This window comes from Ambystoma mexicanum, chromosome 14 (genome assembly GCF_040938575.1).
Source record: "Ambystoma mexicanum isolate Mex_15411 chromosome 14, UKY_AmexF1_1, whole genome shotgun sequence".
Lineage (NCBI taxonomy): Eukaryota > Metazoa > Chordata > Amphibia > Caudata > Ambystomatidae > Ambystoma > Ambystoma mexicanum.
In genome coordinates this window covers 190477338-191519262 of record NC_090940.1, presented here as the reverse complement: position 1 = coordinate 191519262, position 1041925 = coordinate 190477338, and the positions used below count along the sequence as shown (strand labels likewise).

Below are 1041925 nucleotides of genomic sequence, written 5' to 3'. Positions count from 1 at the left end.
TCTGTAAGATTAATAAGATGATGAAAAAAGGAGAGATTTCAGTACTGCATACAGCAAGAGATGATATCATGCATTTTGAATCCTGTAATATCACAAAACCTGATCATTGCAATGTAGACATGCTAGATTCAAAGAGTCAAGAAAAGGCGGAGTTACGGCCTATAATTTTAAATACTACAACATTCTGCTGTACTATAATGCTTCCAGTAGAGGAAGAGACATCAGGCATGGACTCACCGGAACAAATCAAAAACGAAGACTGAACGAATAGCGTCAGACATTATTGAAATAAAATCACTCATGCAAAACATGGAAAAGAGCAAGTCAGTCTTTGGGAGCCCGATACGTAAGAGCTCTACAAAAAATTCAAGATGGACAGCTGGAATAAACCCATTACCTGTAAAGGAAACTGATAACATGTCTGTTTTTGATGGGTCTTATTCAATAGCCACAGAACTGGAAAATGGAACAGGGTCCATCTTATTGAATTCTCCAGGCAATAGTAGAGTGGACAACACAGATCTTTGGACAAACAAAGATCCCACTATCCCCTTAACATTGCACAAAGGGGAATCGCGCCAAAATTATATTGAGTTGGAAGTGAATACTGCTCCAGTTTATGAGAGTAATAGGGAAGAACCAAGTGACAAGGTGACAAACATGATGACAAACAATGATCACAAAACATCTAAGGCTCCACATCTGCCAACTACAATGTTGGAACTACAAAATATCCTTATGGCCACAATGACGGTGTCGCTAATACCATTTCTCAAACTTTACGAGGTATACAGCGATGCAATGAAAGATCAAGCGTCACTTTTGGCACTTATACATACTAAACAAGTCCATGTGGAATCATTTATGTACACAGTTCAAGCCCGATTGGATTTAGAAGCGGAGCATTCATCGCTGTAGCAAGCAAGATTGTTTGACCTAGCTAGAGGTGACCACACGGATAAATCCACCCTGATGACGGCACTCCTAGAAACAGTCACTGGGCTGAGGCATGACAAATTTCACCTAAGATTCAATCAGACATCACCTACTGACAATGGCAAAAATGGTGGAGCCAGGCCAGTTAAAATGGTGCAGCCTAATGCTGACAAGATAAATACAGAATCGACTTGCCCTATAACTACTATTATACAATGAAAGAGGCTCAAACGGGGGCGAATATCGGACTCACAACGGCTCCCATATGCAGTAATGGACAAATGACTATACCGACTACTTATATCGAGCAAACGGCTGAGGTTGTGAGTGGTACAGTAACAAAAGCAATGTCAGGATCTGAAAAAAGAGAACAAATGTAGTGATGATTAAGGCTACAATGGAACCAAATGAACACCATTTACAAAAGAATGGAGAGATTAGATGTACAGACTCCACACAACAAAAAGAGAAGCCTCTTGGTACTGGTGTCCAATTAACACTGAGTAAATCAGCTGACACTACATGAAAAGACTCTTTTGCTATATTTCACAATCAGCAGGTGTTGAAGATGAATGCGAGTACCTGTACGGAGAAAGTGAGTAGTAAGAAAACCAAAAACTTACCAAACAAGACGAAAAGCAAATCTAATGGATGAAGAGCTTTCTTGAGAAACCTGAAAATAACAATACCTCAACCAGGACCACCCTCTAACCCAATTGAAACAAATGGCTGAAGCATCTATGCAAGATGAAAATTATCGACTAGCGCCTGACGCCACAACACTAGATAATGCCGACTTTATAGAGAATCTAATGGACATGTCTGTTTATACGATAGATGAGGCTTCTATTGACCTCCAAGAAGACTTCCAACAAGATAAACTATTGTGTGAAGACATCTGTGACACTGATTTACAAATTTCCTTTCAAGAGATATCAGATCTTCAAACTACTAATGCCCAGGAAAACAGGTCAACTGCAAATCAAGTTATTCACCCTAGAAAAATCGAACAAGAACAAGATCCAAAAACTGCAAATAGAGATGCTAAATCAAAGAATCACAACAATGGTGGGGAACCTAGAAGGGAACATAAGTTCCCCGAATTTCTGCATCCAAAGAATAGCTTGTCGGAAACAGCAATTTATATAGAAAGACAGATGACAGTGGCTGATGGTCTAATTTTAAATAGAACAAACGTCATGAATCTTTTGCATACTGTCCCGCAATTGACATCAATTAATTCGAAGGATATCAAATTGGTACAATTCATGGATGAGGATCGAACGGATTGTGTAAAACTGTCACACACTCTGCACATTCTTGTTACTCACCGAACCGGAAGGAGTACTTGATTCCAACCTGGATCGAGATGTGAGGCGAGCCGTGGAAGTCTTCAGAAAACTCATATCCCCTGATTTCAAAAGAATCAGGCTTCCTCTAGAGAGGGGCTCTTTTTCACGACGTACCACTCTGCTATTATGTAAAACAAGACAGATTAGTCTATAGTGTAAAAGAGCGGAATTGAGCACACCACCAAGCAATGCTGCAAAGAATACAAAAACTGTTTTGAGTATAATGCCAACCTGGTGTGAATGGTATACAATTATTGAATACAATAGAATCGCTGGTACCTGAGATAGTGGAAATGAAGGCCTTGAGAGGAAGTCCCGTATCAGTTCCGAAGAATGTTCAGAGTTCCAAATAAGGGATGACAACGAAAGGATAAAATAACAAATGGGATGGTTAGTATAGGTAGGATAACCCGAACGGCACGAGGGACGCACTAGGACCGGGTTGGTGCAAAACTGGAAAGCGTTCGTACTGCACTTTAGTGGAAAATACCCATCATCTCAACAGGATGTAAAACAGTCAATTAGATGAGGGAAAAGTAAATCCTTAATTAGTAAGCAGGACTGGAATAGGACTAAACTGATAGAGACTGAATTCCGCTGGAAACAAGGCTATTGCTGTAAGAAGAAAACTGAAGACTGGAATCCGTTTTCAGCGGGGAATGGTGTGTAGAAAAACCTGGTAGAAGGACAGGTTGAGCGGGGCTCAACAGGAGCTCGGCAATGGAAAGAGACTGCGAGCGGATTCAAAAACCAAGGCAAAATACCGAAGGACAAATCCAAGAAGCAAACAGGAGACAGAAGCCAAGGTCTGGTACTGGTAGATCAAATCACAAAGCAGGATACTCGGAGGGTGATCCGAAATGGAAGCTGTAGGAAGGCTACGAAAAGGAACGCCGTAACGATCAATTAGCAGCAACGAAGCTCCCGCGGCTGACCGCTTTTAAGGAACAAGGAGGCGTGGCTTCCGTGAAAGCGAGGCACATCTGGTCAGCTGACTAGGAAATCTATGTGACCCAAACAGTTTCCAAGGCAACTTGTAACACTGCCAGAACGGATTCCCTGATTGCGAGATACTCCGTGGGAACGATCTTTTTGGTAACGTTCTTTGTTGCTGCCGAAGCGTAACAGCATCTGCCGCCAAAAACGCCGGCAACCCCCGGGCGGCATGGAAATCCCGCAAGAGATCGGGGCAATGCAGATTAGATAGAGGCTCCCAAGTACGGTCCTCAGGTCCAAACCCCTTCCAGTCCACCAAATAGAGAGCAGAACCCCTCGAGATCCTACAATCAAGGATGCGGGAAACCTCATACTCCTCCTCCCCATCGACCATGATGGGAGCAGGGCGAGCAGGCAACCGCGTGGACGGAACGACTGGTTTGAGAAGTGATACATGAAACACTGGATGAATATGCCAGCGCTTAGGAAGATCCAATTTAACCGCAACCGGATTGATTACAGAGGAAACGCGGAAAGGACCAACAAAGCGCGGCAACAATGAACGTTTACCCGCAATGTTCAGGTTTCTGGAGGACAACCAAACCTTCATTCCAATTTGATAGACCGGGGCTGGCAGTCGGTGTGCATCCGCCGATTTCTTGGCGTGCTCTTGGGCCCTGAGCAGATGGCATCGTACATCTCGATGAACTTGATCTAAATCTCTCACACATGCCAGTGCAGCAGGCGAGGCCTCAGGTAAGGGTGGAGTCAATGGTAAAGACCTAGGATGTAGACCATATAAAGCAAAAAAGGGAGACACCCCCGTAGAACTGTGCATGGAATTGTTATATGCAAATTCGGCTTGTGGTAGGGCGGTATACCAGGTCTGTTGAAACTGAAGACAAAGACAGCGTAAATACTGCTCAATAGTGGAGTTGAGTCTCTCGGTTTGGCCGTCTGTTTGAGGATGATAGGACAAAGAATATCTGTCTTCAATTCCCAGAGGTAGTGAGAGCCTTCCAAAATTTAGAGGTGAACTGGGTACCTCGATCCGAAACAATAATGGAAGGAAGACCAAAATACCGAAAGACGTTAGCCATGAATAGTCTGGCCAAACGAGAAGCAGAAGGCAATCCTGAACATGGCACAAATATGGCGTATTTAGTGAAGTAGTCCACGACAACCCACACGGTATCATGACCCTGGACATCTGGTAATACCACAATGAAGTCCATTGATATCATATGCCAGGGTTTATGAGGCACCGGTAAAGGATGCAACAAACCAACTGGTCTGGATCTGGCAGATTTGCATTGGGCACAAATAGCACACGTAGTGATGTAATCCTGCACATCGCAAGACATGTTAGACCACCAAGCCCATCTCCGTAGGGATTCCAGCGTTTTCTTTTGACCTGGATGTGCGTCAACCACAGAATCATGAGCCCATTGAAGTGCCAATAAACGAGCCCGACCAGGAGGAATGAAAATACGTTCTTGAATGACGGGTAACCTCTGAGACAGGTCCATATTAAGTTCCTGAACCTCCTTCGGATGTTCAATTACCCATTGTGCAATGACATCCCGTAAGGAAGGCTGTACCATGCATCTGCAAATGACCTTGTCCGGAAGGAGCATAGGAGGTTCGGATTTGGACGGGTTACCCGTCGAATGGAGCCGTGAAAGTGCGTCAGCTGATACCTGTCATGATCACTGCTTCCAAGGAGCCAGGACCAGCCCAACGTCCTTGGAAGCAGGCCCCTAACCCTAATCCTAGGCACCAGCCGGTCCCCACGGGGACCTTTTGGACCTTGTCCTGGCGCCGGTGGCACCAGGCTCATCAGAATCATCGGTCCCGGCACTGGAAGCGCCGGGCTCATAATATGTGTGCAGATGCTTGGGTGGACTTACCTGCAGCAGACCATGCTGCTTACTTACCAGCCACTTAGAAGTCCTCTGTGAACAGGAACTACTTTCTTACCTGGGTGGGGCAAGCTCCACTCCCTGGATTCAGCACTGGAAAGCTTCTGGAACTGGAACTCTTTTCTTACCTAGGCGGGGCCGTGGAGGAAGACGCCTCATCACTCCAAGGCTATTTAAACCACACCCGATAGATGAAACGTGCTTCGCGTTATTCTGCATCTGCAGCAGAACGCTCACCGAGTCTGTTCCAGCCTTTCTTCTTACGATCCTGAATCTGCAAGAATCATACTCACCATTCCTGCATCCTGAATCTGCAAGAAGCATACTCACCATTCCTGCATCCAGTCGACAGCAGCACCTGCAGAGACAAGAAACAGCAGGTTAGCAAGGCAGCCTTAACTCGCAGTGCTACTCACCTGATCCATCGGCTGCAGTCATTTTCGGCACGCTGCACCTCCGCCTGCGAAGACAAAAGCATTGTCACTACTTACCGGCACTCCATGAATTCTGGATTTCTTCACACTGCATCGCCGCCTGCGGAGATAAAAGCATTGTATCTACTTACGGACATTCCGCGGACTCCGGCGCTGCAAACCAACTTCTGAAAGACAAAAGAAGAGACATTAGACAGGTATTTACTTACGCCCATCGCGCTCTTCGCAATAGAACGCCTGCAATACTCCGGCGTCTCTTCAGCACGAACTACGCTGCAAGGGAAAAGACAGTAAGAGCGCTTGCATTTACTCACGCATTTCCAGGCGCTTCACTCCATCTTCCTCAAGAGTCCTGCAAGACAAAAAGGAGAAAAGCATTATACGAAGTCCTGTTCAATGTTAACGTGCCTTGCACCTAAAGACTATAAAGACTAAAAAGGTGTCTGGAAACTCACCGCTCGTGCAGTTAACGACGGTAACGGTCTTCTGAGTCCAAGAGGCCTATGTTTCACCAGTAAAGGAACTGGCAACAGCGCCCTGCACCAGACGCAGATGGAGAGCCCAGCATTCACCTATCTAAGGTGAGCACGTTGACCTGGGGGCTCTACGGAGAGGGAGAGAGAGGAAGAGGGACATTGAACAACCCAGACCATTAACCCCCATATTCTTTCACCTGCAGAAACCTCACCCTACGAGTTCGACACACAGTGCGAAGAGGTTCGACCCCAGAAGCCCATCGGGTTCTGCACATCACCTTTCGAGTCACAGACACCTTCCTGCCAAGATCAGCGCCTCCGTGGGAATCAGGTGAGCGTTACAGAACGCGAAGCCCACCGCAAAACTCCTACCCAGGCGCAATGGAAACCTCAGACACTGATCACTTAGCCCAGTTGCTCTGGGAATTAAGAGCAGAAGTACATGCAGCTCGTCAGGAAACAAGCTCTCTAAGAAGAGAACTGATAGTTTCCAAGGAGCGAAAAGAGGACCTCGCTAGGCAATTGCTACAAACACAGGCAGGACAGACACCCCTGCCCGCTCCAGGAGGAAGCTATCCTTCTGCATCATCTATAAATCCAGTGCAAATCAATCTACCTGGTAATGTGCCCTTGGCTCCGCCCGAACGTTTTTCTGGTGACCCAAAGAAATTTGCAGTGTTCCTCAACCAGTGCCGCTTACATTTCTTATGTCGACCAGCTGCATTCCCAACAGACCAGACCAAAGTGGCTTTCGTACTTTCTTATCTCAGTGGCACCGCCGCAGATTGGTCGATTCCTTTAGTCACCCAGGATGATCCGGTTTTACATGATTTCCAGGCCTTCCAGTCCAGCATGGAGAAACTGTTTGCAAGACATGCACAAGGGCAGGCCTTGGACAATGAACTTCTTTCATTACGACAGGGTAATCAAGACCTCTTGACCTATATAGCCTCATTCAACAGACTCATAGTGGAAACTCAATGGCCCGAGGATAAGAGAATAACGCTTTTCTACAGAGGCCTGCGTGGAGAGCTCAAGGATGTGTTAGCTCAAGTTGTGAACCCTCCACAGGAATGTTCAGACTATATTGACTTAGTCGTCCAATTGGACCACAGATTACAGAACAGGAAGGCCGATCGTTCTAAATTTGATACCCGAGTGTTTTCTAAACCACAGACTTCTACTAAGGGAGCTGACACTGTGGAACCCATGCAAATAGGGGGGATGAAAGGTCCTTTAACCCAAAAGGAGCGGGAAAGAAGAAGACAGCTGCAATTATGCCTCTATTGCGGGAACTCGGGGCACTTTCTTCGAGACTGTCCAGTGAAACCAGCTAAGAAGGCTGTAGGAGCCGCAGATTCCAGTACCTCAAGTTCTGAGCATGGAAACGACCTAGCCCGGCAAGTGTAGAGGTCCTCTTGCCGAGCGTTAAGATCTGTCCCGTGACCTCGCATTTCGTGGTGCCCATGGTCCTCATTAGTCCTGCACGTCCGGATCGTTTGCATGCAATTGAAGCTTACATCGACAGCGGAGCAATTGGCAATTATGTGGACCGTGAAATGGCATCAAGGATGAATCTACCCCTTGTCCCTAAGGCAGTAAAAGACGTCATTACTACAGTGGATGGCACGGAGATAGCCTCCGGACCAGTAACGCACGCCACCCAAGAAGTGACGCTGGTGAGCCAGGAGGGACACCGGGAGAAAATCGTGTTCGATGTGATCAAGGCCCCTCAGTTCCAGATCATTCTGGGAATCCCTTGGTTAGAGAAGCACAATCCTCAGATCAACTGGCGAGCAAAGACGGTTCAGTTTCCAGAATGCTTTACCACTTGTTATCCTCGGCCTGAAGTTTCAGTGGCGGCAATCTCTTCTGAAGTTCCCACATTACCTCCCGACTACCAAGAATTCCAAGATGTCTTTCGGAAGGATCAAGCTAACACCCTGCCTCCTCATAGGTCTTACGACTGTCAAATAGACCTGATACCCGGAACAACTCCTCCTTGCAGTAGGATTTATGCCCTCACCGAGCCAGAGAATCTTCACCTCAGGCAATATCTGGACCAATACCTAGCGAACGGGTTTATCCGTCCTTCAAAATCTCCAGCTTCCTCGGCTTTGTTCTTCGTTCCGAAAAAGGAAGGAGACCTTAGAACTTGTATAGATTACCGCGTCCTGAATCAAATTACCGTTAAAAACAGATACCCGTTACCTTTGATCCCTGAACTCCTGGACCAAGTCAAAGAAGCATGTATATATATATACAAAGTTGGATCTCAGAGGAGCCTACCACTTGGTACGAATAAAAGAAGGCGACGAGTGGAAGACGGCCTTTCGCACCAAGTATGGGCTATTCGAATATCAAGTGATGCCCTTTGGACTTTGTAATGCTCCTGCCGCTTTCCAGTATTTTATGAACAATGTCCTTAGAGAACTCATAGATGTGTGTGTTGTTGTCTACATTGATGACATCCTTGTCTATTCATCATCTGAAGAGGAACATCAGAGACACGTTAAAAAGGTTCTCAAGAGACTGCGTCAACATAACCTTTTTGCCAAGCTTGAAAAATGCGTTTTCTACGTAACCGAAGTTGAGTTCCTGGGATTCATATTGTCACCTAATGGGGTTCATATGGATTCAAAGAAGGTCGATGCAATCATCAAGTGGCCATCACCAACCTCGGTAAAAGGAGTCCAAAGCATGTTAGGCTTCGCTAACTTTTACCGCAGATTCATTCCTGAATTCTCTCGGATAGTCCAGCCCATCACCGCTCTGTTAAAGAAGAACAAACGTTTTGAATGGTCTACTGAAGCAGAACAAGCCTTTCAGGACTTAAAAGCTAAATTCATTTCTGCACCTGTTCTAAAACATCCTCGCCCAGAACTCCCCTACATCGTGGAAACGGATGCTTCTAGTCTTGCTATTGGGGCAGTGTTGTCACAAAGAGATCCGGTCACACACCAATTACATCCAGTAGCCTTTTGGTCCCGCAAATTCTCGGCTTCCGAGATCAACTATTCAATTACAGACAAGGAACTTTTAGCTATCAGATCGGCCTTTAAAGCCTGGTGGCATTATCTGTTGGGAGCCAGACACACAGTCACCGTAATGACTGATCACCGCAATCTACAATATCTGAAGACGGCCAAAGCTCAGTCTTCCAGACAGCTTCGCTGGGCTCTGTTTCTGGCTGAGTTTGACTTTATAATTACTTATCGACCCGGCAGTAAAAACGGAAAAGCAGATGCCCTCTTTTGGATGGGAGTAGATGAACATTTGACCAATCCAGAACCAATACCCATAATCCCAGAACAAAGGATTTTGGGGTTGGTCAGCGCTCAATCCTTTGAAGACATCAAGACTACAGTCAAGTCACTCCTAACTCCGGCCGATTTGCAGGACTGGCAATTAAAGGGAAAAGAATTCTCAGTGAATCAAGACCTACCATATTTCCAAGGGCGATTGTACTTGCCCTGTGAGAAAATACAAAAACAAGTAATCTCCGGTTATCACGACTCTCTAATGGAGGGTCACCCTGGCATTACCAAAACCATGGAAAAGATCAAGAGACATTTCTGGTGGCCATCATGGAAGAAGGATATTAGAGACTTTGTAATCTCCTGCGGTGTGTGTGCCCAGAATAAAAGTCAGAAGGAGAAACCAGCCGGCCTTTTACACCCTCTGGATATTCCTCCCTGTCCATGGCATACCCTGTCCATGGATTTCATCACGGACTTACCTCCATGCTCAGGGTATAATACCATTTTAGTAGTCGTGGATCTATTCTCCAAGATGGCTCGCTTCATTCCCCTGAAGGGCCTACCTTCGGCTTCGGTATTGGCCCGAGAATTCTTAGAAAACATTGTTCGGTTACACGGTTTTCCCTCGGTTTTAATCTCCGATAGGGGAAGTCAATTCATCTCCCACTTTTGGCGAAGTTGCTGTCGTCTAGCCCAAATTGATGTAAGACTTTCAACCAGTCACCATCCCCAAACTGACGGACAAACCGAGAGGACAAATCAGACTCTAGAGCAATATCTGCGTTGCATGCTCCAACAAACTGAAAACCCTTGGAAGGATATTCTTTGGATCGCTGAATACGCTTACAATAATTCGACTCATTCTGGAACCGGGAAGACTCCCTTCTTCCTATTATACGGACATCATCCTAGAACCTCTAATCTGGATCCTCCCCAAGAATTCGAAACACCTGCTGTGGATCATTTGCACTCTGAGATTACCCGTGCTTTTAAAGAAGCCACTGCCCATCTGCAAAGAGCTAAAGCTCAAGTCAAAAAGGGAGCAGATCGACACCGTAAAGAGGCCCCTCACTACGCAGTAGGAGATCAGGTCTGGTTATCCACTAAGCACCTGAATCTAAAAGGACCCCGCACCTTCAACCCGAGATACCTTGGACCTTACCCCATCTCTACCATAGTTAATCCGGTGGCGGTCAAATTGGAATTACCTGCGCATATGAAAATACATCCAGTATTCCATGTCTCCTTATTAAAACCAGTACAACCAGAAACCCGATTGACTGAACTCCCAGAACCTGTTTTGGTGGACGGAGAACTCGAATTCGAAGTAAAGAACATTCTAGACTCCAAGATCTCCAAATCTAAGTTATATTATCTGGTTGATTGGAAAGGATACGGCCCCCAGGAAAGGTCTTGGGAACCCTCAGAATATGTCCACGCACCTCGTCTGGTCAAGAGATTCCATCTGAATCACCCCGACAAGCCAACACCCCCGGAGAAGACACGCTTAGGAGGAGCCTTGAGGGGGGGTACTGTCATGATCACTGCTTCCAAGGAGCCAGGACCAGCCCAACGTCCTTGGAAGCAGGCCCCTAACCCTAATCCTAGGCACCAGCCGGTCCCCACGGGGACCTTTTGGACCTTGTCCTGGCGCCGGTGGCACCAGGCTCATCAGAATCATCGGTCCCGGCACTGGAAGCGCCGGGCTCATAATATGTGTGCAGATGCTTGGGTGGACTTACCTGCAGCAGACCATGCTGCTTACTTACCAGCCACTTAGAAGTCCTCTGTGAACAGGAACTACTTTCTTACCTGGGTGGGGCAAGCTCCACTCCCTGGATTCAGCACTGGAAAGCTTCTGGAACTGGAACTCTTTTCTTACCTAGGCGGGGCCGTGGAGGAAGACGCCTCATCACTCCAAGGCTATTTAAACCACACCCGATAGATGAAACGTGCTTCGCGTTATTCTGCATCTGCAGCAGAACGCTCACCGAGTCTGTTCCAGCCTTTCTTCTTACGATCCTGAATCTGCAAGAATCATACTCACCATTCCTGCATCCTGAATCTGCAAGAAGCATACTCACCATTCCTGCATCCAGTCGACAGCAGCACCTGCAGAGACAAGAAACAGCAGGTTAGCAAGGCAGCCTTAACTCGCAGTGCTACTCACCTGATCCATCGGCTGCAGTCATTTTCGGCACGCTGCACCTCCGCCTGCAAAGACAAAAGCATTGTCACTACTTACCGGCACTCCGTGAATTCTGGATTTCTTCACACTGCATCGCCGCCTGCGGAGATAAAAGCATTGTATCTACTTACGGACATTCCGCGGACTCCGGCGCTGCAAACCAACTTCTGAAAGACAAAAGAAGAGACATTATACAGGTATTTACTTACGCCCATCGCGCTCTTCGCAATAGAACGCCTGCAATACTCCGGCGTCTCTTCAGCACGAACTACACTGCAAGGGAAAAGACAGTTAGAGCGCTTGCATTTACTCACGCATTTCCAGGCGCTTCACTCCATCTTCCTCAAGAGTCCTGCAAGACAAAAGGGAGAAAAGCATTATACGAAGTCCTGTTCAATGTTAACGTGCCTTGCACCTAAAGACTATAAAGACTAAAAAGGTGTCTGGAAACTCACCGCTCGTGCAGTTAACGACGGTAACGGTCTTCTGAGTCCAAGAGGCCTATGTTTCACCAGTGAAGGAACTGGCAACAGCGCCCTGCACCAGACGCAGATGGAGAGCCCAGCATTCACCTATCTAAGGTGAGCACGTTGACCTGGGGGCTCTACGGAGAGGGAGAGAGAGGAAGAGGGACATTGAACAACCCAGACCATTAACCCCCATATTCTTTCACCTGCAGAAACCTCACCCTACGAGTTCGACACACAGTGCGAAGAGGTTCGACCCCAGAAGCCCATCGGGTTCTGCACATCACCTTTCGAGTCACAGACACCTTCCTGCCAAGATCAGCGCCTCCGTGGGAATCAGGTGAGCGTTACAATACCTGAGCCCTGGCAGGACGAAAGGTGATTTGAAACTGATATTGAGAGAAAAACAAGTGCCATCTGGCCTGTCGGGCTGTGAGACATTTCATAGATTTGAAAGCCAAAAGACTTCTGTGATCAGAAAAAACGGTGACAGGATGACGCGCTCCAACTAGATGATGTCGCCACTCAGCGAAGGCATCCCTGATGGCCAACAATTCCCGTTCCGTGATGGAGTAATTCCTTTCGTAGTTTGTTAATTTACGAGAAAAGAAGGCAACGGGATGCATTTCCCCAGTCTGTGGGCATTCTTGGGACAAGACTGCTCCAATAGCTGTACCGGAAGCATCCGCTTCCACATAAAAGGGTAGATCAGGATCGTGGTGTTTAAGTACAGGAGCTGAGGTAAAGGCTGATTTCAATTGGTCGAAAGCCAGTTGTGCCTCAGATGACCAAACGTAGGGGGTTTTGACACTGGTTAATGAAGTTGGAGGCGCTGAAAGAACGGTGACAGGATGACGCGCTCCAACTAGATGATGTCGCCACTCAGCGAAGGCATCCCTGATGGCCAACAATTCCCGTTCCGTGATGGAGTAATTCCTTTCGTAGTTTGTTAATTTACGAGAAAAGAAGGCAACGGGATGCATTTCCCCAGTCTGTGGGCATTCTTGGGACAAGACTGCTCCAATAGCTGTACCGGAAGCATCCGCTTCCACATAAAAGGGTAGATCAGGATCGTGGTGTTTAAGTACAGGAGCTGAGGTAAAGGCTGATTTCAATTGGTCGAAAGCCAGTTGTGCCTCAGATGACCAAACGTAGGGGGTTTTGACACTGGTTAATGAAGTTGGAGGCGCTGAAAGAGCAGAAAATCCATGAATAAACCGTCTATAAAAGTTGGCAAATCCCAAAAAAGATTGGAGGGACTTAACCGTCTTGGGTGCTGGCCAATCAAGTATGGCTTTAACTTTGGACTTGCTCATACGCACTCCTTGACTGGTAAAATCATATCCCAGGAATTCCACCTCAGAAGCGTGGAATATACATTTTTCAGCCTTTACAAATAAGTGGTTTTCCCTCAGGCGCTGAAGTACAGTTTTGACATGCTGAACGTGTTCATTGAGATTGTGAGAATAAATCAGGATGTTGTCTAGATAAACAACGACATATTGATCAGATATGTCATGAAATAGATCATTCATGAAAACCTGAAAAGTAGCCAGAGCATTGCAAAGCCCAAAGGGCATCACCAGGTATTCGTACAGGCCATAACGTGTCTTGAATGCCGTCTTCCACTCGTCCCCCTCTCTCATGCGGACCAAATTATAAGCCCCTCTGAGGTCCAATTTGGTAAAAATCTGCGAGGAACCCAGTTGATCGAGAAGAACAGAAATCAATGGAAGCGGGTATTGATTCTTTATGGTGACTGCATTCAGGGCTCTGTAGTCAATGCGGGGACGCAGGTCGCCCTCTTTTTTAGGAACAAAAAAGAGTGGGGATGCTGCCGGTGATTTGGATGGCCTGATAAATCCCATAGCCAGTGCTTTATCGATGTAATCTTTTAACACAGCGTCTTCCTTCAGGATATGGGAATACACTCTCCCTACAGGAATCTTTGCCCCAGGCATTAAGTCAATGGGGCAGTCGTAGACCGTATGGGGGGGTAGTTTTTCAGCCATGCCGTTATCGAACACGTCCAGGAAGTCGGCATATTCAGTGGGAACAGAGGGTAAATTGACTATAGTAATTGCCCCGATGTGCATGGAAGAAGAGGCAAGAGCACTGGTAGGGGTGTTCTGGATAACACCATGCAGAGGAGTGCATTGAAGATTACATACAGTAGATGGAAACTGTACATGGTGTGTCACCCAGTCAATAACAGGATTATGGAACCGAAGCCATGGAATTCCAAGAATGACCTTATAAGCAGGAGCTCTGATAACGTCAAATGTAATGGTTTCAGTATGTCCATCATTGGTGCACATGACCATGGGTACCGTCTGATGAGTGACCATTCCAGACACGAGGATAGAACCGTCTACCGAATTGACTGTCTCAGGTTGTTTTTTGGAAACCAAAGGGATCCCTGTGACTGAGACGAAACCTTGATCAATGTAATTGCCTGTGGCACCTGAATCAACCACGGCCCGGGCCACAATGGATTGACCGGCTGTCAAGAAAAATGTGACAGGGAGATGGATGAGTTGAGACGAAGCAAGACAAGATGAGTCCTGACTTGAATCTCCCGACGTAGGGACTCTATCTACTGTCGGGATTTGGCGTTTCCCACCTTTCTTTTGGGCTTTTTTGGGCACTCAGGTAATAGATGATCAGAAGCACCGCAGTACATGCAGAGATTGTGAGACCTGCGATACTCCCTTTGAGCAGGCATTAATAGACTCCTAACAGCACCGATTTGCATAGGTTCGGGAGGAGGCAGAGATGTTGAAACCGCTTCTGCGGTGGGTAGAACTGGGTTAGCCCTTTTCTCACCACGCCTTTCTGCCTTACGGGCGTCAACTTGTAGTACCAAGTTGAGCAAATCCCCGAAAGCTGTAGGTACAACGGGAACGGTGGACAGAACATCCTTAAGTTCCTCAGAAAGTCCTTGATAAAACACTGCAGCCTTTTTCTCCTCGGGCCAATCGGTTTCAGCAACCAGCTGGTTGAAACGAGCAAGATAAACCAACAAGGAGGAATTACCTTGTTGGTGTTTGAGTAATTCCAAATCCGTGGCTTCGGTAGTGTATCGAGTATCAAACATTTTGCTCATCATAGAAAGAAGAGTATCGCAGTTGTACAATGCATGACTATTGGATTCAAGTAGGGGATTGGCCCAGGCTGCTGCAGTACCAACAAAGTGAGAAGGGACAAAAGCCGCTTTGGTAGTGGAAGTAGGAAAGGAGGCAGGACGACATAAGAAGTGCAATTTACACTGATTGATAAAAGTCCTGTATTGTTTGGGATCTCCCAAAAACCTTTCCGGAGGAGCCAATGGGAACTGGGTTGTAAGCAACACAGGAGCGTTTTCTTGAACGGGTGCTGGAAACCCAGAACCTGAAGCCATAGCCCCAGCGCCTGCCTGAGCTGCTGGAGTAGTGACGAGAGACTGAATAGCATCCATGCGTTGGCGCAATGCTTCTTGTGCACTTGTCAGATCGGTCCGAAGATCCGTGACCATCTGTACAATTTGATTTAAAGCATCAGTAGTCTCAGTCGACATTTTCTTCTAGGCTGCTAATTCTGTTACTCACCGAACCGGAAGGAGTATTTGATTCCAACCTGGATCGAGATTTGAGGCGAGCCGTGGAAGTCTTCAGAAAACCCAGATCCCCTGATTTCAAAAGAATCAGGCTTCCTCTAGAGAGGGGCTCTTTTTCACGACGTACCACTCTGCTATTATGTAAAACAAGACAGAGTAGTCTATAGTGTAAAAGAGCGGAATTGAGCACACCACCAAGCAATGCTGCAAAGAATACAAAAACTGTTTTGAGTATAATGCCAACCTGGTGTGAATGGTATACAATTATTGAATACAATAGAATCGCTGGTACCTGAGATAGTGGAAATGAAGGCCTTGAGAGGAAGTCCCGTATCAGTTCAGAAGAATGTTCAGAGTTCCAAATAAGGGATGACAACAAAAGGATAAAATAACAAATGGGATGGTTAGTATAGGTAGGATAACCCGAACGGCACGAGGGACGCACTAGGACCGGGTTGGTGCAAAACTGGAAAGCGTTCGTGCTGCACTTTAGTGGAAAATACCCATCTTCTCCAGCATGGGGTCTGGCATGGATTCACATGCTCATGAATATTCCCCGTTGTCAGGCCGGGAATCCTCGGTATAGAAAAAATCAGTATCAGTTTCGTTTCTGATCTGTCTTTCTCAGTAGTAACCAATCACTGGTCTCTGGGTCATACTGTCCCCAGCCAATGACTGCCCTCTCCCTAAGCCCCTCCCCTGGTAGCCATCTTCAGATTTTTACCGCACGTTCAAGTGTTGGGAGTCCTCGTGCTTAGCTCTTGAGCTTTTACTGCGTTTCGCGCTTTTTTCAGGAGATTTTTCTCATTTTTTCGGTTAAAAGAGCCTCAAGCTCCACCGTTTCTAATTCCGATCAACGGGGATCCGTTTCTGAGTTTCCTATGCCCCTCAAGGGTGAAGATTTCGTCGAGTTACGCTTTTGGAGGATTCCAGAAGTTCCGAGGCCTACCCGGACATGGCCCAGGAGAAAGGGAGCTTGACGCCCGGGAAGCTATTCAGGACCTGCCCTGGATGCCAGGTTCAGAACGTTTTCAAGGAGGACGAGCATTCGTTATGCCTCTACTGTCTCCATGAAACAAGACGCACAAGGAAAAGGACTGCGCGTTTTGTGGAAACATGTCGGAGTGGACCATGAAGGATCGTCACCTCCGTCTCGCCAACTGGCTGGAAGGTAAGTGCCCGCCAGGCGAGAAGAAGAAGAAGTCCCAGCGGTCTTCTAAGTCCTGTGAGGGTGCTCCGGCGACGGGGGCCCAACAAAAGGCTAAGCACCGCGAGTCCGCGAGTCCGCGGGCACCGGGAGCGCCGAACGGTCGGGCTCCTTGGCTGCCAGGCAGGGCGCACCCTCCCCGGCGCCATGAACCACGAGCCAACGCTCTGGCTCGGGTAAGAGGAAGTCCGAGAACCCGGCAAAGCTTCTGGAGAGGCCCCGGTCGATCTCGAAGACTCCTGCAGAGGGGGAGCGAGGCTTGGACCCTCCCCCGAAGGTGAAGGCCCCGGGCGTACAGAAGGTGACGTTGGCCGTGATTCACCCTGCTAGGACCTCGATTGAGGATGTCGCCGCGGCCCTGGCTCAGCCTGTGGAGGCTACACCAGTGGAGGCGCCCTCAGGTACCAGAGTCTCCCTGCCACCGCGGAGGGAGTCGTCTTTCAGACCCATCGAGAAGACCCCCACAAAGTCCTCCTTGGAAAAAGGGGGGGAGGGGGTGGTGGCCGTCGTGGATACGGACACGACCTCTGAAGAGGAACTCATCCAAGTCGTGGAGGAGACACAGCCCATCGGGAGGGATCCCGACGAGGGCGACGCCGAGGGCGACGGTGACGCAGATGAGGCTCCTCAAGAGCCCTCGCGCCCGTCGTTTCCGGCGCCGCAGGACACCTCGGCGGCCATTTTGTCAGTCATCCAGTCCTTATGCTCGGAGATAAGGACTAGGTTGCCCCTTCCCCCGACGGAGGAGCCTGAGCTAGACCCGACGGAGGATCCGGAGCCAGGACCTTCGGGGAGCCCACCACCTAAGAGGAGGAGGACGCATCCTAGGCCTCCTCTTCCGCCTCTGCGGCCTTCTCTGCCTTCCCCCCGGTCCACTACCCACGGGGATGATACAGGCATGACGGATGACGACGGAGGCGACGACGGAACGTGTCCCCCGTCACCCCCTGCCCGGGTGTCCCCACCCGACGAGATTGCATCCTTCCATGCAATGATCTCCAGGGCCTCCAAGCTCTTCCAGCTCTGCCCCGAGGAAAAGAAGAAGGAGGGGTTCCTTTATCAGCGGCGCGAGGCTAAAAGGAAGAGGGTCCTTGCCGTACCGCTTCTTGATGACATCTGGGATGAGGGGCTCGCCCTCCTCAAGAACCCTGCCACGGCTTCTGCGAAGAGGGACCGGTACGAGAAGAAGTACCGGGCCCCCGACGCGGCCTCCTTGTGCCTTAGAGCGTAACCTACCCCGGACTCGGTCGTCTCGGTGGCGGCCAAGAAGAAAGCGGGGGGGGCATCGGCCTCGACTTCAACCTCCCCTCCGGACAGCGAGGGTAGGAAGCTGGACGCGATGGGACGACGGGTCATCTCATCTGCAGCGACGACCATCAAAGCGGCCAACGCCCTGGCCATCGTATCCCGCTACGACAGGGAGTTGTGGTTTAAGATCGCCCCTCTGTTGGACTTCCTTCCGGATGCCAAGAGGGCTGAGGCCCTGGAAATCTTGCAGGAAGGTGAGATTGCCTCGGACCACGCCAGTACGGTGGCTACGGACATCGCCGACACCGGTTTCCGTCAGTTGGGCAACGCGTTTGCCTGAGACGACGAGGATGGCTCAGGGCGACGAATTTCCGCCAGGACGTTCAGACCAAGGTTTTGGACATGCCCTTCGATGGGAACAACCTTTTCGTCAAGGCGGTTGATGAATCCCTTCAGGCGATCAAGACGGACACGGAGACTGCCCGTGCACTGGGGGTGCTCCAACAGCGACGGCCGTCCTTTCGGAGCTCCGGAGGCAGACAGGGTGCCTCCAAGGGAGCCGGCAGCAGCTCCTCTACTTACCGTCAAGCGGCAAGGTCTTCGTCGCAGGAGGCCTACAGGGGACGCGGCAAGTCAGGTGGATCCCGCCGTCGTCGCCAAGGTGGTCAAGGAGGCAAAGCGACCTCCAAGCAGGATTGAACCGCCCGTCGGGTCGGGCCCCTGCCGAAGCACCCCGGTGGGAGGCCGGCTGACGAAGTTCGTCGGCGTGTAGGAATCCATCTCCACCGACCGTTGGGTGCTGGACGCCCTGACCCTGGGGCACGCCTTCGAGTTCCAGAAGAGGTGCCCCCGCATTCCTCCCGTGGCCAGGAAGGAAAATCACGTCCCTCAACTGCTGTTGGAAGTACGGGCGATGCTCAGGAAAGGTGCGATCGAGCTCGTCCCGAAGAGGCTTCGGGGCTCCGGAGTTTACTCAAGATACTTCCTCATGAGGAAGAAGACAGGAGGATGGCGTCCCATCCTGGACCTGCGACGACTAAACAAATACATCAAGGCACAGAAGTTCCAGATGGTCACCCTCCAGCACGTGCTGGGACAGCTGGAGGAGGGCGATTTCCTGTCGTCGTTGGATTTGGAGGATGCTTACTTCCACATCCCTATTCTAAAGAGGCACCGAAAGTTCCTCAGGTTCGTGGTCAAAGGGCGGCACTAACAGTTCAAGGCCCTCCCGTTCGGATTAAAATCGGCACCCAGGGTGTTCACCAAGTGCCTGGCACCGGTGGCGGCGCGGCTGCGCCTGCAGGGGATCCACGGCTACCCCTACCTGGACGACTGGCTCATATGGGCAAGGACAAGGGAGCTCGCCGTGGAACACACTGCGAAGTCCGTCCAGCTGCTCACGGACCTGGGGTTCTCCATCAACTTTCCAAAATCCCACCTGGTCCCGTCGCAAGTCGCCCTGTTTCTGGGAGCACAGCTCGACACAGTGGCGCGGCGGGCCTCACCGTCGGAGGAAAGGATAAGGACCATCCTAGGAAAGGTGCAACGTCTACTGGCCACGGACGTGGCCAAAGTGAGGTCTATCAAGTCCCTCCTCGGAATGATGTCCTCCTGCATTTATCTGGTGCCCCATTGCAGACTTCGGATGCGGCCCTTGCAAGAATTCCGACGACGGACAGCTTCGAGGACAGGATCTCGCTCGACGAAACGTTCCGTCAGGCGATACGATGGTGGGGTGTCCGCGCTCATCTGACAGCAGGAACAGGCTTCCTAGCCCCGGCCCACCAGGTGACGGTGACGACGGATGCCTCCCTGGAAGGTTGGGGAGCGCACACCGGGGGCCTCCACGTGAGAGGCCTTTGGTGCTCGGAGGAGAAGACTCTCCACATCAACATCTTGGAGCTCCGCGCAGTGTTCTGGGCCCTCAGGTCCTTCCTTCCGTCCCTCAAGGGCAAGGTGGTGAGGATCTTCACCGACAACACCACCACGATGTTTTACATTCGGAAACAGGGCGGAACCAGATCCCCTGCCCTGTCCAAGGAAGCCCAGGATCCCAGGATCTGTGGCATTGGGCCATCGCACAAGGGATGTTTCTGGTACCCTTTCATCTGGCAGGGATAAAAAACACCATCGCCGACTCACTCAGCAGGGAGCTGCGCCAGGATCAAGTGGACCGACTCTTCCGACGATGGGGCGAACCCCAGATCGATCTCTTCGCGACGGCGGCGAACTCCAAGTGCCGGAGGTTCGCCAGCAGGTTTCCCCAACCGAGGAGCATGGGCGATGCTTTCTCGTTCCCCTGGGACGGCCTGTTCCTTTATGCATTCCCGCTGTTGCCGTTGCTACTCCGGCTCGTCAACCAGCTCAAGAGGTCCCGGTGCAGGATGATCCTCGTCGCACCAGCGTGGCCGAGGCAGATCTGGTTCCCGGACCTTCTGGACTTGTCAGCGTCCACACCAGTCAAACTACCGACGGACGCGGGTCTTCTCTCCAGAGAAGGAGGCGCCATTCTTCATCACAAACCAGAGTCGCTGAACTTGCAGGCCTGGCTCCTGCAGCACTAGAGTTTGGAGGATACGACATCCCGGCCGACTGCAGAGAGGTTCTTGCAAAGGCCAGGGCATCCTCAACTCTCAAGTGCTACGGACACAAAGGAAGAGGTTCTCTGTCTGGTGCCGAGCACAGAAGATTAACCCTCTGCGGATTACGGCCCCTCAAGTATTCCGTACCTACTGTCTTTGGCCAAGGCTGGCACGCCTCCATCAAGGTACATCTGGCTGCCGTCTCACGTTACACCAGAACTACAGGACGGGCGTCCTTGTGGTCTCATCGTCTGGTGAAGGAATTTATGAAAGGACTGTTCCGATCATTCCCACCGGTGAAGGCCCCTGTCCAGGCGTGGGAGCTCAACGTGGTACTAACTAGGCTCATGGGGGCCCCATTCGAGCCTATGCATTCAGTGCCGTTGAAGTTTCTGTCGTGGAAGACAGCATTCCTTGTGGCCCTCACCTCTGCACGACGAGTGGGAGAGATCCAGGCCCTGTCTTGCAAGCCTCCATATTTGACTTTTCACGACACAAGGGTGGCGCTGAGGACGCACCCCTCCTTCATGCCCAAGGTGCCGTCGGACTTCCACCTCAACGAGCCCTTGGTGTTGCCAGTTTTCTTCCCATCGCGTTCGTCGCCGGCTGAGAGGACTCTGCACTCGCTAGATGTGGCTAGAGCGCTGAAGTTCTACGTGGACCGCACAAAGAGTTTCCGGAAGACATCACAGCTGTTTGTGAACTTTGGACCTGTGAATCAAGGGAAGGCTCTCTCGAAGACTTCCATTTCCAGATGGCTCTCCGGCTGCATCATGCACTGTCACCGGTTGGCAAACCGACCTCTGCCCGGCCGTCCGAGAGCCCATTCGACCAGAGTGATCGCTGCTACTACGGCGTTCCTGTCTGGTGTGCCCCTGCTCGACATCTGCAGGGCTGCTACGTGGAGGTCGACGCACACCTTCACGAGATTCTACTGCGTCGACCGGGATTCCAGGGAGGAGTCCAGAGTCGGCCAGGCAGTGCTGCGCAACCTGTTCGCCTAAGGTGAGCCTGGTGAGGAGGTAAGAGTTGCTTAATGTTGAGTTGTTGTATTGCTTGATATTGAGCCTTGTGCCACCTCCCGTGGTTGTTCATGTGTATACTGCTATGTATTCTTATATTCATGAGCATGTGAATCCATGCCAGACCCCATGCTGGAGAAGGAACAAGTTACTTACCTGTAACTGTTGTTCTCCAGCATGGGTCCGGCATGGATTCACATGCGAACCCTCCCGCCTACCCCTCTGCGGCTCTTCACTTGGTCATACTGCCACTTCACGTGCTACCAAATCTGAAGATGGCTGCCAGGGGAGGGGCTTAGGGAGAGGGCAGTCATTGGCTGGGGGCAGTATGACCCAGAGACCAGTGATTGGTTACTACTGAGAAAGACAGATCAGAAACGAAACTGATACTGATTTTTTCTATACCGAGGATTCCCGGCCTGACGACGGGGAATATTCATGAGCATGTGAATTCATGCCAGACCCATGCTGGAGAACAACAGTTACAGGTAAGTAACTTGTTCCATCTCCACAGGATGTAACACAGTCAATTAGATGAGGTAAAAGTAAATCCTTAATTAGTAAGCAGGACTGGAATAGGACTAAACTGATAGGAGACTGAATTACGCTGGAAACAAGGCTCTTGCTGTAAGAAGAAAACTGAAGACTAATCCATTTTCAGCGGGGAATGGTGTGTAGAAAAACCTGGTAGAAGGACAGGTTGAGCGGGGCTCAACAGGAGCTCGGCAATGGAAAGAGACTGCGAGCGGATTCAAAAACCAAGGCAAAATGCCGAAGGACAAATCCAAGAAGCAAACAGGAGACAGAAGCCAAGGTCTGGTACCGGTAGATCAAATCACAAAGCAGGATACTCGGAGGGTGATCCGAAATGGAACAAGCCGTAGGAAGACTACGAAAAGGAACGCTGTAACGATCAATTAGCAGCAACGAAGCTCCCGCGGCTGACCGCTTTTAAGGAACAAGGAGGCGTGGCTTCCGTGAAAGCAAGGCACGTCTGGTCAGCTGACTAGGAAATCTACGTGACCCAAACAGTTTCCAAGGCAACTTGTAACGCTGCCAGAACGGATTCCCTGATTGCGAGATACTCCGTGGGAACGATCTTTTTGGTAACGTTCTTTGTTGCTGCCGAAGCGTAACAATTCTGCACACTCTGTCAACGACCCCAGATTTCTCTCAGCCCGACCATATCCCTTAATTACTCCTCACAAGTTCCGGGACTCACGTTTGCAGCTAGGGCCTCCTTGTGGAAGTGCGCGGCATCTCGCGGTCCCGATTACGTCCATTTCTCCATTGTCATTTGCCGTGGCGACTGGGAAACGGGAAGAGCAGGCGAGCGCTTCCGCAACGCGTGACCGTGGGATCCCGCTCACGTGATTCAATCTCGCATTCACGTGATGCGGTTCCACCTCACGTGACCAGGAAGCGGATGGAACAAAAGCTGTGACTCGCGGTACTAACATCGCTTCAGAGCTGTTTTCCTGAAACTCTGTTGGGCATCGCTTATATGGTTTTTTGATCTTTGGAACCTTGGACTCGGCTTTCGCTTCACGGACTCCTTTCGGATTGCTCCTCTTGACTACTGGTACTCAATCTCTGGACTGCTATTCCGGTAAACGAATTTGGATTGTTACACAGACTCCATTGGATTCTCCTTTTACTTTTGGTATCCCGTTATCCTGAACATCATTCCACTCTGTTCGGAGCACTACAGGATCCCCGTCAGTGGTTCCTCAACAGGTGGGTCCTTTACCGCAACAACCAGTTATTATTCCACAGTCAAATAATAACTGGGACTACTGCCCACGTGAGTCCCAGAATTACCCTTTCTCCACCCCAGATGGTTAGCAGCACTCGACCTGCCATCACGTGGTAAGCCACTTTCTGCTCCTTCAAGTATTGAATTACTGTGTTTATCTGGCACTTAACCCTGTTTCCTTTGCTGCTTCCTTGGGGTTCTGTCATGATGCCTACCTCCAAGGAGCCAGGTCCGACCCAGCAACCCCAGAGGCAGGCATCATTTCCCCCAGGGGAGTGCCAGCGGGCCCAAGCTGGGGCCCTTTGGACGCAGTCCTGGCGCCTTAGGCGCCAGGCTCATGTTGGACCTCTGTCCTGGCGCCTTAGGCGCCAGGCTCATAAAGCTAGACATGTGTTCAAGTGTTTTAATGTGCACTTACCTGATGCAGACCATGCTGCCACATCCATGCCCTCTTGAGGCCTGAATAGGAACTACTTTACCTGTGGGACTACTTTCCACCCGGGTGTGGTCGGGGAAGGATACATACCTGATCGGAGGAAGGATACACGCTTGGAACTTCTTCCAAAGCTATTTAAACCACACCCGATCAGCAACTCACGCTTCGCGTTGTTCTGCTCCTCGCAGCTGGACGCTCACCGTGTCAGCTCCTGCATCTGGACTTCAGCCAAGCCTGTCAGCATCCTGGGTCACCTGCAAAGAGAGACAAGAGACCTACCAGCTAATCTGCACCACAGAGACATCACTGACGATCCTGAAAGGGAAGACATCATTTTCAAAAGCATTTCGTTACGATCGCTGCAGCGCTGCATTTCACTCACCTTTCCTGGGTTCCTCCATCTTCAGCAGCGATCATCCGGATACACAGCCACTTCCCAGAGCCTAGAGAAAAAGACAAGAATAAGAGGTGAGAGAAGGAAGGGAATAGGAAAAGCTCAGTTTCCTTCTAAGACTTACCTGTTGGGTCATTCCCATTTCATTTCGGGTCTTGCTGCTTCCAAGCAGGACCCTGGCCCCTATGGGGAAAAAAGACAAAGACATTAGATGAGCGAATGCAAAAACATTACCTGAGCGCTCATCTAGGACTTACCAGATCTTTACTGGAACTGCACGTTTCACTTCGGGTCGGCGCCATATCTCCGGCATTCCGAACCCCGGTCCCTATGGGGAAAAGACATCAACATCAGCGCTTTGTTGCAAGAAGTCTCCAAAGGAATCTTCATTCATCACCTGAAAAAGACAATGAACATTATTATTTAAAGCTTGAACTTTTGAACTTGCAACAGAACTTTTACAGCGCCTTACCAGTATAATCAAGCTTACCTGAACTCCCATCCAACCTCAATCCAGTGAAGTAACTGGGTTCAACGCGCCCCTGCGTCAGAAGCAGGATGGAGAGCTCGTCCTTTCAGACCCTAAGGTGAGACTTCACGGGGAATCGTGGAAGGGTATCGTGGAGGGTTGGAAGAGAGTGGGAGGCTTGAGCATAACTCAGTCAGTAGGTAATACTCCCTTTTCACGCACAGGGGAATATTCCTGCGAGCCGGAGAAGCCAGAGTAGAGGACCCATCCTGTCCATCTTCAGAGTCCTGCGCTTCACCATTGAAGAAGCATCAGCACTCGAAGCCAGACCTGCGCCTCTGTGGGAATCAGGTGAGCGTTACAGGTTCCAGCGCTCCGTGGTTCCGGACTTCTCCCACCTGTGGCTTCAAGAGTTGCACAGAGAGTGACTTGGGCGTCTTTTTGTGTGACACTTGGGGACAGAGGTCTCTTATATCTACACGACATTCAAGTTACGACAAAAACTACATCTAACATCAGAAGAAATATTAGCTAACATTGTGGAGCAACGCAAAATACTCCAAACCTTTGGTTTTGATACCAATGTCACTACGATAAATGAGAACATTAAAAGTACATCGGATAGAAATGACAGAGAAGTTACAACAAATCTTGATACCGGTATTAGATGGGTTAAGACGCAAGTCTGAAATCAAAGAAGCACCGAACGAAGCAGCACTATATGATGCAGAACATATGTTAAGTGAATTAGCTAACCGCAATTCGAAAACATTGTAGTCACTACTGAACAGGATCTTAAATAAGGCAGTGTTACTAATATCAGAGGTACCCGAGGTATTATGGGTGTCGCATTTCACGGCCCTATATAAAGATCCTGCTGACTGCAAGCAAAATCAAGCAACTGTGTTCCCAGCCTTGAAAATGGGATACAGAAACCATCATCACCCAAATCAAACACCTGAATGTCTCTCGTGCACCTGGGTCTGATGGTTTATCGAATTTACATTTAAAAGCTAATTCAGAAGCCTGGGTGGAGTTTTGCTATACCACCTTCCAGGCGATCTGTGAATACAATCAAGTACTGTCAACTTGGATGGTTGAGATCTTATTTCCTATTTACAAACAAGGTATGAGAGGATTGCCTGAAAATTACAGACCTATTGCACTACTTGATCCTTTAGGGAAGCTATTTGCTGCAATGTTGCAAAAGAAACTAATCTGCTGGATGAAATCTGCCAAGAGAGGATACCCGTGACAAACAGGATTTGTAAAGGGGGTGGGCACCAATGTTAATCTGCTAATTCTCAACCTATTAAAGTTAGAGGCCATTAAGATGAAGACCAAGCTCTATGTGCCCTTTATAGACCTAAAACAGGCCTTTGACTCGGTGGACCGAGAGATGCTTTGGAATAAATTGCATCAATGGGATTGCCCGGAAGATCTAGTGGCAGCGATCAAAGCTCTTTCTTCCGATACTTCGGTGATAGTTTGGCTTTCAGTATGTGGAGTGGCAACTAGACGAATTAAGACATCAAGAGGACTGAAACAGGGTTGTCCTCTGGCTGCCACATTATTTACTCTCTATATCTCTGATATGGCAGATGCACAACAAGTGGTTTGTGCGTTCCCTCCATTACTAAATGGCATCCCTGTACCATGGCTGATTTACGCAGACGACATTGGGCCTCATTCCAAGTTTGGAGGTAGCCATGGCGCTATTTGCGCCATGGCTGCCTCCAATACTGGGTCCGGCACCGTTCTGGTTCAATGGGGATTTACCGGTGCATTCCGACCCTGGAGGGACCAGTAAGTCCCCATTGAACCAGCCATTCCCCATTCCCATTTGAGCCCCCATAGGGCTCAATGGGAATGGGGAAGTAGCTAATAACGGTACCGCAATTTGCCTTAGCGGGACCCGTAAAGGAGGTGTGGTCAGACCACACATTCTTTAAGGCTCCCGCTAAGGGACCTCAGAATTGGGCAGTAAGGGATTACCGGCACCGGTCTCCTTACCGTTGCCCGGTATCCCTTACCGCCCAACTTGTAATGACCCCCATTGTCCTATTGGATAAAACTCCAATAGGCCTGCAGAGAAGGCTAGATAACTTTGGATCATATACCAAAAGTAACAACATGACGATTAACATCAAAAAGTCACAAGTGATGATATTTTCAGCAACCCAGGGTTACAAAGAAAAAGCGTTGTCAATATTCTTGCATTCTAAACAACTCACTCAAGTGAAGTCCTGCAAATACTTGGGAATATGCATCAATTCCAGTACCTGCGAACAAGACTGGTTGGATATTTTGCGGGCAAAGACCCTTTCACTAGCTCGACAACCATTAATTTTACATAAGAAATTCAGAACATTTTCTATGCGTCCTGTACAAACATTCTACAGACAGAAGTTTGTTCCAATTATCACCTATGGTGCCGAGACTATCTTAACGTTACCCTATTACATCTGGCATAAGTTGGAAGGTCTTTTCTGGAGAAAATTCTGGCATTACCAAAATCCTTCCTGTTTGTTTGTTTGTTTATTCATTTGTAATGCCCACCAGACGCAGGGGTATCAGGGCGCAGCAATTACAACAGATGCAAAGCTTAAGATTCTGATTCTGAGAATAAGATTCGAAGTAGGTCTTCAGTCTTTGCATTCCTTAATTTATGGAAAAATCTAGACCGTTATCATAATATCCTAGCTGATGATGACATTCCAGCAATGGAAATATTTTGATCAAGCTTACGTATGGTAACAAACTCAATGCTAAATAAATGGAAGGGGAGATGTGTAGCCTGGCTTGACGCTTTGGAAACATCCGTTGATACGTTAACGCAAAACCCTATGGCATTAAAAGAGAAAATTGAGAATACAGACTGGATACAGACTCAGCATGAGAAAGCGGACTATCAGATGTCTGTAAACTGTTCAGTGGAAGCTCGTAAATTAAATCAACTACCATCGTACCTCCAACTGTTTCCATCGACAAAGTTCTGTGATCTTTTTGTAAGATTTAGGTTAAATCTACTACCCACTCGTGAACGGCTAGCCCAAATGAATCAATTGGGAGTGTTACCAAAGTGCTGTCGCTTTTGTAATGATAAACAACAAGTAGAAACACTTAAACATATAATAATACAATATGAGGAATTAACCCAAATAAGAATTAAATACACACAATGCCTCGCCCATGAGGTATCTGTATTATACCCGGAAGAATGCCACACTACTTGGCCAGAGAAAACTGTGACTTTTGCAGTACTTCAGTTCTTGCTCGAAATCTTATTTTAAATTTGACATTAACTAGGATGAACTGAAGAATTAATGGAATTAACTTTCAACAGCGTTGCGGATTTGTGTTGTTTTTTAATTTTGATGATTTAAATACAAAAGAAAAAAATGAAAAAAGTTTTTAATAAACTAATTTCTTATTAAAAAATAAAGCCTGCCATAACTTCAACTCAAGGGACCTTGGATATTAGCTAATATGCTGATTTCCCAATATAAGCCCATATCGCCCATCTTTCCCACTCCATCTCATTCCTATCGAAATAACCCTCTTGCTGATCCACTTGACAATATGGAAGACTGTATTGTGTTAATCACATGGCAATATTTGTCTTTGAATTTATATGTTATTGCCATTGATCTTGATAGTGCTACCTGTGGATTTAAGCCGTCCTTGACCTTGTCAGGAGGGGTTGCGAAGACCTCTCTACAGTTTGTGGGAGGTACAAGGAGGGATGCAGAGGCAGCCCTAGCCCAGAGGGAAAACTCAGCCACTAAGGCAACAATAACTGTGCCTCCCTTCTAAGGTCGGGAAAGAATTAACGCAATTGAGACTAGACTGGGAAGCGGAAGTGGGAGCCCCAATAGAGGATGGGATGTGGGAACGTGCCCTGGGGTACCACAAGAAGGTGTCCAGGAATGCGAGACTAAAACAAATACAACTATATATTACGCACAGGGCATACATGACACCTCAGAGGATATCTAGGTTTGAAAATGCTGAACGACAAACATGTCCCAAATGCGATGAAGAAAAGGCTGACATGGTACACATGTTTTGGTCATGTCCTGTAATTGAGCGCTTCTGGGGTGAAGCAGCACGGAAACTAGCGGAAAGGGGGGTCATGCTTACTATAGATACAGCCTGGGCCTGCTTGCTGGGAGGGTTCCCCAGATCGCAGAAACTTAAGCATGTCAATAAATTGAAAGATCTAGCATATGTGCTCGTCAAAAGAAGGATTGCCATGGGATGGAAGTCATGTCATAGACCACAGGTGGAGGTGTGGTGGAAAGAGTTGCAAAAATGGGCGGAGGCGGAGACCATGGTATGGCAAGAGGCAAGCAATATAGGGGGAGAGGAAGAGGCGGGAACCCTGATGGCATGGAAATCATTAATAGCAGAATTGTTTGGAACGATACAAGAATGATGACAGAATCCACGGAAAATGGGACCCCACCGCGCGAGGCAGTTACAGAGTGTGAGGAATAAGTAGGCTCGTAAGGGGGGGGGGGTATAAGGGGAGCAGTGACCGGAATTATGCAATGAACAATTGAACTGTTGATATCTGCACTGCGTGTTTTGGTTTGTATTGGTTTTGTTTGTTTGAATATGCAATAAAATTGTTTTTTTTTTAAACTGTGCCTCCCTTGTGCCAGCCTGCTAATTTGCATACCCTATCTCCAGCCATGGCTCATTGGATCAGATGCGGGCCAGTGTTTGCTTTCAGTGAGCCCCACAGAGATGCAAAAGGACAACAGAGAAGATCAAGCAAGAGAATCAACAACAGCCCCCTGCACATCAGACAAAAGGAAGAGCTGCAAACAAGAGCCACAGCCCTGCAGAGACTTGATAGCAGCAGAGCACCTGCAAGAGAGAGAGAGACACACACAAACACACACACACACACACACACACAAGCTGCAGCCGTGCACAGATACCGCTCGAAGACACGCCTTACAGGACAGGCACAGTTTGCCAGCAACCTTACACAGTCAGTTACCAGTCCCCAAGACCACCAGGGACAATGCAAGGAAAAGGATCCTCCTTCCTGTGAGGAGTCAGCAATGAGAGACAGACACAAGGTGTTCATGTCTTAAACAAAGATGTTTATTAACTGGAAAAAGGTTGGGTAAATGCCTTCCTAGCCCTATTCTAATGAGGAATTTCCCTACCTAGAAGGCAAAACTGAGGATCAGTCTGTGTCAGGAAGTCGGTAAATAAGGATCTGTCCTGGTGTCCAAAAACATCCTATCCTGGCCCTCACAACAAAGCAACAAAGAGTGCAAAGAAAATTTCTATGGGCCTCATTCTGACCCTGGCGGTAGGGGGTTAACGGCACCGGTAAGGATGCCGGTGCCGTTAACCCCCTTCCGCCACATTCCGAGGTCCCTTAGCGTGTCCCACTGTCGCGGCTGGTTTTACCAGCCGCCCTTAGCGGGAGCCGCTAGGGACCAGGGAGCTAGTAACAGGCCCGCTATTTGCAGGCCCGTTATTATCTCCTTCCCCATTACCATTGAGCACTATGGGGGCTCGAATGGGAATGGGGAATGGTTTTCAGAATGGGGACTTACCGGGTCCTCCAAGGTTGGAATGACCTGGTAAGTCCCCATTCCGACTACCCGGACCCAGACACGACTTTGGAGGCTGCCATGGTGCTAATAGCACCGTGGCTGCCTCCAAAGTCGTAATGACCCCCTATGACTTGATGATGGCAAAAGTGTTTAAAACCAATAATTTAATTATGACTCCACCAAAAATGTTCTCCAACGTAAAGGATCCTTAGACTCAGTGGATGCTTCCCTCCCCGTAGGTTCTTCAAACAGGATTGCAAGAGCGTCCCTTTAAATAACAGTTTCTTTAGACCTGTTTTGGACTCACAAAACCTCTTGTTCAAATCGCAGTTTTTGCAACACTCTTTCTGTAGTATTTTCTTTACTTTGTAGATTGCCTGGTGTAGTCACCTGCCAAGAATCTTCCTTCAATGTCAATTACCTAGTATACTCGCCTGCCAGGGTTTCTTTTATAGTTCCTATTTAGATAACCTGGTATATGCTCCTGCCAAGGATCTTTACCTAACGTCAACTGACTGGTGTACTTGCCTGCCAGGACTTCTCTTAATTGATTCACAGTTCTTTGGTTATACAAAAATGGCTTATACAGTGAAGTACTTGCCCCACCCTGACATCTTATGCACCTATATTGGTTTGGGGGGTTTTCTTTGTACTGTGTCTTGTCTGCATACAAATATTCTTCTTTTTTGGTTGTTGCAATAATACTGTGTCAGGACTGAATTCAAACATTCTTCTTATGCTCTTTTCATCGCTAGCAATCTTATAATTATCAAACATGGGCTAGCGCTCTTGTCGGAACGCCCCGGGGTCCTCGGTTGTAGACTCACTGGTCTTTTCCTGCATCTCCAACTCTGTCCGAGTCTTTATGAAACAGCTGCTGTGTTCGCTTTCCACCCTGGAGTCAGCAGAGACCTCTCCAGCATTTGGTGCAGCTCTACAGTAACACACTGGTTTCCTGTCTCGTTCTGGATGGATGAACGCTGCTTTCATGAGTGGCCTGACACCCAGGAGCTTCTGCGCAGCTTCCTGTGTCTCCACAGCTTTTCTGCAGCATCCCTCTTTTGTCCTGGTAACTTTTGCAGCGTGCCTCGCACTTGCAAGCCTCCGTCTGGAGTTCACTGTCCGCTCCTGCACTGCTCACTTCCACAGTACACTTTCCATCTTTAAATGGCCTGCACTCTTCAGGTATGCCAAAACAACCAGCCTGCAGTTGATATCCTTACTCCTCTTCCTCATCCAAGTACCCGAGTGATTATGGGAGTTGGAGTCCATGGATGATATTGGATTCTCAACTCTTATTTGGTTTTCCATCGGGTTCTTATATAACGGCAGATCAGAAAAAAAGTGTTGGATATGTGCTAACTCTTAAGTGGTTTTTCTTAGGGTTCTCACGTGAAGGTACTTTAGAAAAAGATGGTATGTTTGTGTTGACTCTTAAATGGTTTTTCCAAGGGTTCTCACATAAGGGTAAATCTGAAACAAAGTGTGTCATAGGTGGGTTGTGGGTATTTGTGTCAAAGGTGGAGGGTTGACCAAAGGAGTTTAAAGAATATTTTTCTGCATTTCCTTTACAGGGGGTGACCGTTAGCTCGCAATAGGCCATTAAGGTCTTGGAGGCGAGCTGGTCTTCTTCAAGGGGAAGGGGGAATACTGCATCTTCTCCAATGGAGTCAAAACGTCTCCCTGGTAGTTGTCCTCTCCAATGTGATCCTCCTTCATATAACCGCCACCACGTTCAGGATCAGGTAGCGGCTCCCATCCCCTGACCACATGGCAGAGAGTCACCGCCGGGGAATTCATGATGATTCCACTGGATTCATCACATTACACAAACTTAGCGGGACACCCCAAGGGAATGGGCCCCAAACCACAAACATTAGACTACACTGCCATTTTGCTACGCAGCGAGCCCATTTAGAGGTCCTAGGCGGGGCTTCACTCACTTTCCAAGACTTTCCCTTGCACACTGCAAGAAACATAGGGGTATTCTCCCATGTGGACCCTGAGAATCCTCTATTCAGGTGGTATGGCGAGGGCCATCGTTTTGGGATCCCAACCCTTGAGGTGGACAAGCGAGGGAGGATCATCTGGGTAAGGGAGACCGGGGTTGCACTAAGGGAAATAACCCAGCCGAGATGTGGTACCTTAATAAGATGGTAGGTGAGGGAGAAGAAGTCCCAGAAGCCTTTATGGGATATGTAGGTCCCATGGGCCCTAACCTGAGAGGGAGACAAACATGTCACCCAAGAACAAAACCCAGCAAGAGGGAGGACAAAATAAGACAAATGCATAACCCCAATCCCAACCCTTCTTCATCTTCCCCTAGCTTAGATCATAGGAGGTACTACGAAGACCAAGACCCTCATGTCAGGGTGTTTGGAGTAGAAAGTAATCTGATACAAAGGGAATTACATGTGTTATATAAAAACAGGGCCAGGGGATTCCCCTCTCTCTCTCTTGCCAATCGCCTTATAATAATTCATCTATAAACAGAAATCTCCATCTTGTCTTTTATCCCCACTCGCCTTTTCCAATCAGTACTGGGACGCAGAAGAGGCAATCGGGAGCAATGAGGATCACCCATAGAAACAACATAGGGATACACAGTGAGGCTTACCATGTGACACCAGTAGACTGTCCCACTGATAGGCATGGTCAGGCAATCAGCTCAAACTATTTACACCTGACTCCACTTGAGAATTACTTCAGGTATAATAGGTGTGATTCTGCAAAGAATTACGAGCACACTGGGATTGCTGGTCAGAACGTTAAAGCAGCAGCATGAGAAGCCTGGGAGGACCAGAGGAGAGCGGGATGCCGAGACGCTGACCCAGTATGTGAGCGGGGTCGCAGCGTGGTGAAGGAGCTGTGGCTCTGTGAAGCCGGAGAAGGTGAGGTGCTGCTTGTATCCAGGAGAACTGCTTGCCGGCGCTGCGCTGTCTGGGTGAGTCTCGCTATGCAAAGGAGAGGAACCCAGGCGCATGAGGATGGCTGGAGCGGGAGCGGCGGCTTGATAGTAGAAAGTAAAGCAGTAAACGAAAAGGAAAAGAAAGTAAAGAAAAGCAGAGTGTGCAAAGGGTGCGAAGTGAAAGACAGTAAAGTGAGGGTACAAGCAACCCGAAGCAGGAAAGGGGGTGCAAGCGACCCGACAGATTCAAAACGAATGAAAGATAGCAAAGAGAGGGTGCGAGCGACCCGAAACAGAAAAGAAGGGTGCGAGCGACCCGACAGATTGGAAAACTGAAATACAAAGTGAGTGAAAGTAAAGAATGGGTGCGAGCGATCCGAAAGCAGGAAAAGGGTACAAAAGATACACAGGTTGAAAAGGAAAAGTGCAAGAGGCACGACCCAAAGAAAGGAAGGTGCAAGGCTGCACAACCAAAGAACAGAAGGTGACAGGAGCACAAGAAAGTCAAGAAGAGTGCAAGAGGCACAGTAAAGAAGAGAGGAGGGTGCAGGTGTGCACCCGTGAAGGAAAGAAAGGTGAAAGAAGGTAAAAGAGAAACAAAGCCTGAGTGGAAAGGAGCACCAGAGGGAAAGGTGCCAAAAGGAAGAAACATAGTAGAAAGGGAGGGGTCAGAAGTCAGAGTGGTTGCGCAGGGGAGGGGTCAAAGCCTGGCATTTTCAAAAGTCTCTGACACTACACCATGGAAAGAACTGTGTGCTAAAACAGTGCATCTTGACAAAGTTAACTTTTGTGTGAGTTCAGAGGTGTCTGGGCCTGGGGAAGGGAACCCTGAGAGGACCACAAAAGATGTTGTTGAGTTTGAAGAAGAGGAGCCTAAGCTTGGGGAAGGGCACCATTCGGAGGGCCCCATTCTGAGGGCACCATTGTTATATGAAGTCACTTTTCAAAAAACAAAGTCTCTCCCCATTCCCTCTGAAATCTGTGCGCATCCCCTTGGATCTTATATGTAATCCACTCCATCACCACTATGTCCCAGAGTTTGCAGAGCCAGCCCAACACCGTGGGCAGGCTTTTTTGTTTCCAGTCTTTTGCTATCCGCTATTAGTAAGGTTACCAGTGCTCTTTTCTGTGGCTTCGAGATTGTGTGTCGTTCTTGTACAACCAGTCCACCTAGACTCTCAGCCAGTGAGAGAGGGAGGATCTCCGGTACTATTTCCTGCAGAGACTTCATGACTTCCTCCCAGAAACCTTTAATTTTGGGGCATCCCCACCAGATATGTCTCCAGTCCCCTTCCCCCTTGGAAACCCTCCAGCACTCCTCAGGAACCGTCCCATACATCCTGTGTAGTTTACTCAGGGTATAAAGCCACTGTATCATCGGCTTGTGCCAGGCTTCCCGCTACAGTAGGGACCTGGTCCTTTTCGGCATGTTCCTCCATAATTCTTCCCAATGCCCCGCCGGTACCTCCCCTCCCAGTGTACCTTCCCATGCTGTTTGAAAAGGCTATATCTTTTTGTCTGCACATTCTAGTAGTATCTCACTGATGAGGCCCAACAAGGCTGAAACACGTGTATGGGGTTGCTGTTGGTACTCTTGTTCAGAGAGGAATTGCCATAGCATTTCGGTGCTGGACTGCCCATGTGGGCGGGACAGAGACTGATATGCAAATGGTTATTTCCCATCTGTGAAAGGTACAGTGAGCAAAAAGTGTGTGCTGCAAACTCTCATCGCAGAACAGGTTATCATTCCATGTTCTTTCTGGAGAGGAGCGCCTGCTACCTTTTTTGAAATATTTGAAAGGAACTTGGGGTTGGTCACCCTGAGTTACCTGGGGGCAACCAGACGTGGACTCCCTGCTCACTGTGCTCAGAGAGGTACAGCTTCACATCACTGATGATGCCCAACAAGGCTGAAACACGCGTATGGGGTTGCTGTTGGTACTCTTGTTCAGAGAGGAATTGCCATAGCATTTTGGTGCTGGACTACCCATGTGGGTGGGACAAAGACTGATATGCAAATGGTTATTTCCCATCTGTGAAAGGTACAGTGAGCAAAAAGCATGTGCTGCAAACTCTCATCGCAGAACAGGTTATCATGCCATGTTCTTTCTGGAGAGGAGCGCCTGCTACCTTTTTTTAAGTATCTTGTATATGTCCACCACTAGGTGTTTGTCCCCAGTGTGCAAGGTAGCAAATGCCACAAATTTTGTTAGCAGCCTTATTGCTGCTTGGCGGATCTCCTTCTGTTGAAGCAAATGCCTCAGTTGGATATATTCAAATATGTCCCTTTCCTTCACTCCTACATGTGTCTTACACTCCTCGAAGGAAGCTATATCCCCCTCCCAGACCATGTCACCAGTCTTGACACATCCCCTTTCTTTCCACCTTTTAAATGAGCCCTTCACCATGCCCGGGGTAAAGTTTTGGTTATTAAACATGGGGGTGAAGGTGGACGGAATGGTAGATAAATGTCCCTTTCTAATCCACCTATCCCATAAATCACATGTTGTCTGCAGTACCCTGCTACGCCTTGCGCTCTGCGGTCTGTCCTTCCCTTGAAGCCAAAGTATGCCAGATAGCGGACCTCCTGCCACCGCACTATCCATTCGTGCCCATATCTTGTCTCTGCTATCTGCAAACCATTCACGCACCACTCTCAATTGGGCTGCTTCGTAGTATCGGTGTAAGTTTGGGAGCCCCAACCCCCTTTTTGTCTTGGGGTCATCAACAAGTCCATAGCAACTTTCGGGCCTTTGTTCTGCCACACAAATCTGGAGATTAGTGTGTTCATCGCTTTAAAGAAAGCATTCGGGATTGCTATGGGCAGGGTATGAAACCTATAAAGTACCCTTGGAAGAGTTACCAGTTTCACAGTATTTATTCACCCAAGCCATGATAACTGCATCCGGGAAGTTCGCCTTATATAGAGTGGAAACTTTATCCGTCAGTTTTATCCCTAGGTATGTTAAGCTTCCCCCCCGCTGGACGAAAAGTGGAAGAGCTCAGCATCTGTGTCGACATTTCTTTAGTAAATCCTACTTCCAGAATTTCTGACTTCCCCACATTTATTTTCAAGCCCGATAGCCCCTCTTGTTCTTTAAGAGTTCTCACTAGCGCCGGGATTGACGTTGCTGGTTCCACGAGTGTTACAAGCATATCATCTGCATAAGCAGGCGTTTTATGCATCCTCCCCCCCCCAAATGGGACCCCCTTAATATCCTGGTTTTGTCTAATTGCTGCCAGCAGTGGCTCTAAATAAATAGCATAAAGATGCGGCGACAGGGGGCACCCCTTCTTAGTCCCTCGCTCTACATTAATGGCCCCAAAAATGTGTTTTCTGTAACCTGCCCCCACCATTTGGATATATTTAGGCCCGAATCCCATTAATCCCATTGTTTCAAACCGATACGGCCACTCCAACCTATCAAAAGCTTTGTCTGCATCCAGAGAGATCCGAGTGGCTGGTATCTGTTTTATTTCCAATGTTACTAGTAAGTGGATCACCCTTCTGGTATTATGCCATGTTTGCCTACCGGTTATGAAGCCTGATTGATCCTGCCCAAGAACCCCCTGTATTCTTTCCGCTAGGGTTATATTTTGACGTCTCCATTCAGTAGCACTATAGTCCTGTACGACCCGCAACTTGTCGGGTCTTTATTTGCCTTTTCGAACACTACTACCTTCGCCTCTGTCATGGAGCTTGTGATTCCTTCACCATTTCAAAATGTATTAAATAATCTAGCCTAGTGATAATCTAATTTCCCTTTTAACCACCATTTTTCTTTAAGAAGATCCTTGAACACATGTTGTCTAAGAGCGAGGAAAAGCATAGGTTTAGACAAAGACAGACTTTGGTTTTGGACTTATCAACGGCCCTTACAAGCATCAGTTGAGCGAACCACCCCTTTAGAGTTAGGGCCAGTTAGGCATTCCACCAACCCAACAAGCTTATAAACAGAGGCGTTGCTGGGGGGGGGGGGGCTGAGGAGGCTATAGCCCTGGGTCTTTTGGTTGTAGCCCCGGATAGAAGCTCAGGGGTTACAACCAAAAAGGCTAGCTAGCCCCCAGTCCTGACAGTCCCAAAATTAGCATAGCCCCAGATCTTTTCCAGACCTAGCAACACCCCTGTTTATAAATAAAGGTTTTTGAACTGTTGCTTTTGAGTCTGTGTCTCTCTTGACACCATGCCTGTCTCACAACACTGGGCCTCATTACGAGTCCGGCGGTAACCGTGCCTGAAATTCCGGCAGGTTACCGCCGGACTCGTATTACCATTCCGCCTCCGTGATTCCCGGAATTACCGGGCATTACGACCCCAGTAACCCGGGAATTCGGTTAATCCCCATTCCCACTGAGTCCCATAGGACTCAATGGGAATGGGGAAGTGGAAACACCGGCACCATCTCTTGATGGTGTCGGTGTTTCCACGTCCGCCTGCAGGCGGGTGGTGTTAAACCCGCCAGGTCAGACCTGGTGGGAATGACACTTCCGCCTGCAGGACTCGAGATCACCCGGTATGGAAACAACAGTGGCGGCGGATTTACCGCCAGAGTTATTTCCATACGGGGTGACTCATAATGAGGCCCATACACATCCCAGGTGGGAAAGACAGGCCCTGATTAGCCTGGGAAAGTTGTCCAATTCTCACAAGAGGAGGGCTACTTAAGCAGGTGCGAGGAGATAGACGGTGTGAGGTTTTCAAGTAAGGTCAGAGGTGGAGGAATATCAATAGACCACCAGGAGGAAGGAGAGAGAGTGGCGTTTGGAGGGGATTTGTTGAGCAGGTGAGGTATTGGAGTTGGAGTCCTTCCCTCATCTCTGACTGTCTCTCTGCTATCCAGGAATGGTGTGCCGCCAACGACCTCTGCCTTAATGCCAGTAAGACTGAGATTCTACTCATCGGCACACCCACTCCCTCCTTCCCTGCAGCTCTCTGGCCGGCCTCTCTTGGCCCTCCTCCTGTTCCTACCTGCAAGGCAAAAAACCTCGGGGTCATCTTCGACTCCACACTCTCCTTCTCTCCTCACATTTCTGACGTTTCTAAGAAGTCACACTACCAGCTGCACCTCCTCAGAGGTATCCTTCCTTTCCTCTCCTTCCCCCAGAAGCTCACTGTCTCCAGAACCCTGGTTCTCTCGAAGCTGGGCTACTGTAACAGCCTCTATCTAAATCTGCCTGCCTCTACTCTCCGCCCTCTGCAACTTATCCAGAACAGGACTGCAAGACTTGTCCTTGGCCTCAAGCCCAGGGACCGTATCTCTCCAGGACTGAAAGCGCTACACTGGCTCCCTGTGGCTGCGAGGATTAAGTTCAAAACCCTCTGCATTGTCCACAAGGCCTTCTGGGGCCTGGGGCCAAAATACCTTCAACTCTCCCTTCCTAAATATCTTCCTTCTCGAGCACTTCGCTCTTCCACCTCCAACTCCCTCAGGGTCAGCCGCTTCTCCAAGCAACGAGTTGGGGGGAGATCTCTCTCTGCAGCAGGGGCCTCCCTCTGGAACAGCCTTCCTGCCTCCCTGAAACTTGAGGAGAACCATCTCCGGTTCCGGAAGCACCTCAAAACCTTCCTCTTTGCTTCTGCTTTCTCTCCCCCTCCCCCCTGCTAAACCACTGATACTGTACTGAATCAGCAACTGGGCCACTCACTAACCCTGGTCCTTGGCCCAGCCACTCTCCCCTGCACTGCCTTCCTTGCTACCCCTGCACTGCGGGACTGTCTCTGTATCCCTACAGCCCCCCCAGCACTTGTTCTGCACTTATCTTGCACTTGCCACTAGCTGGCCCTCTTTCATTACTAACCCTGTATTGCACGTTCCCCTCTCCCTTCCCCCTTGCACTTTTCCCGTCCCCCCCACCCATGCACTTGCGCGGTCTGAATGACACCTGGCCTAGTAGGATCGTTGTCCGTCTTCCCTTGTTCCCCACTCCCTGCCTCGTCGCGCCTTGAAACACTTGTGTATAGGCGCGTTACAAATGCCATATCATATCATATCATAGTGGTTCTGCAGTGTGAGTGTGAGTGTGCGTGTTTGTGAGATAAGTGAGTAGTGAAGGTTATTGAAAGGAGTGAATGTGAAAAGTCTGGAACAGGGTGAAAGGAGGGTAACTGAGTAGTATTGGGTGGTGGAGAGTAGCGGTGGGAGGGAAAGAGCAGTAGTGGGAGAAGCAGTAGTGGTGGTGGGAGGAGGGTGATAGGGGTGGGAGGAGAATGGTAGTGGGAAGAAGAGTAGTGCAGTGGTATGGGAGGAGAAGTAAGATCAAAGGGTGTAGGCGAGATATGAGTGAAATATCAGTGACAGCAGAGTGTGGGGGGAGAGAGGAGGGGTGTAATAGTGAGAATAGAAGTGAAACAGCTTGGGATCAAAAAGCACAAAGTGAAATAACAAATTTGTCTGGCGTTTAAATAATGAACCACTTGAATTGACAAATAACATACACTATTTAGGCGTAATGTTTAACACCTCAGTACGTGAATGGGAGTGGACGCAAGATCTATTTGCCCGCATGCAGACTTTTGCCATACAAGGAGCTAAATTGCATGCCGCCTATGGCAAATTCACCCTCAAGCCAGTTTTGACATTATACCTTCAAAAAGTTGTACCTGCTATTTCATTTGGGAGTGAAGCAGGCTGGAACATCGCCCATGACATTTGGTCCACGTTAGAAGGGAAATTCTGGCGTAGGGTATTGAGATTACCACAAAATATCAAAATAACAGCAATTTGCTATGAGTTGTGTATCGAATCACTCTTTGGCACTGTTCTGTGGAAAGCAATAACAGCTCTCCGTAAAATTCGACTTATTCCTGGGGCGAGATCCTACGAAATATTAAGGACAAATTCCGAGCATCCATCGGCCGGTCTGCTGAACAACTGAGCTGCAAAATTGCTTCTCATAATGAATGAGGCTGGCGTGTCCTTGGACTCTGTACTGTCAAGACCAAAAATTGCACAAACAAAACTGCGTCAACGTATTTGGATTCAGAACGGAGAAAAACGGAAAAACCAAGTATCAGCGCTAGACTTTGGAACTGCAATGAACAAACTTGATGCAATCCCAAAATACCTAGATAAATTTCCTTCACGTTATCATCGTGACAAGTATTTGAGACTACGTCTTAACCTTTATAAGACAAAAGAGATGCAAATGTTGAAGCGAGATCCACTTATCATTGATAATCAATGTCGCTTTTGTAAACTGCTCTGTAGAATCTGTTAAACATCTAATGACCGAATGCGCTGAGATTTCTATTCAGCGATCGATGCATCTTTCTCACTTTGCTCCGCAGAATGATAGTATGGAGGAGTGGTGGACCTATTTGATTGCAGGCACTAACACTCAGTTGACTTGTGCCGCAATCAATTTTATGGATGCATTGATGTTAGACAATTAATTAATTTGAAGGGAAACAGGATGTTTAATTTAGTGGACTGTAACGTTAAGTTTGTCTTTTTTTTGTACCAAACTAATGATACTTATCAAACGGAGTACACAATCTCCCATTAGAACTCTAAGAACTGGTTAGAGAAAGGACAGCTAGAAAGTCAGGGTGGAGTTTAGTCTGCATTTAGGGAGACATCTCGAGCAGAAGACAGTGTCTAGCCAATAGGGTTTACAGTTCGGTAGCACCAACCGGGGGTACGGCGCCTGTGTTATGGGGAAATAAGATTAAAACCCTTGAAACATCTTCGAGACTCAGAGTGATTCTTGCGCCACCTGTGACAGCTATTATATCTAGGTTCCATTCCCTAACTTTAGATCCACTTACATATACATGTTTTTAAAATGACAGTACATAAACTTTTACTGCCTCACCTACAATTCTTTTCAAATATGTCTGAGTGATCTCACTAGAGAATGTATCAGAAAGTACTTTCTACCCCTGTGCGCATTATGCAAAACAGAAAAGGATCTTTATGTAACTTGCCCTTTTAGTGGAAGATCATTCCAAGTGAAATGCTTCCATCACACAGGAGGCACTCTGTTTTGGGTGTTAAAATGCCTGTATTCTAGTGAAGTATTTATGCAAGATATGAATGAAACATTACCCACACTGACCTGAAAAATGACATAAGCATTACATGCATTACAAACAAGTTATATAGCTGCTTTGGGGACTAGTAGTATTACTGCCGCTGCTTCTGGCATTACTGGTATTCCTACTATTTCCAATACTATCTATAATGCTACAATTACTGCTGCCAGTATGACTATTAGTATCTGTAATTTCACTGGTAAAAGTAGTAGCACTATTAGCAAGGGTAGTGCCAGTAATACTGTGGTTGCTGCTTCTCCCCTTACAATGTTTACCTCTTTCACATTTCTTCGTAAAAGGTAGATCCTAGACTCTGCCCCCTCTCATATTGTCCCTGATCTTTGTATGCCTCCTTTCATATCGCCTCAAAGTACTGCTAATTGTCCCCTTAAATATTGTCCACAGAAGATTGGCCATGCCATGTCACATTGCCTCCAGGATATTTCCCATAGCCCGTTTCACTTTGCTGATCAATTATCCCTGCCCCAGTTTATTGCCCCATATCCCTTTCATGATTCCTCAAAATGGTTCCATATTCCTGCACTCTTACACATTGACCCTAGATATCAGCACCATGCACCTTGACGCCATCACTTGCAGAAGATTGCCACTGCCCTACCCTTCCATATTGCACCAAGTCACTGCACATGTTCATATGGCTCAGTAACAAAGTCACTTAGGCTAAGCTATCAAGGAGAGACTGGGGGAGTTTGGGAGCCAGAGGAAACCATGCTGCTTTGTGATGCAACAGGAGCACCGAAGCTCCACCTGTCCTCCCTTAGCCGAGAGTAAGGGTCAGAAGTGATCCATGCTCTCAGTGACCCCAGAACGAAATGTGCCTCCTAGGATATCCTGTGGTTTCAAAGATGGAAACTTCAAATCACTTAGAAATCTTTATATGTAGTTGTGGGGTAAGGGGTAAAAAGGGTGTGTGGATGGGTTTGGGTTAGGGGTAGCAGTGAAGGGGTAAGTGGAAGGGGGTCCCCATATTTTAAAAAAATGTCAAATTTCGAAGTAATCACTTCAAAGTAAAATTACCTCGAACAGTGGTCGAAGTGTACGATAAGAAGTTCCCTGCTGGCCTGCCGCCGATCCCCACAAAACCCATCAGCAGCCCCCCTCCCCCTGCCACACACAATACAAACACACAAGCAAACACACCTGCAGGGAAGGTTCAGTGCATTGCACTGAAGTGCAAGTTTCAACTTCTTCCTACACTTATTTTAAAATGGAACCATTCCGGAACGGTTTCTTTTCAAAATAAAGGTATTGGAACAGTAAAATGTAATTTAAAAAAGTAGAGGAGCACCGCTCTCGCCCACTTCGACCACTGACCTCAAAATAATGTTTTTGGGCAAATTAACCTGGACCCCATCCTAGGTAATGGTAGGTATATGTCAGAGCTAGCAAGACAAGTAGCGGTCCACTGGCAACCCCCACAGAGGTTCCTGCTACCTGAACGACAGAGCGGTAAAAGGAACACTCTGAATGTGAGGTATTTAAAAGGTGGGGATAAAAAGTCAAAAGTCAAAACCCCCCAATGATTATATATATATATATATATATATATATATATATATATATATATATATATATATATATATATATATATATATATGAACTCTGGAGATTTCCCAGTAGGCCTCTGAACCCTGGCCCTCTTTTGTGTAGTAACCTATTTTATTTTCAAATGTTCTCATAGGAAAAGGGCTGGGTTAGGCTTGCTGAAAATCTGTTATATGGGGCCACTGTAAAACGTATGTCCAGCGCCTCTTTCGGTTTGCCAATCCACCCCTGCACCCTAGGCTGCAGAGAGAAAACATTCAGCATTAGTTATACGAGTGAGCAAAGTGGGAGGTATGAACAACATTTCACGGCTTAAAGCAGTTAGAACAGTTTGAAAAGCGTACCTGCATGTAGGAAAAAGCAAAAACAAAACAAAACACACCAGTAACATAGGAAATATAGGAATTTGAGATCCAGAAATACCCCAAAACAAAAGCTTTACGGAGAAAATGGGGGCGTGGCCAACAAGCACGAAATGTAGATTTGCTTCCCTTCGACTCCTGCTATCGCTTGTAAAGATCCTGATAAAAATAGGATCTACACCATATTATTTGGCAAACAATCAAAAGTGTTGGAGAGAGTACGGGGCAGCAATCCAGCCGCTGTGCCTTTTGTAGCAGGCATTGCATCCCTGTGGCTGGTGTCGGTATCTGAGCCTTGGCGAGGAAGGAGTGTATGCCACCAATCAAAATGGCCACCATGGAGCCCTAGTGGCACTCGGCCTGAGGGTGGTAGACCGGAGGAGGCCGGCGTTGCTGGGGGGGGGCAGCAGTGCCAAGTTGGAGCAGGAGGTGTTGCGGCAAGGGCTGCCACGGCCGGGTGACTTGTGCGGCCAGGCGGCAGGCAGAGGGGCACAGCAGCTGGGCCAGTTGTAACCAGACATAGGTGGTGGCAACAGAGTGCTCTGTGCGGGCGTGTCACCGGAAGGGAGACGTTGTGCACGGCCCGCACTGATACAAATATCCAGGTGGCCAGTCTTGGTCGGGCAGCCTGGGCTGTTTGAAGTGGGGGCGTGCTGTGCCAGAAGCACTGGCGTGGTGTGGGAGCGCATGTGAAGGGCCTCATTGGGAGACACCGGCTGGAAACATGAACAGTGCCTGAACTGTAGTACATTGCTGGTACAGCGTGCTAGGAGGTGCCTGGTTCCCTCCCATGGTGGTGGTGAGGGAGGTGTCTACATCAGCTTGTGGCCCCCTGTGGGTGGTGAAGAGGGGTGAATCCTTGCCCCCCTGGAAGCAGCCTTTGGCAGAGGAATACTAAGCAGGCTGGAGGAGGCCAATATTGGTGGCTGTTGGCTCTTGAATGACGTCAGCAACTGAGCTGGAAGGGTGAAAGGAGAGGAGAGGGACGCGGAGTGGCTGGACACTGATAGGCCGCCCTCCTGGAGTGCAGTAGAAGTAGAGCGACTAGGGTGGACGCACTCCCTGGGGATGCGGCGGGTAGTGGGCACTTTGTAAGTGCCTGAGGGCATTGACTATTTCGGCAAGGAGGGGGACCTGTGGCGAGGGGGTTCCGACCTTGGGAGAGCATGGTCAAGGACCAACAAAAAATGGTACATTGCAGTATGCAGACCTAAGAAGGAGACTGGTCAAACCATAGGCTGCGTCCCAAGAGGGGGCCGGAGCGACAAAAGAGGGGTCTGGAGGTGTTACTCTGGAGTCACTGATGGAGGCAAAACAGGCCACCAAAACATCTTTGGAAGGGAGCATCAAGGAGGCGGGGGTGGACGTGTCCTTGGTGCGGGCAGACCTCTGTAAGGTATGTGAAAGGGTGATGGAGGTGGAGCAGAGGGTCAGCACAGTGGAGGATGACCTACTGCGCCACAATAATCAGGTGGCTGGCTTGGTTGGAGTAACAAGGACCTTGGTGTCCAGGGCAGAGGATGCAGAGGGCCGCTTGCGACGGTGCAACATAGGTTTGGTGGGGGTGCCAGAGAAGGAAGACCGGCCCAGTGTGAAGCTGTTTGTTGAATACCTACTCCTGGAGCAGTTGTAAGTGAAGGGCCTCTCAAAATTGTTCACTGTAGTGCGAACGCATCGGGTGCCCCCGGGTACCGCCCTGCAAAGGATTGGTGGCGAAGATACTTAATTTTAGAGACAGAGATGCTATCCTGCAGGATTCAAGCTGAGCTGGATACTATGCGGTGGGTAACGCAAAGATCTATATCTTCACGGACTTCACCTTGGAGGTACAGAGACAACGTAGAACTTTTGATGTAGTGCGATAACGCCTCTGAGAGCTGAATATAAAGTACATTATGTTTTACCCTACGAAGCTGAAGTTTATTGCTGATGGCAAATCCTGTTTTTTTACGTCTCTCCAGGAGGTGTGGGCCTATGTGGAATCTGTGCCACTACATGTGGGACAGCGAGGGGAGGGAGGGGAAGGGATTCATGACCTGGGGACTGACAATATGTAGATCTGGAGAGAGTTTGCAGTCTCTGGCACTCTGCGGGATGCAATTTGTGTTGGTGAGGGGGCAACAATGAGGGTGTGGGTGGTTTGGGAGTCTGATGATGGTGAGCCCCCCTACACCCATGGTTATCGGTTCACAGGAGAGGGGAAGCATGGTAAACGGTATCACCGATGGAAAGTGGGAAGGGATGGTGGTAGGGGTGTGGAGAGGATGGAGAGGTGAGGGGAGAGTTGCCGGGGGAATGGGCAATAGGTGCTGGATGTGGGGGACAGTGGGGCAACAAGGGGAAGGGAATTGGGGGGGTCAGGGATTTGGAGGGACAGGTTTTAGGACCATCAGAAACAGTTAACCCGTGGTCCGAAGTTATGGTTGGGGAGAAGGTTAAAGTGTACAGTTGGGATACAGGGGTTCAAGTTCTTGGGTTGTATGTTCGAGTGGGAGGTGTGAACCACTATGTACATGCAGAAACAGTATGGGTATGGACTGGAGGGGAAGGTACAAGGGAATACTATTATGGGGGAGACGGGTTGAAGATTGGAACTTTGAATGTCCACGGGTTAGGTAAACGGCTGAAATGTCAGCAGGTGAGGGGATTTCTGAGACGGCATGGGGTCCAACTGGCCATGCTCCAGGAAACGCATATGGTACGGAAGTACTTGGATTCACTTAGAAAACGCCGGGCGCAGGGAGGTACTGGTGGGGACATCATACTCATCATACGCCAGGGGAGTTTTGATCTGGGTTGCGGCAAGGGGGCCAATCTGGTAAAGTTGTGACAGATGATGCAATGACAGTTTTAGACTCATTGGAGTGGGAATGGCTGTTTATGGTACTGGGGGCCTTAAGACCTGGGGAAATAATCTGTCGATGGTTACGACTACTGTACAGTAGGCCAGTAGCAAGGGTAAAAACGAATAATTGGATCTCGTCGCAATGGGCACTGGGCTGAAGGACTAGGCATGGGTGCCCTGTCTCACTGATCTTGTTTTCAATGGCATTGTAACCTCTGGCGGGGTTTCTCAGGAAGGAGATGGGAGAAGCAGGGATACTTGCGGGAGGGGTGAGGCATATGCTCTCCTTATATGCAGATGACGTATTACTCTATGTAACAAACCTTGAGGGAGCATGCCAATGTTGCTAGAGATTCTGGGTAATTTTCGAATACTGTCGGGGTTTCGCATCAATAAAGAACAGTATGTACTGTTCCCGTTGGGGGCCATGCATGGCTCTGATGTATCTTGGGAATTACAGTTTTCACAATGTGGTGAAGACATTTTTGCATAATACCAGCAGAGCACTGTCTGTAAATTGGAGACTGTCCAATTTTGGAAAAAGTTACCAATTTCATTGATGGGGAGGGTGGCAAGATGGTCATACTCCCAAGGCTTCCCTACTATTTCTCTAACAAAGCGTACGGCATTAAGAAAATATTTTTTTAAGCGTTCGATGAAAAGGTTAGGGAGTTGCTTTGGGGTATAGGGAGGAGGAGGGTTTCACTGGCAACTTTGAGACGCATGTGGTCGGAGGGGGGGCCTTAATTTGCCAGATAATGAGTTTTACTTCATGACGGCGCAGCTGCAAAGAATATTGGCGTGGACAGACATAAGGGTCGAATTGCCGGCAGGGTTGCTGGGGGCCCTTTTTTCGGCCAACATATTCCAGGTAGTGAGAACGTTCGGGAGGAAGCTCCTGAGCAAAGTACAGGTGTCCGGTCTCTACAGTGCAGACTTACCGTGGGGTGTGGACTCATTATTCCACTTGGCACCGAGGAGGATAGGGGTGTCTGGCTTGGGAGATAGGGGGTGCAAGACAGTGGGCGACCTATTTGAAGATGGAAGGTTGTTGTCCTTTGCAGAATGGAGTACTCAATGTGGAGTGATGCAGGGGCATTTTTTAACATATGGTATGGTGACTAGGTGGTTGGCCGCCATGTGGAGGGGGATTCCAGAGGAACCACAGACGAGTCTGCTGATGCAGGTGTTCTCTGACACAGGAGGATGGGGGGCCAGGGTCTCTCGGATTTACCAGGTATTGCGAAGTACATTCCCCACAAAGGAATTGGTTGTTGAGAGTAAATGGGAGAAAGACGTGGGTGGTCCAATTTCAGAGGGGGAATGTACGAAAATCTGGGAGCAGGTTTGCAAAATTTCGCAGAATGCAAAGGCCGAGTTTATCCAGTTCAACATCATCATAGGGCGTATGTGACTCCCGGAAAATGACACGCGATGAATAGTGCCCAGAGTTGCGATTGTCCCTGGCAGTGATTTGGCATATGCTCTGTGGGGTGTCAGGTTGTGGTAAATTACTGGCAGGTGGTGATAGTGAGGATTAATTAACTACTTGGCTCTAGCCTTGAGTGCTCTGCGAAGGTGTGCTTGTGTGGTTTACTACCAGGGGGGAGACAACAGAAAACGAAAAATCGAATGGCCCAGTTTATGCTGTTACTAGCAAGGAGGCAAGTAGCTATTGCCTGGAAAGAAAACCAGGGTCCGTCATTGGAGCATTGGGAGGAGGATGTTCGCAGATGGGGGATGGCGGAAGTGGATATATTGCAAAAAATCAGGGACCCCGGGATGGACGAAGGGGTGGCGGTGAAATGGGGCCAGTTGATGGAGAAATTGTGGTTCTCTGCAGATTTGAAACCCCCCTGAAAGAGTGGAATGAGTGGTATGAATATCTGCGATGAGAACTACGGCGAGGGTGGGGAGGGGGCAGAGGGTATTGGTAGAGTGGAGGGCCGTCTGAGAGTTGATGGTGATGGGGTTATGTGGTTCATTATACCCTAAACTTACGGTTTGATAAGACATTACTAATGACAGTCATGTATAAAGTGATTTGTTCTTTTATGTACACCAAAACCCGAATAAATAAATCTTTTTTTTTTTTAAAGGAGCAAACGGGGCCCCAGCAAAGTAAGGTTCCACAAATGCCAAGGTCTCAATAGTGCAAATCAAGATGAAGTTGCACAGCTTCAAACAAAATCTGAAAATATGCAGGTCAGTAATCCAAATGGTAGAACCAAATAGGCCCAAAAGCAGTTCCAAGCCAGAAGCCAAATAATCCAATCAAGGGATAGACGCACATAAAACACGGGTAGATGGAGTTGCAGTCAAAGTGAAGAAGAGAATCCTACAAGGAAAGATTGAAGGCATGGAAAATACTAGAAAAAGGGGAGGAGAAGGGAACATATACACCAAAATAGGACATGGAGCAGGAGCGAAGCGAGTCAATGGGTGAGGGAAACAGATCTTCATTGAGGAGCACTGGCACCGTCTGTCAAGACTGCCAGGTAGGTTCCTTTCCTTCCCAACCTCCTCCTCACCTGAGCCTTCTGATGAGCTGTCCTTGGTCTCCGTGTTAGGTCTTCTTCTGGACTTCTTGGATTCGGTAGTCAACTGCTTTTGGGAAGGCTTCTTCTTCTCGTGTAAATAAGGTCTGGCTCCCTCAGAGGCCACCTTGACAGGAGGGGGAACCTGTCCAAGGGGAACCCCGAGGAGCCAGACCTCCAATCACAGGGAAAAAGCCGGATAGGCAGAAAAAAACCCTGGACTTGCAGACAATAGTAATTCCTCCAGCTGGAACTGTAGAAAGATGTAGAAGACTAGGAGTTTTGAGGGAGGTCTGCCCTTTTGGGTAGATACAGTCTGTTGGTAGTTCGTAGACTGGATGCCTGATCTTCAGTTGAATCCGGGGGAAGAGTTTGTAACTGGACGACAGGTAAGTTAAGTAAATAAAAGGGGTTCTGATAAGAGAACATAAAGGCTGAGAAGTAGGAGGATGAAAGAACAAGTAGAGGTAGCAGTAGAGTTCCACTTACCTAGAAAACGGGAGAACCTGGGAAGTGAGGGCACCCGAGTCGTGGTCGCGGTAAAAGGAGAAAACAGCTCTGTGACCGCGAGCGGAAACGAAGAGTCGCGGCGCGGTGAAAGTAAAGGCAGATCCGCAGCCGCGAACGAGAAAACAGATGTGAACAGCTAAGCCAGCTGTAGACACCAAAAAGGTGAGTGTATTTGATAGTATGAGGAAAGAAGGATGAATAACTAGGGAGAAAGCAAGATCTCTAATAGAACACAGGCGGAACGAAGGAGAAGGTTACAGAGGTGAACAAAGACAGAAAGAAAGGAACAACGAACAATAAGAGCAACACTGCGGCGGCAGTGTTACCCGGGACAAAATGCAGGCAACAAGGAAGGATCAGTAGAAGAGAAAACTCAGCTGAAAGCGCAGCAACGTTGAATGAGACTGAGCAGAAACAGATACAACGCGCTGAAAAAGGAGGCGTGGTTCTGATTTAAAGGAAAGGGCCACCATGTTGCGTGAGGACTAGACCTGAAGGTGTCCTGGATAGTCAGAGACGCCATGTATTCCACAACTTCCAGGGGCAAATCCTGACAGTATACCCCTTCCTCCTCGGGGGCCCTCTGGGTTTCCCTGGATGAAGATGATGAAAACGTTGGATGAGTCTAGGGGCATGGAGATGACTTCTGGGTTCCCATGTTCTTTCTTCCTGAGAATAGCCCTTCCAGTGAACCAGGTACTGAAGCCTACCCTTACGGTAGCGGGAGTCTACCAGATACGCCACTTCGTACTCATCCTGGTCAGGTGGGTGCGGAGGACATTGGTTTGAAACCTTCCGAACATAAGGGTCTGTCTGGTATTCTTTGAGCAAAGAGGTATGGAAGACCGAGTGTATCCTCTGAAGTTTGTCAGGTAGTTTAAGCCTGTAGGCTATGGGATTGATCTGTGAGACAATGGGGAAAGGCTCTATGAAACGTGGTGCAAATTTGCCGGCATGAACCCACCTTGGCAAAAACTTTGTGGATAACCAGACTAACTGGTTGGGCTTCCAGACTGGGTTAATGGCTCTCTTCTGGTCAGCCCAACTTTTGTGTGTCTGTCTGCTGGTCTCCAGTGCCTTCTTGGCAGTCTTCTGAACCTCTAGTAGCTCAGCTAAAAGGCTATCAATGGCAGGTGCACTGGTGGAAGGTGTACCTATCCATGGCAAGGGATTTGGATGGTACCCATAAGTACAGAAGAATGGACTCATCTGGATGGATGTATGTAGAGCATTGTTATAGCCGAATTGAGCCTGCGGGAGGAAGGATACCCATTCATCTTGCTTGTTGCCGCAGAAACACCTGAGGTACTGTTCGAGGGTGGAGTTAAGCCTGCTGGCATAAGGTGGACCAGAACTTAGAGGTGTACTGAGACCCTCTGTCCGAGACTATGGTTCTTGGTAAGCCGTGTAATCAGACTATATCCCTTAGGAAAATCGCAGCCATCTCTGGAGCAGAAGGTAAGTGGGATATGGCAGAAAAATGTGCTAATTTACTGAAGGAATCGATTGTTACAGTGATGGTGTTCATACCCTGGGAGATAGGTAACTCCACTATAAAATCAGTAGAGATGTGTTCCCAAACTCTTCCTGGTACCTTGGACTGTTGTAGCAGGCCGATCGGCCTACCTGTGGAATTCTTGCTGCGGGCACAGATCGGACATGAAGAGATGTATCTGTCTACGTCTTGGAGGAGAGTGGGCCACCAAAATTGACGGTGTATGAGATCCTGGGTCTTGCGTATGCCTGGATGACCAGACAATGGAGCATCATGGCAGCATTTGATAATGTGAATCTGAAGGGTCTTTGAAGGGATATAGAGAGCTTTTCCTTGGTAGAATAGGCCATTCTGGTCTTGAGTGACCGAGCAAGGATGTTCTTTCTCCTTTTGATATTGTCCTACGAGGTCTTGCAAAAAAGGAATCACAGTAGCCACTCTCTGTACTTCAGGGAGCATTAATTCATGACCCTGGACCTTGGTTGACTCTTCTCCTTGACTTCGGGATAGGGCATCTTCAACATGATTCTCAGTTCCTGGAATGTAGGTAAGACAGAAATTGAACTGTAAGAAAAAATACGCCCAACGGGCATGGCGGGCATTGGTACATTCCATTTGTTGAAGAACCTTTATGTTTCAGGGATCAGTGCGAATGAGAAATGTATGATTAGCTGTCACGCCACTTACCTGGAGACCGGGGTCCTCTGCTTCAACTCGCTCTCCTCCCTCTTGGCGGATCTACCCGCGCTTCCGCCTGCGGGGATCCGCCATGGGGAGAGCTTCTGGGGTTCCCGTCGGGAGTCCTCTGCGCATGCGCGGGAGACCACGGTCTCGATTCCGCGCATGCGCAGTTGATTGGGCTCTCTCCTCAGCAAGTGCTCGCGTTCCGAGCCTCGCTTTGGATGTGCCGGCACCCAGTAACAAGGCAGCTTGCGTTTCAAGCCTCTCTCGGGTGCCGGCCATCCTATAAAGCGAGCCTCGATCAGGAGCAAGTCGCGTCTCAACGCGGTTTGCCCTGATCGTGGTTACGCTCGTTACGCTACCTATCTGTCCTGGCTCTGCTCAGTCTCCAGCCTCAGCCTGAATCCTTCCCTGGGTTCCTGCCCCTGCAGCTTTTCTGGTCCTTCTCCCTTTGGGGTCTTGGGGATCCTGTTGGGCTCCTGAGTTCTTCCCTGGGGTTCAGTTTAGTTTTCCCTGGGTTCCCCTTCTCAGTCCTTTCCAGTCCTGTTCCTGGGGTTGTTTCCCAGACCTGTTCTTGGGTTGGTTTTCCAGTCCAATTCTTGGGTTGGTTTCCCAGTCCTGTTCCTGGTTTGGTTTTCCAGTTCAGTTCCTGGGTTGGGTTCCCAGTCCTCTTCTGGGGTCAGGTTCCCACACTCTGCCTGAGTCATCGCCTGTTTCCTTTGAAGCATTGAGTCTCCCAGCTGCTTTCAGTCTGATCTACCATCTGCCTGCGATCCCTGTTCCTCCAGTGTTTGCGGAAGTTCGACTCTACCACCAACTTCGGACTTCGCAGTCTTTGAACTTACAACATCTGCCTCTCCTGTCAGTGCTTGCACTGTCCTGACGCCACGCAAATCAGGAGAGTGCGTCCCGTGGCGTTGGAAGTCGGTCCATCTTCCACCCTGTTAAAACCTTGGGTGGCGGAGAGGCCGGTTCCTCGCGTCATACGCTCATCGTCAGTCTGGCTGCCACGTCAAGATCTTCTTCCAAGTCTTCAGGTACGCTTCACTCACGAGATACCCAGCTTAACATTAGCCCCTTGTAACAGATGTGGCCAATAGTTCCTTCTCGAGGACAGAGTAGTTCTGTTCACTACTAGTCAGAGTCTTTGAATAGTAGGCGACTGGATGTTCATATCCCTCTTCTGTCTTTTGCAACAGTACAGCACCTACCGCTCCAGCGGAGGCATCCGTCTCGAGGATAAATGGTTTGTTCTGATCTGGCTGGACTAGGATGGGAGCTGAAGAGAAATGATCCTTTAAGCAACAAAATGCTTCCCTTTGTTCCTGATCAAACAAAAAATTAATGCCCTTTTTGAGCAGATGGGTGTTGGGTTGTACTAGCCTGGAGAAATTTGGGATAAATTGTCTATAAAAGTTTGCTAAACCTAGGAACCTCTGAATCTCCATACTGTTTTGGGGTTCCTTCCAATCTTGGATAGCCCGGACCTTACTGGGGTCCATCTGTACACCATCACCCGAGAGAATAAATCCCAGATAAGTCACCGAACCGGCATCAAAGGTGCACTTCGCGGGTTTGACTAATAGATAGTTAGCCTGCAAGCGGAACAGCACTTCCTTGACCTGGTTTCTATGTTCTGGAAGGCTTCGGGAGTACACCAAGATGTCGTCCAAATAGACAACTACCGAAACAAATAATAAATCCGAAAATATCCTGTCCATAAATCGCTGAAATATGGCGGGGGCGTTAACTAGCCCGAATGGCATCACCTTGTATTCAAAGAGACCCAAAGTGGTCCAAAAGGCCGTCTTCCACTCGTCACCCTTACGGATCCTCAGGAGATTATAAGCTCCCCTGAGGTCCAATTTGGTAAAATACTGTGCTCCTTGAATTGCTTCCAGGATATCCCTTATCAGGGGCATGGGATAATGGTCTCTAACTGTAATCTGATTGAGCCCTCGATAATCAATGCAGGGCCTGAGTTCTGCTAACTCCTTCTTTGGTATAAAGAACAGTGATGCTCCACAAGACGACCTGGATTCTTGGATCAATCCATTCTGGAGGTGGGCATCTAAATACTCTCTCAAGGCTTCCTTTTCTGGCAATGACAAAGGGTACATACAACCAAAAGGAACTTGTGCCGATGGGATTAGGTTGATGGCGCAATCTTCCGGCCTGTGAGGAGGGAGGTTTCTGGGCAATGTGTCTTTGAATACTTCAGCAAATTCCTGGTACTGAAGTGGGACGGAAAACACTGTCTTCTTTACTGCAATATCCATCTCTTCCATCTTGATCTTGAGGCTGGGAACCTCCATACAATGTGTTTGACAAAACGTTGAATCAAAGCTCACCCTGTTTGAGGCCCAGTCAATTGAAGGGTTATGCCTTCGAAGCCAAGGAATACCTATGACCAACGGAAAGTGTGCAGCCTTACTCATATCGAATACCATGGCTTCTGTATGCTGACCCATCTTCATTCGTAAGGGAATAGACTCTTTGACTATGGGACCTGAGGATAGTGGAGTACCGTCCACTCCATCCACAGGAATGGGCTTTGGCTTAAGACACTCGGGAATAGGATTCTTCCGGGCCCAGTCTATGTCAAGGAAATTGCCTGCAGCCCCGCAGTCCAACATGGCCAACACCTCAACAGGCTCAGGACCAGAAACCCATATCTGTACTTTGAAAACCATAAGCCTGTTGTCTTCGCCCTCTTCTATTGGTCTTTTGTTGTAGCAAGGGCTGTAGCTTGTTCCCCTTCCCTTGCATAGGTCCGGGGGCTGGCATTTTCCTTCCAAGGTGGTACGTTTGGGCAGTTGCGAAGAAGGTGCTTAGAAGAGCCACAGTACATACATAGACCTGCCTAACGGCGTCTTCTTCGTTCCTCTGGAGTTAGAGGACCCCTGGTTGTTCCAATTTGCATGGCTTCCTCACCTCCGGTGTTCGCTCAGGGAGGTTGAGAAAGGGGTGCTACTGTGGGTAGAAGACGAGGTGTTCTCCTTTCTTGCCAACGTTCATTTAGGAGAAATTCAATCTGTAATGCAATAGTTGTGAGTTCCAAAAAAGATGAAGGTCTAGCGATCCGAGCCAGCTCGTCCTTGATGTCGTCATGAAGTCCTCTCTGGAAAATGGTCTGCTTAGCAGAGTCTGGCCAGTCTGCTTTTCTGGCGAGTCTTAAGAATCAGGAGAGGTAGGTCTGTACGTCGGTGGTACCTTGTTTCACATCCAATATTTGATTTGATTTATTTATAAAGTGCAGAAAACCAGGCCCAGGGGCAACCAGGCGCATACTCTTAAACATGTTACAATAAAACAGTAGTTACACAGTAAGTTACAAAATATACAACATATATATATATATATATACACCGAGGGGTACCATTAACAGAATATAATACAAGTACAGAGCAGACAGAGATGTATATACATGTCCTGTACCACACAGGGAGACTGGACTGAGTAAGGGTATCATGGATCTTGGGAGAACAGCCATGTTTTAGCATTGTTCTTGAAGGAGTGGAACAATGGTTCAGTTCTAATAGGCGTGGGCAGAGTGTTCCAAAGTTTGGAAGCTAGGACAGGGAAACTCACCCCACCAGCTTTTTGGGGTTTACATCTCGGCACGATGAGGCTGTGAGTTTGGCCTGCTCTAATGGGTCGAGTGGATGTGTGGAGTTTGAAGCGAGCGGACAGGTAAGGTGGGGCATTGTTGCTCAGGCATTTGTGAGTCAGGGCTAGGGTTTTCAGGGCAATTATTTGTTTTTCCGGGAGCCAACATAAGTCCGATCTGATGGAGGAGGTATGGGAATGTCTCGGGATGTTTAAGGCTGCCCTTAAGGCATTTTTTTGTACAGTTTGCAATTTATTAAGGTTAGATTGACTAGTCCCAAGGTAGAGAGCACTGTAGTAGTCAATTTTGGCCATGACAAGTGTTCTGGCGAGGGTGATGCAGTTGGTAGAGTTTAGGAAGGGTCTGCAGGCGGTTTGCAAGTATAAGCCGAAGCTGACCTAACTGCATTAGTTTGTCTGTTCAGGGAGAGCGTGGAGTCGAGATAGACGCCTAGAGTCTTGGTGTCTTTGGAGACTTTAATATCGTTGCCGTCAATAATGAAGGACTTGTAAGTTTGGTCTAATTTGTTGAGCCGATGATTTGATCCTAGAAGTAGGAGCTCGGTCTTATCATCGTTAAGGCAAAGTTTGTGATGTGCCATCCAGGCCTGGATGACCAAGTAAACATCGTTAAGGGCTTTGGTGTCAGCTGTGTAGTCTCCCGTGATGGGGATGAGTATATGGGTGTCATCCGCGTAGTTGGTGTAGGAGACACCCAGATAGTCAAGCACATCGAAGAGGGGCTTGGTGAATACGTTATACAACGTAGGGGATATACACGAGCCTTGAGGAACACCACAATGAATGGGGGAGGGGTCCGCTTAGGCCATGGGTGAGAAGACCCTCATTGATCTGTTGTCAGGAATGAATGGATCCAGGCATTGGCAGAGTCAGAGAACTGGGCTGCAGATTTGAGATGCTGGCAGAGTATTTGGTGATTGACTAAATCAAAAGCTGCGAGAGGTCAAGGAGGAGGAGAAGAGCTAACTTCCCCTTGTCCTTTAGTGACTCCATCTGAGTTTTCAGGTCAATCAGAGCTGATTCCGTGCCAGGTTTAGGGCGGAACCCTGATTGTCTTAAGCCCAGAAGATTGTTTAGTTCGAGGTAGTCCTGAATCTGCAGGTAGGCTGCACGGTCCAGGATCTTGAGCAGGAATGGGACTGTAGTGATTGGTCTGAAGTTAGTTGGGATATTAGGGTCAAGGGAGGGTTTTTTGAGGAGTGGGATAACCCATGCATCCTTTAGGTTGTCAGGGACAATACCCGTCTTGAAAGAAGCATTTAGGAATTCTGTGATGAACGGGGCTAACTCATGAGATGCTTCCTTGATAATAGGTGCTGGGCAAGGGTCACCTTGGCAATTGGATGGTTTTAAATTGTTTATGATGCCTTCTACTTCGAGAGTAGTGAGCGGGGAGAAGGAGAAAGGTTTATGAGAAGGATTGGCTAGGTGTGTATTGAGTGTGAGTGTGGTCAGTGGTTGGTCAAGCTGTAGGGATTTCTGTTTGTCTCTGATTTTGGATTGGAGGGTGGCAATTTTACCCAAAAGTGCTGACTGAATGTTGGAGCACCAAGTGCTGTCTTTGGTACAAGAGTCAGGGGGGGCTGCAGGTGTCTCAAGTTCCTTAAGAATATTAAAGAGTTCCTTGGTGTTGGACTGGGCTGACATAATGCAGTTATTGTAAGAATCTTTTTTTGCCTGGAGTACAGCTTCTTTATAGTTAAGTGTGGCTATCAGAAGACTGTCCTTGTGGGCGTCAGAGTGGTGACTTCTCCAGCGTGACTCTGCAGTACGTTTCTCTTTACGTAACACTCTAAGCTGGGGGGTGAACCACGAGTTAAGGTGTGCTCGTTGTTTGGGTTTCCTCAGTTTGAGCGGGGCAATGGAGTTGATGGCTGCAAGCACTGACTGGTTGTACATGTCGGCTAGAGTGGTGGGGTCTGAGCAAGTGTCAGGAGCATTATTTAATGTGGGAACGATGAGGGGGAGTAGTTTTTCAGTCGTAATGTTCTTTTTATTTCTGGTGAGGGTAGCTGGGGCGACCAGAGGCATGGGTGGTGAAGCTGCTTCGATACTGAAAGTGATGACATGGTGGTCAGACCAGATGCAAGGGGCGTTGGATAGTATGCTAATATTGCAATTGGTGTCACTGAGCCAGTCAAGGGACCGCCCTTTAATGTGGGTGGGTTCCTGTATGTGGTGTGAGAAGCCTAAATCTGTTAAGGTATTAGCGAGGTCGAGGGCCGCAGGGTCATTAGGGTCTTGGTGTCCTAGATTAAGGTCACCAAGAATGATGGTTTGAGAGTTAGATTTTGCATTGTTGAATACTAAGGTAGAGATGTCATCCACAAAGGAGGTGGGTGGACCAGGGGGTCTGTATATTAGGTGGATGGTGACCGTTTGGCTTCAAATGAAGTGTAAAGGACCTCAGGTCGATCGAATCTCTCCTTGAACAAGAGTATGAAGCGATTAAAATCGTGCAATGCAGTGTCATTGCTAGTTACCAACGGAGTGGCCCACGCTAAAGCATTACCAATCAGGTTGGCTATGATGAATCCCACTCTGGATCGGGCCATCTCATAGGTATGGGGAAGAAATGTGAAGTACACCTGACAAGCGTCTAGAAACTCCTTTAGGCGCCCGGGATGACCATCGTATTTCCCAAACGATAAGGCCATGGGGGGTAGGTCACCCCGGTCACCCCTACGCAGGACCACCTGCTGTGTTAGGGCTACATTCTCTGTTCTCAGTGCTTGTACTTCAACCCTGAGGTTCTGCATTGCCGCTACCAACTCCTGATACTGCTCCAACGACACCATGGGGATCTCTTGGCGTTGTATTCTGTCAAGACTGCCAGGTAAGTTCCTTTCCTTCCCAACCTCCTCCTCATTTGAGCCTTCTGATGAGCTGTCCTTGGTCTCCGTGTTAGGTCTTCTTCTGGACTTCTTGGATTTGCTAGTCAACCGCTTTTGGGAAGGCTTCTTCTTCTCGTGTAAATAAGGTCTGGCTCCCTCAGAGGCCACCTTGACAGGAGGGGGAACCTGTCCAAGGGGAACCCCGAGGAGCCAGACCTCCAATCACAGGGAAAAAGCTGGATAGGCAGAAAAAACCCTGGTCTTGCAGACAATAGTAATTCCTCGAGCTGGAACTGTAGAAAGATGTAGAAGACTAGGAGTCTTGAGGGAGGTCTGCCCTTTTGGGTAGATACAGTCTGTTGGTAGTTCGTAGACTGGATGCCTGATCTTCAGTTGAATCCGGGGTAGGAGTTTGTAACTGGACGACAGGTAAGTTAAGTAAATAGAAGGGGTTCTGATAAGAGAACGTAAAGGCTGAGAAGTGGGATGATGAAAGAACAAGTTGAGGTGGCAGTAGAGTTCCACTTACCTAGAAAACGGCAGAACCTGGGAAGTGAGGGCACCCGAGTCGTGGTCGCGGTAAAAGGAGAAAACAGCTCTGTGACCGCAAGCGGAAATGAAGAGTCGCGGGGCAGTGAAAGTAAAGGCAGATCCGCAGCCGCGAACGAGAAAATAGATCATAACAGCTAAGCCAGCTGTAGACACCACAAAGGTGAGTGTATTTGATAGTATAAGGAAAGAAGGATGAATAACTAGGGAGAAAGCAAGATCGCTAATAGAACACAGGGGGAACGAAGGAGAAGGTTACAGAGGTGAACAAAGACAGAAAGAAAGGAACAACGAATAATAAGAGCAACACTGCGGCGGCAGCGTTACCCGGGACAAAATGCAGGCAACAAGGAAGGATCAGTAGAAGAGAAAACTCAGCTGAAAGCGCAGCAGCGTTGAATGAGACTGAGCAGAAACAGATACAACGCGCCAAAAAGGGGGGCATGGTTCTGATTTAAAGGAAAGGGCCACCATGTTGCGTGAGGACTAGACCTGAAGGTGTCCTGGATAGTCAGACGCCATGTATACCGCAACTTCCATGGGTGAATCCTGACACCGTCCCAAACACTTCCTGATACCACGCCCACACACTGACACCTAGGCATTTCACAGAATTTTGGGAAACATAGTATTTCTTCACACAAAGCGCAGCCAAAAAATGACCATGTCACAATTTCCAATCCCCTTGCTTTCCTCGCCCTGTCTCACCATATGTGGTAATATGGTAGGTTCACCATATGGGGTAATATGGTAGGGGACTCTGCAGTCCCAAGTCTTGACAGTCTAGTAATGTATATGTGGGCCCCCACGGCTACCCTAAGGAAAGAACTGTCGAAGATCCAAGCCCAGAGAAGACCGCAGGTTGCTGAGGAGTGAACAAGAGATTTGATGAACTGTTCAGTCTCTGTTTATGGTTCCTAGCGAAGAGCTGGAGTTCAAGCTCAGCAAGTGTCAGATGGGCCAAGCCCATTGTGGAAAGGCACACTTTTGGCCATGCAATAAACTGCAGGTAGCATGTTTTTGCGCTCAGTTCACAAACACTTGCCACCACAATTTACCTTTATATGAAAGACGCGTGCGTCAGTTCCCAGCAAATGTACAAGGCTGATCTCCATGAACCTTGATAGGCAGAACACTGGGTCTGGAAACAGCCTTAGCTTTCATCCCCTACCATGTCATGGTGGGCATAGGCAGGACTCATAGTAAATCATTAGACAGCTCTCCGCACCGGTAGTTAAGGAGTATGCAGGTCTAACCATAAGGGGAGGAGGTGGACACATCCGCCAGGGTCAATTGGGATCAGGGAAACCCAGCAAGGCATGGTGGAGCCAATCAGAGTTGTTATTGCCCCAATCACCAAATGACCCACTGTTTAAAAGCAGCAAGCCTCTTATGGCTTGTTGAGGGGGAGCACAGTGTTCCTGACTGCTAGCGTTACAGAGAAAGGGTAGCTGGAGAGAGCTCAGAGAAGGTGGAGGAGAACAGAGTAAGGAGGAAAGAGTGAAAGAGAGAGCTGAAACAAGAGCAGGAGTATGTGCAGGTGGAGTATGAAAGCAGTGCATTGTCCTAGACAGTTTCCCGGGGGCAGAGCCAAGAAAGAGGATGAGGTCAGCTCCAGGGATCCACAGTGATCCAGTGCCCACAGTAAGAATCCATGCCCAGGTAGAGGGCCTGTGGAGGTCCTGGAGACAGCAGCCAGCTGGGCCAGACAGAGTATTGTGAAGGTTGTTGAGCCATGGCACTATGTACCCTAACTTTAGCATTGGCAGATTGAGCGGGTGATACATACCCAATGTCCAGAGTGGTGAAAGCAACAGAAACAGCGCTGGGATTCAGACCAGGGTGGCTATCAGTTGAACCCTGAGAACCCTAGGATGGAAATACCTACATGACTGGTCCCAGGTGAGCCAGCAAGGCCTAAACAAGGTCCTTAGGCCAGGAGGAGCCACTACTCGCCTGCTCACTTCAAGACCACTAAGGAAATGAGTGTCCAGTGACCACCAGAGGCCACATCACTGTCCCAGGAGGTGATGCAGCTAAGACACAGACACTGCAGGGAAACCAGAGTCCGTGAGGAGCGAACCCTATCCAGAACAATGGCATGCTGGGGCCAATATAACATTACAAGAATGAGTGACTGTGTTGGGCTCTCTGGAACCGTGCGTTCTAGAATAGGGTATGGAAATGTGGATTTAGGACACCAGGCCCTAATGGTTTAGGGATTACACTTGTTTCACTCATCCTGAAATCTGTTTGATAATAGAAAGCTCCCTCCTTATTTTGAACAGAATACCTTCAAGCCCATAGCTGTTTTCCTAACCCATCCTTGTGATTCTTACTGATTGGATTGCTGGTTCTGCAGGCTTTTTGCAGGTGGCACCTGGGAAGGGAGATTATGGGCCAAGGGGGAGCCTTTTAATTTGCAGTTTATTCTTCTATTGCCTAGAGTGCTTTCTATTTTGGTACTCCACAAGTTGTACAACCTCCTTGTGGTTGTAAATAAAAGCTGTGAGAGAACTGTAAAGTCCAGTCTCTAAGTAGGTATTGTGTCCCTCTCAAATTGTGACAGTCCTCAGAGGGATTATCGTGCCCCTGTCATATTGCCAAATCACCATAGCCATTTTCATATTGCCTCAAGATGGTTACCTCGTACCCGCGTTGCCTTTCATATTGTCTAAGGAAGATTGCCACGTGGCCCTGACTTCCATTAGATAGCCTTTCGCCATGCCCTTTAAGCCCAGAACCTCTAGTGCCAAAGTACCCTATCTCAGTGCATGTTCAACTCTAACCCATCTCTTATTCCCCATATCCTACCCTTTCTCTGATCTCATCACGCCATACCCTAAGGCTTGCAGCCTTGCAATCCTCTTTAATGGTGGCCTCAAGCTCTAACCGTTCACAACCTACACTGCCAAGGCTACTAGGATAAATCTTCTAAACATCCAAAATATATGTCCTAAGCTTATCTATCAAGCCATAAAAAATTGATTTCTACCATTGTTCTGAGCCATTGTGAGGACTGTTCTAGCCCACTTCTGGCCCTTCCTCTCTACTCTTTCGCTGCGCACAATAAATCACTAAACTTTGCTACTTGAAGCTAATAATATAACTGTGTCTGGCCCCACTTGATTTAGGTTTTCCCAGGCATGTCCTAACCACAAGCCTATCAGTATGACAGGAATGACGGCGACCTGAATGCCTATAAGCTTGAAAGGTCTTTTATGTCCCATCGCCTCTTCACAAAGGGGGTATGCAAGCAGTGGTCTGCTGTGTAGAACAGTACACATTGTGCATTGACCCCACATGTTAATGATCTAAACTGCTTCAGCAGTTCATTTATTAAAATTACTGTAGCCCACAACGACTAAGGGTGCCGTTGTGTGGTCTGCCGTCCCGCTTTGGTCGTCTGCTTTCCTGCCCTCCTGTTGGATGCTACAAGGATGTTGCTTTGCCCTGCCCCTCACCGCACCCTGCCCCTGTTGACTTGGGATTCAAAACCATTGGCGGGTCGCCCTAGTGGTGAAGTTTGCAACGGCCAAGGGCGCGGGTGTTTGGGACTGTTTGACTTCGGTTTGTGGGAGATCTTTAAGCAACTTTAGAGGAGAGGAGAGGATTGCCTGCATGGCAGACTTAAATGTAGAAGGTGCGGAGCTAGTGCAATGTTGAAAGGAGAAAAGGTGCCCTTTGCTATTGATTTTCTTATTTTTGTATCTTGTACATACCAAGTAATGGGAGATTGCCTGCCTATTGTCATCTACTACTACACCTAGCAACTGCTCCTCTGGTTGACTCCTTTTTATTACAGGCTGCTGAAATAATTACACTTTAATCTTGTTGTAGGTTTGATGACAGTGCCCTGAACTACAAACTGAAAGGAGAACGGGGGTGACGGACTATAGTTCTCCCTCAAGCCATTGGGCGAAGCTCCTATTTGTTTTAAGAGTTTTAGAATGTGTTCAATGTTATTTGTTATTAAACTTTTATATCATTCTGGTTGTCCTACAATAGTTTATATTAATTCTGCTTCTGCTCATAACTAGATATTTGTAAGCTTTGTATATTGGATCATTCGACTGCATTTAGTATGTGATCAATTTCTTCCCATATATCCATATTCAAAATGGAAATAGAAAAGCAATGCCATATAATAATAATTAGGCATTTTTCTTTCTCCAAGTAAAACAGTGAAATGCCCTGTAGCACTAAGTGAGCCTATTGATAAGCAAATAATTTGATTGGAGAATAGAAACATTATTAAACTTGTTTGGTGTCCCGAGTGTCCTAGTTGGTGGTCCTAATTCAATTCCCAGTTCAAATTACATATTATATGACGAAAATGAGTCTATCTCAATATTACCTATTGGCGAGGGAGACATAGATACTCAATCAAATAAACCCCAGATTACATGTTCGAAAGGTCTCGGCAGTAGGACTGGAAGCAGGACTAGCAGACCCAAGGGTTCCAGGACCAAGGGTAGTAACAAAGGCTCACAAGTCTTCCCAAATAAAAATTGCAAAACTACTCAACACTCATTTTACCAATCAAATGGAGAAGATGCGTTGGGGCCATATAACAAGGTTCCACCCATAAGGAAGGAGGGGATCATTATGCAACCCCTGCAGATAGTCATGGCCCTATAAGAAGGCAAGATCCCACATTGTCACTACAAAAGGTGGGGGTGTGGAATCAAGTTTTATAGCACCTACTCCTATAGTACCCAACATAAGTATATATAGTATTCCAGTCTCAAATAGGTTTAAGGTCCTTTTTTTAATTGTATTATCAGTGTTAAAAATGTAAACATTTCACATTTCATCATATTACAATTTTACAGTACATTAAAATCATCTTAGAGATACAAAGGATGCTAAATCAGGAAAAAAGAAAAGAGAAAACAAAACAATGTAAAATGGCAACAACATTGTATGTACATCCTTTGGTTCCCCTGGCACTTTTCTCCTCCCCCTCCCCTGCACTTCCGCGATCTCAATGTCACCTGGCCCAGTAAGATCGTTGTCTCTGTCCTCCTTCTGTTCCCGCTCCCTTGTCTCGTCGCACCTTGAAACACTTGTGTATAGGCGTGTTATAAATGCAATATCATATCATAAAAATTAAGTTAATAACTACACATCCTAACTAGATTCTTCTATTTTCATGAAAGTCTCTACTAGAAAACCATGTAGTGCACGAGCGATACACTTTCACCCCACATCAAATGTGCCCAGAATATCTCTGCCAACTCAGTTGCTTGAGTAGGCACCACTGGAGAGAAATATTTTGCTCTAGTGTCTCTTAATTGGATAGAATATATAGCCAGGTGCCTCAAGGTTTCGCTTGCGGACAGGGTATCACACAATCTACAGTGTGTCGTAGCCCTTTCACCTGGTTTCCATGAGCCTATTCGCTTCAATGTGGGCAGTTGATTGAGTTGGAAGGGAATATAAAATGCTCTTATCGGACTACTAGGAAATAAATACACAAATTTAGGAAGATCCTTCTTTTTTCTGGGATACATTGCATATTTACTGTAAGACTTATGTTGTGATAAATCGTCAACCATCTTGCACCAGTCCATCATGAATCGTTTGCCGCCAACCTGGAGGTCAATTCCTCAACCGAGGAATTAATAACCTCTAGGATTTCCCTACAATTATCCTCAAAGATGTTCAAGGATGATACAGATTGGTTTGATAACAGTTGGCCTAGGTCTTCATAGAGAGAATTATTTGGAGGAGAAAGAGTTTTTTGGTAATTAGACAATTGCCTCCATTGAAACCTTGCCTGAAGGGAAATCAGACCCAGCTCATGTCAAACTATTCCATTAGGAATGGCGTTGGAAAGGCCTAACGTCTCTTTCCATATCACCCCCTGAATAGTCAGATCTAACCTGTACAAGATGGAAGGCTCCACCTTTGCCAAATAATATTTAATGACTGGAATAGAGAAATGAATAGAGGATAGACATCTATCATTTCAACTGGGAGATTAGAGGACTAGATTTTTTTCTAAACAATTTTTGCTAAGTGTCCGCGATCAAATGTTTGCTAAATCATAGCCTAGGTATCGTATCACAACCCCACGCTCTAAAATCTGTTCTCCCACCTTCCAGACCATAACTTTAGGTTTCAATTTGTTGGAGAAAATGATGATCTTAGATTTCTCTTCATTAACCAAAATACTACTGATAATGGAATAAGCAGAGAATAAATGTAACTCCCTGTAAAGATCTATGGGTGTCTTATCAAAGAAAATTAAGTCACCAGAAAATGTTAGGCTATTTAAATACACATGCCCCAGTTTAACTGGTAAAGTAACTGTCTTTGACTTTCTAAATTGTTGATGTAAGCGTTTGAAGAGGCTGGGTGCCAGACACAGCCCTGTCTTAATCCCACATGGGTCTGTACCAGGCCTGACACTGTGCCCCCCTTAGTCAGCCTAATCCTTACAGATGTATTTGTGTGAAGACCAGCCACGAGTTGCACTACTTTTAAGGCAACAGACCATTCCAGTAATTTATTCCATAGGAGAGATCTGTTAACCCTGCCAAAAAACTTTGCCCATGTCAATGGAGGCCATGTAGACGGTACCCATGGCCCCCTTTTTCACCAAATCCAACAGGTGTCCCATCATTTTTGCATTAAGGACTGTTCCTATACCTGGTCTGAATCCCACCTGGCAACGATTTAGCATTCCCAGATGCACCAGTGAGCGATTCAAGTCTCGTAAAAGAAGAGAAGAGAATATCTTGCAGGCTGCATCTAAGAGTGCAATCAGCCTATAATTGTTTGGGTCATTGGCCAGACCATTTTTGAAGATGGGTATGATCATTGATTTGCGCCACAAGTGTAGCATAGATAGAAGAGAATAGTGCACCCAAAGGAGAACCCCAGGCTAAAGGATCCCTTTCAGCAAAACCAGAGCCAGGCCATTCGGACTGGCAGCCCTGGATGCTTTAGCCTTTGATATTGTCTACAGTATGTCCTCCAACTCCCAGGGGTATGCTCCCAGTTCCACATGACCCGTCAATCACAGATCCTTTCTAGCAAACTCTGCTGGTGCAGTAAACTTAGCAGAATAATAGTTAATTCATGTAAATTCAGGGATCAAACATGTCAGGGTAGATTTTACTGGAGCCAATCTAGACCGACTGTTGCCCAAAATTTTCTAGCGTTGCTGTGAGTTAGTTGCTCTAGGATAGTTTGTTTATCTATACTTTGCATTTGGACTTTTAGTCTTTTAACAGCTTTGTTGTAGCTCTGATTTGCACAATGTTGTCCCAGTGTATTTGCTTCTATCGTTTTTTTGGAGGTTTGTCAGGCGTGTTCTTTTATTTTCTTTGCATCTACTAGACTTTTATTGAATGCATGAATATGTATCTTAGGTTACCGAACCTTCCCTTAACTTATAGGGAATTTAGGATCTGTGTTGTGGTTATGTTGAAGTTAACATTTCTAAATAGGGTCCCGTCCTTGCCACCCTTTAGTTCTTCTGCATCAATTATTCTCTGTTGGATATAGAAGTAATCGTGGCATGAGCTCACATTCCACTTTACAGTTAACCCTCCCCTGTCAATGGAAAGTGGAACCAAGGTCTGGGAAGTCATGTGCATTCTCCTACCTCTACCGCTAAGGTTAGATGTAAAGCCAAGTGGTCGCTAAACCCATGATCCTGTATTACTAGGCGATCACACTTAAAATGTAAATAATCAGTGAGGTAAATATAATCTATCCAAGAAGACGCAGAGCCTCTTCTCCAGGAAATGATCTCCCCTGCCTCACAAACGCTCGAAGGTAGGGTCAGTTGAAGGCCCATTTGTTGCATAAAACTATCCCATTGATGTCCTAAAACCATGTAGTCCATGTAGGAAAGAGGTCACTAACAGTGGGCTATTACGAGTACGTGTGCACGAGCTTAGCAGCATGCCGGTATCGACAATACCGGCATGTCACAAAAGTCCCAAAAATGCCCATTAGCAGCATCATGGAAAGCGCAGACAGCACTACCGCCGGTGTCCACCCCTAAATAACGTGGCCGGCATCAATGGATATGGCATTAGCGGGCACCGCTATTAGCGGTGACCGCTAATAGCGGTGCCTGCTAATAAGCGGAACCGGAAGTAGCGTCATCGTGCCGGAACCGGAACTGGCACGGCAGCCATCTTAAAAACACAATCCTTTGCCATCCTCACTACACAGGACCTGGAGCCTCATTGTGACAACAGTAATACATCATCACCACCAGCATCATGCCAAAGCCAGTTAAAAAAAGGTGCCGTCCGGCAGCTTAAAGAGCGTTTCATGGAGGACGAGCTCACAATGCTCACAGAGACGCTGGCAGAAAATGCTGAGGTTGTCTTTGCCAACAACCTCAAGAGAGAAGCTCAGATCCAAAAACAAGAAATCTGCAACTTGTTGCCCAAAAAGTGAGTGCAGTCGGGAACACACCCCGCACAGTGAAGGACGTGCGCAAGAGATGGGATGACCTGCGCCTCAGAGTCCGAAACATAATGTCGGCCAACCGGAGCCAGGGCCTGGCTACTGGTGGTGGCCCTAGCTCTTAGAATTTGGCCAAGCCTTAAAGTCTTTGCTCTGCCATGATGGAGGTAGGCAAAGGCCTCTGTGTTATAGCTTACACCTTTTTCATGTCATTAGTAATACCTATGAGGTCAACATGAAACCTAGAAATGACACAACGTAGAAGAGATACTGTTCAAGCTTGACAAAGTAGTGCTTCCTGTAGACTCGGCTCAGTATGGGTCTGACATGCTGATGTGTTCTTTCAAATACATAAGAATATCATCAATGTAGACTGCACACACATCCAACTACTCCCTTACATTCTCATTAGTGAAATACTGAAACATAACTGGGGCATTGCAGAGCCCAAATGGCATGACTTGATATTTGTAAAGTCTGAACTTTATATGGAATGCTATCTTCCATGTGTCTCCCCCTTTTTTCTCAATCTAGATGATAGGCTTCTTGGGGAACCAACTTGATGTAAACGGTGGTGTCATTCGCTTGGTCCAAGAGTACCGGAATAAGAGGCAATGGATATTATTTTTGTACCACGATTGTACTCAAGGTCCGATAGTCAATGCAAGTACTGAGGTTTCTCTCCTTTTTTTCTACACAAAAAATAACAGCGAGGCAGCTGTTTCAAGTGCCTGATAAGCCCATTTGCTAAATACTGATAAAATATTGCTTCAAATGTTTCTTTTTCCATCAAGGTGTGGATTCTGTCACGCATAATCTGAGTGATTGGAAGTAAGTCGATCTGGCAATCATATTGTCCGTCGGGTGGCAATGCATTAGCCTGGCATCCACAAAATCATGTTACTTTGGCGACAGAACCCCATGGTCCTGATGTGATGTGTCTCATTATTGGCAGGACTAACATCACTCGTTGTAGGTATCAGAAAATGTACCTCCAGAATTTGTGTTTTGGTTGATGTTAGCTAACAGGTCACCTCACAGAAGGACACAGTCAACGTAAATTGCTGCCAGTTGCGGTACAGATTATGAATCGAAAGCCAAGGCATACTCTGGACACCTTGAATAGCAGGGCATCAATGTAGGCAATGGTAAGTGGCTTCATGTGCATCTTGACATCAAGGTGTTAGGATTTCTGTCTGCATAATACTGGATTAAGGATAAGAGTGAAGCGTTCAACTACCCTAAAGTGTTCGAGATTGTTCTTATGTCACATACTGTGCCTTAATGAAGCGGCTAAACTTTTTTCCATATAGTTGTTTGCCGCTCTACAGTTGAAGCATGCAAACCAAGTCAAAACTCATATAGACAAACACTTGGTAATGTTAAATATGTGATGTTAATGTCTTGTTTGTTGCAGTTTTGGAAATGGGTCTCAGTAACATTCTTACTCAACAGGTAGCTTCATAATTGCTCTGATCTTGAGTCTCATTTTATGATGACTTTTCAATGGCACCTACTGTCTTGCAAGTACCTATTGGTTTTGTTCGACACTTCCTCATGAAATGTCAAAAGAGTCTGCAGTAGGGACATAGTTGTGGTTGTCTTCAGAGCTCTCACTCATCTCTGCTTATTGAACTATGTTCTCTGAGAATCTGCATTGGTTCTGTAGGAGCAGAGATACAGGGTGCCTAGAATTCAGTGTGAGGTCTAAAGAATAGTGATTTATACTTTGACTTGGTACAGTGCCCTTTTTGCTCATTTAGGCGATAATCCAGTTGCACCAAGAGCTTGAAGTGCTCAGCAAAATATTCAAGAGGATTAACAGCTTGAACCAAGACATTGTCTAGTTTTCATGTAAGCACCCTTTGAACAATGGCATTCTCTTTTACTACTGCCAATTTGTTTCTATAAATATCCTGTTAATCCGTCTTAATCCTAAAACCTCATTATCAAGTAGTGGAGATAGTTTCTCTACCTCTTTTTTAAAAGCTGTGAAGTTCTGTATTATTGGGCCATTTCGCTCGAGCATAGGATGGAACTATTTGTGCCACTAACCCCCAGATAAGAAAGAACATTATCACCCGGGGTAGGGGATGCAGCCAATCAGGTTCCTTGAATAGCAGGCTTGAACTAGTGATCTAAGTCCGCATTCCATGTAACCTGATGGCAGCTTCCCCCACCCCTCAGCAACATCTTATCCCCACCCTCCCTTCCCTTCATTTTTTAAATAACCTCAACCCCCCTCCACAGCCCCTTTTAACTGATTGGGGCAGCAGCAACACCTTCTGCTGCCACAGCTTCGCTCCATCTCTCTTTGCTGGCTGCCCATGAATCCTGCCTTCCAGCTCTGTGGTGGCCATCTTTTGTTAAGTATTTTCTTTCTATGAAAGAGACACTGCATTCATAGAAAGAAACTACACTGCTCTCAGCACCCTGAGTTACCGAATTGGCAAACCGGGGTGCTAATAGCGGTAAGCACCCCGTTCCAAGGGCTGGTAAGAGTGCTAATGTCCCGGTTTCCTCGTTAAATGCCCTTATTACGGTCAGGCCTTTAACTCGCCCGTGGGATGTTAACAACCGTTCCAGCCCTTAGAAGGGTGCTTAACGCTATAAAGTGTCACAGATGGCACAATAAACACTCCCAAGTAGTAGCGATGGTTCAATGGGTTTTCATTTCAATATTTGTGGGCCCTAGAATTGTCCATCTTCCTCATCTACTTTCGACCCTCCACCATAGCCCGGTGCCACAGATCCGGGAATAGTAGATACAGAACGTTAAACCCTACTGCGTACAAGCCATTTTATACTAGAGATGTTGATATAAATGCTGATTATCTAAACTCCCCTACGAACTTCCTAACTCCCCATAGCCTATCCGGTTGTTAGTCTTCTAATGGGGAAATGTGATGGTGCCTTGCAACTACCCCGTTGTACACAGACTGATTGTAGCACGCTCACCTCTTCCTTTCTACTCTTACTATTGCCCTTCCTTCTTGCTCCTCCCTCCAACCCTCTGTCCCTTTGATGCTGCACTCCTCTTAAATCAGGCCTCCATCCTTTGATATTACCCCTTCATCCACACTACTACTCCCTTCTTTACACTACTGCTCCCCGTTCCACATTATGATCCCCCTCCACACTACTAGTCCCTCCCCCACACTATTGTTCCCATCCAAGCCACTACTCCTCCCTCCAAACTACTACTCCTCCCACTACTAGTTCCTCTAAACCAATACCACTCTCTCCAAACCTCTACTTTTCCCTACAAACCACTCCTTCTCCCTCCACTACTCAGTAACATTTGCTTCACAATCACTTCTTACCCTATCTTGTCTACCCACTTGCCACATAACCACACACGCTCACACTGCAGAGTAATGGAGATGGTGGCCAAGGAAGGCAAGCGTCTGTGTCAAATTTGGGCACGTAATGACACATACTCGCACATTACAGCACACTTTTTCTGAAGAAATTGACAAAATCGCTTGAGATATATTCTCAGTTTTGAAGGAGAAGCTATTCAAATGTTTAAGAGGCCAGGTCTTCTGTAGTACACAGGAACATTTCTCTACAGTAGGTTGGTGGACTGTAGGGGACAGCGTGCTCACACAGCCTCCATAGGAAAGGAGGCAGGGACATTTTGGGGAGGTCTGTGACTACTTTGTCCAGTTAGGGCCTCTGCGAGAGCTGTCCACCCGGTCCTGCAGATGTTAAAAAGTATCCATCTGCTCCCCCAGCATCTGCAGCATGCACTGCGCTGGGCTGCAAATTATGTATTTCTCTGCACCGTCTTTTTGTTTTAAGCAACGCATTTGTAAAGATAAGCAGTTTTAGAAGGGGACTACAACAGACACACTGTTTTTTTCTCCCCTGCTTTCTTCTGCAACTATGAATTCTATTCTATAACAAGCACCACGATGCCACACTATCCTCCCATGTGCGTACTGTATCATGTCTTGTTGCAGCTCTCTGTAACTGTAACTAAGAAATCTGTCTGTAACTAAGAAATCTGTCTGTAAAAAGTGTCATGATGCCTACGGGCTGCTGCGCGCTCTATAAATTCGAATAAATAAATAAATAAGACAGCAGAGATTGTGTAGCGTTGACAAAGCTCAGATTGTTGATTCATGTGCGCAAACGTGCTCACTTTTTTTGGTAAAACTGCAAATGCTATGAACATTATACATAAAAACAAGATACATAGGTATAGCAAGCAATGATTACAAGCAGGTGAGTTGATCACAAATGCTCTTATGGACTTTGCCTAAATCTTCGAAGTAGTATAATCCATGTGGCAGATTACAGAGAACTCAATGTGTGTAATGTCAGGTATGACATAATCAATTAAAACCTGCTTTTTTGCTAAAATCATTTTGCATTCGAGTACTAGTAGTCACGCATTTATATTGTGCACAGGAAAGTACAATGATATGCACTAAAGAGGATGATTTTAGAGACACGTTTCAGAATGCTTTTTGGAAACATGCATGTGGATGAAGTAGAGATGTTATATTAAATGAGTGGGCAGTGGTTTGGGTGCATTGCGAGCTTTGGTGGGCTTTAGAATGAACACATCCATGAAGTTATTTTGCATGTAGATTACAGGTGCACAGAAGAAGAGAAAGCTTGTGTATCTGTGTAAGCTTGTGTATCTGCTAGTTAAGTGGGCTGTCCCCATGGGGACAATAACAGTGGTCCAGATAAAATTTTGAGGTGGGAGTATTTTACTCTCTATTTTTAAACTTTGAGAGTAAATGTGATTTTAAGAGAGTAAAAATGACTTTATCCTTTGCAAGAGGGTAAAATGTATGTGACATCCAGCCAACGTGTGCAAAAACTGTATGAAATCATTACTAAGCGGCAGCGTTCTGCATTGTGACAGAATACACCTTTCATTATTTCTCTAAGGTCTGGTCATTTGATCTCTCATGTATATATTTAAATGTTGAAATCACAAAAACCTAGCCAATTATATAGTAAAGCAAACATGAATTGTATTGTGTGTTTTGAGATTCATTAGCAGAATTTTCTTTTGAGGTTTAATGAAAGTCCTAATTTCCTGGAGCTATTACTACCTAATGGTATGCCAGTGTTATGATACAACAGTTCAGAGAGGCAAGGACTCCATGCTAAATTATATATCTAATCTAATGGCCAAATGATTATTTATATAGCTCTTTTGGCAAAGTGCTATACATAGAACATATTTATCATAATTATCACCAAATCAAAGTCGGTATTCCTTCATCAACCTCGTAAGGATGAAAAGCTGAGTTGGACTTGCCGGGATTCAAACCCACAACCTAAAGATCACGCACCGATTGCAGTAATGAGTGCTCAACCGGCTGAGCTATCTTATTGGGTAACATCCTTCAGAGGTTGGCTAACTGAGTATCGACTAAGGTATAATAATCACAGTACCTAGATGTATGACAAACCATTCATGAAGCACTACATAAAGTTAAATACCTATCTGGATTATCACAGGGACAGGTTTTATTGAGTTTCTATTTCAATTACCAATGTAACTTTCATTTGTTTGTTTTTGAACAGCGCTTGCACTTCCTGGAGAGTCAAGTTTTGGATGTTTTAATTGTATCCTTGAAGATTTGAGAGGCTAGAACACCTGTGATCAGTGTAATGACAATCACTCACCCTTGAGCAAATACTCTGCTGCCACTGACCATTTATAGTAATCTACCCCATTGACTGCAAGGTTGAATGGATGTAAACTAAACTGTGCATAGTCATCATTTAACAAACTGTTTTTATAATTAGAGTGTAAATTAAATTATAAGTGTAAAAATGATCTGCCTCTGCATGATTATGCACATAGCACCGAACTCTGAAGAATACAATTGTGCAGTACGGGCTTGTTTTCACTGGAAAAAAGCATAATTTGTAAAAAAATTATTACATCTCAATTGCAACTTAGTTTTCAATCTTATTAATTATACAATCCTACCATATTAGGAAATCATGCACGGTGCTTCTGAAGCTGGATGGAAAGAAACCATTCCTTTTATCACAGTGTGCAGTTTCTTTTTTTGAAAGGCTTCAGAGAAATACATTGTTTCAGAGGTGGCTTGCAATTACCATGTAGATAAAAATCAAAAGAAGCCTTCTGGTTTCTGTCAAGTAACCTGACCTTTGCACTGCCCTCTGCGCTAAACCTGTGTGTAAATGAACACAGGAAAATAATAAAGCTGTCGTATTTACAAGATTTTCATGCGTATAAAAAAAGGCCTAGTACGCACCTTATCTGGAGGCCTGGGGACAAATACATGTATATGTAGGATCCACAGAGATCTTCATGCAATTTGCATGCAGATGGTCTCATTCTGTCGGGATCGTCTCTGGCTTCATCCTTATGTAGTTCATAAAAAGTACCATATAGTTGGGTAATTGTAACAACTGTTGTTTATAATGCCCCAACGCTATTGTCTCTCACTGTGATTCAGTGGAGTTTGCTCCTTAACCTCTACACTGTAGCAGTGTTCCTGGAGTGTTGCATGGGTGCCCAAGGAAATGGTGAGTTGGGTCGTTCTCCTGTCTGTGAACTCACAGTGGGAGAAATAGAATCACAAAAGGCACAGGGCTCTCATCCCTGCTGCACTCCCACACCCTGCTTCTGCATATTCTTATAGACTGGAGTACATTAACTTACAGAACATGTATGGCAAACCTAATATTTACTAGCCTGATTTGGTGTTACTGCAGAAGTAATTATTCTCTGCATAGTATAACCGAGTTGGTGCTTTGTATTGAAGATGTAGGGGTTTCACAGTTAAAATTAAATGAATACCTTTGGGACGTGGTCCCTTCCCCTTATATAGTACCCTCTCGCAGGGGTGTTGGCTAAACTGGCTCACACATCAATTTCGGGTGATGAGAAACAGAGGCAACCTTATTGTTGTCTAGCGAGACAAGAAAGCCAGCAACCTATGCCTATCGTGAACTAACTGCTCTAATCTCACCCAGCCTCTAGACCCATCACCTTTATAAGTCACTTGTCAACAGACATATTAAAAATCTAAGAACATCCAGGAAATCATCACTATGTCTTTCAGCAGAAATATACCACCTCTCGCAAGTACAATACATCCTTTTGTGGGCTACATTGACCCACTGAACAGAATTTCTCCAAAACCAAGCTCCGCGTCAACAGAAACAGCAAAATGGTTGCGCTGGTTCCAGTGAGCAACGTGGCCTCAAAACTGCATTTGCAGCAACAAAAAGATGCCTGCACCATCTGGCCAAACACATAGTGGGCAATGTAACAAGGGGACATACCATGGGAGCTTGCCAGTGTGTTCTTACATATACATAAGAAAGAGAGTGAAAAAGCAGCGCTGTTTTGCTGCCAGACCAAAGTCCCCATTAAAAAGGAAACATTTTCACCTTTAAAAAATGCTGTTCTGATGCTATTTCCATCTGTTCTTCCTTAAACCACTGTGATTAATAAGGCCCTGCCATGCACATTCATATCCCCATTGTGCTTCAGCAAAACCAAGCATGACCCCTGAATGACAGGCTCTGTTAAGCCAAATCTGAAAAAAAGGCCCAAGAAACTTCACTTTCTGCTGTGCACGGGAAACGCTTTATTTTGTGCTACAAAGTGTCAAAGGAATTAACCCTGCAAAAGAAATCATAGCTCTGTGCACATGTCAATTCCAGGATACCTTTACCTTGTTCAGACTGTGGTGTACAAGGAAATAACTATGGCTGCAGAAGAGTGCGGGAAGCTGATGGAGATGCAAAACCGAATAAAAAAAAAAGAAATGCCAGCTTTTCACCACACATGTAAACATGGGCTTTGAAGACCAAAGAAGAAAAATGCCCGTTTAAAAAGTAAACTGTTGAATGAAAGCCTGCCATTACCTAGCAATGTGAAGGGGTTTGTTGCTGGTGAAAATACACACATGGGGTATTTTATTCAACAGGCTTGTTTTAATTCAGGACCAAATAAAAGAAAATAAAGGTTTTAAACTGCCTTGGCTAGATTTGCAAGCTTCCAAAAACAGGTTATTCTAGTTGGCAGAGCCAAAGCTTCCTCCAAGGAAGGGAACCACCATAAACTCTCAGTAGATACTAACACCCCAGTGAAAATGATTAGGTTGGATAGAATCTAGTCTAGGCTCAACCCACTGACAATGAAACTCCCAGGACAAGGAAGTGTGAAGTGACAAAGGGGCAATAAACCTTCAATCAGGCTGAAAACCCCCTCCTTTCTCTGGAGGAAATGACAGTTGGTGGCAGCTGAAGAAAGAAAAAAATGGTCAAGTGACAGACAAAGGACTGCCATTTGTTTCCAAAGACTATTTATGAATGAAAATGTAAAGACTTTTATCTCTGCAGCAAGACTTTGTAAAAATGTAAACATTTTGCAGTTTAAAAGTGATTTTATGGGCTTTCATTAAGACAAGGTAGAATTCACTGACCCCTTGGGAATCGAAATGGAAAAGAATCAGGGATTACAAGGAACGTATCCATGATGCCAATGCAAATTTGCATACTTACATCCCTTATGATCATCCACATATGTCTATAAAGTTATGGAATTTTAGGCCGAATCTTTCATACTCAAAATTACTAAAAAGTATTAAACGGGCCAAACCATTTCTCACAGATTGCAGGATTGGACTGCGATGCTCTACATAAAATATGTATCCTGATTATGTCATTTATCAGGTGCTGCAAATGTGCAAATGTGTAAATTCTGTTATGACTGATTTTTGGCAAAAAGGCCTGTAGGAAGTCTTTTTACACCATAGAATGCAACCTCCTAAACTGAGTCACATCTTAGGGGAGGCAGTCAACATTGATTGTCTAATCCAGTTGCTTAGAGGCGTGCTTAGCTAAGCTGGCCCAGCAATATAGTCTATGATGTCACCATGCTCTATATAAAGAGTCCCTGACAAGACTCTAGAGACACACTCTTTCGAAGTTCCTGCGCTGCGTTCATGATCTGCTCAATCCAGATTCCAGACCCCACCAAAAGGCCAAAGCATTGCTGACCCTACTCGAGGGCCCACTGCAAAACCTAAGCAGTGCTGATCCTATTCCGAGCAAGGCCTCAATTCTGAAATCCCACTAAAATTCCCAAATAACCAAAGGGGAAAGCTGTGGTATTCTTTTGGGAAGCATCCTGAACCAGACTGGCTTGCTTCCCACTAACTGCATGCCCGCTGCAATCCTGCCATCCAGCTGACCTTTAGTATCCAGTGATCAGAATTGACATTCCGCTGTCCTTGCCATCCGGTGACCAGAACGGCCCCACTGTTTTCCTTTGCCAGGCATGCAGCCGTGTGGTGACCAGAACCTGTTGAAGGTCCAAAAATCCCAAAATTAAAAGTGGACTGTGAGTATAATCCCTACCCCATAGAAACCCATAACCTATTTTGTCTTGCATTTGTCCTTATCCCACTCTCTAAGCCATCCTATCCTTCTCCTGGTAACTTGTTAAAACTGTCAGAATTATCCGTGCAACCTTGCCCTTGATTTCTAGTGCTAGTGCCATCCCATTAATAATTTTGTCTTGTGTAAATCCTAAACCATTAGTCATATTTCGAGTGATCGGACTGGTTTCCGCCAGGGTTGGGCACTGGGGTGACAGGGTTGAAGTCGCGAATCAACCCTGGATCTTACTGTGTCCCTCTTTGGTGGTCTAGTCTGAATACTCTAGTTTAAAGTAAAACTGTTCTTGTCACAACTGATTTCCTTTCCTATTTCACAGCTTCATTTTACTCAAAGCGCATCTTTTTATATCTTGCATAACTCATCCAGTTTCATAGCTAGAGACCTATTTTCACTTCTGTTGTATCCCTGTGATATACCTCTATCCCCAACCCAAAAAAACCACTCTCCGAATCAGAGTATTTCACCCGTTTTTTCTGGTTGGGTAATTTAAAACGGGAATTAAGAAAATGCAACTTTTACACATGTCATTTGGCTGCAAACTGTTCTAAAATTTCCACTCTTTTCGAATTGTATGCCTTTTGGTGATCCATTACCTTGTGATTGCCAGTGATATATAAATATGTATATTATAATTTAATCACACATTAATTCATTATTTGCCATTATGATTGCTATTTTATTATTTTTGCCTCTTATTCTGTGAGGGAAGGTCAGATTTTTATTCCATTTTCTGCCTCTTATTCCTGATTACCAGCTGTGTCTTTCTATCCATTCAGAATTCAATTATTTGTGGAATGAGGGAACATTGCAAGGGGAAATCCTAACTTGGGTGCTATCTTTCCTCAATCAAAAAGTGTTCCTCTTCTCTGGTGTTTTGTATATGTTCCACTAGAAGGTTAAACCAAGTGCATTGCTTACATTCTCATTGTAATTATCACCCCATTGGTGATTGCTGCCCCATATTAAAAATTGTATGATTTCTTTTGAATTTTGAAATAAATAAATAAATATTGCATTTTACCAACCGGCCTGGTTCATGGTCCATTGTGACCCGGGGTAATTGAAAAAGAGGGTGTGATATGAGTTGTGTACCATCTCAAACTGAATCTGTATAATATTAAGAGATAAGCATTTCAACCGTGCGCTGCATACTAGGCTGAGACCAAGGTGTGCGTCGCCTGATTGAAATCCTTAACAAATTTGGGGGCTCAAGTCTGGGATTGAGTTTGGTTACCACACGTGCAGTTTAGCACAGCAGACTAACCTGCAGGGTAGTGATACTTTGTGTGGTTGGAATACTGTGTTACACTGTACAAGCACCTCCCAAAAACAAATACTCTAAGTACCAGGCCTGTGTCTAAAATTAAAACTAAAATCAACCCCAAAATAGACATAAAAGCAATAGAATGCAGGTTATGGTCACATAAATAAATTAATAAAGAAAGAACATGTCCAAAATGACTGTAGTAGAAATCAATATGGCTAGGGAGCACTTTCTGCACAAGCTATTTGTCAGAGGAGAGTGGCCAGAACAGGGTGAAAAAGTCTGGCTACAAGAAATAACACAACAGGTCAACGCCATGAACCTGGACATGTGGCAGGACGGTGGCCTATTACACCAAGCTTTGAGTGAGCTATATATGACCCCAAAAATTAAAGAGAAGCAAATCAAAATTGTTACAATCGCGGCCTACATGTATCTCCACATGGGATTGATGCGGGAAAGGCATGAGGAAAACACAACTCTTGCACAGAATCAAGTTGAACTATTAAATAAAATCCAGACTGATCTGAATTTAGCAGAACAAAAATTACAGAAGAGCCAAGAGTTGGAGGTAGAAACTGGAAGTTATGTCATAAAATTAAAAGAGGATTTGGCTCTCCAACAGCAGAATAATGCAGATCAAGAGACCCAATTAGAGGCATTGAAAGAGGAGTGTAAGGAAAAGGTTAACTCTCTGCACGAGAGTCAACAGAAGTTAAATCAACAGATACATTTTAATAGAGCTTGCGCAGAGCAGATAGTTACCCTACAAGATCAGATAGAGAAATAGAAAGAGGAAAATAATAAATTAATTATGAGAGACCGCCAATCTCAAGCAGAATTTGACCAAGAGCGCCAGAAATCCAATACCATCAAGAAACAAAGGGATGACCTGGTGGAACAGAGGGGAACCCTAAGTCAGGAGAAATACGCCCTAGGCCAGGAAATAAGCAAGTTAAAAACAGAGTTACAGGCAAGTGAATTAGCCCTCCAGAAACTAAATGAACTCCAAACGGAGTTTGGGAATCTACTGGAGCACGCCAGACGGGTAGAAGGTGCTCTGGAAGAGAACACCCAAACCAAAGATGCACAAACTCAGGAGGTGAGTCTCCTGCAACAGAAATTGTCTCATTATTCTCAAACCATACAGGAAGGGGGCGCTGTTGTGCGCCGAAGAACATGGCCGCCTGACCCGTGGACTCCGTAGCCTGTGGTCTCCTGATGACAAAAATCCTGCAGTTAGACTTTGAAATACTGAACTTCTTTCACAAGGGGAGAGAGCTAATACTCTCAGGAGCAAACGAGGCAAGTTACAAGCTGTAACGCACCTGCGATCCCTGTCAAAAGACACACGGACCTGTGGCAAGGAACACCAACGGTCTGAGAGCCGCGTGCCAAATCTCCAGGCGGCCTCCGTCGAGAATCCAGCCCTCCTCCCCTCACCACCAGCAGCGAGCCACGTGAGAGGCCCATTCCCCGCGAGTGACACCCGCAGGGGCTCTGGCAGACACATCCGCTCATTAGAAGAAGCAGCGATATTCTGCAGAGCAGCCAGACATCACGCTGGGTGGAAGCGGGCATGGAGGAAGTGTGGAGGCAGAGCAAGAGAGGCGCACCCGCACTAACCTGCTCCTCGACAGCAAACGCTGCCCGTCACTGCAGCGGACACACGCTGTCTCCCAGACCTGTTAACACCAAACTGCGGCCCCCGGACGTCACAAAGATACATCCGCACGAGAACTCCACTCCCCCTATACAGCCGGGGACCTCAGCTGCGTTTGCAGCGGGCGCCGGTGAATTGTGTGCATGGACCGTGCAAAGACTGGCCCGCTCCCCGGCAACAGCCTGACTCCCTCACAATGAATCACTGGGGGCTCTCCGGTGCTTCCCCTGGCCTCACACACATGAGACAGTCCCACGAAAAGAAGAGCGCAACTAACACGAGGAACACGGGTCGGGGAAGAGCCACAACACGGCAGAGAATACGCACACGGCAAATACCCACTCTTGAGGCCGCTCGACTTTGGCTCACAGAGCCCTACCTTGGAGCTGTCATAATCTCCCCTAAGCCCGCCACCGCACAAAACAACACAGCGGACTCCCCCTCCCCCAGGGGGCACCTCCTGCAAAGAGCCTATAACTCGGCTCGGATACAAACCCATCCCTGCTGCCACACAGAACCTTGCTGCAAAGCCCCGATCACTACTGGAATAGACAGAGCTACCCCACGAACAATACAAACCCCGCCAGACACAGCCGCCAAACAGAGTGGGACACAGGCTCTAAGCCCTCCCCGCAACACTGGTAAGATCCACACGCACAACCCCAACACGCCCGAACTAAGCGAACACTGGCTGCAACCCTGAACCCACGGTGACACCCCACACGGATAGACTGGGTGCAATAAGGCAACCACAACACAGCATACCACGCAAAAGCCTGGAACCACCAACAGCCACCTGTGGGGATAACTCCTAAGCCCCCAGCGAGAAGATACTGGCACCGCGAAAACACGCTGTCCACCATACACGTAGCCTAGGGCATAAATCATAGCTGGGAGACAGTCACCAGTACCAACGAGCTACAGCATGAACATAACATCACACTCCATGATGGGGGGAGGAACGAAGAACAAAAGAAAGGGCCCAATGGGCGGGTTTGCCAGCGCCCTCAATATGGAACAAGATGCAGACCAGACATGCCCTCCTGAGTGTCATGGTGCATGCCCCAAAACCCTGAAACCCGTGGGTCCATTTATTTGGCTCTGAGATGCTGAGCCATTCAGTACAGGGTGTGGCTTGGGACTACTTTACCAGAGAGACAGGATACGATGAAGGGGACTATTTTCCTGGAACTACTTGCAAGGCTATTTAAACCGCACCTTGCAAACTGAACACACTTCGCGTTAATCTGCACTCCTGCAGTGTAACGCTCACCGTGTCAGTTCTTGCTTCCTTTCTGCCACGTCCGTCCAGAGTCTTCTATCCATCAGCACCTGTGAAAATAGAAGAACAAGAGTTATTCACACATTAAAGGCCTTACCTGCAGAACATCCGGACCTCGCCTTTACGCTTATCCAAGGGCCGCCGCATGTGTAGAATATCAGAACAGAAGGCACCCTCTCGGGTAGCGACGCACCTGACTCGGCCTCCTCCAGTAACTCCAGCGAGCAGTTCTCCATCATCCTGCATCGTGCCGCATCTCGCCACGTCAGTTGGACCTTCCATCTTCTTCCTGGAAAAGCGCCGCACCTGCAGAACAGAAAAGACAAAGCAGGTTAGTCGCACACAACAAGAAGGCTAAAATAAAGCGAACTATTAGCGCATCTCGCACAGCGCTCTACTTACCGGCAAGAATCCTGCACATCATTGTCAGGAGAGTCATCCATCAGCCGAACACCGCTTTGTGCCGCACCTGAAAGGCAAAAAAACGAACATTAGATATTTTGCATGCAAGGACTTGAGGCAGTTATTTCAAGGAGTTATTGGAATAGGGACTTACCTGCTTACTCCGGTCCATCCACTTCAGCAACCTCCATCGGATCAGTGAAGTAACTCGATCCTGGAACTACAGAGTAACCGCGCCCCTGCCAGAGAGTGTGCAGGATGAAGAGCTCACCCATATAATAGACAAGGTGAGCCAGGGAAAGAGAAGGATAACATGGAAGGAGGTGAAAACCAAAACCAGCTCCACACAGTTGGCTAATATCTTGTTTCAACTTGCAGACGAACATCTCCTGAGGCAAGACAGAAGGGAAGACGCAAGCAGGCCCTCATTAAGCAGAACAACACCAGTGCAGACATCATCCTTCGCACACGAGCACGCCCCTGTGGAGACCAGGTGAGCGTGACAGAACGCGAAGCCTTACACAAATTCTCTACCTGGGCGTCATGGAAACCTCGGAAACGATCAGCTAGCTCAGCTTTTGGGGGAACTCAGGGCCGAGGTACATTTGGCTAGACAGGAAACCAATGCCTTACGAAGGGAATTGATTGTAGCAAAGGACCGCACCGATGATCTCGACAGGCAGTTGCTGCAGTCACAGGCGGGGCAAACGCCGCTACCTGGAGTGGGGTCAACGGTACCCACTGCATCAAGCAACCCAGTTCAGGTGGTCCTCCCAAGAGCTGTACCTTTGGCAACCCCAGAACGATTTGCTGGAGATCCAAAAAGGTATGCAATTTTTATGAATCAGTGATGTCTACACTTCCTATGCAGACCGGGAGCCTTTCCAAACGACCAGTCTAAAGTGGCCTTTGTACTTTCATATCTTAGTGGCAGTGCTGCTGACTGGTCGGTACCGCTGGTCAGTCGGGATGATCCCATCTTGAGAGACTTCCAAAGATTCCAATTGGATATGGAGAAGCTGTTTGCCAGGCGCTGCCAAGGTCAGGCATTGGACAATGAGCTTTTGTCTTTGCGTCAAGACAACCAGGATCTGCTAACTTACATTGCCACCTTCAAAAGACTGGTTGTGGAAACTGATTGGGCGGACGACAAACGAACAACGCTGTTTTACTGCGGCCTGAGAGGGGAGTTAAAGGACGTTTTAGCTCAAGTGGTTAACCCGCCCAGAGACTGTGCTGAGTACATAGACTTGGTGGTCCAGCTTGATCACAGACTACAGAACCGTAAGGCTGATCGTGCTAGAATCGATTCAAGGGTATTTGTACGCCCCAAGGAAAACGGCTCCAAGACCACCGACATGTCAGAACCCATGCAAATCGGAGGAGTGCGTGGGCCATTATCCAAGGCTGAAAGAGATAGGAGAAGACAACAACAACTGTGTTTGGATTGCGGGTCAGCCAGCCATTTCCTTCGAGAGTGCCCAGTAAAGCCACCTAAAAAGGCAGTGGGAGTCGCTGGTAAGGTTGAAACAGAGTCAGAGCCGGAAAACTTCTCTGCCCGGCAGGCGTAGAGGTCCGCTTGCCGAGCGAAAAGAAGGACTCCCAGACCTCGCACCTAGTTTTGCCTAGGGTCCTTATAAACCACCAACAGGCATCTCGAATGCATGCAGTCAGAGCATACATTGACAGTGGAGCCATTGGAAATTATATGGATCAAGAGTTGGCTTCGATGATGAACTTTTCCCTTTGCGAAAAGGCAACAACAGACTTAGTCACCACAGTCGACTGAACTGAAATCGCTTTGGGTCCAGTAACGCATTCTACGACAGAGATGACTCTTTTGTGCCAAGACGGTCATTGGGGAAACCATAGTGTTTGATATAATCAAGGCTCCACAATTTCAAATAATTCTGGGAATGCCATGGTTAGTATCACATAATCCTTGCATAGACTGGCGTGCCAAGAGGTTGACCTTCTCAGTCGACTGTGCTCAAACTTGCTATCCAACTAAAGGACCTTTGGTCACTGGAGTGACGACGATCATGAAACCAACCAATTCCCTCACTCTGGTATATCAAGACTACCAGGATGTATTCCAAAAGGATCAAGCCAACACACTGCCCCCTCATAGGTCGTATAACTGCCAGATCGACTTTGTACCAGGAGCACAGATTCCGTGCGGTCGAATCTATGCTCTCACAGAGCCCGAAAACCTGCATTTGAGAAAATATTTAGACCAGTACCTGGCTAATGGTTTCATACACCCATCCAAGTCCCCGGCGGCATCACCCTTGTTCTTCGTGCCTAAAAGGGAAGGTGACCTTAGGACTTGCATCGACTACCACGCATTGAATCAGGTCACTGTTAAAAACCATTACTCTTTGCCTTTGATTCCTGACCTATTGGATCAAGTTAAAGATGCCCGAATTTACACCAAGTTGGACCTTCGCGGAGCATGCCACCTGGATCAGGAAAGGGGACGAATGGAAGACCGCTTTCCGCACCAAATACGGGCTATTTGAATACCAGGTGATGCCTTTTGGCCTTTGCAACGCCCCAGCGGCGTTCCAGTATTTCATGAACAATGTTTTGCGAGAAATTTTTGATGTGTGTGTCGTAGTATACATCGATGACATTCTGGTATACTCTCGTTCAGTGCAAGAACACGTGAAACATGTCCGGGCCGTTTTGGACAAACTTCGACAACACAAACTGTTTGCAAAGCTGGAAAAATGTTTTTTCCATGTCACTGAGGTCGAGTTCCTTGGATTTGTATTAACCCCTCATGGTGTGTGCATGGATTCACGGAAGGTTGAAGCCATTCTCAACTGGCCATCTCCAACTTCGATTAAAGGAGTTCAGAGCATGCTCGGACTTGCAAACTTCTATCGTCGTTTCATTCCAGGATTTTCGCAACTAGTGCACCCCATCACCACCCTGCTGCACAAAAACAAGCGATTTCAATGGTCCGAAGAGGCTGAGAAAGCCTTCCAGGAGCTAAAACAAAGATTCATCTCAGCCCCGATCCTGAAACACCCTCGTCCAGATCTTCCATACGTGGTTGAAACAGATGCTTCCAGTCTGGCAATGGGAGCGGTCCTTTCCCAAAGGGACCCTGAAACTGGTCAGCTATACCCAGTAGCCTTTTGGTCACAGAAGTTTACAGCTCCTGAGTGGAATTATGCTATTACGGATAAGGAACTGTTAGCCATCAAGGCGGCCTTCAAAGCCTGGTGGCATTACTACTTAGGAGCTAGGCATACCATCACAGTAATTACAGACCATCGCAATTTACAGTACCTGAAGGTGGCAAAAGCTCAATCATCGCGTCAACTCCGATGGGCATTATTTTTTGCGGAGTTTGACTTTGTAATTACTTACCGACCTGGCTGTCGAAATGGCAAGGCAGATGCACTGTCCCGTATAGGAGTAGACGAGGAATATGCCAATCCCGACCCTGTGCCCATCATTCCTAGTGAAAAGATTCTTGGAATTACTATGTCTCAAACGCTAGAAGACATTCAAGAAGAAATCCCTCATCTCATGGATTCCAACGCCCTAAAGAATTGGCCGACCAAATGTCCTCACCATTCAGTCACCAACCAATTACCCTATTTTCGAGGACGTCTCTACCTACCCAGCAAAGAACTTCAGGAAAAGGTTGTCTCACATTACCATGACTCATTAGTAGAAGGTCATCCCGGAACTGCAAAAACTGAGCCCAAGGTCAAGCGGCATTTTTGGTGGCCGACATGGCGTAAAGACATCAAGCAGTTTGTACTATCCTGTGGAGTTTTCGCTCAAAACAAAGTCCAGAAAAAGAAATCACCCGGCCTGCTTCAGCCATTAGACATCCCACCTAAACCCTGCCACACCCTATCTCTTGATTTTATAACGGGCCTTCCTCCTTGTGACGGGTTCAACACAATTCTAGTAGTGGTGTATTTTTTTTTTCGAAAATGGCCCATTTCATCCCACTAAAAGGATTGCCCTCAGCTTCAATTCTGGCTAAAGAATTTCTGGAGCAGATTGTTCGAATTCACGGATTTCCTTCCATCCTAATCTCAGACCGTGCCAGCCAGTTTATCTCGCGCTTCTGGAAGAAATGTTGCGAGTTAGCTCAAATCGACGTAAGGCTTTCCACCAGTCACCATCCCCAAACTGATGGTCAGACAGAGAGAACAAATCAGACCTTAGAGCAATATCTCAGGTGCATGTTACATCAAACTGAAGGCAGCTGGAAGGATGTTTTATGGATCACCGAGTATGCCTATAACAACTCCCTGCACTCCAGTACAGGTCAAAGTCCCTTCTATACAATCTACGGGTTACATCCGCGAACTTCCAATCTTGATCCACCACAACTTCTGGAAATGCCAGCTGTGAAAAGTTTGCACTCTACCATCTCCCAAGCCTTCAAATAAGCAATGGATCATCTAAAATAAGCTAAGGAAAGGTACAAGAAATCAGCCGATGTGCATAGAAGTGAAGCTCCAAAATATCAGGTTGGAGACGAAGTCTGGTTGGCGTCTAAGCACATACCAGTGAAGGGACCTCATACCTTCAACCCCAGATATTTAGGTCCATATACCATTAAAGCCATTATCAATCCAGTGGCTATGAAGTTGGACTTACCTCCGCACATTTAGATTCATCCTGTGTTCCACGTCTCACTATTGAAACCAGTGCAACCTGGAACACGAGTTGTGAAACCACCGAAACCAGTCACCCTAAACGGGGAACCTGAGTTCGAGATGAAAGAAATTCTTGACTCAAAAATCACTAAGTCAAAACTATTTTACTTGATAGACTGGAAAGGATACAGACCACATGAAAGATCATGGGAACCTAGCGAGAATGTGCATGCTCCACAGTTATTAAAAAGGTTCCACCGCAATCACCCAAACAAACCAGGACCAATGGGTGAGTCTGCCATTAGGGGGGGACTTGGAGGGGAGTGCTGTCATGGTGCATGCCCCCAAAACCCTGAAACCCACGAGCCCAGCCCAGATTCTGGCTTCCTTTGGGACTTCCCAGGCCACAGCTAGGCTCACCTGGGCTCAGTCCTGGCGCCGCTGGCGCCAGGCTTATGGCAAGTGTTAAATACATGGTCCATTTATTTGTCTCTGAGATGCTGAGCCATTCAGTACAGGGTGTGACTTGGGACTACTTTACCAGAGAGACAGGATACGATGAAGGGGACTATTTTCCAGGAACTACTTGCAAGGCTATTTAAACCGCACCTTGCAAACTGAACACGCTTCGCGTTAATCTGCACTCCTGCAGCGTAACGCTCACCGTGTCAGTTCTTGCTTCCTTTCTGCCACGCCCGTCCAGAGTATTCTATCCATCGGCACCTGTGAAAATAGAAGAACAAGAGTTATTCACGCATTGAAGGCCTTACCCGCAGAACATTCGGACCTCGCCTTTACGCTTATCCAAGGGCCGCCGCATCTGTAGAAGATCAGAACAGAAGGCACCCTCTCGGGTAGCGACGCACCTGACTCGGCCTCCTCCAGGAACTCCAGCGAGCAGTTCTCCATCATCCTGCATCGTGCCGCATCTCGACACCGTCAGTTGGACCTTCCATCTTCTTCCTGGAAAAGCGCCGCACCTGCAGAACAGAAAAGACAAAGCAAGTTTGTCGCACACAACAAGAAGGCTAAAATAAAGCGAACTATTAGCGCATCTCGCACAGCGCTCTACTTACCGGCAAGAATCCTCCACATCATTGTCAGGAGAGTCATCCATCAGCCGAACACCGCTTTGTGCCGCACCTCAAAGACAAAAAACAAACATTAGATATCTTGCATGCAAGGACTTAAGGCAGTTATTTCAAGGAGTTTTTGGAATAGAGACTTACCTGCTTACTCCGGTCCATCCACTTCAGCAACCTCCATCAGATCAGTGAAGTAACTCGATCCTGGAACTACAGAGTAACAGCGCCCCTGCCAGAGAGTGTGCAGGACGGAGAGCTCACCCATAGAATAGACAAGGTGAGCCAGGGAAAGATAAGGATAACATGGAAGGAGGTGAAAACCAAAACCAGCTCCACACAGTTGGCTAATATCTTGTTTCAACTTGCAGACGAACATCTCCTGAGGCAAGACAGAAGGGAAGACGCAAGCAGGCCCTCATTAAGCAGAACAACACCAGTGCAGACATCATCCTTCGCACACGAGCACGCCCCCGTGGAGACCAGGTGAGCGTGACACCGAGACACCCTTGACGGACCCACCAGAACAGTGCATGGCCCCCTACATGGCGGCGATGGAGAAAGGATTCACTGCATCAATAACAAACTAGACGACATGGTGAAAGCATAGCGTCTATACGCTCAGACATCTGGAAGGTCAACGCCAGGGTTTCTGAGGCGGAAGACAGGGTGAGCACGCTAGAAGACACATCAAGCTCACAAGGAAAAGCAATAGCAGACATACACAAAGATATTAAAACACTAAAGGCAAAATGTGACGATTTGGAATCCCGATCACGATGTAACAATATACGCGTGGTCGGACTTGCAGAATCCAAACTCAACAAACACATGGAACACTTTCTAGAAGAGCTACTGCACACTCTATTTCCTGACGACCAATTCTCAAGCCAATTCCTAATTGAGAGGGCACATAGAGCGCTAGCCCCCCCAAAACCTGGGGCCTCTCCCAGAACAATTATAGCATGCCTGCTTAACTACAGTGACCGAGACCTAATACTGAAGCTCGCAAGGGGAAAGCCCCCCTTTTATACGACTCCAATCGCATCCACATATATCCAGACTTTTCAACTGGAGTACAAACCACCAAGCGCTCATTTGACAACGTCAAGAAAATACTACGAGACAGGAAAGTTGTCTACGCCATGATGTTCCCAGCAAATCTCCGTATTCAACATGCAGGCAAAACCCACTTTTTTGAAACGCCAGAAGAAGCTATAGCATATGTGGAATCAAACATCCCGGCTATGAATGGAAACACCTGATAGCTAACTAACAGGACCAATACACCCTTGAAGGCTACGACACCGGGCGCGGTAAAGAAAAGCGCCACCTCCAAAATTGCGAGACCACAATTCGTTAGAAGGAATACACCGCCCGATTGGGGGGATAGTGAGGGTGAGGGGTGCAGGGGGGGACAGTTTGACAACCCAAGTTGGGGGGGTTCATTGTTAAATGTTACTCAAAATAGAAAATCTGGCATGAGATAAACAAGTAGGGCACTGCAAGACCTGAGGGACAATGTTACGGCCAACAGAAATGATAAATGGCATTCCATCCGGTAGCCAAGAGCACTAGACTTCTTACCTGGAACATCAGGGGGCTGCTCAATCCAATCAAAGCCAGGAAAGTACTGGCATATGCTAACAGACACAATATCGACATCCTTCTGCTGCAGGAGATGCACACCATGAACCAAATATCCAGTTCATTTGGGCGCTCCTGGGGTCCACAATTATTCACTACAAACTACTTGACACGATCAAGAGGAGTACTCACACTGGTACATCGTAGACTAGGGCTCCGGGTGACTAGAACTGAAGTGGACACAGATGGCAGATTCCTAATACTTTGGGGGTCAATACAAGGTCAAGATATAATCATAGTCAACACCTATGGACCCAACATAGACACACCAGAATTCTACCAACAGGTCATCGCATTACTAATGCCAACTAATGGAGCAAGAGTGATATGGGGGAGAGATTTTAATGCCATCCTAGACTCCAAACCCGATAGGACAACCACATCCCAGCGGACGGACTCAAAGACAGCACTCACCATAAAACAAGCCATGACCTTACTACCGCTCTCAGATGCATGGAGGGAACTACACCGCTGCAGCAAAGAATACACATTCCACTCATATGTCCATGGGTCAAGCTCCAGAATTGACTACTGGCTATGTTCCACCGAAAGTGTTTCCGACCTAAAGGAATGCACTATACTACCCCGCACCCTCTCAGACCACTCCCCAGTGGTGCTAGATATACACCTAGGGATGCCCACCCTGGATCACCGTCTATGGAGAATGCCACTGGACCTCCTGAGAAACGACTCACTACTTGAACCGCTCCGAATTGAGGTGGAAGAGTTCTGCTAGAGGAACCATGGCTCGGTGAGCTCTCACAGCCCGGTCTGGGAGACCTTTAAGGTATGGCTAAGGGGACATTTAATATCCAAGGTCCACGGCAAAGTAAAAGAAATCCGTACTCAACTGACTCAGACTGAGGCCCACATCAAGGAAGCGGAAGGAGCATATACATAGGCACCAAGGTCAGGAACATTGGCACAGCTACACAGCACCTTGGCCGAGTTCAGGGAACTAGCAGAAAAGGAGGTCTGGTACATGGCACAACCGATCAAGGCCAGAAAATACGGAGAAGAGAACAAATCTGGCAAGATGCTGGCAAACCTCATTAAATCCGAACAAGGCCTTCAGCAAATCACCAGTATCACGGACGAGACAGGAACAACACATGTGTACCCCCTGAAGGTGAATGAGGTGTTCCTGAAGTTCTACACCAAACTGTACATGAACGCAGATCAAGTGACAACAGAGGAGCTACAGGGGCATCTGGACTCCTTTCCGCTCCCCACACTGTCCCTGGAGGATAGAACCGCCATAGACCTACCCCTGAGACTGGAAGACTTAACATAGGCAATCAAAGACCTCAAGGCAGGCAAGGCACCAGGTTCAGACGGCCTGACGACAGAGCTTTACCAAATCCTTATCGAGGTCTTGGCCCCACGACTACTGGAAGTGTGGGAGGAGTCCCTGGAAAAAGGAACCCTGCCACCATCTATGAGAGAAGCAATCATCACGGTCTTATTGAAACCCCACAAACCACCCCACAATCCATCCTCGTATAGACCACTATCTCTAATCAATGTCGACACTAAAATCTACGCTAAAGCCATCGCAAACAAGTTGAACCCGTTCACGTCCAAACTCGTGCACCCAGACCAATCAGGCTTTATACGAGGCCGCTCCACCGCTCTTAATGTACGAAGATTCTTCGCTATAACCTCCCAGATGGACCCTCACGTGAAAACAGTAGCAGTTACATTAGACGCTGAGAAATCGTTTGACTCTATCTCATGGAGGTACATGTATGCAATACTGCAAAAAATGGGATTTGGCCCAGGCTTCCTACAACTTATAAAACTACTATACCACAACCCCGTCGCCAAAGTACGGACCAACAAGACGCTATCATCCAGTTTCCACCTACAGAGAAGCACCAGGCAAGGCTGCCCACTTTCCCCACTAATTTTTGCAGAAGAAGGAATGGCGGCATACCTGCGCAACAAACATGCCTGGAGAGGTATCTGCATCCTGGGATCCCGCAGTTCATCTCTCTTTATGCGGACGACACAATGCTCTATATCAGAAACCCTGATTACACTTACCACCTGTGATACGAGACATTATGGAATTCACAAAACATTCAGGGTACAAGATCAATCAGGCTAAGTCCGAAATAATACTGCTGTCCAGCTCCACAGTCCAAACCAGAGCTATTCGCGACTTCCGGTGGTCCCCCACCACATCTAGATACCTAAGCATTATACTAGCCCCAGACAGAAATACTCTCTATGCCAATAATTACGCTCCACTTCTACTACAGCTGGAATGCAAGCTCAACTTATGAACTAAGTTACCACTCTCCCTGTATGGCCATATATCCTTATTGAAAATGGTAGTGGTACCAAAGCTGCTATATTTATTCAACGGCATCCCGATCTGGCTGGGTAAAATATTATTCGACACAATACAGAAGCTTTCCTCCCAATTCGTCTGGGGGGGACGCACAACCAGGATCAGCTGGATTAAACTGTGCAAAAGCTATGACACTGGTGGGCTAGTGGCTCCAGACTTTCTTCTATACTACCACTCGGCACAGGCACACTTCACGAGATACTGGAATGATGCTACTGAGCACTACGCGCACATACGGGCAGAAGAGTTTGCAGCATCTCCTACGAACCTCAAGAGCATGATCTTCGCTAAGGTGACAGAAGAGAGAATACTGGCAGACCCGCTGTCATAGACGGTACGCGCATGGACACAGATCCTTAAGAGAGTGGGATGTGACATACCATACCTGCCACAACTACCACTGTGGCACTACCCCGGACTCCAACCCACTGGGGACCGAACAATACAGATGAGGTGGGACCTAGAACAACAGGCTAAGGTGGGGGACCTCTTTCCAGAGGGACGGTTTCTTACAGCTACAGAGATCCACAACAGTGTGGGAACAGGACTATTAACAATGCTACAGCACCAGTGTCTAAAAGCGGCATGCAAAAAGAAGTGGCCGTCTTTCCCGATGGCGCCACCTATACACAAATTCCTTACAGATATTCTGACACAGGATGGCTTTACCAGCAGCGTCTCCACGTTGTAGAGAACAGTTCAAGACAACACGCCATCCAAGAACGAGATGAAAAGCAAATGGGAAGCAGACTTAAACATCAAAATTGATGAACAGCACTGGACGAATTACTGCATATATACCAAAGACATCTCCCTATGCGCTCACCTCAGATTTATACAGTTAAAATTTTAAATCACCTACACGTCACTCCTAGTAAGATTGCCAAGTTCGACCCCTCAAAACAAACAGCATGCCCCAAGTGCGGAGTAAGAGCTGCAAACTCGATACACATGTACTGGGAATGCCCACCAATCAGAAGATTCTGGGAGGAAGTCGCAGAAACAATGAACGATATGCTGAACACAGATTCCGGCCACACCATTGAAATACCTATTAGGGAATATTGGGAAAGCAACCACGAAGACCCGCAGACTATTTGCAGCGGGAGGAGCTGTAGCCAAACGTTGCATACTTATGAAATGGAATTCCATGGCCCCTCCAACACACATCACCGTGACCTGATAAACGTTCAGGAATGTGAGGAGACTTATATACTACGCATCCGTACCACCTAGAGACCCAAAGACATATGGGCCCCCCTCAAGAAATACCTACAGAACGCAGAAAATTCACAAGACAATATGGACGGATAAAAATGCGATGAAGCAACTCGAAGCCCTAGTAATGATCTGCAATGTGTTTTGCCAGTAATAAATAAAGTTTAAAAAAAAACATACAGGAAGTGCAGAGAGACAATGAGGCCCTCTGTGAAAGGAATGATGAGCTCCACGAACAAGTGGCAGCGCAAGAGCGGGTCATAAAGGCCAGTAAAGCCTTGATAGCTGAGCAAAAGGCTAAGATCTTTGCTTATTATCAAGAAGTTGGGGCTGAGAAGGAGAAACTAGCAAGGTTGGAGAAAGAGGGTGCTAGATTTAATCCTAACTGGAGGGACCCTGAACAGGTAGAGAGAGACAGGGCATCCCCTGATCATAGTATAAGGACCTCTGTACTAAGGGACTCAAACCCATTTAACACTTTGTGCACTGCTGACTTCATGACTGCCGGTTCACATGAGCCGGAAGCCACGAGGCCATCAGAATTTAATAGGCCAAGCATGATGGAACTGACAGGTCAGCGCCCCCCAGAAAGTGATGGGCGGGCGTCCCTGTATAGATACCCAAACATTAAGGCTGATGTCTCTGACAAGGAAGTCTCCTATGAGGGGAGAGTCAGGGAATTAGATCCACAGAAATACTACTTTCCAAGGGACTAGTTGGTTCAATTTGATGAAAAACTAAATGAAATGAAGCCCAAAAAGAGCATCCTGAAGACCTCTACCCAATTATGGCAGTGGGGGGGATACTCTGCCAACCCTGTGAGCAGGGAAGAGTCAGAAGACTACTCTCCTGAGCACCACAGGAATAGAGAAACTAGGCCCCTCCATTCTGCAAGCCCATCTCAAGTTTACAGAATCAGGGAGTGCCTAGATGATAATGAGGGGACCGCAAGTAGTAGCGCCTCTGAGTCAGAGGGCGAGTGGACTCGGGTGACTAAGCCAAAGAAGGCAAACAAACTCAAGAGAGTTATGACAAAAGACTCCATTAGGCAGATTTACGGCCATTAGGAGTTTCATAAGCCCATACCATAAAAACGCAAAATATTCTGATTGGGAACATTTGGAACTCTATGAGCAGATGATGGACCCTTTTAATCTGAAAGACAACCAGAACTGCATAGGGTATGTAAAATGGACCTTCTCCCCTTAGTACTCCAGCTTTTTTTCCCGGACTGGAGGATCAGAACTATTCAAGATGGTCCACCTACAGGGTGGCCATCTTGAAACATTTTTCTGCCCACAGAAACCCCCAAGAGGCTCGCAAAGCGGCCTACAATCTTCAGTGCAGGGAAGATCAGGCCCCACGAGAATTTGTGCAGGAGCTCAAACGCGCCTTTGCACAAACCACTAGGAGGGTGCGCACGGATAGCAGGGAGTTTGTAACAACCTTCTTTCATGCACTCCCCAAGTATATTATGACCCAGCTGGTGAGGGATTTCCATGACAAAAGATCTCTGGACGGGGTCATAGAGCAGGCGACCTGCATTTTTTTTTAATTTGTTTTTTTTATTGTATTTGGTTTATTAAAATAAAAACCTTTACAAAACAATAGAATTGAGCATTAAAAGGTTTGTAAGAACCAATAATTAGGAAATAACATTATACCATAACATTTAAAAGAGAGAAATGCTTTCGCTAACAAAGACATTAAAACATCATTTTGAGTTAACAGAAGATGGGAGTACTAAGTTTCCATTTAGTCACTAAAACTAATACAAAATAAGTACATTTAAGCAAGAAAATGAAACATAAACACAGTCACAATAAAATCTGAAGACGACATCCAAATGACATTCAGAATACAAGGTTACGATTCAGTACATAATATGCATATCGTGAATTCATAGTAGAGCAGTTTGATATTTATTATATTGGATACTCATTCCCACCCAGCTACAAGATCTAGATGTAGGGTTTGCTCGTTTTTGTTCGGCCTACAAATCTTCTGCCAACTTAGATTCTATCAATGCCAGCAAGTTAGTCAGACGGAGAGTAAGATTCTGACTAAAACCTTCCATACAGCGTTTCCATAAAAGTTCCTTTGCGGTTACAGAGTTCGAGTAAAAGTACTCGAGGAGTTGGATTCGAGGGCCTTCGAAGAATGGACAGCTAATGAATGAATGTTAAAGGGTTTCTAGCACTGTGCAATTTTTACAAAAACTGCAACTAGTGTCAATGTTACTATTAGGATAACCAGTCCAGTGTTTGGATCGTTCACGTGTGTGAAATTGGTTGAGACGAAATCGCATATAAGTTTTCCTTGAGCGAGCTGAAGGGAACTGTAAGAGATATTTTAATCGGATTCCCCATCTGCCGCGAACTTCATTGTATTCTTTGAAGGAAGTATATTTACCCATTTCATCCAACATTATACACCAAAAGAATCTTTGAAATTTAAGTTTTTGGCTTGGTAACCACATGCTCATAGGTGATGGAGATTCATTAATGAGCAATAGTATTTTGGTTAATTTAAGCGAGTAGGTGTTGAGTGATTTAATGTGTGATTCACTCAGTGATTGATTCAGTTTAACATAAAGCGTATTTTTCGGTGGATTATAAATCTTAATTAGATTGGTAATATTTCGCCATGTGTGTTTTACTGACAATTGTAGTAAATTTAATTCATGGCAGATCATAACATTGGGAATCGAAAGTGATAACCCCAGAACCGTTTTCCATAGTTTCCCCTGTAAAATGTTTAAAAAGGCATCTAAATCATATGTACAGATGTCCAGGGAATATAGAATAATGGGTTCTACCTTCTGCAAATAAAATTGAATTAAGGGTAGTAAAGAGAACATACAGTATTTCTGATGAATAATTTTCATTTGAGATGTCAACCCCCTAATCTTTTGATTAAGATAGTTTTCCCACATAGTAATTGAATATTGATCAGTCAGAGGATATCCCAAATAGCGAAGCATCGGAGAGTATTCGATTTTGATATCGTTCATATACCAAGAGTATCGATGACAGTCTAATTTTCTTTTAGAGAAGATCAATATGAATGTTTTCGTAGGGTTGGGAGTAAGATTATGATTAAATGCAAATTCCGAAAATAAATCCAACTTTCGTTGGAGACCAAAGGGGGTTCGATCAAAAAATAACAAATCACCTGCAAAGCCTAACCAATCTAAGATTAGTGAACCAAACTTCACTGAATAACATTCCCCAGCAATCCAATTATCGTCCAATCCTAACAAGTACAAATTGAACAGTATCGCTGCCATGTTGCAGCTCTGTTTCACCCCGATCTCAGTCAGAATGGGATCAGTCAGGGCTCCTTCCTTAGTGAGTCTCATACGATAGTTTGTGTTTGTGTGGAGTAAGGCAATCAAGGCAACCAGTTTGATCGGAATACCAAGATGGATCATTTTTTTCCACAAGATTTCACGAATAACGCAGTCAAATGCTGCGGTCAGATCCAAACTAGCCATATAAATTGGCCCTGAGTGACTGACTGAAGAATGGGCATGAAGATGGGAAAGAATTGTAGCATTTAACTGACAACCAATGAATTTTCTGAATCCTACCTGATAAATAGACAGCATATTTTTATCGCTCATATGAATTTGTAATTGGTGGATAAGCAGAATGGAAAACATTTTGGAAGAAGAATCTGTTAGAGCAATAGGGCGATAATTAGATGGACAGTTTGGAGAGCCCTTTTTGTAAATCGGAATAACTAGCGCAGAAGACCACGACAGGGGGGTTTGGCCTGTTTGTAAAATCAGATCAAATTTGATTTTAAGAATGTGAGCCCAGAAATCTGGGTTCGATTTATACACACAAGATGGAATACTATCGGGGCCAGGCGCTTTGGAGGGCTTCAATCTGCCGATGGCATCAATAATGTCTTCAATGGACCATAGTGATGGAGAATCAAGATCCAAGCGTGGTTCGCTACCCTTTAGTGAGTGAAAACGCTCGGGCATAGTATATTTGAGTTTTACATATGATACCCAATTTTCGGCGGAGATCACGGAATCAGAAATAGTTGTAGTTTCAAAAGTAATAGAGCGAAGAGTATTCCAGGTTTTCCTGGAGTCGTGCTTGAGTAGATGGTAGAATAATTTTTGATTATCCGCGTAGAGAAGATGTCTTTTTAACCATTTAAGTTTATTACGAAATCTTTGTCGTACTGCTTTGATCAGTTTATCACGAGTCAGGTGGGAAATGAAAGTTCTATTGATTTGACGAATTTCGTGATTTTTTTGCGTTTTTAAGAGAGCAACTTGATTATTAAATTTGTGCGCATGAACCTGAATAGCTTTTTCATGCTTATCCCTTGATTGAAGCATAGCATCTAGATGGAATTGGATTCTAATAGAGTTAAGACGATCCAAGTGAATAAGTGAAAAGCTAGATGGTAATAAAGATAAGAAAATATTAGGATCGCATTCTAGATTCCGAATAAAGATTGCACACACTTTGGGATTCCATCTCACTGTATGGCGGGGCCGGTCAGATTCTACCAAAGATAGAAAAGAATTATCTTTGAAACGAGCCAAAGGGATATTCATCTTCATAGAGATAATCATATGGTCTCCTAGAAATGGATTTATGATTTTGAGGGCATCGATAGTCGAGTATAAACTCGAAGAAATGAAAAAATAATCGATAAGAGAATTGAAGTTTGCTCTAGTCCATGTATATGTAAAGTCGTCCAAAGCAAAATAAGGGGTTTGTATATCCCATTCAAGAAAAAAGGAATTCCATATAGTTCCAAACTTTTTGGAAGTTAATGAGTGCTTATCCATAATTGCATTATTGTGAACACCTGTTTCATAGCAATAGCAATTGAAGTCTCCACCTACGATAATTCTTGCCGAGGGGTATAAAATCAGTCCCTTTTCTAATACATCGTTCATTTCCTCAGTGATGATCTCAATGGGAGTGGACAATTTATTCCAGTAAATACAAACCAACAGGAGAATCATAGAGGGATCCAAATCATCTTTCATGATAATAGCTAGTATGGAGTCTGAACTACTAATCCTCTCCATGGAGCATTGGAAGGCAGAATTGACAAGTATGGCCAAGCCGCCTGAAGGACGACCCTCGGTACCTCGCCTTGCAATCTGAATAAATGCTGAGTATCCGTCTATCGAAAAGGAGGATTGATTCATGGTCTCTTGAATAAAGATGAGGTCAGGTCGATTGAACTGATTTAGGCGGTACCATTTTTTGAAGTTATTTATACCACAAGAATTCCACGAAATAATGTGGAGTCGGAGTAGGCTAAGAGTCTTTCATCGCCTTTTGTTGGTTTAGTTGCGAGGTGTTAATAGGATCCCTCCAAGACATCTCCTTTAAAGCAGACATGAATGACATAAACTGTTTCATTGTATTGGCGTCAATATTTGCAGAGGTACCCTGGTTTACACTATCTGTAACGCTTTCAGCTATAAGAGGAGTAGTTTCTAGATAACTTTGTGCATCTTCAAATGATGAAAAAAATGATACGGTTAAACCAATAAATGCTAAGTCTTCAGAGTGATCCCATAGCATCTTCATAATAAAAGGAGACATAAATTTACAAATCATTCTGTTGTTATTAATAGCAGCCAATTTCACCCAGTCTATGTCATCAGATCTAACAATTCGCAAGGCGGGAATATCCTGAAAAACATTCATCATGAAGGTGCGGTTCAAGCGAGCCTTACCAAAGCGAGCTTCATCGCTTTCCCAGCCCATAATTATAGCAGATTTTGGATCGTCATAATTATGGTTAGTCAGGGATTCCTGATTATCCATTGTGGATTTAAGATTGGTCGGTTTAGGGCACTTATTGACTTGTGGGCGTTGCAGACTCAAAGTTGGTAGTTTAGGACTAGTTCTTTGATGCTCTGAGTTCAGTGTTTCACGAATAATTAATTGATTGCTGAATTCAACATTTTTATCTAAGGTTTGGTCTTCAGACTCGCTTGAGCTCACACCCTCCAAATTTTTATTTTGAGATTCGATTGGATGGTTAGGACAAGTGATTGTTTTGTTTTCTCTTTGTCCGTTAGCTTTACCCAAAATCACTTTCGCAGTTTTTTTGATTTTCAACATTGGATAATAATTGGAGAGGGCAGATTGAACTCGGTGTGGAGCCTCTGCAATTGAGTTAGGCACCACCCCGAGATCAATGGTTCCCCCTTCCTCTTTATCCTTTCCCTTTTTTGCCTTAAATCGTGGCTTGTTAGATTTTTGACAGGATGGTTCAGTAATCAAGTCCTCCTTTTCGTTAGTTTTTTTGTTTTTTGGTAAAGAGTTGAAAGGTACTTTGAGGGTTGAAGTATTCGAGTTAGACTCCGTAAGATTCAGCAGGGCCTTAGATTCCTCGCTCAACTGATTTAGGTCAATGATGTTATCTCCCTCTGAAAGGTTGCAAATATCTTTAATATGTGTATTGTGATTATCATTTTTGTCACGTAATTGATTCTTTGTTTTTTTTTTCCTGTTTTCCCTTTTGTAGTTTGATTAAAAGATTTCTCTTTTGAGCGCGGGCCAAAGCCCTTCTTTGTTTTTTAGTAAGGGCAATAGAAGGAACTTTATGAGGCACCTCTTCAATGTCAAATATTTCTATTGTTTCCTGAGGAATAAGGTCTACTCCAGTTAAGTCAATAAGATCAGTTAAAACTGATGGACTATCTGGAGGAGCGCTTTCCTCTGCACAAGGAGTCGTCAGGGATTCTTTGGTAATTGACTTGGAAAGTGTGTCAAGATTGATTGCCATTTCCCTTACAAGAATAGTCAGAACAGCAAGGTTGGACTCATTGGAGTTTTTCAAATTCACTGCCTCTGGGTTCACATCCTTACTGATTTCTGATTTAATAGGTGGTTCTTCTGTCACTACCTCGGAGAACAATTTAGTTTGAGTACCTATAGTTTGAACATGAGCCGTCGAATCTTTTTTGTTTATGATGGAAGAAAACATATGGCAGGCAAATAACATGCCCTCCATTTTACTAAGAGAACTTGTGAGGTCAGACATTTGAATCTGTAAAATTTGTATTGCCTCATGAGTCTGCTCATGACCTTTATCAAGTAAATTAAGAATTCTGGTCATGACCGGAAAAGATTCGAGAGAGTGTTGCAGTTCGGCATTCCATTTTTCTTGTTCAGTGGTAGGGCAGTTAGGCTGTGGATGAATTTTACAATGAATGGACTCGTTGGAATCAAGACTAGGTGCTCTATTTCCTTTGTGGCTAGAAGGATATTGGCAAGTATGGTTCAGTGGTTGTTCCAGTATAGGGGAACTATTTACCGTCGAGGAGGGTTCTCCTATGTTGTTATCTCTGAGTATTGGTCCCCCCAAGGATACGTGCTTCCTTCTGTGCACTAAAGTGTGAAGGTACAGAATAGGTGTATGCTTGGGGATTGTTAAATAGGAACACATTCTCAATCCCGTACTTGCTTCTATTCACTGGAGTTGAGGGTTCATTGGATAAACGAATCCGTTTACCCAGTTCTGTCTCAATTGCCGGAGCTAATATGGGGAAATCGGCAGTACGGGGATCAAATTGCTCAATTCCCATTATTTTTTTTATTTCATCTCTGTCTAGACTCTGATCTGAGTTACAGTCAACATTTTCCCAATCCTTTGAGGAAATTTCATTGACTTCTTTTACCGACAAAAATACTGGTACAGTTTTAGAATATATACTTTTTCCTACCAAATTAGTTGTAGGAGTCTCACAATCGATAAACACCGACCGTTTTTTAGGCAAGATTTGTTCTTCAAAGTCTTCAAGGATTGTGGCGGCAGGGGCATCCTCATTGGATTTCTGTAAATCATCACAATGAAAGTCCTCTGCCGTCAATTTAGTTGACAAAGAGACGGGTTTCTTGGGATCCAGTATATTTTTCAATTCCTGTTTTTTGTTATACTCAAAAGAAGCAGGTGCGAGAATAACTTTATTCTCGACATTGCTCTCTAATCTTAGAGCCACTATAGTATTTTCAGTCAGCAGAATACTGCTGTGATTGGAATCAAGCGGAGGTTTAAATTCTTTGTTTTTGTCTTTATCAGGCCAGTTTGAGGGCTTTGCAGAAGACGGTTTAACTGCATTAGAGTCCACCTTGATTTTTTTAGGGTTTGATAGGGACTCTTTTTTTTTTACACTACGGAGCCCCTCTGCCATGATCAAAACAATTCTAGATGCTATGAGAAACTTATGGGGCAAAGGACAGTGCAGACAAACTAATGTAGCTCACTATGTCGCCCTTCAAACAAGATTTGACACACTATATTACAAGGGCATAGAGAGTCACCCAGCCACCATACCACCTTACCGCCTAACAGCCCAACAGCCACACTTCGCAGGCACTTCCGGATGCGCGCGCCGGATGCGCGGGTCCGAGTGCTAATAAGGAAGTGGCCTGTGGGATTGTGGGCGGGCCGAGAGGCGGATTCAGGGGGGCGTGGCTAAAGGGGAGAAGAGAAGAAAGTGGCATCAGTAAGTTGCACGGCACACAGAAACCCGCGGGAAACCCGCGGACACTTAGAAATGAAACACAGAGTACTCCAGTAAATACCCTCTGTAAATGTCCAATGAAGTCCACTGATATGTGCGTTACGCGCAAAGTTCGAAGTGAATGCTTCCTCTTGCTGACGGCGACAACACCGCAGGCAGCAAGTCCAACAGAGCGGCAGAGCAGCGAACACAGCCCAACAGCCACACTTCGCAGGCACTTCCGGATGCGCGTGCCGGATGCGCGGGTCCGAGTGCTAATAAAGAAGTGGCCTGTGGGCTTGTGGGCGGGCAGAGAGGCGGATTCAGGGGGGCGTGGCTAAAGGGGAGAAGAGAAGAAAGTGGCATCAGTAAGTTGCACGGCACACAGAAACCCACGGGAAACCCGCGGACACTTAGAAATGAAACACAGAGTACTCCAGTAAATACCCTCTGTAAATGTCCAATGAAGTCCACTGATATGCGCGTTACGCGCAAAGTTCGAAGCGAATGCTTCCTCTTGCCGACGGCGACAACACCGCAGGCAGCAAGTCCAACAGAGCGGCAGAGCAGCGAACACAGCCCAACAGCCACACTTCTCAGGCACTTCCGGATGTGCGCGCCAGATGCGCGGGTCCGAGTGCTAATAAGGAAGTGGCCTGTGGGCTTGTGGGCGGGCAGAGAGGCGGATTCAGGGGGGCGTGGCTAAAGGGGAGAAGAGAAGAAAGTGGCATCAGTAAGTTGCACGGCACACAGAAACACGCGGGAAACCCGCGGGCACTTAGAAATGAAACACAGAGTACTCCAGTAAATACCCTCTGTAAATGTCCAATGAAGTCCACTGATATGCGCGTTACGCGCAAAGTTCAAAGCGAATGCTTCCTCTTGCCGACGGCGACAACATCGCAGGCAGCAAGTCCAACAGAGCGGCAGAGCAGCAAACACAGCCCAACAGCCACACTTCGCAGGCACTTCCGGATGCGCGCGCCGGATGCGCGGGTCCGAGTGCTAATAAGGAAGTGGCCTGTGGGCTTGTGGGCAGGCAGAGAGGCGGATTCAGGGGGGCGTGGCTAAAGGGGAGAAGAGAAGAAAGTGGCATCAGTAAGTTGCACGGCACACAGAAACCCACGGGAAACCCACGGACACTTAGAAATGAAACACAGAGTACTCCAGTAAGTACCCTCTGTAAATGTCCAATGAAGTCCACTGATATGCGCGTTACGCGCAAAGTTCGAAGCGAATGCTTCCTCTTGCCGACGGCGACAACACCGCAGGCAGCAAGTCCAACAGAGCGGCAGAGCAGCAAACACAGCCCAACAGCCATACTTCGCAGGCACTTCCGGGTGCGCGCGCCAGATGCGCGGGTCCGAGTGCTAATAAGGACGTGGCCTGTGGGCTTGTGGGCGGGCAGAGAGGCGGATTCAGGGGGGCGTGGCCTCTGTAATTGTCCAATGAAGTCCACTGATATGCGCGTTACGCGCAAAGTTTGAAGCAAATGCTTCCTCTTGCCGACGGCGACAACACCGCAGGCAGCAAGTCCAACAGAGCGGCAGAGCAGCGAACACAGCCCAACAGCCACACTTCGCAGGCACTTCCGGATGCGCCATTTATGAGGTCCAAAAATCTGCAGAAAATAAATATTTGGCCAAGAACCCCAAAGCAGCCAACACCCCTGCTGCTGCTAAGGTGGCGGAGGTAAAGGTTGCCCCCATTTTAGATCTAGAGATGGGGGGCCTACAAATGTGCCTACACAAAATCAGCAAAGTCAGAGGCCTACAAACAGGTGGCAGTCAGGGAGGTAATCCCACCAATGGGACCCCTAACTCCCCTGATTATATCAGTCCCTGATACAAAGGCACCCGACCAATCTTGGTGTATGTATGGACTACCCCAGCCCCAGGGGGGAATCCAATCAGGTAAGTACTGTTACGCTCACCTGGTATCCACAGGAACGCCACCCAGCCGGGTTACTCGCTGGTATGCTTCTCAGCTTTGCCCTGATCTGGTCTGCGGGGAAGGTTCTGCCTGAAAATACAGGAGGACTGTGTTCAAGACTGACCAACTGGGGTAAGTATCCTCCCTCCCCCCCGTATGATTTTAGTCTCTCTGGCGCCCTCTCCTCACCTTGTGGTAGAATTAGGCGTGCTCTCCGTCCTGCCTTCTTTGCAGAGGCACATTGTCTTTCATGGGTGAGTGCGGTCCAGTTACTTCACTGACGCCGGCCCATTTGATATTGTTCAGGTAGGTCTTATTGCTGTTCTGTCTTGTTGCTATCCTGCATGCCTTTCTTTGTTTAAAATGTCTCTTTTTCTCCCTTAGGTATGTGGAGCTTCAGTGCGGTGAACTGGCTTGGTTGAGCCCCGATGGTAAATGATGGCGCATTAAGAGCGCTATGATGCGGTAAGTAAGCGCTATGCGCAGCGCTGCGAAGTCTTGCCTTTGCTAACTTGTGTTTTCCTTCCTTGTAGGTCGCAGTGTTCTTCAGCACGAGTGAAATGTCCAGAGTGGTGCCAGCCGAGAGGCGACCAGCCAGGTAAGCCTTCTGAGCAGTTCGTAATTTGTAAATGTCTCTGCTGCTTTCTTTAATGTTGCCTCTATCTTCCTCTTTCACTTCGTTCTGTCCAGGAGTCGTGCAGATTCGAGGAAGCTGTTCTCAGTAGCTGCGAGTGTTTAAAGATGAAGACTGCAGGTAAGATGCTGCTGCTAATGATGTTCCTTTTGTCTCCTTGCAGGTTCTGCTTCTCCGAGGTTCGAAGGAATAGCTGGACACGGTGAGCGTCACGTTGCAAGCTGCAAAGTAACGCAAAGCTTGTTGTCTTGCTCGGATGTGGTTTAAATAGCCCCAACAAAATAGTCCAGGTAAAGTAGTCCCTAGGCTGCCACACCCAAAACACTAGACCGCATAGCTTGGTTCTTAGGAACCAAGCTATGTGGATGCCTCCATGTTGGCTGACAATACAATAAAGTAGTTCCCAAGCACATTGTTTTTCATGGTGTATGAGCCTGGCACCATAGGCGCCAGGACTGGACCCATGAAGGCTTTTGAAGAGGATGCCAGGCTCTAGAGGCCGAGTCCTGACTCCACCTGGCCAATGGGTTTGCCAGAGGGGGTTTTGGGCGAGGGTCGTGACAGCACTCCCCCTAAGGCCCCTCCCATGGTGTTCCTTCTGTCTGGCCCAGGTTTGGTTGGGAAGTTCCAATGCAATTTCTTGATTAGACGTGGTGCGTGGATATTCTCACTGGGCTCCCAGGATCTATCTTGTGGTCCAAATCCTTTCCAATCGACGAGATAATATAGCTTGGTCCTAGAGTATTTAGAGTCCAAGATATCTTTGACTTCAACTTCTGGTTCTCCGTCAACAAGTATGGGCTTAAGTGGTGTCCCAATCCGTGTGCCGGGTTGCATTGGTTTCAGGAGGGACACATGGAATACCTGGTGGATGTGTAGATTAGGAGGAAAATCCAGTTTCACGGCTCCTTGGTTGATAATTTCCTTAATGGTATAGGGTCCTAAGAATCTGGGATGAAAGGTCCGGGTTCCCTTGATGGGTACAAATTTAGCGGCTAACCAAACTTTGTCTTCTACTTGATAATCAGGGGCCTTTTTCCGGTGTTGGTCAGCGAATCTCTTTTGTTTTTCTTTGGCATGAATAAGGTATTCATTTGCCCTTTTGAAAGCCTGAGTAATGGTTGTGTGTAGAGTCTTTACCGCTGGCATTTCCAAGCTGGCTGGAAGGTCTAGTTCATAGGTACGTGGATGTCTGCCATAAAAGGTATAGAAGGGCGTTTGTCCCGTGCTTGAATGCAAATAATTATTATATGCATATTTGGCTATCCATAGTAGGTCTTTCCAATTCCTTTGTTCATGGTGCAGCATGCACCGTAAATATTGCTCGAGTGTCTGATTAGTTCTCTCAGTTTGCCCGTCCGTTTGGGGATGGTGACTGGTAGATAGCCGAATGTCGATCTGCGCCATTGCACAACATTTTTTCCAGAAGTTTGAAACAAACTGGCTGCCTCGATCAGAGACCAGAACCGAAGGGAAGCCATGTAGCTTAACCACGCCCTCCAGGAACACTTTTGCTAAAGTGGCTGCGTCTGGTAGGTCTTTGAGTGGAATAAAATGGGCCATCTTCGAGAATAAGTCCACAACTACAAGGATGTTGTTGAACCCTTGGCTTGGAGGTAGATCAGTGATGAAGTCAAGGGAAAGAGTGTGCCATGGAACTGGAGGAATGTCCAATGGTTGTAGGAGACCAAATTGGTTTTTGTTTCTGTGATTTATTTTGTGCGCAGACACCGCAGGACTGAATATACTGAATGATGTCCTGACGCCAGGTAGGCCACCAAAAGTTCTCTTTCACCGTAGCTAGGGTTTTGGCGATCCCAGGATGCCCTTCGATCAGTGAATCGTGATAGTTTGAAATAATATGCTGTTGTAATTCCTTCTTGGGTACATATAGGTGATCCCTAAAAAAGGGTAGATGGTCCTTGATGGTATATTGTTCTCCTTGAGTTTGCCATGCGAGGTAGGCATCAGGAGTCATTGTCCGTTGGATTTCTTTTCGTAGTTTTGCTTGTGTGATGCCCAAGAGTTTGTCTTCAGGTATAATAGGTACTTGGTCTGGAGTTGTATATACTATTTCATCTATGCCCATGCGAGATAAGGCATCCGCCTTTCTGTTTCTGACTCCTGGTTAAAATGTGATTACATAATCATATTCGGCGAAGAAAAGGGCCCACCGTAATTGGCGCGAGGACTGGGTCTTGGCTGTTTTGAGATATTACAGGTTTCGGTGGTCTGTGATGACTGTAATGGTGTGTCTGGCCCCCAGAAGGTAGTGCCTCCAGGCTTTAAAGGCGGATTTGATAGCCAGGAGTTCCTTGTCCGTGATGGCATAATTAATCTCTGTAGGTGAGAACTTTTTCGACCAGAAGACCACAGGATGTAGCTAGCCGTTTTCCGGGTCTCTCTCTGAAAGGAGAGCCCCCATTGCGAGACTGGACGCATCAGTTTCAACGACATAAGGGAGGTCTGGGCGAGGATGTCACAGGATTGGAGCGGAGGTAAACCTTTGTTTAAGTTCCTGAAAGGCTTCTTCTGCTTCTTCGGTCCAAGCAAACTTTTTATTGTTTTTTCGTAATAGTACTGTGATTGGGTGCACAACCTGAGAGAAGTCTGGGATGAACCGGTGGTTGAAGTTCGCAAAGCCCTGCATGCTTTGTACCCCTTTCAGAGATGTCGGTGAAGGCCATTTTAGAATGGCATCTACCTTGTGCATGTCCATTCTGATGCCTCCTGGAGTAAGGATAAAACCAAGAAATTCTACTTTGGTGATGTGAAAAAAGCATTTTTCAAGCTTTGCAAACAAGCAATGTTGATGGAGCTTGGTGAGGACTGCACGAATGTGCCTGACATGATCTTGTTCCGAGGCTGAGTATACTAAGATGTCGTCTATGTACACTAAGGCGCACACATCAATTAACTCCCTTAAGACGTAATTCATGAAATATTGGAATGCCGCAGCTGCGTTGCATAACCTGAAGGACATGACTTCATATTCAAACAAGCCGTACTTAGTACGGAAGGCGGTTTTCCATTCATCTCCTTTTCTGACTCGGACCAGATGGTACGCTCCTCTAAGGTCCAATTTGGTATAAATCTGGGCATCTTTAACTTGGTCTAGCATCTCAGGGAGAAGTGGCAAAGGGTAGCGGTTCTTCACGGTGATCTGGTTCAATGCGTGGTAGTCAATACAGGTTCTCAAGTCTCCTTCCTTTTTCTGTACGAAGAACAAAGGACTGGCTACGGGGGACTTCGAAGGACGGATAAATCCGTTTGCAAGGTACTGGTCTAAATAGGATTTCAAATTAAGGTTTTCTGGTTCTGTGAGAGCATAGATCCTGCCGCAAGGGATTTGTGCACCAGGAACAAGGTCGATCTGACAGTCATAGGGCCTGTGCGGCGGCAATGTATTGGCTTGGTCCTTTCAGAAAACATCCTGGAAATCATGGTATTGACTTGGCAAGGTATTAGTTGCTCCCAGGGTTAATACTGTCGCTCCGGGAGTCATGGGGATACAGACGTCGGGTTTCTCCTCTTGGTAATAGCAGGCAGGGGAGCAGTCACCGGGGAAGGTTAATTTTCGTGCCCGCCAGTCTATCAAAGGGTTGTGAGCAACCAACCATGGCATCCCTAGTATTAGCCTGAACTGAGGTGCCTTGATGAGATCGAATGAAATAGACTCCCGATGTCCGTCCTGACACAGCAAGGTTACCCTGGCTGTGCACTGGGTTACTGGTCCGGAAGCGATTTCTGTCGCATCCACGGTGGTAACCTTGTCCATAGTTGGCTTGGAACACAAAGAAAGCCCCATATCTGCTGCCAGTTCTTTATCAATATAATTTCCAACTGCTCCGCTATCAATGTATGCTTTAACAGCATGCATTCTTGATAACTGTTGGTGGTCAATTAAGATCACTGGTATTGCAAAGTGCGAGGTCAGCAACTCTTTCTTCTCACTCGACAAACTGACCTCTATGTTTGTCGAGCTTGGCAGTTTTCCGATTCCTTAGCTTCATCCTTCTCTGTGGCCCCGACTGTTCTTCTTGGGGGTTTTACTGGACAGTCCTTCAGGAAATGTCCTGGTTTCGCACAATACGAACAAAGCTGTTGTTGTCTTCTTTTGTCCCGCTCTTGTTTTGTTAATGGGGGCCGTATCCCTCCAATCTGCAGGGGTTCTACAGCATTTTAAGGTACACAAGGTGTGTTTTCCCTTGGTCGAACATACACGGTCCGAGGGTCCGTCTTAGACCGGTCTGCCTTTCGGTCCTGCAACCGGTGGTCTAGCTGCACGACCAGATTTATGAATTCTGCACAGTCTCTGGGTGGATCAACCACCTGGGCTAAGACGTCCTTTAATTTGCCTCATAAGCCTCGATGGAATAACGTGGTTCTTTTGTTTTCTGGCCACCTAGCTTTGGCAACCAGTCTGTTGAAGATAGCAATGTACGTTAACAAGTCCCGATTCCCACGTCGGAGGGACAAGAGTTCATTGTCTACTGCTTGTTCCTGGGTATGGCGAGCAAAAAAGTTTTTCCATTTCTCTCTGGAACCCCCCAAAGTCATGTAATAGAGGATTGTCATGGGTTACCAACGGCACCGACCAATCTGCTGCACTACCACTACCAAAAGCTACCCGAGCTTGGTCGTTTGGAAATGCTCCAGGCCTACAAAGAAAATGTAGGCGGCACTGATTGATGAATGCCGCATACTTCCGTGGGCCGCCTGAGAACCTTTCTGGTGGTGCCAGAGGCACTGTTCCAGGTAACGTGATCTGTACTGGAGTGGGTGGTATGGCAGGGTTTTGCATCGCTGGATTGCTTCCAGGTAGAGGCGTCTGTCCTGCCTGTGATTGCAAGTATTGCCTGCTAATCTCTTCAGTACATTCTTTGGTCACTATTAGGTCTCTCCGGAGGGCATTAGTCTCTTGTCGGGCAGAATGAACCTCAGCACGAAGCTCTCCTAGTAATTGGGCCAATTGGTGCATTGCTGATGTCCCCATGGCGCCCAGGTGGATTTGTTATGGTAGGCTTCGCGTTCTGTTACACTCACCTGGTATCCACAGGGACGCCGCCCAGCTGGGTTACTCGCTGGTATGCTTCTCAGCTTTGCCCTGATGTGGTCTGCGGGGAAGGTTCTGCCTGAAAATACAGGAGGACTGTGTTCAAGACTGACAGACTGGGGTAAGTATCCTCCCTCCACCCCAGTATGATTTCAGTCCCTCTGGCGCCCTCTCCTCACCTTGTGGTAGAATTAGGCGTGCTCTCCGTCCTGCCTTCTTTGCAGGGGCGCGTTGTCTTTCATGGGCGAGTGCGGTCCAGTTACTTCACTGAAGCCGGCCCGATTGATATTGTTCAGGTAGGTCTTATTGCTGTTCTTTAGTTTTGTTGCTATCCTGCATGTCTTTCTTTGTTTAAAATGTCTCTTCTTTCTCCCTTAGGCATGTGGAGCTTCAGCGCGGTGAACTGGTTTGGTTGAGCCCCGCTGGTAAATGATGGTGCATTAAGAGCGCTATGATGCGGTGAGTAAGCGCTATGCGCAGCGCTGCGAAGTCTTGCCTTTGCTAACCTGTGTTTTCCTTCCTTGTAGGTTGCTGTGTTCTTCAGCGCGAGTGAAATGTCCGGAGTGGTGCCTGCCGAGAGGCGACCAGCCAGGTAAGCCTTTTGAGCAGTTCGTAATTTGTAAATGTCTCTACTGCTTTATTTAATGTTGCCTCTATCTTCCTCTTTCAGGTCGTTCTGTCTGGGAGGCGTGCAGATTCGAGGAAGCTGTTCTCAGTAGCTGCAAGTGTTTAAAGATGAAGACGCTGCTGCTGCTAATGATGTTCCTTTTGTCTCCTTGCAGGTTCTGCTTCTCTGAGGTTCTAGGGAATAGCTGGACACGGTGAGCGTCACGTTGAAAGCTGCAAAGTAACGCGAAGCGTGTTGTCTTGCTCGGGTGTGTTTTAAATAGCCCCAACAAAATAGTCCAGGTAAAGTAGTCCCTAGGCTGCCACACCCAAAACACTAGACCGCATAGCTTGGTTCATAGGAACCAAGCTATGTGGATGCCTCCGTGTTGGCTGACAATACAATAAAGTAGTTCCCAAGCACATTGTTTTTCATGGTGTATGAGCCTGGCGCCATAGGCGCCAGGAGTGGCCCTATGAGGGCTTTTGAAGAGGATGCCAGGCTCTAGAGGCCCGAGTCCTGACTCCACCAGGCCAATGGGTTTTCCAGAGGGGGTTTTGGGCGAGGGTCATGACAAGTACCGCCCCGGGAAACTTCCCTCCTAAACTCCCCCAGGAGCGCAGTAATTCCCCAAATGATGGGTGAAGTTTCTTTCCCCGGTACCCACAAAACCCCAACCTGCAGGACAACCCTCCTTTCATTTCCCGCTTTCAGGAGCCCAGACAACCCAATCCGGGAGAGGGGAGGCCAAGGGTGAAGGGTTACCAAAATTCACAATATCCAGGGTACTACGGGAGAAGGGATAGTTGCCCTTCCCGTGATCCACTAGTTTGGAACAGAGACCCCCGTACCAGCCATAACAGGTGTCCCAACTGGAGCTCCAGGTCCAGAACCTAAACCAGGATCTGGGTTGAGAGTTGAGGGCTCAACAGAAACCTCAGATGAACATGGCAGCTCAGACCCCCACGAACCAAGGGTCTGGCACTCCAGAACAATGACAGGGGAAAACCCTGACAACTCACCGGTTCCAGAGAAAAAGGCACGGGGGGAAGAGGGGTGTAAAGCCCTAGAGGAAGCTTCCTTCCTCACTTGTGAAAAGCCCCTGGACACCCAGGAACCGGAACAAAAATCTTCTGCCCCCTAAAATCTGCAACCCAGGGAACAGAGGGAGGGTAGGAGATATAAAGAACTCAAAAAGGCCCATTTTGTGGAGGAAGTTAGTGTCCTCCAATTTGAAGGGGAAGAATCCTTAGAGGATTCTGGGAAAAATATCTTCTCCTTCAGGGACGGGGGAACTCCTCCCAAAGAAAAATGGGTCACAAGATATCAAAATGAAGACTGGGTGGGTGTGGGGAGCGAGTCAGAATCGCTCATCCTTGAACCCCAGAATGAGCATCCAGGAAACCCAATATTAACAGAGGGATCCCAAACCTCACAAACCAATTCTGTTGACTGCCTCCAAAAAGGGAGGGGCAGCCCAGAATCAGAAAAAGGGGAGCCCGAAACTCCCCAAATATCAGAATGTAATAAATGCCTTTCAGATTCCCAAACTCCAACACAGAATTATGCCCAAACTACCCCTGTGTCGGAGTCCCAAATAAAGAAAGTGACCACCCAGGTTGCCCAAAATGCCCATTGCCTTTGCCCACTTAAGGAGAAGGAGGGTAGATGTTATGCCCCGGTCCAAGTGCAAGGGCAATGTACATTTTTTGGAACTGGTGGACACTGGATCCCAAGCCACTATTCTGTCAAAAAGGGCCTTTGATCAGCTAAATTCAGAAAGGGGAGAGATACCAAATCCCTCTCACCCCTCTTCCTGGACAACTCCAGGGGCTGCGGATTTGGAAATAAAATTGGGCGACACAAAGTGAAACACCCTGTCATAGTCGTGAGTCCAGAGGGCACACCCTGTCTATTGGGGAATGACATCCTGCGCAGCTTGTCCCCCCTAATAGACTGTATGAACAAGGTCCTCTGGACTAACAGGCGAATAAAATTGAAACAGAGTGTCAATCATGTTAGTTTAAATGGCATATGCCACATGGTTGAACAAAAATCTGATCATATTGAGTTTCATTTCCAGAACAATCAAATACCTGACGTGACAGTAAGTGCTGTAGGACAACAAACTGGTGATGGGAACTCCTCTCCATTCCTGAAAATCAACCTTCCTTCCAGTCTCAAGTGGCATTGCACACTGGAAGGAAATACTTAGAAATTTTATACCAATTCACAATCTGAAAATTCCAATTCTATAGCCAAAAGTGATGAGAAACCAGCTCAAAGTTTAGCTGACATTCAGAAAATTAGAGAATACAGTTATTCATCCTTATTCAGTTAAATGAGGGGAAGGAATCTGTTCTCTTCCGAGTGTGCGTGATCAACGGTAAGAGCTTTATCAGCGAAGCCATGTTCCGAAAGCTCCCAATAGATCCAGCCATCCCCACATTTAAATTGATCGATAAGTGGGAAATGGGCCTGGAAACTCCCAATTCCAAACATCTCCTGCCTAGCAGGTGTATGCTCAAAATTTCTATAGGAAACAAAAGCATAGTACATAATTGTTGGGTCGTGCGAGATGTCCCTGCGGCATTCTATTTAGGCAGTGACATTCTCAATTGTTTTGCCATTAACTTGGACCTGATAAATTACAAAGCCTGGTCCCGACTAGGGGATAATCCCATGGAGTTTGATGATTCAGAAAAAGCATTTCGGTCAGCCCAATTGCTGCGTATGCAGCTGAAGTTCAAATTGGAGAGGAGGTCACCATCCCAGGACAGACCTGACTATTCCCACTTGAATTAAAAATTAAAAGAGGACAGAAACTGCAGAATCCTGACGCATATGTACACCTCAATGCCCATCTCCAACAGCAGGGGTTGGGGATAAACCTAACACCATTAGTCAATGTAGAACACAACACCATTTCAATATTGATGGATAACAGCGACCTTAGGAGTATCACTCTGGGCGCAGGCACCATTATTGGAATGGCGGTTTATGACCGACATTTTTCCATGGACTAGGTAATGAACTGATAAGACTAATCCCCAATGGCTGTTTTGATAATTATAGTGACAATGACATACCAGCAGACAGGATCTTCACCTGGCAAGGGGGGAATTTCCTGGTGTACTCTTCCTGCCCTTACGGTGGGGAAGAGGTGACCTGTGACATCAGGCAGGATGAGGTGATATTTCAGGTCCACTATGACTGCCTCTCCTACCTGAAACCCTCTGTCCAGGTCAATGCTCTAACCAGGGACCTCTCCACCCAGCTGGAGGAGGCTGCTGAGATAGCAAAACCAGATTTCTTTCCAGGCTTCAGGCAAATGATTGAAGAGCGGGTCAACCTAGCTGATGCCTTTGAGACTCCGGAGCAAAAGCAAAAGTTGAAACAGGTTTTCTTAGATTTTCAAGATCTCTTTGCAGTGGACTTGTATGTCTGTGGTCGCACTGAAATCCACACTATAACAATTCCCACTGACCCTGGAATGACTCCAGTGTTTGTGAAGCAATAACGCTTGCCTCTCGCATCCGAGTCCTTGACGGAAATAATCAAAAATAATCAAAAACCTTGAGTCCCATGGGATAATTCGTCCAGTCCACAGCACCTTTAATAATCTGGTGCTGGGGATTTTAAAACCGAATGGCCAGTGGAGACTCTGTGCTGACCTGAGGGAGCTGAATAAACGGGTCCACATGTCCAGATGGCCTCTCCCCTACATTGACCAGGGGCTGGCCCAGATTCAGGGGTCAAATGTATACACGGCCATTGACCTGACCAATGGGAACTGGACCGTGCCTGTCAGTAGGGAGGACCTTTACCTTCGGAGGGCAGCAGTACACGTGGACCCGGATTCCCTTCAGATACATCAACACCGGCAACAAATTCAACATCTTCTTGCATAAGGCCATGCCGACTTGGGTTAAAGGGGTAACCTGGCCTATGTGGATGATGTCTTGATAAATAACTGAACTGTGGAGGAACACATAGCGGAAATCTGTTATGTTCTGACACAGTTGAGGGTTGCCGGAGCAAATCTGTCCTTCCAAAAGGCGCAGTGGTGCAGAACCCTTGTCAACTTCTTGGGGCATGAAATAACTCCTGAGGGTCTCTGTCCCGAGGGAAAGAAAGGGGAAGCACTCCTAAAATTGAAAGACCCCACAAGTCTGCATGAGCTAAGAACCCTCCTTGGACTAACAAATTACAGTAGGAAGTTCATTGAGGATTACCCAGAGATCACAAGACCCCTGATCCATCGGTTGAAAGGGGGGGTCAAGTGGGAGTGGGGTCCAGAACAAGCCGAGGCAGTAAAGCAACTCAAAAGAAGCCTCTCACAAGCACCTACCCTGTCAAAAACAAGGAGTTCTTCTGAGAGACAGGGTTTTCAAATACATGCTTAACAGCAGTATTATATCAAAAGCATGACAAGGTCAATAAAGTCATCTCCTATACCAGCAAGACTTTATCCTCAGTGGAGGAAAAATTCAACGATTGTGAGAAGGCACGCCTGGCAACGGTGTGGGCATTGAAAAATTACCGCCCGTTCCTCCAGGGGGAACACGTCATAGTGGAGACTCCACAACAGCCTTTGCAATACCTTCAAAGTGACAGAATCCGGGCTGGAAATGTGAGTAATTCCAGAATTACTTCCTGATTCTGTCAATGCAAGGCTTTCCTGTGGAGGTCAGGTATAGCCAAAACAAGAAGTGTCCCCTCACGCAAGGTCAGGCTGACTTGCATGATTGTGCCAGAGATAACTGTCCCGAGGACGAAAGTCTTAAAACCCAGGACAACATGGAGGCGTACCTGAATTCCCACAACACCACACTTGGAGGTAGAGGGTGGTTATATGGAGTCTCAAGCGGACCCTCATCAAAGGGGATTAACCCTTTATATTTTTAACAATAGAACCTGTGACTCCAAAGTTGTTTCATTTGTGTAGGGAAGACACTTCATGCCATTGATATCCTTCTAGACTTGGTTAAGCAAAACATTACTTCAGTAAGTGGAAAAATACATATTTTAATCTTAATTTCACAGGTTATACAATAAATTCAAGGGTAATAATCCAAAAGTGCTTAAAAGAGCTAGTCCGCTACTCATTGTCTCAATAAACATATCGGATTCCGAGTAGTGATGTATAGAACACCTTCAATAGAGAGCAGGTGTTTTTCATAGTTCAAACATTAAAGTGGCTTGTGTCGTGCAAAATCACAAAGGACATACCAAGTTCATCACTCACACACTTTTATCACATTCATAGCATTCCCATTCTCAAGTATTCGTGTTCATTCACAAAACATACATAAAACCAAAAAGGTGGTTAAGAAAGCCCAACATGTTTCTTTCCTGATCTTTTCTAGGTTCTATTCCACAGAAATTCATCAGGGGCAGAGAAAAAGTTGTGGTGTTTATACAACGCAGTTTAAATACTGCATTAGCCAGCCTAACCATCCAGTAACATTAATGATACATTGAGGTTTTAGGGCATTCGTGTCTTCCGATCCTGCCAGGATGTAGCGAAGGCTACATAAGGTATCTTCCCCTACAAAAAACAGCAAACAAATGGAGAATGACTATCCATTTTAAACTGTATTACACTTCAGCACTCTGGTAGTAAATCTAGATTAGCAGTTGCTTATTAGTAGCATAAAACAGTTTCAGACAGTCGTCAACAAGATACACTCCTCATGATTGCAAGAGGCCTTAGATGTTTCCCTTCTCCTCACTCGTGGCAGTTGCTCAGGAGTTTCTCTATACAAATTTGTATCTAAACAATGTGTTGTGGATTGCAACTGGCGGTTAGTGGCCCCCCCAGTCATAGGCAGGAGCCAATCTCTCTATTTAAAAATTCTAGGAGGTTACCAGTACGGAAGGAGATCTCAATTGGCAAGACCAGTCCCTATCGATATCTGCTTCTCTTAGATACATCATTGTATTAGTAAGCGCCCTCACGTTCTAGAATATCCTCACAGTTATGTCACTAGTCAAGTAGTCTCTCACCTTACAGGGAAGGAGTCTTGCTGGTTTTGCGGCCTTTTGTTGTTAGTCGTCTCGTCTGTTGTAGGATAGTCATGTTGTAGAAGAGCCAGTATCTTCCATGCAGGTTCTGAAGTGGAATTTCACTTCTTGTGTGCCTGCCGGGAGAGATACGTAACAGGCAACCAGTGTCGATCATATCTTGGTCCTCCTTCATGTACCACAGGTGCACATAGCATGAAAGCGCCAAGGGTATAATTAACTAATTGAGCAATATCAAGTGCCCATTCCGGAGAGATTCGGTAAAGGTATCTCCCACGGCAGAGTTGAGTCTCAAAGAGGGTTGTGCTCAGGCGTACCCTTCCTGCTCTATCCGCATGTGGTCTTTCAGGTTGAGGTTGTATGCTAGAGGGAGAAGTAAAGGATGCAAGAGCGGAAATAAATGTCAAGAGGAGTTTTGGAGTCATACTGCTCATCGAGAGTTGCCGAGAGCCTGACAGCCATCAGAAAACGAATCTAAACGGTATATTGTGGCAACATGCGATCGATAAGTTTCATCTGGTTGCGGTCTAGTCACAGTGTGCCAAGACAGTAACGCTTACCGGTTGGGTGGTGTTAGGCAGGAACTTCATACAGTGAGGGAGTGGTATACCACTGGATATTTTTTTGTGGAATCACTCGTGGCTCTGGGTTTTACGTGGGTGTAGGAATTGCAGTGGGTATTCCCTAGCCCAGGTCACAGTCCCCTTTGCTCTCCCCCGTAATCGGCATAGCACGCCTGCGAGCGTGGCACCTTAAGGCCGAGAATAGGACGCACCACCAGCTGTCCTTCAGGAAGTTGGTCTTGATATTGAACCGTTATTTATCGCATTCTGGTAAAGCAATGATTAATCTATAGCCAACATGCATTGGCATAGAACCGTTATTAAACGCATTCTGGTAAAGCAATGGTTAATTTATACCCGTCGTGCAGGTAGAATGTTGTCATGACTACGGTAATGCCATATGGTTAACTGGCTGTTTAAGGACCGGAAGGTCAATTAACGTCATGTCAAACTTAAGTTGATGTTTACAAACTTCAGGGTCTAAACAATGCCCGATGCCATAACACTTTACAGTTAGCAGCTAGGGAAAACACGTGTCAAAGGGCAGTGTACTAGGTCATCCAGTCCATTTTTTCATTGAGGCCCGTGTTCATGCCATTAGTCAGAAAGATGAACTCCTGTTCTTTCTTTGATAGTAGATGCTTGTTTTTGTTAGTGTCTCTCCCCTGCTTAAGTTTGTATATTACAGATCATCTCAGATCTTGTATATTGTGGACATGTTCTATCCAGTGGTCCACTAGGGGCGCATTCTGAATGCGATTTTTCACGCAACTTCGATGTTCACTTATACTCAGCTTAATTTTCCTTTCCGTTTTCCCTATATACATTTTATTACACGGGCATAAATTACTCAGCTGGTGTTGCAGTTGGTGTGGGTCTTTTGTAGCCATGGGCTTCGTAGCCCAATGTCGATGGAGAAGCTTTTCTTAGTGAAGGCACAACATGTACAGTGTTCACATGGGTGATGGCCAACTACTTCCTGTAGGCCCCATTGTTGTGTCATTGTTTGGAAAGTTGCCGGTCTAAGACTCACATCGTTCCGGGTGATCTGTTCCTTGGTGTTACGACTTCGTTTGAAGGCTATGATAGGTCTTAGAATTGGTTGCGGACTGTTCTCTAAGATGTTCCAGTTCTTACATACCATCTTCTTGATTGTATTAGACATGTGGCTATCGGTGTTCACAAAAACAATCTGTTCCGTTTTTCCTTTTCCCATTCTCTGTTCTTTGTATTCCAGACGCGATTCCCTGTTGTTGTTCTCTGCCCTTTTCTGTGCAGTTTTGATTATTTTTCTTGGATATCCTCTCTAAGATAACCGTTCTTGCATTCTGTTAGCCTCAATCTTGAAGTCAGATCTTCTTGCGCTGTTCCTTTTTAACCTGCGGAATTGTCCCAAAGGGACGCTGTCCCGTACGTGACGGGGATGAAAACTGGAATAATGTAGTACCAAATTTTTGTCGGTCAGTTTATTGAAGGGTTTTACATAGAGGCTTTCAGTATCTACATCTACCATAATTGAGATGTTCAAGAAGCCAACTGAGCTAACGCTCTATTTTGAGGTGAATTTGAGGAATCTATTTTGTGTGTTGATCCAGCCTAGAAACTCTTCTAGCTCTACTGGTGAGCCCTTCCAGATGACAAGTATGTCATCAATGTAGCATCGCAAATTCTGATGTTATTACGGAGGGGATTAGTGCTGGTCATAATTCTTCTGGTTTCGAAATTCTCCATAAAGAGGTTGGTTACACTAGGAGCCAGCATAGCTCCCATGGCTGTGCCCTGTATATGTTTAAAAAGAATTCCATCAAATTGAAAATAGCTTTCCATCAATGCCATTTCGGCGCACCAAAGGTTGAACGATACACATGTTTTTATGACAGTGTGGTCCCGGAGCAATTTGTCTTCTAACATCTCCAGCAAAGCCCTATGAGTCTGCCAGGTGGCTTAGTAAGGGATTTGTGGATTTCAGGGAGTGCATAGAATAAGGGGATTTATAGTTTCTCCTTAATCAAAAAATCTGCCTCCTTCTTGGTAATCCACCCTCTTTCTTCAGCTTTGTCGACTTTGTTGGAGATGAGGTTCGCTAGTTTTATTGTAGGGTCCTCCGCAAGGGGTTGGTAACAGGTCAAGTCCAAGAGTTGACGGTTGCATTCTATTACATAGTCTTCCCCATTTAGTAAATCTATCGCTCCACCCTTATCAGCTTTACGAATCACGATTTTGTGGTTATTCAGTAGGTCTTTTCTTGCCTGGTTTTTTGTGTTGCTGGTGTTATGGAACGCAAATTTCTTTTTTGATTGTTTTTCCAGTTTATCTAAATCGTAGAGTACCCTATTTTGGAATACACGTACCTCAGCACTTTGTGCATTAGTGGGTACACAGAAGTTGGATTTATTCTGTAGACCGGATTTGGATGGTTCTACATCAAAACTCCTGACTCCTGTCCTGAAAGTATTGGTGAAGATGGATCTTCCTCGAGAATTGATTGAATTCCTGGCGGAATAGAAGGGGATTGTGTAGATTGGTAGCAGCAAAGTCCATTTCCTTCTCCAAGACTCATTTATTCCTGGGTTGGTTGATGATCAGAGAGGTTCACCACAAGGCCTGCATACTCCTCGTGACTCTGGGTTCCAAGTCCCAGGCCTCTGGACTCCTCTCTAAAAAAGGTTGACTATTTCCCCTTTTGACTTGGTTGCCTCCTGTTTGTCCTCGATTTGTATTATTTCTCCCACAGAAGTTGTTACCTCTATGCTGTCTCGATAGTTGGATCTTCCGTGGTTAGATGTACCAGAGCTATGTGTGCTGCCATTGCTGGAGCTAAATGGTGTATTGCTAAAGGCAACCTTTTTATGCCCTCGTGTGTTACTTGTTTTTGCCGCCTGTGGCTGGCGATCTGCCTGGTAGTTCTCCTGAGTATAAGGGAACGCTTTCTCATGACTGAAGTTGATCAGATATTTATTTATTCTGAGTACCCGTTCCCTGAGAGTGTCTTCCTTAAATGCAGTAATTTCAGTCATTAGGCTGTCAAGACTTTTTTTTATAAAGTTCTAATGGTACCACCTTCTTGATTTCTTCTTCAAGGGTATTAAGGTCCACGAGAATCTTCTCAGTCATCTCAGTGGCTGTGTTAATTATCAAAATCAACCAGTCACGGCCGCATTTGTTAGCTACATAGCTCCATTGGAGGATGAAGTTGGGGTTGTCCAAGAAGAGTCGCGGCTCGTTTCGCACTACCAAGCCTTGTGGCAGGGTTCCTTTGAGTAAGTGCTCTAGCATTATAGAGCCATGCAGCTCTGTCCTAATTAGTCGCTTTTTTTAATTGACAAGTTCGTCCCAATTAGTGATGTTCGCAGTAGTTTCCAAGGTCCCCCCTAAGAGTGAGGCTTTTTCTAAAAGGTTTGCAACATATTTGTCGTTGTAACTCTTGCACCTCGCACAAAGTCTATGAAGAAGACAAGTGCGAGGGAATGCCCACAGTTTACGTGGACCGGTGCTCCTATCATGTTGACAACAACGGGGAAAAGGAACTGGTGGCCGGCATTGGGAACGCCTGGGTGTTTGATGCCCCGGAACCCTATGCTGGGTACAAAATCGGTCCCTGCAGTAGTCAGGTGGTGGAATTGATGGCAGTTCATCAGGCTATCCTCACTGCCGTCCAACAACTACTCCACGAACTGGTCATAATCATTGATTCAGATTATGTCCGGAACGGGTTCGTGGAGCACCTGGTTAATTGGAAAACCAGAGGCATGCTATGTGCTAACAATAAACCACTTAAACATGGCAAGCTAATCCAAAATATTGATGATTTGGTCACCTCTAGTGGGATGACCATCTACTAGAAGCGGATCAAGGGTCATTCCAGAATAGAGGGACCAGACAAAACTGTAAATGACCTAGCGGATCAGCTGGCCAAAACCAGAGCCATCCAGGGGGATCTCCTTGAGATTGAGTCCCTGTTGGGGGAAATCCAGCTCACTGCCATCACTAGGTCCAAGACAAATGCTCATAATGAACTCTCAACTGCCCAGTGGAGTAAGGAGACCCCAGATGCTGATTTAATCACGGTACAAAAAGGGGATCCGATTATTGGTAAATGTTATCAACACATTGAGGACCCTGAGAACTTTCCCCTAATGGATAACAATTACATTGGGAAAGAGGACCTCAGAGTGTTGAAGAAATGTCCATAAATGTTCCAAATCCAAAACGGTTTGTGGGTGAGGAGATCAATATCTGGCCGTGACCAGTAGGTGGTCCCTTCCTCATTCCGAAGCCCGATATGTCACACCCATGATGCGGCCACAGCCGGTCATCGGGGGTTTCACACTACTTTAGAAATCTTGCGGGAGGTTGCATACTGGCCACACATGGGGCAGGACCTCGACCAATACTTGAAGGGGTGTCTTGTGTGTGCACAATTTCAGCCAACATCGCTCAAACACCAAGCTCCCCTCCAGAAGAGGGGGATGAGACTGCCATGATCAGATTTACAAGTAGATTTCATCGGCCGTGTGATTCGCTTCTCTAGGGGGAACAAGTATATGTAAACCGTAACATGCTTGTTTACCAAATGGGTGTAATGTCTCGCGGCCTCAAATTGCAAGGTAGAAACAGCAGCTGCCCTGATGATCAATCACATCTTCTCGTGTTTTGGCCTACCCCAAAGGATTGAGTCAGACCGAGGTAGTCACTTCACCAGCGAAGTGATGACAAAGATGTGGGAGATACTTGGGGTAAAAAGGAAATTGCATACAGCTTTCCTCTAGTGGTGGAGTTGAGACTCAATATGATCTAAAAACAACCAAAAAGGAATACCAAGAAGGAGACAGGGTCTACTTGTACAATTTCCAAAGGAAACAAGCTGGCGAGGACCTTTTGAAATTGTAGATAAAATTTCACCTGTCGCCTACAGAATCCGCATCCCCAAAGGAGAATTGACAGAAGAGAAATGGGTCCATATTAATCAGCTAAAGAGTTGTCACCTAGGCACACTTTGAAGAAAATTGAGGAGCCAAGAGAGAATCAAATAGAGAAGACATCTGAAGCATAAGAATAAGAAAAGGAAGAATCAGAAGGGAATGAGGGATTTTCAAATATAATTATGTAACAGGGAATATTTTTCTTCACTATCAATTGTAATTATGGAATGCATGCGAGTCCCACTGCTGTCAAGCCTATTGGAAGGCAGTTAGTGGTAAAATGAAGTAACCCGTTCTGATATATTTAATAGATTCATACTGGTTGCACCTATTCAAAGACCAAGGAGGACCTCCCCGGCAACCTGGAAGGGAGAAATCAAAGAAAATGTGGGAGTGTCGCTCAACACCATAAAGAAAGATCCAAGAGAAAGCTGGGGGTGACGTGCCACGCTCCAGCGAGAGGATCGGGACATTTCGCTCTCTGATGGAAGACGTACTCCTTACTGATGAAGCCCACCTTGCCCTACTCTCCCTCGACAAGGTTCTCGGAAGAGTCTGTGGGCTACATTGACCCACTGAACAGAATTTCTCGAAAACCAAGCTGCGCTTCAACAGAAACAGCAAAATGGTTGCACTGCTTCCAGTGAGCAACGTGGCCTCAAAACTGCATTTGCAGCAACAAAGAGATGCCTGCACCATCTTGCCAAATGCATAGTGGGCAGGATGGAACAAGGGAACACACCAAGGGAGCTTGCCAGTGTGTTCTTACATATACATAAGAAACAGAGTGAAAAAGCAGTGCTGTTTTGCTGCCAGACCAAAATTCCCCATTAAAAAGGAAACTTTTTCACCTTTAAAAAATGCTCTTCTGACGCTATTTCCATCTGTTCTTCCTTAAACCACTGTGATTAATAAGGCCATGCCATGCCCATTCATAACCCCATTGTGCTTCAGCAAAACCAAGCATGACCCCTGATTGACAGGCTTTGTTAAGCCAAATCTGAAAAAAAGGCCAAGAAACTTCACTTTCTGCTGTGCACGGGAAACACTTTATTTTGTGCTACAAAGTGTCAAAGGAAGGAACCCTGCAAAAGAAATCATAGCTCTGTGCACATGTCAACTCCAGGAGACCTTTGCCTTGTACAGACTGTTGTGTACAAGGAAATAACTATGGCTACAGAAAAGTGTGGGAAGCTGATTTAGATGCAAAACTGAATTTTAAAAAAAGAAATGCCAGCTTTTCACCACACATGTAAAAATGGGCTTTGCAGACCAAAGGAGAACAATGCCTGTTTAAAAAGTAAACTGTTGAATGAAAGCCTGCCATTACCTAGCAATGTGAAGGGGTTTGTTGCTGGTGAAAATACACAGATGGAATATTTTATTCAACAGGCTTGTTTTAATTCCGGACCAAATAAAAGAAACTAAAGGTTTTAAACTGCCTTGGCTAGATTTGCAAGCTTCCAAAAACAGGTTATTCTAGTTGGTAGAGCTAAATCATCCCCCAAGGAAGGGAACCACCATAAACTCTCAGTAGATACTAACACCCCAGTGATAATGATTAGGTTGGATAGAATCTAGGCTAGGCTGAACCCACTGACAATGAAACTCCCAGGACAAGTGTGAAGTGACAAAGGGGCAATAAACCTTCCTTGGTGGTAGCTGAAGAAAAAATAAATGGTCCAGTGACAGTCAAAGGACTGCCATTTGTTTCCAAAGACTATTTATGAATGAAAATGTAAAGACTTTTATCTCTGCAGCAAGGCTTTCATTGAAGACATGGTAGAATTCACTGACCCCTTGGGAATCCAAATGGCAAGGAATCAGGGATTACAAGGAATGTATCCATGATGCCAATGCAAATTTTTATACTTACATCCCTTATGATCATCCACACATGTGTATAAAGTTATGGAATTTTAGGCTGAATCTTTCATACTCAAAATTACTAAAAAGTATTAAACGGACCAAACCATGTCTCACAGATTGCAGGATTGGCCTGCTATGCTCTACATAAAATATGTAACCTGATTATGTCATTTATTGAGGTGCTGCAAATATACAGATGTGCAAATTATGTTATGACTGATTTTTGGAAAAAAAGGTCTGTGGGAAGTCTTTTTACACCATAAAATGCAACCTGAGTCACATTTTAGGGGAGGCAGCCAACATTGATTGTCCAATCCAGTTGCTTAGAGGAGTGCTTAGCTAAGCCGGCCCAGCAATATAGTCTATGATGTCACCATGCTCTATATATAGAGTCCCTAACAAGATTCTAGAGACACACTCTTCCTGAAGTTCCTGCAATGCGTTCCTGATCTGCTCCATCCAGATTCCAGACACCACTACAAGGCCAAAGCACTGCTGACCCTACTCGATGGCCCACTGCAAAACCCAAGCAATGCTGATGCTAATCCCAGCAAGGCCTCAATTCTGAAATCCCACTAAAATTCCCAAATAACCAAAGGGGAAAGCTGTGGCATTCTTTTGGGAAGCATCCTGAACCAGACTGGCTTGCTGCCCACTAACTGCATGCCCGCTGCAATCCTGCAATCCAGCTGACCTTTAGTATCCAGTGACCAGAATTACCATTCCGCTGTCCTTGCCATCCGGTGACCAGCACGGCCCAGCTGTTTTCCTTTGCCAAGCGCGCAGCCGTGTGGTGACCAGAACCTGTTGACGGTCCAAAAATCGCAAAACTAAAAGTGGACTGTGAGTATAATCCCTACCCCCATAGAAACCCATAACCTATCTTGTCTTGCATTTGTCCTTATCCCATTCTCTAAGCCATCCTATCCTTATGCTGGTAACTTATTAAAACTGTCAGAATTATCTGTGCAACCTTGCCCTTGATTTCTAGTGCTAGCGCCATCCCATCAGTAATTTTGTCTTGTGTAAATCCTAAGCCATTAGTCATATCTCGAGTGATCGGACTGGTTTCCGCCAGGGTTGGGTGCTGGGGTGACAGGGTTGAAGTCGCAAATCAATCCTGGATCTTACTGTATCCCTCTTTGGTGGTCTAGTCTGAATACTCTAGTTGAAAGTAAAACTGTTCTTGTCACAACTGATTTCCTTTCCTATTTCACAGCTTCATTTTACTCAAAGCGCACCTTTTTATATCTTGCATAACTCACCCAGTTTCATAGCTAGAGACCTATTTTCACTTCTATTATATCCTTGTGATCTACCTCTATCCCACAACCCAAAAACCTGCACGCCAAATCAGAGTATTTTACCCGTTTTTATTAAAAACCATTTGGGTAATTTAAAACGGGAATTAAGAAAATGCAACTTTTACACGTGTCATTTGGCTGCAACCTGTTCTAAAATGTCCACTCTTTTCGAATTATATGCCTTTTGCTCATCCATTTCCTTGTGATTGCCAGTGATATAACCTGCATGCTATTGTGATCAAACATATGTATATTATAATTTAACCACACATTAATTCATTATTTGCCATTTCCAATTGCTATTTTAGGCCTTTGTTAAGGGTTTAAAGTCTGCTTTTGCCTCTTATTCTGTGAGGGAAGGTCAGTTTTTGCCTCTTATTCCTGATTGCCTGCTGCATCTTTCTATCCATTCAGAATTCAATTATTTGTGGGTTGGGGGAACATTGCAGGGGGAAATACTAACTTGGGTGCTATCTTTCCTCAATCAAAAAGTGCTCCTCTTCCCTGGTGTTTTGTATATGTTTCACTAGAAGGTTAAACCAAGTGCATTGCTTACATTCTCATTGTAATTATCACCCCATTGGTGATTGCTGACCCATATTAAAAATTGTATGATTTCTTTTGAATTTTTAAATAAATAAATAAATATAGCATTCTACCAACCAGCCTGGTAACCAGCCTGGTTCATGGTCCATTGTGACCCGGGGTATTTGAAAAAGTGGGTGCGATACGAGTTGTGCACCATCTCAAACTGAATCTGTATAATATAAAGAGATAAGCATTTCAATCGTTCTCTTCATGTCAGGCTGAGACCAAGGTGTGCGTCGCCTGATTGAAATCCTTAACACTTTCATTCACATGTAGTCCTTCCTTGAGATCAACTTCAGGTAAACGAGTAACATCAAGAGTCTTCCTCTAATGAGTCCCTCCAAGGGACATTCATAGCCCTCTCCTTGTGTTGTCATTCACACTTTTCTGAATGACCCTCTGTCCATACTGGAGCTGCCAAGTTCATGCAGTCACATGAGTCTAAAAGTCCTTGGTTGGAGGTTTTGCGAAGGCAGCACTTTTCCAGCCCTACTTTATAGGGGGACTAGCATTGGCTAAGCCAACTTTAATTAAAAAAAGAATTAGAGCCTCACAATGTCTGTTAGAAGGAAAGGTGTATCATAAAGACTTCACCAATACGATGTTCTTGGGGGGGGTGGGTCAAATTTTATTTTCTTCATTTAATCATCCACCTCTTTATTTATTTTGATCCCTCTTCCACAGGAACTGGGTATAAATCATGACTCATATTGAAGTGAAGGACGCATAATGAAATGCGTGCAACGTTTAAGAAACAGGATGTAAACACATCGATATTTCCATTGCTTTAATTGGACCAAGAAATGATAGGCTCATGCTCTTCCTTCAGTCCTGATTTTGTCTTCTTTACCTGTTCTCCTTGAAGAAAGAATAGACAAACTGAGAAGGGGGAACGGCCATGGCCACGTTGGCTGCTAGAAGAACTTGTCTCTATTATGCAAATTTAACAAAAACAGACATCCACAAAAAGGGCCTAGAAGAAAAAGAGCTAAGCAGATATTTTTACTGGGATACTGTGCTACACCAGTTCCTAAATAAAAAGTATTTGTAATAAATGAGGGTTGTGTATTTTTCTTTTTTTATTTCCTTGAAAATACTAGTGCATATATGTATATGTATATATAATATATATATATATATATATATATATATATATATATATATATATATACTAGCGGTACCACGTTGCACATGTCTGTAGCTGACATGCACGTGGGGGTCTACTACAGACCTGTGTATGCTTTATTGTGTCATAACTTCCTATTTTTGCAAATTTTCAAAATCGGCAATCTCCCGAAATCACCTATCCTGATAGCACAGGACCGGACCCCGCTCCACCCCTGTGCAGGGCGAATGGGTGGGGTTGCTCAAATGTCACTATCGCCAGTACACCCCAGACTGGTATGCCGATCTTATGTCCTAACTTGCCATTATTGGAAAAGTTGCGCAATCTACCGAAATCGCCTATATTGATAGCGCAAGGCCAGACCCTGCCCTGTGAAGGGCAAATGGGTGGGGTTGGTCAGATTTCACTATCACCAGTTCACCCCAGACTGGTAAGCCTACCTTGGGCAAACATTTAAGCCCACCAACTGTTGTGGGGCTGGAGCCAACAATTGCAAAATCAGCAGTCTCTCGAAATCGTCCATACTTATAGCAGAGGGACGGACCCCCCCCGTGCAGGGTGAATGGATGGGGTTGGTCAATTTTCACTATCACCAGTACACCCCAGACTGGTAGGCCGACCTTGGGCCAGAATTCTAGCTCACCGACTGTTAAGGGGCTGGAGCCAACCCCGAACATACAAACACACTTTCACAAATATATATATAGATTACATTTTCTGAGCCGAATGTTTTCTCTTTCTTTTAAAAAGTTGTCTGATGTGTTTTTGCCTATCAATAGGTGCCTTTCAAGGCTTCAAAATCAAGGTGCAGCAAATAGAATTGACCACCAATATAACAATTGTAAGCATAATGTGATATTGGGATTTTTAAAAAGAATTGTTATTATGGTATTTAATGAGCGCGGCCCTAGCTTCGAGAAGTAACGGAGCGCTTTACAGAGATATACACCAATACAGGTGCATAACGGGGTGCTTTACAGAAGTATACGACAGTACATATCATAACAGAGTGCTTTTCGGAGGTAACAACAGAACTGCTATACAGCGGAGGTGGGATACAGAGGGGCACAGAGGGGGTCAGCTGTAGCGGGTGGCGTGGAGGAGAGGGGCGGGTGGCTTCTAGTAAGTCAGGTGGCACAAGGGCGACATGTGTTTTGAAGAGGAGAAACTCCTTAAAGAGGTGGGTCTTGAGTTATTTTCTGAATTGTCTGAGGGCGAGTCTGATTCTAACGGGGAGGAGGTTACATAGACTTGAGGCATAGGCAGTGAAGGCTTGTTTTCTCGTTCTTTCCTTTTTGTGGTGGAGGATTTCAAGTCTGTACGTGTCCTAACTTCTGGTGGTGCACTTTCCACCAGAGATGCTGAGTTTCTCCGCGAGGTAGCTGGGTGACTTGAGGGTGAATGCCTTATGGATGATGCAGCAAGACTTGAACGTGATTTGTGCGTGCAGTGGGAGCCAGTGAAGGTTGATGAGGGCCGCGGTGATGTGGTTGTATCTGCGTAGATCCTTGATTAGATAGGCCCACGTGCAGGACACTCCTCAGGAGCAGAAGAGAGGACGGGAGGCCTTTGAGGAGTGCATTGCCCCCATCCAGGTGGGATAGGGCCAGTGCTTGAACTGTAGATCTAAAGCTGTCTGGAGGGAGGAAGGGCTTGACTTTCCGCAGGAGGGAGAACTGATACCAAGCTGTCTGAGTTTTCTTAGCGATGTATATCTTGAAGGAGAGGTGTTTCTCTATGTGGAACCTGAGGGATTTGGAGTAGGAGGTGAGCTCAGGTGTAAAGCCCTCAGAGTTCATGGTTGATAGCCAGGTTTGTATGTCTGGGTGTTTGGTGTGGTTGCTGAGGAGTAGGAATTCAGTCTTGGAGGGGTTGAGCGTCAAGTATGCACTGGACATCCAAGGCTGCATCAGCGAGAGGCAGGCTTTGTGCCTACTGATGTCCTTCATGGAGTCGATCTTGAGGTATAGCGTGTGTCGTCAGCGTATTGGTGGATGTGGATGTTTTGCGTGGCTAGGATAGCTCCCAGCGGCTCCATGTACAGATTGAAGATCACTGGGGAGAGGATGGAACCCTGCAGTACTCCACAGGTGACGGGTAGCATTGGCGATCTAGAGGATATTATTGTCAAGACTGTGATTGGAGATCGATGCATGTTGGTCCCATCTGCCTCATAACAGGGGGTCATGTGTATTCACCTTGCAGGTAACTTTCTTTTAAATCAGACGGATGGAAGTGTGCAGCTTTTGTTGCATGTCGCCGGAATACTCTTCTGGCCCCCATCAGCCCTCCCAGACACAGAGCACACTCCATGTGATACTTGCTGTCCGAGCTCCATGGTCGCACTGCTGCGGCTGTGGCAACGCCCCATTTATCACGAACACACGTAGCGGAGTTGTGTCACTCCACCGCGTGTGTGCCCTTAAAGGGGCAGGCACCATAGCTTTGACTGTAGATCCAGGTTCTAAAATTGTGCAATTATACCTTTGGAAAGTATGACCAGATGAAAAGCGCATATGATTGCTCTTTAGAAAAGACATTGCAAAATCGCCATTTTTGCACAATCAAATATGAGCGGTACACAATATGCAGTATTGATTTTTTTTAAAGTGCACGTGGAAAGTGAAATGTACATATTTTATTTTTCACAAAAAGAAGATAGGAGAATAAAACATTAGTTGTTTAGAAAACTGTTGAAAACGAGAAAAAAATTGATTTGATCTTTAAATAAATTAGGATTGGCTGAGATGCTTTCTCAATGTGTGTGCCTGTTGGCAGCATACATTTGTGGGGGGCGCTCCATGTTTTTAAGTGGGTGCAAGGGGCTTGACTGATGAGTTGTTGTGGGCCACACTAGTCTATTAAGACACGAAAGCAGATTGCACTAAATATAAAGCGTATACCAGACACTATTCCTTTACATTGATGTCACTGTAACATAAATGTCACTTTAATTTAAGCCTTTGTATTTTAATGACTTCGGTGATATGATATGTTATTTATAACGCACTTAATACTCAGAGGTTTCTAAGCGCGGACCCGGGGATGGAGCCTGTGTTGCTCCATGTAGTCTTGTTTCCAAGGCGAGCACGTTGCCGCTGAGCTATCTTCCCGGTGCTGTGGTATAGCCAAGGTGGCCAGGGACGTGGTGGCTGCTCTCTCTTTGGGCTCCCCCTCCACATCCCAGTGCTCACCCTCTTACCACTTAGTTGGCTGAGCCACGTTCAAAGAGAATATCACAAGAATTGGTGGAGTCAGTAAGGTGAGCGCCACAGCTACAGCTAGGCTGTGCTTGTTGCAGCTCACAGTTTGCTGGGCCGAGCCTTCACATGTTACTTGTTCTGCAACCTATCTGGGCTATGCTTCCGAAACATGAACCCCCACCTGCCCAAATTACATAAAAGACTAAATCAGTTCACTGCATAGAAAGGTACCTTTTTAAGATACATGCGCGTGTATTTCGAATGTCATGCACGGTTATCTGTGTGCAACTTTTTGGAATAAAGGGTGTGCATGTGAGCGTGTGTGTGTGCACACTGGCGAGTGCTTTTGCATGTGTTGTTTGGTTGGAGAGGAGGGCTTCCTGCTCTGCATCATGAAAGGGTTTTACATTGGTATATAGAGTGGGTGCCGCAACACGAAAGAGCTCTCATGGTCAATGATGGCATATATTGTGTGTGCAACATCATGAAAGAGTTTTACATTGGGTATGCTGACATATTGTGTGAGCCCAGCTATCATGAAAATGGTTTACATGTTGTACAGTGGGATTGGTTGAAAATATTCAGGGCGCGACATCATGAAAGTGTGTAACAATGATAATGCTGGCATATATTGTAGGCACCTTACGAAAGCATTCTACAGTGGGAATGCAGTTGTATATTGTGAATGCAACATTATGAAGGCGTTTTACCATACCAGTGCTGGCATATATTGTGTGCACAGGCATCATGACAATTTTGTAAAATGGTCCTTTGTACCTTCTCTGTGGAAAGGACAGTGAGCTAACGACTTGGTAGAGTTTCTCCCAGGGGTTATTCACCCAAGAACAGGTCATTGGGCTGTGTTTGTGCTGGTAGAGAGATTCCCACAGACCCCCCCTAGTTTTGCATAAATTAACTTTGGGTCTCACCCTAAGTTACCAGGACGATCCAGACGTGGACCCCTTGCGCACTGTTCTTAGAGAGGCGCAGCTTCACCTCACTGATGATGCCCAACAAGGCTGAAACACGTGTATGGGGTTGCTGTTGGTACTCTTGTTCAGAGGAGAATTGCTTAGTATTTCGGTGCTGGACTGCGCCTGGGCAGGACAAAGACCGATATGCAGGGAAATGTCTTCTCTGTGAAAGGAACAGTAAGCTAAAGACTTGGTAGAGTTTCTCCCAGGGGTTATTCACCCAAGAACAGGTCATTGGGCTGTGTTTGTGCTGGTAGAGAGATTCCCACAGACCCCCCTTGTTTTGCATAAATTAACTTTGGGTCTCACCCTAAGTTACCAGGGCGATCACTCCCAGGGGTTACTCACCCAAGAACAGGTCATTGGGCTGTGTTCGTGCTGGTAGAGAGATTCCCAGACCCCCCTTGTTTTGCATAAATTAACTTTGGGTCTCACCCTAACTTACCAGAGCGATCCAGGCGTGGACCCCTTTCTCACTGTTCTTAGAGAGGCGCAGCTTCACCTCACTGATGATGCCCAACAAGGCTGAAACACGTGTATGGGGTTGCTGTTGGTACTCTTGTTCAGAGGAGAATTGCCTAGTATTTCGGTGCTGGACTGCCCCTGGGCAGGACAAAGACTGATATGCAGGGAAATGTCTTCTCTGTGAAAGGGACAGTGAGCTAAAGACTTGGTGGGGTCTCTCCCAGGGGTTATGCACCCAAGAACAGGCCATTGGGCTGTGTTTGTGCTGGTAGAGAGATTCCCAGACCCCCCCCACATGTTTTGGTCCTTTGTACTGTTGACGACCAATAGCCTAAAGATTATTTTCATGTGTTACTTTAGAGAAAAGATTGCAAAAGAGGCTTTTCACCCAGTTGTCTCAAAAATTGTTCTGCAGATTGCACCATTTCCATGCAATATTTTTTTTTAATGATGATCCGTGTGTAAATCGCCACAAACTCCCCTATGTTACTTGGGGCTCCCACGTTGCACTCTGTCCCTCACACTAATTTGGAAGAAATAATGCCCCATCACTGAAAATATTCACCAACCACCATTGACCTTGAATAGTAAAGAATGGTGATGACCCTTCAGGAGCCACCCATTCCTACTACACTAAAGGGGGGCTGCGGCAATGATTGGGTGTTCCAATTCCTTATGAAATTAAAACAGCTTTGTGTAATATAGGAGGCAAAGGTGCTCAGCAACCTGCTGTAAAAGGTGTTGGGGCCTGTTGTGCTTACCTACGAATGGCACACGTACGAAATGGTGTGTTAACAGAGTTCATTACATTTCCCAATTACACTTCTTTATTGATCCTCATGAAAGGTTGGCTGTCTTACATGATTTTCCTCGGGTGACATCCCATGATCTGCTCCACCATTCATATGGGCATGGGTGTTCTTGGAAAAATAGAATGTTCACATTCGCTCCTTATGCTGTGCATGTGGGTGGATAAAAGTCCCTTGGAGTAGGGCAATACAAAATATCGGTCTTAGAAGCTCTAGCTACACCAATAATCTTGTGAAGAAGATGGCTCTTCATGGTTCATTAAGATTTATGGCCAGGGCTTTAAGTGGGCTGGGGTTGAGCGGTGCAGTGCCAGGAAGAGACTGTGTGATTGATTTACAAGTACCTGCTTAAGCAGAGCGGCCCAATTATTTGTCAAGACCGGAGGCTCAGACGGATTATCGTTCTCTTCATGTTTACTACTTAAGCAGCAATGAACAAACCAATAATATAAATGGTAACAAAGATCAAAACTACAACTTTCAGTGAAGATATAGAGTCTTTGGTAGTCCCAATATTATTGGATTCTTAACTGACCATGTGACCAGGGTCGGATTGGCCCCTCGGCCTTTCGGCTCGTGTCCGGGCCGAAATCGTCTCTGGGGAGTGGGGACCGGCTCCTGGCCATGCCTGGGCCAGTTTGGAGGAATAAGATTTTTTTCCCACTTTTTTTTTTCTTTTTCAAAAAAGTCTTTCATCCTTATTAGGTCGATAAATGAGTATTAACACAGGTTGAGTGATATTGTATGCATATTTGTTCTATAAAAAAAGAGTTTAAGCGTAAGTGCTATACAATAACATATTATTTGGCCTTGGACTTCTGCTTGGATTCACAGTAATTTAGTGTACTTAGGTACAATGCTATTTGATGCCACTTCCTGTTTTGTCAAGGGGTCATCGCTTCCCGGGATGCCACTTTCGGGTGGGGGTCAAATGACATCACTTCCGGTGATGTCATCAGAGGTCAAGGGTCATGAGGTGAGGGGTGGCCCACTTCTTTGAGGCGAGGGGTGGGCCACTTTTTTTTGGGTGACCGGGCCTATTTCTTGTCCCAGTCCGACCCTGCATGTGATCCATGTGACCAACATAACCAATCAGTCCGTCTATGTCCATAAACACACTGAACATCCTCCTTCACTTCCTTTTTCTTTTCTGCTCGGCAGCGAGTTAAGTACACATTAATTTCTTCCTTATGATTTATGACTTTTAACTGTGTTTAGGAAACGTAGCGTGAGCGCACAGCGTGGGTATTGGCGGAGCATATCCGCACTTGTGGGGACAGAAGCTGTTGCGGATGTGACAGGGCTGGTGCTCCGCCGACTGCAACATCGCTGTGAGGCCACAGATGGCAGCACGGTCACGGAAGAAGGAGCGTGACTGGACAGCATAGTTCGGCACTTCCTTCATTCCGGCGACCGTATTCAACACTGAGTGAAAGTCGTTGGAGCAGTCACTCCCTTTATTGAATACATATATACTGAGAGCGGGAGAACGCTCACACTTTAAAGATCGCTGAGATATCAGTAGCATGATCGCCACCCGCGAGTGCTAGGAACAGTGCCCCTGCAGGCCACAAAGAGCCAACACAGCTCTTACCTCTTTTGACGGGCACAGTCCCAGGTAAAACCTGCTACTAATATATATATATATATATAAATAGACCAGGCTGGCTTGGAACAAGTCTTATATTGCAATCTTAAATGGATTAACCCATCACACTTCCTGGCAATAGTATTCTCCCCAGTGTTTGTGCTAACATGAGTTCCTCCAGTGATGAGGGTAAGGCTAGTATTAGCCAAAAGAGGAGCCACACAGAAATGACTCAGGTCCTGCAGAAAGCTCTGGGACCCTCGTTGGGGCAGGGACCTAAGCAAATTGCTGTGATGGGGATTAAAGCACAGGCGAGACTGAAAGGGGGCAGAAAAACAGCCGATAAGGCAGATGAAGCACATACCCCCGGGCACTCCACTAAAAAAGAAGGGTGGTAAACAAAGGAAAGTGAGAGCCAGAGCAAGGCCTAGCAGTTGGCATGATGGATCATCCGATACCTCGGAAGAAGAGGATGACAGTTAAGAGGATGATTACTCTAAAGAGGAGATTTTCGCAATATCACCCTCAGATGAAGAAGGCCGTAAAGCGCCAAAGAAAATGAAAGTTGATTTCGAGAACGACGGGGCAGGCAATAACTTCGACCCCGGGGTATTGATACATCCCTGGTCTTCCGAATGGGAACCGCCAAAACAGATAGCAGCCTATCTTAATAAATGCCTGAGGGCACCACTTGCGGAAATAGGTCAGAAGCAAATTGAGGGCAGAATGTCCAAGACCACACCTAACTGAAGGAGCTACTGAGATTCCTGAGATAGATGAGAAAATTGTCACATTTATGGGAAAATATGTAAAGGATGTGAGGAAAGGTCTGGATAGGTCCCGCTTGTCATGCCAGGACAATATGTTGGATATGGTAGGACCACTCACTAAAATATTGCAGATGGGTGAAGTGGCCAGAGACAAGAGTGAGCCAGTTGATCCGATGGTACTAATCAGGTGGGTAGCAAGGGCCATTTGTATGCTGGGTAATGTAAACTGTGCTATTACCACAGTGAGGTGGAAATCACTACTGGTGAAAATAGACCCAAAATTGAGCAAGTTAGCCTCCTCAGAGGCAGCAACTGCAACGAAGGGGAACTCTTTGGGGATTCGTTCATCAAAGAACTAACAAAATTCTCAAAGTCCTACACAGCGCTGGATAAGGCACAAGCGTCTCTCAAGAGAGTGTTCGGGAGACACATTTTCGGGAAGGCCGGCAGAGGAATGGCTCGCTCTTCCGGCCGCTTCCCATACAACAGGCCCTACAATGATAGGACACACTGGAGAGATCAAGAGGATCGAAGACAGACCCCTTTCTTCCCCTCCAGTGGTAGAGGAATGGGCAGAGGCTGGCAACAGCGAGATCGTTAACAGAATTCAACAGGAGAGGGCAAGCAACCTGTGCATATTTACTCCGGCAGCAGGGGAGAGACTAGCAAAGCATATTGAAAGCTGGCCCGTTATATCCAGAGATACCTAGGTACTAGAGAAGGTGCAGGGTTTCCACATAGATTTCCAAATGATACCACACCAGAGGAACCCCTCAAGGAGTTTATGTCTAAACAAGGAAGACATACGGTTGTTAGAGGAAGTGCCGAAGGGACTGGAAAGCAAAAAAGCTATAAAACAGGTGACAGACTCCTCAGTAGGTTTCATAAGAAATATGTTCCTAGTGAGGGGGAAACACAGCGTAAGACTGTCATGCCGCCATCTTTTGGTGGTCGCTGGCGGCTATGGAAGGCTTCGCGTTGGCGGCGCCATTAGACTGTTCCGTGTTTTTTTCCTTTCACTTCCTGGTTTGACGGTCTAGTCTTTTTCCCTTGTTTCTGTATTTAGCCACGCCCTCTCCTGGGCTCTGTGCGTTGCAACTTTGTTTTCCTTTGCTTGTTGCCATGCTACTTTGTGCCCGTGCCTTTCTTGTTGTCTTTTCCGCTGTGCCTATCGCGGATCCCCTCCTCGTAGTTACTCCTCCTCCCTATCTCTTCCCTGCCTTCCCGTCTTTACGGTTTTCTTACCGTACGGAGTTTTCTCCTCTCCTTCTTTTCTCCCGGATAACGCTCCTGGTTCCTGGCGGTGTTTCCTATCCAGTCCCTCGCACTGCTCCTTGTTCAGTACCAGCCTCTCCGGACTCTCCGGCTACTGCTGCACCGAGACACTTACCATCATTTCTCCTGCTCCTGTTTTTACCTGCTATCCCGGATATACTTGAACAGCATCAAGTACCAGCTACATCCGTAGAGAGGTTTTTTTGAGCGGCTGCTTTTTTCCTCTCATATTGGTTCCTGCGGAACGGGCGCCGGCTGCTTCCCTGTCTACCAGGGAATCAGGGTGGCTTCTTCCCGCGGACGGCCGTATCTCTACACAAAAAAGAAGAAGCCAAAGGTCAAGACCTCAAGACGAGAATCCGTTCTGGAAGAGACAGGTGAGGAGAAAGGGGAGGTGGACATTGACATATCTGATTTGGAAGATAATCCGCTTGTTCCCAGCATTCGTGACAGTTTGCAACGCCAGAAAGAGATTACAATGACTACCCCGGAACAGGTCCAAGAGCTGCTTTCAGCAATGCAGAATGTGACACTAGAATTACAGGCTGTGAAGGCCGAAAACGCTGCTCTGAGACAGCGAATCGACCACTTCGAACAGTCCCGGAGAGATCTACCTCCCATGCCTTTAGCCAGTGGTAAATATGATGGATCACCTACGAGATTTAAAGAATTCATGGAGGCCTGCATAATCTATTTCACCTTCAGACCTCAGACATATGCCTCAGATGCAGCCCGCATAGGTTTTCTGATTTCTAACCTTACGGGTAACGCTCTTTCCTGGGCTACTCCGCTTGTGACCAGTGCCAGCCCGTTACTACATGATTACGCCGGGTTCACCGCCCAGTTCAAAATGGTCTTTGAAAGGCAAGAGACTGCGGTAGTCGCCAGTGAACAGTTACTGGATATCCGACAGGATAGTTCAGATCTTCTGTCCTACATCTCCCGCTTTAAACGGGTGGCTGCAGACGCAGGCTGGCAAGAGAATGCTCAGTACACCATTTTTCGTCGAGGATTGAGGGAAGATCTTAAAGACGAATTGGCAAGAGTAACCAGACCCGCTACTTTAACCGACTTGTGGTCTACAGTGGTACAGCTGGATTTCCGCCTTTCAGAACGGCGGTCTGAACGTCGAAAACAGCGTGGAGTTCCTGCTACGCCTGATCCTGGGATTACCTCTCCTTCTCCTACCTGTCCGTCGAAAGAGGAGCCAATGCAGATTGGAACTACTCAAGGGCCACTCACCTCGGAAGAAAGAAGGAGACGCAGGGAGAACAACCTGTGTATGTATTGCGGATCCAACCAACACCTTCTCAGAGACTGTCCTAATGTACCACCAAGAACGTCGGGAAACGCCATTCCTCGGAGCTAGTAGGGACAAGTTACAGAGGGGAATTTCCTGGTCCCTTTGTTTCTTTATCAGTAACACCAATGATTACCACAGAAGACAACCGTCTTATGGTAGTTGGAGTTGAGTTATGCATCTCTCAGCAGTCCTATGAGGTTCTGGCGCTACTGGACTGCGGCGCTGCTGGTTGCTTTATGGACTTGGTTTGGGCGGACAAGGTCGGCATTCGCCGTTTGCAGAAAGACGAGGACCAAAAGGTGGAAGGTGTAGATGGTAGACCTCTCAGCTCGGGTCTTATAACCCATACCACACCTCCTATGCAGATAAAGATCCTACATCACAACGAAACCATTCAATTCCACCTAATCCGAGCAGCACATTTTCCAGTGATCCTGGGAATCTCTTGGCTTCGGAAGCATAACCCGATCATTGATTGGACAAAGAATCAACTGTCATTTACTTCAACATATTGTCGTCAGTCATGTTCTTCGCAGACCCTGCATACTTCTGTCCACATTATTCCAGGTTTAATCTCCAGTTCAGATGTGTTGAAGGTAAACAGCATCCCCAAAGAATATCTCCGCTATCAGGAGGTGTTTACGGACGACGGCCCTCAGGAGTTACCTCCTCATAGACCAGAAGATTGTCAGATCATTCTCCAGCCCAATGCGGTTGTTCCTTTTGGGCGAATGTTTTCTCTTTCCCTCAAGGAAAAGAAGGCTCTCAAGGAATATCTGGATTCTAATTCACATCATGGCCTCATCCGACCTTCATTCTCTCCCGCTGGGGCTTCACTTTTTTTTGTTCCAAAAAAAGGTTCCAATGAACTACGTCCTTGTATCGATTATAGGGGCCTAAACCAAGTTACGCTTAGGGATAGGTATCCCATGCCACTGATCGGAGATATACTGGAAGCAGTTCAAGGGGCGAAATTCTTTTCTAAGATCGATTTAAGAAGAGCCTACCACCTTTTGCGGATTCGATCAGGTGATGAATGGAAAACTGCTTTTCGCACTCCCTTCGGACACTACGAGTATTGTGTCATGCCCTTTGGCCTAGTCAACGCTCCATCGATATTTCAAAGATTCATGAACCGCATCTTTTCGGATCTACTTTATCATTGTGCGGTCGTCTATCTTGACGACATACTGGTTTATTCTAAAGACGCTCAACTCCATTCGGATCACCTCCACCAAGTCCTTCAAAGACTGCAAGACAACCTACTTAAGGTCAATGCTGATAAGTGCATTTTTCAAACTTCTGAGGTAAACTATCTTGGCTTTATCCTGTCTTCGGAAGGGATCCGCATGGATCCCGCTAAGATGGAAGCCATACTGCAATGGCCTACACCCCATTCCATCAAAGACGTCCAAAGGTTTCTAGGGCTAGCTAATTTTTACCGCAAATTCATCCAAGGTTTCTCGGATCGAGTTCTTCCCATTACCAAGCTGTTAAAAAAGTCTTCAATGCCTTTTTTCTGGTCTTCTGAGGCAAGCCGAGCTTTCCAACGACTTAAGGAGGAATTCTGCTCTGCCCCGGTACTTCATCAACCAGACCAAAATCTAAGATTCATTGTGGAGACTGATGCCTCCTCTGCGGCGATTGGTGCAGCTCTTCTACAGGAACATGAAGGTTTGGAACATCCGGTTGCCTACATGTCCAAGACACTGAATGACAGCCAGACACACTATTCGGTGATAGAAAAAGAACTCCTGGCCATGAAATCCGCTTGCGAAGAATGGAGACATCTCGTACAAGGGGCTAACCACCCCTTTGAAATCAGAACTGACCACAAGAATCTTAAAATTCTGCAAAAGATGGAATGTGTCAACTCCCGTCAGGCTCGTTGGGCACATTTTTTCTCCCAATATGACTTCGCATTGACCTACTTGCAAGGATCCAAGAACATCCTAGCTGATGCCCTCTCTAGAAGGCCCTATCCAGACATGTCTCAGAAGGAATTCCCTAGTCTCATGCTTCCTGAAGTCAAGGTAATCTGTTCAGTGGAGTCTTTCTTGGAAAGGGTCCGCAAGGCCACACGGTCGACCTCTCCTCTCTCAAAGGACATATCCATTCATGATGGTTTGTGTTTTAAGCAACAGCGATGGTTTCTGCCAGACAGATTCACCCGTCAGTCGGCTTTAAAATGGTGTCACGATGATCCAGCGGCAGGTCACAGAGGTGTTAAAAACACTTTGGAATTGCTTCATCGCAGGTTCTGGTGGCCCAGTATGGCCAAAGAAGTTTCAACCTATGTCAAGTCATGTCCTGTATGCTGTCGATCCAAATATTGCACTCAAAAGTCGATTGGTTTTCTCCAACAACAGGATCTTCCCAAGAGACCTTGGAGCCTTATTTCCACAGATTTTATTGTGGATCTGCCACCCTCGGAAGGTTGTTCCTGCATCATGGTAACTGTGGACTGCTTCACTAAGATGGCACATTTCACTCCCTTGGCTGGTCTTCCCACTGCCGCCGAAATGGTGGCTGTTTTTGCCAGAGAAATTTTCCGCTTACATGGTACCCCGGACAAGATCATTTCTGACAGAGGTTCTCAGTATACTTCGAGGTTCTGGAAGGAGCTTTGTGATAGACTGGGGATAGAACGTGCCTTATCATCCGGCTTCCACCCGCAGACTAACGGGCAGACTGAAAGAACCAATGCCACGCTGGAGCAGTATCTTAGGTGCTTCGCGAATGCCCAACAGGATGATTGGGTTAGTCTGTTGGTCACCGCAGAATTCGCTTATAACAATGCCGAACACAGTGCCACTGGTCTCAGTCCTTTCTTTTGTTCCTATGGTTTCCACCCCGCCTTTATTCCTTCTCTCTCCTTTCCCCCTTCCACCACTCCGTCTGTGGATGCCTTACTTACCAGTATCTCAGAGGCTCACAAGTCTGCCGCAGGATGTTTGCGGGCAAGCAGTCTTCGGTATCGATCGTACTGCAATCTTAAACGCCTGCCCGTTCCAGCATGGCGGAGGGGCACCAAGGTCTGGTTGTCTACTAGGTTTCTGCCTCGCTGGCTTCGCCCCCCCAAACTGTCTCCCCGGTACCTGGGTCCTTTCCCTATACTTCGCCAGATCAACCCGGTGGCTTTCCGCCTCCTGTTGCCCAAGCACATGCACCGTCTCCATCCTGTGTTTCATCCCTCTCTCCTGAGGGAATGCAAAGGTGATCCCTACCATCGCCCTTTGCCGCGGGACCCGGTCCCCAAGGTGGTTCCTCCCGATGAGTATGAGGTGGCCTCCGTTCGTGACTCCCGCTATCGGCGGGGTTGCTTGGAGTATCTTATCCACTGGAAAGGGTATCCTCACTCGGAGGACTCCTGGGAACCGGTGTCTCATGTGCACGCTCCAGCGTTAGTTCAGCGATTTCACCGCTTGTTCCCGGGTAAGCCGGGGGGGTGTCGCTTGGGGGGGGGGCATACTGTCATGCCGCCGTCTTTTGGTGGTCGCTGGCGGCTATGGAAGGCTTGGCGTTGGCGGCGCCATTAGACTGTTCCGTGTTTTTTTCCTTTCACTTCCTGGTTTGACGGTCTAGTCTTTTTCCCTTGTTTCTGTATTTAGCCACGCCCTCTCCTGGGCTCTGTGCGTTGCAACTTTGTTTTCCTTTGCCTTGTTGCCGTGCTACTTTGTGCCCGTGCCTTTCTTGTTGTCTTTTCCGCTGTGCCTATCGCGGATCCCCTCCTCGTAGTTACTCCTCCTCCCTATCTCTTCCCTGCCTTCCCGTCTTTACGGTTTTCTTACCGTACGGAGTTTTCTCCTCTCCTTCTTTTCTCCCGGATAACGGTCCTGGTTCCTGGCGGTGTTTCCTATCCAGTCCCTCGCACTGCTCCTTGTTCAGTACCAGCCTCTCCGGACTCTCCGGCTATTGCTGCACCGAGACACTTACCATCATTTCTCCTGCTCCTGTTTTTACCTGCTATCCCGGATATACTTGGTCATCACTTCCTGAACAGCATCAAGTACCAGCTACATCCGTAGAGAGGTTTTTTTGAACGGCTGCTTTTTTCCTCTCATATTGGTTCCTGCGGGACGGGCGCCGGCTGCTTCCCTGTCTACCAGGGAATCAGGGTGGCTTCTTCCCGCGGACGGCCGTATCTCTACACAAAAAAGAAGAAGCCAAAGGTCAAGACCTCAAGACGAGAATCCGTTCTGGAAGAGACAGGTGAGGAGAAAGGGGAGGTGGACATTGACATATCTGATTTGGAAGATAATCCGCTTGTTCCCAGCATTCGTGACAAAGACATATCATAAACCTGAGGGGTTTGAACGATTTTGTAGTATACAGACATTTCAAAATGGAAGGGATACACCTACTAAGGGACACTTTAATTCAAGGTGATTGGCTCGCCAGGATAGACTTGAAAGATGCATATCTGACAGTGCCCATAGCGACAGAATACCACACATTTCTAAGATTTATCTGGGGAGAGTCACCATGGGAGTTTCGGTGCCTACCTTTTGGACTGGCATCCGCACCATGGTGTTTCACCAAGGTAATGCAACCAGTGGTGACCCATCTCAGAGGTCACGGGATCCGACTCATAATCTATCTACACGATACATGCATAATGTGCCAAGACAGAGAGATACTCTGAATACAGGTGCAGGCGAAAGTAGATCACCGGCAGAATCTAGGCTTCCTGATAAATTGGGAGGAATCCAAAGTACAACCAGAGCGAACCATGGAATTTCTGGGTTTCATAGTAGACTCGATGCAGGGATCTCTCAGCTTATAGATTATCAAGGTGAACGACATCAAGAAACAGATAAGACATACTTTATCAAGGAGAACGATGTCGCTGAGAAACATTGCGAGGTTCGTAGCACAATTGTCACGATTCCTGCCCCTCATGTCCCCAGCCCTCCAAGATGTCAGGCTGGAGACAGGCCACAATCACCTACATGGCCCTCAAGGGCCTCTCCATCCCTCCAAATACCCACTTGGAGTCAGACTTGGCGCTTGTGGCACCAGACTCACTCACTCCCATAGGATAACATTGGGGATTGGACTTGTAGTGCATTGATGGGGACAAGATAGATGCCCCCACATATTTCGGTTCCAAGAACTGCATGTGCAGTCTAGTCTTTTGGGTGTGGTTCAGCCCAGAGACACCTGGGATATCCAGAGACTATTTAAGCCACACCCAGGCTGAGAAACATGCTTTGCGTTTTCTGCACCTGCAGCATGACACTCACCGTGTTCGGATCGGTCTCCAGTAGGCCTGCATCTTTCTTCTGCACTCAGCTCCTGCAAGAACAAGAACATTGTTAGGAACAGCCTTACCTTGTGGCGCTTCTGCCCATCATTCATCGCTCCTTCTGTTCTGTGAGCATCTTCGGCGGTGTCATTCCCATCCCGGCACGCCACTTCCTAAGGAAAAGGGAAAAGAACAGAAAAAAGGCATTAGTAAGCATTCTGCAAATCTTCGCTTATTTTTAAATACTGTACGAGCTTCAAACGCTTACCTGAATCCCAGCCACTCTGGGGGAACTCTGTCTCTGGAACTTCTCATCCATCTGCAAGAGGGAAAAGACACTCCAGGGTAGCGTGGAAACATCTAGAGGTGCCGCATACCGCGCTTACCCACCACATTTGTTCTTCATAACCGGCATCCACGCTGAAAACATCGCAGCACCTAAAAGACACAGAAAAAGAATTCAGTTCAATGCAAATACGAAAGGGGTGCATCGCGCATCGCGCTCTCACTCACCTTCAGCGCTACTCATCTCAGCAGCACGCCGCCATCCCCGGACGCCGGCTATCATCTAAGGAAGGAAAGGAACGAAGTTAGAGAGCTGTTCAAAAGACTCATTATACTTACCTGTCGGACTCTTGCCAGTGAAGTAACTAGACAGCAACGAGCCTGCATCAATCAACGAGCCCCTGCGCTGAAAGCAGGATGGGAGAGCACACTATCCACGAAAACAAGCTGAGCTGTGGATCAAAGGGAAGGGTTGGACCCCGGGGAAGAAGGAGTTCAAGCACACAGAGACAATAGGGAGTTAAACTCTACCAATCCTGTGTTTCAGGCCCAGTCTACAGTCGAATAGCCTCCAGGGAAGGGTTTGAGGTCGTAAGAGGTCAGAACAGGCTGAGTGACGTCCCCGTGGATACCAGGTGAGCGTTACAACAATTGGCATCATTGATCCAAAATATATTCCAGGGGCTTGAAGATTACAGAGCCCTACAAATATTAAAGATCAGACACCTCAGGAGGGGCTCATCTTACGAATCAAGCGTTACAATCTCCCAGGAGGTAAGGGAGGAGTTGGAATGGTGGCTGCATCATATGGATGTCTGGAACAGAAGAGCTATATTTGGCTCGTTCCTGGATTTGGTCATCGAATCCAATGCCAGCAGATGGGGCTGGGAGCCCGATGCAGGAACCTGTCGACGGGGGCATGTGGTTGGAATAAGAGACATCTCTGCACATCAACTGTCTGGAATTATGAGCAGGGTCCTTCGCAGTGAAATGCTTGACTCATGAGAGAGCACAGTGTTGTGTTCTTCTCAAGATGGACAATGTCTCGGCAGTCAGATATATAAACAGACTGGAAGGGACGAGCTTCAGGTTATTGTCAGAAAGGGCAAAGGAATTCTGGGAACTTTGCCTTCAGAGACAGGTGTCAGTGACAACAGAGTACTTGCCAGGCCATCAGAATGAAGTGGACGACTAGAACTCCAGATATCTAAGGGATGCCAACGACTGGAAGCTGGACAAAGAGGTATTCCAAGACCTGATGGTTTGATGGGGTCCATGCCAAGTCGATCTCTTTGCATCGGGATTGAACAGCCAGCTACCTCGGTTTTTTGGCTGGAGGCTGGACCCAGAAGCGGAAGCAACAGACGCTTTTCTCCAAGCATGGGTTCAGCAAACCAACTATGCGTCCCCCCCCAGCCCATCTCCATGATTGCGAGGACGCTAGCCCAGATGAGGAGGCAGAAAGCATCCCTAGTTCTGATTACTCTGGACTGGAGGGGCCAGGTGTGGTTCCCCAGCCTCCTGGAACTATCATATCACGGCCCAGTGGTTCTACCCAGGTACAGGTTCATAGTACGGGATCCCAGAGGCCTCAGCCATCCACTAGTGAGAACAGGCAAACTCAACCTGGTCGCATGGACGATTTCAGGGGAGCTTAGCTTGGGTTACGCCAGGATTATTGAATGAGGCTGAGCACATCATTAATGAATCGTGGGATTACAAATCTGCATGGGCTAACTGGAATAGCTGGTGTATGGAGAGGGACATTCATCCCGATGGAACAGATATGGCTCACGTAGGCAATTTCCAAGCCCAGATGGCAGCCCAGGGGAAAGCATATAGGACCATCAATACGGCCAGGTCCGTGATATGAACAGGGCACCCCAGGATTGAAGGGGTCGCTATAGGTGAACACCCCTTAATTTGCAGACTTTTAAGAGGAGTGAAAATGTCCAGACCTCCCAGAGAAAGATACACTCAACTGTGGCATGTGGACACAGTATTGAAACTATTCTTCCAACCAGGATTTATCCAGGAAGGCCATATCAGCCAAACTACCCATGCTTCTATGTCTGTTGTCATGTAAGAGATCTTCGGACATTAGAGCGTTGGAGGTGAACAGGAAAAGTAGATCACCGAATGGGGTGACCTTCTTCATAGCGAGAAGGACTAAGACAGGATTGAAATGTTTATCATATGATTCTTGTCCAGGGCAGCGCAAACGATGCTCGATTATATGTTTGACAGCATACAAAGATATTACGAGGGAAAAGAGACCCCCAGGGTTATCCCAATTGTTCATAGCATTATGGAAGCCATACAAGGCTGTAACACCAGTAAACAATAGCCAGATGGCCTTGATGGGTGATGGTACAGGCAGGCATTGACATAGTGAGTGACGGTGCTCACTCTGTGAGGGGAGCGATGGCCACCAAGGCCTATAAAATAGAGGCCAGAGCAGAAGACATCATGAGATTAGCAGATTGGTTGAATTAATCGACTTTTAAGACTTTCTATTTTAAACTAATGGAGAGTATGGCATCGTTAGTGGTGAGTAAGCTAAAACAAGCATAATCCGAGCCTCCGGTCTTGATACAGAATTCGGATTTTCAACACATTTGTTGCAGGAAGTCATATTTCTATTAAAGACATAGAGGCGAAGGATTATCGCACCCTTACAATCGTATATCCAATGAGAAATGTTGAACATGGTATTAAAATAAATGCATAAAGATGTATTGATGATATAATGGATATAAATGTATAAATTATATAAATGTACAAAGTTATACATTTTGAATTATTGGTAATATACGATTGGCCCACCCTTTTTCGACTTACATTCACCCAATATATTTTGTCATACTAGGTACGGTGGTGGACTCCAAGTCATCGGGTAGTTGAGGGACGGCATCGACCATGCAACAGGATTGTGGTTAACAGTGTACGCCATTTCGATCAAGCAAAGAAAGAGAAAGTGAAGGAGGATGTTCAGCATGTTTAAGGACATAGAAGGGGCTGATTGGTTATGCTGGTCACGTGGTCAGTTAAGAGACCAATAATATTGGGACTACCAAAGACTCTTATCTTCACTGGAAGTTGTAGTTTTGATCTTTGTTATCATTCATATTATTTGTTTGTTCATTGCTGCTTCAGTAGTAAACTTGAAAGAGAAGCATAATCCTTTTCCTCCCTGTCTTTTTTAGAATTATGACTTTCTGGAACGAATGTGTTCAAAATCTGAATAGTCATAAGTGGGTCCGCATGAGTATATATATCTCTATGGTTTGCATGTTACTGTTAGGGTAGGTGTTGTGACATATATAAGCAGTGTGCTGAGGAGCTTTCATGCATGAATCACAATCACAGACATTTAAATATAAACTTATGTGGTAATTCTTATGTTCTCAAAATGCACTTTGAGTTCATGTGAATAAGGCTACACCCAAAAGGTCACGGCTTTCACTAGATTTCGCAACCCACGTAAAGCAATAAATCAGTAGCAATAACAGTCTCCACAAGTACCGCTTGCGTCACATAACCATGACAACATGGCAATTGATAACAGCGGTCAGTCGAGCTGGTCTGAAAGTGAAGCCCTCAAGCAGGATGGCAGAGATTATCAGAGCATTCGGCTCGGACCCACTAACGGAGTCCCCCGCGGTGTCTGCGGCTCTGGAACATCTATCTGCAATCGGTAAGTGAAGGGGGCTGGGTGACCCTCTCCCTATAAGTGTTCACTACGAACCATAAACAATCACTTCACGGCTCGCCACAGGTGCGTGTGTCCGTGCGGCGGCCATGTTGGAATCAGGCAAACAATAACCATATGAGCCTTCAGTCGCACGTTCCAAAACGGAGGACAAGTTGTCTCTACGCGGGTTCGGTTCCAAATGTGCATGTTTCCAACAGTCGGCTCCCCGTGTTCACGCAAGTTACTGGTTAACTGCTCCCGGTTATTCGTTGACTAAGTTTCCTTGTGCAGATTTGTTTTCGAGATAAATTGCATATATAGTTTGAGGTTCTGCCGGTTTAAATAGTATTCATTTTTGAGTGCACCATCGCCACATGTACATAATCATCATACATGGCCTCCAGCCACAGGTCCACAAGACAACGTTTGAACATACCTTTCACTGCCTCCATTTGAAAATCGAAAACACTGAGATTTATGCTCCGCCTATAACCACGTAAGACTCCGCCCACGTGCCCATCCCATATGCTAAAAAGGTAAATTATATTGATTCTGTGATCGTGTCTATGTGCGCAATAATGCACCAAGTGAAACCGTTCCCTCAAAAAACGCATTTACCATTTTTACAGTGCGTTTTTGCATTTGGAAACCTTACACTAATTCAAATAAAGGTATTGTTGCTGACATGTGCAGGCAGTCTCCTCAGCTGCAGGCAGAGAGAGGCCTGCAAACCCTCATTCTCTTTATTTTCGTAATACACTTTCTTGTTTCCTGTCCTCCCCTTCCCCGCCCCTCTGCTAGCGCGCAACACTGTGAATATTATCCTGTGCCACACTAAAATAGAACTGCACTTATTAGCCTGTATCACATCCAGAGAGGTTTGTGTATATTACCTTAAGTCACACATAAAGAGGACTGTGATTATTAACCTGTTACACAAAAATAAAACTGCGAATATTAGCATGCGTCGCATGCAGAGAGGATTGTGAATATTACCTTGAGTGACACCTAGAGGACTATGATTATTAGCCTGTGCCACATTAAGATAGAACTGTGACTATTAGCATAGCTCTCAACCATTTCTGTCGCAAAGGCGGGTGAAAACACCCGATTTTGTTTTTGGTGGGTGAGAGCCCATTGTAACGAATGGGCGTGCAGGGGGCTTGGCGGGTGAGTCAGCTCTTTGCCAGGCAGATGACACCCGCCAAAAGCATGTGAGTTGAGAGCTATGATATTAGCCTGCATCGCATCCAGAGAGGATTGTGAATATTACCTTGATTCACACGAGAGAGGACCCACAAAATGAGTGTGCGTCTCTTCAGACAACAATGCTAATAATTAACCCTATTAAAACCTCACCCCTCTGCATGCACCAACTAAACACAACCATAACTCTAAAACTGCATGCACTTCACTACAACAACAAACAAACCACGCGTAGCATTACACAACAGCACACAATGGATACCAACCGGATACCACACCAAAAATCTCAGTGAACAGTGTTAACCGAACTGAAGCTGCCAACAGCACATCACAGCTCCCTTTCTTTTTCTCTACACTTTGTACTACTAGCATACCCCAACCGACCCCCGGTGGTGACAGTGCGCAGTATAAATATCCTTAAGATTAATACCCTCCCCTCATCACGTCTCGTGTCCTTAAAGGGGCCCGATCATTCCCATCTCTACAACAGCACCCACACACAATGGCATTCGGAGATGGCCTTCCAGCCTCTTTAAGTTGATTCTGGCACTTATACCCCTGGTTTCCCCGTTATAACTACGAGTCCCAGAATGCAAAGTTAAAAAAGCCTGGACTGCCTTTACCGAAAATGGTTGGCATATGCGCAAGACCATAACTGGGGAAGGGAAAACTATAGCACTGAACATGCAAAAAGTGTGAGTGAAAACTACAATTCCCAGCATTTGTAGTCCTAGTTGACTACAATTAACAGCATCCAAAATTAGCTAAATATGTCCCAGCTTCCAGTTGCCTGGATGGGAGGAAAAGCAGCACACACACGCAAAAGCAGAACACACCACACACTGCAAGCAGTTGCAGCAGATCAACGAAGCGAGGAGGGTTGAATGATCAATGGATCTCTAGAGTGCCTCTGCCTCAGCAGCTGGGCCGTTGGGCACCATGCCACAGGCACACACAGACAGGTAGAGCTTGGCAGGCAGGGTGGGCTGCTGCTGTCCTTCTTGCTGATAGATTTGATCCATCAGCGGTGATTGGATACCAAGGCGTGAACCTCAGTATTCCATCTTCTCGGGTTGTGTATGTAGTCATGGGTTAGGCTTCTTCATGGTCTGTGTGGACTTGCCACAGTATGGCTGGTGTCACAGGGTCTTCGCCATGATGAGCTGCGTGCTACCTTGTTCAGTTGGCACCATAGAACACAGCATCATAGGAGAAACTTAAATTAGAATAATTAACCATGACAAGAAAGCCAAGAGACAAATAACTTTGCAGTATACATACAAATGATCTGTATTGTTAGTTTTTACTATTAACTGGTGCTCTAGTCTTGCCAAAACTAGTGGCACAAGTATAGATTAGAGGGAGATGGTTTGCATTTATTGAGGAACAGTGTGTCATTTAGAACATTAGTAACTTACAAAGTGGGCAATAATAGAGTATAGGCAGTCCTAGGGCCTAACTCTCAACCTTCTATGTTGTCAAGATGAAAATACCTGTTTTTTATTTTTGGGGCGGGTGAGACGCAGAGGCGTTGCTAAGGGGGCTATAGCCCCTGTTCTTTTGGTTGTAGCCCCAGATAGAATGTCAGGAACTACAACCAAAAGGCTAGCTAGCCCCCAGTCCCGACAGTTCCGGCAGTAGCGTAGCCACGGGTCTTTTCCAGTCCTAGCAACACCCCTGGAGTGAATGGACGTATGGGAGAGCTGATGTGTGAGCCAGGTTATTGCAAATTGTGTGACCCACGCCAAAAGCAGGTGGGTTCAGAGCTATGCCTATGGTAAGTTGTATATTTTAAATAAAGGCATTGGCTGATTGAGTGGTGCATTCCCAGTTGTGAATGGGCATTAGGGAGACCATATACCGGGACAGGGACTGGAGAACATAATATTTGTTTTCACATTGGCAGCGAGAGACCAGTATTTACACAGTTGCAAATTACATAAAGTAGTCCTGAGGGCAACACGCACTTGATGCTGATTGAGCGATTAATTTGTATAGGGTGGTGGCAAGGTTTGGAGTTCTTTCCATCGCTGGCATGTGGAGTTTGGCCCACATTTTGAAGAGTTCCACTGAAGAGATGGCTTTGAGGGCTGGGGGAAGAGTATTCTTTCTGTTGTGGTGGGTCAAGTAGGCAAAAGGATAAGGCACAGGTGAGGCGGTGCACTGATAGGTTGTGCATAGACAGGTGGTGGAGAGTTCAAGAGGGAGAGAATAGTGAGCTGCAGTTGGTGGGGGGAAACCTGGATTTACTGACAAAGTATGAATTTAAAGAATGTGATTTTGCATGTAGAGCCATCAATCAAGCTGACAGTAGGCGGAGCTGGAAGAGGAACTACGAAGGTAGAAAAAGGTGCCTGTCGCAAAGCTGAGGTTGAGGGGAACAAACGAGTAGAAGGGCAGACCAAAAAGTAGCCTCGGTCAGTAATCAAGTTTGCTAATCTCATGAGTAGAGAAAAGTGTTTTAATTGTATTGTGTGCAATGTGTCAAGCAGGTTTTTCGAATATTTACGAAGTTGAATCAGGTTGCAGTGGCTGTGAGAAATTCAAAGGAAATTCTTTGAATTTCTCACAGCCACTGCAGCCAGATTCAACTTTGTAAATATTGAATGACCACTCTGGGGGGGAAAGCGAAGGGAGATGTGAGGGTTCGTTTGTATGTTGAGGCAGGGAGAAAGGTAACATCTGTTTTTTAGGAGTTGAGCATAATGCATTATAGATCCATGGATGGAGGTTAGGCAATTGGTTATGCCTTCAAAAATTTCAGGGGTGAAGGAGGGGAATGAGAAAGAAACAAGTATCGCCAGCAAACGGATTATAGTTATTTGAGTTATTGTGCATTTGTTAGGCGCTTATACAGTAAGTTTCAAAGCACCCACAGGGCAACAGGGAGGGAACATGGGATTGAAAACAAATATAGTGGAAGATAAAGACGAACCTACTATGCCTTGTGAGTAGTCAGAACGTGCAAGTGCAGCGAGATGAGGAGAAGTGGGAGTGGGGGTAGGTTCTGGAATGTCTGTGCTTGTGGGTGAGCAGCAGATGAAGTGCTATGCAGCCTAGAGCCGCATTAGGTAGATAGTGCAAGCCTACAGGACGAAGGCCGGTGGGTGCTGAGGCAAGTGCTGAGGTAGGCAGAGGGTGGGGCGATTGGGTGTGGGTACATAAGGGCCCTGGTCACCAATCACAGCGACTGTGAGATTAGCAGAGGAGGGAAGAAGGGAAGGAGGAGGTGAAGAGCAAAGTCTTGAGGAGCTTCTGGAATTTGAGGAAGTCCTACTCAAGACGAAGAGGAAGGGGGAGGTTGTTACATAAGAGGGAGCCAGCTGAAGAAAGTGATCGACCTCCGGCCCTCTGATTAGCAAAACGCTTTACACACATACAGTTGGTGCCAGAGGACCGTAGAGGGAGAGTATTTGGTAAGAGAAAGTTGCAGATGCCGTGGTCCCAGGCCCCAGTCAGCCTTGTGGATGATGCAGAGGGATTTGAATTCAACCCGTGCAGCAACCGTGAGCCAGGGAAGAGTTTTTAGGGCGGGAGAGATGCGGTCCTTGGGATTAAGGCTCGCTACCCTGTTCTGGATTAGCTGGAGGGGTCGTAGAGGGGAGGAAGGTACATTTGGGTAAAGGCTATTGCAATAGTCAAGCCTAGTGAGAACCAGTGCTCAGGTAACATTGAGCCTCTGGGGGAAAGTGAGAAAAGGGAGAATTCCTTTGAGAAGGAAGAGTTGGAAAGTGGGACTTCTTGGCAATGTCCTGATAGTGAGGGAGGAAGGAGAGGGAGGAGTCAAAGATGACTCCAAGGTTTATAGCTTTGGATAAAGAAGCAGGGGGAGAGCACATGGAGGATGGCCAGAGTGAGAGGAACAAAGAGGGAGCAGGGGTCCCAATGGGAATGATCTCAGTGTTGCTGGCATTGGAAGTGAGCCAGGACTGGATGGAGATATGCAGTCAGTGATGATGGAAGATGCAAAAGGGTCAGAAGGAAGTTTGAAAAAGAGTTGTGTGTTATCTGCCTAGCATTGGAAGTTGGTGGAGAAGGTGGAAATGAGGAGTGCCAGCTGAGCAAGATAAGTGTTGAAGACCCAATAGGAGAGGTTTGAGCACTGTGGGACCCCACCGGTGGAGAAGGAAGTAGGTGAGATGGTGTCCAGAATGACATGTGACAAACGGTCAGTTAGGAAGGTTAGCCAGTCTAGTGCCCGCTCCGCGATACCAAGTGTATCATGGAGCCATTTTATGAGGATAGAATGGTTGGTCGTGTAGAAGGCAGAGGAGCGATTGAGTAGGATGAAGACAGCTAGAGAGTTAGAGTTCAGAGATGCAATCAGTTCTGCACATGAGTTCAGAAGAGCAGTTTCCCTGCCCCTGGATGCTCGAAATCCAGATTGATGGTCGTGGAGACCACCAACAACTTCAGTGTGTGAGGTAAGTTGTGGAAAGGCCAGCATATCCAGCAGTTTCCCAAGGAAGGGGGGTGATAGAAATAGAGTGGTAGTTGGCTGGACATGTAGGGTCTGCTGAAGGTTTTTTCATAAGGGGGCACACAAGGGAGTGCTTGAGGGAGGAGCTAAAAGATCCAATGGCAAGAGTGGTTGCAGAGATCAGTGAATACAGGGGCAAGGGAGCCAATGTTGTCCTTGATGGTTCTGGAGGAGCAAGGGGAAACTTGTTTGGAAGAGACGTTCATGGAGCGTACAACTCTGGTGGCTTCTTCAGGCGTGACAGGGGACAAGGAGGAGAGAGGAAGACGAAAGGTGAGGAGCAATAAGAGGCAAGGGAGTGAGGGACGGCTTGGGCGTGAGGGTAGCAAGGATACTCGGGATGTTGAGACTTTTAGTGAAGTGTGTGGCCAGTGTGTTGCAAAGGATCTGGGATGGAACAGGGGAGGAAGAGACTGCAGAAGGGTTGGCTAGTTCCCTGCAGATTTTAAAAAGTTCATCCGTGTTGTTGGATACACCAGATACTCGTCCCTGGATGTGGGCTCTTTTCTTGGCACGGATGGAGAATCTGTATTACCTTTGGAGCAGGCAGCAGGCCAGTCTGTCAGAGGGTGAGCCTGAGGTTTGCCACTTCCGTTTCGCAGCTCTGCACTTGCGTTTCAGGGCTTCAAGTTCAGAGTCATACCAGGTGTTACGTTTGGAGGCAGGTTTCAGCCGGGTCCTCATGACTGGGGCAAGAATGGCAAGGGTGTTGGTTATGGCTAAATGGAGGTCGTTGAGAGCAGAGTCGGTGGTAGCGTCTGGGGGGGAAAGGGGGATGAAGGTGGATGCGAAGGCAGCAACTGACACCTGTTTCATCAGACGGATGTACGTGAACGAGGTTGGCAGGGCTTTTGGAGGTGCGGTCCGAGGGCCAAGGGAACCCTGGTGAGAGGAGAGGAGAGAATGGTCTGACCAAGAGAATGGAGTGATCAGAGGGGGAGGGAGAGAGAGAGGTCAGAACGGATGAGGGCATCTAGAGTGTGTCCAACTAAGTGGTTTGGGTCAGAAGGGAGAATGGAGAGGGATAGTGAGGTGCAGAGGTCACAGAAGAGAGTGGATGCTGTGACAGGGGAGTCCAATTGGATGTTGAAATCGCCCATGATGTGGAGATTGGAGATGGTTGAGAGTAGAGTGGTACAAAAATCAGCCCATTCAGAGAGGAACAGGGTGGTAGCACTGGGAGGCCTGCAGATACTAGGAATAATCAGAGAGGAGGAGGGAGAGATGACCAACTTGCAGACCACGCTCTCAAACGAAGAGTAGAGCTGGGTGGGTATGACGGAAGAAGGAGCCCACTCGGGGAAGATGAAGGCAACCCCACTGCCAGCACGGCGAGGTTATGACTTGGAAATTATCTTGAAGCCATCGGGGAGAAGGGAGTCCAAAGCAGTGACTCAGCTGACATTGAACCATGCCTCGGTAAGCGCGAGAATGTCGAGGTCAGTATCTTCAAGTAACGGGCAAATGTCAGCCGAGTGTTTGTTGGCTGAGCGGGCATTAAGAGTAGCCAGGTGAAGTAGGTCTCCGCCTTTGAAGGTTTTCTGAGGTGGAGTACAGGGACGTGGTATACCAGTCAGAGGGTGAGGGACAGAAGGAGTGGTAGGGGGGAAAGGCAGGTGAGGGAAGGAAGTTAATGAGGGACGGCAGGCGCCGGTCAACGAGGAGGAGGTTGGGTTGAGAACCCTGAACCAAGATAGTGCCTGTGTGGTCGACATTAATGATGCAGCGTGATGAGAAACCGGCCAAGAGGACTTCCCGCTTGGTGCCACCATTAATGGGAGAGGATGTGAAAGAAAGGAGAGTGGAGATGAGATGAGGAGTCCATAGATCTGGAGATGAGATGAGGAGTCCATAGATCTGGAGAAGGGACAGAGAAAATGATGTCGGTGAAGACCTCTCTGGAAGTTGTACTAACATAGGTGTCTGCAATGGTTTGGCTCTCAGTATGTCTTTTTGTGCTTTTTTCTTCTAGACTTTGTAAGAGAGGGATGGAGGGTAGGTGATAGTCTAGCAGTTGGAGAAGATAGGAGAGATGGTGAGTGCCATGAGGGTGGCAGAGGATAGTTGAAGGAAAAAGGAGAGGCTGCACTGCAAGTTCTGGCGCAGCTCACAAGGTGGTCTAGTGGTTGCAGGAGGGGCACCCGAAGCAATGCAATCTGAGGTGAAAGATGTAAAAGCACAACACCTAAGATTGAAAGTCAAAACAGGGCACAAAAAGCAATGCAATATTGGGTGCAGGATGTTAAAAAGCACAACACCTAGGTTTTCAAATCAAAAGCAGGGGATGGGAAATGCAGTGAAGAAGGGAGGATCAGAACAAGGCTGAACGTTTGAGTGAGGAGTTTTGGTTCAGGTTTTGTTAGTGGAGGTGGGAGTGGCAGAGTTTAGACATCACTCATGTGTCATTGTTGGTAGTGCTTGGAGGTGCCGCGGCACAGGTCTTTCGGGCACCGGCTGTAGTGGGGGCTCATCATGATTCAGGGGATCAAGTGGTGGGGGCCCTCCAGACCCGCACAGCCAGGGCATTAGATACGGGCCTTGGATGCAGGAGGCCGGCTGAAGCCTGCCGGTTTCGTTATTGGCTGTATCAAGGCAGCCCTGGTCAATGACAATGCAGGAGGTAGCTGGGTGACACACAAGGGGAGTGGGGAGCCGGCCTACTGCCGGCCCATACGAGCGGCCATCTTGGAAGGGCCTCGAGGTAGGGGGCAGCCAGATTCCTTGTTGGTGTCCACAGATCTTTTTCCTGTGCAAGCAGCGCTTCAGAAACACATAACCATGTGTTCCATGCAGGGATTGAATTCTGCAGTAAACACCTGCAGAGTACACGATTTCTGCAAAAATAAAATTCCCTTCACAAGCGTGCTAAAGTTAATACCAAAGGAAGATTTATTTGCTGATGGTTCGGGTGTAAAGGGTGAAGAGAAGTGAGCCTAGGGCTAATCCTTGAGAAACAGTGTTTGGCAGGTATATCAAGAAAGGTCTGGAGTCCCATGATATGGCGAATGAGTGGTCAGAGAGACAGGAGCACACTTAGTTAAGTGCAGTGTCTTTGAAGCCAATGTAAAGAAAATAGTAACCTGAACTTTAAAAATAATCCAAGAGACCAAATGATCACTGCACCGTTTGCAAGGGAAAACAAAGTTTATTACTTGCAAAAAGGTCTCAGACGGTCCCGTAGAACCGAACTGACTCAGAGAGTGTCACACACCAAGAAGTCACAGGTTATATAACGGAAAACCACAGATCTGCATACATAGGTTACAATGTTATCCCACCACCCTCATTGGCTACCACCTATAGAACATGCTAATACCCCTCTGTAGTCCCTAGACTGATTGGCCATGCCTTATCTAAACCCATTCCCCTAGACTCGTGGCCCACTACATCTTCACTATTAGATCCAGGTACTGGATTGGCCATTGAACACATTGACACACTAATAAATCGTGACCGCCACGTGATGTGGACCCCTCCAATCCAGACACGCCAAAATAAACTGGTGAGGCCAACTCTGCTTTGATAAGACAATAATCCTTCTCGTTATACCAGACACGCAGCGCACACAAGCCGCACCCCGGCCTTGTACTGCATTTATTGGCATCACCTCTGCTCCTCCTATCCCAAATCATGGAACGTTCGAGACACGGCTCCCCCTTATTTCCTTCAAACCCCAGGTGCCCAGTAATGACAAGACCAGGGCATCACTATTGAGTCTGAATTTCAGGGATTTATTTGCTTTTGGTTATGCATGTGCTTGTAATTCAAATAGGGTGACTGCTCCTCTGCCCTCCCCACAGCTAACATTCCGTTAGCACCACGTTCAGGCCCTGCAGCTGGATACAATTTGCGTTTATCTGTGCACCGCGGGAGCCTTTGACCACTGCTTCTCTCCTGGGGAACAGAAAAGGGATTTGTCTTAGGAATGAGCTAAACAGAGCCACAGCTCCATATCAAGGCCTGCGTTCTGTTCTGTTCATTGTGTATTATGCATTAAAATCCAATATGACGGCACTCCTGTCATGTTTCACGCTGACCTCACTCCTACCACAGTACCGTTCTGACTCCATCTTCCACCTACTTTAGCTCTTTCCTCACACTCACGGAAAGGCATAACTTCCTAAATAACTGCTGAACACAGGGCCTATACACTGCCCTATCTATTACCTCTGCAACCATAACAATCATATACGTGTTGCTCCCGTGTTGCTTTATGGGGATATCATGTGTCAACACAAACTACAAGTGACAAAATCACTCGTTTCACACTGTGGTACGTGCTAATGTGTTTTCCTGAACCGTTTTGCCTGGCTGGGACGCTGTAAGTGCATCCCAACATTCCCCCTTCAGTTAATACTCCATTAACTAATCCTGCTGCCTCCTTCCTTCCATAGTCATCATCTTTGGGTACCCACACCCTACACACATTACTTGAACTCCCCGCCCCAGAGTGCTCATCATTAAACACTCTCCATCTCATGCTAAATCAAACCAGTGCTCTATATGGTTTTCCGGGTCTGGTGGGGGTGTGGTCAAGGTAACCAGGGGTCAAAAATCCTGCTCTACTTTCACCATCCTTGGTTTTACAACCCTGTCCCATCTATCAGTCTGGGTGTACTTGTGTTTTGTGAGAGGAGGAGCTCTACCTGTTGTTATCAACGCCATCATAGTTGCACTATTCGGCAGGGTCTTCATACAACATCTCAATATCATCTGACATGAACAAAAAAGTACGAGCAGGAATACCACGGTGGGAACCAATGACTTTATGGCTATTTCTAACCACGACGTGACCCATGAAAACATTGAATCAAATCAGTTATCCGCATTTACTCCTGGTTCCTTTTCCATGGCAATCCTCAAATTATGTAGGGCCCCTATCGCATGGGTCAAAGACCCACTGTCCGCACCATTTGGGGGATGTTGGTGTAACAAGACAGACCAAATTTCTTGCACATACACCCCTCGATAGCCGTGAGCAAATCCAGAAGCCTGATTGCCCATAATTCTAATACCCTGCTACATCTGGCTCGCCAACTGAAGCATCTCCCACCTGGCGATCTGCAGCCATTTGGCATTAGCTGCAGTCTGGATACTCAGCACCCGGATGGAGGTAAAAATCATTTCAGTTTTGGTAAATAATTGAAACTGATCCAGCATCGCCTTCAATTGATCAATTGCATTTTTTGACAGATAATTTGTTCTTTTGTGGCGACAGAGCTTTGGAGAGCGGCAGGAATGCTTGGTAGATGGGTGGTTTAGTTAGTTCTGGGAACAGCACATTTATAACAGATGGGCGTCAGGAACTATCAGAACCACTGAGTGCAAGGTGGTCATTGAACATATGCCCCTCCATGATGGCGGGAGGTGTAGGCATGCATATTGTCTACACACTCAGCAGACATCCATTAACACTGCTGTGCCTTCGGTCAGGTCAGGGATGAATAACATTTTATTACAACCAATGTTTGTTCCTACAGGTATAGTATAATTTCCTCAAAAACAAAAGGAAAACTGCGCTGGCCTCTGTACTTTTGCTGGGGTCTCACTTAACTCAATCCATGTCAATTTTGGCACATAGTTTCCCCATTTCCTGCCACAGCTCTGACTGATGTGTGCCACTATGTCTTCTGAGAATCCTAGTAGGCCCCCTCGCTCACTACTACTCAATTTCCCTCCTGGTCTATGTCATCCCCAAAGATACATCAGTGTAATTTTCATTTCCATACTCCGCACTTTATATGCCCCAACCACATAAAATAACCACAAAGAAACAATATGAAAACTCAGAAAAGAAAATATACAACATAACAACATATATTTTACACAACGCTAGTGATGTTGAACCTGCAAAGGGATAGAAAAAACAGAAAAACATGCAGACAAATCCAAACTTTCATATTATAGGGATTGATCAGGTGTAACATCGTACGAAAACCTGCTGCAAAGTATACTCTTACATCACTCAGTAACTGTTTCATTCTTGCGAGAAAGTGGAGCAGTGCCAGGGGCTTTCCAAACATCATATAAGTGTACCCAATACTGCAGGGTTCGTGAAGACCGCCTTATAAGGTCTCTGAAAATACAGGTCCTTCCAGCGCCAGACGAATTTCCTCATGAAGCCCTGGTCCCCGGGACGTAGTTGCTTTAGTGGTAAATTCAGTGGATCTGACGCCTCAGCTGTGTGTCTCTTCTAGAAGCAATCTGTCGACACAAGATCTTTATACTTTTGGTTAGCTCCCTCAAATACCCCTTATGCTCCTCCCCCTATACTGCTACTGCCCTGTGAGCATCTGATGCTGTGGGTGTAGGTGTGAGAAGTGTATGCATTCTTCTCCCCATCATTACTCGTGCAGGGACAAGTGGTGATACTTGCTTTGCTGCTTTCTCAAGCTAAACAGAGCCCCAGATTCTGCAGCCAATTCCTCCCTAACATAGTGCATATTTTAGACCATTTAGCCTTCAACAATCCATTTCATTTTTCAAGGATCCCATTGGCTTGTGGGCGATAGATCGAGCACAGTTTGTACCATATCCCTATTAAGGACGCAATTTCCTTCAACAATTAGTTAAAGTCAGTTCCATTATCTGATTGTAGGACCTCCTATACCCCTAGCAAGGAAATACAGTGTGTACCAGGTATTTAGCAGCTGATGTAGAATCAGGTTCTGCGCAAAGACCAGCCTCAACCCAACGGGAAAATGGACATACTACAACAAGAAGGTAACAGTAATTACTGCAACTGTTAACCATGTCCACATAATCAATGTGGAGTTCCCAGAAAGTCACAGCTGGACGAGCAATGTGCTGCGCAACATCCTCAGAGTTTGTCCAGTGCTATAAAGATGACACGTTGTATAATTTGCCACAAACCCGTTGACATATTCATGTAGGTTTGGGAAAAACCAGTCCTCCTGGATGTCGGCTGCAATGTGTGGCTTCAAAATATGCACTAGGTAATGCAGTTGCTGAAGAGCAACCATAAGCAACTCCTGTGACATTACTACTTTGCCTGTAAGTTTTGTCTCCATATCAAATCAGTCCCTGACTGTGAGCACCCCCTTTTAGCCCACAGCTCTTTCTCTTCCTGGGGCACCTGACCTTGTAGGTCAATTATTTGTGTGAGTGGTCCTGTAGTGTATGGAATTGCTAGCTGCATCTGTTGACTTGCCACCTCAGGCTATGCAGTGACATCTGGTTCCTGCAAATATGCAGCTTCTTTGGCGGCCTTACCTGCTGTATCATTGCCAAGTGAAACAGGGTATGTATTTTGGATGCGGGTGGGGCATTTACCCACTGGCACTAGTGTTGGGTGGGACAAAGCACAAATTAATATTTACAACATGGCCGCACGCTGCACATGCGTGCCATCTGACCTTCGAAATCCACTCCTTTTCCATCTGGACAACCCTGAATATACGGTGGTGGTTACGTACGCAGAATTGGAATATGTGGTCACTAAGCATCGTTGGGATACTTCTGATGCTTCAATTAATGCAATCAGCCCTTCTGTCTGAGCCATGTAGTGTGTTGGTAACCAACTACAACCTCATATTCCCCATCTGCAAGGTGCACCACTGCTGCACCTGTGTGTCTCTGGCCAGTCTCCTGATCATTCGTCCATGACCCATCAACAAAGAGGATCTCCCCTTCTTCAAGTGCATCCTCCCTTGCTCATATTAAATAATCTTTGGGACCTTAATATGTAACACAATCATGCACTTCCTCACCTTGTTAGACAGGTATGCAGTAAACGTGGCGAGGTTCACTGTGCGGAACCTCACAATGTGAATGGATGGGCTTGACAAAATTACTTAATATGCTGAGGACCTTTGTGTGGTTAGAGATTGTAAAATCGTAAGATCAGATGTTTGTCACTTGCATTCATGCCTGATTCCCTTGAGATTAAAGGGGTAATGGTGCCTCGTGCGTATAAGTACATTGTACTGTATGGGTGCGTGAACACATGCTTTTCTGTTTGTTTCCTCTTGGAAATGTTGCCTACTATGAAAACGTGTAAAATGTTGGATCGTCCATTAATTAGGTTCATCAGCGACTACTAGATTGGTTCTGGGCATATTAAGTGTAATAAGGTCAGTTTTAAATACATTCATGCTAAATGTATGTGCTGTTAGTACTTAATGAGTATAATACATGGAAGAATGAGGATTTGTGAATTAGCCCAATACTGTGTGTGAATTTGGGCCGTGCAGGTGCACAAATGCACGTCTCGTGTACGGTTTGTTTTTGTTTGTGATGTCGGACGTGTAGCATCTGATGTCATAAACGTGGTGATTTTACTGACTATATAAATAAAGGGCTTCAAACAAAATAGCAGCGCTGCTAGTACGTGTAATGCTGCGGGAACCATAATCACAGCAGATGGAGGGCAACAGCTCCACTAGAGTAGTAAGTAGATGTGTGGCCTAGTTTGGAACAGTCAAACCTGAGAATAAATGCAGCATTTGTGATTACCTATCTGTAAGAAGATGAATGATGAATAGATTTGTTATTTAATTGATAGACAGTTGATCTTGGGCTCTGGCCAATACTGTGAGCAATAATAGAGAAGGAATAGTGCTTTTTGTGATAAAGCAGGTCCAGACGAAATTGACTGAGTTTTTTTCCCTTGTGTATTCTCTTACAGCATTAAGAATATTGGCTCCTAGCCTCATAATGATAGCTCAGTATTCTATGATCATTTCTACAATTACCTTGATTTTACAAGGTAAGGTTCTCTATAAACATATTTGGTGAATTGGGTGATGGTTATATAGTTATTGTCTAACTACCTTTACTTGCAAAGGTTACTACGTGTATCTATACAAATAGCGTTTTGGTCTTTTCACAGGCTATATATTACATGTGGTGGCAATCCATTATGATTTTTTTCGGCGCAATTAGGAACTGCAAAATCGTTTGGTGAGCATCTAGACTCGCGGATAAAGCTAACGTTGATATGGTGTTAGTATTAGAGGCTTGTTTAGGTGGCATATACCACTGAATAGGTACTGATTAATATGGTATTTGAACTGTTTCATACTATATGATTACAGGCTATATGGGGAGAATGTATTCCCCTTACCGAAGGTTGTGGCTTTAAAGGAGTCAGCGCAATTGGGATTATGGGAGTTGAGCACCTGCTCACTTGAAAATGATGATACGGTAATATGCAAGATCTTTCCGATTGATTTTCACTTTTTGGAAGTAATTTTACATACACATAAGTTGACACGGGTGAGATTCACAATCTCTTTCCCAATATTATTTACGATGGGACCAGGCCTCTTTTCTCTTTGAGTAATCTAATGTCAGGATTGCCCCCAATACCCGTTTGAGTTTTTCCCTTGCAATACCATGGGGACTTTTACAAGAGGTGTTTAATGGTTGTAGTGGTGGTGGTGGATGCATGCGCACTTTGTACAATTAGTAGTTTGGTGAATTAGAAGACATCTGAATAGGCACCAAGACCTGGTGGTACTGGTCTGTGTTTTAATTGAACTAGTGGTTGATTTAACTAATGTCAGTTTCATATTCATTGGGATTTCCCCTCAACCTCTTAAACTTACGTGGGTTCCACGATGTACTGAACATTGAATCTTTGTATGAATTCAACATAAATGGTGAAATGTGATCATACCAATATTGGGTAATGTATTGTCTATTATATATTGTACATGTTTTGTTTATATTACTGTAACCATTTTGTTGGGGTCTGATTGGGCTGCTTTAGCCCTGAAGAAGACCTGTTGGCTTGGGTCAAAATGTGTGTTGACTATTCAGTTACTGAATATTAAAGAAATTGTAATGGAGTTACAACCAATACTTCAAATGATCGGTTTTGATTATTATTGTATATGGACATTATTTTCACTATGAACACATTTTGGTTATGTAATATAACGGGAATAGCGCTTTGGTCATGCTTTGTGGAAACCCTTATCAAGTCCTCCTGTAGATACGCGGGGATAGACTTGGCAATAAGTATAGGACAAGCTACCTTTCTATGCTGGGTCATTATTTGACACGAGATACAAACCTCCAGTATCATCTCACCGACTCATGTGAATACTGTTTTGCATGGCCATATTAAATAGGCCATTGCTTTCTTGTTTTTTATTCTCCAAATGTGGCTCAGTCTAAAGATGGCTCTGCTGTTTCTTTTTACATTTCCTCCAGAGAAGCAACTGAAAAATGAAGAAATTGAACATGGCACTGAGGCCATTCAACACCTGTCCGAAACAGTGGAAGCTATTAAGGGACTGGTAAGTAGATGCATGTTTTATGAAAATATGTGTGCGTCACGATTTCCTATATTATGGTATACACTCAACAGTACATCCCCGCTTTCATTGTTCCTAACATCAAGGCAATTGCAAACAACAGTTATTACTGCTTACAGTTTGGGTTTACAAAAGTGTTAAAATAGCAGTCTGAGTAGAAGGGTATCAGAAATGTTGTATTTATAGACAAATCACAACTTCGAACTGTGTTCCAAATATCATTGAAGTTGGCAACTATGGGACCTGCATACTCTTGAAGCTTGTTCCAGAAAATCCAAGCTTGGGATCTCTAGCTTAACATATCTGGATGTACCAACATGGTTTGTTTAGTGTGTGGCGTCTAGAAGGAAGGTTGATGGGGAAACCAGATGCATATACGTTGAATTGTTTGTATTTGCTGTAAGGAAGGCATGGAATCAACAGTAAGACAGACAAAAGTGACCACAGTTCAAGAGTGTTTATTGAACGTTAATTGGGTTTAAAAAACACCTATCTAATCCTAAATTTAAAGATGGGAGCAAGTTATGACCATCCAATAATAGCGCAATCCTAGTGGATTCTCTGTCAAAATAAAAGGACCTATACTAATACACCTATAGCCAATCCTTACCTCTAAAAAACAAATATTGTGGGAAACAATTTTATGCAAAAGAAAAGTGTTCAAGAAATGATATGTCAGGATATTCAAGACGTTTGTTTCCCTTCCCCATGTTTTCAGCACGGGATAAGGCGCCACACTCGAGCTTAGCACAGTCTCAGGCTTCTTTAGCATGACGGTGCAGTTCAAAACTCCAACATCACGGCCTTCTATACCAAAGTCTCTTTGCCATTCAAAAGTTCTTCTTTGAGAGGGCTTGTGCAACAAACAAATAACAAAGTTCCTTTACTTTCAGGATTCTTCAAAGCACACTTTTCTCAGGTGATTTACTGTTCACCTTCGATCCCCCTTCTCCTGCTCAGATCCACTCAAACGCAAAGTTTTTGTACAATTTTCTTAGGATTTCCATGTAACCAATTTCTCGGGTGACTCATGGTTCACCGCGGACCCCTTCTGCCGGGCTCCGATCCGTTCTAACACAAAATCTTCAATCAGTCTCCCTCTGCCGGGTTCGGACCAACTTTACCTACTTTGCCATCAACTTTCTCTACTGTATTAATATTGAAAACATTTTCGATTGTGCACAGCATTTTGCTTGACCCGTTGCAGGACTACTTTGATTCACAATCCTTTGCCACTCTTTCCCTTTTGTCAACTCTCAGCTGTACTTTGATTGAGCATGCACGTGGTGCCGGACCACTCTGTCAAAGGTATCATATATTTTGTCTTAAAGTTCAATCACTCATCTGCAGTTCAACTTTACTCACGTTGGTTATCACATACGTTTCACTCAATGTTCTCAGATCCAGCGCTTGCCATACAATGTTGGCGCTTGCAACCTTGACTTCAACACAGACCGGTCTTGTATCAGTCTCCCCAACTCACCAGCTCTGTTGATTTCACTGACGCTAATTTATTGTTGGGGCCAAGGACAGTACCATGGCAGATGGCGATTCTCCCCGCCTTGGTTATCAACGTTGGAGGGCCTTGGGTACCTCCGACTCACAATGTAGGATTCCTAAGCCTGGTTTCCTGGTCTTAAGCTTTCTATTCTTGAGGTTTTGTGGTAGTAACGGTTCCTTGTCGAAAAGGTCAAAAGAACTTCCCTCCTTGTGTTCCCCTTTTGGTTTTGCTGTCTTCCTCCTCATGGTTAACTGCCATCTTGGAACTGCTGTTTCCTTGTGTGCTTTGCCTCGCTCTGTGTGGGGAAGTGTAATGGAAGTCAGGTGTGTGTGATGGTCAGTAATTGCCTGACTATTGCATTGGGACAAGTCAGGTATACCGCTCGGGTGTTGGTCTGTTTACTCTCATAGCGGGCTGTCCGTGAGAAAGTGCTTGTGTTGTGAAAGGGAGATGTGTGGGGAGGGGAGATTGAGTTCCTAAGTATCCTACTTGGGAAGGGGAAAAGGTGTTATAAGGAAGGGGATACTGTGTCTCACCATCCGGTGTCCCACTCCCTGAAGACCCCTCACCCAGGTGATCCTCCTGCGCTGGTCCACCCCCAGGAACTAGATTCAAAAGCGATGGCCGTGTCCTGGCCATCTGGATGACAGATCTCTGGGGACTAGTGGGTGAGACACCTGGTTTCTCACACTGCCAACAAAGCAAATCATTAAACATGGAAAAGCAAAGAAGCAGGGTACCCAATAATGGTGAGGTTAAGGTTACTTATAACAATTATATCTGTGGGTTGGAACTCATGGGGCTCAAATATGGCAGCATTACCATATATGTTTCCCGAATTGCTTGCAAGTCTGGAGGGGCCAGGCTCCAGTGAGCACCTGGTAGTGAAGGACCAAGCAAAGTAAGGACTATTGGCACAGATTTATGAGGTTTTAAAGTGAGAGGCCAGTGCCATCAGCCTAAATTCAGATCTACAGACGCTCATTGAGCACATAGAGCAGCACCTGGATAGGAGCGAAATTCCGGATGTCAAGTTCTATAGGATAGGACCTTTATATCCATACCAATCCATACTGCCAGATCAAGCTCTCCAGAGCTGACAATTTGGCAATGTGCCCCCAGAAGTTCTTCTGATCTTTGTTATTAAATGCATAAAGCAACTGATCACATTATGCATGTGTCGCCTCAGCCTTTTGCGCTTGAAAGCAGCTTTCCCACCTGGAGGCTTGTAAAAATTTATTTTGATAATCAATCTTTTATAACCCGCATAATACCAGAGACCGGTTTCTAAGCGCAGGTCTGGGATTCAAACCTGTGTTGCTCTGAAGTGTCTTGCTTCCAAGGCAAACAAGTTGTCCATGAGCTACCTTCCTGGCCCTTAGCTTAACTCTGGTGAATTTGTCAATTTGCTGTCCAGGAGGACCCCTCTCAAATGAATCCCCCTGAGTCCAAAGTACTTAGGCATACATATCACAAGGGTCTTTAAGGTACTATCCACGGCTCATCCAGAACAAGAAAGTCGGGGTTGATCTATGCACTTGGAAAAATTAAGCTGTCTCCTGGTTAAGTAGTCTGACCTCTGAAAATTGCTGCGTTGCCTAAACTAATCCACTTGTTCCACATCTTATTGATGCACATACCCAATACCACACACCTTCTGAAGGATAAGTAACTTTTTTTCTGCAAAGGTTTACTTGGATGGTAGTGAAAGTGATTACAGGCAGATGCTGGTTTAACCTGGCCTAATATTAGCAAACGTTATCATTCATACCAAGTGGGAATGACTGATGCTGATATTAAAAAGTGGAAGCTTGAAAAGACTCATCATGGGTTATGACCTAAGGTATGAAATATGACTAGGTTGGCGTGACAGAACCTTGACTCTGCACAGGTTTCCTGCACTCTATAATACTATGCGAGTTTTGGACAGATTCGCTTTTGGAAAGTAGCTAACAGCAATCAAAGGCTCAATTGCGTAAGTTCATGGAGGCCTTCATTTCGCATCAGCCTTTCATCAATCTTGCTTCGAAAAATAGATTTGGATGGGTTGCAATTTTAATAGCACATACGTTTGACAATGTGCAAAGCAAAATTCTCTTTGGGTGAGTCATTTGTAGAGACTACCTTCAATTGTGGCACTGTGTCCTGCAAAGAAAAATTAAGTACTGGCCACCTTTTGAAAGGCTTATTTCTTCCTCTGCTGATAGGTCTCTAGTCTCTAAAGTATCCTACTGATGCCACTCCTGTACTAGAACACGCGTATATTCAAGCCTGGCATAAATATTTGGCTTTGCCCATTGACATTCAAAAATGGGGCCAAATATGTCGACAAACAAAATAGTGTCCGTGAGTGTTCAAAATGGAGCAGTCAGATACATAATATTGTACCTATGGCAGATAGATTGAAACACTTCACCCTGGGTGAGAAAGCCCTGTGCAGGAGAGACTGTGATGAGGAAGGAGAAAGGGAAAAGAGGGGAATAGGCTTGTATATACCTGTTTGGTGGCAATGCCCCAACTGCCGAAATATTGGAAAAGTGCCCTCAATTAAATAAGGTTCGTTCACAGGTTCTGCTCTTCCTTCTTCACCACAGGTATGCCTATTGAGCAAGTCAGTAAAATATATCCACTTTTTTTGTCCTATGGGTAGTGAGCTAATTATGCACCTGTTAATGACTCCTTAACAAGCCAATACTTGGCACTGGCAGATGGTTCATGTGCTTGAGTTGGTCACTTGATATTAAAAAATCTGGATCTTTTGTTCTTAAAGAGAACACACACTAATTTTCTGCAATTGGGGTGGCTTTCTAAAATGTATAAGACTACATGACAAGGGTTATGCCTGTCCACTGAGACTTTCGGTCAATAAACCATCTGCCTCTCTTCTTGGGTTTTTTCAACTATACTTAAATTAATTGATGTGCATGTTTCTCCAATGTAAATTAGTGCTTTGGGAGCAATATTCATGGCCTGGTAGATCCCAGGATGTGAACTGGCGAATGGGTGAGTTACGATGGTGATATGGAGAGCAAAAGAGCGAGAAGCAAGACCTAGGAGTAGCCTGAAATGCAATAATGGGTGCATTTTGTGAATATTTTTGAGCTGACACCAACAGACATGAGCCAGAGAAGAAATATGCAAAGCAAGACAACGAAGCATCGAAAATAAAAACCAGGATCATGAGTAGAAGAAGACTGGTGGTGCAAGGTATGAGGAAAGAGAATATGCTGAAAAGGAAGAAGGGTGGGGAGAAAGGTCAGTGCGTAATGGCAGAGAGACAGCTACAGATTGCTGAAGAAAGATGATTAGAAATGAAGTAATAGAGCAAAGAATAGAGAATCATCCACATGGAAGTGACAACTTCTACCATTAGAAGAGATAATAATCTATAGAGGAATAGTACACGGGGAAGAAAAAGAAGACCCAAAACGGAGCCACATGGAACACCATAACGTTGATCAGAGGTTGGAAGATAGCCAAGAAGGAGCAGAGCTAGAAATACCACGAGAGGAAAGATGAACAGAGAACAGACTAATCCAACAGAATAAGAAGAGAGGGAAGTTTATTGTGATGAGCTGATGTTAAAGATGGTGATGCATAGGAGAGCTGTTACATTGAAACAAGAGGAAGGGAACCAAACTAACTGGAATTTAAGAGAGTTAACATTAAGATAGCTAACAGCTAGATAATGAGTTTATGCACACATTCCCGGAGTCTGGAGAGAAAGGGGAGATAATAGGTTGGTAAGTAGAGAAAAGAGATGGGTCAATAGATGTCTTTTTAAGGAAAAGAAGAATTGAAGCATGCTTAAATGAAGAAAGTAATATACCAAGAGAAAAGCAAGAATTAAGGAGAGACAGAAAATAAGACTGGACAAAAATTAGTAAATAAGTACAGATGGAAGCGAGTCATGAGGAGCAGCAATAGGATTAGCCCTCTGAAGAAACTGGGCAGCATCCTTCCCTGAAAACATCAAAATAAGAGGAAGGCAAAGACTGGGAAGGGGACATAGATAAAGATAGGGGCGTAGAAGAAGACCAACAAAGATCGTCAATCGTAGAAGTGAAATACGATGCAAATCAAGGGCAGAAAGTGAAGAGTTAAAAGACTGCTCTGGAGCCTGAGATAAAAAATCATTATTAGGAATAGCATAAAATGGCAAGGACATGGGCATAAGAGGAGAGAGTTACTTGGGGACAGCTAACAGCTGCTTAGCACTGACTGTTCAAGGTCATAGGTGGAATGAAAAGAAGAATAAATATAGAAGATCCGAAGGAGTGCTGGACTTTTTGCAACACCACTCTGCTTTCCGTAAAGTGTTTGAGTAGCTTGAAGAGAAATTGAGTAAGCTTAGGTCAAGGAGGTTTATGGGAGGTAATGCAAAGTAGCAAGGGGTAGAGAGAATCCAGGATTATTTAACAGCGGCTGCTAGTACAATACTAGAATTTAAAAAGGGGGCTTAACCAATGCAGCCTGTAACCGGGCTGATCCTTAGGTTCTTTACATGTGAGCCATTCAGACTTCCCATGCACCAGATCTGTACAAGGTAAGGTATCTGAGACACTGGCGGTTAGACATTGATTTCAGGGCAAAACTCTTTGTGCTGTGCTGTTGGTTCTCCTGGCTCACCAAGTAACCAAAGTGTGGCTACCCACTGCTTCCTTAGGAGGCTCAGGTCACCACTCAGAATCTTACCCCTGAAGTGCTGGCTTTTTACCCCCTTATTCCAACCAATCGGCATAGTGTCATTGGCTCTTCATTTCCCTTTTGGACTTGTTTGCTCAGCATTTCACTGAGTGCTTTCCCATGCTGCTATATCCTCTTCATCCATTTCACATGGTACACTAGCTGCCCCTCATTTTTACCGCGGTTCTCGCACTTCTACCAGCATACATCTCCCATATAAAGAACAGGAAAGAGGTAAGGGAAGAGTCAAGGAAAACAAAAGCAAAAGTCAGAAGTGAGCACAAGTGGATGGACAAAGGGGCCAGATGAGATGGGACTCTCTCCAGCACATTTGACCTCTCTGAAACAGCCATGGGGAATGCTGGAGGGGCATTGGGAGCCCAGAAAAGGACACCAATTGTAGATTGGATACTCCCACCTCTGCAGCCCACTGCTGCCTGCCAAACTCAGGTGACCATCTGCCGGGCACTCCCATCCACATAAACGATGGGTAAAAATGGTGTTGGACCCGGCATGTGGGTGAAGAATCGACCAGCTCAATGCGGAGGACGATAGACAGTCCAGGGAGTTCAGAGCGGAGTAGAGAGAGAGAAACCGGGGAAATAGAGAAGAGAAAGTGAGCAACCAACCAAAGCAACAGCCTTACTTGCTACACATGGAGCTTCCAACACGTGTGAGGGCTAATATTTTGTAGGTTGGTCCTATTGAAGTCAATGAGGAATTAATAGTATTTGGAGAATGTTAAGGTCCGATGGAAATCACCCTAACCTCACAGTTCTATATAAGAAAGGAGCCTGTTGGGATACTGAAAATCCATGCAATACTGGATAAGCTGATAATATTGAGCAGGAACCCAAGAGAGCATGCTGGTCTAGGATCCTTTGCTGAGAGCCAGAACATCTCAATACCAAGGCAGTTTGGTGCTTTCGAGAGTCAGGGAGACCAGATTACCAGAGGCTGGACTTGTATTGGAGTGGGGGCAAACAAAACGTGTGTGAGTTAGAAATGCAAGCATTGGTATCATAAGTTAAGTAATGCCTGTAAGCAGAACAGGATGGATGGGTATGCTTTGAGCGGACTTTGGTGTGGAAGACCGACTGGCACCCGGAAACCCAGCACTACCAAATATGTATCTTACACTGACAACCTCCTCAAGGCCACCATCCCTACAAAACATTTACTGCCCCTGCCTTACTGCTCTTTTTTGGAGAGTCATCTCTTCCCTCAGCAGGGGTACATTTCCCAGATCTCCTAAAACCATGGTTCATACACCCACTTCTGGAAGAAAAAAAACACCCTTGACACAGAAGACTTAACAAACTACTTGCTAAACACGAACCTCAAGTTTATCAGTAAAGTAATCAAAGGTAGTTGCTAAGCAACTACTTATACAAATCAAGCAACTTGGCTTGCCAATCCAGATTCCATCCCAAATGCAGCATTGAAACAGCCACCATTCAGTTGGTCGACAGTGCCCATCAGATTATCGGCAGTCAGTAAAATCCTTGGCCTTAATTGTGTTTTAGCAATATACCCTTGCAACAACACATTGCTAAAAAGGCTCAAGTGGCTTGGTATCAGATCTCACTATTTCGCAAGGTAAGGCCTTCTTCCAACTCCAGAACGTCTGAACAAAGGTGGAGGCACTAGTGATCTCCTTTATCAACAGGGTTAATGCCCTCATCGTAAGACTCGTGGCTGCTCACATGCCCTACTTAAAGTGACCCACCACAGTGCAGTTCACCTCATTAATGGGTCTAGGAAATTTGAGCACATCACCCCCATCTTGCCTAAATTGCCATGGTTTACTATTCCAGCTTGTAACCGTTTCAATATTGTGTGCCTCTCCTATAAGGCAAACACCATAAGTGCGCTGGTCTACCTATTGGCCAAATTAAAAACATTGGATGGAACACAGCCATCTCACAGTAAATCGTTGATAGACTGGAAACTAGACTTGCTTGCAAGGAGACAACTTGGAAACATTCTTTTGCATGCCACACTCCACTCCTCTGGGATTTTTGTTGGCTATCCGGACTGCTCTGAGTCTCCCTCAGTTCAGTAAAGAGCAGAAAACCTGGCTTTCTAACAACACCTTGGTGTAACCTAGATTCTGGCTATCTTGTTCACAACCCCATCCCTAAATTGTACTGTAATAATTGCTAATGTTTACTTGATGATTTGTTAAATTCTCGCTACCAATGTTTTCATGTATAATCTGTACGGCACGCCAGTCCCCCTGAGTTAGTTTTGCATAAAAAGTACTAATAATTGAATGCCCCTTAAACTACAGCAACCCTTCAAGCTGTCCATAGGGATTATGTTGCTGCATCCTTGCAGGACAAGGCTGCAGTGTTGAGCGATGCAGTTGTGCAGGAGACGCTGCCCAACTATACGTAGCATGCTTCACTACGTCCACGCTTTTGTGCCTATATGAACCGAGGTACAGACCCTCTGCGGCAAAGTCCTCGCAGGACAAGGCCGTGGTGTTGAGCGGCGCAGGTGTTGAGCGGTGGAGGTGTTGAGCGGCGCAGGTGTTTGGTGGTGATAGAGCGGCATAGATAGTGCGGACAACCTCACCCTCCTGTCTGCGGCCGCCCAGGAAAGAAGGTGTGGGGAGAGTTAGCTTGCTACACTCCACACAACCACCCTGGCCTGGTGCCCCTTCTCACTCTTGCACATGCGTTTATTTTGCGCTGCGACCTGTTCTCACAGCCCCCGGCGCCCTCACTTCTTACTTGCGCTCCCTCGCTACACAGTTCCGCACGCGCTTCCTCTCCTCGTGCGCTACTTTGCATCGTAGGCCGCATGCGCTCCCTCGCAACTCTAGGCCACGTGTGCCTCCTTTTACTGTGTGCAACCCCGCGAATTGTAGGTCGCGTTGCCCCCTTGCAGCTTAGGCCGCATGCGCTCTCTCTCTATTCGATTGCGCGCACCCCTTCTCTTAATCGCTGCGCTTCCCACATACCCTGCGGGCCCTCCCCCCCCCTTCTTAGCTCCCACCCCTGACTTATTGTGTTCTGTTCTTATCGGTTTTTGTTTCTCCTCGTTTGTTTGCTTACATTGTACTGCCTGCATCCCTTCTGTGTTCATTCTTTACTTGTAGGTTCCTTTGGCGATTGACTTTGTCTATGTATTGCATCTGATTTTCTGTCCGTTGTTCTGTCTTCTGCGTGCCCCTCCTCCTTCTGTGTCCCCCAACCCTAGTGTTTCCCCCCCACCTGCCTGCTTCCCAGCGCTACCCTCCACCCCCCCACTCTTCCTCTCTGTACCCTCTATGGCACTCCCTGTCTCACCTATCTTCTCTAACTGCTTTTCTATTGACTATCCTAACCTTCTCACTAGGTCTGGGAGGAAGAAGCTCAAAAGGGACATCCTGGTCTCCAACGCAGGCCTCCCTATCGCTGATACCTACATCAGTGCTTCCTCCAGACAGACCCTTACCGACATCCTCTTTGTCCTTCCCTCTCCAGGCCTCTCCATTTTGCAACATTCAGATAAAGGCAAAGCATTGCTTCTGATGCTACTAGATCTCACTGCAGTGTTTGATCTTGTCGATCATATTATTCTAACCACTAGACTACAGGACACTGCCCGTTTTTCTCGGCGTTGCAGATGAGCGCAGTACTCTGGTGAGACTCTGCATGAAATGCCTCCATTTTGGCCTTTTGTGGACCCGGCCCGTTGCCGCCATGCCCCGAAGTGTTCCTTGATTGCGGCTCCTCTTCCCTCCCTCCTCCCGCCTCCCTGTCCAACCCCTCACCCCTATTGTCTATGAAGGCTCTTAAGCCACCTTCCTAGGGCAGCCCCCTGCCCGGCAGCCCCTGCGGCTAAGGACCCTGAGGCGAAGGGCGGCTCCAAGAAGTGTCTGCAGGTGTACGCAGTGGGAGCAAAAGAAGCCAGCAGCCAACAGACACCAACAAAACTGTAAGTGTGGCGTGGGTGTGGTGTAGAGCAATTACTCTACTCCAGAAAGCCCTCGCCACTCTACCTTACCTCTCCATAACGCAGACTGCCATAGAATTACAACTTGCATACTTAGAGAGATTTATCACCACCAGCCTAATTCCATTCTTGGCCTGACTGTAAATGTTGCATTGCATTACGCACTAACACACTAGCCAATGTTAACTAGTGCCACAACTATAGAGAACTCTCAAGATTAGCCTGCGTCACCTTTAGACAGGTTAACAAGGTTAGCATGTACCACACTTAGATGGAATTCTTAACTTTAGCCTGCGTCGCATCTAGATAGAATTTTGAACGTTAGCATGCACCACACTTCCCGCGTCCAAGGTAGACGGGATTGTGAATGTTAACATGCACCACACTTAGATGGAATTCTTAACTTTAGCCGTGTCACAGGTAGACTGGATTGTGAATGTTAGCATGTACAGCACTTAGATGGAATTCTTAACTTTAACCTGCATCACATGTAGACAGGACTGTGGGTGTTAGCATGAACCACACTTAAATGAAACGTCGAATGAAGATAAGTGCAGCACTTAATTGCAATCGTGATCACCAGCCTGCCTCACTTCTAGATAGAATGTTGAAAATTGGAAACGATGGAATAGTGAATGATAGCAAGCATCACACCTAGACATAATTGCAAGGACAGCAATGCCAACTAACCAATCCACTAACAATTTCATCCCTCTGCATACACCTCTCCAACTCTAACCAAACACAACCACAAGCCTAAAACGCAGCAATCTGCACAAACTTCACTACACTGCAACAACAAAACAAACCCCAATAGACTTGCACAACAGCACACAACGACTACCAACTGTAAAACACCCCAAGCCCAGCTGACGGACCCACCGGGCTGAGGCTGCCATCAGCACATCACTGCTCTCTTGCACTTTTCCAGCCTATTCCCACTCACTCACCCCCCCCCGTCTCCCTCTTTCATAGCCGCCAGAGCGCCAGGGGACCACTCTGGTGGTGATAGTGCGCGGTACAAATATCCTTTAACATTAACATTTTCTAGTGAGGAAGCCAGTTGGGTGCTCTCTTTTCTCTCTAAGCGGATGGTGAGAGTCTTCTCTGAAGACTTCATGGCAGAAGACTATGTCCTGGAGTTCGGGGTGCCCCAAGGCTCTTGTCTGTCCCCAATGCGTTTTAACATCTTTATTCTCCCTCTTTTTAGCTTTCTGGATGCGGAAGGTGTCGGGTGTGCAAACTATGCAGATGACACTCAGTGTCTCAATCCCCTTTCTGGTAACCATGAGCTTGATTCACAGGCCATTAATAACACCTACAATCAGTGAATTAATATTAATGGCTTAGTACTTAACAATGGGAAGATAGAGATTATAAATCGGATCCTACGTATGCCACTTTTCAAATCTCTGACTGCCTCCTAGTAACACTCCCCAAAGTGAAAACATTGGGTGTGATATTGGATTTGAAGCTTACTATGAAGGCACACGTCAGTAGCCTTGTATTATGTGCCTCCTACTATGTCAAGTTGCTTGTACATGCAAGACCATTTCTTGACAGGGCTGAAAGCGAAACACTGGCCCGTGCAATCATTGAATCATGTCTGGACTATGTGCCATTCCTCTTCAGGGCATTGGAAAAACGGAGATGAATCGGCAACAGGTACTCCAGAACAATGCAGCCAGGGCGGTGAGTGACATTCGCAGAACAGAGCATGTATCTGCAGCCAGAAGATCACTTCATTGCCTACCATTACAGAAGCAAATCCAGTTCAGAACACTGTGCGTTACGCATGCTTGTCTTTATGGAAAAAGTCCAGCATATCTAACCAAAAGGATTAGGTGGTTACCAGCTTAGCGAGCACTACGCACCAACAACACAGGTCTGGTGGAAACTCCAGCTGCCAAGCTCTACCTTGTGCAGAATGGTTGCTTCTCAGCAGGGTCGGACTGGGACAAGAAATAGGCCGGTCACCCAAAAAAAAGTGGCCCAACCCTCGCCTCAAAAAAGTGGCCCACCCGTCACCTCGCGACCCTTGACCTCTGATGACCTCACCGGAAGTGATGTCTCGGGAAGCGATGAAACACAACCTTTCACCCCTTGACAAAACAGGAAGTGGCATCAAATAGAATTGACCCTAAGTACACTAAATTACTATGAATCCAAGCAGACGTCCAAGGCCAAATGATATGTTATTGTATAGCACTTGCGCGTAAACTCTTTTTTATAGAGCAAATATGCATAAAATATCAACCAACCTGTGTTGGTACTCATTTATCGACCTAAGAAGAATGAAAAAAAAAAGTGAAAAAAAATATATCTTTTTTTTCACATTTATTTTTCTCCAAACCGGCCCAGGCATGGCCAGAAACCGGCCCCCAATCCCCAGGGATGATTTCGGTCCAGCCATGGACCGAAAGGCTGAGGGGCCAATCCAACCCTGCTTCTCAGTGGCCGCTCCCCAGCTTTGGAATGCACTTCCACTAGATCTTAGTCTGTGTGGGGCAATCTCAATTTTTAGCGGCAGGCTGACGACTTCTATTCAAATACACGAAGCCATCTCACTTATTCTCTTCCCCTGGAATCTCTGGCTTGGTTGACTGAAATCTTTCTTTTATTTGACTTTTTTGTCTCTGTGTTTCTATGCATTTGGGCTTTGTCCCAGCGCGTTTCAAATAAATTAAATAAATAAATAAAATATGGTCTCTGCTCTTTCTCCTTTTTCCTCTTCGCCCATTAATGGTGGCGCCCCATGGGAGGCCCTCCTGGCCCACTTCCACTTCTCCAAGACCATCATTAATGTCTACCTAAATGGCACCGCCTTGGTCCACCAACATCCTCCTTTTTGATAGACGATTCCCACACCTTATCAACTTCCTTTCTTCTCCTGCTGTCCCTTCTTTCCCCTCTCTGGCTCCTCTGCTGCCTCCATCCTCTGCCACCTCTACGTCTACCTACGTCTACCTCTGCCGCTCCACCACCCCTCTGGCACCCACCTCCTCCTCTCTGGCTACATTGCTTTCCTCCTCTGCCCATCCTTGGGCCCCTGCAACACTTCTGCAGGGTATACCTCTGACCTGTACCCCTCCACCGAAGTCCTTCAAAGGGGGCACCCTGCTCCACATTGCTACTCTCAAGGCCAAATGATATGTTATTGTATAGCACTTGCGCGTAAACTCTTTTTTATAGAGCAAATATGCATACAATATCAACCAACCTGTGTTGGTACTCATTTATCGACCTAAGAAGAATGAAAAAAAAAAAGTGAAAAAAAATATATCTTTTTTTTCACATTTATTTTTCTCCAAACCGGGCCAGGCATGGCCAGAAACCGGCCCCCAATCCCCAGGGATGATTTCGGTCCAGCCATGGACCGAAAGGCTGAGGGGCCAATCCAACCCTGCTTCTCAGTGGCCGCTCCCCAGCTTTGGAATGCACTTCCACTAGATCTTAGTCTGTGTGGGGCAATCTCAATTTTTAGCGGCAGGCTGACGACTTCTATTCAAATACACGAAGCCATCTCACTTATTCTCTTCCCCTGGAATCTCTGGCTTGGTTGACTGAAATCTTTCTTTTATTTGACTGTTTTGTCTCTGTGTTTCTATGCATTTGGGCTTTGTCCCAGCGCGTTTCAAATAAATTAAATAAATAAATAAAATATGGTCTCTGCTCTTTCTCCTTTTTCCTCTTCGCCCATTAATGGTGGCGCCCCATGGGAGGCCCTCCTGGGCCACTTCCACTTCTCCAAGACCATCATTAATGTCTACCTAAATGGCACCGCCTTGGTCCACCAACATCCTCCTTTTTGATAGACGATTCCCACACCTTATCAACTTCCTTTCTTCTCCTGCTGTCCCTTCTTTCCCCTCTCTGGCTCCTCTGCTGCCTCCATCCTCTGCCACCTCTACGTCTACCTACGTCTACCTCTGCTGCTCCACCACCCCTCTGGCACCCACCTCCTCCTCTCTGGCTACATTGCTTTCCTCCTCTGCCCATCCTTGGGCCCCTGCAACACTTCTGCAGGGTATACCTCTGACCTGTACCCCTCCACCGAAGTCCTTCAAAGGGGGCACCCTGCTCCACATTGCTACTCTCAACTCTCGCTCAGCTGTCAAACACTCCTCTGACCTCTGCCTTCTCCTGGAAGAACTCGACTTGGACTCTCTCTCTCTCCCTCTCCCCCTCCCTCTACTCCTCCCTCTCTCCCCTCCCTCTCCCTCTCCTCCTCCCTCTCCCCTCCCTCCCTCTCTCTCTCTCTCTCTCTCTCTCTCCCCCCCCCCCTGGCCCACTTGGATGTTCTGATCTACCATCTCACCACTTCTCTCTCCTGGAGTGATCACTTTCTCCTTTCCTCCCTCTCTCTCTACCCTCAGGCCAAGCCGACTACAGCACTGCCACCTACATTCTCAGTCATCCGACCCATCAAGTGCGTGTCAATTGAGGCTTTTGCCGCTACTTTCTCTCCTCCTTTGGCTGACTCACATCCTGACACAGCCCTATCTAATCATCAGCTATCTATCTCTTACACCCTTGATGTACTTGCCCCTGTCATGAGGATCCGCTTGAAGCCCAAATCCAAGTGCAACTCTTGGTACGACTCCAACCTTGTCACCCTCAAACGCAAGTGGAGGGAATCTGGTGCACCCTCTGGCAAACTGGCCTGCCCACCCTCTCTTCCTCCTCCTCCTCCTCCACTGCTCCACTCCTGGCACACCTGTGGCGGTCTCTCCTCCTCCCTCCTCTTCCTTTCCCTTGTTCACCCCAGACAATGTTTCTAGAAAAGTCTGATCTATGAAAGTCTTGTCAAAACACTGGCTCTATCCTGGTCATCCAGAACCATCAAGGACCACATTGACACCCTTGCTCCTGCCTTGGCCGAATATCACTCCCTTGCCACTGGAACCTTCCCCTCCCCCATAAGAACTCCCTTGTGCACCCCCTCCTAAAGAAGCCCTCTGTCGATCCTTCCTCTCCGGCTAACTATCTCCCGACTCCTTTCCTGGGCAAACTCTTGGAAAAGCTGGCAATCTCCCAGCTTAATCTGCACACTGAATCTGTTGGTTGTCTCCACAACCACCATTCTGGCTTCAGAGCTGCCAGAAGCACAGAAACTGCTCTCCTGAACACCCGTGAAGACCTGCTCTCTAACCTTGATTCTAACCTTCCTTCTATCCTCATTCTCCTCGATCTTTCCTCTGCTTTTGATACGGTCAACCATGCCATTCTGCTCAGTCACCTCCGTGATAACCTGGGTATCACTGATCAGGCCCTGGCCTGGCTGACCTCCTTTCTCACTGAATGACCCTCTAAGGTCCAACTGGGGTCTTTCCTCTGTTCTATCTCTCTCTCTCTCTCTGCTTGTGGTGTTCCCCAGGGGTCTAGCCGTTCGCCCTGGCTGTTCAAACAATACCTGGTACTTCTTGGCCACCGCATCACTGCTCTCTGCTCCAACTTTTGGTTTAATGCTGATGACGCCCAGCTGTCATTTAGACTCCCCTCGGCCGCCTCTTCTCCTTCCAGATTTTCTGGCCACAATTCAGGAATAGTGTGCCGCCAATGATCTCTGCCTTACTGAGATCCTCCTCATCGGAAAACACCTGCTCCCTCCTTTCCTCTCTCTCTGGGCCCTCTTCCTGCTCCTACATGTGAGACTAAGAACCTTGCGGTCATCTTCGACTCCACCCTCTCCTTCTCTCCTCACATCTGACATCTCTAAGAAGTCAAACTATGAGCTGCGCTTCATCAGAGGTATTCTTCCTTTCCTTACTTTCCCCCAGAAGCTCACTGTCTCCAGAGATCTGTTTCCCTATAGGCTGCTCTACTGCAACAGCCTCTTTCTAAATCTTCCTACCTCTACTCTCCGACCTCTGCAACTTATCCAGAGCAGTACTGCAAGACTTGACCTTGGCCTCAAGCCCAGGGATCGTACTCTCCAGCTCTGAAATCACTTCATTGGCTCCCAGTGGTGGCAAGGATCAAGTTAAAGACCCTCCACATTGTCCACAAGGCTTGCTGGGGCCTGGGAGCACACTACCTTCAACTCTCTCTTCCTAAACCCAGTGGTCGAAGTGAGCGGGAGCGGTCGGGAGCGGTGCTCCTGTACTTTTTTTAAATTACCTTTTACAGCTCCTATACTTTTATTTGAAAAAGAAACCGTTCCGGAATGGTTTTGTTTTAAAATCAAAGTTTAGGGAGAAGTTGAAACTTGCACTGCACTGAACGTTCCCTTAAACAGCAGGTGCAAGTGTTTGGGGGTGTGTATTGTGTGTGGGAGGGGGCGAGGTGATGGGGTTTGTGGGGAGCGGAGCAGGCCAGCAGAGAACATAGTTCCACTACTTCTTTTCGTACACTTCGACCACAGCCTAAACCTCTCCCTTCCCGAGCTCTCCGCTCATCCACCTCCAACTCCAACTCTCTGAGGGTCAGTCGCTTTTCCAAGCAGAGAGTTGGGGACAGATCGCTATCTTCGAGTTGCACGAGCAGGACGGAGAGATTCCTCCGCTACAAAGCACATTTCGTATAGTTGATTGTTATTTGGTGCTTGAGTTTGGTTTATGATTATATATATAAAGGAAGAAGCACCGGTGAAGCACCGCTTTGCACCGGACCCTGAACGCTGCTCACTGGACTTTTGTGGATTTTGTGTTTATACCTGCTGTTACTTTAACTGTGAAGCCCCGCCCCCTCTGAGGCGTCGTCACAAAGTGAGGAAGCCGCACGCACGAGGAAGAAGCACCGGTGAAGCACCGGACCCTGAGCGCTGCTCACTGGACTTTTGTGGATTTTGTGTTTATACTCGCTGGTATTTCAATCTAACCATCCCTGTGATTGCTACATATTATTTAAGATACGTAGTATATACTACAACTCATATACCCTTTTATATACCCTTTGTTTAGTTACTTTAACTGTGAAGCCCCGCCCCCTCTGAGGCGTCACTACAAAGTGAGGAAACCGCGTGCACCAGCGTGCGCGCGCACCAGGAAGAAGCACCGGTGAAGCACCGCTTTGACACTTTGACGCTTCGCCGCGGCGTCGAGCGGTGCGGCGCCGGTGCTTGGTTTTTACCTCTGTTTGCCTGATTCCAGTCTTTGACACGTCTACTCTTGCTTGTGCTCGACCTGTGGATCTTAAACTAGTTGGGGCTTTTGAGTGTGCTTTCTTTTGTGCCTGTTCCCGCTCACTATGAATTTGCCTATTTACACTCTGCGGACAGGCATGCCTGTACCGCCGTTTAACAGGAGTGAAAATTCAAGGTTTGATGTAAAAAAAACGAACAACCTCACATAAAAGTTTCTTTGATGACAATAATTGTTCCACTCCGAAACGCTTTTTGGTGGAAGCTTCAAAAGCCCCCGCAAATCCATCAAAGGGGCCGGGTGCCTCAGACATTCGTGGGTTTTTTCCAGCAAATATGGCAAAGATGCCTGATACCCCTCCCCCGACGGCTTGTTTAAATCAAGTGCGAACTGCTAATGGAAGGGCGGGGGTGGAGTAGGGATGTAACGGTATAACGGTATACCGTTAAAGATACCGTGAACCACTTAATTGAACAATAATAACCGTCACATTGTTTATACCGTTCATACCGTTAAGTGTGCTTTTCAATCTGATTTGGAAAGGCTGCAGTAAGCAATTGCTGCGCAGTCTTGGTTTTGCACTGTTGGATGTGCCGTCTGCCAAGTAGTTTCAGTTGGAGCAGTTTTTAATGCCATTCCATAAACCACACGTGCCTTACACAAAATCAATATGTTAGCAATAGGAAGAATAGATACAGTGCCAAGAAGGAAAAGGGTTTACTTTGGGGTGGCGGCTTTGGGGTTTATATATTTATAATGGATAATGTTCTCTAAACATATGGCAATGGGGGATTTCCCTGGTTCTGTCATTGAATTTACATATAATAAGTCACACTGCAAAATTCACTAATCTCTGTGGGTATTCCCTGCTACCATACCAAAGGATAACATGTCAGTGATTACTGAACACCTTTTGGCCCGCAAGGGGGGGGAGGGTGTGTGTGTGTGTGTGTGTGTACAAGCGTAAACTACCATCAGACTCCATTGATCTGTGGCATGCAGGTCATCAAGATGGCAACATGTTCATCTTCACCAGTAGCCAGTGGGGGAGCTAAATGACCACTTAAGAAAAGCTATTCAGTTTGCTTTGCCAGTTGCAGCAGGCCTCCACCCCACCCCCTCCTCTCCACACGTGTGTTTGTGTTTGGTGGAAGCAAGGCATTTCAGTGGAAAGTATGTTGAAAAGCCCAATTCTGGCCCTGGGAGCCTGGTTTTGTTTGTGATGATACATCTGTCAATGTATGACCTTTTAGAAAATATTTGTTAAGATCAGTTAACTCCACCTGCTATACCGCGATAACCATGATATACCGTCATTTGACAAGAAGGTTATCGTACCGTCATAAAACGAATACCGTGACACCCCTAGGGTGGAGTGTGCTAAAGTGGTGAAACTTGCGACTGGAGCTCTTGCAGACTGTACGGTGTTACGAGGGGTGTCTGTGACATCAGTTGCTACCTCAATTGGAGAGGGCTTTGTTATGGCTTCTAATGACGTTGCAGTAATTAACTTGGATTCTATGCATACTGATTATTCCTCTCAAACTTTGTCTGAAAAGCTATCGTTTTCACCAAATATGTGTCCTGTGGCTAGCCCGTCCAGGTCTAGCCTATCTGCATCCTTCCTGGTTCCTACGCCCAGGCAAACCAGGCAAGGAGAAGATGGGTCACTTTCTCCTAGAGAAAGTAGAGTGGTGAATCTGGCTTTTGAAGCCATGAACACCACTATGAACACCTTTAGTCAAGCTATTTGACTCCCTAAATGACAAGATCTCAGCGCAAAGTGCGCAGCTGGCCTCTATTGTGGCCTGGCAGGCCATGTATGGAGCTGGAGCTTTGAGGGGAAATGACTGTGGTGAGCAAAAAACAGTAGCTCTTTCCCCAATAAAGGCTTCGGTTACTGATCATGCCACCTCTCCCATAAGGCAAACCTTTTCTACTCATTCCTCATGGCCTTGTTCGACTTATTTACAGAAATAATTACTGATCCCTCTGTGTATGTTAATGATGAGGTCATTCCCTCAACCCAGTCGCCAACTCAGTCTGAAAGACAAATTTACATCATCTTTGCCAAACCCCTCAAAGGAGCTTCTGGATGCCCTTTGAAAAAGAACTCGGGTTTGAAGAAGTCTGGTAGTGAAATTAGGGTTGACCCTGTGCAAAAACCTAAGAATGTTAAAACTAAGAAGAGTGCAATTACTGGTTCCACGAAACAGTTCATTAACGCTTTGAACATTCCGTCTAAAAGCGCCACTGTAGTTGCAGCAGAAGTTGTGAGAAAAAAATATATTGAACTGAAGCATCTAAAAAAGATCAAAGCGGGAGTGGCTAACCAAACAGCTTCACAAGAGCAGTATGCTCCCCTGGATGATCTTGTGGACGCGTTACAGAGTGTACCTAAATCTAACATGACCCCAAGTTTGAAAGAAGGGTCTCAGACTGTCACTTCAGCTTCCAAGCAATGTAATATGCCTGCAGGCTTGAGTGGCTCAAATGATAGGCGGGAAGACGTCAGAAGGGAAGTGGACGCCTATATGTCCAGGTTTGTGCAACTGCCCACTATAGGTGCCCCCAAAACATCGTTAAAAACTGTGACCTTTGGTGCCATGGGCTCAAGTGCTGCCAGTCTTAAACCAAAAGCAACATATCTAAACGAGACTGAGACTCAGCCAAAAGTGGCATTGAAGCAGAGTTCTCTCCCAGTTGTACAAAATGAACATTGCTGCACCCAAAATCAAGGAGGTTCCTCGGTGCGGGTGAAGTCGACATCTGACTCCTTTGAAGGGAGGGGTGATGAAATAGCTCAGTTACTTCAAGCGCTTCTGCCCAAATCAACTTCCAAAGTCAAAATGCCTGAGGAACCAAAACTACCACCCCAGAAGCAACCTTTTAAAAAACCAATGACGAACCCCAAACAAAATAATCATGAACACACTCTAATCTTGGGGTGTAGACCTGATCCCTATCCTCAATATCTGCTAAATAGGCATAGTATATTGGAAATATTTACTGATGTTCATGAACTTGAAGACATAGGTTCAGCAGATATTGAACAAATTGAGTTTTTGAATGAGAATGTGCTTACCACCATTTGTTTGAAATTGCGATCAAGGCTGGTACGTAACATCATTTGGGCAGCTAAGAGCAAACTATTTGAACTGGGTTTTATTTTATTATTGGGCCCTGCTGAGAGTGAAAATTATGAGGAAGGTTCCATTCCCAAATCTGCCTTAAGTAATGTGAAGGAATGTGTTCAGTCTATGCCATCCCAATGTGTGTGTAACTGCATGACAACAAGTTAACTAACGCAACAGTGTGACAATGATGTGATAAAGTTTGCCTCGTGGAATACACGCAGGCATTCTCATTTGTTTAACAATTTGAATTCCCATCTAAACAATTATGACATCATTTTGTTGCAAGAAACATGGCTGACCGTGTCTCCTATTTGGCATGAACACATCATGCATTTCACCCCTGCCTTGTGTGGGGATAAAGGTCGTCCTATGGCCGGTTTGATCACATGTATTAAAACTAGCTCAGAGATTAAAATGATTTCCACCTTTTCACTGAATCCATTTTTGCAATTAACCATAATTTCCATCAGAGCCTCGCTGTATGCGTTAGTCAATATATACTGGAACTGGCAGGGCATTGATGATTCTAAATTTTTTAATGATCTTGATTGTTTGTTGAACTATGTTACTTTGCTCCCAGATGTGGCACATACAGTGTTGGCTGGGGATCTTAACTTGCATTTGTTTTCACCTGAGAAAGCTGGGGAATCTGTTCGACAAATTCAATGGAACCACATCATGTCTTCTCGCGGCTTGATAATGCTTAATGGTTCATGTATGGATGCTAATCCGCCAAACTTCACCTGGCAGCGTGACCCATCAGGGCCTGGCGCTCTGGAGTGTCTTATCGAAGAGATATAGTATCGTATACCTGATCTTAGTATCTCAAGATAGAATTCTGAGACCCAAGCCTCCTCTTGTGTTAAATGGACAGAAGCCGTAGAGGCATACATAGCCTTGAAGTACTCAATCCATGCCGATTCGGATACATTATGACCCTGGATTAACGTTTGTGGAGTGCTAACAGCTTCATTGAGGGTTGCCCAAATTTGTGCGGTGTTTTGATCACACATTAAGTTGAGCATCTTCTCCCCATCCTTTTGCCATAATGTTGCGCAATGTTGCCGCAGCCAATTTCTGTAGTACGTTTTTATTTTGACCAAGACCGCTAATAATAATAATAATAATAATAATTTGGCATTTATATAGCGCTACGAACCCTCAGGTATCTGAGCGCTGCTTATTATTACCCACGGTGTGTGGTGCTCATTTATCGACCTCGGAAGGATGAAACGCTGAGTTTGGCGCTGCCGGGATTCGAACCTGCGTTCGCAGGCTCTGCACTGATGTCAAAGCGAGCGCTCTACTCGCTGTGCCACTTGACCGCTGTTCCAAGTTCAGCTGGCAACTGTACAGCTTTCCATTTCAGTGATGGATCATTTCCAAAAATGACCTATTTTGTCGGTACTGTAAGGATGCTGAACAGATTGAAACACTGCGGCATTTGGTTGTCGATTGTCAAGCTTTGAGGGTAATTCGGAGACAGTTGTTTAAGATGTGTAGTCCTCTTGTTCTGCCTCGACCCAGTGAGGAAATCTGGGCTTATCTTGTGTCCAATGCTAAAGCTTCTATTCAAATCGCACTAGTCCAATTTGTTAATGCAGTCATTCCCCCTAGTGCACTGTAGGTCATGATTTGTCACTTTTATGTTCTATGTTGTACTCTTGCAGGTTTAGTTTTTATAAGAATTTGGTATTGTGCTCCGAATTATGTATGGTTGAATTTTTTATTATGTTTATTATGTTGACATTTTAATTGTTTATATGACTTTAAATTTTCTTTTTTTGTTAAAATTGATGAATGTTCATTGTAACATGAATAACTTTTGTGAATAATTTTGTAAGGTTGATTATTCAGCCGATCAAAATAAAAACATTTTTTAAAAAAAGATCTCTATCTTCGTCTGGGGCCTCCTTCTGGAACAGCCTCTCTCAAATTTTTGCAGAACCACCTCCAGTTCTGGAAGCAACTCGAGGCCTTCCTTTTAGCTTCTGCTTTCTCTCTACCCCTCCCCTGCTGATGTCCCGACTGCTCCATGCACTGGTCACCTGGCCACCCTCTGAACTTGGTCCCATGCTCCTGCATGTCCAGTTGCACTTCACACTGCCACTTGGCTCCCCCAGCACTGATGCTCTGTATCTGCAACCCTACAGTCCCTTTTCTCTGCACTTATGAGCCACCCGTTGGCTGCACTTTCTGATTTACCTGCAATGAGCCACCCGCTGGCTGCACTTTTGACTTACCTGCACTTCTCCCTCCCCCGACCCCCTTGGCACGTTGCCCCTTCCACTTCGCTGCACTTGCGCGATCTGAATGACACAAGGCCTAGTAAGATTTTGTCCTCCCTCTGTTTCCTCATCCTCATCCTTGTCTTGTCGCACCTAGAAACACTTGTGTACAGGTGCGTTATAAATGCCATATCATAGTCCATACACTATCCTGGCATCCCACGGCAACACATGATCTGTAGTATTCATACCCAACAACCAGGCCTGCTTATCCCCCAACCAAACCCTACGGTCAACTCTAATCATTGGTGCAAGGACCATACACGTCCGTTGATGGTGCAGCAGGTACCCAGTGATGGGTCAAGGGAAGGCAAGTCCTGATGGAGTGAAGCAGCGTGTGATATGGGGGAGAAGCTGAGGGGGAAGTAATGGATTCATTGAGGGGGCAATGGAGTGAGAAGCGACAAGCTCGCCACAGGCAGGATAGATTTAGTGCATGGCTACCTATGGAAGGGCAAACATTAAAGGGGAGGAGACCAGCAAGCAGGGATTTAGTGGGGGTAGCAGGGTCAATTGGCAGGAGAAAAATAGTAAAATCAAGGGTTACCCAGGGTGCCCCTCTAGACTAGACTATAGAGAAGAGACATATATAGAAGAAAGTAGTACTAGGATGGGTGGAAAAAGGAAGGTAAAAGATACTTAAGAGTAGATATAAAGCCACAGTGGATGTCAATCAGGGTAAATTCAGGGCATGCACCAAAGGAGGAGATTGGGAAGTCGCCAAACAGGTGGGCAGGAGAAGGAAGTGACAGAGTTATCAGAGTGAAAAAAGGTGAGGGGTCACAGAGATACCAAAGTCAAATGGCAATCTTCCCTGTTGCTCATAGGATAACGTTTGATATGCGTTTAGTAAAAGTATACTACCAGTTCTTAAGCTGAGATTCCTCAACTCTTGAAGTATTGCCTTCTTTTGTGTGTGTATGTATTGGGTTTTATGTTATGTGAAACTAGCTGTGAAGCAACATAGTACTGTACAACAATGGACTACAATAAAACGGTTCAATAATTGGAACACAATTAGGATACAATATTTAGGGTACATGTAACACCCCTTTGTGAGTTACTAGTGTGTGTGGTTGGAGCATGTTATATGAAGAATAACTTGCATCTTGCATGCCAAATTGGGAAAAGAAATGAGGACTCCTGTGCCTGCATCCTGCCTCTCTGTTAGGTATTAGTGTCAGCTCCATTTTGGCTCTCGCACAACCCCACAAACGGGTGTGAGCTGGTTTCTCATTCCTTTCCACAGTCATTGCTGGCAAACATCTGCCGCTCTGTCAACCTCTTTTCATTGCCCGTACTATGTAGTTTGCAGGTACTGCAGTTAGTGATCCGCTAGCTTCTGGGGTTTCCTCCCAGTCCTCTGTCTTTACCATAGCAGTAACAATCCCCAGGCAGTAAAAGTGGTTTACAATTCAAGTGAAACGGAAGGCTTGGGATGGGCAAGGACACCTGAGGGATATCTCAAATACCTCCTCCAATGCCTGTCTCAAGTATGTGATGGGCCCCTTGCTCCAGGGTCACCACAGTATTGTCATAAGGCCTCCAGCTTGTGACGTTGTCACAAGGGCCTAAAGGCCTACTAGACCATAGCGCAGTCCCTGTGGTACTATGGTGTTTTTTTCTGTTAGATATTGTTGACTGAATCTCTCCTTGTTGTTGCATTGCTTCATACATTATTGTCTCAAAGACCTCCTGAAGCAGCCATAAAAACCAAAATGATGTCCGCTACACGAGCCACAGAAACGCTAGTTATTCAGAAGCGCAGTGATCACAAACAAGATGATCCCACTCTCTAAGAGGAAATTCCAGTCATTTACCTCGGATGGTAAAACCTTTAATCACAGAATGGGTATACATGTAGTCTCCATTCATAGATACCACAGCTAATAACTTGGGCAGCTTAGGGTAATCACCATCTGGGGGCTTACTCTTCAAATCTGAACGTTTGTCTGGGTGTACTGAACCTTCACATGACCAGTGGAGGTCTGTACCTGAAAATGAGTTTGAGGCTGAAATCTTACTAAAGTCAACTAAGGCTTTCCATTGGGATAAGGTATTGGTAGGATGAGATGACATCATGCCCCAAGCATCCCACCAAAGACTATATGGTAAGCCTGTTAGAGAGATAGATGGCAGCCCCATCAGTCTCTTCCCACAGCCGGGGTATCTAAGAGCATAAAGATTGGCACGTAAATGAGCAGAACGATTCAAACGGTCTCCCAAATAGAAGAGGGGAGTCTTTAGCCGACAGCTCCAGACTTACTGAAAGAAGGATGCAGGGATCCAGGAAGGGGCAAGGGGAACAACTGCACAAAGGACAAGGGCTCCCCTCCTTCTGGCAAGCCCTAGAGCCCCTTTCTTTCAGTGCATGCAACATTACCATGCTTGCCCAGATTTGGCTAACGGGCCCAGCAGGGCTTGTAGAACCACCTCAGACAGCGTGTAGGACTTTAGACCCTGTACAGCCTATGGAGGGACTCTGGCTCCATGTCCCTGGGTTAAACCTGATTAAGATTCCAAATTAGTGATCCAAAAACCTGGCCAACAATCCTCAAGTGCTCCACTTCATCTTCATTCAAAATGCTGGAGGAATTCACAGGGCGGCCTGAAAGGGAGAATGGGCAACTGCTCTTAAAAATGATCTGCCACAGAGGTCTTTCTTTTATAGCCAATGACCTTCCATGGAGCCTTCAAACCTTCTGTCCACAGATATCCCTCGTACCTGTCTGTGCCTTCCAACAGCAATCCTAGTCTCTTGCAGAGGTTTGTAGCACCTTTATCTGTGTCACCTGTCTGCCCTAAATGACTGTGTGGATTAAATTAAACGGAACTCCTAAAGTAGATTAGCATTCTAACTTACGTTCTTCCTTAAAATAATGAATGAACAAAGCTCCAATCATATATCTACCTAAAAAGCAAATTACCACTGTGGGGAGTAAAGCAATAAATGTCTGGGACAGAGCCGGATTGGTTGCTTGCTCTAACCTGATGTCAATATGTAAGGTTGGTAAAGAATCGTAGGATAAAAGACAAGTGTAATGTCTTTCTGCAGCCAAATGCAGCCTCCTATGTGCAAAGTTAAATATTGAAACCAGCTAGAGTTGAATATTTGGTTCAAGAAATGTCTGTCACTCACTCGTGTGTCTGCATTTTATGAGCTGACTACATATTTAAAGACATTGTTCCTCATTACAAGTACGGTGGTAAGGATAGTGGTAATTCTGTCTGGTGAAATGACTGTTACTGCTGTGGTGTACGGCGGTATGTCAGCTTAATCATGAGTTGGCCGGTGCGCACACCACCCATCAGCGGTAACGGTAATTCCACCTGCAAAATTAACCCCAATTACCTGGAAAGCATTATTTGGCTGAGTGGTAAAAGTATCAGTAACAGAATTACTGCCACTTTTACCAATTACTGCTGTACTTGAAATGAGGCCCATTGTTTTAATAAATATATGTTTTTGTCTAAAGGCAGAGTTGCTAAAGCTGCTGTGCACTTCCTTAAGGATCCTTGTCCTTCCATATGGAAAGTGACGGTACTTGGAATTTTTGAAGCGTGATCCAGGTTGTGATGCTAACACGCTGCTATGAGAGATGGTAAAGTGATTCAGGTGGGGTTGCCGGTAACTCGACTCCTGTGGCAACCTTAATCATGGGCGTAATTTTAGGGGGGACGGGGGTGTTTGTCCCCCCCCCAACTTTCATGGCACACCATTTTGCCCCCATTCATTTGGCTGGGGCAACTTTTCTTCAGATGTCATGTCCCCCCCAACATTTTCAGCAAAGTTACTCCACTGACCTTAATACAAAGATCAAAAAATCATTCAAATACTTTAGAATGTTTTGCACTCTATCCGTTTAAACCCCTAAATGTCAACCACTTCCCTCTTCTTTGAAATGTTTGTTTGCTAGACTAATGCTTGAATAAACATGTGTGATTAAATATGTATTACATTTTTTTATAGATGGATTTCTGGGTGCAGTCTTGATATAGGTTATATTATATATCTAAAGACCATTATGAATATAAAAAGTGCACAAGTTGCAACCACCATCCCTGAAGAAAGAGCATGCAATGGATAATGTACTTGGTTGGTGTGAAATGAAAATGGAGGGAAGTAGCCAAGAGAGTTATGCTTTTGTTACATCAACCATTTTTAAACTTTGTTTAGGTTGACTACATGCAACCGGACACACATATGTGTGTGTGTGTGTGTATGGGGTAGTGGATTAAAGGGGTAGTGGGTGAGGAGGAGGGTGTGGGGGTTTCCCCCATAATGAAAGGAAAACTTAAAAATAGGCTGGCCAAACTGAGTCGACCGAAATGTAAACTTTAAAAAAGTGGTGAATGTAGCAATATATAGCCGTCAGAGATTTCTATTCAGTGCATTTAAGTGTAGTGGAGTAACTCCTCTTCAATGAGACGGAATGTTGAAATATAACATGGAAGACCAGCTTTCTAGGTATGGTCCAGAGTAATCCTCCTGCTTGTAACCAATCTGGAACTGTTTCCTTTGATTAGGAACATGTTAGGAGAGCCACACGGGAACTGCTGGAGGAGGAATCCATAGAAAACAGCAAACTACGATTTAAAATCCTTCATCTTCCAGGAATCATCACTAACGAAATGTCAGGTAATAGAAACCAGAGGACATCTAATGTATCCTTCAGAGTGTTTCCACTGCTTCTAGAATATTTCTAGACAATACATGTGTTTAGATATAAGGGTCCGTGGACGGTGTCAGTCGAGATCTGATCAGGAGTTACTTTTTAGTTTACTGCTCACAAGCTCTGTTTCTGAACACTGCCTTTGTAAATATGTATTTTCATGAATATTTCACTTTAAAAAAATACATTCAAATAATGTTTTTGACAAATGTCAACCATTTATTTGCTAAATTGAAAGAATGCAAACCATGTATGAAGTGTGGAAGTATTGATTAAGTCGAATTTGTTATCAGAATATATGAAAATGCTATTATTAATTATTTAAATTAATGTGTGTTTATGGAAAATGGGTAGTTTAGTTTCAATCATTGATGAGTATTCATATGCTTGGTCTCTCCAATACCATGAAAGATAAATGGAATTGCTTACAGGCATCAGCTTTGGTTTCCATACAAAGAAATGTGCAACAACATTTCTGCATATGCTTAAAAAATAATAGTAAAAATAAAAGGGCAGAATATAATCCTTAATGCCGCCTGTCTTAAACATTTATGGCGAACTGCATTAACATGAAGAATCCCCATTGTTCAGCATGATTTTTGCAGGTGTGCCCACATGAAAAATTCAATAATAGCAGAGATGAAGGTGGATTTGCAGCAAGGAGCGGTTGTTGAATGGATGTGACGATTACACTCTGACACTCAGCACTCTACTGCAAATACATACATATGTTACGAATCATAATGTTCTGACAGGGTGTATGTAACTGCTAATAAATTACGATCAGGCTGTTTTACTAGTACATTTGAAATTACCTCATTGACTTATAGTAATTATTGTTATTAATGCCCAATTTGATGTTACTCCATTTATGGACCACAAAAAGCCTGGGCCTGCTAAATGGGGAGTTGAACCTGCGATTGCATATTACACGCATGTCTCTGAAGTAAACACTTAACTTGCTGATCTATCACATCAGACTGGTATGCATGAGAAGTGGCTGGCTAATGTTTCCAAAATAATTATGTTTTATTAGTATTTGGAATGCATAGTCAGGATAAATATCCATGTCAAGGTACAGAATAGATTTACATGCAAGTACATAGGAAAGGAAGTATTCTCACAAGTAGTTAAGGACCTTGGTTACAGGGGAGTTGGGGATGGGCAGCATGTCTCGAACACTGGCTGAAAAAGAAACTTGTGTCCTGCTGAACTCTACAAAACGCTGCTCTTCCACTCACATGTCACTCAAATCATGAGGGAAATGAATGACTCCTAAAGGGAGCCGAGGTCCTATCTGAGCTAAAGATTGCTGTGATAACTCCTTTGTTAAAAAAGTAATTACCGGATCCATCTGACACAAATAACGACAATTTTTTCCAACTTAGTATTACTGGCCAAGTTCTTTGAGAAATCATTCAGCATCTCTCTGGATACATAAACATAATTCTAGCTGATTTCTGAGTAGGCTTCAGACATGGTTGGGTGACAGAATCGTTACTGAATGCCAAATTGGATGACCCAAGACTACCGGAAGACCAGAACAGTGTTGGCGCCCATGTCCAGTGGCATTTAACACTGTTAAACACTGCATCTTGCTTGACGACGATCTTGAATTCTGATGGCTTACATAATATTTCTCCAAAAGAGAAAAGTGGCCCTCCCTCAGACCATTCTGCTCTGACCTGTTTTTGGTAACGTGTAGGGTGCCATGAGATCCTCCTGTGTCACCACTGTTTTTCCACATTTACTTGTTACCCTCAAATCTGCAGATTTGCTCCTTTTGGTTTTTGTTTTCTTTTACAATTATTCTGGCAATATGACAATATTTGGTGATACGCAGATTTCAAGTCAAGCAAAGAAAGCACTTTAGCTCCAGACAGGTCAGCTATGAGCTCATTGATCTTGGGCCGTGGAAATTTCTCTGCAAGCACACACTTTAGTCCCCTCAGATCAATACACATCCTGACAGCCCCATTGCCCTTGCCTGCTACAACAATGGGGCTAACCCACCCCGATACTTCCGTGGTCAACACCTGTCTTCGTCATAGTTCGAGTTCCACCTCCACCTCCTTCTTTAAAGCCAACGGGACCGGCCTGACCTTGGCCACTATTGGGACCAATCCAGCTCTAATCTTAATCTTTTGCATCAACTTGGATAAACAACTCACCCTGTCTAAAATGATATGCGGTGCCTAGGTTGAAATATCCTCACAACACACACCTTCACCCTTCTCCATGGATTACACTTTCGATCGTGCCCCCACACTTGTCGGTAGTCGTGTACACAGGCTGACTGGCATTGGGATCAAGTTTGATTCCAAGGGCCGCTTGACTGCTCCAAGAGAGCAAATCACCACCAACATTTGTCACATAGATCCTCCCATTAGCCAACCTCCCCTGAAATTCTAGGACTGCTTCCAACTGCCCAATTATGTGAATGGGTTTCTCCCAATAAGCATTTGCTTTGACAGACTCCTCCTTAAGCACCTATTTCTGAAAAACCTTCTCCCAAGTTCCTTTTCCTATTAGGTTGTAATCAGCTCCACTGTCAGCCAACATAAGCTTCTTTCCTGTTGACTTTGACCAAGGACCTAGGTTTCTCTAATCTCACTCCTGAGACCGCATTTATTTTTTTTTTTGAATTAATTTATTAACTTTTCTATAACTTCCAGACATTCTCATGAGTGTTTAACAATGCTCAAATATTGACTCTGCTTCTCCCCTCCCTCTCCCCTCAACTCCCACTTCCTGTTTCCAGCCAGTGCCATCTGTTTGCTTCCGTAACCCTTTATCTTGTGTTTTTTTTTTTATACATAGCATTCTTGTCCATGTCATATAGCCAACTAGGGCCGCGGGGAACTTCTTCTTGGGTTTTGCTGTGTGCCGAGGCCATCAGTTCCTGGAGTAAATGTCTCCAAGAGTCCAAGCCTGTGTTTTGCTCCCCTCCGCCCTGATGTGTTGCTTCTTGCCACAGTGAGGTCTCCGGCAGTGTCCACTTCTGGAGGTCACTCCAGCACAGCTGCACCTCCGGGCTGCTAGGGTCTATCCAGCCCATTGCTATCCTTTGTTTCACCACAATATATGCCAGATTTTTCAGTTTGCTTACATTTCTTTTCTTTTTTTTGACGTGCAAAGATAGCCAGAAGGAAGGCTTTGGGTGACTGTGTGTCCAGTATTATGCCTGCCCTGTCTAGCATTTGGGCTGTATCTGAGCAGTATTGCTGGATCTGAACCATGTCTGCGTTGACTAGACTGCATTTCTGGCATCGTTGTTCATTTACTTTGCTGAACTTCGCAATTTTTCAGCAGGTCATGTACGCTCTGTGGAGTATATATCACTGTATTTGTTGCAGTTTCGCATTTCTTGACACATTTATTGTGGTACGCCATCACTCCCTCTCATTCTTTGTCTGTCATTGGATCTTGTAGGTCCTCTTCCCAGCGTTGTCGGGTGCGCTCCAGTTCATTCCCTGGGTGGGATGTGATGAGTTAATATATTCTTGACATTGCGTATCCACCTTCTGAAGTGTCATAGACTGTTTCTATTGTTTCATCTGGGCTTAGCTCCCTGATCACTTCCGGCCATTTCGGCTTCAGACTTGTGAGAAGGGAGGCATGTAGTATTTGTTGCCCCTTGTGTAATCCTGTTTCTGCCATAAGTGCGCTAAAATCCTTTGGTCTCCCCTCTTGTAGCAGGTCCCCAATTGTCGCCACTCCATGGGGTTCCCAATATTTCCTCACATTTAGTCCAGTCTGTGGGTCCTCTGCTCTCAGAGCCATCAGTGTGATCTGAGGGCAGTATTGTGACCTTCCCCCTAGCAAACGACACACTTTATGCCGTATTGACTTCCCCAGTGACAGTAAGAGTGGAGGTTTGGGCCAGTTCGGTATATGTGTCCATATTACTTCTTTCAAAAAGAATGGAGCGCACGCGGGTTGTAGCAGTGGGGTGTCTTGAGTCTGTTCATCTGCTAGCCACTTCATTACAAATTGTAATTGGCTTGCCGCAAAATATGCCTTATAGTTCAGCACATTTATGCCTCCTTGGTCATATGGTTTCTGTAATTTTGTGAGTGCTAGCCTGAGACAGCATTTATCACCTGGATAACTCGCTCTCCACCTGCAAATTCTTCATCAGACTCATCCTCTTCACCCTCATTTTCATGCACGCTTCCTCCTGAGGCCAGTAATCGGAAACATTTAGCAAAATGGCTCAGCATTTCCACACAATCGACCCCCCACGTACACTGCCGTGCACTCTCTCGTTAGCAAGATGCTGTACACTCCTGCCTCTAAAGCATCTTTTCTGTACAGTGTCACAATTGTCTTTCCTTCGGACATCATCTTTCCTTCTTTCCTCCAAAGTTCCTGTGTGTTCGGACATCGTCGAACTTTGCATCACCAGGTTTTTTGTTCCTCTTTCTGTCACTCCTCCCTACGGAAAAACAGCACTTAACCCCAACCATGTTCGTTTCCAGACTGACTCTTTCAGTCTCCGCACTAAGCTGTTTGATGCAATGTGCTGTGTGCTACACCTGCTTGGAAATCTCAATCATTCTATCCAAATTGGGTTCTAATTCCTTCCACAGCTCCTCCCTAATGTGATGATCTGAACACTGTATCATTAACTGATCACTGATGTGTTTGTCGTGACAATGTCCAAAGCAGCATTTTATCGCAAGTCCACGAAAAAGTCCTCAATGGTCTTTCCATTCCTTTGTGGTCTTGTCCAGAGTGGTACCTGGCTAAGATTTTGTTTTCCTTGACTTCATAATGCTTGTCAAGTTTAACAATGCTGATGTAAAAACTGTTCCATGTCGTGGCATCTGCTTGCTGTGTGGGCTCTGGAAGCCTCTTGAAGACCTCTTGCCCCGCCCTCTCTAAATAGTTATCGAGAAGAGCATCCTTACTCTCTATAGAATAATTTGTTCCATAGACCGGTAACACAAACTTCAGAAAGTCTTCTTTCCACTCTCTCCACTTGATGAGTGTTTCCCCAGGTTGCGCAAGAAAGAATATTGGTGCAGGTATGCTGGCCATGGAAACTCTGGATCAGTGTTGATTAAATAGCAGTGAGTAAACAGAAAAGTAGTGAAAAAGTCTCTTTAAGTCTTTAACTCAGATTTTCTACTTCCTCCCACGATTATAAAGAAACATTGTGACCACTCTTTGAACCAATGTAGGTGAATTGTGGTATACTCCTTATCAGATTTGCCTTCTGAGGCGTCATATCTATGCTTCTCACTCCTTGTGGCTTCTCCGTAGTATGCATTGGCTCTGATGCTTTGTCTTGACAACGATGTTTGTTTATAAGATGGCTGCCGCCTGCACGTCTGTGCCCTTCATTCACCGTTGCAGGCGTCGACTTCCAATGCGTTGCCCCGACCACGCTTCATTTCCAAGAAGGCGGCAGCGCATAGAGTGACGTAGAGGTTCTTTCCTCTAAAGCAGACTCCCAAACTCTCCCACTTCTGAAAGGGCAGGGATAACGCTGCACATTTAATTGGGTTAAAGGGGGATGAGGTACAGCGCAATGGCAGTCATCAGCTTGCTCCAGTGCAGCCGAGCACTTGTCTGCCGGTTTGTTGCGATGATGTAAGCGTAGAGTCTGCCTCCTTGCAGAAAGTCCCCGCCACGGCACCTCGTTGACTCCCTCTAGATTCTTCGTAACTGCGCTCGTTGATTGCACACAGGGGCCGGGAGGCCTTCACCCCTGCAAGCAGGTAATGGCTGTTCTCACTCTGCTGCAGCCCTGAAGATTACCCCTCATTGCCAGTGTAATGAATCCACACCAGGCAAGATGGCGCTTGAGAATAAACTCTTTATTTGAAACGTACAACAGTGTGGAGGTAAGGCTGCAGAAAACTCCAGCAGTCCCCTTTCTCAACTGTCTACACAGTTCCCAACAATCAGACCTCCACTACTCCAGAATCTTGTCAGATTCTAACTTCTGGCACATGAAAAGCTGACAGATGGAAGAGGTGTGGGAGAAAGGAGCAGTGAGCCCCCAACGCAGGTAAGATGGAAACAGATATGAGTAATAGGTCACAACAGGGCGCACTTCCACCAGGTTTGGTCAGTTACTTTTCACACTGAATTATCATTTAAGCCTATGCTTCTATGTAGTTGATAACGCCGCACCACATCCAATTGTTGCAAATGAATAGACCCATTTAGGTTACCAAATGATTCACTAATGTGCTTATTTTCAATAAATGTTGCGTTACATCATAACACAGTGAGAGAAGGGAGACCAACTCTGACAGAACCAAGTTTCTAATCATTCGTGAGTAGAAATATAACTTAACCAAATCAAATTTTATTTTAACCACAAATTTCACCTGGGCCAAATCTGCAGAAGTTATCAAACCGTGATTAGGAATTTCTGTAAAGACTGCCATTATATGGGAGCAATTTAGGGATGGAGAGTCCCGATCTGTAAATATCTGTTTCAGATATACAACATGATCATCCGAAAAGGCAGCAGAGCCCCCCGAACCTTTCTTACCCTTGTTTATATTCAACTGATATCCCTGAGATAAATCTTCACAAGCTTGGGTCTTAGCATTTTCCTAAAAGTTAAGCACCCTAGTTGAATAGAGCGAAGGATGGGCCCTGTTTTGTGACAACTTGAAGGTTTGCTCATTTAAAAAAAGCCTCCTTGAGACCACCAGGGGGCGCGGAGCATGCAGGACGCGTAAGCATCGCGCTCCTGAAAGCACCACAGGGCCTAGTGGACTTCCCTAGTCCCCGGCCTGGAGTATGAGACTGAGCCGGAGAAGACCTGTCCCCTGGTCAGCTGGCCCCACCCTGAGAGTACCGGGGGACCCGCCGCTGGGACCCACCGCAGCGTGGCCCGGGGTCCTGACTATAGAGGTGTCCTGAGCAGTGGGTACCAGTGCGGGTCTGCGACACCGGACGCTGCCGTCCCCACGGCTCAGCCGGGCGCCCCACCCCCCCCTGTTGCGGAAGCATACCTCGCGGAGGTGTGCTGGGGGACACACCGCACCGTGGGGGGCTCGGAGTGGGGCTCATACAAACGCTGCCCCCACAGACACAGTGAATCATACGAGGGCCGAAGAGGACACGGCCCGGGCTTCCCGCCCTGTATTAGTGCATCGGAACGGGGCCAGCACAGAGGTGCGCCCTCCAGCACCCTGGGGCCCAGAGCTCGCTCCCGGCCCGCACCCAGCACACGGAGGCCCCGTGACAGACAACGCCCGGATGGAAGCATCGGCCCCGTGGACGCCACGGAAGCGCTTCGGCCTACCCGGCGGGGTCCAGCACAATGACGGGGAGCAGTTGGAGGTGAGGAGAGCGTGGGGGGGGGAGGGACAATCGAGTGGACGAGCATTTAGGGGCAGCCCCCCCCAGGGCCTTCTCCTTGGTTGTACACAGGAACGCCACCCGGTCGGGGCGCGACGAAGGGAGGTCAGTGCGCCCTGAAATCTACGGATCCAATTAGGACCAGTACCTCAGAGACTCTACTTAGACCAGCAGGCCCCAGCTAGGGCACAGCGCCACTCACAGAGCCACGTGCCCACATCGCCCGAGTGGTCCGCCCACTGAGAGGGCCTTGGACCATCGACCCTGACACCGTCCCTTGTAAGGGGTATAGCAGCACCGCCCTGAGGTGCGCCAGAAGTCTTGGACCCTGGAGCGACCCCCAGTACCCGGGGCGATCTCATCACTCCAGCACTTCCGCCGGCCACTCACAGTCACGAGTACGGTCCCTAGGAACGCCATAACCACCATGCCAGCGGGCGGCGAACCCCCTCCGGCTGCACTTACTAAAGAGGATCTCAACGACATTCTCCAAGAGATTAAGGCGATTCGCACAGACATTCAAGCCTCCATAGTGGATCCCAAGGGGAGGGTGGAGAGCCTGGAGGATAAAATGGAAGGGATGGAAAATAATCACCTCCAGGCAGACCTGCTCGACATGAAATATGAGGCTAGGCTAACGGACTTGGAAATGAGAGAGGAGGACATAATTCTGAAGATGGACGATCTGGAAAACAGCGCCGAAACAACCTGCGCATTATGGGTGTGACTCAAGAGAGGGGCGAAACTGCGGCGGACGTGGGGAGGTAGGTCCAGGGCCTGATAAACCAGCTTTTTACACTGGAGGGCGGCAAGGAGGTCCAGCTGGAAAGAGCGCATCGAGGTGGAGGGGGTGCGGGCGGTGGCCCGAGGTCCATCGTGGTGCGGTTCCTCCGCTATAGAGAGAAGGTCCTGGAGAAGGCAAAAAGACTGGGGAGCTTTACCTTTGAAGGCGATACAATTAAGATATTCCAGGAAGGACCTATCATCCCTCACGCTCACCCGCAGAAGAGAATGTCGTCCACTTACCCAGTGGCCCACAAGCCAAGATATCAGATATAGATGGTCCTTCCCCTTCGCCCTTTCTTTTGAATGGGCTGGGGTAGACTATAGAGTGATTAGTGGCAAAGAAGCCTCACAAGTATTACAAGTGCTTAAGGGGGATACCCCGGAAGGGGGAAATTTGATGGAGACTCAAGAACCAGGCGACACCGTGAGAGAACCGGCGGGTCCCTGGTCCACGAAGAAGACAAAGGGCAGGAGAAAATTCAGAAAATCTAACACTCCGACGTATGAGGTTGAAGGGGACTAGGAGTGTGAAGATAGTTTAACGAGAAGATTAAGTCTGGCTCGTAGGCGACCCCGGCTGGGGACACAAAGTTTACCAAGAGAACTGCGGTGCAGGAACATGCACATACCCTGGTGGCTTGCCCGTTGGCAGGCGTCTTGGACAAAGGAGGGAAGAGGAAGGGGGGAGGGGTGGGAATTGACGGTAAGGGGCTCGGGGCACGATATCCACCACACTTCAAATGGGCACTGGGCAGCTCCGACATGATCGGGAGGACAAGATACTTAAGAAGGGAAAGCAATGGCAGTCAATGAAAAAAGGGGCCGGGTCGAGTCACTCAGGGTGGGTTCGCTCAACGTCAAGGGGCTCAACTCGCCGACGAAGCGCTCCCTTCTCGGGAGGGAAATGAAAAAGGGGAAGGTGGATATTTTGTTTGTCCAAGAAACCAGAACAGTGAGGGGGGAGGAGAGGGCCATCCCAGGATCCCACGTTGGCCAGACCTTTTGGGCATCGGGTCACGTAAAGAAAGGCAGAGTGGGCATCCTACTCCAAAGGAACCAGAAATTGATAGAGGTGTCCCGGTGGGAGAGGGAGGATGGAAGATCCCTGGTAGTGTCCGGCAATCTAAATAATTCCAGAGTCAGCCTAGCAGTGATATACTGCTCTAACATGGGTCAGAGAGAATTTGCTCAAGTGGCCTTGGGGGATGTGATGGCTAAAGCGGAAGGGCTCCTGCTCCGGGGTGGGGATTTTAATATGTGGGCAGATCGAGAGTTGGACCACAGTGGGAGTTCGGCCACATCAGGTAATAGAGGAGCTGAACTTCGTGGTGGGCTGCAGGAATTAATGTGGGAACAGGGTTTGGTGGACATATGGAGGGAGCTGCACCCTAGACGTAGGGGATACACCTTCTACTCCGCAGTCCATGGTACCAGGACCAGCATAGATTACCTTTTCATGGGGAGTCAGCATATGAGCAGAATAGAGGCCTGTGACATCCGCCCGGTTAGCTGGTCAGACCACGACATGGTCTGGTCGGATGTCAGTATAGCGGGGCTGAAACCCAGGGAGTCTCTCTGGAGGTGTAACAATTTCCTGCTGAGGGACGCAGTCTTTAAAAGAGAAATGACCATTGCAATTAAAGAATTCTTTGAGCTAAATGACACAGGAGAGGTGAGTCGGGAGATGGTGTGGGAGGCGGCTAAGGTGACTTGGAGGGGAAGGTTGATCAGCGAGGGGGCATCCAAAAAAAGAATTAGGACCCTCTTGACCCAAAGGTTGAGATCTGAAATAATCCTCCTAGAAAGCTCGGAGGGGAAGGTGGAGACAGAGAAAGAGAGGGACCCGGGCATAGCGAGGGAGAAGAGACTAGAATTGAGAGAAATGGAGATGGGGAAAATTGTAGCGGGGCTCCAACATCTACGTCAGAAATACTATGAGAAAGGGGACAAGGCCGATGCTATGCTGGCAGCAAAATTGCGAGGCCAAAGGGCAGATAGATGGGTGGCAAGAGTGGTTGGTGCTGAAGAGGGGGGAAAGATCTGATCCGGAGGGGATCGTCGAGAGTTTCGCTTCTTTCTATGAGAAGCTCTACGGGAGGGAAGGGGAGATAGAGAAGGTAGCGAGTGAGGCATATCTCAATGGGGTCACCCTCCCTGTCCTTGGTCCCTTAGAAGCATCGGCCCTAGACGCCCCCATAACTGAGGAGGAGGTGCTTAGAGCCATATCGGGATTGAAACTGGGCAGGGCCCCGGGGGAGGACGGGTTCACGGCAGGTTTCTACAAGGCCTTCTCGGGCCAACTAGCGGGGTTTCTGGCAGTCCTTTTCTCGAATATGAGAACGGGGAGGGCACCCCCTTCCTTTGGCAAGGCTCTGATCACGGTGATTCCGAAGGAGGGGAATGACCCAGTGGACTGCCGCTCCTATAGACCCATCTCCCTCCTGAATGTAGATGCTAAGCTATTTACCAGGATTATCGCCTTGAGACTGGACAGCTACATGCCGAGGCTAATTCACTCAGATCAGGTGGGTTTTATATGGGTTAGGCAAGGTGCAGATACACTGCGCAAGACGTTGCACCTGATGAGAGAGGCAGCACCGAAGGGTGGGAACCCCGTCCTGGTGTCCATTGATGCCGAGAAGGCGTTAGATCGGGTTGACTGGGGGTTCCTTCAGGGGATACTCGAGAAGCTGGGATTCTGTACGGGGATTAAACAAGCCATCAAGGCCCTATATGTGTCACCAACTGCCAGAGTTACAGTTAACGGGCGTTTGTCACAAGTCTTTCATCTCCAGCGAGGTACAAGGCAGGGTTGCCCCCTTTCCCCTCTCCTCTTCGCCATGACAATGGAGATTCTGGCGGAGTACCTCAGGGGCGCATCAGTGGTGAGAGGAATTGAGGTGGGCGAACGTACCTTTAAATTAGGCCTCTATGCAGATGACATCTTGCTCCACCTGCGAGAGCCAGCAAGGTCGGTCCCAGCCGCTTTGCAGGTGATTCAACAGTTCGGCCACTTCTCCGGATTCAAGGGAAACGTAGGCAAGTCAATGATCTTTCCCTTCGCACCCGATGCGGATAGAGATCTGGCGGAACTCGTCCCACTGGGCCTCCGAATTTGTACAGAGGAGATAAAATATTTGGGGATCAACATAGCACGTCCCGACGGGGATTTAGGCCAGGCAAACTACCCCCCGCTCTTTGATAAACTATTCAGGGACATGGAGGCTTGGGGGAACGGGCGATCTCCTGGATGGGAAGAATAAACGCCATAAAAATGAATCTGCTCCCCAGGGTGCTGTACGTCTTTCAGATGCTCCCCTTGGAGGCACCTGAACCATACCTCAGAGAAGCCAAGAGGCGTATAGTGAAGTTTATATGGCAGGGCCAGAGACATAGAATTGGATACGAGACTCTCACCCTCCCCAAGGATAGAGGAGGGGTCGCCCTGCCGGACCTGAATGCTTACCATAGAGCAGCCCAACTTAGGGCCCTTGCTCCCCACCTTAGAGAGGACCCCAATAAACAATGGGTATACATTGAAAATTTCTATCTACGCCCAGTTACCGTGGGTGAATGGCTATGGGTCCCACTGAAAAAGCTCCCCAAAAGAATCGGGGACTACCCTATACTGGGTACAATGTGGAAAGCACTAGCGGGGAAAGGCTCTAGCGAAAAAGTCACCACATGGCCCTCTCCTCTGAGCCATATCTGGTCTACACCAGTCCTGGAAGAAACCCCAGGCCACGAACACTACCAGTCATGGTTCAATGCGGGCCTGTGTAGGGTAGGCCAATTGGTAAGAGAGGACACTTTCATAAGCATCCAGGAGCTCGAGGCGGCACTGGGAATCGGCAGGCTCTCCCCGCTCCTATACCTGCGCCTCAAGGGCATCCTAATGAAGCCGAAACTAAAATCTTGCATACAAAGAGGGCTTACCCCGGTTGAGAAAATTTTAGACTCCCACACTGAAATGAAAGGTCTCATCTCCCTCCTGTACGGAGCACTGTTAACCTCCTGCGAGGGAACAACTAAGAGCCTCAGAGGGAAATGGGAAAGGGACTTGGGTTGTGCCATCGGGGATGGGCTCTGGGGGAGACTATGTAGCAGGGCATTTAAGACTTCTATCTCATGTCAATACAAGTCCCATGCCATCAAGCTTCTCCATAGGTGGCAGTACGACCCGATCTCCCTCTCTAGGATGTTCCCAGATACTGTCCCGTTGTGTTGACACGGATGTGGGGAAAAAGCCGACTACTGGCATATGTGGTGGTCCTGCAAGAAAGTGCAAGTCTATTGGTCAGAAGTGCTCAGCTGGCTTGAGGAGGCGGGAGAGGGGGTTTACCCATTAGACCCATTCTTATTAATATTTGGTCTCTGCCACAGGGACGACCACTGGGAGAAACTTCCGGACCTGACGCACTTCCTGCTATTGGCAGCCAGAGCTGCACGGGCCAGGACTTGGAAGAGGGCATCTCTCCCCTCGAAGAGGGAATGGGTGATTGTGGCCAAGGACATTTATTTTATGGAGAGACTAACAGCAGCAATACACGGCTCCAGCACGCAGGTTGAGACCGATTGGCTGCAATTCATGGAAGCGTTCTCCAACGTTGAGGACGACACATGAGTTTAACAGAGGCACTCCACCCGGCCCGAAAACTGGTCGTGGCATAAGACTCATTGTATTTTTCCAAGTAAAGTTCACTAATGTTTATCCCTTGTGTGCCCGGTTGGAGCTGCCCGAAAAGGATAATCATGGGGATGTGGATCGTGTGCCCTATCATTAGGGGTCTTGTGCGGGAGGGGGGAGGGAGGGTGTATACAGCAGAGTATTATGGTTCTCTAATGGAAGTTGGCACGGGCCGGTGCCCCAATGTCATTGTTTGTATAAATGCTTTGTTGCCATAACAAACCAATAAAATTGAATTTATAAAAAAAAAAAAACTCCTTTCCTCCAAAGTCACAAAGGGTAGAGACATGGAAGTTAGTGTATTTTTTTTCCCAGTGAAATAAGGCACAGCAGCTGTGTTTGTAGCTATGTCCCTAATCTCAAGAGTAATAGCGGAAACCTGCACTTCCATGGGCTTTCCCGCATTTTCCTGCAATTTCGGGACCAAAGACTGACTTACTTGTGTTATAAGGTTAACGATTTCAGGACCGTCCTTCTCATGCGACTTTTGCCGCACTGAATCATGTAGAAATGCCAGAACTGGGCAAAGCAATAGTCGTGCCTCATTTGAGGCCTCAATTGTCTCACATGGTCTCTCAACATCATTTGATGGGTATAGCGTAGGGGTATTTTTGCAACGTCAGCATTTGAGATGCAACAAGGGGGATGTAAGTCCGGAGACTTCCCTAGTGGCATGTTTTCTAAATTAGCATTAGGTTTAGATTGCAAAGATCCATATACATACCCCTCAAAAAAGCTAATTTGGCTGCCATTTGATTCATTGTAGTTCTTTGTTTACAAAATTCATCTCCAGTATCCTCACAAGATTTAGCCAGGTGGGCTAAGATAAAGTTTAGGGAATGAAGAGCGGTTCCTGGGGTATTTGGTAATTCATGAAAAGATGTACCCATTGTCCCATGTCCACCTATATTTAGCAGTGAGAGTTGAAAGGAAAGATCCAACGGCGAGCCAATTTCCACCTCTGATTTCAAAGATTCATACTTCAACAAAGATGGTGACTGTGACAAATGTGAGTCTGGAATAGTACACACCCCTGAAGAGAAAGACATTTGATGATTTTCCAGACACTCCTCAGCATATGTTGTTAGTGGGTGGCCATCTAGGTCATCAAGGTCCAAAGAGAACCCCTTAGATGGCACCATATTTAACATAGAAGTGCCTGTCAGGGAGAGCATCACAGGTAAGTCACCTGCAGAGCAGGTAATTAAACTCTGATCCATGGTAATGATATTTGCAGTTGTCAATGGCTTTTTCGGCAAGACCATTAGTTTGTATCCACAATCTGGTCTTAACGCTGCCTTTGCGTTACTTCGTAGTGAGTAAACATTCCTTGAAATTAGGACTTCAGCAGCATTCACAGGTAGTAATCAATCAGCCAGATGAGCTATAAAAAAGTGCTATGCCCCCTCTTCATAAGGCAAGTGCACTCCACAACTCCACAAAGTATGCAAATAAGTAGCCTGACAGACACATCTGTCACGCTCACCTGATTCCCACCGAGGCGCAGGTCTGGCTTCGAGTGCTGATGCTTCTTCAATGGTGAAGCGCAGGACTCTGAAGATGGACAGGTAGGGCCCCTCTACTCTGGCTTCTCTGGCTCGCAGGAATATTCCCCTGTGCGTGAAAAGGGAGTATTACCTACTGACGGAATAATGCTCAAGCCTCCCACTCCCTTCCAACCCTCCACGATACCCTTCCACGATTCCCCGTGATGTCTCACCGTAGGGTCTGGAAGGATGAGTTCTCCATCCTGCTTCTGATGCAGGGGCACGTTGAAACCCAGTTACTTCACTGGATTGAGGTTTGATGGGAGTTCAAATAAGCTTGACTATTCAGGTAAGGCGCTGTAAGAGTTCTGTTGCAAGTTCAAAAGTTCAAGCTTAATAATAATGTTCATTGTCTTATTGCAGCAAGCGCTAACGCTTATGTCTTTTTCCCCTTAGGGGCCGGGGTTCGGAATGCCGGAGATATGGCGCCGACCCGAAGTGAAACGTGCAGTTCCAGTAAATGACAGGTAAGTCCTGGATGAGCGTTCAGGTAATGTTTTTGCATTCGCTCATTCAATGTCTTTGTCTTTGTTCCCCATAGGGGCCGGGGTCCGGAATGCCAGGAAGCGGCAGGACCCAAAATGAAATGGGAATGACCCAACAGGTAAGTCTTAGAAGGAAACTGAGCCTTTCCTATTCCCTTTCTTCTCTCAACTTGTGTTCTTGTCTTTTTCTCTCTAGGCTCTGGGAAGTGGCTGCGGATCCGGATGATCGCTGCTGAAGATGGAGGTGCCCAGGAAAGGTGAGTGAAATGCAGCGCTGCAGCGATCGAAGCGAAATGCTTTTAAAAATGATGTCTTCCCTTTCAGGATCGTCGGTGTGATGTCTCTGTGATGCAGCTTTAGCAGGTAAGGTCTTCTTTCTCTCCAATTCTCTCTTATCTCCCTTTGCAGGTGACCCAGGATGCTGACAGGCGTGGCTGAAGTCCAGATGCAGGAGCTGACACGGTGAGCGTCCAGCTGCGAGGAGCAGAACAACGCGAAGCGTGAGTTGCTGATCGGGCGTGGTTTAAATAGCTTTGGAAGAAGTTCCAGGTATGTATCCTTCCACCGATCAGGTATGTATCCTTCCCCGACCACACCCAGGTGGAAAGTAGCCCCACAGGTAAACTAGTTCCATTCAGGCCTCAAGAGGGCCTTGGTGTAGCAGCATGGTCTGCATCAGGTAAGTGCACATTAAAACACTTGAACACATGTCTAGCTTTATGAGCCTGGCGCCTAAGGCGCCAGGACAGGGGTCCAACATGAGCCTGGCGCCTAAGGCGCCAGGACTGTGTCCAGAGGGCCCCAGCTTGGGCCCGCTGGCACTTCCCTGGGGGGAATGATGCCTGCCTCTGGGGTTGCTGGGTCGGACCTGGCTCCTTGGAGGTAGGCATCATGACAACATCTCAAGGGGACCCTTCAATGGGAGCCCTGCCGCCACTGCATCTATTTTGTAGAAGAGTGTAAAAACAACACCACCACAGTCCGGGCAGAAAACTAGCCTCTTCCATAACCAACTGGCTCACAGGTGACTCTGAAGGCCCACTGCACGTTTCCTCCCAAGCAGTCTTTGTCCTGCAGGGTGCAGAATGCACTCAGTGCTTGACACAGGCCGTCCGTAGAGCTGGGAGAGACGAGCACACCAATAGCCAGATTTCTATATTTGCCTCAAGCGTGGTCGTTACCTGGATAGTCATGGCCGTACCCAGGATCCCGGTGCCCTCCGCTCATTGCTCAGGGCCCCACTCACTCACAGGGTTACCGGCTCACTCCCGAGCTGCAACACTGTCCGCCCCTGCAAAGTCTGTACTAGGGATATTGATTGCTCTCAAGCCGAGCTACGAGTGCCCGGGCTGCCAAGAGCCTAGAGAAAGGGCCTAACAGCTTTCAGAGATCATGTCAAGCCACAAAACGGCTAGTCTGAAGCCGCCTCCAACAATCACCAGTCCTGTAAATACAGTTCCACAGTCTCCTGAAAGGCCTGCACTTTTTTCTGTGGTAATCGACAAACACCCTCCTCGGAGTCCAACTCTATACCCATGAAGGCCAATCTGGTTGTTGAACAAAGGGCGGTCTGGGAGTCTCTCTACCAGCACAAACACGGCCTAATGACCTGTCCTTGGGTGGATGGCCCCTGGGAGAGTCCCAATCAAGTCTTTAGCTCACTGTCCCTTTCACAGAGAAGAAATATCCCTGCATATCAGTCTTTGTCCTGCCCAGAGGCAGTCCAGCACCGAAATGCTAGGCAATTCTCCTCTGAACAAGAGTACCAACAGCAACCCCATACACGTGTTTCAGCCTCATCAGTGAGGTGGAGTGAGGTTGGGCATCATCAGTGAGGTGGAGCTGTGCCTCTCTGAGAACAGTGAGCAAGGGGTCCTGAGAGAGGGGCGCCTGCTACCTTTTTTGTATTTTTTGGAAGGAACTTGGGGTTCATCACCCTAAGTTACCTTGGGGCAACCAGACGTGGACTCCCTGCTCACTGTGGTCAGAAAGGCACAGCTCCACCTCACTGATGAGGTCAAACAAGGCTGAAACACGTGTATGGGGTTGCTGTTGGTACTCTTGTTCAGAGGGGAATTGCCATACCATTTCGGTGCTGGACTGCCCATGTGGGCGGGACAAAGGCTGATCTGCACATGGATATTTCTCATCTATGAGGGTTACAGTGAGCAAAAAGCATATGGCTGCGAACTCTCAAAGTGGTTAAACACCATTGAACAGGTTATCATGCCGTGTTCTTTCGAGAGAGGGGTGCCTGCTAATCTGGTTGTTGGCCTGTCAGTCTTATCCCATCCAAAACCCACCATTAGACTGTTTGTTACCTGGTGGAAAACCCACAGCATCTGGGCACATCGCCCAGATGCCAGCAGACAAAAGAACCAGAAATCATCTAGGTAGTTCCACAACTGCAGCAAACTAGATACTGGCTAGGTCACCCATTCGAGAAACATCCTGAATTTCTCAGTGAGAGCATGAGACTGCACAACCCACCGGAATGCATTCCAACTGAAAGCACAGGAAACGTTAGTCATCTGGGTGCTGTGATGATTCGTCACGTATCATCACTCCTCGCCAAGGGGAGACCTTTCCCATGAGGCTAGGGAGGTGCAGCCGCTACCCAATAGTCCGGGATGGTTTAATGCAGGAGAACCTAATGGAGAGGGACTCCTCTTCTAATGACAAGGACGACCACCTGGGGTACAGCCCAGTGAATAACAAAACCCCCCCCGAGCATTCCCTAGCCCCCCATCCGTTCCACACCACTTACTTGAGAATAGGCCAATGTATTACTGTAGTACATGGGCTTTAGCCAAAACAGAAAGTACCAGGATGAAGAAGAACAGAGAAGACATAAGGATTACTGACTGTGCTATTACTGGTACAAGGTGGCCCAGAGGAAGCATAAAGATCAAGGAGTCAAAAGTAACAAATGACTTTGACAATCCGCAAGGGAGGGACTGGCAAAAATGTATAAAAAGTGACAATGGACTAAGATGTTGTCAAGCACAGCCGGAAGAGGCAGCAGAGGTGGAGACTGTCCCAAGCGGGAGTTTCAAACCTGGATGGCAGACCTGAGGAAGAGAAGAACAGAGGATGCCAGTGAGCGGCTGAAAGAGTTGTCCAGGAGTCTTGCCTGAACAGACACAGATATAAGACCGAGAAGAAGCAGAGCTGAACAGAGCTGCGCATCGAGACAGATGCCGTTGTGCAATGAAGTGCAAGAGAGAATCTCGAAGAGATGAACCCAAGTTGCAGGAAGCCCTGGTGACGTACCGAAGCCCTAGTGAAGATATCGGGTAGTAACGGGTAGTACAGGAGACCCAGGTGCAAGTAGGGCAGGCTCTGATGACTCTCTAATCGACTCACAAGCAGTGATATGGCTGTTGGGCCTAAGGAGGGTCAGTCATGCATCAAAGCTAACCTTCCTCGTAGCAGTTGCAGAGATAAGCCCACCCACCATCAGAGAAGGACCTGGGACCCCAGCCTTTGCGAACTAAGCATCTGAGGAAATCTTCCTCAACTAAAGGTAGAGACAAGCCCACTGATCACTAGAGAAGGGGTCGAGACCCCAACACAAGAGTACTAAGCATCTGAGGAGGTCGTCCTCACAGCAGTGGCAGAAATAAGCCCACTGACCACCCGAGAAGGGTCTGGGACCCCAGCCTATGCGAACTAAGCATCAGAGGAAATCTTCCTCGTAGCAGTGGCAGAGATGGGTCCACTGTAACTCAAAGAAGGACTTCAAACTTTACTGGTACATTGAGTGAGTGGCAAGAAAACCCTTAAGTTGAAAGATATAGAAAAAAAATTCTCAAACACCAGGAGAAGAGTCATTCTCCTGGTGAGGAAACACAGTCCCTTTGAGTACACATCAGAGATGCACAGGAGTCATTCACCCTGTCCTTGTTGTGAACTATATTGGAGATTGCTGATCAATAACAGGAGAAGGGAGTCCTTCTTCTGGTCCAGAAAGTTGTATTGTACAAGATTTGTTGGAACTACAAGCCAGGGGAAGGGAGTCATTCCCACATGCACCCTTTTGCAAGAGAATATTTGGGAACGACACATGTATATCAGGAGAAGGGAGTCATTCTCCTGGAGAAGAAAGTTTCTGTTGGATTATCTTACTCTTTAGTTGTAGTGTTAAGGGATAGAATAGGTTGTGACACCGGAAGGTGGAGTTTGGTTTTGACAGACATTCTGAAAGATCCTTTAGAATTAGTTTGAGGCAGGGAAAGCGCTCCTACAGATAGAGATAGATAGGATTTATTATGATATAAATAAAAGTTTATAGCAACCAACATGCTACCCTTGTGTTAGCTTCCTTCTTCGACACCCTTACAGTGCACAAGTAACAAATGGAAAGCAGATTCAATACCTGCCTTTGCCATCAACACTCCCATCACCGATTTCCAAAGGAAGGGTATTTGCCCCATCAAAAGATCTGTTCTGCACCTCACACAACCCTTTGTCAAAGGCATAATTCATTGATGACCCCTTCAGGAAAGATAAATTATGAATGAGACAAAATTAACCCATCTCCTTTTTTGGCACCAGGTCCAATGGGGAGCATAAAAAGGACTGGGGGAGTGGGTTTGAAAGGGACCAGCCACCTTCCCAAATAATGCCTTCTTGGATATTTTACTCGTGACCATCTCAGGGTTCCTCACAACAGAAGCCTGATTCTGCAGGATCTTCAAGGCTGACACACCCCACGCAGAGATGCGAAACCCCTCTTTATAACCCCAGAGCAGCACCTGCCCATCCTCTAGGTCGTTCAACAACTGCAGCTAACTAGATACTCGCTTGGTCACCTATGTGAGAAACATGCTGAATTTCTCAAGGTGAGCACATGAGACCGCACAACCCACCAGCCTGCATTTTCGGAAATAATACCGCCCTTCCAACTGAAAGCACAGGAAACGGGTGCTGTGATGATTTCATCAGGTATCGTCACTTCTTCCTGGGGGGGCCCTTTCTCATGTCAAACCGCACAACAGCTAGTCTGAAGCCGCCTCGGACAATCACCAGTCCTGTAAATACCATTCCACAGACTCCTGAAAGGCCTGCACCTTTTCCTTTGGCAATAGACATGCACCCTTCTCAGAGTCCAACTCTATATCCACAAAGGTCAATCTGGTTGTTGGCCCCTCAGTCTTATCCCATTCCAAAGCCACCCCTAGACTGTCTGTTAACTGGTGAAAACCCCACAGCATCTATGCACATTGCCCAGATGCCAGCAAACACAAGAATCAGAAATCATTTAGGTAGTTCAACAACTGCAGCAGACTAGATACTCACTTGTTCACCCATTTCAGAAACCTGCTGAATTTCTCAAAGTGAGAGCATGAGACGGCACAACCCACCACCATGCATTTGTGGAAATAATACTGCCCTTCCAACTGAAAGCACAGGAAGCGCTAGTCATCTGGGTGCTGTGACGATTTGTCAGGTATCATCACTTCTCCCCCTGGGGGAGCCCTTTACCATGAGGCTAGGGAGGTGCGGCCGCTAGCCAATAGTCCCCGTAGGGGTGGTTTAATGCATGAGGACTTAATGGGGAGGGACTTCCCTTCTGGGGACAAGGACGACCACCTGGGGTACAAAGTCACCCCCCCTCCCAACATTCCCTAGCCCCACCATCCACTTACTTGAGAGTAGGCCAATGTATTACTGTAGTACATGTGATACAGCCAAAACAGAAAGTACCAGGACGAAGAAGGACACAGAAGACATGAAGATTACTGACTGTGCTAGTACTGGTACAAGGTGGCCCAGAGGAGGCATAAAGATCAAGGAGTCAAAAGTAACAGAATGGTAAATATTCAACCACCTAGTCAATTTGCCTATCCTGACCTATTTGGGTAAAGTCATGCTCGTTGTCATCGCCTCTCTACATTAGCTCAATTCACACCCAACCCCCAACTTCATGAAGCAACCATGTTAGTGCTACTTCTGCTCCTTTTCCTTCGCCTTTTTATGGCACTGCACTTCTGGGTGTAATAAGAGCCAAGAAAAGGAACAGGTGTGCCGAAACTTGCACACTAATGCTGAGCAGGTGCAAGACTTCCTATTTAATGTCCGGTAGGCCCCTCTCATCGCCAGCCAGGCTATTGTTCCGAAAAGACTGACCAATCTCTTTCCTGATGCCTGTACCATAGACTGCTTGATAGCAGTGCAGTTCAACCAAATATCTAACGCCTTCTTGCCCCATTTTAGCTCAACACTCCCTGCTTTGCCCACCTAAATTTCTCATTGCACGCTATCCACACCACATGAATCACTCTCAGAATGTAGACCATATCAAATGCTGATATGAGACAAGTTTTTCCAGTAATCTAGGAAATTCCCCACCCTGACCAACATAGACAATGAAAAACCCAAGGATCAGTTAACAATTGTCTTTTCAGTGGGGGCTTTCGTATGCATACTCTCTGCCTCTTTCTGATCCGTCCCATCCTTTTGGGAATCCTCTGTCATACTGTTCTCCAACAATGAGGATAAGTCCACAAACTTCTCCTTCCACATCTTGCGCTTCATCTCTGGGGGCATGTGCCAAGTCAAAACCCCATCTCTTTAGGGAGCGGGTGCAGCAGCCACCAATCCCACCCCTTGCTCACCCACAGTAGATCTGATTTCTGTCCCACTATTGGGTGTACTTTTATTTTTGGTGACCCCCCCTCCCTGTGCTAGCAACACCAGGGGTTGAAGCCACAACCTTCATTGACCCATATCCCTCCACCCTCTGTTGTTGATCCCCACTGGGGCAATAACTATGGACATGTGTCACTGCTGTGGTTATCCGTTCTGACTCTATTGCTGCCTGGCCCAACTGCTGGTCCGATATTCTGCCCTCCGCCTCTCACTGTTCAAAAAAAGAATGTTACAATGGAGCAGATTTACTGATTTCAGTTACAAAATGGCATACCCTCGTGCTCTGCTGCTAGTGACCCCCAAGGCCGTCACCTAGAATTGCTGTCATTGTTGTACTGGATGTCCCATATCACTTGATTTGCGATGCAGATATACAGTTTTCCCAGCCAGTCACCGCAGAAGAGATTCTAATATAGAGGACTGCGGCAGAACCAATATTAATGTTATGCCCTGTTTACTACGAGACTTTGAGTTGCTTGGGCTGTCCTTTGTACTGCTGCATGCTGCACAGTAGAATGAGTGAAATTCTGCAATGCCCTGTTGCGCCATGTTATTGGGTCTTGTATAGCCGCCTTTTTCTATTTTTGCAGTTTCTTGGAGTTTGAATATGTGCAAAATGTGGGTAGGTGACTACCGTTGGAGTGGGGGAGGTGGGGGCTGCTTTGTTGCATTGTTGTGTGCAGATCTGAGTAGATGGAGATCTCTGTGGTGTGCATGTTTTGATCAGTGGTTAATGTGGTCTCTAGGTTGCTAACATACATTGGGCCTCATTACGAGTCCGCCGGTTCGGATTTAACGTTAGTGGTATAACCATACCAGCACCGTTTCCGCGATCGGCAAATTCCGACCTATGATCGCGGAAATACCACCACCATAAACTGCCACCGTGGAGTTAAGGCACCCGTAAAGTGCGTTGGTGGGGAAACCCCCCAGTTACCGGTAATATTTAACACCATGAGCATTACGAGTATCACGGACATGGAAACACCGCCACAAAAATGGCGGAAAACCCGTGGACATGGTGGCGGTATCGCCGCCACCGCGAACATGAAGTTAAACAGTGCCTGGTGAGCTGAATCAGGCCACAGGTGCACCAAATGAGCCCAGCTGGACCCAGCAGGCCACTGGGAGCCTACAAAAGGCCCACACCTAGGCCAACTCCAAACACAACTATGCAGGCAGCAGCTGTAGCAGCATTGGGGACTGGGGCTATTGAACCTACAGGCAGCAATGCACATGGTGGCAGTAATGGTGCAGAGGAGGAGGAGGAGAAGATGGAGAAGAAGGAGAAGGAACAGGAGGAGGAGGAGGCAGAGGCGGAGGAGGTGCAGGCGGCAGTTGGCAAACCCTGCACTCATGCCAAACCCAATTGTGCAGCTGGCACGACCCCGCAGGCAGCCTGCAATACCCCGCATCAGGGCCTCACCCTGGAACCTGACCCCAGGACCGATCCACACATTATACCGGCTGGATTGTCCGACAATCATGTACATCACCATCATGATTGAGGACGACATCAGCAGCCACATTGGCATTTCGACCGTAATCCCTCCTCTCCTGAAGGTGGTGTCGGTACTGCATTTTCTTGGCACCGGAACTTATCAGCACACAGTTGGTGAGCTGCACGGGCTCTCACAACCCTGTTTTTCTAAAATATTGGGACAGGTACTGATGCCCTGCTGCGCCATGTGTTGGAACACATCGCCCTACCCCGTACCCTTGCCCAGGTCATTGCCACCAAGTTGGCCTTCCATGCCATTGCGGCCATGCCAAATTGCATAGGTGCAGTAGACTGCACCCACATAGAGCTGACAGTACCACGTGCAATGGAGATGGTGTACCGCAATAGGAAACTGTACCACTCACTGAATGTACAGGTGGTATGTGACGCCGGACAAGTGATAACACATTGCTGCGCACGTTTCCCGGGGTCAACACATGACTCAATGGTCCTGCAGAATTCCACATTCCCACGGCACATGGAATGCTACGCTGGACAAAGCACATGGCTATTGGGTGAGTACAACTTCCAATGCACAGGCCCTGTGGAAGTGGTGTGTGTGTCTAGGGCTATGACCCGTGTGAGTGGGCTGCTACAACTGCACATACATCACCCCCCGGCCCATGTAATGGACAGTCAGCACAACCCACACATCACAAAGCTACACATGACAGGTTTCCACAGTGTGCCCATACACACCCTGCCAAATGAGACACACAACCAATACTACCACAAGGCCATACAACTTGAGCCACTCAATATAGCCACCCACACTATGCACCATTGCCCCCCAATGGACATGATGCCTGCACATGAGACATCCTGCCTGCATCAACCACATCATCACAGTCTATTGATTGACTCCTCCATGCGTGTATATCGCTGCCATACTTACCAACCACTATTGTCTGCAAGGGCAACTACATATGCACAGTAAGTCGTTGGGCAATGTCCAAATGCCAACGTCGACAACAATGACCCAGGAATGGTAATCGCCCACCGGTCCGACCACTGCTTGGTCGATATGGATGAATGAATGATGACACAAGATTGCACTACATCTGATCAAGACATGATACCACAAACACTGACATGTCCCCCACATTTACATCCCATGTAGGTGATGCTGGATATGCACTCACGCCATGGCTGATGACGCCTGAATGGAGGCTAAGAAACAGGCATGAGGAGGCGTACAACAGGGCACATGTCCGCACACGTGGCATAATTGTGGGGACAGTTGGCCTACTGAAGGCCAGGTTCCGCTGCTTGAGCAGATCTGGCGGATCACTGCTCTACAACCCAGTGAAGACGGGTAAAATTGTGCTTGCCCCCAGATACAGAGGATGATGATGGAGTTGAAGATGGGGATCGCGACGGTGACGGGGATGGGGTTGGGGATGGGATGGCTCCACACAAGATGCACAAGATGGCCAACGAGCACGGGATACACTCATTCGCATTTACTTTTAAGAGACTGCACATTGACAGCATTGCATGGATATGACGATGCCGTGAATAAATGGATTGACTGCAAATGAAATGATTTTAAAGCTGATATATTGTAAACAAAACAGGAAAGAAGGTGCGTTGGGTAGGGAAGCTGTACACCCGTGACCACCCACCACCCAAACGTACCCACCCCCAACCAGGCCCCAAACTACTAACCCCCTAATGGACCTCCCCTACCACCCAAATGTACCCACCCCCATACAGCCATCGTGTCCCCCGAACGTCATGACTATCGCCATCCCCACTTGGCACTATTTGCGAGGGCGCTTATGCGCAGGAGTGCCCTTGCCAGCGGGTCCAAACAGCCGACTAGAGCGCCTTCGTGGGCTGGCAGTGGCAGAGCTTGATGGGGTGGTGCTTGCTGAGGTGACTGCTGGGGTGACTGTGGGCACACGTCCTTGAATCACCTGCTGGGCAACCAACATTGACTCCGCTATGCTGGATTGCACACTGTTGCCTTCCCTGACTTGGCGTGCCAGGGTTACAATGGTGGTGGCAAATCGTCCAATGGCCCTGGTCTCCTCCCGCTGCTGCATGGCCTCTTCATGCTGCAACCTGGCCTCTTCACGCTGTAGCCTGGCCTCCTCCAGCTGCCTTTCCACAAGCTGCATCAGGGTGGCGTGGGGCTCTGCAGTGTTTGGGGGCTGAACTGTAGGCCATGGATGGATGACAGCTCATCCGTGTTGTCCCCTTCACTCTGTTGTACAACTTCGGCCTGCATGGCCGGGGCACTGTCATCACTCGATGCAGCCTCCTCAGCAGTGCAGATGGACTGCAGGATGGCATCCGGGGCCATGGTGGGTGCCTGCATGGGGATGGTGGCGTCCACTGGCGCTTGTGTACCCAATGCAGCTGGTGCTTGTGTGCCGATGCAGCTGGTGCTTGTGTGCCAGAGCAGCTAGCATCGTCCTCCTGGGCAGACATGCTGCGTTGGACGCATGCAGGTGGCCGCTGCGTCACCTTTTGCCCATCGTCGCTGTCACTTGACATGGCTGTGGGGATACAGAGGGCATGCTGTTATTTGTGTGATGTTACTTGATGTGTCCATCACATGCATCAAACTGAACGATCCATGACCACTTGCATGTACACACTTATGACTGATGATGCACTCAGGTGTGTGTGTCTCTGCTTCCACTCAGGCACACACTGTGTGCATGTCCTGGGGACATGCATTGGGGATGTGTTACTTGTCATCTGGGTTGTCAGTGGGTCCATTGGGTTACTCCTGCCCTGGCTGCTGGGGGCCGGGGGACATGGTCAGTGGGTCCATTGGGTCACCCCTGCCCTGGCTGGGGGGGGGCATGGTGAGTGGGTCCATTGGGACACTCCTGCCCTGGCTGGGGGGGGCCATAGTCAGTGGGTCCATTGGGTCACTCCTGCCCTGGCTGGGGGGGGCATGGTCAGTGGGTCCATTGGGTCACTCCTGGGGTGCATTCACACTTATGGCTTTGTACTTTGTGTACTTACCGGAATCTGCAGGTGGGCTCACTCCTGCCTCTGCGTCTCCGATGCCGTGGATGCCCTCGAGGTGCAGGACATTGCTGAAACGCTCCTAGCACGCCTGCAACTTCAGAGGGGATGCAGGGCCTCCACCGGTGCCAGTGCTGTGCTGGCGGTGTGCAGCGATGAGGTTGTGCACCCGGAGCCTGAGGTCATCCCACCTCTTATGGCAGTCCTTGTCACCCCGACTGCTGTGCACTTGCGTGCTGCTTCGGCCCACACCTCCTGGCGGTGTTGCTGGGTAGCGGGCCGCTGGTCTGCGCTGAAGAGCATTTCAGCATGCGCCACAATGTGTTCGACCAGTACTCTGTTCTCGGCCTCACTGAAGCGCTGCTTTCGCTGTCTACGTGCTGGGATCCTGGATGCCATGGTGGTAGATGTCTTCTCAGTCTCAGGGAGGTGTTCTGACCTGTGATGTCTGAGGATGGCAGTGGATTGTGCTTTATATAATGGCCGCCTCTCTGTTTCCGTTTTTTTTTTCTTCTCGCGGTCATGGTATTTCCGCTCCCGGTGATTCTGTGTCCGTGACGGCGGGGATGGACACAGCTTTTGCACTGCTTTTTGTGGCAGTATGTCCGTGTGCGTGGGTGTTTACGTGACAACGGTGACACCGTTTCCGCCTTGGTGTGTTGCGCTCGACCCACAAGCCGTAATGGGCCGTTCATTCCGCAACCTTGCGGTCACTGAAACAGTGTCACCGTCGTCACGGAATCACCGGATTCCAGCCCTGTGGACTTGTAATGAGGCCCATTGTGTAGTTGTCTGTGGTGTTAACGGAATATGGAGAGTTGTGTTGGTGGATCTGTGGTGAGTTAGTCTCTTCTGGCGGTGTATGTTTAGTTTTGTAATCTGTACTGGTTCAGTGGGAGAGTTGTGTCGTGTGTCAAAATGTGTTTTTAGCTGGGGCGGGAGGTAGAATGTTTTTAGAGTGGTTATTGTTAACATATCTTCCGACAGACCAGCTAAAAACTGTGGAAAACCTTTTTCACCTTGGAAAGATCACTTGTGTAAAAAATCTCTGGCTTTGTAATTTGCTGAAAGGTAAACCTTGTGTGCTTAAAAAAGTTAGTGTTAAAAGTTAAAAGTTAGTTAAAGAAATGTCCAAGCAAGCCTCCCTGAAGAAAGCAGTCATGACTAAAAACACACTCCTGCAAAGGAAAGAAGCAACTATTACTGGCTGAATGGTTGTCCCAGGCATACTGGCTACTGGAAATGTACTGTGGGAGGTCTATCGAGAATAGGTAACCGTTGGAAAAAAGGAACAATATCCAAAAATGAGACCAGGGGAGCAGGGCATCACCTAGTTCTCTACTTTAGGCTCTCCAAACTTAAGCTCCTAATTTGACCAGCGAGGCAAGCCCTGTGGTCAAATTAGGCGACCTCGGGCAATGCAACATTTGCCAATCCTTTGTTTGGGAATTTTGCTGCTGCAGGGTCTAAGGCCCCGTTCCCCATGCCTAGAGGAAATATGGGTTGGTTTGGAGATTACCCGGGAATGGCAACATTGCATGACTGTGGCCGGGTTATGGTTGTTTTACAATGGAAGTGTCAGGGCCACCTATGAGACTTTTCGAATGAAGAGTTCTCAGAAACCTTTGAAGCTGTACCTTCCAAACCATAAAAGGATATGCCCCACCCACCAGCTGGGAAGGCAGCACAGTGTGATAGACCCCCCAGAGTAGGAGTGCTATGCCCCCGTCCCCCTCTGAAATGTGATGTTGATGGAATAGGAGCTGGAATAAGAGAGAGAATAATAGGTTTTATGAGCAAAGTTTTAACAAATTGTGAGGTCAATCAAGGGGGCTTTGGAACTAACTGCTCTATTGCAATACCCCTGGAAAGTATGTAAGATTTCTTCAACCAATGCTGAAGGGCAGCTGGGTGGAAAACGGGTCCATGAGAATGCTTGAAGGGCAAAGGATCTGAAGGATCTGCATGAAATGACCGAATGCAAAAGTCTGACTACCAAAAGCCCTACTTTACCCCCCACATCCCACATTTATTCGCAAATATATATATGGGGGGAGACCCCCACCTTACTCCTACACATTTTTATTAACTTTACCCCCCCACATATATATTTGCGAAGAAATAGGGGTCGGACTTTTGGGCCTCAAACTTTTTGCCCTCAGTCATTTTGTCCTATTTCAGATTTCAATACCTAAAGAGGATTGAGAAGCTTCAAGAAATGTGAAGGAGTGCAAGGATGTTACGGATCAACAGGATAACACTGTTGCGAGAAGGCTGTCTCGTGGATTATCGCAACCTTTATTACAGGGTAGAGAGGATGCAAGGCTAACACAGTGTGTGCCAACATGGATTAGAGAAAAGGACCTACATGTATCACCAGGCACTGCGCCCTATGCGTCAGAGAGAAAGGAAATACCTTCTGGATTATAACGTTCATACGTGTCATGGACTTAGGTCTGTTATGCACCAAAATGGAGCAAACGATTACCGGACAAACGGCACAAACGGAGTCTACATGAGTTTTGATGCACCCCTGTGTAATATTCCGGATATATAGCGGTATCCTTTGGACCTGGTTTCTAACAGGCAGTGGTGCAGTTATGGTTGCTTTAAAAACCAAAGCTGCCACTATAACCTCCCTTTAAGAAAAAAATGAATTCCCTAAAATTGTATAGATTTTTATCAGGTCAGTGTGAATTGAACCAACATTTATTTTAATGTCAATGTTATTTAATATATAAAATAAATCTAAAGCACCTGGTGAACATAGCATTTGATCCTGCTCCAGTTAAAGTGGGGTCCCCCACCAAGCGTAGCTAAAGTTATGTGAAAGCAAAGTCTACCTTTCCAGGTTTGTTCAACCAGAGGAAACACTGCTTTTTAATTTTCCTAGTGCAGACATCTTGAAGTTGCCATTTGACAATCGAAACACATATTCCTTTTAGTTGGTGTCTGAGTTTTGCTCCTTTCCCTGTTTTTGCAAAGATACTTGGTGTAGCCTACACGTTGTGAAGATGTGAAAAACGATGAATATAATAATGTAGAAGGACAAATGACTTATCTATGAGCAAGATACCCATAATGTTAGTTCTCCATCATATCCCTAACAGATCCATCAATCCTTGCCCATAGCTGTAGAACTTGTGGGTGTTCTTCACAAAGCTCCAAAAAGGAAATCAGGGTGCTGGTGCAGGTCTTTGTTGTTGCTCACTGGTGGCTGCCTTGGCAGGGCAGAGCGTTAACAAAACCACAGTGCAGCCTTGCCTGTGTCTCTTTAAAATGTCATTAAAAACACATACAGCAATTATTTAATCCTTTTAGTTATGATTTTTAAGTGTTCCAGGTTGACTGGAATATCCCAGATGGGTATGAATTTGATAAAGATGGTCATTATCAAATGAAGCAGACTATACTGGCTTAATCTAACAGTTCATACGTGAGATCTTCTGTAGTGTTGATGTTTTGAGGTTGATAATTTGAGGTTGATGAACCACCATTTCCATTTTCATCAATGCTCTTATTTACTTATTCTGGGGCATCTAGTGTCAGAGCACCTGTTGTAGCAGTAATCATTTCAAAATCCTTAACCTTATTTATGGATGTACAATTTCAATATCTCCCAATTTACAGCTTTGCCTCTGGTATTTTCATTAGCCCCAGCCTCTAAACTTTCAATATAATTGCCATAACTGGTTCTGAGAAATGTAATCACACACATGGTTCTCTATAAGGAGACTTTAGGGACATCCTTCACGGTCCCTAATACCACATACTGCATAGCAAAATGCACACACGATATATAGTGATCCATATACCACATTGAGATGCATGTTTTACATACTGAAATATATAAACTGTAGCCTGTGATGCATGCATTTTATATTGAAATGCATGCAAAGTATATTCAGATACATGCATTATATACTGAAATTGTGAGCACTTACAATGTACACTGAGATATATACATTGTATGCTGTGATTAATATACTGTATGTTGAGAGGAATACATTAGATGTTGAAATGCATATGATCTACAATGAGATAGGTACGTTGTATACAAACATGTATATTTGTTTTATTGAGATGCACAGACTATATACAGAAATATATACAATGTACATTGTTTGCACACATGGTATAAATAAAAGTATTGTGATGAATCAAAGGTATTCGTCCCTTCTCCCCAAGGGAGAGTAATCCCCCTTTGAGGCTAGGAAGGTGAGTCCATTCCCTAGGGGTCTGGGCAAGTGGGACCTCACTGGAAGTGACTCCCTCTTAGGGGACAAGGATTCTCATTCCCACGGGGAACTCTCTAGACATCCCACCATATCTGCATATACATGGTAATGCCTTCCATAAAGAATATCTCTTTAGTAGATCTGCATATAATTTTGACAAGTGGATCAAAGAGGAGCGAGAGAACGGTGTGCAGAATAAGCACCCTGACGTAATCACGCCTTTGAGAGGTAGACCAGGAGGAAGCCGCGGAACCCGCAACAGTTTGGAAAAGCGAAGAACGCCAGCTTAAGATGCAGGAGGCCCGGTGAAGCAGACAGCAGAAAAGCTGTTGTGAGGACGGGGAGAGAAAACCGGTCTGATTTGGTGGCATGACCACAACCATCCTGTGGTGGGCCAGATGCCCATCTAACAATGCTGAGACCATTGCAGCAGGGAGCCCTGACAGCTCCCACCCACCAGTGTTCCTCAACCATATCAGCTGAGACAGAGACACCAGGACCAGAACATTGGAGAAACTCCAGACTGAGAAGCGGGAATGCGAAGCAGGTTACCCAAGCGAGTGCTGAGCCCTCTAATGTCAACCTGGACAAAGAGGGTGACATTCGAACAGGAAATCCGAATAAGTCGATATATGATGTACAAATAAAGCGCTTGACAAACAAGGCTGAGTGAGAAACAGAGGAAAGGTGGAAACAAATATCCTGGGAAGAAGGGTAACAAACACAGGGGATCAGTGTTGAATAGTGGGGAAGACATTCCATGTACAAGTGTAATAATAAGTGTTCGGAGCTCAGTTCAGTCAGCCCAGTCTGCCTCAGAACGCCCCAGAATGCGCAAAGTATCACCGATGGAATTGTCCCCCCAGCGACCTTTAATCGACTTTGACGGGTGTTGGACCGCACACTCGCAATCATCTACTTCAGATGCGGCGGAAGAACTCTAAAACAGCAAAACCGAAGGTAAGCGAGTTGTGTCCATCAGCTTGCGCGTCCCGTCCAAAATCAAGCCTCTAGACTATATAACAGTCGGCGGCAAAACGTTATCTGCTGCTGCTCCCGCCGAGCCGCATAGCAGCACTACTCCAGAAATGTCAGCTCTGCCGACAACGAAAAGTGCAAACGCTGCAAGGGCAGCGGCCGAAGATTCAAGGCAGTTAGTTTTAGAATGATTGATTCTTGCTCCACAGACTGACATAATTGAACAGCCGTCGAGTAAGGGCGAAATGCATATTCCACTGACTGCTTCACATGAACAGCCTTTGAGTAAGGCTGAAAATCCTATTACTCCCGAAGGCCAAACATCCAAAAGTACGCCGCCGCCGCCACGGTATACTTGGATGCATCGGACATAACCTTTTCTTTCGACATAACCGACGCTGACTTGCTGGCGATGCGGTCACCATCCGACAGAGCCCTTAACCCACCAGTTTCGCAGGCGAGTCCCGTGCAACCACAGGATCCGGCAAAAGTGCCAGAAGTGCAACGGGGACTCATTAAAACAATTGAGCGTTTCAAAGCTTTAGAGTCAGTCAACAAGGTACAGACCGGCCTGGAGGACAGGCTCCAGCAAAATAGTCAGAAAATGAAAGTAGTGAACATCACGAAAAACCCTGCCCGCAAATTAGGAGCGGCAGACAGAGAAGTAGTGACGCTTGATGAAATGAAAAAAATGGGCGAAGTGCTGTCAGCAAAAGTACCCTTTCAAACGAATAATGCAAACACCTCAATGACCTATGACGTCGCTGCCCGCGAAGCACGGCTAACGGAATGCTTAAAAGCTGACTTTATTTTAATGCGAGAGCGCCTTAATGACAGTTTCATTAACCATCAAGACAAGAGACTTGTAAAAGTTTGCAAAGCGAGTACCCTGATGAAAGAACCTACCCACTCTACCAGCAAAGCAGCCTCTTTACATGACTCAGCGATTACAGTGAGATCCATCAATCTGGATTTATCAGATGGTTGTCAGCCAATTGGCTATAGCAAACCAATCACATATAGTGCACAAGTTGACAAAGCTCCAACCTCGCTGGCTGAAAACGTCATGACAGGTATTAGATCACCTCAGCAGATTTCAAGTAATCAATCAGAAGACCCTTTAAATACTTAAGGGAATATTTCCATTGCAGCGGGCATCCAGATTCATAACCACGTCCTGGCGGCCACGTCCATTGCTTTAATGCTGTTTATGAAGTTGTATGAGTCGTTGAACGACATGGTGCGAGACCAGAATTCCATATTGTCCATAGTGAACAGCAAATTGACAGTCTTGGAAAAATTCAATGAGCATTTAGTCAATCGACTAGATTTCGAAGCAGCAACATCATGTCGGTGGCATTCGCGCCTGAATGAAATAACCAAACGCGAGGCTCACGAAAAAGTTGACCTTGCCGAGGCTATTGTTGAATGCACAAAGTGGATTAGGCATAATGTCGCAGTGCAGCCTCTTGGTTGCCAAAAGAGAAAGACCTGCACCTGCAAGGAATTCAGCAATGATCCGGAATTGGACAATCAACGCAGTGTCCCACTAGGTCAACTTGCGACTCACGCCCCGGCAATTGAAGTAAACCCTTCAAAGGTGTCTCATATAGACATGGGGAACGCCGATATGAGAAATAAAAACAATGAGAATGCAATGGCTGCAAAATCTCCAATACGGATGGTCAACGGTGCGGACTCGCAAACTAAAGACTCGGCTATTATGGAGGCACCAACTGTGCAACCTAACAAGACAATCAACAATCAACGATGGAGAGTCCACATCCCAGAAGACTCAAATGAGCCTCGCTATAGCAGTGGACCACAAAGCCTCATTTGGAATTTTCTCTGGCTCGGCTAAATCAATTAAATCTACAAATGTAAATCCAGCGCTGCTGAAGGCCAAGCAATCAAAAGCTGTGAGAACCATGAGTAAGGGTCCGGCTCCAAAACGCCCTTGCACAAACGATGTGAAACAGTTCATAAGAAACTTGACTACGCCACCACGGCTAGAAGTTGCCAGAAACTGCCCGGTGGCCAATCAGTCAGAAAAGCAAAACAGTAACAAAAATCAACCTAAGGCACCAGTGACTACTTCACAAAATGCATCAAAACGTGAGCGAGAAGACACTATTTCATCAGTTGATCCCACAGCAGATGATTCAATAGACCTATGCAACCTCTTAACATATACAATTGATGAAGAGGACGAGTTAGAAAGTGTGACTACTGGAGGCAAGGCCCCGGAAACGAATAGCGATGAAAAGTCAGAACAAGCCACCACTGGTAAGATCGTGCAGAGTGGTCGTTACCCGCTGTGGCCTTCAGGATTGCGGCCACCAGTGCGAGACAAAGAACAATTTGCCATTCCCGATGATCAAATCGGCGCAAGAAGCCAAACCCTTGGAGCTTCAGTGAACTCTGTACTGAAGTTTAACCCGAAATATACAACTGCGCAATCGCAAAAACGAAAGCAGCAAAGCAGCAGTGAAAAACCGGAGCCGCATGTTCCAGTAAAAGCTGGCTGGTGGAAACTGAAACTGGAAAACATTCTGGAAGACAAAAATGAAGTAAATCTAAACAGAGCAAACATAATGAGGTTGCTTCATTATGTTCCTGCATTACGAAATATAAGATCAGACGACATAGCAAATGTATAATACAAATCGGAATCAAGATCCGACTGGGTCATCCTACATATGAAGTCAAAGACCGTAGCAAGACCACTGCTGGATGCTAAAGATGATTTATTGTTCTTCGGTTTTGATCTATCGGTGTGCGAAGATCAGTACGCTCCCCAAAATTCCACAAACGATAAAAGTCTGAATCCTTCTTCCAACAAGACCAAAAGAGAAGTGCTGTGGAAACAACTCAAACATCAGTCCATCCACCCAGCCGAAACACAAAAACAAGACAGGAATGTCTAGGACCATGCAGGGTCTGTTTCAAGAAGGCGGGTCCCAGGAAATAAAAAGTACTTTCATCTGCCTACAAGAAACGTGGCTCCGCGACATACCTTTATGTGATGGCTAAACGCTATTCTTAAATGCGGCTGGCAAAAATCTATTTGGACGTCCCTTTTCTGGCCTATTAACAATGATGAAGAATTCCTCAGGCTGGGTAGTGCTAAATACTCAAAACCCTAATTTGTTCGTCCAAGCGCTCATTCTCCAAGCGTCCTCAGTCGACCAGTCAGGAAACATACAAACACAACAACTATTGTTAATAAACACCTACTGGAATCCTGCAATGATTTCGGAGTCGGCTTATTTAGCCTCAATTACTCTGCAAATAGATAACTGTCACGCATCCTTTGCTGATCCATTCATTCTAGTGTGCAGCGATTTAAACTACACATGGTTTGACAAAACAAAAGTCCGTAACCCATGTGATATGCTCAAAATTCCAACTGAGGTGGCAGACCGTGGCACTAATGGGAATATGAGCTAATGTTGTGTCACTGTGTGATGCTGAACGGCTGCACCAGAGGAGACATTCCTGCAGCTGACACTTGGCACCGAGGCAAACTAAAGTAAACTCTTGACTACATTTGGGTTTCAGAAAACCTACATCCTCATATTACAAACTTATCAATAAAGAAATCGGCGACAAGCGACCATGATGCTTTAGTGCTATCTTGGGAAAACTCATATAAAAGATGGCAGCCCAGCTACATAATTCCACTAAGCCTCAATAGTGCCCAAAATCGTCTGCGGATAAACAGCAAGCAGATTGATAACTTGACAACTGATTACACCCACACATACTCACTGAGCTCGCAAGTGGAATATGTGTCTTTATTAAAACAATTTACTTGTACCTATAATCACAAGTCGAGGACTACAATCAATAAGCATCCATTCAGCCCAGAACTACGAGAAGCAAAGAACTTGCTACAAAAAGATCTGAATTTGCTAAAGAAGGCTGGTGGGAAAAATCTAAAACAGCTGGTGGTTAAGAGACGTCAACGCTACCGAAATTGGCTCAAATCATTTAACATCATACGAGCACAAGAACCAGCAGAATTGATGCTTCACTTATTAATTTAAAAAAGACAACCGTGACATCTGGCAAATCATAAACTCTGGTCATTTAAATCAGATGAGTACTCTATCAAATGGAGTGAATGCCGCTAGCTAGGTGAAGCACTATACGGCAGTCTTTAACAACCATGACGCAGATAACCTACCCAACCCTGTACTAGAGGCCTGCAAATGAAATGTTATCGAATCTGTTGAAGATATCGAAAATGCAATTCAAAACTTGAAGACCTCGAGGGCCGCAGGACCAGACGGCATTTCAAACTCCATGTTAAAAGCAAATAAAGGAAATTGGGCGCAATTTATTAAAGTGCTATTCAACCATATAACCTTAACGGAGATGATCCCAGATTCCTGGACCTGTGCGGTGGTAGTCCCGGTATTCAAAAAGGGAAACCGGGACGACCCAGCGAACTATCGACCCATAGCCTTGTTAGACACTATGGGGAAAATAGTTGCCACCTTTCTCCAAAGAAAAATCTCCAACTGGGCAGAAGGCGCCAAGTTATGTGACGTAAGACAAACTGGGTTCACAAAAGGAGTTGGAGTGGAACTAAACCTGATGCTATTAAATTTGGTAAAACCAGACGCTATAAAACACCAGAAAAGATTGTTCTTAGCTTTTGTTGATTTGAAACAAGCTTTCGATCATCAATCATCAGCTCTTGTGGAACAAACTAAAGACCTGGGGATGTCCAAACCAGCTATTGTCACCGCTGATGGCACTATATGCAAATTCTAGCATTCGGGTGTGGCTAAATGCAGAAGGAGAATTATCGGATGAAATAAAACCACAAAAGGGGTGAAACAGGGCTGCCCCTTGGCAGCCTTGTTGTTCAAACTCTTCATATCAGATCTTCCAGCAGCACTCGCACAAACAAGGTCATTCCCACATAAAGTCAACGGAAATCACTTGAGCCACGTAATCCAGGCAGACGATGTGGTGCTTTTAGACAGCACTGAAATAGGTCTCCAAAGATTGCTGTCTGCCCTGCAAGATTATCTAACGGCAAACCAGTTGACCATAAATGTGAAGAAATCGCAAGTTGTCGCTTTGGGCCCAAAAACCAAAACGAAGAAAGAGGTCTTTAGGTGGAAAGTGTATAATGAGCCACTGACCAAAACGGATGCAATTTGTTACTTGGGAGTCTCTTTCAATATCTCTATAAGAGAGTGTAGTTGGACTAATGAAGTCTCATCTCGAATGAGAATCTTCGCACTGCAAGGTTTAAAACTGCACGCAAATTATGGGAAATTCTCCCTACAGCCATTAATAACCTTTTACCTGCAAAAAGTGACTCCTGTAGCATGTTTTGGCTGCGAAACAGGGTGGAATATCGACGCCAATTTCTAGACGCAACTGGAGGGGAGCTTTTGGCGAAAGGTACTCAAATTACCGCAGTATGTCTCAATGGTGGCAATTAGACACGAGCGGGGACTTGACTCCATATATTTCCTTGTACTGTGGAAATCGATAACAGTTCTCTGAAAAATGAGACTAGCACCTGTAACAAAATCTTACCTGATGTTAAATAACAAAAGTCTTGATGCCTCGGCCTCCCTGCTAAATAGTTGGGAAGAGAAATTGATGGCAATTCTAGACGCAGCAGATATAAACGTGTCCTTGGTGCTACATATTCCACAATTGTCAAAAGAAAAGCTCAGACAATGGAATTGGATAATTAATATAGACAAACGATCTTCATTATCATCAGCGATAGATTTGGGATTGACATCGCCCAATTTTTGCGAATTGCTGAAGTATCTTGCGAAATTCCCCTCGCCTTATCACCGGAATCAGTTTTTAAGACTACGTCTTAATCTCACCACACCAATGAGTGGTTGATGAAAAGAAACGACCCGACGACAAAGAGTGATACTTGTTGTTTCTGTCAGACAGAGGTGGAATCAATTAAACATTTGATAATCGAGTGCCCTAACATCGCTGATCAGCGCTCCTTGCATCTAGCACGCTATGCCCCAAAAAATGGAAACATGATGGAATGGTGAAGCTATTTAATAGCGGGGACAAATGTCCATCTAACATGTGCTGTCATTAATTTTGTAGACCTGATTCTACCATGGTCTCCTGGGTTGTATGATAACCGCACACGAGGACATGCACATATATGCGATTGCTTATCCTGATGGTAGGAATAGAAGATCGAAATTCAATCGCTTACATTACAGGCGCTGGACTGTTATGTCATGTTGAAGAGACGATGTGAGAAAGTTTTCTTTCTCCCAGATGATTTAATATATGTGGAAATGTGAATGACAAAAAAGCTTTTCTTTTACTAAACTAAAGTCAATAAAAAAATGTTTTTAAAAAAAATAATTATGATTTGAAACGTCAAGTGAATCAAATAACGAGAAAAAAACCAGTAGAGAAAACCCAGGAGAGGGTGATTCCTAACACAAAAAACTGAAAGGAGCAGGAAAACTCTAGCCTCTGGACCAGAGTATTATAATGTCATCAATAGACAGAAAAAATATGTCCAGAGAAAGAAATATTTATAGTGCTGTATCAAAATATTTTTAAAGTGAGACAAAATTGAAAAAATGGTGACTAAATCACAAATTATTAAACACTAATCACTTAAACATAGCAAAACAGCAGCTACAATATGCCTAAAATAGGCTAAAACATCATCTCACATACTTGCCATTCATGGTGCAACATTCAAACACAACTCATCACACAGTGACAAACATCCAAAATGCTAAAAGACAAGAAAACAATACTAAAAACATATGGGGGAAAAGGAATTCATAACTGTTCCCCACAATAACAAACATTATTATCATGTTCACAAGCAATAGAATCAATTGACAATCTATTGTCAGGGTGGATCAAACAAGAACAAAGCACAAAGATCGCATCCCTGTAAAATGTATCTCGACCGGTTTCGATGTATAGTGGTGGTTGACACAACGTCTTCCTCAGGAGGTAGATGTTACCATTCTGTAAAAAAGCACACACAAACATGGCTGTAAGCTAATACATGAAGAACCTAAGTCGTAGCCGACTGTCTGCCAAGTGGATTTAAAAAAGAAAACAAGGCTGCTGAAGGCAGCTTCAGTTCTTTAAAACACAACAGTTGGGCACCATATATACCATAATGAAAATAAGCATATAGGAGTCCCAATCAAACAGCTGTGAATACCAGAGCCAAGGGTGAGTGACTCCCATAAGAGAAACCGTGCATAGTGGAAAAGAGCCTTCAGAGCCTAACTGAATCTGAAACAAATAAAATGATATAAAAAAATATATATATACACATATATAAATGTGTTTGTATATATATATATATATATATATATATATATATATATGTGAATGTGAGCTCAGCCAGTGTAAAATACTGTGCCTGAAGACAACTTTAACACTGACCTGATGACTACCAGGCTGCTGTAAAGGCCAATGTAAAATGGTGAATCCAGCCTCTCTGGAGATTACAGGACTGTAACCTAACCCAAAGCCAAAACAGAATGCACTAAATAAGTCAATAAACGCAAGTGCTGGATTATGAATGGAAGGCCTACAACAGTGAGAAACTAAAATAGAAGCTCACCTGAAACCCGCTCACTAGGGCTTAAAGGAATGGTCTAGTAAAAAATGTTATTTAAAAAATAGACAGGCAACATAAAAAAAAAAATACTAGCATTCTCCGTTTTAAAACTTCCTATGTAAAATTTTGAGCTATTCAAGCTCAAAATTCGCAAAAGCAAGCACATGGGCGCATCCATTTTGTGAAATGGAGGCCCTCCTGTGCTGGCTTTTGCTTTTGCGGCACAAATGAAGGAAAAGCCAGCCAGCTGTAGTAAACAAAAGCTACCGCTGGGTGGCTTTCCCTTCATTAGTGCTGTAGGCGGAGGACGGGGACCGGAGACCAGAGCAGGAAAGCTGCAGCTGAATCTCGGTAAGTGCTATTTTTTTTTTTTTTAAATAAGCACTAGCTGCGTTTTTTTTTTTACGTTTTCCGGGCTGGAGGAGCCCGGAAAACTTAGAAATAAAACCGCAGCTTTAAAAACGTATTTATGTTTGCGGTCCCTTTTGAAGAGACCGCAAATATAAATACAACGTTATTGTGTTGGAAAACGCTGCGGTTTTTCTTTCCAAGTTTCTCAGGCTCCTCCGGCTCCGAGGAGCCTGAGAAACTTGGAAAGAAAAACTGCAGCGTTTTCCAACACAACCGCGTGTGTTTCTGCCTGCTGTGGCTATCACTTTGGGTCTCCGGTGCTCCCAGGGGAGCACTGGAGACCCAAAGTGAAAGCCACAGCAGGCAGAAACACAACACGGTCATGTTTACATGCCGTGTAGCGTTTCTACCTACAGCTGATTTCCCATTTGGGGCTCTCAGGCTCCCCGTGGGGAGCCTGAGAGCCCCAAATGGGAAATGCTAAATGCTGCGTTGTCTGCCTAAATCTGCTTTCCCATTTGGGGCTCTCGGGCTCCCCGTAGCGAGCCCGAGAGCCCCAAATGGGAAAGCAGATTCAGGCAGAAACAACGCGGTTGTTTTCCGCAATGCCGCGTTGAGCCCCAAATGGGAAAGCAGATTCAGGCAGAAACAACGCGGTTGTTTTCCGCAATGCCGCGTTGTTTCTGCCTGAATCTGCTTTACCATTTGGGGCTCTCGGGCTCCCCGTGGGGAGCCCGAGAGCCCCAAATGGGAAAGCAGATTCAGGCAGAAACAACGCGGTTGTTTTCCGCAATGCCGCGTTGTTTCTGCCTGAATCTGCTTTACCATTTGGGGCTCTCGGGCTCCCCGTGGGGAGCCCGAGAACCCCAAATGGGAAAGCAGATTCAGGCAGAACAACACGGTTGTGTTGGAAAACGCTGCGGTTTTTCTTTCCGAGTTTCTCAGGCTCCTCCGAGCCAGAGGAGCCTGAGAAACTTGTAAAGAAAAACCGCAGCGTTTTCCAACACAATAACGTTGTATTTATGTTTGCGGTCGCTTCAAAAGCAACCGCAAACATAAATACAACGTTTTTAAAGCTGCGGTTTTATTTCTAAGTTTTCCGGGCTCCTCCAGCCCGGAAAACTTTGAAAAAAAAATGCAGCTAGTGCTTATTTAAAAAAAAAAAATAAATAGCACTTACCGAGATTCAGCTGCAGCTTTCCTGCTCTGGTCTCCGGTCCCCGTCCTCCGCCTACAGCAATAATGAAGGGAAAGCCACCCAGCGGTAGCCTTTGTTTACTACAGCTGGCTGGCTTTTCCTTCATTAGTGCAGCAAAAGCAAAAGCCAGCACAGGAGGGCCTCCATTTCACAAAATGGATGCGCCCATGTGCTTGCTTTTGCGAATTTTGAGCTTGAATAGCTCAAAATTTTACATAGGAAGTTTTAAAACGGAGAATTCTAGTATTTTTTTTTTATCTTGCCTATCTATTTAAAAAAAAAAAAAATTACTAGACCATCCCTTTAAAGAGATCCAAAGCTGCATATGTCAAAGAGCAGCACAAGTTTACCGAAAAGATCACAGCCGTCTGTTTTTGCTGAAACAAATAAAACAGCGAAGAAACTCCATGAGAGTGCTGTTATCAAATTACAAAATATTGCTAACATCACCCTCGCATTGACAAGCCACGGTGAAAAATAAATAATGGAAGTCATGTAAGGGGGATGCTCCCCACGGTTGTAGGTCGAAGGATCGACAGTGAAAGGGTCGACAGGTCAAAGGATCGACAGTGAAAGGGTCGACAGGTCAAAGGATCGAATTTTATTATTATTTTTTCACATTTCCCCAACCCTCTTTTTTTTGCCAAAAAACACTTTTTTTCCCTAAATGAAAACCTAAAACCTAAAAAAATATATATAATTAAAAAAAATAATTTGATCCTTTGACCTGTCGACCCTTTGGATTCGATCCTTTGACTAGACACCGCTCCCCACGGCAGCGTCCCGGAAAGGCCAAGGGGCGTTATAAAGATCAAGCATGGAATTTAAATGACTCAATTAAGGCAGCTCGCTCAATAGCGGTGATAAAGTGGGCTCAAGAGCAGACCGCAAAAGTTAAAAGGACGCTACTGCATGGAAATAGTTGCAAGATCTGTAACTGAAGTGTTAGAGGCATAAAAACTACTCATGTGCTTACCTTCATAAGACGATTGCCATGTCTAGCAATTGACAAGTAAAGAAAAGCTGTCTCTTCATCCCGCAGTAACTTCAAAAATGGAAATGCTACGCATGCGTGTGGAGGGCCTACACGAAAAAAGCTGGCAGCAGCCAACGGGGAAAACCAGGCCAATTTATGACAAAAGCAGCTTGAGACTGCGCATCTCTACAAGTGCTGATAGAAAAAGAGCACATACCCGAGGCAAAATACATATGTTGCTTCCCAAGATGAGCTATTAAAATAATAAATGCATCTTACTAAAAAAGCTTGCTAGAAAGTTCAACTGAAGAATGCAAAATGAATAAAACTTAATTAGAGGTCGCCGGGTGGGGGCAGAATGAATTCTGGAAGTTGTACAGGGTGATTCCTAAGACAGATAAAATCTTACAAACACTAAGAGAGGCTGGATCTCTGTGAGAAACCTGGAAGCATAGTAAAGACTGTGAGACAGCATCTTCGGGAGAATCGTGATGAGCATAACACTAAAAAGAGTAAAACACAGATGACCAGTTAGGCTACAAGAGCTCATGAAGGAAACTCCAGGAGAGTCAGAGAAGATCAGCATAGGCAACATATTTCTAAAACAGGAACACTTAGTTTATTGACAATCTAAGGAGCCAAGATAAAACCCTGAGAGAAAGCCGCAGCCAAGAAGGCATTAAGGGAAATGGCCAGGCGATGAGAGACTTTCTTTTGGCCGACTTAAGTTTGTATTATTGGCAGGGTAAGGCAGAGGTAAGTTAAGGACTGTGGACATTTATTTTGGACTTGATGAAGACAGACCAGCACGTTTTAGTTACTTCAGTAAGGCAGGGAAACCCCTCTAGCAATAGGGAAATGGGGATGGAGAGGTATTTTCTTTATAATTCCTTTAAAAGAAAGTAAACCGTGTATCCGACTCCTTCTTCTGACCAGCCAAATATATGGTATCAAAAGTGGGATGCCAAACAACTGAGAGAAGTGGGGCACCTGTACTATTCACAAAATGAAGTCCCAGAGCCCAAGCCCCTACTGTCACAACTGAGCAGTCAGTAGGCTTTGACTTGCAAAGCAAAGGGGAAAGGGGAAATGGTAGTTCCTCCAAATGAGGCGATTGGTACCCACAGGGCTCAGTCTTTTGCCACCCCCAGTACCTATATTAGGCTGGCCTCAAATTCAGGACTAAGATGGAAATATGGCCTGGATGTCATGGCAGGCATAATAACCCTTGACTTTAGAGGCAAGGTCAAAATCTTACTACATAATCATGGAAATAATCCCTATACAGTTAAATAGGGTGAGTAAATAGCCCAATGGATTTTGGAACATACGTTATTTCCTGTTCCTCAAAAAGTAGAAGGGTTAGGTGGGACTGAGAGGGGCTCGAGGGGTTTTGGAGAAGCAGACGTCCTCGTAAAGGAAGTTCACTGAGAAGAGGCAGAGGAGACCACAACCCTTCATGATCTGGCTTTTGCCCGAAGAAATTGTCTGGCCCTTGCAGAGGCCTTTGGTAGGGTGACCCCTAAAGAGACAGGCTGCTGTCAGGCTGGGCTGTTTTTCTTTCTATAACAAGAGCTTGTATCAGGGAGATATTACCCAAGGTGGCTTACCCCGAACACAATTCGTGGTTCCTGGAGCCATTGAAGGATTGTATTAGAGCTGGCACAGTCACGCCTTACTTCAGCTCATCAATGGGTGGGAATAACTCAGTCATGCAATCCCCATGCTTTACTGGTCCAGAGCTTTCACTGATGTTAAGAACTATGTTTTGGTTTGTGACATCTGGCAAAAGACTGAAGCCACTCCGGCCCGATAGCCCCTTGGGAACCCTTACTGATTATCGAGGTTCATTTCTCTAGAATAGCGATGGACACAGTTGGCCCGCTCGAAACATCGAAGCTGGGAAACAAGTTTATTCTAGTGATTGTGGACTATGCCAAACGATACCCGGAGGCGTTCCCACTTCGCAATAACACCAGCCAGCAGGTACTAAAACATCTGTGACCCTTTCTTTCTAGAGTAGTATTCCTGAAGAAAATCCTAACTGACCGAAGCACCACTTTTATGTCTTGTCTAATGCAAGAGGTAGAGGAGTTAATCCACATAAAAACTACAAACTTCGGTCTATCATCCCCAGACAATTGGTTTGTTGAAAAGGTTGAAGCAGTCATTAAAAAGTATCTTGCATAAACTGGTTGAAACCCACGGGAGAATTTGGGATATCATGATACCTAGGGCCTTATTGGCTGTCTGTAAAAACCCCTCCAGCATCCATGGTCTATTCCCATTTTGGGCTACTCTATGGGGGGGTGTGGAACCAAGGGATGTCTTAGGCATGGTGAAGGAAACATGGGAGAAGAGGGAGTATGTAATCTTATCGATGGGTAGAGTTACTAACCTCTTTCATGATATCTGAATACTGACAGGAAAAACTATAAATCTCAAACCTTATAGAATCCCTGAAGCCAGGAGAAAAATCATTGAAGGAGATAGAGGAGATGCTCAAGGCAGATTTCATTGAGCCCTCTGAGAGTCCCTGGTCCACCCCTATTGTCCTTGTTGTCAAACCTGTCCAATCTTGGCGTTTCTGTATTGATTTTAGAAATTTCAACTCCATTTCCATCTTTGACAATTATCCCATGCCACGGATCGATGACTTATTTGAGAAGTTGGGTACAGCTAAGTACATTTCTACACTTGACCTGACGGAAAGGCTATTGGCAAGTCTCCTTAAATCCTGCATACAGGAAGAAAATTGCCTTCTCTATGCCACAAGGACTATTTCAATTCAGATTTCTCTCCTTTGGCCTACATGGAGCACCTGCCACGGTTCAGTGGCTTATGGACAAAGTCTTAAAACCATATAACGCTTTTGTGTGTGGCCTATCTGGGTGACATAGTTGTCCACAGTAACAGCTGGAAAGAGCACCTACACCATCCCTATTCGATCACTTGTGCTCTCAGGAAACCTGGGTTAAGAGCAAACACAAAAAGATTCCATCTCGCCCAGTCTGCCGTAAAACATCTTGGCCACTTTGTTGGGAATTACCTTTTCCAACCCAAGGCTGATAAAGTGAAGGCTGTGCAACAAACACTAAGTCGAAAAGAGATCTTCGAGCCTTCCTTGGATTAACCACATATTATTGTCGGTTTCCCCCCCAGCTTCTTTACCCTGGCAGCTAATCTCCCTGACAAACTGAAAAACTCAAACCCACAGAAACTGATTTGGGACAAGAGAGATCAAGCTAACTTCGAGTGTCTAAAGCACCTCCTTTGTCAGGTGCCAGTTCTCAAGATGCCGGATTTCAATAGGGAATTCCTCCTGCAAACAGACTTCTTTAAAGTCGACTTGGATGCCGTACTGTGCCAAGAATACAACGGTATTGAGCAACCAGTACTCTTCACCCACAGGATGCTCTTTCCCAGGGATCAGTCATACGCCACTGTAGAACTTGAGGCCTTGGCGATCAAGTGTGCCATTGTACACCTAAGATATTACCTAACAGAGAGGACATTCAGGTTAATTACAGACCGCTCATCTTTAACCTAGATGAGCCTGTGGAAAGACACTAACCCGAGGGTAATGAGATGGTGTTGGCGTCCCGCGAGGGGGAGACCTGCAAGGCCCAGGAGGGCCTCCATTGCTGAAGCCACGCCCCCTTCCTGACTTCCCCTCCACACCAGAGCCCGCCGGGTGAAGCCCGCGGGGAAAGGGCACGGGTGTTGGCGTCCCACAAGGGGGAGACCTGCAAGACCCAGGAGGGCCTATGTTGCTGAAGCCACGCCCCCTTCCTGACTTCCCCTCCACACCACAGCCTGCGAGGGTGTTTGCGGCTCCACAGGGGGTCACTGGAAACCCCTTAGACCTTCAACTTTGAACTTTGAATCCCTGCCAAAACGAGGTTAGCAGAAACTGAAGGGGGATCTGTTTGAGGGGAACCTTTGGTCCACTGAAGTGGGCTATTTTCTTTTCTTATCACTGTGCTGCTGTTGGACCAGCCTGGTTGCAGAGCATACACGGGAAACTTAACCAGCTAAACCGATTTCAACAATGGATCCCCTGCTCTCCTCTCCATCCTCCCCTTTCTTCCTGGCCAATTCTGCCCTCTTGCCTGGCTTACGGACCCCTCAGGAGTCTGCTCCTAACTCAAAAGCAAGACTCTGATGATGAAACGCAAGGGGGACGGGATCCTCCGGGTCCAGTAAAGCTCTGCATCAACCGAGGGAGAGCGGTTGAACAGTGGGGTGCTGAAGTCTGCTACCCACCAGGAACCCTCCCAACGGGGTTGGATACATGTAACCCAGGACCACAAGGAACCCCTTTCCCAGACGGGCACCCTTTGCTTAGGAAATGTTAAAGCCTCCACCCCTCGCGCTATGGATAATATTTTCTTTTTCTGTGGACCTTGGAGGTGATAAACCCAAATGCAACTCTGGAATTCAACTTTCCCACCACTTTGCACCAGCCGGCCCCCAAGCCCCTCTTAACCTAGCTGATATACCAACCCTGCATTCACCCTTTGAGTCTCTATGCCGGGGCCTAGGGATTTCACTGGCGACAGCTATGGGGAAACCCCCACCCCAGCCCGCCGTTGGTAACAACTTGCCGTCTAGCCCGACGATAGGGCACGGAGATGGTGCTCATGCACCTGACATATCCACAGCTGGCTCTCCCTATATTCCTGGGTGTACCAAGGTCTTAAGTTCCATGGAGGAGGACATAGTGCCCCGTGTGGCCATGGCTAAGCTCTCCCCCAGTAGCCTGGGCACTGAGGGCCACTCAAGCAGTGCCTGGAGTGACTATCTCACCTCCACAAGTACAGGGTCCAGCTCTTTTCTGCATCTAACCCCCCTCAGAGGCCCTATCACAAATGCCCTGGATGCCCATGTCCTTAGTCTCATTAACCCCAGGCCAACAGAGAGCGCATCTCCCACCAAGGGATGCAAATGTGATCAGGTGCTTATTGAACTGACAGCGATTAGGAAAATGCTCACAACCCTAATCGAGAGGGGTGGAGCAAGGCCCCAGGAGGAACCTTTCTTGGTCTGTCAGGGGGACAAGGCCCCCACCAAATCACTACTGGAACCTGTCATGGTCATGGATAGCGCGCCCCCACCCACCCCCAAAGCTCAGTCTGCCTCCTATAACAGGATACCGAGGAAACTCCTGCACACAGATCCCTGCAGAGAATCTATCACTCAGCCTTTGGAGCAGCACTGAGAATTTAGAACTCTGTATCGAGCAGATGGCAGAGGGCTTCCCACTGAGCTAATAGTCTCCACCTCAAGGGGGCAGCCTCTCTGCCCTGCAAAAGGCACAAGTGAGAAACCCCATGCAGTAAATGATCACCAAGGATGGGGGAATCTGAGCAAGCGACCCGGCAAGGGTGGGTTGGGGCCCTGCATAGTTTATCTTCATGGGGTCCAAAAACTGGCAGTGAGTAAGAAAGAACCAAGGGATGAGCTATTGAACAAATGTTTATACTGGCTCCGGTCCGGAAAGGATGTACCTTTTGTATCTAGAGAATCCTTGGAGGGATGTGTCAGAATCAGGAATCTTGGTTCGAGCCCCTTTGACATTGTGAAACTGAGCTTCCGTAATGGGAGTCTGGCTAAAGGGGTGTTGGGCAGATATGGGTGGAATGGTCCCCATGATAAGAGGGATCACAATGAGTCAGTATTCTGTGCCAGACCTGGACGGCTGCCCTGTATCTCCCAAACATATTCCATCTTGCACACCGCTAACGGGTGCTAACTTAGCCCCCTTGGGCCTTGAACATTGCTGATCATTTTGGTGAGATGGGCTGGTTTTGGCATACTCTTGCTGGTTTTGGCATACTCTCACTGGACACTGTTCTCTGTGCACTTGTCTTGGCTTCTTTTGTCAAGGTTTTGTTGGGTTGCAAGTGTGCTCTTGTTGTTTTAGTATTTGTATTAGGATGCACTTTGATGGCCAATCGGCCGAATAAAGTTTGTAATGATGATGAGATGGTTCCTAGACCTACAAGCCTTTTACTTGAACATTGAAAAGGAAAGGAACAAGGAAATGTGGACTTTTTTAGCAGATTCACACTCAATACTGATGGGGAAGCCACACGTTTAAGGAGAAGGATATGTGATGAATCCAAGGTATTCGTCCATTCTCCCTGGGGGAAAGCCACCCTTTTTGAGTCTAGGGAGGTGAGCCTGCTCTGCAAGACCCTCTCTAGGGCTCTGTGCAAGTGGGACCTCACTGGGAGTGACTCCCCCTTAGGCAACAAGGACTCTCATTCCCACAAGGCACTCTCTAGACCACCCACCATATCTGCATATATAGGACTGCCTTCTATAAAGAACATCTCTTATCTGTATATAACTGGGATGAGTGGATCACAAGAGGAGAGAAAGTATGGTGCGCAGGGGAAGCCCCCTGATTTGATCACGTATTGGAGAGGTGGACCAGGAGGAAGCTGCGGAACCTGTGACAGTTCGAAAAGTGAAGAAAGCCATCTTAAGATGCCAGAGGCCCAGCGAAGCAGACAACAGGGAGGCCATTGTGAGGACGGGGACCGAAAACCTGTCCGATGTGGTGGCATGGCTTCAACCATCCTGGGTTGGGCCAAACGCCCGTCTAACAATGCTGTGACCATTGCAGCACGGAGCACAGTTAACTCCCACATGCTAGTGTTCCTCAACCACAGCAGCTGACAGACGTGAGGAACAGAACATTGGTGAAACCCGAGACCAAGAACGAAGAAGCAGGTTACACTAGCAAGTGCCAAGCCCTCTAACGTCACTGTGTATAAACAAAGGTACAGGGGTGAACGGGAGAGGCAAGAGGCCGCTGGGACAAACTATTATAAAGAGAGGAACACATGAATGGCTGGAGGGCGCCGTTCCAAAAGTAAATATGACTAAGTCTATATGTGAGGAACAAATAAAGCACTTGACAAACAAGGCTGAGTGGGAAATGGGAAAGGTGGAAACGGATACTGTGAGAAACCAGAATGTGTCTCACCCGCTAGTCTCCGCAGATCTCTCTCTCAGGTCGCCAGGACACAACCATCAATCACCTTTGGATCCAGACCTTGGGGGTGGACCAATGCGGGAGTATCACCTGGATGAGGGGTCTTAAGGGAGTAGGAATAGGATGCCTGAAGGTGGGACACAGTGTCCCTCTCTTCCCTGTAACATCTTTACCCCATCCTACCAGGTAGAATATATGGAAACTCTACTCCCCTCCCTTTCCCTGCACAAACACTTTCACACGGGCAGCCCGCTCTGGGAGTAAACAGATTAACACCTGAGCCGTGTACTTAACATGTCTCACTACAAAGGTCAGGCAATTACTAACAATCACTCACACCTGACTGCCATTAAACTTCTCCACACGGATAAAAGGCAGAGCACGAGAGCACACTCTGAGCAAGGCAAATCACACAAAGGTACAGCAGTTTTGAATCGACAGCTGAACGAGGGGGAAAAGACGGCAAACCCAGGAGGGTTCATAAAAAGGGAAGCGCCCTTGACCTTTCCAGCAAGATGCTGTTACTTTCAAGAATCCTTCAAGGTAGAAATCGTAAGACCTGGAAACCAGACTGAAGAATCATGCATTGTGTGTCAGATATACCGGCGGCCCTCCCGCGTAACTGACCAAGGTGGGGAGGAGCAGCAGACAATGTGTATCGTCCTTGGCTCCACGAAAAAAGAAGCGTCAAAAAGATCAACAAAGCTGGTGAGTTGGGGAGACCAATGCAACGGGCGCTGGAATGAACATTGTTAAACGCGTGTGATGAAAGACCCAAGTAAAGCTAAACTTCTGATGAGTGTTTAAACTTGAGAAGGAAAGATACAATACCATTGACCAAGTGGTCCGGCACCGCGTGGGTGCTCAATCGAACGTCTCTGTAAGGTATCCTGCCAAGAGAAACGAAAGTAGAAGATTGATGGGGAACAATTTTGTGAAGTGAATCGAAGTGGTCCTGCGACTGTTTAAGCAAAACCCATTACACATTCGAAAGCCTTCAATTCTGATATCAAGAGGATCTGAGCCCCGAATGAGGGGGGATCCGTGGTCCGAACCCAAATGAGGGAGACAAATTGTGAACATTGTGGAAAAATGGGTGTGAGCCTGAACGAGGTGGACCTATGGTCCGAGCCCGAACAAGGGAGACCAGTTGTGAACTTGTGGATGTGAAAACCCTGACAAAGGAAAGGAACATTTGTGTTTTATTTGTTACATCAGGCCCTCTGCAATAAGATACTGGGCCTCATTACACGGATGGCGGTGAACCATGGCGCTATTAGCGCCATGGTTCATGCCGGTAAAATACCGGCACCGCCTTGGCGGAAAGGGGAATTACCGCCCCATGCCAAGGTTGGTGGGGCGGTAATTCCCCCTTCCACCATTGCCCTTCCCCATTCCCATTTTTGCCCCATAGGGCATAATGGGAATGGGGAAGGCGCTAATTACGGTACCGCAAATTGCGGTACCGTAATTAGCTCCCTGGGTCCCTTTGCGGGTTGGTTTTTAACACCTGCAAAAAGCAGGCGTTAAATCCCCCAACCCGCAAAGGAACCTCGTAGTAAGGCGGTAAGGATTTACTGGTACCAGTATTTTACCGGTACCAGTAAATCCTTACCGCCATCCGTGTAATGAGGCCCACTGTCATTGGGCGAAAGACTTTGCCTGAAGGCCCTGATGCCTATATTTTGAACTGTTACCTCGTGGCCAAGAATCCAGAATGCCGCCTGGCCCCATGCTGGGGAAGGGTAGCCAACTTCTCAACCATCCTGACATATTCTTTCTTGAACGCTTTTCTTTTGCATACATTATCCCACACCATTTATATTTAGAAGTAAAGACTGGCAATGGGTTTATTAGTATAGGCCCTTTTATTTTGACAGACTACACTAGGACTGCGTTGTTTATTATTTGATGGTCGTAGCTTGCTCCCATCCTTAGATTTAGGTTTAGATAGGAGTTCAACCAACCCTTGTTGTTCAATAAACACCCTTGAACTGTGATCACTTGTCTGTCTTCACTATTTGATACCATGCCTTCCTTACAATAACCTGGGAAGAAGGGAAACAACCACAGGTGCTCAGTGTTGAAGAGTGGGGAAGACCCTCCATAGACAAGTGTAATAAGAATTATGGTTTGAAACTGCCAAGTGAATTAAATAAAAAGAGAAAGAAACCAGTAGCAAAAACCAAGGAAAGGGGGATTCATAACACAGATAAAATCTTACAAACCCTAAGAAACCTAAGAAATGTTTGATCTCAAGAACATGAGAAACCTGAAAGCAAAGCAAAGACTGTGAGACAGTATCTCCATGAGAATCATTATAAGCATAACACTAAAAAGAGTAAAAGACCAATTAACTGTTGGGATGAGCTGCAAGAGCCCATGAAGGAAACTCCAAGAGAGTTGGAGAAGGTCTGCATAAGCAACATATTTCTAAAACGGGGACATTTTGTTTGTCAATATAAGGATCCAAGATAAAACCCTGAGAGAAAGCCATAGCCAAGAAGGCAAAAATGGAACCTACCAGGAGATGAGATACCTTCTTTTGGCTGACTTTAGTTGTTTGTATTAGTGGCTGGGGCAGGTAGAGTTTAGGACTGAGGACATTTACTTTGAACTCTCTGACGACAGACAAGCACCGTTTGTTTACTTTAGTAAGGCTGGGAAAACCCCTCTAGCAATAGGGAGAGATGGGCCTTTTCTCTAAAATTTCATTAAAAGAAGGTCAACATGTCCAGAGTGTGTCCGACGCCTTCTTCCGACCAGCCACAGTATATACAGTGTATCAATAGGCATACATTATATATTGGCATAAATCTACTTTTTGCTGAGACACATTAATTGAATACAGAAATGTATAGACTTTCTAATGCGATGGATCCATTATAAGTGAATAGTGCAGGTTGAAATGCATACATTGTATACCAAGCGATATATATTATATAGTAAGATGTGCATGGTACATTCTGATAAATCATATATCCAACATTCTGAAACTCGTATATGATGCACTGAGGAAGAATTTAGACTATTAGACTGTATACTGAGAGACATGCATTAAAATTCATCTAATACGTGGAAAAAGGGCAACTGTAAACTGAACATTCTTATACTATGGTAAAACATGTGAATTGTACTTTAAATGTGCATGCTTTACACAGAAATAAATCTACCTGTTTAAATTGATGCATATGTTGAGAATCTTTATATAGTGTGCACTGTGAGGAATCTGAGGTCGTCCTCACTCCCCCCCCCCCCCTGTATGCTCCTCTCGGGTGGCCAGGTAAAGGCCATCTTTTTTGGACCCTGACCCGGGGATGGATATGCGAGGGAGGATCACCTGGGTAGAGGAGACTTGGGGAGTGGAGAGAGGACGTCCGTCCCTAGGTGAGACACGGTATCCTCCCCTCCCTTTCCTTTTCTTTCCATAGTGAACCCTCTATCCCTCAAGCCTGTGTGGGCTATTGTCAGCCCTTTCCCTGTTACTTCCTTAAAATATTCACCAAGAAACACCAGTTCGACATTGGAACGAGGAAGAGACCAACTAGAGAGACACATCCTCATTTTTGTAATACACACACCTACCAACCCCAGCTCTTTACTGAGACGAGAAAGATGACAGCAAGAGTAAGGCTGAACTTTCATCCCAATAATGCATGGCCTAGTCTTTTCTGGACTCATTATGGTGGTGGGAACTTTAAAAGCTGACCTCCTTTTGGAAATGTGGAAGCAGGGCTTTGGACTGCTGTGTGCAGGCAGACCTCTTCGGATCGGCGGTGTGACAAGCGGAGCACTCGAGAACCGTTCAAGGGTTGCAAGTTTATGCAGCAGGAAGCAAACCTGAAGCATGCTGGAAGCCGAGCTAAACCGTCATAAGTATCCCAAGCTGCAGGAGGAGCATCGCCATGTGAGTAGAGCCACGGATAGCCGCTGGGAAAAAGAGCGAGTTACCGCACGGTAAGGAGAGAATCGGTGGCGGCAGAGGATCTGGCAGAAGAGCTGTATGCTCAGACCGGTAAGCGTACCAAGAAGGAGGAGCACTCGGTTGGCAGGCGAATATGTTAAGCAGGCAATGAAAATCGTTTTAAAATGGAGTGCAAGCAGTTACAAGTACTTTTGAATACCGAATGAAGTGAAAGCAGAAATAAGCACTTTTTGAATACCGAACGGAGTGAAAGCAAGTTTTAAGCAATTTTGAATGTTGAGCAGTGTAAAAGGAAGTGTATGAAACTGCCTGATACAAAGAACTGCATTATATGAGAAACCAAGCATTGGCAATAGCCAAAAGAATTCATGGAACTATGTGTTATATGGACACAGGCATTGTCAAGAGCCAGAAGAGTGCAAGAAAATGCAAGAAAGGCAGAGTGGCTAAGCAAGCCACGGTACAGTGTCACGAGAGTGTGACACAGTTGAATATATTAAGCAGCACTGTTCAGTTGAAGCAGTGTCATGGTGTTCATGTCAAAGCAGCTAAGAATGGTTATCGTTTGTGTGACCTTTAATGGGTGGACCATGTGGTCTGACAATTGCGCCTAGACCGAGTGCCCCCCTGTATGGAAAAGTCACTGAAAGCACCTATCGAGAAGCCTGTGTTTTACAATGACCTCTTATGTGTTTTGAAGTCAAGAAACTGAACTGCTTATGTGAACTGGTGAAAAGTAACAATATCGTAAGAGCTGGGAATTGTCCCAAGGAGTTGTGTTATTTGAACTCTTGGGGAAGGGAACTCCTATTCATTTGGAACTATTTTGAACTTCGGGAAGAGGAAGCTGATTGCAAGCCAAGAGCTGTAAGAAGCTCTGAAGTTTACTTTGGCCACTATTTATTCTGATGCTGACATTCCTATACGCGAGGTTTTGGACACAGACAGACATTTGCTTTGGACTTCCTGACACAGACTATCCTTAGTTTTCTTTAGGTAGGGAAATCCCACCCTAGCGTAGGGCAAGTTGGGCCTTACTCCATCCTGCATTTTCAAGTTAATAAAACTTTGTTAACCATACTTGAACCTGTTGTCTGTGTCTGCTTCATTATGCTTTCACAGTACTGATAAACTTGTAATCAGCAGTTTGAAACTTCTTACGCATTAACACTGATCCGAATACACACACTAATGAAAATGTCACATGACTTGCAGCCTGACCACTGGATGGGGTATCTTGTATTTCTCTTCCTAGTTTAATTTTGTACAGGTCTTTGTGAGGAAGGCAGGAGTAAGGCCTTTAGACAAAGGATACTCTTGGCAAGGTGTTCCCTACCTGCCAGTGTGTTGAAGGCATGACCCTTGGATGTACTGGGCTCCTCTGAGGTGAGGCCTTGGGCATCATTGTTGTGGCCTTAGGGAATGGGGGAAATGGTATGGGAATAGAATTTGTAAAGCTCATTGTTCACCTTGATAAGACATACTAGCGCTAAAGTCTCTAGTACCAGTTTACTCCTCATAAAATTGTGGTACGGTTGAGGGACTAGAAAGATTTTCAGTTTACTTATAAACTGCAAATAATTTACAAATGAGCAATATCTGGTGGCAAAGCATTCTATCGCTAACCATCCTGAACTGAATTAGGGCGACCGGCCAGTTTATATCCCTGAACGTTGGGATGATAAGCAAATTAGCAGAAGATTATCTCAGTATTCTGCTTTGATTATAATGAGCAAAACATTTTTTTGTAAAAAAATGTAGGACCATGATTGTCGCAGGACTTATGCACCAAGCAAAGTGATTTCAATTATATATGTTTATTCACTGGTATCAAGTGGAGTATCCTAAGCCTTCATCATATTTTCTCACAACAATTTAAATGAAGCAGCAGTCTAGGTGCTTAATTTTTAATGACTTGTAGCCTGTGTAGTCACATTTTTGGAAGTCATAAATAAATCACGTTGCAAAAATCTTGATGACTAGAAACAAAAGAATTTTAGCATTTTGGTTTATGAAAGCACAAAATACTCCAAAGTACTCTTATGGGTGTGAAGATGGAAGAAACGTGATCTAGAGACCATACTAATATGTGTCCAAAGATAACGAAGATTCAACCCAGAGCCCCAAATTAATAACTTTTTATGCTGGAACTGGGAACATCCAATTGTGCCAGAGAATGTGTGAATTTGATATCCTTGAGTTTACTCTGCATTCTGGGATCATGATAAAATAATATTTCCCTCTTTTGAGCAGTAATTTGCAGTTTTTTTAGTGCAACACCCTCACTTGTTCCATGCATGCTTAAATTGCTCTGCCGCAGAGAACACAAGTTGCACTCAACACTAGCTACTGATAAATTGCTCTTGGCGAGTAGCAAATGGTGTTCCGTGTATATGGGTAGAATTGAGGAGGGGAGTGACTGACTTTTTATCACTGTCTAGTATCTTGCACTTTGTAATTTGTACCCCGGGTCTGCCGTATTCCCTGCCTGGTCAAGGAGGTATCGTCATTGATATAGAATGTTGTGCCAAATGCATGAATCAGATCTGCAAGAGGCTTCATATACATATTTAACAACAAATTACTTAGTGAGGAACCTTGTGCAACCCCGCGGAAGATCATCCTTTTTGACGACTCAAAAGGTGTTAGAGCTACTGATTGGATTTTGCCTGTTAAAAATTATTTGAGCTAAGCCCGTGCCTTGCCTCTGATAGCTGGCCTGTAAATATGTCCCAAAAGAGTGGAGTGGTCGACGATGTTGAAGGCTGCAGAGAGAGATCTAATAGGATGAGGGGCCCAATACTGTCACCATCCACCATCTGTCTAATATCTTCCATGGCTGCTACTATCATTGATTCTGTACTTCAGCCAGGGGGATCTCTAGCTTGCGCTTTGTCCAAGAAGCCTATTTCTTCTGAAATAATCTGTAATTGAGATGTTGCCCCTGCCTTTATGGGCTTACCTTGGTTGGACAGCTGTGAGATAGGCCAGAAATGTATAGGCCTACCAGGATCCAGAGACACTTTTTCAGCAGAGGTGTTATTGCAGGAGTCTTAAGACGGTCAAGAACTAGGCTTGACTCAAAGACACTGTTTAAAGTTTTATGAATTTCCAACACTAACTCAGTTAGTTAGTTAGTAGCTGGACACGCTTCATATTTAGCGGCCAATAGATGACGGACAGTCATAATCTCAAGTAGAGATTAATATGTTATGGGTTGGAAAGAGTAAATAAATAGTAATTTGACCAAATGGTTGAATGTAATTGGGAAAGTGGCAAATGGTTCTCCCTTTGGATCAAGTATTGTTAATTCTGATTGAATTTTTATAATCGTGTTAATAAAATTCTGTGCTAGCTCTTCATGAAAGGCCTGAGATGGTACAATAGAACATAGAAGAGTCTTGGCAGATCACGACTGTTTGAGCATTTTGAAAACCTACTAAGATATGTTTGGGCTGCTGAAAATATGATTTGAGTAGTGCATCTGTTGTCTTATTTTTTGTAGTTATGCAATTTTCGCATAAAAGCAATTTTGCATTCGACTCATTGTTTTGACTCCAAGTGTATTCTAACTGTCTAATAGCCTTTTTATCGGATATTAAATTAGAAGATAAAACCCAAAGCTCATTCCTCAGTCAAGATGACTTTGAGGACCTACCGCGAGTGGGAGCAAATGTAGTAACTACAACTGAAACCATCAAATAAATGGCGCCCATTATTAAAGAGGGGTTGGATTCTCCTCCTGCTGCTCCCTCCACCAAAGCTGAAGTAGAAAATGTTACTTAAACGTTCCATGGTACATATCTCTCAGCTAGATTTAAGTTACTAGAGGTAACTATTTCTGTTAGGAAGGTCATTCCTGCATGATCTGTACAAAGAAAAAAAGAGTTCCAGCTTTAACTGAGCCTTAATTACCAAATACAAAAATCAGACATTTGGCCCGCTATGTGTGTTGTCGATGGCTTGAGCTGCTAAAAACCTAGATCAGTCATATATACTAACAATTCTCTAGAATTAACTTTACATAAATCCTAAGTGTTTGTCACCACAGTCATCTGTGGCTGCCCGGGCTGCAAAGGGCGGGCTATGTTTCTGGTGTTGTGCGCCGCAGGTGTGGATGCTGGTCCTAATCTACAGCGAAGACCTATTACCAGCCTACCTGCCGCTGTATGTAACCAGCGGTAGCATTTTCAGCACTGTTTAAGAGGTAGCCTTGTGAGGACTTTTGAGGTGAATATTCCATCTTCAAAACACAGAGTACTGTTGATTGAAGCCTGGGGCGCTAACTATTTATCAAGTGTCTACCATCTATTAAGGCGAGCATTGGAAGGACTCATTGCTTCATGCTTTATGCTCCCTTCTGAGTGACTGTGGATTGCGGACTGCGGATGCCTGGTGCCGACTTTGTTACAGCTGTCGCTCATACTCAGTGAGTGGAAGAGGGGATCAGGGGGGAGGAGACGGGCTCGGGCTGCCTCTTGAGCCATTCAGGCATTCCCAGCCCCTGCTTGAGTTATTGTTGAGAACTGCATTTTCCGTCTACGGCATTGCTGCTTGGTCTTGGGTCTTATTTCTGTGTTGCTAATTGGTTATCACACACTAACTGTACTCTGAATACTGTCTAAGAGGAAAGCTGCAACCTCAACTTTTGTCTAAGGACCGACAGAAAAAGAATTCAAAGATGTTTGGTCCTATGAAAGACGTTAATGTCTTGATCACTGAAATGAAAGATTTAATCCAAGATATTTACTGCATAATGGGAGTAGGGTTGTAGAGAAGACCTATATGTCTAACTGTGCTGCTAATTGTGTACTAGCGGGGACTGATAGTGATATTATTGTATGCGCACAGATTGTCCAAGACCCTCCAATGAGCAGTTTTGTAACTAATGTGTTAAGCAATGGCAGTAGCAGAAACACCAAATAGAACAAGGATCCCCTCAAGGCCTTTGAGATTGACCACAATATATGACAGGAAGTGGGGAGGTACTTTGCCCTACCAGTTAATGTGGCAGGGTCTTTAGGTGCGACCCCTTGTGATATTGTTGAGGTCCAGCCACAGCGAGATGTGCTGGAAACCACTACTACTGCTACTGCCAACTTAATTATTAACACTGTTGAGCCTGGTGTTACAGGGACTAACTCCGATAAAAATAACAGGTTAGTGGATTTACCAACAGAAGAGATTATTGTGATTGACCCCAGTGTCTCTCTCTAATGGGTTTTCCATACTTTGTCCCCAGGGCCCCCATGGTATGCCTCTTGCCTAAAGTAAACAACACCAGGGCAAGCAGAAAAAAGGCAAGAAAGCCACCACTTGAACAGTGCCAAAGAAGATCTTGTTACAGGCAGGAGAACCCTAAGTGTGCTAAAGAAAGTAACATGGATTATCAAGGTGTGGACCATTGAGGTGTGAGTTGTGCTAGCTCTCTACCCAACAATGCTTTACTTTTTAATGCCCTTATTGACCTGAGTGAAATAAAGGAGCCTATCATCAAGCTCAATTCGGGACAGATAGTTGGTGCTTTTCAGGAATTGATGTCACAGATCAGACTTGGGTAGAAGCATTCATTAACTGGGAAGGAAATTTGGCTGCTGGGATCGCCCTTGTTATAAGGCATCCTCGACTATGATGGGTAGTGAAGGAGGATCCAGCTCCATAGTGGGACAGAGTTTGACCCGGCCTCAACCCCAAGGTTCGGTATACGTCAGCTGCTCCAGGACAAATCAAAAGGCCACCTGGGTAGGAACCCCCCTTGTTGACTCAAGTAAACCTAGTTCTATTTCTGGAGCGGAAGGGCTAGAGGGAGTTGGTTGACATTTGTTGGGCAGCACAATAGAGATCTTGACCCTGTCTCTCATTATGCTTACTTCGCAGGTCTCTTGAAACATCTGCTTACACCCAGATGGCTTACCTTTATCAGGCGTCTCCAGGTAATATTTTTACAAGAAATATGGGCAACTGATTCAGTGGAACTGCAGGGATTTCAGACAGTCCAAAACCCATCTCAAAAAGGCTGTAGAGGTCGCCCAAATGGGGGGGGGGGGTTAGTTATCTGGATCGACACAGCTCTGAATTGGACAGTAGAATCCTGTGTGACGAATACTCCAGATCTCCAACATCTTACTGTTTCTACCCAAGATGGTCAATGCATATTATTATTTAACGTTTACAGTAGGCCAATTTCTGTAGCGGTTATCTCAGAAATCCAGGAGCTGGTTTTGACATGGGACAGTTCTAATCCACATAATACGGTCACAGTTGTCGCAGGGGATTTTACTATGCAGCTGGAACTATTGATATAGCTTGAGGCGATCTGGGACGATCAAGACGAGACGTCGGACATTCCACCTTTTAATAGCTGCCGTACCCAGGAAAGCCCTTAAACTAGCAATTAACACAATTCACATTTTGCAAGAGATGGCGTTAAGCAGTTGATATTGATATTGATATTTTATTTCTATCGCGCTCATACACAAGTGTTTTAGAGCGCAATTTCTTTGTAAATTTGTAACGGGCATTTCACCAGCGGTCGCCTGACTGGTAATACTTATTTCAGACTTTGATTATTGATTACATTTTTGTATCTGCTGGGGCTTGGGAGAAAGTAGTTAAATTTGAGATTTTAAATAAGTATGATAATGACTATAGACCATTACTAGCTGCCTTCACCATAGTGTCTACCACCAAAGTAATTCTAAAGCATATTCAGACATGGGTGACTCATAATGAGAAAATTAGTAAACTTCAGACAGGTTTCCAGAGCTGCAAGGTTACCATAGATCAGGGTTTTCGTCGCTTCCTCCTCATCAAAAATCATACCGTCCTGAGGAAAATGAAACTATATGCCACTTTTGTAGATCTCAGGACTGCATTTGACTGCGTCCCACGTGGCCTCCTTTGGGATGTGCTCGCTAAAAGAAATATGCCACCATGCCTAATTTCAATCAAGAATGATCACTGGACAAGCCAGTTTGAAAAGGTCTCTGCTACCTTGGGAAAATAGAGATATGTGCATTCTTTTATAGGCATGACGGAGGGGCAATAAGACCAGTGCTGGATTTGTATGCAAAACAGGCCTCAGCTGCCGCCCTCTTTGGGGTTGAACTTTGGGGATGCCAAGAATCTGGCCTTAGTAGAAAATACGTTTTTTAAAGAGCCTCCTTTTGTTATCACAGGGATACTTTAAAGCATTGGAAATTAATTTGTGCCCTATCGACATTGTTGCTGCAACGAACCCAATTGTATACTGGCTTTATTTATGGCAGACTCTGGAACTTGCTGTTTTTAGGACTAACCTAATTCATGTGCTGAGATTATGGGGGGGTAGACATGAATTTGTGGTGGGTTGCTCATGTCAAAAAAGAACTCACTGATGTGAATGAGCATGATTCATGGTTTTGTCTGATGCAGATTAATAAAGCCACGCCCACTAGAATCAAAAGCAAATTACGTCTAGCCCACTAAAGGAAGAACATGATGGAAGCATGTAGCAACTTGAAGCTGGCTTCCAGTTACTTGAGGATCAAACAAGTATTTGGTTTTGAAAAATATTTGTACTGTGTCAACCCACCATTTGTTTGTGTCCTGTTTATTCATTTTAGATTGGGTCTACTTAAATTGACAAATTTTACAAGGGCATGGGGAAAGGGGAGCTCAGGTATCTGTCCCCTCTGCTATATTGGCGAGGAGACAGTTACACACTTTATGTTCTTTTGCCCCCAGACACAAGGCTTCCGAGTGCTCTATCTTAAACCTTTTTAAGACTAGAAGGAATTATTACAATTTGTTAGGCATTGGATCATTGTAGAATAACGGATTACGCCCATATAGTATATAGACTAGCCAAATGTATCTATCACGCCTGGCTACTAAGGCAAAAATTGTAAACTAGGATATAATTCATCAAGGGTATCAATGTGATAAGCTTTGGGTGGTAACACTGTTTGATAGTGGAATGTTTACTTTTGGGGCTGCAAGTATTTCTCGCCCTCGTTTAGCCCGTAGATTAATTGAGATCTTGACTTTTTGTAGATGTCATTGTTAACCTTTGTTTTAATCATCATCAAATGTTAATTGTATCCGTTTTATAATTGTTGTATATATTTGAAGGATCATATTGTTTTAAAATGCATATTATATCAACAGTTTTTTGTAATTGTGAATACATTTTAGGGGCTTGGGCCGAATAAAAGTTCCATTGATGACGATGATGATACATATTGAGAGATGGGCACAAGGGAGTTTTAGGTCTCTTTTTCTGAGGACAATGAATGTGAGGAATCGTTGTGAAAATTATAGAACGATATTGAATGTGGGGAATGTAGTTTCCACCATGTAGGTGTTACATGGTTTCAGTTTGAGCATTTTGATTAAGTCCCCTTCCTAATCTTGCAGACCAAAGTTTGGGTGGTCAAAGAGGACGGTGGCCTCCCCGAGCTAGTTGATACTGGACCCAGAGAAGGTACACAGTGTATCTCTAGCCCACTAAAGCTGTGCCCCTGCACCAATGCAGTGTACAGTCACTGGGGCACTGACCACCCCACCACTCCTGCTATCGGTGGTGGACATGAAGGAGGAAGGTGGGAGGCGCACGCAGACACTTAAGGTTACCCCTCTCCAAACACCCTTCATAGAAAGTAAAGCTTGCCCTTGTGAGAGAACCATATTTCTATATTGTGAGGTCACGCCCAAGCAACCACATATGCTCCTCCCTTTGGCACGGATGCCACAGGAAACGATATCGGAATGAATTATATGTAACTGCTTGTCCTGACCATTGATTGTGACCCTATTCCACATCTACTGCCCTGGGAGCACTGATTTGGACGGCAAAGTAATGACATCTATACTCTGTGGCAGAATTGAAAAATCTGTGTTTTTATGAAATATGGCAGCTAATGTGATTGTGTTGAGGACTCTGGTTATCGTAATTCTAAGTGAAACATGTTCCTTGTTTACTTGAAAGAACCCAAGCATAATCTCAAGAATGTCCCAAAGATCTCTGAGGCTATAATAACACAGGCAACCATGTGAACATGTGCACACAGTGATGAAGCCACTCCCATGGCCTGGAAGGGAGTCTGCAGCCGAGGAAAGCTGGCCTACCAGGGCAATTTCACTAGAGCTGTGAGGTACCTTTAGGCGGTACAGGGTGGGAGCTGCAGACTCACACTCCAAACCCAAGCCATGAAGTTTTGTGTAATGGGAGACCCAGTAGTTCAGTTGACGGAGAGGCTGAGAACTTATGCATTTGGAGTCACTGACAAAAGATATGCCTGAAGTTAGAAGAGTGGTGGCAGCTGGAGAAGCAACACTGGACCCTGTATGCAAGTAGGGAACTCTACAGCAGAAGTTCCCGGCACCCGGAATTCAGAAGAAAAAAAAACAGAAGATGGGGGTCCCTCTTGCAAACAGGGGATTCCTGTGAGCGCTTCAGGAAAGCACACATCATTAAAGCCTGGAACCTGTATGCCATCACAAAGAATGGCTGAAGTGCAAACGACTTGAGAGCTCAGATTGGAACTTGCAGCCATCCATTACAGAGGTGGTAAGGGGGGGGGGGTGGAACTTCCACCTGAGTTTAAGATGGCTGCCAGGTCTTTCTATAGTTCGGAGAGCCATTTACCTGCAGCGGGAGAGGCACCATAAACAATTAACATGATTAACCAATGTGAACTTCCCAGGCAATAGATTAGAAAACCAAGCCATTCGAAATTGATCATTTAAGAGCAGTTAATAGAGAGGGCCTATAATTGGGTAGACAAACAAGACATAGAGGAGGAGAGAGAGGCCATAAAAGTGAGAGGAGTAAGCTCAGTAGAGGCAGTGGTTCAAAAGGCGATCGCTGTGCAGGAGAGCAGAGAAGAGACCAAAAGAAAGTCCTGGTGCAACTAGGTAGACAGATCAAGCCTCTGCCTAGAAAGCTAAGGGACGGTCCTTGGAGATATATCCCTTTGCATCCTGGAATGGACGCCACTGCTGGCTGCTTGAAGGGTACCATATCCTTTTTTGAGAATGAGCAGGGCACCCTATCCCTTATTGAAAGTGAGAAGGGCACTACATCTCTCAACATTGTCTTAGGGCACATTACCCCGAATCGGGAAGAAGTGAGCTATGCATTATCCTCCATGCTGAATTACAACTAGCGAGCTGGGTGCTGGGACGAAAAAGACAAGTGGCAAAGAAGCAGCTAATGCTAGCTCCCTGTGCCTGTAAATTTGAGCCAAGAAGTGTCTGTCCACTATATCGCTGTGACCGTGAGTTTTAAGCCGCGATAACCTGGGGAAGATGAGTACCCCCTGTGAAGAAGGAACCTGGAAGCTATATACTTTAACTCATCCTGACACCTTTGTGTTTACAATATACCCCGAGCGGAGCACATTGTTTTGTTTGGAATATCAAACCCATAATTACCTTCAAGGGTTTCCCTAACACCCATCTCCTTTTCCTTGCCTGGGAATGCAAACTGATACAATTTACCAAGGAAGATTAGACTTTTATTAACAACTTTGCCACTTTATAATTTGTCCCATCTTGTCACTTAGGGCAGTTCAAGAAGGAATAGTTTGCTGTATTGTAGATACATTTTAAGACCTCCCCAGCCCCATGGAAGTTTATCCAATCCTCGCCTGCTTGTGAATAAATTAAAGTTGAAATGACATCTCTTTGACACTTATTTTGTTAGAACTAACCTAAACACTCAAAAGGAAGTAATGAACTATCTTAACTTTTTATTCACTTTATGGAAAAAATACAGTGAATTTAATGAAATTCAAAATTACATAGCTATATGAATTTTGAAATAAAAAAGTTACATATTCTGAAAAGTACTGTAGATTAAATTGATTTGGTTTAACTTCACTTGTTAGACTACAATAGGCAGTGGTACATACTTGGAAAACCAATACATTTTCAATGGTCAGTAAACAGATGGTGTAGGCTCAGTCCGATGTATGTTAAAAATATGAAATCTGGATTGTGAGACTTGCTATTATAAATATTCGATGCCTCTAAATGCCTAGGGATTCCGATTGTGGTACACCTTTTACCCTTACCCTACATTGAGCTTTTACTAAGTACCATAATGTATACTGTGATGGGTCATGAGTAAGAGTCGGGCACAGAGGCATATTTTGATTGCTTTAAACATTTATTCCCAAAGAAAGGGGTTGGAGGAAAACCTGCCTTTCCCTATAGCTATGAGGGGTTTCCCTGCCTCAATCAAAAGAACTAGTGTCCAATTCAGGATGTCCAAAAGTAAGCCCTCTGTCCTGTGTCCAGAACCAACCTAACCCTCACATTCTAAACTAAGCATAAAGTGAACAGGTAAATGTTCTTTTGGCTGCGTCCCGCAGCTATACTTTGCACGTTCAACTTAAAGTTTCCGAAATAGTGCACAAAAGGAAATAAACAACCAATGTTCCACAAGGATATGAAGGGGGCTCCATTCCCCTAGAATTCCACAGTTCCTTTGTAACACAGAGTCTCGCGATATCAACAAATATTTACTTCCTTCTTCTGTTTTTCCAATGTTGCCAACTAATCAAGAAATATTCTTTCATCTTGTTTTTGCGAGGCTTGCAGCATCAAGATACAGGTTCTCCTCTTTTGACATAGTTTCAATGCATCAGTTTAAATGGCACACAATATCAAGAGATTAGTCTAATGGTAAAAATACTACAGTTGTACTACTGATCTAATAAATTGATAGTAGGAATACTCAAATCTAGCAGAAGGAATTAGGGTATTATGTTTACCTGATAACTAATTAATTCTTGTTTGTTGTCCCAGAATACTTTGAAGGTAAACTCTTTGTGTAGGAAATTTAGATCCTCCCTAAAAACAAAGATAACCTTTGTTTGAAATTGAAGGCTAAAAACAAATTAGACTTCTACTGTAAGCCTCTATTCATGTACACATTTATTTAGGCTTTACCTTGCTGTTCTGTGGTCTTTTAAGCCATTTGTGCCTTATTAGTGGTTGTGGGTCCTCTAGTTGTTAATGATTTCTTTCCTATAAAATAAGGAAAAGCAATGTATTAAGTGCTCCCCCAATAACCAGTAAATTAGTAGATATTGGTTGTTGCTTATGGGTACAATTAAATTGTATTTACCTCAAGAGTCAATAAGAGACAGGTTTGTCAACCCATGTGGTTAAGCTCCCACGGATTCTGGCATTCTACGAACCGACGGGAATCTCATGGATGTTTGTATGACGTACTTACGTCATAAGTTACTTGTGGCCTGTTGACATCACCATATATAGTGACGTCTGTGTTCATTTATCTTTTATTATGTAAATGTTCTGCCCCTTCTGAGGATAATTTATAAAGGGAATATTCCGTGTTGGTGTCCTTATAAATTTGCTATTAGTCCTAATTAGTCGTAGTGACTTACCCTAGTGTAATTCATGTCTATGTTGCCAAAATATTTAGATGCACATGATCTTTAAATACAAAATGATTACTCTCATTATGTTTTATTCTTTGGGTTGTGTACTGCTATATAAACATTGACTTTGATTAATTATAGATGGAAATATTTAAAAAAAACATTTCACCCCAGTATTTACTGATGGACTAAATCTATCAGTGTTGTCGCTATGTTATAGATCTTTTTGTTGAGCAGTAGTCTGATGCTATGGGATGGAACTAGTGGACATTATGGCATTCCACATTTTCATTTAATCCCACAATATGGGTGTTGGTCAGAAACATCAGTTTTTGCTCCATATTAATCTGTTTTTTTTCATGGCGTCATAATTCCTTTGATTTTCATAAGTATTTCACATCTACAGTCCTTAACAGAGTGTTTTTTTCTATAAGTGAAGTTTTTAACCAGTGGTGCATTTTCTAGTGTATTTTGTATTTACTACTTTTGTTCTGTAATTCTGGTTCTATATTTCCTCTTGGGTTTGTCTATATAATTTAGGCCATATGGGCATGTGATCATGTTGTCCTACCTTGTCTTGTTGGACTGTGTTCTTACAGACTGAGCACACCCCGCACTGGAAGTCTGATTTTTTTTGTTTGTTGTGGGGTTGAGTCCGCAAACACCCCAGGACTGTGCTTCACACAAACCAGAGCTTTGTGCGACATTAGCTGAGAAAATATGGTTTCCAGTATGCTGGCACTTAGAATCTGAGTGCTGCTGCTTTGGTATGCATACATGAATAGGAGCCCCCACCTCAACCCATGAGTATGGAAGACTTTTCCTGCAAGATTGGGGGCAGCCCCAATGCAAATAAGCTCCCACCCCTTTTTTAATGTGCATTGCAACAAAAGCAAACCCATTTTCTTGTGTTACAAGATATGCCTTGGAAAAGTGCAGCCCCTTCAGGGCAAACACCACAGTGGCCACACATTTAATAATCCTTCCTGTAGGGTTCAATAAGCAAATGTCCATCATTTACAATTAATCATCAGTTTGACGTTGCAGATAATATTTGCTTAAATAGAATAGTAGAAATCACAACAGTTAAGAAAGCATACACTCACCATGGAATTTTCCTCCTTGTGTTTTCTTGTCGTTATTTCAGAGGCTGTTTCCATGGCCCGTGAATGCAATGCTTCACAAATAGGTCAGCTGCAGAATGAACTGAAGAACATCCTTCAAGAGATTGAAAACGTAAACCAGAAGCATCTGGACATGGAAGCACTTAATTCTTCTCTGTGGTAAGAACATATTCTCTTTTTCTATCTACGCGTTTAGGTTTTGATTTTCCAAATTCTTTCAAATTTGTGGTTGTTGTACGCTCACAAATCTCCCTCAGTCCTTATCCACAAAGTGTTACCACTTGAACCAGACGATCCGCACTCTTGTTGATGATATGCATTTTATCTGCCTTTGCATACAACATCATAAAATGCAATTATACAAGAGTTAATGTGTGGTTGATAATGACTAGCTTGACTTCCATTTATGAGTAGATGTAAACTGGATGGTGCAAGGGATGGGGTGAGTTGTTAGGAGGTAAACATTACCGATGGGGCCCTTTCTCTAAGAAACTACACTGGTGGACTTTTTAATTTAGCCACCACACATCTCTGAATGATTGCTCAGGTAATACTCATGCAAATTTATAAAAGGTTTGCTGTGTTGGATGATCAAATTGAGAAAGTGAGCTTTGTCAGGTGATGTACCTTTCCGGTTCATACAGAGTGGGACACCGAATGACGAGACGCGGTATCCCCTTTCCTGTAACACCTTCACCCCATCTTACCAGGTAGTATATGTAGTAACTGTACCCTTGCCCCCTTCCCTACACAAACACGTTCACACCGACAGCCAGCTATGGGAGAAAACAGACTAACATCCGAACAGTGTACCTGACGTGTCCCAATACAATGGTCAGGTGAGGTCAGGCAATTACTGACACACACACACACACAACACACAACACACACCGGGAAGTTCCCTTGACCTTTCTGACAAGGAACCGTTACTTTCAAGAAACCTCGAGATTAGAAAGCATAAAACCAGGAAACCAGGCTGAAGAATCCTGCATTGGATGTCGGAGATACCCGGGGCCCTCCCGCGTTATCAATGTGGGGAGAAGTACCAGCTGCTGTGGTACCATCCTTGGCTTCAAGAACAAAGCGGCGTCAGTGAGATCAACACAGCCAGTGAGTTGGAGAGACCGATACAAGACCGGTCTGTGTTAAAGCCAAGGTTGCAAGCAGCAACATTATATGGTGAGCGCTGGAACAAACATTGTTAAACTACGTATGATAAAAGACGCAAGTAAAGTTGAACTGCTGATGAGTGATTTAACTTTGAAACCAAGATACGATACCTTTGACAGAGTGATCCAGCACCACGTGTGTGACTCTATTGAAGGTCTCTGTAAGGTATCCAGCTGAGAATTGGCAGAAGTGAAAGTTAACCAATTGTAAAGAAGTGTGAATCAAAGTGGTCCTGCAACGGGTCAAGCAAAATCCTGCACACAGTCTAAAGTCTTCGATGTTTATTCAGTAAAGAGAGTATGTGTTAAAGTAAAAATGAAGAAGGTAGTTGCACTTATTCCTTCATGCGCCAATTTAAGTTAAATGAAAAAAAAGAAACTCCACTCAATTGGAATATAGTGATTGTGAATTTGTATTATTTAGAACGAGTGCCCTTTGTGATAACACGTGTTTCAACGGTCTGCGCCGTCTTTCTCAAATCAGGGCTAATTTTTAATACAAGAATGCAAAACAAAATCAATGTTTAAATTCAACAGAAAAATAGTGACCGATGTAGCACAGACAAATGATGTCAAATGTAGCACCGACAGAAAAAAGGGGGGGTGTTTAGGAGGATCATTCAGGGAAAACAGTGAGTCATTAAGTATCAAAATAAATTGAAAAACATCCGTTATTGCATCAAATGTACACATGAAAACATTTTGAAAATAGACAGAACGGAGTGGAGGACGGGGAGGGGAAAATAGAGACAAGAGAGAAAAGAAAAAGAGAAAAAAACATCATGAGTTCAATTATCTCTTTGCATATTTGTTGACAAATTACCTAGCATTCAGTCAAAAAAGTTTTTTATAAAAAATTAGCTGATTATGTCTTACCCAATGGTATTGGTTGTAAATATTGAACGTGGCTTGTCAGCACAGCAAAAATGTAAAAAGGTAAATTCACGGGTTAAATCCCAGCCTGTTAGATAAAATGAGGGTAATATATACAGTATTAATAAACCTATATCTTACAAGTTACTCAGGTTGGGTGTAGTTAATGTTGATTTTCTACAAATGGTTAATTATGTATAATATTCTAAAAGTACATTTATTTTTAAGTTTATAGTGGAGCGGCATTTGTAAGTGAATTTATACTACGTGTTCGTGAGATGACAGAATCAATGAAGGAATGACATCCTCTAGTTGTAATACATGTGCCGTGAAAAGAGGCTGCGCGATGAGTTCTCATCCCTATCTTATTGTCTCATAACGTATCGTAGTCAAATTTGAGCGGGTTCATTTTGCACGCACTAAAGATAAAAGCTTGCTCAAGTCCGTGTCTCACCTCTGCAGTCAAAAATAAAAACTGCTTTTCTTGCCCCCCCGAGGAGACTTATTTATACATCGTCCAATTCCACTAGAATGAAATTGTAGATACTGGGCATTTACTTATGTATGGGCTCACGCAACCATGAGTAACACTGTTTTCTTTCGGAGCCCAAAAGATGGCGCTCATGTTAGAAATAGAAAAAGGACCTCTTCGGTTGCCCAGACAACCTTAGTAACAAAAAAGCCACCATTTTGGCTTTTTCTGTGAACGCAGACGGAATTGTATGGAGCTCGTATTTTTGTTTCAGGAAGCAGTCCTTGTTCGGTTCCTGCTGGACCTGTACAGGCTTCAGTCTTGTGAGTACCGTTACCTTGTTCGTGCCTTAGGGTTCAGATACAGACGCCCAATGCTGTTGCTCCTAGCCATGAGCATTCAGAGTGGGCCCCTGTAATAGCAATCTGTTCAGAAGGTTGGAGTTTCCCAAGTTCCGTGGCACACTCTTTCCCCATTCTGCGTACACCCCAAGAGGGAACCCAACGTGTTTGTTATCTTTGTATTCCCTGCCCCTTTTTGTTCACAGCCTCTGTTGCCTATCCTTTCTTGTCTGCAGGACTCCTTGTAATGCAGCTTATTGTGTGCCTTTCTCCCTTTGGCTTAGTGGGCACGCCTCTACCCTCAGGCCCCTCCTGACACTGACACTGAGGTTTTGAACTGCATCCTCGTGCTTGAGAAGCCAAAGAGTGCGCTAAGCTTGAGTGTGCCACCTTGTCCCATGCTGAAAACGTGGGGAAGGGAAGCCAACGGCTTGAATATCCTGACATATCATTTCTTGAACACTTTTCGAATGGATTGTGTCCTCCCAAGTATTCCTCATCTTTGTTTATGTTTATTTATTTATTTATTTATATAGCGCAGACCAGGCCCAAAGACAACCGGGCGCATATCTTGGCAGAAAGTTACAGGTATAACATATCATCACATTGGTACCAACCGATTGTGAACAGGATATACAGAATATACAATTGACGTTACAAAGCAGATCAATAAGCGGAACAGTAGTGCCGGAACAAGGCAGTGCTAGGTCCCAGATGGCCCAAACAGAGTCAGAAGGCGATTGTTAGTGAGCTGTAACTAGCCAAAGTTTGGCTTTGTATTTGAATAAGTTAAATGAAGGTAAGGATCTGATAGTGAGTGGTACAGTGTTCCAAAGCTTGGCAGCCAGGACAGGGAAGCTGGCACCCCCAGCTGTATGAAGCTTGAATCTAGGGATTTCAAGACCGTGGGACTGTGCAGATCTGAGTACTTGCGTTTGAATATGTTGAGTGAATCGAGAAGCTAGATATGAAGGGGCCTGGTGGTTAACACATTTGTATGTAAGAGTGAGTGCTTTCAGTGAGATCCTTTGGGCGACTGAGAGCCAGTTGAGATTCTTCCTGGTTTCTGAGATGTGGGCAGATCGGGGGATATTAAGAGCCGCTCTAATGGCGTTATTTTGGGTAGTCTGCAGTTTGTTAAGATTGCCCTGGTTAGTGCCTTGGTACAATGCATTACAATAGTCCAGTTTGGACATAACCAAGGTCCTGGCCAGGGTAATGCAGTTCTGGGCGGTAAGGAAAGGGCGACAGGCTGAGATCAATTTACAAGTGTAGGCAGCCGCGGCAGCCACTGCATTGGTTTGACTGGTGAGATTCAAGGAGGCGTCCAAGTAGATACCCAAGGTTTTGGTATCTTTAGATACTTTAATTAGATTACCGTCAATGTTAAAGGAGCCGAACAGGGGACTTAGTTTGTTAAGTCTCTGTTGCGTGCCTAAGATGAGAAGCTCAGTCTTGTCGTTGTTGAGGCACAGCTCGTGCTGGGCCATCCATGCTTGAATGACAAGGTAAATGTCATTGAGGGCTTTGGAGTCAACAATGTAGTCACCAGAGATGGGTATGAGTATCTGGGTGTCATCGGCGTAGTTCCTGTAGGTGACACCCAGATAGTCAAGCACATCAAATAATGGTTTGGTGAAGACATTATAGAGAGTAGGGGAGACACGGGACCCTTGCGGGACTCCACACGGGACTGGTGTAGGGTCTGCCGATGCGGTAGGTGAGAAAACTCTCATGTGCCTGTTGTCGAGGAATGACCTGATCCAGTTGGATGCGTTGTCGGAGAAGTGGGCAGCGGACTTCAGGTGCCGACATAGTATTTGGTGGTTGACCAAGTCGAAAGCAGCGGATAAGTCCAGTAATAGTAGAAGGGCCAGTTTACCGTTGTCTTTAATGTCCTCAATTTGGGTTTTGAGGTCAAGAAGAGCTGTTTCGGTCCCATGCTTGGGTCTGAAACCAGACTGTCTTGAGCCGAGGAGGTTATTCGTTTCTAAGTAGTTCTGAATCTGCAGGTATGCTGCTCTGTCAAGTATTTTAAGTAGCAATGGTACAGTGGTAATGGGTCTGTAATTAGTTGGTGTTTCAGGGTCCAGATTCGTTTTTTTTAGGAGAGGGATAACCCATGCGTCCTTTAAGTTGTTGGGTACCGTTCCTGATAGGAATGAAGAGTTGATGAAGGTGGTTATGAAAGGAGCAAGGTCCTGGGCCGCTTCCTTAATAATAGGTGCTGGGCAGGAGTCACCTTGGCAGTTAGAGGGTTTTAGGTTGCGAATGATGTTATCGACCTCGAGGATGGTGAGTGGGGTGAAGCTGAAAGGGGTGTGAGTAAAGGAGGCCTTTGGCGTAGTGGAGGGTTTAGTAGGGGGGTTGGTGAGTAGGGTAGTTTGTTTGGCGTTAATCTTTGATTGCAAGGTGGTGATTTTGTTGAGGAAAGCGTTTTGGATGTTGATGCACCATTGGCTGTCTTTAGTGCAGGTATCAGGGGCAGGGGAGGGGGCTTCCAATTCTTTAAGGATTTTAAACAACTCCTTAGTGTTGGATTCTACTTGTGTGATACGTTGGTTGTAAGTCTCCTTTTTTGCTTGTAAGATTGCTTCCTTGTAGTTGTGGGTGGTGATGATGAGGCGTTCTTTGTTAGGGTCGCATGGGTGGCTCTTCCAAAGTGATTCAGCCTTGCGTTTTTCTTTGCGTAAGGCTCGTAACTGCGGGGTGAACCAGGAGTTCAAATGGGCTTGTTGTTTAGCTTTCCGTAATTTAAGCGGAGCTATATTATCAATGGCTTTGAGAAGTGTTTGATTGAAGATGTCTACTAAGACTGTAGGGTCGTTATGTTGGGGCACACATTTGTTCAGGATAGGAAGGATGAGTGGGAGAAGTTTATCCCTAGTGATGTCTTTTTTGTTCCTTGTGGGAGTGGCTGGAGCTATCATAGGAGTGGTGAGAGGGTTGGTCGCTGGAAGGTGGAAAATGATGATGTGGTGGTCGGACCAGGCACAAGCGTGGTTGGAGCTTATGGTAGTGTTGCAATTGAGATCAGAAATCCAATCGAGCGTTCTACCTTTGATATGGGTAGGTTTGTCAATGCCCTGTTGGAGTCCAAAGTTAGCTAAAGTGACAGCGACTTCAGAGGCCAAATGATCCTTAGGGTCATGTAGGCCAAGGTTGAGGTCACCTAGAAGCAGTACCTGAGAGTTGGGTTTCGTATTGGCAGTCAGAATGGCTGTGATCTCGTCTATGAAGGAGCTAAGTGGTCCTGGGGGTCTATAGATGAGGTGGAGGGTAGCAGTGTTGGTTGGAGATAAGGTGAGTTTCACGGAGAGGGATTCTGCACAACTGAGCTCTGTGTTGGGGATGTTTCTAAGTGTGATGTTATTTCTATGTATGAATGCGACTCCACCTCCTTTGGATGTTGTTTGTCGGTCAGCTCTAAGGATAGAGTAGCTGTTGGGGATAGCGAGGGAAAGAAGTGGGCCAGAGGCTGCATGTAACCATGTTTCGGTGATGGCCACAAAATCGAGGTTATGAGTGGTGATGAGGTCAGAGATGTCCAGTGCGTGGGCTGTAATGGATCTAGCGTTAATGAGGGCACCCTTGAGTTCCTTGGCCGAGATAGTGTTGTGGGATGATGGTGACTTCTGTGAGGTAGTGGTGACGTGAGTGTGCTGAGTGCAGTGGGCACGAGGCAGTCTGGATCCAAGTCTAAGATTCCTGGCTTGGAGTGTGCACGGTTGATTGGGTGTGGGTTTAATAGCAAAGTGATGGAGCCAGGGGGTCATTGAGGTATGGGTTGCTAAGGGGCATTGCGGTATGGTGAAAAGTATTTGATATTCGATATCCAGCATTAGCTGCTTTGGAAAAAACATTCTGACAGAGTACGCTGTGCATCAATGGCGTCAACTCAATGTCCCTCGAGGACCTCCGTCTCGAGGATGATGTCATTGAAAGCATAAATAGCATGCGCAGCACCCGTTGGCTCCAGTTCAATTCTTCTGTGAATGCTATCGCTTTGAGAAATACTGCAGGCTTCTTTACTTAATAACGACTTAATTGCTTCGAGAAATCGAGCAGGTCTTCTTCGTCAACCCCGACTAACCCGAACACCGGGTTCAAGAAGTGTCGAGATTGTGGGTCAAAAATGTCATTGACTGATCCACGCCGTATATGTTTATGGTGCCTCAGGGTGGAGCATAACACCTCAGACTGCTCCAAGTGCCAGTCGATGACAGGAAACGGCTTGCAGAAACATGAGGGGAAATTGATGGTAGGTCGAAACCACAAATCATCTACCCCGACCAAAAAACCTTCGACTGACGAGCGAGAGCCGATAGCCCAAAACAGACACAGGATTTAGGGCTGTAAATATATATACTGACAAGGGGTATGTCCTGGCTGTAGTAGTGAAAACATTTTGCAACTTATTTAAATGCAAGTTAAATCTACTGTGTATTGACCATCCATTCATGGCGCTATTTTCTGCCTAGTGAAACAATAGACTAGATAGGCAACCTAGTCACACAGCCGCTCTCTGTTAAAACCCAACCTGGGTCGTGTAGTTCAAATAAGCTATTCCAAAAAGTTCAAGTTCACTTCTCCAACTTTATCTGTTGGATATGAGTTCAAATAAATCCGAAGTCTTGGTTAAAGTAGTATGTGTTTTATCAAAGAAATATCAAAAGAATAATCACTAATACAATCTTAGTGAGGGCGCAGCTGACACATCTCATAATTTGAGTAGACTTCAAATGCCAATGCATTTCGGAGCATTAGACTCCTTCTTCAGGGCCACTCTATACTAATGTAGAAGAATGATAACAACAAAGCATGGAATATGGCATAATGGTATGGTCACATCAAATGAATAACAAAAAGCAATTAACACCACAGTCATTCAATGAATACATAGGAAAATAATATAATAAAAAATATAATAAAAAATAGGAAATAATGACATTCCCATGGAAGGATGGATTCAGAGCAGATTGGTATATGTAAATAAAAAGAGAAGAAATGAATAAGTAAAGAAGGCTGGTGTCGGATGAGAAGTGGACTACCAGTGTTAGCAACAATAAAAGGTTACCTCGCGTGCAGCATGTAGCCAAACGAAGTGAAAGGTTCAGAATCGGTATAAGACGCGTAGTCTTTGACGGATTTCAATGTGTGGCACGCAATCGTGCGCTCGACAATCAGGTTGATGATCTGTGGAGGTGAGGCCAAGTTTAGTATAAGGCGAGTGCCAGAAACAGAGTAAGAAAAGGGCAAAGTGCTGGTGTACCTGGGGATTACACACAGTAATCACTGCGGCGGCCGGAGAAACGCCGTCGGGCATCGCTGAGTGCAAACGTTGCCAAGGGAAACAGTACAAGATATAGACACGTGACCGCAATGAGAAAAGCGCATTGCGGCACGTACATTGCAGGGCAGAATATGCGCTCAAGTATACACATGGATGGAGAAATATGGACCTGTAGCCCCTAAAACTCTATAAATATCCATCAGATAACACATCTAGCTCTGATTCAGAAGCACAAAGGGACCCAGACGCACCGACAGAACAGACATCTGGTGCCTCAAATCGCACAACTAGCCCTTCTACTCAAACACCTACGACCTTGTCTTTTTTAGGAGCTCGTCCAAACAAACCTGCAGGGGGAGGAGGAAACCTCAGAACCAAGCCCCAAACGAGACTACAACTAAAGAAAACTTAGTCATTAATATATCTCGTAAGATTTTGAGTAAAACAGAAGAGAACACATTGCAGAAGGGATTAAGTTTTGTGCCGGCATATAGCATGACTCTGTTTAACACCAAGATTGAACTCTACAAGTTTGTAAGAAAACTGAAACTCAAGGTGTTCTTTGAGGAACTAGAAACCCATGACAGTACTACTGATGCACCTGATTTTCAAGAGTTTAGAGCTAAGAGTGGATTTTGTACCACCAATTTCAGTACCATCGATAGACATCTTCCAGAAAATGGTCAACAGAGATCTTGAACGTATTAGTTACAAAATCCCACTACATAGGAACATGAAACCACATGAGTTGAAAACTATCAGAGACCTTTATTGTGACAAAGACATAACCATCCGTCCAGCAGACAAAGGAGGTGCTTTGGTAATTATGAATACCACTGATTATGATATAGAATGTACCAGACAATTACAAGATCAGACTATCTATGCACCGTTAGATCATGACCCTACGGCATCCATCAAACAAATCAAACACAATCTTGAAATTCTACTGGACAAAGCTATGGAACTTGACTGGATAAATGAACATACCCGCAAATTCCTCAATAACACTCATCCCAGAATTCCCAACTTTTATACATTACCAAAGATTCATAAAGATCAGGCTAAACCACCGGAAAGACCCATAGTTGCTGGCATGGACAGCATTAACCAACCATTGGTAGTCTACATTGACTTTTTTCTTCAACCACTAATACAGAAAACCTCTACTTATATCAGAGACACAACACTATTGACGTTCAGAGCCTATATACATCCATACCCCGTGACCTTGGCATAGAATCTGTAGAATGGCTTTTACTTGCAACACCAGTAATTCGTGCACACAAGGAATTCCTATCAACTCTTCTCCAATTCATCGCAGAAAATTCATATTTTCAATATCGTAATAAGTTCTTTCTACAAATCTCTGGTACATCAATGGGTGCCACCATGGCACCATCGTATGCAAACTGTTTTATGCATAAATTTGAAACAGACCATATACTCAATAACCAAGAATGGAACCAGAATATACATTTGTGGTCACGCTACATTGACGAAATTTCTGGAATTTGGAGAGGTACTGGAGCTACATTTAAGGTCTTTTTTGAATATCTCAACAGCATTGACCCGCGCATCCAGTTCACGAGTGAAATATCCATAGACAAAATCACATTTCTTGATGTTCTGATAGAAAAGAAAGATACTGGCTACAGTACCACATTGTTCCGCAAAACTACCGATCAGAACAATTTATTACATCGTCTTAGCTTCCATCAACCCAGTCTCCTAAGGAACCTACCGTATAGTCAACTCTTGCGAGTTAAAAAAATTGTTAGTGATCCAGAAGAATGTTTAGCTCAACAATCAGCAATGAAGGACACATTTTTATCACGTGGTTACAAGCAGGAGGAACTTGATTCAGCATCCCAGAGGGGGAATGCTCTGGATCGTGACACTCTGTTGTCCAGCACCACCAAACCCAAAAGAGAACTCAAATCACCAGTATATGTTTCAAGATTTTCTGGTCAAAGCAACAAGATCAAGAACTCTATCAAAAAACATTGGAGTTTCTTCAAGAACGATGTCAGAGTATAGAAACTGTTAGACCAAATGCCGATATTTGCTTATCAGAGGAGCAAAAATCTACGGGATGAACTTGTTCACACAAGACCCCCCCTTAAAGAACTCAGCACCCAACGCACGGGGACATACCCCTGTTTACACTGTGCCAACTGCAATCTGGTAATTAAAGGGAACATTGTATACCAACCCAATACAGGTAACAAGATTCTTCTGAAGACATTTGGCACATGCGACAGTGTGAACATCATATATGGAATAACGTGCCCTTGTGGCAAATATTATGTTGGCCAATCCACAAGAGCAGCAAAAGTACAATGGAATGAGCATCGCTCCTGCATCCGTAATTCGAACCCTAATTCAGCAGTGGCCCGACACTGGAGCGAAAAAGGCCACAATCTGACACAAATAAGGTTCTTGATCTTAGAAGTACTCAATAAAGTCAATCCCCATGAAGATTTGGGCCTTTGGCTCAACCAAAGAGAGACATTTTGGATTAATAGACTTGGAAGCCTGTATCCCAATGGCCTCAATGAAGAAATCAACGATCATTGTTATATTTAAATTTGATGTACCACTTTCTCGATTTCATTCAATGTTACTTATACTGTTTCTGTATCTCCAGTGTTTATATCACATTCACGTACCAGCAGATTTCACTATGTTAATGGACCTCTAATCCTAGCGTAATGACGGCGCTGTCCGCACATGCATTTGTTCTTGGCATGTGCAGCATTTCCTAGCTGTTTAATGCCCTTGAAGTCATTTTGCCACTATGAGTATGCACTTTCAGCAATCACCTTATCGCTTATTAATAAATACAGCACTTTCTGAGCTGTCGCATTAAGGCCGCAACCCCCGGACAATTGTCTGGGACCCAAGGTGGTACCTACCTGCCACACATTGAAATCCATCAAAGACTACACGTCTTATACCAATTCTGGACCTTTCACTTCGTTTGGCTACACGCTGCAGGCGAGGTAACCTTTTATTGTTGCTAACACTGGTAGTCCACTTCTCATCCGACACAAGCCTTCTTTACTTATTCATTTCTTCTCTTTTTATTTACATATACCAATCTGCTCTGAATCCATCCTTCCATGGGTATGTCATTATTTCCTATTTTTTATTATATTTTTAATTATATTATTTTCCTATGTATTCATTGAATGACTGTGGTGTTAATTGCTTTTTGTTATTCATTTGATGTGACCATACCATTATGCCATATTCCATGCTTTGTTGTTATCATACTTCTACATTTGTATAGACTGGCTCTGAAGAAGGAGTCTAATGCTCCGAAATGCATTGGCATTTGAAGTCTACTCAAATTATGAGATGTGTCAGCTGCGCCCTCACTAAGATTGTATTAGTGATAATTTTTTTGATATTTTTGATATTTCTTTGATAAAACACCTACTACTTTAACCAAGACTTCGGATTTATTTGAACTCCTATACAACAGATAAAGTTGGAGAAGTGAACTTGAACTTTTTGGAATAGCTTATTTGAACTACACGACCCAGGTTGGGTTTTAACGGAGAGCGGCTGTGTGACTAGGTTGCCTATCTAGTCTATTGTTTCACTTGTTTTCGAGGCAGGGTGTCTCCAGACTCATCACAGCCAGCTCCTGTGAGCTTTCACTTATTTTTGTATATATTTTTGCTAAAGCTTGAAGATTTTCATAGATACTTGACTGTAATTGTATCTACCCAGTGGTGCCCACTTATTTCCTTCTTTGCTATTTTCTGCCTATTCATGGATAGCTGTACATCAAAAAAACACATGCGCTTTCTTTTTAGTGAAGTTAGGTACAGCTTTTAATATATTGCTGACCTATTAACTCTTATATACTCTTTTTACATATTCATGGAGTAACACAACTATTTCAATCTGTGCAGCAGTGCAATTATTCCACACACCGACAATCGTGAACATGGAGTACAAAAACTATGTTACAAGCATAAACCAAGTTAAACAAATTGATACAAGGATATACTTCATAGTAAAATGAAAGGAACAAAGAAACACATACATGAAAATTCTTCTAGTACATTGTGGTGTCCTAATTGTACAACATGGTTTTTTAACAAGTTTTACCAACCAGATAGAGCTTACATTTTTGCCATTACTCTAGGTGGAAGACCTTGGGTAGGTCTGTCATAGCCAGGCTAAAGGGTGACCAAATGGTAGGTCGACGTCACTGAGATAAATCAACAAACAGATTTTTGCAAAAAGGACCATAGGGCACCTATGGGTGTACTGGTCCTTGGACGTTTCGGCTTTTTGTGGGTCACAGCCTTCTTCTGGAGCCAAGGCGTGGTCTCCCCTGTGGAAAATTAAGGGGAGCTGAGTTAAAAAACGGGTTTGGAAGAGTAGGGGACTGCAAAGCGCAGTAAGTTTAATAACATGTACTGATCATTTATACACAGAAAAATAGGACAAGAATCTAATGAGTCTGTTAAATATCAATTAACCAGGACACCGAGAAATAAATCAAAAAGTGTACCTTTAAGCCATGTTCTGCAGTACACTGAGGTGACAGTGTTGTTATATGAAGGGCACTTGTGGTAAGCAAACTGGAAGTGGTGCTACGTTTGCCTAAAGCATGGTTCTTGGGCTGTAAGTGCTAGGTACATCTAAATGGGAAGAGCGCCCCATCAAAACCTATGGCGCCAGTGAAAAAAGTTTTGATGGCTCTTCAGCATCGAATCCATTATTCATTAAGCACTGTGGGCGCTGTTGGTTAGCATGAAGCCCTTCTTTGATCATGATTGAATATGACTAGGGGATCAACTCCTGTATGATGGGATGATTGGGGTTGAAACCTATAAAAATTGGATGCGATTGTTGGAATCAGTTTCTCCCCTCTTTTCCTCTGTACTTAACTTTAGTACCTCAGTATTATGCAGCCTCTTGTCTGGTTACATAAGAACTCTTTGAATATTGGAGACCTGTAGGATAATGTGTGTGCATAGCCATTTCCACTTCTCTAGCGAGATATTACTTTCATGAAACATGGAAAGCACATAATTGCTTCAAGTCTGATGTGGATCTTTTTTAGTAATTTGATTTATAGTTCGTGTAATGTATTATTGGATTTATTTTTTGTTTTTAGATATGGTGTTAGTTTTATAAGAAATTCAATTGTGTTATGCTTAAAGATGAAAATCATGTAAAACATGAATGTCAATTATGGTTTTATACAGATGTGTAAAGTTTAATGTTTAAACTAAATCACATTTACAATAAATTGAAATTATTCATGAAACCTTTGATGCCCGAAAAGACTTATGTGCCTTTACCAAGAAAGGACTATTTTAAGTCCCTTACCTCAATATATGAGAGTGAACCCTCACATAGCGAGGCACCATTTGGCCTCCAAGTTGGTACGCCAAATGTACTAGAATGTTTTATCTCTGAGGAATAAAAGGTTGAGAGACCTTTATGACAACCTGCAGACGGCCAGTGGGGTGGACACCTCACATGAGCTAGAGTTTGGAAGACCAGAGGCAGGGGAGCATGCTGATGCGTCATATAGACAGCTTATGTCCAAGGTAGTGGACTACATGGGGTGGAGTAGGCCTCAGTTATCATTGGAACAGACATCCTGGATAAGGGTCCTCAGCCAGACCCTATATTACCTTTCCACATTGCTCTGCAAAAAAGGGTGGCAGCGAATTGGGAATCACCAGAAACCAACCCGGCTGTGAATACAAATTTGACCAAAAAGTCCTGCCCTTCCACTAGTGGCCCGACTACCTGTCAAAACACCCCACTCCAGAGAATCTGGTGGTACAGGCAGCTACAGCAACTTCTAAGCAAGCAGCTTACACTACCATCATTCCAGATAGGGACAACAAAAGAGTAGATGGATGGGCAACAAAGGTATTTTCTGCAGGGAGTTTGGCACTTAAATCAGCCAACTCCACATGTGCCCTTGCAAAATGTACAGTCACTCTATGGGACTGCATTTCCATGGCGGCAGAGCACATTCCCGAGGTGGATGAAAGAGACAGTTTCTTAGACATAATTAGAGACGGCAAAGAAGCCATGTGTGAGTCTCTTCAGTAAGGTCTGGATTCTGCTGACAGCATCAGCAGGGCCATGGCTACTAGCACCGTTATACGCAGATTTGCGTGGTTAAGGAAGTCGGGCTTTGCACCGGATGTGCAATCCAGACTCATCAACATGCCCTTTGACAGGTCTCACCTTTTTGGCAACAAGGCGAACGAGAGCCTTGAGAAGTTGCAGACCTCAAAGGGTTAGCCAAATCTTTAGGTGCTGCTATTAGGCAGCCTCACCCTTTTGGCCCTAGTGGACAGCCTTCGAGGGGTAGATCTTTTCACTACTACTACTCGGTTGGGAGGGTGAGGGGAATGGCTGGTCAAAGAGGCCAAAGAAAGTTCTCTCGTGGTGGACGAGAGAGAGGTGCAAAGCCAGCTCAAGCAGGGGCATCTTTACCATCTGCCACTGCATCAGCTGCTTCAAAACCTCTCTGACGTCTTGAGTCACAACTCGCCAGTAGGGGGCAGACTGTCTCAGCATCTAGAAAAATGGTGATTCATTACTTTGGATGATTGAGCATTGGAAACCATAGCCCATGGATACTGCCTTCCTTTCATACAGAGACCTTGGAGCAATGCACCGAGGAGCCTCTACTTGAGGATTACAGATCCAATCCTTTTGCAGGACATTTTAACCCTGCTAGAGAAAAGGCACTATAGAACCAGTGCCTGTAGCGGAGAGGAACAAGGGATGGTGTTCCCCTTATTTTCTAATACCCAAGAAAGACGGAGGACTGAGACCCATCCTGGACTTGAGATACTTGAACAAGTTCCTCAGGAAGGACAAGTTCAAGATGGTCACTCTTTCTCAGATCCTTCATGCCCTCCAACTCCAGGACTGGAAGGTGTCCTTGAACCTTCAAGATACTTATTTTCACGTGCCAATCCATCTCCAGCATAGAAAATACCTGAGGTTCACAATTGGCGATTCTCATTACCAATTTCGAGTTCTGCCCCAACGGTTTTCACCAAACTGATGGCGGTGGCGGCAGCAAGTCTCAGGAGGGGAGGGAGTCACATCTACCCCTACCTGGACGATTGGCTGATCAGAGCGCGTTCTTCCGAACAAGTCCTGGATCATCTCAACATCACCTGCCAGTCTCTTCCGACTGGTCTTCTCCCTCAATTATAAGAAGTCCCATATGCCACCTTCTCAAAAGCTCCAGTTCATCAGAGCTGTACTGGATACATTCTTGGGAAAGAGCTCGCCACCGGAGGTGAGGGCTCAAGACATTCTACAGATGGTCACCAAATTTCAGAGTGCCCAACGACTCCCAGGCTTCGGTTTTGTGAGGTTGCTCGGCCTCATGGCATCCTGCATTTTTCTGGTGTTAGAGGCCCGCCTGAGAATGAGATCCCTTCAATGGGCTCTCAGAACTAAATGGTCCCAGTTCTCAGCAAAGATGTCGGACCTACTTCAGGTTCCAATCAGGGTCGCACAGGATCTTCTGTGGTGGGCCTGCAAGGACAACATTCGGAAGGGAGAACCTTTTTGGCAACCATGGCCGTAGATAACAGTAGTGATGGACTACTCACTCACGGGGCTGGCAGCCCACACCAATGATCTGACAGTCAGGGGTCGTTGGTTTCCATCGGAGTCCAAACTACATAGCAATCTTTTGGAGCTGAGTGCAATCAGACTAGCGCTGAAGGCCTTCCTGCCCTCTGTGCGGGAAAATAATGTCCTGATAATGACGGACAATACAGTGGCCATGTACTACCTCAACAAGAGTGGAGATGTATGGTCACTACCACTGTGCAGAGAGGCAATGCTGCTCTGGTACTGGGTAATTCAAGAAGGAATCTCCCTATCAGCAGTTCACCTGGCCGGAGAGGAGAACACCGCGACTGGCGCTGTGAGCAGGCAGAGCTCAGTCTCCCACGAGTGTGAACTAGCTCAGGAAGTCCTTCAAGAGATCTTCACCCTTTGCGGAACCCCTGAAGTGGTTCTGTTCATGACCAGTGTCAACCAGAAGTGCGAACTGTACTGCTCCATGTAATTTCCCCCAAGAGGAGCTCTAGGATACGTGTTCATGGTGGAATGGGAATTTCCACTCCTATATGCAATTCTTCCAGTCCCCGTCATTCCTCGTGTTATCAGGAGGTTGAGAAGGTTCAGGAAACATATAATCCTAATGGCCCCATATTGGGCCAGGAGGACATGGTACCCGGACCTTCTGGACATGTCCATCTGTCCTCCAATGCGTCTTCCACAAAGAGAGGACCTGCTCTCGCAAGAGGAGGGTGGGGTTCTCCATTTAGAGGGCAAAACACTGAACTTTCATGCTTGGTTTCTGAGAGGTTGAGATACAAGGATTGGGACCTCCGGCATGACGATGGAGATTTTGCTTTCGGCCAGCAGGCCAGCAACAAAGCCTTAGTACCGTTGCCATTGGAATTAATTCTGCAACTGACGCAAAGACAAGAATGTAGATTCTTTTCTGTGTAAAACACTGGATGTTTTATCCTTTCTACTATCTTCAGCCAATCTGAGGCTCCAGATTGATACTATTAAAGGCTATTTGGTGGCGCCGTCCTTCTTTAAGCGCTCGTCAGAGGAATGTTCATATTTCAAAGTTCCAATGATGACACAATTTCTAAACGGGCTCACCAATGTGTCCCCCCTCAACCCCATCTCCTTTCCAGGTTCTAACTTGGGACCTTAATCTAGTATTAACATTTCTTGTGTGCACCCTTTGAACCTTTACACTCATGTCCTTTAAGGTTGTTTACCTTTAAAACCATTCCCTTGGTAGCTCTAACTTCAGCCAGTAGAGTGAGTGAGTTGCAGGCACTTTCATCTAAGCCACCCTTTACTATCTTCCATAAGGATAGGGTTGTTCTGAGGGTTAAGCTTTCATTCTTACCCAAGATCATTTTTGACTTTCACGTAGGACAGAAAATTGTTTTACCTTCTTTCTATCCCCCTGCCAAGGAGGAGGAGAGATTACACAGGTTGGACCCTCACAGAGCTTTGAGCTTTTATATATCTAGGCTGTCAAAACTTCACATTGATCATCAGCTTTTCATTGGATCTACAGGCCACAAACGGTATGCAGTCTTTCCATCGAAAAGCATATTCATTGAATTTTTTTTCATTGAATTTCCAACTCAAACATACCAATAAAATAGATCTATGGATGTTTGGGTTGGAAATTCAATGGGTCGAGGAAATGGTTACATTTTGAAAATGGGGGTTTGGGAGGGAACCCCCCAAATAAAAAATTAAACACTACACAAGTTAGAGGGAGCTGTCCAGTGCTGAAATTCATTATAGATTTCAGAACTGGACAGCTCCCTCTGATTTATTGGGTGTTGAGGGGGGCCCCAATAAAAACAAATAACCCCCCCCCCAATAAAAAATAAAATCAAAGTGCACACTACACAAGTTAGAGGGAGCTGTCCAGTGCTAAAATACAATGCAACTGTATTGAATAGATTTCAGCACTGGACAGGTCCCTGTAACGTTACAATGTTAGGAATGTTTCACCGACTTTCCATGCAAAAAATGTAAAGTGTTTATATAACTAAACCCTATTCGATGAAATTGTTTCGATGCATAAACCCTTTGCACTTTATGTATGGCAATTCGATGAAACATCTTTCAATGAAAAAGATTTGATGGAACATAGCTTCGATTGAAACATTTTGATGGAAAGACATGTAACCGCCGCCGCAAACTGGGTCAGACTGTTACGAAACATACCATATCCAGGTGGATCATTCTGACTATTTCGGAGTGTTAAATACTGGCAGGCAAGGATCCTCCGGAAAGGGTTAAGAGCCCATTCTACCAGGGGAATGGCCATCTCTACAGCCCTGCAAAAGGTTGTACCGATGAAAAGTATTTGTGAGGCAACAACGTGGTTTACGATTCCCTCGGTCAGGATGGGAGCTTTGGAAAAGCAGTCTTGCAGTTGGTTCATGAGAACCTATAAGAAACTGAAATTCTTACTCCCTCCACCAAATCAAACACTGCTTTGGGAGTCTATCAAAGATGAGGAATAGGTGGGAGGACACAATCCATACCCCTGGTAACGTTGTTTCGACTGGATGTTCCTCCCACATTCCTCATCGCCCTCCCAACCTACCCCACAGTAAAATTTCCCATGTTATTACAGCTTTCGTTCCTTCAAGGCTGAGTACGGTCATTCCCGTGGTTATGCAGGTATTTCTACTGTAAGAAAAAATAGAACTGAAGCCAACGGGTGCTGCGATATATGCCTTTGATGGCATCTTCCTCGAGAAGGAGGCCCTCGAGGGACATCGAGTCACTCCATCGACGCACAGCGCCCTCTGCCGAAAAAAAATAAATTCTGAAGAAGCTAAAGCTGTATATCAAATGTCGAAGATGAGGAAATACTTTTTGTATTTGGAAGTAAGGATTGGCAATAGGTTCATTAGTATAGGCCCTTTTATTTTGATAGACGTGACTAGGACTGCGTTATTATTTGATGGTCGCAGCTTCCTCCCATCTTTAGAATTAGATAGGCATTTTTCAAACCCAATTGAATTTCAATAAACACCCTTGAACTGTGATCACTTGTGTCTGTCTTACTGTTTGATACCATGCCTTCCTTATAGCAGCCTCTCCCCTCTTCTTGTTGCGATCTCAGTAGAGCCTCTGGCTGTGAAAACTAGGGCAGACCCGACATAGTGGGCATTGTCTTTCGGTGTAGACTCCCACAAGCTGACAATGTTTGCAGACGACATCTCGGCTTCTCTGAGTACTCCCGAATACTCTATCCTGAATCTGATAAAAAAGATTTAGAAGAATACAGTGAGGTCTTTGGGTTTAAAATCCATTTATAGGAATCGGAATGTATGCCCATCCACTTAGAACTGGGGGTTAAAGAAACACTTAGGACAACCACACCCATTAGATGTACTAAGACACACATAACATATTTGGGTATTAGATTAACGCATTCTATGAAGACCGTAGATGAGCAAAATATTAGGCACTTCCTCTCGAAAATGCAAATTGATCTTAACATATGGGTACCGCTACCTATTTCTTGGATGGGACGAATCTCAACTGTTAAGCTTAATGTGTTGCCCCGAATACTGTACATTTTCGAATTCTTGCCTTTGCACATGCTCACAGACCTTTTTAATAAATTGAACAAAGTGATCCTCAAATTCATTGGGAGGAAAAACCACTAGGTTAAAGGTGGCTATCATTCAGCAACCAGTAATTAAAGGAGGCCTGGGTTTGCCGCACTTTAAGACGTACTCAGTGGCTTGTCAGCTCACAACCCTAGTAGAATTGGCACATTGGGAAATGGAGAGACACAGGAATCAGAGAGACACTGGGTTATCAAGAAGGATACTGTGAAGGATAACACATGTTTGATTTTTGAACAAGGATTTGTGAAAGAGACATTTGCATCATTCAGTGGAAGGACTCCGGTGAAGAAAAGACATTTTGTATTGAACTAAATCAAACTTGGTTGAATCTGAACTTTGAACTTTATTAAGGACATTCCTGAACTGATCCAGGGGAAGGGAATTGAACCCTGGTCTTAAGAAGTACATGCTCAAATGTTTAAGTTTGAACTTTCATTTTGTTTTTGTGTGGGACTAAAAATAGCCAAACATTCCTTGTTTGTTTTTGTTGTATGTATTATTGTGAGGGTCATAGACCTTTTGGAAATTAGGTCTTCTTTCTTTAGTTTAGTTTGCCAGGTAGGGACAGCTTCTTTAGGATAGGGAAAGCTAGGCGTTCATCCCACCCCTTGTTTTTAAATAAATTGCGAAATTTGAGAAAACTGTACCTTTGTGTCTGTCTTGCATTTCTAACTCCTCATAACTGGTTCATTACAAAGGATGTGTTACAGTGTGTCAAAACTAGCCTGGCCTTGTTCTCCCAGCGTATATTTTGGAGTTCAGTATTCTTTCGTTTATCGGTCAAGCAAAATGTTATGCCAGAGTAGTTAGGAAAGAAACTCCAATAATAGCCAGCCTCTTGGTTGTATGCGGATGTGTTTCTAATAGCCAGTCTCACCAAGCCATTTCCTACAAAGAAACACGTATCTCACGACCGACTGGGTCAGGTGGCAAATTTTTGGGTTATCTGTCAATCCTGCCTACCTTAGGGCTCTTACGATCTCATACAGGTGGTTTAGATGTTCTTCCCAGATTTGACTATGGATTGCGATATCATCAAGATATGCGCTGCAAAAGTGGGAAAGGGTTGCAATATCTTATCCATTATTCGCTGAAAAGTCACTAGGGGTGCATGTAGTCCAAAGGGTAGGAACATTCCTCGAGGAAAGGAGAAGGCATTTTCTTCTTTGTTGGAGGGGTTTAATGGCACCTTCCAATATCCCTTAGTCAGATGAGTCGTGGACATGAAAGCCACGGATCCCAGGCTGTCATTAAGGTCATCAATCTTGGGCATCGGGTAGTTGTCATATTGGGATATTGCATTTAATTTTCTGCAAAATCTCCACGACTAATCAGGTTTTGAAAGTAGGACTATTGGTGAGGACCTTGGCCTCTCAGATGGTTCTATTGGGTTCACCTCCAGCATTTTCTCCACCTCCTCGAGTATTACTTCCTTTCTGGACTCAGAATTCTGTATGGTCATAAATTAACTAGCTTTTCAGGGGACGTACAGATGTGATGTTGGAAGTTTTTAACTCTTCCCAGTTCCTCATGAAACACATCAGGGAACTGGTCCACCAGATCCTGTATTTCTTGTTGTTGTTCAGGAGGTAAATCGAGATACTAGATTATACTCTACGGTACTCTCAGACAAGAGAGTGGCCATGACCACTGAGGTACTCTCGGAAGGATCCTAGATTTATATGATAAATCTGAGTCTTAGACTTTGTCAGGTTAGGACACTCGGTAGTTATATGGGCCAGTCTGTTCTAATATCTCGTACGGGTCATGCCATCACAAAGCCCTCATATCATCAGACATGGGTAACAGTACCAGAACCTTTTGACCTATGCAAAATGATATTTTCATCGCTTTCTGATAGTAATAGGCTTTTTGCTTTCCCTGTGCTTTTTCTTGAAGTTTATGTACTAGGTCTTGGACCACACCATGTGTTCCTTTAAGCATTTGGCTGTCTGTGTTAACAGAAGGACATCCTCCTCACGTTCCTCCCAAGTTTCCCGTACCAGATCTAGGACATCTCTTGGGTCTCGATCATGTAAGAGCTCAAAAGGGGAAAAACCCAAAGAAGCTTGGGGGGGGATTTGCGGACTTGAAAAAGCACCCATTATATCATTATGTCCCAGTTTCAGCCATCAGCCTTAACCAGCTTCTTGAGTATGTTCTTTAGTGTTTATTAAATCACTCCACCAGTCCACCCGACTGTGGGTGGTACACTGAGGTACGCAGTGATTTAATGTGGAGGATTTGTTTAACTTCCGTCACGAGTTTCGACATAAATGTACTTCCCTGGTCGGTTAGAATTTCTGTGGGAAAACCCTCCGGGGACAAGAAAGGGATCAAGTACTTCAAGATTTGCTGGGAGGTATTACTCTTCATGGGGAAACTCTTCAGGCTAGCGGGTTGCGTAATCCATGATTTTTCCCGTTTGGGTAGGTCCAATTGGGAGATGTTCATCAGCTTCCCCAAAACCTTTGTACCCCTCTCAGTGATCTAATGTTCCTGTACCTCCACGTTTTTGTGAAAGAAAGTGCATTCCACTATGCCCTGGACTATTTTCTTTCCGATCCTTACATAGAATGCCTTTTTACGATTATTATGGAACAGAATCTTTATATCTCCCTGATAGTATGGGTCGATTACTTTCGGTTCCACATCTAATCCATTGTGACAGGTTAAGTGCCTGGCTTCCCTTCTCTCCCCCCTCTGTCGAGCTCTCCTCACCTGAACTGCCGGAATTGCTGTCGGGGTCCTGCAGATGCCTTCGAGTTAGGTAATCTCTCTCCTTTTTCCGATGAGCTTGCTTGTCATGGAGGGAGGCCACTGTGACCTCTGAGGCAAACAGCTGTCCGAGGGCCCCCCTTTCGAAATCAAGCCGGACTGAGGGAAAAAAACCCAAATGGGGAAAAACCCTTGTGTCTCCTATGGTCCGCAGCAAGGAAGGTGTGTCCCAATGGAGAAATGGGATTCCAGGTGAGCCGGAGGAAGATCTTGCACAGGATCCGTCTGGTAGCTCTGTAACCAATACTGCCGGGAAGCAGGAGAGTTCTGCAGCGTAGGAGTGGAGAGCCAAAGGGCCGGACACCCCGGAAAACACCCACCAGCCAAGATAACCAGAGGGTGGAAGGCCAGCAGTAAGATAAGCAGCAGAAAGAGGTTCCCGCAAAGAAACGGGGAGAGAAGAGGGAAACGAAGAAAAAAGGGACGGCGCCTATCCGCGAGGACTGGCCCGCAACAGCAAAGACCAGGAACCGCCGAAAGGCAGCGAGCATAGAAAATTGGAGGAGACAGCAAGGTAAGTGACAGGGAATTCCGCTAAGAGCGAGAGTAAACAAGGACAACGAGAGACGGGAGCGAAGGAACCCGGAAGAACGAGAGCTTCCGTGGTAGTTGCAACGCAGGGACTGCTGGGTAGGGAGGAAAGATATACTCCCAGCGGCCCCGCGTTACCAGGGAGGATCACGGCATAGACACAAAGGAGGGACTAGAACCTCCTACCTCTATGTCCCAAACTCCAACGCGGAAGAATCCGCCAGTCGGGACGCCTGCGGATGACAGTATGCCCCCTTCCTGTCCGCACCACCCCAGGCTTCCCCGGGTGCAGGCGGTGGAATCTGGCGAGCAAGCGAGGGGCATGAACCTGGGAGGCCGGTTCCCAAGAGTCCTCCGACTCCGGATAACCCTTCCAGGACAAAAGGTATTCCAACCTTCCTCGGTAAAACCTAGAGTCTCGAATGTTGGAGACCTCATACTCCGCTTGATCAGGTACCTGTGAGGGAGTGTGTCTGGGCACCGGTCTGTGATGGGGATCGGAAAAGAATGGTTTGAGGAGAGAGGAATGAAATACAGGGTGAATGTGATTCAGAGAGGGAGGCAGTCTGAGACGGTATGCCACAGGATTCATTTTGAGAAGAATGGGAAAAGGTCCCAAAAAGCGAGGGGAGAGTTTAGAGGGCCGTGTCCATCTGGGCAAAAACCGGGTCGACAACCACACCTTGTCGCCTGGCTTCCATTCTGGGCATTCTTTTCAATGTTTGTCTGCTCCAATCTTCGTCCGTCTCCTGCTATTCTCCAGGCTCCGCAATGCAGTGGAATGGGCATTCTTGATGCAACCCAAGACCTCTTCATCCGCTGGGGAGTTGGTGAAACTGGGTACCTAAGGTAGAATGGACTTAGGGTGAACACCATAGGTACAAAAGAACGGTGAAAGACCAATGGCAGAGTGTCTGGTATTGTTATAGGAGAATTCCGCCGTAGGGAGTAGGTAAACCCAATTGTCCTGATGCTGAGTGACGTAACATCTTAGATATAATTCGAGAGTGGCGTTTAGGCGTTCAGTCATACCATTGGATTGGGGATGGAAACCCGAGGAGAGTGCTCTCTCAATTCCCAATCGGGTACATAGGGCTGTCCAGAATCTTGAGGTATACTGGCTCCCTCGATCCGAGATTATTTTGTCTGGTAGACCATGAAGTCTGAAGATGTCTCGTGCAAAAACTTCAGCCATTTTAGTAGCTGTATGAACCCCCGAGAGAGTGGAGAAATGTGCCATCTTGGAGAATGCATCTACGGTGACCATGATGCAAGAACAGGATTCGGACTCGGGAAGGTCTGTCGAATATTTGGACCGGGCACATATCGGACAGGTTTTCTCAAAGTCCAGGGTATCTCTTCTCACGGTGGGCCAGTAGAAAGTTCTCGAAATGAGCTCCAGAGTGTTATTCCCCCGCGGTGACCCGCAAGGCGAGAAGTGTGGTACCAATCAAGAATCTTCTTCCGCAATGGGCCTTCTGGAATATACAGCCGCTTTTTGTAGAACAGCCAGCCATCTTTCTCCTGATAGGGAGAGTTGGTGTGTAATGGCAATTGGGGAAGTTCCTGAACCACTACCGTTCTTACCTTTTGGAGGAAAGAACCCACTAGCGCCAAAATCCGACTGCGATGAAACATGGGTTCGGCAGATATCGAAGCCTTTTCCTTGCTGGAGTCCTTGCGTGATAGTGCGTCCGCCAGACGGTTGAGAGACTCAGGAATGTAAGAGATCTGAAAATCGTATTGCGAGAAAAGATAGGCCCATCGTGCTTGCCTGGAATTAGAACACTCCATTTCCTGTAGGGCTTTCAGGTTTTTGTGGTCTGTTCTGATAAGAAAGGGATGACGGGCGCCCATAAGCAAATGACGCCATTCATCGCAAGCCAATTTCATTGCTAACAGTTCCTTTTCTAGGACGGAATAGTTCAATTGACTGGGTGAGAGTGTCTTGGACAAGTAGGCTACCGGATGTTCCACACCATTGACAGCCTGGAGTAGTACCGCTCCAATGGCAATGGCCGAGGCGTCTGTCTCCAGGATGAAAGGTAGAGTCTGGTCAGGGTGTTGGAGAATCGCAGCTGAGCAGAAGAGGTTTTTGAGCAGCTTGAAACTGTTCTCGGTATCGGGCGACCAACAGTACGGGGAGGCCTCCTTCTTAAGTAAGCGAGTAATAGGGTACACTTCTTCAGAGAAGTTAGGAATGAACCTTCGGTAATAGTTAGAGAGCCCCAGGAATCTCTGCACCTCTCGGACAGAAGTGGGAGCTGGCCATTCGAGAATGGCCTTAACCTTCCTCTGATCCATGTCTTTCCCTTCTTCTGATAACTGGTAGCCAAGGTATTGCACAGAAGGTACCGCAAAACTTCATTTTTCGGCTTTGACTAATAGTTTGTTCTCTTGTAGGCGTTCTAGTACTTGAGTGACGTGAATTATGTGTTCCTTCAGGTTGGAAGAGAAGATGAGAATATCATCCAAATAGATGATAACGGAAGTGGAAAGCATGTCAGAGAACATTCTGTCCATAAATCTTTGAAATACTGCAGGGGCGTTTACCAGTCCAAATGGCAGTACCTTATACTCGTATAGGCCGAATGGGGTGCGAAATGCCGTCTTCCACTCGTCACCCTTGGTTATTCGGAGCAGATGGTATGCATTCCTGAGGTCGAGTTTAGTAAATATCCTGGCTCCTTGTACAGCCTCAATGATATCGGAGATCAATGGCATGGGATAGCGATCTCGGATAGTCACCTTATTTAGGCCCCTGTAATGTATACAGGGTCTAAGATCAGTAGAGTCCCTTTTCTTGATGAAGAATAAGGGGGCTCCTGCAGGGGATTTCGAAGGCTGAATAAGCCCATTCTTCAGGTTTGTGTCCAAATATTTCCGCAACACCCGCTTCTCGATGTGTGTCAGGGAGAACATTCCTCCGAAAGGAACTAGGGCGTTGGGTACCAAATCTATGGTACAGTCTCCTGGCCGATGAGGCGGCAGTTTGGAGTGAAGGCTTTCTTGAAAAACTTCAGAGTACTTCGAACAATAGTTAGGTAGTGCGTAAACCCCCACATAGTCAGAGGTGAGAGTAGTAACTGGTTGAAGGTCCTTCTGACTCTTCTGCGGAAGACAGTGTTCAGTGCAATATGAAGAACAGAAACTCAGCTGGTTTTTTGTCCAATCAATTTGGGGATTGTGTCTGCGAAGCCATGTGATACCTAATATTATGGGAAAATGTGCAGCCCTGATGATGTCAAATCTTAGTTCTTCAGAGTGTTGGAAAATTGTTAAGGATAGGTCCTCCGTGGTATAAGTAATGAGTCCGGACGATAATGGAGAGCCGTCAACTCATTCTATCTTCTGACCTTCCTTCCGGGGTATTCTGCGTAGACCGACCTGGTCGGGCCATAGGGTATCAACAAAGTTCCCTGCTGCTCCACAATCCAACAATGCTAGAGTCTCCACTTGCTTGTTGTCTACCTTGAGGATCGCTGAAACAACCATGAGTCTGGAGTCTTCCTTGGAGTTGGAGGACGAAACGGTGAGAGAAACATAGGGACGAGTACACAGAACTGGAAACCCCCGGACACTAGTCCCTATTGATGCCGAGGGTGTTCGTTTCCCAGCCTCTTGCTCGGCAGTTCAGTCTTTTAGAAGGTCCGACCCACAATAAGCGCAGAGCCCCTTTTCTCTTCTTCGCCGTCTTTCGGCGGCAGTCAGAGGTGCTGTAGTGGAGCCGATCTGCATCGGTTCTTCTGAAGCAGCAGCAGGAGAGTGACCAGGGGGAGAATATGATCGAGAATCTGAGAGGAATCCTCAGCCTCGTTGCCTGCGTCTTTCCGTCTTCCTTTCATGGAGGCGATATTCGATGTGTAGCGCCGCAGTGAGTAAATCCGAGAAAGTAGGAGAGCGGGGTGATCTGGCTAACTCATCCTTGATTTCCTCTTTCAAATCCCTCCTAAAAATGGCATATTGTGCAGGTTCTGGCCAGCCTGCGCCAGAAGCTACTGTTTCGAAAGACGAGATATATGACAGGACGTCCAAAGAACCTTGCCTTACATCCAACAACTCTTCAGATGCAGTAAACGACAACTCTGGACGTTCAAAAGTCTGCCTCAGCGAATTTTGGAACGCTGCGTAATCTTGAAGAATAGCGTTGTTGTTTGTGACCAGTGGAGTGGCCCAGGTCAGCGCGTTTCCTGTCATGTTAGAGATTAAGAAGCCGACCTTCCTTTGGTCTGTAGAGAAGGTGCGAGGTCGGAAAGTGAAGTAGACCGTACACGCCTCTAGAAATTCCTTCACCTTCTTGGGGGCACCATCAAACTTTCCCGAGGATAGTGCCGTAGGCGGTAGTTCTGGAGGAGGGGGCTCCCTGGCTGATACCATTTGTCTAAGGAGGGCGTTCTCAGCCTTGACCCCCTGGAGTTCCTGGGACATTGCTTGAATAGCCTTCCAAAGTTCCTGCACTTGCCCTTCGGCCGACATCGTGACTTTCTTTGGCGTTGCAAACTGTGACCGGTTAAGTGCCTGGCTTCCCTTCTCTCCCCCCTCTGTCGAGCTCTCCTCACCTGAACTGCCGGAATTGCTGTCGGGGTCCTGCAGATGCCTTCGAGTCAGGTAATCTCTCTCCTTTTTCCGATGAGCTTGCTTGTCACGGAGGGAGGCCACCGTGACCGCTGAGGCAAACAGCTGTCCGAGGGCCCCCCTTCCGGAATCAAGCCGGAATGAAGGAAAAAACCCCAAATGGGGAAAAACCCTTGTGTCTCCTATGGTCCGCAGCAAGGAAGGTGTGTCCCAACGGAGAAATGGGATTCCAGGTGAGCCGGAGGAAGATCTTGCACAGGATCCGTCTGGTAGCTCTGTAACCAATACTGCCGGGAAGCAGGAGAGTTCTGCAGCGTAGGAGTGGCGATCCAAAGGGCCAGACACCCCGGAAAACACCCACCAGCCAAGGCAACCAGAGGGTGGAAGGCCAGCGGTAAGATAAGCAGCAGAAAGAGGTTCCCGCAAAGAAACGGGGAGAGAAGAGGGAAACTAAGAAAAAAGGGTCGGCGCCTATCCGCGAGGACAGGGCCACAACAGCAAAGACTAGGAACCGCCGAAAGGCAGCGAGCATAGAAAACTGGAGGAGAGAGCAAGGTAAGTGACAGGGAATTCCGCTACGAGCGAGAGCGAGAGTAAACAAGGACAACGAGAGACCGAAGCGAAGGAACCCGGAAGAACGAGAGCTTCCGTGGTAGTTGCAACGCAGGGACCGCTGGGTAGGCAGGAAAGATATACTCCCAGCGGCCCTGCGTTACCAGGGAGGATCACGGCATAGACACAAAGGAGGGACTAGAACCTCCAACATCTATGTCCCAAACTCCAACGCGGAAGAATCCGCCAGTCGGGACGCCTGCGGATGACATCCATGTCGCCAAGCTAAGCCAGATTTTGACACTAGCCTGACATAAGTGCCTTTCGCAGGAGATAAAATCAACCCTGTGGGTACTAGTTGGTGTTCTCCCTTATCAACAACCATATTCTGACTGCTGCATATATCAAGCCCAATAGATTCGGGAGTTGCTACCATGGGATTGGAAGCTCTGGTGGTCAGCATTGTGGACTTGAGTGTCCCCCAATTTATGTCACTTGGGCAGGATCCCACTCTTGACACCATTTGTGGTGACCTGGAATGAGGAGTCTGACCAACCGAAGGCATGTTTGTTGCTACAAACCTTTATTTCATTAAAGAAAATGCAATGCTATCTATCCCTAAAACTAGAAGTGATTTCCCTACCTCAACAAAACTGAAACTTGGGTCTGTCAGAAAGTCTGTTGTGTCAAAAGAAAAGGTACCGTCCTAGTCAAAGCTCCTTTTCCATCCCTGTCACTTATACACAAACCACTAAGGTAACAGAAGAGTTCTTATCCCAACCCAGGAGAATGACTACCTTCTCCTAGGTAGAAGTTTCTCAAAGTTTTGGTTTCACAAAGTTACACAAATTCCCGGTCTAGGAGAATAGCGCCCTTCTCCTAATTTACATTTGTTTTTTAACAGAGTTTTGTTGAGTTACTTCATTTTTATATTCTTCATTGAACACTGTCCTTCTTGACTCTTCAGTACTACAGTCTTATGGAATTTACCAGAGAGCTGCCTCACAAAATGATTTACTTCTCGCTTTTCTTCTTGTTTCACCTTCTCAGGTTTTCCTGGCCCCCTCCCGGACTTATTACTGTTTTCGTAACCTTTTCTCAGGGAAGTTATCACTGGTTTTGCCAGAGGCTGCAGGTTTGTTTTTTCTCTTTCTTCTTCTGCTCTTCTTTGGCCTGCTTGACTTTGCGGCCCATTACTGCTAGTGGTCTAAGCGCAAATTTCGGACCAAACCATCTACCAGTTACAGGTTGCACTACCACCACAGTTCCCATGTAAACGCCTACGCAACTCTGCAGTAGGCTAGTGTTGATGGTCTCGGCATAGCTCTAAGACCGCATGGTCCACCCACCACAGGTTACTCCACTACCACACTGACTCTCAAATTCAGGGTTGTCGGCTCCAAGCTGATTGACAAGATTCTTTCCTGGTGTCTCTCAGTTTGTTCTCGTCATACCACACTGCTGCTTTGATACAGCCTTTGTTCATCCTGTTTCAAACTCGCTGGCTTTTTGGCAGCCTCCTAGGTTGCCGACTTCTCCTTCCGGATGTCGGTCTCCTTTTGCTTCTTTACTGTTCAGCTTAAGAAGCTGGGACTGCCCTAGCACAATGTCAGTTCATTTGACAAGAGCTGTCTGAACACTCTTCATGCTGGACTGTAGCGTTCTTGGGTTCTTCTTCGTCCCAGTCCCTATTATAGTGAGACTGTCTCTCGCATTACAGTAACACATTGGGCCTAATTATAAGTAGCTGGTAGACGGTAAAAGGGCTGTTAATAACGTTTACCAGCACTTTTACTGGACCGGCCAACTACAACTTTGCCGGTAGGGATGGCAGATTTACCTCTAGCTAAGAGTAGGAGGTAAATCCGCCCCCTACCGGCAAAAAACTGTCGGTATTACCGGCACAGTAAAAACATTGCCGGTATTACCTGCAAAATCCCCCCATGAAGTTCTATCTCCATGGAGTGGGAATTTACTGGTGTTTCTGCCACTTGGAATCTGCCGGTAATTCCGGCAGACCAAGTGGTGGAAACATTGATTCTGTTTGGTGGTATCCCACTGGTATTACTGGCTGGCTACCACCAAACTTTGAATGACCACCATAGTCTCTGACTTTATCATATGTAAGATAGGGTTGGGTGTTATTACTCTCTGGGTTTGGGAGTTAAAGGGGCCGTGTCCCAGTCTCACGTCCTTGTCTCCAGGAGGGGAGTTCCTCCCCATGAGGTCCTCCCACATGTAACTACCCCTTGGGGAACTATCGGTTAGCGGCCTAACCTCCTGAGCCTCATGCAAAGGGACTCCGCCTCAGGGGGGAAGTGACGCCATATGGATGATCACCACAACTGCCAACACTTCCCACTATATAACCTGAGCTTGGTAATGGAACCCTGTCATGGGCCTCGTGCCAGAGGACTACAAAGGTGTTAGTGGATTTCCTCACGGTTCACCCTGTGATATATTCATTTTGCATCCAGGCCACTGCTGGATGGACATCATGCATTTAAGTAGAGTTTATGCTGTTTGAGGATAAGACTAGCTGTCACCCTATTTTGGAAGGGAAAGGAAATGGATTATCCAGGACATCTTCAGAAAGAAACTATTATCACGTGCCTTGAAAATGCACTGTCCCTGTGCAAGGGTTTGGCCGAGCACATGGTGACATAGCCAGTGGCGTAACGCAAAACGTGCCCCCCCCACAGACCCATGCTGAGGGTCCCCCTCAACTCCTCCTCAAAGCAGCGGCTGCACCACACTCTGGACCAGCCTCGTCCACCACGCATGTGCAGTTCCCATGATGATCTTGCTGCTGCAGGGGAATGCCACAGAATGCACTAGGTGAAAGATGTAAGTTTGTTTTTTAATCAAAGCTTACATATTTTACCTAGTTTAGAAACAAGGGGGTGGCGGCAGGTGAATCTTTTAATTGAAGAGGCATAAATATTAGCCACAAACATGCGCAAGCAACCGAGTGTAGCCATGGACCACGAACCATCCATTCCACTTGAGATGTTTTTTTAAATAATTAGTTAAAATGTTGCATTATACAGCACACTTTTTCTAAAAGTTTGCATAAAATGTCAGACACTTTGTAATCGCTTTGTCAAGTAACTCATGAAAAAAACAAACAAATGCAAGGCACTTATACTGCACAGGAGATTTTTGCAATGCATTTTGATGACGCCTTTGCCTACAATATATCAGTATAAAATACCCTTTCACGCTGGCTGCGCCCATACATTTCCATGCTGACTGCACCAGTATATGCTAATATTTAGTTATAAGAACATACTCCTTTTTGCTTTGCGCATAATGTCAGTAACGATACTATAAGAAAATGTGTCCAAGCTGGCAGCACCAATGTAGGCCAGTTTAGTCACATAATAACACTTGTCATGCTTGCTTTATCATAGCTGCCCAGTAAAGAAATGTCATGCCATGGTAAGAAATGGCTAGACTGGCTGCCCCAAACTGCCAGTTTAGCAACCTTATAACACTTATGCATGCTTTCTCATAGATTCCCAGTAAAAATGTCATGCCACAATAAGAAATGGCTAGACTGTCTACACCAATATTCCAGTCTAGCTACGTAATAAAGCTTATCCTTGCTTTATCATAGAGGCACAATAAAAATGTCATGCCTGTCCTCTGGGCCCCCAGCGCCTCGAAGGCATGCATAATCACATTCATACCCATCCACTCAACCATACACCTTCTCTCACATTCACTCACACGCTGCACACCCAAAACATTCAAACTTAATTCTTCACATGTGCACACAGAATATTCAAAGACCCTGCTTTCTCATTCACACGGCATGCACACTCACACCCACCCATACATACATGCATGCACCATTCACATGCACACATTGCATACATAAACAATTGGGCCAGGAGGATAGCTCACGGGCAACAGACTTGTTTTAGAAGCAAGACAGCATGGAGCAGATTGAGGTTCAAACCCGTTCTTGCGTTTAGAGACTTGACTCCAGCATGAAGCGCGAAATAAGAACCCAATTTAACTTTAATAACATCCCACACACGCACACACACAAACACACACAGACATACACACATGTTTAGAAAAAGACTGTTATTACCCTTTTCCTGCATGATCGATGCTCTGTCCTTAGTCCATGCCTTCCGGCTCCCTTGCTTCACTCAGACAGGAAGCAGGGAGGGCTTCCCAGGTTACAGTCTGACATGCAGATGCACCACCTATCTATGCCTCCAGCCAGCCACAGTCAACCACAGCCATAGCCATGACTTCTAGCTTTACTCAAGGTGAGGGCTTAGGTGGGGCCCACCCATGGAAATGATGCAGCAGTGGGTCCCCCACACCACACGGATGGCTCGCGCTAAGCTATTGGACGCATCATGACATGCTGAGTTTATGCCCATGTACACTTGTACACACTTCATGTTCATAGTATTTGTACTGTAGCTTAGGGGTCTGGGTGCTCTTGTAAAAGGGAGCAGCCTGGGAGCAAATTTGAATATCTCCTTCAATTCCGATTTTGTTTTTCATGCCCTAAAATGGCCTACAACAGTATTTGACAGGTGTTGCTTAAAATAAAATACTAATAGTTACGTATAATGTACATTTAATGTATTTCAGGATAGAACTAGCCTTACATCTTGGTAGCTAAGAGAATCTATTTGTATGTTTGGGTGTTGGTTGGTTCAAGTGGACTGTCCCTAGAGACATCGCATTTCAGAACTACTTAACGACCAATGTTTTTCCTCTTCTACAAAAACACACTCCCTTCCTTATTGAAATGTTACTTATTTGAATTATATAGAATTAAATGCTCGGTAATCCATGTATAAGAGCTGTATTTATTTCTGGAGGCAATGACCAGTGCTTTGAGTGACAGACAAAATCGACGGGGGCTCTATAAAGGGATGCGACATAAGGGCTGTTTGGCCCAACGGCGTCAGGTAAGTGCCACCTATCCTCCCACCAGGCATCCCTTTGCAGCAATGATCACCCTCACACCTTCGTGTGCGAGGATTATGATCCCTACATCTCTTACATAAAGGGATATCAGGTGGGGGTCCGTGTTGCATCTTTTCTTCCATAAACGGCCCCTGCCAGGCATCCCTTTAACAGCGATCACTCGAGGGTGATTGCTGCATCGCTTAGTTAAAGGGATGTCTGGCAGGGACGACGCCACCATTAAGGATGAAAAGGCGAGGCTGCTGGAAGCCAAGGCCTTTTTTCCTAAAGCCTGAAGCTTTCGCAAATGAGCGAGAGCTTCAGCTTTAGAAAAAAAGGCCTTGGCTTCTAGTGGCCTCACCTTTTCCTGCATAATGGTGATGCCACCCCCTGCCCATCTTTTGGTTAAAGGGATGCTTGGCAGGTGCCGGTGCCCCATTATGGAAGAAAAGGCCTTTTTCTCCAAAGCCTGAAGCTCTCGCGCATGAGCGAGAGCTTTTAGATTATAGAAAAAAAGGCATTGACCTCTAGCTGCCTCATCGGCTGGGGCTGGCAGGTAACTTTAGGGAGCCCCAGCATCGCCCCCTCTAAGAACCATCTTTCGGAGACTGCTGGGACTGTGCCACGTCTAGCCCCGGCCCACTTAAAGCCCTGATGGGTATTTACTCTGAACTGAAACATGCTTCCTCTCAATATGCCTATTTAAATCATTTGCTGAGATACATCTGCACATTGAGATTTTAGGTGCTACACAAACAACTGAACCGCACTTACATAAGTCTCATCAAGTATTCAGTAGCCTCACTTTCATACATTGTACTCCCCTGTAGTTCCTGAAAGAGAAAAAAACATGAATTCCCAAAATACATCAACTTGTTATAACCAAAAATGAAATGCATCACTTTCATATCAAAAACATGTGTACCAAAAAAAACAAGTCAGTGTAGCGAAACAATTTGGCGATATAGTTATAACACTGCTAACACTCCACCTCTCATTAGCAAATGGCTTTATTACATTACCCAAATTAATTCAACCCACTTTCTGCCGTTAGAATCATTGACTGTCTCCTCCTCTCACACAATAATTTGAAATCTCAATTACGTAACTTTTTTTGCACGTCTATAAATTGTGTCTAGTGTACGGATGTGTATTGTATTCACCTATCCTCTCTTTCACAGGGTGGGTTGTCTCTCCAATATACGCTTTGCCAAATAGGCACTTGATACAATGAGGTTCAGTTGATGTCAAACATATAGTAAACGGTCCAAGAGCATGATTTTGTCATTGGTTGTAACGTGTATATGTTCCCACTTTAGGGATGCTAAAAAAAATTGACCCGTATCGACTTTAACAACTGTTTCTCTAATATTCGTTTTAGCTGTGCATGTCGTCTGAAAATAATTATTTTTAGAATCTGATTAGTATGTAATATATGGCAAGACAATGTAACAATGTTACTTCCCATGAGATAGTTCCTAATGTGGTTGAAATAAACAAAATTGGTGCTGTTGACTTGTACTGCAATAGTGCTTGGCTTGTCATGGGTGCCGCTACACCCTAACTTGTTCCGACTTGCCAGTAGCAAAAAATAGTTGCGGGTAGCCATCTTTGTTATTGAGCGGGTTTGATTGATCTTCAAAAACTTATCAAACAAGCAGAAGCCTTTATATCTCAATCTTTGTGTAACTGGTACATTTTGAATGATAACATCTGGGATAATAAAACTGCATTCAATACTGAATTACAATACATCTGGATATGTCAAGAGGGAAATAATTACAAGAAGAGGGCAGCTTAAAGTAAAATCAGATCTTTCTAAAAAATAAATAAAAGGCCATGGTAGTGGTTCTTCTTCGCTAACCAGGTCTCTCCAACCCATGGGAGACCCCCACAATATCCTCCCTCATTCCCTGGGCTCTCGGCCTTTCTAGTCCTTTGTATGTCCATTCCAGTCCTTACATATCCAAAGAGGTTTTGTCAGCCCTTCTGGTAGTTGCAGCCTATAGGGTTTCCTGAATATTTCTTCTGATGATTGTATAGTTGTTGGCTTTCCAGGGTCGCATACCAGAAGACTCACACAGTGGTGTAGTCAGGGGCAGCAGATGGGTCTGACAGGAGTTGCTGACATGGTGAGTTGGGAAAGCGAGTTTTGAGGTCTGCCATACCTAGGATCCCTCTAGTTTCTTCTCTCATTGCCTTTCTGGTCTTAACCATTCTTGACTACTGTCATTCCTCCTCCCAACATCTGGTCCTGCTTGGGTCAACCTGGCCTGTCGGAAACATCCTCCTCTCTAGAGTGTTCTCAGCTTTCTCTTTTTCGCAGCGTCACCCCCTCCCCCTCGCCTTATTTAACTCTTCTGCTCAGCAATCGATATTACCACCTAGCATGCTCTGCCTTCACTATCTGATGTTACCAACTCCCAATCACATTCTGCTCTTGGCACAATCCCTTCTAGGATAGGATACCATCTCCTCTTGACCATACCACTTTTGCCACCTGATCTTTCCACCTCTCCCTCCTTTGTATCACTTTCCCACGCCTAATGTTATCACCTCTTCTGGCTTCTGATGTTATCACAGCCTCCTGTCACTTTTGTTTCACCACCTCCTCCTGATGGCCACCTTCCTTTCCTGGTGTTGTCACCGCCTCCCGAACTCTTGCACTTACCTTCTCCTCCTGACCTCCATGTCTTTTCCCAATGCTACCCTCTCCTCCTGCTCCCTTGTTTGTTTCCACCTCCCTGACAGTCTCTTACCTGTGATCACCTCCTTCTGCTCTCCACTGGTGTCACATCTCCAATCTCCTCTGTATCTTTAGCTTCTGCTAAAGGAATGATCTAATGTTAATAGTTTGATTTAACTTACTAATAGTTAATACTCATTTGAAAGGATTACTTCATATGGGGTCTCTCTTTCTGACCATGCGCTCCTCCCCAAACTGCCACTGGGCCCAACATCCACTGGCTCACGGTAGCAACCAAACCTCTTAGTCACCACCTTGATGATCCTTCGAACCAGACAGAATACATCATCACAGCAGATATTGATTCAATCAGAATGTATTAACATTAATACAGAAGTGCATGAATAACTACATGTGTTGGTATTAATTTGAGTGGATGTCCTGTTGGGATGGGAAAAGGGTTGTAGTGTGCCCAAAAGAATTGTTGAAAATTTGAGGAATGTTGTGTGTTAGACTGCGGTGGATGTGTAAGAGATTTGCCTGACTAAATTAGGCAGGGATGCTGATGCAATCCAGTGGGGGCACAAAGGTGTCCATGAATATCATCAGAGCATCTGCAAAAATGAATTTATCGTGTCCTTAATGTGATCACTGTGATCCTCTGTTAATCTTGCATGATCAAGGGACCAAATCGTGATCCTTGGGTGAACAGGCTGGGATGCCTTGTTCTCTGTGCCATCTTAGTTGACTTGTTGTAACCATTCTTTATTCTGTTCAAAGGTGACCAAATGTTTGAACTCAATACAGACCATTTTACCTGGAGAGAATTTGCTGGTGATAACAATGGCCTGCTTCCTTTCCGGAATGGCTCGCATTTGGGAGTCAGGAAACGTGGCACTCGGTTCTTCCTTGGAACGATGGGGTGGTGTGAAGGCATCATGAAGTACGACACAGACACCAGATTTCAAGTTCAAACACAAGAATATTTATTAACTTAAAAGTCAGGATGGTTGAAGACCTAGCTTGCCCTACGCTAAGGTGGGATTTCCCTACCAGAACAAAACTAAGGAAAGTCTGATTCAAAGAGTTAAACTTAAAAGTCTGTGTCCAAAACCTATCCCTGCCCTCACAACTATATTGAACCAATGTGTGGGGATGTCAAATTCAAAAGAAACTGTGTTTAACTCAAACTTCTGAGCTGCTTTTACCTCACAGCTTCCGTTCAGCCCCCCTTCCCCAAGCATAAGAGAGTTCCATGAAAAAGGCTCAAAGTTCATCTTTCTCCATTTCAGAGTGATGTAGTTCAACACCAATCCTTGGGGTTCCCTTCTCCAAGTTTCACACACCACAATCCAAATCAAAGGGGTCTTGAGACTCAAGCCCCAGGACAACGAGTGTAGTTCTGTAGGTCTCAGGGTTCCCTTCCCCATGACTTTCAATCCCTTTGAGGATGCTTGTCTCAGTCTCTTCAAAAGTCTTTAACAAAAACCACCAGGTCCCCTTTGACCCGTTTCTGGCTAACCTTGCGAGCTCCTTTGCAGATACTTCGTTGGGCTATCTTATAATGTTCTTAGCTTTCACCATCCAGGGCTCTCTGGTCTAGGCGCAGTTGTCAGAACACATGGTCCACCCATCAAAGGCGATGCAGCCAGGACCCTGTGCTCCTCAGCTTGCACCCACAGAGTACTCCGTAATTAGCCCTTGAGCACCAAGTCACGACACTTGACTACTTTTATTGGGCTCTTGACTTGGGGTATATTCTTGTATTCCTTATGCTTCTCCTGGGTCGCCTTGTGGCTCTGACACCATGAATCACACACCCGTTGCCCAATTGTAGCTTTGTTACACTGTATTCGTTGATTAATGTGCATTGTTCAGCTTCCCTTAAACTTTAATATATTAGAGTTCCAGATTAGGATTGATTCATTGTGCCACATATGTTTTAAAGTTCACTTTTCATCTCGGAGTTTAAGGTTTTCTTATTTTCTTATGTGGGTTAATTAAGTTCAGTATTCAATGTATAGTTGTTTGCTTTAAATGGTAAATTGTTTATTACTTTGATATTCAACATGCGCAGGTTTTACCACAGTGCTTGGTTTTCATTTAGATAGGTATTTCAATATGTATTGGTTCTTCAAATATCGAATTTTCATTCAATTTGGTAATCAATAGGTAAGTAATGATATATTCTTCTTCTGCACCGTTACTCACTTGTGGTCCGTTTGGTGCAGGGGCGCCTCTTCGACACTCGCCTGTCTTCTGCGCTCTCACTCATGGTTTCCTACGACTTCCTTTCCCCGCCTGAAGTCGGAGGTCGGGAAAACCCACTGTTGCGAACTCCTTTCGTTCGCAGTGTGAGCTCTGCTTTTTACTGGTTTTCAGACGCGGACAGCATCCTCGACATTCCGGGCTTGGGTCTGGAGGCTTTCCAGGCTTGTGGGAAATACAAATCCCCAGTTACATCGGGTCCCACAAGTTCACTAGAACCTCTGCCGGCATCTTGGTTGCTTCTCCTTGGCCACCACGGCTGCCTCCTGTCGCAAGTCTCCTGCTGCTTCCCCTGCTGCGCTCTGGCCAGTTGGGCTGGTCTCCCATTTTACACCTGCAGCCTCTTGACAGGCTGCAGGTGTGAGACTCTAATTAGTCCCGCCTGACCACAATTACTGGGACATGCCTGACCCTCGTAGTTCCTTACAAGCATCTTCTTCGTTCCAGGACCAGAGTGGTGAAAATGGGTAATCGTCATCATTCTTAGTAGCATCTTCTTTGTCTCAGTTCTGTTAAATGTTATATGTGAAGGTTTGAAGGGGATTATAATTATAATTGGTCTTTTATAACGCGCTTAATACCGGGGACTAGTTTCTAAGCATGAGCCTGGGATTCGAACCTATGTTGCTATGCGTTGTCTTGCTTACAAGACAAACTCGTTGCCCCTGAGCTATCCTCACAGCCATGATTTATATTGATTTATAATAGCCCATAAAGGCTTGTCAAGGGTTAGGGTGGTTGTCAGTAGGCAAAGTGGGATACCATGTCTCGCCCAAGGGTACCCCACTCCAAGTCCCCAAGCACCCTCCACCCAGGCGATCTTCCCTCGCTTGTCCACCCCCAAGGTCAGGATCCAAAAGCAACAGCCTTTGCCTGGCCACCTGAGCAGAGGATCCATGGGGAATAGGAGTGAGAATACCCTCATGTTTCTCACAGTGGGCTGGGAAGGAGCCATGCTGTTGTGCCATTGTCCAGTACATAGGGGAGTGGTAGTGTGGGGAAGCTGTGACAGGCGATGAGCTTAATGCAGTAGGTATCACATGGGGGTAATCGGCCAGGTCAGATGGGAAGGCTGTCGAGGGAAGGGAGTGACACTGGGATGATTAAAATGAAATGAAATGATATTTTATTTATATCGCGCTCATACACAAGTGTTTCAGAGCGCGAATGCTTTAAATGCAAGCAGACTATGGCTGTCTGAAGTTACTTTTGAAAGTGCTGGGGACCTAGGACACAAGCAATGGTCATGGGCTCTTTTTGCTGGGGATCTTGCTCAAGGATATATATATATTTCTGAGGCTTGTGGAATCTGCTTAGATCACATGCTGTGCATAGGCCGACATCTAGTGGAAGCTGCGGAGTATTACAGTTTGTTTTTCGAAACTCGAAAATGGGCGTCGACACAGGCGTGCCAGTAATCCTATCCCTAGTGTGACGTCCACTGTACCCAAGATCCCTCACGCGTCTAGGATCCTCAGATTGTTTTTTTCCGCCATACTGGTCGGAAGCATCTTGCGGAGTTCCCTGGCCTTAGCCATACTTTTGCTAATTATTGAAGTTAAAATTATTTATTGACATCCTTCCCCACCCCAACGTCGACCCTCGACACTCGACGACGGCTGGAGAAGACATCGACTGTCGGCTGCTGCACGACGGATCTGGGCCTCGGAAGGCCGCTGGCCTCGGCCCGGGCCTAGTAGGCCGCTGGCCTCGGCCCTGCAAGTAGGGAGAGCGGGGGGTCGTACATACTCTTCACTCTTGGTATATAGGTACACCTTATAGATTTCCTACACTTACCAGCCCGCTGCCTCAAGGTGCGTATGGAGGGTACCCCTTTCCAATTCTGCCCCAAGTGCAACCGCAAATACCCTTGGGTTGACAGGCGCGCCACGTGCAATCTCTGCTTGCCGAGGGACCACCCCGAAGCGAACTGCAGAGCGTGTAGTAGGTTTAAGCCTAAGACACTTAAGGACCGTTCGACAAAGCGTTGGGCCCACCACGCCAGGCAGGTGGCCATGGCAGCGGAGGGCGCCTTCAGCGATGGCAGCGACGCCGTACTTTCGGACGGCGAGGGCATTACGGCGTCGAAAGACTGCCGAGCGCAGGTCCCCGACCTCGGAAGGTTGTCCGGCAGGGCGGCTATGGGGAAGACCCCCGGCGACGCAAGCGCTACACACCCTACACACACTAAGCACACTAAGTCCAACCGAACCTCGATGACGTCGACTTCTCGGAAAGAGGCACAGATAGAACGGTCCGACTCGGTGTCCTCTGGGCGCTCTCGATCGAGATCGCCGCATGACGCAAGGCAATCATCCACTCTTGCCAAGAGTGCCTCGCTCCCTAGATTAACGGAAGTTCGATCGTCGGAAGACGAAGACGACTTCCACCCCCAGGCCGCGCTCCAGGAGACCGAGGCCGCAGTTAACACCAGCGAGGCCCCACGCTCGAAACAAGGTACCTCTCCCGACCCTCGACGCCAGGCGTCGAAAGTCTCTGGGGCCTCCAAGGGGCAGGGAAAACATTTTTCCACGCACGGGGAGGGGGGGAAACAGCGGAAAGCACAGCCTTCCACTCCTGTAAGACCATCCTTCCACCCTAAGCAGACAGACAAACATAAATCTACTGGGACATCAACATCCAGCAAGGCTACCCTTGATAAGTCCTCTAAGTTGCCTACTAAAGCCATACCCTGTTCCAAAGAATGGTCCAGTGAAGACATAGACAGGGTCATGTCAAGGATGTCTTCCTTAGCTGATTTTTATGACAAAAACCCAGAACATTTCCTTTCGTATGACCCTCAAGGGGCCACACCCTCAGGCTCCTCTGATCCTATCCCCCTAAGTAAAAAGGCCCGGTTCGAAAGACCTGAACCCTTCGAGGTGCAGCCTTACTCTACTCCATACTCTACTCCACACCCCAGATACCAAGGACAGCCTTTCCCTGAAGGGGACCAGGAGTTTACAATTATGGAGGAACAAACCGGGACTGAATACTATGTGGATGATGAGGACCTGGAGGAGGTAGAAGACGAGCAGGAAATTTACAGAGTAGATTCCCCGGTAGAGAGCGAAGCCCCAGTTACTGACTCGCCAGTTGATAACCAGCCCCTCCTTAATGAAGTTCTCGCTCGCGCGGCAGAACATTTTCACATCGACACCCACGGTGTACAGGAGGAAAGGGACTTCGCAGAAGAGTTGGTGGGAGAGAGGAGGCCGGTCGCTCAGACCATCCCTATCCTTAAATCCATCCAACGTAGAATAGATCCATCCCTGGTGAATCCTAACCTCACCAGAGCCGTCAACCCCAGAGTCGAAAAACTTTTTCGGGCAGCCCAGTCTGACCCTCTTTATATAAGAGGACAGCTTAAACCAGACTCCCTAGTGGTTACCAACACTCGGAAGAGGGCTGGGACACCCTTATCGTCGTCAGAAGCTCCTCCCGACAAGGAGAGCAAAAGACTGTACGGGTTTGGCAGGAAGGTAGCCTCAACGTCCGCCTACCAAGCAAGGATTGCAAACTCCACCACCCTGTTGGCAAGTTACAACTGCCATCAATGGGAAGAGGTCGCGGCGCTCATAGCCTCTGCTCCTGAACCGTTAAAGGGCCAGTTGGCTCGGATCTCGGCAGAAGGGAGAGCCGTGTCTGGTTGCATATTAAAAGCGACTTTCGACGCCGCGGACAACGCAGGAAGATTGATAGCAGAAGGTACTGTTATCAAGAGACATGCGTGGTTACGGCAGTCGGGGTTCAAAACAGAAACCCAGGCTTCATTAATAGACAAGCCGGTGGAACCCGATCTATTGTTTGGGAAAGCGGTCGAAGACGCACTTAAGAATGCCAAGGACGAGTACGAGACTCTCAAATCCCTTGGCCAGCTTACCAACAAACCCCCTAACCAGAGGGGGAACAGTAATTTTCGTCGCCCACGCGGCCAAAATTCACAAAGAGGCAACTATGCCCAAGGACAGGGTACACAATGGAACAACAACCAGCAGTCTACCCAGAGTTACGGCAGGGGTAACAAGAGAGGTCATGGAAGAGGCAGAGGCAGCCCCAACAAGGGAGGTGGCACACCTCCACCAAAGCAGTGACGCTCAGTTCAGGGTCCCTTCTCACGCAACCCCAGTAGGGGGACGCATTTCCAACTTCACCCAGGCTTGGGAAGGGATCACCTCAGACAGATGGGTGCTGTCAACAGTGTCCACAGGATATTGTATAGAATTACTGCAGCGTCCCCGGAACCACCCTCCACGACAAAGAGTACACTCCTTAGAACATCAGAAGATCCTTCTCGAGGAGATCGCCATTCTGCTAGAAAAGGACGCGATAGAACTCGTCCCAGGACACCAGGTAAACAAGGGTATCTATTCAACTTACTTCCTTGTGCCAAAGAAAGATTTAACAATGCGCCCAGTATTGGACTTACGGCCTGCCAACAAGTATGTCAAGCCCCAAAAATTCCGTATGACCACGCTACAAGAGGTAATCCCCCTCCTAAAAAAGGGGGATTACATGGCAACCTTGGATATGAAAGATGCTTATTTTCATATTTCCATGCTCCCAGCCCACAGAAAATACTTGCGCTTCAAGGTAGACAGTCGCCACTACCAATTCAAGGTACTGCCCTTCGGGATAGCTTCAGCACCAAGGGTATTCACCAAGGTACTGGCGGTGGCAGCTGCACACCTACGCAGGGAGGCAATCCCAGTGTACCCTTATCTGGACGACTGGCTCATAACGGGGGAAACCCCAGGAATTTGCAGGTCAAACATTCAGAGGACTAACGACCTCCTCCACGAATTAGGCTTCTCTATCAACGAGAAGAAGTCAAATCTGGTGCCAAGCACCTCAAAACAGTTCCTAGGAGCAATCCTAGATTCTCAGAAAGGGTTGACCTTCCCTTCGGAAGAGAGAATTCGGAATATACTACTGCGAATTCCACATTATCAGTCAGGTCAACAAATAACGGTACGCAAAGCAATGCGGTTACTGGGCATGATGGCGTCATGCATTTACCTGGTCCCCCACGTGCGTCTGCGCATGCGTCCCATGCAGGAATGGTTGGCGAAACAGTGGTCTCAGGCAAGTGGTCAGTGGGACGATCTAGTGGTCGTTTCGCCAACACTCGTACAGAGCTTACACTGGTGGACAAGAGAGAATCTCGCAAGGGGAAAACCCTTTTACGATCCCGAAGTACAGGCAGTGGTGACTACAGATGCATGCCTGACTGGGTGGGGAGCTCACCATCTCCACCACACAGCTCAGGGTCTCTGGTCTCACTCAGTAGCCAAGAACCACATCAACCTGCTAGAGCTTCTGGCAGTATTCTGAGCGCTTCGGGCGTTCGAGCCCCATCTGCTAAACTTGTCAGTGCAGATCCGGACGGACAGCACGACAGCCATGTTCTATCTGAACAAACAAGGAGGGACTCGTTCGCCAAATCTGTCCAAGCTTGCCCAGAAAATATGGATATGGGCACTCAGACGGAACATCTTCCTGTCATCACAACATGTTCCAGGGGAGCTCAATTCCCTAGCGGATGCCCTAAGCAGAGACTCCCTCCCAGAGGAACACGAATGGGTCCTTCACAGAGATATCGTAGAAGATCTCTTCTCTCAGTGGGGTTTCCCCACTATAGACCTATTCGCCACAAGCGAAAACAAACAATGCCCAGGATTTGCATCCAGGTTCCCCCAGCCAGACTCCCAAGGGAACGCCCTGTGGATGAACTGGTCAGGGATGTTTGCGTACGCTTTTCCACCAACTCCTCTCATCAGGAAGGTGGTGTACAAGATGAACAAGGAATCAATGACGCTCATCCTAGTTGCTCCCATGTGGGCGAGACAACCATGGTTTCCACACCTACGCAGGATGGCGGTGTGCGACCCCATCAAACTCCCAGCCTGGTCCAACCTACTGTCCCAGCAACAAGGTCAAACAGTGCACCAGGAACCCAACTCAATGAACCTGGCAGCATGGCTCCTGAGGTCATAGAGTTTGGGCATCTCAATTTACCACAGAGGTGTATGGACATCCTAAAAGAATCCAGGAAACCAAACACAAGGCACTGTTATTTTGACAAGTGGAAGAGATTCGTTATTTGGTGCCAGAATAAACAAATCAACCCAGTTGATTGCACTCCTTCCAACGTTGTAACATACATGCTCCACCTGCTGGACGCAGGTTTGGTTTTTAACTCTCTGAAAGTACACCTGGCAGCCCTCTCGGCTTACACCACATCCCATAACAAAGTATTGTGGTGGAAAGTACCAGTAGTTAAAGCCTTCATGGAAGGAGTAAAGAGACTTCACCCTCCTATTTCGAACCCACCGCCAGGATGGGACCTCAATGTGGTGCTAGCTAAGCTCATGGGCCCCCCTTTCGAACCCATGCATAAAAGTAGTCTCAAACACCTGACTTATAAAACGGCCTTCTTAGTAGCCATTACCTCTTAAGAATGGTCAGTGAAATTCAGGCTCTGTCAGTGCAGGATCCTTTCTTTACTATCCACAAAGACAAACTGGTTTTACGCACACACCCTAGGTTCTCACCTAAATATATATCTAAATTCCATGTAAACCAGTCCATCGAGCTTCCGGCTTTCTTCCAGAACCCGCAAAGCTCAGCTGAGGTGAAACTACACACCCTTGATGTGCGTAGGGCGGTCCTCTACTATGTGAATAAAACCAGACCGCTAAGGAAAACAGATCAACTGTTTGTCTCCGTAGCTACAGGCAGAGAGGGGGATCGCGTCTCTAAGGGCGCGATCTCGAAATGGATTATCAACTGTATACAGCTGTGTTACTCTCTTTCTGAAAAAACTCTGCCTTTTACGCCAAGGGCCCATTCTACTAGAGGCATTGGGGCCACTCTGGCTTTCATTGCAAATGTTCCCCTCGACACCATTTGCAAAGCAGCTACTTGGAGCTCTATTCACACTTTTACTCAGCATTACTGCATTGACACTCATTCCAAGACAGATACACAAGTGGGACAAGCGGTTCTAAGACACCTGTTTGCTCATGACCCTTCTCACATCCCACCTCCTTCTTCGGGTACTGCTCGCTAATCTATGCACAGCATGTGATCTAAGCAGATTCCACAAGCCTCAGAAGGGATACATTACTCACCGTAATCGTATTTCTGATGCTTGTATCTGCTTAGATTCACATGCGACCCACCCTTCCTCCCCTCCGAGAGAAGGCGCATGATTGCTTGTAGTCTTACCTTTCTGTCTATCTGCTTGGATTATCTGTACTCACGCTACTCCTCATGCTTCCTCATGTCAGAAAAAATACAATCTGAGGATCCTAGACGCGTGAGGGATCTTGGGTACAGTGGACGTCACACTAGGGATAGGATTACTGGCACGCCTGTGTCGACGCCCATTTTCGAGTTTCGAAAAACAAACTTTAATACTCCGCAGCTTCCACTAGATGTCGGCCTATGCACAGCATGTGAATCTAAGCAGATACAAGCATCAGAAATACAATTACGGTGAGTAATGTATCCGAGGTATCTTGTTTCGAGCGTGGGGCCTCGCTGGTGTTAACTGCGGCCTCGGTCTCCTGGAGCGCGGCCTGGGGGTGGAAGTCGTCTTCGTCTTCCCACGATCGAACTTCCGTTAATCTAGGGAGCGAGGCACTCTTGGCAAGAGTGGATGATTGCCTTGCGTCATGAGGCGATCTCGATCGAGAGCGCCCAGAGGACACCGAGTCGGACCGTTCTATCTGTGCCTCTTTCCGAGAAGTCGACGTCGTCGAAGTTCGGTTGGACTTAGTGTGCTTAGTGTGTGTAGGGTGTGTAGCGCTTGCGTCGCCGGGGGTCTTCCCCATAGCCGCCCTGCCGGACAACCTTCCGAGGTCGGGGACCTGCGCTCGGCAGTCTTTCGACGCCGTAATGCCCTCGCCGTCCGAAAGTACGGCGTCGCTGCCATCGCTGAAGGCGCCCTCCGCTGCCATGGCCGCCTGCCTGGCATGGTGGGCCCAACGCTTTGTCGAACGGTCCTTAAGTGTCTTAGGCTTAAACCTACTACACGCTCTGCAGTTCGCTTCGGGGTGGTCCCTCGGTAAGCAGAGATTGCATGTGGCGTGCCTGTCGACCCAAGGGTATTTGCGGTTGCACTTGGGGCAGAATTGGAAAGGGGTACCCTCCATACGCACCTTGAGGCAGCGGGCTGGTAAGTGTAGGAAATATATAAGGTGTACCTATATACCAAGAGTGAAGAGTATGTACCACCCCCCACTCTCCCTACTTGCAGGGCCGAGGCCAGCGGCCTACTAGGCCCGGGCCGAGGCCCAGATCCGTCGTGCAGCAGCCGACGGTCGATGTCTTCTCCAGCCGTCGTCGAGGGTCGACGTTGGGGTGGGGAAGGATGTCAATAAATAATTTTTAACTTTTATAATTAGCAAAAGTATGGCTAAGGCCAGGGGCCTCCGCAAGATGCTTCCGACCAGTATGGCGGAAAAAAACAATCTGAGGATCCCAGACGCGTGAGGGATCTTGGGTACAGTGGACGTCACACTAGGGATAGTATTACTGGCACGCCTGTGTCGACGCCCATTTTCGAGTTTCGAAAAACAAACTGTAATACTCCGCAGCTTCCACTAGATGTCGGCCTATGCACAGCATGTGATCTAAGCAGATTCCACAAGCCTCAGAAATATATATATATATAATATTTTTTTTTCTTTTTTGTTGAAATCCTGTTTATTGATTTTCCAGCATTTGGCATACAAACATTACCATAAACAGAGGACTAACAATACTTTATAACATCAAGGTGCCTACTGGTCATCCCTTTCTATCTTATTGGAGATACATACACTATATTCATACTGGTAACCTCACGTCTGAAATACTGGTTTTTCTCCCTGTGGCAATAGTATGCAAATAATGTAATCCCTTACCCCCTTGGCCAACCAGGCCTATCCCCTCCGTCTACCCCCTAACTACTTCCCATGTTCACACTTGATGGTTACAAGGGTATATCAATCTGGATAAGGACTATGCATGGCCGTCACTATGGTTATTGAGCGCAGGTCGTCAGGTGTAGGGATAATGGGGCTCCGGTACGGGTGCATCACCAATCGGATCCAGGTTCTGTTCAACTGCCAGTTGAGCCCTAGAGGGGGGCATCATACACCCTTAGTCTTCGCAGCATTCCTATATGAATGGGTCTAGCACTTCCCAGAGCTTATCCGCCTGTGTGTTCCTGCCGGGGTTCTGCCGTGTTTATGCAGCCCGTTCTAGTGTGGAAATCTTGGCCACTAGACCTGTCCATTGTAATACGGAGGGTGGAGAGGGCGATCTCCACTGTACGACTAGAAGTTTGCTGGCGGTGAAAAACATGATGCCTATGACCTTACAAATTAGTGTATCAGAATGCCAGTCTCTGTGGCCGTCCCCAAACAACATACAATCGGGGGATAAAGAGATGTCAGATTCGGGAAAAGCTTGGGATCACCTGTTTATGTATCCGTCACCAGTACGTCTTTAGTTTTGAATAGGACCATAATATGTGCCCAATGGTACCCGTATCCGTACATCCACACCGACAGCTGGGGGAAGATATCAGACCTGTCCTAAACAGTCTGGTCAGGGTATGTATAATATGTGCGCTGAATTATCTTAAATTGGATTTCCCTATTTCTAATGTTCACTGAGGTCCCTGGTATGGCTGAACAATAGTCATATATATCCCCTGATATATCCCCTGCGTCAACCGTGACACCGAGGTCGGTGGACCAGGCAATTGCCAGAGTGCCATTCCTCTCTGCATTGTTCGGGATGCTCACAGTATAAAAGGTGCAGAGACGGGGGTGTTTGTCTTGTTGCTGTTCCAATTCCAGTTCGCAGGAGCTGGGGGGGTTTGACGGGAGTGTCTGTAGTGTATTGTAAAATTAAAGCACGGAGCATCCTATACTGCAGCCAATGTCCGGCCTTGAGATCCAGCAGTTGACGAACGGCTTGGAACGGTATTATTTGGGGGCCTTCGCATAAATCCATAATCCTAACCTGCAACCACAATGTTTCTTGTTGAGGGTGGAGCCTATGCTTCCCTCCAATTGCCAACAGTGTTTCCACGCTCATCCATGTGGGCGCTACTTTAATGTCAGTTCCCTGTTGGGAGCGCAATTTGTGCCATTGTGTTAGCGTCAGGCCCAATATAGGATGGGATTTGATGTGGGGTGGGAGCCGTGTTGGAGGGGTGGCTAGGATTTCGATCAGGGTCTCTGGGGCCATCAGAGTTAGTTCTATTCCCTTCCAGCTCGTGGTATCTCCCGCATTCAACCACGGCTTTGCCCAGCCGATCTGTGCAGCCTGATAGTAGCTCCTCCACGATGGGAGGTCCAGGCCCCTATCCGCTTTGTTGGCCGTTAGGATAGGAGTCTGCATGTGCGCTTTTTTTTCCTCGCCATATGAACCTAGAGATGGCAGTGTTCAGCTCTTTGAAGAGTTTAGGGGTGGGGTTGCAGGGGAGCATTATTGCCAGGTAGATAAGCTTGGGCATTGAGTTCATCTTTACTTTGTTTATCCTGCCCGTTAGGGATAGGGGTAGCATTTCACATATTTGTAGGTTGGCTCACATTCACTGCACTGTGTGGGGGTAATTGAGATCTCGGAGGTCTCCAATATGTGCCCTAATTATGACTGCCTGAGTAAGTGATGTGATGTTTTTGTGGAAACAAAACCCTGAGCTGGGAGTGCGCACGCCTGATGGGTATTGAGTCTGATGTACAAAGTGATTAGAAAGAGGCTGCAGCCGTGTGGTAAATTAGGTGATCTTCCACTATCACCTATACTGCATACATAGACTTAGAGGTACTGACCTCACAGACTGCGCTCAAACAAACTTCTGTGAGGCATTATTTCACTGTGCTGGTGATTTATATTGGTTTAATACAGTAACTGGGAAACCAAAAAGTGAAAAGGAATCTTAAGGCAACACAAATATATATATTCCTGTTTGGTATTCTAACATATACATGGTAAGATACACATTTGAAGGTTTTGGTACCATGTATAAATCAATCATGAAACATAAGAGTAGTTCTGATCACATCCATATGCAATAGTATTAAATTCATACTTCATATAAATTGTGAATTAACAATGGCACGCCAACACGTGTTTCAACCTAAAAAGGTCGTCCTCAGGGCGTAAAAACAAACTATATACCATCAACAATTGTACTTAGAATTATGTATGTGTGGCCTTTTATCAGCTCCTGTAACGGAAGAAGGAAAGTAGAAAAAACACAAGAGCGGGGAGAGAAGACAAAATGTCAAAAAGGTGTGGACTTGAGAATCAAAGTACTTAACCTGAATATACACATCATAGAAAAAGATGCTTGCCTATTAAACTACGCAATGGCGTATACTGTAAATACTACTTTGTCAATTTTAACTCCTACCGAGTCATAAAAATCTTAAGGATTGGGTTATTCTCATCTACTGCGGTATGTGAGTTAGTCACTCAGAGCCCAACAATATTTGGTTATGTGCAAGGGTAAAAGAAACAATAATTACCTTTTAATTTGGTAACTTTAAAGGTATCGTGTTGCTGGTGTTTGGAGCGTAATGTTGGAGTAAGGTACTTCTGCACCTACTGTATTTTTGGCCTTTTGGTCCTGGCTGATAAAGTGACTGTTGTTAGTTAGCTGCAATGAAAATAGGCACATAGATATGGTATTGCTTTAAAGAGTTTAAGTATCATTCATAAAGGAGTATATTGTGTACAAGTGCCTGAAGTAATCTATTGTTGCTCAACAGGTGTCTTCTGGCTAGGTTACCTGTACTAGGTTACCTATAACATGTTAGCCGTTCTGTACAATGAGTAGCAGACGCCATTAATATGCAGCGAACTATTCGAGTTTCCTCTTCTAAATATCGCCGTAATCTAAGAGATATAAATAGAGAAGAAATGGGGGTCGGATGAATCTCAGAACTGCTCGTAACCACGTTAAAGTTAGCCTGCGCTATGTCTTGTAAAATGATTTTAGAGAAAGCTCAGATCGTAACTGTATGTAGCTTGGGCTTACCGGCAAGTACCTTGAAGTGAAGAGCACAATGGCGAACACCGTCCGGCACCGCGAACGCATCGGCAAAGTGAGCTGGTTGCTATGTCAACGATGGTTGACTCCTGGTCATGTGACACATCACGTGTCACCTGTTGCTAGGGAACCAAAGCGTTTCTGGAAATAGCAAAAGAGCGATGTTAGAGTCGAATTTGGCCTCGCAATCAATATACATTCAAGGTATATTATAGGTCTAGAATTATTGTACCTAGTAATATGTTAATCTTTTACCTTCAATATGATTGGAGGCGTGATACTTATTTCGTCACGCGACTCCTGGGTCCTGGTAGCCTAGGAGATTGTACTGCATTTGCTGATACTATACGTTGGAGGAATGGTGTCGCCACATGCATTGTTATACATCAAAGGGGGAAATATTGTTATCCTTAACAAAACTGATTATGTAAAAATGGCGGTAGATCATCTGTCAACCGCTGGCTGTTACAAGAAACTTATCACTAACCCCACAGTCCAAACATTGCAAGATCTCCAGCTCATGCTACAACATTGGCACAATTTGGGTTTATTATCTGATGAGAAAAAGGCTTTCTTAACTGTTTCAAAACCACTAATGCTGACTATCTATTTCCTGCCCAAAGTTCATAAGCCTTTTCTTGAGCTTCCAACTGTACGACCAATAATGAGTGGGCAAGGAGAGGCCACGGAAGCATTAGCAGACTATATAGACAGCAGTATCAAACATTTAGTATCTGCAATACCAGCATATTTAAAAGATACCACACACACTTTGCAAATCTTAAAAGATGTTATTTGGAGACCAACCTATTTTCTAGTCACTCTAGATGTGACAGCATTATATACATGTATTCCACACAACTTGGCTTTGGAAACAATTGATTTCACGGACATATGGATGCAGATGAAATTATGTTTTTGGATTTACAAATTAATATCATTTTCAATACCCGCACTTACAGGAAGGCCACTGCAGTTAAATTCTATTCTACATGCAACTAGCAGCCATAGACAGAGTGTCATTTACAATATACCCAGAGGTGAATTTCTTAGATCAAGAAGGAACTGCAGTGAAGATGACATTTTCCAAATAGAATGTAAGTCAATTGGCAACAGATTTCAGGAAAGACGGTACCCTAAGCATCTAATCAGGCAAACCACTGAATCTTTGAAAATGGTCGAAAGACCCAAGCTACTTGAAGACGAGACTAAATTGGATTGAGCCACCTATCCTGTACATGTCAATTTTATTACAAAGTATTCACAAGACAGCAAATTCCTGTATTATATACTACAAAAACATTGGCATATACTGCTTTTAGATCCAGACCTGACTACCTATATTTCAGAACGACCCAATATTATTTTCACTAAAGCTACCACTTTGAGAAATCTCCTCAGTCCCTCCTTTCTCAAATCTGAGCCAATTAGACAGGACAACTGGCTATCTTCAAGCATAAAGCCAGAAGGCTTTCACAAATGTGGCTCATGTAACTTTTGTCAGTATGCATTATCACCAACTAAGGTATTCAAATGTCATGGAGGGCTACCAATCACAATCAAAGATTTTATTAACTGTCACTCAAAATTTGTTATATACAGTATACAGTGTGTTTGTAAGAAAATATATATTGGAAGCACCATCCGTGAAGTGCGTTTTCGAATTTGTGAACAATTCAACAACCTCAGCAGTCAAGATATCAGACTACTACTAGCCTCCCATTGGCAGAAACACCATCAAATGGACAACTCTAAAGACATAAGATTTATTGGACTTCAACAGATCAAACCACATCCGAGAGATGGTGACAGGGAGTTGATGCTACGTCAACAAGAAGCAAGAATGATATGTAAATTACGTTGTCTTTCTCTTGGACTAAACCAGGAACATGAGCTCAATGTTTTCTTATAATCACATTGCACTAACTTCTAACTCGCTCATCTGAGGAAACGTCATATTTTAAAATACCTTTGGTGATGCAATTTCTAAAGGGACTCACTAATGTGTTTCCTACATCTCCTTTTCAGGTTCCGTTTTGGGACCTTAATCTTGTTTTAAAGTTTCTTATGTGTGCACTATTTGAACCACTCCATTCATGTCCCTTAAAACTACTAACATTCAAAACCATCTTGTTGGTAGCGTTAACATCAGTCCACAGGCTGAGTGAGTTGCAGGCACTATCTTCTAAAACCACCCTTTGCAGTCTTTCATAAGGTCATATCAGATTTGCATTTGGGACAAAAGATAGTATGACCTACTTTCTACCCTCCATCTCATCCTGGCAAGGAAGAGGAGAGGCTACACAGACTTGACCCATGAAGGGCTCTGAGTTTCTACATTTCAAGGATGTCAAAGTTTCATCTGGATGACCCTTTATAGGATACACTGGTCATAGGTTGGGACAGGCTGTAACCAAACAGACCTTGTCCAGGTGCATGCATTATTTTAGCTATTACCGAATGCTCTAGGCTGCCCAGGAAAGATCCCCCAGAAGGCTTGCAAGCCCATTCCACTAGGGGCATGTCTACTTCTTCTGCTCTGCAAAGAGGTGTTCCTATAAAAAACATTTGTGAGGCAGTCACTTGGTCTACAATTCACACTTTTACAAAGCATTACTGCCTTGATTCCACCTTTAAGTCAGGATGGAAGTTTTTTTAGGAAAGCATTCCCTCATTCCGTTCATGACAACTCTTGATTACAAAATTCTTACTCCCGTCTCCAAAACAAACACTGCTTTGGGAGTCTATCAAAAGATGAGGAATACGTGGGAGGACACAATCCATTTGAAGAACAAGTTACTTACCCATAGTAACGTTCTGTTCCTCCCACGTATTCCTCATCGCCCCTCCCAGCCTACCACACAGTAGAATGTCCATGTTATTGCAGCTTACGCTCCTTCAGAGTCTAGTATGGTCTACTCCGCGCTAATGCGGGTAGTTCTACTTAAGAACAAACAGATCTGACCATTGAAATGGCGCTCCCATTTGCTGCATAGGTATGCAGCTTTCTTGGTTTTGAGGATTCCCTTGCAGCAGGCTCCATTTAAACGCAGGGCCGCCTTATCCACCGGAGAACCTTCTGCCAGACACTCTTCTATCCTCAGCTTAGCTTGTCTGCAATCGTTGTCAAACCATTCAGATTTGGCTACTGCAAATGTTTTAATTTGTTGCTTGGAGGCTCTAACGAGAGGGAAAACTGTGGTTGGTATTTTATTTTATTCCAGTGAGATCTCCTGGGTCCCTATCATACTTATTTTCTCTACATTTGGTAGAATGGCCTTGTACAAGTCTGGTTTAATCTCACGTTCTAACAATTTAGCCAATTTTACGGATTTGCACACGTGTCCACCCACTTCCAGTGCCCGGTTGCGAGAAGAATCCTTGCAAACGAACAGAGATGGTCCCAGTGAGAAACATAATGGGTATGGGCCTATGATCGCTTTCATATCTTAACTTGGAAGTCGATGACCCTATTCCAATCTCTAATAACCAAATCACGAACACATAATCGAAGTCGAGCCCATAGGGTCTAAGAACGTGTTCCTAGCCGGCTGTCTTTAGCTAGAAGCCCATTACATGCTTTCAAATCGAGGGCATGCAGAACATGGGCGGTCTCAATTGCAAGACAATGCGTCTTCTTTGGTTTGCCTGCAATTTATTGCAGTATGTCCCAGGCTTCATCTTGATCCTCTCAGATCCCCCTAAGACCAGCAAGGGTTCTATCTGGAAATTAATGTCCCCCAAGGCCAGTTCATGTGTCCTAGCTAGATCAGAGCCATCCCAAGTGAGTATTAGTTCATGGATCCTGTTTACTATGACCATTGAGTTAGGACTTTTATAGACATTAAACATCAAAAGAAAGTGACCATCAGGAGCTGTCGCTGCGACATGCTGCAGTTCAACCTGGTCAATGGATTGTGGCACTACACTACAATTTAAGATTGTAGATGAGCAAGCCCCCACTCGGGCGTCCTTTTGATGAATCAGAGGTGATTATCCCAAAAACCGTGGCCTGGACCCCTTCTCATGTGGCCAGGGAAAGACAGCCGCTACCTGATTCAAACCCTGGGTGTCTTATTATACGGTAGGATCACATGGGAGGGGATTCAGGTCAGGAGGAATGGGAGAATCCCCTTAGTGATTTCCCTAATGATCCTACAGTCCTAATGGCCTATTGTAAAATTGCTGATTCTGTTTTTAAAACAACTAAGAACATTATGGACTTCAAGTCCCATAATGATCTTAGTACTGAGATGAGGAAGAGGAGTCTAGAGTTGCACAGCTGTATTGTGTAGTCTAGCTGTTATAATAACCCACACCTGAGCGGGACCTTTAAACATTTAGGGGCCTTTCAGGTGTGGGCCATTGTGAAGGACCAGCAGAAGCAGCAGGAGAAGGCAGAGGTTGGAGCTGCGACATTGTCAGTAGCAGGACCCTGTGCAAATAACTTGGCGGAGGTCGGGGGTCCAGCCAGATGCAGAGGATGGGTAGTTGGACGCAGTGTGGAGGCCAGCTGTCACAAAGGAGAGAGAAGCTCTCTGCGTCCTGCATCTCCCTTGGCGACAAAGTCTACACCGTACCATGTGTGGAGCAGCGGGTGCTCCACTGACAGACAGCATGAGCAGAAGGCTGACTGGACCTGTCAAACGTCTCGAAGAGCCCGACTTGTGAAGCAGAAGCAGCGAGTTTGACGGAGACGTCCGAACATAGTGGTGAGTTCGCCTGATAGGTGACCCAGGGGCGCTCCGAAATAGACAGCTGTGCAAAAGTGTACATTTGAATATCGAGCCTTTAAACTGAAGCTAACTGGCCACAACTCCCCTATTGCGAGATGTTGCACAGGAGAAAATTGTAACCCACAATGCCAAAGTCAAGAGGGTGCAATAATTGAACAGAGTGAATGTAATATCTCAAAGGGGAGACGTTGAACAAAAGATCATTATTATCCGCATTGCCAAAGGCAAGAGGAGGCAGTATTTAAACAGAGTGAATGCAACCTCCCAAAAGAGAGATGTTGGATAAGAGAACATTGTAACCCGTATTGCCAAAGCCAAAAGGCAATAGTAATCAAATCGAGTGAACACAGTTTTTCAAAAAGGGGGAGAGAACTGTAAACTGCATTGCCTATGGAAAACAGATCAATGTGAAAAGCATTGTCCTTTTGGACAACCTAAATGTGAAAGAAGTTGTAAGCCAATTGTGTTCCAAGTCAAAAGACGTACCCAAGAAGCAGTTGTTGATTCTACTTTCCCCATTCAAAAGTTAAGTGTGGAAAGTTTGAAGAAAACCTCATGCCAGAGTACACGTTGTAGTGGTAGGAGCTTTATCCTGGAAGGCCAGTACACCGGGAAAGAGACAAATAATAGTTAGTCCTGGCAGGCGAGTGGACTAGGAAGAGGATTTGAAGTACTGTGACTGTGGTAGAATGTTGTAAAGGTTGTGCTTGAAAAGAGGTGGAAATTCCATTACTGTGTTTTAATGAATTGTTGTATAACCCATCCTGACTATGGTATTGCTTATGAAGAAGAAACACAGTGTGGTAGAAGGTGATTGGTCTTTTTAAGAAAAGAACTTTTTTTCATTGGCATTTCGATTTGATGTATGAAGAACAACTCCTTTTGGTTCACCAAATAGAGGTTGTGAAAACTTTAACAATTGTCTTAAGAGTGAGAAACCTTTTTGAAACTGAGATAGTCATCTTGCCAAGTGAAGGACATACTGGATGAAAAGAACTGTGTATTCTACTTGGAGTGGAACTTGGCTAATGAAAAGAGCTTTCCTACAATTGAACTTTGATTTGAAACATCCTAAATTAATCCAGGGAAAGGGGATCCAACCCTAGTCACAAGTATCCCTGTTTTCTGCATGTTTGATTGTATATGTTATTTTTGCAAAGTTGAAACGGCTAAATGATCCCTGTATGTTTTTGCTTTATGTATTAGTGAGACAGAAAGGCATTTTGCCTTTAGTTTTGATTTGTTAGTCAGGAAAAGTCATTTGTCTCAACATTTATTATTTAATAAATGGCCACTTATGAGAAAACTCCAACTAGGTGTTTGTCTCCCATGTCTGACACCTCATAGTCCCTTTGAACCTTTTTGGGTCATGATCTGATGTGTTTGATACCCCTGCAAGTGTACTCCGTCCATGGCCCTCATTACCTGGAGGAAAATGAGTTGGTGATCTCTGATAAAATCACACCAGCTTGGGATAGACATATGTCTACACACACCCGCTATATTTCAGGACACATTTTACAAGGCTGAGTACTGACAGTTACCCCGCTGCTCATGTTATGTCAATCCACACCCTCCAGACCACCTTCAGTTCCCCACTGGGGGACATCAAATACCAGGTTCATCAGGGGGGTAAAGCAGCCCCTCCCATTATAGGTCTCCTCCCTTCCACACTGTGGTCCCCGCCATGTCCTGCTTGGGTCTCCTCGGGACAATTATGTGCCCGTAGGCTTATGGAAGTACCCTGTGGGGGATAGCATTGAAAGTCAATAGCAAGAATAACATCCACCAGCTGGACATTTACAAAGAAAATCCGTACAACATCAGAACGACCATCATTGACCCAGCCTGCTTGCATCTCACAATATCCTCTCTGATAACTGAGGTGCACCCCTTCATGTAGCTTATCCAATGGATGCATTCATTTATCATTGAGGAAGAGTATTCGAAAGAACCAGGAAACCATCTTGGTACTTCATGCATTATCACTGCCGGTGGTTCACCCCTCACCTGGCCTCTGTACCAGGGTTTCTCTCCCTGTCCAGTACCAATTTCCCTGGGCCCACTGGAGCCCAGTGGCCGAACGGCCATCCCTTCCTTGTGACCATTCGTGCGTGCATTAATAACTTCTATGATGGGGCATAGATTGTCTCGAGGGCCAAACTGGCCCTTGTAAGGGGACAATGAAGGACCTGGCGATGCAAAGGACTTAAAACAAGCAATGGTTTGAGCCTGTTCTTCCTGCTTGCCTGTGCTGACATTCCCCACCTGCTGAGGACCTTGGTGAACTTTTGCCTTTCAGGTCGACGTCACCTGCCTCGCCTTCTCCCAATGATCTGGCTGCTAACATTACCATAGTGCTCTTTACAGATCTAATCTCGCTTATCAGTTCTAGGAGGACCTCGACAGGCTGCTAGGCCTTAAAGAGATCCTTTAATTCCTTCAGCTCACATGTGATTGCTTCTATTTGATCTGTAGTTATAGGAAACTGATTAACTGGTCCCAAAACCCCCTCTCCCCCCAATTACATGTCATGCTTTTCCTATCCCCACCTTTTGACGAGCCAGTTCTTTTCCTTTTCCCGGCTACTCTTTTATATTTAGGGCACCGGGATACCTTCTGCTGACTTTCCACCAATTCTTGACCCTGGGCCTTCATATATAGCAGAGAGAACATATTGCTTAAAGGTACAGACAGATCAACCACCACTCTCTCTGTCTCCATTGACCCACGTGACAGAGAGACCTCTTCCTCCACCTCCCCCTCAGAATCCAAAAGAGCATTGTGGACTGCTGAGGTCCCTTGTCCATTATCCGAGTAGACCTCTACTATACCGCCAATTTTAGGGAATGAAATGCCATTGGTGGGGATGTGCTGACCCACTACAATCGCAGGGATTAAGAAGTGTCTCCCCTCCTGTTGACCCTTGCGTTTCCCCACCTCTAAAATATTAAGGGGGTCTGTTCTGCAATATGCGTGACCCAGGGAACCCTCTACTCTAACATGGGCTTTATCCCCCTGAACATCAGCTTTGGGCGCAATGGAGTCAGTGCTGCAAATAGCGGGCACGCCCTTGACTTATACCGGAGGTTACTATAGGGTACTTAATGTATCCAGAATGCAGTTTACTATTCTTCAGTTAGTGAAATTACCAAAACCGGGGGTAATTTGACGAAATTACAGGCGCACGATAAATGTTCTGGATACAAAAGCTTTCTACATTGTGTGATGGATCAGAGATGATTCCCCTGGAAAACCTGGCCTGGGATCCTTCTCGTGTGGCCAGGGAAGTCGGATGCTTCCTTTCCCTGGGGGGGGGGGGGTTGTTCTGCGGGAGGATCACATGGGCAAAGCAGGTCAGGAGGAATGGGAAACCGCCTTTAAAACCTCCCCCAAAGACCCTACCATCTTAATGGCTTACTGTAAAATTGAGACTGTGAAGGGAAAAGGTAGTTTAGCAAGTTGTGTATAAACCCTATTGCCAGAGTGTTAAAGAAGCAATAATTGGAACTGACCTAAACAAGCATTGTCTAAACCAAGGAAGAGCAAATGTGAGAAGCAGCCATTATCAGCACTTGGTTAAAATAAGAGGGGGAAGACAAGAGTGGCAGGAAAGCTGCCCCCTTGATAGAAAGTATTAAGGAGTAGAGGCGGCAATCACAAGTGTGAAATTAAAAGCACCAATGTGTTTCATGTCTTCCAAGAAGAAGTAGTAAAAACCGATGTTGTTTAAAGTCAAGAGACTTTGCTAGATTGTTGAAGTAAAGCTTTACCACAAAAGTACTTGTAGTAGTTAGGATTTTCATTGAATCTTGGCAGGCAAGTATACTAGGGCAAGGGACATTGTAGTAGAAGACCTGGTAGGTGAGTGGACCAGGTGGAAGTTATTGAAGTACTGTGTTGTGGTTAAAGACTGTGAAGAGGAAGGGGTGGCCAGACCACTACAGCATATTTTGAACTGTTGTGGAACCATCCTGACAAGAGCACTTTTGTTTATATAGACAAACTGTGGAAGTATATTTATTTTCTAAGAAGAGGTTGTGTGGAACTCTCTGCAAGTGGAGAGATAAAGACTTGTTGAACATCTTGAACTTTTGGTCAAGTCAAAGTGAGAGACAAGAAGAACTTTAGTAGAATGTTTTTGCATGACGTATCTTTCCTATTTTCAACTGTTGATTGAATATCCTGTTTGAACCTGGGGAAGGGGAATTTTCCAGGCTACAAGGAGACAGTTATCCAGTTTTGGATGTAACTGTTAATTCTGTTATATTATTGCCATACATTACCTTGCTAAATTGTTGTATGTATAAGTGTGAGGGACATATTCCTTTTGTTAGAGTGTTTCTTTTGGTTTATTTTGGTAGGCAGGGAAATCCTTATCAGGGTAAGGATAGTGAGGCGTTTGTCAAATCCCATTTTGAGTTAATAAATTGGCATCTTATAAAAAACCTTTACAAAGTTGTCCGCCTCACATTTCTGCGCCCTCACAATTCACACAGAAGGGTTTGAATACAGATTAGGACCTAGGCTGTTTCTTGTGAGTTGATACTTGTATATATGGAGAATGTAATTCAGAAATATGACTGATTGAATGAATACAACTTACAGCCTGTGTAACTGTTGATAATAAGTATGTGCTAATGTATATCTTTTGATGTATATAACTTTTATATACTCAGGGATATATTATAAACATTTGATGCTATGTGCCTCATATATTATTAAGTCTATATGTGTCTCTTATTTTTGCTACATTAGCATTCATTTTCTTTTAAATATTTTATTATTATTTTCATTAGTATCTTTACTACATTTTTATATTTGTTACTATCATTATCATCATTAGCTTTAGGCATAACAGGGTGTGGGATACCTAAGTTTTCTATATAAATATGCATTTTGGGAGACTACATGTTTGTCATAGTGGGAATATAGTTTTTTAAAATGAAATATGATTGTTTTTTAATTATATATGGAAAGCCGTCTTTAAAATTGGCTAAATACTTCTCCTCAATGGTACAAATGTATCGGCCTCTAGCTAAGAACTTCACATTTCTGTTCTATGGTAGGTAATTGTGGTCCTATTAGTACTTACTTACTGAAGGGTGACATTCTAGTTGTTCGGAAAGGTCTTTACCCTTATATGGGCAACGCAGGTTAACCCCAGGTTTTGCAGACCGAATTGAGCTGTATGGTGAAGGATGATGGGAGATTTTTCTTAGTCACTATCTTCTTTTTGGAGGTATATTACTAGTATTTGTTGATATTTTCTTTTACATTTTACATTGAACTTTATGCTTCTAGTTATGGGGTGGATACACTTAACGTTGTGTATATTTTTGGGGAATTTTAGAATTGGCAAAGATTAATTGGTGGCCACATATGACTGCAACTATTCAAAGAATATCCTATATTACCTACATTCATTTTTTGAAAAGGTTAGTGGGTTCTTTCTGTTTCTAAATATCATTTAGTGAAAGTGATTAGGAATTCTCGATTTTCATAGTCTTTCTAAAAGAATGTTTTATCGCGACGTCAAGGAACACTCCTCTACTCCCAAGGAAGGGACTTTTTACAGACCTGAAACGTGTGAGACTTAATAACATTTTCAAATACCATCACGGGACACCTACCATAAATGTAAACAGCATTCAGATGTTGTTGCAGTTTATGTAATATTGGTGTTATAACTGGAGATATAATGGGACTTCTGACATTGTGAGAGCTTTCTTTTTTAATTGCCAGTTAATAATTGGCTGAATGATTGGAACTTCATGTAATATAGCAAATTATAATTTGATTGTATGATAGAAATGTCACCTTGCACATAAACAAATCTTTTTCCTTTATTTGGAATATAGTAAGTATTATTGAAATGTTTTGGTCTATTGGTATTACATTGGTTGATACCTACCGAATGTTGTATGAAACTATCTGAATATTATACATTTTTTTTTAAATTATTTGGGAGTTCCCGTGGTCAGTGAGGTATCAAATACACAAACTGTGTTTGTTTAAGTTTCAGCAAAGAATCCTTGTAAAACATTAGTTTCGTTCTCTCTAGATGGCATACGATGCATGCATAGATATATCCTTGTTTTGCTACGACCTATACCCTTATTCCAGCCATCTGTTTATACCAAATAAAAACTGATCTCTGAACCCATTTGAGTCTTAAGTAATTTGTGATCCCATGGCCTTTCTGTACAATAGGTGAAGAGAGAACAAAGAGACATACACGGTGCAGTGCAGCAACCTACCCTGGGGCGGTGAAGATGAGTTTGTTCTTCTTTGATGCCACATTCTCCTTTGCCTTCAAACATCTCGGCCTTTTCATGACAAGAACCTGAAGGTCCAACTTTATTCTATCAATAAAGTCAAGATGTTTCAGTAGAATAGCCTTACTGCTGAATAACCTGTTGGTCTCCATTAGAGATTGGTGCCTTCAATAGGTGAGGTCTTGGCAAATACAGTGTTCAGACTTGAACTGGCAGTAATGCAATCTCTCCCTTAGTTTTAAGTGCTACATGCACCATTGTCACATCAGCAGAACTTCTAGCATGCAAATTCCTTACTTTTTGTTTGACGTACCAAAATTTTGTCGGCATCAATTCACACTCTCCCAGGATGGCATTAAATTAAATGTGATCCGCAATGCAGCACAATTTACCCTTAATGGCCGAAACTCTAGCTCTCTGCGTTCAGTGGTGTGAACAAATGGAGGGGAGGAAGGGGCACCTTAAGCTGAGAAGCATGTTTAATGAAGCTGGAACTTTTACCAATCCAGCTTTGGTCGGCAGGGTTTAATTAAGAAGAGTAGCCTTCATTGACTTATTGGTCTCTGAAACCACTGTAGGTCTATCCAGGCATTGATCAGAATATATAAAGTGGGATTGTGCAGACAGGCAATACTTTATGGGAATATACTGTATGCTTAATTATAGTAAAATTAGGGTTATTATGATACTTTGGTTATATTTCTTTAAACTGCTGGGAAGGCTGCATCCAAAAAGGCTGTTTTTTAGGCAGATTTAGAGAGTCTTCAATGGGTAGGAAATGCCAATTGTGTGGGTACCCCCCACCCCGGACCTCTGATTGGCAATGCTTCCCCACTGCCTTCTCGTTCCTCAAGGGTTCTGCCCCCGAACGCACCTTTCACTCACCTGCCCACTCCCTTCTCTGCCTCACAAACACTCACACAAACCCACCCACAGACTCGCACACACACTCTTACCTACTCTCTGCACCTGCATCTCCCATCTTCTGGGCTGCCGAAGAATGGCTTGTCGGACCCTGCGTGCACTTGTGTGCAATGTGAGGCGGGGCTTGCCCTTGGTAGGCCTGCAGGCTTTTGTGTTCTGTCTTTTTTTTACCAGCGATCAATGGATCATGGGCAAAAGACCCTGTACCAATATTTCCTGGCATTCCTTTACCCAGCTCCTGTCAACTACAAATACCCTACAAGACTCACTGGCTCAGATTTGTAAAGCCTCACCATTATCACTGTTTATTTTGAATACACATTCATAAAACAACAAGACGGGCATTAAAATCACTATATCTATACATATATATATATATATACAAAACATAACAAAGTAAAAGAAACATAGATAATAACGATACAACAATTTGCATATTTCATGATTTGGCACCAATCAGCTTGTGTCATCAATGATCACATCTAAATCATTAGCTTGAATCTAATACACAAAATACGTATGGCAGTGGATATAGTGCAGTTGTTTAAGTAAAGGGATTAAGTATCATTTTCTGGGTAAAATATACACATTACAAAAATAAATAATCCCTAGTTGTCTCTTCTGAGACAGCCACATTTATAAATAAGATCAACATGCTTGTCCCATACGGACAAGCAATGGGGACAACAATAGTCTAGTGAAAAGATTCTAGCATAGCTATTTTATACAAAATTAAAATAGCTATTAGATAATAATTGAAGTGCGTAAATTGTACAGCATCTGGGCTCAGGTGTTTGTCGACTTGAGGTCAAGTCAGATTGACAGATTGACATGGGTCTTCTGCCAAGCCCCTTGCATAAAGCGTAAGTCGTCCCTATGTAGAGAAACTTGTTGTATTGAATGTTTCTAAGATTTACTAGTTACTGTAAGAACAAAGAAATATTCTGAGAGTCCCAATGGTAATATGTTATTTCTTGCATACATCATTCACCTTGAAGCATTTGCTTTATCAAGGAACATGACATTGGCAACAATTGACTTATTTAACATGGCTTCACCATTAGACCAAAATGAGGAGCTAGCTCAACATTATTATGGGCCTATTTGTAGGGTAAAAGCCTACTATTGGTTTCTTTTTTTAAAAAAAAACTTTATTTATACATTTAATATTACACATTGACAACAAAATGTAATGCAATAACACAGTGTTCAAAGAATACTTATGCAATTCCATCATATTAACGTTATCCATAAAGAACAATCAAGAATTGAAATTAAAATGAGAGAGAAAGGAAGAAAAGAAGAAAAAAATTAAATACAAATAAAAAAAAAATATATATATATAAGCTCAAAGAAACTGAGATTTGTCGCTATAATGCTTTGAAGGAGCTTTTTGGTTTATTGTTTTCACCGCTGAATGCTGCTATACATGCACCGCCGGCGATTTTCCTTCTTTCTAAGTCTGTACCTTTATCTGCGTCTACCTTGTATAAGCTTATTACACCTTCTGCGTCCCAGGTGGTTCCACAATGTGGTAGGGCAAATTGGACTCTGATTTGAATAATTTCTTATCAGATTTTGAATGGAATCGTGTGTGTGCGGGTCCTGTTAAGTATAAGGTGGATTTGGATTTGAGGTATACATAACAAATAATTAATCACTACCTATACTGGTCTCTGTTGAAAATGAAATCCTGCAAGTTGTGTGCTGTAAACACCTGTTGGAACTGTAATAGAGAGGTGGGTAGCACGCTCCATATGTTGTGGTAATGTCGAAAAATACAGATATTTTGGGATAGTGTTTTCCAGAGGATGGAATTAGTCTTGGGCTTACCTATACCTAGAGAGCCTCTTCTTGGTGTGTTAGGTTTGATTCCATTGGGTATTGGATTGTCTAACAGCAAAATATTCTGGTTATATAGAGCCCTTCTCCTGGCTAAAAAGCAAATTTTAAAATGTTGGCAAAGTGATGCTTCTCCGAATACTGAGGATTGGTTGCAAGGTTTGTGCCTGCTATCCAGGAGAGAGAGGGTGTCCTTTAAAGCAAAGGAGCAACTTGACAAATATGAGAGGATTTGGGGAGCATTTAATGATCTCTATGCTTAGTTATCTATTGTAGTCTAGGAGAGGTTTAACAATAATAATTATTATTTTTTTATTTTTATTTTTATTTACTATTGGTTTCTAAATAGAGTAACTTATCAGATGTGATGCTTCTCGGTCCAAACACATTGGTGTGTTGTTCTCCATTCTAGCAGTAGGCTCATAACCAGATAAGACCCGTATGCCAGCAGCATATGTAACCAAACAACAAGATTTGGCCACATAGATGTTCAAAGCAAGGGGTCACGGCACCTCAGTCAGGTTGTTGGCAGGGTAGTGTTACCAGTCTGGAATAATGGGGTTTTGTTTATGCACCTCTGAAAACACGATACCTAAGACTTCTGGGGGTTGGCAGACGTTTTGAGTTTTGACAACGCATTCACAGCCGTCAAGTAATTGTTGCAATGGTATCCGAGTTCTGTCCAACAGTACAACATCATATGTATCCGCCAAACCTGAAATACGCCTTCCTGCTACACATGGCACATCTACTTTTGTACAATCTAGGTATGCATTCAAACCAATGAAATAATGATTGAACAATAATGGAGCTTTTACACATCCCTCATTAACACCGCGTTACTATCATTAATCAAGTTTAGACATTTCTCACACAAACCTTTTCACAAGAATTTAAGGGAAACATCTCTCAGAGCAATTGGTCTATGACCTTAATTGTATATTGGTATTATAGAGAATGGGTGCCATGTTGACAGTAATTACCTGGTGACGAATACTGCCATTAATATATTAGTAAATGGGACCATTATTTTGGGCAAGCACACCGCCTGGTCCTGGGGCTTCCCAAGGAGATCACTTATATATTTCATGATTTTATCAACTGTTTATTCATCCAGCAGGGAATCCAAACGTCCAACCTCTAACTCCCTCAGGGTCAGTTGTTTTTCAAAGAAACGAGCTGGGGGTAGATCTGTCTTCAGCTGGGGCCTCCCTCTGGAACATCCTCCATGCCACCTTAAAACTTGAGGAGAACCAACTCTGTTTCCGAAAACACCTCAAGACCCTTCCTCTTTGCTTTTGCCTTCGCCCCCCTCCCCTGCTGATGTGTTCTCTTTGGCACCTTGCACGTGGCTACCCTCTGTCTTACGGGCCCAGGTACCTGCTCACCCTGCCACCCTCCCGCACTGCCTCCGGGCCACCCCTTGCACTGGGGTTTGGATCTGTTCCCATACATACACCCCCCTTCTGCCTTAAACCTAGCACTTGCCACTTGCTGGCTGCACTACCATTGTTTGTCACCTGTCTTATTTATTAGTTATTTATTATTATTTATTACTATTTATCTTTCTCCTTTGCTAAGCACTTTACCCTCCTCCCCCTTACATGCACTTTTCAGCTCCCCCTCTCTCATGCACTTGCCCATTCTCAGTGTCACTGGGTCTAGTAAGATCGTTTTTTTTCTGCCCTGTTCCCCTCCCCTCCCTTGCCTTGTCGCGCTCTGAAACACTTGTGTACGAGCGCGATAGAAATAAAATATCAATTCAATTCAATAAATCATTGTTGTAATCTAATACAGTGTTATAGCTAGTCAATCCTCCATACAGAGAACTAAAACGAAAATAATAATTGTCTCCTGCGTTACTACTCCTATTCACCTGACTATCTGGTGAGAAGTTGCCAAAAGCCTCTAGAGCTTTTGGAGATACAGCATGTTAACAGTTGTGGACATACCTCATGTAGCCGAATGTTTCAGACCGCTGATGTAGTCTAATGGGCTCATCCTACGGGGTCACAAATGTGTTAAATATGAGTGGGGAATGTTGACCCCTCAGGTATGAGAAAACAGTGTATCATGAAAGAAAGTTCCAAATCGAAAACAGAATCTCATGATAATAGGATTGCAAGCAATTCAAAGCTAAAGGCTAGCACATTCCATGCTTGTCTGCATGTCTGATATAGCCCCCGTATCATGAGGTAAGGCTTTCCCAGTCTGAATACTCACACCAACTGTGTCTGTAACCCATACGTGTTTCTTATTCATAAATAAATGTTCACAGTTTGTTATGGCGCTATTAATATTAAGCCTATAATTATCTCTTGCCAACCTGCATTTTTTGTAGAGTTGCTGTATGATCTTTTAAAGCACCTAACAGTTCCTGTTTTGCACTCCTGCAGCCATTACCATTCCTTGTATCCTTAACTCTGTTAGAGGATTGTGTTTTATTTGTTAATATATTTTTCATGATCCTGTATGGGAGGAAAGGCCTTTTAGACCCCCAACCCCCTACACCCCTCTCCTACGTGAGGCTTCTGACTCGTCGGCAGCCACCCATGTGCCTGGGCCCGGGATGCAGGATGGCTGCTGGCCGACACATGAGACTGAACGCTCACCTTGTAGCATGGTACAGAGCCCATTTTGTAATATGCCTAGACTCCATTTTGAGTACACTAATTCAGGCCTCCGTGGAACAAGCAGCCTGCAGAACTGCAGCTCCCCCCCCCGTTTGATCACGCACAGCGAGTCTGCACTTCCCCCAGCCTCCTCCCCATGACGGCTCCACTGAAGGCTTGTTCTCACGAGCAACTAGGCGCGAACAAGTAACAGAACAAACACTGTATCATTTACCTTCCGCACTACATCATTGCCCTGACGGTGACCGGAGCTTAAATTGAGGTCTGAAAAAAACAAAGCTGTCCCTATCAAACATGCCTTGACCCCCCTGCAGACCCTCACACCCATGATATGTGTTGTGCCTAATCTCCTACCCTGTTCCCCGTTTGAAGTGTTAGTCCTGAATGTTGAACCCGTGTGCCACCCAGTTTTACCCATACTGCAAAGCCATTTGTGAGGGGGCTCAAAACTCATAATGTTGATTGTTCATATTAAAATGGATGTTCATACTAAAATGTAACGACCCTTGCCCACCTCAGACCCGTACATGCAAAGTTGTCCAACATATGTATATTCAAACCTATTGTCACCGACCAAAGGTCATTGCTACTGCGCAATATTTAAAAGGCAATGTACAAAATCCCTATGCATGATATGATTTTAAGTGTTGTAACATATGCCAGCCATTTAAAGTAACACACCCCACCTGTTGGCAAATGAGATGTCGTTTGAAGTAATTGTTTTCCCCCTTAAGAATGTACATCAGTTCAGTTCAATTATAAGTGTAACATTGTAATTTGTACATATACACCAACCTCGTCCTACCTCACGTCCTATGCTAGCTTTCCCCATGTGTCCCCGCAACAAAATGAAGAACTGCGAATGATGTGATGTTAACAAAAGCTTTTTTATTGATTCTGTAAACGCAGTACTCCTAAACCACGCAGAAGTGTAAAATAAATAGTGTGAGACGTGTTCAGGGCTCAGAGAACCCTTCTCCACCTAAACTGCAGCGCCAAAAATCAATAATAGTCCACACACAAAGATTGTGAGAAATTCAAGGTGTATTAAGTTCACCCTTTCTGAGACACGTGTTTCGGCGACAGACTCGCCTTTTTCAATCAGGCGCTAATACATGTAGCTATTGGTCAGATTTGCGATTTGTTGGTTGCCCTGTTCATTGGGTAAATCCTGCCTCGCAAGAGGTGAATCCTTTCTCAAGCGTCGGCAACCAACGCCGACCACGGAGGCAGTTATTCACTCTTGTACTAACATACCGTAAAGCTGTCTCTTACTACATCTAACAGACCAGAATGATAAAGGTACCCTAACCCGTGCCCCTTGATAAGACACCTGGACTCATGATACTGGGTCCTATGTACCAGCAATTTTAGGATGATGTATTGAGGATGCCCAGAGTTATATACTATTTCTCTCTGTCTCTTTTATGGTATTGGATTAATGAGTTGTAGGATTTATAGGTTAAATTGGCCTAGAAATTAGTGATGAATGTGTATGCGTGGCCACAAGGGCAAAATGTTAGTGCAGCAGCAATGTATCCAAATGGACAGCTTGTGACCTGATACTCCATCCCGATGAGCCCAGTTGACCCAAGCACTCAACGGTGCCACCACGTGGATATCCACCAATTATGGATCGCCGCACCTACATTGTACAAAGTAGTTAGTCTTCACCACCCAATCCCCACGATTATGTGCCCCCTACAGCTTACCTAATCCATGATGTATTTTTGTAATAAATATGACTGTCTTTGCTATTGTCAGACACAGCACTCTCAGAGTTTGCAGAGTCCTTTGCATGCCCTATATTGATTTAGATAAAGCCTTTTATATCTCACCCGCACTTGGTCTTGGTCTCATTCCCTGCTGGGGTGCGTCCATTATTGCCTCTCATTGTAGAGTTTAACTGACTTTTTCGGGGACTCTCACCTTCAATCCGAATAATGGTATAAAGTGCTTGTAAAATAGCAAGCAGGCTGATTGGAGCAAGTGGACAAACGAATGTTAACCACAATATTGGCCCCTTTTTCTAGTATTTCTTTCACTGTTACATTAGCCCTAGTGTCTGACCGTCTAACCCTTCTACGGTTATGTGCGGTCCAAATGTCTCCATGAGTAACTTCCATAGACTTCGGCTATGTTTGCAATACTCATTTGCATACTTGGAGGAAAGTGGTCAATTTCCACTTAATTCAAAACATTCAGTTCTTATATTCTCTACCCTAAGCTAAAATTATGGAAAAAGTAATTCTAAGAGGCGCATAAATGTGCCTTTCGCTGGAACCTCCAGTTTATTTAGGGCCTCCCAGACTTGCGTTCTGTTAATTGGTCCAGCTGCGCAATGGGAAAAACCAGTGTTTGAAAGGACTTTTGTCCCACCCATCTCTTGCACAGTTGAACGCTATACAAGTGTGTGCTGTGGACAGGGCATTCAAGAGCAGGCATTTGGACCTCTGTTTAATTACCTTGTGACGCCTAGACTCAAAAAGATAACATTTTGTAAATGCTTTATTGGGAATGAAATAGGAGCTAAAGCATTGCATCAACTCTCCATCGAAACATCTACTGCCATCCACTCTTTCTTCATCAAGAACAGCCTGATCTGCTAACCCATATACACAAATGCCACAACTGACAGCATACCACAGATCCCATTTTGCAAAACTATTACTGCCTGGATAACTTTCAATACATTCACAACAGAAGACATAACTGCCAACCTAGCATCCCTCAAGGCTGCATTGTATGTGTACAACATCTTCCCTGCCTACGTATTGAAGACCCTTCTGACTGAAGCACTCCTCCCTTATTGTAATGGTAATGTTTATTTGTGAAGCGCCTATACACGAGGCAAGTGTTTGAAGGTGCTCAAGGAGGGAGGGAACAGGGGAGAAAAACAACAGTCATTCAGAGCCCTAGAATTTCTGAATGATAATCAGTCTGCTAAGGCAGATTAATTGCATATAATACAGTTAACAGTGAAGATAACAACAAATAGGTCTGACGACGATTCTGCAGTTTTTCCAAGAGCATAGAGGTGCCACCACGCAGGAGCGGAGACAGGAAGTATAGGATAGACGATCTTTGAGACAGTCTTAGCTGGCAATCACCAAGAGCTCCCTCACTCATGGCACCTTCTCCTCGACCCTCAAGACTGGAAAAATAGTCCAGTTTCGCAAGAAACAAACACTGGGCCCTGACAACCTCAGCAACTACCACCCCATTATACATCTTCCCTTCCTAGATAGGTTTCTTGAGAAAGCAGCGTCCCAAATCTTCCAGCCCATTGATGGAAACAACCTCTTCCTGTTGTATATATCTGCCTTCAGACGCAGCACGGAAAGGGCTACCATCAAAGTGATCGATCCCCTTATCATCCTCTTCAATGGCCATCCTTGGCTCCTGGTTGTCCTCGCCCTCTCAGCAACATTCGACATAGTAGACCACCAGACACTCTTCAACATTCTACATCGTCGCATAGTGATCAGTGAGACCATCCTCAGTTACTTTAAATTATAGCTTGCCACCAATTCGTCCAAATGGAATAGTCTAGATCAGTGATGGGCAACCTTTTTGGCGTGGTGTGTCAAAAATCGGCAAAAAATCAAGCATAACTCGCGTGGTGAATCACTTCGATAAAAAAAACTTAATTTTGCGCAATTTATAGTTTAAACTACAAAAATGTATAATTGCAATATATAATTGTATTTAATAAACCAAAAACAAATTATTTAACATACCTGCTTAGTAACTTCTTTGTTCATCAGTCGATTTCGTATGTTGCCCTTGATATTATTGAACTTGTTTGGGGTGCCGTGAACCAGGGCTGTGGAGTCGGCTGCTTCCAGCTCCACATCCTCATCAACATGCCGCTCCGGCCCGCCCCTGCTATGAATATTCCTAGTGACGTGAGGGCGAAGATTATGAATATTCAGCCCTGCCGTGAACTGAGATAAGTGAGGGGGAGGGCGAATTCTTTAACTAACCTGCCTATTAGTGACTTTTTTGTTGCTGAATTTCATTGGCTAAATCTTCAATTGAAGGTTGGTATTTTGTACACTTCAGGCCCAAGCAAGCGCCACTAACCTCATCTGTCAATCTGTTTCTTTTGTTGGTTTTGATATTATTTAATACTGAGAATAAGGTCTCACAAAAGTACGTAGAAGGAAAAATTGTGAGTAAAGCTGTTGCTATATTTGTCAGGGTGCTAAAAGTGTCTGGTAGTCTGTTCCAGGCACTCCAAATTTCCTGTTCGTAGTGGCACTCATCTTTATTCTCCAAGCGGCCCCTTTCCAGATTCTCAAGCTTTGACGTCAAGTCGACAAACACCTGAGCCCAGATGCTGTCTTGAAATTCTGCAAGCTGCATCTCCAAATCATCTATTTGCATCCATTGGAAACCATTTAATTCCAAACTATTGTAGACTACTACATCAGGATACTTAATTATTTTCATGGTCTGTTCTAGGCTTCTAAATTGACTAAATCTATCAGTAAACTGGTCAAGTAACGAGTCTAAAACATGCTGGTACTTCATATGCAAGAGTTCCACTTCATTTCGTACAGCTGCACTGGCCTTCTCAAAATGCTTTTGTACTCGAGGAAAATACTTATACGTTTTAGTTTCTACATCTCGCTTGAAAATGTTTACTTTACTTTCAAAAGCTTTTATGTATCCAAACATAACATCAATACTTTTGCCAAAACCTTGTAACTTTAAGTTCAGTTCATTAACATGAACAGAGAGATCTGTAAAAAACATCAGGGTGTTGACCCACATATCATCATTGAGCTGAGGAAAGTTTCTCAGATCCTTCTCTTCAAGAAATACCTTAATTTCTTCAAAGCACTCCACAAAGCGCTCAAGAACCTTGCCTCGCTCGGCTCAGCCATCTTACATTATTGTACATCAGCAGTCCACTGTAGGTGGAATCAACCTCCTGTAAAAGTGCTGAAAATTCTCGCTTGTGAAGGGGGCGAGCAGCTATTAAATTAACTATTTTTGTAACAACTGACATTAAGTCATTTAAGTCAGTGAATCCTGCCTTGGCACATAAAGCCTCCTGATGGATAATACAATGAAAAGGCACAATCGGATGTCCAATAGCTTCTGTAAACAATTTCACAAATCCAACTTTTTTCCCCACCATGTTTGGGGCACCATCTGTCGTCACTGACACAACTTTAGATATATCAATGCTTAGGTCGCAGAATGTTTGCATAACAACCTTACATATTTCGCTTCCTGATGTACTTGTTGGCACTGATACTAACTTTATCAACTCTTCTCTCATTGTGTGACCATCAGAATATCGACCAATAATGGCCAACTGAGCATGCAATGTGACATCAGTAGTTTCATCAAGAGAGATGGAAAAATATTTACAATTCCTTATGTCTCTCTTTAATTGATGTTGTACGTTTGTGTTCAGTCTCATTATTCGGTCTTTTATGATATTTCTACTGAGTGGTAACTCAGATATTCTCTTAATAATTGCATCTTTATTCTGCATATCGTGAAATAGAACTGGCGCACATCTTAGGAGAGTTTCTTTAATGAATTCTCCATCATTAAGCGCTTTTGCATGCTGAGCTATGGAGTGAGCAATGCTCAAACTTGCAGAGTTTAAATTTGTAGAGCCTTTTATAAATTTAAGGATGGAGTTAGATTGGCTCTTATAAAGGTGTAGCTTCCTGGAAATGTATTCCCTCCTTTCATCCTCACTTTTTTCCAAGAGCTGGGAATGATTAGTTTCAAAATGTCTATTTATATTCCACGTTCTGCTGACTATCGTTTCAGTACATAGAACGCAAAATGATCTGCCATTTTTTTCTATAATGCCATACATCTCGCTCCATGTCTCTTGAAAGGGACGGCCACTGCTACTACCACTCCCTTTACTTAACCTTTGTTTTTTATTTTTTGGGTGCTCCATCAGTGGGCTTGTGACAGCAGATAGAATTATAGATAGCTTGTTAGGCTAGTTAACCCCTAATTGGCTAACACAACCTCCCCCTCACTTATCTCAGTTATTGTGGGCAATTACAAGTCCATGGCACCCCAATAGTTGCTGCTAATGGCGCTCACAGTTCCCCCCGGCACTCCGCTGTTCCCTGCTGTGGTGCGGTCGTAACCGGAAGTCCCAGGAGTAGACTCTCTGTGCCGGAGTTCAGGCCTACAGACAAAAGGGGTTGAAACATTTATTACTACATGACTACAACTCCTAGCATGCCTGTATACAGCCTACGGCTCTGCAGCTACGCCAAATCTAAAACTCCCAGCATGTTGCACTTGGCTATATAGTAGTATAGGTTATGGTGCAACATGCTTGGAGTTGTAGTTTTGGCTGAGCTGCACTGCTGCAGAGCCAAAACTGCAATGCCCAGCATGATCTTATACAGCCTATGGCTCTGCAGCAGTTCAGCTGAGCCAAAACTATAACGCCCAGCATGCCCTGATAGGTTTGGGGTCTGCAGCAGACCCCAAACCTAAGTAGCATTATTGCTAATAATGATAATCTTTCCCCACTTTCCTTCCCCTGCTTACTGTGAAGGTCAGTCTGGCAGCGACTGCATTGCGGCCTGACTGGAGAGAGGCGCGCACTGTTCCCGCGCTCCTCTCCTGCGGGTCCTCCCTAACGTCCTCGTCGTGCTGGAGAGAGGCGCGCACTGTTCCCGCGCTCCTCTCCTGCGGGTCCTCCCTAACGTCCTCGACGTGCTGGAGAGAGGCGCGCACTGTTCCCGCGCTCCTCTCCTGCGGGTCCCCCCTAACGTCCTCGCCGTGCTGATGACGTGTGTGCGCCAGCCCCTGCGCTCAGAAAGGGGCTGTGCTTCACTGTCAGGCGGCGGCGATACAGTAAGTGAGTGTGGGTGGGGGAGATCACACGTCCCGCCCCTCCCCCCCCCGTTCCTCCAGCACAGATTCTTTCATCCTCGGCGGCCGTGCAGGAGCCGAGGATGAATCGCATGAAATCCTGCGCGTGTCACCCCAAATGGCTACGCGTGTCAGCACTGACACGCGTGTCATAGGTTCGCCATCACTGGTCTAGATCCTCAACTCTATCCATCACCTGTGGAGTACTGCGATCATCCATCCTCTCCCTCTTTTACATGGAACCACTCGGAATCCTGTCTCCAAACAGTATCCACATCCATCAATATGCAGATGACGCACCTTAAGATGCCCCCCATCGAAGACATCCACAAGCTCAAGACCTGCCTCATATTGTTCCAGTTCTGGATGTCCAGTGCTTACCTTGAAGCTCAGCTCCTCCAAGACAAGTTCCTACTGCAGACCAACAACACTGAACACCCTGACAAGACCTGTCTCTCCTCTGTGAACCTTGAAGGCTTCACAGAGGAGCAGCCCACCTGCGACAATATCATTAGGATCTATGCTTACAAACATCACTACTTCAAGGGAAAATCAAGCCCTTTTTCCTAGCAAACAAAATCTGCTGTCCAAGCCTTAGACCTCACCCTCCTGGATGATGGCAGTGCCCTCCTAGAAGTTATTTTGGTGACAACCTTGGCACCTCTGAGATGTGTCCTACATGTATGCTGTAGCACGACTAATCAAAGGACTCTACAAAGGAGACTACATTGCCTCGACCTTCATCGAACTGTACTGGCTCCCACTGCAAGCATGAATCACCTTAAAATCCTGCTGCATCATCTACAAGGACTTTGTCCTGAAGTCCCCCAAGCTACCTCGCTTAAATGCTCAGCATCTTGGAAGTCCTGCAATCCACCAGAAGCAAGGACATGTGCTGACTTGAAATGACCTAGTACAGGAAGGATAGAACCAGAAGACAGACTTTGTCTATGCCCCCAGACTCTGGAACCTCCTCCCTGTCAATACCAGACTCACCCCCTCTTCATTTCAGGAAGGTGCTCACAACCTCCACTTCAAGGAATGGCTATATCCTAACACCTAGGTCCACACACCCTCCACTCCCTCTTAACCTGACAATGGGGCAATCTGCACCTCCCATTTCCTCCGCTGGTTGTTTGTAGATCCCCTTGCAACCAAATTGCCTGCCCTCCCCTCTACCCAGTTGTTAGCTCCCTGCTCCCTTGTATTGATCTCTTGTGATCTGTTTCCCTTGCTCTGTATCTGCCTCTATGACTTGTAAAGCACTCTGTCGCTTCTTGTAGCTAGGCCTGTGCTCAATAAACACAGTATGAATACAAATAATAATACATTGGGACCAAATAATGGCTAGATGTGGTGTTGAGTTGGCCATACTGACTGATTTAAAAAAAAGAAAGCAGATATGTACTATAAATGTCACTTTCAAGTACAGTATTGTGTTCAACAATGTAATTGTGTTGAACTACGTTTGAGGTTTTGTTGAAAAATGCCAACCATCCCAAAATAGTGCATCCAATCTTATCTTCTGGAAACAAAATGGTGGCCCAATAAATGGCAAGGACTATGGGCAATATACTGATACTATAACAGTGAGGGTCCTTCCATTGTCAAGTTTCTCATGCAACAGTTCTGCATGTTTGTGAATCTAATATTGGCTAAGGTGCTTAAATCCCTTGTCCCCCTCATAAACCTTAACTCTGGTTTAGGTAAAGGAATACATCACAAGTTGTGATTCCATAGTTTGGCCGTTTTCCATTGGCCTTGTTTTCATTTCTTTTATACCTTTTTAGTGTGTATAAATAGCATTTAGCATTATCCCAAGTTGTACTTTACTTGGGGTACTATGGGCCTCATTACGAGTCCGGCGGTAACCGTGTCTGAAATTCCATCAGGTTACCGCCGGAACCATATTACCATTGCGCCTCTGTGATTCCCGGAATGACCGGGGCATTACGACCCCGGTGACCCGGGAATTCCGGAGGCGGAATTCGGTAAATCCCCATTCCCATTGAGTCCTATAGGACTCAATGGGAATGGGGAAGTGGAAACACCGGCACCATCTCGTGATGGTGCCGGTGTTTCCACATCCGCCTGCAGGCGGGTGGTGTTAAACCCGCCAGGTCAGACCTGGCGGGAATGACACCTCCGCCTGCAGAACTCGAGATCACCCGGTATGGAAACAACGGTGGTGGCGGATTTATCATAATGAGGCCCTATGTTCTTTGAACGCAAAAGAAAACATAAAGTGAACAGACATTGGTGAAAAAACATAGTGTTGAACAGCATAAGTACATTTAGTTTCATACCATTGTGAACAATTAAAGAATCATATTTTCAGTGAACATTTTGTAAGGCAAAACATTCCATTGATTAATTTTCATTTCATCAAGAACATAATGTGACCAATCCAATCTTATCTTCAACATAACATTTTGTAAGCAATTATGATGGGTCCTCGAGAATCTCTTCAGGGTAAGGATTGCCCCATAAATCCCCTTCAAGGTTCTGCATTAAATAAAGTGCAACCTGAGAAATCATCCCAAAGAATTTACAAAATCGATCTTCCAGATACTTGCCAACCTGGTTCTCAGGATCTGAAATTGACAAGCAGTGATCTGTTTGGGGGGTGGGGCTTCCAACTACCCATCTTTGGACTTAATCCTTCAAATCGTCTCTGTACCATTTTCTAGAAAAGAAAAAGCCACCTCTGATTCTACAAAGCTGTGAAGACCAACCTCTTCTTGCAGGCCTAGTCGGTCCCTCCCAAAAATAGCCTTGTGATCCTGAGAATTGTGCACTGCCTACACCCCTTGGCCTCCTCACCCCTTACAGTTAACTCAGTATACACCCTAAAGGCTCTACTGAAATTCTATATTAGACTCCCAGCAATCCTTGCAAGGTTTCAAGTAACGAAATTCTGTGTGTTTATATGTCTCCTGTACTCCTTCATGTGTGTCTATTGGCCTTAATTCTCCTTTGGTACTTTGTCGGTACGATAGCCAAGGAAGTAGCAACGCCTCTTATTTTTTGTTGCTGTTGTCCAGATTTGGGCCATCACTGGTGGGCCTCCAAACTTAAGTCATAGTGCTTCTGATTGGATTTTGATTGGTTATCTGGGCTAGAGTGAGGTTCTTCTAGCCTTGCTCTGGGTTAGATTTTGCAACATGTGCTCCCGAAATGTTTGAACTACAACTCTCATGATCCCTCAACATTGACTTTTCTGGCTATAGATGATGGGAGTTGTAGTCCAAAATATCAGGAGAACCAATGGTTGTAGACCCGGGATATAGGGGTTCTCTCACTGCCTCCAAACCACCACTTGTGGCAGCTCTTCTCACACATCTGAAACAATCCTGTTCCTTAAAGACCCTCCTCTATTCCCCAGTCTTTTTGGTTTCTTAACAAAGTCTCACTGTGAACTCCTACTACCTCTTTCCTACTTTTCCACATTCACATCTAGCTATGTTGATACATTTTCCAATAATTAACCACTAGATGAAAATCGGTCTACCTGGGGGAATCTCAATGTTTTTGTGAATTTTGGGCATGAAAAACATTATAGGAAAATCTTTTTTCATATATAGAATTTCATCCAAATCAAGCGGATTCTTATATTTGAACACGTGCAATAGGTTATCTAGCTCAAATTTAATCTCATCAATGTACTCAATCTCTCTCAATTAATAACAATTTACATCTTTCATTTGTTTCTCTGCCTCCATAACGTATTTGGTTTTGGCCCAAACCACAACACCACCACCTTTGTCTGCCTGTCTAATGACAATAGTGTCATAATTTTCTAAAGTGTTAATAGCAAGCCCCTTGAATGTGAGATTCGATTTTCCAAAGATGGTTGAATCAGTCAGTTTCCTCAAGTCTCATATCACACATTCCTCAAATTCCTCTATATTGTTAGATAGTATGGCTGGATTGAAGATGGACCTATTTTTAAGTCCACTCCCCACTATAAGATACGTAGATATCCCATATCTTTCTTTGATCTGCTGGTTATCAAGTACAAGCCCAGTCATGGTGGCTTCTGAATCTTGTAGAGAGTCAAGACAGGTTACTGCATCCAGATCTTTCACACTTAGTATATTTGGCTTTGGTGGAGGAGACGTTGGTTGAGGGCAGTCTCCACTTGTCTTGTTCGCAAAGAATTTCTTCTATTTTCTTTCCTGAGACATTTGAAGAGATCTATTCTGGTTTCTGTAAAGTCAACATTCTTGTTGAGCCTCCTCTCCCTCCTCCTGGGGGTCTGGCATCTAGTGGTTCATTATTGGAAAATGTATCTAAATATCTAGATGTTTTCTTGCAACCATTTGTGAAAGACCTCAATTCATACATAAGAGACACTACACATCCACTCACCAAAATACAAAATATAGAATGGGAGCCAGAATATTTGCTGGTTTCCCTAGATGTGGTGTCACTCTATACGTCGATTCTATATACCAATATTGCTACAAGCATGCCAATATGTTTCTTGATTCGAGATCTGTTGGTTGCAAAAAACAGAATGATGTCATTTTAACACTTTTATTTTTTATCAAGGTTTATTTATTCCACGGACTTGAACAGAGAACAACGTTTCAACAAATGCCTAGAACATTACTTTACCATTACAAACATTACCTCTTTATATTCCCTTTACTTAGCTCTGTTATGTCCGTGGGTTTTAACTTTAGAAACATCCCCCCCAGCCTTCCCCCCCCCCGATTCTCCCTCCCCCCTACCCTCCCCACCCACAACTCATTCATGTCGCATCCTGCTTGCTCTTGAGAAGAGTCCGGTGTCATTTTAACACTTTTAAAATTTTGTTTGGAAAACAAAACTTTTTTTTGTTTGAAGATTCTTTACAGACAGAAATGTGGGACGCCCATGGGATCCTGCATAGCACCGACATATGCAAATCTATACAAGGGTGGTGGAGAATAAAATGGCGTCGTCAGAAGTCAATGATAAATACTTGAGTCACATTTTCTGTTGGTACAGATAAATTGACAATTTGTTTGTAGTGTGGAAAGGTTCCCAAGAGTCCTTGTCAGAATATGTCAAAATGTTGAACACAAATGATATGAACCTAAAACTAACAGTGGAGAGTAGCCCTTTCTGATTAGTCTTTCTTGACTTAGAACTATTTATTAGTGAGAAAAAGATAGATAGTAAACTACACAGGAACATTGTAGCTTCTAATTCCATTCTTCACGGTAAAAGTCACCACCCTAAGAAATTGAAAGAGAGCACCCCTTATGGCAAAATGATAAGAGCCAAGAGGAATTGCTCACGTAATGAAGACTATCAGACAGAAGCCTGCAATATGGGAGACGCTTTCTTGAGAGAGGCTATACGAGACACGTATTAGCAATGTTTATAGCCAAACAGTGCATCGTTAAAGACAGGATTTGTTAAAAGTAAAGAATATCAATAAGGTTGAGGACAACATAAGATTTGGAACAAGGTGAACGCGCACAACCTGCTATTAATTTCTGTTAAAGTTTGTTGCGTCTGTTGTTCAGCATAGTTTAATAGGGTTCAAACCCACTGGTACGGTGCCTCTGTGAAATGGCACACAAACAGTGAACAGAAAGAAGACCTTGGCCGTGAAGCCAGCGGTGTGAGCTGCACACCCAATACCACAGATGTGGTGTAATTCTCTTTATACCAGTTCAATAAAATCAAAAAATTATTCTCTTCTTGTTCAAAGTGATTTTTCTACTTTCCTTTAAATATTTTTGATTAAAGTTCCACAGTTAAGAGTCAATGTTACTTGGCAGATGCATCATATGAGCTACATATGGCCTATATGCATTTCGGATTCATTTCCTTCCACAGGGCCAGCTCATACTGGTTAATACCTATTAGAGCCAATAGTCAAATTCCATGATCACCCACCATTTGTGGAGAGCATTCCCCATTCCCCAAAAGTATACATGAAATATCATGTGTTGTTCGTGATATAGTACCAAGCGTTCATTTTGCCCACCAGTTTTATATTAATAAATTACCATTCAATAATCACAAGGGCCATTGGTCGGTCAATCGAAATAAATATTCATACGGTCCAATAATCAGTATCATGGGTAAGGCATTACAAAGTATTACCATTCAGTTGCAGTATTTAGTATAATGCATGTAAATATTCATGTGTTAATACCAGTGTTGCCCATTCATGTAATTTGTATACAGAGAGTACATACGCGTTTTCATTTCACCACGTTTGATATAAGGATTGTAGGGAAGAAGAAAAAGGAAAACAGAAGAAAAGTAACCTCCTTTAGTATCCTTGTTTCATATAAAGGAAATATTGTTATCATACTTTGCATGTGCACAAACTACGAGTGCGAACTGTGCGCTGTAAAAGATTGTAAAGATATGTATCAGCAAACTAGCGTGTGTCTGCGCTGCTATCCAGCGGTCCTGCAGTGTGTCTCTCTCTTACCTTGTATGGGTAGGTAATGGTCCGCTGAGACACCGCGGGTGCGCGCGCTCTCTAGGATCATTGATATATATGTTTGGGAGGTTGCTATGGATACGAAAAAGGACGTGTAAAGGCGGCAGCCATCTTATGCTGTCAAAAGGGTAGATCGAAAAGCTGCTAGACAGCAATTACCTATGCTTGAATCACATAGTTTATACAACTATGCTTGGAAATAAAATTATATTGATGAGAAACGAAAAATCTTGCTTAATATGTTTTAATATGAAGCCTGCAGTGAACTCCTGCATTTGTGATTTGTGAACAATTAATGTACTGAATTAATGTACATATCTCTCCGTAAACAGATTAACTAAACTCCTAAAGAGGAGCGCTTAATACAGCGGTTGAGTATATTTACTATAGGAGTGCACATAACGTCCAGATGAAAGTGAAAGTTGCTCTGTGTTTGAACCAGACTAGCAACCAAGCTAGTGACAACACGGTTAGTGAGAGATCCATGTAAGTACTGTTCTGTACGTCCCTCGGGTGTACTTTCAGGCTACACTATAGATAAATATTACATAATAATCAAACTAAAAGATCAATGAGTCATCTCGATTGGAATACAATGCCCATTATTGGTGTAAGACTGAGTTGTGGTGATCTTAAGTGTCGATTGCACTAACCTTCAGCAAGTATCCTGTTCTGATGACTGAAACCCTGTTTGGTTCTAAGTGTGTATATGTGTTATTGTCATAGTGATGCACTGTAATGTGTGCACTATAGTACGTAATCAATTTCTATAAAGGGATAACCTTATGGGCACAATAACCGCAACCCGGCTGTCGCTTATAGAGTAATACCTAATTCTATACATGTGTGGATGTGTGGATTCGATCATCAACCATTATTCTGTAATACCTTTTGGTAATTACCAGAGCAACATAAGGTTAGTGGTGTTGCTGTAACATTAAGCTACATCCTCTTAGTGACATATTCTTAGAATGCTGGTTGTAACACTTTCATACTGCCATGCGTCCTGCTTTGCATATAATACAGTCAAAAACCATCATGTCAATAGAACTCAAATTCCCTTTTTGCATTGTCGCAATTGCCTTACTCCTTTGGGATCCAAACCTTAATATGCGTTTACTGTATGGAATACATCTGTTGTAGCATGTATCATACTATGTCCATCTTGATACCAAACTTCAACTTGTCAAAAGTTACACATCATTACAAAAAACAGCTGAAATCAAGTTCTTCATTCATTCCATTGGGAGCTAAAGAATCTAGTCTCTCTATCCAAAATGCTTCCTTTGTCCTTTGGTTGGAATAACTTCTAATATCTGGAACAGTAGCTGTGTAATGGAATGTCCATTCTCCTTGAAATGTCTTGCGACTGCTGAGGCCTGATTATTGTTCCGAATGTATGATTTGTGTTCATTCATACGTATTCTGACCTTACGCGATGTTTCGCCCACATAATACTTCCCACAGGGACACTTAATCGCATACTCTTGCATTCTCGGATAGGCATGTGGCATGTTGTCGAAGTTGAATTCTTTCTCCTGTTTGGGGATGCATGACCGCATTACCTTTTAATGATGTTATTACAGTTTCCACAACTCATGCAAGGATAAGTTCCTGGGTGTTTGTCCACTTTCGTTGTGTTTTGCCTCGAGTGTTGACATGCATGTTTCGCAAATTGGTGCTTTTCTGGTATGCAAACACGGGTGATTGTGGAAATAAGTTTTTAATTCTGTCATTGTTGGTAATTATGTTCCATCTATTCTGGATGATTGTCTTGATTTGCCTACTTTGAATGGAGAACTAACTCGGGTCTCTTACATTCGTTTTTCTTCGTTAGCAGTTCTTTACGTTCTTGTGCATTCATTTTTGTGAGGGCTGCGGCAAGTCTGCCCCTGGGTACCCCCTGTGTTGTAACCTTTCTTGCAGCTTCTAAGATTTATCACAACCTATAGCCTACAAGCAGAAACTATAAGAAAGATTGTTTGCAAACATAGGTCCATCTTAGAAGCTGATGCAGACTTGAATACATTGATAGGCGATAATCCATTCATTACCTTCTCTAAAGCGAAGTAATTGAAGGATATAATATCACCAAGTATGCCTAGTACAAGAGCAGCTCCAGACAATCGGTTAAGAAAGAGATCTACCAATGAAAGTTTTGACAAATGTAACAATTTCAAAATGTGCAAATATGCAGAGACCAAAGTTTAAGTATGGTATGGCACCAACCAACAAAAATATTGGAATATCACACAGAAGATTACTTGCCTCACTAAATGTGTAGTGTATGCGATTATACGTCCATGTGAACAGATGTATATTGGGTCGACAATTTGTCAATTGAAGATACGCATTTTACAACACTATAGGGCGATTCTCAATATAGATGTGAATTATCCCCTAGCTGTACACTTTGCATACAAACATAAGAGTGATGCTTCACTTATTCAGTTCTTTGCATTGGCACCTATACCAGTATACAAAAGAAGAGGAAATCGAGAAAGAAAATTACGCAAGTTAGAATCTAGGCTAATAGTGACATGTGATACCAAAAAACCCAACGGTCACAATGCTGGAGATGAGCTAGCCGTACATTTGTTGGAAGACTGAACACAGTAGTAGTACACAACCGTTATCTCTGCATTATGCATACCATTAGTGGACTCATAGATCACAGAACAAATGCATTCTCAAAGAAATGTTATATTAATTAATTCATTGATTTTAATGTTGTATTCAGAAATGTGATTATGTATGTATGTGACTTTGCACACTATTACAGCACTGGACAATCAGCACTTTACACTATACAGCAGTATAGTTTAAAGATGAGAACCTTAACATATTTTCACATTGACATTGCATTTTATTAGCACTAGAGTTAGCACCTTATAGCACAGAGACACTTTATGACTCTTACAATGAGTTTGGCACAGCCATTTAGCCCACTGGGGCAGGATTGTAAAATGGGCTGTGTCTAAATGCAACCTTGTGATTATATCACTATACAGTGATCATAGTCCAGTTGAGCAAAGCGTCCGCCACTTTTGTTTGACTTGATAAAAAAATGAGTAGTCCGAGATGTTGCCGGCGCAGGATCTCACTGTCGTAGTTGTGATTACAATTAAACAAATTGGCCACTTGGTCTTCAGGGCAGATTGTAAGACACATTAAGAAAGAATCACTCGTATGAAAGTCCAGTACAGTTACACTCTATATGCATAATATATAATGTTTACTATATTCTCGAACAAGAAGAGAAATGTATTGGCCACAGTAAATCAACAGCCAGTTAAAGATGGCCGCCTGCATAGTGCAAGCAATTTTGAGTAAGCTGGAACAATTGTCACAGGACTAGTAACATGATGACTCTCAGACAGTGTGGAAATAAATAATGCTCCACGTAACATGTTTGTAAATTTCACCTGAAGAAGTCCCAGAGTTAGGGGTGGAATGCGTGGCGTGAGTTGGAGCGTCCTAGACTTCTCATTAAGTTTGTAAGTCTATGTTGGTTGATACCTTTTAATGCATATTGAAGATTTAGTGAAAATAAAGTACGTTGCTGCACGAAATACTGGACCGAATGCTCTTTGAATTCAGTACTGGCTCATGATGTTTGCTGCAGACCTAAAGGCAACATCAGAGTCAGAACAATTGTTGGAAATATATATTTGAATGAAAAATCATTGCTAAAGGGACATTACGGTTAAAACCCCCAGTAATTCACCAGCTATGGTATGCTAAGCAACCATAACTGATGGCATCACATATCTGGGCCACTTGTTTTTGTTTACTGCCATGATTAGGCTAGTTTTTTGTTTTTAATGACAATAAGAATTTCCAAAATGTAAAAGGTGCTATATATCTACACATTAACCTTTTTGTATGTTCATAAAGTACTTTTCTTAGAGTTTAATCTGAGTTCATAGTGCACATACAGGGGGCAACAAGCAGGCCTCAAACACATAATTAATTTGTGTACATGATGATGAACTCTAATGTTATTGTCTTTTTTGGTGCTGTTGTTTCTTTCTTCCTTACTTTAGTTTCCCTGTATGTGCCTCTAATTTGTATGTATTGTGGGTTTTTATATGTAGTTTTTCTACTAAAACAAGTGTGTGCTAAGTTTTCAATTGGTACCTATTCATTCCATGTTTAACATTACTCAAAACTCTCATACGGTAGCATTTATTATTTTACTATCAGAAATGACCAGATTAAATATATTGTACTTCTATGGTGCATGCTGCAACCATTGCCTATATGTATGTATGATTAGGTTCCTCAATTAACTAATATAATATTTTGTATATGTGAGTACATACATTAAGTAGTTCATCATAGGTCTCCCAATCACCCCTAACATCTTGTTACCAACATTATTTTTTTTTCTTCATACATAGTTTCTTGCAAACCTTTATCAAATTACTTAAAATCCATTAAAAAAGAGCAAAGAAGACAAGGAGAAAGGAAAATGCGTCCATATCATTTCGTTTAATCTAAAATCAATTAGTCAAACACTTCTCTCATCAGAAGCACCTCCTTTAAACATTGTAACGAAGCGAATATTAGGTCATAGTCTTCTCCGCCCAAGAGACGAGACCAGAAATGATCTGCCACTTCACAGCGTTTTGAGACTAGACATTCACCCAAAAACATAGTACTACGCTCAGTCAGCCCCCTGCATTTCACTAGAACATGTTGCAGCGTTTCCACCTGTTCATCCTGTTCGCAGAAGCTGCACATTTTGGTTTTGGATTTACCATATGGATTTACCATATTTTATCAGAACCTCATTGGTAGGGAGTTGGTTGAAACGCAGCCTCATAAACTGAGCTCTGTACCACGGTGATGGAAACAACCTTGGGCATCGGGGTCTCTTACCAAACGCCTTTCATTCATTCAACAGCCCTGTTGCCACCTGTGGGAATGTCTGTCCTCCAGAGTATTAAGCCAATCTTGCTCCCAAATTTTCCACCTAACTTTGCAAGGGTTAGCCAGTAAGCGTTCGCTGCTCGAGCCTAATGAGGTTAGTAGTGCCCAACATTTGGTTTTCCATTGGCTCAATACACTAGGTTCTCTATCACCTAGAAGTTGTACAAGAATTTCAAAGGGGAGGGCGGTCGGCACCAACAGTCATTTCGGAACAGCGAAATTGCCTTCCAGGCAGTTTTCGCATAAAGAGAAATGAGGCCTAGTTTGTACCTTTTATTATGGACGTAAGCACAAGGTTTGGCAGCTTTAGAAGCTTTCGTCAGAATTACCCCTCTAAAGATGCCCATAACTTATAAGGTGTGCAGAGGAAACCTTCCGCTCCAAAGATCAAGGATGAAACAACCTTCCGCTCATAAAAGGCAATCAGCGGGTCCAAAGAACATTTGCTGAACTTCCTGTGAACCACTATAGCTTGGGACGTCAGTATGGAACACTTCTTCTTAAGGTCGAAACACCTAGGGCCATCACCTAGTTTATTGTTGACTAAAGCTCCCAGGTAGGACACAGACTCCACTAAGGGAGCGTCGTCCGAAAACCATTTGCACCCTGATGTACCTCTCTTGCTTCTACACCCAAAAGTCAGGATCTTAGTTTTTATCGGGTTAACTTCCAATCCATTCTCCCTCATTTATTCGTTCAGCGCCTTAAGGGATCGCTGCAAGCCGATCGGAGTCTGATCTACAAGGAGCAGGTCATTGGCAAAGAGCAATCAACCAAAGAGCAATCGACCAATCTTAGATGGGCCTAATTTGGGGGGTAAAGGTGTTAGCTCTGTCCAATGCATTGGGGAGGTTTGATAAGAACAGATTGAAAAGGGTCGGGGCAAGGGGGCATCCTTGTTTCAGGCCCCTTTTTATGGGATTGGGGTGTGATAACAGACCTTCAGCGTTAAGCCTGATTTTGATATCAGTGTCCTGATATAGTTCTCGGATAGCTGATAGCAGGTTCGCTGGACAAGACCACTCCTCCCTTTTCTTCCACAGCCTCTCCGTGTCTATTCTAACACCTTTTTAATGTCAATGAAGGCTATGTTTATTTTTGTCCCCTTTTCCCCAGCCATGCCCTTGAAGATGTTCAAAAGGAACAGATTTAGGTCAGTCCCTCACCCCTTAGTGAAACCTGTTTGTCTAGGGTCTGCTCCGCCTATGGAAGCTATCCAATGCTGTGAATGAGACAGCAAAACACCACCAAAGATCTTACCCATTACATCCAAAAGGGCTATAGGGCGGTAGTTCCCAGGATCCGCCCTATCATCACCCTTAATGATTGGAACAATTATTGCAGATTTCCAGGAGTCGGGAATAGTTGCAGACCTCAGAATCTTGTTAAATAGGGAGTACATGATGGATGCCCATTCTTCCAGGGCTTCCTTTAAGATCATGTTGGTGAAGCCATCCAGGCCGGGGGTCCTAGACCTACTGGCGTCATATTGGCCATTGGCAGCCTATTACTAGGTCCCTGTTGGTTTAACAGTTCCCAAGTTGCTCTCCCATCCTTTCTCAATATTGTATGGAGAATAGCCTCCAAATCGTCTGTAGTAGCATGGCTTTGTGGGTTGCGGCCTAAGTTCCTATATTTTTGTTTTCTCTTGGCGAATAATGTTGGGGTTGCTAACCCTTTCCTTTGTTTAAGCACTCTTAAGTCCTTCCCCAGAGTGTTCTTTTCTCTGACTATTGTGCCATCACAGATATGTGGGTGGGTGTTAACCCTGCTTTTATCGGGGTTAGTCGATACTATGAAAGCATGAAAAAGATGGACGTAGTTGCACATCCACTTTTTCACCACTTAGAGTGTCAACCTTAGGCTGAAAACCTCTAACGTGTCTCCCTTCCTAGTCTCCACCTGTTCGCTCAGTTGGAAATCTCTAGGAGGAATTTCCAAAACTCATTTTGCATTGGCTTCACCGTCAATTTTACCGAATGATTGCTGCTCTTTTTCTGGTATATTTTCAAGGACGAAACTCGCTTGCTAAGGAGGGGGCGGACGAAGACGTAGTCCAATGTAGAGGCAAAAATACTGTTCGACCAAGTGGTAGCCGGTAGATTGCCCCCTTCGTCAACGCCCTCATCCATGGAAAGACCACAGACCTTCATTAGGTCCATCCAATCCCCTACCCTCTTATTAGTGGAACTACAACTTCCCACCCTTCTTTCCCTGTTGGGACCCCCCTGGACAAGGCTGGGCAGATTTTAATCGCCATCCACACAAATTCCATCAATTGGCATTTTGCTGCAGACTTCATTGATTGCTTTGACAGACCCGAGCAGCCTACATGAATCTATCCCTCTAGGGTTGCAATAGATGTTAAGAATGAGCAGGCAAATAGAGGAACCCAGGTGTGATCCTCCGATTTGTAGACAAATGGCATGCACCAATCTTTTGGTGCATTTAGAGTCAAGGACATATACATCCATTGCCATTTTCAACCAAAATCAGCAGGCTGGCCGAGGGTCTGCCCCTCTGTCCGGGTAACGTAGGGTTAATCTGAGTACTGTATCCTTCATACACAGGTGCCACTGAGAGCCAAGAATGTCCAGTTTGCCTGATGTAATGTCATTGTGTTTTGTCAAATGGGAAAATCCTCTGGTGTTCCAGAAGCTTAAGCACAATCATTGTGCTCATGGTTAGACTTCAGCGGTATCCTTAGCGTTTCCCTTCAGACAATTTCTTGGATCCAACTTCCCCCTCCTTTGTGTAATCGAGATCTTTCTCAGTCCATAGTGCCGGCTTTCAAACATAACCTTAAGAAGGCCCTCCCATTTGGGCGTCGGACAAACTAGTTTCTCCAGATGCTGCTCCATTTTACTCACCCTAACTGCGACTTCCTTTGCAGGGAGCTCTTACTGCTGAAGTTTTCATTCGCTTAGGCGACAGAGGAGACTGCCGCCCTCTACTAGAGATACTTTCCCCTGCAGGGAGTTCTGTCAGGTCTAACCCCCAGGGAAGCAATTGGTCGACCAATCTGAGAAGGAAGGATTTGATAGGGCCTGATTTCAAATGGATAATCATTGACTCGGTTAGTTCTTTGTTGACAAAATCACAATCCTTATTTCCTCTGAACAAATGAAATAAAAAGCTTCATTACATTTGTCCGATTCAGGATTAATCCATAATTTAAGGGGCACAATCTATCCAATCTTAGCTTTAGAAGCAATCTGCTTTCTTCCCGAGATCCAGTAGATCTTTTACTCCGTTTGCCGATGGGAAGGAACTTAATCGAATGGGATTCCTGCGGTCGGTGCTTCTTTAGGGTCTGAGCCCTTCGGCACCGGTTCCACTTTCCCCGATGACCTTGCTCGACTTGGCAGGTTTTAATTTCTCTGCTCCTCTAAAGTTTGGATTTTCATTCCCAATCTATATTTGCTTAGATTGAAGCAATTTGCGATGGGGTCTATGTCGAGTAAGCTGTTTGAAATTTCTTGCAACTTGCCTCTGCATCATTGTCCTCATCATGGATTGTCCAAATGGACAGGTTAGGGTCGACCTCTTCGTAGGGGCTTTAACAGTCCCTCGAAGACCACCGCAAGGCTTAGTTAGCAGGGATCTCAGGGACCTTCCTGTGCACCCCCCTCTCGATTGGCAACTCTCTCTCCCCCTACTGGAGTAAGTGGGGGAGGAGTAGTAAGATTCCTAAGGAAGGCCCGAGACACATTTGATCATTTCTTGGTCTTGCAGACAGCCTTTGGTTTTGAGTTGCTAACATGCTTCTTACTTGCTAGAGATCCCTCAAGCCGTTTTCGCGTTTTCCTCTATTGGAAAATAGGAAATGAGACAGTGCACACAAGTTATTGATTTGCCCCTTCCTTTGTAGGGTGCAAAGCCATTGCCCCCTTCTTGGACCCAAAAATCAAAGTCTCTCCAACTTTCAATTAAGCTTCAGGCACTAGTTCAAGTTCCTGATCCTCTATGATAGAGGGTGCTTTGATACTGATTGCCATATATATAACAGGTGCCGTGATAGCAGAATGGCCCGCAGGGACTGCCGCGTGATTCTCTCCCGTACCTCGCTGCTCTGGCACAGATGATTTGCTGCTTGCAGTGGGTAGAGTAGCCAAATGTTCCACCGGGCACATAAGAGGCCCTTCGAGACTTTTAGATCTGGATTGAAGCTTTAACTTGGAGCGGGTCCAACAAAGAGTCCATTAAGCGGTTCTTCTCCGACCGCTCCAACTTGAGCGCATTCGAGAAATTTTGTTCTATACGGCTGAAGCATTCTGCTTCATGGTACACTCTCGACTGCACGGAAGAGACAAAGTTCTCTATATAGATCAATTTGGAATTAATGAGGCCGAAGAGAGTCGAATGACCTTTCAGGTTCCCATCAAAGCCTCATAGAGTTTCAAATAAGGCACCAAGCACGTTGTCACAGAAGTTAACACAGAGGTTTGTGCATTGAAAGGAGCCAAGTTTAGTATAGGTATCGGGCCTTTCAAAGTTCTTGGTGAATAGACCAAATCTTCCAAGGATGAGACGGAAGACAAGATTTCAACTGCCTCCCTTTGTTCTATATTGGGCTGAATGGACCAAGGCTCAGTTTTCAAGGATTTAGAGTTCTTGTCTGCTTCCTCCTGACCCACGTTCTTTAACACAACCATCTTGGCCCCTATTTCCCCACTGGAATCCTCCTTGTTAGTGGGGCAACCAAGTTGGTTGGGGTCTAATTCAGGGGCCTTTGCCCCTTCCAATGCCAAGCCTTTGTCCGCCCTTGATGGTATCTCTTCTTTGGCGTCCTAAACTGACTTGGTCCCTCCTGCCAATTCACCGGCCCCATGGCCATGGGGAGAAGAGTCTACATCCCGGTTGTCAGAAAGGACACCTTCTCACACCTCAACCATGGTGAATATACACCTGGGGCCCAGATTCGCCAAAGCGGAGCAGCCCCCAACTTGCTGTTTGCCAAAGACTGTGGCTGCTGCAGAGAGTTGTCGAATTGTGCACGACCCTCGTCTCTCTCGTGGACCTGTGACCCCAGCTCTCCCAAGATCTCAGCGTTCGTCAGCTCTAAGATATTGGGTTCCAGGCACAATTTCACTGGGTGCACCGTAGGTTCTTTCAGAAGAGCTGGGTTTTCCAACGGGGGGACACAGTTTTGCTCTCGAACGTCTCTGGGCCACTTTTGGCAAAATATACTTCCCTCTTTCTTTTGAGTGAAGATCTAAACCCATTGCATTCAATTCCCATGTTGGTTGCGTTGGGCCCACAGCATATAATCTCCAGAGGGAAGGGTAGGGAATGTGTAAATACAATCTCCTGTTGAGCCGACCAGTTCTTTCTTGTTTTCTTAGTACTAGCAATGTTCGCTGTGAACCCTTTTGCACAAGTCTTGGCTTTCATCTACAAGCACGTCCTAGGGGAGGAAATGGGGAACTGCTGCTCTTCCATTGCGTGGATTAATAAAGAGCAGCCTCACAGCTCCAGTACACCCATTTGGCAAAGGAGCTCAGCCACTCTCCACTCTGCTTTGCTTCAGGGAACTCTCCACAGTCTCTGTAACACACAGTGACGGGGCACACGCTGGATATTGAAGGTCGAGCATGTAAAGAATGGTCCACAATGAATTGGAAACAGAAGGGACCTTGCAGAGAATAGCAAAAATGAAAAGGATTCACCCAAATATTGCTGCAAGGATTCAGCCACAGATTAAATCAGTATATGGAATGGGCTGAGTGAGTTCCGTAATGGACAAAGTGACACCCGTTAATAGGAGCCACGAGACTGCAAGATAGAACAGAGTTCAGTAATGGGCTACCTTGTCAGACTGCTTTTACTCGTCGATCACATTCCCTGGCAACGCCTCAACAACACAATCCAAGAAGTGCACTTGTAGTTGTAGAGCGGGGACAAGGCAGAAGCGTGCCTCAGGAGAGGGTTACCCGTAGCCACCTCCTAACGCTCCAAACACTCCCAACACTCGTTGTCACTCCGCTCTTCTGATGCTCTATAAGAGCGAGTGGTGGTGGAAATGGAAAGAGGACTTCTTTGATAGTCACAGTAACACAGTAGCGGAGCTCGATAGCCACACAGCAGGTCCACCTCACTCCCAACACTCTTCGTCACTAAGCGTCGCTACGCTCTTCTGATGGTTTATAAGAGCGAGCGGTGGTGGAAATGGAAAGGGGATTTCTTTGGTAGTCACAGTGACACAGTAGCACAGCTCGATAGCCACACAGCAGGTTCACCTCACTCCCAACACTTGTCGTCACTCCGCATTACCAAAATTATAAACGCAACCTCTCGTAGGGACTGTTTATTAAAATTAGTTAATATGTGATGTCATCAGTGATGTCAGACATTTGTGATGTCATCTTTCATGTCCTGGGTGTTAGTCTTAGCAGTGCACGGTGGCGAATTTCTGGGGTCTCTCGGTTTTACTTGTAACCATAACGTCCCTTTAACAATGTTTTTCCACTGAATTTCATAGGTTTTTACTAGTGCAGCTTAACCATAATGTCCCTTTTAAAATGAATTTCATGGGTTTTTACCAGTTCACCCTAATTTCCTACAATTTACTAATATCATACTTAATACATTTGTGTCCAATTTAGAAGGTGTTACCTTAAAACTCTGCCATTCCCCACCTTCTAGCATCTTTTCTAACACTTCTATACACTTTTTGCAACTTTTTCCACTGTTTCTGTGTTCATTGACGTTGGCGAACGTCTAAGGTAATCGCAGACTTTTCGGACATTCACATGACCTCAAGCACACATGCAGCACGAGGACCTGTTTGCGAACGCGTCTGCACTTCGTGAACGGGTCAGTGCTTTGCGAACAGTTCGGAACTGCATTTGTCAGCTAATCTAGGAACTTTGAAGCTCAAAATGTACCCTTGCACAGCTCCTACACCTATCCTTATTCATTATCCATTAACATCTAGCCCACAGCACATACTTGGAAGAATATTAGCAAAACTGCTATTTATCTTACAAATGGCATCAGCTATTGCCATCCCTCCTCCCCAACAGCCACCACCATGACCACCACCACCAGCTGGAGGACCTACATAACGAAAGAAGTGCAATACTTCAAAAGACAATGAAGAGGACCAGGAAGATGAGGCAGAGGAAGTACCTACCTCTAGCACCTAGAGAGAATCATGGGTGTGGCAGTTCTTTACCACTGTTGCGATTGTACCAAAGGCTAAAGCTACGAAAGTGAAATGCACTGCTCAGTTGCGGACTACCACACCAAATCCAACCACCACAATTCTTTCAGAAAGGCTGTTCCTGTCTTAGGAATCAGTAGGCTGTCTTCCCCTACCTCATCTTCCTCAACCAATACTGTAACCACACAGCCTACTTCTGTGGGACACAAAATCCCACCAGCTACCTTGTGAGCGATAAAAGAGGCTGTTGATCCATATCTTTCAAAGACAACAGTACTCTGTATATACTGCCACACACCACTCTGCAGTGGGGAGCAATTTCGAAGTGCTGTTGAAGCTGTAATCAAGGAGCATGAGAAACGCTGCCCTCTACCTTAAATGTAACACACGCACAACATCTTCCCCTGTCCATCTTCCCCCCATATTTGTGGTCGGTGCCCCTTCCATCATTTCCCTTCCCACCTTACTTTCTGGCCTCCCCTGCAAATAAAAAAAATAAAAAAACATTAAAAAAGGTTCCTTTAGGAACCACCTTTCACAGTAAAAAAAAATAGAACAAAATAAATATGTTTATAAACTCCATCTACTTTACATTTTTCAGCGAAGTATTTATATTGAATAAGATTCTCCAACATTTCCATTAGCATGTTCTGCTATGCTAATGGAAAGAATGGGCAATTGTATATTAGAGGAAAAGAAAAAAGCACAGAAACAATTTTCTGTCCGAAATTCTTCTCTCTAGTGTACAATAAACACCATAATCCATTGCCCTTTATGGCTATCCACAGTCTCTGCATTCCACTGTCTAGCCCATGCCTTATTAGAAAACCCGGATTGTACATGCACACCATCACACAAGAAAGCCCTTGTGCTCTTTTTACTGTTTTCCCGCATTGCCTACTTTAAACCATTCACACATATATCCACCAATCACGTAAAAATCTCTACATATAGCCTATCAACATACTAAACTTCCACCCACCAACTAGCACTTAACAATGTTTTACAAATCGTTTGCATCCGCATTTCCCATACTTATACCAAAATGCACTGAGCAGTGAGCGAACTCCATAAATAAAAGGGGCAGTACGGATGGACAAGTGCTCATGGGAGCCCAGGAGGTAAGTGCCAAGGGATGCCAAGGTGGGAGGCCACTAGGTAACTGCTGGGGCACAGGAGTCCCGAGGGTGGCATACATCTTAACCGTAATGTCCCTTTAACATAGTTCTTTCTGTCAATTAAATAGGTTTTTATAAGTGAAAATGTTTCATAATGTTACATCCCTATATATATGTTATTAATAATTCCTCTTTTAACATATATAAAAGAACTATAAACCTCCTTTAACAAACATATTTTTTGCAATGCATACTTGTGTGCTTCGTTACAGAAGCGCATGCTGGGGATGCAAGTCATTGTTCAATTGCCTAGGGCATAAGGCCCAACCACAAACCCAGCCCCTCCAAACCACCCGTTATCCACTACACCTGCCCAGCATCCTAGTTCAGTGTCCACTGTACCCTCATAATATAACGAATGGCCAGTGCTCATGGCTTGCATGGCCAGTCTCCACAATCCATGGGGCATGGGCTTCGGCCATGCTATATACCCCCATAAGCAAATCATAGTAGACGTTTGTCCTTGCCGAGGGCCAGGCCCTCTGCCCACAGCAGAAAAGTTATGTTACTATTTTTTGTACTTGCGTTTCAACACTTTAAAAAAAGTAAAACACAGGACAGATTTGCAAAAGCATGCTTCCAGGTCCTTGCTGATGCTCCTCGCGGACGTCTGCTGCAATCCCGTCCAGCACTCCGGGCTACAGCTGCAAGCAGATTTCTTTGCCTATCTAAATCTATCGCTTTGGCCATGCCGCGTGCCCCAATAAGTAAATCGGAGTAGGCATTCGCCCTTGCCGCGGGCTAGGCCCATTGTCCATGCACCGAACGTATATCACTACTTTTTCTGCTTACATTTCGACACTTTGGAAAAATAAAACACAAAACGGATGCTTTCAGGTCCTTACTGATGCTGCTCGCACAGGTTTGTTGTAATTCAGTACAGCACTTCAGGCTGTAGCAGCAAGCAAAATATTTTTTCCCATTCAAACCTAGGGCTTTGGCAATGATGCGTACCCCAATAATGAAATCAGAGTACATGATTATCAAGTAATTGCAGAGCGGTAGAATAGGTAGATCACTGCACTTTGTACTTTAAACGGATTACCCTGCTGCTAGTGGTGGGGTTATTTATTTATTTATTTATTCGGATTTATTTAAACCGCACGTCAGCCCGGGGGCATCGTGGCGCTGTTACATGAAGACATACATAATCTGGTTACCGTGGAAGGAAGATGGTTACAAAGCAATTTTCATTACAAGACACATTTCGTTTCAGACACATTTCGTATCAGACGTATGCGAGCTGGTGTGGGTGAAGGAAGGATGGAGTTAGTTGAATAGAGTGGTTTTGAGAGATTTGCGAAAGGAATACAGAGAAGGTTCTGCTCTGAGTGAGTTAGGGAGGGCATTCCAGAGTTTAGGAGCTATGTGTGGGAAGCCAATGCCACCGGCTTTGGCTCTTTTTACAGTGGGTACTCGGAGTTGGTTGGCGTGATGGCTTCTTCTGGGACGGATGGAAGAGTTCTTAGTTATAGTTTCAGATAGGTAGGGGGTGCTGTGTGATTGATGCACTTGTGTGTGAGAGTGAGGATTTTAAAGTTGATTCTTTCCTTGACTGGGAGCCAGTGGACAAGTCTTCTGGCCTGTGAAATATGGTCAGTTTTGGGGATGTGTAGTGCAGCGCGGAGGGCATTGTTTTGCACTATTTGGAGCCTGCTTAGGTTTTTTGACGATGTGCCTGCCAGGAGGGCGTTGCAGTAGTCCAATCTGGCTCCTATAGTAGCTCTGGCTATGGAGAGGCAGTTGGGCGTGGTGAGGTAGGGTTTTATGGCGTAAATGAGTTTGGTGGTCAGAGCAGAAGCTGAGGCGATGGCGCTGGTTTGTCTAGTCATTGAGAGTGTGGCGTCAATGTAGACTCCTAAGGTCTTGACGGCAGAGGAGACAGGTATGCTAATACTGTCGATGATCATGTGAGAATAATTGGGGCTGAGTTTGGTTAGTGTTTCGTTGGGGGCTAGGATGATGATTTCGGTTTTGTCTCCGTTTAGGCAGAGACCATTGATAGCCATCCAGGTTTGGATAGTCAAGTAGATTTTGAGGAGGGCTTCTGAGTCTAGGTCGTAGTCTCCGGAGAGGGGGAGGAGAACTTGCGTGTCATCTGCGTAGTTTGTGTACGCTATGTTGAGGGAGTCCAGTAAGTCAAAGAGGGGTTTGGTGAATAGGTTGTAAAGGGTCGGTGCAGTGCAGGACCCTTGTGGGACTCCACAATTTATAGTGGTGGGGGGGCGCTGTCCTGGTCAGAGTACACTTTCATGGCCCTACCTTCAAGGAAGGATGTGATCCAAGTGGTAGCCTTGTGAGAGAAGTGTGCAGCATTGAAGAGGTGAGATGTGAGAATGCTGTGGTCAACCAGGTCAAATGCTGCAATGAGGTCTAGCAGGAGGAGAGCAGGTTTGCCTGTGCCCATTATTTTGGTAATTTGATTTTTTAAATCTAGAAGGGCAGTTTCAGTCCCATGGCCTTTGCGGAAACCTGATTGTCTTTTGCCTAGGATGGTGTTGGTTTCCAGGTAGTGTTGGATTTGATTGTGTGCGGCTTTGTCTAGGATTTTGAGAAGAAAGAGGACGGTGGTGATGGGGCGATAGTTGTTAGGGGAGGAAGGATCGAGAGAGGGTTTTTCCAGGAGCGGCGGACCCAGGCTTCTTTTAGGCATTGTGGTGCAGTTCCAGATGCGAAGGAGGCATTGATGAAAGCCGTAATGATGGGGGTGAGGGATTCTGAGCACTCTTTGATTAATGAGGGTGGGCAGATATCTCCTTTGCAGGTGGAAGGTTTGATTTTTTTGAGGAGGTCCTTGACTTCCGACTCTGAGACTTCTCTAAAAGCAAAAAGGGGTGTTTGTGAGAGAGTTGTTGGTGGAAGGTGTGGGCGAGCAGGTGGGGGTGTTGAGAGCTTTGCGTTGTGAGGCTATTTTGTCTTGGAGTGTTTTAACTTTATTGAGGAGGGCAGCCTGGATGCCTGTGCACCAGGCTTCATCCTTGATGATTTCATCTGGGCTGGAGGCAGGTGTGGTGAGTTCTTTGAATATGGAGAATATTTCTCTTGATTTGGAGCTGGCATTAGTAATTCTCTGATTGTAGGATTCGGATTTAGCGTGGAATATGCTTTTTTGTAGGTCAAAGAGATCTCTTTAAAATCTTTAAGCGAGGATTGGTTAGGCGCTGCTTGCCATCTGGATAGGGCTTTGCGTTTCTTGGTGCGAAGGTCAGATAGTTCTTCAGTGAACCAAGAGTTGCAGTGCATTGATTTTTTCCCTTTTTTTTCTTCTAGAGGGGCAATGAGATCGATGGCTTGAGTGAGTGTGCTGGAGTAGATGTTGGCTAGAGAAGTAGGGTCATGGATGAATGGAGGCTTGAGTTCAGGGATATCGAGGAGAGGGGCGAGGTTGGAAGCAGTGAGTTTTTTGGAGCTTCTTACTTTAGCGGGTGGGGCATGAGTTAAGGTTTTATGAGTGGGCGTGGTAGGAATGGAGAATTGAATGAGGTAATGGTCTGTCCATGGGAGGGCCGAGATGGAGGTAATTGCAGATGAGCAGTTGTGATCAGCTAGCCAGTCAGTGGATCTGCCTTTGTTATGAGCGGGGGCAGTAATTTTGTGTTCGAACCCCATGTTTGATAGTTCTTTGGGTAAATTTGCGGCTGCTTTGTCCTTTGGGTCAGCTAAACCAAGGTTAATGTCCCCTAGAAGGATGCTTTTGGTGGTGCTTTTGAGGTTGTTGCCTATGTTTTGGAGGAGTTGCTTTTGGTAGTCAAAGGGTGATCCTGGTGGTCTGTAGGTGATAAAGAAGTTTATGGTGCAGTTAGGTGAGAGGGCTAGTTTAGCAGTGAGGAGATCAGCGTTGTTATCCCATTGTTGATTACACATTCTTATGGAGAGGGTGTCTTTAAAGATGAGGGCGACGCCGCCACCACCTTTGAAGTTTTTACGGTCCTGTCGAGAATGGTATAGTTTTGCGGCAGAGCGAGGTGGATGGATGGACTGGAAGCTTCATGGAGCCAGGTTTCGGATATGGCAAGTAGGTCAAGATTGTGGGTGGTGATAAGGTCATTGATTTCAATGGCATGGGCATGGACAGAGCGCGCATTGATGAGAGCGCATCTTAAGTCTGGTCGTAGAGTGTGTGTGTTGGCGTTGGTGGTGGGCGGTGCGTATTTGGGTGTGTGAGGCTGGGGCGTGATAGATGCAGCGTGATAGGTGCTAGGGTAGTGAGCGTGGTCAGAGAGGTAAGTCTGGGCGGCTGATGTATGGGTGCGAGAGCTGAGTCTGTTGTTCCTAAGGAGTGTGGAGTGCTGCGGAGAGTTAAGAGGTGTTTGGTGCGTGTTCTTAGTCTACAGAGCCTGAGGTGGAGTGGGTGATGTCTGATCGGATTGGTGTGGTAGTTGAGTGTGGAATGGAGTGCAGGCGACGCTGTGGTGTGAATGAGGTCAGATGGTGGGGTAAGGCATGGGTGGGCATGCTGGTCTGGGTGCGCATGCGGCATGCTGCAGATGGCCAGAAAGGAGAGGGATGTGAAGAAGATGGATAAAGAGGAAGGGAGGTGTGTAGGCGCTTTGGGGTGTGTGCCAAGGGGCTGCATTTGTAGACAATAGATGTACAGGTAGGTGGGCAATAACACTGTTGGTAAGGGTGGGCAGTTAACACAGTAGATCAGGGCCGCTAGGGGCATGCAGTAACACAATTGAGCAGGGCCGCTAGGGGCAGGCAGTACAGGGCCGCTAGGGCAGGCAGTTAACGCAGTAGATCAAGGCCGCTAGGGGCAGGCTAGATTCGAATGGCAGAGTATCACATCACAATGGCTAGATTTGAATGGCAGGTTAACACAACAAATGGCTAGATTCGAATCTGTATGGGCACACTATGGAATGAAGGCTGATTTTTTTGAGATGGGGTAGGCATACAATTTTTTAGTGGCATAGACTGGGCAGAACAAGGAGTGGCTAGCAAAGGTACATATGCATTGAGTGCGTAGCTAATAGTATGACTATGGCATTTTGGGTGGCACATATGAAAATAACATGCATGTCTGGGGATAGTGCAAGGGTTAGATAAAGCCCGCAGGCTTACCTTAAAGCACAAAGGTCAAAGGACAAGGTGTCTCTGTGTTGCTCCTGCAGTGCGGGTTGCTGTGGGGAAGCTCCTGCTCTGACCCCGGTGCGTAACGGTCTGGCGTAGCAGTGCAGAGCATTAAGGGTGGGAGTAGTCAGTGTCCGAGCAAATAGTTGTGGCTAGTGGAAGCTGGTCGAACATATGTGCCCGCAGGTCTGTAGCGTCCCGGGCGAACAGGGGAGGAACAGGGCCTTTTCCCTCGGGCCTTCTCCCGAAAGCCGGCTTCCGCCTACCGGTGTAGGGGATTGGCTGAAGATCAAGCAGGTTGCTTAGCAGCCAATGGCAGCCTCGTTTTCGGGCTGCACTGTGCCCGCCATTTTAGGGTCAGGCAGCATTAGGAGAGACAAAATGGAGGATCGGCACAAAGGTAGTATGCAGGTACGCCGGAGGGGCTATAGTGTGCAACAGGGCTCGGAGGGCAGGCCCAGTAGGGGTGAAGGAGGCTAATCAGCCATACGATTGCCTCACCAATGCAGTTGCTTTTGTGGGTGCTGCTTCAGGTAGGTCAGGCAGCACGAGTGCGGGATTCCAATGGATTCTTCTGGTATGCTCGTGAGGTGCAGGGGAGGGCTCCAGCCCTCTCACCCTTCCAGGTGAGCTGATGCAGCAGAGTGGGGCTCACTGGGGAGGAACAGGGCCTTTTCCCTTGGGCCTTCTCCCGAAAGCCGGCTTCCGCCTACCGGTGTAGGGGATTGGCTGAAGATCAAGCAGGTTGCTTAGCAGCCAATGGCAGCCTCGTTTTCGGGCCGCACTGCGCCCGCCATTTTAGGGTCAGGCAGCATTAGGAGAGACAAAATGGAGGTTCGGCACAAAGGTAGTATGCAGGTACGCCGGAGGGGCTATAGTGTGCAACAGGGCTCGGAGGGCAGGCCCAGTAGGGGTGAAGGAGGCCTCACCAATGCAGTTGCTTTTGTGGGTGCTGCTTCAGGTAGGTCAGGCAGCACGAGTGCGGGATTCCAATGGATTCTTCTGGTATGCTCGTGAGGTGCAGGGGAGGACTCCAGCCCTCTCACCCTTCCAGGTGAGCTGATGCAGCAGAGTTCTTTTGTGAAGGTGCCCTTTCTTCTTCAAGTGTTTGGTTTCGAATAGGAGAGTGAGCCCTGTCCAATTTAGCGCTGGGTTATTCAATAAGTAACTATCGTCATAATAAAGCAGTCTTGAAAACCATTGCAGGCGCTATATTTCTCCAGCATGGGGTCTGGCATGGATTCACATGCTCATGAATATTCCCCGTTGTCAGGCTGGGAATCCTCGGTAAAGAAAAATCAGTATCAGTTTCGTTTCTGATCTGTCTTTCGTAGTAGTAACCAATCACTGATCTCTGCGTCATACTGACCACAGCCAATGACTGCCATCTCCCTAAGCCCCGCCTCTGGCAGCCATCTTCAGATTTTTACCGCACGTTCAAGTGTTGGGATCCTCGTGCTATTGCTCTCGAGCTTTAGTGCCTTTTTCGTGCTTTTTCTTAGGAAAATTTTCTCTTTTTCGGTCAAAAGAGCCTCAAGCTCCACCGTTTCTTTATCCGATCAACGGGGACCCGTGTCGGATTCTTCTACGCCCCTCAAGGGTGAAGATTTCGTCGAGCCACGCTTTTTGAGGACTCCAGAAGTTTCTCAGGCCCATCTAGATCATGGCCCAGGAGAAGGGAAGCTCGACGCCCGGAAAGCTGTTCAGGGTCTGCCCTGGAGGCCAGCTTCAGAATGTCTTTAAGGAGGACGAACACTCCCTTTGCCTCTACTGCCTGCATGAGGACAAGACGCACGTGGAGAAGGACTGCGTTTTGCGGCAATATGTCGGAGCGGACCATGAAGGACCGCCATCTGCGTCTCGCCAACTGGCTGGAAGGGAAGAGCCCGTCAGGCGAGAAGAAGAAGAAAAAGTCTGAGCGGTCTTCTAAGACCTTTGAGGGCGCCCCGGCGACGGGGGTCCAACAGAAGGCCAAGCACCGCGAGTCCGCTGGCACCGGGAGCGCCGAACGGTCAGGCTCTACGAGCGCCAGGCAGGGTGCATCCTCCCCGGCGCCATCAACCACAAGCCAACGCTCTGGCTCGGGCAAGAGGAAGGCCGAGCACCCGGCGAAGCTCCTGGAGAGATCCCGGTCGAGCTCGAAGGCCCCATCAGAGGGGGAGCGAGGCGGTGACCCTCCCCCCAAGGAGAAGGCGGTGAGCGCACCTAAGGTGGTGAAAGCCTTGATCCACCCGGCCAAGGCCTCTATCGAGACAGTCGCGGCGGCCCTGGCTCAGCCTGTGGAGGCTACACCAGTGGTGGCGACCTCGGGGCCCAGAGTCTCCCTGCCACCGCGGAGGGAGTCCTTTTTCATGCCCATTGATAGGACCCCCGTGAAACCTCCTACAGAGAAGAAAAAGGGGGGGCAGGAGGTCGTCGTGGATTCGGCCTCAACCTCTGAGGAGGAGCTGATCGAAGTCTTAAGCCACGGCGTTGGTGTGGAAGAAGACCAGCCCGTCGGGAGGGACCCCGACGTGGGAGACGACGAGAACGTCGAGGGTGCCGACGGGGCTCCTGACCGCCCGTCGGAATCCCCTCAACGAGTGCCGCAAGACAACTCGGCGGCCATTTTGTTGGCTATACAGTCCTTATGCTCGGAGATAAGGACGAGATTGCTGTTACCACCAACGGAGGAACCGCTCCCGACGGGGGACCCGGAGCCAGGCCCTTCTGGGAGCCCTCCTCCTAAGAGAAGAAGGATTCATCCTCCACCTCCTTTTCAACCATCGCGCCCTGCTCAGCCCTCCTCCCCGTCCACGACCCGTGGGGATGATACGGGGACTGACACGGCCGCGACGGGTACAGACGACGAGGTTTACGACGAGGATCTCCCATCGTCACCTCCTCCCCGGGCTTCCCCGCCCGACGAGATTGGATCATTTCATGCCATGATCGCCAGGGCATCTGAGCTTTTCCAGCTCTGCTCGGAAGAGAAGAAGTCCTTTATCAACGGCGCAAGACCAAGAGGAAGATGGTCCTCGCTGTACCTCTACTGGACGATATCTGGGATGAGGGTCTCACCCTCCTCAAGAACCCATAAGGCTGCCAACGCCTTGGCTATTGTAGCCCGCTACGACAGGGAGTTGTGGTACAAAATCGCCCCCCTGCTGGACTTCTTACCAGACGACAAGAGGGCGGAGGCCCTAGAGATCTTGCAGGAAGGAGAAGTGGCGTCGGACCACGCCATTACGATAGCGACAGACATCGCTGACACTGGATTTCGCCAGTTGGGCAACGGCGTGTGCCTTAGACTGCGTGGATGGCTCAAGGCAACTGACTTCCGTCAGGACGTGCAGACCAGAGTCTTGGACATGCCGTTCGACGGGAACAACCTGTTTGGGAAAACAGTGGACGATTCCCTACAAGCCATCAAGACGGACACGGAGACGGCCCGGGCTCTTGGTGTTCTCCAGCAACGACGGCCACCCTTTCGGAGCGGCGGAGGCAAGCAGGGTGCCTCCAAAGGTTCCGGCGGCGGATTTTCCACCTATCGTCAAGCGGCCCGTTCGTCGTCACAGGAAGCCTACAGGGGACGAGGCAATTCGGGCGGACCCCGCCGTCGTCGCCAAGGAGGACAAGGCGGCAAAGCCTCATCGAAGCAGGACTGAACCGGCCGTGGGGTCGGGCCCCCACCGAAGCACCCCGGTGGGTTGGCCGGCTGGCGAGCTTCGTCAGCGTGTGGGAGTCCATCTCCACTGACCGTTGGGTGCTGGACGCCCTGGCCCAGGGTCACGCGCTCGAGTTTCTAAAGAAGTGCCCGCGCGTCCCCCCCGTGGCCAGGAAGGAACATCACGTCCCTCAACTTCTCTTGGAGGTAAAGGCGATGCTCAAGAAAGGTGCCATCGAGCTCGTCCCAAAGAGGCTTCGGGACTCCGGAGTTTACTCAAGATACTTCCTCGTGAAGAAGAAGACGGGAGGATGGCGGCCCATCCTGGACCTACGACGACTGAACAAATTCATCAAGGCACAGAAGTTCTGGATGGTCACCCTCCAGCACGTCCTGGGTCAACTGGAGGAGGGCGATTCCCTGTCGTCGTTGGATTTGGAGGATGCCTACTTCCATATCCCCATCCTAAAGGGACACCGAAAGTTTCTCAGATTCGTGGTCCAAGGGCGTCACTACCAGTTCAGAGCCCTTCCCTTCGGATTGAGGTCAACACCCAGGGTGTTCACCAAGTGCCCCGCACCGGTGGCGGCGCGGCTGCGCCTGGAGGGGATCCACATCTACCCCTACCTGGACTGGCTCATCCGAGTAAAGACAAAGGAGCTCGCCGCAGAGCACATGGCGAGGACCGTCCAACTACTCACGGACCTGGGATTCTCCATAAACTACGCCAAGTCCCACCTGGTGCCCGCGCAAGATGCACTGTTTCTGCGAGCGAAGCTCGACACAGTGGCGCTTCTGGCCTCTCCGTCGGAGGAAAGGACGAGGGCCATCTTGGGCAAGGTGCAGCGGATGCTGGTTGCGGACGCGGCCAGGGTGAGGTCCATCAAGTCTCTCCTCGGAATGATGTCTTCTTGCATTTATCTCATCCACCTGTGCAGGCTTCGGATGCGCCCGTTACAGGAGTTCCTGGACGCTCGCTGGATCCAGACGACGGGCAGCTTCGAGGACAGGATCACACTCGACGAGAGCTTCCGACGAGCGATCCGGTGGGGGGGCACCCGCGCGCATCTGACGGCGGGCATGGACTTCCAGACACCGGGCCACCAGAGGACAGTGACCACGGATGCCTCCCTGGAAGGGTGGGGAGCGCACACCGAAAATCTGCATGCGAGGGGCCTTTGGCTGCCGACGGAGAAGTCCCTCCATATCAACGTCCTGGAACTCTGTGCAGTGTTTTGGGCCCTCAGGTCCTTTCTTCCGTCCCTCAAGGACAAGGTGGTGAGGATCTTCACCGACAACACCACCACCATGTTCTACATCAGGAAGCAGGGCGGTACCAGATCCTCAGCCCTGTCCAAGGAGGCGCAGGACCTGTGGCATTGGGCCGTCGCCCAAGGGATGTTTCTGGTGCCGTTTCATCTGGCAGGAATAAAAAACACCATCGCCGACTCGCTCAGCAGAGAGCTGCGCTCGTGCCACGAGTGGGAACTACGACAGGATCTAGTGGACCGCCTCTTCCGACGGTGGGGCACACCCCAGACCGATCTGTTCGCGACGGCGACGAACTCCAAGTGCCGGAGGTTCGCCAGCAGGTTTCCCCAGCCGAGGAGCATGGGCGATGCTTTCTCGTTCCCCTGGGAGGGCCTGTTTCTATATGCGTTCCCTCCTTTGCCGCTGCTGATCCGGCTCATCAACCAGCTCAAGATGTCACGGTGCAGGATGATCCTCGTCGCACCTGCGTGGCCGAGGCAGATATGGTTCCCGGACCTTCTGGACTTGTCAGCATCCCCGTCAATCAAGCTGCCAGTGGACGCGGATCTTCTCTCCAGGGAAGGAGGCGCCATCCTCCATCACGACCCGAAGTCGCTGAACTTGCAGGCCTGGCTCCTGCAGCGTTAGAGTTTGGAGGCTACGACATACCGGCCGACTGCAGAGAGGTTCTTGCAAAGGCCAGGGCGTCTTAAACTCTTAAATGCTACGGACACAAATGGAAAAGGTTCTCTGTCTGGTGCCACACACAGAAGATTAACCCTCTACGGATTACGGCTCCTCAAGTACTGCCGTACCTGCTGGCCAAGGCTGGACTGGCGCACGCTTCCATCAAGATTCATCTTGCTGCGATCTCCCGATACACCAGAACCACGGGACGGACGTCTTTGTGGTCTCATCGTCTGGTGAAAGAATTCATGAAGGGACTGTTCAGATCGTTCCCGCCGGTGAAGGCCCCGGCCCCGGCGTGGGAGCTCAACGTGGTGCTGACCAAACTCATGGGATCTCCGTTCGAGCCTCTGCACTCAGCTCCGTTGAAATTCTTGTCGTGGAAAACAGCGTTTCTTGTGGCCATCACCTCCGCACGACGGGTAGGAGAGATCCAGGCCCTTTCCTGCAAGCCCCCGTACTTGACTTTTCACGACACAGGGATAGTGCTCAGGACGCACCCCTCCTTCATGCCCAAGGTGCCGTCGGACTTCCACCTCAACGAACCCTTGGTGTTGCCTGTTTTCTTCCCGTCGCCTTCGTCGCCGGCTGAAAGAACTTTGCACTCGCTGGATGTGGCTAGAGCGCTGAAGTTCTACGTGGACCGCACGAAGAGTTTTCGGAAGACGTCACAACTTTTTGTGAACTTTGGACCTTTCAATCAAGGGAAGGCTCTCTCGAAGGCTTCCATTTCCAGATGGCTCTCCGGCTGTATCATGTACTGTCATAGGTTGGCAAACCGACCGCTGCCTGGCCGTCCAAGAGCCCATTCCACCAGAGCGATCGCAGCTACCACAGCGTTCCTTTCTGGTGTGCCCTTGCTGGATATCTGCAGGGCTGCTACGTGGAGGTCGACGCACACCTTCACGAAATTCTACTGTGTCGATCGGGATTCCAGGGAGGAGTCCAGGGTCGGCCAAGCAGTGCTGCGCAACCTGTTCGCCTAAGGTGAGCCTGGTGAGGAGGTAAGAATTGCTTAATGTTGAGTTTTGGATGTAATGCTTAATGTTGAGCCTTTGCCACCTCCCGTAGTTGTGCATGTGTGTACTGCTTTGTATTCTTTTATTCATGAGCATGTGAATCCATGCCAGACCCAATGCTGGAGAAGGAACAAGTTACTTACCTGTAACTGTTGTTCTCCAGCATGGGACTGGCATGGATTCACATGCGAACCCTCCCGCCTACCCCTCTGCGGCTCTTCACTTGGTCATACTGCCACTTCACGTGCTACCAAATCTGAAGATGGCTACCAGAGGCGGGGCTTAGGGAGATGGCAGTCATTGGCTGTGGTCAGTATGACGCAGAGATCAGTGATTGGTTACTACTACGAAAGACAGATCAGAAACGAAACTGATACTGATTTTTCTTTACCGAGGATTCCCAGCCTGACGACGGGGAATATTCATGAGCATGTGAATCCATGCCAGACCCATGCTGGAGAACAACAGTTACAGGTAAGTAACTTGTTCCTTATTGTTAGAGGTCAGCCGATACGTGTTTCGACTCTCTAGGGTCTTTCTCAATGTGTGTGGATTGTTGGCCAGTCATTGCTGCGAGGTTGTGGAAATGAGTCAGACATGCAATCCCAGTATCTTGTCCCGGTATGGTCGCAAATAAAGGTGATTAATGATTTGAGGGGTGGCCTGGTGACCACATGGGCGCCTGGTTCGGCGTCCTTAGTAATTATCTGCTGATTAGCATTGTCTCAGAGTGTATGTTGCAGTAGTCATGGCGATATGTTGATGCAATCCTGTGCAACACTTGAGCTCTAGCCACGGGCAGAATGTTTGCCACAGGCAAAAAAATGTTTCCCATTCAAACCTATTCCGATTTTGAAAAACTTTACTGCGTAGCCATTCCCTGGTGACCATGGCCACTTTAACCCCATTGCCAGTCCCTTGTGGTCATGGCCACAGGCTATACCTCAGTCACCAAAATTATATCACTATTTTCTGTACCCACATTATGACACTTTAAAAAAAATCAAACGGAGACATTTGCAAAACCATGCTTTCAGGTCCTTGCCAATGCTCCTTGCAAATCCAGCCATGTTTTATTTTTTGAAAAGTGTCAAAATGTACGTACATAAAATAGTCATATAACCTAGCTCTCACTTGTCAAAATCCATTGACTTTGCACAAACATTCAAGGTTGGGTCTATAATCTTTCTAGATTCTTTTTTACACATTCGCCAAACCTCAACAAAGCTATAAGCCATCTAGAAATGTTCGCCCCCCTAATTTTGCCCCCTCTTCACAAAATACCACCAAACAGTATTATTCAAATCCAGATCTTAAATCGTTTTGCAAACTTTTGTGCAGATTCGTGAAACGGCACCAAATCTATAAGCCTTTATAATATTTTGGGACACCCCTCTAATTTTCTTCCCTCTTGCAAAACAGCACCCAGCTTTGTAGAACGATTCAAGGTCAGACCTAGAATATAACATAATTTCATGCAGTTTCATTCAGTGGCACCAAAGTTATAAGCCATCCAAAAACTGCCTTTCACCAACCCTGTAATGCAAACATATGTATGGATGCCTCTGAACATCTGAAATGTTTGCAAACATTACAGGGCTGTCCCGAACTGTTAGCGAACTTCGAAAGTGGAAAACAACCTGTTTTTTGGCTTTTTATGGCCTTATCCCATTCCATCCTCATCACCCCTCAACTCCCCAGAGATTGTTTCATTAGTTTGACAAGTGCAATGTTGTGTATTTTAATATATTTTTACAGCGTTGTGGGTGGAGTATGTGCGCTGTTTGCAAATCCAACATGGCGTCGGTTCAAAAATATCTGACGCCGCTCACATTTTTCACCATCCAACCAGCAGGCGCGTCTGATGCCCGCGGACATCACGTCGCCCTCCAATTAGGCCAAGGGTATGCATGCAGACCGAATAGGGAAATGAGTCCACGGACCGAACCCAGATATCACAATTTTTTTTACCTACTTTTTGGCTGTTTTAAAAAAAACTACTGGACAGATTTACACTAGATTCACAAAAGCACACTTTCGGGACCAAGCCGCCGCTTTTGCCACAAATCTGGTGAAAATCCGTCCAGCGGCTTGGGCTGTAGGCGTGAGCAAAAATTTATTTAGAATGGATTGTGTCCTCCCACGTATTCCTTATCTTTGATATTTCCAAATATCCAGCTTGCTGCTTCGGAAAAAAATATTCGCCAGTAGAGGGTGCTGCACGTTGATGCCTGTTGATGTCCCTCGGAGGCCTGCGTCTTGATGTCGACGTCCTCACAGGTATAAGTAGCGTGCGCAGAGTCCGTTGCTAAGTTCTGTTTTTCCGCGCTTCACAGCCTCAGGAATGTAACGCTCGGTTCCGTGAGAACATTGAAATTGTTTGAGTTTCCTGTGGAAAATCTTCTCAATAGCTACTATCGAAATGGCCTCTTCATTGGCTCCATCTATGCCCCGGTCCAGTTTAAAAAAATGCTGTGACAGCGGGGCTAAGCTGTCCATGACAGATCCACACAGGGTCTGTCTTTGGTGCCTTGGGGCAGAGCATCTATGTTCAGAGTACGGCGAGTGTATGTCAATGACGGCGAAGGCCTTGAGGGAGCACAGAGGGAAATTGGAGAGACGTAAGCCCCAAAAGTCCATTACCCCATCCAAACGCACCTCCGATGAGTCGAGACCGTCTCCTCATCACAAAAAACACTCCTGGTCACATTCTCGAAGTGGATCACTCCATTCATCCTCTTCTAAATATAGTAAGAGAAGGCGCCATAGGTCGCCTTCCTCCTGATCCTCCAGTTCAACAGAGAGGTGTTATATGTCCAACCAAACACAATTCCCCGGCACAGTGGGAGGAAGTCTGTAAAAGCATGCTAAAGGTGTTCGTGAACGTGGCCTTTCCCCCCTCGAAGACACCTAGATGCGATTTTCCAGTAGAAAAACCTGGAAAACATAAAAGCCGTGAGTCTTCGACCTGAGTGGGAGAAACTCCTTGAGAGCATGAAAAACCATTGAGTCAAGAAAAAGCCTCTGTGACGCACAAGAAATCGTCACTATCGACTCAAACGGTGAAGCTGAAGACTGCGGCATCAACGCCCTCGGCAACTCCATAGAAGGAGAAATCATTGAGGATTAGATCGCCAACCTCCTCAATGCCGTTAAAGACAATACCTTCGACAACTCCATCGAAGACGTCGACATCACAATCGGTTCCATTGACAGCCTCGAAGCCAATAACGGTTTCATCGGAGCTGTTGACGTCATCGTCGACGATTTTGACTATTTCAGCACCAATAGTGACATCCATAACTCCTACTTCATTTGAGTAGAGTTATATACCACAATCTCGTTCAGATTACTTCAAGACTCTGTCCTCAACTTATGAGGTTGGAGAAACTTCTGATGATGAAAGACCTTTTGGTCTAGAGAAGCCTTCTATCCCAGAAGAATTAGTCTCAGAAGAATCCAGAATTAAACAGCTGCAGGACTCCCTGCATGAAGCAAGTGGGATTGATACTTCCCCGGAAGTTGACTTTGGTAGGCCTGATCAAGGGGATCATGCAGAAAGTAATTACAGAATGCTTATGACTAGAGTGATGGACTATGTGGGGTGGTCTAGGCCCACACCTGTGTATGATCAAGATGACCTAACGAACATACTTGCCAAGGGTCCACAGGAGGATCCTATTGTCCCCTTTCACAACGCTTTGCATAAATGAGTGTGTACCAAGTGGGAAACACCAGATGTGATCCGGGCAGTTAACAAAAGATTTACAGCTAAATATAGAGCATCAACTGCAGATCCTCTATATCTGTCAAAGCACCCAACTCCAGAAAGCCTAGTTGTACAGGCTGCATCTTCTTCTGGAAAACAAAATGCATATCCCACAATTCCGCAGGATCGGGATGACAAAAGGTTTGATGCCATGGACAAGAAAGTTTTCTTGGCATGCAGCATGGCGTTAAAGTCTGCTAATGCCACATGCACGCTGGCGAGGTTTACGCACACCCTTTGGGATTGTGTTTCAATGGCGGCTGACCATATCCCTGAGGGGGAAGAAAGACATGGTTTCTTGAACCTTATCAAGGATGCAAAGGACACTATGTGCGAATCCCTCCAAACCGGTCTCAACTCTGCTGACAGCATCAGCAGACCCATGGCGGCTAGTACGACAATCCACAACCATGCAAATCTGGGGATTTGCTCCAGATGTTCAGTCCAGACTTGTGAAGATGCCCTTTGACGGCACTCATCTATTTGTTAAGAAAGCTGATGACAGTTTGGAGAAGCTGCATGTTGAGACTTGATCGTCGTGAAGATAGGAGATACCTCCGTCCCGAATGCCGCACAGAAAGAACCCAAGAGCCACTCTGTGCGCATCCTTTGAGGCCACAGGTGGGAGATGTTGAAGCCCGGAACCACGGAACCTTGGAGACCCCGAAGCCGCGGCAAAGGAAACAACAATAAGTACCAGGCAATAACAGTGACTGTTTAGTATGGAAAATCGGGAGAGGCTTACCTATTGGTGGTAGCGGGAGCACTGTTAACCTAGTGAAGCTGGGGTAGGGTGTTCCGGGACTCACGTGAGCAGATGATGAGAGTAATGACAAATTTGGTGAGCTGTGCAGACAAATAGGTCCACCTGTGAAGAAGTCCAAGACCACGTAAAGCAGTTTCGAATCCAAAAGAAGTCCAAGAGACAATCCGAGTTTGTTAACCAGGTAGCAGTTCAAAAAGTGAGCATTAATCGAACAAGGGCAATCCAGAGGGGTCCAAGAAGCAAGATCCGAGGTCGATAGGTAAGAAACGCCAAACAGAGTCCGGAAACAGCCGTGAAGCGAGGAACGCACAGCGAATCACTCCTTTTGTACTTGTCGCTTCCTGGTCACGGGACGTGCAAGCGCATCACGTGAACGAGGCATCGAATCACATGAGCGGAGATGGGTGGTCACGTGACGCGGAAGTGCTCGTCTGGTTAATCTGTTTCCCAAGCGCCAGGGCAGCTGCCAATGCAAAAACGGGTGCAACCGAGACTGCATAGAGTGTGTGGCATGCCGCATCCGGCCATGACAGGCAACCAACTGCACACGTGAGTCCCCACCTCTGTGAGCGATGTGTGACAATGATGTAGGATATGGGCGCGCTGTGGGAACCCTAATGCTGTTAGTGGTGTGAGAGGTGGTGTCGTGACTTGCCGCGTAGTGAAGAGTAATGGGCCTCTGTCCACAAATCACCCACAGGGAAGAATAAATAAACTCCCTGTGCGAGCTTTGAGGCCACAGGTGGTTTGATGGTTCGCCGGATCTGATGACGCCAAGGACCCCAGAGGCTAAACCCAGCAGGGATGATACTGGGGTAACTTGGGTCTGGTGCGAGGGAGTGCCGTAGATCCGGACAGCCGTGTCCCAGATGGTAGGTACCGGCTGTACCTGTAGCCCTGCCGTAACTTGAAGGGCACTTGAAACTAAACACGTAGAGCCAATGGTCGAAGGTCGTAGAGTCAAGAAGGGGCAATCCGTAAACAATCCGTTAAGCAAAGCAAAGTGTCCAGAGTACCAATATCCGTGCAGTTCCGAGCGACAAGATCGAGGAGTAAGCAGGCCAGTCCGCGATTCATAAGCCAAAGTCCAAATCCGAAGTAACAAAGTAACGTGATTTCTGCAAGCGCCGAACAGAGTCGTGAAACAGCTGTGAAGCGGTGAGAAACTCGAACTTCCCGGCTTTTATGTGCGTCGGCTCCCGATCACGTGAGCGGAACTCTGGACACGTGATCGGGAAGTCGTCGCGGAACCAGGAAGTAACCGCGATCGGGTGTTCCAGCCCGAACGCAGTCTCCATGGGAGTTGCCAATGGAAACGAGGCAACAAACCGGGCCAGCCTCTACGCACGACCCGCACTCGCTGGTGATGGCGACTCCCTCGCACCCTAGGTGAGGAAATGTCTCGGGAGGTGGACGGCAACCTGGGGAAAGTAACAGTGTGTGCTGGGGTATCAATCAAAGAGGTGCATTGTGGCGAGACTGGTTTGTTGTGCATGACATAGCCCCCCCTCAATGGCCCACGACCACGTGGGCAGGAAGGGTGATCCCGGTGGAAACGCGAAACAAGTCTCGGGGCATGGACATCCCCTGCAGGAACCCAACAACGCTCCTCGGGGCCAAAACCCACCCAATCCACGAGATACTGGAGTCCACCCCTAACCACACGAGAACCCAATATAGCAGAAACCTCATACTCCACTGAGTCACCCACTGCAATAGGGCCAGGCGTAGACCGGAGACGAGTAGGGGCCGGACAAGGTTTCAACAAAGAGGTGTGGAAGACGGGGTGAATGCGCCAGGAGGCAGGGACGGAGAGGCGATAGGCTACAGGGTTGATCACAGCAGAAATCCTATAAGGGCCCACAAAACGGGGAAGTAGCTTGCGACAACCAGGAAGCCTAAGGTGACGAGAAGAGAGCCAAACCCTGTCCCCCACGACATAGGAAGGTGCCACTGCCCTCCTTCGGTCCGCTGCAGTCTTCATAGATTCCCGGGCCTCCTGAAGATGAGTAAGAGTTTGGGCCTGAACGGCCGCCAAGTCGCGGGCACAGGCGACAGCAGCCGGGTTGTCGGAGGGTGCCAGGTCCGGGATGGGTAAGGTGCGGGGGTGTTGACCATACAAAACATAAAAGGGAGAAGAGCCAATGGAGGAATGTGTGGAGTTGTTGTATGAAAACTCAGCGAGATGTAGCAATCCCAGCCAGGATTGCTGGTGTTGCAAAATCAGACAACGCAAATACTGTTCCATGGCCTGGTTCACCCTCTCAGTCTGGCCGTCCGTCTCCGGGTGGTAAGCGGAGGAAAAGCGGGAATCGATACCCAGGAGAGCCGTGAGAGCACGCCAGAACCGAGAAGTGATTTGGGGCCCTCTATCCGAGACAATAATCGTGGGTAACCCAAAGAGACAAAATGCCGATTTAAAGAAGAGATCGGCCAAAGCTGGGGCAGAAGGGATACCAGAACAAGGTATGAAGTGAGCCATTTTGGAAAACGAGTCGACCACCACCCATATGGTGTCGAATCCCTTGGTCCAGGGTAGGTCTGTTACAAAATCCATGGAAACCGTGTGCCAGGGTCTGGGGGGTACAGGTAACGGAAGCAGGAGCCCCACCGGACGCCCTCTGCGGTGCTTACACTGGGCGCATATAGCACAGGTGTTAACATACCCTTCTACGTCGTGTTTCATGGAGGGCCACCAACACCAACGTCTGAGAATGTCCAACGTGCGTTTTTGTCCGGGATGGCCATTGATGGCGCTATCGTGGGACCATTCCAGGGCGAGATTGCGAGCGTCGGTTGTAGGTAACCACAATTTGTTTTGGATATACGGCAACCCTTCATGAAACACCGGATCCCACTCGGTGACCTGATCAGGATGTAGCGAAACCCATGTGCGGATTGAGTCTAACAGAGACAAAGGAGGGGTGCAGAGACAAATGACATGTTGGTTTAGTAGGTTTTCTGGGAAAACAGGTAAGGACACCCCACCCGGAGAGCGAGACAAGGCGTCCGCCTTCCCATGGGACAGCCCGGAACGATGTTTGATCTGGAAGTCAAAGGCCGCAAAGAATAAATGCCACCGCACCTGCCGACTGTTAATGCATTTCAGCGAGGCCAGATCCTGGAGGTTGCGGTGGTCGGTGAACACCGTGACTGCGTGCCTTGCCCCCAACAAGTGATGCCGCCAGACTAAGAAAGCATCCTTGATGGCCAACAGTTCTTTCTCCGTGACGGTGTAATGCAGCTCCGTAGCAGAGAATTTCCGGGAATGAAACGCCACCGGATGCAACTGACCCGAATGAGGGCACCGTTGGGACAAGACCGCCCCAAGAGCGAAAGAGGACGCATCAGCCTCCACAATGAACGGGAGTTCTGGGTCGGGATGCTTCAGGACAGGAGCAGTAGTAAATGCAGACTTCAGGGCGTTAAAAGCCGCTTGGTGTTCTTCCAACCAGACAAAAGGCGATTTGGGGCTGGTTAGGGCAGTAAGGGGAGCTACCAGAGAAGAGAAGTCCTGGATGAAGCGTCTGTAGAAATTCGAGAATCCAAGGAAAGACTGCAAGGACTTGATGTTGCTGGGTTTCGGCCAGTCCAAAACCGCACGGACCTTGGACTGGTTCATGGCCAAACCCCCAGGGGTAATATGGAATCCCAGGAATTCAACGCTTTCAGTGTGGAACTGGCACTTCTCGAGTTTGGCGTAGAGCGAGTGTTGGCGGAGGCGGGACAGTACCTCGCGGACGTGCCCTATATGTTCTTTTATGTCCTGCGAGTATATCAGGATGTCGTCAAGGTATACTGCCACGCATACGTCCAACAAATCGTGAAACACTTCGTTCATGAAATGTTGGAAGGTAGCAGGGGCGTTACGAAGCCCGAAGGGCATGACCACGTATTCAAATAATCCGTAGCGAGTACAGAAGGCTGTTTTCCACTCGTCTCCGGAGCGGATTCTGACCAGGTTATAGGCCCCGCGGAGATTGAGTTTTGTGAAGATGGTAGCGTGACTTAACCTGTCTAGTAATGGGGTAATCAATGGTATTGGGTATCGATTTTTTATGGTGATTGAATTTAGTCGGCGGTAGTCCACACAAGGACGCAGATCGCCCTCTTTTTTAGGGACAAAGAATATAGGGCTGGCAGCCGGAGAGGTGGAGGGACGTATATGACCGACCTTCAAGGCTACATGGATGTACTCCTTTAATGCCTGTTCCTCCGAAGGAGATAAGGAGTAGATGCGGCCTGAGGGAATCGCGGAATCAGGAACTAGGTCAATGGGGCAGTCGTAGGATCGGTGCGGTGGGAGCACCTCCGAGGAACCCTTGTCAAAGACCTCATGGAAATCACCGTATTCTGTAGGGAAACCAACGGCAACAGCCCCCACTACATGAGGCTCCAGAGCCATAGGGACATCCTCGTGCAGTGTGAGCTGCGCTATGGCCCCTAGGGCTCGTGGAGGTGATTCAGTGTCGTCAGATGCGGTGAGACAAAAATTCTGACACGTCTCAGATTCAAAATGGACCTGCCCCGACTTCCAGTCAATCAAGGGATTGTGTTGATGCAACCAAGGAAGACCCAGGATGATTCCGAACTGTGGCATCGTAATCAGATCGAATGTGATGATTTCCTGATGCGTGTTTTGTATAGTGAGGGCGATCGGGGCGGTTTGTTGCTTAATGGGGCCTGATATCAATGCTGTACCATCCACCGCTTGTACTGGCTCTGGATGTTGCTTGGTGATCAGAGGTAGGTTTAATGATCCGGCCAAGGTTATGTCGATGTAGTTGCCCGTGGCGCCTGAATCGATGTAAATCGAGACGACGTGGGCGGTATCGGGTGTAGGGTTAAGTGTGGCCTGTACCAACACTGGCCTGATCCTGCCAAAGGCGGGGTTCCTGTTTTGGGAAACGGAAGTACTGCTCGAGCCGGTCCCCGGGTCTAGGGTCGAGCACTCGGAAAAACCGGATTCTTGAGCTTAATGCGTCTGGGACATGACTTTACAAAATGGCCCTTTAGGCCGCAGTAGAAACAAGCATGGTCGGTTCTCCTGCGATCCCTTTCTAGTTGCGTGATGGGACTGCGAATGCCACCTATTTGCATGGGTTCGATGCCTGTACCAGAGGAAGAGGAAGGTGAAGTGGCAATGGGGATTCCTGTTTCAAACCGACGTTCGGAACGTCTTGCGTCGATTTGCAATGCGAGGTCCACTAACTCAGTGTGGGTCGTGGGCAAGGATGGGACAACGGCCATAGCATCTTTCATGGTGTTATTGAGCCCCCTATAGAAGACGACTGCCCTTTTTGGTTCAGGCCAGGATGTTTCAGCGGCTAGCTGGTTGAAACGGGCAATGTATTCTAGGAGAGAACCCTTCCCTTGAGTCAGGTCTAACAGCTCGAGGTCCCGAGATTGGGCTTTGTGACGTGTGTCGAACACACGGGACATTTCTGTGACTAGTAGCTCAAAGTCGTACAGGACAGGGTTGTCGTTTTCCAACAAGGGGTTGGCCCATTCTGCCGCGGTGCCGGCCAGATGGGACAAGGTAAATGCCGCTTTAGTGGTGGCGTTAGGAAAAGCCTGAGGTCTACAGAGGAAATGTAATTTACACTGATTTATAAAGGTGCGAAACTTTCGGGGGTCACCGTGGAACCTCTCTGGGGCGGCCAAGGGAAAAGGCGTGGGCATGAGTACTGGTAACTGAGGTGCTGCAGGGGCAATAGGAGGCTGGGGAACAGTCGGCTGAGCAGTTGGGGGTTGTGCTGCAGCAGCGGCCACCCCGAACTCGGCATCAGCGGGCAAAGGATATCGTGTGCTTTGGATTAAGTCTAGCCTCTGGTGTATCGTAGCAGTAGCGGCAACCATATCCGCTCTTAGCAGTGTGAGTGCCTGTACCAAGGCAGCCACGGGGTCCTCAGCCGTAGGCTCCATACTCTCCACGACGCAACGGCTTCGCAGTCTGTCGTGACTTGCCGCGTAGTGAAGAGTAATGGGCCTCTGTCCACAAATCACCCACAGGAAAGAGTAAATAAACTCCCTGTGCGAGCTTTGAGGCCACAGGTGGTTTGATGGTTCGCCGGATCTGATGACGCCAAGGACCCCAGAGGCTAAACCCAGCAGGGATGATACTGGGGTAACTTGGGTCTGGTGCGAGGGAGTGCCGTAGATCCGGACAGCCGTGTCCCAGATGGTAGGTACCGGCTGTACCTGTAGCCCTGCCGTAACTTGAAGGGCACTTGAAACTAAACACGTAGAGCCAATGGTCGAAGGTCGTAGAGTCAAGAAGGGGCAATCCGTAAACAATCCGTTAAGCAAAGCAAAGTGTCCAGAGTACCAATATCCGTGCAGTTCCGAGCGACAAGATCGAGGAGTAAGCAGGCCAGTCCGTGATTCATAAGCCAAAGTCCAAATCCGAAGTAACAAAGTAACGTGATTTCTGCAAGCGCCGAACAGAGTCGTGAAACAGCTGTGAAGCGGTGAGAAACTCGAACTTCCCGGCTTTTATGTGCGTCGGCTCCCGATCACGTGAGCGGAACTCTGGACACGTGATCGGGAAGTCGTCGCGGAACCAGGAAGTAACCGCGATCGGGTGTTCCAGCCCGAACGCAGTCTCCATGGGAGTTGCCAATGGAAACAAGGCAACAAACTGGGCCAGCCTCTACGCACGACCCGCACTCGCTGGTGATGGCGACTCCCTCGCACCCTAGGTGAGGAAATATCTCGGGAGGTGGACGGCAACCCGGGGAAAGTAACAGTGTGTGCTGGGGTATCAATCAAAGAGGTGCATTGTGGCGAGACTGGTTTGTTGTGCATGACAGGTGGCAGGATGCGTGACAGAGCCCCCCTCCAAAGGCCCACAACCCCGTGGGCAGGATGGGTTATCCCGATGAAAACGGGCAACTAGATGGCAGGCGTGAACATCCACAGCAGGGACCCAAGAGCGCTCCTCCGGACCGTAGCCCGACCAGTCTACCAAGTACTGCAAGCGGCCCCTACAGATACGGGAACCTAAAATGTCAGACACCTCAAACACATCCGGGGTAGCAAGGGAAACTGGGGGGGCTGGAGCACGGAGGCAGGAAGGGCCGGGACACGGCTTGAGCAGGGAGGCATGGAAAACGGGATGGATACGCCAAGCACTCAGGAGTACTAGGCGATAGGCCACCGGGTTAATGACCCGGGAGACCACGTATGGTCCAATGAAACGGGACAGGAGTTTGCGACAGCCCACTAAACGAAGATGTCGGGTCGACAACCAAACCTGAGAACCCACAGAAAAGGTTGGGCCGCCACCCGCTTCCTGTCCGCCAGGGATTTCATGGTCGTTGGGCTTCTCGAAGATGCAACAGGGTCTGAGCTTGAATAGAGGATAGGTTCCTGACAAAGACAGCAGCAGCTGGGTTCTCGGAAAGGGAAACATCAGGGAAAGGTAAGATACGGGGATGCTGACCGTATAAAGCATAGAAAGGGGAAAAACTGGTGGAGGCATGCACAGCATTGTTGTAAGCAAACTCGGCGAGGTGTAAGACGCGTAACCAGGTTGCCTGTTGTTGCATAGTCAAACAGCGCAGCTACTGCTCCATAGTCTGGTTGGTTCTCTCGGTCTATCCGTCCGTTTCCGGGTGGTAGGCCGAAGAGAACTGCACATCAACACCAAGCAACCTGGTCAATGCACCCCAGAAGCGGGATGTAAATTGGGCTCCCCTGTCAGAAATGAGGATGGAGAGCAACCCAAAAATACAGAAAACAGAGTAAAAAATCAACCCGGCTAACACAGGAGCAGAAGGATCCCTTTACAAGGGATGAAGCTAGCCATTTTGGTAAAGGAATCCACTACCACCCATATTGTGTCGTAACCCTGTACCTGGGGTAGGTCGGTTACAAAGTCCATGGTTAGAGTGTGCCATGGCTTTGGGAGCACAGGCAGTGGTTGTAGCAGGCCCACAGGGCGTCCCCTACGGTGTTTGCACTGAGCACAGACAGTACAGGTGTTTACGTAGCTTTCAACGTCCCGCTTCATGGAGGGCCACCAACACCAGCGTTTTAAGAGATCCATAGTTCGCCTCTGGCCGGGATGACCGTTGATGGGTGCATCGTGAGACCATTCAAGGGCAAGATTGCGGGTGTCAGAGGTGGGGAGGACTAATCGGTTTTGCGCGAAGGGCAAGCCGTCACGGTATACCGGGTCCCAATCCGACAACTGCTCGGGATGCCGTGCCACCCAGTTGCAAACAGAGTCCAGCAAAGACGGGGGTGGCGTACACAGACAGATAACGTGACTCTTGTCCAAAAGGGTATCCGGGAAGACCGTCAAGGAAACGCCCCCAGGGGAACGGGACAAAGCATCGGCTTTACCAGGCTTTATCGGTTGTACCAGAGCGATGCTTGATGTGGAAGTCAAAGGCTGCAAAAATCAGGTGCCATCTGACTTGTCTACTATTGACACATTTGAGGGAGGCCAAGTCTTGTAGATTCTGATGGTCCGAAAACACGGTAATCAGTGTTTGGCTCCCAGGAGGTGGTGTCTCCAAACCCGGAAGGCGTCCATCACCGCCAGGAGCTCCTTCTCCGTTACGGTGTAATGAGCCTCTGCGTTGTTAAACTTGCGGGAATGGAAGGCTACGGGATGCAGGCGACCTGTGGCAGAGCATGCCTGGGACAGCACCACAACTAAAGCAAAAGAAGAGGCATCCGCGTCGACAATGAAAGGGAGTTCCGGGTCGGGATGTTGGAGGACCGGGGCTGTGGTAAAAGCAATTTTTAAGGCTCGAAGGCATTTTGCTGTTCCTCTAACCAGTGATAGGGCACATGGGGACTGGTCAAGGCAGTGAGGGGGGCAACAATGGAAGAGAACCTGGATATAAAACGCCTGTAAAAATTGGCAAAGCCTAAGAAGGATTGTGGGGCCTTGAGTCTCTGCGGTGTGGGCCATTCCAACACCGCCCGAACCTTAAATTGGTTCATAGCCAACCCACCAGGTGTGATATTGAACCCCAGGAACTCGACATTGTCTACATGTAACTGGCATTTTTCAGGTTTTGCAAAAAGGGAATGCTTGCTCAGGCGGAAAAGTACCTCTCGGACGTGTTGTATGTGTTCTTCCAGACTTTGGGAAAAGATAAGGATATCGTCCAGGTAAACAACCACGAACACGTCCAGTATGTCATTAAAGATGTCGTTCATAAAATGCTGGAAAGTGACCGGGGCGTTACACAGGCCGAACGGACGCATGACTGTATACTCGTACAGGCCATAACGGGTACAGAATGCAGTTTTTTCCACTCGTCCCCCTCGTGGACCCGTACCAAATTGTACGCGCCTCGCAGGTCTAGCTTGGTGTATACGGATGCATGAGACAAACAGTCGAGTAGTGGTGTTATGAGTGGTATCAGATATCGGTCTTTCTTAGTGATGGCATTGAGTCAGCGATAATCCATGCAGGGACAAAGGTCGCCCTCTTACTTGGGACAAAGAAAATGGGACTTGCAGCTGGTGAAGTGGAAGGACGTATGTGCCCTAAACATAGGGATTTCTGTCCGTAGTCTTTTAGGGCCTGTTCCTCTGAGAGGAAGAGAGAATAGATACGACCTGTAGGTATGGTGGAGTCAGGAATCGGGTCTATGGGGCAGTCGTAGGGGCGATGTGGCGGAGGAACCTCAGAGGAGCCACGGTAGAATACCTTTTTGAAATCACGGTATTCCACAGGAATGCCAGTGGCAACCACCCCTACAACGTGTGAACCTGTTGAGGACTCAGTGTCATTCAAGATAAGGTGAGCAATGGCCCCCAACGCCTGTGCTGGGGTCTCATCCTCCCGATTCAGGGGGAGAGACGAAAGTTCTGACATACGTCAGATTCAAAATGCACCCGACCTAATTTCCAGTCAATGAGTGGGTTGTGTTCTTGTAGCCAGGGTATCCCTAAAATGAGACCGAACTGTGGCATGGATATTAGATCAAAGCTTATCGTCTCTTAATGGATAGACTGGATGGTCAACAGGAGTGGGGCCGTCTGCTGTTTAATGGGACCAGATACTACGGCAGTACCGTCATCGGCTTGTACTGGTTCCGGTCGTGTTTTATTCACTAGAGGCAGGTTCAAGGAATGGGCTAACGCAAAATCTATGTAATTGCCTGTGGCTCCTGAATCTATGATAATGGTGACAGGGTGTGTAGTCTCTGGAGTGGGTTGAAGGACAGCCTGCACATTGATCGGTCTTATACCGCCAAAAGCGGGCAGTGAATCCGAGATAAGACAGGGAGTGCTCGATCCAGCCCCCGGTTCTATGATCGAGCAGCCCGAAAAACCGGGTTCTTTGGTTTTGGACGGCGAGGGCACTCTTTAACATAATGTCCACTTAACCCACAGTACATGCGTTGTCTGCCCGTCTGCGACCCTTTCCACTGAGGTAATAGGACTCCGAATTCCCCCGACCTGCATGGGCTCTCCTGAAGAATCCGAGGAAGACGAGGGAGCAGATAAGGATGCTGGTTGGGAAAACCCGGCTTCAGCCCTGCGTTCAGATTGGCGAGCATCCACCTGAAGGGCCAAATCAACTAACTCCGGGAACTGAGTGGGTAAAGAGGGGACCACTGAGAGGGAGTCTTTCATGGAATTGCTTAGACCCCTATAAAATACCACGGCCTTCTTGCTCTCTGGCCAAGGCATTTCTGCTGACAATTGATTGAACCGGGTTATGTATTCTATAAGGTATCCTCTGCCCTGGGTCAAGTCTAGCAATTCTAAATTGTTAGGGAGAATTCTCTCTTTAGGCTGAATTTCCTAACCTAGTGCGTCCCCCAGCAGCTTTGCTGGATTTCTGGAGTTTGTTTTTTTCTCCTGCCAAGAGTGAGTCTCTTTTTCTCCCACTCTTGGACATGATTTATGGTGTTCCTTTGACTGTTAATGTGTTTTATGGGCTATGGGGTCCTTTACTCCATAGGGTCTCATGTGTTTTGCCTAGGTGTGTTACACAGCACCCTCCGTGCAGTAACACAGGGGTGTCATAGAGACACCCCACCATAGACTCCATACCCTGGGACTGACTACTGTCTCCAAGGGCATGTAAAGTCACCATTGGCTTTACTAGTCACAAATTATGAACAGAAACCAGTACAAACCATCATATTGTGGACGTACTGGTAGGGGCAATTCGATTGCCCCGGGGTCTGTTAGTCGAGGGGGCACGTCTCCATCCCCCCTGATCGAGTTTTGGCTGGTGGTTGTGGATACTACTTTTTATATTCGACCGCGAATATATGCCTATGGGATTTTCCCATTGTTCGAGGCTACCAACTTTAATTATTTAATTCTCATAGCCTCGAACATACCGCCAGTTTATTTATTTAATATTAATTCACCGGTTGGTATTTTTTGCCAGGACTTGATTCTAAAATGGCGTTTGTGTTCTCTTCTGTGACTCCAACCCAAGTCGAGCCCTTTGTTCCACTTTTTGGCGGGCTTCTCCACAGAAGCCTCCAAAAGTGGTGCCACTCTGTCTGGGTACCACAGGGGGTGTGGGAGGGGTTTAGGCACCCTGGACTGAGTTACCGTGGTAACTCAAGTCACACTCTTGTGTGATTGGCCCAAGTGGTGAGCCGGCCGGCTCACCACTTAGCATGTTTGATTGACAGCTAGGCTGAGTGAATGGGGGTGTGCTGCATAAAAGCAGGGCTTTGAGGACTGGAACTTCAGAAGTCGCCACAGGACCTGAGAATCCGACGAGGAAGAAGCTAAGCCGACCTACCACGACGACACCACCGGTGGAGCCCTGCGGAACCGACTCACCACCGGCTGGAGAGGCTTCTTCCCCTGACTGGTGGGCACAACCAGTTTACCTTCTTCTCTTCACATCCCAGGCCGTCTTGTGGTCGAATTGCCCGTGCCAAGCACCCCGGCAACCGGATAGCCACTTACCACTGGACCGCGAATAAAAGGACCGCTCCTTTTACCTGAGAACTCCGTGGCTGGTTTCTTCCCTGGCAGTGCAACGGACTCCTGTCTTCCTCCCCGACGAGATCCTCTCTTCCCCCGGACGAAGCACCGACTTGCATCCGCTGCCAGGAACAACTGCCCCCGCTGGAGTACTCTCACCACTTTAAGGTACCGTGTCCGCCAGGCCTCCCTTTCTAAAGATTGCTACAAGGTAATAAAAACCCCTTAACCTTCTGGACTGGGCTGGCCGCCTTGACCCTCTAACTGGTCCCTTTCTTTTGGTCCAACTCTTTTTGAACCTTTGCAAGACTCTTGTGCACTGCAACCGTGTGACCTTGGACACATTTCGTTATGATCCTCTTAAAGTGGATCCGGCCTACTGAACTCTAAACTCACGGTTTTACTTTGCCTTCCTCTCTTGTGTTCTTAAAAAAAGTGTTGGGATCTGTTTCAATTTACACTCTGCTTTTCTCTCCCTTTTAAAACGAATTATTAGAGTGCCATCTGCGTTAAGCGCTCACCGCTGTCTGAAAATAGGTGGGGATTTACTAAAGAATTGTCTAATATTCTTTTAAGGGAGTGTATATCTTTTAGTGACCATATTTTTGAATTGCTTACTATTAGTGCCTGTGTGTTTTTCTAGATGTGGTTTTAAATAAATAATTATATCTCTTTTACACCAAGCTCTGGTCAGTGTTAACTTGTTCTACTGTGTTCTTTTGACCTATTGTGAATACTCTGTATACTGCCTAACTCTTCTTGAGGGAAGTCTGACTGCTAAGCCACAGCTACCAAGTGAATCTGTGTGGTACAGACTGCTACCAGGTGGGTTTACTGCCAAACACCTGTAGTCTTAAATCTTTTGCAGTGGTCCCAGAAGAAACTGCACAGGTTTCTGCCTAACATAAATCACGGGACTGGACCTTGTGTCTAGTATCAAATACCTGCGACATTTCAGCCACGAGAAGATCGAAATCATAGAGGGTAGGCAATGTTGTTCTCTAACAGTGGATTGGCCCATGCCGCGGTGGTGCCAGCCAAGTGTGACAAAGTGAAGGCTGCCTTGGTGGTAGAGTCAGGAAAAGCCTGGGGCCTGCACAAAAAGTGAAGCTTGCATTGATTGAGGAAGGTCCGGAATTTCCTAGTGTCACTGTGATATCTTTCAGGGGCCGCTAACGGGAAGGGAGTGGGAAGTACCACAGGAGCTGGGTTCTGGGTGTTGGGAACTGGAGATGGAGGAGGTGGTGGTGCAGATGCGGCATCCCCAAATTCAGGATCTGCAGGAAGAGGATGCTGTACACTTTGTATAGAATCAAGTCGTTGATGAATGGCTGTGTTAGCAGCGGCCATGTCGTCCCGCAGTACTGTGATGGCCTGGACCATCGCGGCCATGGGGTCATCCGTGGTTCCCTCCATTTTCAACACAACAAATGGCTTCACAGTCTGTTGAGACTTGATCGTCGTGAAGATAGGAGTTACCTCTGTCCCCAAGTGCCGCACAGAAAGAACCCAAGAGCCACTCTCTGCGCATCCTTTGCGGCCACAGGTGGGAGATATTGAAGCCAGAACCACGGAACACTGCAGACCCTGAAGCCGCTGCAAGGGAAATAAGTACCACGCAATAACAGTGACTGTTTAGTATGGAAAATAGGATTGGTGGTAGCGGGAGCACTGTTAACCTAGTGAAGCTGGGGTAGGGTGTTCCGGGACTCACATGAGCAGATGATGAGAGTAATGACAAACTCAGAGAGCTGTGCAGACAAATAGGTCCACCTGTGAAGAAGTCCACGACTACGTAAAGCAGTTTCGAATCCAAAAGAAGTCCAAGAGACAATCCGAGTTTGTTTACCCAGTAGCAGTTCAAAAAGTGAGCATCAATCCGGCAAGGGCAATCCAGAGGGGTCAAAGAAGTAAGATCCGAGGTTTCCAAGGTAAACGATAGGTAAGAAACGCCAAACAGAGTCCGTTAACAGCTGTGAAGCCAGGAACGCACAGCAAATCACTCCTTTTGTACTTGTCACTTTCTGGTCACGGGACGTGCAAGCGCATCACGTGAACGAGGCATGGAATCTGTTTCCCAAGCGATAGGGCAGCTGCCAATTCAAAAACGGGTGCAACCGAGACTGCATAGAGCGTGTGGCATGCCGCGTCCGGCCATGACGGGCAACCAACTGCACACGTGAGTCCCGACCTGTGTGAGCGATGTGTGACAATGCTGTAGGATATGGGTGCGCTGTGGTAACCCTAATGGTGTTAGTGGTGTGAGAGGTGGCAGGATGCGATACACTGCAAACTTCCAAGGCGGCAGCAAAATCACTTGGAGCTGCAATAAGGCAAACTCCACAGGTGCGCCCTGGAGGGGTAGGTCCTTTCGCTATTACTCCGCATATGGAAAAGGCAGAGGACAGCTGGCTCAAAGAGGCCAGAGACGATTCCCCCGTGGTGGACGGGGTAGAAGTACTAAGACCGCATCAGCAGGTGCTATTTTACCCTCAGCATCTGCGTCAGCCGCCCCAAAACCTCTTTGATGTCTTACATCACAAAACAGCAGTAGGAGGCAGATTAACTCTACATCTGACAGAATGGCGGGCTATTACTTCAGATGCTTGGGCATTGGAGATAATTGCCGCTCAAGGTTACTGTCTGCCCTTCTTACAAACACCCCAGGGTCATCCACCGGGGAACAACTCTTTGAAGTTTCCAGATCCGCTCCTTTTGCAGGAGATTTTAGACCTGCTAGAGAAAGGTGCTATAGAACCGGTACCTGTAGCGGAGAGGAACAAAGGTTGGTACTCCCCGTACTTTCTAATTCTGAAAAAGATTGGAGGAATGAGACCCACCTTGGACTTATGAGAACTGAACAAGTTCCTCAGGAAGGACAAGTTCAAGATGGTTACCCTTTCTCAGATCCTTCAGGCCCTCCAGCTTCAGGATTGGTTGGTATCTCTGGACCTTCAGGATGCTTACTTTCATGTGCCAGTAAATCACAAGCACAGAAAGTACCTGAGGTTCACCATTTGAAACTCTCACTATCAGTTTCGGGTTCTGCCATTTGGACTAACCTCCGCCACAAGGGTTTTCACCAAACTAATGGTGGTTGTGGCAGCGAGTCTCAGGAGAGGGGGGATTCACGTCTACCCCTACCTGGACGATTGGTTGATCAGTGCCAGTTCCCCGGAACAAGCCCTGGATCATCTAAACCATACCTGCCACTCCCTCCAAAGGCTGGGCTTCTCCCTCAACTTCAAGAAGTCCTACATGATACCATCACAAAGACTCCAGTTTATCAGAGCAGTCCTGGATGCATCTCTGGGAAAATCCTCACCGCCAGAGGTGAGGGCTCAAGACATTCTACAGATGGTGACAACATTCCAAAATGCCCAACATCTTCTGGCCTTCGATTTTCTGAGGTTGCTGGGCCTCATGGTATCCTGCATTTTTCTGGTGCCAGAGGCTTGCCTGAGAATGAGATCTCTCCAATGGGCTCTCAGGACCCAGTGGTCACAGTTCTCAGGAAGGATGTCAGATCTCCTACAAATCCCAAACAGAGTCTCACTAGATCTTCAGTGGTGGGCCTGTTGGGAGAACATCTTGAAAGGAGAACCTTTTTGGCAACCATGGCCGGAGATGACAGAAGTAATGGACGCCTCACTCACGGGGTGGGAAGCCCATACCAACGATTTGACCATCGGCGGTCGTTGGTCTCCATTGGAGTCCAAACTACATATCAACCTTTTAGAGCTGAAGGCCTTCCTGCCATCTGTACGGGGAAAGAATGTCCTGATAATGACGGACAACACAGTGGCCATGTACCACCTCAACAAAAGAGGAGGTGTAGGGTCACTATCACTGTGGAGAGAGGCAATGCAGCTCTGGTTCTGGGCTATACAAGAAGGAATCTCTCTGTCAGCAGATCATCTAGCCGGAGAAGAACATGACAGTGGACGCTCTGAGCAGGCAGAACACAGTCTCCCATGAGTGGAAACTAGCTCAGGAAGTCCTTCAAGAGATCTTCACCCTTTGGGGAACCCCACAAGTGTATCTGTTTCCGACCAATGTCAACCGGAAGTGCGAACTGTACTGCTCCAGGAAATTTCCTCCGAGAGGAGCTCTAGGAGACACGTTCATAGTGGACTGGGAATTTCCACTCCTTTACACGTTTCCTCCAATCCCCGTCATTCCTCACATAATAAGGAAGTTGAGGAGGTTCAGGAAATCCATGATCCTAATTGCCTCGAATTGGGTCAGGAGAACGTGGTACCCAGACCTTCTGCACATGTCCATCTGTCCTCCAATTCGTCTTTCACAAAGAGAAGATCTTCTCTCGCGAGAGGAGGATCAGGTTCTCCATCTGGATTTCAGGATTCTCAGTCTTCACGCATGGTTTCCGAGAGGCTCAGATACAAGATTGGCACCTCCCGGACGACATAATGGAGGTGTTGCTTTCGGCCAGAAGGCAAGCAACCAAATCCTTATACCGCTGCTGTTGGAACAAATTCTGCAGCTGGTGTAGCGATAAGAATGTTGACCCTTTCACATGTAATTCACCGATGGTGTTATCCTTTCTTTTGCACTTAGCAAATCTGGGACTCCAGATTGGCACAATAAAAGGCTACCTAGCAGCGCTGTCCATCTTCAAGCGCACTGCTGAGGAAGTCTTCTCATGCTTTTAAATACCTTTGCTAATTCCATTTTTGAAGGGGTTAACTAATGTTTACCCCCGACACCTTTTCAAGTTCCTGTGGGACCTAAATTTAGTCTTAAAATTTCAAATGGGTACTCCTTTTGAACCCCTTCACTCGTGCCCATTAAGACTTTTCACCCTCAAAACTGTCTTTTTGTAGCTATAACATCTGCCCGAAGGGTGAGTGAGCTACATGCTCTATGCTGCAAGCCTCATCACACTGTCTTTCACAAGGACAAAGTTGTATTACAGGTGAAACCTAACTTCCTCCCCAAAGTTGTTTCTGAGTTTCAGATCACCCAGAAAATAACTTTGCCTTCCTTTTACCCTCCTCCACATCCAGGGAAAGAGGAAGAAAAGTTACACAGACTAGATCCAAGGCATGCCTTGAGTTTTTACATTAGCAGACTAACAAAATTAGGACAAACTGATCAATTGTTTTGTGGGTTACACAGGTCATAAGTTAGGCCTAGCCATCACCAAACAAACCACCTCTAGATGGATTATTCTAACTATTGTTGAATGTTATAAATTGGCCAGTAAGGACCCTCCAGAGCATATAAGGGCTCATTCAACCATGGGTATCGCAGCTTCGTCAGCTCTTCAAAGCGGAGTTCCAATAAAGGACATTTGCGCAGCTGCCACATGGTCGTCTGCACACACCTTTACAAGATTTTATAGTCTGGATTCCCTCACTAGCCAAGAATCTAAATTCGGAAAGGCAGTACTGCACTCTGTGCATAATTAAAAAGTACATTTTACTCCCTCCTCCTGTATATATTACTGCTTTGGGAGTCTGTCAAAGATAAGCAATACGTGGGAGGATACAATCCATTCGAAAAACAAGTTACTTACCCATGGTAACGCTCTTTCGACTGGATGTTCCTCCCACGTATTCCTTATCACCCCTCCCATCCTTCCCCACAATAAAACTTCCCTTGTGATTACAGTCAGCGCTCCCTCAAGGGTAGTAACAGTCTCATCCTGGACAGTGCTTTGCTCTTCAAAACAGAACTGAGCAAAGAACGCTGCGCGCGCTACCCGTGATGACGTCGACGTCAAGACGGAGGCCTCCGAGGGACATCGACACGTCAGGCATCGACGCGCAGTGCCCTCTTCTGGTGAATTTCTTTTTCCGAAGCAGCAGGATATTAGGAAATATCAAAGATAAGCAATGCATCCATTTGAAAGAACGATACCATGGGTAAGTAATTTGTTCTTCCATTGCGTATATGAGGAAAACCGCACATTTTGGGACCCCACCATATCTTTGCCCTCCCCCCTCCTTGACGAAACCTCACCAAACTTTGTAAAATCAATCCGAGGGGGCCATATAGTTTTTTTGCAAAGTTTGGTGTAGATTCGTCCAGGGCGGCAAAGTTATAAGCTGAAAAACATAGATAAGGCGCACACTTGCACATTTTGAATGTACTGCCTGCATTGCCATAAAGGGGAATGTGTGTCCGCTGTGTCAAGGTTTGTTTACTAGAATTAGGCACAATATACAGCAGGGATCCCTGGCATAGCTACAAAAGCCAAGAGGTGAAAAGCCTGTCAAAGACCATAAGAATCACGGCAGCGCTGTGGAGGACATAAAGACAAAGTACAAACATCCAAGAAAAGAAAACAGGAGGTCTGTGGCTGCAAAATGTTTTGAGAGGCCATTTCTTTCCATACCTATATCACAGGAAGAAGTCTCTATTTAATGGGTTGAAATAGATAATGTCTAAGACTTGGGAAACGGGTCAACGGAGGTTGAAGGCATCATTTTCCACACCACTAGATGCCAGCTGTCCTGTCAAGAAGTACAAGAAACCTATGTCGATTGTGTTTCTGCTATCACCCCTGCAAGACTTTATTGTGGCTACAGTGGTCAGGCAGACTTCAATTTCTTCAGCTTCCACCTCAACGTTACCCCTGGAAAAGCAGGCCAGGAAGTTGAATTTCATGGAAAGAAAGGCGATACAATCTTCTACACTACTTAAAAGAGAATCCAGTGTGGCTGCAATCTTTGCCTGTTTTGGGAGGAGAAACTTGGGAACAAATGTGAACCCTTTTTGAATTTTCACCCAAAGCGAAACCCAGACGAATAGAATTTGCACGAGGAAGTGTCTTGACCTCATAAATCAATCATGAGGTCAAAATGTAACTGGATGGATGAAAGCTTCTGTGCAAAAAATAGTACATTATTGCTGAGGATGCAGTCATCATAGAAACCAGCTGGGTTTATGGCTGAGGTTCAGTAAAGATTGCAGATCTGCTGTTTGATGGAGCACAGCTTTTTGGAAACCATTGTACCAATAACCTGTTGTTTAGCAGAATTATATGCAGTACCCTTTGGGAACACTACACACAATTAAGACTACAAGTAACAGTACAATTTCACCCTTGGTACAAGCCTGTACTACACAGTTAAAGTGGTAGCAGCCAGACTTATCTCAAGAGTAAGTGAGCAGTACAAATAGTTACACAAACGACAGCAATTACTATGATTCAGGCAAACACTGACTCAAGGTTTCTAAGTAAAAGAATATATATTTATTTACTCAACAGTTGTATAACATTTCAGTATTCTTAGCAAGTTAAAAATCACAATCCTAAATACACCACACCACTTCCCTTAATTTCCAGACAAGTTAAGCTCACAAAATGAAGTGGGAGCAAAATGGCACTCCAGCAATTTAAAAGGGAGGGAAAGACAAAGTTATTAGAAATTAGGCAAAACCAACATGTAAGTACTCAGGGCAATGGAACAAGAGAGACTACAGTGAGGAGATCAGCTAGAAAAGGCTTAGGGCCAAAGTCAATGGGTCAAAAGTCTTTTGCTCAAGATCACACAGTTCAGGGTAGTTTGCGGTAAAGTTCGTGGCACAGATTCCGGACGAGGTTGGTTGGTAGGAAAGTTAGTTAAAAGAGAAGGACAAGCCCTCAGATTGGAGAAAGATTTCAAACACTTTCACCGCGGTTGAACGCAACGGACAACCGGATTTGCCCGGTACCTTAAAACGGAGAGGGAGCTGTAGCTGAGGCAGGCGTTCCTGGTGGTTCCTACAGGTTCACGGTTCCTGAAGCGACTGTCGGACTGACGCGAAGTAGGAAGACTGGAGGGTCCTGCGCCACTCGGGGAAGAAACCAACAGCAGAGCAAAACAACAAATAAAAGGGGCACTCCTTAAAACCCAAGCAGGGTCTGACCTTCCTGGCTATCCGGCCCACTGTAGCTCTGTACAGCGAATTCGACCAGAGGAGGGGTCCTGGCTTGTAGTTTGGGCGAACTGGTTGGTCCCACCAGCTCAAGGGAAAACGTTTTCTGGAGGATCTTCTCTGTCGTCGGATTCTGGCAATTCGGACCTGCAGCAGGGCTTCACCAGGTGGTTCAGTCGTTGTAGGGGTCCTCTTCTTCCAGTTCCTCATTGGTTCTTTTGTTCCAGTGGCAACGGTTTATAGTCATAGTTTCGAATCAAAAGATTTGAAAAACAAAAGTTTCGAAAACAAAAGCTGCGACATGCTATGTTTAACATGCAAAGTGCATTTCTTTCGAAACCAATCCGTCGACAATAGTCATGGATTGGTTTCAATTGAAATGCACTTTTACATGTTAAAAGTAGCATTTCAATGCTTTTTTTTTTGGTAACATTGAAACATTTGATGGAGCTGTCCAGTGCTGTAATGTCCGCACTGGACAGCTCCTTGTAACGTTTCACAGTTTTTGTGCATATTGGCATTTAAATGCTTTTTTAAAACTTTGAAACGTTACATGGAGTTGTCCAGTGCTGTAATTTCAGCACGGGACAGCTCCATTTAACGTTTCAAGGTATTAGGGCCTCATTACACGGACGGCGGTAACCATGGTGCTAGTAGCGGCATGGTTGCCGCCGGTAGTTTACCGATTCCGCCTTTGTGAATGGGGGAATTACCGCCCCATTCCAAGGTTGGCGGGGCGGTAATTCCCCATTCACCAAGGCCCTTCCCCATTCCCATTTGAGCCCCCATAGGGCTCAATTAGATTGGGGAAGGAGCAAATAACGGTACCACTATTAGTGGTACCGTTATTTGCCCTGAAGTCCCTCAGCGGGTCCCTTCCTTAACGTGTGGTCTGGCCACATATTAAGGACGGGACCCACTGAGGGACCTCGTAGTATGGCGCTAAGGGATTACCGGCACCGGTGCCCTTACCGGTGCCGGTAATCCCTTAGCGCTATCCGTGTAATGAGACCCTTAGTGTATATTGGAGGAGGGTGGTTCCCAAGCCCCAACCCTAACCCAAGCCCCAACCCTAACTCAAGTTCCGAAAGGCAAACTTTAAAAAAGAATTCAAAGAAATTGTCATTCGAAAGAATGGCATTTCGAAAAAAAATTGAAAGTTTGCCTTTCGAAACTTTTGTATTCGAAAAAATGACTGGACACCAGTGTCGACTCTGCCTTTCCAGTCCCAGAGACCTGCTTTTTATGCAGTTTTCCCCCATTCATACAGCCTGGTTGTCAATCACACAGCAGGGTGGCTGGCCTGGCAAGGCCTGTCCCCTTAGCCAATCAGACAAGAGTGTGACTTGGGTTACCAAGGGAACCCATGGTAGGGGTCTGAAGATCCCTCCCTCACATCCTGCCTACCTAGACTATCGGGTGCCTTAAGGAGGGCTTCTGTGCAGAAAAAGGAATCATCCCCGGTTTGGCACGCAGCGAGAAACACGAGAAAGACTTTAACAAAAAGAAATGGTGATAATATTAGATAATCGCGGTCGCAAAGTTAGGGTAGATACCACTGCCACCAGCCAAGTCTTTATGTTAAGGGAGTGAAACAAGGCTCCAAGAGGCACAGACAAATAGGGATAAGAGTTAACCCTTTCCAATACTCCCTGTAAGATGGGGTGTACTGGGTCTGTGGTTCAAAGTGACTATATAAAGTCAATGGCAACTTTATCTGTTTTCTGGGGGACAGTAGTCAGCCCCAGAAAAATGGAGTCAATGGGAATTCTCAAAGACAGCCCTATGTCACTGCACTGAAGGTGCTGTGTAACACACACACAAAGTGGTGCACATAGAGTAGGTGAGGCTCCAGTGCCCAAGATCACACAAAAAGTGAAAACACACACAGCAAAACACATGTAAGAGTGGGAAAAAGGCTCACACTCTTACCAGGTGAAAAAAATAAACCCAGCAAAGCTGCTGAGGGACTCATTAGGCAAGGGAAATCAGCCATTTATGAGAATTCTCCCTAACACCTATGAACTACAATTAAGGGGGAGACAAAGTGCAAGGGCAGTATCAGGTTTGCCACCTAGGCACCCTGTTCATTATGGTTTTCATCTAACTGTGGAAAAGGCCAATCTTCCACATATCAAAGGCACCAGCCTATTTATCACACACCTTCTACATCAAGACGTTATCAGCTGCAGTCACAAAGGGGCCAAAGTTCTTTTCACTCCTGAAACAGGCTGGCAGGGGAGGAAACCGGACCAAAGGAACTCAGCCATTTGGTCCCTCGTGTTTACAGCATCCTAGTGGGAGGAAGAATATCAAGTATTAAGCAGTTCAGCAGTTCTCAACATCGGATAAATGGATGCTAAAAAAAGCGGCCAAGTGTTATGCCATAGGGGTGTTGTAAAGGTACAGGTTCAATGCTGCCAAGGGGGGTGCAAGTATCAGTTGCGCAAGTAATTTGGTGGCATAAAAGTCAGATGGAGGGGTTGACATCAGGAGTGGGGACGTCATTGAACGCGAAGCAGGTTGCATAGGCATAGTGTAGTGTGTTATGGCATAGTAGCAGACACAGCGTGAGAAATCCCCTGGGGGAACACACTGGAGGTTGGTCGATTTTGTTTTAGTGATTGGGTAGTTCTCACATAGTGGGGGTGTAAGGTGCCTTAGGGTGCTACATGGTAAGAGGGCTTTTAAGCAACATTTGACCTGTAGAGAAGCCATTTTTTGGTAGGCCCATGCTAGGAAAGCATTTTCACAGACCGCTCATAATAAAAGGGCTGAATGTATTTTTGACAGCAGTAGGTATTTTTGGGACATTCAGCAGAATCAGTGCGCAGAAATGTCGCAAGACTGAAGTTTCCCAGGAGAAAACAGTCCCATTGAAGTCACTCTTAAGAGATACTTCCTAGGCCAATGAGCCAGGCACCTGGGTGTCAGAGAAGAATTGGCAGAGCAATAGAAATCCAATACAGTTCATTGAAATCCAGCCATGGTGGGATATCTTTTTTCAGACTACATTTGGCATCAAGGTGTGAGAAGGGAGCTGGGGACCAGAGAGCTGGGCTAGGGTTTGTTGGGCACCGACAGGGAGCTAATCAGCAGAGAGAGATTTCGGTGTCCCTAGGGTGCAACATTATGAAGTATCTTCGCTGATGTTCGCAGAGCACATCATTGGTCAGACTTGGTGTGAATGTCTCGCCCATTGCCATCTCAAGATGTTCTTTCCAATCAGTATGCAGCAGTTTATCCATATGTATATTGGGCATTGCCAACCAATAGCAAATAAGTGTTATTCAGCACAATCATGCAATTGCGTGGCGGTGTGGGAAGGTTTGTGATGTCACAAGGGGGGGTAATGTGATTTTGGTCCAAGAAATGGTTCACCCAAAAGGCTCACATAAGTTACATATTCCTATAAGCACCTGATGTAGGTCCACCAATCAGCCCCTGGGACCTGCCTAAAAAAGTAACCAAAATGTTGTATGGTAATTGTGCAATTTGTGTATAAAATGTTCAGCTGCAGCGGGTGACGTCGAGAGCTCATTCAGTTTAGTTTCACCGGGCTGTCTGAACCATGTCTCCCAGCTGTTTGGGTCCAATAAATTTGCGTTACGTCTTACTTGGTGTACGCTCCTTTTTGGATTACTTTTTCGTCATTGGGGTTATTCTGACGCAGGTCCCCTGGTACAGGGGTTCAGCCAAGTACTCTATGCATACCATTAGCAGAGAAAGTAGTGCCAATGGAGATCTTGGGACAATGTCATGATTCCTGCCCCTCATGTCCCCAGCCCTCCAAGATGTCAGGCTGGAGCCAGGCCACGATCACCAACATGGCCCTCAAGGGCCTCTCCATCCCTCCAAAGACCCACTTGGAGTCAGACTTGGCGCTTGTGGCACCAGACTCACTCACTCCCATAGGATAACATTGGGGATTGGACTTGTAGTGCATTGATGGGGACAAGATGGATGCCCCCACATATTTCGGTTCACAGAACTGCATGTGCAGTCTAGTCTTTTGGGTGTGGTTCAGCCCAGAGACACCTGGGATGGATACCCAGAGACTATTTAAGCCACGCCCAGGCTGAGAAACATGCTTTGTGTTTTCTGCACCTGCAGCGTGACACTCAGTGTAAGGATCGGTCTCCAGTATGCCTGCATCTTTCTTCTGCGCCCAACTCATGCAAGAACAAGTACACCGTTAGGAACAGCCTTACCTTGCGACGCTTCTGCCCATCATTCATCGCTCCTTCTGTTCTGCAGGCATCTTCGGCGGTGTCATTCCCATCCCGGCACGCCGCTTCCTAAGGAAAAGGGAAAAGAACAGAAAAAAGGTATTAGTAAGCATTCAGCAAATCTTCACTTATTTTTAAAGACTGTACGAGCTTCTTACTCTTACCTGAATCCCAGCCACTCTGGTGGACTCTTTCTCTGGAACTTCTCATCCATCTGCAAGAGGGAAAAGACATTTCAGGTTAGCGTGGAAACATCTAGAGGCACTGCATACCAAGCTTACTCACTGCATTTCTTCTTCATAACCGGCATCCACGCTGAAAACCTTGCGGCACCTAAAAGACACACAACAAGAACTCAGTTCAATACAGATACGAAAGGGTCGCATCGTGCATCGCGCTCTCACTCAACCTTCAGCGCTACTCATCTCAGCAGCACGTTGCCATCCCTGGACGCCGGCCATCATCTAAGGAAGGAAAGGAACAAAGTTAGAGAACTGTTCAAAAGACTCATTATACTTACCTGTCGGACTCTTGCCAGTGAAGGAACTAGGCAGCAACAAGCCTGCATCAATCAACGCACCCCTGCACTGGAAGCAGGACGGAGAGCACACTTTCCAAGAAAACAAGGTGAGCTGTGGATCAAAGGGAAGGGTTGGACCCCGGGAAGAAGGGGTTGAAGCACACAGAGACAATAGGGAGTTAAACTCTACCAATCCTGTGTTTCAGGCCCAGTCTCCAGTCGAGTAGACTTCAGGGAAGGGTTTGAGGTCGTGAGAGGTCAGAACAGGCTGAGTGACGTCCCCGTGGATACCAGGTGAGCGTTACAGACAAGTAAAGAAACAAGATTAAATGTAAAAGAAAAATGCAATTAATTACCTACAATTTAGTTTATTTAAGGTACTTTCTATTTTTTTCAAATGAATGTAAATGTTTAATGCACACCTTTTTATTATTGTTCACTATGTATTGTGTGAGAAGAGTCTGGGGCTTGAGGGAGACAGCAAGGTAGACATCTTGGTGAAATGACCAGGGATTCTAGCCCCTGCCTGACCAATGTCCGACAAATGACGGCTGCATAATTCCCAGCATGCTACTGAGCTAGCAACTGAGCGTGCTAAGCAATGCAAAATGGGTGACTGCAGCTCCAAATTTCAAATAGCCTTTTCTCTGAACCAAAGGTTCTTGACTCCCATAACCCTTAGCTGTTGCTTATGTTAATTGACTGGAGTTTACAGACTACCTAGCCCTTCCCCCACATCTGCTAACTCAGATATGCTTGTTTTGCTGCACATGGGATACAATGTATCGACGAGAGAGAGAGAGAGAGAGAGACGGGGGAGAGAAAGGGAGAGAGCAGGGGGCAGTGTGAGCTAGTGAAAAGGGACCTGTGAGTTGGGGGGGGAGAGCAGGGGGCAGTGTGAGCTAGTGAAATGGGATCTGTGTGCAAGAAGCCAGTGGTGAGAGTGCAGGGTTGCAGGTTGGTTTGCCTTGACTATGTTATTCAATGTGCATGTGTTCTGCATGTTAAGTATAGCAGAGCCCTCAATAGGGGCTTATAGATTTTAAATATAATGTATCATTTCCGGATCTTTCACTGCATCCCATAGAATACAGCTGTGTCCCACGACAAATATAGTCCAGCTGTCACAAGGCCACTGACTAGCAGTCATCTCTGTGCCTGAACACAAAGCTCTGCATGCTTTGTATAATGTTTTAAACTAGTAATTTCTGCTAGTAATTAAATAGTCACCTTATTCTAATTAGGGCCTCCTTATGAGTTTGACGGTATAGGAAACAATGGCGGTAACAGATTTACTGCCACTTCAGCACCAGTTTCTCGCACCTCCGAGTAAAGTGGAAAGTAAGGGGTTGAAGGTGAATCCTTCAGTGTACCTCACAAAAATTCTCAGATTTACTTGAGGAACAATTACTGCTCCAGGTAAATCCAGCAAAATTCACAAATAATTCTGTGGACCCCAAACATGGCGATTAACACTGCCGTTTCCCCACTTGTAATCCTGCTATAAATCGGTGGGACCCAGAAGCGGAAAAATAAATGGGTTTGCCGGCAATTTCGTTAAATCCCAGGATTTCCGCCATACTCCTAATAGGCATGTTGTATTTATTATCAGCCTATCGCAGTGTTAATTCAATATTAAGATCATTGCTTTGTTCTTATTTCAAAAAATTCTACCAATGTGTATGTGCATTTTTCTTGTTTTATTTTTCAAATGTATGGCAAATGTGTAGCATGCTAGTTTCTAAATGTAACTGTGACATTTTAGCAATCTGGGTTCTTCAGCCATGTTGTCAGATTAGTTTTCTTTTTGAAGGTGGGGGATGTGTTTCCAATTGCCTCCTAGAGGCAATAGATGAATAATTCCTGCTCCACCTTCATGTTGTGGGGCACTGCCACAATAAAGACTTTACTTTAACCACTTACCTGAGCTTAAGTGTCTGTTGTAACACAAATGATCTGCTAACCTAAACATTTGCGTGTGCTCTCCCTGTAAACATGTGAATGAGAGCATCAAGTCTTGACGTTTAACTCAGACATTAGATTATGGAAATGGTTTTATTTCCACATCCTGCCCAGAAGCAACACAAAATCTGAAAGAATGCTTCCACCAAAAATGAGCGTTTACCTTTGACATTGTGTGTCATTTGTTCAAGTTTAGGCTTTATTCATAGTCCTTGTCATTGTAAAATCACACATTTTTTTTAATGAACTGTTGTCCTTTCCAAAATAGAACCTCATCAAATGTTTACAAGCGTTCTCTTTTTTTGCAAAATTAACAATCCCCACCATTTCTTTGTTAGTGACCATGGTAAGAAGATGTGGGATCGCCATGAGCTGGTTGTTGATCTACTGAATGTCCACATGGCAAACAAAGCAGACAGAAATATAGATTTAAACGAAACCTACAACAATGCAAAGAATGCGAGACAAGAAGCCGTCGACTTGAGACTTTGCCTTAGTGACTTGGAAGAAGATATGGTCCTAGAGCGAGAGCAGCATGCCAAGGAGATGGAGAAACTGAATAAGGAGGTACATGAAATAGTATGGACTCTAGTTGTGAGTGTGGGTGTGTGGGTAGATGCAGAATAGAGTCAATCACGTTTATCCATTGAGTCAATTGCCTAGAATTTAGGAAGATTTTATCGCCATGTGTATGCCTTTTAAGTAGGGATTGTACACGTTTTTAATCCTGAGTTTCCAAAGATAGACTTGCATTCTAGGTACAAAAATGTATGATCATAATGTGTCGCTAAACCAACTACCATCTCATTGTGGGCCTAATCTTCTCGGAGATTGTTATATCCTCAAGGTAGTGATCTATATTTTTTACTCAATTCATACTTCCTGAATTCAGACCTTCCTTTTATTGTGCAGACTACCATGGTGTCTGTTTCTCACATCTACAAACACAACAGCTCCCAAATCAGGAAAGAACTTTGAGGTATTGTTTGTCCATTTTATCGAATTGGCCCAAAGAAGTACAACCTTCAGGACACTTTGTAAAACCGGTTGCATTTGCTCCCTAGCTCTGAAGGAGAATCCTATGCCTCTAGGCTCTGAAGAAAAAGAATAAGGAACATTATTATAATTAGATACACTTAGAATTGGGCCCCTTAAGTTTCACTAGTAAACGTGTATATATGTGGATCACAAACACTATGTGAGCTAGAGCCTGCACCCCTATTCCAAATCCATCAACATTTGGCCCTCTACATTGAGGCCTTAACTCAAAAGTCAACCGATAAGAACAAGGAACAGACACACATTATTTACCTTTACATCCATGGGTCAGGAACAATAACATTTTTCTTTATTAATTATTTTTTTCCCACTCTCATGCCTTTTTGTTACCAACAACATTCACGTTCTGCCAAGTCCTAATCTAGTACTCCGCTACCATCGGGAGTTGCCTTGGTAGTCCTAGAATTACTGTTTGGATACTCACTTGCAGTACCATTAGTAAACAATGCAGACATTGCAAGCCGACATATCTGCTGTGACTTCGCCAGCATGCTCTTGAGCGCGTCACCCGCCCACTAGTGCTTTATCCCTAACATATCATTCTTTGAAAACTACCATCCAATCCTAATCTGTACAACAAACCAGCACATTATTTTCTGTGTCTTTTCTCACTCTAGAAAACAGTATATATTTAGTAGACTGACATACATCCACACTAATACAAAGCATTATATCGGTTGCCTGACTCCCTCCTTCCTTCTTGCAGCCTCCTTCCCTGCTTTAGCTCACTCTTACTGAACTCTTGATCGTCTTCCTAGCAGACTATGGTCTGGATCCCCAGGCAGGCCACAGACACCAATCGACCCTTTGAAACTATTACAGTGGGGATTCAACACAGTAGTATAACATATTTCAGAGGTGTAAGATGATGGAGGCTGATTCCTAGATGGAGGTGAATAACAACCAAGCCGTTACTTTGCCAATTATTTAACCACATTACACAGTTTGGCAGACTCCAACATCCACAGGGAATTTTAGAATGCACTGATGCTCGTACATACACCTTCAAGCTTCCTAAATGTCCAGTAGGTTATGTCACAGAACAATTGTTCACTTCATTTCCCAAAGATTGTCAACGATTTTAACATTAGTATCTTAAAAGCCAACCAATGTCCCAGTTCACACAATTATTCAGTGAAAGTATTTGTCCCATCTTTTTTAATTACTGGAACCAGGAGTATGAAATAATCAGTGCGTAGGATTATGAAGATGTGTGTTTTGTGAGGAACCAGGAATGAGACACAGATACAGAGGACACATGGCATTGGTTATATACTCTTATTAAATAATAAAGGGGTTGGAAAATGACTGTGTCCTGTGATGTCACCACTGTCTGTCTCCCATGGGAGGGTCTCCCCCCCATGTGGCCAGGGAAGAGCCGCTGCTACCTAATCCCGAACCTCGGGGTGGCTGCCTGAGGGAGGATCCTGTGGGGTGGGGGGGAGACGATCTTGGTGGGAGTAGAGTGGACTCACCAGATGGAACACAGTATTTCCACCAATCAAGGGACCCAGAACTTCCTTCTTAATGACCCTAAAAACAATCCCTCCACTAAATATCTCATAAGTTGTACTCCTCTTACCAATCCCCTAAAAAGTAATGGGACAGGGAAGAATAAGAGTCACCGCAATGAAGATCACTTTCATAGTACTGAGACGAGGGAGTGGAGTGAAGGAGCAATGATGATCACTCCCCATGAGAACCAGTCTCAGCAGTCTAATCTTTACCCAACAACTTAGATGAGGAAGAAGTGAGGAGCAAGGATGATCACGCCCCATGAGAACCACTCTCTGCAGTCTAGTCCTTCCTCAAATCCTATTGGCCAGAGCCAATATAAAAGTAAGGATAGACTCAGGAAGTGTGAGAGAGGCCCTGCCTGGATGGCCTGGCTGCAGGAATCATGTGTCACAGAGAGAAGGGCCTTGAACTGCTGTGCCAAAATAAAGAATGGGGAATCCTGGCACCCTAAATGCCTGCAGGGATCTGGGAAGCACTGGAAGTGCCAAGGAGAATAGTCTACCCCTTTCAGAAAGAAAAGGGGAACCACTGGGCATCAGCTGAGTGTCATAGCCCAAAGGAAATGGCAGACTCCCTCACTGAGGGGGAAACCAGGGAGAGTTTGGTTTCCTTGCCCATCTGTGGTGAGGCCAGTTGAAGTTTATGATGGCAGCTGCTGTAGTGACTGGCTCGAGACAGCTTTACCGCTCCATGAGCCGAGGATCGAGGACTGGCGTGGTGGAGTCAGGCGGCTAACCACCATAGGAAGAAGGAACTGCTGAAACTAGGGTCGCAGATGATACCAGTGAGTACTCCGAAAAGCAACGGGGACACTGGGGCGTATCAGTGTGCGAACAATTGAAAGTTACTTACATGAAAGAAAGAAAAGAGATGGATGGACATATGAAAATACAGGAATTTGAGTCACAAGTAAACCCCTTTCTAATGTGTAAATGTACACATTGTCAATACGAAGAAAGCAGAAAGAAGATAATGTATCAGAAAGATACATTATCGAATTCTATATACAGACAACTTTGTGAGTGGGCGATTAAATCACATGAACAGAAGTCATGGCAGAGGACTATGCCCAGCAGTCACAAGTGTGTGCAGTGAATCAGAAGTCCTGGCAGGAGTGCACACAAGGCAACCTCAAGTGTGTGGATCAGACGTCCTGGCAGGAGAGTACACCACGCAATTTCAAGTGTATAAAACAGAAGTCCTGGCAGGGGAGTATACTAGGCAATTGAAGAGGATTGTGTTGAGCAAGTTTTATGTGCAAGTGTTGCAGTTGGCCACGAAAGGCCCAAAGAATTATTGTTCTTGAAGGAAGCTGTGAAGTCAAGCAAGTTTTGTGTACAAGTTTTGTACTTGGCCAAGAGAGGCCCAAAGATTGTGAAGTCAAACAGTTGTTGTACAAATATTGTACTTTGCCAATAGGGGCCCAAAGAACTATGGTGTATGAGAACCTCAAGGAGTAAAGAGGAATCCAGGGGAAGGGAGCTACCGCCTGGGACCAAGAACGATATCCTTGAAGAAACATCTGTTTAAGTCATTTATCCTTCCTTTATGAACACCTTTTCCAAACCAGGCAAGGTTAAAGACATTTCCCTTTTTGACCTCAGAGTTAAGTTTGTAGTGTGAGGGTCAGAGTAGAACATTGGACACAGGACAGTTTTGTTTTTGACATCCTGACATGGATAGAGCATTTGGTTTTTTTTAGTTAGGGAAATTCCTCTAGAGCAGGGTCAGAGAGGCCTTTCCCTAACCCCTTTTATTTTCAGAAAAAGTCTTTAACCAGAAAACATGCCAAACTTGTGTCCGACTCTCATGTCTGACTCCTCACAGTCCCTAATCTAGGAGATATTTCCCCACCTCAACCAAAACTAAGGGTCCGTTCTGCGTCAACATGTCCAGAGCAAAAATGTCCTGTGTCTGAAATGCTATCCTAGCTCTCTCATTCTGAAAGTAACTCTAAGGTGTTAAGGGTATTGTCTTTGGCATGAAAGGTGCGCAAATGTTTAAGTTCAACAAAAATGTATAATCCAACATGACCTCCAGGCGAAATAACTCCCTTCCCCAAGTTTTTTCCACAATCTGTGTAATTCAAAATTCTAAGGGCAGGACTCTTCCTTGGTATTCTCTTTTCAAAGCACCATAACTTGGGTGCGGGTTCCAGACTTTCAAAACACCTGGTATACTCTCCTGCCAGGTTCTCTCATATTTCCTTTACACAATTTGGGTTCTGGCCCCAGACTCGCAAGACACCTTGTATACTCTCCTGCCAGGTTCTCTCTTTATTTCTGTATTTCTTGTATTCACACAATTCCAGTATTCTGTATCGCATTTATCAAAACACCGGGTCTCAAACCCACTTTCATTTGCTTTCTTTATCAAATGTCCCATTGACGCAACCTCCTTGCTCGGGGTCACCCGACTCATGTAACTGGCACTTATCGGTACTGGATGTACCTGTTGAAGCTCCCCAGTGACCCAGCTTCCATTCTCAGTCCTCTGTGCTCTCTTTAGCGTTCCTCCGACCTCTGGCGGCAAACATACAGAAGTGCCCTGGCATCCCGCCTCCACTTCACGGGTTTACTGGTTTCCTTTGGTGACTTCACATCCTTTGTGGCTCCTGCTTCCCTCCTGAGCCCTTCTGCATGCTTGGGCATCATTGGTACTGCTTCTCGGTTCCCGCAGTTGCCAGGAGGGTCCTCTTCTCTTCCTGCTGCGATTCCAGTACAGTTAACCAGCTGCTGCAGCCCTTTCTCTCTCGCCATCTCTCCACTCGCCTGTGGACCTGACACCTTGGCTTCCCCAGCAGTGACTAGCTGGTTGAATCTCCCAGTGGATTTTAGTTGTTCCATCTTTAAACTCCAGCTTCAAGGAATGGAGTTGCTTGTAGCCAATCAGCTTCCTCCAAGCACTAGACTGCGTCTTCTGGTTCTGCTGAGTATTCGGCATTACTCGGCTCGTCTTCCTCGTCTCAGTCTTTATCATTCTGTTTGAACAGAATATGGAGGGATACTGTCAGCAGGCTTTACAGGCTGTTGAAGGGGATGATGACAGTATGCCATTAAGGCATTAGGAATGGAAGGGGTATCCATAAAAGAGAAAGGGGGATACTATGCCTCATCTGATGATGCTGGGCCCTCCCCCTGAGGGTCGCCTCCAGTCATGTGATCCTCCCTCAAATAGCCACCCCCATGATCCGGATCTGGTAGCAGCTGCCATCCCCTGGCCACATGAGGAGTGGCTCCCTCTGGGAAAAGAGTGATGACATCATCAAATTCATCACAGTTCTGTGATGAATCCCAGGGTATTGTCACTGCTCCCATGGGGGAGGCCCCTTCCTATGAGGCCAGGGAGGTGAGGCTGCTACCCGATAATTCCACTGGGGGTGGTACTCGGCAAGTGGATCTCTTGGGGAGGGAAGCCCTCCATGGGACCGGTGACAATTATCTTGGGAGAACGCAGTATACATCTTCTCTATTTCTTCCCCCTCCTTCCTCTCAGCCCACGCATCTATGTATATTTGTAGGGTAGAAGACCCTATCCATATAGATCATACTGGGACTAGGAAGAGTAAGGCTTACCCATATGGAGAACATACAGTCACTGACATGAAGAAGAACAGGCAAGGAGGCAAAAGCCCACCTGGAAATAACATATGTGGGACAGTCAAACAGAGCCAGAGATAAAAAGGGAAGGACTGTGTATTTGTCAGATCCTAACTGGAGTAGCCGAGAGCCGGCTGGAGGCTCACTACACAGAACAGGAAAGGCTGACAGAGCCTTGCTAATGCTGTGTTCCCCGTTGCCCAGGCTGGAGAATTGGAAGCCCGGGAGTCGGACTGCACGGACGCACTGAGAAGAACATGCTGAGAGGGAGCATACCCCTGACTGCTGCGAGGACTTGCAGAGACCGCTGGAAGACATGCAGAAGTCTGCAGCCGGAAGACGCAGTTCCACAAAGCCATCTGAGTAAACTGGTAAAGCCATAAAAGGTACTTGGGTTACCGTAGCTAGTGGTGGAGATAGAAGAGAACCAAGGAGGTGGTTGGGGAAGGCTGGCTGAAGCACCCCATTTCCCTCATACCAGTACTTGTGGAAAACTAAGAGACCGTCACATGAAAAACAGTGCCTGGCAGATTGGTGAACCAGGCCTGATTACAACATGTGATAAACCTGAGAAAGGGGTCTGGCACCCACACAAAGTCGGGGAAGCTCCACAAGAGCACTACACCAGGGTCTGGGACCCATATGAAGTCAATGAACCCATACAAGAGCAGAACACCAGGGTCTGGGACTCAAATGAAGTGGGACACACCCCTCAAGAGCAGCACACAGGAGTCAAGGACCCATACCAATCAGAAGAAGCACACATCCAAAGGGCTAGGGCCCAAAGCAAGTCAGGGAAGTCCTGCGATAACATAAAGGCTCTAGGACCCGCACAAAAGAGAGACAAACCACGCAACAAGTCAGGAAGATCCCGACACAGCCCAGAGGGGTCTGGGACCCACATAAGAGAGGGGTGAGAAGTGAACATATGTAGTCGAGACCCATTGCCAAAGAAGAGACACTTTGGAATAGTGAGATCTTAAGTTAAATGTGGCTGGTTAGTGAACCAGACTTGATGCTAAATGTGTGAGCTGGTGAAAGAACAGGGGACGAGATTCCCTGTGATATTTGTGAACTGTGTTTTGTGATAAGAAAATCTACAGTCAAGTCTGACAGGATAGTGAATCAGACTTGATACTACATTTGTGAGCTGGAGAAGGGCCAAGGGAAGAGACTCCCCCTGATACTTCGGCACTTTTATTTTTGTGTGAAATAAGGCAGACTGTGAAAGAAAAGCAGAGGGAAGGCAATTCCCTGTTAAACCTGTTGTGTTTTTGCATACGTGTGGAGGAGCTTCCAACAGCAAGAACTTTTGAGTTAAAGAACTACTTGCTGTGTTTTCTCATCAAGAACTGAACATTTGAATTTGCATCCAGAACGAGAGAATCCTCTTTCTAGATCAAGAAGATACCCAGTTTTTCCTTCGTCTAGAGTGTAAGGGACGGAAAAAGCGTTGGTCACATGACGGTGGACATTTGACGTTATTTTGTATTCTGACAGAGTCCTTAGTCTTTTTTATTGAGGTAGGGCAACCCCTTATAGAAATAGGGCTAGATTGGTTTTCTTTATTTTTCAAAATAGTATTTATTGAGCTTTTTAAGCAAGTTTGATGACATGCATGTTAACTTCACAGTAAGTTGAGATTTCTGCTTCTGTGTGAAAGTAAAGAAGATAATAAGTTGAACTTGTTATATGAGACCCCCCTCCCTCCCTTCTTTCCCTCCCCCCTCCCTCACTCAACATAATAGTATTTGTAATCAATGAACATATTACAGGATTTAACACTGCTCTGCTCTATGTCCATAGTGTATAGCACCTGAGGCGTGTAACATGTTTTCGACATTGGAGAGAAAGTCCTCGAACGGAAAGGACGCTATTAAAGTTTATACCTAATGTGCAGCAGGTCTTACGGAGTCCCAGTATGCTTTGTACAATTCAAGAAAAGGCAAGAAAAGGCAGCCATGTCATGTCTATGTTCTTGCAAGATTCCTGGATTGCTGCCGTTAGACTCTGCATTTCAGAAATGGCATGTGCTTTGATCAGCCATTCCCTTTTTGTGGGAAGGGAGGCTGACTTCCATTTCACAGTGAGACACACTCTCGCAGCTAGAAGCAGGTTTCGGGGCAAGTGCGTCAGTGATTCATAAGAGTCTTCATCGTCGGCCTCGACTCAAAACCGGATCAGCACAGGCGTTAGTACCCTGGTAATACCATCTATGGCCTTGATCCACCTCAGAACCTCCTTCCAGTACGTTTGGCCCTCTCGGCATTGCCACCATTAGTGCCAATAATCACTCCTCTCCCCACACTTTCTCCAGCAATAGGGGGACACTCCTGGGAACATTTTTGACAATCTAAAGGGAGTGTAGTGCCATCTGACCAGCAGGCGTGCATTATGCATTTTATATTGCACGGAGATTGATGATGTCCAAACCGCTCTGTGTATTGCCTTCCAGACCTCCGGTTTGTTTTGTAGTCCCAGTTCCATTTCCCACCTGATTTCAGATGATGGGCATTTAAGGTCACCCCTAGTGAGCAAGGACATGTACATCCCCGCAATAAGACCCTTCGTTATCTGGGGAGCACTCAGTATTTGCTCAAATGGGGTAAGAGGGCGCTTCAACGAATCGCCCCAACGGGCGTCGTTCAGGAAGCTTCTCAGTTTGAGAAATTGCAAGGGAGAAACCTCAGAGCCTTGCAGGGCTTCCTTGAAGTCCTCTAGGGATATGAAAGATCCTTTCCTCCACATCTGCCTCGCTCTTATAAGCCCAGGTTCATACCTGGATTAGTAAGTGTGGACATTGTGTATGAGATCCTGGATGGGAGGGGACCAGATGCAACTGAGGGGGAGGGCCATGTTGTGACACACCACATGGCTCTCGATGGATTCCACAGTGACCATAGAACCTTCAAGACGGGGGTGCTCTTTTATTCGTCTCGTCATTGCAGATGAGGGGACCCACAACCATTCCTCTCGTGTAACTGGTGAGAAGATGTCATTCTCTATCGCTACCCATTGCTTTTCGGGGTTTTCCCACAAGTGGTCTGGTAACACTCAGAGCTGGGATGCTGTGTAGTATTCCTCTAAGTCAGGGTATCCCACACATCCCTGATCCTTGGGCTGGATGACAGTGGAATATGGTGTTCTTGGCTTTTTCCCGGCCCATAAATACCTTAGCAACGTGTGTTTTCCTTTTGTCAGGAATTGTTTGGGAATAATGATTGGGAGAGATTGGAACAGGAACAAAAAACGGTGCAATATATTCATTTTTATAGAGGTGAAGCGAGCTGCCCAAGACAGGGGCAGCTTGCACCATCTGTTCACGTCTTCTTGAATAGTAGCCCATAAGTGGGTATAAGTTGCTTCGAAAAGGTCTGACAGGGCGACTGTGATGTATTTAACCGAATGGGGTTGTATCTGCCTGTAGCTGTCTCAGTGGTTCTAAGTTTAGTTTTAGCGGGACTGCAATGGTATTTTGGAGATTTGCCCGGAAGCCTGAAAGGGCACCATAGCGCGTCATTTCCTGGAATAGGGCATGAATGGATTCTAGTGGTTGGGTGAGGTAGAGCAAAATGTCATCAGTGAACATGGCTAATTTGTATTCCTTGCCTCCTCTGAGGATGCCATGAATCAGGGGGTTCGACCGAATTGCTTGTGCAAAGGGTTCAATAACTAGAGCGTATATTAGAGGGGAAAGCGGGCAGCCTTTTCTCGTACCCCATGTTAGTGTGAAGGGTTCTGATGAGGTGCCATTGATGTAAACTTTAGCCCGGGCCCTATGGTACAATGCCCTCGCTCCCTGAATCAATGTCATTCCCAGCCCTGACCATTTCAGCACCGCTCGTAAAAAAAGGCCACTCCATGCGGTCGAACGCCTTTTCGGTGTCTATTGGTAGGAGGGTGGGGCTGTCACCGGCTTCTCGTAGAGTAGCCGTAAGGTCTAGGGTTTTCCTTATGTTATCGGCCCCTTGCCTTCCTTTCACGTACCCACTTGATCGGTGTGGATCTGTTGTGGAAGGACTATTGATAGGCAGGCGGTGAAGATGCTGGAAACAATCTTCGCATCCACGTTGATGAGGGAGATTGGCCGGTATGATGCGCATTTCAGAGGGTCCTTGCCTTCTTTCGGGATCACAGTAATTATGGATTCAGTAAATGATCTAGGGGCCTGCCCTGATTCCAGGATGGAGTTGAAGAGTTTGGTTAGGAAGGGGGAGAGGGAGTTGCAATTTGACTTGTAAAAGGCTGGTGTGTAGCAGTCTTCCCCTGGTGCAGAGCCTGCCTTAAGGTTGTAAATAGCGCTCTTTACTTCTAGGGTGGTAATGGGGGCATTCAACATGTTGAGATGCTCATAGCAATTGGGCGGCTGTGGGACGGCGGCCAGGTATTTCTCAAAGTCTGAGGAGGTGCTTTCGCCCTCCGCTGAGTATAGTTCTGAGTAATATCTCGAGAAGCGGTTTACAATATCTTGTGGGGAGGTAATGGGGGTGTCATGTTCATCATTAATTTTGTATAAAGCTCTGTCTGTTCTTTGCTCATGCAGTCGGTTTACCAGCATTGTGTGAGCCTTATCCCCTTTCTCAAAAAATTCTGCTTAAGGTACTTTAATTGCATTAAGGCCTTACCATTCCATATATCTTTTAACTCCACCCTTAATCCCTTAATTTGACTCATTGTGTCCTCCTTGTGATCAGGTGGCTCCTAAGGTTGCGTTAAAGGTGGGAGATGTCCGCCCTTAGTTCCCTTTCCCTAAGCTTCCCAAGTCTTTTTTTGGCTGCACCCTTGGCTACAAAGGTACCTCTTATGGTGGCTTTTCCAGCTTCCCACACCGTGTTCAAGGGCATCCCTCCTACGTCATTTGTCTCAAAGTAATTTGTAATGGCTTTGGAGAGTGTTTCCCTGAGCACTGGGTCTCGGCTCAAAAAGTCATTACAAACCCATCTTCGATCTGTCTTAGGTAAAGGCCCCAAGTCCAGTTCCAATGTACAAAGGTAGTGATCTGTCCAGTCCACTACTTCTATCTCAGAGCCGCACACCTCACATTTGCTTTCAGCCCCCAATAGGAGGTAGTCTATCCGTGAGAAGGTTTGGTGGAGGGAGAGAAAAAAGTGAAGGCTTTCCCTTCCGGGTGTGTCGTGCACATGCATCTATTAAGTGATGTTAAACTGTCTTAGGAATCTGTTCCCTTGCAGGGTGTTTGGTGGGTGGGTATCCCGCCTTACCGGATGCCAGTCCAAGTCACGATCAGCCACTACGTTAAAATCGCCCCCACAAATTAGCGTGCCCTCCTTCCAACCCTCTAAAAGGTCAAACAATGGCTCAAAAAAAGTGGACTGGCCTTGGTTGGGAGTGTACGCGGAGCTGTGATGGTATGTGTTCTTAACCGCCCTTTTAGCATTACATATCTACCTTGGACATCCTTGTATATTTGAGAGATCTGGAGCCCCAGGGACTTTCTGAGCAGTATTCCAACACCGCCTTTTTTTGGTAACCGGAGCCCACACTGTGTCACCTATCCCTTTCCCAATAATCTTGCGCCCCCCCCCCCCCTCGGGTGTATTTTGTCTCTTGTACAAACAATATGTCTAACTTGGATTGCGCGAATTGTCGTGCCAACATGCATCTCTTTTGTGGAGAGTTGAGGCCTTTTACATTTAGGGACACAAGGACTATACTATCGGACCTGGCCATATCTTCAGTACCTCCATCAATGAGTCCCTTCCACCCTTTAAATTCGCCAAGGGTTCTCCCTCTCCATGTCTAGTATCTCTTTAATGTGTTGGATTAGGGCTGTGCATACATGTAGCTTAGAGCAGCGAGTAGGTTCCGCCGGATTGTGAGGCTGAGTGTCCCTTCCCTCCCCCCGTGCCCACTCCTCCCCTTCCCCTGAGATGCATTTGGGCACGATCTCCTCCAGGTGAAATGATACGCCCTAAACATAGAAGGGCCACACTAGTGGAGCCCCTCTCTGTGCGTTAATAAAATCTGTTACTGCTTATGCAAAGAAGGAGTTACCTACATTAGATGCAGTGAGTGGTTACTGCTTATAACTAGGTGTGGTATCAAACTTATCTTCACTTGCTCCCATTGCTGTGTACCCATCTGGAACAAAAGTTGGGAGCTCCAGGGTGCACCGCTAGGTCGTTTCGGAGCAAGAACTTTTGAAACTCATTGCCTCATGGAGTGTTTAGGTGCTTATACTTTCATTTCAACTGCGCTCTTCCTCGTCTTGGGGGCTTTTTCACTGGTGGCGAATTGGTCATGAGGGTTCCCTGGGTGCATCTGAACCTGAGCCCGCAGCGGGGCCTTGGAGGTGTCGAAGGGCTCGCTCCGCTTCTTCCACCAAGGTGATTCTAAACTCTTCGCCGCCGTGTTCGAATGACAGGGAAAAGGGATGACCCCAACAGTACCGGATACCCTTCTCCTGCAGCCAGGTTGTTAAGGGGCGACAGCCCCTCCTTTTAGCAAGGGTCATCACGGACAAGTCCTGGTACAATTTCACTCTTGAGCCCCTGAATTATATAGTGTCCTTTTCTCTTGCCTTTTGTAGGGCGTCCTGCCTCTGTGCGTAGTAGTGGCATTTTATTAGAACTGACCAGGGCCCCTTTGGTGGACCGCCCGCTCTGTGCACCCTGTCGAATTCCAATTTGGGGAGGTTGGTTTTGTCGTAGAGGGATAGAATCAGGTCTTTGACCTTACTTTCGAGACCCATCGCGGTTTCCCCTTGCTCTTCTCCAAGCCGATGATACGAATGTTGGATCGCCGCTCACTGTTTTATAAGTCTGTGAGCCGGGCCTCATAATGCATCGTTGTGATATTGCTCGACTGCTGATTACTTTCAACTGCTTTGAGGCGGTCTTCAACTTTGGCCATCTTCGTTTGCAGGTCAGGGACAGTTCCTGTGAGACTGGATTTGATTGATCTGATTTCGCGGGAAGGAGCCTAATATCCGATTTCGTGGAGCTGTCAAGATCATTTCCTGGTATGTCGGAAGAGCTCTGGACTTCTTCCAGGTCCATGGCGACCCCTGTCCGTGATAACTTGCGCAGTGTTGCGAGCGTGCGTGGATCCAGGCTTCTTCTCCTGTTGGGCTGGGAGTGCACTGTCACTGCAACGATAGTCAAGGGATCTTGGCTCGGGGGGCTCTCTAAGTGTACGGGTAACGGACCTGCCTTCCGAGAAGAATGTTGAGGACCCGTCTGCCTTTCACAGGTGTATTTCCATTGGGGCAAGGCTTCGTCTTAATTCCTGGTGCAGCCTCCCACTTGATCCCTTTTGGTGTGAGGGTGACACTTGGAGTCTTCACCCCCTTTTCAACTCACTGCCCCTGTGGAGGTCCCCAGTGGGTCTAATCGGAGTGTGTTTGCTCTCTGGAGAGGGCTCCCCGAGTGCCAATATGGTTAGGCTCGCACAGGCCCTCCCTGCCTGCGTGCTGGAACTTGCAGAGGCTTCAAGACATGTGCTGAGGTAGCGGCTAGGACGTGGCGTTTTACAGGGCCCTTTTCAGGATGTATTGACTCCTTGTGGTGCTTTGTGACTGCTTCAGACGCTGAAAGGGTGAAGGAGCAGTCGGAGTCCATTTGTGTATTTCCCTCTCTCCTTAGGCTATACCTCCCTTGGCTAGTGCCGAGGCTGTGGGATGGGCTGCGCTTTTAGAGGGGCCCGCTTGGTTGTTGGGCTCCTGACTTTATGATAGAAATGTGGGCTGGGTTGAATGGCTCCTGCTTGCTCTCCACCTCCTGCACTCCTGCGCTTTATTTCCTACCCAAACTGTCTTTATTTTGCACAACTGCCTGCACTTGTGAGGGCTCTGTTGACCCGCTGCAGTGTTCTCCGGCAAGATGACTCCGCAAGGTCTCTCCCACCACCTCGGGGCCCCGGGGGGGCTAATGGAGCCAAGCTACGGATGCGGCGATGCCGCCGAGTCCCTGCTAGAATGCGGGGCTCCTGCGATTGGAGTTGCCGTGTAGGATGAGGCCCCCTCCCTCTTGGCCTCATAGCGTCCGGGGCCTGGTTTGTTACACGCTCTGCTGTGCTCCCCGGTGAGCTGGGGAACTGCGAAGTAATCCCTGCACGCTTAACTCCGCCTTAGGATTCTGGCTACGGCATTCGCCTCTTGCTGGTTGCGGATGGCGGCGGGCGGGGGGAGGGGCACTGGGCTGCCATCAGCACCGGGTCTCGGCTGGTACTTTTTGCCGCATTTCTCCCACTGGATTTGGTGTGGGGCTGCTTGGATCGCTGGTCCTGCGGGGCCTTTGCTGGTAATCTGATTTCTGTGAAGCCCCCCGACCTCACTTGCTCTGGGCTCCACACGCGGCTGCCATTTTCTTTGTCCCTGCGGCCCGGCCGGGGGGGAGCGGTGTTGTAACGAGGATTCTATTGACCTCGCTCTGCGGTTGTGGGGGAAAACCTCGTCCTCAGGAGCGGCAAAGGTTCCTAATGCTCCTTAGTAGCTTAATCTTGCAAAAGGTACAATTTCCTTGCATAATGTTGTGCCTGTTTCTCGCCCGGAGAGGGAGACAATGGCTTATGATGCCATCTCGTCTGCGCCCCCTGGTGGTCCCTGGTCGGTTTTCTTTTATATAAATAAAAGTCTTTACCAACAAATATGCAACCACTGTGTCAGACCCGTACTTCTGCACCCTTATATATAGTGTTAGGAGTGGGATTGTGGTGAACCCTGAGAGTGTTGGGTTCCTCCCCTTCCAATGTTAATAATTGTTAAGGAGATTCAAGGGGAAGAGATTCAGTTCTCCCCAACGGAATCCGTTTATACGATTAAACAACTACTCCTTGTAAAACTAAAAGTCCCAATATCTCAACAGAAACTCCTTTTCAAAGGAAGGCCGCTAGCTGACACAGCACAACTATCTGACTATTCGATTAGACCCAATCAGAAATTAAATCTTATTGTTAAACTCACAAACACATTCCAACACTAGGGAGCCTTGGTTTAAACCGATGTTTAAAAAAAAAAAAACACAGGTAACTTCTGGGGAACTTGTATCGGCATCTACCTTGTCCGAGAGTTTGTTGCAAGATCCTGGAGAAAATTCCATAAGAACTAGAGAGACCCCTCAAACAGATTTCTGTACACCCTTAGAGACATAAAGCGCTTATCCGTGAATTTGAAGAGGACATTTCTTCTCTTCGGTACACCCACGTTTTCTTCTTCCAATGTATTGCCTATCAAAAGTCCAGTGCGATCAGGACCACCATAGACCCAAAAGCTCTCCTAGAGACCACTCCCGACCAAAACCATGAGTACCTTAGAGGCTCTGCTGGAACGGCTTGTAACCCACCAAGTGGAAGCAGAAGCAAGGTTCCAAGGGGGTATTGCCAAGGTATTAGCAGCCCAACAAAGACCTTTCCTCCCTCACAGGATCCTACAACCTGAAGATTTAGGAAGTTTCTTTCTAAATTTTGAACACTTGGCCCAACCGTTCCATTGGAGGTCACAAACTAAATACCGATTATCTAGCACCCCTGTTAGTCTTTTTGTTGAGGTCGGGCAACCCCTCTTAGAACTAGGACAAGATAGGTTTTATTTTTCTTTACTTTTATATATAAATAAAAGTATTTGCCAACAAATATGCCACCACTGTGTCAGACTTGTACTTTTGCACCCTTACAGTTCCAAGAGTAACACTTATATTTTATGTGAGTGCCATAGTGTCAGATGTGCAAATGTAATCCCGCCAATCTACACCCCTCTCTACTTTGGTAACCTGTTCCATACAATGCAGGCCTTTTCTGTTGTTTATGGAAAGTGAACCATCTCTTGCCTTGTTGATTTGGATTGTCATCGCTTCATTCAGGTCTTAATCTTACGTGCCTTGTTCAACAGTTGTGAATGTTTATTCCAGAGAGGTGGGATAGTAGTCTTCCAGAGCAGGCAGTTCTCTGTGAAGCAAGAGTGCCTTGATCACATTTCAAATTGAGCAATCTCAAGGTAGTTGTAGTAGCCATCTGTGACCTACAAATCTTTAGAAGCAGGGAAAGGTTGTTGTCAAAATGTGGGAGAATGAGAGCTGATTTATTCATACAGGCATTCCATCTGTAGAACAAAATGATGGATGTATATTGAATCTCAAATACAACATGCAGATTTCCAGCTGTTATGACTGGTTGCAGGGAGTTTGCATATTGTTAGAAGGGATTTGCACCTCAAGTTTGGTAGATTATAAATGAGCTGGTGCAATGGATTTTTGTATAGGGTTTCTGGGCCAACAATGGCAAACAGTCCTTTTTTAAGAACTATCGCAATGCATGATGACAAGATTACCTTGGGTGATGACGGCAGTTCAGGTACGGATAGGTAGATGTACAGGTTGCCTGTCTCCAGATTCTATGGGGGGTTAAGCTAATAAAGAGGCTACTAGAAAATGATCACTTGTTTGGTGCATGGAGGGTGCAGCATAGTCTAACAAAGGATGCCTCTTTGAATCTCCCATGCACAAATCCATCTCCTGGACTGATTATCTTTTTGTCTTAGACACACAAGCAAATAATTGTCTGATTACAGAGATTACAGAAATTGGCATATCGGCCCATACCGGCATAGGGCTGACCACGAGTCTGGGAACAAGAGAAGGTCCCGGAGAGGGAATTTGAGAGCTAGCCTCCTGCGTGATGATATGGAATTGCTTTACCAGACTGAATAGCCCAATTGTCTGCTACTCTAGCACTAACCTGGGGTCAGCCAATCGTTTAAGGCAATGGTCAAAGGGTAGCCCATAAGTTGGGACTAGTTACATAAAGAAGCTACATAAAGAGAGAGCACATGGATTAACTAAATAAGGCAGAGCAGGCCCTGTCTGCTGGCCAGATGACCTACATGTCTAACCCATCAGAGGACGAAAAGAAAGGCTGGATGGGGTCAAAGGTGCTTTTCAGTTTTCATCCACGGACATGGCGGATGAAGATATCACAGGATTATTCCAAACATTATATACATAGGAGGTGAATCCTAGGAAGCTGGCGATGGAAGATTTTTGTGGGAAAAATCAATCTCGCACAGATTAGGAAGGTGGACTCTGAAAGATCAAACACAGTGGGCATCATTACAAGTATGGCGGTAAGGCAACAACGGCGCCGGTATCGCTACCGGCACCGTTGCTACCGTACCTCCATACTAGGAGTTCTGCTCACTGGTGCCCTTGCAGCCACCAGGACTGACCTGGTGCCCGTATCGGGCACCTGCGAGCAGAACATGATGGTAGCACCGGTACCGTTATTAACGGTACCAGTGCTACCACCCTCCCCATTCCCATTGAGCCCTATGGGGGCCCTATGGGGCTCAAATGGGAATGGGGATATACCAGGCCCGGCACCCATGAAAGGGCAATTACCGGGTCCGGCTGGGCTGGAATAGCCTGGTAATTGCCCATTCGTGGGTGCCGGTCCCGGTTGCGAGTTTGGTGGTAGCCGTGCTGTTAAAACCGGCAAGGCTACCTCCAACCTCGTAATGAGGCCCAGTGAGTACTCAATCTTATGTTAAGGAAGCACCATGGTAGCAGCGTTCCATTAAAGCAAAGTGAGAACTGGCCTGCCTTTTCAGGTGTTTTTGATTTCTCTTCCACATAATAAACAATCGGTTTAATTATATGTTGAAGCGGGGGGACGATGCAACATCATTAAGGAGTCCCAAATTACAATAACTACAAAGGCTGGGAGTGATCATACTAAGTGTGAAAACTGACATTTAATATCATCTCTAAAGGCCCATTTAAAGCTGCTTCATAGGATTTTTGGCAAATAGATTGGAAAAGTGTATACACAAGAAATGCGATGCATCGCACACTGGCTTTGTTAGAAATTGTAACTGGTTTGATAACATATGTGGCAACTTCAATTATAATGAGTAACACAGGCAAGCAGAGGGTAGGCATGGCCCCAGTCTTTTAAAAATATCCTTGACCGTGTGAACTGACACCTGGTTATCATTTTTGATTTTTCTCTTAACCTGGCACTTCACATGTCTTCTATTGGTTCTGCCATTATCAAATGTATGCTATCTTATTAAGGATGAATGTCTAATGCTGGGGAAAATAACTGCTCATATTATTTTGATCTTTTTTTTGCTGCAACATTTCTTTACCACAGAATGCAGGGGGAGACCCCCCTCAGCTACCGCCACTAGTGGTTGGGTTGTGTTTGTGCTATTTTGGGCTACTTTTAAGGAGTCCTCCCAAGGCTGCTTTGTTCTTCATGTATTTGCCCCAAACCAACTACCACCACCCATCCTACCCCCATTCCCTCTAGCACACCCTACCCCACCCTCTGAGCATACCACAGCCTTCTCTATAATCTCCACCCTAACCAACCCAATACCCACCCTCTCTACCTTCACCCACCCGTCTTACCCCCACTCTCTCGAGCCTGACCCACCCTACCTCCACTCTCTCTAGCTCTAATCATTCTTTCTACTCCCACCTACCCTACCCCCACCCTTCACTCTTTCCACAACCACCCACTCTAAGCCCTCCCTCTCTGTCCCCACCTTCTATACACTCACCCCACAATCTACCCCCACCCACTCTCTCTTTGCACCCTGTTGTCTATAAATGCAAAATGCAAAGAACAGAAACGCCTAAACTATTGGCTTTGCCAATGCTCGTTTTAAGAGTTGGCTCAATATCTACAAGATCATTCAGGGGATGATCTTCTGCTGGGAGGTGACTTTAATGATGTACTAGATCCAATCCTCGACAGAAGCCAAAGTATACACAGAAATTCAAAGAACAATAATGGGAATGCTTTCAAGGAGATGTTTAATTAATTAAATTTGATGGATGTGTGGAGACTAGAACACCCAATGGATAGAGATAGAGATTATCATTTCTGCTCTGCTGCATATGATGTGTTCTCTCGGATACATTATTTCTGACAAAGTGACTCAAAACGTCATCAAAAGCTAAATAGGTACCATTCATATATCCTACCAAAATACGATTATGGCAAAAATATCCTTCGATTACACTGTGAAGAAATCCAAAATCTGGAAAATGAATACAAGTATTCTTCAAGCTAAAGAGGTGGTGAAGAACATTGTGAAAGAGGCTGAAATGTTAATAAACACAAACGGAGATGGTGAAATAAGCGACTTGGTGGTATGAGAAGCCTTGAGATGTTACATGAGAGGTCTGCTGATGGTTTCTTTTAGCAAAAAGCAGAATGAGAAAGAACAGGAGATCCAATCTTCCATTTGCTGTTAAGGATCTAGAAAAAAGTGACTGGGCGAGTCCTGACAAAGGGAAAAAGAGCAAACTTGCGAGGTGAAAATATGATTTGAAAAAATGAACGACCGAAAAGGCAGAATATGCATTATTTAGGACAAGATGTATGTATTATAAAGGAGGAGAGAAATGTAGTTGCACATCAGTTAAAGGTGATGGAAAGTGCTGAAGCGATAAATGCTATAGAAAAAAAATGGTGTATCATATGAGCTAGACATTACAACATAGAATTCAGAGACTTTAATGAAAGTCTATACTGCTGACAACTGGAACAATGAAGAGAATTGGGTGGATTCCATGGAAACAATTGCCTTACCAAAAGTGACAGAGGAAGATGTGTAAATGCTGGGTAAGGAACATTCTGTAGAGGAACTGAAGAAAACAGTCTACAGCCTGCACACTGGCAAAAACCCAGGTTCATGTGGCTTTCCAGTGGAATTGTGCAATGTTATGCCAGGGAATGTGTATAATCTCATGGCAAATATGTACAGGAAATCCTGTGAGATCGGTTTGCTTCCGTAAACTGTTCGACATGCTAACATCTCGGTTATGCTAAAGAAAGAAACATCTCACTTGTTGCCGGTAAGCTATATACCAATCTGTCTGATTCATACCGATGGTAAAATCATGGCAAAAGCATTGGCTCGTAATTTGGAACAAGTTCTACCAAAATGGATAACCAAACGGGGGTTGTGAAAGGCAGGCCTGTGTCAGCCAATATGCAACAACTCGTCTTGATTTTACTTGAAGGCAGTAAGCTTGGAAAAGGAGTGGTTGCCCTCTCGTTGGATGCAGGAAAAGCATTTTATCGAATTGACTGGAAATGTCTTTTTTAGGACACTTGAAAGATTTTGAGAGGAGTTCCTCAAATGGATCAAGCCTTTAAACTTGAAACCGACAGCTGCACTAGTGACAAATGACAATATTTCAGAGTGCTTTAACTTGGAATGAGGAACCATGGCAAGGATGCCGCTATTCACCTTTGTTTGTTGTGCTCGTAAAGGCATAAAATGTGGTACCATAGAACAGAAATTATGGATTTTTGCTGATGACCTTCTATTGGTGATACAAGATATTGCAGAATGATGGAAAAGATTGAATGCTTTGGTAGATTCTCTGTATATAAATCAGAGGCTGTGCCCGTAACAGCATTTTGTAGTAAAACAAACGTCAACATAAAAGGCTTCCGTTGGTGTCCATCACAAATTAAATACCTTGCAATCTGGCTCACCAATGAAATAGGCTAAATGATTAATAAGAACATGAGTATAGTAACAATGAATATGAAACAGGTCTGGTAAAGATGGACTAAACTGAAATGGACATTATGGGGTAAAGTGAACACCCTTAAAATGACAGCTGCTTCAAGAAAGAATTGCATTCTTGAAATGATCCCTCTCCACCAAGAAGAGGGACATGGACGGAGCTGGAAAAACTGATGCAGCATTTTTTATGGGACAATAAACCGCCACAAATGAAATTGTGAAACTGCAATTACCTAATACCAAAGGAGGGATGACCATATTTAATTTTGCAGCCCACCACCTAGCTTTCTCCACTCACCATATATGATCCTTTTTGGAAAAAAACACCCGATGATAGGGCCAAGACCGAGATGAGTCTGGTCTGCCTACTGGAACCCAGAGCTGTAATGATGTCCAGAATGAGATCCAAGAAACAGACAGATCCTCTAACAGATTTTCTGAGAAGCTGTTGGATGGAGTTATCAAAGATATTGGGCTATGATCTGCTGTGATCAGGGAAAACTTCAACTTTGCCTAATCAGAAAGTGAAATTGAAAGGGAAGATGCTATTTTGGCCCACGTGGTATTAGGAAGGAGTGAACTAGCTCAAAGAACTCGTTGAGAAAGGATGCCTTTGGAAAGGTTGAAAATAGAGTATAACCAAGAAGTAGGTATATGAAAGGCATATTGTATATTGGAAAACAATATACTAGGTGCAGCTAGTAATATTACAGAGGAAAATCTAGGAAGCACTATTAACAATAACCTAAACCATATGGCTTCTGCAGTCTATGATCTTTTGCTAAGAGCTGAAAGAGAGAACACTGCACTAATTGAGATGTGGTGGGAGATGGTATGTAGAAATATACCGGGGGAAGGAGAAAGACGGATCAAATTATTAAATAGAATATTTGGGACACCAGAGAGAATGTTTAGAATGTAGATGTGTGAGTCTAACGCATGCTGGGGTTGCAAACACAGCAAAGGAACTTTGGAACATATGATTTGGGAATGTAATGGAGTAAGAGTCTTTTGGGTAGATGTTGATCCCATAATTAATAAAGTACTGAGAATGGATATAGACTATGATTTTGAAACCCTGTTCCTTGGGGAAGACATTACATTGGAAGATCGGTCTGGCCTACAAAAGAAATGGTTGTTCAAAGTGGCAATGACAGCCAAGAAGTTGATACTAAAAAGCTGATGAGAAACTTTCTACAGAAGAATGGATTGGGGAACTATATAAACTATCATCAGTTGAGAAGGTTTTATTCAAAAAGCAGAAAACGTACCAGCTTTATGAGAAAATATGGGGTAGGTTCCTAGAAATAGGTTTGTAAAACATGCATGCTTGCATATGCTTCACGATATTCCTGTATTGAGATTTGTGAAAGGGGGTTGGGAGGGAAGGGGTCACTCATTTTGAAGCCACTTGTAATTTAATTGACTGTTTTGTAATAATATGCATACAAATAAAAAAAGAGAAAGGGGTCTAAAATATGTTTTAAGTGTAAGTGGGTATTGCCCAGCTTGGGTTCGGATGCTAAAACCTTTGTGGTATTGCCTAGCACCATCTTTTAGTGTACTTCTGGAACTTGCATAGTCAGCATTATTACAGTGCTCTTTGGGGATGTTATCAAGTTCTTTGCCAGATGATCCTGAATAATGTAAGTGCTTCAGCCCGCATTCATCTTCAGTGACCACCTTCTTTAGGTCTTAATAGGGAGAATAAAATGTGTGTGGGGAAACTGGGATAAAATAAGATTGAAACTGACGGATTAATTGGGTGCTGACATTCTTATGACAATATGAGAATAGTTCGGAACTTGCTTGGACATCAGGATTGGCCCTCTGGCTCATGCAACTGAAAATCCTATTTTGTCTACCTTGGAGCCAAGCAATGATGCACAATCTGTGACTTCTGGCCACTGATCTGGACAGGGGCTGTTTGAGAACAAGGAGTGACCTGAGCCACATGTTGTGGTGGTGTGATAGATTTAGGCACTTCTGAACAGTTGTGTTGGTTAGAGTGCACTCAGTGACAGGCATATGTGTGAACAGAACCTCACAATTGGTACTTCTGCACAGTTTAGACAGAGGGACCATCCCACTGACTGCGGGTATGATGGCCAAAAAAAAATACTTAAACTCAGGGAGACCACAAAGAAGCCAGGGGTTGACGAGTATTTGCTGTATTTGATGGTACTGTCCGATTACAAAAAAATGATGTCCAGGGGACTCGGCAAGGAAGACACATACTGTGAGACTTGAGCTTCATTACATTAATTGTATGTATGAGGTTGAACTCACTTGGGATGTAGGGTTGCAGGGTTTTATTTATTTATTGGATCTCTACCCATTCAACTCTTCCCTCATATGTTGTGCGTTTCCAGTTCTGTCCTGATTTTTGTGATAGGTGTTAAGTTGCTCTCACAACTCAGTTGCGTGCTTTAATATATTGCTAACCCACGACAGACGTCCGTTCCCTGTGCTGCTGGTGTTATCCTTTGTGATTGTGTGCATGGGGACTTTGGTTACTATGTTCTTATCAGGGTGTACAAGTTGCACTCACCATTGGCTAGTGAGAATGGACTCTTGGTACGTAAGCAATGTTGTGCTGCCTGAATCTATAGAATTGAGGTGGCAAGTGACTTTTTATGGCTAACTAGTAGTGTGCACCCTGTTCTTGAGATTACCCCTCCTTTTGAGACGCTATCTTGTTTGCATCTGAAGCACGTATTGTTGTACTGACCTGTCTAGTTAGGAAATGATCGATTGTTATTTTAAAAAAAGGTTAGACGCAGATATGCAGGATACACCAGGGAATAACATTGTATTTCTTATTTTAGCTGGAGGGTGTAATGAGCATGGGTGTTAGTTAGCAAATGATCTGCCTGATCCAGCGGACCAATACTTTGGCTGTCCTGTATCCTAGATGACTTCCTTGAAGGAGTTCTCAGAATGGAGAAGAACTGTGGATATGTAAATACTGTTTTTTGTCTATGCGTTTATATTTTATGTGCTTTATATAAGTGCAAACGTTTAGTTAATATAATGCACTATTTGATATGCAGTTGGTTATTTTGAAAAGTGCTATTTGATTCTTACATTAATTGTATCCAGTTGAGAACCTTGATACATTGAGTACATATTGTTATGGGACTAATTAATAATGTACAATATGAGGCTATTACTCTGTACTTGATACTTATTATTTTGAATATGATGAATACAATGTAAAACAAATAAATTGTCTATGGTCAGGCACAAATTGTTGCACCTTGTTGGCATTCTGGGCCCACTTTTTTACTCCATACACTGCCTTGATCATCACTGATGTCATATACTATCGGGCTCAAATTGGTCTACATGGTGACAGGGCAATGGCCGGAGTGAAGCGCTACATGTAGAGTAGGCCTGTGTTTTTTATGATCAAAGTGAGACAAATCTTTGCCCAACGTTGACCAATTTGAGATACTTTACTCTGCAGGTAGTAGTTTTGGCCAGTGATACTGAACAAACATTCTTATTAATAACAATCTGATATATGTCTCGGGACGATAGCTCAGTGGCAACGTGCTTACGTTGGAAGCAAGATGACGCGGAGCAACACAGGTTCGATCCCCGGGTCCGCGCTTAGAAACCTCTGGGTATTAAGCGCGTTATAAATAACCTATCTTATCATATCATAACCGGCATTTAATTCCCTCATAGATACTGGTAACTCTGTATAAGGAACAAAGCTTTGCCAAGCCACAAACCCACAAACAAATGTTGGCTTTTGCTGAAATCCGGGGAAAAGGGTGCAGTGTCCAAATGTCATCCAGCTAGTAATGTCCGGAGGGTCCTAACTTTTTTTTTGTTGGTGAAACAGTGTGGTATGGTATATGGAACATACGCAAAGCCACAAACCCACACCCACATTTTCACTTTTGCTGAAATACAGGAAAAGGGGTGGGGAGTCCAGATGTCATGTAGCCAGTAATATCCGGAGGGTCGTAACAGGTGACTGTGCAAAATTTGGTGCAGATAGGTGAAAGGGTGTGGAATTGTTGTATGGTGAACATACGCTTAGCCACAAACCCACACATTTTCACTTTTATTTATATATATATATATTTACAGCATATTTTACCAAAACACTCCCTCTTGGGTGCTACTCAAACAGTCTGTCAGACAATTAGCAACTGCCGGACACTTTTTCATTGGTGCCCGTGCCAATTTTATGCCCAGGTCTGACTGACCCTATCGTAGATGACTCACTTGATAACATTTCTTTAGCCCTCTTCAATGTGGATTAAAAAATATTTTGTTTGGCCCAAATGTCACTTTAGCAGCTTCATATACCAGACTCTCCGCCTACCCCTGCATATTTCTGCACCCTTAGGCCTAATTACAGGTCTGGTTGTAACCTTGCAGGTGCTACCGGCGGGTTGCTGCCGGACCCGTAAAAACAACCAGCGCCTGACTTCCGAGTGCAACCGGGCTATTCCGAGTCCAGTGGCCAGAAAGTCAGGCGCCGGTAATTCTGTTAGTCCCCATTCCCATGGAGTCCCATAGGACTCTGTGGGAATGGGGAAACAGAGGCACAGGCACCGTTAACAATGGTGCAAGTGCTCCTGTGAGAACTCTACGAGCAGGTGCCGTTCTGCCCCACAGAGTTATAGTGTGCCGGTCCGGAAACAGCGGTGCCAGTAGGCTTACCGGCAACGTTGTTTCTGGACCGGCACAATTGTAATGAGGCCCCATATGTTGTTCCACACCTCTGTTTCATGCTCCTTTCTGATCTTTCGATTTCTTCCTGAGTATTTGGCCCACTTATTGAAAGAATATTTGCAACCTCTGGTCTGAAGCCATGGAAAATTTAGCTGTTTTAATCTTCATAAACTGGCTCAGTCAGGAATCTTTTTATTGTCTTGTGATTACCGGCATGCAGTGATGTTTGCTGTCCTTGTATGAACGGAGGTCACAGGTACAGGTTTGAGAAAAATGTCAAACTGAACTCTGCAATCCAAACACATATTCAAATATTTCTATGTAGTTTAGCATTCAGTTCTCTCCTGTATGAAGTTGACATCATGGAAGGAGACGCAGACAAGGGATTCACAGTTGAACAAAAGTATTTAATTAATATACCTCAGGGTCAGTCGCTTCTCCAAGCAATGAGTTGGTGGCAGATCTCTCTCTTCGGCTGGGGCCTCCCTCTGGAACAGCCTCCCTGCCTCCCTGAAACTTGAGGAGAAACACCTGCGGTTCTGGAAGCACCTGAAAACCCTCCTCTTTGCTTCTGCTTTCTCTCCCTCTCTCCCCTGCTAAAGTCCTGGCTGTTACTGAAACTGCACTGGTTACCTGGCCACCCATCTTATCTCGGGCCCTAGCCTTGCCAGATGCATGCCTGCACTTCCTCCATGGCAACCCCTGCACCTGTGGACTGTTTTCTGTATCCCGACAGTCCCCCACTAACACTTATGTTCTGCACTCACCCTGCACTTGCCACCTGCTGGCCGTTATTTATCTTGTTATTCTATTATCCCATGCACTGCACTTTCCCCCATCCCCCTTCCTTTGCACTTGCGTGATCTGAATGACACTTGGCCTAGTAAGATCGTTGTCTGTCTTCCCTTTGTTCCCCCTCCCTTGCCTCGTCGCGCTTTGAAACACTTGTGTATAGACGCGTTATAAATGCCATATCATATCATATATCATATTATATCATATCAAAGAAAATATCAGGATGGAGAAAGGCCTAATTTCCCTACCTAAAGAAACTAAGGAAAGTCTGTGTCAGTATGTTCAGCTTAAAAGTTTGTCTGTGTCCAAATCCTATACTTGCCCTCACAACTAATACAAAACATTGTGTAATGACTTCAGCCATAACTCGAATATTGTTCCAAACATAATGTTCTGAGACGTTTCCAGCTCTGACTTACTCTTCACCTTCTTTTCCCAACCATCAATAAGTTCACCACAGAGTTCAATTTATCTTTCTTTGAACATTAGAAGAAATACACTCTTATACCTTTGTGAAGGTCAGGATGCCTTTCCCCAAGTTGAATACAGTTCCAGGGTAACGCAGTTCCAGGGCACCAAAACCTAGCTTTCCCTTCCCCAAGCGTAATGCCAACACCAGAAAGAAATATCTTGAAGCTTTGTCTTTCAACTGGACTTCCGCATCTCAGGCTTCCCTTCACGAAGTCTGATGTTTATCAATAGTTGTTTTCCTGCTTTCACCACAGCAAACTTCCGTGTTGGCATAGAGGGGTTCTCTGGTCCAGGCACAGTTTTAGACCTCACGGTCCAACCATTACAGGTCACGCCAGCAGGAACTTAGCAATCACTTTTCCATCATCCTTTGTTTCACAAGTAGTAGTTCTCTGGTATTGGCACAGTTTTAGACCACACAGTCCACCCATTACAGTTCACGCAGCCAGGAAATGCCACGTTTCTTTCAAAGGCCAGTGTTTGGCCCAACAAGCAGTTTCTTAAAGTGCAGCTTCATAACTTTACCACACATGTTCTTTCATTTCGTTTATCTTCCCTTTTGATTTCAATTCATTGTTCATCAATGGTGGCTCATCTTACATCATTGCATTCAGATAAGTAGTTCAATTTGCCCTAGATGTTGCTATCACTTAGTTAATTATACCTTTTCTTCTGTCTTTCAATTCTGTGTTCAAAGGTTGCTTTTGCTCATTTCATTCAATACGATATTCAAATAAGGTTCCTTTCATTTGTTTCATTCAGTGCAGTATTCAATGAGAGTAACTTGGTTCGCTTCATTCATTGTAGTAAGTTACTTTCACTTGTTTCATTCAGTCGGTATTCAATAAGAGTAACTTGGTTTGTTTTTATTTCCTTGACCGTTACTGTCTTCACAGTGTCCTTGGAGCGCCCCTCGGGTATTCTCGATGTCCCCAAAACTTACCCGGTCTCGGCAGCTCCTTCTCTCCTTTTCTTCCTTCGGAGGGACAGCCAAATATCCGGATGCTCAACTTCGCACTCGCTGGCTGCTATGCAGAGTTTTGCCCTCCGGCAGCGCCTGCTGGCCGCCTTCCCCTTTGTGGGGCCTTCGATCCGCATTCACCATCCAGCAGGAGTCCCAGGGTCTTGTTCGGCATACTGGCATCTTGGCTTCTCTTGCTCCTGCACGGCTTTCACTCTCCTTCTCCTGCCCCTTCCTCTGCCTGCAGCTTCACCTTACATCTGTGTTGGACTAATGGGCTAACGAGTCAAGGGTTTGCATTTCCTGACTTGCCTAACCATAATTAAGCAAATCAGTGGGACATGCCTGACCTCCAGACAGCTTCTTTGTCCCAGTAATTGAATGGACAAAGGAGGTAATCCTCACAGCTCCTAGTTTTTTCTTCTTCGTCTCCGTATTGGCATGCATTTTAAAGGGGGCGTGAAGTGGAACACTTTTATAATGACCCATAAATGTCATGGAAACATTAGGTTGATTATCATGAGAATAAGGTGGATACCATGTCTCGCCTAAAGTTACCTCACTCCCAATCCCCAAGGGCCCACCACTGAGGTGATCCTCCCTAGCTTGTCCAACCCCAGGGTCAGGATCCTATAGCGATGAACTTTCTCTGGCCACCTGCATAGAGGATACAAGGGGAGTAGTAGAGACAATACCCTCAGGTTTCTCACACTGCCATCTGACATTCATCCTCTGTGCTACCCTCCATGTCCTGCCGTGGTAATATTCTGCTTTAACACAATGTTACAATTGTCCATTTATCCAGTTCTAGGTAGCTGGCATTGTAAATTGTCATGCCTAATGGGTACTAAAGGTCTCAGTGGAAAGGTTATATGAACAATCAAGCAATTATCTCCCCTGAAGTAACATATGCAGGGAGGACGTGTAATAATTATGGCAAACTTTGAATTTCATATGTGATGTATCATATTCCTTGTTTAATAAGAATGAAGTTTAGTTACTGACAGGGGAAATGTAAATATTATAGCTGGTTCTCATGACTTTAGTGGACTGATGAATTTTAATTTGTAAAAAATCAAATGTTTTAATAGACTACGAATCATTTATGGTAGTTGGACTTTAAGACACAATTACTACTGCTGTGCAGGTGTACAGGGAAGGGTAGTGATTTTCTAAACTCCTGCTCACCCCCACCCCACACCCTCCTTATAAACAAGCAATGATCTAAATCATAAAGGTTAAACAGTCCCAGCATGAATGGAATGTCTCCGCCTTCATCTTAAGGTAGCATGGAGCAAGTCCAGGCTATTCTCTTTAAGAGTGGCGTGGGCCAGCAAGGAAGCATTCACAACAGCAACAGTACTTTGGTACCAACATAAAAACCATGTAGAAGCACGTTTCTATAAAAATACACAACCCCTAGAATGTGCAGACTTTTGGTTGAAAGGGGCACTCTGGGTATGAAGACAGGGGTATGCAGGCAATTGTCTTTAGGGTCCTAAAAACCAGGTCAGGGGGGCAGAACCACTGTTTATACCCTTAAACAATTTTCTTGGTGCTTGACAGTGTCAAGCAAGGTTTCAGGGTACTTTCCATGGGGACAAGTCTGTTTGATAGTAAATATGCTGCACTTCAACTAGCAGCACTCATTTTGAAACTTGAAGGAATCTTGGAAATTAGTGTTGTCTAGATGCTCGCTTTATGACTTGAATGTGTCTTGATGCATTGATTCAACTGTACTGATGAGCCGGTTTGACTGTGTCCAACAATGTGATGTGGTTCTGCAGCAGCTTGAAGAATCTGGTGAAGAAAGTGGGAAACCGAGCCCAAGGCTGTTCCTTTTGATTTGGATTGCTGTGGGACACTGTGCAAGGTCTCAGAAGAAAGGTTGGTCTGTCTTATGCCCTTTTCAACCAGGAAAGTTGCCAGAGAGCACTTGTGGGTATGCCACTTCCAGTAGGCTTTGACCTGGGTACCAGTGTGTCAGTAACAGGCTGGCTTTCCAACAGCAGGCCACTCCAAATGTTCCACTTAAGTGGCTGTTCGAAGGTATTGCTTCTTCCTTGGGAATCCTTATCACTGCAATGACGGGGCCTTTTGGGCATCTTTTGTAACGTTTTCAGTGGAATACCTCTTCTTGAATCCAGAGAAGATTTTTTAATTATTTTATTTATATTTATTGATATAACATTCCAACATCAATTTGTCATTTGTGCAATAACATCTTGCATTTTTACACAACCTTAATGAATTCAAAGCACTTTAACCAAACAACTAACCGCTTGTATGTCCTTACAAAAGCTTCTTCTGGATCCAACTGTCTTAGTTTCCCCTTCCCCTCGATCCCTGCCGACTACACATTCTTCACCAATTCCCAAATTCTTCCACCCTACAGTACACTCCATTAAGTATACTTTTCCACGCGTCAACATGGCAGAAATCTCATGGGAGTTTATCGGCCAGCAAGCTGAACATTGAGTGCACCAGGGTATTCCATGCAGCCACATTCTCTGTGCTCTCGCTCAATCCTGCCCGCATAGCCCTACCAGACGGTGGCCTCAGCCATGGACCAGCGTCTCAAGTCACTCCACCAGCACTCTATTCGTGGAGCCCTCCTGTGATTTCCAGCCCATGGCTATCCTCCTATTAGCAATGTGGCGAGTCAGTGGGTTTTGTCCCTTTAACCACCAAAGGAAACACCCCTCCTATACCAAAACCGAGAACATTTATAAAAATTCCCCAAATGCCTCTGATTCAAAACCTCAAGTACCATATGGTTATATGGATTTTGCTAAGGTCACATCAATAACATGGAATTGTAATAGTACTGAGAAAAGGAAGCTCCATGTTGATGAAAGACGATCGGTAAACCACACACAGCGCTCTAGTCCTTTTTTCATGACAGACAATTCAAACAATAAAAGAGAAGGACTAAACCCAAGATGTTAGAGCAGTAGTAGATGCCCGAGGAGTTGTGAAGGCAGATGAGAGTAGTTGGAGGTGAGAGAAACTGAATGCCGGGGAACGAACTGAAGAAATACACAACACCTACCTAATTGGCTGTGAGCTCAGAAGTGGAGCTCTTCAGGCGTGAGCTCCTGTGAGTGGCAGACGGGAAAGCCAAACGCTAGAAAAAGGAGCGGGAGATGACCAACCGGTCAAGCATCTCCCTGCAAAATTGAGCACAGCAAGCCGAACGTGGACAACATCCCAGGGCAGGCGGTGCGACAGTTGCACAAGGGACCGGAAGATTGGCATAAGAGCGCAAGCTGCGTTTACCACGGAACATGTATATTGCAGAAATCAACACACATAACAAAACAGCTCACCGCGGATAACACCCCCGACAAATTAAACCGCAACATGTAATCCGGCTACCAGGTCAGGAGGGAAGCCCGCTGAGCGGCAGCTTTAGCAGCTGTTGCCAGAGGCCACGTCCCTGGAAATCTGGGGGTGGGAGTTCTGACTCTGAGAGTGATTTGAGTCAATCCGTAAGATAACCTAGACAATGGACACAAGTTTGACAAAAAGAAACCCCAAGCTCTTGGGAAACAAAAGGTAGTACAAGCAATAGTTGGATGAAGAGGAGAGCCCAGACCAATGCCGGCATCAATAAAATGAAACAAGCAAAAGTAAAGTAGGAATAAAACCTTCCTTTGTTTCAGTGCGTTGGAAAACAAACTAAAAATACTTGGCAGGCTAGAAGACCAAGAACGCTTAGCTGATGAAATACAGACCTTGGCAGGAGAGTATATCGCGTTTTAATTTACTACCTGGTAGCTTGGTTGGGTCAACACAGACTGTGATATAGTTCTTGGGAAAACAAGAGACAATACTTGGGGAATTACAAAGAACATCAAAGCGGAGGAGTGAAACCACTTGAGATTTGTGGAATGTTATTTTGGAACACTTTAGTTGTTGCTTTACATATTGAAACTTTGTGCTGGATCACTGAACAAGGCTGCAGAGGAGCAGCTGCGGGAGAAACACTTTATTTTTCTTTTGTTGTACCTTTTTGCAGAGTTCAGAGTGTGAAGGTCGGATTAGGTTTTGGACACATAATTTATAGAAATAAATAAAAAAAGGACTGAGAACATTATTTTGACATTCTGCCAGAGGTGGTTTCATTAGTTAGTTTTGTTTAGAGGTGGGGGACCAGAGATTTCATGGGTAGGGCCGAGCATGGGGGTCAGGCCTGGCTCTAGGAGCCCACTGCGTGCCGAGCCCGGGAAATGGCTGCAAAAAAAACCTTTCTCCACACCATCTCCCTTCAGATGAGAGAGAAACGCATATTGCTTTCTTCACGTGAACACTGGAAGGAAACTGCTTCAGGCTGGCTTTTCATCAGATCATAATGCCAGAGTAATGTACACTGAGCTGCTCCAGCCTTTCTTGAGTCATTCCTGCTGTAAGTCATCTTGCAGCAGTTCCTGCGTGTTTGCTTGCCAGCAGGGGCGTTGCTAGGGGGTGGCTAAGGGGGCTATAGCCCCTGATCTTTTGGTTGTAGCCCCGGATAGAATCTCAGGAGCAACAGCCACAATACTAGCTAGCCCCCAGTCCCAACAGTTCTGACATCAGCTTAGCTCCAGACCTAGCAACTCCCCTGCTTGCCAGATTATCATTGCAATATGTAAAGGCACCTATGTTAGCTAGTGCCAGGTCAGGCATGAATGATGGACATCAGCCAAATGGACCTTTTCCACTAAATATTAGTTGTGAATGTGATTTTCTTGTTGCATTGAAAGGAGCCCTTCACAACAGGCCACAACAATCCAGAGTGATGTCTACGGATAGTTTGGTGGGTTTGGTGGGTGATGCTGCCTGGCTTGTTGAGGTTACTAATAGCTACCTTATGGGACATCACTTAATATCAACCTACGTTTAAAGATTAGATGTGTCCCCGTAATCCCCAATTCACAGATGTTAGGTTGAGAGCAAACACAATATATAGTTGTTGTATTAAACCACAGAATTGCAAGCCACTATTTTTGTGTTAAAAACCTGATGGGCAAGTTTAATATGTTTTCAGGAACACAGTAAACAGACATTATGATTTACATTTGATTGACGCAAGGTTTTCCATTATGGACCACCTCTCAGCTAATCCGTGACTATGCTCCAGTGCCGGGCCCAGGTCTGCCAGCGTGAGATTTGTGCGCCCCAACACAAATGCAGAACAGCCAGGCTCGGGCTGGCCTATAGATCAATAGGCCGATGGCCAAACCAAAAATACAAAATTCTGGTGTGACAGTTTTTTTGGTCAAACTTGGCCACTTTTTTAGCCAATTGGGGCCAGTTTGATGAGTTCATTCACTCTACGGCTAGTAGTTTTGACAAGTGTTGCAGAATAAATATTCTTTAAAATGCTCTATTTGCATCACACTTTACAACTCCTCATTGGTTACTATTCAAACAGTGTCAAAAAAGCAATGAATAGCCATTTGCAACACTGAGCCACTTTTTCATTGGCGCCCGAGACAATTTTACTGTCCAGTCCGACCCTGAGAACAACTGGAGACTCATTTCTGTTGTTCGGCTAATAAATATCAGCCAAACAACAGAACTGAGCCTCCTGCTGTTCTTTAAACTGTGTTTAAGCACACACCCTGCGTGATTCTTTGAAAAAAAGTTGGGCCAGACCTGTCCTCCAACTCACTGTCGTGTAAACTTAATTTCATAACACTGAACTGGAGAGCAAGGTCTGGCCAAGCGCCTTTTAAAGAATTACGCCTGGCATATGCAAGGAAGGCATTTTATCAAAGTAAGACTGACACAATTGATCACAGTTCAAGAGTGTTTATTAAACGGTAATAATGGGTGAGATAAACGCCTAATCTAAACCTAATTCTAAAATGGGAGCAAGCTACGACCATCAAATAATAGTAATACAGACCTAGTGGAGTCTATTCAAATAAAAAGGGCCTATACTAAGAAAAATCTATTGCCGGTCTTTACCTCTAAATACAAAATAGTGTGGGATAATGTTCACAAAGAAAGAACAAAGTGTTCTCAAAAGGATAAGCCAGGATGTTATAGCTGGGGTCTCCCTTCCCCATATTTGAGGAACAGGACAAGGCGGGAATCTCAAGCACAGCCCAGTTCTGGGCTTCCCTGGCCCGTGTTTTTCCTTTTCCAATATCGGGGCCTTCTGTGCCCAAGTCTCTTTTATACAAAGTCTCTTGCTTCAGACGTCCTGATTTATCACAAACAACAAACAAAAGTTCCTTCTATTTCTTCATGTTGGGTGATTACTCCTCACCCGAGGATGCCCCTCAGCCTGGCTTCGATCCCTTTAACAACGTCAGCCTCCCTCAATCGGGCTCAGACCAACAACTCACTGTGGACATCCCTCAGTCGTGTTCATGTTTGTCATCCCAATGCAATTCACTTAGCTTTTCAACTCATTATCATCTTAACATATTCAGAAGTCTTAATGTATTTTTAAACAATTCTTTGGGTTACTTTTTCCCTTTACTTAGGTCCCCCTCATCCGGGCTCGGACCTTTCTTCACCTGCCTTCCACACCATTTTCCAATTCAAACAGACTTCCGAAGGGCGGTCACGTCTCGCCGGGTCACTCTGTGATGCTATGGCAAGTGCAGGTTTCACAATTTCCAAAGTAACACAGTTCATCTCATAATGCATCAAAGACTTTCGACTGTACAAGGGGTTTTGTCTTAACCCTTGTATCACCACTTTGACATTTCAAATCGGCCTGCCCTAGGGCCTCTTGTTTCTTGTAGTTTTCTCCTTTCAACATATCCTCCTTGTTCAAGAGCGGTGTTTTCATTAGTTTTTCGAATGAGCGCCTATGTGGCGTTGACCCACTCTAACTTTGATACCTTGTTTGTTCACAAAAGACCTTTGTCTATTATATTTTTCTCTTTACGCAAATGTTGCCACTGCAAACACGAGCTTAACACAGTCCAGTCCACTATCAGCTTCCTCTGATTCACCGGCTGTGCTGAACTTGTTGGCTTTTCTTTCGTTGGAGTCAAGACAGTAACACAGCAGCAAGCTCTTTTCCCCGCCCTGGCTATCAGTGCGGGAGGGCCCTGTGTACCTAGGTGGCTCTTATTACCAGATTGCTCCTATATGTTAATACCTCGAGCGTACATTGTGCTTCATACCTATTACCAACTGCTCCCACTAACTACTAATGTGGCATCTCAGATAGACCTCCTTATATAACTATGTATCTACCAGCCATTTACACAGTCCTATTGAGGACTATCCTACATCTACTCATTATGCTAGATGTTAGCCTACCTAACACCTTGCCTCCTCTGACATCGGTAATATATCAAACTTGTAACTCTCCAGGCCAACACCTATATCCCAGCCGTGGATCCCTTGAGACACCCACCTCTGCAACACGTCCATGTGATACACTTAGTAGAAACCTTAGACTCCGCGCCAGACTAACCAAACTGCATGAACCTCCCCGTAGGTCTCTTCCCCCTACCAACATCAAAACTAACTGCCAGAAGATCTGCAATCCTCGCTATGTTAGACTACCGCCCCCACCTAACTCCAATACTTGCCCTACTCAGAACAATAAGCTCACTACAGCTAATACACTCACCAGTCCATCCCCCCAAGCCACAGAGATCTCCAAAACCCCAACTATCGTTGGAGCACTCCTGAACGTGAGATCGCTTGTCGCCCATGCCCTAGACATTGCTGACCTAATCTCAGAAGGCAACTTTGACTTTCTCGCTATTACAGAGACTTGGCTACACAATGCAGCAGGACCTTCGCTCATGCTAGCCATCCCAGATAGCTACACGATAATCAGAAATGACCGAGAAGGTGCAAGAGGCGGCGGCATTGCCATAATCTCCAAAACAAGCCTCTCACTTAGACTAGTACCTACCCAATCGTTCCAATCCTGCGAGACTTTATCTGCTAAACTCCAGATAAATAATAATCAAACTCTCACTATCCACCTTTTATATAGACCACCAGGCCCTTTAGGCACCTTTGATGAGGATCTCCACAACCTGCTCACTCATAACTTCAAACCTTGTTCCCAAACAATCCTCCTTGGAGACTTTAACTTAGGTTTCCATGACACTACAGATACCAATGCCACAGTGGTAGCCAACACTATTCACGCACTAGGCCTATCTCAAAGAGTTGACAAGCCTACGCATCTGAAGGGAAGAACGCTAGACTGGATAGCCGACTGTAACTGCTCAGCCACTATCCTATCCATAAGACCCCTACCTTGGACAGACCACTCTTTAGTGTCCTTTAACCTAGCCACGTCTAGACCTAACCATACAATCCCTCCAATAGCACCGCCTTGCTTAACCAGAAATAAAAAATGCATCACGGTAGAGAAAGTGATCCCAGCTATACTACCGACCCTCAATGCATTATCAGCTAACCTATGCCCCAGCACCCTAGTACAAGAATTCAATAATATCATGCTCGTCACCCTAGATAAACTGGCACCTCTCAAACTCAGACCAAGCAAACCTAAAGCCCACCTAAACAAATGGTTTACTCCACAATTGAGAGACTTGCGCATCTTGAAAAGAAAAAGTGAAACCACTTGGAGGCTCTGTCCCTCAGTCGACAATAAAGCCAAACTAACCTCTCTCTCCTCAGCTTACAAAAAAGAAGTTTGCCAGGCTAAACGTAACTCATACGATAACCGTATAGCCAACTCTAATTCCAGCATGAAAGAGCTCTTTTCTATTTTAAAGGAACTTGAGTCCCCGATCGCCACACCGGACGCCTGCACCAAGGACAAACCTTGGTGCACGGACATCCAGCAAGCCCTAGCACACAAAATTATTACTCTCCAAAATAAAATCCAGCAAAAAAAAGAAGTACTTAAAATTCAGGATTCCCCAAAAATGCCCAATACCAATAATCCACTGGCGCATAGTGACTCCTTCCACTTCGCCAAATTGACCACCTTGGAAGTAGAACAAATTATCTTGTTGCTTAAACCATCTAACTGTAAAGGTGACCTCTGCCCAGCACAGTTAATAAAAGACGCTGCCAGAGATTTATCGCCCTTTATCACCAAACTGATTAACGCCTCCTTCGCCTCAGCCACCATCCCTGCCAACCTTAAACAGTCCTGGGTACTTCCCCTACTTAAAAAGCAGTCATTAGACCCTCTCATCCCTACTAACTACCGCCCCATTACTACGGTACCGTTTCTTCTCAAAATTCTGGACAAAGCCGCTTATAACCAAATTCAAAAGCATCTGGAACTACACAACCTCCTAGGAGAGAGACAATCGGGCTTCCGTCCCTTACATGGAACTGAAACAGCCCTTATTGACTTGAAATCCCAAATTGACGAGCTTCGAGACAAAAGAAGAACAGTACTTCTGCTACTCCTTGACCTCTCCGCCGCCTTTGATTTGGTGGATCACAAAGTCCTCTGTAGTCACCTGGATTCCGCTGCCCATTTCTCCCCGGAAGCCATCAGATGGATTGAGTCATTTCTGAGTGAAAGAACAATGAGAGTCTTCTCCCCCTCGGCAGCAGCAGATCCCACCCCTATTTTATGCGGTGTCCCTCAGGGCTCCTGCGTCTCCCCAACTCTACATAACATCTTCACCAAGCCCTTGTTTGATGATCTGGACCATCTCGGTATCACCTACACTAACTATGCAGATGATACACAGATCCTCCTCCCGCTTTCTGGGGATCATACGAGAGACACGGAATTGGTGAACAAGGTATATCTTATCATCCAGGCCTGGATGGCCACCCATGGCCTCTGTCTGAACGATGATAAGACAGAGTTGATTATCCTGGGCACTCAAACTAATATCAAAAAATTAGGTCAGGAATTCTCCTCATTTAACATAGATGGGAATATCATCCAAGTGTCCAAGGACGTAAAAACCCTGGGATTCTATCTTGACTCCACCCTATCTCTTGACAAACAGCTAAAATCCCTTGCCTCCTCCACGGCTTACACGTGCAAACTGATAAGAGCCGGTAAACCGTTCCTATCCAACAAGAGCTGCTTAATCCTGGCTAGAGCCTTAATACTCTCTAGGATTGACTATTGCAACGCTCTCTACGCCGGAGCAAATAAAACTATAACGCAAAGAATACAAATATTACAAAATAATGCCCTGAGAGCAGCACTAGGCATAAACAAAAGATCCCACATCTCTGCCACTAGACGCCATCATAACTGGCTGACCACTGAGAACAAAATAACACTTAAGATGTTATCCCTGACCCATAAAGCCCTCAATAACTCCGCCCCCAAATACCTGATTGACAAATTCCATAGGAGAACATCCTCCAGACCGACTAGAGCTGTCAATTCCAACTGCCTGACAATACCGAACTTTAGACTTCAGACGATAGGTGGTAACAGCTTTCAGGTAAAGGCTGCAAAGATTTGGAACTCTCTACCACAAGACCTGAGAGCTGACTTACCCTACCTTCACTTTAGAAAAAATGTCATCCAACTCCTCACCTCGACTAACCTCAGCTGATCTCACTCGACTGTTGTCACCTTCAACCCGATTGCCCGCACTCGAACCTTGTATATATTGTACTATCTGTGTCCCACTTATATTTTGTAAATACTTGTGCCGCATGACTTCACAGTTTTCTCTACTGTACATTTGCTAGGATGTTACCTGTAATTGGATTGACCTTTCTCAAATCCGTATACTTTGTATTCACTGTATTTTATATTGTACGCTATGCTTCGATGTAACTTGTAAGCTTTGCATTTTCTTGCCACTGCGCCCTGCTACCCTTGGGTCTGGCGTGCATAAAAAGTGAATAAAACAAACAAACAAACAAACAAACCGTTGACAACTGTCACACCAATCACCAGCTGTGATTCCCGGTCTTACTGCTCCTTTATCAAAGGTTTTGTGGGTCGGGCTGAAAAGGACAAGGGCAATTCCCTCCTTGTCGTCCTTTTCGTTTTCCTTCGCCTTTCTCCTCCGTTTGAACTGCTGTCCCGGAATAGCTGCTTTCTCGTACGTTCGGTCTTGCTCAAAGTGTGCTCTCGTGCTCTGCCTTTCAGCCCTGTGGGGAAGGGAAAGGGCCGGCAGGTGTGTGTAGTTATCAGCAATTGCCTGACTCTGGCTGACCCTTGTGTTGGGACATGTCAGGTAAACGGTTCTGGTGTTAGTCCATTGTCTTTCGCGGTGTGAGAAACTGTTTGTGTAGGAAAAGTGGGAGAATGGTTAAATTTTTAAATCTCCTACGCGGTAGGAGGGGGAAAAGGTGTCATAAGGAAGGGGGTAGCGTGTCTCACCCACCACTGTCCCACCTCCACTCCTCGAAGACCCCCCATCCAGGTGACCCCCTCCACCCCCGCACTGATCTACCCTCAGGAACTGGATCCAATAGCAACGGCTGTATCCTGGCCACCTGGATGACAGATCCCAGGGGACAAGTAAGTGAGACAACTTCAGGTTTCTCACACATAGCGCTTAAACACAGTTTAAAGAACAGTAGGAGGCTCCGTTCTGGGAACCGCCTGCTGTTCTTTGAACTGTGCTTAAGCACTATGTGTTACGCTCACCTGGCTCCCACAGAGGCGTCGATCGGAACTGGACAGCTGCGGTCTCCACCAATGTGACGCGTAGGGCCGAGATGACGGACTGGACTGGCCCACCTAGCTTCATTTGCTTGGCCCGTAGGAATATTCTTCTGCAAATGGAGAAAGGGAATTAACCACCCGTGGAGTTGAGCGTAAATCCCCCCACCCCTGCTGTTCTCCCCACAGATCACCTTTGATGTCCCCTCGTATAGTCTCACCTGATGGTTTGAAATGATGAGCTCTCCATCCTGCATTGAGCGCAGGGGCGCGTTGGTAACCAGTTGCTTCACTGGCTCGAAGGAATTGGTGAGTTCCAGAACAATATTGACTCAGTTCGTAAGAGTTCAAATGCCTGACTTTCACTCTTGTCCGATTCCTTGCAGGTTGCAGCATGACCCTAATGAAGAGTTCCTCGTGGCAACCGGTAGTATTCTGGTAAGGATTTGTATTTTCCAACACAGTTCGATAAAATAATGTCAATATGTATCCTGTTGCTTCCTCCCTTATTCAGGCGCTGAGAGAAAGTATGAAGTCTCGGGGAATAATACCTCCGGCGGTAAAATCAGGTAAGTCTATTGTGGTGAGGAGGGTTACCCTTGTTAGTCCCTTTGTTTCACCTTGCTGTCCTTTTGTTTCCCCTTAGGGGCCGGGGTTCGGCGAAAATGCAGTGGAAGCTGCGCCGACCCGTGAAGAGGAATAGTACCCCTGGTGTTAAAATCAGGTAAGTCTATGAGGGGTAACTAATATTCCTCTGTGTATTCCCTTGGCTCACCTTGCTTTTCTTGTCTTCTCCTTAGGTGCCGGAGTGCGGCGGGAACATGCAGGAGGATGCGGTGGATTGTGAAGATGCTGCGAAGGCCGGTGAGTTCAGCGCGGCGCTGCAGCATGCGAAGCGACGCGCATAAAATAACTTCTTTCTTCCAGCTCGAAGGCGCGATGGATCGGGAATTTGGGTAAGGATCAAAGGTATTGCTCTTTTTCTAACCTTTTCTCCTTCTTTCTCCCTTTTTCTAGGAGCTCCAAACTCGAGGCGGGCGTGGCAGAAGGCTGGATGCAGACTTGGAGGCACAGTGAGCGTTACGCTGCTGGATGCAGAATAACGCGAATCGTGTGCTGCTCTTCGGGCGTGGTTTAAATAGCCTCCAAAGTAGTCCCAGGTAAGTATTCCTCCCCAGCCCCACCCGAGTAAAAAAAATAGTCCCTAAGTAAAGTAGTCCCTTCCAAGCCTCTTTTGGCTTGGAGCTCTTGCAGCATGGTCTGCATCAGGTAAGTTTGCAGCATGGTCTGCATCAGGTAAGTTTTAGTCTACGAGCCTGGCGCCATAGGCGCCAGGACTGACTCTCCATATGAGCCTGGCGCCATGGACGCCAGGACTGGACCCAAATAGCAGGGGTTGTTGGGCTTGCTTAGGATAACTTGATGCCTGCTTCCGGGGTTGCTGGACTTGGTCTGGGTCCCCGGGGGTAGGCATCATGACACTATGCCAGACATGATTCATTAAAACATGTTGGCCAGACCTTGCCTCCAGTTTATTCTCATGTAAACTTAATTACATGACACTGAGCTGCTGGAGGCAGGGTGTCCTTTTGCAGCCACACCCTCTAAGCTGGCGCTGCTCTGCTCTATATGCTGGCAGTCAGGCTGGAATAGTGTCATGTTGCCTACCTCCAAGGAGCCAGGTCCGACCCAGCAACCCCAGAGGCAGGCATCATTTCCCCCAGGGGAGTGCCAGCGGGCCCAAGCTGGGGCCCTTTGGACGCAGTCCTGGCGCCTTAGGCGCCAGGCTCATGTTGGACCCCTGTCCTGGCGCCTTAGGCGCCAGGCTCATAAAGCTAGACATGTGTTCAAGTGTTTTAATGTGCACTTACCTGATGCAGACCATGCTGCCACATCCAGGCCCTCTTGAGGACTAAATGGAACTACTTTACCTGTGGGATTACTTTCCACCCGGGTGTGATCAGGGAAGGATACATACCTGATCGGCGGAAGGATACACACTTGGAACTTCTTCCAAAGCTATTTAAACCACACCCGATCAGCAACTCACGCTTTGCGTTCTGCTCCTCGCAGCTGGACGCTCACCGTGTCAGCTCCTGCATCTGGACTTCAGCCACGCCTGTCAGCATCCTGGGTCGCCTGCAAAGGGAGACAAGAGACCTTACCAGCTAAATCTGCACCAAGGAGACATCACCGACGATCCTGAAAGGGAAGACATTATTTTTAAAAGCATTTTGTTACGATCGCTGCAGCGCTGCATTTCACTCACCTTTCCTGGGTTCCTCCATCTTCAGCAGCGATCATCCGGATACACAGCCACTCCCCAGAGCCTAGAGAAAAAGACAAGAATAAGAGGTGAGAGAAGGAAGGGAATAAGACTTACCTGTTGGGTCATTCCCATTTCATTTCGGGTCTTGCCGCTTCCAGGCATTTTCCGGACCCCGGCCCCTATGGGGAAAAAAGACAAAGACATTGAATGAGCATATGCAAAGACAGTTCACGAGCGCTCATCCAGAACTAACCTGCCATTTACTGGAACTGGAACTGCACGTTTCACTTCGGGTCGGCGCCATATCTCCGGCATTCCGAACCCCGGCCCCTAAGGGGAAAAAAGACATAAGCATTAGCGCTTGCTGCAAAAAGACAATGAACATTATTATTAAGCTTGGACTTTTGAACTTGCAACAGAACTTTTACAGAGCCTTACCTGAATAGTCAAGCTTACCTGAACTCCCATCAATCCTCAATCCAGTGAAGTAACTGGGTTTCAACGCGCCCCTGCATCAGAAGCAGGATGGAGAGCTCATCCTTCCTGACCCTCAGGTGAGACTTCACGGGGAATCGTGGAAGGGTATCGTGGAGGGTTGGAAGAGAGTGGGAGGCTTGAGCATAACTCAGTCAGTAGGTAATACTCCCTTTTCATGCACAGGGGAATATTCCTGCTAGCTGGAGAAGCCAGAGTAGAGGGCCCTTCCTGTCCATCTTCAGAGTCCTGCGCTTCACCATTGAAGAAGCATCAGCACTCGAAGCCAGACCTGCGCCTCTGTGGGAATCAGGTGAGCGTTACAAATAAAGTCAGACGCAAGTGCGTCTTTTAAAAAAAAAATGTATGCAACCAATGGGGCTTGAGGCCGGCCCCTGCTTTCGGCAGGTACTTGCCCGAGAGGGTGGTCAGGCCAGAGCTCCAGGTGGGGCTTGGGCTTTCCCCTGGCCTGCCGGGCTCATCCAGCTCTAGCTTTGTTGAGGCAGGGCAACCTCTCATAGTGTTAGGTGCTAGTGAGGCATATTTCCAATCCCCATTATTATTTAAATAAAAGTGTTGATAAGAAATCCACTACCTGTGTAGTGTGACTCCTCACAGCAAGTACCCAGGTCAAATCTAACATTCTACATTCTGGGTTTGCCATTTTAGGCCATGGGAACATGCCAAGCGAACAAGCCTCTGGTTGCCAGCAACGTTTCTTAATACCCCCTCTTGCCAACCTGATCTCCATCTCCCGCCAAAACTTCCCAATCACTGGGCATGCCCAAGACATATGCAACATATTTGTCCCTTCCGTTCCACATCTGGGGCAACCCTTATCCGTCGAGCCAGGAAATTGCGATATCACACTTGGCGTCATATAATCGATGTGAAGAATATAAAATTGGGTCCGCTTAAATCTGGCGATTCTTGACAACTTATTTGGGTACAAAAGCTCTTTAGAGCACTCCTGCTCTGTCTCCCACTTGGTTTTTAGCCCTGATTCATCTGCTGTTAGTGCTGGTAGCAAATCATGAAACAATCTTGATATCCCATGCCCTCCTTCCGGCACGCCATACAGCAATTCCAGCATGCTATCTTCCTCTGGGAGTTCCAGGAATCCTCGCCAGATTTTCTTGGCCTCATGCAGGAGTCTGGAGTATGTAATGAATTGATCTGCATGCCTCCTGAACCATTCCACAATATCTTGAAACTCCAGGAGCCCGTCAGCAGAGAACAAATCCCCTAATATTACCACCCCTTTCTCAACCCATTTCGATCAGATAAGTGTACGGTCCCCTCTATCTTCTCCATAGAGTGCCGGCAAAGGTATGGTAGGGGAATACGGTTACCCCCCTCCACCTCAGCAATTTCTTAGTCTGAGTCTTGATCCTCTTTCCGAATGGCAGAAAGTATGGAGAGTCTTGGATTCATTGCTTTCACCAGCCAAAGCACCTGCTGTGAGTCCAGAAATTACCCTACCAAAGCATAGATGGTATATTATGTTGGCTGAAAACAATCGCATCATATGCCCTACATCGCCAATGCAGAATCGTCAGCATAACCATAGAGCCTCCATTTTGTGCCCTAGATCTGCCATTTGCCTTCTTTGCCTTTCTGTTCAAACGCTTTGCAAAATGTATTTTATTTCGTTCTGCTCTTACACAAAGCAAGGCCACAAGTTACATGTTGAGAGACCGGCCCAGACAGAAATGCCAAGCAGTACAGAAATACATTGTTTTCCTCCCTCACAAGTCCTTGAAGGCGAGCAGAGAGGCATTTAATCACCAAGCCAGGTGCCAGCCGGTCTCGCTGAAACTGTAGAAACAGGCCTTTAAAGCATGAATTATACTTTCCTAGCGGCCCCCCTTTCGGGGCCCTCTTAGATCAGGCTGACCCCTAGTTCACGAATAGAAACCAGTAGATAACATGCTTTGGAATGTGTTTCTCCTACGAACACAGTTTCCTCGCTAACCAAGTGCTTTGTGTTCTTCATAACAAACAACTATGTCTGCTTACTGCAAAATGCAACTGTTGCTAAACCAAGTAATATAGATTAAGAAAGAAATGTGTCATGGAGTGTCATATTTGTCATAATTGTCAATTATCGAACCCTAGCTCAAGAAGATGCATTATGGGCGGTTTTGATGTGTCACAAAGAGATTGTATGATTGTCTTTTTTATATATATGATACTGTTGTAGAATGTTCGCTCTCTTGCGTCTCACAAGGTCTGGGTGACACACGTTGCGAGACGTTAAACCCAGTCGGCTGACTGAGGACATTTGCTTTGCAATAAACCCTAGTACTTGGAAATCGATCCTCGTGTCTGTCGTATCACTGGGTGTATGGTGATTGTGCCTTGTTTCCAGACGCAAGGGTATTCAGGGCTTAGCACTGCTTCAATAGGTATGGTGCAATCGCTTGCTGTAATAAGGTGTGCTCTAGCGTTTCCACATCTGACAGGCACCAAGCGACGTACTGTAATTGTCCCACCAAGTAATATAATTCAAAGTGTGGGAGCTGCTTCCCACCCTCTGCATAATGCGTGCTCAATGTTCTCAGAGCCACTCTGTGTCGGCTGGAGCCCCATATGAAGCCTCCAATTACCGAATGAAGCTCTCTGAGAAAGGACCATAAGCAATGGTCTGTTGTTAAGTGATATGGGCCATCATTTTAGTTAGTGCTACTCTCCCCATCACATAGCGAGAGAGGCAATCTCTTACAAATGTGATCAATCTTTCTAGACCCTTCCTTGCTTGTATGGTGTTCCGCTCGTGAGAGTCTCGTCTTGTGGCATATATTGACCTCCAAGTACCTAAACGTTGGAGTCTTCCATCTCAACCCCAAATTTTGCAAGCAGGACTTGCCGAGCACAACTCATCCTGCTAATGGGAATATGCATGATTTCTTTCTGCTCACCATAATCCCAGAGATCGTCGTGAAATTATCAAGCACCTCCAGGAAGTATGTCAAATTATCCCCGGGATTGCATACATACAACATCATGTCATCCGCGTACTGCGAGACGACGTGGCTCGCCCCATCCATGTGAAGCCATGCCTCTCTAAACTCTGTCCGCAAGAAGGATCCCAGGTGCTCTAAATCCAATATATAAAAAGCATGGGGAATAGCAGGCATCCCTCTTTTGTTCCCCTCTTTAAATTCTATTGACCAGATATGTACTTGCCTACAGTAGTCTGACCCTTCTGAGGAACATTTTCCCATACCCCACATCGTTCCAGGGTGGTATATAGCCAGTCCCAACATACCAAATCAAACACCTTGATGGCATCCAGCGATACCGTGGCGCAGCCATCCTTCCATGCTTGCGCCCTGTCTATTATCGTATGCAGCTGCCTCAAGTTCCTGCAGGTCACCCTTCCCGGGACATATCCTGTCTGAACCGGATGTATTCATTTCCCGATCACTGTGAGAATTTTGCTATCTTGATTGATCATAGAAATCAGTCAATATGATTGGCAATTCTGCAAAGGCTTGCTTGGTTTTTATATTGGAATGATTATAGATTCCCCCATACTCAGTGGTAGTCTTCCTGATTCATACGCGTCTTTGAAAGTTTCCAACAGCCACAGGGCCACGTCATGCATGAATTCCTTATAAAACTCGGATGGTAGATTTTCTCCCCCTGGTGTCTTAACATCAGTAATGCATGGATCACCGCCGTAGCTACTCTATCGTAAGTGGCGCTCCCAGTGCCCCTACTTGCTCCAGCTCTAAGGTATGCAAATCTATCTGGGATAATGTCTCCCTGACCTCCCGCTGGTTATCAACCCGTCCATGCTATATAGATCCTGGTGAAATATCTGAAATATGTCATTGATTCTTTCTGCGACCTCTACAGTCTGCCACATTCATCTACCATCTCATTAATCCTACTCCGGACGTTCTCTTTGCAGCAGAGCCACGCTAAAATGCTACCTGGTTTATTGCCCTACCCATGTAGCCTCTCCGAATACTTAGCGTAGCTGGATCTACCAAGTCTTTCCCACTGTTCTGTACATTCCAGTCGGAGTGTGAGAAGATCGCTCTCCACATCAGCTTTCGGTTTGGTGTGTCTGCTCTAATTGCTTAATCCGTGCCTCTAATGTTGATAATTCCCTCATCAGCACCCCTCTCCTTAGCAATGGCCTCCCCCCTCATTACCACTTTGAACGCTTCCCATAGATGTTCTCCCCTTGTCAACAATCTCCTTATTGATGCTAAAATACTCTTCAGTCTGGTCTGCCATACAGTTTCTGAAAGGGTCTGTCTTGAAGGGTCCATGCTGTGAGCTTCCACGTCGGCACAGGGGCAGGGCATGCGCTCACTACCCACTCTGCAAATAGGGAATGATCTGAAAGTGTCTTGCCCTCATACGAGCTGTCCACAAATTCCCCCCGTCGTTCCAAGCTAGTAAAGCGGTTGTCAAAACGTGTGTAAGTCCCATGTATGCCCTATTAATTTGAAAACTCCCTCGTGGTACCCCTCATTCACTTCCAGATATCCCTTAATTCCAGCTCCTCTAACAACTTCCCCAAAATATTTGTCTTAGGGGCCGGCTTAACATGCTTATCATCCTATCTGTCCAAGGTTGGATTCAATCTACAATTAAAATCACCTCCCCAAATCCACATGATCCCTCTAAAGGGAGCCAATCTAGCATATAGAGATTGAAAGAAGGAAGACACATTGTGGTTTGGAGCATAAGTGTTAATAAGGCACACTCTATTATCAACATAGCTATGCACCTGGGCCATCCGACCTTCACTATCCGTACAAACATTCACCATCTTAAAGGCCACAGTATGTGCTACCCAAATAAGGACCCCATTGGCATAGGTAGAGTTTGACCCAAACCCTACCCCACCCCACTTACCCAGCATATTGCCCTGTTTCTCTGATCTAAGGTGCATTTCTTGCAACATTGCAATCCCAACTCGTTTCCTGCGCAAGTATGAGGCTCCCTAATATGCTTAATGTAGTTATTCAATCCCCTAACATTCCAAGAGGACACTTACAACAGCTCTGCCATCTAACCTTTTTCCGTGCCCTCCCCCCTCCTGCAACCCACACCCCTGTGAGTCCCACTGCACCCCATTGCAACTCACTCAACTGATGCCCCCATCCCTCTCCAACTGGGCCCCCACCTCTGTAGTATTCTCCATTCCCCCACCATACCATAACAAGTTGTTTTGTAACCTGAATACACCACACCAAAACATAACTACTGTCCCAACAGTACCAAGACTATTCAGGCCTGACTATCAGTCATCCCACCCTCTCCTGTAGGACTTGACAGCTGGATACCACTGCAGTATCTTGAGTAAAACGAAAACCCTGGGGGCCCCCACCAAGGAGGATCCAAACTGTCCTTAAGAATAGAAAAATAGAAGTCGGTGATTCATGCCCCCAACGTAGCTCCCAGTCTCGAACACAATCCTGGGCCAGTGCAGTATGACCAATTGACATATATGACCCTCTGCTTCTCCCTCTGTAGCGTTCCCGGCATACTATTTTCTGTCGGTGCTTCTTTTGTCCACCATGGGTGCCATTGTGTTAGTCCATCCAGAGGTTAACTTCCTACAGCGTATCAAAAGACAGGGCCTTCCCATTATATATGATCTTCAGTTTTGCTGGATATAGCAACATGTACTTAATGCCTTGTTGTCTTAGTCTGTCTTTCATAGTGTAAGGAAGACATGGTAAAGAGCATTAGACACAGACACAATGGATTCAAGTTTCGAAAACCTTTATTTACTATTTTTGTCGGGTTGGTAGAATTCCTAACTGGCCCTAACTCTAGAATGGAACTAGTCTCAGCCATTAAACAAATAACAAATAAGTCCAAGTCAGTCTAGTCAAAATAAAAAGGTCTACACTAAGAAAACCTAAACTTGCCCTCCTTCTCAAAATGACAAATGTGTTAAAGGAATACAGGGATCCATGCTTGAGAGGGGAGAAGCGCCCCACATCCATCCTTGAACAGCCACAAGTGTCAACATGTCCTACGGCCCACTCGAAAAGGAAAACGCAAGAAGGAAAGGGCTGGGCCCAGAGGAATAAATGTCTTCCAAAGCAAAGGGCAGAGTTACAAAAGCGGCCCCCACAATGGGGGACACACCGAGCAGCATCCCGACATTGTGGTCAGCCCTTGAAGCAAGAGACCAAGGGAAGAACAACCCGGACAGTGCGATGGAACGCAAGGACCCAGCAACAGGAGAGTTATCGGTGCTGATAACTAGACAAGACTTCCATGGGGAAATGCTGTCTCTCCAGGGGACTTTGGCTAAAACGTTTCAAGAACAGTTTCAGCTGCTGCGATCTGACCTCAACTCGGCACTGGTGGAAATGAGGCAAGAAGTAGGCCAGCTAGGGTAAAGGACAGACTTACTTGAAGGAGGCCTGCAGTAGGTGAACAAAGAGGTCACAGCAAATAGCGAAGCCATAGAACTCTTAAACGTTGCAACACAGAACCTCGAGCTACAAATAGAGAACTGGTCACAGAGAGAACATTAGAATCAAAGTACTGCCAGAGTCGGTTCAGGATAGAGAGCTAAAGGAGGAGATACAGAGGATCTTCGCAGACCTGCTGGGGGGAGTGGACCCAGGAACAGTTGAAATGGATCGGGTCCATAGGGTGGGCCGACAAAATAAGGGTCGCAATGCTAGGCCCTGGGATGCATTCAGGGGTTATGGACAAAAAGAATCAGTCTTGAGGACAGCTAGGCTACAGGAGCCGGTGCTATATTAGGGCCAGCAGATCACTCTTTACCAAGACCTGGCGAATAGCACACTAGTAAAGAATCGCCAAATGGGCCCAATCATCAAGGAGCTGAACAAAAGAGGAATCAGGTACAAGTGGACATTCCCCTTCGGCCTGGTGTTCGAGTGGGAAGGGGTACAAAAGCGAGCAGTCTCCCCCCAGAAATCAGCTGACATATTACATTTGGATCTGGGACACGATCAGCTGGGAGAGGGGCCCACCACTCCAGAGAACAGAACGGGGCCAAGACCTTGGGAGTGGACGATGGCTGGGGAAAGGCACAGAAGGAGAGAGACATTAAGAGGCCTGCGTCCAAAAGGGGGAGCGGAGGCCAAAGGCAGGGGACGGGACGGATAGAGGAGGCGAGAATGAGCCCATAGCATCAGTAGTAATAGGGGGTGGTGGAAATATTGGTTTGACTAGAGGCACAGGGGCACAGGGAGCATAAACCTCTTGGAACCTGTGAGGGCAGACGAGCCCAGGGGGGGGAGGGACACAGGGGAGAGGGACTGGAGTACATCCCGAAGTTTGTGTCTGGGATGGGAGGAGGAGGGAGTCTGGGGTGAGCGGAAGGGGGTCGTGCAGCTGGAAGGCAGCATGAGGGGGGAGAAGACGGGGAGGATCCAGGGGAGACCGCAACTGCACAACAAAGGGGCGTAACTCGAAGGAGAAAAGGGGCAGGGACCAATGAAGAGGGGAGGAGACAGGGGCTTGGACCATGGGAGGGGGACAAAAGAGAGGCGATTATGAGCATGATCTGGTAAACCGTACATTCAAATGGCTAACCCATAATGTGAGAGGGCTCAACACCCCCCTCAAAAGAAAGAAGTTGGAGAGATTTACTCCGGAGGCAGGACCAGATATATTGGCTCTACAGTAAACCCACCTCCTCAAAAAGGACCAAGAGAGACTTAAACTAAGAGGCTTCTCCCAGATATTCTTTGCATCTGGTCTGAAAAAAACAGGGGAGTCGCCTTTAAGACCAGCATGGATTTCAGAGTTTCAGAGGTCAGCAGGGACAAGTGTGGGAGATATATTCGTAAGGGGTGAAAATAAGGGACTAGCTTGTACTATGGCATCAGTATATGCACCCAAAACGGGTCAGGAATTATTATTGAGGGATCTCCGAGAGGAATTGGAGGTTTTCGCAAAGGACCACAGAATTCTGATGGGGGATCTCAATATCGCGTGGCATATCTCGGGAAAGGATGGCCAAGGGAAGACCGGGAGGGGGAGCAGTAGCTTTGCACCAACTGCAGGATAGATTTGAGAATGTGGGACTAAAGGATTTCTGGAGGGCAGCGAAAGGGGAAAACGGAGGGATACACATTCCTATTGGGGGTTCAGGGGTCACAATCGAGAATTGACTGTATATGGGTGTCAGCGATGGGTATGGGTCGGCGATGCCCCCACAACAAACATACTTAAGGCATAAAGGCGAGCAGCAGGGCAATTAGGGGTACTTGGAACTTAGAAAGCGGAGGGGGAATTGCTATTTGTCAGGAAAAAATACTACGCAAAAGCCAATAAGATGGACGCTCTGTTGGCACAACTATTAAGGGGAGCAGAATACAATTATAGCGATAAAAGATGAACAGGACCTTTGTCGCTCACGCACGGAGGTGATGCAAGACTTTCTGGCCAGGTACTATGACTCCCTTTACTCATCTCAAAACCCACAGAGCCAGCAGCAGAAAGACTTCTTGGAAAATATACAGTTGCCCAAAACTGATCCTAATACACAAGAATTATTGGGTCGGGAGATAATGGAGGAGGAAGTGAGTAGTGCCATTGCGAAACTGCCCACGAATAAGGCTCTGGGCCCAGACGGCTATACAGCCATGTTTTATCCACCAGGACCAGTCGGGTTTTGTTCTGGGAAGACAGACAGTGGACAACATCAGGAGGGTGACACACCAAGTAGAAAAAGCCCACAAGATGGCCATCGGTCTTGTTATCATTAGATGCAGATTAGGCATTTGACCGAGTGGAGTAGTCCTCCTTGTTTAGGGTAAATGAGAAAATGGGTCTCAGGGGAAATTTTCTAAAAATGGTCCTAGCCAACTACAACACATGAGTAACGCGATTAATGGTGAATGGCTCCATGTCACGCCCTATTCACCTGGGAAGAGTGTCTGAATCCGAGTCCTCGGATTCGTCACTCACCTGTTTGCTTCTAGTGGATGTCTCCTTGGAGTTTGCGGGTTTCTTTTTCCTGGACGAGCGCGCCTTATAAAGGTAAGCTCTAGAGTCTTCTGAATCCAGTCTGCTGGGCTTCGGTGCGCGCACTGGTCAGAGTCTCCCGATCGCGGCAGCACCGGTACTCAGGATACGTTCAATGTTCCAGGAAGGGTCTTGGACGGAACCAGGATAAGGAAGATGGGGAAACTATGTCCCGAATAGGGTACGAGTAGGAATTTGGAAGGGGAAACCAGGAAGGATGGATGGGAGGTTACCAGGATTCGCGGAGAAAGGGTCTGGTTACTAGAACACAACTTGCCGGACGAGACGCAGGCAAGCAAAGCGTTGAGACAGGCAGAGGCGCGGGGCGTGTCTGTTTTCAAGGGAGCATGCAATCCAGACAGAGGACTAGACCGCAACGGAGACACGGCGTCGGCCATGTTGAAGGTGAACGGAGTATCGGTTATTGAGTGAGGGACCAGGCACACCAGAAGGGTCGTTATCGCCGATTCATGACAGAGGGACTAAGCAGGAGTCCCTATTGTTGTATGCAATTTACCTTGAGCGCTACTACAATCAATACAAGATTCGGAGGAGATTTGAGGAATATCCTTCGGGGGTAAGCAACATAAATTTGCGGCGTTAACGGATTACATGCTCCTGACCCTCACTAGACCAAGAGACTCAATAAAAGCAAGTAGGGAGTTGCTGGGAAGATTTAGGGAAGTATCAGGTTTGCGGGTTAACCTCAATAAACCTGAACTGCTAAACCTAACGTTGGAGAGGGAAGAAACAGCGGAGTTAAAGTCCTCCTCACCCTTCATATGGAGTCCAGGGGGATCAAATACCTGTGGGTTAAAATAACATCAACGCTGTCGGGTGAGTTAGAGCCAATTACCTGCCTACTTTAAAGGCGATAAAGAAGGACTTCCAAAAGTGGAGGAATCTTAGGGATCATGGATGTGAAGGATAGCAGCGGTCAAAATGTTTACACTCCCCCCGACTGTTGTACTTGTTCCAGGTGAGCCCGCCAGCAATACCGTTTAACTTTTTCAGGGACTTCAGGAAAATAACAACAGAATTCATCTGGGAGGGGAAGAATCCACAAATCAACTGTCATCTTTTGATGGCCCCAAAGGAGGCGGCGGGCAAGCTCTCCCCAATTTCCAACAATACTACAAGGCAGCACAACTGTGGTTGATAAGAGAATAGCTCTCAGGGACCGGAGGGAACCAATGGGTCTCGATGAACAGGGCGTTAGCACAACACGACTTGAGGGAGGTGCTATGGTTGCCAAGACATCTCGGACCCAAACACCTTTATATGAGCACTATAACCAAATTGTTGGCGAACACCTGGACAAACTGTTGAAGAAACAGGGAATTACGACCTTCCGTCTCCAGTTACACCCATATTTAACAATGGGGACTTTGTTTTAACCCCAGGTTTGGAACAGGGGGCTTTTGGGAAGTGGCGTTAGGCGGGATGTAGGTCGATTCGGGATATTTTCCATGATCGGAAGTTTCGTTCCTTCAGAGTGCAAGCAGGAATTTGGGCTGGAGGAGGGGGAGGGACACCGGTATTACCAACTAAGGCACTGGGTGATGAACGGAGATGTTAGGGCGTCTCCTACTCGACAGGTTACCCCTTTCGAGAAGTTCTTGTTAACACATGATGGATCAAAAGGCCTCATATCAAACCTGGGGGGCCATCTGGCCATACATGGCGCCATGGGAGCAGATAATGGGGCAGGCAATTAGTAGAGAGGAGTGGGAACATGTCAACAAGAAAGTGTACCTCTGTGTAGTTCTCCAGGGTCGCAAAGGAAAATTCGCTCAATAGGCCACTATTTAGGCTATTGATTAGTCGTATTATCGGGTCTCTGTAATTGGAGATCACCGAGTATAGGTCTATGAGTACCCACCACTTGATCCTGTGCATGGCGCGGTGGGAGCAGATGATGGGGCAGGGAATTAGCAGAGAGGAGTGGGAACGACTCTGGAAAAGAATACCCAAAGTGGCGAGGGTGACACAACTCCGGGAAACATGGTATAAGATCTTGTACGGGTGGCACTGTACTCCCGCCCGCCTACATAGCATATACCCTGACGCATCCAAGGACTGCTGGAGGAGTTGAGGGGAAGAGGGCAGGGCATCCCCTGTTCTCCTTTGCTCAAATCTTTAGTGCATTTATTGCATGAATCGCGGCCTCGCCGCACGAGGAGATCCCTAAAATGGCAGCTGTAACTTTGTTTTTTATCGTTACCTAGCAACGTAGCCAGAAGCCTATTGGCCGCCCTCCAGCTATTCCGTGGACGCTGGGTCACCGGAAGGCGAGAGCCGGCCTGCCCAACAAGGGTACCCACAGAGCACCACCTACCCACATTCAGCAGCGAGCCCCAGGAGGAAGGAGCCCCCTGCATCAGCTGTCCTGGATGCTGGAGCCCGTGTGCCTGCGTCATCTACTGAACTCCACCCAACTTGGAATCCTAGGGGAAGCGCGTGCATCTCCACTGGATGCACCCCCCTGCCAGAGCTTGCCGCACAATCTGGCCTTTGTTCAAATCTTTAGTGCATTTATTGCACGAATCGCGGCCTCGCCGCATGAGGAGATCCCTAAAATGGCGGCCGTAACTTTGTTTATTATCGTTGCCTAGCAATGTAGCCAGAGGCCTATTGACCGCGCTCCAGCTCTTCCATGACGCTGGGTCACCTGAAGGCAAGAGCCGGCCTGCCCACTAAGGGCCTACAACAAGGGCACCACCTGTCTGTGCCTGTCCGTGCGTGACCGCCGGACCGCCATTGACTGGTAGCATCTGTTTCTCCGCCTTCCGCTACTCTTCATGCTCCATGAGGCAGCACGGTCTGAACAAGCACAAACACGTTTCAACTCCTCCGTCACCTGTGCTTCACCCAATCTGGTTATCTCTATGCGGTTCCGCACCGGGACTAACTCACGACATCAAATTAAGGTACTGTCCGCGATATCCAATTCAGACCCCTTTTACTTAAGATTTGTGTCCACCTTATGTTTCAGTGCTTTGCCGTTACTGAAAGCCTGCATACTGCTTGATTCTAGCTCATGCCTCATATTGTCTTGATTGCTGCACTGTGTCCTAAACTGCTAGTCAACTGCTGCATTGTGCCCAACCCCTTGCTACTTGATTGCTGCACTGTGTCCTAAACTGCTAGTCAACTGCTGCATTGTGCCCAACCCCTTGATACCTGGTTGCTGCACTGTGTCCTAAACTGATTGTATCCATAAATGGCTGCCACCCTATGCCCATCCATCATGGCTAACAGCACACCCCCACCATCAGCACTCATCATCCCCTACCCCTTTCCTCCCATCATTCTTCACCAAACCTACAGAACACAAACCCATCACACTCTCAACGCGCCCCAGAACTACTAACTCCAGAAACCAATTATTAGGCCTCCGCTCCAGACACTCACTGCAAACCTCTCTAGGCAAAACTGAACAAACTAACACTAGAACACCAGAAATGGACCACTAGTAAGAAGGTAGCCAAAGGGCTTAATGCCACTCCAATGCCACGCCCAGACCTACAGTGTACATTAATCAATGCCAGATCTCTCCCCGCCCACGCTACTGAAATCCATGACCTTCTTACCAACCTCGACCTCGACATTCTCGCCATCACCGAAACCTGGCTACACAATGCTGCTTGCCCTGCCATCTACCTAGCTATCCCATCTGGATACTCCATCCTCAGACAGGACAGAACAGAACACTGTCTTCAGGTGGGGGAGTGGCATTCATAGTCAAAGACCACCTAGAAATAAGACAAATTTCCTCCAAACTAGGGGATAACATTGACTCTCTATCCGCCAAGATCGCACTCTCTTCCAACACCACCATCACCTTTAATCTAGTATATTGCCCACCAGTCCCGATACTGGACTTCCAAGACAACCTCGCACCTACTAGTTGAAAACCTGAAAACTACTGTTAGGGAGAATTCTCTGTTTAGGCTGAATTTCCTAACCTAGTAAGTCCCCCAGCAGCTTTGCTGGATTTCTGGAGTTTGTTGTTTTTCTCCTGCCAAGAGTGAGACTCTTTTCCTCACACTTTTGGACATGATTTGCGGGGTTCCTTTGACTGTTAATGTGTTTTATGGGCAATGGGGTCTTTTACTCCATAGGGTCTCATGTGTTTTTACTATGTGTGTTACACAGCACCTTCAGTGCAGTGACACAGGGGTGTATTAGTGACACCCCACCATAGACTCCATACCCTGGGACTGACTACTGTCTCCCAGGGCATGTAAAGTCACCATTGGCTTTACTAGTCCCAAATTATGAACAGAAACCAGTACAAACCATCATATTGTGGACGTACTGGTCGGGGCAATTCGATTTCCCCGGGGTCTGTTATTCGAGGGGGCACGTCTCCGTCCCCCCTGATCGAGTTTTGGCTGGTGGCAGTGGATACTACTTTTTATATTCGACCGCGAATATATCTCTATGGGATTTTCCCATTGTTCGAGGCTACCAACTTTAATTATTTAATTCCTATAGCCTCGAACATACCGCTGGGTTATTTATTTAATATTAATTCACCGGTTGGTATTTTTTGCCAGAACTCGATTCTAAAATGGCGTTTGTGTTCTCTTCTGTGACTCCAACCCAAGTCGAGCTCTTTGTTCCACTTTTTGGCAGGCTTCTCCACAGAAGCCTCCAAAAGTGGTGCCAATCTGTCTGAGTACCACAGGGGGTGCGGGAGGGGGTTTAGGCACCCTGGACTGAGTTGCCGTGGCAACTCAAGTCGCACTCTTGTGTGATTGGCCCAAGTGGTGAGCCGGCCGGCTCACCACGTAGCATGTTTGATTGACAGCTAGGCTGAATGAATGGGGGTTTCTTGCATAAAAGCAGGGCTTTTGGGACTGGAACTTCAGAGGTCGCCACAGGACCTGAGAATCCGAAGAGGGAGAAGCTGAGCCGACCTGCAACGACGACACCACCGGTGGAGCCCTGCCGAACCGTCTCACCACTTCCCGACGGCAGAGGAGATCTTCTTGCCGGAGAGTCTCTTCCCCTTAAGCTGGTGGGGACAACCAGTTTGCTTTCCTTTTCGCCTACCAGGACGTCTAGTGGTCGAATTGCCCGTGCCAAGCACTCCGGCAACCGGATAGCCACCACTGAACCACGAAAGACAGGACTGCTCCATTGAATCGAGAAACTCCGTGGCTGGTTTCTTCCCTGGCAGCACAACGACCTCCTGATTTCCTCCCCGATGAGATCTTCTCTTCTGCTGGACGAAGCACCGACTCGCAACCGCTGCCAGGAACAACTGCCCCCGCTGGAGTGTTCTCACCATTTCAAGGTACTGTGTCCGCCTGGCCTCCCTTTCTATAGATTGCTACAAGGTGACAGTAAATACTTAACCTTCTAGACTGGGCTGGCCTCTTGACCATCTAACTGGTCCCTTTCTTGTGGTCCAACTTCTTTCTGAACCTTTTCGAGACTTTGTGCACTTTTCAACCGTGTGATCTTGGACACATTTCGCTCTGATCCTCTTAAAGTGGATCCGGCTTTCTGAACTCTAACTTCACGGTTTTGATTCTGCCTTCCTCTCTTGTTGTGTTCTCTTGAAAGTGTTGGGATCTGTTTCAAGTTATGCTCTGCCTTTCTCTCCCTTTCAAACCAAATTATTAGAGTGCCATCTGCGTTTAGCGCTCACCGCTGTCTGAAAATAAGTGGTGCTTTACTTAAGACTTGTCTAATATTCTTTTAAGGGAGTGTATATACTTTAGTGACTGTGTTTTTGAACTTGCTTGATATTAGTGCCAGTGTGTTTTCATAGATGTGTTTTTAATTAAATAATTATATATCTTTTACACCAAAGCTCTGGTCAGTGTTTGCTTGTTCTACTGTGTTTACCTGCCCTATTGTGTATGCTCTGTATACTGCCTAACTCTTCTTCAGAGAAGTCTGACTGCTCAGCCACAGCTACCAGGTAAATCTGGGTGGTGCAGACTGCTACCAATTGGGTATACTGCTAACTCCTGTAGTCCTAAACTTTTTGCAGTGGTCCCTAAGGGAACTGCACAGGTTTCTGCGTAACAACTACTACCAAAACCATTCTCCTAGGAGACCTTAACTTGGGACTCCACGACCAGAAAGATAGACCATCCACTACGTTAGCACAAGCTCTCCAAGAAATGGGCTTTGAACAAAAAGTACTCCATCCTACCCACAACAAAGGACACACTCTTGACTGGATAGCTGGCCATAATTGTGACATCAACATCAGCTCAATCATGCCCACCCCATGGTCCAACCACTTTCTCATTCACTTCCGCATTCCTACACCGAACAACTTGATAAAAAAACTCAAGCCCGCACCGCCAGCCTTGTCCAGAAGCGCCAAGAACCTCACCAAAGAAAGCATTTTACCCTACCTAGACTCCCTCACAAACAACCTCCATGCCACATCTGACTCAGCTGCACTGGCAGATATCTACAAATCCACCATTAGCACTGCTATAGACATCATCGCCCCCCTACAAAAGAAAAAAATCCAAAGATTCCAAACACTCCAATACCTAGTTCTCAGCAGAAATAAAAGAACTACGAACCAAAAAACGTAAAGCCCTAAACCTATGGCAAAATGCGCCCAACGCTTCTTCACTATCTTTCTACAAATCACTGGCCGTCCAATACAAAAAAAGCATCATAGCAGCCAAATCCCCGTCCTATAATGAAAGAATCGCCAACGCCACCTCAGAATCCAAAGAGCTCTTCGCCATCTTCAAGGAACTCTCCACACCGGCCACTAACTCCAAAGAGATTGTCAAGGAACAAGCCTGGTGCAACAGCATACAATCCGCCCTCCTAAAAAAACTCCTCCAAGCTAAAATCCTAGACAATCACAAAAATCTCACTCAGTAATTCCTAGCAGCATCCCACAATGAAATTATGACTGAGAACAAAAATACTTATCAAATGACACCTTTTAAATTCAGAGAAATCACAGAAAAAGAGGTAGTCGATATCGTCAATAGAATCAAACCTTCCAATTGTAAAGACGACGCCTGCCCCGCTAAACTAGTTAAAGACTGCATTGAAACATTAGCACCAATTCTCCAATCCTTCATCAATGCTTCCTTCAACACAAACTCAGTCCCAACCAGCCTCAAAGAAGCCTGGGTTCCCCCTCTTCTCAAGAAACCCACTCTAGATTCGGAAAATGCCAACAACTATAGACCCATCACAACCGTTCCCTTCCTGCTCAAGATCCTAGATAAAGTTGCCTAAACACAAATTCAGCATTACCTGGAAGAAAATCTAATTTTAGGAAAAAGGCAATCAGGCTTCCGTCCCGGACATGGGGCCGAATCGGCCCTACTAGATCTTAAAGTCCAACTCAATGACATCATGGACAAAGGCAAACCAGCACTCCTGCTACTCTTAGACCTATCTGCTGCTTTTGACTTGGTCAACCATGACATTCTAGGCACGCAACTCAAAAATGAAGCTCACTTTTCGCCCAAAGCCATCTCTTGGGTCAAATCCTTCCTTGAGGGTCAACTTATGAAAGTCTTTTCTGAATCTGCGCACGCTACCCCCACCACTATCCACTGTGGCGTCCCACAAGGTTCCTGCACTGCACCCACCTTATACAACATCTTCACCCTCCCACTGTTCAATGACTTGGACCATCGCAACATAGCTTACACCAACTATGCTGACGACACACAAGTCGTGCTCCCTCTCACAGGTGTCTATGAACAAGACGCCGCAGCATTAACCAAAATATACACAGCTATCCAAACTTGGATGGCAGCCAACGGCCTCTGCCTTAACGGGGACAAAACAGAGATCCTACTAGTTGGCACCAAAGAAACCTTAAACAAACTCCCGCCACAATACAATTCCTTTAAAGTAGACAACTCCACCATCACAGTCTCCACTGCTGTAAAAACGCTAGGAGTATATCTTGACTCCACTCTCTCCATGACACGGCAAGTCAATGCCATAGCCTCCTCTGCAGCACTTACCACTAAGGTAATTAATGCTGTTAAACCCTTCCTATCTTCTAAAAACTGCCTGGCTGTAGCCAGAGCCACAGTAGGTACCAAACTGGACTACTGTAATGCCCTCTTCCTGGGCACGTCTGCACAAAACATTAAAAAAATGCGAGTCACACAAAACAATGCTCTAAGAGCCGCCCTAAGCATACCAAAAAGGGAGCACATCTCCCAAGCCAGAAAAGAAGCTCACTGGTTACCCATAAAAGAACGCATACTATTCAAATCTATGGCCATCACCCACAGATGCCTCTCCGCCAATGCTCCGCCCTATCTTTCTGAAAGAATCACCCTTAATACATCCACCAGACCCACCAGGTCACACCTGACTAACCAGACCCACGTACCCACATTCAAAAGAAGCAAAGCCGGAGGGTCCAGCTTTCAACACCTAGCACCCAAAAACTGGAACACACTCCCCACCACCCTTAGGAATGAAAAATCATACCATGCCTTCCGTAGACTACTCAAAACCAAGCTGTTTAACTAACCCCCTGTCCCCCCTCTACCGGTCCCCTTGCATTATCACTACTGTATGTAAATATCACTACTGTATGTAAATAACTTCAAATGTATGAAAATATGCATGTATGCTCTGCACTGTATCTATATATGTATCATTTATGCCTGTAACAAGTAAGACTGCTTTCAGTGCCACGATGCCCCAGGGCATATGTGCGCTATACAAATCCAAATAAATAAATAAATAAATCCCACATATGGTGGAAATGCCCCAAAATGGAGTCGTTTTGGAGGAGGTGTTGCAGGAACACTCATGCTTTTGGGGGAGGGGCCGGAAGGTCCTTGGAGCGAGTCTTGCTGGGTATAAGAGAGGCTAGGGAGGAAGGGGAAAGTAGGGGCCGAGAGAAGGCGACGGTGTTATTGACAACAAGAACCCTAATAGCCCAAAGGTGAAAGGAAGCAATTACCCCCACGGTTCAAGAGTGGCTTCACAAGGTGTGGGAAGTATTGGCGCTGGAATAGGCCACATATGCAATGAACAATATTCTGGAGAATTTTGCTAGAGTAGAGACTGGGGTGAAACATTGGCATTTCTGAAAGACGCCCAATAGTACCCCTAACGCCTAAAACTCCTGGACCTGCAATAAGTGAACACCTACGAGGAAGGGGCTGCCGTCCCCAAGTGGGAGAGGGGGCAGAGAGGAAGGGGGTATGTGGGTGGGACCTTTTAAATGTTTTAAAACCAATAAAGATTTTTATTTTTAAAACCTCATATTTCCTTGCTTTCTTCTTTCTGATTTTTGGGGCAGCTTCAAGCTAAGTGACTAACCTCTTTACATGAATAACAGGTTGGCAATTGAACTTTAGATATTTTGAACTCATCTTTCTTTTCCTCTTCCTTGATTTTGAATTCTGGTTTTCTAAACTCATATTTCTCTCTATCCTTTCCTGTCCATTCTCTAGACTTGAAAGGAGTTCCCCTCGTTCTGATAGGAACAGTGTTGGACTTAAGGAACCTTTATGATCTTTTCTCTCATCAAATCTATGGGGCAAAAGAACATATTTATTGGCATCTGTGTGGTTTTGTGCTGTCTCAAGGGCCAAAGTAAGGACGAGTTTGTTTAATTGTAAAACTGCTTTCTGTAAGGAGGGAGGTAGAGAGTTAATGAATTGTTCTATGGTCAACATCTGTTAGTTCAGGTAACGCATTTTTAGCAGTCCACCTCTAAGGGAGTTTCTCCAGGGTTTAGTCTGATGTTTCTTAATTTTTGTCTGTAGAAATTGCTAGTTTGCCCTACTCTTTGCAGGAGACGTTCTTTAATATATGCAAAAGTAATATCCCCTTTAAGGTTAACTAATTGATACAAAGTTTGTAATTCACCTTTGAGGAATGGTCCTAGGTAACAGATTTTTATATGATCATCCCACCCAAACTGTACTGCCATTCATCCGAAATTGAGAAAACAATTCCCCAAGTCCTCATCGTCTACTAGGTATGGTTGCAGAATACCTTGGGGCAATAGAGGTTTGGCATGGATGGCAATCAACTGTGGCTTGTATCTGATGGCCCACTAGTTGGGCTAGCTAATACGTCTTCAACAGAGGCCATATTTATATGGGGTATTAAGGGTCTGTCTGATTCTTCTTCTGACTCTGAGGGAAAAAGATGGATCCAACTTCTTCTTCTTCGGGATTGGTTTGAAAAAAAATCGAATTCTTCGGTATTGAAACCAGGTGGGAGTACAGCAGAGGGACGTTTTAGGGATGTTACTGGTAAGGCAAAGGTGGAAGGGGAGCGACATGCGAGGAAGGATTTCCCTTTAAGGATAGATTCCAATGCACTAGATCTAATAAAAGTATGAGGTGATCTCATATTCAGGATTATAAGGTCCCATTGTTGTAAATGATCATGGGAAATAGGCAAAGAATCAAGTAACAGTTGGGACTGAAAAAAACAGATCTTGGTATCGAACAGGGATGTGAGCTCGTAAGAAAAGGGCCTTCTTTATGGTTTGTATTCGGTCTGAAGCTTCAACATCAACAATTTGTTTCTCCCCGACTGTGATGAAGCCCAACAGGTTCTTCAGTGGGCCCGGTAATTTCCCTCATGCCACCAGTAGTTCCCATCCTGTCACTAGGTACTCCAGATTAATATCTCCCCACATTGTTAGGAAGGGAAATTCCCCAAAGGAGGGCTGGACTCGGTTGCTGCACACCTGGCTCTCACATCAGCCATTATCTACAACTGGTGTCGCCAACTGGAACCTCCAACATGGCTGTAAGGCACTAGCAACCACCCAACACGCTTATCTGGAAGCAGAAGAAGCTGCAGGCTAGTAGCAAGGGTGTGACTCTGCTATAAAAGTCACACCCTTGCTTCCTTCAGTGCTTCACATCAATCTGTATACCGCAGCGTAACGCTTACCTCCGTTCTGCAGCGCCGCTCAGTAGCAAGACCTGAAATACACAAGAGAAGCAAGTTACCAGTAAGATCCTTCCACAGCGCGATCGCAAGGCTGAGCCTCAACACTTGCCATCGGGATCTTTCCTCCGCCTGCGACTTTCTGGGAATTCTGAGCAGCACGCACCAGTTTCCTCGAAGCGGCTCTGCAACGGTCCAGACCTCCTCTTTCTCTGCAATGCGGCAACAATCCAGTACCCTCACCTTCTCCGAACCTGCAAACCAAAAAAAGAGGAAAAGAGTCAGCACAAAAGCACAAGAGACAATTAAAGACACATAGCCTAACTACAGAGGCTCCATGGATCTGCCATGTCCTTTTTTTGGGCCCTGCAGCTGGTGGCAGTCATTTGCATTCCATTCATAGGGAAATTCAAACAGGCCCACATTGGGCCTGGCTGCATAGGTTAACAAAGGCCCCCTAGAGCCCAGCAGATAACAGCTAGGGCACGGGCCATTGAGCACAAACCCTCACCAGGGTTAAAACTACTGGCTGTGACAAACGGACTACTGCTCGGATTAGAGACAGTACAGCCAGAACCCCGAAGACATCCCTGAAAGGGACTAGTCAAGCAGCAAATGAACTATAAGCAGGAAGAGCTACTGGTAGTAGGAACAGCCCGCACACGCTGCAGCTGGTCTGAGCAGCGCTAGTGAGGTAAACTGCCACGGATTACTCATGAGTCGCCGGCACCTGTGCTGAGTACAACAGGTAAGTCCAGCCTTCTGGGAAAGGGGCACAGACTGGGTACAAGCTTGGTAAAGGCTTGGCAGACCTGGCATAGACACACAAACACCCATAGTTGGTAGATTCCAGGCTGGGCTTGTACACGCACAAACACCCCTAAGGGGTAGGCTTCCTCTAGTTAGCCTTGCATGGCTGCTTCATGTTTAGCTCAGTCACTTCCTGCTCATTGTTACCACTTCCTGTTGCCAAAAAGAAAGTGTGTAAGAACTCATAAACTCTCTAGTGTTTGGGCGTGGCTGGCCATATAAGCCAAGCCACAGGTTTCTCCAACGCTTTGTGTTGCTTTCTGTAAGCTGCATCAGTAACACACTCACCGTGCTCCTGACCTGTCCACATGCTTCAGCTTCTGGGCTTACCAACTCCGGATCCTTCAGCGTGCATTCGTCAAGCAGCAATCTTCGTTCGGACACAAGGTTACAACTGCACCGGCATCTGCAAAGAAAAGGAGAATATTACTTGGAGCTCGAGAACCAGCAACGCTGCGCATACTCCCCGGACTGCGAAGTTCACCCCGCTGCGGTTTGCATCCCGGCTCGTAGCGCGCGCCTCCACTAGCCGACTCCTGCAAAAGGAGAGAAAATTACTCTGAGCTCATAAATCAGTGACGCTGCGCCTACTCACCGGACCTTCGGAGTTCATCCCGCTGCGCATACTTACCTAAGGTATCTTTTGGTATTTCAACGCTTGGCAGCATCTGAAAGAAAATTAAGAACCGAATCAGAAATCAATGCTAACTTGAATCCTAGCGCTACGTCAATTGTGAGGCGCACTTACCTGAGTCAGTTTGGAACTCTCTGCTAGTGAAGCAACTGGCATTTATAACTGCACAGTACACGGTGTGAAGCCAGAAATGTGTGGCATCTGAACACTGGCAAAATAGACATTGGCCATCAAACCTACGTGAGAAGGACTACGAATCCCTTCCAATAGAACTGCGCCCCTGCGGAGAGCAGGATGGAGTGCGCACCCAACTAAAAGCAAAGGTGAGCCTTGGGGAAGACATCTCAGCACATTCATAGAGAAGGGAGGGAGCTCAAATCTCTTACTTGACAGGCACATCTACCAGGTTGAATCAGGAGAAGTATGTACTCGGGGCCAAGGGGGGTGTACCATCGCTCCTGCAGAGACACAGGTGAGTGTGACAGATACTAATACCTGTACTTTGATTCTAGGGCCCTATCTCCAGCATCAGTATATCCAGTAGGACACCGGGTATTCCTGGGGGTTCAGCATTCAACACAAATCCTGTTCCTTCCACTCTACATCCGGGTGTGTGTTAAGGCTACCGCACACGGGAATAGAGGGAATGTGGTGAGGAGCTATCCTTGGCGAATGCCGGACACTCCTGCAGAGGCCAAAAGGTAAGCGTTACACCGACTGGTGGTAAAACAATAATTAACATGGGGCCTTTAACTTTTATCAATTGAATCGCATCCCACTTCTGACACCATATGTAAGGAAGGCATGGTATCAAGCAGTAGACACAGACACAATGGATACAAGTTTCGAAAACCTTTATTTAGTGTTTTGGTTGGGTTGGTAGAATTCCTAACTGGTCTTAACTCTAGAATGGGAGTAGCCTCAATCATTAAACAAATAACAAATAAGTCCAAGTCAGTCTTGTCAAAATAAAAAGGCCTATACTAAGAAAACCTCAAATTGCCCTCCTTCTCAAAATGACAGATGTGTTAGGGGAATACAAAAGGAAAATAGTGTCTCAAAAGAAATGTCAGAATGGCTTAAGTAACAACTCCCTTTCCCATGTTCAGCCCCACAGGGTCTACACAGTTTCTTTAAAAGGATAGGTGGATGGTACAGTACTATCAGTCTTGCACACTTTGGCTAACTGGCACAATTCAACAGTTCAGTCTTGGGCTTCAAACCTCTGGAAGTTCAATCACTTCCTTAGGCTTTGTTCGCCTTGTCATCAATATTCTGTTCACATGACAGATTCTCAATTTCTCACAGTTCTGCACAGACTTCCCTCTGCCAGGCTCGAGTCTGTCCATTCATCTTTCACTTTATTACACAATTCTACACAGGCTTCCCTCTATCAGGCTCGAGCTTGTCTCTTGTCACTTTATCCCAAAGTTCTGCACAGGCTTCCCTCTGCCGGGCTGGAGCCTGTCTTCTTAGTGGGGGTTCCCTTCTCGACGTTTTATCTCGGGTATCTTTTCACTGTCGACTTTCCAAATTACAAGGATTTTACATAGACCTCTGCATGACCACTTCGACTTCTCTTTCAACAATTCTGCAATTCACAATCTTCCTCATCTTGTAACACCAATGCCACTTGGTACTTTCATCTTGCAACACTAATGCCTCTAGGTACTTGTGGTTCTTATTCACTTTATTTTGCCCTCTTAGCCTTTTTCAAAGTTCATCAACACCAATACTTCTTGGTATTAGTAATCACTTATTCCCTTTACTCTGCCCTCTTGGTACTTTTATCTTGCAACACCAATACTACTTGGTATTTCTTTTTCACCAAGGTATCTTGGTACTTGTAGTTCTTATTCTCTTTGGTTTGCCCTCTTGCCCTTTTTCAAAGTGTGTATACTTTGCCCTCTTGGCATATTCCGAGTTCACATACTTCGCTTTGCTCTTATTCAACTTTCTTTATTGCGCTTACTGTCTTTCCTTTGGTTCCCGCTGTAATATCTTTTAACTCTCAGAACATTTCACAGAGACTTTTGAATGTGCAACTTCACTTTGCAGGGCGACTGTTACTTTGTATCCTTTTCTTTCTCAGTTCAACAACTCTTCTTTCATTTGCGTTTTATTGGCACATGCGCAACCTTCAACTTTCGGATTACAATTACTTTTGCTTTTACACAAACCAGATGTTTGTTGCCTTCAATAACTCAGTGGTTGTGATAATTGGTCTTCTTTCATCCTATTCATGCAGCAGTCAAGACTGTTACGCCTCCTCTGCTGCTCCCCAACTCTGCAGTTCACTCGGGACGGTCCTGGGCCGCTTTCATGCATCTTGAAGGTTTCTTTCCTCTGCTCACTCGGCTTCAGCCTTGGAACGCTTACAGCTTCCCAAAAGTTTGGATTTGCCGCCTGGCTCTCTCTCGATCCTTGCAATTGTCGATCAGCCCGTTGGCCTTCCAACTTCCACAGCCTGGTTCACATCAACCCCGAAAGAGCTGTTCCTTCTCGTGCTCAGCCTTGCTCAAAGTGTGCCTGTTCGCACCACTTTTCATTCTCACTGGGAGTGTTAACAAGTGGAAGGTGTGTATTGTTAGGACTAGGTGCCTGGCTCTGCCTGACCTCATTACAGTGGATGAAATCTTTCTGACCTCATTCCTCATCTTCCTCAGCTCAGTACTGTTGTCAATGAGAAGTGGGGAGGAATTATGGAAGCTGTAGTTTCACAAAAAATTTGCAGGGATATGGGTTAGATGGGTTGTGGAAAAAGGGGGATGCCATGTCTCACCATTAGGTACTTCTCCCCCACTCCCTGAGGACCCCCTATCCAATTGATCCTCCATCGCTTGTCCACCCTCGGGGTCGGGATCCAAAAGCGATTACCTTTCCCTGACCACCTGAGTACAGGATCACTGGGGACTAGGTTGTGAAACACCCTCTGGGTTTTCACAGTAGGGACAAACTGACTGTACAGTATAAACCGGGTAGAGCCCCAGTGAAAACAATGCCTGCAGGATCTCACCCCCAGGACCCCTCTGGAGAAGGCCAGGATCTTTTCCCTATCCTTAAAGTTCAGGATCTTTGCTGTAATCAGACTAGGTTATGCCCCAGAGGAGGACACTTTGCCAATGATCTATGGGCCCTTTCCACTATAAATCCCTGCAGCAAATTTCCCGGGCTGATCTCTGAGTCCAAAGAAGATTAAACTGGGGGCGCTCACCCCGTTATATAGTCATTTTGCCACAGTGCACTGGTTAATTTCAAGCCTTCTGTAAGGGGCAAATCTCAATTATTGTAACGCAAGTTTTTGCCTTCTAATGTCAGTTCCCAGAGTACCTTGATAACTGGATATTAGGGGTTGGAGGCAAGGAAAGAGTGGGGCATAACCATTTCCAAGGTGGCAGGTCCCTTTTTCCTACTGACAGTTCCTCCCCAATGCTCCCCTATTCTTACCCCCTCTTATGACTGCCTGATCAGAGTCGAGTCATTGTCTCGCTTGTGTCTCTTCCCCATTGTGCCGGCAAAGCTTAATTTGAATGACTGGGCCACACCCTACCCCTTGGGGATATGACTTGTTCCTCTGGGAAGGTGTCTAGCCTTCCCAGGCAGGTTACAAAGGGAGCCCTAATGGTTGGGGCCATCACCCAGTTATGGGTGAATTCTAGCTTCAGCAGTAATGTACACAAGTTTGGACAACCGGAGGAGTATCGGGGAACTAGTTGATAATAAAATGACATCCGATAGTTTTGACAATGTATAACCTTATTTCCTAATAGGCCACTATATCAAAACATATATAGCTTTATATTTGTATTTAATCAGGCTGCCACCAGGCCATGGGGATACACAGTTCTATAGATCTTAAATCGTGGGTGCTCATTCTTAAGAATAGTTTGTTAAAATAGATTGGGTTACAGGAGGCTTTTTCGCGATGCTATTATAAGGTAAGTGGTCTTGTATAGCACTCTTCAGCCAAAAATGTTGACCTAGCAGCCCAAGGCTCTGAAAAGAACGGGCGGGTGGTCTTGTTTATTGACAAGTTAGGAAGGCAAGTAGCAGAAAGTCTGTCATGTTGTCAAATGCAGGTCTGGATATGGATTTTACTGTGTTAGGATTGGGAAACATGCCCCGGGGCATGTTAGCCATAGAGGTCGGTCGCATGGTAATAGGATAGTCGGGGATGCATTGGGGTGGAGTGAAGTGTTGATTGTCAAATTATAGGGTAGGTATCTGGGTATATTCTTGTAAACCTTGTCGGTAGTCATAAAAAGTTGAAAGATTTAGCACCGATTAGTGAGAGATGCTTAGGTTGGGAGGATGTTGCCACACCACATGACATTTGCTGGAATGCCAGTAGACCAGGCCCAGCAAAGAGAACACGTGTACTATACCTTTTCAGCATGAAGCATTTAGAAAGTGGGGCCTACTTATCAGGGCTCACTTTCTGTGAGAGACAACAAGCATCATTTTGCATGAACAACATTTTTAAAAGTGTGATTGCACATCAGCGCAGATGGCATTTTCATGCTGCAGATGGTCTTTAATAAGAGAATAAAATGACACATGAGACCCCATCTGTTTGCCATAATAAAGGGAACTATCTATTTCTACCGTTGTTCCTTAAAGGCTAGAGTGAATGCATATATTAGAGCCGCATAACTGTCCAGAGCATTCATTACTGACACTTTGCACCACTGCTAGTATAGTTTCTCACAGTATTAGCACTCGCACAAAAATTGCCCTGTGCCAAAACATGTTCTTTCAGTGCCTTTTTGCATCAGGTCAGTTTTTACCCCACTGCTAACCCCATGCATAGTCTCATTGAACCAGTGTAAGCTTTGTGTCATGAGGCCCCTGTAAAGAAAATAAACAGACAAGTGCCATTTGAATAATATTGTCAACTAGAGAGTAAGTCAAGTTGAATGTGCATGAAAGGCTTGATTGAGCAAAGGGCTAAAAACCAAACAACTGCAATGGATTTGTCTATGACGTATGCAAAGAGTGGTTGTCTGCAGAGACGTCAAGGTCAGCCGGTGACCCCTCCCCCCCCAACCACCCTCTTGTTTATAGATGGCTACAAGGGAATTATACATTTGAAAAAATGCATTTGTACTCGTCCACACCTGTTTGCACTGGCTTTAATATGTTTATGCATGGTCAAACTGCATTTGCGCATGTGCAACCATAGTGTAATTCCACCCTCTATCTGTGGCTTGAGGCAGCAGGCGGGTGCTTATGACTCTTCTGGCAGTGCAGTGACCATAGTGGATGCAATAGGATGCTTGATGCAGAGTCAGACGGGGAACTGTGACATCACAAGTCCCTTTTACAAGTAACTTCTGATTTGTGTTCTTGTTAAAAAAGTGCCCAGGCCTTTATAGACATAAACCATTCTCCCTAGTGCAATATGAAATTGCTTCTCTCTTCACTGCGAGCACTGCTAAAACAGTGTAAATGTGCTGTCCTCTTTAACCTTGTTATATTGTAAACACTGAGTAAACATTTTTCTTCCATGCAGATTGAAGAGATGATGCAGTTGATAGAAACAAAGAAGAAGAGAAACCAGGATATGGAGGAATGTCAGGCAGGAATAGCTGTGCAACTTTTTGAAAAGGAGGAACAAGTTGGAAACATAAAAGAGGTAAGTCTATGGATGAACATTCTGTACAGTGTTTAATGTATGAAGTTATTTCTTTTTTTTTCTTGTCACAACCTTCTGCCCACTTCGTGCTTAGAGCATTTGTGGATCGCATTACTTACTGGAAGACACAAGTGTAGACACAAGACATACTGTGTAAATAAATATTGTGACATCTTTGTATTTGGCTGAAGGCAATGCTGAAACAAACCAATATGAAAAAGGAACAGAAGATGTCTCTTTAAGGAGAAATGTATGTTTAACTGGGACGAGTGGAAGAAGGAGAGAGAGTATTGTATGCAGGGGAAGCCTCCTGACATCATCATTCCTTGGGGAGGTGGAGTAAATACAAGCCACGGAGCCTGCAACTTTTGAGGTAGCAAAGAATGGCATGGAAAACGGAAAGTGCGGGAGGCCAGCGGGGCACCATTATATGCATGGACAAACTCAGCCAGTTATAAGGACGAAATACTAAATATAAGACTGTCAACAGAGAATTGTAAACACCTGACAAAGCAGGTAACAAATAACCCGGTTGGGGAAATAAATTAACATTGGTTTTATATGAAGAGAGAAACTCGCTCCAGTCCTAAGGACGAGATATTACAAATAGGACCAGTTTATTGGAAATGGGAAAACCCATAAAAGAGGGATCTAATAATCCTGTGTGGGAAACAGAAAGAGACTGGAAAAGAATACCATGGGAGTGAAGTGCAATTACCCTTTGACTTAATATGTGAAAATTGGAGAAAGCACGGCATAAACCGATGTAATGAAAGATGAGAGATATTACTGGCAAGTGAACAAGCTAGAGGAAGAGATATTCCAAGAACGAGAACCCAGGAGAGGGGGAGTTATAATTTGGATAATGTCATACAAAACCTAGGGAAGGTTGGACCTCAAATAAATAAGAGCTATACAAGGAAAGGCACAAGTGTGAGAGAGTAGCTCAAGGAAAACTGTCGTAAACCAAGTATTCAAGACCCACAAGTCTGTGTTAAAGGTGCTAATTCAGCACGAGATAGGGGGAAGCACCTACCAACTAAGGGAGTAAAGAAAATGCATGGTGGGAGCGGCCACATGGGGAATAACACAGATACTCTGAGCCACAGGCGCACAGTATTATGGACTCTGCCGTGAATGGTAGGGGGTAATGATACAGTGGATGTAAATTAGGTCCAACACATTGCTCTATGATTAGCTAAAGGAGGGGAGGGACAAAAATAGCACAATCACAAATAGGTGTAGTGGGATATCCCTCAAAGCGGGCTGGATCTGGTAACTTTTCAATGTAAAACACGTGACCATAATGACAGGGATGTGCAAAGGGAGGAGGAGGCTCAAATTACTCATCATATGGGAATTAAGACAACCAGAACTGGGTGAGGTAACTGCAGGGCGGTCAGCCAAACAAGGAAGTGTCAAGTTATAAAACCTAAAAGAGGCATATTATATCTCAGTATAGGTAATTTGAGGACTAGGTTCTCCTAATTAAGATTTTCTAAACGTTGTATATAAAGTTAACGAATTACCCTACTTGGCTGATCTTTAGATCATTTTCAATCTGCAGTTGGAGCTTCATTTATATCCATGTTAAAGTTCATTGATACAGTATATAATCTGTGAAAAAGTCAGGCATTTAGACACTGGGAGCACGAGAAGCGCTATAGGAGGAGGAGATTATAAACCAATCAAATCCCTGGGAAGCATAGCAAAAACAAATCCTCCAACTTGCAAGCGTTTCTCCTAACTTCCGACTATTTTATTTCTTGTTATAAAACTGCTGTTCAGAGTCCATTGAGATGTCAGCCTCTCAATCAGAGCTAATCCACTTTTCGGTTTGATTTGTGTTCACCCAGCTGTACTAAACAGCGTTGCTTCTTGCCCGGATTGTGCTCCATTTTTTGAGTACATGGTTTTTATTATGCCCTAATTGGCAGACCCCTTACTACAAGTATTTGGGAAAAGCTACAAGAGTGCATGAAAGGGATCTCGAGAGACTAGTATGGAAGATAAGTTTAAGAAACTTATATGCTAAAGAGAGACATTTGTGAATCAAATAACCACAGAAGGTAACATCAAGATACGAAGAGGAAACTCTGAAAAGCAGACAAGAAGGGAAACAAGACCAGGAGAAGAGAGACATTCTTTTGGCCTATTTTGAGTTGTTTAGATTAGTGGTAGGGTCAATTAGAGTCAGGTTTGGGACTGAGGACGATTGCTTTGGACTTCCTGATGACAGATGAGCACCTTTAGTTCATTTAGATGGTCACAGTGATCCCTTTAGTAATAGGAAAGGTAACCATTCCTCAGTGTGTCTGGCGCCTAATTCCGACCAGCCACAGTATGTACACAGTCAACATAGATGGTAAGGTCTAGTGTCCTTTGTATGAAATAAGCGAAGAGTCAACACATGTTTCCACTCTTGACACTTCCTCCGAGTACATATTTGAAAGTGGAAAAAGCACAACCTCATTACAGATATTGCTTTTCAGGTTGTCAAAGCAAGTATCCAAACCCACACTATAACCAGAGTGTGTTGTGTTTTTGGACCAGTTGATAGTATCACAAGAGAGAAAGTGCACTGACATAGTGTCTGGTCTGGAAGAACAGAGTGACCGTCCTCTTTAGGAAAGAAAAGGAAAGATACTAATCCCAAAACAGCATAAAAGCTGATGGATCAACTCTGGAAAAGCTGTGATGCTTCTGTGATTTCATAATCAAGACCACACCTCTACCTCACAGACAATTCTATGCAACCAAACATATCCTTGTGATTTGATAAACTATAATAATAGGCACAGTAATTACATCTATTGAGCAGTAACTTAAGCTTTTATTCATACTCGGTGGGCACTTGCTCCACTGTCTAAGGTGACCGCGCCAAGAAACTCCTCAGTTGATTGCATAAAATATGTTTATAGATTATCATTGGCAAATTTCATTGAGAAAACTATGGGTCAATTGCTTATGCTGCATGAAGATGAACCCTGCATTGTAATGAGCCTCTTTAAATAACTGTCACAATCCATTCTATGTGATGTATGACCTGAGAACCATAATTCATTGTGTGCAGAAAATAGGAATTGCCAGCTGCTGCAAGTCTGTCCAAATTCCAGTAAAAAAAGCTGGCCTGGTCTATAAGATCTACTGCCTTCTCCACACACAGAGAGACCATCACACCCATTATGATCTTCAGGCTAATTATAGCCCTTCAGTCAAAAAGTGTGTCCAGTACAACCCCACTGAATGAAGAGACCACACATGTGCCATCCTACCTGCTCTCCTACGCAAATAGTAGACTCCCAGGCTAGCACTACACACAATGCTAACTGCTGGGTGCCAACAAATGTGTGCCAGAATATATAAGGCTCCTCTAAGGGACTCTCTTGATCTTTGATTCATCCCTTTTATACAGACCTTAAATGTCATCTGCACTCATGAGACATCATCCTGTCCAAAGAAACCCAGTGCTGTAGTTTGTGACCTTTGGCGTCCTCCTATGAAAACATTTATGTAGCAGGAAGGAAGGTAAATAAGTGAATGCTTATGTAAATTCCTGGAAGCAGGCGCAGTGGGGACTGCCTGCTAGATTTGGCAGGCAGTGCTCTTTTTTGAACTTTTTTACGATTTCTAACGCACGATAAAGGACCTGGCCCTAAGGTATTGTGGCGCTGTATGTGCACAAAAATATCCCAATGTGCATTACATACTCAGTAAAGGAACCAGTAAAATTAAAGAAAACAAAATAACTAGAACAAAGCCAGCTTGAACAAATGTGTTTGTAAAGCATTACTGGACTAAACGGCTAGATGGAAGGAGGTAAGACATTCCAAGCTTAAGGGGCAGCTGCAGAAAAAGCATGAGCAGAGAAACAGGCATGCTTAAAGCAAGGAATATCCAGACTGAAGACAGCCGCACTGCTGGTCTGTCTCGACCCACTAGAGAGATGCAATTTGTCAACTAAGCAGGAGGGTTGACCACTTTAATAATGATACAGTAGGTCTTGAAGTGCCCTCAAGGGAATAGGGAGCCAATGTAAATTAATAAAGATAGTTATATGGTTGAACCTTCAAACACTAGAAATGTATTGAACGCCATAGTGTAGAACTGTTTTCAAAGGGGCCAAGGTGCAAGAAGGAATGCCCATGAACACATTTACAGTATCCTGAGTCCAACTCCCGAACAGCAGTGCGACAGTTTGAGAGAAAACTAAAAGCTTAAACTTGCAAAGCAAAGATAGCTGAATAACAAGAGTTAGAGATAAGAAATATGCAATGTAAAGTTAATTATAGACTTAAGACAGAACCCCAAAGGTTTTGCAGTGGCCACCAGGGATAGTGAAATGCTGGCGATGAAAGTGGAGCTAATCACTCCTGGGAAAGTGAAGTAGGTTAGGTTGCAGAAGATAACCAGAGAAATTCCACTTTCGAAGGATAATAATTTGAAAGTCATAGAAGACAGCAAATTCCCAATGACAGTGAAATGTAGGCTATCAGTCGGGATGGCACCAAACAGTTAATCTGGGTGTTTTCAACATACTAGTGAGTTGAGGGGCCCATCACAGACACCAAGTCTTCTCCTTTCAGTGTCTTTATCAATTTCTCTAGCAAGCTTTCCTCCAAGTTCCAGAAGGCAGAATTTTCCCTTTCAATTACTTTCTCACTTGACTGTAGGATCTTTCTTTACAGGATCCCTCCTGCAGCATTACCGAATTCACTCACTTTCTCAAATGGCCCTACCAGGTTTTGCCGTAGACATTTACTCAATATCCCATATCTTTCTCCTTGGTTAGCCCTCTGCATAATGTGGGGCATCTTTGAACCTCTTTCCAGGTCTGGTTCTACTTGATGCCTTCTGTAGTGAGTCAGAAGAAGGACACAAATATTTTTTAAATAAAGAAAAATGCCTATCCTTCCGTTTCTCTATGGGTGTCTCTGCCTATATTTCTATCTAAGGTGCTCGTGCATCAGTTGTGAATATCCAAAAGAAATAAACCGTAGTCTAAATCTTTCCTACCTGGCCCTATCACTAGGAAATCTAACAATATATGCAGATTATTATTCCCTTCTCTATGAGGGAATTTATTTTTTTAAACTTTATTTTTGGTTTGCATATCACATCACATTTGCCTCAGCTTCCCTCCAACATTAAAATACATATATTTGTTAAAGAATGACTTTCCTCCTCCCCTCTCAATCCATACAGTACTCCTGCATCTTTATACATTTACATTGTTTTGGCTGTATTAGGGTTCCCGGTTACTGGGGATTCGTGGTGAGTTCAATCACTGTCTGAGTTCTCCGTGTCCGAAGGGGTGCCACGCAGGTATGCTCTGAATGTAGTCCAGATGTCTTTCGGTCTGCACGGTGTGGGCAACATCCTTATGTACGTCTCCTCGCATTCGTTAACATGTGTTAGGGCTGTAAGGAATTGTTCCGTGCGTTGGGCGTGGTTGCTCTTCCAGTTTTGAAGAATACACTTCTTGGCTACTGCACAGGCGACATTGAACAGTCTTGTGGTTTTTTCTGTGGTTTTACCTATGTCGCCGAACAGGTATTTTTGGGGTTTGAGCTGCGCTGGGATTCTTCCAAGATAACTGCTACTTCACACCAGAACCCGGCTATCAGGGTACAGGCCCAGTACATGTGAAATGCGTCCGTATGAGGGTTGCTGCATTTCGGGCAATTTCCAGATAAGGAATTATGAAACTTTGCTATTTTGACTGGAGTGTAGTGGAGTTTGTTCAGCATTTTGAACTGTATTAGTCTTAGGCCCACATTCAGCAAGACTTTCTTAGAAAGGAGACAGTAACTGGACCATTTCCCTTCTTCTATTGTAGTGTCCATGTCCCTTTCCCTTAGCCTTAATGTTATTCAACGATTTTGTGTGCATTTGGACTATGTTGTATAGCTTGGATACTTCTATGCCAGTTTGTGAATACAGAGATTGATAACATGCATGTTCGGGCGGGTCTACTGGGAATATTGCCCATCGTTTCTTGAATGCCGCTTTCATGCGGTGGTATTGCAATGTAACAAGTTGGTTTCTCTCTACTGTGTCCGCAAAGTCCTCTGGGGTTACAAATCTACCATTTGGAAACATGGCTTTCATTTTAAATTCATATTCCGGGATCCAAGCCTTCTGTATGCTGATGTCATAAGTTGGCTTAATGTCCGGAAAGTTCCATAGCGGGGCCTGTGAATCGTAGGGGGTGTCTATGTGTCGCCTCTTACTGATTGCGGCCCACGCTGCGATTGTGCAGGATGCCGGGTCGAATTTGCAATCCTCTTTATAAGATTTCACGAATATTATGGATCTCTGGTCTGTTGGGCGGACCGAGTGTCGTTCAATGGGGACATGTGGAGTTCTGTCTGTGGGGTGTTGTCAGTATTTAGCGTATTGTGCCTGTGCCACTTGATAGTATAGCTCAAAGTCGGGCGCGGCAAAGCCCCCCATTTCATAGGGTTTCACTAGTTTGTCCCATTTCAGCCTGTTGGCTCCGCCATTCCATATGAAGGTGGTCGCCATGGAGCATAGGTTTTCAAAGAAAGTTTGCCTGGCCATATTGGAACATTGCTGAACATATAAAGGAGCTTGGGGAGCACTACCATTTTGATTACCGCGATTCAGCCAGCAAGTGATATGGGGAGCCAAGCCGAGATTTGGAGTTTGGTGTGGATCGTCTGTAATGGGGATTCATAGTTGTCTACATATAGGGACATTTTGTCTCTGGAGACCAGGATTCCCAAATACCTAGGGGCCCATCTCAGGCCATGCGTGTGTGTACGGCAGGTAGTGGCCTGTGTCAGCGGGAAGATTTCAGATTTAGCAGTGTTTATTTTGTAGCCTGAGTGTGCCGTGAAGTCTCCTATCACTGTTAGTATGGGGGCTAGGTTCTTTTCTGGTTCTCATATATACAACAGTGCATCATCCGCATATAATGAAATGGATTGGTAAACACCAGCCATTCTTATGCCCCTTAGTTCTTGCTCCAGTCTGATTGCACCCGCCACTGGTTCTATAGTAAGAGCAAAAAGGATGCGAGAGAAGGGACATCCCTTTCTGGTGCCTCTATGTAAAGTGAGATGGTTGGATAGGGTACGATTTGTTAGGACCCTAGCATTGGGAGAGGAGTAAAGCAATCTGACACACTGTGCAAAGTACAGGCCAAACCCAAATTTGTTAAGCACAGATACGAACAGGTATACCCATGAAACCGAGTCGAATGCTTTCTCCGCATCCAGCAATACAGCTACCGCCTGTACTTCCGGTTTAATCTGAGCCATTATGCTGAATAGTCTACGCAAGTTTAAGGCCGTGGACCTTGTTGGAATAAAGCCGCACTGGTCGGGGTGTATTAGGGTGGCCATTTTGGGTAACAATATAGTGGTGAGTACTTTTGCATAGATCTTGGCGTCTGTGTTAATTAAGGAGAGGGGGCGATAGGAGCGCTCATGGGCAGGGCGTCTGGGTTTCAGCAAAACCGTTATAACTGCATCTGTCATTGTGTCCGGGAGTGAACCGGAGCTCATGGCTTCCTCCCACACTAAAGTTAGTATTGGGGCTAATATTGTGGAATATTCTTTATAGAGTTCAGAGCTCAGGTCGTCTGGGCCCGGGGATTTGCTGGCCGCCAGTGATTTGATCGCTTCAGCTATCTCTTCGCTAGTTATTTGATGCTCGACGGCCCAGTTATCTTCTAGCGAGAGCCTAGGGAGAGTGATCTTGCTCAGGTATTTCTTTGTCTTCCTGCGTGCGTGTATCCTGGTTTGCGTATAATTTATTGTAATATTCTGTGAACTCAGCATTGATTTCTTCTTCCCAGTGTACAGCTATTCCATCGCTTGTCAAAATGCTTGTGATTGGGGTATGGTTATATTCATTCTGTAATAAGCGCGCCAAGTGGTGTCCTGCCCTATTACCCCCCCACCCCCGTATCGCCCTGGTTGGTGCAGCCATATATTGTTGTTCTTTAGTTGGTAAATCATAACATTTTTGTGGGTGTGCGTTGATGTCGGCCAACGTGTGCTTTTTATGTGTTGTGCTATATTGGGTTTCAATTATTTTCAGATGTGTTTCAGTATTGTTTAATTCAGTTCTTTTTTTTAAATTTTTATTTTTGTCGGCAGAGGTTCACAAGGCACATACGTCAAGGCAACAAGAAAATTAAAGCAAGCTTAGCATAAAACATCGTAATGGTTACAGAATACAGTTCCAACAGTGGATATAGAGCATCAACAATACAGCAATAATCACGGTGCATGAGTAGAGACCAGAGATAAGCCGGAACCGGGCGTGTTCTCACTTTGATTGTTGAGATATGTGTTAAATTCGCTCCAGATGTTCCTGGGGTGAGATTGGGCGGGCAGCATTGTCAGGTATTCCTCCTCACAGTTCTGCGACCATGTGAGCATACCCAGCCATTTCTGAGAGGCCGGTGGGGAGGAGCGCTTCCAGTTCTGAAGTATACATTTTTTGGCAATCATGCAGCTTATATTCAAAAACTTTTTCAAATGCTTAGTTTCGTCAGACCCCCTAGACCCCAAACAGAACCGCCAAAGGATCGGGATCAATTACAGTTTCAGTTACCGCACTCAGTGTATGGAGGACACTGTCCCAGAAACCGGACAATTTGTTACAGGTCCAGAACATATGCAAGTGATCAGCATCCACCGCCCTACAGCGCGGGCTCAAGTGCACCTCAGAGCGAGCAAACCCCGATGTCCTGCGTGGTGTATAGTAAAGCCTATTGAGGAGCTTGTATTGCATGGCACGAAAACGGAAATTGAGAGACACTTTTTGTGTGTGGCAGCACATATCCTCCCACAATTCATCAGAAATTTCTAGACCCAGTTCAGCTGACCATCCGTCGCGCGCCCTAAGAGTAGGAATGGGGATGATATCTAATAAGATTTGATACAGTGAAGAAACGACACCGCGTGCACCGCCCGAGTTGGCAATGTAGGCTATCGCCGGGTTGTCTGGGGGCTCATCCGGAAAGGAGGGCCACATGGTGCGGAACGCGGCGTGAAGCCTGTAGTATTGGAGAGTCTCTAGGGGAGATCTGGTGTGCCCCGGTCTCCAGGTCTGGGGGCCTATGAATTTGCCCTTAGGATAGAAGTCGGACAGGGCCCGATACCCCAGCGCACCCCAGTGTCGTGCCAAAGCGTTATCAAGTGTGGGTTCCAGACCCGGAAAAGGCCCACACGGGAAGCCATTTGTAATATGGGGAGGGCCCACTTGTCGAGTGTAGTAGACGTGACCAGGCATACAGGGTCGCAGCAATGGGGTCAACGGGGGAGTCAGACGTGGGGAGTCAGACGTGTAGCGTCGGTGTAGTATCAGGGACATTAAGTTGATACCAGCGGAGGCAAGCCGTTCCAGTTTGACATGTGGGCGCACTGGGGAACCTGGGTACCAATGAGTAGCATGCTGGGCCTGGGCCGCGATCCAGTATAGTTCACGGTCCGGAGCAGCAATACCACCCCGTCTGTATGAGATTGCCATGTCAGTCCACTTTTTGCGCACTGCACCGGAAGGCCAGAGAAATTGCGCGCAGAGCTTATGCAATTTTGTGAATTAAGCCCTCCCGGGCCATATAGGAATGTTGCAAAAGGTGTATAAGAGCTTGGGGAGCAAGATCATTTTAATAAGGGATAGACGACCAACGACGGACAACGGGAGGGTGCGCCAACGTGACATTTTTGTCTCAACTGTTTGTGCTACAGCTGAGTAGTTATCGGCAAGCAGGGTGGGCTTGGTGAGGGACATCTGCACCCCAAGGTATCTCACACCCTCAGGGGCCCAGCGCAGGGGATACTCGGTGGTGGGCTGTCGTGTAGCTTTAGTGAGCGGGAAAATCTCCGATTTGGAATAATTAATCGTAAATCCGGAGTGGGTGCCAGTCCAGGTGATGTCTCTCAGTATGGGATCCAGATGGGCTGTGGGGTCTCTGACGTATAATAGGACATCGTCAGCATACAGGGATATTATTTCAGGCTCGTCAACCAATCATACTCCTTTACGTGCGTGCCGTGCTCGGATAAAGTCCGCCATCGGTTCAATCACCAATGCGAAAAGGATTGGGAAGAAGGGGCGGCCCTGTCTGCTGCCTCTGAATAGAGTGAACTTCTCGGATGTTAGTGAGTTGACTCGTACCCGCGCAACGGGGGAAGTCTACAAGAGTATAATGAACCCTATCATGTTAGGGCCGACGCCCATTGTTTCGAGGACCAGCCACATATATTTCCAGGAGACCATGTCAAAGGCCTTCTGAGCGTCCAGCGTAACTGCTAGAGCCTGGACGTCTTGGTCTATACGGGACATGACATTAAATAGTCTCCTGATGCTATGGGAGGTGGATCTACCGGGGACAAAGCCTGCTTGGTCCTCTTGTACCAAGTGCGTCATGATGGGCAGAAAGCGGTTAGCAATGATCTTAGCAAAGATATTTGTATCTAGGTTCATGAGGGAGAGAGGTCTATAGGACCCACACTCGTCCTCAGGTTTATCTGGTTTGAGCAGTACCGTGATGGCCGCTTCCCGCATGGAAGGGGGAAGGATAGTGGCTCGGAGTGCCTCATTCCATACCTCCAACAGCCGGGGGGCCAGAATAGCCACGTGCTCTTGATAGAAGTCCGCCGTAAGGCCGTCAAGTCCCGGCGCCTTGCCTATGGGCAAGTCTGAGATAGCCGATACTATCTCGTCTTGCGTGAACGGGGTATCCAGCTGGTCTCGGGTCTGTGGGGAAATTTCCGTGGTGGGGATCTGGTCAAGGAGTTCCCACATATGTTGTTCAGTGTGCTCTATGGGCTGGGAATAAAGGGATCTATAGAACTCGGTGAATATATCAAGTATTCGGTGGTCCGTCCATTGAGTATCACCGTTCTGATCTTTTATGGAAGTGATCTGCGTGCGGCCCAGTTCCCCCCTCACAAGTGTCGCAAGTGTCTTGCCGGGTCTGTCCCCCTCTCCATATTTCCTAGCGGTCTGCGGGCGGCTGAAATAATGAACTTCGCTGGTCGCTAAAGTGTTGAACACCTGGAGCTCATCAGAGATTTGGGCCAGAGTAGTGGGGTCAGATCCAGAGGAGCAACATTGCTCCAATCTTTTCAGTTTGGCCTCAGATCGTCCAAGGGCGGCCCTAATAGCTTTCAACACCCCTGCCTCTCGGGAAATAGACATGCCCCTAATGTAAGCCTTAAATGCCTCCCATCTGACCGCGGCGGTCGTGTCTTGAAGAGAGCTAAGCTCAAAGAAGGACTCAATGTCCGCAAAAATCTCAGATTTAAACACAATGGCCCTCATTACGACCCTGGCGGAAAGTGACTGACCGGACCGCCACAGCGTAAATAGCGTTTCCGCCATTGCACGAAGGAGCAAAGTGCGGCCCATTCCGACCCATCGGGCACGAGCACCACGGCATGGCGGAAGTGCAAAGTCCGCGATGGCGGAAATGACCCCAAAACGGCCCACACCGCCGCCATACGGCGCCCTAGGTGCAATACCGCCACCCATCACAGCGGACACCGCAGTGTGCGCCTACCGGAAAGTACGGTGACCGGAAATATACGGAAACGGAAGTTAAAACATGGGCCCGGAACGGGAAACATCCCGCCGTACACCTATAAAACCACTAAAACCACACAACCACTAAAATCAGTACCCTGAGACACACCCCAACCCGTCATCCACCCTAGCGAAACCAAGAAAAATGGGAAAAGTAGCGAAGAAAGCGTGCGACCGCAAGCGGCAGGTCCACTTCTCCCGTGAGGAACTCACCGTGCTAACAGAGACCCTCCAGGAGAATGCTGCCGTCGTCTTCTGCACGCAAATGACCAGGACGGCACTTGCAAACAAGAAGGCCATATGGGCTCTGGTGGCACAGCGGGTAAGTGCGGTGGGGACCGCACCCCGCACCCCACAGCAATGCCGTAAGCGATGGGACGACCTGCGGATACGCGTCCGCAGCATACTCTCTGCCAACCGCAACATTGCCACAGCCACCGGGGGAGGTCCTGAATCACCCATCAAGTTGACCCCCTGGGAAGAAATCTGTGCCTCCACCATCGGAATGGAGAGCATAGAGGGAGTCGGAGGGATGGAGAAAGGAGTGCAGACATCCGAAGATTCAGGTAGGTGGTCCAAATAAAACAATGCCAAATCCACAAAGTCCATCCATGTGAAGTACCATGCGTCCACATAGTGCAACAGAAACACATGTCCAGGAGAACGTCCACACACATTGGCCTGATAGCGCACGTTAAAACCCACAATAAATACATAAATAATTAAAAACCCCTAAAACACGCACTACACGTGCAGCAGGCACACCCTAACTGCAGGCTGCCAAACAACTGCACCCTCACTCCACACACAAATGAAAGCACCTCCAAGGCCCTGACCCAAATCACCCTCAGGTACCACCCCAATGCATGTGATACAATGCCATTCCAATTCCCACAGACCCATCAATAACCCTCGCCCTCCTTTACTCCACCACAGGGTCCGATCCAAACGACGAGCTTCAGGACACCCCTACCAGCACACCTGCAAAGAGGGCCAAGACCAACGGCCAAAGACCCTCCACCTCAGCTGCACGCATCAAGACACGGCAGCAGCACAAATCAGGTGGCAGCACAGAGGAGGGAACATCAACAGGCACCCCAGCAGCCAGCATGCCCACAACACCACCACCACAGGTCCCCCCAACGGATGCCACAGAAGGCACTGCCTCCGGTGGCAGCAGCACCATAGGTGACACCCCATTGATGGCAGCATGCTCCGACACAGAAGACGGGGATGTCGAAGTCAGATCCATCCATGACCTGTCCCAATCCCCCTGTCTGTCCCATCCCGTACAACATGAGGATACCACGCAGGGGCACTCACAAGACAACGACTGGCCATCCCCCACAAGCCCTGTGGCAAGGCAACATGAGGTCAACAGCCCCTCTGTGACACCCCCGCAAATGGCCATGGCCCAGCAGAGGCAACAGTCCCTCGACCAGTTAATCGTGCAACAGCAGCAACTGGCCACGCTCCTCAAGGACCATGCCGATGAATGTGGGGGCACTAAGGCAGACATAGAAACATCAACTGAGACACTTAGGGCAGAAATGGAGAGAAGCACAGAGACACTAAGGGCACAAATGGAGAGAAGCACCGAGAGCCTGAGGGGGGAACTGCATGCGACGGCCAAGGACGTATGTGCCGAACTTGCCGCAGTGCGCCGTGTGCTCACTGAGCTCTCGCAAACCCTTAGGGACATGCATGGACGTGAGCAGGCAGAGACATCATCCGTTGCAAGTTCCGTCCAGGGCAGCCCCCAACGTAGATCTGGGAGGAACCTGCGCTCCACAGGCAGGGGTGCCCCTGATACCCGCAGAGGGGGCTTGCAATAGCGACTGCCCACTGACAATGAGCATCTTTGGACACTGGTGTTCGGGGGGGAGGTAGGAGGGTGGAGGGGGTGTGTTGGGCTCACTTGGGTGGCGGGTCGATAGGGTGTACAACATGATATCACATATGCCATAAAAAGTGCACGATCAACCAATGAGATGTGTGGACATTGATCTTTGTGTACTAGGCCATCATAGGCGTACAGTCCATATTGTGCATGTCCCAGACACACACAGTGCCACGAGTCCCGTGTCCATGTATCAGCCACCAGGCGTGAGTGCTAGAAGCATACATCAATGAGATGCTGACGAATGTCACGGCCCTCCGGTGCCTCGCAGACTCCTTGAGGTGCTGCCACATCCCCACCCTCATCATGACCATCATCAGGTGCTTGCAGTTCTGCGTCAGGGGGCATGGGCACATTTCTACGTACGCACATGTTGTGGAGCATGACACATGCCATCACCATCTTTGCAACCTTCACATGGCGGTACAGGAGTGCCCCGCCAGACCTGCTGAGGCAGCGGAAACGAGTCTTCAGTAGGCCGAATGCCTGTTCAATGACTACACGGGTACGTGAGTGGGCATGGTTGTAGTCCTCCTCATGCTGGTCCCGTGGGTTCCGGACTGGTGTGAGGAGCCATCTCTTCAGTGGATATCCAGCATCACCTGTATGTGGACGAGAAACGTATGATGTGGAATGCCATTGCTACGTAGGCACACCCCCCCCCTTCCTGCCAGGTCATTGCCGAATCACATACCCCACATTATCATGCATGTAATGAGACTCACCGAGTAGCCAGGATCTGTTCCCTGCGTGTCGCTCCATGTAGCATGGTATTGTAGAGTTCCTCAAGACCATAGAATCATGGGTTGATCCAGGGAATCGGGCACAACAATGTGTAATGATCCTGTTGGAGTCACACACCATTTGTACATTCAGAGAATGAAATTGTTTTCGGTTGCGGTACTGGGCCTCCATGGCATGTGGGACGACCAATTCCACATGGGTGCAGTCGATGGCACCAATGCAACCCGGTATGCCGGCAAGTGCATGGAATCCCACTTTTGTGTTGGTAATTTCCTGCTCCGAGCGTGGTAGGGAGATGTAGTCGTCTGCGTGCTGCAGGAGGGCATCGAGCACTTGCAATAGTGTCCGTGAGAACAGTGGCTGAGAAATGCCATGCAACTGTCCGACTGTGTGCTGGTAGGTGCCTGTGGCCAGGAAGTGGAGTACAGACACCACCTTCAGTAGGGGTGGGATGGCGGTTGGGCTGTCTATCATGCTGACAAGGTCAGCCTGTGTCATGTCCACAATGGCGGCTATGGTGTCCCGGTCCAGACGGTAGAGGGTGTGGATCTGCTCATCAGTGAGGTTGAACGGATGTGCTCGGAGGCGTGGGATTGCGGGCTGCCTGCGTGGTGGTAGTGGCTGTGCTGGCGGCCCTTGCTGGCCCTGCCTTGGCCTCCTCCTCCTCCTGCGTCTCCTCCGTGCGGCCGGTTGTAGTTGGTGTTCGTCTTCTTCTTGGAGTTGGAGTACTTGCAGTGCTATCAGGTCCCCCAGGGCCAACATCGCGAGTCCTGCCGGTAGCATTTCGGTGTGGTTGTGGGAGGAGACTGGCTGTGCAATTTATGTGTTTTCAGGCTGAATGGCCTCCACCTGTGGTGATTCATTCCACCTGTGCAAACTGCTCTCCCCTTTGGCCGAGCACGTCCCGCGCACAACGCTGCAATTCGTGGAATGGCATCTTGCTATTGCAATCATGTATTTGTACCCGATGGCCGTGTAACATTGGTTGATATGTTCATTCTGCTGTGGTCCCATTGTTTCACATACTATCTGTGCAGTCGCGAACAGAGTTGTGAAGGGTCAGTGGAACGTAGTACTCGAGTAACGGTGGGCCCTCATGCATCACTGTACCGAGTTGCAACGACGGGTGGGGCGTCCCATTCGTGGGTGAAGGCAGTTGCCATTTTCACACACAGCCGCACTCGATGGATTAATTAGTGTTTTCAAACGGCCACAGATGCCTCTTCGACGTGATGTTGCAAATGAGGAATTCGAAGGGCGGCGCTTTCGGTTTTCAGCTAGCGGCGAGGAAATGCCCACAGGTCTGACTGCAAATATAACGTACTATTGTTCAATGTCCTTGAGACAGGGGCCATGGCGAGAATGCAATGATTGATATGAATGGTTTGGGATGCGCAATAGCGACGTGGGCGATGAGGCCGGACGTTCCCAAATACATGTTACTTCACTACACTGGAATTACGGGCTGGGGCACTGTGGATTTTGCAGGCTGCATAACGCACAGACTCAATGGATATTTCTAATGTTATGTGAGTAAATATTCAGGCGTTTTAATCCCGGGATGAGGGAATGATGAATGGATGCATGGGCAGGTGATTTGATACAGAGTTTGCCATGTACAGGGCTTCTTGGGATCTATCCGCCTCCCCTACGCTATGTGATGCAGGGCTGCCATAGTGGGACCATCGTCTATCTGGCCTTGTTGAGCCCTCCCTGTCTCGACGCGCCCTCAGACACTTGTGTCCATGCACGTTACCAATCCCATCAGATGGATTCTGTTTTCACAGGCGCATGCACAGGTACACTCGTTTGTGATGGTGTTTACACCTCGATATAGATAGTTATGAGTCGCAAGTGGTTTTTGGGTGGTGATGGACCTTTGGAGTGGGCTAGCATGCATATGGCTGTGGATTTAGTGTGATCATTGCAGTGAGTTGTTGGAATGTAGTACTAATGGCCATTCTGTTCTTTTTCTTTTCTTTTGGTTGACAGGTATCTCCTCCCCTTTTGCCACTGCCATCTGTATGCCACTCCTGCAGATGGGTTTTACTCCCGACACCTGCTGCTTCGTGTTAATCAGTGGAGCAGCATTACGATCTTATGGGACGATCGCCAATGGGCCACATGCCCTTACGCAGTACTAGTGGCTCGGAGCAACATTTCGGCCTTTCAGCTGGACTAGTGCCTCCCCATTGGGACGGCCCTGCGGTTCTGTGCGCTTCCATGTTGCCTTTTCGTACGTGAATGTGGCTCTGTGTACCATGAGGGAACAGGGCGTCACACAAGTAGTGGCTGGTCATTTATTGCGGATGCAGCCCACAATGGTGAAATGTGTTTTGGAGTTCATGGCCTGATGGCTGTATGGGCTTGGTGATTTTGATGTGCATTAAATTTCTATTCTGATTTGGCCCGTGTAGCGTTCTTCTTTGCAAGTGATGTGGCATATGCCTATTTGGGGGGCGATGTATTGTGAGGAGATCTGCACTGGGTTCCAGCTTCGGAGTTTAGTTGCGTGGTACTGTACTGGGCGCGTTTGCCTACGAAGCCCGTGAGGTCAGGGATGGGGGCTGCCAATATGACAGTTTGAATGTTGTCATGCTCAGGGGCGGGGGATTGGGTTTTGTGTAACAGATGCCGGTCAGCCAGGTGGACTGGTGGAATGATGTGATTTTCGGAATATTGCTGGTCACAGGTGCCTGTGTTTGCGTGCGTTTCTTGGTGGGGGACTGTGGTCATGTCCATTGGGATGGCTTCTGTATTCGTGCCATCTGTGCCCTGCAGCTCCCATTGGCCCCTGTTGTGTTTCTTTTGTTCGTTGGCATGCATGGGTGACTTGTACATTTCAATGGTTGCATTGTGACTTCATTGCACCTACGGGGAGTTGTACTTTGTGGGCAGGGAGCGGTGTACGGGCACTCAGTGGGGCCGTTTACGGTTGATTCGCGATGCCGTACTTCTCACCATGGCGGAATGGTGCATTCCGCCATGCTTGATGGCGTTAGGTACATGTCCGCTAGGGTCGGAATTGGCGTACCCTTGCGCCATGGTGGTGTTTACGGTTTGGCATGGCGCGCGCGCGCGTGCTTGGTGCAGTTAGCGTTGGCGCTCACTACGGTGTCGCTAATGGCATCGTACTTTGCGGTGACGGGTCATAGTCGCACCGAGCGCTATTCGATGGCGGTATTGCATTTCCGCCATCGTTTTCCGAATTCCGCCAGGGTCGTAATGAGGGCCAATATCTTTAGAGCTTCGGACTTAAAGCGCCAGGTGCAGAGTGTTGGGATGGGAATTCCCAGCCCTAAGGACAGTATGATCGGAGAATGATCCGAGAATGTGCGGGGCAAAATGCATGTATCCTCCACCCTACCCATAGCATCTCTCGAGACCAAAAACAGATCTATCCTGGACGAACTATCATGTACAGACGAGTAATAAGTGTAGTCCCGCTGCTAGGGGTGAAGTGTTCTCCAGGCGTCGCAAATATTGAGCGACTGCATGTGGCCATACAGCCTGCGCGCAGCGCCAGACAGGGCAGTTCTGTCCAGGGCCGTGTCCAGTATAAGGTTCAGGCCCCCCCCCATATGATCTGCACCTCCACGAAGCCCAGCAGTATGGTGGTTACAGTATCAAAGAATTCCAGAGAACCTACATTGGGACAGTAAGTGTTAACCAGCAAGTACTCTTTATTGACCAGTGTGCAGTGTATTATAACATAGCGGCCCTCGGGATCAACATAGGTTTTATGCAGCACAAACTTAATTGATTTGTGGATCATTGTGAGTACTCCCCTAGATTGTGTGGAGTAAGAAGTAAAGAACCTGGCAGAACCCCATGATGGGGCAACAGCTCTCGGAATGAGGCCATCGGAGTGTCTCTTGTAAAAGCAATATCTTACAGTTGTGTCTGTTAGCATATGCAACAATCTTGCGGGCCTTAGTGTGGTTGCTCAGCCCCCGAATGTTCCAGGACATTATGACTGTAGCCATGTCAGAGGTAGGTATCTACAGACACAGTACCCATAAATCAGTGAACATCCCAGCTCCCGTGAACGTATGAGCTCTCAGTGTTGGAAAAGCAGGTGGGCGTGGGGCCCTTCAGCATGCGCGCCGCGAAACCTTGTGTGCCTTTTTGTAAAACAACCCCTTTCCCACCCCCACCCTCACCACTAACCGTGGATCAGCAGTGTAAAGATCACCCACCCCTAACAACGCACAGTTGGACCGTCCCCAACCTGGCCCAATTTTCCCCCGAGGCCCAACTGGGGCCAACACACACTAAAAAAATGAGAAAAAACAGTGCAATCGCAATGGGGTGCGCCGTTGCTGTGCACCAGCACGCTTGGAGCCAAGTGGCTCAGTTGCAAAACGAGCAGTGGTGGCGGACTCGCGGCGCAGGCCCCGCCCGCTAAGCGGGTAATCGGGGACCGCACACGAGCCCCCACGGTACGAAATAGACGAAAACAGTTTCGACAGTCAAATATCATATATCCCTGCATCCCAAATGCGGGGATCGGAGTATATAACTGAGAGATTAAGGACCTGAACGATAGGAGAACAGAAATTGAGGTAAAACAACAGAACAGTGTGAGACCAGCTCTGTGAAGTGCGTTGTAAGGATGTGTGCACAAACGCTGCAGCACGCAAGGACTGCAGGGCCAGAGCGTCACAGTAAACAGAGCAGCCTTACCAGTAACACAGTGCAGATTGAGTAAACAAGTTCAATAAGTGTCCACAGTCCGCACCAATCGCAGTTAAGTAGTGTCCACTCAGCCTTCCCGGGAGCCCTGAAGCGGTATTTGCATCTCGATGAATTTCACCGCCTCGTCCGGGACTGTGAAAAAGTACAATTTGCCATTATGAGTGAGCTTGAGACGAGCCGGGAATAAGATGGCGTACGGTACATTGCGTTCCCTGAGAATTTTCTTGACACCAAGAAAAGGGCGTCTCTCCTGCTGTAACGCCACAGAAACGTCTGGGAAGATCCTGATGACATGAGACTCCAGTCGCAGCTCCCCTTTCTCCCGCGACAGGCGAAGAATGAGGTCCCTGTCACGATAATTAAGAATCTTGGCTATAATGGGTCTGGGGATGTCGCCAGGACGGGGTCGCGGGGCAAGGGCCCGGTGAGCCCACTCCACCGTGAATTAAGGGCAAAGGTCTGGATCCCCCAGCAAGTCCTTGAGTAGTTGTTCGACTGCATCTTCCATGCGCCCCTTCAGGGCAGTTTCAGGGACCGCAATGTTGCGAAGATTGTTTCTGCAGGAGCAGGATTCCAAGTCATCGCATTTTGCTTTAACACTCTTCATGTCGCGCGATATGGTGGCTACTGTGTCCTGAAGTACGTGTATCGCATCTTCATTAGTGGAGATCCGGCCTTCGGCCTCAGTGATTCTCTATCCAGCCTGGTCTACCCGGGTCTTGAGCGAAGCGACATTTGCGTTGATATCGTCAAGCTTCTCATGAAAGGAGACAAAGTTCTTAGCCATCGATTCCATCATGGCAGTGAGGTCCGGCGCTGCCGCCCCCAGATTAGGGTCGTTGTCAAGGTCTTCCTGCGGAGGCGACGTGTGGCCCACCTCCGGTCGAGGGACCGTCTTAGCGAATTTGTCCATAGCACCCCCTTTAGCAGCTCCTTTGGAGCGACTCGACATGGCTGAAACCAGAGGGCACGACAAAGCTCGGTCGATGAAGCCAGTGAGTCCGGTATGGAAAAGATCCCGTGAGGGCACGATAGCAGTCCCCGCCGGCTCGCGCCAGGCAGCTCAGTCCAGGCCCCCCGTGGTCGCGTGTTTAATTCAGTTCTAACGGTCCTGAGGAGTCTGGTGGTTTTGGACATTATGCTGCCTCTTACCCAAACCTTGAATGTTTCCCATATGGTGGCCCACTTGTCTACTGACCCTTTATTCAGTTGGAAGAATTCCTCCAGTTCAGTATATAGTGACTCTGCCACATTTGGGTCCTTCAAGATATTTGGAGGCATTCTCCATCGCTGACTTGGTGGTTTAATATTACGCAGCGATGCCTCGAGTATGACCGGAGAGTGATCCGAGAGAGTGCGGGGGAGTATATTGCAGCGCTCTACTGAGTTAATCAGGGGCGAGGAAATGAACCAGTAGTCTATTCTGGATTCTGTCATGTACTGATGAGTAGAACGTATATTGCCTATCTGTTGGGTGGATCCTTCTCCAGGCATCGGTCAGGGCTAGTTCCGCTAGGGCTTGATGTATGATGGTGGCCGATCTAGTGAGGGTCCTTTGTTTACTCGAAGACCTGTCTAATGAAACATCAAGGATAGTGTTAAAGTCCCCTCCCCACAACACCCATGCGTCCACCGTCGAACCAATTTCAGCAAGGAGATGGACATAGAACCCTGGGTCATCTAGGTTTGGGCCTTAGGTGTAGATCAGTATCAATTTTTCACCTGCCATCGTGCCCCAGACCACAACATATCTGCCCTGTGGATCAATTTTGCTTTTTTCGGAGGAAAACCCCAGCGAGAGGTGTATTAGCGTGAGGACACCTCTGTTCTGGGATGAATTTTCGGTGTAGTGTCTGTTATTGCCCCATTGTCGCAAAACACTTTCATTGGTTCCCTTCAATGTGTGAGTTTCTTGGAGCATGGCAATGTGCGGGCGATGTCTATTAATATATGCTCCCACTTTGTTGGCTTTCGCCCTATTGTTCAGTTCACGGATGTTCCAGGTAAGCATTTTAAGTTTTAACCAAGCAGGTGTTTTGGTTTTCTGTGCCATTTCGATGGGTTCCACAGAGCTTTGGGGGGGTTTGCTGGTCCCGTCCCTGCCTCAATGGGCTGGCAACACGCCGGAGGTAGCATAGCCGGACACTGTCTGCACACATGGCCCAGACTCCAACAGCATCCTGACCTGGCAGTAAGCGCAGGCTGGTGGGGGAGAGGACACGGAAGAGGGGCCTCCATACAGCGGACGGCACTTGCGCTACGCACCAGGCAAGTGAGTAATATACGCCCATCAGGCACTGTTGAAAGGAACCAACGCCTGTGGAAACACTGGGGCCCTGTAGGAGAGATTGCCCAGAGGAAAACGCTCCAACATCATAGTTGAGGAGCATGGGAGAAGAAACCAAGTGGCCCCCGCCCCTACCGAAACCAAGATTATCAGGCCCCCGGCACACCAACACACAATGGGCATACAGTGACTCCATGCAAGGCCACAACACACCTTGACCCACACCCGAGAAGGTACAGAATAGCCCCCCGTGCAGGGGGACCGCAAGCGCCTGCCAGCAAACAACGCTTACAGAACGTTCTGCCTCTACAGACATCATACTTGAGAGCGTCCCTGCAATAACACAATCCTAGCAACGTGTGGATACGTGGGAGAGCACATGTCGCTCTAGATGACATTGGCGGTCAAGCGAACCCCCTCATACCAGCCAATATTAAAGTGTGAGAACTCCCCAAGACACCCTACACTGCAGCCCAAATTGTCCTGATCACCCCACCCTGAAGTCGTGACTACAGAGAACTGGATCACCAACCACTGAAGACTAAAAAGGACGAGAAGAAGTCGGGAACCTGTACTGTGGCATAGTCAGACTTGAGCCCACTCCACTAGCCAACCGGCACCCACGCCAACCTGCATCTTAGGTTAGACATCCCTGAACCTAATAGGACATCCGTGCTAATCATCTCAACCAGAACAATCATAGCAAATAACCTTAAAATGCCCTGGAAAAACATAGTCAAAAGCAGGAAGACCGGACCAATGGATTCTTTCACGAATTCACAACCATCTTCCGAAAGCCCGGACCCACCGACAGCCGCAACACCCTCGGCTACAGACGGCAAGAAATTCGACCATCTCCTAACCACGGTGCAAAATGGGTTCCTGGCCATAAATGTTAAGTTGGATGATATTGTCTCAACAACAGGCTCCCTTAAAGCCCGAGTAGACAAAGAAAGTGCCAGGATCACAGACACCGAAAACAGAATCCGTGCGAACGAGGATGCAACCCACCAAAACACCCATGACATCACACTCCTGAAAGTGGAAATGAATAAGCTCCGGGACAAGTGTGATGACTTGGAGTTGAGATCGAGACGGAACAATATACATATAGTTGGACACTCAGAATACTTCTGTAAAGGCCTAATGCAATCTCTAATCAAAACTCTGCTGAAACCCCTTCTGGGCGAAGACTCATTCTCCCCACAACTTCTGGTCGAAAGGGTGCATTGCACTCTTGTTCCGCCACCCAAACCAGGGGCCACTCGCCGCATGGTCATCGTCGGACCGCTGAACTACAGGGACTTCGATACAGCCCTGAGGCTGGCACAGGAAAAGGTGCCCCTAAAACACAGTAACAACAACATCCACATATACCCTGACTTCTCAGCAGGATTCCAAACCCAAAGACGATCCTACGAATTCATCAAACATCAGCTGTGACTAAGAAAGGTGCCCTACGCTCTTCTGTTCCCACCAAAGTTACGCATTCAACATGGCGGACGGGCACACTTCTTTGAATCTCCCACAGTGGCACTAGCATACGTGGAGGCCTCAATTCCTCTCCCTCCTGGAAGACATGAACCTGATCAAAATGATCTGCAACAACCAGTATAAGTTTCAAAGACTCCCATTGTCTGATCACAACTCCATTATACCCTTACTTTGAACATATGCAGCTAAATTGGCAGAAGGGGGTATCACAGATTCCATACCCCAAATGAAGCCGGATGATATGTGCTCGACTTAAGAAGTGGCGTTGCGGCACTCGTCCCCCTTTTGGGAGAACCACAAGTTTGTAACAAGGGATAATCATCAAGTTGGGGCCGATGGTGTGGGTGGGGGTGGGCACGGGCAACATGGGACTGCTCTATTGTCCAAAAACATTGTTACTCCCTTTGGAAGCCCCAGATGGGCACAAGGAGAAGAGGTTAACTGGTTTATTTTGAAATCAAAAATGCAATCACTGTATCACGTGCTGATCCCCTCAAAGAGATGACCCCCCCGCTTGGCAGCAGTATTTCCGCCCACCCCGGCCGGCCACCGCCTCGTGGATCGTTTTTCTGTGTTCATGGGCTTCATGTAGCCAGCACGGTCCGTACAGGGGACATGAAAAGAGCCCTCCGGTAAGGGGCAGGCTGGGGTGCTATGCCTGTGTCGCGCTGCAGAGTAGTAGTTTCTTTTATTAGTCTCTGTAACTATTAGTCTCTGTAGTTCTTCTGTTACCTTCTGTACCTTTCCTTTCGAAGGGATTGTGTCCTCCGACGTATTCCTCATCTTAGATATCTCCTTCCAGCTCTGCTGGCCTCGGAACATTTTTTCTCTCTCTAGAGGGCGCTGCGCGTCGACGTCCTCCGAGTCGATGTCCCTCGACAGCCGCCGTATCGACGTCGACGTCATCCTGCCTATAAAGGCCGCGCGCAGCGTCCGTTGCTTAGTTCCGTTTTTCCGCACTTACTCAGTGCCTCGGAATACCGTTGCTCAGTTCTTGTCAGATTAATCCTATTTACCTCGAGTCATTCGATCCGTACTCGATGGCTTCCTCGTCGGAACCGACAACTCCTCGATCTGGCTTCAAAAAATGCCGAGATTGTGGGAAAAAGATGTCGCTGACTGACCCTCACAGAGTTTGTCTGTGGTGTTTGGGAGCTGAACACCATTGTTCGGAGTGCGAGGACTGTATGTCCATGACAGCTAAGGCCCTGAAGGAGCGTAGGGGGAAGCTGGAGAAAGTTAAGACTTTTAAAGCTTATTCTTCGTTGACGAAGTCGAGACACTCGTCTCCTCGTCACCATTCGCGCTCCAGGTCACGGAGTGGGTCTCATCACTCCTCGAGATCGAAGCACTCGAAGAGAAGACGTCGAAGATCCCCTTCTCCGTCTTCCTCTTCCTCTGTTTCGCCAAAAAGAATCCCTTGCCCCACGAAACATAGTTCCCGGGCTGAATGGGAGGAATTCCGCAAAAATATGATGAGCGTCTTCGAGAAAGCGGCCTCGACCCCCTCGAAGACTGCCGAGAGCGATGCTCTGGTCGAAAGACCCGAAGGTCAAAAACGCTGCGAGTCGCAGTACCCGGCGAAGGAAACCTCTCGAGCGCGTCTCGAACCCTCGAGTAGGACTATGACCTCCAAACCTTCCTCGAAGGTTCCGTCGACGCTGTCGACGAGGGTTCCGTCGACGCCGAGGTCGATGTCTTCGACGCCGTTGTCGAAGGGACCTTCGACACACGGGTCTGTCGACTCGACGCCAGCTTCGACACCGGCGTCGACGCCAAGAAAAGTCACGGTTACGACACACCCAGTGACTATCCCCAGGTCCTCGACGTCGATGGCTTCGAGATTGTCGAGTAGAATTCCAATTCTGTCGAGGTCTTCGAGGCCTCCGCCTTTGTTTTCGACGCCACGCTTGAAGCCTTCGACGTCGGCGTCGACGACATCGACGTTTTCGAGGCCGATAATGACAAGTTCGGCACCCTCTGCCTTGGAAATGGGATTTACTCCCTTTATGCGTTCAGAACAATTGAGAACTATGTCCTCAATTTTGGAAGAGGGTGAATTGTCTGAACAGGAAGACACATTTGAGTTGCAGGGACCTGTAACCCCAATTAGAGAGGAATTTTCCTCTGAAGAACGCAGGTTAAAGGATCTTCATGATTCCTTACATGAGGCAAGTGGGTTAGACACTTCCCCTGAGGTGGAGTTTGCTAGGCCAGACCCGGGGGAGCATGCTGAAACCCCCTATAGAGCCTTAATGGCCAGAATCACAGAGTTCATGGGGTGGTCTGCACCTTCACAATCTTTCCAACAAGATGACCTCACGGATATTCTTGACAAAGGCCCACAGGAGGATCCTGTGGTGCCTTTTCATAAAGCTCTTCAGAGGAAGATCATGACAAACTGGGAAACCCCAGATGTCGTACCAGCAGTAAATAAAAAACTGTCTACAAAGTACAGGGTATCTTCTACAGACCCGGAGTTTTTGTCTAAACACCCATCCCCAGAGAGTCTGGTGGTACAGGCAGCATCCTCTACCAATGTCAAGACGGCTTATCCTACCGTCCCACAGGACAGGGACGATAAAAAATATGATGCTATGGCAAAGAAAGTCTTTTCAGCATGTAGCATGGCGTTAAAATCTGTTAATGTTACTTGCACCCTTGCTAGGTTCAGCCATACACTTTGGGAGTGTGCTTCTACAGCGGCTGACTGCATCCCGGAGGGAGAAGAAAGGGATGCGTTCCTGAATATTATACAGGACGGTAAAGAAGCTATGTGCGAATCCCTCCAGACGGGCATTGATTCGGCTGACAGTATCAGCAGGGCAATGGCGGCAAGTACATCAACCAGGAGATTCGCTTGGTTGAGAAAGTCTGGTTTTGCCCCAGATGTGCAAGCCAGGCTCTTGAACATGCCATTCGATGGCTCTTCTTTGTTTGGGAAAAAGGCGGATGACAGTTTAGAGAAACTGCAAACTTCAAAAGCAGCAGCAAAATCCCTAGGAGCTGCAATCCGTCAGACTCCTTTTCGTCCCACAGGAACCTATGCGAGGGGCAAGTCCTTTCGCTTCTACTCCGCATTCGGAAGAGGTAGAGGACGTCCGGCTCAAAGGGGACAAAGAAGAACTACCCGAGGTGGACGGGGTAGATATTCAAAAGCCGCAGCAACAGCAGGTGCCTCTTTACCATCGGCATCTGCATCAGCCGCCCCAAAACCACTCTGAGGACTTCCCTCACAGGACACCTGTAGGAGGCAGTTTGGCTCAACATCTGGCGGTATGGCAGGCTATCACGTCAGATGCTTGGGCATTGGAAACAGTTGCCCAAGGTTACTGCCTGCCTTTCCTACGTATACCTCAGAGTCATCCACCGGGGATCAGCTCTCAGAAAGCTCCAGATCCGCTCCTCTTGCAGGAAATTTTGGACCTGCTAGAGAAAGGTGCCATAGAACCGGTACCTGTAGCGGAGAGGAACAAGGGCTAGTACTCCCCTTACTTTCTCATTCCAAAGAAAGACGGAGGACTGAGACCCATCTTGGACTTGCGAGAATTGAACAAATTCCTCAGAAAAGACAAATTCAAGATGGTCACTCTTTCTCAGATCCTCCAGGCCCTTCAGTTCCAGGACTGGTTGGTATCTCTGGCCCTTCAGGACGCTTATTTCCATGTGCCTATCCATCTCAAACACAGGAAATACCTGAGGTTCGCAATTGGCAACTCTCACTATCAATTTCGAGTGCTGCCATTTGGGCTGACCTCCGCCCCGAGGGTCTTCACCAAGTTAATGTCGGTAGTGGCTGCAAGTCTAAGGAGGGAAGGGATTCACGTCTACCCCTACCTGGACGATTGGTTGATCAGGGCTGTTTCTTCGGAACAAGCTCAGATCCAGCTAAATCACGTGTGCCACTTCCTTCACAGACTGGGCTTCTCCCTCAATTTAAAGAAGTTACAAATGATACCATCGCAGAGACTCCAATTCATAGGAGCGATCCTGGACACTTCCCTGGGAAAAGCCTCGCCACCAGAGGTGAGGGCTCAAGATATTCTACAGATGGTTACCAAGTTCCAACATGCCCAATGTCTCCCAGCCTTCGACTTTTTGAGGTTGCTAGGCCTCATGGCATCCTGCATTTTCCTAGTGCCAGAGGCTCGCCTGAGAATGAGATCCCTCCAGTGGGCACTGAGGACTCAGTGGTCACAATTCTCAGGGAGAATGACAGATCTTCTTCAGGTTCCCGGCAGGGTGGCTCGAGACCTTCAGTGGTGGGCCTGTCAGGTGAACATTCTGAAAGGAGAACAGTTTTGGCAACCCTGGCCGGAGATAACAGTAGTCACGGATGCCTCACTCACGGGGTGGGGAGCCCACGCCAACGACTTGACCATCAGCGGTCGTTGGTCTCCATCGGAGTCCAGACTACATATCAACCTGTTAGAGCTGAGAGCCATCAGACTTGCGCTGAAGGCGTTCCTGCCAGCTGTACAAGGGGAGAACGTCCTGATAATGACGGACAACACGGTGGCCATGCATTACCTCAACAAAAGAGGAAGCGTAGGATCACTACCCCTGTGCAGAGAGGCGATGCAGCTCTGGTTTTGGGCAATCCAAGAAGGAATCTCTCTATCGGCAGTTCACCTAGCCGGAGAGAAGAACTTGACAGCGGACGCTCTGAGCAGGCAGAACACAGTCTCCCACGAGTGGGAGCTAGATCAGGAAGTCCTTCAAGAGATCTTCGCCCTTTGGGGAACCCCTCAGGTAGATCTGTTCGCCACCAGCCTAAACAGGAAATGCGACCTGTTCTGCTCAAGGGAATTTCCCCCGAGAGGAGCTCTGGGAGACGCGTTCATAGTGGACTGGGAGTTTCCACTTCTGTACGCGTTCCCACCGGTCCCTGTCATTCCTCAAATGATCAGGAGGTTGAGAAGATTCCGGCGAACCATAATCCTAATTGCCCCGGATTGGGCCAGGAGAACGTGGTACCCGGACCTTCTAGACTTGTCCATCTGCCCTCCAATTCGACTTCCACTCAGAGAGAACCTACTCTCACAGAAGGGAGGTCAGGTTCTCCATCCAGACATCAAAACCCTCAACCTTCACGCTTGGCTTCTGAAAGGCTGAGGTACAAGGATTGGGACCTCCCTGATGATGTTATGGAGGTGTTGCTTTCGGCAAGGAGGCCAGCAACAAAGTCTTTATACCGCTGCCGTTGGAACAGATTTTGCAGCTGGTGTAGAGAACAGAATATCGACCCTTTTTCATGTGGTACACCAATGGTTTTGTCCTTCCTACTATATTTGGCAAATTCAGGCCTTCAAGTTGGCACCATTAAGGGCTATCTCGCAGCGCTATCCATCTTTAAGCGTACTGCGGAAGAACCATCCTTTTTCAAATTACCTTTGGTAATACAGTTTCTAAAGGGGTTAACCAATGTTTATCCCCCAAGACCATTCCAAGTTCCCCTATGGGATTTAAACTTTGTACTAACTTTCCTGATGGGCACACCTTTCGAACCTCTCCATTCTTGTTCGTTAAGATTCCTTACCCTTAAAACTGTTTTATTAATAGCACTTACATCTGCTAGAAGGGTGAGCGAATTACAAGCTCTTTCTTGTAAACCCCCTCACACAATATTTCGCAAAGACAAAGTTGTCCTGCAAGTGAAGCCTAATTTCCTCCCAAAGGTGGTTTCTGAATTCCATATCACTCAGAGGATTACCCTACCATCTTTCTATCCTCCTCCTCACCCGGGGAAAGAGGAAGAGAGGTTACACAGGCTAGACCCTAGGAGGGCTTTAAGTTTTTACATCAGTAGACTAGCCAGGATAAGACAGGCAGACCAGCTGTTTGTAGGTTACGCAGGTCACAAGCTGGGGTTACCAATAACTAAGCAGACCATTTCCAGATGGATCATTCTAGCCATTCTGGAATGTTATAAACTGGCAGGGAAAGAGCCCCCTCAAAACCTTAGGGCTCATTCGACCAGAGGTATTGCAGCTTCATCGGCCCTCAAAAGAGGCGTGCCGGTTAAAGACATCTGTGCGGCCGCTACATGGTCGTCTGTCCATACCTTTACACGTTTTTACAATTTGGATTCCTCCTCCAGTCAAGAGACTAGGTTTGGAAGGGCTGTACTGCATTCTATTAATCAATAGAAGACAGCGTGAAGTCAGTACTCCCTCCTCCGATAATAGAATACTGCTATGGGAGCCTATCTAAGATGAGGAATACGTCGGAGGACACAATCCCTTCGAAGAACAAGTTACTTCTTACCTTGTAACATTCTTTCGACGGGATGTTCCTCCGACGTATTCCTCATCGACCCTCCCATCCATCCCCGCAGTTCTACTTCCCTTGTTGTTGCAGCTTACGCTCCTTCAGGGTGATTAGTTTAGTCCAGAAAGTATTATTGTGGGCTACAAAACGGAACTGAGCAACGGACGCTGCGCGCAGCCTTTATAGGCAGGATGACGTCGACGTCGATACGGCGGCTGTCGAGGGACATCGACTCGGAGGACGTCGACACGCAGCGCCCTCTAGAGAGAGAAAAAATGTTCCGAGGCCAGCAGAGCTGGAAGGAGATATCTAAGATGAGGAATACGTCGGAGGAACATCCCGTCGAAAGAACGTTACAAGGTAAGAAGTAACTTGTTCTTCTCCTTGGTATCCCCTCTTGGGCTTCTTTTCCACAATATGTATTCTTTGTTACTACTTCCTGTGTATCCTAGAAGGATACTATTATTCAGGTGGCCTTTCTCTCTGGTTGAAGTAAAACTCAACTTGCTTTGTCTCACTGGCTCATTTAATTGACTCTGGTATATTTTCTGATTCACCATGTCCATTCCTTCTGACATTCTCTTCATTCGGATATGAAATATCAGTTCTATGTCGTTTTATCGACATTAGTTTTTTCGAAATAATTTGTTTTGAAGAAATTATTTCGAAAACACTCATTGACATTTACTTTTATATTTGGGGGTGGTCCCCCAAAGTCCTCCCCTTCCCTATATTATTAACCATGCCCCATCCCCACCCCTTTTGACCCCTTAACCCCTCTATATTTCAGTGATTTTTTTCAATAAAAATGACATAGAAAAAACACCTGGGGATGAAACAACACAATCCCAAAATATCTTGTGGGCTTGCCCTTTTCCCAGGTTATTGTTATTCCTTGTTTTAACACTTTAACATTTAGATTCTCAGTGTCACAATTTCTGTCTTCCTGATAATTTAAGTTCAGGGACTTCAGAGTTTGTTTTGCCTCTTTCTCTCTCTTCAAACTATGTAGTTCCAAGTGGTTCAAGAATATGTCTTTGTCATAATTTCTACTGGGACAAGTGATATGCACGATGTAACGAGGGGGGACGTCTTCGGGAGCCTTGTTTCATGTCGACCTCTTCTCGAGCCATGGAACGCGTTTGCTTCTACGCCTTTGGTGTTGCTGGGGTTTCGTCTGTTCTGGGGTCCCACTTTATCATCTCGGGAACCTGCCCGATGGCATTCTTGTGTCAGGTATGTAGCTGTGCTTTGGCGTCTCAGCTTCCCGTAATGGGCTCCTGCCCTGATGCTCTCTCATGTCGGTGCTGCGCCATAGCTTTGGTGTGGTTGCCTCCCACAACTGGCTCCTGCCATGTTGCTTGCTGGTGCTGGTGTTGTCGCATGCCTTTGGCGTTCCAACTTATCATCTCAAGCGAGTTTTAAACTGGCTGTTCTCCTCTCTGGTGCGTTCTCTGCCTCCTCCCAGTATTACGCAGCGCGTGGCCCTGGCTAGGCTATGTATGCGTTGCTCTCTCCCTCTCCCCAGGGTACATTTTTTAACGTACTTGTCTCCGTGTGTTGCATATTTAGATTTAGAGAGATTTGTTTTTTCCAACTAGCGGTACCTCGCCCCCCCAACCCTCCCACCGGTGTTTCCTGTGTATGCATGTGTGGGTCTGCTATAGCCTTGTGTATATTTTGTGTCATACCTTCCTATTCTTGAAAAATCGCAAAATTGTCAATCTCCTGAAATCGCCTATACTGTTAGCACAGGGACCCTGCCCTGTGCAGGTGAATGGGTGGGGTTGGTCTGATTTCACTATCGATATATATATATTTATTATAGGTAGATATATTATAGATAGATAAAATAATCTAATCTCTGAGGAGTTTCTTCGTCCTAGTCTTGATATACAAAGGCTTTTGGTATTGAGGAGCTTGTCAAAAAGGACAGTGACAAACCGCTAGAACCGACAGAAGTACCCTGGGCACCAGCAGGGCTGACGCTGGACACAGGGGTCCACCCGCGAGACCCAGAGAAATGGATACAACTACTCCAGCCAACCCTAACCATCCCCCACCGCCCTTACAGCCACAACTAGGTCCCGCGAGGCTGTGGAACAGACAAGATACCACCAATCACCACACAACCGGGTGTATGGACACTAGCAGCGGCGCTAGTCATGTGGAGGGGGGGAGGAGCATGCAAGGTTTATTAAGGGAGCGGGCGGAGGGGACAGCTAGATCCTCAAACGGCCTCGAATGGAAAATCGGGCACGTACCTCCTGAGGCTCAGGGTGTACAAGCATCCCGTCGGGTAAGATTACACGAACCCAACCGGTTCAGTCCAGGATAGAGATGACTAACGAATACCATTAACAATTTCCTTCTCTGCATACACCTCTCAAACTCCAAACCAAACACAACCACAAACCTCTAGCGCAGCAAACCGCACGAACTTCACTACACTGCAACAACAAAACAAAAAAACACATAGACTCGCACACCAGCACACGACGACTACCGGCCGCATACACCCCAGGCCCAGCCGACGGAACCACCGGGCTGAGGCTGCCAACAGCACATCACTGCAATCTTGCACTTTTCCAGCCTCCACCCACTAACCCACCATCCCCCCCTCTTTCAGAGCCGCCAGAGCGCCAGGGGACCACTCCGGTGGTGATAGTGCGCGGTACAAATGACCTTTAACATTAACATTAACATTAACATATAAGCCATAGTATGTGCCACTGTACAGAGTTCCTCACGGGAACTGGAGTCCTTGTCCCCTAATGGGGAGTCTCTCCCAGTGAGGTCCCACTTGCCTTGACCCCTTGGGAGGGTGTTGCAGAACGGGCTCACCTCTCTATCCTCACAGGAAGGGGCTCCCCTTTGGCGAGAAGGGACAAATTCCCTTGCTTCGTCTGTCTCCTGGTCTGGCCACTCATACACACCTCACAATCGGGAAACCTCAGGTCGCTCTGCATGGTTCCAGCATATAACCTTACTCCTACTGCTTATGCTCTTGACATCCATCAAAAGCCTTCTGTTCTCCTGCCATCTGGATGTCATGCCTCCCTTGTCTTCGCTGAGGCTCGGAGGCTCCCTTTGTGAATTTGTGACATCAGTTGTCTCTCTGCAGCTTGGCCTGCCTTCGTGGACTCTCCACCTCTTTTCAGAGTACTCCTGCATTGCAGCTTCTTCACAACTCACACACTGAATCTCTCCTACACCCTTTTTCTATTTACATTGTGCAATGCATGTGGCGAGAGGGAGCATAATGGGGATGGTCTGCATCTGTGAAGCACCTCTGACCGAGGCAGTGGACCACCATCTGGGAGAGCGAAAGGGAAGGGAGCCAACGCATACATTCAACCCAAACAGGCTCACCTATAACCATCTAGGGAGTGAGGAATCAATTGCAAAATTAAGTATGCAGAAGGCTTTGTGCACGCTATTGGGAGTGAAGCAAGGTTATTATGAGTAGGGCAATAAACCACAGATAAAATGGCTACCCTGTTGAGGGCCAGGATTAATAAACACTTCATTCCCTCAATCGTTGATTAGCGGGGAGTAGAGAAGGTGGGTGAGGAAAGTATAAAAGAGCATTTCAAATGTATTATGGTTTTTTAAGTATGGCATATAAAATTGATAGCTCCATGCAAGCCTCTTGCCTACAAGGGGTTGATCTTTCTCCACAAAGCAGAGACCTCTTAGAGGCACCAATAGAGCACAAAGATGGTTGACTGGCTGCTAACATGTTGAAACCTAACAGTGCCAGGACTAGATGGCTTAAGAGACCCCCTTTGACGAAACCCTAGATGAAATACTGACAGGCTATATGGCCCAGCTTTTCAATTCTGTTAGGGAGGGAGACAACCTTCCTGAATCCATGACGGAGGCGCAAATCCCGATATTCCTCAAAGCAGGCAGAAACTCTAAACTGTGTGCCTCCTATGGGCCCATAGCCTTATAGAATTTGGATGGTTAATCGATTCGAATTTCTCGTACCCATTTGGTATTAGCTCCGGCGGAATTATCGGGTAGTAATTCCACAGATTGTTCGAGTTAAAGTGGAGGATTTATGCTGGAAGTAGGTCCTCCACTTTACCTCCCAAAATTGGCAGAATTAACACCCGGTAATTCCACTGGAGATAATAACACCAATAATACCCAATGTATGGGGATTTACACTGCCTACCACCACTTGTAATCACGTGGTAAACTCACGGGATCAAGTAACAATAATACTGTTATTTGGTGGTATTACCACCAAACTTGTAATGAGGCCCAAAGAATTGTTACTTTTTTATCACAGGCAGTTAAATCCGCTGTATGGAAACCGCATACTTGCAACACTTTTTTAAGTGCACATGTCCGGAGCCCATATGCGGGAAAGCTTGTGGTCGTAAACAACATACTTACAACATTTGGTCAAGCTTCAGTCTGTTGTGCTTCAAGAGCATCTCAATGGGGCTCAGCAGGGACTTCACTCACACTGCTTGATGCACTGGAACGTCATCAGGACAAACTCTGTTAGTATTGGGTGAATGAAATTGAAGGGAAGTGTTTGTTCTTCCCCTCTAGGCCTTTGGATCTGCCTAGAGAGCGTTTAAACTTCAGGATGTGGAGGGGGTGCACAGCAGGGAGTTCTGTGACTGTCTCCTGCCCTGCGATGGTGCCTAAAGGAAGGCAACCAAGGGATCTACCTCATTCCTAACCCCAATCCATCATCCACTAGCTCGGGAGGGGCGGCGGCCTGTTGCGTAGTGTATACGCAGTTACCACGCATGCGCAAGCGGGATCGAGGCTCGCGCATGCGCAGTTGAGAATAAAGACGGTCACCTAGCAGTTGGAGCTGGGGACCCGAGCAGTCCATACGCGTCCCGTGTGGTTCCTTGTATGCATGGGTGCGGCAGCGTATGAATGCCGGTGGGGACCCTGGCATAGCCCCCACCACTTAACACGGCCCAGAGCCACCCCCTTAGCAGTGCCCAGAGCCAGACAGGGGACCTTGTCACAGGTATATACTATTGTGAGGATATAAGGACTGGTAAATGCATAAGTGTGGCATGTATTACTAGATTATTCAATGCGCATGTAAGGCTTAATAAATGTGTGAGAATGGGTGGTTGAATCAGTATGTAAGGATGGTTGAATACGTGGGTGAGTTTGGGCATGAGTGAGTCTTAACTAGAAGAGCACAAGAAGGAGGTAAGGGGACCACGTGGAGAATAGACCACAGGTGTCAGAGAAGTCAGAGGTGTTAAGATGTTGAGGCAGAGGTTCCGGGGTAGAGAGGGGGAGAGAGGGGGAGAGAGAGAGAGAGAGAGAGAGAGAGAGAGAGAGAGAGAGAGAGAGAGAGAGTGACTGTGGAGTCACTTCAGTCTTTTCAAAGGTAGCTTTACATTTCACAAGGACTGCAATACTTTAAATGGACAGCACTGACACCTCACAGAAGGGCTGCTATGCTTGTAATACAGAGTATTACCAGTTCTCAGTACGGCCGCTATATTTGTAATGGCAGAGTTGTATTGCACTGGAGATTTATATCAAACGTTAAATGCTGGACTCCTCCAGCTTCTAAGCGCAGGACTGGGGATTGAGCATCTTGCACAGCATTGTCATGTTCCCAAAGTAAGCCGTTGTCCCTGAGCTATCCTGCCAGCCTAACCGGCCTAATATTATTGACACTTCTCAGCAGGGCAGCGATGCATGTAACACATTGCAGGAGGGTTGATGTCATTGTACTTACTAACACTTCAAAGTATCACTGCAATACTTCTAAATGGACATTACTAACACTTCTGAGCAGGACACAAGCACTTGTAATTGGTCAATGCTGACACTACTGAGCAAGATTGCAATACTTGTAGTGGGCCACTAATCGGGTAAGGGAGCAATAAAGTAATGCAGTGCTGCCACCGGACCGGTAATACTATTCCGCCACTATGATAGCCGGAATCACCGGGGCATTACAACCCTGGTGACCCAGTAATTCTGGAAGCGGAATTCTTTAAATCCCCATTCCCATGGAGTCCCATAGGACTCCATGGGGATGGGGTCCATGGAAACACCGGTTCCGTCTATGACAGAGCCGGTGTTTCCATGTTCGCCTGCAGGCGGGTGGTATTAATACCGCCAGGTCAGACCTGGCGGGAGAGACACCTCCCGCCTGCAGGACTCAGAATCAACCGGTCCAGAAAAAAACAGTGGCAGTGGATTTACCGCCACCGTTGTTTCCGGACCGACTGACTTGTAATGAGGCCCAACATCTGTAATTAGTGGTGCTCTGCCATAGTACGAAATTGGGAGATTTCAAAGTAAGCCAGCACCTTTCAAAAGCTGTTATGGCTAAGGAAGTGTCTTAACATAGTACTAGAATGTGGTCGCCATGTTTAGAGCTTGACACAAGCCCTAAAGAAAAATTAAATATGGAGACGAATTAGCATAAGGGATGTGCCTTATAGTTAGTTCAGAGGACCTGATGCAAAGCAATGCCAGCCCCTTTCAGTAAGTGGGATTTTACCAGGCCCCCTTAGTTAATTTAATTTTAATGCAATTAGAAATGTTTTTCTCATCTGGCACACAGTAGTAGTTATCTATATGCAAAGAAACTGCAAAGGAAGAAATGCTGCTTTACATTAGACCTACTAATGTTGACAAAAGGCTGCCCACTGTTCTCACTTAACATCACTCTTTCATAAGTGACACTTATTTAAAAACATATACATATCAAGTATTTAGATTTTTTGTGATAGTCTTATTTTCTTACAGATGTTCCACTTCATTGACCATATTACAATGTGGAATGAGCATAAAAGTCAGCAATAATTGAACAGTTTACACATGAAAAGGAGTATTTGTGTCCCTACTCCCTGTCATAAACAATGCCCAACGTCACGCTCTTCCCCCTTCAATAGATGATTTAAAGGAATAGTGCGCTCAAAAATATTATTGTCCCGAGGGTTCGGGCATGTGTTTTTAAGCATACGTTGATCGATCGTACAAACATTTCCTATGCACCTTACCATAGTTTTCCTCTTTTTTTTTTACACATGCGAAAACCGGCAGCAAGGTGCGGCCATCTTGTGATAAACTTATCCGTTGCTGCATCGCCCAAGGTGGATTGCCCTGGTGGCACTAAATCATATCCCCCGCCTCTGAGGCTGACATCACCAAACCTAGTGAAATTCTCTGCCTATCTACATGACGTTACTGGGCAGCGTAGCCAAACGCGCCCAGTCATCACTTACGTGTTAACGTAGGTTGATGCAGAACCCGGAATATCAACACACATCATCTCACAACACGGCGAGTCCCAATTTTGAATATAAAACTATACTTTTAAAGGAAATAGCAAAACTGTGCAATTTGTAAAGTACTTTTATTTCACAATAAACGCTCTGAGAACATCTGGCGATTGCCATATTTAGGCAAATTGGTAATTTCTTTCTTTGTTCTCGATTCACAAATGTTTATCGTGAGTCACACAGTGTTCCTTTTGGGTATAAGAAGCGCATTGGACACACCATGAATCGCAAGGCTTGGGCACCAGCTTGGCGCTAGGCCACCGTAAAAGATGTCAGGTTGCTCCTTATCGCTGGTACCGTGTAAGGGCATATCGGCTCTTGGCGATCGTCCCAAAAAAGCGTCATTGTGATACATCCATTCAAGTGTATCTGCAGCTGCTGGTTAAAAAACCTGTCAGTTGTTATCTGGAATCGATGACAATCGCAGAAAGGCAGGATGTAGCTGTTTGAAAAACATAACAGAAATGTGTCTCAGTAGCCGATCTTTATTACAATTTAACATTTTACCCATTAATTCGGCCCCATATTAAAACTAATGATGAACACAGACGTGAAACAATGGGAACACAGAGAAAACAACATGGAAAGTAGTCTACACTTTGCTTCAGAGGTTAGTGCAATGGATTATGTTCAGCTCGAAATGGGATGCGGAAGCTGACGCTAAAATTCGAAGAACATATAGACGGCATTTTAACTAAATATTAGCGTTCAACCTGGGGGAACCCAGTGGTGGACTACATGTATCTCGATGCTGGACTGCCCATGTGCCAGGGACAAAGAAAGGTACACACACAGGTTGCATTTGCATGCCACAAAGAACAACCCAGTACAATGTAAGCCAGCAATAACGGTCAGCTAATGATAAGTTGACTCGTTGGTCTGTAAAATCCTTGCAAGTAAAACTTTGCATTTCCATTCTCTCGGCGTAACGCAGAGACTCTGTTCAGATCAACGATTTTTCATAAAATGAAATTATACGTTCCTTTGTCCAGGTTTGGAATGGTGAACCTTATCATATTTGACGGTATTGCACCCCTCCCTTCATTCATTCCTTTCGGAATCATCCCTTTCTCTGAAGGTCGAAAAACAATTGAACCTTATACTGTGTGCAATGCGTGGGCTTGCTCAGCTCGCAACCAAAAATTCAAATCCGCTGACCTTCACTCAGAATGGGAGCCAATAGCCCTTCAGACCACAGTGGCATTAGAAATATTTTTGAAAAACATATGAATTGTTTGCTGCCATCCACCAATGGGGCGCAACATTTCTAGTGTTTTACTTGTTTCCTCTGGAGAACTTTGCACTCTCCCAGCGACTCCTACAGCCAGCCCACACCACCAGTCAGCTCAGCCCGTCTCCTGCTCACACGGCAAATCACGTAAACATTTTTCACAAGCAGCCAGTCTCGAGCCCTGACAAAATGTGCTCGTACGAGAATGTCCGAGCAAGCCCTGCTGCAACCCCCTCCTGCCAGGCAGCGGTCCCCTGAACCCATGACCGCAGTTATATATTAGAGGCCTTTAAATTGCACATGTGTGTTTCTACTATGCAAGGTGAAGGGTGTGGGGGTCTTGCCCCTGAGGCAGACAGCAGGGGATAGCTGACAGGTCTGGCACATCAGAGCTAGAAAGGGGGTGGAATGACACATGTTAGTTTAGGACAGAATATACTGTGACTGGGGTCTTGTTTTATTGGGAGGCACTCTGTGGTGGTCAGCAAGGAAGGGTCACACTTCTGGTACATAAAAATAATATCTTTGGGGGGGCACATGGTTGAACAAACAGTAATTTTCCAGCAGCGGGGGTGAGAGGTGCAGGAGAACATTTGTTGAGATGGATGAACAACTACAAGTCATGGTTTGGCCCTGACACACACAGGACAGTGATCTCAGATGAAGAATTAAATAAATACATTCTTTGTTCGCAAGATCTTGTCTCGGCGCATCCATAAGAAAGGGACTTGGGAGGCACAGGTGCAGGAGGAAAAAAGGAGGGAGCTGTCAGTGCTCGCTGTTCTTTTGGGCAACTGTTTGGTAAGGCAACTGCAGAACCCCAAAGTTGCTTTCATGCTGTTATCCATCTGGCCCTCCAACGATCATTGAAGGTCCTACAGTAGCTCGACGAAACTGGGAAGTGTGAAAGCACAGCGTTACATTGTATGGCATTCATAAAAATGGTACTTGTTGAAAAAAAAATTGACAAAGACGATAGATTTCAAAAGACAAATTGGATGCTTTATTTGGACACTTTATATAAACATTGTTGATCAAAAAACAGATGGTAATCATTTGAACCTGGAAGTGAACTGTTCCATGAGCTCTGCTTTAGGTGGACAGGGCATGTTTGCAATGTTTTGTGGCAATGTATGTGTCCTCAGAACAAAATTGCGCGCAATTCCATGAGTATGTATGTCCAAGACAGTCATAATAAGATCTTTCACAAAATCGAAGTCCATTTCCTCGTATATTGGCTTGACTACCCATTTTTTGCTTCTTTTCGTAAAGGCCATTGTGTAGCGAAGCATCCCAAAGTTTCCCACAGTCCTCCATTGTTCGCGCCCTACATTCTAGTTATGCGCTAATACCGCTAGTAATGTCCTATATTGCATCCTGTGTATGCCGAAATGCAATCTTGGGCATGTACTTTAGGCACATATTGTGGAACACCTCCAAATCTCCCGTGTGACAGAATTCTGTGAGTCCCTTCAGATCACTTGATAGAATTTTATCAAACACAATCTTCTCCAGAGCTTTGTGTGGAGGGGAAGATGGAATCAACCACTTCTTCTTCCGTTCCTGCTCCGGCGACAAAGGGCCATGTGCACATTGGTGGAAATGTTGGTTTTCTGTCCAAGAGTGAACGTTGGAACAGTGGTGTATTAGTGACTGCCATTTTTCTAGTAGAATTTCCACAGACCCATCACAAGGTTTGGAGCTCCAACAAAGATGGTTGCTGGAAGACTGGGACCACTGTGAAATATTTTCAGAGCCTTTTTTTTCCTGCAGCTAAGATTTTTTTATTGATTGATTTGGCAACATGCCATACATCAAATTGATGGTGAATATTTGGAAACTGCTCTCTCATTATCTTGGCTATTGAAACGTGTCTGTCTGTGGCTGAGTTCGATTTGCATTCCCCTAAATTGGAGATCTTCCAGGGATTTTATAAAACCAAGTTTCTCCATGGCCACTGAGGATTTACATTTGGACACCTGCACGACCACAAAACTCACAATGTTTTTAGTTTCCAAGTCCTGAAAGTGGTATGTGCAGTACTTAGCTGAAAATCCAGGGCTGTCACATTGTCCGTCGCCAGCTAGCCTGAACCGTTTTTCGGAGAATGTACTTTGAATAGACATTTGTTAAATGATCCAAGCTTCACTAATAGCAGGGAATAGATATTGATGTTGATATTTGTAGTACTGCATTTTAGAAAGGAACTGGAGACCCACAAATTGACAAAAACTGGACAACTTACTGAAACTGGAGCCACTGAAAAGTAAAGCAGCTGCACACTGTAGATTTTCAGCTGGCAGTTTCCCCAGCATCGGTTGAGCGGACCATGAACATTTTTCATGGAGCATTTCACAGGTGGCTTGTATTTTGAGGTTACTGCCTTGTGATACATGAGTCACATTCATCAATGGCTTCCCGCATACTTCCCCTCTCACTGGATGCACTAATTTCAGCATCATTATAATCTCCATCAAGCAGCTGTCAAATACAATGTATTTGGGCTCTTTTATTAGACTATCATCCTGCATGAATGCTGTTTCTGACCCAACTGTGGTTGATATATCAGCCCAACTGGACAAACTGTAGTCGAGATCTTTGTCTAGTTCCTCGGTCAATTGTGTTGATGCTTCAGTCTCTGCTATCTCATCTTCCACTGCTTGAACACGAATCAGAGAAAACATCAATGTCGATTGTGTTTTTGGGTGGTCCTTTTTTGGCGGGTGTCGCTTGTGTCAAGTGGTCTGCATCTAATTCTAAAGCATCTTCATTATATTCAGTTTCATCTTCATCTGGTGGAGCTCTCGCATTGTAGCAATGGTCCAACAACACTTTGCTGGCTTCTCCAGTCACATTCAATTAATTTTCTGGCCATTGGGCAAAAGCATCTCGAATCTGCTTATTGATTTGAACTTGCTGCGCCTCAAATAATAGTTGCTCCATGGTCAAATAGGTTTGGCACCAGCATCTCTGATTTCTGTAGCTGTCGGTGTGCATAGTTCGTACACCATCGGGCAACTAGAAGACAGGTTGGAAAAACATGTTCAATGTAAATCCAACATACAGTATATTGCACTTTAGATTTTTTTTAAAAGCATGTTATGAAGGCACCAGCACAAAACACTGTTTGAAAATGAAATTGTTTATAAATTACCGTAGCTTTCTTGGTTTTCTGTGAAACCTTCTTCTTCTTCCATACTGTAACGACTGCATCAGCAAGCTGGTCCACCGACTCGGATCCACGTGCCTCCTCTTCTATATCCCGATCTTGTATACATCCCTAGAAAAAGGTATCCATTAAAAATAAGTAATTCGTATTTGAAATCAAATTATTCCATCGCACACATGGCTTACACAGACACCCTCGTACACCGTGTATGTCACTTAGTCAAAATATACATTTTGAATTTCACCTGATTGATGGCTAGTTTACTCGATGAAAGATGCACTGAAGCAATTTGCAAAAGATGCTTGTTTATAATAATGTCAATGTCTAATGGTATCAGATCTAGGACCAACTTTCTTTCATTCGAGGGAACTGTCAGTACGCATACCTCTGGCTCTGTATCTGCTCCGAAGGATGATGTAATAGTAGTCGAAGTACCAGCATCACCCTGTAAAACAGCACTTGTTTTAGTATGGATGAAAGAAAGTGAAATTGAACACACACAATGTGATGCAGACATTGGTACATATCAATAAAAACCCATAAATGAAACATTATGTAAACAAACGACAGGATACGTAAATTTGATCATATTATCTCAAATTCCATGCATAAAACATTTCTGGAACTGAATAGCTAAATAAAACTACCTGATGCACGCTCAAAGTTGTTGTTGACTCCAGGAAAGACATGGATGCAGAATCTTGCTCCTTCATATTCAGAATGTACAAGTACAGAGCTAGAAGATCCTCTTTTTTTAGGGGGCTGTGTGGAGGAGGGCCAAGAATATAACAGTATATAATGAGGATTCCACAATACAGCTACCCTCCTTCACAAACACCAGGTGTGAAAGTCCACACTTAACACCGATCAACAGCTGCCATTTTTCAATATGACAGACAAAATGCTCTGCAATTAACATATTTTAATCTTCATATATCAAATGCATACACAAAAACATAAAAATCTTAAAAAATACATGATATGACATTTCCAGCGAGCATCACCACTGGGACGCCCGATTGTTGCTGCAATTGGGTCAGTCCTAGAACCTCTGTCTACTTATGCGGACATTTTCTTGAGACCTTTTGCTGAGCAGATGAAATCTTATGTTCAAGATACCACTAGTATGATTAAGATTTTGGACATTTTGGACATCAGTGAACAGGACCTTCTGGTGACATTGGATGTAGAGACATTGTACATTAGCATACCGCAATTGTGGTGTGTCCAGCTAATGCATTCATACTTGGAGAAAAGAGCAGATAAGAGTTCCCTCAGATTTCATTAGTGAGTGCATCCATTTGGCTCTTGTTAACAACTTTTTTATTGCAGATGGCACATATTACCAACAGCACCATGGGACAAGCATGGGGGCTACATTTGCCCCAGATTTGGCCAACTTGTTTATGGATGATTTAGAAATAAGATCAGTGAATTCAATCACAAACCCCTTTCAAGAACAAATCAAAGCATGGCATTGTTATATTGACGATGTTTTCATGTTGTGGAAAGGCGATGCGAATAACCTGCTGTTGTTCCTGGACTGGCTTAACACCCAAGTTGCATGTATAAAATTCACCATGACTTGGCACAAAGAAAGAATTTTCTTTTTGGATCTCTAGATGTATCAAGCTCCGTTGAATAAATTGGGCACAACATTATTTAAGCCCACCGATAAAAACACACTTTTGTTATTCGACAGTTTTCACCCACAGGCCCTACAGGAAAACGTACCCTATGGGCAATTCTTGCGAATAAGACGCAATTGCAGCACTAAGGAGGACTTTGACATCAACAGTAAACATCTCACCTCCAGATTAAAAGAACGTGGGTACCCTGCTTATATTATCCGGAGTGCCAAAAAACATGCACGTAATGCCAATAGAGAACTTTGCCTTGAGAAACATGTAAAAATTAAGGAAGACAAAATGACATGTGTGTCTACCTTTTCACCTATCAGCCATGAACTTCGCAGATGCATTCTAAAAAATTGGGGCATGTTACACACAGAAGATTTTTCTATCCAGAAACCACTTTTTGCATTTAAGCGAATGCCAAATTTACTAGACAAATTAGTACACACCTATGCTGTTAAATAGAAAGGGAGTAATTGTACACAAACACTTTGTGGCAATTGCCTCCTGTAGTAGGGCATTTCAAATGCGGCAACTGTTCAGTTTGCCGTTTAACAAGCAACCTCAAGGAAATCAAGTTGAACGGCCAGAAGTGGAAATTAAAAACATTCACCAATTGCAATACATCTTGGGCTGTATATGGTATAAAATGTCCTTGCAGACTTTTATACATTGGAAAAACAAAGAGACCTGTAAAACAAAGAATCTGTGAGCATCGCTCATGTGTGAAAAATGCCATTGTTGATAAACCTCTTGTGGCACATTTCACCCAGGCTAAGCATAACCAAGAAGATATCGTTTGGTTTATCATCTAGACAGTCTCGGCCCATCCCTGAGGAGGTGACAGAGATTTAAAACTCGGACAATTAGAACAAAAATGGATTTTTGTCCTGAATTCTGTCAAGGCGGGTTTGAACATAGCGATTGAATGGAATTTATTTATCCACAAATAATATCTTTAGATATATGCCTGGCTTTTGAACACACTTTGAAATGTGAACCTGTGGTGTTTATACGAGTACCGTAAACATCTTCCTTTGTTTGAGTTAAACAGCTTTCTTTTTTTGAGCCCTACAATGAGCTTGAGTAACATTCAGGATGTCTACCCAGCTGGCAGTATTATAGCCATAATCTTGGTAGTCTTTAAGTAAAATTAGAGAATATTAGGGTAATTTCTTTATATGATTAGCACCAGCTTCCCATTTAAATAATTTTTGACTAACTGGAATAATAAATAACATATGTTCGTTGGAAAGTTCTATGTCCAAAATTCTTCCAATGCGTGCATGTAATTGTCCTTGTCTTGCCACACTCAGCCCTCACCACTTCTTCCACTACTGCCTTGCACTCTCTCCACACCCTGCTACCATAACTATGTATCCCTCTTACCCTAATTCCCCTATGTTTCTCCCTCTCTCTATCTTTTGTAGACCCTCACCACACTGCAGTCAACTGGTACCACTCTCTCACAACAAACACCTGCGCTGTACACCAATTCTACCAGCTACTCTGGAGCACTCCACTCTACCATCTGTACTCCTGGTCTCTCTGTATGCCTCTACACCTCTTGACCTCAACCCTATAAACCACACACTCATTTTTATTCACTCCCCTTTTATACTGTTCTCCTCCTGGTTCTATTCCCCCCTCTTTCCATTGGTTGCAGTGCTCATCTGGTTCTGTGGACCATTCTGTGGCTATTCCTTTCCCATGGGTTGGGTTACAAATCTTTAAAAACTCTCTGCGCCCTGCCTCCTTTTCAATATACATGTTCACTGTAGCAGCCAGGTGCTCAAGCTGCACATTCCTCTTGTGGTTTTCTTCATGTGCTGGTTATTTTTGCTTAAAATTCGTTTTGGAGAGGATTTTCGTGTCTCTCTTGCGCCCCTGTAGCGCAGTCTCACCCTCAGTTCATTTTCTGTTGCCCCACCATTCGAATTGGGTCTGTCTATGATTAGTAGGTCATTTGTTGAGCAGTGGTAGAAGTGTATCAAAAAAAGTAGTGAAACTGTGACCCCCTAGCCGGGGACAGAGTATGCAGGAATGGAGCAACGTGCAACGCATTTTTCATGGGTTGCAGCCATGCTGGTTGACAGCCAATTGAGTGGAAACAGATCTAATTTTAACCGGAACTGCTATCGGGTGTCAAAGTGGAGAAGTATGAAAAAAGTGGTGGAACTGTTAATAGAAAAAATAAAAGTAGTGCAACGCCGCTCCCGCTCACTTCGACCACTGGTGTTGAGTGTCTGATCTCTGTTGGGTAAGAACAATCTCAGTCGATTCCATTCCTGTTTTCGATTACATTCCCCTGGTTCTAGTCTGGGTTTTCTTGTTTGCACCAGGTGCATTCTGGGAATTGCAGTCCAGAAAAAGACAAAAGAGAACTCTGGCCAGAACAAGTACCGGGAGGCATTGTGTGACGTAGTGTAGAACCCACATGAACATTCAGGGCACCAGAGGGGGTTTCAGCGATGCCCCGGCAAACTCCCCTTCCCTGCTTATGGGACAAGTCTTGTTCTTGCTTTCGCCACAGAAGTATCCCCCTGGCCTGCAGTTCAAGAGGCCGCCCTACTTCCCCCTGGATTCTTGAGGCTATGGAATGTGTCCCTCCAGCATACCTTTGAAAGAATGACTTATTTTCTCCTTCTTCCCTTCGTCTGAGCCTTCCCTCTTTTGCCCCTCCATATTGCTAATTTTCTCCTCTCCTTTCTCTATACTCTCTGAAGTCATTTCATGACTATGCTACGAAAAGCATTATAAAACACAATAAATTAATACAACTTGTCCGTGTTTCATCGGGTAAATTGGAAGCTCTGTTTTGGGCAATCCCGTGCTTGTGAAGAGGTAACTTCAACATTGGTGATGTGCTCTGTGCCCAGTAACAAGAGAAACAAGTGTTCAAAAAACGTCTTTCACAAAACCACGGACCTGAAAAAGGTTGACTGAAAAAAAATATATTGAGCAGGTGGAAATGATTAAAAGTACAAAAGAAATAAAAAATAAAGGAAACAATACGTTAAGGGCTTGCTAGTGGAAAGAAGGGGGCTGGTATTAAGAATTTGGTTTTCATAAAACAACTTCTCCAAATTTGGTCAGCATACTCTTCTCGAATTGCAGTGCCTTTTCCTTCTGTTCTTGCCACCAAATGGAGCACTCAGGTTGTGTCAGTGGAGTAGTTTTCTTTTGGCGTTGCCTCATCATAGGTATTCTCCAGGAGGAAACAAGACTTCCCTGAGCAACACAGGTTCGATACCCGGTCCCATGCTTAAAGACTGGAGTCCAGCATGAAGCGTGATATAAGAAACCAATTGAATATTTTTCTTCTTCACATCACTTGGCATTTGTCATGAAGAGACTTTAAAAAGACAGTATTTAAAAAAAATGGTGTGATGTTGCGGGGATAGAACATAAGGCTGCCCTATACACAGAGGATGTTTTATTTATGTTAGCGAACACACAGGATCCTCTTCGGACAGCCATGCGGCTTTTGGAGGACTTTAAAGAAGTATCTGGGTTCACAATTAATATGGGGAAATCTAAGGGACTCATCGTAACAGAGACCTCACATGCTATGTCAGCAATACGTCAGGAATTCCCATTCCAATGGAGTGATCGGGAGTTGGACTACTTGGGGATTAAACTGACCCCCATAGTCTCAGATCTGTATAGGACCAACTTTGTGCTGCTTTTCAGAGTACCAACAGATGATCTGGTAAGGTGGTCCTCGCAAGAGATTTCATGGATTGGCCGTACTTCGGCCATTAAGATGAATATACTACCTAGGTTGTTATATTTTGCTTCTGCCTTCCTGGTATCCATCCCTACTGATTCAATACAATAGCTGCACCGAAAAGTAATGAACTTTATATGAGCTGGGAAGAAACCAAGAGTCAACAGGCAGGTCTTTCATGTCTAACAATTATTGCGCAGGGTCGGGGCTTCTTGTATGGCTGCACGGGATAGAGCCCGGTGGGACCTCTTGTTATCCACTAGGTTCTCACGTACTCCCTGGGATAGAGCGATTAGGGCAGGGGGTCTGCTCGGGCGCTTGGGTGGGTGAGCGGGGGGCAGGTGGGGGCTGTTCCCTTTCTTTCTGGTGCTGCAAAATCCCTGCTTCGCCCCGGACATTGAACCGGGCACTTTCTCACAATGGAGAAGGTTGCGGTCTGGAGAGGTTGGCTCAGATATACCAAGACAGATCTCCATTTACTTTTTCAGACTGCAAGACTCAATTCAACCTTACAGAGGTGGAGCACTTTAGGTATTTTCAGCTCCGGCACTAGATTACTGATCCCCACGACTCGAGCAGTGGGCACTAGATCCCCTCTGGCTCTGAAACGTACCCTAAATGAGGATGATATGACTAGTAGAATTACTAGCTGTTGTTAGTAGAGGCGAGAAGAAACACTTGTGTACAGGCGCGTTATAAATGACTTTTATAAAATCACTAAAATCTACAGACTGCTAGATATATATGTCCCTTCAACCCGATTTGTGCATGTGGCCCAATGGGAGCAAGATCTGGGTTGTCTTATATCTGAAGAAAGCTGGTCGCGAGTATGGCAGAGGGCGTCATCCCCAATGAATCCCCAATCAATGTGGTACCAACAAAGATCATTCTTATAAAGTGCTGTACAGATGGTACGTCTACCCTACCCGCCTGCACAAGTTCAATGGTGCTACTCTCTTCTTTGCTGGTAAGAGTATGGTCAGGAAGCAGACTTCTGTCATATGTGGTGGGTTTGAACTTCAGCTGAAGTCTTCTGGCTGGAGGTAGTAACCCGTATGGTGTAAAACACAGGGGTGGCCCTTCCAATGGAACCGAGGTCCAAACTTTTGGGGGATTCTGTGAAATCAATTAACCCGATGAGTGGCCATAGAGTGCCCTTAGTCTCTCAGCTGCTCTTAATGGCTCGCGCAGCTCTAGCCAAGTCCTGGAAATGCAAGGAAGGCCCTCAGGAGAATGTCTGGTGGTATAAAATCTGGGAGGTTGCTGCGGCTGAAAAGGTGGGGGCTCTGCTTCGGGACACATATCCTAAGTACGTCTCCATTTGGCTCCCTTTTCATTAATTTTGTGAACGATACCCTGCATGATTGTTGAAGCCTCAAATATTACGTCACTTCTCTCTGATTTAGTAATTGTTTTAAACATTCTTGTTGAAGGTATTGATGGATACTAATGACTGGTTATTCAGTATTGCTTCCATTTCCTTGTTTCTTCAGCTTTGCCTTGCATATTTTGTCATTTGTTTCTTCATGATTGCTCTCATGGTTCGTAATACTCTGTCTATTTGTTTTTGTTTGGTTTATTTGGAAAACTGATAAATTAAGCCTTTTTGAAAAAAAAAACAGTACATTCAAAATTTCAAGAGTTCTGAACAGCTTTTACAGAAAACATATGAGTGAACATTTTGAAATTGTACTTCAATGAAAAAAATAATGTTTCTATGATATTAAACCACAAAATATATTTTTTTCTAGATTGTTTCTAATGTGAAAAACCAAATCTGTCAATTAAAAAACTCGAACACACTCCTGACGAAACAGTTAGACCAACGGAGGATTCAGAACACGGAACTCGCCAATAAAAAGTAAGAGATAGCATGATGCAAGGCCAATTTGGCAAACAACTTGTTGTATTTTGGACTTTATATTTATACTTGTACTTATTGAATATAGAGTGTACTTTCAAATAGAAATGACGTATAGAGGCAGTAATACAGGACACAAAGACAATCCCGTGCTAGGGTGCCTTCACAATAGGATCAAGATACTTGAGATTGAATAACATTTTGTTGGGGTCGTGCGGTGATGGGACATGAACCAGGGGTTTAAAACAAGGTAACAGACGCAAATGTAATATACATTTTGGGCATTGTAGCTGGTAATAAAGATGGTTACATACTTATAGGTGGGGCATATGAATCATTGCTCCCAGTTCTTTTTAGCTTCAGACTGACAGGTTTCCAGTGTGACAGTCTCTTAGGGTTTGTGGGATGAGGACCAGGGCACAGGAGTTTGTGGGATGAGGACCGGAGGCACAGGTTCAGGACTGTGGTTTGAACTCATAATACACAGAACCACTGCCCCCTGTTTTGTTGAACATGGAAATGCTGTGGCAGAAATGATTTTGGTCATTTGTGGGACACAGCCCACTTTGATGGTGTGCACATGGGCAGGGGGAACGGGAAGGCGGGATCATGGCGGAGGCGCTGAAAGGTAAGTGGATGGGGAGGTGTGTATTTGTGAAGGACGGACATGAAACACAGGTGAGGAGTTTGTGGTACCTTGGAAGTGTGGGGAGAGGAGGAAAGGGAAGAGCGTGTGGGGACCACCCCATTAAAAAAACAGCAAACGGGGAAAGCAGTGCATAGAGGGAAGCATAGAAAGAAGCAGAGAGTGGGAGAAGAAAAGCCTAAAATCAGTAAAATAGACCAAACTATTGAAGCGAAGGATACAGTGGTATCAACAAAGCATTAGCATGTTAAGTATAGGACAAAGGGGGTGGTCCATGGTATCCATGGAATCACATACAGCCCTTGGAATATTCATTAGATCCCTCTGTTTCCACTTCTCACTTATCCCCTGCTCTTCATTTATCAGGAGCCGACAGGTGCTGAGAGATTGTTGTTTATATTTACCATATAAAATGAATGATCAATGGTTTGACATTAAGAGTTTGTATTCTTGCCCATACTGACCCCTGACCCAGTGTTCCATGTTGATTTAAACCTTACCATGTATTTAAATTGTGAGGGTTCATTTTAAATAAAGGAAGGGAACCTCAAGGTGCATGGAATATGCTGTATTGTGATGTTAATATTTAGCAACACCCATATTTTTATAATATATACAACTTAATATGTCATTATGAGAAACAACTTTTTTTCATATTTCTTTCCAATGACAACTAGCATATTTTGGAGAGTGAAACACACATGTTTTTTGGGCCAAAATATGATAGTAAAGGTTTGGCTGGGGAAGACAGTTGCACCAGAGTCTGTATAATAAAAGCGTTCACTGGTGCATCTGCAATTCTGGACAGTATTAGCACTTGGGCAAACATTTCCGATGAGAATATGCATTGTTTAAGTGCATTTGTGCACTATGGCAAATATTGCCCTAGTGTGAATACCGTTCTATATTAGCTTTATTTCAAACTGTGTCTCAGTGCAAGAATGCATTGAAAGGATGCATTTATTGGCCTAAAGCAGGTGGCTGCATCCTTTCTCTCCAGATGTGTTGGACTACTACTCCCATCAGCCTTATCCAGCTTAGTCAATTTTGTTGTATTTATTTGTTTGTATGTAGTGCACTTGGCTAATCATAGCCTTAGGCACATACAAAAACAATTCATACATCTTCATAGTTATTAAACATGGTAAAAAAGGTAAAAAATCTAAATTCAAAAATAACAATATTAAATCCAGGAACAATAAAAATGTCATAATATCTGACAGCAATACATTTCATAATTAAAAAGTACACCGTTAGAACATTGCAGGTAGAGATAAAAATTCACGCCACGTATAAAATGCAGCAGCAATAATAACTAGGGATTTAGCAGAGTATATAGAACTCCAAAATTGGTCACAGATAACAAAGTCAAAGGGCCTCATTACAAGTTTGCCGGTCCGGAAACAAGGGGGCCAGTGATTTTACCGGCACCCTTGTTTCCGGACCTGCTAACTACTTGTTTGCCTGCCGTGGACACTGCACCCGACAGGTCTGACCCTGCTGGGTGCAGCGGCCACAGTAGGCAGATCCTTCACGGAAGCGCCGGCACCGTAAACAACAGTGCCCGTGCTTCTGAGTCCCCTCTCCCATAGCGTTCTATGGGACTGTATGGGAATGGATACTTATATTTCACTGGCACCTGTCTTCCCGGCCTGCTGGACTTGTAATCTCCCGGTGGCACCGGGAAGTCAGGCAGCAGTAACATTTTACGAGTCCAGCGGCAACCCGCCGGTAGCACCAGGAGGGTTAACGCCTGTCTCGTAATGAGGCCGAATGTTAGTTAACAAGTCCCGGTATCCTTTCAAATAAAGAGCTTGCAAGACAGAACACACTGTTAAAATATGGCAAGGAGTTTCCACTGCAATGTTACAAAGTCTACAGCGTCACTCTCCAACAGGAATATTTAACCAACTACCAGTATGTTCCTGAGTCAGTACGATGTTAAGACGTAAGTAAATTATAAACCTTCTCAGTTTCCCATCACATAACTTAGTAAGATAAGAGCATGGGATTCCAAGCTTGTGGCACTGAAGGATGTATTCGCTGTAACGTTGTTTTTTTTTTTTTTTACCCAACTGCAATTTGGTTGCATTCTCAACACTGTCCCAATAAAACAATCTTTTCTTTAAGACAAGCCAGGCTTTGGAAAGGGACAGCATTTGATAAATAGAAAAGGCAATATTAGCAAAATGAGACGTGGCAGTTTCCCTCAGACCTTTTTGAAACACATTCGAACAAGGCTCCCTAATGCGTGTGGCTAAAAGCCCCATTAAAGTTTGGTCTCCGGGCAGGCAAGCGATAACTAAAAAGCTTACAGCGCTGGATTAACCAGCGGGATCTAATTGATAGAACAACCAACTCACACCTTGCTGCCTCTACAGAGACCGTTTTAGGCACACCCAGGATTAAGCGCAAAGGTTTCCCTTTCACACATTTGAGCCATTCTATGTGCCTCTCTTATAATATCTCGAGACTGTAAAGAAGGCCAGGCACAATGTTGGTACAGCAAATGAACAACAACCCCAGACATTGTTACCACCTTTGCGTGCAATACACTTTTTAATTACCATCTACTTCTTCAAAATTCTGGTTGAAATGTGGTCTTCATAAAAAGATTTAGCTGGAAAGTATTTTATAGGGAATCCTAAATATACATAATTTTCAACCACTTCCTCGGGATGCTGATCCAGTTTCCACACAAAAGTGCATCTCAAAATGCGCTTGTTACCGATTATCAATACTTTGGTCTTAGCTTCATTAATGGGAAGTTGGTGCAGCAAAGAATAAGAAGAAAGAGTGGTAATAGACCGCTGTAAACCAATGGGTGTGCGGTCGATTAATAGTGTCATCTGCATATAGCATCCACGGCACAGCTTGGAGGAAAATTGCACACAGATGCAAGGGCACTATCCATATCTGATATATAGGGATTGAACAGCAGGGGTGCCAAAACATGGCTCCGTTTCAATCCTCGATTTGTGCTCGATCTGCTTAGAGAGGAATCTTTCTTGATTTAAACTAACAGTCACCTTTGTGTCACTGTATAGGGACAGAATGAGATATAGAAGTGTAGGGTCCAGGCCCCAAGTTCTAAGTTTATGCCACAATAATAGAGGAGAGACTGAATCAAACGCTTTTGAAAAATCTATGAAACAAATATACAGTTTCCCATCAGACTGCTTGAAAGTTTCATCAAACAAATAGTGGAGAACAAGTAAGTTGTTAATTATGCTGTGGCTCTTCCTACAGCGAGTCCAAAACTTGCTGACGAGATGTTTTTCTTCGGCTCACTGTGATGATTGCTTTAATCGCAACGATGCAAAAAATGTTGACCTAGAATCAAGCATGGCAAGAAGTCTATAGTTGGAGACATCCTCGCTCCCACCTCTCTTGTCGATCAGGATGGATTCCCTCTAACTATCTGGTATAGAGCCATTCGCTGTGATCCGTTGAAATACCTAACCTAATTTGTGGGCCCAAAATTTGGAATTTGCCTTAAAAACCACCTTTGCAATGGTATAAGGACCTGGGGCCCGGGATGACTTCAGCTTGCGTATCAGTACTAGAATGCAATCCAAGTCCCAGCTTGGGATGGACTCTACAAAGGAATTGTTTGGTGGCAATTTAACTTGTGGTAGAGTATCATCCCAATATAAAGAGGATAGGTGTTCCAGCCATGCCTCTTCTGATACCACTTTAATTTCCAGGGCACTTACATTAGTAAGATAGTGTCTATAGTATGCCCAGAATATCTTGTTGTTGTTGGTTTTTAGGAGGCCAAACATGAATTTCCATGTACTTTTATGCTTATTGTGCCTACGTCATCTAAGCCAATGTTTATACTTGGTAGCAAGGGTGATGAGTAATTTATTTTTCACATTCTCCGCTAGGCTACCGTCGTTCCTGATCTTTGTTCTTTCTTTAGGATACAGCCGTTTTCGTTGTTGTATGACTATATCAATTACTCCCTCTCTACAATGCTTAAGTTTCCTCTTTGATTGAGTCGTCGACCAAGAAAAGTAATGAACGCTACCAAATCCTAATTATTACCCTTAAGCCAAGATTGCAAAATGTAGGGATCAAGATTTATTAAAGCAGAATTCTTTTTTAACATTGCCATCAGACCATGTAATGCGATTCCCTTGTGAACTCACCCTACAATTGGGATCAGCTAATGGGAAGGTACGCATGCTACAAATTTCGCGTCCCTGAGATGGGAACATTTTCGCTAATTCTTAATTCTGTGATTATGACGGGACTGGAACTGGCACATAGTATTCGATCCAGGGAAACATAGTCCACAACAGAAGAGTATTTGCCGTTGGGCCAGGTTCGCCTCAATGGTTGGCCCTTCAGTAATTTCTTGTTGAGACAAACAAAATCGATGGAGTTGCACAGTTTCTGGTCAACATTATTTTCCATAGGTATCATGTAGGACAAAGGATCGTCAACATCATCAAAATCACTTCATCTCTGGGTTTCCAAAGGAAGAAGTACATTGAAGTGATCACGATGACAATATTGCCACCTTGGAACTGGTCAAACCATGCCATCACCATTGCTTCTAGCTTTTCCTGAATCATTTTGGAAAATGACGCATCCGGAGGGTCGTATACATTGACAATAAGCAATCCACTATTAGACAGGTTGCCACTTGTCATTTATACTGGAAGGACATAAGGTGAAGGAGGATCACAGATAAACAATGTGATATTAAAATAAGTTTTGGCTCCAACAGCTAAGCCACCCGATGAGCGACCTCTGCAGTTGGGGCTGGCAAGGCGACACCCTATGGTCTGTCTATCAGTGCTAAAGGATTCAGTCAACCAGGTCTCCTGTAATAGAAAAACGTAACGTGACAAAATAGTGCAGGTGCCCAAAGGATTTGTTAGAAAAGAATGAAATCCGCTGGTGTTAGCCATTTGCATTTAGTCAATTTAACACACCTTCAATATTGCTCATACTGAAATGTGAAGAGACCCCAACTGGCTACTTCCTTTGATTCCCTCTTAATGTGTTCAGTAGATACAGCAGATGCCATTAAAATGTTCTTTTCATGCTGATGAGCATCTTTTGTTTAGATAGAACAGAAGGCTCCACAACCATGAGTTGCTCATTTTTGCTAGATAATAATTCATACGTTTATGACCAACAATTAGTTGGAAGCCTAAGTTCCTGATGGCAGAATAGTGAGTGCTCAGTAAAGCCACCAAAGCAGCTGATGTAAATTATATTAAGGCCCACTTGGTAGGGCTATCAATCTTAGGTGGCTCTATATATTTTATGTCCTCTAAGGAAATGTCCTTCAGAGCCTCGATTTTATCGAATAGCTCAAGTCGAAATCTTTGGTTCAAGCAGTGACTGCTGTTGGTGGGGTACAGTTCTTCTCATTTAGCCCACTTTCCAAGGGGCCTAGAATTCCCACATGCAGGGAAATTGGAAGTGGCTTTTGTGACGTTATTTTGCAAATGTTGCAAAGGAGCCACTGCATCTTGAATGTTACTGGATCCCATTGTTGTAGAGGCGGGCTGAAACTTGTTAACGTCAATAATGCCCTCTTGCATTGGGGACCCAACCTATGAATTTCCCGGTGTGTCACGCTGCCTGGATTTTAGATATTAACACTGTTAGAGATTGGTTTTTTCACGTACCCGGCACCAATGATGGTAATAAACACTATAGTTAAGAGATGAGCAATGTGTCATTTACACTCAGAATTGCAGCCAGATGTGTTTTCAAACATATAACAATACTTCCTCTGCTTCTGTCGCCACCCATTTTTCAGAAATGCCCAATTAAATAATGGACATTCCTTGAGCATCTCATATTGTGACAATAGAATTTGGAGGCCACTGTCATGTGCTGATCTCCACATAAGGTTTGATCCTCACTAAAACAACCTGAGGCTGTGACTGTAGACCTGCATGCACACACCTAAGCACCAGTCATCATGGGTGCATGATTACCGGATAATAAATGGCCAAACTCTGTACTCTGCGTTGTTATTGTCACAGATGCAACAATTGGCAACGAGGAGTAAGAGGAACCGCACCCGTGGCTTGATCGTTCTTCGCTGTTTACTCTACCAGCTTGAAGTTATTAAGTGGAAAACAATAATACAAAGATATCATATGCAGCGGGATGCATGCTGGCATCTGCTCCACATATCTCCAGATGCTGAGATGGAGCGATAAAAAGGGGAAACACATGAGGAGATCAAACCCTGCCAATGCTGGCCTTTACCCTGTCTGCATAATGAGGGTGCAAATGTGAGCAACCTCCCAAGTTTCAACCAGCTAACACACAGGATAGTGCATCATAAGTAGGACTGCGCTGGGCAACATGGTTGTGTTGCCTATGCAGCTATTTTTATGCCACAAAGATTGACCGATGCCTGGAAGAAAAAGATCAATGCTCCTTCACCTCTTTGATCAGACAATTCACAAGTTCTCTTTTCTCTCTCGAACATTGGTGGTGATGGTCGCTATGTTGACATAACAGCAGCGCTCACTGCACGCCCAGATAGACGCCAATATGGATCGGTGCCACCTGAAACAAGTAATGGAAAGATTGTGGCCAGTGGTCTCCACTGGAACGCTCTGTCCTAACTAATGTTGACTAATGTGGAAAAACGCACATAGTCGCATATGCTAATCATGCTCTCACACTGACAGATCAACCTTAGTCTCAGATCAAAAGCAAAGCCATTGCGGTTCTCTATGGGATCAACTGATATTATCTGCACAACTATGGCTTACACTTTCCAACGAGCTACTACTTTATTACTTTCAGTGGTTAGATCACTGTCCTCCACTGCCAATCTTACTACCTCTGTGATCCCATCACAGGAACTCTGTAAGTCCCTGTCGCAGTTCTTTATCACTAAAATTGACACTATCCGGATGAACATCCTGCAGACGGTTCAGTCTACCGCCCCTGTCAGTGCCGCTGCAGTTGTTACTATGGAAGCGGGCCACCCATAATGGATTTCTTTTCCACTGTTTTCTGAGGCACGAATCAGTGGATCGATAAATCAACTAATGTCGGCAGCCCCTTCAGATCTGGTGCTGCTGCCAGTGACGAAAGATATAGCTACTGCTCTTCTGGGTGAGATCACCCAGGCCAATGAGTCTTGCCAGTCAGGTTACATCCCTCGAGAGTTGAAACTAGCCACCATTATTCCACTTTTTAAAAAGCCCTCTTTAGATCCTTCACTTCCTGCTAATTTCCGTCCAATTTCACTGTTGCCTTTCTTCATGAAGCTTCTAGAGACCCTGATCTCCCCATTTCTTTAATCTTTCCTTGAGACCTCATGGTTCTTTGATACTGGCCAGTATGGATTTTGGCCAGGCCGGGGCACGGAGAGTGTTGTGGTGTCGGTCCAGGACAATATGGCAAGGCAGGTTGATGCGGTGGGGGCAGGGGGGCAGCGCTTTTTGTCACAGTTGACTACCCTACCCTGTTGACCCGCTTGACCCAGGCCGGCATCACCAGCCAAGTGCTCGGCTGGTTTATCTCGTTTCTGGCAGAGAAGTCAAATACTTTTGTTTCCACCCTTTCCCTCACTCCCTTGCTCTCTCTCCTGTGGGGACCTCCAGGACTTCACCTTGTCTCCTATACTTTTTAACATCTACTTTCGGCCATGTGTGTATCTCATCTGCTCCCTCAGCATTAGATGCTACTCATGCTGGCGACACTCAGACCCTGATCAGGCTGAGATGTTGTTACGTCTTTACCAGTTTCTGTCTGCCGTGGGAGACTGGATGAACCACAACTGGCTAAAACTTAACAGAGACAAGACGGAAGTTCTGTTGGTAGGTGCCCACCCCCTGACCCTTCACTCTGGGTGTCCTTTTTCTGGCCGCCGGTTCTTGGTACCCTTCCCGTCCCTGTCACAACGGTAAAGAATCTTGGGGTTGTGGTTTCCTCTACTCTCTATGGAGCACCAGGTTACAGCCATGTGCAAAGCGGGACACTTCCACCTGAAGATCTTGCGGAAAGGGATCCCCCTTATACCTCCTAAACTCAGGCCACCAGTCGTAGCCGCTCTGGTCCTTAGTCGCTTGGACTATTGCAACGCGCTCTATCTTGCTCAGCCCAAAGGGCTGGTCCAGCGGCTTCAGCACTTACAAAATCTTGCTGCCCGAGTTGCCACAGGATCTCCCTATGGAGTCCACATCACCCCTGTGCTGTGCACATTGCACTGGCTACTGGTAGCCCAGCACAGAAAATGTAAATCTCTGTGCCTAGTCCACCATGCCCTCCAGGCTCAAGGGGCTGAATACCTCTGCAATAAATTAGTCCGTTACCTCTCTAATCAGATAACCTGCTATGTGTGCCTTCTTTCCGCAAAACTAGAGTGGGTGGTCAGGCCTTCTAGGTAGCGGTGAATCAACCACCCCCACTAAAAAATCTTTTTAACCATCTGCAATTCAGGAAATTCCTGAAGACCCTCCTCTTTTAGGGTGTATTTCTAGCCTGCCCTTTTATTTTCCCAGCGCCAAGATACCTTCAGGTGAGCTCTCGCTTTATAAACTTTGGTAACATACCATAACTTGAAAGCTTTCGCGATCACAAGTTGTAGCTGTCTTATCTTCCAGGACAAGTTCTAGATCTTCCCACAAGAATCTAGAAGTGGATGCTTCAGCTGCTCATGTACAGATTGTAATTAATGGACTGCCACCCCACTGGACTGCCTGTCTCGACATCCATGGCCAATACGAACCGCCAAGGAGATGCAAGCTAAAGAGAAGCCTAAGATACTGAAGAGCACATTTGCTTGGCTGCAGAGATGGCCATCAATGGATCTGAAGCGAGATGAAATCGCAAGAGAAAGGGGATACGATCAATGCATTCATATCATTATGGCTGAACGAGAATTAGTACATTGGTTGACCTGGCTACTGGGGACAGGTCTGCCATCTTTGCCATTGTGGTCCTCTGCAAAGAACTATTGAGGTAGTAGTAGAGTCTAAAGGTAATAGAACAATACTCCTTACACAAGGTCAGCACACCTCCTAGTGATATTAGATAATTTTACCCAGAAGGAGGTGAAGGTCATACATGCACAGGTAGAGATCTCCAAACTGGAGAAGAACCTTGCGACCCACGACATACAGACAGCACAGCAATATTTTAAGGAAAAGTCTTTCAAGCATTTCTGGAATGAAGCATAGCTGCTCCAAGCCAATGGAGATGCAGAGAGTTCCATGTATCATTCAGCAAAACCGTAGAGATTGCACATGTAAATGGTCAATCTCTTAGGCTACGCATCTACTGGTTCCTAAGGAGCTACAGAATGACTCTGCATCTCTATTGCAGATGTTCCCTTGTTACGCTGGTCGAAGGCAGAGCCGTCGCCTCCACAGTAACTGTTTACATGTCATGTGTTTCAAGTTCACCTGTGGGCATGTCCATCGAAAGATGCAAGAAAATGGCCAGGTAAGCGCCAGACAGACTGCATAAGTGGTATCAATTTTCCCTGGAAATCAAATACTGGTATAAAATAAGCCCCTCAAGGGAAGTCTGCACTTATTTTATGACTCCCCAACCGATCATCACCCACAACAAAGGCACAATGGTGACTGCCATCAGCCTCAGGGGACCTGTGACCCACAAAAAGCTTTCTTCAAGAAACTGAATGAACACTCATGTAGGGATAAACCCGCTCCAGACATTCTGGAAAGCCCAAACTGTATCAACTGCACCAACCATGATACACTGAAATGCCTGCACTCGTCACTGACAATGCCCCAGCCGCAGTAGGCCAGAGAAGGTGATCCTGCAGAGTCAGCAATCAAGACATCATCTCAGGGATCATCATGCCAGAGAAGTGGAAGGACCTTGGAAGGTAATGAACAACAGTCTGGAGCACTTAGAAATGGTAAAGTTGCAATCTAATGTTAAACAAGATATGTTTGGAGTGCTGCACACTTTTTCCCATCACCTGCTCGTGTCAAGTCAGCATAAAAAGATGGCGTTTGACGTAAGGATCTGATAATGAAGACTTCCATCCCCGAGCTTGAGTGGGAGAGCAGAGAAGGATGATTCAGAACTAGAAATCTTCTCCCTCGCCCTACTTTTTGACCTACTGCTCTAAAAACAGCAGCAGCTCCTAGTCTGAGTAAGGGATTTCTGAGTGAGTTGCTAAGTGTAGACAGCCTTACAGTATTTCTCAGTGCCTCATGATCTGTTACTTCCAGAATTAAAATAAGAGTACTCCGCCGTATTATTAATCACTGTTCCCAGTTTACCATGCCCTTTAATCAGATCAGGCCTCAGTATGATGCAGATTCAAGACCTAATTTCCTAATGAGATCCATCACATTCAGTGCCTTAAGTGGGACATGAAATCGAGGGGGGCTCGGCTCCGAAAAGCTGCCCTGGCCGCTGTGTGCTGGCCGTGGTCTAAAGGAGGGGCAGATGCTCAGCAGAGACCACCTGCCCCAAACAAACAATACATCATGAGGCTCTTCCAACATGTAGTGTGGGCCACCAAATTAATCAGCCAGCAATTTATCTTCATTCTGTAAATAAATGCCCCAGGCCCACTGTGCTTAATAGCTTTTCTTATGTGCTCATTTGGGGTTTTAGTTACTTTCCTTCTGTCTTTACTCAACTTTTAGAAACTTTACACTGTTGGTTGTGTTTGCTCTTCTCTACTTAAACAAAATATAATTTTTGTGTAGACATTTACACTTGCCCCATTGCCTACTGTTGAATTTGTTGGTGTTTTTATTTGTTTTAGGAGCTATCTTGAATCACAGGTAACCAGCATAGAAAAGGAATGTCTCGTTAAAAGAGAACTTCTCAAAAGTAAAATTGCCAAGGTAACATTTGAACATACATTAAATTTGTTGTATTTTTTAAAAAAATTGTAATTTTTACCTTAATTTAAGACAAATGTAAAAGTAGCCTGCTACGATGATGTATAAATCTTGCCAGATGGCTTGTGGCTTGTGCCAGATGGCTTGTGTTTGCGAATGATACGCTTTCCAATCTACTACTGTTGTACGTTATAGACACAAGCCTATCAGGATAGGTGCTCGCATTCAGATCAGTGTGTGATTAAAGGTCTGAATCGCAGCAGAGCACACATAATTGGGAAGAAGCTGGCATGGAGTCCTAATTTACCGAGCGAAAAAAAGGAGTCCGTCACTTGACTGACGCCAAAATATTTGTGTATCTGCCAGTTGTGTAACTTCTGCCGATACACAAACAGGCTTATACCTGTTTTAATGAAAGACGTAAGTGAAATTTAAAAGCCTATGCCTTGGTAGACGTTACGCCGTTGGAGGAAATTATGCTATTGCAGATATGGGGAAAAAACACAGACAAATGATGTTAACCTATTTCCAAATCAGAAAAAAACAATTAACACCACTACAAGCACCTAAAAAATGCAAGAAAGATATATAAATGCCCAATAGCCCTTGAAATCACTTAGATGTGGTGAATGCCTCTAAAAATCACTATCACTATTTACATCATGCACAAATGGATTGCATTTGTATTTATTTAATTCATTTTTTATAACCCACCTAATACCATACCGAGTTCGGTTTCTAAGCACAGATCCGGGATTCGAACTTCTGTTGCTCTGTGTGGTCTTTCTTCCAAGACCAGCGTGTTGCCCCTGTGCCATCCTCCGTTCAAGTCACACTCTGAAAGGCGGAATGTCACGTTCCATGGCAACACAGAAGGGTCTCCATTCCACCACGCTCTCTAGAAGCCCACACCAGGAGCATAGCTGTGCATGCACACTGCAACAAACACTCCTAGGAGTCACACATCAAGCCAAAGAGGACACACCTGCTGATACCCTCTTAGCGTCACCTGTGCAACACATGAAAGAGGCCAAACAGCTCATTCCACAAAATTTCCTCTGGTGAGTTTATTCTAGTGCTCCTTGCCATGAGCAGGAGGATGCTGCAGCAGCTGTTGAAGCTGCCCCGCAGCAGAGGATGAGATGGGCGGAGAGGGCATTCCACCCTAGGATCTCCCTCTTTGGTATGTCAGACCAGGAGGTCTTGTGTCAGTATCCCTTCTCTCCTCATGTGATAATGGATATGCTGCAGAAGTGGGGGGAGGAGGGAGATCTTCAACCCACTACTGCACAATCTAGTGCCCTCAGCGCTCATGTGAAAGAGTTGGTTGCCTTGCATTTCCTTTCCACTGCTTCTTTCCAAAGGGCCGTTGGTACAACACCTGGCATTTCACAGCCCAACCTGTCACACTTACTAGATCAGGTATTGGCGTGTATCACATCATGCAGCTACCCACAGGTCACAATGCCATAATCTGTGGAGGATAGGTGACAGGCGGGATGCAAAGATTTCCACGGGTGCTGGGTGCGGCCGTTTGCACCCATGTTGCACTTGGCCCACCACAGGTGGTTGGATACATCTACCACAACCGCCACAGGTGGCACTCTGTCACCTTTCCAGATGATAAGTAATACCAGTGGTGACTTCACTGATGTGTTTTCCCACTTTCCTTGCTCTTCACACGACAGAAACATCTTCCGTATGTCAAGGGTGTGTGCCCAAGCTGCAGAGTACGGGGACATGTGGCTGCTTGGTGAGTAGCAAAATACTTTCAATAACTTCACATTTGATATGTGCACCATAGTCATTTCATTATGGGCACATGTGCAGTGAGGTGCCGCAACCTGCACTGGTTTCTGGCGCTTGCCTGAAGGATTTTCAATGCCATTTGTCTAGCAATGTTCCTGAGGTCATCCCAGTGCTCCTTAATCTCACTGGCTTTGTGCTGGAACACCACAAGCACCCTAAACTTCCAGGCTTTCTTGGCCCAGGACGAAGCCTATGCTACCACCTTAGTGTGGGTAGGGCTGCGCCTGGAGAGGTGATCATATATGCTGAGCACCTCAACCCCAACAATCCCATTTCCTGGGGGATAAAGGTAGAATTTTGCAACCCAGAAGATGAAGTAGGCGAGACACCACCAGGTGATGTTGTAGCATGGGGTTGTTGGGGGTGGAGGTGCGTGAGAGGTCTTCCTCCTCTTCATGCCCCTCTGCTTGTCCTCCTCACCAACCGCAGGCCTCTGGAAGTGGTGCCCAGCAGGGGCTGGGCTCTTCCCCTCAACAGCATGCACCTGTGCAGGGATGATGATGGCTGCAGGTGCTGGTAGGCTCGGCTCATGTGTTCTCTCCTCCAGTCCCTGGTGGATGAGGAGATGGAGGCCTACCCCTCTGCAGAAGTCCTGACCGCGGGCCTCTGAAATACTACCTACAGTCATTTACTGCGGGAATGCAGGGGCCCATTGTAGTCTTAAGGCAAAGGTGCAGCACATGGTTCTATGTGGCTTTTTAGACACACATTTGTGAGTGGCAATTTCTGTCAACCTAATCTTTTTTTATTGCCCCCCCCCAAACCAATTAATCAAAAAGGATTGTTGAGGTCTGGTTGAAGTGCTCCCCTAATCCATTTATCGGTGGGTGATAGAGGACCAGACATAAGCTATATGCAACCATTTCTTTAAATCAGTCAGGAGTTTGGGCATACACTGAGTACTCTGGTCATAAGAACTATTTTCTTGTGGAACCACACCCATGCAAAATACAGTACTATATGTTACAAACGTTGTTCTGTGGTGTTCAGGTTTATAGTGAAGGCTTGTGGCTAGTGAATAGTATAATCTAATAGAAGTAAGCTATACTGATTGCATCCTATGACGAACTCTGGCCCCTTCTGCATACATTCCCATGCTTGAGAAGGGAGAGCTGATGATAGCTAAGGGTTATTAAGAAGCTTTTCACTCATCATTTCTCTCTTGAAACAAGACACACTCCAGGCAGGATTCCTGAATTGGCTGTTGGGTCCCTGATTAAGTATTCAGCCAGATCAATAACAGCTGTCCAGAAAGGTGGAGGTACCAACAACAGATATCAGGTCTGCCCATCTTCCTCCCCATTATTCATTACTCTGCATGAAAGACCCCTCTGCTCTTTAAAAACAGGGATGGTCGCTTGTCTGATGGGGTGGCATCAAAAGCAGCTCGCAGAGATGGATCAATGCTCTGGGCTACATCAAAAGCAGCTGCTAGGCAGAATCCAGTGAAGTTATCTAGAAATAGGTTCTTATACACCCTAGCAACACTTCCCATCAGTTGTGAACTAGTTCAGCGAGACAGTGCATCAGTATAGGCAATACTTCAAATGAAAACTGAGCAAAATGGCATTTCACAATGATTATGCAGTGGGAAGGAAAGGGTAGTTATAAGAAATGGTTGCACCACACAGTTCGAATGGAGAATCAATCTCGAGAAAGCAGACCTAACAAATGTGACCAGAGTCAGTAGGCCTGTGCCAGAGTTAGTGGTACAGGGCAAGGGCCCAGGAGCAAAATGTTCTTGTAGCTGCAGTCAAGTCTTTGGTTAACGATGTTGAAAAGATGGATGCAGAAAGCGAAAGACCATGTTAAGAGAGAGAGGCGGCCAACCCAACAAGTAGGAAAGGGATTTAAAACACCTTTAGCACTACCGCAAAGAAAGGGCGGCCTGGCGGAACAGTGTACCTTAAAAATGAAGAAGTGGCTTGTGCGGTGGCGGTTGTTCCTGGTAGTTCCTGCAGTTCAGGTGATCCAGCAGAGGAAGAGAGGCTCTCGTCGTGGAGGAAGGTTCGAGGTACAGCACTACCCAGGGATGAAACCAGCCGCGGTGCTGCCAAACGAAGTTTAAAATGTACGCTCCTTTTAATCGTGGTCCCGGTCGATAGCTGTTTGGCTATCTAGTCTCCAAGTGCAGGGCACTGGCGATTCGACCACAACAGGTTCGGGAAGGCGATTGACAAACTGGTTGGCCCCACCAGCTCAAGGGAAGAAGGCTCTTTCAGATGAAGATTTCCTCTCGTCGTGTGGAGAAAAGTGGTGAGATGCTGCAGCAGGGCTTCACCGGTGGTGGTAGTCGTTGCAGGTGTCTTTGGCTTCTCTCCTCTCAGTTCTGTAGTTCCAGTGGCGACGTCTTGCTCTTCCAGTCCTCAGGACCCTGCTTTTATGCAAAGCGATCCCCATTCATACAGCCTAGCTGTCACTCACACAGTGGAGTGGTCATCTTGGCGGGAGACCCTCCAGCCTATCAGGATAGAGTGCGACATGGGTTGCTGAGGCAACCCTGTCCAGGGGTCCTACTCCCCTTCCCACACAATGGACCCACCCCAGACACAGTGGTGCCGGAAGGAGGGCTTCTAGGCAGAAGCCCGCCAAACGGACGAACAAAGGATCCCCAACCTGGGTTAGGATCGTAGAGAAAGACACGGGAAAGAAGTTATATTAAAGTTCTGGCAAATAAAACGTACCGGAGCAAAGTTAATATTAAAATCCACCGGCGCTATGTTAGAGGCTGTTAGAAAAAGTGGTAGCCTCGAACAATGGGAAAATCCCATAGGGAAATATTTGCGGTCGAATATTTATGGTAGTAACCACTGCCACCAGCCAGAAACTTTAGAGAGAGGGACTTTAAGGTACCCCCTCGAAAATGAATATAGGGGAAAAACTATTAATCCCTTCCAGTACCTCCATAGTAAGATGGGTTGTACTGGTTAAGTTCATAAAAATCGACTAGTAAAGTCAATGGGGACTTTACATGCCCTGGGAGACAGTAGTTAGTCCCAGGGTATAGAGTCTATGTTTGGGGGTCGCTACGACACCCTGTGTCACTGCACGGAGCGTGCTGTGTAACACATGTGAATAAAGATGGTTCCTATGGGGGAGAGAAAATCTCATAGGCATTAACCACAAAAATAGCCTAGAACACACATAGCAGAAATGCCTAAGAGTGGGAAAAAGAGTCTCACTCTTAGCAGGTAAAAAGAAACAAACCCTTCAAATCCAGCAAAGCCGCTGGGAAAATTTAGGTAAGGAAAATTAGCCATAGTATGAGAATTCTCCCTAACAGCAGCTCACAGAGATGGATCAATCCTCTGAGCTACATCAAAAGCAGCTCACAGAGATGGATCAATCCTCTGGGCTACATCAAAACCAGCTCACAGAGATGGATCAATCCTCTGAGCTGAAGCGAACTTGTGTTCTAAAGGGTGTTCCTCTATTCTCATCATACTCCTTCTATTCTTCAAAAGGCTGATCCAGCCTCTTGGATTTCACTCATAAACTGTGGAGATACTAGAGTTCCAGGCTTTCCACACCGCTCCTCTGGTATACAAACGCCATGGAGCAAGCGCTCACGCTCCACATTAGTATTTAATATTGGTGAGCAATGTAAAAGCGCTTGAATATGGCACTGTTTCCCAGCATGAGCTCCTTGGCCTCAAGCTGCAGGGAAACACATTGTTAGGCAGAATCCTGTGCAGTTCCCTTAGGGAGCACTACAGAGATTAGGACTACAGGTGAGAGCGATAAATCCCCTTTGGTATCAGTCCGTACCACAAAGATTTAGTTGGTAGCTGTGGCTGAGCAGTCAGACTTATCTCAAGAGGGAGATGAGCAGTATTCAGGGTTTACACAATAGGCCTACAGTACTATGGCACAAGGAAACACTGACCAAAGTTTTGTAGTAAAAAGAATATATATATTTATTTTATACATTTCTAGTTAAACACATTCATCACAGTTATTAAGCAAGTTAAATTTGGTCAAAGAAAGTATACACAACTCCCTAGTTAAATTGTAGACAAGTTTGAGCAAGAGTGAAAACTGAGCAAAACGGCACAGTGAAAACCAAACACAAATGGCACTCTAGCAATTTCTCACAAGGGAGGAAAAGCACAAGTTATCCAGAAATATCTTCTTACTAACCCTAGCAACACTTCCCATAAGTTTGTGAACCAGTTTAGGCAAGGCAGTACATCAGTATAGTCAATACTTGAATGAAAACTGAGCAAAATGGCACTTCACAAGGTTTAAAAGGGGGGAAGAAAGAGGTGGTTATAAGAAGTAGGTGCAACAACACAGTTCTAGTTGAGAAGCAATCTAGAGAAGGCAGTTCGAACAAATTTAGCCAAAGTCAGTAGGCTTGTGCCAGAGTCAGTGGTACAGGGCAAGGGCCCAGGAGCAAAATGTTCTTGTAGCTGCAGTCAAGTCTTTGGTTAACGATTTTGAAAAGGTGGATGCAGAAGGTTAAATACAATGTTAAACGAGAGGGGGCGGCCAACCCAACAGGTAGGTAAAGGATTTAAAACACTTTTAGCACCAACTACCACGCAGAAACGGCAGCCTGGTGGAACAATGTACCTTTAAAATGAAGAAGTGGCTCCTGCGGTGGCGGTTGTTCCTGGTAGTTCCTGCAGTTCAGGGCATCCAGCAGGGGAAGAGAGGCTCTCGTCATGGAGGAAGGTTCGAGTTACTGCACTACCCAGGGATGAAACCAGCCGCAGTGCTGCCCAATGAATAAAAGGTACGCTCCTTTAAATCGCGGTCCGGGTGGACTGGTGCCTGGCTATCCGGCCTGCGAGTACAGGGTACTGGCGATTCGACCAAGGCAGGTCCAGGAAGGCGATTGGCAAACTGATTGACCCCACCAGCTCAAGGGAAGAAGGCTCTTGCAGATGAAGATCTTCTCTCGTCGTGTGGAGAAAAGTAGTGAGACGCTGCAGCAGGGCTTCACCGGTGGTTCAGTCATTGCAGATGTCTTTGGCTTCTCTCCTCTTCGGCTTCTTAGTTCCAGTGGCGACGTCTTGCTCTTCCAGTCCTCAGGACCCTGCTTTTATGCAAAAAGATCCCCATTCATACAGCCTAGCTGTCTCTCACGCAGTGGAGTGGTCATCTTGGCGGGATACCCTCCAGCCTATCAGGATAGAGTGCGACATTGGATTGCCGAGGCAACCATGTGCAGGGGTCCTACCCCCCCTCCCACACAATGGACCCACCCCAGACTCAGTGGCGCCGAAAGGAGGGCTTCTTGGTAGAAGCCCGCCAAAAGGACGAACAAAGGATCCCCGACATGGGTTAGGAGTTTAGAGAAAGACACAAGAAAGAATTTATATTAAAGTTCTGGCAAATAAAACCTACCGGAGTAAAGTTAATAATAAAATAAACCGGCGGTATGTTAGAGGCTGTCAGAAAATGTTGTAGCCTCGAACAATGGGAAAATCCCATAGGGAAATATTTGCGGTCGAATATTTACAGTAGTAACCACTGCCACCAGCTAGAAACCTTTGAGAGAGGGACTGTACGATGCCCTCTCGAAAATGAACATAAGGGAAAAACTATTAACCCTTCCCAGTACCTCCATAGTAAGATGGGTTGTACTGGTTTAGTTCATAGAAACTGAGTAGTAACGTCAATGGGGACTTTACATGCCCTGGGAGACAGTAGTCAGTCCCAGGGTATGGAGTCTGTTTGGGGGTCGCTACGACACCCCTGGGTGACTGCACGGAGGGTGCTGTGTAACCCATGTGAATAAAGATGGTTCCTATGGAAGTGAGAAAAACCCCATAGACATTAAACACAAAAATAGCCTAGCACACACATAGCAAAAATGCCTAAGAGTGGGAAAAAGAGTCTCACTCTTAGCAGGAGAAAAAAACAAACCCTTCAAATCCAGCAAAGCTGCTGGGGGACTCTATAGGTAAGGGACATTAGCCATAGAATGAGAATTCTCCCTAACAAACATGGTGTCAGCTTTTTAAGCGGACTCACTGTGCTAGTCCCATGCAAAAATGTGGTGTCCCTCTCATAGCTGCACAAACTCATTGTTGAGTGCAGTTTGGATTTGTAGGATAGCTCTGGGTTGTAAGTGGCAGCCCGGGACTGGTTTTGAAGGGATCTAATTAATTTACTCTGTTTTGCTTCAACCTTCATGCTCTGCTACTTTAAAGGTACAGTGTGCCTAAAACTTTGTCTGCTCCAGGAATACCTGAAGTTCTTATGTTCGGGTCTGGAAGAAACGTGGCATATCTGGTTCCACTCTGTTCCAGCCCTCCAATGTGGGACATATATCTCTTAAAGAGACAGTGTCCCCTAAATTGCCTCATGTGACTTTCCTCTGCCCTGGGATGGACTTAAGTTGGTGTGATCAGGGGACCTTCCCCACACCACCCTTGGGGCCCATCAACCACTAAGCCGGGGAGGCACCAGACCATCTTCATGATCCCACTAAATGTCACTAGAAAAAGGCATGGGACTCCATCACAGCGAGTATGTCATTTTTTGTGTATCAAAAGGAATTCTATTGTCTTGGACTAACAAGACAATCTTGATTTTGTAAAGGCCTCATTGTTGCATTCTTTTAAGAGCTTAATCCACATAGGTTCCCAGCAGGGTGACAGGCTAAGTCATTCTGCTGGAATTTGAATGTGAAATCACTGAATGCAACTGGGCACGTGTGCCTTTGAGGTTCCTGCTGGAGTGTATTTCATTCACAAGAGGCAACATGATTTTTGCTTTTAAACCAGACCTCACCGGTTGGGTTCACATTTAACACTTGTAATGCAGCCTTTTTATCTGGGATGTTTACATTAGGGGAAGGTGCTACTAAAATCTACTGACCCTTAACCCTGCATTAAAATGCAGGTTATAACTACCCTAGCTAGCTTTATGAGCTAGCTCTTCTAAGAAGGTGTGCACCAGTGTAAGACTTGTCCAAAAAGATCCAGGTTCATATTGTGAAATATGATATGGTACGATGTACTAATGGAATAATTCATAGAATAATGCAACACATCAGTTTTGGGCCTGCAGGTACAAGTGCTAACCTACACTGACTCTTAGACAAGGCATAAATTAGTTTTCAAAAATTGATTAGCAGAGTTTGTTAATTAAAATGTTTTTGATTAGTAAATAGACCCATTTGACTTGCAATGTTTCACTAATATTGTTCATGACAACCAATGTTATTTGTACCCAAGACATTAAATGAGAAACAATACAGCAGTTTTGCTTACCGCTGAAATACGACATTTGTGAGAGCAATCAGTCAAGCCTTGCAAATCCTTTAAACTTCAGCTAGAGCTGCAGGTCGGGTAACTTAGTTTACATATTTAACCTAAGAGAAATGTACTTGACCCATAGCAACGGAGGACAACACATTTATAATGCAATTTCTGTATAATGGTGCATGTCACTACAAACCCACTTTATCTTTGGCACAATGCTGCCACCCAAAGTCCAGCCATGCACAGTGAAACTTTTATTTGACATTTACTGCAGAGAAAGTAGATGTTAAATAAAGGTTTCAAACATCTCTTGTAAATGCTACCCGCCCTTCATAAAATCTACTCGATTGGGTGGGCGAAACAACTTTGCGAGCCATAAATGAGTGTCTGTAAAATGTTAGCTGCATGAATGGGCACAAATAAATAGATATGATAAAAAAAGGTTCTGAAAACAGTTTGGCCAGCTGTCCCCTGCAGGTGGTAATATATAATACAATCATAAAGCAAAGCGAGTTCTAGAGGCTAACTACAGTGTTTGCTATTGCAGTAGATATGCAGATCTACAGACTTGATGGAACTACTGATCACTACTTTGCGTAAACATTTAGTTCACTTTGTAAGAGGAAAGAAAGATACTAAGCAGAGTGGATTGTGTAGTAGGCAGAGAACTGGCCAAACTAGGTGCAATATTGTAGTTTGTAGTAATCTCACTTTCAGGGTACGTGGTATAAAGCAGCACGGTTTGATCATGGGTTGAGCACCAGTTGCAAGATGTACGCAACCTGCAGGTTACAGAACTAGGTTTGCCAACAAAAGCATTTGATCATGTAAAAATGTACATTTTCAAAAGTTCACTAGTCAACATGATGTATCTTCTCCAACAAAGTGAAATATAGTTGGCACTATGAAATTCAGATACACTTACCTTAACTTTACTGTAAAGCGTGGATCGATGCAAGGTTTTACAGTTTCAATACTGTAATTATGTATTATTTAATAACTTACATTTAAGGAATGGAATTGCATGACTGTCTTTTTCAAAGATATAAAGTTGACACATACTTGTTTTTGCCAGACATGATATAAAAAGCTCAATTAAAGTACCATCACGATTACTTCTGGTTTGCAATTAATTATTTGAAAAAAAAATCTTTCACTCGTACACAAGCTTTTGGTACTTAGGAGTGGAGGAGCGGATTACTGCTGCACTTTCCCTCCATTAGCACTTGAAGTGAACAGAGAAAAGAGGGTGAACAGAGCACCAACAGCAAAAGTAATGCAGGGCGAGCTGTGCTTTCATTGAAGAGGGCAACTTAAATAGCTAACTTTGCTACACAAGTGTTCATTTGATTAGCAAAACTACAGAATTGCATAGCAAATTGCTATGCGACACAGCTTATTTTATGCCTTGCTTACAATACCTTTGCGGTTATAATGGCATGTACAGCCATTCACAGACTTTGGGTGTTAGTGATCAGTTATGGTACATTCACCATGAATGGTTATCTAGATGTTTAATGTTAGACTTTCGTGTAGAATAGATGGTCAGATCAGTGATATTTGAAGATGAAATAAAATAATGTGAATTTCTGCTCATATTATAACATTATCTTTTTTTCTCAAAACCATTGTGATTTGCTCTTGAAATATAGTTTCACTTCTTATTCAAATTGATCCTGAACTACATGCTGGTATAACAGTATAGGTTTAAGAAGGCATGTGGTTCCATCAATAAAATATCCATAAAACCTGAGCGATTCAGATACGGCTAAAAAGCTCTCAATGAAGAGCCTCACACCCTGGGAAGTTAAGTTGGGAAAGGTTAAACAATTTTGGCTTTTATGTAGGCATCGGATAGGTATTTTCCAAGTTCTGCCTTAATTGCGTTGCCTGTCCATAAGATGGAAACAGGAAAATGGTTGAGTATCTGGAAATATAATGACAGTGCCTGGTAAATGCCTGTCTAAGGCCAATACACGAGCCAACACCATTTGGGCCTGATAATGAGTTTGGCGGTACCACTAAACTCATTTACCATTACTGTGTTCAGTAAATGCCGGGTACCCAGAAAACTCTGCATTATTCCAAGTCAAGTCATGTAGGTTACGATGTTCTTTCATCGCCAGGCATGTCTACGCCTGCATTTTAAACGTGAACCAAATAACGAAAAAGCTAATTGAATTTTTTTGGGGGGGGTGGGAAGGGGCATATAAGGTTTTGGGGGCTCGGGTATAGTTAAAAATAGTTAGGGGAGGGGACGTTGGGTGGACCTCTTTAAAAAAAATAAAAAAAATGAGATTAACGTTTTTGTTATTTTATACACATTTAAAATGCAGGCCTAGAAATGCCTGCCGATGAAAGGACATAGAACCATCATGTGGCCCTTTCTGTTATTGCCCATTTCTGAGTCCATGTGGTTATTACCATGTATGGTAATGCTTTTGTGCTGAGGTAGTTAGCTCCACACAGAAGCTTTAAAATAAAGTCAGTTTCAAGGTGGGTTGGGTTCTTTTGAGCAGCCAAGATGGCAGCTGCCAGAAAAGGGAGCGCTGCACCACGCAGAGAAATCCTTCCAAATACCATTAATTAGGATAGTTTGGGGAACCACTCCAAACCCTAGCTACGAAAATACATGTGGGCACTTTCAGCAAGCTATGAAACCTGGCCACGCACCCTATATGGAGTGTGGCAGGATCTTGGTAGTGCTGGGCGGCGTAGAAACGTGCAGCTGCTCTTTGTGGGTTGAGGTGGGGAGCCTGGGAGCGGTTTTCCCCCCTACAACAGACGGTCAATAGTAGATGGAGTTGCAATCCTCGGTGCAGTCCAGAGGAGGTTGCGAGTCCTGATGTGCTGCGGTAGACTGAGAGCATGTAGGGCAGCTGCACAGACCCAGCTGCGGTGCAGTGAGTTTGTATGGAAGTGAAGGTTTGCCGTGTGGCTAGATGTAGTCTCCAGCCGCACTCAGAGTGCCTGTGGCGGTTGTGCGGTATCTCACTACGGTGCTGTGCTTGGTCCCAGGAATTCCCTGAGATTCAACACAGAGGTAGGCACCGAGGCTGCAAATCATAGGGGACTGAAAATAACTGTCCTGCTCAGCAGTCAACAATGTATTATAAACACTGCACCCTTTAGCCATAAATGAGACCTATGCAACCTAACCGGCACTGCAACACTTCTGTTTGCGGCTCCCATCACAATACCCTCTGGATGCGCTCATTCCAATTACAGGTATTGGTTCTTACCTGATGGTGACGCAGAGGGAATGAAAGAAACCCAGCACAGCCCTAAACTTCTAAAAGTGGACACTGCCTGATAGGCAACCTAACCTTGGCAAACCTGATCACTGTTGCAACATGCCTGAAGACTGCAAGTGAATGGCCAGGGCTGCAGGTAGCGACATCTAAGCGATAGGGGTGATATTAATAGGTGGCACGCTGAAATCACAAAATAAATCTTACTTAACTCGCGCCCAGAGACTCACAACTTAAAACTGAATGCATTGTAAACATGTTGACTGGTGTGGGACTGCTCCTGTCAGCTCAGGAGAGTTGCACTTGGCACATAGTGCAATGGTCAACATCACAGCTATGGGACTATGACTGCAGGTGGTGGTAAGAAAGAGAGCAACTTTGATACCTTTGCCAAAACCACGTCTTAGGCTACCAGCCATCCGCCAAAGGCACCAGAAAAGGATGCCCATCTGAAACAGTCTGGAGTCCGCACAGCGCTAGATGCACCACAACTGCTTCAAAGCATGATACCCAGTTTCTCCTCGATTAATGCTAAACTCTTTGACATAGGCAGCATAAATGTGTCAAAATCCAAAATTGATAATGTGCCCAGATCAAAGAAACGGAAACAAGAATTGGGCAGAAGACAACCTCAATGCTAGAACTTGCAAACTTATGTAATGATCTCAAAATCACACAGGACTATTGCAAAGACCTGGTATCACGCTTCAGGTGCAATAATATCAGGATTGTAGGCATGCCTGAGAATGAACTGGGCAGGGATATGTACGGCTTTGTCGAAAACATATCTGCTCCAATAATTCCTTGATGACCCAGTAATTCACAGTGGAAAAGGCACATCAGGCAATGACCCTTGGACCTAAACCAGGGCTCTGCCTGGACCTGTCCTAGGGCACATCCTGAACTATCGAGATAGGGACAAGATATTGTGTTATGCCAGAGAAAGGGGTGAACTCATATATGAGAAAAACAAGGTGTTCATATTTCCAGATTTTCCCAACGTGGTACCAAAGAAATGCAGGTCTATCTTTGTCATCAAGAAATTTCTCATTGAAAGGAACATCAAATATGCAATGCTGCTCCCAGCCAAGCCATTTTTCCAACTGAAAGATATAACCTACTTTTTCACGGTGCCAGAGGAATTAGTACTATTCATTGAGAGCAATATCCAGACACTAAAAACCTGAGAGGTGTCAGATGTGCTGTTCACAATGTTGACTATGAATGCAATGTGATGCCCAGATTTTCATATTTCCTCCTATTTATCTAGTAGTAAATCCATGTCCCTCATCGTGGGGTATCGTTAAACGGTAATGAATAATCATATCTGAGATAATTACGTTAATGTCATATTAAATACTAATAGGCGTGGTGATGAGCCAGTTCTACCATTTCCCCCTGGAAGCCTAATCGCACTATTGCTATTCACATGTATTTTTATTTTTAAGTATTTTTTATTAGCATTTACATTTTACAAAATACAAACATTTAGAATAAAACTAAGGAAACAAAGAAACCCTTTCTCCTCACCATTCCCCTCCCAACCCCCCCACCACACTTTTTTGCGTTTTCAGGTGTAGTACATAGGTATGTGCACTTCAGTTGATCCCCAAGTTGCATAGTTTTTGAGGACAGTAGTATTCCCTAGAGTCGTTGTGTAGAAAAGGCTGTACAGTTTCCCATTCCATAGAGAATGTAGTGAATATGTGACCCATTCAAGAGAAACAAAGTTCCATACTTTGGAAAACCATTCTTGCTCACCTGGGAGGGGGGGGGGGGTCCTTAGATTTCCATTTTTGCACAATAAGAAGTAGAGCCTCTAGGCTCAGAATGGTGTATGCCTTTCATCTATGCTTCGGCCAGGACTTCCTGTACAGGTCCCCAATCCAGAGACAATCTTTGAGTCCTCTGTTGGTTTGTGTATCAGAAATCAGTTGGATATTATTATTTACCCACCCCCAGTATCCCGCCAACTTTGGGCAGCCCCACCAAATGTGTGACCAGTCGCCTATTGCCCCACATTCTCTCAAAACAGTTCTGGGATACCTTGGTGCTCATCTGATGTAGGCGCACCAGTGTGTAGTGCCATTGGGCCATAACTTTATAGCAATATTCCTTGATTTGTATGCACGTGTGAGTTTGGGGATGTCCACCCATAGCTGTTCCCATTCCTCCTCTGCAATGGTCTCTACTAAAGTGTTTTCCCATTTGCGTTTGTACGCACTGTGCGTGTTGGAAGCTTTGTCCGTTGTTATTTTGTACAAACTGGAGATACAGTGTTTGTCACCTGGATTAGAGATGAGGAACTTTTCAAATTGTGTGAGGTGTCTAGTGGTGGACGCTTTATTGGATGGAGCCATAAGCCAATTTCGAAGTTGAAGGTGTTGAAGTCTGCCTCCCTCTCTTAGCCCCAGCTCCGCCTTACATTGATTGAACAGCTTGATTTCATCCCCCTGAAACATGTCCCTCATCTTGGTGAAACCCGCAGCTTTCTAGTGAGGAAAGGCACCCCTCCCCGGTCTGGGATTGAATTGCGGGTTGCAAAATAGCGAGGCAAAGGGGGAGGGGGAAGGAGGTGGATCAATGATGTGTGGCAACCCTATCCCACGTGTCCTCCACTAATTTTGTGATCATACTTTTATGCATATAATCAGTTGCACCAGAGGATCTCCTCTAATGGGGCTCCCACCACTGCCTTGTCCATTTGTACCCATCGTTTCTCAGATTCCCCTGTAAACCAATCTTTAATGATCCGGATTTGAGCCGCTAGATAATTTGGGAAATTTGGAAGGCCTGGTCCTCCTTTATGTGTAGTCTTCATTAGCGTTTTCAGCGCTGTCCGTGAAGCATTGTTGTTCCATATGAAGGAGGAAATCATTTTATTAAGTATCCGGAAGAATTGATGTGGCACTGGGTTTGGGAGTGCTTGAAAATAATAAGGAATCTTGGTCAGGATGACCATCTTTACAGTGTTTATTTGCCCAAGCCACAAGACCGATAGCAGGCCCCATTTGTGCAAGTGCTGTTTGAGTTTGTCCAGCAAAGGCTGGTAATTCGATGTGTACAGTCCCCCTAGTGTCTGTTATGGTGACCCCTAATAATTGTATGCCCTCCGGGGCCCATCTAAATTGAGTAGCCTCCTTAGCCGACAACATTCCCCTCAGTCCCTCCCCTCTACTGATAGGTTCAGTATTTCGGATTTGGAGATGTTGACATTTAGCCGTGCTACGGCCCCAAATGCTTCGACTTCTCGAATAACCTCCGGTAGCGACTCCTCTGGGTCTGCCAAAGTGAGAAGCATATCATCAGCATATGTGACTACTTTATAGCGCCCCCACCGACCCCAAAAGGGATACCCCTGATGGTCCCTGTCATACAGATCTTAGCGAGAAAGGTTTGAGGGGGCAACCTTGTTTGGTGCCTCTCCGCAGTAAGATTATCTGGGATAGTTGGTCCTAGTGTTCAAATGAAAAGGGCCTATAATAAAAAACCTACTGCCAATCCTTACCGCGATGCTACAAAATGGTGTAGGATAATGTTCACAAAAAGCAAAAAGTGTTCACAAAATGATAAGTCATGATGTTTAGGCCGTTGGCCTCCCTTCCGCATGTCTTTAGCACGGGACAAGGCGGGTCACTCGAGCACAACACACTTGTGGGCTTCTTCGCCACAAGGTCACAGTTCTTTTTTCCAACATCAGTGCTTTCTGTGCTCAAGTTTCTTCTATTCAAAGTCTGTTGCTTCAGAGAGCCTGATGCACCAAAAATAACAGAGAAAAGTTCCTTTCCACAATTCAAGTCGGGCGACTTACTCTTCGCCCAGGATCCCCCTCAGCCGAGCTCAGATCCTTCGTTCACAATTGGCCTCCCCCGGGTTCGGACCAACTTTAATTCACAGGCATCCCTCAGTCGGGTTCACATTTGCCACAATAATATCGTCATGGGTGAGTTTTACTGTTCACCCCGGAACCCTCTCTTCTGAGATCAGATCCCCTTTTAACCAATTAGTCCCCCTCTCCTGGGCTCAGACCAATTTCAGTTTGTAGGCAAAGTCTTTCGAATGTGCACAGGATTTAACTTAACCCACTGCAGGACCACTTTGATTTCACCATTCAATATTTACGTGCTCTGGGGGGTACCAAACAGTGAGCACCCGCATGGCGCCGGACCACTCTGTATCTGGTACCTAACTGGGTTTCATAAAGTTCAATCGCACACAAGTTCTTTGTTCATACAATGTTGCTGCTTGCACCCTTGAGCATAACAGAGTACAGCCTGCTATCAGTTCCTCCCGACTCACCGGCTGTGCTGAACTAGTTGGCGTTGCTTTACTGTTGGAGTCAAGGATAGTGCCATGGTGGCAATCGCATCTCCCCACCTTGGCTATCAATGTGGGAGGGTCCTGTGTACCTTTGACACACGCTACACCATTCATCAGCAGTGATTCCTGGTCTAAAGTTTATTTTCCTTGAGGCTTCTTGAAAGTCGTGATCCTTTTGTGAAAAGGACAAGGGTACCTCGCTCCTTCAAACTGACATTCTGGAATAGCTGCTTCCTCATGCGTTTGGCCTAGCTCAGAGTCTGCTTTTGTCCACCACCTTTTATCCATGTGGGGAAGTGTGATGGAAGTCACGTGTGTGTACTTATCAGTAATTGCCTGAGTCTGCCTGACCCTTGTGGTGTGACATGTCAGGTATATGGCTCTGGTGTTAGTCCGTTGTCGCTCATGATTAAATGTTTGTGTGAAAGTGTTCGTGTCAGGAAAGGGGGTAGTGTGTTTCTAAGTAAGTAGGTGTCATAAGGAAGGGGATACCGCCTCTCACCCTTCAGTGTCCCACTTCCACTCCCTGAAGACCCCCCCATCCAGGTGATCCTCCCGCACTGGTCCACCCCCAGGAACTGGATCCTATAGCCATGGCTGTGTCCTGGCCACCTGGACGACAGATCCCTGTGGACTAGCGTGTGAGACACCTTTTTCTTATTGTAAGCTCCTTTTATTAGCATTTTTTAATATCGCCTTACATCAGGGAAAAAAAAGAAAGACTAAAGAAAAACAATACATTAACCAAAAGCAATATGACACAACCGACAGCAATTGCACATTGAATCAAGAGACGTTGTTCCATTGATGCTGTCAGGTGTCAGGTCTAGCTCTGCATGACAGATTTGTAAATATTAGCCAGTAATCACAAATTCCTGTCTTTATTCCCCACATTGCTAGGTTCCAGCTCCCCTGTTTCCTCTACAGTATCCGACCCCTCAGGGGTTGGAGTCGGCGCTGGGCTCATCTGCGCCAGTTGAGATTGTTTGGTCAGGTAATGCACATATGCTCCCCACACGTCCCTAGATCTGGACTGACAATGTGAAAGTCTACCATACTCTGATTCCATGTCATTACAGTATAGGGCGTCTGCCTGCCACTGAACCAGTGTAGGCACCTGGGTCCTCCCCCACACCATCACCACACATCTCTTAGCTAATACCAAAATCAGCCCAATCAGTTTTCTTAGACCTTTACAGACCTGTTTTGTGTGTCCCTGAAATGCAACCACAGGGTTTAAATTGAGTATTTCACACATAATTTCACTTAGTGTCTCAAAATCGCTTTCCCAGAAGTTCAGGATTTTGGGGAATCCCCATGCCAGATGCAAAAAAACGGCTCATGTACTACCGCATCTTCCACAGCTCTCTAGGGTGTCTGGGAAGAATTTGAGCAATTGAGCTTGGGTATATTAAAACTGATGTAAATATTTAAAGTGGATCAGTTTGAATCTGGCATTAATCGTCACCCTTCTAGTCTCCTCACAGCAGTAACTCCACTTTTCATCGAAATCATGGTATCTAATGTTAATTACCATTTCTCTCGGGGTGTGGGATGTGCCTTTTATCTCCCAGGCTTAAATGCATATTCTGTACATTATGGAGACTGAGTTACCATTGTGATCACATTTAATCATCTTGTCGAGAGTCGAGGCCACAGTGGGTTCCCCAGGGAATGTTGAGAATACCTGCTTTTTGAGGAGTTTCTAAGTCGAAAGTATAGAAATATATCCAGGGATGTGAGCTTGCCCCTCCCCCTCAATTCTTCTATGGTTATAAATTGGACATTGGGGAAGACATCTCGAAAGCAGGACACCCTCAGTCGTTTTACAAGGACAATTTAGCACCTTTTAGCGGAATTCCAGGTACGTAAATGACTGACAGATCTGGAAAATATAAGACCTCGTCTCTGGATTTATGTTCAATTCGGGACCACGCTCTGCAAGTCAATTCCACCATATTGTTTACATTAGAGGACCTGTCAGGTGCTGTACATATGACAGACCTCAGAAGGAATGGAGCCGCAAGGGCTCTCTCCACTTCTATGTGCCCCCTGTCTACCTGCTCCACGTTCCAATGAAGGAGGAAACCAGCTTGGGCTACATCATAATATATTTCGAAATCCGGTAGTGCCAGTGCCCCCTCTTTTATCGGTGTGGTTAATTTTTCCCAGGAGATTCTAGCTTGTTTCCCCACCCATATGAATTGCAGTATTGTGAACTTCAAGTCTCAGAAGTATTGTCTGGGAAGTGGGAGTGGGACATTAAGAAATACAGATATAAACCGTGGTAATAACACCACTTTGATCATGGAGATTCTGTCGTAGAGATTGAGGGGCAAATCCCTCCACTTTCCCACTGCTGTTTTTGCCTGTTCCAATACCTTTTGGTAGTTGTGTGTATATAAGACATCCGGGGCTCGGGCTATATTTATCCCTAAGTACCAAGTTTGGTCCTCATGCCACTGGAACCCCCACACATCCGGGAAGCATTTAGCACTATCTGTCAACGGGAACAGGACTGACTTTGTGGCTTAGATTCTGAGACCAGAGAAGTCCCCAAATGTCGACGCTTCCCGCAGAATTGGGTCGAGATTGATTTGGGGGTTGGAGACAAAGACAACCATGTTGTCTGCGTACAATGAGATTACCACTCTGTTTGTATAGCTGGTTCCCTCTGTGGAGATGCCGTTCCTTGACCATTTCAGCTAGGGGCTCTATTGCTAATGCAAATAACAGCAGTGAGGGAGGGCACCCTTGTCGAGTGCCCCTTCCCAGCGCTATACTTGTTGTTAGTAGCCCATTCACTTAATTTTGTTGTAGGGTTGTGCAAATAGTAACAAGACCAGCAGGACGAACTCCTCCCCCAACCCCATCTTTTGTAGTACTGTGAATAGAAACGGCCTTCCACTGAGTCAAATGCCTTTATAGCATCTAATAGTGCTGCTACAATCGGACTATCTTGCTCAACCGCTGATATCAACCCGAACATCCTTCGCAGTCCATATGAGATGGAGCGCCCTGGTATAAACCCGGATTGGTAAGCCTTTACTGTTCTGTGTATCAGTGGTGCCAGTCCTGATGCCAGTATCTTAGCCAGGATGTTTTGTCGATATTAATCAGGGAGATGGGTCTGTAATAGGAACAGTCATCCGCCTCCTTAGCCAGATTCAAAAGTACCACCACTGTAGCTTCTAAGAGTCAGGTAAGCGGCCATCTCGCAACCCTTGGTGATACATCTGTAACCGATGCAGAGCCAGTTTCTCAGCATAGTGTTTGTAGAATTTGTCCATATATCTGTCCGGACCAGGGAATTTCCCTGACGGTAGCTATTTTATAGCCAGCAGTACCTCCTCCAGCGACACGGGTCAGCCCAACTGGTCTCTTTCCTCTTCTGTGCACCAGTATAGGGCCACCTGGTCTAGGTAGTTTTGCACCTTGTGCTGTGATACAATAATTTGGAGGAATATAGTTGTTTATAGAACTTAAAGAATTCCTTGATGATTTGCATGTCTGCATATTTCCACTCCCCGTGTGTGTCTTTTATTGCCAGTACACGGCTACAGTGCCTTTCTAATCTGGCTGTCCTTGCCAGGAGTCTGCCTGGGTGTTGTCCCTTGCCATATTGCCGCCAGAGAAATGTCACCTCCCTCTGTGCCAATTCGTTAAATAATTGCAACTGTTTTTTAATCTCCACTTGTTCTTTCAATGTAGAGGTGGTTGCCTCCAATTGCATGCTACATATACGGGCCTCTGTTTCAGCACCCCATGTTTCTCTCGAGATACATTCTCCTCTGATCACACATTTAAAACTTTCCCACAGTACCGCTGATGACTCCACTGAACCCATGTTTATTTCAAAGAAATCCTCTATCGCTCAAGATAACCCCTCTCGAAACTCCCAATCTGTTAGTCCCTCGCTCTTGAACAGCCATGGGGGCCTCCCACTCTCCATGCTGATCAGTTCAATGATGATCAATACCGGTGCATGGTCTGAAAGTGTACATGCTACAATGGACACCTCGGATACCCTCCCCATAATTGCCTGGGAGACCAAAAAGTAGTCTAACCTGGACAGAGTTGTGAACAGACAAGTGAAACGTGTACCCCCTTTCCCCTGGAGGCATAGTTCTCCAAGCATCAACTAACTCCCAGGTCCAGCACATATCCTGTAATTTACCTGTCGCTTTGAGAATGAGGCGGGGAACCCCTACAGTGCGGTCCCGATCAGGCTCCATGACCGTATTGCAATCCCCCGCTCAGTTTACTTCACCGGGAGATACTCTCTAGTTGACGATGGATCCAACCCATTGAGTCTTGATTAGGGTTGTAGTAGTTGACCAGTGTGTAGACCAGTGTGTAGACTCAACCTTGTATGGTGCCAGGAACTACCAGGCATCTTCCGTCTTGATCTTTAACTACACTGATCAATCGAAACCCCACAGAGTTATGTATAAGGATACACACTCCTCTTGAGAATGAGCAATAACAGGGAAATTGCAATGACAGTTTTGATTCCCTGTTTGGTACCAAATGTGTCTCTTGTAGATACACCACCCCTGCGTAGTGTCTCTGCATATAAAACAGAACTTTACGGCTCTTGAAAGGGCAGTTCAGACCTTTCACATTCCAAGTCATACACCTAAGTAACTTGTTCATACATAATCCATTTCTTATATGTACTGCAATATTTGCCATTTTCCCCAACCTGTGACCTCCCGACAACACGCTGACCGTCTCTGTAGTGCGAGTCTTGATTTCTCTGTGCTATTATAACAGTAACCCCTTCAAGCAAGCTCCCCCCACCCCCACCAGCAACCCCAATCCGCTAGTTCCCCTCCACTCCCCAATCTAACTTAAACCTTATGGGGGCTAGCCAGGGCCAGCCCTCTGGGCAATCTGCAGGCTGGAAAATGTCCTGACCACCAGAGCACACTGAGACCCTCACCCCACCGCTTCAGCAGTTACAACCATCCCTGTATATACAGCAAGCGGATCCTCAAGCGTTGTTCCCTCTGCCTTGGCAGATTCTCCAGGAAAGTCTTTGCCTCCTCCTGGGTGTGGAAAAAAGGGTCTTTCCTCTGTGTTCCACTCAGAGCTTTTCTTGGAACAGCATAGCATATTTAATGTCCCTTTCCCTGAGTCTTTTCTTGACATCTATGAAGGTCTCCCTAGAGGACTGTACCTTGTCAGAGAAGTCCAGGAACATCTGTATCTGTGCGTCGTGATATATCAAGGTGCCTTTTTCTTTGGATTTTTTGGAGAGACAAGTCCCTGTCTCAATAATTCAGCAGCTTGGCGTTCAGAGGTCGGTGGGGGCCCCTGGGATGGGCACTCTCCCGCTCGGAACCCAGTGAGCCCTCTACACTATCAAGACTGCAGAGGATTCTCCGTCACCCAGGACTTCTTTCAGTAGAGCTTCTACCATGGCTTCCATATTGCGCTGGTATGCTGTCTCTGGTACACCCACAATCCATACATTATTGCGTCGGTAACGCGATAATAAATCATCTTATTTATCTGTGAGTTCTCTCAGTGCTTTCTTGATCGTGACCAGTTCTCTCTGAGCTGTAGAAGACTCATCTTCTACCGTGGACACTCTACCCTCCACTTCGTCTAGGTGATCCCCATATTTATCTAGCCTCATCTGCATGTGGTCCACTTTGCATGTGAGGGTATCCATTTTGCCGCCTAGCGATTGGATACTTGTTAAGACCTGACCCAGTATTGTTTTGTTATCATTAAGGGCATCCTCTTGGTCCAAGACAGTCATTTGTTCGGCTTCAGGCATGGTGCAATCCCCACTTGTCGAGGTGTTAGACGGAGTCTCAAAATTTAATTTGATTTGCTGCTTACTTGACTTCTGTTGTTTGGACATCCTGCCTGAGTCTGTCCCTGGTCCCTCCTTAGTATGTTAGAGTAGAGGGCTGCCAGCTCTGCAAGCTCACTGGCGCAGCTCACAAATTCTCAGCTGTGTTGCCTGCTGACTCTGCCGGAAGGATTTCTCGCCAGGATCTAGGGGCTAGCACGGGCCGCAGAGTGTCACCAACAATGTCCCTGCACTTCCGCCAATGGTTCTTGTCCAGAGCTAAGATTTGTATGGCCCCAGCCCAGGTGCCTGGCCTCACTGCCGCCGGCACAAATGGTATATCCCCGTGCTTGGGGGAGCAAGTGGGACCAGCCTGGTCTAGAAGGCTCACTGTGACTTTCCCCACACATGTCTCCGCTACAGACTCCACGTAGCCCACCTGGCCTGTGTTGGACTCTCAGGATTTATGCAGTGCTGCAGCACTGGGCACGGCACCCTCTTTGCAACTTCTATATGGGTGTGCTCTACCTCCATGGAGCCCCTCCCTTCAGGTGATCGAGGGGATCACTAGACGTGTGTCTCCCAGCCGGTGCCAGTACTTCGCGTGTATTTTCGGCTTGGATGTGGAGGTTCCCTCATATCAGTCCACACATGGGAGAGCCCCTTCTCGCAGGCAGCCACCGCGTCCCTCGGTCTCCATGGGTTCCCCTCTGTACCTCTTCTCCAGCAGTGCGCACGTTCTGGCCAACGGATTGGAGCGGGAGATCCTGCCTCCAAATCGGATGATGTGCTCACTCCTATATCTCAGGCTTCAGTGCACTGATTCTACCCCAGGTTGGGATAATCTGGGCAGTTTAACTGCACACCGTGCCAGGAGTGGATCTGGAGGCTCTGGTGGCTTTATCAGGCAGGATATTGACCAGATTGTGTGCAGGTGCCCAAGAGCTCACAGGCCCGCGGCCATTTTAGCTGGCCTCTCTAGCACCCCCACTAGCGGGTGGGGCACCTTCAGGCTTCTCAAAGTCTCCATTGTTAGCATAGTTAACCTCAATTCCTGTCCTAGTTCTACCTCTAGGGCTCTCATTTGCTTTTGCTGGAGTGCCCTCATCACGATCAAATGACCTCTGCTCATTGCTTTGAAGGCATCCCACAGGATGCCTACTGCAACCTCAGGGGAAGTATCAGCTTCAAAGTAATCCTTGATTTTACTTTCCAGCACTGTGTCTGCGAGCAGTTCGTGTGGCAACCACCAGCTGCAGAGCCCTCTCTTCTCATGCTGGAGGTGAAGCATTATTGTGATAGGGGCATGATCTGACAATATTATGGTGTGCAGGTCCACCCTTGTGATTCTACCTAGAAGTGTAATTGATGACCAAATGTAGTCTATTCGGGAAAAGGACTTATATACATTTAAGTAATAGGTATAGCCCTTCTTCTTCCCCCAGAGCGAGGCCCAAACGTCTTTCAGGGTTAGGTGCTCGATCCTTGTTTCGAGAGCTTGTGATGGGGGAGACTGACCATAATGAGCAATGGTGCTTCTGTCTCTCTGGGGATCCCACGACAAGTTGAAGTCCCCCATCACGAGAACCTCCCTCTTTCCAAACATCTCTAAATCAGTGAGGGTTGTCCTGAAGAAGCCGTCTTGACCAGAGTTTGGGGCATATATGGAGGCCACTGTGAGCATGACTGCCCCTTTTTGGAGTGTGAGGAACAAATACCTCCCCTCTCTGTCTGCTCGTGAGCCTAAGACCCGGGACGACATGCCTGCCCGTAGTGCAATGATTTCCACTGCTACCTTTCTCTGGGCATTTGTGTGCAATGGGGGTACTGCTTCAACTTAAACTTATGCCTGTTTAGTTTCCTTATGTAGGTTTCTTGTAGTGCTAGAAAATCTGGTTGTTGATGCAAGAAAAACCGTTCAAGTTTCTTCCTTTTAACAGGGGTGTTTAGCCCCCGTACATTAAGCATCAGGCACTTGAAGCTGGATTACTATATTTTGTGGGAGCATTTCCCCATCTACTCGCTCCTTGGTGATTCCACCACCCGAAAAGAGTGCACGCACAGCTCCTCCCATCTTCCCCTTAACTTCTTCCCCTCCCACCTGTGCCCATCTCCTTTTTCCCCAAACGCAAACCCCCTTTCCCCCCTCCTACCACCCCTCTCCCCCTTATGCGGGCTAAAGTTTCTAATACACCCTCGGTTAAACTACCCTTGGCTTTAGCTCGCTAATACTTCCAGAGCCAACCTGCGAGGAATCCTAACACCACTTGCGTGGTTCCAAATGGGTCCATAAGCGGCAGACCTCCGCTTACAATGGACCTTGTTTAATTTTCTTTAGAGGCTACGGGTAACCATTGCTCATTCCTTTACCTGTACTGTCAATTTAAAGCAGTGTGCTGTATGCTGCCAGGATGTCTGCCTTGTGGACCAGCTCAGACCTTCATTTCAGGTTGTGCACTACATCATTGAGATGCAGAATCTGAGTTCCTTCTTCCCACGTTGTTTTTCAGTGTTGTCGACCTTCCCAAGTGAACAGGGGGCCGAAGGGGAAGGTCCACTTATATTTTATCCGCTTGGATTGCAAGGCTCTCACCACTGCTCGCATTTCCCTTCACTTCTGCAAGGTGGATTCAGTCAGGTCCTGATATAATTGGATTTCTGCCCCATGTAGGTTATGGGCTCTGCTTACCGGGCCGCACGTAGGATAAGCTCTTTTTGAGGATAGCGTGCTTGTGCCACCAGCGTGTCTCTTTGCTGCACACCTGGTTCTTGCCTTTTGGGGATATTATCCATCATCAGGGATGTCATTTCACCAAAATGCCAGGGGTTGCAGAAGTGACATCGCACAACCCTTGACCTCTGATGACATCACAGGAAGTGATGTCATTTGACCCCACCATGAAGTGATATCGTGGGAAGCGATGGGACACAACCTTTCGACCCTTGACAAAACAGGAAGTGGCATCACAAAGCATTGTTTCTAAGTACCCTATGAAAAATATGGTTACTATATCACTATAATGTGATATACATTTCATACAAAAATGAATCGCCATATGTATTGTTAAGGTCAGTTTGTATAGGCCCATATTACCAAATTACTGTGAATGCAAACAGATGTCCATGACCAAACTATAATGATGTGTTATTACATAGCACTTAAGCGCTTTATATAGAAAAAATATACACACAATATCACCCGACCTGTGTTGGTACTCATTTATCGACCTCAGAAGGATGAAAGTCTGAGTTAAGGTGTTTAAGAACAGACTAAATCATTGACTTGCCCCCTGAAGTGTGCCTGAAATAAACCTTTAATGAGTCTATCAATTATTGTATATAATTCCAGAAAGAAAAATGTTTTGGTATTCCTATTCTTTCTTATTTAGGGGTGACTAAGTGTTAGACTTGTGGAACTCCTGGTGTATTCTTGCTTTTTTTTCTTTTACGAGGCCTGAACAAGAATGCCAGCCACTCCAGAAGCAAAGAGCCATATGGCATTGGCTACAGCCCAGGAGCTTGCATAAAGAAAAAAAAAATCCTTTAAAAAATGTTTTTAGGGGTAGCAAGTGAGACCTCGGGGGTAGCAAGGAAGAACTCAGAGGTCGCAGTCGCGACCCCTGCTAACCCCTAAATGACATCCCTGTTCATCATGCCGTTGCCCAGGAGATCTGCAGATATTCATAGTACAGTTTCTTTTCTTTTAATTCCGAGTCCCCCACAACCTCCGGTAAGTTCCGTATGCGGATTTTAGATCTTCAAGGTCTGTTTTCAAAATCCTCACATTGCAGGTCTGCATTGCTGGATATTCTGGCTAGGTCTTCCAGGGCTTCATCGGGTTTCCGATTGTCCTCTATAATGTCTTGGAGAGTCCTTTCGTTGGTGTCCGTCCATTCCTCAAGTGTAGCGACATCTTTCTTGAGGTCAGTAATTGCTTGTTTTACCTCTGAGATGAACGTCGCGAAATGTGTTTGAAAGGACGCAACTAATCTATCCTGGATCTCATTAAAGCAATCCTCCAGGGCCTCTTTGGACACGGCCATGGTGGATGTGGTGCCACTTACTGGTCCTACATGGGGCTCTTACGTTGAGGTCTGCTGAGGCTTGAGGTCAATGTCCTTGGCCCAGCAACGTTGGATGGTACTCTCACGTAGGGCAGTAGGCAGGTGCCGCTCGCTATAGGTGCCCTTCCTCCTGCCTCTCGGCATTGGGCTGCAATTTAGGCTGTATCTGTGCTCGGGGTCACAGTAGAGTCACCTTGTTGGGGCGGGGGCTTCCCCTCCTCTCACGTCCCCTTTTAATACTATGGGCCTCATTCCGAGTGCGGCGGTAAGGGGTTAACGGCGCTGGTAAGGATGCCGGTGCCGTTAACCCCTTACCGCCGTATTCCCAGGTCCTTTAGCGGGAGCCGCTAAAGGACCAGGGAGCTAATAACGGGCCCGTTGTTAACAGGCCCGTTATTAGCTCCCATCCCCGTTCCCATTGAGCCCTATGGGGGCTTGAATGGGAATGGGGATGGCTTCCCTGAATGAGGAAATACCAGGTCCTCCAAGGTTGGAATGACCCAGTAAGTCCCCATTCAGGGAACCCAGACCTGGTATGCAGTAAGCTAATAGCACCATGGCTACCTCCAACCTCGGAATGAAGCCCTATGTCCTTATGGGTGCCTGTAGCTCGAAAGCACGCCTATTTCATTCCCCCGTGCTCTATGTTTCTGTCCGAATACGTCTGGCGGTACCTATATTCCTTGCCCACTGAGGCACTTCTCTGATAAAGGGTAGCAAGGGAGGCGAGCGTGGAGGGGCCGGGTTCGCCACCCCCTGCCATTCTGAAGCCGGATCCACTGACCTTTGTTCGCCGACATTTATTTATTTATTCTCTTCCTGTGTTGACAGACTCCCCTCCGAATTCTACGAGGTTGTTCGCCGGCCTCCTTTCCGGGGTCTGCACCGTGCCACAGGTTTCTCCGGATTTGTCAGCAGGTTACGGCTCTGCTCTTAAACAGCGGTGCCCGGGGCTGGGTGATGGGGGGGTCTATGGAGGTAGGAGTGTGTCCCTCCAGATCCACCAAGCCCGCCTCACTGTCCTCGTAGCTGGTGTTGCCGCGCAAGGTGGCGCAGCCATGGCTATGCTGGCGGTCCCACACCTTGTAGCCTGGACAGTTGTTTACGACCCGTAGCAGGGGTCTCTTACTGGGCTCTTCTCTGCTGATTGGCCCTTTTCTGCCAGGCTGGGTGTTGCTCTATGTCGTCTACCGGGTCGGTCAGTGTGGCGCAGATTCCTCCGGTGTGTCCCGTCATTTCTTGTCCGGCAAGAGTGTCCTGTACTGCTACTACTGCTCTAACCCAGCTCCTGGGTTGAGCGGGTGCCTCCTGGGTCTACTTCTGCAGTGGTTGTGCCGGTATCTCAATGTAGCCGGCACGTGCTGCCTCGGAGTCTCCTCTACTCTGCTTGGCTAGCCGCCCCGCGATAAGCCGCTGCGCCATTAGCTCAAAGTTGCCTTTAGTATATAGTTGTTTAATTCTTTTTTTTTTTTAATTTTTTTTTTTATTTTATTGGTTTATACAAACCTTTAAAACATTTCGATTTAGTCCAGGCCCAATACAAAACAAAGCAAGACAAAACATGTGCATGAGATAAAGTTCTGTCCTTTTGACACGGTTTGTGTCTTTAGTGCCAAAGGAGCCTTGTCAGGGAGTGATTAAATTGCTTCGTGTGATGACTAAGCCATGTTAGACACTACCCTAATGTCCTTGTGCTTCGGTGTCAGATATCTCAAGGCTCCTTTCAATCTCATGCAAAAACAGGGTTAACACCCTTATCAGTTTTGTGTTTGAACCCATGAACATCTGCTGCCACCATTCTTCGGCGTTCCTCAGTGGATATTTATTTAACATTTGGCCAAGATGTTTAGTTCTTAGAGATCTAAAGAAGGGGCAGAATAAGACCAGGTGTTTAAGCGTTTCGTCGCAGGCTTTACAAAACCTACATACGATGTTAGACTTATCCTTTCCAGCCCAGTTCTTTGTTCGATCTTTAGTTCTAATCAGGTTTAGGTGGAATCTCATGTATGTGGCTCTCCTCCTGTTGTCTGGGAATAAGACCACATAATTTTGCAGTTTATTGAACGCTCTTGCTTCACTAGGAGCGTCCCTCATTGTTTTGGAAGTCCTTCGGTCTTCGCTGGTTTGGATCCAGTCGAGTTCCCAGATCTTTTTCTTTACCAACAGCGGATTGTCCTGCAGCGTTTTGGTATTGGTCTCATACATGGTCAGAAGCTCTTCTCATTTCTTAAACCATAAAGCTAACAGACAGTCTGGGTTCGCATTTCCAGGTTTACTCAGTATTTTAAATTGTGGAGCAGCGTCTGGCAGTGTAGTTTTCCTAAATAGGGCCAGGGCATTCCACGTGATCCGTGCCTCAATAGAAATCAAGCCTAACTCATAATGTAGGCAGGCTGTTGGGATGCTATTTGGTAGATGTAAAGTTTTTACTCAGAAGATGTGTTCTAGGGTTGGCCAGAATTCAACTGGGCATCCAAAAGCATTTTCAGCTCCATATATGAGGGACGGGACAACCTTCTGCTGGTAAAAGGTTATCACTGGCTTAAGCGAGAACTTCCTGTATTTTTTGTTTAGGATCAGTGCTTGAGAGGCAAAGTGTCGGCATTTTATTTTCGCAATCTCCATCCAAGGGCTATCATTTATGTTTGTGTTAATTTGCATGCCGAGATATCTAATGCTTTCCACCGTGGTAAGTTTTTCTTTTCCCAGATGCCATCTAAATTTGTTGTTTTTCTGATGGCGGCCCGTTTGCAGGTTTTGCAGCGTCAGAATTTCACTTTTTGTGTTATTGATGTGCAGACCATTGGTTGCCACATAACGTTCCACTGCATTCATTTTTTCGCTGTAGGCCGATTGGGGTGGTATCTAACAAGATTAAGTCGTCCGCATACAGCATCCAGCTTAGAGCACAGCCATGTATTTTTGGGGAAAAGGATCGAGGCTCGTTAATTGACATGCCAATGTCCGAGAGAAACAAGTTAAATATGATCGCCGCCAGAGGGCAGCCCTGTCTAACTCCGCAGAAGGTGTTAATTTCCTCTGTAAGAGATCCGCATTGGTCAAGGCGCACTCTGATGGTAGTAGCAGTGTGAATTTCTTTAATGGAGGCTAGTAGACTCTCAGGACATCCCCAATTGGTCATCTTTGTCCACAGTAGTTCTCGGTCGATTGAGTCGAAAGCATGGGAGAAGTCTATCAGGGCTAAATAGACCTTTCTTCCAGTTCTAATTGCTTCCATCATTAGCAAATTTATTAGCAAAAGGTTTAGGCCACAGCCGACACCTTTTACGAAGCCCGTCTGTCGTACATCAGTGTGGTTGCTATCGACAATCCATTGTGACAGTTTCTGTTGGAGCATGGTTGCGTACACTTTGCCTAGCACGTCCAAGAGCGCTATCGGTCGATAGTTTTTGGGCTCAAGGCGATTTCCTTTTTTGAAGATGGGGACTATTATTGCAGTCTTCCAGGAGTTTGGAGTTTCACATCTTCTACAGATTCCTGTAAAGAGCTCTTCGCAAAACTCTGCCCATAGTTCTGGATTTTGCTTTATAGTGAAGTTGGTGAGGCCGTCCGGTCCCGGGGCCCTTGAGGCACTGACATTCTTAATTATCTGGAGCAGATCAGCTTTAGGGAAAGTGAGGTCCCATTTTGTTAGGTTCGGTGTCATCAGGGACGACCACTTCCCTTTTTTACTGTACAGATTTTCGAAATGTGAAGACCACTTTGCCTCTGAAACCATGTTTGTCATCAGTGCAGATTGAGGAGCACCTTCGTTGTTTAGCAAACTCCAAAACTCAGACGAGTTTTTGTTACTCATCTTTAGCAGCATCAATTCTGCGTCGTTTTGGAACATTAGAGCCTTGTGGGATCTTATCCAGTTTTTATATTTCTGTATTGCAGCATGTTTTTCTTGCAAGAATTTTGTGGGATCTCTGGATTTTATGTGTCTAATAGTGGCACGAAGTTCCCTCTTTCTCCACATGACCTCAACATCAAATTTATGTTTATTTACAAACCCAGGATTTCTCGATCCATGTTTTTTTTTCCACAAATGATTGTAGAAGAAGAACGTATTCCACTCCAAAATCAGTCTTAAAGAATGTTTCTGAAATTTTAGAGACTTCATCGGGACGGAGTGACAGCCTCACTCTGTTTGGCTCGACCAGGATCCGATGATTCCAGCATTTGTCAGATGGTTGTTTTGCAACTCGCAAGGTTAAAATTGTCATCTCATGATCACTTTGGGTCATCTGCTTTACCACAAAAGATAGTTGTTTAATTTGGCGGTGTCCAATCACAGCCACCAGTGCCTTGCCTTGTTGTATATGAGTGTCGGAGACAGAGCTCGCCACACTCACATCCTCACCATCCGGCCGCCATCTTGGAATCCTATTTACATGTATTTAAAGAGGTTAGGGCATAACGCTGCACCAGTTGGGGTGTGGCGAGGGTCAGTGTCATAGACAGGGTAGGGCCTGAACGGGCAAGGCCCACCCATGATCTGTAAATGCCCACTCAGCACTGCTGTGTGGGCATTTGCAGGTGTCAATGTCACTGCGTTGGGCCCAACTACGTTGGCTTCAGGCCCCCACTTGTTAGACAATTCTGGATACACCTCTTGCGAGGGCGGGGGGAGTTCAGTTGGAGATTCATTGTTTAAGCAGCATTTGGCAATACTACTTGAGTATAGGCATGTTGGCTGAATGGACAAGCTTAAATATAGGTAAGATGTATGGGAAAACAAGTCTATCTCTCAAGGTATAAACTTGATGGACAGCGGAGTCGGGGTTAAGTGCCTGAGTTGGAACATACATGGCCTGAAAAAACATATTAAAGGGCTCACAATACTGGCATATATTGAAAGGCATAATGTACATGTTCTGTTACTACAAGAAACACATGCAACAAGTGATGTGCTTTAATCGTTTGCCAAAAAATGGGGCAAAGGCAGGTTCCATACCACATATTCAATGCAGTCAATGGGTGTTCTCACGCTGATTCATAAAGCATTGCAATTTAGATTAATAGATAACGTCAGAGACCCTCAGGATAGGTGCGAGGGGATTTCAATACTATTTTAAATACATGTCAAGGCGCCACTGGCAACAGATAACTGTACAAATCCGCAAAAGTCTAATCAGCCAATATCCCTTATAAAGAATGGGTGGACATATGGACCCTAACATGAAAGAATACACATACTATTCAACGGTGCACAAGACCTCATCCAGAATTGACCTCTGGCTCATATCCCGATCACTAACCCACCAAGTAATTAAGGGTGACATGTTGCCACGCTCATTTTGGGGCCACTCTCTCACAACGCTTCCATTAAAAATCTCTGATGTGCCAGCAAACCCACATGGAGATTTAAACATGCACATTTGCTAGTTCCAGCATTTGACATTAATTTGCTGAACCATACTCGACTGTGTTTTGAGAAAAATGTGGGATCAGTCGAGAATATGAGGACATTGTGGCAGGCATTTAATGTTTACATAAGGGGCAGAGTCATATCCAAAAATCTCCATAGGGAACTTGTTAGGCAGAAACCTGTGCAGTTCCCTTTGGGAACACTGCAAAAGATTTAGGACTACAGGTGTTAGCAGTAAACCCACTTGGTAGCAGTCTGTACCACCCAGATTTACCTGGTAGCTGTGGCTGAGCAGTCAGACTTCCCTCAAGAAGAGTTAGGCAGTATGCAAAGTATACACAATAGGCACTCAGATACAATAGCACAAGCAAACACTTGACCAGAGCTTTGGTATCAAGGTATATAATTATTTATTTAAAAACACACTTATTGAAACACTCCAGCACTATTATTGTAAATCACTCTAAACACAGTTACTATTATTATATATACATCCCTTATTCCTTATCAGACAAGTCTTAGGTAACACCACTTATTTCCAGACAGAGGTGAGCGCTTAACTATCGATGGCACTCCAATAAGTTAACGAAAAAGGGAGGGAAAAAGGCAGAATGTAGGAAGATACACCACTCTAATACTTTGGAACACTTTAGCAAGGCAGAAAAGACAAAAGTTACTGGTGAGCCAAAGTCCATCGGTCGGGCCCACTCTTAGAGAGAGCAGAGCACAAATGTGCCCAAGATCACACAATTACAATAGGCTTTGAAAGTCTTGCAGGGAGTTCAGAAAGGGTTTAGAGAGGCTCAGAAAAGTTTAGCCAAGGTGTTCCATGCTAACCCAGGTTCGAAAGCCGGGGGCTAAATCTACCCCGTACAGTCGGTGGCAAGGAAAGCCAGGCGAAACACGGTACCTTAGGTGGAAAGGATCCTCCAGCGGGGGCAGTTGTTCCTGGCAGCCGGTGCAAGTTGCAGCGTCGTCCAGAAGAAGAGAAGATCTTGACGTGGAGGAAAGATGAAGGTCGTTGCACTGCCAGGGAAGAAACCACCCGCAGAGTTTTCCCGTTAAAGGTACTACCCTTTGATTCGCGGTAGGGGTGAAACCTGGTATCTCGGTTGCCGGGGTGCTTGGCACAGGCAAGGCGGCCATGAGATGCTCCAGGAAGCGAAAAAGGAAGCAGACTGGTTATTCCCACCAGTCAAAGGAAGAAGACTCTCCGGGCTGGAGATCTCCTCTGTCATTGGGAAAAGTGGTGAGACGGTTTGGCAGGGCTCCACCGGTGGTGTCGTCGTAGCAGGTCGGCTCAGCTTCTCCCTCGTCGGATTCTTAGGTCCTGTGGCGACTTCTAAAGTTCCAGTCCCCAAAGCCCTGCTTTTATGCAGAAAACCCCCATTCACTCAGCCTAGCTGTCACTCAAACATGCTAAGTGGTGAGCCGGCCGGCTCACCACTTGGGCCAATCAGGACAGAGTGCGACTTGAGTTGCCTAGGCAACTCAGTCCAGGGTGCCTAAATCCCCCTCCACCCCTCCTAAGTACCCCAGACAGAGTGGCACCACTTTTTTTTGAGGGCTTCTGTGGAGAAGCCTGCCAAAAAGTGAAACAAAGGGCTCAACTTGGGTTGGAGGCACAGAAGCGAACACAAACGGCATTTTAGAACCGAGTTCTAGCAAAAAATACCAACCGGAGAATTAATATTAAATAAATAAACCGGCGGTATGTATAGGAATTAAATAATTAAAGTTGGTAGCCTCAAACAATGGGAAATCCCATAGAGTTATATTTGCGGTCGAATATAAAAAGTAGTATCCACTGCCACCAGCCAAAACTCGATCAGGGGGGTCGGAGACGTGCCCCCTCGACTAACAGACCCCGGGGCAATCGAATTTCCCCGGCCAGTACGTCCACAATATGATGGTTTGTACTAGTTCTGTTCAGAATTTGAGACTAGTAAAGTCAATGGTGACTTTACATGCCCTGGGAGACAGTAGTCAGTCCCAGGGTATGGAGTCTATATTGGGGGGTCACTATGACACCCCTGTGTTACTGCACTGAGGGTGCTGTGTAACACACATCACAAAAACACATGAAGCCCTATTGAGTAAAAGACCCCATAGCCCATTAAACACATCCAGAGTCAAAGAAACACACTCAAATCATGCCCAAGAGTGAGGGTAAAAGAGTCTCACTCTTGGCAGGAGAAAAAAAGAAACCCCAAAAATCCAGCAAAGCTGCTGGGGGACTCACTAGGTTAGGAAATTCAGCCTAAACAGAGAATTCTCCCTAACAGAACTTGAGACATATGAAGAGAAGCTGAAAAGGCTAGAATTCCACCCAGGCACAGCATGTATGAAGCTAGGGAATATGACCAAACCATACTCTATGGGAGGTGGGGCGGGGGGACACATCCCAGATTTCGAATTATACGTTCCAATGGTGCAGGTTAGTTTTACGATGTATGGAAGTATCCCACCTCCACATGTTCAAATTGAGAAGCTAGCAACGGGAGAGATGATCTCCATGTTATGGTGGCTAGCGATATCAAGACCTATGCCCACTCAATCTATTCAAGACCCGGATCAATGCATGGCAAAACATACTGATTGGAGTGGTTATCACCAATCCCTTACTGCATGACTCCACGATTTGGGGCATCCTAGATATTAAAGCCCCACTGGCTAAGTCAATTAGTATGACCTGTGAAAAGGCGGCCTTCAGGGTCCTCAGGGACATGTTCCCTAATGGTTAATTCCTAAGTATCCATGAAGTACAAAACCTCATTGGGGCAGGAATGCTCACCTTGCTACAGTACAAGAGACTCAGAGCCCCCTTCTGAACTAAATGGTCTACGATCCCAACACAGCTAGAGGTCTCCCTTGTATAAACAATATTGTTAACATACTCAGGCCAGACCACTTTGTCAGTGTTTTATGACATGGTACAGAAATAGGACAGTACCACCAAGGCTGAGGAATTATGGTCACAGAATTTGGATGAAGAAATTGATGGCCAAATGTGGCGAAATGCTTGCAGCCTAATGAAACAAATATCTTCAAATGCTATTCAGGATTATTTGGTGCAGATTGCACTAAACCCCTAGGCAACATCGAAAGAGGAACCTTGTTGGGTCAGGTGTAAACAGCTGTGAGCTGACTACTTTCACATGGTGTGGGCATGTTCTAAGTTAGAGAATTACTGGCAAGATATATATGTAACACTAACTGTAATGTTGGAAATGGAAGTTCCTAGAACCCCATTGTGGGCGCTGCTAGAATGCTATGTTAAAATGTCTAAAATCAAAACAAAGTTCTTACATCTTTGCTTATGGTTAGCTAAGAGAACAATTCTTACAAAATGGAGTCCGCAAACACTGGCAACAATGCTTCTGTGGCTACAAGACCTAACTACGGCCAGTAACACTGCAGACGTCTACTTGTAATTACTACCAGCAGTGAGGCGGCCCACTGACATATGGGTGTATTATAGATCATATATGCCGCAGAGAATCAATGAAGCAATGTTTATCATATCTGGTTTCTTGATGGTTTTGTGCAATATCCTCAGCAGTTGAAACTGTGCATGCACTTGACAGGTAGTATGATCCTTTTCTTCTTTTGGCAATGTATGGGTACACAAGTGCTATGTAATGTAAACATCTAATGCCACGTGTTAATATAAATAACATTTTTAAAGATTTGGCGGTCCGGTAGTGGTAATTGCCAGATATTTTATCACTACGGCCAACGTCGTAATGACCCCTTTGGTTTTGCCAATGCTTATTAAAATCGCAAGACTGACAGCCCTGATGCGTTCAGCAATTTAATGTTTTTTGCACATTGTTTCTCCTGTAAGTTTTTGGGGATGCTTGGAATCTGCATCCATGTATATATCTGTTTCCCTTACTTCCATGTCTAGGTGGATGATGACCTGCAAAAGGCGCAGTGCCTGAAGGAGAAGCTTGTGGATAAAAACACAGCCCTAAGCGCACAATTTCAAAGAGTGCGTGAAGAAGAAGACTTTGAAATTGAGAGAAAGCAAGACACTGCTCAAGAGTAAGTTTTTTCGCAGCTCTTTATAGTAAAGTATACACTTTACAAAACATGATCTATAAAATATATCTTCGAATGGATTGTGTCCTTCCACGTATTCCTCATCTTAAGATAATTATCCTTCCACCTTTAGCTGATTCTGAAAATGTTTTCGACTAGTGGCCATGTGTGCCGTCTCGTCAAATCGATGTCTCTCGAGGCCAGTGTTCGACTGTCGATGTCATCATCAGTAGAATTAACGCACAAAGTGTCTGTTGGCTCCAGTTCTGGTTTTCTGAGCTAACGCTTCGAAGAATTACGGCATGCTTCGGTTCTTCAGTGAACTTCGTCAGCTATTTTTGAGCAAAGAAAATGTCTTCCCACGTCGGCTCCATCAATGTCTAAGACGGGCTTCGAGAAGTGCCAAGACTGTGGATCGAATATGTCGATCACTGGCCCCCACCATATATGTCTGTGGAATCTTGGTACCGGTCACTGTACCTCCGACTGTAACTCCTGTCAGGCGATGACCGAAAATGCTCCGAGGGAGCGTAAAGGTAAATTGGTGGTGGGGAGGTTGCCTTCGAAGTCTCCTTCGAAGAGCTAAAAAAAGAAAGACTGATGAATTGAGATATTGCCCTCGACAGAAAAGATCTCGATCGAGATGTCGATTGTGCCATTCGAACAAGGCCAAGAAACCGCGTCACAGGTCACCTTCAACCTCTAGTGATTCCTCGGCCGAGGTAATCAAATGTCCAACTAAGTCGGACTATGCAGCTAAATGAGATGCGTTTTGTAAAGAAATGCTTAAAATCTTCAAGAATGCGGCCCGACCCCCTTGAAGGACAAGCAAAAAGCCCATGCCCCTGTCGTCGATCTGCATCAAGACGGCAAAGGGAAATCAAAGACAAAATCTTAAAAACCGAGCCATAAGCCGGAACAGCATCAAGAAAAATCTCGATCTGACGAAAAATCGTTGAGGGCTTTGACAAGTCAGGAATCCAGTCCATCGAGAGTATCTTCGAAAAAGCATAAAAAGTCGACAACGCTGACGCCTTCACGAACACCATCAGCGTCGGAACCGTTGATGCCAGTGTCAAAGTCGACTCTGACAAAATCGACTCCGACTTCGAAGTAATTGTCGATGATTTCCTCTAAGTTGTCGAAGCCAACAGTAACGCAGGAAAAACTTTTAAAACCCTTGCCAAAGACAGATTTTTTTAAGTCTTCAACCTCTATGAAGAAAATGAACCTTCAGATGATAACACACCACCATTTAGGTTACAATAGGGCAAAGATGAATTCATCTCACAAGAGTCTAGGTTAAAAGACTTGTATGATAACATTGAATCAGCCAGTGGTTTAGATGCCTCTCCTGAACTGGAATTTGATAAACCAGATCCTACTGACCACACTGACTCCTCATACAGGAAGCTAATGAGCAAGCTGATCGTTTTAGGTTGGAGCAGGCCTACTCCTTCGTTCGAGCAGGATGACTTGACAGATATTTTGGACCATGGGGCCCCAAAGAGATCCAATTTTGCCTTTTCACATTGCACTACAAAAAAGGGGCTAATCAAAATGGGAGACACCAGAGGCTGTGGCTGCGGTAAATAAAAATGTTGCTAAGAATTAAAGGCCATCTAGCAGTGACCCAGAGTACTTAGCAAAACATCCAACACCAGAAAGTTTGGTGGTTCAAGGGGCAACATCTACTAAGCAATCAGCATTCTCCAGCCTGGGGTCTGGCATGGATTCACATGCTCATGAATATTCCCCGTCGTCAGGCTGGGAATCCTCGGTAAAGAAAAAATCAGTATCAGTTTTGTTTCTGATCTGTCTTTCGTAGTAGTAACCAATCACTGATCTCTGTGTCATACTGACCACAGCCAATGACTGCCCTCTACCTAAGCCCCGCCTCTGGCAGCCATCTTCAGATTTTTACCGCACGTTCAAGTGTTGGGATCCTCGTGCTATTGCTCTCGAGCGTTAGTGCTATTTTTTCACGTTTTTCCTCAAAAAAATTTCTCTTTTTCGGTCAAAAGAGCCTCAAGCTCCACCGTTTCTTCATCCGATCAACAGGGACCCGTGTTGGATTTGTCTACGCCCCTCAAGGGTGAAGATTTCGTCGAGCCACGCTTTTGGAGGACTCCAGAAGTTTCTCAGGCCCATCTCGAACACATGGCCCAGGAGAAGGGAAGCTCGACGCCCGGAAAGCTGTTCAGGGTCTGCCCTGGATGCCAGCTTCAGAATGTCTTTAAGGAGGACGAACACTCCCTTTGTCTTTATTGCCTACATGAGGACAAGACGCACGTGGAGAAGGACTGTGCGTTTTGCGGCAATATGTCGGAGCGGACCATGAAGGACCGCCATCAACGTCTCGCCAACTGGCTGGAAGGGAAGAGCCCGTCAGGCGAGAAGAAGTAGAAGTCCGAGCGGTCTTCTAAGACCTTTGAGGACACCCCAGCGACGGGGGTCCAACACAAGGCCAAGCACCACGAGTCCGCTGGAACCGGGAGCGCCGAACAGTCGGGCTCTACGGGCGCCAGGCAGGGCGCATCCTCCCCGGCGCCATCAACCACGAGCCAACGCTCTGGTTCGGGTAAGAGGAAGGCCGAGCACCCGGCAAAGCTCCTGGAGAGACCCCGGTCGAGCTCGAAGGCTCCATCAGAGGGGGAGCGAGGCAGTGACCCTCCCCCCAAGGAGAAGGCGGTGAGCGCACCTAAGGTGGTGAAAGCCTTAATCCATCCGGCCAAGGCCTCTATCGAGACAGTCGCAGCGGCCCTGGCTCAGCCTGTGGAGGCTACACCAGTGGTGGCGACCTCGGGGCTCAGAGTATCCCTGCCACCGCGGAGGGAGTCCTCTTTTATGCCCATCGACAGGAACCCCGTGAAACCTCCGACGGAGAAGAAAAAGGGGGAGCAGGAGGTCGTCGTGGATTGGCCTCAACCTCTGAGGAAGAGCTGATCGAAGTCTTAAGCCACGGCGTTGGTGTGGAAGAAGACCAGCCCGTCGGGAGGGACCCTGACGTAGGAGACGCCGATAACGTCGAGGGTGCCGACGGGGCTCCTGACCGCCCGTCGGACTCCCCTCAACCAGTGCCGCAAGACAACTCGGAGGCCATTTTGTTGGCTATACAGTCCTTATGCTCGGAGATAAGGACGAGACTGCCGTTACCACCAGCGGAGGAACCGCTCCCGACGGGGGACCCGGAGCCAGGCCCTTCTGGGAGCCCTCCCCCCAAGAGAAGAAGGATTCATCCTCCACCTCCTTTTCAGCCATCGCGCCCTGTTCAGCCCTCCTCCCCGTCCACGACACGTGGGGATGATATGGGGACTGACATGGCCGCGACGGGTACAGACGACGAGGTTTACGACGAGGATCTGCCGTCATCACCTCCCACCCGGGCTTCCCCGCCCGACGAGATTGGATCGTTTCACTCCATGATCGCCAGGGCATCCAAGCTTTTCCAGCTCTGCCCGGAAGAGAAGAAGGAAGGTTTCCTTTATCAACGGCGCGAGGCCAAGAGGAAGACAGTCCTCTCTGTACCTCTACTGGACGATATTTGGGATGAGGGCCTCACCCTCCTCAAGAACCCATCCACGACGCCGGCTAGAAGGGATCGGTACGAGAAGAAGTACCGGGTCCCAGACGCGGCCCCCTTGTGCCTTCGGGCACAGCCGACCCCGGACTCGGTCGTCTCCGCGGCGGCCAGGAAGAAAGCGGGGGGGGCGCGGTCTCTATGTCGACCTACCCGCCGGACGGCAAGGGAAAGAAATTAGATAGATGGGACGCAGAGTCATCTCGTCTGCAGCGACGACGATTAAGGCGGCCAACGCCTTGGCTATTGTAGCCCGCTACGACAGGGAGTTGTGGTACAAACTGGCCCCCCTGCTGGACTTCCTACCGGACGACAAGAGGGCGGAAGCCCTAGAGATCTTGCAGGAAGGAGAGGTGGCGTCGGACCACTCCATTACGATTGCGACGGACATCGCTGACACTGGATTTCGCCAGTTGGGCAACGGCGTGTGCCTTAGGCGGCGTGGATGGCTCAAGGCTACTGACTTCCGTCAGGACGTGCAGACCAGAGTCTTGGACATGCCATTCGACGGAAACAACCTGTTTGGGAAAACAGTGGACGGTTCCCTTCAAGCCATCAAGGCAGACACGGAGACGGCCCGGGCTCTTGGGGTTCTCCAGCAACGGCGGCCGCCCTTTCGGAGCGGCGGGGGCAAACAGGGTGCCTCCAAAGGTTCCAGCGGCGGATTTTCCACCTACCGTCAAGCGGCCCGTTCGTCGTCACAGGAAGCTTACAGGGGACGAGGCAAGTCAGGCGGACCCCGCCGTCGTCGCCAAGGAGGACAAGGCGGCAAAGCCTCGTCGAAGCAGGACTGTACCGGCCGTGGGGTCGGGCCCCCACCGAAGCACCCCGGTGGGAGGCCGGCTGGCGAGCTTCGTCAGCGTGTGGGAGTCCATCTCCACCGACCGTTGGGTGCTGGACGCCCTAGCTCAGGGTCACGCGCTCAAGTTTCTAAAGAGGTGCCCGCGCGTCCCCCCTGTGGCCAGGAAAGAACATCACGTCCCTCAACTTCTCTTGGAGGTAAAGGCGATGCTCAAGAAGGGCGCCATCAAGCTCGTCCCAAAGAGGCTTCGGGGCTCCGGAGTTTACTCGAGATACTTCCTCGTGAAGAAAAAGACGGGAGTATGGCGTCCCATCCTGGACCTACGACGACTGAACAAATTCATCAAGGCACAGAAGTTCCGGATGGTCACCCTCCAACACGTCCTGGGTCAGCTGGAGGAGGGCGATTTCCTGTCGTCGTTGGATTTGGAGGATGCCTACTTCCATATTCCCATCCTAAAGGGACACCGAAAGTTTCTCAGGTTCGTGGTCCAAGGGCGTCACTACCAGTTCAGAGCCCTTCCCTTCGGATTGAGGTCGGCACCCAGGGTGTTCACCAAGTGCCTCGCACGGTGGTGGCGCAGCTGCGCCGAGAGGGGATCCACGTCTACCCCTACCTGGACGACTGGCTCATCCGAGCGAAGACGAAGGAGCTCGCCGTGGAGCACACGGCAAGGACCGTCCAACTACTCATGGACCTGGGATTCTCCATAAACTACGCCAAGTCCCACCTGGTGCCCGCGCAAGACGCACTGTTTCTGGGAGCGAAGCTCGACACAGTGTCGCTTCTGGCCTCTCCGTCGGAGGAAAGGACGAGAGCCATCTTGGGCAAGGTGCAGCGGATGCTGGTTGCGGACGCGGCCAGAGTGAGGTCCATCAAGTCCCTCCTCGGAATGATGTCTTCTTGCATTTACCTCATCCGCCTGTGCAGGCGCTGGATGCGCCTGTTGCAGGAGTTCCTGGACGCGCGCTGGATCCAGACGGCGGGCAGCTTCGAGGAGAGGATCACACTCGACGAGAGTTTCCGACGAGCGATCCGGTGGTGGGGCACCCGCGCGCATCTGACGGCGGGCATGGCCTTCCAGACCCCCGGCCACCAGGAGATAGTGACCACGGATGCCTCCCTGGAAGGGTGGGGAGCGCACACCAAAAATCTGCACGCGAGAGGCCTTTGGCTTCCGACGGAGAAGTCCCTCCATATCAACGTCCTGGAGCTCCGTGCAGTGTTTTGGGCCCTCAGGTCCTTTCTTCCGTCCTTCAAGGGCAAGGTGGTGAGGATCTTCACCGACAACACCACCACCATGTTCTACATCAGGAAACAGGGCGGAACCAGGTCCCCAGCCCTGTCCAAGGAGGCGCAGGATCTGTGGCATTGGGCCGTCGCCCAAGGGATGTTTCTGGTGCCGTTTCATCTGGCAGGGACAAAAAACACCATCGCCGACTCGCTCAGCAGAGAGCTGCGCTCGTGCCACGAGTGGGAACTACGACAGGATCTAGTGGACCGCCTCTTCCGACGGTGGGGCACACCCCAGATCGATCTGTTCGCGACGGCGACAAACTCCAAGTGCCGGAGGTTCGCCAGCAGGTTTCCCCAGCCGAGGAGCATGGGCGATGCTTTCTCATTCCCCTGGGAGGGCCTGTTTCTATACGCGTTCCCTCTGATCCGGCTCATCAACCAGCTCAATGCGTCACGGTGCAGGATGATCCTCGTCGCACCTGCGTGGCCGAGGCAGATATGGTTCCCGGACCTTCTGGACTTGTCAGCGTCCCCGTCAATCAAGCTGCCAGTGGACGCGGATCTTCTCTCCAGGGAAGGAGGCGCTATCCTCCATCACGACCCGAAGTCGCTGAGCTTGCAGGCCTGGCTCCTGCGGCGTTAGAGTTTGGAGGATACGACATACCGGCCGACTGCAGAGAGGTTCTTGCAAAGGCCAGGGCGTCCTCAACTCTTAAATGCTACGGACACAAATGGAAGAGGTTCTCTGTCTGGTGCCACGCACAGAAGATTAACCCTCTACGGATTACGGCTCCCAAGTACTGCCGTACCTACTGACGCTGGCCAAGGCTGGATTGGCGCACGCGTCCATCAAGATTCATCTTGCTGCGATCTCCCGATACACCAGAACCACGGGGCGGACGTCTTTGTGGTCTCATCGTCTGGTGAAAGAGTTCATGAAGGGACTGTTCAGATCGTTCCCGCCGGTGAAGGCTCCGGCCCCGGCGTGGGAGCTCAACGTGGTGCTCACCAAGCTCATGGGACCTCCGTTCGAGCCTCTGCACTCGGCTCCGTTGAAGTTCTTGTCGTGGAAAACAGCGTTTCTTGTGGCCATTACCTACGCACGACAGGTGGGAGAGATCCAGGCCCTTTCCTGCAAGGCCCTGTACTTGACTTTTCACGACACGAGGGTAGTGCTCAGGACGCACCCCTCCTTCATGGCCAAGGTGCCGTCGGACTTCCACCTCAACAAACCCTTGGTGTTGCCTGTTTTCTTCCCGTCGCCTTCGTCGCCGGCTGAAAGGACTTTGCACTCGCTGGATGTGGCTAGAGCGCTGAAGTTCTACGTGGACCGCACAAAGTGTTTTCGGAATACGTCACAACTCTTTGTGAACTTTGGACCTGTCAATCAGGGGAAGGCTCTCTCGAAGGCTTCCATTTCCAGATGGCTCTCCGGCTGTATCATGTACTGTCATCCGTTGGCAAACCGACCGCTGCCTGGCCGTCCGAGAGCCCATTCCACCAGAGCGATCGCAGCTACCACGGCGTTCCTATCTGGTGTGCCCTTGCTGGACATCTGCAGGGCTGCTACATGGAGGTCGACGCACACCTTCACGAAATTCTACTGCGTCAATCGGGATTCCAGGGAGGAGTCCAGGGTCGGCCAAGCAGTGCTGCGCAACCTGTTCGCCTAAGGTGAGCCTGGTGAGGAGGTAAGAATTGCTTAATATTGAGTTTGATGTAATGCTTAATGTTGAGCCTTTGCCACCTCCCGTGGTTGTGCATGTGTGTACTGCTATGTATTCTTTATTCATGAGCATGTGAATCCATGCCAGACCCCATGCTGGAGAAGGAACAAGTTACTTACCTGTAACTGTTGTTCTCCAGCATGGGTCTGGCATGGATTCACTTGCAAACCCTCCCGCCTTCCCCTCTGCGGCTCTTCACTTGGTCATACTGCCACTTCACGTGCTACCAAATCTGAAGATGGCTGCCAGAGGCGGGGCTTAGGTAGAGGGCAATCATTGGCTGTGGTCAGTATGACGCAGAGATCAGTGATTGGTTACTACTACGAAAGACAGATCAGAAACGAAACTGATACTGATTTTTTCTTTACCGAGGATTCCCAGCCTGACGACGGGGAATATTCATGAGCATGTGAATCCATGCCAGACCCATGCTGGAGAACAACAGTTACAGGTAATTAACTTGTTCCTACTGCTCTATCCCTTCTGATAGGGACGATAAGAGAGTGGATGCCTGGGCGAGAACAATATTTACTGCTGGTAGTATGGCATTAAAGTCAACTAATGCAATTTGTACCTTGTCAATATTTACGTTTACCATGTGGGACTGCGTTGCTATGGCGGCTGACCACATCCCGGAAGGTGAAGAAAGAGGGTATCATTATGAGTCCGGCGGTAACTGAGCCGGAAAAACCGGCAGGTTACCGCCGGACTCGTATTACCATTCCGCCTCTGTGATTCCTGGAATTACAGGGCCATTCCGACCCCAGTGACCGGGGAATTCCGGAGGCGGAATTGTTTAAGTCCCGATTCCCATGGAGTCCCATAGGACTCCATGGGGATGGGGACAATGGAAACACCGGTTCCGTCTATGACTGAGCCAGTTTTTCAATTTCCGCCTGCAGACGGGTGGTGTTAAACCCGCCAGGTCAGACATGGCAGGAGTGACTCCTCTCGCCTGCAGGACTCTTAATCAGCCAGTCCGGAAAGAACGGTGGTGGCGGTTTTACCACCACCATTCTTTCCGGACCGGCAGGGTCGTAATGAGGCCCTGAGACTTTCTTCCTGGCTATTCTGAGGATAGTAAGGAGGCAATGGGTGAATGCCTCCAGTCAGGTCTGGATACTGCAGTCAGCACCAGCAGATCCATGGCAACTAGCACAGTGTTGCGCAAATTTGCGTGGTTGAGTATGTCTGGATTTTCACCAGATGTGCAGTCTAGACTCCTCAATATGCCCTTTGACAGCTCAAGGCTGTTTGGCAGCAAGGCTGATGAAAGTTTGGAAAAGCTGCAGACCTCAAAATCAGCGGCTGAATCCCTTAGGGCTGCCATTAGACAGCCTCAACAGTCCTACCGCGGTACATCATTTTGGTGGGGTGAGTCCTTTCGATTCTACTCCTCAATTGGAAGAGGAAGAGGACAAACCAGTCAGAGGTCAGAGAAGAATCCTTCGTGGTGGATTAGGGAGAGGTACTAAGCCAGCCCACACAGCAGCAGTTTTACCCCCAGCCGCCACTTCAGCTGCCTCAAAACCACTCTGAGACCTTGACTCACAAGACCCCCGTGGAAGCAGACTTACTCAGCATCTGAAAGAATGGCGGGGAATTACTTGAGATGTGTGGGCACTGGAAACTAGCCCAAGGTGTTACTGCCTTCCTTTTATAAAAGAGGCCTCAGGATCTTCCACCGGGGAACAACTCTTTCAAAGTTCCGGACCCGCTCCTTGTGCAGGAAATGTTGACCCTGCTAGAGAAAGGTGTTCTAGAACCAGTACCTGTGGCAGAAAGGAACAAGGGTGGGTATTCCTCATACTTTCTAACTCTCAAAAAGGACGAAGGATTGAGACTCATCTTGGACTTAAACTTGAAAAGTTCTGCAGGAAGGACAAGTTCGAGATGGATAACCTTTCCCAAATCCTTCAGGCTCTCAAACTCCCAGACTGAATGGTGTCATTGGACCTTCAGGATGCTTACTTTCATGTGCCTATCCATCACAAGCACAGAAAGTACCTGAGGTTCGCGGTTGGCGGTCCTCATTATCTGTTTCGAGTTCTGCCATTTGGCATGACCTCTGCCCCGAGGGTTTTCACCAAGTTAATGCCGGTGTAGGCAGCAAGTATCAGGAGGTGGGGGGATTCATGTCTACCACTACCTGAACGATTGGCAGATCAGGACCCATTCACCCAAACAAGCCCAGGAATATCTCAGCGTAACCTGCCACTCTCTTCACACCCTCAATTACAAGAAGTCACACATGATACCATCTCAAAGACTCCAATTTATTGGAGTAGTCCTGGATGCTTCCTCTGGGAAAGCCTTGCCACTTGAAGTGAGAGCTCAACATATTCTGTAGATGGTCACCAAATTCCAGAGTGCCCAGCATCTTCTGGCCTTCGATTTTCTGAGGTTGCTCGGCCTCATGGCATCCTGCATTTTCCTGGTGCCTGAGAATGATATCTCTCCATTGGGCTCTCAGGACTCAGGATGTCAGACCTCCTTCAGGTTCCGATCAGAGTCGCAGAGGACCTTCTGTGGTGGGCCTGTGAGAGCAACATTCTGAAAGGAGGACCTTTTTGGCAGCCATGCCCGGAGTTAACTCTAGTAACATCACTCATGGGGTGTGGAGCCCACGCCAATGAGCTGACAAATCAGCGGTCGTTGCTCTCCATCGGAGCCCAAACTACACATCAACCTTTTGGAGCTGAGGGCAATCAGACTAGCGCGGAAGGCCTTTCTACCCTCTGTACGGGGAAAGAATATCCTGTTAATGACAGACAACACAGTGGCTATGTACTGCCTCAACAAGAGAGGAGGCGTAGGGTCACTACCACTGTGCAAAGAGGCAATGCAGTTCTGGTTCTGGGCAATTCAAGCCGGAGAGGGGAACATGACGGCGGGTGCTCTGAGCAGGCAGAGCACAGTTTCCCACAAGTGTGAACTAGCTCAGGAAGTCCTTCTACACATCTTCACCCTTTGGAGAACCCCGCAAGTAGATCTGTTAGCGACCAGTGTCAACTGGAAATGTGACTATTTTGCTCCAGGGAATTTCCTCCAAGAGGAGCTCTAGGGGACGCGTTCGTAGTAGACTGGGAGTTTCCATTGCTGTATGTGATTCCTCCAGTCCCCGTCATTACTCATGTGATCAGGAGGTTGAGAACGTTCAGTAAATCCATGATTAATTGCTCCAGATTGGACCAAGAGGACGTGGTACCCGGACCTTCTGGACATGTCCATCTGCCATCCAATGCGTCTTTTACAAAGAGAGGACCTTCTCTCACGAGAGGGGGGTTGGGTTCTCCATCCAGAGGTCAAGACTCTTAACCTTCACACATGGTTTCTGAGAGGTTGAGATACAAGGAATGGGACCGCCTGGATGACATAATGGAGATCTTGCTTTCGGCCAGGAGGCCAGCAACAAAATCTTTGTACCGCTGCCATCGGAACAAGTTCAGCAGTTGGTGCAGGGATAAGAATGTACATCCTTTTCTATGTGACAAACCTATGGTGATTTCTTTTTTGTTACATTTGGTGAATCTGGGGCTCCACATTGGAACAATTAAAGGTTACCTGGCGGCGCTATCTATTTACAAGCGCTCTTCAGAGGAAGATTCATATTTTAAAATCCCTCTGATTGTTCAATTCCTAAAGGGTCTTATTAACGTATTTCCACCAGTTCCATTCAAAGTCCCTGTATGGGATCTTAACCTGGTGTTAACATTTCTAACATGCATTCCTTTTGAGACTACACACTCATGCCCATTAAGACTGTTAACCTTGAAAACTGTTTTTCTAATAGCAATAACGTCAGCCCGCAGGGTAAGTGAGTTGCAGGCACTTTCCTTTAAACTCCTACATATGGTTTTCTATAAAGACAAGGTTGTTCTCATGATGAAACTTTCTTTTCTACCTAAAGTAGTCTCAGATTTCCACTTGTCGCAAAAGATAATTTTGCCAACTTTCTATCCACCTCCTCATCCTGGAAAGGAGGAGTAAAGATTACATAGGCTGGACCCAAAAAGGGCTGTTTTTATATATGAAGAATGGCTACATTTTGTCAAAATGACCGATTATTCATTGGCTGTACAGGCCCTAAATTGGGTTTAGCTGTTACAAAACAGACCCTATCCAGTTGGATCATCCTGGCTATTGGGGAATGTTACAGGTTAGCGGGCAAAGAGCCGCCGGAAGGCTTGAGAGTACATTCCACAAGGGGCATGGCAACCTCTGCCGCTCTTCAGAGAGGTGTTCCAGTCAAAGACATTTGTTCAGCGGCCACTTGGTTGCGTGTTCACACGTTTGTGAAACATTACTGCCTGGATTTATCTTCCAGTCAGGCCAGACAATTTGGAAAAACAGTCCTTCATTCAGTCCATGACAACAGTTGAAACAAAATATAATTCGTGCTCCCACTACCAAATTATTACTGCTTTGGGAGTCTGTCATAAGATGAGCAATATGTGGGAGGACGGAATCCATTCGAAGAACAAATTAATTACCCATGGTAACGTTCTTTCCATTGGATATTCCTCATCGCCCCTCCCAGCCTACCCTTCAGTAGAATGTACGTGTTCTTACACTTTACGCTTTCTTGGAGCCTACTGTCTATGGTACGCCTGGTAATTCCTCTACAGGAGGGGTTAAACAGAGCTGAAGCCAATGGGCGGTGTGTGTGCTATTTATACTGTCGACAGTCGAACGGATGCCCACGAGGGACATCGACTCGACGAGACGGCACACTGCGCCCCCTGTCGGAAAAAGATTCTGAAGCAGCTAAAGCTGGAAGGATAATTATCCTAAACTGAGGAATACGCGGGAGGGACATCCAATCGAAAGAACATTATAAGGGTTAAGTAACTTGTTCTTTGGCTCATCTCATGAGTGATGTTCGCAGTCTCTAGTGAGGACACTCATGAACACATTTCAAAATATATAGATGAAATGTATGTATCAGACATATGTCATAATACTGCTAATTATGCACAGAATAGACAAGTGCCTGCAGGTTGTGGATTTTTTTTGTTGCTGCTCATGTTCGGTGATCATCACCTGGAGTCTCCATGCTTTGATCTCAATCTAATTTCGTATGTTGACTTTCAAAATCATTTGGATTCTTTAACTTTTATTTTTGAATTAATGGCCCAGCCAAGCATTTTCCTGAGGGGATTACAGTATCAAATTATGTGTAGTGAAGTACAGGTACACCAACCACAATCACTATTACACACTCAAGCTCCATAATACATAACATGCAACCAGTGACAATGTTATTGAGAACCATCAAGGAGACTCTTGAGGATAAAATAGCGCTGATCTCAAAATTGTGCTGCAAAAAAAAAAGAAAATGTTGCGCCACAATCAGTAGATTTTGCAGCGTTTATTCTTAAGTATGTGGGGGTTTTAGGAATGCTGGCACTGTGGATGTGGGATGCACCAATGGCATATGCGCATGCGCATTTGCATTGTGCAAGTGTCGTTTGCAAATAAGCAAAATTAATTTTCGCTGTTGCGTTTGTACATTAACGAGGTTCATGGTTTCAGAATGTAATACTGATTTGTCTTTCGATCTAATCAAAATGAATGGCAGATGGGTGAAATATTGTAGGCTCATTTTCTAAGTCGCACCGTCGCAGACTGTTGAAACAGGGGTAACAATCTGGCATAAATGGTGGACACCAGGTTTTGAATCTGCTGTAACGCCCTGAGGCGTTATCAGGGTTTTTTGTGGGAGGAAGAGCAGAGGCACACAATGAAATGACCATTTCCGCTTGCCCCAAACGCTCAAGAAGGCCGAAAAAAACATGCATTACCACCAGCATCACTTTTCAGTGTTGCCATTCATGCGTAGGATTCCTATGGAGTCTGCCTAAAAGCAGACACGTTCCATAGGAATCAGTTGCTAAGGCCTCACTAGCAAGAGGATATTGTGGAGGCAATAGCACTTCTTTGCACTACAAAGGGCAAAATAGGCGTGTTGACCTGGACCCTTTCCTCTTTCTATTTGTTTTTCTTGTTCCCTGAAAAGGAGCAAAATGTTACCCACCCGATCCACCACCGCTAGGGACCTTTAACCAGCATCAGATGGCGACAGAAAGCCTTTTCGTCTAAATATAACCTGCTGTGTCCTGCATCGCCTGTATAGCTTTGTAAATATTATGTAAATATTGACTTGTAACTATGTTAAAATCATTATGTAATTGTGCAACTTGCAGTTTCTTGTATTCGATACATTGTAATGTGAAAAAGTATTTTTATGCAACGTGTAACGCGCCCAGATACCCCCCCGGGTTTGGAGGGCTATATAAATAAATAGAAAAACAAACAAACCACGGTGTCCCTATAGACAGTTTAGCAATTTTTATTTTCTCTTTCTGGTAGACGCCTCTTTATCAAGTGAGGTAGACTGTTTATTCCTGACACAAACGCCTGTAGAAGAGCTGGCCAATAATGGGTCAACATCCGGGAGGGCAAGGAGATAGGAGGCAACCTGGGTATTGTCAAAGTTTCTATGTCAAGATATTCTAGGACTGATGCCAGAAGAAGTAGTGTTCAGGCTAAATTCTCCTGGTATGGCGAAAGCGTCCGGTTCTGGATTTGTGAGAAAAGAAGGTCCAGGGTGGGACCAACGACCAGTTAAGTAAAGCTGAGAGAAACCATGTTTTGTACCATTTCTATCACTGCATACCAACAGATCCCAAAGTCTGTTTTATGCAAGCTGTTTTTGGGGGTCATCGGCCGAAATGTTAATCACTGAGAAATAATTAACTATTAGAGATATGTGCTATGCCAAATCTTGGTGCTGGTGGAAATCCCCTGTGGCCTTCGATTATGAGCCGGTATGACCCTCTAAAACCACGGCAAATAGGCTATTGTTTAGCTTTCGTGCATTACCTTGAGTTAGTTATGATCGAATAATATACGGTAGCTCCCAGGAAGGAAGCAGCATAGACATAAATACACAGTAACACCTTACTTTGTTGAATAAAGGAATGTGCTTGCAGAGGTATATATAAATATCTTGTTGAAGGGAAAGAGTGTTGTGTAGTTTAGATTGAAAAGCAATTTTGGGGTTACACAGTCTTGTATCTTTCAAGGGAGTTTTTAATGGTTAGGGTAAACTACAAAGTTCAGAGTCAAACGGGCCTTAGAAATATGAAATTATCTTACTATCATGACCACCTGTACTTACTCACATCAGGTTAACCTACCATACTAAGCTGAAGAGACAGATGCAATGTTGATTGACTGAACTGGATACTGGTTCTGATACTGTATGGTTCTCTATTGTTAAGTTTAGGCCCAATTTTAAAGAAAATCACTAGGCTTCGCGATCACCCAAGGTGCTTTCTGAAGGTAATGTGAGTGGTAATTTATAGTACCCTTCTGCCTCTAATGGGGGGGGCCTCGCTGCGCTTGCCTTGGTAAGAAAAAGGGTGGGGGGGGGTCGTAAGTGGGACATTGGGAGAGGTAGATGCGAAACCTCTGGTGTTGATGAGTGCAGGTTGGTCATACTCAGTTCCTATGTGCCAGTCTACTTTCTATGAGTTTGGCGGAGAAACTGGATATGGTATGATATGTTATTGCATTTATAAGTCGCCTATACACAAGTGTTTCAACAACTTGGGAATATGTTATCCATAGGGAAGAGCCAAAGATCAGAGAGCTCAGTCATGATCTGGTCACCCATGTCTCCTTCCTTAGCATTTCTGTTGGCAGGCTGAGAGAAGCCTCAAACCTCCCTCCAGCATACTCAGGTGCTGTGCTCAGTGGCCTGCTGGGAATTTTGTCTTTCCAGGTCAGGGTCCGTCTTGGGCAGGGCAAGAAGGCGATTGTCAGGCACTGGTCAGGCCATCGGGACAGGGACCAGAATCCCTTCTTGTTCCTCCTATGGGTCTATCCTGCTGTCTCAAGCTCCAAAACGTTTCTCACACCAGCCAAAGAGACAATCTCAGACTCAAAACTCACCAGTTTTTGAGGCAGCACCAGGGCTTCAGTATCAGAGTTAATCTGCAACCCTGCAGTGAGTTCTTGACAATTAAATGAGGAGATGAAAAGACAGGTAATGTGCAAAGTGCTATTGTCACAGCCAGTCGCCTCCCCATTCGCTATAGAGGGCGGTGTTGCTGGAAGTTGCTGTGGTGCTTGGAAGAATGAGGTCACAAAAAGCACTACACGTCCCCGTTCCCAAGCACCCCCAACATCCGTTCCAGTCATAGGAAACACAGAAGAACCGCCAACGCAGAAAGAATGCTTTAGTGTCTCCGTGCTACTCAATGGTGTCCTCACCTGGCAAGCCGAGTTCTGTTGATTTCTTCTCCTGCTGATCAGTTTCTTGCATTTTGTGTCACAAATCACCTGTTTGCTCCTCTGGTCTCTGCTATTGAATTGCCTTTGTTTTGCTTTGGAGGCTTGGGGGATTTAACCACTTTGATCTGACATGACTTACTTATACTGGATTACTCTATTGGATTATCTCGCTGGCACTGCAACTTGATGAACTGCTGCTCTGTAACTGACCATGGAGTCCGACTGGTTTAGTGTTTGAGTTTTTCCTTTCAATTGGACCCATGGTTCTTTGCTTCCGCTCCCCTACTTTCTGCCCTCGTTTCATTCGGAGCAAGTCCCTGCAGACCTTTGATTTTCATTTGGGGCCTGTTGGTTCTGCTGCCATACCTGGTGAACCGATTTAGCACCAGGCAGTCACCTGATCTATGGACTCAATCACATTTGATGGATCATGTGGCACATGTAGGTTCTCTGGCTGCTCGCAACATCTCTAAGGTAGGATAAAGGGAGAAATGTTAGACGGGAGGGTGTGCAGAATTGAATAACTGTATGTAACACCTGTCTTTTTCCCTTTGCAGCCGGAGAGAGCTGTGTTGTCACATCTTTGCTTTTTCATCAGACCTCTACCTTCAGCAGCGATCTTGTGTCTGCTGGTAGAGATTTGGTCCGGAGTAAATCATCCAATCCTTCAGGGCACCAGCACAACTCTGCGGGCCTTGATACCTATGCTCTTTCCTATTTATGTCAGGTACAAGCAGATCTATACAGCAAGACTTAATTGAGGGCAGGGGATCTTCAAGGACTTGTGATCTGTTTGGACCTGCCTGTTCGTTTCTCTCTCTGGTAACTGGAAGTTAAGTACAGTCAGTAGCAAAGCAGACCTTCATCAACTGGATGGGGCTTTGTCGGTTACAGGTTTGAATAGGGATGCCTCACTACCCGCCTTCACTCTACCATCTTCTTAGGTGCCTTAGGACTCATCCACAGGTTTTACAAGAAAAGGGAATAGACCCTCTACTTTCATGCCTAGCGAGGTAACCCATACCCCAATCTCATGGTTACATCGATTCTGAAATTTAAGGCAGCCATTAACACAGTCAAGGTAGCCATGTTCAACTTTTGGTGCTATTTTCTAGACTTTTAATCAGGTGTGGATTCAGAAAGGTGTACAAATCTACACCATTGAAGCTTGTCCGGGCAACTACAGCCCTTGCTCTCCAAGGTAGGCACTAGACCTGGCCCTACCACATACAGTGTCACACAGGAAGCATGCATGGCAGTGGGACTCAGTAGTACATTTTACATGGTGCTCCCATTCAGGACAAACACAAATTACAGCAGTCATTTGTCGGTATCTGCAGAAATGATCGAATAGACAAATACCTAATGAGAAATGACTGAATCTTTTTGGTCGAATTTGTTATGAATTTTTGTTTATTTTTATTAAAAATAGATGGGGTGGGGGTAAGGGGATAGGTTAAGGTAGGGGGAAGTGGAGGGTTGGGGTGGGATCTCCCCCCACAATATTTTAAAAAAGAATTTCCTCAAAAGAAATTCAGTCAATACTCAGTAGGTAATTTTTTTTTATCATTTCACGGTAATCCCCATTTGGCCACTACAATGACAAAAAGGCTGCCATCAACCAACGGAGCCCACACATTCAGTCGTACTTTGAAACTGCATGTTGTACTCTGATACTGAGGAGCCTAGGCTCCTTTAGAATGCACCAAATCTTTCCATGTCTGATGATGCCTTAGATGAGGACTCCTGAGGTTAAAAGTTGTTTTAACCATTTAGGATACCGCAGAAATCACCAGCCTCACGCCACATGGCTATGATGGTACTTTCTGTCTCATGCTAGGATGTCTCTGTTAAAATTGTCTGGGCATTTTTGGGAGGGTGGTATATGACAGCACAGGGCAAATAGGAGTTTGAACTTGTGCTTTATTGAATTAGAACATGCTGAAATGGTTCCAATTTGGGAAAGGAAGTTCTTTATAGGTTGAGGATTTCCCAAGAATCACTGCAACTCATCTACCTCACCCAGAGATACTGTTCTTATGGAGGAGTGTGTAATCCTTTGGCCACAACTCAAGGAGTGATGTTGATAAGGAGTGTATGAGCCAGGTTTTGTTGAAGGTGAGTAAATGTGGGGCATCAACAACAGTGATGTTGTGTAGATTGGTAACTTTTCTAACCACCGACATGGCCTTTACGGGTGCCTGCCAGATTAGAGGTGTCCGTGTAGCACAAACTAGGAGAGAGTTTGGAGGACGAAGATTGAATGGATTTAAGAGGTGTTTCACTCCACTGTGGTATATACATGGTGGATAGCTCTGGGCTAAATTGGTGCTATGACATGCAGCAATCCTGCACTTTACCTCTTCAAATTGTGACACAGCCGACTTCGCCCTTCATATTTCTGATGTCAAGAACGCGAGTATAATTAAATTGAACAATAACAAAACATTTTATAACAGTGCTCAGAAGCAGCATACATCTGGAAACAAGCACTATAAACAACTAATATTATTTCAATTGATCAGTAGAGGTTGGTGGAATCCTGTTGACTGGCTCCTATATTCTCCATCAAACTAATACATTTCAGGTATGCGGAGATGGTGGACCACCTTCCTGGATTGCCTAAAGTAGACTTTGGGTCCTGGGGGAGTGTGGACAGAATAAGGCAGCTATCTGAGCTCCGGAGAGTGGGTGCAGTTGATGACTTCTAAAGAGATGGTGGTTGTGAAGCAGGAGGCGTAGTTAAGGCTCTGTAAAAGGTTTGAGTGGAGCATGTAAAGTGCCCACGAGAGTGAATCTAGGGCTAATGAAGGGCAAGGTCATTCTGTGAATGCTTTCTTTGAGTGTCAGAAATCTGAACTTGAATCTTGGACTGATTTACATAGTCTGTCCATTGTTGCCCAGGTTGATGGTGAAGCAGGATGAAGCCACGACCATTGCAAAACAGGCTACACTAGTACCTCATGGGATTCTGTCAGTGTGGGATTCTGTCAGTGTGGGGTGCTAAATCGGGGGTGGTTTCCTGGGCAAGCAGGTCGTTCATGTATAGGAGTGATTCAGTTTTAGATTTTCCTGGTTTGGCCTTGTACCTGATTAGAGCCTTAACGGTTGTTTTTCAGGGTGGTCTGTTTGTATTTTATTTCTGGAGTTTGGAGAGCAGGCAGAAGCAGAGGAAGTAATCTTGTAACTTGCATGACCCACTATCAGTGATTGCCAGTTAATCCGTGCAAAATGGTCATTGTGTTGATAATCAGATTTCCAAGAACAGTTGAACAATTTGAAAGGTTAATTTGCGAAAGTACTTATTTGGAGTCTACTGATGACTGTCTATCCAGACTACCAAGATCCAATTACGGTCTCACGCTCTTTTTGGAATAATTGTCTACACATGCTTTCATCTCAAGTCTTCATCCAAGCAGTGCTGTCTGGTTCCAATGGTTTAGGATAGATCACGCTGCCTAGCCTTCTTCTGTGAACTAGTTAGGCAGTACAGCTGAATCTAAGTTAGCGACTATCATTGATTCAGTTTAACCAGTGTAGCTGTCCCCATGGGACCATCCAGGGTCTACTCATTTATTTAACCTAGTTTGGGTATGGATAGTCTGAATTATATTCTTCCATTCTAAATAGGTTGTATCTGGAATGACTTGACTTTGATTGTATTTAATCCAATGTGAGTTTGCCAGTCTTGAACAGAGTGGGTGAGTTTGTTTTCAATTGACTGAGGTAAATCAGCGCTAACTGTAGTTGTACCTTGATTATTTGTAAAATTTAAAGGGCTTGTTTAACTTGCTGACATTTTATCTTTATTATATTTAAGTCCATGAACATAGGTACATGATACACTCTTGCATTCTAAGACAACTTAATTATAATTCTCATTTAAATATTGAGGCCTTCCTGGATATCCCGTAGGGTAGACCGAGCTGTGCTGCAGAGCCAACTCGGCTATGAAGAGGGATGTCTGCGCATGCTCTGTAATTCATAATAAACTAATTGAAAAATATCCTAGCTGACTTTCGGGCTTTGTACTCCAGATTTATTATTTTGCTTGTTTTTTTGTTTAAATTCTGTTTCCTCCAATCTCTCATAACAGATCTGAAAAGATGAACTTGTACTGGAGAAGAGATTTATGTGGAACAAAACCAACAGACATGTGTTTCGTGCCGCGGGGTGCTTCCTCAAGGCTGAAACTAATAAACAAAAACAAAAGATCCTTACCAGCATGGTGTAGTGTGAATATTGTAAATCCAGAAACTTTGACCAACATGTTCCTATTAACCACATATTGGGCCTCATTACAAGTTTGCCGGTCCGGAAACAACGGTGGCGGTAAACCCGCCGGCACTGGTGTTTCTGGACCGGCAAACTACGAGTTCTGTGGGCGGGTGGCGTTACGCCCGCCAGGTCTGACCTGGCGGGCGTAACGCCACCTGTCCGCTAGCGGACGCGGAAACACAGCACCATTACGACATGGTGCCGGTGTTTCCACTTCCCCATTCCCATGGAGTCCTGTGGGACTCCATGGGAATGGGGATTTACAGAATGCTGGCTCCGGAATTACCGGATCACCGGGGCTCTAATGCCCCAGTAATTCCGGCAAGTCCAGAGCCGGTAAATCCCCACGTGTCTGGTAGCAGCCTGCCGGTTTTACCGGCACAGCTACCGCCGGACTCGTAGTGAGGCCCAATGTTTCAAAGTCAGAATGTACGATTGAAAACGCATACGACAAGAGCTAGAAGAAAGCAAGTCATCATTTGCTTAACTTAATATCCCTGCATGAATTCATGACATTAACTTAAAAACTTATTGCAAAGGGACTTGTCCCTTTCCCTAATTTTGGGCAGTGTTCCCTCATCTCCCCTAGTGCTGTGCCGCTCCTTGCTGGCTCCAGCTCCACCACAGCTGCTCCACTGTTCCCAAGTAACATGCCTGGGTAGACTGTGGTAAGCGTCTCCATACAGGGATTGGATAGTCCATCTACATTAGAGCAACCACTACTTTCCTTCCAGACTGGGCCGTGTCTTTGGCCATTGGACCCATGTGCCTGGTGCTACTCTTAGTCCATGTTGTTTGTCTTTGGGCGTTGATGCCCACCAGGTTTCATTATCCGTTCCAGCCGTGTGAGAAACGTTATGTATGCTGGTAGCTGCAATCCCTTGTCAGAATACCAGGCCATTCTGACCGCCATGCCTGCGCAACCTCCTGAAAGATTAGAGAGAGGCCAGGCCAGGCCAGGGCAGGGCAAAGGCTAATAGGCACAGTGACAAGGGAAGGGGTATCAATGCACATACATGTCAATAAGGTCTGGGGAGTTAGGGACTGGGATCTCTAGCAATTCCCACACACCACTTTTGGGATAGATCTGCCTTTGGCCTGATGCTGGTATGTCATGTATCCCAGCTTGAGAGCAGTCTATATCCATGACCCTGTCACACTTAGTACGCAATTGGTATTCAGGTTGGTTGATGGGCCTCGCTCGTGGGATAGCTTGCAGTTTTGAAGTGGGACTTAGGGTTGGTTAGTTCCTCCCCATGCATAGTACTTGCTCTGCTTGCCACGTGATATGCCTCGCCTTAAGGGAGGAATCCCTAAGCCTAATAGTTGGGGGGTCAGGTGGGCGTGTATGTGTGTTTGTGTGTGTGTACACCTTGTGTGGTGACAGGTTAACTGCTTGAGTTGTTTGTCTTACTTCTGGACCTTCTCCTTCCCCTTGATGTTTTAGATATCATTTCTGCACCCGTGCTAGGATAGCTGAACCTGCAGGCGCTGCCAGTTCTATAGGACCAACCTTCATAATCGGGTTCCGTAAAAGGACCATGCTAACATTTAGGCACTTGTGACAAGTCCCTGATGCCTCTTGTAAAACAGTTCTAGAGGACAATGGACCCTCTGTAGGTGAGCTAAATCGAAGGTAGATCTTTCAGTAAGGCATTGACCCTAAGCATACAAGCAGATCAACAAAATAAACGCTGTAATAGAAATTCTGCATTTTAGATTGCCATAGTCAACGTCTTGATCTAAACGCCATTGAAATATAGTGGCAGGACCTAAAGCAAGATGTCCATGCCCTCAATTGTTACGGGAAACATAGAGCTAAAGTCATTGCTTGTGAAGGGATGACACTTGGGACTGCATTTTAAGAGTTCACATCCTTTTTCACGGATTGCTATTGAATGTGGATTTATTAGTGGATCAATACATATTTGCCAATTATATTTTTTGTGCCATGTTTTAATCAGGTTATCTGTTTTAGATTCTTAAATCGAAATCTAATCATATTTTATAATTTCAATATGTGACCATTCCAAGGGGTTTATACAACCTTTCTCTAGCTACACTGTTTATGTTCACACTCTTGAGAGTCTAGTATCAAAAAAATGGGCATCAGCCCCTTTCTTTAATAGGGATTGCAATGCCAATTTGGCTGATGCACAATTTGCATTGGTACATCTTTTCTCAGGTATTACAGATTTCTGTGGGGAACAGCCATATGCATAAGTATGTATAAGTACATAAAATGTATGAGCCAGAACAACATCCAAGTAGGCTCCACACCACCTTGCGTGTGGGCCTACAAATGGGTGATTTTAACGAATATTGTAATAACTAAAACATTTTCAATGACCCTTAATTACCGAATAAATACTGACTTATTATTTTTTTTTTATTTGGAGGTTCACCCCCAAGCCCTCTGTTTCCCTATCATTATAACCCCACCTCCACCCCCTTCCCACCTATTTTAATCCCTTAACCCACTCCCCATATATATATATATTTAATTACAAATTCAATGTTTTTCTGTATTTAATGTTCGTTTAAAAAGTTGTTTGTTATTATATTTTCATTAATATCACTGGATACCCCTACAAATTCCTCCGACCAGTCCTCAGGGCAGTGCCACTGGGCCAGCAGCACACTCGGACAGCACTGCACACCTACTTAGCGCCATGACTAGCACCAATACCGTTACGGCCACCGTCGTGGCGGTATGGGGACTTACCGGTCCATTCCGCCCTTTGCGGGACCGGTAAGTCCCCATTTGAAATACCATTCCCCATTCCCATTTGAGCCCCCATAGGGCTCAATGGCAAGGGGGAAGGCGGCAATAACGGTACCGCAAATTGCAGTACCGTTATTGACCCCGGTATCCCTTTGCGTGTCCCGTCCTTAACGCCTGCTAAAACCAGGCGTTAAGGGAAGGACCCGCAAAGGGACCTCGGAATAGGGCGCAAAGGGATTACCGGCACCAGTGTCATTACTGGTGCCCGGTATCCCTTTGCACCCGGGTCGTAATGACCGCAATGGAGTTTTTCTAATTTTGCCACAAATATCTTTCACATTTTAAATTGGATCAAAATTAATTAAACTGGATTCATTGTATGTGAAGTGGTCATGTGTTCTGTCACCATAATGTAAAAGGTTGCTATAGTGCCAATAAGTTAACTCAGATCGCCCAGGCCAAAATGTATGCAGTGCAGCCCTGGATCCCCCTCGTCAACTTTGCTTTTGTTCTGCATTCTTATTATTTTCTGTAATTTAGGTACAAATAAAAGAAACATTTCACCAAATACATTTACCTTTTTTCATTAGGTTTGAAAAATCATCAGCAGCACTGGAAGAAAAGCAAAATCAGTTAGCACATCTAAGAATGGAAATTAAAGAAATGGAAGAAGAAATTGAGAAAACTAAAGAAAGCAGCCAGTAAGCCCTCTGCAGATATTTAATACTGTATATTGTTATATATTGTTTTCTAGTCCAATGTTGGCAGTCTAAATAATGGAACTTGTAATATGAATTCGGCTTTATATTTTAGACTTGTCATTGATATATATGGAGCACAACTAGAAGAAAGCCGGTCATCTCTCAACCAAGAAAGGCAGAAAAGGTAATTCAATAATATTATTGTCAGAAAGCATTCATGTGGCACTGTAGATAGAGATGATGGCAAAATGGTGCATGAATAAAGTAAGAGGTTTGCTTCAGGTGTGCTGTAGATCCATGAAAAACATTGTAGAATTTTTTAAAAGGTCAATGAAGGCAAAACCCCAAAGAGGATGTGAACGTTTTTTCATGGACAACATGTTCCTTTATGCTAACACTGGAAGTGTTTCTACTCACACCAACTTAGCCTTCTTTGAAGAGGTCCCCCTCACTCCTGCCTTGACTTGAAAAACAGGTCTGCTGACAGTTAGACTAGTTTCTTCGCCCCTCCCTACCAGCACCTGACATGCACTTCCAATTAAATGTTTTTTTTCGTTAATTTCTCCACATTTTATATCTTTCATAGATGCTTTGAATATTTCTGGGGACTCTTGGTACAGTTTAAAATAACAGTATTGTTTATTTCGTAACTGTTGAATTCCTGGTATGTGTTAAAGAAGCAGTGTTTTGCATATTTTTTTAAACACTGATGTATACTGATATATTTATATATAGTCTTTCTGTTTTCCAAGGTGCACTGTTGATTACATCAGGAGTGCCTTGGAGAACACAAATAGAATATCCATAAATATGTGAATTAACCACCGAAATGAGACTTCAAGTTGACAACTGTGGGGAGCCATTTTAGAGTTCAACTTTGCCACTATGCAGGAAATGTTACAAAGTAACCAGAATAGATTTGTTGGTGAGGCTGGAAATCGAGAGAAACAGATTCAGAGGAACTTCCTTTATGGGGCTGGGTCCTGCAAGTAGAACCTGATCAAATAGTTTTGCTTTTTGGAACCCACAAAGACCTGTAGCCCTTTAATCACTCTGTCACCTCTTGTAGACGGTTTTTCCAGGGGACCCAAGGCCTTGTAGTCTTGGGTCAACTGGAAAAATTGTCTAGAAGAGGTGCCAGGTGCCTTACAGTAAGGTAAAAAGAAATCAATGAGTCACGCCCCTTCCCAACCTCAATATCAACATTGATGCGTCCTGACACTATAAAGGTGAGACTGAGCCAGAAATGTAACTCAAATTCAAACAAACACCCCTTATAAGTCACTGCAAGTAGGGCCTCGGGTTGGGTGTGTCCGGAGGGGTGCGTGTCCATGGGTGTGTATGTTCTTTAGGAACTGTACATTCTAGAGCCTAATTCAATATCTGCTGGTTGATTGCATCCTGCCTTGCAACAAATATTGTAAAGTTAGTGGATTTCTTAAACATAACAAAACATTTTAGATTTCTGAAAACTGTTCAAATTTGGCCTACTGTGAAATCATTTATAAAATAAACCGTGCTATTCATCATGAAATACCTTATACATTGCACATAGAAGTGCGCATTAGTTTCCAGGAGTAGGTATATTTTTTCCAACTCACATTTGAAGCTGCTCTATTGTTTCGACAGAGTTTATGTCCCACTCAATGTCGGATTGTATGCATTTGTAGTACAGTCTTTAGGTTTCACTAAAATGAAGATTAAGTCGGGCGTGTTAGCCCCTGGTAGTTATTAAGTTGGGTTTTGTCTTTAAATGAATCTTATTATTAGCCTGTTCAATCACTAAGTAGAACATTTCACCATCCTTGATGGGGTATTCCTGTAGATGCAGCCAAAATTGATATATACGTTACCAACTTTGTGGTGTGATGCAGTTAGCTCTCTGCTTTCATTTGTTTTGGGTGTGGAGGTCCTGTGGACTGGTCAGTCAACCTAACAGGATCCCTGTACTAGTTCTGTGAGGTGAATGGAGGGGGGATCAGAATCTGCAGGATACTTCCCTCTGTTAGACCCCATGACAGAAATCCAGCACATGATCCTACTTCATCATTTTGGAGACTCCCTCCAGAGAAAGCCTATAATTGGCATGTGGACACTTGCTTTGTGGGTGCGGCTGAATGATGAGCGAGGAGCGTATTGACTGAGACTGATGTATCTTGCAACAGTGTGGTCTACAGAGAAAATGCTGGAACTAACCACGCAGAAAGTGGAGAGAAACTTCAGTGAACCTGTCGCAGAGATCGCATGCTGCAGCGTAGAGCTTATAGACATCAGTGGAAGGGTGGCACCTCCGCCTGACTTCAAGTTGACCAGTCACCGGAGCAACAGCTGCAGGTAATCCCAATGATCAGGGAACGTATGAAAGTCAGCACATCAGAGAGGAATGGGGAGAGAGGACATGAAGGAAGAACGACACAGTGCAAGCTGCAGAGCAAGATAGACCCTATATCACTGGATGCAGAGTAAGCTGGGCATGATATTGTAGGATATGATAAAGAAGCACACAGTATACCAGAGATGAGTAGGCCCCCCTTCCCGCACAGCTCCTCCAGCACACTCGCTAAAAGCCCAAGGCGGTCACTTATTTATACATGGAAAGAACTTAGAACAATAGAACGTACAGCTTGAGAATAAACAGAACATGCTCCTGCAGGCCCAATAGTAAAGAAATGTAAATACACAAAATGGAAAGTAAACACCAAGATCAGAACACAACTTATAACACTGATATCCTTGTTAAAAACACTGTATAAACTGCATAACAAGCTGGGGCTTATCTTTAGAGGCAGAGAGACCTGAGCACTATATCCCTCTGGGCAGTGTGAGCTGGGCGCTATATCACTGAAGGCATAATGTGAGGCCTACAGCACCGACTGGGCGCTATATCCTTGGAGGCATAGTGAACTAGAAGCAGGGTGCTACATCCCTGGATGTACAGTGAGAAGCAAACTGGATGCTTTATACCTATAGGCAGAGTGAGGAGCAAGTTGGCACAATATCGCTGGATGCCGAACAACCTGGGTGTAATATATACCAGGAGGCAGATCCCGCTGGATGATATATCCTTGAATTTATCATGCGCAAGAAACAAGAAGCGTGGTGTGCGCTTCAACCCTGTGACTAAAGGGTGAAACAAGTGTGCTTGGTCTGAAAGGGCAGAGATTGAGTGGGAAGATACATAGCAGGCTGGTACCTGTATTTCCTGGCAGGAGTACCTTCATGATACTATTACTTCCCCATTTCATTGCACCTTACGATCATATCACCCAGAGAAGTGGGACTCATGTTAGTATATAGGACATCCCAAGGTGCTGTAGACCACCTATTCAAAACGTTCCTGGCTATAATAATAAAGACATGTGTAACTCTCTTGACATGCGTTTGTTTCTCACCACAGTGGTCATCTACCCCTTGAAGAAACTGGTCCATTTGATGCCATGATGTAAACATATTCTGAAGTGTTTATTAGTTCCAGACCTATTATTTCAACATATCTTTTGCATTCGTGGTCTTCCTTCTGTATTGATTTTTGATAGGGGATCTCATTTCACTTCTATTTGGGCTATATTCCATCTCTGGCTCAGTTATTGCTCAAGGCTGAAGCACAGATTGAGAGACTAAAACCACATTTTAGAACAATGTTGACCTTGTGTTTGGCTGCAAACGTAGGAGTTATGGCTATTTCTGACATAATAGAGTTCACATATAATATATTTTACATTCCACTACAGATGTTTCACTTTTCCGTCGACTGTGACTTATATCCTTGTATGTTTTGGGTATTGGTGCTAATTCTCACCACTTCAGGCCAATAGCCTTTTTCTGCCTCTGTAGTCAATACATCAATCAGTTTGTGTGCATCTAGTTAAGAAATGCTAATGATGTCTGTAAATGCATTGCAGATCAATAATGTAATGATGTTTCCCTTTTTGCTGATTGGGTACAGTTGGCCAGCACATATTTACATCTCTGTGGACATTGGAAATGATTACTTAGGTTTGTTGAGTATCTCATCTGTTATTGGATAGATATTCTTATAAAATGCTTCATTCACCTTAACTTCCATAGGTAATGGTGGCAACCTTGTTGAGATGTCGTTCCCTTGCATGCAGTCCTAAGCTGATTTAGGTAGAAAGTTGTGACCAGGCCAGTGTCATTACCATGTCTGGGGAGAACAGGGACCCCCTCTTGACCAAAGATGGGCAACCTACCAGGGTATATACCAGACAGGATCCAATCACAGAGGTGGGGTGAGTGAGTTGGAAGGGGGAGGCAGGGAGAATATGCATTGAGTTTTCTTTTCTGTCTCTGGGCAGCAACTCCCAGAATGCACCTGGACGCAACCAAGAAAACCCAGACAGGAAGCACGGTAAGGAAATCAAGAACAGAAATGGCATAGACTGGGATTTTTCTTGCCAAACCGAGAAGAGACACCCAACGCACGACCTACCAACACCAGCCAGATGCCAGGTGAATGGTGGGGCATTTAATTAAGAGTGAGAAGGGACTGCATGGAACAGAAGAGACACAGAAATCCTCCCCAAACAGAACTGAAAGAAAATCTCACCAGCATACTAAGAAAGCCACAAGTAAAATGAGCCGACTGAGAACATGGCTGCTACCCTGCAACTGGAGATTGAAAATGTAGCAGGGCTAAAAGCCTTTTTGAATCCTTGCAGGGATAGCTTAGCCAAAGACTTGCCAAGGGCAGCATGTGACCAGGGAGATCAGTGGGAGCGGGATGAGTGTTGGAAGGGAGAAGGCAGGACTATAAAAGGCCAGCCAGCATACAGAAAATAGAAAGGTGTTCGGGTGAGATCAGGTGGAGCACTGGTGGATCAAAACATCAAGTGGAGGGCAGACAGTGGAGTGGAGTGTTTAGAAGACTGTAGAAGTGCTCTGAGAAAGTGCAGGTAAGGTATTGTCTGTAGGAGAGAGTGGTACCTTTTGTCTGGAGTGTGGAGAGGCAGGTGTAAAAGCCGAGTGAAAGAAAGGTGTGAGAGAGGGGGACTTAGAGATGGTGTGAGAGGAAATGAGTAATGGAGAGTGTGACAGGAGAGTGGAATAGTGAGTGAAAGATTATAGTATTAGTAATAGTAGGGAGGGCAGGAAGAAGAAGGGGTAGGTAGTTGGTAGAGACAGGGGGTGAGAATGTTTAATATCAGTAGACAGAGGAGGAGACGGGTTATTCAGGGTGAGAGGAGACTGGTGCAGGTAGAGAGAGAGAGACCCTGCTGCTCTGTCTAACTTTCATCCTATCTCTTTGCTTCCTTGTCTCATGAAATTGCTTGAGTCTTTGGTAGTTTTTTGGCAGGGCGCTCCCATTCTGTGTCTCTATATTATTTCTGTTCTCGCCCTATCCTCCTGCTGTGTGGAGTTCCTCGGGACTCCTCATTATCTCCTACTTTATTCAATCTGTATTTTTAACCTCTCTTGGACATAATTCACGCCTTTGCCTTTTTGTGTTACTCCTATGCCGACGATACGCAAACTATCGTGTGGCTGGATTTAACTCAACCTGAGACTGCGGGTCAGCTGAGCAACTGTCTGAAGGCGGTTGATGATTGGATGGCCTTAAATTGGCTTAAAATGAATGGGGAGAAAACAGAGGTGCTGGTGGTGGGCACCTCATTGCCCTCAATATGTTAGACCCCTGAATTCTGGCCTGTGAGCCTTGGCCCCTTCCCCTTTCTGGTCTCTTCGGTGAAGGACCTGGGAGTCAAAATATCGGCCTCTCTTTCTATGTCCGAGCAGGTCTCTCTCGTCTGCCAGAAGGCGCACTTCAAGCTCTGGACCCTTTAGAAAGTACTTCCGTGCATCCCTCTTAAATTCCACTCCCTGGTTGTCTCCTCCCTAGTTATCAGTACTATTGATTACTGCAAAGCCCTTTACCTCGTTATTCCATGGCATTTGCTCCAGCGTATCCAGCTACTGCAGAATATGGCAGCGAGAGCAGTCCTTCATCCTCAGTTTCGTACCCACATGTCTCCTTTCTTGCGTCAGCTCCACTGGCTCCCTGTGGAGCAGGGCATTAAGTTGAAGTCACTCTGCTTGGTTCACAAAGCTTTAAATAAAATCGATGCAAAATTCCTTCAAGCCAAGTTCTGCATCTACGTTCCTGTCAGGCCCCTCGCTCACAATCTCTGAAGATTATGCAGTCTAGGTCTAGACTTGCATGGGTGTGTGGTCGTGCCTTTCTCGATGGCGGCTGCTAAATGGTGGAATTAGCTCCCTTTCCTTCTTCGCACCATCGAAGACCAGAGAGAGAGAGAGAGAACGAACTGAGGTGCAGACAGGTAGTGCAGGTAGTGCAAGGGTGGTGGAAGGAAAAGGAGAAAGAGCGGGGAGTAGATGGAACAAGAGGGGAGATTGAGAGAAGCGAGGAGAAGGACAGAGGTACAGCTTGAGACAAGTGAGATGAGGAAGATTATGGAAGGATGGGAGAGAAGATGGAGATAGAGATAGAGAGAATGAGAGACGGAGAGTGAGAAGGGGAGAGGCTGGAAGAAAACACACGAGTGACATCAGGTAATCCAACCGTCCAGAGGGAGATAGAAAAAAATATGGCCTTTATGTTTCCCCATCAAGATTAGAAAGACTTCCAACAGTAGGATTAACCTTGCTTTAGAGTACGTCGGGGAGATTCTGGGGGTCAGGGATTAATGGGTTAAGGTGGAAGGAGCCCACAAAGGAGGTTGAGAGAGCCATAGAGGCCCCTCTTAGTTTCAAGCATCAGTCTTCTCAGACCAATTCTTTAAAACATTAACTTTAATTAAACGCTTTAAATCTACTATCTTTGTCTTAGTAAAAAGAAAAAATGGGTTGGACCTCACACTCATCTTCACTTTGTCATAGATGGCCTCAGAAATCCACAAAGATTGATTTGATCAGATAGTGAAGATGATCGTCAATATCTGATCATCTCAAAAGGGTGTGGTCCAGAGGGAAGACTGTTTGTGTGTTTCAATATCCAGTCATTTATGACCGGGGCCTGGTGTGCCGTTTTCACACTCGCTCTTCTACCTGCACTGTTGGTTGTGGTCCTTTGCAGGGATACAGTGTGATGGCAGGACTTTCCACCACAGTGCCACAGTGCATGGATGTTCCCCAGCATCTGCCCGGACTCCACAGGCTGTGCCTTCTGGACTGCAATACTCACCAAACCTCCAGCAACCAATCGCTATGGTTTCATTGTACTAATTAGGTGCTACCAGTATCCTTGACACCCTGGCATCCATGAGGCTTGTGGCCCGGAACATCTGACCATAGGCTACCTCCTGACAAGCTGTTTACTCTGAGCACGCAGCTGAGGATTGCATTGTATTTGCCACAGGCCCTATCAGCCACTCCACAGGTGCAGCAGCAATGTTTACAGTATTTAAACACAGTGAGTTCCTTTTGGATAGTACTCTATTGATTCCTGCCACCATCAGTTGACTTGTTGCACCCTGGGCTTCAACTGGGCTGTTATTCGGGCTGTTTGTAGAACTTTCTTCTGCCCTTTTTCTGTCAGTTGGGAACGTTCGTATTCATATTTCACTTCGACGTGGAGGCTGTTGCCGAGGGCCTTAGACTCCCTTAACCACAAAGTTCCGCTTTCTGCTTTCATTGGTCATTTGCCAAATGCTGTAGTGTGTTGGCAAAGCAACAGTTCATGGAGGTCAGTGCATTTAATTTTTCACCTCATGGTTTTGTGGATTGTGACACCAGGCTCATTCCAAGCTTTGCATATTGGGCTTCCAGGGGTTCCTTTCGATGAACCTCAACACCTGCATTTCTTTTTCTGGGGCTCCGCTCAAAGCGCCCAATCTCTTCTACAAGTAATAGAATGAAGGAAATTGGAAAACATGGATCTTTTATTAGCACCTTGGTTTCTCTCTGGCAGCCAATCGGAGTGCACAGAACGCAGGCTTTATATTACAGGACAAACAGTTGCTGCTTCAGTGTACCTGGCACCATTTGGCCGCACCCGGTCCGTTACCTGCAGTCTGCTCCAGTTCCCCTCATTCTCCTTTTTCTCTGTCTCAGCTCACCTGTGCCCCGCTCTGCATTATGCCGTCTCCCTGCCACCTCTGTCCCTGCTGGGGAAGGAGGCTAACCCATTTCGACCTCCACCTTAAAGGTGCTAATGGCTTTGCTTGGGCCATTAGCTTGGGATGGCGGGATATTATATCAGGGTACATGCTTTACCAACCATCATTAGTGCCTCAGTATTGAATCTGTGTTTGGGTGGAGGGGGGAATTGAAGCCTCTAAAACAATGATGGTAATCCCGCCACCCTGAGCCTCCAAAAGGCTGGAAGCGCCATCTCACCTGCCAGGGAACGAGGTAAGTGCCCACTCCCCCCTTTCGGCCTCCCCCCTCCCATCCACCGTTTCCCACTGACCCTCCCCCTCCCCCCTTACCTTCTTTTTGGTTCCTTTTTGGGAGTGGAGGCGCTGGGAACACTTCTTTCCCCAGCACATCCGGTCCCCATCTGCAACACGCCGCCATGGAAAGAAGAAGGGACTCTCCTTTCCATGGTGGCCATTTTTTTGTTTACTTCTTTTCCTATTGTTTTAATGCCCGCCATGGAAAGGGAAAAGTGACTACTTGTAGTCCCTTCTCCCGTTCCATGGTGGGCATTTTCTTTGTTTACTTTTTTTAACTAGTTTCACTGGCTGTCATGGAAGGGGAGAACGGATTTCGTTTTCCTTTCCCGATCGGCCATTGTTTCTTTCTTTTTTTTTTTTAGTTGCGAAATGCCAGAACGTTTCGCAAATGAAAAAAAAAAAAATGCTTACGGGCTGGGGTACTAAGAGCAATAAGCCCCTCACAGGGGGGCCATTACTGCTTCAGGTAATGCCCCCGGATCAGGGCTTATTGCTTAAATGGTTATTTTATCAGAATGCCACTGGACTGTTATTATAGAGTCAGCCTTTGCAGTTTGTGGTCACCACTTGCTTCTTGCAGCTTGAGCAGACATTACTCTTGCCTTCTCATTTGGGTTCAAATAGATTGGGGGGATGGTGACAGTTGTAGGATAAGAGCACTTGCCTCCATTTAGGTGGATGTTAGACCAGGTCAGATTTTTCATGAATTTCTTTGGTTATTGATGTCCCACTCAGCAGTGAACGAATGGACGAAGAATTGTAATATTAAAAGTTGCAAGTCAGTTTTCCATTCATTTTGTTATTACAATGTGTGTGCTTTTAGTTTCAAAGTTCCCAACCCTAACATTAATCAGTGTCGTAATTTGTCTTGCCCCACTAGAATGACGCTGCAAGTTAAAAAAGATGAAATAACTAAGCAAGCCGAACTATGGAAGCATTCCGAGGATAAATATATAAATGACATGAACAAAAGACTGGAAGCTGATAAAATGAAGCTTGCTCAGTTAAATGAGGAGGTGAGTTCTTACTTAATACTGTTAGCTAGAAATGCAGACCAGGGTTTCACTAAAAGGTCATTACTGCCTAATTCATCATTTATGCTGAGGTTTCGCCCTTTACTGTTGTCTGCCACTGTAAATGTGAGAACTAGACGGAAAATGTAAAATACGTGGTCTTTTGGCAACATAGGGGCTCCAGTGACACAATGATCCCTGAAACCCAAGACTAGATTTGATATGATCGACTGCCTTTAGGGACCATTTTTGTGATTTTGCGCTCTGGGTTTTGTGTCTGCTCTTACTTTTCCCCCCAAATCAAAGAGAATGTTGTTCTGTAAGGTCTTTCATTTCCCCGCCTAGCTGTGCTGAGTAGAGATGGTGCATTTTAGTGGTTTGTCTTTATTCGTTCATTTGTGCAGGTCCTTGATCCACACATGCTATAGGATTTATGTTTGGCAGCTTATCTTCTATTTTATGCGGAAATAGCATGTATGTATTTGGGCAAACTACCCAGTGACATGTTTAGTTGAAGAATTGCAAAACCATTTGTATAACCTTGTATCATTTTTGTTTGTAAATCTTGGAAAAGTAATTTCCCTTAGCACCCTGGTTACCGCTTTGGCAACCCGGGGTGCTAATAGCGTTAATCCATGGCCCGTAGCTCTCGTTATCCACCCTCACTTCGCTCAGGCCGATAACTTAGGCTGCCGGGCCGTTACCCCCCGTTCCAGCCATTGCTACAGGGGATTAACACCATAAGACAATGGCCCTGCAGGCTCCTCTTTGTGATTGGGTGTAATGTGTCCTTCCCTTACACATGGAAGTCTATTGTCATGCGACTTGCTGAGAGTTCCCATGAATTGACCTCAGAGCTTATTAGCTTGGATGCTAGCTGATTGGAGCACTCTGAAATCTCCAAATCCTGCCCCCTTTGTAATGTCTGGTGGGTCCTTCCCCTGCATTTACTTGAGGAAGCAAAATAGTGCTTACCATCCTGTTTTTTTTCCATTAATTTGTGTCAAAGGTTTTGCAAACACTGATTTGCATAAGGACACTCACCTACTTAGTTTATTAAAGGGCACTTTCCTGCCTAATTTAAAAAAAATAAAAAAAACACTGAGGAGCTCATTTTGCTCTGTGGTGTAACGTGAATGAAAGGCGTAAAAGCCTTGCATAAAGCTTTCACACCTTTCATTCACGCCACATGTTCATTAATTTGCATGGCGGAGAGGAGGAGCAGAATGCAACTTGCGTTTTCGCCACTCCCTTGCTCTCCGCCATACAAATACTCCAGCATTTGCGCCTGCATGCATTTTCATGCCCGCTGGCTTTTTGCACTGCAGGCAGACTCCATAGGCATCCATTGTAAACACTGCCTGCCGTGCTTGCATGCAGCTAGTGTTTACTTTATTTGCTCAGCAGAATGCAAATGTGCAGGGCAAAAGGCGGCGTATATGCTTGCACGCCGCCTTTTTCTGTGCATCGTTGCACTCTGCCATACAAATGACCAAAATGCGGCAGCAGGAATCCGCTTATGTGGATATGTACGCGTAACGGGTGCCTGCTGCCAAATTACGGCGCTCATGAAAATGAGCTCTGTGAGAAACCAGAAGGTGTCTCACCCACTAGTCCCCGGGATTTGTCATGCAGGTGTCCTGGATACGACCATCGCTTTTGGGTCCAGTTCCTGGGGGTGGACCAGTGCGGGAGGATTACCTCGGTGAGGGGTCTTTGGGGAGTGGGAGTGGAACACCTGATGGCGAGACGTGGTATCCCCTTTCCTGCAACATCTTTACCCCATCCTACATGGTAGGAAATTTAGGAATTCTACCCTCCTTTCCCTAAACAAACACTTTCACACGAACAGGCCACTATGGGAGAAAACAGACTCGCACCCGAGCAGTGTACCAATATATCCCACTACTATGGTCAGGCAAGGTAATAAAAAGGCAGAGCATGAGAGCACACTCTGAGCGAGGCAAAGCAAATGAAGGAACAGTGTTTTTCGAGACAGCAGCTGAACGAGGGAAGAAAGATGGCAAACCAAGAAAGGTGCACCAGAATGGAGATGCCCTTGACCTTTCTAGCAGGAAAATGTTATTTTTCAAAGTCCTTCGGATTGAAAGGCGTAAGGCCAGGAAGCAAGACTGAAGAATCCTGCATTGTGTGTCGGAGATACCCGGGGCCCTTCTGCATGGCTGATCAAGTTGGGGAGGAGCAGCAGCCTCTCTGATACCGTCCTTGGCTCCAGGATTAAGCGCCAGTAAGATTAAACCAGCTGGTGATTTGGGGCGATCAATGCAAGACCGGTCTGTGTTAAAGTGAAGGTTGCAAGTGGCAACATTGTATAACAAGCACAAGAAGGAAGATTTGTAACGCCTGTGATAGACGCGAGGAAAGCTGAATGGCTGATGAATGTGGTGTGGTACGGCACCGTGAGTGTGCTCAATCGAAGGTCTCTGTAAGGTCTGCAGCTAACAGTGATAAAAAGGAAAATATATTGAATTCAAGTTGTCCTGCGATGGTTTAAGCAAAATCCATTGCACAATCGAAAGTCTTCGATTTTTGTCAAGCTCCGAGGGAGACCAATTGAGAACATTGTGTTAAAGGGGTCCAAGCCCGAATGAGGGAGATCCGTGGTCCGAGCCCGATTGAGGAAGACCAATCATGAATATTGTGCAAAAGGGGGTCCGAACTTGAAGGAAATAGACCCATGGTGAATAGTGAACCCGAGAACTTGTGAATGTGGAAAACCTGATAAGAAAAGAACTTTCATGCTTGTTTATTACATCAGGCCCTCTGCGATTGAAAGAGTCTTTGGGCCTCATTATAAGTCTGCCGGTCCGGTATTAACGGTGCTGGTAAGCTACCAGCACCGTTGCTACCGGACCGGCAGACTACTAGTTGTGCTCGCGGGTGCCTTTCTGGCCACCAGGTCTGACCTGTCCGGCAGACCGGCACCCGCGAGCATAACTCGTCGAATGCACGGGCACCATTCATGAATGGTGCTGGTGCATCCGACCTCCCCATTCCCATTGAGCCCTATGGGGCTCAATGGGAATGGGGAGTAATGAATACCGTCACCCGGCAATGGGAATGGACCGGGTCCGCCGGAGTCGGAATGCCCCCGTACGTCCCCATTGCCGTGTGCCGGTAATTTCACAACTTTGGCGGCAGCTAACGCCAGCATCGTAATGAGGCCCTTTGAATGGTAAGGAGACTTTGGCACAGAAGGCCCTGATACCTTTGCTTTGAAGTGTATCCTCGTGGCCGAGAAGCCAGAGTGTGTGCGAAGCTCGAATGTGCCTCCTTGTCCCGTAATGAAAACGTGGGGAAGGGAAGCCAACTGCTCAACTATCCTGACATATTCTTTCTTGAACACTTTTATTTTGCATACATTGTTATCCTACACCATTTGTATTTAGAAGTGAGGATTGGCAATCGGTTTATTAGTATAGGCCTTTTATTTTGACAGAGACTCACCTAGGAGTGTATTATTTATTATTTGATGGTCTTAGATTGCTCCCATCCTTAGATTTAGGATAAGATTAGATAGCGTTTAACCAACCCATTGGAATTCAGTAAACACCCTTGAACTGTCATCACTTGTGTCTGTCGGCACTGTTTGATACCATTCCTTGCTTACATCTCCTAAGTAATCTCCATTGGCTCCTTGAAGAACAGCAACAGAATTGGAAACATTTCTTAATTAGCCCCAGCAAATGGCTTTCAATGACTTCAACTGTGACCCATTTCATGTTTTCCCTACTCCTTTTCTTTTCAAAAGAAAGTTTATTGCCCTGGCACTCCTATCACAAAGTAGCAGGAGCACCTTCTTCTTCTTTGAAGCGCAGCGATACATTGTAACTGAAGATGACATGGTTCACACATTCAGGAGAGCCCTAAACTGTAGAGTGTTGCCCTGGGGATCGACGGGCTTCTTACATCACTTTTGCCCTCACCCCCACTGCAACCCATAGAATACAGCAGAGTCCCACGAAAAAATTCCGTCCAGCTGTCACATAGCCACGGACACAGTTTACTTCCTTATGCCTTTGCAATGTGCGCTGCATGACAAAAAACAATTGCTTAAAACCCAATCATCTCTGCTTATCATTTATTTAGCATAAATGTACACCCACATTGTACTGCTCCTTTCATTTACATGTCTGCTCAGACTACGGTCTTCCGAAAGGCATTCATTCACCGCAGCGCTTCGAGGCCATACCAATGGCAATAGGCACTAAACAAATATCTAATAACATAACAAATAGTACATATGTAATGCTATTTAGCACTGATATGTTGATCCTCTTCTCTCTTTCTGGTTTCACGTGTTTTAATTGCCGCAATATTCGGCAAGGTGATTTTCACCATGGTGTTTACACCCCTGCCGTTTTTGGCGAGTGTTTTTTGGTGTTTTTTTTCTGAATGGGTGGGTCCTCTCATCTAACCCACCCCACCCAATACACCAACACATAAATGTATTCTTTTTTTAATTGCCAAAAACGGCTAGGGTGAAAACACCACAGTGAAAATTGCTGCAATTAAAACACGGTAACCAATCTTGCCTTCTTTGTACCTCTTATTTGTTGTCTTTCTTTTTTCTCACTTCTTCTTCCTTTATCTCTTTATTCCTCTTCCCCTCCCTCCAAACGTATATATAGTTTTCGCTCTTTGTTATGTAAATGGTCTCTATTACATCGGTTTGTGAGCCTGATCTTGAATTTCTCATTGATCTTTTGTGTGGAGCCTTCAATGAGGAGGTGGGGATTTGAATATATTGTCCTGACATTACTTCTTTAATGATTTCGAGGTGTAGACCAACAATGCACTGCATTTAATTTGGAGTTTTGTTTCCCAATTTTGTAACAGGGACACTTCCAATCTCGATTTCCATAGAGTGGCTGGAGGCACATGCTAAATTAGTAGAAAACCCTCCCAATCACAAAACAATAGAATGATTTTCTGTGTAATCTATCTGAGAGAGTGAGCGAGAGTTGAAGAGAAGAGCACACGCATGCAATGGATTGACTTTGGCAATGTGAGCTCCTGAAATGGGACCTGCCTGCATGAGACTAAGGCCTATTCCGCTCTCCCCGACTGACTCCCCGGTAAGATTTCCTAGCACCATACACTACACACACAAATCCCCCACAGATGGCTGCCACAGGCCTAGCAACACTACTCAAGCATTTAGTAAGCTCTCCTTTTTAGCCCATATCACACTCTCTGACATTAGCTGCTAACTGGACCCAACGTTCTGTAGTCGATCAGATCTTGGGCTCTTCCCTGTAGACAACATACTTCCAAGCCTCTCTGCCAAACTCCTAGAATCAGATTGGCACACAGTAACTGGGTACTTTCAACCTGTACCCATAAAGAACACAGATTTCGCATCTGCCTCTCCCAGTGTCCCACTAACGACTCATTCGTGGGAAAGAGGTCTCCATAAGCGGCAGAAGGGTGCTATGCAAGACCACTTACGTTAATTGGAATCTGCTTTTCTTGTCTCCCCTGGACTGATGTACAACACACCAACTCGAGCTCCACCTTTTTTTTTCATGTTATTGCCATCAGTGCAATAATCTTGCTGACGACGCATTATAAGATCAGAGTAATGGCATATCCGTGCTCCCTACAACTGCGAGCAAAGTCTTGATACTCCTAAAACCTGGAACAAGATGAATGCTAGGAAGTATTCCCTCTGAAATGAGCACATTTCATATCTCAGTTGTGCTGCATTAAGAAATTCCTTTCCTATTAGCTACTATGGGGGTCATTATGAGTTGGGCGGAGTGGTAAAATGTGGCGGTAACGCTATTACAGCTGCATTTACCGCTCTGCCAATCTTGAGTTGGGAGCAAAGTGGGAGTTTTACCTCCAGTTTTTTGCTGGAGATATAAATCTCCCATTTTCGGCGCTATTAGCGTGGCGCTAATGGTGATAATAGCACCAAGAAACCCCCATTGGGTCCTGGGAATGGGGATTACCTCCCCAGCGCAACTCAGGATCCGGCGCAAATTGGGCTGGCCAGATATGCGGTAACACTAATAGAATTGGGCGGTATCCCGGTACAATTACCGATGAGATACCGCCCGACTAGTGATAGAGCCCTATGAATCTTGGTTCATCCCCAGTGGATGGACACATGCTCGCTCTATTGTTTTTGAATGGGTGGATTTTCTGCTAAACCAGCATAGATCACCACCCTTTCAAACAAAACTGAGGTCGAAAACACCACTGGGAAGTTTAGGAAAATGTTTTCACATTTCACCTTTGTGTGGTGTTTCATCTGCTAATGAAGGGCACGCCTCCTCAGCACTGAAGGATCTTCAAAAGGTCATTGAAAAAACACCTTCTTGCTCACAAGCTAATGTAATAGTGCCCATTTGTATATCCTACACCGAAAAAAGTAAATATTATTTGTAACTTAAGAGGGTAAGAGGAAGGGAAAGAAGAGAGAGGGAGAGATAGAAGAAGTAAAACATAAGAGAGCTGAGGCTAGAGACGACGATAGAAATTGTTATGGCTTAGAACTAGTGAAGGAAAGAAAGGGCTAGAAGAAAAGATGAGCAAAGAAAGATAAATAATCACGATGAATAGAAAGACAAGGGCGCAAGAGAAAGAAACAGACAAAGGAAGATAAATCGAGAAAGAAAGAGAATAAGAAAGGGAGGAACAAGAAACGTGGAAAAGATAGAAGGAAATCGGGCACGCGGGTCAAACTATCAATGCAAAATAGCAGGTGAACTGAGTAATCGCTAGCTAAGTTGCATCACTGCACTTCAGAGATGAAGAACATGTTTTCTGCAGTGAAGTCTCTTCTTGGTACTATGGGCCTCATTACGAGTTTAGCGGTATATGGTAAAAGTGGCGGTAAAGGAATTGCTTTCACTTTCGCCATACCACCGAATAAGGAGTTGGAGCAAAATCCCCCAAAGAATTTCCGCCAGTGGAATTGTCGCCAACATTGGGCAGAGTTATCGCCAGCGCTTATTCCAACTGCAGAATTACAGGCAAGATTCAAAATAGTATTTTCACCTTATTGCAACTTGAAATACCCCTGAGAATGGGCGGCAAGTCCACCAAGCACACATTGCAGTTACCTCCACCTAAAAGCCGGAGGTAAATACATACAGGTGATGGAAATCAAGTCACAGATGCCCTCAATGCACTCAAGAGGAGTACGTAAGGCCCATGCCTAACATCATACACTTTTGCACACCATTTCCTGGTTCCACCTACGACGCCTTAATTCTGCGCAATAGCACCCTGCCAGCATACATGGAGCAGCACAGAGGCCAACGCACATTGATTCCGGATGAGTAGAAGTGCCGTCACACAATGCAGTCTCGGAGCACAAGTTGAATAATATGGGTAGGGGAGGGTGGGAAGGTGGGACATCACTAGCACAGATAAATGCATGTCATGTCCATGCAGGACCTTCCCTCTCACCCAGCACATAACATCCACCAACCCACAGGACTAGGCCAAGCAGGACTTGCAGTAGAATACAAGCAATGCACATTGCCCTACAACACAACATACCCAAACATGGAAATACAGGAGCCAGAATGCATTGGGCACATAGTCCTACACAGCCAAAAAACACTGCTAAATGACCATGCAACACTGCCAGACAGTGATGACATCTATACTGCAAACCATGTATGGTTATCCATAGCGGCAGGAATGCCGACACCATAAACAAGCACAAAAAGAAACGATCACTTAGCCGGGCACATGCCTGATAGCACAGAGCAGCATCAGCACAGGCAACATATACATTGGAAATTCCATCATAGGCCATGTCTGGCAAAACTGGTGTGTGAGCTGTATGCATAGTTTACCTCAAAGTGACAATGCATATGTACCCCCATAGTAAGTCAAATTGCATGCAATTACAGGCAATGAAAAGAATGATGTACCAATGCACCATGACTGCATCAAGTGAGTGTCCATCAACGAGCCATGTAACATGCAATGCATCCCAATGCACTGTGACAGATACCAGTCTCCTGTGCTCTTGCAGATGACTGGTTACCCACAGCTCGTGAGACAACCACGTATGCCACAGAAGGTGGGCTACAACCAGACAAATGTCAGGACCAAGCTCAGCAATGAGCGGATATTTGGCCTGCTGAAGGCACATTTCAGCTGCCTAAATCATACCAGAGGGCCCTCATGGACAGGCCTGAGAAGCTTGGCCAGATATTTGTGGCCTACGCCATGCTGCACAACATTTGCCTTAGGCGTAATGTCCCTTGTGGCCCCAGATCTGGGCCTGGTTCCCCCAGCAGACAACAAAGCACTGTCTGCTGATGAACCTACGCTTCACAGTGAGTGTGAAAAAGGCAGGGATGGGCGTCTGGTGCGTCAGGAACTCAATGAACATTATTACCAGTAACTTTGTTTTCCACATGCATCACAGTTCTGTATTCATGCACTTCTTCAATATAGCATTTTCACAGAAAAAGCATTGTCCTTTCATTTCTTAAAGTTAATCTTTATTAATTGTGAACCATCATGCAGATCCCTTCCTACCCACTGCCTCCATCGCCAACACACCATCCCCAACACCCATTCCCTCCCACCTTCTGTGGCTTCTTGCCCTTGCTAGCCTGCTCGGACACTTTTGGGGTCAGCTTGTGCAATGAGCGCTGCCTTAGGGCGCTGGATGTGTTGCAATGTGAGGAGCATGCATGAATGCATGGACTCAACAAAGGCTGACATTTCCTGTGCATGATCCCTCATCCTCTGTCCAACAGTAGCGATGGCAGAAGTTGATATGATATGGCATTTATAACGCGCCTGTACACAAGTGTTTCTTTACATGGAGAGCTGCCAGCACTGGCAGTGCAGGGGCCTGGAAATCCTCTTGGACAATCCCTGGGAACTATGCCTGATGGCTTGCAGGTGCCTCACTTGCAGCTCTGTAAGGTTTTCAGTTGTCATCTGCCAAAGCTTCATGGCTTCCAGCCTTACCCGGATTGCAGCCATTGAGTGCTGTGCCACCGGCTGTGGAGTCTGTAGAGGGCAAGGGGTGAAGCAGGGCGACCTGAAGCCTGTGTCTTCCTACTGCTCATTTGGAGTGCCATCAGTACCCATGTCTGCCCCAGCCTGGTGCTGGTGATGCGTCTGACACAGGTGACGAGCGGGTGTCGGGGGCAGATGGATGGGTGCGGGTGTGTGAGTGGACCATGTTGCCCCTTGATGATCTCTACAGGGGCCTGCTGTGGTGTGCCTGTCACAGCTGCTGGGGGTACTGCGCCTGCAGCAGCATGTTCAGTGCCTCCTATGCCATCTTCTGAGAAGGTGGAGGGTCCACTGGGCACAGATGTGGGGACAGTGGGTGTCTCCATGCTTAGCACAGCTGACTGCACTGGTGTCATGTGGCCTTTGTGCCTCCCTCCTGCTCTTCCTCTTCCTACTCCCCTGGCTGGCCTTGCAGGGGTGGAGGAAGATGCACTGCCAGCAGTGGAAGTATCCTGGGCAGTGATGCAACTGCCTCTTGAGCCTGAGTCGACTGTGAACCAGTTGGATGGGTAATGACATGCAGTCATCATGCATATTAGTAAGTGGGCTATTGAGACACTCTTGCAACATGAAGTATGATCTTCCTACACACATTTTGTATGATGGAAAGGATTGGTTTCAGGCCAATGAATGCAGCTAATGCTAGGTGGGTACTGCTAATGCTAGGTGGGAGAAGTGTCTTCTGAGGGTGCACACAGCATATGCATGTGCACCTTGCTTGTTGGCTTACCAATATGGCTTGTTGCTGTGGTGGTGCAGGGGGTAACTTTGCTGCATGCACTGTTACAGCACACATGAGTGCTTCTCATGGCTTCACATGCACATTTCCTCTACAGTGCATGTGCATTAGAACAGTATCCCACCTACCCTGGCACATTCATGTAGTCACTGTGCTTTTGTTCGGATTGCTTTGGGGCTGGTGGCAGGCTTGGGCCTTCGGGGCAAGCTTGGGCCTTCGGGGCAAGCTTGGGCCTTCGGGGCAGGCTTGGTCCTAGGGGCAGGCATTCGGCCTCGGGGCAGGCATTCGGCCTCGGGACAGTTTTAAGCCTTGGGGCAGGCTTGAGTCTCGGGGCAGGCTTGGGTCTCGTAGCTGGGTTTGGCCTCAGGGCAGGGTGGGCTTTGTGGTAGAAAAGGGCACAAGAGCAGAAATGGGCTGCTTTGAAACAGGAATGATCTTTGGGGTAAGGATGGTCTTGGAAAGGGGAATGCCCTTGGGACAGGGATTGCCTCAGTCCAGGATGGGGCTGGGGCAAGTATGTGCTTTGAAGTCTGGACCAGCCTCACTTTGATGGGCCTAGGGCCAAGACTGGGCCTGGGGTGGACAATGGAACCTTCTGTGGGGAGAGCCTTGCGATCGGCTGTAACTTGGGCTAGGAACAGGGAGGCCTAAGAAGAAAGTGACTTTGGCTGGGGACAGCTCTGAAACAGTCCCACCTGTAGTGATGCCACAACTATCCACTTTTTGTAAAACTCTGCGAAATGTTTCTGACCAGTATGGCGGAAAAAAAACAATCTGAGGGTCCTAGACGCGTGAGGGATCATGGGTATAGGGGACGTCACACTAGGGATAGTATTACTGGCACGCCCTGTGTCGACGCCCATTTTCGAGTTTCAAAAAACAAACTGTAATACTCCGCAGCTTCCACTAGATGTCGGCCTATGCACAGCATGTGAATCTAAGCAGATTCCACAAGCCTCAGAAATACGATTGCGGTGAGTAATGTATCATATATATATATATATATATATATATATATATATATGTGTGTATATATACAATAATGTACTCCCAACTATACATTGTAAGTATATTAGGTAACTAAGGAGTTCAGGGTTGTATACATGCACAGAACCCCTCTTTATTTTAACATCCTTATGATGTACATTGGTGGTATGTATTATTTTAATATCAAAATCAACAGTCCGAAAAAATTAGAGATGCTGTGTTGTCATTATCTAAAGTAGCATTACAGTGGTGTAGTATTGTATAGATATACAGATACAGCTGACATCCATGATGAAGAGTTCCAGAATAGGAACGTGAGCGGTGTGGACTATGAGGAGCGTGGAGCTGGCGGTTGGAGAGGGAGGACGCCTATCTCCGCTGTTCCGTTCATAGCCCCTAATACGTAACATAATACTTAATTAAAAAAAAAAATATATATATATATATATACTCTTGCCTACGAGCATACTTCACATGGCGATGAGGATCCAGCTGAGCCCATGGAAGAAGGAATCCTGCTGATTGTGTGGTCCGCAGATGCTGGCAGAGCAGAGGAGCTGGAGCTCGCTTATCGACAAGCAGGTGTGTTGTTGAGGAGTCCGGGTGCCATCTAAAGAAAATAATAGTTAAAAAGTCGAGGAAAAAGTGCTTGAAAACGGCAGCTGCATCATACGAACCCTGCAGCATTGCATTGCCGTTAGGGACGCATTAGAGGAAGGCACCTCTGTGCGTGTCCATGAATGGTGGCCATCTTGGGTATTATTACAGTAGCCGTGACAACAGACACACGGCACCCTTGCACAACGTAAAAGGAGGAACAAGTAGCTTCCCGAACTGCGGGAAGTCAGCACACAACAGATTTAACGTGTGGCAATCCGCCTCCTCCTCGTCTCAGTATAAAAAATAAAAAAGAGTTTTTTATTTTTTTTTATTTTTTGAAAGGACAGTGAACAACTATATTTATGAAATTAATATATTAAGTATATGACAAACTACAAAGAGATATATTTATGGAGAATATTTACTAAAGTAAATGACAAACCACAAAGAGATATACAAAGAAGAAATACTTTAAAGCAAAGCGCAACACAACCTTGAGTAAAGTAGCTATCAGTTGCAACAATTGAATTGGGTGGAGCAGGAGACGTTGACAGAAAGATAAACATGTCGATGCACAATGTCCCGCCACCCGCTATGTTCCTACAGGAAGTGGGTGAGCCAGTTTTATCCTGGAAAAGATGGCTGAAATCTTTTGAACATTATGCTAGTGTTGTGTGTGGCGCAAATTACAGCGTGGAGAGGAAGAAATCACTGTTCTTGCACTGTTTAGGCCCAGCTGGTCAGGTGAAGACTTACCAGATCTGGCAGCAGCAGAATGTGGGGATATGAATGAGTACGAAAAATGTATAATGAAAATGAGCAAGCATTCTGAAAAGAAACAGCACGATTTTGGAAAGATACAGATTTGGGAAGAGATCGCAGGAAACGGGAGAGAGTGTTGAACAATACATAACAGTTCTCAGAAAATTAGCAAGACATTGCAAATTTGGTCAACAACTAGAGGAAAGATTGAGGGATCAGTATATGTTAGAATGCAGCAGTACCAAAGTTTGTGAGAAACTACGGGCTGGCGATGACCCACCACTAGATGTGGTTCTGCGAATTGCAAAAGAGGTGGAACACATGGAAAATTGTGTCAAGACATTAGAAGGCAGAGTGAAAGATAGTTGGATAAAAGCAGAACCAACTGTTAAAATGCTGCAACCTACATAGTCTTACAATGTAATTAGTGTAAATAATCACAACAATCCCAATATGAGAAGGAGAGAACATACCAGAGTTCTGGGCCCATCCAGATATAATTGAGAAGTCGTGGATGAAGTCGTGGATACAGTCGTGGATGTTTCATGGGAAGTCGTCAACCTCAAAGTAGCCAAAGAAGCAGAGGTCGGAGCAGAGCCTGCTTCAGGTGTGACAGTCCATCACATTGGGCCTGCAGTCCCGACTGTCCTGCTCTACACATAATCTACACATAATATGTAAAAATTGCAATGGGAGAGGTCACCTGGCTAAATGCTGCAGAATTGGAAGGAGCAGCATGAATTGGATTGGAAATGAAGGAACGGATGAAGGAGACGAATGTGTTTTCACGATTTGTGGCAAAGATAACGAAGTAGAATTGGAAAGGCCGAAGACCATTATCATGGTGAATGGAAACCCGATTAGAATGATGACAGACTCTGGAGCAAATTATACATTATTAACAGAAGCATTGTGGAAGGAAATAGGTCCTAAGTGGTTGAATGAAGCTGATATCAATCCCAGAGCCTATGTGGGCATGAAGATTGATATCATAGGTTGGTTTAAGGCCAGGTTAGGGTTCAAAGATAGGACGGCTGTAGCAAAAGTATATGTCCCAAAGAAAGGCGCATCACCTTTGCTCAGTTGGACGCATCAGGCATGGCGCAAAGTACTGGATGCCAGTGCAGAAGTATCGATATATGCTGTGGAGTCAACTGAAAAGGATGTAGGGAAGTTAAAGATGGAAGTATTTAGAGATGGGATTGGGTGTGTTAAAGGCATTACACACTGCATCCAACTCAAGGAAGGGTGCAAACCAGTTGCTCAGAAGTTGAGAAGTGTTCCATTGGCTATAAGGGAAGAGGTAAAAAAAGAATTGAGAAAGTTAGAAGAACAAGGGATCATAGAGAAAATTGATGCCGCAGAATGGGTCTCGCCTCTTGTAATCGTGAGGAAAAGCTCCGGAAAAGTGAGGGTGTGTATTGATCTAAAGGAGTTGAACCAATGCATTATTCTGGAGAGACACCCATTACCCAATATCCAAGAACTGTTTTCAACTATGGGATTGGCTAAAGTATTCTCGACATTGGATCTTACCTCTGCCTACCATCAGGTACAATTACATAAGGATTCAAGACATCTGACTGCATTTATCACACCAGAAGGGTTGTGCCAGTACTGGAGGATGCCTTTTGGACTCATTTCGGCAGCTTCGGTATTTCAGAAAATTATGCATTGTATATTTGATGGGGATGAAGGTGTAATTATTTTTCAAGATGATATACTGATATATGCAGATGCGGAGGAAGAGCATAATAGAAGGCTAGAGAAGGTTTTAAGAAAATTATATGATGCAGGTATGATACTGAGCAAGGAGAAATCCAAGATCAATAGGAAAGAATTTGAATATTTGGGACATGTCATATCAAAGGATGATATTGCACCCAGACCTGAATTGATGTCTGCTATAGAGGAGATGACCACTCCAATCAACAGAGAGCAAGTGAGAACTTTTTTGGGTAATGGTGGAATATTATTCGAAGTTTGTGCGAAGATTTTCAGATCACACAGCGACGCTAAGGGATTTGACGAAAATGCACAGGAAGTTTGACTGGAGTGATGCTTGTGAGGAAGAATTCAAATACATCAAGAGTACTTTAGGAGCAGCACCGGCATTGAGGAACTATGTGCGAGGATGACGCACAATTATCACGACTGATGCAAGCAATGTCGGTCTGGGGGCAGTGTTGACACAGGTACATGAAGGAAAAGAGTATATAATAGCATTTGCTTCTCAGTTGCTAAAAGGGGCAGATAAGGCATACACTACCATTGAGAAGGAGGTGCTGGCTATTGTTTGGGCAGTTATCAAATTCAGAAGCGTTGTATGGGGAACAAGATTTGAATTACACACTGACCACAAACCACTGGTGTAAGTGTTCATGACCAAAGGGCTAGACAAAGTATCAGGAAGAATAAGGCGATGGGTTTCCAGGATGCAGGAATTTGATCTTGAAATTAAGTATATACCTGGTGTGAAGAATGATGCTACATATTGTCTTTCAAGGATGACAAATCTTCAGGAAGAGGGTGAAGAAGTAGAATATCAACAAGAAATAATTATATGTGCCCTTCAGGATGCTGCTATTTCCAGACAGGAATGGGCAGAGGAGATGAGAAAGGTTGCCAAAATAATGTTTGTTATGGAAAACCTCAAAAGAATGGTTCCAATTGACAAGGTCCAAAAAGTTGGAGCTGAAGGGTTTTGGAGTGTCAGTCATGAATTGAGTAGCCAGGGTGATTACCTGTTGAGGGGAGACAAATTGATTCCACCTGAGGGTATCAGAGAGAGAATTATACTGTTAGGACATGAAGGACATCAAGGCATCTCCAAGACAAAGAACAGAATAGGAAACACATATTGGTGGCCTGGTTGCGATCTACAAATTGAAAGGAGCGTCAAGAATTGTATCCTTTGCAACAAGTGTTACAAAGGCTGTGTGGGTGTGAAGTATCCGATGGTTGTGACAGATGTACCTGAGAGACCTTGGAAGAAATGTAGCTCCTGTGTGGAGTAAGGGTTATCAGACTTTTTGTGTGGTGGTAATTGATATGTTAACAAGATGGGCTGAGGTCAAGATGTTGTCAAGTGTTTCAATTAGAGGGATTATTGAATTTTTGGAAGAAGTGTGTGGTCGTGCGGGTTATCCTGAGGTGATTTGGTCTGATAATGGCTCCCAGTTTAAGTCCAAGGAGATGGATGAATATTTAAAAGGGAAGTCCATTACACATTTAACTAGTGCTATTTATCGTCCCCAGACGAATGACATTGTTGAAAGGTATAACAGGGTATTGAAGGAAGCAATGAGGTGGGCTTGGTCGAATGGCAATGATTGGAAGGAGGTGGTGAGGATGACTGTGGTGGCACATAGGTTTACCCCACATAGTACGACGGGAATGTCGCCTTTTGAGTTGAGTAGAGGCAAGAGAGCTAACACAAAACTGTTTCCAGGATGGATGTGTGCGGTGTTAGGTATGGAAGTGTCATTGTGTGATACGGAAGCAAAGATCAGGAAGAGACAATTCAATAATACATTATGGCATAATCACAGAAGGTTCATAGCCAGTAAGATTCCCTATGTGGGTTGCTGTGTGAGGATTAGGCTACCAGAGGCACTTAGGGTGGATGGTAGTAAGTGGTCAAATCCTGCTAAAGTGATTGAAGTGTTCAGGCATGCAGTGAGAATGTGTGATGGCAGAGTGTGGAATAATGGTCGGGTGATGTTCATGCCTAGGGGTGATAATGATAAGAGTAATGATGATGATCTGGGTGGAGAAATAAATATTTTGAGTCAGAGTTCAAGTTCATCTTTATCAAATTCAACACATATGCCGAGTGCGGTGCCGGCCTCAACTTCTCGAATTGGAAGAAGCTATCGGAGACCGGCTCGCTTGATGGACTTGGCCGAGTGAGAAGGTCTTGTGGAAGAAGAGGGATATGTAGTATTGTATAGATATACAGATACAGCTGACATCCATGATGAAGAGTTCCAGAATATAAACGTGAGAGGTGTGGACTATGAGGAGCGTGGAGCTGGCGGTTGGAGAGGGAGAAGGAGGCCTATCTCCGCTGCTCTGTTCATATCCCCTAATATGTAACATAATACTTAATTAAAATATATATATATAGATGAGTTTGGAATGTTTTATGTTAACACACTTTTTACTTAGTTACCTAGTTCTCACCCTAGGTTTCAGGAAAAGGCCATGGAATGGGTCTTGAGAAAAGCTATGAGTTAGGGACGGCCCTCTGGCAAGGAGCAGAAGAGCCCCTTGGATGCGGTGCTGGGCAAGCCTTAGGAGAAAGTGTGCCAGGTTAGACCTTCCGTAGGGAGAGCAATGAAATAGTCTCATGTACAATTCTATGCCACAATCATCCAATTATATGACAATCAGTTGTCATAAGTAGCTGATTCTAAGATTATTTTGAACAGTACATTCTATGCCTATTATGCGTGATGAAGTCACAGGGTGGATTGTTTACGAGTGGGTGGGGAAGGGGGTGACCAAGGTCCATGCCAGCCAAAAGCCCTGACTTGCGTAGAGACAAAACATACCTCCTGATAGGTAGGTAACAAGATCTGGCACCATGTTTCAGAGCCCCAGGCTCCTCTAATGGTGGAAACACCCATTTAAAATGGTGGAAGGGAACCTTTGTAGCATTCACCATGATCAATGATCTTGGAATGCCTTCAGGGTGCCAGGTGCCAGTTCATAATTAGATCCAGAATCAGGGTCAGAGATTCGGCATAAGAAAAAAAAAATGTGTACCAGATGACAGACTGAAGAACTAAGCAGATACTTTGTTGCCTAAGAAAAAAACCTGGAACTGACAACTGCAGTGCACGAATGAGGAGATTCCTGGTAAACTTTCCAGGCCGGAGGGTGGGGGCAAGAGGGAAGCGCAGCCATGATGACCCTCCTGCCTGATCATAATATGGTAGGCATATGAACTGAACAAATCGAAAACTTTCCACACTAAGAGGAGGAGGGGGGAGGATCTAATCACATATGGGAAAAATGTGGGCATTTCGGCCTGGTCCAATCAAGGCCAGAGAAACCAACTAAGGAATGAGAGCCAATCAAAGCCGCAATCACACTATAAAAGGGGGTAGAACTCCACTAGGGGCGTGGGGGGGTGGGGGTGTGTGTGTGCGTGTGCGTGTAGGTGTAGGTTAGACAAGAAGATGCAAGTGGGAGAAGAAGGTTGTGGAAAAGCAAGAGTGAGAATAGGTGCCATAGGTGGTCAAGGAGCAAGGGTAGAACGGCATGAACTGTAGTGTAAAGACCTGGAGTCTCACCGAAGGACAGAGCCTGGTACTAGCAGCAGGTCAACTCTAGGAAACCACCTTGGTCCAGAAAGAAATATATGCTAAGACAGGGGGCTCTGTTGAGGACCTTTGCATTAAAGCTGGTAGACTAGAGTGGAATTGTCATCTGGTTGCCAAGCCATTCAGGGGTGCTATATAGCCCTAATGTTGCTGGGTGTGTCAGGGGTGCTATATCCCCCAAGGATGCTAAAGCATGTCAGGTGCTGTATACCCTGTAAGGTTGCTGAAAGAGAGTCAAGGGCACAATATCCCATAAAGATAGTGGAGATAGTGGGGTGCTTTATATCCCAGGAACAGCCAGAGCAGTGAAACAAGCAGAGGCCATGAACACTACCCCAGTACTCTAGAGCTAGTACCCAGGGCAAGGAGGAGAACATTCTATCTAGGCTAAGCCAGGTGGAAGAGGGGACTACCACCCCAATGTCTCTCAGGTGGGACATCAAAAACTCAGAGAATCGGTAGCTGTAGGGGCCGGGAAGAGACTGACCGCAGCCACCTGGGCTCCGGAGACACAATGTCCATGAACCGATGGTCCAATGAAGTGAGTAGATGTGCCTTCTTGGAACGACGTATCTACACTGCAAGGGGGTGCCCTCGGAAATTTCAGAAAATATGGGAGAAGTGGAGGGAGTAGTGACAAGATACGAGTCTCGACGAACTGTTAGTAATGGGTGGGCGGGCGGCCTTGCCTGCTGGGAATTCCCCCCCCCCCCCACAACCCTGCAACCCGAGAACTTTGGTACTCCATGTATGCCTCACGATGTCTACTGTGTATATTGCTTCCTTGTGACCCTGCTGCTTGCGTATGATCATATTGTGTATGTTCATATTGTTCATTTGCTAAAACTTGATAAATAGAGTTATTTAAAAAAAAAACTCAGAGAATCCTTTGGCAGAAGGGAGAACTATGTAATTGACCATTCCAGAAACCAAAGGGCACAAGGGGAACATCAACCACTGAAGGCCATCAACCCATTCCAGGAAGCAATAATGCGGAGCAATTCACCAAACCACAATGTGGGTCTGGAAGCATCAGACCCACTGGCACTACAAGAGGCGTGCAGGGACACTATGGCCTCATTACAAATCCGGCGGTAGCCGTGCGGGTAAAAAAGGCAGGCTGCCTCTGGAGTTGTGTATTTTTTCTGCCGCCTGGCAATGGGGAATCGCTGGGGCATTACAGCCCCGGTGGCCCCTGAAACCAGGCGTTGGAAAAAATTACTCCCCATTCCCATTTGAGTCTCATAGGACTCAATGGGAATGGGGAAGGCGGTAGCACTGGCACCATTCAGAATGGTGCCAGTGCTACCGTCAAAGTCTGCGGGCGGGTGCCTTTCCGCCCGCCAGGTCAGACCTGGCGGCCGGAAAGGCACCTGGCCCGCAAACTTCTACTCTGCCGGTCCGGTAACAAAGGTGCCGGTAAGCCTACCGGCACGGTTGTTACCGTACCGGCACGGTTGTTATGAAGCCCTAGAACTCCCTACGACTGAAGATGGGCATGTTGTTCACTATCCTTGAGATGTACCCTCAGAATCCTTGTTTTTTAGAGTGTGACTTGGACTTTCGGCTCAGGACCGGTGGTCCTTTTAGAACAGGGCAAGACCCTTTGTTCAGATCAGAACAAGCTCCCTTCTTTTGGTGGGTAAGTATGCCCTGCATCTTGAAGGAGATATCCTAAACCATACTTGAGATGCATATTGTTTAGTCGCTGGTTGGCAGCGGTCAGCAGACAGCTTCTTGGCAGGGAGATTGTGGGGTAGAGGGAGTTTTGATCATTTGAAATTACCCTCTAACCAAAAATGCTGTATCTGTTTTGCTTTTCCCTAACATTGAGACACTTTACTTGTATGTGGAAACAAAGATAGTATGGCAACTTCCCACTCTGTTCTCAGGGTGTTCTGTTCCTCTCTCTTTGTAACATAGCCATATTAAATAAATAATAAATAAATAAATAAATAAATAAAGTAAAACAAAGGTGGGGTGAAAATGGGGAATCGGAAAGATGAAATTCATAAAGAAATGTTATTAAGAGAATCCCCATTTTTAAAATGTTGGCTGTTAGGCGGTGCTAAAAACGCTCTCTATAAATCAGAATGAATGTGGCAGATGTGATGTGATGAGGTATATGCCACCCATTGACAGCCCAAGGTCTAAAACCCAAGCACTAAAAACCCTTCTTTTTTTTTGGACTTTGTTGGCTCTCACTGGTCCCCCATTGGTTGTTGCGCCAAGATGACTATGACGAATGTTCCGCTTTATAAGCAATAACAACATAACAAGGTTATGCTAATCCCTATGCTAATTCCCAACTACTGTCTTCCCTTCCCGGCCAAAACATATCCCCATGAGATCTCCTTGAGTCTTGCTTTGAGCTTGCTGAGCAACCCTCTGAAAGGTAATGGCTTAATCACAGTTCTAAACCAACTCCTGGTGCAAGAAACGTGTCTTAAGCAAGTGTCTCTTCAGCCACATAATCTATAAGCAGAATGTGTGCCCTTGCATCTGTTTCTTGCACTGAATTCCTAGTAAAAGCAAGCATTGGCAGAACCAACCGTTTTAGCGCTTGTAACAGCATTAGATACACATTTGACAGACACTACAATCATATGCCCAGGTACTTTCACAATTTGCCAGCGGTTGTCTTCTTATGGTCAAGTAGTACCTTTATGCCACTGCCTGGAAAATGTGGATCCCATGCATACACAAAGGCCAAAACTATTGGGTTTGCCAATGCTGATTCCTCTAAAGGAACCCTTTTTCACTTAGTCCTGCTTTCACGTGCGACCATTACTCGAAAATAAACTCTGGACCGCTCATAGGGAGAGCTGCGAAGCATATGAAGCGCACCCACATAGTATATTATTGCTCCTCTATGTGTCTGGAAATCTGATGATTCTTTGTTTCACAGTGATTAGATCATCCTATTTTACACATCCATGTATGCAACTAGCACAGTACCCTTTTCAGGGCTTCCTTTATTTATATATTAATTGACTTATATTTTTTTCATCTTGCCACCACTTTAGAACACTTGTGCAATGAGTTATTGAATCTGTGTGGGAGCAGACGTCTTCCTATGAGGCTGACCAATATCTGTTTGAATATTTTCTGCTGTTTTGTTCGTGTAGTGCGAAGATCTCCGGAGAGATATTCTGAAAAGAGATGCAGAGCTACAACGGTACATGCAAGAGAAAACGAAAGCAGAAAATGAGACTGCAAACTTAGAGAAATGTTACCTCGCCGATATTAAAAGGCTTACGGTACATTTATTTTTGTATTTATGTTCCTCTAAAGATTACATTTGAATAACTATTACTCCTGGTTGTTTGACACAGTGTTGCAATTATTTTTTTCAAATTCGATCTTATTGATTTTATGCAAGAAAAACAAATGACATACCTTTGGCATTAGTATCAGGTTACAACCATTTAACAAAACTAAGTCCATTCTTTTCTCCAGAGATCCTGTACCAGCAAAAATAGTTTGTAATCCCCCTTCACTCCCCCCAAACCCCAAGACAGGTCATCAGCACATTTGAAGCACATTATCATTCATGCATATTCACGTCGTGTGGGGCCACCTTTCAGGCGTGTTTGACATGTTTCACAAAACAGCGAGTCTCAATGTTTCTTGCAGGCTGTTCCTAGGATTCCTGGGCCAACATCATGCGGATTTACTATAGAATGTTACTGGTTCTGTCTACAACCCTTTTCGCTTTCAAACAGGGTTCCTTTCAGGGTTAGGAGCATACAAATCTGCAAAGTCATTCCATAATACTTCATGTTGGGCCGATCTTTCATGGACGGCAGCAGCGATTCTTTCCATTGTACATATATTTGTGGCCACCCCAATCCACTCTTTTTTTAGAGGGTGGATGCTCTGCCTTCCACCTGATCACCAGGCAGGCATGTGCCGCAAGTAGTAAGGGGGCCACAACTCCGTCCACTTTGAACACTCCATCATCCTCTTCTTCCAGACCAAACAGTACAAGGAGAGGCGTTGCTTCTCGGGAGATTCCATCAATCTACATAATACAGCCAAGGACTTCACTCCAGGAGATACGTACCTTGGGACACTCCCACCATATGTGCCAATAATTGGCCATTTTCCCGCATCCCCGCCAGCACACAGGAGTAGTATTCTGAAATATTTTGGATAGTCTATGGGGATAGTATTGCCACCTATGCAGTAATTTTATAGCGTGTCATTTATACTGTGCGGCAATTGATACCTGTGAGGGTGTTTTACATATCCTATCCCATGTGCGTTGGTCTAATTCTCGACCGAAATCTTCTGTGTTTGAGTTTGTGATTGATCTCAAGCATTTTTCTGACAGTGCTTGGTACATGTGCGTAATCAAACCCTTAGTTACCGCCACTGTATCGAGGAGTTTTTCAAACGGTGTGAGTACCCTTTGTATTTCTACATGCCAGACTTCTCTTGATAGTACACCTTTAAGCCGTAAGTAAAGGAAGACCGAGATCGGGTTTAGTTGGAGCGCCTCCTTGAGTTCCGGGACCGTCAGGAATGCCCCTCCCTTCCACAGCTGTCCAACCCTCTCCAAGCCTGCTTCGAACCAGGATTGTTATCTCGAGTGGTCCGAATCTCTTCACGAATCCCCAGGGCCCATAAGTGGCTTAGAGGGGATAGCCACGTCGTGACACCGACCATGTCCGCCCCTTCCTTCCATATTTCTCATATAGTACCTATTATGGGGTGGTCTCGAAGTCTTCGCAAAGGTTTGGGTCTCGGTACCCATAACCATTCTGAAACCGTGGCTGGGGCTAGGTTATCATTGTCTAGTTGGACCCATTGTAGATCTTTTCTATCTCTTAAGTGGGGTATTAGCACACGCAATTGGACCGCTTGATAGTACAGTTTGAGGTCTGGGAGACCCACGCCACCTTTTTCTTTGGGGAGTATGTGGACATCATATGATATTTTCGGTTTCTTTCCTTCCCACAGGAATTGTGGCATGGCACTTTTCACCTCTCTGAAAAACCCATCTGGAATTTTCAAGGGGAGGACTTGGGAAGGATATAAGAAACGAGGGTGGCTTACCATTTTAATGGCGTTCAACTGCCCCTTCCAAGAGATTGTGATAGGGCGCCATTTTTCCAAGTCTGCATGAAACGCAGAGAGGAGCTGTGGGAAGTTTGCCTCATACATATCATCGATATTTCTTGTCAGATTGATTCCCAAGTAACGTACCGTTGGGCCTCCCATCGTCAAACCTAGCTGAGAGAGTTCCCTGGATGACTCTGGAGAAGGTTTGTCTAAGGGAAAGAGAATAGATTTGGGCTGGTTGATTTTAAACCCTGCTAACGAGCCATAGGTCTCAATAAGCTGTATGGCCTGGGGTACTGAGGTCAGTGGGTTCTGTACATGGAGTAAGATGTCGTCAGCATACATGGTAGTTTGTATTCTCTTCCGTGTACCCGCAAGCCTTCCACCCGGTTGTCAGCCCTGAGTGTTTAGGCAAGGGGTTCCCGAGAGAGAGCAAACAATATTGCTGAGAGGGGGCAACCCTGCCTTGTGCCCCTCTCGAGGGAGAACCACCCAGAGTATTCTGAATTCACCATAACCGATGCCCGGGGCGATGTGTATACTGCTTTAACCCCTTTTCTGAGTGTTGGGACGAGCCCTATTTTGCGTAACACTGCTTCTAAGAAATCCCATTCTACTCTGTCGAACGCCTTCTCAACATCAATAGACATTAGCGAGGGGGCGTTTGACATTTTTTGGGCTTTGTGTGTTAGATGGAGAGTTTTACGGGTTGTGTCAGCACCCCGTCGACCTAAGATGAATCCGACCTGGTCAGAATGTATTAAGGGTGGCATATGGGTTTCGAGTCTTGCTGCCAGCATACGTGTGTACATTTTGGCATCAATATATAAAGGAGGGAGATGGTGCTCATCTGTGCGCCCCCTGGTGGCCAGTCTCGTAGTGTTGCAATTTTAAAATAAAATATTCTCAGATATTATTGTGAAGAAATTGGAAGAGCAGTTAATACAGTAGCACACTTTTGAACAACATTTCAATCATGTTCCTTCTGCTTTGCTTTGCGGTGCTGCAATGACCAATGTTTGTATCCAATTCTCTTTTGGACATGTATCAACTATGCAGACTAGCCTTTTTGTGCTTAGACATATAGGTTTAAAGGTTTTCCTTCTACGGAATAAAATGTCCTACCTTTGCTTTATTCTACATTTGTTTTAATTCACTTGTGACTCCTTTTGATTGATATAATAACTATATGCTTCTAAACAGCATCAACCATTGAAATCCCACAAATCCATCTTTATTATCCTATATCTGCTTCCTATACCAAGTATTGACATAGACCTACATCGAATTCTACAAGCCCCCTCCTCCACTTTATGTTTGAAGCCCTGCCATCAGATTAAATTGGGAAAATGCATGTTAAGCCTATCTTTTGTTAATATTTATTTGTAAAGAGTTGTCGGAAGCGACTGCTGCTCTGGGCGTGTGTAGTGCGGCTTGACGGCTGGAAGGCTACGGCACTAGGTGCTTTCCTCTTTCTTCCTGCAATCTCGAAGCAGAGCTGTGGAGTTCGAGACATGAGATGTGCTGCAGAGAGTAACGCGAGGACCTGCTTGAAGTCTGGCCTAGTGTTGCGGTTTGGTATTTTCTTTCCTCCTCTGCCTGCATACTAGGTCCAGTACTTTGCTCCCTCGAGCCCTGAGCCCCCATGATGTGCCGTGACCTGTGGCTAGCGTACTCACCTGTACTCGCGTGTATATTTGCGTGCTCAAGCAGCGTGGCAGCGACTGCAGGGGGTCTCCCTTTGAACTGCCACGCGTGCCCATAACCTGTGCCTATGCCTCTGTATTAACATTACCTGAAGCTAAGGAGAGAACTTAAAAGGCAGAAACACAGACCTTTTGAGTCTGCCTCTCCTTTCCATTGCTGCTGCTGCTTTTTTCACTCCATTAACACTGTAGCCCCCACGTTATTGTCTCAGGAGGATAGCTCAAGGGCAATGTGCTCGCCTTGGAAGCAAGACGACACAAAGCACCACTGGTTCGATCCCCGGGTACGTGCTTAGAAACCTCTGGGTATTAAGCATGGTATAAATAACCTATCGTATCACGTGGAGCGTGTCGTGGTGTGTTTGATGTGCTTTGTGTGTGGATATCACCATGCTGGACCAAGGTCTGTTTATTGGATAAGGTGTCATCTACCTCACCCTCTTACACCTAGTCCTGCTTTCACGTGCCACCATTACTCGAAAAAACTCTGGACTGCTCACAGGGAGAACTGCAAAGCGTGTGAAGCGCATCCCGGAAATTACCATCTACCGCATGGGGACTCGTAGTGCACAGTGGCTGCGTCCACATTCAATATGACCACTGCTACTCTAATTGTATCTTCCTGCCGCCACTGACATCTCTTCCACAAACTAACATTGAGCACAGTGCAGGTTCTGTGCCTGGCTATCTGGGATGTGAGGCCCCAGCACCCATATTGAATAATCTGAACAATTCGAATCCTGGGTCCCAGGCCCTGCGGATTGCACCGTCTGATCATCTGGGAACCAACACTGGTGCTAGTTCCCGTCCTAGCAACCCAGCAGTTCAAACACACCTGCTGCCTTTTTTCCCCATCTACTACTGTCTTCTTGGATGTTGCTTCGATCAACCAGGTGGTCGTTTCTGCAGTTGTTCACCCACTTCCGCCCCAGTTGGACCTTAATCTGTCCTTCCTCCTTGATGACTCACCTGACAACCTTCCAGATGAGAATGCTAGCAATGAGGGATCACTCTTGGATGACCTGCCTCCAACTTCATGTTTGTCGAATTGGAAAAGCTCCTATCTACTCTTCTCATGCCCTCAGATGAGACCCTGACCTTGATGACTCACCTGACAACCTTCCAGATGAGAATGCTAGCAATGAGGGATCACTCTTGGATGACCTGCCTCCAACTTCATGTTTGTCGAATTGGAAAACCTGCTATCTACTCTTCTCATGCGCTCAGATAAGACCCTGTCTCAATTAAAACAGGATCTTGTCCTGTCTGTTCATGCTTCCACCCTCAAATCACTGAAATTGACTGTTCTTGTCCTATCTACCTCAGATTCAAACATTGAGCAAAGCCTTGAGCACCTCTTATCTATTTTATCGGACAAACCCAGGTCTCCTATGCGGGCCAATGATCACCTGTCTCATCATTCCATGGCCAAGGAGGCCCCTCAAACCACCAAAGTCTGCTCTGGCCCATCACGGAAAAAACAGAAGGTTATCTGCCAAGCAATGAAATATGTAAATAAAAGACCTATTACGGCAAAGACGGGGGGAGCCTCCACCTCTGTCGACCAAATCGGCCCGCTGACTGGAAAGGCTACCTTGACTCCCTCGGACGTCATTCCTACTAACTCAATCCTTCCTTGGGTTCAAGGGTTAAATTCAAACAGCAACAGGGCCACCCCTTGTGCCCTAGAAGCACTAGGCGACCTCCTGTAACAGTGCCTTGGTTCCATCTACTGACATACTTGGAATAGTCACTCACCATACTGGCCATTGTGTGAGTAGAAACAACTGTGCCGTTCAAACCTCTCTTTGCATCTCACCTGATGAACCTTCACAGGGCGCCACTTCTGCAGTGCCTGCTACAGCAGGCTTGGCAGGCAAAAGGTCTTCTGCTGATGTTTCCAACATGTCCTTGTCTGCTCTCCCTGCTGTTGGCCATAAGAAAAGGGGTTACGATACACATTCCCGGAAGGGCGGAGTGGAGAGCAGCGAAAGACAGAGCGATTCTGTCCCTGTGTACAACTTTAAACAACTGTTTTCCGGTTGTGCATCTAACTCTTTGTCTCAAGTGCCCACTAGCCCAGCTGCCAGCTCAGCTATTCCATCTGGTGCCCTACTAACATCTATGCCCTCCAGGCCTGACTCTGGCTGCCTCTATCCTTGTACACCCATGGAGAATGTTGAAAAAGCACTGCAAATCAGGAACCTTTTCCGAAGAGACCAATCGGATTTTTTGAACCAGTCTCAGATTCTGGAGCAATTTCATTCCATCATACCGCTACGCTCCATTAATAGCCATGACTCCATTAATAGCATACAAGGCCGTAAGGCCGTGCTCCAATGCGAGGATGTTGATTGTGTTACCTCAATTGTTTATTTTTTCTCTGACATTATGATTGACTATGTCACTGACTTTTCTTCACTGTTCTTTAAAGTTGGTTATGAATGTGTTGGGTTTGAATGTGTTGCCCCGAGTTGAAACAAACTACACCCTCTGAAGTTTCAGGGTGGCCTGGCAGGTGTACTTAAAGCCACTGCAAGGCAATGAAAACAGGAGCTCCGACTATTCATCCCAGTTGGTGTTCCTAGTGCTATGCTGTATTCCAATCTAGCTACTACTGACACCTGCCAAGGTCGCCAGCTTTCTAATCTGGGTACGAGGGAGGTTGTTGGTAGTCCTACTAATGAGGATAATCACTGTGAGTGGCTTGCGGGGTGGGTCCGACAGAGAAACCTGAGGTATCCCTAACCACTCCTTCCATTTCATAAACTGGAATACTAGGGGGCACAAACACTTGTATGAAGATGATGGTCTGTTTGGCCATGTTGATTGTTTTAATATTTTCGCACTGCGGGAGACTTGGCTGGTGGATCAAATGGTGCTTGATGGGTGGGCGCTAGTTCAAAAATCTGCAAACAAAGGGAACATTGTCAGGCCAAGGGGTGGACTGGTCTTGGGTGCAAAAAAACACTGCGACTAACAGAGATCCCATGCCACTCACCCAACATCTTGATCGGACGGCTGTCCCTAAATGATCTGCCCGGGACACAGGATATTATACTTGTCAATATCTATGATCGGGGGCGCTGTTGTGCCGAAGTAAGATGGCCGCCTAGCTGCGGAGCTCCGAGCTGGGAGAGCGTACGATCCCTTGAAAAGCACTCTTCTGCTCTGGTTATCCTCCCGTGTGCGGGCGGTGCTTCATCTTCAACGCATCCGCTGCACTACTGCGGATTTCTGGCCCCCGCGGCCCCTCCTGTGGACCGTACTGCTGCCCTCTACTCTGCCGGGGTCTTATTGCGCCTGGCTGCCCGCCCGCGGCTCCACCGGCTGCGGCCCTCCCATCCACTTCAGGACGCGGCGCTGCGGGCCGCTGTGGGGGGAGGGGCGCCAGAGCCCTCCTCGTCGGCCGGGGCTGGCCGGCTCCCGCGCTCCATCCTCGGCCTCATCGCTCCTCCTGTGGATCACACGCACCCTGCCTGGACCTGTGGCAGCCTGTATGGTCCGGCTCCCGTGGCGCCCGTGACACCGTACGGCCTGGCTCCCTGTCGCGGGGAGCGGACCCCTCACCGCGGACACCCGCTTCTCCGCTCCGCTTACCTGCGGCGCCCCCCTCCTACCTGCGGCGCCCGTGACGCCGTTCTGCCTGGCTCCCTCTCTCGAGCCGCGGGGAGCGGACCCCCCACCGCGGACACCTGCTTCTCCGATACCTGCTTACCTGCGGCGCCCCCCCTCCGGCGGGGCGCGCCCTCTCTGATCCGCGACAAGGTAGGGGGTTCGGGGGGGGGGCGCTTGGTGTTGCTCCTGTCTGCTGCGGGCCTGAGCTGCGACCGAGCCTACGGGCCACGCTTACCACGGTGCTGCCCCCTGCCCGCTCCTGTGTTCTCAGCCTGCACCGACCTTGGTCCCTGAGCCCCAGCGGACACTTATTTTGGGACACCACAGCTCTCTCCGGCCTCCATCTCACCTGCCCCCCCCTCTCCCCCCCCAACTCTGGATCTGATCCCCTTGCTGGGCGGCCCTCGTGTAATACCCCTCTCAGCGCTACTTTTGGCCCACAAACAATTGGCTCTCCTCACCAGCCGACCCACTACTAACCAACTCCGTGGGCTCTCCAGCACTCCCAGGCTTCTGCCGGCGGCCGCCAATAGCCCCGGAGCACTCCTGGAGCAGGGGTCCTAACCCCCTACAATTACTGAGCTCCCCCTACACACCACTGGCAGCCTCACTTCTGATCTACCCCACTGGTCCTGGACCCGGCGGTCTCACCCGCTGTTCTCTGTTGGGGACCCCTGGTTCTCCCCCAAACTCGTCAGCTGCTCTCCATACCTTCCCTCCTCCCCACCTGGCCGCCCTACGGGTCGCCTATTGGAAGGCCTCCTGCCACACCTGCACCTGATCCTGGACACCAGACGCGTCCTATCGCCATGACCAAAGGAGCCGGTTCTAACAAGAGGCAGGCCTCGCTAAATATGTTTGCTAAAACTCCCTCCAAGCCGCTAGCCGAAGAGGCGCCAGTCATTGCAACGCCCTCTACCTCAGACGACTCGCAGAAAATGATGGAATACATGCGAGAGGGTTTTACCGCGCTCCACACTAAGCTGGACGATATGAACGGGACCATCTCTTCCATAAAGGCCCATATCGAAAAAACAGACAGCAGGGTCGCTGAGATCGAGACTAGGGTCAGCACCGCAGAGGACGACCTGGTCTCCCTTCGCACAGCTGTGACCACCCTGACCAACCGGGTCTCTATGGTCGAAAAGAAAAACGACGACCTTCAATCCCGCTTCAGGCGGAATAACCTACGCATTGTTGGCATTCCCGAGGACGATATCGGGGAGCCCATGGAGGACTACGTGGAACGCACCCTTTTGACCCTCCTGGATAGCCCCAACCTCTCAGCACAATTCGCAGTGGAGCGAGCTCACCGCTCTTTGGCCCCTAGACCCAGGCCTGGTGCCCCACCCCGCCCTATCATTGCCAGAATCCTCAATTTCCGTGACCACGATGCCCTGCTCCGGGCGGCCAGGGCCAAGGGCGAGCTTCATCTTGGGGCTGCAAGGATGCACTTGTACCCGGATTACTCTGTGGCTGTGCAGCAGGAACGTAAGACTTTCCTTGCGGTGAAAAAGAGACTCTGGGACCTAGGGGTCAAGTACTCCATGCTCTTTCCCGCCAAACTGAGGATTGTGCACTCTAATCAAACACACTTTTTCACTATCCCCGAAGAAGCCTCGAAATGTATAGATGAACACTTTCCGGGTTGATGTAGACAATGTTGATATGGGTTGTATGGTTTCTCAATGATTCTGTTGTAATTGGCCCGCGGGGTGGGGCCGCCACGGCTCCCCCCCCCCTCGATGGCCCCTATTCATCGTACTTTATAGTAGTTCATGTTGCTTATGTCGTTTCATCTCCTATCTGTCTCGGTGTATCTCGCACCCTGCTACTGTCCCGCTCACTGTAATTACCATCTCTCAGGGGTCCCTTCCCGGAGTCACCCGACATTTCACTCCATTCACTTTGCTCGCTGTGACCACGGGACCCATGTCCCTTCTAGCTAAATACACACCCAACTATGTGGTTACCGCGTCCTATCACACGGCGACATCCCAACCTCTGCTGGGCCCACTTTTTCACAGATCTGGACCCGAGGTAACCCGCATACACTCTAAATGCCCTGCCTAATCCTACTACGTAGCATAACTCTCCTTACGCTCTCCCGGTCCGGCGCGCCATTGCCCGGCCGCAAGCAGACCCCCTGGCCTTGATGCCTAAAAGTTTACGTTTATTGTGGTTGTGTTTGGGTCTCGTCCTTCCGATTGGGGGAGGGATGTGGGTGGGAGGTAATTTGGGAATGTTATGGTTTGTAAAACTCTTGACAGCCTTCAGAGGCACCACGGGCACCACGTGCAATCAATTCACACATATGGTCGGAGGACCGCATACTCCATGGGTACACACCGTTCACCTTACTGGAATCCACTCTTATCTATTCCACCATCACCCCTTCAAGTATGGCTGATACAACTCTTATGAGTTGGAACGTCAGGGGTCTGGGCAACCATAAAAAGATGCGACAGATTCAGCTTCACGCCGAGCGCCACGGAGTGAAGATCCTGTGCCTGCAGGAAACTCACGCCCGCTCCGAACACTGCGAGCGGTTTGCCAAGCAATGGGGCCCCCAGAGGTATTATACTAATTACTCCACCCAGAGCCGGGGCACCCTCACCCTAATACATAAAAGCCTGAAGTTTACATGTCAACACTCTCACATAGACCCACTCGGTAGGTTTGTGCTCATCACCGGTATATTGCAGCAACAGGAAATTGCCATTCTGAACATATATGGTCCCAACATCGACGACCCTGACTTCTACCTCCACCTGGCCACTCTGCTCGAGAGCTACCCTCTAATTCCCATTCTATGGGGCGGCTTCAAAACGATAATAGATGTCAACCTGGATAGATCGGGTTCTCGCCCCCGCCAACTCTCTAGGGCAGCATATTCCATCCTTACCTCGCTCCCCCGCTTGGCGTTGGTAGACGCCTGGCGCCTGATGTACCCCGATGACCGTACATACTCCTTCTATTCCTCAGTGCATGACTCCCACTCCAGGATAGATAGGTGGCTCGTCACAGATATACTCGTTAGATGCATCACCCACTTAGCCATACTCCCCAGGACGCTATCGGACCATTCACCTGTACTAATCTCTTTGAACTGGGGATTAGATCCCAATAAAACTAGACAGTGGAGGCTGAGCCCCCACTCACTTCTTGACCAAGTTTTCGTGTCTGAGCTTGAGACATCTATCGAGGAATATTTCGAGTTTAACTTACACTCTGTCCCAACACACGCGGTGCTATGGGAGGCCTTTAAAGCACACACTAGAGGGGTTGCCATCTCCAAGTGCAGTGGCATACTTAGGGACATTCGGGCCGATATAGCTGTTTGCGAATCGGCCCTCTCCGTCTATGAATCCCAATACGCTGATGACCACTCCCCGGCCACACTTGCGCTCCTGGGCTCTGAGTTGGACAGGTTTCGTGGCCTTGCTGAGCGCGAGGTCAGGTTCCTAGATTCCCCCCAATCAGCGAGAAAATATGGCGAGGGTGAACGACCCGGCAGAATGCTGGCTAGACAATTGCACCGCGAGTTCGGGGCCTCCCATATCCCGGCCATTTCCAGACCAGATGGCACACTTGCCACCTCCCCTCAGGACATCAATTCCGAGTTCCTCGCATTCTACACTTCCCTGTACTCGGAGGTAGACAGTTCCCAGGTCTCCGACATTAACTCCTTTTTAGAGAGTCTTCCTCTGTCAGTTTTGTCGGACAACACTAGCGCCTCCCTCGAGAGGCCTTTCACCTTAGAGGAAATTGTGGAGGCCATTGAGTCACTGGCATCCGGTAAAGCCCCCGGCCCCGATGGGATCCCGATGGACCTCTATAAGCTATTCAAGACCCAATTGGCGCCGCACCTACTAATGCTCTGGGAAGAATCGTGCGACAGGGGCATTCTCCCACCGTCCCTCCGGGAGGCATTGATTACAGTGCTCCTTAAACCAGGAAAAGACCCTACGCAGTGCGGCTCGTACCGTCCCCTCTCTCTGATTAATAGTGACATTAAGATATTTGCCAAGCTACTTGCTAACCGCTTAGCCCCATACATGTCCCACATTATCCATCCAGATCAGGCCGTCTTCGTCCCCGGCAGATCCACCTCCCTAAATCTGAGGAGACTTTTCAATGTGATCACTAGGATCGACCCTGCCACCCAGGCTGTGGCGGCTGCATTGGACATGCAAAAAGCTTTTGATTCAGTCTCATGGAGATACCTATGGTGTGTTCTAGAGAAATGTAACTTCGGTCCTAACTTTTGCACCTGGATAAAGCTCCTTTACACCGCCCCGTCCGCCAAAGTCCGCACAGAAGATAGGTGCTCCTCCCCCCTCCAGATTTTTAGAGGAACACGCCAGGGATGCCCCTTCTCCCCGCTTATCTTTGCAATTGCCATGGAGCCCTTTGCTGACATGATTAGACAGTTGCACTCGCACAGAGGGTTGCGCACATCTGGCCAGACCGACATAATCTCCCTCTACGCAGACGATACCCTCCTGTATGTCCGATCCCCTGTAGCCAACCTTCTGCCCATACTGAGGGATGTGGCCCGTTTCGGTGACATATCCGGTCTGAGGATTAACTGTTCTAAATCTGTATTGTTTCCGCTCACAGACTTCACACAGGCTCCCCCCGAGCTTCATGGGTTCAACTGGTGTCCCAATAGCTTCACCTACCTAGGTGTGGTGGTCTACCGGCACACACCCCAGCTGCGCGATGACAACTTCCACACCTATCTAACTACCCGTCAGGCTAAGGCCACCAGCTGGACTAAACTCCCCCTCTCGCTTGCGGGCAGGATTGGTATACTCAAAATGATTGTATTACCCCAATTACTGTACCGATTTACTAATCTACCTCTTTGGCCAGGGGATAACTTTTTTCGAATGCTTCGCAGCATATGTAACACCTTCCTGTGGCACTCCGGAGCTGTCCACCTCAAATTCTCCATGCTATCCGCCCCTAAGGCGTTAGGTGGTTTCGGCGCTCCCGATTTTGTCAGATACTGGGTGGTGGCCCAGTCACAGTTTGCGGCATTTTGGTTCAACACTGTCGACCCTCCCCCACATGTTCGCCTTGAGAAGCTGTCTGTCTGTGACCGGGCGATAGGTTCCCTGATCCTCCAACCGATCCTTCCTGATCCAAACTCTGCGAATCCAGTGACCAGCACATCCCTGGCCCTTTCCAAATTCTGGACCATGGTTGACACTCCCAGCCCATTCCACGGGGACCTCCCACTGTGGAACTTCTTGCCCGGTGTCCCACACATTCCACTCTCAGTGGTCAACCGCTGGGCTACTGCAGGCTTCCTGACTCTGCGCGATGCCTTTGAGCAGGGGAATTTTATAGAATGGTCTGACCTTCCCCCCTCACTCAGGCGCCGACCCTCGGTGTGGCTACAGTACTCGTCACTCCGTGGACACCTTAAAGCCAGATATTCAGACTTCCCCGCCTTGCCTCCCGATGAACCGATAGTAGAGGAGCTCTGCTCCTATCTTTCCTTCAAAGGCAAAGTGTCGAGGCTCTACACCTTACTTCAGTCCAGAGCGGCCCCCCACTTCACCGAGCTTCGTCGCAAATGGGAGAGGGATCTCGGCTCGGAGATCACTGATGAGAGGTGGGCTCGTATGTGCGCCCGCACTCACGAGGTTTCCTACAACACTAAATTTAAACTCATCCAATTCAAAATCCTGCACAGGTATCATTATACACCTATGAGACTTCATCGTATCTCCGATGCTAACCCCCCCTCCTGTCCCAGGTGTGGCGCAGACCAAGCGTTTTACATGCACATGCTGTGGCTCTGCCCCCGGTTAGCCCAATTTTGGCTAGATATTTGCTCTACATTATCCGACATTCTGGAACACCCGATAACCCCTACCCCACTGCATTGTTTTTTCCATGACTTCCCTCAGTTGTCTCGTGACTCTAGGAAACTGGCAGGTCTCTGTATGCTGCTGGCAGTTCGCTGTATATTATTATGTTGGCTCCGCCCTAGAGCGCCTACCTATACACAATGGCTTGGTTCGGTCACATGGGCTCACGACACCGAGCAGTCCTGGAGTGCAATGCAGCGCTCCCGCTCCAGGCCGAGGGATGTCTGGCCGAAATTTCGAGACTATATTGCTGCCCTGGCCTCACCATCAACTTCCGCCACTGCCTCCCCAGGCGGTCCCCCATAGTGGATGTCATGTTAAATTGTATGTGTTAATAACCTGTATTCTCTGTTCTCCTAAAAGGTCACTTATTTGATACGAATTGTATTGCCTAAAGAATTTTCATTGCGCGCTTTCTGCACTGGTGCCATGTGGCTCCCTCTGTTTTTTCTTTGTTGTGCTGTCAAGACAATAAAAATAAGTTACAAAAAAAATATCTATGATCTGCCCCTCATAGCGCAGTCATGAACGAGCTGGTGGGATGGCTTGACCTAGAGACCAACACCCTGACAACATTATTGTTTGCAGACTTTAATTCTAGGTTTCCCAGTAACCAAGCATCTGAGGCCAGAGGCATGGATGCACATCATTCTGGCCAAAGGCACAAGTCTCGACTTCACCATCGTTGTCCTAGGGGCCTAGTTGGGCGACCCTACTTTCTAAGCAAGGATTTGTTATGATGAACGGGGCACACCCATCGGACTGCCCAGCACAGTTTACACAGTCTTCTTCCTACAGTTCTAGTATTATTGACCATGTATTTGTGGCTACAGACCATCTATTGTGATCAACATGGGCATTCACCAGTGTTTGGAGAGTGATCACTTTCCTGTCACCCTTGCACTTAATGTGGAGTGCCCCAGTTATGGCGATCGTAACACTGGTTTACTAACACTGAATAGAGCATTGACTAGAGAAAGGATTGAACTCCACCAGAGTTGAGGCTGCCCTGGTAACAGCTCGCAGGGACTTTTCTGACTTCCCTTAAAAAGGGCTGGTTCCAACTTCTGTGAGTAATGTTTTTTGGGGTCTAGAGAAATGATCACTATATGAGGGGCTTATCGCCCAGGTTACCAGGGTAAACAAGGGGAACAACCGGAGGACTACAGGTCCTCGCACGGTTCATAGAAATAGCTTTGATAAAACAATTTGTGATAAAAAGAGATCTACTCGTGCAGAATTACGAAAGTTATCACATGTGGCTGAAGATCCAGCCATGCATGCCGAAGGCAGGAGGCTGCTTAAGGCTAACTAGACTAAGTGGCTTAGAGCCCACAGGTTTTCCAGGGACTGCCAGAAATGGCACGCTCTGGTGATGACAACTATTGACAGTGGTGCAAGGAAATTCTGGCAGATAGTCAATGACCAGAGCTCGCCCCCTTTGGCCCTTTATGGCATCCCGGAACATGAATGGATTTACCACATCTCAGCTACACTGGGTCACTCTAACCCCAGACAGTCCTACGTGCCTCGGGAGACTGGTACCTGGACATTTTTTGCGAAGCTCACAGGAGGTTGCCAGGCTCATCAGCGCCAGTAAATCCTCTCGGGCACCGGGGCCTGATGGCATTTGTAACCTGATCATCAAGGCTGACATCTCCCTCTGGGCAAATGTTCTCCACCACCTCTCTAGTTGTATTTCTGTCACCAAGGTTCCCCCTTGAACCTGGCACAACAGTATTCTAGTCCCAATCCATTAGAAGGGTCCTCCTGCCCCCGTAATAATTCCCTATTGGCAATGTAAGATGTTTCCTCCAAGGTCTTTGCTCGGGTCTTACTGGACAAACTGACGAACTGGGCAGAGGTTGGAAACATCCCCTGCAACCAAACCCGTTTGAGAAAGGGCTGCTAGACTTCTGTCAACATCTTAGCCCTCACCACTACATCGAGCAAGTCCGGTTGATTCGCAAGAGACCCATCTATGCAGCATTTGTAGATTACGTGCTGCATTCGACACGGTCGACCGTGCAAGGTTCTGGGTGGAAGCTGGATAGCTGGGTGATTCCATCCAGTCTGGTAAAAATGATTGCACTGCTACATGCTGAAACCCGTGTTAAGGTCCGGTTGGAGGGTAATGGGGGAACATCAGCCTGGATATACACTGATGTAGGTCTGAAACAAGGTTGCATCCTAGCCCCCATTCTCTTCAACCTTTACCTTTCCGACATGGGGTTAGCTCTGGCTGACCCTAAGTGCCTTCCACCTAAGCTCAGTGACATGGTGGTATTGTGGATTGGATACGCCAAAGACATTGTACTTCTAGACCTTACGCCAGGTGGTCTCCAAACCTCACTTAACAACCTTAACTCCTTCTCGGCCCTGAATTCCCTCAGGTTCAACACTATGAAAACCAAGATCATGGTCTTTGAAATCCCTAGTTGAGCGCAGTCAGAATTGGATGGAACCTGGAGGGCACTCCGATTGAGGTTGTGTCCCAGTACGTCTATCTTGGCATCACCTTTGAAGTCAGTCTTGGAGGCGTATCCCATCTGAATGCCCTAAAGGTGCGGTGTGCTAGAACTTTGGGGGCTGTATCCTCTTTTGCCAGAAGGGGAGGAGGTTCCTCAGTGGGAACATTGCTCAAGCTGTATACTGAGGAAATTGCTTCCATCTTTTTCTATGTAGCTGAAGTCTGGGCCCTGGGATGGCTGGGGGTTCTCTCTAAGATAGAAACCAGATTGCTCAGACGTCTCTTGAGATTGCCCTCCTAAGTCCTGCTGAAATTATTGCTCCGGAGTTTGACCTCGTTCTGATTCGAGAGAAAATTATGTTAAGCAGCTTGACGCTCTACTAGAAGTTAGCTCACGCTCAGAGCAACACTCTCATGGGGACCCTTTTCGATGCCTTTATCACCAAGGTACCCTACATGACGCTCTCCACCATAGGTGGGATGCAGCGTCTGGCTAACCAGGTGCTTCGGAGATCTCGGGAGGCACTTTTGATGCTGGGTTTGAATCACTTTAAGTGTACCATAAGGGGTAAATTGGTGAACAACAACCGAGACGAAATGATTGTTAACCTCCAAATCAACAGCTGACAATTTCTTTCCCTACATACTTGACAGGATGGCGACCCCTTCATACATTAGCAGTTTTGTTGGAAATCACATTGTATGGGACTACCTACGACTTAAATTCAGTTCTGTTAACACTTATGGGATTGTAGGCAGGTGGTACAATATTCGAAAGGGGGATAGACTGTCGATTTTGTGGTGAATATGTGGTGGAATCGGCACAACATCTTTCTGATTGTAATGCCTTGGTTCAACTGCGCAGTAGGGCCCTTAGAGCGCCGTCAGGGTTTGAATCTTCTTGTTCTCCTGTCTCTCTGTAGGAGTCCTTTATGTTTGGCTCACAAGAGGGTTTCATTGTTTTCCTTCATAAAATGTGGAGACAGCTGTATTGTATAATTTTGATGTTAGAGAACTGAAAGTTTTACACTGTTTCCTTTAAGCTGTTGTTCAACCCATCCAGTTGGCTGGTCACTCAGTGGCCACAACATAGTTCCATTGTCATTGTATGCCACATCCTCTCCTACTAATGTGGTAATTGAGCCAGGCCTGTTCTCCCTTAATTTCTTGCTATAACAATTTTAGCAGTGCCCACCATTGTTTCATATGGCAGTTTAATTCCCATAATACATTTGATAATTTCTAAACTTTTTCAGAAATATCCCTCTACTTTTGAATACCGTTACCTTTTGTGAATGACTCCCCTCTTTCTCTTTGGATCCCCTCTGGCTAGGACATCTAATGGAATTTAAGAAGTCTGACAAGAGGCTGTGTGTCGAAACACGTATCACTTCAACTTTGCTTTATTAAAATGATACTTTTGCCACAGTGAGTCGATTGCAATACCAAGAAAAAATGTAAACGATATGCAAAATAATTTGATTAAATGTTTATAGAACAATGAATGACCTGTGTTCTTCAAGAAGATACTACCTAGAGCAAAGGCGCATGAGTTATTAAAAGGTATGCATGCTTTCAATTGAGGGCACTCCTAATTCCCATTCCACCCAAACTGTACACACACACACAAACTCTCACTCACCCTCTCTCTCTCGCTCTCTCTCGCTCTCTCTCTCTCAGGAAAGTCCAATGGCAGTTGGTGAATTTATTAATTGGAAGGGTGTTAATTTTTGCCACAGCTATGCAAGAGCGACCAAGGTTAGCCAGAGAGAATTTTTTTTTAATAATGGGTTAAATGGTGCATTATACAGCACACTTTCAGTGAAACATTGACTAAAAAGACAAGCAGTTTGCAATTGGTTTTGCAGTGTAACTCCTGAAGAAATGCAATAGATGCAAGTCACCAACTGTGCACAGGAACATTTCCTAACACATTTTCATAATGTCTTTCCCCACAATATATGGCAGTATTCCCATATACAAGCATTCTCATGTTTGCTTTGCCATTCAAAATGCCATGCCACAATAAGAAAACATGTCTAAACTGGCGGAACCAATGTAGACAGGCCAGTCTAGATACACAACACTTATCTTGTTAGCATTATCATAGATGCCCAGTGAAAGAAGCCATGCCACAGTAAGATATTTGTATACTAGCTGTACCAAAACGACAATCTAGCCACATAATAACCCTTATCATACTTGCTTTATCAAAGATGCCCAGTAAAAAATGCCATGCCACCGTAATAAATGGCTAGATGGGCGCATCAAAATGGCAGTCTAGCCACATAACACTTTTGTGCTGCATTTATTGTAGATGCCCAGTAAAACATATCCCTCCAGTCCCCTCACTCGCTGTCTTGCCTTGCCCAAATCAGGCCTAGGGCCTGCACAAACACATGCACATCCATTCACTCACTCATTCTTATGGGCACCCATACTCGCTCATTCACATGCATTCACATGCATACCCAACCACCCATACATCATACACTCGCTCATTCACATATGGATACATACCTAACGGCATGCTACACAAACAATCACACATAGAAAATAAAATTAAATGTCAACACTTAACTTCACCGCTGGTCTGGATGCTGATCCTCGCAGTGACTTTTCTACCCTTGACAAGGGCCGTCTGGCTCTCACGCACAAGAACAGGAAGCACAGAGCGCTTGCTGGTTCCTGCAAATGAATGCAGGAGCTGTAGCACCATTTGACTAAACAACTAATACCAGAAAGTTGAGTGATCCAGGTGGCCACGTCCACCAAACAATCTGCATACCCTACTATTCCTACACACAGGGATTTCAAACGGGTGGATGCTTGGGCACGGAAACTCTTTACTGCTGGTAGCATGGCTTTGAAGTCGGCAAATGTCACTTGTACCTTGTCAAAGTTTATGTTCACCCTGTGGGATTGCGTAGCAATGGCGGCTGACCACATTCCCAAAGGGGAAGAAAGAGACGGCTTCCTGCCTATCATCAGTGATGGTAAGGAGGCAATGTCTGAGTGCCTTCAGTCAGGTCTGGATACTGCAGATAGCTTTAGCAGATCCATGGTGACTAGTACCTTGCACACAGGTTTGCGTGGTTGAGAAAGTCAGGGTTTGCACCGTACATGCAATCCAGGCTTATCCATATGCCTTTTTTTATTTCTTTTTTTATTCAGTTTTATTAAGTTTTCATAAAAACAAGTCAGAGAAAAGGAACGAAAACATTGTGTTACAGAACAGAGTTGGACATAAATCACGTTAACATATACATGTGTACCATAAGTATTCTAGCAACAATGAACTGAAGATCTTCAGAACAACTTTTCCCACCCCCACCCTCCACCCCCCTGAAAAGAGCATTCCTCTTACAATCATGTGTGCATGGGCATTGAAATGGTCACAACTGAAGCAATCCGAGACTCCCTTGATAGGCGAACCACATTTGAAAATCAGATCTCAGCCTCTCCATTTTCATGTTATACAACATCATACAGTATATGGGTTTGCCCAGACCTGCCCAAACGGCGAAGCGGTCCTCAAATCTCGCTTCCGTTGATTAAGTTAATGTTCCTGGCATGTATTTATCCACAAAATCCATCCATAGCACATCACATTGTGTAGATTTCCCGTGTAGGGACAAGGTTATTTTTTCCATAATGCATATATTTGAGACTGCATTGATCCATTCCCCCTTTGTCGGCACTTCCACATCATCACCAATATAGCACGTGCAGCCAACAATAATTGTGTAGCCAGGCCTTTGATCTTTTTCCACTCATCCTCGCATTTCTCAAAACCAAACAAAATGAGATAGAGCTCTGCAATTCTGTGAATACCGTTGAGGTCTTTAATCCACCCCAGGACCTCGTCCCAATAAACCCTAACCCGGGGACAACTCCACCGCATATGCCAGTAGTCGGCAATCCCGCCACACTCACGCCAGCATCGTGGACTAGTGGACTGAAACATCTTAGAGAGCCTGTGCGTGTCATACTGCCGTCGATTGTAATAATTTGATAGCATGTAGTTTGTATTGACTAGCTATTGAGATTTGTGAGGCAGCTCTGCATATCTTCCCCCACATACCTGGTTCGATGTCTTCACCAAGATCTCTTCCCCATCTACTTTTTAGCAACACAGTGGTCCCTTTCCCTGCCTCTATCATTTCTCAGTACATGGCGGAAATCAGACCCTTCATTTCCGTTCTAGAGTTTAAACGCTCTTCAAAGGTGGTGAGGTCTCTCTTTATCTTATCCCTCCACTCAGCTCGCTTCAGAGTGCCTTTAATCTGTAGGAATTGGAAGGTAGGCAAGGTACGGAGGTCCAATGCCTCCTTCAACTCCAGGATTGTAACAGAGTCATTTTTTCATAGTTGACCAACCCTTTCCAATCCGGCCTCATACCACGATTGAAATCTCTCCACATTGGGGATATATTCTCTAATACCCGGGGACCATAGGTGGCTCAATGGAGATGGCCATAAGGAGACTCTCCGCATCTCAGTCCCTCCTTCCAAATCTCCCAAATGGTTCCCAATATCGGGTGGACCCTCAATCTGTTTATTAGTTTATTTTTCGGTACCCATAATCATTCGAAAACTGTTGCCGGGGATAGATAATAGTTGTCCATGGCAATCCATTGGGGTTCCTTGTGGTTGCGCAAATGGGGAATCAGGATTCGCAGCTGGGCAGCCTCGTAATATTTCCTCAGGTCAGGGAGACCTACCCCTCCCTTGTCTTTAGTTAACGTCAGGGTGTCATATGCAATCCTAGCTTTTTTCCCTTGCCAGAGAAATCGGACAATGGCCCTTCTGACCTTGTTAAAAAAGCTTCCAGGCATCTTGATTGGGAGCATCTGAAAAGGATAGAGAAATCGGGGAAGACAGACCATTTTAACGGCATTGAGTCTCCCTATCCAGGATATAGTCAACCTATTCCACTTGGCATGGTCTGTATGGAACCTTTGGAGAAGAGGAGGGAAGTTGGCTTCATACAAGTCCTTTAAGTCCCTTGTGATTTGTATGCCCAGATACTTCAATTTACATTATTCAACCGTGAGACCTAGTCGGGCAAATCTGTCTACATTCATCTGTGCGGCATCTAGCAGGGGGAATAAAATGGATTTAGCCTTGTTTATTTTAAAGCCAGAGAATTCTCCATATTCATTGATTAGTTGAAGGGCTCTGGGAATTGACATTATCGGGTTAGCTGCGTGAAGAAGTATGTCGTCAGCAAACAGAGCTACCTTATACTCAGTACCACCCAACCATAATCCTTCTACCTGAGGGTCTTCTCTCAATTATTGGGCCAAGGGTTCCAGGGAGAGGGCGAAGAGAATAGCCGAGAGCGGCCATCCCTGTCCGGTACCCCGCCTAGCTCAAACCAGCGAGAGTACTCTCTGTTTACAAACCCAGAAGCTTTGGGGGATGTGTATACAGCCTGTATTCCTCTCCTGAACTTTGTATATATTCTGGCGTCTATATTGAGCAGGGATATTGGACGATACGAACCACATTGTTTGGGGTCCCTTCCTTCCTTGGGAATCACTGAGACCAGGGCGGACAAAAGAGTCTGGGGCCTTATCGTGTCTAGGATCTCGCTAAATAGTTCAACCATGAAAGGTAGAAGGTGTGGGATGAAGGATTTATAGAAACCAGCTGTATAGCCGTCTTCTCCATGTGATTTACCAAGAGTCAACCTTTTGACTGCATTCTGGATTTCCTGCTCTGTTATGGGGCTCTCTAAAAATTGCAAATCCACACCTGATATCTTTGGAATTTTAACAGATGCTAAATAACTTTTGGTGCCCTGTATGTCAGGGTCCATCTCCGAGCTGTAGAGCGTCTCGTAAAACGTGGCAAAAGCCTCTGGAATGATGGGCCTTGTCATGACTGGGGAGTACCCTCCATTTGTTATTTCTAGTACTTTTCGCTCAGCCCTTTGTTCTCTGAGTTTAGCAGCCAACAATGCATTGGGCTTGTCCTCTTTTTCATAAAATTTCTGCTTCAGGAGGTGCAGTTTACGCACTATTTGCTCATATTCCAACAGCCGAAGTTCCTCTATTTTCTTTCTCACCTCATTAATCTTGTTAGGGTCTACACTATCATCCCTCCTCACTTCCCCATCAAGGTGGCAGATCTCCTTTGCAAGTCTATTTTCAATTAACACCCTCTCTCACTTTTTGCAAGACCCTTCTCTCATCAGGACTCCCCGCCATCTTGCCTTCCCAGCTTCCCACACTACCAGCTTATAAATCTCCCCAGTATCATTTACCTTAAAATATTCGCTAATCTTTGTCTCCATCTGTGCCTTGAGCATGGATACTTCAAGAGAGCTTCATTAAACCTCCTTCGCCCCCCCTTTCATGGTTGTCAACAGTGACCATATCATGGTCAGACCATGTGACCGGAACAATGTCAGATCTTATTGTGGTATCATAAATCTCCTTAGACAGGTTTATGTAGTCAATTATATTAAAGGTGTTGTGAGGAGCAGAATGGAAAGTGTAACCTCGCTCATCCGGGTGCAGCCCCCGCCACACATCTCTCATGTCATACACGTCCACCATGTCTGTAAACTCAATATGTCCACCCTCGGCCCGGTCTCTCGTGTCAGGGTTGCCCGATTTCCGATCTAGGGTAGGGTCGGCCCACAAATTGAAATCGCCTCCCAAAATAATGTGACCAGTGGCCTCAAGCATGATTTTAGGAATTGTCTTGGCAAGAGACCGGACCTGACCAGTAGGGGGAGTATATAGTGGCAACCGTTACATTTCCTTTCCCAATAGAGCCCGTCACCAACAGGGCACGACCCTCTACATCAGACCATACCTTGGAAGCCGTCAACCCTATTCCTTTTTTAATAATTATCCCAACACTCCCCTTCCTCTGCAGCCCAGAACCCCAGAACTCTATTCCCATATGCTTCACAAGAATATATCGCTGTTCCCCCTTAACATATTTGGTCTCCTGCAAGAGGAGGATGTCAATATTTGCTCCATGAAATTCTCTGCATACCAGGGATCTTTTCGTTGGTGAGTTAAGGCCCTTGACATTAAGTGTTCCCACCCTAAGGGAGTCTCCTGCTCGTGAGTCAAGTGTCATTGCCATTTTCAAGTGCTAAAGTGAAATGCCCTTTCCACCATGTCCAATAAGTCAGCAGTTCACTGCACCGCACATCATGTCTCTTCATTTGAACTAATAAGGATATTGCTCTCACCCTTTCGCCCTTCGCCACCCTTCTCCCTTCCCTCCTCCCCGCACCCCCATCTGCTTTCCCGATTGATGGCACCCGATCGAGCCCAGTTGAGAATACCGGCCCTGGCATCGGACCACCAGTAGAGACTGTTAGTTCATGATCCCATTCATAAAAGAAAACCTTAATGTCATTTGAGGCCCCATAACCTCAAGCGCCTTCCCGCCCATCCATTTAATAACAAAACAATAACACATATTCTGATCGGATGGTCAAACATCACATTTTGCAATTTTAGATCCATAACTCTATTGTGTCTTACCAAGGTCAGTTATATCCCTCAGGGGAGGCATTGCCTCTTCAAAATTTCCTCGAACCCTTCACCCGCTTTCTCCTGGGGCCTTGCATACGCCATTCTCTTCCCTCTTGTCTTGGCTCTTCTCGATCTCCCTTCGCACCTTGCAGTGAGCTCAGAAGTGCATGTTCTCATTTCTTTTTCGGACTTCAGCCGTATTTTCGTTCCTTCATGTTCAATGGAGAGAGAGAAAGGATAGCCCCACCTGTATCGAATTACTCATTCTTTCAGCCATTTCCTGAGAGGGCCGCATATTTGCCTCAGCGCCAGGGTCAGCGAGGACAAGTCCTGGAAAATCGTTATCCGTACTCCTCCAAGGGTAATTGCTCCGCCACCCCTCGCCTTATCCCGTATCCTGGCCTTGTCCTGATAGCTGTGGAAGCGAGCAAGGACGGATCTTGGACCTCCATGTGCCTCCCCAACCCCCCGCTCTGTGAATTATTTCGTTTTTTGGTTCATCAATCACATCATCGCCAACCAGGAGCTTAAGGATATCGTGGAGCGTCCTCCTGAGGTCACCCTCCCTTTCCCCTTCTCATTCCGGAATACCAAATGTGCAGGTTATTCCTCTTCTCCCGGTTTTCCAAGTCGTCCATTTTAAACTTGAAGTCCTCTTCTCTCTGTTCCAGGTCAGTTATCCTGTGTTCAAGCTGTGTCTCGAGAGTGTCTATAGAGGCTTGGTTGTTCTCCACTCCTTCAAGCCTCTCTTCTATGTTGTCCATGCGCTGTGTGATTTTGTCAATTTTTCCCCTTATACTGGCTCCCATATTCTTGATTTCACTTAAGAGGGCCGCAATGTCACCTTTCGTAGCAGCAGATTCAGTTCCTGCTGCGTCCATAGTCGGGATGTGGGGGTTGTCAACACAGCGAGGAGCTGGGGAGTAGTAGAAATTAGCTAGTTTTTGCTTAATGTTCATATAGACCTAGGTGGAATTCACAGCAACGGTTCAGACTTTAACTTGGAGCCGTGGGGCGGAGGGAATCAAACAATGTCACCAATGGGGACACGACAGTGTCACTCTTGCCACCTGCGTGTACACGTCGTGCTCTACGAGTCTCACGAGGCTTATAATATTCCTTATGCCTAGCCGTCTCTTGAGTTATTCTATCGATTTCATTTAGCAGCATAAAAGTTTTCTCTTCTCTCTGGAAAAAGGAACCTAAGACCACACGTGTTGAGTATCTCTGCCTTTGAGGATGAATGTCATAGATGACTGGGCCTCAGTTCAGCTGTTATTATCTGCAGCCTAGGACAATATGAGACCTTGTTTACAAAATGGGCCAGTCGCAGGTTTAGGTGCACGATGACACTGCAATTCGATTGAATCATGGTGTTTTGGAAGCCAACTCAATAGTGTGGGCCTCTCAGCACATTACGGGGGGAGGAGTGTTCTCTTGCTTGGATGAGCGTGCTTGGCAGGATAATGTTCAGTGGAGGGGTCTTCAATGGAGTCTGGCTAGTGTTGGTAGTATCTTCCCTGTTGTTCACGGGTCCCGCGGTATTCTGATGCTATCTGCGGGTCGCAACTACAAATGCCCTTCACCTCAGTACGTCACCCTGGACTCAGCTGTCCCCAGAATGATTCCAGGAAGCGGTGACCCCCCAGGTGTAGTTTGTGCTTCAATTTGGAAGATTCAACTCCCTCAGAGTTAATAATCAGTTCCCCTCCTCTGCGCTTCTTCAGGGGTGTGCTACTGTTAGTACCTTCTATAACACTTGGATCTTATCAAAAGGGGAGCTGTGATCTCGAGTCACAATTTCGCAGTCGGGCAATCAGCTCGGGACCGTGTACACGTACCGTATCGCCGATCCGATTTCCCTCCAGGCCGCCTCTCAGGAGGTAGCGGATGAAGATAAAGTGCTGATGTCCATGCTCTCCAAGCACCCTTTAATCAAACAATTGGGACGGGGCTCCGCCACTAGAGTCTGGGTTAGATCTGATCTAGTTCTGATAGTCGGGCAAACCAGCAGTTTTTAATGGTCTACACCGTGCTCCATCAGGAAAAGCGGCTGGAAGTTCAGGCAGTCTCAGCACCCCCTGCCGGGCCGTCTGTTGTAGGGCCACCTACCGTGGAATTCCGTGTCGGCACTGAGGGAGTCTCTGCAGCTCCGGACAGCTAGTATTTTGTGAGGCGCAGGGACAAAATGATCGGCCTCCAGGCCGTATTACACTGGTTCACCGGGACCCTCTGGTTTGCTAGGTGACAGGGCCAAGCGTCCTCAGCAGGGATGTGTTTATATCAGCGGGATACTTCCATGTAACGGGGGGCCTCATCGCTCTGCACGGGGCCCTTCAGGAAGACGTGCAATAGTCACGGCGTGGGTCTCAGACTCGCTACGCAGCAGCCTTCGTTGGACTCTGCAATCTGTTTCTCCATGAAATCTCATCCGTTTTGCGTTGGATTTTTTCCCAGCGGGTCAGGGGCACCTTTAAAGAGACAGGATACCTGGTTCTGTCAATGTGGGGGTCCCGAGATGGGGGCTCAAACCGTTTTCTCGGGACCGCTCGACGGAGATCACACGTGGAAGGTATCCATTTGTGCGCCCCCTGGTGGCCAACCCTCAATATGCCTTTGACGACTTTCGACTGTTTGGCAGCAAGGCTGATGAAAGTCTGGAGAAGCTGCAGACCTCTAAAGAGGCAGCAACGTCTTTTAGTGCTGCAATCGGTTCTGTGTGATTTTATTCGATCTAATGGTACTGGCCGAATTCGGCCAGATGTACCATTCAATCAATTAAAATTGGGTAATACCTCGCAATCAGACAGCCTCACCATTCTTAACCCAGTACATCATCTTGGAAGGGTAAGTCCTTTCGTTTCAATTCCGCCGTTGGAAGAGCGAAAGGATAGGCTAGTCATAGAGGCCAGAAAAGATTCCCTCGTGGTGGACCAGGGTGGAGTACTAAGTCCGCCCAAGCAATGGCTACTTTGCCCTCAGCCGCTGCTTCAGCTCCATAAAACCTCTCTGAGGCCATAGCCCACAAGACCCCGGTGGGAGGCAGGCTCTCGCAGCATCTGCACGAATGGCGTGCCATTACTTCAGTTGCATGGGCACTGGAAACAGTACCCCAGGGTTACTGCCTTCCCTTTGTAAAAGGCCTCAAGATCATCCACCAGGGAACAGCTCTTTCAAGATTCCAGATCCGCTCCTTGTGCAGGAAATGTTGACCCTGTTAGAGAAAGGTGCTATAGAACCGGTACCTGTAGCACAGAGGAACAAGGGTTGGTACTCTCCGTACTGTATAATTCCCAAGAAGGACGTAGGATTGAGACCCATCTTAGACTTATGAAACCTGAACAAGTACCTCAGGAAGGACAAGTTCAAGATGGGTTACCCTTTCCCAGATCCTTCAGGCCCTCAAACTCCAAGACTGGATGGTGTCATTGGACCTTCAGGATGCTTACTTTCATGTGCCCATCCATCACAAGCACAGAAGGTATAAGAGGTTCACAGTTGGCGGTTCTCATTATAAATTTCGAGTTCTGCCAATCGGGCTGACCCCCCTCCCAAGACTTTTCACCAAGTTAAAGGCGGTTGTGGCAAGGAGGCTCAGGAGAGGGGGGGGGATTAACATCTACCCATACCTGGACGATTGGATGATCAGGGCCCGTTCTCCGGAACAGGTCCTGAAATATCTCTGCATCACCTGCCACTCTCGGCACAGAATGGGCTTCTCCCTCAATTTCAAAAAGTCATGCATGATACCATCACAAAGACTCCAGTTTATCGGAGCAGTCTTGGATGCATCTTCTGGGAAAGCCTTGCCACCCAAAGTGAGAGCTCAACACATTCTGTAGATGGTCACCAAATTCCAAAGTGCGCAGTGTCTTCCGGCCTTTGACTTTTTGAGGTTGCTCGGCCTCATGGCATCCTGCATTTTTCTGGTGCCAGAGGCTCGCCTGAGAATGAGATCCCTTCAATGGGCTCTCGGGACACTATTTTCTCGGGTATGATGTCAGACCTTCTTCAGGTTCCAAACAGAGTAGTTCAGGATCTCCTATGGTGGTCTTGCGAGGACACCATTCTGAAAGGAGAACCTTTCTGGCAACCATGGCCGGAGATAACTGTAGTTACGGATGCCTCGCTGACGGAGTGGGGAGCCCATGCCAACAATCTGACAGTCGGCGGTCATTGGTCTCCATCGGAGTCCAAACTACACATCAAGGGAGGAATTTTGGAGCTGAGGGCGAGCAAACTAGTGCTGAAGGCCTTTCTGTCCTCTGTATGGGGAAGTAATGTCCTGATAATGACGGACAACATGGTGGCCATGTACTACCTCAAAAAGAGGGGAGGCCGAGGGTCACTACCATTGTGCAAAGAAACAATGCAGCTCTGGTTCTGGGCAGTTCAAGATGGAGACTCCTTTTCGGCAGTTCACCTAGAAAGAGAGGAGAACGCGACGGTGGACCCTCTGATCAGGCAGAGCACAATCTCCCACGGGTGGGAACAAGCTCAGGAAGTCCTTCAAGAGATCTTCACAAGTTGGGAAGCCCCTCAAGTGGATCTGTTTGCGGCCAGTGTCAACCGGAAGTGCGAACTGTTGTGCTCCAGGGAATTTCCTCCAAGAGGCGCTCTAGGGGACACATTCGTAGTGGACTGGGAATGTCCACTCCTGTATGCGTTTCCTCCTGTCCCCGGCATTCCACATGTGATCAGGAAGTTGAGAAAGTTCGGGAAAATCCATGGTCCGAATTGCTCCGATTGGGCCAGGAGGACGTGGTACCCGGACCTTCTGGACATGTCCATCTGCCCTCGAATGCGTCTTCCACAAAGAGAGGTCCTTCTCTCGCCAGAGGAGGGTTGGGTTCGGGAGTTTGAGATATAAGGATTGTTAGGCAGAATCACGTGCAGTGCCCTTAGGGACCACTACACACAATTAAGACTACAGGTGGCAATGCAAGTTTTACCTTTGGTACAAGCCTGTACTACTATGTTAAAGTGGTAGCAGTAGCGGAGCAGCCAGGCTTACCTCAAGAGTATATGAGAAGTAGCAGATATTACACAAAGGGACCACAATTACTGTGACTCAAGCAAACACTGACTCAATGTTTCAGGTAAAAAATATAAGTACATTTATTTTTAAACCATTTGTTATAAACACTACACTTCTATTAATTCGAAAACCACATGTAAGATACACTACAACTAACCAATTCACTTTGTACGGTATACTTCAAGGTAAGTACCCTGTGTTTTAGCAGACCGGTGTTATGAAACAAAATACGTTACCGGGAATACACTTGCGATCACTTTTTGACAGTAATGACAGTTCGATCTTACTAAAGAAACTCATATCCGCGGCAAGAAATTTTACTGGGGCAAAAACACACTTAGCACCTGAGATACCCAGAGAGAGTTGGGGGCAAAAATCATAGGCAATACTTTTGTCAAGGCAGACATAATCAGAGAACACTCTTAGACAGAAATTCAAACAAATTGAATAGGCCGGAGCCAGTGTCCAGTGGAACCGGGTTCCTGTTGTCAAGGATCACACAGTCAGATAGTTCATGATTTGGCGTACCCAGGAGTACTTAGATATTGTCAACAGAGGAAGCAAAAGTTATAAGAAGGAGGGAAGACAAGGGCATGCCTTGGAGGCGAAGAAAAGGGATTCACCCAAATTCCTCGAGCAGAACACAGTACCTTATTCAAGGAAGAAGCTGGTGCCACGGCAGTTGTTCCTGGTAGTTTCCTGCAGACCCTCGGTTCCTGGAGCTTCGATCCGAAGGAGGACGTCTGGAGGGGTCTGCACCACACAGGGCTGAAGCCGGCAGCAGCGACGGTGAACAAAAGGTGTGCTCCTTAAAAACAGGAGAGGCTCTTCAGGTGGATATCCGGACCACTACAGCAGTGTGCAGCGATTTTGACCACGAAGAGGATTCTCTGGCTGAAGGTGAGCTGGTTACCCCCACCAAGCTCAAGGGAAGAAGGTTTCTGAATGGATCTTCTCTAGTCGTCGAAAGGTAGATGGCTCAGGACTGCAGCAGGGCTTCACCGTGATGGGTTAGTTGCAGCAGTCGACTTCTTCTCTGCTTCTCTTCGGTTCCTTGTAGTTCCAGTGGCGACTCTGACTTCCATTCACACAGCCTGGCTGTCAATCATGCAGCAGGGGGGTTGTACGGCCCGGACAACCACCTCAGCCAATCATGGCAAAGTGCGACTTGGGTTTCCTAGGATACCCTGTGCAGGGGGTGACTACACCCTTCCCTCACATTCAGCCCACCTAGACACCCAGGCGCCTAGAGGAGGGCTTCTGGGCAGAAGCCTGCCAAAAGACAGTGAACAAAGGAGGGCAAACCTGGTTTGCCGCAAAGTAAAACACAAGAAGGACTTTAACAAAAAGAAATGGCGAATAAACCCAACCGGAGCCAAAAGAAAAAGTATTTGGTCAAGCGGGTTTAAGTTCGAGGCTAATATAATAGCCTAAAACAATACCACGTTTATATAGTATAATCGTGGTAGAAAAGTTAGGGTAGATACCACTGCCACCAGCCAAGTCTAAATGTTAAAAGAACGAAACAATGCTCTAGGAGGTACAGATAACAAGGGCTAAGGTTTAACCCTTTCCAGTACTCCATGTAAGATGGGGTGTACTGGATCTGTGTTTAAATGACTAAGTAAAGTTAATGGCAACTTTACCCTTTTCTGGGGGACAGTAGTCAGCCTCAGAAATGGAGTCGGTGGGAAGTCTAAAAGACAGCCCTGTGTCACTGCACTGAAGGTGCTGTGTAACACACAAAAGGGGGCTACTGAAGTGGTGTACTCCAGAGTCCACAATCACAAAAACAGATGAAATACACATGGCAAAACACAGGTAAGAGTGGAAAGAAAGGGGTACACTCTTACCAAGTGGAAAAATAAAATCCAGAGATCCAGCAAAGCTGCTGGGGTCTCACTAGGTAAGGGAAATTAGCCATTGAATTAGGATTCTCCCTAACACTTGCCGCCCCAGACTAAGGGACAGGAGAATTTAATCCACTCCTGGATGTTTCTCATACCTCTAGTCGGTTACAAACATCCTAGAGAGACCATCAGCATTTTGGTGGTGACTTCCTGCTCTGTGCTCAATGGAAAAATCAAATCCTTGCAGCCAGATTGACCATCTGAGTAACTTTGGGTTTTCCCCTTTCATTTGCATCAGCCATCTCAAGGGTTGGTGGTCAGTCTGAATGATGAAGGTAGATCCATACAAGTATGGTCTAAACCTCTTCAGTGACCACACAATAGCAAAACATTCACATTCTATTGTTGCCCACCTTGTCTCAGGATCCTTTAACTTCCTGCTGATGAAACAAATGGGATGTTCCCTACCTTTCTCATCCAGTTGTCTAAGGACTGCACCTATACCTACATTAGAAGCATCAGTTTGTACAATGAAGGGTTGGTGATAAACAGGAGCTCTTAGGACTGGAGCTTGACAAAAGGCTTTCTTTAGACATTCAAAGGCTTGATTGCACTCCTCATTCCACCTGACCTTTTTAGGGAATTTGGGAGAGGAGGAGAATTTCCACAACATTGCTGTTGGCCCATTTCTCTGTGAGCACGTACGCTTTGTTCTACACCATTTGCCACACCAATAAGGTAAAACTCAACTTCATTGCTATGTTGCTATTGATTTACATTTCATATCACTTATAGGGTATTCTTATTTTATCTTTTCTATCCACCAACTATTGAAAACACTGCTGATCGGTATGTTACATTTTCTTTTCTTTTCTTTTTTACAACAAATGTACTTATTATGATGTTAATGTGTGTGTTTTGTACATATCCACTCTGATTATTAGACTTGCCCTGAAGAAGGAAATGATTTCCGAAATGCATTGGCATATCTCAGTCTGAATTATGTATGGATTGTGGCAATTGCTCCCTCACTAAGAATACATTAGTGACATTTTTGTTTTGAATTTCTTTTGGATAAACAATCATTTTTGATACTCAACCATGAAACAGACTCATCTATAATTTTTTGGATTAAGCATTATACATTTTGATACCTGATCATATTGCTTTGAACTTTGAATAACTACGTACCCAGATTGGGCCCAAAAGAGAGCGGCTGTGTGACCTAGTATTGTTACTTGGTCTCTAGCTTTTGCTGTCACGGCTATTTGCCAATAGCCGGACATTAGGACAAATGTGCTGAGGTACTTGGCTCATCTGTCCTAGGTAAAGGATGGGCATCAGTCTTGGTGACTGCATTTAGAGCTCTAAAGTCCATGCAGAATCTCAACTCCTTAGATCCTGCTTTTGGTACAAGCACAACTGGGCTAGACCATGGGCTAGTAGAGGGTTCTATAACCCCGAGATCAAGCATCTTGTTGACCTCATTCCTTATATGGGTCCTTACATTGTCTGACATTCTGTACCCCCTGCTTTTGACAGGCAAACAGTCACCAGTGAGGATATCATGTTGGCCCCAAAGGGTCAAGCCTGGTGATAGTGAGAACAGAGAGGCAAACTGATTTAACAGTAACTTGCACTCATCCTGCTGGTCAGGATTGCCTAAGTCCACAAGATAGTTCACCTCTCCAAGTTTACCCACAACCTTGAAGGGTCCTATCCATTTGTCCTACAAGGCCCTCTGCCTTGTGTGGACCATACCAAGAACAAGCTGGTCTTGAGTAAACTCAACCATGTTAGCCTTCTGGTCATGCCAATGTTTGACCAGCCTTCAAGTTGTCACTTGCCTCTGCCATCATGTGTGACGTTCTCCTCCGGAGACCTATCACATAGTCAGTCACTCTGGCTTCGGGGAAGGAGCACTCTCCAACCCGTCCTTGATCAGGGCCAATGGACCTCTGACTGGATGGCCATAAAGAAGTTCGAAGGGACTGAATCCTACTCCCTCCTGAGGGACTTCTCTATATGCAAAGAGAAGGCATGGCAGTAGAAGGTCCCACTTTCTTTTAAGGGGTTCCTCTAAAGCACCTATCATGCTCTTCATAGTTCTGTTAAACCTCTCTACCAATCCATTGGTTTGGGGATGGTAGGCAGTTGAGAACTTGTAGGTGACTTGTAGGTGACTCCACAGGTTTTCCACATGGCTTGCATGTAGTGGGACATAAAATGTGATCCCCTGTCAGATATCACCTCCTTAGGAAAACCTACTTTGGTAAAAATACCAAGTAGGGCCTTAGCCACAGCTGGAGCCGTAACAGTCCTCATAGGTATAGCTTCAGGAAATCTAGTGGCATGATCCACTACAACTAGGATAAACCTGTTGCCTGAAGATGTAAGAGGGTCAAGAGGACCAACAATGTCAATCCCAACGCTCTCAAAAGGAACTCCCACCACTGGGAGAGGCACCAAGGGTGCCACATTTTTGGCTCCACTCTTGCCAGAATTTGTCTACTTCTGAGCCCATCTTAGGCCAGTAGAAGCAAAGAGAGAGCACCGAGTGAAGCACCGAGAAGTCCCTCTTTGCCCGGAGCCCTCGCTGCAATCATTGTGGACTGCTTTGTGGATCTTTCTTTTGTGATATTATCTCAGTTTTGGGCTAAACCACGCCCCTTCCTTTGTTTGACGTCGCTACAAAAGCGACCGCCCGCGCGCACCAGCACGCGCGCACCGAGTGAAGCCCCGAGAAGTCCCTCTTTGCCCAGAGCCCTCGCTGCAATCATTGTGGACTGCTTTGTGGATCTCACTTTTGGTGCTTTGCCTCAGTTATAAGTGCATTTCATTGTACCTACACTATATGTTAAACAAGTATTTAACATATTTATCCGTTTAACCCTCATTTAGTGATATTATCTCAGTTTTGGGCTAAACCACGCTCCTTTGTTTGACGTCGCTACAAAAGCGACCGCCCGCGTGCACCATTGCGCGTGCACCGAATGACACCCCAAGAAGTCCCTCTTTGCCTCTGCGGCGTGTGGCGTGCGGGACTTTCTCTTTGCTTTAACCAGCATTTTGTGTTTGTGTTCCATTTGGAATGTTTCCTACCTTAAAAACTGGCATGCCCAAGGGCCTGCACCCCGCTGTTTGGAAAAACTCTAAAGGGGATGCCTTGAGTGCCACATCAACTCCTAAAGCTCTTCGTAGCAAAAAAGGCTCCAATTTATCTCTCAAGAAACCATCCTTACCGGATATTCGCAAATTCTACAGAGACCCTTTGTCCAGCAACACAGAAATCACGGACGCCGTTCCCTTTACGCAAACCACTGGTGTTTGCTCCCAGGGAGCGATCTTGCAAGAAATGAATATTCGACCTTGCGTTCCATCATCATTAGTCACAGACTTTTTGAAAACAACTAATGTTCGACATCATGACTCTTTAGAGGGAGCGGTTACAAAGGTAATTTCTGCTCCTCATACCGCCTGCTCGAATGAGCGAAATGTGATCACTGATGCTAGCATATTGGAGAATGTACCCTCTACTGCTCAACTAATGCATAATGTTGTTGACCTCGCTGCGCATATATCGGATGCTGCTGTTATTGATCTTGACAATTCCAACTTGTGTTTTTCTCCTCAGATATTATCTGACAACTTATCCAAATCTCCCACCATGTTTACAAATAGTTGCTCTTCAGTCTCCAGTATATCTTTCTGTGTACGTACACCACGCAGACCGGTAGTGCCTAAACATAATGTGGATATTGTTACAATAGCATCTATTGAATCTGTTCTGGATCAAACCGCAATGTCTGTACGCTCAAATTCAACTCAAAATAACATACCTATTGCTAAGCAAGGTCTTCATAGTGAGAATGATCTGGGTCTAATACAAATTGCCCTTAACGCCCTCCATTTGTCTTTAACAACAATAAACACATTGTATGACACACTGGAGACCAAATTAAATTCTCAATCAGCTCAACTAGAAAAAATACTTTGCATCTAAGTCGCCTCTTCGAATTTGTAATTATTCAAGTATTGGAGAAGCTTCTGCTCCTATTCGCATGAAGTGGACAGCAAAGGAAGCAGCGTCAGCCTGCCATGTAGTTGCTAGCCAGACTTCCATTATGGAAACAATGACTCAAAGTTTACTGCAATTTAACCAAACTATACGTGCTGTGGGTGAAAATGTTGAATTTGTTTGTCCTACCACTGGTCTAAACACCGAGTCTGAAGAAGTACCCAAAGGGCCCAGTGAACCAACTGATGTACAAGGTCGACCTGAAAACGGCCCATCTGCGCAGCCCCACAAAAGTCGAAAAAAAACTTACCATCACCCAACCGGTTTCTACAGTTGACCTTGTGGCACACTTGTCACTTCCTAGTGAAAGTGTAACCTCCAAGCAGGCCCAGCTTAGACCAACTAGCAAAGTTCCCTACACCATTGTTTCTACAAGTAAAAAGAATGCTGTATCTATTTCTAAAGACAAATTAACCAAAAATGTATCCAAGGAAAAAAGAATCAATACTGCAAAATTGAAGCAATTCATCAAAAACCTAAATATGCTGAAAAATAGTGTTGTTGATGCGGCTCACTCAGTAACAAGTAAATATCAACAACTAAAACAGACCAAATTGAAAAGAAATCTGTATCAAAGTGATAATACTGTGACAACCTATGCACCACTTGATCAGTTGGTAAAGGCAATATCAGAACAATCTAGATCTAATGTCAGCGCTCCAATTTGCACCAACATTATTACAGATGGTGAGACCAATGCTAAAACAACAATTCAATCTGCCGTTGGACCTGATGACTTCCACCCTCAAGAAATCAGAAAAGCGGTGGATGCCTTTCTCCAGCATGGGGTCTGGCATGGATTCACATGCTCATGAATATTCCCCGTCGTCAGGCTGGGAATCCTCGGTAAAGAAAAAACCAGTATCAGTTTCGTTTCTGATCTGTCTTTCGTAGTAATAAACAATCACTGGTCTCTGCGTCATACTGACCACAGCCAGTGACTGCCCTCTACCTAAGCACCGCCTCTGGCAGCCATCTTCAGATTTTTACCGCACGTTCATGTGTTGGGATCCTCGTGCTATTGCTCTCGAGCGTTAGTGCTATTTTTTCACGTTTTTTCTCAAAACTTCGTTTTTTTCGGTCAAAAGAGCCTCAAGCTCCACCGACTCTCCATCCGATCAACGGGGACCCGTGTCGGATTCGTCTGCGCCCCTCAAGGGTGAAGATTTCGTCGAGCTACGCTTTTGGAGGACTCCAGAAGTTTCTCAGGCCCGGACATGGCCCAGGAGAAGGGAAGCTCGACGCCCGGAAAGCTGTTCAGGGTCTGCCCTGGATGCCAGCTGCAGAACGTCTTTAAGGAGGACGAACACTCCTTTTGCCTCTACTGCTTACATGAGGACAAGACGCACGTGGAGAAGGACTGTGCGTTTTGCGGCAATATGTCGGAGCGGACCATGAAGGACCGCCATCAACGTCTCGCCAACTGGCTGGAAGGGAAGAGCCCGTCAGGCGAGAAGAAGAGGAAGAAATCCGAGCGGTCTTCTAAGACCTTTGAGGACGCCCCGGCGACGGGGGTCCAACACAAGGCCAAGCACCGCGAGTCCGCTGGCACCGGGAGCGCCGAACGGTCGGGCTCTACGGGCGCCAGGCAGGGCCCACCCTCCCCGGCACCTTCAACAACGAGCCAACGCTCTGGGTCGGGTAAGAGGAAGGGCGAGCACCCGGCGAAGCTCCTGGAGAGGCCCCGGTCGAGCTCGAAGGCCCCATCGGAGGGGGAGCGAGGCAGTGTCCCCCCCCTCAAGGATAAGGCGGTGAGCGCACCTAAGGTGGTGAAGGCCTTAATCCATCCGGCCAAGCCCTCTATCGATACTGTCGCGGCGGCCCTGGCTCAGCCTGTGGAGGCTACAGCAGTGGTGGCGACCTCGGGGCTCAGAGTCTCCCTGCCACCTCGGAGGGAGTCCTCTTTTGTGCCCATCGATAGGACCCCCGTGAAACCCCCGGCGGGGAAGAAAAAGGGGGGGCAGAGCGTCGTCGTAGATTCGGCCTCAACCTCAGAGGAAGAGCTGATTGAGGTCTTAACCCACGGCCTTGGCGTGGAAGAAGACCGGCCCGTCGGGATGGATCCCGACGCAGGTGACGACGACATCGTCGAGGGTGCCGACGGGGCTCCTGATCGCCCGTCGGATTCCCCTCTGCCGGTGCCGCAAGACAACTCGGTGGCCATTTTGTTGGCTATACAGTCCTTATGTTCAGAGATAAGGACGAGACTACCGTTGCCGACGGAGGAACCTCTCCCGTCGGGGGATCCTGAACCGGGACCTTCGGGTGCTCCCCCTCCCAAGAAAAGGAGGATTCACCCTCCACCTCCTTTTCAGCCGTCGCGCCCCGTCCAGACGACCTCCCCGTCCACCCGAGGGGATGATACGGGGACTGACACGGCAGCGACGGGTACGGACGACGAGGTATACGACGAGGATCTACCGTCACCTCCCACCAGGGTTTCTCCGCCCGACGAGATTGGATCGTTCCACTCCATGATCGCCAGGGCATCCGAGCTTTTCCAACTCTGCCCTGAGGAGAAGAAAAAGGAAGGATTCCTTTATCAACGGCGCGAGGCCAAGAGGAAGACGGTCCTCGCGGTGCCTCTACTGGACGACATTTGGGATGAGGGCCTCGCCCTCCTCAAGAACCCTTCCACGACGCCAGCTAGAAGAGACCGGTACGAGAAGAAGTACCGGGTCCCGGACGCGGCCCCCCTGTGCCTCCGGGCGCAGCCTACCCCGGACTCCGTCGTCTCCGCGGCGGCCAGGAAGAAAGCGGGGGGGGTGCGGCCTCCACATCGACTTCCCCAACGGACGGCGAGGGAAAGAAATTGGACGCTATGGGACGCAGGGTCATCTCGTCGGCAGCGACGACGATTAAAGCGGCCAACGCCTTGGCTATCGTGGCCCGCTACGACAGGGAGTTATGGTACAAACTGGCTCCCCTGCTGGACTTCCTACCGGATGACAAGAGGGCGGATGCCCTGGAGTTCCTACAGGAAGGCGAAGTGGCGTCGGACCACGCCATCACTATTGCGACGGACATTGCCGACACTGGGTTTCGCCAGTTGGGCAACGGCGTGTGCCTTAGGCGGCGAGGATGGCTCAAGGCTACGGACTTCCGTCAAGACGTACAGACCAGAGTCCTGGACATGCCGTTCGATGGGAACAACCTGTTTGGGAAAACAGTGGACGATTCCCTTCAGGCCATTAAAGCGGACACCGAGACGGCCCGGGCCCTTGGGGTTCTGCAGCAACGACGGACGCCCTTTCGGAGCAGCGGAGGCAAGGGCGCCTCCAAAGGTTCCGGCGGCGGTTTCTCCACCTACCGTCAAGCGGCCCGCTCGTCGTCTCAGGAGGCCTACAGAGGACGAGGCAAGTCTGGCGGACCCCGCCGTCGTCGCCAAGGAGGTCAAGGCGGCAAAGCCTCGTCGAAACAGGATTGAACCGGCCGTGGGGTCGGGCCCCCACCGAAGCACCCCGGTGGGAGGCCGGCTGGCGAGCTTCGTCAGCGTGTGGGAGTCCATCTCCACCGACCGTTGGGTGCTGGACGCCTTAGCCCGGGGCCACGCGCTCGAGTTTCAAAGAAGGTGCCCGCGCGTCCCCCCCGTGGCCAGGAAAGAGCTTCACATCCCTCAGCTTCTCCTGGAGGTAAAAGCGATGCTCAGGAAGGGCGTCATCGAACTTGTCCCAAAGAGGCTTCGGGGCTCTGGAGTTTACTCGAGATACTTCCTCGTGAAGAAGAAGACGGGAGGATGGCGCCCCATCCTAGACCTGCGACGTCTGAACAAGTTCATCAAGGCGGAGAAGTTCCGGATGGTCACCCTCCAGCACGTCCTGGGGCAGCTGGAGGAAGGAGACTTCCTGTCGTCGTTGGATTTGGAGGATGCCTACTTCCACATTCCCATCCTAAAGGGGCACCGAAAATTCCTCAGGTTTGTGGTCCAAGGACGTCACTACCAGTTCAAAGCCCTCCCCTTCGGACTACGGTCGGCACCCAGGGTATTCACCAAGTGCCTTGCACCGGTGGCGGCGCAGCTGCGCCGCGAGGGGATCCACGTCTACCCCTACCTGGACGACTGGCTCATCCGAGCCAAGACGAGGGAACTCGCCGTGGAGCACACGGCAAGGACCGTCCAACTTCTCACAGACCTGGGATTCTCTGTGAACTACGCCAAGTCCCACCTGGTACCCGCGCAAAACGCACTGTTTCTGGGAGCGAAGCTCGACACAGTGTCCCTTCTGGCCTCCCCGTCGGAGGAAAGGACCAGGTCCATCCTGGGCAAGGTACAGCGGATGTTGGTTTCCGACGCGGCCAAGGTGAGGTCCATCAAGTCCCTCCTCGGAATGATGTCTTCTTGCATCTACCTCATTCCCATGTGCAGGCTCCGGATGCGCCCGTTGCAGGAGTTCCTGGATGCGTGCTGGATCCAAACGACGGGCGGCTTCGAGGAGAGGATCACACTCGACGAGAGTTTCCGCCGAGCGGTCCGGTGGTGGGGCACCCGCGCGCATCTGACGGCGGGCATGGACTTCCAGACCACCAGGAGACAGTGACCACGGATGCCTCCCTGGAAGGGTGGGGAGCGCACACCGCAAATCTGCATGCGAGAGGCCTCTGGCTCCCGACGGAGAAGTCCCGCCATATCAACGTCCTGGAGCTCCGTGCAGTGTTCTGGGCCCTCGGGTCCTTCCTTCCGTCCCTCAAGGGCAAGGTGGTGAGGATCTTCACCGACAACACCACCACCATGTTTTACATCAGGAAACAGGGCGGAACCAGGTCCCCAGCGCTGTCCAAGGAGGCGCAGGACCTGTGGCATTGGGCAGTCGCCCAAAGGATGTTTCTGGAGCCGTTTCATCTGGCAGGGATAAAAAACACCATCGCCGACTCACTCAGCAGGGAGCTGCGCTCGTGCCACGAGTGGGAACTACGGCAGGATCTAGTGGATCGCCTCTTCCGACGGTGGGGCACACCACCGATCGACCTGTTCGCGACGGCGACGAACTCCAAGTGCCGGAGGTTCGCCAGCAGGTTTCCCCAGGCGAGGAGCATGGGCGATGCTTTCTCGTTCCCCTGGGAGGGCCTGTTCCTCTACGCGTTCCCTCCTTTGCCACTGCTAATCCGGCTCGTCAACCAGCTCAAGAGGTCACGGTGCAGGATGATCCTCGTCGCACCTTCGTGGCCGAGGCAGATATGGTTCCCGGACCTTCTGGACTTGTCAGCGTCCCCGCCAATCAAGCTGCCGGTGGACGCGGATCTACTCTCCAGGGAAGGAGGCGCCATCCTCCACCACGACCCGAAATCGCTGAACTTGCAGGCCTGGCTCCTGCAGTGCTAGAGTTTGGAGGATACGACATACCGGCCGACTGCAGAGAGGTTCTTGCAAAGGCCAGGGCGTCCTCGACTCTTAAATGCTACGGACACAAATGGAAGAGGTTCTCTGTCTGGTGCCACGCACAGAAGATTAACCCTCTACGGATTACGGCTCCCCAAGTACTGCCGTACCTGCTGACGCTGGCCAAAGCTAGACTGGCACACGCGTCCATCAAGATTCATCTTGCTGCGATCTCCCGATACACCAGAACCACGGGCCGGACGTCCCTGTGGTCTCATCGTCTGGTGAAAGAGTTCATGAAGGGACTGTTCAGATCGTTCCCTCCGGTGAAGGCGCCGGCCCGGGCGTGGGAGCTCAACGTGGTGCTGACCAAGCTCATGGGACCTCCGTTCGAGCCTCTGCACTCGGCCCCGTTGAAGTTTCTGTCGTGGAAAACAGCGTTTCTTGTGGCCATCACCTCCGCACGATGGGTGGGAGAGATCCAGGCCCTTTCCTGCAAGGCCCCGTACTTGACTTTTCACGACACGAGGGTAGTGCTCAGGACGCACCCCTCCTTCATGCCCAAGGTACCGTCGGACTTCCATCTCAACGAACCTTTGGTGTTGCCTGTGTTCTTCCCGTCGCCTTCGTCGCCGGCTGAGAGGACTTTGCACTCGCTGGATGTGGCTAGAGCGCTGAAGTTCTACGTGGACCGCACGAAGTGTTTTCGGAAGACGTCACAACTCTTTGTGAACTTTGGACCTGTCAATCAGGGGAAGGCTCTCTCGAAGGCTTCCATTTCCAGGTGGCTCTCCGGCTGTATCATGTACTGTCATCGGTTGGCAAACCGACCGCTGCCTGGCCGTCCGAGAGCCCACTCCACCAGAGCGATCGCAGCTACCACGGCGTTCCTTTCTGGTGTGCCCCTGCTGGACATATGCACGGCTGCTACGTGGAGGTCGACGCACACCTTCACGAAATTCTACTGCGTCGATCGGGATTCCAGGGAGGAGTCCAGGGTCGGCCAAGCAGTGCTGCGCAACCTGTTCGCCTGAGGTGAGCCTGGTGAGGAGGTAAGATGCTTAATGTTGAGTTTGATGTAATGCTTAATGTTGAGCCTTTGCCACCTCCCGTGGTTGTGCATGTGTGTACTGCTATGTATTCTTTATTCATGAGCATTTGAATCCATGCCAGACCCCATGCTGGAGAAGGAACAAGTTACTTATCTGTAACTGTTGTTCTCCAGCATGGGTCTGGCATGGATTCACATGCGAACCCTCCCGCCTACCCCTCTGCGGCTCTTCACTTGGTCATACTGCCACTTCACGTGCTTCCAAATCTGAAGATGGCTGCCAGAGGCGGTGCTTAGGTAGAGGGCAGTCATTGGCTGTGGTCAGTATGACGCAGAGACCAGTGATTGGTTATTACTACGAAAGACAGATCAGAAACGAAACTGATACTGGTTTTTTCTTTACCGAGGATTCCCAGCCTGACGACGGGGAATATTCATGAGCATGTGAATCCATGCCAGACCCATGCTGGAGAACAACAGTTACAGGTAAGTAACTTGTTCCCTATGAGTAGTGGTCTACACAAATTTCCCTTATATAACAATGAACCATCTGGCAATCCAGTAGTTGCCGTGCCTTGTGTAGATCCAAAACCTTTAACATCTTGGCCAAACTTTAATAAAACTGCTACGGCTCCTATAACTGACCCTCATGTCTTGCTCGCGCAAATCACCCCAGAAATTGTACAATTGCTTCAGTCAGCAATCCACTCTAAACCTCAAGTTCTGACTGAGCCTGTTTGCATGGCCAAAGCATTTACTACACAGTCAAATCCATCACTCAGAAAGCCCAACAGTAAACCTCCAGCAAATGTTTCCCTACTTCTTACTTGTAAACCAAGTCCTTCTATTCAATACAATCTGAATCGGAGATCCTTATTGACTATCTTCTCCGAAATTCCATCTCTTGAGGAAATTACTTCTGCCGACATTATACTAGTGAAATTTCTGACCAACGTGAACTTTAGATCAATTAGACTATGGGTAAATTCTAGAGCTATACAAAATCTTATATGGATGGCCGGAAGTGAACTTGCATCTCTGGGTTTCATCCTTTCTATTGACACGTTGAATGTGACCACCCTAAACCAAAAAGGGCAACATCAAGTCAACACTTGTCTAGCTCTTAATGACCATCTATCCAAACAGACCTACAAGCCAAATTAATGATCGTGTCATGCAGTTACGCAACCAAAATAGCAAACATCTGTAATAAACACTAAATCTATCTCTCTTGTTAGCTGGAACACCAGAGGCTTTGCTCATCTCATCAATAATAACAAACATTCTCCAGCATGGGGTCTGGCATGGATTCACATGCTCATGAATATTCCCCGTCGTCAGGCTGGGAATCCTCGGTAAAGAAAAAACCAGTATCAGTTTCGTTTCTGATCTGTCTTTCGTAGTAATAACCAATCACTGGTCTCTGCGTCATACTGACCACAGCCAATGACTGCCCTCTACCTAAGCACCGCCTCTGGCAGCCATCTTCAGATTTTTACCGCACGTTCATGTGTTGGGATCCTCGTGCTATTGCTCTCGAGCGTTAGTGCTATTTTTTTCACGTTTTTTTCTCAAAAACTTCGTTTTTTCGGTCAAAAGAGCCTCAAGCTCCACCGACTCTCCATCCGATCAACGGGGACCCGTGTCGGATTCGTCTGCGCCCCTCAAGGGTGAAGATTTCGTCGAGCTACGCTTTTGGAGGACTCCAGAAGTTTCTCAGGCCCGGTCATGGCCCAGGAGAAGGGAAGCTCGACACCCGGAAAGCTGTTCAGGGTCTGCCCTGGATGCCAGCTGCAGAACGTCTTCAAGGAGGACAAACACTCTTTTTGTCTTTACTGCCTACATGAGGACAAGACGCACGTGGAGAAGGACTGTGCGTTTTGCGGCAACATGTCGGAGCGGACCATGAAGGACCACCATCAACGTCTCGCCAACTGGCTGGAAGGGAAGAGCCCGTCCGGCGAGAAGAAGAGGAAGAAATCCGAGCGGTCTTCTAAGACCTTTGAGGACGCCCCGGCGACGGGGGTCCAACATAAGGCCAAGTACCGCGAGTCCGCTGGCACCGGGAGCGCCGAACGGTCGGGCTCTACGGGCGCCAGGCTGGGCGCACCCTCCCCGGCACCATCAACCACGAGCCAACTCTCTGGGTCGGGTAAGAGGAAGGCCGAGCACCCGGCGAGGCTCCTGGAGAGGCCCCGTCGAGCTCGAAGGCGGAGGGGGAGCGAGGCAGTGTCCCCCCCTCAAGGATAAGGCGGTGAGCGCACCTAAGGTGGTGAAGGCCTTAATCCATCCGGCCAAGCCCTCTATCGAAACTGTCGCGGCGGCCCTGGCTCAGCCTGTGGAGGCTACACCAGTGGTGGCGACCTCGGGGCTCAGAGTCTCCCTGCCACCTCGGAGTCCTCTTTTGTGCCCATCGATAGGACCCCCGTGAAATCCCCCTTGGGGAAGAAAAAGGGGGGGCAGGGCGTCGTCGTAGATTCGGCCTCAACCTCGGAGGAGGAGCTGGTCGAGGTCTTAAGCCACGGCCTCGGTGTGGAAGAAGACCGGCCCGTCGGGATGGATCCCGACGCAGGTGACGACGACATCGTCGAGGGTACCGACGGGGCCCCTGTTCGCCCGTCGGATTCCCCTCTGCCAGCGCCGCGAGACAACTCGGCGGCCATTTTGTTGGCCATACAGTCCTTATGCTCAGAGATAAGGACGAGACTACCGTTGCCGACGGAACCTCTCCCGTCGGGGGACCCAGAACCGGGACCTTCTGGGGTTCCCCCTACCAAGAAAAGAAGGATCCACCCTCCGCCTCCTTTTCAGCCGTCGCGCCCCTTCCAGCCCTCCTCCCCGTCCACCCGAGGGGATGATACGGGGACTGACACGGCAGCGACGGGTACGGACGACGAGGTATACGACGAGGATGTACCGTTGTCGCCTCCCACCAGGGCTTCTCCGCCCGACGAGATTGGATCGTTCTACTCCATGATCGCCAGGGCATCCGAGCTTTTCCAACTCTGCCCTGAGGAGAAGAAGAAGGAAGGTTTCCTTTATCAGCGGCGTGAGGCCAAGAGGAAGACGGTCCTCGCAGTGCCTCTATTGGATGACATTTGGGATGAGGGCCTCACCCTCCTCAAGAACCCTTCCACGACGCCAGCTAGAAGAGACCGGTACGAGAAAAAGTACCGGGTCCCGGACACGGCCCCCCTGTGCCTCCGGGCGCAGCCTACCCCGGACTCCGTCGTCTCCGCGGCGGCCAGGAAAAAAGCGGGGGGGGTGCGGCCTCCACATCGACTTCCCCACCGGACGGCGAGGGAAAGAAATTGGACGCTATGGGACGCAGAGTCATCTCGTCTGCAGCGACGACGATTAAAGCGGCCAACGCCTTGGCTATCGTGGCCCGCTACGACAGGGAGCTCTGGTACAAACTGGCTCCCCTGCTGGACTTCTTGCCGGACGACAAGAGGGCAGAGGCCCTGGAGATCCTGCAGGAAGGTGAGGGGGCTTCCGACCACGCCATTACCGTTGCGACGGACATCGCCGACACTGGGTTTCGCCAGTTGGGCAACAGCGTTTGCCTTAGGCGGCGTGGATGGCTCAAGGCTACGGACTTCCGTCAAGACGTTCAGACCAGAGTCCTGGACATGCCCTTCGATGGGAACAACCTGTTTGGGAAAACAGTGGACGATTCCCTTCAGGCCATTAAAGCGGACACCGAGACGGCCCGGGCCCTTGGAGTTCTGCAACAACGACGGACGCCCTTTCGGAGCAGTGGAGGCAAGGGCGCCTCCAAAGGTTCCGGCGGCGGTTTCTCCACCTACCGTCAAGCGGCCCGCTCGTCGTCTCAGGAGGCCTACAGAGGACGAGGCAAGTCTGGCGGACCCCGCCGTCGTCGCCAAGGAGGTCAAGGCGGCAAAGCCTCGTCGAAGCAGGATTGAACCGGCCGTGGGGTCGGGCCCCCACCGAAGCACCCCGGTGGGAGGCCGGCTGGCGAGCTTCGTCAGCGTGTGGGAGTCCATCTCCACCGACCGTTGGGTGCTGGACGCCTTGGCCCGGGGCCACGCGCTCGAGTTTCAAAGAAGGTGTCCGCGCGTCCCCCCGTGGCCAGGAAAGAACTTCACGTCCCTCAACTTCTCCTGGAGGTAAAGGCGATGCTCAGGAAGGGCGCCATCGAACTCGTCCCAAAGAGGCTTTGGGGCTCCGGAGTTTACTCGAGATACTTCCTCGTGAAGAAGAAGACGGGGGGATGGCGCCCCATCCTGGACCTGCGACGTCTGAACAAGTTCGTCAAGGCGCAAAAGTTCCGGATGGTCACCCTCCAGCACGTCCTGGGTCAGCTGGAGGAAGGAGACTTCCTGTCGTCGTTGGATTTGGAGGATGCCTACTTCCATATTCCCATCCTAAAGGGGCACCGAAAATTCCTCAGGTTTGTGGTCCAAGGGCGTCATTACCAGTTCAAAGCCCTCCCCTTCGGACTACGGTCGGCACCCAGGGTGTTCACCAAGTGCCTCGCACCGGTGGCGGCGCAGCTGCGCCCCGAAGGGATCCACGTCTACCCCTACCTGGACGACTGGCTCATCCGAGCCAAGACGAGGGAGCTCGCCGTGGTTCACACGGCAAGGACCGTCCAACTTCTCACGGACTCGGGATTCTCCGTGAACTACGCCAAATCCCACCTGGTACCCACGCAAGACGCTCTGTTTCTGGGAGCGAGGCTCAACACAGTGTCCCTTCAGGCCTCCCCGTCGGAGGAGAGGACCAGGACCATCCTGGGCATGGTGCAGCGGATGTTGGTGGCCGACGCGGCCAAGGTGAGGTCCATCAAGTCCCTCCTCGGAATGATGTCTTCCTGCATCTACCTCATTCCCATGTGCAGGCTCCGGATGCGCCCGTTGCAGGAGTTCCTGGACGCGCGCTGGATCCAAACGACGGGCAGCTTCGAGGAAAGGATCACACTCGACGAGAGTTTCCGACGAGCGATCCGGTGGTGGGGCACCCGCGCGCATCTGACGGCGGGCATGGACTTCCAGACCCCAGCCCACCAGGAGACAGTGACCACGGATGCCTCCCTGGAAGGGTGGGGAGCGCACACCGAAAATCTGCACGCAAGAGGCCTTTGGCTCCCGACAGAGAAATCCCTACATATCAACGTCCTGGAGCTCCGTGCAGTGTTTTGGGCCCTCAGGTCCTTCCTTCCGTCCCTCAAGGGCAAGGTGGTGAGGATCTTCACCGACAACACCACCACCATGTTTTACATCAGGAAACAGGGCAGAACCAGGTCCCCAGCACTGTCCAAGGAGGCGCAGGACCTGTGGCATTGGGCAGTCGCCCAAGGGATGTTTCTGGTGGCGTTTCATCTGGCAGGGATAAAAAACACCATCGCCGACTCACTCAGCAGGGAGCTGCGCTCGTGCCACGAGTGGGAACTACGGCAGGATCTAGTGGATCGCCTCTTCCGACGGTGGGGCACACCCCAGATCGACCTGTTCGCGACGGCGACGAACTCCAAGTGCCGGAGGTTCACCAGCAGGTTTCTCCAGGCGAGGAGCATGGGCGATGCTTTCTCGTTCCCCTGGGAGGGCCTGTTCCTCTACGCGTTCCCTCCTTTACCACTGCTAATCCGGCTCGTCAACCAGCTCAAGAGGTCACGGTGCAGGATGATCCTCGTCGCACCTGAGTGGCCGAGGCAGATATGGTTCCCGGACCTTCTGGACTTGTCAGCGTCCCCGCCAATCAAGCTGCCGGTGGACGCGGATCTGCTCTCCAGGGAAGGAGGCGCCATCCTCCACCACGACCCGAAATTGCTGAACTTGCAGGCCTGGCTCCTGCAGCGCTAGAGTTTGGAGGATACGACATACCGGCCGACTGCAGAGAGGTTCTTGCAAAGGCCAGGGCGTCCTCGACTCTTAAATGCTACGGACACAAATGGAAGAGGTTCTCTGTCTGGTGCCACGTACAGAAGATTAACCCTCTACGGATTACGGCTCCCCAGGTACTGCCGTACCTGCTGACGCTGGCCAAAGCTGGACTGGCACACGCGTCCATCAAGATTCATCTTGCTGCGATCTCCCGATACACCAGAACCACGGGCCGGTCGTCCCTGTGGTCTCATCGTCTGGTGAAAGAGTTCATGAAGGGATTGTTCAGATCGTTCCCGCCGGTGAAGGCGCCGGCCCCGGCGTGGGAGCTCAACGTGGTGCTGACCAAGCTCATGGGACCTCCGTTCGAGCCTCTGCACTCTGCCCGGTTGAAGTTTCTGTCGTGGAAAACAGCGTTTCTTGTGGCCATCACCTCCGCACGACGGGTGGGAGAGATCCAGGCCCTTTCCTGCAAGGCCCCGTACTTGACTTTTCACGACACGAGGGTAGTGCTCAGGACGCACCCCTCCTTCATGCCCAAGGTACCGTCGGACTTCCATCTCAACGAACCCTTGGTGTTGCCTGTGTTCTTCCCGTCGCCTTCGTCGCCGGCTGAGAGGACTTTGCACTCGCTGGATGTGGCTAGAGCGCTGAAGTTCTACGTGGACCGCACGAAGTGTTTTCGGAAGACGTCACAACTCTTTGTGAACTTTGGACCTGTCAATCAGGGGAAGGCTCTCTCGAAGGCTTCCATTTCCAGATGGCTCTCCGGCTGTATCATGTACTGTCATCGGTTGGCAAACCGACCGCTGCCTGGCCGTCCGAGAGCCCATTCCACCAGAGCGATCGCAGCTACCACGGCGTTCCTTTCTGGTGTGCCCCTGCTGGACATATGCAGGGCTGCTACGTGGAGGTCGACGCACACCTTCACGAAATTCTACTGCGTCGATCGGGATTCCAGGGAGGAGTCCAGGGTCGGCCAAGCAGTGCTGCGCAACCTGTTCGCCTGAGGTGAGCCTGCTTAATGTTGAGTTTGATGTAATGCTTAATGTTGAGCCTTTGCCACCTCCCGTGGTTGTGCATGTGTGTAGTGCTATGTATTCTTTATTCATGAGCATGTGAATCCATGCCAGACCCCATGCTGGAGAAGGAACAAGTTACTTACCTGTAACTGTTGTTCTCCAGCATGGGTCTGGCATGGATTCACATGCGAACCCTCCCGCCTACCCCTCTGCGGCTCTTCACTTGTTCATACTGCCACTTCACGTGCTTCCAAATCTGAAGATGGCTGCCAGAGGCGGTGCTTAGGTAGAGGGCAGTCATTGGCTGTGGTCAGTATGACGCAGAGACCAGTGATTGGTTATTACTACGAAAGACAGATCAGAAACGAAACTGATACTGGTTTTTTCTTTACCGAGGATTCCCAGCCTGACAAAGGGGAATATTCATGAGCATGTGAATCCATGCCAGACCCATGCTGGAGAACAACAGTTACAGGTAAGTAACTTGTTCCTTCTCTTTTACATCATAATATTCTCATGCTACAAGAAACCTGGATGATGATAGCCCCGGTTTGGGATGATTATGATGTCTTTCTCAAGCCTGCCGTTTGTGGGAATTCTGGCAGACCCACGTCGGGGCTACTCATAGCCATCAAGAGGGCTCAGGGAATGGTTGCTCAAGAATGGTGTTCCCCCAATACGTTTTTACAAATGATGAAATAAGCATTCACAAGACTGCTTATGCACTAATGAATGTTTATTGGAACACGGCTGGGATATCTGATGGACGCTTTTTTAATGATTTAACGGAACTGCTGAACTCAGTTGCCCTAGATCCATCTATCTCAAACATTATCATTGCAGGCGATTTAAACCTGGATTGCACTATTTACCAAACTTCTAATAATGGTTAGCTTTTACTGCTAACTATAACTTAACCATGCTTAATGGTGCGTTTCCATTAGATATTCTGCCCGAAACTGACTTGGAAAAGAGGAAGTTCTTCATCTCTAATTGATTTTGTTTCTGTTAATGCTCAATTTTTTCCATGCATTGATGAGTTTTGTGTACTTGACAACTCCAACAGTGATCATAACCAGTTAATTGTGCAATGGTCTATTCAAAGCTTGCCTTTTAGGTCGCCTATGAAATATCCCCAAACCAATCTTATGTTAACTAATGGTGGAAACTGCATATGATGGTCTCCACAAACCTTCAGTGAGCTTAGCGCAGCTATGGGTGATCATTACATGGATTATTCTACTCATTACTCTGACCTGATACAGCTCTTCCAGTCAACTAAACCCCTGAGTACAGCTCCAGGTTTGATAATGAATCGCCTAAAACTCCATGTTTTCAACGGAGAGGTTCAAAGACTGAGAGCTCATACTCGGCTTCTTAAACATCAAGCTCTGAATAAACCAGATTTAGTTTGAGCACCGATGCTGAGGAATATTAAAACCAAACATAAAAATGCCCTAAATGCAATATGATCAAAATTGTATCAGCAGGATGGAGAATCCATGTTGTGGTCCCTTCAATCGAAGAATGCTGTAGGTTTGTGGTCCCTACTTAACAAGGTTACGAACTACCCTCAATCAGTATCTCAAGCAAACAATGTGACCGAATCGAAGTGGACCGACCATTTTCGCAATCTTTATGCGTGCCCCTCAAATTCTTCTGTCCTGCTTTGTCGTATTGATTGTAGGAGTTTTCATCTTACATTTGACCTGGATGACATCAAATACTTTATCAGTAGAATTAGTAACTCTGGTGCTTGTGGTCCTGAAGGACTCTCCAACCGTATGTTTAAAAAGCATCCAGATCTTTGGGCCGATATTCTATATAAGATCTTTTCCTCTATTAATTCCACACAGTGCTTGCCCGTATCTTGGACTCACTCCATCATAGTCCCTTTCTATAAGAAGGGCGATCGTTCTTCCCCAGCTAGTTACAGACCCATAGCGCTGCTGGATGCACCTGGAAAATTTTTTGCGGGGATTGTACTCAGGGACCTAAATCGATGGACTGAGCAATGTGAGCTGAGGGACCCTTTCCAAACCGGCTTTGTAGCGGGTCTGGGAACTAGTCATAATCTCATGATATTGAACACACTAAAACGAAAATACGCGGCAAAGAATCAAGTTCTATATTTAGCCTTTATTGATTTCAAGGCTCTGTTCGATTCTGTAGATCGTTCAATACTGCTTGGTAAATTACTTCAATATAACTGCCCGCTTCTCTTATGACTCTATCTTACTACACACAAATACAACTATTCAAGTAAGATTATCGTTAGCAGGAAAGCTTTCTTCTATCATTAAAAAGTATTGAGGCCTCAAACAAGGTTGTATTTTGGCCTCCTCCATCTTTAATTTATTTTTGCTTGATTTAGGAATAATCTTGCGAACCATTATGGCTGACTCACCTAAACTTGGATCTCATTTTATTAGCTACCTCCTCTATGCGGGTGATTTGATTCTTATTTCTCAAACGCCTATTGGGTTACAAAAACTTTTAAACAGCTTGGCCTCGTATGTACTTGCCAACAATTTAATAAATAACATCCCCAAAACACAAATCATGATTTGTAAACCGCATGAAAGAATGAGATTGAAACCTTATTGTTGGCATTTACAAAATGAGCTGTTATTGCAAGTTTTAAGGTACAAATACATGGGAATAACCATCCAGGCTTTTTCCTCATCACTGTTAATGGATGATGAAATACATTCTAAACTCTGCATGCTGATAACACAAGCCAAAGTTCTAAAGAAAAAGTAAGGGAAATTTACGTGGAAACACATTCTAATAATCTATGCACATAAAGTGATTCCAACCATAAGCTATGGTGTTGAAACTCTGCTACCCAAAATAATAATAGAGTGTCGGTTTTGGAAACGATGGTTACATCTGCCTAAGAGCACTCCATTACCGATAATTTGATATGAATTGGGCATTCTTTCATTAGAATCCCAAGTCCAATGGAAAATGTGCGCCCTGTTCAGGAAATTTATTTTGGGCATTTCTCTTCCGAGCTCTTTGGGCATTATGGCACAGGGCATTATGGCACGCGATCACAGCTTCACAAAATCATGGTGCAATTTCATTTTGGATACTCTGGCTGACGCATCCATTACTTTGAATGTATTACTATACAATCCAACACGAGCCAAACTAAAATTGCATTCACACGATTGGATTAATAACCGTAGGCTATGTCTAGAATATAAGGATTTTGACATCCGCTTGTTTGGACACAAAGCTCTCCGTGAAACGGCGTCTATCTGCTAAAATGCCCCTACTCCCACATCATTCAACAATTTCTAAGGTTTCGATTAAATCTTTGGCCCACAAGAGAGGTCATAGCCAGACGTAATCTGATATTGAGAGAACTTAATTTTTGTTGATTCTGTGCTGATGAATCACAAGTAGAAACCCTAGAACATTGTATTTGTATTGCCCGATGTTGTCTGCTCAGAGGGGAATTTAATTTAAAAAATGTCTTATGACCAGATATAGTCATATGTCAATGGACAGCATTTGGCATGATATATCTAATAACCCGAAATTGGGCATGCGTGTGGCCATAGTGCACTTCTAGATGCAATCTTCCCGAAATGTTTTTCTGATGAAAGGCCCATTCAGATGTAAATATCTTTATTGTCTTAGTCTGAATGGGACTGATTGTTGGTTTTGAATCACGCACTGTGTTTGGTCTTTCCTTGTACTTTGTCTTTCAATTTTTTTTTTAGTTTGAAGGAAAACATGTATGTGTTTATATATATATATATGTATAATTATGCTGTAAATAACATTATTTTAGCTTCAAGATTTGTTTTATGTTTGAAAGGATGATTGTATTATCCAAACCAAATTAAAAAGAAAATCAAAAGAGCCTTTCCTTGGTCTTCTTAAAACTTAAGTGACCAGCCAAAGGTATCTCGTGGGCTAACTGCAGAAACTGGTAGTCGGTTCACTAGAGGTACTACAAGTCTTTTGCAGTCTCCAGGGGTTGACTCAGACGGTTCACTGTAGAAGAGGCCATCTTCCCAGTGCAACCTATACTTCCCAGGCTCAGTCCCATTGAGCTGAGAAGCTGCCTGTAGGTGAAGACCTTCCAAGGTAGGACACTCTCTTTGTCCCTTGCTGAAATCTTCCCTGTTGGGTCCACCTTCTGCCAGTAAAGACTGCAGCTCAGGATGGTCAACAGGGTGAAGATGTCCTACCAGAGTAAGATCTTCTTCTAGATCTGATTCCTCAGTATCTAGTTGAACCATACAGGGTTGAACCTCACACTCAGCGTCAGCTGGTGGAGGAGTCACAGATGTGACTTTGGACAGTCTTGGAGATGTCCTTCTGGGCACAGGGATGCTTGCTGGTTTCTTGCTGGCAGACTTGGGTTTCCCCTTTGTCTCTTTCTGACCTGCAATAGCAGTAAGTAAGTCCTGCGACTTGGGGTGATAGTTTCCTCTATCATGTCCCCAGGAGAGCCTCTCAAGGTTCTCTCCCTTGCAGACCTAGTGAGCTCCTGCTTCCTTCTGCTGCGGGGCCTGGGGGTACTCGACACAACTCCAAGAGTTTTAAGGTCATTACCCATCAGGACCCTCCCAGGTACGTTATTTTGCACACTTACAGGTATTCTGACAGTCATGTCATTACACTGGATGAGAGCTGGTAACTGGGGAACCATTTGCACAGGGCCTCCAGCTAACGTGGTCAGGTGTTTGGGTGCCTTAGCCACATCCTCCACCTTAAAAAACATTAATCAACCACAGTTATGCTGGCTCCAGTGTCTCTGACGGCAGGGGTTTCCTGACTATTCACAAGAACACTATCTTTGTAATATTCTTTAGTATTATCTGGGATTGAGTTGTAGACATCGAAGTTATGTTGTTCCCTAAGACCCAAGGACACTAAAGAAGCACTAGCTGAGACTCTCATGGGCTCATCAGCTAGCAACTGCAAGTTTCCACTGGTTATAGATACTTCATCCACCTGGGAGAAGGCTAAGGAGACAGTGTTGACCCCTGAAGGTTTACCCTTACATCTGGGTTCTCCTTTCACATGGTCAGGCAACCCACAAACAAAGTATTTTCCAAATGCTCTCTGGAATGGGGGTTTGTTCTGACCTCCATCTGGTTTGGGACCAGATGGTACACTAGCCTGATTCGGTTTCCCTTGTGGCTTACCCTGGTTATGTTTGGGGCCCTCTTTTGGATTGGAATTATTGGAATTCTCTTTGTTGTATTTCTTTGGCTACTTTCCCTCATCCTTTTTCTGAGTTACCCCAGAATCTTTGTGAGTAGCCCTGTTGACAACCCACAAGTCAGCAGCCTTAGCTAGTTTCTTAAGGTCTATCTCCTTTGAATCAGCCAAGTGCTGTCTAAGCTCAGGGGAGCAGACATCAAAAATAGACTCCAACATTACAAGATTCTTCAAACCTTCATAAGTGTTCACTTTGTAACCCTTAACCCAACGATCTAAGTTTTTCAAACATTCACACACCCAGGTAGCCCAAGGGGTACCATCATGAATTTTGAGGGTTCTAAACCTCTTAAGATACTGGGAAGGGGTCTTCCCAAATCTAGCTATTAATGCTAGCTTCACACACTCATAATCCTGCTTATCCTCCTCCCCTAACTCCATTACAGCATCACTTGCAACAGGGGGAATCCTAGAGAAAAGCCAGGGAATCGGCTGATTCCCTGAGATACCTTGAATCCCATGATTGTACTCAAACAGTGCTAACCAATCCACAACATCAAGTTTAGTCTCATACATACCAATCATTTCCTTTGGCATATGGAGTCTCTTAGGGCTGGAAGACCTAGAAGACTCTAGGAGAGAAGCATTTTCTACAGACAATTTCTTCATCTCTAGTTCATGATTCAGCTCCATTTCTCTGAGCCTTAACTCTTGATGTTTCATGGCAGTTTGTGCATCAATACGTTTCACTTCCAATTCAAGTCTCATTTTCTCAAGTGCAATAAATTCAGGAGTAAGTGTAGGACCTCTGGGGGTCCCTGTGGACAGAGGTTGTGCTTTCTGAGCAGACAAAGGGGTTGTAGGGTTTTCTAACAAGGACTCATCTACTTCTTCAAAATTAACACTCTCAGAATCAGAAACATCAGTATCCACATTTGCTGGAGGGGTAGGCCCTTCTGACCCACTCTCCAGACTTTGTTTTCCCATTAACTTTGCAATCAATTCTGATTTCTTTCCTTTACCAGAGAGACTCCTCTCCCTACACATGGTTCTCAAAACCTCAGCAGTGTAGTTCAAGAGACCCTCTTCAGTGTAGTTTTCCATATTTGACATGATTTCTTAGTTAAATAGAATTAGTGGTGTTAGCCTTGTGGTTAGTTGAACCCAAGCAATAGCAGCACTCTAAGTGTAATCACTCTACTTCCAAATGCCACCGTTGTACACCAGTGTTAGGCAGAATCCTGTGCAGTGCCCTTAGGGACCACTACACACAATGTCTGTACTACTATGTTAAAGTGGTAGCAGTAGCGGAGCGGCCAGGCTTATCGCAAGAGTTTATGAGCAGTAGCAGAGATTACACAAAGGGACCACAATTACTGTGACTCAAGCAAACACTGTCTCAAGGTTTCAGATAAAAAATATAAGTACATTTATTTTTAAACCATTTGTTATAAACACGACACTTCTATTAATTTGAAAACCACACGTAAAATACACTACAACTAACCAATTCATTTTGTACAGTATACTTCAAGGTAAGAACCCTGTGTTTTAGCGGACCGGTGTTATGAAACAAAAGACGTTACCGGGAATACACTTGCGATCACTTTTTGACAGTAATGACAGTTCTGTCTTACTAAAGAAACGCGTATCCGCGGCAAGAAATGTTACCGGGGCAAAAACACATTTAGCACCTGAGATACCCAGAGAGTTGGGGGCAAAAATCATAGGCAATACTTTTGTCAAGGCAGACATAATCAGAGAACACTCTTAGACAGAAATTCAAACAAAGTCAATAGGCCGGAGCCATTGTCAAGTGGAACCGGGTTCCTGTTGTCGAGGATCACACAGTCAGATAGTTCACGATTCGGCGTAGCCAGGAGTACTTGGATATTGTCAACAGAGGAAGCAAAAGTTATAAGAAGGAGGGAAGACTAGGGCAAGCCTTGGAGGCGAAGAAAATGGATTCACCCAAATTCCTCGAGCAGAACACAGTACCTTATTCAAGGAAGAAGCTGGTGCCACGGCAGTTGTTCCTAGTAGTTTCCTGCAGACCCTCGGTTCCTGGAGCTTCGATCCGAAGGAGGATGTCTGGAGGGGTCTGCACCACACAGCGCTGAAGCCGGCAGCAGCGACGATGAATAAAAGGTGCGCTCCTTAAAAACAGGAGAGGCTCTTCAGGTGGCTATCCGGACCACTACAGCAGTGTGCAGCGATTTTGACCACGAAGAGAATCCTTTGCTGTAGAAGGTGAACTGGGTATCCCCACCAAGCTCAAGGGAAGAAGACTCCGGACTAGATCTTCTCTAGTCGTCGAAGGGTAGATAGCTCAGGGCTGCAGCAGGGCTTCACCAGGACAGGATAGTTGCAGCAGTCGACTTCTTCTCCGCTTCTCTTCGGTTCCTTGTATTTCCAGTGGCGACTCTGACTTCCAGACCAAGAGACCTGCCTTTTATGCAAAAAACCCCCATTCACACAGCCTGGCTGTCAATCACGCAGCAGGGGGGTTGTCCGGCCCGGACAACCACCTCAGCCAATCATGGCAAAGTGCGACTTGGGTTTCCTAGAATACCCTGCGCAGCTTGTGACTACACCCTTCCCTCACATTCAGCCCACCTAGACACCCAGGCGCCTAAAGGAGGGCTTCTTGGCAGAAGCCCGCCAATAGACAGTGAACAAAGGAGGCAAACCTGGTTTGCCGCGCAAAGTAAAACACAAGAAGGACTTTAACAAAAAGAAATGGCGAATAAACCCAACCGGAGCCAAAAGAAAAAGTATTTGGTCAAGCGGGTTTAAGTTCGAGGCTAATATAATAGCCTAAAACAATACCACGTTTATATAGTATAATCGCGGTAGAAAAGTTAGGGTAGATACCACTGCCACCAGCCAAGTGTAAATGTTAAGAGCGAAACAATGCTCTAGGCGGTACAGATAACAAGGGCTAAGGATAAACCCTTTCCAGTACTCCATGTAAGATGTGGTGTACTGGATCTGTGGTTAAATGACTAAGTAAAGTTAATGGCAACTTTACCCTTTTCTGGGGGACAATAGTCAGCCTCAGAAATTGAGTCGGTGGGAAGTCTAAAAGACAACCTTGTGTCACTGCACTGAAGGTGCTGTGTAACACACAAAAGAAGGGGGATACTGAAGTGGTGTACTCCAGAGTTCACAATCACAAAAACAGATGAAATACACATGGCAAAACACAGGTAAGAGTGGAAAGAAAGGGGTACACTCTTACCAAGTGAAAAAATAAACTCCAGAGATCCAGCAAAGCTGCTGGGGGACTCACTATGTAAGGGAAATTAGCCATTGAATGGGAATTCTCCCTTACAAGCATTGGGAACACCCGGATGACGTAATGGAAATCTTGCATTCGGCCAGAAGGCCAGCAACAAAATCTTTGTACCGCTGACATTGGAACAAGTTAAGCAGCTGGTGCAGGGTTAAGAATGCGGATCCTTTTGTATGCGATACACATATAGTGTTATCTTTTTTGTTACAATTAGCAAATCTGGGGCTCCAAATTGGAAAAATAAAGGGTTATCTTGCAGCCCTCTCCTTTTTCAAGTGCTCGTCAGAAGAAACTTCATAATTTAAAATCCCTTTAATTATTCAATTTCTTAACAATCTCACTAATGTATTTCCACCCACTCCTTTTCAAGTCCCTGTATTGGATTTAAACCATAGACTGGATCCAAGAAGGGCTCTCAGTTTCTATATTTCTAGAATGTCTAAGATTAGCCAAGATGATCAGTTATTTATTGGTTATACTGGTCATAAATTAGGTTTGTCGGTGATAAAACAAACCCTATCCAGATGGATTATTCTGGCTATTGGGGAATGTTACAGAATAGCTGGTAGAAATAATCCTGAAGGTCTGAGGGCCTATTCTATAAGGCGCATAGCAACAACTTCTGCTCTACAGAGAGTGGTGCCAATTAAGGACATCTGTGCGGCAGCCACCTGGTCTACTATTCACACTTTTGTGAAACATTGTCTGTACGCAACTTTCAATTGGGAAGGAGGATTTGGAAAGGATGTCCTTCATTCTGTGCATCATAGGCTTTAAGGACAAGTATGAATTCTTACGCCCATTGCCAACATTGGTACTGCTTTGGGAGTCTATCAAAGATGAGAAATATGTGGGAGGACACAATCCATTCGAAGAACAAGTTACTTACGCGTGGTAACGTTCTTTCAATTGTATGTTCCTCTCTTGAAGGAGAGATTATAAGCGTGGGAGTCCTCATCTCAAGGATGAATGCTGAGAAAATATGTCCATGTCATCTGTAAAGAAGCAGCCTTTTTTATAGTCAAGAAACGGAGGAGGGCTCTCGGCATGGTAGACAGCTGGAGTTAATCTTTCCCAATAGTAGCAATTATACCTTCCATTCGGTCATTCATAGAACATAGCCCAGGATCAATTGTATTCTTATAGGCTTCAACCTGATGAAGCAGGTTCTGTGGCAAAATCTCCTTTTCTGACCATGTACTTGTCTGGATGGAGTTGACCATGGACAGGGCTGGAGGAAGTGCAAAATATGGTACATAGGGTACCATGTGCTTAAAGACGCTGTTGATTATACATAACTAAGTACTGTGCTTAAAATATCACACTGAAGATCTTAACGGGTGTAGTCTGGGGCACCATGAAGGCAACGATTAGGGGTAAACTAACTAAATACCGAATAGCGCAATTGTAGTAGTTACTTGTACTGCTTGGAGAGGCCATGTTTCTGAGGCAAGACGGGGCCTACACTGGCTCCAAGTCGAGTCAAGGTTATTATATCGTTTGCTGCTAATTACTCACAAATGCTGACTGGGCAAGATGCCTCTCTACCTACAGGACCTGCTTAAGAAAAACACTGGTGAGATCCCTTAGGTCCAATAATACTGATCAGCTGGCCTTGCCTAGATGCAACACCAACAAAGCGTCAAAAGGAGCCTTTCAGAACGCGGCTCCCAGAGCCTGTAATGGACTCCCTCTAGAATTTAGGGGCTTAAAATCCACGGAACTTTTTATGAAGAGATTAAAAACTCTGCTATTCAATTGAATCTGTCCCTCTCTCCGATTTATTGCCTCTTGCTCGGATCTCATCTGCTTTTCTGTTCGTTTTGTGTGTTGTCTTGGCACCCTCAAGCCTCCGGGTCCATGGTTTGCACAGTATAAATTATTAGAGTAAAGTAAAAGGTATGTGACATGAAGGAATTTCAGGGGAACGATGCAGGAGCGACTTAGGAAGGAGTTTGCTGTCTTGAAACAGATTCACAAATTGAAGGATAACATGCATATATATAAAAGCCAGCTGCAGTAAGGGGCCATTTGAACACCCTGCTTATGATTAAGGCCAGATTTTCCATCTTGAAAAACTAAACAGTGGTTCTGTGAATAGCGCAAGCACCCTTCTAGCTAGGCAGTTGTCGGGGCAGAATAAGTATCGTCCTTTTAATCAAGGCAGATAATGGCACAGAGAAAGCATAAAGAACACATTTGAAAAATTCTACAGCTAATTCTACACCTTTGCCTTCTTGAACCCTGAGGCACAAAATCGCTACCTGTGGAACCTGCATTTGTCCACCCTCTCACCACATCAGAGGACTACTTTAGATCAATTTGAAAACTCAAGTAAGGCTCATGAGGCTATCAAAAAAGACTTAAACGCAATAAAAACCAGGACCAGTTTGGGGTTACAGCGGACCTGTATAAACCATTTGCAGCTCTGCTGATCCCAAGGATTAGTACCCTTTAATCTTTATTGACAAAGTGCAATGATCTCTTAATCGATGGAAATTTTGCATATTTCTTAGATTCTACAATTAGCAAAAGGTCCTAAATGGTTTCCTCCCATAGGCCTTGTGCCTTGCTCAATCTCGCTTTTCAAAAGGTACTGGCGAGCCACTTGGAAAGGGTTCTTCTATCCCTCATAGTCCCAGAACAATCAGGCCTTATTTATAATAGGAATACCTCAGACAATGTTAATAGAATGCACCATATGGGAGAAAAGGTAACCAATTACAAATGGCAATCTTTCCTTCTCATGTTTAACACAGATAATGTGTTTGATTTGGTTTATTGGAATTTCTGGGGCTGGTTTGGAGAGAAATCACATCAACACTATAGCCAAGGTGGGAGTAATCGGAGCCTAGACTGATCCTTTCTGTTTGACAAGAGGACTAAAGTAAAGATGCCCATTCTCACCCGTACATTTTGTGTTATAAAACCCCTCGCAACTCACATTAGGGTCAAGCAGGGCATTAGGGGAATCATCTGGACAAAACATCCAATATAATGTGCCTGTTAGAAGCAAACATGATCCTAGCTGTTATGGATTCATTAGTTTCATTGGCTGTAGTGATGAATGAGAGCAAGGAATTCTCCCCATAACAGCTTTATCGTTAATCCCTCTAAATGTAAAATATCCACTCTAACCCTTCAGGGTGGGCATGTGGAGGCTCTTATAGAACTGTTCCCTTTCTTTTGGGAACCACACTTAAATACCTGGAACATCAGGTACATTATGCAAGCGTATTTGACTCCAATAGATATATATGCAAATAGGAAATATTGCACATTTCATGGCTCAGAGGATTGTGGTTATCTTATCTCCTATACTGTACAGTGACATGAGAAGATCTCTTCAGGCAACAGAGATTAATTCAGGATTTTATTTAAAATCACAAAAACGGAGACGGAAAAAAATAAGTAATGTTTCAGTCTAGATCAGAGGGTGACCTGCGCTTTCCAGGTATATGGAAGTATTTCTTAGTGACACCGGCTAGGGTGCTCACAGAATGGATGCAGAAGGAAACAGTTGGACGATATGTACATGTGGAACAAGCCACAGCAGGAATCCATACATAGGGCCAACCGTAGATTCCTTCTTTTTGCAAAGCACAGGCATCCTTGTGGTGAAACCCATTTTGAAGGAAACTATGGATGTGTGGGATTACGTCAATTGGATAGGGTAATAGACCTCTTTCCCTCGCTGTTCATTCTTGTTCTTAAAAACCCTAGCTCCAGTTCTGACAGAAAACGGGTGTCTTCTCTAGGTAGGAGAGGGAGGAATGCGGTGGCCACTTTGTCAAGTGTTTCATCATATCCTTTTCAGAATGTAAGACCTGCTATGGGCTGATAGAGTGGACTACCTACAATATTTTCAGCATAGCACTGGACACTATGGGTATGGAACTGGGAAGTACTAGAACCCCCACATAGTTTGAACAATTTCTGAAGGTTTCAAGTTCATGAGGGGCATTATCTCTGCAATTTGCAGAACATTAGCAGTTAGTGTGGGAACTCATAAAGACTGGCAAGCAAAGAGTTGGCAACAAGATCTAAGCATCCAATGTTACTTTTTTTCATCATGGCTCCAACTTTACTGTATGGCAAAGAATGGGATATGATTTGCCGCCTGGTCTCGAAGAGTACATTTATGAAGAAGGGAATGAGTTACTTCCTCCAGGATTAGACAGGTGTTGTAGAGGTAGTGGTCAGAGGTGTTCATATTTATACTTATTTGGGGCTAGTTTTAACCTCAGTTTTCTGGTTGGAGTCACATCAGTGATGGCGGGTATTGTGGTCCCTGAAGATCCCTCCTTTCAGGGGAGGGGGTGGGTGGGTGGATGTATGTACGGACAGGTTTCGATTTCTGTTCAAAACCTCATATTCCGATAGCTATAAATAAATATCTAAACTATTGATGTGGCCTCTTTCATCTTCTTCTATGACTAAAATTTGACCAATTTTAACATTGAATTGTTTTAGTAAAAGTTGTGATCAAGGTGTGGATGGTCTTGTGTTTGAAACAGCCTCTTCCATCAGGGTTACATCCTGGTTTGTTCCTTCTGTGAATGGTGTACTGCAGTATTCTCCTTCTGCTTCGACATACTGCAGGTATATCACTTAAAACAATGCCATCTTCTGAAGCAGCACTGTGTCATGAGTTTCGTTCCAGAACATAGTTGACACCTATAAAACATGGGTTCATTTGTGTGCGTGCGTGTGTGTGTGTTTGTGTGTTTTGAGTTGTGAGGGCATCTTGGAGTAAGTTTCTCAATCTCTAGGGTTCCCCAACTTGTATCATTTGAGCCGCATCCCACTTCTGACACCATCTGTAAAACAGATACCAGATTCAAAATTCAAAACAAACACTTTTTTATTAACTTAAATGTCAGGATAGAAAAACACCTATTTTGCCCTATACTATAGTGGGATTTCCCTACCAAACCAAAACTAAGGAAAGTCAGTCAATAAGTTGAACTTAGGAATCTGTCTGTATCCAAAACCTACACTTGCTCTTACAACTACATTTATGCAACGTGTAGGGATGTAAGTAACCAACAAAATAGTGTTCTATATAAAATTCAGAACTTTGTTCAGCTCCCTTCCCGAAGTATAAAGCAGTTTTTATAAAAAGTCTTAAGATTCGCCTTGAGTTTCAAAATAATATAAGTTGGAGCAGTACTCAGGGTTCCCTTCCCCAAGTTCTAAAACACAGTTCAAAACACAAAAGATTGTGATGCTTCGTCCTCAAGACCAATAAGCAATTCCAACTTAAGTGATGTATTCTTAATAGTTAATTTCCCAAAGTTCCCTTCACTTTGAAAAATAATACACATGGGGTTCTCTGACCTTTGTATTCTCTTTGTGGTTCATTTTGCGTTGCCCTGTTTGTTGTTATATTCAATGGTTCTGTAGAAATAGCATAGTTGTAAGTTGTTTGCAATATAAGGTTGAATGTTCACTTTAGGCAATATCATCCAATGTATGTGATTATATTGCGAAAGCTTCCTTTCTCTTGGTTTCTTCATAATAGTTTTCCTTTAATGCGGTACTCCAAATGGTGCAGTTTTATAAATGAAATGTTCTCTGTTGTTCGGCACCTCCGTAGCTTGTAAAGGTTTCAAGGTAAGTAATTTGGTTATGTTCATTCAATTTGGTATTCAATGCGGCATTCAAAAATGGATGTAGATTTTATGGTTTGAATATTCTCATTCAATACATTTTTTTGCCTTTAAATTGTTCTCATCGTTCAGAGACTTTCGATAACATCCTTTCAATTGCATGCGACCACTCAGTAACACAGTATTTCTGCAACTTTCAGGGGTTAACAAGTCTTTAATGTTAGTTGATTTGTATGCATTCTATTCAGAGACCTTCGACAACATGCCTGTCAATCCACGTGACCACTTCGTAACAAAGTATCCTTACGCGCAACATCAAACACTAGCATACTGGGTTTCTGTCTGTCTAGAAACTCACTTGTTGCTTCAATGCTGGTTTCCGCAGCTCAGATCTTCCGGCCTTCTTGTCTTCGCTTTAGGGCTTCACCTCCTGCCCCTCAAGCACTCCTGGGTCGGCTTCTGGCCCCAGGAGAACGAGCACCTTGAATTATCAAAAAAAGGGCAGCCTTCCAACACCGCTCCCCTTTTACACTTCTATTGATTGCACTGAACCCCTGCTTGTGGGCCGCTCCTCCCTGAACCCTAAGTGTGTTGCACACGAACATCACCTTGCTGTGCTTCTTGGCCTCTTTGCTTCCGCAAATTCACTACTGCTGCTCTTGACACCATTCACCTCTCTTACACTCATTAAGTGGGGCATTTTATACACCTGCAGCCCTGTAAAAGGCTGCAGGTGTGAGTTAACAATTAGCCCTGTCTGACCATCATTAAAGGGAAATGCCTGACCTCTACTGCTCTCAGCAGGCCTCTGGTCAATACCAGTACCTAAGTTGGGAAAGCAACTAGTCTTCACTACTCCTGGTTGCTTCTTGGTAGTTTTGGAGCTCATGTGTGAATAATTCAGGGGAGTTGTTTTGTAATACCCCAAAAAGACGAGAGATGGGTTGGCTTGGTCATTTTTAGGAAAAGGGGATACCATGTCTCTCCTAAGGACATCCTATTCCCAGTCCCCACAGTCAGGATCCAAAAGCGATGGCCTTTCCCTGCCCACCTGTGTAAAGGATTCTTGGGGATTAGGAGTGAGAACACCCTCAGGTTTCAAATTATTTATTGGATTTGTGCAAGTGCCACACACAGGGGTACATTAGGTTCAGGGTTTGACGGCAGCAAATGGGGAGTAGGATGTAGAAAGGCATAGAGATAAATAGAAGGGCTGGGATATAGAATAGACAGAAACATACTTTGTATAATAACGGGGGGCTTTATAATTAAGGAGGCAGTAAGAAGGTTATCAACTGGGCTATTCACAGAACCATAGAGTGTCTTCCTGGGAGAATGTTTGCAAAAAGGAGTTTGCAAGAGTGCATGTGCAGAGTGCTGTTTGCTGTCTGCCTGCTGCCTGCTACCAGAACTGTAATTCTATAGGGCTGCTCATTTGGTACATTAAACGCACAAAAGAGCAGGAGGCCACGCCCCCTTCCCAGAAGGCAGCATATATTGCACCGGGCACGCACCTCAGCACATGCGCATCTGCAGAGTGCTGTTTGCTGTCTGCCTGTTGCCTGCTACCAGAACTGTTGGAACTGCTAATTTGGGACATTAAACTCACAAAAGGTATCCTGTCCTGGACATTGACTTCTGAACATACCAACGTCCACTAAAGAGAACTTGTGCTTCATTGGGACGATTTATTAATCTCATTTACTTTGTATCTTTAAAAGAGCGTGAGGCCACGCCCACTTCCAAGAAGACAGCATATATTGCACCGGCGCACGCATCTGCAAGAGTGCATCTGCAGAGTGCTGTTTGCTGGGGCTGCGGGTAAGGGTGTGGTGTGGCCCTCTTCTTGTCGTATAATTTTTACGTCTAGGCTGTACACTATGTTTATAACTTGGACTGCTCTCATAACTCCTCGAGGATATGTTGCACGTCCATGTGTGCTGCTTTTTGGATAATATAGTTATACAAAATCCTCTCATCTCGATTGGTATTCCGCCCAGCGATATCCATGGGGACATTTGATTGCTCCCAGGCCAGGGCGGGCTTACAATATTTCCTGGTTGATTGGTTAACTATTTCGCTAGCTAATTTTCTCTCACTCTCCGCTGTGCCAATAAGATTGTGCCTTTGCATTACACTAGGGTAGATTTTGCATTCATAATTTGCCATGATTTTTTACCTTGTGGGGATATTCTTGTGACAAACGCAGCAAGGAAATCCCCCCTTTTTTAAAGGATAGACTGGGAACACTGATATTTTTGTGGCAATCTGACTTTTTTGGCAATAAGGTTGGTTGAGGGGAGCATTTGTGCTTTAATTGTAATTGACTAATTGTTATTGTGTCCTAGCCCTTTCTTCCCGCCTTCCCTTGCTTTCCCTTGCCGGAAAAATGTCTCTGACGGAAAGTGAAAGCTCTCCTGGTGCTCTGGGTTAACTAAAGATAAGGCAACATAAACATGGGATGGCTTCTCTGTGGTTTTCAATAGGCCAAATAGCCTCTAACAGCAAATGAATGTTCTCTTGTTGTAATACAAAGTCTCTCTGTTGTGGTGTAGTCAAAGTCTGAGGATTTTCTTTCTTGATTCTGGTTTTCCTTGGTCACAGTCTGTTTCTTATGGACCTGGTTTTCTGGTTCTTGTGAGACCTTTTCCACTGGGTCCCAAGGCCTGATTTTGTCTGGATGTTAGGGCCTAAGCATCAACGAGAAAGATGGCTGATCGTTTTCAGTTATGGCCCCATGGTTTCCACCAAGCACCAGCTCATTTACGCTGGTCAGGAGGCTGGTTGCAGTTATGATGGTTCTTTCCTCTCATTGGAAGACCTGTTTCTGTTTCCGCTGTTTCTGCTTCCCACCACCCTGCCTTCCTCTGCCTCCTCAACAATAATTGACAATCTTGTTCCTATGGGATATGCTCATTTCTTCTCTGTTTGCTCCTGTGCTCCCACCTCATCCTCTTTATCACCTAATCGATGTTGTGCCACATGCTCTGCCTCCTCAACATCTCACTTCCCTTCTCTGCCTGCATTTTCACCCTGTATGCTCTAGCCTCCCCCTGGGCTAAATGTCTTCTCCTCTCTTCATTTTCATGTTGTTCACCTCATCTTTACTTTTTTGCTCTCCACAACCACCAGATCTTTATTCACACTCTCCTTAATTACCCATTCTTGCTGATTACTCCTCCTTACTCTCCTGCTTCCCTGAATGATTGTCACTTCTTCCTCCATCACCTCCTTCTCCCTATTCTACTCTCTCCAATTTCCTTTACTCTTCCTCACCATCAACACTGTCTTTCTGCTCTTTCTCCAGCCATTTTCCCTCCTCTCCAACCTCACCTCTTCCTCTCTGATCCCCTTCTTCCACACTGCTACTTTCCTACCCAGCTTCATATACTCCTATGTAACCTTCTCCCTTCAGCCTCCTACGCTGCACAGCAGCCTCACTTTCTCCTCAATAAGCTCTGTGTTGAAGTCCCTTACCTATTTCTGTGAGGACCCGGGTACCTCCCCAAACTAAAGAGATGATGAATCCTGAGGCAGTATTTGGAACATTATGTGGTGTCCCTCACTGTACCCCCATCCCAAAACAGGTGCCAATAATATGAGTCCTGATAGATCACCCTGCCCATTTTTTAAGGGACTTAATGCAACTTGAACAGTGTGTAGATACCCCTGGGCAGCGTAAACCAGCTAGATGAGGGGAAATCATCTTTTCCCAAAGCAGTACTTTCTATTCCACTGAAACTGAGGATTCAATAGCTACATGCACTTTTAAGGGGTTTGAGGAATGGTCCACAGAACCTGCAGTACCTGTACTCTCCGCGTGCCTGGTCTCCTTGTGTGCGTAGAAATGCCAGAGTGAGAGAGCACTGGAGAAAGAAAGAGGTGTGTAAAGAGACAATCTAACCCACCAAGAGGCTGGGACACAGGGCAGGGTGTGTTTGGCACAGGAAGGGCCATCCAAGTATAGGGGCAGCCAATCCAAAATCCAAATCTGGGCTGCAAGCCATCGCATGGGGTGTAGTCTGTCAGTTAACCCCCATCCCAGTTAACACCCCTATATCCCCTTTCATCAGAAAGAGTCTGGAAGATGGGAACACGCACTATAAAAGCACACAGCCTCAGTCTGTCAGTGTGGGTGTTTGGAGGAATAGCTGGAGACCATGATGACTGGAGGAGTGGTCCAGGAAAATGACAATACAGGACACTGAGTAATGGAGGCGACACCCAAGAGACCAGACCAAGAAATCCATGGAGCTGGCGCACAAGGCAAGAGGGGGTGAGTGTGGCAAAGAGGACAACACTAATAGTGTGCATTAGGGTGGGGCTCAGAGAAGCAAAGCAAATGCCCAGACAAGTGAAGTACTTGAGAATAATAGTAGCGTAGAAGCGCAGAAGAGGACAGTGCTTAAAGTAGTGAAGAAGGTGCCCAGAGGACGTTCTTTATAGTGACAGCGGTTTTGAGGTGGATAATACTCAGAGGAATGGCGACGAAGAGGCTAGAAACTAGTATCAAAGGGGTGAAGAAGGAGAAAATGGTGACAATTCCCAAAGGACTGATGAAGATGGGGAAGAAAAACAAGACTGGGGGTTCAGACTAAGTGAAGCTACAGAAAGAGAGTTCTGGGTGAGATAGACAGGACATACATTAAGACATGGATAGATTAGTGCACCAAAAAACTGTGCGAAAGGGAGTGTGAGAGAGAAGGGTTGAGAGAGATAAAAAGGAATAGGAGGAACTCCCATAAAAGAAAGACCTCAAAGAGGACAGCCAGGGTGAGGAGGATCTCTGGAAATTAGACTGGCAGAAGAAAATTGAGGAGAGTATGTGGGAGATCATTGGGGCTCTGATTCGAAGTGACAAGCTACTAAGAAGACCACACATCAGCTGGTCAACCACATACCCTTCCTAGCTCCCTAGTCAACAACCTGGAATTTGGGGTTACATATCCAGGCCTCTCCCTTTCATGACACTGGTCTCAGATGTTTCTGCTTAAGTCAATCATCTTGTATTGACGCTGAGTAACTTGATAAAGAACAGACCACATCCTCAGATCCTCACAAGCGGTCTCAAAGAAGGAGGTGGACAGGGTGAGACCAGTGCTACAGAGTTTCCAAAGAAGCTGAGGTCAGGCAAGTCCCAGGCACTTGGAACCTTAAAGACTTTCTTAAATGACTATTGCTCAGTACTGACATTTTGAAACGACCCTCTCCTTTCGTATCAGATCTTGCTGAGAAGATTAACCCTGGAACAGAGACTTGGTGATTGCCCTTGAACCTTTCAACTTATTAGCATACCCACAGGGAGGGTGGTGTTGCTCTCAGATATCTTTACTTCACGAAGGTCCATAAAGGGACAGCATCGCTAAATGGTTAATCATGACAAACCCCTTCTCCACAACCTGGGTTTGGAGAACAAGGGTATCCTCTCTGCACCACACCAGATAAGCATCACTTAGCGTGTGGCGGCATCCAGACCCAGTGGCTTCCCCACGCTTCCCTACCTGGAGTCAGGCAAACAACATTTTCACAACTACCAATTTCTTAACACAAGTTCAGCATTACCATATTGTGCTATGGCCTGGCATGTAATGCATGGTTCTCAGAATCATGCACATGTGTCTGTTTACAAGTGCATGTATGGATAAGATGCACAGTCGGGACATATTATTAGCTAGCACCAGATGCAGGAAACATGAAACCTAGTAGTATGCACTCATGCATGTGTTCACTTCCTAGTTACTCCACCAATTTCGGTGAATACATCCACATTTATTTTATAAATTGATGCCAATCAAAGACATCAGCATAAATATTTTCCAAAAATTATCCTGTAACAACCCCTAAACATTTTGTGCATGCTTTTTCCATAGATGGCATACACCAACAAGTGTCTGCTCCACCTTAGAATAGCGGCACATCACTTTAGCAGACAGAATTGAAGGGAGCCTCCTTAAATTGCACCCAACCACCAAATTGGGTGCTATGTTGAGTTGTTTAGTTTGTGCAGTGATAGTGGGGACTAGGTCATAGCTGAGATTTATTATTGCATACAGATTCCCTTGACTAGATCACATCCCTCTCTTCTCCGCAGATTCAGGCATGTTTTTTGCTCCTTTCCAAGGGGAGCCGAGCGTGCCAGCTCTGCAGGTTATATAGGATCGCTGGTCTTCGAATCCCTTAAATGAGCCGCCATAAGTGTTCCATTAGTTGTGTTTTGGAGCGTCTTGGAGGGGCTTGGGTGGAGGGTTGGAATTTATCCCAAGATTGATGAGGGGAGATCCTATCTCCGGGGAAACCAATAAAGAGCCAATGTCATGCATGGGTGCCCTGCGACTGTCCTTGCCACAAACACCAGGCAGGGGACCGTGTCAAAGCTGTTAGAGGGAGGAACAGAGCTGATCTGTATGAGGATAGAGCAGAAGAGGTTGTCCTACAGCCATGCATTTTATGTGCATCCTTGTCATGTTTCATTCCCTGTTCATGACATTTTATTGTGTATTGTGCTTGTTTTTTTAATTTCCTTGAATTACCTTGAATTCTTACTACCCTATAAGCAACCCCATAATATTGTTTTTTAAACCCTTTGGCTTACCTTTTTGTCCCTCCACCCCAAAATATGAAAAAAGACACCATCTGTGAAAGTCCATTGTGAAACCCTTTGTGATTGTTAGTAGTTTTAATTAATTTCCCTTATCCACCCCAAGGTGAAACTCAATGTGAAACGCGTGTAGAAACCCTTGAGAAAATCTTTATACTAGTGAGCCCCCTTCCCACAACTAACTGCTACCAATACTAAAGAAAAGGAACAAGTATATTATTTGGAAGAACAACATATTGCGGTGAGGAGGGACAACAGGAGGTGGAACAGAGCGAGGCAGATATGGAGGTCAGCATGATGTGCAACATGAGGCAGAGATTGCGGGGGAGGTGCAGGAGGAAGATGAGGTGGAGGTGGGACAGGAGGATAAACATGTGAATCTGATGCAGGGCAGTAGGTGGAACATGAGGACATGGCGAACAGGAGGAGGAGGAGGATGATGATGATGATGTAGGAGGATGATGATGTAGGGCAGGAGGATGGCGGCAGGAGGGTACCACAAGGAGGATAGAGGGCATGTGAAGGATGCTACTGTGCAGGAGGAAGATGGACAGGCAGAGGACAAGTATCAGCCAGGAGGGGGTAGGCCAGAGGACAATGAGTAGTCTGACCAAGCTAAGGCTGGCAACTTCTGTCCTGTGGAGGTGTCAATGCAGGCCAGAGGACAGGACCAACAAATGACTACTCCCTCAACACTTTCAATAAGAGCCTCATAGGTGTGATGATATCTGCTCCTATATGATGGGAAGGTACAGGCAGAGTAGTCCACGTTTGCTTGCAAGCTCTATAATAAGAAAGAGCAGCAAGGCAAGAAAATTTAGCATCATTCATTGGGCACAACTGCAATGGGTACAATCATGTTGCTGTGGCATGATACAATGTTTCTAATGCATGTTGTCATTCACCACCACCACCACAGTAGCCTCATCCAGTGGTGCCAAAGAGAAATGAGGATTCACTGTTGAGCGAGGAGTGTATCCCACAGGCTCTACTTCACAAACCTTTCACTCTATCATCAGTGGTGCTCACAGAAGATGTGTGAGGTGGTGTAGGTGACAAGAGAAATATATTTCATGATAAAGAAGACAATCTTCTTGACAGCTGTGGTGTGTTGAGAGGAGGGGTTGTTGCTTTTTCTTTCTGGCTATGTTTTTCCTGCAATTCAATTTCCATCTACTGCATCAGTGTATCTTTGCACAATTTAACTGTGTCTCGTTATGCAGGGATCTCTGAGGCCCCATGCAGATGAATGGCAGCCACTTTGATCTTTAAATATGGTTTGAGAAATGCCAAAAGGTATTCTGTGTTCTCCAGCATGGGGTCTGGCATGGATTCACATGCTCATGAATATTCCCCGTCGTCAGGCTGGGAATCCTCGGTAAAGAAAAAAACAGTATCAGTTTCGTTTCTGATCTGTCTTTCGTAGTAACAACCAATCACTGGTCTCTGCGTCATACTGACCACAGCCAATGACTGCCCTCTACCTAAGCACCGCCTCTGGCAGCCATCTTCAGATTTTTACCGCACGTTCATGTGTTGGGATCCTCGTGCTATTGCTCTCGAGCGTTAGTGCTATTTTTTTCACGTTTTTTCTCAAAAACTTCGTTTTTTCGATCAAAAGAGCCTCAAGCTCCACCGACTCACTATCCGATCAACGGGGACCCGTGTCGGATTCGTCTGCGCCCCTCAAGGGTGAAGATTCGTCGAGCTACGCTTTTGGAGGACTCCAGAAGTTTCTCAGGCCCGGTCATGGCCCAGGAGAAGGGAAGCTCGACGCCCGGAAAGCTGTTCAGGGTCTGCCCTGGATGCCAGCTGCAGAACGTCTTCAAGGAGGACGAACACTCCTTTTGTCTCTACTGCCTACATGAGGACAAGACGCACGTGGAGAAGGACTGTGCGTTTTGCGGCAACATGTCGGAGCGGACAATGAAGGACCGCCATCAACGTCTCGCCAACTGGCTAGAAGGGAAGAGCCCGTCCGGCAAGAAGAAGAAGAAGAAATCTGAGCGGTCTTCTAAGTCCTTTGAGGACGCCCCGGCGACGGGGGTCCAACATAAGGCCAAGCACCGCGAGTCCGCTGGCACCGGGAGCGCCGAACGGTCGGGCTCTACGGGCGCCAGGCAGGGCGCACCCTCCCCGGCACCATCAACCACGAGCCAACGCTCTGGGTCGGGTAAGAGGAAGGCCGAGCACCCGGCGAAGCTCCTGGAGAGGCCCCGGTCGAGCTCGAAGGCCCCATCGGAGGGGGAGCGAGGCGGTGTCCCCCCCCTCAAGGATAAGGCGGTGAGCGCACCTAAGGTGGTGAAGGCCTTAATCCATCCGGCCAAGCCCTCTATCGAAACTGTCGCGGCGGCCCTGGCTCAGCCTGTGCAGGCTACACCAGTGGTGGCGACCTCGGGGCTCAGAGTCTCCCTGCCACCTCGGAGGGAGTCATCTTTTGTGCCCATCGATAGGACCCCTGTGAAATCCCCCGTGGGGAAGAAAAAGGGGGGGCAGGGCGTCGTCGTAGATTCGGCCTCAACCTCGGAGGAGGAGCTGGTCGAAGTCTTAAGCCACAGCCTCGGCGTGGAAGAAGACCGACCCGTCGGGATGGATCCCGACGCAGGTGACGACGACATCGTCGAGGGTACCGACGGGGCCCCTGATCGCCCGTCGGATTCCCCTCTGCCAGCGCCGCGAGACAACTCGTCGGCCATTTTGTTGGCTATACAGTCCTTATGCTCAGAGATAAGGACGAGACTACCGTTGCCGACGGAACCTCTCCCGTCGGGGGACCCAGAACCGGGACCTTCTGGTGTTCCCCCTACCAAGAAAAGAAGGATCCACCCTCCGCCTCCTTTTCAGCCGTCGCGCCCCTTCCAGCCCTCCTCCCCGTCCACCTGAGGGGATGATACGGGGACTGACACGGCAGCGACGGGTAAGGACGACGAGGTATACGACGAGGATGTACCGTCGTCGCCTCCCACCAGGGCTTCTCCGCCCGACGAGATTGGATCGTTCCACTCCATGATCTCCAGGGCATCCGAGCTTTTTCAACTCTGCCCTGAGGAGAAGAAGAAGGAAGGTTTCCTTTATCAGCGGCGCGAGGCCAAGAGGAAGACGGTCCTCTCAGTGCCTCTATTGGACGACATTTGGGATGAGGGCCTCACCCTCCTCAAGAACCCTTCCACGACGCCAGCTAGAAGAGACCGGTACGAGAAGAAGTACCGGGTCCCGGACACGGCCCCCCTGTGCCTCTGGGCGCAGCCTACCCCGGACTCCGTCGTCTCCGCGGCGGCCAGGAAGAAAGCGGGGGGGGGGTGCGGCCTCCACATCGACTTCCCCACCGGACGGTGAGGGAAAGAAATTGGACGCTATGGGACGCAGAGTCATCTCGTCGGCAGACGATTAAAGCGGCCAATGCCTTGGCTATCGTGGCCCGCTACGACAGGGAGCTCTGGTACAAACTGGCTCCCCTGCTGGACTTCCTGCCGGACGACAAGAGGACAGAGGCCCTGGAGATCCTGCAGGAAGGTGAGGTGGCTTCGGACCACGCCATTACCGTTGCGACGGACATCGCCGACACTGGGTTCCGCCAGTTGGGCAACGGCGTTTGCCTTAGGCGGCGTGGATGGCTCAAGGCTACGGACTTCCGTCAAGACGTTCAGACCAGAGTCCTGGACATGCCCTTCGATGGGAACAACCTGTTTGGCAAAACAGTGGACGATTCCCTTCAGGCCATTAAAGCGGACACTGAGACGGCCCGGGCCCTGGGAGTTCTGCAGCAACGACGGACGCCCTTTCGGAGCAGCGGAGGCAAGGGCGCCTCCAAAGGTTCCGGCGGCGGTTTCTCCACCTACCGTCAAGCGGCCCGCTTGTCGTCTCAGGAGGCCTACAGAGGACGAGGCAAGTCTGGCGGACTCCGCCGTCGTCGCCAAGGAGGTCAAGGCGGCAAAGCCTCGTCCAAGCAGGATTGAACCGACCGTGGGGTCGGGCCCCCACCGAAGCACCCCAGTGGGAGGCCGGCTGGCGAGCTTCGTCAGCGTGTGGGAGTCCATCTACACCGACCGTTGGGTGCTGGACGCCTTGGCCCGGGGCCACGCGCTCGAGTTTCAAAGAAGGTGTCCACGCGTCCCCCCCGTGGCCAGGAAAGAACTTCACGTCCCTCAACTTCTCCTGGAGGTAAAGGCGATGCTCAGGAAGGGCGCCATCGAACTCGTCCCAAAGAGGCTTCGGGGCTCCGGAGTGTACTCGAGATACTTCCTCGTGAAGAAGAAGACGGGGGGATGGCGCCCCATCCTGGACCTGCGACGTCTGAACAAGTTCATCAAGGCGCAAAAGTTCCGGATGGTCACCCTCCAGCACGTCCTGGGTCAGCTGGAGGAAGGAGACTTCCTGTCGTCGTTGGATTTGGAGGATGCCTACTTCCATATTCCCATCCTAAAGGGGCACCGAAAATTCCTCAGGTTTGTGGTCCAAGGGCGTCATTACCAGTTCAAAGCCCTCCCCTTCGGTCTACGGTCGGCACCCAGGGTGTTCACCAAGTGCCTCGCACCGGTGGCGGCGCAGCTGCGCCGCGAGGGGATCCACGTCTACCCCTACCTGGACGACTGGCTCATCCGAGCCAAGACGAGGGAGCTCGCCGTGGTTCACACGGCAAGGACCGTCCAACTTCTCACGGACCTGGGATTCTCCGTGAACTACGCCAAATCCCACCTGGTACCCGCGCAAGACGCTCTGTTTCTGGGAGCGAGGCTCAACACAGTGTCCCTTCTGGCCTCCCCGTCGGAGGAGAGGACCAGGACCATCCTGGGCAAGGTGCAACGGATGTTGGTGGCCGACGCGGCCAAGGTGAGGTCCATCAAGTCCCTCCTCGGAATGATGTCTTCCTGCATCTACCTCAACACGAGGGTGGTGCTCAGGACGTACCCCTCCTTCATGCCCAAGGTACCGTCGGACTTCCATCTCAACGAACCCTTGGTGTTGCCTGTATTCTTCCCGTCGCCTTCGTCGCCGGCTGAGAGGACTTTGCGCTCGCTGGATGTGGCTAGAGCGCTGAAGTTCTACGTGGACCGCACGAAGTGTTTTCGGAAGACGTCACAACTCTTTGTGAACTTTGGACCTGTCAATCAGGGGAAGGCTCTCTCGAAGGCTTCCATTTCCAGATGGCTCTCCAGGTGTATCATGTACTGTCATCGGTTGGCAAACCGACCGCTGCCCGGCCGTCCGAGAGCCCATTCCACCAGAGCGATCGCAGCTACCACGGCGATCCTTTCTGGTGTGCCCCTGCTGGACATATGCAGGGCTGCTACGTGGAGGTCGACGCACACCTTCACGAAGTTCTACTGCGTCGATCGGGATTCCAGGGAGGAGTCCAGGGTCGGCCAAGCAGTGCTGCGCAACCTGTTCGCCTGAGGTGAGCCTGGTGAGGAGGTAAGATGCTTAATGTTGAGTTTGATGCAATGCTTAATGTTGAGCCTTTGCCACCTCCCGTGGTTGTGCATGTGTGTACTGCTATGTATTCTTTATTCATGAGCATGTGAATCCATGCCAGACCCCATGCTGGAGAAGGAACAAGTTACTTACCTGTAACTGTTGTTCTCCAGCATGGGTCTGGCATGGATTCACATGCGAACCCTCCCGCCTACCCCTCTGCGGCTCTTCACTTGGTCATACTGCCACTTCACGTGCTTCCAAATCTGAAGATGGCTGCCAGAGGCGGTGCTTAGGTAGAGGGCAGTCATTGGCTGTGGTCAGTATGACGCAGAGACCAGTGATTGGTTGTTACTACGAAAGACAGATCAGAAACGAAACTGATACTGGTTTTTTCTTTACCGAGGATTCCCAGCCTGACGACGGGGAATATTCATGAGCATGTGAATCCATGCCAGACCCATGCTCGAGAACAACAGTTACAGGTAAGTAACTTGTTCCTTATATTGCATTGGGCCTATGTGTGGATCCCCATGCTAGGTTGAGAGCACATGCCTCACCAGCCTTGCTGTATTCACCTAGTCAGCCGGCCAAATCATGGGACCCTAAGTTATAGGATGAGCAGTAGCAGGCACTACAGGGGCAGAACCTCACTGAGTGGTGCACTGTGCTAGCTAGTACACATTGTTGATTCTTCAAAAGGCTATAACAGACATCAGACAGCAACTGTCACTTCCTCTGTGTAAAGAACGCCCCATCTAAGACTCAGCTGTAATTGATACAATGAACAGTGTTGGCATTTCATGGTTCACTTTGCTGGTCCAACAGTAGACGTTCAGCGGGTGGTCTTCAAGTAGTGTTACAGCAACTTGTGGCACACCTGCAATTGGTGCAGCACATTTCTTGCACTGTAGGCCCTTCTTACGTACAAACTAACCTTGTGGGCAACAAGAATCATGCCCTTCTCAGGATGGCAATTGCTCATGAAGGTGTCTCCACAAGGCGAAGGGCAAGCACAAAGCAGGGTAAATGCATGGTTTTGCCAATTTGTGGAGCAGGAAGGATATTCGACCCATTGTCAACACCAACAAAGCTCAGCTGTAGGTGTTGGAATCTTAGTCACTCCATCACTGCCTTATCCACCTTCTCCCACAATGTAAATCCCCAGTTGCCTCTGCCTTGAAATCCTTCCCCACACACTTAGCCTAGTAAAGAAATGCATTCACTTTCTGTCCTCTAGGGTTACTTAGGGATTGTGAACCCTCTCGACTGGCATTTGAGAGGAAGATCGCCCAGTGTGTGGTCACATCCATGTAGTCAATGTTCTATGAACTGGTTCATAGTAAAATTACTGGACTAATATAGTGTTTGCTCTATTGTCGTACAATTAAGGTACAGCCTTGCATGCAAAATGACGTTTAGGGGGAATATACCAACAAAACCTTGCTCTCTGAGCACTCCTGCGTCCCTTTTTTATACTAGTTAGGCCAGGTTGCACTTCCTACTGCATGATTGGCTATGGTGGTCTGATCTTTCTCTGAAGCGATCTGACTGGGAGTGAGGCTTTGTAGTTAAAAAGTAAAGTGGGAGTTTTCAAAAGGCTGGCGACCAAGTTGGATTAATACCCCGAGCTCTCAGTGTTTGTATGCTGAGCAGGGTGTTTCACTCTCTTGCTTACTTGCCACTTTCTTTCAAGATAATTGGGGTTTTGGACTAGGGAATTTTGAAGTTATGGAGACTGCTTGCTTTCCTTTACCTTAGGATGTTAAAGTTGGTTGTTAAAGCTGGTTTTGAGTGGATGTGATCTAGTCTGGGTAATATGTACATAATAATAACTCCTGGTTACTGGGAGGCAGTCAACCAGTCTGTCATATATACTGGAGAGCAGGCAGGGGCAAGATGGGTTAGAGCCTGGCAACCTAGACATGCCTTGCAGGCATTCATCACTCCCTTTCCACTCTCTCACAATAAGGTACACATTACAATTGGCCCCGGCCCCCTTGGAGGAATCTGATTGGTTCAGCCACACTTCCTATACACCCAAGATGACCCCTGGCAGCCTTTCAGTGAATCTTGCAGCACGCTCTCGCCTCTGATTGTGGTTGGCTATATAAGCCACGCCCAAAGGCAGACCCATGCTTCGTGTTGCATCTGTAGCTTCAAGCAACGCTCACCGTGATCCTGTTACGCTCACCTGGTATCCACGGGGACGCCACCCAGCCCTGGTTGGATGATTTGCACTCTCGAACCCTCTCCCGGTCCCTTGGTAAGGCCTCTGGTTAAAGATGGGTCTGCAATACAGGAGTGCTGGATTCAACACCAGATTGTCTTTGTTTTCCCACCTTCCTTGGCCTCAACTCCTTCCTCCCCCTTGGGCCTTCTCCTCACCTTAATATTGTAAAAGGTGGATTCTCCGTCCTGCTCCTCGTGGCAGAGGCGCGTAGATGTGGGGGGCGAGCAGCGACCAAGTTACTTCACTGATGCAAGCCCCCCTGTGGGAATCCAGGCCTGCTGCGACTCTGTAGGTTTGCTGCTTTACAGTCTTTATATGCAGTTCTTATGTTCCTCTTGCGAATAATAATGTCTTGCTTCTTTCCTTTTAGGTATGGAAAGGTATTTTGGTGTTGTCATGCACTTTGAAGATGAGCATGGGCCGGTAGGCAAAAGCACGGTGTGCGCTGTTTAACTTTTTATATTGCTAACCTGTGTCTTTTCTCTCCTTGCAGGTGGTTGCGATGTTCCTCGCCGAGCGCCGTAATGTTCCAGCAATGATACTGACCAGGAGATGACTACCCAGGTAAGAATTGTGTGGCTTTCTTCACTCGGGAGGAAACATGAGTAAACGCTTACTAATGCTGTCTTTCTTTCTCCTCTTTCCAGGTTATGATATTCCAGGATGCATGCGGTGCCGGATGATGGAGTTCGTACCTTCAGGTGAGTGGAACTGAAGCCGGCGATGGATTGAAGACAGGATACTGTTCCAGGTAAGTTTCGTGGTGGTGTTTTTCTCTCTGCAGGTCCTTGGTTTCAGGTAAACTGGCATCAAAGAACTGGACACAGTGAGCTTTACGCTGCCCACAGCAGAATAACACAAAGCATGTTCTGCTGTTTGGGTGCGGTTTAAATAGTTTCAGGTAAAGTAGTCCAGGTAAAATAGTCCCAGGCCTGCCACACCCAAAGTAGTCCAGGTAAAGTAGTTCCAGGCCTGCCACACCCAAAAACTAGACCGCATAGCTCAGTTCCTTGTAACTGAGCTATGTGTGTGCCTCCATGTTGGCTGAACCCCCCCAAGTGAAATAGTCCCAAGTAAATAGTCCCATTCTAATGTCGGTCTTCATGATGGTTATGAGTCTGGCGCCAAAGGCGCCAAGACTCACTCCAAGAGAGTCTTGGATGAGGTTTTAAGGCCTTTGACCTGGCCCAAAGTGGAAGGCTGACTTTCCAGTGAGGGCCAGGGGCCAGGGGCAAGGGTCATGACAGATCCAGCTCACTCCGGCCCTCGAGTTGAACTCCTTGAACTTCAGCTACCCTGATCTGCTTTCCGCTCCGGAATCTCCGCACGCACGTTCCTGGACTCTGCATCTAAGAAAAAAGGAAATACAAAAAGACAATACCTGTAAGTGCTCACGTGTAGACCCAGCTCCTGGCTTGTTCTTGCAAGCGCGCACGCAAACTTCAGCACAACTTACCCGATCTTCTTGGGAACTCCCGAGCAGCATTCTGAGTTCTTGCGAACGTCCTCTCTCAGCGAACTCTTCAGAAGAAACCTATGGAGAGAGAATAAAGGTTAGTTTGTATCAGCAACTTTTTTCCTCGTGCACACTGGCATGCAGAACTCGCTGTGACCTAAGAATACTCAGCGATCACTCAGAGTAGCCAGAAAACTTACCGTCAGATACTCACCCATCCACGAGCTGTGAACAGCACCAGATCCAGTGAAGCAACTGGAAATCCGAATTTACCTGCAACAACAAATTTGAAATCCGCTGGGTGAAGGAACTCAGTGAGTGGCAGAACAGTGATACCAGACCCTGGGTCAAGTGGAGCAACTGATTGTGGGTTCCAGAGACACAGCACCCCTGCCTTGTTCAGGATGGAGAGTTTGTCTAATTAATCCCTAAGGTGAGCCAAACTCCTATCATCCCACCATAACAGCACACTACAAGCGGAGGGAGAAACAGGGCTCTGGGTCCAATTCCTGGTAGGGTAAGCATCGTACCTCTTTATTTGGCAGGTGCCTGCAGTCCAACACTAGTAGTCCAAGGAAGCAGGGAAGGGGTCTAGAAGGCTTCATCGATCCCGCAGAGACCCAGGTGAGTGTGACGGAACACAAAGCCTTTCTGAAACACTCTGCCTGAGCGATGGAGACTTCTGAGGTTGACCAGTTAGCACTGTTAGGGGAGTTGCGGGCCGAAGTACATGCGGCCCGTTCAGAGACCAACTCATTGAGGCGGGAGCTTGTGGTAAACAGAGACAAGACCGAGGAGTTGGCAAGGCAGTTACTGCAGACTCAGGCAGGTTTTTCCCCTCTTCCGGGTGGAGTTCCCCAAGGGCTCAGTCCAACACCTTCATCGGCGATGCCCGTACAAGTAGTCATCCCAGGGAATGTACCCTTGGTCCCCCCAGAGCGTTTCACAGGAGATCCAACAAGGTTCGGAACATTCATGAATCAGTGTCATTTACACTTTTTGTGTAAGCCCGGACTGTTCCCTACAGACCAGTCGAGAGTAGCTTTTGTGCTCTCGTATTTAGGGGGTCATGTAGCAGATTGGTCGGTTCCGTTAGTCAGTAGTGACAACCCTTACTACGAAACTATGCTGGTTTCCAACCGGAGTTGGAGAAGCTCTTTGTCTGCCGTACACAGGGTCAAGCACTTGATGAGGAGCTACTGTCCCTTCGGTATGGTAACCTGGAACTTATAACTTATGTAGCCACTTTCAACCACCTGATTGCTGAATCAAACTGGCCAGAAGAGAAACGCATTACGTTGTTTTAACGGGTTTACGAGGTGAATTAAAAGATGATTTTGCCCAAGTAGTTAATCCTCCGGACGACTGTGCTGAGTATATAGATTTAGCTTTGCAACTAGACCATCGCCTACAGAATCACAAGGCAGAGCCAGGCCCGTACGGAAGGTCGGACAGTTTACAGGGTGACCTAAGGAGAACTCGACCCGGCAACACGCGCAATCGCATCCAGAACCCATGCAATTGGGGGTGCTCCGCGGCCCTCTCACTAAGGCGGAACGTGAATGAAGACGCCAGGGACAACTATGTTTGTGTTGCGGCCAATCGGTTCACTTTCTTTGAAACTGTCCCGCAAAGCCTCCACGAAAGACGGTAGAAGCCATGGACAGTACCAAAGGAGAAGATGAGACAGGAAACGCTGATGCCCGGCAGCCTTAGAGGTCCGTTTGTTGAGCACAAGAAAGATTCACTTGACCTCCCATTTTGCAATTCCGGTGGTCTTAGTATACCAGCAACAACCAACCAAGATGCATGCACTTGAGGCGTTTGTGGACAGCAGTGCTGTCGGGAATGACATGGACTTAGAGACCGCGGGCAGGATAGGGTTGCCAATCAGCACGAAAAGGAACGTTGAGAATGTAAACGCAGTGGACGGAACCCAATTGCTTTCAGGCCCAGTAACCCAATGTACTGCCGAGATCACTTTAATCTGTCAAGACGGCCATAGGGAAAGCATCTCATTTGATCTCATCGCTGCTCCTCAGTTCCAGGTGATTCTTGGAATACCTTAGCTGGAACTACATAATCCACTTATAGATTGGCACGCACGAACACTAACCTTCCCCAGGGAATGCAGCCACTGTTACAGTCAGGACCGGGAATCGGAATATCCATTACCAGCATCCCTCAGGGTGATATCAGGTTTGGGTATGATAGGAACTTTACCTGTGGAGTATCGAGAATTCCAGGATGTTTTTGCCAAAGAGCAAGCCAACACCTTGCCTCCTCACAGGGTTTATGATTGCCAAATTGACCTGATACCCGGAGCGCAGATGCCCTGCAGTCGGATTTACGCCCTGACCGAAAAAAGAGAACGCTCATTTGAAGACTTATTTAGCCAATATCTGGCAAACGGTTTCATCAGACCCTCTAAGTCCCCGCAGCCTCGTCATTTTCTTTGTACCCAAGAAAGAAGGTGACATACAAACATGCATCGACTACCGGGCCTTGAACCAAGTAACGTTAAAGTACAGATACCTGTTACCATTAATTCCAGGACTACTCGACCAGGTGCGACGAGCTAAGATCTTCACAAAATTGGATCTCTGCGGCGCCTACCATTTAGTACGCGTCAAAGAGGGCGATGAATGGAAAACCGCTTTCCGCAGCAGGTACGGTCTGTTTGAATACCAGGTGATGCCCTTTGGGCTTTGCAACGCTCCAGCAGCATTTCAACACTTCATGAACGATGTACTCAGGGAACTGCTGGACATCTGTGCAGTCGTATACATCGACAACATTCTTATATATTCAGCTAATATGCAAGACCACGTGTCACATGTACGAGCAGTGCTTCAGAAACTTTGGGAAAACCACCTACATGCCAAACTCGCGAAGTGCTCGTTTCATATCACCGAAGTAGAGTTTCTGGGTTTTATATTATCACTGTGTGGAATTAAGATGGACAACAGAAAAGTGGAGGCAATCATCACGTGGCCGTCACCAACATCAGTGAAGGGAGTGCAAAGCTGTCTCGGTTTTGCACATTTTTATCGACGGTTTATACCTGGGTTTTCACATCTAGTACATCCAATCACTTCATTAAGCAAAAACTGAAAATGTGAATGGACACCAGCAGCAGAAGAGGCATTTCGAGCCTTAAAAGACAAGTTCATCTCAGCATCGGTGCTCCAACTCCCACAACCAGATCTCCCATACATCATGGAAACAGACGCCTCCAGCGTTGCCATTGGGGGCTGTTCTCTCTCAGCAAAATCCAGAGACGCGGTGTTTACACCCAGTGGCCTCTTGGTCCAGGAAATGTTCTCTAGCAGAACTCAATTACACAGTTACTGACAAAGAACTGCTTGCGATTAAGGACGCCTTGTCGGAATGGAGACACTACCTGCTCGGTGCCAAACACACTATTACCATTATAACTGATCACCGAAATCTACAAAACTTACGCTCTGCAAAAGCGCAGTCAACCCGGAAACTCCGTTGGGCCCTGTTCCTGTCTGAATATGACTTTGTGATCACATACCGGCCCAGGATCAAGAATGGCAAGGCTAACGCCCTCTCTCGCATTGGCATGGGCGAAGGCGCTTACATCACCCCGGTAGATAGCATTCCTGGCCACAAGGTTCTGAGGCTTTGCGGGGATCTTACACTTCACTGGATTCACTCCAACAAACAGTTAAAAATAGCCTATCAAAGGATGGAAGACAGGCATGGGGCAAAACAGGAAAACAGTTTACTATGCACAACAGTCTGCCTTACCACCAAGATCGTCTGTACCTCCCAACTCGTGCTCTCCAAGAGGAAATTATAGCCAGTTACCCTAACTCTCCTTTGGAAGCCCATCCGGGTATAACTAAAACTCTTGAGAAAGTCAAGAAACATTACTGGTGGCCGACGTGGCAAGAAGATATTGTTGAAATCGTGAACTCTTGTGGAGTTTTTGCTCAATACAAAACATCCAGACAGAAACCAGCTGGTCTATTACATCCAATGTCAATACCACCTGCACCTTGGCATACCATCTCGAAGGACTTCATCACGGATCTACCTCCAAGTTCTGGGTACAATAAATACTAGTGGTCGTTGACCTCTTCTCTAAAATGGCCCATTTTATAGCATTAAAAAGAATTCCTTCGGCATCAGTGTTAGCACAAGTCTTCCTAGAGCGCATTGTGAGAATACATGGATTCCCCTCTGTGATCATTTCGGACAGGGGAAGTCAATTTGTGTCTGACTTCTGGAAGAAATATTGCGCACTGGCAGGGACCGAAATTCGATTGTCAACCAGCCATCATCCCCAAACCGATGGTCAGACAGAACGCACTAACCAGACCCTCAAGCAGTATCTTCGCTGTCTATTACATCGGACCGATCAAGCTTGGACAGAAATCTTATGGATGTCAGAATATGCCTATAATAACTCAACCCATGCTTCTACACAGCTGACCCCCTTTTATACTCTGTATGGCCGAAATCCACAGACCTCAGTGTTCGTCCCACCGGAAGCTATAGAAATGCCCGCAGTTAAAACGTTACATGAGCGAATAACTCAAGCAGCACAAAAAGCAAGCATACATTTGCAGACATCAAAGGCTACACAAAAGAGGTATGCAGACCAGCATCGGAGGAAAGCCCCGGACTTTCAAGTAGAAATTAAAATTCAGAAGATCACTTATAAAAAAATAACTCCAAATGTGTTATATACGTGTCTGCAGTAATTAGGAATTCAAAACACAACAGTAAAAAAGCGAAATTATTTTTTAAAAGGTGAGCTTTCTCGACAACTAGAAGAGAAAGAATCCTTGATTTCTCAGTTGACCAAAACGTTACATGAGCGAATAACTCAAGCAGCACAAAAAGCAAGCATATATTTGCAGACAGCAAAGGCTACACAAAAGAGGTATGCAGACCAGCATCAGAGGAACGCCCCGGACTTTCAAGTAGGGGATTCCGTGTGGTTGGCATCTAAATATATACCCCTGAAAGGACCAAGAACATTTCAGCCTAAATACATCGGCCCGTTTACCATCGAAAAAGTAATCCACCCTGGAGCCGTGAAACTAGCTTTACCATCCAACATGCAGATACACCCAGTATTTCACGTCTCGTTGTTAAAACCTGTACACCCTGGCACGCAGGTGCAAGTCCCTCAGGCACCAATTGTGGTCGAAGGAGAAGAACCCGAATACAAAGTAAAGCATATCCTGGACTCTAAAATCGTAAAGATCTCTCTGTACTATCTGATAGACTTGAAAGAGTATGGACCCCAAGATAGGTCATGGGATCTTAGTGAAAGCATCCATGCCCCTCGATTACTATGCAAATTCCACAGAGATAACCCTACCAAACCAGGGGCAGGAAGTATCCCGTTAGGAGGGGCCTTGAGGGGGAAGACTGTCATATATATACTGGAGAGCAGGCAGGGACAAGATGGGTTAGGGCCTGGCAAATTACACATGCCTTGCAGGCATCCATCACTCCCTTTCCACTTTCTCACAATAAGGTACACATTACAATTGGCCCCGGCCCCCTTGGAGGAATCTGATTGGTTCAGCCACAGCCACACTTCCTATACACCCAAGATGGCCCCTGGCAGCCTTTCAATGAATCTTGGAGCACACTCTAGCCTCTGGGCGTGGGTGGCTATATAAGCCACGCCCAAAGGCAGACCCGTGCTTCGTGTTGCATCTGTAGCTTCAAGCAACAGGCTCACCGCGATCCAGCTCATTCCGGCCCTCGAGTTGAACTCCTCGAACTTCAGCTACTCTGATCTGCTTACCGCTCCGGAATCTCTGCATGCACGTTCCTGGACTCTGCAAAAGGAAAGGAAATACAAAAAGACAATACCTGTAAGTGCTCGCGCGTAGAACCAGCTTCTGGCTCGTTCTTGCAAGCACGCGCGCAAGCTTCAGCACAACTTACCCGATCTTCTTGGGAACTCCCGAGCAGCATTCTGAGTTCTTGCGAACATCCTCTCTCAGCGAACTCTTCAGAAGAAACCTGTGGAGAGAGAATAAGGGTTAGATTTGCATCAGCAACTTTTTTCCTCACACGCTCTGGCATGCAGAACTCATCTTGACCTAAGAATACGCAGCAACCACTCAGAGTAGCCAGAAAACGTACCTTCAGATACTCGCCCATCCACGAGCTGTGAACAGCACCAGATCCAGTGAAGCAACTGGAAATCCGAACTTACCTGCAACAACACATTTGAAATCCACTGGGTGAAGAAACTCAGTGAGTGGCAGAACATTGATACCAGACTGCAGGTCAAGTGAAGCAACTGATCCGTGGGTTTCTGTGACACAGCGCCCCTGCCTTGTTCAGGATGGACAGTTCCTCTAATTAATCCCTAAGGTGAGCCAAACTCCTATCATCCCACCATCACAGCACACTACAAGGGGAGGGAGAAAGAGGGCTCTGGGTCCAATTCCTGGTAGGCTAAGCATCTTACCTCTCTATTTGGCAGGTGCCTGCAGTCCAACGCTAGTGATCCAAGGAAGCAGGGAAGGGGTCTAAAAGGCTTCATCGCTTCCGCAGAGACCCAAGTGAGTGTGACACAGTCACATGTCCCACCTCAGAACTCAAAGCCATCTTTACGGGTAGGACCCACCAGTAAGTCCCTATGGCAGTGACCTGAGGAGGGATTTAGGAACTCCAACGTGGTGGACGTGGTTCTTGAGGTTCTGGTCCAGCCAACACTGGAGACATAGCCTAGCTCAGAGAACTACGACATCCAAGTTCCCTGTACCAAGCCGGCACACATAAGTTCCCTCACCCCAGATAGATATAAGGCACTAGAGACAGTGGGCTTCATTACGAGGTATGCCGGTAAGGCAAAAACTATGCCGGTGTGGTAATACCGGCATCGTTTACCGTCCCGTTGCATTCCGACCCGCAAACCCGGTATTAGCGGCACACTAAACAACGGTGCCACTAATAGCGGCATAGGCGCATACACGCGCCCCTTCAGGGAGCAAATACCGGCGTGCCGGTAATAGGGGGTAATTCTAACCCACGCATACATGCAAATACCGGCATCGCGAAGCCGGTAATCACGGCCTGCACGATGCCGACCATACAGGCATCTCAGACCACCCGCAAACAGCAAGCAGGATACAAGGCAGCTGCCACAGGTGCACACCATCCCCACAGGTGGAGTCATTAGAGGCTGTGCCAGTATAAACTGAGCACACCCACACACCACAACCCCGCACCACAGGTGTAGGCAATGTAGAGTGGCCCAGTACAAAAGGAGCACACCACACCCCTTCCTACACCAAAATGCTACCACTAGCAGTTGCAATCATGGCACTGGAGGACATGCATATACTGCTACAACCACAGCAACAACAGCAACAACTACAGCATCAAGAACAGGCTGCATAGAGGAGACGCAGGAGGAGAAGGAGGATGAGACAGGCCCAGCAATTACCACCAGCGCAGCCACCAGTGCCTCGTAGGCAGCCACCAATCCTTCGCACCAGACCCAGCCCATTCAACCTAACCCCTGAGCAGATCCACACCCTGTACCGGTTGGACCGTGACACCATCACCACCATAGCGGACATGATACAGAACGACATTGCCAGCCACATAGGAATATGCACTGCCATCCCCTCACTACTAAAGGTGGTGTCTGTGCTACACTTCCTGGCCACAGGCACCTACCAACACACAGTGGGCCAGCGGCATGGCATTTCACAACCACTATTTTCACGCATGCTGAACCAAGTGCTGGATGCCCTCCTGAAGCACGCAAGCACCCACATATCCCTACCACGGACTGCCCAGGAGATAGCCGAAACCAAAGTAGGCGTCCATGCACTGGCAGGCATGCCCAATTGTGTCGGTGCCATCGACTGCACCCATGTGGAATTGGTAGTCCCCCATGCCATAGAGGCGGTGTACCGCAATCTCAAGCAATACCACTCCATCAACGTGCAAATGGTATGTGACTCCAGGAAGATCATCACCCATTGCTGCGCCCGATTTCCTGGATCAACACATGATGCCATGCTACTGGGTAATTCCACGCTACCCCATCACATGGAGCGACATGCCGGACCACGTGCCTGGCTGCTTGGTGAGTTGCACAACCGACCCATGGCTGTGCTTTGGGGTACTGATGTGTGGTGATGCATAAGGGGGGGGATACTGCACCTGGGTGGGAATGGGGGGGAGAATACTGCACCTGGGTGGGAATAGCCGGTGATTGGAGAATGCATGCAGAGCCAAACACTCCTGACCTGAAGCAGTCAAACTTCACTGGGCCACATATCACAAATAATGCATATCGATGAGAACAAGTAAGAGGCACAACCAGGCCACCATGGTGATGGCAAGCAATGCATGAATGAACAGGATGGCAAGTGTGGCAATGTGGGCAGTGTGACACCATGCATAGTAAATAATGAACAGCAGGAATTGGAGTCAAAACATTGTTGCACTACCACAGCATATCTGCCCCAGCATGCATGATTACACCCTGCATCATCTATTGAACGCCATCCAGACTACCACACCTCATGACAGTATAGATTGCACCTAGATAACATTTTTTCATGCTTACAGGGACATGTACATGGCCACACCAAATAGCTGCCGCCATGACTGTGCTCCCTGAATGTGGCAGTTCAGAGTGACACACACCTATTTGAATCTGCTTGCAGGTGATGGAGGATATCCCTGAGGCCGTGGCTACTCACCCCTGTGCGTAACCCGCAGAACATCCATGAGGAGGAGTACAATCGTGTGCACACCCGTACCCATGTTGTGATTGAGCAGACCTTTGGCCTGTTGAAGGGGCGGTTCCGCTGCCTCAGCAGGTCTGGTGGGGCACTCCTATATAGGGCTGAGAAGGTGGCAAAGATCACCATGGCCTGTGTCATGCTGCACAACATGTGCGTCTGGAGAAATGTACCACTGCCACCTGACATTGACATGCATGGGCCGGGTGAGGATGGAGACGGAGATGAAGTATCCCCCCTGCCAGTACATGATGCACGGGATGGCCACGCTGTACGCCAAGCACTAATTCACGAATACTTCTGAAACACAGGGACTATGAAAGACTTGTGTCAGTCAGACACTGGGCCAATGTGGAAATGCACACAGGGAATGTTGGGAGTTGGGCACTGAACACCGTACCACATTAAATGGATGCACACAAAAATAACAATGTCCAGCCAGGGATTTTTCTTATCACAACGTGTGTATTATTTAGAACAGCAAAAATGTGCTTACTCCCCCTCCCAGACTCCCCCAACAAACTCCCTCACCCCCCAACAAACTCCCTGACCCCCCAACAAACTCCCAGTCCCCCCCAACAAACTCCCTGACCCCCCCAACAAACACCAACACCCCCAATAGACTCCACAAGATGCACCCCTTCACCCCCAACCTTGTGTCCTACTACCATTGTCCCCCCACACTACTTCCGGGACTTCTTCCTGTCCAGAGGCGGCATTTCAGTGTGCCTTGCACTCCTACGTGTGTGGCGCACTGGGCTGGTGGGGACAGATGAAGCTGGTGTGGAGGTAGTAGGTGATTCGCTGGCAGGTTCCACACCTCCTGCAAGCCGTGGCCGCTGCATATGAAGCAGCATTGAGGTCAGCACCTGTGTCACCGCCCCCAGGCAGTCCCTCATTAGCCGAGCCGATGCATTGACAGCGGCTGTGTTTGCTTCGATGGCCGCTGTGGTCCCTGCAATTGCTGTGGCAATACCCCGCCTGGTTTCCTCCCCGTCCGCTATGTACTGGCGGAGTAGGTCTAACATGGCCTCCTGGTGGGCCTCGACCATCGACAATCGTGTCTCCGGGGTTCTGGAGGAGGGGGCTGGAGTGGCGGGTTGTGCAGTCACGTGGATGGCATTTTCGGGACTGGACTCCTCAGAGGTGGGTAGGTCACAGTCACGGAGGGAGGGATCAACTTCACTGCAGGTGGGTGACTGCAGGTGTTGGGGCGAGGGGGTGGGCACGGGGCTCAGGGGGGCCGGGTATGTCACCTCGGTGTCTCCCTCAGGCTCCACACTGGCATCAAGTTCTTCCCCAGTGGAGGCGGGTGCTTCCAGGGACTCCCCTTGGAGAGGTGTGGGTGTGGCCTGCTTGTCTCCAGTGGAGGTGGTGGTGGTGGTTGCCCTCTTCTTACGGTGTGAGGTAGATGCCCTCGCAGTTGTCTCCTGGTTTGCTTCTTCCTCATCAGTGCCTGGGGGGGTAGAAGAGATGCAGGGCATCAGTGATGGTGTGACATGGCAGTGGCGGTGCTGTTCATTATTCATTTGATCATGCTTTCATGTCTTACAGGTGTGTCACGCAGGGTATTCAGAGGGGGCATGTAAGAATTCACTGCATGGCAGGTGGCATGCCGTTGATTTTGGATTTGTGTGAAGTATCACATGGGCAAGCTCCAGGTGTGTTGGCTGTGTGTTGGTTAAGGGATGGGCACTCAGCATGCATTTCAGTGTGGCAGCGTTTGGCCCACCATCTGTATTTGGGTATGGTCATGTGAGTGTTGGGACATGCATTGCCTTGCCTAGACTCTCTACCACTCACTTGTGCTACTTCATGGTCTCTCCTACAGGGATCTGCTGGGGCTCCTTCCGCGGTTGATGCCGCACCCGTCTCCATCTTGCATAATCCCTCGATGGACTCAGGACTGAAGAATCTGCTGGCCGTCTCCTCCCAGGGCATCAATTTGGCAGGGGGGTGGACATCCCCGCCTGTGGCCATGGCCTCCCTCCGATTGGTGGCCATGATATTGCGTACCCTCAACCGGAGGTCATCCCACCGCTTCCTGCAGTCCCTCACACTGCACGGGGTGGGACCTACGGCTGATACCTTGCGGGCGACCTCCTGCCAGATTTGCCTCTTTTGTTGCTGCACCTCCCGCTTCTTGTCGTGGGAATGTATTGTGTCTGCATGTGCAGCGAGAGCGTCCACTAATATGGTGAGCTTTGCGTCTGAGTAACGCTGTTTACGCAGCCGGGGGGTGGTCTTCCTGGTAGCCTTTGACATCCTCTATTGATTTCCACTGTGCTCTCCGAGTATCGGCTGGTGGTTATGGAGGATGGCAATGGATTGTGTTTTTAAAGATGGCCGCCAGCCCATTTCCCGTTCCTGCGCGATGACGTAATTTCCGGGTCCGTTTTTTGGCAAACACGGTATTACCATGCCGGTATTACCATGCCGGCATTTAGGGGTTGGTATGAGGCGGTACCGCTATGGGTGGGTCCCGCGATGCCGGCATAGGGGAGTTGAAGGCCCTCTAGCGGCATGGCAGTATTGCCACTACCGGCATGGGGGGGACGCGCGTGCTCGCGCACTTGTAATCACCCGCTATTAGCGGGTTCATACGAGCACGGACCCGCTCATTCCGGCATGCCGGTAATGAACCCGGTTTTACCGGGCAACTCATAATGAGGCCCAGTGTATGGCAGATGGAAAGAAGACTTTCTAAGGGGAGGGACCAGCCAATCCAGTTTTATGCCAGGGAAAAGGAACCGTCCAGAGGGGCAGATCCCAACAGCAATCCCCTCTCCCATTTAACACACCTCAGTCCTCCTACACCAGACAGAGACTGGCAGGTGGGGCTAACGCCTAAAAACCTAAGGGCTCAATCAGTTGGTGTGTAGTTCAAAAGAGGAGGACAGTGTTTGGAGTTAGTAACTGGAATTTGTAGAAGAGTGCATAGTAGGAAAGAAGGAGTGTGGAGCAGCAGCAAGGTTATGAGGGGCTTGGAGGCCAGAGGGGGAGATCGCTCTGGGGATTTTCGGAGAGTTTAAGGTGCTTCTTGGTGGTAAACTTAAGAGGAAGGTTGGAAAATATCAGGAGACATTGTCAAGATTTGAGAAATGATAAGCGTGCACGAGGTGGAGGTTGGTGAATATTTGAAGGTAGCAGGTGGCATTTGAAGGGATTGTTTGGTTTGAGTCAGGATGAGGGTGGTAACGACCTAGAAGAGGTAGTTGGTAAAGAAGAGGCAGTTGTTAAGTAGAACAAGTGATTAGTGAACTTTTTAAGTAGGACATTGTTAAGTTTCAGAAGGTGGTTGATGTGATTAAACAGAAGATTTGTAAACATTTGAGGAAAGAAGCTGAGGAATATTTGAGTGAGGATAAGCAGTTCTGGAAATATCAGTAGGAGGAGCTATGAGAGGCCGAGAAGGCATTTTCAGACGATAAGGAGTATGTAAGAAAGATTGAGGAGGAGTTTGAAAAACACCAGGAGGCGGTACTAACAGAGAATAAAAAGATATTTAAAACATTTGAGACTGAGATACTAAGAAGCAGTATTGGAGGTGGGGAGAGGGAGGAAACAGGGGAATGGCAGTGACGAGAGAGTATGACAGGTGTAGACAGGTGATGAAGATGGAAGAAACTCAAATATTACAACAGGGTTGTAATAGGGCCCTCTTAACAGCAACGGTATATGAGGGCTCAGAAATCCGAGACAGACACAAAGGTATAGTTTTCTTACAAGTTGCCATTTTATTAAATAAAAAGGAGTGAGACAAACACCTATCTTTCCCTAACCTAACAAGGATGTTGCTACCTAGTAAACTAAGACTAACAAAAAATGACCTAGTGTCCAAAAAAGTCTCTGACCCTCACACTAATATACACAACAAAATTATACAAGGATTGTTTGTCTATCTTCAGTTCCGCAAAATAATATATCAATTCAAACCCAAAAGCTTTAGAATGTACTCCTTGTGACCAGGGTTGGGCTCCCTTCCCCTGGAACAATTCAGGAATACCTTGATCAAAGTTCGGATTCAAGAAAGTTCTGTGCAATAACAGTTACATTCAACGTAGCATAAAAAGTCTTTTCCATTCAGTATATCCTTCCACTTGGCAAAGTGACTGTCTCTTTTTCAAATGTTTGTTCAGAAGTCAAAGTAACTGTTCTTTTCCACAGTCTCCTGCTTGACAACCCAAGACAATTGTTCTTTTCCAAAAGGCCAAGCAATTATTAGCACATCATACTTCTTCACACCCTCCAGGATATTACAGCATGAAATTCTTTGCGGCATATAAAATGCAGGTTTTGCAGCACAAAATTGCATTTATTGTGTAATTTTTGCCTGGTTAAGAGGCCCTGCAAAAATGCTGCAATAAATGCAATTTTGCGCTGCAAAACGTGCATTTTGTATGCCACAAAGTTTTTCATGCTGCAATATCCTGGAGTGTCTGCTTCTTCTTCTTCAAAGGAAACACAGTAATCACTTTATGTAATGCAACAGTTCATCAAGACAAAGTGATGAAATTAACAAGTTATTTTCCAACACAACTTTTACCACAACAATAGTGCTTTAAATAATCTTCTTCTTTCCTGGTATACTCGCCTGCCAGGACTAACTACTATAGGTCCCCATTCCTGGTATACTCGCCTGCCAGGATAACACTTCTACAACTACAATTGTATTCAGTTGTAATGTTTGTTCCAAAACTCTGCACACCAGGATCCTAAGTGAGTAGGTTTGAACAATAACTGCTTCCCTTTATAGTCTTTTGACTCTTGACAATGTGGGTTACAGCTCTACCCAAATTGGTATTCCATAAAAGAGAGGGTGCGCCCTTGTTGTCTCTGTATCATTCTTTTATTGCCTTTTGGCTGTAGGCAATGCAGGTTACAGTTTTCTCCACATTGTTGTCTCATATAAGGAGTATTATGTTCATGCAGCCGTTGTATTATTCTCATGCAACCTCTTGGCTGCTGGCAATGCGGTTTACAATTATCTTCCAATTGGTATCCCTTATCAGGAGAACCCTGTTTACCTTGTTTATAGTTTGGTATTCAAAATCATGAGTTCTACTTAGCTGTGTTTTTTGTGCAGCACCCCGGGGTCACCGTATTCAGACCAACGCACTGGTCTTCTTTATGTCTCCTTCTGACTCGCTGGTATTGCAGCAGATCTCCTCTGGTCTCTCTATGCTTCTGCCAGCTCTGACCTGACTGTCACAGCACGCGCAGTCTTTCAGGGGAGCTCTGACAGTTCTGTGTGATCTCCGGCTCAGTCTCTCCACAGCGTCTCCTGCATGCAGTTCTGCTGCCGCCTCTACTACACCATCAGCTTCTCCTCTCTCTTTAACCCGAAGTGCATTCCTACATTTAAATGTCCCGTTCAGGTATTTCCTACCACAACAACTAGACCACTCATTATATTTCATCAACTCTGATTCCCTCTTCCTCGTCCCGGTACCACAGGCATTATGGGACTTGAAGTCCACAATGTTTTTTGTCTTTAAATAATTAGTTAACGTAAACTGATTTGTAAACTGAGAGGTTTCGACTTAATGGTAGGTTATTAAACGAGTTGATGATTTACTCTTGTGTTTTGGACCTCTATATAAGGTAGACTGATAACAATTAAGAGGTTTTGATATTTACTTTCTGAACCTCCAGTGTACCAATTGTATGCTGTTCAGCAGAGTTATCACAATGTTTGCTTTGGGTAGTTCTGGGAGAGGGTATTGTACATTGACAGCATGCCATCAGATATTCGTGTATAAGGGGAATCTTCTCCTCAAACGAGGATGAATACTGTGTCTCTCCTAGTTGAGTCACCACTTCCCCCACGTGATCCTCCCTCATGTTACCATCCCCCAGGGTTAGGATCAGGTAGCGGCTGCCTTCCCCTGGCCACATGGAGGAGACTTTAGGCTGAGGTTTAGTGATGACTCCATAGGATTCATCACATGTACCATTGGGAAGGGTCACTACGGATGGCTTAAGCTCCCACTCAACCAGAAGATGCTCCTGTATGTCCTAACTTCTGAGACGAAAAGGATTGGGAAAATCTTGAACCCACACAGAAATACCTCCTCCAGAGAATTCCATGGGAGCTTTGTAAACCCACCATGAAAGACCACATGGGAGAATCTCCTTGGCACCTTCCGAAGAGAGATATTTTGTTGTTTCTTCTGCTCCTTGGAACATTACTTTGGGCCCATCCGGTACTTAGAGACTCTGGGCCTCATTACGACTCAGGCGGTAAGGGTTTTACGGCGGCGTAAACAGCGCCGACCCTTACCGCCTGATTCTGAGGTCCCTTAGCGCCATGGAGGTTTTAACACCTGCTTTTAGCAGGTGTTAAAATCCATGGCGCTAAGGGACCTTGATGTTAATTACGCCACCGTAATTTACGGTGGCGTAATTAACGCCTTCCCCACTCCCATTATGCCCTATGGGGCAAAATGGGAGTGGGGAAGGGAAAATGGGGATTTACCGCCCCGCCAAGGTTGGAATGGGGCGGTAAATCCGCCAACCACCATGGCGTAAACGTAGTTTACGCCATGGTGGTAAAGTCACGGCCCAGGCGGTAACTTACCGCCTGGGTCGTAATGAGGCCCTCTGTGTTTTGCTTTGATCAACCCTATTAACATTACTTTGGCCTTTCCCTTATTGAAAGACTTTCTGTTACTTTCATCCAACCTTTTGAATCTTATTTTGGCCCATTCTGTACTGTATAGCCCTACAAAACACTTGATAAACCTTATATTTTTGCCTGGTTGGTCTATTGCACCCTTCATCGACGTGACACATCCAAGTCCAACCGACGGAGAACCAGTAAGTAACCTGAGCTTTTCTTCAGGCACCAAACCTCCGCAGAGAATCGAGGGCTCTCATTGGGCGGACAAAACTCTTCGGGCAGTTAGAGGGTGCTGATAATGTCCACTATAGCTGATCTATCTTGCCAAATTTCTCGCACGGGTTGCTTGCAATTTATGTTTGCTGGTGGTTCGCACAAAATCCTGCAGGCCACTGATTAATGATGGAGATATTTAACTTGTCCGTGTAGAGACTATACAGTTTTGTATGCAATAACTATTATATTATAAGTACATCTGTGTAAGATGTAATTTTGCAGTTGAAGCTTTACAGTTTACTGTTTTTTTATTTTTATTTCAGGACGAGTCAAACATTTTAAAGGAAAAACTGCAGGATAGATCAGAAGAGCTAGACGTTAAGCTTCCTGTTTTACAAAAAGTGCAGAATAAGTACGATGAGCAAAACCAAAAATACGAAAATATAAAGCAACAAGTTGGAGGTGTGTACTTTATATGCATAGAGTTGAAGTGAAGATTTAAATATTTGACAAGTGAAATCTATCTGCCTGACCACCTCTTTCTTTATATGTTTTAAAAGGCATAACATCATATTACAGGGAGTATACCTGATGCCTGAAAAATATTTCATCTGTTTTACGCCTAGTGTAAATTCTATGTTAATTTGTTGTGCGTCTTTAATCCCCTGCATGGAAGGAGTTGCTTTTCTAGCATGGATCTTCCTGCAGCACTGAATGTGGGGGTCTCAGTCCTGGAATGTGTAGCTCTGCTCCCTGCTAGAAGGCCCACTGCACACAACTTTACTTAGAGTTTGCCAGATAGACCCAAATCGTGAGCTGAGGGCCGGGTGGAAGCTATGCCCCATGAAGGAAAGACTAACTGGAATGGGAACCCTTAAAACCTGGGACTGAAACCAAGGGAAAGAGACCATGAGAACCTTGCAGAAAGGATTTGGGCACAACTAGGAAACCTGTAATGAGATGGACTAGAATAAATATTTGTGAGACTCTACAACTGGAGACTGTAAGGACTGGTTATTTGATTGATTTACTGCTCAAGATCCAGTCCCAGACGTCCTACAAACAGGGAGAATTTTTGTTTTTAGTTCTGCTCTGAGACATACCTCCTTTTGTCCATTCATCCCAGAGCACTTCTCCAGCCTGGAAAATAACCATCCTGACACTTTTTAGTGTGATTACGACCCTGCATGTTTATTTTGGCTACCGCTTGTACATATTTTCTTAATAAAACCTGCATTAAGAGTTTTCCAATGCCTGACCCTTTGTCGATCAATGTTCACCCTGTGGCTAGCACTTTTGACAACATATGTCAACTTTGACACCTTATTGATAAAGGCGACAGGACCCCAGTTCCATCTCTTTTACTAGCTGGTGCGGATGCTGGTATAAAACATATGACATGGTGGACTTGAGTTTTCTTAGGACAGCTCTGCAAAATGTAATTTCTGCCCATAATTGGCCATATGGTTTTGGTTAACTGTAAGAGGCCTGTAGCAAGAGTAGGCAATAGCAGACTATTGACAGATAGACTACAGTTAAGCAGAGGAACCCACAAACGTTGTTGTTCACTCCAATATTATGGGTATTATCATAGGAAAATCCCCTCACACAATAAGCCTTTTTTCGCTGATGTCATATTGTCAATGTTTCAACTAATGACTTTCCTTCTAGAAATTGAAAAAGAACAAACTACTTTCAGCCGAATCGCAGCTGTGATTAATTTAGTGAGATCACTAAAACCCTGGTATGGGCCCCCCTCATGTGGATAGGGAAAGGCAGCTGCTACCTGATCCTGACCCTGAAGATGGTATTATGTGGGAGGGGACTCATATCAGGGGAATTGGTGACCTCATGTTTCCCCTATTCTTCCTGAAACATTGATGGCATATTGTAAAATAGAGCATATATGTAACTGATATGCAATCCATTATGGACTTTAAGATCCATAATACCTGTGGTACTGGGATGAGGAAAAAGGGCTCAGAGTTGGTAAGCATCAAAGGTTCTGTTGACCAGAATGTGCATTATAGTTGTTGTAAAGAAAGACACCTGAGCAGGACATTCAAACTCAGGAATGAGTTGCAGCTGGGAAGGAGAGATACAGGAGCAGTAGCAGAGGCAGTCCAGAGTGCTGTGATTGCAGCAGAAGAAAGAACGCCAAGCTGATGCCGACCAACATTGCAGAGTGAGCACAGCAGGAAGCAGCATTGGGAAGAAAAGCCCAGCCTTTGGAGAGACGTGCTTCCTACCCTTCATGTGGCTCTTCGGTGCACGAGAGGTCACAGAAATGCAACAAAGCTGTCAGAGCTCCAAGGAAGAGCTGTGCAGTCCGCCGAAGGTAGGTGGGAGCTGGCAACACAGCAGACAGGACACAGGTGGTCCATAGCAGCAGCAAACAGTAAATGGGAGACGCCACAGAGGACCGGTGAGTTGGCCCAAAGCTGAAGGTGACCAAAGTCACTCCGAACAGTACAATTGATGTTAAACAATAATTTTGAATATCGAACAGATAAAGTGCAGAGGCTATAAGGGCGTAACTTCCCTTATATGGGATACCAACTGGAGGAAACCTGTAAACTGCATTGCCAACATCCAAGAGGCTATAAAGAAGTAGTTAAGAGGCACCTTGAACGCAATTTTCCTTTCTTGAATTTCCAGTCCGGGGAAACTTGGAACGCACTTTGCCAAGAGTCAAGAGACTATTAAAACAGCCAGCCATTGTTCAGCCCATCTCACATGGGAAACTGGTGTGGAGATTCTTGGAACAAATATTGCCACTAAGATTAGTTGTAGGAGTTTTCTCCCTGGCAGGCAAGTACACCAGGAAAGGGATCATAGTAGTTAGTCCTGGCTGGGAAGTATATAAAGAAGAAGATAATTTGAAGAAGTGTGTTTGTGGCAAAGAAGTGTGTTGGAAAGAACTTGTTAACTCTAAAATCAATTTGACAAACCGTTGCATCACCAAAGGTAATTGTTATCCTGGCAAAAGTATTCCATTGGAAGAATAAGTGTAATATGCTAATAATTGTTTTACATACTGAGGAGGTTAACTCTAATATAATTTTGACAAACTGTTGCATCACCAGAGGTAGTTGATGTGCTATCCTGACAAAAGTATTCCATGGGAAGAATAAGTGTGATGTACTAATAATTGTTTTGCCTTCTGAAGAAAACCAATACCTTGGTTTATGAACTTGTGTTTTGAGAAAGAGACATTTGCTTTACCAAAAAGGATATTATGGGAAACAACAATTGCTTTGATTTTTCAACAAGTGTCTGTGGAAAAGACATTTAATTTATCAAGTGGGAGGACGCAGTAGGTGGAAAAGACCTTTTATGGTACACCGAACAGAACCTTGTTGAATCAGAATATAAGGATATTCCTGCATTGATTCAGGCAAAGGGAATCCAAACTTGGTCACAAGGAGTACTTCCTAAAACCTATATGTTTGAACTGATATATTATTTTGTTGAATGTATTTTTGTATGTATTAGTGTGAGGGTCAGAACGTTTTGGACACTAGGTCATTTTTCTTTAGTTTTAGTTTGCTAGGTAGTGGCACGCGCGGCAAGCCGTGGCGTTTTAGGGAACATTGGAAGTTCCGCCATTGACCTGCACATCACATTTCTCCTCGAACGTGCAGTAACAGTCTGGCGTATTTCCATCATGGCCGCTGCCACATCGATAAATACTATTCAGATCCCTCGCTCTGTGCGTTGCAACCGTTTTGGATGTCTTACCGGTGAGACGCTTGTTTGGGTCACTTGTGCTCCTAAATCTCCCCTGGCCTTCTCTGCATTTGCTTGCTGCCGCGCGCTTCCTTGGCTTTCAGACTCTATTCCCCGTGCAAATCTTGCTCCGCCTGGCTCTCTACCCTTGCCTTTCAGCTTCCAGATGGTGCCTGGTTTCCTCCCGAATTCTCTTCTACTTTGCTCTACGGGTTTCCTCTGGCTTCTTTGGAGGATCCTCGCTCTCTGCGCTTTTTCTCTGGTGGCTGTTGGTTCCCAATTCTCTGTCCATACTCAGCTCTCCATCTTGAATCAAGCCAGTACCCTCTCTTTTCTAAGTTTCCCCAAAACTTCCCACCAGTTACTTCCGGACGGCTCCTGGAACCGTCAGATCGGATCCCTACTACGCCAAGTCCTACCAGGGGGTTTTCTGCCAACATAGGCTTTTCCCCTGATTGGCTGTTGAAGGCAAGCGTCCCCAGCCAGCACGATCCTCCCCGCAAGGAGAGACAATGACGGACTCTCCCAAGTCGGGAATAAAGCCAAGACAGAGTGCGGGTGAGCTTAAATGGGAGTTTATCAATCAGAATAGGGCATGCAAAGAACTCTGCAAACTCCGAGAGCGCTCTGTCTGACAATAGCAAAGACAGGCGTATATATTTACAAAAAACGTCATCAGTACCTACATACTATAAGGGGCACAAGTTCAATGGGATTGGGTGGCGATGACTAACTATAGGTGCTGCTGCGATGTGGTTGGCCTTGGCTGGAGGACGTCACTGGTCAGCCTCGTGGTTTGGGCTGGGCCTGGCAGGTCAGCTGAGTTCATCCGGGCGGTGTTGTTGTGCCATTGTGGCCAGTGTCAGAGATTAATGTCTTTTCCTGACTTATTTGCCCTATGCCATGCACACCACAGTCATTCAGTCATTGCAATGTTATCTTCTTTAGTAAATCTATCAATAGGTTATTCTACAGGTTAATGCAACACAGGAGGAATGCACCTTGTGAGGGGTTTGATGGTGATTTATCCGTGCACGGTTACCAGTGTCCTGTTTGACCGGTACCATAGGTCGTGGGGCTAAGTCTCCGGGCATGGGACGGGCGGTACATGTCTTTCTGTCTCGTTAGAAGTTATTATGAATGGGCTGTTGTGTGTTGCCACAGTATTGGGTGTCTTCGTTGCACCGGGTCATAAGTCTGAGGTGTTCCGGGGGGTTGTGGGGTTTACGAGGGGGCGCCTTGGATTTGTGTATTCAAGCGGAGGTTTACTGCTGGGCTGTAAATAATGCAGGTGGCAGGCCGTGGCCTTGGGTGCTGTAGAGGGGGGGGGGGCTACAAGTCTTTGAAGCGGCTCCAGCCTAGTTGGGGGAGGTGGAGCAGCGTGGCGCAGGCCTTAGCTCTCTTATTTGGCAGACTTTGCAGGGTGGGGGGGGGAAATGGCCTTGCACATATTCACAAAGGTATTTTTCTCGTGTGTTGCCGACTTTTGGTGAGAACATCATAAACATTTGAACATTCTTATAATACTCATTTGGATCACTTGAAAACATACATTTCAACTCACTACATGTCTCTCGAATATAGCCAGTCTGAGCACCTTACTAGTACATTATGTTTTAACAACTACAGCATTTAGTAATATGCATATATGTTTGCATTACGTGAGGTAGTAGTGTGGTTGGTGGAGCATAGAGAACGAGACCCGCCATTGTACGCGGCGGTAATGGCATATAAGGGCTGTAGATATGTACACATGACTGGCGCATTTGCCCGCGTCTTTTCACACGAGCCTTATGTATAGATACATTCGTCCTCCCCTGCACTCTAGCAGTATTAGTACAGTTATGGCACGGGACCGCGGGGTGTACGATTTTCAATGATACATATAGAGAATAATCCCCCGGAATGCTTTTTATCATTTGCACACCCCTGCAGGGGTGTGGGTCCTTCATTGCTGGTGTCATGTGAACATGCGTTTCTTACAATAATTACACAATTTTACAGGTTTCTTTAGTAGAAGTAGTTTTATGGAAAGGATACACGTATTACAAGTAGTTTTGACATTCGTATTTGGGTATTTTTCTGCTTTCATCGGATGACCATTCTACAGTTCTCCCCATCACCCAGGCCTCGCTGACCGGGTCATGCTGGGAGCAGTGATACACTGTGGACGATGAAATGTTACAGTGTTAGTATCTTATGCTAGCTCATGTCCGTCTTGTTCGTGGGAACGGGCTCACAGCGGATCTGCCAGGAAGCTGCGGCCACAGGGATAATTGAAACTCTCCGAGGGTGGGGGCCACGCTACAGTGCGCTGAGCTCACACCATCTTTGATAGACAAAATGGTTTCTGGGCCTAGCCAAATTCAATAAGTGTGGGCAATGTCTTCAGCAGGTGAACCCTCCACTACCTGGGCCCGGGTGGTCTGAGGGGACGCCCAATGAGTCATGGCCCTGACCTGGGGAGGGGATGTAGGCAAGGGGGGGGTGTCTTTTGGACCACTCCTCCCCTACATTTCCCCCCTTTCGTTACTTAAGTAACGAATTCTTTAACTCATTCAATCTCCTACACTCTTCTTCGTCCATAATTGCCTCATCCCATGCTGGTGTGCCTTTTATCGGCATCCAGGCTCTGCACACCCCCCTTAAGCTCTCACCCCTCCTAGCATATTCATCTGGGGTACAGGTTAGGTATATACATCCGCTCTCTCCTTCCAAGTCTACCCACACCTCCTGATACCATTCTAGTATACGGGGCTCTCTAATGGTGGTGTGCCATAATTTGTCTGTGATATCCTTGTCATGATACCTAGGCACTAGTTGATACCTTGGTGTATCATCAGTTCCTGTTTGTACCTGCACTTCCTGCATAGTTTGTATTGTACCACGGGTGTTGCCCATTGTCACCATCATCATTGCACCATTAGGTACTGCGTTAGCACAACATCGAAGACCCACCTGGCACAGGCAAAAAATAAAGAGGAGGAACACCACAGCTGGCATCAAAAATTTCACAGTCATTCCCAGCCATGAGGGAACCCAGGAGAAGATATTATCGAACCACGTACTATCTTCTGCTCCACCTTCCATTTTCATTTTTTCTCCTAGGTTGTGTACTGCTTCGATCACATGGGACAGGGAGCCGTTTTCTGCGTCTTCGGAAGGTACGAAAGTGCAGCAGGCACTTCCAATTTTTCGGCAAACACCTCCATCCATCGCCGTCAACAGGTCCAAGACATACCTGTTTTGCATTGTCATCAGCCGTAAAGCCCTTAGTTCCACTTTTATTACGTTGAACCCTTCTTCAGTGTCATTTGCCAGCTGAATCAATTCCCAGCGTGTTATCTGGAGCCATTTTGCGTTTGCCCTTGCTTGGACACTTGAGATGAGGGAGGCAAAGAATGTTTCTGCTGAGCTGAATAATCGATATCTGTCTGGGATCTGAGCCAACAGTTCTGATGATGCCTTTGATATGTAGTTTGATGCTCGTCTGTTACGGGTCAGCACCTCTCCCTTGCTCCCGGAAGACAGGACATACATTTGTGACTCCGCAGTCGGCTGGGCTGCACTCTGTTGTATGCGTTCCTGTGTCTTTTTGCTCCCATCGATGTGGCTTTCTGGTATTACCATTAGGGCTGAGTGCAGAGTGGCCATTGAGAAGCTGCCACTCCATGACGGGGGAAGGTGCAGGTATGCCTGGTTGCCGCATACCCAGTACGTGTCCATCAGGGCCGCTGTCCCTTTTCTCAGATCTGGGATGGTGAGGGTCTTGTTACAGTTCTTGTTTGTCCCCATGGAGGTTTTCCCCTCTCCTTTAAAACATAGTTCATAGTCTCTTTCGTTCTGTAGTTTGAACGGTTTTTCAATGCTGGTTACCCAAGTTAGTTTTGAAATGTGTTCCTTCCATACTGGTGTGCATGTTTCTTCTATCCATCGCAATTTCTCTGGTGCCACACCTCTCAGTGCTTCAGCTTTACACATTACTTCTTCATCCTTCCACTTGTTGTCCGAAAAAAGTGTCCCTTGTATTACAAAAAATGGTTCCTCCAGACATACCACCCCTGCCGTCTTTGGATAGCAAGTTTTCTCGTTCTGCAGCATTCTAAAAGTGACTCCATGTGCCTGGAAGGTGTTCTTAATCCTGCATAACGTAAGATGAAGGAGACATTGGGCATCTATAATTGGCAACTCTTTGGGTAGCAATACTTTGGGTGTACCTGAAGCATGGGGAATGAGGGAGCAGACATAGCAGCTCTCGTTTGTTGTTTGTTTAGCTGTTGCACTCATATCCGCATACCATTTATTCGTCTGGTGGGGGTGTTGTGGGTCTTCCATTCTGTCTAATCCTAACCCATAGTACTCATCATACTTTCTCCTTTCCGCTCCCCTTTTTCTTCTGTTATTTCTTTTCCTAATGTACTTCCCGGCTTCAAGGGTGATGGACACAGTAGACCCCCCTTTCTCCTTCCCGCCCCCCTTCACCCAATCATCATATAATATTTCATGTGTTGCTTTCATTCTTCCATTTTCTTCCATTCTATTATTTGACAATGGGCCTCATTACGAGTCCGGCGTTAACCGAGGCGGTAAAACCGCCTGGTTAACGCCGGACTCGTATTACCATTCCGCCTCCGTGACTCCCGGAATTACCGGGGCATCACAACCCCGGTTTTCCGGGAATCACGGAGGCGGAATGGTGTAAATCCCCATTCCCATTGAGTCCTATGGGACTCAATGGGAATCGGGATCATGGAAACACCGGCAGCATCTTGTAATGCTGCCGGTGTTTCCTCGTCCGCCTGCAGGCGGGCGGTGTTAAACCCGCCAGGTCAGACCTGGCGGGAACATCACCTCCCGCCTGCAGGGGTCGGGATCAGGCGGTCCGGAAACAAAGGTGGCGGCGGGTTTACCGCCACCGTTATTTCCGGACCGCCACGATCGTAATGAGGCCCAATGTGTCTATAGCTATGGGGGCAGGTTGGCTGGTAGGGGTGTTATACAACCAGGATATGGCGGAGGGGTTTCGGTCGTTTAGACTGTGAGCATTGTAATTAGATATCTTTGGCGGGGACACTGTGTTATTTTGCATTGCACCCTGTAGCTCTTCGTTTTTTTATCATGACAGCATTGGATGGCGTTGTATAATAACCCCATACAAGTTTCGTCCCGTCCCATACCAAGAAGTCACCTTCCTTAGTATTTACACTCGTGGTTGCATTACTTACAGTAGTGCTGTTAGTCCCTCCCCCCTCGTTTATCTCGATAGAGATGAACGCTATTAACCAGTATGTGACCAGGCCAAACATTAGTGTAAAAAACAATGTAATACACACTGATAGTCCACATTCATACGAATATCTGCATTTCTCAGTTAACCACTCTCTAACTCTAGTAAATGTATCCGTTGCAGGCTGCCCGTTAGATGCCATGGTAGTTCCTGTTCGAGATATAAAAGTGCATTAAGTGCATGAATATAAACATTTTGTGGGCACTACCAGTGCCAGTTATATATTGACGGGGAATGGACGCGGGTAGGGTTGCAGGGAAGGGTATTCACAGACAAGAGCGTAAACACTTCATAATTTGATCACTTCATTAATTACATATAAGTCCACAAGATAAAAAGAAAAAAACGTTTTTTTTTTTTTGTTTTTTTTTTTAGCCTAAAAAGAATGCAAGTATACTTATCAGTCATTTTCCCATTCAGGTCCATTACTGTCACACAAACACAAGGTCATATTCAGACATCCTGCTCAGCTGCATCGTTTGCTGTTGTCTGTGCCTCCTCATCTACCTCCTCCTGCACATTACTATATGCTTTTCGTACATCTGTCAAGTGTACCCAGTATTTTAGGCCCTTTACTTTTACTGCCGTGGGCGTGCAGAACACTACCTCGTATGGGCCATGGAACCGTGGTGCATTCCATCGACGCACAAAACTCCTGACATAAATGAATTCGCCCGGCATCAGCTGTAGCTGTTGCTCAGGCTCCGTGACAGACCCTGTTATGTTTCCCTCCTCTCTCGTGAAGGGTGGAGAGAGCTGTTTTGATATTGCGCGCGCTGCCCTTGTCAATTTCTTCAAATAGTCTGTGAACTCTTCTCCCAATATCGCGGCGCTCCTGTGTGCATCTGAGTGTTCGCGCAGTGGAGAGTGTGCCGTGTACATTCGTCTCCCAGTCACGATCTCGTGCGGGGACAAATGGTGGTCTTTGCTTGGCTGATTTCTGAGCTCAAATAGCGCAAGGGGCAGACAGTAAATCCAATTCTTTTTCAATGAAAAGCATAGTTTTGATAACCTGCCTTTTAACAGTCCGTTCATCTTTTCCACTACGCCATTACTTTGAGGATGATAAATCGAACACAATGTATGTTTTATTCCCAATAATGTAGTAACTTCCTTGAAAAGTTCATTAACAAAGTGAGTGCCATTATCTGAGCGAATAACGTCACAAATTCCCCAGCGCGGGAACACTTCCCTCACTAGGAACTTTGCAGCGCCTTTGGCATCAGGTCGTGCACATGGTCCTGCTTCTACCCACCTTGAGAATGGGCATACAACCACGATCATGTACCGTGCTCCATAACACCTTTCCCCCATGTCCGCGTAATCAATATGTAGCTCTCTGAATGGGCCAATGGGTTTTGGAATTGTTCCCCGGAGCGTGCGTAATGTCATTCCTGAATTGTATATTTGACATGTTGTGCATTCCATCGCTAATCGAGATATGTGCTCCTGGAGACAGGGCACAAACCATTCTTCCTGTATTTCTGCTGCGATGTGCTGTTTGGTATTGTGTGCAGGGAAGTGTAGTTGTTGAAACGCAATTTCCAATAACTTGATTGGCATTACCACTTTCCCTGAGTTGTTTTGCCGCCACAGTAAGTCTGTCGCCGTCTTGCTGCACCCTCGTTTTGTCCACATTAATTTTTCGTCTGCACTAGCTCCTTCCTGTAATTCTAGTATTTGTGATACAGGCATCATGTTGTACCCTTCTGGGAGCTCTTCGTTTGTCTTGTGCTGCAGCATATACTCACCTGCTTCATATTTCTGAAAATAGGAAGCCTCCTTGGCGGCAGCGTCCGCTGCCGCGTTTCCCAAGGACACAACATCTGTGTTGGATGTATGGGCTTGGCACTTGACTATTGCTACCGCAGTAGGGTTTTGTAGGGCCTCAATTAACTCTTTCAACAATTCTGCATGCTGTACTGGTGTGCCGTCTGCCCGTCGAAATCCCCTCCGCCCCCATCTCGCTAGACCTCCATGTACTGTCGTCGTCATGTAAGCTGAGTCTGTATATATTGTCACTGCGCAACCCTTTGCTGCATGTAGTGCTTCTATGAGCGCAATCAGTTCTGCTGCTTGTGCGGAGTAATGTGATGGGAGGCGGTACTGTACTAGTGTTTCATACTCACCGTCTTCTAACCTCACCACTGCCATACCAACATGTTTTTCTCCCGTGTCCACATCAATCGATGCAGACCCATCCACGAAGTACACTTCCCCCTCGCTCAGAGCGTTCTCACACACCACTGTGTCCTCCCCTCGTTCTCCTGTGTAAGTTGCACAATCGTGGTCCTGCATGTCCTCTAGTGTGCATGCTTCTGTAAGGAATGTTGCGGGGTTCACTGTCTTGCATCTCACCACATGGATATTGGCGCTAGACAATATGATCTCATAGGCTGTTGCCCGCTGTGTCGTCAGTGTGCTTTTTGACCTCTCAAGTATTGCAAATAGTGAATGTTCCACAAACAATGTCACAGGGCATCCCATCACTATTGTGGCACTTTTCTCAATCACGAACGCGGCTGCAGCGAGTGATTGCTCGCACGCGAAATGGCCTTGCATCACGGCATCTAAAGTACCACTATAGTAAGCCAAAGGCTTGTGACCTAGGGACGTCTTTTGTGTCAGAACAGCTGTCATGAGTGTTCCCTTGCAGTGTGAGAATAGGTAAAATTCGCGTCCATAATCAGGATTTGCTAGCACTGGAGCGCTTGAAATTAACTCTTTTAATGATTTGAATGACGCGCTCATTTCTTCTGACCATTCTATTTTTTTATTTTCCTGTTGTGCTTCTTTGAGTGCTTGTAGTAGGGGTCTCGTGTAGGCCGCATAGTCTAATATCCATGCTCGGCAATAGTTGCACATTCCCAAGAACTTCTGCATGTTTTTCACTGTTGTGGGTTCTCCTACTGATCTTATCGCTTCTACCCTGTCGGGGATTATTCTTTTTCCATCTTTTGATATCAGCTGTCCCAAGTATAAGACCTCTGTCAGGCAGTACTGTAGCTTTTCCTTGTCTACCTTGTACCCCTTATTGGCCAATAGAGTCAGGAGCGTTGTTGAATCCTTTCTACATGTTTCTTCGTCTTGTGCACACACTAGTAAATCGTCTACGTACTGAATGATCGTACTCTCAACTGATAGGTTTCCCAAGTCTTCATGCAATATGCGGTTGAATATGCTTGGGCTCTCACAGTATCTCTGCGGTAATCTGCAGTGTTCATATCTCTTTCCCCCTAGTGTGAATGCTGTTAGGTATCTACTATCTTCAGCCAGGGGGATTGAGAAAAATGCGTTTTTCAAGTCGACTACTGTGAAGTGTGATGCCGTTTTTGGGATGCTGCATAATATTGATGCAGGGTTCGGGACCAAAGGGAACTCTTACTGAATTACATCATTTAGGGGGCGTAAATCCTGTATCATTCTCCAAGACCCTCCCTTTGCTTTTTTGATTGGATAAATACATGTGTTACATGGGGAGTTTGAAGGCACTATTATCCCTTGTACTAGTAGTGCATCTATTGTCTCTTTTATCCCTTGTTCAGCTTCACGGGACAATGGATACTGTTTCACTCGGGGTAGAATTGCTCCTTGCTTTAGTCTTATTATCACAGGTTGTACTCCATGCAACAGCCCTACATCATGGGGGCCTGTTGTCCACAAATTATTTGGTACGAGTCTCATGTCATCATCAAAGAATGACGGCGGTGCTCCTACCACTGCCATCAGTTGAGCGGGGATTTCCGTAGCTTGAATCAAAATGTCACAGGGCATCACTATTTCCATTACAATTTCACCATCCCCCTCTGTATCTGAAAAGAGATCCTCATCTGTTAAGTCTCTTAGGGCGATGTTGGCATCCGTGCACAGTACTGTATGCCACTCACATCCTTCCATATCTATTCCAATCACTGCAATCCTTTTCGCTGATACCTGTACAGCGTGCAATTCTAATGATACCACTGACCCTGGTGCTGTGTCGGGGCACACTATGGGGCGGAAGAGGAACTCCGCTGGAATCCTCCAATCCATCTTCCTCAGCTCTGAAATTATGAGGGCCAATGTCTTTAGCCCTTCAATAAACATTTCCTCGTTTTCCGGCAAACCTCGTACTTCTTGTGTGGTCGTGTGGGCTTGTACTACCAACATTGCACGCAATGGGCATATTCCAGGTGTTGAACACACTATACCTCTCTCAGTGAATGATATGGTCATGTTGAGTTTACTCAGGAGATCCCTCCCTAATAAATTTATTGGTGAGTGTTCATAATACATTAAGGGTGTCTTTACAGTCTTACCCCCCACTGTTACGTCCAATGCTTCTGTGTAAGGAACTTCAATTACAGCCCCAGAGAACCCCTGCGTCTCTAACTTCCGGTTAGATAACGGGAACCGGCCCTCCCTGATACATGATTTCTCCGCTCCCGAATCCACCATGAATATGAACTGCTTGTCTCCTATCTGCGCCCCTACCAATGGTTCCTCTGCTGCATCGTAGGTGGTAGATAGAACTGGACACGCATGTGTTCTCTGTGGGCTGTCCTATGCGGGGTGTCTCATCGCACCCCCTTCATTAAAGACACTTCCTGAAACTACTAACACGCCGTTGTAAGGTGCTGGTGCAGGGGCCCCGTTTGCTGTTGTCGCAAAAGGGTTGCCTGGCGTGTACTGCATGTTGTCATTGTTTTGTGGGTGGTTCTGTGTTCTATACTGGTGCCCCTGTTGTTGCTCATTATTACCTTGGCCTGGGTTTCTCGGTTGTTGTTGTCCCATTGGAAGACCATATGGGCTCCCCGGGTGGGGATGGCCATACTGTTCTACCTCTTGGAACACGTTGTTGGGTCTGGCTCTGCACTCCCTAGAGTAATGCCCCCATCTTCCGCAGTTCCAGCAACTCCCTTGTGCACCTCTAGGGCCCTGCCATCCATTTCCTCCCATTCCCCCGTACCCCGGTCCACCTCCTCTTCGGCCCCTGTACCCACCTCGTCCCCCTCGAGGGGTCCACTCTTGCCACTGCGGACCTCCGCCTTGCTCCTGCTCGTTCCACTGCCGCTGTCCTGCTCCAGCCCAATTAGTTGCCATCCTACCTTGTATTGCTACCAGCCCCTCCTCCTCCTCATCTCCCTCCCTGCTGTGGGGGAGTGCGGCTTCAGCCGCTGCGACCTTCACCAACTTTGTCTGCACTAGTTTTGCTTCGTCTGCCAATCTCTTCTGCGCCGCCTCCTTCTCCCTTTCCTTTATTCGCTTACAATGGTGTACTATTATGCTCTGAATCTCAGGCCATCCCTTCGCTTCAATACCTGCTATCTTGTCGAGCGCCTTTTGCACTTTCTTTGGGAGCCCTCTTTTTATAATGAAGTAAAATAAAGATGTCGATTGATACCAGGGCGTGCCCGTTTCTGCTCTCCACATCTCTTGGACCCGAAAAATGTAATCCATAGCCTCCTCCCCGTCATTCATTGTACACTGCATTACTGACTGTAAGTCTGGCGTATCTGGAAACGTTTCTCGCAAGGCATCCCACACCCTTGCACTCACTGTGTTAAAGGAGGCCCCGTCATGGCAGTCGCAGTCTAATGTTACTCCTGGGAAACCGGCCTTGACCCATACTCTATCAGCCTGATCCCCCACTGCTGATACAAGCAAGCTCTTCACATCTCCTATTGCTAGGGGTACCCCAGCAGTGTGTTTCTCAAAGGCGTATATCCACTTACTTGCCCCTCCCGATAACGGGGGCAATAGCTTTAATAAATTGGCTTTATCCATCTGAGCCCATGGGATATAATTCGGCCTCCCTCCTCCCCTATGTATCAATGGGAGCTGTAGCCTTCCTTTTGTCGTTGCATCTACACCCGTTTTGGCTGCTGAGGTTCCCAGTGATGCCATTTTCCCCACCCTGTTCCTTAATCGCCCCGTCCACTCATCATCCAGTGTTCTCATTGAACATGTACCATCCACCCCTTCACTTCCCCCTCCCATTACCATGCTCAACCTGTCGCTTTCTTCTAAATCGTCCCTTATATCACATAGTAGTTCCTCTCTGTCCCCTATAGGCCTTTCTTCATTATCAATACCTCCCTCTCGTGTCCCTACTTCGATTATTCGTGTCGGTTCTTCCTCAATTCTGAACAGTATCTCACCTTTTTTCCACCCGTCTTCAAGTGTTCTATTCTCACTCGGCGCTCTAGACGTGCGCCCTGATCTTGCTGCATTAAGTGCTGTTTGTTCACATATGTCTTTTATCCTTGCGAGCTCATCTTTCGCTATTGAGAGTCTTGATTGTAAATCATCTGTTAGCTTTTATATGTCCACCCTTTGTGTACATGCCTGGGCTCGCTCCCTTGTACTTTCATATGGCGGGGGTGCCGTTGGCCGGTGGGGTGTAGTAGTTGTCAGGGGAGGGACATAAGTGGGGTCACTGTACCCTTCTGCGGGCACAGGCTTGTTTAATATCGGGTACAAGCTTATTACCTCTATTTGTGGCTCTACATTTGACGATTCTTTAGCATCTTTCTGTATCATCAGTGGATTGTCAGTGGTGGATGGTAGGTCAGGATTTGATGCTGGTGCTTTAGGCGGTGGTATCTCTTCAAATAACCTCCAGAGATCTAATATTTCCCTCCTATTGTGCAACTGCTTCCCCTTGTATTTCAAACAAATGCATGTGGCCACCATATCCAGAACACTTTTATCAAATGACCCCCCCTCGGGCCATATCTGGGGTAACCCCTCTCCTTTCATCTCTGTTATCCATTGGTCATGATATTTCTTAATTCGCTCCGCGTACCCTGGTAGGTTCTTACAGATATGTGATAAGGGTGTTTCGGCCCCCATCTTTGTGTTTTCCTAGTACTTGTGTGTCTCTGTGTGTCCACAATTACAATGTAAACCTATTACCAATATGGGTTTCGTCTTCTACTTCACATTCAATAATGGGCTCCTTTGTGCTCTTCCCCCTGCCTGCGCAATACAAAACTGGCTGTACACAGTCTCTATTCTATTCTCTTTGGGGGGGGGCACATACAAGAGCAAACCATCAGTGATTTTGACAATATTAACCCGGAAATCAAAAAGGTACACACTCACTTCACCTTGTCATTTTTGTCTTCAAGAAGCTTTATCCGGCCACACTTACCATGACCATTCAATTACTATACATGTATAACCATTTTACACACCCACAGCACCAAATTGTCTTCTGACGCATACGAGGTGCACACACCTCTCTGTAACACTCTATTCACAATTCAAGCTGCCCTCCCTTTCCTCCCTAGCCGGCTGTCCCTGTCCGTCTTATTCAGATATATGGATGCGCATATATATATATATATTGGTCTGCTCTTCCCTCTTCTAGTAGGACTCTCTCTCTCTTACTTTTCTTCCTAACGTTTTGTACTGATCTCACTTTTATTTTCCCCCCAACCCTAAAGAAAAGAATAGAAAGAAGAAATAGCAGTCACTAATATATTCTCCGTGTCCCCCTTTGCCAGACACTTTTATCTTATTATCCACTTCTTCATATATTCCCAGTACTAGTCAAGATAGCACTATGCGGCGCCGCCTTCCACCCCCTTTCGGAGCTAGGTTCCCGTCACTTTTATCTCTTATTCACCTCTTAATCCTAATGGCCATATGCAAAGAAAAAGCAAAGAAAGTTTAGGATGATCCTTAGTAGATCTGCGTACCCCCCCCCTTTTCTACCCCTCTTCGTTCTCTGTCCTAAATTTCTTCCTCCACTCCCTTTACGATCGCTCGCACTCAATACTCACGTGCCCGTCTTGAACCGATAGTCTCCGAAACTGAGTCCGTCCAGGCAGTGTTGCCGTCCGCTCAACAGTCAGCCCCGGCTCCGGAGAGCGGTACTCAAAGGGGATTTTTCAACCGGGATCCCGTACCCTCTCTCTATTGAGTGCGCACTTCTTAGTGTACCGGTCGCCGTTGGCGGGCAGCCTCCCGGAGCCGGCGCACCGTGTGTATCCCTTTTCGACCGGAGATTCTCGTGCCAAAAGGGGACGGTAATGTTAGGTCGGGAAAAAATAATAATAATAATAATCACGCTTTCGGGGTCACCACTGAAGGCAAGTGTCCCCAGCCAGCACGATCCTCCCCGCAAGGAGAGACAATGACGGACTCTCCCAAGTCGGGAATAAAGCCAAGACAGAGTGCGGGTGAGCTTAAATGGGAGTTTATCAATCAGAATAGGGCATGCAAAGAACTCTGCAAACTCCGAGAGCGCTCTGTCTGACAATAGTAAAGACAGGCGTATATATTTACAAAAAACGTCATCAGTACCTACATACTATAAGGGGCACAAGTTCAATGGGATTGGGTGGTGATGACTAACTATAGGTGCTGCTGCGATGTGGTTGGCCTTGGCTGGAGGACGTCACTGGTCAGCCTCGTGGTTTGGGCTGGGCCTGGCAGGTCAGCTGAGTTCATCCGGGCGGTGTTGTTGTGCCATTGTGGCCAGTGTCAGAGATGAATGTCTTTTCCTGACTTATTTGCCCTATGCCATGCACACCGCAGTCATTCAGTCATTGCAATGTTATCTTCTTTAGTAAATCTATCAATAGGTTATTCTACAGGTTAATGCAACACAGGAGGAATGCACCTTGTGAGGGGTTTGATGGTGATTTATCCGTGCACGGTTACCAGTGTCCTGTTTGACCGGTACCATAGGTCGTGGGGCTAAGTCTCCGGGCATGGGACGGGCGGTACATGTCTTTCTGTCTCGTTAGAAGTTATTATGAATGGGCTGTTGTGTGTTGCCACAGTATTGGGTGTCTTTGTTGCACCGGGTCATAAGTCTGAGGTGTTCCGGGGGGTTGTGGGGTTTACGAGGGGGCGCCTTGGATTTGTGTATTCAAGCGGAGGTTTACTGCTGGGCTGTAAATAATGCAGGTGGCAGGCCGTGGCCTTGGGTGCTGTAGAGGGGGGGGGCTACAAGTCTTTGAAGCGGCTCCAGCCTAGTTGGGGGAGGTGGAGCAGCGTGGCGCAGGCCTTAGCTCTCTTATTTGGCAGACTTTGCAGGGTGGGGGGGGGAAATGGCCTTGCACATATTCACAAAGGTATTTTTCTCGTGTGTTGCCGACTTTTGGTGAGAACATCATAAACATTTGAACATTCTTATAATACTCATTTGGATCACTTGAAAACATACATTTCAACTCACTACATGTCTCTCGAATATAGCCAGTCTGAGCACCTTACTAGTACATTATGTTTTAACAACTACAGCATTTAGTAATATGCATATATGTTTGCATTACGTGAGGTAGTAGTGTGGTTGGTGGAGCATAGAGAACGAGACCCGCCATTGTACGCGGCGGTAATGGCATATAAGGGCTGTAGATATGTACACATGACTGGCGCATTTGCCCGCGTCTTTTCACACGAGCCTTATGTATAGATACATTCGTCCTCCCCTGCACTCTAGCAGTATTAGTACAGTTATGGCACGGGACCGCGGGGTGTACGATTTTCAATGATACATATAGAGAATAATCCCCCGGAATGCTTTTTATCATTTGCACACCCCTGCAGGGGTGTGGGTCCTTCATTGCTGGTGTCATGTGAACATGCGTTTCTTACAATAATTACACAATTTTACAGGTTTCTTTAGTAGAAGTAGTTTTATGGAAAGGATACACGTATTACAAGTAGTTTTGACATTCGTATTTGGGTATTTTTCTGCTTTCATCGGATGACCATTCTACAGTTCTCCCCATCACCCAGGCCTCGCTGACCGGGTCATGCTGGGAGCAGTGATACACTGTGGACGATGAAATGTTACAGTGTTAGTATCTTATGCTAGCTCATGTCCGTCTTGTTCGTGGGAACGGGCTCACAGCGGATCTGCCAGGAAGCTGCGGCCACAGGGATAATTGAAACTCTCCGAGGGTGGGGGCCACGCTACAGTGCGCTGAGCTCACACCATCTTTGATAGACAAAATGGTTTCTGGGCCTAGCCAAATTCAATAAGTGTGGGCAATGTCTTCAGCAGGTGAACCCTCCACTACCTGGGCCCGGGTGGTCTGAGGGGACGCCCAATGAGTCATGGCCCTGACCTGGGGAGGGGATGTAGGCAAGGGGGGGGTCTTTTGGACCACTCCTCCCCTACATTTCCCCCCTTTCGTTACTTAAGTAACGAATTCTTTAACTCATTCAATCTCCTAAACTCTTCTTCGTCCATAATTGCCTCATCCCATGCTGGTGTGCCTTTTATCGGCATCCAGGCTCTGCACACCCCCCTTAAGCTCTCACCCCTCCTAGCATATTCATCTGGGGTACAGGTTAGGTATATACATCCGCTCTCTCCTTCCAAGTCTACCCACACCTCCTGATACCATTCTAGTATACGGGGCTCTCTAATGGTGGTGTGCCATAATTTGTCTGTGATATCCTTGTCATGATACCTAGGCACTAGTTGATACCTTGGTGTATCATCAGTTCCTGTTTGTACCTGCACTTCCTGCATAGTTTGTATTGTACCACGGGTGTTGCCCATTGTCACCATCATCATTGCACCATTAGGTACTGCGTTAGCACAACATCGAAGACCCACCTGGCACAGGCAAAAAATAAAGAGGAGGAACACCACAGCTGGCATCAAAAATTTCACAGTCATTCCCAGCCATGAGGGAACCCAGGAGAAGATATTATCGAACCACGTACTATCTTCTGCTCCACCTTCCATTTTCATTTTTTCTCCTAGGTTGTGTACTGCTTCGATCACATGGGACAGGGAGCCGTTTTCTGCGTCTTCGGAAGGTACGAAAGTGCAGCAGGCACTTCCAATTTTTCGGCAAACACCTCCATCCATCGCTGTCAACAGGTCCAAGACATACCTGTTTTGCATTGTCATCAGCCGTAAAGCCCTTAGTTCCACTTTTATTACGTTGAACCCTTCTTCAGTGTCATTTGCCAGCTGAATCAATTCCCAGCGTGTTATCTGGAGCCATTTTGCGTTTGCCCTTGCTTGGACACTTGAGATGAGGGAGGCAAAGAATGTTTCTGCTGAGCTGAATAATCGATATCTGTCTGGGATCTGAGCCAACAGTTCTGATGATGCCTTTGATATGTAGTTTGATGCTCGTCTGTTACGGGTCAGCACCTCTCCCTTGCTCCCGGAAGACAGGACATACATTTGTGACTCCGCAGTCGGCTGGGCTGCACTCTGTTGTATGCGTTCCTGTGTCTTTTTGCTCCCATCGATGTGGCTTTCTGGTATTACCATTAGGGCTGAGTGCAGAGTGGCCATTGAGAAGCTGCCACTCCATGACGGGGGAAGGTGCAGGTATGCCTGGTTGCCGCATACCCAGTACGTGTCCATCAGGGCCGCTGTCCCTTTTCTCAGATCTGGGATGGTGAGGGTCTTGTTACAGTTCTTGTTTGTCCCCATGGAGGTTTTCCCCTCTCCTTTAAAACATAGTTCATAGTCTCTTTCGTTCTGTAGTTTGAACGGTTTTTCAATGCTGGTTACCCAAGTTAGTTTTGAAATGTGTTCCTTCCATACTGGTGTGCATGTTTCTTCTATCCATCGCAATTTCTCTGGTGCCACACCTCTCAGTGCTTCAGCTTTACACATTACTTCTTCATCCTTCCACTTGTTGTCCGAAAAAAGTGTCCCTTGTATTACAAAAAATGGTTCCTCCAGACATACCACCCCTGCCGTCTTTGGATAGCAAGTTTTCTTGTTCTGCAGCATTCTAAAAGTGACTCCATGTGCCTGGAAGGTGTTCTTAATCCTGCATAACGTAAGATGAAGGAGACATTGGGCATCTATAATTGGCAACTCTTTGGGTAGCAATACTTTGGGTGTACCTGAAGCATGGGGAATGAGGGAGCAGACATAGCAGCTCTCGTTTGTTGTTTGTTTAGCTGTTGCACTCATATCCGCATACCATTTATTCGTCTGGTGGGGGTGTCGTGGGTCTTCCATTCTGTCTAATCCTAACCCATAGTACTCATCATACTTCCTCCTTTCCGCTCCCCTTTTTCTTCTGTTATTTCTTTTCCTAATGTACTTCCCGGCTTCAAGGGTGATGGACACAGTAGACCCCCCTTTCTCCTTCCCGCCCCCCTTCACCCAATCATCATATAATATTTCATGTGTTGCTTTCATTCTTCCATTTTCTTCCATTCTATTATTTGACAATGTGTCTATAGCTATGGGGGCAGGTTGGCTGGTAGGGGTGTTATACAACCAGGATATGGCGGAGGGGTTTCGGTCGTTTAGACTGTGAGCATTGTAATTAGATATCTTTGGCGGGGACACTGTGTTATTTTGCATTGCACCCTGTAGCTCTTCGTTTTTTTATCATGACAGGATTGGGTGGCGTTGTATAATAACCCCATACAAGTTTCGTCCCGTCCCATACCAAGAAGTCACCTTCCTTAGTATTTACACTCGTGGTTGCATTACTTACAGTAGTGCTGTTAGTCCCTCCCCCCTCGTTTATCTCGATAGAGATGAACGCTATTAACCAGTATGTGACCAGGCCAAACATTAGTGTAAAAAACAATGTAATACACACTGATAGTCCACATTCATACGAATATCTGCATTTCTCAGTTAACCACTCTCTAACTCTAGTAAATGTATCCGTTGCAGGCTGCCCGTTAGATGCCATGGTAGTTCCTGTTCGAGATATAAAAGTGCATTAAGTGCATGAATGTAAACATTTTGTGGGCACTACCAGTGCCAGTTATATATTGACGGGGAATGGACGCGGGTAGGGTTGCAGGGAAGGGTATTCACAGACAAGAGCGTAAACACTTCATAATTTGATCACTTCATTAATTACATATAAGTCCACAAGATAAAAAGAAAAAAACGTTTTTTTTTTTTTTTTTTTTGAGCCTAAAAAGAATGCAAGTATACTTATCAGTCATTTTCCCATTCAGGTCCATTACTGTCACACAAACACAAGGTCATATTCAGACATCCTGCTCAGCTGCATCGTTTGCTGTTGTCTGTGCCTCCTCATCTACCTCCTCCTGCACATTACTATATGCTTTTCGTACATCTGTCAAGTGTACCCAGTATTTTAGGCCCTTTACTTTTACTGCCGTGGGCGTGCAGAACACTACCTCGTATGGGCCATGGAACCGTGGTGCATTCCATCGACGCACAAAACTCCTGACATAAATGAATTCGCCCGGCATCAGCTGTAGCTGTTGCTCAGGCTCCGTGACAGACCCTGTTATGTTTCCCTCCTCTCTCGTGAAGGGTGGAGAGAGCTGTTTTGATATTGCGCGCGCTGCCCTTGTCAATTTCTTCAAATAGTCTGTGAACTCTTCTCCCAATATCGCGGCGCTCCTGTGTGCATCTGAGTGTTCGCGCAGTGGAGAGTGTGCCGTGTACATTCGTCTCCCAGTCACGATCTCGTGCGGGGACAAATGGTGGTCTTTGCTTGGCTGATTTCTGAGCTCAAATAGCGCAAGGGGCAGACAGTAAATCCAATTCTTTTTCAATGAAAAGCATAGTTTTGATAACCTGCCTTTTAACAGTCCGTTCATCTTTTCCACTACGCCATTACTTTGAGGATGATAAATCGAACACAATGTATGTTTTATTCCCAATTATGTAGTAACTTCCTTGAAAAGTTCATTAACAAAGTGAGTGCCATTATCTGAGCGAATAACGTCACAAATTCCCCAGCGCGGGAACACTTCCCTCACTAGGAACTTTGCAGCGCCTTTGGCATCAGGTCGTGCACATGGTCCTGCTTCTACCCACCTTGAGAATGGGCATACAACCACGATCATGTACCGTGCTCCATAACACCTTTCCCCCATGTCCGCGTAATCAATATGTAGCTCTCTGAATGGGCCAATGGGTTTTGGAATTGTTCCCCGGAGCGTGCGTAATGTCATTCCTGAATTGTATATTTGACATGTTGTGCATTCCATCGCTAATCGAGATATGTGCTCCTGGAGACAGGGCACAAACCATTCTTCCTGTATTTCTGCTGCGATGTGCTGTTTGGTATTGTGTGCAGGGAAGTGTAGTTGTTGAAACGCAATTTCCAATAACTTGATTGGCATTACCACTTTCCCTGAGTTGTTTTGCCGCCACAGTAAGTCTGTCGCCGTCTTGCTGCACCCTCGTTTTGTCCACATTAATTTTTCGTCTGCACTAGCTCCTTCCTGTAATTCTAGTATTTGTGATACAGGCATCATGTTGTACCCTTCTGGGAGCTCTTCGTTTGTCTTGTGCTGCAGCATATACTCACCTGCTTCATATTTCTGAAAATAGGAAGCCTCCTTGGCGGCAGCGTCCGCTGCCGCGTTTCCCAAGGACACAACATCTGTGTTGGATGTATGGGCTTGGCACTTGACTATTGCTACCGCAGTAGGGTTTTGTAGGGCCTCAATTAACTCTTTCAACAATTCTGCATGCTGTACTGGTGTGCCGTCTGCCCGTCGAAATCCCCTCCGCCCCCATCTCGCTAGACCTCCATGTACTGTCGTCGTCATGTAAGCTGAGTCTGTATATATTGTCACTGCGCAACCCTTTGCTGCATGTAGTGCTTCTATGAGCGCAATCAGTTCTGCTGCTTGTGCGGAGTAATGTGATGGGAGGCGGTACTGTACTAGTGTTTCATACTCACCGTCTTCTAACCTCACCACTGCCATACCAACATGTTTTTCTCCCGTGTCCACATCAATCGATGCAGACCCATCCACGAAGTACACTTCCCCCTCGCTCAGAGCGTTCTCACACACCACTGTGTCCTCCCCTCGTTCTCCTGTGTAAGTTGCACAATCGTGGTCCTGCATGTCCTCTAGTGTGCATGCTTCTGTAAGGAATGTTGCGGGGTTCACTGTCTTGCATCTCACCACATGGATATTGGCGCTAGACAATATGATCTCATAGGCTGTTGCCCGCTGTGTCGTCAGTGTGCTTTTTGACCTCTCAAGTATTGCAAATAGTGAATGTTCCACAAACAATGTCACAGGGCATCCCATCACTATTGTGGCACTTTTCTCAATCGCGAACGCGGCTGCAGCGAGTGATTGCTCGCACGCGAAATGGCCTTGCATCACGGCATCTAAAGTACCACTATAGTAAGCCAAAGGCTTGTGACCTAGGGACGTCTTTTGTGTCAGAACAGCTGTCATGAGTGTTCCCTTGCAGTGTGAGAATAGGTAAAATTTGCGTCCATAATCAGGATTTGCTAGCACTGGAGCGCTTGAAATTAACTCTTTTAATGATTTGAATGACGCGCTCATTTCTTCTGACCATTCTATTTTTTTATTTTCCTGTTGTGCTTCTTTGAGTGCTTGTAGTAGGGGTCTCGTGTAGGCCGCATAGTCTAATATCCATGCTCGGCAATAGTTGCACATTCCCAAGAACTTCTGCATGTTTTTCACTGTTGTGGGTTCTCCTACTGATCTTATCGCTTCTACCCTGTCGGGGATTATTCTTTTTCCATCTTTTGATATCAGCTGTCCCAAGTATAAGACCTCTGTCAGGCAGTACTGTAGCTTTTCCTTGTCTACCTTGTACCCCTTATTGGCCAATAGAGTCAGGAGCGTTGTTGAATCCTTTCTACATGTTTCTTCGTCTTGTGCACACACTAGTAAATCGTCTACGTACTGAATGATCGTACTCTCAACTGATAGGTTTCCCAAGTCTTCATGCAATATGCGGTTGAATATGCTTGGGCTCTCACAGTATCTCTGCGGTAATCTGCAGTGTTCATATCTCTTTCCCCCTAGTGTGAATGCTGTTAGGTATCTACTATCTTCAGCCAGGGGGATAGAGAAAAATGCGTTTTTCAAGTCGACTACTGTGAAGTGTGATGCCGTTTTTGGGATGCTGCATAATATTGATGCAGGGTTCGGGACCAAAGGGAACTCTTACTGAATTACATCATTTAGGGGGCGTAAATCCTGTATCATTCTCCAAGACCCTCCCTTTGCTTTTTTGATTGGATAAATACATGTGTTACATGGGGAGTTTGAAGGCACTATTATCACTTGTACTAGTAGTGCATCTATTGTCTCTTTTATCCCTTGTTCAGCTTCACGGGACAATGGATACTGTTTCACTCGGGGTAGAATTGCTCCTTGCTTTAGTCTTATTATCACAGGTTGTACTCCATGCAACAGCCCTACATCATGGGGGCCTGTTGTCCACAAATTATTTGGTACGAGTCTCATGTCATCATCAAAGAATGACGGCGGTGCTCCTACCACTGCCATCAGTTGAGCGGGGATTTCCCTAGCTTGAATCAAAATGTCACAGGGCATCACTATTTCCATTACAATTTCACCATCCCCCTCTGTATCTGAAAAGAGATCCTCATCTGTTAAGTCTCTTAGGGCGATGTTGGCATCCGTGCACAGTACTGTATGCCACTCACATCCTTCCATATCTATTCCAATCACTGCAATCCTTTTCGCTGATACCTGTACAGCGTGCAATTCTAATGATACCACTGACCCTGGTGCTGTGTCGGGGCACACTATGGGGCGGAAGAGGAACTCCGCTGGAATCCTCCAATCCATCTTCCTCAGCTCTGAAATTATGAGGGCCAATGTCTTTAGCCCTTCAATAAACATTTCCTCGTTTTCCGGCAAACCTCGTACTTCTTGTGTGGTCGTGTGGGCTTGTACTACCAACATTGCACGCAATGGGCATATTCCAGGTGTTGAACACACTATACCTCTCTCAGTGAATGATATGGTCATGTTGAGTTTACTCAGGAGATCCCTCCCTAATAAATTTATTGGTGAGTGTTCATAATACAGTAAGGGTGTCTTTACAGTCTTACCCCCCACTGTTACGTCCAATGCTTCTGTGTAAGGAACTTCAATTACAGCCCCAGAGAACCCCTGCGTCTCTAACTTCCGGTTAGATAACGGGAACCGGCCCTCCCTGATACATGATTTCTCCGCTCCCGAATCCACCATGAATATGAACTGCTTGTCTCCTATCTGCGCCCCTACCAATGGTTCCTCTGCTGCATCGTAGGTGGTAGATAGAACTGGACACGCAAGTGTTCTCTGTGGGCTGTCCTATGCGGGGTGTCTCATCGCACCCCCTTCATTAAAGACACTTCCTGAAACTACTAACACGCCGTTGTAAGGTGCTGGTGCGGGGGCCCCGTTTGCTGTTGTCGCAAAAGGGTTGCCTGGCGTGTACTGCATGTTGTCATTGTTTTGTGGGTGGTTCTGTGTTCTATACTGGTGCCCCTGTTGTTGCTCATTATTACCTTGGCCTGGGTTTCTCGGTTGTTGTTGTCCCATTGGAAGACCATATGGGCTCCCCGGGTGGGGATGGCCATACTGTTCTACCTCTTGGAACCCGTTGTTGGGTCTGGCTCTGCACTCCCTAGAGTAATGCCCCCATCTTCCGCAGTTCCAGCAACTCCCTTGTGCACCTCTAGGGCCCTGCCATCCATTTCCTCCCATTCCCCCGTACCCCGGTCCACCTCCTCTTCGGCCCCTGTACCCACCTCGTCCCCCTCGAGGGGTCCACTCTTGCCACTGCGGACCTCCGCCTTGCTCCTGCTCGTTCCACTGCCGCTGTCCTGCTCCAGCCCAATTAGTTGCTATCCTACCTTGTATTGCTACCAGCCCCTCCTCCTCCTCATCTCCCTCCCTGCTGTGGGGGAGTGCGGCTTCAGCCGCTGCGACCTTCACCAACTTTGTCTGCACTAGTTTTGCTTCGTCTGCCAATCTCTTCTGCGCCACCTCCTTCTCCCTTTCCTTTATTCGCTTACAATGGTGTACTATTATGCTCTGAATCTCAGGCCATCCCTTCGCTTCAATACCTGCTATCTTGTCGAGCGCCTTTTGCACTTCCTTTGGGAGCCCTCTTTTTATAATGAAGTAAAATAAAGATGTCGATTGATACCAGGGCGTGCCCGTTTCTGCTCTCCACATCTCTTGGACCCGAAAAATGTAATCCATAGCCTCCTCCCCGTCATTCATTGTACACTGCATTACTGACTGTAAGTCTGGCGTATCTGGAAACGTTTCTCGCAAGGCATCCCACACCCTTGCACGCACTGTGTTAAAGGAGGCCCCGTCATGGCGGTCGCAGTCTAATGTTACTCCTGGGAAACCGGCCTTGACCCATACTCTATCAGCCTGATCCCCCACTGCTGATACAAGCAAGCTCTTCACATCTCCTATTGCTAGGGGTACCCCAGCAGTGTGTTTCTCAAAGGCGTATATCCACTTACTTGCCCCTCCCGATAACGGGGGCAATAGCTTTAATAAATTGGCTTTATCCATCTGAGCCCATGGGATATAATTCGGCCTCCCTCCTCCCCTATGTATCAATGGGAGCTGTAGCCTTCCTTTTGTCGTTGCATCTACACCCGTTTTGGCTGCTGAGGTTCCCAGTGATGCCATTTTCCCCACCCTGTTCCTTAATCGCCCCGTCCACTCATCATCCAGTGTTCTCATTGAACATGTACCATCCACCCCTTCACTTCCCCCTCCCATTACCATGCTCAACCTGTCGCTTTCTTCTAAATCGTCCCTTATATCACATAGTAGTTCCTCTCTGTCCCCTATAGGCCTTTCTTCATTATCAATACCTCCCTCTCGTGTCCCTACTTCGATTATTCGTGTCGGTTCTTCCTCAATTCTGAACAGTATCTCACCTTTTTTCCACCCGTCTTCAAGTGTTCTATTCTCACTCGGCGCTCTAGACGTGCGCCCTGATCTTGCTGCATTAAGTGCTGTTTGTTCACATATGTCTTTTATCCTTGCGAGCTCATCTTTCGCTATTGAGAGTCTTGATTGTAAATCATCTGTTAGCTTTTATATGTCCACCCTTTGTGTACATGCCTGGGCTCGCTCCCTTGTACTTTCATATGGCGGGGGTGCCGTTGGCCGGTGGGGTGTAGTAGTTGTCAGGGGAGGGACATAAGTGGGGTCACTGTACCCTTCTGCGGGCACAGGCTTGTTTAATATCGGGTACAAGCTTATTACCTCTATTTGTGGCTCTACATTTGACGATTCTTTAGCATCTTTCTGTATCATCAGTGGATTGTCAGTGGTGGATGGTAGGTCAGGATTTGATGCTGGTGCTTTAGGCGGTGGTATCTCTTCAAATAACCTCCAGAGATCTAATATTTCCCTCCTATTGTGCAACTGCTTCCCCTTGTATTTCAAACAAATGCATGTGGCCACCATATCCAGAACACTTTTATCAAATGACCCCCCCTCGGGCCATATCTGGGGTAACCCCTCTCCTTTCATCTCTGTTATCCATTGGTCATGATATTTCTTAATTCGCTCCGTGTACCCTGGTAGGTTCTTACAGATATGTGATAAGGGTGTTTCGGCCCCCATCTTTGTGTTTTCCTAGTACTTGTGTGTCTCTGTGTGTCCACAATTACAATGTAAACCTATTACCAATATGGGTTTCGTCTTCTACTTCACATTCAATAATGGGCTCCTTTGTGCTCTTCCCCCTGCCTGCGCAATACAAAACTGGCTGTACACAGTCTCTATTCTATTCTCTTTGGGGGGGGGGGCACATACAAGAGCAAACCATCAGTGATTTTGACAATATTAACCCGGAAATCAAAAAGGTACACACTCACTTCACCTTGTCATTTTTGTCTTCAAGAAGCTTTATCCGGCCACACTTACCATGACCATTCAATTACTATACATTTATAACCATTTTACACACCCACAGCACCAAATTGTCTTCTGACGCATACGAGGTGCACACACCTCTCTGTAACACTCTATTCACAATTCAAGCTGCCCTCCCTTTCCTCCCTAGCCGGCTGTCCCTGTCCGTCTTATTCAGATATATGGATGCGCATATATATATATATATTGGTCTGCTCTTCCCTCTTCTAGTAGGACTCTCTCTCTCTTACTTTTCTTCCTAACGTTTTGTACTGATCTCACTTTTATTTTCCCCCCAACCCTAAAGAAAAGAATAGAAAGAAGAAATAGCAGTCACTAATATATTCTCCGTGTCCCCCTTTGCCAGACACTTTTATCTTATTATCCACTTCTTCATATATTCCCAGTACTAGTCAAGATAGCACTATGCGGCGCCGCCTTCCACCCCCTTTCGGAGCTAGGTTCCCGTCACTTTTATCTCTTATTCACCTCTTAATCCTAATGGCCATATGCAAAGAAAAAGCAAAGAAAGTTTAGGATGATCCTTAGTAGATCTGCGTACCCCCCCCCTTTTCTACCCCTCTTCGTTCTCTGTCCTAAATTTCTTCCTCCACTCCCTTTACGATCGCTCGCACTCAATACTCACGTGCCCGTCTTGAACCGATAGTCTCCGAAACTGAGTCCGTCCAGGCAGTGTTGCCGTCCGCTCAACAGTCAGCCCCGGCTCCGGAGAGCGGTACTCAAAGGGGATTTTTCAACCGGGATCCCGTACCCTCTCTCTATTGAGTGCGCACTTCTTAGTGTACCGGTCGCCGTTGGCGGGCAGCCTCCCGGAGCCGGCGCACCGTGTGTATCCCTTTTCGACCGGAGATTCTCGTGCCAAAAGGGGACGGTAATGTTAGGTCGGGAAAAAATAATAATAATAATAATCACGCTTTCGGGGTCACCACTGAAGGCAAGCGTCCCCAGCCAGCACGATCCTCCCCGCAAGGAGAGACAATGACGGACTCTCCCAAGTCGGGAATAAAGCCAAGACAGAGTGCGGGTGAGCTTAAATGGGAGTTTATCAATCAGAATAGGGCATGCAAAGAACTCTGCAAACTCCGAGAGCGCTCTGTCTGACAATAGTAAAGACAGGCGTATATATTTACAAAAAACGTCATCAGTACCTACATACTATAAGGGGCACAAGTTCAATGGGATTGGGTGGTGATGACTAACTATAGGTGCTGCTGCGATGTGGTTGGCCTTGGCTGGAGGACGTCACTGGTCAGCCTCGTGGTTTGGGCTGGGCCTGGCAGGTCAGCTGAGTTCATCCGGGCGGTGTTGTTGTGCCATTGTGGCCAGTGTCAGAGATGAATGTCTTTTCCTGACTTATTTGCCCTATGCCATGCACACCGCAGTCATTCAGTCATTGCAATGTTATCTTCTTTAGTAAATCTATCAATAGGTTATTCTACAGGTTAATGCAACACAGGAGGAATGCACCTTGTGAGGGGTTTGATGGTGATTTATCCGTGCACGGTTACCAGTGTCCTGTTTGACCGGTACCATAGGTCGTGGGGCTAAGTCTCCGGGCATGGGACGGGCGGTACATGACTTTCTGTCTCGTTAGAAGTTATTATGAATGGGCTGTTGTGTGTTGCCACAGTATTGGGTGTCTTCGTTGCACCGGGTCATAAGTCTGAGGTGTTCCGGGGGGTTGTGGGGTTTACGAGGGGGCGCCTTGGATTTGTGTATTCAAGCGGAGGTTTACTGCTGGGCTGTAAATAATGCAGGTGGCAGGCCGTGGCCTTGGGTGCTGTAGAGGGGGGGGGCTACAAGTCTTTGAAGCGGCTCCAGCCTAGTTGGGGGAGGTGGAGCAGCGTGGCGCAGGCCTTAGCTCTCTTATTTGGCAGACTTTGCAGGGTGGGGGGGGGGAAATGGCCTTGCACATATTCACAAAGGTATTTTTCTCGTGTGTTGCCGACTTTTGGTGAGAACATCATAAACATTTGAACATTCTTATAATACTCATTTGGATCACTTGAAAACATACATTTCAACTCACTACATGTCTCTCGAATATAGCCAGTCTGAGCACCTTACTAGTACATTATGTTTTAACAACTACAGCATTTAGTAATATGCATATATGTTTGCATTACGTGAGGTAGTAGTGTGGTTGGTGGAGCATAGAGAACGAGACCCGCCATTGTACGCGGCGGTAATGGCATATAAGGGCTGTAGATATGTACACATGACTGGCGCATTTGCCCGCGTCTTTTCACACGAGCCTTATGTATAGATACATTCGTCCTCCCCTGCACTCTAGCAGTATTAGTACAGTTATGGCACGGGACCGCGGGGTGTACGATTTTCAATGATACATATAGAGAATAATCCCCCGGAATGCTTTTTATCATTTGCACACCCCTGCAGGGGTGTGGGTCCTTCATTGCTGGTGTCATGTGAACATGCGTTTCTTACAATAATTACACAATTTTACAGGTTTCTTTAGTAGAAGTAGTTTTATGGAAAGGATACACGTATTACAAGTAGTTTTGACATTCGTATTTGGGTATTTTTCTGCTTTCATCGGATGACCATTCTACAGTTCTCCCCATCACCCAGGCCTCGCTGACCGGGTCATGCTGGGAGCAGTAATACACTGTGGACGATGAAATGTTACAGTGTTAGTATCTTATGCTAGCTCATGTCCGTCTTGTTCGTGGGAACGGGCTCACAGCGGATCTGCCAGGAAGCTGCGGCCACAGGGATAATTGAAACTCTCCGAGGGTGGGGGCCACGCTACAGTGCGCTGAGCTCACACCATCTTTGATAGACAAAATGGTTTCTGGGCCTAGCCAAATTCAATAAGTGTGGGCAATGTCTTCAGCAGGTGAACCCTCCACTACCTGGGCCCGGGTGGTCTGAGGGGACGCCCAATGAGTCATGGCCCTGACCTGGGGAGGGGATGTAGGCAAGGGGGGGGGTCTTTTGGACCACTCCTCCCCTACATTTCCCCCCTTTCGTTACTTAAGTAACGAATTCTTTAACTCATTCAATCTCCTACACTCTTCTTCGTCCATAATTGCCTCATCCCATGCTGGTGTGCCTTTTATCGGCATCCAGGCTCTGCACACCCCCCTTAAGCTCTCACCCCTCCTAGCATATTCATCTGGGGTACAGGTTAGGTATATACATCCGCTCTCTCCTTCCAAGTCTACCCACACCTCCTGATACCATTCTAGTATACGGGGCTCTCTAATGGTGGTGTGCCATAATTTGTCTGTGATATCCTTGTCATGATACCTAGGCACTAGTTGATACCTTGGTGTATCATCAGTTCCTGTTTGTACCTGCACTTCCTGCATAGTTTGTATTGTACCACGGGTGTTGCCCATTGTCACCATCATCATTGCACCATTAGGTACTGCGTTAGCACAACATCGAAGACCCACCTGGCACAGGCAAAAAATAAAGAGGAGGAACACCACAGCTGGCATCAAAAATTTCACAGTCATTCCCAGCCATGAGGGAACCCAGGAGAAGATATTATCGAACCACGTACTATCTTCTGCTCCACCTTCCATTTTCATTTTTTCTCCTAGGTTGTGTACTGCTTCGATCACATGGGACAGGGAGCCGTTTTCTGCGTCTTCGGAAGGTACGAAAGTGCAGCAGGCACTTCCAATTTTTCGGCAAACACCTCCATCCATCGCCGTCAACAGGTCCAAGACATACCTGTTTTGCATTGTCATCAGCCGTAAAGCCCTTAGTTCCACTTTTATTACGTTGAACCCTTCTTCAGTGTCATTTGCCAGCTGAATCAATTCCCAGCGTGTTATCTGGAGCCATTTTGCGTTTGCCCTTGCTTGGACACTTGAGATGAGGGAGGCAAAGAATGTTTCTGCTGAGCTGAATAATCGATATCTGTCTGGGATCTGAGCCAACAGTTCCGATGATGCCTTTGATATGTAGTTTGATGCTCGTCTGTTACGGGTCAGCACCTCTCCCTTGCTCCCGGAAGACAGGACATACATTTGTGACTCCGCAGTCGGCTGGGCTGCACTCTGTTGTATGCGTTCCTGTGTCTTTTTGCTCCCATCGATGTGGCTTTCTGGTATTACCATTAGGGCTGAGTGCAGAGTGGCCATTGAGAAGCTGCCACTCCATGACGGGGGAAGGTGCAGGTATGCCTGGTTGCCGCATACCCAGTACGTGTCCATCAGGGCCGCTGTCCCTTTTCTCAGATCTGGGATGGTGAGGGTCTTGTTACAGTTCTTGTTTGTCCCCTTGGAGGTTTTCCCCTCTCCTTTAAAACATAGTCCATAGTCTCTTTCGTTCTGTAGTTTGAACGGTTTTTCAATGCTGGTTACCCAAGTTAGTTTTGAAATGTGTTCCTTCCATACTGGTGTGCATGTTTCTTCTATCCATCGCAATTTCTCTGGTGCCACACCTCTCAGTGCTTCAGCTTTACACATTACTTCTTCATCCTTCCACTTGTTGTCCGAAAAAAGTGTCCCTTGTATTACAAAAAATGGTTCCTCCAGACATACCACCCCTGCCGTCTTTGGATAGCAAGTTTTCTTGTTCTGCAGCATTCTAAAAGTGACTCCATGTGCCTGGAAGGTGTTCTTAATCCTGCATAACGTAAGATGAAGGAGACATTGGGCATCTATAATTGGCAACTCTTTGGGTAGCAATACTTTGGGTGTACCTGAAGCATGGGGAATGAGGGAGCAGACATAGCAGCTCTCGTTTGTTGTTTGTTTAGCTGTTGCACTCATATCCGCATACCATTTATTCGTCTGGTGGGGGTGTCGTGGGTCTTCCATTCTGTCTAATCCTAACCCATAGTACTCATCATACTTCCTCCTTTCCGCTCCCCTTTTTCTTCTGTTATTTCTTTTCCTAATGTAATTCCCGGCTTCAAGGGTGATGGACACAGTAGACCCCCCTTTCTCCTTCCCGCCCCCCTTCACCCAATCATCATATAATATTTCATGTGTTGCTTTCATTCTTCCATTTTCTTCCATTTTATTATTTGACAATGTGTCTATAGCTATGGGGGCAGGTTGGCTGGTAGGGGTGTTATACAACCAGGATATGGCGGAGGGGTTTCGGTCGTTTAGACTGTGAGCATTGTAATTAGATATCTTTGGCGGGGACACTGTGTTATTTTGCATTGCACCCTGTAGCTCTTCGTTTTTTTATCATGACAGCATTGGATGGCGTTGTATAATAACCCCATACAAGTTTCGTCCCGTCCCATACCAAGAAGTCACCTTCCTTAGTATTTACACTCGTGGTTGCATTACTTACAGTAGTGCTGTTAGTCCCTCCCCCCTCGTTTATCTCGATAGAGATGAACGCTATTAACCAGTATGTGACCAGGCCAAACATTAGTGTAAAAAACAATGTAATACACACTGATAGTCCACATTCATACGAATATCTGCATTTCTCAGTTAACCACTCTCTAACTCTAGTAAATGTATCCGTTGCAGGCTGCCCGTTAGATGCCATGGTAGTTCCTGTTCGAGATATAAAAGTGCATTAAGTGCATGAATGTAAACATTTTGTGGGCACTACCAGTGCCAGTTATATATTGACGGGGAATGGACGCGGGTAGGGTTGCAGGGAAGGGTATTCACAGACAAGAGCGTAAACACGTCATAATTTGATCACTTCATTAATTACATATAAGTCCACAAGATAAAAAGAAAAAAACGTTTTTTTTTTTTTTTTTTTGAGCCTAAAAAGAATGCAAGTACACTTATCAGTCATTTTCCCATTCAGGTCCATTACTGTCACACAAACACAAGGTCATATTCAGACATCCTGCTCAGCTGCATCGTTTGTTGTTGTCTGTGCCTCCTCATCTACCTCCTCCTGCACATTACTATATGCTTTTCGTACATCTGTCAAGTGTACCCAGTATTTTAGGCCCTTTACTTTTACTGCCGTGGGCATGCAGAACACTACCTCGTATGGGCCATGGAACCGTGGTGCATTCCATCGACGCACAAAACTCCTGACATAAATGAATTCGCCCGGCATCAGCTGTAGCTGTTGCTCAGGCTCCGTGACAGACCCTGTTATGTTTCCCTCCTCTCTCGTGAAGGGTGGAGAGAGCTGTTTTGATATTGCGCGCGCTGCCCTTGTCAATTTCTTCAAATAGTCTGTGAACTCTTCTCCCAATATCGCGGCGCTCCTGTGTGCATCTGAGTGTTCGCGCAGTGGAGAGTGTGCCGTGTACATTCGTCTCCCAGTCACGATCTCGTGCGGGGACAAATGGTGGTCTTTACTTGGCTGATTTCTGAGCTCAAATAGCGCAAGGGGCAGACAGTAAATCCAATTCTTTTTCAATGAAAAGCATAGTTTTGATAACCTGCCTTTTAACAGTCCGTTCATCTTTTCCACTACGCCATTACTTTAAGGATGATAAATCCAACACAATGTATGTTTTATTCCCAATAATGTAGTAACTTCCTTGAAAAGTTCATTAACAAAGTGAGTGCCATTATCTGAGCGAATAACGTCACAAATTCCCCAGCGCGGGAACACTTCCCTCACTAGGAACTTTGCAGCGCCTTTGGCATCAGGTCGTGCACATGGTCCTGCTTCTACCCACCTTGAGAATGGGCATACAACCACGATCATGTACCGTGCTCCATAACACCTTTCCCCCATGTCCGCGTAATCAATATGTAGCTCTCTGAATGGGCCAATGGGTTTTGGAATTGTTCCCCGGAGCGTGCGTAATGTCATTCCTGAATTGTATATTTGACATGTTGTGCATTCCATCGCTAATCGAGATATGTGCTCCTGGAGACAGGGCACGAACCATTCTTCCTGTATTTCTGCTGCGATGTGCTGTTTGGTATTGTGTGCAGGGAAGTGTAGTTGTTGAAACGCCATTTCCAATAACTTGATTGGCATTACCACTTTCCCTGAGTTGTTTTGCCGCCACAGTAAGTCTGTCGCCGTCTTGCTGCACCCTCGTTTTGTCCACATTAATTTTTCGTCTGCACTAGCTCCTTCCTGTAATTCTAGTATTTGTGATACAGGCATCATGTTGTACCCTTCTGGGAGCTCTTCGTTTGTCTTGTGCTGCAGCATATACTCACCTGCTTCATATTTCTGAAAATAGGAAGCCTCCTTGGCGGCAGCGTCCGCTGCCGCGTTTCCCAAGGACACAACATCTGTGTTGGATGTATGGGCTTGGCACTTGACTATTGCTACCGCAGTAGGGTTTTGTAGGGCCTCAATTAACTCTTTCAACAATTCTGCATGCTGTACTGGTGTGCCGTCTGCCCGTCGAAATCCCCTCCGCCCCCATCTCGCTAGACCTCCATGTACTGTCGTTGTCATGTAAGCTGAGTCTGTATATATTGTCACTGCGCAACCCTTTGCTGCATGTAGTGCTTCTATGAGCGCAATCAGTTCTGCTGCTTGTGCGGAGTAATGTGATGGGAGGCGGTACTGTACTAGTGTTTCATACTCACCGTCTTCTAACCTCACCACTGCCATACCAACATGTTTTTCTCCCGTGTCCACATCAATCGATGCAGACCCATCCACGAAGTACACTTCCCCCTCGCTCAGAGCGTTCTCACACACCACTGTGTCCTCCCCTCATTCTCCTGTGTAAGTTGCACAATCGTGGTCCTGCATGTCCTCTAGTGTGCATGCTTCTGTAAGGAATGTTGCGGGGTTCACTGTCTTGCATCTCACCACATGGATATTGGCGCTAGACAATATGATCTCATAGGCTGTTGCCCGCTGTGTCGTCAGTGTGCTTTTTGACCTCTCAAGTATTGCAAATAGTGAATGTTCCACAAACAATGTCACAGGGCATCCCATCACTATTGTGGCACTTTTCTCAATCGCGAACGCGGCTGCAGCGAGTGATTGCTCGCACGCGAAATGGCCTTGCATCACGGCATCTAAAGTACCACTATAGTAAGCCAAAGGCTTGTGACCTAGGGACGTCTTTTGTGTCAGAACAGCTGTCATGAGTGTTCCCTTGCAGTGTGAGAATAGGTAAAATTCGCGTCCATAATCAGGATTTGCTAGCACTGGAGCGCTTGAAATTAACTCTTTTAATGATTTGAATGACGCGCTCATTTCTTCTGACCATTCTATTTTTTTATTTTCCTGTTGTGCTTCTTTGAGTGCTTGTAGTAGGGGTCTCGTGTAGGCCGCATAGTCTAATATCCATGCTCGGCAATAGTTGCACATTCCCAAGAACTTCTGCATGTTTTTCACTGTTGTGGGTTCTCCTACTGATCTTATCGCTTCTACCCTGTCGGGGATTATTCTTTTTCCATCTTTTGATATCAGCTGTCCCAAGTATAAGACCTCTGTCAGGCAGTACTGTAGCTTTTCCTTGTCTACCTTGTACCCCTTATTGGCCAATAGAGTCAGGAGCGTTGTTGAATCCTTTCTACATGTTTCTTCGTCTTGTGCACACACTAGTAAATCGTCTACGTACTGAATGATCGTACTCTCAACTGATAGGTTTCCCAAGTCTTCATGCAATATGCGGTTGAATATGCTTGGGCTCTCACAGTATCCCTGCGGTAATCTGCAGTGTTCATATCTCTTTCCCCCTAGTGTGAATGCTGTTAGGTATCTACTATCTTCAGCCAGGGGGATTGAGAAAAATGCGTTTTTCAAGTCGACTACTGTGAAGTGTGATGCCGTTTTTGGGATGCTGCATAATATTGATGCAGGGTTCGGGACCAAAGGGAACTCTTACTGAATTACATCATTTAGGGGGCGTAAATCCTGTATCATTCTCCAAGACCCTCCCTTTGCTTTTTTGATTGGATAAATACATGTGTTACATGGGGAGTTTGAAGGCACTATTATCCCTTGTACTAGTAGTGCATCTATTGTCTCTTTTATCCCTTGTTCAGCTTCACGGGACAATGGATACTGTTTCACTCGGGGTAGAATTGCTCCTTGCTTTAGTCTTATTATCACAGGTTGTACTCCATGCAACAGCCCTACATCATGGGGGCCTGTTGTCCACAAATTATTTGGTACGAGTCTCATGTCATCATCAAAGAATGACGGCGGTGCTCCTACCACTGCCATCAGTTGAGTGGGGATTTCCCTAGCTTGAATCAAAATGTCACAGGGCATCACTATTTCCATTACAATTTCACCATCCCCCTCTGTATCTGAAAAGAGATCCTCATCTGTTAAGTCTCTTAGGGCGATGTTGGCATCCGTGCACAGTACTGTATGCCATTCACATCCTTCCATATCTATTCCAATCACTGCAATCCTTTTCGCTGATACCTGTACAGCGTGCAATTCTAATGATACCACTGACCCTGGTGCTGTGTCGGGGCACACTATGGGGCGGAAGAGGAACTCCGCTGGAATCCTCCAATCCATCTTCCTCAGCTCTGAAATTATGAGGGCCAATGTCTTTAGCCCTTCAATAAACATTTCCTCGTTTTCCGGCAAACCTCGTACTTCTTGTGTGGTCGTGTGGGCTTGTACTACCAACATTGCACGCAATGGGCATATTCCAGGTGTTGAACACACTATACCTCTCTCAGTGAATGATATGGTCATGTTGAGTTTACTCAGGAGATCCCTCCCTAATAAATTTATTGGTGAGTGTTCATAATACAGTAAGGGTGTCTTTACAGTCTTACCCCCCACTGTTACGTCCAATGCTTCTGTGTAAGGAACTTCAATTACAGCCCCAGAGAACCCCTGCGTCTCTAACTTCCGGTTAGATAACGGGAACCGGCCCTCCCTGATACATGATTTCTCCGCTCCCGAATCCACCATGAATATGAACTGCTTGTCTCCTATCTGCGCCCCTACCAATGGTTCCTCTGCTGCATCGTAGGTGGTAGATAGAACTGGACACGCAAGTGTTCTCTGTGGGCTGTCCTATGCGGGGTGTCTCATCGCACCCCCTTCATTAAAGACACTTCCTGAAACTACTAACACGCCGTTGTAAGGTGCTGGTGCGGGGGCCCCGTTTGCTGTTGTCGCAAAAGGGTTGCCTGGCGTGTACTGCATGTTGTCATTGTTTTGTGGGTGGTTCTGTGTTCTATACTGGTGCCCCTGTTGTTGCTCATTATTACCTTGGCCTGGGTTTCTCGGTTGTTGTTGTCCCATTGGAAGACCATATGGGCTCCCCGGGTGGGGATGGCCATACTGTTCTACCTCTTGGAACCCGTTGTTGGGTCTGGCTCTGCACTCCCTAGAGTAATGCCCCCATCTTCCGCAGTTCCAGCAACTCCCTTGTGCACCTCTAGGGCCCTGCCATCCATTTCCTCCCATTCCCCCGTACCCCGGTCCACCTCCTCTTCGGCCCCTGTACCCACCTCGTCCCCCTCGAGGGGTCCACTCTTGCCACTGCGGACCTCCGCCTTGCTCCTGCTCGTTCCACTGCCGCTGTCCTGCTCCAGCCCAATTAGTTGCCATCCTACCTTGTATTGCTACCAGCCCCTCCTCCTCCTCATCTGCCTCCCTGCTGTGGGGGAGTGCGGCTTCAGCCGCTGCGACCTTCACCAACTTTGTCTGCACTAGTTTTGCTTCGTCTGCCAATCTCTTCTGCGCCACCTCCTTCTCCCTTTCCTTTATTCGCTTACAATGGTGTACTATTATGCTCTGAATCTCAGGCCATCCCTTCGCTTCAATACCTGCTATCTTGTCGAGCGCCTTTTGCACTTCCTTTGGGAGCCCTCTTTTTATAATGAAGTAAAATAAAGATGTCGATTGATACCAGGGCGTGCCCGTTTCTGCTCTCCACATCTCTTGGACCCGAAAAATGTAATCCATAGCCTCCTCCCCGTCATTCATTGTACACTGCATTACTGACTGTAAGTCTGGCGTATCTGGAAACGTTTCTCGCAAGGCATCCCACACCCTTGCACGCACTGTGTTAAAGGAGGCCCCGTCATGGCGGTCGCAGTCTAATGTTACTCCTGGGAAACCGGCCTTGACCCATACTCTATCAGCCTGATCCCCCACTGCTGATACAAGCAAGCTCTTCACATCTCCTATTGCTAGGGGTACCCCAGCAGTGTGTTTCTCAAAGGCGTATATCCACTTACTTGCCCCTCCCGATAACGGGGGCAATAGCTTTAATAAATTGGCTTTATCCATCTGAGCCCATGGGATATAATTCGGCCTCCCTCCTCCCCTATGTATCAATGGGAGCTGTAGCCTTCCTTTTGTCGTTGCATCTACACCCGTTTTGGCTGCTGAGGTTCCCAGTGATGCCATTTTCCCCACCCTGTTCGTTAATCGCCCCGTCCACTCATCATCCAGTGTTCTCATTGAACATGTACCATCCACCCCTTCACTTCCCCCTCCCATTACCATGCTCAACCTGCCGCTTTCTTCTAAATCGTCCCTTATATCACATAGTAGTTCCTCTCTGTCCCCTATAGGCCTTTATTCATTATCAATACCTCCCTCTCATGTCCCTACTTCGATTATTCGTGTCGGTTCTTCCTCAATTCTGAACAGTATCTCACCTTTTTTCCACCTGTCTTCAAGTGTTCTATTCTCACTCGGCGCTCTAGACGTGCGCCCTGATCTTGCTGCATTAAGTGCTGTTTGTTCACATATGTCTTTTATCCTTGCGAGCTCATCTTTCGCTATTGAGAGTCTTGATTGTAAATCATCTGTTAGCTTTTATATGTCCACCCTTTGTGTACATGCCTGGGCTCGCTCCCTTGTACTTTCATATGGCGGGGTGCCGTTGGCCGGTGGGGTGTAGTAGTTGTCAGGGGAGGGACATAAGTGGGGTCACTGTACCCTTCTGCGGGCACAGGCTTGTTTAATATCGGGTACAATCTTATTACCTCTATTTGTGGCTCTACATTTGACGATTCTTTAGCATCTTTCTGTATCATCAGTGGATTGTCAGTGGTGGATGGTAGGTCAGGATTTGATGCTGGTGCTTTAGGCGGTGGTATCTCTTCAAATAACCTCCAGAGATCTAATATTTCCCTCCTATTGTGCAACTGCTTCCCCTTGTATTTCAAACAAATGCATGTGGCCACCATATCCAGAACACTTTTATCAAATGACCCCCCCTCGGGCCATATCTGGGGTAACCCCTCTCCTTTCATCTCTGTTATCCATTGGTCATGATATTTCTTAATTCGCTCCGCGTACCCTGGTAGGTTCTTACAGATATGTGATAAGGGTGTTTCGGCCCCCATCTTTGTGTTTTCCTAGTACTTGTGTGTCTCTGTGTGTCCACAATTACAATGTAAACCTATTACCAATATGGGTTTCGTCTTCTACTTCACATTCAATAATGGGCTCCTTTGTGCTCTTCCCCCTGCCTGCGCAATACAAAACTGGCTGTACACAGTCTCTATTCTATTCTCTTTGGGGGGGGGGGGCACATACAAGAGCAAACCATCAGTGATTTTGACAATATTAACCCGGAAATCAAAAAGGTACACACTCACTTCACCTTGTCATTTTTGTCTTCAAGAAGCTTTATCCGGCCACACTTACCATGACCATTCAATTACTATACATTTATAACCATTTTACACACCCACAGCACCAAATTGTCTTCTGACGCATACGAGGTGCACACACCTCTCTGTAACACTCTATTCACAATTCAAGCTGCCCTCCCTTTCCTCCCTAGCCGGCTGTCCCTGTCCGTCTTATTCAGATATATGGATGCGCATATATATATATATATATTGGTCTGCTCTTCCCTCTTCTAGTAGGACTCTCTCTCTCTTACTTTTCTTCCTAACGTTTTGTACTGATCTCACTTTTATTTTCCCCCCAACCCTAAAGAAAAGAATAGAAAGAAGAAATAGCAGTCACTAATATATTCTCCGTGTCCCCCTTTGCCAGACACTTTTATCTTATTATCCACTTCTTCATATATTCCCAGTACTAGTCAAGATAGCACTATGCGGCGCCGCCTTCCACCCCCTTTCGGAGCTAGGTTCCCGTCACTTTTATCTCTTATTCACCTCTTAATCCTAATGGCCATATGCAAAGAAAAAGCAAAGAAAGTTTAGGATGATCCTTAGTAGATCTGCGTACCCCCCCCCTTTTCTACCCCTCTTCGTTCTCTGTCCTAAATTTCTTCCTCCACTCCCTTTACGATCGCTCGCACTCAATACTCACGTGCCCGTCTTGAACCGATAGTCTCCGAAACTGAGTCCGTCCAGGCAGTGTTGCCGCCCGCTCAACAGTCAGCCCCGGCTCCGGAGAGCGGTACTCAAAGGGGATTTTTCAACCGGGATCCCGTACCCTCTCTCTATTGAGTGCGCACTTCTTAGTGTACCGGTCGCCGTTGGCGGGCAGCCTCCCGGAGCCGGCGCACCGTGTGTATCCCTTTTCGACCGGAGATTCTCGTGCCAAAAGGGGACGGTAATGTTAGGTCGGGAAAAAATAATAATAATAATAATCACGCTTTCGGGGGTCACCACTGAAGGCAAGCGTCCCCAGCCAGCACGATCCTCCCCGCAAGGAGAGACAATGACGGACTCTCCCAAGTCGGGAATAAAGCCAAGACAGAGTGCGGGTGAGCTTAAATGGGAGTTTATCAATCAGAATAGGGCATGCAAAGAACTCTGCAAACTCCGAGAGCGCTCTGTCTGACAATAGTAAAGACAGGCGTATATATTTACAAAAAACGTCATCAGTACCTACATACTATAAGGGGCACAAGTTCAATGGGATTGGGTGGTGATGACTAACTATAGGTGCTGCTGCGATGTGGTTGGCCTTGGCTGGAGGACGTCACTGGTCAGCCTCGTGGTTTGGGCTGGGCCTGGCAGGTCAGCTGAGTTCATCCGGGCGGTGTTGTTGTGCCATTGTGGCCAGTGTCAGAGATGAATGTCTTTTCCTGACTTATTTGCCCTATGCCATGCACACCGCAGTCATTCAGTCATTGCAATGTTATCTTCTTTAGTAAATCTATCAATAGGTTATTCTACAGGTTAATGCAACACAGGAGGAATGCACCTTGTGAGGGGTTTGATGGTGATTTATCCGTGCACGGTTACCAGTGTCCTGTTTGACCGGTACCATAGGTCGTGGGGCTAAGTCTCCGGGCATGGGACGGGCCGTACATGACTTTCTGTCTCGTTAGAAGTTATTATGAATGGGCTGTTGTGTGTTGCCACAGTATTGGGTGTCTTCGTTGCACCGGGTCATAAGTCTGAGGTGTTCCGGGGGGTTGTGGGGTTTACGAGGGGGCGCCTTGGATTTGTGTATTCAAGCGGAGGTTTACTGCTGGGCTGTAAATAATGCAGGTGGCAGGCCGTGGCCTTGGGTGCTGTAGAGGGGGGGGGGGGGCTACAAGTCTTTGAAGCGGCTCCAGCCTAGTTGGGGGAGGTGGAGCAGCGTGGCGCAGGCCTTAGCTCTCTTATTTGGCAGATTTAGCAGGGGGGGGGGAAATGGCCTTGCACATATTCACATAGGTATTTTTCTCGTGTGTTGCCGACTTTTGGTGAGAACATCATAAACATTTGAACATTCTTATAATACTCATTTGGATCACTTGAAAACATACATTTCAACTCACTACATGTCTCTCAAATATAGCCAGTCTGAGCACCTTACTAGTACATTATGTTTTAACAACTACAGCATTTAGTAATATGCATATATGTTTGCATTACGTGAGGTAGTAGTGTGGTTGGTGGAGCATAGAGAACGAGACCCGCCATTGTACGCGGCGGTAATGGCATATAAGGGCTGTAGATATGTACACATGACTGGCGCATTTGCCCGCGTCTTTTCACACGAGCCTTATGTATAGATACATTCGTCCTCCCCTGCACTCTAGCAGCATTAGTACAGTTATGGCGCGGGACTGCGGGGTGTACGATTTTCAATGATACATATAGAGAATAATCCCCCGGAATGCTTTTTATCATTTGCACACCCCTGCAGGGGTGTGGGTCCTTCATTGCTGGTGTCATGTGAACATGCGTTTCTTACACTAATTACACAATTTTACAGGTTTCTTTAGTAGAAGTAGTTTTATGGAAAGGATACACGTATTACAAGTAGTTTTGACATTCGTATTTGGGTATTTTTCTGCTTTCATCGGATGACCATTCTACAGTTCTCCCCATCACCCAGGCCTCGCTCACCGGGTCATGCTGGGAGCAGTGATACACTGTGGACGATGAAATGTTACAGTGTTAGTATCTTATGCTAGCTCATGTCCGTCTTGTTCGTGGGAACGGGCTCACAGCGGATCTGCCAGGGAGCTGCGGCCACAGGGATAATTGAAACTCTCCGAGGGTGGGGGCCGCGCTACAGTGCGCTGAGCTCACACCATCTTTGATAGACAAAATGGTTTCTGGGCCTAGCTAAATTCAATACGTGTGGGCAATGTCTTCAGCAGGTGAACCCTCCACCACCTGGGCCCGGGTGGTCTGAGGGGACGCCCAATGAGTCATGGCCCTCACCTTGGGAGGGGATGTAGGCAAGGGGGGGGTCTTTTGGACCACTCCTCCCCTACACTGTCTCGGAGAAGGGCCCACTGATTTCTTCAGCAGACCTAGTGGATAACCCCAGAGACAGGCCGTATCTCTTTAAAAAAATTAAGCCCACTAAGAAAAAGAAGAAGGGACGAAGTAAGGAATCCTCGTCAAGTCAGGAAGAATCAGGCAAGGAACGTGAATTCCTATCCGATTGGAGGGAAGATCCCTATAGGTTGGGACATTCTTGTTAGGCTAGGGAAAGATAGTCGTTTATCTTACCCGTTTTCATTTAATTAATGGCAAACATTGAGAAAACTATACCTTTGTGTCTGTCTCGCATTTCGGACTCCTCACACATGATTCAAGATAAACCATTTACAATTGGACATTTTCAATGTTTCTGTTTTGAGGGAAGAAAAAGGAGATTAAAGGCCCAGTCATTTTTATGAGCAAAAAAAACATGCACTATCTGGGGATTTGCTTAGCCTCATGGCTGGACCATCTCTAAGAAGCCAACTACCCAAGCCTTATTATAATTACAGTTAATAAAAAGAATATTTTAAATAGCTCTAAACCTTCCAGTGAGATCCCTCACCCAAAGGCAACTATCAAGGAATGGGAGGCCATGATCCTGAAATATATATATGGGCTGGTAGAGGCACCCTGTGTCAAGAGGTAGATATGGTTTGCATTGACAGGAACTTGTCTTTCTCCAACCTACATCTATATTACCAAATGGATCAAACTAGGCTTGTTGCAGAAAGTGTGCATGAATGGTCAGAGAAATATTGCTTGTTTATCAAACAATCGGTTGCTCGGATGTTTATATGGATTTAGCCTGTTATTTTCAGGGAAGAGGCATTGGTCATCCACTTGCTTTTGGCAGTGAAATTGGTTATTCTCTCCTGCAGGAAAGCGCTCCCTCCATTGCTTTATGGTTTGATAAAGTATGGCATATTCTAGCAAAAGAAAGACTCACATCATATATTACACGCACAGAAAAGAGATCCATGAAAATCTAGGAGCCATTTTTATTGTATATGAAAGAAGAGCACAAAAGTCTTACCTGCCCGGTATAAGCATGTGCCTATTAATTTGTTTGACTTGTCAGGTTTTGGGTGTTGTCCGCTTCCCAAACAAGGCAAAAAGAAAATTCTTTCTAGCTGATAGGATACAAACTAGGTAGGAGAATGGTGTGCTCAGAATGATTGACCAGAAATTCATTGAAGAAAGGGGATTAGGCGTTTTACTGGGATATCTTTTGAAATCCCAAAATCGGTTATGGGGGCACAGCTTCATGAAACCGCACTTACATTTGTACGCCACCTTAGAAGTTCTTGGACCCAGGGTAGGAATTGAAAGAGCAAGTAGATTATGTTGGCCGTGCGAAATTAGAGACAATTAATCCCTTAAAAATGTGCTTCTACATTCTCTATGCCTATTGCAGATAAGAGACAGCTTTAGACAGGACCTGTGAGGAAGGGCTGGAGATATATTTTGGGCTAGGATTTTATCTGGTATTACGTTATCACTTCCATTGGTTGCTACTCGATTTATACACATGATTTTTAAGGATAAGCAATTAAATGTCAATGAGTTGCGAAAGATGTACATGAATTGTACATATTGAATTGATGTAAAAAATGAACTAAATGTTCTTTTGTTCTTATCTTGCATTTAGGAAATGTAATATGTAACATCTTGAACTTCGTTTTATAATAATTTCTATGGGGATAACATTTGTGTAAGGTTTTCCTTGTGAAAACCAATTCGCAATAAATAAATACATTAATAAAAATTGTTGCTCTTAGCCGTGCAAATGTAATAACTGTTCTCTAGGATAATATACTGTGTCCATGAGGGAGATGGGGCAGGTGGTAAATGAGCATAAAACACGATTGCATTATGTTTCTCTTTGGGTGTCCAAAATCTCAATAAAGCTTTTGAAAGAAAGACAACTTTGAGTAGCATGTTTAAGAGAGGCAGTATATTGACTAAACTGGAGAGTATTAGGGTGGGTCGCTTCCCATCTTGCACCTTGACGCTGCCATAGCAAGCCTAAATATGCCCTTCAGCCAGTTAGAAGCATCTACAGGCCTGTGCATTATAATGATGTCTCTAGAACAAGCACAATTATTCAATGACTAACTAATTCTATTTACACTCACACAGACATGGAAATTGAGATTCAATGGAAGTTTTATTGACTAGCATGATGGCCCTTTGCTGTCCCTTCTAATTGATGGGAGTGGAAAATATACCAAGCTTAGTGTAAGAAGACTGAAATTGGTTGCTGCGACGGCTCAACCTTGGAAAAGAGTAAATCCTTTGCCCTCTTTAACCGAGCACCTTGGGGCTGCAAAGATCTCCTTTCATTTAGAGTAGAATTCAAGTTAGAGGTTAAAAGGACTCTAAATTAGAAAATAAGAATTATAATTCTGTGGAGCATTTGGTGAAGCAAATTGCGAAAAGTTCAAAACGGGTCATTGCGACTACCACATCCTGGAAAACATTAATCTATTTGCCATGTACCACGGAAAGAGACCCAGTCCCAGTTTTCTGTCCATATTTGTAGTTACTTTATTGTGGGTTGGCCTCTTTCTGGTCCTTCTTTCCACCTCTTTTTCTTTTTTCCCCTTTGTTCCTTTTAATTCAGTGACTGGATGATTTAAATTGTATGTGTATGTTTTATGCTTTTCCTTGTATGTGCTAGGCGTGCATACAACATTCCTATCATGCCCAAAATTCCCAAACTGCAAATGCATACAGCATTCATTCCCTAGAATATATTTCAGTGTAATGTCTTTTTGTTTCTTTATAGATCTTAAGAATAAAAAGAAAATACTTGAAGACACTATTAAACTGAAGAACCATGAAATACATTTATTTTCAAAGATTAAGGTAACGCCAAAATATTTTCCCAACATTTTTCAAACTTGACATATCTCTGCTTCTATCGACTATTAAACTGGTACAGGGACATTGAGGCATGTAATAACCATCATTCTCATGTGCCTTGGTATATACCTGCTTTAACACAGTAGATCTTCTCAGCTTTGCCTATGCTTTCACACCATTATTAGATGTCTGTGTGGGTCCTGGGAATTTTCATCAAGTCCTTTGCCAACTTTGTATCTAACACTTCTGTCAGATATCGTTTATTATATTTTCATGTTTAGAAAATAATCTTTGTTTTTGTTCTGAGGCCATACCCCATGTAGGTTGACTTTAATGTCCCACTGTTGTGCAAACAGGCCTCCTGTTAAAGGAGCCTTGCAGAATCCTCCATCACCAACACTGATTTCTGGTCCAATGGTACCCTGTTCTATCCTGGGTGTAAGGGACCAGATGTCCCACGCCGTAATACTGATAAAGAAACAGTGGATCAGCTCGCAACGTTTGTAATTGTGAGACAACAAAAAAAAAGACCAGGAAGGGGGGAAATGTTACAATGTACCTGACCTGATCCATTTACTTAAAGAAAATGAAATGAGCATAGTGCTCCTGGGGTGACATCAATGCCAGCTGTTCAGCCCTGTTGTGATGATACCATCTCTATTTCCAGGGTGAGCTTGTGCAAATGTTCAAGTATGAACCCTCCTTTAAGTTCACAAAGCACTAGCTCAGTCCATCTTGGGACACCTTTGGTGAATCAAGAAGTGGTATGTACAATATCCACATCCAATAGTTTTCTTCCTTTGAACAGAGCGGAGGAAAGTGTGGTTTAGCTGGGATTAACAGCGACAACATCACTAACGCAAGTGCAAGCACTGCATTTAATACAAAAGAAGGGGCAGCACTCACTCGAGACGTACGGTTTCACTAACACTACATTTCCCCTAAACCCAGCTTTGTTATGTACAGATCCATGCATAATGCGACTAATGAGTACAAATGGCACATTATGTTGGAGGATATGGCCCTATTAAAGAACATGATATCTTCCCTAATTGTAGAAATTAGAGACTTACAAAAATATGAGGCTTCCTGACATACATAGTACCACTACAAAAGTCCCAGTACCCTATCCATCGGCATCTTGGGTAGATGGCGGGTAATGTACTAGCATTTCTAAGAGCCTCATCACGAGCTGGGCGGTAGCACTTAAATGCGGCGGTAATGTGATTACCGCCGCATTTAAGGGTTAGCCCAATCACGAGTTGGAGTTTTACCTCCAGCTTTTTGCTGGAGTCAAAAATCTCCACTTTCCGTCCGCTTTCGGCGCTATTAGCGCAGCGCTAATTGCACCGACGCTAATAGCGCTGAAAAACCCCACTGAGTTCAATGGACCCAATGGGGATTTACCACCTTACTGCTACTCGTGATCTGTGAAGGCAAGCGTCCCCAACCAGCACGATCCTCCCCGCAATGAGAGACAATGAAGGACTCTCCCAAGATGGGAATAAGGCCAAGACAGAGTGCGGGTGAGAGTAAATGGGAGTTTATCAATCAGAATAGGGCATGCAAAGAACTCTGCAACCTCCGAGAGCGCTCTGCCTGACAATAGCAAAGACAGGCGTATATATTTACAAAAAACGTCATAAGAACCTACACACTATAGGGGGCACAAGTTTAATGGGATTGGGTGGCGACGACTAACTATAGGTGCTGCTGCGGCGTGGTTGGTCTTGGCTGGAAGACGTCACTGGTCAGCCTCGTGGGTTGGGCTTGGCCTGGCAGGTCGGCTTGAGTTCATCCGGGCGGTGTTGGTGTGCCAATGCGGCCTGTGGCAGAGATGAATGCCTTTCCTGACTTATTTGCCCTCGGCCATGCACACCGCAGTCATTCGGTCATTACAGTGTTATTCTCTTTAGTAAATCTTCCAATAGGTTATTTTACAGGTTAATGCAACACAGGAGGAATGTACCTTGTGAGGGGTCTGGAGGTAATACGTCAGGACATGGTTACCAGTGTCCTGTTGACCGGGCCATAGGTCGAGGGGCTATGCTTCAGAGCCTGGGACGGGCGGTACAAGTCTTTCTGCCTTGTTAGAAGTTGTTATGGATGTTCCTCTGTGTGTTGTCAACGTGTTGGGTGTCCTGATTGCACAGGGCCATAAGTCTAAGATGGTCCGGTAGGTTGTGGGGTTTACAAGGGGGCGCGTGTGTTCAGGCAGAGGTTTACTGCTGAGCTGTAAATAATGCAGGTGGCGGGCCGCGGCCTTGGGTGCTACAGAGGGGATTACAACTCTTTGAAGCGGCTCCAGTCTGGTTGGGGGAGGTAAAGCAGTGCGGCGCGGTCTTTGTTCTCATGCCTTGGCAGTCTTCGCAGGGTGGGAGGGGGAATGGCCTTGCCCGTATTTCACAAAGGTATCTCCCTCGTGTGGTGCCGGTTTTGGGTAACGACATCACAAACATTTGAACACTCTATAATACTCATTCAAATTAATACAAAACATGCATTTAAACTTTGCTGGATACGTTTCGATTATATCCAGTCTGAGCACCTTATTCATACATTATGTTTTAACAACTACAGTACTTGGTTATATATGTATATATATATATTTGCAGTAAGTGAGGTAGAATTAGAATTGGTGGAGTACACAGAAAATAACCCGCCACTGTTCGTGACGGTGGTGGCACCTGTGGGGCCTAGACATGCACACATGACAAACGCCTTCTCGTGCATCCTTCACATAAGCCCTCTGTATGGTTACATTCATCTTCTTGTGTCCTCTAGCAGCATTAGTTCAGTTATGGCGCAAGCCCATAGAGTGTAAGTTTCCCAGTGATACACGTGACAAATAGATCCCTGGTGCGTTCCTTTGTTTTTAGCACCTAACTGCAATGGTGTGGGCTCGCCATCGCTTATATCATGGAAGCATGCTTTCTTAGGTTTATACATTTTACAGGCTTTTGTAATATACAGGGTTTTTGTGGAAGAAAGCATACTTTGCGAGTGGTCTTGACATTAATATATAAAGACTGTCTGCCATCTGATGACCGTTTTACTGTTCTTTTCATTTCCCAGGCCTGCTGGCCGGGTCATGCTGGGAGTGATGATACACTGCGGGAGGTGAACTGATACAATGTTAGTGTATTACGCTAGCTCATGTCCGTCTTGTTCGTGGGAACGTGCTCGCAGCGGATCTGCCAGGGTGCTGCGGCGACAGGGATGACTGAGATTCTCCAAGGGTGGGGGCCGCGCTACAGTGCGCCAAGCTCACACCATCTTTACCAAATAAAATGGTTTCTGGGCCTAGCGAAATTTTAATACATGTGGGCAGTCAATATGTGTTGGGCAATCAATACGTGTGGGCAATGTCTCCAGCGGGTGAACCCTCCACCACCTGGGCCCGGGTGGCATGAGGGGACGCCCAATGAGCCATTGCCCTCACCTGGGGAGAAAACGCAGGCGAGGGGGGTCTCTTGGACCAATCCTCCCCTACATTTCCCCCCTTTCGTTACTTAAGTAACGAATTCTTTAAATCCTCTATCCTTCTACATTCTGCTTCGTCCATCACTGCCTCATCCCATGCAGGAGTTCCTTTGATGGGCATCCATGCTCTGCACACCCCCCTTAAGCTCTCACCTCTCCTGGCGTATTCATCTGGAGTACACGTTAGGTATATGCATCCACCGTCTCCTTCTAAATCTACCCAAACTTCCTCGTACCATTCTAGTATACGGGGCTCTTTGATGGTGGTGTGCCATAACTTATCTACAATATCCTTATCGTGGTATATAGGCACCAGTTGGTACCTGGGTGTGTTATCTATCCCTGTTTGTACTTGTGCTTCTTGCATCGTTTTCATTGTACCTTGTGAGTTGCCCACTGTCACCATCATCATTGCACCATTTGGTACTGCATTAGCACAAACTCGAAGACCCACCTGGCACAGGCAAAAAATTAAAAGGAGGAACACCACAGCTGGCATCAAAAATTTCAGTTATTCCAAGCCATGAGGGGACCCAGGAGAAGATGTTATCGAACCAGGTACTGTTTTCGGCTCCACCTTCCATTTTCATTTTTTCTCCTAGGTTGTGGACTGCTTCAATCACATGGGATAGGGAGCCGTTCTCTGCGTCTTCGGAAGGTACGAAAGTGCAACAGGCACTTCCTATTTTTCGGCAAACACCGCCGTCAACAGGTCCAGGACATACCTGTTTTGCATGGTCATCAGTCGTAAAGCTCTTAGTTCCACTTTTATTATATTGAACCCTTCTTCAGTGTCGTTTGCCAGCTGAATCAATTCCCAGCGGGTTATCTGGAGCCATTTTGCGTTTGCCCTTGCTTGGACACTTGAGATGAGGGAGGCAAAGAATGTTTCTGCTGAGCTGAATAATCGATATCTGTCTGGGATCTGAGCCAATAGTTCTGATGATGCCTTTGAGATATAATTTGATGCGCGTCTGTTACGGGTCAGCACCTCTCCCTTGCTTCCGGAAGCCAGGACATACATTTGTGATTCTGCAGTTGGTTGAGCCACACTTTGCTGCATGCGTTCCTGTGTCCTTTTGCTCCCATCGATGTGGCTTTCGGGTATCACCATTAGGGCTGAGTGCAGAATGGCCATTGAGCAGCTGCCACTCCATGACGGGGGGAGGTGTAGGTATGCCTGGTTGCCGCATACCCAGTACGTGTCCATAAGGGCCGCAGTCCCTTTTCTTAGATCTGGGATGGTGAGGGTCTTGTTACAGCTCTTGTTTGTTCCCATGGAGGTTCTTCCTTCTCCTTTAAAATATAGTTCATAGTCCATTTCGCTCTGTAGTTTGAAAGGTTTTTCGATTGCAGTTACCCAAGTTAGTTTTGAAATGTGTTCCTTCCATACTGGTGTACATGTTTCTTCTATCCACTGCAATTTCTCCGGTGCCACACCTCTCAGTGCTTCCGCTTTGCACACTACTTCTTCATCCTTCCGCTTGTTATCAGAAAAAAGTGTCCCTTCAATTACAAAAAATGGTTCTTTCAGACATACCACCCCTGCCGGTTTCGGGTAGCACGTTTTCTCGTTCTGCAGCATTTGAAAAGTCACTTTATGTGCCTGGAAGGTGTTCTTAATTCTGCATAACGTGAGATGAAGGAGACATTGGGCATCTATAATTGGCAACTCTTTGGGTAACAGTACTTTGGGTGTACCTGATGCGTGAGGGATGAGGGAACAAACATAACAGCTCTCGTTTGTTGTTTGTTTAGCTGTGGCACTCATATCTGCATACCACTTATTTGTTTGGTGGGGGTGTCGTGGGTCCTCCATCTTATCTAGACCTAGCCCATAGTACTCATCATACTTCCTCCTCCCTGCTTCCCTCTTCCGTCTGTTGTTCTTGTTCCTCATGTACTTCCCAACTCCCTGGGCAAGGGACAAACTAGACCCCCCTTTCTCATTCCCGCCCCCCTTGGCCCATGCATCATATAATATTTCGTGTATTGCTAGCAGCTTTTCCTCTTCCTTCTTGACGTTATCTGGCAGGTAGTTGTTTAGTATGGGGGCAGGCTGGCTGGTGGGGGTGTTATACAACCACGATATGGCAGACGGGTTTCGGTCATTTAAACTGTGGGCATTGTAATTAGATACCCCTGGTGGAGACACTGTGTTGTTCTGCATTCCACCTTGTGGCTTCTTTCTTTGTACGATGACAGCACTGGATGGTGTGGTATGATACCCCCATACAAGTTTAGTTCCGTCCCATTTCAAAAAATCACCTTCCCTTGTATTGGCCCATGTAGTTATATTGGGCCCAGTAGTGCTGTTAATCCCTCCCCCCTCGTTCATCTCGATAGAGATGAACGCTACAAACCAATATGTAACCAGACCAAACATTAGCATAAAAAACAATGTGATGCATACAGATAATCCACACTCATACGAATATCTACATCTTTCATGTACTAATTCTCTCATTCTACTAATTCTATCCGTTGCAGGCTGCCCGTTAGATGCCATGGAAGCTCCTGTTTGAGATATAAAAGTGCATTAAGTACATGCATGTTAACGTTTTGCTAGCACCATCAGTGCCAATATATATATTTGACGGGAAATGGAGGCGGTTGGGGATGTGGGGAGGGGTATTCACAGACAAGGGTATATACAGTCCATAATTGGTCATTTCATTAAGTATATACAAATCAACAAGATGTAAAGAGAAGACTTCACACATTTTTTTTTTTGATAGTATCCTTATCAGTTATTCTCCCATTCAAATCTAGTACCAATATACACACACAAGTTCATATTCAGTCATTCTGTTCAGTTGCATCGTTTGCTGTTGTCTGTGCCTCCTCATCTACCTCCTCTTGTACATTGCTATATGCTTTACGTACATCGGTCAAGTGTACCCAGTACCTCAAGCCCTTCACCTTCACTGCCGTGGGCGTGCAAAATATTACTTCATATGGGCCATGGAATCGTGGTGCGTTCCACCGACGCACAAAGCTTCTGACATAAATTGAGTCGCCTGGCATCAGCTGTAGCTGTTGCTCTGGCTCCGTGACGGACTCTGTGACGTTACCCTCTTCTCTAGTGAAGGGTGGGGACAGTTGCTTTGATATCACGCGCGCTGCCCTTGTCAATTTCCTTAAATAATCTGTGAACTCATCTCCCAATATCGCGGCGCTTCTGTGAGCATCTGAGTGTTCGCGCAGTGGAGAGTGTGCTGTGTTCATTCGTCTCCCAGTCACTATTTCGTGCGGGGACAAATGGTGGTCTTTGCTTGGCTGATTTCTCAATTCAAATAGCGCAAGGGGTAGACAGTAAATCCAATTCTTCTTTAATGAAAAGCACAGTTTTGATAACCTGCCCTTTAACAGTCCGTTCATCTTTTCCACTACGCCATTACTTTGAGGATGATAAATTGAACATAATTTATGTTTTATTCCCAATAATGTAGTGACTTCCTTGAAAAGCTCATTTACAAAATGGCTGCCGTTGTCTGAGCGAATCACGTCACAAATTCCCCAGCGCGGGAACACTTCCCTTACTAGGAACTTGGCGGTGCTTTTGGCATCAGGTTGCGCACAGGGTCCTGCTTCCACCCACCTTGAAAATGGGCACACAACCACGATCATGTACCGCGCGCCATTACACCTTTCCCCCATGTCTGCATAATCTATATGCAGCTCTCTGAATGGGCCAATGGGTTTAGGAATTGTTCCCCGGAGAGTACGTAATGTCATTCCTGAATTGTATATTTGGCATGTTGTACATTCCATTGCCAACCGAGACACATGCTCTTGGAGACAGGGCACGAAACATTCTTCCTGTATTTCTGCTGCGATGTGCTGCTTGGTGTTATGTGCAGGGAAGTGTAACTGTTGAAATGCAATTTCTAGTAACTGTATTGGCATTACCACTTTGCCTGAGTTATTTTGCCGCCACAGCAGGTCTGTTCCCGACTTGCTGCACCCCCTTTTTGTCCACATCAATTTTTCCTCTGCACTAGCTCCTTCCTGCAATTCTAGTATTTGTGATATGGGCATCATGTTGTATCCTTCTGGGGGCTCTTCGTTTCTTTTGTGCTTAAGTATGTACTCACCTGTGTCATATTTCTGAAAATAGGAAGCCTCCTTGGCGGCAGCGTCCGCTGCCGCGTTCCCCAAAGACACAACATCTGTGTTGGATGTATGTGCTTGGCACTTTACTATTGCTACTGCAGTAGGGTTTTGTAGGGCCTCAATTAGCTCTTTCAACAATTCTGCATGCTGTACTGGCGTTCCGTCTGCCCGTCTAAATCCCCTACGCCCCCATCTTGCTAGCCCTCCATGTACTGTCGTCGTCATGTAGGCTGAGTCTGTGTATATTGTCACTGCACAACCCTTTGCTGCATGCAGTGCTTCTATGAGCGCAATCAGCTCTGCTGCCTGTGCGGAGTAATGTGATGGGAGGCGGTATTGTACTAGTGTTTCATACTCACTATCTTCTAACCTAACTACTGCCATGCCAACGTGTTTTTCTCCCGTGTCCACGTCGATTGATGCAGACCCATCCACAAAGTACACTTCCCCCTCGCTTAGAGCGTTCTCACACACCACTGTGTCCTCCCCTCTTTCTCCTGTGTAAGTTGCGCAATCGTGGTTCTGCATGTCTTCCAGTGTGCACGCTTTTGTAATGAATGTGGCGGGGTTCACTGTCTTGCATCTCACTATATTGATATTGGCACTGGACAATATAATCTCGTAGGCGGTCGCCCGCTGTGTGGTCAGTGTGCTTTTTGATCTCTCAAGTATTGCAAATAATGAGTGTTCCACAAACAATGTCACAGGGCAACCCATTACTATTGTGGCACTTTTCTCAATCGCGAACGCGGCTGCAGCGAGTGATTGCTCGCACGCGAAATGGCCCTGCATCACGGCATCTAAAGTACCACTATAGTAAGCCAATGGCTTGTGTCCTAAGGATGTTTTTTGTGTCAGTACTGCGGTCATGAGTGTTTCCTTGCAGTGTGAGAATAGGTAAAATTTGCGTCCATAATCGGGGTTTGCTAGTACTGGAGCGCTTGAAATTAGCGCTTTCAATGATTGAAATGATTCGCTCATTTCTTCTGACCATTGTATTTTTTCATTCTCCTGTTGTGCTTCCTTGAGTGCTTGTAGGAGGGGCCTCGTGTATGCTGCATAATCTAATATCCATGCTCGGCAATAGTTGCACATCCCCAGGAATTTCTGCATATCTTTCACTGTTGTGGGTGCTCCTACTGATCTTATTGCTTCTACCCTGTCGGGAATTATTCTCTTTCCATCCTTTGATATGAGCTGTCCCAGGTATAAGACCTCAGTCAGGCAGTACTGTAGCTTCTCCTTGTCTACCTTGTATCCCTTGTTGGCCAGTAAAGTTAGGAGCGTTGTTGAATCTTTTCTACATATTGCTTCATCTTGTGCACACACTAATAGATCGTCTACATACTGAATAATCGTGCAATATGCGGTTGAATATGCTCGGGCTCTCACAGTATCCCTGTGGTAATCTGCAGTGTTCATATCTCTTGCCCCCCAGTGTGAAGGCGGTAAGGTATCTACTCTCTTCAGCTAGGGGTATTGAGAAAAATGCGTTTTTCAAGTCTACTACTGTGAAATGTGATGCCGCTTTTGGGATGCTGCATAGTTGTAACGCTCACCTGATTCCCGTAGAGGCGCCGATCTTGACTGGGCGTATACCGTATCTTCAAAGGTGATGTGTAACACACGGCTGGCTCTTTGGGCTGGACCTCTGTGCACTGTATGTCTGGTTTGAAGGGTAAGATGTCTGCAGATAGAAAATGTGGGATTAATGAACTGGGTTATTGAATGTCTCTCTCTTCTTCCCTTTCTCTTCTCCTGTAGAACCCCAAAGGTTAACGCTCTCACCTTAGGTAAGTGAACGCCGTGCTCTCCATCTGCCTCGAGGCAGGGTGCTGTAACCAGTTTCTTCACTGGATAAGGGGAGCAGGCCTCTTGACTTCAGAGGACTGCTGTCCGTCGTTTACTGCACGAACGGTAAGTTTCGAGTAATTCTAATGTCTTTAAAGTCTTTAGTAATGATGTCTCTTGTTTTGCAGGGTTCCGGCGATGGCGGATGGCGGGCTGAAGTGAGTTGAAGATGGAGCCCGTGTGATGAATAGAAGCGCCTGGAAGCACGTAAGTAAGCGCTTGTTGCCTGCTTCACGATGCGCTCTAACTGTCTTTTTATTTTGCAGGTACAAGTTCGGGGCGGCTGCAGGGTGCCGGAATACCCACTGGGTTAGATGTGGAAAGGAGTAATGGCACGTGAGTATTAAAGTTCCCCAATGTCTTTAAACGCACCTTGTTTTGTCTTTCAGATGCGGGATGCAGCGCCGAAGGCCTCCGGAGCGTGCGAAGAGTTGGTAAGCTTTTGTCTTTCAGATGCCGGAATGCAGTGTGAAGACCTCCGGAGCGCACGAAGAGTAGGTAAGCCTTTGTCTTTCAGATGCCGGAATGCAGCGCGAGGCGTTGGTGACAGCCGATGGACCAGGTAAGTGAAGAGCTGTCACTGAAGACCGTAATGCTAACCTGTTCTTTCTTGTCTTTATAGGTGTTGCTGAAGACTGGATTCAGAATGGTAAGCCTTTTTCCTTAGGCCCAGGATCAGATGCAGAAGACACGATGAGCGTTCTGCTGCTGAGCATGCAGAATAACGCAAAGCAAGATTCATCCATCGGGTGTGGTTTAAATAGCCTCCTGTAGTGCTTAGGTGTCTCCTTCCACAGCCACGCCTAAGAAAAGAGTTCCTGCTTTCCAGAAGAGTTCCAGTGTTCTGAATCTAGGGAGTGGCTCCTGCCCCACCCAACAGCAAAAGTAGTTCCAAACAGAAGAGGATCAGAGACTCAACTGGCAGGCAAGTAAGCAGCATGGTCTGCTGCAGGTAAGTCCACCCAAGCATTATGAGCCCGGCGCTTCCAGCGCTGGGACTGGGCATATTTATGAGCCTGGTGCCACTGGCGCCAGGACTGGGTCCAAAAGGTCCCAATTGGGACTGGTTGGCACTCGGAACCTGGGTTATGGATCTGCTTCCAAGGGAGTTGGGAAAACCCTGACCTTTTGGAAGCAGAGATCATGACAGTACCCCCCCTCAAGGCCCCTCCCAAACCGGGCTTCTCCAGGGGTTTTGGCTTGTCAGGAAATGTTCGGTGAAATCTTTTGATTAGGCGAGGAGCGTGGACATATTCAGCAGGTTCCCAGGATCTCTCTTGGGGGCCGTAGCCTTTCCAGTCAATTAGGTAGAATAATTTAGATTTGGAGATCTTGGAGTCCAGAATGCTTTTGACTTCAAACTCGAGTTCTCCATCAACTAGGATAGGTTTTGGAGATTTGGTTAGTCGGGTTTGAGGTTGCACGGGTTTTAATAGAGAGACGTGGAAGACCGGATGTATCTTCATGTGCGGGGGTAAGTCCAACTTGACTGCTACTGGGTTTACTATGGTAGTGATGGAATAGGGACCAAGGTATCTTGGGTTGAATGTGCGTGGCCCTTTTAGAGGTAGATATTTGGTGGATAACCAGACTTGATCCCCTACTTGATATTGAGGGGCTTCCTTCCGATGTTGATCTGCTCCTTTCTTGTATTGTTCTTTAGCCCTTTGAAGGTGAGAAACAGCTTCCTTAAAGGCTTGGGTGATTGTAGAATGCAGGTAGTCTACTGCTGGTGTTTCAAGATCTTGGAGGGGATCCAACTCTGAGGTTCGAGGGTGACTGCCGTACAAAAGAAAAAACGGGGTTTTCCCAGTTCCCGAATGGACAGAGTTATTGTAGGCATATTCGGCTATCCAAAGGATGTCTTTCCAAGTTTTTTCAGTTTGTTGCAGCATGCAGCGTAAATACTGTTCCAGAGTTTGATTGGTCCTCTCGGTTTGTCCGTCGGTCTGAGGGTGGTGACTGGTCGATAGTCTCACATCAATTTGAGCCGACCGACAGCAACTTCGCCAAAAATGAGAAATAAATTGACTACCTCGATCCGAAATTAGAACTGAAGGAAAACCGTGCAGTCGGACGATGTTTTCGAGAAATTCTCGGGCCAGAGTTGCTGCTGTTGGCAAGCCTTTGAGCGGAATGAAATGCGCCATCTTGGAGAATAAGTCCACGATTACTAGAATCGTATTGTATCCGGAGCATGGAGGTAGATCGGTGATGAAGTCCATAGAAAGCGTATGCCAAGGGCGAGGTGGGATGTCAATAGGGCGTAAGAGGCCTGCTGGTCTTTCCTTTTGACTCTTGTTTTGGGCGCATACTCCACAGGACATTATAAAGTCTCTGATATCTTTTTTCCAAGACGGCCACCAGAAGTAGCGCTTGATCTTTTCTGAGGTCTTGGCTATACCGGGATGTCCTTCCATTAAAGAATCGTGATAACAAGAGATTACTTTTTTCTGTAAATCTGTGCTGGGTAGGTATAATCGTTCTTGGAAATACAATAAGTTGTCCTTTACTGCAAAGTCCTTTCCCTGCAGATGCCAATTCTGTATGTCTGCTGGAGTTACAAGTTGCCTGGCTTTATCCTTAACTTCCTCTATGGATTCTGTGGCGATTACACCCAGAATTCTTTGTTCGGGAATGATTGGTACAGGTTTAGGGTTGATCAAGTGTTCTTCCACTCCCATCCGAGAAAGGGCATCAGCTTTACCGTTTTTTGTACCAGGTCGATAGGTAATTATGAAGTCAAACTCGGCAAAGAATAATGCCCAACGGAGTTGTCTAGAGGATTGGGCTTTTGCGGTTTTCAAATATTGCAGGTTTCGGTGATCCGTAATCACAGTAACGGTGTGTTGGGCCCCCAGCAGATAATGCCGCCAAGCCTTAAAGGCAGACTTGATAGCCAGAAGTTCCTTGTCAGTAATCGTGTAATTGATTTCAGGAGGCGAGAATTTGCGGGACCAAAATGCCACGGGATGCAACTGATTGGTTACCGGGTCCTTTTGTGATAGAACTGCCCCCATGGCAAGGCTTGAAGCATCAGTTTCCACGATGTAGGGGAGTTCGGGGCGAGGGTGTTTTAAGATTGGTGCAGAGATAAATTTAGTCTTCAAATTCTGGAACGCTTGTTCCGCCTCGGTAGACCATTCAAAACGTTTGTTTTTCTTTAACAAGGCAGTGATGGGCTGGACTATTCGAGAGAATTCGGGGATAAACCTGCGGTAAAAGTTAGCGAAGCCTAACATGCTTTGCACACCTTTTACGGAGGATGGTGATGGCCATTTGAGAACTGCATCGACCTTCTTTGAATCCATACGCACTCCGCCAGGTGATAATATGAATCCCAAGAATTCAACTTCAGTCACGTTGAAAACACATTTTTCCAACTTAGCGAAAAGTTTGTGTTGACGCAATCTTTCGAGGACCATTTTCACGTGTTTCCGATGTTCAGATTCCGATGAAGAATAAACGAGGATGTCGTCAATGTAAACAACAACACACACATCTATGAGCTCTCTGAGGACATCGTTCATAAAATATTGAAAGGCGGCCGGGGCATTACAAAGTCCGAAGGGCATGACCTGATATTCAAATAGCCCATACTTGGTGCGGAAGGCCGTCTTCCATTCATCGCCCTCTTTTACTCGTACCAAGTGGTAAGCTCCTCTAAGATCCAGCTTTGTATATATGCATGCTTTTCTGACTTGGTCCAGGAGTTCAGGGATCAAAGGTAACGGATATCTATTCTTAACGGTGATCTGGTTCAGGGAGCGATAATCTATACAAGTTCTAAGGTCTCCTTCCTTTTTTGGAACGAAGAACAAAGCTGAAGAAGCAGGGGACTTGGAAGGACGAATGAACCCATTTGCCAGGTATTGATCCAGGTATTGTCGAAGGTGAAGGTTCTCAGGCTCGGTGAGGGCATAAATTCTACTACAAGGAGGAGTAGATCCAGGTATCAGGTCGATCTGGCAGTCATAAGACCTATGAGGAGGTAGAGAGTTAGCCTGATCCTTCCGGAAAACATCTTGGTATTCTAGGTATTCGGGAGGTAACTGGGGAGTCTCTGAAGAAATTGCTGCCAGTGCAACACCAGGTGGAGGGTAACAAGTAGAGACACATTCTGGAAACTGGACCGTTCTTGCTCGCCAATCGATCAGAGGATTGTGTTTCTCTAACCAAGGTATTCCTAGAATAATCTGAAACTGAGGGGCCTTGATCACATCGAACACGATCTTCTCATGGTGTCCATCTTGACTTACTAGCGTCACTTCTTGAGTGGTATGCGTTACTGGCCCGGAGGTTATCTCCGTACCATCCACCGTAGTAATGACGTCCTTTACAGCCTTGGGACAAAGAGTTAGATTCATCCTCAAAACCATTTCATGATCCACATAATTGCCGATGGCACCGCTGTCGACGTAAGCTTCAATTGCATGTAATCGATCCGGATTATCAGGGCTAATGAGGACCATAGGTATCACGAAATGCGAGGTCACGGAACTGGTTTTCACGCTCGGCAAGAGGACCTCTATTCTTGTCGGGCGAGGTCGTTTCCCCGCTCAGAGTTTGTAACTTTGGTAACTGCAGCTCCTACTGCCTTCTTGGCAGGTTTCACCGGACAGTCTCGAAGAAAGTGCCCTGAGTTTCCGCAATAGAGGCATAATTGCAACTGTTTTCTCCTTTCCCGCTCCTTTTGTGTTAGAGGACCTTTCAGACCCCCTTTTTGCATGGGTTCCCCGGAGTCTACTCCTTTGGAAGGAGTTGGCGGTTTGGAAAATACTCGAGCATCAAACTTGGAACGATCGGCCTTCCTGTTCTGCAGTCTGTGATCTATTTGAACGACTAAGTCTATATAGTCCGAACAATCTTGTGGGGGATTCACTACTTGGGCTAACACATCTTTGAGCTCTCCGCGTAGACCTCTATAAAACAGCGTAATCCTTTTGTCCTCAGGCCAGTGAGTTTCCACTATCAGTCGGTTGAAAGACGCAATATAAGCCAAAAGGTCTTGATTACCTTGTCGCAACGAAAGAAGCTCATTGTCCAAGGCCTGCCCCTGTGAATGTCTTGCGAACAGTTTTTCCATACTGAGCTGAAAAGCTTGAAAATCATGGAGGACCGGATCATCTTGATTTACTAGAGGGATCGACCAGTCTGCCGCATTGCCACTAAGGTACGAAAGCACGAAAGCTACTTTAGCTTGATCAGTTGGAAAGGCTGCTGGCCGGCATAAGAAATGCAACCGGCACTGATTGATAAATACTGCAAACCTCTTTGGGTCACCAGAAAATCGTTCGGGCGGAGCCAGAGGTACATTCCCAGGTAGGTTGATCTGCACTGGATTCATAGAGGATGTAGAAGGAAGATTTCCCCCAGATGCGGGTAACGGGGTCTGTCCGGCTTGTGACTGTAGCAATTGTCTAGCGAGATCATCTGTTCGCTCCTTGGAAATAATCAGTTCCCTTCTTAGAGCGTTCGTTTCCTGACGGGCTGCATGCACTTCTGCCCTTAGTTCCCCAAGTAACTGGGCTAGCTGGTCGGTATCCGAGGTTTCCATAGCGCCTGGACGGGAGTTTTGTGGTAGGCTTTGCGTTCTGTAACGCTCACCTGATTCCCGTAGAGGCGCCGGTCTTGACTGGGCGTATACCGTATCTTCAAAGGTGATGTGTAACACACGGCTGGCTCTTTGGGCTGGACCTCTGTGCACTGTATGTCTGGTTTGAAGGGTAAGATGTCTGCAGATAGAAAATGTGGGATTAATGAACTGGGTTATTGAATGTCTCTCTCTTCTTCCCTTTCTCTTCTCCTGTAGAACCCCAAAGGTTAACGCTCTCACCTTAGGTAAGTGAACGCCGTGCTCTCCATCTGCCTCGAGGCAGGGTGCTGTAACCAGTTTCTTCACTGGATAAGGGGAGCAGGCCTCTTGACTTCAGAGGACTGCTGTCCGTCGTTTACTGCACGAACGGTAAGTTTCGAGTAATTCTAATGTCTTTAAAGTCTTTAGTAATGATGTCTCTTGTTTTGCAGGGTCCCGGCGATGGCAGATGGCGGGCTGAAGTGAGTTGAAGATGGAGCCCGTGTGATGAATAGAAGCGCCTGGAAGCACGTAAGTAAGCGCTTGTTGCCTGCTTCACGATGCGCTCTAACTGTCTTTTTATTTTGCAGGTACAAGTTCGGGGCGGCTGCAGGGTGCCGGAATACCCACTGGGTTAGATGTGGAAAGGAGTAATGGCACGTGAGTATTAAAGTTCCCCAATGTCTTTAAACGCACCTTGTTTTGTCTTTCAGATGCGGGATGCAGCGCCGAAGGCCTCCGGAGCGTGCGAAGAGTTGGTAAGCTTTTGTCTTTCAGATGCCGGAATGCAGTGTGAAGACCTCCGGAGCGCACGAAGAGTAGGTAAGCCTTTGTCTTTCAGATGCCGGAATGCAGCGCGAGGCGTTGGTGACAGCCGATGGACCAGGTAAGTGAAGAGCTGTCACTGAAGACCGTAATGCTAACCTGTTCTTTCTTGTCTTTATAGGTGTTGCTGAAGACTGGATTCAGAATGGTAAGCCTTTTTCCTTAGGCCCAGGATCAGATGCAGAAGACACGATGAGCGTTCTGCTGCTGAGGATGCAGAATAACGCAAAGCAAGATTCATCCATCGGGTGTGGTTTAAATAGCCTCCTGTAGTGCTTAGGTGTCTCCTTCCACAGCCACGCCTAAGAAAAGAGTTCCTGCTTTCCAGAAGAGTTCCAGTGTTCTGAATCTAGTGAGTGGCTCCTGCCCCACCCAACAGCAAAAGTAGTTCCAAACAGAAGAGGATCAGAGACTCAACTGGCAGGCAAGTAAGCAGCATGGTCTGCTGCAGGTAAGTCCACCCAAGCATTATGAGCCCGGCGCTTCCAGCGCTGGGACTGGGCATATTTATGAGCCTGGTGCCACTGGCGCCAGCACTGGGTCCAAAAGGTCCCAATTGGGACTGGTTGGCACTCGGAACCTGGGTTATGGATCTGCTTCCAAGGGAGTTGGGAAAACCCTGACCTTTTGGAAGCAGAGATCATGACAATAGTATCGATGCAGGGTTCGGGACTAGAGGGAACTCCTTCTGAATTACATCATTGAGGGGTCGTAAGTCCTGTATCATCCTCCAAGACCCTCCTTTTGCTTTTTTGATTGGATAAATACATGTGTTACATGGGGAGTTCGAAGGCACTATTATCCCTTGTGCTAGTAGTGCATTTATTGTTTCTTTTATCCCTTCTTCAGCTTCACGGGACAATGGATACTGTTTAACTCGGGGTAAAATTGCTCCTTGCTTTAGTTTTATTACCACAGGTTTACTCCGTGCAACAGCCCTACATCATGGGGGCCTGTTGTCCATAAATTGTTTGGTACGAACCTCATGTCGTCATCAAAAAATGACGGCGGTGCTCCTACCACTGTCATTAATTGGACGGGGGTCTCCCTGGCTTGTATTAAAATGTCACAGGGCACCGCTATTTCCATCACTATCTCGCCATCCCCTTCTATGTCAGAAAAGAGATCCTCATCTGTTACCTCTCGTAGGGCGATGTTGGCGTTTGTACACAGCACTGTGCGCCACTCGCATCCTTCTCCGTCCACCCCAATCACAGCGATCCTTTTCGCAGATACTTGTACAGCGTGCAAGTCCAATGATACCACTGATCCTGGTGCTGCGTTGGGACATACTATGGGGCGGAAGAGGAATTCCGCTGGAATCCTCCAGTCCATGCTTCTTAGCTCTGGAATTATGAGGGCCAAGCTTTTTAGCCCTGCAATGAACATCTCCTCATCTTGTGGCAGCCCTCGTATTTCCTGTGTGGTTATGTAGGCGTGCACTACCAGCATCGCACGCAAGGGACATATTCCGGGTGTAGAACACACTATTCCTCTCTCGGTGAATGATATGGTCATGTTAAGTTTACTCAGGAGGTCCCTCCCTAATAAATTTACTGGTGAGTTTTCATAGTATAGTAAGGGTGCCTTTACAGTTTTACCCCCCCACTGTTACATCCAATGCTTCTGTGTAAGGAACTTCAATTACAGCCCCAGAGAACCCCTGCGTCTCTAACTTCCTGTTAGATAACGGGAATCGGCCCTCTCTGACACATGATTTCTCCGCTCCCGAATCAACCATGAATATGAATTGCTTGTCTCCTATCTGCGCCCCTACCAATGGTTCCTCTGCTGCACTGTAGGTGGTGGATAGGACTGGACACGCAAGTTTTCTCTGTGGGCTGTCCTATGCGGGGTGTCTCATTGCCCCCCCTTCATTAAATACACTTCCGGAAACCACTGACATACCGTTGTAAGGTGCTGGCGCGGGGGCCCCGTTTACATGTACTGCGAAAGGGTTACCTGGCGTGTATTGCACGCTGTCATTGTTTTGTGGGTGGTTCTGTGCTCTGTACTGGGGTCCCTGTTGCTGGCCAGCATTACCCTGGCCTGGGTTTCTCAGTTGCTGTTGTCCCATCGGAAGGCCATATGGGCTTCCCGGGTGGGGATGGCCATACTGTTCTACCTCCTGGAACCCGTTGTTGGGTCTGCTTCTACACTCTCTAGAGTAATGCCCCCACCGCCCGCAGTTCCAGCAACTTCCTTGTGCACCTCTAGGACCCTGCCATCCGTTTCCTCCCGTTCCCCCGTACCCCGGTCCACCTCCTCTTCGGCCCCTGTACCCACCTCGTCCCCCTCGAGGGGTCCACTCTTGCCACTGCGGACCTCCGCCTTGCTCCTGCTCATTCCACTGCCACTGTCCTGTTCCCGCCCAACTAGTTGCCACTCTTCCTTGTAGTGCTATCAGCCCCTCCTCCTCATCATCTCCCTCTCTGCTGTGTGGGAGCGCGGCTACTGCTGCTGCAACCTTCACCAACTTTGTCTGTACTAACTTCGCCTCGTCTGCCAATCTTTTCTGCGCCACCTCCTTCTCCCTCTCCTTAATTCGTTTACAATGATGTACTATTATGCTCTGAATTTCTGGCCATCCCTTTGCTTCAATACCTGCTATCTTGTCGAGCGCCTTCTGCACTTCCTTTGGTAGCCCTCTTTTTATAATGAAGTAAAATAAAGATGTCAATTGATACCAGGGCGTACCCGTTTCTGCTCTCCACATCTCTTGGACCCGAAAAATGTAATCCATAGCCTCCTCCCCGTCATTCATGGTACACTGCATCACTGACTGTAAGTCTGGCGTATCTGGGAATGTTTCGCGTAAGGCATCCCACACCCTGGCACGCACTGTGTTAAAGGAGGCCCCATCGTGTCGGTCACAGTCTAACGTTACTCCCGGGAAACCCGCTTTTACCCATACTCTCTCAGCCTGATCGCCCACTGCTGACACGAGCAGACTTTTCACATCTCCTATAGCTAGGGGTACCCCAGCAGTATGTTTCTCAAAGGCATATATCCACTTACTTGCCCCTCCTGATAACGGGGGTAATAGCTTTAATAAATTGGCTTTATCCATCTGCGCCCATGGGATATAGTTAGGCCTCCCTCCTCCCCTGTGTATCTACGGGAGCTGTAGCTTTCCTTTCATCGTCCCATCCGTACCCGTTTTGGCTCCTGATATTCCCAGTGATGCCATTTTCCCCACTCTGTTCCTTAATCGCCCCGTCCATTCATCATCCAGTGTTCTCATCGAACACGTACCATCCCCCCCTTCGCTTCCCCCTCCCATTGCCATGCTCAACCTGTCGCTTTCTTCTAATTCGTCCCTTATGTCACATAGTAATTCCTCTCTGTCCCCCATAGGCCTTTCTTCATTGTCGGCATCTTCCTCTCGCGTCCCTATTTCAATTATTCGTGTCGGTTCTTCTTCAATTCTGAACAGTATCTCACCTTTTTTCCACCCCTCTTCAGGTTTTCTATTCTCACTTGGCGCTCTAGACGCACGCCCTGATCTAGGTGCATTAAGTGCTGTTTGCCCACACATGTCCCTTATCCTTGAGAGCTCGTCTTTTGCTATTGACAGTCTTGACTGTAAATCATCTGTGAGCTTCTGTATGTCCCCCCTTTGTGTACTCGCCTGGCATCGCTCTCTCGTACTTTCATATGGTGGGGGTGCCGTAGGCCGGTGGGGTGTGGTAGTTGTCGGGGGAGGCACATATGTGGGGTCACTGTATCCTTCTGCGGGTACTGGCTTGTTTAATATCGGGTACAAACTTATTACCTCTACTGGTGGCGCTACACTTGGCAATTCTTTGACATCTTTCTGTATCAGTAGTGGATTGTCTGTGGTGGATGGGAGATCAGTATTTAATGCTGGTGTTTTGGGCGGTGGTATCTCTTCAAATAACCTCCAAAGATCTACTATTTCTCTCCTATTTTGCAGCTGCTTTCCTTTGTACTTCAAACAAATGCATGTGGTCACCATATCCAGAACACTCTTATCAAATGACCCTCCCTCTGGCCATATCTGGGGTAACCCCTCTCCTTTCAGCTCAGTTACCCATTGGTCGTGATATTTCTTAATCCGTTCTGCGTACCCTGGGAGATTCTTACAAATATGTGATAATGGTGTTTCAGCCCCCATCTCTGTGCCCTCCTAGTGTTTGTGTGTCTCTGTGTGTGTGTCTGCAACTACAATGTAAATGTAATATCAATATTGCTTTTTTTTCTTTTTTTTTTTATATTCTACTTCACATTCAATGTTAGGCTCGTTTGGGCTCTCCCCCCCCCTTTGATTGTACAATACAAAACTGACTGTACACAGTTTCTACTGTGTTCTCTTTGGGGGGCACATACAAGAGCAACCCATCATTTATTTTGACAATTTCAGTCCAGAAATCAAAAGGTACCCACTCACTTCACTGTATCAACGTTGTCTTTAAAAAAAAAGTTTTATCCGGTCACACTTACCATGACCATTTAACTATTATACATTTATAGTCGCTTTACACATTCGCAACATCAGATTGTCTTCTGACACATACGAGGTGCACACACCTCTTGGTACCACTCAATTCACCATTCAAGCTGCCCTCCCTTTCCTCCCTAGCCGGCTGTCCCTGTCCGTCTTATTTGAATCTATGGATGCGCATGTATATATATATATATATGTTATCCTGTTCTCCCCCCTTCCAGTAGGACTCTTTTTCTCTTATTTTTATTTTTCCCCTAAGTTTGTGTTAATCTCACTTTTATTCTCCCCCTACCCCTAAAGAAAAGAAAAGAAAGAAGTAATAGCGATCACTAATATATTCTCAGTGCCCCCTTTTGCTGAACACTTTTATTTCATATTCCACTTCTTCATATATTCCCAGTACTAGTCAAGATAGCACTATGCGGCGCCGCCTTCCACCCCCTTTCGGAGCTAGGTTCCCGTCACTTTTATCTCTTATTCACCTCGTAATCCTAATGGCCATATGCAAAGAAAAAGCAAAGAAAGTTTAAGATGATCTTTAGTAGATCTGCGTACTCCCTCTTCGTTACCTGTCCTACACTTCTCTTCCCGCTCCCCTTACAATCGCTCGCACTCAGTACTCACGTGCCCGTCTTGAACCGATAGTCTCCGAAACTGGGTCCGTCCAGGCAGTGTCGCCGTCAGCTCAACAGTCAGCCCCGGCTCCGGCGAGCGGTACTCAAAGGGGATTTTTCAACCGGGATCCCGTACCCTCTCTCTATTGAGTGCGCACTTCTTAGTGTACCGGTCGCCGTTGGCGGGCAGCCTCCCGGAGCCGGCTCACCGTGCGTATCCCTTTTCGACCGGAGATTCTCGTGCCAAAAGGGGACGGTAATGTTCGATCGGGAAATAATAATAAAAAATCATGCTTTCGGGGTCACCACTGAAGGCAAGCGTCCCCAACCAGCACGATCCTCCCCGCAATGAGAGACAATGAAGGACTCTCCCAAGATGGGAATAAGGCCAAGACAGAGTGCGGGTGAGAGTAAATGGGAGTTTATCAATCAGAATAGGGCATGCAAAGAACTCTGCAACCTCCGAGAGCGCTCTGCCTGACAATAGCAAAGACAGGCGTATATATTTACAAAAAACGTCATAAGAACCTACACACTATAGGGGGCACAAGTTTAATGGGATTGGGTGGCGACGACTAACTATAGGTGCTGCTGCGGCGTGGTTGGTCTTGGCTGGAAGACGTCACTGGTCAGCCTCGTGGGTTGGGCTTGGCCTGGCAGGTCGGCTTGAGTTCATCCGGGCGGTGTTGGTGTGCCAATGCGGCCTGTGGCAGAGATGAATGCCTTTCCTGACTTATTTGCCCTCTGCCATGCACACCGCAGTCATTCGGTCATTACAGTGTTGTTCTCTTTAGTAAATCTTCCAATAGGTTATTTTACAGGTTAATGCAACACAGGAGGAATGTACCTTGTGAGGGGTCTGGAGGTAATACGTCAGGACATGGTTACCAGTGTCCTGTTGACCGGGGCCATAGGTCGAGGGGCTAAGCTTCAGAGCCTGGGGCAGGCGGTACAAGTCTTTCTGCCTTGTTAGAAGTTGTTATGGATGTTCCTCTGTGTGTTGTCAACGTGTTGGGTGTCCTGATTGCACAGGGCCATAAGTCTAAGATGGTCCGGTAGGTTGTGGGGTTTACAAGGGGGCGCGTGTGTTCAGGCAGAGGTTTACTGCTGAGCTGTAAATAATGCAGGTGGCGAGCCGCGGCCTTGGGTGCTACAGAGGGGATTACAACTCTTTGAAGCGGCTCCAGTCTGGTTGGGGGAGGTAAAGCAGTGCGGCGCGGTCTTTGTTCTCATGCCTTGGCAGTCTTCGCAGGGTGGGAGGGGGAATGGCCTTGCCCGTATTTCACAAAGGTATCTCCCTCGTGTGGTGCCGGTTTTGGGTAACGACATCACAAACATTTGAACACTCTATAATACTCATTCAAATTAATACAAAACATGCATTTAAACTTTGCTGGATGCGTTTCGATTATATCCAGTCTGAGCACCTTATTCATACATTATGTTTTAACAACTACAGTACTTGGTTATATATGTATATATATATATTTGCAGTAAGTGAGGTAGAATTAGAATTGGTGGAGTACACAGAAAATAACCCGCCACTGTTCGTGACGGTGGTGGCACCTGTGGGGCCTAGACATGCACACATGACAAACGCCTTCTCGTGCATCCTTCACATAAGCCCTCTGTATGGTTACATTCATCTTCTCGTGTCCTCTAGCAGCATTAGTTCAGTTATGGCGCAAGCCCATAGAGTGTAAGTTTCCCAGTGATACACGTGACAAATAGATCCCTGGTGCGTTCCTTTGTTTTTAGCACCTAACTGCAATGGTGTGGGCTCGCCATCGCTTATATCATGGAAGCATGCTTTCTTAGGTTTATACATTTTACAGGCTTTTGTAATATACAGGGTTTTTGTGGAAGAAAGCATACTTTGCGAGTGGTCTTGACATTAATATATAAAGACTGTCTGCCATCTGATGACCGTTTTACTGTTCTTTTCATTTCCCAGGCCTGCTGGCCGGGTCATGCTGGGAGCGATGATACACTGCGGGAGGTGAACTGATACAATGTTAGTGTATTACGCTAGCTCATGTCCGTCTTGTTCGTGGGAACGTGCTCGCAGCGGATCTGCCAGGGTGCTGCGGCGACAGGGATGACTGAGATTCTCCAAGGGTGGGGGCCGCGCTACAGTGCGCCAAGCTCACACCATCTTTACCAAATAAAATGGTTTCTGGGCCTAGCTAAATTTTAATACATGTGGGCAGTCAATATGTGTTGGGCAATCAATACGTGTGGGCAATGTCTCCAGCGGGTGAACCCTCCACCACCTGGGCCCGGGTGGCATGAGGGGACGCCCAATGAGCCATTGCCCTCACCTGGGGAGAAAACGCAGGCGAGGGGGGTCTCTTGGACCAATCCTCCCCTACATCTGCCCCTATTAGCACTGTACTGAGTAGCGGTAACGCTATTGTGTTGGCAGTATCCCGGCGCAATTGCCGCTGGGATACCGCCAACCTCCTGATTAGGCCCTAAGTCAGCAGTGCCTGACCATTGGCATTCAAGGATATAAGGGGACACACTGAATGTAACAATTCAGTAGAGATAATACCAACTCACCAGGCAACGTGGAATACACTTCCAAGTATAGATTTTTCTTTCAATCGCACTGCTCCAGTCGAGGTGGCGGAAATCCCTTCAATGCACCTACTCAAACTCATAATTTCAAACATTGATGAGCTTGATAACAACAGGAGAGGGGCACTTTGGTAACACTCACCAGCAGCACAGATTTAGATTTAATCAACCTACACTCCCCGGCAGGCCACGTAATTACAGACAGGAGTATTCCGATGATATATGATTCAAGGCAGCAGGGGCTTGGTTATCATCTGCGGATAAAAATAATGGTAATGTTTACTCCCATGACTATATACCGTACACTAGGTAACCAACTTATCCCATATCAAGGTCACAGCCCACTACATTATTAAATACCACATACATTTTACACAATGTTCCAAACCATCATTCAAGTCGAGTTGAAACCAAGGAGGGTCTAATCAATAAATGCACTCATTGGTTGCACCATGTTCGAGGATGTCCCTCTGTAATAAGGGATGATATCTTAAGCTGCGCCAGACTCTACGCCCCAGGGACAGAATTAGTGGACTACATCAGAATAGAGTTTAGGAATGCACAGGTGGGCCTAGGTATTTGATTTTTGAATTTAGGTGTTTACCACCACCACAATGTAATATCAAAATGAGCATACCCCCCAGAAGTAATTTTAAACTCCAAGAAAGAGCCTTCAGCCCTGCCAATTGTAAACCTACCCTAAGGGGTCCACTAAACCAGGCCCCACAATATAGGAATGTCCCGAATCTCTTGAGCAAAAGTAGCAAGGATTTGGTTGAGTGACTAGGTACCCAATGTTTGCCCCCACAACCACTCCTAATTGAGGACATTGATCTAGATATGCAAATAGAATTAGATAATTTGGTATCATGGAACATAGCGGGTAACATCTAATTGAGCAAGTTGAGTGCTTTGATTATTTAGGAATCCGGTTCTCTAGCAATGGGAGCTAGACTAGTCAGATGGATAAGGCCCTGCTCACGCTGGAGCGACAGAGTAAGTCAATTCCGAAATGTACAAAAAATCATGGTAATAACACATTTTCTCCCGCACTCCAGCTATATAATTTACAGGTCAGAACTGCTGCTATGTTTGGAGCAGAGATCTGGGGCCATTCAAGTACTGCAAGGATGGTATTAACCGAAAACACATTTCTTAAAAAAGCACTCTTGTCTTCCACCTTGCACCCCGAGCACCATATTACACCTGGAATAAGCAGTACATTTCTGATGCTATCACCAGTAACCCAGTCCACTACTGGCTCCGGTTAGGTACTTCTTCTCATCTAAGCAAATATAAGGAGGCCTTGATCGATGTCCTGTTACAAAGTGGAGGGCCCGAGTTAAAATGGTGTAAACATGTTAGAACTATGTTAACTGGACCTCAACGATATCTGGTCTAACCCTGAGCATATAACGTCCCATACAAAAACATTACTTGCACAAAGGCACGCATCTGTGCTTCTTAAAAGGGAAAGTATTACTGGTTATGAATCCAACCAAGCTATTGCGTATTGAATTACCAAAATGAAGTATGGTTATAAACATTATTTAGAGGTAATTTCGCCTAGCTTTGCTCAATCTGTGCTTGAACTGTGATCACTTGTGTCTGTCTATTCTTGATACCATGCAATCCTTACAGTACTGCCACCGGTTAAGTAATGCAGGACTTTGGGACAGTGCAGGGAGAATCCCCTTGTCTATGGCCCTTCTGTAGTTGCATGGCAGTGTGACAAAGTCCCATGTCAGGCTCCGTGGACAGATGGGAGAGTGTCTTTTGGGGCCAGGGCCATCCCCAAGTCAGCAGATAATAGGCTGGGGTTGGATTAAGGAGGATCTCCAAGGCAGTCTGTCACTGACCAGGCCCCTTGGCAGTGGACAGTCAGTTTAGGACCACCATCCCCCCTGCCCAAGCTATGCCAGACATTGAGGAGCCCTCCACACACCAATTCCTCTAAACAAACACTTCTCAAAGAATATGTCACATTCCCATATACATCCCGACTCTATAGGGAAGCATCCTTGAAGTTTGCTGACTTATACAAGTTCAAACTACTGCTGGTAGAACTGGTGGAGCTGCTTGGAAATGTTGACCCATCCATAGAGAGATCAATGAGCTTGTGCAGGTTCACAAACTCACTCATGGCAACAGCAGACTGCTCCCAAAGTGCACATGTTGCAAGAGTTCACTGATCCATCCACAGCAAATGCGGAGTCACCACAGATGCAGGTTTGTGAACCTGCTCATGGCAACTGCAGGCCCTCCCACAAAGTCCATGAGCCTGCAAGCACGAGGACGGCTGCCACAACCACCAGAGAACTGCTGCTCAGCCCTAAGGGCATCCCAGGTATCCCAAACATTCCTTCACTCAGACCTATCATTAGAACAATCAGCTCACAAAACCAACACCATGTCCCTATCTATTCATGTAAATGGGTGTCAAGGTCATGAAGTCAGGGGCACAGGCATGCAGGGGTCGCATGCACAGGAGACCTGGGTGGACACTGTTCTGGCGCCTTTGGCACCAGGCACATGAACAAAAGTAAGCAAGAACATCCATTTAACACCAAAAAGCTTTTATTATGGACATAGCACTTCAGAAGCATTAACCTTGAACATGCCATCCATTAAGCAGCCCCAAGTGTATTCTTGGGTGTGGCTGCTAATGGATTGCCTTCGCACGTGCTCACTCCCTAGGAGTGGCAGCGTGTGGCTGGTAAGCCGGCCCTAATGGGCGTGCCCACGATCTCAGCTATATAAACTGCCCCGATCCTCAAGACAGACGCTTCGCGTTATTCTGCACTTGCAAGCTGCGTAACGCTCAGTCAACTGAGGTCAGACTTACCTTTGAGGATCCTCGCTTCCTGGACATCCTGCTTCCTGCCAGCATACTTACCAACTGGGCGAAGCTGTTCTTACCTGTACACCTCTTCGGCGAACCAAGTATTCATCTTTACACTTTTCGGAACGCCGAAATCTTTATCTTGGCACCGCAGCACGACACGCTCCATCGTCGACAGCAGCGCCTGCAAGGAAAAACAGAAGACAAGGTTAGACATCGAAAAAACAGTCAGTTTAAGGTTGCACTTTGCCATACTTTGCGCTTTCCTTAAACCATCACTTACCTGCTGTCGAACATTGCATTAGCATCCATCTTCCATCCGGCCGCTTCTCGCGTCTCACAGCTGCATTGAGGCTGCATTTCCATCTAAGGGAAGAAAACAGAAGAGAGACATTATTGCGGGCATAAATAGGAGCAACATATAAAGACATTAAACATAACAAACAGCATCACAAGAGCTCAAGAAAGACTTACCAATCATAAGGAGAAGCATAGTCGCAGCTGGACTGGACTAATATCAGGGATCAGTGAAGGAACTAGATCCCATTTGACGTGCCCCTGCCAGAAGTAGCAGGATGGAGAGCATATCTTCCATAATTCACAGGTGAGCTTTATGGGCCGGCGTATGCTCACAGAAACCGTACTTTGGGGTGAAGGGTTTGAGAAGTACAAAAATCACAGATTAGCGGTACTCACACACTCTTATCTCCATGCAGGAGCAGTATCACCATGTACCACCGCTCACAGCTTTTCTACTGAGGGAGAGGCTTGAAGGGGGTGATTCAAGTTCAGGGATGGCTGCAACTGTGCCCAAACGCCTCTGCAGAGACCAGGTGAGCGTAACAGAACGCGAAGCCTCTAATACTCTCCGCCTGGGCATTATGGAAACTTCAGAAACAGATCAGTTAGCCCTCTTACTAAGGGAATTACGGGCTAAGTACATGCTTCAAGACAAGAAACCAATGCATTACAAAGGGATCTTATTGTAACTCGAGAAAGAACTGATGAATTGGCAAGACAAATGCTACAAGCACAAGCACAAGCAGGACAGGTTCCACTGCCTGGAGTGACCCATTCTTCTCATTCTTCCACACCACAACAATCAACACCGGTTCAGGTGGTTCTTCCATGAGCAGTGCCTCTAGCCCCTCCCGAACTCTTCATCAGCAACCCAAGCAAGTTCGCTGTATTTATGAACCAATGTCGCCTTCATTTCTTATGCAGACTAGGAGCCTTTCCTAATGACCAAGCCAAAGTGGCGTTTGTACTCTCTTATTTAGGAGGTAGTGCGGCTGACTGGTCTATACCTTTGGTAAATCAAGATGACCCGTTACTCCAGAACTTTGGGAATTTCCAACATGAGATTTAGAAATTGTTTGCCCGTTATACTAAAGGACAAGCTGTGGACAATGAGTTGTTGTCACTCGGACAAGGGAGTCAAGATCTATTAACCTATATTGCAACCTTCACTCGTCTCATAGCCCAAACCAACTGGCCAGAAGAGAAGAGGACTACACTCTTTTACTGAGGGTTAAGTGGAGAACTTAAGGATGTGTTGGCACAAGTGGTGAATCCCCTGAGAGGTGTGCGGACTACATAGACCTGACGGTGCAACTCGATCATAGGTTGCAGAATCAGAAAATGGATCGAGCTAGATCAGAGGGACGGTCAGTTTACGTACGACCTTGTGAGAATCCGACTAAACCACATGAACAGTCTGAGCCAATGCAAATCGGTGGATTACGAAGTCCCCTTACCAAAGCAGAAAGGGAAAAAAAGAAGACAACAACAGCTTTGCTTATATTGTGAACAAGCAGGTCACTTCCTCCGTGACTGCCCAGTAAAACCACCCAAGAAAACGGTTGGGGCAATAGACAAAACTGATGAAGAAGAAGAACAGAACTCGGGAAACGCCAATGCCGGCAAGTGTAGGGGTCCTCTTGTCGAGCATGAAAAAGGAATCCGTACAGACCTCACATCTAGTCCTTCCAGTGCTTTTGGTGAATCACAAGCAACCATCAGAAATACATGCCTTGGAGGCATATATTGATTATGGAGCTGTGGGTAACTACATTGACCAAGATTTGGCTCTCCGAATAGGCCTTCCTCTCTTACAGAAGCAGAAATCGGAAAACCTCACTCCTGTGGATGGTTCTCAGCTATCATCCGGCCCGGTGACACAATACACCGAGAAAGTCAAGCTTCTCTGTCAGGACGGGCATCAAGAGGACATTACTTTCGATCTCATCAGTGCTCCTCAGTTCCAGATGATATTGGGAATGCCCTGACCCACAATCCTAGGATCGACTGGCGAAAACGAGTTCTGACATTTCCTCATGATTGTGCCGACACATGTTACAAAAAAGATGACACCAATCTGAAACCGAAGAAAGGAATCGTGTTGGGCCTCATCAGCTCCTCACCGCTTGAATACCAAGATTACCAGGATGTCTTAAAAAAGAGAAAGCCAACGTTCTGCCCCTGCACAGACCCTACGATTGTCAAATAGATCTTGTACCCGGAGCCCAGATCCCTTGCAGCCAAATTTACGCTCTGACAGAACAGGAAAATCAGCATCTTAGAACGTACCGGGATCAGTACCTGGCGAATGGTTTCATTAGGCCGTCCAAGTCACCTGCATCCTTGCCCTTATTCTTCGGGCCTAAAAAGGAGGGGGATTTAAGAACTTGCATCGGCTATAGAGCCATCAATCAGATCACAGTAAAAAATCGATATCCTTTACCACTTATACCAGAGCTCCTGGAACAAGTGAAACATGCTCAAATCCACACAAAACTGGATTTAAGAGGAGCATACCATCTTGTAAGAGTAAAAGAGGGAGACGAGTGGAAAACGGCCTTCCGCACTAAGTACGGCCTCTTTGAATACCAGGTCATGCCCTTAGGGTTATGCAATGCCCCTGCAGCGTTCCAATTCTTTATGAATGATGTACTCCGTGAACTACTGGACATTTGCACTCTTGTTTATATTGACGACATTCTTATCTACTCAAATTCCATGGAAGATCATGTAGGCCATGTCCGGGCAGTCTTAGAGAAGCTTCGACAACTACAATTGTATGCTGAGTTGGAAAAATGTTGTTTCCATGTAACCAAGGTCGAGTTTCTCGGTTTCATGCTCACACCACAAGGCGTACATATGGATACACGAAAGGTGGATGCAATCCTCCAATGGCCCTCACCAACATCCACGAAAGGAGTGCAAAGCATGCTCGGATTTGCCAACTTTTACCGTCGGTTTATGCCTGTGTTTTCACAAATTGTACATCCAATTACCTCCTTGTTAAAGAAAAATCAAAAGTTCCATTGGTCGACAGAAGCTGAAGAAGCCTTCCAGAAGTTGAAACTAGCATTCACTACAGCACCAGTCCTTCGACACCCACGACAAGACCTACCTTACATAGTTGAGACAGATGCTTCAAAAATAGCCATGGGAGCAGTATTGTTACAACGAGACCCTGAAACAGGACAACTACACGCCGTCGCATTCTGGTCCCGCAAATTGTCAGCCCCCGAGTTTAACTACGCAATCACAGATAAGGAATTACTGGCGATTAAAGCAGCATTCAAGGCCTGCAGACATTACCTTCTTGGGGCGAGACATACGGTCACTGTCATCACGGACCACCGTAACTTGCAATACTTGAAAACCGCCAAAGCACAATCCTCGCATCAACTTCGTTGGGCTCTCTTTTTTTGCGGGATACGATTTTATTATCACTTATAGACCTGGGAAAGCATGCATGAGTGAAGAAAAAGATGCTTTTACAGCATCCGACCCCATGGCCATAATTCCTTAGGAAAGGATTCAAACCAGAATAGCTGCCACCACGTGTGTGGATGATCAAAGAACAAGGTCGATTTTATGTCCAAGACCAAGAACTGCAAAAGCAAATCATCACAAATTACCACGATTCATTAGTGGAAGGACACCCAGGAATAGCCAAAACTCAGGCTGAGGTAAAACAAAACTACTGGTGGCCAACCTTGCGAAAAGACATCGCCCAATTTATTGAAACCTGCGGTGTCTGTGCACAACACAAGTCTTAGAAACAGAACCCTGCTGGCTTACTACATCCCCTAGCAGTACCGCCAGCACCTTGGCATACCCTGTCGATGGAATTCATCACGGATCTTCCACCCTGCAATGGATACAACACCATATTAGTCGTTGTGGATTTATTCTCCAAAATGGCCCATTTCATCCCTCTGAAGGGACTCCCAACTGTGTCAACTCTTGCTTCTATGTTCCTAGAGCAAATTGTTCGATTGCAGTATGATCTCAACTAAAGTAAAAGTTGTCTGGGTGGTTATTCTCCATGGTGGGTAATGCTCAGGGATAAATGGACAAAAAAAGGATCTATTGGGAAAGTAAATTGTTCCAACAAAAAGTTCTTCAAATTCTCAGGATGTCTAGGGCTCGGTCTCGTAGTAAATGCACATAATAGCTAGTGAGCTCAATGTCCTGGGTTTAAGGGGTTCCTGCACCCTATTTCCCACAATTCCCAATGTACCTTCTTCTTAGTCCTGGTCTTTTAAGGGTCCCTGTTTCCCACAGTTCTCTGGGTATTGTATCATTGGCTCTCAGTCCCATGTGTTTGCACTGTACTTGGAGCCTCTGGGTGGATCCTGAAAGTGTGGCCATGATAGCTTTCCAGGATAGGTTGGAGCCAGAGGAAGACAAGAGGCTACCCTAAAACTTGGACAGAGTTCTCACAATGTCCCTCCCTGTCTCTCTAGGTTCCGCTCTTCCAGGCTCTACCAGTCCCTAGTTTCTCATGCCCCACAAAGCTTTTCACTAGGCTGTCAGTCCACCTACGTGTCCCCTTTTGGTCCTATGGTCAGCTAGCTTCCCATTAATAAAATAAAAATGTCACTCCACACCTCTCTACTACTTCCTCTCCTAGGCCATTGCTGGTCCTTGACTTCACCTCTAAAGTTCCTTCTAGTACCTACTCTTTCACCTGCTTGATGTTAACCCAACATTTCCCTTTTCAGTTCTTTCTGTCACCTCCTCTTTCACCTTCCTAGGGTTTCTCCATTCCTCCAATCCTTTTAACAATTCTTCTACCCACTCTGCTGCACTTTCTCACCACTATTCTCTTCTCACTTTCTTTACCCCTTTGGGCAAACCCTCCACCCCTTTAGGCACCTCCCCTGTAACAATTCAGGTTCACCATTTCTCCAGCATGGGGTCTGGCATGGATTCACATGCTCATGAATATTCCCTGTCGTCAGGCTGGGAATCCTCGGTAAAGTAAAATCAGTATCAGTTTCGTTTCTGATCTGTCTTTCGTAGTAGTAACCAATCACTGATCTCTGCGTCATACTGACCACAGCCATTGACTGCCCTCTACCTAAGCCCCGCCTCTGGCAGCCATCTTCAGATTTTTACCGCACGTTCAAGTGTTGGGAGTCCTCGTGCTTAGCTCTCGAGCTTTTACTGCGTGTTTTGCGCTTTTTCAGGTGAATTTTCACATTTTTTCGGTTAATCGAGCCTCAAGCTCCACCGTTTCTACTCCCGTTAACGGCTATCCGTTACGGGATTTTCCTACACCCCTCAAGGGTGAAGATTTCGTCGAATCAACTTCTTGGAGGATTCCAGAAGATTTGCGGCCTACTTCGAGATGGCCCAGGACGCGAGTTCGTCACCCGGACCCAAGCTGTTTCGCAGCTGCCCTGGATGCGGGCTGCAGAATGTGTTTAAGGAAGACGAACATTCGCGATGCCTCTACTGTCTTCATGGGGACAAGACTCATGTAGAGAAGGACTGCCAGTTCTGCAAGAACTTGTCGGAGCGGACCATGAGGGACCGTCGATCCCGTCTCGCCAGCTGGTTGGAGAAGGGCTCAACGGGTGAGAAGAAGAAGAAAGGGTCAGAGCGGGCTTCTAAGTCCTGTGCGGGCGCCCCGGCGACGGGGGCCCAACACCAGGCCAAGCGCCGCGAGTCCGCTGGCTCCGGGAGCGCCGAAAGGTCAGGCTCTTCGGTCGCCAGGCAGGGCGCGCCTTCCCCGGCACCGTCAACCACGAGCCAGCGCTCCGGTTCGGGAGAAGCCCCGTCCGATCTCGGAAGAGGGGGAGCGAGGCGTCGCCCCTCCCCCTAAGGAGAAGGCCCGGGATGCACCTAAGGTGGTGAAGGCCCCTACCCAGCAGGCAAAGGCCCCTATCGAGGCGATCGCGGCGACTCTGGCCAAGCCAGCAGAGACCCCGCCAGCGGAGACTGCCTCAGGGACTAGAGTTTCCCTGCCGCAAAGGAGGGAATCCTCTTTTCAGCCCATCGTCATGGCCACCATGATGGAAGAAGCGAGGGGGGGCACGGTAGCCACCTCGAGCTCGGAGTCAGCCTCGGAGGAGGAACTGACCGAGGCCGTGAGGAATCTCGAAGTCCAATTCCAGACGGTTCGATCCCGTAAGGAAGATCCTTGGGAGATAACCGAGGAAGACGGCGAGGAAGAGCAGCCTTCCCTTCCGGCGCAGCCGGAACCTAGGCCTCACGATAGCTTGGCGGCCATTTTGTCTGCGATCCAGTCCTTATGCTCTGAGATAAGGACGAGATTACCACGGCCCAGGCCGGAGGACCCGCAACCTGGCCCGTCGGGAAGTCCTCAGAACAAACGATGGAGGACCCAACCCTCTCCTGCACTCGCCCCCATAAGGCCTACAGTTCCCTCCTCATCCTCCCACGAGTCGGGAGATGACGGTGCGATGGGCTCGACGACGGGTTCTGAGGGCGACAGCGACGATGACGGAACGGGTCTCCCGTCGCACGGGCCTCGCCGCCCGATGAGATTGGCTCATTCCACCCCATGATCGCCAGGGCGTCCGAATTGTTCCAGCTCTGCCCGGAGGAGCAGAAAAAGGAAGGTTTCCTCTATCAGCGCCGGGAGGCCAAGAGGAAGACTGTCATCGCAGTGCCTCTAATCGATGACATCTGGGAGGAGGGCCTGTCAGTTCTCAAGAACCCCTCCACGGCACCAGCCAAACGGGACCGGTACGAGAAGTACCGGGTCCCCGAAACCGCTCCCCTGTGCCTCAGGGCCCAGCCAACGCCAGACTCGGTCGTCTCGGCGGCGGCGAAGAAGAAAGCGGCGGGGTCAGGAGCCTCGACGTCGAATTTCCCGCCGGACGGCGAGGGAAAGAAGTTGGACGCCATGGGGCGGCGGGTCATTTCGTCGGCGGCGACGACGATCAAAACGGCCAACGCCCTGGCGATCGTGGCCCGTTACGACAGGGAGCTCTGGTTTAAGCTGGCCCCCATATTGGACTTCCTACCGGACGACAAGAGGTCCGAGGCCCTGGAAATACTTCAAGAAGGCGAGGTGGCGTCGGACCACGCCATAACGGTGGCAACCGATATTGCCGATACCGGGTTCCGCCAGCTGGGCAATGGTGTTTGCCTACGACAACGGGGATGGCTCCGGGCGACCGACTTCCGTCAGGACGTCCAGACCAGGGTATTGGACATGCCGTTCGACGGCAGCAACTTGTTCGGGAAGGTGGTGGACGAATCCCTCCAAGCCATAAAGACGGACACGGAGACGGCCCGCGCCCTAGGAGCCCTTCATCAACGACGGCCCTTTCGGAGCTCTGGAGGCAGACAGGGTGCTTCCAAAGGATCCAGCGGTGGCTCGTCGTCCTACCGCCAGGCGGCACGCTCCTCGTCTCAGGAGGCCTACAGGGGTCGCGGCAAGCAGGGAGCGCCTCGCCGCCATCGGCAAGGTGGCCAGGGCGGCAAGGCCACCACCTCCAAGCAGGACTGAACCGGCCGTGGTCTCGGGCCCCCACCGAAGCACCCCGGTGGAAGGCCGGCTGACGAAGTTCGTCGGCGTGCGGAAGTCCATCTCCACCAACCGTTGGGTGCTGGATACCCTGGCAAGAGGACACTCTATCGAATTCCTGAAGAAGTGCCCTCACGTTCCACCTGTGGCCAGTAAGGAAAGTCACGTCCCGCAACTGCTGTTGGAAGTACGGGCGATGCTCAGGAAAGGCGCCATCGAGCTTGTCCCGAAGAGGCTCCGGAGCTCCGGGTGTACTCAAGATACTTCCTCGTCAGGTCACAAAAGTTCAGGATGGTCACCCTCCAGCACGTACTGGGACAGCTGGAGGAAGGCGACTTTCTATCGTCGTTGGACCTGGAGGATGCATACTTCCACGTTCCCATCCTCAAAAGTCACCGAAAGTTCCTCAGGTTCGTCGTCCAGGGACGCCACTACCAATTCAGAGCACTGCCGTTCGGATTGAAGTCGGCCCCCAGGGTCTTTACCAAGTGCCTAGCACCTGTGGCGGCGCGGCTGCGCCTGCAGGGGATTCACGTCTACCCGTACCTGGACGACTGGCTCATCCGCTCAAGGACGAGGGAACTCAGGGAACTCACTGTCGAACACACTGCGAGGACCGTCCAGCTACTCACAGACCTGGGATTTGCCATAAATTACCCAAAGTCCCACCTGGTGCCGTCGCAGGTGGCCCTGTTTCTGGGAGCGAAGCTCGATACAGTGAGGCGCCTGGCGGCACCGTCGGAAGAACGGACGAAGACCATTCTAGGCAAAGTGCAGCGCCTGCTAGCCACGTCCCTCCTGGGGATGATGTCCTCTTGCATCTACCTGGTGCGCCTCTGCAGACTACGGATGCGCCCTCTTCAAGAATTTCTCGACGCCCGTTGGATGCAGGCGACGGGCACCTTCGAAGACAGGGTCCCCCTCAACGAGGTGTTCCGGCGGCCGATTCAGTGGTGGGGCGTTCGAGCGCACCTCACGGCGGGCAAGGACTTTCAGACGCTGGCGTACCAGGAGACGGTGACGACGGACGCCTCCCTGGAAGGTTGGGGCGCCCACACCGGAGATCTCCACGCAAGAGGCCTCTGGCTCCCGGAGGAGAGGCTCCTGCACATCAACGTCCTGGAACTCCGAGCCGTGTTCTGGGCTCTCAAATCGTTCCTCCCGTCGCTCAAGGGCAAGGTGGTGCGAATCTTCACGGACAACACCACGACAATGTTTTACATACGGAAGCAGGGAGGCACCAGATCCCCAGCCCTATCCAAGGAGGCACAGGATCTGTGGCACTGGGCGGTCGCCCAGGGGATGTTCCTGGTTCCCTTCCACCTGGCAGGAGAAAGAAACACCATCGCCGACTCGCTCAGCAGGGAGCTGCGCGCATGTCACGAGTGGGAACTGCGCCAGGATCAGGTGGATCAACTCTTCCGACGTTGGGGCAAACCCCAAATCGACCTATTCACAACAGCGATGAACTCGAAGTGCAAGAGGTTCGCCAGCAGGTTTCCCCAGCCGAGAAGCATGGGCGATGCGTTCTCGTTCCCCTGGGACGGCCTATACCTGTATGCGTTCCCTCCGTTGCCGTTGCTGCTTCGACTCATCAACCAGCTCAAGAGGTCCCGGTGCAGGATGATCCTCGTCGCACTGGCGTGGCCGAGGCAGATCTGGTTCCCGGACCTTCTGGACTTGTCAACGTCCCCTCCCACCAAGCTGTCGGCGGACGCGGACCTTCTCTCCAGAGAAGGAGGCGCCATCTTCCACCACGACCCGGCGTCGCTGAACCTGCAGGCGTGGCTCCTGCAGCGCTAGAGTTTGGAGGCTACGATATACCGGCTGATTGCAGAGAGGTTCTTGCAAAGGCCAGGGCGTCCTCGACTCCCAAATGCTACAGTCATAAGTGGAAGAGGTTCTCTATCTGGTGCCGAGCGCAGAAGATCAACCCCCTACTGATTACGGCCCCTCAAGTGCTGCTGTACCTGCTATCGCTGGCAAAGGCTGGGCTAGCCCATGCCTCCATTAAGATTCATCTGGCGGCGATCTCCAGATATACCAGAACCACAGGACGGACGTCCCTGTGGTCCCATCGACTGGTAAAAGAGTTTATGAAAGGACTGTTCCGGTCATTCCCGCCGGTGAAGGCCCCGGCCCCGGCGTGGGAACTTAACGTGGTGCTGACCAGGCTCATGGGGCCCCCATTCGAGACGATGCACTCCGCACCGATGAAGTTTGTGTCATGGAAGACTGCATTCCTGGTGGCCATTACCTCCGCACGACGAGTGGGAGAGATCCAGGCCCTATCCTGCAAAGCACCGTACTTGACTTTCCATGCCTCGAGGGTGGTGCTTAGGATGCACCCCTCCTTTATGCCCAAGGTGCTGTCGGACTTCCATTTTAACGAGCCCCTTGTGTTACCTGTTTTCTTCCCGTCTCCTTCGTCGCCGGCCGAGAGGACTTTGCACTCTCTGGGTGTGGCTAGAGCGCTGAAGTTCTATGTGGACCGCACAAAGAGTTTTCGGAGGACATCACAGCTATTCATGAACTTTGGACCTGTGAATCAAGGGAAGGCTCTCTCGAAGTCTTCTATTTCCAGATGGCTCTCCGGCTGCATCATGCACTGCCACCGGTTGGCTAACCGACCGCTGCCAGGCCGTCCGAGAGCCCATTCGACCAGAGCGATCGCTGCTACTACGGCGTTCTTATCTGGTGTGCCCCTGCTGGACATCTGCAGGGCTGCTACGTAGAGGTCGACGCACACCTTCACGAGATTCTACTGCGTCGATCGGGATTCCAGGGATGAGTCCAGGGTCGGCCAAGCAGTGTTGCGCAACCTGTTCGCTTAAGGTGAGCCTGGTGAGGAGGTAAGAGATGCTTAATGTTGAGTTTTTTGTATTGCTTAATGTTGAGCCTTTTGCCACCCCCGTGGTTGTGCATGTGTGTACTGCTATTTATTCTTATATTCATGAGCATGTGAATCCATGCCAGACCCCATGCTGGAGAAGGAATAAGTTACTTACCTGTAACTGTTGTTCTCCAGCATGGGTCTGGCATGGATTCACATGCGAACCCTCCCGCCTACCCCTCTGCGGCTCTTCACTTGGTCATAATGCCACTTCACGTGCTACCAAATCTGAAGATGGCTGCCAGAGGCGGGGCTTAGGTAGAGGGCAGTCATTGGCTGTGGTCAGTATGACGCAGAGATCAGTGATTGGTTACTACTACGAAAGACAGATCAGAAACGAAACTGATTTTTCTTTACCGAGGATTCCCAGCCTGACGACAGGGAATATTCATGAGCATGTGAATCCATGCCAGACCCATGCTGGAGAACAACAGTTACAGGTAAGTAACTTGTTCCTTCTCTCTCGTGCACCCCTTTAGGCACTGTTTTCCCTCCACTAATGTGGGGTTTTTGTCCTAATGGCTCTCTAGGTCAATCCCCTCCCAATGTCCTTGACTTTTCTCTTGCCAGTTTCTGTCCTTTTCTCCTTCCAACTCAATATCTTGATTCTCCACCTTCAGAGTCTGTCTAACCTCCTGGGCCCTCCCTGCAGCCTCCCATCTCCTCCTTACCCCAATTTTCTGGGTCTCTCCTCCAGCTTCTTGTCTCATGCTCATTCTAGGGAAGCTCCTCCAGTCTTCTATTCCCAGCTCTTGCTCCAGCACTTGCTTCTTCTGTTGGCCTCTCTAGCCAGCTCTGAATGAGCTCTTACTGCTAACTCCCCCTAATTACTGACTGAGCCCTTGCATTTTTATAGGACTTTGTCCCCTTCTTTGAAGCTCCATCTCGTTTAATGGGACTCCGGTATGGTAGTTGGGATGGGGATTGGTTATCGGCCTCTGTAGATGGATTACAGCCCTGGTGTTGGACGTCTTCCCCCTGTGTGATCTTCCTTCTGCCTGGCAAAGTCTGGCTCTGTCTTCAAGCCAGTCTTGCTGGGTTAAGGGAACGCCTGGTCTGCTGGTTTGGTATCGAGATCTTGGGAGTTGTAGTTTCTTGGGCCTTGGTAGTTCTCTAGTGTCTTCTGGAACGCAGCCTCAAGAGCAATGTATGTTCCTAAATCCCTCTTTCTTATGTTGCTGGAATAGGGACTAGCTAACTGTTTCTGGGATACCTTAGCCCAGATCACACTCTTTCTTTGGGTAGATTTAGGAGGGGTTTCTGCACCTGCACGAGGGGAGCCAAAAATGCAGGCAGCTCTGGCTTTGCAGCACCACCGTTCTTTGATTATCTTAAAGGGGCTGAATTACCTTTCATTACACTGTTGCAAGTGCCTGCCTTCCACACATGTCATGGTTGGGGTAACCCTGAGATCATCCGAATGCCTCCCTAGGAACAACATTGGATCTTATCACTTGTGGAATCAGCCACCGCCCTTGCTTACCTCACCTTCCATCAATGTGATCAAACAGGGGACTTTGCTGCCTCTTGATAAGGCTTTGGGTGGCCCTCTTTTATTCGTAAGACTTATCTTAAGTGTGTCTCAACTTGTCACATGTATTATTGTTAGCTAGCCTTCCACCTACTCCACTAGCTCTGGCACACCCTCCTGGTCCAGTCTTTCCACCACACTCCCAGCCATTCCTTCCTTCTGGTATTCTCTTTCCAAGTTAGAAGGTCCTCTGTCTCTGGCCTTTTGACGCCAAGATTGTCCCACCAGGGTATCGCGCAACTGGACCTCTCCACAGAGGCACTCTTCGGCTTTCCAGCCTGGACAGCGAGAGATTCCTCTGGCCCACATGTGATCGCAGGCACCGGTCACTCAAATTTGATTTCTGATGGCTGAAATGTCTCTTGCTGAGTCCCACAAGCAGGGATTTGTGAGCTGAACCTTGTAAGCTTAACAGTGCTCCAGTTTCAGAATATATAGTGCTGCTTATGTTTTGGCACTGAGGCAGTTTCTCAGTAGGGCGATGGGGCATAATTCAAGAGGCTAATCATGGGCTGGAGTCCCTAGGAGTTTCCCTGTATACCACCTTCAGGGCTGGCATCATAGTGTGGGCGGTGGTCCCCAGCTCCAGGGTCTCAAGGGACCCATCACAAAACCTCCCGAATGTGACTTTGACACATTTCTCTGTAGCCACTGCAGGATTATTTTCCTGTGCCTTTGGGCAGCCTCTCTATATATAAAGGCAGGCTCATTCACTCAATTTTCCATAGATTTGTCATGGTTACATGTGATTTTAACGAATCACAAAACAACTAATGAATTTTGAACGAACCAAAAATGTTCCACCCCCCCAAGCCCTCCCTTTTTTTTTTATTCATACTTTCCCCATGCCCAAAACTACTATTCCCATCTACATATACATATATATGTATATATATGTATATATATATATATATATATATATATATATGTATACATAGTTTTTAAAAATTCATTATTTTTCATAGACAATTTGGGTTCGTTAAAAATTGCATTCGTTTTCACTTCGACAAAATCACTCCATACCATTTATCATTACTCACTTTAACTGAAAAGCACCTGATAATGTGGTGTGTGTGGTCCTTCATATCAAAGTGAAAAATGTCCAGACGTCTCTGGCAAATTATCAACGATGAGCATTCTGTGGTGATGGAAGGGGCAGCTATAAAACCTTTATCTGCTTCCATCCAATCCATTCGTCAAGATATTCACACTGTGAGGCCAGGGCCTTACTTTTCATTGTTATTGAATTAATGCTCTTGTTGTTTTCCGCTCTTTCTACTGTTTCATTCCCTGTGTCCAAATCGTTCCCTTTTCCTTCCAAAATAGCAAATCTCTCTCCCAGCTGTCCCACGTTCAAGTTTAGGTTGTCCAACTACTTTTTCCTTACCTGGAGATTAGCGCCTTAATATGCAGGAGGGGCTCATTCTCAATATGCCCAACAGACACTTCTAACTAGTTCCAAAAAAGCTGGACTGCCAAGTCTGGCACCTGTGACGAATTGAGAGAATTCGTCCCTTCTTCCCAAGGTGGAGCCCCCCTCCACCTGTGAGGCTAGGGAGGTGAGCCTGCTCCGCAACACCCTCTCTAGGGAACGAGGAAAGTGGAACCTCACCAGGAGAGACTCCCCCTTAGGGGCCAATGACTCCCATGCCTATGAAGAACTCACGAAACCATTACACATAATGGCATACATGGGACTTTCTAAAATACCAAGTACTTACAAGTCCAATGCTTTCGGTGAAGAAAAAGGCAATTTATACCATTATCAAGAAGAAAGAGAACATATCCGTTTAAATACAAGTCTACAATCAACTGAGACAAGTACTTTGAATAGTGAGTACATGCCGAACAAAGTAGAGAGAGAGCAAAACGCATATGCAGGTAAGGGAGACCCCCTTCCTGCGTAACACCTTAAGGAGACGCAGCAGAAGTGAGCTGCGGAGCCTATGGTATTCAAGCTTGCGCTGAAATGAAGGGGAAGAGGCCAGAGACACAACATATCACAACACAACACACTAAGACACTGCCTAAGTATGCTTTGAACATCTGCAAATTATTTACTTCTCACATGTCTCACAGGCGTCCCAGACTAGGCCTGCCTACTGGGTTGCTTCCCATCCTGACCACTACTTTAAATCAGAAGCGCACTATGCTATTCATTTAGCCTTTTTGGCATGCATCAATTCTAGATGTAGTTAGCCTTCTTGCTCTGTCTCGAATTTGGAGGCATTTAGCCTTGTTGCTCTGTTACAAATTTAGATGCATTTAACACTGTTGCTCTGTCTCGATTTTGGAGGCATTTAGCCTTTTGCTCTGTCTCGAATTTGGAGGCATTTAGCCTTGTTGCTCTGTTTCAAATTTAGATGCATTTAACACTGTTGCTCTGTCTCGATTTTGGAGGCATTTAACCTTGTTGCTCTGTCTCGAATTTGGAGGCATTTAGCCTTGTTGCTCTGTTTCAAATTTAGATGCATTTAACACTGTTGCTCTGTCTTGAATTTGGAGGCATTTAGCCTTGTTGCTCTGTTTCAAATTTAGATGGATTTAACACTGTTGCTCTGTCTCGAATTTAGTTGCATTTAACACTGTTGCTCTGTCTCGAATTTGGAGGCATTTAGCCTTGCTGCTCTGTCTCGAATTTAGATGCATTTAACACTGTTGCCCTGCTTCAAATCTATATAGCAACCCAGTGCTTCTACTCACATTGTGGAACCTCCTTCCCAGGCCCACAGTATAAGTACACATCAGTCCAACCAGCACCTACTTAGTCGAGACTTATACCCACCTAGACTCGCACCACTATTTAGAATGTGTCCATCTACTACCAGCTTACTTGCCTCTGTCCTCATTTTCCTGAACACGGCTATTCAGCTTAAGATGGCACCACATTTACCTAGCATGCCTCCTCCTACTGTGCTTACCGACCAGGCACCATCCTACCCAGGCACAGTCAACCCTCAGCTACTACCTAGTCTCCCTCGTACGACCACAGATAGGAACCTAAGACTTGGAGCCAGACTAGCTAAAATGTACAAGCCTCTCGCCCGTTTATTGCCCACCCCACATAAGTCCACAGAGCGGTCGTCTCAACTAAGCCCCAATACTAAAACCTCTAATCTTCCCCACAACTTCACCTCCAGACCCTTGTACAACCACCCCAGTCAGAGCACTCTTGAACTAACTTATGATAAACGCCAAACGACTACCACTAAAAACACAACTACTATCAAAAACATAGCTAGCCCTAAAATCAAGGGAGCCTTGATCAACGTAAGATCCTTAGTAGCGCATGCCATAGAAATCGCAGACCCGATCCTCTAAGACGATCTTGACTTCCTCGCTATTACCGAGACTTGGTTACACCCTGCAGCAGGCCCCATGCTCATGCTAGCAGTCCCAGACAACTACTCTATCCTGAGGCAAGATCGCCCCAACTCCAGAGGAGGGGGCGTCGCCATTATACACAAATGCAGTCTATCCATGAGATTAGCTACGCCCGCCATTGTCCAATCCTGTGAAATTCTATCAGTCAAAGTCCCACTCACCAATACCCAAACCCTTACTATCCACTTGATCTACCGCCCACCAGGACCCATCGGCACCTTCGATTAAGACCTTAACGCCATTCTAGCCAGCAATCTTAAAAGCTCATCTCAAGTCCTCACGTTAGGGGACTTCAACATAGGATATAATGACTTAGCAGACCCACTAGCTAGTACCATAGTCACCACTCTTGCTGAACTAGGCTTTGCGCAAAGAAGTATGGCACCCACCCACTCGAAAGGTAGAATACTTGATTGGGTGGCCGACCACAATTGCCTAGCAAACATTACCAATATCTCACCACTAATTTGGACCGACCACCACCTAGTTTCGTTCTGGTTATCTACCGACCGACCCACACCTCCACCCATCATAACGCCCCCCCTACTCTCACCAGAAATAAAAAGAACATTACACCAGAAAGACTCATCCCGAATTTACTCCCCAAACTTGACACACTCTCAGACATCTTGGATCCAGAGATCCTAGTTGAAGAATATAATAAGGCCATGGCCACAGCCCTGGACCTCATCGCCCCACTTAAACTCAGACCGAGTAAACCGAAAACGCACCTCAACAAATGGTACACCATTCCTCAAAAACCTAAGGCAACAAAAGAGAAACTGCAAGGCTACCTGGAAAAAATCTCACACAGCTCTAGACAAAATCAAACTATCCAAAATAGCCGCACTCTATAAAAAAGAAATTTACATGGCCAAACGAACCTCCTTTGACTCTTGTATATCTATAGCTAAATCTAACATGAAAGAACTCTATTACAGAAGTTGAAACCCCCATATTACCCCCTGATACCTGCACCAAAGATGAAAATTGGTGTTCAGAAATTCAAAATGCCCTGGCCAATAAAATCGAAACCCTTCAAAATAAAATCTCCAGTAAAAAAGCGGCCCTAAAAGACACACTCCCATCGAAAAGTCCGGATAAGAGTACAATCACAGATCCCTCCCACTTCAAGTTCTCTAAAGTCAACACTCTTGAAGTGGAAAAAATCGTCTTGTCTCTGAAACCCTCCAACTGTCAGGGAGATCTGTGCCCAGCTCAGCTCATCAAAGATGCCGTCCGCGACCTGTCACCTTTCATCACTAAACTAATCAATGCTTCATTTACCACCGGCTCCATCCCCACAAACCAAAGCAATCCTGGGTACTGCCTTTATTAAAAAAAAACCTACCCTTGACCCAGCCATACCGACAAATTACCGACCCATAACGACCGGTCCTTTCTTACTAAAAATTCTAGACCAGGTTGCTTATGTACAAATACAGAAGCACTTGGAAGAACACCACCTTTTAGGATCCAGACAATCAGGGTTCCGCCCGCAACACGGGGCTGAAACCGCACTTATTGATTTGAAGGCTCAAATTGATACACTCAGGGACAAAGGACAAGTTACCCTACTCCTCCTCCTAAACCTCTCTGCAGCTTTCGACTTGGTCGACCACTCTGTCCTATGCTCACACCTCCACACAGCAGCACACTTCTCCTCCGAGGCCATCACATGGATTACCTCTTTTCTTAACGGAAGAACTATGAGGGTCTTCTCTCCCACTGCAGCAGCACACCCGATACCCATTACCTGCGGTGTCCCACAGGGCTCCTGTGTCTCCCCGAAACTCATCAACATATTTACCAAGCCTCTTTTCGACGATTTGGATCATCTCGATATCACCTACACAAACTACGCAGATGATACCAAGATCCTCCTTCCGCTTTCAGGAGATTATGAAAAGGATTTGACCTTGCTAAATAGGGTGTACATCATCATCCAGGCATGGATGACCACTCACGGACTATGCCTGAATGATGAGAAAACGGAGCTTATCCTCCTGGGTACCACGCCTAACCTAAAGAAACTTATCCCAGCCTACAACTCCTTTATGATGGATGGTAACAATATTAAAGTCGGACAGGAGGTCAAAACTCTGGGATTCTACTTGGATTCCAACATTTCTTTCAAAAGACAACTGAGTTCCCTGGCATCATCATCGGCATACACATGCATATTGATCCGTTCAGCCAAACCATTTCTCTCAGACACTAGCTGCGTCACACTCGCTAGAGCCCTCATTCCCTCCCGTCTTGACTACTGTAACGTCCTTTACCTGGGAACCTCCAAGGCTACTACCAACAAGTTACAAACCCTTCAAAACAATGCCCTGAGAGCAGCCCTAGGCATCCCCAGAAGAGAACACATCTCAGGATTTAGCCAACAGAACAACTGGCTATCGTCCAGAAACAAAATACTCCTAAAAACTGCATCACTTACCTATAAATCTCTCAACAATGCCGCCCGATCTACCTGATCAACAGATTCCATAGACAAGCCTTCTCGAGACCCCTCTGAACTGCGTACAAAGACTGCCTTTCCATCCCACACTTTAAACTTGCTACTATAGGAGGCAACGGCTTCCCGGTAAAAGCAGCTAAACTGTGGAACTCCTTGCCTCCCAACCTGAGAACAGACATGCCCTACCTGCACTTCCGCGCCAAGGTAATATCATGGCTGAAATTGAACAACCACCAAGATAGCTAAATGGCCTCCCTCATGCTATTTGCACACTGTATAACCTATGTGCCCATCCTTGTAATTTTGTTGTCACTGCTTCCATTGTTTGCCCTCCCTACTATGCTTGTATATATTCCCCATTGCCAATGTGTACCTTTATACCTATAACCAAGCTTCACATTTTCCTGTATCTGTTGCGCCCTGATACCTTTGGGTATAACTGTGCATTATAAATAATAAAACAAACAAACAAACAAACATATCCCAGAGACAAGAAGCAGAGAGGGCTTGAGCCCAAAATGAGGTAGTGGTCGTGGCCACAAAGGATACGTGGTGGGCAGGCAGCCACAAACCAACGCCAATACCATCCCGAGAACGAAGCAGCAATCTTACCGGTTATCTAATGGAACACCGGGATGCCGCAGGAATGAGAGAGAATCCCAGGAAGAGGAAGCTGGCGACAGTGAGCCGACAGCAACAAGGAGTGAGAGGGAAGCTCCCAGACGGGCACTGAGGCCGGAGATGTCCAACTACGTTGTTGAAGGTAACTGGGAGAACAGGAAGTCTGGGAGGCCAAAAGGGCATCGTTACACAGTTCAAGAAACTCAGACCAGTAAAAGTAAAGTTGGATACAAAACTGATCAATTTACATTGCTTTGATGTAAGAAAGCGAATCATTGAAGTCCCTGAGAGGGAGAGAAAGCAACCTTGGATGTCACTACCCTTTGAAAAGATTAAATTACCTAAGCCTTCAACACAGAAAGAAGGGAACATAAGAGAAAGAGAATATTATGAATGGAAGGACAGAAAAACTTTAGGAACAATATTAATGTAAGAAAGAAGCTCATTGAAAACCCTTAGAGGGAGAACAAGAGAATTTGGATATCAATACCGTGTGAAAAGGAAAAGACAAGCTATTCAAGACAGGAAGAGAGGAATAGAAGAGAAAGAGAGTCTTATAAATTGAAGCTCAGAGAGAACAATAAAGTAGACAATGTACAAGACAGAGAATATCAGAGTAAGATGAACCACAATTGTCTAGAAGGCCAGTCCTACAGAAGAAACTGCAAATTTCCAGGTTGCTCTGAGCCCTTTAAAAATGATCAAAGGAACTGCGGGCTTCGCACGGCCCATGCCTGACTCCGAGGTAGATGTAATCTAAAATCCCTTGAAGTAAATTATGGACAATTTTAGCACAGTTGGCTAAGGGACACACCGACAGAGAAAATCGGCTTCCCACAAATTTGCTGTTAACCCTTCCCGTTCGAAGCTCATCTTAAAACCCTGATAGCACTATGATTACAGGATAACAAAGCCCCTGAATGGCAACTGAATCACACCCGACCCAGACCCCGCAACTAGGAGACACTGATGCCCAAGGGACACCCCTGCTGCACCAGAAACTGAAGTACATCTCGTTGAATATTTAAGGTCTAGACTCCCCCTCCAAACGGAAATCAGTACTGAAACGGCTCCAGGAAATGGAAAGTGGTCTTCTTGCAGGAAACACACCCGATGCCTGCGGATTATACACGCGTCCGCAACAGAAATTTCCCGCTCCAATACCGAGCCTCTAATGGCACCAAAGAAGGAGGTACGGTTATTCTCTTCACCAGAAATGTGTAACCGCAGATAACAGAGTCACTGCAGTGCCCAGAGAGTTGCTATACAGCTGTCAAGTGCTTTATATTTGGACAACTTTACTCCCTCGTCTCGGTTTACGCCTCCCAATGAAGGTCAGGAGGCATGTTACGAAGCGCTGGATGAAACCCTCCTCCCTTTTGTTGAAGGCCAAATCGTCATAGGAGGAGACTTCAACAGAGTCCATGACACTGCACGGGACAATTTGCAGCCCCTCTGCCCCCAGAGACTTTAAGCTTGCCATGAGCCTCCTTAGGCCCTTTCGAACCTTGGGGTGGTGGACACATGGAGAGTGCTTCAAGCCAGCGAAAAAGGACTTCTCTTTCTTCTCTCATGTGCACAGGACCTTTTGTCGAATTGATCTCTTTCTGGCCTCCCAGCAGAGCCTTGCCTTTGTTGACAATGTAACTATAGGAACGAAGGAGCTCTCTGACCACACTCCAGTTTCACTGACTCTGGACGCCCATGACCCTGATCCACCCTCTCGACGCCATTGGAACCTATAAGACCCCGTGCGGAACGGCATGCCGTTAAGGGATTCCATCGCTAAGTGCTTAGGAACTTTTTCCGAAAAAATCCGAATGAGGGCACTTCCCCAGCTAACACATGAGACGCTATGAAAGAAGTAGTACAGGGTAACTAATCGCACATGGGGCGGCATTCCACAAACACAAGCAACAATCCTGTATGAATCTTGAGGAAGAGGTTCAGCAAGCCGAGGCCAAACATAAACGTAAAGGCTGGTCCCAGAGGACCCAATGCACCCTACAAACTGCCCGGGGGAAGTTGAAGGCCCATTACGCAGAGGAAACAGCACACCTAGTGGCCAAGACAAAGCAGAGCTATTATGCTAGGAACAATAAAGCGAACAAACTGCTGGTGAAAAAACTGGCTAAGGCGAAGAGAAAGAACACTATAGTGGGCCTTTGCTACCCCCAGGGGAGGATCCAGTATGCGGAGCAGGATAAACTTCACCTAGCCAGCGGCCCATCCATCTGAGACAATGTCGGCACCACCCCAGATCCAAACAGAACAAAGATGCCTACAGGATGCTGCCCTCCCACAACTCGAGGAGCCCGAAAGAGAGGCCCTAGATGCCCCAATCACAGGTGAGGAGGTTGAAACTGCCATTCAGTCCCTCAAACCTAGAGCCCCGGGCCTGGATGGGTTCACAACTAGATTCTATAAGGTGTTTTGCCCCCAACTTGTAGCCCCATTAACAGCCTGTTTCAATTTGTTTGGTGTTTCGGGATCTATCACTCCATCCATGCAAGAATCTATAACTATCCTCTTGCTTAAACCCGGCAAAGTCCCATGGGAAAATGGCTCATTTCATTGCTAAACATCGACGCCAACATCTACTCGAAAGTCTTAGCAAATCGCTTAGTGAATGTCCTGCCCAACCTAATAGATCCAGACCAAACAGGCTTCATAATGCATAGGTCTACTGGGGACAACATTCGTAGAGCCCTGAATTTGGTGGACATCGCAACTCAAGATTCACATAAATTGGCACTGCTGGCCTTGGACGCTTCCAAAGCCTTTGATAAAATAGACTGGGACTTTCTAAGACTGACCCTAGAAGCCTTTCGTTTTGGCCGAAACTTTCGGAAGCTTGTCCTGGCAAACTATCCATCCCCTAAGACACTCATCAGGGTCAACTGCACTCTATCTGACCCGATCCCTTTAACCTGTGCAACTAGGAAGGGTTGTCCTTTATCCCCTCTTCTGTTTGCTCTGGTGATGGAGCCCCTCGCCCAGCGGGTTTGATTGGACCTGGAGATCAAAGGCCTTCCCCTCTGCACCTCTCAGCATAAGATTTCGCTCTATGGTGACGACGTACTGCTTTCTATAACAAACATTCGCCATTTGCTAATGTCAGCCCTTAAAGAGCTCCGCAGATTTGGGAGGTTGGCGGGCATTGCCGTCAACTTTGGGAAATCGGGGGCCCTGGGGATAGGCCTGGAACCTGGGGAACGACAGATTCTAGAACCCCTATGTCTGATCCAATGGAGCAAAAAATCTATTCCTTATCTGGAGGTCCAGATTGGAGCCCGACCTAGAGACGTATACAGATTGAACTTGCCCCCGCTCTTTATGGAGCTGGAGAGAGACTTTGAGCGATGGAGCTCACAAGAGATCTCGCTCATTTGGAGAATCACCGCCTGTAAAATGACCCTCCTGCCACGATTCCTATATTCTTGTTCCTCCGTCCCCGTCCCGATCCCACTGCCTCCCCTCCTTCGCATGCAGAGAAAAATGCTCTGGTTTATCTGGAAAGGTAGGAAGGCGAGGATTTCACTGTAGGACACGATGGACAGCTCCAGATTGGGGGGCCTGGAGGTCCCCAACCTACGGAAATACCAGGTAGCAGCGCAACTGCCGCCCGAAATGGGTAGATCTGAAGCAATCCCGCCTCGCTCTCTCCCCCTTCGCTTTCTTCCACATGTCCCGGCTTCACTTCGCCAAACCTGGGTTGGGACCTTGACCTCCCCTAAACACACCCTTAAAACATGAGACTGGGCATTAAAACACAAGGGTGTCCCGCGTAGGTTCGGTCCCTCCTCCCCGATCGTTCATAACCCAGCTTTCTTTCCTGGGTCCCAACCGCTGAACTTTAAAAACTGGATTGCAGGGGGGGCTTGAATCCTCAGGACAATTTCGAGAATGACGAGCTCCGCTCCTTTGACTAATGCAAAGCAGCCTTCCATCCACAGAAAAAGACAGATTCTCTTACGCGCAACTTCGACACTGGTGATCTCACCCCCAAACTCGTCAAGCAGCGATACGCACCACAGGCTCTCTTGAACTTAACTTGAAGGATCTGCCGCTTCTGGGAAACTCTCTACAAACTGTTACAGGAGGATACGCTCACCACAAGAACCCCCTACATGATGCAATGGGAGACAGACATAGGGCATCCTCTGGACGACCAAAGGTGGGTGGACATATGGGCGAGAACCCACTCCTCCTTTTGCATCACCAATGGTACTACCCCCTGTTACGCCTCCACCACTTCAACAGGTCCCTTGACCCCCAATGCTGGCGCCTATGTGGACAGTCAGGGTCGTACTTTCATATGTGGTGGTCGTGACCAAGCGAACAATCCTTCTGGGCCCAATGCATCTCTACTATAGAAGACATTACCCAGGTGGTGATCCCCAGGGAGCCAGAAATCGTCCTGCTGGGCGTCCAGCACCAGGGGCCTACCCGAGATCGGGAAGGACGGCCAAACTGCTTACGCAACTCCTACTGGCTGGGCAAATTACAATAGCCCGCACCTGGAAGTCTGCCGAGGGCCCCTCAATGACTCTGTGGTGGATCAAACTTTGGGACATTTTGGTCGCAGAAAAAGTTACAGTAGCCAGGGCGGGCCTTCTACACCGGTTTACAGACTTTATTTTATTTATTTTGCGCACCATATAACCCGCAGGCGTGAGGGCGCAGACAGAGTATAGCATAAAAAGATCTATAGCAGTATGCGCTTCAATATTGGGAAGTATTTATTAATTAAACAGGAAGGGTTTCATTCCTTTTTTAAATGATTCTAATGAATCGCTGTTTCTGAGGTCAAGCTGAAAATCGTTCCATGCTCTTGGTGCTGCAACATAAAATGCACCTTTCATCACTTGGCTAAGATTACATTGAGGTATTTTCAGTTGATTTAAGGTATTAGACCTCAAAGTTCTGGCATTTTCTTTTCTCTGGAGCACTTCTGTTAGGCAATAGGGTCCATTACCCTTTAAGCATTTCAATGTGATGGCCAGTAGCCGATACTGGATCCTGCTAGATACAGGGAGCCAGTGCAAGTTGTTTCTGGCCTCTATGACGTGATCTCTCTTTCTCAATCCAGCAATAGTCCTGACCATAGAATTCTGGAGAGTTTGTAAACGTGTAATATCACATTTTGCTACTACCACAATAATCTGTCGTAGAACCCACAATGGCTCTGGCCACCGTCTCGCACTTTTTTAGCGAGATGAATGGTCTGAGTTGAGTCAGTAGTTTAATATGATAGGATGTAGATGACATAAGGCTATTTATGTGGGCCTTCATATCCAAATTTTGATCCAAAGCTACTCTTAAGGTTTTCACCTTTTTTTTAGTTTCTATGGTGCAGCCCGCTATTTCAAAGAGTTTGCATTTATCACCTAATTTGTTGATTTTATTTAGGGCCCCACTCCTGGACTATGACTGGAACTTCCCAGCAATGACCCACAAACCTCAATCAGCTAGATGGGCCCTACACCTGGGCAGTGAACTACTTACGGACACACCCACTCTGCTGAGCCAGGAGAGGAGTGGAACTGGGGGGGTAGGCGGAGCTTCAGGGTCTTCGGACCACATTACTTGAAATTGGGGTTATCATGTGTTTCATATATGCCTATTGTTTTCATCTGTGCAATCGGTTTAAAATAAACATGTAAAAAAAAAATATTATCAAAGATAATATAAAAGGTCAAGGAAAGATTCTTCAGGAGGAGAGAAAAGCTAACCATCTCACGAAAGAGCTGCATGAACTGATACAGCAAGTAACTCGAGACTATCTAAAGATTTCCTATTAACAAGAAATCGAAAGATTGATACAAAAAGAACCTTTGGCAGAAGAGAGATCTTCTCCTGACCTTAGTTTATTTAGAATAGCGGTAGAGCCAGTTAGATTAGTTTTGAACAGCTGATTTATTCATTTGGACATTCATGAACGACTGACGAGCACCCTAGTTGGATATATAGATTGGAATATCCCATAGCGATAGGGAAAGTTATACCTTATTCTTATTCTTTAATACAACATTTGGAACATGTCCTCAGAGTGTCTGCATATTTCTTCTCATCCTCCACACACCCTTCTCACTCCCCTTCCATTATGACTGCTCTCCTTGCATGTACACATTATTATCAATGGGAGGCTCTTGCAAACCTATGACTCAGCCCAATTTACTCACAGCTGGCTGCAGAAATGCTCATACATTTGCTCCCACCATTGCTGCTTTGGGGCCTGTGAAGGAGCACACTTTACATTTTGCGCTAGGTGTGTGCATGCACCGGCTAACTTCATAAACCTGGCCCTGGAATGCCACCCAGTTGTCTCATTTTGGTCTGGGGTCTTTCAGAGAATACATGATTATGGGGGAACCAATAGAGAAGTCACCGATAACAGCACTCTTGGATTGCACAAGGAATGTCCCGGGACACTCAAGATGGTTGACAGGGCTACTGCTGGTGCGGGCTAGGCATTGCGTCGTGATAACTTTGGGGGGAAAGCCTGCTGCTACAAGCCTGGATTCGGGACATAGCTTACAGCTATGGCATGGAGGAAGACTATAGGAGCCCCAGCAGGTCTAGGGATATATGGGGCCCCTACAATAATTATCTGATCAATAAACCAAGGGGCTTAGTGCCTGACCCAGGGCTTGAGGTCGGATGACCTATCTAGCCTAAGAGTAAAGGGTCAAAGAAACAGAGAAGCAAATGTTAAAATGGAATGATGTGAGACCTCTAGGGGGTGCTGCAAAGATGTACGCCTAAAGCTGAGCTCCGCAGCCTTCCCCATTCCCCATTGAGCTGGTAGCCGCGTTGACCCCCTTGGAGGTGTGCAGAGTGGCATAGTGGTGCGCTAAGCTGCGGTTCTAAGCTGGGCACCCCCCATGTGCGCCAGACTCACGGTAGAGCAGAGCTGCTATTACCACTGTGAGACCTGGGGGCGTGACCTGACTGGCGATGGGATTCGCCAGCGAAGTGGCCCTGACACCCGACCAATGAAGATCAGGGAGGATTCTCTACGAGTAGCGGAGGTCTGACTGTAGGTCAGATCAGGAGCCCCTATACCTGAGATGTGGAGGACAAACTGGAGGACAGTGGGTGCCTCGCTAAAAAAGATCGCCCTGCTCCGTGAAGCTGTTTGAGGTGGTACCGGGTGGTGACACTGACCTCCACAGAGGTGGGTGGAGTGGTATAGTGGTGCCCTGAGCTGCGGTCCGTAGCCAGGTGCCCCACAGTGTGGGACTGGCAGGTGGGGGAGCAGTGTCCCCAATCGCACTGTGAGACCCTGGGCACGGCCCGCGTGGCAACAGTACTTGCCAACGGAATGGTTTCGGAGCCAACAAACAAACACTGAAGAGGGTATGCCACATGTAGTGAAGGGAGACACAACCATATGGCAGATCAGCAACCTCTATATTGGAGAGGCAGAGGATGAACTGGAGGACTGTGGGTGCCTTGCTGAAACGGATCATTCTGCTTCGGGAAGTGGAGTAAAGTGGCCTGGCCCCCTATGTTCTGGGAGCTGTGTGATTGAAGGTGGTGCCGCCGCTGTCAGCAGTACGCAAAGAGGCCATATGTAGCCTGTGCTGAAAACTGGGGGTTTACTTAGGTGAGCCTGCCACTTGGGGAACCTGGTGGCTGATGGGAGTTGTGTCCCCATTGATACTGGTGGGATCTGGAGGTGTGGAATCGGCAGGGTGGAGGGTGCAGGAACATGTTGGCACCGGTGCATGGCAAGTGTAAATGCGTTGCTCTGCCCTGGAGGTTGGGTGAATTCCTGGTCGCTGTATGGGCAGACCACCGTCGTCTGCAGCAAAGGGGCTGATGGCTCTAGTGGGCCTGGAAGGTGTTTGGAGGGTGCTGCTAAGCCTGAAGGTGATGAGTCGGCAGGAAAAACTCCCAGGGTTGTGCAGGCACTGCAGCATTTTCGTAGGAGCTTGTGGCTGGAGAACGCGGGACACGACACAGAGCAGAAGGAAACCGATAGGAGTGACCCATCGGGGGTGGCCACGAAAGAAGGCATAATGGATATCCGTCAGGAGATTGAAGCCGTCCGTGGGTACATAGAATCATCGATTTTGAATTTAAGGGTGGAGGTTGACTCTCTGGAAAATAGAATCAAGGGAATGGAGAATAACCAAATCAGTAGGTATCTATTGGAGATGCATTATAATGCACACATTTTGGATTTGGAAACCAGAGAAGAAGATATTCGGCTGAAACTGGATGACCTCGAGAACAGGGAGAAGAGGAACAACCTGCGGATTATTGGCCTCAAGGAGCAGAAAAGGGAAAGTGTGTGAGGTGGGAAGGAAGGTTAAAGAGATTGTTAACATGCTCTTCATCGGAGAGGGGTAAAGAGGTTGTCCTGGACAAGGTGCACAGGGGTGGAGGAGGCAGAGGTAAAGGTACCAGGTCGATGGTGGTCCGCTTCCAGACAATGACAATGAGGAGGCAATGAGGAGGCAAGAAGAATCCAGGCGCACCAGGAAAGGAAGGATGACAGACACAGAAGAAACAAGGATGTAGGGAGACGGGTGGCAAAGAGAAATACAGGAAGCACATTTGGAGAAGTCGAGTGAAAAAGGACTACAAGAGGGATAAAATAAAGCAGAGGGAAAGAAAAACTTGCAGAGCTACAGGAGGCACAGAGTAAAAGACTTGGGCATAGAGGGATAGACTGATAGATGTGGGTACAGAGAAAGATACATGAAACGAAAGATACTATTACCTAGAGCGAGACATGGGCACACAGAAAGGAGACAACATGTAGGACAGTAAAGTACCATGGGCCTCATTACGAGGTTGTTGGTAACCCCGTAACACCAAATCCACCGCCTGACTTCCCGGTGCCACCGGGGCATTACAAGTCCCAGCAGAGCGGGAAGTCAGGCGGCAGATTTTGTAAGTTCCCATTCCCGTGAAGTAAAATAGGACTCTGAAGCACCGGCACTGTCACTGCCTGTGCTTCTGTGACAAGTCTGCCTGCAGGGGCCGTTGCGCCCAGCAGGGTTAGACTTGCTGGGCGCAACGCCCCCTGCAGACAGACTCGTAGTGTGGTGGTCCGGAAACAAGGGTGCCGGTAGGTTTACCGGCACCCTTGTTCCTGCATCGCCACACTTGTTATGAGGCCCCATGTATTGTTAACGAAAATTGCTTTAACGAAAACATTTTTACTAAGACTTTATTACCGAAAAAATACTGAATCTTTAAAAAAAATATTATTGGGGGGTCCAACCCCTGGATTTACATTCATTATTACCCCACCCGCATATACATATTTAATATAAATTCACTATTAGTTCGGTATTTAAGTTTAGGTAAAAAATATTATTTGTTATTTTATTTTCGGTCACATCACTGGCTACTGGAACAGTACCAATGATAAAGGGTCATAGGGAGAGGCAGGACACAGAGGCAAAGACAAATGGCTACAGAGAAGATAGTAAGGAGAGCACACAGCAAAAGGACAGAGCAATAGGGGGACTCTGAGATAGATATTGGGAAAATAGGGATAGAGATCTATCCACCGAGAGGCGGCGACAGAGATGGGTACAGAGAAAGACCGGAAGAATGCGATAGGCAGAGATAGAGAACAGAGAGGGATTGGTAACGTGGGTTCCCTGCCAGACAGCGTGCATAGATAAGCAGCGAACCGAGAGAGAAATGGGCAGAGAAAAGGGCACAAGCAGCTGGAACACAAACTGATAGGCATCTTTAATTTCATTCTTATTTCCGAGCTTAGTAACTCGGGTGGGTTTATCATTGGCTGAAGAATTTTGATTGCCCTATTTATTCTGTGATGCACAAATGCTGATGAACACATTTTCTATGAACATTAGTTCTAATGCGCATATTCCGGCACATGAATTCTCATTAACATATTCTATAGTGCCGTCATTTTGATACCCTTTTCATCTTTTTCATAGCATTCTCGATGGAAACCATTTTTCAGGCATGTTGTTTCATTTTTATTATTGAATGAAAAATATCTTACAGCGTATCATTTAGCTATTTATGTTCTAATCATGGGTTGCACACATCCATGAATAGTGCACACAAAAATGTCATTTTCACACAAAAAGTAAAATAATTGGAAGGAACATTGCCAGCGACACTGGCCTCTGGCTAAGGAAAGCCAGAATAAAATATCACCCAAGGTGCAGAACTGGAGAGCCAGGTGTGGCACTACGCCAGCTACCCAGACCCCATCAAAGAGAACACAAAAGAAACCGGGAAATCCAGAATGAGGACCTAGAAAGCTAGAAAAGGCACTCTATCAGTAGCCCCAGGCCCTAGCCAAAGCGAGTAACGCAGAGGAGAGAGGGAAATGGATTGCCCAGAGGCATGCTCCACCAGTGACCAAACCCAGAAATTGCAAGAACCAGTCAGGAGAGAAACCCATGTTTGGGAATCAGCAAGCCAGGAGATGCTATATGCAACTGACTCCCAACTTGGCAGAGAAAAGGACAACCCAATAACAGTTGGAGAACCAGAGTGCAAGAAGAGGCTCTCCACTAGCAACCTGAGTAGCTAGCAGTGAATTGAGCAATATATTCCAGTACCTACTACAGAAGAAGGTATGCAGAGTAGAAGCTGAACAGTGAGACGGACACTGTACTCTGGTATCCACGGGCCCAAGCCCCCAACCTAGTAGTTGTACCAGGAAGAATATTAAGTAGACAACGGCAGAGGAACTTGGGGACTTCTACTGTCACTAGAAGAGCTGGGGAAGGACTTTAAATTGATAGTGGAACTTTATTTTGGCACAAACTGTTTGAACTTTTAGCATCAGCCAAGCGGGTGAAGGACTTAGAAAGTTAGGTTTTGAAACCTTCTGTTGCTGCCATTTAGAATTCCTTTTTGTAGAGACAGTGTTCAGCAGAGAACTCAGACTTGTTAAGTTAGACAGCCATTCACCTATAATTTGGTGTGCAGGAACACCCTTTCCCTTAACCCTCGTGGTAATCCTACCATCCCTCACTTTACTATGGTGACCCCATTTAGGTTAGTTCACCCCTTGTACCTATAGCTGTTTTCCCAACTCAGACTCTGGCGAAAAATCGCAATAAATGTTTTCGAGCAACTACTTCTTGTGTGATCACTTTGTCAGACCCCATGTGTCACACTACTCAGTTGCCAGTGTTTCCACGCCCTTCTTCGTTGGGTCTTCTCTGGATTTTGTTTCCCCGGCACCGTGGCTTAGGGTCCTGACTCTTGCCCTCTTTATCACCTCTCAACTCATATACTGCTCCTTCTCCTTCAAGTGGCTACATCACACTCTTGTTCCTCCTGCAACTGTGGCCTTGACCCCTTTGGATCAGAGTCTCATCCTTAACCCCTTCCTTGGGCCAATTTTGCCTTCCTGCTCTTCCTTGATACGTTATTTCCCTCTTCCTGATGTTTCTCTACCACCTCCTTCCGATATTCTACTATACCGCCCTCCAGACGTTCACCTTCAACCACCTCCCGCTAAGGGCATCCTTCCACCCCCATGTCCCTCTACCACCTCCTCTGACTGATACTCTCCCCCTTCCGCCTCCTGATGCACCCACCTTCCACCTCTTGATGTTCCTTATCCCCATGCAGCCTCCAACCTTCTCTCCCAATGTCTTCTCTCCCAATGCCTCTAAACTTCTCACTTTCTCACCATTCTCCTACGAACTCTTTCCTCTCTCTCCCCAACATCCTACAAACTCTTTCCACCTGCTTCAACCTCTTTTAAACACCTGCCGCTAGCCACTACTTCAAGCACCCTCCATGACTCTGCTCCTTTGACTCTCTCGCTCATTTAGCCATATTACCTGCTCCCAAAGAGTTGGACTTTGTGTGAAGGTTTGCACCTGTGGATGTACATGAGAAAGGGGATGTGACTGGTTGGGTCAAGCCTTTAAATGGCTGACCCGCAATTTTGGATTCAGCTTCCTTGTGCAAGACAGCCTCGAATCCTAATGGCAACTCCCCCCCCCCCCCCGCCCCCTCATATTTCATATGAAGATAAGAGCTGGTAAACCACTTTTTTGAATTTGGCGCAAAATCCCTGCTGCCGCTTATTGGGTTGTGCTCCTGAGAAACGAATATTGTCTTATGTGGAACAAAGGACTTGCAGTGCAAGTGTCAGAGGAAAGATTATTGTGCATCGGATGTCTGTTCCTGCTTGCTCGAGGAGTGCATGAAAAGCTGGCGTGCCTTGGATGTTAATGCAGCCTTTGGGGGCAGCTGCCATAAGAACAAGCAAAGTGCCTGTACGTCTGAGCAGGGCCTCTAGGCGATTGCCAGGGAGGAAAATAAAGTGCCTGACATCTGAGCAGCGGTTCTATGTAAGTACTGGAGAAAATGTAAAGGGCCAGTGATGTCTGAAACCTCTCAGCTATCGAGTACCGTACGATCTAGGAGAATTTCTATGTTCTCTACTTTAGTGTTTATTTGATATGTCTCTAAAAGGGTTCATGTCTGTGGGCCTCTCATCTTTAGAACAAGTAAAAATATGTTCCTGAGCATGAGGAGAGCCTGGCCTTACTAATTCCCGGCTGCTCTGGCTTGCCAGGATTGAAGGCTGTCTCTATTTAAAGGGACATTATCACATACTGCCAAATGAGTTGTTGTGGTAAAGGTTTAGTTTTGACTAAATACGCCACAGGGGAAAATACTAGTAAAGCAGCATGGGATGCTTCTTTGCTGCCTGCTTTGTTTCAGGGCTTGTCCATGGGATGACGTTTCTCTCTGGTACCTCCTCCCTCTCACTCTGTTAAAAGATATCAACCTCCTCTCCTCAAGCATTCCTCAGTCGTGTATTTGTGGACACCAGTCCATTCTTTAGCACTTCCTCTGTTTCCATTCCTCCTCTGATTCTTGCTGTCACCTCTTTGACCTCCCCTCCCACTGTTGATCTCGTCAATTTCCCATCCTGTTCTTTCCAAACTGCCTCACCTTCCCCTGATCTTTCCTCATCCACCACCCCTCCTCTCTCCATTTGCTCTCTTCTTTTCTTAACTCAGGCCATGGCAACACAGAATACTGCTCTCCTCCTACCTGTGTCCTCCTTATTGCTCTATAACGCACCACCACTCTCCTGCACAACCTAGATCTTGACTCTCACGCTGATCAAAGGCTGTTGGTCCTTTTTTAGGGAACTGGTTCGACTCTGAGCCTTCATTAAGGTCAGCCGCCATGTTTGGTTTCAACGATAGGTTTCAGGCAAAGCAATGCCTGCCAGGGGTCTATGCTTTACTGTGTATATTTTCAACTCCAGGGTATCTTCCACACTAGACTTTTTGGATTCCAGCTTTCGCATCCCACAAACTGGTCGAGCTGATAGCGGAACATGCTGATAGGCTCCCCAAGCAAGCCACTGGCAGTGGCCAGTCTTTGCTGCCACAAGAGACAGCAGCTTTAGTATCACATAGAGCCAGCTCTACCACAGGATATTGTCCACAAAACACAAGTCCCATTTCAGGAAAGGAATTTTCATATTGTTTCAAAGTCGGCTATTGGTTTTCTTGGGGTCAGGCGTGTCGCTGTCGGGTGAAAAACAAAGAGATGTGATGGCTGGAATGTTTAGAATTAATTTAAACCTCTGACATTGCTCTGAGCAAACCCTCCAGACCATCGTTTGTCACCTGCTAAGCCATTACAGAAGGGGAAAGACCACCCCAAAAGAGGCAGACCAGCCCAAACTGCTAGGTCACATCCCTTCTGCACGAGACCACAAGCATCCCCAAACATGTTTCGGCCTTGTTGGGCCTCATCAGTGAGGAGTAGCTTGGGTCTCTAGGCCCAGCAGACATGGGACCCACCTCTGGATATACCCGTCCCACTCGGGGTGACAAAGCAAAAACAAAGAGGTGATAGCTGGAAGGTTTTAAATTAATCTTAACCTCTGGCATTGCTCTGGACAACCCTCCAGATCATTGTTCTTCGTCTGCCAAGCCATTACAGAAGGGGAAAGACCATATGCATATGTAAATCAGGCTTGGTCCCACCCCAAAAGGGGCAGTTTCATCCCACAGTGTTTCATGTTGCTCTAGGGGCTTTTGTTTACAAATGGGGGTCTTCCCTTTGCTGGAGCTCCAGGACTCTGGGCAATCTGGAGTTGTAAGGTCTCGTCTTTCAACTGTTGTCCTGCTGATACTTAGTTGTGGAACCATGGCTTCTAAGGTTGATAATGGAGTTTGAATGGTTGTGGCAGTACAACACAAAGGGCTGGGTACATACTGGGGAACCTTTGGGATCCACCACCCAGCTCTTCCAGGGCCTAAATTATGTTGCGGGCGTTTGCCCCAGCCCACGTTTTTCCCAGTCCCATGGGGCTTTTGTCACAAGTCACAGTGCTGCCTCACCATTGTGACCTGCATGCCCTTGTCTAGCTTTTTTCCCCCACTGGTTCCCCCCTGTCTTGTCGTTCACCCCCCCAGCCCCTGTTCCTGACATAGTTTTCCATTTCACTTCTTGCATACATGCTGCGTGAGCTAGATTTGCCCTCCCTATTGCCCTCTGGCCAGGTTCGTCTGTGATGAACATAGATATAGGACTCTTGGCCAGCATGTATTCCCTGAAATGCATTCTTGTTAGTAGTTGACCAAGAAAGGCCACCCCATGTGCCTGCACGTTTCTAGATTTTTTACATTTAAACTATTTTACTTTTTCATGCCCAGTCAGACAGGTAGCGAGGTTAGCACTTCTTTTTTTTTTTTTTTTTTTTTAATATTTATTTTAAACAGGCAGGATAAAACAGTACAAAATATGATCATTCACGACAAATGGCATAAAGGAGATACAGTTGGTTGCTCTTCCCTTCCCTCCCCCGGGTCTTAACTTTCTTCTTCCTGTCCCCTCTGAGAGTCATCGTCCCGTAACGTTCTCCTGGCTAATTGGGGCTTGTATGTCAGGGCTGGATAATTCTGATCAAAGTCTAGGATTGGGCCCCAAATGTTCTCGAAGCGATGTAGGTGGCCTGCCCCGGCAGCCGTCACCTTCTCTGCGATTAAGATGTCCCAGATTTTTGCCCACCAAAAAGGCATTAGCGGTCCTTCTGCGGTTTTCCAAGTGCGAGCTATTACGTTTCTGCCCGCCAGTAGGCATTGGGATAGTAGTTTGGCCGTAGGGCCAGATCTAGGATAGATCCCGGGGACCGGGGCTCCCAGGAGGATGGGTTCGGGCTCCAGGGGAAGTCGCACCTGGGTGATGTCTGTGATTGTTGCTAGGCATTGTTTCCAAAAGGTCTGGGCCCTCGGGCAGGACCACCACATATGAAAGAAAGTCCCTACTTGGCCGCATTGCCTCCAGCAGTTCGGGTTGAGTGTGGGGTTCATATGGTGTAGTCTCAGGGGAGAATAATACCATCGAAGGAGGATTTTGTAGGCGCCTTCTCTGTTCGTAATGCAAGATGAAGAAGTGTGAGCCCGCGACCAAATGTTGACCCATAGCTGGTCTTTGATCGGGCGGCCTAGGTCCGCCTCCCATTGGGCCATGTACCGGGTTTTAGAGATTAGGAAGTCATTTTGGAGGCGTTTGTATAGGGTGGAGATGCTCACCCTGGCTGGGAGATCATTTAGGGTCAGTTCAATGGCCGTGGGGGGACGGGTGGCGGCTTGACGGGTCTGTGGATGGGAGCACCAGTGGCGCAGCTGAATGTACGTGAATCTGTCCTGTTTCTGAAGTTGGAAGAGTTCTTTACATCGCCTAAAGGTGCAGGGCTGTCCCCCTTCGAAAAGTTGCCCCAGGGTCTCCAGGCCTCCCGCTATCCAGGATCTGAAGTTCCGGGTGGACCAGCCAGGTGAAAAGGCCGGGTTCAGAAACACCGGTGAGGAGGGGCTGAGTCCCACTGGGGTTTTCTTTTGTTTCAGCGCTTTATCCCAGGTAGCAATAGAGTGTTTGGTGGACATTAGGAGGTTCCGCCACTGGCGGCGCTCAGAGGGATTGATATGCGGGAGAAAACGTAGTGGGAGCGGCAGTTGTGCCTGTTCGAGGTCCACCCATCTCGGGCGGTTGGTAAGTATCTGCCATGTTCGGATGCAGGCGAGTTGGGCCGCCATCTGATATTTTTGTAGGTCTGGAACTCCGAGGCCACCCAGTCTAGCATTGCCCAGCATCGTGGTCCTAGGGATTCTGGGCTTCCTCCCTTTCCAAATGAACCGTGACATTTTCTTTTGTAGATTTTGAAGGGCCGGTGCCGGGATTGGTACTGGAAGCGAAGAGCAAGCATATAGGAACCTTGGTAGCAAGTTCATTTTACAGGCCGTGATACGACCCATCAGTGAGATTTCTTGCGCCGCCCACCGTTTTAAGTCCGCCTCGAGGTCCGTGAACAGTGGGAGAAAGTTTGCCCGATAGACTTCCCCTGGGTCAGCTGGGATCTGGACACCCAGATAACTGATGCTCTTAGTTGTCCATTGTATCGGACATAGTGGGGCCAGAACCTCCCGGACCTCTCGGGGAAGGGCCACCTCCATGGCAGCTGACTTCCGGAAGTTGATGGCAAAGCCGGTAATCTTTCCATAGCTCTCTATCTCAGCTAGGGCCTGAGGGAAGGAGGTGCGGGGTTCTGTGATGGTTAGTAAGACGTCGTCTGCATATAGGGCCAGTTTATGGTGTGTTGTGTTCGTTTGGAAGCCCTTGATCTCCGGGTTTCGCCTGATCCGTTGGGCGAATGGTTCCATGATTAATGCAAAGAGCAGTGGCGATAGCGGGCAGCCCTGTCTGGTTCCACAGGTCAGGTCAACAGGGGGAGAGAGGATGCCATTGACTCTGAGAAAGGTCTTGGGCGCAGTATAGTTAGCCAGAGTCATGGCGCAGAACTCTGGACCAAAGCCAAAGGCCTCGAGAGTAAGCCTCATGAAGTTCCAGTCCACTTTGTCAAAGGCCTTAACTGCATCCAGGGCCAGAAGCACCAGCTCTCGGGAGTCTCGGGCGGCAAGTTCCACCAGATTCAAAGCTCTACGAATGTTATCAGCGGTAGAGCGGTGTGTGATGAAGCCACTCTGGTCGGCGTCGATTATCTCTGGCAGGATCCGGGACAGGCGGGTTGCTAAAATTTTGGAGTATATGTTGGCATCTATATTGAGCAGAGCAATCGGTCTGTAAGACGCAGGATTCTTCGGGTCGCCGCCAGGTTTGGGCAGCAAGACTGTGATTGATTCTTGCATTGACGGGGTTATAGTGCCTGTGGTTCTGAATGAGTTAAACAGCTGTACCAGGGGTGGGAGGAGTTGGGGTTTGAAAACTTTATAAAATTTCGCCGTGTAGCCATCCGGGCCAGGGGCTCGAGACTTAAGGGATTTTATCGCCTCATCGACTTCCTCGCCGGTGATTGGGGCTTCCAGTGAGTCCCGGGCTGCGTTCTCCAGTCGGGGGAGCGCCGCCCTTTGCAGGTATTCCCTCTGTTCTTTGACATTCCGATGCGGGGCGGCCATTACCTGGGTCAGGTGGGACGATGCAATTTGAAGCTTGTCGTGATCTGAGTATTGCGTCTTGCCCTGCTGATCCCGTAGGCCCACGATTGTGTTATTTCTTCTTATCTTGGCAAGTTTAGCCACCAGTAGTTTGTTTGCTTTATTATTTTTGGCATAATAGAACTGTTTGGCTTTCGTCATTTGATGGGTGGTATATTCAGCATAGTGGGCTTCCATTTTCTTTTTTGCTATTCGAAGAGCTTGCTGCGTTTTAGGGGTCCAGCCCTTCTCCTTATGGATCCTTTCTGCCCTCTCCAGTTCTTCTTCGAGGCCCTGACGAATTTGTTGTTTATGTCTGTGATAGGCTGCCCCTTTGGCAATCAGTTCTCCCCGCACCACTGCCTTCATTGCATCCCAGGTGTTGGCTAGGGAAGTATCTCCGCTAGGGTTTTCCTTAAAGAAGTTGTCGATCGTGGTTGCGATTGCATCTCTGAGTGGCATCTCATTAAGGATGGGGTCGTATAGAATCCATCTGCGTCGCTGGGGATCAGGAGGTCCCTGGACTCGGATTTCCAAGGTTACCGGGGCGTGATCGGATAGGATTCTGGAGCCTATAGTCACCTCCTCAGTGAAGGCGAAGATTTGCGGGGATATTAGAAGAAGATCTATCCTGGAGAATGTCCGGTGAACATAAGAATAGAAGGAGAAGTCTTTTTCAAATGGGTGGAGCACCCTCCATGAGTCCACCACCCCTAGAGTCCTGAATAATCGGAGGAGGGCTAAGGCCGTGGTGAAGTCTCCGGCGGAGGGTGGATGCGATTTGTCTTTTACGGGGTCCGGGACCCCATTAAAGTCCCCACCGATCACTATCTGGCCCTCTAGGAAGGGAGAAAGAGTTGTGGTTAGCGAATCATAGAAGGGCGCTTGGCCCAGGTTCGGCGCGTATACGGAGACCAGGGAGAACAGCTGTCCCGCTAGCAGGCATTTCACAGCTATGTAGCGTCCTTCCGGGCAGCTTATGGTGTCCAGAATCTGGGGATTCAGCCCCCTCCGGAACAGGATTGCTGTGCCACCTCGCTTGGAGTTGCCGGATGCGAAGAGTTGCTTTGGAAAGTCGCGAGAGTGTAGACGGCTGAAGTCTGCCAGTAGCAGGTGAGTTTCCTGTAGCATGGCCACAGCGGCGGTATCATTCTGGAGTTTTTGTAGAATTGATTTGCGTTTAGCCGGCGAGTTCAGTCCCCTGACGTTTAGAGAGACAAACTTCCAGGTTTGCTGTTCCGGAGCGGGACCTGGGGTCGCTGAGGAGGCTTGTGGGAGGGGGGGAGCTACTAAGGAATCAGCCATTATGTCGTGGGAGATGTGACCATCTGTTATCCTGCTTCTGAGGTTTTTGCTCGGACCGCCAACGGGAAGTCCAAGATTTAACTGGGGAAGGGGGACCCGTTATGGGGTTGGACCCTCCCCTGGCCAATGGGGCCGTGGAACAGAGAATAGCCAACATGGCTGAAAATGTGAGTGATATGCTCCAAGGACTCATAGGTGGAATGTACCTTGAAGCTGGGCATGGGCCGTAGGGGGGGGCCCGCTGCATCGGGGATGGAATTCACCGTGTTTTCACGAGTAGCGGTCGGCTCCGCAGCGCCAGGATTGCTAAACTGGGTCATAGGGGTCGGAAGAGTCCTTTGTGGGGTCGTTCCAGGTTATCTTCTCCTCCTAAATCTCGGAACCTTCGACCATGTGTTTTGTTTGGACCTAGGGGAGGCTATGAGGTCCGAGTCAGTCGCCGCTTCAGTGGCCTGTGGGGGCGAGGAGTTAGCGGGGACCGGATGCAATATACTTCCAGCGTCGTCTAGATGATTGATCCTGCGTATGGTACCCTTATAGGAGAATTGCAAGGCTGTAGGAAAGAGCCATTTGTAGCGAATTTTTTGGGCTTGAAGAAAGGTGGTTAGTGGGCGAAGGACTCTCCTTTTCTGGAGGGTCAGCGGAGATAGGTCTTGATAAATCTGAAGAGGAACCCCTTGGAAGGTGATTTCGTTCTCGGAGCGACTTATTGCTGATATGGCTTCCTTTGTTGTAAAGAAATGCACCCTGGTGATCACATCAGGAGGGCCGTCTGACTCCACTCCACGGCGGGGGTTTAATCTGTGAGTGCGATCCAGTAGCAGTAGTGAGTCCTCCATATCTGGGAGGAGAGATTGAAAGAAGAGGCCCACGTATCCAGCAAGCTCCTGGTCTGGGACTGACATAGGAACCCCCCGGATGCGGAGGTTGTTGCGCCGGGCTCTGTTCTCCAGGTTTTCCTGCTTATACTCCAGGATTTCGCATTTGTCCTGCAAAAGCCCCACGGAGCGCTGGATCTCAGTCAGGGAGGAGGCGTGGTCCTGGGCTTGATCCTCAATCTCTCCCACTCTCTGTTCCATCTCCGAGACCCTTTTATCAGTATTCTCCAGCTTGGCGGTAAGCTCAGACATACATGATCGAAATTCGGTTTTAATGTCAGCCATGAAATCACGGATGTCCTCCTTAGTTGCTAGCGGTCCCTTATTGTCCAGGGATTCTCGTGAGGCGGGGGGAAGAGTGTCCAGTTTCTTTGCTTTGTCGGACGACATTAGCATTGTTGCTATGTCTGAGGACTTGGTGGATTTCGGTTGCCTAGACATAATGTGGCCCAGCAGGAGTGGGTCAAGGGCCACAGGCGGTTCAGGTGCAATAGTGGCGATGACTTGAGGGTAGCCTGAGTCACTCAGGGGGCTGGGATGAGTGTTCCGAAATCCTAATTGCACGCGGGAGATTTCAGTGCGAAGGAGAGGAGAATTGCAGTGTTGTCTCTCCGGTACCAAGTTGGGCAGGGGGGATGGAGAACGTGGGCCGGGGCGCCCCAGGAAGCAGACAGGGGGACGAGCGGGGGCAGCTTAGGTGCCGGAGCACGCCAGTCCAGGGTGGGCTCTCGGAGTATAGGGCGCGGGTCCAGATCGCCACGGGTGCCAGCAAGATTCCTGGTGGTAGTGGTGGCAGTAGAGGGTTTATTCCTCAGTTAGGAGGGCAGTAGAACGTGGCGCTGCTGACCGGGACCACGAGCTAGGAGATCCGCTCCTGCAGGGGGTGCCGAGTCTGGAGGCGAGGAGGTGTCGCAGTCGCCCCACAGATGGAGGGAGAGTTGGTCCGTGTTGCGCCCTCAAGGACTCTCGGGCCCCAGCCCCTCTTCTAGAGTGGAGGCGGAGGGGCGTAACGGAGGGCGAGAGCAGGGGGACCACAGCTGCGTGGTGTGGCGCGCCCCCGGTGCGTTTGGGGCGGCTGCAAGGTCTTCTCCTCCTGGGGCGTCCGGGACAGGGGCGAAAGCAGAGGGGGCCCGGGGCCCGAAGCACCTACCTCGCTCCCCGCCGCCCGGAATATCAGCTGGGTCGCCGGAGTGCGGTCTGGGTCCCTCCGGTCATGTGGGGCGGGAGGCTTCTGGGTCCAGAGCAGCTCAGGAGTCCATAGGAGGAGCTCCGATGGCAAGGCCGCGTCTCGGCTGTCGTCGCTGGGTCCCGTCCGCCATCTTGGATTACGTGGTGGAGGGGCCGTGAGATTCAGGCGGCCCGATTATCTTCGTTTCGGCGAATCTGGGTCCCAGCAGCGCAGCGGCGGGGCTCCGGACCTTCTTACATCCCCTCACCGAGTTGGGTCCGAAAACGCTGCCTGGGAGCCTTAGAAAGCGGAGATGCAGCGGGCTTCCCACAGAGGCCATCAAGGAGGCGACTGCATAGTCCGTGCTCCAGGCCACGCCCCCCCAGGTTAGCACTTCTTAAACTGGCCAGTGTGAGAAACCTGAAGGCGTCTCCCTAGCTAATCCCCAGGGTACTGTTATCCAGATTGGCCAGGACACAGTCATCGCTATTGGATCCAGTTCCTGGGGGTGGGCCAGTGACGGCGGATCACCTTGATGGAGGGTCCTGGGGGATTGGGACACCAACGGGTGAGACGCGGTATCCCCCTTCCCTTTTCCCAACTGTTAGGGAGAATTCTCTTATAAGGCAAATTTCCCAAACTTAGTGAGTCCCCCAGCAGCTTTGCTGTTTTCTTTGGGGTTTGTTTTTTTCTCCTGCTAAGAGTGAGACTTTTTTTTGTTCCCACTCTTAGGCATGATTTGATGTATGTCTTTGACTTGGTATGTGCTTATGGTCTATGGGGTCTTTTACTCCAAAGGGTATCATCTGTTTTGGTATATGTGTTACACAGCACCCTCCGTGCAGTAACACAGCGGTGTCATAGTGACCCCCCAAACATAGACTCCATACCCTGGCACTGGCTACTGTCTCCCAGGGCATGTAAAGTCACCATTGGCTTTATTAGTCCAAAATTGTGAACAGAACCAGTACAAACCATCATATTGTGGAAGTACTGGAAGGGGTTAATTAGATTGCCCCTGGGTCTGTTTCCAAGGGGGCACTGTCCAGTCCCCCCTTGTCGAGTTTCTGGATGGTGGCAGTGGTTACCACGCGAAATATTCCACCAGAATATTTCCTATGGGATTTTCCCATTCATTTTAAACGCACCACTTTTTTGGTGCATTGCAAAGATACCGCCGGTTTATTTAAGTAATATAAAATCGCCGGTTGGGTCTTTTCGCCAGAACTCTTTTACAAAATGGCGTAAGTGTCCGTCTCTGTAACTCCAACCAAGGTTGGGCCCCTTGTTCCACTTTTTGGCGGGCTTCTCCACAGAAGCCCTCCAACTGGTTCCACTCTGGGATTCACAGGATGTGTGGGTGGGGGAATTGGCACCCTGGACTGTGTTGCCTTAGCAACCCAAGTCGCACTCTGTTCTGATTGGCCCAGTGGTGAGCCGCCCGACTCACCACTTAGCATGTATGAGTGACAGCTAGGCTGTTGAATGAGGGTTTTTCTGCATAAAAGCAGGGCTTTTGGGACCGGAACATCAGAAGTCGCCACTGGACCTGAAATCTGAAGAGGGGAGAAGCTGAGCCATCTGCAACGACGACACCACCGGTGGAGCCCTGCTGCAACAACCTCACCACTTCCCCGACGACAAGAGAAGATCTTCTGCTGCAAGAGTCTTCTCCCTCTGAGCTGGTGGGAACAACCAGTTCGACATTCGCCTTTCAGGACGTCCCTTGGTAGGATCGTCGGTGCCAAGCACTCACTGTGTGATCTTGGGCACATTTCGCCTTGCTCCATGCAAAGAGGCCTTGGCCTATGAACTTTGGCTCTACTGTAGACTCTGCCTTCACTAGCTTGCTCTGGTCTTAGAAAAGTGTTGGGAACTGTTTTATTTTCATGACCTGTCTTTTTCCCTCCCTCTAACTTAATTATTGGAGTGCCATCTAAGTTAAGCGCTCGCATCTGTTACAAATAGTGGTGTTTTGACCTAGACTTGTCTAACAATTATTAAGGGAGGTGTGTATCATTTTTCTGATTGTGTTTGAACTTGCTTTGATCTATAGTGTTAAGTGTATTTCCTAAAGTGTGTTTTAAATAGATAATGATATACTTTTGATAACAAGCTCTGGTCAGTGTTTGTTTGCTCCACTGTGTTTCTGGCCCTATTGTGTATCCTCTGTATACTGCCCTACTCATCTTGAGAGAAGTCTGACTGCTCAGCCACAGCTACCAGGTAAATCTGGGTGGTGCAGGTTGCTACCAATTGGGTTTACTGCTTACTCCTGTAGTCTTAATCTTTTTGCAGTGTTCCCCAAGGGAACTGCACAGGATTCTGCCTAACACTGGTTGCAGCAGTGGGATTTGTATTGAGGATACATTGTAGAGTGCTCCTGATACTTTGGTGCAACTAACCACAAAGCTTAGCACCAAAAAGCTTATTTTCTAACAAGTCAACTATGGAAAGTTACAGCCAGGAGTCCCTTTCTGCAAAAACAGCTGATTGTTTAAGAGCCCTTTGTAGACATAAGAGTCTTTCTGTAAAAGGCAAGAAAATAGAATTGATTGAAAGATTGTTAGAGGACCAAAGTCTGGGTAGTGGTTCAGAGGAGCCTACCTCCTCAGCAAACGTAGCCAACAGTAATGAGGTTAATATGAATCAAAGTGTTGATAGTATTGTTGTAGATTCAGAAGGTGAGACTAATGTAACTGTCCCCACTCTGCCTGCTCTGCCACCTCAAGCTTTGCCTCCTGGACCCTTATCAGGTCCCACACTAAGTACTGAATTCATAGAACTAGAGAAAATGAGGCCTGAATTAGAATTCAAAAGAATTAGTGCCCAATCTGAACAAAAGCACCAAGAACTAAGGCTCAGAGAAATGGAGCTCAAGCATGAGCTAGAGATGAAGAAACTGTCTGTGGAAAATGCTTCTCTCCCCGGATCCTCTAGGAGTTCCAGTCCCAAAAGACCCTGGATGCCTAAAGAGATTGTGGGTATGTATGAACCTAAGTTGGATGTTTTAGATTTATGTTTGAGTATAATCATGGGCTTCAGGACATCACAGGGAATCAGTTGCTTCCTTGGTTGTTCTCTAGGCTCCCCCCTGTTGCATCTGATGTGGTAATGGAGTTGGGGGAGGTGGATAGGATGGACTATGAATGTGTGATGCTAGCTTTAATAGCTAGATTTGGGAAGACCCCTTCCCAGTACCTTAAGAGGTTTAGGACCCAAAAAAAGCATGATGGTACCCCTTGGGCTACCTGGGTGAGTGAAAGTTTGAAGAACTTAGAGGGATGGATTAAGGGTTACAGAGTGAACACCTATGAGAGAATGAGAAATCCTGTTATGTTGGAGTCAATTTAAGATGCCTGCTCTCCTGAGCTCAGACAGCACTTGGAAGCTAGCTAAGGCTGCTGACTTGTGGGTTGCCAACAGGGCTACTCACAAGGATTCTGGGGCAACTCAGAAAAAGGATGAGGGGAAACAGCCTAAAAAGGACTCCAAAGAGAATTCCAATAATTCCAATTCCAAAGAGGGCCCCAAATAGAACAATAAGGGTAAGCCACAAGGGAAACCGAATCAGGCTAGTGTACCTTCGGGTCCCAAACCAGAAGGAGGTCAGAACAAGCCACTATTCATAAAGGCATTTGGGAAATGCTATGTTTGTGGCTCTACTGACCATGTGAAAGGGGATCCCAGATGTAAGGGTAAACCTTCAGGGGTCCACACTGTCTCCTTAGCCTTCACTCCAGAGGAGGAAGTACCAATGACGAGTGGAAACTTTCACCTACTGGCTGAAGACCCCATAAGAGTCTCAGCTAGTGTTTCTTTAGTGTCCCTGGGGTTGTGGGAACAACAGAATTTAGATGTCTATAATTCTATCCCAGATAATACTAAAGAGTATTATAAGGACAGTGTCCAAGCGAATGGTCAGGAGACTCCTGCCATTAAGGACACTGGGGCCAGTATAACTGTGATGGACAAATCTTTTTTCAAGGCAGAGGACGTTGCTAGGGCACCCAAACGCCTCACCAAGTTAGCTGGAGGACCTGTGCAGATGCTTCCCCAGTTACCAGTTCTCATCCAGTGCAATGATATGACTGTGAAGATACCTGTCGGTGTACAATGTGAGGTGCCAGGAAGAGTTCTGTTGGGAAATTACCTGAAAACTCTTGGAGTAGTGTCACATACCCCCAGACATCCTAGTAAAAGGTTACAGGAGCTAACCAGACCTGCAAGGGAGAAAACCTTGAGAGGTTCTCCTAAGGAGATGATGGAAACAGAAATCACTCCTACTCCACTGGAGCTACTAACTGCTATATCTGAGCAACCAGAAGCAAAGGGGAAACCCAAGGCTTCTAGAAGGAAACCAGCTGCAAGCACTCCAGTTCTTCCAACTAGGACTTCCCCTAGGTTGTCCAAAGTTACACCTGTAACTCCACCTCCAACTGAGGCTGAGAGGGAGGTACAACCCTGTGTGGTTGAACTAGGCTCTGAAGAGACAGAGCTAGTAGAAGGCCAAGAACTTATTGGAGATCTGGATCCTGTTGACCATCCTTAGCTGCAGTCTTTACTGGCAGAATGTGGACCCAACAGGGCAGACTTCAGTAAAGGGCAAAGAGAATGTCCAACTCTGGAAGGTCTTCGCCACCAGGCAGCTTCTCAGGCTGATGGGCAAGAGCCCGGGAAGTATAGGTTGCACTGGGAAGATGGCCTCTTCTACAGTGAACCAACTGAGTCTACACCTGGAGACTACAAACGACTTGCAGTGCCCCAAGAGAACAGACTCCAATTCTTGCAACTAGCCCATGAGATTGTTTTGGCTGGTCACTTGAGCTTCAAGAAGACCAAGGAAAGGCTCTCTCTCTACTTTTATTGGCCTAAAATGGGGGCTGAGGTAGATAAGTATTGCAAGAGTTGCCACACTTGCCAGACTTCTGGTAAAAGTGGATCCAAGAACGTGGCACCCCTAGTGCCTCTCCCTGTGGTGGGAGTACCATTTGAGAGGGTAGGAATCGACATTGTTGGTCCCCTTGATCCTCCAACTTCTTCAGGCAACAGATTTATACTTGTAGTAGACCATGCTACTAGATTTCCTGGAGCAATTCCTATGAGAACTGGTACAGCTCCGGCTGTGGCTAAGGCCCTCCTTGGTGTTTTTACCAGGGTTGGGTTTCCTAAGGAGGTAACCTCTGACAGGGGGCCGAATTTTATATCCCACTACATGAAGGCCATGTGGAAAAACGGTAGCGTTACCTTCAAGTTCTCGACCGCATACCACCCCCAGACAAATGGGTTGGTATAAAGGTTTAATAGAACCATGAAGAGCATGATAGGTGCTTTAGAGGAACCCCTTAGAAGAAAGTGGGATCTTCTACTGCCATGCCTTCTTTTTGCTTATAGAGAAGTCCCTCAGGAGGGATTAGGTTATAGTCCCTTTAAGCTTCTTTATGACCATCCAGTCAGAGGTCCCTTGGCCCTGATTAAGGAGGGGTTGGAGAGTGCTCCTTCCCCCAAGCCAGTCAGAGTGACTGACTACGTGATAGGACTCTGGAGGAGAATGTCACAAATGATGGCTCAAGCTAGTGATAACCTGAAGGCTGGTCAAGCTTTGGTCAAGCATTGGCATGATCAAAAGGCTAACATGGTTGAGTTTGCTCAAGACCAGCTAGTTCTTGTTATGGTGCCAACAAGGCAGAAGGCCTTGCAGGACAAATGGATGGGACCCTTCAAGGTTGTGGGAAAACCTGGAAAGGTGAACTATCTGGTGGACTTGGGCAACCCCAAGGGGGTTCCCAGAGTCTTCCACACCAACAGACTGAAGGCATATGTCTCTAGGCCTGAAGTAGGAGCTTTGTTTCTAGCTTCAGCACAAGAGGAAGAAGAGAGTGAACCTCTCCCTGATCTCCTCAGAGGCTTACCTTTGGATGAAAAAGTTGAAGGGGTTAATCTCTCTTCAAATCTGACACCTGAGCAACAAGAGGAGTGCAAATCTCTGTTAAATCAGTTTGCCTCCCTGTTCTCACTTTCACCAGGCTTGACCCCTTGGGGCCAGCATGAGATCCTCACTGGTGACAGTCTGCCTGTAAAAAGCAGAGGGTACAGAATGTCAGAGAATGTAAGAACCCACATCAAAGGAGAGGTCAACCATGTCACGTAGGACATTCCAAACCACTGACCCCCCACCCCCTTTCCAACTCAAACACTTTAGCACAACACAAAGGACAACAGACTAACACTAGAGCCTGACATGTCCCAATACAAAGGTCGGACAAAGCCAGGCAATTGAACAGAATCGCACACACCTGACAGCCCTTTCCCTTCCCCACAGTAATTGTAATTATAGTTGGTAATTTATAACGCGCTTAATACCCAGAGGTTTCTAAGCACGGACCCGGGGATCTAACCTGTGTTGCACTGCGTCATCTTGCTTCCAAGGCGAACGCATTGCCCCTGAGCTATCCTCCTGAGACCAGGGATAGAAGGTGGAGCCAGAGAGCACAGTACGAGCAAGGCGAGCATGGCAGACAGCACAACGAGACGGCTAAGCAGGCTCAGCAGTTAAAGCGAAGGAGAAAGGCAGCAGGAATCGAGAGGGTGGCGAGGAGAGAAGTGACCTTGCCCTTTTCATCTTCGTGGAAGAGAGCCTAAGACCGCGAACAATAGCACAAGTGTCTTGCAGCAGATGTCAACGGTACACGGGGCAAGCTTACGCCGATAAGCAAGAGCGAGGGAAGCTCCTGTGCCCGTGGTACCAGCCTTGACTGCGATGAACAAGAAAAGCCAAGCGGCTCAACGCAGCCGGTGAGTCGAAGGGGAAACGATAAGAACCGGGCTGTGTTGATTGAGAAGCACAAAGTGGCAAGTTTGAATCAAGTTTAAGGAACTGTGTAGTAAAGAACTGGAAAAAGTGTTACGGGGAGACCAGCTGCAGAGGGAAAACCAGCACCAAATGGGTGCTAATTCAAGAAACTCTGGTCGATCCCCACCTGAGCGAAACTACGGCTACCAGAAGGCCATACAAGAGTTGCTGAAAGAGGTGAAAGTGGTCATACAGGAGGTCTACTAAAATCCCTGTACAATCGAAAGACTTTGATATACAAACTAAGTGGAAGAAAGGGAAGTGAATCATTCAGTGAGAAGAAACAAGGGAGGCAAATCCCAAGAGGGGCAAAGTCTAAAGTCCCAAGAAACAGTGTGTTTGGAGTTGTTCAAAAAGACATTAAGATTTGTGGACTATGATACAAGAAGGGTCAGCGCCCAGAAGGTGGGAGAACCAGGGGTGAAGCTATCACCTACGTGAAACTGTTAGGTTATGTTATCAGAGTTTATCTAGCACACTTTCACCCGGAGGTATCTTGGCGCTGGGAGCACACATAGCTAGACACTGTAGCGTAAAAGAGAATAGTCTTCAGGGATCTCATGAATTGTAGATGAATTGAAATATTTCTAAGTGCGGGTGGCAGGTCATTCCACAACTGAGCTGCTGCCACCGAGAAAGCCCACCCTCCCACTCGAGAGCGGCAAAAGGAAAGTACATAAAGCAAACCAGCAGACCTAGAATGCAGAAACTGATTATCGACATAGAGACTGAATTTGTCACAGAGATACTCCGCTCCCTGGGCCGACAAGGCCCAGTGAACCAAACGGTGATTTTAACTTCAAGCGCTGAGCAATGGGTAGCCAGTGTAGTGTGTGCAAGACTGGAGTAATGTGCTGGAGTAATGTGCCCTCCATACAGGGATCCAGTGACCAGCCGAGCAGTGAGATCTTGTAGGTGCTGGACGAGACCCTTTGGCTGCGCAAGATAGAGGGCATTACAGTAGTCCAGCTGACTCATGACCAGAGCGGCTAAGACAGGCAGTCTAAGTTTATAGGGTATTAGATAGACTACTTTCCACAAGTACCCTGCCTTACACACCGCCGAAACCTGGTCCTCTATCGAAGGGGTCGAGGAGTTCACAACCCCTAAATTCTTTACGTGGTATCAGGAATAGGAAGCGAACCCAGGGAGGACGGACAGGAGGAGGACACCCAAAGTGAAGGATCGGGGGGGCACCCACAACCAGTACCTCCATCTTGTCACAATTAAGTTTCAGCCAGTTGTGGTTCATCCATTCTCCCACAACAGAGAGACATCGAAAGAGGCATGACGACATCTCAGCCTGCTCAAGATCTAACCGAATTAGGATCTCTGTGTCGTCCACATATGAATAGCATCTCATGCAGAAGGAGCGGATAAGACATACAAGTGGCTGAATATAGATATTAAAAAGAACAGGACAGAACCTTGGGGAAACCAACAAGAAAGGGAATAGGGGAGTGAGAAAAACAGAGACAGTAAGTGAATTTGGCCTCTCTCCGTCAGAAATGAAGCAAACCAGGCAAGTACTTGGCCGGAGAAACCAGCTTGCGCTAGGCGGACTAGCAGGATGGAGTGTTCAACGGTATCAAATGCCGCAGACAGATCAAGCAAAATCCGGGCACCCACCACACCTGTATCGACCACCCCTGACAAGTCGTCCAGGACAGACAACAGGATACTCTCTGTGCTCTGGCCTGGCCGAAAGCAAGATTTAAAGGGGTCAAAGTTCCCTGTAGTCTCCAAAAAACAGGGACGCAAGTGGAGATATCAGAGCCTCGAAAAGTTTCATAAGGAAAGGCAACAGTATATTGGACGATAATTAGAAGGGAAGGCAAAGTCTAAAGAGGGCTTCTTGAGAAGAGGAATAACCGTAACTTATTTCAACTCCCTAGGGATGTGGCCTAACTGACAGGACTTGTTAATGGCCCTGGAGATCTCACCCAGAAGGTCAGTGAACATGTCTTTCATCACTAGCAGAGGTACTGGGTCAGAGGGGGCAGACGACTTGAGTTGTTTAATAGCTGCACTAATCGAGGGCTCAGAGAATGTTGGAAACACAGCCCACTGATGCAGACAGTCCGACAAGACGACACCAGGGACCGTACTACCTAGTACAGTAACCTGAGAAGACAGCAAGATGTTATGCCTAATAGTAATAATTTTAGAAATGAAGAACTGAGATAATGAGTCGCAAAGCTCCGGAGAGGCAATCCCAGAAGAGGAGAGATTAGTAGCAGATGAAAGTGACCTAACCACTGAGAAAAACTCCCTTGCTTTACTAAGGGCTTTATCGTTTTTTTGCTCCAGAAAGGCCTTCTTAGTGGCCAGAACAGCAGCATGATAATCAGTGGCATGCTGCTTATAGTGTGCTTTATGAGTAGGGCTATTTGGGAGGCACCATTTCCACTCAGCTTGCCTGATGTCAAGACAGGCTTTTTTAAGTTGTTCAGAGAACCAGGGCTTAGATGGAAGCCTCTGTGGTTGGATTAGTCAAAGGGAGGGGGGGGGGCAACCAAATCTGCTGCTGCCTCTGGGGAATGTGCCAAAAGCAAAAGATCAGTCTCTTGGGCCATACCACATTTGACCCTTACAGAGGACACTAAAACCTTAAGGTCAGCCGAGCGCCAGTTACAACGCAGGACTCTAGGAGGAAGACCCTTGGAGGGGATGCGCAGAGATTTCATAGTGAACTTCAAAGGATGGTTATCTGACCACAGGACAGGTTCATCGGTGAGAAGAGATAGTTCCAATTTATCGGCTAGCACTAGATCCAGCGTATTCCCCATCTTGTGGGAATGAACTGTCACAAATTGATGGAACCCCAGATCACAAAGACTATCAAAAAATTGCTGCAAGATTGGAACATGAGGGCCATTTAATTTCAGGTTAAAGTCACCAAGCACAACAAGGTGCGAGAACTTCAACTGAAGGTTAGCCAGCACATCCAACAAGGGATCAAGGAAACTGGACATGTGACCCGGGAGGTTGGTAGATAATAAAAAAATTACGCGTATAGGTCGAAGAAACTGTACAGCAAAGCTATAATGCTTCCATGGGCACAGAATGGGTACATGGAACTAGGGAGACCATGAGATTAGATTTAAAAATCATGGCCACCCCACCCCCTGGATGGAGTGAGGGGCTATCACAATGAATTATTTTGTAGTCATCAGGCAAAGCCTGGACCAATGCAGGAGCCGAGGCCTCGCTGAGCCAAGTTTCCGTTAGGCAGAGGAGATCAGGGGGTCAGAGTGTCAAGAAGATTGTTAATAGAAGCAGTTAATAGATATCTGGTATTAAGCAGCATTACCGTCAAACCAGCTGTAATTTGTTGCGAGTGGGTATAGGAGCTGGCAGCAGCGGCCTCCAACCGTAAGGCAGACGAGTTCTAGGAGGAGCAGAATCCAGGATGGTCTTTCTGGTTAGGCCAGCATTGCGCATTATGTCCTGGATGTCAGGGGCCCGGACGGGCACAGGTGGGCTGGACTTTGGCACGAATTCGGCGCAGCGCGCCCTTTCCCGCTGCGCTGTCGGCTGGGGGGAATCCCTACCTATACACATGTTGAATAACCTTAGCCAATCTGCTCGCAGCAGGAATAGAAGGCGACAACAGACTGTTGTAGCGTGTGCGTACGAGTAAGAAATGAAAGCACGGCAAAGCACGAGCTGAGCCTCGGTTAGCTCAGCGGCCAGGCACCCTCTGCCCACCAAAGCGGGCCATACAAGAAAAGAAAAAGATAAAATCGAAATCATTAAAATAATAAAATAATCATTAAAATTATTGTGAGGTGCAGGTCAGAAGCGGCCAGTCACCCGCCGTGTCCGGGGAATACCCATACGCCTAAAAGGAAATCAATAAATGGCTACAACACAAAATAAAAGTAAGGAGGAGCTAGGACAGCAAGGAAAAGCTGTACCATATACATCCAGAGCGTTGTGTGAACTGAGGAGCCTTAGCTCCACGGTAGCCAATCTGCTCGCAGCAGGAATAGAAGGCGACAGCATACTGTTGCAGTCTGTGCGTGCGAGTAAGAAATGAAAGGATGCCAAAGCACAAGCCAAGCCTCGGTTTGCTTAGAAACCAGGCACCTTCTACCCATCAAAGCGGGCTGTATAAGGTAAGAAAAAGATAACAGCGAAATAATTAAACTGTGGTAAACAATTGAGAAGGGTCAGTGCCCAGAAGAGTGGGACCCATGCGTGAACCCATCACCCAGCGAACATTGGAAACAAACATTTCATTTGTTAAAGGAACTTCCGTTTTGGTATTTGAACACGTCAGGTCCTCGAAGGCAAGAGACTTTTAAGTGAAACTAGATTTGGCCATTGACGGCCTGGATAGCTGAAAGCTCGAGAGTGTGTCCTGAGATCTGCCATTGGAATTGTCGTCTCTCGTGCTGGAGAAGCCAGAGACTGTACTGTGCTCCAAGCTCCCATCTAACCCCATGCTAAAACGTGGGGAAGGGAGACCCAAGCTATCGCATTTTGACATATTATTTTAGAACACTTCTTTCTTTTCTTGACAACTATCCCACACCCCTTTTTTGGATTAGTTGTGAGGTTTGGCCATAGGTTTCTTAGTATAGGCCTTTTATTTTGACATGACGCTACTAGGACTGCCTTATTTTTCATTTGATGGTTAATGCTTGTTCCCATCTTAGATTTAGGTTTAGAACATGCGTTTTTCCAGCCTGCATACAGCATTCATTGTTCAATAAACACCCTTGAACTGTGATCACTTGTGTCTGTCTTACTTGTTGCCACCATGAGTTCCTCGCACCAGTTACCTACATGCCGGAGGCTAGCAAGCTACTTATAGCTCACAATCTACCTGTTGGGCCTACACTACACAGACACAAAGCTTACAAAAGAACATATTTCATTAATACTTGCATTGACCAGGATTTCAAAAAAACTTTAGGAATTGTTGGAATTGCACATTTTTTACTATATTGTCTTGTAAACTTTGTCTATGGTCTTACCACTCTGGAGCTCATGTTCCATTAATTCGTAATTTGGCGACGGGACCCGTTACGTTTACACTGTAATGTAAGCAGGTCGCCACCTCCAACCTTTTGTCATTTGCACTGCGAGGTGCAAATGAAAAGAGCAAAAGCTGGTGTACAAGCATGTATGCCGCCTTTTTCCCTTCACATTTGCACTTATCAGTGCAAAGTGAGTAAACGCTGGCTGGCATGCCAGGCAGCATTTACTTTTGATTGTGAGCACCACTCACAATTACAATTAAACCCTTGTTTAATTTAATGCTCTTTTAATTTTCATTTGTGAACACTGTTTACCATGCATGCATGGCAAGCAGTGTTCACAATGAAAAATAAACGGAGTCCAGCATGGCGTTTATTTGTAATTGTAAACACTGACAGCATTTACAATGGATCCCTATAGGGATGCTGTTGCATAAGGCTAGCGGACCCCATGTGGATCTCCAGCATTTGCGCTGGCATGAAAACCATGTTGGTGCAAATGCTGGAGCATTTGTATGGCGGAGAGAACGGGCGGCAGCAGATATGCAGGTTGCGTTCCTCCCCTCCGCTCCACCCTACAAATGCTTGAAAATGATCCGTAAGGAGTAAAAGCCTCCCGCAAGGCTTTTACTCCTTTCATTAACATTATGGCTCTATTGAACATGAGCCCCTTTGCAACTAACCTACCTTTTTAAAATGTTGCATGATTATGGTAAAATGTAAACATTTTATTATTGTATTATTTTGGTTTGTGTACGGTTTAATTTAAAACTATTTCACAATAAAAACAAAACAGAAGTTGTTGTAGAAAGCAACACAAAGTTCTGCTGATAAAAAAGCCTAAACCAACAATTAAACAAGTGGGGTTATGGAATAGAGGCTTCATGTTGAATAAAATATAATTTTGAAAGTATTGAAATTTGGTTATATAAATATTTCAAAAGCACAATGTTGATGATCACTCTGTGTCCTTCCATAAACTGATAGTTTAATTTTGAACAGGAAAAGTGTAAATGTGAAGTAAAAAAATATCGAGAAGAGGTCTTGAATCAAATGAAAAATCATACAGAAGAAGCAAAGACGATTGAAAAAAATATATACGAAACAAACCGAAAACTGGAGCTTGTCACAATGGAAAACTGCAGGTTGAAACTAGTGAGTAGCAATATAATCTTGTTTTGCATGCTTTTATTTTAACACGTTTCAACTTTTAATGTAGTGCTGGAAACCTACTAACTAACACATCTCAGGAAAATGTACCAGCCAGCCTTCATAGAGGTAAAAGCGTCTCGGTATTGCCTGGTTACAACGCCAACATATTCTCTGTTAGCTGAATTGCTTATTTATTTTTTTTGCTTGAATTTTTATTCCGCCCAGTCAGCCATCCTCATACTTTTTCACTGCAGTCAAACTGACACAGGGAATCCTCAAGCTCTCTGAGCTTTTTCAATTTTTTTCTTCTATTTCGACAGTAGTTTATATTTTTAAATGTACTCTACCACATTCCCCTGGGGGCTATCTCCTGTGGTTTTTCGGGCTTCAAGAAACTCTATTTTGACCCAGAATTCATCGAGTGAACCTTCTCTTCAGATGGCTGAACTTCAGGCTACCAAGAAGCCTTCTCTGTTCAGGGATTGCATGAGATGCAGGAGAAAGGTGGTTTACATGAAAGACCCCCATGATCACTGCATATACTGTCTATAACCGCATGACATCCAGAAATGCCACATTTGCAAGTCTTTTTCAACTAAGACCCTACAAGACAGGCGTAGAAGACTTCTTCTGCATTTGGAAGTCAAGGGCCTTTCTTCTGACGAGGAATCTGCGAAGACAGCCCCTGTTCACTCCAGCAAATCATCTGAGAGGCAAACTTCTAAAAGAAGGGCCTCTACAGTGGAAAGGAATTCCTCTCCCACTCCCAAGAGTAAGAGGAAGCTGGAAATTATACCTTTCCTACCTCCTGTGGACTCTACAAGCCATAAAATGAAGCATTCTGTGCCAAAAACTACCGCCAAAGTTTAGGAGGAGTTTGCAAAAAACCAGGGGGGGGAGGGAGTCATCCACGGAGAAGCAGTCTACGGACGGCAGTAAAGATAGAGGCCTGATGTCCACCAAGCCGTCGACAAAACCCTCATCGACGACCACCACGTGAGAAATCGTCCACGACTAAGTCCTCGTCGGCGAGTTTATCATCCATGAAGCAATCGTCGATGAAGGAAGCACTTCACTCGTCCACAAAGCACTCGTCGACGGATAAGGGCAAGCTACCGTCTACGAAATGTCTATGGAACCGCCGTCGATGAGGCCGTCGTTGACAAAATCTTCGACCACTGTTGTGTCTTGACTGTCGTGTAGAACGAGGATACCTCCGTCCACAAGTGCTGCACAGGGAGACTATAAATGTCACTCTCTGTACAGCCCTTGAGGCCAGAGGTGGGAGATGATCTTCTGGAGCCACAGACTTCTGGGAACCCCTGGGCCACTGCAGATAAACACCGGTTAAGTAACTAGCCACAACAATAATCACAAGCCAAACAACAAGAAATGAACGGTCTTACCAATGGCTGATAGATGTGGTTCAGTTGAACCTAGTGAGGGGTTCCGGGACCCACCAGTATCTTCTCTTCAATGCAGTTTGTTCCTCCCATTAAGGGAGGTGAAGTCCTTGAAGGCACCGAGTCCCACCTGTTGATGGAGTCCACCAAGAAGTCCAGAAAGAACAAAACCAAGACAAGTATCAGAATGGAAGACCAAGGGCAGTCCGTGATTCGTAACCAGAGTTCCAATATCCAAGAGCCAGAACACAGGGCAATCCAAAAGACAGTCCGTGAAACAATCCAAGATCGAATTCCAAGTGAGCCAAAACAAGATGAATCGTAGCGCCAAACAGTAGTCACGAGAACAACTGTGAAGCACTGAACACTCGTATCCGAGCGTTTAAATAGTGGCGCTACGTTTGTTTTCCGGTCACATGATCTGCACCTGCATCACGTGATCATGTTGTTGTTACACGTGACGCGGAAGCAGGAGACGATGCCGATCACGCAGCCACCACGGAATTCGCCAATGGAGCGGGCGTCTGCGGTGGTGGGCTGGCCGTTGGCGCTGCCGCCCTGGAACACGGGAGAAAGGCAGCGGTGGGTCCCGGATCCGAGCCTGAGGATGGGGCATAGTGGAGGTATGGGTTCTGGGGTTTTGGGGGGTGACATCGGGAACAACGGGAACTCCTAGGGATGTGACAGAGCCCCCACCCAAAAGCCCACGACCCCGTGGGCACGAAGGATTGTCCCTATGGAAACATGCCACCAAGCGCAAACATCTTCAGCGGGAACCCATAACCTCTCCTCAGGACCAAACCCAGACCAGTCCACCATATAATGAAGGCGACCCCTACAAAAGCGTGAACCCAGGATCCCAGAGACCTCCAAAACATGAGGGGAGGACAAGGAAACCGGAGCCACAGGCGCCCTAAACCGAGTCGGACCAGGGCAAGGTTTGAGGAGGGAGACATGGAAGACCGGGTAAATCCGCCAAGACTTTGGGAGCGCAAGCCGGAAGGCCACAGGGTTGATGACATGGGTGATCACATAAGGACCCACAAAGCGAGGGAGGATCTTACGACATCCCGTCAGCCGGAAGTGTCGGGTGGACAACCAGACACGAGAACCCACTGTATAAGACGGGGCCACCATCCGTTTCCTATCCGCCTGAGCCTTCATGGACGCCTGAGCCTCGAGCAGATGAGCCGTGGTCTGGGCGTGGATGGAGGACAGGTCACTAGCACAAGCGGCGGCAGCAGGGGTGACTGAGGAAGGCATGGCGAGGAAGGGCAGAACCTGGGGATGCTGGCCATACAAGACATAGAACGGGGAGAACCCAGTGGAAGAATGTTCTGCATTGTTATAGGCAAACTCAGCAATGTGGATTACTTTTAGCCAGGAAGTCTGTTGCTGCAGGGTCAGGCAACGCAAGAACTGTTTCAAGGTCTGATTGAGTCTTTCCGTCTGACCATCCGACTCGGGGTGGTATGCTGAAGAGAAATGTACGTCAAAAGTAGTTTGGTCAATGCACGCCAAAAGCGTGACGTGAATTGGGGACCCCTATCCGGAGCAATGACCGTGGGCAAACCAAAGAGACAAAAAACCCCTTCAAAGAACAGTCTGGCTAAGGCTGGAGCGGAGGGAACGCCCTTGCAGGGGAATAAAACAAGCCATTTTAGAGAAGGAATCAATGACCACCCACAGACTATCAAACCCCTGTACCCGGGGCAGGTCGGTGATGAAATCCATAGTAACAGTGTGCCAGGGCCTGGGGGGAACAGGTAATGGAAGCAGGAGACCAACAGGGCGACCCCTGCGATGTTTACATTGCGCACACACCCCACAGGTATTAACATAGCACTCTACGTCCCTTTTCATAGAGAGCCACCAGCACCAGTGTTTCAACAGTGTTAGAGTACGCTTCTGACCGGGGTGGCCATGTATAGGGGCATCATGAGACCATGCAAGAGCCATGTTGCGGGTTTCGGTAGTGGGTAGAAAAAGTCGATCGGCGATGAACAGTAGCCCGTCATGGAGCGTGAGATCCCACTCAGATAATTGGTCAGGATGTAGGGAGACCCAATCGCGAACCGCTTCCAGCAAAGGCGGTGACGGGGTACATAGACAAACCACCTTGCTGCAGTCCAGGAGAGTGTCGGGGATATTTCGGCAGAGTGACCCCCCCCCCAGGGGAGCGAGATAGAGCATCGGCCTTCCCATGAGCCGAGCCTGAGCGATGTTTGATAACAAAGTCAAAGGCTGCAAAAAACAAATGCCATCTGACCTGTCTACTGTTGATGCACTTTAGAGATGCCAGATCCTGCAGATTTTGGTGATCAGTGTACACGGTGACCTGATGTTTAGCACCCAAGAGGTGGTGTCGCCAAACACGGAAGGCGTCCATGACTGCCAACAGTTCTTTTTCGGTCACTGTGTAATGGGATTCTGCGTCCGTGAATTTGCGGGAGTGAAAGGCCACGGCGTGAAGTCGACCGGTAGCGGGACAGACCTGGGACAAGACCGCCCCCAAGGCAAAGGAGGAAGCGTCAGCTTCCGCGATAAATGGCAATTCCGGGTCCGGGTGTTGCAAAACCGGGGCGTTAGTAAACGCCATCTTGAGGGAGTCAAAGGCCTGTTGGTGTGTTTCGGCCCATAGAAAAGGAACACGAGGACTTGTGAAGGAAGTAAGAGGAGCCACTAGAGAAGAGAAGCCAGAGATAAACCATCGGTAAACGTTTGCAAAGCCAAGGAATGACTGAAGCGCTTTTAGGTTTTACTTTGGAGGAGTTCATGGCTAAGCCTCCAGGCGTACTATGAAAAACGAGTAATTCCACGGTGTCAGCGTGGAATTGGCACTTCTCTGGTTTCGCAAAGAGTGAGTGTCTTTGTAAACGCGAGAGTACCTCCCGTACATGGGGTACGTGTTCTTTCAGGGTTCGGGAATAAATCAGGATGTCATCTAGATAGACGACAACAAACACATCCAGAATATCGGAGAAGATATCATTCATGAATCTTTGAAACGTGGCCGGGGCATTGCATAGACCAAACAGCATGACCATATGCTCATACAACTCATATCGAGTGCAAAAGATGGTCTTCCATTCGTCCCCAGGACGAACGCGGACTAAATTATAAGCCCCACGAAGATCTAATTTCGTGAATACAGAAGCATGAGAGAGACGGTCAAGCAGTGGGGTAATCAGGGGAATAGGATATCAGGTTTTTTCTGTGATGGCATTAAGTCGTCTGTAGTCTACACATGGGCGGAGGTCGCCCTCCTTCTTGGGGACAAAAAAGATTAGACTGGCTGCAGGTTAAGTAGATGGAAGGATATGGCCTAACCGGAGGGACTTTTGGATGTACTCCTTGAGTGCTGTTTTCAGTAGGGGTCAGGGAATAATAAATCCGGCCCGTGGGTACTGTACTGTCCGGAATCAGATCTATTGGGCAGTCGTAGGGACGGTGCGGAGGAAGCACTTCGGAAGAACCATGGTCAAAATTCGAATACGCCTGCAAAAGGGTGAGCCAGTTCTTTCGACGCTGGCCGTCAATAACATCAGACAAATGGGTGTTACAGGTGGTCTGCGAGGGACACACCTTAGTATTTCTACCCCAGCCCCCTTCCCTGCCCCTGACTCCACGCAGAGTGCATATGTTAAAACAAGTCATGTCCGAAATCCAAAAGCTGCTGCACAAAGCAGCAATAGAGCCAGTACCTTACTCTAAGGGGAAAGGGTTTCTACTCCTGTTTCTTCCTCATCAAAAAGAAGAATGGTCAATGGCGACCCATCTTGGACCTGAGAGCGCTGAACAAGTATATTAAATGCATCAAATTCAAGATGATAACTTTGCAAGGAGTGCTCCCTTGGTTAAACATGCACGATTTTTTAGCCACTCTGGACTTGGAGGACGCATACTTCCACGTACCGATCCACCCAGCACACAGAAAATTCCTCAGGTTCACTGTAGGCTATCGTCATTTTCAATTTCGAGTGCTCCCGTTCGGTCTGAGATCAGCACCAAGAGTGTTTACAAAATGCCTTGGACCAGTAGCTGCAAATCTCAGGAGGACAGGAACAGAAGTCTTTCCATATCTGGACAACTGGTTGATAAGAGCAAGTTCCGCCTCAAGCGCACGCTTGGCAGTTTCAAGGACGACAAATCTTCTTAAAGGGTTAGGTTTCTCCATAAACAACGCAAAGTCCTGCCCACTTCCCAACAAGACAGTTTCTTTCCTGGGAGCTGAACTCGATACCAACATTCCCAGGGTGAGACCGTCGGCAGAAAGAGCAGCAGCAATTCTCTGCTTGACCTTGTGGTTCTTAGTGAGAGAGACAACATCAGTGCGCTCTTACAAATCCCTCCTGGGCATGATGTCCTCCTGTATATTCCTCATACCAAATTGCAGGCTTCGCATGAGGCCTGTCCAGGAGGCACTGGACCACCAATGGAAACAAGCTCCCGGCTCTTGAGAGGACATCGTCCAGATTCCAACAACGCTGCACAAGGCTCTTCGATGGTGGAATGTTCTGCAGAACCTGTTACAAGGGATGCCGGTTCAGGCACCAACGTCGACCCTTCTCTTGAGGACGGACACATCTCTTTCGGGCTGGGGCGCTCATCTTGCGGACCTACAAACCAAGGGCTCTTGGTCAACCCAGGAGTCCCAACTCCACATCAACGTGTGGGAACTCAGGGCCATACAGTGGACACTGAAAGCTTTCCTTCCTGTAGTAGCAGGGCTAGTACTCACTGTCCAGACAGACAATACAACCTCCAAGCACTACACAAACAAGCAAGGAGGCACGAGGTCAGAGATCTTATCTCAAGAAGCTCAACTACTATGGACATGGGCCTTACATCACGGAGTCCAAATCAAGGCGGAACACCTTCCGGGAGTGGACAACGACCTAGCGGACAAACTGAGCAGGGACTACGCGTCTTCTCACGAGTGGGAGCTGGATGAAGAGGAAGCCCAACAGATCTTCGCCTTTTGGGTCCATCCACATCTCGATCTTTTTGCCAACAGGGCCAACAAGAAATGAAGAATGTTCACCTCCAGGTACTCAGAGTGTCAGTCAGTAGGAGACGCTTTCTCAGTGGATTGGACGGGGAAATTCCTATATGCACCCCCCTTTCCCCTCATTTCCAGGATACTACGCAGAATAAAAAAGCAGAAGTGTTCTATGATCCGATCCTAATTGCACCGGACTGGGCATGGTAGGTCTGGTACCCGATCCTACAGCACCTATCCTGATGGCCCCCGATTCGCCTCAAAGCGCATCAGTATCTATTGATGCAACAGACGCGCAAGGTCCTCCACCACGACCCAGCGAGCCTGTCTCTCAAGGCCTGGTTCCAGAGCAGTGTAAGCTGATGAATCTCAATCTGCCTGCAGAATGCTGGGATATAATCGGGGCCTCAAGCGCTCCTTCTACACGCATCACCGACACTAGGAAATTGACTCATTTTTTTGAGTGGTGTGAAACTATGCTATTGATCCTCTTGACTTCTTCGCTGGAGCAAGTACTTCCGTACTTATTACATTTGGCCAAAGCAGGACTTTCACTATCTTCGATCAAGGTCCACCTATCAGCCATTACGGCATACACGACGGCCCCGGAGACGCAGTCCTTACTCTCCCTGCCAGCTGTCAAGGTTTTATGTAAAGGTCTTTTGCGTACATATCCGCCTACACCCACGCCGGTTCCATCCTGGAGCTTGAACACTGTGCTAACAGCCCTCATGGAGCCTCCTTACGAGCCCATTCACAGGTGCAACATAAAATTCTTGTCATGGAAAACTGCTTTCTTGATAGCCATTACTTCGGCCAGGAGGATCAGTGAGTTACAAGCCTCATCTTCTGAACCTCCCTTCACCTTGTTCCATAAGGACCGTGTCATTTTAAGACCACACCATAAGTTCCTTCCGAAAGTAGTATCGAAATGACGCTCACAGAACGCATTGTTCTGCCAACTTTCTTCCAGAATCATTCTTTGGAAGCAGAAAGAACATTGCATTCTCTGGACATAGCAAGGAGTTCCGTTCTTCAAATAGACTGTTCATCACTTTCTCGGGCCACACAAAGGGCCAGCATATTTCCAAACAAGGTCTGGCACGCTGGGTTCCTTCTTGCATCACCCACTGCCATCAAACGAACGGCGACCCCCTCCTCAAACAACCCTCAGCGCACTCCACCAGAGGGAGGGCAGCGTCAACAGCGGTCCACGCAGGTGTAGCCTTGAAGGAGATATGAGAGCCGCCACATGGAGCACACTGCACATGTTTGCTAAACACTACTGCCTGGCTGAAGATACCAACAAAGAAACTTCAGTTGGAAAGGCAGTGCTCCGCCACCTCTTTGCATAAGGTAGGACCAGCCTCCCTTTCTCACCTTTCCCCGAGTATGTAACCGTTGTGTTGCTGCATGGTGAAGGTTTGATCAGAGTTTTGTTTTCTGTATTTATGCATATATGTATGTGATGGTGACATGTTTTTAACTGCTTGGTATTCTATTCAAGCTTCTGAATCTATGAAGGATCCAATGCTGTTGAAGTCTTAGTTACTTACCTGTAACTGTATTTCTCCGGCATTGGTATCTTTCATAGATTCACATGTGCCCACCCGCCTCCCCTGAGAGGCTGCTCCTACGCTCAGCTTCCATCATTCTGTAATTCCTACGGTTCAAAATCTGAAGGTGGCTGACTGGGGCGGAACTTAAGCCCTGCCACCTCATTGGTTGAGGTCATAAAGGACCAAAGTGCGGTGGAGGGACTACACAATGGAATGGCTCACAGGCCATAATGGGCTATGTACATGCATTTCTATGTAGCAATGTATGTATATTAAAAAGAAAAGAAATGTTTTAATAATTATTTTATCACAGAGGATTCCCAGTCTGACAATGGGGAATATTCAAGCATGTGAATCTATGAATGATACCAATGCTGGAGAAATACAGTTACAGGTAAGTAACTAAGACTTCAACATTGCAAATCATATACATTGCATCCAACCATGCATTCATTGTTGGAATGATTGCAGTTTTCCAGTTTCGGAGAACTATTGTTTTCACTACCATCGAAGTCCTCAAAATCCATGTCACCTGATGGTATGAGAGATCTTCCAAGTCTGTGTCCTCTCCCAAAATTAGAGTTCCAAAGTCATACTTCTTTTCCTTTTTCAGGACCTAATTCATCACATATGCTATCCTGCACCAAAACGATCTTCCCTTGTAGCAGTCCCATAACGTGCTACAATTATCCTTTTCAGTGACCACATTCCCAGCAGGCATCTGACACATTCATACATTGTTTATACATCCGTTCTGGTGTCCAAAATACTCTGTAAAGCAACTCTCACCAATGTTCAAGGTCATCCGGGGAAATATTCTTACACAGTGCCTCCCAACGAGTTGCTGACATTTCCTCTTTAAGGCACTGAGACCAGGAGGTCAAGAGTTTTGCATTCCCAGTTGATTTTCCACATAGAAATGTTTACATGGCCGATGCCATGTTCTCTTTGCACCCTATGTAAACAACACTGATCATCAGGTCAGAATCCTTTAAATCTGTCAAAGCTACTGCTCCCCTCAGCATTCAATATTCTCTGTATGTGCAATCCGCCAGATTATACTTGTTCCTCAAGGCGCGGAATGAAAGCCAAGATCCATTTTCAAACAGGTCACCAATCACTTGTATTCCCCCTAGAAACCGATTAAGCCAGAAGAGGGTTTTATTATTAACTTTAACAGAAGGATTTAGCCAAATAGATGAAAGAACCCATCAGACCCGGTTTAGCAGGCCAAAATAACCCCTGGACAGATCAAGCCCAGGTATACTTTGGCCCAGGCCAGAGTATACCCCGGGGGATGAAGTGTCCTAGTCCAAACTATACTAGGGGATTTAAAATAGACTGGACCAGACAATATGCCTCCAGGTCTGAATATGCCCCATCTGAACACCTGCCATAATATACCCAGGTATAATTTAGCCCAGGCCATCATTTACCCAGGTTTAATCTAGCCTAGGCCATAATATAGGCCATAATATACCCAGCTATAGTTTGGCCCAGACCAGAGTATACCCCGGTGGATAAAGTGTCCTAGTCCAAAGTATACCCGGGGGTTTAAAATAGACTGGGCCGGACCATACCCCTCCAGGTCGACAACGAACTTCCGCCGATGTCCAACAAAGAAGTGAAGTTGAATGCGTGTGCAATAATTGAAGTGTTGTCGGAAGTCACAGAATCGTAAGTTCACAGTTTGATAAAAGGTAATTTAAGATTTTACGGAAGTTTCCTCTTCCCTTTAACAGGGGTTAACTTAGCTACGAGTCCGTGAACACCATATATATACAGTTTAACAATGTACACATTACGTAAGAGAAGATTTTAAGAGGTCGTCTCATTACACCCACTTGTATATTAAATTCATTATTTTTCAAATTATTTAAAATGTAGTTCTCACTCATGGAAGACCAACTGTATGACCAGCTTGTGAGATTCTACGCTGCAACACACCAAAAGTACCCCCAGTGCATTTACGATCTACCTCCAGAGAAACGTGTGAATGCCAAGTCTCAGTTCAGACAAACGGCTAAGCCAAATCGAGCAGAAGGAGGGATTCTTTACCATGGGGAGAAGGAAGTTCTCACAAAAAGCAGACTGCCAACTATCTTGAAGGCCTGTCATGACAACTTAATTTCGGGTGGTCATTTTGGCCAAAATAAAACGTTGACCAAAATCTCTGACAAGTTATTACTGGAAAGGAATGAAGAACGACGTTCACCAACATGTCAAAGACTGTGAAAAATGTTTTATCATAAATCCCAAAATCGGAGCCTAGTCGGGATTGATATGATCGGTCCCCTTCAAACGGCAATAAATATATAGTTGCTGCCACTGATCAATTCTCCAAGTGGACTGAAGCAACAGCTGTTCCAGACAAGATTGGCAAGTCAGTAGCACATTTTTTGTACTCAGTTATTTTCTGCCTTGGCTGTATGGACACTCTGATTAGCGACCACAGACGAGAGTTTGTGAACTCAATAATCGACAACCCGATGGAGCATTTTCAAACAGATTCATCTGCATACAACCCACAAACAAATGGCCAATGGGAACGTGACACTCGAACACTCAAAGAATCTTTTAGTAAGCTTGTCAATGACCAAGGAAACAAATGGGAACAGTTCATCCCCAGTGTTCTGTTTGCGTATCACACATTTGTGCATGCCTCAACCAAGTGCACTGCATTTGAGGTCATGTATGGACGGAAGGCTAAGCTTCCCATAGACCTCAAACACTCAGAAGATGAAACTGTGGGACCCATGCTCCTTTCAAATGATGCCACCCCTGATCTGTTTGCCTTGACAACCATCCATGACAAGCTACGTTCAACTGTCAGTACCAATATCCACTCTGCCTAGGAACACCAGAAGCGTATCTTTGATCGCCGACAGAACAGCAACAAAGACATCACTGCTGGTTTCACAGTGTATATAAAGAATTTGCGCTGCATTCATCGCATGGGTTCAAAGATGGAACCACGCTGGATTGAACCCTACACAGTTGTGGAATCCTTGACCAAAGGACGAGTTAAACCTAAGAACAATAAGACTGACAAGATACTGAGCAACACCTGCCACGCCGGCAACCTTAAGATTTACCAGTATGCAGAGGCTTCACCACCACCCCAGCCCTCTGATGATTATCCAAGTGACTCTGCCGATGAATGCCCAAAGCAAAAGACACTCAAAGGACCACGTGAACAACCAGACAATGATGACATCTTTATCTTAAAAAAACACAGACCAAGACTTTCAACCCACTAACAAGTTCAGGAAGAAGGTATTTTAGTACCACTGTTGGCCTTACATTTGGTATTGCTGTATACTTGGGAAGAACAAGGGACCTTGGACAACCACAACGTGTATATATAAAACCAAAGGTGATGGGGAACTGTTACTTCCGGGCCATCACCTACATCTTGACAGGATCAGAAAACAATGATGCCCTTCTCAGAGATAAAGCCATCCACCACATGAAAACTGCCTTGGCAAAAGAACGACAGGACTGCTTGAACCAAGATGTGAATGAATATGTAAACACCTCTGGCATCTCTTGTGATAGAGTCTGGGCAACAGATGCCAAGATCATGGCCACAGCGAATCTATTGAGCTGTGACATCGTCATCCACACAAAAGTCTGTGACTCCATGGATTGGTCGACTTATCCCGCAAGCTTCTATCTGGATTCAACAACAGAACAAGCATGATCATTTTGATATTTTTATCAGTGTTGAACTTTGAACAGTTATACAAGAGCGAGCATTATAGAGTGTTAGATATATGCTTTTATTTTAATGTGTAAACACTACTGAGAAGTATGGTACTAATCTTGGATCTTTGTGTGAAGTTTATTATTTTTTCGGATTAAAGTTGTTATGGTTGAAGCAATCAAAATCTGTGCTTACAGTTTTAAAAAAATGTTGATAAATTTAGTAATTCACCTGTATATCGCTGAACACCAGGATCAGCGAGCACCTAGATATGTGAATCACCCTTGTGACTCACTCGACCTGACTTTAAACCCATCCTAGGATATGCAGTATCACCAGGGAACTCCCAACCTTACTCTTGCATTCAACCACCCAAGAAGAATTGTGGATACACCAAACAGCAACCCCTACAACTTTGAGGCAACAATAATATGAGACAATGTGAACAGCCTTGAACAAACACACAATCCCTCATAATGAGCCACACAATAAGAGTGGTGAAACACATGTAGAGGGCTACAGATGACTTAAGGCAATTTAAAACAATGAGACCAAAGAGGATGATACCATCAACAATACCAAAGAGGATACAGTTACCAATAACAGCAGATAAACGTCTGCCCATATTAAACAAAGATAACCCTAAGTAGATTAACCCTAAAGGACTATGCTACCGGATAATCAGGGGAAAGATAGCCCATATAGGGAGGATTTTTCAACACTTAAAGTATGCAACAAACTAAGATTCTGAATGAATCCAATTCAGTTCAACTTAATTATCAAATCAACTACTAACTTGTAACAAATGTAGTAAAACCTTGCAGCAACCTACTCAAATTTAGTCGCACCGTATTTCTTTTTACACCTTCTAGCCAATGTAGCCACACAACCCACATTGATATATGACAGTGAAAAGGTTGAGGGGACAACGGGCGGAGAGATGGGTCGCAGCTATAGAAGAAGTGAATGACCCCCATAGGACAGACTCAAGGGATATCCCAGAGGCTTTCGCCACATTTTATGAACATTTGTATACATCTGAGGAGGGAACGAGGGGAACCGAAATAGATCAATACATACAGAAGGTAGACATGCCGAAACTCCCCCGACAAACAGCAGAACAGATGGATTCCCACATCATGTCAGATGAGGGGGAAAAAGCAATCAAAAGGCTCCCGCTGGGGAAAGCTCTGGGGAATGATGGCTATACAGCCGGATTTTATAAGACCTTCGCCTCCTCCCTCCTCTCCTTCCTGGTCGATCTATTTAATGAAATCATACAAACCGGAGTGGCACCTGACACATTCTTGCAGGCACTGATCCCAGTGATATCCAAAGAAGGTAAAGACCCCAGGCTGTGTAGTTCCTACCGCCCCATCTCCCTCCTTAATATAGACGCAAAGATCTACACTAGGGTGCTAGCAGCAAGACTAGAAGGCCATATGCCTCAATTGGTACATCCTGACCAGGTCAGATTCATAGTAGGAAGGCAAGGGGCAGACACAATGCGTAAGACGCTCCATCTGATTCATGAAGCGAGGAGAATGACGACCGACCCAGTGCTTCTATCAATAGACGCAGAGAAAGCATTAGATAGGCTCGAATGGTCCTTCCTTGAAGCAGTACTGTTGAAAGTCGGGCTTGGCCCAACCTTTTGTAAGGGAGTTAAGGCTATAAACACGTCTCCAAAGGTTTCAGTGATGGTCAATGCGGAATACTCCAGGTGGTTTGACCTATCTAGAGGCACGAGACACGGCTGCCCCCTATCAGCCATCCTCTTTGTGCTTTCCCTAGAACCCCTCGCCCAGGTACTCTGGGCAGACCCCCAGGTAGAAGGGATGCAAGTGGCAGATGCAGAATATAAGGTCGCTGTCTATGCCGATGAACTACTGCTCCACATCACAAACCCAATGGCATCAATACCAAGGGCGCTCCAGCTGATTGAAGAGTACGGGTCACTATCTGATTTCAAAATTAATAGATCCAAATCCACTACAAGACCCAACTCCCGATTACACTGCAGCACTGACGTCCCTAGGACTAGTGATAGAAGATGACACCCTCCGCTACCTGGGAATAAACCTGACCAGAAAGCTGGATGATGTATATGATGCTAATTTCCCCCCACTTTTAACTAGATTCCGGGAAGATTTTACAAAATGGCAAAAACTAACGATATCATGGATGGGAAGACTGAACACAATCAAAATGGTCTGCCTACCGAGGTTCCTATACCCATTCCAAATGCTTCCCATAAAAATTTCTGAGGTATTTTTTAAAGAAGCAAAGAGAATTACCGTAAATTTCCTGTGGTAGGGGAAGAGGCCAAAAATACCATACGATACTCTCACTCTACCTAAAGAGAATGGCGGGGTAGGCCTCCCAGATCTGTTGTTGTATTATAAAGCTGTCCAACTGAGGGTATTGATCCCTCATCTGAGAGGGAGAAGGGATTTACAATGGGTCCAACTGGATAACCACAACCTAACTCCGGTTACAGTAGCGGAGTGGTTATGGATCCAAAGAAAGACGCTATTGCGTAGGCTCCGAACTCACCCAATACTGGGCACAATATGGGACATCTGGAGAGAAGGAGCAGGTATGAAAGGTGTCACTACCTGGCCCTCACCCCTAAGCCACATATGGTCGACAGGAATACGTGAAGAAATAGTAGACAATGCGAAATTTCAAACCTGGTACGATGCGGGCCTCGAGAGAGTGGGACAACTATGGAGGGGTGATGTTTTTATTACAATCACAACACTCGAGGAGGCACTGGGAATTCATCCGCTGCCAGTTTTCCCCTTCCTGCAGCTAAAAGGCATTCTCATGAGAAGAGAATGACGTGATAAAATTCAGAGAGACTTCACCCCCTTTGAAAAACTATTAGACACAACAACCACAACTAAAGGGATGATCTCAAATATGTACAAAACACTATTGGTCGCAGGCAGGAAGGGGTTCGACAGACAACCTAAGGAAAAGATGGGAGGGGGATTTTGGAAAGGAACTAGATCCTGAAACATGGGCCAAGATATGTAAAGGGGCCTCACAGACATCCATCGCAGCACAATATAAACTTCACGCTGTCAAATTACTACATAGATGGCAGTATGACCCTTATAGACTGTCTAAAATGTTCCAAACAAAAGAGCTGGTGTGCTAGCGACAAAGTGGGATGAAAGCAGACTATTGGCACATGTGGTCGGGATGCCCCAGAGTTCAAATATATTGGAACAAGGTCCTTGGATGGATCAAACAGCTAGGTGGAATTCATAGGAAACTCTTGCCCCTACTAATATTGTTCAACCTGGAAGAATGTGATCATGAAGTGAATAGAGTGAATGGAATTGTGACCCCTCTGCTCCTAGCTGCAAGAGCTTGTTTAGCGATAAAATGGAAATCACACCTGACCCTGAGTCAGATAGAATGGTCAAGTATTGCAGCCAATATATACACAATGGAGCGGATTACCGTTGCTCTTCATGGAAGAGCGGGCCAAAATGAACTAATGTGGAGTGACTTTGTGAACAAATACTTAGCCAGCACCCACTAGAAAACTACATGATGGAATCTAGAACAGTCAAAGGAACATGCCCCTCACTAAATTGCAATGGATACTGGGTCCCGAGGTAAAACCCGTAAAATAAAACATTGTCTGCCTTAAAGCCATTTGAACTGGGTTACGGACAATCCTGAAACAAAAGGAGTGACATATATAACTGCTGGGAAAAAATGGAACCATGAAGACAACTTAGAAGTGGATCTTTGTCATGGGGAGAGGGAGGGGGGAGGGGGGAGGGGGGAGGGGAGAAAACAGAATTTGAAATGTATAGTTTATGCTTGAGGTTCCAAGGTGTTTGAAATGTGTGAACGAAATATATGATATCATTATACTAAAGCACTTCAAATGTAGATGTAAACCAAAGTTCTCTTTGTTTGACAAAACTCAATAAAACCAGAATTTAAAAAAAAGAAAGTGCTGGAGCAGGATGTGAGTCCCTGCATACTTTTTTCATATTATTTTCGTGTTATAAATGCCATATCATATCACATATTGATATCATAGGGGTATAATTTGGCCTACAGGGGCATGATTTGGCCTAGGCCATAGTATACCCCAGCGTATAAATTGGCCCAGGCTATAATATACCCGGGTATAATCTAGCAGGGGTGTATACTACAGACTGTTACACCAGATCCATATCAAGAGATATTGCTATGTCTTTCCAAGTTTACTTTAGAAAATCCATCAACACAGAACTCTTGCCCCAACCTTTGGCCGTTGTTGATAATATAGCCAACGGGTTCAGGGGACCGGCCATACCTGCCTCTGCAATAGACCACTCATCTAATGGCTCACTTAAGAATGGTAAGAAATGTTGTGTCATGAAGGCCTGATGATATTTACTAAAGTTATTCAGCACTGTTTTCTTTTGGCGGGAGGAGTGTCATGCTCAAAAGATAGTTCATCTTTGGTGCCGCTGTCATTTTCAGCGCATTCACTGTACCACCCTGTGACAACTTAAGTGAATTCCAGCGTTCAAAATCTGCCGTTAATTTCTCAACCGTCAATTTCAGATTACATCCATCATGTCTTTTAAATCCCTAGTTAGCCAGATTCCTAGGTATTTCATCTTCTTCGGGCACCATTTCAAACCAAGGCATTGTAGTTCTGAACTTCTGCACAACTGTGAGCATGGTATATCCTCTGACCCACTGACTTTATAATCCAAAACCACACCATAATTCGCCATGAGATCCATCAAGGCTGGAAAAGACTCTTTTAAATCTTGCAAAACAAGAAGATCATCCGCATATAGACATTAAATTCTGTGATACTCCATGGAAGTTGATCCCTACTATCCTCGTCTCAGATCTGATTGCAACAGCCAATGGCTCCAGAGACAGGGCAAAGAGTAAAGGCAATAATGGATATCCTTGACCAGTGCCTAGAGATAATTCAAATTTCGAAGATGCATGTAATTTGTTAAGACTTCTGCTGTTCCGTTCATATGAAGCAATCTCACCCAACTCATAAATTCTATTCCGAAATTAATTCTCTCAAAAGTTCAGAATAGAAAATCCCATCATACCGTCACATACTTTCTCTGCACCAATAGAAAGAGCAGCTGCCCCTTCTTTTAGCTTTCTTGATTCTAACATTGTTATTAAAAAGCTTCCTCATATTTGTACCTGACACTCTTCCTTTAACGAAGCCGGCTTGATTTGGGTGTACCAATTTTGACAGGACCTTCTCTGACCAACCCGCCAGCGCTTTCGACAAGATTTAAAAGTGGTCTGTAGCTGTCCAGATCTAAAGGAGGCCTACCTGGTTTTGGAAGGACTGAAATTGTAGCATGTCTGAGTGAGGGAGGAAGTCTACCCTTATCCCTGCAGTGTTTATACATTTCCTTCAACCATATTAACACCCCTTCAGGCATTGCTCCATACACTTCTGCTGTTAAACCACCAGGACCCGGGCATCTCCCCACATTCAAAATACACACAGCTCTTCTAGTTTCATCAATTGTTATTTCTCCTTCCAGAATCAATTTATCACCCTTAAAAAACCTTTCCATAGATTGTTTTTCCAGAAAATCTTCAATTACCTTTGAACCGTCCAATGTATTTTTACAATAAAGCCATAATATTCTCTAAATTCTTTGTTAATCTCCTGAGGGCTATAAGCAATACCTTCTCTTTCTAATCGCACCAATAGCCTTGCTTCCAGCAATCACTCTCAAACGATGTGCCAGTAGACGGCTACATTTTTCTCCACCTTCATAATAATTGCATCTAGTCCTGAAAATTGTCAGCTCTCAAGATTCACTGCTTCTGGTATCTAACAAAACTTGCAGGAACTTTTCCAGTTCATAAATCATTTTTCTATGCAGTCTTCAACTGTATTCTTTACAAAAATTGTATATGGGTTATGCCTATTGGCCTCCTTTGTCCCCGTAACTTTTATATGCACACAACAATAAGCTTTGTACCACACTGGCAGAAAATGTCTACTTCTCGCATGAAGCCACCCTCTGGGTGAAATCCTTTTTAGCGGACCAAACCTCTAGAGTCGCCTTATGAAAGGAAGCTGCTGATCCCCTTCCAATACCCATAGGAGTACCGCAAGGTTCATGCCTTTCGCCCATCTTTTACAATGCCTACACTAAGCTTCTTTTTGCTGCCCTTGACGCCATGGGTGTCATCTATACTAATTTCGCAGATGACACCCAGATCCTGATCCCCATTACAGGGAACCATGAGCAAGACACAATTCTAGTAAATAAAATGTATGCCATAATCCAAAACTGGATGCCAGTCAATAGCCTTTGCCTTTATGATGAAAAGACAGAGATCCTTATTGTGGGTGCACCTTCCAAAATCAAATCACTCCACCCAGACTACTCCATCACCATTGATGGCACACCTATTCCTATCCTCAATCAGGTCAAAACACTGGGTGTTTACCTAGATTCTAACCTAACCTTGACCAAGCATATCAATACTCTTTCACCAGTCACCTCATACACCGCCAAACTTATTGCACTAAGTCGGCAATTCCTGACCCCACAAAATTGTATCACTCTCGCTCGTGCATTAATTTTGTCTAAACTAGATTACTGCAATGTGCAATTACTAGGCTCATCCAACACAAACCTCGCAAAACTACACCACCTACAAAATAAAGCGCTGAGAGCAGCAGTTGGCATCAAAAAATCTGACCATATCTTGAAAGACATGAAGGGAAGTTCACTGACTTCCTATTAAGGCACAAATTCTCTTCAAAACTCTTTGTATCACACACAAATGTTTAGCCAAGACAGCCCCCATGTACCTCACCAACACAGTAACGCTGAACACCTCGACAAGAACTCTTAGATCTAATAACAGCTACCAACTTTACGTCCCATGCTTCAAACGCATGAGGGCAGGGGGGACGAGCTTTCAGGTCTTAGCCCAAAAACCTGGAACTCCCTCCCAGTGACATTGAGAAGCGAACCATTGCACCCAAGATTTAAAACAATCCTAAAAACCTGGCTTTTCAATAAAGACTAGGCCAAGACTTGCACATCCTGACCAGTAACTGCACCAACAATTTTCTGTAAATATTTTTCTGCCTGGTCTCCAATAACCACTGTTACATATGTATTGCTTCTATCTGTATATTGTTGTGTAACTATTCTTTCATTGTAACCAGAGCTGTTAAGCCTTCTGTAACCTACGCCATGATACCTCAGGGTTTGGGCGTATAACAAATAAAATAAATAAAGGGTAATAACTGCATTAAAGCAATACAGACAGAGCAGTGAGGCCGGTCCTCTTGCTCTGATGCGTACATCCCGTAGGGACAGTCACCATCTTCACCTTTCCTGTTGGTTGGGCTCACAGGTCTGTTGAGTATTCAGTGTCTCCATATCTCTCTTCTTGGCCTTGAACCAAGAAGAAGCATTTTCTTCATCCCCATTCCCGGATGTAACTGGCTCTAAAGGCAGGGTGTTTAACTGTTTCTCTTCTGTGAGATACTGGGGTATGTCGGCTCACGCGATTCAAATGTTGTTGCTTCTTCAAGCTTCAGAATTTTCTTGAAGCAGCATGTGGCTTGCATTTCTCATCACATTGTGATGTTTGCTTTTTGCTGTGACCACAGTTCTTTTTGTCATTCTGATCTGCTGACTTTATTTTCTTACATTTTCTGTTTCACAAGGGCTGTATCTCCTAATTATGTTGGTGTCCTATTTGCCTTCTCTTGTGGGCATGTTTTGGGCTTTCCTCTTGTACTCGTGGTCTCTGTTATGGATTTGGGCATTGTTTTTTCTCTTCTGTGGCAGTTTACATGGACCTGTCTTTTTTTTTTTGTTTTTGTTTTTGCTGTCTTTAGTTCTGTTGGACCTTTTCCTGTACTAAGCTGGGGTGAGCTCAGATGTAGTCAGACTGCTTTGCAGAGGTCTTGATTTATTGTTTCTTTGTGATTTCACCTTTTGTTTTTATCGAAGTAGATTTAGTTGATTTTCCAGAACATATATGTGGGGTACCCCCTGCAACCCCCCCGCAACCCTCCACCAACCCCTATACATTACTTATGATCCAAAAACCTACCCCCACATATATTATCAGCACATACATTGTAAAACATTTGACGAAATCTACTTAGATGAATTCTGCTGCAGCCAAAACTGCTGTTACAGATTTATTGACACTTCAAGTTTTTCATATTGTAGGATTTTGTTTATATTGGCCATGACCCTATGGCTGCTCGTTGATGGGCGCTCCTTGACGCAGAGTCTTGGTTCATGGGTCATGGCTTCTCCTCAATGGCAAGTTGGTCGTCATAGTCAATGGGTCGTGGCTGCTTGTTTACGAAATATTAGTTGTCGACAGGGTGCTCTGGTAACAGCAGGATTCTTGACCTGTCTGTTTTGGGCTAAGTTTCCCTCTTCTCTCTCTCTCTTGTGATGTCTTTCCTCAGATCTAGACCTTATATGAGGATCTGTCTTTTCTACAGATATTATATTCGTCATACTTTTGAGAAGATTCTGTTTCAAGGGGAGGATGCCTGCCTTCGTTTAGCAAGCATACCAGTGGCCTATGCCTATCCCTCAGCATTTTAGCGCTGAGTCCCAGTCATATTTCACAATCATCACTGGTATGATTTAGGTATAAACAATAAATGCAGAGTTGAGTTACCCTGTGCTGGTTCAGTGCAAATGCACTCCCAACCCTTATGTGGAGTTATGACTAGACCTGATTGTCTGGATACTGGGCATAAAGCCCTGTCCCAGAATGTTGAAACTCATTCTTCTTTGAAATCTTACTCCTCAACTGCGGCTGAAATATTGTGGCTTGGAATGCCCTCTCGCCGAATGGCCTCCTACATGTGCCAGAGGGACTGCACATTAGTCTTTAAACCCCTCACAGAGCACCACTCCTTTGTGAAGTCTTCTTTTGGCTACCTTGATAGACCTAATAATAAACCACCTACTCTAAAATCTGCCCAATTGGTGTTGGGAGTGAGTGCAGTTGACTTGTTGAGGAGACCTCTTGGTCCATATGCATTGAATGGATGAAGAGGAGGTGCTGAATTAGGACGGGAATCTACACCGTCGACTCTGCTTGAGGGGATTTCCTCATGTCAGCTGTCGATCATGCTCGAGAGTGTTATACCTGAAAATGGGCACGTTTCCCTGAACCGTTCCAACGTACTGAGGTTGTTATGTTCCCTTCCATCCCTTGCTTGATTTGCTCATCTGATATTGAACAAGTTTTCTTCTGTGATCAGCAAAGTACTGATCGTGTCGTCCTATCTTTAAAATCGAAGTTAGTACAGGACCTATTACTTAAGGAGTTAGACTGCACTTGATCGAGGGGCTTTGACCTCACCATATGTTCTCCTACTATCCCTCTGACAATTCTTCCCTTCATGAGCGAGAAGTCTCTGTCCGATGTGGTTGAAGCTTTATGTAAAGAAAGTGAGCGTTTAAGGAGTGTGTTGGGTTCAGGAAGGCCGGCCTCTCGGTTTCCATTGCAGCATAGACACTGGACCAATTTCAATCAAAACTTCCATTCCCATCCCTAACATTGAACCCATTGACTTTAAACTGCTTCTGTTGTCATGGAACACTAGGGGGCACAGTACCCTTCTTTCAGATATTGCAGTGGGCACTTTGCTCATGGTTCATACTGTTGTTGCTCTCCAAGAGACCTGGCTAATCCAATGCCCCAACCTGGATGGTTATCGAATTGCGCACCAACCGGCATGTAAGGGTTTGTTGGGTAGGCCTTTCAATGGCTTGGTGACACTGGTTAAAACATTAAGTCAACTATCCATTGTGTCTTCTACAGCCACGAAGTTTGACATTTTGACTACCCACATAAAAATTCGACTGACTGGACATCCTCTGGGAAATCTTGCTGTTTAATATCTATTGGCACAGTAGTGTATGCCTGCTTGAATATTTTATTTTGTAGCTCAGATTGTCGATCACTCCAATTAATGGTTGGCTGATCATGAGAACAGGCAGCTTATTTTGTTGGGGGATTTGAATGCGTGTTGTGTCTCTGTAGATTTTGACCAAACTGCTAAATCAGGCTCGGCACTCAAAGTTCAGTATGGGAAAGTCTGGACCAAAATCTTGTTGGGTTTCATAATGCTGAATGGATCAGTTCCAGGTGCTGATCGAAGCATGCCCACATGGTCGAATGGTTTGGTTCGCTCCACTTTGGATTATATCTATGTGTGACCTCCTCTCTTTGAAAGATGTCATCAGTTGTTTTGTGACAACTCGTCCAGTCATCATAGCTACCTTTCTGTGTTTTTTTTAGTTTCCAACTGTGTCCTCTTCTCTCCCTGGACATTTTAGCCACAATATGATTATTAATCCAGCTGGTATTCGGATAAGTTGGAATCCTAAGAGAGTAATGAAGGTTAACATGATTGCATCTTCCATTTTAAGTTCTTACCCTTTGGAATGGCAATGTGAGGTTTTTGGAGTTCAGAAATGTGGGGGCTTTTTCACTGATCTGTTGGGTAGGGGCTGTGACCAAGGGGCTGCCCAGAATAAATTATCTTGAAAGCATATGCATGTCTTAACTCTGATGTAGTTCAAAACAAAAGACTCATATGGGCCAGCATTAGGAGTATCAAGAACTGAGTTTATGGCTCTAGCGCTAAAAGACACCTGGCCATAAAACAAATTGTATTAGATCATAGAAGGTGGTTAAAGAATAATCAATCGTACTTCACTACTTCAACATGACGCTGAAGTTATGCTCCACAGCCTGCGCAATAAGAATTTGTGTGCATTTTGCTCGCTCTTGAATTACATGTGTGACTCAATCTGACCACCAGACAGGATCGATCCCTGAAGCCCTGTGGGTTGCCCATTTCAAAGGGGTATTTGCCTTGCCCTCTCTATTGGGCTGGTTTTATCCAGTTTTCAGTCCCAGTGGTTCGGATGGTGTGACTACACCACAGTTCTGAGGATTATTGGCAAAATCAGCTCCTCAAGAGCCCTGGGGCCGGATAACTTGTCTAATGTTCTTTTCAAAGGGGACCTGGTTGTGTGGGCCATGATCCTTACTATTCTCTTTAACAACATTTCCGATTCTGAACTAATGCCTCCTTCTTGGTCTACAGCTCACGTAGTTCCTATATATAAGAAGGGCTTGCTCTCGGAGCTGGCGAACTATCACCCGATTGCAATTTTAGACACAGACAGCAAAGTGTTTTCAGCAAATGGCAAACAGAATTCCCAAATGGCAAACAAGTTTCTGCAAGAATCACAATACTGTCCTCAATGGGGTGATTTTAAATCCAATCCTGAATAAAGTTTTGGTGTGGAAAGATGTATTCTGTCTGCCGCTTTTGACGCAGTAGATTGTAATTTATTATGGTCCAAACTAAAGGGGTGGGGCATTCCGGTTGCTCTTCTCCAGCTACTAATTACTCTCTACTCCAAAACGAACATCAAAACTCAGTTAGATGATGCTTGTTCTATCACAAAAAGTCACTACATTCAATGGGGTAAGGCAGGGATGTGTATTGGTCGCCTATCTATTTTGTCTGTATCACTCTGACATTGGGGTCCCTTTGACTAAGGCTGCCATGGCTTCTCCTCGATTAGACATGCTGAATGTACCCTGGCTCGCTTATGCAGATAATTTTTTACTGTTTGATACGACGTCCAGGGGCCTCCAGCGTTTCCTAAATACATTCCTGGTTTTTGCCACTGACCACAATCTACACATTAATTAATCTAAAACAAAAGTCCTTACTTGTGCTGCTAAGAGGAAAAAGCTAGCCTTGAGTCACAAATGTTATGTAGAACAGGTTCTGCTGGAGAGAGTGGAACATTTTACTTATTTGGGCTTTTCGATCTCGGTGTGCAAATCCAAATTGGGTTTGAGGAATGGGTTGCTCGCCCGAGGAGTTACCCTGGGAAATTAGCTAATGCGTGTAGACCTAAAATATGGCAAGTTTTCCATTCTCCCAGCTCCCAAGTTTTAGGAAGGAAAACTAATCCCCAAACTATTGCATGGTATTGAGCTCTTGCCAGACTGGGTATGCGATATCTTTACTATTGTTGAATGAAATCTTTGGAGACAAGTTTTTCATGTATCAAAAGGCCTTCCAATCTCGATTATTCGCTATGATATTGGGCTCCTCTCTTTGAAATGTAGAACGCAGTGGAGGCTTTTGGCCCTCTACTAGAAAATCCTTTTTTCTGAATGAAAGCCGTGCCTGTACACTGATTTTAAGATGATTATTACAAATGGCAAGGGTCAATTTCTTACCTCATTTACGAAGGCCTGTTCTTCCATTCTCTTGGGTCTGGACCTAATGGTTGTTGATTTATTTGAAAATCCTGAAAGAGGAAAAGATCTTTTATACAGGCAGGACTGGCTTTTACAGTGAATGCTATGCACTGTTACCAATCCATGAACTATCTAAAATTTGATTAGAAGAAAGTCAAAATCGCTGCTCCCTTTCTATCAATTTATCAGCATCCAGCGGTTAGGCAAATGTTCATCCGCCTTAGATGGAATCTGATTCCAACACGGGAACTACTGGCCCATATTAATGATTGCTCTCAACTGTCCCCTCTTTGTCGCTTTTGTAATCACCCTTTGGGTCTTGAAACCCTAGAACATCTGATTGTACACTGTCCTGAGTTGAATGGTAAGTGGGAGGTATACTTTAAGAACTATACGACACTCAGAAGAATTATTGAGGACGGATGTCCCTTTTCGCATTTATGTGTCTAGCAGGTCGGGTTACGTCAACAGGGTTAGCTGTTATGGGTTTTTTATCCTCATTGAAGCTTGAATGAACTCAAAGACACTTTTGCACTTTATACTGTACATTTTAAATGCATCACTTGATGTTTTATTTTGCTAATGAAATTATTGTATGCAGTTTTATCGTATTTTGTATGTCATATGTTGCTTTTGTATCTATTTTTATGCTCCTGTCAAAGGTTTGAAAATAACCATACGACAATAACATAAATAATAAATAAAAAATAAACGCAGTCAACATATTTATCCCCCTCATAAACATTCTATAAAGTACAGGTGGAGCAAGCCCTGAATAAGGATTTATTTGATCTGCTCTCCATCTGGGGTGTAGTATCCAACGTAACATATCTAATTGAAACTTGTAGATATCTTTTCTCCTTGGAGAAAGGTGGGGACCACTCGCAGCATGACGTGCGGTTCCAGTCTGAACATGGCCACTAGTGGTGGTGCTTGACACGCAGTGTCCCATTGGATGGGAACAAAAGCACCCATAATGTGGTCAACAGACTGCAAAACACACATTTTTTTTATTGATGTAAACAAGGAAGTGTGTCACAGAGGATTCCAAGCCTTACAACAGGAAATATTCAAAAATGGGAATCTATGAAATATCCCAATGATAGAGTAAGCAACCTACTCCTTTCCACTCTTTTGTATACTTGACCCATGTTCTGCTTCAGTGACATGGCAGAAATATTGGTCTTCTTTGCATCCAGGGTTTCTATGGGGCATGCAGTTTTCTAATGAGCACATGAATGGTTTGCTGTGATACATTTTTCTGCATAATTTCACACCTGGCATCTGAAGTATTACAATATGGTATGTGTTCTCCTTCAGAACTGCCTGTGAATCATATGGCTTTCTATCCTTTTTCTTCTGAAACATCTAATTAGAAATGCACCTTTTGAACCTGTTGGTTCAAACATTTCTTTGGTAGGAGAAACCCCCACCACGCCCTGAACACACCTGGAAACCTCTCTGTCAGGAGCAAGCCTCTACTTATTGTGCTCCACTTGTTTAAAGTTCACCTGTCCTCACTAGTGATTTGTTGCCAGGAGGCCTGTGGAAAAGGAATACAAATGGCCTCCAGTGGCGAGGCTGACCATGTTGAGTGTTTCAGTGAAGATTAATGCTGTAGAAATTTGCTTAAATTGAGATTTCACTTGTATGCGGTTGCTAGCCATCCTCTTCGTTAGCCACTCATGAGTCCAGCCAGTTTTCAGCAGTTCCCCAAACTAGTTCTGCTGCTATGGGCCATGACTGTGTGACGAAGAGACTCAGAGTTTCTACTGCAAGATGAAGCCATAGGTTTAATGTTTGGGTTGCATGGAAGTAGTTGTCTGCAGCATAAGGGTGCTTGAAGGTGATATTGTTGCGTAGGTTAATTTTCTGAGGACTGGAGGGCACATGCTGCTGCTTTTCAGGCGTACTACTTATTTGAGTATTTTATGATGGCATAGGGTGCTTGACTGGTGCGGCTCGGTACTGATGGAGAGTGCAGGGGAGGAAAGGTGTAGGTTGAAAACTGAGAGGGTTGAGTTCAGTGATGAGTGGGGCGAGTATAGAAATAAGCATGGTGAGGGGTTTGATTGTGTTTACTGGGTGGGTAATTTCAAAATAAATGCAAATTGCATACAGGCACCACCTACTTTGGGTTTCCTGAATGCAATTTTCATAATTTATAAAGCAGAGTGTAATTGTGAAGAGTGAATCAAGGCAAAATAGCTGTTACACTTTACTCTCTGCTTTGTTAAATATAAAACACTGCCTGCAAATAACCCACCTGCTATTTACCAGGTGCAAATATGAGGGGTATTCCATACCAATTGACTGGTTTTATGCCTGTATGAAAATCTCATGCAGGCATAAAACCGGGTGCTCTTCCAAGGCTGAGGTGGAAAGCAAAGCAAAGCAAAGATGCAAATTCCGCTTTGCACCACGCCTTGGAAATGTGCAAAAATTGTTAGTTCAGCATGCGGTTTGAGAATTGTGGTGAGGGTGGTGGTAAGTGGAGAGTGTGCAGTGAGGGTTGGGCTCAGTGGCATTTGTGCTGGGATTAGTAGAGTAAGTCCAAGTGTTGGAGTGATCCCACTGTGTGGAAAGAGGTATGGATGGAGTAAGTGAGGTTGGTATGGGGCTGAGTGTTGGAATGAGTGCCGTATGTGGGGCGTGTGCTGGTGTGAGCGGAGTGCATTGGGCAAGTGTTGGAAAGAGTGAACATGTGGTGTTAGAGTAAAAGGGAGTGTGTACGGTGAATGATATAGCATGCTGGTGGTGAGATTTTAGAGCAGGTGTAGGAACTGTTGAAAAGGGCAGGGTGAATGGTGTACTTGTTGGGAATAAAGGAGTGTGGGAGTGCAGTGGCTACTAGGAATGTTGTGGGGTCTCTGTAGTCACACAGATCCTCTGGATGCAGCAAATATGTTCTCTTGAGGTAAATGTCTGAAATGGTTAGGCCGCGGTTTGGAAGGCTTGCTTTTGTGCGATTGTGACATGGCAATCTCTGATGGTCCATACCTTGCTTGGCTCTCACGCTACATGCTAGGGAAGGCCAGATTAATGGAATCTTAATGAGATAAGTCATGTATTTTCCTTAGTATGTGTTATTTAGGATGTGTATGAAGAGTGGTGCTCAAACCCCTGTTTTTCCATTACTTGATAGAATAATGAACAGAAAATACTGGAAATTGGCAAAACTTTGCAAGAAGCTGAAAACCAGAAGTCGGCAATGTTAGATATGGATAATCATTTGATAATGCTTTATGGTAAGTGTTATCTTGTTTATTGAGTTCCAAATATAAAAAAAGAGTTACAAGTATTAATGTTGTTAAAGTGTGTGTGTATTCAGAACCTTGTGTGTAATTTTAATATTTATTTCTGTGATTGTTCCCTCCAATGATATGCGTTATCGAGTCCCATATCGTGAGGATCAAAAAGTGATGGGTGTAAAAGCTTAAGCCAGCACTTCAGTCTGTATGTATTGCAGCTTTTGTCCCCCCATAAAGCACTCTAAATGCTAAAAAAAAAAGTCTGTTACCAGTAGTGGAAAAGCTACATATTCCTGAATCCAAAGTTCTGTTGTCTCAAAAGTCAAGATGGCTCCAGGGAACCCTTGTGACAAGGAGTTTGTTAGCAGCTACTGTATCAATTAGTTGCACCAGAATCAATGCTTTGTTTCTCAGATAAGAATACATGGACATGTCGCAGTCCCTTTTTATTTCCTGGCTTAAGCGTTAATGGGTCATTAGCATGGATTATATTTGACGTGCGTAAAGGTCTCATCGATTTGGGGTGTGCGCGCTATAAAAATGCACTCTATCATTCAAGGTCATTCACCAGTACCCCTTCTCCGTTTCCCCAGAGCCTGCTGGGCCTACATACCCAAACTACACCTCACTGATGATGCCCAAGGATCCCAAAACATGTGTGGGGTTACTTGTGGCCTTGTGCAGAAGGGATGTGACCTTGCAATTCGGGCTGGACTGCCTCTGTTAGGATGGGTCTAAGCTTGCTTTGCATATGGTCTTTCCTCTTCTGTCATGACTTGGCTAGCTGAACAATTAGGGTTGACAAGAGTTGCCCAGAGCAATGCCTGTGGTTATGATTAATTCAAAACCTTACAACTACAACTATGAACCTTCTGTTTGACTTAAGCCACCTAGAGCGGGACGTGTAGGCCCACACGTGGGTCCCAAGCCTGCTTGATCTATAGACCTCAGCTAAACCTCCCCCATGATTCCCAATAAGGCTGAAACATGTCTTGGATTGCTTATGGTCTTGTGGACAAAGGATGTGCATTTGTGGCTGGTGAAGTTATTTATTTGAGGCGACATAAATGAAAACATTTTGCTTTGAATATGTGGGAGCTACTAAGCATAGCGAGGGATCCCGAACCAACCAAGGGAGGTTCAGGGAATTCTCCGCCCTGCACCCAGAACATTTTAAAAAGAATAGGTTAAAGTTGTGAGTTTTACAGCACATTTTCTTTGAAAAATTGAGTAAAAAGCTGCACAGTTTGCAATTGGTTTTGTAGGGTAACCATTGAAACAAATCCAAAGGATGAAGGGGCATTTTCCAACACATTTTCATGATAACTTTGCCAACTATATATGCCAGCGCGAAGTGAGGCTGCAAAGTGTTGGTTGCAGTCTGCAGCATTTGAGGAGATAGTGGTCTTTCCTTGCTGTCAGTGGATTTTCTTGTCTACTCCCACCATTATCAAACAACAGCACAAAACGTAGATCTAGCTGCAAAGTGAGGCTGAGAGGTGTTGGTTGCAGTCTGCAGCGTTTGAGGAGTTTGTGGTCTTTCCTTGCTGCCAGTGGATTTTTGTGGTTTCTCCCATTATCCGGCAACAGCACAAAACACTGAACTCGCCACGAAGCAGGCCGCAAAGCGAGGCTGCAAAGTGTTGGTTGCAGTCTGCAGTCGGTGCTACGTGGTAAGGAGAGGAGGACGTGCCCGTAGCAGCCCGTCTAGACAAGTAAAAAAAAGCTAATAGTGGGTGTGAAGTTACTGTGACTGCGGTCTGGAGGGTGAAACCTCCCCTGTGCTGGACATCTTCTCTGCTTTACTTCCACCCCACTGCTCCTATACGGGGCGACTTTCATCTGGCAAAAAAAATGAAAAGCTCAAAGAAGAGGTACAATCTTCGGAGTGAGCGATCTTCGTCCTTGGTTTGTGCGGGGGTCACCACGTGGGCTACCATTGACAGGCAAGCCACCAGCACCTGATAAATCCAAAATCGCTGGCTTTTTCCCCCTATGACTAACAGTCTCTCAACGAACTAACCCAGACCAAGGCGTGGTTTGGTGACACAGGGGTGGAATCTGCTCTGACCCACCCGGTGTAAATTGCAGTCTGTGAGATTTCGGGACCCGTGTTAGGGGAAATAGAGCATAAACTGAGCATCTGTCCATTGGAGGGTGGGATAAGCCTGGAGAAAGAGCTACAGACTCGGGTCAACAGATGGAGCGACTAAGCGAGTCACCACAGATGTTTGAAACCCAAACTCAGATGTGCCCGCTGGATGCTAGCACCTCAGATGCAAAGGATGCCTCTGAGGAAGAAGAGGCGGGCCAGTCCTCACTACCCCCGCCTGACAATTTATCGGCAGATACAGAGAGCATTGATTCAAACTCCAGTTCTCTGATGGCGCTGAATATTGTGCTACAGTCTTTCATAAGGCTGTATGACACAGTTGTGCATGAAGTCGGTGCAAACTCATTTTCATTGAAAGAAATTCAAACCTTACTAGTAGAATGGAGGAAGGTCAAACCAGATGTGGCCATGGCAAATGGACGATGAGCCCTTTCATATGGCGCGAGTCTCGTAACTGATCCTGATAAGGCTGCGTCTACAACGACGACAGTGGAGTTTGATACTGACCTATGCCCCCGCGAGACTGACTCCCTCTGGATCACAGCAGAGGCCTCAACACACAAGACTGATTTGGCGTTTCAGAACAGTGGAACTAGGTCTTAACTCTGACAAAGAAATGGCATCATTCCTGTAGGGAGATATATATACTGTTTTTTGGATATTGTTTGAGTTTTACATATAGTTTATACGCAATTAACATGATTTAAGGAATGGGAACACAAAAACCCAGCACTTCCCCTGCAAACCTAATAAGATGTTTTCTTACACAACTGCGAGCATGCTATTATGCCTCTGTGATCATTTCCACATGATAACCCTAGCACAATCAGAACGATTGGGGCTTTGCCAACTGTCAGTAGGCAAGACATGTAATGGACAAATATGCAGAGAAACAGAATCGATTTAAGAACCATGTTTGTCAACACAAGCAATTTAGCTTCTGCAAATACTCTAATAAATAGTGGTCTATTTTACTCGCAACGACATTGACCCAAAAATTAACTAACAATCGTATTAATGCCATAAAGGAGTTTGAGGCACTAATTCCCTAAACAAACACACTTAAGACAATGTATTGACACGTGCCTATGTTACTTCAATTTAAATAGCAGGCAAACCGCAACTCACAGGGTTTTAATTTAGACTAGCACATTTGAATTAAATTACATTATTGCCATATCTATGCATCTTCTTTACAGTAAAAGCTGCATTTATAAAATACAAAAACTTTTTGTATGGCTTATAAAACATTGACAATAAAGTAACCACGGGAGATAAACCCCCACGCAACATCAAGAATACGAGGGCAGATCCCAAAGTATGGCTTCCGCCGTAAGAAGCGCCATTAAGACAAAGAAAGGACTACGACAGTAGCCATGGTGGTGTCTATAAACATAGACAACGGAAGCCGGCATCCCCATTGTGAACCGACACGACAGGCAATGGAATTTTTAGGTAAACCCTGGGGACCCACATTATGGCTAAACCAATGTCAACCGGATGCGCCGGAGGAAGTGATAATTTAGCTTCTCCTATTTATTTCTCAGACGTTGCCACATGATAACTGTACGGAATAATGTTTTTGCAAAAGCGAAACCATGTCAGATCAAGTGTACAGCCACGCGACTGTTACAAGTCCTAATGTGTTCGACAAACCAAATATGTAGATATTCAAGAATAAGATAGCGGGAGACAGCCTGGAGGAGGAAATAACATGGCTCTCGTATTCATAAGAAATGCACGCAATTTAGGCTAATATTTATAACGGCACTAACAACGATTATTATTACATCACAGGAGGTATTTAACCCATGACACGCAATTTACAAACAAAGACTGAGAAGATATCCATGACAAACAAGGGTATGAGGTGGGAATCCACCATAGATTTTTACTGCAAATACTAGAACTCAGAGAAATTGTACCGCATATAACCCAAACACTCTAATGTATGCATAACCATCTCAGTACATGTACATTTATATCACGCCAGTGTTTGGATACAAAAATAATATGCACACGACTTTAGGGGTCAACATACTGCAACCATAAAATAGCTAGATCATAAGGAATTTAAAAATGTTTGTAAAATATCTGTGCTACATATTTAATCCAGGAAACCAATGGTGCGGTTAACACAACATTTTGTGACATAGATGTGGAAACTGAATGTTATAGGTCACTTACGCCACACTTGTTTATTTTCTCCTTTTCTGTGCTGTCTCTCTCGTCAATCCTAATTAGCCTCCCTGGTCCCCTCATCTCTGTGATTTTATTACATATTGGTAAATATCATGTCATTTGATTATTCATATATGTTGCGGACAATTGTTTCAAACATAACCAATTTTTCCCCCTTTTGGGTACGATGTTACTTGTATGATTGTATATACTTTTTCATATTGTCCTTCTTATTTTTTTCGTTACGTAACATATTATATATGTTTATGTTCAAAATTGATCAATGATGTGCCAAATTGATTCTTGGAACATATATATCTATGTATTTATTATTTTCGAACCATCAAGCCATTGCCCTGATTTGAAAAAGGCATAGAAAATGCAGAAACACGAGTTATCATAAAGGGCCAGACAAATCGTAATATCAAACACCAAAATAAACTTCAACTAATTTACAGTTTCATAGAGCTTTCTTGTGGCGTATGTCTTCGTGTGAAGAAAACCCACTTTGAACCTGTTACACGGAGTAGATGAACTCATAGTCTCCGTTTATCTCTTCACACTCAAGAGACATTTTTGATGGAACTATAGAAAAAATGAGGGTCGTTGAGGTCAACAAGTTGATATCCTCAAACAAGATCTTCACAAATTTTGGTTGTCTAAGAGCCCCGTGATTGACGGCCGGATGATCATTCATAAATACGCCATCAAAGGCACATAGGGCCATCCAAGGGGTGGTTTGCTAACGGCAGTAAAAAAATAGTCAGAATCGTATTGTAAAGAACTGGTCATGCAAATCTGCTGCTCTATTGGCAACTGTGATCCCGGAGAACTTGGTTCTCTCGATTTCACAGATACTTATAGTAAATATTTACTTTAACGCAATATCTTTCCATATCGAGGATGTGCTTAAGGAGTTGGAAAATGTGCTGATTAAATAGAATGTCATTTACCCCAATTTCCTATTATAATAGGTGGGGACTGTAACTGTGAGTGCACAGTCTCTGAGGAAGTAGAAGAGTTCACGGATGATGAATCTTGTAGCACGATTAATCACACAGTTAGTTTGGGGTAGAGGGGGGCACATTGGCAGATTGTGGTCGCAGTTGTTGTCCAGATGGGGTTTTATTCAATCTAACCTACTTTTTGGGGAGCCTGGGGCGAAGACGCCCACATGGCAGAATCATGGCGCTGAGTCCACAATTGATTGCATGTTCTTGAGAAACGTGGATCTGAGTAACATGCATGTGTTTAAAGTGGAGATGACGCAATTGTGCAACCATGCTTTGCTCCGTTTTACTATCAGTTGTAGGGGTTGTTAACTGTTGTCCGAGCAAACCATTGGTGAGCTCGGACTGATGTTCGCGCAACAGATACTTCATGTTGGGGCAGAGTATGGGGAAGGGGCAGGGGAGTTTGAACTTGCATCAGAAGTTATTTGTTTAGTTCCTTGTTTTAAAATGGCCCGTGGCTCCACTCGGGCACAGAGGTTACAGCACACTATAGGTCGGGATCTGGCTCCCACCGGAGAGATAAAGTTCACTACCACATGACACACACAGCACAACCCGCCACGCCCAATGCCTATCTGCTAGGATGGAATCCAACAACAGGAATAACACCAAGTCCATTAAGATTATGACCTGGAATGTGAACGGGCTGGGCAGTAGCATTAAGAGGCGCCTTGTTTTACAACAACTGCATCGACATGCTCCAGACGCAGCCTTCGTAACGGAAACCCACCTAGCGGGCACGAACTGTAACCTTTTCAAGCGATCAAATTACTGCATAGCATTGCACTCAGGCTTTTCCATGGGGGCCCGGGGAGTCCTGATACTAATACACAGGCGATTGCCCTTCAAACTGTTAACTGTTGCACAGGACACGGGAGGCAGATATGTACATATAACCGGGACTCTCTGCGGGCACTCCATATCCATGTTAGCCTTTTATGCCCCACCAACCTTATTTACCTCCCTAATCGACGACTTAACACCCGTAATCACTGCAGATCCCTCGAGCTTGGTGATAGTGGGGGAGACTTCAATGAAGTAATGAACCTGGAGCTTGATCGCACACATGTCCGCGCGAGAAACCCCTCCACGCGCACTAAATTAGCCACATTTACGGATGCCATGGGACTGAAAGATGTGAGGAGGAACCTACACCCTCACACGAGAGAATACTCGTTCCTATCAGGGGCACATACCTCATTATCAATGCTTGACTACTTTTTTCTGCAAACATTTGAAATACACCTAGTAAGTGCAGCACAATTCCTACCCAGGGGCATATCAGACCACTCCCCACTCATGATAGAAATCAACACCGATAGACCGACCCCCCACCTACCTGGCGGCTGAACAGTTACTACCTGGGTTTCCCAGAACTGTTGGAGCATGTACAAAAAACTACAGAATTGTACTTTGAAGTGAACAAACACTCTGTAGGCAGCCCAACAACTGTATGGGAAGCATATAAACCGGTATTAAGGGGGGAACTTATCTCCTGGATTGCGGCACATAAGAAAAAACAAGCTAAATCCAGGAAGCGGAATTGCGAGTGCAGAGGGCAGAGGCAACCCATATATCCCAAGGCCAACCGGAATCTCTCCGGGCATTGCAACTAGCACAAACACAACTACAGAACATCGCCCTTGACAACGCCAAACGGGCGCACACAGCAATGCAGGCTAGAGTGTACGAAACTAGGGATAAAGTGGGCAAAATGCTGGCATGGCTGGAGAAGCGAGATGAAGGGCTCAGACATGTCAGGGCGATTAGGACACAGAGGGACACACTCTTAACAGCGGACAGGGACATTGCAGAGGTGTTCGCCTCCTATTAAAGGGAGCTCTACAAAGCACCGATCTCCCCCATTGACACCACAATCCTAGCGGAAGTTACCCTTCCCTCTCTAACACCCGAACAAACTGCCCTCCTAGACACAAATATCACGGAGGACGAATTGTCCGCAGCCATAGCGGACCTCCAACCCGGGAAAACCCCGGGGCCCAACGGCTTCCCGGTAGAGGTGTGGAAAAAAATGGGTACAAACATAATTACACCACATCTATTAAAAATGTATGAAACTTCCCACAGCTAGGGATTCCTCCCACGAGATCTGAGACAAGCCACTATAGTGGTAATACCCAAAGCAGACAAACCCCCGGATAGATGCAGTTCTTACAGACTGATTTCTCTCATCAACACCGAAACCAAAATCCTAGCGAAAACACTAGCTAATCGACTCCAGCCGATTTTATATCCTCCTTGATTCACCCGGATCAATGTGGGTTCATGCCACAAAGATCCACGCGCATGAACATACATCGATTACATACGGCGATAGAAAATGCGCCCACCATTCAGGGCCCACCAGCCCTGTTGGCAGTATATTTTGAAAAGGCGTTCGATTCGGTACACTGGGAAGCGATCTGGCAGATAATGCAAAGAATGGGATTTGGGCCCCAATTCATGAGCTGGGTCAAACTACTGTATAAAGCACCAACAGCAGTCACAAAGGTGAACGGTTATACATCAAACCCCTTTGAAATAGTAAAGGGAACCAGGCAAGGATGCCCTCTGTCAGCCATGATATTCGTGATAGCAATCGAGCCACTCGCGATACTATTGAGAAGCAATGAGACATGGAAGGGCTTCCGCTGGTCAGAAAGCTGGGAAGACAGGGTGTCCCTGTATGCTGATGACTTGCTTGTATATCTGTACAATCCAGTAAGATCCTGTCCCATAGTGACCGGAGTGCTACAAAAATACGGTGCGTCCAGCGGCCTACAGGTCAACTGGGCTAAGTCCATCCTGTTTCCGCTGGGGCAGGTAGAACAGGCGATACCCCCACAATGCCCCTATCAGGTTGAAAGGGAACAATTCAAGTACCTGGGTATACTCGTCACAAATAATCTCAATGACTATGTCCCCAGAAACTTACACCCAGTGATGACGAGACTCGCGGAAGATTCCCAACACTGGGCATCCCTCCCCCTGACGCTACTAGGCAGTGCAGCGCTCTTTAAAATGATGTCCCTGCCCCGACTCCTATACATATTACAAAATGCCCCACTTCACGTCCCCCCGAACGTATTCGGGAAAATAGATCAATCAATCCGAAAGTTGCTGTGGAATGATGGCCCCCCCCCCGCATAGCACTTGCCACGCTCCAAAGATCCATTTGGGAGGGCGGAATAGGGCTTCCCCGGATACAGACATACTATTGGGCCAGCCAACTGACAACCGTAAATGACCAATTGCACGGGGACAAATCCGCGCCGCATAACCGCGCATTAGAAATTGACACTCCTGAAAACCCTGTCATGCAATATCTTTATAGGAAAAGGGCCCGTCCAAACATCTCCAATATGCGGACACACCTAACCCAAATCTGGACGGCCGCACACAAATTTGTGGGATGGGTCAACAAGCTGTCGCTAGCCCAACCACTGTAGAACAACAGAAATCTCCCAGGTGTATACAATCTCCCCAAATGGCCGCTCTGGTCCCAACATGGAACACTAACAGTGAGTGATGTCGTGAGAGAGGGCATCGTAATTCCATTCTCGGAGCTCGCGCTCAACCTCACACTTCCCCAAACTGAACAATATCATTATACTCAGTTGCACCACGCACTACAAGGCAATCTCCCTGATATGACCGCATTGCCGGAATTCACCCCAATAGAAAGGAACCTCTTCCCGGAGCAAATCACTCAGAAAGTGACGTCAGTCCTGTATAGTGCCATAACCTCCTTTGGCACGATCGAATTGCAAGCTCTACGGACCAAATGGGAGACTGATGTGGGTACAATACTGCCGGAAGAATGGGTCATAGCTCTGATGCTTCCCAGGGAGGTAGCCATATCGTCAAGGCTCAGGCTGATACAGTTAAAGATACTGCATAGAGTATACTATCCTAGAGTGGCTCTCTACAAATGGGGAAGGATAAATGACCCAACCTGCCTGCGATGCAAGACAGAGGAAGGTACCTTCTTTCATATACTCTGGACATGCACACACATTCAGCAGTTCTGGGACGCATGTTGCAACAAACTATCTAGAGTCCTAGGTAAGGAGATCCCCAGAGATCCTAAGTTACTACTGTTGGGAATAGACGATGAAGTCGACCTGTCAAAATATGAAAAACTGTTTGTGTTCACCACTACCGCACTTATCAAAAGAAACATTGCTCAGAAATGGGGATCGGAGGTGACTCAGAGTTATGGACAATGGACGACAGACGTAAACATCTGTGTTTCAATGGAGCACAGGGTATACACGGCCAGAGGATGTCCGGCCAAGGTGCAAAAGGTATGGCAAAAATGGGAAGACGCCCACTGAAAGGTGACTCTGTATGAGCAAATAAGAAAAGAGAATGTGGCGCCTCTCGACATCCAGGGTACCAATAAAGCGGGGAAATCGAATGTAGCTCCTGTGAAGGGGCAGTGAACTCAATTTTGAAATGTCTGTAATAACGGTGGGAAACAATCACTGACCTGTATTGATGGTGTGCTTATGTTTGTTTGTCTCAAACCAATAAAATGTTTTATCAAAAAATCATGAGCATATCACGTAGCCACATTTCTTGCAATAAAATGACACCAAAATCATTAAAAAAATCAATAACGTCTGGAATTACAAACGTATTCTTAGCCCCCCGCTATATTCCATAAGCAATCTGAGATTGAATTGCCTGAAGGAATGTCGATTGATGTATTTCTGCTCAAATTAGTGTGTTTGTCCTCAGCAGCCATAATAGTTTGTGTGGCTAAATTTACTACACTAGGCATGTGGGTAAAATTGGTTTCGACCAATAGTCAGTCAAAGTCCTCCGTTGAGGCCAGGGTTTCAAATCAGTTTCTTAATGGTATAGATGGGGCATGTAGAAATGATCTCTGAGCCAGAGCGGTTACACCCTTCGGGGGTTCCTGAAGGGTGCATACATTGGTACAGCCAGTCCAGATTTTACTATGGTATGGCATGCTTTACTGATTGGCAAAGCCAACAAGAGTAATGTCTCATATGGTAATATTGACATATATTGTCCAGCATGCATGGACATGTGTGGACACAGCCTGCATGAAAATATTTTTTCAAACTGGAAAATATATTTTTTGATTTATTTAAAAAGAAACCGTGTGTTCAGTTCAGGGATTTGTTTGGGACTGACCCGCATGCATGACAACCCCGCATTTCCTTCGGCCCTAAAACTTCCATTGTCGGGAGGATATTCAAGCAACATCTTAAGTATAGATCCCTGTGCTTTTTATAGGGACATTTTTGAAGATAAGATTTGATCTTGTTCGTGGGAATGGGTCAGTGCTGATTATTTTTATATAGTTGTAGCCCATTAAGGTCCTCATAATTAATTAGTATTTCTATCCCAGCGTTTTATTTAGTTTTTTTATTATTTAAGCACTATCTGCAGTAGCCACTTGCATCATATTCAAATAGGTCTTACAGTTTTTGTAAAATGTTTGTAGGAAGGATTTATGCTCAAGACCATTTCGCATACGTTTTTGTATGTACAAGCTCAGCGAATATTCCTCACCTTCCCCTATTTTGGTCAATTGAGACAAAGGGGGTCATTACGAGTTTGGAGGTAGCCATGGTGCTATTAGCACCATGGATGCCTCCAAAGTCGTGTCCGGGTTCCTTGAATGGGGACTTACCGGGTCATTCCAACCTTGGAGGACACGATAAGTCCCCATTCAAAATTCCCATTCCCATTAGAGCCCCCATAGTGCTGAATGGGAATGGAGTGGGAGCTAATAACGGGCCCATTATTAGCTCCCTGGTCCATTAGCGGCATCCGCTAAGGGCGGCTGGTAAAACCAGCCGCCCTTAGTGGCACCCGCTAAGGGACCTCATAATGCGAAGGTAAGGGGTTAATGGCAACGGCAACCTTACCAGCGCTGTTAACCCCTTACCTCCAACCTCGGAATGAGGCCCAAAGATCTTTTTATGTATTGCACCTACCACAAGATCAGGTCCAGTTGCAGTCTGATTGCACTGATCGGGGGGGGGGGACTTTGATAGGTTCAACACTGCCTTCCAAATGTTACTTTCCAAATGATCTAGGAAAACCCGAACTGCAAACAATATTAATTCACAACCGTATAGTGTTGTCGTTATCTTTAGTTTGTATAACTCGATTAGTGGCAGTAAAGAGTATGCGCAAAGCTTATTATTTAAAACTTTCATCAAAGTAAGAGATGCATTAACTTTTGCCTCCATCTACCCCTTTTGAATAATGAGGTGTTGCTTTGTGGAGATCGCGAACCCCAGATAGTTTATACTGGTAACTTGCTTAATCAGGATTTGATTTACTTTCTATGAGTGCCTGCTACCTGTGCGTTTAGTTGTGTAGGTCCTTACATAGGATTTGAGGGGGTTGATTTTCCAATGATTAGTCACCAAAAAGGCTTAGACGCCATCAAGAAGCCTTTAGAGGCCTGCCGGAGTATAAACCATTAATATTAGATCATCGCCGTAGGCGATGATGTTCACCCGCAAATCTCGCCATCTAGGGGCATAGTCTCCCCAGGCCAAGCTTTCTTTCCATAGATCGGATAAGTATAAGTTGAATATTGTTGGGGCCACTAGGCAATCCTGTCTCACCCCTTTAGTGATTAGGATAGAATTGTACAAATCCCCCTGACTATTTAGCCAGATTCTTACTAAATTGTCCCTGTATAACAGTTGGATCATTCTTAACAGGCCCTCTTCAATGTCCCACCGTCTTAGATTTCCCCACAGGACTTGAGTGTTGACATTGTCAAGTGCAGTGCTCAAATCTAGCAATGCTACATATAGTGTTTTACCAAAATATCCTCCTATGTCTGAGGTGCAGACAGAGAGGGCCACAGCACTCATCAGGGTACCCACGCCCTTCCTAAACTCGGTCTGAAGAAGGCCAAGAATGATCTCATTCTCTGCCCACTTAGACAAATCTTTTAACACCAATTTGGCAATAATCTTGGCTGCAGAGTCTTATCAACGCAATTGGTCTGTAATTAGCTGAGCTCGATCTGTCGCCACCTTTATAAATCTGGATGACAGTTGCTGTTTGCCACGGGTCCGGGCAGTCCATACCCCTGGCAATAAGCCGAAAGAGTCGGAGTAGGATGTTGAACCAAAGATCAAGGTCTTCCTTATAAAATTGATTTGACGCCCTGTCCGGACCAGTCGCTCTAGAATTAGTCCGCGTTTTAATTGTCATACAGATGTCTGTCGTGTCAAACTCATACTTCCATATCTCTGACTTAGTAGTGATTTCTCAATCCCGTAAAGTGTTTAGGTCATCATAATTACATTTTTTATAATAGCATTTACACCATTCAGCCTCTGATACACAGCACGATTGCAGGCTCAATTGCTGATCCTAAGTGCCATTAACAGTCCTCCAGATTGATCGGGTGTCTTTATTGACCAGACTTTTAAACAGAGTTTGATTTTTGGAGATATAGAGTTGAAGTCTATGCGACTTAAGCCATGTGCTTACTTATTATCTTTTGAGTAATGTTATCCTTTTCTGTGAGAACTTCCCCTTTTCAAACAGTAAACTTCAAACTTTTCAGGTTCTGCCTTAACTTCTTTTTCTTACCATTTATACTTTGATCAAAGACAGTAGCACGATTTTGAGCAAACAGTATCAGCGTGGGCGCCCGTGGTTCCAACCCTGAGGAGCACAATTTGGCTAAGATAGTAGCAAATTGTGCTGGGAGGGGGACTTCATGTTTATGATCATCAGCAATTTCGGCCCACCAGATGTTGAGTTTAAGATTGGGTTTATGGACCTTCCCTATTTTCCCGATTTTTTTTCTTACTAGTGATTATCAAGTTTGCCGGACCTCCGTTGTTAGGACGCCTTGCTAGGAACATCAAATTTAAAAGAAAAATAAAAAGGAATGAAAACATGAAACCCCCCAACATTACAGCAAGGATGCATTGAGCAAAATACCCACCGCCAGAGGCACAAAAGACAAATGCATCTATAAAAAGGAGTGCACGCAGTTCAATTGGACATTTGGGCCAAATCCCACCCCTAGGGGCGTTCACGCAGTCCCATCGTTCTCCATTGAGAGGGGCATGTTGGGTCTCTATATTATGGATTCCAGTATAGATATATATATATACCTTACACCACACTTGTGGGCATTGGCCGCAGGCACGGCCAACCAACCATGCACCATAGAATGCAGCTATGGCTATGCTTTCCGGTCTAGCAGCACACATAGCCGCCCACACTGAAACACCTGACGTACCTCAACACCTCTGCAACTAGCATAGAGCGACTACAAAGAAAGAACTTCTGTATAGCTGGTCACACATAGACTCTCCCAACAATAGCACCCTATCGCAAACCACCAACAGCGCCCACTCACGTGCTTGACCACTTTTGGGCTGCTTAAACGAGCCTAGCCAGCCACGCTGGTCCTAGACCAGTGAAAAGGCACACCAGCATCTCCTAATCTAAACATATTCTTATTGAGTTTCCAACACATTGACTACGGTCACCGAGGGCATTCCAACCACAAAGCGCATTGAGGCCATACAAATGGGGAAAGAGCGCTATATAAATAACAAAATACAATACAATACAATATGCCAAAAGCCCTCCCCACCTATGGAAAAAACGCCTGGGTCTTGTTCTCCAATGGTAAGCCACCTTCTCAGAAGCCACTATTGCCCACAAGCGCGACTACCAGTCCTCCACACTTGGTATCTACGGTGACCTCCAGAAAGACGGTATAGAGGCTTTTGCCGCAAGGAGCATTGTATGCACTAAGCCAACATTGGGAATCTGCCCTGTGTCTGCTCCCCCTGAAGAGCCCCCAGTAGGCAGACGCTCGGCTCCAGCTGCAATGCAGACCCCATTATACAGTTCATCGAAGTCAGTACATCAGACCAGTATTGTGTAAGCTACCATATATACATGTAACTTCCCGTACTCCCACAGCTTCTCCAACACAGCCCAGTGATATTCCCATTCCGAAAGTAAATTCTTTAGTGACTACCATGGAGTATGCAGAACCCTAAAAAACAAATACAGAGGGTGGATCAAAGCTAAAAGAAGTGAGCAAAAACTTAAGCGATGGCAGTCAATGGTTCAAACCTTATGCTCCAAATATTCGAGAAGCATATGGTCTTTACTGGGCCAAGCAAGGGGTGGTGGTTGTAAGGATCTGATCAACCCAATAAGTGCTAACGAATGGTCAGACTTCCTTATGTGCCGAAATATCCCCAATGAAGAGGTGGGTAAGCCGGTAGAAAAGGTGACACCAAGGTCTGTCCCATTCATCTTAACAAATGAACATCTAATTTGTAAAATTAAAAAGCTTAAGTCATCTAGGGCCCCTGGGCCCAATGGTCTCTCTAATGCTGTACTGAGGAGCCAGCCGGAATTCTGGGCTAAATTTGTAAGCATATTATTTGGCAAAGTACTAGCGGTCGGGAGGATTCCTAAATCATGGCAACATGCCTATTTAATACCAATCTTTAAGAAAGGAGCCAAGAAAGATCCCTGCAACTACAGACTACTTTCAATGTTAGACTGCACAGGGAAACTCTTTGCAGCACTTCTATTGGAGAAATTAGAAGAATGGGCGACCAAAACTAAAATATTTAATACATTTCAAAGGGCTTTCGGAGGGGATATTCAACAACCCATAATATCATTATCCTGGACACCTTGCGCACAAAAGCTATGAGGAAAGGAAACCCACCTCTATATGCTTTGTTTGTAGACTTTAAAGCAGCCTTTGACTCGGTTCGTCGAGAAAAACTGTGGGCTAAACTTGAACTATTGGGTTGCCCTGAGACCCTTCTGTATTATCTAAAATTACTGCATGAGGATAACACAGTGGCTTGCAGGCTTAGTAATCAGGGGGACTTAACAGTGAAGATCCCGCAGAACCGAGGCGTCAAACAGGGCTGTGTGACGGCCCCATTCTTGTACAATCTATTCACATATGATTTACCAGGTGTTATTTTAAGTGAACATAATTGTCCTCCTGTTGTCGGTACCATCCACTGTGCGGTACTAGCATATGCCGATGATCTGATTATTATGGACCACACATTTAGTGGTCTACGGAGATCCGCACTAAAGTTGTGGGAATATGCTATAAACAACGACCTAATCATCAACCAGGAGAAAACTCAGGTGATGGCTTTTTCAAATAAGAAGATAGCACGACCCAGACTAATTCTGCATGGAATAGAAATTAAATACACCCAACAATATAAATATCTAGGGGTCGAAATAGAGGCCAAACTGGGCTATAACACCTGCATACAAATAAGAAAACACCGGGCAGCACAAGTAACATCGATGATTAGCCAATTCGCAAGGCAGAACTGTGGAATGTCACTATATGGAATTCGTCAAATCTACACCGAGGTACTAACCCCAATGGTGGTCTATGGACTAGAAGCGCTACTACAGATGGATCTAAGCTGGCTGCAAGTGATAGAGGGGAAATTCTGGAGAAAAATCCTAGGTCTCCCTCAATGTAACCCAATGGCATTGTTAAGATTGGAAGTTGGGGTTTCCTCTCTGGGGTCTATCGTCCTAAAAAGGAGAGCAGAACTGTACTTAAAGATGTCTAATCAACCAGAGTCTCAGCTATTAAAAGAATTTAGCATGGAAAGCACAAAGGAAACCACCAGATGCCATCTGAAAAAGGAGATTGAAGCCCTCTTGAGGACAATATGTTGGACCATGAGTGGAGAGAAACTTACTGATCCTCAAAAAAAAGCACTATCAAAAAAAATCGACCTTTGGGACTGGCTAGAAAATTATGCACATCTTGACAAGCTTTCAAAATATAAATGTATTCATTACATGCTCTATACATTCAAACAAATGCAGCCATATCTGTCCCTCAGTCCCTCTAGCAGACTTAGACGATTTCTACTCCTACTGAGGATCGATAATCTACCGCTACTGACTAACAAAAGCAAATACAACGGTTTAACCCCTATAGAGAGATATTGTAGACTTTGTAAGAATAAAGGTTGCAAAGAAACAGCTTGTCATGTATTATCCAGATGTGTAAATATGATGGATACTTATTCAGTAAATTTTGGCAACTTTGTCCATGATATGGAGTTCATTAGAGAACCTGCCTTCTGGCAACGCCTCATGAATACTCAGAGTATGCAGCTGCAGATCGCCACCTTCAGAATATGGTTGGTAATTGAAAGATCTTTGAAGATCTCAATATGAATTAGTTAAACAGCAGGACATTGATTATGGTAGTGGTTTATGATCTCTGCCACATGTGTTTTAGTATTCTCAGTGTGTGCAATCAGTATTAAGTTTGAATGATTTGAAGAATTGTAAGGGTAATAAGTTTAAATTATGTTGTGCCTAATGGTAATAATTGATAAGTTGTTTTAGCAGATTAGAACTAATATGTAATATGCAATAAGCGATAGGATGATTTTATATGATTTATCAACATGTGTAAAGTTTAAATATAAACTGTAACACATTATTAATAAAATAAATAAGATATTCCCATTCCCCATGTGCCGCATCCTAGCTGGCGTTAGATATGCTCTTACCAGGAACTTGAACACACACTCAGCATATTCAACACTCTTAGTGAAATAATTTACAACCCATCTATAAATATATTCACCAGGTGGATATGTTTGTGATAATAACCAATTCATGCAAAGCAAATTTAAGCTTCAAAACGGAACTGAACAACGGACGCTGCGCGAGTCTATTTATTCGCACGATGACGTCGGCGCCGATACGGAGGCTGTCGGGGGACACCGACACGAAGGACGTCGACGCGCAGCGCCCTCTACTGAAAAAATGTTCCGAGGCCAGCTAGCTGGAATGGGTGACATCAAAGATAAGGAATATGTCGGAGGAACATCCCAACGAAAGAACGTTACCAGGTAAGAAGTAACTTATTCTTTTGCGGTCAGCAGAAACATACTTTCTGCGGCCAGGCCACCAAGTGAGTACGCTCCCTGCCGGCACCCAGGATATTACAACAACGGCCTGTTCTTTCTGTTGAGATGTGATTGCTTCAGCTGCAGCATTTCGAGTTTGAACTTCCCTGGTCTCATTCGTGTACCCCTGGCTTCTGCAGTGAGATCTCTGTAGTTTGTTCTTGCTTTCTAATTTATACAGTTGACTCTGCCCTGGCGTAATGTCAACACCATCTTGGAAAGTCTCTTTGGCACTCTTCATGCCTCCAGTGAGCCACCTCGGTACAGTACTTGGCTGACATTGCATATGGTTAGTCCATATGCTTCTCGTGTTCTTCATCCCAGTACATTTTACATTTGGCAAAGTCATGGCTTTACAATAACACATGGTCCCACAATCAATGGTGGGAGAAAAGGATGACCATGAGGGTAGGAGGTAAGGGAGGCTCTTGCCCTGGTGGATGTTCTTGTCCTGAGGTTCTCCCGCTTATTACCACCCCTTGGGGGACTATTGGGTAGTGGCCACACCTCCGTAGCCTCATAGAAAAGGGCTCGTCTCTGGGGGGGAAGTGACGAGACCTGGTGAATTGTCACACCGGGTGTGGGCACAAGTGAGCAGGCATTGAATTTGTACCTTCTAATTACCAATTCCCTTTGCATGAAGAGGGAGCCAATTTATCAGGCTTTTATGGACCTTAGCATGGCATTTGAGAAGGTTAACTGGCCAAAGCTGTGGTCTGTGCTCAGGTCGTTAAATTGTCCACCTGAAACTTTAAAAGTACGGAACATGTTACATCAGAACACTAATATACTAAAGTGAGGGTGCCCAAAATGCAACAGGCACAACAGGCAAATCTATCAACTAACACAAAGTTGTTCCTGTGAACAATCATTTAGCTAATCTGTTTTGAATTACTATTTCCTGACTCGGATTCATGTCCTCTTACTTGACATCAAAAATATGAAACCAAAGTGTTCAAAACAATTTAAAGAACACATCATGAAATCTAGAACTTAAGATACGATCATACAAATCAATGATTATATGGAAAACAAACTTTGTGAAAAACAACACACATGAAAAGTGTGGTGAAACAGAAGAAGCACTCAGACTGTGTTGTGTCATAGTTACGAATATTTAATAAAATAAAAGTAAAACCCCTAACTAACCCTATTGTTACGAGGGAAGCCCCCTAGCTAACACAACCAAAACTAAGGGTGCTGTTAGGCAGAAACCTGTGCAGTTCCCTTAGGGACCATTGCAAAAAGGTTTAAGACTACAGGTGTTAGCAGTAAACCCAATTGGTAGCAGTCTGCACCACCCAGATTTACCTGGTAGCTGTGGCTGAGCAGTCAGACTTCTCTCAAGAAGAGTTAGGCAGTATATAGAGTATACACAATAGGGCTAAAAATACAGTAGTACAAGCAAACACTGACCAGATCTTTTGGTATAAATGTATATAATTATTTATTTAAAAACACACTTGTAAAAATACACTGATATGTCAAGCAAGTTCAACCACAGTCACTAGAAATATATACACCTCCCTAATTAATTATTTGACAAGTCTAGGTTAATACACCACTTATTTAGCAAAACAGAGCTGAGCGTGTAACCATAGATGGTACTCCAATAATTATTTAAAAAGGGAGGGAAAAGGCAGAAATAGGAAAAACACACAGTACCAACACTTTTAAAGAACCACAGCAAGTCAAGAAAGGCAGGGTCTACTGTAGAGCAAAAAGTTCATAGGCCAGGTCCACTCTCGGAGAGAGCAAGGCGGAATGTGCCCAAGATCACACAGTGGAAATGCACTAAAAGTTTTGCAGGAAAGTCAAAAAGAGGTTGGATCAAGTTAGAAAGGTAATGTTAACAGATTCAAGGTCACCCCAGGATAGAGAGTCAAGGATTTACGGGACACCTTGGACAGTCTGTTGCAAGGGAGACCAGGCGGGACACAGTACCTGAAATGGTGAGAAAGCTCCAGCGGGGGAGTTGTTCCTGGCAGCGGGTGCAAGTCGGTGCTTCGTCCAGGGGAAGAGATGATCGCGACGTGGAGGAAAGCTGGAGATCGTTGCACTGCCAGGGAAGAAACCAGACGCAGAGTTTCCCGGTTAAAAGGTACTACCCTTTTATATGCGGTACTGGTGAAGCGTGGCTATCCGGCCGCCGGGGTGCTTGGCACGGGCGATTCGACCACGAGACGATCCAGGAAGGCGAAAAAGGCGAACTGGTTGGTCCCACCAGCTCAAAGGGAAGAAGATTCTCCTGGAAGAAGATCTTCTCTGCCGTCGGGAAAGTGGTGAGTTTTGTACAGCAGGGCTCCACCTGTGGTGTCGTCGTTGTAGATGGCTCAGCTTCTCCCCTCTTCAGATTCTTTAGGTCCTGTGGCGACTTCTGAAGTTCCAGTCCCCTAAAGCCCTGCTTTTATGCATCAAAACCCCCATTCATCAGCCTAGCTGTCAATCAAACATGCTAAGTGGTGAGCCGGGCGACTCACCATTGGGCCAATCACACAAGAGTGCGAGTTGAGTTGCCAAGGCAACTCAGTCCAGGGTGCCTATTCCCCCCTCCCACACATCCTGTAGACCCAGACAGAGTGGCACCACTTTTGGAGGCTTCTGTGCAGAAGCCCGCCAAAAGTGGAACAAAGGACTAGACTTGGGTTGGAGTTACAGAGGTGAACACAAACGCCATTTTAAAACGGAGTCCTGGCAAAAAACCCAACCGGGGAACAAATATTAAATAAATAACCCGGCGGTATCTTTAACATTGCACCAAAAAAGTGGTGCGTTTAAAATGAATGGGAAAATCCCATAGGAAATATTCCGGTGGAATATTTTGCGTGGTAACCGCTGACACCAGCCAGAAACTCGACAAGGGGGGACTGGACAGTGCCCCCTTGGAAAACAGACCCAGGGGAAATCGAATTACCCCTACCAGTACTTCCACAATATGATGGTTTGTACTGGTTCTGTTCACAATTTTAGACTAGTAAAGTCAATTGTGACTTTACATGCCCTGGGAGACAGTAGTCAGTCCCAGGGTATGGAGTCTATGTTTGGGGGTCACTATGACACCCCTGTGTTACTGCACTGAGGGTGCTGTGTAACACACTTACCAAAAACACATGAAGCCCTATGGAGTAAAAGACCCCATAGCTCATAAAACACATTACAAAGTCAAAGGACATTCTCAAATCATGCCTAAGAGTGGGAGAAAAAGAGTTTCGCTCTTAGGAGAAAAAATGAAACCACAAAAATCCAGCAAAGCTGCTGGGGGACTCACTAGGTTTGGGAAATTAGCCTTTACAGAGAATTCTCCCTAACAGGTGCACGTCAAGTTCAAAGAAAAAAAGTCTTTAGTCCGAATCCTAATCACAAACTTCCCTTACCACTTTTCGAAAAATATCTAACGGAAGGGAAAGGAGATGGCTTGTGCAACAGCCTGAGTGTTGGCTTCAGCCTGGACCAACTTGGAGTAGACTTGTTCACAGTCTCAAAGTGCCCTTGACAAATGAGATAGTTCCTAAAATCTTCAGATAGTCTTTTGGGTGAAATTATAATTATCCTCTGTATGGGTTTCACACTCCCCTTTTGAAAAAACCTGTTTCTTATCCTCTTCTCAGGCCCTATTTTAAATGTCCAAATTAATTCAAGATTAATTGACGAGATACTTCTCTGCCTCCCGCCTTTGTAGCACTGAGACTTCCCCACAGTTCAGTGATTCCCTGCTGGGTGTCTTTAATTCATAATTGCAATATTCACCTTACGGCGACTGCTTGCTCGGATATTTTACAGATTCCCTTAGCCTCAGACACTTGGCTGCCTTTGCTGCAGAGTATTCACCCTTCTTCCCTGTGGACATATATCTGTCCATCTTTAATAGCCTGATCGGCTATTCCAGCCTTGTCGTATAATGTGTGTATCTCTTTCACTCAATTTAGTGGGGCCCGTTTCCCCATTAGCTTTTGTTACTTCCTTATACTTCTGGTGGCTGTTCCAGCCATGACATGCAAAGTGTGTACCTTACTCCGTTTCTGTTAGTCGGGCTGTGTGCCCAGTAGCTTATCTTACTTCTTTATACTTCTGGTTCCAGCAGTGTCATACAAAGTTTGCACCTTTCTCAGGCTGTTTTCCCTGGGTCGGTGCTCTGTCCCGCTCCCGCAGTCTTTCGTATATTTGTCGACTTCGGCCCTCTTGGCAGTCAGAGTTTGTAGCACTCACTGGCGTCCTCGCATTGGGAGCATTTGCTTCCATCTGAGTTCTTGGCTCCTCTGCAAACACGCTTGCCTCACGGAGCTAGGGGATCTGGCTCCGCTCTCCCTCCTGGTCTGAGCATCAGTTGTTGGGTGCCCAGCCCACCACTGTTTTCCAATGGTCTCGTCACCAGGGAAGACGGTTCTCTTCCCGCCTTTGCTTCTGTCCTGACCAGAGCTGCTTGCTTGATAAAGTTGCCCGCCTTTCAGCGTCCAGCTAGCGGGTCTCACTGCCTGCACACCACTGCTGGCATCGCTCCACCCCTTCAGGACGGCATCTCCATGGAGGCTTGCTTCTGCATAGCAGGAACTCTCCTCCCTCCGTAGGCGTTTCTCCTTCTACATTGGCAGCCCATTCTGCTCTTATATAGATTATGACAACAAACAAGATGGAGTCCGTCTTCTTTGATCATGGCTTTCAGATGTGGTTCAGCATTACCTGAAGCCAATAGTGTAAAAGAAGGGTCTTTGTTGTTTCTAGATATAACAGAAGATGCCAAAGTCTTTACCAACCGCATATAAGCAGAAAGGGTTGTTTGGACCAGGAGTTCCTTCATGGAATGGGAGTCCGTGTCCGCAAGAGGGGAATCACTCCCAAAGAGGTCCCGCTTACCCAGACCCCTAGGGGAGGGTCTTGCTTAGCAGGCTCACCTCCATAGCCTCATAGCGGGTGGCTCGTCTCTAGGGGCAAGGTACGAATTGTCCAGATTCGTCACAAAAGGCATCAGCAAAGATGTATTGTTAGCAGAGACACATGAGAAAATGGAACAAAAGTTGAATGCATATACAAAGATACAATAGGATACATCAAAAAACAATAAATCACTGATACATTTTTTAATAACATATTTGTTACCTTGAGGTAATCCACCGAGTTGGTGCTAGAAAGGCATGTCCATTGAAATATAATGTATTCATTTGATACCTGAAAGGTCCTCAGGTTGATGTGAATGAGTATTAAGGTGGAAACATCCTCAGAATTAAGGACCAGGGTTGAAAGACCGAGGTAGAAATGTTTGAGGGAGAAAAGACTGAAGATTATTTTTCCGAAACAACCTTTGTTCTTTTTTCCCCCGATTTACATCAACCTGTGGACCTTTCAGGTTTTTTTTAATTTTTATAAACCATCTTTATTGAGTTTTCAAACAAAACAAATGCAAAAAACAAATCAAACTCTGGAGCTGCATATCCAACCAACCCTGCATCGTACAGTGATTGTCCCCCCTCCCACTTAACCCTGTGCTGTTCCCGCCTGTCCCCTATCCCCTCCAAGTGCCACCCTCTCCCACTGTCCACTACCCTCTCCCCCTGTATGCCATTGGGTCCCTCCCTAACATCCTGCCTCAGATTACCTCCTGCCATTTCCCCAGATTTGATTCTGTTTTTGGGCACAGCCCCTGTCCCTCAACAGTGCTCCATCCCCTCTTGCCAAGAGGAGAACCCTGATGTCAACAGGCCCCCCCTCCCCCTCAGCTGCTATGTCCGGTTTGGCCACCATCAGCCCTGTCTTAATCAAGCTTAACTCTTTGCAGGAGAAAGACAGATGCCCCCCATAAATGCAGTAGGCAGAGCTTCAGGCAGTCCGCCACTGGTTTCCCCAGGACTGTGAAATCCGGTTGGACTGCCCCCCAGAAGTATCGAATTCTAGGGCAGGCCCAGATAGTGTGAAAAAAGGTGTCCTGCTCTGCGCCGCAGCTGAGGCAATTATGGTCCGGTGCCCTCCCCATTTTGTGAAGCTGAGCCTTCGTCTAGTATGCCCATTGTTACACTTTGAACTGCACCAGACGTAGGCTGCTGGACACCCCGGGCTTCCCTTGCTGATCCCAGCACCCCCAACCAATCCTCTTCCTCAGTATTCCCCAGGTCCCTCTCCCAGTGCTCCTTCAGCTTGTGCAGGGGGGCAGTTGAGAAGTTGTTGATCGCTTGGTAGAGTGTTTTGATTACCTTGGCCAGTATTCTCCCTCCTAGGAGGTTGGCTTCAAGCAGTGAGCACTCTGGAAGTTCCCATTCCTCCCTACCCTCGTGGCTCATGGCGTGCAGTAGTCGTATGTAGATAAATCGGTCATTGTTGAGTAATCCATGAGCCGCCGACAAGTGTCTGAAGGAGGCCGAACGCTTCTTTTCTATGATGTGCTTCAGTTGTTGCACCCCCGCTGCGACCCATTTGGGCTGCAGCCCCAACTTTTCCACCTCTGGGAGATCTCTATTGCTCCAAATATATGCCTCCACTGTCACCACTCCACCCTTTGCCTGCAAGGGCCGCTGACCACGCTTCCACCGTGCATTTTCCTGATGGCAGTAGGGCAACTATACAGTGTTAATGCAGGCAGCTTGATCCCCATCGTATGTCTTTCCAACTGAATGTGAGAGGCTCCCCAGTTATAATGCACACACTAGTTCCCGGCCACCAGTTGGAAAGCCCAGTAGTATTTATTTATATCTGGGAGCCCCAGCCTCCCTCCCACACCGACCAAACCAGTGCGAACAGCGTAACTCTCGGAATCTTTTTGCCCAAAATCGCCTCCCTCTGCAGTCCCTCAATTGCACAGAACTTTACGGGGGTGTTTTGGAGAGCGCGCAGTGTCGTCTGGGTAGTGTCATCATTTTAAACGGGGGAGGGGGGGTGCTGTTGCACGGCAAGACAAGATGGCGCACCGCGTTTGAGCTCCGCATCGAGGGGGGGACCAGCAGCTATCTTTATACTGTTGGTGCGGATGAAAGAAGCTGTAAAATCAGGTGCCAGTTTATGAATGATGGGGGCATACTTTGTGGTAATTGTGGCGTTGCCCCTTTAAGGGTACGCACGCGACGGAGTAACGTCAACTCCGTCGCGTGCCAGTTTAAATAAACGGGGCGGCTCCTGGTGACGTCAGTTCACCGGGGAGCCCACACCGACAACATCTCCGTCTCTGTGTCTCATTACCACAGGGGGTGGGGGGCTCACGGAGGCGGCCCATCGGAGACCGCTAACAGTGGCGACGAGACCAGGATCGCTTCCTGGGACACGCGGGGGAGTTCCGCCGCAGCGCAGATGATCGTATGTGAGCGCGCGACGAACTCCGACCGCAGAGAAGGAAGCGACGCACGCGGCCGGCGGCCATTTTGATGAACAGGCCTCGGAGACTCACGGCTTCATAACGAAGCGTCGGTGAGCCATCCGGGCTTAATTTTTGGAAACTTCAGCGGCGGATGGTCGCTGAACACAGCACATGTCAATTTCGTGAGGAAATTTTGACAATTTTCACGATTATTGTCGAGCAGAGGCAGGGAGACTCCATGGGGAGCCTGCTGTTGCAATAGGAGTCTGTCTCTTCCTCTACTCAATTTTTGGACACATCATTGTCTGCATGCTGGCTGGAGTGACACCTTCACGAAGATCACGGCTGGTGGTGAGTTGCGGCCCCTTTCTTGCCAATCTTGTGGGGTGCCTGTGCGCTTTCCACCATGAACCAGGATGCTGCTGCTGCTGCTGCTCCTGCTGTTGTGGGTCCGGCACCGCCTGTGCTTCCACCTGCCCCTCCGCCGAAACCACCGGGGTCCCTACAGCCAATGCCTGAGTTTGATATCTCGGGTGCTCCATCGGGCCTGGGACAGAGGTGGAAGATGTGGATGGATAGGCTGGAGATGTACTTCAGGGCCACAATGGAAACAACGGACGACGGCAAGCTGGCCACCCTCCTGTACTCTGCTGGTCCGGCGGTGCATGAGGTATTTATGTCCCTGCAGCCGGTGGACGGATCGTTTGCTGCGGCGAAGGAGGCACTCCATAATCATTTTCTGCCAATGGCCAATGCGGACTATGAACGTTTTCTTATGGGAACGGCTCGCCAAAAAGATGATGAGACTCTGGATGTATTCTTTGGGCGGCTGCGGCGTCTGGCAGCACCGTGTGCCTGGAATGACCCCGAGGTCATGATTAGGAACCAACTCATTCAGGGGTGCAGCTCTGGGAAACTGAGACGCCAGATCCTGCGAGAGCCGGGCATCACCCTCCCTCGCATCCTAGAACTGGGGAGGTGCCACGAGGTCTCTGAACTGCGGGCAACCAGGATGTAAGCGGGTATTCGCCCAGCCAAGGTGGAAGAGATCTGTGCGGTCGGAAGAGGCCGCGGGTTAAGGCGCCCCATGAACAATCAGAGCCAGCGCGCGCAGGGGTCGAATGTCTCCTGCCCGAAGTGTGGCTATGATCTCCCGCACCCCGCGGAGTGCCCGGCAACGGGAGTCAAGTGTGGCAGATGCGGAGGCCCTGACCATTTCGCCAGAATGTGTAAGTCTGCCGCCCCCAAAATTGTGCCGAGGGGACCAGTTCGAGCCGGCTTCTTCCGGCCCCAGAGGGCCTCCAACGTTGCCCAGGTGGACCAAGGTGACGAAGGAGCCCCTCAGGAGGAGGAGGAGGAGGACGAGGATGAGGAGAACGTGTTTTTCGTGTCCAGTGTGAGCGTACTCAAGTCCCGCTCCAAAAGACAACCCAGGTGTAACGTGTTGGTTAATGGAGACTCTGTGCCGATGCTAGTGGACACTGGCGCATCTGTAAATGTAATGGCCCGCCAGCATTACAAGACCATGCTGGCCCCGCCTGCGCTGGCTGCGCCGAGGGCACGCATATTCACCTTCGGCGGGGACCGGCCTTTGCCTCTAGACGGTGAATTCGTGGCCCGTGTGCAGTATGGGGACTCACACATACGGGCTCGTTTCTACGTTACACCGGTGAGCGACAACACCCTGCTCTGCTGTGCCGCGGCGGAGGCACTGGGTATTGTCACGTTCGCATACGCAGTATACTTAGAGGACATCCAGGTCCTCCTGGCCAAACATGGATCCCTGTTTGAGGGCATTGGACAGCTGGTGGGTGAGCCGGTCCGGCTCCATATCGATGAATCCATACAACCAGTGGCGCTGAGGCACCGACGGGTCCCTTTCCATCTCAGGGATCTGGTGGATCGTGAACTTGACAACCTCGTGGGGTTGGACATAATCGAAAAGGTTGAAGGACCCACCCCCTGGGTGTCCCCCATTGTCATCGCCCGCAGGCCCAAGCAACCCGATGCTGTGAGAATTTGTGTGGACATGCGGCTGCCTAATAAGGCCATAAAGAGGGAGCGACACCTCACCCCCACCATCGATGACATTATTGCGGAGCTGCAGGGTGCAAGGTTTTTCTCTAAGCTCGACCTGAGATCGGGCTATCATCAGGTGGTCTTGCACCCCGAGTCCAGGTACATTACTACCTTTACCACACATCGGGGTCTCTATCGATATAAAAGACTAAGCTTTGGGGTGTCCTCGGCAGCGGAGGTCTTTCAAAACATAATAAGAGGTGCACTGGCGGATCTGGAGGGCGTCCTTAATATCAGCGATGATATCCTAGTGTACGCCAAATCGGAAACGGAGCATCTGTCACGCCTGTCCAAGACTTTTGAACGGCTACGTCTGCTGGGCCTCACTTTACACAAGGACAAGTGCGAATTTCTGAAGACGGAGATCGAATTCTTTGGGTTCGTATTCAAGGCGGATGGGGTGTCACTCGACCATGGCAAGTGGTGCACGCCGACTCTGGGTCTACATCCAGAGGCACGCATTTTCTAGTGGTGGTAGACGAGTGGTCGAGGTACCCGGAAGTTGAGTTTATAGACTCAGTGGCGTTTGAGAACGTGGTGGTGGCGCTGGAGAAGATCTTTGCCACTCATGGCCTCCCCTCTGTGCTGTGCTCGGACAACGGAGCCCCATTCCAGGGGGAGAGTTTCGCAGAGCTCATGAAAGAGTATGGAATTCAACACCGGCGGGTCACCCCGCTGTGGCCCCGCGCCAACGGGGAGGCCGAGCGAATGATGCGCACCCTCAACAAGGTGTTCCGCATTGCCCATGGAAAAGGGGAGTGTTTGCAGAGGGCTCTGTACGTATTCCTACGAGGGTACCGCACCACCCCTCATTCGTCTACGGGGGTGGCTCCGGCAGAAGCACTATTCCAGCGGTGCCCGAGAGATGTCATACCGGAGGTGGGGGACAGAGACCCTGCCGTCATCGACAATGAGCAGGTGGAAGAGGACAGACAGGTCAGGACACAGATGGAGAACATCCGGAGGGGGCTCAGACCCCCACACATCGCGCTGGGGGATGAGGTGCTGGTAAGAAATCGTCACCCTCATGGAAAACTGTCTCTCACGTATGAACCCGCCCCCCTGGACGTGGTAGCTGTCAAGGGGTCAATGGTGACTGCATCGGATGGAACTTCATCGGTAACCAGGAATGCGTCGTTCTTCAGGAAGATTGGTTACCCCAGAGTGGACAACCCGGACAACCGAGAAAGTGAAGGCGCTCTGGATGAAGGTGGGGGAGAACGCGCCGTAGTGGAATCGCCGGCTCGAGGCGGACCCAGTCCAGGAACACCAGCCAGGGACGGTGGCAGGAGGTACCCCCTGAGATCAGGGCGTGGGAAACCTGCCCGTCTCAGTGACTGTTACGGACTGAGCTGGGAGGCTGACCGGGGACTAATGGTCAGGCCATGACAGGTACACACGGGGGATCCGGGGTGGCTGTCAATAAATGGGGGTTTTTGTTGAAACTTATAGAGTGATATGTGTCATAGATGTGTGCTAGTTAAGTACTCCTATTTCCAATTTGTTGTTATGGAAAAGGAGGAGTGTGGCGTTGCCCCTTCAAGGGTACGCACGCGACGGAGTGACGTCAACTCCGTCGCGTGCCAGTTTAAATAAACGGGGCGGCTCCTGGTGACGTCAGTTCACCAGGGAGCCCACACCGACAACATCTCCGTCTCTGTGTCTCATTACCACAGGGGGTGGGGGGCTCACGGAGGCGGCCCATCGGAGACCGCTAACAGTAATTGCACTTTCTACACCGAGATACACACTGCAGTTCGGGAAGCCGGGCCTCTGCTGTGACCCTGCTCAGCTGCGATACAGAACGCCGACGGGAAACGCAAGATCAGACCTGTGATGGTGATTGCAGTGGAGGCACGCTGTACAACACTCCAGGCCCAGCGCTGCCTGATAGCCACCCGACCTGTCACCGCTGGCAGCAGAGAGGGTGTCAAAAGGTAAGCGCAAAGCCCTGGTGGGGAGTCTGTCTACAACGGGTGCGTCTGAATGTGGTCTGCTGGTGCCTGGTGTGACCTGGCCCTAAGAACGCATCTACTTAATGAAGCTGCTTCCCCACAGCCCAAATCACACAGGCAGTTCCATTTTAAAACAGGGATCATACTCCTGCACCAGCTTTAGCTAGAAGCACATTCCGCCTGGCCTGGATAGCACCCCGCACCCTCTGTCACCCAGCCTGGACTCAATTAAGTAAATCTGGCAGTGCAACGGCACATCTAGGGCACTGTCTATTGATGTGATTGGATGCTGCTTGTGTTATACAGCAACATAGATTCACGGAACAACATTTACTTCACCATCTGATATAGTTTGGTCAATTTATACAGTCGAATAGGAGTCTCTACTGGGCCTGTGAAGTGGAACCTCCCCCAATATCAATTAAACAGGTTAGCTCGCCCCATCAACGAGTCCGGCAGGGTGTTCCAGTGTTGGACGTCGGCCCTGGCCCTCAACAAAATTGGATCTAGTTTGTTCCGAAGGAAGTCACGGTCCTCCACCCCAATGGGGACCCCCAGATATTTAATCGACCCCTGTGCCTCCACTAGGGGGCACCCTAATGGCACAGCCTCCATTCCTCCCTTCACCGGCAGCAGCTGTGACTTTTCCCAGTTGACCCCCCTGGGACACCGTGCTTCACAAATTCCCCAATTAGCTCCATCACCACAGGAATAGACACCCTCGGCTCACCAACTATGTCTGCATAGAGGGATATCCGGTCCTCCCTGTCCTCCGTCCATTTGAAGCCCTTAAATCTGGGTTCTGCTCGGATCTTGGCGGCTAGGGGCTCTATCGCCAGTAAAAACAGTAGGGGAGAAAGAGGGCACCCAATGTCGAAAAATCTCTACAGAGTACCCCATTCACCCTAACTCTCGCTGTGGGGCCCACATACAGCAATTTCACCCAGGTGTGAAAGATGGGGCCGAAACCCATCTTAGCCAGCTCTGCCCATAGAAATTCCCACCTCACTGAATCAAAGGCTTTTTCCGAATTGAGGGCAATGAGGGCATGTGGTCCATCCAAGGTGGCTCCCATACCTAATGGCTAATACCTTTGCTTCCCTGTTTAATAGGGATATGGGTCTATATGCCCTGCAACAGTCTGGGGGTTTCCCTTTCTTATGTAAGACAACTTGGCTCCGACAATTCCAGCAGTCCTCCGGCAATTGCCCCGTCTCCTGGCTATCACGGAACATCCCTACCATTGCCTCTCGCGACTTTTGCCCCACCATCTTTCAAAATTCTAAGGGAAAGCCATTAGTCCAGGGGTCTTCCCTGACTGCAGTGGCCCAATTGCCATCCGGATTTCCTCGTCGGAGGGCTCCGGCTCCAGTGCCTGTCGCTCCATTTCCCCCACTGTTGGTAGATCTATGGCTTCCAGGTAGGCTGCTATATCTTCCTTCCCCCTGCACCCCCTGTCAGAGGGTCTGATAGTACTGTGTGAATGCCTATACTATCTCCTCCGTCTGAGTCCGGGAGTGACACGATTCCGTGACACGATTCCGTTCTGATTTCCCTGACCCAACGGCCCTCCTCGTCCCTCTTTTCTAGCCATGCCAGCATCCTACCACATTTGTCACCATCTCATAGATTCTGGCCTTTTTATCCCAGTAGGCCACCCTGGCCTCATCCTATGCTAGCGTACGAAGTTGGAGAGTGCTTTTAAGCAGAGTCCTTTTTGTCTCTACTGTGGAGTGTTCCACGTGGGCCTTCGCCGCCTCCTCCTCCCTCTCTACCATCTGCTGTCTCCACAGTTGCTTGTGATGCCCCACCGCTGCCGCCTCCTACAAGATCAGCGCCTTGTAGGCCTCCCATAACACTGACCGACTTTTCACTGAACCCTTGTTAAGTTGGAAGTATTCCTCTGAGGTCTGTGCCACCGCTGCTCTATCTCTGGATTGCACAGGTAATATGCATTCATCTCCTGCCCCTACTTTGCCCACTTCCTGGGCCCTCTACCGAGATTACGAGGGGGAGTGGTCCAAAATATCGTGGCGGGTACCAGGAGGTTGCCGATCCTTGAGAAGTAGTTATGGGCGTTGGAATAGAAAGAGAAACCCTTTGTCGTTGGATGTAGTTCACGCCAGGTGTCCCTTAGTCCTTGTGTATCTATAAGGGGTAAATAGCTTTGTGTGTGGCCTCCCTGCCCCCCCCCCCGTGGAGGACGACCTGTCCATCTCCGGGAAGATCGTATCATTAAGGTCCCCTCCCACTATCGTGAGGTTCCCTCCATGAGTCGCCAGTAGGGACTGGATACTAGTGTACGTGTCCACTTGGAGGGAAGGAAGTGCATATACGGAGACCAAACATATTGTCTACCCCTTCAGTGAACCCTTTACCATCAAATACTTCCTGCCCACCTCCCTGACCACCTCTTCCACTATCGGTGGGAGAGATTTCTCACCAAAATTGCAACCCCATTGGAGCCCCTGGCAAACCCGGCTTGTTCGATCAGAGTTAATTCCGCCCATCCCAGGAAGGCACAATTGGACCCCAGCAGGTGTGTTTCCTGTAGTAACAGTATGGGGCTCATTCATAGCCTGCCGGTCCAGAAACAACGGTGCCGGTAAGCTTACCGGCCCCATTGTTTGTGGACCAGCATATTACAGGTCTGCATGCCGGAGCCGCTGTGCGTGACAGGTCGAACCCTGACTGACACAGCGCCCACGGTAAGCAGACTGTTACGGAAGCCGGTGCTTTCGTGTTCCCCATTCCCAAACAGTCCTATGGGACTCTATGGGAATGGGGAATTACAATTTACCAGCGCCTGACTTTCCGGAACGCGAGGGTTGTAATCCCCCGGTGTTACCGGCAAGTCAGGCGCCAGTAAATGTTTAGGCCCAATGTCTGTTTTGTGGGCGTTCAGGAAGTTAGAGACCAACCCTATCTTAATATTATCTAACAGCCCATTGATGTTCTAGGACATTGATGTTCAAGGTGAGAGGTCCCCACCCTTCCCTGCTGTCCTACTATGTCACCCAAACCACAGTGTTGCTATCAAGGAGGCCAGAGCGATTCCCCCCTCTGTGTCGACTATCACAAAAATCGTTATACAGTTGAACTTTAACTCCTGAACTGTTCCTTCCCAGCCTGCCCCAACTGGTCCCCTCCCCACCCTATGCTTCCCCCCAACATGAAGCTTCTGTCGACCCCCCGAACACTAAGTTGGAACCAAACGTCCTGTGCAAAAGTCCCCATGGGTGTGCGTTTGAGGGGGATGTGCTGCTGCATCCTGTCCCGCTCCGGCAGGGCCCACACTTGTACCACTTCACTATATCTATGTCCCTCAGTTGCCCACTGCCTCAAGCCATTCCCTTATTAGCTACCCACACCGGCCTTAGCCCTCAGGGTTTTCTTTGTCTTTGCGGTGCTGTCTCTCGCGGGGGTAGCCCTCTCCATCCAGCCGGTCCCACACTGCAGTCGGGTCTGTGAAGAAGAGCGTCCCCTTGGGTACCACCACTCTCAGGGTCGGCGGGAAGAGCATGGCGTACTTGTATTCTGCTGTTCTCAGCCACATTTTCACAGCATCGAACAACTGCCGTGCCCTTTGGACGGCCCTCGTAAAGTCTGGGAACACCAGCACCTTGGCACCGTCCACCTGGATGGGGCCCGATCTTTCGAGCTGTCTGCAGGATAGCGTCCTGGCTCCTATAGTTAAGGAGCTTGGCTATGACTTGTCTGGGTTGGGCCCCGGGGGGAACCCTCTGCTGTCATGAGGGCAGGATTATGGAGGCTCTGGAACCGGTGGAAGATCCACCATTAGTATTCCGAGGAAGCGTGGATGTACATTCTAGTCTTTTTTTCTCCTCTGCTATATCCGGACTGTTGCTCTGCCCACTTGGCGCGTTGCAACTCTAGGAGTTTCCTGCTCCGTTCCTGCTCACTAGCCATTTCCCTCCTAAGTGAAATTATTCTCCTGAGTACCTTTTTTCGCAGCCCCCTTTGGGTTTCTGCTTCTTTCCAATCTGTTCTCCTCCCTCTATAGTTTTTTACGGTGACGCGCGTCTGCATCCTTGCAGCGCGCCAACCTCTTTTCCTGTTTCGGGACTTTCCAGCTCATCCATTCTGGGACTCGGCATCCGGCCAGTTCTCTACACCCGCCCTACTGACGGCCATGGCGCTTCCTCTATCCTTCGCTAAGTTTGGGTCCTTTTCATTTACACTTTGTGTGTTCACGTTCCGTGGGAGCTCCTCCTCCACCATCTGCCATGCTCCATGGCTCGCGGACTCCATTCTTCCTTCTGAAGTATCTTTGCTTCACGTCAGCCACTGGCCGTATTGATATAATTTTTTTAGCCTTTGCCTACGGGTGCTTAGCCTCACTCCTACCTGTACGCTTTCTCTATCGCTTTCCCCTTTATTACCTTTACCTTCATTTCCTAGTTACTTCCTCTTGGCAGTTCTTTTGTTTATCCTTAAGTCTGGACCGCTGTAGCGTCCCCGATTTCCCATATACTTGCGACAGTGGAACTGTGTTTGTCTACTAGCAACACCCAAGCTTTTTCTTGTTGCTGTCAGTTACCACTACTTCTCCAGAGCTCTTCCTTCCACTCTGTCTACGGAGACCCACTGGACTTCAAGTTATCCTACAGTCATCCACAGCCCTAAAGACTCTATCTATTTCGGACTGCTTCATCATCTGCCGTTTCCTATTTTTTTTGTGCCATCAGGCTTTTTCCCCATACAGGGCTGTGCAGAGGGTTTGCCCTTGTGTCGGAACTGTTCCGCAGCCCGACAAAAGTGGCGAGCTCCCGGAACAGACCCTATCTCTTCACCAAGAAGGGGTCACCTGAAGAGAAGCTTCCAGTTCCTGCTGATACAGACATCTCAACCAGCGACAGCGACGAAGATCCACAGGTGAGATCAGTGAGAGCTGACATCTACTGGGGATCCTGTGTGCTTGTTCGAAGAAGCACGACAGCCCATTCGGCTCCATCCATCCCTTCAACCAGCCCTCATGGTCTAACTCCATGGAGGACCCCTCGCTCTTTTCGGGGAGGCCCACTATCCGTATGTTGTTACAGCGGGCCCGCCCCTCAGCTTCCTCAATCCTTGACTCCAGACTCGATGTTCTGCCCTTCAGTTCCACAATGTCTTTCTTTACCAGACCCATTGTGTCCTCTGTTCCGCCTCTCCCATTTGCACCAACATGTTCTGGAAATCCTGTCTTAATAGGCTTACATCCTCTCCTATGCTGTAAAAAAAAATGTCTAGTGCTGCTTTAGAGGAACGAATCGCCCGGAGAATATCATGGGCCATTGGGACCGCCAGTCCTTCTTCTTGGGCCTTCGTCTTGTTCTTCCCCGTCCGTCATGGCCCCATGGGGAAACAATGTAGGTGTACATTTTCACCTGCAGGCTAGATTTCCAAGACTTTTCCTTGGCCATGATTATAATTCACGATCTCCCGTGGGCCTGCACAGCAATTGGGCATCCTTTGGTGCTTCAGGCCTGGTATCTGCACTGTATGTGTCCTAGGCCTTTACTTCCCCTGCTTAGCGCTCTGCGTCTACGTCTGGTGTCTCCGGCCAGGCTGCCTGGGGAACCCAGGCCGCAGCCCCCGCTGCGAGGGGCTCCTCTTCCTTATCAAGCGTTCGCGGAGGCGCAGTATCTTCCCCTGCTGGGGACAGGCTAGCCGTCTGTATCGCAGGTCTCTGAGGGCTACTGCTCCTTGGTGGCGCCTCATGCCCTGCCCCTATGTACCTTTGCCACTTGCTGCAGCGTTCGCAGGGCCCCACCGCCCTTAGCAGTGTCCAATCTGCAGGAGGCTGGAGTCACCCTTGGCCATGTTCTCCTCTGCTGAACAGGCTACCCTGTTGATCCTGGGCAGGCCCCACCGGCAGTCTGCTTCCGGGTGCCTGCTCATTAACAAGGGGGGTCCTGGGAGTCCCTCTGCCAGACTTTAGTCCTGGTTACGAGAGACTTATCATTTCGGTGCTGGACTGCCCGAGGGCAGGACAAAGACTGATATGTTTGGGATATTTCTTCTCTATGAAAGATAGTGAGCTAAAGACTCTGGGTAAGGCTCTTGTAACCAGGACTCATGTCTGGCAGAGTCTCCCAGGACCCCCCTTGTTATTTGCATATTTCAAGTAACTTTGGGTCTCACCCTAAGTTACTAGGGGAATCCAGACGTGGGCCCCTTGCTCACTATTCTTAGAGAGGCACAGCTACACCCTACTGATGAGGTTCAACAGACCGAAACATGTGTCTGGGATTGCTGTTGGTACTCTTGTTCAGAGGAGAATTGCCTATCATTTCGGTGCTGGACTGCCCCAGGGCAGGATAAAGACTGATATGTTTGGGATATTTCTTCTCTGTAAAAGATAGTGAGCTAAAGACTCTGGGTAAGACTCTTGTAACCAGGATTTATGTCGGGCAGAGAGTCTCCCAGGACCCCCCTTGTTATTTCCGGGTGCCTGCTCTGCACTACCCCTCTCGACAGCCCATGTCATCTATGCGCTCAGCTTGGGCGGCTCCATCTTCCATCACGCAGGGCCCCCCCCCAGGGTGCCACACTCCTCAGTGCGCACAACTCCTACGCATGCAGCGTTCGGCCCCGTAGGACATCGCACGCTGCCATCATGGCGACTGTTAAACTCTTGCCTTAATGCAGTGCCTAGGAGCAACTTTTGCCGTATGCTGGCAGTGCGACCTGGACCCGGATGCTCTGACGCACCCACCCATTTTTTGGGTGGTGGGTTATATGTTGGGTGCACCTTATTGCCCCGCCAGGGGCCTGCCGGAGCGGAGCAGGGCAAAAGCCTGTCTACTTCATACTGCTGCGCAACAATGCCCCCCGCACCCTGGAACAGGGATTTTTATGCCAATGCCTTTCCAGGGCTCTTTTCTTTTGTCTAGACTGAATGATGTTAATAAACCAGGAGTTCTTTATATTCTCTGTCTTTAGCATCTTCGTTTTTCTGGTGCAAGAACCTCTAAAGAGGAGGCAATGGCTGATGAGAGATGAGATATCCATTTGAAAGTGCGCCTTGAAAACTTTGAGGTTGACTTTGTGCAGTGCCATCCAGCTTTATTCTATTTATTGTTGGCAGACTCTCCCAAGGAAGGCTGGGCCATCCTGACATATTTGAGGCAAGCTTTGTTCAGGCAAAAAACCTCTGTTAGCACTTTCAGGCAATTTGTCATTTGTGGTTTAGCAGTGATGTGGTTAGCACTTTCAGGCAATTTGTCATTTGTGGTTTAGCAGTGATGTTTCTTGGCTTTTATTATAACTAACCGTATGTCCGGCTGGAATTATTTTTACAAGATATTGGAACTATTGCACTTTGTATTTTCCCCAATTGTATTCCTGCATGTATCTATGACATTGATTTTACATATGTGTATGTATTTTGTTATGCTATGGAATGTTTTATGGTATACGTGTTTCCAAATGAACAAGAATGATATCATCTGAACTGGTTGTGCCAACGTAGGGCAGTTGAAACGCGTAGTAACACTTATCATGTTTGCTTTACCTTTGATTCCAAGTAAAAAATGCAATGCCACAGAAAGAAGGTATATGTAGTCTGGCCCTACCAAAGTAGGCCTCTTTAGCCATGTAATAACATGCATCATGTTTGCTGTACCCTTCATGCACATGCGCATGGAATGTTTTACTGTGCATCAAGGATAAAGCAAACCATGTCCCAACCCTCTAAACTTAGTGTCCGCCTCCTCCTTCACACACGCTCTTTCACATGCATTCAAACAACATGCACTCTTTCACCTGCACATTCCTACAACATTCAGACAACTCTATGCATGCATAAATGAAACAAACACCCAAAATGCACGTACACACAAACACATTACACACACAGAAACCATGCAGCACATACTTGCTCACACCCTCCACCGTCCCCACATCACTGCCGCTACAAAGGACTGGATGGCACGCCCCTTTTCACTGCAGCCTCAGCATGCTGACGGACAGGAGCGGGCTCTCCTGTCACTCAGTGGGTCTACACGCTTAGTGCAATAATGAGCGGCAGTGGGGCCACACTTCATATGCCCCACCAGCCTCACTTTATGGTGGCCTGTGTGTTTTGCCGAGCCTAGAGCCTAACGACCTCTGCATTTAAAAAAAATAAAGTATTCAGCAGGAGGACGCGCCCATGCTCGGAGGTAGGCAGCATTGCCCCCTCTGCAAATAATGTACTGTGCTACCTGCCGTTCAAGTGAGGGGGGAACTCCCCCCTTCGCCCATGCAGATTGGCATCCACTGGGGTGGTGACCTTGCTGTTCAGGTTAGACCCACCCTTTTGGGCGGGGCTAAGTCTGATTTGCTTATGGTCTTTCCCTTTCTGTAATGGCTTGGCAGGCTGAAATGTGATGGTCTGGAGGTTTGCCCAGAGAAATGACAGCAGTTATGATTCATTCAAAACCTCCTAGCCATCAGCCTTCTGTTTTCCTCCTCCGTTTTTTAAGTGTTTTGGTCAGGGGGTGCACTTGTTTACTAGCTGTGGCAAACTAGAAAAATAATGATGTTAAATTGTAGAGGTCAGGGATAGGGTTTGTTCTTGAAAACAGGACTAGTACAGGATGTTAGGTGGTCTGGAAACCTAGAAGTGTCACAGGGAGTCGCTTTATGTTCTGTAACCTGCGACTTCAAGTTCCAATAGGCCACTTTCTTCTTCATAGTCTGCAGGGGTCAAGTCCTAAAAATGAAAGTGGAGGGACTCATCAACAAACGCAATGGGATGTGACGTTGCCAGAAATTAGCACAGCAAGGTGAAATATGCACATTTCATTAAATTGGCTTTGCATAACCACCCAAATTGAACAGGACGAATAGCATTTGCCTTTCATAAAACCAACACACATACAAAACCAAGACAGGATATTTTCTTCTAATAGTGTTTTTGAAAACGTTAAAAGGTATGCATATTTTAAACACCAAGAACCAATACAAATGTTTTCCCTGGGACTTGCAGTCCCGAAATGTGACTTTTCACCTTTAGTTGTTTGTTATTTTTTATCAGGTTATGTAGTGCAGTGGTGAAGTGTCAGGCCTACAAACCTGACGACTGCTGTTTCATCCCTGAGGTCGGCCTTAATTCATAAATTCAAAAAGGACATCCAATGTTTCTCTTTTAGCTGGGTTGGGGTGTGGGGGGCTGAGTCCACCCTCTGAATAAAGTGTGTGGACTCTGTCCCCCTGCGTGTACCCTTGGCTTGCTGTTTCTCGATGGGTTCAGTTTCTCAAAGTCATGGAGGGAACCTAGACACAAAGTTTCCAGCTAAGGAGGCTCTTTACGTTCACTTTCTCTGTATCCCCTAGAAACTCTCCCAGCACAGTTAAGGAAGAAGGTGATGTGGGAGGAAGTGGCCACCAAGTGTCTGCGGTGGGGACAGTACCTCGGACTGTCATAGACTGCCGTAAGAGGTGGGACGACTTACGTCTCGAGGTCCGTAACCTCCTCACCGCCGAGCGCAGGAGGTGGTGCGCCATCCCCCATAAAACTCCAGCCATTAGAGGAGACCTGTAGCACCATCATCCGCATGGAGAGTATTAAGGGGGTAGGAGATGCAGAGACGGGAGCGGCGTCATCCACCTCATGGCAAGATAAACACATCAATGACACCAGTCGCACACCTGACACACCCAACATGCCCATGCCCGCAGTGCCTACATCAATGCATCAACGCACACAATGGGAACACATCACATTGACAATCAAACCCCATGTGGCACACAGACCCTGTGGCATGGCGACAACACCCAAGTCACCAGACACCAGTACCCCAGCCTACAGACACTGCACGCTCCATGGCCGCACCACAACGATGCCCCCACACTGCACCCACCACCCATTCCTGTGTGCACCATGCCAGGCCCACAGACATGTCCATGACAATGCACATGACTCTGAATGTACTAGCATTGTCATAAATGCTAGTACATTCAGAGTCATGTGCAATGTACAGTCATGTGTTTTTTCTTTTACACATCAGCTGTATTGAATAATGAATAACTATGTACAGATTTGCATTATTTAACTACCACTACTGTCCCATTAAAGTGACCCCTCCCCAACTACCCCCACACCTAATACCCCAACACCCTCTCCCTGACTACCCCAATATCTCCTCCCCCTACACCCACACCCAATACCCCAACACCCCCTTCCCCATTACCCCCACAACACCATCCCAACTACTCCTCCCCACATGCACTTGTAAATTGTCCTATTCACGCACCCTTTTTGGAGGAGGGGGTGAGCCTCTGGGCAGCGAACGAGTCGCTGTGAGCGACACACAGGGCTAATTTGAGTAGAACTGGCCAGTGTTGTGCTGGAGGATGGGCCCGGTTTTAGGGTTGTGGGGATGTTCCATTTTTGCGCTATAGCGGTTGCCAACTGGGTGATGGACTGGGCCATGGCAGACATGACAGCATTTCCTTCCCGCACACGCCTGGCCACGTGGTACACGGCTCTGCTCACCATTCTTGCCGTGTCTTGCAGGACATCCTGCATGGTCTGCCGTGTCTGTTCTGCCTTTGTCACTTACTGTGTGACCAAGGCGTGCATCACCTGCTGCCGGCCTTCCCTAGACCCATTGTAGTTGGAGGTATCCCTTAAGGTGACATGTCAGGCATACTGATCTGCAGTGTGCCTGTGGACTGAGTGCAGTGATTGATATTTTTGCAGTGTGGCAGATGGGTTTCTCCCAGGCAGGGCAGCATGACTCGTGATTTCCTTTGCAGAGATCATGTATTTCATGCATTTTCACTACAGGGTGGTGCATTGTGGTACATGTGGTTCATGTTTTCTGATGTTCCTGATACATTTGCTGGTGTGTGTGCTGTGTCTGTTGATTGCATGTACACATGCTGTGTAGGCCTTGCACATCTGCAAGCATTGACTGTGTTGCACATTCTGTTTAAATTACTAAGGTCACAGTTGAAGGCACCCAGGACGCTGTGTGTGGTCTTGTCCATTCTATGTGTGTGGTTTAATATTGTGCAGGTTGGGAATGTAGAGGTTGCTAGGCCTGATTCCTCATCCGACTTTGCCTTCTATTGCCCGACCCAGTCTCTCTGCACTTCATTGCATACCTGGTAATGTTTATGGCCATTTGCAGGAGTGATGATGGATTAATGCATGCAGTGTGCTCCTCATGCATGCAATCCTATGCTATGTTCCGACACCCCTCATGGCCCAGCCAGCAGACACGTTGAGTATGCTTGTTATCCCCCCCCCCCCCAATCAATACCCCTCATGGCCCAGCCAGCAGACACGTTGCCTATGCTTGTGATCCCCCCAAATCAACACCCCTCATGGCCCTGTGGTTAGAGGCAGCCAGGTACGCAGCACCATGGCGTCATGTGTGGAGCCAGGGAATCTTGCACAGCAATGTGTGATGATTTTGCGTGCATCGCACACCATCTGCACATTCAGGGAATGGTACAGCTTCCTGTTGCGGTACACTACCTCCACAGCATGCCGGACAACCAGCTCCACATGTGTGCATTCAAGGGCACTAATTACATTTGGCTTGCCTGCCAGTGCATAGAATGCTATTTTGGTTGCATTTACCTCCTCCGTAGTCCGTGGTAATGTAATGTGATTGCTTGCGTGTTTCAGGAGTGCAACTAGCACTTGGTTCAGCACACAGGAGAAACTGGGTTGTGAGATTCCATACAGCTGCCCCACTGTCTGCTGTTAGGTGCCTGTGGCAAGGAAGTGTAGCACAGACACTACCTTCAGCAAGGGGGTGGGGGTGGCTGTCCGGATATTGATCAGGCTCACCAGGTCATCATGAATGAGGTCCACTATTGTGGTGATGGTGTCCAGAAAGAGTAGCAGTGCATGCATGTCCTCCAGCTCCAGTACTGCAAGTGCTAATGGTAGCGTTGTGGATTTGGGAGAGGTTTGGTGTGTGGGAGTGCTCTTTTTGTGCTGTGCCAGACTCCATTGCCTTCACCTGTGCTGATTGTGTGCACCTGTGGCAGGTTTCTACACACCCGATTCCTATTAACGCCTGCACCGCGATGCCAGTGTTAACGGCATCATTGTATCCGTTATTACCGGCCTGCCCATGCCGGTAATTGCATGTCCCTGCACCTCTTAATGTGCACTTGACTGCAGCATGCCAGTGTCACTGGCACGGCTACCGTGTACCGACGCTCATACCGGCAAGTGTGAGGCCGGTCAGGGTGGGTCCCTGCTGATGCCGGTGACAACGGCATCGTGGCTCGTAATACTCCAGTCCGGTAAACGATGCCGGTATGGTAATACCGGCATCGATTTTACCAAACCGCCAACCTTGTAATGAGGCCCTATGACTCCAAGTGCCAGTATGCACCAGTCTATTTCTGATCATGGTTTCAATATTCTCCATTAACTCTGATTCTGCGTCCTTGAGGGTAGCATTACCCTTTAGGTTCACTTTCACACGGTGCACGAAGAACTCTGGCTCACAGTTCCAACATACCGTTACTTTCCTGTTCGTTCAATTTTATCTACTTCTCATTGTGCCTAAGGAACTCTGCTTTCACGTTTAGCCTAAAGCACTTCTGTCTTCAGGCTTTCATTGTACTCAGGAGCTCTGATCTCCATTTCCATGATGCCGAGCTTATCAGTGTACTCCATCTCTCGTCACACTCTGGGAACTCTGACCTCCAATGCCAGTATGCAGCTGTTTTCTGTGTATTCACTATCTCAGTGTGGACTTGTGACTTCAAGTTCAAGCATGTAGCATTTCTCCTGGTATTCACTCTGACTTCCATGCTCCAGCAACTTTACTACTGGACTTATGAATGCGCTCCAAGAGCTTCAATTTTAAGTTCCATTATGCAGTGTTTGTTCGTTTCCCTTTCTTAATGGTTTACTCTATTTGAAGTGTGATCCAGACAGTTCTCCTCCATCCAATTTATCACCCTCTGTTTCTTCCTTGAATTTCTGGTGTCTTTAATCTTTCGCTTCAGTCTCGGAATGGTATGCTACTTTGTCTCTGCTGCTCTTTTAGACCCCTTCTCATGAAGATCTTTTCGAGCAGCTCTGGACTCTACCCTCCACATATAACTTCTGTCCCTCACTTGTATAGTCCTGAACTCTAGGCCTTTGGTGGAGGTTTTAAGTTTGTCCTTAAAAAAGAGAGGTATGGGTTTCTTTGCAGTGGTTAGTGAGGGTTGTGCCCAAACAATATTATGTAACACGAAAAAAGGGAGGAGGGGCAACACTCCATAATAATTTGTTAATACATCTGAGCATCTATAGCGCTCATCGACGAGTAAGATTGTCTCGAGGGGTGAGAGAAGCAGTGAGCACTGGCCACAACCTGTCTTGAGCACTAAAAAGTGTGACAGCTTACTACCCCGAGCGAGGAGGCGGTTGCGAGGACAAGCAGATACCTGCTGCTACGGGAGGTCTACTGTGTATACTCCCTGTGCTATCTGACACATTCAGTTCTACAACTACTCTGAACATTAATCACAGGAGTGACCTGGGCAGTCTGAATATCTCCAGAAAACTAAATAAGGTTAGACCGTTCCATCTTTATTTTTGAATTTGGACACAGAGTTAGAATAGCCAATATACATACAGCCATTTATTCATAAGCAGTTATTCCATACAAACCGGTCTACACAGACGTGGAGACAGCGGGCAGGGTCCTGCTGCAATTCCTGTTAGAACCTTGGGTAGACCTAAAAATAAGATAGGCTATGCCCCTGGTCAACGTCTTCATGCCATGCTCTTTTTAGCTTTTCAGCTCTCTAGTTAGAGCACAAGTTTTAACAAAGGGGCATATTCACCCACAGTATTGGCCAATAAAGCAACCTTTGCCAAAATATTGTTTGAGAATTATCCCCAGCAGTCATTTTTAACACTTCATAACAGTAAGGTCTGATGCTCGTCCTCCTGTCTTTAACACAACTATCTACACAGAAACCTTCATTGGGGCCAATAGATGAGAACTCGGAGTCAAGTTGAAATAACAAAAAGTTGATAACTAAACAATTGTTGTCCTTATTTTCTTTATCCACTATTAGATAGACGGGACATGAGCGCTGACTAGAGACGGGGGTTTTAGATAGACAGGGACAGATAGAACCTTCTCTTTGCCTGTCTTCCAATTTTCTCTTGGATTAATGTCAAGATTAACCAAACCCTGAGAACTAATCTAAAAAAAGAAATCGCACTTTTTCGTTCTCAAGGCAGGTTGTGACCACTTCTCTCTGCTTCTCTCACCCCTTGAGACAATCCTACTCATCTACAAGCACTGTAGATGCTCTAAGTTTGTCCTCACTGCTGCTAAAGGGCTCTGGTTCTGAAATTGTCTGACTCGCTCCAGCTTACATTGTCTTCTTCTTGGATTCACCACGGTATGTGTGTTCATGTTTGCAGCACAGCTGCCTTTGGACTCAGTGCCACTAACCAATGATGCCATTGGATGGTTCCACTCCTTTTTGAAATTTCAGTGTGGCCATTGCTTTGTTTGATTCGATCCTAGGGTCTCTTCAAAGTGCTTTGACTGGAGTTCTGCTCTTTCTCATATATTGTTTGATGTATACATTCAGCATCAGGCTATGCTTATTCATCAACATGGCTTAGTTTGTATTCTTATGCAGATGATTCTCATATACAAGTCAGGCTGTCTAGTCATCTGGGTGGGCCTAACTACAATCTGCCCAACTGTTTGAGAGCTGTTGATGATTAGATGGTCCATGGCGAGGAGGGATAGCTAAGGGGTGACGTGTTTGTCTTGGAAGCAAGACAATGCAGCGCAACATAGGTTTGAATCCCGATCCTGCACTTAGAAACCAATCTCTGGTATTAAGCGTGTTATAAAAGAACAATTATAATGACTGGCTTACAATAAACACTGCTCTGGCCCTGAGACGTGCTATAACACAAAATGATGGGGGCCTCCTGCACATTTGTATGTGTTTCTTACCAATAAAATATAAGCACATCTGGGAGTTTAAAGGATAGTTTGCCCATTTTATATACCATTGACATTTAATTGAATGCTAGTATTTTTAACACTTATTTCGCAAACCGATATTAAATGGGCAATAACTAGTAACCAATGCTATCAAAATGATGAGGATCATTTGAGGCGTGAATCCCTTTCAATTAAAAACCTGTTTCTCATATTCAAACAGAGCCAGGATTGAATAGTGAATATACTGACCTTCCCGAGGATGAGCAGTAGTGGAGGCAGCTTTTGGTGGCAGGAGCAGGGCGGCACCTGAGTGGGCACATTCATTTTAAATGATTCTAAGTTCGCTATGGCTGGTGAATAGTTTCAGTGAAGGGTGTGGTAAGTCAGAAGAAGGAGTCAGACAAAGGGATGGCATTTTGACTCAAAGTTTTAATGAACAAAGAGAAAAGAACCTAACTCTCCTCTCAATAGAGGGTTTGCCCTACCTAAATTAATAACTTGGGTGCCCGTCGTCAGGGTAGATGTCAAAGTAAAGGTTCCCACCTCTGTCCGACAGTGTCCCATTCTGACCCTACCACTAATTTAAAAAAAAGGTTTTAACCAACAGAAATAATGCCAGGAGAATGACTTCCTTCACCTGGTTCAAGAGGATCACCCTCAGGGCTGCTTTCTAGCAGTCTTGTGCAAAAGTTCTTGACAACAGAGATGAGCCTAGGAGAAGAACTCCCTTCTCCTGGTGAACTGGGTCAACCTTTGGACAATCTTTTGAAATAGCTTCTGATTTAACAAATGTGACAACCAGGAGAATCACTCCCTTCTCCCGGTCAAACTGTATCCGCTGTAGAGGCTGTTTTCAGACTGTCTCTGGTAATAGCCTTCAAAAGTAATTGTAGCTCCTCCCAGGGAAAACTAAACAAGAGGGTGGAAAACATTCCATAGAACAGGGTATTTCATCAATGTTCGTTCTCAGTAGAGGGGCTCCCACATGCCTTCTCAGTTTTGAAAAACTTGGAGTTTCACCCTAAGTAACCAAGGGTAATCAGGATGTGGACCCTTTGCTCACTATGCCTTAGTGAGACTCAGCTTCACCTCACTGAGAAGGCCCAACAAGGCCAAAACACGTGTCTGGTATTGCTGATGGTACAGAGGAGACTTACCTAGCATTTCGTTGTTGGGCTGCCCTTGTGGGTGGGACAAAGATTGATATGCAAATGGATGTTTCTCTTATGTGAAGGGTGCAGTGAGTTAAAACATGGGTGCAGACCCTCCAAAGTGGAAGAAATTCCACGGAACAGGGTATTTGAGCCATGTTAGTTCTCAGTAGAGGGGCTCCCACACTCCTGCTCCTCCCAGGGACTTTGTCCAACAGTTCTTCCTTTTAACACAATATAAACTCCCTGGCTCCCTTGGCCTTTTCCTTGAGTAATGAAACAAGGGAGGCCACTCCTGAAGTGTTCTTGGTTTCTTCCACTATTCTTAATAGCACTATTGGCAGAGAGGCCAGTCTTGTAACTTCCTTGATTATGAATGCCTCTCTTCTGTCTTTTGGGGGATTACTCCTGAGATGCTCTTTACTGTTGAAGTTTTTCTTTCTGTTCTTCTGAGGAGGAACATTATTCTTGATGCCCTCCTCTTGGTAATTTTGACACTGTTACTGTGACAAGAGTGAAGGACAGCAAATGGCAGTTTTGGCAGAAGAAACTGCCTGTGTGCATCGTGTCTGGAATTACTAATTGCAGCAAAATAGCTGGCAACGTGTGAGAAACAAAAGGCTGCTGAACCACAGTTAGCCCCTCATTGCTGTTGGTGACCATGTTGGCTTGTGGTAAGGTGGAGCTTCCCACTTCATATATCGGCTTCCAGCGCAATGCACTGCGAATGACGGCAAAGGGCAGTTTTGGCAGTTGCGACCGTGGGGTCACTGGGGCTGCAGGAAACATTGCAAGTGACGCTACACGTCTGGATTATAAAGCGTCATCCACTGGGTGAGTGATTTCTAAATCTGTACTGTAACCTTGCACAAAGTGCACCGTTTATCTTCATTGTATTTTGGCCTTTTTGGGAGTGTGTTTATCCACCCAAATGAAATCTTCGAATTAAACGACTCAGGCATTAAGGCGGAGCAAATGCACAACTAATACTCAGAAGGCTTTGCAACTGGACATAACGACTATTGAAAATCTGGTGCCGCCTACATTAAAGGGCAGAGAACCTAAAAGAAAATAAATCTAAGATCACTGGTTTGTTCCCGGCAACGGCTGTGAATGCATCATCACAAGTAAATTCAGAAGGAAACCGTATTGCCTCACCGCAGTGCCTTAATAACCAACCAATAAACAGTCAGAGTTCACCACTGATAGACAATAATCATTTACTCCTAATGTTGTGCTTACATTTGCAAAAGAAAATGTTGGTAGCGTGCAGGTTGAAAAAATTACTTTACCCTTGCAAGACTTTGATAATATTATTGGCACAAACTTGTCAGCTTCTCCTGACTCATCTAGGCTGCGTGAAACTTCAGTTCATTCTAAAACTACAGATAGTGAGATGGAAACTTCCACCCATGCAGGTTTGGCTAATAGTATTGAAGAGGTTACTATGACTACTCTGAGTGGGATGGTGGGTGCAATTTTTACCACGTGTTCCACCATTGGCAGCGAACAGAGGGAATACAAAATGATCCTCTCAAGGGTGGTTGATATCGTATTGGTCCATAGTGAAAATCTGGCTGCAAATGATATTCATAGTTTTTCATGGGATTGTTATTCCATCCCATTATCAACACCATGCAACCAATCCAGTCCGAGATCTGATGCCAAGGATGCCTTATCGATGGAAACATCTGAGAGACGCATGTGGCGCCAGTTAATTCCCCCCAAATAAATATTACAGAGGATAACTATCTGCTCTCTTCAAGAATTGGCCTCGATTCAGTTGCTGGCAACTAACAAAGTTAATGAAAATATAGGTAGAAACATTAATCAACCCCCTACCTCATTGGTAAAAGGAACCAAGGAAGGGGCAAAATTGTAAAAGCACCAAAAAATTGCGAACCCGTGGCCAAAACTAAAATAGGGAAAGATGAAGTAAATGGGTTGAGAAATCAGTCTTGTCCTCTGAGAAGTCAAAACTTGCAACCCAAGAATCTTGCCTGAAGGATTGTTCGAAGACCCACAGATGGGGAATCTAAAGGGTCTGCTCCCACTTTAAGAAGAGGTACCTTAGATAAATGGGTCAGTTTTAGGGAAGATAATGGAAATGAAGCAAGTTGTGATCTCACTGCAAGCGGATATAACACAGTGTACTAGATACCCTAGAGGACTGTGTGGCCTGAAATATACAAAGCCCTATGAAGTGCCGATTGGTAATAATATCAAATCTTCTTTGGACCCTGCAAAGCAACCATTAGGCAAATGGGTAAAATATATAGAAATTAACCCCACGACAGAAAGTCCATTTATTAATCGAGGCTTTCTATTGTGCTTACTGAAACAAATCATGTCTTTAAAATCAATAGCCCCTGCAGATATCGAAGATGTAGAGCTGCCAAAATCCGATTGCCCTGAAAATTGGGTGCTGGTGGAGTTTGTTACTCCCCTTGTGGTGGAATTTCTCTGCATGAATTTTAGATCTATACAAAAGCTGAATGACATGAACGATAGTGAGCCGTAAACATCAAGTATCAGGCCAGGGAGGCCACCAGGGGGCACACAGGTAATGGCTGCCTGAACGCCGTGCTCCCGCCGAGGCTGGGCCTTTTAAGGAGATTGAGCCCCCCCCCGGTCCCGTAGGCGGACTCACTTGGCAGAATTGAGCCGATGACCCCCCTGTGACGCCCCCGCCCGAAAGATCGAAACTCGAGGACCACGGAGAGCCGGAGTTTGAGCAGTGACGGTGGTGCGGCAAGGAGAGCGTCGGCCTTGGCGCCAAAGGAGGAGGAGCGGCCCGCCGAAGCGGGGGAGTTTCGGCAGTGAGCCCGGCCTTTTTCACCCACCCGCTCCCCTGCCTCCGCAGGGGGAGCACACGACCTCGACCTCGGGGCAGTGACCCCGGAACGGGATTTGGGCCCCCAGCAACACACCATGCCGCAGACCAAGTGGGGTCACGCCGCTGCCCCCTTGCAGCCGCGCCCCCCCCTATGGAGCAGGCCTATCAACAGCCGCATTGACCCGCAGAGGGCCCCCACAGTGGAATCGGACTACAGCACACCAGTCGCTGAGGCGGCACCGCGACCCCCCTCCCCCGAGGGGCCCCAGAGTCGCAGCGGCCTGCACCCGCCCCGAAGGCCAGCGGAAGGACAGTGATCACCCGTGCCAGACTCCAACAGGTGGTGGCCCCTGGGTCCAGCCCCAGGGTGTGTGCCCGCCTTACATTTGAAGGCATCAGACGGAGGCAGTGGGATGGAGAGGGCGGCCCCTCCGCCCTGAAGAACATCGCCAACATCGAGGAGAGACACAGTTGAGAGGCCCCCATCCGGAGCTGGTGGGGCGTGTGCCAGCCTGGAAGCTGCCCCACCCTACAGAAGGGTGCCAATCCCCCCAAGGGCTCCCCCGAGCCTCCCCAGTCAGGTTGCCACAGGCTGCGGCTGGGAGGAGACCCCTTAAATGGCCCCCGGTCCGCGGCAGATCCCCCGCCGCGGACACATTGGAAGACTGTATGAGCTGGCAAGAGGCCCTGCAGGCTTTCCGCTACAAGGGAACAGAGAGCAATATAAGCGGCCCTACCCGCACCGGGGACATGGCCCAGTTAGAGGCCTCAACGCAGTCCACGTCAGCGATGGAAAGGGGCTTCGTCTCTATCCTACAGGAAACGGGGAAATGCGATCAGATATCGCTCAGAAATTCGAAAAAATTGACCAAAGGGTGGACAAGGTCGAGGACAGGCTTCTACAAGTGGAAACCAACCAGTCGTCTTCAGCATCCCACGAGGTTCAAACTGATATGCAACTTGCGGCTCTGGAGAAGAGGGACGAGGAAAGAGCCAGGCAGATGGATGACTTTGAAAATAGGGAAAGGAGAAATAACCTTAGTTTTTTTGGGATCCCTGAAACGGAGGGAGAAACGGAGAGAGACTTAATCCGAGTGGTGAGAGACATTATTACTCTCCTGTTTGCAGAGGAGATGACAAGAGAACACACGTTTGACCGGGTGCACAGGGCAGGGGGAAAGGCAGGGAGCCCCAGGTCAGTCCTGGCCCGGTTCCACTATTACACAGAAAAAACTATGCTTCTGGAGGAACCAAGGAAGGCGGGGGTGATCACCTACAACAACGCCCAGATCACCATTTTTTAGGACCTCTCCGCTTACACCCTGGCCAAACGCAGAATGTGCCACCCCCTAACGCAACTACTAAAGGAAAAGGGGGTGCGCTACAGATGGGGGTATCCCTTCTCCCTGGCCTTCGAATATATGGGCCAACGAACATTTCTGGTTACGGAAGAGGACATAAAGGGAGCCATCCAGGATTATGTGGCAGAACCTACCCCCAGGAGGGGCCCAGTTGGCCCAGAGGCACTCGAAAGGGGCGGTTCCGGCCAGCCGGGTTCCAGGAGAAGGAAAACCAGTTCGAGGAAAGTCAAAAAATTGAACACTCCGCCGCCTGCAATGGAAGGAGAACGTATCGACTCGGAGGGCTGACGAGGGGGGCACCCCCGATCAGCAGCGGACCGGAAATGGAAGTCATTGAGGCTTCACTGGATGCAAAGTCCCATTGAACAGCAAGTATAATGAGGGCGACTGATGGGACAAGGCAGTGGGGGCCAGGGGGGCTCAAAGACATGAGCGTTGTACTAAAGACCTAGCCGAGGAGGGCAGGTTGGTGGTCCGGCCAAATGCCAGCAATGGCGGAACTAACTGGCTGGACCCCGGGTAGGGGAGAAGGGGGGTCACAAGTTGGTTGGGGTTGATCTTTTAGAGATAGGGTTCGGGGGGCAGTTGGGGGTTAGTTTTAGGACCCCCCGGGAGGGAGGAAAGGGGAACCAGAGAAATCAGGAAGCGAGACAAAGGGAGGGAGAAGGGAGCAACGATGTGATGATGATGACCATGAGGGAGGGACACCTAGATTATGGCTGATGATCTGCCGGCCCTGGGAGTGGGTACCCTGAATGTGCGGGGTCTGAACATTCCCACCAAGAGATCTCCTGGTTTGTAGAGAATTCAGGAGGGCAAAACTGGACCTGCTCTTCTTGCAGGAGACACATTGGGCACGGGGAAAGGAACCCAAAATGAGGGGGGGAGGAATTGGAGAGGCGTTCTGTGCATCTCACAGGACCAAGAAAAGGGGAGTGGCCATCTTAGTAGCGAGGGACGTAGGATTCGAAAAGGAGGCCACACTGAAAGACCCCGAGGGCTACTACTTGTTGGTAAAGGGATCTCTACAGGGCACCCCATTAACTCTGGCGGTGGTGTACGGCCCGAACGAGGGTCAAGCTCAATTCTGGGAAGAAGTGATGGACAGGCTTAAACTTTTCGTACATGGCACGGTGGTAGTGGGGGGAGACTTCAACATGGTCCTCGACCCAATCATGGATAGAAAGCGTGTTGGTCCCCAAAGCATTAGGCCCACAGATGAAGCCATGGCGCGAATCTTCCGGAGGGTTAACCTCGAGCTGGGCCTGGTATATACAATCCCGACCCCCAGGACCGATGACCCCGCATTTACATATTATTCTGCTATTCACACCTCGTTCTCCAGAATTGACTACATCCTGGTGGACGAGACCCTCCGCCCATATATCTCCGGCCACATGGTCAACCCGGTTCCCTGGTCGGACCATGACATGGTCCGTGTCACCTTAGCAGAGGGATGGCGCAAAGACCGCAGAGGGCGCTGGAAATGTAACAATGCCCTATTAAAAGATGAGGTCCATGCTCAGGAAATGCTAGATGCCATAACACAATTTTTTGAGCTAAATGACAATGGGGAGGTTGGCACACACACATTGTGGGATGCCTTTAAGGCAACCATGAGGGGAGTTTTCATAAAAATAGACGCCCAGAAGAAAAGGGAGAGGGAGGCCCGGGAGAAGACCTTGAGAGAAAAAATAGCCCGGCTTCAGCTGGGGGCCCTCCGGATCAACTCCTTGAACGCGATCGGGTGTCCGCCCTGGAGGACTACAGGCTCCAGCTGAAGGACCTCCTCCTACACAAAACAGAAAGGAGCCTCCAGCTAGTTAAGCAAAAATACTATGACAAAGGGGATAAAGCTGACAAGATCTTGGCCTGGAAACTGAGGGGAGGTCCAGAGAAGTAGAATGGTGAAGGCGGTAAGGAACGCCCAGGGTTCAATGGGTTATGTTACTCCCCACATAGGAGAGGCCTTCTGCCAATACTATGAAAAATTGTATGCGTCCGAACATGAAGGGGGCGACGCCCAGATTGAGGCCTTCTTGAGCTCCAACCAAGTTCCAGCCCTAACAAGAGAGATGTCGGAGGGGTTGGAAGGCCCGGTCACCGAGGAGGAAATGGACAGGGTGATTAGCGGTATGAAGGTGGGGACTTCCCCCGGGGAAGACGGTTTCTCAGTGTATTTCTACAAAAGGTTCCGCTCCACCCTAGCCCCGTACCTAGCGAGGGTTTTCAACTCCTTGTTGGAGGGGGGCATTCTCCCCGAAAACATGATGGGGGTCCTAATAGCAGTGCTGCCTAAGGAGGGCAAGGACCCCGCAGAGTGTTCTTCCTACCGCCCTATATCGTTGTTAAACATAGACGTAAAGATCCTGGCCAAGGTGGTGGGGAGGCGGATGGAAGAGATAATGCCGAAGTTGGTCCATGGGGATCAGGTGGGTTTCATAAAAGGAAGGCAGGGGTCGGATAACATTCGCAAAACGTTACATCTGTTTCATTACGCCCAAGAATCCGATCTGGAGGCATGTGTCCTTTCCTTAGATTCAGAGAAAGCCTTTGACTGGGTTGAATGGAGATACATGGAACTCCTCCTCCAAAAAATGGGCTTCGGGTCTCGCATTAGGAACTGGGTATCCGCACTCTATAGAGCTCCTACAGCAAGGGTCCAAGTAAACGGGAAGTTGTCAGAGTCCTTCCCCCTCTCACGAGGAACAAGACAGGGCTGCCCTCTCTCCCCTTGATATACGTCCTTACGATGGAACCACTAGCCATAGCGATCAGAGCACATCCGGACATCAGGGGGATTAGTAGAGGTGAGGTAGAATTTAAGCTATCCCTGTTTTCAGACGACATCTTAGCCTACATAGTAGATCCCGGCTCCTCGCTCCCCCTCCTTGTTGTCCCTGTTGGCCACGTTCGGGCGTTTCTCTGGGCTGAAAATCAACACAACGAAATCAGTTCTCCCAATGAGAGCCCAAGACCCTGAGCTTGACCTCCTGGACAGATACAACGGGATTGCGGTGGGGAAGGATTCCATACGATACCTGGGCGTCCTGCTCACTAGGGACCTCTCAAAACTCGCCATCACCAACTACGACCCCATAATGCAGGGATCACATCTGACCTGAGGCGATGGGGCAAGATGATCCTGTCGTGGTATGGCCGGTTGACGGCGGTAAAGATGAATGTCCTGCCAAGGCTTCTGTACCTCTTTACGGCACTCCCAACCAGAGTCCCCGAACAGACCTTTAGAGAACTGCAAAACGCAGTACGAGATTTCATATGGCAAGGGAAGACCCCGAGGACCGGGAGGGTGATCCTGACCCTACCAAGGGAGGAGGGAGGGTTTGGGTTACCGGATTTTCATCTTTATTTCCGCGCCGCGCAGCTGCGCGTCCTCCTGGAACACATGAAAGAAGGGATGGGGACATACTGGTCATACTTGGAAAACATGGACACCCATCCCCTGAAGGTTCAGGACCTCTTGTGGGCCCCGCGCAAGTCAATTCCGAGAAACCTGAGAACCCTTCCGACCATGGGAGTCCTTTGGGAGATCTGGAAAGAGGGCCCACAGACTGCTTATCTTACTTCATGGTCGTCACCGATGACCTCTCTCTGGGGTCATCCTCTCAACCTGGGTAATGGGGGGGTTCCGGGACTCCCAGACCTGGTCAGACACGGGAATGGAATGAACGGGGTAGATGTTCAGAGAGGGCGAGTTTCTAACATATGAGGAATTGAGGGACGCTCTCGGACAGGGGTCTCTTTCCATCTTTGAATACCTCCGCCTCAAGGGCATACTCTGCGACCAGGCATGGGGTCAAAACCTGAGGAGGCAGTTGACCCCCGTCGAGAAGCTCCTGGACACGGCAACCTCAAGGAAGGGGGCTGTATCCCGAATGTACAAAATTTTAAACACCATTAACCTTCCGGGAAGAAGGAGCTTTCGCTCATTCTGGAACGACCTGGCGGGAGAAGCTATTTCAGAGGACGCTTGGTCGAGGATATTCAAAATTGCCTTCCACGGGAACTTATTTACCTCGGACATGGAGCATAACTTTAAGATTTTGCAGGGGTGGCACAGGGACCCAGTGAAACTGTCAAAAATGTTCCCCGGGGTGACACCAAGATGCCCGAGGGGATGCGGCGAGGTGGGCACCAGGAGCCACATGTGGTGGCAATGCCCTAAGGTCCAAGTCTTCTGGGGGAAGGTGCGGTCCTGGATTGCAGAGGTATCAGACGACCCTCTCCCACTAAACCCTCTGACTATGCTGTTGGGCCTCCCCCCGGAGGATACGGAAATATACAGATATCCAAGGATGCTGGAAACAATGTTGAGGGCGGGTAGGGTGGCCCTGGTACAGAAGTGGAAGAGCCCGGAGACCCCCTCCAAGGAGGACTGGCTGAAGAAAGTAAAGAATATGTTCTTGATGGACAAACTGACAGCAATGGTGAATAACGATTCCGGTTCATTCCTAGTGAATTGGTATGGGTTCCAGCAGACCTGGGGTTGGGACGTTCACTAACACCAACTGATGCCCCTGATCGAGAGAGGGGGGGCAGGGCCAGAGATGTCCTGTTAACAAACCATGTGCCCACGGCACGGGGGATGGCAACCTCAATTCAGCCGGCAAAAATGGTCACCAATCACATCATCTCCTATGTACAGGACACGAAGAGAACATTCAGAGTCTCCCAAGTTCAAGGTTCTCGTTCGAGCGCGGGTATGGGGGGGGAGGGTCGGTGTTGGGGTGGGGTCATGAGGGGAAGGGGTAAGGGTTTATCGGGTCAGTAGACTGTTTGCTTTTTTATATCCGCATTGACCCTGTTTATAACCATAAGAAAATGTTAATAAAACCAAAGTTTTAAAAAAAAAAGTATCAGGCCAGGAATGCCCTACCTATGGAAATTATGCATCCTGAATCGAGTATGATAATTGAGGCATAACAAGTTCATACAATAGAGATCATGCCTGTTAACTTTCGAAATAAAATCAGTACTGCTGTGTCCGAGGTTGGGCCACATTGAACGTTGGATATCTGAAATACTGGGAGAAGAAAATCTGTGATCTGCTGTAACCCAGAAATGTAGGCTCCTTTCTTGTAACACCAGGGCCTACCGCTCGTTTCTATGTAATGAATTAGGTTTGAAAGTACTTATGGATGAATACATTTTCATTTTAGGAAACTTTTTCCATTATAGATGTTATGATAGATGGGTATAATATTATTCATCATTCTGCCATGCGTCATGAAAGAGGTAGACCTGTGGCAGGTCTTTGTATTGGGGCAAGGACACATTTTTACTTGGTAGATTTTGTGGTGAGTACTCCCTGTGTCTGTGTTATGAGTGTAGTTGTGGAGGGTTCCCCCAGATCATGAAGATCCTCACAATAAATGTTTACGATCCCCCATGGAAGGTATGGACCACGCAGATCCAACTGAAAGTTAAGTCAGTCATCAATGCATGGCACTTGATATCTAAAGTATACAATTTAATCATAATGGGAGATTTTAATGATCCAAACATTATTAAACAAGTTAATGATCATGAGACAAATGAAATATATTCCAAAGAAATGCCTTTGAGTAGCCATGTGGTTTCTATTGTGGCTAGTTGGGGAAGCCAGATTAGGGAATGGGTGGAGTTTCTGACCTCCTCTGATTTAAACTGCATGGACATGGTTGATTCCAAAGGTGATAGTGAAACATCTACATGGTCTAATGGGAAAGTTTTTAAACATCTTGATTATGTCATACTAATCATCAAATTAGAAGTATATCCTCAGACATAGAGATATCGCATAACAAATTAAGACATCATGCTATTCTGACCATGGATTGTGATCTGTAAAAATAAAAAATAAACCTTTGACTAATATTGAGGTGAATTTGCAGGGAAATAGGTTGATTTGGAATACTTGGAAAGTAAGCACATTTAATTCTCTTTTGGCCCACAATGTTGATCCCAATTTGGCATTATTGGAAACTGACGTGAGGAATTTCAGTAGCTTAATTAATGAAACTATTGCTCGTATTCTAGTAACCCGCTCTACCGTCGATCGTAAAGAGCACGGTTTGGGCCTGTATATCATCCTTATTTTGAATAGGAGTAGAGAACTTCGTAGTACCCCATTTCTGAGGAGAATTGCGTCTCTTATATTACCAAAAAATAATTTTGCCTCCCAAGAAATTGAGACAGCTATCTACCCTGCTAACACTGGTAATCTAGGTCTGGAGGGGATTGAGGAAAGTCACATCTTGATAGCCATAACGAAACTTAAGGGATCTCATGCACCAGGACCAGACAGACTTGCCAATATTGTCATCAAAAGTAGTCCCGAATATTGGGCTAAAATATTGGCAGTGCTTTTTGCAAGGATTTTGGCCACTGGGGAAATTCCCCCCAGTTTGACAGAATCAATCATTATCCCTGTGTTTAAAAAGGGATGCAGAGGGTAAGGGGTGCTGTTCAGCGGCGAGCAGATGCAGACCCGATCCTCAGAGGCTCCACTGAGGCCGCCGTCATCCTGCTCTAAATATCCTGATCCCGAGTCATGCAACAGCGCAAATTAGCACTGTAGCTGATGCTAGTACACCACCACATTTTGTGCTCTTTTGACGTGTCAACGAATCCGGGAAGCCCTGGAAGTCGAACCAGAAGGCAGGCTGTGGCTATAGGGGCCAGGCGCCATCTTGATGGTGCAGCCATAATTGCATCGGCTGCCGCTGGTAGGAAAACGTGCCCGGATTGTGCTGCAAGGTGCCCCACCGTGCCATGCCGTACAGGAGAGGAGAGTAGAGGGACGGAGAGTGGCAGCAGGGGAAGGCGGCACCCAGCTGGGGGTCCGTAGTGGCATGACCCATCCCTGGCAGACAAGGAGAGACCTGGTCCGCTGAGGTGGAGAACGGGATAGAGGGCGCTGCGTGTTCCTGTACGAACCAAAGGCATCCAGCAGAATACCTCTGAAAAGACAATGGGCGGGATCCCCTACTAGTCCCGCAGAGGTGCTCCAGGGCGAGAAAAGTGACAGCAGGCGGCCACCAAGTATGGATTGTGCCCATGGTGATGAGCCCAGGAAGACAGATCCGAAGTGCAGCGCGGCCTGGGGCTGCAGCCAGGTAAGCGGGACGTGGGGGAATAGGCGGGAACCCAGTGCCGGTCCAGCAGAGCATGCCCCTTCCATCCCATCCATTTGACACTGATGCTGCCATATTAAAGCGGCAGTGAAGCTTGTAATCCGCCAAGCCGGCCCGGCACCGCATGAGACACTCGAGCGCAGCACAAGCCGGGTCTCCTCTACCATTGCACAAACTGGACTGCGGCAGTGAGACTCATATTGTGCAAATGTGGCCCAGCATTGCTGAGGGCACATAATCATAAGAGGAGGTTGAAGCTCTGCTTTAGTAAACCACCCGGGCAGTGGCGTTGAAGATTGTACCATAGTGATACAGCCCGGTGCAATGAGTGACATAAACACTGTAAGAAGCTGCACTGTGTGGCGCTGGCGCAGAGAGGAACGACAAGTGGGGCCGTGTCGAACTGCAGGAGCCATAGGGACAAAATGTACACAGTGGGACTTCTGCCAAAGCTGAGGACAATGCTGGTGGCCACGCACTCCATAGGCCAGTGAAGGCTGTGGACCGAGGTGTTCTGCAGGGACAGGACTCTGCCCTGCCAAGACAGATTGGGAAACCAAGGTGTGGGGCCTCTGACTGGGGACGTACCCCCGCTGTAGGATACCCATGAGCTGAATCAGGTGAACAGACCAGCGTCACAGCCAGCAGACAAGATTGGCGAGTAGGTTTGCATGTGCCCCCCGATGGCACGATGGCACAGTGGGCGGACATTTCGGTCCCTGGTGGGTATTGAAGGCTGGCCTGCGTGCTCTAAAATATCGCAAGCCACTGGGGCACAAGTGGGCAACATCTGAGAAGAAGGCTCCCCTGGGTTGGAGGAGCGTCAGAAATAGGGGTGGACTCCAGAACAAAATGGACCAATACACAGTGAGTGCCCTCCTCCCCCAACATTACAACTCATACCCCGGCAGAAGGGAGCAGTGGAGGGGATACACAGGAACCCCAGCTCTCCATCAAGGACATTATGGGAGCCATTGGGAAGCCCAGAACCTCTTTGGAAATAATTATCGACGGCCTCGTGTTGGAAGTGTCCTTTCTGAGACAAGATCTGTGGAAGCTCTGTGGAAGACAAGGGTCGGGGAGGCAGAGCAACGCATCTCTGACTCAGAGGATGCCCTGAGGCACCTGGAAAAACAAATGGCCACAGTCTCCCAAAAACATACCCAGCTGGAGCAGAGGGCGGAAGATAGCGAAGGAATATAGAGACGCAACAATCTACAGATCCTAGGGATTGTCCTGGAGAAATGGCTGACCGACTTCTTTGCCCCTAAGAAATTATCAAAGTTCTTCTCTATTGAAAAGGTGCACCGGATCCCAACTGGTCGCCCAGTCCTGGGGGGCACCCCAGCGCACTATCATAGCTAGGCTCCTAAACTACAGGGACCGCAATGCCCTGCTGCAGAGGGCGAGGACAACTGGCCCGATAACGTACAGAAGACACAGGATCGGCCTCTTCCCGGACTATACCAAGGAAGTACAAAGGGCCTGCCAATCCTTTAACTCGGTTAAAAGGAAGCTCAATGGGGGTGGCTGGCGTAGGGACAGAGGCTGACATAGGCTGTCTGGATGCACACCCCACTCATGGTTGGTTGTATTCTCTCGTGTCCATTTGACACAGGATTAGGGCGATGGGCGCTTTGTGTTGGGGGCAGGGGGAGAGTACGAGTAGGGGGTATTGGGTTGTTTCAGGGGTTACATTTGGGGAGGTACGCTTTGAATGGGAAAATCTCATACAGATACCGGGTGACACTGGGATTTGCTAAGGGTGGCGGGAATGAGAAAGGGCTGGTTGGTAAGGCCTGAGGCATGATATGGTTTCTCTGGGATGATGGCTCAGGAGGGGAAAGTCTTGCTGATGACCTGGAATGTAAACAGGTTATCTTCAAGTGTTAAGCGCAGGCTGGTGCTACAATTTCTTAATAGGCAGTCCCCCGACATCAAATTCTCATTGAGACACCTAGCGGAAACCAAATGCACATTTTTTCTTAAGTCCAACTACAGAGTGGCATTTCATGTGGGCTTCTCTCTTGGCTCTCGGGGGACACTCATACTCCTGCACAAAAGGATCCCATTCGAGGTCAAATAGGTGAAACAGGACCCAAGTGGGCGCTTTGTTTTGGTTAAAAGGAAGCTGTGGCGAGCTACCTGATGCATGGTGGCAGTGTATCCGCCCCTTCTCCCCCACTAGCACCCAACCTTTTCTCAGAGCTCCAGGGAGCTCACCCTTCAAGGCCATGCTGATGTATGGGTGTTAGTAGGAGACTTTAATGAAGTGATGGATCGGGTCTAGATAGAGCACACGTTGGCACCAGGAACCCTGAGCTTTGCACTAAACTATGCTCTTTCGCAACTGCCCTAGACTGGATGGATACATGGAGATGGCTGCACACAGCAGAAAAGGGATACAGCCCAGTTAACTGTGGGAGGGCTACAAAGCAGTACTTCGAGGAGAGGTGCTCCCATTGGTGGTAACTAGGTGCAAGAAGCACACAAAGGCAGTGGAGGAGGCAGAGAGGGCAGTGCGACAAGCGGAGGAGGTGTTGCTTACCTCTGGGTCACCAGAGACGAGGACGGCCTGGACTACAGTCCAGAGACACTGCGCAATGTGGTCCTAGATAAAGCCAAAGATGCGCACTGGGCTAGGCAGAGCCAGATACACGAAGCAGGGGACAAGTCAGGCAAAATGTTAGCCTGGCTGTAGAGGAGAGATAGTGGGAGCAGGCATGTGCAGCTTATACAGGACGCCCAAGGGGGAGAATTGACTGAAGACCGACATTGCAGGCACATTCGCCCAATTTATGACACACTTTATAACCGCTCAATGGGGAGTTTGGCGGCAGGGGGGGTCTGATACGCTGAATTTGGTGACTCTTCCAAGACTCGCAGCACAACAGGCCTTGCCATTGAGGCAGACATTTACGAGGAAGAGCTCTCTGCAGCACTAGCGCAGCTGCAGACGGGTAAAACCCTGGGACCCAATGCGGTCCCGGTAAGAGTGTGGAAGTGACTGGGGGAGCGGTTGGTCGGACCGCTGCACTGCCGCTTCATGAAGTGCAGGAAGGATGGGTGTCTCCCACCGGATCTCAGAAGAGCAAACATAGTGGTTCTCCTGAAGCCTGGTAAACCTCTGAAACAATGCGACTCCTACAGGCCGATATCTTTGATAAAAGGAGAGGCCAAGATCCTCGCCTGGGTTCTGGCTAATCGCCTACGGGGGGTAATTGGTTCTCCGATTTACCGGACCAATGTCGGTTCATGCCCTCCAGATCCACACAGATGAACTGGCGAATGGAGTCTCTTCTCAGACCTTCTCCCTTGTGCATGGCAAGAGACAGGGATGCCCCTTAACCCCCACTATTGTTCACACTGGCCATAGAGCCACTCGCGGTACAACTCAGAGTAAGCCCGGAATGGGTGGGATTCAAATATACCTGGGGGGGGGCTGAGGGAGGAAGATAGGGTTTCACTCTACGTGGACGATTTCCTGATCTATATGAGCAACCCAGCGGTGTCTTGTCCGGTCATAACCCGTATAATAGCGGCATGCCAAGGTTTTGGCAGGCTTAAAATAATTTGGCAAAAATCTGTCTTTTTTCCATTGCAGGGGGTGTAGATACCATCCCGCAGAATTGCCCATACGTGATTGCGATCTCAGGCTTCAAATATTTGGGTATTCACCTGAGTCCGTGCCTATCAGATTTCTCAGGGCTTAATCTCTCCCCCGTGGTGGACAGGTGTGCACTGGACATAACACACAGGCAAACTCTCCCACCGACCTTGTTGGGTAAGGTTGCACTCTTTAAATTGCTAACACTTCCCATATTTCTTTATGTCCTGCAGAACTCCCAATTCCTAGACCAGTTTTCACAGAGATTGGGGTCCCTACGTGGGTTAGTCTTGGGAGGGAAACAACCGCGGGTGGCACTGAAGACACTACAACGGTCGGTATGGGAAGGGGGTATAGGTTTGCCCAATCTTCAACGGTATTACTGTGCTTCACAATTAGGGGTAGTAAATGACTGGCTGCATGGGTACCTGGCACTTCCTCACATCGCGATTGAGCGGGGCTGGATGAAGGGACGGTGACCTGGACAGGTATTGTATTGGGGGGCGGTGAAGAACAGAGGGGCTCTCACCGGTTTGACACGGCACACGTGCCAGATATGGGTGCAAGTGCATGAGGACATCAGATGGGGTGGCAGACCGACCCTGGATCAGCCCATATGGCATAACGCACACCTGTCTGAATTGCTTAAGGTGGCGCATTTCGGGAGCTGGGAGGCAAAAGGGATAGTTGCCCTAGCAGATGTGATACAGGAAGGCCAACTCTGCTCATCCAAGATGCTGCAGGAAAAATGTGGTCTCCTGGGAAGGGAAAAGTTTAGCTATGTGCAATAAGCAAATGCTTTGTGTGCTCAGTTCCCCTCTTTGGAAAAATCCCAAAGAGCTCACCCCTGGAGGCTAACTTATTCCCAGCAGGTATCCCTTTCAAGGTAACATCCACACTTTACCAAGTGAGTACGGCCTTCGGCACCTGGGAAATGACCCGCCAGAAGGAGAGATGGGAGTGGGATGTGGGGCTGTTAGGACCAGAAGGGTGGGTGGAGGCTCTAATGTTTCCAAGGGAAGTTGGAATTGCGGCCAGGCTTCGGCTAATACAATTTAAGATATTTCAGAGTGTACTACTCCCGTACTGCACTGGGCAAATGGGGCATTGTTGGGAGTGACGAATGTCTCTGATGTGGATGGGAGGACAGCACCTATTATCACATTCTGTGCGACTGTGCACAGACTCAAGTGTTTTGGGGAGATGTATGTGTAAACTGTCCACTGTAATGGGTGCTCAAGTACCTCTGGAACCAAAATTGGCTCTGCTGGGGATATGGGAAGAAGTCGGGTTCACGAAACACGAAAACTCGTTTTTGGCAGTAACAATGTGGCTTGCTAAGAGGATGACTGCAGCATCATGGGGCTCTGCAGCGCACCCGAGACTGAGTCAGTGGACTTCAGAAGTCGACCGATGTTCGTCCCTTGGGAGGAGAGTGTACAAAGCGAGGGGTTGCCCCCCAACATTTTTTAAGATATGGGGCAGATGGGTGGGGGAAGGGAGTATGGTAGTTTGTTTTTGTTTAAATCCCAGAACCTTAAGACTGTGCAGTACTACCCGATAACATCTGCTGATTTATTATGTCATTGCATTTGCTCCCCTGTGGAGACTGTTTTATCATGCTTGAACGTACCTATGTTTGTTTTTTGTTATCTTTATTATTGCAAAACTAATAAAAAGTTGTGATTTAAAAAAGAAGATCAAAAAAAGGGATGCAGGACTGATCCCGCAGCATTGGCCGTGACTGATTCTTGTAGTAAAATCTTTGCAATCATAATCCTCAAAAAATTGAATACAAGGGTGAAAAATTGCGATCTTTTGCCTCTTTTACAAACAGGCTTTAGAGGTGGGTTTAGTACCTCCCATAATATCTGGACCCTGAACTATATTATGGCAGAAGCCATTCTCTATCCGGGCAGGAGACTATCTGTGCTACATTGTTCACTCTTCCGCCTCAGACTTTGGGAAGAAATGCAGTCAAGGGGCATTGATTTTAATTTGCTTTCCTTTATCATATCCTTCTATACAGACAATAGGGTATCAGTCCCACTCGATTCAGACGGTCATCTCTCAGCGCCCATTAAAGTGAACTTGGGATTGAGGCACGGGTGCGTTCTTTCGCCCTTGCTTTTCAATTTGTAGATGGCAGATATGGATGGGGCAGGGAGCACAGCTCGTAACTTTCCCCCTCGAGTTGATGGTGTTCCGGTCGCGTGGTTGGCATATGCGGATGATACAATTTGATTGGAAACCCCTATCGGTCTGCAACATACCATCAATGCACTTGACAACTACGCGGCCATCAATAACATGAGGATTAATATCTTGAAAACAAAGCAATGGTGTATGGAAAACAACAATGTAGATCTGATTTTAGTTGGACTTTGGATAAGGTCAAACTGGAAGAAGTTAAAGCTTATATTTACCTGGCTATACCTGTGGTTTGTATACCTAATGTGACTTTTCTAAGTAATCATGTCCACCATAAAATTATGGAGAAATGGACAGTCATTCGCAACTTCATTGCCAGAAAGGGATGACAAAATATTGAAGGTTTTAGGGAGATTTATAAGACCAGAATCGTCCCATGTATCCTCTATGGATTGGAATTTTTACCTTCTAATTCGGTCTCTTGGCTGGACCGTTTGTAGGGAAAGTTGTTTAATTCAATCCTGGGTGTTCCCCAAGCGGTACCGGTCGAAGCCTTACAATGTGAATTAGGCCTTATGTCACTTAAGGCTAGATGGCTGATACGTAGAGCTGAAATATTTGTGACTGTGGTGAGGCACAGAATATGCTATATATTGACGTAAGGAATTCAGTGATGACATTTTTGGATGGTATTGGCGTTACTCTCCCTAATGAACATCCTTATCCTTTATTGTCTAATGAATTAAAAAATATAACTCATCTGGGATTTTGCATTGAATTTGAGTAAATTGGCGCTAAATAAAAGATATAATTAATACTCATCAGGGCTTTAGGCCAAGTATGCCTTGCTCCTATTTAACGAAGAACTGCAGGAATGAAGAGAGATGCTTCATCAGTTATCTACGCTTTATTATTTTTCCAACTCTGGACTACACTGGCATTTGGAAGGCTAAGGGCATTCATTAAAGACTCTGCCACCAGTGTGGTCGGACAGCAGATAGTAGACATCTTTTGACCCAATGTAGTTTGTTGAACAAAATATATAGGCTAAGTTATGGGAGATTTGTTCATAGATCTCAGATCTTTGACTCAGACAAATTTTGGAGTACAATCTTAGGTGGTGAATTGTTAGGTATTACTATTGCTACCTTTCATATTTGGAAAGAGAACTAAAATTTGTGGAGACTAATTGAGACGTGCATTTGATCTAAAGGGTGAAATACATCTGCGATATCTGAATTAGCTTATAATGACTCTTTTTGTACGTTTCTAACTTGGTGTGAAGAGGTGGAAGGCATGTGTATTTGCTTTTATATTTTAGGTATTTGAAGAAGATGAACTGTACTTGCAATGTATTGTTTTTTTTAGTATTTTGATGTAGATTAATGTATCTGTAAGAATTGTATCTGTGATGATTCCTTTGTTTATTTAGTTAATTAATTGTGTGTTTTGTTCAATATATAGTGTTGAAGGTTGGCTTTGTCTAACCAAATAACACGTAAAATATTATTCCTGATGCCCTATTTACTGGTGGTGTCTCTGGCACTATTACTGGGATGCGGGAGATTGCCATTAATCCTGATGCAATTTTTAGCACTATGACTGTGATGAGGGAGATTCCTCCTGATGCAATCTTCACCGTCTCCCAAGCCCCTACAGGGTCTACCGTAGCTCCTGTTACCTTCTGTTTGTCGGGGCAACATCACCAGTTCTTCCTAGGGTGTTGATTTGGCTTGTTCCCTTCAGCTGTTCACCGTAACTCTCTCTTCGCTCCCCGCTGTGCTGCTGCGGCTCTGCAGGGTCTCTGTCCTCTCAGTGTCTGCTTCGTTGAACAACCACATCATTAAAAACATCGGTAAACTGGGAAAGTAAGTCTTGGATGTCTTCCTGTTGCTGAGGTGTTAAGTCAGGAGACACCAAACTCTTTTCTGGGCCTCTGTCAGTAATGTTGCTATAGTCACCGAAGTGGGTTTTGCGGGGTCTACCTTCACTCCTTTAAAAGGTTTATGTGGTAGACCTGGGCATTTAACTTCCAATCGGGTTGGGCTACCAGATAGTTATAGGGCCCTTTTTTCTCTCGGATTTCATATGGCCCAAAACCATTTGGGAAAGCATCTTTTGGTCAGAGGTGGGCAAGAGAACTAGCACCTTTTGCCCGATCGAAAAGGAACAATGGACAGCTTTTGGGTCATATTGAGTCTTTTGACTCTCTTGGGCTTTTTCAAGATGTTTGGTGACTATTTCTCTTACTGTAGCCATATGCTCCTTTAAGCTTTGGGCAGTTTGTGAAATGGGAAGAACTTCTCTTTCCTGCCAGACCTCTCGTAGCATGTTGACTACATCCCTCGGCACTCGTCCGTAGAGAAGCTCGAAGGAGGAAAAACTCAAGGAGGCCTCAGATTTCAGTATGGCAAATGGCACCCAAGGAATCATACTATCCCAATTGCACCGCTCAGCTTCAACAAGTTTCTTAAGGATGTTCTTTAATGTCTTGGTGAAGCGCTCAACCAATCCATCCATTTCTGGATGGAAAACAGAGGTACCCAAAGTCTTTATTTGTAGCAGTTGCTTCACTTCAGCCATGAGTTTGGGTATGAAGATACTAACCTGGTCTGTTTGAATTTCCTGGGGAAACCCAACCCTAGACAGAAAGGGGATCAGATGTTTTAAGATCTGTTAAGAGGTGTGGTTTTTGAGGGGCAAGGCTTCTGGGTAGTGAGTGGCATAATCAAGAATCACAAAAATGTATCTATCCCCCAATTTAGAGGGCTCCAGTGGACCCACTATGTCCATTTCGATCCGAGAGAAGGGTACCTCAATAACAGGGAGGGGTTGCAATGCAGCTGGAAATACCATAGGGAAGCTGTCTTCTGGCATAAGGCACAAGTGGTTACGAAAATTCTTTACATCTGCATGGATTCCTGGCCAGTAGAATTGTGAGATGACATGCCCCTGAGTTTTTGTCACCCCTAGGTGCCCAGATGTAAGGTGGGGAAGCGCCAGCTCTAAAACTACTCGTCGATGACTACGCCCATTGTGTCATTGACTGGCCCTCTGTGGTCGTGTCACCTCTGTAAAGCAGCCCATGTTTAAAAAAATTAAATAAGGACCTCCCTGTGCCATACCCTCAGCCTCCGGAACTACTTTCAAGAAAGCCTCCGTTAAGATCAGATTATTTTTATTTTGGGGGCGAAGGCTAGATATGGAATAAGTTCTGCCTCTTCGGGGGTGGGGAGGTTGATTTCTCGGGTATGACTACGTCTGCATCCCCAAAACCTCAGGTGCCCTTTTCTGTAAGATATTGTTCCTGCACTTCTGTGGGTAGTGGAAAGACTGCGTTTTCCAAAATAGCTTAAGCAATTTATTCTCCTATTTTAACCGGGTAGGCCTGTTTCTCATGGCTATATATCAGTACCCTGATGTCACCTCGACAGTTGGGATCTATTACACCAGCCATGACATCCAGGCCATACTTTCAAGCTAAATGCAACCATATATAGGTCCCTTTTGGATGGGACCAAATTAGGCTAGTAAGGACTAATTTAAGTTCTCCCACTGAAATAGTAACCTCCCTACTACTATTCAGATCAGAGCCATTAGACTTGGATGTAGCAACTGTTGGATTTGAGGCTTTAGGAGTAAGTTTGCTACCCCAAATATATACAGCATTGCCAATGTTAATCGCATCAATAATGTTGCGTCTGTGGGTCCTGTGCCTGCTGGGGCTAGAGACTCAAGTTACTCCTCACTGACACCCAATGGGGCTGAAACATGTCTGGGGATGCTTGCTATTCATGCAGAAGGTATGTGACCAAGCAGTTTGGGTGGGACCAAGCCTAATTTGTTGGTCTTTCCCTTTTTGCAATGGCTTCGCAAGCGAAGAACGATGCTCTGGAGGGTTGCCCTGAGCAATGCCAGTGGTTAAGATTCAGTCTAAACCTTCCAGCCATCAACTCTTTGTTTTTGCTTTGATACAAAAATATCGCCATATTTTTGTGCCGATATTGACCCATGGACCCTGCGGGGGACACCCCCGCATTATTTTAAAATGTGCGGGGGACACCCCCACAACCCCCGCTCCCACAAAATATCCTCCCCAAAAAGATCGCCTATGGCGAGACAAACGGCCATATGTATGGCGATATTTTTGGTGGGGATATTTTGTAGGGATATCGACTCATGCTGTAATGCTTTAGCGCCTAAAGTCTCCTCTGCAAATATTCCATGGACTGCTTTGGAATAGGTCTCATATTTTCTTTGGAGGCAATGCTGCAGACCTATGTTTTTAGTCCTCCACTACTTACCCTCACCCACTTGCCCTAGCTTACCCAAGCTCACCCCTACTCAGCCACATTTGCCAATCTGCCATAGCCTACCCCTGCATACCCCACCCACCCTCAGCAGCAGCCCACAACTGGTCAATCTCATGCCCACTCATACGCACCCCCCCACCCTAGATCACCCCTGCTTGCCACCACCCACAGCTGGTTCCCTTCTGGAGCATGGGTGCAATTCAGGTCTGCGGGTACTTTACAATTTGTTTCATGTGCACTATTAGCTTCAAAGCTCTTCTCTCTCCAAGTTACCACGGCTATGTGGTTAGCAAGTCCCAGGGCCGGTAGCGGGTGCCCAGGATCCCACGTGCCTCTACTACCCTCTGGGAGGCACATTGGGTAGTCACCTGACCAACCCTAGTCCAAATGGCCTGCTACCCCCACATAACCGCATTGGGAGGTCCAGACACTTACCACTCTAGCCAGGGGTCTTCACCCTTTGCCTCTCCATATATTTTGGGCTAGACCTCCTTTCAGCCCTAGCTAGCATAGTCAGTGGAGAATAATCAAGAGTCAAAGTCCAAAACATCTGGAGAGCTACAGGTTGCAGACCTGTGTAAGTCATTTGGACCACTATGCTTTATAATTTAAAAAAATGTGATAGTGGGGAGGGTATAGGACAACATAGGTCCTTTTTTCAGGATTTCTTTTTCAGACAATGCTATACGTATTCTTTTTTAAATTGTGTTCTTTATGTGGATAGTAAATGCATATGTAGTGTAAGGTCTTCTTTTCTTAAATCATGGATACATCTCAGTCAAAGCCCTATCTTAAACGTAAAGATGAAGTATTACCTTTGTTAATATGTTTAACATGAAATAACCACTTTTTGATCTCAAATTATTTTCAGATCTTCTTATGAAGGGATGGGATGAAGACAGCTCAATACGTAAGGTACGTTTGGAAATTAACAAATCACACTGTACTTTTTATAATTCATTTTAATTTAAGAAGAAATCACTTTTTCCCTTTACCAGTTATTATACTAGAGAATCTAGAATGGTATGTTTTTCTTAGTTGAAGACATTTGTGCAAAGGATTCATTTAATTTGGCAACAAGTTGCTCATTCAGTTTTAAAGATTGCCCTTACAGGTTTTCTCATTTTCGTAGTTGGTAGTTAAACGATCAGAATTTTAAAAAAAAGGAAAATAATGAATATATTTTTTATTGCGTTCTCATCTCTTGTCTTATATCCTGGTCCATAGCTGAACCAGACCGATGGACTTTGGAGGCATACTTGCTGAAAAATACGTTGATTATTTTATTTTCATCTAATAACATTTTGAACATACAAGGTTTTAGAATAGCAGGTAGTATCATTATAATTTATAATCCAGTGCATTTTTAATCAGCATATTGCATAGAATATAGAATGCTTTAAGAGGAGTTAGACAAAACAAGAAGGCATCATTAGTCATCATTATACATTATGACATAACATATAGTACAATTCAGAGTGTCGAAACCGACAGCACATGAGGCACGGATAGACCAAAACAGCAGCCATAGTTGGCAATATGAGGCAGTGACTGCCACCAGGTTTGGAGAGGTGGTGCAGTGAACAATGTGATTTGTTGCCATGCACAAAGAGTCTAAAAGACTGTGGGCATGTGGTAAGTCTCTGTCCAAGGTGTAGGTTCATCCAACAACACGCCCACATTGTGACATGAGGGCTTATTTAGCCGACCAAGAACAGGAAAAGGGTTAAGTGAACACTGGACATATGATCAGGTCTTATTACATGTAATGGAAAGATCTACTAGAGGCAGTTGTCCCGTGGTACGGGGGGGCTGAGTGGAATTTTACAGGTGTCGAATGGTATTTTGAAGCCATGCTCTCCAAGGTCAGACAATATCCAAGTAATGTTACCAACTAAGTGCATCATACTTACTCTTCTGTACAAGGTGTGTAAAAACATGTAAAAACCCTGATATTTCTATGTTTCAGGGCCACAGTGTTGGGATGGTTATACTATGCGGGTGTCCCTGTTAATTTCTGCACAGCTGTATGGAAATATATCTTGTCTCTGCATTTGCTGCCTGACATTGCTTATTGGATTACCTTGTAATGGATTTGTACTTCAACAAGAGAGTCCTTAACAGGTTGAATAGGTAGGCTAATATGTAGGGATCGTAGAGCTATTGGGACCTATACCTGGGAATCAGTCAGTGGGTCATAAAAGAGAGATGGTATATGGTGTATGACATATTCAGGGTTTACAATTTGGGTGGGCAAGTTCCCATGTGCAGTAAAAGAAAAGGTATTCAAAATAGGGCGTCTCCTCCTGAAATGGGAAACCAGGCAAACACATATTCAGGTGTCTTCTCCTTAGGTTTGGACAAGTAGGTAGGTAGTACGTCACTCTCTTCACAACCAAATGTCCTGGCCCCTCAGAATGGCGGTTTATGGGGGGTGGTTGCCTTTTCCCCAGATCGAGATGGTTTTAACATTCCTTCTCACCAGTCTTGTTGGTGCCTTCTTCTTTCTTACTGACTCCAGGTTAAATGGGTCTAAGAGCTGCACCTGGTTATTCTACAGATCAGAGTGACAACTGCTACAATTGCTATGGTTGCCAAATACAGTCTTGCAGGTTTCTTTCCTACTTTTCATTGGTTGGCTGGGGTGTCAGAGGGAGGGAAGACATTTACTAGCCTTCCCTTTTGGTCCCCTGTGTCAGCTCTACTTTTTTTACACTATCTCTTTTCTACTGCTTAATTTCTGGTGATCGTACCAACTGGTCCTCAAGATGTAAGTTGTAACGGCGGGCCCTTACCTCTGTCTCTGACTGGTTGGGTTTCTCCCATGACCACCTCCTTCTTTAACTCTTGTGTTTTCTCTCTCCTTCTAAACTTTTAGGGTTGTTCTCTCCCCTACTCTGAGATATTCCCCTCACCAATATCCAGGGTATCCCTCTCCCCAGCCTCTAGCACATCTCTTTCCAACCTGTCGGGTAGTTCCCTCTCCAACCTTTGGGTTACCTTGTTCTCTAACCACTAGGTAATCGCTCTGTCCGAAACTCTTGAGATATCTTTCTCACCAACATTCGGTTAACGGATATCTTCAATCTCTAAGGTATCTCTCTTGGCAACCCCTGGGATTTCTGTTCCACCTTCCGCTGATGTTTTCCTTTTTTTTCCTACTCCTACGCTACCATCTCTGCTCACCTCCAACTCCTCGTCTCATCTAGCCACCTTCAAAGCACTACCCCCCCAAACGCTAGTAACGATAGACTGGTTCGCTGAGACCCTGACAGGAGCCTGTGAGTGGCTTAATGTGTGACATCTCATTCCTCATATTAAACACTGACAGTCACGTAGCTGGTTGTGGCACCCGACACCCTAGAATCTAGAGCAAGGCGGGACCATTCATCACAGTCCCGCCTCCAAAAGAGATCCAATCTGTTTTTATCAAACCAATGTATCGTGTCAGATGCCACTGGCATAACAATTTGTATGTTTATGATGAGCACAGACAGATACAGCATAGTTTGCCACTCTTTCATTTGCATTTCCCTGTCCTAATACCTGTCCTACTGGGATATGTATTTTCATAACCTGTTAATTTGGGCACTTAGCAACACATGATGTCAGCATTGTAAGAGTTTGTAATAACCTTGTTTGGATTTGAGGGTCAACTCAAACTTTGTGAGCTTCTGAGTAGCTAGCTCCCTTCTTATTTGTGTTTTGTGATGCCCAGTGTCGCAAACATTACATCCTGTCATTTTGAGTCAGCGAGAAACACTTTTTACAGTCATCAAATAGTTTTTTGCCATCAAATGAGTCAAAGTCAAATACAGTCACCCACCCTCAATTGGTAACAGAAAAAGCTGCACCATCAACTTCAAGTGTAAGGAATGAATCCTAACAAGCCTGTAAATCGAAGTTCAAGGATGTCTTCCAAGTCCCAAAGATGCTAGGTCCTGCATTTCAAGCACCCACTTTGTGACCAAGTATATAAAAGGGATGCCAGTCCTTGCCATTCCTCAACCAAACCCCTGCTCACAAATACCAACCCATGACTGAATATGTTTCTCAGAGTCTCCTCTGCACCATTCCCCAATGATAACAATCTCATATTTTTTGTAGGCAATCTTTAAGCCTGGTAATTATTCAGACCCTCTTTATTGTTGAGTCAGTTGGAACAACACGTTCTCAGTAAAGAAGCAGGGCAGCGTCCACGGACATCTCCAATTAAATATCATTACCTCCAAAAGTGAATCCCTTTATTTGCAAGTTATTCACTTTTCTACAAGCAAATGTTTCCATAGTCAGTGCAGAAATTAGGGGGGGACATGTTGCTCTAGATAGTTCAAAGAGATGCAAGATTTGTCAGTTGACTAGAATTCCTGATGTCGGAGGGGCGGGGATAATACTTTGCAAACATCCATTTGTAAAAAATTCCCAAGCACCAGGTCCCTCCATTGTCCTTTGCAGAACGTCTCAACCCACCCAGTCAAAAGCCTTCTCTACTTTACATCGAAGTATATTATTGTAGAACCCTTCCTAAATGTAGTGAATTTCCCTATAATGTGTGCGGCTTCTCATGTTATCACATATGTATACATGTCATTGATCCAGTTTGATAAGGGTGCAAAAGGCCAAGGAACAGATTGTTCAATTTATTAGCTAGGACAATGTCAAATATTTGTTGTCTATACTGAAGAGGGGTATCGCCTACAACAGGCACACTCACCTGGTTCTTTTCATGGTTAATTTTTAATTGAAACTATGCACCCTCCGCATAGTATATATTGAGTAGCCTGTATGAGGATGACCCTTGCCTGGTTCTGGAAACCAAAAGGGCAATGACTCTGGGTTGGGTGCTGCCCAGAGCCAGTGGATTATAAGCTCAGGGTTGGTTTGGGGTAAAATGCTCTGGCCACTTTGCCCTGGTTTCCAGCACATGGCATGAGACAGTCACATTAACTCTGCCCGGGCAAGTCCTATTAGTTCAGGCATCCCCCGCACCACTCACCCCATCAGGGGCGACCAGCCTTAAAAAGTTAATGCCTAGTCAAAACCCTTGGAATAACCTACAAGGTAATAAGGCAACCCTTCCCCATACTTAACAGAGAGAGCCTGCAGCGCCCATTAAAGAAATCTTCAGCTCAAGTGTAGGAAAAGCTGCTTTCCCTTTAAGGAAGAAATGTTCCATTCACTCAACACTGCTAGTGTGTAATGTTAACCTTTCACCTGGAACATCAGGAAGGTAATTTTGAAACTTAAAAAGGGCATTCGATGAGTCAGGTTGTCACACAGATACCATTTTGGAAACCCACAGCTTTCCGACCAGGTCTTGTTTTAGAGCACAATAAAGTTACAGAAGAATTGTCCCTCTGCAGAGACTTGCTCTGCGAGAAAACAATGTTGCAGTTTCACCAAGCACAGAAACTATTAATTAAACCAAACTGTGTAAAAAGGTCACCCATTATGTTTCCAATTTTTATATTTAATGTACACATTGAGAGAGCATGGGGACTCAGTACAGCACAAGCAGGTCTGGTAGGATCATAGAGGGATTGCTGGCTTCCAAAACGGCAGCCAGGCCAGTTATAGACTTGGCCTTACCCACTATGCCCAAAGCAGGCCCAGGTGTGCTCGGGGCCTATAATCAATCACAGCCATATGCCCAAAGGCACAGATGCAGACCCTCACCAGAAGCCTCACCTAGGTGGAGGATGTAGCTAAAGACTGAGCGCTGGCAAAAAAAGAGACTGGGATGACGGAGGAGACTGGTGTGGTAGTAGCAGTGGTGATCAAGAACAGTTGGTGAAAGTAGCGGGTCCAGAAGGAGGTGTTAAGCCCAAGAAAAGTGAGTATGGTGGTAGTGTAAAGGGTGAAGGAGGAGGTGGTACCATCACTGGGCAATAGCGGACAAACAAAGGTGGGAAAGATTGGAAAGAATGTGTCAGGAGTAAAGGACAAGGTGATAACAGCAGAAAAATGAGCTCAGACAGGAGGGGTGATATCACCATGAGGTGAGAGTTAGCAGAAGGGGATGGCAGGAAATAAGAAGCCAAAGGAGGAAAGGGCAACAGCAGAGAAGACCGCAGAGAAGGTGTAAATTGAGCAGGTTACTGACAGAATGACATTAGAAGGAAAATAGCTTAAGGAAAAGGGGGGAGAACATAAGGGCCCAGCCATGGAGTGGAGGTGGGACAGATGGGGTACAGTAGGAACTGGTCAAACCCAAGGACCAGGAGGAGGTGTGTGTCACGACCCTCGCCCAAAACCCCCTCTGGCAAACCCATTGGCCAGGTGGAGTCAGGACTCGGGCCTCTAGAGCCTGGCATCCTCTTCAAAAGCCCTCATGGGGCCAGTCCTGGCGCCTATGGCGCCAGGCTCATACACCATGAACAACAATGTGCTTGGGAACTACTTTATTGTATTGTCAACCAACATGGAGGCATCCACATACCTTGGTTCCCTAAGAACCAGGCTATGCGGTCTAGTGTTTTGGGTGTGGCAGGCCTGGAACTACTTTCCCTGGTACTACTTTACCTGGGCTATATAAACCACACCCTGACTGCAGAACATGCTTCGTGTTACTCTGCAGCTTGCAACGTGACGCTCACCGTGTCCAGCTATTTCCTCGAACCTCGGAGAAGCAGAACCTGCAAGGAGACAAAAGGAACATCATTAGCAGCAGCATCTTACCTGCAGTCTTCATCTTTAAACACTCGCAGCTACTGAGAACAGCTTCCTCGTATCTGCACGCCTCCCGGACAGAACGACCTGAAAGGGGAAGATAGAGGCAACATTAAAGAAAGTTGTAGAGACATTTACAAATTACAAACTGCTCAAAAGGCTTACCTGGCTGGTCGCCTCTCGGCTGGCACCACTCCGGACATTCCACTCGCGCTGAAGAACACCGCAACCTACAAGGAATGAAAACACAGGTTAGCAAAGGCAAGACTTTGCAGCGCTGCGCGTATCGCTTACATACCGCATCATAGCGCTCTTAATGCGCCATCATTTACCAGCGCTGCTCAAACAAGCCAGTTCACCACGCTGAAGCTCCGCATACCTAAGGGAGAAAAAAGAGAGATTTTAAACAAAGAATGGCATGCAGGATAGCAACAAAACTAAAGAACAGCAATAAGACCTACCTGAACAATATCAAACGGGCCGGCGTCAGTGAAGTAACTGGACCACACTCGTCCATGAAAGACAACGCGCCTCTGCAAAGAAGGCAGGACGGAGAGCATGCCTAATTCTACCACAAGGTGAGGAGAGGGCGCCAGAGGGACTGAAAGCATACGGGGGTGGAGGGAGGGTACTTACCCCAGTCGGGTTGTCTTGAACACAGTCCTCCTGTATTTTCAGGCAGAACCTTCCCCGCAGACCACATCAGGGCAAAGCTGAGAAGCATACCAGCGAGTAACCCGGCTGGGTGGCGTCCCTGTGGATACCAGGTGAGCGTAACAGTGTGACTCTCAGGAGATAGGAGTGATATTGTAGAAGTGGCATCTGGGGGAGAGAGAATTAGAGAGGATGCCCAAGGGAGAGTATCACAGCTTGAAGTCAGTAGTAAGGATGATAGTGAAAGTGTTACTAAGGAACAGGTTGGTGAACGTGCAGGGGGAGGGTGGAAAGGGGTCTGGGAAGACATTATTAAAGATACCAAGGGCCCTTTAGTACCACCTTACGTAATGACCAGTTTGCAGGTGAGACAGTGAGGGAGGAATAAAGACTGGGGAAGGTGGGCTCAGGAAGGGGAACAACACTATGATTATCTGTCCCCCTCCCCCCTCCCCAGGAATAAAACAGGAATTGGCAGGCAGAGATGAAAATGGCTTGGAGGTAGAAGAACAAACAGAAAGGGGGAATTGGGTAGCAAGAGCAGGAAGCTTCCAGCGGGTGCAGGTCAGCCCTAGGTAGAACTAGGCTAAAGAACAAGACTGGTCAAGGAGAATCAAAGGAAGGAGAAATAAGAGGACTGCTGATGCAGACTCCCCTCCCTAACTCTCTTTGCCTTCTACACTACGGACCCATCCCCTCAGAGGACTTGGTGTTAGAAATAGTTGCAGCATATGGGACCCCAGAAAGGCCACATTTAGCTGGGACTACAGATAAGGGTTCAGGAACCCTGAAAACCAGCAACATCAGAGGATGGGAAGTGAAGAAATCTCAGCTAAACACTAAGGGATATGCAAGAGAGACATTGTGAATGGATTGTGTCCTCCCACGTATTCCTCATCTTAGATATTCGTATCATCAGCTTTGCTGCTTCGGAAAAAGAATTCCACACCACAGGGCGCTATGCTCGATGTCGTGGCATTGATGTCCCTCGAGGGCTGCCGTAGAGTGTCGATGTCATCTGCAGTATAAGTGGCCTGAGCCGCGCCCATTGGCTTCAGTTCCATTTTTCCGAAAGCTTTTGCTTCGTGTGTATGAAAACGGCCCTTCAGTCTTTCGAGATGTCATCTTCATCTAACCCTTCTACCCCTAAAACTGGCTTTAAAAAGTGCCAGAGTTGTGGGAAGAAAATATCTATAACTGTCCCCCATCGAGTTTGCCTCTGGTGTTTGGGTCCGGACCATCGAGTTAACGAATGCGGTTCCTGTCCAGCTATGACGAATAAAGCTCTCAAGGAACAAAGAAGTAAATTGGTGGTGGGGGAGGAATCTTCGAAGGCCTCTTTGAAGAAAAATAAAGACTCAGCGGAGTCTAGGGAAAAGTCCAGATGTAAATCAAAGAAATCTAAGTCGAGGAGTCGGTCAATAAAATGTTAGTCTTCTTCTTCGAAGAAGGCGAAGAAGAGGCGTCACTGATCTCCCTCTTCTTCTTCATTGTCTTCGGATAGGGGTTATCACCTGTCCATCAAAACATGATTCCCCTAGAAAAGGGGAGGCTTTTAGAGCCTCGATGATGCAAATCTTTGAGAATGCGGCCCAGACCCCCTCGAAGAAATCGCGTGAAGACCATGCCCCGGCTCGTTCTAAAGATGACAGAGGAAGGACAGAGACTAGACGCTCAAAATCCAGCAAAAAATCATCGAGGATGTCCTGGAGAGAAACCTATCCCACACCTCATAAAAAGAGCAAGACAGGCCTATTGGTGCATAAACCGAAGGCGACACCAGACAAAATGGCATCAGGTGCCAAACCGTCATCGAAGTCTGTGTCGAAGGTCTCCTCGACGCCTCTGTCGAAGACTTACTCAACACCAGTGTCGAAGGTAGTGTCGACACATTCCTCGATGGCGCTTACATCTAAAGCTCCTTCGACAATATCGACGCCTTTGTCGAGGACAACATTGATTCTGGCACCAATTTCGACACCTTTGGCCAAGCCAAGGTCAATGCCTTCACAAACCACAGGTAACATTTTTCACCCTGTGCCAAGAAAATACTTTTTCAAGTCTATGGCATCTATTTATGAGGAGCAATCCTCTGAAGAGGCGATTTCCCCTTTTGCGGTAAAAATGGGACAAGGGATGTTCCCGAAGAACTAATTCACCATCAGTCCAAAATGTCTGACCTCTATGACTGTCTACAAACAGCTAGTGGTATAGACACGTCACCTGAATTGGTATTCGACAAACCTGACCCTGCTGATCATGCAGACTCGGCATATAGAAATATTATGAATAGGGTGGTGGCGTTCATGGGGTGGAACAGAAATTCACCCACTTACGAACAGGATGACATGACGGACATTCTCAGTCAAGGTCCTCAAAAGGATCCTGTTCTTCCTTTTCACACAGCACTTCAGAGGAAGGTTGTGGCCGCATGGGAAATCCAAGAATCTGGACCAGCGGTGAACAAAAATTTTGCTAGAAAATACAGACCTTCTTCTTCTGCCACTGACTATTTAACTAAGCATCCTACACCTGAGAGCTTAGTAGTCCAGGCAGCTACATCCACTAGACAATCTGCATACCCTTCTATTCCCCCAGATAGGGACGATAAAAGAATTGATGCCTGGTCTCGCAAGATTTTTTCTTCGAGCAGTATGGCTTTAAAGTCAACAAATGTGACCTGCACCCTTGCAAGATCCACATACACCCTGTGGGATTGCATTAGTGCAGCGGCTGAACACATTCCTGAGTGCGAGGAGCGAGACGGCTTCCTTGCGATTGTGAAAGATGGAAAGGAGACTATGGGGGAAGGCCTTCAATCAGGACTGGACACTGCTGACAGCATCAGCAGGTCCATGGCATCTAGCACAGTGCTACCCAGGTTTGCGTGGCTGAGAAAGTCGGGCTTTGCACCGGATGTGCAGGCCAGACTTCTCAATATGCCCCTTTGATGGCTTGACGTTGTTCGGCAGCAAGGCGGATGAAAGTTTGGAGAAGCTGCAGACCTCTAAGGCGGCGGCTAAGTCACTTAGCACCTCCATACGACAACCTCAGCAACACTCCTACTCAGGCTCATCTTATTGGTGGGGTCGTCCTTTTTGTTTTTATTCCTCACTTGGAAGAGGAAAAGGATAGGCTAGTCCATGAGGACAAAGAAAATGTCCTCTGCGTGGGCGAGGAAAGGGTGTTAGATCAGCACAGCAGCGGCATCTGTCCCCTCAGCCACTGCTGCAGCCGCCGCAAAGCAACTCTGAGGCCTTCACCCACAAGACCCCGGTGGAAGGCAGGATCTCTCAGCATCTGAACTAATGGCGGGCCATTACTTCAGATGCTTGGGCACTGGAAACAGTGGTTTAAGGTTACTGCCTTCCTTTTCAAAAAAGCTCTAGACCATCCACCGGGATACAACTCTGTCAAAATTCCAGATCCGCTCCTGTTGCAGGACATTTTAACCCTGCTAGAGAAAGGTGTAATAGAACATGTACCTGTAGCGGAGAGGAGCAAGGGTTGGTATTCTCCATACTTCCTCATGCCAAAGAAGGACGGAGGATTGAGACCCATCTTGGACTTAAGAAACTTGAACAAGTTCCTCAGGAAGGACAAGTTCAAGACGGTAAACCTTTCTCAGATCCTTCAGGATGCTTACTTTCATGCGCAATCCATCTCAAGCACAGAAAGTACCTGAGGTTCGTGGTTGGCAGTTCTCACTAACAGTTTTGAGTTCTGCCATTGGGCCTGACCTCCGCCCGATGGTTTTCACCAAGCTGATGGCAGTAATGGCAGCAAGTCTCAGGAGAGGCGGGATTCACCTCTACCTGGACAATTGGTTAATCAGGGCACATTCACCCGAACAGGCCCAGAAACATCTGAGCATGACCTGCCACTAAGACTCCAATTCATCGGAGCAGTCCTGGATACTTCCTTCGGGAAAGCCTCGCCTCCCGAGGGGAGAGCTCATCACATTTTGCAGATGGTAACAAAGTTCCAGAATGCCCAGCAGCTGCCGGCCTTCAATTTTCTGAGGTTGCTCGGCCTCATGACATCCTGTATTTTTCTGGTGCCAGAGGCCAGATTGAGAATGAGATCCCTTTAATGGGCCCTCAGGACTCAATGGTCCCAATTTTCGGGGAATATGTCAGACCTTTTGCAAGTTCCGGCCCCTCGCCCAACATCAAATCATGCAAATACTTGTCAGTCAAACTAACCATTGCCAATTCCCGAACTTTGAATATCCATCTTATATACAGACCTCCAGGCCCTATAAGTACCTTCAACAAAGACATCTCCACTATCCTGTCGGATAACTTACATCACAAACCCTACTGTTGGGAGATCTTAACTTGGGCTTTAACTACACCAAAGACCATCAGGCTGTCTCCGTAGTTAATATATTGACAGAACTTGGCTTCACCTAGAGAGTGAACTTGCCAACCCATAACAAAGGGAGAATTCTCGATTGGGTAGCGGATCACAACTGTAACGCCTCAGTCACCTCCATCTCCCCTCAAATCTGGACTGACCACCACCTCTTGACATTTACGTTGGCAACTAAAAGATCCACTAGTCAGATACCACCACTTGCCCCTCCCTTACTAACCAGAAATAAAGAGAACATCACAGTAGATAAACTTCTTCCCCGCATCCTTCCTAATACTACTCGATAATATGGATCCTAGCCTATTAGTCGAAGAATAGAACAAAGCCATGACCACTGCTCTTGACGACATTGCCCCACTTAAACTAAGAAACAGTAAACCCAAAAGCCATCTTAACACTTGGTTTACGCCCTGTAACGCTCACCTGATTCTCGCAGAGGCGCCGGTCTTGACTGGGCGACTACCATATCTTCAAAGGTGATGTGTAGCACCCGGTTGGCTCTTTGGGCTGGACCTCTGTGCACTGTATGCCTGACGTGTAGAGTAAGATGTCTGCAGATAGAAAATATGGGGTTAATGAACTGGGGTTATTGGGGTGTCCCTATCTCTTTCCTCTTCTCCTCTCCTGTAGACCCCCAAAGGTTAACGCTCTCACCTTAGGTAAGTGAATGCCGAGCTCTCCATCTGCCTTGGGGCAGGGTGCTGTAACCAGTTTCTTCACTGGATAGGTAGCGCAGGCCTCTTGACTTCAGAGGACTGCTGTCCGTCGTTTACTGCACGAACGGTAAGTTTCGAGTCATTCAAATGTCTTTAAAGTCTTTAGTAATGATGTCTCTTGTTTTGCAGGGTTCCGGCGATGGCGGATGACGGGCTAAAGTGAGTTGAAGATGGAGCCCGTGTGATGAATAGAAGCGCCTGGAAGCACGTAAGTAAGCGCTTGTTGCCTGCTTCACTATGCGCTCTAACTGTCTTTTTATTTTGCAGGTACGAGTTCGGAGCGGCTGCAGGGTTACGGAATACCCACTGGATTAGATGTGGAAAGGAGTAATGGCACGTGAGTATTAAAGTTCCCCAATGTCTTTAAACGCACCTTGTTTTGTCTTTCAGATGCGGGATGTAGCGCCGAAGGCCTCCGGAGCGTGCGAAGAGTTGGTAAACTTTTGTCTTTCAGATGCCGGAATGCAGTGTGAAGACCTCCGGAGCGCACGAAGAGTAGGTAAGCCTTTGACTTTCAGATGCCGGAATGCTAACCTGTTCTTTCTTGATCTCAACCTGTTCTTTCTTGTCTTTATAGGTGTTGCTGAAGACTGGATTCAGGATGGTAAGCCTTTGCCTTTCAGATGCCGGAATGCTAACCTGTTCTTTCTTGTCTTTATAGGTGTTGCTGAAGACTGGATTCAGGATGGTAAGCCTTTTTCCTTAGGCCCAGGACCGGATGCAGAAGACACGATGAGCGTTCTGCTGCAGAGGTTGCAGAATAAACGCAAAGCAAGATTCATCCACCGGGTGTGGTTTAAATAGCCTCCTGTAGTGCTTAGGTGTCTCCTTCCACAGCCACGCCTAAGTAAGAAAAGAGTTCCTGGTAAGAAAAGAGTTCCTGCCTTCCAGAAGAGTTCCAGTGTTCTGAATCTAGGGAGTGGCTCCAGCCCACCCAACAGGAAAAGTAGTTCCAAACAGAAGAGGATCAGAGGCTCAACTGGCAGGCAAGTAAGCAGCATGGTCTGCTGAAGATAAGTCCACCCAAGCATTATGAGCCCGGCGCTTCCAGCGCTGGGACTGGGCATATTTATGAGCCTGGTGCCACTGGCGCCAGGACTGGGTCCAAAAGGTCCCAATTGGGACTGGTTGGCACTCGGAACCTGGGTTATGGATCTGCTTCCAAGGGAGTTGGGAAAACCCTGACCCTTTGGAAGCAGAGATCATGACAGTACCCCCCCTCAAGGCCCCTCCCAAACCGGGCTTCTCCGGGGGTTTTGGCTTGTCAGGAAATGTTCGGTGAAATCTTTTGATTAGGCGAGGAGCGTGGACATATTCAGCAGGTTCCCAGGATCTCTCTTGGGGGCCGTAGCCTTTCCAGTCAATTAGGTAGAATAGTTTAGATTTGGAGATCTTGGAGTCCAGAATGCTTTTGACTTCAAACTCGAGTTCTCCATCCACTAGGATAGGTTTTGGAGATTTGGTTAGTCGGGTTTGAGGTTGCACGGGTTTTAATAGAGAGACGTGGAAGACCGGATGTATCTTCATGTGCGGGGGCAAGTCCAACTTGACCGCTACTGGGTTTACTATGGTAGTGATGGAATAGGGACCAAGGTATCTTGAGTTGAATGTGCGTGGCCCTTTTAGAGATAGATATTTGGTGGATAACCAGACTTGATCCCCTACTTGATAGTGAGGGGCTTCCTTCCGATGTTGATCTGCTCCTTTCTGGTATTGTTCTTTAGCCCTTTGAAGGTGAGAAACAGCTTCCTTAAATGCTTGGGTGATTGTAGAATGCAGGTAGTCTACTGCTGGTGTTTCAAGATCTTGGAGGAGATCCAACTCCGAGGTTCGAGGGTGACTGCCGTACAAAAGAAAAAACGGGGTTTTCCCAGTTCCCGAATGGACAGAGTTATTGTAGGCATACTCGGCTATCCAAAGGATATCTTTCCAAGTTTTTTCAGTTTGTTGCAGCATGCAGCGTAAATACTGTTCCAGAGTTTGATTGGTCCTCTCGGTTTGTCCGTCGGTCTGAGGGTGGTGACTAGTCGATAGTCTCACATCAATTTGAGTCGACCGACAGCAACTTCGCCAAAAATGAGAAATAAATTGACTACCTCGATCCGAAATTAGAACCGAAGGAAAACCGTGCAGTCGGACGATGTTTTCGAGAAATTCTCGGGCCAGAGTTGCTGCTGTTGGCAAGCCTTTGAGCGGAATGAAATGCGCCATCTTGGAGAATAAGTCCACGATTACTAGAATCGTATTGTATCCGGAGCATGGAGGTAGATCGGTGATGAAGTCCATAGAAAGCGTATGCCAAGGGCGAGGTGGGATGTCAATAGGGCGTAAGAGGCCTGCTGGTCTTTCCTTTTGACTCTTGTTCTGGGCGCATACTCCACAGGACATTATAAAGTCTCTGATATCTTTTTTCCAAGACGGCCACCAGAAGTAGCGCTTGATCTTTTCTAAGGTCTTGGCTATACCGGGATGACCTTCCATTAAAGAGTCGTGATAACAAGAGATTACTTTTCTCTGTAAATCTGTGCTGGGTAGGTATAATCGTTCTTGGAAATACAATAAGTTGTCCTTTACTGCAAAGTCCTTTCCCTGCAGATGCCAATTCTGTATGTCTGCTGGAGTTACAAGTTGCCTGGCTTTATCCTTAACTTCCTCTATGGATTCTGTGGCGATTACACCCAGAATTCTTTGTTCGGGAATGATTGGTACAGGTTTAGTTTTGACCAAGTGTTCTTCCACTCCCATCCGAGAAAGGGCATCGGCTTTACCGTTCTTTGTACCAGGTCGATAGGTAATTATGAAGTCAAACTCGGCAAAGAATAATGCCCAACGGAGTTGTCTAGAGGATTGGGCTTTTGCGGTCTTCAAATATTGCAGGTTTCGGTGATCCGTAATCACAGTAACGGTGTGTCGGGCCCCCAGCAGATAATGCCGCCAAGCCTTAAAGGCAGACTTGATAGCCAGAAGTTCCTTGTCAGTAATCGTGTAATTGATTTCAGGAGGCGAGAATTTGCGGGACCAAAATGCCACGGGATGCAACTGATTGGTTACCGGGTCCTTTTGTGATAGAACTGCCCCCATGGCAAGGCTTGAAGCATCAGTTTCCACGATGTAGGGGAGTTCGGGGCGAGGGTGTTTTAAGATTGGTGCAGAGATAAATTTAGTCTTCAAATCCTGGAAAGCTTGTTCCGCCTCGGTAGACCATTCAAAACGTTTGTTTTTCTTTAACAAGGCAGTGATGGGCTGGACTATTCGAGAGAATTCGGGGATAAACCTGCGGTAAAAGTTAGCGAAGCCTAACATGCTTTGCACACCTTTTACGGAGGATGGTGATGGCCATTTGAGAACTGCATCGACCTTCTTTGAATCCATACGGACTCCGCCAGGTGATAATATGAATCCCAAGAATTCAACTTCAGTCACGTTGAAAACACATTTTTCCAACTTAGTGAAAAGTTTGTGTTGACGCAATCTTTCGAGGACCATTTTCACGTGTTTCCGATGTTCAGATTCCGATGAAGAATAAACGAGGATGTCGTCAATGTAAACAACAACACATACATCTATGAGCTCTCTGAGGACATCGTTCATAAAATATTGAAAGGCGGCCGGGGCATTGCAAAGTCCGAAGGGCATGACCTGATATTCAAATAGCCCATACTTGGTGCGGAAGGCCGTCTTCCATTCATCGCCCTCTTTTACTCGTACCAAGTGGTAAGCTCCTCTAAGATCCAGCTTTGTATATATGCATGCTTTTCTGACTTGGTCCAGGAGTTCAGGGATCAAAGGTAACGGATATCTATTCTTAACGGTGATCTGGTTCAGGGAGCGATAATCGATACAAGTTCTAAGGTCTCCTTCCTTTTTTGGAACGAAGAACAAAGCTGAAGAAGCAGGGGACTTGGAAGGACGAATAAACCCATTTGCCAGGTATTGATCCAGGTATTGTCGAAGGTGAAGGTTCTCAGGCTCGGTGAGGGCATAAATTCTACTACAAGGAGGAGTAGATCCAGGTATCAGGTCTATCTGGCAGTCATAAGACCTATGAGGAGGTAGAGAGTTAGCCTGATCCTTCCGGAAAACATCTTGGTATTCTAGGTATTCGGGAGGTAACTGGGGAGTCTCTGAAGAAATTGCGGCCAGTGCAACACCAGGTGGAGGGTGACAAGTAGAGACACATTCTGGAAACTGGACCGTTCTTGCTCGCCAATCGATCAGAGGATTGTGTTTCTCTAACCAAGGTATTCCTAGAATAATCTGAAACTGAGGGGCCTTGATCACATCGAACACGATCTTCTCATGGTGTCCATCTTGACTTACTAGCGTCACCTCTTGAGTGGTATGCGTTACTGGCCCGGAGGCTATCTCCGTACCATCCACCGTAGTAATGACGTCCTTTACAGCCTTGGGACAAAGAGTTAGATTCATCCTCAAAACCATTTCATGATCCACATAATTGCCGATGGCACCGCTGTCGACGTAAGCTTCAATTGCATGTAATCGATCCGGATTATAAGGGCTAATGAGGACCATAGGTATCACGAAATGCGAGGTCACGGAACTGGTTTTCACGCTCGGCAAGAGGACCTCTATTCTTGTCGGGCGAGGTCGTTTCCCTGCTCAGAGTTTGTAACTTTGGTAACTGCAGCTCCTACTGCCTTCTTGGCAGGTTTCACCGGACAGTCTCGAAGAAAGTGCCCTGAGTTTCCGCAATATAGGCATAATTGCAACTGTTTCCTCCTTTCCCGCTCCCTTTGTGTTAGAGGACCTTTCAGACCCCCTATTTGCATGGGTACCCCGGAGTCTACTCCTTTGGAAGGAGTTGGCGGTTTGGAAAATACTCGAGCATCAAACTTGGAACGATCGGCCTTCCTGTTCTGCAGCCTGTGATCTATTTGAACGACCAAGTCTATATAATCCGAACAGTCTTGTGGGGGATTCACTACTTGGGCTAAAACGTCTTTGAGCTCTCCACGTAGACCTCTATAAAACAGCGTAATCCTTTTGTCCTCAGGCCATTGAGTTTCCACTATTAGTCTATTGAAAGATGCAATATAAGCCAAAAGGTCTTGATTACCCTGTCGCAACGAAAGAAGCTCATTGTCCAAGGCCTGCCCCTGTGAATGTCTTGCGAACAGTTTTTCCATACTAAGCTGAAAGGCTTGAAAATCATGGAGAACCGGATCATCTTGATTAACTAGAGGGATCGACCAGTCTGCCGCATTGCCACTAAGGTACGAAAGTACAAAAGCTACTTTTGCTTGATCAGTTGGAAAGGCTGCTGGCCGGCATAAGAAGTGCAACCGGCACTGATTGATAAATACTGCAAACCTCTTTGGGTCACCAGAAAATCGTTCGGGCGGAGCCAGAGGTACATTCCCAGGTAGGTTGATCTGCACTGGATTCATAGAGGATGTTGAAGGAAGATTTGCCCCTGATGCGGGTAACGGGGTCTGTCCGGCTTGTGACTGTAGCACTTGTCTAGCAAGATTGTCTGTTCTCTCCTTGGAAATAATTAGTTCCCTTCTTAGAGCATTCGTTTCCTGACGAGCTGCATGCACTTCTGCCCTTAGTTCCCCAAGTAACCGGGCTAGGGGGTCAGTATCCAAGGTTTCCATAGCGCCTGGGCGAGAGTTTTGTGGTAGGCTTTGCGTTCTGTAACGCTCACCTGATTCTCGCAGAGGCGCCGGTCTTGACTGGGCGACTACCATATCTTCAAAGGTGATGTGTAGCACCCGGTTGGCTCTTTGGGCTGGACCTCTGTGCACTGTATGCCTGACGTGTAGAGTAAGATGTCTGCAGATAGAAAATATGGGGTTAATGAACTGGGGTTATTGGGGTGTCCCTATCTCTTTCCTCTTCTCCTCTCCTGTAGACCCCCAAAGGTTAACGCTCTCACCTTAGGTAAGTGAATGCCGAGCTCTCCATCTGCCTCGGGGCAGGGTGCTGTAACCAGTTTCTTCACTGGATAGGTAGCGCATGCCTCTTGACTTCAGAGGACTGCTGTCCGTCGTTTACTGCACGAACGGTAAGTTTCGAGTCATTCAAATGTCTTTAAAGTCTTTAGTAATGATGTCTCTTGTTTTGCAGGGTTCCGGCGATGGCGGATGACGGGCTAAAGTGAGTTGAAGATGGAGCCCGTGTGATGAATAGAAGCGCCTGGAAGCACGTAAGTAAGCGCTTGTTGCCTGCTTCACTATGCGCTCTAACTGTCTTTTTATTTTGCAGGTACGAGTTCGGAGCGGCTGCAGGGTTCCGGAATACCCACTGGATTAGATGTGGAAAGGAGTAATGGCACGTGAGTATTAAAGTTCCCCAATGTCTTTAAACGCACCTTGTTTTGTCTTTCAGATGCGGGATGTAGCGCCGTAGGTCTCCGGAGCGTGCGAAGAGTTGGTAAACTTTTGTCTTTCAGATGCCGGAATGCAGTGTGAAGACCTCCGGAGCGCACGAAGAGTAGGTAAGCCTTTGACTTTCAGATGCCGGAATGCTAACCTGTTCTTTCTTGATCTCAACCTGTTCTTTCTTGTCTTTATAGGTGTTGCTGAAGACTGGATTCAGGATGGTAAGCCTTTGCCTTTCAGATGCCGGAATGCTAACCTGTTCTTTCTTGTCTTTATAGGTGTTGCTGAAGACTGGATTCAGGATGGTAAGCCTTTTTCCTTAGGCCCAGGACCGGATGCAGAAGACACGATGAGCGTTCTGCTGCAGAGGTTGCAGAATAAACGCAAAGCAAGATTCATCCACCGGGTGTGGTTTAAATAGCCTCCTGTAGTGCTTAGGTGTCTCCTTCCACAGCCACGCCTAAGTAAGAAAAGAGTTCCTGGTAAGAAAAGAGTTCCTGCCTTCCAGAAGAGTTCCAGTGTTCTGAATCTAGGGAGTGGCTCCAGCCCACCCAACAGGAAAAGTAGTTCCAAACAGAAGAGGATCAGAGGCTCAACTGGCAGGCAAGTAAGCAGCATGGTCTGCTGAAGATAAGTCCACCCAAGCATTATGAGCCCGGCGCTTCCAGTGCTGGGACTGGGCATATTTATGAGCCTGGTGCCACTGGCGCCAGGACTGGGTCCAAAAGGTCCCAATTGGGACTGGTTGGCACTCGGAACCTGGGTTATGGATCTGCTTCCAAGGGAGTTGGGAAAACCCTGACCCTTTGGAAGCAGAGATCATGACACGCCCCACCTGAAAAGCCTAAGGCTAGATAAGAGAAAATGTGAAATAGCATGGAGACTACATCCCACTGCAGAAAATAAAATGAACTTAGTCAATATTTCAACCCAATACAAGAAAGACATCCTTTTGGCTAAACAAGAAACTTATAATAACAGAATCCAACAAGCCAACTCCAATATGAAAGAACTTTTCACTATACTAAAAGAATATGAGAAACCCCCATCCTAGCACAAGACAATTGTGTCAAAGATAAAACATGGTGCCCTGACATTCAGCATGCACTAGTCAACAAAGTCTCTAACCTTCAGAACAAGATAGCTAAAAAGAAAGCCTCACTAAAAACTCTGATCCCCTCCAATAAAACACCACTGCTTAAGTTCAAACATCTCACCCGATTCAACTTTTCCAAAGTTTCTATTATTGAGGTGGAGAAAGTCATACTTGCGCTCAAACCTTCTAATTGCAAGGGCGACCAATGCCCAGCACAACTAATCAAGGACGCCGCTAGAGATCTAGCACCTTTCATCTCCAAACTTATCAACGCTTCATTCACATCAGGCACTATCCCTTGCAACCTTAAAGAATCCTGGGTACTTCCACTTCTTAAGAAACAAACCTTAGACCCTACAATACCAACTAATTATAGGTCCATCACCACAGTGCCATTCCTCTTAAAAATCCTAGACAAGGTAGCATACATTCAAATTCAGAATTTCCTGGAACTTAACCAACTCCTAGGATCTCGCCAATCTGGTTTACGGCCACAACATGGTACGGAAACAGCATTAATTGATCTTAAGGCCCAAATAGATGTACTCAGAGACAACAGAAAACTAGCACTACTCCTCCTCCTTGACCTCTCGGCTGCATTTGACTTGGTGGACCACAAGGTCTTATGCAGTCACCTGGACTCAGCAGCCCACTTCTCCAAGGAGGCCATGGTATGGATACAGTCCTTCCTCAGGAACAGGGCTATGAGGGTCTTTTCGCCATCTGCAGCAGCAGACCCTATTCCCATTACTTGTGGGGTGCCATAGGGATCGTGTGTCTCTCCTACTCTGTACAATGTATTCACCAAGCTCCTTTTTTATGATCTGGGTATCACCTACACTAACTATGCAGATGATACTCAGATCCTCTTACCACTTACTGGGGATTATGATAAGGATTTGGACTTGGTGAATGGAGTCTACAGCATTGTTCAGGCATGGATGGCCACTCATGGCCTCTGCCTGAACGATGACAAAACAGAGCTCATCATCCTTGGCACTACCTCCCACCTTTCTAGACTAAGCACTGATTATTCATCCTTCACTATCGATGGGAATTCTATTAAAGTTGCCAAATAAGTAAAAACCTTAGGTTTTTACTTAGATTCCACCCTAACATTTACCAAACCGGTAAACACTTTGGCCTCATCCACAGCATACACATGCAAATTAATTAGAGCAGGCAAACAATTCCTATCGCCCAACAGTTGCATGATCCTAGCCAGAGCTCTTATTTTATCTAAATTGGACTACTGTAAAGCTCTATACATTGGCGCCTACAGATATATCATCAATAGAATACAGACACTCCAGAAGAATGCCCTTAGAGCTGTACTAAGTATTTCAGAAAAGAACATATTTCCGAAACAAGGAGGCTATACAAGTAGCTATCCACACATGAGAAAATCCGCCTAAAAACAGCATCCCTTATCCACAAATGTCTAAACAATAAGGCACCACACTACCTAATAGAAAGAATCACTAGAAAAACTTCAAGTAGACCTATTAGATCAATCAATTCCAATTGCCTTCATGTGCCATACTTTAAACGGTCCACTATTGGGGGTTCCAACTTCCCAGTCAAGTCAGCACAACTGTGGAACTCCTTGCCACCTTCACGGAGAATGGACCAAACATTCACTAAATTTAGGCAGAATCTTATCAATTGGCTCAAAGAGAATGATCAGTAATGTCTCTAGCCTAGTACTACAACTGTAAATAACCTTCCTGCCTTACACACTATACTAGCTAGCACCCCACACTTATCTATATGCCTGTATCTCAATTGTATGTATATTTTGGATTTTATGTTTTTATTTTTTGATTTGAATCACATTCTATGTCCGTATATTTGATCTGTACCTTAACCTGTGTAACCAAGCTGTATGCCTTCTTTCCTCTTACGCCCTGATACCTTTGGGTCTGGCGCGCACAATAAATAAATAAACAAACAAACAGTGGCTCAAGATCTGCTATGGTGGGCTTGCAAGGACAATATTCTCATGGGAGAATCTTTTTGGCAACCATGACCGGAGAGAACAGTAGTGATGGATGCCTCACTCACGGGGTGGGGAGCCCACACCAATGATCTGACAATCAGCGGTCATTGGTCTCCATCAGAGTCCAAACTACACATCAACCTTTTGGAGCTGAGGGCAATCAAACTAGCGCTGAAGGCCTTTCTGCCCTCTGTACAGGCAAAGAATGTTGTGATAATGACGGGCAACACAGTGGCCATGTACTACCTCAACAAGAGAGGAGGCGTAGGGTCACTACCACTGTGCAGAGACGCGATGCAGCTCTGGTTCTTGGCAATACAAGAAGGAATCTCTCTATCAGCAGTTCACCTAGCCGGAGAGCAGAACACAGCGGCTGACGCTCTGAGCAGGCGGAGCATAGTCTCCCACGAGTGGGAACTAGCTCAGGAAGTCCTTCAAGAGATCATCACCCTTTGGGGAACCCCGCAAGTGGATCTGTTTGCTACCAGTGTCAACAGGAAGGGCGACTGTACTGCTCAAGGGAAGTTCCTTTAAGAGGAGCTCTAGGGGACGCGTTCGTAGTGGACTGGGAATTTCCACTCCTATACGCGTTTCCTCCAGTCCCTGTGATTCCTCACGTAAACAAGAAGTTGAGAAAGTTCAGGAAAACCATGATCCTAATTGCCCCGGATTGGGCCAGGAGGACGTGGTACCCAGACCTTCTGGACATGTCCATCTGCCCTCAAATACGTCTTCCACTAAGAGAAGATCTTCTTTTGCAAGAGGAATCGGGTTCTCCATCCAGAGGTCAAGACACTCAGACGTGGTTTCTGAGCGGCTGAGATATAAGAATTGGGACCTCCCAGACGATGTAATGGCGATTTTGCTTTCGACCAGAAGACCTGCAACAAAATCTTTGTACTGGTGTCGTTGGAACAAGTTCAGTAACTGGTGCAAAGATAAGAATGTGAATCCATTCCTATGTGGTACTCCTATGGTACTTTCATTCCTATTACATTTGGCCAATCGAGGCCTCCAGATTGGTACAATAAAAGGATACTTAGCTGCGCTTTCCATTTTTAAGCGTTCCTCAGAAGAGGCAATTTACTTTAAAATTCCATTGATTGTGCAATTCTTAAAGGGTCTCACTAACGTGTACCCTCCAGTCCCATTTCAAGTCCCTGTTTGGGATCTAAATTTATTATTAAAATTCCTTACATGCATTCCTTTCAAGTCTTTGCATCCTTGTCCGCTAAGGCTTCTCACTTTGAAGACAATCCTACTAGTGGCTACTACATCAGCCCACAGGGTGAGTGAGTTACAGGCTCTCTCTTATAAGCCTCCTCACACCATCTTTCATAAAGACAAAGTTATACTTAAATTCAACCTTAATTTCTACCAAAAATAGTATCTGACTTTCATTTGTCTCAGAAGATCACATTGCCCTCTTTCTATCCTCCCCCTCATGCAAGTAAGGAGGAAGAAAGGCTCCACAGGCTGGACCCAAAAAGGGCTCTCAGCTTTTACATTTCTAGACTGGCAACATTTCGACAAAGTGAGCAACTTTTCATTGGATACACCAGCCACAAATTGGGCCTGGCAGTAACAAAACAGACCTTATCCAGATGGATAATTCTAGAAATTGGAGAGTGTTACAAGCTGGCAGGTAAAGAACCTCCAGTTGGGCTAAGGGCTCCTTCTATTAGGGGCATGGCTACTTTGACGGCTCTTCAGGGGGCTGTCCCGGTGCAAGATATTCGTTCAGCGGCCAAATGGTCTTCAATGCACACTTTTTGTGAAACACTATTGTTTAGATTCCACCTCATCCCAAAGGGGTCTTTTTGCTAAGGCCTTCTACATACGGTCCATGAGTAAAATTAATTAGAACTCCCTCCTTCAAATTTTCACTGTTGTGGGAGTCTATCTAAGATGAGGAATACGTGGGAGGACACAATCCATTCGAAGAACAAGTTACTTACCAACTGTAACGTTCTTTCGATTGGATGTTAATCCCACGTATTCCTCATCGACCCTCCCAACCTACCCCACCGTACAGTTTACGTATTTTACACTCAATGTTCCTTGAGAGCCTACAGTCTAAGGGGACACCTTATCAACTCTTCAGTTGAGAATATCAAAAAAACAGAACTGAAGCCATCGGGCACAGCTCGAGCCATTTATACTGCGGATGACGGTCGACACTCTACGACAGCCCTCAAGAACATCGATGCCACGATATCTAGCACAGCGCCCTCTGGTGTGGAATTTTTTTTCCAGAAGCAGCAAAGCTGATGATACGAATATCTAAGATGAGGAATACCTGGGAGGAACATCCAATTGAAAGAACGTTACAGTTGGCAAGTAACTTGTTCTTCTGTGGGAAGGACCGTCCTTATTGTATTTATTATTTCTTGCTGGGAGAACTCAGTTTTGCATTTCATTTGACCCTAGCTGTACAAAGTCTCCAAACTAAATATATTGAACTGGTAATACATGGTCTTGGCATCCTTCCAGACCTCCTTAAAAAGGCACTGAGGTGATAGGCCAGGAGGGCATTACAGTCCATGTTCATATGTCCTAAGTTTTTAAAAAAAAAAGACTAACATTTACCGATTCTGTTTCGGGCTTACTGTATTCAATTTAAGGGATCTGATTGCCAGTAATACTCTGTACTTGAGCAACTACAAATAGCTTACCTGAGCATCAGATTCTTCAGAGTCCAGTATAAAATGTCCTGAAAAGTCTCAGATTCTCAGTCTCATTACAAAGCTTCACTTCTTCTTTATCTTTAATGTGTTATCCCTGATTTTAAAGCAGTGATGTTGTACGATGTCTGCCTGATTGCTTTTGTTCATAGTATGTTTTCTTTATCCTAAGCAGAGCTCTCTCAGCTTTAATTGTAGATATATTATTAATCTGCCATTTCATTGCTGTTATTTTCCTGAAAGACGTTTGGGAATATTTATCTTTAAACTGACTCTCTAGATTATGTAAATCCTTCCCCAAGGTTTCACCTGCTAAATCCCAGACTCCCTTCACTCTTCCTATCTGCACTATAAACTGCTCTCCAATAGCTTCCTTAAGCACATCTCATGTAGTATTTTCCCTTGTATTACCCAATTTATTCTATGCAAAGAATGCATCGATTTGTGGTACAACCACTCCCCCAGCCCGGTAATACCGCAAGAGAGACTGCCTGCAGTGGTTTCCAGGAATGATTCCTGGTCTTCAGCTAGTTCAACATGAGCGCTAGGGATATTGGGATTTGATCAGAGACCGTTATAACCCCAATCTTGACTCCTTGAACTATCTCCTCACAGTTTGTATCAATTACAAAATTATCAGTCTGCAGGCAAGTCCTGTGCAAATGAGTAAAACGTGAAGTCTTGTTGGAAATGTCTTACTCCAAAAGTCAATCATTCTTGAGTTATTGTTTGTCCAAGACTAATCTAATTTGGCCTGCTGCATTGGAAAAAAGTCTCCCACTCGAAAAGAATAAGCTTACCCTTGTCAATGTTTCATGTCTCTGTGGGCAGTTAATGGGGACAATTTTATTTTCCAGTCTTTGGTTCATATATTGTATCTTTTTACTTTGATTTTTCCACCCTGTCCATCAGGAGCTGGTATCCTTCCTTACCATTTAACACCTTTTACACTATGAATGGGAAGCTGGCACTCCATATTATTGCTACCCCTGCTTTTGTAATGTTTGATGAGGCAAAATATTGGGTCAGATATCTGCAGTCTTTCGATCTGCCATGAACCACAGGTGTTACATTATTCTCCTGTATTTAAACTCTGGACAAGATCCAAGTCATCTATATCACAAATTAAACAGGACTGCGGGAGCCCCTCTCCTGAGAACAAACATGGGACAAATACCCTTTTGTATGGAATGTCTTCCACTCTACAACCACGTTTTAGCTCACTGCACTATCCACAAAGGAGAAATATCCATTGGATTATCAGTATGATCCTACCCACAAGGGCAGTCCATCACCGAAATGCTAGACAATTCTGTCTGGTGTTGCTGATGATACTCTTGTTCAGAGGAGAATTGCCTAGTATTTTGGTGCTGGACTGCCATTGTGGGTGAGATCAGACTGATATGCAAACGGGTATTTCTTCTCTGTGAAGGGTGCAATGAGCTAAAACGTGGGTGTAGACCTTGCTGAGTGGACGAAATTCCATAGAACAGGGTGTTTTTTTTTGCAGGAGGTGGGGTATATACATGTAATGTTATTCTCCCCTGCCAAGTACTATGGACTTTCCAGGGATCCACAACATACAACTCTGGGACCACTATCCACTGGTTTGGGGAGGCACCTGAACTACTCTTCTGGTGTTCCACAAAGACAGGCAGTATACTTCATCACAGTATGTGAAGAGGCCACTAAATGGTCAGGGTATATCCACACCCACTCCCTAACCACTGAAGCTGAATAGGACATAACCCACTCCCACCTGGTTGGTACAGATGTCTGAATCGAGCACAACAGGTCCAACGTGGCAGCCAGTGGGGATGGAGGAGAGGATTAGGGAGAGGTTGTGGATAGATATGGGGAATTGAGGAAAACCGGGAGAGGTTTAGAAAATGGGTGGATAGGTATAGGAGATTTGTTAGTAAAACAACCTTGCACTTGCGTACCCGACCTGATTGTGGCAATTCAGTCGGATATGTAACCTATTGAACATACATGGAATCACTCCTATCATTTATTGTGAGTTAGTCTGGTCTGATAGGTTGTAACTATGGACATCATGTTTGCACACATAGCATAAGCATACAAAGCATAAGCTCACACAGCATAGACAGTAATGGGTCTTACTGGACACACATCATAAAAGCAAGACTGAGACATCTCAGTAAGACAGACTGAGTACTTCTTGCAACAAAAACGCCTTACAACATAAGCCAGAAGTGAGCCCATGAAAGTAGCATGAAAGATTTGTTCCATGTCTCCCTTCCTTGAGCTCACGCTGCTTGCGAGGGAGACTGGAGCACCAGGTGGTGCACCGGTGTAAGCAAGGCTGCCTTTTATAGCTCAGATGCAGCGGTCTTCACAGCAGCAATGGTGGGCAACCATCCTCTCTCTCTCTCATTCCTGCAATGCAGGGTTAAGATCTGCCAGTGCAGAGTGGAGCTTCCTCATGTCCTGCATCATGCTGAGCAACATTTTCACACCTGGTTGCGTCTCCACCCATTTCATGCCATCCACCCGATGTTCCACCAGCATAGACATTTCCCAGGCAGAGCAGTTTTTTCGGGGGCTCAGTATTTCGCATGCGTTATTGCACAGCATTTGCCATTTTGTCCGCCGGCACGTTTTGCTTGCCCTCTATGTAATTCGGCCTGCAAAAACCACTTGCTGCACACGGCAGCAAAACATTTCAGCTTTTCACCCTGGCGGAACGTGAAACTTTGCATGGGTCTTTTCGTTGCTAGTGCTGGGATGCACGTACAGCGACCCAGCTAGGTAAAAAGGTTCAGGTTGTGGAAAACCTATTAGCACGTGTCATTGTGCAAGCAGAAGCAGGCATACAAATTGCTTGTAGTTAGCTTTGACACATTCAATACCCACATATAGCAACACAGAAAGAACAACACATGTATTAATGTTGCGGTTGCAGAGGTCATAGATAGGGCAGAGTGATATAGGCCCCATGTTCGGAAATAGTATATGCAGCTATGGTTTCAGTAGAGGTTAGGTGTGAGCCCACAAAGGTGGAAGATGGAGTCAGGCAGGTATTGTGGTAGAAGCAAGGTCAGCATGCTAACATGACAGGAATTTCGCCATATTGGATGTTAAGGCCTATTACACAATTAACAGAATAGAACCATGCCCTGTTGTGGAGCTGCGGCTCCATTTAGCTTAATCCCCAAAACAAATCCCTTTCCCGTTCCTGACGAGGGAAGCCAAGGTCAGAGGCACCCACAGTGTGCAGATAATCGCTAATTGTATCCAGCTGCAGAGATAGAATTTCGCAGGCAGAGCAGTTTCTCAGCGGCTCAGTGTCTCACGAGAGTTATCGCCGTTGTTGCACACCATTTGCCATTTTTTTCACGAGCACGTTTTGCGCACTCTCTATGTATTTCATCCGCACAAACCACTCGTGGCACACTACAACAGAACATTTCATGCTTGTGGGACAGCAAAACGATTTAACGTGATGGGAACGGAATGTTAGTTGTATTGTGGCAAGGTAGGGATACACCCTTTGAAGGGCAAATTCATGGGAATGGGGCCTATGGTTTTGTAATGCCAAGAGGACAGGCAGAGATTTAGAGCACTACTGCCCACACCCAAAGAACGGTCATCCCATATGAATTACAAGTACACGCATAACTAAAGCAAATAAATCCATGAAATTCAGACTCAAGAGCGGTTCCCTAGTCACGTCATCTTGGGCACCTGGGGTCTGAAGGAGATAAGGGGTGAGCCGTGTCTGGAACGTCCTATGATTTGGGATAGGAGAAACCAAGGTGATGCCAATAAAGGTAGTACATGGTCAGGGGGTGCAGCTTGTGTGCACCATGGAGTCTGGTATAATGAGAAGGCTTATCGTCTCATCAAAGCAGAGTTGGCCTCGACAGTTACTTCGAATGCGTCTGGATCGGAGGGGTGCTCATCACGTGATGGTCATGATACATTAATATGTCAATAGGCTTAGCAGCCAATCACGTACCTGAATTTAACAAATGACGAAATAGGGGACCACGTGTCTAGTTGACCGAGCTTAGATAATGTGTGGCCAGTTGGTCAAGGGACTATAGGGGGACATTAGCATGGTATATAAGTGGTAGCTAATAAGGGCGTTGGGATGACTTTGTAACCTATCTATGCAGATTCAGAATTCTCTGCCGTATAACCTGCAATTTCGTATGTGTGTTGAGCTTCATGTCAGTTTGGTTCCATGGGAGTGTCTGAGACCTTTTTTGCATGCAATAACATTTGTTTTCCCATGCAAAGAGGTACAGTGCTTATTTGACTATTGGACTCTTTATTGATAGGTTTTTGGGTTACTGTTCTCTACACAGGTCTCCTTTGGGCCTTAACGGTAACCATAAGAAGATGGCCAATAGTGTGTTTTTTAATTTGACCAGTTACCTTTGGGCCGATTATTTGAGGCCGAAAGGTAACCGCCTCACCCTGACCAGTATGAGGGCTTTTTCCTAATGTGCTAGCAGCATTTTTCTTTCTCATTGACCACTGACCTGTGACCACCCGCACGACGACCACAACGTGCTTGTGCTGCTATGCCACCTCGTTGCATTGTCAACAAGTAAGCATGGCAGGGTCAACTTGTGTATCGCTCATGCATTGTGGGGGGATTGTACTTGGTTTATGTTGTCATCATGTTTCCGCTTTCCCCAAAATGCGCTCACTTTCATTAGTGACTTGTACTGGGGGCATGGTGAGGTCAACTTGTGTGTCGCTCCTGCATTGTGAGGGGTTCATACATGGCTGGCGCTGTGTGTCATCATGCGGCTAGATGCCCCAAAATACCCAACTTTCATTAGGGACTTGTGGTGGGGTGAGGTCAACTGGTGTATCGCTCATGCATTGTGGGGGGTTTGTACTTGGCTGATGTTGCGTTTCATCCTGCATCCACTTACTTGCCCCAGAGTAACCCCACTTTCACTAATGCTCATGCATTATATGTTTCTTTTTCACAGGGCCATAGCAAATAAAAGAACATAACCAACTATGCATGCGTATGTCTGCGGTACTTGCTTTGGCTGATATAATCGACACGGATGGTGTTGCTCTTCTGGATTCCTGTAGGTCAACAAAGTCACTGGCCGGGGCACCGGGGACCAGTGACGTTCTCCATGTGAAACACAAAACTACAAGATTTTGCCTCATCATGGCTGGCAGTGCCAACGGAGAGAGACTGAACAAAAAACAAAAATAGGGGTCAACAAACACACTCCGTCTGGTTGTCGAGGCCTCTGAAGACTCAACAGTTGAAGAATGTTCAACGATTGAACATGAGGAAGTCTTTTGTGTATAGTCAGACAACAAAACTCAGCAGAAGCGGCATGCCTACACTTCCACGTCTTTGGCACCAACAACACACCCAGAAAGTGATTGCAGCAGTACCACATCCCAGTAAAAGTCTGCAGTGTGGTCTTACTTCACTGCTGATGAAGCAAAAAGCAACATTTCAGTTGGCTCATTATGCAAAAAAGGAGGTGTGCAAGGGAAAGGTGGGGTCACATCGTGCCAGATAGCCCACATGAAAAACCACCACAAGAGTATGGAGTCAAGCAAGCCACAAGAAGAGCAGTACCGGCGTTGGGCCCCAACCAGAGGACCAACCGACACGCAGTGTCACGACAAAAACACACACTGCCGACAACATGCGCCAGCCAGCACTTAGAGAGTCTCTGGAGAAGCACACTCCTTACATCCGATTGCACAGCAACTCAAAGCTCACACATTAAAGATGATTGCTGTTGACCTTCTCCTGTGTAGAGATCCAGCGGTTGAAAGAACTGATGGCAGGCGCCATACCAAGCTGGAAGATACCAAGTCGGCATTATTTCTGCAGGGTTGCTGTTTATAAAAATGTTGTGGAAGAGCTGCACGAGGCACTGCAAGGGTCGTAGGGAGTTTCAGCTCACCATGGACATGTGGGCTGGTGCGCAGAGCATCGACTTCTTGACTGTAACGGCACACTCGTCTTTTTTGGTAAACCACAATCAAGTAGACCAGATGGGTCCCCAACCATACCAAGCACTGCGCCAAACAACCTGTGTCACATGCTATGCTCTGCTTGCAGAGCTTTGATCAGATGTTACACAATGCATCAGACATTCATACAAAACTGGCTTGGTTCACACTCTCTCAAATTTGGCTGTGCTACTGCAATCATTGGTAGCAATATTGTATCTGCCCTGAACTAGGCAGCGATAACCCACATTCCATGTTTTGCGAATGTGATTCATTTTTGGGGTGACATAGTTCCTAGAAGACCCCACCCAGGTGAAGGAATGCATTGTGCGCAATGCATTACCCGCTTCCAGGACACACATTACCTGCCACACCACATCAAGTTGGATGTAGCCACTTGCTGGAATCTATCTATATTTTTCTATAGCACCACTAACCCATAGTCCTCAGGGCGCTTACAAAGAAAACATAGAAGACAATAAAAGAAATGTAAACCCAGGCACAAAAAGGGTACAAGCTTAAAACTGAGTAGATTGTATTGATATATTCCTTCATCAAAAAAGTCTTCAGATGTTTCTTGAAGAGAGCAGTTGAGTTACTCTCAGCATGATGCTGTGGAAGAACATTCCAGGGCAGGAGCCCAGGAATTTTAACTGACTCCCCCAATTTTCTTCAGAATATGTGGTTGACTCAAACGAATGGTGTTATTAGATCGTAAAGTATGTCTAATAGGGTTCTTTGTCATTCTGGTTTTTAGATAGTGTGGCGCCTCATCATTAAGGCATTTGAAGACTGTGACTAAGCACTTAAATTGCAGCCTTGGTCGAATTGGCAGCCAATGTAAACTCCTGCGTGCTTCAGTGACATGTCATTTATGCGTCGGGCCACAGACGGCACGTACAGCACCGTTCTGAATAACTTACCGTTTTTTGATGTTAGTCTGTGAGGTTCCTATCAATAAGCTATTACAATAATACAGCTTAGAGTTTATAACTGCAGCTGCAATCATCGCACAATTAGCGTCAGATAGGAATGGACGGTTGTGCCAAAGCAGTTGTGTATAGTAGTATCATGTAGATTTTAAGTGGTTAACCTGCCTGTTAAAAGATAATTGGGGGTCAAGAAAGACTCCCACGGTCCTCACTGTTTTAGAAACAGGAATAATATGTTGAGCTATGGTAAAATTCTCATATTTAGAATCAAGCTTTTTCAACTTGTGTTGAGTGCCTAGAATGAGAAGCTCAGTCTTAGAGTTGTTCAGGGCCGAGTTCACTGCCGTCCATTTTTGTATCACTGTAAATATATTGTTAATCTGCACAGAATCATCAGTATATACGCCAGATAACCTCACTACAATCTGGGTATCGTCGGCATAATTAGCAAAATATATCCCAAGAGTAGACAAGAGGTCACATAAATGTCTTGAATAGACATTAAAAAGCAAAGACGACAGACAAGACCCCCAAGGGACTCCACAGGTGATAATAGTCCTATTTGAGTGCGCAGTGCCTTTTACAACATCAATACTTCATGGGCCAAGAAAGGATTTAAACCATGATGTGGCATGGGGGTGCATCTACCAATAGTGGATAAACTATCCACCAAAAGGCAATGATCCACAAGATCGAAAGTGGCAGAGAGATCCAAAAGCAGGAGCATTGCCGTGTTGCCCTCCTCGATGATACCTGTGATATGCGACTTCAGGTCCAGCTAAGCCGTCTCTGTCCAATGATTGGGATGGAAGCCCGATTGCTGAACTGCAAGAATATCCTGCCATTCTACAAATGTTTGGTATTGCATATACCTGACATGCTGGACCTCGCACCGCGCTGCAGGAGCAGCATCTCCCCATTCAGCCTGCAACAAAGGTAAGCCAAAGGGCATTACCGTGCACTCGTCGGTTTTATCAGTGTTACCAGAAGCCACTGCTCAGAAAGTGCAGCCCCATGCCCAATTTCAGAATTTGATGTGCCCAGCATTTTGGAAGTGCTCACTTGCACCACATAAAAGCATAACCCGCGTTTGAATTCGGCATCATAAATAACCATAAGGGTTACTACACCTTAAGATCGCTGCCGCTTGATCCGGAGTCCTCCCTTCCCATTCTGTTGTTGCTATGCCGCTGATTGACTACTCCATACTACAAGCACCAATCAGGAATCGCCGGTAGGCAGAGCCGGCCTCTGCAACAAAGGCCTTGAAACTGAGGCTACCCCTGTCTGAGCTGGAAGGGCGGAAGGTCTGCCCTGTGCCAATTCTCTCCGCTTCCTTCACCGTCTGCAAACATATTCTGGACATACGCTGACCCGTTGGTCCTCCATGTGCTCCCGCCATAACCCGCGGTAAGAGACTATTTGCCCTGCAAACCCCACTCTGCTATCCCGTACTATGCCTGTATATAAATAACAGTCACAGCGACCTCTTCACCTTATACTGCACGCCATTAGCACAGTATCTAGTTTGGGTCTAACTATTGTTATGTTGATTATCTGCACGGCTTTCCCGTCACTCCGCTTATTCCCGGCTGAGATAGCGAAAAGCATCTCAATACATACTACCCTGCAAAAGGCCCCACCTGGCTACTGCCCACTGTGCATCCTGTGCGTCAGTCGAAAGGCTAGCGTAGCGGGCGTCAGCTTGTCATTTAATATCATTACATGTAGCCTCTCGCTACGTAAACCACCACGCAACCTTGCCTTTGCAACATTCTTTAACGTGAAATCATACGCTGCCTTTTACCTTTGGTGCCAAACCAGTCCATTTGATCAACCTGTACACTGATGCTTTCCTGTTTATTGCGCATTGCCCAATGCTGTTGTCTTGCCATTCTACCGCCATACACTATTTAATTGTACTATAAGACTGATACTGCAAAACAGTTTATGCTCGTTATTATCTCGCCTGTGCTCATGAGCATGTGCACGTTAGCCTCTTCCAAAAAGCAATATGTTCTATACATTAGCATATCTTGCACAGTGAACTCCACGAATGAACTGCGATACACTGTTTAATTGCACTCTATTATTAGATTTGTACTGTACTGCAGTTTATGTTCATTACTATCTCGCTTGTGCACATTAGCATGTGCAGCATGTGCACGTTAGCCTCCTACCAATATGAATATGTTATGTATGTTAGCATATCTTGCACAGTGATTTCCACAAATTAACTGAAATGCTTTTATCATTTTGAACATTTGTTTGGCCTTCTGTACTTTACCTCAAATTGTACCATATACCTATAGCTGATTTTATATGCCTGCATTAGTAGAATAATTTGAATTAGGGCCCACAACTATTGCCCGCACTAAAGGCTTACCACTCAGTCTAGCTTTACTGTGCCTCCTGATTACGCATACCTAGCTACCCTGCATAATATAGGTAGGATACAGCCATGCGTCTATCTTACCAAGCCTTAGCCTTTATCACAAACTGCATTGTCAGTTTGTACCTGTCCACATTAGTATTCACCATAATCAGCTTTCATCTGCCACCCATTATGGACCCCCACATCAATCCTAGATTGCCCTACATTCGTATGTCTATGGCATTCTGCCTCCCGCCATCCGTCCTTATACCACCATCAAGGTGCCTACCACCCGGCCTACATACTGTATCCAGCCTTCCACAGTCGTTCTTGACATCTAGGCCCATACCTCCATGCATACCTAGTGAATAGACATCTCAGCACACGTCCAGTCCCTTTGCTGGGATTTCCCCGTACATTGCAGTGCCGCTCGATTGAACGAACCATATATATGACTCAGCCATTACGGCACTTATTACATTGTGACTTTCGAACTAAATGAGGACTTTGGTTTCTCTGCTGTGTTAGTGTACACGGCCATCCATTAGGATTCAACGGATTATTCTTTGACTTCAATTGTTTTTGCCTTGAAGACGACCTGCGTGTCGAAACACGTGTCGGCTGATTACGATTCTATTAAATCTACAATTACTTTGTCTTGCATTTACCATTATTACTCTAATGGTGCAAAGCGCATTACCATCCCATCCTTCACCAGTATATTCTTATTTTACCAACCAGGGTGGATTGGGTGGAAGATAACTATAATGGCCGCAGAACCAAAGCCAAGTCCAGTACTAAGGAACTCTTTAACATTTTGAAAGAGCTAGAATCGCCTGCCCCACTTCCTGATACCTGTACTAAAGATATTCTATGGTGCACTAACATCCAAAATGCACTACAAGATACAATTACTATGCTCCAAAACAAAATATCAGTCCAAAAGTGCATGTCAGGGCTTGTGTACAGATTTGCAGTGCTTCTTCAAGACACTTTTAATCGGATAACTTAATACAACTACTGATGCTCCAATGTAATCCATGAGACACGCTCCTTAAAATCGAACAAATTGCCATATTGAACGGTTGTGCTCCCTGTGTTATTGGATATGTTATTACATTATGGACCGTTTCCTTTAGAGAACAATGGGCGTCGTCATAAGTTTGCCGGTCCGGTAGTTTCGGCGGCAGTAAGTTACCGGCGCCATAACTACCGGACCGGCAAACTACGAGTTCTGCTCGCGGGTGCTTTTTCGCCTGCCAAGTCTGACCTGGTGGGTGTACCGGCATGCGCGAGCAGAGCATGTCAGATGCACCGACACAATGGGGAAGAATATTTTTCCGCACCTGCAAATGGGCAGTTACCGGGTCCGGCAGGCATGTAATGACCCGGTAATTGGCCATTTGCGGGCGCCGGGAAAAAAGGATACCGGCACAGCTACTGCCAGTATCATAACGAGGCCCAATGTCTTTGCAATAGTGACAGACACGTAGCACACAGTGCTGAGGGGCAAAGGGCCTCATTACTAGTTTGTTTATAATTCATCAGTGAATCCACAAAAGTACCTGCATACTCGATTATCGTTACCGCCACTTTGTCTTGCGGATTCACCACAGGATTACAAATGGTGATAGGGCAGTGTAATTTAACATATTAGGGGTCCCTAGGACTCTGTGATGGTTTTGGTGGAATTGCCACCTGTGGTAATTCCACCAGTTGTCATTCTGCCGATTTTTGGACGTAAAGCTTTTTGATAGAGGTAAATCCTCCACTTCACTGCCAAACTTGTAGTACGGCGGGGTTGATAAGCAGCAGTAACAGAATTACCACTGCATTACTGCCGTTTTTACCCACACTGACATACTTATAATGAGGCCTAAACTACCTTATAGGGTATATTAGCAAGAACAGTAACTGTGGGATTGCCATACAGAAACCTCCTAGTCATTCCCAGGGCTCACTGCTTGCGTTTTCCAAAAGATTAAGGTTAATTCTACTCTCCAAGACACTATCACGATTAATTTAAATCCCACCAATGAACCATGGCAAACCTGCATAAATGCATATGGGTCCATGGTGATTTTGTTACTTTGTGTTATGCAGCTGCAATTTTCTTTGACAGGAGGGGGACTTCCCTCTACCATTAATCCCTCACCCCCCCCCACCTACACCCCATAACAATGCTTGGGCGAGGGTTAATGGGAATGCCCAGCCTGGTGCTTTAGCAGCAAGCATTTAATACCCAGCAAAAAGACTGCACACATACTAATGTTTACCTTGGAGAAGCAAGCTGATGCTTTGCGTTTTAGTGGTAGTCCTGGTAGAGCTATTATGATGAATCAATGTACCCGTTTTGCAACTAAGGAAAACTTATTATATAACTTGAAGTAACTCTACCAAAGTATGTTAATGAGGATAGAAGAAATAATGCAATAACAGCCAATATTGTATCTACTTCTAAAATACTCAACATGACTTAACAGTATAATGTGCTCGGAAAAAGTCTGATAAATTAAGTTGGAATTTGCTGTTAGGGATTCCATATTATAAAAGTGATTTCTAGACAAAAATACAATAGAATATAGAACCAAAAACCTCTGTCTGCATCCAGGCAGTACTCACAAATTGAAGGTTAAAGTCTAATCATTTTGCCCAGGTGTTTAAGGCCAATCTAGTGGAGTAAATATGCTGAAAATGTTGGTGGCGGAGGGAGGGGGGGTGACATCTAAAGGAATCAGGCCCTTGCCAAATAAGGGGGACAAAGTGGTGTGCCACAAAAGTTGTGGGGGGGTGGGAGGTTGGACAAACACCCCTGCCCCCATCCTAAAAATACACCCATGGGCCAAATTGCCAGGTGTCTCTGAATCAATGCCTTGTAGGAGGCCAGCCTAGATTCATTTGCTGTAATGTAAGGGAACATGACGTCACCCATCTTTTAGCTTGCTGTGGGATTCCACCAAGGGATAAAAAAAACAGTCACCTTTGCCAACTGCTTCAGAGGACACCCACATTTTTTTTTTTAAATTTAGCTTTATTGGTTTTGCGAAAAACAAAAGGAAGCAAACAGTATTCAAACAAGATCATACATCTGCCAGAGGTACAAGTCGAACAAACAGTGCATAGTAAAACAGTATACTAGAATCTCCTGGTAGTGCGACAGTCCCGATTGTCTGGAAGTGTCTCATTGACTGTTCGCCAAAGCCCACTCCCACCCCCCCCCACTTGGGTTAGTGTATTTCACGAGTACAATAGTTTGACAAAAGTGTTAGTATCATATGATTGACACAGTGTCACATCCGATAGTACCATGGTCGCTGGAAGTAAGAGTCTCATCCTTTGTAGTGTTGCTTAGGTGTAGCATCATTCGGTCAGGTTTTTTGGGGGTTCCTCTGGTTGGGAGTCGTAAGTAGGTGTGATATATGTATTCTTGAAGTCCATCCATAGAGTTTCGCATTTCACCGATTTATTGTGCAGGGAGGCAGTGATTGTTTCCATTACATAAATGCTTGTGGCCAATTTAATCCACTCGGTCTTACCTGGAACCTGAGGGGATTTCCACTTGGTCGCTATTAGGGCCCTCGCAGCCAGTAATAGCTGAGGAGCCAGGCCTTTGACCCGAAACCAATCCTCCTCGACTCTCTCAAGGCCAAACAGAACAAGGAGTGGGTCAAGTTCTCTATGGATGTTATCTACTTCTTTGATCCATCCCAGGACTTCAGTCCAAAACACTTTGATGTGCGGACAGCTCCACCACATGTGCCAGTAGTTGGCAGTTTCTCCGCAGTTTCTCCAGCACTTTGGGCTCATGGACTGGGACATTTTGGAGAGTCGAAGCGGATCGTATTGCCATCGGTGTAGGAGTTTTATTGCATGCAGCTTATACTGGTTGGATATGGAGGATTTAGGCGCAGCTCTGCACATTAAGTCCCATTGTTCGGGAAGTATCTCTTCGCCGAGGTCTTTTTCCCATCTGGCCCTAAGGGGTTCCGTAGTCCCGCCGCCTGCACCCAATAGCGTTTGATACATTATTGAGATAAGGCCTTTCATTTCCGTTCTAGAGTCTAGGAGTTTCTCAAAGGCGGTAAGATCTCTTCTCAGTTTTTCCCTCCATTCGGTTCTCGTTAACACCCCTTTTAGCTGGATGAAGTGGAATGTCGATAGAGTACCTATCCCCAGTGCCGTTGTCAGGTCAGGTAGTGTGATAAACTCATCCTTTTTCTGGAGGTGTCCCACCCTCTCCAGGCCTGCCTCGTACCATGACTGGAACCGGTCTAGGTTCGGGATTTGGTCATTTATGCCAGGAGACCACAAGTGACTGAGCGGGGATGGCCAGGTGGTAACTCCGCGCATCTCTTTCCCAGTGCGCCATATAGTCCATATGGTGGATAGTATGGGGTGGTGCTTAGTTCTCTTCTGGACCCGTTGGTATGGCGACCACAGCCACTCTGCCACTGTGGCGGGGGACAAGTAGTGGTTGTCCATCTGGACCCATTGCAGGTGTTTGTGGTCTCTGAAGTGTGGAATTAGGACGCGCAACTGAGTGGCATTGTAGTATTTTCTCAGATCGGGAAGACCTAATCCACCCCCATCCTTGGGGAGAATAAGTGTGTCATAAGAGATCCTCGGTCTTTTTCCCTGCCAGATGAACCGCAGCATGATCTTTCGGGCATCCACGAAGAATTTTTGGGGTATCTCTATCGGTAACATCTGAAAGGGGTAGAGGAAACGGGGGAGGCACACCATCTTGACGGCATTGATATGCCCCAGCCAAGAGATCCTCAGTTTGCTCCATTTCTCAAGGTCTCTCTCAAAGCTTTGAAGGAGCGGGGGGAAGTTAGCCTCATAGAGGTCGTCTAGGGTTTTGGTGATCTGTATGCCCAAGTATCGTAATGTCGTGTGTTCTACCTTGAGCCCTAAGGGGAGGAACTTGGTGTCATTGTCATCTGGGGTACCTTGCAGTGGAAAGAGTATGGATTTGGACATGTTTACTTTAAATCCAGAGAACCGGCCATATTCTTCTATTAGATTTAGGGCATGTGGAATGGAGGTCATAGGTTTAGTTAGGTGTAGAAGGATATCATCAGCATACAGCCCTGCCTTGTATTCCGTCCCTCCCAGCCGTATTCCCTCTATTCGGGGGTCGTTCCTTATTTTTTGGGCTAGGGGCTCCAGGGAAAGTGCAAACAGGATCGCGGAGAGTGGGCATCCTTGTCTGGTCCCCCGTTGCAATTCAAACCATCTGGAATATTCCCCGTTCACAAATATTGATGCTTTGGGAGAGGTGTATATTGCTCGTACTCCATCACAGAATTTTGAGCCTATCCCTACTTTCTGGAGTACTGCACCCAGGAAATCCCATTCCACCCTATCGAAGGCTTTTTCTGCGTCAATCGATAGGAGGGCCGGGTCATCTGATATACTGTGCCCCACATGGACAAGGTGTAGAGTTTTAGACACCCACATTTTTAATAGCCAGAAGACACTTGTGGGAACTGGAGAACTAATACTTTCACTCACAAGATCTTTACAGAAAAGTGAGTCACTTTGCCAAAGTCTGACCCAAAAACAAATCAAGGCTTTGTGACACTAAGAAACTTGGTACAATTATTTGGCTACTCATAAATTGAGCACAGGCCTGGTAGATTCGGTGACAAAGCCAAGTTTAAATTTGCAAGGACCATTTTCCAAGGATGTTTAACACTCTTAGACACATTTCAAGACCCTGAGGGCTTCTACCTAACCTACTTGACATCTTTTAAGTATAATAATGCTCTAGAAAATACCAATAATACCAACTCTAATACCAAAGAAGTGAAACCAAATCACCCACTATAACATGCAATATAAAGGAAAAACATTGCCTTTTACCATGTACAGCTTTTCAATCACTTAGCCAGAAGAATGGCCCAGTATAGTGGGCGTTTTTTCATCTCTCCATAAAACTGCATACCTGACCTAATGTGGCAAATGTTATAATTGGTCCTTACTTTAGCAACACAGAGTCAGAGGTGTTGTAGGTTTTTCTTTAATATGCCTTCTGCATCTTGCAGCACTAAACCTGACTTTTGAAATTCTAGTAAACTGTCTGCATTTGAAGAGCAATGCTTTTACTCTAGTTCTCCTTCTATTCTGCAGGACTTTTCAGAGCGTGATCAGGAGACTCTAAACGCAATCAAAGAGCTAGTCAAGAAAATTCAGCAACGGGAGGAGAAACTTGGAAATATTACTGATCAACTGCAGGATCAATTTACTGGAATTGCATCACTCTTGCAGAGCGATCCCGCTGTGGATCCTAAACCGAAATAGCAAATCCTTCCATATGTATACGAAAGGCTTAGTGGTGTTTTTAATCAGATACCCCAAGTTCTAATGCAAACACATATTGAAATTACATATATTGCCCATAGTAAAACAGTGAACTATTTTTGCAGGTGTACACATTTCTACTAAATGGTCTTAAAATGTACCAAATACAAATAAATGGTTAACTCACTGTCTTTCTGTATGTCGCCTTTCTTGGAACACAGAGCATCTGATAAATATTACACAAATTGACCTTTTTTACATGTCAGAAATGTACTTCAAGGAAGATCTTTTGCCAAGACTTTTTTATTACAGCCACACTTCCCATACTAGCTATATGCATCCAGTATTCAAGGAACGGAACAGACATTCTTAAATGTCACAAAAGGAAACATGGCATATTTCATAATGTGAAATGTCAAAATAAAGCTACTTGCTTGTTGATCTTTCCATATTTATTTGGTCACGCACAAAGACCAATTTCAGTTTATCTCCCTGTGTGCTGCCATGTGTAAAGTTTCCATGACCCATTTTGTCATTCCTGGACCTTTGCACAGGTAAAAAAGGCTCCATGCAGGTTGATTGCATATGCACATACCACACAAATGAATTGTTCCCTTCAGGCTTTAATGAGTTTAATATTGAGAGATTTGTAACGTGGCCTTGTCTTCGGGGTGCTTTGTCTAAGTCGCTGTGATCCTTTTGGCAAAGCACCACAGCCCAAATAACTTAGTTTTCACTGACCTTGTCTTGACTGCTGTGTAACTTTTTGGTAGTCCCGCCTGTAGCAGTTGAAATTGAACAATGTTTGACATGGAATCATTAATGTAATGTAGTGTTGAAAAACTAAAGACTTCCTCACCGTCAAATAATATCTCTTTGATACTAGGCTGTTTCACATTCAGTTGTCTAGCAGGTCATACAGATACTTATCATGGTTGAAGCACCACTGCTTAACTGTCAGTCATTTGTCACTTTCTTTCAGGGATTAACTATTTCACAATTGTCATGGTTACTCAATCATAGTTCTTGATAAAGAGCTATTACAACAGTGGACATTGTTTATCATAGCATAAAGGATATCTCTTTTGTCACTTTGAAGGTTAACACCAGGATTAGCAGACGCTCCCATTAACAGGCAATGCCTGTTAATGCTCTTTCTTCATAACCTAATAACCCTTAATGTATTAAGATGTCCACTTCACTCCACTGTGCTCACTCTTCCCCAAGCTATTTTATTTGTATTGATTGAACTAGAAAGGAGAACTTCAACAAGAAACACTATGCATGAGCACCTATGGCCGACTAGGCAGTACCATGGTTTTGTGCCTTACGAATGTAGTGAGATGTAGGGCTAGACACATAACCCAGTGTGGAAGGGAGGCATTGGGACAGCAAGAGAATGGCATAGCAAAGTGGTTACAATCTCACATATTAAAAGGACCAAGAAGTTGGGGTATATGCATAAATGACAAGAATACATTTCACAGTAATTATCGCTATGTCCAGGACAGCCAGGCAGAATGGGGGATCGATGTGTAAAAAAGATTGTTGAGAGCAGACTCATTTCTTTCATAGTTTTCCTGAAAACACACACTAAGCCAAACATGTTTAATATAACTGTAGGCAGGGAATCCAAGATGATTGTTTCCTTAGAGAGGGACGGTTTTGGCCACATGTAAATCAACGTTGCCAAAGGCAATGCTTTATGCCCTTTTGTGCAGCATTCTCACATCTGTAGAATGTAGCTCATAAAAGTGCTCAACACATGCCTATAGGCTTACAGAAACTCCTTTTGTTGGTAGTTTTCAATGGCAAGGGTGATATTAACCGTATCCTCAAGTATGGCCATTATAGGGGGGATTGTTGGGCCATTGTCACTAGTGGTCACTGCTGGATATGCACATCAAGATTTTCGGTAGACATGTTGCTCAGCAGATGCGTTTCATCAAATGACATAAGTGATTACTTTGCAGTGGCTGTGCACATTTTGAACTTCTCCAAATTCACTGGGGCTGGCCACCCATATCCTACATATGGCATGTCCCTACAAGTCCTTCTTGAGGTACATCTTCCATGTTGTATCGTTTTATCGAAGTCAGTTACTTTGTGGTAATTTACTTCAACAAAATAACTTTGTGGGGATGTAAATACATATATGTGTACTAAGGGGTAGAGGGTGTAAGTGTGGGGCAAGAACAATGTGAGGCAGGGGTGGGATAGTGAAAGGGAAGTATGGTGGGAATCCCCCTATTAAAAATAATAAACCAAAAGGATAGCTAATGCAAAATCCGACACCAAGGAAATTTTTTGCCATTTTCAGGGAGTTGGAAACACCCACTACCCCCCCACCAACACTCCACAAGGATGAAGATTGGTGCAACAAAATCCAAACAGATATGCTGGACAAGCGTAACATGCTCCAGAACAAAATCCTAGCCCATCAACAAGTCCTTAGTCACCAGATATCTCAATCCCAGAGCAGTGTTAGCAGTGTTTCCCCCTCATTTGAGTTCAAGGACAAGAGCGAACAAGAGGTTATCACTGTCCTCAACTCAATTAAACCATCAGTCCGCAAGGGGGATGCCTGCCCAGCTCAACTTATTATAGAATGCGCTTGCCCCCTTCCTCACAGCGCTCATTAACGCTTCCTTCCAATCTGGCCATATCCCCACTAGTCTTAAGGAAGCATGGGTTCGCCCTCTCCTTAAACAGCCGACCCTTGACCCGACTGTCCCAGGAAACTATAGACCCATCACGACAGTCCCCTTCCTTCTAAAAATTCTGGACAAGGCAGCCTATCTGCAAATCCAAAAGTTCTTGGAGGCAAATAATGTGCTTGGCCTTAGACAGTCGGGATTCCGTCCAGGGCACGGCACCGGAACTGCCCTCGTAGACCAAAAAAATCAAATGGATGCTCTGAGAGACGCGGGCAAACCCGCTCAACTTCTGCTCCTTGATTTATCAGCAGCATTTGACCTAGTGGATCACAATACCCGTGTCACCACCTGTCCACTGCCGCTAACTTCTCCACTACAGCCATTGCTTGGATCACCTCGTTTCTTCAGGAAAGGCTTATGAAAGTCTTTTCTGACTCAGCCTGTGCCCACCCAAGCTTCATCAAATGTGGAGTCCCACAGAGATCCTTCATTTCTCCCACCCTCTATAACCTGTTTACAAGGCCTCTGTTCCAAATCCTGGACGCCTTGGGCATCACATATACCAACTATGCTGATGAGACACAGGTCCTCATCCCACTCACAGGAGACTATGAAGCCGATTCGGCCACCCTCGAGTCCATCTATTCCACTATCCAAACTTGGATGGCCGAGAACTGGTTATGCCTCAATGGGGATAAAACCGAGCTTCTGATAATAGGATCACCGGCCATGCTCAGGAAAATGGACAAACAATACAGCTCCTTTACAATTGACCACTCGTCAATCCCAGTATCATAAGCTGGAAAGACCTTGGGTATCTAACTGGACTCGTACCTCTCTATGAATAGGCAGGTCAATGCCATTGCCTCGATCTCCGCCTATCATTCCAAACTAATCAACGCTGCCAGACCATATCTCTCGAAGACAAACTGTCTCACCATTGCAAGAGCCATAATCGGATACAGATTAGACTACTGTAATGCCCTCTTCCTAGGGACTGCCAATAAAAACCTCTCCAAACTGCAGACAGTCCAGAATAACGCCCTTAGGGCAGCTACTGGCATCTCCAAAAGGGAACACATTTCTGATACCAGAAAGCAAGCTCACTGGCTCCCCATTAAAGAGAGGATAGTCTTTAAAGCCCTCGCTCTAACACACAAGTGTGTTAACAACCGTGCACCCCTATACCTAGCTCAAAGAGTTGTCAAGCAGGTACCCACCAAACCCACCAGAATGGCCTATGCCAACATGATCTCTATTCCTAAAACTAAGAATGCATGCAGGAGGATCCAGCTTTCCAATACTGGCAGCAACCCACTGGAATGCCCTCCCTCCCCAAGCCAGAAAGGTTGAATCGCACCTTGCTTTTAGGAAAGTAATCAAAACCCTGCTGTTCACCTAAGGGCCTCACCCCATCAATGTGGCTGTTTTGTCATATCAGCTTATTGCTGTTCTGTACACTAGAAATATACCACGCTCACTGTAACCAAGAGCTAAATCATGTTTCCTGTATTAAGGTCTCCATACTCAACAATGCTTTCTCATGTTCATGCTCACTGTAACCATGAGCCAAGCATACCTACGTAACTAAGACAAATATGTGCAAACAAGACAATTTCTGCAACAGCGCCTCGATGCCTGTGGGCTGTTAGTGCGCTTTACAAATAAATAAATCAGCCTGGTAAATACCCTCTGGCCACAACAATGGCAGAAAGTAACACTTTGTATTGGTAATGCCTTCCCACAAAGGACAGGCAAAGACATTTCTGGTGAGGAGGCCAAATCAACAGATGTATCCCCTCTCACTCCTACAGACAAATGTGACACCAACGTCTCTTGGTGTTCCAGCATACAAAAAGCACTTTTGGATAAATTTGCTACCTTAGAAATTAAAATCAATAACAAAAAATGTAGTCTGATGGCTGACCCCTTTCGCCCATATCTACCCTCGGCTCGCCAGCACCTATGCATGCTTGCAAACCTTTCAGCTTCTCGCCTTTAAATACTTGGGAAGTAGAAAATATCATTAAGAAATTAAAACCTTCCAACTGTCAAGGTGACTCTTGTCCAGCACCTATCATCAAGGAAGCTGCCCATGACTAAGCCCCCTTCATCACCTCTTTCATCAGTGCCTCCTTCAAAACCGGTACTGTACCTGACAGCCTCAAGGATGCTTGGGCCATCCCTCTCTTAAAAACCTATACTAGACCCTAACAATCCATGCAACTATAGACCTATCACCACAGTGCCTTTCCTTCTGAAAATCCTAGACCGAGCAGCCTATTTACAAATTCAGGACTACCTTGAGGTCAATAAGCTGCTTGGCCTTCGACAATCAGGCTTCTGCCCGAAACATGGCACTAAGACAGCCCTCTTAGATCTTAAAACACAAATCCAGGACATCAAAGACAAAGGCAAGTTAGCCCTCCGACTCGATCTGTCCGCAGCATTCGACTTGGTCGATCACCAAATTCTCCGTCATCACCTTAAAACTGCAGCCCACTTATCTGATGAGGCTTCATCTTGGATCAAATCATTCCTTGCTAATAGATCCATGCATGTTTTCTCCCCTATTGCATCAGCTGTTCCTGCACCCGTCACCTGCGGGGTCCCGCAAGGGTCCTGCGTGTCCCCCACATTATATAATGTGTTTACCAAACCATTATTCGATATCCTTGACTATCTGGGTGTTACTTACACTAACTATGGGGATGACACCCAGATACTCATTCCTATCACAGGAGACTACCCTACTGACCTCAAGGCTCTTAATGATGTCTACTCAGTCATCCAGGCCTGGATGGCATGTCATGGATTGTGTTTAAATGATGATAAGACTGAGTTACTTATCCTAGGCTCCCAGTCACGCCTTACCAAATTGGATCCTGCATTCAAAGCCTTCACCATCAATAGCAATGTTATCAAGGTTACCAACAGTACTAAAACATTAGTTTTTCATTTAGATTCCACCCTCTCTTTTACTAAACAAATCAATTCAGTGGTCTCTGCCTCAGCATACACCTGCAAACTTGTAACAGCTTGTAGACCCTTCATCTCTACTCCCAACTGTATCATTCTGGCTAGAAGCCTTCTAATGGCCAAAATCGATTACTGCAATGCACTCTACCTCAGAACCAGCCAAAAGAACTTGAATAAGCTACAAGTAACACAAAACAACGCTATTAGAGCGGCCCTTAATATCCCTAGGTCTATGCACATCACTGACACCAGACGGAATCTCCACTGGCTACTCGTGGCTAGCAGAATATCGCTCAAAGCCCTTGCACTCACACACAAGTGCAGAGCCCAGCAAGCCCCTGAATACTTGTCCAACCGATTTACTGCCCACACAGCCTTACGCCCTCTCAGATCTGCCCAAGCACACTCACTCACCATACCTAGATTCAAAGTTCAAAACGCTGGGGGCTCCAGCTTCCCTGTACTTGCCTCCAAACTTTGGAACACACTTCCCAATTCACTCAGATCCGAACCCCGTTTCAACACCTTTAAGAAAACAGCCAAACTTTGGCTCACGGAACAAGACCGAACCAATACCTCCTAGTCTTTCACAAATAGACACACAAAAGCAAGTTGGCACTATCTAGACCCTACTTTTAGACCGTCCTTATATGTGCCTATTTTTTTGCCTACTTCCCTCCTGATGCTCTACATTCATGTGTATTTTGTACCCCAAGTTTTCTACTTGGTGATTGTTTCATGTAACGTTGTAAGATATGTTGTAACCCAAGCTTTTTACTTGAAGGTTGTTTCATGTAACTCTGTAAGATATGCGCCCAGATGCCCCTGGGCCTGGTGTGCTATACACATAAAATAAATACAAATCCTTCAAGTCCACTGAACAAAACCAATTTTCTGGACACAGGACTGACGGATTTTGCCAGGAAAGAATGATTCTGAATCTTTTGAAGCTTAAGAAACAAATGAGAGGAGAAGAGTTTGAGAACCATCCACAGGCGTGCCTGGTTCTTCAAAATACTTGTGTGTGTGTGTATATATATATATATCCACCACTGAAAATGTTCAGTTTAAATAGAGGCAAAATAGTTTACGCATATATGTGGGTATCAATGATATTCCACTCGCTAATGCACCCAGGATGACACTGAACTTTATACAGATTGTGTATGGAAAGATGCCAAAAGGTGGCATATAAAAATTCAAAACCTATTCTACAAATCGACCTTTTATTTAACCATACTTTTAATACAGAAAACCAAATCAGAGTGAACTTGTTTGATTTAAAACAAATTGAACAAATAAACAATCAGCCCACAAAGTTAAGGGGACAGAGCCACTGAAAAATAAAAGGAAAGAAAAAGGACGAAGAACCCAGAAAGCTGGTTGGGATGTATAGGTGTATCGAAAGGAAAAGAAATATAACAAAAGTAAATATCAAATTATCTCAACATTTGTTTTTTTTCGAGTATACAGTCTTTATTCTGTACAACTGTCCAAAAACAATTCAATTGAGTGTACAGTGTTTGTATGGCTGGAACAATCTGCCAGATGTAAGCTAGTGCCCTACTAGACACTAGGAAATAGAACAAATGAGTGAGTACCAAATTATCTCTATATTTGGTTAATACATTTTCAGTTATTTTATCACAATTCAGTATGTAATTTGCTTTAACTACATTTATCCACAAAAAATTCAATTGGATGTCCACTATTTATAGTTGGTGTGGCTGAAACAATCTGCCAGCATTGAATGAATGTACTTCTAGACAACTCAAGTTCTTACACTGTGGTCTGCCTACGTGTGTGAACTATCACCAATAAATAGCAGAACCCCTTAAGTGTATCCGGGGTCCCACACTTAATGCACATTTCAGCGGTCGACAGCCAATGGTCATGGATGCCTTCCTCAGGGCGCATTCGAGGACCCTAGCGGGACATAGATGGAGTGTGCCAGTGTCTTGTTCGAAACAAATACCCTTCAATCCACAACCGCCCTTTATTGAGCACCTCAGGACTGCCTACCCTACCTCAATAGCCATTGAGGTGTTATATGTATTCTGGTTCTTCAAGACAGTGAATATTCTAAAATCGTAGCAGACTTCTCTCCAGGAAGGAATCTCCTGAGGTGCTGTCCTCCTAACCAGATTTTGCACTTCCTGCTTGTAGAAGCCATACCCACGTTCAACAAAGGGGTTCAGGAAGGATGACCAGGAGGAAAGGAAAGCATGTAACCTCTGTGTTGTCTGCAATTTTCCGAACAGTCTGATGAACTTGCCCCCCCGCATGCATGAAATTCAGAGCCCCCCCCAAACCGCTTGAGGGCATTTGTGGGTCTGGACACAAGTCTCACTTTGTGTTGTCACATGTGAAGGAGGGAGGCTGCCAGAAGACCCACTTAGGGGAGTTCACCTGCTTTTTCCACACTACTCTCAGTGCGTTGTCGGGCTGCCTGTTTCTCAGATCCAGAAAACCTTGGAACCAACCAGGGGACCTGGATTGGTTATACAGTCTGGAGCCCAAAGAAGATTGAAAGGACTTGTGAAATGTTTTCGTCAATGCAGCCAAAGACAATTTGAGCCTGTGTTTTATTTTTTGTTCACTTATTTGTGCTGCTGTGGAAGAGCTTGGCGTGCTCACAAGAAGATTCAAGATCGTGTCCTTTAAATCCTAGGTGAACTTCGTCATCACTCATAGCCATGTTGGCAACCAAACAGATAACCCTGGAGCAAGTATCAATGTGATAGACCGGCACCTCCATCAAGTTTGTGGCATTGAGGTGAGCATTGCAATTCTGGACCAGAAAGCAGCTCAATTTCCTGGAGAGACATCCCCCTGAAAATTCCAAACAGATACACCGATTAGCCCCAGCTAGCACAGCATTGCCATTTTCCTGTCATAGGTTCAAGGGCGAATTGGCATACACTGTCAAAGGTTGTCTAGCAATGTCTACTTCTCGTCCGCAGTAGCAGAGGAGACATTAGATGAGGCCGACGATGACAGCCGAAAGCTATAATAAAAATGTTTTAAAATGAATAAAATTGGTGATGTCAATTCATCAAAACGCCGGGACAGCGAAGTGCCATCACAGGCCCAATGTAATCATAGAAAGTGATGCAATATGCCCTCTGGACAGTATGTATCCCAGAAGGTGGAGTCACATGACCTATTACCCTGATATATTCAAACGTTTCCTCATGGACAAAACACTTAGATCAATAAAATACAAATAGTTGCTAAAGCAGACAAAATACTATTTTAGTTACCAACCATACTTATGCCAGTTATAACCTCACGTCAGCTATTGTCATTATTTGCTCAATATAGTCTCACATTTCCAGGGGCAATGCCAAATGTACTAGCCCATTTGCAGACTGACATCTTATACTGATGTAGAACCTTGTGTCATGAACCGTCGTCAGTGTCCCTTCTGGACTTCCTGGTCCCTGACCCATAGGGGATTAAATACAGTGACCCTTCCAACATGGCCGCTTGAAACGGAATGCTGCTGGCCAGTCTCTACGCTCCACGCTGTACGCTCTACAAAACAGACACGCCCCGGCGGCTCTGCGCATCTCAACGCTACCGCTTGCTGTAGTTGGATGTGTGTTGCCGGAGTTCGCTCGGGGCTTTCTTCTGATTCCTGGTTCCCGGTTCCTTGAATTCCCCTTCCTTCCTCCCATTCCTCTAACTTACCTCCGAACTTCCTGGATTTTCTTCCGCGCTCGGGTCACGGCGTTCCGTGCCTCCGAGTGCGAGCATCATTCCTTCCTGGTATCTGCCCTGGACTTCGGAACGTTCCCGGAAGTTGGATTGCGAACCTCACGCTGGAATCCGAGGACCAGCGCTCGGGTTTGTACAAATCCCGGACTGTGAGAAAGAAGACATCACAGAAGGTTGCAAGCAAACAACAAAAGCAGATGAGAAGGGGAGAGACTTGTGACAGATTGAGACGCCTAAAAAACGATACAGATACACAGATGGAAGCCGCTGTTCAAGACCTCATGCGAGGCATGCAGAAACTAACCACAGAGGTCCAGAACCTTAAGGCTGAGAATGCTGCATGAAAACAGCTAGTCTTGTCACGTGACTCTGCAACTAAGGAAAGCGTGTTATTGGGCAGAGTAGTGGACAAATATGATGGTTCTTCAAAGACTCTCTGTGCTTTCCTTGATTCATGTTTAGTGCACTCCACATTCAAGCCCTACTACTTTTCCACTCCTAGAGCAAAGGTGGGCTTTATGATCTCACACCACACTGGAAATGCCTTGACCTGGGCAACCCCCCTTGTCAATTTGGGTGAAGCCCTCCTGGATGATTATGATGGATTTGTGGAAGCTCTAAAGGCCATGTTTGATCGACCAGAGCAGGTGTACAGGGCTCAAGAATGACTACTCGAATTTCAACAATGATCCCAGAAAATGCTTACCTATGTGACCCGTTTTAAACAACTCGTGAAGGAAGCAGATTGGTCTCAAGGAGCCAGATTCACCCTCTTTGAAGAGGTCTGAATGAAGAAATAAAGGATGAGTTAGCTAGGGTAGCTCGCCCAAGCTCCTTCCAGGCTCTCATGGACCTTTCCTTGCAAATAGACTTCCGAATCCAGGAAAGAAGAGCGGAGAAAAAGAAGTCTAAATCGGCTTTCCAAAAGGCCGCCACAGACCATCCGTCTAGACCTGAGCCCACAGTTTCTCCAACCCCGGACCCAGAACCCATGCAACTGGGGGCCTTCCTTCATTACCCCAAAAGAAAGGATGCGACGGATTCACACTGGTCTGTGCATGTATTGCGGCTCCGAAAAAAACACTTCATGAGGGAATGCCCTATAACTCCTCCACAGCGTTCAGGAGACGCCAGCTCCCGATCCTAGAAGGGGCACAGTTTTGGAAGAGAGATGTTTGCTCCACATCAATTCCATCCTTGAACTCTCCTGGACAAAATAATCTTGTGGTTCTACAGGCCTTTCTATCGCCTTCCAAGAAAGAATCTTACCCCATCCTGGCATTAGTAGATTGCAGAGCCATGGGCATATTTATAGATCATGATTGGGTCACTACTCCCAACATTCCACATGAAACTTGAGGGACTATGCAACCTTTAGATGCTACTGATGGGAGACCTCTGTCTTCAGGACCCATAACCCTTCAGACTAAAGAGATCCTACTCTCTATAAACCACCATCAAGAGAGGATCAAATTTGACATTATAAGATCAGCCCATTATCCAATGGTGCTAGGAATGCCCTGGTTACAAAAGCACAACCCCTACATCAATTGGGCAGCAGGCTCCTTGTTCCTTGGTTCTGAACACTGTATGTCTCACTGCTTATCTCTAGATTCCTTACCAAAGTCTTCTGAAGACTCGCTTCACAGATGTATTTTCGACCGCTATAGAACAAGCTCTCCCTCCTCACAGACCAGAGGATTGCGCCATCGATACTGGACCCTCAGCAGTGATTCCTTTCGGGAGAATGTTTATTTTATCAGAACCTGAAAAAAGGGCCCTCTGGGAATACCTGGATACTAACTTGGAAAATGGCACCATACGACCATCAAAATCCCCAGCGGGTGCTTCGTTATTTTTCGTTCCCAAGAAAGACACCAAGGAGCTCAGACCATGTCTATATTACCGTGGCCTTAACCAGTGCACTCTCAAGGACAGCTACCCATTGCCTCTCATCTCGGATATCCTGGAAGCAGTCAGAGGTGCAGTAGTCTTCACAAAATTAGACCTAAGGGGTGCCTACCATCTTATTCGTATAAAGGAAGGTGACAAATGGAAAACGGCCTTTAGAACTCCCTTTGGCCATTTTGAATACCTTGTTATGCCCTTTGGACTTGCTAATGCCCCAGCGGTCTTCCAACATTTTATGGACCGAGTGTTCTCTGATATGCTGTTCATCTTCTTCATTGTATATCTGGACGACATACTGATATACTCCAAGGACCATCTAAAACATGAAGAGCACGTGAAGGCAGTCTTACGACGTCTATGTGAACATAAGCTCCTGGCCAAGCCTGAGAAGTGCCTTTCCCATGTATCAACTGTTGACTACCCCGGATTTGTTCTCAGCCCAAAAGGAATTGGAATGGACTCCTCGAAGGTAGACTCCATTTTATCCTGGCCCGTTCCAACTACTGTAAAACAAATTCAATCCTTCCTGGGGCTTGCTAATTTCTATCGGAAATTTATACCAGCTTTTTCGGAGATTGTGCATCCTATCATTACATTGTTAAAGAAGGATGCCCCCTTCGTGTGGACCTCAGCCCAAGATACGGCGTTCCAACGGTTGAAGTCGGAGTTCACACAAGCCTCCATCCTAGCTCAACCCGACATTGATTGACCTTTTCTTGTTGAAACTGATGCTTCCAACTATGCTGTTGGGGCAGTCCTAAAACAAGAATTGGGTGACAAGTTAGAACACCCCATCGCCTATCTTTCTCGCACCTTGACTCCCAGTGAAATTCATCATTCCGTTCTGGAAAAGGAATTACTAGCCATCCGTCAAGCCTTCACTGACTGGCGTCATCTCCTCCAGGGAGCCAAACACCCAGTGCCAGTGCGCACAGACCATCGGAATCTTCAAGTCCTACAATCCCTAGAATATAGAAACAGTCGTCAAGCCCATTAGGCCTTCTTTTTTGCTCAATACCAGTTTCAAATCAATCATGTCCCTGGAACACACAACATAATAGCCGATGCCTTATCCAGACGTCCTGATTACGAACCTCTTGAAGATTGGACCTTCCCTAAGATGTTTCCCCATACAATATTTGTTGCCCAAGCACTTACCCTCCTTGAGAATATTCAAATTCAAACTCAATCCTCTGAAACCTGGAAGGAGTTTAAGAGAAACAATTGATGGAATCTCAAAAAAAGGACGGTTATTTGTTCAAGGACAATTGTTTGGTCATTCCCACTCCTGGACTGAGACAAAAGATCACAAGTCTATGTTATGATACTTTTCATTCAGGACACTGTGGCACCACCAACACCCTCCATCTAATACAAAGACAGTTTTGGTGGCCGAAGATGAAGGATGATATAAGGATCCATATCCAGATATGTGCAGTCTGCAATCAGAACAAACATGATAATAAGAAACCGGCAGGTCTCCTGCTCCAACCAGCAATACCAACAAGACCCTGGGAAATCATTGCCACAGATTTTATCGTGGAACTATCATCTTCCAGGGGTTACACAACTATCATGGTTACTATTGATTTGTTTACTCATATGGCTAATTTTACACCTTTATACAAACTGCCATCCTCATCTGAACTTGCCGGAATCTTCCTGGAACACATATTCCGGCTTCATGGGCTACCCTCCAAGATCATTTCTGACCGAGGACCCCAGTACATATCTCAGTTCTGGAAGCAATTATGTTGTATACTGGGAATCCAACGTGCCTTGTCTTCAGGTTACCACCCACTGACCAATGGAGCCACTGAACGTGTAAACCAGACCCTGGAACAATATTTTTGTTGCTTCGCTACCAAGGTTCAAGATGATTGGTCACTCTTAATACCTGTGGCCTAATTTGCTTCATTCAGCTATCAAAACCAGTCCTTTCTTCTGTAGTCAAGGATTTCATCCTTCAGTTCTACCATCTGTTCTCCCACACCCTACCCCAGTTCCTGCGATTGATTCCTGGATTGAAACCCTTATTACTGTACACAAAGAAGCAAAGGAACACTTAGAAAAGGCCTGAAGAGATGTTAAACATTATGCTGATTCCAAAAGAAGACCTGGACCTTCCTACTCAGTAGGCGATAAGGTCTGGTTATCCTCGAACCTCCTTCCCCGACATTTGCGCCCAAATAAATTGGCTCCCAGGTATTACGGGCCCTTTTCTATACAAGAAATCGTCAATCCAGTGGCCTTTCGACTCCAACTACCAGAATCATGGAAAAGGATCCATCCAGTATTCCACACCTCACTGTTAAATCCATATCTTCAGTCATCTCGAACAGCTCCAAAATCTATCCCAGTGCTTGTCAATGACCAACTCGAATACGAGGTTTACAGAATCTGTGACTCTAGGTACCGACGTGGTCAACTACAGTATTTGGTCGAATGGAAAGGATACCCTCCCAGTGAGCGCACCTGGGAACCCTTGTCAAACATGAATGCCCCCAGAATGGTTCGGAAATACCATCTTATCCATCCGGGCAAGCCCGGAGGAGCTGGGCTTCAGAGGAGGCATGCTGTCATGAACAGTCGTCTGCGTCCCTTCTGGACTTCCTGGTCCCTGACCCATAGGGGATTGAATATAGTGATCCTTCCAACATGGCTGCTTGAAACGGAATGCTGCTGGCCAGTCTCTACGCTCCACGCTGTACGCTCTACAAAACAGACATGCCCCCGCGGCTCTGCCCGTCTCAACGCTACCGCTTGCTCTAGTTGGACGTGTGTTACCGGAGTTCGCTCGGGGCTTTCTTCTGATTCTTGGTTCCCAGTTCCTTGAATTCCCCTTCCTTCCTCCCATTCCTCTACCTTACCTCCGAACTTCCTGGATTTTCTTCCACGCTCGGGTCACGGCGTTCCGTGCCAACCAGTGCGAGCATCATTCCTTCCTGGTATCCGCCCTGGACTTCTGAATGTTCCCGGAAGTTGGATTGCGAACCTCACGCTGGAATCCGAGGACCAGCGCTCGGGTTTGTACAAATCCCGGACCGCGAGAAAGAAGACATCACAGAAGGTCGCAAGCAAACAACAAAAGCAGGCGAGAAGGGGAGAGACTTGTGACACCTTATGCCAGGTGCAGACACAATATGTAAGGTACAACCTGATAAATCCAGACACAGCCATCATATTCCAAGTACGGTTTAACATGCCACAGAAATGCATTCCAATACAGGATATGCCTGTGATAGTCCCAATACGAAGGTACAGCCTCACATATTCAGTTGCTACCATCATATGCAAAGAACAGTGTCACATGTGCCAGAAATGCCATCCAACGACAGCTAATGCTTCATGTGTATATTAGTCACCATATGTAGTGTGCAGCATCATATGCCCAGCTATATACCAGGTACAGCTTAAAATCTCCAAGTAATAGCTTCCAACACCTGTTAATGCTTCATATGCATGGTAGAGTCCCCATTTGTACTCCTTAGCCTGATACTCCACAACTTCCATGGCTGCCATCATATGCTAAATGAAGTCGTCTCAAATGGCCCAGTAGTGCAATCCAAAAACATTCAATGCTTCATGCCCAGGGTATTGTCACCATGTGTACTGTTCCTAAGGCTCTAGTGGCTTCCAAATGTTGAGAATTTCCTAAAATACTCCAGCATTACACTAATTGGTGCCATCCTATAACGATTAGTGTAATACTTGATATTTATGGCACCTGGTGCCTTCCTGGTTGTCGCCTTTTTTTCCCTACTTAAGGAGCCCTCCAGCCGCTTTTCCTTTGCAGAAGAGGAGCAGGTACAAGTGGATCTAGGTCACCTGGCCTAAGCCCTGCCCACCCTGTGCCTTCCTGGTTGCTGCTCTTTTTCCCTACTTAAGGAACCCTCCTGGCCTAAGCCCCACCTACCTTGTGCCTTCCTGGTGGCTGCTTTTTCCCTACTTAAGGAGCCCGCCTGTCCTAAGCCAACAACCACCTGGTGCCTTCCTGTTTGCCGCTCTTTCTCTACTTAAAGGAGCCCTCCAGCCTCTTTTCCTTTGCAGATGGAGAGCAGGTGCAAGTGGGTCTAGCTCACCTGGCCTAAGCCCCACCCAACTGGTGCCTTCCTGGTTGTTGCTGTTTTTCCCTACTTAAGGAGCCCTCCTGACCTAAGCACCTCCCACCTGGTGGTTGCTGCTCTTTTTTCCTACTTAAGGAGCCCTCCAGCCTCTTTTTCTTAGTAGATTGGAGCAGGTGGATCTTGGTCACCTGGCCTAAGCCCCGCCCACCTGGTGCCTTCCTGGTTGCTGCTCTTTGCCTACTTAAGGAGCCCTCCAGCCTCTTTTCCTTTGCAGAAGAGGAGCAGGTAAAAGTGGATCTAGGTCACCTGGCCTAAGCCCCGGCCACATAGTGCCTTCCTGGTTGCAGCTCTTTTTCCCTACTTAAGGAGCCCTCCAGCCTCTTCCTTTGCAGATGGGGAGCAGGTGCAAGTGGATCTAGGTCACCTGACCTAAGCCCCACCCACCTGGTGCCTTCCCGGTTGCTGCTCTTTTTTCCTACTTAGGAGCTCTCCTGGCCTAAGCCCTGCCCGCCTGGTGACTTCCTGGTTGCCGCTCTTTTTCCCTATTTAAGGAGCCCTCCAGCCTCATTTGCAGATGGGGAGCCGGTGCAAGTGGATCTGGGTCACCTGGCCTAAGCCCCACCCACCTGGTGCCTTCCTGGTTGCCGCTCTTTTTTCCTACTTAAGGAGCCTTCCTGGTCTAAGCCCCGCCCATCTGGTGCCTTCCTGGTTGCCACTCTTTTTTCATACTTAAGGAGCCCTCCAGCCTCTTTTCCTTTGCAGTTGGGGAGCAGGTACAAGTGGATCTAGGTCACCTGGCCTAAGCCCCACCCACCTAGTGTCTTCTGGTTGCTGCTCTTTTTTCCTACTTAAGGAACCCTCCTGGCCTAAGCCCTGCCCACCTGGTGCCTTCCTGGTTGCTGCTCTTTTTCCCTACTTAAGGAACCCCCCTGGCCTAAGCCCCACCCACCTGGTGTCTTCCTGGTTGCTGCTTTTTTCCCTACTTAAGGAGCCCGCCTGTCCAAAGCCCACGACCACCTGGTGCCTTCCTGGTTGCCGGCCGCTCTTTTTCCCTACTTAAGGATCCCTCCAGCCTCTTTGCTTTTGCAGAAGAGGAGCAGGTACAAGTGGATCTAGGTCACCTGGCCTAAGCCCCGGCCACCTAGTGCCTTCCTGGTTGCTGCTCTTTTTTTCCCACTTAAGGAGCCATCAAGCCTCTTTTCCTTTGAAGATGGTGAGCAGGTACAAGTGGATCTAGGTCACCTGGCCTAAGCCCCGGCCACCTAGTGCCTTCCTGGTTGCCTCTCTTTTTTCCTACTTAAGAGCCCTCCAGCCTCTTTTCCTTTGCAGATGGGGAGCAGGTGAAAGTGGATCTAGGTCACCTGGCCTAAGCCCCGGGCACCTGCTGCCTTCCTGGTTGTCGCTCTTTTTCCCCACTTAGGAGCTCTCCTGGCCTAAGCCCCGCCTACCTGGTGCCTTCCTAGTTGCCCCTATTTCCCTACTTAAGGAGCCCTCCAGCCTCTTTTCTTTTGCAGATGGGGAGCAGGTTCAAGTGGATTTAGGTCACCTGGCCTAAGCCCCACCCACCTTGTGCCTTCCTGGTTGCCACTCTTTTTCCCTACTTAGGAGCTCTCCTGGCCTAAGCCCTGCCCGCCTGGTGACTTCCTGGTTGCCGCTCTTTTTCCCTATTTAAGGAGCCCTCCAGCCTCTTCATTTGCAGATGGGGAGCAGGTGCAAGTGGATCTGGGTCACCTGGCCTAAGCCCCGGGCACCTGGTGCCTTCCTGGTTGCCACTCTTTTTCCCCACTTAGGAGCTCTCCTGGCCTAAGCCCCGCCTACCTGGTGCCTTCCTGGTGGCCACTCTTTTTCCCTACTTAATGAGCCCTCCATCCTCTTTTCCTTTGCAGATGGGGAGCAGGTGCAAGTGGATCTAGGTCACCTGCCCTAAGCCCCGGCCACCTAGTGCCTTCCTGGTTGCTGTTCTTTTTCCCTACTTAAGGACCCCTCCAGCCTCTTTTCCTTTGCATATGGGGAGCAGGTGCAAGTGGATTTGGACACCTGGCCTCAGCCCCACCCACCTGGTGCGTTCCTGGTTGCTGCTCTTTTTCCCTAATTAGGAGCTCTCCTGGCCTAAGCCCCGCCCACCTGGTGCCTTCCTGGTTGCCACTCTTTTTCCCTACTTAAGAGCCCTTCAGCCTCTTTTCCTTTGAAGATGGTGAGCAGGCACAAGTGGATCTAGGCCACCTAGTGCCTTCATGGTTGCCACTCTTTTTCCCTACTTAAGAGCCCTTCAGCCTCTTTTCCTTTGAAGATGGGGAGCAGGTGCAAGTGGATCTAGGTCACCTGGCCTAAGCCCCACCCACCTGGTGCCTTCCTGGTTGCCACTCTTTTTCCCTACTTAAGAGCCCTTCAGCCTCTTTTCCTTTGAAGATGGTGAGCAGGCACAAGTGGATCTAGGCCACCTAGTGCCTTCCTGGTTGCCACTCTTTTTCCCTACTTAAGAGCCCTTCAGCCTCTTTTCCTTTGAAGATGGTGAGCAGGCACAAGTGGATCTAGGCCACCTAGTGCCTTCATGGTTGCCACTCTTTTTCCCTACTTAAGAGCCCTTCAGCCTCTTTTCCTTTGAAGATGGGGAGCAGGTGCAAGTGGATCTATGTCACCTGGCCTAAGCCCCGCCCACCTGGTTCGTTTCTGGTTGTCGCTGTTTTTCCCTACTTGAGGAGCCCTCCTGACCTAAGCACCTCCCACCTGGTGGCTGCTGCTCTTTTTTTTACTTAAGGAGCCCTCCAGCCTCTTTTTCTTAGTAAATGGGAGCAGGTGCAGGTGGATCTTGGTGACCTGGCCTAAACCCCGCCCACCTGGTGCCTTCCTGGGTGCTGCTCTTTGTCCCTACTTAAGGAGCTCTCCTGACCTAAGCCCACGCCCACCTAGTGCCTTCCTGGTTGCCCCTATTTCCCTACTTAAGGAGCCCTCCAGCCTCTTTTCTTTTGCAGATGGGGAGCAGGTTCAAGTGGATCTAGGTCACCTGGCCTAAGCCCCACCCACCTGGTGCCTTCCTGGTTGCCACTCTTTTTCCCTACTTAGGAGCTCTCCTGGCCTAAGCCCCGCCCGCCTGGTGACTTCCTGGTTGCCGCTCTTTTTCCCTATTTAAGGAGCCCTCCAGCCTCTTCATTTGCAGATGGGGAGCAGGTGCAAGTGGATCTGGGTCACCTGGCCTAAGCCCCACCCACCCGGTGCCTTCCTGGTTGCCGCTCTTTTTTCCTACTTAAGGAGCCTTCCTGGTCTAAGCCCCGCCCATCTGGTGCCTTCCCGGTTGCCACTCTTTTTTCATACTTAAGGAGCCCTCCAGCCTCTTTTCCTTTGCAGATGGGGAGCAGGTACAAGTGGATCTAGGTCACCTGGCCTAAGCCCCACCCACCTGGTGCCTTCCTGGTTGCTGCTCTTTTTTCCTACTTAAGGAACCCTCCTGGCCTAAGCCCTGCCCACCTGGTGCCTTCCTGGTTGCTGCTCTTTTTCCCTACTTAAGGAATCCCCCTGGCCTAAGCCCCACCCACCTGGTGTCTTCCTGGTTGCTGCTTGTTCCCTACTTAAGGAGCCCGCCTGTCCAAATCCCGCGACCACCTGGTGCCTTCCTGGTTGCCGGCCGCTCTTTTTCCCTACTTAAGGATCCCTCCAGCCTCTTTTCCTTTGAAGATGGTGAGCAGGTACAAGTGGATCTAGGTCACCTGGCCTAAGCCCCGGCCACCTAGTGCCTTCCTGGTTGCCTCTCTTTTTTCCTACTTAAGAGCCCTCCAGTCTCTTTTCCTTTGCAGATGGGGAGCAGGTGAAAGTGGATCTAGGTCACCTGGCCTAAGCCCCGGGCACCTGGTGCCTTCCTGGTTGCCGCTCTTTTTCCCCACTTAGGAGCTTTCCTGGCCTAAGCCCCGCCTACCTGGTGCCTTCCTGGTGGCCGCTCTTTTTCCCTACTTAATGAGCCCTCCAGCCTCTTTTCCTTTGCAGATGGGGAGCAGGTGCAAGTGGATCTAGGTCACCTGCCCTAAGCCCCGGCCACCTAGTGCCTTCCTGGTTGCCGTTCTTTTTCCCTACTTAAGGAGCCCTCCAGCCTCTTTTCCTTTGCATATGGGGAGCTGGTGCAAGTGGATCTAGGACACCTGGCCTCAGCCCCACCCACCTGGTGCGTTCCTGGTTGCTGCTCTTTTTCCCTAATTAGGAGCTCTCCTGGCCTAAGCCCCGCCCACCTGGTGACTTCCTGGTTGCCGCTCTTTTTCCCTATTTAAGGAGCCCTCCAGCCTCTTCCTTTGCAGATGGGGAGCAGGTGCAAGTGGATCTAGGTCACCTGGCCTAAGCCCCACCCACCTGGTGCCTTCCTGGTTGCCACTCTTTTTCCCTACTTAAGAGCCCTTCAGCCTCTTTTCCTTTGAAGATGGTGAGCAGGCACAAGTGGATCTAGGCCACCTAGTGCCTTCATGGTTGCCGCTCTTTTTCCCTACTTAAGAGCCCTTCAGCCTCTTTTCCTTTGAAGATGGGGAGCAGGTGCAAGTGGATCTAGGCCACCTGGCCTAAGCCCCGCCCACCTGGTTCGTTTCTGGTTGTCGCTGTTTTTCCCTACTTGAGGAGCCCTCCTGACCTAAGCACCTCCCACCTGGTGGCTGCTGCTCTTTTTTTACTTAAGGAGCCCTCCAGCCTCTTTTTCTTAGTAAATGGGAGCAGGTGCAGGTGGATCTTGGTGACCTGGCCTAAACCCCGCCCACCTGGTGCCTCCCCGGTTGCTACTCTTTGTCCCTACTTAAGGAGCTCTCCAGGCCTAAGCCCACACCTACCTGGTGCCTTCCTGGTTGCCGCTCTTTCCCTACTTAAGGAGCCCTCCAGCCTCTTTTCTTTTGCAGATGGGGAGCAGGTTCAAGTGGATCTAGGTCACCTGGCCTAAGCCCCGCCCACCTGGTGCCTTCCTGGTTGCTGCTCTTTTTCCCTACTTAAGGAGCCCCCAGCCTCTTCCTTTGAAGATGGGGAGCAGGTGCAAGTGGATCTAGGTCACCTGGCCTCAGCCCCACCAACCTGGTGCCTTCCTGGTTGCCACTCTTTCCCTACTTAGGAGCGCTCCTGGCCTAAGCCCCGCCCACCTGGTGCCTTGCTACTTGCCGATCTTTTTCCCTACTTAAGGAGCCCCCCAGCCTCTTCCTTTGCAGATGGGAAGCAGGTGCAAGTGGATCTATGTCACCTGGCCCAAGCCCCACCCACCTGGTGCCTTCCTGGTTGCAACTCTTTTTCCCTACTTAAGGAGCCCTCCTGGCCTAAGTCCCGCCCACCTGGTGCCTTCCTGGTGGCCACTCTTTTTCCCTACTTAAGGAGCCCTCCAGCCTTTTTTCCATTGCAGATGGTGAGCAGGTGCAAGTGGATCTAGGTCACCTGGCCTCAGCCCCACCCACCTGGTGCCTTCCTGGTTGCCACTCTTTCCCTACTTAGGAGCGCTCCTGGCCTAAGCCCCGCCCACCTGGTGCCTTGCTACTTGCCGATCTTTTTCCCTACTTAAGGAGCCCCCCAGCCTCTTCCTTTGCAGATGGGAAGCAGGTGCAAGTGGATCTAGGTCACCTGGCCTAAGCCCCATCCACCTGGTGTCTTCCTGGTTGCTGCTCTTTTTTCCTACTTAAGGAGCCCTCCAGCCTCTTTTGCTTTGAAGATGGGGAGCAGGTGCAAGTGGATCTAGGTCACCTGTCCTAAGCCCCTTCCACCTGGTGCCTTCCCGGTTGTCGCTGTTTTTTCCTACTTAAGGAACGATCCTGGCCTAAGCCCCGCCCACCTGGTACCTTCCTGGTTGCTGCTTTTTCCCTACTTAGGAAGCCCGCCTGTCCTAAGCCCATGACCTCCTGGTGCCTTCCGGTTGCCGCTCTTTCCCTACTTAAAGGAGCCCTCCAGCTTCTTTTCCTTTGCAGATGGGGAACAGGTGCAAGTGGATCTATGTCACCTGGCCCAAGCCCCACCCACCTGGTGCCTTCCTGGTTGCAACTCTTTTTCCCTACTTAAGGAGCCCTCCTGGCCTAAGTCCCGCCCACCTGGTGCCTTCCTGGTGGCCACTCTTTTTCCCTACTTAAGGAGCCCTCCAGCCTTTTTTCCATTGCAGATGGTGAGCAGGTACAAGTGGATATAGGTCACCTGGCCTAAGCCCTGGCCACCTAGTGCCTTCATGGTTGCCGCTCTTTTTCCCTACTTAAGAGCCCTTCATCCTCTTTTCCTTTGAAGATGGGGAGCAGGTGCAAGTGGATCTAGGTCACCTGGCCTAAGCCCCGCCCACCTGGTTCGTTTCTGGTTGTCGCTGTTTTTCCCTACTTGAGGAGCCCTCCTGACCTAAGCACCTCCCACCTGGTGGCTGCTGCTCTTTTATTTTTACTTAAGGAGCCCTCCAGCCTCTTTTTCTTAGTAAATGGGAGCAGGTGCAGGTGGATCTTGGTGACCTGGCCTAAACCCTGCCCACCTGGTGCCTTCCTGGTTGCCACTCTTTCCCTACTTAAGGAGCCCTCCAGCCTCTTTTCTTTTGCAGATGGGGAGCAGGTTCAAGTGGATCTAGGTCACCTGGCCTAAGCCCCGCCCACCTGGTGCCTTCCTGGTTGCCACTCTTTTTCCCTACTTAAGGAGCCCTCCAGCCTCTTTTGTTTTGCAGATGGGGAGCAGGTTCAAGTGGATATAGGTCACCTGGCCTAAGCCCCGCCCACCTGGTGCCTTCCTGGTTGCCACTCTTTTTCCCTACTTAAGGAGCCCTCCAGACTCTTTTCCTTTGCATATGGGGAGCAGGTGCAAGTGGATCTAGGTCACCTGGCCTCAGCCCCACCCACCTGGTGCCTTCCTGGTTGCCACTCTTTTTCCCTAATTAGGAGCTATCATGGCCTAAGCCCCGCCCACCTGGTGACTTCCTGGTTGCCGCTCTTTTTCCCTATTTAAGGAGCCCTCCAGCCTCTTCCTTTGCAGATGGGGAGCAGGTACAAGTGGATATAGGTCACCTGGCCTAAGCCCCACCCACCTGGTGCCTTCCTGGTTGCCGCTCTTTTTCCCTACTTAAGGAGCCCTCCAGCCTCTTCCTTTGCAGATGGGGAGCAGGTGCAAGTGGATCTAGGTCACCTGGCCTAAGCCCCACCCACCTGATGCCTTCCTGGTGGCCACTCTTTACATACTTAAGGAGCCTTCCTGGCCTAAGCCCCGCCCAGCCGGTGACTTCCTGGTTGCCACTCTTTTTTCCTACTTTAGAAGCCCTCCAGCCTCTTTTCCTTTGCAGATGGGGAGCAGGTACAAGAGGATCTAGGTCACCTGACCTAAGCTCCGGCCACCTAGTGGCTTCCTGGTTGCCGATCTTTTTCCCTACTTAAGGAGCCCCCCAGCCTCTTCCTTTGCAGATGGGAAGCAGGTGCAAGTGGATCTAGGTCACCTGGCCTAAGCCCCATCCACCTGGTGCCTTGCTGGTTGGCGCTCTTTTTTCCTACTTAAGGAGCCCTCCAGCCTCTTTTTCTTTGAAGATCGGGAGCAGGTGCAAGTGGATCTAGGTCACATGACCTAAGCCCCGCCCACCTGGTGCCTACCTGGTTGCTGCTTTTTCCCTACTTAAGGAGCCCGCCTGTCCTAAGCACCTCCCACCTGGTGGTTGCTGCTCTTTTTTCTACTTAAGGAGCCCTCCAGCCTCTTTTTCTTAGTAGATGGGAGCAGGTGGATCGTGGTCACCTGGCCTAAGCCCCGCCCACCTGGTGCCTTCCTGGTTGCTGCTCTTTGCCTACTCAAGGAGCCCTCCGCCTCTTTTCCTTTGCAGATGGGGGAGCCGGTTCAAGTGGATCTAGGTCACCTGGCCTAAGCCCCGCCCACCTGGTGCCTTCCTGGTTGCTGCTCTTTGTCCCTACTTAAGGAGCCCTCCAGGCCTAAGCCCACACCTACCTGGTGCCTTCCTGGTTGCCGCTCTTTCCCTACTTAAGGAGCCCTTCAGCCTCTTTTCTTTTGCAGATGGGTAGCAGGTTCAAGTGGATCTAGGTCACCTGGCCTAAGCCCCGCCCACCTGGTGCCTTCCTCGTTGCCACTCCTTTTCCATACTTAAGGAGCCCTCCAGCCTCTTTTCCTTTGCATATGGGGAGCAGGTGCAAGAGGATCTAGGTCACCTGGCCTCAGCCCCACCCACCTGGTGGCTTCCTGGTTGCCACTCTTTTTCCCTAATTAGGAGCTCTCCTGGCCTAAGCCCCGCCACCTGGTGACTTCCTGGTTGCCGCTCTTTTTTCCAACTTAAGGAGCCCTCCAGCCTCCTTTTCCTTTGCAGATGGGGAGCAGGTACAAGTGGATCTAGGTCACCTGGCCTAAGCCCCGGCCACCTAGTGGCTTCCTGGTTGCCGATCTTTTTCCCTACTTAAGGAGCCACCCAGCCTCTTCTTTTGGAGATGGGAAGCAGGTGCAAGTGGATCTAGGTCACCTGGCCTCAGCCCCACCCACCTGGTGCCTTCCTGGTTGCCACTCTTTCCCTACTTAGGAGCGCTCCTGGCCTAAGCCCCGCCCACCTGGTGCCTTCCTGGTTGCCGCTCTTTTTCCCTACTTAAGGAGCCCCCAAGCCTCTTCCTTTGCAGATGGGAAGCAGTTGCAAGTGGATCTAGGTCACCTGGCCTAAGCCCAACCCACGTGGTGACTTCCTGGTTGCTGCTCTTTTTTCCTACTTAAGAGCCCTTCAGCCCAGCCTCTTTTCCTTTGAAGATGGGGAGCAGGTGCAGGTGGATCTAGGTCACCTGGCCTCAGCCCCACCCACCTGGTGCCTTCCTGGTTGGCACTCTTTTTTCCTACATAAGGAGCCCTCCAGCCTCTTTTTCTTTGAAGATCGGGACAAGGTGCAAGTGGATCTAGGTCACCTGACCTAAGCCCCGCCCACCTGGTGCGTTCCTGGTTGTCGCTGTTTTTTCCTACTTAAGGAACCATCCTCGTCTAAGCCCCGCCCACCTGGTGCCTACCTGGTTGCTGCTTTTTCCCTACTTAAGGAGCCCCCCAGCCTCTTCCTTTGCAGATGGGGAGCAGGCGCAAGTGGATCTAGGTCACCTGGCCTAAGCCCCACCCACCTGGTGCCTTCCTGGTTGGCGCTCTTTTTTCCTACTTAAGGAGCCCTCCAGCCTCTTTTTCTTTGAAGATCGGGAGCAGGTGCAAGTGGATCTAGGTCACCTGACCTAAGCCCCGCCCACCTGGTGCGTTCCTGGTTGTCGCTGTTTTTTCCTACTTAAGGAACCATCCTCGTCTAAGCCCCGCCCACCTGGTGCCTACCTGGTTGCTGCTTTTTCCCTACTTAAGGAGCCCCCCAGCCTCTTCCTTTGCAGATGGGGAGCAGGTGCAAGTGGATCTTGGTCACCTGGCCTAAGCCCCGCCCACCTGGTTCCTTCCTGGTTGCCACTCTTTTTCCCTACTTAGGAGCTCTCCTGGCCTAAGCCCCGCCCACCTGGTGCCTTCCTGGTTGCCGCTCTTTCCCTACTTAAGGAGCCCTCTGGCCTCTTTTCCTTTCCAGATGGGGAGCAGGTACAAGTGGATCCAGGTCACCTGGCCTAAGCCCACGCCCACCTGGTTGCCGCTCTTTCCCTACTTAAGGAGCCCTCCAGCCTCTTTTCTCTTGCAGATGGGGAGCACGTTCAAGTGGATCTTTGTCACCTGGCCTAAGCCCTGCCCACCTAGTGCCTTCCTGGTTGCCGCTCTTTTTCCCTACTTAGGAGCTCTCCTGGCCTAAGCCATGCCCACTTGGTGCCTTCCTGGTGGCCGCTCTTTTTCTCTACTTAAGGAGCTCTCTGGCCTCTTTTCCTGGCCTAAGCCCTGCCCACCTGGTGCCTTCCTGGTGGGCGCTCTTTTTCTCCACTTAAGAAGCCCTCCGGCCTCTTTTCCTTTGCAGATGGGGAGCAGGTACAAGTGGATCTAGGTCACCTGGCCTAAGCCCTGGCCACCTCGTGACTTCCTGGTTGCCGCTCTTTGTCCCTACTTAAGGAGGCCTCCTGCCTCTTTTCCTTTGCAGAAGAGGAGCAGGTACAAGTGGATCTAGGTCACCTGGCCTAAGCCTCGCCCACCTAGTGCCTTCCTGGTTGCCGCTCTTTTTCCCTACTTAAGGAGCCCTCCAGCCTCTTTTCCTTTGCAGATGGGGAGCAGGTACAAGTGGATCTAGGTCACCTGGCCTAAGCCCTGGCCACCTAGTGACTTCCTGGTTGCCGCTCTTTGTCCCTACTTAAGGAGGCCCCCTGCCTCTTTTCCTTTGCAGAAGAGGAGCAGGTACAAGTGGATCTAGGTCACCTGGCCTAAGCCTCGCCCACCTAGTGCCTTCCTGGTTGCCGCTCTTTTTCCCTACTTAAGGAGCCCTCCAGCCTCTTTTCCTTTGCATATGGGGAGCATGTGCAAGTGGATCTAGGTCACCTGGCCTCAGCCCCGCCCACCTGGTACCTTCCTGGTTGCTGCTTTGTCCCTACTTAAGGAACCCTCCTGGCCTAAGCCCTGCCCACCTGATACCTTCCTGGTTGCTGCTCTTTCCCTACTTAAGGATCCCTCCTGGCCTAAGCCCCGCCCACCTGGTAGCTGCTTTTTCCTTACTTAAGGAGCCCGCCTGTCCTAAGCTCACGACCACCTGGTGCCTTCCTGGTCGCTGCTCTTTCCCTACTTAAAGGAGCCCTCCAGCTTCTTTTCCTTTGCAGATGGGGAGCAGGTAGATCACCTGGCCTAAGCCCCACCCACTTGGTGCCTTCCTGAGGGCCGCTCTTTTTCCCTACTTAAGGAGCCCTCCAGCCTCTTTTCCTTTGCAGATGGGGAGCAGGTGCAAGTGGATCTATGTCACCTGGCCTAAGCCCTCCCCACCTGGTGCCATCCTGGTTGCCGCTCTTATCCTACTTAAGGAGCCCTCCGGCCTCTTTTCCTTTGCAGATGGGGGATCCGGTTCAAGTGGATCTAGGTCACCTGGCCTAAACCCCGCCCACCTGGTGCCTTTCATGTTTCAGCTCTTTTTCCCTACTTTAGGAGCCCTCCAGCCTCTTTTCCTTTGCAGATGGGGAGCAGGTACAAGTGGATCTAGGTCACATGGACTAAGCCCCGGCCACCTAGTAACTTCCTGGTTGCTGCTCTTTTTCCCTACTTAAGGAGCCCTCCAGCTTCTTTTCCTTTGCAGATGGGGGAGCCGGTTCAAGTGGATCTAGGTCACCTGGCCTAAGCCTCGGCCACCTGGTGCCTTCCTGGTTGCCGCTCTTTCCCTACTTAAGGAGCCCTCTGGCCTCTTTTCCTTTCCAGATGGGGAGCAGGTACAAGTGGATCCAGGTCACCTGGCCTAAGCCCACGCCCACCTGGTTGCCGCTCTTTCCCTACTTAAGGAGCCCTCCAGCCTCTTTTCCTTTGCAGATGGGGGGATCTGGTTCAAGTGGATCTAGGTCACGTGGCCTAAGCCCCGCTCACATAGTGCCTTTCATGTTGCTGCTCTTTTTCCCTACTTAAGGAGCCCTCCAGCCTCTTTTCCTTTGCAGATGGGGAGCAGGTACAAGTGGATCTAGGTCACCTGGCCTAAGCCCTGGCCACCTAGTGACTTCCTGGTTGCTGCTCTTTGTCCCTACTTAAGGGGGCCTCCTGCCTCTTTTCATTTGCAGAAGAGGAGCAGGTACAAGTGGATCTAGGTCACCTGGCCTAAGCCTCGCCCACCTAGTGCCTTCCTGGTTGCCGCTCTTTTTCCCTACTTAAGGAGCCCTCCAGCCTCTTTTCCTTTGCATATGGGGAGCATGTGCAAGTGGATCTAGGTCACCTGGCCTCAGCCCCGCCCACCTGGTACCTTCCTGGTTGCTGCTTTGTCCCTACTTAAGGAACCCTCCTGGCCTAAGCCCTGCCCACCTGATACCTTCCTGGTTGCTGCTCTTTCCCTACTTAAGGATCCCTCCTGGCCTAAGCCCCGCCCACCTGGTTGCTGCTTTTTCCTTACTTAAGGAGCCCGCCTGTCCTAAGCTCACGACCACCTGGTGCCTTCCTGGTCGCTGCTCTTTCCCTACTTAAGGAGCCCTCCAGCTTCTTTTCCTTTGCAGATGGGGAGCAGGTAGATCACCTGGCCTAAGCCCCACCCACTTGGTGTCTTCCTGGGGGCCGCTCTTTTTCCCTACTTAAGGAACCCTCCAGCCTCTTTTCCTTTGCAGATGGGGAGCAGGTGCAAGTGGATCTATGTCACCTGGCCTAAGCCCTCCCCACCTGGTGCCATCCTGGTTGCCGCTCTTATCCTACTTAAGGAGCCCTCCAGCTTCTTTTCCTTTGCAGATGGGGGAGCCGGTTCAAGTGGATCTAGGTCACCTGGCCTAAGCCTCGGCCACCTAGTGCCTTCCTGGTTGCCGCTCTTTTTCCGTACTTAAGGAGCCCTCCAGCCCCTTTTCCTTTGCAGATGGGGAGCAGGTTCAAGTGGATCTAGGTCACCTGGCCTAAGCCCCACCCACGTGTTGCCTTTCTGGTTGCCGCTCTTTTTCCCTACTTAAGGAGCCCTCCAGCCTCTTTTCCTTTGCATATGGGCAGCAGGTGCAAGTGGATCTAGGTCACCTGGCTTCAGCCCCACCCACCTGGTACCTTCCCTGGTTACCACTCTCTTTCCCTACTTAGGAGCTCTCCTGGCCTTAGCCCTGCCCACCTGGTGCCTTCCTGGTTGCCACTCTTTTCCCCTACTTAAGGAGCCCTTTAGCCTCTTTTCCTTTGCAGATGGGTGAGCCGGTGCAAGTGGATCTATGTCACCTGGCCTAAGCCCCGCCCACCTGGTGCCTTCCTGGTTGCCGCTCTTTTTCCCTATGTAAGGAGCCCTCCAGCCTCTTTTCCTTTGGAGAAGAGCAGGTGCAAGTGGATCTAGGTAACCTGGCCTCAGCCCCACCCACCTGGTGCCTTCCTGGTTGCTGCTCTTTTTCCCTACTTAGAAGCTCTCCTGGCCTAAGCCCCGCCCACCTGGTGACTTCCTGTTTGCCGCACTTTTTCCCTATTTAAGGAGCCCTCCAGCCTCTTCCTTTGAAGATGGGGAGCAGGTGCAAGTGGATCTAGGTCACCCTGCCTAAGCCCCACCCACCTGGTGCCTTCCTGGTTGCCGCTCTTTTTTCCTAGTTAAACAGCCCTCCAGCCTCTTCATTTGCAGATGGGGGAGCAGGTACAAGTGGATCTAGGTCACCTGGCCTAAGCCCCGGCCAAAGCCCCGGCCACCTAGTGCCTTCCTGGGTGCAGCTCTTTTTCCCTACTTAAGGAGCCCTCCAGCCTCTTTTCCTTTGCATATGGGGAGCAGGTGCAAGTGGATCTAGGTCACCTGGCCTAAGCCCCACCTACCTGGTGCCTTCCTGGTGGCCGCTCTTTTTCCCTGCTTAAGGAGCCCTCCAGCCTCTTTTCCTTTGCAGATGGGGAGCAGGTGCAAGTGGATCTATGTCACCTGGCCTAAGCCCCCACACACCTGGTGCCTTCCTGGTTGCCGCTCTTTTTCCCTACTTAAGGAGCCCTCCAGCCTCTTTTCCTTTACAGATGGGTGAGCCAGTTCAAGTGGATCTAGGTCACCTGGCCTAAGCTCTGCCCACCTGGTGCCTTCCTGGTTGCCGCTCTTTTTCCCTACGTAACAAGCCCTCCAGTCTCTTTTCGTTTGCAGATGGGGAGCAGGTACAAGTGGATCTAGGTCACCTGGCCTAAGCCCCAGCCACCTACTGCCTTCCTGGGTGCCGCTCTTTTTCCCTACTTAAGGAGCCCTCCAGCCTCTTTTCCTTTGCATATGGGGAGCAGATGCAAGTGGATCTAGGTCACCTGGCCTAAGCCCCAGCCACCTGGTGCCTTCCTGGTTGCCGCTCTTTTTTCCTACTTAAGGAGCCTTCCTGGCCTAAGCCCCGCCCACCTGGTGCTTTCCTGGTTGCCACTCCTTTTTCCTACTTAAGGAGCCCTCCAGCCTCTTTTCCTTTGCAGATGGTGAGCAGGTACAAGTGGATCTAGGTCACCTGGCCTAAGACCCGGCCACCTAGTGCCTTCCTGGTTGCCGCTCTTTTTCCCTACTTAAGGAGCCCCCCAGCCTCTTCCTTTGCAGATGGGGAGCAGGTGCAAGTGGATCTAGGTCACCCGGCCTCAGCCCCAGCCGGTGCCTTCCTGGTTGCCACTCTTTTTTCCTACTTAAGAGCTCTCAGGCCTCTTTTTCTTTGATGGGGAGCAGGTGCAAGTGGATCTAGGTCACCTGGTGTCATGCCCTTTGCCCCTGGCCCTCATTGGCACGTCGGCCTTCCAGTAAGGGCCAGATTAAAGGCCTTAAAACCTAATCCAAGACTCTCTTGGAGTCAGTACTGGCGCCTTTGGTGCCAGGCTCATAACCATCATGAATACCAACATTAGAATGGGACTATTTACTTGTGACTATTTAACTTGGGTGGGTTCAGCCAACATGGAGGTACACACATTGCTCAGTTACAAGGAACTGAGCTATGCGGTCTAGTCTTTTGGGTGTGGCAGGCCTGGGACTATTTTACCTGGACTACTTTACCTGAGACTATTTAAACCACACCCAATCAGCAGAACATGCTTTGCGTTATTCTGCTGTGGGCAACATAACGCTCACCGTGTCCAGTTCTTTGATGCCAGTTTACCTGAAACCAAGGACCTGCAGAGTGAGAAAGAACACTACGAAACTTACCTGGAACAGTATCCTGTCTTCAATCTATTGCTGACTTCAGTTCCCCTCACCTGAAGGTACGAACTCCATCATCCGGCACCGCATGCATCCTGGAATACCATAACCTGAAACGAGGAGAAAGAAAGACAGCATTAGTAAGCGTTTACTCACGTTTCCTGCTGAATGAAGAAAGCCACACAATTCTTACCTGGGTAGTCATCTCCTGGTCAGTATCATAGCTGGAACATTACAGCGCTCAGCGAGGAACATCGCAACCTGCAAGGAGAGAAAAGACACAGGTTAGCAATATAAAAGGTGAAACAGCGCCGCGCTCCGCGCATTACTCACCGGACAGGATCGCGCACACTGCGCTTTCGCCTACCGGCCCATGCTCATCTTCAAACTACATGACAACACCAAAATACCTTTTCATACCTAAAAGGAAAGAAGCAAGACATTATTATTCGAACTAACAGGAACATAAGAACTGCATATAAAGACTGTAAAGCAGGAAACCTACGGAGTCGCAGCAGGCCTGGATTCCCACAGGGGGGCTTGCACCAGTGAAGTAACTTGGTCGCTGCTCGCCCCCCACATCTACGCGCCCCTGCCACGAGGAGCAGGACGGAGAATCCACCTTTTACAATATTAAGGTAAGGAGAAGGCCCAAGCGGGAGGAAGGAGTTGAGGCCAAGGGAGGTGGGAAAGCATAAAGACAATCTGGTATTGAATCCAGCTCTCGTATATTGCAGACCCATCTTTAACCAGAGGCCTTACCAAGGGACTGGGAGAGGGTTCGAGAGTGCAAATCATCCAACCAGGGCTCGGTGGCGTCCCCATGGATACCAGGTGAGTGTAACACCTGGCCTAAGCCCCGCCCACCTGGTGCCTTCCTGGTTGTCGCTGTTTTTTCCTACTTAAGGAACCCTCCTGGCCTAAGCCCCGCCCACCTGGTGCCTTCCTGGTTGCTGCTTTTTCCCTACTTAAGGAGCCCGCCTGTCCTAAGCCCACAACCACCTGGTGCCTTCCTGGTTGCCGCTTTTTCCCTACTTAAAGGAGCCCTCCAGCTTCTTTTCCTTTGCAGATGGGGAGCAGGTAGATCACCTGGCCTAAGCCCCACGCACCTCCTGCCTTCCTGGTTGCCACTCTTTTTCCCTACTTAAGGAGCCCTCCTGGCCTAAGCCCCCGGCCACCTAGTGCCTTCCTGGTTGCCGCTCTTTTTCCCTACTTAAGGAGCCCTCCAGCCTCTTTTCCTTTGCAGATGGGGGAGCCTGTTCAAGTTGATCTAGATCACCTGGCCTAAGCCCACGCCTACCTGGTGCCTTCCTGTTTGCTGCTCTTTCCCTACTTAAGGAGCCCTACAGCCTTTTTTCTTTTGCAGATGGGGAGCATGTTCAAGTGGATCTAGGTTACCGGGCCTAAGCCCCGCCCGCCTGGTGCCTTCCTGGTTGCAGCTCTTTTTCCCTACTTAGGAGCTCTCCTGGCCTAATCCCCGCCCACCTGGTGACTTCCTGGTTGCCGCTCTTTTTCCCTATTTAAGGAGCCCTCCAGACTCTTCCTTTCCAGATGGGGAGCAGGTGCAAGTGGATCTAGGTCACCTGGCCTAAGCCCTGCCCACCTGGTGCCTTCCTGGTTATCCTGTTTTTTCCTACTTAAGGAACCCTCCTGGCCTAAGCCCCGCCCTCCTTGTGCCTTCCTGCTTGCTGCTTTTTCCCTTCTTAAGGAGCCCTCCGGCTCTTTTCCTTTCCAGATGGGGGAGCCGGTTCAAGTGGATCTAGGTCACCTGGCTTAAGCCCCGCCCACCTGGTGCCTTCCTGGTTGCTGCTCTTTGTCCCTACTTACAGAGCCCTCCAGGCCTAAGCCCACACCTACCTGGTGCCTTCCTGGTTGCCGCTCTTTCCCTACTTAAGGAGCCCTTCAGCCTCTTTTCTTTTGCAGATGGGTAGCAGGTTCAAGTGGATCTAGGTCACCTGGCCTAAGCCCCGCCCACCTGGTGCCTTCCTGGTTGCCACTCTTTTTCCCTAATTAGGAGCTCTCCTGGCCTAAGCCCCGCCACCTGGTGACTTCCTGGTTGCCCCTCTTTTTCCCTAGTTAAGGAGCCCTGCAGCCTCTTCCTTTGCAAATGGGGAGCAGGTGCAAGTGTATCTAGGTCACCTGGCCTAAGCCCCACCCACCTGGTGCCTTCCTGGTTGCCACTCTTTACCTACTTAAGGAGCCTTCCTGGCCTAAGCCCCGCCCACCTGGTGCCTTCCTGGTTACTGCTCTTTTTTCCTACTTAAGGAGCCCTCCAGCCTCTTTTCCTTTGCAGATGGGGAGCAGGTACAAGTGGATCTAGGTCACCTGGCCTAAGCCCCGGCCACTTAGTGGCTTCCTGGTTGCCGATCTTTTTCCCTACTTAAGGAGCCACCCAGCCTCTTCTTTTGGAGATGGGAAGCAGGTGCAAGTGGATCTAAGTCACCTGGCCTATGCCCCATCCACCTGCCGCTCTTTTTTCATAATTAGGAGCGATCATGGCCTAAGCCCCGCCCACCTGGTGACTTCCTGGTTGCCGCTCTTTTTCCCTATTTAAGGAGCCCTCCAGCCTCTTCCTTTGCAGATGGGAAGCAGTTGCAAGTGGATCTAGGTCACCTGGCCTCAGCCCCACCCACCTGGTGCCTTCCTGGTTGCCGCTCTTTTTCCCTCTTTACGGAGCCCTCCAGCCTCTTCCTTTGTAGATGGGGAGCAGGTGCAAGTGGATCTAGGTCACCTGGCCTAAGCCCCACCCACCTGGTGCCTTCCTGGTTGCCACTCTTTTTACCTACTTAAGGAGCCTTCCTGGCCTAAGCTCCGCCCACCTGGTGAATTGCTGCTTGCTGGTTGGCGTTCTTTTTTCCTACTTAAGTAGCCCTCCAGCCTCTTTTTCTTAGTAGATGGGAGCAGGTGCAGGTGGATCTTGGTCACCTGGTTCCTTCCTGGTTGGCACTCTTTTTCCCTACTTAGGAGCTCTCCTGGCCTAAGCCCCGCCCACCTGGTGCCTTCCTGGTTGCCGCTCTTTCCCTACTTAAGGAGCCCTCTGGCCTCTTTTCCTTTCCAGATGGGGAGCAGGTACAAGTGGATCCAGGTCACCTGGCCTAAGCCCACGCCCACCTGGTTGCCGCTCTTTCCCTACTTAAGGAGCCCTCCAGCCTCTTTTCTCTTGCAGATGGGGAGCACGTTCAAGTGGATCTATGTCACCTGGCCTAAGCCCTGCCCACCTAGTGCCTTCCTGGTTGCCGCTCTTTTTCTCCACTTAAGGAGCCCTCCAGCCTCTTTTCCTTTGCAGATGGGGAGCAGGTACAAGTGGATCTAGGTCACCTGGCCTAAGCCCTGCCCACCTGATGCCTTCCTGGTTGCTGCTCTTTCCCTACTTAAAGGAGCCCTCCAGCTTCTTTTCCTTTGAAGATGGGGAGCAGGTACAAGTGGATCTAGGTCACCTGGCCTAAGCCCTGCCCACCTGATGCCTTCCTGGTTGCTGCTCTTTACCTACTTAAGGAACCCTCCTGGCCTAAGCCCCGCCTGCCTGGTGCCTTCCTGGTTGCTGCTTTTTCCCTACTTAAGGAGCCTGCCTGTCCTAAGCTCATGACCACCTGGTGCCTTCCTGGTTGCTGCTCTTTCCCTACTTAAAGGAGCCCTCCAGCTTCTTTTCCTTTGCAGATGAGGAGCAGGTAGATCACCTGGCCTAAGCCCCACCCACTTGGTGCCTTCCTGGTGGCTGCTCTTTTTCCCTACTTAAGGAACCCTCCAGCCTCTTTTCCTTTGCAGATGGGGAGCAGGTGCAAGTAGATCTATGTCACCTGGCCTAAACCCTCCCCACCTGGTGCCATCCTGGTTGCCACTCTTTTTCCCTACTTAAGGAGCCCTCCTGGCCTAAGCCCCCGTCCACCTGGTGCCTTCCTGGTTGCCGCTCTTATCCTACTTAAGGAGCCCTCCGGCCTCTTTTCCTTTGCCGATGGGGGATCTGGTTCAAGTGGATTTAGGTCACCTGGCCTAAGCCCCGCCCACCTGGTGCCTTTCATGTTGCAGCTCTTTTCCCCTACTTAAGGAGCCCTCCAGCCTCTTTTCCTTTGCAGATGGGGAGCAGGTACAAGTGGATCTAGGTCACATGGACTAAGCTCCGGCCACCTAGTAATTTCCTCGTTGCTGCTCTTTTTCCCTACTTAAGGAGCCCTCCAGCTTCTTTTCCTTTGCAGATGGGGGAGCCGGTTCAAGTGGATGTAGGTCACCTGGCCTAAACCTCGGCCACCTAGTGCCTTCCTGGTTGCCGCTCTTTTTCCCTACTTAAGGAGCCCTCCAGCCCCCTTTCCTTTGCAGATGGGGAGCAGGTTCAAGTGGATATAGGTCACCTGGCCTAAGCCCCACCCACGTGTTGCCTTCCTGGTTGCCGCTCTTTTTCCCTACTTAAGGAGCCCTCCAGCCTCTTTTCCTTTGCATATGGCAGCAGGTGCAAGTGGATCTAGGTCACCTGGCCTCAGCCCCACCCACCTGGTACCTTCCCTGGTTACCACTCTTTTTCCCTACTTAGGAGCTCTCCTGGCCTAAGCCCCGCCCACCTGGTGACTTCCTGGTTGCCGCTCTTTTCCCCTATTTAAGGAGCCCTCCAGCCTCTTCCTTTGCAGATGGGGAGCAGGTGCAAGTGGATCTAGGTCACCTTGCCTAAATCCTGCCCACCTGGTGCCTTCCTGGTTGCCACTCTTTTTCCCTACTTAAGGAGCCCTCCAGCCTCTTTTCCTTTGCAGTTGGGGAGCAGGTGCAAGTGGATCTATGTCACCTGGCCTAAGCCCCGCCCACCTGGTGACTTCCTGGTTGCCGCTCTTTTTCCCTATTTAAGGAGCCCTCCAGCCTCTTCCTTTGCAGATGGGGAGCAGGTGCAAGTGGATCTAGGTCACCTGGCCTAAGCCCCACCCACCTGGTGCCTTCCTGGTTGCCACTCTTTTTCCCTACTTAAGAGCCCTTCAGCCTCTTTTCCTTTGAAGATGGGGAGCAGGTGCAAGTGGATCTAGGCCACCTGGCCTAAGCCCCGCCCACCTGGTTCGTTTCTGGTTGTCGCTGTTTTTCCCTACTTGAGGAGCCCTCCTGACCTAAGCACCTCCCACCTGGTGGCTGCTGCTCTTTTTTACTTAAGGAGCCCTCCAGCCTCTTTTTCTTAGTAAATGGGAGCAGGTGCAGGTGGATCTTGGTGACCTGGCCTAAACCCCGCCCACCTGGTGCCTCCCCGGTTGCTACTCTTTGTCCCTACTTAAGGAGCTCTCCAGGCCTAAGCCCACACCTACCTGGTGCCTTCCTGGTTGCCGCTCTTTCCCTACTTAAGGAGCCCTCCAGCCTCTTTTCTTTTGCAGATGGGGAGCAGGTTCAAGTGGATCTAGGTCACCTGGCCTAAGCCCCGCCCACCTGGTGCCTTCCTGGTTGCTGCTCTTTTTCCCTACTTAAGGAGCCCCCAGCCTCTTCCTTTGAAGATGGGGAGCAGGTGCAAGTGGATCTAGGTCACCTGGCCTCAGCCCCACCAACCTGGTGCCTTCCTGGTTGCCACTCTTTCCCTACTTAGGAGCGCTCCTGGCCTAAGCCCCGCCCACCTGGTGCCTTGCTACTTGCCGATCTTTTTCCCTACTTAAGGAGCCCCCCAGCCTCTTCCTTTGCAGATGGGAAGCAGGTGCAAGTGGATCTAGGTCACCTGGCCTAAGCCCCATCCACCTGGTGTCTTCCTGGTTGCTGCTCTTTTTTCCTACATAAGGAGCCCTCCAGCCTCTTTTGCTTTGAAGATGGGGAGTAGGTGCAAGTGGATCTAGGTCACCTGTCCTAAGCCCCTTCCACCTGGTGCCTTCCCGGTTGTCGCTGTTTTTTCCTACTTAAGGAACGATCCTGGCCTAAGCCCCGCCCACCTGGTACCTTCCTGGTTGCTGCTTTTTCCCTACTTAAGGAGCCCGCCTGTCCTAAGCCCATGACCTCCTGGTGCCTTCCGGTTGCCGCTCTTTCCCTACTTAAAGGAGCCCTCCAGCTTCTTTTCCTTTGCAGATGGGGAACAGGTGCAAGTGGATCTATGTCACCTGGCCCAAGCCCCACCCACCTGGTGCCTTCCTGGTTGCAACTCTTTTTCCCTACTTAAGGAGCCCTCCTGGCCTAAGTCCCGCCCACCTGGTGCCTTCCTGGTGGCCACTCTTTTTCCCTACTTAAGGAGCCCTCCAGCCTTTTTTCCATTGCAGATGGTGAGCAGGTGCAAGTGGATCTAGGTCACCTGGCCTCAGCCCCACCCACCTGGTGCCTTCCTGGTTGCCACTCTTTCCCTACTTAGGAGCGCTCCTGGCCTAAGCCCCGCCCACCTGGTGCCTTGCTACTTGCCGATCTTTTTCCCTACTTAAGGAGCCCCCCAGCCTCTTCCTTTGCAGATGGGAAGCAGGTGCAAGTGGATCTAGGTCACCTGGCCTAAGCCCCATCCACCTGGTGTCTTCCTGGTTGCTGCTCTTTTTTCCTACTTAAGGAGCCCTCCAGCCTCTTTTGCTTTGAAGATGGGGAGCAGGTGCAAGTGGATCTAGGTCACCTGTCCTAAGCCCCTTCCACCTGGTGCCTTCCCGGTTGTCGCTGTTTTTTCCTACTTAAGGAACGATCCTGGCCTAAGCCCCGCCCACCTGGTACCTTCCTGGTTGCTGCTTTTTCCCTACTTAAGGAGCCCGCCTGTCCTAAGCCCATGACCTCCTGGTGCCTTCCGGTTGCCGCTCTTTCCCTACTTAAAGGAGCCCTCCAGCTTCTTTTCCTTTGCAGATGGGGAACAGGTGCAAGTGGATCTATGTCACCTGGCCCAAGCCCCACCCACCTGGTGCCTTCCTGGTTGCAACTCTTTTTCCCTACTTAAGGAGCCCTCCTGGCCTAAGTCCCGCCCACCTGGTGCCTTCCTGGTGGCCACTCTTTTTCCCTACTTAAGGAGCCCTCCAGCCTTTTTTCCATTGCAGATGGTGAGCAGGTACAAGTGGATATAGGTCACCTGGCCTAAGCCCTGGCCACCTAGTGCCTTCATGGTTGCCGCTCTTTTTCCCTACTTAAGAGCCCTTCATCCTCTTTTCCTTTGAAGATGGGGAGCAGGTGCAAGTGGATCTAGGTCACCTGGCCTAAGCCCCGCCCACCTGGTTCGTTTCTGGTTGTCGCTGTTTTTCCCTACTTGAGGAGCCCTCCTGACCTAAGCACCTCCCACCTGGTGGCTGCTGCTCTTTTATTTTTACTTAAGGAGCCCTCCAGCCTCTTTTTCTTAGTAAATGGGAGCAGGTGCAGGTGGATCTTGGTGACCTGGCCTAAACCCTGCCCACCTGGTGCCTTCCTGGTTGCTACTCTTTGTCCCTACTTAAGGAGCTCTCCAGGCCTAAGCCCACACCTAACTGGTGCCTTCCTGGTTGCCGCTCTTTCCCTACTTAAGGAGCCCTCCAGCCTCTTTTCTTTTGCAGATGGGGAGCAGGTTCAAGTGGAGCTAGGTCACCTGGCCTAAGCCCCGCCCACCTGGTGCCTTCCTGGTTGCCACTCTTTTTCCCTACTTAAGGAGCCCTCCAGCCTCTTTTCTTTTGCAGATGGGGAGCAGGTTCAAGTGGATATAGGTCACCTGGCCTAAGCCCCGCCCACCTGGTGCCTTCCTGGTTGCCACTCTTTTTCCCTACTTAAGGAGCCCTCCAGACTCTTTTCCTTTGCATATGGGGAGCAGGTGCAAGTGGATCTAGGTCACCTGGCCTCAGCCCCACCCACCTGGTGCCTTCCTGGTTGCCACTCTTTTTCCCTAATTAGGAGCTATCATGGCCTAAGCCCCGCCCACCTGGTGACTTCCTGGTTGCCGCTCTTTTTCCCTATTTAAGGAGCCCTCCAGCCTCTTCCTTTGCAGATGGGGAGCAGGTACAAGTGGATATAGGTCACCTGGCCTAAGCCCCACCCACCTGGTGCCTTCCTGGTTGCCGCTCTTTTTCCCTACTTAAGGAGCCCTCCAGCCTCTTCCTTTGCAGATGGGGAGCAGGTGCAAGTGGATCTAGGTCACCTGGCCTAAGCCCCACCCACCTGATGCCTTCCTGGTGGCCACTCTTTACATACTTAAGGAGCCTTCCTGGCCTAAGCCCCGCCCAGCCGGTGACTTCCTGGTTGCCACTCTTTTTTCCTACTTTAGAAGCCCTCCAGCCTCTTTTCCTTTGCAGATGGGGAGCAGGTACAAGAGGATCTAGGTCACCTGACCTAAGCTCCGGCCACCTAGTGGCTTCCTGGTTGCCGATCTTTTTCCCTACTTAAGGAGCCCCCCAGCCTCTTCCTTTGCAGATGGGAAGCAGGTGCAAGTGGATCTAGGTCACCTGGCCTAAGCCCCATCCACCTGGTGCCTTGCTGGTTGGCGCTCTTTTTTCCTACTTAAGGAGCCCTCCAGCCTCTTTTTCTTTGAAAATCGGGAGCAGGTGCAAGTGGATCTAGGTCACCTGACCTAAGCCCCGCCCACCTGGTGCCTACCTGGTTGCTGCTTTTTCCCTACTTAAGGAGCCCGCCTGTCCTAAGCACCTCCCACCTGGTGGTTGCTGCTCTTTTTTCTACTTAAGGAGCCCTCCAGCCTCTTTTTCTTAGTAGATGGGAGCAGGTGGATCGTGGTCACCTGGCCTAAGCCCCGCCCACCTGGTGCCTTCCTGGTTGCTGCTCTTTGCCTACTCAAGGAGCCCTCCGCCTCTTTTCCTTTGCAGATGGGGGAGCCGGTTCAAGTGGATCTAGGTCACCTGGCCTAAGCCCCGCCCACCTGGTGCCTTCCTGGTTGCTGCTCTTTGTCCCTACTTAAGGAGCCCTCCAGGCCTAAGCCCACACCTACCTGGTGCCTTCCTGGTTGCCGCTCTTTCCCTACTTAAGGAGCCCTTCAGCCTCTTTTCTTTTGCAGATGGGTAGCAGGTTCAAGTGGATCTAGGTCACCTGGCCTAAGCCCCGCCCACCTGGTGCCTTCCTCGTTGCCACTCCTTTTCCATACTTAAGGAGCCCTCCAGCCTCTTTTCCTTTGCATATGGGGAGCAGGTGCAAGAGGATCTAGGTCACCTGGCCTCAGCCCCACCCACCTGGTGGCTTCCTGGTTGCCACTCTTTTTCCCTAATTAGGAGCTCTCCTGGCCTAAGCCCCGCCACCTGGTGACTTCCTGGTTGCCGCTCTTTTTTCCAACTTAAGGAGCCCTCCAGCCTCCTTTTCCTTTGCAGATGGGGAGCAGGTACAAGTGGATCTAGGTCACCTGGCCTAAGCCCCGGCCACCTAGTGGCTTCCTGGTTGCCGATCTTTTTCCCTACTTAAGGAGCCACCCAGCCTCTTCTTTTGGAGATGGGAAGCAGGTGCAAGTGGATCTAGGTCACCTGGCCTCAGCCCCACCCACCTGGTGCCTTCCTGGTTGCCACTCTTTCCCTACTTAGGAGCGCTCCTGGCCTAAGCCCCGCCCACCTGGTGCCTTCCTGGTTGCCGCTCTTTTTCCCTACTTAAGGAGCCCCCAAGCCTCTTCCTTTGCAGATGGGAAGCAGTTGCAAGTGGATCTAGGTCACCTGGCCTAAGCCCAACCCACGTGGTGACTTCCTGGTTGCTGCTCTTTTTTCCTACTTAAGAGCCCTTCAGCCCAGCCTCTTTTCCTTTGAAGATGGGGAGCAGGTGCAGGTGGATCTAGGTCACCTGGCCTCAGCCCCACCCACCTGGTGCCTTCCTGGTTGGCACTCTTTTTTCCTACATAAGGAGCCCTCCAGCCTCTTTTTCTTTGAAGATCGGGACAAGGTGCAAGTGGATCTAGGTCACCTGACCTAAGCCCCGCCCACCTGGTGCGTTCCTGGTTGTCGCTGTTTTTTCCTACTTAAGGAACCATCCTCGTCTAAGCCCCGCCCACCTGGTGCCTACCTGGTTGCTGCTTTTTCCCTACTTAAGGAGCCCCCCAGCCTCTTCCTTTGCAGATGGGGAGCAGGCGCAAGTGGATCTAGGTCACCTGGCCTAAGCCCCACCCACCTGGTGCCTTCCTGGTTGGCGCTCTTTTTTCCTACTTAAGGAGCCCTCCAGCCTCTTTTTCTTTGAAGATCGGGAGCAGGTGCAAGTGGATCTAGGTCACCTGACCTAAGCCCCGCCCACCTGGTGCGTTCCTGGTTGTCGCTGTTTTTTCCTACTTAAGGAACCATCCTCGTCTAAGCCCCGCCCACCTGGTGCCTACCTGGTTGCTGCTTTTTCCCTACTTAAGGAGCCCCCCAGCCTCTTCCTTTGCAGATGGGGAGCAGGTGCAAGTGGATCTTGGTCACCTGGCCTAAGCCCCGCCCACCTGGTTCCTTCCTGGTTGCCACTCTTTTTCCCCACTTAGGAGCTCTCCTGGCCTAAGCCCCGCCCACCTGGTGCCTTCCTGGTTGCCGCTCTTTCCCTACTTAAGGAGCCCTCTGGCCTCTTTTCCTTTCCAGATGGGGAGCAGGTACAAGTGGATCCAGGTCACCTGGCCTAAGCCCACGCCCACCTGGTTGCCGCTCTTTCCCTACTTAAGGAGCCCTCCAGCCTCTTTTCTCTTGCAGATGGGGAGCACGTTCAAGTGGATCTATGTCACCTGGCCTAAGCCATGCCCACTTGGTGCCTTCCTGGTGGCCGCTCTTTTTCTCTACTTAAGGAGCTCTCTGGCCTCTTTTCCTGGCCTAAGCCCTGCCCACCTGGTGCCTTCCTGGTGGGCGCTCTTTTTCTCCACTTAAGAAGCCCTCCGGCCTCTTTTCCTTTGCAGATGGGGAGCAGGTACAAGTGGATCTAGGTCACCTGGCCTAAGCCCTGGCCACCTAGTGACTTCCTGGTTGCCGCTCTTTGTCCCTACTTAAGGAGGCCTCCTGCCTCTTTTCCTTTGCAGAAGAGGAGCAGGTACAAGTGGATCTAGGTCACCTGGCCTAAGCCTCGCCCACCTAGTGCCTTCCTGGTTGCCGCTCTTTTTCCCTACTTAAGGAGCCCTCCAGCCTCTTTTCCTTTGCAGATGGGGAGCAGGTACAAGTGGATCTAGGTCACCTGGCCTAAGCCCTGGCCACCTAGTGACTTCCTGGTTGCCGCTCTTTGTCCCTACTTAAGGAGGCCCCCTGCCTCTTTTCCTTTGCAGAAGAGGAGCAGGTACAAGTGGATCTAGGTCACCTGGCCTAAGCCTCGCCCACCTAGTGCCTTCCTGGTTGCCGCTCTTTTTCCCTACTTAAGGAGCCCTCCAGCCTCTTTTCCTTTGCATATGGGGAGCATGTGCAAGTGGATCTAGGTCACCTGGCCTCAGCCCCGCCCACCTGGTACCTTCCTGGTTGCTGCTTTGTCCCTACTTAAGGATCCCTCCTGGCCTAAGCCCCGCCCACCTGGTAGCTGCTTTTTCCTTACTTAAGGAGCCCGCCTGTCCTAAGCTCACGACCACCTGGTGCCTTCCTGGTCGCTGCTCTTTCCCTACTTAAAGGAGCCCTCCAGCTTCTTTTCCTTTGCAGATGGGGAGCAGGTAGATCACCTGGCCTAAGCCCCACCCACTTGGTGCCTTCCTGAGGGCCGCTCTTTTTCCCTACTTAAGGAGCCCTCCAGCCTCTTTTCCTTTGCAGATGGGGAGCAGGTGCAAGTGGATCTATGTCACCTGGCCTAAGCCCTCCCCACCTGGTGCCATCCTGGTTGCCGCTCTTATCCTACTTAAGGAGCCCTCCGGCCTCTTTTCCTTTGCAGATGGGGGATCCGGTTCAAGTGGATCTAGGTCACCTGGCCTAAACCCCGCCCACCTGGTGCCTTTCATGTTTCAGCTCTTTTTCCCTACTTTAGGAGCCCTCCAGCCTCTTTTCCTTTGCAGATGGGGAGCAGGTACAAGTGGATCTAGGTCACATGGACTAAGCCCCGGCCACCTAGTAACTTCCTGGTTGCTGCTCTTTTTCCCTACTTAAGGAGCCCTCCAGCTTCTTTTCCTTTGCAGATGGGGGAGCCGGTTCAAGTGGATCTAGGTCACCTGGCCTAAGCCTCGGCCACCTGGTGCCTTCCTGGTTGCCGCTCTTTCCCTACTTAAGGAGCCCTCTGGCCTCTTTTCCTTTCCAGATGGGGAGCAGGTACAAGTGGATCCAGGTCACCTGGCCTAAGCCCACGCCCACCTGGTTGCCGCTCTTTCCCTACTTAAGGAGCCCTCCAGCCTCTTTTCCTTTGCAGATGGGGGGATCTGGTTCAAGTGGATCTAGGTCACGTGGCCTAAGCCCCGCTCACATAGTGCCTTTCATGTTGCTGCTCTTTTTCCCTACTTAAGGAGCCCTCCAGCCTCTTTTCCTTTGCAGATGGGGAGCAGGTACAAGTGGATCTAGGTCACCTGTCCTAAGCCCTGGCCACCTAGTGACTTCCTGGTTGCTGCTCTTTGTCCCTACTTAAGGGGGCCTCCTGCCTCTTTTCATTTGCAGAAGAGGAGCAGGTACAAGTGGATCTAGGTCACCTGGCCTAAGCCTCGCCCACCTAGTGCCTTCCTGGTTGCCGCTCTTTTTCCCTACTTAAGGAGCCCTCCAGCCTCTTTTCCTTTGCATATGGGGAGCATGTGCAAGTGGATCTAGGTCACCTGGCCTCAGCCCTGCCCACCTGGTACCTTCCTGGTTGCTGCTTTGTCCCTACTTAAGGAACCCTCCTGGCCTAAGCCCTGCCCACCTGATACCTTCCTGGTTGCTGCTCTTTCCCTACTTAAGGATCCCTCCTGGCCTAAGCCCCGCCCACCTGGTTGCTGCTTTTTCCTTACTTAAGGAGCCCGCCTGTCCTAAGCTCACGACCACCTGGTGCCTTCCTGGTCGCTGCTCTTTCCCTACTTAAGGAGCCCTCCAGCTTCTTTTCCTTTGCAGATGGGGAGCAGGTAGATCACCTGGCCTAAGCCCCACCCACTTGGTGTCTTCCTGGGGGCCGCTCTTTTTCCCTACTTAAGGAACCCTCCAGCCTCTTTTCCTTTGCAGATGGGGAGCAGGTGCAAGTGGATCTATGTCACCTGGCCTAAGCCCTCCCCACCTGGTGCCATCCTGGTTGCCGCTCTTATCCTACTTAAGGAGCCCTCCAGCTTCTTTTCCTTTGCAGATGGGGGAGCCGGTTCAAGTGGATCTAGGTCACCTGGCCTAAGCCTCGGCCACCTAGTGCCTTCCTGGTTGCCGCTCTTTTTCCGTACTTAAGGAGCCCTCCAGCCCCTTTTCCTTTGCAGATGGGGAGCAGGTTCAAGTGGATCTAGGTCACCTGGCCTAAGCCCCACCCACGTGTTGCCTTTCTGGTTGCCGCTCTTTTTCCCTACTTAAGGAGCCCTCCAGCCTCTTTTCCTTTGCATATGGGCAGCAGGTGCAAGTGGATCTAGGTCACCTGGCTTCAGCCCCACCCACCTGGTACCTTCCCTGGTTACCACTCTCTTTCCCTACTTAGGAGCTCTCCTGGCCTTAGCCCTGCCCACCTGGTGCCTTCCTGGTTGCCACTCTTTTCCCCTACTTAAGGAGCCCTTTAGCCTCTTTTCCTTTGCAGTTGGGGAGCAGGTGCAAGTGGATCTATGTCACCTGGCCTAAGCCCCGCCCACCTGGTGCCTTCCTGGTTGCCGTTCTTTTTCCCTACGTCCAGCCTCTTTTCCTTTGCAGATGGGTGAGCCGGTTTAAGTGGATCTAGGTCACCTGGCCTAAGTCCCGCCGACCTGGTGCCTTCCTGGTTGCCGCTCTTTTTCCCTATGTAAGGAGCCCTCCAGCCTCTTTTCCTTTGGAGAAGAGCAGGTGCAAGTGGATCTAGGTAACCTGGCCTCAGCCCCACCCACCTGGTGCCTTCCTGGTTGCTGCTCTTTTTCCCTACTTAGAAGCTCTCCTGGCCTAAGCCCCGCCCACCTGGTGACTTCCTGTTTGCCGCACTTTTTCCCTATTTAAGGAGCCCTCCAGCCTCTTCCTTTGAAGATGGGGAGCAGGTGCAAGTGGATCTAGGTCACCCTGCCTAAGCCCCACCCACCTGGTGCCTTCCTGGTTGCCGCTCTTTTTTCCTAGTTAAACAGCCCTCCAGCCTCTTCATTTGCAGATGGGGGAGCAGGTACAAGTGGATCTAGGTCACCTGGCCTAAGCCCCGGCCAAAGCCCCGGCCACCTAGTGCCTTCCTGGGTGCAGCTCTTTTTCCCTACTTAAGGAGCCCTCCAGCCTCTTTTCCTTTGCATATGGGGAGCAGGTGCAAGTGGATCTAGGTCACCTGGCCTAAGCCCCACCTACCTGGTGCCTTCCTGGTGGCCGCTCTTTTTCCCTGCTTAAGGAGCCCTCCAGCCTCTTTTCCTTTGCAGATGGGGAGCAGGTGCAAGTGGATCTATGTCACCTGGCCTAAGCCCCGCCCACCTGGTGCCTTCCTGGTTGCCACTCTTTTCCCCTACTTAAGGAGCCCTCCTGGCCTAAGCCCCCACACACCTGGTGCCTTCCTGGTTGCCGCTCTTTTTCCCTACTTAAGGAGCCCTCCAGCCTCTTTTCCTTTACAGATGGGTGAGCCAGTTCAAGTGGATCTAGGTCACCTGGCCTAAGCTCTGCCCACCTGGTGCCTTCCTGGTTGCCGCTCTTTTTCCCTACGTAACAAGCCCTCCAGTCTCTTTTCGTTTGCAGATGGGGAGCAGGTACAAGTGGATCTAGGTCACCTGGCCTAAGCCCCAGCCACCTACTGCCTTCCTGGGTGCCGCTCTTTTTCCCTACTTAAGGAGCCCTCCAGCCTCTTTTCCTTTGCATATGGGGAGCAGATGCAAGTGGATCTAGGTCACCTGGCCTAAGCCCCAGCCACCTGGTGCCTTCCTGGTTGCCGCTCTTTTTTCCTACTTAAGGAGCCTTCCTGGCCTAAGCCCCGCCCACCTGGTGCTTTCCTGGTTGCCACTCCTTTTTCCTACTTAAGGAGCCCTCCAGCCTCTTTTCCTTTGCAGATGGTGAGCAGGTACAAGTGGATCTAGGTCACCTGGCCTAAGACCCGGCCACCTAGTGCCTTCCTGGTTGCCGCTCTTTTTCCCTACTTAAGGAGCCCCCCAGCCTCTTCCTTTGCAGATGGGGAGCAGGTGCAAGTGGATCTAGGTCACCCGGCCTCAGCCCCAGCCGGTGCCTTCCTGGTTGCCACTCTTTTTTCCTACTTAAGAGCTCTCAGGCCTCTTTTTCTTTGATGGGGAGCAGGTGCAAGTGGATCTAGGTCACCTGGTGTCATGCCCTTTGCCCCTGGCCCTCATTGGCACGTCGGCCTTCCAGTAAGGGCCAGATTAAAGGCCTTAAAACCTAATCCAAGACTCTCTTGGAGTCAGTACTGGCGCCTTTGGTGCCAGGCTCATAACCATCATGAATACCAACATTAGAATGGGACTATTTACTTGTGACTATTTAACTTGGGTGGGTTCAGCCAACATGGAGGTACACACATTGCTCAGTTACAAGGAACTGAGCTATGCGGTCTAGTCTTTTGGGTGTGGCAGGCCTGGGACTATTTTACCTGGACTACTTTACCTGAGACTATTTAAACCACACCCAATCAGCAGAACATGCTTTGCGTTATTCTGCTGTGGGCAACATAACGCTCACCGTGTCCAGTTCTTTGATGCCAGTTTACCTGAAACCAAGGACCTGCAGAGTGAGAAAGAACACTACGAAACTTACCTGGAACAGTATCCTGTCTTCAATCTATTGCTGACTTCAGTTCCCCTCACCTGAAGGTACGAACTCCATCATCCGGCACCGCATGCATCCTGGAATACCATAACCTGAAACGAGGAGAAAGAAAGACAGCATTAGTAAGCGTTTACTCACGTTTCCTGCTGAATGAAGAAAGCCACACAATTCTTACCTGGGTAGTCATCTCCTGGTCAGTATCATAGCTGGAACATTACAGCGCTCAGCGAGGAACATCGCAACCTGCAAGGAGAGAAAAGACACAGGTTAGCAATATAAAAGGTGAAACAGCGCCGCGCTCCGCGCATTACTCACCGGACAGGATCGCGCACACTGCGCTTTCGCCTACCGGCCCATGCTCATCTTCAAACTACATGACAACACCAAAATACCTTTTCATACCTAAAAGGAAAGAAGCAAGACATTATTATTCGAACTAACAGGAACATAAGAACTGCATATAAAGACTGTAAAGCAGGAAACCTACGGAGTCGCAGCAGGCCTGGATTCCCACAGGGGGGCTTGCACCAGTGAAGTAACTTGGTCGCTGCTCGCCCCCCACATCTACGCGCCCCTGCCACGAGGAGCAGGACGGAGAATCCACCTTTTACAATATTAAGGTAAGGAGAAGGCCCAAGCGGGAGGAAGGAGTTGAGGCCAAGGGAGGTGGGAAAGCATAAAGACAATCTGGTATTGAATCCAGCTCTCGTATATTGCAGACCCATCTTTAACCAGAGGCCTTACCAAGGGACTGGGAGAGGGTTCGAGAGTGCAAATCATCCAACCAGGGCTCGGTGGTGTCCCCATGGATACCAGGTGAGTGTAACACCTGGCCTAAGCCCCGCCCACCTGGTGCCTTCCTGGTTGTCGCTTTTTCCCTACTTAAAGGAGCCCTCCAGCTTCTTTTCCTTTGCAGATGGGGAGCAGGTAGATCACCTGGCCTAAGCCCCACGCACCTCCTGCCTTCCTGGTTGCCACTCTTTTTCCCTACTTAAGGAGCCCTCCTGGCCTAAGCCCCCGGCCACCTAGTGCCTTCCTGGTTGCCGCTCTTTTTCCCTACTTAAGGAGCCCTCCAGCCTCTTTTCCTTTGCAGATGGGGGAGCCTGTTCAAGTTGATCTAGATCACCTGGCCTAAGCCCACGCCTACCTGGTGCCTTCCTGTTTGCTGCTCTTTCCCTACTTAAGGAGCCCTACAGCCTTTTTTCTTTTGCAGATGGGGAGCATGTTCAAGTGGATCTAGGTTACCGGGCCTAAGCCCCGCCCGCCTGGTGCCTTCCTGGTTGCAGCTCTTTTTCCCTACTTAGGAGCTCTCCTGGCCTAATCCCCGCCCACCTGGTGACTTCCTGGTTGCCGCTCTTTTTCCCTATTTAAGGAGCCCTCCAGACTCTTCCTTTCCAGATGGGGAGCAGGTGCAAGTGGATCTAGGTCACCTGGCCTAAGCCCTGCCCACCTGGTGCCTTCCTGGTTATCCTGTTTTTTCCTACTTAAGGAACCCTCCTGGCCTAAGCCCCGCCCTCCTTGTGCCTTCCTGCTTGCTGCTTTTTCCCTTCTTAAGGAGCCCTCCGGCTCTTTTCCTTTCCAGATGGGGGAGCCGGTTCAAGTGGATCTAGGTCACCTGGCTTAAGCCCCGCCCACCTGGTGCCTTCCTGGTTGCTGCTCTTTGTCCCTACTTAAGGAGCCCTCCAGGCCTAAGCCCACACCTACCTGGTGCCTTCCTGGTTGCCGCTCTTTCCCTACTTAAGGAGCCCTTCAGCCTCTTTTCTTTTGCAGATGGGTAGCAGGTTCAAGTGGATCTAGGTCACCTGGCCTAAGCCCCGCCCACCTGGTGCCTTCCTGGTTGCCACTCTTTTTCCCTAATTAGGAGCTCTCCTGGCCTAAGCCCCGCCACCTGGTGACTTCCTGGTTGCCCCTCTTTTTCCCTAGTTAAGGAGCCCTGCAGCCTCTTCCTTTGCAAATGGGGAGCAGGTGCAAGTGTATCTAGGTCACCTGGCCTAAGCCCCACCCACCTGGTGCCTTCCTGGTTGCCACTCTTTACCTACTTAAGGAGCCTTCCTGGCCTAAGCCCCGCCCACCTGGTGCCTTCCTGGTTACTGCTCTTTTTTCCTACTTAAGGAGCCCTCCAGCCTCTTTTCCTTTGCAGATGGGGAGCAGGTACAAGTGGATCTAGGTCACCTGGCCTAAGCCCCGGCCACTTAGTGGCTTCCTGGTTGCCGATCTTTTTCCCTACTTAAGGAGCCACCCAGCCTCTTCTTTTGGAGATGGGAAGCAGGTGCAAGTGGATCTAAGTCACCTGGCCTATGCCCCATCCACCTGCCGCTCTTTTTTCATAATTAGGAGCGATCATGGCCTAAGCCCCGCCCACCTGGTGACTTCCTGGTTGCCGCTCTTTTTCCCTATTTAAGGAGCCCTCCAGCCTCTTCCTTTGCAGATGGGAAGCAGTTGCAAGTGGATCTAGGTCACCTGGCCTCAGCCCCACCCACCTGGTGCCTTCCTGGTTGCCGCTCTTTTTCCCTCTTTACGGAGCCCTCCAGCCTCTTCCTTTGTAGATGGGGAGCAGGTGCAAGTGGATCTAGGTCACCTGGCCTAAGCCCCACCCACCTGGTGCCTTCCTGGTTGCCACTCTTTTTAGCTACTTAAGGAGCCTTCCTGGCCTAAGCTCCGCCCACCTGGTGAATTGCTGCTTGCTGGTTGGCGTTCTTTTTTCCTACTTAAGTAGCCCTCCAGCCTCTTTTTCTTAGTAGATGGGAGCAGGTGCAGGTGGATCTTGGTCACCTGGTTCCTTCCTGGTTGGCACTCTTTTTCCCTACTTAAGGAGCCCTCCAGGCCTAAGCCCACACCTACCTGGTGCCTTCCTGGTTGCCGCTCTTTCCCTACTTAAGGAGCCCTTCAGCCTCTTTTCTTTTGCAGATGGGTAGCAGGTTCAAGTGGATCTAGGTCACCTGGCCTAAGCCCCGCCCACCTGGTGCCTTCCTGGTTGCCACTCTTTTTCCCTAATTAGGAGCTCTCCTGGCCTAAGCCCCGCCCACCTGGTGCCTTCCTGGTTGCCGCTCTTTCCCTACTTAAGGAGCCCTCTGGCCTCTTTTCCTTTCCAGATGGGGAGCAGGTACAAGTGGATCCAGGTCACCTGGCCTAAGCCCACGCCCACCTGGTTGCCGCTCTTTCCCTACTTAAGGAGCCCTCCAGCCTCTTTTCTCTTGCAGATGGGGAGCACGTTCAAGTGGATCTATGTCACCTGGCCTAAGCCCTGCCCACCTAGTGCCTTCCTGGTTGCCGCTCTTTTTCTCCACTTAAGGAGCCCTCCAGCCTCTTTTCCTTTGCAGATGGGGAGCAGGTACAAGTGGATCTAGGTCACCTGGCCTAAGCCCTGCCCACCTGATGCCTTCCTGGTTGCTGCTCTTTCCCTACTTAAAGGAGCCCTCCAGCTTCTTTTCCTTTGCAGATGGGGAGCAGGTACAAGTGGATCTAGGTCACCTGGCCTAAGCCCTGCCCACCTGATGCCTTCCTGGTTGCTGCTCTTTACCTACTTAAGAAACCCTCCTGGCCTAAGCCCCGCCCGCCTGGTGCCTTCCTGGTTGCTGCTTTTTCCCTACTTAAGGAGCCTGCCTGTCCTAAGCTCATGACCACCTGGTGCCTTCCTGGTTGCTGCTCTTTCCCTACTTAAAGGAGCCCTCCAGCTTCTTTTCCTTTGCAGATGAGGAGCAGGTAGATCACCTGGCCTAAGCCCCACCCACTTGGTGCCTTCCTGGTGGCTGCTCTTTTTCCCTACTTAAGGAACCCTCCAGCCTCTTTTCCTTTGCAGATGGGGAGCAGGTGCAAGTAGATCTATGTCACCTGGCCTAAACCCTCCCCACCTGGTGCCATCCTGGTTGCCACTCTTTTTCCCTACTTAAGGAGCCCTCCTGGCCTAAGCCCCCGTCCACCTGGTGCCTTCCTGGTTGCCGCTCTTATCCTACTTAAGGAGCCCTCCGGCCTCTTTTCCTTTGCCGATGGGGGATCTGGTTCAAGTGGATTTAGGTCACCTGGCCTAAGCCCCGCCCACCTGGTGCCTTTCATGTTGCAGCTCTTTTCCCCTACTTAAGGAGCCCTCCAGCCTCTTTTCCTTTGCAGATGGGGAGCAGGTACAAGTGGATCTAGGTCACATGGACTAAGCTCCGGCCACCTAGTAATTTCCTCATTGCTGCTCTTTTTCCCTACTTAAGGAGCCCTCCAGCTTCTTTTCCTTTGCAGATGGGGGAGCCGGTTCAAGTGGATGTAGGTCACCTGGCCTAAACCTCGGCCACCTAGTGCCTTCCTGGTTGCCGCTCTTTTTCCCTACTTAAGGAGCCCTCCAGCCCCTTTTCCTTTGCAGATGGGGAGCAGGTTCAAGTGGATATAGGTCACCTGGCCTAAGTCCCACCCACGTGTTGCCTTCCTGGTTGCCGCTCTTTTTCCCTACTTAAGGAGCCCTCCAGCCTCTTTTCCTTTGCATATGGGCAGCAGGTGCAAGTGGATCTAGGTCACCTGGCCTCAGCCCCACCCACCTGGTACCTTCCCTGGTTACCACTCTTTTTCCCTACTTAGGAGCTCTCCTGGCCTAAGCCCCACCCACCTGGTGACTTCCTGGTTGCCGCTCTTTTCCCCTATTTAAGGAGCCCTCCAGCCTCTTCCTTTGCAGATGGGGAGCAGGTGCAAGTGGATCTAGGTCACCTTGCCTAAATCCTGCCCACCTGGTGCCTTCCTGGTTGCCACTCTTTTTCCCTACTTAAGGAGCCCTCCAGCCTCTTTTCCTTTGCAGTTGGGGAGCAGGTGCAAGTGGATCTATGTCACCTGGCCTAAGCCCCGCCCACCTGGTGCCTTCCTGGTTGCCACTTTTTTTCCCTACTTAAGGAGCCATCCTCGCCTAAGCCCCGACCCACCTGGTGCCTTCCTGGTTGCCGTTCTTTTTCCCTACGTAAGGAGCCCTCCAGCCTCTTTTCCTTTGCAGATGGGTGAGCCGGTTCAAGTGGATCTAGGTCACCTAGCCTAAGTCCCGCCGACCTGGTGCCTTCCTGGTTGCCGCTCTTTTTCCCTATGTAAGGAGCCCTCCAGCCTCTTTTCCTTTGCAGAAGAGCAGGTGCAAGTGGATCTAGGTAACCTGGCCTCAGCCCCACCCACCTGGTGCCTTCCTGGTTGCCGCTCTTTTTCCCTACTTAGGAGCTCTCCTGGCCTAAGCCCCGCCCACCTGGTGACTTCCTGTTTGCCGCTCTTTTTCCATATTTAAGGAGCACTCCAGCCTCTTCCTTTGAAGATGGGGGAGCCGGTGCAAGTGGATCTAGGTCACCTGGCCTAAGCTCTGCCCACCTGGTGCCTTCCTGGTTGCCGCTCTTTTTCCCTACGTAACAAGCCCTCCAGTCTCTTTTCGTTTGCAGATGGGGAGCAGGTACAAGTGGATCTAGGTCACCTGGCCTAAGCCCCGGCCACCTAGTGCCTTCCTGGGTATCGCTCTTTTTCACTTCTTAAGGAGCCCTCCAGCCTCTTTTCCTTTGCATATGGGGAGCAGGTGCAAGTGGATCTAGGTCACCTGGCCTAAGCCCCAGCCACCTGGTGCCTTCCTGGTTGCCGCTCTTTTTTCCTACTTAAGGAGCCTTCCTGGCCTAAGCCCCGCCCACCTGGTGCTTTCCTGGTTGCCACTTATTTTTCCTACTTAAGGAGCCCTCCAGCCTCTTTTCCTTTGCAGATGGGGAGCAGGTTCAAGTGGATATAGGTCACCTGGCCTAAGCCCCACCCACGTGTTGCCTTCCTGGTTGCCGCTCTTTTTCCCTACTTAAGGAGCCCTCCAGCCTCTTTTCCTTTGCATATGGGCAGCAGGTGCAAGTGGATCTAGGTCACCTGGCCTCAGCCCCACCCACCTGGTACCTTCCCTGGTTACCACTCTTTTTCCCTACTTAGGAGCTCTCCTGGCCTAAGCCCCACCCACCTGGTGACTTCCTGGTTGCCGCTCTTTTCCCCTATTTAAGGAGCCCTCCAGCCTCTTCCTTTGCAGATGGGGAGCAGGTGCAAGTGGATCTAGGTCACCTTGCCTAAATCCTGCCCACCTGGTGCCTTCCTGGTTGCCACTCTTTTTCCCTACTTAAGGAGCCCTCCAGCCTCTTTTCCTTTGCAGTTGGGGAGCAGGTGCAAGTGGATCTATGTCACCTGGCCTAAGCCCCGCCCACCTGGTGCCTTCCTGGTTGCCACTTTTTTTCCCTACTTAAGGAGCCATCCTCGCCTAAGCCCCGACCCACCTGGTGCCTTCCTGGTTGCCGTTCTTTTTCCCTACGTAAGGAGCCCTCCAGCCTCTTTTCCTTTGCAGATGGGTGAGCCGGTTCAAGTGGATCTAGGTCACCTAGCCTAAGTCCCGCCGACCTGGTGCCTTCCTGGTTGCCGCTCTTTTTCCCTATGTAAGGAGCCCTCCAGCCTCTTTTCCTTTGCAGAAGAGCAGGTGCAAGTGGATCTAGGTAACCTGGCCTCAGCCCCACCCACCTGGTGCCTTCCTGGTTGCCGCTCTTTTTCCCTACTTAGGAGCTCTCCTGGCCTAAGCCCCGCCCACCTGGTGACTTCCTGTTTGCCGCTCTTTTTCCATATTTAAGGAGCCCTCCAGCCTCTTCCTTTGAAGATGGGGGAGCCGGTGCAAGTGGATCTAGGTCACCTGGCCTAAGCTCTGCCCACCTGGTGCCTTCCTGGTTGCCGCTCTTTTTCCCTACGTAACAAGCCCTCCAGTCTCTTTTCGTTTGCAGATGGGGAGCAGGTACAAGTGGATCTAGGTCACCTGGCCTAAGCCCCGGCCACCTAGTGCCTTCCTGGGTATCGCTCTTTTTCACTTCTTAAGGAGCCCTCCAGCCTCTTTTCCTTTGCATATGGGGAGCAGGTGCAAGTGGATCTAGGTCACCTGGCCTAAGCCCCAGCCACCTGGTGCCTTCCTGGTTGCCGCTCTTTTTTCCTACTTAAGGAGCCTTCCTGGCCTAAGCCCCGCCCACCTGGTGCTTTCCTGGTTGCCACTTATTTTTCCTACTTAAGGAGCCCTCCAGCCTCTTTTCCTTTGCAGATGGTGAGCAGGTACAAGTGGATCTAGGTCACCTGGCCTAAGACCCGGCCACCTAGTGCCTTCCTGGTTGCCGCTCTTTTTCCCTACTTAAGGAGCCCCCCAGCCTCTTCCTTTGCAGATGGGGAGCAGGTGCAAGTGGATCTAGGTCACCTGGCCTCAGCCCCACCCGGTGCCTTCCTGGTTGCCACTCTTTTTTCCTACTTAAGAGCTCTCCAGCCTCTTTTTCTTTGACGGGGAGCAGGTGCAAGTGGATCTAGGTCACCTGGTGTCATGATTAAAGGCCTTAAAACCTCATCCACGACTCTCTTGGAGTCAGTACTGGAGCCTTTGGTGCCAGGCTCATAACCATCATGAATACCAACATTAGAATGGGACTATTTACTTGTGACTATTTAACTTGGGGGGGTTCAGCCAACATGGAGGCACACACATAGCTCAGTTACAAGGAACTGAGCTATGCGGTCTAGTCTTTTGGGTGTGGCAGGCCTGGGACTATTTTACCTGGACTACTTTACCTGAGACTATTTAAACCACACCCAACCAGCAGAACATGCTTTGCTATATTCTGCTGTGGGCAACATAATGCTCACTGTGTCCAGTTCTTTGATGCCAGTTTACCTGAAACCAAGGACCTGCAGAGTGAGAAAGAACACTACGAAACTTACCTGGAACAGTATCCTGTCTTCAATATATTGCTGACTTCAGTTCCACTCACCTGAAGGTACGAACTCCATCATCCGGCACCACATGCATCCTGGAATACCATAACCTGAAACGAGGAGAAAGAAAGACAGCATTAGTAAGCGTTTACTCACGTTTCCTGATGAATGAAGAAAGCCACACAATTCTTACCTGGGTAGTCATCTCTTGGTCAGTATCATAGCTGGAACATTACAGCGCTCAGCGAGGAACATCGCAACCTGCAAGGAGAGAAAAGACACAGGTTAGCAATATAAAAGGTGAAACAGCGCCGCGCTCCGCGCATTACTCACCGGTCAGCATCGCGCACACTGCGCTTTCGCCTACCTGCCCATGCTCATCTTCAAACTACATGACAACACCAAAATACCTTTTCATACCTAAAAGGAAAGAAGCAAGACATTATTATTCGAACTAACAGGAACATAAGAACTGCATGTAAAGACTGTAAAGCAGGAAACCTACAGAGTCGCAGCAGGCCTGGATTCCCACAGAGGGGCTTGCACCAGTGAAGTAACTTGGTCGCTGCTCTCCCCCCACATCTACGCGCCCCTGCCACGAGGAGCAGGACGGAGAATCCACCTTTTACAATATTAAGGTAAGGAGAAGGCCCAAGCGGGAGGAAGGAGTTGAGGCCAAGGGAGGTGGGAAAGCATAAAGACAATCTGGTATTGAATCCAGCTCTCCTATATTGCAGACCCATCTTTAACCAGAGGCCTTACCAAGGGACCGGGAGAGGGTTCGATAGTGCAAATCATCCAACCAGGGCTCGGTGGCGTCCCCGTGGATACCAGGTGAGTGTAACACCTGGCCTAAGCCCCGCCACCTGGTGCCTTCCTGGTTGTCGCTGTTTTTTCCTACTTAAGGAACCCTCCCGGCCTAAGCCCCACCCACCTTGCGCCTTCCTGGTTGCTGCTTTTTCCCTACTTAAGGAGCCTGCCTGTCCTAAGCCCACGACCACCTGGTGCCTTCCTGGTTGCCGCTTTTTCCTTACTTAAAGGAGCCCTCCAGCTTCTTTTCCTTTGCAGATGGGGAGCAGGTAGATCACCTGGCCTAAGCCCCACCCACCTCCTGCCTTCCTGGTTGCCACTCTTTTTCCCTACTTAAGGAGCCCTCCTGGCCTAAGCCCCCGGCCACCTAGTGCCTTCCTGGTTGCCGCTCTTTTTCCCTACTTAAGGAGCCCTCCAGCCTCTTTTCCTTTGCAGATGGGGGAGCCTGTTCAAGTTGATCTAGGTCACCTGGCCTAAGCCCCGCCCACCTGGTGCCTTCCTGGTTGCTGCTCTTTCCCTACTTAAGGAGCCCTACAGCCTTTTTTCTTTTGCAGATGGGGAGCATGTTCAAGTGGATCTAGGTTACCTGGCCTAAGCCCCGCCCGCCTGGTGCCTTCCTGGTTGCCGCTCTTTTTTCCTACTTAGGAGCTCTCCTGGCCTAATCCCTGCCCACCTGGTGACTTCCTGGTTGCCGCTCTTTTTCCCTATTTAAGGAGCCCTCCAGACTCTTCCTTTCCAGATGGGGAGCAGGTGCAAGTGGATCTAGGTCACCTGGCCTAAGCCCTGCCCACCTGGTGCCTTCCTGGTTATCGCTGTTTTTTCCTACTTAAGGAACCCTCCTGGCCTAAGCCCCGCCCACCTTGTGCCTTCCTGGTTGCTGCTTTTTCCCTACTTAAGGAGCCCTCCAGCCTCTTTTCCTTTGCAGATGGGGGAGCCTGTTCAAGTTGATCTAGGTCACCTGGCCTAAGCCCCGCCCACCTGGTGCCTTCCTGGTTGCTGCTCTTTCCCTACTTAAGGAGCCCTACAGCCTTTTTTCTTTTGCAGATGGGGAGCATGTCCAAGTGGATCTAGGTTACCTGGCCTAAGCCCCGCCCGCCAGGTGCCTTCCTGGTTGCCGCTCTTTTTCCTACTTAGGAGCTCTCCTGGCCTAATCCTCGCCCACCTGGTGACTTCCTGGTTGCCGCTCTTTTTCCCCTATTTAAGGAGCCCTTCAGACTCTTCCTTTCCAGATGGGGAGCAGGTGCAAGTGGATCTAGGTCACCTGGCCTAAGCCCTGCCCACCTGGTGCCTTCCTGGTTATCGCTGTTTTTTCCTACTTAAGGAACCCTCCTGGCCTAAGCCCCGCCCACCTTGTGCCTTCCTGGTTGCTGCTTTTTCCCTTCTTAAGGAGCTCGCCTGTCCTAAGCCCATGATCACCTGGTGCCTTCCTGGTGGCTGCTCTTTTTCCCTACTCAAGGAGCCCTCCAGCCTGTTTTCCTTTGCAGATGGAGAGCAGGTGCAAGTGGATCTATATCACCTGGCCTAAGCCCCACCCACCTGGTGCCTTCCTGGTGGCTGCTCTTTTTCCCTACTCAAGGAGCCCTCCAGCCTGTTTTCCTTTGCAGATGGAGAGCAGGTGCAAGTGGATCTATATCACCTGGCCTAAGCCCCACCCACCTGGTGCTTCCTGGTGGCCGCTCTTTTTCCCTACTTAAGGAGCCCTCCAGCCTCTTTTCCTTTGCAGATGGAGAGCAGGTGCAAGTGGATCTATGTCACCTGGCCTAAGCACCACCCACCTGGTGCATTCCTGGTTGCCACTCTTTTTCCCCACTTAAGGAGCCCTCCTGGCCTAAGCCCTCGCCCACCTGGTGCCTTTCTGGTTGCCGCTCTTTCCCTACTTAAGGAGCCCTCTAGCCTCTTTTCCTTTGCAGATGGGGGAGCCTGTGCAAGTGGATCCAGGTCACCCGGCCTAAGCCCCGCCCACCTGGTGCCTTCCTGGTTGCCGCTTTTTCCCTACTTAAGGAGCCATCCTGGCCTAAGCCCCACCCACCTGGTGCCTTCCTGGTTGCCGCTATTTTTCCCTATTTAAGGAGCCCTCCAGCCTCTTCCTTTGCAGATGGGGAGCAGGTGCAAGTGGATCTAGGTCACCTTGCCTAAATCCTGCCCACCTGGTGCCTTCCTGGTTGCCACTCTTTTTCCCTACTTAAGGAGCCCTCCAGCCTCTTTTCCTTTGCAGTTGGGGAGCAGGTGCAAGTGGATCTATGTCACCTGGCCTAAGCCCCGCCCACCTGGTGCCTTCCTGGTTGCCACTTTTTTTCCCTACTTAAGGAGCCATCCTCGCCTAAGCCCCGACCCACCTGGTGCCTTCCTGGTTGCCGTTCTTTTTCCCTACGTAAGGAGCCCTCCAGCCTCTTTTCCTTTGCAGATGGCTGAGCCGGTTCAAGTGGATCTAGGTCACCTAGCCTAAGTCCCGCCGACCTGGTGCCTTCCTGGTTGCCGCTCTTTTTCCCTATGTAAGGAGCCCTCCAGCCTCTTTTCCTTTGCAGAAGAGCAGGTGCAAGTGGATCTATATCACCTGGCCTAAGCCCCACCCACCTGGTGCTTCCTGGTGGCCGCTCTTTTTCCCTACTTAAGGAGCCCTCCAGCCTCTTTTCCTTTGCAGATGGAGAGCAGGTGCAAGTGGATCTATGTCACCTGGCCTAAGCCCCACCCACCTGGTGCATTCCTGGTTGCCACTCTTTTTCCCCACTTAAGGAGCCCTCCTGGCCTAAGCCCTCGCCCACCTGGTGCCTTTCTGGTTGCCGCTCTTTCCCTACTTAAGGAGCCCTCTAGCCTCTTTTCCTTTGCAGATGGGGGAGCCTGTGCAAGTGGATCCAGGTCACCCGGCCTAAGCCCCGCCCACCTGGTGCCTTCCTGGTTGCCGCTTTTTCCCTACTTAAGGAGCCATCCTGGCCTAAGCCCCACCCACCTGGTGCCTTCCTGGTTGCCGCTCTTTTTCCCTACTTAAGGAGCCCTCCTGGCCTAAGCCCCACCCACCTGGTGGCCATTCTTTTTCCCTACTCAAGGAGCCCTCCAGCCTGTTTTCCTTTACAGATGGAGAGCAGGTGCAAGTGGATCTATGTCACCTGGCCTAAGCCCCACCCACCTGGTGCATTCCTGATTGCCACTCTTTTTCCCCACTTAAGGAGCCCTCCTGGCCTAAGCCCCCGCCCACCTGGTGCCTTTCTGGTTGCCGCTCTTTCCCTACTTAAGGAGCCCTCTAGCCTCTTTTCCTTTGCAGATGGGGGAGTCCGTTCAAGTGGATCTAGGTCACCTGGCCTAAGCCCCGCCCACCTGGTGCCTTCCTGGTTGCCGCTTTTTCCCTACTTAAGGAGCCATCCTGGCCTCAGCTCCCACCCACCTGGTGCCTTCCTGGTTGCAGCTCTTTCCCGACTTAAGGAGCACTCCTGCTGCTTTTCCTATGCAGATGGGGTGCAGGTTCAAGTGGATCTAGGTCACGTGGCCTAAACCCCGCCCACCAGGTGCCTTCCTGGTTGCTGATCTTTTTCCCTTCTTAAGGAGCCCTCCAGCTTCTTTTCCTTTTCATATGGGGAGCAGGTGCTAGTGGATATAGTTCACCTGGCCTAAGCACCACCTACCTTCTTAATCCTGCCTCTTCCTTTCTGCTCTTAACTCTTAGATTAAGGGCGTCTCTTGCCCGGGCCGCCAAAGTAAAGGGCAGACGAAGAACAGGGCAATTCCTGTTCGGATCCAGGAGGACCCAGGACCCAAACCCCTGCCCAGACAGCAGGTAAGCATGCACCAACATGTGTTTACTCCCTCTATCCCCACAGGCCCTCCCCACCATCATCAGGCAACGCCAACTTCTGCGGTGCTGGGGTGAGGACCGGTGCTCCGTGACACAGTAAGTTGTGTATTTGTAAAAGTTATATTCTCGTGCTGCAGTGTGTGTGCAGTTTGCTCGCAGCAGCGCCTCCCTGCCTGCACGGTCCCTCGCAACTCCCTATCGCATGTGCCTCGCGCCCTCCCTTCTCCAGCCTCCTGCACCCATGTGCCCCCTTTGCTCTTCCTCATTGACTGCCCTGTTTTGCATGGTATTGCTTTGTGTTCTGCTGCATTTTTCCTGCTTCTAGGTTTACATTTGTCGAATGCTTTGTTCTTTTGTATATTGTTCCGAGTTCTGCTAAGCTCCACCCTCCACTAGGTTCTCTTTTTAATGACTACTCGGTCCTGATGCCCTAATAACGATGTGTTTGCGGGACTGCCTTGTTTTCTGCCTGCTCTTCCATCAGAGTTTTTGTCTACTTAGTCTATTGTCTTGTCCCTTTCTGTCTCATCTGCTTGCACCCCTCCTTGTCTCTCCCCCCGACCTTTCCCCTCCACCCTTCTTCCCCCACCTACTCCATGGTGCTCTGTTTCTCCTATCTTTTCAAACTGCTTCTCTATCGACTATCCTGCTCTCCTCACTAAGTCTGGCAGGAAGAAGTTTAAAAAGGATAGCCTGGTCTCTCACCCAGGCCTCCCTATCACTGACACATATACCAGTGCTTCCTCCAGACAGACCCTCACCGACATCCTCTTTGTCGTTCCCTTACCAGACCTATGGACTCTTCATATGGTCTCTGTGCTCTCTCCTTTCTCTTCTTCTCCCATTAATGGTGGGACCCAGTCGGAGGCCCTTTTGCCCCCCTTCCATTACTCTAAGGTCATCATTAATGTTTACCTGAATGGCACTGTCTTGGTCCAATGCCCTCAGGCCAAACTTCTCCTCTTTGATAGACGCTTCCTGCACCTCATCAATTTCCTTTCTTCTCCTGCTGTCCCTTCTCATCCTTCTTGCCTCACCCGTCTGCCTCCTCATTGGCTACCTTGCTCTTTCTCCTCCTTCCTCTTCTGCCCCCCTTCAGGCTCATTTTACACCTCTGAAGGGCATACCCCTCCCCGGAAGTCTTTCAAGGTTGGCAACCTTCTTCATATTGCCACTCTAAACTCTGACATCTGCCACCTCCTGGAAGAACTTGATCTCAATGTCCTCGGTCTCATCAAGTAATGGTTCACGGCCAGCTCTGTCACAAGCTTTGACACTCGACTCCCAGATGGCAACAAGATCCTCACCTTGCCCATATCCAACCGTTCCGGAGGGGGTGTAGCCTTGATCTTCCCAGAGTGGATTTCTGCCTCTGTCATTCCTATGCAGGCCTACTCCTCTTTCAAATGCCTTGTCTGCAGGGTCTCTCTTTCCTGGCCACTCTCTTACCATGAGTACTATCTATCGGCCACCTGGTCAGATCACCTCCTTCCTCTCTCAGTGGGCGGACCTCTCCTCCTCCCTCCTGGTCTCGACCACTCAACTCCTCCTTCTTGGAGACTAACACCCACCTGGATGCTTCCTGTCCCTCCTCTGGACTCTTTCGCGACCTCTGACTCCTTCTATTGTCCTCTCTGGCCCAACTCACTCTGCAGGGCACACTCTGGATGTTCTGATCTCCTCAGACTTCTCCATGCCCCTCACCACTCCTCTCTTCTATTCTCGTCTGGAGTGATCACTTTCTCCTGTCCTCCCCTCTCTCCCTCTCAAGCCAGGCCAACTCCAGCACTGCCACCTACCTTCTCGGTCATCGGACCCATGAAGCGTGTGTCAGTTGAGGCTTTCACCGCCACTCCCCCCCCCCTCCTCCTTCTTCTTCTTCTCCTCCAGCTGACTCACATCCTTACACAACCCTTTCCATGCTCCACTCTTCTATCTCTGATACTCTTGATGTTCTTGCCCCTGTCATGAGGATCCGCTTGAAGCCCAAAGCCAAGTGCAACTCCTGGTATGACTCTGACCTCCTCACCCTTAAACGCAAGTGAAGGGTGGCTGGGAGGAAATGGCTAGCTACTTGCACATCCTCTGACAAACTGGCCTGCCACCTGCTCCAAATGCAATACAGGCTCTGTTCACACTAAGAAGAGAGCCTACATTCAAGTCCATGTCTCTGTGGCATCCAGCAACTTGGCCGAACTCTTTAAAATCTGCAAGAAGCATGCCAATCTTGCTGCAGTCCCTACCTCTCCTGTCCCCTCCCAGGCCCTCTGCACGGCCCTGGCTTTTAATTTCATCTCTAAAACCCAGGACATCATGTCCGTCCTCTCCTCCTCCCTCTTCTACCTCTGGCCCCCCTGTGGCCGTCCCCTCCCTCTTTCTCTTCCTTTCCTCTTTTCTCCCCTGTTGAGGTTTCTAGACAAGTCTGATCTATGAAAGTCTTGTCAAAACAGGTTCTTCCCTGTTCTTTCAAAACCATCAAAGACCACATGGACACCCTCCCTCCTGCCACCACTGCTTCGCCACTGGCGCCTTGCCTTCCCCCCCTGAAGCACTCTTGTGCACCCTCTTCTCAAGAAACCCTCAGCCGACTCCTCATGCCCGGTTATCTATCACCCGATCGCCATCACTCCTCTCCTGGAAAAGCTGGCCATCTCCCAGCTTAATATTCACACTGAATCGGTTGGTTGTCTCCATGACCATCAGTCTGGCTTCAGAGCAGCCATAAGCACAGAAACTGCTCTCATGAACATACGTGAAGACCTGCTCTCTAACCTTGATTCTAATCTCCCCTCTGTCCTCATCCTACTCAATCTCTCTTCCTTTGACACAGTCAACCATGCCATCCTGCTCAATCGTCTCTTCGATGACCTTGGGATCACCAATCAGGCCCAGGCCTGGCTGACCTCGTTCCTCTCTGATCGACCCTCCCAGGTCCAACTTGGGTCCTTCCTTTCCTCTATCTCACGGTCTACCTGCGGTGTTCCCCAGGGGTCTAACCTCTCTCCCTGGCAGTTCAACCAATACCTGGCACTTCTCACCCACTGCGTTGCCACTCTCTGCTCCAACTTTCAGTGCTATGAGGATGACTCGGCTCATTTCCAGGCTCCCCTCTGCCACCTCTTCTTCTCTCATCTCAGACTGCCTTTCTGCTATCCAGGAGTGATGTGCTGCCAATGATCTCTGCCTTAATGCCAGTAAGACTAAGATTCTCCTCATCGGCACACCTGCACCCTCCGTTCCCCTCACTCTCTGGCCGGCCTCCCTTGGCCCTCTTCCTGCTCCCACCTGTGAGGCTAAGAACCTCGGGTCATCTTTGACTCCACACTCTCCTTTTCTCCTCACATCTCCAAGAAGTCAAACTACCAACTCCACCTCCTCAGAGGTATTCTTCCTTTCCTCTCCTTCCCCCAGAAGCTCACTGTCTCTAAAGCTCTGGGTCTTTCTAGGCTGGACTACTCTAACAGCCTCTTTCGAAATCTGCCTGATTCTACTCTCTGCAACTCATCCAGAACATTACTGCAAGACTTGTCCTTGGCCTCAAGCCCAGGGATCTTATCTCTCCAGCACTGAAATCTCTGCATTGGCTCCCAGAGGCTGCAAGGATTAAGTTCAAGGCCCTCTGCATTGTCCACATGGCCTTCTGGGGCCTGGGTCCTCAATACCTCCAACTCCCTCTTCATAAATACCTTCATGCACAAGCTCTCCACTCCTCCACCTCCAACTCCCTCAGGGTTAAGCGCTTCTCCAAGCAACAAGTTGGTGGTATCTCTCTTTCTTTGGCTAGGCCTTCCTTCTGGAACAGCCTCCCTGCCTCTCTGAAAGCATCTTCGGTTCCAGAAGCACCCCAAGACATACCTCTTTGCTTCTGCCTTCTCCCCTGCTGATTTCCTGTCTGATACTGCACTGGTCACTTGACTACCCTCTGATTCCAGGCCCAGGTCCCTGCACACCCGCACTGCCTCCCAGCAACCCTTACACTTGGGTCTGTATCTGTAACCTTGCAGTTCCCCTACCTGCACTTTTGGACACCCGCTGTCTGCACTTACTTGTAAATGCCAGCCGCACCTCTTGTTATTGTTTTGATCCCATGTACAGTACTGCCCCCGCCCATTCTCCTTGCACTTCCCCCCTCTCCCCTCCCCTGCACTGCACTTGCGCAATCTCAATGTCACTTGGCCTAGTAAGATTATTGTCTCTGTCCTCCCTCCGTTCCCCCTTCCTTGCCTCGTTGCGCCTTAAAACACTTGTGTAAAGGCGCGTTACAAATGCTATATCATAAGTAGCCTGTCTACTATTGTGTAGCCTCACATCCCCAGTAGGGGCCATCACATGGGAAATGGAACTTCAAATGCCCCAGGAATGCCATTCAATACCAGATACTGCCAATAGGAGGCTGCTAAGGGGCTAGGAAAGGAAGGCGATGTGGAAACTTACAAAAAATAAAGAGGGCTCTCAGAGAACACCTTACGTTTGGTATGATACAGTGCAATAGGTAGCAGCTGGTGACACTCAAATGATGTCAAATCTAAAAGAGATAGGTACAAAATTGTTGGAATGAATCCTGGTATTCTCTTACAACAAGTATTCCTCTCTAAGTGATGATCCGGTACTATCATCTTGAAATAATGGATATAGTACAGTGTGTAACAATATTTATCAAAAAATAATGTATTAATAATCGTATATATACATTTTGTAAAGACCCTAGACTCACACACAAGGCGATTATGTCTTATACATATAGATTGCTATATGTTTAATAAAACCTCCAACATTAAATCAATAGATAGACACGAGTGACAAAACATTACAACATCATATAATAAACGTGTCATAAAACCACATATTCCCGACATGTGACATGTTTCAGTTCTAAAGGCCCTTAAATGGCTGAACTTTCTTCAGGGGTAATGATTATTATTCTTAACAATGTCTTTAATTACGATTATTAATAAATTATTTTTTGATAAATATTGTTAGACACTGTACTATATCCATTATTTCAAGATATTAGTACCGGATCATCACTTAGAGAGGAATACTTGTTCTAAGAATACCAGGATTCATTCCAACAATTTTGTACCCATCTCTTTTAGATTTGACATGAATACATTACCCCTGTTGGTAGAGATAGGAGATTTTTTCAAAAAAGGGAATTTCTTTGAACCTATTTAAAATCACTGACATTCAAATGATGTCCATGGGCTGGCAACTACCATGGAAAAAGAAAACGGATGTCTAGAAAGATAACTTTTTCAAGGGCAACTGCCTGTATCGAACAGTTTATCGTACACTAATGCCACACACGTCTCTGTCCATTCTTCAACAGAGTCAATAGGACCCTCCAACCACAATCTCTATCGTCCTGACGAAGGCCTACACAACAGCAGCTACATAGCACAGCTAGAAATGGCCAAACACGGTAGTGTCGACTCTTTTGTCCCAGTGTCTAACTTATGCACCGTTTTAAGTTGTGTAATTAAGTACAGCCCACTGAATTTGCACATTTGCCCTTATGTTATCTCTCACAGATCTAAGGTTATTTATATGTCTTGTATTGTAACCCAAGGTATGTTTCTTGGGTAAACACCAATGTATCATATGTAGATACTTTGTGAATTGGTGAGGGTCCTAAAAACATGTCTTTATGTAGACGCAATTTAGGTTGTGTATTAAAGCATTTGAAAAAGTACAAATACTGTGTATAAAGCAACAGAAGTGTATGCTTTGGGTTTATTGTGCCTGTTCATTTGTTTATGTCAAGCATTCACCCACCTGGGTAGAACAAGGCCTTAACCAGGAGCCCTCTCTTTTCGATTGAAAGCAAGGTCAGCCATGCCAGTGCCCTGTCCGTGATGCCTAGGGTATCCGATTTATAATGATTGAGTGGTTGACTGTCAAAAGCAGAAGAAAGATGGAGGAGCATGAGAAGAGAGGGAGTATTAGAGTAGGTCTTCACGGTTGTTCAGGAGAGCAGTTTTAGTGCCCCTGACTGCCCTGAAGCCAAACTGGGGATCATGGAGGCAGCCAGCCATTTCCACGTGGAGGGTCAGTTGGGGGATGAACTGCTTCTCCGTGAGCTTGCCGGAAAATAAAGGCGGTGATTGAGATATGGCAATAGTTAGCCAGGCAAGAAGATGGCTTTTTTTAGGCGACTGTGCACAAGAGAGTGCTTAAGGGGTTGAGGGAAGGAGCCAGTGGCAAATGAGTGGTTGCAGAGGACAGTCAAGGCTGGAGCAAGAGATGCAATGTTGTCTCAGAAAACTCTGGCGATCTCATCTGGTGCAATGGGAGAAAAAGAAGAGTATGGGGAGGAAAGGGGGGAAGATAGGACGTTCAGAGTTTCAGGAAAAGTGGGCAGCCAGTGAGGAGCAGAGGACCGGGTGGGGACAAGGGGGGCGGGCGAGGAGGCAACTGCGGTAGGATTAGCAAGTTCCTTGCAGATTTTAAAAAGTTCAGCCATCTTATTGGTGGCTCCAGAGATGCAGGCTTGGACATGAGCCTTCTACGTGGAGCAGATGGTGAGGCAGTATTGCATTTGGAGTAGGCAGCAGGCCAGTTTGTCAGAGGATTAGCTAGATGCCTGCCGCTTCTGCTCTGCATCTTTGCATTTGCTTTTCAAAGCAGCCAAGTCAGTCATACCAAGAGTTGAATTTGGAGGCAGGCTTCATGCAGATCCTTGTGATAGGGCCAAGGATAGCCAGGGTGTTAAAGATAGAGAGATGGAGGTTAGCAAGAACAGAGACAGAAGGATGCCTTTGGGCTTTGGTGCCCTATAAATGACTTAACATAACATGGAGAGTCTAATGAGGGGGGCAGAGTAGGGATGAAAGAGGTGGCAATGCAGTGACTGACACGCTTCATTGGTCGAATGAAGGAGTGGCAGTGGAGGAATCAGGGGAATGGATAGGTCAAGGCAGGAGGAGAGTGGTCAGACCAGGAGAGAGGGGTAGTGAGAGGGTTGGAGAGGGGGGTGTCTGTTGATGAGAGCATCAAAGGTGTGTCCGGCAGAGTGGCTTGGCCCAGAAGGGAGGATAGTGAGGGCAAGTGACGCAGCGTTCACGAAAAGAAGTGGCTACTTCAGGAGAGTCAAGATGAATATTGAAGTCCCCAAGGAAGATACGTTTGGGTGGGGGGGGGGGGAGGCAACAAGAGAGGACGACAGGTCAGCCCATTCTGAGAGGAAGAGGGAGCTCAGTCAGGGGGAGTCTGTAGATGGTAGCAAGAGTAATAGAAAGTAGGTGAGACAGATAGCCTGTAGCCTAGGCTTTCAAAGGATGAATAGGTTTTAGTGGGGATGATGGCGGCAGGAACCCCTCAGGGAAGATTAGAGCCACTCAACCCACAGAACGCGAGGGCCTGGGCTTGGAAAGGATCTTGTAGCCCTCAGGGAGAAGAGTGTCAAAAGCAGTGACAGAGCTGGCCTTGAACCACATCTCAGTGAGAGCAAGGACGTCAAGATCTTCAAAGAGGTGATAGAGGAGTGTTTGAGAGGGTAGGTAAGTGAAGCTGGTTGTCCCCTTTAAAAGATTTGCAAGGGGGCACAGGGGAGCGGTGCCACCACTGGGGCTGAGGGGGAAGGAGGGGAGGAAGGATAGGGGCAGGGTGAGTTGAAGAAAGAAGGCAGATGCCTGTCAAGACGGAGAAGGTTGGGCTGAGAGACCTGGGCCATGATAGTGCCATTATGATAGACATTAATGGTGCATTTGAAGGATGCAACGTGAGCCTAGAGCACTTCCCATCTGGTGCCACCAGTAATGGGTGAGGAGGAGGAAGAGGACAGACCATATGCGCGGGGTCCATAGGTTATAAAACAAACAGCAAATAATGTCAGTGAAAGTCTGTCTGGAGGAAGCATTGATGTAGGTGTCTGCGATAGGCAGACCAGGGTTGGAACTGAGGAGTGCCTTTTTATAAAAAAAAATGTTTATTTTAAACAGGCAGGTTATAACAATACAGAGCTTAATCATTTGCGAGATGAAGCATAAAACAATACAATTTGACGCTCTTCCCACTCTTCCCCCAGGTCTTAAGTTCCTTCTTCCTGCCCCCGCTGGGGATCCCCATCCTGTACAGTTCTCTTGGCAAATTGGGGCTTAAATGTCAGGGCCGGAAGGTTTTGGTCAAAATCTAAGACCGGACCCCAAATATTGTGAAAGCGATGTAGAAGGCCTGCCCCGGCAGCTGTCACCCTCTCAGCGATCAAGATGTCCCAGACTTTCACGCACCAGAACGGCATGAGAGGACCTTCTGCCGTTTTCCAGGTGCGGGCTATCACGTTTCTGCCCGTCAGTAAGCATTAGGATAATAATTTGGCCTTAGGTCCAGACCTTGGGTAGATTCCAGGAATTGGAGCTCCAAGGAGAATGGGTTTGAGGTCCAGGGGCAGCCGCACCTGAGTAATGTCTGCAATCGTCGCTAGGCATTGTTTCCAAAAGGCTTGAGCCTTGGGGCAGGACCACCACATATGAAAGAAGGAGCCTATTTGGCCGCATTGTCTCCAGCATTGTGGGTCGAAAGTGGGATTCATGTGATAGTCTTAGGGGAGGGTAATTTCAACGGAGGAAGATCTTGTAGGCGCATTCTCCATTCGTGATGCAAGATGAGGAGGTGTGGGCCCGGGACCAGATATCAACCCAATGTTGGTCCTCAATAGGATGGCCCAGGTCCGCTTCCCATTGGGCCATGTACCGGGTCTTGGAAATTAAGAAGTCAGTTTGGAGGCGTTTGTATAGGGTAGAGATTCTCCCCCGGGCTGGGAGCTCATTAAGGGTCAGTTCAATAGCTGTGGGGGGGACGGGTAGCTGCCTGGCGGGTCTGTGGATGAGTGCACCAGTGGTGCAGCTGGATATACGTGATTCTATCCTGTTCCTGAATCTTAAAGAGTTCTTTACATCGCTCAAAGGTACAGGGTTGGCCCCCTTCGAAGATTTGTCCCAGGGTCTCCAGGCCTCCCGCAATTCAGGGCCTAAAGTTCCGGGTAGACAGTCCAGGAGAAAAGGTCGAGTTCATAAACACCGGGGAGAGGGGGCTGAGCCCCGCCGGGAACCTCTTTTCTTTCAACGCTTTGTCCCAGACTGAGATGGTATGTTTGGTGGTTGCCAGAAGTTCCCGCCACCGTCGCCGTTCCGGAGGAGGGATATGTGGGAGAAAGCGTAGTGGGAGAGGTAGCTGCGCCTGTTCGAGATCCACCCATCTGGGGCAGTTAGTAAGTATCTGCCACAATTGAATACAGGCCAGCTGAGCCGCCATCTGGTATTTCTGTAGGTCTGGGACCCCGAGGTCACCAAGCTTTGCGTTGCCCAGCATCGTGGACTTAGGGATTCTGGCTTTTTTCCCCCTCCAGATAAACTGCAGCATTTTCTTCTGTAAGTTTTGGAGGGCAAGCGCCGGAATTGGTACCAGGAGTGAGGAACAAGCGTAAAGGAATCTCAGTAGCAAGTTCATTTTACAAGCCGTGAAATGGCCCATCAGCGAGATCTCTTGTGCTGCCCAACGCTTTAAGTCTGCCTCCAGGTCCGTGAATAGTGTAGGGAAGTTAGCCCGGTAGACTGGGACCTGGACTCCCAAGTAGCTGATTCCCCTGGTTGTCCATTGTACTGGGCATAGCGGGATTAGGGCTTCTCGGTCCTCCAGGGATAAACCCACCCCCATGGCAGCTGATTTCTGGAAATTGATGGCAAAACCCGTGACCATTCCATAGCTCGCTATCTCAGCCAGGGCCTGAGGGCGGGAGATACGGGGCTCTGTGATAGTCAGAAGGACACCGTCTGCATAGAGGGCCAGTTTATGGTACGCTGTGCCTGATTGAAAGCCTTTGATTGCAGGGTTCAGACTGATCCGTTGAGCAAACGGTTCCATAATTAGTGCGAAGAGGAGCAGTGACAGTGGAAATCCTTGTCTGGTTCTGTTAGGCTGATAGGGGAGGAAGGGGTGCCATTGGCTCTGAGAAGGGTTTTGGGCTCTTTATAGTTAGCCAGCGTCATAGTGCAGAATTCCGGGCCGAATCCAAAGGCCTCCAGGGTGAGCCTCATAAACGTCCAGTCTACTTTGCCGAACGCCTTGATTGCGTCCAGGGCCAGAAGCACCAACTCCCGGGAGTCAAGTTCCTCCAGGTCCAGGGCCCTGCGGATATTGTCGGCGGTGGAGCAGTGTTTGAGGAAGCCACTCTGATCAGCGCTAATTATCTCCGGCAAAAACTGGGAGAGTTGTGTTGCTAGGATTTTAGAATATATATTTGCATCTATATTGAGCAGGGCGATAGGTCTATATGATGCAGGGTTCTTCGGATCGCTTCCAGGTTTTGGAAGTAAGACAGTAATTGACTCTTGCATGGGCGGTGTTATAGTGCCCGTGGTCCTGAACGAATTAAACAGCTGTACCAGAGGCGCCAATAATTGAGGTTTGAAAATCATATAGAACCTAGTTGTATATCCATCCGGGCCAGGGACCCGGGATTTAAGGGCTTTTATCGCCTCCTCCACTTCCTCGTCGGTAATCAGAGAGTCATGGGCTGCTTTTTTTAGTCGAGGAAGCGCTGCTTTCCGTAGGTATTCCCTCTGTTCCTTCATGTCCCGTACCAGAGCAGTCATCACCTGGGTCAGGTGGGCCGTTGCGAGCCGTAGTTTGTCTTGATCAGCATACTGGATTTTGCCATGTTGATCCCGCAGGCCCACGATCGTGTTATTCCTCTTCGCCTTGGCAAGTTTGGCCACCAGTAGTTTGTTTGCTTTGTTGTTCTTAGCATAGTAAAACTGTTTAGCTTTTGCCATTTGGTGGGCAGTATGTTCAGCATAGTGGACCTCAATCTTCTTTTGCGCTATCCGGATAGCTTGCTGCGTTTTAGGGGTCCAGTCTTTCTCCTTATGGGTCCTTTCTGCTTTTTCGAGTTCTTCCTCAAGGCTCTGACAAGTTTGTCGTTTATGTCTGTGATCGGCCACTCCTTGCGCAATCAGTTCCCCCCCGCACCACTGCCTTCATTGCGTCCCAGTTGTTGGCGAGGAGGCGTCTTCGCTAGGGTTCTCCTTAAAGAAGTTGTTGATCGTGGTTGCGATCACGTCTCTGAGTGGTATCTCTTTAAGAATCGGGTCATATAGCGTCCATCTGCGCTGTTGGGGATTAGGTTGTCACTGCACTCGGATTTCCAGGGTTACCGGGGCGTGGTCAGACAGGATTCTGGAGCCAATTGTCACATTGTTGGTGAATGTGAAGATTTGCGGAGATACTAGGAGAAGCTCTATCCTGGAGAACGTTCTGTGAACATAAGAATAGAAGGAAAAGTCTTTTTTCAGACGGGTGGAGTACCCTCCATGAGTCCACCACCCCTAGAGTTCTGAATAATTGCAGGAGAGCCAGGGCTATAGCGAGGTCCCCGGTAGAGGTTGGGTGTGACTTGTCTTTCATGGGGTCTGGGACCCCATTGAAATCACCACCAATCACTATCTGGCCCTCCAGGAAGGGAGAGAGAGTTGTACTTAGCGATTCATAGAAAAGCGCCTGGCCTGAATTTGGCGTGTATACTGAGATTATGGAGTACAATTGTCCCAGCAGCAGACATTTCACTGCCATGAACCGCCCCTCCGGGCAGCTTATATAATCTAGAATTTGAGGGTTCAGCCCCTTCCCGAATAAAATTGCTGTGCCACCCCTCTTGGAGTTCCCAGATGCGAAGAGTTGCTTCGGAAAGTTTCGGGAGCGTAGGCGGCCATGGTCTGCCGGCAGTAGGTGGGTATCACAAAGGTCAGCAATGTCCTCTTCTTCAAATGAAGTTTCAGTCTCAAAACCCTCCCCCTCCTCCTCACCTCTGTCTTTTCTCCTGATTTTCTTTCCTTCCTTGTTTCCTGGTTTCTCCTTTTTTTTATGAAGATATGGACGGCCACGAAAGGACGCCACCGCGACACCGTATGGGTAAGGCGGTGAAAGATCCTCCGTGACTGTCGGATAAGGGGAAAAAGCCAAAAGCACAAAAAACCCCTATTGGAAGATTTCAGGTTGTGATCCGTAAGCAGGTTGGGTAAGCTTCACATGAAGGACCAATGTCCACAGAAACGGAAGGCGAAGACAGTCCAATGAGCAGGTAAGGTCGGCACACAGGAAGATGAACAGTTCACAATAACGGGAGGCAGAGGCAGTCCAATAAGCAGGCAAGGTCGGTACACAGGAAGATGAACAGTTCACAATAACGGGAGGCAGAGGCAGTCCAAATAGCAGGCAAGGTCGGTACACGGGATGATAAAAATGTTCAACCACAGCGGAAGGCAGAGGCAGACCTACAAGCAGGAGAGAGGAGGGAAGGAGGGTAGAGCAGAGTGAGAGTAGATAGAGAAAGTAGATAGAGAAAAGAGGAGGGTAGACGGGACGAAGGAAAGAGAGAGGGAGAGAGAGTGAGACGGGAAGAAAAGGGAAAAGGAACGAAAGTAAGGAGAGAAAGAAACAGCAGGAGCGGGCAGAGGTAATACAGAAGGCTTCCTAGCGTGGCAAAAGCAAGCGAAAAACCAGGGAGCGTTGCAACGCGTACGCGACCCGGAAGCAGAAGGCTAAAAGCTCCCGGTCGCGTACGCGAGCGGAGAAAGACTAGACCTGCAAGCATGTAGGGGGAAAGGAACGTGACGGCAGGATCTACGGCGGACCACGTCGATACCGATCCCAGACTCGCCATCTACCCCACGATGTGACAGTGGGTTTCCTGTAGCATAGCTACTGCCACATTGTCATTCTGAAGTTTCTGTAGGATGGACTCGCATTTAGCAGGTGAATTAAGTCCCTTAACATTCACAGAGACAAACCTCAGAGTCCGATGTTCCGGGACCAGCTCCGGAGTCGCCACCAAGTTCTGAGGAAGGGGGGGGGGGGGATGTAGAAGGATTAGCCATAATGTCGCGGAATGTGTAGCCATTCATTAACCTGCCTTTGGGGTTTTTGCTCGGACCGCCAACGGGAGGTCCGAGGTTTAACTGGGGGTGGTGGACCTTTTATGGGTCTAGAACCCCCCCCTGGCCAACGGGGCCATAGAACAGTGTGTAGCCAACATGGCCAAAATTACAGATCGTCTTGGTGGATCGTTCCAAGGACTCATAGGTGGATTGTGTCTTGGAACTGGGCATGAGCCGTGGAGCGATGCCCGCTGCATTACGGATGGAGCTCATCTGTGTTACTGTGGGTGCTGATCGGCTCCAGGGAGCTGGGTTGGCGAGCCGGCAGAGAAGGTGCTAGTGACTCCATCATGGGACTGCGCCCGGCTATTTCCTCTTCCGGAATCTTGGAACTTTCGACCAGGAATTTTGTGTGGGATTAGGGGAGGCCACAGGGTCTGAGTCGGCTGTCGCCTCTGTGGGTGGGGGAGGCCAAGGCCTGGGGGCGTCTGGGTGCAAGATGTTTTCAGCATCTTCCAGGTGGCTAATTTTCCTTACTGAGCCCTTGTAGGAAAATTGCAAGGCTGTGGGAAAGAGCCATCTGTAGCAGATTTTTTGGGCTTGAAGAAGAGTGGTTAACGGGCGGAGGGCTCGCCTCCTCTGGAGAGTAAGAGGAGATAGATCTTGATGAATCTGGAGGGAGGCCCCCTGGAATGTGATTTCACCTTTGGAGCGGCTGATTGCCGAGATGGCTTCTTTCGTGGTAAAAAAGTGCACCCTGGTGATGACATCGAGTGGGCCGTCCGACTCCAACCCGCGACGGGGGTTCAGCCTGTGGGTGCGGACTAGGAGAAGCTGTGAGTCCTCAAGGTCGGGGAGGAGAGTCTGAAAGAGGCGGCCCACGTATTCAGCCAACCCCCTGTCTGGGATCGAGGTCGGAACCCCTTGAATTCGGAGGTTGTTGCGCCGGGCCCTATTTTCCAGGTCCTCCTGTTTGTATTCTAGGATGTCGCACTTGTCTTGCAGAAGTTTAATTGAGCGCTGAACCTCGGTTAAGGCGGAGGTATGGTCTTGGGTGCGATCCTCAACCTCTCCCAATCTCTGTTCCACCTCTGAGACCCTTTTGTCCGTACTCTCCAGCTTGGTAGTAAATTCCATCATACAAGACCGGAGTTCTGATTTGATGTCAGCCATAAATTCACGGATATCTTCTTTGGTCTCCAGAGGTCCCTTGTTGTCTAGAGATTCCCGTGAAGCTGAGGAGCAAGGGTCCTGTTTCTTCGCTTTGTCGGATGACATTAACATTGTTGCTATGTCCGAGGTCTTGGTGGATTTTTGTTGCTTGGGCATTGCGTTGCTTGTCGGCGGCGGGTCAATGGCTGCAAGGAGCACCGCAACAGTGAAGGCGAATTGCTGCGGGAGCCGCCCGGGGACACCCAGAGCACCGCAAGAGGCTAAGGTGTGCCACCCGTGCGGGTTATAGGCCTTATCCGTGGGGGAGCAGGGCTGAACTCGTGTCCGGGACCCTTTGGAATGGCGTGAGCATTCCAGGCGGGCGCTGATTGTGCACTCAAAGAGGCAGCGCGGTGCGATGATATGCACACCAGGGGCTCCCGCCGCTAACCGTTGCATGGGGGGGAGGGTCTCCTGCCCCCACTCCAAACACGGCCTTCCGGCACCTCCCCGGGCACCCCTCACCAGGAGTTGTATTACTTTAGGGGGCTGTTTGTATATGCCCATGAGCTGGTGGGTCGGCCTCACCGGGAGATCAGAAGAGCCACCAACACGGTCCACGGAGGTGTTTGTCTGCTGGGAGGGGGTGGGGGGCACCCTTCAATCCGAAGGCGTGTAGCTGCAGGGTGGCGGGGGTGCCCCAGGAGGAAAGGGAACACAAAACGGGGGCCAGACAGACCACGAGAGCGCCCTCGATCAAGGCACGGGCGATGCAGAGCTCCAGTCCTACAGGCAGCCGAAGGAGCAATGCGGAGGGCGCTGCCCAGCGCATAGGTGCCGCCGAGGGCTTCAGCCCTCCTCCGATCACAAGGGACCCACCAGCGCGGCTCCAATGCGGTCTCCCCCCAGACCGGTGCCTCTGCAGACCCCCTCCGGAGACGGAATCCGCCCCCAAGCCCCCTCAGAAGCAGGAGCGGGTGGCGGGTCCTCTTCCTAAGCTGATCGCCTCAGCCAGAGATCCAGCCGCAAGGCATCCCCTCTCTCCCCCACCAGGCTTCAATGCGGCCGTCTTCGCCGTCCCTCCTCCCCCGGGGTCAGGTTCTGTGTGGCTGGTTCTCCCTCTGCTCCGGCGTCCCAGAAGAGTTCGGGCCGCCCCCCGCAGACAGATGGATTCGGTCTGTGCCTCCCGCCTGGGTGCTCGTCCCCTCCGGCATGCGTGTTATGGGGGGGGGGGGGGGGTTCGCTTCCATCTCCCAGCCGCATACGCGCGTCCGCCATCTTGGATTCCTTGGGTGGCAGAGGGTGCCGGGATTCAGACAGTGATTTCGAGCGCAGTGCTCCTTTTTAGTATCTTCCTTCCAGACTTTGTGAGAGGGTGGATAGGAGATGGAGAAGCAGTTAGAAAACATAGGAGAGACAGAGCACCATGGGGGCAAAGACAAGAAGGGGGGGTCGTCAAAGGATAGAAGGGGAGGGGATCAGAACACTATGCAATGATAAAATCCCATCAGGCAGGCAAGCAGACAGAAATCAGTGGGAATGCTGGAAATAACAGGTTAACAACTTGGTAAGCACACCTAAATTGGAATTTAGCCAGAAAGCACTCAAAAGCAATACACAATGGTGGATGCACAGTTGAAAGCACACCAGAGAAGAGTTGTACATTATTTGTTTTGTTTGTTTTTACGAAGCAGGGCATTGAGAGCAGAAGAGAAGCAATCAGTATGAGGCACATCACGATGCATAGTACTGTTGGTGCAGAGATTAGATGTTACTGATTAGGCAGGTGGGAAAGGAGCAGACAGCAATTAGAGCAGTCACTGTCCAAGTGAGGTGGGTGATATGATATGGCATTTGTAACGCGCCTATACACAAGTGTTTCAAGGCGCAACAAATGTGGTCCATAATTGCTTGGTATTAGGTCAAGAGACCTTAATTAAAAAAAAAAAAAAAATTTTTTTTTTTTAAAAAACGATTTCGAAAGACTGCTCTTACCGCACAGAACAGGCTTTCTAAATCGAACTGTTAGCCCCTGGGACGCACACAAGTGCGCACATGGGCTGACAGGCACACCAGGACCCGGAAGTGGCCTCGACGGAGAACAGGTACGTTTATATGTGTGTGTGTGTGTGTTGGGTGTTCGTTTTAGTGAGGGGGCGTCTTGGGAGGGGAGGGAGGCGGCGGAGGCTGAGGGAGGGGGGGGGGGTTCAGGAGATGAAACCCCCGATTTGGAGTAAATCCAGGAAGAGAGGGTGGGGGCGGAGAAGGGAGTAGTTTCTTACCTGTAACCCCATTTCTCTAGCATTGGTATCTTTCATGGATTCACACGCTGTGAATATTCTCCGTCAGGTTCGGGATCTCTGGTTACTTTAACTTAGTAATTTTCCTATGAAAAAACTGGACACCTTGAGTGTCCCATCAACTTTGTTGTGGGTACTTCTGGTCCCTACCCCCCTGAAAAGGATGTTTGCCTGAAGGAGGTAGGGTGGAGGGCGCATATGAATCCATGAAAGATAGCAACGCTGGAGAAATGGAGTTACAGGTAAGAAACTACTCCCTTCTCCAGCATTCGATCTTTCATGGATTCACATGCTGTGAATAGATTCTGTAGCAGTATACATGTTAGGCAGTGATAAACCAGGAAAACACCGATTAGATACTTTAAAATTCTCTTTAATGCGAGAAGAACAAGTTACTTAACAACTGGTAACGTTCTTTCGACTGGATGTTCCTCCAACGTATTCCACATGTAATGTCCACAGCTGTGCACTTCAGAAACTTTTTCGGCAGAGGGCATTCTGCGTCACTGGCGTCAGGTCGATGTCCCTCAAAGGCCTCCGTCGAGGGCGACGTCACCAGATGTTATAAATAGGACGCACAGCGCCCGTAGCCTCAATTTATGTTTTTTCCTCCATAACATGTGACATGCACATACCCAATGCTTGCTTGACTGCACATAGTCTTGGGGGAACATAAGCCGCAATAGCATAGGAAATTATCCAGGCTGGGAGAGCGATGTGGAATACGTTGGAGGAACATCCAGTTGAAAGAACATTACCAGCTGGTAAGTAACTTGTTCTTCGAATGGACTGTGTCCTCCAACATATTCCACATCTTTGCCAGGCTCCCAAAGCAGTACCAGAAAATGGAGGAGGGAAAAGAATTGAGTACCCAATCAGATGGCAGAATAAAGAACCGCCTTACCAAAGGCCATATCTTGACCATGGAGTGTATCCAGGGAGTAATGTTTAACAAAGGTGTGGATAGAAGCCCATGTGGCTGCATCACAAATATTCCTAACAGGAACTCCCTGCTGCAGGGCTGTGGAAGTAGCCACGCCCCTAGTGGAATGAGCTCACAACCCTTCAGAAGGGTTCTTGCCCGCCAATCAGTAACATTCAGTAATGGTGAGGATAATCCACCTGGACAAGGTCTGTTTGGTAACAGCGGGCCCAATTGGTGTTCAGCATACCCCACAAAGAGTTGATCGTCCACTCTGACCCTAGACATCCTAGAAATATAAAAGCTCCGAGCTCTCCTAGGGTCCAACCCATGGAGTCGATCCTCTTCCTTACCAGGATGAGGAGGATAGACAGAAGGAAGAACCACTTTCTGGCTTAAATGAAATTCAGACACTAACTTAGGTAGAAAGGAAGGATATACCCTCAGTACAACCCTATCCTTGTGGAACACTAAAGGGCAGCTTACATGAAAGTGCCTGCAATTCACTCACTCTGCGAGCCGAAGGAACTGCAACCAAAAACACTGTCTTGAAAGACAATCGTCTCAAAGGACAAGAGTGCAAAGGTTCAAATGGAGCACCCATCAGGAATTTCAAGACCAAATTCAGATCCCAAACCGGCACCTGGAATGGGGATGGCAGAACCACATTAGTGAGCCCTTGGGAAATCAAAGGAATCTTAAAGTAAGAACATTCTTCAGACGAGCGCTTGAAGATAGACAGCGCCACCAGGTAATCCTTAATGGTACCTACTTGAAGGCCCTGTGGGCCAAAGAAAGCAAGAAAGACAGAACCACGGGAATGGAACACTGAAAAGGATCAACATTTTGTCCTCTGCACCAGTCGCAAAACTTACGCCAACGGTACAGGGATTTGGTTGCTGGCTGCCTGGCCGAAAGCAACACCTCCATCACGTCATCTGGGAGGACCCAATCCTTATCCATCTCGGGAGTGGGGTGAGAAGAAAGGTAGCTGGGTTCACTACCGGAAGGCCAGTATTTTCTAGTTAATGATTTGTTAACTGCCAGTAGAGATTCCGGTGTCTGCCAAGCAGCCGCCACCCTTTTCTTCAATGTCAAATGAAAAGGTAACACTGGGTTAGAGGACGGACCCTGATCCAAAATTTCCATTAAGTCATCCTGAACAAAAGCTTCAGGAGGACTAGACCAACCAAGATACCCAGTGACCCTAGCCTGAGCCCAAGGTCTGCCAAAGTCCACCTCAGGAGAAGTGTCCAAGCCACTTGCATCATGAAGATATTGCTGTAACTCTTCCAACTGACTGTCCCCGGAAAAGACAGGAGCCACATCAGGCTCAACAGGGTCAAATTCTAAAATCAGACCTCTCCTCATCCTCATAGATGTCATCCAGAGGGAGAAAAAACTCCTGCCTCCGGACAGAAGAGGGTCTGGAATCCTTAACAGGCCTCACATATTTGGAAGTATCCTTCCTTGGAGGATCCACAGTACCAGGGACCTCCATTGGCAAATTCTGGCCAAAGGGCCCTGAAGGCGTCAAGGGCGCCGATGGCTTGGAGGTCGCTGTTGGCTTCGGCATTGATAATGGCGCCGACCACACCGAGGGCTGGTGCAAAGGCAAAGCTTCGACATCTGTATCCGACGGACACGGCGTCGACGGAGTAGACACCGACCTCGAGACCTCGCCAGATTTCTGCGGCCTCGCCAGTGACGAGGACTGAGACCTGGAAGCACGTCTTATGCGATCAGCTTGAACCTTGTCTGAACAAGAACTCTAAGGTTCCCGATGAGAATCGCGCCGAGGACCCAAGCCCAAAGCCGCACGAGCCACGGACCGAGACCGTTCCTTGCCGGCTCCTTGCGAAGGCGCAGACGGAACTGTGCCCTGCGATTGGAAAAATCGCCATCATCTGCTCCCTGAAGGCTGCCCACTCCTCCGTAGTCGAGGACTTAGTAGGACAAGCCACTTTCCTTGCGGCGCCATCCTCCGAGGAGGACAGGGAAGGCGACCAGTGATGGTGCTTACTGTAATGCCGAGACGAGGACGACGAATGGCAGGAACCACTCCGGGACAGAGATCCCCAGAACTCCTTCTGACACAGAGTTGCCCCTCGAATCGTCAGTGGACATCCCCTTGGCAGTTTTACGAGACTTACTGGGTTTAGAACCCCTACCTACCTGAAGCTTCCCCTTACGCTTCCGCAAGGCCTTAGCAGTCAGCTACTGGCATTTCAGTCGTCGGTGTCATGACTCTCACCCAACACCACAAACAAATGCGATGCAGGTCCGTAATTGTCATTTTAGACTTGCAGTCCTGACAAGTCTTTAAGCCAGACTGCAGAGTCGGAGTGGTCGAAGAAGACATTCACAAGGAAAACACAAGGCTCGCTGAGTCTCCGAAGCAAACACGTTTGCGGAAAAAACAGAACTGAGGCTAAGGGTGCCGTGCATCCTATTTATAACATCCAGTGACGTCGCCCTCGACAGAGGCCTTCGAGGGACATCGACCCGACACCAGGGACGCAGGAAGCCCTCTGCCTAATAAGTTTCCAAAGTACACAGCAGTGGACGTTACAGGGGTAATTCATAGAATATCGCGCACAAGTGGCGCACGCGGCTGGCGCACAGTGTGCATGTGCGAATCTCTGCGCCAGCCGCATGCGCTAAAATCCATTTCCGCGCACAGCGTATTCATGGATTTTAGCTACCAAAAGCAGCCGTGGCGCACAGTGGCGCAGCGACACTGCAGCAGCGTCTGTTACGCCCCCAAGAACGCCCCTAGCGCAAGGAAAAGCCATCAAAATCCCCAATTCAACGCAAAGGGCTGCGCTAACCCTGGACCAGTTTACAGGGCTGCCAAACAGCAAACGCCAAGCAGGGAACGTGTATTACTGGGGTTTGCGTGAAGTTTCACACGCGATGGGCCCTGTGCGAGCGGGGTACGTTTATTACTGGGGTTTGCGTGAACTTTCACACGCAATAGGCCCTGTATGAGCAGGGTATGTGTATTACTGGGGTTCACGGGAAGTTTCACATGCGAACGGCCCTGTGCGAGCGGGGTACGTGTATAACTGGGGTTCGCGTGAAGTCTCACACGCGATTGGATCCGGGTACATGTATTTCGTGGGTGCGCGGGAAGTTTCACACGCGATTGGCCCAGTTCGAGTGGGGTACGTGTATAACTGGGGTTCGCGTGAAGCCTCACACGCGATTGGATCCGTGTACGTGTATTTCGGGGGTGCGCGGGAAGTTCACACGCGATTGGCCCAGTGCGAATGGGGTACGTGTATAACTGGGGTTCGTGTGAAGTCTCACACGGGATTGGATCCGTGTATGTGTATTTCGGGGGTGCGCAGGAACTTCCACACGTGATTGGCCCTGTGTGAGTTGGGTACGTGTATTTCGGGGGTGCACGGGAAGTTTCACACGTGATTGGCCCTGTGCGAATGGGGTATGTGTATTTCGGGGGTGCGCGGGAAGTTTCACATGCGATTGGCCCTGTGCGAGTGGGTACGTGTATTTCGGGGGTGCGCGGGAAGTTTCACACGCGATTGGCCCTGTGCGAGTGGGGTACGTGTGTAACTGAGGTTCGCGTGAAGTCTCACATACGATTTGAGCAGGGTACGTGTATTTCGGGGGTGTGCGGGGAGTCCTACAAGTGAATTGGCAGTGTGGGTCCTCCCAGGTGTTCCCTCTACACCCTCCACGGCCCCTGCAGGCAGCCCACACCACAGGGGACTACCCTGCACCCCTGATCATGTCCCGCAGGTAGCCCATCCACCATGGGCATGCCCCCCAGCCAAGCCACATGTCACCTTGCACTACTGATCACCAACTCATGTCCCCTTGCACCCCCACCCCCCAGCAGTGCGGGGCACCTGCCAGCAGGCCCCCACTCATGTCCCCCTGCACCCCAACCCCCCAGCAGTGCGGGGCACCTGCCAGCAGGCCCCCACTCATGTCCCCCTGCACCCCAACCCCCCAGCAGTGCGGGGCACCTGCCAGCAGGCCCCCACTCATGTCCCACTCATGTCTCCCTGCACCCCCAGCAGTCCAGGGGCACCTGCCAGCAAGCCCCCACTCATGTCCCCCTGCACCCCCAACCCCCAGCAGTGCGGGGCACCTGCCAGCAAGCCCCCACTCATGTCCCCCTGCACCCCCAACCCCCAGCAGTGCGGGGCACCTGCCACCAGGCCCCCACTCATGTCCCACTCATGTTCCCCTGCACCCCCACCCCCCAGCAGTCAGGGTCAGCTGCCAGCAGGCCCCCACTCATGTCCCCCCCTACACGAAATAAAGATGAACAATCATGGCCCACTTCTACACCAAAAAACCACATGACGCCACCCCATTCTTGAGACGCAATGATTTCCCAATCCACCCCACACTGACATGCCTATCTCAAGACACAAACCAAAACTCAACTATGTACATCAACACATGTCCATCACACACATACACTGGTTGGCAATTGCTTGTGTAAACCCACATTTTCACATGCATCAACCCAATGAGCGAATCCCACACATGGAACTAAAATATGAAAATGTATTATGTACATGAATAAATAAATGAAATGAAAGCATACCAAAATATCAAACATGAAATGAAAAGCATGTGAAAAAGATGAGTGAATGAAAATGATAACCAATCCCAAAAAAATTGAAAGAAAAACAGTCCAAACTCTCCCTCCACCAACGCAAATCCAAAGGAAAGGTAAAAAAATGATATCCATTGTTTCATGTTCATAATGAAAACTAAAAAAGATAAATCAATCCATAGTCCAACTATTTAAAATACATTGTCCTGAAAAAAAAATCCATTACTCCATGTCCATAATGAAAAAAAAAATCCAAATTAATCCATGATCAAACTATATACAATCCATTGTCCAAAATAAAAATCCATTATTCCATGTGCAAAATTCCAAAAAAGATATCAAATGAATCCATTGTCCAACGATGTAAAGGGTCCATGAGCCCAACCAAACAAATGAAACCTACCTAAGAAACAACCTAAAAATAAAACTATATACAAATGTGTGTGGCATTGTCCATTGACCACAAATAAAAGGAAAAGGAAACCTAACTCTAAAAACTATTTACAATGGCAGCGGCCTAGTCCGACGGCTTACTTTTGGATGTCCCGGGCCAGGGCATCATCAAACTCCCGCTCAATGTCCTGGAGGCCGTCCTCTTCCATGGCCCGAGGGTTCGCTGGGACGATGACATGTTCTCCTCCAACTCCCTGCGAATTGCCTCAAGGCACTCGGCCCGCCTCAGGGGACTCCGCATGGAGTTCTCCGCCCTGACCATTGTGAGCCGTGCCTCTTCCGCCCGCTGCCGCTCCGCATCTATGGCGTGGCCCAACCGCTGCCACATGGAAGACACTTGAAATCCAGGGTCCTCCTGCCCTCTGGCCGATGCCTGCCCCTCTGATTTTGAAGGCCCCGAGCCATCATGGCTCCCACCTTGTTGCTGCTGCTGCTGTGCCTCTGCCTGTGCCCTGGCTCTTGCTGCCTGCACATCCTCCTCCGGCTGGGGTGCAGTTGTTGAGGTGGCCACCCCTGCTGGACTTCCGACTCCCGACTGTGGCAGGGATGTGTCCTCCACCAGCCTGGCCGCAGGGTCAGAGGCAGCTCCACAGGATACCCAGGTGATACATGGGTGGGAAGATGGCATGGAGGACGACTGGCGCGTAGGGGGTTCAGGTGAGGAGGGGGGGGTCGCAAGAAGGTCCAGCACACGGAGGAATCCAGCACTGGTGACCCGTCCCAGCAGGTCAACGTGGTCAAAGAGGCACTCGAGATGAAGTGCAGTCTCTTCACGAAAAGACCGCACGTCAACTCGCATGCCCCGTTGACGCAACGCTATCCCGGCCAGGACAGGCTCAACACGGTCCCCGATAGCCTCGTCCGCAGGGAGAGGAAGGCCAGTTGTTGTGCGCTCATCCCCTCCCTGAAAACGGGTCTGGACGTAGGCATCTCTGCTGGTGCCAGATGATACAGTGACAGGATCAGGGACAGGATTGCACACAGGCACCTCCGCGGCGGCCTGTGCTGCCTCCTGTCCCTGGTCCTGCACTGCACCACTAGCACCAGTGGAATCCCCACCTCCAGACCCCATGTGTGGCTTCCTCCTCCACCAAACTCCCCACCAACCTGGATGACTCCATGCCATCTTCCTCCGTCGGACCCTGTGGGGTCTCAGCTGCCCCTTCTGCTGCCGAGGAGTCCACCTCCAACCTCCGCCTCTTGGACCTACCCTCGGCAGCTGCAGCCTGGGACGCGGCACCAGACTCCTCACTCCCCAACGAGATGACAATCTGGGAGGGGAGCCGGGCCTTCCGTCTCTGGCTGGTGGTGCGATCCCTGCCGCTGTGCTCCACAGCACCCTCTCCGCCCTCTTCATCAGTCGACGCTGCAGACAGGGAGAGATAAAACACAGGCATCAGGGCACAGTACATTGGACTGATACACACATGACAGTTGTATATGAGTGGCATTGTCAAACTTCAGACACGGCATCACACTCCACGACACAAATGTCATTTTAACTCACACACATGAGCATTTCCACAGCAATATTGCACCAGGCAGCAGCATCCATACACATTCAACAGCATGTACAGCCAAAGGTGAGCCGGACATCATATGAAACACTGGGAGTGCACTAGACATGCATACACGCCACCACACTTACATGCATGTGTACATCTCCAACTGTTGCAGTGATGAGATCGCCATACATGTCACATCTGAAATTCAACCTTCTACATATCCGTGTCACGTGCATCCATATTGCATCAGTTGCACACTTGTCAAATACACATACATGCACACTGTGCAGATACATGCATAATGAGCCAACATCCATGCCACAATCATGCCAATGTACATACACAGAAATTCAAACAAACAGGTGTGCTCCCACACCTGCATTGCCCAGCATGCTTACCAACACATACCCCATCAATGTTTCTCACACCCGAGAGGACTCACATGTGGCAGCCTCACGCCCATGTTCATACACATCCCTAGATGGCCCTACAAAAACACATGTGCAACCTGCACACTACTGGCACACCACGACACGCACAGCGTCCAATCACCATGCATGTACACTTACCGCTCGACTCCAGACGGGTCTGCCGCTCAAGGATCTGGACGTAGAGCGCTGGGCATATGCGTTCCAGGACCCTCATTTGGTGGTCCAACAGCTGGCCCCGGCGCCCCTTGGCATCCGCTGCCTTAGCGAGGTGCCGGGCCTTGTTGAGGGTCCTGGACCTGAAGTCCTCCCAGCGCTTCTTGACATGATGTAAGTCGCGGACTGCCACCCCCTCCGCGTTGATGGCAGTCACAATGTCCATCTAGATCCTGGTCCGTCCTTCCTTGTCGGCGCGCAAACTTCCAAAGAGGGCATCATACTGACCCAGGACTTGCTCCACCAGGACACCAACTTCCCTGGCACTGAAGCTGGTGGCCCCCTGCCTCTCTGGCTGGGGGTTGCCAGTGGTGCCAGATGGTGTTGTGCCTGACATGGCAACCCCAGAGGCAGGAGTGGGTGGGCAACTGGGTCCTGGGGCTGGGCTGTGGAGTTATGGTATCCCAGTCGGGAGTCTTCGGTTCCAGCAGGGGTGGTCACAGCAACTGGACCCCTGGCTGAAGTGCAGGCAGCAAATAGCAGGGCACGTGGGCAGCAGGTGGGAGCGTGCTCGGGGCTCTGGGGGGCAGTAATTCAGCCTTCTGGGCAGGAGTGTGGTCTTCCGTGTGTTGTTGCATGGCCAGCTTGATACAGAGTGATTTGGCACGTGAAAATCTTGCACGTCAGCGTGTAATTCGAGGAAAGGCCCTTCGCGCGTAAGCACACGTACGCGGTTTCATTGGACCAAAGGCCGTTAGCGTGTAAGCGCTTCTGTGACGTGACCTGCGCCAGCGTTTCCCTTGTAACGTGGCATCGCACGTGGAACAACTGCACGTCCACGTGTGGGTGCGTGTAATCGGAGGAAAGGGCATACGCGCGTAAGTGACGTGACGCGCGCGGGCGTTTCCATCAACACGGGTGCATGTTCATCGTACACGTACAAAAAATGCACGTCTGAGTGTTACCTCATGTAATTGGAGGAAAGGGCCTTAGCGCGTACACGCGTATGTGACGTGTACGTGTGGGCCGGTTTAAAAGCTAGGTGTCAGACGCCATTTCCTTGTACGTGTATTCGTGGAGAGCGAGTGGGTGAATTCTGTACTTCTTGTCAGTTCACACGCGATTACTTCACAGCGTTTCAAGTTCGTATTCCCTGTTACCTCTGACTTTGATTTTTTGTTGGGCCTGTTTCCTCAAACAGCGTTCACTTCTTCTTTTGTCCTGTCTCCTCAGACAGCATACAATTCTTCTTTTGGTGGGGGTGTTGCCAACGCGCTTATTTTTCACGTTCTTTTTCCAGGCAGACGGTGAGTCGCGCACGTATTTAACAACTGTGCTTGCCCCTTTCAGAGGTCATTGTAGGCTGCGTGTATTACGTGAACACTTATTTTTGTGTTTCTGGGTGCCACAGCGTAGTGCAGGTACATTTTTTCACGCACGTGGTCTACGAGG

At 47.1% G+C, this 1041925-nt stretch overlaps 1 protein-coding gene across 1 annotated transcript; it reads left to right on the top strand.

The window, feature by feature from the left end:
- Positions 1–144220: 144220 nt before the first annotated feature.
- Positions 144221–958478, top strand: CCDC175 (coiled-coil domain containing 175). Its single transcript, XM_069638898.1, has 19 exons — positions 144221–144366; positions 160229–160314; positions 187499–187610; positions 253442–253577; positions 389271–389499; positions 457665–457787; positions 505559–505668; positions 517062–517143; positions 552892–553028; positions 576265–576375; positions 576488–576559; positions 585628–585763; positions 606331–606462; positions 699377–699515; positions 745954–746033; positions 824705–824857; positions 851985–852087; positions 919039–919082; positions 958121–958478. Exons 1-19 carry the CDS (start codon positions 144279–144281, stop codon positions 958289–958291), a joined length of 2244 nt encoding a protein of 747 aa, XP_069494999.1. The 5' UTR covers positions 144221–144278; the 3' UTR covers positions 958292–958478.
- Positions 958479–1041925: the final 83447 nt, after the last annotated feature.

Excerpts from the sequence above, each read along its gene's own strand:
- CCDC175 (XM_069638898.1), top strand. The coding sequence starts at position 144,279 with ATGGCAGAGATTATCAGAGCATTCGGCTCGGACCCACTAACGGAGTCC. Across the intron at positions 253,578-389,270 it reads GCACTTAATTCTTCTCTGTG|TGACCATGGTAAGAAGATGT; the intron begins GTAAGAACATAT and ends TTTCTTTGTTAG. Across the intron at positions 576,376-576,487 it reads AAAACTAAAGAAAGCAGCCA|ACTTGTCATTGATATATATG; the intron begins GTAAGCCCTCTG and ends TTTATATTTTAG.